This window comes from Podarcis filfolensis, assembly GCF_964270895.1.
Source record: "Podarcis filfolensis genome assembly, chromosome: 4".
NCBI lineage: Eukaryota > Metazoa > Chordata > Lepidosauria > Squamata > Lacertidae > Podarcis > Podarcis filfolensis.
In genome coordinates this window covers 41,159,114-42,273,998 of record NC_139607.1, presented here as the reverse complement: position 1 = coordinate 42,273,998, position 1,114,885 = coordinate 41,159,114, and the positions used below count along the sequence as shown (strand labels likewise).

The window sequence follows — 1,114,885 nt, the reverse complement described above, 5'->3', positions numbered from 1 at the left end:
TGGGCAATTAAGTGGTGAATAATTAGTCATTCCTTTGTTCTTGACTATAATACCATTAGTCAAAGATGAACTCATTTGCCTGTACTGTTAATTCCATTGTAGCTCTGGGCTAGTTAACTCTCAGGGCCAGGAGACCTGATCATTGGTCAGCACTTCCCCACCCCCACCCCATGCTTTCCCTTTCAGTGGATTGCCTCCAGTCTCTCTCACCCCTCCCCTTTTCTTGCCACATAAAATAGTATCAGTTTGTGCCATTTATTTGCTCGAGGTCTGGCCTAGCTACTGTTAAAAGACTTGTTGGCACTCCTGCTATTTCCCATTCAGGACGGCAGGAAATGTAGGATGGGGTCACAAGGCAGTTGATGTTTTAAGAAAAAGTCTTACAGTACAGTGGTACCTCAGGTTGTGAACGGAATCTGCACGTCTGCATGTCTGCGCATGCGCGGGTCGCAATCTGCAGCTTCTGTGCATGTGCGTGATGTCATTTTGCATGTCTGCGCATGCGTGAGCAGTGAAACCCGGAAGTAACCCTTTCCGGTACTTCCAGGTCACCGCAGGACGCAACCTGAAGCAAACGTAACATGAGGTATGAGTGTAGTAGGGTGCGCAAGGAAACATTGTCTTCTTGGAGAGGCAGTCAGTGCAAGCAGATCAGAATTTTTTCTGCTGGCTGCCAAAGCAATCAGAAATGCTTATATGAAGTATGAAGTCCTTTATAGCCATTCTTCGCTGTATGCATAATGAAGCTATGCTACTCTGCTGTAACAGATTCATTTCGTTTATACCTTGTACCATTCCGCACATATTGGTGAGTTTCTCAACAAGTGCCAATTTCCAGACCTTATTATACCAATTCGTCAAAGAGGCTCCTTCCATATATATTTCCGGTGCCTAGTTACAACGATCTTTGCTGCGAAAAGTAGTCGGTGGTTTAAAGCGCACACTTGCATTTTCCCCACCGAAAAGATTTAACAAAGCCAGTTCTGGGAATTTAGCCACCTTTTGTCCAGCAGTTTTGTGGATTTCATTAAACATTCATCCCAAAATTTAGCTAGCTTCCTACACATCAACCACATTTGTTGGAATGAGCCCCACTGCAGAGCCCTTAAGAAAAACAACAGTGTCTGTCACCTCAAGTTTGAGATGTTGCTCTGGTATCAAGCTTGGATATATTTCAGTAGTTATATATATTACAGGAACTACACACACACACACACACACACACGGTACACCTGTGGCCTTTATGAGCCTTTAACAGCACAGACACCTTGCTAACTACCATGCTTGTGCCAGGCAGCACAGTCTACTTCATGCGCATCTGGAATGAGCTGAAAGTCAGGCATCCAATAATTTTTTTAGGCACACTGATAATGTGCCTGAATCCTATGAACAGGGTCAGGAAAATTAACATATAATGGGCCATGAAAGGCACAGGATAGGCATAGACAAAACTGTTCTTTAAATCCAATTTGCACATCTATTTTATTTAATTAATGCTAAAAAAAAATAAGTGTTCAGAATGAATTATGCATATTAAATATTTGATTATATGTGGTTTGATCAATTTAATGTGCTAATAGAATACAGGCTTTAAACAAAACTGGAATTTACATCAGATATTTGAGTAGCAACAAATACTTAGTAGAGGGAACAAAGGGGAATGGTTACTGCGGTTAGATTATCATGCAGAACGGTCAACAAATCCCCACTTCTTCTATCTTTGATGTCCTGCCCAACTCTGCTCAGATCTCTTTAGACCATGCCCAAATTTTATCTGTAGCCATGGAAGATTAATATATGCTTTTTTTTTAAAAAAAAGAGCTGGCTATTTTTGCCCCCGTTTTCAAATCTGGACTTCCCCGCCAAAACTGGGCACAATAATTCACAGGTCACATCAGACCACATTTTCTGACTCAAATAAGATACCGTACTTTTCCATGTATAAGACTAGGTTTAAGACTAGGTCTGCATCAATGGCTGGTGTTGATTGGCTGATGCTGTGGTAATTGGGCTGGCGATTGACAGCTTCTGCCGGCGAGGGGACAGACGCTAGATGGTTTTCTTAACGTGTGCAGATGAGCGATTTTCAGCAATCCCCTCCTGCAAAGCTAAACACGCCCCCCCAAAAAAAGCTCAACAACTCTGAGCCATCTTCCCCCATTTTCTTAAATTTGAGTCCGCCCAAGGGGGCATCTTCTACATGGGGGTGTCTAATACACGGAAAAGTACGGTAGGGGATGCTTTATCCCATGTTGATGGCCTTTCAGCTGATTCCCTGGTGGCCCGCTGGAATGCGGAGTTAACCAGGGCTATCGACTGTCTGGCTCCGAAGCGCCCTCTCCGATTGCATGGAGCCCGGACAGCCCCGTGGTTTTCTTCGGAGCTGAGGGCGATGAAACAATCGCTGAGACGGCTAGAGCGTCGGTGGCGGAAAACTCACTCCGAATCTGACCGGACACAGGTTAGAGCTCAACTTCGAGCCTACCAAGTGGCGATAGCGACGGCGAAGAAGACTTTCTTCACCGCCTCTATTGCATCTGCAGAAAATAGTAGCAGGAGACTCTTTCAGGTGGTTCGCAATTTAACGGAACCACCTTTACCACCGGGGCCTTGTAAAGACCCCAAGATCTCCTGCAACGATTTTGCAAAGTTTTTTGCAGATAAAATCACTCATATTCGGAGGGAGCTAGACACCACCGTGGGAGCAGGGCTGGGGCGGGAGAGTGCTAGAGCTCTGTCTGGTCAAGTTGCATGGAATCAATTTCAATCCGTTACCCCCGAGGATGTGGACAGGCTGCTTGGACGCGTGAAACCAACCACCTGTCTCCTTGATCCTTGCCCATCCTGGCTAATAAAAGCAAGCCGGGAAGGGCTGGGCGATGGGCTCTGCGGGGTGGTGAATGCTTCCCTCTGTGAGGGAACGTTCCCAGATCCGCTGAAAGAGGCGGTCATTAAACCGCTTCTTAAAAAACCATCTTTAGACCCGGCCAGTATGGCCAACTATCGCCCAGTCTCAAATCTTCCATTCTTGGGCAAGGTGATTGAGCGCGTGGTTGCTGAACAACTCCAGGCACGCCTGGAGGATGCGGACCATTTGGATCCCTTCCAATCAGGATTCAGGCCTCATCATGGGACTGAAACTGCCTTGGTCGCGCTGGTTGATGATCTCCGGCGAGCTAGGGACAAAGGTGAGAGTTGTTTCCTAGTTCTGCTGGATCTCTCAGCGGCCTTTGATACAATCGACCATAACATCCTTCTGGACCGTCTAGAGGGGCTGGGAGCTGGGGGCACTGTTATGCAGTGGTTTCGCTCCTTCCTCCTGGGCCGTGTTCAGAAAGTGGTGGTGGGGGATGAGTGCTCAGACCCCTGGGCCCTCACTTGTGGGGTGCCTCAGGGTTCCGTCCCCTCCCCCATGCTTTTTAACATCTATATGAAGCCACTGGGAGAGATCATCAGGGGGTTTGGACTGGGTGTCCATCAATATGCAGATGATACCCAGCTCTACCTCTCTTTCAAATCAGAACCAGTGAAGGCGGTCAAGGTCCTGTGTGAGTGCCTGGAGGCAGTTGGAGGATGGATGGCGGCTAATGGATTGAGGTTGAATCCTGACAAGACAGAAGTACTGTTTTTGGGGGACAGGGGGCGGGCTGGTGTGGAGGACTCCCTGGTCCTGAATGGGGTAACTGTGCCCCTGAAGGACCAGGTGCGCAGCCTGGGAGTCATTTTGGACTCACAGCTGTCCATGGAGGCGCAGGTCAATTCTGTGTCCAGGGCAGCTGTCTACCAACTCCACCTAGTACGCAGGCTGAGACCCTACCTGCCCGCGGACTGTCTCGCCAGAGTGGTGCATGCTCTGGTTATCTCCCGCTTGGACTACTGCAATGCACTCTACGTGGGGCTACCTTTGAAGGTGACTCGGAAACTACAACTAATCCAGAATGCGGCAGCTAGACTGGTGACTGGGGGCGGCCGCCGAGACCACATAACACCGGTCTTGAAAGACCTACATTGGCTCCCAGTACGTTTCCGAGCACAATTCAAAGTGCTGGTGTTGACCTTTAAAGCCCTAAACGGCCTCGGCCCAGTATACCTGAAGGAGCGTCTCCACCCCCATCGTTCTGCCCGGACGCTGAGGTCCAGCGCCGAGGGCCTTCTGGCGGTTCCCTCATTGCGAGAAGCAAAGCTACAGGGAACCAGGCAGAGGGCCTTCTCGGTAGTGGCGCCCGCCCTGTGGAACGCCCTCCCATCGGATGTCAAAGCGATAAATAACTACCTGACATTCAGAAGACATCTTAAGGCAGCCCTGTTCAGGGAAGTTTTTAATCTGTGATATTTTAGTGTATTTTTGGTTTTCTATGGAAGCCGCCCAGAGTAACCCAGCCAGATGGGCGGGGTACAAATAATAAATTATTATTATTATTATTATAATTACATTTTTAAATACTGCCACACTCATGAAAATAGTCAAAGTTCAGCAGAGTCAGAATCACCTAGGAGCTATTTAATGTCAGACTGTCATCTTTCTGGCTATTTGTTACAGTGGTACCTCAGGTTACAGACGCTTCAGGTTACAGACTCCGCTAACCCAGAAAAAGTACCTCAGGTTAAGAACTTTGCTTCAGGATGAGAACAGAAATCGCGTGGTGGCAGCAGGAGGCCCCATTAGCTAAAGTGGTACCTCAGGTTAAGAACAGTTTCAAGTGAAGAACGGACCTCCAGAATGAATTAAGTTCTTAACCCGAAGTACCACTGTATTGCAATGCATGTGGTTGTGTTTCCCTCATTACCCATCGTGAGCCTCCGACATGGCTCCCACAGGTCCACACTCTAACCATTATGCCACACTGGCTCATTAAAAAGAAACCCAGTATATCTCACCATCGTAGGGGAAACGGCCCTGTGTGCCTCCTCAGTCTGTGGTGCTGTGTTGATGGGCAACTTCAACGCCCCTCTTTTTCTCCCTTCTTACGATTCTTTAGCTTTAAAATAGACCTTGGACTGACAGGCCTACAAACAGAAGATTCCTTCACTGAAGAACATGCTCGCTAGGGCATGGCCACCCTACCTACAGCAAGTCCCATTTAAGTCAATGGGATTTATTTCTACAGGGTTCTGCTGCATGCCCTATCGTTAAATGAAAATCTCTCCTAGGTTTTATATGATAAAATGCCATTATCCTAACAGTTATTTGGGAGCATGTTTTAAATACAGTGGTACCTCGGGTTACATACGCTTCAGGTTACATACGCTTCAGGTTACAGACTCCGCTAACCCAGAAATAGTGCTTCAGGTTAAGAACTTTGCTTCAGGATGAGAACAGAAATCGGGCTCCGGTGGCGCGGCAGCAGCAGGAGGCCCCACTAGCTAAAGTGGGGCTTCAGGTTAAGAACAGTTTCAGGTTAAGAACGGACCTCCGGAACGAATTAAGTACTTAACCCGAGGTACCACTGTATATGGCATCAGGGAAGGCCAAATGAGTCTTCTTCACACAAACAGCAGCTGAAATGGGAAGCTTTTGATAGGGGCATGCTAAAATGTCCACAATGACTTAAAACTAAATAAATAAAAGGAAGCTGGCACAAGAGCAAAGGGCCCTTGGTGCGCATTTATGTGCCGATACACACTGCATTGTGCTCAGAGACATGTGAAAATGTTATGAAGTAGAAAGTTCTTTAAATAGCATTATGACAATATCTGCTTTTCCAAACAAAAACAAGTGATGAATAACAGCCCCATCCCAGCCCTATAGTACAGAGATTATATTGTCTCCGTCTCATGTTTTTGTCTAGGATTAGTTGGAAAACTTCTTTCTTTTTAAGAGTGGGGGGGGGATGTTACTTCAGTTTTTATCCTTTATTGCCACCTATTGGCGAAGGTTTCAGTCCACAATGATGAAACCTACTGTACAGATGAGCTGGACAGTTATCTTTTACGTTTTCTTTATTAACTCGTATTCTGCAACATTCAACACTGCATTATATAGCCCAGTGCAATGCACTCGAAGATCAAAACTAGATAATTAAAACATCAATAAAGCTCTAAGAGCCAAGCCAATTATTTGAGAACATCATCTGAAGGCCTCAGGTTGGTAAAGGCTCCTATAGCTCTGCTGCAGAAATGGCCAGTGCGCTCAGCACTTGAGGGTTGCTTCCAATGCATGTTCTTAACTTCCCTATTTTCCATATCATTCTGAAGCAGTCCCCCTTCAGTTGTAACTAGTACTTTGCCCCTGAGAAATATTTGCAGATGCTGTGCTAGTTTTTTCCTTGCATGAGAACTGACAACCTATACTTTAAAGGTGAAGTAAAAAGCAAAATCCCGTATTTTTCTGTTTTGTTGTCTCATAGTATTTATTTATAATCTGTTATTTATTTGGCTAAATTGTTTGCTTGTTTGCTATGCATTTGGACACCTCTTAGGTATGATCACCAAAATTTGAGGTCAAGGAGCAGGTTTTTGTGTATGTTTGGATGCAATTGGGACACCATTTTAAATCAAGAGTGGACTTCACCAATTATTTGGTTTTTTAGAATTTCTGAGCAACACTGGGTAGAAGGCTGCTGGTTTCTAATGTTTCATGGCTATTTTAATTATGTTTTTATTTGATTTTGCAAGCTTTTCCAGGCTTTGCAGTACTATAGCAATTAAATAATGTCCCATTCTGTAGACAATGGAATCTTAATTTTGCCAATCTTGCGAATTTGGAGGCAGTCCCTAGGCACTTATCTTTACATCAAGAGCTTTAGAAAAATAGTTTAAAAAAGGAATACAGTGGTACCTCTGGTTAAGAACTTAATTCGTTCTGAAGGTCCGTTCTTAACCTGAAACTGTTCTTAACCTGAGGTACCACTTTAGCTAATGGGGCCTCCCGCTGCTGCCGCAGCACAATTTCTGTTCTCATCCTGAAGCAAAGTTCTTAACCCGAGGTACTATTTCTGGGTTAGCGGAGTCTGTAACCTGAAGCGTCTGTAACACGCTTGTGTACAGTGGAACACTGTACACAAAAAAATCACAAAACAAAATTCACTATTTAGAGAAAGGAACTGGTGGAATCCTAGTGTCAACATCAGTTTCATCACAGTACCCTTGAAGAATGTCCCAGATTTAGTTCCCAACATCTCTGAATGTTCCAGAGAAATAATATTCTGCTCAGCTAACAAGTTTATGGTAAGAGGAAACAGCATGAATTTTAGTGGCAATATGTGAAAGAGTTAGCTTATCAAATGAATATTCATTAGCAGGAAAATAGTCTGATTTTTATTTTTTTCACATTATCATCAAGTACACAATACAACGTTACACATCCCTATATAGGACTCTATTTCTTTTCTTTTTCTTTTTTTACAAAGTGTACACAGGGAGGGACATATAGTATTTAACAAGCATTTTTACAGAACAATTATTTATATTATGTTCTCAGTTGGTTTTTTTTTAATGTACCATTTAAAACATGGAACTGAAACATCAATTTTATAGCATTCGCTAATCAAATAAAACTAGCCTGTAACTATTATTACATTAACAATAACTAGTTTTGATTTGCTCTTTTTACAGATACATTGTACAAAATCCACTTCACTAAACTCTTAATTGCGTACGTTTCCAAAATTATGCTTCAAAACAAGTATTTACGATTCCAGATGATGTTAAAAAAATAGGAAGTGGGTCACTTTTTTTGTTCTTAATTTGAGTAATTGTCCAAGAAGAGAGTTTTTCAATATGGATAATACTTTTCAGCAGCAGACTGAGAATTTGAGGTTTACTAACTTTTTAACAGGCTTGAAAATAACTTTTGTAAATTATTTGGAAATCTGGGCAGGACTTCAATGAAAATTGAGGCACCTAAGTTTCCACTGAATCAATGAGTACAAGTGCTTTTAGGACCAGGCTTTCAGGCCATAATCCCACAGTAAAGAAACCACCTAGAATCTTTTACAGGATTCTATACAAGCGCTGCTTAAATCTACTAAAAGATAAAGAAATGGCCATGTGCATCTTGGAGCAGAAGTAATGAGTGCATTTGATTATTAGAGGTCCCCACTATCTATTCCAGGAGTTTGGTGAACATGCAACAGTCCAAACACAAAAGAAGGTCAGAAACAAACATAGCTGCACATAAATCCAACACACTTAGGTTTGTATAAAACAAAACGTTTTATGTTAGCACATCAAGTATTTATGTTTACATATGGCTGTCTCAAGTAATTCTTGTTTCAATTAAGCAAAACCAATCAACCCAGGAATACTGAGGTATTTATTTGAAGAAATGTACAGACATTGTATTTTCTGGCCACATATGGATATTGTGTTTCTGATGAGAGGTGAAGGAAGCATAGAGCAAAAACTGTTCATTTGGAACTTGCGTCTTATCTCATTATATTTGACCAGTGTACTTTTGGGACCAAAACAGAAGGGAAGGGGTTGAAGAAGTCAACAAGCCAAACACACCAGACTATGTACGTTCACTAAGATGTCATCCCTTACAGCATGCTTTGGAGTCCCCGCCCCACCCTGTTTTACTGCACTTTGCAAATTCGTAAGAGTACATGGTTTGCCGTGAAGCAGGTTGTGGCAGCCTTAGCTTTCAGAGCACAGGTGATCATTGCAACATCTATCCAGAAGGGTATAAACAGATAAGGAAGAACTGGACAAACTCTAGATAATTACTACTTAATAAACTGATTGGAGGGACCACTACACGCTTGTTACTGAAACGATTCTTTAAGAAAAGCTGTGACATCTAATGTTTCACAGGGGGAAGGAGACAATTACTCCTCCTTGTAGCTCTCTGTGCTCCATCAAAATCTGCTCTGGAAGTTTGAGGACTCTCCACAGTAGATTTTGGAGGGGCTGCACTGAGGAGGAGGAATCAATGAAAACTGCCTTGTTTGCCTACTGACATCGACTCCTTCCATCAGCTGAGGGAGAAACATTGGATATCACCCTGTGTTCCTAAGAGAGTAATAGAGAAAATATACAAAAAGTTGCTGGAAAACAAGTTCTTCATGAAGATAGCATCTGTTTCTATTCTTTATTGCTCCATCTAATGTGCTCCCTTTATATAGTTTATACTCTTTGAAAAGCTGTCCAAGGCTGCTGGTGGATAGTTAAAAATATGATTGGACCAAATATTTCATGGAGTCTTGTAACAAAAATGATTTTTAATTTGGGGTAACCTTAACAACCGTCAATTGATCCTGCCAACAACTGAAACAAATGTATCCATATGCACTATGAATCAGCAATAAGTTTCAAAACACAAATGCATTTGTAATACAGAACCAAAAGAGAAGCACATAGTTAATATGTATGAACAAATGCCTGAAGTTTTAAATTCACACTTCCTGAAAATAAATGCTCCCAGCAACCAACTATTACTTATCATGGAAGAATTAAACATTATGTAAAAAGAACTCAAAATGATGGAGAATAGTAATGAGTAACTACTCAAATAAAGATTGTGTCACAAATTTTTAAATATCAGATGAAACAATAAGTGGGTCCTATGGTACAATGTTATCTTCTTACATTAATTTCCTCCAGTTTATTTTATACAATCTCTTTACGACTGCTTTATTAAGAGCAAATTAAAAATATATCTTTAACTCATGACAAAACTGTTAATATGGTCACTGAGTATGAACCATGTCAGTAAGGTAAATATTTCAGAGAACAAATGTGGTTGAAAAATTCATTTTGAGACAGGGTTTACTTTATTAAATGCAACTTTATTGTTGCTATCCTTCCTCATTTATTAAACGGAAGAGAATTCAGAACACACTAATGAACAAAATGTATAAAAGTCAACTAGAAGCAATAATCCTATCTGTATACAGCACTAAATCAAATGCACGCTAGTTTGTTTGTGTGATCTGCTTTATAATACAATGACTGCCTAGAAAGCGAATCTTTTACACACACCCTTCTAATTTCATAGAATAAGGAGTCCTCACGGAAGCCCAATGTCTTTATGATGCCGCATAATGTGCTGGTTCTTCTCTGAAGGTCTTCTGAAGCCTTTTTTGCAGAACTCACAACGGTGAGGGTAGTCTTTTGTATGAATGGAAATAACATGCCGTTTGAAACCTGAGGCATCTGTAGTGCTATACTCACAGAACTCACACTGATAAACTTTTCTACCACTGTGTGTTTTCATGTGTTTTTTGAGTTCCATTTGCAGCTTGAAGCCCTTCTTACATCTCTTGCACCTGAACGGAAGATCCTTTGTGTGAACTGAGAGAATATGGCGACTTAGAACAAACGGATCTGCAATCTTAAAGTCACAATGTCTACACTGGTGCAATTTTTTACCTTTGTGCACTGCAACATGTTTTTTCAGTTCTGAGGGCCTGTGAAAGCCTTTGTCACACATGTCACACTTATGGGGGTAATCCTTTGTGTGAACGGAAATTATGTGTCGCTTTAAATCACTCGAGTTTGAACTTTTGTGGTCACAGTGCAGACACTGATGTGTTTTGCTTTCTTGATGCATAATGATGTGCTGTTGCAGCTCTTTGGTATCTGAAAATATCTGAAAACAAATGTCACATTTGAAGGGCATTTCCTTACTGTGTCTAGTCTTTACGTGAGTTTTCAGGTTGGAAGAGTCAGCCGATCTATACTCACAATATTGGCACTGGTAGGGCTTTTCACCGGTGTGGATTCGCATGTGTTTCTTGAGCTCTGACGGATGCCGAAATCCTTTGCCACATTCCACACAAATGTGTGGAAAGTTCTTGCTGTGCACAGCCAGAAGGTGACGATTCAGTAATCCCTGCTCTGCTGTCTCATACTCGCAGAATTTGCACTTGTGCATTTTGTTTGCTGCCTTGTCCCTGTGCACCATCTTGTGTGTAAACAAAGCCCCTGCATGAGAGAAACTTTTCCCACATTCGTCACATTCAATTAGCTTCTCGGTCTTGGTAGTAAGCTTGTGGCTCTCTAGATGGTTATGCAAACTTAACTTTTTATTTGTAGTGTAATCGCAATCAGTACATCGATATTTTTTCTTAGCAAGAAGGTGCTCAGGGTGGTTTTTCATGTGCCTTTTCAGGAAGCCTCTAGATTTAAACTTCTTCCCACAAATCATACAGGGGTAGACTGTCAAAGGATGGCCATCGGGCCCAATTATTATTGCTGTAAAATAAAAGCAAAACCCTAATCATGAAAATGGCACTCCTTAAACAGAAAAGAAATATGCTGATATGTGTATTAACAGCTATGTAAGTTGAAATTATGCACTTCAAAATCTTGTTCATTTCAGTGACACAGTCAAGCACATACTTATTAGTGCAATCCTATATATGTCTGACTGAGTTAACAAGGCATATTCCCAGATAAGTAGGTAAAGGATTGCCGTCCCACTCACTGAAATCCATAGGATTTAAATATTGGCTGGCAATATTACCTCTGTTAAATTAAATTAGCCACAATAATGTGTCAGAACTAAAGCAAAATCATTCAACACAAATGGGGGAAGACTTGCAGCACTTCAGTATTTGGTAGCAATGTCAAGTGCTAACACATCCTTTAATTAAGCAAATTAAACCTACATAAAGGAATACCTTGACATGTCAGTAACTGCAGAACCCAAGATCTCTTAAAGGTGCCTTGTAATAATAGGAGTCTTTGCAGTGGATGAATCAGGTTTGTCAGGTTTGAGGACAACTGTTTCCAAAAGAGTCCACCAGTACAGGAATTTCTAATTTTAAAACTGAGGATAACTATTTGTTCTCTGTTGCTTTGTACGGCTCTCAGATAAGTAAGCTACTAGAAATGTTAATATTAACTATAATCCAAAATAACAGTTGCAAACAGGTAGCATGAGGTAAGAATTATATATAATCATTGTGCAATCAAAACAAATATGAGAAGCAAGTCAGTCCAGACATAGAATACATGGAGCTTGATGAAATGTTTTATTATGTATTTTCATTTTGTATTTTTATGTTGTGAACCATCCTGTGATCTTTGAATGGTGGCATACAACAACAACAACAACAACAACAACAAAAAAAACAACAAACATGCTTCCACTACCGGAGCTAGGGCAGAACTGTTATAGTAATCCCTCCCCTCCTTATGAACCATGCATGCGTATTACGTAACTGTTGGGGCTGCCAGGAAGGCAGTGCTCATAGCTGCTATAATAGGCCTATGCTTCCAATAGGAGCACAACAGATGCGTATATCCTCTCACATTTTATGCATCAGTCATTGGCAGTAGTTGCAAGAGAATAATGTATCTAACAACTTCTTTTCTCCCTAAAAACGCTGGGGGTATGTTTGCATCAGTACGACTTCATAGGAGGTGTTGGGTAGGGTTTACTTTAACTGCTGCCTTCCTCAGCGAGTCCATGTGCTCTATCTTAGTGCAATTTCATTTTCTTTGCATTTTGGTTACTAGGGACTTGTGCATTCTTAAAGACAAAAACACTTGTGTTAACCCATCTTTACAATGAAGTGAGTCACATTTTGAGGATTTATAAGTAATTTATAAGTTGATGTAATTCATTACACTGAGTCCATTAGAGATGTTTCTAAAAATTACAAGCTTTTTGTCTAACCCTCATCCCCACCCCAAAACAAAATGGCAGAAACTGATCCATCTTTTGGTAATATGTACTCTGTATTGAAGTAATGTACAGAGCATAGCCACGTATGCAATCTACATAATCTCCCACTATAATTAAGTGAGTGCAGGTTATTCTCCTTTGAGGTTCCAACCAACCAAGTTGTCTTCCAGGATCCTCCAGTTCACCCTGCACTCCACCACCAAAAATTAGTTAGCATTCCAGTTCAGTTCTCACTGAAATGTTTTTGGCTCTGGCCCACTCAAGCTTTTTCCCCATTAAAGGTTTGGTTTTGGGTGTGTGTGTATAGTTTTACAAACTTCAGGGTTCCCAAAACCTACTGGTATCTCCCTTTTGTGTGTGAATAGTGCTGTTTAGGCTATAGGTGGCGCTGTGGGTTAAACCACAGAGCCTAGGGCTTGCTGATCGGAAGGTCGGTGGTTCGATTCCCCGCGATGGGGCGAGCTCCCATTGCTCGGTCCCAGCTCCTGTCAAGCTAGCAGTTTGAAAGCACATCAAAGTGCAAGTAGATAAATAGGTACGGCTCAGGCGGGAAGGTAAACTGTGTTTCCGTGCGCTGCTCTGGTTCGCCAGAAGCGGCTTAGTCATGCTGGCCACATGACCCAGAAGCTGTATGCCAGCTCCCTCGGCCAGTAAAGCGAAATGAGCGCCGCAATCCCAGAGTCGTCCGTGACTGGACCTAACAATCAGGGGTTCCTTTACCTTTACTTGGTGATTTACATTAATAGGTGTACACGGTGTGTCTAGGAATAATTTTCTGCCGAAACCTGACTTTTCAAGTAATTTATTTGTTCTTCCTGTTAACAGTTCTAAATTTGTGTGCTTGTTATATAGTTAAAATACAAAACCACAAAAAGTATGCATCTACATGGTAGTGCTTTTAAAACCTTTAAAATGCTCAAAGAAAATGCATTTCTATTCTCTTTCTCTTGACAGGCAATCATCATAGTCACTAGAGTCGCTGGGTACTTACCTGTTTGATATTGTCTGGATTCCAACCTCCTCCTTTTCTTTGGTTTTTGTTTTGCTAGCCTTCCAAGACCAGCAGACTCATCTATGTGCAAGAGAGCACTAGCTGTTCCATTTCGGTTTTCAACTGCATCTGTGTTATTACCTAATGGAGGATTGAAGGTTACATATCATCAGCACTCTAAGGAATATTCAAAATACAGAATCTATACATGGTAATAAAATATTAAGTTAGTAAATGGTTGTTCTGTGCCTTTTTGCAGTCAACCTGGGCACTGAATGAAGTCAGATTCACATTCAAATAGAAACCTTTGAATGCTGCTCCACACAGTGAGCCTCTTGCCACACTTGTTCGTGACTCATACTATGGATTTCATCACCCTATCACAAACCAACATTGTTAGATAATAAAAAGATGCCAAAAGCAAACATTACCCATAAACTGCTCACGACCCAGCAGCCACCATGTGGCTGCTTGCTTGCACAAAATAGGAGTGGGAGCCAATTTCATTTGGCATGAGCTAACACTACAGGGAAGTGTCTTTTGATTTACAACATACCATAAGCTGCTGCCCAAGCTATCGGCATAAAGCTTTTAATATCATTCTCATCAATTTGCTGTTCGTGAACAGCTGCTGCGTCTTCCTCTCCTACAATTACCTCCATATATACCTCATCAGCAATTTCTGCAACATCTAAGAGAAGAAAAAACAATATAATACAAATTTTGTGTCATTTTAAACAAATTCTTAACCCTAAATAAAGGTCAAATACTTACTTAAATCTTCATCTTCATGCTGGGAATCATTTACTGTCATATAAACCATTTTTTCCCTTGGAATGCGAACACTGCTATTTTGATTCATTAATGTGTCTCCATTGTCATTTTCAGATTCACTTTCCACAATATCTACTGTGCCTCCTGGGTGGGGAAAAAAAAGTTGGTCAAAGTATTTTGTAAAAGCATTATGGTTTAAATATAAGCAATAGAAAATAATCTACACTTTCCCCACACAACATCTGAAAGAAGCCCGAGACAAATAAAAGCAGATACTATGAAAGGTTAAGACTCAGCAACTAATTTCCTGGAGATACGTTGAGAAGAACAAGGGATAGTGGGCCTAAACCTTAACTTCCACTTTCTATTGCTACCAGCCAACATGTCAGAAAGGCCAGATTCTCCATTTTTATTTCTAGTTTGGCAACTAGAGGGAAAGGAGGAGTCTTATGATAGCTCTCAAGAGCACAGCTTTTGTCCTTCGACCTCCAATTACTGATGTTTAGATTACCGTATTTTTCGCTCTATAAGACGCACCAGACCATAAGACGCAACTAGTTTTTGGAGGAGGAAAACAAGAAAAAAAAATATTCTGAATCCCAGAAGCCAGAACAGCAAGAGGGATCACTGTGCAGCGAAAGCAGCTATCCCTCTTGCTGTTCTGGTTTCTGGGACAGCTGCACAGCCTGCATTTGCTCCATAAGATGCACACACATTTCCCCTTACTTTTTAGGAGGGAAAAGTGAGTCTTATAGAGCAAAAAATACGGTAAGTTTAAAAATAAAATAAAACAGAATGCTGTACCTAAGTCATCTTCCCCTGGATCAGCTTTGAAAATATACACCTTGATGACTTCTGGGCAAATGCCATCCATTTTACAAGGATCATTTTCTGACACACTTTTTCTTGTCAGGTCAACAGAATCATCAGTTTCTGCCTTGACAGCATCATCCACTACAGAGAAAAACAATAAAATGGTCAATCCAACATAAACTGATTGCAGTAAGACAAAAATTTATCATTTCAATTGCAGAAATATTTTTAAATGCAGTAAAACTATAAATGACAGTGAAAGAAATGTTTATATAATTTATTATTCTAGTTACATGAAAACTAGTGAGATATGTTAAGAAGATAAATTCAAAATGCTCTCCTGCACTGCCTATTTCTCAAATCGGGGAAGCAACACAGTGTGGGGAACTGGAACAGGCTGGTGGGCTGGATCATTATCTTTTCCACCCCTAGTGAACCAAGCATTTCATAAAAGTTCTCATACTGCAGTTGGATCCTTAGCTGGCTCAGTCATGTACATTGGGCTTCACAAGACCTGACAACCAGCTGACTGACTGCAATTTATGGACTAGACCCACCAACCAGCTCACTGTGGGAATTCTGCAGACTTCTGTGCACAGTACTCACAAGCCCCAACAACCTGATTGCCAGAACTTTGTGAGCACTATACACTGGGCTTCGCAAGACCCACCAATCAGCTGACTGTGGGTGCTTGCAAACCCCTCTTTACACAGCAGCTGATCAATGGTGCATGCAAAGCCCTTTTGGCTTGTGCCTTCATCTGCCCCACACCCGATAAAATCAGGAGTAGGATAGGTGACTGTGGCTTGTCCAAACCGGTCTTGCAAGTCAAATGGAGAAGCCTGGTGAGCCTAATTAGGCCTGGGGGCTAGAGGATCCCACATGCCAAAGTCACAGAATAGCTGTGTTAAAAGTAAAATGTGAGTTTCTTTGTAGTGTGCCTTGGTAATAGCCAATTGCGAAACAATTAATCTGTAATTGCCTTGAGGAAAGCGGGGTGATTATAAATAGAAAAAAACTCATTTGAGGTTTTTGCTACAATCAAGCAGTATATAATTTTCATGAAATAAAATGAATAACTAAATTGTGCTCTCATGATCTATCAACAGACAGTGAAAATGCTGATGATGATGCAGCACAGCAGAATTCTACCTAGAAGTATATATGAGGTGGTGCACACCTCTATTTGTGCCACAACAGCTGAAATGGAATTCTATGCAAGGCAAGCTCATACAGCCTGTCTCATCAATTTACATTCCACCCTGCTTGCTACATCTTTTGTTTTTGCCAATACTAGGTTGCAACTTTACTGGGAATGGGATGGAGACACTGTGAGTTTGAGAACCACTGCCAAAGCCTCAGAACACTCCTTCTACAGTTTGCCACATGGCACATTAAACAGATACATGAATTATGTAAAAAGTGGAGATTTGAATTTACAAGCATGTTTTCATTTTGCTTGATAAACTGCTACAGACTGGCCAAGGCAACACCAAATTAGGCATCAAACTCGTGACTTAAAAACTGGTAGAGCTTGTTTGGGAGGCTGAAAGCAAAGAATGAGGTAATAGGGAAACTTTCACTTGGCATAATTATTGTATAAGCATTCTCGTCAAATTATAAAGGGTGTGGATTTATATTTTGTTTGAAGAGAAGAACAAGTATATATAGTTTTAGAACAGACTAAGAATTTAGAACATTGATATATGAGAATACAGAGGTGGGATCTATTATTTTTATAAGAGGTAATAGCTGAGTAACATAAGGTTGCATCTTATATGCATAGCTATGCTAGTGCACTTTATTGATATCCTGTGCCTAGGCTATAAACAAACTCACCCATCCTACTATGCTTCTAGAAAGTTCTAAAAATTCTACTATGCATCATGCAGCATTACATTGGTGGAATCATGCTAGCTAAATAGCCTGACAATTATGAGAATTCTCCCCAAACAATTCCCACTACCTGCTTTCTCTGCCTAGTGCTATGCCTTCAAATGACTTTGTGCATTGCTGCTATGTTGCATTTGACAAATGAATGCCATTTGTCAGCACAGTATTACCAAGGTATAGTGCTGTGCTGACATAACATAACATACAGGGTCAGTTCATGTTACAGCAACCATCCTAAACCCTGCATCCCCTTTCTCGTCCAGCTCATTCTCGGTTCTTCTTGACAAAGTGGTGGTGGGGATCAATCAAATCAAGACTCACAACCACTGAGTAATATGATGGTTGCCATCTTCTCTCCACCCCTCCCCAACTCACCAGCAGCTACTTAAATTACTACAAGTGTACTTAGCATAGATTAACACCACAGAAGTCCAAGGGATTAAAAGTGAAGCAATAGAAGTACTCTGGATTAAGGAATTTGTAAATAAATTTGTGGCTTTTGAAATACTTCACCCAGACACTTACAGGAAATCATAAGGTAGTCTTCACAGTTGCCCTTGTCATTATCATGTTCCACAGGTATTCCACTGGCATCAATTACAGCTTCAGAGGCACAATCTGCTACCAAAACTTCAGAAACTACATCTTCTCCCAGAGAACCTGTGGCAATTTCTGCTTCTACAACATTACTATGATCATGAACAACATGTTCCAATTGTCCAACATCAGGTACGTGCATTGACGCACTTGTGAGCACATGCTCAGGTATCGACATTGCTGAAGCTGTGATCTCAGAGGATAAAACATCTTCTGGAACAGTGCAGTGTGCTAAAGACACTTCCTCAGTGACATCAGTGTCCAGCACTGGTTCAGGCATAATAACAGTTTGAGATACATCAGTATCTTCCATGATATCTGGACACTCAACATCTTCTATAACAACGTCCTCAATTACATCCTGGATTACTACAGAATCAGGATCCTCTGGGACAAAGTTATGAACTGTTATGTCGGAATCCTCCACATCTGAGACATAGACTGTTTCCTGTATTTCAACAACAATCTCATTTCCATTCAAATGTGTTCCATCAGTTCCTGAAATACATAAAAATAATCAAAGTTACTGTGACAGTATAGTTTCAGGTTTCATGAAAATGAGATCTATTTATGACTTCTTTCCCCACACATCGTATGCAAGTTCTTGGATTATTCCCTATGTGACACATTCCATATGGTTATAAAGTTTACAAGCTTCTTGTTAGCTCCTGCTGGTCTTATTGTGCCTTCAAAATCACAGAGGGTTGGAAGGACCTAGAATTCACTGAGAAAAAGTGTCAGGTGGATATGACTTTGTGGAAAGTATAGGAAGATGTTAAAACTGATAAAAAGAACAGAGAATTGAAAATGTATGTAAAGGTTAGGAAGCGCTAACCCAGTTGTCAACTATCTCGGTCTTCCCATTCTGTAACAACCTCCTACGCAGCCTGCATTATACTTGGTATCCAAAGAAAATAATCATTATTATTGTCTTATTCTAGAGAAATGGTAAACAACAATATTAGTACAGAAATACTTAAAAGATTATATAGTGCATTTTAGTGGTGGTTGGTAGTTCTTTTAGCATCAAGGTACTTCTCAAAACATGTTAACTATGGAACAGAATGAATTTAGACTTTCAGGCAGGAGAGTAGAGAAATTAAAAAAAAACCAAAAACAAACAAACAAACCCCAGTATGGTGTCATTCAGTAAAGATCAAATAGGCTACATCATGCATTTAGAGAAATCCATTTTAGACTGTCATACCTGTAGGATCAAAAAACGCATGTGGGTCATGTGGCTGTAGCTCAAGCCCATCTTCATCCATGGCCTTTAACTCTCATCAGTCAGAAATGTCTATAAAATAAAAATGAAGAAGCTCCAATATTTGTGTGGCATGCATATTGAACTCAGTTCATGGATGAAAAAATCCCAAGAGGGAAAAATATTGTCAAGAAAAGAGTCAATTCCTCAGGACCTGCCCCCTAGACTACAAAGTGATTTGCACACACTGCTTGCTATATCCAGTGGGGGCAGGAAAATACAGCTTTCAGGGCAAAACACTCCTACCTCACTGTATGTATTTGTTCATTCAAAATATCTTTTTGGCTCTCAGAAACAACATATATGAAAATGAATGATACAAAGCTGTATGAGATATATTAGAGAGGTTTGTATTAGCATTAGAAAGCTGCTCATTTACAGTCTTAAGAAATGACAGTGTTGAGGTTTTCTTCAAAACTATTAAAAAAAACAATATTGAAGAGGTCAATTACAGTGGTACCTCTGGTTGGGGATGGGATCTGTTCCGGAGGTCCGGCCGGATCCTGAGGTTTTCACAACCGGAGGACTGCTTCTGCGCATGTATGTGTGGCAAAAACCTGTTAAAATACTTCTGAGTTTGCCACTTACGCATCACGAAGTTTACTAACGATAGTGTTACATAAGCGGAGGTACTACTGTACACTAAAACTGTGGGGCCATCACCAAGAAGGTCTTGCTTCTTGTGCTCCACAGCCTAGTTTATCTTATTGACAGATATACAAACAGGACCTCCGAAAAAGATCTTGGGACAAGGGTGGGGAACCTACGGCCCTTCTGATGGCTCAGAACTACAATGCCTATTGGCCCCAAGGCAAGCATGGTGAATAATCAAGGATAATGGGTGCTGTAATCCAGCAACATTTGGAGAGCCAAAGTTTTCCCAATCCTGTTTTAGGCCACAAGCTGGGCTGTACAGATAAAGGCAATCCTTAAGCAAACCTGAAAGATAAACACAGCACTTTGAATTGGGCCCAGAACCATACTGGTAATTATTGCAGCTGGTGTAGAAACAGTGTTAGATGAGAAGACTTTCTGGCCTCTATCTGTATGTATATACCACATTTTGCACCAACTAAATTTTCTGACCCATCATCAAAGGCAGCCCCCGTGGAAACAACATTACAGTAGTCCACTTTGGAGGACACAAGTGCATGGGTAACTGAGGCCAGGTTTGACTCATCCTGAGCTGGTAGAGGCACTTCCGGCCACTGCCACTATATATGCATCTCTGGACAGGAATGAATCCAACAGCACCCCCAAGCTGCACAACTGCTCTTTCAACAAAAGTGCAGCCCCATTTGGAACAGGTCTCACACCTCTATTTAGATCAGCCAACTTTTCAACCCACAGAACCTCTTATCTGAATTAGGTTTCTGCCTTCCTCCCCACCATCTCATCCCTTCCAATATGCATCCCGATATCTGGTCAGCCTTCTTGGGATGCATAGGTGGAAAAGAGAGACTGAGCTGAATGTCATCTGCATATCGATGTCAAGACAGGAGTTGGGAGCAGGTCAACAATAACTCACAAGGTGTTAGTGAAGTTAACTCTTTATTGAAATAAACAAAAACAGCTGAGTGAGCCCAGTAACTCTTCCCAGTAGGTCTTGGCCCAAAGAGGCAGCTGGTGCCTTCCCACAACTCCCTAAGTCTCTCCTCCCCCAGGGTCCTTCCCAAGCAACCTGAGACTTCTTCCCCTTGCCTGTCTTTATTCCTCCCTCTTCACACCTCTTCGGGTTCTGGGAGACCAGGGGGCCAGAGAGCTTGCCACAGGAGGGAGAAACTCCTTGCCTTCTTCAGCAGCCTCACTCATCTCTGCCTCTTGGCCCCCCTCCTCTCCAGCCTCCTCTTCTGCCTCTGGTTCTGGACTCTGCCACACTCTTCCTGCTCACCAAACCCTCTTACTTGTTCAGCTTCCGACACCTCCTCCTCCCAGCCTTCTCCCTCTGACCACCCATCGTTATCCCACCACCAGTTCCCTGGCCCTGATCCTTTTTTCCCTGGGTGGTTTTCCAGCTGGTGCCTCCCACCACTTCTCTGCATCCAGCCAGTCCATGACAACTGTTAATATTGCAACTCAGACCTCCCAATGACTTCTCTCAACTGTCTCCCATGGCTTCTAAATACTGAAGATAATACCGAGATAAAATAGAACCCTGAGGCATTTTGCATGTCATGAAGCAGAGCAGAAACCACCTTCTTGGACCATTCAGGAAGAAGTGGAGCCACTGTAACATGGTGTCTCCAACGCAGACAGGACGGGCAGAAGTATGTCATAGTAATGGTATGAAAAGCAGCTGAGTGGCAGCATTAGCAAAAGTTTATTGCTACTCATGAGCAATAAGTTGCTTTTTAAAGTAAATCCATGATATATTCATAATGAAAATTTGAAATATTGAGATGCTAATGTGCAAGGAATAAACAGAAACTGTGTTTTTCGAACTGCATCCTTAGTCGCAAGCAAAACTACTCTACATGCATTTAAACACCCACAGAAGTTCGGGACAGTTAAAAGCTTTTGATTTGTTCATTGCACAAATGCTGTTGCGTCCAAAATAAGCTGAAATTTATTATCAAAGCATCCAGGGAAATTACCACGCACATTATTTTCTGCTTCTATTCATTCTGCAGAAAGTGGATACACACACACAAGAAAATATATATATTTACTCCAGAAAATCATTTTTCAATCTCATCTCCCTGCCTGTCATATATACTTCATAGGAGACTTTAGTAAATGTTTTTTTCCTCTCTAAAGCAAGTTGTACATTAGTAGCCCTTTCCCACTGTCCCTAAAACTGAAAGATGTTCTCTATGCAATCCTCATTAGCTTTTCAGACATTCATTTGGCAATTGCTTTTTATTGTTTCAGACACAGCAGATATATTGACTTTCAGTGGCCTTCCCGATTCACAGTAACCCGACCCGTCTACTTCACATATTACAGTTAAGAAACACAAAAATCACTAATCCCACACCTTGAGGCACTTTGTCTGACATCCTAACACGTGAGTGAAACTCCCAGAGGCTGCACTGTGGGTTACCCAGAGAAAACTGCCTTTTCCTTTTTAATTGGGTGAGCTTGAGCTGAAGACTGCAAAAATGTACTAAGCCTGCCTAGTGTGGCATTTTTAATTTGGTTTCTAGCCTTGCGCCACCTCTACCCCGCGAAAGTGGAAGATGTCAAGCGACCCCGCATCCCCTTCACAATGAAGCCAGTTGGTCTTCCCCAGCATGGAGAGCCAGACATCTATATTCCCTGGCATGAAGTATTATGTATACTGTATATGGTTTCCCCCACACTCCCTCCAAAAAAAAAGAGAGTCCCTTGAATAAACTGTGGCGCCAACTGGCACATGGCCCCCTTTGCAGAGGAGCCTGGGGGCGGTTGTGTGCGCTGCTCGTGCCCTGCGGAGACGGGACATCGTTTAACCGCATCGTTGGCAGCGGAATCGCCTGGAAAAGCCGCCCAGCCCGTCAAAAGCTACGGCGGTGGGGCGGGAGGCTGCGGGGCTGGAGCTGGCCCACGAGCAGCCGAGCAGGACAACTGGGCACAACACGGGGAAGGAGGGGAGGGGCGAGCCTCCCCCAGTGGCGCCGTCTCCGCCCTGCCCTGCCCGTAATGGGGACTGTCTGGGGCCAGGAGCGATGAATTCAAGATGGCGGCCGGCACTCTCCCTCAGCCTCCCTTGCCGCCGCCATCTTGTCTCCTCCTTGCAGACAGTCTCCCTCCGACTCGGCCACGGCCCCGCTCGCTCCCTCAGCCCCGCGCCTCAGACCTGTTCCCCGCGCGCCTCGCGCCACCCCGCCGCCTCTTCCCTTCCTGGAAGCCGAGCTGCGGCCGCCTAGGCCCCGGAGCAGGGCCTCACGGCCCACTCCTGCAGGACGGAGCCCGGGCCCGCGGCCTAGCTGCGGCCTTCTCGGGGCCTGCACGTCGGCGGGCGCCGAGGCCTGGTCCCGCGCGGGGTAAGGGCCTAGCTGGGGCCTGTCCCGTGCTGCTTACCGGGCGGGGCGGCGGCGGCGGCCTCTGCGCGGGCCTTTCTGCGCGTAGCTGGGCCGATCTCGGTGGTAGAGCCGCAGCGGCGGGGCGGGCGGGAGCGGAGGGGAGGGAGGGGCCGAGCTCGGAGCTGAGTGGAAGCGGCCAAGCTCCCCGGGCCGGGCCGCCGTCAGCACGTCACGTCACTGCCCGAGAGAGACCCAGGGAAATGCGGAAGGGAGAAGCCGGCGCTGCTGCCGCCTGAGCCGCCTGCTCTTCAGGCCAGGAGCCGGGCCGGGCCGAGCGGGCGGGCGGAGGAGAAGAAACCGGGCCAGGGACGGGAAGATGAAGTGCAAGGGCGGCGGGTCTCTGCCAGCCCCTCCCGCTGCAGCTGCCGCTCCTGCCGCCGCCGCCGCCTCCTCCGTTCCAGCTCGGCGGTAAAATTCCGCTCCGGGCTCAGACTTGCTCAACTCGGCGCCGGGGAGCGGAGGGTGGTTTAGGCCTGGAAAATCCCCAACTTTTCGGGGTGGCTTCTCCGCAGGCACTGCCGGGGGCACCCCCGCCTCCCGGATTTCTCTTTTACCCCCCTCGATCGCCGAAGTTTATTCTGCTCACCGCCTTGTTAAAAAGGAAGCGTTTATTGCATGCCGACATTTTTGGATTAAAATCTTTACTTATTCAGGCCCCGTTTCTCGCCCCCCCCCCCCCACCTCGAGAACAATACATGTTTTTTGGGATGAAAGATTGAACAGGGAAATGCAGGAAACTTCTCAAGAATCGGTTTGTTAAAGGTCATAATCTTCAAAAAAAAACAACCCCCAACCCCAAAAAACCGTGGTGCCCTTTTTCTTTAACAATGTTGTTTTTAAAAATTCAAATAAACACGAGTTTAGCCAGCCAGTATAATTCATGTGATAATTGGGCATTTCAGGTATCGCCATAGCTTGCGTTCTGTTGTATCAGTTGGAAAAATTAGGTTTTAAATTTTAATTTCCCCACTTGCAGTTTTAAGTTGTGAAGCACCTCTACATTTTATAAGTGTCATAATTATTTAATATTTAAAAGAAGATATGTTACACTTGCTTTCCAATGTGTGTATCTTTTCAGACACAATAAATGATGATAATGATATGGAGGGTTGCTGGTCTTTCACAATTAGGGCAAGCTCCCCAGCCATAGTATGGTTGGTTAGGCACAGTGATGCCATATGTGCTTCTTAGAAACAACATTTTCTGTCGTAGTTTTAATTCTTGCTTTTAAACACAGTTTTCTAGTCGATGCTGTCATTCTACTTGTGCAACACACATCTTGTAGAACAGAACTTCCTTGCCTCTCCCCTGCACCCCCTACTCTTAAAGTCTGCTTCAAGGGTTGGGGGGTGTGTGTCTCTGGAACAGATTTGGGGGGTATAAGGAGAGGTGGTTCCACTGTGTAGGTGGACCTCTGCTTGCAGTGCTGTATATACAATACTTTGTTTTGAGAAATACTGATGTCTAACAGCAGAGTTTGTCCATTTCCTTTACTTGTAGACAATTTAAAAATACTTATTCCGCCCTTTTTATGGGATTTGGCGGTATTAGAGAAGTTGGTGCTGCTGATACTATAGTACGCAAGGGAGAAAAGCACTAAGCGGAAGGCACGCTTGGCAGATCCACACTGTGATCAACTCCCGCCCGGAAACCAATGTCCCCACTGTGGAAAGACGTGTAGATCCAGAATAGGCCTCCACAGTCACTTACGGACTCATTGTTAAAACCGTGTTTATGGAAGACAATCTTACTCAGCTACGAGTGATCACCAAAGGAGATTGCTGCAGATATTCGGTCTGCACTCATTTCCATCGGACACCTTAATTTCCACAGAGAAGTCTTAGCATACCATTCCTCAGTCTTAACTAGCAATGTACTGTATTCCACAACTGTTACGGGCTTTTCTGTACTAAAGTTCAATCCTATCCCCCAGTTAGGTCATGTAGTAACCTCCCAACTAGAGTATTTTCCCACCTGCCAGCTGAGAGTGAGCTCTGCTGCTGGTGTAAGTTAAGATGCAGAAATTATGCTAGTGTAAAAGTAAAAAACGGGGCATGTCAAGGGCAGAATAAGGGAGGAACAGATTCACTGCCCCCTGAAACCTCCCATCTGCTGGTCCCACCCATGGAATTTTGCCTATTTCACACCACCAAAAACACAGATGTAACAAATTTCACTCCACAGGAGTAAATGGTAGGATAGAAGGTGAAGGTTTACATACTGTCCCATTTATCCCAACCCAAAACATTTAGGATGTAGCTTCAGGAGATACGCCAGCATTTCTGCCCTGTCAGGATTGCTCTTGTTTGAATATACTATTTTGTAAATTGGATTTTTCACTGTACTTAGTGACAAGTACTTTTCTGTCTAAAGTTGCCCTGTGCAGGAGGGGGCAAACAGGTACACTTGCCCTGAGCCTTGGAGGGCTAAGCTAGCAGGGTGGGGTGGGGTGGAGTGCTAGGGGCCTGCCAGACTAGTGCTGTTATGCCAAGAATGCCTAATAATAATAATGATGATGATGATAATAATAATTTATTATTTATACCCTGCCCATCTGGGTGGCTTCCAACAGAATATTAAAATACAGTAGTCTATTAAACATTAAAAGCTTCCCTAAACAGGGCTGCCTTCAGATGTCTTCTAAAAGTCTGGTAGTTGTTTTTCTCTTTGACGTCTGGTGCGAGGGTGTTCCAGAGGGCGGGTGCCACTACCAAGAAGGCCCTCTGTCTGCTTCCCTATAACTTGGCTTCTTGCAGCAAGGGAACTGCCAGAAGGCCCTCAGCATTGGACCTCAGTGTCCGGGCATAACGATGGAGGTGGAGACGCTCCTTCAGGTATACTGGACTGAGGCCGTTTAGGGCTTTAAAGGTCAGCACCAACACTTTGATTTGTGCTTGGAAACGTACTGGGAGCCAGTGTAGGTCTTTCAAGACCGGTATTATGTGGTCTCAGTGGCTGCTCCTTGTCACCAGTCTAGCTGCCGCATTCTGGATTAATTGTAGTTTCCGGGTCACCTTCAAAGGTAGCCCTACATAGAGCGCATTGCAGTAGTCCAAGCGAGAGATAACTAGAGCATGCACCACTCTGGCGAGACAGCCTGCGGGTAGGTAGGGTCTCAGCCTGCGTACCAGATGGAGCTGGTAGACAGCTGCCCTGGACACAGAATTGACCTGCGCCTCCATGGACAGCTGTGAGTCCAGAATGACTCCTAGGCTGCGTACCTGGTCCTTCAGGGGCACAGTTACCCTATTCAGGACCACGGAGTCCCCCACACCTGCCCGTTTCCTGTCCCCCAGCAACAATATTTCTGTCTTGTTGGATTCAACTTCAATCCGTTAGCCACCACCCATCCTCCAACTGCCTCCAGACACTCACAAAGGACCTTCACTGTCTTCACTGGATCTGGTTTACAAGAGAGGTAGAGCTGGGTATCATCCGCATACTGATGAACACGCAGCCCAAACCCCCGATGATCTCTCCCAGCAGCTGCATGTAGATGTTGAAAAGCATGGGGGAGAGGACAAAACCCTGAGGCACCCCACAAGTGAGAGCCCAGGGGTCTGAACACTCATCCCCCACCACCACTTTCTGAACATGGCCCAGGAGGAAGGAGCAGAACCACTCTATAACAGTGCCCCCAGCTCCCAGCCCCTCTAGACGGTCCAGAAGGATGTTATGGTCGATGGTATCAAACGCCGCTGAGAGATCCAGCAGAACTAGGAAACAGCTCTCACCTTTGTCCCTAGGCTGCCAGAGATCATCGACCAGTGTAACCAAGGCAGTTTCAGTCCCATGATGAGGCCTGAATCCCGACAGGCCTCCCAGTCAACCAGGGAATCTTGCGTTGGGCTTCAGTCAAGCTCTGCACAGGCCTGGTCTAAAGTACCATTTCAAATACCACATAATTAATGAAACTACCTCTCAATCTTTAAAGTTTAGGTGGATTTGTGGAGATAAAGTCTATCAGTGCTATTGATGAGATTCCCAAGCTGGAGAGCAACAAAATGGGGAGGTTTCAGAGCTTTTAGTCCAATGTGGTACATCAACCTATTTTATATTCCACAATAACCAGCTTAGCTAATAGTGTGCATAATATAAAAAGTTGTTCATGCACTTTTTTGTTCTCTCTGGTTTTGTTAAGAGCAGGAATGGCCAAGACCTTGATTTTCCAAGGTACTTTATGCTCCAGACACTGCTCTCAGGACCATAAACATATTTAGCTGCAGAAACAATTCCTTTTAGTAGTAGTCAAACTCTCAATCGTGCAACTTTTTGCCAGTCTTAAAACAGTTGCCCTGGTTCCTGGTTTGTTTCCCTAACCTTTAAATCTATGTTGCCTGAGTCAAGGTACGTTACTATAATTGGTTTAAAATTTCGTAGGATTGCCAGGAGCTAGATGGAACTGTCTTATCCTGGGGACATGGGCTTTGTGCTGTGGACTGCCAGTTGCAATACATAGTTTAAAAGTTGGAAGGGGAGCGTCCTTACCACTATCAGAGAAGCATGGAGTGGGCTTTGCCCAGGAAGCAAGGTTGAGAGCTTAAATTTCATTTCATGCTGGATCTATAGGCTATAGGGCAGGCATCCCCCAACTCGGCCCTCCAGATGTTTTGGGACTACAACTCCCATTATCCCTGACCTCTGGTCCTGGTAGATAGGGATGATGGGAATTGTAGTCCCAAAACCATGGAGGGCCGAGTTTGGGGGTGCCTGCTATAGGGTATAAAATACTATTTGCTGTTGCAGTGTTGGATCTTCTGGAGAATACAAGAATCAAGCGCTTAAGAGTGTCTTCCGCACGAGAATGCAGTTTGAGTTCTTTATAGATTTTCCTCCTGCGGGAAGAGACTAGCACATGTAGTTTAGGATAAGGATCAGGGAAAGGCATTTCAAATTCCTGTGCACAGGAGAGTTTGGAGGCACAAAATCCTTAAGATTGTGGATGTGGATAATGGAAAGCAACAGCAAACATCTACAATCCTAGATGATTTTGTGCCTCCAAATAGCATCAGTTAGAATAACTTTCCATTCTTTGTCCTATCCACTTTGGAACACTGTAGACAAGAGGATTAAAATCAACATGCAATGGCATAGTTAATTTATTCTTAAGGGTTTTCCCTGCTACAATTTAGGATCAAACTGTTGAGCTATATGAATTTTGTACCAATAAGTGGGTTCAAATTCTATCCACAACACAATTTCCTAAGTGAACCTTGATATTCACATGCTGTTCCAACTCAAATGATCCATTGTAGATGGAAACCTATTCACATGACAATTCTAAACATGGATTTCTAAATACCATTTTTAAAATTTTAATACAGTCATACCTCGTGTTGCATTCCGCTTGTTACGGACTTTCAGCTTACGAACGTGACAAACCTGGAAGTGTTTACTTCCAGGTTCGCTGGCCGCACACACGCAGAAGCGCTCGATTGCGCTGCGCACATGCGCAGAAGAGGTGCTCTAGTTGTGGACTTTTTGGGGTGCGAACGGCACCCCGAAACATTAGGTCTGCAACTAGAAGTACCACTGTATTGTTCCAAGGGCATATGGATCACATATACAGTCACTTATCTAAGAAACTCAGGACTGCAATTAAGTTTCTTTTTTTTAGAGAATCTGCTTTGACCATTATTACAAGCAAACATTTCAAGTGTGAGAACATTCTCACATTCCATGTGAACAGTATTTTATGTCCTTGTGGTTTTTAGAAACATCTACAAAGTAAGTAAAATCAGTGATTCTTAGTGATCTCGACTATAAATAGAAAAAATACAGTGATTTGCAGAAAGAAAATATTTGCTAGAAGCCTGAAAGCTAAACAATAGGGCAAGAAAGGGGATTGATCTTCCAAGGAGTGTTTATTATTATTTTTTCCACTGGTTCAACAATCTTTTCAGCTTTTTGCTACTCAAAGACTTGTAAGAATTAAATGAAAAAATAAGCAATATTTTTTATTTCAAAACAGATTGTGGGGTATTGTGTTACATTGTTTAAAGTTAGGTAAGCCAGCCCCAAAGAGAGTCTCAGACAAACTGACATAAATTAAACATGAGTCAAGTTTAGTTTTGCTGTAAGTGAGGATAATTAAATCCGTCTTTGCCAATTTCTTTTACACATTTATTGCAGATACCAACTAGAATTTCAGTTAAGAGGCTTGATTTTCAGTATAATGTGGATATTGTACAACAGCTTCCACTCTGAAAATGCACTCTCGGGTGTATGGAAACACTTCAGCTTTTACAAAGTGAAGCAATGCATCTCAGCTTTTCAGTCGTCATCTATTGTGGGCTTGATTGTCACTCCTCTTCTAATCTGTCCCCAGCCAATTAAACTGCAAAACAGAGAAAAAGTTGACAATTACTGGAAGTTGCATTTAAAAAGCTGTAAGGATATGTTTTTAAAAAGTTATTCTGGACAAAGTGTGTCATAAAACGGTATGATGGCTTGTAGTTTATGAACAAAGCAATTAATGAAGACACACTTTTGTCAATAGCTGATTCTTTCATGCATGTTGCCAGTAGTGGAGAGGCTCAATCCTGCCTTACATTTTGAAACCTTTTCTCCGGTTCTCATATATTAGTACTACTAATGGGCAATAACCCACTCATCTAGGAATATCATTTTGACATGTTTTTTATTTCAAATCAACTTACCGCCAATGCTTCTCAACTCTTCGACTAAGGGCAATTTTTTCTCCTACTTCAGTGCACACAGGATTTGTTAGGACTATTTTGCCCAGATCAGCTTTCACTGCACTGACTCGTCCTCCAGTAGACAGTGATCCTATGTTTACCATTAGAACTTCATTTTTGGATAGTTTTTGCACCTGAAATAAGTGGTAAAGGAAAATCAGATACACCTCTTTTATCATTAAGGTATATAAGCACCCTTTTCAAGTACTGAAAGATGAAGAATTTCAATTCTTCCCAGTATTTTTACATGGAAAGTGCCTAATAACCGACCTTTGCTGCTTTCTTGTCTCCTTCGGTGCGGACACCTAACAGTCGCCTCAGCAAGAAGTAGGAAATTTCAAGTTCTGTGAATATTTCAGGCAGAGCTCCAACTGCACCAAGAACTTGCCCCACCATTCGATCAGCTCGGCACAAAGTTGGATCAATTTTGGTGCCAACACCTAACAACAAAACACTTAAGTTACATCAAAAGCTATGTGACCAATAGATTCTCTCAAAATTTGCCATGCTGGCTAAACCACATATATAATTAAATTCCTCTTCAGAATTGGATATTTTATCCAATATCAAACCACATATATAATTAAATTCCTCTTCAGAATTGGATATTTTATCCAATATCAAATGTGTCATAACATCTAAATTTCAGATGAGGGACTCCCAAGTTGTCTCTTCAAGCACACTTTCTCCAGAGAGAAAGTGAGAGTGCTACATGCACTGTTGACAGTGAAACACCAACACTGAAGAGAAATCAGCCTCTTCAAATTGCTTAAAGGGCAGAACAACTGAAGTGCTATAGTGATAGTTTTCTCCCCTCTCAGCCAAGAGGCACTGCTATTAGTGAACGGGCAAAAAACAAAGTACACTTCTTGCCCACAATTCTACATTCTGTAAAGCATCTACATGCATATTCTACAAGTTGACTGCAGTAGTCAAATATTAGCTATGCAACTAAATATATGTGCTATGAATGTACATAGCTACCACCACCCAGCACATTCCTACACAATATGTGTTAGAGAAGTTCTTGGAATAATCCTGGTAAGAAATCTCTCTTAATTAAGATGTTGGAACAGTTATGTTCATTTATAGATGCACTCTTAATTTATGTTACACTTCCCAAGGCTCTTAAATAGGTGTGGCATAAATATCAAATATAACTTACCTATAAGCCCTCCAGGCACAGCATACTGCAGATCATTGTGTTCTGCAAAGAGTGATACAATTTTGGAAAAGATGGGCTTGCACATAAGTTTTCCTTCACTGTCCTTCGATACAATGCCAGGTCTTACCTCAAGCTCCTGGCCTACCTATAAACAGAATAAAAGACAGAATATTAAAAGAAAATAAAGGTGCTCTATGCCAGTAAGATGCTAGTTACCTAGTTTAGAAATAATAATTTAAAAAACCTGAAGGGTTACTCATAGTTGTATCAAGTTACAGACTTTATATCTGTAGTATCATAAAATTAACCTTGGTTCTATATAAAAATTTTGTTTTTTGAGAGAGAAATGTTTATATGGGCAAAACCAAGAAGAGAATTAGGGTTTTCAAAACAGGGATGTGAAGACACGAGGCTTGGTTGAAAGAAACTAGTTTCAGTATCCCAAGAAAGATTTGGGTCTTTTCATCAAGCCCTTCTATGGCTCATGACAAACTCCATCTGAAACAAAATGGAGCACCATGAATAGTTTGTGATTTAATATTAAAACCTCTTGTTCCAAGGGTTTATTTTTTAAAAAATTACATGTCACATCTAAGCCTTGGGGCTCATATAAAAAACCCTTTTTGGATCCTGGATATAAGTGCTATCAGGATACCATTTTAAACTGTTTATTTCTTCCTCGGCATAAATGCAGGCTCTGTGGTTTGCCATGCAGCATCTGGGGAAGCAGCAGTGAAATAAGAATGGCATTACCTTTAATACACCTTTTAGAATACTACCGCCTGCTACACCTCCTTTCAGGTCATCAACTTCACATCCAGGCTTGTTGACATCAAAAGATCTAATAACTGAAGAGACACATCTAATCAGATACATTCAGTAAATGCCTGCGTCAATCTTTTACTCCCAACAATTTTTTCTTGCTGACCAAAGTATATACGTAATGCTGTTCCCATGTGACTGTGGCAAGCACACAAAACTTAAGGTGCAATTTTTACAAGTCAGCGGACAGACTTAACACACAATAAATTATTTCAAGGGCCCTTTAATGCCTACCTATTGTTACAATGTACTGTTCAGATGAAAGTATAATGGAAATCTCATGGAGTGCTTCAAGCAAAGCAAAAAAACCCTGCTATCAATTAAACCTAGAACTTTCAATCTTTAAACTGATTAGTTGAAGTTGTATCATTTGAAAGACTAGACAGATAAAACTGAAGAAGAGGACTTTGGATTTGATATCCCGCTTTATCACTACCCGAAGGAGTCTCAAAGCGGCTAACATTCTCCTTTCCCTTCCTCCCCCACAACAAACACTCTGTGAGGTGAGTGGGGCTGAGAGACTTCAGAGAAGTGTGACTAGCCCAAGATCACCCAGCAGCTGCATGTGGAGGAGCGGAGACGCGAACCCGGTTCCCCAGATCACAGGTAGGAGTAAGCTGTGAGCAAGGCATCTCAAATCAGATAAAAGGTTACTTTAAGCTTCCAAGCATGCGTGTTTTTCTTCTCTCTTCTGAGAAATGAAACCAAACTAAGTAGGGACATGCCCAGAACTCCAGAAGGGATAAGGTACAGAGCAGGGAGATGGGTCTAGATTTGAATCACAGTGAATTATTCTCCTAGAGCACTCCAATCACAGTGATCTGGGGAAGGGATTTGTCACATGTATCTCTGCCTTCCTCAATACAAGTCAATAGAGAGATCTCCACTGTATCTCCACAAATCCAAGAAGGGCAGCAGTCCCCTAGCCCTTGACATAACAGGGTCCTTGCTGGGGGTGACATTTACCCCACCCCAGTATTTCCTGGAGAGCCATACTTTTTTCCATCACCAGCCACAGCCCCCTTAAGATTCCTATTGTGTCCACCCTATACAGCTATCATTTTGAAATGTGGCAGGCTTCATCACCTCTCACAGGGCAAAGATGCCTGCAAATTGCATACAATTTTGGCGGAAAATGTAAAAGTTAACACTTTTCCTGTTTGTTTGTTTGTTTGTTTTTAAATGAACTTTAAAAAGCACCCTGCACAAAACTCCCCGCAAATGCTTCAGTCTACAATCTGGCAGGCTTAGTCCACTCTGAAGGGGTTTCTATACATGAAAATTTTCACCTACTTATGCAAAAAGAAAAACTTAAAGCCCATGGATGAGAAACAAAGCTTCATATTTAACAAATCCAATTTAGTCCTGAATAACAAAACAAAACAGAGAGACAAAACAACTCCAAAACAGACTAGGTTGCCTTCCAAAGATACAGATACAGGTCAGATTTTTTGGCCATTTTACACTCCTAGTTTATGCAGGCTCTGCATAAACAAGAGGGAGCAGCACAGAATCTATGTTATTCACAGCATCTGCCAATTTTATTCAGCTTGTAACCTCCATCTTGGAATGGAGCCTACAAGCTGACTTTATGGCTGCAAAATTCTGCCTATGTTCCTCCTTCATCCCCCTCCATCCCTGCTGTGTGTAACATCTTGCCTGATGAAGAGTTCCAGGGAATTAAAAACACACACCTCTTTTGTGACATTTTGATAGGCCCCCCCAAAAGCCTGTGGGTTTTGGAAGGTTTTTTAAAAATCCATCATGAACTAGCATGGTTACTTCGGGTTATTTTGCGTATGATTTATTCTTCAGTTTTTAAGTCTGAGTACTTGCACTACATATGCTTTACAATGGCATTCTAAATCTTATTTAATTCTAAATATTGTTTATCCAATGTTGTGAGCAAGGGGGTGAAAGTCTACATATAAGTGGACAGGTCTGAAGCACACATACCAATAAGCCTTGGTTCTGATGTGAAGTCTCTTAATGGCACTGGAATTTTCTTTACTATGTATTCGCAAACAACTTCAATGTTGTATTTCAGCTGTGCCGAGATTGGAATAATTGGAGCTCCTTCTGCAACAGTACCTATTTTCACAGATAATAATGTATTAAAAGCACCAGTTATTATGGGACTTGTTCAAAAGTTAGCTACATCACAAGTAAGCTTTCTGCCTATTTTCTTTACAGTCTACAAAACAACACAGAACTGTTGGGCGAATACACTTGCACCAAAAACTAAAGCTTGCTCTTCAATATGCATATGATTTAGCTATATATTCAGTAGTGATATTCATCAGCAAACAGTCCACGCAGTTTTGAGTTTGTAGAAGCAGAATAGTCAATCTAAATTTTTAAAAATTAAAAAAACAAACCCTGGCTCATAGTAAAATCATCACAATCTACAATAGTTTGAACCCTTGGAAACCAGATGTTTCAGAATGAATGTCCAAGATCCAAACAAAGTAGTGGCCAGAGAAACTTTGGTCTTTCCTTCCTTTTCTGAACATTAGCTTCTCACACCATGTGGCAAATTACTTTTTAAATGAAACAGACTTTTAAAAGCAATTTGCAACATGAGGTCTGCTACTCAAAAATATATATATTAATTCCACTAGGAGAGATGGAAAGCAGATTGTTAAGACTATCTAGAAAGTGAGGATTTAATTTTAAAATGTGAGACTTTAGTAAAGAAAAGAAAAGGGGTAATCATAATCCTACCCATTAGGTGCAACAATATTATCAAATCTATTGTGTTTTCGTCAAGGTTTGGCATTTGAATCTGGAAATACAATTGTTTTGGAAATCATGTTTGGATGTGGGTACAGAAAGAAAGGATATAAGGCTTAGTACTTCTATTTGTTTACAAATCCTGGTTAAAATCAATGTCGCTTATTTTTGAGTGCACATGGCGAAAATTGAGGGTTGCAATGATTTTGCAAAAGAACACCACCAACTAAGAATCATTATTCCATTTTGAATTTAATTCGCCTCCCTTCTAATTCAGTCCATCTTGAAACATCATTCACTCCTGGCTTGCCAGCCCTGTCAGGGGCCCCTTACCTTTTTATTTGGGATTATTCTCACAGATTACCATAATCTGAGGACTTTTAAGAGACACATATTTCATATGTTCAAGATTACTGAATTTTCTTTTTGGGCGAGACTATTTGAAGCAATTTTTCAAAGACAGAATAATAAATACATCCAAGTGTTTCACCCAACAGAATATTTAGAAATATTTGAAACTAGGAAAGGAACCATGGGAACCTGTGTGACTGAGGCAGGTAAAAAAACCCAATGACACAAGAGCCTGTGGTTGTAAAATGTGCCTTCCACTCAGACATGGAAGAAGCCAAAAGGGACAAATTTCGACATTTTCACCGACACCAGCTCCTGATGTACATACAGTAGTGCCAAAATCAAACTGCCATTCTGAATCCCTGGTGTAGTGACTGTATACTGGCACAATGCCAATGGTCACCCAAGCCGCTTAGAAGTGCAAGAGAGAAAGCTCTCTAAAATTCAAGCACTTTGCACTTAAGCCTTTCTTGTACTGCACAAACATACTAGATGGACCCTTTACTGTACCCATTACTTAGCATTCAAGAGGGGAGGCCTTGCATCCCATCTGCTCAAGGCCTGAGCCAAGGTTTATTCATGCTTATTTTCTAAAACCTTTTGCAGAATTTTACTAATATGTAGATTAATACACAAAGTGATGTTTTAAAACACGGTTAACTGCTGAACTCAGAATTTATGGTAAGTGTTTGCTTGCAATAAACTACTTGGCAGTGGCTGGTTTTGTTCTAGAAACCTACCTTGTACAAAAGCTAGAATTTGCTCATACTGCTCCTTGGCTTGGCTTTCTTTTACCAAATCAATCTTATTTTGTAGAATCAGAATGTGTTTCAGTTTCATGATTTCTATAGCAGCTAAGTGTTCTGAGGTTTGCGGCTGAGGACATGACTCATTGCCAGCTGGAAAAACAAAGGAACAAATAATTATGTATTGTATTAGAGTATGGTCACTTTCCTTAATGAAAGATCACAATGACATCTCATCCTATTATTTCTGTGGGTCACAGTTCCTAAACAGGAACAATCTAAACATCCAGCACTGAAAACATACAGAATTCAATGCATTAAATATGATTACAGAACTGTATTCATCAACAGTGAAAATACTAAACAGCTATTAAAAAGCAGAAGTACTGCATCAATACCATGTCAAATTTCTCCACTTCAATAGTTACCTATTAACAGCAGAGCTGCGTCCATGACAGCTGCTCCGTTTAACATAGTAGCCATCAAGATATCATGGCCAGGACAATCCACGAAAGAGACATGCCTATTATGCAAGGAAGAGCAAAATAAGCAGCATTATTCTGAAGCAAAATAATAATTAGTCTAATTAAAATAATTGAAGGTTTACGAATATGCAATAACCACACATTAAACCAAATGTGCAGAAGATGGATAGTTTCAATAATATCTGCTTCTTGAAGCAACTGAAGAATTAAAAGTGGCAACTTTTGCACTGTATAGATTTAAAAGCAGATACATTCCTCTTAGTTCTTAAAATGTACTCAAAACGAAGTCACAGTATGTTTAATGGTGCTTACTCCCTAATAAATGTGCTTAGTTTGGAGCCTTAAACATCTGAAATATAGAAAGGTGCAGTTACTGGTTTGCTGGGCTTCCTCCTTCCATATATTGTGCAACTAATTTGCCCTACTTCCTTCTCCCCCAAAAACATGCTAAGGCAAAGAATCACACAACTGTAATAAGAGAAAACCCAAACAGCCAACAGCTTCTTTCTTCTAGCAAAGAGCTGCTTTGTCATAGGCCAGGCATGGCCAAACTGGGCCCTCCAGCTGTTTTGGGACTACAATTCCCATCATCCCTGACCACTGGTCCTGTTAGGGATGATGGGAGTTGTAGTCCCAAAACAGCTGGCGGGCCAAGTTTGGCCATGCCTGCCATAGGCAAATCTGATAACAGTTCCCGCCTTCCAAAGAACACAGAAATGACACGGAGCAAGAAAGCACCTCAAGCCTCTTCTAGCTTCCTTATCTGTTGGGACAGATTCTAGAGACAATCTTCAGAGTTTCAAAGTTTTTGCCATATAAGCAGTTGAACATGTAGCACTGCTCTTAGGACAGCTCATTAGTCCTCTTCTGCTGTCAAAACTAATACAGTGGTACCTCTAGATACGAACGGGATCTGTTCTGGAGCCCTGTTCGCATCTAGAAGCAAACGTAACTAGCGATGGTACGTCTGCGCGCACACGCGTCGCTTTTCACTGCTTCTGCGCATGACGTCATTTTGAGCATCTGCGCAAGGGGCGAAACCTAGAAGTAACGCGCTCTGTTACTTCCGGGTTGCCGCGGAGAGCAACTCGAACGCGCTCAACCCGATGCGCATTCAACCCAAGGTATGACTGTATTGGTTGCAGACTTAATCAATACAGGTAAATAAATAAAAAAATCAGGTATTTTAAGTTTGAATTCCATATACGCACAAACCCACAGCAAAAACCACAACAAAATATGGGCCAATGCTAAATCATTTATGTTGAGCTTTTCATGTTACCTGACTAGTTTAAAATTCCCTTTGGTCCCAGAAATATCTGTTGGGAATTCGTCAGGTGTACTGCTCCCACAGGATCGGTAACATTCTGGTCGAGAACAACTTGGATCATCAAGTTTGTAAATCTGCAGAGAAAAAGTGAAAATGAAGGTTTAATTTACCATTGGTAAGCTGACTTTCCACTGAAGAATAGTAAGAGCGTGGCTTCAAACCAAAACAGGCAATTTGTTAGATATATGGTAGTGACGTACCTTAGCATTGGCATAGCCCAGCTTGATAGTGATATTTCTCTCCAGTTCATTTTTGAATCTGACAGTATGAACTCCAGAAATAGCTTTTACTACTGTTGACTTTCCATGAGCTACATGGCCAATTGTACCTGGATTTTAAAAACAAATATTTGTCAATTTCACAAAAATCCTCTACAGGGTAAAAATAAATCACTTTCTGCATATACCTTAGAAGTGGTAGTTTCTCCAGTTATCCTTATGTATCCAAACTAATAGATTCCTCCATTTGTGAGGTCAGTAAATTCATTTGTTTATAATAGATCACAGGTCTAAAACAACCCTAAGACACATTCTTCCAACTCCAGGCTGTATTATCTGTATACCAAACTTCATATTAAGTGAAGAGACAATACAGTGGTACCTCGGGTTACAGACGCTTCAGGTTACAGACGCTTCAGGTTACAGACTCTGCTAACCCAGAAATAGTACCTCAGGTTAAGAACTTTGCTTCAGGATGAGAACAGAAATCGCACGGCGGCAGCAGGAGGCCCCATTAGCTAAAGTGGTACCTCAGGTTAAGAACATTTTCAGGTTAAGAACGGACCTCCAGAATGAATTAAGTTCTTAACCCGAGATACCAGTGTAACTAATTTGATTTCAGAAAATCTTCTATGAAGAAACGTGATAGCTTCAGTTCAAAGTAAGAACCACTATAGAACAAGTATGATGGGAAATGAAGGCTACCTACTGGAAGTGCAGCATTACATAGAGAATGAATTCTTTTTGCCTAATGCTGAACTTTAAGGCAAAAGAAAGCTATTTAGGTTTCTCAAATTAAGATTGATAAACTAGCAAACAAAGAAAAATGGGATAAAATAAAGCCATAGAGCAGATATGTTCCAGGATTAGACAATTTAGTAATTAGGATGGGACAAAGCAGGGTCAGTATTTTGATTTGCGGCCAAATAAGGAAACAATAATTTTGTCACATGCATTTAACTCCTATTAAACTCAATGGGTGTTAAGTACACCTAAATCTGCACTGGATCGAGACTTTAATCTGGAAGACCTCAACTCTCTTAGCATTTTTTACGGGCACCTCAGTTCACACAGAGACTCGCGGGTTCAAGAAGCTATGCTATTAATATATTTCAACCTCCTCCAGTTAAATTTGTTTTAACTTACCTATATTAATTGTAGCTTGCCTACTGATGACTTCTGGTGACAGAGGTGTCAACTTAGTTACATCCTGCAGGAAAGAAATATTCTATTACTTTGAAAGACTTTGTTAACAAATACAGTTGCTAAAAAACATGCAATTGTTTATATTAGTTTTCTCTTTCAGAATAAAGAGGGAAGAAACAGCAAAGTGTTTCCAATGGTGAACATAAAGGAATTCAAAACGAAGATTAACAAGATAGTTCAGCACTAGATAACTTATTTGGTTGAGTTTATATTTATTCCTTGTCTATGAAGATCTAAGGGCATGTTAAGCTATTATGAATGAAATAAACAATTTTGCAGAAAACACTGTTCCAACATCTCATTTTAATCAACAGCCAAGCTTGTGATATAAATGGATTTGGAATGCCTCCTGGGGAAAAAACCTGGATTTTTAAACCTGATTTTTAAAAATGCTGTTGGCAAAATTTTAAAATGTGACACAAGTTTGGTTGTACAATGCTGAATCATTCATACTTAACTTACAATATTTGTCAAATGTTCATGTTATAAATTCTCTCATTAATTATACAGCCTGTCTCCAGCACAAAGTGTTTTGCATGCTTTATTATTACCGTCTTCACGTGAAGGTATTTACGCCTATTTCGTAGGTTAAAAACTCAGGCTGAGAAATGGGTCAGTTGCCCTAGGCTACTTGTTAACACAGTGTAATGCTAACCCCTGTGCTGCTGGAGAGGGTTAGGATGAAGTAAAGGTGACACTCTGGGGACTCTGATGTGGAAGGCTCTTGTCACTACACCCAGCTGGAACTATACTGCTGGCAGTGTTCCCATCAGCTGCTGCTGTGAAGCAGCCAGAAACAAGGGGTTTTGGAATGGAACAGTAGTGGCTTTGGAGCCACTGCATCGAAAACTCCCTTGGTGGGGGTTAGATTTTCCTGTAAATTATTGAGCTCTGTAGTTCCCAACTACAGTTTAAGGTAAGAGAGATACTGCACTGACAAACTTACAGTGTACTCAAGTAGCACAATCCATTGCCAACCCATTTGCAATCAAACTTATGGCACATTGCATTACACAAGATACCAAAAGATATTAAAGCATGCCACTGAGCAAAAGTGACATCCTCTGCTTTTTGCACGTTTTGACTATTGCCATCTTGCTTCTCTCCACAGAAGCAGGTAGGCAGCAAATAGTAGGAATATGACTTCATACCCAAATGAACCCACATATAAGTAAGGGACAAGTCTCCATTAACATACCCCTCCGATGATTTCTATCTACCCTGCTTTTAGTTATGCTATGGCAAGAGAGGTGAGAGGAGGATGAGAGGGAACGCAATTGCATGACACCCCAAACTGTGGATGCATCAGAAAACTCTCATTTAGCTGTGGCAGGCTTCTAAACGCTGAATTTCAACTACATTCAAGCACTGTGCTTGGGACTGGCACTCAAATGACGAAGCGAAGCTGTCCCTCCAGAGGAGGAATGAAGCGTGCGGACGTGCAACAGATCCCCCAGAGCAGGATCACCAGATCCCACCGCCCTTCCCGCCGAAGCTTTTGGCGTCCACCTTCTCCAAACGGCTCCCTCTCCCAGCCCAACCACGAGGAGCGCCTGTCCCCGCTTGGACGGAAGGGGAGGCGGCAGTAGGAGCCCCGACGGGAGTCGGCAAAGCCCACCAGCTCCCTTCCCACTCGCTGTCCCTGGGCTTCGCACGGGCTCCCGGGCAACGGCCAGCCCGCCGCCGCCTCGTGGGACGCTGCGCCCCGCGAGCCCACGAGCCCCCCCGCCCTTCGAGACCCGCTTCTCACCAAGGTACTCAGGTCCTGCCGGGAGAGGTGCGGCTGCCCCAGAGTCACTCCCGCCTCGTCCCCCGCCATCTTGCCTGAAAGGAAGTTAGGAGGCCGGTGAACCTGCCTGACCCCTCGCCACGGAACACAGCGGTTCTCTTGCCTTCGCCCCCCGGCCCAGGCGACGCCGACAAACGCAACGGGAAACAAATTCGCCCCGCCGCCTCTTTCTAGCCCGGAGACTGGCTTCAAGGGGCTTCGGGGTTGGCTCAGGCATGGAAGAGGGCAGCCTTGGAAGGACCCCGGGCCTGGCTGATGCAACCGGCACTTGTGAGGAAAGGCGTGACTGCCATAGAGCGTCGCGGCTCCGCGTTCCCAAGCCCAGTGGGCGGGGCCGGAATGTGGAGAAGGGCGCGGGGGGGGGGTGTTGCGGGTTGTGACTGAATAAGAAAGGGACTGGAATGGTTGGTTCAGCGCGGTTCCGTTTTAAGAGCCGCCTTTGAAGGATCTTACGTAGGTTTTCTGAGAGCGTTCAACATTCTGTTGCAGTGCAGCTGAATACAAGAGGAAATCCTACTTTTCCTTTTTACTTATTTTTTTATTGATGGTAATTTTGAAAAATATATACAGAACATGCAACATAATAAAAAATACAGTAGGAAATAAAATATCAGAAGTTAATTATATGCTGTATACGCTTGCATTTATAAACAAAAAACCTTCATCCCTCTTCCATATGTTTAGGAGCAGGTGGGGCACATGGACCAAGGTAAGGAAATTACTTTTTAAAAAATGAACATAAAGTCTTTAACCAAGCTCTCACCTTCTTTACAGGGAAGACAATATGGACTCTGGTCTGCCAGAAAAAGTGCCACCGTTCTAGTATAAAGACAAGAGTTTACATGGCCTAATAATAATAATAATGGTTTTGTTGTTTAGTCGTGTCCGATTCTTCATGACCCCATGGGCCAGAGCACGCCAGGCATTTCTGTCTTCCACTGCCTCCCGCATAATGGTTTGGGTATAGCTAATTATACTGGAAATGAGTGTTCAGCCCCACCAAAACAGCGTAAGCTACCATTTTTCCTATGTGAAACATGATAACCAAGGTCTCAGATTTAAATCCAGAATATGTTTCTCTAGAAGAGATGGACAGGCACTCCCATGCTCGGTGCACGAGAGCCAATAAGAAGCGCTTTTTTAGTTATCAGCCTTTTTAACCTCTCTCTCCTGGCAAATAATCCGCTCTCCTTTTGCTTTGTGAGGCAGGTCATTTCTGATAGGATCCCAGCAAGCCTCATTGTCCATCTTACTTGCCCATACTGGTGTCATACAGTATAGCAGCAGCGTACACTCCACCTGATTAATCAGTTTATCTATTAATTGGAGTACATTTTATGAATTCATGTGAGTATGAAATTCTTTTAAAGATATGAGCCACTTCTTCCCCATCCCAGCTTTTCTCCTTAGGGAAGGATATGCATTTAGCAATATGAACAATTGTTCTGGAATATTTAGCAACAGCGAATCTATTGGGTTTAGATGCATATTCTGAGTATAAATGCATATAATTTGGGGGAAGGGAAAACTAAAGATGTCAGCTGGAAATGAAATGTAGAAAAGTTGTTGCTAGCACAAATCCTGACACTGATAAACCAATTAACAGGTATAATGAGCACGAATCCATTTGTTTCTGTGGAATCCACAAGTGACAGCTTTGAACTATTGATGTATTATAATGATTGCTTTCGTGCTGCCATTTCCCTTTAAATTCATTTGGTCCAAGATGACTACTCTTAAGTCACTGAGAGTCATAGGAGGCTTATATCATAGTAGGTAATCTTAAAGGCAAATCTGTACCACAGGCTTAATGTTTGTTATATATACGCTTTCCCAAGTGGACAGTTACTCTGCCATGGTATGCAAGTGTGCTGTAGCAGCCATGAAGCTCAGTTATTTATTAAAATATTTCTATCATAATAAACATAAAAGTGGTTTAGAATTTGTATATATACACTAGAGACCATCAACTAACTATGCTATGGAAAGATGCATTCTTAATTGCTTGCCGAAGTCCGAAATGAATACAGCTTCAGGATTCTCACCAAACTACAGTTCCCAGGAGTCTTTGGGAGGAAGCCATGAAAATTAAACTGCTATATACGGAGCAATATTAACGTGCGTTTAGTTAGAAACGTTTCGTTCCCGTGCAAGCAGGCAGAGGGCTGCAGACTGATATGTTGGTATTACACAATGATAACTCGAGTTGGAAGTGCCCCTCCTGAAGTGCACAGTACAGAAGATACGTGCTCAGGGAGGGAGGGAAGGAGGCAACCTCTTAACTAGGTCAATGCACGTCCTGTGCGCTAGGAAATGGAAACTAACGAAACCAAACGATGTCATGTGCGCTTGGGCTTTTCTGCTGTTAACCGCCCTGTGATCCTCAAGACGAAGGGCCACACAGGCATTTAATAAACGATGGTGGAAGTTGATAAGGTGTGAGAACAGGAGGGGAGGAGGAAAGTCCATCCGGCGGCGGCGGCGGGTCCTGAGAAGCCCCGGGGAGCGACCGTGGGGGAGGCTGCATTTCGGCCCGGCTGAACGGGGCAGCGGCGCGGCGGCCGGAGCTCCGCCGGGAGGCGGCTCCTCGTGCGGGGCGCTGCGCGAGGAGGGGCCAGTGTTGCGTGTGGGGTTGGCGGCTTTTGTGAGGCAGCGGCAGCACCGGCGAATGGGGCGGTCTTGCGAGAGCCGGCCGGGGAGCGCGCCTTGGGAAGGCGAAGGAGGCGGCGGCGGCGGCCTGAGCGTCCCACTCCGCCTTGATGGAGGTTCCTCCTGTGCGTGTCCCTCTGCCTCTCCCACAGGTGGTGGCGGCGGCGGCGGAAGTGACGGCCGGTGCGGGGTGCTTGTCGTTGGGGGAAGATGGCGACTGTGGCTGTGCTAGGCAGTGAAGAAGGTAAACAAGTGTGAGAGGGAAGGGGAGAGGCAGGGACTCTGGGAGGGGGCGGGCGAGGCAGGGGCCGGCGAAAGCCGGTGCCTGGACGGTGCCGCCGAAAGAGGCCTCGCTCGCTCGCGCAGCCTGAGCCCCGGTAGGCGAGGAAGGGGCCCGGGCGCGATACCTCGGTCTCCGTGTAACCCCACTTCAGCCCCCCTGTGAGGTTCTCCTCCTCCTCTATCTTTATGTCACCCAGAGACCCCCCCTCTCTGCAGGTTCAGCGGGAAGAGCTGTGTCTTCAGTGCTGCTGAGAGGTAGGTGAAGCTGCCCGAGGACCAGCCGCCCCCCCCCACCCCCCGTATGTGTTCATGATGTTTGCTGCTCTTTTTCTAGACCCAGTTAGGTCAAAGTCACTCCCGCTCCTCTCCTCCCTGAGATATAGTATTTTCCCTTTTTTCTGGCTTGCCCTCTCCTCCACCATGTTTGGGGCACATCAGTTGAGGTACTTCAATATACTTCCCATCTCCAGCTTTTGAAGGACGGCTGCTTTTGGGTGTAAGGCTTTTTTTGGGGGGGGGAGTAAAGGCAGTGGCTGTGATGGAACTGGAGGTTTTCGTGGTAGCATCATCCTAGTATCAGAGGTTCAAGGGTTTTTCAGTTGTTCCTGCTGCTAATTGGATAGTTGTGTAATGCCTCTGGGTTTCAGTTGAGCATCTTGCCCTCTCAGGTGTCTTTGTTTCTCTAAAAGAGGGCGGTATGATGAAGCTGTCTTTCCTCTTTCTAATTCCTCAGAAAAGTCACCCATGATGAACAGGGTGGGGAAGAAGATTGATATATGCCCTGGCCTTTGTGTATGTGAGCATGCTAGTGATGCTTCCAGGAACACAGCGCACTGAAGTCTTCTGTGCTTAAAATGCACATGGTAGGGATAACAGTGTCATACACTTCTTCTCCATTAATCTATATCCATGTTTTGATCTTTGGTTGCATGCAGCCCCTCCTTTAATACTTCACTTTGTGCTCGAGATAGTAAAGTGTTTGACCGTTTATCTTAGTAAATATTACGCCATAGTGTTTTCGTTCTGTACCAGGTGTATCAGAGTCACCAGGGTACACAGTAATTTGCCACGATTCTGCACAATTTTGATACATTTGAGGCTTGATATGTAAACATTTTATGGGATTTTATAGTCTCCGAAAACTATTTGCCTTCATCTTTGGTTTGAACACTTGTTTGTAAAAGTTGGATGGTATACGAGTGAAGAAATCTTCAAATAGTTCTTGAAGAAAAGAAGCTCTTTGTTTTGAGATGGTGTGTGCTTGTTGCAACAAGCACTGCCTTAGAAGAAATATTCCTTTTTGAGTGTAAGAGAAAGAGCAGTGAGATAACACTTGCCATAAGTCATTTTTTTAACTACTCATATTAAAATAATTAGCATGAATATATGTATTTCTAAATTACTCAGGAACACCTTAGTCAATGAAAAGTTCTAAAGTTTAATAATATAATAAACCAACTAAATTGTGTGGCCCTGATTTAAATGTAGCAGCAAGGTGTCTAGTGCTGCTGAAAGATAACCTTACAAGCCTTGTTGTATAAATATTAGGTTAATTTTTTAGCTTTGTTCACAGAGTGCCTCTAAAATATAGTAGTACTTTCTGAAACTCAGGCCTCAACTATCGAAGGCTGTGTTGAAATTTAAGTGTGGCTCTTACTGGGCAAAATCCAGCACTGTTTACAGTGTTGAGTCTCTAGCCACATTACAAATTTGCACAAATACTAAGATGAAAGTTGAATACAGTATAGGAAATCGTTGAAATATGGAAGAAACTCCTAATTATATAAAAAAATTAAAAGTTTATGGTGCATAGGATAAATCTTTTTGTACAATAATTTGTAGAGCCCATGGGTTTTCAGTTGGCTCTATTCAGAACTGTGTTGTCTTCTGTTAGTATCAATTTAATGTAGCTTTCAGAGATACCACCTGTCTGCTTGTTTATTTAGTTTGAGATCCTAATACCTTAACTTTAGTCCTTAATAATATACTATTAAATCAGCAATGTAAATATTATAGTAGCAAAGTATTGCTCCTTTCATAGTAGAAGTGTGAAAATTTGCTCAAATGTAAAATGTAAATAGAATATAGGACCAATCCAAATCTGTCTTGTTTGGCAGTGATTGTCATTTAAAAAAATAGTTGTTTCTAGAAGCTTCTTATGGAAATCGCAAAATGTAGCCGTGAGGAATAAAATGAGCAACCCAAACTTCACCCTTAACTATAATCTGCTGCTTTTTATTATGCATATATTTTGCTTTGTAAATTGGTTAATGCTATAATTTCATTAGCGGCATTTACATGTACACAGATATGTGCAGTGCAATTATTTTTTCTGAAACAAGAACAATTTACTGAACATTCTGCCTTACATCTGATTGTAGGCAAGAAATGAAGAATAATGTAGTGTAGTTTACATACCATGGCAGCTTTGATTCCAGCCTCATGGTAATGGAGGTTGAAATCTTTGTTTATTTACCAATGATTGTTTTCATACATGAACAGTCTGGTAGATGGTATGATTTTGCAAGCCATCTGCCATTAGTAGAATGTGTTCATTATATATTCTGTGAAATATCTCTCTTCAGTCACTGTATGTGCACTCACTGTTGTGGTTGTACATCACAGTATAATGTACTTCAGTTACCTTAATGAATGGCAGTGCTTTGGCCTTCCTTAATGTCTCAGACTGACAGCTTAATTAAACATTTTTGATCAGAATCATTGAGCATCTATCAGTGGCAGTGGCATCTTTTTTATAGCATTATCCTTGACTCCTCTTTTTGGTTGTGTGGAGCAATGGTACTTGTGTCAAATTAACTGTTGCCCCTCAAGAGATGCTTGTTTGTTCCAGATTGTCTCCGCAAGAAAGGTTAAAAAAGAAAGAAAGGTGCATTTCTAACCATGCCTACTCAGAAGCAGTTTTAGAAACTGAGATATGAAAGTTAGGAGCTAAATGGCACCTTAAACCTAGGTTATGGGTGCAACAACGGAATGTCTAGGCACACTTTTTTATAACAAGAATACAAAGCTGAAAATGAATAAACTTCAGCTAAAATATTATGTTCATTTTTCACATGGTTTAGTCCTTCCCCTGCTCATCCCTCTAACATTCTTAAGAGGGTCTCTTCTCCAGTCTTCAGAGAGTAGCTGGAAGTGGGGAGGCAGAAAAAGGTCCTCCTTTCCTTCTACTCTATAGTTTTAATCTGAAATCTTTGGTGCAGTACTGCGCCCAGAGCTCAGAAACTGCTGCCGCTAATGAAATTCCCTGTTGCAAAATGTGCAATGGGAGTTTTGAACACTACTCAGAAGTAAGTCCTATTGAATTCAATGAGTCTTACTCTTAGGTAAATGGCATTAGGATTACTATCTTAATCCTACTTTCATTAACTTTTAAGAAGCTGTAACTCTTGGTTTGCAGTTGTATTGAGGGAGTAACTCTGAGTCTCACATCTGTATCTTTCTTCACACACATTGCTCCAGGTTACTTTTGTGATTTGCATCCTATATGACATCAGTTCAACCAGTTGCAGCCTGGTTTATTCTATGTAACAAGCATTTATACCAAAGGGAATCATCAGAACATCAGAAATCATTGTGATCAATGTTACGTTTCTGCAGAAAATGAGATACATTTAACTATGAATAAGTCTTTTGGTAATCTTCTTTCGACTAGTCATTGTTCATCTGAACTTCACTCTTCATAATAGCTCTCTGTTCCTTGTGTTTGGAAGCAGCATCCTTTCCTAATTCGCCAGAAAGTAGAAAACAGTTATTCTAGATTTTATCAGTGACATACTGTGACTGGCCAAGAGTCTTGGTTACCTCTTTATTTACTAAAACATTTATCCAATCCATCCCAGTAGCCACCTAGAACACTGTAAACTACTGTTTTTCTGAGAAATTACATATATAAACTCAATATGCGGTGGTTTTCTCTGTATTGGGGGTGGGGAATCTGTAGCCCTCCAGAGGTTGCTGGTCCAACTCCCAAAATTCCTGGCTGTGTGCCATGTTGGCTGATGCTGATGGGAGTTGTAGTACAAAACATTCAGAAGGTCACAGTTTCCCTACTCTTACACCAAATGTAGCTAACATTGACTTCTAAGTTGTCTTCAAAAGCACATGAAATAGCAGGTGTCTATGCAGATTCAGATGCTTAGTTGTCACTTTCACAAAATTCATTGTATGCAAAATCAATGGTACAGAAAGAGCAGTGGTAGAAGACTCAGTTTGGGTAAAGGGCAAACATGCTGATTCTGTGAAGTGTGAAATGCCAAGCACATTTTTGTCGATTTTCCTGATGTTCATTATTAAGCAGTAGTGCTTCTAGAATAGTGAGCCAATTCAGATTTCTTTTTCATAATATTTGAATGGTTTACATCAGTGTAACTAAGTATCAGTTGATATTTCAGGTTAAATGTTAGGGCCAAAAACATAAAAGCCTTTCTAAATAATACCAGTTGCCTAAATGGTCATTCCAGGAAATGATTGCTACATCCAAATTCTGATTGGCCCTGTCCTTTGATAGACGTGACTCACTCTGTATATATGACTTTCATTTCTTGTTTCTACCCCAAAATGAGCAGTTTCTCACCTTAACAGATCAGTTAATACCTGATATCTAATTTTAGTACAATTTTAGTATTATGTGGTGCTGAAGCACATATACTAGTACATAAGATGCATGTGCTGCAAATACAGAAGATAGTAAAAGGGTAAAATTACATTGCATAATATAGAGATAGCTAACTTTTGGCCCTCTGTTAGACAGCATGGCCAATGGTCAGGGGTGATAAGATTGTAGGCTAACAAGTATCTGTCAAGCTATAGGTTCCCCACCCCTGGCATATTACAAAATAAGAACTGAAAAATGTGGATTGGTTTTCTTATCTGATAAGAAAATTAAAGGTGTAGGTGGTGTAGGGTTTGAGACTGTTGGGCATAGCAACTGCTGTTGATTGCGGTAGCAATCCCATTGTACTTTTGCTGTTACTAAACATACGTGGCTTATTGAGAACAGTGAAGACATAATGGCTGCATTCACACACTACAATGATTAGGCAGAGTTACTGGCCTATTATAGTATATTAGGAATGAACAACAATGTGCTTCTACACTCTGTTGATGGCTTCCACTTCACTTTTCTCTCAGTGCAAGAAACAAATTAGAAAGCTGCAGTTAAGCTTGGCCACTGTGATAGTCACTTGGGATCGTTGTTTGTTGCTCTCTATAAAGAGCCATGATTCATAAACCAATACAAACCATGGTTTCAGGCCAGGCTGTAATTCTGGCATGTAAGGGAGCAACAAACCAGGATTCTGGGTTTGAATGTCATGGAAATTGAGACTTTCTGTCTTGTTTCTCCTGCTCACACTAGAGGTGGTATGAAGCAGGAATGAATGGGTAATATGCTCTTTGTTCCCAATAAATAAGCTAGCAACCCTGACTTATTGTGATATGCAGGCATTGCTAACAAGGAGTAAATAAAATTAAGGACAAAGATTCTAAGAACAACTGTGCTTGAAGGTGTCATTGGGGAATGATGATGTAGTCTTACAAAAATATTAAGTGGTATTATTATTTTGCTATACTACTGTGTTTAATGATATGAAGGTAAGAACCAGTCCATGTAAGGTTTTACAACGTAAGTTATAACTTTCCGAATTTGAATTCAAAGGTGCCCGCTTCTGTTTCAGAAATGCACTTCTTTACTACACTGCTTGCCTTTTGAATTTTTATTTGAGTAAGTGCTAGCAACCTTGGAAGAACTTGGAGAACTTGCCAACATTGTTTTTAAAACACAGTGAATTTAAGCTTTCTAAATTGATTGTCTGTTAGCAGTATTTACTCTCAGTGATCCGCATATGTGTTAAAAGTAGAGGAGTTCTTCCAACATTTGACATGTTTAACTTGGTGTTGCAGAACAAATTAGCATGCTAAAGATGTCACTTTTTCTGATGGGGCCCATAACATGCCATGCTGCTTACAAGATGGATTATCTGCCTGTGCAAAGATTTTCCATGGCAGAATATACCATGTCTGTGTACAGGCTGTGCCATGGAAATTGCCTGGTTGACATATGTTAAAATCCTGCCGAAGTCCACATTGCAAAAAGCATGATAAATTTCATTTTTTCCTTCAGGGAGGAGGGGATCCTGGAATGGATTGTCCCTCTCACTTACTCCACTAGGCAGGTCAATATGCAAATTAGATCTCACTACCTCATGTGGGAGGCAACCTTCCAATTTTCTCCTGCCTAGTTCCACGCAGGTTGGGCGACAGATGTTTTCTGTCATGCCATTACGTTAGGAGAGGTCTTCATGAATTCATTCAAATTTAGAGCATACCAGCCAAATATATATTTTTTCTACAGCTCAGCTTGCTAGCCTGCTGTTCTTAGCAGATTCTTTGGCTTGGGAGTTTGGGGGAGCAAAGGTTGTCCATGGTGGCATACCTCTTCCCACCCCGATACAGGCTTGCTTCCTGGAGGCAGAGCTTCCTAGACATTTATAAGAAACAAAAAGAAAATCTTTAGCAATAGATTGTTGTGTCCCTTAAAGAACTAATTTTTTTTTTACCATATTTTCAATCCAAATAGTAGACAGGTTTTTTTGTTGTTGTGTGTTTTTTGTGATGTTGCCATGAAGTGTCTGTTCCAGGTAACATTGCTGCTTACCAGCTTGTGTTTTTAAGTCAGCATTTGGAAATTTTTTCTAGGACATGGGGAGAGATGCAGTCTGAGTATATCACGGTACTTGAACAATACGGCTGCTACACCAAAATGATCTCCACCATGGCAAATTGCCTATGCCATGGCATAGTATTGTTAAGCTGCAGCAGTCTCAGCTGAACTTCTGAATGACACTTTTGAAGAGTATAGTTCCATCTGCTTTAGGATCCTTTCATTTGTAAGAGCAAGAATTATCCTACCTTGCCACTTGCAAATAGCAAGACTGATTTTGTCTTCCAAGTTCAAACCTAACACTCTGCCCACTATGCTAGATCTCAGCCAATATAGGTAATGCAAGAGTTTGGAGATAAAAGAGCTTAAATGTTTACAGTTTTGAAATTTTGCTGTAAGTAATTTTCATGAACAGCTTCTCCCTTCTGCAAAGCAAAATTTCTTATATTGGTTATTGATTTGTTAAAAATAAAAGGCAACTAACACTATTCACAAAGCATGATAAACACAAGTTTTATATGTTTCTACATTTTCATGAATCTTTAGAAATCATAACATTTCTTTATTTACATTTTTCCCCAGGTGATTCATGGCAGGGGACGTGGAAGGATTTAGTTCCTCCATCCATGACACCAGCGTCTCTGCTGGGTTCAGAACACTGTATGAGGAGGGATTGCTTCTTGACGTCACTCTTGTTATTGAGGACCACCAGTTTCAGGCTCATAAGGCATTGCTTGCCACCCAAAGTGATTATTTCAGGATTATGTTCACTGCTGATATGAGGGAGCGAGATCAGGACAAAATCCATTTGAAAGGCCTAACTGCAACAGGCTTCAGCCATGTTCTCCAATTCATGTACTATGGAACCATTGAACTGAGTATGAGCACTGTTCATGAAATCCTGCAAGCTGCCATGTACGTCCAGCTTATAGAGGTGGTGAAGTTCTGCTGCTCCTTTCTATTAGCAAAAATATGCCTGGAAAACTGTGCAGAAATTATGAGACTTTTAGATGACTTTGGTGTAAACATCGAGGGCGTCAGAGAAAAGCTGGATTCCTTTTTGTTAGAAAACTTTGTGCCTCTCATGGCCAGACCTGACTTCTTGTCCTATCTGAGCTTTGAAAAGCTTATGACTTACTTGGATAATGATCGTCTGAGCAGATTCCCAGAGATAGAGCTCTACGAGGCTGTTCAGGCTTGGCTGCGGCATGATAGAAGACGCTGGAGGCATACCGACACCATCATTCAGAACATCAGGTTTTGTTTGATGACACCATCCAGTGTATTTGAAAAGGTTGGTGCGTTTGAAAGCAATAGATAGAATTCATCCTTACGTTTAGGGCAGCATGCTGTTAATAGGTAAAATTTCCAGAAATAGGAGGAGGGAAAAATAAGACACTGTTTTAGAAAATGGAACATTGAAGTCGTCAATGTCTGAAACAAGTGCCATCTAGCTTTTAGAACAAAACAAAACAAAACCCCCCAAATGCAAACTAGCAGGATTTACAGCCAGGAAAAAGGTAGGTTTGCAGCTTTTTCTGATTGTTAGTGATAGAGAAAACCTCATAAACAAGTACAGCAAGGTGATTGACAAGACGACATGTATTGTAATCAGTGAAACAAAATATATTCCTGCAGCGGGGAGGGGATCCTCGGATGGTTGTCCCTTCCACTTGTTCCACATATGCAAATTAGACAAATTTTACCTCATGGTAGGAGGGTAATGCCTCCTGTTTCATTCCTGCCTTGCTGCAGTGCAGGTTGAGTAATAGTTATATGCTGCCGTCCTTAGCTTTCTGAGGAAAGGGTTGACTTTGTTGACCAATTCCCTGTGGGGGAAAAAGAGAATTGGTCAACAAAGTCCAATTTACAGAGAATTCAATGACAAGAATGTCTTGAGTCGTCTGTGAGTCGTCTGCTCACAACCGCCCTTTTTTGACTGATTCCTCGCAAGAAGAGGCCAGAGGAGCAGAGGTTACCCATGGCGGTGGGCTGTCTCCCTCAGTGTATGCTCAAGTTTGCTAACAGTTTCATCCCAGGAAGCCAGCAGAGGCTGTGGAGGAGGGGATGGCTGACCTGACGGAAAGGCAGTTAAGATGGGTGCTGGCCTTGCCCCTGCCTTCCAGTTAGCCCATTGAGAGAGCTGAGGTTTTGGAGGGTCTGCAGACACTGAACTTTGTGTCATCCCCTCATCTAGTGATCGACAGCGCAGCTCTCAACTCCCAAGTTTTGTTGGCGGATCTGACATATTGGTACAAGGCCTGGGGGTTGGTGTGGGCCCAGTCCCTCAGATGGCCTTTTTGCGCCTGCTCCTTTCCACTCAGCCATGGCCTGGAGCCCAGCCCTAAGTCTTACCTCAGGTTTGGGCAGGAGAGAGGGCCTCACAGTGCACAATGCTCCCTTTAGTGGTGAGCTAAAGATTCCTCAGTGACGACTCCTGCATAGGCTCTTTCCTGCTCTTTTGGGGGCAGAGAGCTATTCCTCACCTTCCTCCTCTCCTGGCTGTAGTGATGCAGCAGCTGTTTCCAAATCTAGGTGGTGATCTAACCTTTGCAGGTATAGGGCCACCTCTGGGCAGCTGGAAGAGGACATCTTGGTGTCACTAAAATGCTGGGCCAGAAGAGAGGGAGCTGAGGCAGCTCAGAGGTCTGAAGGCAAGTCTATTCCTCTGCCTCAGCCTCCAATCAGCAGCCACAGATTGGTGGTGCCAGGCAGGGGCTGCAGAGCAGGCAACAAGCTTTCAGACTTGTGATCGGCTGTGGGTGAATTGGAGGAGGATGAAGCTGCTGTGTCTGCCATGGCTTCCAACAAGGAGGAGGGGGAATTACCAGCCAGTGTGGAGGAGGAGGCGTTTTCTGCACCTTTGTCTTGCTTGTTTTCTACCAAGGATTTTGCCCTCTTAAAAAGGCAAGTCATATCTTAGAGATCCCTGCTCCTAAGATCTTGGGGTGGGAGGAGGGAGCCTCTGAAGTGAAACGTACCCAACCCTCCAATCTCATTTGATAACTTTTCCATCTGTTTTCAAGAAGGCTCTGCCAGCTGAATGGGCCTAAAAGGCTTTATACCTTTCAGTCTGATAGTACGGCTAAACTAATTCCTCCTCCTGGGTGCTTGTTTAGTTTTGATGGCACAGAACCATAAAATTGTAGAGTTGAAAGAGACCTGGAAGATTGTGCAGTCCAACCATCTGCAGTGCAGGAATTCTGCCCACAGCCATCCCTGGTTGGACTTGAACCACCAACCTTCTGATTGACAGCCAGACACACTAACCCATTGCGCCACAGGAGGGCAGCAAGAACACTGGCAGCCAAGGACACAGATAAATTAGCTAGGAACTCAGATGATAAGAGAGGACAGAGATCCTGCTGAGGCGTGCCCATGAAACTACTACATTGGAAATTAGGGTGGCCACAGCCTCACTCTTGATGGCCAGGGCCTCCCTAAAATGGGCGAAGACTTCTGGAGGAGGTTCTGGCTAATAACTCCCACCTTCTCTAGGGAATTTGAAAGCTGGAGAGGACAGCTGCCTCTATGGCTGATGATAGCCTAGATGCCATGTAGTATGCTGCAAGGGCCATGGCAGTCAATGTAGCTATTAGGAAATACCTATGGTTTGAGATGTGGAACACAGATTCCAAGTGTAAGGGTAATCTAGCTACAGGCCCTTTTCTAGGGGGCAGGCTGTTTGGTGACCTCTTAGAGCCCTACTTGGTGGAAACTAAGAATAAGAAAAAAAGCTGTGGGGTGTCAGTTTGGGCGTAGCTCCTTTCAGCCCTCCAAGGGTGCCTATGGTTCTAAAGACAACAGATGCCAGCGGTACCAGTGGGGTGGACAGATTCTATCCCAGGCAACAGTAGAACCAGTTCTCCAATTCCAGAGGCTCTGGACAGAGTCAGCAGGGAGGAAAGAAGGCAACTCAGTCCGGACTCCCTAAGTCAGCTGCAGGAACTTCCAGTTGAGGGTCGTCTGCGATAGTTCTTCCTTTGTTGAAGAGAGATGACAACAGATCAGAGGGTTCTGCAAACTGTGAGGGAAGGGTATACTGTAGACTTTGCCTACTTACCTTATGACTACTTTGTGATTTCTCCCATATCCAAAAAGGAAAATTACACCATCTGGTCTTAGCAGCCATTCAGCGCCTGATATCCATCAGTGTTATAGAGCTCTTGTCCCCAACAGAGCATTGCTACAGCTGCTACCCCATATTTAGTCTTCGTATTCCCAAAGAAGAAGGGAGATTTCAGGGTCATACTGGGTTTGAAGAGGGTGAACAGGCACATCCAGAAATGCAGGTTCAGAATGGAAACCCTTCATACCATCATGGAGCATCTTATCAGCTGGGGGCTTCCTTGATAGCATTTCTATATCACACCAATACCAGTGTGGTCCAGCAAAACTCAAGAGTCTTCTACCTTTCCCATTGTCAGCCTTTCCAGAATTGACGGTGAAGAAAGCTACTTGCCCACACAGTTCAGTGTAAAATGTTTTATTGCTTCAAGACACAAGACAATTTAGACATATTATACACATAGTTAAGAGATGCTGGTACATCATAAACTATTCTACTAAGTACAGTAACTTGGTCTTAGAGGTTAAACTGAAGAGATCCAAATATACAGAGAGGTCCAAGTTTTGGGAGAGTTCCACCACCACCACACACCACCTTGCTGCTGAATGCAGCCTTGGTTTTATACCTGCTAATGCACGTTTACACATTATTTGAGTCATGCCAGAGGCCTGTAGCCTTGAGCTGTAGCCTTTCAAGAGGCCCACCATAGTTGACGTCCTAACCCTCAACAGAAATCAGTTGCAGAGGAAGGGCAACTCAAAACATTGACCAAGCAGTTCGTGCAATTTCGCATATATTCCCAAATTACACCAACACCCCTTCTGTTGGGCTGTTGCCTTGAAATATTTCAATTTGTGATACCTAATGGAAAAGTTGCAGACTTGTTCTTTTCTGCAGATACAGGCTTTGTAAATATATCTGCCAGCATAGACTCTGAAGAACAGTATTGGAACTTAACTAGACCTTGCTGAATATGATCTTTCACATGATATGGGATATCAGTGTGCTTTGTTCTGGGGTTACACCACTCAGCCTCAGTAGTAGAGGGCCTAGTATTTTCTTGTTCTTCCTCTTGCTTTGAGCATAGCCAAAGAAACTGTTTTTATTATTTTTACCATCTCTTGCAAGCCTGATCTCATTCTAAGCTTTGGCCCACCTGTGTGCTCTTCCTTCATGATTTTCTTTCATTTCTTCATTTCTCATACATGCCCTTATTAAATCTCAGCCCATTTGTAAACTCCTTTGTGTAGCCACACTGTTTTCTTTAGATGCCTCCCATCTTTCTTTCTTGTTGGAATTCTGCATCCCCCCCCTCCAATATTTCACCTTTAAGGAACTCCCATCCATCTTTGACTCCCTTCTCTTTGAGTATGTCTGACGATGGGATGTCACCTAGTAATTCCTTCAGCTTTTTGAAATCGGCCTTCTTTCTTCTAGAAAGTGCTTTTCCCAGTAGCTATTACATCAGCACATTGAGTCTCACAACTGGGGGAACTCTCAGCATGTAAGGAACTGTCCTTGTTTCACAAAGATTCAGTGATGCAGAAGTTGGTCCCCATATTTTAACTCAAGTTTTCATAGGAGCCAGGATGTCATCTTACCTTCTTTCTGTCCCCATCCTAGATTGGACAAGGAGAGGGAATGGTGCTCTGGACTTAACAATGAGCACTGCATGTCTGTCTAAAGAGAAGAAATCCTGCCTGTCTGACTCCCTGTTCATCTCCTTCCAACCACAGACCATGGGAAAGAAGGTTTCAGCTGCTACACTTTCCAGATGGCTGACAGGATGCATTTCCAAGTGCTATGTGGTTTCTGATTCGGCCTTGCTGGCTGGGGTCACTACTCACTTCACTAGGAGTGCCTCTGCTTCAGCTGTCTTTGACACTTTGGATATTTGTAGGGCCGCCACCTACTCTTCTCTGTCTATCTTTGTGAGACATTACAGGATCAATATCTATGTATCTGCCAAAGCTTCTTTCAGTAGGTGTGTATTACAACAGGTGGTTCCCTGGTTAGGGGTAGGGTCCACAGCTGGCTCCACCTGACAGTAGCTTTGGTGCATCCCATCCAAGGATTCCTTACCCCTGGCAGGAAATTGTGACATTGGACCTCCAATGAAGGTCCATTTTCTGCAGGGGATGGAGGTGATCCTACCCACTCTAGGCTAGTTTCGGCTCTTCGTTGCAGCTTGGACAAATTCGTTTATATGCTGGGGGTTTTTTAGTATTCTCAGTTCAGTTCAGTTTTGTATTGGGTTTTTTAATTGGATGTTCCTCTTCCTTAAGAGTTGCAGTTCTTGCCTTTTGTATCCATGGCATGCAGTGCTTTTGTCTGAGATTAACATACTTTCTTCTGAGCTGAATTACCTTGTCAACTGGAGGTGTTACCCTCTCTCCTTGAGGTAAGATCTGTCTAATTTGTATATTCCTGCCTGTGGAGCAAGTGGGAGGGAAAACCACCCGAGGATCCCCTTAATCCCCTGCAGAAAATGGACTTTTGCGGGAGGTCCAATGTCACAATTGCACACTATGACTTCTTTTATAAAGTGGAAAATCAGAAATGCAAAAGTGTATTAGAAATATAGGTGTTACTTTATTTTATGCTTTTAATTCTGCCCTTGATTTTATATTGTTAACCCTACCCTTTTCTTTCTTGATTCCTATGGAATCAATGGAGGATCTAGGTTGATGTGCTCCAGAAGTAGAAATGAGCTCTGTTACGGCTCTTTATTTTTTTCAGCCGTTCTGTCATTTGCGGCTGAAGTTTAAGGCAAATGGAAATGAGTCTCCTCTTGCTGGGGCCTTTAGTACCAGTTCTCTTTCTGTTCCACCTCCTCTTTGTTGGAAGAGACAACTCTGATTATTATGGGGCTTAAAGCACTCCTGTATTTATTATCATCATTTATATTATTATCATTCTAAAAATATACATTTCAAGTGTCAAAAGCTAGGGTACAGAGGCACCTGTTCAGCGTTCTCAGAAAGCTGTATAATAATGGTGCAAGATGCACCTCTGTGGGAAGGGATTTCCACAGTTTAGGGGTTGCTGCAGAGAATGCCCTCTCTTGGGCTACCTTGTCTCTGAGCTTCCGAGGGCAGTGGAATAATCAATGAGGCCTCCCCTGCCAACACCCAAGTGTGTCTGTAGATTAGGAAGTGGTTTTTTAGGTGTTTGGGGCCTGAGTTGTTCTATCGCAGGAAGCTGAATTCTCAGTCTGCTTGGAAAGTTACTGTATAATACTGTTCCTCTTTTAGATTTGGTCTTCTCCAATGACAGAGAAGTGGGAGATGGTAAATGTCTGTTTATAAATGTATTTACAGTGGTAGCTTGGTTCTCAAACTTAATCCGTTCCAGAAGTCCGTTCCAAAACCAAGGAGCGCTTTCCCATAGAAAGTTATGCAAAATGGATTGATCTGTTTCAGACTTTTAATAACAATTCCCAAAACAGCAATTTAACATGAATTTTACTATCTAACAAGACCAATGTACTGCAGTCACACAATCAATGGGTAGCAGAACTGGGTTCCACACAGTCACACACAAAAAAAAAGAGCCACAAAAACGCAAAATAAATAGCAAAAACAGATAGACCTCAGTGTAACACTCCAAACGGAAGTGTGGCACCCCGAACGGAAGTATGGCACTCAAATGGGAAGTGTAACACTCAAAACGGAGCACATTCAACTTCTGAAAAAAGTTCGCAAACTGGAACGGGTTTGCAGTGTTTGGGTTCCAAGTTCTTTGAAACCAAGGCATTTGAGAGCCAAGGTACCACTGTATATACTTCCCTCTTGCAGAACATCAGGGAGGTGTACCATATCAAAACATTTAGAAACAGTACAAAACTCATTAAAATGACTTGCTGTTGTGCACTGGGTTGAGGTCTGCATTCTTTACAGGGGCAAGGTTCCCTGAGGAATTAAGAGACCTTTGGAGAAGCTGGTTATTAGGAGAGCAGACTGCAGTTTCAATCAATCAGGAACAAAGCTTTTAATTCAGGAAGACTACCCAAGCAGTGGCAACTTTCCCCTCGGTCTAGATATGATATTTCAAGAGTTGGGCAAACTTTGATTCTAGGAAGCCCATCAGTATGGGGCAGGAAAAATGGGAAAACACAGAAAAGGAAAAGGTTAGATGGAATACCACCTCGACTTTGCAGCTGTACATGGGTGGAATCCTGGCTGGGAGGAGGGGGAAGATCTCTTGGTGCCTAGTACTAAACAAAGATCAGCCAAATTACGAAGTAGATAGGTTTTTTCTTCTTCCTTATATTAAGAAAGCAAATACATTTTCAATAGCATTTTCGTCTGATGGCTGTACACAGCCTGTGTTATCTTGTACACAGAGTTCTGTTTAAACAGAAGTTCTAAAGTGTTAGTACCTTTGTGTAATCACTGCACTTGTTATCACCTGCCACAAGTACAAAACTATCATTAGGAAGATAGGGTTATATAAGATTCTGTAACAGTGACCCATCAAGTAAAGCTGTCATACCAGTTTGGCATTTCTCTTTGTATTAGGACTAAAATAGTTGTTCAAAAGAATATGCAAAATGTTTAAATCCATGTACATTTTGATACTGATATGCATTAGAAGAAACCTAATGATATGGTTGATTTTAAAATTAGGTTTTTAAGTCAGGTGTCCAGCCTTATACATTTGTATTTTCATGCTAAGCTGCATTAAATAATTTCTTAGCTTTAGACTTAAGTTCTGTGAGCCAATAGAGTGAAATAGAAGCCTTTAAAGACCAAACTAAACAACCAAGAACGACACGTATATTTTCTAACACTTATCCCTAATGCCACACTTTTGAAATTTATTAAATAAATGTGTTGTATTCTGATTGTTGTGTACTGTAGTCATTGGTTACAAACATTTGATGTATCTTTAAAACCTTATTTTGCTTTTCATACATTATTCTCCTTGTGGACTTGCTCACTTTTTATGTTAGATCAGTATATGTGTGTTTCTCATCCATATTTTCTGTTTCCATTTATATTACAGGCAGTTCACAACTTACATGTACTTAACTTGTGCACATTCAGATTTACACGCTTGACAAAAAAAAGTTAAAAAATTCAGAAGGGGGTGAGTTTCTGGGGAAAATTACTTTGGCAATCCTACTTCGCCATTGAATCCAGTGTGTTTTGACTATACATGATTTTGGCTTTACGCATAACCCCTGTGTAAGTTGAGAGTCACCTGTATTTATTAGTCTAGTCTGTATCCAAAATATAGTTGTCTTGGTGTCAGTTCACAGCATAGTATCTTAGTGAGATGCTTCCAGGCCTACATGTACATAACACCTTGTGTCCCTGCCCTAGTTCTTAAAAGAAGAGAGGGACCTTCTCCCAGTGGCCAAACTTTTTGTACTTTTTTTTTATTTTACTGCTGCTCCTCAGCTAGTGATCTGTTGCTGTCACACACAGTCCCAGCTTCTAGCAACTTTTGGGTATAGTCTCCAGCCCTTTCTCAAAATCCAGTTTGCCCTGGCAGTATCAAGAACTCTCAAGGAAATGCAAACGCTACATGAGTGAGGATTATTTGAAGGTGGGATGAAGAGAGAAAGGGCTAGATGCAAAAGCCAGAAGTTGATAGAAATAGGGACCCAGTATGGCAGTGGTGCTTTTCTAAAAAAGCAATATCAAATAAGTTTAGGCAAAATCTCGAGCCTGGATTGCTTTCTCCTGTTTTTTGGTACAGGCAAAGAAGGCATTAGATGAATAGTGTATGATTTAATCCTTGGTATATTTCTCTTTTAGAGTTCATCTTCTAGAATAAGTAACCTGCTCAAGGAAGAGCAGTATATGTATGGAAGTTACTTCATAGTTGGGTGTTCCCTGGAAAGAAAAGACTGCATCCACAATGCAAAACTGTGTAGTTATCCAGCCTATCTTTGTAGTTACCTCCATGTATCACCTAACAGTTAGTCCCTGGCAGTTGGTATAACAGGGTTTCATAGCAAGTGGGAGGACTTGCTGGAAGTGGGTGTAACTGAATTCCAAACAACAGGTGTTTCATAACAAGTCCCAATCAGCTGAAGCATTCTTAGGACAACAATGCATTGTGGATTCATGGACTTCTTCCTTCCTCTCTTGCCAGGGGCGCCAACTTACCCCTTACATGGGGGGAGGGCATCATGCGATGCATCATGTAACGCGTCCATGATGCAGCACTGGGTGGGGAGGAGGCGGAGTGTGGTGCTGGGCTCCAAGCTCCACCTCCTCCCCGCGGCATGCACCCAGCAGGGGCAGGACGTGTGGAGGGTGATCTTCACCCTTGCGCGTCCCAGCCCTGTCCTGGCTCCCAAGTGTGGGCTGGGGTGCACAAAGGGCATCTGGCAGCAGCGGGGGGGGGTATCAGCCCCCTCAGTATTGGGGCTGGGTCCCCTGATTCAAAACATTGAGAGGGCTGGAGCCCCCAGCGCCCCATATACCTGGCGCTGGTGCCTCTTGCATGGGTAATCCTCCTTTTCAGTTTCAGAATGAGCTATGGTAGCAGCAGACTTGGCACCAAGCCACGGTTTGCAAACCTGCTTCTAACCAGTGTGTCAGGTTGAGTTTTTGTTTAAACTATAGTAAGGAAAACGTAGGTCTACCTGTAGTACTGAATTCAGTTAGTCTCCAAACTGAAAGAACAGGAGAAATGCCAATGGGAGAGATGAAGCACTACAAGTCTCAATTAAGGTTAAATGGGCTTGGGTTACATCTGCACCAAGCCTGTGCCAGTTATTTACTCAGAAGATGTGTATGCACAGATCTTCAGCTTGGCCTGTTCTTGTGTTTTAAGAACTGTGAATCAGAATAGCTGTCAGTCACAGAAGTCAGCCAATTAGTGAAACAACAAATGCAGGGATAGGAGATAGGTTGAAAGTTTTGGAATGGTATTTATTGACAAGGAAGGGGTGATATTCAGTTACGTTTTAATGCAATTAATGGACCTAACTTAGTAATGCTTGTTAATTTTAATGGGTCAACACTGAGTAAAACTTAGCTGAATACCAAGCTGCTGTCTTCAATGTAATAAAAGGGGGGGTGGGTGGGGAAGGAATCCTCAGGGTGGCTAACCTGTGGCCCAAAATATGTTTCTGAGGGTTATGCGTGAACAAGCCTAGACTAGTAATAGCCTTTGCTAACAAATGGCAATTAAGATATGAGGTAGAAAAGACTTTTGTCCTAAGAGAAGCCTGTCATGTTGAAAACAAATTCAACCAGGTTGAAAATGAGGATTCATAGCTGACTTTCATTTTACTGATAGCGAAGGGAGATTTCTCCAAATTTTATACTTTCAGAAGTATTAGATTTTATGAGGAAGTTGTTATTTTGTAGCCTGTGGGAGCAAGTTGTCTTGGAATGCAAATGTTCTTTAATGTTAGTTACAGCTTGTGGAGTGGGATGGTGTAAGTTCTGCCAAATTTATGTGGATGTTGACTAATTTTATGTTACTTGGACTGCCAATCATTATTCAGTTGCAAAGGATGAAGATTTGAGGATCTATATTCAACTTTTAGTTGCTTTATCCGAAATGTGTGCTGCTGCGTGTGTTTACATGTCCTCTATTGTGGTAACTTTTCGTCTAAGCTATTAGTTTGTTATGTTTTCCATGCAACTTTGACAAACTAAAAATTGGATATATTAGTAAACTAATAAAATCAAGAAAAAGCACTTTGTCCAACCAGATGCCTCTAGGAAGTAGAACTTGCTGTTGCTCCTAGCAAACTAGTTGGCATACAGTACTCAATATATAGCCATCATGACTTTTAGCCATTAAATATTTTTTCTAATCTTTTAATGACTACTGGCATACATTGTGACAGTGAATTTCATAAGTTAGTTATGTGTCATGTAAAGTACTACCTTTTGTCTGTCCTGAGTCTCCTACCAATTCCATTCTAGTATTATGAAAGAGAAAAATTCATTCCGCAAAGTTTTTTGGAAGCAATTTCAAGAGTGTGTGTGCTAAATTCCACTGTAAAAATCAAATGCACTCTAGAAACTTTCATAATGCAATAAACCTAGCTGATCAGATTACTCTAGTTTTCTGATTTGGTTTTTAACAAGGAAAAAAAAGTAAAGCATTTCAAATGTTTCTGTGATGATTTGTATTTGCAGTATTTAGTATAGGTTCGTAACCCTATTGATAAACCCAGTGTACATTTTTTCTTAGTCTAATGACTGTCTTGCGTTCACAGCCAAACTTCTGTTCACAGGTCATTCATTGTACCACTAAAATTGAAACAAAAATACTATCTATTTACTACGGCTTCATTTGATGTTGCAGGAAAATAAAGTACCGTATTTTTCGCTCTATAAGACGCACCTAGTTTTTGGAGGAGGAAAACAAGAAAAAAAATATTCTGAATCTCAGAAGCCAGAACAGCAAGAGGGATCGCTGCGCAGTGAAAGCAGCAATCCCTCTTGCTGTTCTGTCTTCTGGGATAGCTGTGCAGCCTGCATTCGCTCCATAAGACGCACACACATTTCCCCTTACTTTTTAGGAGGGAAAAAGTGAGTCTTATAGAGCACAAAATACGGTACTTCTAACATTGATTTCCAAACATGTGAATATATGGTATTCCATTGTATATGTATTTAAAATTGAGAGAAAGCGGGGCTAGCGTTTGGTCACAAAGGTTTAAAATGTGGTCATTGTTAGAGCATGTTTTTATCTTGATGCCTCTTTGTATATGACTGAAATGCACATAGCTCTAAATGGTTTGGTAGCTTGATTCTTTCGTTAAGATCAGTATGACTGTGGTTGTTAATGCATAACTTCCTTGAGTGTAAGATCACAGCATCCATGAGGCAGTGGTGAAAGGTCACTTAAGGATGTCACTTGCATGTTATTTGTTAGAAGCAGCAAATAAAGTCTTTCTTGTGAAAGTCTGTTCTGTAGCAGCAAGGTAAAAGCTCTTGGTGTAAATATGTAGCCTTGCTGTTAAACTTATCAAAAGTTTCCTATAGATCTTGGAAGGTAGAACCAACAGTTTTCCTCCTGCCTTAAAGCAGTCAGCTGTGTGACCAAAGCTTGTTGGGCTCAATGAACATCAGAACCGGTGGCAACCACTAGGTATATGCTTGCTGATTTGTTTGCAAGTGTGACAAAAGCCCACTGTGAAATGCATGGGCTTGCTGGCACGCCACTAGGAATTAACTGAAAGAGCTATTCAGCATTTGATGGCCTTTAAGGACTTTAGTAAGCATTAGAGCATTAGGAAGGTAGTGAAATTCCTTGCAGCAGTTCTCAACCTGTGGGTCCCCAGATGTTGTTGGACTACAACTCCCATCATCCCTGAGCTCTGGCCTTGCTAGCTAGGGGTGATGGGAGTTGTAGTCCACCAACATCTGGGGATCCACAGGTTGAGAAAGGCTGCAAGAGGCTATCTAAACCTGAATTGGATTCTAAGCATTTAAAAACTGCCATGGAAAAAGCAAGTTCTATTTAATCCTTTTTTGCCAGACATCTCAAGGTAATAGTTAAAAAGTTTTCTGGGAACAATCAATCAGATGCAAAAAAGAAAAAATATTTCATTAGTTATGAGTTTTGTTGAACATAGGCAGGGCAGTTAGATAGGAAAGTGACAGAATAAGAGGTGCAGTTTGTCAGAAGGTTCAGCTGGCTCTGCTGGACTTATGGGACTTATTGCTGTGATTAGGTCATGTTTCCCCCCTCATGATTCAATTGTGTAAAATTAGGCAGCATAGATTTCTTCCTCATACTGTTTTCCTTGGTCAATACACACGTGTGTTTTGCTCTGTCCTTAGGTGAAAACATCGGAATTTTATCGTTATTCCCGGCAGTTGCGGCATGAGGTGGAGCAAGCTATGAATTACTTCCATAGTGTGCACCAGCAGCCTTTGATGGAAATGAAATCAAATCGCATCCGTTCTGCCAAACCCCAGACTGCAGTGTTTAGAGGAATGATAGGACACAGCATGGTAAATAGTAAAATTCTTCTTCTGCACAAACCAAGGGTCTGGTGGGAGTTGGAAGGTCCACAAGTACCGTTACGACCAGACTGCCTTGCTATTGTTAATAATTTTGTATTCTTATTGGGCGGGGAAGAGTTGGGGCCAGATGGTGAATTTCATGCTTCTTCCAAAGTGTTCAGATATGATCCAAGACAAAATTCTTGGTTACGAATGGCAGATATGTCTGTACCACGCTCAGAATTTGCTGTTGGTGTTATTGGAAGATATATCTATGCAGTGGCCGGAAGGACAAGAGATGAGACATTTTATTCAACAGAGCGATACGATATCACAGAAGATAAGTGGGAATTTGTGGATCCCTATCCAGTCAATAAATATGGACATGAAGGAACTGTTCTTGGTAACAAGCTGTACATCACAGGCGGAATCACATCCTCGTCCACATCTAAGCAGGTGTGTGTATTTGATCCCAGTAAAGAAGGGACTGTGGAGCAGCGAACAAGGAGGACTCAAGTGGTGACTAATTGTTGGGAAAACAAATGCAAAATGAATTATGCAAGATGCTTTCACAAGATGCTTTCTTATAATGGCAAGCTTTATGTTTTTGGAGGCGTCTGTGTAATTCTGAGGGCCTCTTTTGAGTCTCAAGGGTGCCCTTCTACAGAGGTTTATGACCCAGACAGTGATCAGTGGACTATTTTGGCTTCTATGCCAATTGGTAGAAGTGGTCATGGTGTAGCTGTGTTGGAAAAACAGATAATGGTTCTTGGGGGCCTATGCTATAATGGTCACTACAGTGATTCAATTCTCACTTTTGATCCTGAAGATAATAAATGGAAAGAAGACGAATACCCAAGAATGCCCTGCAAGCTAGATGGCTTACAAGTTTGTAGCCTACACTTTCCTGAGTATGTGCTGGAACATGTTAGACGTTGCAGCTAAAGTTTAAAGAAACAAAACTATTTATAATTTGGTGGGATGGAGGGCTGGGGTAAGGGAAAGCAGATTTAAGCCCACTGAAAACAGTGTCTTGTGTAATATGCCACTTAAATTAATAAAGAGAAAAAAGAAGTGTACAGGGAATGCATCTACCAAGTTTATTAGGAATGCTAATACCTGTGGTTTCATACTGATTTTATTTTTTACATGCTATTACTGTGTTTTGAGAGGGGAAATTGTTCTTCCATTTCATGTGTTTTAACCCCATATACTATGTCCATTCTGTATGAGTGAAGACAACACATGCTTCAGGATGCACTAGAATACACTCTGTTTGCAAGGTGGGTCAAAAGCATTTATGTATTGTGCATTTTTATTTTTTAAACTGTCAGGATAAAATTCAGCAGCCTTACTAGAACAGAGCCTAACTTCCAATGTAGCAGTGAAAGGGGCCTTTCAATTTGTTCCTGTAATTACTTGTTGTTTAAATGTTATTTTTATTTCCATTTATGACTCCTCCCAATCAGGTTTGACACTCCTCATTTTGATATCAGTGACAATTTAAAATGGTTTTCTATTTATTTTTCTATTTCTATTCAATTTATTTTAATGTACAGTAGTTCCAGTAAGTCTGCTGAAAAAATAGGTTTTTGAAAAAAAGAACACTGAAGATTTTCTACTAAAATAAATTCTAGGCTGCATTTGTCTGCGTTGTGGTTTGTGAATAAAATATATCTATATATATACATACATGCATACACTGTAAGATCAAAATGAAATGCATATTTTTATGTGCAGCTGGAAGAGTCTATTTTTAACTAGTGGACAGATATGAGCTATATCTGTTTAATTTTAGCTCTTAATAGCACCCTTTCATGTATTTAAATTTGTTGGGTAACTGCAGGCCTCGTTCTTATCAATGTAAACTTATATTTGGTATATACTGATTGATTCAGTAACACTTGAACTCCTTTATAACCAGGTGTTAAAAATGTCGAAGCTACCATTTTTGTTGTTTATAAAGTCAGATCCCAACCTATAGTCTTCAGTACTTGATTCTAGAAATACAAATCAGAAATGTTTATAACAATCACTGCCTCTGCTGTTCTTGAAGGATGGTAGAGCTTTTTAGTTGGTGTTTATCGCAGAAGCATTGCAACTGTACAGTTCTTTGCACTGATTGAGCTGCTGGGCTCAAAAGATGCCGAGTTAGGCAAACTTCTATTTTTTAAGCAAATTTAGAAAATAACCACTGGCTCCACAGTATACTTGTATGGAGGTCTGAGGATGTTGAGCAATTGTATCTTGTTGAGGTCACTTTCTTAACTATTAGACAACTATCTGCGTATCACCGAAAATAAATCTGAACAGAGTTCTGAGCTGAAATACTCAAGTTCCAGTAGCTGCCTGTGGAATATGGAGGTGAGCCAATCTTGCCTGGGCAATGTAAGGTTCACTGATGCTTGGCAAACAGCTAAAATGTGGCTTCAGAAGAAATGCAAGTCCAACTGTTTGTGTAAAACATGGAGGAATTAACTGTACCATTTTGTTCCAGTATCATGAACTGGAAATCACTGTAGAACATGTAGTTCATTTCGTATTCTGGGAGTTGAAGCTTATGCATGCTAGAAACCTCCACAACGGACACATTTGACTGTGTCTTGTTTCAGCTCCTGGATTACCCAGGCCCCAAAGTGGTGTTACTACTCTGCATCAAACATGTCAACGTCTACCCAAAAATGTTTTAACATTTTTCTGTCTTTTTTCCTGACACATGGATCAAGATCTAAGCTGCACAATCTCACATGATGTGTCTCCCTGTGCATACAAAACAAGCACGTACGGAAAGAAGTTATAGCCCAACCCTTCTCTCATAAACACCCCCCCCCATATAAGCCATGGCCTCACATGTATTCTTCGCCTATCATCTTATCTTTAACATGACCAGTGAAATCAAAAGCTTTCACTTCTGGTTTTAAATGAACCCAAGTTCCTCACTGAACTTGGGGGAAATCTGGTTTGCTTGATCTATGGTTTGTTCAATAAAGTCAAGATCAACCCATGTTTATAATCCTTTTTTAAAAAATACCAGTGTTCCTGGAACAGAGAACTAATACCTTTAAAATATGTTTCCATTGAAGGGCGTCCAAGGCTCACTGCTGCTCATGCATGCAACACTAAACAGTGATTTAGCATTATGTGTAAAATGGGCCAAAATATCTCTGCACATGCAAGAGTAAACACGGGCACTTTGTTGTGAGAGTGTTTTCAAACACACAATCGTGTATAATGAAACTGATTATACCATGTGCTCTGCTGTGCATCTGAATCAGCCTGGGTGTCAAATAAGCTTTTAAAAAATGATTTACCCGGGTTTCTCAACCTTTGACGAAGACCAAATGTGCAGATTTAGAAGTCATTGCTTTGCATATGTGCCACTTCTCAGCTTCTGACTTGAACTAGGTATTTGGTTTTCATTGTTGCTTTCAGCATAAAAGGAAGTTAGGTCTGAAATGATTCACCAAATGTAAAGTATTGGAGAATTAATTACGGCAAGCCAAGAATGGAATGATAAGACTGTGTAAAAATATTTTAATCTGTTTAGAAATCTCTAGTGCTTGTGGTTATCAACCCTTTATTCTTCATTCCATCCCAATGCAACTGTTTAAGAAGCCCAATTCCGTACATGTTTTATTGGAAGCCCCAATGAATTGCCTCAAGTAAGTCTGCATGAAATTGCAACCTTATTTTATTCAATTCCTATCTTGTTCACACTGGATTTTTTTAATTGTATGTGTTTGTTTTTATTATCATCGCCCCATGTACCAGGTTTGAAAAACCAAAACCAAGCATCTAGCAAAATCAAGCCAGTTTCAAATCTAAAGGGTGGTATTCTTTTCTCTTGTATAAGGTTAAGAAATATTTGTCAACTTGGAGTTTGTGTCAGTGATATTTAGCCTAGTATCTTGACTTTGCCTATGATGCCAGAAACAAATAGTATGTTCTTAGAACTTCTGTGCATTACTTGAGTTTGTTTGCTTAATATAAGAGAAAAGGATGCACCAACTTTTCTTTAGTTCAAAATTCTAGTTCTCTGGCATCAGGTACTTGCATCTTTTTCCTTTGATTCTCAACACATTTCCTATTACGGACTAGAATTTGTCAAGTACTAGGCAGACTAGTCTAGGCTAATAATAAAAGGCTCAATACTTTAAGCCCAATGGTTTTCATCTGTACTGATGCTTTAGCTACCTGTTTAACTGGTGCCAAAACAAGGGGCATGAAACATAAAAACTCCATACAGGCAGTAACCACAACCCAACACATACTTAAGCCCTCAGGTTCTGAAAGGAATTTGTTTAACATGAGCTTAAGTATACTGCATTATACAGTCGTACCTTGGTTTTTGAACAACTTGGAACTTGAACGCCACAAACCCGGAAGTAGGTGTTCCAGTTTGCGAACTTTGCCTTGGAAGCCAAACATCCGGCGCAGCTTCCGTGGCTTCTGATTGGCTGCAGGATACTCCTGCAGCCAATCGGAAGTTGCTCCTTGGTTTCTGAGCGTTTCAGAAGTTGAACTGACTTCTGGAACGCATTCTGTTTGAAAACCAAGGTACGACTGTAAAGATATATGGCCCATACGTTTCAGTAGAAAGGAGGGCATGTGGGGTACATCAACTGTAGGGAGACAATACTGGGAAAGAAGTGGCTGCTCTTAATGCTTTTTAAGGGACCAGTGGCTCTCCAAGGAGTTTACAGATGTTTTATACTAATGGAAAAGTTGACTCTAGCATTTTAGCAGCATAAGCCAACCATTTAATAGATGAAAAGGTTTGCAATCATAATTTGAGCCTAGATAAAGCAGTGTTTGTGCTGACACAACTTTCCCCCCCCAAGCATGGTAGCCGAGAAAAAGGATAAAGCTAGAATTGGAAGGTTATAGCATACATAAAACTAGACTTATTTAGTATGATGCTGCTTAAGCCATTAGTCACTGCTAGAAACTAAGTCATTTAGAAACCATGCGGATGGGGTCCAACTTAAAAAACAATAATTGGGATGATACCGTAGAACTCCATCATTGTTAAGTCTTTTTGCTTGTTTCATAACAGTTAAAGGGAGAAATACTTTCTTCTTATTAAATCCTGGTCACAGAACTTGCTAATGTTCAGAAAACTTTTATTCTGGAGAGAACAAACATTGTGAATTCTGAACTGGAGAATGGGCAGTGTAGCATCAAGATTGCCCATACATGGTGTAAACTGTAAAAGCCAATTAAGGGTGAGCTTATGTCTCTGTAAAACAATATGTACTGTATCATTAAAGTGATAGGGATTGAAAATCTTAGTTTTTGTATAGTGTGATCTCTTATCAGTGGCAGTTTTTGTTCCAAATAGTGTAGCAAAGAGAAAAACAGACAGAAATCTGGATTAATGATTCTGGATTGCTTTGGTGGACTTTCCAAAATTATAGTATTGAGTTAAGATCAGGATTCCAGTTATAATCTCAATAACTGGTAATCTTTACTATTAATATTAATGCCACTGGAAGTCTGGAAAAGAGTACTAGTATAAAGCAAACTACGGGTCTGCAAATGTTGTTGAAGCACAACTCCCACAAACCCTGATCATTAAAATGTGATGGCTGGGGCTGATGGAGATTGGGCATCTTAACAGCATGTGGAGAGCCACAGGTTTTCTGCATTCCTGGTGAAAAGGTTACTGGGCTGCAGTGGCATATCCCTATATGGCATAAATTCTACTGTTGCTTTACTGTTGTTCTGAATGAGTTGGCAGAGGTTTCATGAACAACGGTCTTGACAAGTTAACTTGGAAAGCTGTCTTCTAACTGTGCAGAATCAAATGGAAGTACTTTGTTCAAACATATACACAAACTCAAATGTGCGTGTTGGGGTACTTTTTCCAGGAACGTTACCAGAGCTGCTATGAAATTCTGTGATCTGTCCTTTTTAACTTTCTAAAAACATTTTTTCTTCCCACCTGTTTCCAAACATTAACTTCTCTCATGCTGTGAATGCATTATGTTCAGTGATGCATATGTACTCTATTCTGTTTTTAAACTAATGTGTAAAAATTGTATATATAAAAATGTAAATAAAATATTTTTAATCTTTAGGGTACTTTGTCCATTGTGTATTATACTTCAAGTTCTTCTTTTCTATGGGTCAAGCATGTTGACCTAACTCAAAAATTCCTGTTTATTTAAAACATTTAGCCCAATTGATAAGCAAGCACAAATGACTGTATGTTAAAATGGACACTAGATTAACATTGCAATTTACCAGGCAATATCCTGCTGTGTCATGCTCAGTGTAGACCCCTTGAAATAAATACTTATCTTGCAAAATGGATCTACCCTGAATATGACTTAAAATGGAGATCATACACCAACTTTCTCTCTTGGTGCCCCCTTAGCTGTAATTCAGAAAGGGAAACTATTACTCTCTTTTCAAAGTTGTCCATGTGGGTTCTAAGGATAAATAACTCTGCTTCTCTCCCTATAAGTCATGTTTCCTTCCCTCTTATCTGCTAATGAGACCACCATCGTTACTTTAGCACAATAAATTGCTGCACCATGAATTTCCTAAAGCCAGACAGTAATTATTCACATGCTGTTCATGCTCTTCATGTCTGCAGCATGATAGGAGAAAATTACACACATCAGGACCTTTTTCTATTTTCTACAATTCTGTGATTTAAACAGAAGAAATGGAAGGGAACATAAGTTTTATCATGGGTTAGTCTCCCCCAATATCTTCCACTCGTAGGGATCTGGCCCAGTTGTATAGCTTCACTGCCTCGTGCTCCCAGTCTTCATCTGACAAATGACTTTCATGGCTTGACTCTTCAGTGACTGTGGAGTCTGAATGATCACTTAACAACGATGAAGTTCTCAGCATCTGCTCCAAAATAACAAAGTATAGATTATTCTAAGAAGAAATCACAGCTTAGTTGTTTAGCCTCATACTCCTAAACAGAATCCATTCTACATGTTGCACTATAAAGTGGAATTCAGTGTGGGATGAGGGTGATAATTCCATCAGTGCAAGAATTTTTGCTTTCCAAATGAAACCATCTCCCTCCTCCCCTGTGCACTGTTCACAGAGCCAATTTGGGGGAAGCCATAGGGGCACACAAAGGGGGGGAACCCTGTTGCACTAGCAGTTTTTGTTCATTTAGTTGAACCCGCCCATAATAACAAACAAACAAACAAACAAACAAACAAACAAACAAACAAAAGACAGTCTTGGATTGGACACTTGAGCAGTGTCTGCACTCATCTTCCTTCCTAGGCTATCTTACAGCAACCAGGGTGGTGTCCTTCAATAGGGGGCCTAATGCAGGCTTTGTTGCAGAATGTAACTTACTAAAGCAGAGCTTATTTTCTAAACCACTGAGCCTCTTGGGCTTGCCGATCAGAAGGTCAGCGGTTTGAATCCCCGCAACAGGGTGAGCTCCCATTGCTCTGTCCCAGCTCCTGCCAACCTAGCAGTTCGAATGCATGCCAGTGCAAGGAGATCAATAGGTACCACTACGGTAGGAAAGTAAACGGCATTTCCATGCACTCTAGTTTCCATCACAGTATTCTGTTGCACCAGAAGCAGTTTAGTCCTGCTGGCCACAGGACCCAGAAAGCTGTCTGTGGACAAATGCCGGCTCCCTCGGCCTGAAAGCGAGATGAGCGCCGCAACCCCATAGTCGCCTTTGACTGTACTTAACTGTCCAGGGGTCCTTTTGCATTGCCACTTAGTTAGAAGCAGATCTCAAACATCGGGTATTTCTTTAGAAGGTCTATTACAATTAAGGACTGCAGCCAACCCCTTGAGATCTAGCAAGTGAGGTTGCTTACTAACACGTTAATTCCTGCATTTTTTGCATGCCAAAGCTACAAATGTGTTGTTTTAAAATTATGGAGATGGATTTCTAATATGTCTAAATGCCTTTTAATAAAATGAAAACAAAATAAAAACGATAGGATCAGTAAAATACAAACTTTTTGGGCTCTTTATTTAGTGAGTTACACAAACGTTCTTCAGCATAGGTGATCAAGAACATTAGTTAGACACAGTGTTATGCTGTTGTCCTCACTTTTCTGATGGCTTTTATGTAGAACAAGTAGAGTTACCCTGGTCATAATCTTAGAACTGTCTGATAAAGTTCATCCCAAGGGGGAAAAACAATAAAAGCTCTTTAAGACAGGCTAGTAGAATCTTAGCTGTGAGATTTATCAGCATTTGATCAGAAAATTTCTTTTTCTTTTAACATGCTCACCTCTCTTTGTTTCTCAAGGCTATAAGCCTTCCTCATTTTTGCATTCTTCTTCTGAGCTTGGTACGAGCGACGCCCAGTTCTAGGTGCTGATTTTCTACTTAGTTTTGAGAAGATTGCAGTTGTGGGAATTTGTGGTGGAGTTCTGGGGAGAAAACAATGTTTTAAACAATTTCCCCACACAGTTGTACAAAATTAAAATGTTATCAGCGTTCACTATAGAATAAGGAAATTCCTACTTTACAGTGTAATCCTAGGCATGCCTATTCAACAAACTGCCCCCAAGTTAATCTAGATTTAGTCCCAATTAAGTGTGCATAGGACTACAACTTTAAAAATGTTTTAATGGGTGCAGCATTAGGTTTCACCAGTATGAATGAGTAGTCATAACTGCACTGTAATGCTTGCACATTTGTTGTCAGTATTAAACGAATATATTTTCCACTGACACAATGAAACATTTAAATCAACAAAACCAAAGCAACATGAAAATACACTTCTGTATCATATTATCAAAATACTGAAACTATCACAAATATCTTTTACATTGAAACCATGTTAAAAATAATTACATGGAAAGCCCTTTAAATACATAGCTGCTATAAAACTAAACATGATATATAATTGTTTAGATCATAATATATAATAAAATAAAATAATGTATTAACTAAGAGCTGTAAGTGGACAGCTGAGGCCAGAACAATGCTTATCTATATCCAGAAGGGGGAACACCTGCCTTCAAATAAAGATGCCATTCCATATCAGTCATGGACATTGTCTTTACAGTGGTACCTCTGGATGCGAATGGGATCCATTCCGGAGCCCCGTTTGCATCCTGAGCAGAATGCAACCCATGTCTGCGCGTGCGCAGGCCGCGATTTGCCACTTCTGCGCATGCGTGTGACATTTTGAGCGTCTGCGCATGCATGAGCGGCGAAACCCGGAGTTAACCCGTTCAGTTACTTTCAGGTCGCCACAGAATGCAACCTGAAAACGCTCAACCTGAAGCATATTTAACCCGAGGTATGACTGTATTATTAATATTCTGTTGGGAGCTGCCCAGAGTGGCTGGGGAAACCCAGCCAGATGGGCGGGGAATATTGTGTGTGTGTATAAAATTTAGGCCATTTTGTTTAATGATTTTTCTCATTAAGTATGCAGCATGCTCATTAAGCATTTGCTGAAACTGGTGCTTTGGAATAATTCTATGACGGTCTGTGAAATGTGGTTGACTGCAACTTTTAATGTTTGAGCAGAAGGCTTCATAGCTCTTTATAAGGCCATAAAGTCTGCCTTGGTGGTAGGTCTCTGCCTGCTGTTGTGAGTTTACTGTGCCAGTGTATCTTGGGACTCTGATGGGAGAGTGGGATTTAAGAGTGATCCTGTTCTGTCTGCTGGGCATAAATTCTGGGACAGGATCATGCTGAAACTGGTTTCCCAGAATGCAGGATCAGGCCTACGGTACACAATGTATCTCACAAGGCCTGCTGCTTTAGTGGCTTTGTGAATAGAAGAAGTCTGGCTGCCAGCCTTCCCTCATCTGTCTCAGGATATGGGAGTGCAGGTGCTACATCTGTGTTTTATTGATATTAAAAAGCAGCACACATTGGGTGGCCAAGGCAGAATGGAAACTGTAATTTCACACCATTTTATTTTCTATTTACACACACACACACACACACACACACACACAAACACAAGGGAAGAAACAAGGTCCAAATTATCAAACATGGCAGCTGATATGATATACCTAGAGTTTTTCAAACTGTGTGTCGCAACACATTAGTGTGTTGGCTGCAATGTGTAGGTGTGTCATATGAACGCTCTCCGCACTCCTCATGGCTGGAAAGGGGTTAGTTTAACCTGCAGTTTACTAGTAAAACTGAATTTCTATGATGTGAAATGATGCATGTCTAAAAAGTGTGTCACCAACATGAGGAGTTTGGAAAGCTCTGATTTACCTGATTTGACAAATAGCCATGATTTGAGCACGACACGTTTCTTCATTCTGTGGCCTCAGCAGCAGAAATGGCAATTCCATCCTAAGTCTGGTAGATAGCTTCCCAGACTGTGCATAGTCCATGATGTCATACACAATCATTGATCTGGGAAAATCATGTAAAGACAGCCTTCTCCAGCAGTTATGTCTGCCACCATAGTATGCTGGAACCTCATCCATGAGATTGCTATACTAGACAGTCATGAAATAACAATATGTATGAGAAAGTTGTACTAGGATTCTCTGGTTATCTTTTGTAAACTACCCCCTTTGCTGCAATTCTTCCATTTTATCAGCCAAGAAAATGAATCCTAAGGCTCCAATTCTGTGAAGTAAGTCCCTCTGAATGCAGTGGAACTTACTTCTAACACATGTAGGGTTGCATTGTATATTATTACTGCTAACATAATATTTTCTATAGGATCTGTTGCCTGAATTGATTATTTAACTGAATTTTACAAATACACAAATATAATTACAGTGTGTGTGGTAATATGCTGTTGCCTTGCTCTTACTAGTGTTGTATTTAAGTAGACTTTGGGGCTGTTCAGATCTTCCTCCAAACCTCTTCCCAAGTGAGACTGAAAGCAGGTCTTGGGCTCATTCATTCGCTCCTCCAACCCTTCCCACGTGTTCGGTCTTTTTCATTATCAGAATAATTACAGTGGTACCTCAGGTTAAGTACTTAATTCGTTCCGGAGGTCCGTACTTAACCTGAAACTGTTCTTAACCTGAAGCACCACTTTAGCTAATGGGGCCTCCTGCTGCCGCCGGAGCATGATTTCTGTTCTCATCCTGAAGCAAAGTTCTTAATCTGAAGCACTATTTCTGGGTTAGTGGAGTCTGTAACCTGAAGCGTATGTAACCTGAGGCACCACTGTAATTAATTATGGCATAAGGGGTGGAGAACATAAGCATTGCTTACTTGTACGTGGTCTCTTATTGTAGCCACATCCAACTCCTCTGTTATTCCGTATTTCTTATGCTGAAGTTCATCCTGCAGTATCTGATTATAATACGTCCGGTATCCCATTAACTTGCAAGCATCAACAGCCGCCTATCAATCATCAGAAAATATAGAAAGATTCTTAGTGTCACTGTAACTCTACCCTAAATCACCATTCTGAAATCCTCATGCATTCAAGACAAAGCTCAGCCTGATTATACCATTATAATCAAAAGTGCATCAACTTTGTATCTGAAAATTTTATAGGAGCTTGATGATGCATTTTCTAAGGCACGGTTCAGAAGCTTAGTGGAAAATAATCTTAGTTTCATGAAGGAAATGTATCTGCATCCTGCTTTCCATCATGAGCTAAGTGTTACATGCACCCACATCAGTTTTTGAGAGGGAAGAACAGCATGAATATGTTCTCCGTACAAAGTGTGTGTATCATACAGTAAGTTTATAATATTCTTAATATTTTATTGTACACCACTCAGTATGTGAAGTGCAGATTACAATTTCAAATAGTAAATTCAAACAGAATGTGAAGAAGCAGGTATTGATGGGGAGGGCAATCTGTACACTAACTGTGATGTCTTAGAACCAGTAGCACTAAGAACTCAAAAAATTCTAACGAATCATAGAATTGTAGAGGTGAAGGGATCCCAAGGGTCATCTAGTCCAATCTCCTGCACTGCTGGAATCTCAAGTAAAGCATATGTTAGATAGCCACCTAGCCTTGGCTTAAAAACATCCAAGGAAGGAGAGTCCACCACCTCCTGAGGGAGACCGTTCTACTGTCAAACAGGTCTTACTGTCAGAATGTCTTCTTGATGTTTAGTCGGAATCTCCTTTCTTTTAATTTGAAGCCACTGGTTTGAGTCCTACCCTCCAGAGCAGAAGAAAACAGGCTTGCTCCATCTTCCATTTGACAACTCATTAGATATTTGAAGACAGCTATCTTGTCTCCTCTCAGTCTCTAATTTTCCAGGCTAATCATACCCAATTCCCTCAACTGTTCCTCATCAGGCTTGGTTTCCTGACCCTTGTTTTTGCTCTTGTTGGAATTGTCTGCATTTGTGCCTTCAGTATTTCACCTTTAAGAAACTCCCATCCATCTTGGACTCCCTTCTCTTTAAGTATTTCTGACTATGGCATTTCACTCAGTAGTTCCTTAAGATTTCTGAAATCAGTCTTCAAGTTCAGAGTGGGTATCCAACTATACTCAGCTTTTCCTTGCTTCTATATAATGAAACCCAAGAGAACACGATCATTTCCTCCCAAGGTTCCCAGTACTTTGACTTCCTCACTGGCTAAATTAGGATCTCTGCTTGGCCTACTTAGGCCCATGGGCTGAGATTTCTGCATTGCAGGGGGTTGGAATTGTTGACCCTCATGATCCCTTCCAACTCTACAATTCTGATTCCTCACAGCTGGTGTAAAGTTAGCATAAGTAAAGAATGGTAGTGTTTTAAATACAAAGAAGAACTTATTATAGTATCAAGTTTAAGTAACAGATGATACAGAACATTAAAAAAAAATCCAATAGGTTACCTCACTTGTTGCTGTTATTACGCTTTTCCCAGTGATGTAATGGGTGTTTTGGTCTCTTGACTTGCAAAATATCTTGAACACAACGAAAGGGGGGAAATCAGATCCAGCTAATCTGAAGGGAGGGGAAACACCAGAACTTAATTACCTATTGTTATTAAACAGCTTATTTAATGTTTGGCAATGGAAGTGACTGTTTTCACTTTAGTTCTAATTTAAATAAGATGATTGGCGATGTTTTAAAAATCCACCTGTGGTTTTATTTAACAAAGACAATCAAACGAATTATATCCTTAATCCCAAACACATGTTAAGAGTATGTTTTCTTGAAAGGTATGGGATTAGCTCCAATCTGTATGCAAATTCAGGTCTATGGGGTGGATTTAACTAACCTGGTTCGCTAGTGGAAGCCAGGGCAAGGATTCCCAATATTGCAATGGGGCTTTCCCCTCCTCTTCCCCCAAATCTGCTCTGGGTCAGTAGAACCCCCAGAATAGTGCATGAAGGAAGAAATGGTTGTACTGAAAGAAATGAAATGCTTGCATTGACAGAATGATCAAATTAGCACCATGTTGAATTCTACCCTATGTGTGTAAAATGTTTTCCTTTCTGGATCTCTATCTGCTGGGAACAGAGAACACATTTTGCCTCACTGGACTAGAATTGAATGTACAGTGCTAAACATATAGCTGACCAGTGAGTCTTGGCACATCTTGGGAGGAAGAAGTGAAAATAGATCTCTTGCTGCCCTCTATTAACAGCAGCTCTGCCAATGCTATCAAGTCAATGGAACTCTATGGATGGGGCTAAGGCAACAATCTAGGACATAGTTATAAGGAAATAAGATCAAATGTATATGTTCAGTAAAATCACTTGGTAAAGTCTATATCATTTCAGACTATAAGCTGTCTAAATGCCTATCTATCTATCTATCTATCTATCTATCTACCTACCTACCTACACCTCCTGCATGTTGAAAATCAGCTTATCAAGCAGAAAGATATACTTAGGACTGCAGCCTTAGTTACTGTCATCAGTAAAAATAAGCCTGCTCAGATGGAGTCTATATTGGTGTTTTTTCGTAGTAAAGTATCACTATGAGATGCTTATGATTCTTGTATACTACTGTTCTTATGAAGCTACTGCCACACAAAGTAGAATAATATATTTGTTCATTTATCAATAGGAACAATTCATTCTCAATCAGTCTTCTTTGGAAGAAACTTATTCCATTGGAATCACCCCTACATAGTAACATTTAAAAGGTGAAGAAAGAGACCGTTAAATTAAACAAAATATATTAAACCAAGGCATGGAAATGTAGTACTTTTACCTGAATCGAACTCTGCACGTAAGAGTAGGGTCTTTAAGAAGTTCAGCCTCCAAAGGACACACTCTTTTCAAAATATCATGGGTAATGCAGTACTCCTGAAATAAATATATGTTTTGCTCAGAGAGTCTTCAACAAGCTTTGTTTTAAAGCTGCATTTAAAATCTCTTTATCTTGCAATAAATAAATAAATAAATAAATAAATAAATAAATAAATAAATAAATAAGAGACAAAACAAAAGAAATAAGGCATACTGAAGCAGTGATAATTAAAAAGAAAAAAGGAGGAACTCGCAGTGAGGAGGTTGGAAGTCATATGGAGATATTAAGAATTTGTAAATTAAGAAAAAGACTTAAACAAAATAACTCTTTGTTAGGAATTTAAGGATTTGTATAAATAGGTTGGAATGTAACTTTTTTGTCGTGTGGAAAATCAAGAAAAAGCAAAAAAAAAATCTCTACCTTGCTCTTCACTGTGAATAACAATTCTAGAGCAGATAACAATAAAATGTACATATGCAGGTAAAAAAAAGTAAAGGACCCCTGGATGGTTAAGTCCAGTCAAAGGCGACTATGGGGTTGCGGCGCTCAACTCGCTTTCAGGCTGAGGGAGCCAGCGTTTGTCCACAGAGCTTTCAGGGTCATGTGGCCAACATGACTAAACTGATTCAGGCGCAACGGAACACTGTAACAGAAACAAGAGTGCACGGAAATGCAACAATTTTACAGTAAAGGTAGAATATATTACAGGTCATGAGTAAAGGAAGAGGGAAGTACAGTGGTACCTCGCAAGACGAAATTAATTCATTCTGCGAGTCTTTTCGTCTTGCGAGGCTTTTCGTCTTGCGAAGCACAGTCAGTCGCAACTGCACCTCTTCAAGCGGTTTTAAGAAAAAGGAAACAAACTCGCAAGACGTTTTCGTCTTGCGAAGCAAGCCCATAGGGAAATTCGTCTTGCGAAGCAACTCAAAAAATGAAAAACTCTTTCGTCTTGCGAGTTTTTCGTCTTCCGAGGCATTCGTCTTGCGAGGTACCACTGTATCAGCTTCAACTTTCTGTTGAAGGCCCATTTATATAGTCACCTTTTCAGTCTGAAAAAGAACAGGTGCCTGTCAACATCTAACTTCAACTAGAATGTTGAGGCATTGGCTATTACAGGGTCTGCAGCAAACCAACACATCTTCAGACGAAGTAGGAAAAAAAGTACGGGTCATTATTTTGCTTATTTGGCTTGAAAGGCATGGAAGACTGGGAGTAATGAAGATTGCATGTGTGTGTACTTCTGGTTACAGCCTGGTCCCTGGATAACCAGGTGGTAACACTGGCCAGGAGTGCTTTTTATCAACTTCAGTTTGTGCACCAACTTGTGCACAATCTAGAGTAACTGGGGTTGGCCTCATGCTTTAACCACATACAGGATAATGTAATGCACTCTATATCTACTTGCTTTGAAGATGGTTGGCAGACTTCAAACAAATGCATCTACTATGATTTTGACTCCAATTATCTAATATAGTAGCCTTCTGCATAGGTTACCAATTTATTTCTGGCCTCAATTCACTGTGCTGGTTAGACCTTTAAAATCTTAAACCACTTATGGCCCAACTCTGAGCTTCTGAATTTGTATTGTTTTACTTTCAGAAGCAATAATTATTCCTGATGGGGAAATGGCCAAAAATCAATTCTTGCTCCTCAGTAATTTAGGATGCAGCAACTTTCTGGTGGGCTTTCCTCTTACCACACAGCCCAGCCCCTCTCTGTTAGCAGATTTCTACTGCCAACAGTGACAGAGAGCATGAAAGCATTATCCCTGGGTCCCTGCTGCCTTTGGAATATTTGTGGGTATACTGTTGCAAACAAAACAAATATATTCATGATACCTTGAGGGATACCCCTTGCAAGCCACAGCTTGTTTCTATTCCTCAATGCATCCATACAAAGGGAAACCACTTTAAAAATAGAGTTATAATGACACATTAAACTATAGGACTACATCTAGTCAGCCCAAACCACATGCAAGAGCATACCGCTGCCCGAATTGTATGTTTCATGAGTCTATACAACCGTAGCCTTGTGTGACTCCACCACGCCTTCTGAATAGTTTTTGCTGCAGTGTCAGGATGAGACCTGGTGGAATAAATTGAAAGTCACCAGACTATGAAGAAGAAGAGTTTGGATTTGATATCCCGCTTTATCACTACCTGAAGGAGTCTCAAAGCGGCTAACATTCTCCTTTCCCTTCCTCCCCCACAACAAACACTCTGTGAGGTGAGTGGGGCTGAGAGACTTCAAAGAAGTGTGACTAGCCCAAGGTTACCCAGCAGCTGCATGTGGAGGAGCAGAGACGTGAACCCGGTTCCCCAGATTACGAGACTACCGCTCTTAACCACTACACCACACTGGCTCTATGGTGATTGGAACTTAAAATTATTGCCAGAAATCAATTACATCCCCACAAGCCCATACAGGGAGGAAGGGTGCATAGCTGGGTACACTTGTTCTGGACCTCAGAGAGCTATGACAGTCAGGGCTGGTCCGCCGGGGGCCTGCCAAACTTATACTGTTTGAGTTTATAACTTTACCCTATGAAGACCTTTAACCCCCCCCCCAGGCCTCACACAAGCTCTGTGCCTGCCTGCACCCACATGCTGGAAAGAGTTTCCCTATTGCTTTCTGTTTTGCAGCTATTACAGACACAAAGTTTCTGACAATGTTGGAAACTCCCATTGTTCTAGACGCATTTTGCAACAGGGAATTTCATTAGCGCAAGCAGTCTGAGCTCTGGGTGCAGTACTGTGCCTAAGATTTCAGATTAAACCTGCAGAGTGGAAGGAAAGGAGGACCTTTTTCTGCCTCCCCACTTCCAGCTACTCTCTGAAGGCTGGAGAAGAGACCCTCTTAAGAATATTAGAGGGATGAGCAGGGGAAGGACTAAACCATGTGAAAAATGAACATAATATTTTAGCTGAAGTTCATTCATTTTCAGCTTTGTATTTTTGTTATAAGAAAAAGCATACCTAAACATTCCGTTGTTGCGCCCATAACCTAGGTTTAAGGTGCCATTTAGCTCCTAGCTGTCACGTCTCAGTTTCCAATACTGGTTTCTGACCAGTAAAAGGTAGCACCCTTCAACATAGATTAAACTGTGCTCTCCAGGCCAATGTTTGTGAGCCATAAAAGAACATATATTTGTCAGAAAACTGCTCACAAAACAAGTTGTTCTATTTGTTCAACCCTTGTTTGGGGGCGAGAGTCCACACAGATCCATATTCGTACTTAAAGATTGATTAGGTTTTTCCAACTTGCACTAACTTTTCAACGTGTTACATTATGCCCCCCCCCTGCAAACACTTCAGAAGCTGTCCGTTTGGGACTTAAATCCGTGGTATGCTTAGACTAGGGATTCAGCTACCTATACAGCCGCAAATAAAATGTTTTAAGCGTGTTTCAAGTGCAATATACAATGTGACACGAGATGGCAATGGTGAGGCTTATGGAAAACTCAATGTATTTTTTAAAAAAGCATTTTTAGAGAGGCTTTTACATGTGTGTAAATCGTTTTCTTTCGCGTTTCCTTAACAGTTGGGTGAGGCGGAAATTCAGCACGTGGGGAAAGCTACATTTACAGAGCGCCTGCCTCACATGCGGATGGTAAAAGCCTCCATGCGAAAGGGTGCCAACCCGCGCGGCCACCTCCTTCTGCTCTATCCTTAACAAATTCACGGTAGAATTGGAAAAGCACAGCCCACTTTCAGCCCAGAGCCAGGCTCCCAGCTTATCCGACGCCCTTACCTCCGCTTTACTCTGCTGTCACTCTTGGATCCTGCCAGGCGAGAGCTCCTGCTCCATATCGTGGCCATCCTCGACTCAAGAGCCCGCAGGCGCCGCAGTCGAACTCCTTTCGCCGGTCGCCTAGCAACAGGGACGCGCAACGCGACCGGAAGCCAAGTTGGGCACCGCCCACCAATCGCGCGCGACGTCTCTCCTCCCCCTTCCCTCTTGTCGGGCTGCTGCAGCTCTGGCATCCGTCAGCGGCGCGTGGTTTGTGCGTCATTGCCGTCGCGCGGCGCTGTCCTCGGCATGTTCAAGGTGAGAAAGTTTCACCGGTAGTTCTTGAGGAGGGAATTGAACGATATCACTGTTGTTAGTTTTCTTTCTCTTCCTCCGCACCCCGCCCCGGCTCTGTTTCGCCGCGCGCGACTTTCGAACTGTTTGTGTGCGCGCGTGCGCGCCCTTGCGCCGTTACGGTCGGCGCCGCGCTGGTATTACCGCGCGGTTGCCATGGAAACATGCCGGTCAATCGCGCCGGTTTTTTAAAAAAGGGGGTGTAGACGGAGGTTTGCGCGCGCTGGGGTTAGCAGCCCCGCCTTCTTCAGTTTTGTCTTTTGTGTGGCCGTTTGGGCTCCGCGGGGTGGGGGGGGGGGTGGGGGAGCGAGGCGGACCGGAGAGAGAACTGCTCTTCTAATTCCGAATCCTCCTCCCGCACACATAGGGAGCCCTATCGATGTTGGGCCAATACAAAACGGAGTTCAACTAGTATTTCAGCCCTCGCGCAAATCACCTCTTCCCTCCCATTTAGAAAAGAATCTAAATGCGATCTGGTGCTGTCGGCTCAATTAGATGTACGCATATGGCGATCAAAAAAACCCCAGTGATGATGTTCCCCTGTCGGTGTTCATTTCCTAGCAGAGTTCCTAGCAGGCTTTTTAAAACGACTAAATCGTATGCATTTTGATGGCGCTGACTCCCAAGCGAGTTTAGGATTGTAGTCTTGTGTTGTAGAGGGGCTGTTTATAGTGCAATCCTGCACACGTCAAATCAGAGGTAAATACCCGTTGAATTCTGTGAGACGTGCTCTCAGATACGTAAGTGGCTGTAGGTATTCAGCCTTAGTTCGTAGCACAACCAGAGAATCCTTTATTACCTTCAAAGATGCTAGTTACAGTCCTAACACCACTTCATGTGGCGTGAACCCCCGTAGAATTCAGTAGGACTTCTGAGCCTATGTTTACATATGAATAGATTAAGTAATTCATCATGAAGTGAACTGTAACGCGCACATGTTTTATTATGCCATAATAAATCCGTTGGTTTTTAAGGTGCCACAAGCCTCTTTGCTTTTGCTGTTTTGCATGGGATACTGTAGGGGCAAACAATATACGGAACTATTATTATTTTTTAAAAAAGGAAGAGGGTCTGCCATGTAATTTGTATTAGAATTCACAATGCCTACAAACCTGAGTGAAGTTTTGCTTCTGATACAGAGGGACAATGAAACTTATTTCGGATCTGTTATAGAAGTAACTACTCATCCCTCACCAGAGGAGCATTGATTGTTGATTTGTATGTTTCTTAAATGTTTCAGTTTATATTCAGGTGTTTGAAAATACAGTACAGTAGTTGCTAGTTTTCTAGGGTTATACATCCTGCCTTTCTACAGGGGGAGCTATAGGACCAAGCTTTGTGAAATAGAAAGGTGTTTTGTATGTTAATTAACAATGTAATTGTCAAAAAAATCATGATCTGTTTTTTCACTTAACTATGTTTGATGTAATTCATATTCCTAACCAGTTACGGTAATTTGTGGAAGAAAAATAAATGCATATGCTCTTAGCTCTTGGATTTGAAGACTTTGTTATTCTATCTTCGTTGCTAATTTAACTGCTGTGGTTTCAGTGCAATCAAGTAAATACATTTTGTGGAACAAAATAAATAATTCAATGGTAGTTTTGAACATGGTTGTAAAATAGAGGCTATTAAATGCCTTCCTTGTGATAAAACACTATGCACACTAGATAGTCTATGAATTAACAGTTAAAAGTATAAATTAAACTTTCTGGGCCATTTTCAGTACTGAGCATTTGCAGAGCTTTGTGTTCTACATTATAATCATATGCATGTTTACAGAAAAATTTTCCCTCCCCAACTTCAGTGGTGCTTAATTCCAAATAAAAGTGCACTGGGTGGCAACCATAGAAAACCTGATGAAGATTGAAGTGTGCTTCTATTTTAGGCATCTGTTTATTTTAAGAGAACATGTTACTGATAGTATGATTTCTATTTGAAGTGTTCACTCAAATTCAGCAATGCCATGTGGGAGCTCAAGTGTGCACATAAAGTTTCTCTGTCTCCCAAGTGTTCTCTCCCCTCTGCCCCTGCCCAATTTATTATGGTAGACAAATAAGGATCTAGACAAACAAGGATCTGCACACACTGCTTTTCTTTCTCTTTAAGTGATGCCTGACCATTGTTCTGAATATGGGTGGCTTAAAATCCTTGGAAGAGTGATACAAATTGTTTGTAGTCCTTATGCCGTCAGACATTTATATAATTTGTGTGCTCTATTCATCTTGCCTTATTCCTAAATTTATTGTAGCAAACATGTTGGTATTGGTATTTAAAGATTATCTCCAAAGAAGCTAATTTCCCTAACCTCTGAAGGTTAGTATGTTCTCTTCTTTGGTAATTAATATTTATTTATAACAATAAACAATTACAGAAATGATGGACAGTTTCATTTCTGATGTCAGCTGAGTGTCAGGAATTGAAATATACTTCGTATCTGACGAAGTGTGCATGCACACGAAAGCTCATACCAAGAACTAACTTAGTTGGTCTTTAAGGTGCTACTGGAAAGAAAGAAAAAAAAAAAATTTTTTTTGTTTTGACTATGGCAGACCAACACGGCTACCTTTCTGTAACAGGAATTGAAAGCACAGCTTTTCAAGCTAGATTTCCGTGGAAGCTTATCAGAAAATATTGATTTGCCTCCACTGTGCTCCAGTTCAGGCTTAACTGAAAACAGAAATGTTATTGACATGCTATCCTCAAGAAATGCAAACAGAAATACTGACAAAAATGTAGATTGGTAACAGTGGGCAGGGTTCTCTAACTACACACTTCTGATATGTATATTAGGCGTATGGGATGTGCAATATAATTCCACTTGAGCCCATAAAATAAAAATGTTTTCATTATATTTAGGTAAAGCAATTGATGGCTGCTCCTGCTAGTTTAAGCTTCCTTGCTGTACAAGTTTATGCCGCTGCTCCTGAGAATGATGCATCTAAAAAGAACTTACTGAAAGTTGATGAGGTAAGAGTCTGTTGTCTTTGTAAACAATTGTTTTTGGTTAGCCAGCACCCAGTTTCAGTGTGGCCATTCTTAATTAAGAAGGTTCCTCTTTCTGGGGTGCAATTATTCTGCATACACATTCATGTCCTGAAGTAATGCAGTACTACTTAATGTTTACTATTGTGGAATAATTTGACAATAGCAAGTAACTTTGTGTTTTCTGTTGTTCACAGCTTTCACTGTATACTAGTCCATCACCAAAATCAAAGTATGTGGAAGATACGCATACACAGTTGGAGGAAGGTATCTGTTATGTGCGGCAATCTTTGGAGCCATACACAGCCTGGTTTCAGGTATAGCAGTATATAATATGTCATTGAGAGTCCTGGCAACTGATGAATTCATACTAGCATGAAGATCTCATTCCAGAACTTCCCATGAGTAGAACCAGTTCTCTTGCATACAAACTGTTGATACAGACATCCCCATATCATCATTTTGCCAGGATATGCTGTCTTGAAGTAATTTTACCATTTTCTAAATACAGATTTGCCTGACAAGCTATCTGACCCAGTTTTTGTTTGGTTTCAGACACAAACTGATTGTTAACACATGCTACTTAGCTCCTGTAATGAATGTGCTTAAAAATGCCCAATTTGTTCTTTGTTGAAGGAAGTTCTCTTAATGGAGTTTTCGGGTTGTAAGCTGAGGGGTACAGTTAATAGGAACTTTATAGAGTTTAAATTCATAATGAGACTAAGCTTTAACTGTTAATTATTTCAGATTGTGGAGATGCAAGTATAAGAATTCCACAAAGAGGTTGCAGTCCAGATAAGCTAATGGCCAGTGCATTTACATTTTAATCTCTCAGTCTTGTTACCGAAACTTCCATACACCCCTCTGGTTTTAGGGCCCCCCAAGACCACCTGCAATTTGGTGGTGCTGGCAGATTTTTTAAACAGGGTTGTGTGCCGGATTCGGTCAAGGCCTGAGCCAGGGAAAAGGATGGAGCCCACTGCCAGAGTTTTCTTCCTGCAGGGTGCCCCTTTGCTAGCAGCTTTTGTGGGGCACTTATAAAGCAGTGCCCCACCAAATCGACACCACTGCTCTCTGCTTCCTTCCTCTGCCTCTCATGGCTGTATGTTTAATTAGGCTTTGGTGTTGTTGTTTTTAACCAAATAAACATAAGCCCTGCACCTGAACTACTTTGGGGCCAGTTCCAGGGTGGTGCAGGTGGTTCTGGATGGAGTGTCCTGATTTGGGACCCGGTGATTGTGGTCATGGCTGATGGGGCTGTGCACAGCCCTGTTTTTTTAACCTGCCTTTAAAAACTAAGCTGACACGTGCCATGTTCCAGTAATACCTTGCTTGTGGTTCAGGTTGTTCTGGTTTAATTTGCAGCTGTGGCACAGTTCTTGGTACCACTTCCATGTTGCTTCCTGGTTGTGAGTATTACTGGGAGCAGTGGCGTGTGGTGAATTTTTTCTTCTTCGTCAAACCTTTATTAGGCATTACAAGTATAAGCCATCATAAAACATCCATATATAAAATTTTAAAATATATACAAATAAACAGCCATGTAAAATATATAATAATGAGGATTTTCATTGGGATTTCTCTATGAAAATTTTGGTAGGGGAACAGCTGGAGCTAGAGGCACCAGATTGCAAGGGCGATGGGGCAGCACATCATGCGTGTGACATTGTGACATCCTGACGTTGCAGGCATGAACATCGTGCCTTCCTCCCTAAGTTGGGCAGAAGCTTCCCAGGCTTTGGGAAGGAGGCACCAGGGTTCTGATAGGATGCTGGAGCCCTCCTGCCTCCTTCTCAAAGCCGGGGTGGCTCTTGGACCTGTGAGCATCACACCTCCCACCCTAAGCTGGGCAGAAGCTTCACAGGCTTTGGGAAGGAGGTGCATGGGGAACATTCAGGGGACTAGCCTTGTCCCCCTAGACCACTGGCTGGGAGGTGCACTATGTAGTGCTTGTGCAGGATTTGATCTCTTTCTTTGTTCCCACCCTGGCTAAGAAGTCGGAAAGCAGCAGCCAGGACATTTGAGCATTTTGACTTCCTAAAGTCTCTTGCCTTCCATATCAGAAAAAATGAGAAGTGAGGGAAGCTACCTCAGTCAGGATTCAGGAATTGCTGCCTCAGATATGGGAATGGAGAGCTCCTCTTTCCCCTCCTCATGAGGTCAGTCTGATGAGTAGAGTGAGACATGAGCTTCCATGAGTTGTAAGGTTACAGAAATAGAGGAAGGGGCTAGAGCTAGTGCACTTGTCTGCTCCCCCACGCAAATCACACACATGCAGTTATTTTGTAACACTCAAAAGGGTTCTAGGTTGCCATGGCTGCCTTCCTGAAATAACGTGGTTGGATTAGAGTGTGCCTGTACAAATGACAGGACCATTTAGAGACACCTAGAAGTGAAGAATCACTAACTTAATTCCTTCCTGTGTGTGGTAGACATTCTATGGCAAGCCTGGTGTTACTGGGTAGCCTACAACACAGTATAATACGGTATATAGAGATATGATCTGTATAGAAACCATTTTAAATTGCTTTGGAATACCTGTAATGCCACTAGGTGCTTACAAACGGCTTTGTGATCTTCTTTGATGAAAAACAGTAGCAATTATCACTGTTGTTCCCATTTCTAGGGTTTTTCTGACAAAGCCATGCCCAAAGTAGAAAAAGCAGCTGAATATGGCAGAGGTAAGATCCATTGATAGTTCCTACAACTAAATCAGATGTGGTTAAGTAGTAGCAAGATTATAAAAACAGTTCTGCATAATCTGTATGATTGCAGCCGTATTGAACATTGCTAAAGCAGTTGCCTCATTCTGCTCAAGGGGAAACTAGCCATGTAAGCTGCTTATTTCTGCCCTCTTAAAGGTCTCATTTATTATAGGCACATCACACCAAAGGTTACCCATAATGAGATCCTGTGGGGACCTAGACATACTGAGCCCATTACAGTGGTTGTTTTGTTGTCAGTATGCTGATTATAATTAACACAAAAGGCTTCCACCTTTTTTACTGCAATTTTCAAATCTTTGCCTAAGTTATGCGGGAATGTACTTTTCTCAGCTTACTGTAGTTTTTCACTGCAGCTCTTAATTCTCTCCTCTCCAAGAACATTATGGCAAACATGGGTCTGATATGCTACATGGAAAGGCTGGGAGATGGGAAGCATTAGGGGGCAACAAGATACCTGAATTCTGTGTTAAGGCTATGTTGAAATAATAGGTTTTTATGCTCCTATACCTATACTGAAACATTAGAAGATATGCAGCCTTGGGTTCTCTTTCTCTCTGTAAAGGAACCCCTGTCTTTTCAGCATTTCCTGTTTAAACAAGGAAATGTTTCTCTTCTTTATTGTCATGACTTTCTAGATGTGCATTGTATTTCTCCATCTTGGCTGTACAGTGAGGCGAGGCACCAGTTAATTGCTGCATATTTATTTGCTGCAATGTATTTGGTTTTATTGGAGCGTATTAGGCTCGGAACAATGTGGTTATAAGAAGATAAGAGACCTATTAGAAACGAAACAAAGGTCTTCCTTATGCTGTTTCAAATAATGGTCAAACAAGAAAGGATTCAGTGAAAGTGCAAAACAAAAGATCTCAAAATTCATCTCTTCAGGGGCATAATGCACTTTGGACTTTGAACCATAAGCTAATAGTGAATAGGTTATGCAAAACAAAAGGATATTTATTTAGATAACATCACTCAGGATCAAATTAGACATTAACATGGAGTTGTCTGTAATGATCTTTTTACAAAAATGAGCTATGGGAACTATGGTTTCTAACCCTTCCCTCCATGACATTTTCTTGCTAGCTCCCCCACTCCGTGTCATTTGCCCCTACTGGAAACAGTATAGTCATATACTACCTGTCCGTGTATGCCATTAAAAAATAAAAATCCTTAAGCTAAAAGAATCCTATTCTTTTTCTCTCTCTCAAACTGTTTAAATGATTTAAAAAACAGAAAGAATGACAACATCCACCGTTGGGCAGTACTTTCATTAGGACCAGCCAAAATTGTAGCAAGTTCTCAAAAACTCTTCATTTAGATTACATTTGCTTTTTAAAAATGTAGAGAAATGGAAGAGAGAATATTTATCGCTTAATACTGTACCTTGATCTAACTTGAGAGTACCAGTTCCCAATTACTCTGGCCCATTGTTCTGGGGCTTAGTTCATAAATGCTTGTCAATCCCAGGGCTGCAGCTAACTAACCATGGATGATAGAAAGGCAGTCCTGTGCTTGTACAACAGAACAGAATGCTTATTACAAATGTATTTTTAAGCTTTTGGAACCCAATACTAAGAATTTGTCAAGAATGTATAACTTGCTGTTGAAATGGAATACACAGGATGAGATGGTTAAATCAGCTATGATTAAATGGGCACAAGACATTGGCCATGACATTATGCTTGCTGACTGGGAACAGTTATGGACTACCGGTATAAAGTTTACGGCATGTAATGCCTTAAGAGAGAACATCATGAAAATGATCTATAGGTGGTACATGACCCCAGTCAAGCTAGCAAAAATTTATCACATGCCCGATAATAAATGTTGGAAATGTAAGGAAACTGAAGGTACTTTCTACCACCTTTGGTGGACGTGCCCAAGGATCAAGGTTTTCTGGGAAATGATTTATAATGAAATGAAAAAGGTGCTTAAATGCACGTTCGTGAAGAAACCAGAAGCCTTCCTCCTGGGTATGGTAGGCCAATTGGTGTCAAGGAAAGACAGGACGTTTTTTATGTACGCTACAACAGCAGCAAGAGTATTATTAGCAAAGTATTGGAAGACACAAGAACTACCCACACTGGAAGAATGGCAGACTAAGGTAATAGACTATATGGGACTGGCTGAGATGACCGGCAGAATCCGCGACCAAGGGAAAGAGACGGTGGAAGAAGATTGGAAGAAGTTTAAAATCTATCTTAAGAACTGTTGTAAAATTAATGAATGCTAAAATGTTTTGGGTAATGCAAAACAGAATTGCAGCGACTAGCAATTGGATATGAGAAATAAGATTTAAAGAAAGTCTTATATGGAAATTAGGGGATGCTGAAAAGATTGATAACAGGGATGCAGAAAGGGGAGGTATGGGGAAGTCGCCGAAAGAAGGCCAAGGAAAAAATGTTAAGAAAGTATACGTGTTTATATGTTTGTTTGTTTATGTATCGTCTTGTATTGTCTTTTATTATGTGTTTAAAACCTAATAAAAATTTTATAAAAAAAAAAACAAATGTATTTTTAAAGGGTGGAAAAACTGCACATTAAAGGAATCTGATAAGCTACAGCCTGAGGAATCGTCCCTTATTGCTGTATATCCTGTTTGATACCAGATAGGGTCAGAAAATGGTAAATGGTAAATAATTGTACATTTCTGAATCATAGCATTGTAGAATTGGAAGGAACCCTAAGGTCATCTTGTCCAACCCCTTGCAATGCAGGAATCTCATCTAAAGCATCCATGACAGTTGGCCATCCGACCTCTGCTTAAAAACTTCCTATGAAGTGCACAGAGACTAAGGCATTGGTTCCGATTTTTGAAAGTATTAATTTCATTTACTCAAGAACTCTCAATGAAGCAGCACATTCACATTTGCTCTGCAAGAATGGTTCCCAGAGATTGTTTCTTTGCCTAACTAGATGTCCATTCTAGTAGCACAAAGTGGAAGCTCCATAGTGCTCACTGGGGTTCCGCAGAGATATTTTGGGCAAATTGCTACTCTTAGAACTTTCCTTTTAATTCTTATACTCTTAGCTCAATCTTTTGGTTATGTGACATAGTCTTGATTGCAGATATTCTTTGGATTGCAACATCAACTTGGAATGTTTTTTGAGCTTGCAAGATTCTTGCAGCATCTTTCAGATCCCCATCTGAATTCTTCTAGGTTTCAGGGTTTCAAGGTCTTTTCTGACTACATGACTCAAAGGCCATAATCTCTGTCCTTATCATAGTGCCTTTAGGGTCTAGGCAAATTGGCACTGTTGTTCTGGAACATGCAGTTTCATCCCCCAAGGAATGTTGTTTTTCTTTAATCTGATGTTATTCTTAAAACAAAGTCCTGTTTTCAGCTGGATTTTAGCTGTTTTAGCAACTGGATCTTGTTTTCCCTGACTTTGGCAACCTTGCACAGCCACATTCCCAAAAATTCACCCATCCCCTATTTATACAAATTAGAATTGAGTACATTATTTTTTTTAGTAAGTATAACAGTGTATATGATTATATTCACAGAACCTTCAGATTCATTTTGCAAAATAAAATCTGGCTTGATAAGGTGTGCGACAGGTACTAAAAAGCTGGGTAGAGCCAGGTTCAAATCCCCATATTGCCTCTCATCCTAACCCACCTCATGGAATTATTTTGAGAATAAAATGTGGGGAAGCTATGTATGCTATCCTGAGCTCCTTGGAGGAAAAGTGGGTTATAAGTGGATATTAAAAGTTGCTTGTAGTTGTAACCAATTATTTGTAGTTGGAAATATAAGTGCAAATAATACTTTTAAATTTAATTGAAATTATGAAAATATATACATACTAGTGTAATATGCTGTGGTCTGATTTTTATTTTAGAAGGCTACGAACTTCTCAAAAGCCCACCTCCAGGATTTTATCCAAGGCTTGGTGTCATAGGTTTTGCTGGTATTGTTGGCTTGTTTGTGGCTAGAGGTATGTGATAGTTTACAATTCCCCTCTTCAAATTCTATGTGATAATTTTCTCTTTCATTGACATAAATATTGATGTGCAATGGAGATTTAACTGTATCTTTTTAATGTGTTGAATCCTCATAATTGTAGAGAAGAATTTGGAATTATGTGGGCAGGATCTGCTAAAGGCTTAGAAGCCAGGCTTGAGTTCTTTAGTCGTCAGTATATCTATGTTCTTTGCAATTCTGATCTTCAAATTCTAATCCACTACACAAATTCTATCCCACTAAACTATTATGTCGAATCAGATCCCATCGCTTAAACACTCTCCTCCAGATCTACTTTCTGTCAAAAGGACAGGTACCTATAACAAAATACTGTGCCATTTTGATAGCTTAGGCTGGCTGAAAAAATTGTGTTATAATGTGTGGATCACCTTGTTCAGCACATCATTTGTTGGATACAGACATCGTGAAAAGTAATGTATATTCTTTGGCGCAGGTTCCAAAATAAAGAGGTTGGTGTATCCAGCAAGCTTCATGGGGATTGGTGCCGCTCTCTACTACCCGCAGCAAGCCATTACCCTTGCCAAGGTTAGTACTGTAGGAAATCACACAGTTCCTATTTGTATAGCTGTAAATATGGCTTGCAAATAGCAAATGCTCATCTGCTGTTGTATGTACAGTGGTACCTCGGTTTCCAAACTCCACAAAACCAGAAATAGTGTCCCAGTTTGAGAACTTTACCTCGGTCTAAGAATGGAAGCTGAATGGTGGAAGGGCACCGGCAGTGGGAGGCCTCATTAGGGAAAGCGCGCCTCGGTTTAAGAATGGTTTTGGTTTAAGAACAGACTTCCGGAACTGATTAAGTTTGTAAACCGAGGTACCACTGTACTTCGTTTTAAAGGCCAGCACAGCTTATTTCTTACAAAAGCCCGCATTACTAATACATGCAGTCTAAAATGCCAGAATGACACAGCATAGGGTAGTCTACTTCTTTTGGTGTCTTTGTGTCAGCTAGGTAGGTTTTAAGGTTTTGCAGTGTTGCTGTATGAATGATCAGTGATCCAAAGTCTTGTTTCCACACTTGTATTCCCCTCAGGATTGCCTTAGAATTCGTAGAATAGTGGACTTCCGGGTTGGCGCCATCGCCGAATGGCGGACTCCCTCCGAGCTCCGGAGGGAGTCTGCTCGGCAGGGGCTGGGTTCTACCGCACCGGCGATGCGGGGACCCTTAGAAACCACGGCCACGGAGGCCGTGGACATGGAGACTCGGCTTGCACCGTTAGCGCCCTCCCGACTCGTGAAGGAGCCTTTTTAAAGGCTACGGATCGGGTGCCGGGGAGAAGCGTGGTGCCTTGAGTTTTCTGCTTCCCCTGCTGAGCGAAGCCGCATGCCATCCGGCGGAGAGCGCTGACTTCTTCCATTGAAAATTCGGACTTTTCAACAACAACCCGTGAGTAAATTTGGAAATCGGGTTCAAAAGGAGGAAAAAAAAATTTTTTTTTTCGAATTGGATACGAGCGGGGGGGATCCAAAAAGGAAGTCAGTCCCCTCCCTATTGTAAACTTTCCAAAACAAGGACGGGGAAACCAAGACCCAAAAAGGCTTGCATTGCTGATAAAAATCCAAAATTTCACGATGGGGAACTACAAGAACTGTGCTGGAGGAGGAACTGGAGAAGGGAAACGCAACCCCCCCCCCTGGGAACCGGGGCGACTGAAGAGAGAGCCTGGTGAAAGGAGTCGGAGATTTTGACAGCTGTCAAAATAGCTGTCAAAGTCGAAAAGCGGAGTGGATTTTATTATGAGAACTTGGCTGGTTAAATTTGATACAATTTGCTACAACTTGTTAAAATTTGGATACAAAATGGCGAATATGGATAACAAATTGACTTTTGGATTAGAGGAAACAAAGTTACAACAATCCCCCTTGAGGAGCTTCGGGACATTACAAGGATCGGGAAAGTGGAAAAACACCAATGGAACTTTACAGGACTGGTTATCTTCTGGGAAAGCTGCAAAACGGAAATAACATCTCGTCTTCAGGGTGTTTTCTTTTTTGTTTTTTTTAAAGGAGACAATAGATTTTTCTATTGAAGAAAGGAAGGGACTGAACGTAAGGTTTTGCCCCTGAATAACAACCATCCCTGCAGACTTACCAAACTTTCGAACTACAACGTTTTAGCAGCGGAACAAAGGGAAATCAGACTACAACCTGGAAAGAACAATGGAGGGAGTTCTATTACAGTTTTATTAAAGACTGAAGTTAAAGTTTTGAAAAATAATGATAATAATAATAATTTTGATTTTCAAAAAAATTTATTTTTAATTTTAAAAAGAAAAAGCCAGCAAGGAGTTGGGGAAAAGTTGTGATTTATGGCCTTAAGAATTCCAGGCAGACACCAGGGGTTGATGGTCAGGGGGAAATTAAACCGGGGACAGGGGGGGGAGAACTAAAACTCCAAAGGCTTGTCAACTTGGTTATTTTTTGCTGAATTGGTCTATTATTCATTATATTTTTTTTTTTTTTTATTTTCTACCTTTTCTGTTTCTATTATCTGGGGTGCTTCTTTTATTAAAAAATGGAAATTGTGGAATGACATGGGGTGGGTCTTGGGGAAAGAACACTGGGTTTTTTTTTCTTTTTTTTACAAATTAAGTTTCAATTTGGATGGGGAACTTGTTTGACCAACAATATGAAAGGGGAATATGGTAGGGGTGGGGGAAGGGGGGAGTCCCGTAAAGTGATATTTTTTGTATTTTTGAAAAATTTTAATAAATATTATTTAAAAAAAAAAAAAAAGAATTCGTAGAATAGTCCTAGGTATGGATTTGTCTTAAAATTGTCTCTTGGTTGAGTGAATCCTTGTGGTTGCTTGTTCATGTGAAATAATTCACTCTCATCCACTGAAAATGGTGAGGTTATCCTCCTTATCATAAGCTGAAGAAGCAGCTGTTTTTGAGGCCCTCTCTAACTGTGTAAAGCAGTGCTTTTTTCCATGAAGTTCTCACTGTAAGTGTCACACTTTTTAACAACAACGACAAAAGATGTTCCGGTACTGCGTACCCTTGAGTACTCCCTGGGGCGGGGGAGAAAGCACTGGTGTAAACCCATCCCTCTCAAGTGTATTTGAAACAATTAAGTCCCACATTTAATGTGTTTGAAGCGTGCAACAATGCTATATGGAATAAGTACTGAAAGTAATACGCTTTGAAGTACAAAGACATGAAGTACAGATGGAGCACAGCACAGTTTGTTTACAAGCTGGTGGCTTAGCCTTAAGTTAATGATTAATCAGGGTTCTTGCATATCATTTTTTGCAGCTGAAGTTTTGAGCAGATGTTTTCTAGATTTGTCTTTGACCTTTCTTTAAGGATAACTAGTAGTTATCATATGCTTCTTTAAGTATTTTTCTAGACAATCTCTGCATTTTGTAAGGCTGGCTTTCTTATACAGCTTGTGTGGTTTCCGTCATGGTGTTCCATTGTGCCAGAAGCGGTTTAGTTCTGCTGGCCACATGACCCAGAAAGCTGTATGTGGACAAACACCGGCTCCCTCAGCCTGAAGCGAGATGAGCGCCGCATCCCATAGTCGCCTTTGACTGGACTTAACTGTCCGGGCGTCCTTTACCTTTTTACTGGATTTGATCCAGTAAAATAAATTGAATAAAGGAACTTCATAAATGTAAAGTTTGCCTCCACATGTACCACCACATCCCTTAGAAACCTCTAAAAAGACTGCCTTGACATTGTGGGGTGGGGTTGCTGTGAGGAGCAGGGTACAGGAGCGTTTTCTTTCATTAGCTACTTTTTGTTATTTTGGGAAGCTTATTGCATTGCTCAAGAAGGCCCCTGAATCTTCTCCTTTGCCGGGGGTGCTACTGTGTTGGGGCGGGGGGAGAAGGAGACTGGGAAATTTCCTTCCATAAACCAACTTAATCTGCCAATATCTTTAGCACTGACATTTTTCTTGCAAGAACAGCTTTTTTAAAAAGTTGGTACTTGTGAATAGCTGTTGCATTGCTACTGTAGTTTGATTAAACTCATAGAACTGATGTTGTCCTTGTTCAGAGGGCTCTAGGCCTATACTGCATGGATAGCAATTGATCTTCCCTGCCGTTATTGGGCTGGGTCAATATTTTGCTGTAATGGCCTATGGCTAGATACAATAAAAGTAATTAAACTAGCACTTCTTCATAAATGTTTGTAAAGTTTTTTTAAAAAAAACACCTAAAAATAAAAATACACAGTGTTTCAAGTGGATGTTAATTTGACTGTTGTTATGAAATCTCTGATTTCTGAAAGGTGACTGGTTCTCAGCTGTACGACTGGAGTCTCCAAGCCTACATAAATATAGAATCTCTCTGGAAAGATCCTCCCAAAAAGAAAAAATCTGCAAAAGCCAGTGACAAGGTATGACATTTGAGAGTTTGTTGTGCTGTAGGTGTATCTCTGTTCTTGGCTGTTTTGTTTGAATTGCTGTGTTCTTTGTTTCTGTGCTATTCTCCTTATGCTTTTAGAGAACCAGAGCTGTGCAGGGAGAAGTCCAATTAGTCCCATAGTTTCAAGTACCATGCTGTTGCTCCCAGAGTTCGAAACTCCCATTGTTCCAGGCGTGTTTTGCGAAAGGGATTTTCATTAGCCCAAGCAGTTTCTGAGCTCTGGGCGCAGTGCTGTGCCTAAGATTTCAGATTAAAACTGCAGAGTGGAAGGAAAGGAGGACCTTTTTCTGCCTCCCCACTTTCAGCTACTCTCTGAAGACTGGAGAAGAGACCCTTTTAAGAATATTAGGGGGGTGGGCTGGGGAAGCATGGCTTTGGTTTTTTCAGCCTTCAGATGAAGACTAGACCATGTGAAAAATGAACATAAGATTTTAGCTGCAGTTCATTCATTTTCAGCTTTGTATCCTTGTTATAAAAAAGTGTGCCTAGATATTCCATTGTTGCGCCCAAAGCCTAGGTTTAAAGTGACATTTAGCTCCTTGCTTTCATATCTCTGTTTCTAACACTGGTTGTTCCTACCTTCATATACTCATAATTAGGAAATGCAGTACACTACTAGAAATGCCATGCTCTTATAGGTTTGGGATTCAAGCAGCATGCTACTGCTGCTCTTAAAATATGTTTAATGGGAGATGCCGTGTAATATGCCATTTGAATCTTTTACATAGTATGCTGCTCATTCTTCAGGTTTGCGTGTTTATGCAGTAGTTTGTTGCAGAAACAGGCTACAATCCTCCTCTACATTCCATCAGTCAAAATTGTAGTTACCTTTCAGAGATGTCAGTGACATTTTTCAAGTTCTTGTATCCTTCTGCTGTTAATTGCATCATATCCTTTCCTAACCTCATTCCTCTCTTGTTTCTTTTGGTTAAACTACTTCAACATGTTAATTTCAGTTGATGGTATCTGACTCGCTGTAGGCCCCTTGAAATCCATGGATTTGTTAGTGATGATGGCCTTCAATCTATTTGTTTCAGTAAAGGACCCCAAAATACATACTGAGGAGAAACTAACATTAGATCATCCTCTAGAGATGGTATATGCCCAAAGAGTATGGAATCTTATAATCAAATACTTTATTTTGTGGAGGCAAATTGTTTTGATAAAAAATTATTAAAACTTCAGTCTCTGATGTCTTTTTAAGGGTGATGCAGATAGTGACAAAACAGCAAAAGTACAAGAAGAAAAAGCAATAAAATAGAATTGTCTATGGCTTCTCAATGAACAGGTAAGGTACACTAACTATTCCATGGTTCCCATGAGAAAAATAAGAATAGCCCTAAAAGTAAAACTGGATTAGTTGTTAAGTTTGTTTTTTAAATTCTTCTGGCTCCAAATACATAATTTACTCAAATAGAACACTTGAGTGATGCAATTTTAAAACTATTAGCTGTTTTTATTACTTGTGTTATCTCTCCTGACCATTCCAAAGGTATGGTGATGTGCATAATATTTAACTACAGCAATTAAATGTTTTCAAAGGCTTAGAACTTTGTAAAATATAAATCAAGCTGGGGGTTTATCTCTAAAGCACCAGTTTGCAAACTCTGCTTAGGTGCATAGCTGAGTGGCAGAAAATCATGCTTTGAAATCCATGTTTGGAATAAAACAGTAAATACATTTCTGAAAGTAATGTATTGGCTTGCACCTCTCTATAGCTATGATTCCTGTTCCCTCTTTGCCGGAGGATGAAAAACTAATAAAATAGCTCCATTACTTCTCACTTGGCACATTCATTTGAAGCCCTTCTGCCATGTGTTCCCTCCAAGGGAGATGCGGAGAGTGCAGACATGAGAAAAATACTTCTCAGCAATGGCTCCTCACTTATGGTATACTCTCTCCAGGCAGTCACATTACTTATCTTCAGGTGGTAGGCAAAAACAATACTTTCCCATCAGGCCTTTGGTTTTTAATTATGTCTGGCCTTTGTCAGTGGGTGTGATGTTTTAGTCCTTTTTTTCAAAAATATGAATCAGTTTTAGATTTTGGTGCATTGTAGTTTATGCTGACTTTAATGTATGTTATTAATTTTTTGTTGTAAATGCATTGAGATTTTGTAATGAAAAACAACTAATAAGTTTGATAGACAATAATCATTTCAGAGTTTTCTAGAAGGTAAATCAGATTACTTGAAAATTGGACGGTTGCTGGCCAATGTGAAATATTATGTTATCTATAGAGTTGTTTTATATGCACTAACAGCAAGAAAACTATGGGCTACTTTTTGGATCCCACCTCAAACAGTGTTGACATTTTGGGGAACTTAACAATTTTATTTTTTTTAAGTTTTGAAAACTTGTAGTTCTGTTTAACTTATTATTGGATAATCTCCCCCCCCCCCCCCCGAAAAAAAACACTACAACAACACTTCTGCTGCTTGGAATAGTTTTTGGTTAAAAAAATAGCAACAATCTTGACTGACTGCAAAAACTAACTTTAAAACCCTTCTTTTGAATACAGATGGATTGAGAGCCTGCAGGAGATCAACACTTTTCTAAAAAAAGAACAGAATCTGTGTTACTATGAGTACATTTTGTCTGTGGTTTGGCTCAACAAGAACAAGCCTTACAATCTGTTTGAAAGCACCGTATCTGGATCTGAAGGGACACAGTCCTGTTATTTGCCAGCTTTGGACTTTAGGTCAGAGTTCAGCAAGATTACTCATAGATTTTGTCAGGACCTCAGTCTACGTCTGCAACCCTGAGCCCTGCTTACAAGGAAGTACTGGACTTAATGGGACTTAATTCTAAATAATTGCTTAGAAGTGTCCTGCAAGTTGAGTCTCAGAACTCCTCTGTCTGTTGTTACTATTTATAGGCTTAATTAAAATGAATGCCTGATTCCCCCCTTATGTTTGGTCATTTAATCAGCATCCATATATTAATCAGAATAAATTACATTCTTGGTCAGAACAAAGCTTAATTGTGTTACGGGTGGTGGTGGAGAAGCTAAACAACATATGAGCATTAAAGTTGTGCCCAGCAGTAGGCTAGCAAACTTGACAAAAGGCTCAGAAATACAATGGCCTTGTCTCTTCTCTGCGCCTTCCCCTTCCCCCTCCAAATCAAACTTTTCTGGATGACGAAGGTCAGTGGGAAGTGCATAATGGAATGTCTGTGAGATTCCCTCTATAGATGGATGGGAACAGAACTCTTTGTTTTTCTTTAGGGTTTTTTGCTTGCCTGAATGCACAGCTCAGTAAGGGTCAGAATGCTGCGCTGGTGAGAACTAGCTATAGCATAGCTAATGACTTCTTATTGGCCACTCAGGAAGGAGAACTATAGAGCAAGGGAACGCAAACATTTTGTGTAGGGTTGGACACAATAGATGAGCTTTTTCTTGCTTGCAGCCACATCACATCATTTCCAAGTGAAAACAGCCTAGCTGAATGGTGGCATGCTGGCAGGCTGCCCATTCTTTAGTTTCACGTGCAAGAAGTTTGCAAATGCATTTCAAACATGTAAATGAAACAGCACAAGGCAGCATTGAGGATTTCTGTTCATGTCAAGAACATTGGACCAGCCGAATGGGAACACATTTCAATATTTGATGGGATTTTTCAAATATTGTAGGTATCCTGTATGAGTGTGTTGTGTTTCTTTTACAATTCAGGAAGAGGTTATGAGGCATGGGAAATCCTGTATTAATGTAGTATCTGTCCTATTAATAAGAGCAATTGTATGCCGGCTCTGTGAATACCTACATTATTCATGTCATGGCCTGAAAAAAAAGAGAAACTACGCAATAGACTTCAGTCTTATCTGAGTAATCTGGTGCTGCTTCTAATGCAGCCTTTTTTCTTGTTAAAAGCCCTCTCTTCTCTCTTTTACATTGGGACACTGGTTCCTGTGTCTGTTTGCATGCCACTTGACCGCTAACAAATTACCTCATTAGTTCAGCTTGTTTCTGTAACAAATGTGCACTTAAATGTAGTTTTATGAACTTTACTTTAGACCCGCATCCACATACTAAGGGTTCATTAAAAAAATAAAGCTTGCAAAACCATGTTCTATAATGGCTAAAATCTGGGGCATGTTCAGATCTAGAAAGTCATGTTGTCAAGATGCTTACTGAAAATGAGGCCTGGATGTCTCCAGGGTGATAATAAGCAGGACATTAAGACAACCTCTTGTTTGCCCCCAGCATCTGGAATACTGCCTCTGGACAAGGAAGATTCATTTAGCTATCCTAACTAATGGTTAGTTAGGCTGTTCCTTTGCCCTCATGGTGCCAAGCGGTACTTGGAATGAATTAGATTTAGTGTATTTGTTTTACATAATAAATATAAAATGGGACGCGGGTGGCGCTGTGGTCTAAACCACTGAGCCTCTTGGGCTTGCCGATCAGAAGGTCGGCAGTTCAAATCCCCGCGACGGGGTGAGCTCCCGTTGTTCGGTCCCTGCTCCTGCCCACCTAGCAGTTCAAAAGCACCTGCAAGTCCAAGTAGATAAATAGGAACTGCTCTGGCAGGAAGGTAAACGGTGTTTCCGTGCGCTGCTCTGGTTCGCCAGAAGCGGCTTAGTCATGTTGGCCACATGACCTGGAAGCTGTCTGCGGACAAATGCTGGCTCCCTCAACCTATAGAGCGAGATGAGCGCACAACCCTAGAGTCGTCCGCGACTGGACCTAACGGTCAGGGGTACCTTTACCTTTTAATAAATATAATAAAACCTACAAATTAAAATACCCAGCTGATACTACTGCTGGCATATAAAGTACCAACATGTGTTCAGGAGGAAGCACGTGTGGAGCAGATACTTATCTATCTCTAGATCTCAGCCTATGTAAAAACCAGATTTTTCAAAATTGCCCTAAAACACAATTGGCTCTTGACTGTTTAGGGCAGCCAGATCAAATTCTACAGCACTTTTGTGGTAGAGGTTTCTGGCATTTATCTATGCTAGTGTTTAGTGGAAAGGAGTTCCATAGTTCTAGGGTAGCCATTGAGAATGCCTATTTATTTGTTTATTAAATTTGCATACCACCCTTCATCTGTAGACCTCAGGGCTGTTCACAACATAAAAATACAAGATAAAAACACAAAATACGTGATAAAAACAAGAGCAGCAACAAAACCCCCCAATAACCCCCCCATCCATTCCCACAAATATATTTAAAAGTGAATAGGATGTTAATCAGCCAAAGGTCTGGTTGAAGAGAAATGTTTTCACCTGGCACCTAACGGTGCATAATGAAGGTACCAGCCTAACCTCCCTGGAGAGAGCATTCCACAAAGGGGGAGCCACTGCAGAAAAGGCCCATTCTCATGTTGTCACCCTCCAGACCTCTTGTGGAGAGGGACACAAAGAAGGACGTCAAAGGGTGTTCTCATGGTCTTCATAGGTCCATATGAACTTTGAGGTCCTGAGCCGTTTAAAGCTTTGTAGGTCAAAATCAGCTGTTTGGATTACTTGTGTGCATAGTAGTCGAGCACATTTCACAGAGTAGCAGAATGACCACACACTAGACAAATTATGGAAGACCCAACCTTGAAATGTTTCCCTGAACTAAACCAGGACAGCTGCATGTTTGCAAATTCTTCTGTGGTAGGGGGAGTGGGGCAGGCAGAGGGAATGCTCATGGCACTTAGCAAATGAGGATCAAAGGTTTATCCTGGTCTTCTCCCTGTTTTTGTGTGCAGACAAGTTGCGAGAGAGGTCAGCCACAGTTCACTTGCAGCTTGAGGCAGTGCAATATTGAACATTTACCACTTGGACCTGCTGACTTTATGAATTTGCACTTATTTAAATCCCGTAAGAGAAAATTATCCGACTGCATTTCAGAATGCATTTTCTCACCTCTTTAAAGCTAACGCTTGAAGGCTAACGAGGCAAGTCTCATTTCCTCTTACAGTATAACCACAGCAGCTCAATTTCCTGCTCTTGTGAAATGCCGTGGTATATTATCTGTCCATTCCAGCTCAAGACAACAATAAAGAAATACTTGGGTAACAACATGTTTTCTTTTGTTGCTTGTATTCATTTAAGTGATTTATTTTTCTTTGTAGGATCCTATTTCTCAGAATGCTGGGGCTAACCAAACTGACATGCTGACGTGATTATGAACTTCCCTGAATTCATATCCTGCTGAAGAAATCTGAACAGTGCTATAAACAGTTTCTGTGTCATTTCCCTCCCTTTTTGTTGTCTATAGCCGACACCTTGCATTAAGAAAGGCTTGGCTGAATTATTAAAACATGCACCCACCATTGTTCTATTCATGTGCTGTCAGCTTGTAAAACACAGTGGGAAATTCAGATTTCTGGTACTTTAATATTGGCTTAAGAGAGACAAGCCGTATATTGCCCTCGAGCAGTTCTGGTTTTCATTTCCCCGCTTTTGTTCTTAAATACAGTAACAGTTGTTAAAGCACATGAGGCAGTGATATGAGCCTCCAGTGTCATATCCCCTTCCTGAGAGGCACTGTTAGCCCTCCTCTCATGTCTGCTGGTTGTCAGTCCAGAAGGCAAAGTGATGTGAAGGTGGCATGGCAAACAAGTGCTGGCAGGGGGGGACACACTTTAAGTGAAAAGCAGGGGGACGACGGGGAACCTCAGGCCTTTCTAACTGGCCCTCGGGATTCTCCAGACCACACTTTGACCAACACATCCTCCTTGAGTGTTTTTGTGTGATCGGAACGTGTTCTTCAACTCATAATCCCTTCTGCTTGCCTGGATAAAGATGACAGAGGGATATGTGTGTGTGTAGAAACTAGGCTACTGTACCAAGGTCAAACTCACACTGGTTGCTCCATCAATTTTTGTCGCTAGCCCCAATCATACTTGGCACATGGCCCCCACAAGGTTGGCCAGAAAGGAATGTGACCTTTGAGCTGAAAAAGGTTCCGCAGTCCTGGTCTGCTATTGATCACCCATCACAAAGTGGCTTTAGCAGGGGAAAACTAAGTGCTAATGAGAATTACTACTAAGTGAAATCATGTTTTCTTGATAGAGCAGGGATGGGCTGCAGGTTCTCCTGGACCACAACCCCCATCACCCCAGCTCCTTAGACAGGCTGGCTGCAGTTAGTGGGAGCTGGGAATCCAACAACATTAAGAGTTGCAGGATGCCCATCACAACCCGAGAGAGAGAGATACAGGAGTATGGGTGTGAGAAAAGGTAGCATACCTTTCTCTGTGTGTATGCCTTTCATGCTTCCCCACCCCCTTAATATATAAAAGGATACTAAAGGTCTTTTTCATTTCCTTAAAAAGACTTGTGCCTAGAGGTATAATGTATAAGAAATGTGGTTTGTAAGCTAAACAATAAAAGCTCTACAGGAAATGAGTCAGTGATGCCAAATGTGCCCAACTTGCTGACGTTAGCCAAAGGAACTCAGATTACGTTCTTCGGTATCATTCTCAGACTGTGATTATAAAAGAGTGTAATGGGGGCTTTCCTTGGAAATTCTTGCCAAAGCTATTGCTAACAGGAAATAACCGGCACTCTCTGACTCTTAAGCAATGAGAGGACAGTTTTATATACTGATTTTGGGGGGAGGTGGAGAGAATAAAGGTAGGTTAAAAATAAAAACAATACAGGAGGTGGAATGAACAAGTTTGTTGGCTTTTAAAAGGTAAAGGACAGTTAAGTCCAGTCATGAACGACTCGGGTTGCGGCACTCATCTCGCTTTACTGGCCGAAGGAGCTGATGTTTGTCCGCAGACCGTTTTTCCGGGTCATGTGGCCAGCATGACTATGCCGCTTCTGGCGAAACCAGAGCAGCGCACGGAAACGCTGTTTACCTTCCCGCCGGAGCGGTACCTATTTATCTACTTGCACTTTGATGTGCTTTCGAATTGCTAGGTTGGGAGCAGCTGGCACTGAACAACAGGAGCTCACCCCGTCGAGGGGATTCAAACCGCCAACCTTCCGATCGGCAAGCCCAAAGCTCAGTGGTTTAGACCACAGCGCCACCCACATTGGCTTTTAGCAACCATTAAAGACAGGTATGTACACAGCACTGTTTTGCTTTCTTTACTGCTTCCCACTCAGAAATAACTAAGCGGCACTTGGACTATGATTTACAAAAGGGTAACTGTTAGTACACTGCAGCAAAAACAAGTCTTGTGGCAGCCTTTTAAAGACTGCTCAAAACCAGACATTAACCCTGTCCTGCAGCTCATTAACTGATGACACTACCAGCGAAGTCTGGGGGGGGGGGGGCAAAGTCTTTGCAAATCTCCCCAGTGATATCAATGAAATTTAATGGGTCTAAAAGTACATTATAAACAAGTGCAGCAAAGAACCACTGAATAAAATATTACACCAGTTTGTGTTCGCTAGCATGAAAAACAGTTTATTTGCTTATGAATGCAAATAATTAAGAAAAAACCCTACCAGTGTGTACACTGTACACATTTGAATGACACTTACAAGAATGAAGTTATATACAATATACATTTCAGGATCACAGGTGTACTGATGAGGGAATGGAGACAGACAAGTAACTTGACTCTGTAACTGTCACTGCCTGTGGGATTAGAGTCCCAAAACTCCAGCAAACAATCATATTTATGCCACTGGTAATAAAGCTTTTGAATTAGGGTCCATATTAACTTATTTCATTACTACAAGGTTGGATAGGAAACAGGAAGGACAGTCAAAAAGGAATTATTGGATGCAAATTGCTATTGTCCTGAGAGCTCAGCTCCTCACTCTTCAGCTGCCATCTTCATCAAGTACTCCTTGTCTATTTTGAAAAGTCTCCATCCTTCCTCAGATGACAGGTCAGAAGCTCCCCGTCTCTTGTAGAACCTGATGGAAGGCTCATTCCACTCAGCTACTAAGAAGTGCATACTGCTGCAACGACATTTGACAGCCACCTAGAGAAAGAAAATGGGCAGGAATAAGTAAGGTGCTGGGATGTGGTACTGCTTCTTTAAAAAAGTTCTATGTAGGGAATTTCCAGATGTGGTAGCAGTTACGTTGTTTCACTGAATCCCTACTTGATCTATTTTCTAGGTTCCCTAGTCCACTATAAATCTCTTGAAAACGAAGAGCTCTAGGATAAGTTACAAAAAACATTCCCAATGTGCTTCTTGAGCAGTTTGCAATCTTGAACAATGTCAATATGCAACTGAAGCAGAAGGGGAACCCTAAATATCTGAATGGCCTGGGGGATATTGCAATATTCACAAGTTCAAACATAGTGGTGTGCTACTGTACAATATTTCCTTGAAATAAGTCACATGGTACTGAGCCACGCTACATTTGGTCATGCGGTTCACTGCTTATACCTCCTTTGAGAGGATGTTTCCAAGGTGGACTGGTCATCTGAGCACTCCCATCATCAGAACAATGAGGCAGTGTGCTACCACAGAGAACTCTATCATGGGCTAGGCTGTCACAAAGAAGGCAGCACCATTAATCTAAGGAAGGATATTTAAAAGCAGCATGAGAGATATCCCAATAGGTGCAGGAAATGCTCTAATGACACAACTCTGTTCAAAACATTTATGCAAAAAAAATTACATGTTGGGACATGTTCTAAATAAAAGTACTTCTTGTACCTATTGGGATACTGCTTTCTATGCTGTATTAATGCAAACTCAATCAAAGGCACACTTATCCATGGGCACTGCACAATCTGGATTGAATAATTTCCCAACTAAGTGTGACTTTGGTTAAGTGATCATTTTAGAACACTTTCCCCATATCAGCTTCTTACCTGACTTAAATTCTTTAGAATTTCTGAACCAATGCCCAAACCTAAAAATAAAACACGTGCAATTTTATTAGTCATGTTTTTAGAAGAGTTGAATCAAACTTAATTGTAAAATGTTTCCTTAAAATTTAAATGGTACCTCTGAACTCATTCATGACAAAGAAGTCTTCAAGATACAGCAGTTTTCCAATCCATGGGTCATACGTGAAGTAATACATGGCAAAGCCCACAACACTGTATCCTGCAACAAAACATATTTACTTTACATACATGTGCATACATACAGAGTACCTTTTTAATAAAGCAACTAGTTAGTATATACGAAACATCACATGCTTGTGCCAAAATAGTCACTCTGAACATGCAAAATTAATCTTATGCTGCAATAAGCCAAGTTTAGCACTCATCGCATTATAATGAATTGCAGTTTAAATAAGATAGGAATTCCTAGCAAGTTAAGGCCATCCTGGAAAGTTCTAAGACCCTCAAAAACCAGCATCATATTTTTTGGTCACAGTTTCATGTTGTTCTTGCACATACCCAGGAATTACGTAATTGCAACACCTGGCAAGTTGTGTCAACAATTACATCATAATTATAGTCTTTTGCTGGAGAGTCTGTACATACCCTATTGATACCACTTTGGAAAACAATTCAGGCTTCTACAATTTTACACGGCAGATCAGAATATTGTGGCAAACATTTCAACTCTGCTTCCTTCCTGATTTTGGAACATAAAACTCCCAAAGCAAAAGCCCCTGAAGTTTGTTTTCCACGTTAATTGATGTCCATTTGTTTACAATGCAATCACTTTTTTTTTTAAAGGACGAGACTACAGGATTGCCTTTGTGACAGCTAAGAGCAAATACAGCAGCTATTATTTTTCCAATATGAATATTTCAAGGAAATAGTGATTGCTTTCAAGTGTTTTCTTTGTTTCATTGCTTGCGTCATTCTCCTGTGCTTCTGCTTGCAAAGGGAACAATTGTTCACTATCCTTACTACGTCCTAGTCAATATTCATATTTAGAACTTCAATCTTGTTACATGTAATCCAAGGAACAGAGTTACATACAGGATTTCTGATCTACCGAGTGTTTTGTAAATGCTTTTTTCTCTTTCTTTTTGAGGTACATGTTTTGGAATAGGATTTGACCCTGGAGACCTTACCTCATATATCATGATCATCTACTTTATTGTGTAACGGATCTTTTAGTTACCTCCCCGCCCATCCATGTACACGGAAGGGCCATGTACATGGCGAAGCTAGAGACTGTAACCTGAAGATTGGGGACAAATTAAAGAAAACATGTGATTCAACAGGATTACATAGTGATAAGTTAGGGTCAAACAAAAACAGCCATGTAACGAAGTGGAATTATAGTTTTGTTCTTTTACGATTATACCTGGTTCTCCATCACCTTCAGGATAACTGAACAATAAGATACCATTTGAAAAGTTCAGTAAGTTTTAGCATTCACCTTTGCAATGAAGTACAGCTAGAGTCTTACTTATTATAAGCATTGTTATTTACATTTTGTGATTTTCTAATTAATTTTTTAAAAAAGTTTCACCTTCAGCTGTCCAGTGTTCTTTTGGCACTTCTGCAACAAGGCAGTGGTAGAAGGGATGTTCTCCAAAGCCGTCCTCAAGTAGATCTACAGGATTACAATAAATGTATTATCTAGCTAGTTTTCCTATCCCCAGGTTGAATTGTCACAAAACTGTCCTGGTAGTCTTATTTTATATTACCTTTTTCAGTCAGTACCACTTGATCCTCCATTTCTTCATATTTAGCAAGCTCCTGTCCAAAACAAAGCATGTATGTTTGGTTATATTTCATTGGACCAACTTCTGTTAACATATTTTGCACTTCTTTTTCTTGCGCCATGGAGCATAGTCTATATAGAAAAACCCATTTTATAGAATACTATCTGCTTCTCTTCTGAGAAGAGTGGAAATTCAGTAGGGAACTATACAGTTAATGGATTATCTACAGTATTGATTCTACACCCTGAAGGACCTGAGGGAATTGCCTAAAGAAGATTAAGGAGGCAGTCCTTACACACATTGCCCCCAAAGCAGGCCCTAGCGAACACTTGAGACTTACTTCCAAATAAGGATGCATGGAATTGAGATGTTCCACTCCTGACATATTTTAAGCATTTAAAATGACAGGAACGAAAGGGTTAACGATAATAATTCCAATTTATTTAAGAAATGCACGTTAATGCTAAACCTTTGGGGGGGGATTCCCAAGTGAGATATGTGTTCCTCAATGTTTGTATCTAATGGGACATCCCATCAAAGGAATTAGACCAGATGAACAGCTGAATCACTTTCAAGTGCAGTTCTGGCGCTGGGTCCTTGCTTCCTTTTTTCTTTACAGCAGTCACTTGTGCAGAGGGTAGAAACTGTCTGCAGCCTATTTCGCAACAGCAGGAAGAGGATGTTTTGCCAACTCAGGAGGACAAAGGTGTCTGTGCCCAGAAGGAAGTTATTTTGCTTGCAGAACAAACAGTTCCCACCCTCAGGGGCCTACCTTTGCCCTTGAACTGTATGTGCTAAGCTAGACAAGAACTGGACGGGGGGGGGGGGACTCCTGAAAGATCGAAAACACAAGATCGTTTTTGCTTCCAGAGTAACTGCCGTGTTGAGAAAGTCTAGGCATGTTTACACTCCCAACGCATAGGATTGCAGTTTAAACTGGTGTGTCGCCGAGTACATACGTGGGGAATTTCTCTCTCGCGCTATACACACGTCAAACGTTAGCATTTTGGTTTGCTACACAAACCGCCTAAAGCAGGTGCAGGCTTATCTAGGGGGTAAAAAAACTAAGAGATCCGTGTCGTCCAGTCTCTTACTTTTATCCCACCTTAATTTTTATTTTTTAAAAAAGTCGGAAGGCGTGTGGTGGCAACTGATAAAAATGCCCTACTTTGGCGTGGCTCGCTAAGCAGCCCCTCTGGTTGGCAAAGATAAAAGCGCGCAATCCTTCCTCCCCCCTCCGCCACCCAGGACGGCGCGCTCAGTTCAGAGAACAACTTTTATTATATTTTAAAAAAAAGAAAAAACCTCCCAAGAGGCTTAAGACGAAAGGAGGCCAATGGAAGTGACTTTTGTTTTTCCACTCTTGTTCACTGCATCTGCTCGTTTCTTGCCTGCGCCTGGCCTGGCACAGAGCGAGATCTACCTTTATGAGGCGCAGGAGGTCGGCGCAGTCCTCGGGCCGCGCGGCGCGGATACGGAACGAGGCCATTTTCGGCGGCGTTTCCCTTTGCGTCCCCCGCCTCGCGTGAGTCCCCGATAGTTGAAGAGCAGGAGGAGCAGTTTCTTCATTCGCGTCCCGGGCGCGGCGTGGGCAGCTGCGGCGGCGGCACAGGCACAGGCACAGTCAGGCTGCCAGCATCCCGTAGCGGCTCTCGGAGCGAAACAGCAAAGCCACCGAACGAACGCGCAGCGGACTCGACTCCGGGTGCCCGCCGAGCAGCCCCTATTTATGCCACCTCCATCCCGACTCCCAGCCAATCACAAGTTGCCCCTCTATTCTCCCCCCCGCCCCGCCGTTCCTCCTTTATCTCTTACCTCATCTTTCCAGGAAATGATGCCGGGTGGAAACTTCTGACTCATCAAGGCCCGAGGGAAAAGGCAAGCAAGGCTGTGCGGAGACCGCCACCTTCTGGAGCGAGCAACCCGCACATCACCGCGCCCTGGAGGGAGAGAGGGCCTTTGTCTCAGGCTTCCTGACCTCCTTGCAACCCCCCTTGCGGCACAGCCTTCCACAAAGGCTATGATCCCACCTACTGATGTATATGCTCACAAGAGAGGACTAAATATATATGGCAGTTTAGCACACTTGTTTTTCACATCATCTGCATAGCATTGTTCTCATCCAGACGGCAGCCCAAGTCCCCCACCCTATTTAATTCGGTTCCCTGTATCCATTTCAGAAGTGATCAAGAAGCTAGAATACCCACCTCCCCACCATGGTCTTGTTATATCTACTTCCTAGGATCTCAAATAGCACCATGTAATAATTGCCTGGGACGCGGGTGGTGCTGTGGTCTAAACCACAGAGCCTAGGGCTTGCCAATCAGAAGGTCGGCAGTTCGAATCCCCTTGACGGGATGAGCTCCCATTGCTCGGTCCCAGCTCCTGCCAACCTAGCAGTTCGAAAGCACATCAAAAGTGCAAGTAGATAAATAGGTACCGCTCCGGCGGGAAGGTAAACAGCGTTTCCGTGCGCTGCCCTGGTTTGCCAGAAGGGGCTTAGTCATGCTGGCCACATGACCCGGAAGCTGGACGCAGGCTCCCTTGGCCAATAAAACGAGATGAGCGCCGCAACCCCAGAGTCGGTCACGACTGGACCTAACGGTCAGGGGTCCCTTTACCTTTTACCTTCCTGATCCCCAGTTGGGCTTATCCATACCTCTGTTTGCCTCTCGCTTCCCCCAGGGGAATCAGGACAAACAGCAATCAGCCCTCAATGTGGTAACGGGGAAATCCAACATAAATCACATGCTACCCAACTATGAGGGTATTGAAGTTCATTTTGTAGGTGGGTTTTGGTTCTACATGTGTGCTGGGCGGTAATGTTTTGCTAGGTGCCATCTATCACCACATCACCTAGTTCTGTTGGCCAGGCACTTCTCCGTGGGCTTGTCACAGGCCACAGAATTAAGACAAAAACAAAAACCTGCTTTGTGCAAGTCTGGTATATCGGAACACTTATTTGGTACACACCCTGCTTGGCACACACTCCACACACATGTACACAGGCAGGAAGCCTCAATGGCGACCTTCTGGAGGCTTCACCTGGAGCAAAAAAACCAGCTAGCCCCTCCCTCTCCAGCTATGGCACTGCCTAAAGGTACATATCTTATGTGACATCTCTCATTGTCTTTGCCTTTACTTCAAAGTAGCTGCCAGAGAAGGGCCACAATTTGATCAAGGAAGTGGTGCTGGGGAAAGGGAGGGGAGCAAAGAAACCTATGTCAGGTCCCCAGTCTGAATTGTCTCACAGAGGTTGCTATTAGCCCTGCTCAAAAAGGAATGCCACAGTTGAGTAGCTTTGGGGTAACAATTTTACAAGAACTCCAGAAACCACCTTATGCGATTGGTCTGCCTACCTCAGTATTGTCAATGCTGACTGGCTGTAGCTTTCCAGGGATTTTGTCTGGAGTCTTTCCCAACCCTGTCTGGAGGTGCCAGGAACAGAACCCTGGACCTTCTGCCTGCAAAGCCTGTGAATTTTTAACTTTGTTGTAACAGGTTGAACACCATCTTCTGTTAAGACTTGTTCCATCTAACTCCTTGCTTTAAGGAGACGAACAGAGAGGAATCAGTGTTATATGGTAATCTTTTTTCTAATAAATGTACAAGCAGCTTGGCCATTTGGTTTTGTTTTTAGGCAGATGCAGAGATGTGGGGCCTCTAGGACTTTTTATAGGTTTATAAACAAATAAGTCGGATGGAAATTATGGCCAGTGACGCAGTCACCATCTGGATTGTATTAACTATGGTTAGCCTCTCCCACATATATAAATGTATGGTCTGGGAAATAGGGTTGCCATATTTCAAAAAGTAAAATTCCTAACACCCACAAATTTACTGAGCTTTTTTGGGTTTTTTTGTGATTTTAAGCTCACATCGGACCCAGCCAGTGTGACCGGTGGTTTGAGGTGTTTGGAGTGGTGGTTCAACAAAATCTGGAGGCGCATAGGTTGATCATCCTGATAGGTAAAAGAACAAAATTTATTAGAGAGCAGGAAAAATGACCTTGCATGTTTCTAATTACATGTGTGGGAGGGAAGAGAAAAAGAAATAAACTGCCACAGCCTATGCATGCTTCACCCAGAAGGGGAGGAGAAAACACAGCACAGAAAATCCAAAAACAGCATAAAAAGCAGACATTTTCCCCAGTATCCTGGGAAAAAGCCCATTAACTGGGGACCATGCTGGCAACCACACCCATCTGCCACCCACATACAGAGGCAAGCAACTGAAAAAAACTGAGCACGTGGCCCCTGCGCATACACCTGCACCAATGGAAACACAATGCACACAATGCCACAGTGTTCCCATTCCATCAGCCGCAGTGGCGTAGTTTCTAGTGTGGCCAGTCTCCAGACACCTCTCATGCAAGGATTTAGTTTCATTAAAGCTTTTCCTGAGCACTGTTTTCTGAGTGCAACACACTGTGGCTGTGTACATGCTACCATTTAGTCTAGCTTCAGTGAGCTCCCACTGCTGGTGTTTGTAGCGGTGTTAAAAAAAAATTAGAAATACACATGACTTTAGCCACAATCCATATCTATCCTATACAGTAGTTGCTTGACAAATGCTGCTGTTTCATGCATTCTCTCCATCTGATTTGAAAAGGTAAGCCAACACGTTCCTGCCACAATTAAGCTGAGATGTGTATGTTTGAGACAGCCGCTGCATGTGCACAGATGCCAGCTTCAAAAGCGGGGTGTGGGACACAACCGTGCTGTATTTTAAGCTGCTAGTGTGCGTATAGCCTCAAAGGGGAGGAAGAAGAGGCAGCACAATATGAAGCATGAGCTTCAGCCCCACCAAGGAGGTGGTGGCAAATATGGCCTCATTTTGCCTTTTGCATGTATAGCAAGAAAGAAAAAGCCACCTCCTTGTAACCCACTATCATCCATATACAGTGGTACCTTGGTTTGCATATATATTGGTTTGCATACGTTTTGGATTACAAACACGTCAAACCCGGAAGTGCGTGTCCCAGTTTGCAACGTTTTTTTGGATTACAATCCTTTCTTCTTCTTTTTTTTTTTGGATTATGAACAAAATTTTTTGGAGGCCCCTTTAGCGAAAGCGCACCTTGGGTTACAAATGGACCTCTGGAACAGATTATGGTTGTAAACCAAGGTACTACTATATATACATACAGGGGAAATGATATTATTATAAAGCAGTTATGCAACTCAAATGACGGCAGTAACTCAGTACATTTTAACCATCTCTTTGCAATTTCATTAGAGCAACAAACCCATTCTGTGTATTACAAATATCTTCTTGATTGCCTTAAGGATGCACAGAACGAAAAAGGAACAGTAGTGGAATCGGAAAGGCACCTACCCTGACATGCTACATGCTGAGCTTGCTCCAACAGCTACCTCTAGGAAGAGAAGAGGGAAGGGGAATTGCTACACCTTATGTAGGTAAGTGCATTTTCAGTTCTGCTTCTACCATCTGCAGTATACATTTAAAATAGCATCATACCATTTTAAACACTTTCTTCCAAATAATCCTGGGAAGTGTAGTCTGTTAAGGGTGCTGAGAGCTGTTAGGAGACCTCTTTCCCCCTGCACAGAGCTTCATTTTCCAGAGTGGTTTAACAATCAATTCCTCTTCCCAGGGAACTCTGGGAATTGTAGCTCTGTAAGGGAAATAGGGATCTCCTAACAGCCCTCTGCACCTTTAACAAACTATACTTCCCAGGATTCTTCGGGGGGAAGCCATGACTGTTTAAAGTGGTATGATACCAACTGAAATCTATGGTGCAGATGGGGCCTTAGGAAGATGAACAGCATTATGGATAAAACAAGACCTGCCGGGTGTGTGGAATAGCCCATGTTTTACGTGCAGAGGGACCTACCCAACACAAGAAAGGGACGAGTTAAGAGAAGTACTGTATGCACTAATTGTTTGGCTTCTGTGCAGGTGCTAACCAGTCCTTTTGGCCTTCCTCTGGAAAACTGTGTGACCATCCGCTCACCCTGTTTTGCCTGACAGACCAGTCCTGTGAGTTAGCCACTGGACATGCCTTGTCCTGCTCCTTCCTTATCTCTTCCTTCCTGCTCCCTCCTTGCAAGTGACTGCCTCATATGCCCTTCACAGCAACACCCATTTGATCTGTGAACCCTGAGACACCATCCCTCCTTGCGGTCCTGAGTGAGCAAACAATTAAGGGGCCCACTGCCATTCAACATGAGGGCAGTCACCACTAAAACTGACAAGTATTCTATGAAGGAATTTCTGCTAACGTTGAAATACATGTGGACGTGCTCATGAACAGCATGCTATAAAAACTGGATGCACATAACTCAAATAAACCAGTGCAGCTGCACTTGAGAACTGGGGTGTGTGTGTGTGTCATATTAGGCCAATGTTGAGGATTAAGATACAAAAATGCTTAATCCACATTCCACAGCTAGGCTGCAGCCCAGCCCACATCTTCATAGTTTATCTGAAAAAACACACAACTATAATTGCAAAAAAAGCTGCATCTCCCTTTTCTTAACCCGCTTAACAAAAAATCAGACAACAGATTGGGAAGCAAATTTAAAATATTATTTACCATATTTTTTGCACCATAACACTCACTTTTTTCCTCCTAGAAAGTAAGGGGAAATGTCTTTGCATGTTATGGAGGGAATGCCTATGGGTGGCATGCCTACGGATTTTCCTCCTCTAAAAACTATGTGTGTGTTATGGTCGGGTGCGTGTTATAGAGCGAAAAATACGGTACTTACTTATAGTCGTGCATTGGATCTCAGCTACAACAGTAGTAAAGGCTATACAGGTAAAATATTTATATTTACAGTAGAAACAGCCTTGGGCACGTGCCTGAGCTGGAGCAACAGGAGGCATGTCTGCCCCCATCAAAGGTCAAAATGGGGGGGGGGGAGAGGGAGGGAGGGAGGGAGGGAGGGAGGGAGGGAGGGAGGGAGAGAGAGAGAGAGAGAGAGAGAGAGAGAGAGAGAGAGAGAGAGAGAGAGAACAGGAAATTACTACAGTAATTTCTCCTTTCCCCTCTCTATCAATTATGTTTCTATGGTCTGAATCTCTGCCTGTCAGCAATACAGTGGTACCTCGGGTTACAGACGCTTCAGGTTACAGACGTTTCAGGTTACAGACTCTGCTAACCCAGAAATAGTACCTCAGGTTAAGAACTTTGCTTCAGGATGAGAACAGAAATCGTGCTCCGGCGGCGCAGCAGCAGCAGGAGGCCCCATTAGCTAAAGTGGTGCTTCAGGTTAAGAACAGTTTCAGGTTAAGTACGGACCTCCGGAACGAATTAAGTACTTAACCCGAGGTACCACTGTACAGCTCCGTGGTCTTAACCCGTTCTCATGCTAATTAGCAAAAAATATGCATTGTTAGATTTGGTTGCTAAATCTCCCACATATAGTTCCTTGGGATTTTACTCCCATGTTTGATGTATTGTCTGCTGTGGCCTTCCCCACCCCCTCACTTTCAAATAAAAACATTCTGGGTTTGGCTGTGGGGATACAACTTAAATCACATCATGCAAATAGAGCTTTGACAGTATATTGATATAAACATTATCAGCTTGAGCTACATTTGGGTAAACATGTATTTCATTACACTGTCAGAAGCATATATAGTGAAAGGACGCACAACCACTGCATTTTCAACCTAGCGTATTTTAAAAATTCTTATCCATCTACTTATTTGCAAAGCTTCTGCTCTTTTCTTTGTTCACAATCTCAAAGAAAGATCATTCTTCCCCATTAACTTTCTTCCCTGTGGTAATGGCAACAACAGTGTTTATGTTAAACACATCCTCCATCCCAGTGTTCTGTAGAAAGCTCCTTCTTTCCAAATGTAGCAAAGAGTGACAATTTAGTTTTTAGGATTAACTATTTTTCCAGTATTAATTGCTATACAGTTTGGACTCAAATGCTGCCAAATACCCAATTAAAAGAAAAACAAAGCAATTATTGTATTATAAAGCCACTAATCGTTCCTAAAATAGTTAACATGGGAAAGAAACTTTGGAAAGAGACAGAGGAAGTTAATCCAAAGAAATGGATGTTGGGGTATGTAAGAAATACTGCTACGAAAAATATATGTATAACAATAATCCCGTTGATATAAAAATCATGTCATGTGTTCTGTATTAATCCAGAATAACAACCTTGACCTTTCTGAAGCTGTGAGGATGGAACAGTAGAAGGGACAACACCACTGTTGTCTGGTGCCCATTGGGACTGGTATGCTCTCTGAGAGGCAAACTACAATGACCATAATTATTTGAAGTAACGAATGTGTTTCAATGGTGTTTTCAATGTACAGTGGTACCTCGGGTTACATACGCTTCAGGTTACATACGTTTCAGGTTACAGACTCTGCTAACCCAGAAATAAGTGCTTCAAGTTAAGAACTTTGCTTCCGGATGAGAATAGAAATCGTGCTCCGGCAGCGCGGCAGCAGCAGGAGGCCCCATTAGCTAAAGTGGTGCTTCGGGTTAAGAACAGTTTCAGGTTAAGTATGGACCTCCGGAACCAAATAAGTACTTAACCCGAGGTACCACGGTTTATGTACACAGCCTCAAAATGGCTGCCATTTATGTCTGGGATGTGGGGCATACGGCTCTTGGGAATAACACTGCAATGGGGCAAAACCTCTATGGCTAACACCTCCCGTTTTCTGAGATAAAGTTATGGGATGAACCTTTCCTGGGCCAATTTTTGGTGTTCCAGTGTTAGAATAATAGAATTGTAGAGTTGGAAGGGATCCCAAGGGTAATCTAGTCCAACCCCCCCCCCCCCGCAATGCAGAACTCCTGTCCACAGCCATCAATGGATGGGCTCAAACCACCAACCTTCTGGCTAACAGCAAGACCCGCTGGGGTTTGAAGGAACCTTGCAGGCATCCTTCCTCCAGTGCTGTTCTGATTTGGTTTTAAGGACTAGATTTTATTGACTATATTGTATTGCATTTTAATTGTAAACTTGCTTGATAAGTCACACTGGAGTGAAAAGTCGTATACAGTGGAACCTTGGGTTGTGAACGTGATCCGTGCAGGAAGCACATTTGCAACCCGCAGCGTTTGCAACCCGCAGCGCCGCGTCTGCACACGCGGCGATTTAGTGCTTCTGCGCATAGCGCGATTTAATGTTTCTGCGCATGCACGAGCGCCGAAACCCGGAAGTAACCTGTTCCGGTGCTTCTGTGTTCGGCGCAGTGCGCAACCCAAAAACGCGTAACCTGAAGCATCTGTAACCCGAGATACCACTGTATATACAAAGTGGGAAATAAATAAGTAAAAGGAGCCCAATGATGAAACCAATATGGTGCCCTCTGGATCTTGCTGGACTTCAACTCCCAGAACCTCCTGGCCATGCTGGCTGGGGTGGGGCTCATGGGAGTTGGAGTCCAATGGGAGGGCACCCTATTGCCTTCCCTTAAGGACTGAACTCCCAACTCCAGCCTTTATGCATGCGTTGAACGGGTGAGAAAAAGCCTAATTTTGAATCTAGCCCACTATGGAGTAGATCCCAGCACTCTCAAACACACTGACTTGGGAGCAAGTCCCCACTGATTGGCGTTGCGCTGCAAACTCGCCACTTGTGCCATTAATCCCTCCCCGCACGGCCCTGAACTCGCAAGCACACCGGAGAATCAAGCCTAGCAGTATGAGGGGGGACGAAGTCAACGAGAGCGGCTCCTCCGAATGTAATGGACGAACCCGACGCCTAAGCGCGGAGATAGGCCCTTGGGAGCAACTACTGCGGGGAAGAGGGGCGCGTTCTGCCGCAGAAACCAGCAACCCCTCCGAAGAGCTTGCCGGTCCAGGCGGCGGGGCCGAGTTCCTGTTCCAGGCGTGGCTGCTGCGTGCCTTGGTAGAGTGAGTCACAGGGCTGCCAAGGCGGTTTCCCCAGTGCCGCAGGAAGGCGGGCTGCAGCCTGTGCAAGGAGCAGAATGTTGTCCCCGAGGTAAGGCAATTCCTGGCGGCGGCGTCTGCATCCAGCCGGCTCGGGGCGGGGAAGAGGCTCCGCACAGGCAGGCGCGCGGCACTTCCAGGGCCGAGTGGCAGCGCCGAGGTCGGTTAATAGAAAGCCAGGCAGAGGCGACCGTTTAGGGAGAGCGGAGGCCCGCCCCTCCTTCCCCTTTCTCCCCGCTTCGGCCTGCGCCCTGGCAGGACGGGAAGACCTGGCCGGAGCCAAGCATTGCTTTCGGACGTACGCCTTGTCTGGGGCCTCCTTTTCCCGGGAGACAAGCGCTAGACACGGCATACGGTCTCTGGGCTCCAGAGGACTAGCCTCGTGACAGCAGGAAGCAGCGCATAGTGCAGTTTGAATCACGCTGACTCCGAAGTAAAGTCCTCCCTGGTTTCCCTGGAACTTACACCTGCGTAAATGTGACTAGGATCGCGGACTTGAAAGACTACCCAGTACTGTTAATTTCAGGAGAAGAATTTGGTGGGGTTGGGCACCAGTGAGTCACTCTGGACAGGCTCGTTGAGTGGAAGTTCTGCCACCCATTTTTGAGTAATTTAATGCAACGTTTGGCCAAGTATGAAAGTTAAAAGTTATACTACACTCAACTGTGTATTCATAAAGTACCAGGGCACACAGGACGGGTGGTGCTTAGGCCAATAGCCTTGGCCAGTTTGTGCTTTTGCCTCCCCACCACTGACAGGCCAGCCTGCAAGGTAGCATCTCAGCATGCTTCAGTGCTCCTTGCTTGTGCCTGGCAGGAGCACCCTGTTGAGAGAGGAGGGGCCGCTGCTGCTGAACCCATTCAACTTCCCTGCTGTCCCATGAAAAACCCCTTGTGAGGCTAACTAAAGCTAGATGATACTAGGATGTGGGAAAGGTATCCCTATCTACAAAGGAAACAACAGATGTACCAAAGCCTATATTTTCCAGGCTGGGGTAGATCATGAAAGGGAAAGACAGTTGGTCACCCCAGCAGGGTCAGTGGCATGACACATAGCAGGGATAGCAGGCGCAATATCTCTTCTGGTTTCAGCTGCAAGTTAGGAAAACCTTCACCTGTTGCATAACAGTCATGGGACATGCAATTGTACAGGAACCCACTTGGAGCAAGTAGATTAAGAACCCCACTGAGAAACAGCCAGGCGCATCCTGGTTAATGCTGCCTTTCTCTTGATCTGCATACAGAGGACAGCCCAAATCAATTAGCAACAGTTAACAGCCAGAGCACAGAGTTCCTGAACCTGGATGCACCATAGGTGTTGTAAAAAAGAAGGGGAGGGGTGGTCCCACCAGCTCAGCCAGTTGGTGCTTCAGCCTCTCCCTCATGGGGTGGGGTGGGGGGAAATGAGTGACTGCAAGTATACTTCTCCCTTCCTTGTTGCAGTGGCCCTCTTAGTGTAGTGACACCTTATTCTTCCTGGATCCAGACATTGATTCTGCAAGGCAAAAATGTTCGTGCCTGTTTGGCCACCAGTGGCAATGCTGTCAGTGGCCCACAACGTTCCTGCATTTTAGCCTTTCAGCCAGCATTTCTGTTCTGATAGTGATGCTTGCATACTTCCAGCCAGGTGGGACTTCTGCCATATCCTCTGGCTCCCATTTCATGGATCTCAAGTATAGGATTGCACCTTTAATGCCACCTATGATATCATACTCTTGACAGTATTCATTCTCCTTTTGATGCAGATGGTTTTCATTAAGCAAGGCCTGTCCTGCCCTGGCCAGGATGCTGACTTCCTCCACCAGTGGCTCCCAGGTTTCCCAGACTATGGAGGAAGGTAATGTAACTGGGCTGCAGGCGGGTGTGAGAATACGACCAGAAAGGTTGATCTGTTTGTTTAGTGGCATCTATAGCAGTAATAGCTGTAACTGGGCTTCTATTTATGTGGGAACTGTTTTCGAAACAAATATGTTCTTAGTGTAACTTTTCCCAGCAGTAAACAGAAAGTAAAAGCAACAAACACAGTGCGTTCTCATTAGAAGCACATCACTCCATAGCACCAAATTGCTTAGTGGAAGAAAACTGGACCCTCCAGAACGATACCCAGGGACCTTGAGGCCTCTCTGCATCAACATCCACATTTACATGTGACAAGAAGGGAAACTATATTTTTTATAAAATGGTTTTGCTCTATGGCTGTAATGGGTGAGGGGTGTCTCAGTAGTGTTGGGTACCTCAGCAGTGCTTTACTTAGGGCAGTGCGGACAGTTCCCCTGCATGGGGAACCGAGTTGAGGGGACGCAAAATAATAACAATAACAACCACAATAAAACCCATCTATTATATATAGGTGTTGTGTGCCAAATTTTGTCCCGGCTCAAGGTGCCATATTACCAAAGTCTAACACGGTCTAGCAAACCAGCCCTGTTATCTTAACCTTCCCACAGTTTACAGTGACTGGCTAGTTCCATGCAGGCAGTGACCTGCATCAACAACACCAGTTCCTTGTAACACTTTATTATGCAATCCATAACAGATAAAAGTGCAAACACGTGTTTTGAATTAAGTAGTTGTTTAACCACGTCTGTTACTATTCTGTATACTTCAGCCTAGAATGTCTGCATTTGCAGGCAGACCCACCACAGATGAAATAAGGTTTCTTTCTCTCTTACAATACCCCAGTCTAGCACATGGGAGACATTCTGTTCAGTTTTATCTATGATACACAATTTTGTTACCTTTTTTAATTTAGATTTTAGGAATCTTACTGAAAGTCATTGTGCTTTTATTATACTTTGTGTGATGTAACTATAATAATAGTTATGAGAAACGTGGACTAGAGGGTGAAGATAAAGGAAGCAAACACAGCTATTGAGTACCCTGCAGTGCTATGTACATTTGGAAAACAAACAGAGGGACATCTTAACTTTAGCACAGAAATAAATGATCAGTACAACAGAATTAAATCATATGTTAGCACACTTGTGCATACACTTCTGCATTTTGTGACTGAGTCCAAAATGACCAGGAAAACAATGCAATTAGGGTTTTTGCCTTGTGTTTTATGACACTGATAATCTAAATGGCTTTTTCTACTTTTCAGGACATTCACCCATTCATGTGAATAATGGTGTGTTGTGGTAACCTGTATGCATTTTAATATGGCTATATATCTGCTTCTATCTTGCTTCTATCTTTCTTTGTTGGACAGTTAATGAAATATACACATTAATATTTTCTGGCACCAGTTGCAAGTTAGCGTTGTTGGTGGCACTAAATGGGTTCACACTGCTAAGCAAATAAAGCATGTCTTTTTAATCAAAATATAATCTCTGTATGCCTGCATCTTGTGCTGTTATTTATGTTTACAATAAATCAGAAGACAAGTACTTGTATAGATTTATGTAGAATCTAGAACCCTGTATTCAAATAACTGGTGAGCAAGCTGTGCCTCTTAAATCCCTGGCTCATGATCTCCAGTTTTCCAAAGCTTTCTTAAGTCCATGTCCTTCCAATGGTTCAAAGTGTCCTTTACAGACAAACATAAGAAAAAGAGAGGTTGGTAAGCGTGACATTTTGTAATACTTTAGAAATAAATATGGGTCCAATCATACGCATGCAACCTCTTATTCCTAGTCCCTGTGTGAGGATTTGCCTCAGTCCTACTTTTTTGTTTCGTTTTTCTTACTCAGCTTCATACAATTGCTACCCACTTTTTCCTAATGTTCAGACTTCAGACCAATGACTTCTTTCCCCCATTTCCTTTAACAGTTTACCAGGTGGGCCTACAGGGACATTGCTAGTCAAACCTAACCAATTCTATGTGCTTCCCTTAATAAGAGTTTGACAGAACAAAGGGCAGCAGCTCAGCGATAGCATATCTGCTTTGCAAGCAAAATGTTCTGGATTCAATTCATGGCATCTCTAGGTAGGGCTGGGAAGAACTCCTGCCTGAACTCCTGGAGAGCCACTGCTACTCAAATGTTGACAGTACTAAGCTAGATGGACCAGTGGTGTGACTCTATAAGACATCTCCCTGTGCACTGTCTTAAGATACTTCATTTGTAGTAATTTGCAATGCTGTTTCCATATTTGCGTGTGAGGGTAATACAGCTTGTAACTATTCTTTCAGGCAGTCTTTCCCCACATTTGGACAGACGTAAGCAGAACAAATGTGTTGGGTGGGAAGCAATTTCACTCCTCAACAGTGGTGCAATATCCATGATTAAGGATGAATTATCTCTGTCTCTCAAGGGGCAAATAGCTTTCTGAAGGACAACCAGCTGGTGCTATGTGTCAATGAGTTGTGGTCAGCAGTAGCATATCAGCTCACAGAAAGATAAGGAAAGCAAACAATACAGCTTGTATAGTTGAGCAACACCACTTTACGATATGAAAATTGGGTTGTTTTGATACCCTTAGGCTAATTACTGCGACTGAGCAACACCAGACAATTACTGTGTTATTGGGGCCATCAAGAAAAAAAGAAGTCATATTCCTTGATAGCTGGAAATATCTCCCTTTTTTGGATTTAGGCAGTGGAGTAGCAGAGAAATGCTGTTGTTTGAATGTGGGAACAATGAAGAATCATAGAGATACTGGGAGGTTTTTGAGCCTGAGTTCAGCTGTGCCAGAAGCAGCATGGAAGGAACTACAGGGGCCCACTCTATACAGTTGCTCTGTGGAAACCTGAGGATTAGTGATTGTGTTTCCCATTTTAAGGGTCAGCTTGTTTCCACTAAGCTCTGCTTGAATAAGATCATTAGTTTCCAATTCTCTCTCGTGCAAAGGAAACAAAAACCTGTGGTGCTGCTTCTGGAATCTCCTACCACTTGAGAAAGGAAAAGTGTTTAACAAGAAATGTTACTTCTTTTATAGCGCAAAAGAAATACAAGCATGTGTATAATGGCGGTTTTTTTTTTTTTTGAAGACTGAATGTACTTGGGGAGGAACATCTGATCCCTACAGTCCAAACATAGAAGGAACATCTGGTTGACGTGGCTTCCCTGCTTGTCCTACCGGGTTGATGGCAGAATAGTCTGTATGGGCTGATTCCTATTGAGGGGTGATACTGATCCATAGGAAATATGGACATTCCCAAGGACATTCCTTCAGGAGTATTGACCACTGCTGTACAGATGTATCCTAAACACAGCCTATGGATGGAAGTCAATGTTGGCCTTATCATGAGATGAAGTGAAGCTACTGTCTCAGATCATGGATTGAAAAACTGAGGGCAGCAAAAATGGGCCACTCCTTAAATTGCAAAATGTATACATGAAGCACACCAATCTGACCATTCATAAGATGAAAATAGGTCTAAAGCAGAGGTGCTCTAGAACAGGGTGGCTAACTGATGTACCTTCAGATGTTGTTGAATTCTGACTCCCATCATCCCTGCCAGCATGGCCAGTGGTCAGGAACAATGGGAGTTGCAGTACAACAAACACCTAAAGGTTCACAGGTGAGCCATCCCTGTTCTAGAATATATATGATATTAGTAGGTGGTGAGTGGCTAGAAAAATAAGTCTGGACCACAAATTTTGAAATTTGCCCTGGTAGGTTAGGTGGACTGCATGTGTTTATATAGTTGACCTGGAAGAAGAGTCCTCTGACTCCTGTACTTTAAGAAAAGTGCACTGGACCTCCAGTAATTTCAAGTACATATTTGATGTTTCTTCTGGCGTGGTTGTACATTATTAAATACAAAATGATTAATATCCTAGTGATATGTAGTGCCATAAAACCTTGCCCAAGGTTGTTGCTGGCTCTGTGAGTTGAGCTCAGCCGACTTAATTAGAGCAAAATGACTGGGTTTGTTTAAGTCATCCAGTTTACATGTAACCATTTTAATTGATTTGAGGGGTGCATGTCTTTTGGACTGTTAGATTTACTTGCTCTGATGATTAGATGTATTAGCCTTGAGCCAGCTGAGGTAACACACAACTGCCAATGGCCCTGCATGGGGATCCATATCGCAGCCTGCCTCAAAAGTGTCATCCATCCAGTTTGTTCAATGGCAAAGAGCATTCTAATATGTAGCGGGCAACTTTTTGCCTCTGTACATGGAAGCTTGGCTCTGTTCATGGGTTTCCCTTATAATATCAGAGCACATGAAAACAGAAATTTATGAATGTAGACTGAGTAACATACACATTCATTTTAGAATGTGCAGGCTTTCTTGCTGGGTCAAATTTGACTTACACACACACACACACAGTCACAAGGATCAGTTGGATATTTTTGGTTGTAAAAAGGTAAAAGCTGTCATAGTCTCCTGTGGTTATAATGGTGTATCCCCTGATAGCAGGAATGAACTTCACCAGCTGCTGCTTTTCATCTTCTCTTTTGCATGACTTTGCTTACTCTTCTGCTTCTTGGGAGGGTAGTAGTACCCTTTTGGTCAGTTAATGCATCAAATATTTCTGACTTTGTTGTGTTGCAGTGCGAAATAGATTGAGGGAGATAGTGGGAGCATCTACCAATTGGAGGTATGACACATGCAAAGCTTTCTTTGATTTTTTGATAGTTGCATTTCAAAATAAAGCAGACCTGATTGGAATGTCCTCTTTCAGAGATTTAACCAGCTGTCTTGAAACTCTGAGGGTCTTTTCCCCTACAGGAATGATGGTGATGATTATGATAATACTTCTCATAAATGTTAATAGTTTATATGCGTTATCTTAGTATTCCTTTAAAAAACATCCTTCAGAGAAAGTAAATTAATATTATCCCTAAATTACAAAAATGATTTGAATCTGATAGTGCTTGCCTTAGGCTGTAACCAGGTTCAAGGTGGGCCCAAGATTTGAACTGGTGATTTTCCAGCTCAAAGATCTTGATCTTAACCATTATGCTACGTAACTCTATTCTAGTAAACGTGTATTACATTTTGCAACCTGTGTCCACCCGGAATCATCTGATTTGTTTTCCTCCAGAGACCATGTGCAAGCAATGAATGAAAGAAAAGCTTTACATACCCTCCTTGCAAAAAACCAAGCTGACCTGCCCCCTAGGAAAATGAGAGACAGCTATATAGAAGTTATCCTGCCTTTGGGAAGTCAACCTGAAATAAGAGAAAAATATCTGAACGTGCACAACTCTGTCAGGTAAAATCAGTTGCCTTTTTAATAGAATGAATATCTTCCTACTTGGTGCCTTACCATTTGCACTGTTATCTTATGTACCATTTTGACTTAACCCCCCCCCCCAACCTGGCTCTCCTAATTATTATATGTGAATTTTAAAGGATCAAACTATTGAGATGTTTAATGATAAATTTTTAAACTTCAGATTGTACATTTTTTAAAAAACACCGTCATAGAACTCTGTTGGATTCGTCCCAGTATCTTGCAAAGTAATCTTACCATGTACCATTTTAATCTTGGTAGGTTTGGCCGAATTCTTGAAGATCTTGATAGCTTAGGAGGTATGTAACAGCCATGCAGTTTCATTGATCTGGTAGTCAGATTAATTTGGGTAATTAGAATTCTGGGGTCAGATATTACACAGAACTGGGATGCGAGAGAAAGGCGTGTGAGTGACTTGGGCTTCCACTTTTTTGCAGTTCCTGTGTAAATGCTCAAATAGTGACATATGTGACCTAAATGAGTTGTGCTCATGAATGACCTCAACCTGCAGGAGCTAGATGGGAAATCTTCCCTTGCTATGGCAAGGGTGGTGAATAGAGAGAATGGTTCCTAGATTTTTTGAGATCCTTAGAGAAGGCAGCCAGTCTGTGATGCAAAGCACGACTATCCAGAAACAAGGGCTGCCAAAATCTCAGAAACCTTTTCCCAAGCCAGGATTTGTGTTTTGGTGGTGCAGTGCATCCACGGGAGCTCTTCACATGACTGATTGAATGAACCCATTTTAATTATATTTGTGAACGTGACATTTTCATGCATGTTCCTTGTTTGTTTGAACTCGTCAAGTGTTATTCTTGGAATGACACAAATACCACATTGTAAAATTTTTACTGCACTCCCTTTCATAAAAAAACTAAATACAGAGAATAAATCATGCAGTCTCTTTCATCCTTTCTCTACAGTTCTGATTTGTTATACACACACAAAGCATGAAGCTGGTCAGATGTCTCCTTTGTCGATTGTTACAGCGCTGGTGGATAAAATTGGTACGGTGTTGTTGGATCTATTAAAAAACTTGATGCTTGAACTAGGAGTGCTTGCTGTGTTGGGTAAAAAGAGCTAGGCTTCATTTTGACATAACTGTTGGGGGGAAGGGCAGGAGCTAACTGCTCCACCTCTTTTGGATAAGACTTTCTTCAGGCTGCCAGATGTTGCAGTAAATGTGCATTTGCTTCCAAAACAACACCTGTGTTTCCATGCCCCTACTTTCATTTTAACAACTTGTTAGGTCTAGTATGTCATGAGTTCCGCCCCCCTCTGCTTCTCCCCCACACTAAATCAGTGATGTGGAGCAGGGCAGTGCTGAAATATCAGGTCACACATTTCCCCATTTAGATACTGCCCCAAGAGGAAAGGCAGCAACATGTGTTGCAGCCATGTTCTGTGGCAAATGTGCACTTCCTGTTGCATCTTGCTTGCCCTGAAGAAGGTGCCTGGCAAACCTTTCTAGGCAGCATTCTACAGCTGGAGTCTGAGAAGGCTCCTCTCCCTAGTAGCCACCCAGCTCACTTCTCTTGCTGGTGGCACCCAGAGTAGGCCTTTAAGAAGGATCTTAAGGGTTGGAGGGCAAGGACAGTCTTTTGGGTATCCTGGTACCAAGCCATTAAGGGCTTTAAGGGTTAAAATGGGCACTTTTTCTGACTTGTAATAGATAACCAGAGGTAAGTTAGCTTCCTTGAGCTAGAGAAATTAAGTTTTTGTTTTCAGTTACTTATCTTTAGTGTCTATGCTCTGACTCCTGTTTGTTTGCTTTTAGGATTATGGAAGCAGGATATTCGTCCAGACTGTGATATCAAGTTCGTTGGGAATGTTTCATGGGTAGGAAGGACATCAATGGAAGTAAAGATGCACATGCTTCAGGTTGTAATTTTTCCATATAAAAAGTAATACACTTTATGAGTGCCTGAGAGTTCTAAAACAAGGGCCTGGTTCACATATGGCATTAAACCACAGTTAAAAACAAACTGGTTTAATGTGAACGTGCACCCGCTGCTGCAAAATTCTCTCTGCTCTGCTTTTGCACTTGTCACATCACCAGGAAATCTGACATGTTGTGATGTCTCTCTAAACAAACCCTAGCTGGCAATTAAGGTTTGTTCTTGAGTTATTGCTTGTGTGTGTTTTGGGAGCCCGGGTTTGGGTGGAACAATAAGCCAAACACTGACTTGTTTTCTGATGGTGCAGCTGGAGAGAGAGAGAGAGAGAGAGAGAGAGAGAGAGAGAGAAATGCAGTGCCCCAGTTTCCAATAAACCATACCTTGTATTTAGCTATAGTTTAATGTGGTGTGTAAACCAAGCCACTATGAAGGCAGAACATCAAGATCTTCATTGCATTCTCAGCAGGAACAAGACTAGTTTGCTAAAGGTGATTTCCCTTCCATTGTTTTCTTTTAGTTTCACGATGGTGCCTATCATCCTGTATTAGATGCAACTTTTGTCATGGTGGCCCGTGATCCAGAAAACAAAAGGTAAAGCTTTCAGTAGACCATTGGGAATAATTGTACAGTGACAAGTGGTAAAGTCTTTTGATGAAGGGAGGACAAAGGAGGAGAGAGCTACTTGCCTAGTGGGGGCAGAGTTGTGACACTAACTTTCTGACACCACTGCTGCTTACTGAAAAGTGGGGAGAGATCAGGGTTATGCCAGTGTACTGGTGGAAGTGCTGCATTGGCTCTGCTGGTGGGCTGCATAGCCTCCTCACCCCTCTCCCTCTTGGTAAGTGACAGTGATGCCTCTGTCAGGAAGCTAACACTATAGCTCTGTCCTGCCTGGAGAGCTGCTTCTGGTGATAGTCAAACGCTGCTGCATTCAAACACTCAGGCGGGCATATACACTCCTCATTTATTTCCTCCCCTTTATTCCTCCCCTTTTAAATGTATGATATTTTAGTGTATTTTTGGTTTCTATGGAAGCCGCCCAGAGTGGCTGGGGAAACCCAGCCAGATGGGCGGGGTACAAATAATAAATAATAATAATAATAATAATAATAATAATAATAATTATTATTATTATTATTATTATTATTCACAGGCCAGCATTTGTGAACCCACTGATTCTTGAAAGTCCAGAAGAGGAAAAGATCTTTAAGGAAGGCGAAGGTATGTAATGCATTCCTTGGGGTTGTGAAGAATTTCTGGTTGTGGTCCATTCTCCCATTTCATAAAGGGCATTTTAAAGATGGATTTTCAGGGTTCTCCCTTCATCTCTGCACTTATAAGTATTGAATATGTGGAAGATCTACATGATTAATAGATAATAGGGGAAGGAATTTAATTGTCCCAATTGGCTTGTAACAAGCCTGTCCACTCCATTTCACTTCCTTAAATATCCTTTTAAAGCCATGGAAGCCAGTGGCCATCATTATGCTATGCTGGCCACTTCCGCAGGTGAATTATGCCTTGGGTGAAGAAATACTTTCTTTTGCCTGCCCCAAACTTACCACTGATCAGTTTCCTTTGCTGACCCAATGTGTCATTATTAGTTTTGAAACAGGAGGGGGCTGGATACAGTTATTGGAAACTTATTTCCACCAAGTAATTTTCTGCTCATTTTCATTTACTTGGTTAGCAAACAAGACCAGAAGAGTTGATTCCAATAGGGCTTCCTTGCTAAAAATGGCTCCTACTGCAGAAGAAAGAAACATTGTACATGACATATTTCTTAATACACTGGACCCAAGGTAGGTGGCGTGGCAATGAATGCTTTTACAAACTTTACTTCTGTTTGGGTCTGAATCTTCTTAAAGGTGGCAACTTGTTATTCTATCATTTCTCAGCATGTACCTATTTCAGGCATTGAAAAAAGGGCTGCTCAGATGTTGTTTCCCCTTCTTTTGCCTTGTGCAGAAGTGAATGCCCAGGCCAGGAGACCCTGCATTTATTTATTTGTGTTTTATATCACTCTTCCTCCAGTTGGGAACCCAGAGAGGTACAGTGGTACCTCAGGTTACATACACTTCAGGTTACATACGCTTCAGGTTACAGACTCCGCTAACCCAGAAATAGTGCTTCAGGTTAAGAACTTTGCTTCAGGATGAGAACAGAAATCGGGCTCCGGCGGCGCGGCAGCAGCAGGAGGCCCCATTAGCTAAAGTGGTGCTTCAGGTTAAGAACAGTTTCAGGTTAAGTACGGACCTCCGGAACGAATTAAGTACTTAACCTGAGGTAGCACTGTATACCATATAATTAAAGTACTGGTACAAAAAGAATATTTACAGCCCTACTAAAAAACAAGATCTAAAAAACCGAAGTGACTAACTCTGACCTTAGGTTCTCCTCTAACCCTGGGTACTGAAACTGTTAGAGGAGGCAGTGTCAGTATCACCCATCAGGAGACATTTGTGAAGGGTTTTTTTTTTATTACCCTTGTCTCTGGGCAGCATATGCAAGATTGTCCAAAATTATTCTCACTAGCCCCTCTCAAATAAGTTAGATCAATGGTTCTCAAAGGGTGTGGCAGGAGAGGATTGCAAGTGTGGCAGGAAGATTCAAGGACAGTTGGTATTATATTTTGGGAATGATTCATGTTCTTATGTAGCTGCATTGTATTATACTTTCTCTATGTTCCCTGGTCATATTATAAAGTAGCTGTCTTCTATGTTATAAATAAAGCACTGCTAGGAGTTGTTTTCTTTTTCTTTTCCAATGTATTTTGTATCAGCAAAAAATTTTGGTGTGCCACAAGCAAATTTTTATTCTGAGAGTGTGGCCCAGAGAAAAAAGTTTGAGAACCACTGAGTTAGACTGAGAAGTTAACCCTGTGCAGTACGTTAGGCTGAGAGATATGTCTGACCTGAGGCTGCCAGTGAGTTTCATGGCTACGTGGGGATTTGAACCTGGTTCTCCCTGATCTTAGGCTGACATTCTAACTATTGCACCTCTTTGGCTCTAAGAGGTATTCCCCTGGCTCCCCACCAAGGTGACAAAAGCTGGCCTGAGGTAACACACACAGAAGCTAGTCAAGGGAAAATGACACACTGATTCCCCCCCCCCCAAAAAAACCTCTGGGATTGATGGGAAGCCATAAAATTATCTGAACCTTTAAAAAGGAAGTGCTTTATTTTAAAGTCCTGAAAAGCTTTAAACAGCTTTGTCCAGCAACTGGGTTTTTTTATTGCAAAAAACTGACCGCAGAATGGGTCTTAAAAAACACAGGAGTGGATACATAGGCCATGTTGCAATGAGTGGATGGTGATTTCCCCCAGAGACAAAGGCCAGTGTGCTTTTTGGCTGAGTGGATATTTGAATCCAGGCCTCTTTATTCCAAGTGCAGCACATTTAACTACATCTATTACATGCATCCTGGTTGGGGCATTCACTATGCGTGTCACGGTGCAATGATGATGATGTATGTGAGCCTAAGGCCTGTTTGTTGTCTCACTATGTGGGAGACATGGAGGGAGTGACATTCAGACAACCCCAGGTGGAGGTTAAGCAGGGGCTTTGCTTCGTAATGTTGGGCTGAGACAGCATCTAAACTCTCCTCCTCTCATAGGACAGTGAGTTTTCGGAGTCGGCTGCTGCCACCCACCGCAGTGTGGATGGAAGATGCAAAACTGAAGGGTCTGGAAATCTGCCATCCTCAGGTATTTGCAGAGCTATAGCATGAATATGTTAGGGGTGGGTTTTGTTTTGCTCTTGGTAAATAGATGTTTGACTCCTTATCCAAGCTGTGATATTTGATGGTGCTTCAGTTATATGATAGAAATTGCAATTGTTTTCATTCTGAAGGTATCTATCCATGTAAGAAAGTAGTCTTGATAGATTTTTGTAGTCACACAATTGTTTGTGAGTCACCTTCAAAAGTCAGCTTAATTTTTAATTGTAGCATTACAAGAAGGCTTCCTAGCTGTATTATTCTGAAGCTCTTTCCCACTGCGGAGGAGGTCCCACTAAGCATATCATGTGAACATTATTGGTTCATGGCTGCTGGCAGTGTATTTGCCAGAGATGCTGAGCAGCTTTCCAGTAAATGTTAGCATATCCGTTGACATATTTAGGAAATCCATTTTTCATCCCTGCCCTTCTCCAGGCACTCCACCTCCGTGTCATTGTGTATTACGGCCATGAAAGAGCATGCAAGAACCTACTGACTAGGTTCAGGTCTTGGCCGATGTGTTTTTAGCAAAAGGTACCAGCTGCTCAGTATATATTGCAGTCTTGTGCCCTTTTCCTGTCCCCACCAATTGGTTACAATCACAAAGTAAAGCTTGATAATAATTGCTGAGGAATATGTAAAATACCTCTTGCATATTGACATGTGATTTGAGCGTATTGATAGCTAGATTGATGATATAATTCCATTGCTCTCTTTTCTTCTTCACCCGTTTTAATCATTGATTTGCATTTCTCACTTGATCCAAAATGCTTTTATCACCAAAGCTGCATATGTACTTTACATTTAAAGTACAAAGAATCACGGGAGCTGCATTTTACCCCTCACAGAGTTACAATTATCAGTCCTCAGCATCCTTTGGGGGTGAGGAATGTCGTTTGCATTTGCTTTAAACGTATACTGTGTTGGCAGCCCAAATTTCCCTGCTGTCACTGGACAAAAATTCCTCTATCACCAGCACAATTTGACTGGCACAAAAAGTTGGTAGTTCTCACTATCTGTTCATTGCAGTTGGTTGGACTAAATGACTGTTGGGAGTCCCTTCCACCTCTACAAATTGTATAATTCAGTGATACACAGTATATTGTATTTTATCCACAGATTATGCATTTTGTGCTTTTTGTTATGTTGCCAATAGCACAAATTGCTAATTACTTGTTTTATGGCTAGTTTGACGGAGAACCAGAAATAAATATATGTTTTAAGGCCACATTTTCTGTAAGGGTGCATCATTCACCACTGAATATTTTTGACTGTAGGAACGCAACATTTTCAATAGAATCTTTGGAGGATTTCTCATGAGGAAGGCATATGAACTTGGATGGGCTTGTGCCTACAGCTATGGGTAAGTTGCAGGATGGTAATATTTGTAGGACTTAAAGCCCGGCAAGTCTTTTGGGAGGGTGGGGGTAGGGGAAGAGGGCAGGGGTTCATTTGGTTCTCCCTCCAGACTTCCTTCTTCCTGGCTGTGAGTGGGAAGAGCACCTTTCTCCTCTTGCACCCTCAAATCAGTACAATGTGAGCAGGGAAGAGGCCACGTAACCTTGTAAAGTGATTTGTTTTACAGATTCAGTACAGCAGCCTTCCCCAACTTGGTGCATTCCAGATGTTGCCCGACTACAGCTGCCATTTCCCCTCACTATTGGGAGTGATGGCAGGAGCTAGTTGGGAGTTCAACAACATCTGGGGGAGATGAGCTTGTGGAATGCAGCTGTAAAGTGATGCATCCAAAGACATTTGGGCTAATTTTGTAGGAGTTAGTGAAATCTCATATAACAAATGAGTATCACTAAGTTGCACAGTGAAAAACGTCTTAGGAACTGCCAGCTGGTCTTAACCCCTTTCTTTCATAAAACATAATTATTTAAAGCCTTTTCCTAATTGCAGGTGATATCTATACACAAAAATAAGCTTTTATGTAGTTTCTGATTTCTCATGTTTTTTTCATGTTACAATGCAGTGTTCCCTACATTTCCCTTTTAAAAATGTATTATTTTCCTCCGCTCCAGAAACTCCAGGCCTTACGTGGTAGCTGTAGATGATATCATGTTTCAAAAACCAGTTGAAATTGGATCTTTGCTACTACTTTCTGCCCAGGTAATGGATTTATTTTACTGAAACCATTTTAATAGATCATACTGGTATAAATCATTTGGCTGTCCCTGAAAGTGAGCAATAACAAGTCAGAGAATCACTGGCTTTCCTTTTCAAATATTAAAATGTTGTGTCTTCCTTGTTCAGTTCTGAATTTGGAGGCCCATAGTAGCTCTTTTTTGTTTTAAAGGTATGCTATACTGAAAAAAATAATGCCCAGGTTCGAGTGCACAGTGAGGTGTACGATCCAGCTACCAGAGTGCACCATACAACCAATGTCTTCCACTTCACATTTATGTTAGAAAATGAGATACCAAGTATTGTTCCCAGAACATATGGCGGTGAGTACCTATTTTGGAAGCTTCACACAGTGCATGATATTGCATGCTGCAGTGCAAAAGTAATGGTATTATAGGATCATGGGCCCAGATGGATTCCTTCCTGTTCTGGTTGTCCCCCACCCCAGTACCCCTTTTCCTCTCATCACCTCTCCTTCTGGGTTCATTTAGGTAGCCTAGAGAATTGTATAGTACCGTATTGGCCCGAATATAAGCCACTCCCTTAAAATTTCACAGGCACTCATAGCCGTTCTGTTTTACCGTATGTCTGTTTCAGCAGTGATATCGTAAAAGCCAATTTGTGTAAGGTCGCGAATTTAAGCCGCACTTTTCATGGTCGGAATTTGGAAAAAAGTGTGGCTTACATTCAGGCCAACACGGTAATTTGTGCATTCTGTTTTTTGTACTAACGTAGTTCAAACTGTGTGAATCTAGGTCCACAGTTCCTATCCATTTTTTTGTTATTTGAAGGTATTAATCTGCCCACTTCTTCAGTCTGTGCTGTGTGAACTAATCTAAATGAAAGGAGGAACGATGAAAGTGTTCTCAATGAAGACAGAGTAAAACGTTTATTCCAACTTTGGAAACAGGCAGGCTAAACCCAGTGTGCAAGGAAAAAGTGTGAAAAATTGACTCGAGCGTGTCTTACTAATTGACCACATAATCTTAGGAAGTTTGAGAAGTATCCATATAAATGACTTACAGTAGTTGCTTTTTCTTGTCTTTCAGAATCCATGCTGTATTTGGATGGGAAGCGGCACTTTGATTCCGCCATGAAAGAAAACATAGCACCCTAGCAGTGTGCCACCTTCGTAAGGAGATCGCCTTGGAAGCTTTAAGCATATTGCTTCTCCACAGGAGGTGGAAAAGCATTTCTGCCATTAAAAACAGTATGATCATGAATGCAGAAATACTAAAGCACTTACTTTTCTATCCATTTACTGTTTATTTCTATTTATACATAGTTTTTAGATTGATTTTTGTATTTCATATTGGTGTTTCATATATTTTATGTATTTTTAACGCCAAAAGACGAACAAACTATATATCATGACCATCACAGTGGTCATTTGCAAAGTGAAGAAAGGTAGCTCTGAAAGGTGGAGGGTGAAGGAAATGCAGTGTGGAATCCTGCCACTGAACAATTTTTGCATTCTTTGTTACTCAGAGGTGGTGATCAGTATACCATTTGAATTCATATGCTTTTCCTTAAATGTTTTCTACCACTGACTTCAGACTGATAAAAGCAGCTAAAGCTCCTGCACACTAATTGAAAAGGATTAAGCAGTTACATGGTGTGTCAAGGCCACATCAGGTCCATGAAGACCATTACCCTGCCTATCACAGTGGAACTTCCTGAATTAAGCAAGAACGTCTCTTGATTTCAGCCTTTGATAAACTCCTACCAGATATGGAAATGTTTTACTGAATAATGTATTATATCCTATAATTAAAAAAAATCATACGCTTGATTGAAATAATCTTATTACAAGCTACAAAAATATATTCCAGGTCGCTTCATATCATGTATGGTAGATCTACCCTCACATTGAAAATGATTTGGCAAAGATGGTGTGCCAATTTGTGTTTCTAAACTGCGCATCAGTGAAGCCAGAGATTCCTTTTGGAGCTTTACCATTTTGTTTTTTCTTCTTTTCATAGATATTTCTCTATGCCACTTGCATTTTGAAGTTTTGGGCTATTCAAAACTGAGAATGCAACTCCCCCTTGTGGATGTTTGAAGCATAACCATGCTTCTACTATGAATAGATTGAGATACTAATCACATTACTGGATGTCCTCCTCCATCTGAGAATAAAGATACTTGACACTGTATTTTAGTGTTTAAATTATGCATTTAATTTGTAAAAATGTGTTTGGATTGTGCAGTTTCTGTAACTCATCTAACTTAAAAATACATCCCCAAAGTTTAAGTAACTGTGGTAGCTTTTTCCAGTGCTTTTTTTCTGGGGAGACGCAGGAGGATGCATACTCCTAAACAATTTGTGAATCTTAAGTTTGGCCTCATTGAGGGGCAGTATTTCAATATGAGTAGAAAAATGAGAGTACCCATAAACATTTTTTTAAAAGAAAAAAAGCACTGGCTTTTTCACATTTGCTGTGTACTGTCTAAAACATTGTGTGCATAGATTGCGATTCAATAATTGAAGTTTAGACTTAATTTGGAAACGAGTTCCATCTAGTCCTGTACCCTTTGCAAGAATATACGGTAAGCAGATGGCAGCACAAATGAACAATTTTTACCTTCTTCTCATGCCCATCTTGCACTCATTTGTTTTGACTCTGCGTTTTCAAAATAGAAATCATAGAATATGGGAAGTCTGAATTATGTAATCAATATATTGGAGTGGGCAACCTCCAGCCTGTGGGCTTCCTGCTTGCCCTGCAAGGCTGTTTTCCACAAACCATACCCACCTACCTTCCTGTGATGTCAGGCAGAAATGCAGCTGTTTTCCCTGTAGAAAGCAGGGTTGATCAATCAGCTGATGAGTGAGTGTGTGTCCTTGGTTCGGTGTGTGAGATTAATTTGCACACTTACTAAATTCTATGGAACACGATGCTTACTTCAGAGTAAACATGCATATAGTTGGGTTAGAAATAGTTATTAGTGTGACTAGCAGCATGAGACTTCCAACAGTGAAAGTAATTTTACATGGTAATATTTCAGCACTGCTTCACTGCTATTATTCTACTTTAGTAGAACAAGAAGCCTTATACACACTGAACAAAACACTGGTACAACTCCACCAAGAAGCAACACACAAGCAATTATCAAAATTAGTGGAACTTTTATTGGCAGATTCTTAGCTGTGAATTGTAGAAGAAAGCAGTCAGTTCACTTTACCAAAATACTTCAGTTTTCCTGCAGGATCTGGAATTATCTGGATAAGGAGAAAAAAGTCGCAATCAAAACCAAAAGTCTAATGTTTGTTATATATCTGCTGTATAAAGTGAACTAAGTCCTGTGCTGATGACTGGATGTATATTAGTCCCATCCATCCTCCAGCGAGTTCCCCAAGATAACACAGGTACTCAAATACCCAACGGTACTTACAAATCTTCTCTTGGCCACCACATTCTCATAGCATCTTCAGGTTTGATCTAAACACATGCAGAAGGCATGGCTACAGCTATTAGTGTATTCCTGTTTTCATGTCACAATAGTTTGATGATACAGAGTACCCTACAGACTCATGTGCCCTACCTCTCCTTCTGCTGCTCAACACACATATTTCCTGGTAAGAACTACAGTTACACCAGTTCAGATATGGTAAACCAAGGGTGGGTAGCCTTGGCCCTCTATGCGTCTTATCTTTCCCTCTCCCCTCACTGGCCCTGCTCTCTAACGTGTTTTTGCTTGTCTGGAATGCATCCGTGATCTTTGATAATGCTTCTTGCTTGTATGGATTTTGTATTGTCTGTGTTCTTCCCCTCACACACTGGATATGGTGACACATACACCCCATTCATAATGTGAGCATAGGATTACACTGATTAGCACCATGGATTTTTCTGGTACCAAGGTGCACCTAATGCTCTTCGGATTGTACCCAAAATCGTAAGGGGGAAGACTGGAATCATCGGTGTCCTTCAGTAACATGTCTGGATAAAACAAACTACTGTAGGGATGTAGAACTGTCTTGAGAACGCATGCAGTGTTCTTTTGTGACCTGTCTACAATCGCACTTGTGATAAACCACATGTTATTCCATTGCTGCTCTTGTCAAGTCACTGGCCAAAAAACTCAGATTACTATCCTCAACTTTGATGTTTTTTTACTCTGAAAGTCTATAATGTAGAAATAAATGGCAAACACTTCTACAAAATGTTTATAAAGACTGCAGCCCTGTGCATACCTACTCAAAATTAACTCCTTGAATTTAATGGGACTTATTCCAAGTTAAATGTGCATAAGACTGTAGCCTAAGTGGATGTACTCAGAGACTGGGAAATCTATTGACCAACAAAGATACTGTTAGAGTGCAAAATTACTAGTACTTGTGATTTTTTTGTATCTTACTGAAATGCTATAGAGTTCTGGAGCAGGTTTTTTGCACAACTATAATGCTATTCATGTAGCAGTTACCTAACATGCAAGCACCTTAAGTAAATACTTAGTCTTGATTTTTCCTTCACTGTGTAAAATCATAGCAAGAAAAGCATGCTGGAAAAGCTGATAGAGATAAGATGAAGAAGTAAAAGGCAAGGTTTCAAATGGCATTCAAATTGCCCATGCATTGCTTTTGGCCTGCTGATAACATTCCCCACATGACATAAGATAAAAAATTTCAAATGGAGCATTCAAGGAAAAGCTATGTTCCAATTATATTTATAAACACCAACTTACTGTTTCACTGCCTGGTCTCCAACCAGCAGGGCAAACTAAGAAGACAAGGAAAGGAGACATTAAGCTCATGGTTAAAAATAGCCCTGCCTTCCTATTCCTTTTGTTCTGTGGAACATGAAAGAAATAATTCATTTTCTGCAAGTACAAATCTATATATGATGAGGTAGCTGAATGAAGTAGGATTTAATCATAGACTGAGAACTTTTCAATTAGTTTTACAACTAATACCAGGAACCAGGCAGCATAGTATTGAAGACTGCTAGAAATGTTAAGACCAACAGTAATTTGTCAAAATATCTAACAGTCTCAGCTTTCTTACTTGCTATCTAGAAGAAATCTTTCTTTTCTGTGTAGGCAACTGAATGTTTAACCCTGCAGGAAATACCTTCTCCATGTTCATCAGTATACTGGAATGCTTGTACTAGACGAAGAGTCTCATCTACAGATCTGCCAACAGGAAGATCATTCATTGTGATTTGTCGAAGATTTTTCTTGCCATCAATAATGAACAGGCCTCTGTGGAAACATAAATATAAGAGAAATTGGCAAGACAAATATCAATAACCTCATTCTGTGCATATATTACACCTGTCTGCGAAACACCTGTATCAACTCTTCACCGAAAGCAATACATTTTATTTCACTATGGGATCTAACTATGCACGTCATAGATCCACTGAAATAACTAATTGCTAACCGAGATTTTAAGAATTGTGCTCTTGTTCTAGTCAAGTTTTTCTCTCCAATAGACTGTTGTTGTAAAATTAGCAATTCTGATCTTGCAACTTTTTTAAACAGATTTTTGTTGAATGTAACAGAATTTTGATACAGCATCATGCAGGAAAAATATGACAATAATCTATAACTATTTGAGTAGCAGACTGAGAAGGAAATGGAATAGTTAACATTATACCTAAGAGCATGTCCTTGATCCTCTAGATAAACTCCATAATCTTTTGAGATCTGGTGCGTCAAATCTGAAAGAAGTGGTATCTTTATTGGTCCCAGTCCTCCTTGCTTCCGAGCTGTATTAATCCTATAGCAATGAAGATCACCAAATATTTCAGTGAGAACTATTCCATACCTGCACTATCGACTTAGTATCATTCACAGTATCTACATGATAGGTGGTGAATTTAATGGACCTGATCTAGTCTTTGCATCTCCCTCACCGTCTCCTGTGTGCAATTCTCCAGAAATGGAAGTTTCCTGACAACACATTCCTTCTGCCATTGACAGGCCTCCTGTAACCAGGCAGCTATACTCATGGGATGGCTGCAGTTACTTAACAGTCCCAAGTTTCCAATCTAGATTTCTGCTTTGTACAGAAAATGTAACAGCTACCAATAAGTTGTGTAAATGAAAGGGAAAAGGACTTACCATGCTAAATGAGTGAACTGCGAGTCTACTGAGCAAGCAACCACTTCAGCACCTATTGCTCTGAATTCTTCAATTCTGTCACTAAAGGCAATGATCTCCGTTGGACATACAAATGTGCTAAATTTAAAGAGAGACCAAAATGTAAATTTCTAAAAAGAACAGATCCCTACTTATAACCAATCACTAAAACAGAAATGAACTGCTTTCTGCAAAGCACTCAATTTTCCAGCTATTTATTTATTATTTTCTTTTATTTATGCCTGCCCATTTATAGCCTTCATTGGTCATGTAGGAAAACAAGTTTTACTCCATTACAACTTCTAAAACTCTAGCATCCTATTCTAAACATTTTTGGCAGTGTATTCTGTTCAACCATTTTGCAGTGCCAGAATAACTACATACTCTGTGATGTGTTCGCATAGCTGTTGATATGTGACATCCTAAATACTTATATGGTGCTACAGCAAATATAGACAGAAACTAGACAGAAAATTCTATTTCCAGTCTGTAAGCAGCAGTCAAGTTCAACATTATTATGTTTAATAGAAAACTATCTTATTTGTCCTTCACTTCAAAAATCAATCAACTATGGCAGTGGGATGGCTGCTACTTACCAGGAGGAGGGACGAAGTAGCAGGAAAACTGGTGTGATAGGGGCACACTGGTGCAGCCAATCCAGCACTCCTACCAGTGTTCCTGTACCACCATTTCACTGCTCTTGGTAAATAGCAGTGGCCCTGTGGCCAGCAAAGTGGCATTGCTGCTCCACACCACTGGGTGAGCTTGCTTTTGCTTGCTACATAGTGCTACAGGGCTCTGCTATGTATAGTGGGACATTTCTGGAGAGTAAGAGCCCTGAGCATGAGTCCTTGCTGGGCTGTTATCCCTTTTACAAACTAACAGCTTGCATAGAGACTACTACCGTATCTCTAGAAGGCCCTGTCCTGTTGTCCTACTACAAAAAAATCAGGCCACAAAAGTTCAGAATTAGAAGGATTGATGATCATTGCATGGGAGTAGCTAGGATTTATTTGGGGGGCGGGGAGGAGGAGGCAGGAATTATGTTGGGGGGTGGGGCAGAACTGAGTTATCTGTGATGCAATTGGTCACTTAGTTAGGTAATTTTATTAATTTACTTGATGGGGGGCAGCTGCCCCCCTGCCCCCACCCATGGATCATTGTGAATTTCACACATATTACCCCAGTAAATTGAGAAAACAGGATTATAATTTGTGGGATTTCCATAGCCACTTTCATAATTTTATATTTTCTAATTCTTTATTCCTGTTAAATAAGCATTTTTTTGGCCTAAAAATGAAAAGACTGCTATGATCAGCAAGCATTATATTGTGAAAATATACATATATTTCATGTGTTTTGCTTACAAGTCAAGTGGATAAAAGAAGAAAACAAGGTATTTTCCTTCGAAATCCGTTAATTTCAGCTCTTTAAACTCTCCATTGATGACTGCTGTTCCTTCCCAATAGGGTGCTGGTTCAGAAACTAAAAATGAAGGATACATTGTACTTTAACTCATTTTGCCTGATTGTGCTGGGATATAAGTGCAATATTTCTCTTTGAATAGATTAAAATATATAATGTTCATTTTAAAGAAGCAATGCTGGAAGAACTCAAATATTGGAAAAATTATTTCAGTTGCAGTTCTTATGACTTACAGCAAGTTATTGAGAACTAGTGTACCAACTGGTGTACCAACAAACATACACTAATAACATAGCACACATTTTTATTTATTTATTTATTTGCTGGTGATGTGTGCAACACAAATGTTTGGAACTATGTCAGTACAAATTTGGAAATTCATAGGATGGGTGAATGGAATATGTTGGTACTAAGGTGTGCACTAAGAAATGGCAGCTAAAGGGATAGGTGCAGTGCTGAAGATTGGGATTTGAAGTTCTACAAAACTATTGTTAACTCATACTTCACAAGGTTAGAGTATGGTATCATCAGAAGAAACCAGCTGGATTCAGGCCAAAGGATGCTACTTCAGCATCCTATTCTAGTGGTAGCCAGACAGACACATATGGGAAGTCTGCAAATGGGACCCGAGTGATTAAGCACCCTCCCTGTTCTGATTCCCAGCAGCTGATATTCAAAATATATTGCATCCGACAGTATCTTCAATGGCACTGTGAAAGGTAGCAGTCTAAATCACAGTAATCGGTGCTTGGTGACACTGAAGATACCACTTGATGAAAAACATAATTGAGATATATAAAAAATGAGCCAAGTGCAGCCCAAGTATGAAAAGTAAAGAATCACTGTCCATTGATTAACAAAACTCTCTCTGTATCTATTCAGACGTAAGCCCTACCGAATTAAATGTAAGTACAGTATGTATATGAATTATGATTGCAACCTAAAGACATATACGCAAAGCACCTTCTTACTAGATCAGTTTATGATGACTATTTACAAAAATAGACAAGCCACTCTTGGAACTAAGTCACTATTGGATACAAAGCTTGTCTTCTTTGCAAATTGTCTAAAAAACAAACAAGAAATCTGCCAGCTTATTCAATCTTGCAGTTTTCTTACCAACAGGTACTTAGGTGAAACCTTTTTGAAAAACAGCATATTAAGTTGATTGTACTGTAGTACAGAATGCCACCCTATCATTTCAGAATGCTGTAAAACACATGGCTACTCATTGAAGTGTTCAATGGGGCTAACTCCTAAGTAAGTAGGTGTAGGATTGCAGCCTTAAACTACTTCTTTTAAAAACCTCTCTGCACTTTCAAAGCAATAGCCTTTGTCTGACGTGTCCTTACAAAATAAAACAACCTCTAATCAACTGTGCACCGACAAGGAAAGTAAATATTTGAAACAAGAGGGAGGTGCTTCTTTTAAATTTAACCCATTCTCACTCTACCATTTGCGATGGGGGGGGGAAGCCTTCAAAACTCTACCCAATTTGCAGGCAGAGAGCACTTTTTTTTGGCTTTAACCTGCTGTTCCTTTTTGGAAAGGAAGCTTAAGAAGAAAGACGGATGAGGCCTGTGGCCACTTTTCTGTTTTGCCTATTGAGGAATAATCACTTTTCTTCTTTGAAGGCCTCTCTCTCCCTTTTCTGCTGCAAGAGATCAACAACGACAAGAAGCCACGTTGCGGCAGCGACATCATTTCCCGTCCCACGTCCCCCCCCCCAATTTCCCAGCAGCGTCTCTAAACAACACGGCACGTCCTGCGCGTCTCAGCAGCACTCGCGTGTTCCCCACTTCCCACCCCCGTAAATTCTCTTCCCCGCAAGGGAACAAAACTGGAGCGGGGGCTGTGGGTGTGTGGGGTTTTGCTTCGCTTTGCACAATGCCAACGTCGAGATGAACAATAACGAAGAGTAAAAAAGAAAAATAAAGCAGAGGGAGCAGGGAGGGGGAAAGGCTGGGCTGAGGGGCTCCTCCTGGCCGCCGCCCCGGCTTCTCCCTCAGCGCCAAGGATGAGGCGACGAGGCAGCCGCCTCCTGTCTCTCTCCCTCCCGCCTTCCCGCTCGCTCCTTCCCTCCCTCGCCTCGCCGGGCCTCTCCGGCACCTACTCTTGGCCTTGCTGAGGTGCAGCGAGTGGTCTCGGACAGGCACCCGCGACGCCTCGCCCGGGTACACCTGGCCCCCCGCGTAGTAGTGGCACTTCTCGTCGCCCGAGCCCTGCGCAGCCTCGGCGGTGGCCGCCTCCTCGGTCATGACCGCCGCCAGCACCAGCAGCACGCCAACGGCCAACGGCCGCGTCGCCAACCGTCGCGGGCGCCTCGCGCTCCCCGCCGCCCCCTGGCATTCTGCGGGTGTCCCGGCGCGCGGCGGCTCCATGGCACGTCTCGCTGGCCCCCCGGCGAAGGGAGGAAAGAGAATGGCAGCTCCGAGGCCCGGCGGGAGGAAGAGGCAGGCGCGGGAGCCGGGGCTGCTTCTGGGGGCGGGACCCGACGGCCGACACTGACACGCCCGCCCTCTTCCCCTCGCGGCTGTTCCCCGCTTGTGCTCCGCTGAGGCGCAGTTGCGCATGTCCCGCTGGCTGTGAGGCGGAATGCAGGCTCGTCACGGGAGGGGGCTTGGCGGCCCTCCAGGAGGCGCCTCTGAGCGTTGGGCATGCTGGCCCGGGCTGAGGGGATCCCAGCAGCGCCTGGAGGGCCACGGGTTCTCATTCCCTGCTTTAGGTGACCTGAGTGTCAGTGCAACACCGGATGTGGCATCGCATTCCGATCAGCAGCTGAATTGTTATACTTGTGTGGCATTTCCCCCCAGAGTAATCTTAAAAGCTGCATTCCCAAAACTTTCTCTGGGAAAGGACACAGATGTCTGAAGAGCATCTGATTCACAGCTGCTTGCTCCTTTTTGGAACTGAATCGCTGGCCATGAAGGAAGCATAGAAACGTGTTACCATAACAAGGACAACAGCAGCAGCTCCTATTTGCATTCTCGTAAAGGGAAAGCAATGAAAGACCCAGCTTCTTATTAAGAAAGTGTCTAATTCACTTGACCAGAAACAGGTGCTAAATCAAAAGTGATTTATTATCAATAAATGAAATCCAGGACATGGTATCGCTATGCTGAATTATCAAGGACATGTTTTCACTTTTTTTTTTGGCAATTGTTTGCTATCAATTATTTATTATCAATATATGAAATCCAGAACATGGTAACCCTGTGCTGAATTATCAAGGACACGTTTTCACTTTTTTGCAATTGTTTACTGGAAAATATGGGCAGAGGGGAATTCAGTGAAAAGCAGCAGCAGCAGCCAACTCCTGTGTGCACTTCGACTGCTGCCAATCCTGTTCTGCCATGCCCAATGCAGCTCATGCAGACCAAGCTAAAGTTTGGAGTCAAACTGTGCCTGCACACAGAGTTTTCCTCTACGTACAACTTTGCTGACAGGAAGCCCTTTTGAAGCTGCCACCTCACTTAATGGCATCAGCTGATTGCTGTGTGGGCCCTGTGCATCTGCCAAAATTGCCTGAGGGGTGGTGGTGGGAGAGGTCAGAATCTGGAAAAGGTGACCCACCCCTGGTTGTAGAGGTGCTGCTTTTTCCTTATGTTGTGTGAAAGACAGAAAAGCAATTTTAAATGTACTTGTACAGTATTTGATTTTTAAAGTGATTAGTGACTGTGCAGGAAGGCATTTATAGCCACATTTCATGCTTCTTGCATTTTTGTGCCACTTACAAACATGTTATGTATCTGAATCTCAATTTATAGTCCACCCACCATTTTTCTTGTATTGAACTACAGTGTATGTATTTGGGAATGTTTTCCTCTCTATGGAAGTGAGTTTTATAGAGGCAGTTTTCCCTTTACCATGGCCCTTCTTCCCTCTCTTGTGAAACTAACAATGTTGAGGGGGAAACCTTAGCACTTTCATGGAGGCTATGAGAGCATCACATGTCCATCTTCTCTGCTATTGTTACTGTTACTACTCAGCAGAGCAGGTGGTTTTTTTCCTACTTCAAAAATTATATATGCACACCTCACCAGTCTAGTTGCACACAGGAATACTTTTATTAACCAAGAAACTAGAGGCACAGGTGAATCTGATATGGTTTTCCCCTGACTTTGTCAATTTCACAGGAGAATAGGGGAATAGGAGGAAACCATGAAGGAACTAGCAGTATTGCAGGCACATACAGGGCAGTCTGGCTGGTATTTAGGATAGGAATGTGGAGAGATGCCTTCTGAAGGCACGTGACATTTCAGGCAGGAAAATAATGGTGATATGTTCATTAACTGAAAGGGAAGGTTGCCATATCAAAATTAAAACAGATTAAAATGCACATGCAATTTTGACCCTAGAAAGGATGAAATAAAATTATCTATTAGATACTAAACATGTTGACATGGAAGCAAGTCTCAATGCTTCAGTGCAACTTGCTTTCAAGTACAGTGGTACCTTGGGTTACATACGCTTCAGGTTACATATGCTTCAGGTTACAGACTCCGCTAAACCAGAAATTTTACCTCGGATTAAGAACTTTGCTTCAGGATGAGAACAGAAATCGTGCTCTGGCAGCGCAGCAGCAGCAGGAGGCCCCATTAGCTAAAGTGGTGCTTCAGGTTAAGAACAGTTTCAGGTTAAGTACGGACCTCCGGAACGAATTAAGTACTTAACCTGAGGTACCACTGTATGTGCTAAGCTATTCTTACGTGGCTTAGAATACAGGCGATCAAACTTCAAAACATTAGTTTTTGTGGTATCTTTCCTAGCTTAGATTGTTCCGGTTCCAGTCATTTTGGTTCCCTTTCGTTACCTCCGTCCTCAGTGTCTTCTACCTTCCTTTCCATCTGTTATTTTTATACTCAGGGCTTCTGTCGAGGCTCAAAAGCAACAAATATTAATTCATTGCAAGATCAGTTTCATGCAATGTTGGGCTCAAGGAAACCTATGAGGGCTCATTCTATCCTTTCCCTCCTATCATTGCCTTTTCTGTGGTTGTTTGTTGACAGCAAGAGCTATCTTTAAGAGCCAGAGTGTCTGATCGCCAAGGATTTGTGAGGAATGGCGAAACCCCCAGTGTCCCAACACAAAGACAGCTTACTGATTTACTGCTACGCTCTGAAGAAGAGCTTCTCCACTTTTCCCATCTTGGAACAGTCAAGGTATTAATTTTCACTTCACTTGCTCTCTGTTCTGAACTGCAGGCCCAAAGCAGGGCTCGGGGGAGGGGTTGGGTACAGAGATACCAAAGAAGGATGTCAAAAACATCAGAATGGCCAATTCTACTGCTTTATTAAAGAAGATGTAGACTTAGCAGCAAAGCGGCCTGCTAGGCTTCCCAGCTTTTATAGATGCAGGATGGACACCAAAGCAAGGCAATTGCTTGTCCGCTCCCAAACAAATGTGCCTACATTCTTTATACGCAAAGCAGCATATGTCACTTTGTCAAGGACATATCACTTCACCTGACCAGATGTGGGCATAGGCAGCAAATACCCAAGTCTTACAGATGGTTCCCCTTTCTGGTCTCAGAACCCAGCACCCCAAGCCCACAGATAGGAGTATTTGCATTGAACTTCCCTCTTTAACCTAATACAGCTCTGTGCATGCCAGTCTGGTCGTAATTGCCTTCTCCTCTCTGTAACTGGCATTAGGGTCTTCTTAGCGCTATCCAAAGGTCAAATTTAAATACTGCCAGTTTCTTTGACAAACTGCATAGCAATCAATCTTCCATTTTTGTAATATACCTTCCTTGACACTGTGATTGCTAATTCCCTCTGGTACAAGTATAATATATATGTAATCTGCCTTGTACACAGTGACTGAACTAATGATCTGACCACTCTTCCTCCTGCATATGTGCATCTCCCTAATGTGTGTAGACAAGGGACTCAGTTATACAGCTGCAAATACACCATTTTAAGTGTGTTTTAAGTGCAATATACAATGGAACATTTCCAATATCTCTTTCTTTTGCAGTATGGAAAACATTATGCCAAATGTAATATCTGGACTGCAACATGGCATTCATTGCCACTTTTTGGAGGCACTCACTGATATTTAACAATATTCTGCTGAAATTGCTAGCTAGCTCCTTTTATCTTCTCAAACTGAAAAGGGCATTTCAACAAATATATGGCACTGGCTGTCATATATGAGAGAAAATCTATAAAGCAGAGGGAGAGGGGATTTTCTACCAGGGAATAAAAAGAAATGTGGTTCCAAAGTGGTGTTATGCTCAGTAGAATGAACATGATGAAAATTACTAATTGGAAAAGTGAAATGTTCTGGCTCGCACTAAGACAGACTGGTGGGTAGAGTAATGTGCAGGGACTGCAAAGTGCCTGTAGAGAGGAATTCTGCACACATAAAGATTTGGCTTCCTGAGCAGCTTTTGCTTTTACAGTCCTGCCTGGAAGCAACTTCTGGCAATACCAATTAGCTAAACCAATGCAAACATGGGCTGATTGAACAATGGTGACAGGTTATTATCATCTGCTTAGACATTCTTGTTCTGGTGACTGCTTTCCATCTTTTGGGTGCTGAAAGTAAGTGTACTTTTCTATACAGTATAAGTCTGGTTATGATTCACCTGAATATGATTCACAAAGGTGTTTAGTTTATTAGACTTATGATGTACCTGTTCAATACACCTTGGGGGAAAATGAGCATTAAGTAGTTATTTTAAAACCACAGTTCCATCTATCCATAATACAGTAGTACCTCGGGTTACAGATGCTTCAGGTTACAGATGCTTCAGGTTACAGACTCTGCTAACCCAGAAATACTACCTTGGGTTAAGAACTTTGCTTCAGGATGAGAACAGAAATCGTGCAGTGGCAGCGCAGCAGCAGCAGTGGGAGGCCCCATTAGCTAAAGTGGTTTTTCAGGTTAAGAACAGTATCAGGTTAAGAACAGACCTCCAGAATGAATTAAGTTCTTAACCCGAGGTACCACTGTATATCTCTTTAGCACTGCTGAGGTATTGCTTCCTGCAATCAGTTGGAGATGGCATTGAAGTAATGGTTCCACACATATCAAGCGATCCTTCTCCATGGCTAACATCCTTCTATAATGCTTACTCAGAAGTCTGTCCTCTTCAGTTAAGATTCCTTTCAATGTTGATTAAAAGCTCCCTATCCCTTTTATTGCTTCCTGTTCCATGTGGCTTTTAGGTTACTGATGAATAGCCTGTTAATTGCATCTGGAACAGTCACCTTCATTGCCTATTAATATCACTTACTGTTTCCATGGAGTGCACTTTAAATACAGATTTTTCTTTCTGAATTCTTTCTGAAGCAAAAGAGTAGTATTTCACTATATAAAAATGAAAAGTAAAAAAATGATGAGAATAAATTGGTAAAAACATAATCATAATTAAAAACTTTATTTAAATGGAACACCAGTTCAAAGTAAAACAATGCTGTATCAGATTCAGAAGGGAAAGTCCCCACAAATCACATTTGGTGGGGGAAATAGAAACTTCAGAGTGCAAACATCTGGGAGTAATAGTATCTGGTTTCTCCATAAAAGGGGAGTGGAAAAAAGGCAATTCCTTGCTAAACTGCCAGTGTGGCATTTGTCTGTGTGTATCCATAAAGAAGGCTGATCACCGAAGAATTGATGCTTTTGAATTACGATGCTGGAGGAGACTCTTGAGAGTACCATGGACTGCAAGAAGACCAAACCTATCCATTCTGAAGGAAATCAGCCCTGAGTGCTCACTGGAAGGACAGATACTGAAGCTGAGGCTCCAATACTTTGGCCACCTTATGAGAAGAGAAGACTCCCTGGAAAAGACCCTGATGTTGGGAAAGATGGAAGGCACAAGGAGAAGGGGATGACAGAGGACGAGATGGTTGGACAGTGTTCCCGAAGCTACGAACATAAATTTGACCAAACTGCAGGAGGCAGTGGAAGACAGGAGTGCCTGGTGTGCTCTGGTCCATGGGGTCACGAAGAGTCGGACACGACCAAACAACAACAAAATCTATCTATAGCTATAGTTTTTGCAGAGTGGATTTAACAGACCTCCCAATATTTGACTGCCACTTCACAATGCTTGTCAAATTAATCTGTCAAAATCAGCTCTGAGTCTTATAATTCTGAACTGAATTCATAGCACATGCATGTGTATGCATGTGTCTGAAAATATCTCTTTCATTTAAGAAATGCCCACCTGTGGGCTTGTGTGTGCATTGGACATGCTCTTGACTCCATTTGGAAATCTCAGATAATAGCATTTGCACAATGCTTTTGAGTTTCTAAGCAGGCACTCCACATATATTATCCTGTTTCTAAACCTTGCAACAAACCAAAGAGGTAGGTCAATATTATTATTCCTGTCTTGCATATGAAGAGGGTCAGGGCATAAGCAAAGAGAGCACACCTTGCCTAAAGACACCAAGTGAGTTCCTGGTAGTGGTGGGATTTTACAAGGACTTATTGAATCTTAGACACCTGCTTTACACCTAGGAACATGCAACAATTGGTTAGAACGTCAAATAACATATGTTACATAAGCAAGGATCAGTGTAACTATTTGAAAGTCCCTTGGGCTTAGGAGTGGGTTGGAGTTGTTTTTGGAAAAATGTAGATACCTCAATAACCAGATCGCTATCAATTTTTTCAATAGGTGGCAGTGTTCTCCTACTTTCATACCTCGATGGCAGATTTCACAGCAGAAAAAACCCCCATGAAGATAATGGCCTGGATCCAAACTACCACATAACAACTGTGTTGTTCTGTTACAATATGCTCTAGGTGGAGCTGCCTTTGAAGATCTGAAAACTATAGCTGGTTCAGAATGCCGCTGCCAGACTGTTGATATGTGGTGCGTGTGTTGTTATTTAGAGCATTTGACTCTATTGCTATTTAATCTGCTTTGCGTCCTGGTGCGTTTCTCAGCCCAAATCAAAGTGCTACTGGTTGTCTTTAAAGTTTAAAGACAACAAGTGGTACTTTGAATTCTGCTCGGAAACACAGAAGGAGCCATTGCAAAGCTAAAGGATTTGCGTCTGGAATACCTAAAGGTCTGGTTGCTCCTACATGGCTCTGTCTATTAAGCTCTTATGAGGAGACTCTGGACCACACCTCAATGCTGTCTGAGGTGTGCTTGTTGGTTATGGGGGACAAGTCTTCTCAGTGGTGGCTCCTAAGGTCTGGAATCTTCCTCAAGAGGTTTGTTCAGCTCTTCCTTCCTAACCTTCAGGGAAATAGCCTTGTTTAGAAATGCCTTTTATATAGTTTTGTTTTTAAACAAATTACTTGAGGTTTTAAATTGATGCTATTGTTTTGTTCTGTTTACAGCCTGTTTGGGGACTCCATTTGGAGTAAAAAGGATATGGCTATATAAATAAATGAAATAAATGAACAACTTCTGCACTCTTAAGGGGTTTTATTTTTGGTGTGTGTGTGTGTGTGTGTGTGTGTGTGTGTGTGTGTGTGTGTGTTTCTCATACAGCAGGGGGTGTGAACTTTTGGTCCTTTTGGCCATGCTTGCTGAAGCTGATGGGAGTTGTAGTTGAGCAACATCTGGAGGGGCAAAGGTTCCCCACACCTTTCAGACAGTATATGAGGGAATGGTTGTAACTCAGGGGGTAGAGCTTTGGCCTGGCATGCAGAAGGCCCAAGTTCATTCCCAGGCATCTTCAAGTAGAGGTGGGAAAGAGTCCTGCTTGAAACTCTGGACAGTGAGCCATTGCCAGTCATGGTTAAAAAACATGTACAAATGGTCTTAAGTTCCGTTTTCCACATTGTCAAATCAATTTTCAATTTTTTAAAAGTTCTCATGAAAATTTATCCACATTTTAGTGCAAATTTCTTCTCATACTCATTTTTTGTATGAAAAATAGCTTTACAGTGGTACCTCGGGTTATAGCCACTTCAGGTTACAGACGCTTCAGGTTACAGACTCCACTAACCCAGAAATAGTACCTCGGGTTAAGAACTTTGCTTCAGGATGAGAACAGAAATCGTGCAGTGGCGGCGCAGCGGCAGCAGCGGGAGGCCCCATTAGCTAAAGTGGTGCTTCAGGTTAAGAACAGTTTCAGGTTAAGAACGGGCCTCCAGAACGAATTAAGTTCTTAACCCGAGGTACCACTGTATATACAAGCAAGCAATTTCCTCTTATTTACTGCTTTTTGTATGCTATTTTCACTAATCTAACATTTTTATGTACACTTTACCTTAGTATATATATCTATATACACAGCACTTGACTGGAGAATATTACAAAATTCAAAGATGTGTAACTTTAGAAGGATGCCTTTGTTTTGGTTTGCAAATTGTTTTGGGAAGTGTGGATTAAGTAGGCTTGCCTTGAAATGCAAACTGAACTAAATTTCTCTCCCATCCCTGCCCCTGCCGAATGCAACATAGCAAACTTCTTTTGCAACATGAGACACAGTTGCAAATGCAGCAGAATGAGGAGGCGGGAGGATGAGGTGATAAAATAAACCACACCACTTCAGGCACCATTTTTATAATGCTTTCCAAGATACGATGGGAGTGGGGAACCTTTTGCCCTCCAGCATCCATCAGTTCCAGCCAGTAGAGCCAATAGCCGTGGATGATGGGAGTGGGACTCCAACAACATCTGGAGAGGCACAGTTTTCCCACCCCTGATATAAAAACTCCCTTCACATAAAATAAAACAAAACATTGCACACCAGGAAGCATGGCTCTAGCCAAACACTTTCTCTGCTGAGAACATTTTTTTTTACTAACAGGGAGTTGTTTTTACATTGGAAACATTGGAAAATGTGATTATAATTCATTCTACCGCCTTCAAACTCTTCCATCACATTCCAGTCTTCTTTTGCAGCATATCTACATCCAGCCTAAGGAGACTTCCTAAAGTGATGTGGCATAGGGTGGCAGAAAATATCTGAAGGCCAAAGAAAAGTAGTTGAAAAATTGCATTGGGCATGCCCTAACCCCAGGGCAAGCTAAAGCAGCTCTTTGATCTTTCTGTGTTATGTGATTATCCAATGATTATTTCAGAAGGGTGGGACTAGATTGGGGGTATGTGGAATCTGAAGAAGGAAAAAGAGTTAAAATTGCGTATTTCCTAGAACAGACAGAGGGAGCAAAGGTGGCCAGAAAAGAAAGAAAGGGAACCAATGGAGACAAACCAAAAGCCACCATCTGGGGCATTTTAAATGTTAAGTGCTTGGCGTGGGATGCATTTTAATTGGTCAGGAGAGGATATATTAATTGCAATTTATCCCTCCAGGTGCCCATGTGTGTTGGTTAAACAGAGTTACAAAATCCCATTCTTGGCAGCAAAATGAAAAGAATAAGAATTAGGCTGTAAAGATTTGTTTTGAGCAAGTCCAGCTATGAAGTAAGCTGGCTCCCCTTTCTTACCCCGCTTAATAAAGATTAAGACAACAACCTGGGAAGTAAGCATAAAAATATAATCTATTTACTTATAATCTTGCATTGGTTCACATCAAAGGCAGCAATAAAAACTACGCAGGCAAAATACTTACATTTACAATATAACCAGCTTCAGAGCACATCTGGCCCCATCACAGGAAGAGAGAGGAACAGGAAGTACTATATGCTCCTTCCTCTCCAGAAGAGGAGGGGAAATGACACCACACAGAACCCTCTCTACCAATTGTCTTTCTATGGCCTATCAGCTCTGTGGACTTAGACCCTTCTCACGTTAATAATAATAATAATAATAATTTATTATTTATACCCCGCCCATCTGGCTGGGCCTCCCCAGCCACTCTGGGCGGCTTCCATAAAAACCAAAAATACAGTAAAATATCACACGTTAAAAACTTCCCTGAACAGGGCTGCCTTAAGATGTCTTCTGAATGTCAGGTAGTTGTTTATCGCTTTGACATCTGCTGGAAGGGCATTCCACAGGGTGGGCACCACTACCAAGAAGGCCCTCTGCCTGGTTCCCTGTAGCGTTGCTTCTCGCAATGAGGGAACCGCCAGAAGGCCCTCGGCGCTGGACCTCAGCGTCCGGGCAGAATGATGTGGGTGGAGACGCTCCTTCAGGTATACTGGACCGAGGCCGTTTAGGGCTTTAAAGGTCAGCACCAACACTTTGAATTGTGCTCGGAAACGTACTGGGAGCCAATGTAGGTCTTTCAAGACCGGTGTTATATGGTCTCGGCGGCCGCCCCCAGTCACCAGTCTAGCTGCCGCATTCTGGATTAGTTGTAGTTTCCGAGTCACCTTCAAAGGTAGCCCCACGTAGAGTGCATTGCAGTAGTCCAAGCGGGAGATAACCAGAGCTTGCACCACTCTGGCGAGACAGTCCGCAGGCAGATAGGGTCTCAGCCTACGTACCAGATGGAGCTGGTAAACAGCTGCCCTGGACACAGATTTGACCTGTGCCTCCATGGACAGCTGTGAGTCCAAAATGACTCCCAGGCTGCACACCTGGTCCTTCAGGGGCACAGTTACCCCATTCAGGACCAGGGAATCCTCCACACCTGCCCGCCTCCTGTCCCCCAAAAACAGTACTTCTGTCTTGTCAGGATTCAACCTCAATCTGTTAGCCGCCATCCATCCTCCAACCGCTTCCAGACACTCGCACAGGACCTTCACCGCCCTCACTGGTTCTGATTTAAAAGAGAGGTAGAGCTGGGTATCATCCGCATACTGATGAACACCCAGCCCAAAACTCCTGATGATCTCTCCCAGCGGCTGCATGTAAATGTTGAAAAGCATGGGGGAGAGGACAGAACCCTGAGGCACCCCACAAGTGAGAGCCCAGGGGTCTGAACACTCATCCCCCACCACCACTTTCTGAACACGGCCCAGGAGGAAGGAGCGGAACCACTGTATGACAGTGCCTCCAGCTCCCAGCCCCTGAAGACGGTCCAGAAGGATGTTATGGTCGATGGTATCAAACGCCGCTGAGAGATCCAGCAGAACTAGGAAACAGCTCTCACCTTTGTCCCTAGCCCGCCGGAGATCATCAACCAGTGCGACCAAGGCAGTTTCAGTCCCATGATGAGGCCTGAATCCCGACTGGAAGGGATCCAAGAATATGCATTTAACTAGCAAGAATATGCATTTGTTAGGTTTGGCTGCTAATCTCCCACACTTGGAGCATCTAGGGAAGGGAGCAACCCCAAAACTGTGAGAACACATGTAAAGTGGCTGTTGTTGTTGTTGTTGTTGTTTTTTGGTAAGTTTCCATACATTCTCCTGGAGACTGGGATTGTGGAGGTAATGGATAAGTGAACACACATAGCCCTTTTGCTGTGAAGGACTAATGGCAACTTTCCCCTTCATGTGAGAATGCTGGCAAGTGACAACAGTGGCAAGTGAACATGATTATTCATGCATCTGACAATCATTTATATTCTTTAGCTGTATAGCCAGTCTGTTAGCAGACTTCAATGTGTGAATAATGTATCCTGAACCATGACAAATGAGCAAAGCCTTTGCATCAAACTGAAATGTTTATGACTGTAGTATAAATTTGGCATTAAAATAGTGCAGTGGACTACCTTCTGTTATTACCTTTGCCAGAGTTTTTAGTCAACTGCATTGAGTAGGTAAGGCGCCACTGTTTCAAACCAAATTAATTTGCCTGAAAAAGCGGAAACCTCTGTTTGTATTTCCAGAAGGGAAATGAAATGTAGGTTTTACCCAAAGCTTTACAAGATAGAGAGAGCTACCCATTACTTACCCTTATCTTGTCTCAGCAGACAGTAACACTCAGACTTTGCCTTGCTACAGAAATTATCCTGGACTTTTAGAATGGATTTTTTAAAAAGCCTGAAGGAAACCAAGTCTACACATACAGTGAGGAACACTGATCTCCAGCAATACTTCCACTTTCTGAAAACATCAGGAAAAAACAAAAAATCTGGTCAAAAGTACATGAGACTGAAAAGAACAAGATACATAAGAAAAAGATGAATCTAGACTTAAGCCTAACTACCCACAAATATAACACATACTCTAAAAAATGTGATCCTGCATATGTAAGATGTAAATCCTACTAATTTACTCAGATGTAAATCCCATTGATTTCATTCAGGGTAACCCCCAAATAAATATTCATAGAACTACAGTCTATGCCTTGTTTTGACTGTATGGAACATACAAGCCAGTCAAACACTAGACAGCTTTATTTTAAATTATTTTGTTATGTATGCTGTATCCCTATTATACACTACTTAGAAACCATCATATTAAGCAGTTTCTAAATTATAAAATAAATAAACAGAATGGTTGGGATTCAAAAGAAAGTCTACTCTGACACTGAATTTCTTACCCTCCCTCGAAGAAAGTCTTAGTAGTAGCTACTAGAGGAAGTATTATTATACATTCAAATCATAGTATGTGGCACTCACGTCACATGACCTGCCTCCACACAGGGCCAAGCTAGAAAGGAGTCACATTTATTGCATTTCTTCATTTGCCTCCTCCAAGGGTGGTAACACGAGAATGGGCCTTTTCAGTGGTGGTTCCCCACTTGTGGAATACTCTCCCCAGGGAGGCTCACCAGGCACCACTGTTACATATCTTCAGGTACAAGGCAAAAATCTTCCTTTTCCATCAGGCCTTTGGCTTTTAATTATCTATGGGCTAATTTTTAATGAGTGTGATGTTTTTACTTAGTTTTTTTAAAATACAGTAATAGAATTGTCTTTTAGAGGGCTTGTTTTTGTAAAAATACTGGTTTAACTGTATGTATGCATTTGGTTTTTGCTTAAGATACTGAAAGTTGCTTTGAGCTGCAATGGCAAAAAAGGGAACCATTACATTTAATAAATAATGATAATAATTGCTCCACCCATTTTGCCTCCAGGCCCACCCACTTTTTGCTTCTGGCCCCACCACAGGCAGGCAACCTTCAGATGGTCACCTGTGAGGGAAAGTGGCCTTCAGGCACTTAAAAGCTCCTCACCTCTCAGTGTACATGGTAGAGGAGAACAGGAAAATAGCCACATCAAGCAAAATCCAGTGCCTTCCAACAAAATGAAGGATCCTCCTTGGTGGATTGGTGCAATGCTGCAAGCCAAAGTGCAAGTATTTACTCAAAACAATGATTGCAGGTGCCAATGTTCATAGTCTAAGAAAGCCAAAAGATTCCTGATTATTTTATATTTGTGTAATTATGTTACTGCAACGTGACAGGAAAATTAATTCACAGCTTTTTCTGGACAAAGTCAATGTGTTCTTTCATCCATTCTAAATACGACTTTTTGGCCAAATAATGTGCCCTCTCGCTATCACCAAATTATTGGAAAAGTGCTGATTCTGAAAAGTGGTGAAAACATTTGCAGTACTAACATGTCTGTACTTGTATTACTACATTATAAAAGCATACAATTTGATCTAGTTCTAAGTGCCCTTAATAGTCCTGTTTGAGCAGCGTGCTAATACGCAGAATGGTATTCATTGATTTGGAATGATGTGTTTTGGGAAGTGAAATCCTGGGTAGTAATATTTCTTGATTCAATCTGCTTAAAGGAGGTAAAGACGTAAAGATTTGAATTTCTAATGGGAAAGCAGTTCGACTGAATGAGCATATTAAACTTTGCTTATGCAAGCTTTACTAAGCATTAGTTGTATAACTGAATAGTGATAATAAATCTGGAAATAGCTTTTCTTTATTAGTGTCACATACTGCAGTTAAAAGAACGGTAGAAAAAAGGATGCGCACTGCCTCATAAAAAAATGAAGGTCCGGGATGATCTTGTTTTCCATACTGTTTATGACAGTCCCATGGCTCTGTTCCTAATTTTTGTATGTCCCGTTGCTTCCTGCTGAAACCCTGTAATTTGTTTGTTGTTGTTGCTTGTCCTGCTTTTGTTGCTTGGGAGTGCAAGAATGCCCCTCCAGATAGTAATATTATGCATACACTGGGTAAGCATCGCAGAACAACTAACAAAGTAGAATGGTACGTGGATGGTTCAGTCTAAACCCACCACCAGCACACAATTATTGCAGCCGCAACATGTTGCAGAATGCACCAATAAAACAGCAACAACATGCCCGTCTACCTTAGACAGAAATATGTAGCTCAGTTCATTTTTCTTCATTGAACAGTCAATGACAAAGGTATGCATTTTTGTTTATAACTTGTCCTGTCCCTAAGGATTAGGTCCTTGGTATTCAATGTGATGTGCAAGACGGGAAGGTTGCAGCCGCCTCAGCGGCACCACCCAAACTTCAGGTGACGGACTGTTCTGCTGTCTTCCTGAGGTACGAATCAGAGGTACAGACTGAATGTCCTTTCAGAAAGGTTGTGTGGAGAGCAGTCTGACTCCTAAGCAGAAAAAAAGAGAACTACAATAAAATAAAAGCATGTCTCTCTCGTCACACTGAGACACACAAGCCATTTTTAGTGAACTGACCCTCTAAGTAATCAACCTTGATCCATCATTTGTTACGCTTTTGTCACTTTTAAAAGAAACCATCTCAGCCTATTCATATCTCATGCCAGATAATAATGGAAATAATCCTTAGGAACCACTTACAAAGGTACTTGCAGTGCAGTAGTTCAGTTTCCTCCCCCCACCCTTTGAGACAGTTAGAAATAGGGGATGAAAAAAGGTAGAGGAATTAAGCTCCATGGATTGATCTGATTTGTAAAAACCAAGTTCTATAAGATGGATAAGAAGATGCTCCTGAAAATATAAGTTTCAAGAGGGAAAAATAGTTATGCGCTGAAACACCCCCCCACCCCCAAAGAACTTTCCAGAGTACAAACTGAATGGTACCTCTCTTTGTGGACAACATTACAGAAGATGGTTCCATCTCTATCACTGGGGATCTGTTGAATACCATGTAAACGTTTTGTTTGCCGTTCAGCTTTTAAGATGCTTTTATTATGAGGAGAATTAAAATTAATTCACCACGTTATACAGTGTCTGCGCAAAAAATAAAGAAAATGATCAGAGTCCTTAGACAATAGAGAATGAGTCATGACTAGAAAAAAAAGAAGACGACACGGCGGATTGTTTAATGTACCTAGCATAAGGGGAAAGTCTGCAGAGTGGAAGATTTACTGAACTACATAACATCAGCTTGAGTTACTATTATCAAAGCAGCACAGATGGCCAGACAAAGGAGCATATAATGAAATAAATAAGAGAGAAACACTCAGTGATTTTAGAACAGATGTTAGCAAGCTCCTTAAATATTTCTAGAATAAATCTGTTGAATGGCCTGCTGTCGTAATCAAAGCAATGTCATGGAGGATCTCAGGCTTACATTAGTCAAAGAACAGTGAGGTTAGATACTTGAAGTTTGGAGTACCTGCTATCACAGGTATGTGAGGTGTTTCTAATTCATTTAGCTACACAGTGAGTTGGTTTGCACGGTATGGTAAGCCAAACTATGGCTAAGCAAAACCACACAATTATGGTGGGTGCTCACAGCCCCTTTTGGTGGTCCTGCCAGTGGATATTGCAGGGTGTGTGTGGATAGCTAGGACCCCAGACGTAAACTTCTCTGTTGTGGCGCCATGTTTGTGGAACTCCATACCTTTCAAGGTGTGCCAGGTGCTTTTGGTATTCACCTTTTTTGGGGATCAGCTTTAGATGTATTTATTCACTCTGGCCTTTGGAGACCTTTTAATGTCAGGTGCTGAGCCATTTGCTTCTGTGTTGTGATTATGTCTTGTAATATGGAAATTTAATATATGTTCTTATTTAAATATTGTATCAATATAATTGTATCTTATGGCTTTATCCGCAGCGTAAACCACTCTGTGTTCTTTAAGGGCCTACAAATGTAAATTCAATTCAATTTAAAAGTAATTTAAATGAAGCAAAATAGTTTAAGATTCAGGATTCAGAATAAGTCCCCTCCCCCCTCAGATAGTACATAACTGTGGAATTTGCTGTCACAATATATGGTGATAACCATTATCTTAAATGGCTGTAAGTGGGATTAAACAAATAAAAGTATCAATAACTACTAATGATGGCTGTACACTACTTTCCAATATCAGGCATGCCTCTGAATACCAACTGATGGGAGCAACAGCAGGATATTTACAGTTAACGCCAAAATGGCCTAGGACCCTCGTACTTATGGAAACACCTCTCCTGGTATGCCCCACAGAGGACCTTACAGTCCACAAATAATAACCTCTTGGAGGTCCCTGGCCTCAACCAGGGCCAAGGCCTTTTCGGCTGTGGCCCCGGCCTGGTGGAACGCTCTGTCGCAAGAGACCAGCGCCCTGCGGGATTTCCACAGAGCCTGCAAGACAGAGCTGTTCCAACAGGCTTTTGGTTGGGGCCCAGTCTGACCCCCCCTCCTTTTTTGTTATAAGACCCACTGTGTAAGTGGCCTCCCTAACCCTTTCCACCAGCTCATATAAGACCAGCACAAACAGTTGGGCCTGGTGAGCCCTCAATGTTCCCCATCCCCTATAGTTATAATCCGTGGGTTGCCATCTGATTTTATTGATTTTAAGATGTATTTTAATCAATTGTTTGATTTATGTTTTTATGTATCATACTTTGATCATAGCCGCCCTGAGCCCGGTCCTGGCTGGGGAGGGCGGGGTATAAATAAATATGATTATTATTTTATTTTATTTTATTTTATTTATTTTATTTTTATTATTTATTAAACTTTGTAGATGAAGAAAGGCATAAAGAGTATTACTGCAGTCTAGAGAGCCCCATAGGTGTAAACCAAGTCCTCTGCATTGCACAGAGGGATGTCCAACTTCTGTTCTGTCACTTATCACCCCCCCCCCCCAGCAATAGCTACATTGCATCACAAATCACTTTCAAAACTTCCTGGAGTTTCAAAAGTAGCTGATCAAGTAGTGTGCACAGCTGCTCTTAGGAAAACAAAGTCCCACCACCCAGCTGGAACCTGCCACATGGTTTTGGGGATCATATGTAAAATCATTTCTTAGCAGCTGAAAATGGTTTGACTCACATGGTGCTAATATTTCTTAATGACATTAACAGCACGGAAGGAACCATCTAAATGGGTAATAGGTTGCTATTTAATTGAGAAAGAGAAACACATGCATGCAGAGAGCTTTACATTTTAGCATTTTAACAAGACAAGCAACATTTGTTTAGGCCTATGAATTATCTTGAACATGAGGCTATTTAGTGTTTTATATTATACCAAGGAGTTTAGGAAAGATATTTAAAGTGTGGGTTTTCAGTTCTGCTCACTTTAAGCATTGCCCCAGAATACTTTAAATAGGCTCCTTAACTAAATTGTGATTTTTGAGATAAATATGTAAACAGAATAGGAACTACAGATGGACACAATACTGTATGCTTGAAATACCAGTGAGAGGGAGAGAGAGAATGTATGCATGGGATCATATGTTCAGATGTTAAATCCTGAGCATATAAAGTAGGATCTTCATGAGGAAGAATCTGGTTCTTCTGTGATTAAACATTATGGCTTGTGGCAAGTTAAGAGATCCTGCTCTTGAAAGCAGAATTACTTTTATATCATATCTAGAAAGATAAACAATGGATGTCCATGTCAGGAGAACCAGGAGAACTTACAGTGGTACCTCGGGTTACATACGCTTCAGGTTACAAACTCCGCTAACCCAGAAATAGTACCTCAAGTTAAGAACTTTGCTTCAGGATGAGAACATAAATCATGCAGTGGCGGCACAGCGGCAGCAGGAGGCCCCATTAGCTAAAGTGGTGCTTCAGGTTAAGAACAGTTTCAGGTTAAGAACGGACCTCCAGAACAAATTAAGTTCTTAACCTAAGGCACCACTGTATTGGACAAGTAAAATGACTAGAGTCTCACTTTAGGAAAAAATCAGGGTGATGCAAAACAATTTTTTGATGGACAGGTTGGCATCTATGAAAGTAAACATCCTTTCTGTGATTGATTCTAAAGTAAGTGGATATGTAGATACTCTTATGCAAAAACACAGACTAAGGCTTAGCTGTGTGTCCTATCAGCTTGAAAGCGGAGGCGGAAAGAACTGTGTAAACCAACCTTACAAATTGCTGAGCTTGCTTAATATAGTATTTGCAATTAGCATCCCTTTCATTATTACTAGCAACCTTATGAAACAAAAACATTTTCGCAGATAAAAGAAAAGCACTGGGAATATATTTTCCAAGTAACATCACTGCAGCCAGGTCATAGAGGACATAGTCTTTGAAAAATTAAACATAGCTGTCTAAAAGTAAGTGAGAGGAACATTACACATGAAGCAAGCTAAGACAAGAAGACACAACACTTCTATCTAATGACACCTTCACTCAAGGAAAAAAATCAAGTCTTGGAGAAAATGTAATTAAAAGTCAATATAGATCAAAAACAAAGATGAGAGTTATGGGACAAGAGATGATCCCTTTCAGTCCTTTCTTTCATGTATTCAGAGAATGTGTGAAGCAGGAGAAGGGGGTCCACAAGTTTGGGAAAAGGAAAGCCTATTCACCCATAGATTATTCCATGTGATCAGGAAACTGAACTGCAGTTGAGTTCTTGCTGTCTTGCTGTGCACTGTGGTCTTCAGAAATAAGAGATACCCAGGCTTGAAGCCTGAAGCAGTCAGCAAATACTGGACATTTCTCATCTCTGAATACTATACAGGTCCACAGCCTTTTCTCTCTGAAGTACTCTCTAGCTTACTACTTCGGCTGAATACCTGGTATGGACTGGTCTGCAGTCAATCTCCTTGGACCCTCCTAGGAACAAATCCATCACGAACACTACATCCATGCTGAGAATTATTCATTTGCTTATCAAATTTTGAAAGCAATGCTCTTTGTAATGCACATTAGAATGACCAGAATTTTGTGGTGCACGCACTTTGGATTTGCAATCTGTTTGCTTCCCGCTGTAAACCATAAATCTCTCTCCACAGTGCTGAACCTTCACTGAAAGAGGGATTGGTATGATTTTCTAGATTGCTATTAAGAATTGTGCCGTGCAGTCCTTTGATTGTTCATATGGAATTGGAAGTTCACTGGGGATTACCTGCAAATAAGTGTGCATAGGGTTGCTGTTACATTTTATCTTCTATAGGTCATTGAAAGGTCGTCTACCCATCATGAGCAACTAGGTATATTGCAAGTAGGGAAGAACTTCCGAAGATCAAGGCTTATTTCTGCCACTTTTAAAATGTGAGTTACTGTAGGTTAACATAATGTACAACAGAAGGAGGATACACTGGCCCCATTTGACACAGTGAAGTACTTTAAAACCCTGTTTCAGTGTGAGAGTGTTATCCAGGTTCGTAACTCAGTAAGAGAAAAATGTTTATTTTGAATGGATTGTGTTTTCTGTATAATAGTGCCAGGTCTATCTTAAATCTGAGAATGTACTGTCAGACTAGATCTGATGACACATGCAGCTTGGCTCCTACTGAATGCATTTAAAATGGGACAGGGGTGATTGAAAGCACAGGAAGCAGGGAACTGAATCTCTTCTCCTGCTCATGCTGTTTGCCCTAGAACCGTTGTCCCTAGCATCCCCCAGTAGACATTATTTCCATAATGACTCAGTCTGTATGTAACACTAAGCCAAACCACTGTTTAGTGTGAATGAGCAAATGTGTAGCTTCCCAGAATGCAGAACATGCCTGAAGTTCTCCACCCCAGTTCTGCTGCTGCTGTACTACCAGGGACAAAGCCATGATTTTTGTTTAGCAATGCATCTGAACCTGGGCTCATGAGTGATAAACCAAGAACAAACCTGGGCTTGTCTGGAGTGAGTCAATGCACAGTTAAATGGGAGTAAGATTATTGAATTTAATTTAGAAGAAAGATGCATAGGATAGGCCTAGTCTTGATTGTGTATTCTGGATTGTGGCCTGTCCATGCTCTGAATGTTTAAAGAAGCTATTCTTTCAAAGTGATCAGTACATAAGATGGTGCTTTGTACTCACATCAACAAAAAGAAGAATATTCCACATGGAACACTCATGATCTGATCTGACCGTAGTAAAAGCCAATGGCATAAAAGTGTCATGCAAATATAGTAAGATGATTATTAACAATAGATAATTAAGCATGTGGAATTCTTTGAAAAACAATAGTGGCACAAAGCTTTCTTGAGAGCCAACTGTTTAACCTGAACCAGTGTTTGCTTATAGAACTGATTTGGCTGCCTGCTTCATTTACACAATAGTAACGGGGCAACAAGAGTTTTTACTGGAAACGCCATAGTGATGAAACTATTTTCAGCTCTGTTTCCTCCGTCCTTAACAATCTAACAAAACAGAAGAGCAAAGGAGTGTGATCATGTTGCTATTCTTAGCCCCATTCCTAGACCTAGAGGAGTAATAATACATTAAAATATATACAAAGCAACCAGATAAAGATTAACAATGGCAAAAAACAAGCCTTCATTTATTTTGAAACAATGATGGGAATGGAAGGCTCTCTCTCTCTCTGTGTGTGCGTGTATTTGTGCAAAGAAGTAAATGGGCACATTCTGTTCTATTGTGTGGGTGTGTATGCTCGGTACACTGAAGGTGTTTTAATCCTCTGATTCTCTCATTTTGCTGTTTTTGTACCTTTTTTTATCGGAAGATTTGAATTCTTACTTATTTGTTGTTTGTGGTTTGTAGTTTTGGGTTAAGCCATTTCGAAACGTATTTTATAAGGATCATTTTTCATGTTTGTCACTGTAATGTATTAGGATTTATATTGCTTTATCCTCCAGCAAACTTCCCTGTGGCCATTTCTAGTGAAGGGCAGTACAGAAATCTCAAAACAAATTAGAGAAGTAAAATGCTGTTATTACTTTGGGGGCCCCCAGACTGAAAACCCCAGGATGATGATGATGTTTCTGATGACAGTGACAACAACCACCTTTTATAGGAGACTTACCAAATGAGACATATGGCAGAGTTCTAAGCATGTTCCCTTGGAGTTCCCACTCAATTAAATGGGTTTTACTCATAGCAAGTGTGTTTGGCAGTGAAGCTGAGTTTCTTCTTCCTGCTAGCAGTCTGATTGCTCATGCCCCCCCCCAAGTCTCTCACTTGAGGTCTATAGAACTAAAAGGAAAAAACCTCAGGTATGTTTACTCAGAGATAAACTCCACTGAATGGAATGGGGCATCCTCCCTTGGAATAGTGTTTAAGAGTGTAAGCTAATACTCTGATCCCAGGCATATTTATTTAGAAATAAGTGAGCCACTTTGCGTTACTATTGGCCATGCTGGCTGGGGCTAGTGGGAGGTGGAGTCCAACCAACATCATCTTGAGGGGCCCCTAGCCAATTTACCATTTCCGAAACACTATGTAGACTGACACACAGGCATCCGTAGACTGACACACAGGCATCCGTAGACTGACACACAGGCATCCGTAGACTGACACACAGGCATCCGTAGACTGACACACAGGCATCCGTCAACATTTTCACTTCTTTGTATTTTGCAGTGCACTTCTCCATCCAAGTAATGTGTACAAAAAGTTTGCATTAAAAAATGCACGTATTAGTGAACGTAGCAAACAAAAATGCATTCCATTAGGGAAATTATAAATATCAGGGAACAATGTGCTTTGCAAAAAGGTGCGTATAGGCAAAATCGCTTCCCAAACTGTGAACGTTTGGAGAAATTTGCACTAAAGTGCTGACGGATTTTTATGAGGATTTATGAAAAAAGAAGAAGAAAAGCAAACAGATGTGGAAATGTGGAAGACTAGCCTGAAAAGGTTAGAAACTGAGAGAAACCAAAATTGACAGACTTGCCTATGCGTACCCCTGATCTAGGTAATCAGTATATTGCCCAGAAACAGACACTGACAATTTTGAACGAGCAGAGATTTTTCAGCTGTGAAAAGGATTTAATCAACATATGGCTGGCAGTGGGAATGTCATTGCAGGGGAGTTCCCCACCTCTGAACTGCAGACATTCATTATACAGTGGTACCTCTAGTTATGAACTTAATTCGTTCTGGAGGTCCGTTCTTAACCTGAAACTGTTCTTAACTAGAGGCGTGCTTTTGCGAATGGGGCCTCTTGCTGCTGCTGCGCCGCCAGTGCACAATTTCCATTCCCATCCTGGGGCAAAGCTCTCAACTTGAGGTAACTCTTCCAGGTTAGTGGAAGCGTTTGCAACCTGAGGCGTTTGTAACTCGAGGTACCACTGTACATACTATGTTGTGATCCCTCTGCATTCACCCTATTCATGCAAGGAGCTTCCTCTGTGCAACTGGAGGCCTAATAAATCTGTGTAGGTCAGGCCCAGTGATGTCACTTTCCCCAGGCACATTCACTGAACCCCATTTTCACACCTTAAAAAGGGAGGAAGAGTTAACAGAGAGTCTGAACTCTCTGTTCAGCCTTGGGAGGGCTCCTCAGGTTTTTCTTTGATGTTTAGCTGCCTGGTATAGAAATAGCTATGTCCTCCTACTATTCTCCATTTGTGTATCTAAGCAAGTTTCCAAGTATTTGTTATGTTCATTATGCTTTTTTTAAAAAAGTGTATTTAAAGCTGTTATTTTTTATTTTGCAAGGAAGGCAGCTATGAGGCATGATCTGACGCCTAGCTTGGAACTTATGGGCTAATCTTTTTTTGAGGGGGGGGGGAAGGAAGCTGCTGCTGGTGGGAATTTTTGGCAGGAGATTGGAAAGGGGGTTCAGATTGAGCAGTGTGGTGTCAAATGGGGGTCCAATGGCACCTTGTCCTTCCAAATTGAAGCGGCCATGTGAAGCACACTTTTCAAAAAGCAAGATGACCTTAACCTATAGATTAGCCCTAAAACCAGTATTACAGAGACCCACATAAGTCATCAGTGGTCTCTCATTGGAAGAAATCTAAAGCCTGTTTGTTATGATGTTGGAATTTGTAAAGCCTTTTAACAAAATCATGTCATTGTTCTTTTGAAGCCTTTATGTGATGTGTGGTCGTGCATTTTTAAAATCAATGCTGGTATACATATAGTTAACATGTGAGGCACTTTTTTCTACTCACTGCAGGAATCCTTTAATATTTTTTAAGAGATTGTTTCTCAGCAATTCCTTTCAAATTAGTAAAGGATTCCTGGAGTGAGTAAAGAAAAAGCATCTCACATTTTAACTACATATTTACCAGTGTTAATCCCAGGAGGATGAGGATTATAGAAAGCTGTCTTGTACAAAGTCAGATTTGTTTATTTATGCAGCTTAGTGTCATGTACTCTGACTGGCAGCCACTCTCTAGAATCAGAAACACAGTGACTGCTGATTTATCTTTTTCTAAACTGCAGATTGCAAATACAAGACCTGGCTGTGCTATGAGATCCTCAAGCAGCTGGCCTTTTAAGCCTCACTGCCTGGTGGGGCAGACCAGAAGCCAATGCCTGGCCAGCCAGCAAGGCACTGCCCTCAAAGTGAGGCCTCTGATTGGCCTATTTATTGTTGCCCTGTTGGGTGAGAAGGGAGACCTCCCCTCAAATACTGGCTGAGGGGAATTCCCCAGCAATGGCTGGGCGAGCAATGGCTTTGGCTGCTGGGGAAGAAGGTGGAGTGTGAGGGACTACAACCATCCCCCCCCCCCGCTCGCCGCGGAAGTGGTGAGCCATTCACTTTTGTATGGTCCATTATACCATGTTAAAGGCACAGCCCTTTTCTCCCTGCTTATTTGAGCTTGTCAAAGAAATGGATATGGCAGTATATTCAGGCTCCTTTGAAGATGATAAAATAGGAAGCATGTATATAAGGGCAAGGATCTCACCAACTGCTGGAACAGTAGAAGAAGAAGAAGAGTTTGGATTTGATATCCCGCTTTATCACTACCTGAAGGAGTCTCAAAGCGGCTAACATTCTCCTTTCCCTTCCTCCCCCACAACAAACACTGTGAGGTGAGTGGGGCTGAGAGACTTCAGAGAAGTGTGACTAGCCCAAGGTCACCCAGCAGCTGCATGTCGAGGAGCGGAGACGCGAACCCAGTTCCCCAGATTACGGATCTACAGCTGTTAACTACTACACCGCACTGGCTCTCGAGAAGAGGTAGATGGAAAGAACCAGCCAAACTAGATCACGTAGGTAGGCAGGTAAGTTAAGGGAGATCCTGGCAGCAAGAAACAAGAGTTGATTGCAGAGTTAACCTGTGGCTAAGGCAATAACTGGACCCAATAGCAGAAGATAGCATGGTGAGCTCAAATAGTTGAAAACGAAGAAACTATGACATCCAGCAGGGCTTCTTCTATGGTCAGGCTCTGATGCAGAAGTGACAGCAAGAAGCATCATATATCTAAGGCCTGCCATCCCAACAGGCCTGGCCTCAGCACCTGGCTTATTTGGGCAGTTGCCAGGGCCTTTGCACAGGACTAGCCAATGACAGATTTTTAATTTCACCGCCCCCTTTTATCCCAGTATCTGGACATTATCTGTTTTAAGATATCTGAGCGGTATCTGGAACCTTGATCGAGTTGCCATTTTAATTTCCTAACATACGGTAGTTTCTCTCTGGGGCACTGCAAGGAATGAAAATGTTGCTGCTTGGAGTTCTACTGCCACCAAGCAAGTCAGTCCGGGGGCCCAAGAGCAAAGAAGAGAGAGATACAAGCAGAAGGCACTAAAACCTGCATTTGAAGACACATTATTCTTTTGCCCAAAACCTACATGCCAATATTGGCTTCTCCCATTAGTTGCTCAGAACAGTTCAAACGTTACAGTTCAGAAAATTTTTATTTCTTTATTTATTTCTAAGCCCTTTTGCTTCCCTGTTGACATTTGGACTGTCCTTGAGTCTCATTCAGATGAGGTCGCAAACCTGTTCTGTTCTGAAAGAAAAGGTCATGCAATGTGTTTCGCCAATGTTCTGTATCAGTCTAATCTCTTGCATGCTTTCATTGGTACACTGGCGTTATATCTCGGTGATCTGGAAAGAATGAGAAAAGAAAAGAAAGAAAAGGTGACATACTTTTCAAGGTTATACAAGCCAGAAAATACATAATGTAATTTGTTTTCTTTTTAAGGTGCATCCTAGTAACAGAGATTGATATAATAGCAAAAGGGGGAATGGAGGAAAAACATAGCCCTTGCTTATCAAATTACCATTTCTAGTATCAGACATGCACTTAAAAATCTTTCCAGAGAATTCTCTGTAGCAATATAGCTACCTGCTAGCATTTCCACATCAAGTTCATTTACCCTTCTTTTCATTCAATAACCTTTTCTATGACTGGAAATATTTAATGTGTTATGTGACCAGCCGTTTTAAAGACAGAGCTGCAAATAACTTTCTCCTTTGCTCTTTTGTCTATTCCTCCCCCACCCCCACCAGCCCCCTAAGATGACGCTTGCAAAATTCCTGTTTTACTTGAATACCCTGCATCTTCCTTTAGCATCCAAATAACAATTACTTTCTCTTTGAAACAAAGCCCGCTAGAAAAAAATGTGACTGGAATGGCATCATCCCTGGGAGACAGTGCTGAATTGAAATTCTGTTCGCATAGGAACTTCTACAGAGGTTGCTATAGTGCTGCTGTTTGTCGTTCTGTAGTCAAAAGTCTGTTTCTACACACAGATCTCCTTGTTCAGGAGGCTTTTTGCTTGACTAGTGTTGAGTATTAGTGCAGGCTTGGCAGTGATATCTTAAAACAGATAATGTTCTTTTTAAATGCTGGGAGAAGACATTGAGTTTGTTTATGCCAGGAATGGAGAACCTGCCCCCCCTGCAGTTGTTGTTGGACTACAACTCCCCCTATACCCGACCATTGGCCAGGCTGCTTGGGGCTGATGGGAGTTGTAGTCCAGTGTCATCTGGAGGGGAGAAAGTTCCCCATCCCTGGTTTGGACAATCAGACTAAGACCTAACTCATACATTGTGAATGTTCACCATGAATGAGCATTATGAATTAAGATGTGAGTCCTTGTGATTGCCACCCAAGTATCCAAACAGTTTGAGCACCTCTCAGTGTGATGCTTAACTAGACATCTGCTTGGGTCTAGTGGCACCAACATGAGTTAGGTTGGGTTTAACTACTTCACAATCTTTGTTTTGGGTTGGCTTCATGCATATGGTAAGACACCACTCCTATTTGTGGCATAGCGGTTAGGGTGTTGGATTAAGACCTGGGACACCAGGCATCAAATCCCCACTCAGCCAGGAAGCTCATTGGGCCAGATACTATCTCTCAGCCTGACCTATCTGACAGGATTGTTGTGAGGATAAAACGGGGAAATGGGGGAACCATGCATTCTACTTTGAGGTCCTTGGAGGAAAGGTGGGATATAAATGTAATTAATTAATTATAATATAGCCTGCTGGAATGGCTGCTGGTGAATGTTGAGGGAGCAGCCTGATGGGAGCTGGTTTTTTAGCAGAAAATATGGAGAGGCTCTGGAGTCCCATCTCTTTCTCTCCTCAACAGTCACACACTTTAAATTTCATTTGCTTTATATATCACAGACTCTTTATTTCATTTGTACACATTGAGTAATTTACATTCCATTACGGTTTGGGCCTGCACAAATTGTGACCCACCACTGAACGCAACCCATCTGCCCTCAGTTGTGGCTTACTGGGTGCTTCATAACTCTGATCCTTTTAGCAGGCTGCAAAAACACAGGGGTCATTGAGCCACTGGTAAACTGCCATACGTGGTTTGTGCCTTATATTTGTGGGTCGTAAATGGCAAAGGGTCAATATTTATACTGATTCAGGTTTCATCCCTAAATGTGAAAAAATTGAATCAGTACTCAAAAAAATGTCAGGGTAAAGAGAAATAGTTTTGCTAGAAAAGCAGATGGTGGGGTGGGCGGATGTTCAGCATCCTCCTTATGCTGCTGATTGAGTTCTATGCACATGATTTGTACATATAAGAATCTTTGACATTACCGCTAAGAAAATCTTCTGCTTTATATTATGGGTTTTCAGGGTAGACAGATCTAGGCACCTTCAAATTAATTATGGATGTACATTAAAAAAAGTAATTACATTTGTTTTAATTTAAGGTCTTTTAAACTTACCATGAGCACTGGAAACTTGTTTTAAAATATATATAATATGTGATGCATGATGTGAACAGGAAGCTGCACAAAACATAGGCATTATTTCTTTACCAAATATATTGGCAGGAAACTGATGCCCTTGCCTATTCAAGGGAAGAATGAATACTAACCATTCAAAACCAGTCCCAAAACTGCATACTGATTTTGAATGATAATTATATGGATATATTCAGTGTAATAGGGTGTATGTGGAGGGGCAGTGCCTCTGGTGGGGGGCATGTTGTGCTCCTTCTGGGGTAGTGTGTCCAGCTTTGGTCCACACCCTGCACTCAGCTCTCACCTGTGGCTCCTAGAAGTTGTCTGTATGCGACAGCAGCCACACCCTGGGAACAACTTTAACTGGCCGGCTAAACCTGGTGAGGCTATCCAAAAAGTTTCCAACCCTCAGTGAGTTACGGGTTTCCCTTGCATGTGAAGACAGGCTCTGGCAGACTGAGGTGACGGGCTCAATGGTGGGTCCAGTGGTCAAGAAGGTGGTTTCTGCATGTGTTGTAGAGGGAAGTGAGGGGCAGATGGAGTTAACCAGGGGAGGTAACCCATCTGGGAGAAGGAAAATTCTGATTCTAAACCTCTGCTGCTTTGTGGGATATCTTCAAGAGAAGAAATAGCTAAGGAATAAATCCCACAAAAATCAAGACTGAAGTTTGTAAGATGGCACATTGTATACCTACTTCTGGCAACTCTTGAAGCCAAGCTTGTGCCAAATGTATTGCTCTGCTTTCCTTTGGACCACATCAGCGAAGCCAAGAGGTGACATCTTGTCGTTTGGGTATCTCAGAACCTCCATACACACTGCCCAAGCTTGTGCCCTGGAGGGGTCACTTTGGTGCTGCTGACGCAGCAGTTTAACTTGACCCTAGGAGGCACGCTCCATTGTCTCTTCAGTGTTAATCACCATATATTCTGGTACCGGTAATTCTGATACTGGTACTCCTGAATCCAGAAAAGGTTAACAGTATATTGGGATGCAGAAAGCAAACAATTGATATTTTACTGCAGACTCAGCAGCAAAGGGTATAGTTATTCTCTTCTGTTAACTTTCAGGTACAGCTGACTGAGAAGAAAACATTTTCGTGAAATATCCGAAAGTGTACCTATTGAGTTCTTATTTTAAATTATTTAACATTTTATAGCTTGAAACATTAATTTTAAATAAATCTTTAAAATTACAGCATGATTTTATACTCCGCTATCATGTCTTCTCCTTACTTGTCTTTTTTTCTAAACTAAAAACCTCCAATGTTTTCCAGTCATTGGTTCTTTGTTCATCTTCCTCCCCTCCTACCAGCCACAGTTGTTAGTGACTTGTCATGGTAGGGAGGGCACTACAGAAACAATATTGTAAGGGAAAGACAGGTGCCAGTGACACAGAGCTTGGGGAGAAAAAACAATTTCCCATTGCCTTCTCTCTACCAGATGTGTTACTGCTGTGGAGGAAACTGTTCCTGGGGAATTTTTTAGAGTTAATGGAGCCATCAGTCTGTAGCAACAGAAAAGGTCCACCAGGATGAATGATATAAATGAAATACCATCACTCTTTACAAATTCAGTTGACATTTATCTTATTCCTGCTCCCCCCTCCATAGAAGGAAAAGTAGAAAGCGTCACAGATTTTTGTTTCCAAAATTAAAGAAAAAAAGATTGATAAGGAAGGCTTTATTTTTAGACTGAACAGTCAAAAGCCACATCTGATATTTCTTTCTTTACATATGTAATATCTATGCCCAGTTTTTTCCTTAAGCAGCTCCTGATGTTGTACGTAGAGGGTTATTCAATTTTATTCCCATGAGGTTGGTTAAACCGAAATAGAAGTTCTCAGCATCTCTGAACAGTGCTATGCAAAATAACTGTATTGAAATAATTTGTATTACATACAACTTTTTGTGTCATATGTAAAAGCCAGTGAAGCCTTGTCACTAGAAGTTTGGGCTTTGGATCTTGGACTTCTGGGGACAAATTCCTGCTCATCTTGGAGTTTTCTTAGGAAGCTTAGGACAACATCACTGGACCTCACTGCAGTTCTTCAACTTACTGAAAACCATCTGCTTTAAATGGTGGATCTCAGATTGTAAAGCATTTTGTACACTTGAGATGTTACATCTGTTTCCAAAAAACCTGAAACAATCATGCAATAAATCATCCAGACAAAACAGATTTCTGAGGCAGACAGATCTCAGGCTGTGAAGAGACTTGGGGTACATTAAGATACGGGGAATATGACATTAGTTTTCCAGATTATAATGCTAGCACTTCTGTCTCATGTTCTAATGTTCCTTTCACACTGCAATACCTGTTGTGTGAAGCAATGCAGGTGGTTCTATGGTCTAAACCACTGAGCCTCGTGGCTTGCTCTGTCCCAGCTCCTGCCAACCTAGCAGTTCAAAGCACACCAGTGCAAGTAGATAAATAGGTACTGCTGCAGTGGGAAGGTAAACGGTGTTTCTGTGCGCTCTGGTTTCTGTCATGGTGTCCCGTTGCACCAGAAGTGGTTTAGTCATGCTGGCCACATGACCCCAAAAGCTGTCTGTGAACAAACGCCACCTCCCTCAGCCTGAAAGTGAGATGAGCACTGCAATCTCATAGTTGCCTTTGACTGGACTTAACCATCCAGGGGTCTTTTACCTTTTACCTACCTGTGTGATCGAAGTGCGGCTTTTTGATCAGCATTCCAGCATGTCTTGCTGAGTTTTATTCACACCAGTGGAATCATATCCACTCTTGGTTTTAAAGAATATTGCTCTTTTCTTTTTTTGTATCTCTGTAAGTTGCTTTGAGTGTGGTGTTTTATGGAAAGGTCACTAATATATTTATTAATCATAATGATAATGGCTATTAATAAATATCACAAAACATTTATTTGAAGTTAAAAGTATGTCACTAAGAGAAAAGCTATCATCATCATCATTGTTATTATGAGGTGATATGCCGTGTTTGACTTACATGTACCGTATGAGTTAGTTGGATATCATGTATCATTATTATTTTAATGAGTGGCTTTGAATTATAATGATATGCCCAATACAGGAAGTTTGAATGAACTGAAACCCATGGGAAAGTGAAGTCTGCATTTCAGGCACCAGTGTTTGAAACTCCCATTGTTCTAGGCCCATTTTGCGACAGCGTGAGCAGTTTCTGAGCTCTGAGTGCAGTACTGCACTGAAGATTTCAGATTAAAACTGCAGAGTGGAAGGAAAAGAGGACCCTTTTATGCCTCCCCACTTCCAGTTACTCTCTGAAGACTGGAGAAGAGACCCTCTTAAGAATATTAGGGGGGTGGGCAGGGAAAGGACTAGACCAAGTGAAAAATGAACATAATATTTTGGCAGCAGTTTATTCATTTTCAGCTTTGTATTCTTGTTATAAAAAAGTGCACCTAGACATTCCATTGTTGCACCCATAACCTAGGTTTAAGGTGCCGTTTAGCTCCTAGCTTTCATATCTCAGTTTCTAACACTGTCAGGCATTGATTCAATGTGCAAATACAGAGTATGTGGCTTCAGCAACTAAAATCAGAAGCTGTTCTTTGGCATGAGGCCCTCATGGTGCCCATCTTCCTGTCACTGCAAACTTTGCTGCCGAAGCATTTTTCACACAGGAGGGAACTCTTCCCATTTTGATCTCTTTTCACTTGTTTCTCCCTTGTGTGCAGGAAATTGATTATCTCATTTTGAGGATAATTGACAGTGATTATTCTTAATCTAGCATCCGCCACAGTCCAATTCCCACTCCTTTTAATACTGTGTCTGGCTTTCTTTGTCACAGCTGCTTTCCAGAGCAGTAATCCACAACCTTGGGCAAAAGACCACAGTCTCTATAAACAAAAGTCAATACACGTGTGTTGTCATTGAAAAACTGAGCAACCGCTGTTTGAACTGCAGGTCGAGAATGGAGAAAGACACTTGTTCCAGTGTAGCTGACTTGGCATGTTACACTGCACTTTGTTTGCAGAAAATGGGACTCAGGGGCTCCATTCATGAGCAAGAAAGGAAGCCAAGATGAGGACACTGACTAAGTTAACTCACTTTCTTTGACACCATCCTCTCAGTTATCACTCAACATTGACACATACATGGGGCTGTTGTCATTGAGAGGCAGGTGTGGTAAGTAGTAAGGTGATCTAGAGGAAGACATTTAATGACCCTATTACTGTTTTCTTTCTGCATCCTGTTCGCTGGATATCCAACATTCCCACTTCCTACTCTTCTTAAGAGATGTGCCCCTCACTGTTATTTATAGGGATAGGCAAATAGGTCAATTTTGGTTTCTCTCTGTTTCTCACATTTCCAATCTTCAGTTTTCCATATTTCCATATATCAGTCTGTGATTTTTTTTGTTATAAAAAGTTTTAATGCAAATTCATCAGCATTTCTGTATGCAGTTTTGCCAAATATTTACATTTTTTTCAGAGCATTGCCCCCTAATACAATGCATTTTTTTTTCTATGTGGTGTATGCCATGCATGCCTACACTACCCTCGTATATGCATTTTTGTACAAATTCCTGGCTTGAGGAGTGCGTTGGCAAAATTCAGAGAAGTGTGAATTTCAAAGGATGGCTGCATTCCAGTTCTTGTCGTTTTAGAAAGTGAGAAGTTCACCTGTAAATGACAATGTAATAGAATTTTTCCTCCATCCCTAGTGATTTATGCTGCTCCTGGTAGATATAGGTTATGCATAAAGGACTTGGGCCTATGCAGGTCCTTCCATAAACAACCCTGCAGGGTCTACTCTACTGTGATTGGTATGCTCTTCAATATCTCAGGCTGAGGGCTTTTTTATACAGTGGTACCTCAGATTACATACTCTTCAGGTTACAGACTCCGCTAACCCAGAAATATTACCTTGGGTTAAGTACTTTGCTTCAGGATGAGAACAGAAATCGTGCTCCAGTGGCGCGGCAGCAGCAGGAGGCCCCATTAGCGAAAGTGGTGCTTCAGGTTAAGAACAGTTTCAGGTTAAGAAGAGACCTCCAGAACGAATTAAGTTCTTAACCAGAGGTACCACTGTACTGCTCAAAATTCTTTAACTAAATAAAACACGGATTCTTGTGCCTAGAATGCATTTCATTTATTATTATTATTTATTATTATTATTATTTATTATTTATACCCCGCCCATCTGGCTGGGCCTCCCCAGCCACTCTGGGCGGCTTCCATAGAAACCAAAAATATAGTAAAATATCACACGTTAAAAACTTCCCTGAACAAGATGTCTTCTGAATGTCAGGTAGTTGTTTATCGCTTTGACATCTGCTGGAAGGGCGTTCCACAGGGCGGGCGCCACTACCGAGAAGGCCCTCTGCCTGGTTCCCTGTAGCTTTGCTTCTCGCAATGAGGGAACTGCCAGAAGGCCCTCGGCGCTGGACCTCAGCATCCGGGCAGAATGATGGGGGTGGAGACGCTCCTTCAGGTATACTGGACCGAGGCCGTTTAGGGCTTTAAAGGTCAGCACCAACATTTTGAATTGTGCTCGGAAACGTACTGGGAGCCAATGTAGGTCTTTCAAGACCGGTGTTATATGGTCTCGGCGCCGCCCCCAGTCACCAGTCTAGCTGCCGCATTCTGGATTAGTTGTAGTTTCCGAGTCACTTTCAAAGGTAGCCCCACGTAGAGTGCATTGCAGTAGTCCAAGCAGGAGATAACCAGAGCATGCACCACTCTGGCGAGACAGTCCGCAGGCAGATAGGGTCTCAGCCTACGTACCAGATGGAGCTGGTAAACAGCTGCCCTGGACACAGATTTGACCTGTGCCTCCATGGACAGCTGTGAGTCCAAAATGACTCCCAGGCTGCGCACCTGGTCCTTCAGGGGCACAGTTACCCCATTCAGGACCAGGGAATCCTCCACACCTGCCCGCCTCCTGTCCCCCCAAAACAGTACTTCTGTCTTGTCAGGATTCAACCTCAATCTGTTAGCCGCCATCCATCCTCCAACCGCCTCCAGACACTCACACAGGACCTTCACTGCCTTCACTGGTTCTGATTTAAAAGAGAGGTAGAGCTGGGTATCATCCGCATATTGATGAACACCCAGCCCAAACCTCCTGATGATCTCTCCCAGCGGCTGCATGTAAATGTTGAAAAGCATGGGGGAGAGGACAGAACCTTGAGGCACCCCACAAGTGAGAGCCCAGGGGTCTGAACACTCATCCCCCACGGCCCAGGAGGAAGGAGCGGAACCACTGTATGACAGTGTCCCCAGCTCCCAGCCCCTCAAGACGGTCCAGAAGGATGTAATGGTTGATGGTATCAAACGCCGCTGAGAGATCCAGCAGAACTAGGAAACAGCTCTCACCTTTGTCCCTAGCCTGCCGGAGATCATCAACCAGTGCGACCAAGGCAGTTTCAGTCCCATGATGAGGCCTGAGTCCCGACTGGAAGGGATCCAAGTAACAGCATCCCTGCCTATAGCTTCTCTTTTTTATTATTTAGTTGTTCCGTTTATATTTTGTATTTCCTCCAAGGAGCTCAAGGGGGGCATAAATGGTTTCCCTACCTTCCTTGTATTGGGACAACAAGCTTGTGAGGCAGGTTAGGCTGAGAAACAGTGACTGGCCCAAGGTCACCCATTGAGCTTCATGGATGAATGGAGATTTGAATTTGGGTCTCTCCGGTCTCAGTCTAACATGGTAACAGCTGCACCACACTGGCTTTGAGATTCATTTTGATACCCCAGACAGAAAGGGAAACTGTGATTGCCCCAAGATTGCCATGGCAACATGCTGGATTAGTCACATTCCAGAAAACAGCTAATGTGCCCCATGGAAGCTCTCTCACATCAACTATCTCTTCAAATGCAGTGTGCACTGGGCCTCTTGCCTGCCTGACAAGTGCTCAGCTATGAGGGAGGGAGGGATAGAACAGTCTGGAGCAATTTCACAGGTGGGGACCTTTTTTAAACAGTATATACACTCAAATACTTTTATGAGATGGTCATTTCAAGCTTTAAAGTTTTTTCCATCATAGATAACAGTCACTCCAAGCTGGTCCAACTTGGAATATAACCAATGACATTCCTGCAGATGATCTCAGTACCTGGGCCTAAGTTGTTCAGGGGTCATGAGCCATCTTCCCCCCACCTCCAACGGGAGAGTATCCCATTACATGTAAAACATCTCCAGCCAGTTAGTTGTGGGGTCAGTAAATTGCTACTGAGGTAGGGGTTTTTTGTTTGTTTTTTGGCATCACAATTTTATGTCATCAGCCTTAGGATATGGAAAATTAAAAATGAGCATTGGGATAAATAGGCTTTTAATGTAGTCATTATCAGATGGTAATGTATCGGTGATGAAGTAACAAACACATGGAAAAGCCAGTCATTTGTGCCAACTGCCTACAGTTTCCACATGTGATCAGAAATCTGAATAAGCAGTTGCAATGCTCCTACACGTGTGAGTGGATGCTGGCTTCCCATGCAGCTGCCTGCTCGGTACTGTGTCAGTCAGTCTCTGGTAAATGGTTGTCTGAAGTTGCCCTAAGAATCTGCAGGGCTTTCTGCCTGGTTCTCAGAACATGCTGCTATTGCACATATTAATATTGCAGTGTTTTATGTGACTGGATACATGTGGACTGACCCATTTTTGGAAACAAAACATTGTCGAGGCCCATAAGTTTAATTGCAACTTTACTTGCAGAACTTTCTTCAAAACAAATCAAAAATTTGAGATTTGAGATTTTTTGGGGGTGGGGGAGTACTGTGACCCAGTTGCCATAATGCACAAATCATCAGTGTGTGTGTGCACACACACTTTAAAAAAATCATGTACCTTCTGTGTGGACCAACATATTTTTTCAGGCTATGTACCAATTCTATTTGGCTTATACATGTAAATGCTGAATAACTGCCCTCAAGACCCAGATAAACTCTCTGTAACGTTCACACATGGTGGTTTCCAACAGTTATGTCACCCCTCTGTGCCTTCAAGAATTCATACCCTCTCGTAAACTAGTTACCTGTTAAGCAGCTAACACACAGTAACACCGAGGAGGGAAAAAAGGCCACTTTCATTTTCTAAATGCCCCGTACATGGTATGAAATTTAATCCCTCTGTGAATCATAATCTGCGATGCTCAGAATAGATAGACTATATATATCTAATGTTATTTTCAGGGACGTGAACAGGAAGGCTCCAGAGCTTGTACAGCCTGTGTTCAAGCATCTCTGTTGCGCCAAACAATTTAGGGCAATGTAGTCTGGAAATAATTCCCCCCCTCCCCGCTCCTCTCTAGCAGTTTACTGGGTGGATGTGTGGGCGTCTGTAGTGGAGGCGTCTTGGGCTTGCTAATGAAGCTAAGGACATGAATAATATTTGACTGCTGCTGCGTGATGCCTCCGAGAGCCGTATTCATTTGTCTCTGTAGTTATTTGAGAGCAAGCAGCCGGCGTGTGCAGGCGATCCAGTCCCTATCCTCGGCTTTCTCTTTCGTCGCTTCTTAATCTTAATTTATAGCACTATCTTAAAAGAAAATATGGAGTGTATCTTTTGCTAAAAATAATTATATTGCGATTAGCTTTACTTAAAGGAGAATGGGATTTAAAAATAACACGATCGCTCTGACAGGATGGGTTTAATGTGTGATCCACATAAGAATTAGTAAGGCCATTTGCTTGATAGCCACCAGACCTTTCAGATAAAACGGTAACTGCAGCTGCCAGCCAGAGATGGACTTTTAATTACTTTTTTTGTGGGGCAGGGGCAGGGAAGGGAGGGGAAGCTAACAATTATTTCTTAGGACTTATTGTTTTGTATTCCCTCTGTGTGTGCTAGAAATTAAAAAAACTGGCACCTTCAGAAGAGATTACAAAGAAAGAGCAGAGTAGAGAATGAAACCAGCTTATGCCTAATAAAGAACAAATTGCTTAAACCAGAGGGACTAATTTGACTGAAAAAATGTTGTTGTTTTAAAGGCATATACAGAAGCTGGTTTAATTAATTGCAATGATCCTGTTTCCTGTAGCTAAGACATATTAAACATGTCCAGGGGTGTAATAAGGAAACAAAAGTCAAGATGGTGACGCTTTCTAGTTACGAGGAGCAATTTTTCACATTTGATTTTTGTGAAGGTTTTCTCTGTCTGCCCAAGCTCAATGTAAGGAAGAGGAGGTGGATTAACAATGCAGAGGCACATTGTTCTTCTACCAGCCTGTTTATATGCTGCTACAAATTAAGGGTTTAGTGTCATGGAAACAGCTCCTTTATTTGGAAAGCGACTGCACCACTATGAGAAGCAAACAGAGCATGCAAGAGTGAGAGAGAGTTGGATGGAGGGAGGCAATGTGTTGTCTACTCAGCCTAACATTATCTAACATGTTTTCCGATACTTTTGGAAAAGGGCAGAGGTTCTGAAATACTTGCTGCATTACTTTACAACCTATTATAAGTCATTTCTGCACTGGCAGGTGTCCCCTACACATGTGAAACATTTAGGGCAACTGTGCTCTCTATGTGTTGGCATGTGAAGAAAATATTATTATAGAAATACTGTATTGGTTTTCTTTTTCTTTTTCAAGAGCTGACAGGGTTAAGCCACGTTATGTATTCCTGAAGTCTGTCAGGAAAGAAACTCTTATGAAATAAGAATTTAGAAACTAAGGCTACTAGGGGCAACATTGTAGGCTTAACACAAGCTTGCACTGTTTTTCTAGGTGCAATTTAATTAATGTGGTAATATATATATATTTTAAAATAATAATAATCCTGTTCCTTGTATAGTTTGTTTTATGCTGTTTTAAGCTGCTGAGTTTTAAGTTACTCTAAGGTCATGTTTTGTAACTCAAGCCTTCTTGAGTTCACTTAATGAAAAAAGCAGGACAGGAGTATTTTTAAAAATTAATAAATAAAACCATTAGAATAGCAGAAACTGGAGGACATTACATTGGCATTCATATTAATGTCACATTTATGTGGTATTAAACTACTCCATCATCTACCAATATTTTTAACAAAATACCATGGGCTGCAGTTAATTTAAGTTTGATAACACTTTTTTCCTGTTACTAGCTAGCTTATATTATTATTTATTAAAAAGGTAGAATATTCAGTCAATTGTCTTCTTGGACTAGTACCTAGGAAGACCAGACTTCAAATACTAACTGAGCTATTAAGTTCACCGGATGACTTTGGGTCAGTCACGGTCTCTCAGCCTAACTTACCTCTCAGGGCTGTTGTGAGAAAATGTAGAGAGGGAGAACCATCTATGCTACCTTGAACTTCTTGAAGGAATGGTGGGATATAAATGTCATAATAATAAACTTTTTGAAAATGTGAAGTTATAAATATCACAGATTCTGTTTTTATGTCATTTATAGCATTTTCCTCAATAAGAAGTTATATACCTTTGTTCCCACAAGTTCTGTGATGGTGAACTACAGAAAGCACCATTTTGAATGCAACAGATTACATCTCTCTCTATGGAGATTTTATGTAATTTCGTATCAGCCTTGGAAATGCAGGTATTTTATTGTAGATGTATTTGGTTTTTGATCTGGGGTGAGATCCAGCTTACAGTGATCTCAGGGTAGAGGAAGCCTTGAGGCCCCACCATTTATTAATCTCCCTGAAACTCAGTCTGAGGGAAAACAATATATGGATTTTCTTGAGATAAGAGAACATGTAGCTGGATCTCATAATTTGATCCCATAATTTCAGAGCTTTCTAGTGGTCAGTTTGAACTTCCTCTTACCTCACCAAAGACCAGTGAAGGAGAAAGCTCAAGGCAACTCAGCGGCATGACAGCACAAGGCTCTAAGAGAGAGCATTTCCTTCTTAAAGCTCCCTTCTCCCATCAGCTTGTGAACTGTGATTTGAGAATATAAGGCTGTACTTGTAGTCTGTTAGCACAACATCTCTTTACACCAGCTCTGTCCCTGCACCTGTGGATCCTGTGCCCTGCAATTGAGTAGCCCAATCCAGCTATTCAATGCACGTTACCCACAATTTTGGAACCAAATTGCTCCAGGATGATGCTCTTGGGCTATTGTTCTCCACCGTCTGCACATACTGCTGATCTGGAACAGGATTGAAACTCGGTTGACCAATGGCCCGATTCAGTATAAAACTGCTTCCTTTGGTTCTGAATAAAAACAGGGCTCTCCTTTCCACCCCCAAATGTGAGTGTATTTCATCTTTGGACTGAAAAAATGTATTCAAATAGCAGATTACCAAGTTCTATAAGGTTAATTCCTCCTGCCTCATCCATTTGCTTTTATATTACATTTTTTTAAATGCAACGCTCTATTTATCCTAATTTAGCATTTATGTGATTTGGCTGCATTAATAGGAAAACAGCATTTCTAGGTGAAAGCCCAGCAACCTTAGCAGATTGGGGCCAGAGGTGCCATCTTCTCAAGATGATTGAGGGAGCCTGACATGATGCCCTGACGTCAGACACGCATGATATCGGGAGGAGCCAGGGACAGGAGCTGAATGCCCTGTGAACACTGAGAAGGCCCACCCCCTTAAAAAAGCATGGGGGAGGGAGACAGTGCCTCAGCCCCTAGGGGCTGGCACCTATGATTGGGCCTCATACCAGTTACAGTACAGTGAGCTAGACTTTAGCTGTTAAACAATGAGTCTGAAGGACACATACCTATGTGTGTATTTGAGAGGAAGTTAAAAAGAAACACATTGAACTAGCAGCAGACGACATGGTAGGATGTTGCCATTCACTTGACCCTTGGATCAGTCATGTCTCTGCTGCTTACTGAGAGGTAAAGAGAGGGGAGGTAGCAGTGTGGTTGGCATGGTGCAACTGCACCAGGCTGGCTTCTCCAGTGTGTTTGCATCATGCTGACCTTGCTGCTGCTCACACTATCCTTCTCTAGCTCCCGGTAAGTAGCAGTGATGCAATTGACTGGAGGTCAGGGGAGTGGTGGTGCTCAAACATGCTGCCAGCTACTGCTTTGAGCTTAATCTTTTCCTGCATAAAGGTACAGGGCCTGTAAGCAAAGGCATCCCTACCAGACTCAACAGTTCTCATCTTTCCCTCTACAGTGGTACCTCGGGTTAAGAACTTAATTCATTCTGGAGGTCCGTTCTTAACCTGAAACTGTTCTTAACCTGAGGTACCACCTTAGCTAATGGGGCCTCCTGCCGCCGCCGCGCGGTTTCTGTTCTCCTCCTGAAGCAAAGTTTTGAACCTGAGGTACTATTTCTGGGTTAGCGGAGTCTGTAACCTGAAGCATCTGTAACCCGAGGTACCTCTGTACTACAGCAAGCAAGCTGCACACAATGCCATTATGGGGAATGAGAGGACTTTTGCATGTCTTTCACCAGGTTCTTGAATGGCTTGAACACCACTAAGGTGGAGGTCTTAATTAAGTAGAGGGGGCTGTGTACAGACCTAGCCAGTCTCCTAGTACATTCCTTTCACATGCACCTGCCATATTGGTGGTGGAGAAATATTGAGACCTGTGGGGATACTTCCATGTGGTGCCACTAGTATTTGCATAGGGGAATAATAATAATAATAATAATAATAATAATAATAATAATGAATTTATTATTTATACCCTGCCCATCTGGCTGGGTTTCCCTAGCCACTCTGGGCGGCTTCCAACAAAAGATTAAAAATACATTAAAAGTGATGCCCATTTCATACTGTGATTTTACTGTGTACTACAGCTTTTATGCTTACACACATCATACATTGCTGTGATCTGCTATAGCTTACAGGTATATGAGCCCAACACCCTGCTCTCTATGGGAAGCCTTCAGAAAGGACTTGAGTACAACAGAGCTCTTGTTTTGTTTGTGTTCTGTCTCTGTATTTATATGTGACGGGTGACTTGTTGCTTACCTTTATTGATCTCTCCTTAGATCTGAAAACCCAAGAAAGGGTTAAGAAATACTGTCAAAGAATAGAAAGTGTTTGTTCTGAAATTGAATCACTGTGATGGAAAGCTTTCATTTGCCCCTTGTGAAAGCACAATAAATGCGATAGCTGTGACTTTTCTTGCCCAGAAAAGAGAAAAATGCCTTTTATTACAACTCCCTGTTCAGGAACTGAGATGGTGTGAATTGAAGGCTAGGCGCAATTGTCTGCTGCAATAACTCTGGCTTGGGAAGAGGTTTTAACTGTGTCTAGCTCCTTGGCTGCCTCTTCCCAATTTCCCTGTGCCATCCTAGGGGAAAAACTGGTTGAGTGTGTGCTTTGCATGCAGAAAGTCTCAGGTTCAATCTAGGGATGGGGAGAAATTCAATTTTGCTTGCATTTTAATGAGGAACTAACTAATTCACACTCCTTGAACCAATACGTGAACTGAAACACAATGATCCTTCAAAAGTTGCATAATACTACAGAAATTGCTTGCAGAAATGTTTAGAGAGAGTCAGTGTGGTGTAGTGGTTAGACTGTGTTGAACTAGGACCTGGGAGACAAGTGTTCAAACCCCCACACAGCCATGAAGGCTAGGAAAGGCTCATCTCTCAAAACTGGAGAGCTGCTGTGTTAGTGTTAACAGTACTGAGCCAGATGAACTAATGGTCTTAGTTGATATAAGGCAGCTTCATCTGTTACTATGATTGGTGCAAGAGTAAAGTAGGTGCAGATGGTACTTGGAAGTGTTACTGTCTTGTTTATATTCCACCTCAGATATCCTCAAAATAGGAAATGCTAAATCAGGCATGGCCAAACTCGGACCTCCAGATGTTTTTGGCCTACAACTCCCATGATTGACCATTGGTCCTGTTAGCTAGGGAGTTGAGCTAGAGTTGTAGGCCAAAAACATCTGGAGGTCCGAGTTTGGCCATGCCTGTAAAATGAATTTAATTGAATGTTTGAATAGTGACTTAGTATGGCACTCACTGACCACTGAAGCAGATGTGAGAGCCCCACCAGCTCTACTGGAATTACAGCAGTGTAAGTTAAAAAGTGAAATGATGCCCCAAGAACCAAGTTAATTCTATGCGTTCTTGTTCTTTTATTTAACTCTGAAATAAGCACACACATTTTGACATTCAAGGACATCCTTTTAATTTGTAGTCCTCTCTGAGAGATTTGTGTTCATGAAGAGATGAATAGGTTTTACTTATTTATATTCACAGTTTTAGTCATGCATTATTTTGGCTCTGGAATATTGTTCTGTCTTTAATCATTCATAGTTGGAGATGAATAAATGACAGGGATAATTGATACAACTGTTGATTGTCAGACCAAGTAAGGGTTCTGACTACCGGCATTTCTTGTTATAAAATGACTGCCTTGTTTGCCCAATGTTGAATTAGAATGGTGTAAGAAAACCACAAAGGAACTGTGTGTCAGTTGTTAGGACAGAGACATAGCTGGGACAGAGTTCCCAACTGAGCTTTTTGTCTTGTGAGCAGGAATTGAACCCAAACCATTCAGGTTTCTCACTCCTTTCTTTTTCCAGTTGGACAGCACCATTCCATTGTTTACCTTATTTATCCTCACACCATGTGGATGGATAAGCTCAGCATAGCAGCAGAATGATAGGGATGGAGCAAAACACCCACAGCCTCCTCTTCAGGAGCCTACTCATTTCTTCTAAGTCATGGTTTGGCATAGCATTTTGTGTGGCAAATTGTGCCAATATGTGCAGTATGTTTGTGGCTAACTTGTTTTGTGTTCATAATCTTACAAGAGTTCAACTGGGTATGGAATTGGAGCAGGGCCTAATTACAATATTATGTCATTGGCACAAAAGAAGAGAAAAAAGAAAGGAAGTTTCACTCTTTAGTGTACGTGTGGCAACTTTTTCAGTTGCGAGTTCATATTATTTTTGAAATTATAGGGTTTATGGAAGAAAATATCATAGGTTTGCGACTTCTGGACAGTCTCAGGAAGCTGGGCTTCTGGGCCTCCTTAGTCACTTGAGATATGAGGAAGCGCATTTCATTTGTGTCCGACAAGGCGTTTCTTTTCCTGGCACCGAGACTGCAGATTGTACTTTAGGATGCAGGATTGCTGTCATCATTCATACTTTTTATCACCTCACCATTTGACTTCTGCAATATGTTCTGCATGGAACTATACCTTAAATCAAACCCAGCAATGATATGGAGATGGCCGGCTGTCTAGTAAAGAGTGTGACTCACTAGATGCCCATGAAATGTCCATGAAACCAATCTGATAGCAATGAAAGATTAGTAGCACAGTAAGATTTCTCATAAAAATCCAATTTCAGCAAAATATTTCTAATGTAAACAACTGCAGCGACAGAAGGAAATTGGAAGGGGGGGGGACTAACTTTGGTGTGATGTTAAACATCTAGCTTATCTGCTGTAACTTGGCACATCACAGTTTCATTGATCTGCAGAATTCCGACATCAGGGCATTGCAGGCAGCGTGAACAAGAAGTGAGACTTAACCTTAAGTACTTCATCAGTATGCAGAATCAATATTGTATAGTCAGGGGTGGCACATTACAGTTCACCGCTTGAGGCAAAATGGGAAGTGTTGCTTGGTCCTTCTGCTGCCATTGCTGTTGCCCCCACCTACCTGCTCCTGCCACCACCTGCTCTGCTGCATTTTGCGCTGCCATTGGTGTCAATTTTGGGTGCATCCTCACTCTGCCTACTAGCTGGGCCAGCTCTGTTTATAGTATACCAAGATGCCAAAAATCTAGCTGGCAGTTCTACTCATTTTTTTTACCCATGTGGTCATCATACTATGATTTGTGAAGCTTGGCATCTGTAGTGAGAATGTCTGCTATGATAAACCACCATGAAAATCCTGTGTATGTGTGAGGGCCCTACTTTTCAGCAGCAGATACTGGGAGATGGGGAGTAGCAGAAGTGAGGTGTTGGACAACTTGATGTGCCATTCAACTTGCTCTATAGAGAGCCACACTCACAGAGTTACAGTTCGCTGCAGCACTTAACAAATGACAGTGACCAGAGATCTTTGAGGGGTGAAATGTGCTTTGAAAGTATAGTGTGTTCACAGCCACATTTGAAATAAGTTTGCCAGTTAGCCTGTTCAACTTCTGCTCATAGTATGTGTACTATGTTGCATTGTGCTTCACCTGAGACCAGGCATAGGCAAACTCAGCCCTCCAGATGTTTTGGGACTATAACTCCCATCATCCCTAGCTAACAGGACCAGTGGTCAGGGATGATGGGAGTTGTAGTCCCAAAACATCTGGAGGGCCGAGTTTGCCTATGCCTGCCTCAGACAGCAAAATGCCTTGGGCTAGCTCTGTTCTAGACTATGACAAAAACACATTAGTGCCATTACAATTTCTCAAACCTGTGCATCAAAAGAGCACACTAATTAAAGAGCCATCAGAGATCATCCTTAAGTCTGTGAAGAAGTAAAAGCCGAGCGTTTTTGTACTCACAACAAGGGCTGCTTGCAATGAATAAAAAATAAGTTTGCTTACTGAAACCCCCCCAACCCTCTCAATAATAGTGATTTGATTTTATAAACAACATGAAAAATGGCATTATGAGGTACTAAACATCACATGGAAAGACTACTAAATTTAAAAAACCATTTTTGTTTTCTTAAATGCAAAGTCTAATTATAAACAAGTTGGCCACAGTGATTGCTTAGGTGCCGTTATGTTGTTATGTACTGAATTCTGTCTCCCGGTGTAATTTCTGACCGTTCGCGTTAAGTGCTCTTTTCATTTTATGTCTGGCAAACTTATTACATAAATAAGTTTGAAAAAAGAAAAAGAAAACCCCCACTAAAATAAACAAACATCAGGATTTCTGACTTTGAAAGAATGAGTGATAAGATTCCGGAGGCTCTGTTAAATGACAGAAAGTGCTTTTTGGTAGCACAACAATTCATCTAGAATTCATGAATAAATATCTCAGACCTGAATATGCAAAGCCTTCTCTTGAACACCAGTCAGTTGTCTTCTGTTAAATTATTACTTTTTACTTTTCTTTTTACTACAGCTAAATATTCTGTGCTCTGTGTGACCATTGTGATCTCTAAAATAAGCCCCTAGAGCCTTATTAATTTTAATGAAGGTGATAAGAGGGTGTCATAGAGAGTACCATTGCTTGCTCCTAAGAAATGTTGCTATTTGAGGTGGAGCCACACATGGGGTTCCCCTTCCTCAAGCCAAGATGCATGGTATTTAAGTGTGTCTGGCTATGATGGCACCTCGGACAGAAAATCTTTCTCTGGGAGTAAAAGACAAAAATGGCAAATTAAATAACTAATAATTTGCTGCCCTTTCATGACACCCCAGAACAGCTGCTAGAGATGGCCATCTCATGCTGCCTAATGATTGGGCCAGCCTGTTCTGAACAAGTGATGAGGAGAGGAAGTGTGAGTTGTCCTTCCTCTTATTCTTGGGTCACATCTACACCATACATTTATAAAGCACCCTTTTACCACTTTAAGAGTCATGGCTTCCCCCAATGAATCCTGGGAAATGTAGTTGGTTAAGGGTGCTGAAAACCCAGGATTCTCTGTAGGCGTAGTGGATCTGCTGCCTGGCAGGAGTATGCATGTGCTGCTTGTCTCCACATGATCTACTTGGGAGAGGAGCTGCAGTTCAGCCTTTCCTAACCTGGTGGCTTTCAGATATTATTGGACTCCAATCCTATCATCACTTACCCTTTGCATTACCAGCTTGGGCTAATGGCAGCTGGAGTTCAGCAGTGTCTGAGGGCAATAGGCTGGAAAAGGCCCTTGCAGTCCATCATTTGAAAAGGCACAGGTTACCGAACGCTGCTGTTGGTGATCAAGGTTGTAATATTTTAAATGACTATTCAGAATGACCTGGTTTGAGCGCTGCATTTCTAGCAGTTAAGAAAAACACAAGCATTGTAGAATGTGTCAGCTTCTTTTCATACATTTTCCTTCCTGGTTTTACAAGAGACTAAAGCAAGTCCTTAAATGAGAAATGAAGGGCAAAATGACTAAGCAAATATAAAACCATGTGATGCCTCTTTAGGTGCAGAGCCATCCCAAATTACTCATCAGTCTTATTCAGGGTAAGGTGATTTTGTTAAAACTGCACAGCAATGAACATATTGGCTGCTAACAACAGCATCATCCCTGTTACTTCTAAATGCCTTTATTGCATGGGTGAATGGATCAGACAGACCTGAGCCCTCAGTGAAATCCATGTTACCTATGAATTAACTCTCAAACATTAATTTTTTATTGATGTGTGTGTGGCAGGGGCGGTGGTGAGAGAACCCTACTCTGTCTCAGTTGCATTTAGGTTTGAATATAATTAACTCGCAGCACACCTACAGAAGCACGTCAGGAATTTTAATTGTACCGAGAAAAGACAATAGTCACATTCCAGCTGGTGGTTACTGCTGAGGTGGCCTGCCAGAGCGTTCTCTGTGGTGATCAAGAGGGAGGGTAATTTCTTCACATATTGGGAGGTAGTCCTAGAGGCAAGAGGCACTGCATACAGCTGCCTCCTTGTTGACTGGATAGTTACCCCTGTGGATGTTAACAGCCTGTGCCTGAGCCAGGGGAACTATCCAGTCAGCACCCTTGTACTTGTATGAAGGAGTGAGTTGGTGTTCCCTTCTGTCCTTGGTTGCTTCATAGTAAAGATAAAGGTAAAGGGACCCCTGACTGTTAGGTACAGTCACGGACGACTCTGGGGTTGCGGCGCTCATCTCGCTTTATTGTCCGAGGGAGCCGGCGTACAGCTTCCGGGTCATGTGGCCAGCATGACTAAGCCCCTTCTGGCAAACCAGAGCAGCACACGGAAATGCCGTTTACCTTCCCGCCGGAGCGGTACCTATTTATCTACTTGCACTTTTGATGTGCAAGACTGCTAGGTTGGCAGGAGCAGGGACCGAGCAACGGGAGCTCACCCTTTTGTGGGGATTTGAACCGCCCACCTTCTGATTGGCAAGCCCAAGGGACTCAGTGGTTTAGACCACAGCACCACCCTTCAAAGTAGCGACTGGCAATTTTGCTAGTGAACCACTTCGCTGGTCACTGATGAACTCAACACATAGTAGAGATTAAACAAACCCATTGGATTGTGCCCAACAGTTCTACTCACAGTAGACCCACCCACATTACAGGACCTAAGCTAGTCACATCTTTAAATTTCAGTGGTTCTTCTTTGTGTATGACTAATGTTGGATACAAGCCATTGTTTTTAATGAGGCCAGCATGGCTTACCGCACTAGCAGCAGAATCATAGCTCAGCTGCAGGCAGTCATCAATTTCACCCTAGGGCAGCACTCAAGCTTGACCTCAGACCATGCCTTTCCCCTTGCACACTGCGGCTGTTGCTCTCTTGAAGTTTGTGCTGCCCTGAGACAAATGCAAACATGGCAGCAAGGTGGTACCTGTGAGACTGGCAGCACTGGCTCTTCTTGTAAAAGGCCAGTTGAACTGTTCTAGGCAATGGGGTCTGGCCACCTTTCAAGGGTGATATTTTCCTGGGATGGCTACATTTCCCACAAGAAAACATTCCATAGAAAGCACTCTGACAAGTTTAAGGAATTAGTGTTTGAATTGATGGTACAGCAAGACTATTTAAAGCCCTAGGACTGCAGGGTAGGAATTTTGCAGCAAAATATCACCAGTCACCACTGGAGAGTGCTCCCTAGCCAAGGAGCTTCAAGGCTCCCTGGGTTGAGTTCAATCGGTGGAGCCAGAGCAGGTTACTACAAGTAAAACCTCTCGATTTTGTCAACTAGGCCTAAATTAGTGACCTTTTTGACACCAAAGGACCATAAACCTCTGGGAAGGTGTCCGTCACAGGCCTAACTGAATATGCAAGCACTTTTCCCTCAGCTTTGCTTGTATTATTTTCAGTGGGGTGGCTTGCATGAGAATATGACAGTAGATCGTGCTTCCCGAGTCAGAGGGCGAATCCACACTTCTGCTTGCCCTGCCTTTCCCCCCTGGAAAACCCGTCTTTTTTCTGGATTGACATTTACTCCGACTTAGTGCTAAAGAGCAAGTTTCTTCAGGGGAAAACTGTGGGGCAAAGGCAAAACCACTTGGAAGTGTGCCTAGAAAGCCACTCAGACCCATGCTTTCTACAGACAGGACAAGTGGAAGTGTAGACAAGCCCAGAGTTGGTGTCTATGTTTGATGGTGCTGCCCTAAATGATACTCATAGTCTGCCAGCTCTGAATGTTGCTTCATCTTGCCTTATGTTAGCTGGGGTTGCCTCTGGCAGTAGCATTTTATTTTTTTAAAATAATAATAAATAGGTTTCCCTTGGGTTGCCTGCCATGTCTTGGATTGCTGCTTCAGCCACAGCATTGCGGGTGGGGAAAAACACCCTCTGTTTGTGCCACTGCAGCTGAAACAGACCCATAGGATCTGACGGTTCTTTTTTTCTTTTAATCTTCCATATCACAATTCTTAGCCCAGGATGATCAACTATTCTGTGTAAATAGCTATTTCCAAAAGGACCTAAATCAAACTAGTTTTTATTGTCCTCTTGGGGGGAAATACGCTGTGCATTTTAAAAAGCTCATAGAATTGCTTCATATTTTATTCAGGTTTAGCACTTTTCATCTAAGATTTCGAAGCACTTCTCAAACATTAATTATAATTCCTATTTACAATTCCCTGTGAACTAGGCCTTATTTTACAGTGGAAAACCAAAGCACACTACAATGGCCAAGACACGTGACTAAAACTGCTTGCTGAAAACTGCTCACAAAAGGCTTTGTAATGGCCTTTGGTTAATTCAGTATCGTTATGCCGAACTTTGTCTAAATTTTGTTTGTATGCTCAGTGAATTGTCCTGAGAAGGGCTGAATTAGCCATGATGTGAAGCCAAATGGGCTCTGATTCTGCAATGTTTGTATTTAAAGGGTCCTGCTTCCTTTTAAAAAACCCATCCTGTTCAGGAGAAGGTATCTGCTTAGGAGGCCATGTGTCCTACTGTACAGAGGACTATTAGCACCTTTCAGTGGTGGCTTTGAAACTCTGGGACAATTGCTCTACATAGGTGCCTCTCACTTCAGTGTTACAATCCTTTAGGAATAGTGGGAAGATATAACTATTCTGCCAGGAAGTGGGGAGGGATAGTATGTGGAGCTCAGTTTGTATTGCACCTGTTGCTGTCTTAAGCTATTATTTTATTTTATGCTCTGCTTACTTTGTACTGATGTTTTAACTGGATTTAGGGGCAGGGAAAGTATAGGTGTGTTTTAATATGTTAGACACATCCTCCCTGTGACCATATGGTAAAGGGCTGTATAGAAATATCTAAATAAATAAAATTGCAAGGCTGCCAGAGGATTGTCATCATATATATTTACATAAAATGTGTATTTTTGTTATTTTATGAAGGACACATATACAAATCAAACCATGTGCAACGAATACAACCAAAAAAACTGCAGTAAAGCAGCAGGTTATAGAATAACATGAAACAATAAAAGCATTTGAGAGGAAACTTACAGTGCCAGTTGTGTTGAGTGTTCCTTGCACACCCGCAGACTGTCTGCTGTTAACTCTCCTGTGCCAAAGAGAGACGTGAGTTAATGGAGGAGTAGGATCATGTAAGTTTCTGTTTACAAAAATTTAAAAGGAGAACCATGCTCTGTTAGGAACATAGGTAAGCTCCTATGTACAGGTAAGTTTCTGTATACAAATGTCAAAAATGGAAAACTATTCCCCATTTGGAACACCATGTTGGCTGAGGGTTACCTGTATGTTTGGTGGGAATGCTTTGCACATGGAGAACTGCTAAGGCTGTATTTGGGAATGGTTATAGCGGGGAAGAGAAAGTGTGGGTGCAGCTTCTATTTCAGTTAATTTGATTAGTTGCTAACGATGTTGTGGAGTTTTATTGTATTTTTGCATATGAGTTTTATCGATTGTGCTTTTTACGTTTAAGAGAATATTTTGTTTTCTTTTTAATTATGCTGCTTTGCATGTGTATTTTGTATCTGACTTTCATCTGCAATGTACTATTTTGATACTTTGTAATGGCCTATTTGATATTTTAAGTTGTAAACCACTTTGAGAGAAATAGGTGTTTTCAATATAAAAGAGGCATAAAAATTATTTGAAATAGAAATAAATAAATAAATAAGAACCCTATTATTGCCTACTGAAATATTTTAAAAGGAAAATGAATAACCATCTTCACTTAAACCCCCACCAATTTTTTTGTTTTGTTAGTACCAATAGTACTGGTATTCAGATGCCAGGTAAAAATCTGACTTTTTGTTCAGGTCTTTGGATATTTGTACCACTGATACTGATATGTTGTTTTTATTGTATTTTTTCTAGGAAAAAATCGGTGGAATATGATACATTTTTTTTAGTGATTTTATTGTGAATTGCCCAGATATCCTAGGTTGCAATACAAACAGCCTCATCGATCAATCAATGAAATTTCATGGGTTTCTATGAACCAATGTAGGCATGAATGGTCTGGTCTGTGCCAATTTCTAATTTAATTTTAGGCCATTTCTGTATTAACCTACTTTTTAAAATAAAAAGTCCACATGAAAATTATGTGTATTATTTAAGTATGAATTTTATCTCAATATATGCATTTCCAAACACATTTTGACCCAACTGCCCACATTTTTAATGCATTTTAGTATGTTATTTGAGCCGAGAACTGCATTATGAATCTGAAGAAGTGCAAAACCTAAAGGATTTTTGATCCTTTAATTCTAATCCATGTATTTGTCCTAAAGATGTGAATTAGGTTGGTTCACGTAAAAATATGGATCGAGCAAAACTCTCCTCCATTTCTTGTGTAAATTGGGAGTTGATGCATTTGCCCTGCAAGGAGATGAATTGCTAGACAGGTGATTTATCTCACCACAGGGGAGATTTGTGCATTTCCCCTAGGCAGGGGTGAGTCTGGGTCAAGATCAAAGAAGTACAGGTGATTATGGATCAAGATCCAAGAGCAGTTCTTTGAGTCATAGCTGGGATGTGCTTACTACTGGGATATTCTCATTCTTGGCTGGCAGTTCTCAACAACAGTAAATTAAAATTTCCAAATACTTGGTTGATTTCTCTCCCCACCAAACATTGATTTAAATAGCTGCTGAACTTGGTAGCCCAAATTCATATGATTGCCAAAATTTGACTCAAATCCTTTGCACTGTAATGGATGTTTATGCCAAATGAATACGAAAAGCTTGCAGAGAATAATTACAATTAAATTGTAATATGTTTTCTGGAATCAGAAAAAGATGACTAATTTAGAGCAATAAATACAATTGGGGGAAACAGATCTGCTTGTAGATATTTTACAAAGGAAAAAAGGATAAACTCATCAGATGAATTATTCAGAATGAATTATTTGTTCGGCTCTGATGGAATTTATTATAAACTCACAGATTTGCTTGCATGGAAGACATGAGAGAAACTATTGCTAATGCACATCCATCCAGTGAACAATTCTTCTTCTTATTTGAATTGTATTTTTCTAAAGATTATATTATGCCACCATCCAGGCAATCTACGCAGAGTTCGGTGTGTTTTAGCATGTTAGTTTCAATGGGATTAGATGTGCATTGGATTTTGGCCCTAGTTATTTTCTAATGGAAACAGTTAGTCTCAAACTAGAAGTCACCTGTCAGTGTGAAACTGATGCTGACTGCCAAATTGACAAAGTGCACATTCAGTCTGTATAGCTGGGTGGAACTCATTAACCTGCTTAGTTATATAGATAACAACAGAATTATGGTTGTAATCATTGTTGCTGTACCCCAACTATCAATGATACATGAAATATGAAGGTGCGAATATCAGATTATGAACTGGCTAAACGTGGAGAAATTCTTTTGGGTGTGCGTGTGTATTCTGTTGTTTTTTAAAGTTAGGCTTTTGCTATAAAGCCCCCCAAAATATGAAAGTTTGTGCCAAGAACAATGACCTCAGCTCTTTAGGAGCTTCTTCCAGACCAGCCTGTCCACTCTAGAAGATCCATTTAGGGAAGCTCTTCTCCATTTATTAATGGCAGGCTGTGGCCAAGCCAATACTAGCTGGGATGCATGTGAGAGTCTTCACAGAGGTTGTTTGTACCTATGCTCTTGGGTTTTATCATTATATCTTTGTTACTCAGGCAGACATCCTACCTGACAGAGTTTTTTAAAAAACATATGTGACTCTTGTTGTATTTATTTTTTTACTGTTTTATTATTATTGGGTGATATGCAACCTTAATCATACTCAGAGCAGATTAACTGAATTCAATGAACTTAAGTAAGTTAAGTCCATTGGTTTCAATGGGTAATATCCAGTTAGGAGCTTCTGCTGGTGCAAGGATTTCTGCTTGCGCAACAGAACTTTGCCTCCCTCTCCTCTCCCTCTGTGTCCCTGTGCACCCTGTTCTGGCCTTTCCTCAAGAATGTGAGTGTAAAGGTACAGAATTGTATTAAAAAGAAATAAAAGAGGACTTTATTTACATGTTATCTGTTAAGCATCCCTGAAGGAGGCAAACAGATGCTTTCATTCTTGTTGTTTGTCAGAAGGGGAGCTCCCATGTGTTGATGATTTGCAGCCATCACAAATGGGTGCTTATCAAGCACCCAGTGGGTGAGAGTAAATGGCTGGCGTATCACATGCACACGACAAGCCTGCAGTAGAGGATAAGCACTGCTTATTAAAATACACTGCAGAACTCCGCATTGACAGAAACTGAGAGAATGCTACCATCACAAAAGGCTTGCAAAATGCAGCACTCTTCCAATCTCATATACTCCTGACACTGACCTCCAATCTCTTCCCATTCTGACAGTCTCCCGAAAAATACAGATAGGCTGTTGCTGGATTCTGCTACTAATATTGCAGCAGCAGAAAGCGGCAACATGGAGGGAATTTTATAAGGCAGGGGGAAAAATGTGTATTCAGTTTGCTGCTCAGTTTGTATTTAGAGCCCTTAAATCCCTTTGGTAATGTCATAAAAATTACTTGTTGATGAATGACTGGCACTATCAAGGGTCTCCATTTCACAGATATTTGTGTCGTCTTTCAGTTCATTCATTCATTTCATTTGTATGCCGCTGTTCCACAAAACAAATCATGCTCAAAGCAGCTTACAACAAAGAAACACCAGAAGAACAATTTCACAATAACATAACAAAATAGTAACATAGTAAAAAATTCACAATAACACAGAAAAATAAAAATATAACAACATACAAAAAGTCACATTTCAATACTATAAATATACCAAAATTATTTAAACAGCATATAGCACCCAATAGCAAAAATAACAAGGGGGCGTTACAGTTTTACCTTAGCCCTAGAAGCACTCACCCATGATGTTGCTCATCGTCTCTCTCCTGCAGCAGCTTCTTATAAGGCTCCCAAAAGCAAAGGGTGGGGTAGCTGGAAACACCTCTCCCATTATGTTGCTCTTTCATTGCTATCCTCCTTTTAAAAGACAAATGCCTGTTAGATTAACAGGTTGTTATGGTTTGTGTCAGTGACATGGTCACTGTTGACCATTCTTACGATAGAACTTATGCATGTTGCACTTTCTGAAAAGAAGTCCCTGTTGCCTCTGAGAAATGCAAATTCTAATGCCATAGGGATGCTTCAGCAGAAAACTGGGCAAGGGGAGACATTGCTACCTTCCTCCTGTAAGTGAGCTTGGAACTGTTCCCCACATGTCCCAGACAGGAATGGAGAGCCTGTGGTCCTCCAGAGGTTGCTGGACTCCCATCCTCCCTAGCCAGCATGCCAATGGTCAGGGAGGGTGAGAAGTATAGTCCAACATCTTGGGATGTGGTACTGCCTGATAGGTTTTTCTGCTATGCATGTTTGCATTAAGAACACTGACATACCCATCTTTTCTGAGAGCATTGTGATAGACCAAAACATGGTTATCACTTAATTTTTGATAGCATAGAAGGCATAGGTAGGAGGTTTAACAGCCTAGAAATGCATTAACCTCATGCAGATTTTGTCCTACAAATCAGCAAGGGCTGGTAGAGACCATGCTGCTACAGCAGCTGTTTCTTAGGTCCATCCGCACAAATCCTAAAATTCTCCCTCAAACCATTTTGTGCCCGCAGAGAGGACTTTCATAAGCCCACAAGAAAGAAGTGTGCTGAATTAACTTTTAAGAACCAAATAAATCACCCCCATCTCCTGTTTTTTTGCTTTCTATCTTGGTGTGCCAGAACAATAGTTCCATATTAAAAATAGGTATCATAATTCATCTCTTCAGGATGTCCCCCCTTAAAAAAAACACTGCCCAATTGTTCTTATCCAACTGTATAATTATGATCTGATTTAAGAAGCCAGTTCTTACCTTTGTCTTCTAATAGACTTCTTGAAAACCATGCCAGTTGGACATATCAAGGAAACATTGAATGGGTTGGCTGGAAGAAAGTTCCATGATTATAAACATTAAATTCTGAGAGAGAATTCCCCGGTCCCCAAATATTAACAGATCAATCAACCCAGTAAAAACATGTGGCTTTAGTGCTGCACACCAAGTGAAATGTGAGTGGAGGAAAGACATATATTTTCAGCTTTGAGCTTGGATTTTCAGATAAACCTTCCTTAGATTTGAGGGGCATCATTGCTTACAGGTCAGGATGACTCTCCCCAGACCACACACCCCACCCCACCCTGGAAAAAAATATCACCAGAGAATTGTCAAGGAGAAGCAATTTCAGAAAGAAGTACTGCTGAAGAGAGGTTTCTCTGGGCCAGTAAATTTCCACATATATGCTCTTCAGAATTCTTCCCATTTCTCTAGACATTCAGCGCCTCTAGAAAAAAGATTTGAGTGGCATGGGTTTTGCTTACACTTATGATCTGAACATAAATGTTTGGAATTTATTTCTAGGTCTAGTTGATGGTAAACACACACACAAAAAGCACAATCTTACCTTGCAGTGTGTGGCTTTGGATCACATTTGTATCTGAAGCAGCTGTGTCCAGCTTCTATTATACTTCAGCTTCAATTGAAAAGGTTGCTTGGGGCAGGGCTGAATTGGATAGATGGTTTTCTCTGCACAGTGGTAAAGCTTTGGACTTGATGGTCTTTTGCTTCTTTCAAAACCTACAATTCCATCCATAGTGTACCATAAAGCAGGTACTTGGCAGGAGCAAGAAACAACAGCATCTTAGGTACCTGTAAGGCAGGGAATATCTTGAATATTATTATTACGAATTGCTACGAGGGCAGAACAATTAAGTTCAGAAGTGTCTGGGCCTGTAGGATGGAATTTCAATGCTAGCCTCCTTGGAGGAGGAGTGAGGAGACAGCGAGGCTGATATGGTGTAGGCAGCGCCAATCCGGTGTCACCACTTCTTGTGAAACCTTTGGGTGAGCTGAAATTCCAGAACTTGGCTCAGATGTTACACATCTTATAGCTGAGTCTGCTATGAACCTCTAGTCCCTATGAACATCTAGAAATTCAATCAAGCTTGGTTTATGTTCGATCAAGCATAAATGGGAGCAGAAATTCCTTCCTGTATACAGAGAAGCTGGCTGTAAAATGTTGGTTGGCTCATACTACGATAATAAAGCTTCCTCTCTGGCTGTACATAGTGCTGATTGGGAATCGTGGAGCCCCGTCACTCTGAAAGTGCCCCCCCCCCAGTATTAAAAATCCAAAATGATTGGCTTTTAAAGAAAGGTATTGAATAAATGTTCTAAATGACTAAACACCCTGAAAATCAACTGGGGGCAGAGGGATGGGAAGATGAAACCTGCCCTCCCCCAAAGTCTGAATGGAGATGCCAGCAAAAATCCATGCTAGAAAATCCATACTTGGTACATGGGCCAATAGAGGAATGAAGCTGGGGGAATGGCACAGCAGAAAAAGCTGTATGTATGTCATTCTTGGGCCTAAACCTATTTATTCCCATTGATGTGTGCTTAAATGGGTTGTCCAGTGGGACTGCAACAATTTCCTACAGTTGTACAATTCTTTGTATAAAATTGATATAAACCAGTACAAATATACCAAAAAACACATTTTTTTAAATGTGTGCTTTATTTTTTTTAAACCTGTATAAATAAATACAAAATGACAAAGAGGTTTATGTTTACTAAACATTGCATTTGATTGTATGACATTACACAGTGTCTGTCACAATAGGTTGACTTAAAATTGTGTCCCTTCAGCTGTTGGTGCATAATTACATAACTTTGTAGGATACAATTAGTCCTGAAGCTGCATCCAGCCACCCTTTTCAGTGAAACCCCTGAGTGCTTACAATTGCAAAAGAGTGTTAGGGGAGCCATTAAACCATAGTGGCTGAACTCTGGGAATTTTGCAAGGAAAACAAAGAGAGGAAGAGAGAGAAAGAGAGAAGAGAGTTTTTCTTTCAAGAGATAAAATCAACGCCAGGCTTACAAACACATTTCTTTCTTAGAATACGATTTCCTCCTCAGTGGCTGAGAAACCCACAAAACTTTCAAAGCAAAATAAAATAACGATAACAACTCATTTCATTACATTGCTTAGTCACCTGAGATTCGCTTCCTCCCCTTCATGCTCATAGAAAGCTTGGCAATGTATATATTTGATGCACATACACTGCACATGTACTTGAATCACATGTTAAAACTGCATTCCTGGATCTGCCCAACATAATAGCATCCAGAGCTACTCGTGGGTATGAATTCAGCAAGGAGAGCACATGATAGTTGCAAGGTTCAGTCTGAGCTTTGCAAAGCAAACTTAACTATACACTATTTGGTCATTGTCACCATGTCCACAAACATGGACCAGGTGCTCTATGCTAGGGCAGCCCACATTTGAATATGCTGTCGGGTTTTAGTTTCACAGAGCATGAGGAGGAGGGATACAATCAGCCACTAAAAGGAGCCCATGATTCCCCAAACAATTCAACATTCTTACCCATGGAAGGTCAACTGTCAAGGTTCTAAAAGTGTACTTTGGTTTAAAATAAACTGGATTCACCAAATCTGGCCATTTAATAAACTAGTTTTCTTTTCAAGTAAGAGCTCCTCGTTTCTGACCAGCTCATCTGTGGGATTTCACCTCTTCTTTTAGAAGCCTATCACTTTCAAAAGACACACACACCAAAAACACACCCATGTATCAGAATCGTATGACTAATCAGAGTAAGCTGTTGAGGATTGCAGTAAATAAAGACAACTTATTCAGGTCAATTCAGTATCAAGTTCTAGACTGGTATCATAATTAACTACAGGCAACATGTGTCAGGCAATCAATGTTTGGACTATGAATTGTGACTGGCTGGTGATGCCATGTTCCACGGTTTAAGTTTCCATGGTTTAAGTTTTTTAAAAAACTTTTTGTAACAAGGACCATGGTTCTTCTTCTATGGTGGTTTTTGAAAAGGTTCTCAATTAAAATCAGTTCACACACTGTGTACTGCAGTAGCAGATGGTGTGGTGAGGTGGCCCTGCTCCCCTGATCATTGGTCCATCACATCAGTGCTGCTTACTGGGAGGCAAAGGGTAAGAGGTGAGGCAGCAAGGTCAGCATGGTACGAATGCACTGTGGGAGCCAATTTGATGGTCCGGCCAGTACGTTTGCTCTTTGCCAACCTCACTGCCACTTTGCTCTTTACATGTTGGTAAGCAGCAATGACACAGCTGTTGACTAGGTGACCAGAGGTGCCCCACCATGCCACCCACTATTGGTGTACTGTGACCAGTGAAGGCATTCACAGGGTGAAGGCAAAGGGAAAGCAATGTTGGAAGTGGGTGAACATTACCAGGACTCTGCACACTACCTGTAGCTCATTACTGACTTATGTGATTCATCATCAATTCATAAATTACTCTAATCACAACTGATTACACATTGGAGGTAAAATTAAAAGTTCTCCCACATAGGAGGTCATGAATGCAACAACTTGCACCATGGAAGTGCCTGTGATGGAAGCTTCAGTGAAACCTTGGATCGTTAATGCATTATTTTTGTCACAGTCTCACAAACCACCTAAAAACACACAAAAGACAATTGCTGATGAATCATGTCTCTAGCTTGTTAAAAAAAACAATGCCCAAGGAAACCCCGAAGAGCCAAACTTGTCCAAAAGAAAGGCAGGGCTTAACTGTTATCAGGGCTCAGGTCCTCTCTGATACCTTGAAAATGAGTGCTTTCCAAGAACGACACCCCTTTGCAGAGATTCCAGAGCCCTATTCAGATATTTGTTCAACTGTATCTGTGGCAGGGCTCTGCAGGCAAACCCTGAACCTTCCACCCCACCTCCCCATGTTGAATGGAAAGATCTGATGAGAGATTGCATGGCGGTTTGTCAAAACGCAGTTATAGTCCTCCCCCCCCCATCAGGGCTATATGGGAAGGTTGGAGATGGAAAGGATGGGGCTGGAGTGTACAGCTCCATGGCCACTCTGTTGATACAATTAGCAAACACTTCTGATTTACACCCATGTCTGTTATTTGCATGGTGGACTGGAGGGCTGCATCTAAGCTTCCATTACACAAACACTATTACTTCCTGGGTAGGTGACCAGGGCTCAGTCTTCCACTGTTTTGAGTCCTCGAGGCCGGATTCAACTAAGCTGTTGTGGTAGTGGAAACTGGTGCAAAGAGGCCCACTGAAACAACAGGACTTTCTGCCTCTCCCTGCCCCATGTGTCCCCATGCCCTCCCCAAATCTGCCTGGGAGGGTCTGGAGAACGCCCATAACAGTGCACGGGGGCAGGAAAATCGTTCCATCTGGTAAAGAGAAACATATACACTGATGGCAGAATTCCACCTTATGGAAGAATCCTGGAAGCCTTAGAGGAAAGCAAGAACATGCCTGTCTCTCATCACTGACCAAGTGCAGTCTGTCACTGCACACTTAAGACAAATGAGTAGGACTTCCATAGCTATTGGTATGGTTCCCCAGTAGACTCAATCTTGGCGCCATTCTTTTTAGATATTAGAAGGCAGTGATCAGGGACGTAGGAGGAAATGAAGAGACTCTTGTACATGACTACAATGAAAATACTTTCCTACATATGTTTGACTAGAATATTCTATTATGGTTGAAGCCAAAGTTTAAAAATAGCCAGCCTTCATTTCCTTCTGAAGGGCAAAACTAGATTTATTGTTGGAACATATGTTACAGTCAGTTCTTCTTTGTCAAGTTCACACTACATTGCTATAAAAGGGCTTCATGCGTTCAACAATTACTTTATAGTGGTACCTCAGTTTAAGAACAGCCCTGTTTATGAACGATTTGGTTTACGAACTCCACAAAACCGGAAGTAGTGTCCCGGTTTGTGAACTTTACCTCGGTCTAAGAACGAAATCTGAACGGTAGAAGGGCACTGGCGGCAGGAGGCCTCATAAGGGAAAGTGTGCCTTGGTTTAAGAACAGTTTTGGTTTAAGAACAGACTTCCAGAATGGATTCAGTTCGTAAACCGAGGTACCACTGTCGTTGTCTTCCATTTCTAGTCATAGTCATGAACAACTTCATTTTATGCCAGTTCCTTCGCATGAATAAAAGGCAAAAAGAAACTGGTGGCGTTGGGACTAACTACTTTAATTCTATTCCAACAACCTTGCCTGGATTGTAGGCATCATTTCCAACCCAAATGCTTTAGCACAGTCACTAGAGATGAGATGAACTTGCAGCCAATATGGCTATTTAAAAATAATGAGAAATTAGCATGCTATGTTGACTAGCTAGACTGACAGAATGGAAGATGATGGGCAATGCTAGAGGTGGAAATGTTTCTGCTCTAAGTCCTGGAAAAACAACACCTCCCCTAAGAAAATAACATGATCACTTTCCTCCTCTCAATTTACCTGGCAGTTGTTTTCTGTTTTCATGCTCTGTGGCCTCTAAATGATACCTTTTCTTTTTGGAAACCCCATCAAAGTTTTGCTGATGTTTCCCGCTTGCTGGTTCATTACTCCTGCAGCCGAGATTCGTTTTCTTCACTGCTCAGAATTAACAATAGTTGTATGAATATAGAGGTTATGTATTCCAGTCAATAATGGAATTCGCAAGGTTAACCTTTAGTTTCTGCTTGAGGGATCAGCAATACCACTGCAGTTTTCTCAACTGCGCTCTCATTAGTTAGTATTGCCAGGGGCTGAGCACAGCTTTTTACAACAAAGGACAGGTTGGAGAAGTTGATTTGAGGTCCTGGAAGACACACCTTTTGGTGCTTCAAATTCCAAGCCACAGCTTTGGAATCTTGGAGACTCTTGCTCCTTCCAAGCTGGAACATAATGGGGGATAAGTGCCTGGCTCTGTTGGTACAACATCTTGGGTGGGAAGAGAAGGTCCCGTGAGGGAACTTTGAAGCTCAGGACTGAGCTGTTACCCCTGTTTAAAAGAGGAGAGAGTGAATCTGGCAGGCGGTCAAATTCCCCAATGCTTGAGAAGACTGGGTGGGTGCTATGCATAAGGGCAGTCTCAGAAGTGGCTTGATTCCTCTGGAATTCTCTGTGCCACAGCCTCAAATAGCTTTGAAAATAGCACAAGGCATTTCTGTTTAGAAAAGCATTTTGTAGTTTTAAAATGGTTTCTATAAGATGTGTACGTCTGAATTCAAAAGGCAGTCTGCTGATGAAATGATTTTGTGGTGTTTGTGTTCATATTCTACTGATGCATGGCTAGGAATGCTGGAAAATTCTGTCAGGAATGGAAACAGGTGTGGAAATTTGAATGCTTGTTGGTCATAATTAAGTTATTTACTGCATTGTTTTAGGTGTTTTCCTTCCACTGAAAAGCGTTCAAATTAATTATGTTAGTTTCGGTCACAGCAGATGGTTAAATGAACAATGTAGGTTTTAGCAGAAGCCAAACTGCAGCAGAATGGAAACAGCACTGATGGCAAAAAAACATAGAAATCACTGCCCCCCCTTAAATCCCAACACATGGCTATACCTTGTTGTTTTATTATGGGTTTGTTGTCTTTTAGCTGCTGCAAGCCACTCGGAGCAATGCAGATGCATTGGAAGACTGAAATACAAAAGTTTTAAATAAAGATATGGGGAGAAGTTATTTGTGGCTTTGAGGCTATCCCTACTATAAGTTGCATCAAGCTTATGTAGAGGATGATATGGACATATATTCCAGCAATGAATCAACCCATCAATAAACACTATGCAGCCATACCCTGAAGTGATGCTCACCCTGCATTATTGGCAGCCACTCCCATGTAACATAAATAATCAGTATGGCCTTCAACCTTCCACATATACCAGGAAAAAATAGTTTCTTTTAGAGAGCAGTGAGTATGCTACCTCCAGGATCCCCCTCCCATAGTATTTAATTTTAATGCAGGAACATAGGAAGCTGCCTTAAACTGAGTCAAACCATTGATCCATCTAGCTCAGCACTGTCTAGTTGGTCTCCAGGATTTCAGGCAGCATTCTCTCCCAGTCCTATCTGGAGATGCTGAGGATTGAACCTGGGACCTTCAGCATGCAAAGCAGATGATCTACCACTGAGCTATGATCCTCCCCCCAAATATGGTTGAACATGGTGCTTAGTTTTTGTTGTTTGAAGATGGGTTTCCTAAGTGAATTCTGACTTCCCTGAATTTCCCAGCCAAAACAAAACTAGTTTTGTCTCTGCTTTCATGATGGAAACAAGTCATTGACTTCAGCAGGGGTCATCTATGGGCAGGAGAATAAACATGCGGAAGAACAGAAAACAGCACTTAAAAAACCCTACTGCACTGTCATATGAAGCCTCATAGGATGCTAAGAGACATTGGCACCTTTCCGTGTAACATCAAACCATTTAGTAGTCCTTAAGCTTTTACAGGCCTGGCCTCATTTAATAAGGTGGTTGGCATTTAGGGGAAAAAGATGTTTTTCTTTGCTGGATAGATCTTCTTCAGGTTTTTGAACTCTAGTCTTCATCTAATTTGCATTGCTTCCAATAAAATGCTGGGCGTAAGTTTTGGATATGGATCATTTGCAGTGAAATTGTTCCAATTGCTCCAGTTTTTCTTCCTTCATTTCTCCCTAGACTCAGATCACTTGTAAATTGAGAATGAATTTGCACAAAGCCACTATAGGGAATAATATCTCCAGGAATACCAGTGTGAATGAACTTGCTAGGCCAAGTAAATTAAGCTACCGGTAATTCTGCCACCCTGGAGTAAAATCTGCTCTGACCAATCAGTTATTAAATGGGTGTTGTAATGTTTTTAAATGAGTTTTTTGGTTAAAGGAATTATAATAGAGTAAACTTAAAAGCTTACTGTAACTGCCTTTTAAGTGATTAGCACTTAGGGTAAGTGGGTGATATTTTGAAAATGTAATGATGTGCCATAGAAGATCTAAGATCAGTGGCCACAATCCAACACAGAGTTGCTACTTTAAAGCCTCATTAATTCCAGTGAGATTTAAATGTCCATATCTTTGAAATGGATTTATTCCGCTGTGTATCTGGAAGGCAAATTTAGAATCCAGCTTAAAAGCAAGTATGGAAAAATAATTGAAGCAAGTGTACAGATTTTCAGATAAAAGATTCTGCTAGACCATAACCTGGGGTAGGAAGAACAAAATCACTTTCTATGCGTTGGAAATAATTTAAAATTTTCAGCAAAAGAAATATATTTATCTTATTGTAAATTAAATTGTGCCATAGGGCTTCAGTTTCTGTTGGAGTGAATTTGTGAACGAAGAATTTGCTTGCCTCTTTAAAGTAGTTTCTATGTTCCAAAGTGGATCCACCAACAGCAACAGGTCACAAAGGAAAGATAGAGACACCGACAAAGGGACCAACCCATGGCAGACCCAGATGTCAGCTTTGTCTCCATGCCTACTCAGACAAGAGTATTACAGGACCTAATAATGCCATCCATAACATCAGGGGTTCATTCAACTGCTCATCTTCAGTATTATATATGACATCATCTATCAGCCATGCCATTCTGCATTCTAAATAAGACAAACACTCCGGTCGCTATGCAAAAGGATCAAAGGATACAAATCTGACATCAGAAATGACAAGTTCAAAAGCCAGCAGGGGAACATTTCAACCTCCTAGGACTTCATTAAGTGACTTTCAGTGTCTATCCTGGAACAAACAACCTTCAAAGGAATGTCAAACTGTTGAAGTTCACTACTTCATGAGGGTCAATGCACTCACTTGTGGACTAATCCAAGACAAAGAATTTTTAGCACATATAAGAAAGCCACATTGTATGTAGTATTAATATCTGTTTTGTGAATTAGCATCGTACTGCTTGTACTTTTCCGCATCTCATTCCCCATTGACCTCCATGGTTTATAATTCCTTGTCCAAATTATGCAAACTACACACACACAGACACACACCTGCAGCTCAGGATTAAACTGCATGCCAGATTTTCAACCTTTTTGAGTCCACGGCTCCCTTGACCAACTACATTCTTTCTGCAGCACAACTGTGGGACTCAGGAGTTATGTCACCCCTTTCCTGCAGAGCTGGCGGCCTCTCACACTTTTTCAAACACCCTCCCTTGTGGAGTGTTCCCTCAGCCTCCTCTCCTTTCCCCTCTCCTCGAGAGTCCTCCGGGCAGCCAATGCTGCCACCCCTGCTCTCTCAGCTGCCCCCCTGCCCCAAAGAGAGGTGTCTCCTCACACAGGCCTGGGACGCACCTCCTGGCCACCATTTGCCTGGGGAGCTAGTAGCCAGGGCTGCTGCAACAAGCAGCTGTGCGAGCTTTTGGGAGGCAGTGACACGAGAGGGCATCAGAGGAGGGAGGGAAGGAAAGAAAGAGGGACAGAGGCCAGTGTTGCCCATGACACCCCTGACCATCATTCAAGGCACCCCGGGGTGCTACGGCACACTGGTTGAAAACCATTGCTGTATGCAGCCGATGAATCATAGAAGAAAGGTACATTGCAGGTACGTAGCAAGAAGGAAGGTACATTGCAACTTCCAGTTTCTACTGTATATTAATCAGAGTGTTTGTGCTCACAGCGGCTTGCCAAACCTGGGCATTATGGTACTTTGTGTGCCTGTGTGTGATTTCCATTTTAGGAAGGAAAAAGGTTTGGCAGGGACGCAAATGTCTCCTGCTTGAGCACCTCTCAAGCTGGCAAGAATGACAAAATACTTTACATTGAAACAAAACATCTTAACTTGCGCATACATACAGATCCCCAACAGCTGAACAGCAACAAAAGAAGCTCCTCCATCAAAGCGGAGCAGCAAGAATGGCTTGGATGGATATCTGGAAATGAACAAAAGAGACTTCACCAAATCACTAGTTTGTTTCAGCAAATGCTTCGTGTGCTTATCCTCCAAGTTTGTCCAAACTGCAGGCAATCGGAAACATCTGTGATTGAGGAGAGACCACTTTTGTTAGCAAGACGTATGGGAGATAATTTGTGCACTCTTTTAAGTCCTTGACAGATTCCATGGGGGAAATCGGAATGCTTATATACTGTATATAACATCTGAAGACAGAAGCTCATTCTAACTTTTCCCTCTAACAAAAATATTCTTTATTATTGAAAGATTATTTGTGGAAGCCAGACCATTGGTTCACTTTCTTGGCTGTGGCCTGATCCATTCTCTACACTAGCCCATAGGAACTGGCCTAAATGACCCAGTGCCAACAGAAGAGGGCAAATACACTCCTTGCCCTGATCTTGAGGTCAAAACTCATTCTCGGTGTTGGATCTGCAGCAGTCACTGGTACCGCCGCATAAGGGTTCTAGCACAGCTTTTGCACAGCTCCAATGACCAGAAGGTGTTGTTGTTTTTTTCAGGGCAGGTGCAGGGCTAAGAAACAGATCTATAAGGAGATCATAGGATAAGACTGGAAAGTTGGCTACCCAGTGCTTCTTGCCCAATGCCAGTGCAATAATATTGATGACTGGGGTGGGTGGGGGTGGCTTGCAGGTTACTAGCCACAGGATATTTTCCTGTGCCATGGAAGCTAAAGCAGCATCATAAGATTTGGTTTCTAACACTTTCTTTAAAGCTTGTAAGGGGCAGTAGCATTGCTTTAGCTAAGATTGGGAAAGAGACACAAATACCTTAAAAACTCCTCTGGCATAGATCACTGCAATAATGTTAATAATTTATCTGTTAAATTGGTTTCCACCTGTCTCTAGTTTTCTGTATCAAACATTTATTTATTTATTAATTAATTAAGGGCAATCCATTGTTTTCCATTATTATCAGGACATCTGCTCTTAACATAAACTTGATGCAACACTGAGAGTTCAAAAGCCACTTCTTTGAAAGTAGCCCCACTAATTTCCGTGACTCATTGTCTACAGTCAAAATTACTGAAATGGAAATTACTGACAGAGGGTCGTAGCCCACATTACACGTTACGTAAAGCTGCTCATTGAACCTCATCATGTGTATTACTAGTGAATGGCCTGGAGTGAAAGCTCTTATTTGAAAAAGAGCCCTAACATTCACATTTGCTTGATGAAATTTAGGCATCGGAGGCTTATTTCATGGATTTTGGTGGTGAAGTTCTTAATATATCCCTTCTGTATTCTGCCACTAGACCCCCTAGCATATTTAAGAGAGTGCTACAAAATCTAGCATCAGTAAACCAGGTCTCCTAAATGAGACAAACACATTCAGAAAGCGGAGCTGGATCAGAGAACAAGAATTGTCTCTGTGTTGTATACATATCATTATTTCCCTGTTTTCTTTAAAAAGAAAAAAAAGAAATGCTACAAAATCATGTTATCTTAAAAAATATACTGGGGGTTGATTACATTTTAAAACATCTCTTGATTCAGAAAAGAAGGCAACTGCAACATGACCCTACATTGACAGTGATTGCTGTGTTTTACCCTTGCGTATGTATTTTTTAAAAAAATCTTCTTGGCCTTTTGTGGTTGTTGTTGTTTAACAAACTTGCATATGCATTTCCATTCAGAAAAGGCAGCGGAGGGAGGGTGGGGAGGAAGCAACAAAAAGGGAAGTTAGATGTGATGGCTAAGATCCATAATAGCTGACTCACTGACTTGAGTTATTGCTGTATTGAAAGTTTCCTATAGCCTTGATGTCCAAAACGTACACTTAACGGCTCCTTCAGCCTTGACAGTTGACCTTTCAATGTGCTGGGATTTTGCCACAAGGGCAGGAACATCTGCAGGACAAACACAAGCAGTTTGCTATTTAGTCACCAACCCAACTCTTCTACTCTCTTATCTCGGGCAGCAACCCAAACTGACACTCTCTTTGTATTGGGTGAATGTAAATTTCACTGTACTTTTTATGTGAAGGCCAATCAATGTATAGCTATTTCCCCCCCCCCCTTCACACACTGCTTTGGATGCTCCTGGTTTTAATTTGAAAACAGAGATCCAAACACCATTGTTTATATAATCAATATGATTTTCTTCTCTTGGTAAGATCTAGGGTGGCTTTTTTGTTTTGTTTTTAAAAAGAAAAACAAACCAACTAAGTCAGACTGTTGTAATTTGGTCAACCACTCGGGTGCTATCCATATCCACCATTTCAACACATTCTATCTCCTCCCGGTTCTCAGGAGTTTTCTTCTCTTTCCTCTTTTTCTTGGATGGTGGCAGAAAAGTCAGTATCACAGGTAAAATGGCAAAGCAATGAAAGAAGGTGACTAATGCTATCAAAAACAAGCACCTGAACAGTGTACGGGTCAGATTTGAAGGCACAGCTGCGAGAGGAATCAGACCAACAATGTAGCAGAGGTAGCTCTGTAAAATAGCTACCCCATGCACCTCCAGGGCATTCTTCACCCATTTAGTTCTTGTGAAATCTTTGCCCAGGACAAACGTTGACAAGAGAGGTGCACAGTTGTCAACAGTATAATTAATCCCATAAATTAAGCACAGCACAGAAATGCAGTCCAGCTCTACTTTCCACAAGGTCATAAAACCTATAACTCCAAATTCGACTGAGGCAACAGTGAGCGTGAGCCACACATTGATGAGAGAGTCTGCCACCAGGAACGCAGAGAAGAAGAGGAGGAATAAAGCACTGATACAGGAGTTCTGCAAGGGGGCCCCCACGTACGAGGCGTAACGATCCATGTAGACAAAAGAAGGGTTGAAGACAATGAACTTGACCTTGGATTTGAGGGAGAGCTTTCTTAAGGTTTCCAAGAGATGGTAAAGCTCTTCCCGTTTGGTGTCCATGGTCTTGGCCACCAAGAACATTCGAGAGGCCACAATGTCGACTTCGTTGTTGTACTTCTTGGAGAAAATGATATCCTCTGAAAAATGGGCAAACGGGGGCGCTTTCAGAAAGGAGTTCCTCAGCATATCTGTGAAATTCTTTTTGGGTAAACCCGTCGATATGTTGAGTTTTCTAAGGTAATTTAAGTAGCTCTCAAACCACGATATCCTCACAAACCCCTTGGTGTATTCTAGCATATCATCTTGGACGGTCATGTTCCAGTATTCGATGGATTCATAGATATAAAACCCAATGACTGGACTGTAATTACTGAAGTATTTCTGCTGAGCAGCAGTATACTCCATGGTTCGTGTCGCAGTTGCTACAATGTTACTAATGTCTGACTCTTCGTTGACCTGCAGGTAGCCCATTAAGGCAAAGGAAATATAAATAAGGTAAAAGAGAACTACAAAAGGCTTGACATACGTGTTCGTTATCCAGTCACAGTAATAACGCTTGAGGAAACACACCAAGAGGTGGCTTTCGTAGCTGTTTGTCTCCTCTGACTCTGCCGTGTCCTCACTGAATTTGGCTGTCAGAAGAAACCTATACCAGGCAGGCTTCTCTTGCAAGACGTCTGGCTTTGGTACCTTTCTGCAGAAGATACTATGCTGGTAGTTGTTTTCTATGTAGCCAGTAAACACGAGGCTGGAACCATAAAAGGAGAGTACATAGAGGTAGTTGAAGAAAATTGCAATACAGGAATTGCAGCAGAAGAGCCTGGCTGCTTCAATGTTAGTGAAGGGGCTGGCACCTATCCCAAAAGTGACCAGGTACATGGCAGTGGTGAGAGAAAAGGAGAGCATGGAGTCTGCAAACACGGCGGCAGTTCTCTCTTTCACGTGTTGGTCTTCCCTTGTTTTCCTCCAGGAGGACAACATTTCAAAAGTTCCATATAATCCATGCCCTGGAATAAAGGAGAAAGCGACAGTTCAAAGAAAGTCAGGAAGGGAGGACAAACCAGTAAAGGAGAATGTGTCCCAAGGTGCATTCATTTATATGTGCATGTGGGTGTGGTTTTCATCAAGGGTTTTTAAAAATAATAATAATAAAACACACACGCACGCGCGCGCACACACACAATGGAACCATAGCAATCAGGGCTGGTAATGTGCTGTGCTAGGAGGAAGCCACAGCTATCGCTAGGAAGAATTATGCTAGTGAGGACAGTTATTCAATTCAAAACTAAATTATGCATTTTTCATGCCATGTCTTCACTTCAAGAGTTATCAAAGTTAAGAGAACTTTAACTGATATGGAAGTAAAACACTGAGCTTACCTATGAAGTCTATTTTATAAAAGACTGAAATATACTCGGAGTCGAGTGTGGATTTCATGCTCTTTATTCAGCTCATAGTAGTGAGGAATGAACGTTTCCCCAAATATCTGCTTTATATACATTATTTACACAATGGGCCACACGTAATTGGCTAATTCTGGGATTCTCCCGTGGGCCAATCCGGTTGCGGATTCAGTTCCACCTGGAGCTGGATTTGGTGGCTCCTGTGGACCCATCAGACTGCTGCATTGTTCTAGGACCAATCAGACTGCTGCATTCTGAATCCTATTGTTCTAGGACCAATCAGACTGCTGCCTTTTGGATCCTATTAAACTCAGTACATAACAAAGACACAACACAGGGGGGTGTAATGGCACAGAAGATGATTTCCTATCATATTTCCCATGAATAACACTATGGGAGTATGACAGTCACACACACACACATTTTGAGGGGCAGGGGATTTTTCAAAAAATTGCTTGACATTCTCATTTCTCATTTTGTAACTTGAGATACTGCTAAACTGATGGATCATTTGTAAAATGGCAGACAGCATGGATGGCTATGTTTGACAATTTATTGTTCAGTCTTAAATCCTTATTAAATCTTTTATTTGCCAGCTATTGCAGAAATTTTCTACAGCAAACTTAATAAACAGGGAAGAAGACAGCCGTCTAAAAGCCTATTATTGATAAAATTCTGGCAGCTAGTGACTTATATATCATTCTTATCTACATATGAAAATGAAAAGATTTGGAAGCTTATTCAACTCTATCAAATGCATTTTCATATCAATAAAATTAAATGTTTCCTTTCTTCCTTAATTCCTGTATATGTGCCACCTTTCAGGGCAAACCCCTTTCACAACAGCTCACACAAGCAATTTAAACATAAAAAGCATCTAGGTACAATACAGTTAAAAATAATATAAGACAAAACAGAGGAAATCCAAAGCAGCAGTAATAAAACACAACTCAGCACTTTAGGTAAAAGCATACTGGAATAATGTAGTGGGGGGTGAAGGAAACAAAACAAAAGCCCTCCTCAAGACCCTGCTCATGGAAATATATCTGGGGAAAGCTGTGTTTTATTTTGTAGACTGAGCTACTAATTGTACTTTTCCCTGATAGAAAGGATACATTCTAATGCCACATTTCCGTGTTTCTAAATGTTTTTTATTATATTGCCTTTTAATACTGTATTTTACTTTTTTGTTCTCTAATGTCTAATGGATCATTTGTTGATGGGCAGCTATATAAATCTAATAATAAATATTTTCCAAAATTAGAGTGAATTAGGAAGACCATATTTAGGTGGCAGCTTAATATGCACATGAAAAACCATCAGGCTTTTCATTGAATCATTGAAAACCCTGCAGGTTTTCAATCTGATAATACCAGAGTTCAAATTCAGATCTTTAGGTACTCTTAAACTAAAGTAAAACCCCTGCTGAGATTATGTAGAAGGTAATTTCACCTTTTGAAAGGTTTACTCTTGTCTTGGAGAGCACAGAGGTGGCTGGGATCTGAAGGTAAAAGTAAAGGTAAAGGGACCCCTGACCATTAGGTCCAGTCGTGACCAACTCTAGGGTTGCGGTGCTCATCTCGCTTTATTGGCCAAGGGAGCCGGCGTACAGCTTCCGGGTCATGTGGCCAGCATGACTAAGCCACTTCTGGCGAACCAGAGCAGCGCATGGAAATGCCGTTTACCTTCCTGCCGGAGCGGTACCTATTTATCTACTTGCACTTCGTGCTTTCGAACTGCTAGGTGGGCTGGAGCTGGGACCGAGCAACAGGAGCTCACTCCGTCACAGGGATTCGAACTGCCAACCTTCTGATCAGCAAGTCCTAGGCTCTGTGGTTTAACCCACAGCGCCATCCGCGTCCCACGGTACTCTTTAGGTACTCTTAAACTACTTAAGAGTACTTTAGGTACTCTTAAACTAAAGTAAAACCCCTACTGAGATTACGTAGAAGGTAATTTCACCTTTTGAAAGTTTCACTCTTATCTTGGAGAGCACAGAGGTGGCTGGGATCTGAAGGTACTCCCTGCAAATTTCCCAATATTTACAAGTGTAAGGTCTGTGATCCTGTCCATTTTGGATGCAACAGGATCATCATCATTTGTTTTTCTGTCGTAAGAAACATGAATAGACATACAAAATGATATTTAGGTCCTATCTTCAGCGAGACTTCTGCTATTCATCTTCATTTTCCAAACTGCTTTATAGTTGTTTCCGCCAGGCAGGTCAAGACTGTCAATTTGTTAACTAGCACAGTGGCCCCATTAAGCTAATTGGGAGCGCTGAAACTCCCCAGACATAAAATCCTACAAAAAAGTGACTGACATCCTATTGTTAATTATGTTTTAAATAGTTATGTTCTATTCTCAGTAGGGAAAACTATTAAGTCCACTTTCACTGTCTTTATAAAGGCATATTGACCTCTCTCCTTTTAAAAACCCACAACAGCTTGCTTAGTAAAAGAGGCATGGAGAGGTTTGTTCTCATAAGTGCTGTGGACAAGTCTGTCTGAGAATTCTATGTATTATCCACATGAATCTGGCTGCTATTAAACAAAACATTTTGCAACCAAATATCTGCATATTTTACATTTCTGGTGCCATGTTGCAGTCTGCTATAATTATGTACAAAGGCTTTGCCTAGTAACAAGGTATCACATTAAATCATTCGATTAATTGCAGAGATTAAAAAAATAATAATTGTGAAAACACAAGTGGTTTCCCAAAGTGTGCAGGTTCATTTTCCCCTTCTTGTTTCAACAATGAAAAATGTCTTCCGTTTCTAACCCTGCATACACAAACTCTTGCACCTTTGCCTCATATTGATGAGCCATTTGTCTTTATTAGGATTTATTGGTCTTTTTAACGGATGTTCTTGATCCTTTTTCAGCTCCATGGAACATATTTCCTCCACGTTTCAGAATACTTCAGCACTGCTTCAGCTACAAATAATCCATTATCTGGGAAAAGAGGGAGAAATCTGACCTGCTGGGGGGAAAAACGGTTTGGTAGCACAAGATGGACAAAAAGATTATGGTTAAAAATAATGGCTAATCTGAGAGGAGTTTTTGCCGTCTGGAATGCTCAAGCATAGGAGAGCACTAGAAGGACAGAAGCCCAGAGGAAGATTTAAAAAAATAACAATCTAAGCTATCTGACACATCTCCTCCTCTTCCTAGGGCTGAGCATCAGTGTGTTTCCCACTCTGATGAATAAACTCAGCTCGAACTAAACAGACATTAAACACCAAGTAGTAACTTCATGGATACTTTTAGGTATCATTTAAGGAATACGTTTTGCACAGTCCGAGTGAACTGTTTCATTTTGAACCAGATATGGTTTCTTATGCTGAAAGGGTATCTCTTTCTGATTTGAGACCATGTTCTTGCCCTGGGGCTGTAGAAGAGCAAAACACGATGCACGTATAGGAGGCCAGCCAAATCTTTGAGTTATTCACAAATGCAGAGACCACAGAGTATATCGCCAGCTGTGCAGAACTGGCTGTAGGATAAGCACAACCAGCTTCCTTGAACTGATCCACGAATGAGGAAGCCTCAGAGAAGGGAGAAGGGGGCCCACACTGGACAGCCTTTACTATTATCTTCAGAGAACATTGATGTGGAAGCCCATCCACTTCACCAGAGGGTTCCCCACAGAACAAAGGGAACTGCCATATGCAAAGCTGCAGTGTTCAGGAGAAGGAGTGCAGCCTGGCCTACAAAACTATCTTTTCTTTGTAGCCCATCAAGGAAAGACGGTTTTTGTTGTTGTAGTAGTAAGGATTTTAATTTTTCCCAGATTTTAAATTGAAATGCAACGAAGTAGGAAAAGCTGGCAACGGCACCAGTAGATTTCTTTCCCCTCAATGAAATGCAAATTACGGTGCACTGGGGGGTGGGGGTGGGGCGGACATGCATTTAAACAAAATTTGGTATTTTCCACCCTGATCCCATGACTGTTTACAGAGTTACAGGTGCATAGGAATGTGGCCTTATGAGGAATTTTCAGTGAGCTACCTGAATAGAACTAAACAGTTTTGAGCATGATTACAGAAGCACTCTTCGAGCATTCTGATTGAGAGCTAACTTAGGAGTCTCAAAATGCACAAGAAGTACCCCAAGTACAGGATGTGCCCTCCATCATGGGAATGAAGCTAATGTGCTTGGCCTGTGGCCCTTTCTTGTATGTTAAATTAGCCTCATCAGAACATCTGAAACGGCCTATGGAGCAGTGTAATTCGTACTTTTATTAGCATGGATCTGTTGCCTAGGATAGTTTTTATCATGTACCTCACTTTTCTTCTGAAGTGAAGGAATGGGGATTTGCAAGAAGAGTCAATATACAAACGTAGATATTTTTAAATAACCTCTTTTTGCAATTAAACTATATATATTGTAGTAGTAATCTGTTAGAGAAGTAGCATGATAATTTAAACAAATTTTCAGTGTCTCATTCTCAAAAATGTATTAAACTATTTTGTGAATTCATCCTTTATTGATGAAGTTTGGGAAGACTCCATTGCGCATCAGTAATCCATTTTACAATGCATTGCTTATTTTACATTTATATATTTCCTTTTTTTCATCATGGAACTCTGGTTGGCAAACATGGGGTTCAAGTATATGTCTCTTCATCCTGGCCTTTGACACAACCTATTTTTTCTGGTTGCATTTTTTTTTTTTTGCAATTGTAAGTTTTTAAAACTGTATTTAATTGTTGCAAGCTAACCAGGGACCTTATGGCGAAGGGCAGGTAATAAATTAAAATGACAGCAGCAGCAACAATGTTACTTTTTTACACTCTAAAAAATCAATAACCCTGAAGTTCAGGGAGATACTTCCAAGTCACACTGTTACCTTCTTTTATGGTAGCAAAATCAGATTGTCCCTTTTATTTTAAAAGACTGCTGCCCTTCGACAAAAGACTAATGCTTAACATTTTTGATGCAAACCTGAGGTAATGATGCTAATTATTTTGGACTACAATTCCTATCACCCTAGCTAGCGCGAGCTGGTTGAGGCTAATAGAAGTTTTAGTCTAGAACATCTGAAGGGTACCAGGTGGGCAAAGGCAGATCTAGTCTATCAGCTGAGGATAAAACACCACCTCACTGAACCATATCTAAATGTTTGCACATGTGGCTTCTTTAGCTGGAGCACTGCGAATATGATTATTTACTTTTTATATGCTTTTCCAAACTAAACCATTCCCGCGCCACTATAATTTGCTATGTCAGCTCTGGCACAGTTGAGGGACCCAAAGATTGGGCCCTTCAGGGCATCCACAGGGCTTAGGATGGAATAGACCTCTAAGCTTTTGGTGCTCTGCCCTCACCATAAATGCCTCACTTCATGGACTTTCCACTGAAGGACCACTGGTGGTAGCTTACCATCTGCATCACCACAGACAGGACATCCACTGCATCAGAGTTCACCTGCCAGCAGCGTTGTTCTCCAGCATGCATGTGAGAGTGTGTTAGGACTGAAGCCTAAAAAACTTTAGTTTTTATACTCCACCTATCTGACTGGGTTGCCCACCACTCTGGGTGGCTTCCAACAAAAATACAGGAAACAACAACCACCACCACCACCACCATTAAAAGCTTCCCAAAACAGGGCTGCCTTCAGATGTCTATGAAAAATGATAGAGTTGTTTGTCTCTTTGATAAACAGGGCGGTTGCAACTACCAAAACTACCAAAAAGGCCTTCTGTCTGGTTCTCTGTAGTTTCACCTACAGTTGCAGTGATGGAACTGCCAGAGGGCCCTTGGAACTGGACCTCAGCATCTGGGTTGAAGAGTGGGGATGAAGATGCTCCTTCAGGTATACTTCAGGTGGTGTCATCATGCAAATACATACTTGTTTTGTTTTCCGGAACATAGGGCTCATCCATACTTCTGCTTGTCTTGCTGCCTTCCCTCCCAGGAAAACCCGCTGTTTACTGGTGAATCGGAACAAACGCCAATTGGTTTTTCTGTGGATTGATGTTTGTTCCGATTCAGTGGTAAACAAGTTTTCCTAGGGAAAGCAGCAGGGCAAATGAAAAAACTGCTTGGACCTATGCCTAAAAAGCGCGGGGCGATCTGAAGTGTGGGTGAGCCTATAGCAAATGAAATTGTTAATTTTTTAAACAAATGAGTAGATAGTAAAGAGAGGAGGTAGGATCCAAATCTCCTCTCTCCTTGTACAGAGGGAAGACACAACATCAGAATGTGTGAAAAATGATGTGCAGGTCATTCCCTCCCCCTGCCTCCACTCAACCCCAACATTCCTCACTCCAGAGAGCTCAGTTGTATCACTCCCCTCTGCTACTGGTCCAGAAGTCTGACCTCAGAGAGGGACAATGATGCCATTTCCTACACTGGCCACTCCCTTCCTCTCACCAGCTTCCTTTTGCAGCTCCAATCTTATATTCATCTCTGCCTTAACATAAATGTGGCATAAGGCCCCAGACATGTACATGGAGAGATGTACAGGTTGCTGTATTAATGAGGATGTTGAAGAGTTTGGATTTGATATCTCGCTTTATCACTACCCTAGCCAGTCTCAAAGCGGCTCACAATCTCCTTTCCCTTCCTCTCCCACAACGAACACTCTGTGAGGTGAGTGGGGCTGAGAGACTTCAAAGAAGCGTGACTGGCCCAAGGTCACCCAGCAGCTGCATGTGGAAAAGCGGAGACGTGAACCCGGTTCCCCAGATTACGAGACTACCACTCTTAACCACCACACCACACTGTAGAAAGATGGCAGGGATAGAATACTGAAGCAGAGGTGTATGAGTCCATGCATGTAGCTCATAAAATGCCTAATGTACGGATACATGAGTTAAAGAATGAAAAATGGGATAGTAACATGGAATGTGGAAAATAATAGTGTGTTGCTAGGCAACATGAGTGGTACTTGGGAAGGAAGACACATTTCATAATCCTGCCAGAAGGTTTGATTTTGCCTTTGCCCTTAGAAGTCTCCCCCTATTATTAGTATTATTATTGTTGTTGTTGTTGCTGTTGTTGTTAAAATTGGTATACTGCCCTTCATCTGAAGACTGCAGGGGGTGGTTGCTTACAAGAAAACCACAGCTAACCATCTCAATTTTGGAAGTATTAATGCCCTCAGAGGGGATGACACTGCTTACAAATTTAATCCAATTCTGTCCAAAAACAAAAAAGTTCCAAGTGTAAATTTTTAACCCCCCCCCTTTTTTGAGTGTGCCCAACTCAAAATCTCCTGGAGCCATTTGCTTATGATTTGTCAGGCTTTAGCCATCCTGAAGGGGCTAGTATGTCTGGAAATTTCATTCATTCCTCTCAAAAGGAAAAGAAACTACAATACAGTGGTACCTCGGGTTAAGTACTTAATTCGTCCCGGAGGTCTGTTCTTAACCTGAAACTGTTCTTAACCCGAAGCACCACTTTAGCTAATGGGGCCTCCTGCTGCTGCCATGCCGCCGGAGCACAATTTCTTTTCTCATCCTGAAGCAAAGTTCTTAACCCCAGGTAATATTTATGGGTTAGCGGAGTCTGTAACCTAAAGCATATGTAACCTGAAGCGTATGTAACCCGAGGTACCACTGTACAGCCATTTTAAAATTTCCCAATACCAAATAGGGAGCAAATGAAGCACACTTGGATGAATCCTGAGCTGAATTGTACAGGCTACAAAATGCCTCAGACTGAAGTGACTGTTTTTCAAAATGCTGAATCATAATCTAAACCAAATATTGTGAATGGTGCCCCCCTCCCCTACAATATCTATGTGTTTGTTATCCCGCCTAACCAACTAATGGGAGATGTATAAAGACAGTACATCTTCCACCTTGAGCTATAAAGTCATGGTTTTCTTAATGGGTTATAACAGGTCCCCAATAATGCACTCGAGTGTAGACAACCCAGAACTTGTGAATACAAATACATACATAAATAATGACTACCCAAGAGACAGCTGAAGCTATCAGGCAACCAGTGTGACAAATCTATTATCTAGTTTTCCAGTATATTTGTTTTTTTAAAAAAGATATTTATTGAAGTTTTACAAAAACATAAATTTAAAAAGGTCATATAAAAAGAAAGAAATACAAAAAAAACACAGAAAAATACATGAAAAAGAAAAAAGAAGAATAAAAACAAATCCATTTTTTGTAACCCTAACTCATTATCTTATTTCCTTGGCCTCCTCATACCTCCCCTTTTTGTATTCCCATTTAAGTAATCAAATCAGCAAATCCTTACCCTCTTTCGTTTATCTTAACTCTGTATCTTAACATATTATAACTCTATATTTTCATCCATTATCAATTCAATTTTGCATACTCTTGTTAACTTTGTTGCTAATGCCACTTATTTTCAATCCAACATCATTTTAACATTCATTAATTTTACAATGTTTCTGCAGATAGTCTTTAAATTTCTTCCAGTCTTCTTCCACCAACACTTCTCCCAGGTCTCGGATTCTGCCAGTCATTTCCGCCAATTCCATATAGTCCATCACCTTCATCTGCCACTCTTCCAGGGTGGGTAAATCTTGTGTCTTCCAATACTTTGCAATCAGTATTCTTGCTGCTGTTGTTGCGTACATAAAGAAAGTTCTGTCCTTCTTTGGCACCAATTGGCCGACTATGCCCAGGAGAAAGGCCTCTGGTTTCTTCAGGAAGGTATATTTAAATACCTTTTTCATTTCATTATAGATCATCTCCCAGAAAGCCTTAATCTTTGGGCACATCCACCAAAGGTGAAAGAATGTACCTTCATTCTCTTTACATTTCCAACATTTATTATTGGTAGTTTTCCAGTATATTTGAATTCTGATCCAAATTCCAACAAGTATTCAAGATATTTGTAATTACTTTTGTTGGATCCAAGACCACTGAATCTGCCAGTATAAGTGTGTGTGTGTGTGTGTGTGTGTGTGTGTGTGTAAAATATCCTATGCTAAACACTAAATCTGTGCTTGCTGAAGTGCTTTTGAATTGCAGCTCTGACCTCCTGCTAAGAAGCAGCTCCAGCTGCCTTAAAGGCAGCAAATCCATTCACAGCTTGCAACATATAACTTCGCTTAAGCTTGTGTGAATGAGTACCATTCTTACATGCTTTTAGGGAGCAGCCTTGGATAGTCCAAGGTGAACATGGTGACGCTTTAGTTCAGGGGTGACCATCAGCCCCAGCCAGCATATCCAATGGTCAGGAGCGATGGGATTTGTAGTCTGCAAAATCTGGAGGGCATCAGATCGACCACCCTTGCTCTTCTTGCCTGTTTTATGTTGCTTTCATTGTATTTTGTTGTGTACTGTACTTCTGAATATTTTTAGATAGTTACTATGTGCCCCGAGCCATGGGAAGAAGGAAGATTAGAAATATAAATAAATTTTAGTCAGCAAACACACACATCCCACATACAACTCCCAATAGTCCTACTCATATTAAATTAGTTTACAGCAGAAATAAGATTTTAATTGACTGAGGGCTTATCCAAACTTTAGTCCAAAGGGATTTTTTTTGGTGTGTGTGTGTATGTGTGTGTGTATATATGTGTGTGTGTGTCTCTGTGTGTACACACACGCACACACCACAACCTCTCTGTAATCCCTTCCTAGTGTTATATCCCATTTCCAAGCAACAGAGATGAAGAGATTGTCTTATTCGCAGAATTCCAAGATGTGAAATTGACATGACAGCTGATTTAAGCCTTCAGTATATCTGCAGGCAGTGATAGAGAGGGGGGAGCAAGCCTACCAAAAATATGGAGCCATAGGATCAGCAAAGCATCTTCATTTTTCTGTGTTTTACTATTAGAAAACCTGTAAATACTTTCATCATGTATTCAAGACAATTAGACATATCCATATGAGATTTGGTTCTGAGAATTTACTTGGTTAGAGGTACAATCTGGCCAAATAATTGAGAAATCTAAATGAAGAATGGCCACATTAATATAGTTTATATCTTTTGTTTTTATTAACCTTTTGTGAGACATGACTATCCCCCCTCTACTCTTTATAGGTCTTTTGGAAATTTACCTTGCAGTATTTTGGGGGGAGTTCCCAGACTGTCACTATTTTGGGGTGGGTTCCAGTCACATAGCAGCAAATTCAGGTTACATGGTTGTAAGGTAAAGGGACCCCTGACCATTAGGTCCAGTCGTGGCTGACTCTGGGGTTGCGGCGCTCATCTCACTTTATTGGCCGAGGGAGCCGGCATACAGCTTCCGGGTCATGTGGCCAGCATGACTAAGCCGTTTCTGGCGAACCAGAGCAGTGCACGGAAATGCCGTTTACCTTCCCGCCGGAATGGTACCTATTTATTTACTTGCACTTTGACGTGCTTTCAAACTGCTAGGTTGGCAGGAGCAGGGACCAAGCAACGGGAGCTCACCCTGTCATGGGGATTTGAACTGCCCACCTTCTGATCGGCAAGCCCTAGGCTCTGTGGTTTAGACCACAGCACCACATGGTTCTAGTCAGTGCTATTTTTCTAGAAAAAGAGGTGCCAGAACTCACCATGAATGCTTCCCCAGTTCTCTGAGAATGGCAGTGGCACCCACCTGAGAGGTGCTGGAACTGAGTTCCCGTGCGTTCCAGCTGAACAAAAACCCTGGTTATAAGTTGCTTGGAAGGTTTTGTGCAACAAACCTTCTTCCCTCAAATTTAAGACTTTCTATAATAAGGAAAGTGATGGGGAAATGCACCCCAAAGTGCAGGAGAACACTTGCATTGATGCAACGTCACCTAACCTCCCTACAATCAAAAGAATGAATGCTCAATAAACAGGTCATCTGGAAACATTTCCATTTTGAAGATTTAAACAAGGCTCCTCCCTAGAAGGCCAAAGACTATTGTTAGATGGAGCAGGCAGCATCTCTTGTGCGTATGTGTGTCTATGAATGAGAGAGACATGCATGCCTGTTTTGTGTAGTTGTGTATTAATGTGTCGCCTTTGACTGGACTTAACCAGAGATGCTGCTGCTCATACACTGTAAATGTGTAAGGTGCTTGCACATGCGTGAAAGGTGGGGCGATATGAGTGCTATTATATGTGAGAGAGAAGCAGGAGAGAACTATTGCCTCTGTGGGTGTGTGAGAGGAGCAGATCTATAAAAATCCTACTTATTCTGAAGCAACTGGAGGAGGGGGAAAGGCATTCTTACTCCCCTTTCTTTTCAGGCCTTAACGTTTGTAGTGAGCAGATGTGTGCATGTGTACGAGACAGGGAGAGAAAGAAGAATCTGTCTCGGTTGTTATTATTGCATTTACCGGTATATCCCACCCTTTTTTCTAAGGACCTCAAGATGGCACACATGAGTCTCCCCCTACTCCAGTAGTCCATGGTTCCCTTGACCAGCTACATTCTTTTCTGTGACAACCCTGTGGGGCTCAGAAGCCCAGTTATGTCACCCCTTTCCTGCAGAGCTGGCAGCCTCTCACCCTTTTTCAAACACACTCCCTTGTGGAGTGTTCCCTCAGCCTCCTCTCTTCTCTCCCTTCTCCTTGGGAGTCCTCTGGGCAGCTGCTGCTGGTCTCTGAGCTGCCCACCCCAAAGAGGCACCATTCACCTGCAGAGCCTACAGCTAGGGCTGCTGCAGTAAAGAGCTGTACCAGCCGTTTGGAGGCAGAGACACGAGAGGACATCAGAGGAGGGTGGGAAGGAAAGAGGGACAGATGCAAATGTTGCCCATGGCACCCCGGTCATCATTCCAGGCACCCTAGGTACATTAGGCAAAGAGACTGTGACTGGCCCAAGGTCAGCCAGTGAGCTTCATGGCTGAGTGGGGATTTGAACTCTGATCTTCCAGGCCCTAGTCCAACACTCTGACCAATGTACCACATGTGTATTAGAAGAGGTCCTGCATGTACATGTGCTTATGTGAGGGAGGCTGCCAGTTTGTGTGCATGAAATGGTAAATGTAAAGGTAAAGGACCTCTGGATGGTTAAGTCCAGTCAAAGGTGACTATGGGGTTGTGGTGCTCATCTCGCTTCAGGCTGAGGGAGCAGGCATTTGTCCACAGACAGCTTTCCGAGTCATGCAGCCAGCATGACTAAACCGCTTCTGGCACAACAGAACACCGTGACGGACACTAGAGTGCACAATAACACCGTTTACCTTCCCACCACAGCGGTACCTATTTATCTACTTGCACTGGTATGCTTTTGAACTGCTAGGTTGGCAGGAGCTGGGACAGAGCAATGGGAGCTCACCCCTTTGGGTGGATTCGAACCACTAACCTTCTGATCGGCAAGCCCAATAGGCTCAGTGGTTTAGACCACAGCGCCACCCGCGTCCCCTGCATGAAATGGAGGGAGGGATGATGATGATACAGAGGAAAACGATTGAGGCTGAGAGACCATGGCTGCATGAAAGCTATACTGTGATATACAACACTGCTTAGGTGACATGGAGGTTAAAGTGGGCACCTTAACTTCCAAATGCAATTGATTCTGGTGCGCTCAAATCAATGTTTCGGTTTCAGAATAACCGAAAGGAGCTAGAGGAGAACCTTGCCCATTGAGAAAGCATGGGAGTTTTCAAACTTTGAACATAAGAAAGAAACAAGTGGTGGTTCCAGATGTTTTAAGGTACAGTGGTGATCCCTGCCACCCCCCCCCCACTGCAAACAATAGTCTGGAGGGCAGAGCAACTTGAAGCGAGGGAAGGAATCGTGCAGCATTTTCCATCTCTCTCTGAATAATTTTATGCCACTCACTTTGGGCCTTGTCAGGTTAAAAGGTAAGCATGCTTATCTCCCCAGGAGTGGTCTGTGACATTAACAAGAAAGCTGACAGGAGAAGAGCACTGATTGTGAACAATGACAGGGCAAGCTCAGGAGGCAGAAAAGGCAGGATGGGGAAAGAGACTAGGCTACACCTCATGAGCAAATGGACTCTGGCAAAGAGGCTGGGAAGATAGAACATAACCTTAGCAATAGATGGGAATTCTATTCACTTAACACATTTAAGTCAGGATCCATAGAATAATTTTATTTTGTTAATGTCAGCTGATGGTTTTTTCTTTCTTTCCCACCCTGCTATATTTACAAAAGAAAAGAAAAGAAAAAAGAATGAATGGCATGCGTAAGATAAGAGAAGCTAAAGAAGCAGATAATGAACGCTGTATTGATGCTCAAAAAGGGGCAATATGGCAGAAGATAGAGTGAAGAGAGCCATGACTCCTCAAGTGGAATAAAAGTGTTTGAAAGGTGTGCTGCGGATGTGGCCTGTATTCTTGCTGGTGCCAGTTTAAAACATTTTTATTTGCCTAGGCATTTTAGATTATTAGATTTTCCACCATTCAATTGACTTTATTCCTCTTAAACTTGATTTTATTGCCAGTCTGTCTTGCAATGCTTCTACAGTTTCATAGTACACCACACTGAAATCCATTTTTGGAGGAATATTGATTTATAATGTTTAATAAATAAATATGAGAAGGGTACAGAAGGAAAAAGTGGGGTTGAGGGAGCCATCTCTTTAGGAAAGGAGGCCTTTGAGGATGAGGAGGCATTTGAGGAAAGAACATGCAAAGTAAAGCATAGATTTTGAAAAATGGCCAGGGAAACAAATATGAAAGAATAGAGAAAGGAAATAATTGAAAAGGGGGGATGGTTAAGAGAAACATATCTATAAAAAAATATGAAAGGAAATTAGATATAGCTCACAGACTGGGGTGCGGAAGACAATCTCAAACTTCAAACTTGAAAATTCAAAACATTTGTGGCAAAATATTTTAAATGATCCAGCTTAATTTGTACCACACTTCCAAATAAGTGGCTAAATATAAGTTTATGTGAAGGCTGACTGTGTCTTTGACTGTGGAAAACCATAAAGCCAAGGAATGGGTTAACAACCATTGGTTTTAATGAAAATCTACTGTGACTGATAAAAGTGAAGAGGAAGAGCACTTACGTTATAGTATGCTCAGTTGCCATGCCAAATATTCTCACAAGCCTGTAGTTCAAGCTGCCCATCAGCTGACCTTTTCATTGTGCATTCACAATGATTTACATTCATGATGCTCGTGAAGTGGGCATACATTGATATGGTAGAGTGTGAGACTCATAATCTCAGAGCCGTGGGTTTGAGCCCCACATTGGGCAAAAGATTCCTGCATTGCAGGAGGTTGGACTAGATGATCCTTGTGGTCCTTTCCAACTCTACACTTCAGTGATCCTATGAATTTAGCTGGAAGCACTTGGGCCCACAAAGGCAGAGGTGGTGTAAACAGCACCTCTGAATGCAGTGCTCAGACTGTTTGAGCACACTTGGCACTTCAGGTTGCATGCCAACGAGAGGAGAGAAGGGGTAAAGAACTAATATATATCTATGCAAAAACACCTAGGTGCCCTGTATCCATTTTAGAAGTGATCAAGCAGCTAGAATACCCACCTCCCCACCATGGTCTTATTATATCTACTTCCTAGGATCTCAAATAGCACCATGTAATAATTGCCTGGGACGCAGATGGCGCTGTGGTCTAAACCACAGAGCCTAGGGCTTGCCGATCAGAAGGTCGGCGGTTCGAATCCTCACGACGGGGTGAGCTCCCGTTGCTCGGTCCCTGCTCCTCCCAACCTAGCCGTTCGAAAGCACGTCAAAGTGCAAGTAGATAAACAGATACCGCTCTGGCAGGAAGGTAAGCGGCATTTCCATGTGCTGCTCTGGTTCGCCAGAAGCAGCTTAGTCATGCTGGCCACATGACCCGGAAGCTGTCTGACAAACGCCAGCTCCCCCGACCAGTAAAGCGAGATGAGCGCCACAACCCCAGAGTCGTCCGTGACTGGACTTATTGGTCAGAGGTACCTTTGCCTTTCCCTTTACGTAATAATTGCTTGTGTAACTTCTCAGCTTCACAGAAACAGCGAATGGAGGAACATGGCTACCACTGAGTTATATTGGTTTATAACAGGGCTGTCCAACAGGTCACAGGTCTACTGGTCGATGCCCCTGGTGGATCCTGGTCGATTGCAGGATCCTCCCCCCTCCCCCACAAGCTCCCCAACTTTGGCTTTCCCAGAAAAAAGCTCAACAACTATGACTTCCCAAAGTGGTTGCATATCACAGTCTCTTGGAAGTTGGAAAACCCTGGTTTATAAAACAGGCTAATAATGGGATGCTGCCTGCAAGTTCCTCCTTTGCCCCCCACTGCCTTGGCCACCCCACATTCCTTTCTCCCCCAGCTGCCCTGGTTGCTCGGCTCTTCTCCCCCTGTCCCCCATCACTGCTGTTGTCCTACTTCTTTTTTAAGGTGGTCTTCCTGACTGGACTGTACAACCCATGCCACTCATTTTAACGTTTCAGACTTGAGATGAGTGTTTGCATTGTTGGTTTATTGTTGTATGTTAAATGCAAATAAAAGTGTGTGTGTGTGTGTGTGTGTGTGTGTGTGTGTATGACTAGAGTGAATTAGAAGGCAGGAATTAGGAAACCAGAGCTAGAGAACTGAAAGTGTAGGAAGGCAAGTAGAAAATTAAGAACAAAACCACACAGGGCTGTTTGACATAAGGGTATGAAGGTTGAGGAGGGTTGTGTTTTTCGTATTGATTTAAAATAAAACACCCTGGTTTTTTTGTCCTAGTAAATATGTAATTTCTTGATACTAGTACTGAATGTTATATTTTGCCCAAGATAAAGCCGTCTCCCTGGCTGAACTAATTCTCATTAAAGATTCTTTAGACCCTGCTCTGCATTGGTCCTTCACTCTGCTGTCTAGCTTTTGTCAGTTTTTATTAAGCCATGCAAAGCAGTGGAAGGATTCAAATGAACTGGGCAATTTTGCTCTGACAATTATTTAGAGTTAAATTGCTTGCTTGAAATGCATTCCTGGAGGGAACACAAATGTGGTTGTATCTGCTGTCGAACAATGAAAAGCTGAAAATGGCAGGACTTGCCATAGTTCATTTCAACCCATTAAAAAAGTGAGGATCCCAGTATATTCACTGCCTGTCAGTTAAGAATATGAAAATTTGTCCTCGGGCGACTGGTGTCTTGATCTCTCAATCCAGATGCCATTACAAAAATTACTCTATGCTGCATATTCTATGGATGGAGTTGATTTCATTCCTGCAGTGAATATTTCTATTTTCCCTAATGTAGATTATTGGGAGCAGGGTAGGATATATGTTTTGCACAATCCACTTTGTTTTGATCAAGGTATTGTCACACCACATACAGTCCAGTTTATGGAAGTGAAGGAAATCATGATTAGTCTTCTGACTATGAATTATTGCTGCCTTTGACTTTTGAATGCAATCTGAAAATGGAATAAAGCAATTGTTGCCTCCAATTTGGACTTTCTTATTGTTCACTAAGCATCTTGTATCCACATATGACTGCTGTGAAGGATGGAGATGTAATACCTTTTCAGTTAAAAATGTAAGAGGGGATCAAGCATAGTATGTGCACGCAGTCTGGATATATTAAAACAAACAAACCAGGAAACACACCTGAAAGGTGTATAACACAACTACAAGATGTGATGAAGCAGTATGAGATCACTTATGCTAAAACACAAATAAGCATTATAAATTAAATTTCATCTGGGAAGCCTCTATCAAATCAGTGTGTTGAGCATTCCATGAGTAAGTAATGTTGTCAACAGGGCTGTCTTTACCCAGGGGTGCAAGGGGTGCAGTGCACCCGGGCGCCAAATTCTAGGGGGGCGCCAAATGTATACCTACTACATACCGGTCCATTTCGATCGGCGGCAGTGAAAAGCAATGGAGTGGAAGTCCCCGCCCACCTCCTCCATTGCTCTGTTACTCCTATGAGTCAGGAAACAAAAGCAGTTTTTTCCGCTGCGTAGTTGTTACAGGTGGGTGATTTCCCCTCCCAAGAAAAGCTTAACAACTTTGAGTTTGCCCCCCCAATGGCTAAACTAAATTTGGGGCCGCTGGGCAGCGCATATGCTAAAGATGGCACTGGTTGTCAACCAGGAAATATCTATGGTCTGCAGTGGTCTTTGGTGCTTTTAAAAATATGAACTTCAGCAAGTCATCTAATCCAACCCTCCTCTCTGCCTTAAGCCAGGAAATCCTCCACGTAAAGCATCTTTTTACAGACTCTGTCTTTCAAAACACTTCTTAGTTGATTCTTTTGGTCCCCTGAGAGGAACAGCCATTGTCGACCTTCCCAGTAGGGTGGAGTGAGGAGTGGAGATGTAATTTGCATGTGTTAATTTGTAAACATATATATTTAATTGTTTGCTGTCAAACACTGAGCCTACACCAATAAAAGAGTTCCAGCACTCTCATGCCGAACGGCAGAATTAGCAGCATACTTATTATGCTGGCACCCCCAAACTTGGCCCTCCAGATGTTTTGGGACTACAGTTGCCATTATCCCTGACCACTGGTCAGGTTAGCTATGGATGATGGGAGTTCTAGTCCCAAAACATCTGGAGGGCCGAGTTTGGGCATGCCTGCTTTAGATTAATGCTGGTTAGTGAACTTTTGTTCCTAGTGATCCTGAGAAAACCAATCCTACAGAATCTTTTCATTAATGAGGATATTTTACTCTGACCTTTTTCCTGATGATTAAGAGGCTTATCCTTTTCAGTTGTTGTGTTGTTTTTAACTGACAGATTTTTAAAATAATGGTCTTACTAATTTTCTGGTTTTTATTTGTAGTATCCTACAGTGGCTTAAGGGACGCAGGTGGCACGGTGGTCTAAACCACAGAGCTTGGGCTTGCCAATCGGAAGGTCGGCAGTTCGAATCCCCGCAACGGGGATGAGCTCCCATTGTTTGGTTCCAGCTCCTGCCCACCTAGCAGTTCAAAAGCACGTCAAGTGCAAGTAGATAAATAGGTACTGCTCCGGTGGGAAGGTAAACGGTGTTTCCGTGCGCTGCTCTGGTTCACCAGAAGCGGCTTAGTCATGCTGGCCACATGACCCGGAAGCTGTCTGTGGACAAACTCCAGCTCCCTTGGCCTATAGAGCGAGATGAGCGTGCAACCCCAGAATCGTCCGCAACTGGACCTAATGGTTAGGTGTACCTTTACCTTTTACAATGTCTTAGAGATGGTTAAATGTTAAGTGGTATGTAAATTATCTAAATAATTTTTATAACACTTCCCTTATGCATGAAATGTGTGCTTCAGACAGAAACTTGTACTACGCATTGCTATAGAAATCAGCTACACAAGTTATTGCTTAAAGCAGGGCAGCCAATGTGATATCTCCAGATTTTGTTTTGAATACAACTCCAGTCATCGCTGGCCATTGGCTATGCTGGCTGGGGATGCTGGAAACTAGAGTCCAACTACCTCTGGAGGGCATTGGCTACCACTGGCTAATGCCATTCATCCACCAGATGTGCTTGCAGAATGTATCTGACACAAGAGGAATATACCTTTGAACCATGCCTAACAGATTCCCAGTATGTCAAAGTGCTGTCCATTGTCCAAATCAGAAAAGAATGGCAATTCCTGCCACCGCAGCAAAATCTCCAAGGAGGCATAAAACTATCAGTTCCAGGATCAGAGCTGAATTAGTTTGCAAAGCCTGAAGCATAAGGAATGTAAGCAGTTTCATCTTTTCTTTGCTTGAACGCAAACACCTCTCGTTCAGCAGAGCGTCCTTCAGTTATGTGATGCGCAAGATAAATCCATGATCTCAAACTGAAAATCAAACCATGATTATCATTGTTCCCTAGGCACATCCTGATAAAAATAAAAGCTAGTCGTAATAATCAATGTATACTTAGTAAAAACTATAATAATAGTATAATGTATATGCTATGTAAATACAGGTGGGGTGTGTGTCCCACATTGCTGCTCTTATTCACCAAGGCAACTGATATTTTAATTTCAGTAAGAGGAGCTGTGCAAGTTTTTATTCTAAAGCTAAGTACCAAAGCCAACCAGATTTTCTACAGAGAAGTAGGCATTTGATTTTTCTTCATCTTGCATAACCCCCTGTGATGATGCATGTGTTTTCCACAGCAGCAGACAAAAAACTGTGTTACGGAACAGCTTAGGCTCCATTCCGTGTAAAGTATAAAAGAAAAAGATTTTAAGTATTACAAGTGTATCATATGGACTGATGTTCAGAATGCAGTATGATATTAAGTAGAAATGGCTGAGTAAGAGCCATACTTAGGAGTTAATTGGCCTCAAAGCAAGCATAAGTCAACTGCCACAAATCTGAATTATTTACTAAGGATTAGATAAACTGTGGTCCATCCAAATGGCTTCACCAACCTGGTGCTACTTTGAACTACAACTCCCATCAGCCTCAGCCAGCTGGGCTAGGCCTTCACATTGCCCTCTCTCCTTTGCTTCAAACTGAGCAATACTTCAGACAAACTAATACGTTCAGGCATACCCACAGCAATAATAGGATATGAGAGAGTTACCTAACACAATGAAAGGAATCCCCAGGAAGGTAGAATTGTATTTCCCACCGGTCAGGTTAATGATTCCAGCTGCAGTGAGAGTGGCCAAACTCACAGTTAACAACCCAAGGAGGCCAAGCCAGGGCTTGCTGCGGACACAGTCTTGCATGGAACAGCAGAGCATAGCCAAGGTTACAACGAGGACCAGGCTTGTCATCAGGTAGCGTTCCGACACCCTACTTGTCTCTTGGAAGTCTTCTTGAAGCGAGGATGAAGTTAGGGGATACATCGTGACGTTCTGGTTGGATTTCTGGAACAGTTTGACCGTGTCGCAAAAGTTGGATTCCCATTTCTCCGCCACCATGTCGTTCAGGGAGTTGATTGCCTGCAAATAGTAGGTGAGTTGCACAGCTTCGGCAGACTTCACCCGGTCCTTGCTGTGCACAGTGATGCCCCCAAGTTGGTGCCCGTTGTACACTTCCCTGCCATCCTTTAAGTGTGTGATCGGATACGTGATAGCAAAATTAGTTTGATTAGACGAGCGAGCCGCCTTCAGTTCCTTCAGGACATGCACAATGTCATCCACGATGCAAGACTTGTCATTATTTAGGATGCAGATATGGGCAAATGTATAATTGAAACCAGGTCTTTGTACTTGGATCCTGGTCACAGCAGAGTGCAACTACAAGGGAGAGAAAAATCAACACACATTATTTATCAGCTGATAATCTCTGCATTACAGCAAGCAGAACAGCAGCAACAGCAGCTTCATCAACAGTCTGTCTCCTCTTATCTAACCAAGCCAGCAGGTTTTAATAACTGCAGTATTCATAAGGACCTGCTGAAAATGGAAAACATGCATTGAAGTATTATTCTCATCCCCCCAAAACCATTTCCCATAACTCAATCAGGGGCTGGCATAAAGAAACACTGCATGCCTCATTTGGTTGCTCTCTTTTGTTCACACACTCAGATATGAACCTACCTGGGCCCTGAGATCATCTGCTGAGGCCTTCTTTGTGTGCCTCTTCCTCGAGTAGTCCTAAGGGTAGCAACACGAGGACGGGCCTTTTCTGCAGTGGCTCCCCATCTGTGGAATGCTGTTCCCAAGGAAGTTCCACCTGGCGCCTTCATTATACACCTTTAGGCGCCACGCAAAAACATTCATTTTTAACCAGGCCTTGGGTTGATTTGATTGACATCCAATGCCCTTTTAAAATGTGTTTTTTTTCTGGAGGAGAGGGTGTTATTGGGTTGTTGTTTTTATTTTGATTATATATTTTGTGGTTTTATATTTTCATTTTATTCTGTGAACCGCCCTGAGATCTCCAGGTATAGGGCATTATATAAATTCAAATAGTAATAATACTGATAATATTCTCATCCAAACCCTGATAAGATACCGTGTTTCAATTTGCAAGTTGTTTGTCTACTATAAGTAAAAGGGATGTAATATATCAAATGTATAACAACAAGTATACTGATCTCTATATGTGTATACGCATGTGTGTGTGTGTGTGTGTGTGTGTGTGTGCAAATACTTTCCCATCGCTGTCAAATAGAACACATTACTGGGAGCTATGTGTTAGATAGTGATGTGAGGAATTTCTAAAATAATTTATTAGAGACGGCCAATTCTAATATTTGGGTTAGAAACATACTACTCCCTGGGTACAAATATGTTGCGTCTGATTGGTCTCCAATGACTCTGCTGGGCTACCACCCTAAATTTGTTGCAAGTGACTGCTTTACATAACTTTGCATCCTCAGAAAGAGCAAGATGCATATTGATTGGTTGGGGATGCATTTTGATACTTGCACTTTACACACAAATTTGCATATGCTAATCTACATGCAAATTTAGAAATAATTACTATAATTAGAAGTAAAATACTTTTCACTATTGTGGAGAAGACTGTGACTAGGTGACCTGTATGCCTTCTGCTATCCAAGGCCAAATGTTGACAGGTAACTTCAAGGTCCCTGTGCTTCCTTCTTAAGTTTTCTTTAATCATTAAATGGGACTTCAAATAGAAGATGGTCCTCTGACAGCCTTCAAACAGAGGACTGTTTTCTGTAACGTAGGATGTACGGCCACTGTAATAAGTGTACTGATCCACATTTGAAGGGTGTTCTGTACATCTCTAAATACTCGTTGCTGACAGATGTACTTCCTTCTTTTTTGGCTAGCTAAAGATTGGGGAAATTATCGGAACAGGCATTTGGAGAAGGAATAAGGAGATGATATTCTGTCTTTTAATTGCAGGCGTTGTTGCATTACTAGGGCTGGTCCTACCATTAGGCAGATGATGCAGCTGCCTCAGGCAGATGATGGGGTATAGGAAGTCCTGGGGAGCTGTGTGTGCCATGCAGCCTGCTCTGTGTCTCATAAACTAGCCTGTTGCCCTCAGTTGGAATTGAGGATGCTGCTCAATCACCAATTTTGAACTATGATTCAGCTGTCAGTTTCTGTACGTGTAAGGATGCATGATGCGAGTTGGGGATGATGAGGGGATGTCGTTTGCCTCAAGCAGCAAAATGTCTGAGGCCAGTCCTGTGTACTGTGCTAGATAGGGTATAACAAATCTCTAACCCCAGAAGTTGGAGGGATCACAGGCAAGTTGGAACATACTATTTCTTAAACTGGGAACATGATGTAATTCATTGTTTTGGAATAAAGTTGACAATATATGTACTAAGGTCATGAGCCATCATATTGATCTTGAACCTGCCTTGTTGTTGCTAAATTGCTTTGACAGTCTGGCTGCATTGAGAAAGCTCTCAGGTGCTTTGTATAAGGTGTCTGTCATTCCTGCAGCTAGTCTGTGCAAAAGATTCTTAACAACAGCCATTTTCAAATGTTAAGGAAGTTCTGCTAATGCAAAAATGGACTTTGGTAAATGGTCTATTGTGAAAATTAACTTTATGGAAGTATGGCATTTTTAAAGTATTTATTTAAAGATCTTTGACACTCTTTGATCTCATTTAAAGCTGTGTTTGCCTAAATGTGTTTATTGATATAAATTGTAAGCCAATGAAGTATACATTGTGTTTCTTATGAAGTATCTGATACTTGTATTCTTATTTTGTGCTGCCATTCTCATTTCAGCATATTTTAAAATCTTCAGTGTGTGGGAAATCCCACATGTGTCTTTGTTTTCTATCCCATTTTTCTCCATTGTTTTTATGATGCTGAATCCCCGAGTCCCATTAAGATGGCAACATTTCTGAATTTTGCTACACTTTTTCTTTCAGACTTTGAAATGGGCTACTTGCGGAGATAAGAAACTGATTTTTAAATTTCCAAAAGAAAAGAAAAGAAAGAGCTAGCGTACAGTGGCTGTGTTCTCTTAATATGATTTAAAATCATGTTTAAATGAATTCTACTGCATGATAATACATTTACAACACAATCTTATGAACATTTATTCACGAGTATGTTCCGCTAAGCTTAATTTGACATTTTCTATGTGTGCACATAATTGCCATCTTCAGCTGCAATCCTAACAACAATTACTGGGGAGTAAGAACTGTTCAACATTATGTTACCTATTTCCAAGTATTAAGGTGGTGTTTGACATATTAATAAAGCTTTTAATGGTTTTATTGAAACTCTCATTTTACCTATATATACTATACACCTGTGGCTCCTAAAAGCTGTCAACATGCGACAGCAGCCACATCCCGAGAACAGCTTTGACTGGCCAGCTAAAGCAGGTGAGGATAGCCAATGGGTGTCAAACCCTCAGTGAATTACAGACTTCCCCTTGCATGTGAACATAGGCTCTGGTGGATTGAGCGAATGAGACCAATAGTGGGACCAATGCTCAAAAATTGAGAGAAATGAGGAGCAGATGGGACTCATCAACCTGGGAAGGTAGCCCATCTAGGAGAAGGAAAAATCTGATGCTAAACCTCCACTGCCTTGTGGGATATCTTCAGGAGAAGAAAAGACTCAGGAGTAAACCCTACACCAGGCACGTCCAACTTCCAAGAGACTGCGAAAAAACTTGTTGAGCTTTTTTGGGGGAGGAGAAGCCAAAGTTGTTGAGCTATTTTCTGGGGGCAGGGGGAATCAGGATCCCATGATTGACCAGGGAAATCCCGAGATCAACCAGTAGATCACGATGGACCAGTTGGACAGACCTGCCCTACCCAAATCTGGAGCAGAGTCTGCTTCCGGCAACTCGTGCAGCCAAGCTGGTGGCAAACATATTGCTGTGCTTTCCCTTGGAGCATATCAGTGAGGCCGAGGGGGGGGGGTCTTGTCATCTGGGCAGCCCAAGACCGCCATACACACTGCCCAGGCTTGCGCCCTAGGAGGTCACTTCGGTGTTGCTAACGCAGTGGTTTGACTTCAACCTCAGAAGTGCACTCTGTTGTCTCTCAAGACACAGATTCCAACAACCTATACTTTTGTAGACCACCCTTGGATCCTTACTAATGAAGGGTGGTTAACAAATTGAACTACTAAGTAAACAATAAGTTAGCAAGCAACATTGCCCTGGGATTGCCCCAGGGCAATCCTATGCACACTTACCTGAGAGTAAGTCCAACAGAAGACAGTGGGACGTTTTTGAGTAGGCCTCTATAGGCACACACTGTAACCTGCTTAACTGCTGCTGTATTTTTAGCCATTTTAGATGTGTGCTATTCTATTGTATTGCTTTTAGTAAAAGTTCCCTCAAATTGATAGAAAAGCCAGAATTTCATCTGAAGCCTTTGTTTTATTTGCTGCACCTGTTTCTGCTTTGATTATATTACATTGCCTCTGTTTTTTTATATTGTATTTTTATAACATTTATTGTATTTTACTGCTGATTTTAATTATTAGCTGCCCTGAGTGGTGAAGAAGAAACAGAAGGCTGAGATGGAAATTTCTTATTTTATACACACACAGAGAGACAAATATAAATGTATGTATAAAATAAATGTGCATACTAATTCACAGAATGCAATACTGCATAGATGGGGATACAGAGTTGCTGGGATGCTGGATGCAATAATCCTATACACGACTGTGACATGTTTGGGAAAGTCTTGCTCTTAAGTTTCGCTCCTGCACACAATACTGCACAAACAGTACTAAGACATTCACTCACCAGTTCAGCTCACATTGAGTTCAGGAAAACATTGTACCTGACTTGTTCTTAAAGCATAGTTGACCACATCTACGGATGAATGCTATATCAATCACTAGTAAAAGTTTAATTAGGAGGTCTTCATGCCTGTGTGATTCTGTGTTCCCTTTCCCACCCTGTAATCCATTGGTGATTAATGTAATCTTTGCTTTGTACTTGTGTTAACCAATCAGCAATAAGCACATATGTGGCAATGCTGTAATACTCAATAAAAGGGACTCCCCGAGACTTGCTCGAGAGATGCCTCCCAGATGACACTCGCTACCTGTCTGTCGTTATTTCAACCCAACATCTGGTGACCCCGACGTGATTGCCAGATCCCTTACGCAGCCAAGCCCCTGTACTTCACTCGACTGGAAAAGTCTCAGCGCGCTAATTCGTGAGTATGGGGGGGGGGAACTGACTAGGTTCCAGCAGGAGCATGCCAAGGAGCTGCTCCATCTCGTTAGACAGCGTGTGGCAGGTGTTCATATTTCTTTAAACGAGATTGAAAGTTTGTTATGTGAGATTGCTTGCCAGTGCCCTTCTTATCCAGAGGCTGGTTCTTTGGAAGTAGAAGCTTGGCAAAAGATCGGAAAAACTCTTTTCGCAGAACCGAGGGCTCCGATTCATTGTCTGCTCACTTGGCAGAAGTGTGCAGACGCCGTCGCTAGATTAGGACCTCAGGCATCTCCGACGGCACCTGCTCTTTTGTCAGTTGCAGACAATCCCCCACCTTACCCCAAGATTTTACCTCCATTGCAACCTTGCCAGCCCCTCCCTACGCCTCAGCCCACATCCACCCCCCCTATCCCTCCTTCGCCTGCCCCAGCCCCTGCGTGCTCTCCTACAGGAGCTGTGCGCACCGCGCTTTCTTTAGCTAGGCAGAAAGGGCTCCTGTCCTTAGAGGAAGAGTCTGAATGGGCTGGGGAAATGCCATCTGCTTTCCCTATCTCCTATACCAACCCAGGAACTGCTCAACAACAGGTGTTGTACGAGGCACTTCCTTATTCTGTCATGAGGGAACTAAGGAGAGCCATTGCTGATTCTGGTTTAAAATCCTCCTATGTGATAGGGATGCTGGAGGGGATAGCAAGCGGTTACACAATGCTACCCCAAGATTGGAAAGATTTGATGCGCATGCTTTTATCTCCAGCGCAATATGTAGTTTTTGAAAGTGAATTTAAGCATAGCGCAGCAGCCCTGGCTGATCCACAGCATACAGCCAATCAACTCTTTGGTGCTGGTCCGTATGATAATATACCAGCCCAGGCGACACTAACACCTTTGCATTTCAGTCGCACCGCGACCTGTGTGCAACGCGCCTTTCGGAAAGTCCCTGTCTCAGGACAACCACTGAGCTCCTTTGTTAATATTAAGCAACAACATTCGGAACCCTACCATCAATTTATAGATAGGTTGAAAGAATCAGTCACTAGGCAGGTTGATAACACTACAGCCCAAAATGAATTGATGAAAAAATTGGCTTTTGAAAATGCAAACACCGACTGCAAAAAGGCATTGCAGTCAGTTATACATCGCCCTAAATATGACCTGGCCGATATGATTCAAACTTGTGCAGAAATTGGAAGCCAGAGTCATGCGATGTCCTTGCTTGCCGATGCCATCCAAGCTGGCAATAAGCCAACAGGCAATTGCTTCAACTGCAAGCGCCCAGGTCATTTTGCTAAAGGCTATCATTGGCCAAATCAGTGCTGGAGTTCGGGAAACTCCATGGTGGCCCCACTCTCGGGCCAGGACAAATAGAGAGGAAAACAGAAATAGAGAGCCCTTTGCCGTCAGTTTCCACTATTGAAAATTTTCCTAAGGAAACATCTTCTGATTTCACCATTGATTTAATTAATCAGGAAACCAAAGACGCTGTTTTACCTGGTGAAATCGTGCTCATGCCCACCCAATTGGCAGGCCCACTACCTCCTAAGGTCGCAGGCTTGATTTTACCCAAATTCTCTGCAGCCAAAGAAGGAATCATGGTTATTCCGGGAGTCCTAGATCCTGACTATGTGGGCACAATCATGGTTCAACTTTGGAGCCATCTGCCCATGCAGTTAAAAAAGGGTGAGTCTTGGGCACATTTGGTAGTGCTCCCTTCTCATCCTACTGCTTCTATTATGGATACTAATTTGCACCAGCTCTCTCCTCTCTCTCCACAGCTATTAGCTGTAATCTAGAGGATCGGTGAACAGAAACTTCTTCGTAAGTACAAAATCAATGGCAAAGTTCTGGAAGGCTTGATTGACACAGGCGCAGACATTTCTGTCATATCTAGTACTTGCTGGGACCCCACGTGGCCCCTTGAGTCTGCCTCTGCAGTTTGGGGTGTGGGTGGACCTCAAACCTCTTCTAAAAGCGTACAGTGGCTGCCTGTTTCTCTGCCTGATAGCTCTGAAACCATTGCATATATCCAGCCCTGTGTGCTGAAAATCCACCTCAATCTGTGGGGCAGAGATTTGCTACAACAATTGCAAGCTACCATTCAAATTAATGAGTAAGCTTGCACTCCCCCATACTATGTGAATCAAGCCCTCCAGCCTTTCCGTTTTCAGTGGCCAAATAAAATCACTCACCTCAAGCTGAACAGTTTAGAAAGGAACAGCAGCTGGAAGCAAGCCCTGATAATTTGCTTCTGTGCCTCATTTCGTGCCTTAATATAAATTCCATGATAGTGCTTATTTTCAGTGTGCTGTTTTTGCCCCTTTCTGCTTCCGCTCCTAGTGGCGGTGATTCCACACCAATTAATGTGTGGGAATCTTTTGCAAAAACCCTCAATGTTTCATCCTTTTGCCTAACTCAGCAGGTATCAATAGGTGAAATCCTTGGGTCTTGCCTTCCATGACCCTCTTGATTTGCAAAATGATACCTGGTTTTATTCATCCTTACCCCAAAATGATTCTCTCCGCACCCTTGGTTATTCTGGTTACCATAACTGGGGTAACCAAGTGCGCAGACGCCCATCTCTAGCCATTGATTTGTTGACCCCATACGTGGCCTCTTTTAATATCACTTGCGCCCGTATGGTCAATTGCACAAAGCCCAACTGTGTGACAATGGGCAAGGATAATTTCAACTGCTCTGATTATGTAAATATTTCCTATGTATATAAATATACAGAGCTGCCTGAAGGCTGGTTCTGGTCGTGTCCAGGCTACACATTCAATTATATTCCAGCAAATATTAGCCATGGCACACCTTGCTGCTTAAGCCGTTTGTCTATCATATTACCCAAAAAGCATCATTTATCCAACTCTCGATATCGACACTCTGTGGAATTGACTAATGATTGTGATGATTCTGTTTCTCTCCCTAGCAGATCTGAATATATTTCTCTAGCTGTCTCTCTTTTAGGAGTCCCTGGATTGGCTGTACGGAATAGCAGGAATATTAACTCTTTAGCTTGCTCTGCAGCAAAAGCCTTGAATTCTACTTCACAAGCTCTTCACCTTTTGAGTAAAGAACAGAGTGAATTGCGTCACGGACTCTTACAGAATCGCGCTGCAATAGATTATTTGCTAATGCTTCATCATTATGGTTGTGAACAAGTGAATGATATGTGTTGCTTTAATATTACGGACAATTCCAAGGCTATTCAAAAGCAAATTTCTCATTTGCAAAATCTCACACATCACATCAAATAGGACGTTGGACTTTCTGGCCTCTGGGATTCGTTTACCCAGTGGCTCACCGGCTGGTTACCAAATATGAATTGGCTTCGCAATCTTTTTCAATATGCTATTATCATAATATGTATATTAATTTTGCTATGTTGTTTCATCCAGTGCATCCCTGGTCTCATACGCCTTTGGTCCCAGTGTTTTTCTCCTCCTCAGCCACCCAATAAAATTATTGCTGCCTACTTTGCGAAATGGCAGCACCAACAGTAGACATTAGGGGAGATGTGGGCAGAATTATCTTGGGCATGCGCTGGCAAACCACGTATCCTGAGGTATTTTTTGTCCCATTCACCCTGAACTCACATAACAACATCGGTGGGCGGAATTATTTTGGGCATGCGCTGGCAAACCACGTATCCCGAAGTACTTTTGTCCCACTCACCATTAAATAAATAAAGAAAGGGGGAGATGCTGGGATGCTGGATGCAATAATCCTATACACGACTGTGACATGTTTGGGAAAGTCTTGCTCTTAAGTTTCGCTCCTGCACACAATACTGCACAAACAGTACTAAGACATTCACTCACCAGTTCAGCTCACATTGAGTTCAGGAAAACATTGTACCTGACTTGTTCTTAAAGCATAGTTGACCACATCTACGGATGAATGCTATATCAATCACTAGTAAAAGTTTAATTAGGAGGTCTTCATGCCTGTGTGATTCTGTGTTCCCTTTCCCACCCTGTAATCCATTGGTGATTAATGTAATCTTTGCTTTGTACTTGTGTTAACCAATCAGCAATAAGCACATATGTGGCAATGCTGTAATACTCAATAAAAGGGACTCCCCGAGACTTGCTCGAGAGATGCCTCCCAGATGACACTCGCTACCTGTCTGTCGTTATTTCAACCCAACACAGAGTGATTAGCTGGCAGAAGTCTGATCCTTGTGTGTTGAGGAGTTTGTAAAGGCAGCATTGCCATCACAGAACATCTCCTTTCCACTGCCAATCTACAAACTAGAGTGGTACCTCGGGTTAAGTACTTAATTCGTTCTGGAGGTCCGTACTTAACCTGAAACTGTTCTTAACCTGAAGCACCACTTTAGCTAATGGGGCCTCCTGCTGCTGCCGCGCCGCTGTTCTCATCCTGAAGCAAAGTTCTTAACCTGAAGCACTATTTCTTAACCTGAAGCACTATTTCTGGGTTAGCGGAGTCTGTAACCTGAAGCGTATGCAACCTGAAGCGTATGTAATCTGAGGTACCACTGTACAGACATCCCACCTATTAGCCTTTAGAGGAAATGGGGCTTGAGAGGGTGGTAGCCAGAGCCTGCCAGAGAGGGGTCATAGAATCATAGAATTGTAGAGTTGGAAGGGACCCCAATGCCCATATACTTCGACCCCCCTGCAATGCAGGAATATCAGATAAAGCATCCATGACAGATTACCACCCAACCTCTGTTTAGAAACCTCCAAGGAAGGAGAGTCCACAACTTCCTAAGGGAGACCATTCCACTGTCAAACAGCTCTTACTTCAGAAAGTTTTTCCTGAAGTTTAGTCGGAATCTCCTTTCTTGTAACTTGAAGCCATTGGTTCAAGGACCATTTGGCCCTGGGCTTCAAGCTCAAAGGGAGCCTAAAATTTAAAACACTTGCTGTTGTTTTTTTGGCATTTGCTATGTTTCACAATTTTTCCAGCCAAACTGACACTCCCATAGCTTAGAACTGCCAATTTAAGCAAATAAGAGATGTGGTTTGGTGAAAGACCTTAAAAAAAATTTGAGATAAATTTTGTTATATTAAAGAGTTAAAAATGTTAATGACTTGGTATAAGTCCTATCCGCTTCCACTTTCATTGGCTATGAAGTAAACCTGTCCTCTGCTTTTTGCCAGGAACTCTATGGCGGAGCAATTTGTGGATGGAAGTCATAGCTTGGAGTCCAGAGGCAGGCCTATCTGCCACTTTCTTTTCTTCTTTTAAAATAAGGATGTTTGGGAACAAAAACCAGTGAAGGGGCAGACGTCACCATAATACAGTGGTACCTCGGGTTACATACGCTTCAGGTTACATACGCTTCAGGTTTCAGACTCTGCTAACCCAGAAATAGTGCTTCAGGTTAAGAACTTTGCTTCAGGATGAGAACAGAAATCATGCAGTGGCGGCGCGGTGGCAGTGGGAGGCCCCATTAGCTAAAGTGGTGCTTCAGGTTAAGAACAGTTTCAGGTTAAGAACGGACCTCCGGAACAAATTAAGTACTTAACCTGAGGTACCACTGTATACACATTGTTGAAAACAATTTCCCTTAATTTTTGCATATTATTTTCGCAAATGTATGTTCTAATACACATTTCCCCCAATGCATAAAGTTATGAGATGTGTGAATTCTGAAGGAAAACTGGGTTTTCATTTGTGTATTGGATCGAGAAGTTCAAACTGGGTAGTTTCCCATCAAAATGCAAACACAACTGAATTTCTCCCTTATCCCTAAGGTCAACCCACAACAAGGTCTGGGTGGAGAAGGAAAAACACTGCCCTAAACCTATTTGCTCTGTTCTCAACCCATTCCCAGATTTTGAGCAGCTGGAACGAGACTGGACACAGAGCTTGAATTCCCAAACTGTCTGGGTGAAAAATAGTTATTTAGCAATACTAGGTGTACCAGTAATTGCTGCCCTTCTCTCTGAAAGTGTTTGCAGCTGTATGACACAGCCTATTATGGCAAAATAGTAAAACTCCTATTGCTAGCATTTGCCAACACCTGCTGACTCATTATGATTAGGAAAACCCAGTAGATTTCAGACCTGGGGAGCTACTTCTCTCCCCCCGAAGTCCTCCCCATTGCGAACAGCTGCAAAGCTCCAATCAATTTTCACTCATTATTTCAGTCTCAATAATTCATTTTCCAAGGAATTCATTTCAATGCCCCTTTTCTTTGTCTGATATTAAACATGAAAGGTGCTATAAAAGTGAATTACTACATTACATGCTAATTCATTTGGACACAGTATATTAAAAGAATTCCCCAGGAAACTTTTTGGTTTAATGACAGTGGAAGATGCTTAATTGGGGCGGCATTAGTGTACACTTAATCAACACAGAATTGTTAAATGTGAATGCGGGGTTTGAAAATGGTGCCACGGAGCAGCTTGGGCTGATCAAGATTATTATTTTTTTAATTCCATATAATTGTTGTCAACAAAAAAGTATTGTTTTTTTTTAAAAGAAGACTGGAAAGTGCAGATTCAATGAATGATAAAATAACATCCACGAGGAACTTGTAACTGAGCTAAAAAAAACAACACCCCAAACGGCTGGCATTGCTTAGTCATTGCTCATAATTTAGGAGCTCACTCAGTATAAATAACTTTAGACACAAGAACACTGCAATCTCAATAAAACACTGCAGCACTGAGGGTTGTACAACATTGTCAGGATGTCACACAGTTTTCTTCCTGCCCCTGAGCAATTTCCCCCTTTCCCCCCAAATGTATATTAGATTTTGTTTTTGTTTTAAAAATGTTAAGGGATCAAAATAAAGAAAATAATAGTTATCCTTGAAGAAATTCTGTCCCTATGTGAGGCAATGGTTTCTGCTGCTACGCAAAACCTCTTCTATATTTTGTGAGAGAGCTGTTTTGCCCATTTCTCCCTCTCATTCACCTCAACAAATCCAAGGCTTATTAAGCTTAACAGAGTATGAGTGCAAGCGGTTGCAAGTTTGTAATTTGTTTATTTGCTACATTTATATGACACCCCATAGCAGTGTGAACATTATCGTTCCTTCCTTCCACTTGTTACAAATCTTTTAACATTCTGCTTCTTAGGATGGCCCTGAGTTCTAGTATTAGGAGAGGAGGAAAAAACTGTCCAATTCATTTTCTCCACATCATGCTTAATTTTACATGTCTCTATTGTGTCCCACGACACAGCAGCCACGAAATTAAAAGACGCCTGCTTCTTGGGAGAAAAGCAATGACAAACTTAGACAGCATCTTAAAAAGCAGAGACATCACCTTGCCAACAAAGGTCCGTATAGTAAAATGTATGGTTTTCCCAGTAGTGATGTATGGAAGTGAAAGCTGGACCATAAAGAAGGCTGATCGCCGAAGAATTGATGCTTTTGAATTATGGTGCTGGAGGAGACTCTTGAGAGTCCCATGGACTGCAAGAAGATCAAACGTATCCATTCTGAAGGAAATCAGCCCTGATTGCTCACTGGAAGGACAGATCGTGAAGCTGAGGCTCCAATACTTTGGCCACCTCATGAGAAGAGAAGACTCCCTGGAAAAGACCCTGATATTGGGAAAGATGGAAGGCACAAGGAGAAGGGGACGACAGAGGACGAGATGGTTGGATAGTGTTCTCGAGGCTACTAGCATGAGTTTGACAAAACTGCGGGAGGCAGTGGAAGACAGAAGTGCCTGGCGTGCTCTGGTCCATGGAGTCACGAAGAATCGGACATGATTAAACGACTAAACAACAACAACAACAATGTGTCCCAACTTGCTTGCTCTCCACCCCCCACTCCTGAACTCACCTGGAAATACAGCTCAAATGATACGAAAGAAGGTTAGATTAATCACTGCCTGAAATAATTCACAGAAGGTGGATCCATTCCAATGTCATAATTTTAGTGGACAGAGGCAGAATGAGTGATTCCAGCTCCACTCCTTGAAGGAAAAGACCAAATGCACTTCAGAGGAGGGCAATCTACATATAGATGTCCCAGGAGTACTAGAATTTCGATGAGTAATAAAGCGTATGCATTAATGCACGATTGCAACTCTGTAAACTATTTTAAATTTTTCTAAAAATGGGATTTTGACATGGATAGCTACGAGAGAGAAAATGGAGGAATAGACCTAGTTATCTCCCTCTCTCTGCTAAAGTTGAATGGGATGCTGTCCTACTATAATCACACCTGTGCCTCTATTGTGAGTGGAACGTCTGCTGAGGCAGAGATGATCTGAGAACTCGTCCATTCTGCCACTATCATGTGGCTCCTTTAAAAGTATTCTCTTCAAGTAGCTGCTACTTAATTGACACAATACAAGGGAGAAAATACAGACGACATCTAGCAATGACAGCATGCAGGAACAGAATGATGTTTGTACTGCAGAGGATTTTAAGGGTAAAGCACGGTGAGGTAGATGGAAATAATGAAAGCTTTGTGAAGGTGTCTAATGAGGAGGGGTCTGCTTCAGTGTATGGAACCCCCCCCCCCCAATCCTCATGGTTTAAGACTCGCAAACATGTGGAGTATCAAAATATGGTTTTGTATATCCTGGTTACAGACCAACCCTGTTACAGATGAGAGTAATAATCATAATAATTATGATCATCATCATCATCCAAGCTTAGTTACAGACTGAAGGCCACCAGAACTCACCCTAGGCCAGATAATTTGCACCAAACATTTGAATCTATTAAATATATATCATTCATTTCTTCTCATTTATCTTTCATCTCCAGGAGTGGTGGCACTAATAGGTGTTAGTGATTGAAAGTGCACTCCAGAATAATTAACTGGCACAGATTAACATAGATTTGGGAGGGGAAAATGCATCACTTTGTATAAGCCTTTACTGTGCAGCCTTGCTCAGAATCTGAAATGGTCACAGTCCTCACAGAAAAACCTTTTCAGCCCAGAGTTCCTAGTTGGATATAAAGAGGGGAGGAACAGCGTTGCTTTCCAAGCCTGACACTTCCGCCTGCTCCCAACTTGGACAAACTGCCCTAGAGTAGGGCCTCTGCCCCTGTCTCCTCAATATACACTACTGTCAACGTAACTGCTGGAAAACACCCTGGGGTTGCCCCTGCAGCCCCATACTCTGAGCGTCCTCCGGTATGTGCAGCTCTAGAAAAGGCACTTCCCTTCTTCTCCAGTGCGCTTCAGCGACATATATCAAATGATACATGCACACTAATCTTCTAGCATAACACAGCAAGAAGCGTGAGACATCATACAGCTAATCTACGTATTTATTTACACACTAAGTACAGTGGTACCTCGGGTTACAGAAGCTTCAGGTTACAGACGCTTCAGGTTACAGACTCCGCTAACCCAGAAATAGTACCTCAGGTTAAGAACTTTGCTTCAGGATGAGAACAGAAGTCGCGTGGTGGCAGCAGGAGGCCCCATTAGCTAAAGTGGTACCTCAGGTTAAGAACAGTTTCAGGTTAAGAACGGATCTCCAGAACGAATTAAGTTCTTAACCCAAAGTACCACTGTACAGATAAAGGAATTATGGCGTCCTCTCTCTCCAGCTCCAAGATGGAAAGCAGACACAAGTAAAAGCAAAAGTACGGTACAATAGTATATACAGCGGAAGAGATAAGACTGTCTACTGTTCTCACATTCTTTTCCCAGACAGGCATGTGATTTGCACCAATCTCATCTGCAGCATCGGAGGCGTGAAATACTAACAGTAACTACATCAGGGATACCCAATGTGGCCCCCTCCAGATGTTTTGGACTCCAGCTTCCATCAGCCTCAGCCAGCATGACCAACAGCCAGCATTTGTGGGAGTTGTAGTCCAGCATCTTGGGGGGGGGGCACCGCATTGGCTACTTCTGCACTAAATTAATCCAGGGCAGTGAGAGAAAGACCTGCTGCCCAGTCTTGCAAGCAGACAGGGCCACTTCCAGGTTTGAGAGGGCCTTGGGCAAAGTGTCCTCTGGGCCTCTTCCTGCCACTGGGCATTGGTGGGCTTCTCTGGCTGCAGTGGCAGTGCACTAAGCAGCAATGGGCAGCTGGCTCTAGCCACTTCTTAAATGTCCCACAGCGCCCCGAACCTTAGGGACTTTTAACAGTGGGGGTTCCCAATGAGCTAAGTACTGTTTTTCAAAAGCCAAGCTGTGAACCCCCTACTTTTTTAAACTTTTGGTATATCTATGGTAGTTTGTTTTTTTTATGTGAATGGTGCCATGGACTCCCTGAGTGGGTTACATGAACCCTTTGGGGACCAGATATTCTTCAAAGGGTGTCCCAAGGCAGACATCAATAGTAGGCTCTCACATATGCCCACAAATGACAGGTGCTAATGTTGCCCCTGGCACTAGGAAAGTTTACCTAAGGAGCATCTTTCTTTAAAATGACAGCTGCAAGCCTCGAGAGTCTGGCAAATACATTAGTCAACTCACACCAACATTTGCATAACTGGTTGGTTTTTTTAAAATAAAAAAACCCCTCACACTGCCTTAGCAAAATGATGCTTAAAGCTGTTATCTAATTCATGCTAAATTATCTCTAAAATGTGCATTTGTAAAATATACATCGGCAAAAGAAGTGGGGATTGATTCACAGAAACTGAGATCAGACTGGAGCCTGTGATTATATGTGGTGCTTCTCCATGGCAAGATCCCACAGGCTGGATGCAGGAACTATGGGAGTAAAACATGTTCTTTTCTTCTGATTATTTCCTGGCCCCATCTGTGTAGCACCTGTATTCAGATATTTACCGCAGCAGTGCAGGGTCTTGCTATAGGAATGAGTCATCTGCTACTAGCAGTAGGCATGAACCGGGCATGAGCCAAAGGATAAATAAGGGCATTAGTAATCTTACAAAATCTCATCTCTCCACCAACTTTATTTACTCCACATATTTCTTAGGCTAGATGAGGTTTGCTTTTGTGGGAATCTCTTCATTCTTTCCCTAATATTGTTTTTCATTCCAGTGTAAAGAAAAATAAGGTCTACATGGTGCTATCCCTTTGTTTCAAACAAGGACAATACACGTCTCAGTTGTAAGGATAATCTGCCACTTCTGTGCTGAATGGGAAGAGGAGAGCAATATTTTATCTTCTAAGTGCTCAGCTTGGAGGTTGAGTGTCCAAGGGAGACAGAAAATTGAGAATGCAATCAGACTATAACATCGCACAAAGTATTGTGACATCACCCATTTTATTTACTACATTTTATATCCCACCTTTCCTTCAAGGAGCTGAGGGAGAAATCATGGTTCCACCCCTTCTCTTTTTTATCCTCACAACAACCATATGAGATAGGATAGGCAGAATGGCCAAAGATTACCTAGTAAGGTTCATGGCTGAGTAGAGATTTGAGCCTGCATCTACCAATATTAGACCACAGCACAGTGACTCAGTTTATAGGGTTGTAACCTGATTAATTGGTTAAAATGTCTTTAATCATATGGATTTAAATCAGTCATTGGTTTCATAAGCTTGCGTATGGATAATAACAATGCTTCTGAAGCAATAATTATATGTTCCTTTGCGTTACATAATGTAGTCATGTTCTCTTTCAGTCAATCAATCAATCAATCAATCAATCAATCAATCAGTATCTCTTTTAAAATGGCATTTGCCCCCTGCAGTATCTGTAAGTATTGGTATTAAAAACCATGTATTTAAAAACCTGTCATTAATAGGGGCTCCCATTTTAGTGAATTAATAATTTTAACTGATGAAGCAAATTGGTGAATTGATTAAACATTGCTTCCCTAACAATTTCACAAAATATATTTTGCAAAGGCCATTCCCCCCCCAGAAAAATAAAATTCCCTTTCCTTTTGTGTTGTAACTTTTAGATTGTAAGCCTGAGGGCAAGGACTATCTTGTTACTGATCACGTTAAGCTACTCTGGGAGTCTTTTTCAGCTGAAGAATGGGATAAAAATCCTTCGTATAAATGAATAAAGACTACAAATGTGTATTTTTATCAGAAGTTGGTAACCCCATAAATATGTTTCTGTAGCAAACAGAAGCAGAATTTATATATGCACTTAACGGTTCCTAGTTACTTAAACCTGATGAGTTCAAGATATTGTTTGCCTCCCTGATATTGCTTTCAAATGCTACCTTTGGTGGCTGGAGGCGAGTCCTAGGCTGATTGATTGACTGCTAAATTTGAATTGTTGTTGAATTATTGTTTATTTTTCAAAAATATATAAATATAAATAAAAAATCTGTATGGGGTACCTTGTTAACAGTCCTGTAGGGTTCCTTTATGACTAACGCAGTGGGGCTTACCTCTGAGTAATATACTGTACAGTTATTGTGGTATGAATCCACACTAGAAATCATGGTAGCAGAGACCCCTTCGGGCCCAAGAGAGGCACTTAGGTGCTAAGTATTAATACAACTGCAATGTTTAAGTGTCCACTGTTTCTTTGCAAAGCAGGAGGGCAGGGAGAGAACCAGAACAGGTCAAAAAGAACACAACCATTATCCCAGCGGAGAAACATTTGTGACAGCAGGGACCCCTTGGGAAACAAACTAAGATTTTTTTTTCAGTTTAGTTAGAGGTTAACTATTTGTAAAACAGTGTTGCTTAAGTGTCCATAGCATTTTTGCAAGGGAACAGCAGAGGGTGGTTGTAGTGGGGGGAACCAGAACTTTGCCACACCCCTATGCCCTCTCATTGGCCATGCTCACGTGCCCTCTTAGTAGTCCCACCAGGTCTACTGAACTCCAGCCACCATCCCTACAATCACCTGTGTCTCTGCACACTATGCAGCTGCATTGCAGCTACTGAGTTCCTGGCCCGTAAAAAGGTACTTCCTTCTGCTGGCCAGCGCTTCCTGAAAAATTCATGCAGATGACTCCATTTCTGACATAATGCTTTTTCATATATATGCCCCCATAGCAATAACAATTCCAAGGGTATGCTTATGTACATTTTATTTCTGTTTAACTATCTATTTTGTGCTTTTATCCTGCACTACTATGTTGTGAACCACCATGAGATCTTTGGATGATGAGTAGTACATAAATAAATGATCTCGGCCCAGTATACCTGAAGGAGCATCTCCACCCACATCGTTCTGCCCGGATACTGAGGTCCAGCGCCGAGGGCCTTCTGGCGGTTCCCTCACTGCAAGAAGCGAAGTTACAGGGAAGCAGGCAGAGGGCCTTCTCGGTAGTGGCGCCCGCCCTGTGGAACGCCCTCCTGCCAGATGTCAAAGAAATAAACAACTATCTGACTTTTAGAAGACGTATGAAGTTAGCCCTGTTTAGAGAAGCTTTTAATGACTGATGTTTGAATGTATTTTTAATCTTTTGTTGGAAGCCGGCCAGGATGGCTGGGAAAACCCAGCCAGATGGGTGGGATATAATCATTATTATTATTAACAACAACAATGATAATAATAACTGTTTGTTTATGAAAAGGCTTTAGAAATGTCATAACACCAGATGAATTCACGCCAGTTCGCCTGGTAGACCAGATAAAGTTGATCAGCTTGTAACAATTGTGCTCCTACCAACAGGTTTTGACGCATCTCCCCACCTTCCACTTCCACCTCTACTTCTCTAACTCCATCACAATGCATTTGACAGATGTCCTGGCCAGCAAATCAAATAGTGTTTCATTAGTCTACTTTGCCCTGCCCCACCGTGCTCCAGGACAGCCTTCCTCAACATGGGGTCCTTCAGATATTGTGGGACTGAAGCATTCATCATCCTTAACCATTGGTAAAGCCAGATGGGACTGATGGAAGTTGTAGTCTAAAGCATCCACAGGTCACCAGGTTGGAGGATACCCCAGGAGCACGATCCACCTTTTTAAAAAGTGTCACATGCACATACATTGAATATAGTTGTATACTCTTCTCCCCCCCCCCCCGCTTTAAAGCACATAATTTTTAACAAACATGAAAAGTTGCTTTGGGGAGTAAGGAAATATGGCTTGGTGTAAATAGCAAAGTAAATAGACAACTGGACCAGTTTCTCTCGGACTCTGCTTGGAAGAGAAGACTCTGTCCCTAGTTGTTTTTATTATTTTGCTGATGGCTCGGTCCTTCTCCAGGCTCTGCTATAGGGTGCTTATTTGAAAGAACACAGCAAAGGCTAAAGACAAATAGGGAACAGTGGGGAGTCTGCAGATAAAAAGGGGGGAAGAACATCATTTTGATTCTCCCCAGTCCCATTAACAAGATCCTTCAAAACATAAAAGGGAAACGATCTGATTGCATTCACAAATGTCAAAGCACAATACACAAAGGTACAATATGCTTAAAAAAAAAAATCCAAACAAAACACAAAGAGTATTGAAGTCTATGCTGTTCCTTTTAAGTAAACAAATCGCATGCATTTGCTCCGATGGGAGGTCAGGAGCATCCCTTTGCACAGTTACATAATCCCTGAAATCCTGTAAACCTGGTTGTACAATGTGGTGCTAAGATCAAATCTATGGCCGAAAAATAAAAGAAATAAAATTAACCCACCAAGTAAAACAACAGCAACACCCCCAAACCCTGATGAGGCTAAGCTGTCTAACACAAAAAGAGGTTTCTGTAGCTGAATCTGAAAGTTCATCAGCAAAACCTGAGCCCAAAGCAGATTTCAACTAATCCACTCCTGACTCAGAACAACAGAAAACACTCCCACTGGTTTTCATGGGAGCTGGGTGCTCACTACCTCAGTCGCTCTTCTCTGTATCCTGAAACCATTCCCCCCCCCCACCTGTTGGCTCAAAGGAAACACAAGCATTTAAAAAATAAAGATGCACACCCATAGTGAGGAGATGATCTACGGCCATGGGAAAGCACTCTAAACATGCTTCATAGAACTGCTTCACATACAACCAGAGGACTGGCGTCAGGGGCTGGCACTGCTGGGCACTTGCTGAGGCCCACACTTGTGCTGACCCCCGGAGTCCCCTGCCCCTGCTTTTGCTCTGCTTTTGCCAACCACACACCCTGCTTTGGTCCTCTGGCCCGGGAGGAGAAACAGGAATGAGCAACAGGAACAAAAGCTGCCACAGCCAGCTGATTTGTCTGCCTTTTTCCTCTGCAAGCGGAGGAAAAGCAACCAGATAATTGTAATGCAGAGGGGAGGGGCCCAAGGAACCCCCCCCAAAAAAACCCAACAACAACCTGGAGCCGACACATCACCACAGGAATTGAGTTTGCAATTGATAATAAATGACATAGCTATATCTTGGTAGGCATTCCAAAATTAGCCTTCATCTGGAATTAAGGACATTGGGATTACTTGGTTTATATAAAACTAATCCCAAACGGGACAGTAGTGAAGTAGATATTTTCTGCGTTTCATACAACAGCCTGCCCATCCTCAACCCTGCAGTGTGTGTCTGTCCTCGACCGCTTCAAAAACATTTCAATTTGATTTTTCTCTCTCTTTTGCTTCTGTTTTCAGAACATTGTACGTGGTGTTTTGTTTGGAAATATGGTACATTGTTACTCTAAACTATGCTGTGTCACTAGACATGTGGCAATAAATAGCTCGCCATATAAAATTAGCGTGATGGATATATTTTGTTCCAGCAGAGTGAGTAATCTGACAAAAATAGAGAAACGTTGCCGATATGACAGCCTGACACTTGTGACACTACCGCGGAACTATAAATTCTGTCCTCTGTTGTTTACAGATTGACTTTGAGGCCAAGGACAAAGAGCAACCTGTGGTTAGAAGAACGAGGGAGGGTGCTGCACGTAGGTAGGGTTAAAAACTCTTTTGGCAAGGAGGCATTTTTCTTTACGAAGCCACACACCCCTGGAGCCATGTCATTATACAAGAGTTGTTGCAGGAGAACCTCAGGGTCTCTCATTAAAGAGAAAAATTATCTCCTCGGAGCTTTGATGGGGGAGAAATGTTGCAAATGTCAGTGGCAGGCATCCCAGAAGACAAATCTTAAGAGGCTGTTTCAAAAACAAAATCTATTTTGGGGATTCTGCCCTAGTGAGTTCGTCAGCACCTGAGTTCAAGGAGGTCACTTAGGCTAGTGACTTCCTCCTGGCTTTCAGGAGCCTCATTGGTGGCTGGCAAAGTACGGAGAACGTATTAAAGGGGGGTTATTTAGCTTCTTTCTGTGAGGGAGCTGGAACAGTGGAGCCCAAGGGAGGGGGAAAAACACTGATGATGCTAATAGTGACTTAGCACAAATCTTATTACGTACAACAGGGACCAGCAATAAGAAATGCAGCATAACCCCGCCCTTTGGAATTCAGGTCTCTGCAAATTGTGCTTGTAGTTTGTTTAGGTTTGGATGTGTTTCTAGTTCCAGGAGGAGGGGGAAGAAAAAAAGGACCCTTTATTCCATCCTACCTCTCTGAGGCAATCCCCTGCTGTGCTATATCATGCTAGAGGACTCGGATTTGGGGCAGTCTGCCAGCCTGGGAATCTCAGCATTTATAGCTGTATAGAGAAATGGTAATTTTGAGACTGGGAAAGGGAAAAAGGCTTTCTTTATTCTTCTTGAAACATCTCTGCTTGCTACAGAGAAAGGATGGTGGTTTTTTTATACATATAAAAAAGTCACAGCTTGCATCTCTTATTATCAGCGGTTAGGGGGTTAAGCAGGGCAATTCCCTGTTCTCTCCCCCCCATCCAGTTTCTCCACTCCCAAATCTGTTACCTCAACATTCCTTAGAGGGTCACAGGGCCTTGTCAGGCTTTTTTTTTTAATTTTTAAGGGGCATCTTTTCTTTTTAATTGCAAACTCAATTACCGTCACACTTAGAGAGTCCCCAGTACTTTGTTTTGGTTGGGGCTGTTTCACTTCCAACTTAATAGGCACTCAGCCACTCAAGTTCACTGCCAGAATTAGTGATGGATATACAATACGTTGCGAATATTCAAAATCAGATTAAAGTTAACATTTACACGCTAATACTGACAAGCACAGATGACTTTGTTGAATGCCTGAAACCTTGCAGATACACCGGTAAGTGTTGACCACCCCCTAAATATGATTGTTGCCATACAGCTGAGAACTGTAAAAACATACCTATTTTTGGCGATCTACAACATTCATATGGGATTCTCAGTACTCTTATATGTGTGTTGATATTTATCATATTTTGGACATTCCTTCAAGCATATATACAATTGCCTGGCATGGTGAGCTTATTAAATTTCTATCCCACCCTTCCTCCTAAAGGAGCCCAGGGTAGCAAACACCAAAGTGCTAAAACAATACAGTTTTTAAAAATTCTAAACATAGGCATGCAACTGGGTAGATCCATTTACTCTGATGGATCAACCTCCACTTTAAATTTCTATGTTTATGTATGGTTGCTAGCTTTAGCATTTATGTATGTTTTAAAGTTAGTTGTAAGTAGCCTAGAGCTTCCCTGCAATTTGCTAACAAATTGAATATGTAATGATAACAGAATCCCTGCCATCTCCAAAAAAGGCTGGTGAATACTGCCAGCTAGAAACCAATACTGAGCTAGATGGAATAATACTCCAAATCTGCATGTTCTACAGAGGAGCCAACTTCTGAAGAAGATAGTGGGGCCCAGACATGATGTCCTGACATCATGTGTGTGGTGTTGTGAGAAGCCAGGGGACGGACCTCTGAACACTGAGGGGGCCCAGCCCCCTCAAAAAATACATTGGGGAGAAGTGAAAGTGCTTTGGCCCCTAGGAGCTGGAGCCTATGATGTTCTACATACTATCGGTTTCCCCTGCATGATTCATAGCATATAGGGCAATCACTACATGATGCTCATATGCAGTGCAATGCAATTTATTTATGTCAATTGAGTGTGAAAGAAGCATCACTATCCTAAACACATTTATAGGACTGCAAGGGTGGGTTGACACAGCCGTCTGGGTGAGTCAGAAACTTATCCCTTTGTTAATGGTGCTCCACCATCTGATGATTGTCTCACCATATCTATCCTATGGTTTCTGAGGCTAAAATATTTATACATTACTGAAAAGGCAGGAAAACACTTGCCACTAGTTGCCATCCAATTCAATATCACTCAGATTTTATATTTACAGGGTGATCCATTTGCACCATAACTGGGCTTTCTTTGTGATTTACCATTTCCACATCTGGATAGGATGAGGGGCATTTTGTGCCCCAGCAGTTCTATTTTACAGCAAAGAGAAAAAAGGAAACCTTCTACTTCAAGGACAGGCTATATCTTTTCAGCTGTCCATCTAGTACTTAAATATGGACTACAGTTATCCAGAAATGTTGACCATACTTCCATGGTGAAAATGCCATGAGATAAGGTCTCATTTCTCACCAAAAGCTGTTTTAATGAAACCAGTGGCCCATATATAATTCTTTCTTACAAAAAAGATGCTTTGCATTAACCATGTCCTTTGTCATGAAGTTCTGAGATGTTTATGGCTCATTTCCACAATGATATTGCACTTAATGCCTTAGCTTGGGGAATCAGATTTTTCATTGAAACAAAAAATAATTTTCTAGCATTCTTGATTTCAAGACAAAGCATGACAAGAGCAGAAACATTATGTTTCACACCTGATCCTTCAGGAAGGTGTTTAACTCCATTCAGAACAAAGTATTCACTGACTCCCAATATAAATTAGGGCTCCCACCCTCAATATCTCTGTCTCATCTCAATTGATCTTCAGTGAACCCAGTCCGCTGTAGTCCATTGCCTGATCTGTCAGTGGCATCAGGCACCTATTTAGGGCCTTAACACCTGACTTGGTTCTGCTGAAAAGAAGAAAAAGAGCTTGGTCATCATTATATTGATGATACCCTTTCCCAAATCTCAGTGCAACCTGTTCAATCTCATGATTTTCTACACTTGATCTTAGGCAAAAGGCCAAGAAGATATTCCACTCTCATGATTTCTAACTCTAGCGTGATTTCTAGGGAATGATACATGATTTCAGAATGTCAAGAGTTGATAAAATCTACACTGGGAGTTGCAAAGCCAGCTCATGAGACAGGATACTGAAAGGATTCCATCAACATTGATTTTATTTTAGCATGGTATAAGGTATGGATAATATTTCCTTTTGCATTTATAGGGTATTTTACATATGTATATAGCAGGGGTTGTCTTCTGGAAAAAAATACCATAGCTTATTTACATATTTTTTCACTTAAGCAGGTAATCATAGCTAATTGCCTAGGTTCAGTGCCAGGCCAAGAAATTTTGCTGTCTGAAGCAAAGGGCAAGATGGTACCATCCCCCATTCCACATATAGAAGCTGAGTGGACTGGCAGCTGAAATAGAGTTCAATTCTGCTATAATGGGACAGCATCCTCCACAATACTCAAGGGCAGTAGCAGGTTAGCTTAGGAGTGCATAACAGTCTGTGTGGTGCGCTTATCTGCTTTATCCTCCAGAAGGGAGGACTGCTTTATCCTCCAGAAGAGGAGGTGGGTGGAGGCAAGCTCCAGAGGGCTGCCTCACTTTGCCTAATGGTGGTGCCAGCTCAGCCTAGGATAGCACTTGGAGTGGGGAAGCACAGCTCCTGCATCAGATGCAAGAGATTTTCCCAGTTATGTCATGGTGCACATATTCCTGCTGCCCATTAGGACCTGGGCAGAATTTATGGAAAGTCATAAAGGTAGGTGTGTAAACCAGGGCGAGCCCGTGGGTGTTATGTGTATGCGAAGCATTGAACGATTTCTGTCAGCATGGTAGCTGTTCAGTTGCAAACCGGTTTTCCAGCTGGGACATCACTGCAGTTACTAAACCATAATGAAGCTTCCTGAAACATAGGAATATAGCAGGCTATATTATACTGCTGGCCAGTGATGGCACCAGAAAAAGGTTTTTTTGGAGGGAGGGCGGCACAGATGGGGCAAAGTATATTTCATGATGGGCAAGTTATGTCACGTATGTTAGCATCTCTGAAAGAAAAATAACAGTAGATGCTAATCAGAGTCCAGCAATGGGGGGTAAAAGCTCTTTTCTTGTGAGGGCGTGTGCCTTGCTGCCCCTGCCCGGTACCACCCATACTGGTGGTCCATCTAGTTCGAGTCTATGCTAATTGGCAACAGCTCACCTGGGTTTCAGAGAGGTAACATTCCTGGAGATGCCAAAGATTGAACCTGAGACATTCTGAATGCAAAGCAGATGCTTTGCCATTGATCTGCAGCCCTTCCCTTTATTTGGCTTCATGTCTGAATTGACAACCATTATTTATATACGTGTAGGGAGGCTGTTGCACCAGGAGATGAGAGCACTGAGCAAAACAGAACATTAAAGCAGATAAGCCATTCTGGTTTGGTGTGATGCCTAAATAGGAGAGCAGGTGCAGAGGTCATCTGGTCACAGGCGTCCCCTACTATGGTGGGATGTATTGTATTTCTGTTTAGCAGATTTCCAATTTTGCATTGCTACATACAAATTGTCATATGGAGATCTGTGTCCTCTTTTTGGCAATGTATATGTGACCACCCTAAAGTACATCTAAGGTACTGGGGGAAAGTTTGCTGAATGGAGATGAATGGTATGTGTGCAAGTTTGTTTGTTTTTTTTAATTTTTTTGTCATCGAATTATATATTTTAATGTCATGTAATATAACCCCAGATCAACCCCAGTCCTCTCTCTCTCTCCTTTTTACATTACAACTTTCTGTATGTACTGTACGCATTTCTTTCTGGTATGTTTAGCCATCTTAGATTAAGATTAGGATTAAGATTAGTAGCACAATTATATGAGCTAGAACTGGAATGGAACTCGCTAGGTCAGTTTGCCATATCACCCTGTACTGAACTGAAGTGGAACCAAATAATTAAAAAAAGGACTTCGTAATGGGTCCTGAACCAAAAATGTATAATGGTTTGCCTCCCAATTCTGACAGGACAGGTGAATGCGTTTTTCATGAAAAGCTGGAATATAGTGCCATTATATCCAATTGAGCTCAAAACCAGTTTTGTAGCATCCTGTTGAAATGTATGCATTTAGAAACTATTTTAAAGTTTTAATCTGTTACTTACTGTTTAAAATATTTTAGCTGATTTATGGATTATTTGGTTTAAAAGGAGATAATTTAAATATGTGAAAACCTCAACAAAGGTGCTTTTTAAAATAAAGAAGTCAAAGGAAATGTGTGGTACTAGTGGAAGTAAGGGAAGCTTTTAATTGTCAGAAGAAAAGGCCACATTTAATAGTTTGTTCTTCACAACCTTTCAATATCAGCCCTAGCTCTTTGAGGTAGATATATAGGCCCTGTGATTTGCCTTCCAAGCTAGATTGTAGGAGAGATGCCTCTATAAGATCTGGCAAGCCAATGGGCCATATTCATGTAGGGATTTTGTGCAAGCATAATTCCCCTGCTTTTTGTGTGCTTCAGGCTATTTTCGAATGTCAAATACCAAATGTTTCTTACTCTTATTGGGAGAAACTCATGTAGTGTGCAAGTGTGACTTCACCATCTTTTACATTATAAACCTACATGAAAGAAATTACCTTCCCATATGTAGACTTCAATCTTGGCTCCTTGCCCTTCATGAATTGTACTAGCCTCCAGTCAAGCAAGAAATCACCCTAATCCTAAACAGATACTCCCACTAGACGCTCAGAAGACTAAATGATGCAATAGTCACCTGTCCCAGCAGAAAATGACTGGTTAATAAGTGTCTTGTTGATCTGCATCAAAGATGGGAGCCCAACAAATGCAGCAGCTGAAGCCAGCATGACCAATATTCAGTGATGATGCAAATTGCAGTTCAACAACATCTGGAGGGTCCTGGGCTCCCTAGCCCTGCTCTAGATACACTACGGCAGCTTTGCTAAGCATTTTCAGGATTGTCAATGAGGACTGTCAATGAGAAACACTGGTATACAGCTAAGGTTTAATCTGCCTCTTTTGGTCCCCTTAGATAACTTCACTGTTTTTTTGTCATTATCCAGAATATCTCTTTAGGCTAAGATAAAGGCACTAATTTTCTAGGTGCCCTGAAATAAAACAAACATTTTAGGCTGCAATTCTATACATACTTATCTAGGAATAAGTTTCACTGAACTCAATGGGACTCATGAATGAGTAGAAACATACAGGTCTCGCTTTCCTGTTTTCATTTTATCAGCTTTCAGTGCCACTAAATATTTGACAAAAGTCTAGTGCCTTTGGGAAATTACTATACCCAAGTCCAGGGAGTTTCTTTTTTTTATGTTAAGACAGTATCAGCTTAAGCTGCAATCCTAAACAAACTTACTAAGGAGTAAACTCCACTGAACATGGTGGGACATAAACAGGATTGTGTTTTCTCATTTAAAATCCCCTCTCAGTTAGTAGATGACTTCTGTCAGGGACGAGGGAACTTGCTAGATTTGGGAAAGAACACTGGTGTCTTTCCTCATCATTTTGCCTGTCAAAAAATAGAAACCAGTTGCAAAGCAGTAGCTGTTAACAGCAGCCCAAATATACTTGCAAGTGGAAGTCTGGAGCTTGGCTCTATGGTTATATTGAAATTTTAAAACAGACATGGTTAACCAAAGTGGGGGAAAATAAATACACTGCAATCCTATTTTATTTTATCTTTTAGCAGCGAATGAGGAGTTTGTTTAGAAATCCTGGTTAAAAAGAAAGGCAGAAATCAGCAGTGTCCAAACTGGGTCTGAGATATAAAGAGCATCTTCATTTCAGAGTTGCTAATATGAGCAAGCAATTCAGAGAGTGTGGCATGCTAAAATTTACTTGTCAGTGGAGAATGAGCTGCAGATGTAACACTACGATCTGAGGTCCATCTTAAGCTAGGAGAGCCTTCAGTTGCTGATAAGAACATGGGAAGAGCCTGCTGGATTAGGCCAATAGCCCATCTAGTCCAGCATCCTGTTCTCACAGTGGCCGACCAGATGCCTGTGGGAAGCCAGCAAGCAGGATTTGAGCACAAAAACCCTCTCCCCCTCCTGTGGCTTCCAGAAACTGGTATTCAGAAGCATTGCTGCCTTCAAGTGTAATGGCAGAGCAGAGCTGTCATGGCTGGTAGCCTTTGATAGCCCTCTCCTCCATGATATAATCTCGCTGATCTTGGTTTGATCTCCATGGATTCCCCCCCCTTTCTCTTCTAAGGGTGACTCATTATTGTAAAAATAGCCCTGCCCTTATGTCCCAAGACCATTAGCCACCCACAGGAAACAGTGCTCAAATCAAACAATCAACAGCCTCTCAACTCCTGGATACTCATATTGATAGACACAACTGCTTTGTATCAAAACATTATTAATTCTCCATCTAGTACTTAGGAGCAAACATAAGAAGCTGCCTTATACTAAGTTAGATCTCAGGTCCATGTAGATCAGTATTGACCGGCAGTGGTTCTCCAGAATGTCCTTCTTAGCCCCACCTGGAATCTTCTGCATGAGAAGCAGTTGTTCCACCCTGACCCTTCCTCATATTGCTTATAGAAGTAGGGATGACTTTTCCAAACATGAGATCTTCCTAAAATGGCGAGATAATAATTTTGATTGATGGGTTGCACCAGTAGTGCCATGGCCATCTTTCAGAGAAAAAAGGAGAAAGGAAAATAGGGGGACAGAACGTTTCTAGACAGACAGAAGACATAGATTGAAGAAAGACAAAACAATACGTTCAATAATCTTATAGCCATTAGCTCCCGGTCATACTTTTGCCTATTAGGTAGTCAATGAAACATCTAATAAAACTGCCAAAACATTTGCAAAGCTAAGCAGGGTCCAGCATGGTTTAAAACTGGATGGGAGACTGCGTGTTGAGATTCCTGCATTGCAGGGGGCTGGACTAGATGAACCTCGGAGTCCCTTCCAATTCTACAGTTCTTAATTTAGCTACAAGGTGGAACATTATGGGAACCAGATGTCGTGCAGTGAGACCCAATGTACGTTTGCTTTAAAGCAAATCCCATTGTAGCCAATGGGTCTTACTCCCTACAAAGTAGGTCTAGGATTACAGCTTAAGTTCCTATAATCCTCTACTTGTTACCTCCTTTTGCTGCTCAACAATTCAATGCCACATGACCACAACATGTCAAGAATTTCGTGTCCTGTCTCTCATTGCTTAAACCCAACTTCCCAGGATCCTTCAAGGGCTCAACCACACATTCACCTGAACATGGCACCAGTCCCAAAGAGAAGCGGTTAAAACAGAGGTCATTGCACAATGTATAGATGGCAACTATTCAATAACAGAGAACATTTGGCATGCCTAATGATTTCTAGCTAACTGCAAAAGTCCATGGTGTCAAAAGTGACTGTGGTGTGTGGTTTACCACCATCTCATTAAATGAACAATAAACATTCAGTGGCCAAAGTCTGATTATAAATTAGATTGAACCGAACACTGATATAATTATCAATCTTTCTGACATAACTATCAGTTCTAAGTTGCACTGGTAGATAATGTTGTGCATAAAAGGGTTTTGGAAAAGATTCAGAGTCATTTGTGTCTCTTTTCTAGAGCTAGCAAACCAGGAGAACATCTATGCTAATCCTATGCCTACTTATAACAGAATGTATCTCAGGGAGAATAAAGGAATAGGGATTGACATCCCTATCTATGGTTTCCTTATTTGCCAGGAAATTTTCTATGGGAAGACACAAACTACATCACCTTTTTGATATTTCTGGGCCAGTATATCAATATTCAAATACGAATAATTAAATGTGAGATAAATGCTGGTATTACTGATTCTATTCTATCATGGAATGCTTAGCATATGGTTTGGTGGAACTTGCAAGACTACCTCTATGAATATGCATTTTCTCAGTTGAGGAGAGAGACTCTAAAGGTCAAAACATTTAAGATTACTTTGCAGTGTCTTCTGAAGACCTGTCAACATTTTTTTTTGTTTCCAGAAAATCACTGTCTGGCAATTCCCAAAAGAGGCAAGGGAAACATGCAGTGCAGTTGTTTAATGCTGAAAAGCATGTACAGGGCTAGTCATAGCCACACCTCTAAAACAATTCTCCATGTTTCAGAAATTTGTTTTCCTCCCCTTCATCATATTGTTCTTTCCACTCACCTGCAGCTCTTTCTCACGTTTTTATTCTAAGCCTGTACTCAAAATGATTGGAGTATATATTGTAATACAGACACGGAAATTATTCCTGACAAATTACGACAGACTACTGAAATAGGTGGGACCGCTTATTCCCAGGAAGGTAAAACCTAATGAAATAACATGCATTATACTACATAGCAAACATCTATAGAGTGACGCCATTTAAACAATATACCCTTTCCTTTGATTTTGAAACTGTGTGTGAAAATAGCATGTGGAATGCCATAAAAGAAATAGATTTCAAACAAAACAACACCTGGCTTTGACAAACTTGCAAGAGCTGTTACAATACTAAGGTTGTGCTTTTTTTATTTTTATTTGTTCTATAGGAATTAAGTCCAGAGCAGCCCACAACCCGTCGACTTTTACAAATCCCCTTAAATCAATTTTGAAGTTTAGGTTCAACTGCAGATCAGCAAAACTAACTGCCATTGCCTCAACTTGCACAATAGAAACAAGAGAGGGGGGAAAGAGGTGGTGGTGGGGACAATCCGTGTATAATACAGGCAGAATGTTTTTAAAGTGTCATTCCTTCATTCACAAAATCTTCCACACACACCCCACCACCTCCTCCTCCTCCTCCTCACCACCTCCCAAGATGAGAGGAAATCTCTACTCTGTTCTGCAACCAGGAGTCAACCCAACTGTTGCAGAACTGTGACTTGGCAGCTGCATTCTCAGGGCAAGGAACAGTTACCCAGAGAGACACAGCCGCGTAGATAAATATATGATGCAGACACATCTGTTCACATTTAGAAGCAAATCTACCACGATTCAAGGAGTGGGGGTGCAGGAGAGAGGGGCGATTCATCTCTGCCTCTCTCCCCTCCACTACACACACACACACACACACACACACACACACAGACACTCTCGCTCGGGCATTACCTTTAAGATCAGCTCGGTGTGGTGTTGGTCCAGCATGTTCGCCTTCACGAAGGAGGTGATGATGACCCTCCCGTACCTGCCCGGGGTATGCAGGTCGGAGTAGAGCCGGTGCTTGGACCGATTGACGGGGAAGAGGCTGTTGACCAGGTTCCTCTCGATCTTGGCCAGGCTGTGCTTGGGCGCCAGCAGGTGCTCGACGCTCTCTTCGATCTGGTACCTGCTGAAGCTGGCGCCCAGCAAGATGGAGATGAGGACGGGCGCGGAGGCGAAGAAGACCGGGTGGCTGGCGATGAAGTGGCCGAGTCTGGCGAAAGACGTTCTCAGCCCCCTGTGCAAGACCTGCCGCAACATCCTAGTGCAGAAGCAGCGCAGGAGGGCGAGGCGCGCGCGACGGGATCGGAGGCTCTGCCAGAGCCCAGACAAAACCATCGGGGAGCCCAGGCAGGCGGCGGCAGCTGCCCCTCCGGGCGGAAAGGGGCAGGCAACTCTGCCTCTCGCTCCCCGCCAGCCTCTCCGCGCACGGCGGGCGCTAGAGCTGCTCGCCTCGGTCCAGGAGGCTGCCGAGGGGAGTTTCCCGGCGCCTCATTGTCTGACTTTAAACAGCAACAAAGACTCTCCAGGGAAAAGGGCAACGGCGCCGAGGAAGCAACACCCAGAAGGGGGTGGGGGGGTGGGGGGAGGAAGGAGACCCAGATCGGATGGGTGGCAACACCTCTTTGTTTCTCTGGAGGGTGGTTGCGCTTTCTGCCCAGCCAAGTGGGTGGGTGCCTCTTTTTTTGGAGGGGATGTTTTTGTTTGTTGGTCCAGGAGAGGGGTGTGTGTGTGTGTAGATCGAAGTGGGGGTTTGACACACTTGCTGACTAATCTCAGTGGAGCTCCAGCTCCCCGGCTTGAAGAGAGATGGTGGGGGGCAGGGATGGGGGAGGGAGATCTCTATATTAAAAATAATAATAAAAATTTCGCACGCAGAAGCCCTCGACACCTGATCCTTTGGGGGGTGTTGCGATTTGTTGTTGCTGCTGCTGCTGCTCCTGCTCGGTTGTAGATCCACAGGAGATCGTGGGGCTCCGGGTGATTACACACCTGCAGAACTGAATGAATGGGTTTCCTCCCCCACCCGCGTCTCTAAACGATGACAGGAAAGAGACTCGCCTCTTCCTCAGTCCAAAAGCCCCAGGGGGAGAAACTCGTCGTTTCAAAGCACACGCTGCTGCTGGTGCCGCCACTTGCGAGCGAGTTCAGGGGCAGTTTCCTCCGCGGCTTTTTCATGACAGTTGTTGAGCTTGAACAAATGACTAGCCAATGCCCAGGTGGCTCGGAGCAGGCGGCTAGGCGAAGCAGCGCTTCCTCGCCCCCATCTTCGCTGGCTCTCTCAGGCGACTCAAGGATCCGAGGGCTTGCATGAAACACAACCCAGATGGGAGGGTTTTCTTTCAATAATAATACTAATTTAAAAGAACCTTTATAGGTAACTTCGCTGGAAGTCTCGATCGCCGACTGCGAATCACCAGGGACGAATCCTCCTCCTCATCTTAAGACACAGGGAGGTGGGTGGCTCCCTGCCTCCTTCTTCGTGCCTGCCTCGGGGTTTTCTGCTCCGAGGACTGGATCCCCCACTTGATTTTTGTTTTGCTTTGTTGGCGACCCGAGGCTACTTCAGGTCAGATCCATGTCGGCGCCGCCGGCTTGTGCCGCCCGAGCGAAAGAGCTGCCCAGCCGCCTCAGGGAACGAGGGGAGCCGGGCGCGGAGCTGGGAGCGACGTGGCGCATGGCAAAGTTTCGCGGCTCACCTCTGGAGGAGTCCCCGAAGAAGCGCGCTCGGCAGAGGGCTGCTCCCCGCCGGGGCGAACGGCTCCCTCATGGCTTCGCGACCCGGATCAGCGCAGAGATACAGTTTTGTGTATTTCATTGGTGTCAAGCTGCCGCCTCTTCTCTCTTTGTCAGCGCATAGCGAAGGGATTCGCCGCTTCCCGGTGCCAGGAGCCACCGACGTCTGGGCAATTCCTCCAGCTCCCTCTTCGCTGGCGTCCCCGCTCCCCTCTCTCTGGCTCCTTTTCCCTCTCGCCGACTCTGCCTGCCTCTTTCTCTCTCTCTCTCTCTCTCCGCGCGTTGCTGCTTCGACGCTCTTCTCTGTGCGAGAGCAGAAACTGCCCAGTCTCCAGCCTAAATGGGCATGTGCGAGTGCTGCGCACATGCCCATTAAGAACGTGAAGCCGCCGCGAAGCCGGTGCCCTTAACCCTTTGCCCGGAGCTTGTCTCAGACTCCCCCTCTCCTTCGAAGGGGGCGCGACGAGGCGGGCGGGTTCGTGGGGTCGAGGAGCGCGGGCGCGGGCGCGCGCGCCTGGGTAGGTGGTCGGAAGGAGCAACTCAGCCCTCTGGAATCCCGCCAAGGAAAAGGAAATCGTGGGGTCACTGGGATGAGTGGAAATGCTCCAAAGCAAGGGGGGGCGAGAAGCGGTGGCGAAAGGGCAGCTCTGCCAGGACAGGATGTGGGGGAAAGGCCGTCGAGTTTCAATGAAAGCCGGTTCTCCCCACAGGAGCATAGGGAGTTGCCTTATAGACCAAGCAAGGCCATTGGTCCATCTCGCTTAGGGCTGACTGCACTGACTGGCAGCAGCGCTCCAGGGATTCACATTCACATTCCCAGTCCAATCTAGATGCAGCTGGGATTGAAATGGGGTACTGGGCTTAACCCCAGATATTGAATCTTGTGTCCAATTTCAGCTTAAAGGGAACCCTTAGCAATATGCCTTTGGTGGGCTCTGGGTTGGCCCACTCCTCCCCACCAAGAGAAAGGAGTTGGCTCTTATATATTTCTAAAACATTTCCACCCTACCTCCCAGTGGCACTTTGCTCAGAGTGTAAATTTGCTGTCATCCAGCTGTGCCCATTGTTCTTTCTCTGGGTAGGTAGCAGTTAGGATTGGGCCCAAATACTAGGATTGGGAGAAGTCGGATGTGCAAGTGGGCAGATGCAGCTGTTCATTCAAAGTCCTCCCTCTGAGCAGTGGGGTTTGGGCCTAGCATGTCTAGCAGTGGTCATCACTGCTTCTGTCCACTCTACCTGCTCACTCACTGGGCTCAGGTCTCCTTGGCAAAGAGTGAATGAGCAAGCAGATTCTCCTCAGAAAGAGGTTCAGCAGAAGCCGTGGCAGCCACTCCTTGTAATGACTGCTCTCTTAGGTCTTCCAGCCTTTTCTACATTGAGAGAAAGGGACAGTGAACGTGGGTGTGATCTGAGCAGCAGGCCTACTCAGCTGTGGCCCTTTCCCAAATTCTTACCGTGGCACAAGTGAGAAGAATAAGAGGTGGCACCTTCTGGCACAAGCAGCCAACTCTCCCTGCTTGGATTCCTGCACTCCTCCCCTCTGTGTCCTGGGCATACCCTACCTGTTGCACCTCTGAGAGTCAGAGATCAGGTGAGCGACCAGAAACAACCACTTTTATGGACACCTGAGCACCAGCTACCTTGCAACACTTTGTCATCCGACTGAGAGACGGAGGTGTGGCTATTGCTGTGCATGGCACAGAGGTGGGAAGGAACAAACAGAGAACAGGCTTTCCCTACACAATGGTGCCTAGACTTCTCAGGTGCTGCTGCATCTCCTGAGTGATTGGGGCCTTCACAACTGCCTGATACTTCTAAGCTTTGATGCATCAGCTAAACCCCACTAGCATCAGTGATTCCTCTCAGTATGTAGTTCTGCCCTTTTGTACCTGGTACTTGTTGAACTTCTGGGTTCTATTAAAAGAAATAGAGTATATCCTGCAAGCCTAAAGTCTGCTCATACTTGACATATAACTTAGGAAAGGAGGCCAGATAACATACAATATTTCTGGCTTAGCTTCACTTCTTTCATGTTTTCTATTATGGCAATTTCTACATGGCAATACTGGGATTTAGTTGCCCCTTTCCTGTTCTTTGCTTGCTGTTATTGTTATTGTTGTTGTCGTTTAGTCATTTAGTCGTGTCCGACTCTTCGTGACCCCATTGCTGTTATTAGTGAACAACTAGAAAAAATAAAGCCTTTGTTCAAGCTGTCTTGTTGATCTAGTGGAGCATGACCAAACGTGCAGGTACATTTTGTCTTATCATTTTATCAATTTCAGCAAATACTAAATTCCACAATTGTCTTATAGGGAACAGGATCACCACATGTGTAGAAGTGTTCCAGTCTTGGGGTATGTCATCCAATATTTATTGGACTATATCTGTATTTGTGTGTGTGTGTGTGTGTGTGTGTGTGTACACACTTTCTGTGGGCTAATATGTCAAATAAGGTTTAATCTTAAAATTAAGCTCTTGTATCTTAGGTACAATCTTAAATATACTTAATAGGGAGTAAATCCCACAGAATTCAATTATTGTACTCTGAGAACATAATGGATTTCATTAGTAAAGTAATTTTTAAATAGGCTCCAAGGCTTTATAGGATTGCTTTTTTTTGTTACTTAAGGAAATATAAAGACTTTTGTATGGAAGATCTTTCAAAGTAATTAGATATTTTAGAGGTTTCTGTTAATTTCAGATATATCTCCAGATTGCTTGCTTGCAAATGATGGATGTAGTTGGTAGCTCTAGTTACCAGTCAGTAAGCTCAAAGAGCATGATATAAGAATTGAAGATGAATTTGAAAAAGTTAACTAGCAGAATTATCAGTATTCAAATAACTGATGAGAAATAGATTGATTTAGATTTGATAAATATAAGATAAGGCTAAGTAAGAAAATTAACTTGAAATTCAGAAGTATGAAAATTGCACAGAAAATAGCAATGGAGATTTCAGTTTAATATACATACAAATAAAATAGGAATATACTAATATATGATAATTATAATATTTGTAAGATGCTTTCATTGAAGACAGCCTATGTGACACTAGAGTGCCACTGTCTCATATGTAGAATCTAACTTGTAGCACACATTTAAAAAAAATAAAGAAATAAAATAAGATTAGCTATCTTTCTCTATTTCTTCCACTAGCCTAGTCTTCACCAACCTGGTGCCCTTCTAGATGTTTTGGACTACAGTTCCTATGACACACAGCTAGCAAAGTGCTGACTGGGGCTGATGGGTATTGTAGTTCATAACATCTGGAAGGTATCAGGTTGGCAAAGGTGGCATTAGGTCTTTTCTTAGGATGCGTAATCATTTTTTTTACTATAGCACCAGACTTTGGAACAGTCCCATGAGAGGTGTACCAGACCCTTTTCTTCTTACTTTTTGACAGGCAGCAAAAAAATTTTTATTCCAGTAGAACCTGCAGGTATGTTGCTCTTAATGAAAATTTGACTGCATTTCTACATTTGCAGGTTTTTGGTTTTTTTTAACATTTGATATAATTTTATTCTTGTTTTATTGTTAATTTGTACCTTTCTGAATTGTAAGCCCCCTTATTCTTAATAAAAGTGGAAGTATCAGTATCAAAAGTATCAGTATCATAAATGAATACATTTCATGAAAACAGTCAAGTGCCTGTTACTTTTACATTCTCCCCTTTCCCCAAGTTAATCTGTTTTGCTTGTCTCAGGGAAACATTTTGTGTACCAATGATACTATATAAGTAAACTTTGACGGTTTCCGTTACAAATTTCACACTCCTTAGTTTGTCTAATAATAATTTGGATCCAAAGGTTTCATTCTTCTGACGGATGAAAGTCTTTGTGTTGGAGGAAGGAAACTTTTGGACCTGACACGCGATGGAGAATGAAGAGAAATTCAGTTCGGTTCACATTGTAACATGAACCTACTTTATTTAAACTTCAAGAAACAATACATGCCCCTCAATACAGCTGTCCTTGAAAATCTGCAGTTCTCCAAATTTTGTAATGCAGTTCTCCGACCTAAACAAGTTACAAAAATGTGTATATTAAGAGAAAATTGTGCATATTAGTGGAAACAGAGCACAGTGAATGCTGTGTGTGTGTGTGTGTGTGTGTGTGTGTGTGTGTGTGTGTTGGTACATTCTAACTTCACACATTGATACTGGCAAGCCTTACTCTCTGCAGATATGTCTGATGGCCAAGTAAAGAGGCCATACACATGTACTCACATATGGTTGTGGAGCGCATGACCAGCAGAATATGTGTTTCAGGGAACATGTGGAATGAACTTGCCCATTACCCAATCTGTTCGTGCATAAACTAAGATGAGATCAGCACACCATCAAAAACCCAATGTTTAAGTTATAAGTATTGACTCTTATAAACAAACACAGCATCATTACGAATCATAGGGAAGGAATTTGGTCCATTTTAGAGGGCTGACCCATGTGTTCTGTGGAATCATTTGAAGAAAAAATACAAAAGCCCAAAGAAGCATGATTGATAACGCTGACCGAAATCCAGTTTCTGTACGGTTTCCTGAACCATCACATGACCACCTCTGTGTGTGCTGAATGACAACCTGGGTGTGCTGAAGTGGTTGTGTGAATGTATTATTAGCATGATTGGGCTCCAACCCCTTTATTGTACTTCACTTTTATCATCTCTGGGAAAGGCAAAGTGTGCTAATGTAATCACATCTTAAGTGTTGCATGCTTCAGAGGCTGACTCCAAAGAATATTATATCAGCAAAGCGCTAGAACGTATGAAACACGTATAGCTAACCGTGGTTGTTCGAAATGTGATGGAAGACACGGCAGAAAGCATTTGCTCTGCTGCGTGTTTACTTGGAAATAAGTCCCATTGAGTTCAATGGGTGATGCGCCTTAAGAAAGCATATAGAGATTTGAATTCCGCGGGGCCTATAATAAGGAAAGATTACTTCACTAAGGATATATGACAAGAAGGAGAATAGGATGTTGGGGGTGGGGAGACAGGAGAGAGAATAATAGAAAATAAAGAAAACAAAGCTTTTATGGAGACAGGTAAGGGAGGAAAAATGGAGAGACGGCAGCAGGTCTGTTCCATAATTGTTCCTATGGACATGGTGGATCCATCTGTCATTCCTTCCCCAGGGTTCTTCCAACAATACGACACTGAGAGCCACTGTTGTAAACAAATGAAACCATTATTATTACCAAGTACGCTAACATAGATTTGTCTCAGCAAATTAAAGCGCAACATATTGCATGTCAGATCCAGTGCCCATTAAAGCCATTCACAAAATATCCAGTGATTTGAGTGGCACAGCTTTTGCTCCGGTATGGAAAAAAAAATTGTTTCCTCATTAGACGATTCTTTGCACCTATTGAACAGAGGTCTAATAGCCAATCAGTTTCTCAATTGCCAGGTTCTGATGTTCAGCGTTAGATAACCTCAGTGTATCAATTTTCATAATTAATTCATAGTTAATTCTCATTACCACTGTATCAATATGCTAATTCCTCTCAATAAATTTCCAATTAACATTCACAGGCTTGGATGCTAATGAGCAAGATGTGGAAAGATGCAGTCACAGAAGTCAAGGGTATATGTCTTTGTTTTCCTTTTCAGAAATGCAAGTGGCAGGATCATTGTCTTAGAATGCGTTTAGCATTTGTCACTCTATACAGTTTATGGGTTAAATTAATATTGTGCTTAAATAAAAATGACACGTTGCTGAATATGCAGCTGTTAATTAACATAGTGCATATGACTAGGTTTGAGGGTAATTGCTCTGTTTTTAGGAACAAAAACAATTGCTCCAGTTGTCGTTCCAATGAATTCAAGAAACTAAGGTTTTGGCTAGCAGTTAACGGGAGGTCAGATTAGTAGTCCATCTAGCCTAGGGGTCAGCAACCTTTTTCAGCCAGGGGCTGGTCCACCGTCCCTCAGACCATGTGGTGGGCCGGATTATATTTTTTTTTTTTGGGGGGGGGAGAATGAACGAATTCCTATGCCCCACAAATAACCCAGAGGTGTATTTTAAATAAAAGCACACATTCTATTCATGTAAAAACACACTGATTCCCGGACTGTCCGCGGGCCGGATTTAGAAGGCAATTGGGCCGCATCCGGCCCCTGGACCTTAGGTTGCCTACCCCTGATCTAGCCCACAGTTTCCCAAACTTGGGTCTCCAGCTGTTTTTGGACTACAACTCCCATCATTCCTAGCTAGCAGGACCAGTAGTCCCAAAACAGCTAGAGACCCAAGTTTGGGAAACCCTGATGTAGCCCAATATTGTCTGCTCTGCTGGCAGCAGCTCTCTGGGTTCTGAAGCAAAGGTCTTTACCATCATCTGCTGTTTGTGCCAGACAGACAGTAGAACTTGAACCCGAGACCTCTGTGGCATGCAAAGCATGTGCTCTATCACTCAGCCACGATCTGTCCTCCTAACACATTCCTATGTACAAACAGAGTTCAGAAGCATCCAGCTAGCATAAGGCTGTCATAGAGGATAAGGCTATCAATGATGGTCATGATGGCTATCTTCTACCTCTGCTGTTGGAGGGAGTTTGCCTCTGAATACCAACTGCTGCAAATCACAAGCGACGGACTTTGGTATAGTGGTACCTCGGGTTAAGAACTTAATTCGTTCTGGAGGTCCGTTCTTAACCTGAAACTGTTCTTAACCTGAGGTACCACTTTAGCTAATGGGGCCTCCTGCTGCCACCGCACTGCCACTGCACAATTTTTGTTCTCATCCTGGGGCAAAGTTCTTAACCCGATAACTTAACCCGAGGTACTATTTCTGCGTATGTGGAGTCTGTAACCTGTAGCGTCTGTAACCCGAGGTACCACTGTAATCTATTGTTATATGACACCCTATGCAAGACCAAAAGTTGGTGCCCCCAAATGTATCTTCTCAATTATGGATCTTCTCAAGTTTGCAACTCCTCGGCTCAGCACACTGTTTGGGAAATCCACCCGCACCATCCTAAATCCAGTGCTGCTTCAGTGTGAACCCTTGTATTAAGATGAGGATAGCATGTATACGGGACGCGGGTGGCGCTGTGGGTTAAACCACAGAGCCTAGGACTTGCTGATCAGAAGGTCGGCAGTTCAAATCCCCACGACGGGGTGAGCTCCCGTTGCTTGGTCCCTGCTCCTGCCAACCTAGCAGCTTGAAAGCAAGTCAAAGTGCAAGTAGATAAATAGGTACCGCTCCGGCGGGAAGGTAAACGGCGTTTCCGTGAGCTGCTCTGGTTCACCAGAAGCGGCTTAGTCATGCTGGCCACATGACCCAGAAGCTGTATGCCAGCTCCCTCGGCCAATAAAGCAAGATGAGTGCCGCAACCCCAGAGTCGGTCACGAGTGGACCTAATGGTTAGGGGTCCCTTTACCTTTACCTTTTTAGCATGTATACAAAAAGAATCATAGAAAGAGACTTGTTTGTCTTCATTGTGCTTAGCATGTTGCCCGCAAGGAAGCAAAACTCCTGTGTGGATAATTCTACAGGATTCCTTCTTTGCCCATGTCTAGGTATGCACACAGCAGGCCAATGGATCTGCCCTTCTTTTTCTGCATGTGGTGGGATCTTGTAGGAGGCTTACAGGTGTTTGATGCATGGCGCTTGCCAACTGCACAGGCAAGAGACTCGGTGCCTGAGGGAGAAAAATCTAGTTCCTTCCTTTGTGAACTAGTCTTATGAGGCGGGCTAGGGAAAGAAAATATATGAGGGAAAATCTACTTTACATTTTGCAACAAAATAGCTAGCCTGTTCATGGTTTATCTGTGGGGTCTTGAGTCCTATAAGTAACCTGGGGATGTAATAGCAGTAACAGGAAACAGAAAGTGTCATTAATATGAACTTTCTCAAACTTGGTTCCATTGTGTCAGTGTTACTTCTTGTTACCTGTCAAATCTTGTCCCTGCCAGGTCCTTCATATAGCAAGTAGCAGATACCAAGAAAGGTACTCAGATTTGGAGAATATATTTAAATTTAACTGATTTAATAAATTACTTAAAAGCAAGATGGTTAATAAACAGAAAGTCTTTAAATAGCTATGGAGTTTTTAACTTCCAGAAAGGAAAAAAAAGATTCCTATTACTTATTCATTGTATTGCTTAGCAGATGCACACAATGTTTTACAAAACACATAATGACATCTCCTGCTCCTAGAGACCTTACAAACCTAATTAAGAACATGCAGAGATGGCAGTGCAGTGAGATGAGGGGAATGGGAAGAAGAAGTCTGACAATATGAAACGTGGTAAAGGGTGGAAAGCAAGCAGTAAATAATGCAAAATACGGGAAGCTGAAATGATTTTGCCACAAGTGAAGCATCACCACATGTTATTTAATTTATATTATTTCATTTCTAGACTGTTCCTCAACCAAGTCTTCTGGGTGATTTAAAATGATCAATAAGATACAGAAATGCAATCCAATCTTATTAAAACTATCACAGTGCAAATAACAAAAAACCTAGAAAGCAGCATAAAAGCAGCACAAGATCAGCAGAAAAACAGACTAGCAAGATCAATATTAAAAACCAGTAAGGGAGAAAAGCAATTAGTGGTCATATCTTAATTGCACTAAAAACATATAATTAAAAGGCCTGGGAAAATAAAAAGGTCTTCCCTTGGTGTTGAAAAGACAGGAATCCAGGCATGTGAGTTGAATTGCTTATAAGGCCTTCTTATGTTACTTTTTCCCTTATGGGAATGGCTTGAGTGACATAGCTCTTGGTGTTTTTTATATTAATTAATTAATTGATTTTATTTATTTATACATTGCCTTTCATCCAAAGATCACAAGGCAGTTTACAGTATAAAAACACAAAATACAGAACATAACAACAGCAGCAACAAAATACCCCACCCCCCATAGTATTAGGAGAAGTAACACAATAAGGAAGTGTAGATACGTAAGTGTGGTGATGCATACCTTGAAGAGAATAATGTTACGGCTGGGCTGTGCAAAAATGGCCTCTTGAAAATGTCCCTTATTTGTGGGCAGAGAAACTGAGGGGACCATTTTGCTGAAGAACAATTTATTCATCAGTTTCTTGAGGGTGGGGCTCACCAGCAGCAGCATTAGTAGCACAACCTCTTTCATTTCCTCTCCTCCCCCGCCCCAAGTTTTATTTCATTTTTCTGCTACATGCAGCAGCAACAGCAGCAACTCTGGGGGCAGCTTGGCCACCATTTTGCAATGTGCCAGATATAGCATTGTTCTAGGGGAGAAACTGGCAGGACAAAATGGCAGCTGCCACAAAAAGTGATGGAAAATATTTGGAGAAATTTCTGCAAAGTACCTTTATTTTTCTGGGGGTGATGAGCAAAAGAAAAACTTCACAATTTTTCTCAGAAAAAAAAGCCGCCTAAGAAATTTTGGTTCAGCTCTAGTTAAGGAAGTTGAATACTTTTGAGAACTCAGGACTGTTGAGAAGTTTTTTGGACATTGAAATTCCCCTGTCTCTTCAACTCTGCCATCAGGATTGCTAAGAGATCAGAGAAAAGGTTAGACTGTACAATGCAGCAGCCTGCAGAAAATACACAATGTCTGCCTTTTTTCTGTTGCTGACTAGAAAGCATTGTCTGCTCGGACAAAACGCCTATGACTACCTTCCATTTTGTAATCTTGGCACACATTCAAGTAGGGCCAGGCACTCCAGTTGATAAACCTTTTTGTGGATATTAGGCCGGTTGGTAGGGCCAGATTTCTACTTTATCGCAATTGAAAAACTGGTTTGAGCTTTAGGGACGATGAGGAATGGTGGGAGGCTCCCGCTGGAGAACCGCCTAGGAAAGCCTCAGAAGAGGAAGGCTTGTAACCAGGGGACTGGCGTGGGACACAGAAGTCAGGTCAGAGATTGAAGGGCAAGCAGTATGGCTGGATGCCAAACAAGCAACAGGCTTGAATGAGAGGAAGAAGAGAAGCTGTGGGGGGTGAAGCTGTAACAGATTCACAGGAGCCTGCCAGTTCTGCTGTGTTCAGCTCCCCTTTCCACTTGTTTCCAAGGGCTGAGAGATTTTTGCACGTAGCAGAACAAAAAGCACAGATAGTGCAGCCCTCACCCTGCCCCGGTGGAGTTTAAGATTGCAGGGAAAACAGCCGGATGGAGAGGAAACTTAGAGGGAAGTGGAAGGCCCAGATGGTCGGTTCTGGCAACAGTTTTACTAGAGCCAGTCTCGCTGTGGTTTCTCTGCTTGTATTCTGTTTCCTTGAATAAAGAATCAACTTTACAGCTCGTCTCTGAGTCTCCATGTTGACCTGCAGCTGAACCAGCCCTGACAGTAGTGAATAGTGGATCAGTTAGGAAATAAAAAAAATCCTTCCAGTAGCACCTTAGAGACCAACTAAGTTTGCTATTGGTATGAGCTTTTGTGTGCATGCATACTTCTTCAGATACATGCACACGAAAACTCATACCAGTAACAAACTTAGCTGGTCTCTAAGGTGCTACTGGAAGGAATATTTTATTTTGTTTCGACTGCTGCAGACCAACACGGCTACTTACCTGTAACTAGTTGGGAAATATTTAGACTCTGGACTCAATGGTCTTACTGGAGCAGTGGAGAGACTCTTTGGAGCAGGTGTGGGGAATCGTTGGCCATGATGTTCCAGATAAAGTACAGCTCCTATCAGCCCAAGGAAATAACCAATAACCAGGGATGATGGGAGTTGTAGTTCAGCAATATCTGGAGGCCCAAAGGTTTCCCAAGCCTACTTTATATAGTGTTGCACATATGTGTTAAGCAGTCCCTGCTGGGCTTGAGGGCCCTCCTCATTCTGCTGAGTGGGGCCTTGGACTTCCACGCTAAAATCCTCCCCTGACAGCACCATTGTTAGCAAATTGCACCTTGTGAACTGACCCAAGTGAGGAGTGCAGTCCTTTGCCTGTGCTTGTGACACAAGGACCTTGCCCTCCCTCAAAGCAGCATCAGTGAGATTAACTTGCTCTATTCTCCACTGAGAGCCAGTGTGGTGTAGTGGTTAAGAGCGGTAGACTTGTAATCTGGAGAACCGGGTTCGCTTCCCCGCTCCTCCACATGCAGCTGCTGGGTAACCTTGGGCTAGTCACACTTCTCTGAAGTCTCTCAGCCCCACTCACCTCACAGAGTGTTTGTTGTGGGGAGGAAGGGAGAGGAGATTGTTGGCTGCTTTGAGACTCCTTCGGGTAGTGATAAAGCGAGATATCAAATCCAAACTCTTCTTCTTCTAGTTTTAGGAGGTTGATTAGGGTCACTGAGGGTCACCCAACAAGCTTCATAGCCAACAACAACAGTGATATTGTTAGCTGCTTGGGACTAGTTTTTTCTTAGTAGGAAGGAAGACAGCATATAAATCTGTTGAATATATACAAAAATAAATAAAGCAAAGCAAAAGCTGATCAAGGATCTGCATTTGGTTTTCCCACACTTACATGCATATTACCATGCATATTGGCAGGTGAAGTAGAGATGGCCCTCTTGGAATATCTCTCTATGATGATGATAATATATTTATTTATACCCCATCTTTTCTTTTCCGTGAGGAAACTCAAGTCTACAATCATATAGACAGAACTTATGTGGCCATACCAGACCACCCCCCTCCAAACTTTTTTGCTCAGCTAGGCTATGTGGAGGGTTTTGTTTTGTTTGAGGTTTTTCTGCAGTAGAAGAGGTTCCAGACCAGTGTTTTTAAAAGGCAATTGAGATGCTGATAGCAGAGCAAAAGCTATAAAGTTAACACCCATGGATGATGAATGTGGAGCATTCACACCTTTTTGTCTTATTCAGCATGCAATTAACACATAAAATGGAACGAGGGTTCTCATACCTCTTTGTGAAGTGGATCATGCCTCAATAGGCAGGTTATCACTCAGTTGTTTCAGCACTCATTTGTGATCTTGTGGCACTCCTGAGGTGAGTGACTATTATAAATATGTGCAAACACCATAGATTTTCATTTTTATCTTTCTTTTATTTTTAAAAGGGCTGCATTTGATGCAGTAAATGCTGCTTTTTTTGAACATGGGATAATTATCCTGATTTCCAGTTTCTGGATTTATTTTATATATGTAAAATATATAAAATCCATCTTTAGGGTGCTTCCCCTCCCAAGGCAGCTTACAAAGCATTCAGGAAAATGACAGTGATAAGATATCAAGTCATTAAAACAATAACATAAAGCAATATTAAGTACCTTTAAAATAACGGCAATGCATAAAATTATGAAGAAAACACAGTACCGTTAAAACACCCAAAAGCAAAATGGGGTTTTTAAGAAGTTTTCAATGCTGTTTAAAAATACAGTGGTGTGTTTGGGTTTTATGCAGGTTTCTAAGCATTGCTTGATATGTTGTTTTTTAATGAAATGGGATCCTTTGGGTGGAAGGGTTACGGTTATATACAGATGTATGCAACCAAACCATACAACTCATGCCAGGACTTCCGCTTGTACAACTTCCCCTATGTCTCCTTACCCCCAATCTGTTCCAGGGGTTCTCCCAACACTCTATAGCAGAATTGGAGCAGGGTGGGGAGAGGAAAGGTGAAGGTGGTTTCATTGCACAAGTGGAAGTTCTTGCACGAGTACAATGATTTTGTTGGAAATAACCCAATGAGTAAAAGTAACCAAAGACTCCTTTTCCTCTACTTCTCTATTGTTTCATGAATGGGAGTAGCACAAATCAATCTTGGGCCACCAGCAAGTGTCCTGGGCTACCCGCTGTTCAGTCAGGAAATTCCAGTTCATAGTTCGCACTCTGAAACAAAGCAATTATGTTCACATTTAGAAGTGCAGCGGTGAAGGGCAAGTACCTATGATAAGGAAAGGATTTGTCCTCAGATATAATTCTGTAAATGCTAACTAGAAGTTTCTTGTTACTGTGGAAATTCCCATGCTCCCTTGTGGCTTCAATCACAGATGTTCTTTCTAGAATGATTATTTTGGAAGGAAGACGATGAGGATGTCTGAAACTTAACACTGATCTTTACTGCAAAGTTGGAAGAGTATGTCCCAAACTGAGAACATTGGCACTTTTCCATGAGTAAAATGCAATTGGCATAAAATTTGCATGTGCCCAGTGGATTTTACTCATCCTTTCACACCTCCATTGGTTTGTTGTACTACTTTAATGACTTTTGAAGCTTGAAAATGTTGCCATGTATTGTGTGGGCATTTCATTTTTCAGAAATTTGCTATTTAAGCATATCTCCATTCCTGCATGCAGATGCTGATTCCTAAACAGTGAAATCAAGCCTCTGTATGGGGATGCATACCATACATACTATGAGGATGGTGGATGAATGCAGGGAAACCGCAGTGTTTAACGTGCTGCATTCTTTTACTTCACCTATTCCAGGGTTGAATGTGTTTTCCTGACAGTCATCAAAAAGAGGGTGCAGTACTGATATCTCTCAAAACAATCTTTCTGCGTGTTCAGAAGTAGGCTTGTGAGATCATGTTAGAAATTATTGGATTTAGAATCAAGATAATCAAGTTATCTTTCCATTTACCTTGCTTCTCAACCTTTCAGGCACAATGGCACCACATTTTTAAATCTTTATAGCTGATGTCACGATGGCTAGAGAATTTCTTTGGGGTGGAAAGCTGAGGTTCTGAGAAGAAAGTGCTGTCTGCAAACAAATGTTCATCAAAAATGTACCCACTATACATTTATGAAGGTCCTATAAGAGAAGAATCTAGTCCCTGCTCATCACTTTAGTTTTGTATTTTCCCACCCTTGTTTTGCCATCTGCTCCTACTACAAGTCCTTTGGGATCATACACCATTCGAGACTCTAACTTAGTTGGCCTTGCTGGCTGGCTCTGATAAGATGGCTGCATTCCTTTCTGGGACACCTTTCTAGGGACACATGCTGCTGGGGGCAAAAATGGGCAGAGTAATGATGTAAATCTCATATTTGTATAGAAAGCTAGTTTCTATACACACTGACACTATCCTCCAGACAGATAGGCAAGAGACCTTGGGCCCTTCCAGATGTCCTTTCTGTTGCACATTCATGGTGACTTGTGCTCGTGATGCTATCAGGGTGGTCACATGCAAACCTGAGCCTGCAGAAGCTTTTGGGGCGTCATTCTGTTTCATTTCCATTCAGTGTATATACCATAACTTCCAGATGAATTCCTACAATTTCTTTTTTTAACCACCCCAATCCTCTGGTTTATTTTTGTTCCACTTTTGTTGTGCTATAACCCCTCTGAGCAGCAATAATGTGGTAGCACTGGGGAAGCATCTCAGAACAAACCGAAGGAGAATGAATCCACCACTAATGCACTATTACTGGGTCAAGAACATGTTGCAAAATACATCTGCAGTAAAACACCAGTGTGGAGGGGCCCATTATCAGAGTTCAAGGGCATATTCCAGGCAGACAAAAACATTCTCTGTGTGAAGCAGGGCCTCTGGGGAGTGCTATGAGGACCAGATAGAGAGATCCATAGGGCTGTATTTGCAACCACCCTGGAAAAAAAAGGATGTCCCATTTTTTCTCGCAAGAGGACAACAGCCAAAATGGCTGCCACAGCCTTGCATAATTTTGGGCTGCACTTTTATGGGCATGGCACCCAAAAACACATGTTTTGGGGTGCTGCAGAAGATTGCTGTCCCCCAAGCGATCCTTTCTGTGAACTGCTCCAGGTATAGGGCATTATATAAACTCAATAAATAATAATAATAAAAATATTTTCGGGGGCCATGCTCTTGTGCAGGTCACATGACTCACATGGGAGTGCAGCCGCAGAAGACGGTGTCCTGGTTTGGGTTCACTTCATACTGGAAGTTATGTATTTGGCCCTCCAGGCCTGAGGTTTCCTATCCCTGGCTTAATGACTGTGTTAGGCCTTACACACTTTCTATCATCATCATCATCATCATCGCTTTATTTGTATGCCACCTTTCCATAGTTAAAACAATGCTCAAGGCAGCTTCAAACATGACAAGATTTACATAATTACAAACATAACAGAAGTCATCAACAATAAGTAAAACACATCAAAAAGTACACAACCAAATGGAAAACAATTTCCACATAAATCAAAATCTAACACTAAGAATAGAGCATTAATATCACAGTTTAAAATGACATAGGTAAAAAAACCCCAGCAATTTATAAACAAAACAAAAAAACGGCCCTCTCTGCCCAGAAGCAGCAGCGGCAGCAGTCCTTTATGGAGCCTGTCAGGCCCCGCCCCAAGCCAGGTGGAGAGAAGCAGGGCAGGGCCCTTCAGGCTCCCAGCAGGTCAGTCTCTGTCACTTGGGTGGACACCTGCATTGAAAAGCCCTCAGAAGGAACACACCATATTTTTAACAGACATATACCAGTAGTGTATCACATTGTGTTAGGTAAGCCTCTGGCCTGGGGAGCTGTTATGCCTCTTCAGAATGCTATCCAGATGTACGCTGGGCCACTTCAAGGCCCCTCCTGCTCACCATTCTCATCTTTCATTATTTTAGAAGTAGACTAGGACTAGGACAGGACATCTCTTCCAATACAAGCCCCCTCACAGAGAGAGCTGTTTCCACCACATAGGACACAAGGCTACCCAAATCACAGGCCCCCTTTGCTCTGATGTTAGCAGTCCTGTTTTCACAGTTTGAGTTTATCTGGGTCTTCCATGCCTCCCCTGCAACCCCAACCCAGCAACAGGCAAATTAAAAATTAGACTTGCAACCTTTTATTTGGGTGGGAGAAATGAAAGACCTCCTGTCACTCTCCACCCCCGCCCCACACACTAAAATAAAGATGATTCTCTGAAAAAGGCTTTCTATCCTGCAGCTAGTTCTGCAATACGGTATACAAAACCTTAGCTGCCCGACTGTGGTTTCTCCCCTTTTTCCATTTAAATAAGTATATAAAAAGACAGCCAGACCTGCTTCTTTATTGGGCACCGCTGGTAGTCATTCATTGGCAGCTCTTTAATGATTCAGGGTGATTACTAAGGGAAAGTAGCTGTGACTTATCTGTTATGGAATACGGTTGTGTGGTGTGTGTTTGTTGGCAAAGAATGCCCTAGGTGGTGAGAAATGCAGTTTCACGGTCTGTCTCCGAGACAGTCCATTAGCTGCTTCTCTGACAGCAACCATGCTAAAATTGGATTGGAGATCCTTTGATTGCACCACTAACACAGGCGGATTGGAAAAGCAGACCAGAAGCAGACCATTGTAATGGGACTTCAGTGCGTTGGACGCAAGTGATTACATTTGCTAACATGCCGGCATAGAAAGCACACTTGGGCTTACGTGTGGATTATTTTTTAGTGGCTTTTACGCATCTGCCACCGTGTCAATATAGAAAGAAGCTTCTGGTACCCTGATAATTACTTACAAAGTCTCAGGGTTCTCAAAATGTGAGCTGATCTTCTTATGGATCTTTGAAAAGTTAGAAAAGGACGGCATGAACACTTTCATTCCTTCTCACCCTTATGCCCAATCCTAGCCGACGCAATGGCACATCTTTCCTGAATAGTGGCCAGCACCACTTCCTCTCCTCCCTCCACAGGGAGGACATTCCCAAATCTGTCCCAGAAGGTTAACAGATTTAAGGGATGGGCAGGACTAGAAGAGGGGGAGAATGTGCCCTGGTGCAGGGAGAAATCTTTGCCCTGATGAAATGTAAATTTTACCACTATGTTGAATACAAACCCAGAAGTCCCAGGCTCACTCTGCTACAGTGTAGGGCAAAGAAAGACACCTTGTCTGCAAACCTAGAGAGTCACTGCCATGCCAATTAGATGGGCCGGTGGCCTTGACTTGCAGCTTCTTATGTTCCTTGACCCAGGAGCTACTTTGTGGACATGCCTCCCATTTGTAGGGTTAGAATGAGCTTTGCTAGCTGCTAAGATGATCGTTGGAACATGGCGTAAGAATTCTTGCTCTAACAGTTGCCCCTGAGGCCTCGTGACAAAGTAGGCTTGCAGTAAATCAGGTGTAAACACAGCAGTTAGCCTTATGCAAAACAGCCAAGGACAAAAAAAGAGAGTAAATGCATTCAGAGCTCCTTAGGCCCCAGCTTTTATCATCATATTAATATGGATTTACCCCTGAAGCTGTATTTCCCTCTTCATATTATTTCTTGTCTTTCTTGTCGGCATCTCAAACCATTTTGCATGTGAGTTGGCCATTTGCACCCAGCTGCTAACAGATGCATAATGATTTGTGTCAAAAGTGCATTTTCCTGAATATTCAACAATATGAATAGCAATAAAACAAATTAAAGAAAACTCATGGAAATAACAATAAACAAACAAGAGGCTTGTGGTATGTGCTTTTCCCTACTCCGACATGTGCCTAAATGGTCCCAATGTACTGAAAAGTAACAGCTAATCCAAAAAGACAAGTCAATTTAGAGCTATATTTTGAAAGGCAGGAAAGGAGCAGACGAGATAACATAACAGGTTCGCCTCGAAGGCAGGCCCATTCTGGCTGATGTTAATTAAATAGAGTTAAATAGGAGAGAGAAAGAGAGAGAAAGCTGAAGGAAAGGGGTTTATAGAAAGTGATAACTGCAAATATTTTGTCAAGGGCATGAATTTGTATCAACCAGCTGCTCGTATGTTTAGAGAGACTAATTAATCTAAAATAGAGGCGTCATGCCTTCAAGAAAAGTACAATTCTTTCTAGACTATAGTTGAAACACATATCCAAAAATTTGCACAGTGGTGATAAACCAAATCCCACTGAGATAGTTAACAAAATAAATAACCTATTAAATCTGTGAATAATCATGAAAAGTACCCTTCCTTTTAATCTTTCATCGTCTCCTCAAAATTAATGCTGATGCCAAAGGATTGTGCAAGCCATTGCATGCACCTAAGGGAGCTCTGGGTTTCTACAAACAGTACCCCCAGCTTGAGTTTCCACAAACATTACCCCTATCCTACATGGAAAAACATTTTGAGGAGGCTTCAAAAAGCCGTTATTCAATTCATATCATGACCCTTCTCCCCTGAAAGGACTGTGAAGGCTCCAGTTACCAAAATTCTAAATCAGGAGTAGTGAACTGCTAGTTCATGTGCTGAGCCCAGGCTCCCAAGCATTTTATTTTCAACTCCCAGATCATCCACCGGTTTTGCTTTTGGGAACGGCAGCTGTTGGGTGAAGTTGGGGAGTGGTTGTGGCAGCATCTGATGTATTCTGGGGGTCTTTGCTGACACTTCTGTGTTGATGAGCACTGTTGCCTTAGAATTTCCAGCTCAGATTTCAGGTGATATTGGGTGATATCATTGTTTTTACTGCTCATTTTGCTTCCCTGCTCCTTCCTACTTCCCCTCCAGACAGAAATGATTTCCCCTTATGTCCAGACTGCCTGCTGCTTGAAGAGAATGAATGAAAACGACAAACCCACATGCCTCCTATTGGTTTTAGAGGAGCCAGGAAGACTAATCCATGTTACCAATCAAACACCTTGGCATTTATGTGCTCCCAGTTCCATTGCTGTCTACCAGATTCCCTTAGTAGTGAACAACAGCAAAGCTGGATTAAATCAGGGGTCCACAAGAAGTCCTCAGCAGCGACCAACCTTGGGGAGGCAGCAGACCCCTCCCATGGACCTTTGGTAGGCTGGGGGAGATCCGTTTAGCTCATGGGTAGGCAAACTAAGGGCCAGGGGCTGGATCCGACCCAATCGCCTTCTAAATCCGGCCTGCAGGTGGTCCGGGAATCAGCATGTTTTTACATAAGTAGAATGTGTGCTTTTATTTAAAATTCATCTCTGGGTTATTTGTGGGGCATAGGGATTTTTTCATTCCCCCCCACCAAATATAGTCTGGCCCCCCACAAGGTCTGAGGGACAGTGGACCAGTCCCTGCTGAAAAAGTTTGCTGACCCCTGGTTTAGCTAATAACCATTGATAGACTCACTCTGTTTTCTGGCAATTTGATTTCCTTAGCAATTTGTTTACTGGGCTAGTAAAACAAACAAATGTTTTGTAGGCTCATTGGCAAGGATGGTATGATGTCCTTGTTCACCACATGGAACCTCAGCCTTTTGACATGTCACTACAAATCCTTCTCTAAATGTGTGTGTGTGTGGCAGAGTGGAAACCAGATTTTCTGCATGGTGAGCAGCTGTGCATGAATGGCTCACACTGCAGCATCACAAAAGGAAAGGGGAAGCCCTGTATGCATACAAATATTGGGCTTTCACGACGTTGAGTGGCTTCCACGCAGCGAGATTTAAAGCAGCTACTTGGCAAAATGGCATGACGGCTTGTTCTTTCCTACCTGCACAAAGTCAACAATGTAATTTAAGTCAAAATGTTATTCTTCAAAGAAAAGAACACTTAACCTCAGACCACAACCTGCAATCAATAGTTTTGGTGGGAAACAAATAACTTGCTGCGAGGAAATTGACAAGTTTCTTCCCCTCCTTGTTTGTCCACTTCTCAGTTTGCTGCCATTTCAGTGACCATGAAAAAGAAAGAAAAAGAAAACAAATATAACTGAACTGGAATGTGGATTAAATAAAACCAACAACAGAAAAAAGTCAGTACAGTGGGTTCCTCGGGTTACATATGCTTCAGGTTACATACGCTTCAGGTTACAGACTCTGCTAACCCAGAAATATTACCTTGGGTTAAGAACTTTGCTTCAGGATGAGAACAGAAATCGTGCCCCAGCAGCGTGGCGGCAGCAGCAGCGGGAGGCCCCATTAGCTAAAGTGGTGCTTCAGGTTAAGAACAGTTTCAGGTTAAGTACGGACCTCCAGAACGAATTAAGTTCTTAACCCGAGGTACCACTGTATTAATTGATTGAATATGTAGTTGACTAGAGCTAGTGTGGTACAGTGACTAGTAGGGGATTTAGTTTGGTTCTGGGAAACTTTGGTTCAAATATCGGAAGTCCACCACTGCCCTAAGCTGTGCTCCCTCCAGACTTTGTTAGATTTCAACCCCCACCAGCATGGCCAATGGTCAGACAGGCGGGAGCTTCATCTAATAACATCTGAAAGGCACTGGGTCAGGAAAGTCTCAGTTAGGGTAGAGATGGAAAACCTGTGACTCTCCAGATGTTGATTGACTCCAGATCCCATCAGCCCCAGCCAGCTTGGTTAATGATCAGAATGGAGGGTCACAGGCTACTCATTCCTGCTGGGAAAACCACAATCTTACAGTTTAGCCTATCTCACAATGTAGTTATGGCTTCTGTGGAAAGTTGAGGCACAAATGGAACAAATATAGACATTTATTTTTTCAGTACCACGGATAGTTCTGCACATAGGGTAGTAGAGTTCTTGCGAAAGAAAACTTATCTGGGATGCCAGCACTGAGCCAGAAATCCACAAAGCAGATCTATTCAAGTTCATAGGGCCAGCAATTAATTTTGTAGACTGTGAGTTTGCCAGAAAAACCACAAGTTGCCCAACCATATGAAATATGACTAATTGGTTATTTTACTGGACTGCTGTTGTTCAGCTGCTGTTTCATATTTTGTCTTTTAAAATTATGTTATATTTTAACTATACTCCTAGCCACTCTGTTAACATAAGTTTATGCTGGAGGTGTGGGATAAACAAATGAAAAACAAATGCTGCCTCTCTTACTATTTACAGATTGTCAGTTTTGCCTGGCGGAGTGGGGGTGGAAGAGAAAGATATTACATCCCTTACACCCTTTGGGAATGACAAGTCTGATATCTCACCATTGTCTTACTACTGACCTTTGTAAATCATGCAGGGAGACTCTTTGGTTAACAGTTAAATAACAAATAAATAAATATCTGCAGACTTACACTGCCATATACCTAAAATGTATTTGGTTTTACTGTTCTCTGAATGTAAATAACAGATGTACAGAATTTATTTTTGGCTCAGCACCATCGCACTTTAGTTCTTTCAGGCAGATGATATAAGAATGTAAATTTAGTTGTTATGGAAGTTGCAAATGGCCTTGCTGAAAGTATTCTTCAGTCTTTGAAGTGCATATAGGGTATGTGTGTGTGTATTCACAGGGCCCCAAGATATATATAGTATCTATCTATCTATCTATCTATCTATCTATCATCTATCATCTATCATCTATCATCTATCATCTATCATCTATCATCTATCATCTATCATCTATCTATCTATCTATCTAGCTAGCTATCATCTATCTATCATCTATCAGCTATCTATCTATCTATCATCTATCTATCTATCTATCTATCTATCTATCTATCTATCATCTATCTATATCTATCATCTATCTATCTATCTATCTATCATCTATCTATCATCTATCTATCATCTATCTATCTATCTATCATCTATCATCTAACTATCTATCATCTAGCTAGCTACCTATCATCTATCTATATCATCTATCATCTATCCAATCTAGTATATATAGGGTATATAGTGCAGTGGTAGCCAATGTGGTCCCCTCCAAAGGTTGTTGGTCCACAGCTCCCACCATCCTTGACTATTTGGCCATGCTTGCTGGGACTGATGGGAGTTGTATTTCAGAAAAACATATGGAGGGCACCACATTGGCTATCTTTGCTGTAGTGAATCTTGTCTCCAGTGCAGGTAGCTGAGCCAAGCAGTTTGTAGGCTGTCCTATATATGTTTCCTTTCACAATAATGTACTTGACAAAATAGGAAGTCTCCTGAAGGACTAAGCTCTAGGTTTGGCACATGTAAAAATATATCTAATAAACTGGACGTATGAGTTTATCAGCCGTAAACACTTGCTCATCTAGAACTTCTGTGGGTTTTTCTGATGTGTCTCCTAAGTCTGCTCTGTCATTGCCTCTGAAGCCTTGCTGAACAGTTTGTTCCCTCTGTTCATCAGTTTGTTCTTTAAGGCATTTCTAGATGTATAAAATCTTTCGTTCCTTTGCTACCCTTTCCTCATGTCATATGTATTCAAAGCTATTTTGTGGTTATCTGATTTTCTTGTATCTTTCTCAAAGCACAGATTGAACATGACCTCCCAGCACCAAACACCCAGTGGGGAGTTGCATGGGCTCCATATGTGTGTGGGTTGCGTTGGGTGGAGCAGTGTGCGTGTGTCTTTGCTGGGGGAAAAGATGCATTCTTTCCCTCTGAACACAAGGTAAAATCATGAATAAAATTAGCAATAATCCAATCATGGATTAGTATCCGTACACTTCAAGTCTAAAAGTAGCGTTGAAAAATGGAACCAAGCGAGGCAGAGTGAACAATTAATATTATTAAACAATAACAGAATCAAAGGTCTTTCATGCAATGCTTATTTGTGCATAGGTTATGGATTGTAGATTTGTGGGGGATTTTCTGTTGCATGCTTGTTTTGCTGTAACCAAATGTATAGGTGTATATGCTCGGAGTTTTTTCCCCCTGTTCTTTTGCTTGTTTTTCTTTGATGTGGAAAGTCTTGATAAACTGTTCTTAAAAACAAAAAGTTTCTTTGGAAAGGTAAAGTCTTTGTATGCTGGTGGAGCACAGATAAAGGGGAAGATGATCTAACCTCTTAGCACAGGGATTTCCACCTAGGGAAATGGCCCACAAAGCAATGGCCCATGGAAGAGAGCCATATTGGCCCATCTTAGAAGATGGGATTCATCTGGGAGGTGGTAGTCCTTCAAACAGATTGGTTCCAAGCAGGGCTGGATTTAGGTTTGATGAGACCCTAAGCTACTGAAGGTAATGGGGCCCTTTATATGTCCAGCTGTCCTTTGTCAACAACAAATTGTCGCTTTTTTTGTGTTGAAAATATGCTATGTGGTAATTTACGGACCCAAAAGGTATCTAAAGCCATTTGCACATAACAAAATAACCAGTCCATGCAGAATGTAGGCACCCTATGTATAGAAATGAGCAAACCAGTGATATTTTAGGGAGCAGGCTAGCAGGCGGGGCCCATAATAATAATAATAATAATAAATTTTATTTATATCCCGCCCTCCCCAGCCGAAGGCGGGCTCAGGGCGGCTAACAACACTAAAACAGTGCAATATTATAAAAACATTATAAAAATTAATTAAAATACAAATTGATGGCAACCATAAACTAAAGTTTTGTAAAGATTGCCAGAGGAGGGAGTCAGGCTGCGCCCTGACCAAAGGCCCGGTGGAACAGCTCTGTCTTGCAGGCCCTGTGGAAAGATGTCAAGTCCTGCAGGGCCCTTGTCTCTTGCGACAGAGCGTTCCACCAGGTTGGAGCCGCAGCCGAAAAAGCTCTGGCTCTAGTTGAGGCCAGCCTAACCTTTCTGTGGCCTGGGACCTTCAAGATGTTTTTATTTGAAGACCGTAAGTTCCTCTGTGGGGCATACCAGGAGAGGCGGTCCCGTAGGTACGAGGGTCCTAGGCCGTATAGGGCTTTGAAGGTTAAAACCAGCACCTTAAACCTGATCCTGTACTCCACCGGGAGCCAGTGCAGCTGGTATAGCACTGGATGAATGTGATCTCGCAGCGAAGACCCCGTAAGGAGTCTTGCTGCGGCATTCTGCACCCGCTGGAGTTTCTGGGTCAGTCTCAAGGGCAGCCCCACGTAGAGCGAGTTACAATAATCCAGTCTGGAGGTGACCGTCGCGTGGATCACAGTGGCTAGGTCAGGGCGAGAGAGGTAAGGAGCCAACTGCTTAGCTTGGCGGAGATGAAAAAATGCCGCCTTTGTTATAGTTACTTACTTGTTATAGTTATATACTTACATCATAGGCACCTACACAACACAACACAACACAAAACACTGTTGCTGTGTGTAGGTTTTATTTTATTTGTTTTTTATGTTATATTTTAGAAATGTACATCCAGTTTTTCCCCCCGTTTAATTTTTTTTGGGACCCCCAAGAGGGGGCCCTAAGCTATAGTTTGTTTAGCTTATACAGTGGTATAAAAACTTAATTCGTTCCGGAGGTCCGTTCTTAACCTGAAACTGTTCTTAACCTCAGGTACCACTTTAGCTAATGGGGCCTCTCGCTGCCACCGTGCGATTTCTGTTCTCATGCTGAAGCAAAGTTCTTAACCCGAGGTACTATTTCTGGGTTAGCGGAGTCTGTAACCTGAAGCGTCTGTAACCCGAGGTACCACTGTACATAAATCTGGCACTGGTCCCAAGCTGCTTAGAGCTCTAAAGGTGATTACCAGCCCTTCAAATTGCATTCAGAAATGAATCAGCAGCCAATGTATAGGAACACAGGAAGCTGCCTTCTACCCAGTCAGGTCATTGGTCCATGTCACTTAGTATTGTCCACACCTCCTGGCAGTGGCTCTTCAGGATTTTAGATGGGGCACATTTCCTGTCCTACCTGGAGATGCCAGGAATAGAACCTCAGACCTTCTGTAGACAAAGTGGATGCTCCGCTGCTGAACGACAGGCCTCCCCTTATTGATGTTATAATAAAAGTGATCCTAACACTTGATCCCAATAAAGATTTTAGCAGCAGCATTCTGCCTGTACCAAATGACATTTCAGGGTTTTTTCTTTCTTTCACGGACAATGAGCAAGTCCACTCAAGATGTAAATTATAAATGTTAATCCATGACCAGGCCTGAGTAGATCAGCATAGATGCAGCTGTGTGAGCTTATATATGAGCTCCCTTGCCACACTTTACAATACTCAGAAGAAAGGAGCGCACTCATGCTCCTAATTTTTGCTGCGTCTCATAAGGTGCAAAGCTGCCCAAGTTATCTTATGTAAGTCTCTTGAGACCTCTTGTTTGCTTCCTTTTGTAAACCTAGAATAATACTGTTTACTTACATGCCTTGTGGGCACGTCTGGAGTTTAATTATTTTACAGTGCTTCGTGTGTCACAGAATCCAAAGGAGGCAATAAATCCAAGACGATGTATTGTTTGTATACATTTCATCATGTATATATTGGTTGGCAGAGAAACTACATGAAACAGAAGCCTTATCCTTTAAGCATCAGCTGGGCTGGTAATAATGAAAAGACCATTCAATGTGTATATCTATATGAAATCAAAAGAACAATTTTAAGACAGCTGGGGCAGGAGAGAGTTAAAATTATTTTTGATCTTCATACTCAGATTGCTGCTGAAAACTGTCCTATGGGCTATTTTTCTGTAAGCTTAGATTGAATATTGCAGAGAATAGTTTGGTTTTAAAGGATAAATGGCCATCACATACATGATCCTACAGAAATGGAAAAATATGGGGAGGGGAAACCATTTAATGGAATTAGCCATCAAAGAAAGGGTATCTTACAACTGTATGAGAATGCCTATTTGAATATAACAACAACAATGCAATGGTGGGACTGCTTGAAAAAGCCAAATTTCATCAGTGCCCCTCCATAGCATCTTCCTCTGTCTATGCTCTGGTACCCTCTAGGTTAGATTATTGCAATGCATAATGAAAGGGAATATTCCTAGCAGTGGCAGACTTTGGGCTCTCAAATTTTAGCAGGACTTGGTGTGACACTAAAATTTGGCACCCCCTACCTCTCACGGTCCATTCATCAGGTGAGACTCCTTACGGGGTTCTTGCCGCGGGATCGCATTCATTCAGTGCTTTACCAGCTGCACTGGTTCCTGGTGGAGTACAGGGTCAGATTTAAGGTGCTGGTTTTGACCTTTAAAGCCCTATGCGGCCTAGGACCCTTGTACCTACAGGACCACCTCTCCTGGTATGCCCCATGGAGGACCTTAAGGTCCATAAATAACAACACTTTGGAAGTCTTGAGCTCCGAGGAGGTTAGATTGGCCTCAGCCAGGGCCAGGGCCTTTTCAGCTCTGGCCCCGGCCAACGCTCTGTCACAAGAGACTAGAGCGCTGCGGGATTCGACATCTTTCCACAGGGCCTACAAGACGAAGCTGTTCCACCTGGCCTTTGGGCTGGACTCAGTCTAACCCTCCCTCTAATTTATCTCATTTTTTTTAATGGAACCTCTTATATGGGATTTTGTACATACATTTCCCCTTGGCTCTTTTTGCTGGCCCATGTAGGACCAGCATGGATGGCCCTGGTGAATATTTGACATTTTATCCCCTTATGGCTTTGATCTATAGGCTACCACTAAAACTGCATTTTAAGCTGCATCTTAAGCTGTATTCTAACTTATATTTTAATCAACTGTTTGGGTTTTTTTAAAAAAATGTTTTTACTGTATTTATATTCAGTGTTAAGCCTGGTCTTGGCTGGGGAGGGTGGGGTATAAAAAAATTATTATTATTATTACTAGCTGGAGATCCCAGGGATTGAACCTAACACCTTCTGCATGCAAATCAGATGCACTGGCACTGAGCTATGAATCTCCCCGTCTGCCCACATACTTCCTTCTCTGCAGGTGAAGGGGGGAGATCTGCTCTGCCCTATGGTCCCTGCTGGAACATCAACCCAGGGACCATAGGATTGCACTTACCTAGAAACATAGATTTCTAGGTAGGGCTCCAGAACCTACTAGAAGGCTTTCACCGGAGCTTCAACAGTATGAAATACTGATCATTATTTTCTCTTGAGAAGAGTTTAGACAAAAGGAGGAGGAGAAAACTATGTCTTTTCCCCTTTCAAAAAGAAGCTGCTCAAATGAACTAACATAGTCTATAAAGTAGAAAGGCTACATGAGTTTCCCACGGGAGGAAGTACTACAAATCTCATGTTGGTCCCGTTCAGTCAAGTCCAAATTCTAATGTATGGAAGTCCCTCATCCTGCTATTTATGGAATGTCTACATAGGTGTGTATATTGTATATGGTTAGCTACTGTAGGCTGTCACCTGACATACAATTTAAAAATAAATGTGTGAATCAAACAGTGTGCCTCCTCCTTTTTTATGTCTTTCCAATATGGGGAACTTTGCGGGAAACAGCAGAAAATCAGGAGTTTTCCCTGCTATCGTTTCTGTTAGTAAAGAATGGCTGTTGCCCTAGCTGTCATTGTTGGCTTACCAGCTATTTTAATCAGGAAGAAAAAGAAGGTGAATCACAGGAATTATTTCTAAAGTGGATTAGAGCCATGCCTTTAGATACAGTTCAGAGCCCATCTAAGCATGGCACCAAACAATGATGCCAGATACATAAAAGGCAGGTGCCAATATTTTTACAGGAAACAGATGCAAAAACTTGCACTTCTGCCTCCTCCAATATCTCCTAATCTCTAATGTCAGCTGCTGGTTTAGACTTCCCATGGGGGGGTTAGATCATTTCCAATCTTTTTGGCTAGCAGTGATTATTGGAACTCTGGAAATTGTTCCTGTTCTCTTCATGAATTTGTATCTTATGAAATCTGTAGCCTTACCAGCATCTAATGACAATCAGTGCTATGGTAATTCTACAATGTTTGAGTTCTCCCTGTTGCTCTTTGTCTTGCTATTAGAGGGGAGAAAGCGAACGTAATCTACCTGCAAAAAAATTTGCTATTATGTGTATTTCCAAAATGTCTCCAGCTGAGAACACCACTCTGAGCCTCTTAGATTACCAACCAAATATAGAAAGATCCTTATATATCTGCTTTTATGTAAGCTGAAAGGGATGGTAATTAGAAAGTACTGCAATGATGCCTAAACAAAGCCTCTTTTAACATTTGGGTAAAGATGGGTTCAAAAACTCCCAGGAGTTTTTTTTACCCTCCTGTTCATAGAGACACATGCTTAGAGTCACATTGCTTTTTCTGTTTTTAGAGGAAGGAGTTAAAATGATTTATTAATAATTCTTTAAATTCTTTTAAAAAACACCCAGAAAAACTAAAGTTGTGGCATAGACATGCACATAATATGGAACAATTGCCCTTATTGTAGACAAAATGGTTAAATGCCGATTTCCCTTAAAAATAGCTCAAAAATGTCTTTTTTTTGCAATTTTGCCAGAAAAGCTCAACAACTTTGGGCGAAAAGAAAAGTTCAACAACTTTAACGTCTAGATTTTCACATTTTGAAATATTGCAACCCTAACCTAGATTGATCTCATGTTGAATCCATAAATGGACATTCCCAGCTATGTGAAAGTTCCCGAGTTGCATTTGCTGATCTATGATATATATTACTTAAGGCTGACTCACATGACCCTGTTGCGTAGTCAACTGTGGAACAGTCATCATTACTTCACAATACATCCAGATTGAGACTCAATATGCCAATATAAATTTTCTAGGAGCTGAACCATGGTACACTAAATCGTGATCTAAGTGCCCAGACTCAGTCCCTACCTGTTCCTTTCCAATTAATGTGCTATGTGAATTGGGCTTGATTTGGCTTACAAGGCATAGGTTGATTCCAGACTGTCACTATTTTGTGGGTGGGAATGTCACATGCCGGGAAATTCAGATTGAGCAATTGAAGTGAATTTTGTGCTCTTGTGCAACAAAGCTGCTTTTTAAAAAATTTAAAAATGGAATTTTGTGGTAAGGAAAGTGATGGGGAAATCCACTCAAAAGTGTGGGATAACAGTTCATTGATGTGACATTGTCCCTCTAATCAAATCAAGATCAATGGTCAATAAACAGGTCATCAGGAAGTGACCACAGTATTTCTGGATTGAGTTTCCATACAAAATACTACATCACACAAATGATTCGAGGGGACAAAATTGTATTTCTCACCCTTCAGTACTGGCCTAGTGAAAAAATGAGATGTTATTGATCTAGCATAACAACTTTGGAAAGATATGCATAATTTATTTGAAAATCCATAGTAAGGCGATACCTTTATTATTCAAACCAAAATGCCACAAAACAAAGAGTTATTCAGTTAGTGGGGATGGGGGGGGGAGCTGGCTATTAAAATCATAATGTTTGCATTCTTTATATAAAATATAAATACTGCCCTCACAATGCAACAAGACTATAAGACACACGGAATTACATTACGCAACACACACAAAACAGCAGCAGCTAAAGAATTTTCGAATGCAGTGCAATTGAGCTGAATGCAGCCTTGAAATGCAGACTTAAAGGGAAGGGCCTTAGCTCTGTGGCAGACGGCCCCCGTGCAGTCTGTGGCCTCTCCAGACAGAGCTGGGAGGTACGCCTGTCTGAAATTCTGGAGGGTCAGTGGGTAGATGGTACAAAACTGGATGGACCAATTGTGTAAGGGAGCTTCCTACATTCCTAGGAAAAAATGCATCTTCACAGTTTTGAAAACACTGACAGTGATGAGGTCATTGCATATGTCCCTGGGAAGAAGAGTTTCAAAGGTGTGGGGCCACCACTGAGAAAGCTCTATCCATAGTAGCTGTCAACCTAATGGCTGCTGCTGGCAGGCCAGAGAGCAGGGTCTTAGATGCTGCTTGGGCTGGCTCAGATGGAGGCACTGCTTCAGAGAATGTGGTCCCAAACCATTTAGAGCTGTAAGGGCCAAAGATAGCACCTTGAATTGTGCCTAGGAAAAAACAGGACGTGACCTTAAGGGGCAGTATGTATAGCAAGAGATATCATCGATATCATCAACACCATCATCAACAACAACATTATACCATACTGTGATCCAAAGATCACAGGGAGGTTTACATTATAAAGTTGTTGAGCTTCAACTTTCAGCATCCCCAGCCAGAATGTTCATTTGTCAAGGATGATGGGAGTTGCAGTCCAGAAATATCTGGAAAACCTCATCCCCATCTACTAGCCATCCTGGCTAGAGCAGATCGCAGGTTTGGGATGCAGGAAGTGGTAGCACTGGTCACGGGCTTAATATGGAGTGCAGGGAGAGGTAGCAAAAGTAGTAGATCAGGTTCTCATTAGGTACTGTGCAACTTTCAAGTTATAGATAGGTATTGTGGGGTGAAGAAACACACAATCTGGGTTCCCAATTTTTTAAAAATAAAATACTATCAGTTCCCTGGTTGCATCTCCAGGCTTAAGGGAAACACACCCAGGTCCCTTGTGTCAGAATTTTTACAGCTGGCAAAGGCCTAGGCAACCCAATCTACATGCAGAGTGAAAGCTGCTGATCCAAATCCTGTGTGAAAATAATATATAAGACATTAAAAAACTCAAGAGAGCTTGAAGCTTTGGCAGAACCACCCTCCCCCCCAAACCCTGTAGCAATAGAATAGAGTGTTTGAGAGCAAGTGTCAGAGCATCCCTGGCAACAGTATAAGATACCTGCAACTTTCCTTTCATTTACGCAGAAAACACATTGTGGAGGCAGTGTGGCGGTACATTGATACAGCAGGCAAGGTCCAGTTTCCAAATATTTGCACCTGGAGGAAAAAGGCTTGTTTGGCTTGAATGTGTGTGAGAGAAGAGACAGAAAGAGGAAAGGAGGGAGATGAGAAAGAGAGAGCATTTTTTTTTTGTGGCAGAGGCTGTGGCATTTCCAGCAAAATTTCTCCGAAGCTATTAATTGGTTCGTACATCTCTGCAGTGCAGTTAGAGTCCACCTCCCCCCATGACAACCATCCTTTTCAAAATATTTATTGTACTAGTAGTATTATGCATGGGTGGGACCAAGTATATAATATTTTCTTTGGCAACTAAGCCAGCTAACCGCCCACACAAAAATGGAACGCATTGGACCAATATTAACCTGCTGAATAAGATAAGGGCTTTAGAAATTCACTGCAACAGAGAAGAAATATGTGCCCTCAGGGCTGTCTCTCCGTACAATGAAATGAAATGTCCCTTTTAAAAGCTCAGTGTTGCACTAGACTGCCTACCCACATGTGTATCCAGGATACAGAGGACTACAATGCCCCTGGCGTAATTATTGTACACGGTCTTTGCCCTGAGATGCATGGGCGATCTGGAATGTTTTTCGCACAGAAATTATCATTACTGTTGATACATTCTTTTTCCTTGCAATTTAGGATAACATGGGGACCAAATTGGAGAGAAATATATATTTTTTTCTCCCTTTCTCATGATACTTCAATTTGGCCCACCCAATGAAGCTGAATGTTGGAAGCTTTAGGATGGCAAAACATTCAGTATTTCTTCAAGCAGCACGTAATTAAACTATGCCTGGAGACACTCAATCAGGTTGTGCATAGCAGTGACTGGGAGGAACGCGGAGAGAGGAGAAGCCATGGTGCTTCTGTAGCAGCACAACTGGATGCCTACATCTTCCCCAGCTGCAACAAAACATGTCTCTCCCATATCATTCTCTACAGCTACAGTGTAACCTTCAACAGTTTTGACTTCATCCTCAAAGGTGCATTCCTCCATTATCTCCCTAGACAGACGGATGCCAACCAACCAAGTAACGGCCACCAACTTGGATGGCTTTAAACACGTGGAGGATAAGGCAATCAATGGCTACCAGGCTATAGATCAGGTCAGTATTAGAGGCTATATGCCAGTTGCTGAGGTTCAAAATGGGAAGAATGTCAATCTTGTGAGTTTCCTATAGGCATCTGGTTAGCTACAGGGAGATCAGAATGCTGGGCTGGATCCAGCAGGGCTCTTCTGATATTCTTAAGACAGTGAAATTGCCAAAAGGAATTGGGGTGCAGAGATGCAAGAAACAAAGCTGCATTAAGGGTAGTTGTAGCATTTTCTTCCTTAAAAAATTGGTTATAATGTCCTCAAAGCTTACAAGGATAGATTCCCCCAGCTCTATGAGGGGAAAACGGCACATTGCGAGAAAAACTTGCAATCCCACCCTCTGCTTTTTCCTATAATGCTAATGCGGAGGAGTAGAAGACTTTTGCTACAGGGAAGAATAGGTGGGTGGGTAGGAAAGGTGTTTAACCATTTCTTGCACATTACCCAAATTTCTATTTCCCCCTGCTAGCCAGACTCTGAGACCAGAAGTATTTCTGGGGATCAACGAGGGAATTTCCTCCCAATGCAAATAGCAGCTGCTGAGAAAGGATTTTCCTCACCCCAGGGGAGGAAAGTTACAGTACTTCCGTCACCTGCACCTGCTGTAACTCACATAATTATCAGCCCCCATCATGTGATGATATTTGCATTTTGCTAAAAGGCATTTAATGGCACTTTTATATTGTCCCTCAGCCTCCCTTGCAAACATCACACTGCCCCTCATTTTCATTTCCTCAAGTTTGCCTAATTCAGTGCACTATCCCATGTTCTTGTCATGTTCTTCGATTTGGTTTATCTGTATCCATTACCCAGGGATGCTGCCTGACTCAGGAGTGGCTTTATACTGTGCTAAAAAAGATGAATTGCTTTGTACTAGCCAATCGTATTCAGTTGGAAGTGGACTTTCGAATACTAATAAATGAGTTTCAATAACACTGAAATAAATCCATATTGTATGTGTGTGATTTGTGACCTTTTTTGTTTGCTTGTTTGAAGTCAGTGAGCACTCACCATATCCAGACAAGAGATCTGGATTAGATGGAATATGCAGTAGGGTTTTTCTACCTTCCTACGCGAGATCATTCCTTATTTTTCTTGACAGTAGCTTGCATGGAACACAGTAAAATTATTTCAGCACTAAACGGTCGGTGTTCAAGAAAACGCTGTGAGAAGATTGGCTCTTCTGAGCAAAAGTGAGAAAGTGATAGAGAAAGATTCTGAACACAATGACAATGACCTTCAATGGAATGCTGGACTTCTGCTTGTGTTTTCCTCTGTTTTCATCAAAATGGAATGTAGTTTGGGATTATTGTGGTCAATTTCTATGCAATTGCTTGCCAGGGACAACAGTCATTGTCAAGGGGTACCAAGGATGGGGGAGAAATTAGACTCGATTCACAGCTAAAGAATCTATCTAATTCACACCTTCCAAAACCAAACTGAAACAGAGCCTCTCTTTGATATTTGCACTTCTCTCAATTTTGCAGTGTAGTTCTCCAGCTACGTAATGTACACAAATGCATATAACTAGAGTAAAATGTACATAAAATTGCATATATCATGAAGATAACATACAAAAATGTGTTATATTGGGGGAAACTGCATGCAAACATGCATAGACCAGGAGAAATTAACACCCAAGTTATGATGAATATTCATGAGGACTTTTTTTTTTTTTAATGCAAATAGATATCAACATGTAGAGAACCAAAGACTGGAAAAATGAGAGAAACTAAAATGGACAGGTTTGTCCATCCCTAGGTGTTCCATGAGTTGCTTAAGCAAAATCTGTCCACAGATTTCTGGATTGCTGGTTTGATTCTTTTTCAGTACAAAAAGAAAAAAGAAAAAGACAACAATATTTTTGGCCAGTTGCAACAACGTTTTCAGTCTTTGTATTGGGAAAATATTTTTAATTGGTCCAAAATCTCCCACCCATTAGCCTAATGAAGTATGTAACACATGCTGCTGTTCAATTTATTTGCAGAGTATGAGAACTGCAGGACAATTTCCTAACACCATGATAATTGGGTTTTTCACAGGCCTCAAAATGGGTCTCATATCATCAGTTCAATACAAAGGGTTCTGGGTCTTTGTGGAACCAGCAAATATAAAAATAAAAGAAATAATTATGCAAAACAACATCCATTATGGAGATTGGCGGTTGAGTTTGTTTAGGGCGGGGAACACACCATTCTGATGATTTAAGTATATTCAAGTACATCCTCTGGGAAAATGGGGTGCAAAGTATCTGCTGTTCTGTAGGAAAAGCAATAAGCCCTGGGTCACTGTGTCATGTACATCTTGCTTTAACAAATCTTCCTGAATTCTGTCCCTGTGTATTAACCGCAAAGAACAGCGAGGGGACAAAATGAAACACAATTAATTATTTCAAAGGAAAGAACCAAATGAACAACTAAGCACAGAATGCTGATGGGCAACGCAATAATCTTTTTGGCACTTTGAAATAATAGTCATTTGGAGTCCTTGGAAGGAAGGAGCGATCCAGAGATGAAAAGTCAACTACACCTTAGTGTATCCTATGAATATAAGAAATGAGAATGAACCTATACTTTATAAGGTGATTTGGAAAAGCAATTTTAAACACCATTAAATCCCAAAGTCTATTACGTCCAGCCGCTCCTTATGCTGAGTAACCAAAAGAACATCATTTGTTGAGTAATTAAATAGGCATTCCTTCTTTTCCAAACATCTATATAGTGCTGGCAAGAAAACATCTTTATTTTAATGGTTACCCTGCTTGAATTTTAATACCATGGGAAGTCACTAATAGTTGAGATTAGAAAGACTGCTAGCCTCAGCCTGCTGAAGACACGATCTTTGGACTCAGCTTTTTTGGGTACAGTATTCCTTTTCTTGCTCTTTACCCCAAAAATACAAAAGAGTAATGCTTGCCTCCTTTTCCACTAGTCTAAAGGATGCTAAGGCTTCGCCTCAGCTGTTGTTTACACAACAAAAAGTGTGTACATTAATTGCACATATCCAATTAATGTCAGATCACGTTTCATCCTCAAATTCTGAAGAACAGGAAGGAATTTCCAGACTGGTCGACAGACCTGATAACAACATCTGTGCTCCAGTCAGGATTGACCATTCCCAGGAGATACCTATGCCTCTTCTTACTGTAAGAAATGGCTGGTGCATACTAAGACTTGTAGGACCCTAGCCAAGGACTGGCAAGAGATCCTTCCCCTTCTATCATCCAGTCCCTACAACAGCAGCAATGCATGGGTTCAACAGCACAGAGTAGAGTGTAAAGGTGAGATCTGTTGCTGTGGGATCTAGTCTTAGAGATTCTGTCATGGTTTCTTTAGCTGGGTCCTTTCCAAGGCCTTGATGTCAATGCAGATTTGAGTGAAAAGAGATAAGTCTTGATAACACTTTAGTGAGAAAGCTGAACAAAACAGTGTGTATTTTGAGGAGAAAGGAATAGAGATGTGCTGGTCCCGTGGGTTACCCGAGAGGTGAGGTCCAAGTCCGGTCCGTGGTCAAAGGTGCAACATGGAGGCAGTCTGTAGTAGCTGAAGCTGGGTGCAGGGCAGGGTCGGGTGAAGTCAGGAACAGGCATGCAAGCAGGGAGCCAGGGCGGGTCAGGAGCTCTGGCAGAAATGCAGGACAGGGTTCAGGCAGTAACTAGCAATCAACAATGTTGCTCCCGCAACCTGGGACTGGGGCTGGCTGGCTTTTATCTCCCCTGAGGCATAGGGCGGCCCCAATCCTCTGGAGACTCGCTTCTCCTGGCCTGGAGGCGAGCACTCCTCCTGAGGGAACTTAGCTCCCTCCGCCTCTCTGCCCTGAGCCTCTGCAGCTCAGGAGAGGCTGGAGGGTTACCGGACCCAGAGGCAACCTCAGCTTTCTCTGACGGGGCTGAGAGTGGAGCACCTGTAGGCAATGGGTCATCCATCACCTCAGGAGCCAGAGCAGACTCAGCTGATGACTGTACCTGAGGATCCAGCACAGGTGAGGACCCTTCAGGCTTATGCCCCAGCCCCAGCTCAGCTGGTTCTGGAGGCAGAGAATCCTGTGCAGGCTGGGATCCCTCAGGTTCAGCATCTGAGTCCGAATCTCAGGCAATCACAAGAGAAGTATTGTCTTTCTTCTTTCTTATGCAAAGCAGAGAGACATTCTACCTAACATGCAGGGGGTGGGGGAAAATCCTCTAGAACTACACAACCAATCAGATCATGTATTACCTCAGGAAAGATCATGCTGCTCCGATTGCTAAGCAACACCTCCACCCACCCCAAACTAGACTGAATTAATCCTTATGTTACAAATGGCTGTTGAACTTCCAGCACTGCTTTGTATTTTTAATAGAATGTCAAGGTCCACCTGCCAGAGCCAGGGGCAAAACAGGACCTGGGGTGTGTGGACATACATAACATTTAGGAACAGGGTTCTTCTCAACACATGCTCAATCAAGGAATTTGATTTTTATTTCAAGCACTGGAACCGAGGTAACTGCCTGTCCCTTCTTATTAAAAACCTCCACTACTGATTCCAGTGAGAGCTGGACCATAAAGAAGGCTGGTGCTTTTGAATTATGGTGCTGGAGGAGACTCTTGAGAGTCCCATGGACTGCAAGAAGACCAAACCTATCCATTCTGAAGGAAATCAGCCCTGAGTGCTCACTGGAAGGACAGATCGTGAAGCTGAGGCTCCAATACTTTGGCCACCTCATGAGAATAGAAGACCCCCTGGAAAAGATGGAGGGCACAAGGAGAAGGGGATGACAGAGGACGAGATGGTTGGACAGTGTTCTCGAAGCTACCAGCATGAGTTTGACCAAACTGTGGGAGGCAGTGGAAGACAGAAGTGCCTGGTGTGGCCTGGTCCATGGGGTCACGAAGAGTCGGACTAAATGACTAAACAACAACAACTGATTCCTTGCTATAGTCTTAGCAGCAGAATTTAGAAACAGCCAGGAGTCAGGAACCTTTGCTGGTCTAAATCACCAAGAGATCTACCACTAGATCCTGATCCACTTTCTGCTCCCCCTAGTTTATAGGATGGGGCCATTTGTTTGGCTGGGGCCATTGTTGGCATTACTATGCCTACAGCTTTATTCATGTCTGGAAGCTTTTGAAAAGAACTTTCTGTAATAAAGTACCTCTTATCCTTTCTGTAACTGAAATGTCTCATTCCTTTTTTATGTATGATCATTCTGGACTTAATTTATAAGGTGTCATGTATTACTCACTTATAGTTCTTGGCTCTGATTAAAGGTTCTATATCATCTTTCACACTTCAGAATTTTTTTTGTATAAATTGCCATAAAATAATATTTAAATCGCTCACTTGATCTAGTGTATTTGACATTCAATTGCCTTTTTTTCCTTTTACATAATAATTGTACTTAGCATTAGTATTTCATGCATAAAATCATTTATTGGAAACTTGCAATTGGAAAAAATAGATTAGATGATGATATAAATTTATTGGTAGAAACGAATAAAAATAGAAAAGCACCCTATATAACCCGCCATTTCTGCCCTCCAATCACGCAAAATGTTCCTTTGGTATTGGGGATTTCAGATATTTTATTGGAAGACGGTACGTGATGGTATAAGCTGTAGCCTGCACTGTGAGAGGGAGGCAAACTAGCCAGCCCAGCCCTTCCTTTTTCTTAACTTCATCACTGCCAGCATGTGCCCCCTGCCAGCATTTTCTGGATGCCTCTACTATGTGAAGTGAATAACAAGGTCTCAGACTGGTGTGGCAACAGTGGCACTGCCACCGCCGAAGAGTGCTGCCCATTCTTGACAGATTCTTCAGTTATTCCAAGGAAATCAGAAGCAGCTGGTGGGGCACCCCCATGGAGCTGGTGTCCTGGCAGCGGCATCGCTGTGCAGCAGTGGGGCAAGCTGGCGGTGCAGTGGAGGCAATGCAGATTTGGCATTCCTGCCAGTGCTTCCGGGCTCCTCCAACCTCACTGCTGTCCTGCAGCACCCCTGTGCTGTGCTGGCAAGTGGCAGAGTGCCCCTGCCCTGCCCCTTGGTCCTGAAGCAAGGGAGGAAAGAGCTGTCCGTCCTCTCAGAATTAAAACATGATTTCTGCAGAGGCATTCAGGCTGAGGAGCAACAGCATCACTTATGTTTTCTGGTTAGAATGCAGCACTACAGATCTCTCTCTCTCCCCTCCCAGGTTTGGCTGAAAACTTTAAAGACTGCAGACAGGAGTCTGAGAGGTCTCTGGTTGCCGATTGCTGTCAGGTTTATAGATGCATTCCTGTAGAACGCCTAAGCAAGTCGTTTCTGTTCTCTGCAGGATGCCACTTCTAGCTGTAAAACCCCACTATGTTAAAGTGATGGCAGAGACCCTGCTTAAACTGACAAAGGCCTTGGAATTCTGATAAAAGTTGGAATCCTTGCTTTTTTTACTCACACCCACACTGCCTTCTCCCCATGTGCTCTGTGGAAAAAACAAAAAACAGATGCTTACATAAGGTACTGCAGCATTAGCTCTCCTATACCCAAAACTATAAGAGTTTATCTTGCTGTTGCCGAGGTCAGATAGGATTATGTCGAATCCCTTCCAGAAAAGCACACATTCTTTTAAAATGTCTTCATTTCCCAAGGGGCGCAAAAGAGGGAGGAACTACCTTGGGGCTCTAGGGACGTAGGAAGCCACCTTATCCCGAGAAGAGATGGGGAAGAAATTCAATTTTGTTCGCACTTAATGATAAGCTCTACCTGATTCACATTTCTCAAATGTAGGTGAGCTGTAACAAAGCTATACTTCAACATTTGCACTTCTCTAAATCTCGTGATGCAGTTCTCCAACCAATGGGCAAGAAGATGCATATATTAGGGGGAAATGTACATAAAAATGCATATATTAATAAAAATAATGTTTGCATTAGGGAAAGTTGCTTTCAAAAATTTGCATATTAGTCAAAATTTCATATAAAAATGTGTTTTTAGGAAGGAATTTCCACTCAAATTGCTCACAGCGGAGGCCCTGCAGAGACTGTGGTGTCTTTATGATATATGGTTTATTTACATCTATCTACAACCTGAGCCTACGATGGAGAAGTTTACAGCATTAAGAGGTCTTGCCTCTCCCATAGGTGCATCATGGTTTCAAACAGATATCAGCATCATGCTCTACCTACTGCTTTGCTTCTCCTGGTCACAACTCCTACTCTAAACTTCTGCCTCACATCACTTCTTCACCCTACTTCTCTAATCTTAGGCTTTATCTTTAGCTGAAAGGGCTCCCACCCTTTGCCATCTCACACAGTTTCCTTTGATGCTTTGTGTTCTTCTTAATGGCCCATCCCCAGGCTATCACCTCACACAGGAGATCAGCCTAGCTGAATTAGCCCTTAACACATGCTGATCCCAGAGGATTAGCATTGTATAGCACACAGCTCAATATACATGGGTCTGGCCTAATGCACACGAGTCTAATATACACGGGTCTAGCTATTCCCCAGTTTTAACACACCAAGCATAGATTCAACTCTGATACGATCATAGTGGTCTAGTATCCACAGACTCATAACAATACAGTGAACCTCAATAGGCAGGGAGTTCGTAGAGTGCATGGGGCAATATAATTTATATGAAGCCCTACAGCACACCTAAATGTGAAAACTAACACTGTAGGTTTGAAGAAAAAGAAAGAAAGAAAGAAAGACGTGACAGAGATAATGTATTATTTTGTTAGATTGTCTGTCCATTGTAATGCCTTTAATGAAAACTACACATTAAAAAGAATGCATGAGGGAGTGCAGCTGAAATCTCATTTCCCATGGATGTGATTTCATATTAGGAGAATGATCTAAGTCACTGGACCTTCCAAGAAAGAGAGGAATCAACAGACAGTGACATTCTCTTTGCTAAGTGGTAACTGTCTTTTCCACTGAAAATCAGAGCCATATTTTAGAGGAGACAGAGTGAAATCCCTGCTGTGAATGTGGGAGATTAAATGGAAATAGTTTAGAGGCAAAAATGGACTTGTGGCACATTGCTATACTTGCTCTGTGTTTATCTATGCACCCCAGAGGCTCCTCAAGGCTGCAAAATACTCACATTCCAGGTTTTACTGGGCGGGATTGTTGCTGCAAGTGCTTTGATTCCTTTTCATCATATCAGCTTGTCCTTTATCCTGTCCCACCAATCTCCTCTTATAAACTCACCACTAGGGCTTTTAGCCCCAAGTTCTTATCTTTGTTTCCCCAAACTGTTTGCTCTGTGAGTGGGATGGGATGTATCTTTTGACAACTCCTCTCTGTCTCTCCTGCTTCCCTCAGCTTCCCTGTTTCTGGTTCCTTGTGGGGCTCACACCTCCCAATCGAGATTTCTGCTTTATCTCCGCATGCTGATAGGAGAGGCCTTCTCTCCAGCCCAACCTGATTTATTGCTGGTGGACCTCCTGCAAAGACTTCAACAAAAATGGCAACACTGCTGCATCCTCCTCTCACACATATTTGAAAATCCACTTGTATTTTAGGGCTGTCAATTCTGTCAGGGAAAATAGTGGTAGAGATTGCATTTTAAGAAAAAGAGTATATCATCTGACTTAAAGGAAACAAAGAATGAAGGGCATTTTTGCTCCCATGGGTCCAGAGATACAGTTATTGAAACTAACATCAATGGTAAACCTGAGTGTCTGGGCCACTAAAATCTAAAAAGCCATTGTCTTGCAAAAATGTAGGGGATTCACAGGATGGAGGTCCAACCTTCTACTAAGCATACTGGGACAGCCTCTTCATCCAATTGGGAAGAGATGGAGCTTAATCCGCTTGTGCACATCCATGTGCCATGCTCCATGTGGTTCCCAATAAATGTTTTTGCTTCACTCCTGCAGAAATATTCCTGGTGGGAGCTTCTAGGATAATCAGGTTAAGGTTTCCAAACAATGCATTCATGACAAAAAGATGTACTTTAAACATAAGCCAGATTTATACCTGACTTAATGGATTTGCCAATTGAACTGCATCATAAAAGTACTGGGAATCAACAGTGTATCAGTCCCACAACAAACACAACGGGACTTACTTCTGAGTAAAAAAAGGTAAAAGGTAAAGGACCCCTGGACAGTTAAGTCCAGTCAAAGGTGACTATGGGGTTACGGCACTCATCTCGCTATCAGGCCGAGGGAGCCGGTGTTTGTCCACAGACAGCTTTTCAGGTCATGTGGCCAGCATGACTAAACCGCTACTGGCACATGGAGAACTGTGACGAGTGCCAGGGTGCATGGAAATGCCATTTACCTTCCTGCCACAGTGGTACCTATTATCTACTTGCACTGGCATGCTTTCAAACTGCTAGGTTGGCAGGAGCTGGGACAGAGCAACAGGAGCTCACCCCGTTGCGGGGATTCGAACCGCAGACCTTCTGATCAGCAAGCCCAAGAGGCTCAGTGGTTTAGACCACAGTGCCACCCACTGAGTAGACTTGTGTAAAATAGGGAATTCTAGTCTGAGGTAGCCATGGAAAAATTGAAGCTGGGGGGGGGGAGAGTTGTCTTTATTCTGGATAAATTAATCCAGAACACTTTTGTCTCTGGCTCTGCCCACCACTGGCTCTGGATCCAGTCATAGCTGGCCTGCAGCCCCTGACAAATTATCTCTGAGGAAATGCAGAGCCTGACAGACAAAAGATTGCCCACACATGCTTTAGAGCAGGCTTCCTCAACCTCAGCCCTCCAGATGTTTTTGGCCTGCAACTCCTATGATTCCTAGCTAGCAGGATGGTCTGGGATGATGGAAATTGTAGACTCAAAACATTTGGAGGGCCGAGATTGAGGAAGCCTGCTTTAGAGTATGGGAACAGGACAGAAATTTAGCAGAACAAAGGACACAAGTAGACTTCCTGTGGAGGGAGTCAATTGGCTCAATTCATATGAAATATTTTTGTGTTGACATTATCATATTACACATGGTTACAAGGGTTTCACAGATATTATGCTATTTCATTTGGCCTGTATATTTTCACTTCCTTCAGTGAATAAAGACAACTTCAATTATTTCACATGCAGAGCAATTACCTAAGCTTTATTTATGTGCTTATAGGTTTTGGCTTCCATGATGCACAAGGTCGTTAGACTTTGCAGTCATTTTACATCAGCTTCAACAGTCAGATTTCCATACTCCAGGATGGTATTGCCTATCAATTGATGTGAGTTCATTTCCCTTGTCCTGGTTCCTAAAAGGAGCATAAAGCCAGTCTTGATATATGACAAGACGGCCTGCCCCCTCCCTGCAACCGTTTAATGTTGTTGATTTCTTTTCCATAAGTCTCTTTCAAATAAGGCCTAAGTAGTCTTATGCTACCATTCTAGTCAAGTTGCATCTGACAGATATGGGATTCACCCTGCTGCTCCTTATTAAGCACATGTCCCACTCTGTCAACATAATTTAAGTGCAAGGAATATATTACATGGGTGAAGTAAATTAAATCCCTTGCTTCTCTCCTGGCCCTTCCTAGAACATTAACTCTGCCTTCCAGCTTCAAGCATACAGTTTTAAAAATGGTACTTGATTGATTCTTTGCTTTAAGAGACAGTAGCAAATTCTGGCTTATCCCTTGGACTACAGCAAGGGTAGGAACTAGACAAATTTCTTAAATGAAGTTAAGATTGAAAAATTAGAAATGGAGAGAAACCAATACTGATATATTTGCCCATACCAAACTACAGAGTAAGAGATGAGGGAAGTGGGAATCCACGATATCTGGAGGGTACCAGTTTGCCTGTCCCTGGTGTGATGAATATGTGTCACTTTAACTTTTCGGCCTGCAAAACTACCATTTGTGCACCTAAGCTCAGGAGACAATACTTTAGGTGCAACACGCCTTAGTTACTCCACCAGACACAGTGTAACTGCTGTTCCAGATTCTGCTTGAGACTAATAGCTCTCGCCAAAGATATCAACCCACAATGCAGTTGCCAAGGCATGCTTTAGATTTTCAGTGGTGCTATTACTGATAGGCTTTGTTGGTGCAGATAATATTATCTATTACACCTAGCAAGAAGAGTCAAAGCAAAATATTAGGTTTTTTATAATAATTTTATTGAGTTTTCCATATTTATCATAACCATATTCTATTACATAATTCTATAGCCTAAAACATTGCTCAAACTGAGCATCGACCTCCTTCCTCCTCCTCTTTCTGACTTTCGAACCTCTTTACTAAAAGTTGGCAAAGTTGACAGAGAAGATCCGGAATCAGTGCGACGAACTGTTTCAAAAGGACTGGAGCAAATTTATATTTTATATGAAAGAACATTGTAAACATCTGAAGACGTTTGTCGGTTTGAGTTCAAATGTTTTGTAATGCAAAAATAAGAAACTGATTCACATAGAATGAGGTGAAATATAAAAAGATGATAGAAGGTAAAAAAGTGGTTATAGGAATGCCAAAATATTAGGTATTTAAAAGTGATATAATCTCTAGTCATGTTTTTCCCCTCAAGTGATTCCAGTCACCTGAGGGCGAGGAGAGAAAGGATGTGCTTGACACCTCTGCCTCCTCTGTTGTATTCCTGATGTTCCCACCTTCCCCTTGGCCTTCACACTTTGGGGTGGAGTATCTACTGCAAGGAGAAGGCTCTTTTTATGGAGTTTCCCAGTGTGATTTAGACTCCTATATGAGTAGGGTTCTAATCATATAGGAGGCTGCAGGGACAGCCTCCATGAGTAGACCCAACTCCCCATTACATTTCTTTACACTTCACTTCTTTGCTCTTTACCGCTGTTAATCACGAGCCCCTTGAATTAATATAGATTAAAATATTATAAAGAAAATAGCTCACGATGCAGCAGATCGGAATTTGATCGCACTTTTAAAAATGATTCCTGCCCTGCCCATACCCAGTTTTAGACAGACATCATTTGGATTGGGACACTGGTTTCATCCAGTTCCTGCAGATGAAACCTGAGAGACACTGAGGAAGAGCTTATTGTTTTGTGACAACAATAAATTATTGCACCTGACAGGAACAGAAAGTTGTAGACCACTCTGAGATAATGACAGAGGGTTGGCTTTGTCGCCAGGAAAGAAGATAACAAGGAGACAATATTTGAATCAGAGACATTTTTCAGGGAACAGGATGTTCAATCACTGTAAATGTATAGGCAAGTATGAAATATTGATAGACGTAAGATGAATTTAAGACCATTTACCAAAATATTTCAACCATAGAGTTGTATCCAGCTAAGTTCTACTCAGAGTAGATCCACTGAAATTAATGGAGCTATATTAGTTGTGTTTATTAATTTCAATGGGTATACTCTGAGTAGGGCTAGCATTGGATATAACCCATAATCTCAACCACCTTTTTTGCACTTGAGGTAAAACTATATCACAAACTTTTGGAAATCTTACTCTGCCACACTTTTAATCATCATGTCTGTAATTCAAAGCTATGATTTTCCATGAAGGCATATGGCAGCAGCGTAGTTGGGGGTGGGGAGGAGGGGTGGGGTGCACTGGGCACCACTTACCCAGGGGGCAGCACTTACGCAGGGCCTGCAGCGCACCCGAGTCATGCGTGACACAGGAGTGACACAGTGGCTCTGGCTGGAGGCCCTCAGCTGGAGGGTGGCTGAGGGAGAGGTAGCGGACAAACTCCATGCAGGCTTCGCCCAGAGTGCCCTGCCCGGCTTGTCCCACCCCCATGGGCAGCTCATCCCGCTGCATATGGTCTATCGCCATGGGTCACAATGTGAGGTTCTTCCTTAATATGCACATAGCTAAATTTTGCCCAGTGTCCTGTGTTTGAGGGATGTGTTTTTGAAAAATGGCGATCCATCATTTGCTTCAGAACTACAGTAGTTGTTTCGACCTTTTCTCCATTTGGGCAACTGATTACACTGAGCCACTTTAGGCTTTACAACATTGATTAAAAGCAATTCAGGCTCTATGTTCTCAAAGCTGATAAGATGTATTAATGAGCATTTGTTCATTTATTTTTATTTTAAAATATGTGAATGCCATTTTTTAATTAAAACTCACAAAGCAGTGTACAGCATGATGCAACAATTATAACCCCTCCCCCAGCACCTATAGTAAATCCAGAAATTAAGAACAGACTGGCAGTAATGTCAGCACTGAGTCAGACATAGGTCGGCAAGAAAGGAAGCAAATCTCTGAGGCCAGTGATGAAGTTAACACTTTATTCAAGGAAACAAAATAATACAACTTTGCCTAGTAGTCTCAGCAACCCTGCCCAGTATGTATTGCCCCTATGGAGCAGTTGCCAGGACTGAAGGTCCCTGCCTTCCACCCTCTCTAAGTCTCCTCCTTTCTTGGATGTTTCCCAAGCAGTCTCAAACTGTGTCTGCTCACCTCTGACCTCTGTTCTGCTCTTCTCATTACTTTGTATGTTCTTGGAAACTGTGGAGAGGGGAGCTTGTTTCAGCAAGAGGGGGAGACTCCCTGGCTTCTTCAGCAGTCTCTTGATTCCCCCCCTCTGCTTCAGCCTCAGAGTCTGAAGTGCTCTCTGTCGCAGGCTCTTCTTGCTTACTAAACCCTGTTGCCGCTTCAGCTTCCGACACCTCCTCCCAAGCCATCTTCTCCCTCTGAGCTCTCATTGGTGTCCCACCACCAATCCCCTGGCTCTGAGCCTTCCTCCTCTGGAGTTTCCCTCAGGGGTTCCCTGGCTGGTGCCTCCCACCACTCCTCTTCGTCCAGCCAATCAATTACCATCAAGGTGTGGAAGAATAAGTGAGCTTTCAGTAGGTATCAGAATGCCACCAGAGAGGAGGGGGTTCCACAGAGATGGGCCACAGCAGAAAAGGCCCTTCTCCTACCCAGATGTTGAAAGATGGACCTCTGCCAGGTCTCATTAGCTGACCTGCTGACCAGTTGGAAACACGTGCCTGACTTGTAACAGAAGGTGGTGCATCTCAGGAAGAAATGCTCTGCCTCACCTTAACTCCTTCTTACCCTCACAGTTCCAGTGGTGTCTTATGACCTTAGAAGTTCTCATAAATGCTGTCCCAGTTACTCCAATGGAGAAAGCAGAAGCGTGTTGTCCTCAGTAGCTGCAACGCACCATAGGGCCTAGTAGATATCAAACAAAGGAAGAACAAAGGACCAGGCACTCTCCAGATTCCTGAGCCACGTAAAGTTCATTGCATGGCACAAGGAATTTGATGTACAATGTGGGAGCTGGGGCGAAAGGAACGTGCATCCAAGGTTGAACCCCACATTGGGATAAGCAACAACTTGTGCCTCGCTACCACCATTGGGATCTGCTCTAGTCAGTGCAGCAGCTCATAGGACTGGACCCATTTTAACACAGCTTGACCTTAAACAAGACCCACTTTCTGTTTTACACTGCTAATTTAAGCCACAAATCAATAGAACTGCTTGCTGAATTTTGGTCACTTAGCTTCAATGCGAATGAGAATTAGAGAGTCATGGGCAGAAAAGGTGATTTCTCTTGGCATTTAAAGATGGGATTTTCATTTGAATTGCACATTACTTGTATATCTGTTGGAATCTTTCACCCAGAGTGTGAATGACTTATTTTTGCACAGCTATTCAAGGCAGTTTCCCCCCTTATCCCTAGCCTTAAATGTCAGTTAATTTGTCATGTTTATGGCAGATGGGGGAAATGATGTCGAACACAGCTGTCACCCTCTGTGTTTGGCCTTGGCAGTTTTTCTGCAAAGAATGAATCTTCCAGCTTGTTTACCCTCCAGCCCTTAGTTAGCCGAAACTGCCTTTTACTCAGCTACAATTAAGAGGGCATCTGAGACTTTGTGAATTCCTTAGTCCATTAGTTTGAGCTTAGCCTAATTACGCTGGGTAAAGCTTGTTTCTGTTCTTTTAATTACCTAAATTCGGTTTATTCAAAGAGGGACCTGGCTGGGTTAGTTCCAAATTTGCCACTTTACAAGTTCAGACTAAGAAAAATGATCTTTCAAAACTTTGCAAAAAGCAGTTTCATACGAATTTCTAAGCTCCCCCCCCCTGTACCTTTTAAAAAATTTAAGACACAACCCACCAGGAATTTCTTTTATACAGCGCTCATTGAAATGAATAGGAGCAAGGCAAGAGAATTACTAGGTCCTTCAGTGAGGTTGGCAAAGGGGACTCACTGTTGAAATGTGGCAATGTTTTTCCCCCTCTTGGTTCACAAGGCGATGGTGTCACTTTGTTTTCTGCCAAGTGCTGTACTAACTCTGTTCATTTCAGTTTACCTTGAGTGATTTGAGATTAGCACGTTGGGAATGATCAGCTTGTGTGGGAGAGGAAAGATGAGTCAGGGGTGATATCATGGAAGTTTATAAAATAATGCATGGCATGGAGAAATACTCTCCCCCCTAATAACACTAGAACTCCTGGACTTCCAATGAAGCTGAATGTTGGAAGGCTGGAACTCGCTCCCAAGGAAGCAGTGATGGCCACCAGCTTGGATGGGCTAAAAGAGACTTAGACAAATTCATGGAGAAAACGGCTACCATGAGCTACTAGTCATGATGCTATGTTATGCCTTATCTCCACAGTTGGAGGCAGTTTCTGGAAACCACAGGAGGGGAGAGGGCTGTTGTGCTCAGATCCTGCTTGAGGTTTTCTCATAGTAAGGTTATCAGACGTCCCTGTTTCCTGGGGACAGTCCCCGGATTTACAAATCAGTCTCCATGCAAAATCCATTGAAGTTGAAAAGTGTCCCTGGATTAATTGAAAAAAATCTGGTAACCTTATCCCATAGGCATCTAGCTGGCCACTGTAAGAACTAGGTGGACCACTGGCCCAATCCTGCAAGCTCTTCTTATGTTGTGTTCCTAAGCAGTGGAAACATGCCGAAGCTGTGTGTTTGCCTGCTGTTTCTTCTCAAGTTATCCTTATTTTACTGTGTTGTATTTATTAGACAACTTTGCTGGGGAAACACGGGCTGTTATGTTGTCATGTTTGTGAATGAGCATCTCTGCTAGTGTGGGGACTTAGAAGCTCAACTGGATATTAAGGTGTAGCGTACCAGCACTATATTTCTCATCCTAGGATTGATTCTGACTTCCACTGGCTAAAATTAATTTTGTCTTTTTGAGAGGAGCCACTGTGTTTGTGTGTGTTTGCAGTGGGCATGGAGATGGAGCAGGGATGAACAAATGTGCCTCAGCTTGTTCCAACATCCATTAACACCTTTCTATTCCACTGCAATTGGTTAATTTTGAACAAGTCTGTGTTTTGTTTTCTTGTCCCCTGCTGCGGAAATATACATATTTTCACATATCTCACAGCACACAACAGTCATGCATATCTCAGCCATCAACAATCAATTATCTTCCCTGTGTGCTCCCTTCCAAGTTAATGACTTTCTAGAGGGGTAGCCCTGTTAATCTTTTGTATTAAAAAACAAGAGTCTTGTGGCACCTTGAAAACAAAGTTAATGAAGTAAGCTATGTTTGAAACTCTAATGATGTCTACTTGGAAGTAAGTCTCATTGAATTCAGTGGATCTTACTCCTAGGTGGGTGGGATTAGGATTGCAGCCTTTTAGCCTCTCTTTCTCACTTAGCCATATATAAGTTTTTTTTAATTGCAACATCTTACTTCATAAATGCAAATTTTAGACATGCATGTGTCTGCTGAAGCCTATCATTCCTCCATTATTTATATTTTAAGTGTTTGTAATAAACATTCATTTATTTTTATTCTATTTAACAAAATTTATATATTACTTTTTTGTATATCAGATTCAGGGATTCCTGGATGAAATGGATTATCAGATTAAAGCAGCAAATTTAACCCCATTTACCTGGGAGTAAGCCATGTTGAAGTCAGTGGTACTTACATCTGAGTAGACATGGCTAGGATTGCAGCTTTAGTAGATACAGGCTGCCTCTAGCAGTGAATAACAACAATGAGCGACACAAGCACAGGGTGCGCAATGAGACTGAGTGTTTATGGGGGGGGGAGGCTTGGTTAATTTCATTCTACACAGGTTGTGCATTGACAATAAAGGTATTATTATTATTGCCAACAAACAATGCTTCAGAAAAAGGAAAAGCAAGAATACAATTGTATATTACTGGATATATAAATCTTATGGGTAGGACATGGGTGGCGTTGTGGTCTAAACCACTGAGCCTCTTGGGCTTGCCGATCAGAAGGTCGGCATTGGGGTGAGCTCCTGTTGCTCTCTCTGAGCCTCTGCCAACCTAGCAGTTTGAAAGCATACCAGTACAAGTAGATAAATAGGTACTGCTGTGGCGGGAAGGTAAACGGTGGTTCTGTGCGCTCTGGCTTCCGTCACAGTGTTCCATTGCGCCAGAAGTGGTTTAGTCATGCTGGTCACATGACCCAGAAAGCTGTCTGTGGACAAATGCCAGCTTCCTCGGCCTGAAAGCGGAGATGAGATCTGCACCCCATAGTCAAATTCAACTGGTCTTAATTGTCCAGGGGTCCTTTACCTTTTTACCCTAACATTTATAAATAATATACATTGCAAATAAATGAGCATATCATTTATGCATAATGTATGCGTGTTAAAAAAACAGAACACTTTTGTTGTTGAGAACTAAGCCAAAAAGCATCCATAGCAAGACTCTGTGCCGTGATGAGTGTCAAATAGGTGGATGGAAGGAAATCTGTTTTCAAAACATCCCTAAAGTGAGAGCAGGTTGGCCACTGTGAATAGGAGCTGAGTTTGACTCTGAAGCAACTCTGCACCGCCCCTACCTGGGTCCATTGGCAAGGCAGGTCCGGCCAGTAAGGGGCCCTTCTGAGTATAACCTGGCCAATTGCTGATGCCAGGTCTCCTGAAGCCCCACATTGGTCAGAAACAATGTGGGAGGGAAAATGCTCAGTTCCCCTGTCAGTTTCATAGCCTTTCAAGGCACAATAGTTGTTTTTACAACATGAGTTCTATAAATATGCCTTTTCTCTCTTTGAAAGCTATTGTCCTTTAGACTCCAAAAGCTGTAACAGCTAGCAGTTTTCCACCTGCGTGAGCGTCTTTTCAATGTAAGGTGGTACCTCGGTTTTCGAACATTTCGTTTTCCAAACACTATAAACCCGGAAGTAAATGCTTCGGTTTTCGAACACGCCTTGGAAGTCATACATGCCACGCGGCTTCTGTTGAGTGCAAGATCCTGAGGCCTAGCTATTGGCTACTGAGTTTTTGGTTTTTGAATGTTTCAGAACTCGAACAGTCTTCCGGAATGGATTACCTTTGAAAACCAAGGTACCACTGTATACCATATATATAGCCCTATACACAATTAGTACCTGTGTGGCAGCTTTTCATGGGGGATCAGACTATGTAACAGTGCAGTACAATGAGTGCATATATATTTGCTTCCTTTTTTGTGTGACCCTCATAATAACCATATCGCAATCTGCTTTTCCTGATCAATGATGAAGTCATATGGGTAAGGTGGGCTGTCTCAGTATATTGGCCTACATGTTTTCCTGCTTTGCCATACAGAATTAATCAACAGTTTGGTTTAGTATGTTGTCTGAACCTGGGCTCCTGGTCTAACTTTCTCCAGACTAACCACAAAGCTTTGTCCTATGGTTGATGACTCACAGTTTGTCCAGTTCAGAAAAACCATGAGTCCAGGTGTGGCCAACATTGTAAGATGAACTGTGGCTTTGCTCAGTGTGGTGCAGTAGCAAAACAGCTTGGGAAGAGTGAAGTAACCAGAAGCCCACCTGTTTGTGTTTTGCTTAGAGTAATGCACATACCTGGCCATTGTACCCATTGTGTTTGCAGCCTGGGATTATGGACAAGTTTTTGAATTCTCTTGGGTCTTGATTCTCCCATAGCCACAACCTAGGATTCAAGCAGAAATCAGGCATGGCTCTGGCCCTCTGCCTTCCCAACCTGCTGCCTTGCTTCCAGCTTCCAGCTTGCATAACTCTCAACTCGGGCCTTTGTCATTCTAATGACCAGTCAGTTGAGGGAAGGGAACCCACACAGAGCTTCTCCCTTTGTTTCCTTAATGGTCCATTACCACACCGGGAAGCTAGCCTTGCTGTTTCAGGAAATGAATCTGTGTTGGATCCAGGAATCACAAGAGTATTGCCATAAAACCTACCCCCTCTGTCCCAAATGCATAACAGCATTTATATATCTGTAAGCTTTCAACAAATGCAACATTCAGAGAAGTGTGAAATTTGGTGGTTCACTAAATTCCATACATTAATTCCAAGCAGTGCAGATCAGGTCCTTTTGCATAAGAATGTGCAAAGATTCAATTCCTCATCACTACTTTCGCTCATTTCCCTTCAATGAGACTGAACTGATTTAAATCTCTTCAGTTATCACATGGTGTTGATCAGACCTGTGTTTAGCTTCCAGAGGGCTATTTCATCCTGCTAACCCTGAAATTATGGAGAATACAAGCAGAGCTGCATGCCAGCTCATGTGCTATTAAACTTATCTACTTGACTGGTCTGGGATATATGCTGTGACATCTGATACATTTGAATAATTTGAAGTTTGATAAATAGGACTTTTGCTTACATATAGTTGGTGCAGGACATTTAGTGAATTTAGATGCTGATCTTTGACTTTCCTGAGAGGTATTTACTCTGAGGCCCTGACTGTTCTGAATGTAATGCGATTTGGATCTTGATCAGCCTCGATGATGGAGCAGTACATTTAAGGAGGAAATCTGGACAATTAACTTGACAAATTTTCCATGCCAGCTTTCTTAAAAAACATATATGAAGTATTACCTGTCTAGTCATGAGTAATTTCCGCAGATGACAAATCAGTCCAAGACAGGCGGCTTGTGTTTAACACTTTGGTTTATGATTTTGAAGACTCTGACATGACTGATTATGCTAAGGCCTGGAGCAATTTACTGAATTAATGAATTAATTACTAATACATGAGAGTGATTAATTGAGATGCTTCTTTGGATCTTATTCAGCGTAATGAAGCTTGAGCAATGACAGGTGCAGACTTATGGGCTAGATTCTGCGGCTTTTACTCACATGAACATCCAGTAAAGGAAATTAGTTTCCATGCAGAAAGTGGTGTTGAATCAGGCCTTGTGTGATTAAATAGAAGGAAATGCTTGGGGACATCATCTTAAACTCCCTGCAGTTGGTCAGGAATTTGCCATTAGGTTAATGAAGGCATGGTTCTGTTCTCAGGTGGATTAATAAATGCTGTTAAGACAGATTCTTATGATTGTTTTTCTCCCTTCAGAAATTCACCTTTTCGGGGTCATTTCACACATTACCTTTCCTAACAAGGAATTAATCTCTGTGCCAGTGGGGGGAAGTTGAAAGCACGCACACACCATAGTATATGAATACTAACGGAGCATTTTTCCTATGCTGGTATGCACACTCAATGGCTACCTAGTTCTGGTACTTGGGATAAAAGATTTGGGGAAGGGCCATAGCCCAGTCATATATCATGTTCCCTCACATATAGAAGGTCCCAGGTCCAAACTGCTTCAGTGGGTGGTGGACACTCTGAAGCTATTTCAGTAGAGCCTGGGCTGCCATCTGTCAGGGAGAGCAATGGGCAAATCTGACAATGAGAATTTCCTCTCAGTTTCTCATTTTTTACATTCTTAAGCTCACTTCTCCAGATTTCCTCATCAGTTTGATATCTATCTATATCTATCTATATCTATCTATCTATCTATCTATCTATCTATCTATCTATCTATTCATGAAAATTCACCAGTATTTTAGTGCAAATTTCTCCCAATATACACACTTTGGCAAAGCAATTTCCCACAATATGATGCATTTTTATATGTTATTTCCTATAATATGTGCATTCCTATGCACACTTTACCCAAGTATATGCAGTTTTGTACACATTACCTGGCTGGAGAACTGCACTACAAAATTCAGAGACGTACAAATTTTGAAGGCTGAATGTGTTTCGATTCATGTATTGTTTCAGAAAATATGAATTATGTTGGGTCACCTTTGAATGCAAACTGAATCGCATTTGTCCCCTATCCCTAGACAGGGATGCTGTTGTTGCAGGTTTCTGGAAGAAGCAGGGGGTTGGACTAGGCAATCTCCACAGCACCTCTCAAGTCTAATATTCTGTGCATCAAGATTTTTCTTATTATAGCTCAAGCCTTTCAACAGATTTACAATAACATCACTCTGTAAATTGCAAGTGCTCTCTCCATATTCTAGTATGTTCTTTATGACCTCACCCAGTTGCTTGCTTATCAGTTTACATTACTTTATAACAACCTGACTTCAACACGAAGCTAAGCTTTGACTAAATTGGGTGTCCTTTTAAAGGAAACATAATTAAATAAGGAGCTGTCCTCTCCAATCTCAGTGATTGAAAAGGAAGTCTACATGCTTGCTGAATATACTGGACAAGATTATTACAGTAAACATTGGCTTTCATTTATATGTTGATTGAGCTTCACAAAGCACTGGTTTATAAACACAATTACACATAGCTCAAGACGGTTTTTGGCACAATGACTGCAAAGTCAACTAGACTATATGTGAAATGTTAACACAAAATTTTGGCCTATAGTCATTCGAAGCTTTTGAAGCTCAGTAGAAGTAGGAAAAAAAGGTGGCAGGTTTTCAGCTATGAACCCCATTACTGGAGGCTCTGCACAAGAGCTTCTGCTTGCACAAGGAGACTTCCCCCCCATCTCCTTCCCTGTGTTTCCCAAAAATGGCATGAGGGGATTGGGAGAATGCCCCCAAAACCACCCATGGGGGGAGGGGTCATTCTGTCTGGCAAGCTGAGATGCTTATGTATGTAGATGGAATGTTTGCAATAGCACAACACTAAATTCCACCCTATGTAAACCACTATCTTCCTATAATCCAATCTCAGTGAATTGTATGAAGTGGTGGCTTTGCGTTTGTGCAGGAGTGGAATACCTCTGCTCCCAGGGCCAAATTTGGCCTGCCACAGGTTGTTGGGGTATATTTCTGTGTGCATTCACTAGGGAAGCTTCAGTCAAGCTCACCACAGGAAACAGATGTTTAGCAGAGTTTGCTTTTACTTGGCACACGCACGCACACACACACACACTATATACAGTTGTTGCACATAGACATCTTTCTCTGATCCCAGAGAGAGTTCTTTGCTTCAAAAGTTCTTGCTGTTCCAAAGTTCACAGCAAGTCCTTTGTTCAGCTGCTTGCAGCTCTGTGCAAAGTGTTCCACTTCCTTCCACGATTCCAGTCAGTCTCTGTTGCTTAGATCTCTCATACTTTCCCAGCCAGCAGACTACTGAATACTGTAACTTCTGCTCCTTATCTACATAGGGACTATGTGCAACTTCTGCCTAGCAGCAGTGATAAAACAGTCAGAAGAGTCAGACAAATGCATTGCGGGGAATGAGTCAGCATTACCAACTCATATGGAATTAACCCATTAAACATCTTCCTTGACACAGGTCCCAGTTGGGCCCACAAACCACGGCCACTGTGGCCCATACCTGACATCATATGTGATGTCAAGTATTGGTCAGTTAGAGTGGTGGCTGGATTGGCAGTGCAACTAAGTTCACTGTAGAGGAAAGGGGTGGAACACTATCCCGAGAGAGATGCACCTAGCAGCATCACTACCGTCCTTTAGACACCAAGGCATTTCACTCCTAATAGAGGTTCATCTTTTAAGTTTAAGACAACTCTTTTGCAGAGAGTGACAAATAAACAAACAAATAAATAAATAATATAAATAAGAACAAGAAAAAAATATGTATGTGTCCAGGTCAGGACCAATGATATTCCAATGATCAGGTTACAGAAGATGCAGAAGGGTTTTCTCTGTGGCTGTTTTTCTGTTAGGGAACATCTTTCCCATTGCTGTCCACCAGAGTCTGATATGCAGATAAGGTTTTGTGGCTGCTTCTCCTATGAATGAAATGTCTTCCTCACCAAAGCCTGAGCATCTTTTAGATCTCAGGGAAGCTCACACAGGAGAGTAAAAATATATTTATTCAAGAAAAAAATATAAACAGCTTAGTCAGAAAAAACTCTAAGCGGTGTACATAATAAGAAATTATTATCAATAGAAGGTAGATAAAAGCCGCAACGCTGTGCATTTCAAAGCGTAGTACAGCCTGCAATCTGTGAAACAGTTGTCCTCTTCATTTAGGTGATTTCAGAAGCTGTCTTGATTGATGTTGCCTGTTTGAGTAGCATTTTTTTTAAATGTGAGTGCAAGGCAAGTTTTCAGCTCTCTGTTATAAAATTCACTTTGACTTCAATACCCATCCTGCGGTGTGGGACAAGCGGGTTACCTTGTACAGAGCGGCAAGATGCTGTCAAGTAGTTTTTCATATTCAGAACAACAAGAACTCAGATATTCAGACTGAAAGCTGGAATTCAGACCTCATGATGTGCTGAACTCTCTTCAGCAGGAGATTTCTCACAGACTTTAAGTGTGTCTTGCTGTTGTCTGAAAGCAAAAGACACATTTCCTAATCTTATTCAGACTTCTTCTTGCTTCTTACAAATGCAATTGGCTCTGTTATCAGTTGTCACATAGTACTTCACAACACAAAAAGTAAATAGAAATCGAAACAGATATTTTGATAACATTATTTATTTAGGGTTGAATCCAGATTTAGTCATACTTAGTAAAAACCCATTAAAATTAATGGGACAACCTTTGGAGCCCTTCAAAGGGGGCTCTTGGGAGACAGGTTCCCATCAGTCTTCTTCATCCAGCTGGTCTGAGCTTTCCTTGGGAGGCTCTTGGGCTGGTGGCTCCCAGCTTTCCTCTTCAGCCAACCAGGCCCTGACACAAGGAGGGCTGGGAAAGAGACCTTTGCCTGAAATCCCAGAGAGTTCCTGCCAACCATTGCAGACAATACTGACCTAGGTAGACCAATGGCCTGACTCAGTATAAGGCACCTTCCTATGTTTGTATATCCAGGTAGTGTATCCACAGCAGTGACCAGGGGAGGAATGATAGCTGGGAGGAGCAGAGAGAAGAAACACCCGTATCAGCACAACCGGATGCCTTCATCTTCCCAACCTGCAACAAAACATGTCTCTCCCGTATCAGTCTCTACAGCCACAGCAGGTGCTGTAACTCTCCAGCACTTTGACTTTACTCCTGAAGGCGCACTCTTCCATTGTCTCCCAAGACAGATGGATGCCAACTACAGTGGTACCTTGGGTTAAGTACTTAATTTGTTCCGGAGGTCCGTTCTTAACCTGAAACTGTTCTTAACCTGAAGCACCACTTTAGCTAATGGGGCCTCCTGCTGCTGCCGCGCCACCGGAGCACGATTTCTGTTCTCATCCTGAAGCAAAGTTCTTAACCCGAGGTATTATTTCTGGGTTAGCAGAGTATGTAACCTGAAGCATATGTAACCTGAAGCGTATGTAACCCGAGGTACCACTGTATTTCAAAAATGAATTTCAGGGGCTGGCACAAGAACATAATAGTTAAAGAAATGCTTAAATAAGTAAAGGTATCTAATATATAACTCCTCACACTGAAGACATCATATTATGCACCATCTTAGCATCATATTGTATAGCCCAAGGGTGAGTTTGGAGGCTGTGGTGAAGGATCAGTAAAGTTAGAACTCTATAATGACACACTGCTGTAAGTTATTTTCCCCCAGCATGAAACAACACACCTTTTAATGCAGAATTAAAAGTAAGAGAATACCTGGGACACCCCCATCTCACTGATAGGATTTCCCAGGTGGATAAATAAGTATTTGCCATGGGTGTCTGGTTTTTGCTTTGTTTTAAATGCATTGCCTGTTCTTTGTGCTTTTCTGTTGTTTTACTGTACATCCCCTTGAGATGATTGTGTTGAAGGCAATTAAATAGCAGCAACAACAATATCAAGCCTACATCTTTGATTACCCCTTTCCCCTTGTTGTTAGGGACAAAAGTATATGTCATGTCACCTAGAAACTAGAAATCTCAGATAAAACTGTGACAATAAATATATGAAAAGTTAATGAGTTTCCCTTGCATGTCTATTTCTGCCGAAAAGTTCTACAAAAAAAATCACAATAGAAATAGTTATTTTGGAACAACTGTCATAGAGTTTAGGATAAGATACTGTATTTTCCTAGCCCGCTCTAAATGATTGCAGTTCACTAGACAACAGTTGCCTAATTTCATGTTTATAAGGAATTTGTCTAGATAGACTTACATAGCTATTTAAGCTGCAATCTTATACCTGCTTGCCTGGGAGTATGCTCCATTGAAACCAGAGACACTTATTTCTGAGTAGATGTGCCCAGGTCTGTACTATTAGAGCTTGAAACATTTAGCAAGCCTTTGAAATTTGGCACACTTTCGCCCCTTTACTACTCATCTTTTGCAAGCGAACCTTTACTTCAAAAACGTGATGGGTTTTCCTTTGTCTGATTTGTTGTTGCATCTCCTGAAAGTTTTGATTTTGCCAGCTGTCAGATATGAAATCTCTGAAGTGGCCAACTGTCAATTGTTATCAGCATGTGTCAGCTTTCAAATAAAAATCATGAACATTATGATATGTCAAATGCCATAAAGCACCGTCCAGTAACAAAGTTTGGAATCAGATATAATTGGGCATCAAATGCAAATATATAATATTCAGAGTCAACATTTGAAGATGAGGTTTCTGTCCTCACATCCAGGTCATGAGGTATGGTCTGAAGGCATGGGATGCAGCAACCTTGCTAAAGCTAGGGAGGTTTTGGTCTGGCCGGTGCCTGAATAAGTTTGTACCTATGGTCAATTCTGTGCTGGAAGGGAAAGCAGGATATAAATTTAACAACTTCCTCTATTTCTGATGCTCAGAATGTGAGTGCTATTTGGCACTGCTCATATACACAAGTGAGGTATCTGAAGGCTTGAACAGCAGCAGCCATGGGGCGAGAGAGCCCTAAAGGAGTGAACCCTTTAAAAAAGGAGTCCAATGAAGACTGAACATGCTCAGTGACCACAGAGTGCTGATTGGAGAGAAAGAAAACTGGTGTGTGTGTGTGTCAGAATGAGACAGAGAGGGGGAATGGAATGCCTGGAATCCTGAACTGGGTGTACTCCACACTGAAATATTTTGTTGGAGTGTCTCCACTGTAACTTGTTGTAGTTCTAACATTGTTGCAAATGTATTTTGAGTGTCACCTTATTTAGTGAGCAATCATAAGCAACAACTTGGGGAGGCTTTCTGCGTGTGCAGTCAATGTGTGGTGAGCTTCAACTGGCTCGGAAACACTTGAGACACAACCCTGTCATGCTAAATGCCATAGGGATTTTCCTTTGGTCTTCATCTCTTTTGTCCTTGTGGCCTTCTTGCCATGTAATTTTTTTCTCCTTTTTGACCTCATCAACGATAAAGAGAAGGTAGAGCACCCAGACCCGATCATGTTGTACTCCTTGTATAGTAGCATTACCCAACATTAATCTTAGTCTCCTTTTTAAAAAATGCCTAGATAGATTTGAGGGAAGGTCACTGATCTGTCTGCATAAGGGACAAGTTTAAATGAATAAATAGCATTTTTAGTAAGTAATTCTTTGTACAAAATCAGTAAATTATGTCTGGATCATGGGTTAACAAGCAAAATCATTCATGATCAGCACTCTCCAAAGGGTTTGTGCCCTTGGGAGAATGTATAATTTTATTTTAAAAAAAATCAAGCATTGTGGAGATGATGATGATATTTTTATGGATTTCTTGCCACCCTTCCATAAGGTCTCAGGATGGGTTGCAGCAGACTTCCGGGTTGGTGCCATTGTTTAATGGCGGATTCCCTCCGAGCTCCGGAGGGAATCGGCTCCGTAGCGTCTGGGTCTGGCCGCTGCGGCGAAGCGGGGACCCTTAAAATCACAGGCGCGGATGCCTGTGAACACAGAGACTCGGCGGGCACCATTTGCGCCCCCCCAATCCGCGACGGAGCCTTTTTAAAGGCTTCGGAACGGAGGCAGGGTAAGGCGTGGTGCTGAGAGTACTCCCTCGTCTACGGAGTGAAGCCACAAGCCATTGACAGAGAGCGCCAACTTCTTCTAAGATTGATTGGATTCTAAAACATCAACCCGTGAGTAATACGGAGATTGGAACTTTAAAAAATTTTTTATCTTGGATTTGGAACGAGCGGGAAGGGGCTAAAAAGGAAGTCCACCCCCCCCCTTTGTAAACAACTTAAAGCAAAGGACTGGGCAGCTAAGGTCGAGAGAATCTGTTTCTTGCTTTTTTTAACAAAAGATCCTGACCTCACGGTCTGGACATTATAAGAAGATATTCTGGAGGATAAAAAGAATTTTGGGAGCTGAAACTACACCCCCCCCTAGACCCGGGAACGTCCGATGAGAAAGCCTGTTGCATGGAAGATTTTGACAGCTGTCAAGTGAGCTGCTAGTCAGCTAGTTGTCAGCTGGAAAAAGAGAACATTGTTTCTGCTGTTTTTGCTGGTTTATTCGGGATAACTTGTTGAAAATAAGGTTGATACAAAATAACTGGACTTTTGGTTTTTGAGCTGAAAGGAAGATCAAGGAATTAAATCCCCCTAGAGGGGTAACAAGGATACTACATTACAAAAATGGCTGGAGTGTCTAAATTCCAAGCAGAATTGGACAGAGCACTTGTTCTCTTGGGAAACTTACAAGATGAGTACGATGCTTTGTCTTCAGAGGTATCGCTATTACACTGGACAGTAAACAACAGCTTGGAGTCTGATAAGGATTTGAAACAGGAAGCCTATTCAACTGAACAAATAAATGAAACCGAAAGCGTAGACACGATGGAGCAATATGTTCTTTTTGAAGAAAACGAAGGAGGAGATGGAGGTTTGCAGGAGTCAAAGGAGAGCTACAATATGAGGCCTGACATGATGATAAAAAAGGACAATAAAAACTGGATGCGGAAAGCCTGGTTTGATTGGGAGTTTGGAAAATGGAGAGATCCTCTTTTGAGGAGATCTGAAGACCTGAGGATTATAAATTTGTTGAAGGTGGAAGCTGGAGCTGTGGGGACATTTGGATTTGAAAGAAATTTGAAACAAGAGTTGGAATACCCCATAGGCTTTGCTTTTGCTTTTAAGTATGGAGGACTGGCTAGAAGCAACACCGATTCTGTTGGGCCGGAGCCCCTCCGAGACCTGGGGCTTAACATCAAGGTCTATCAAAGAGACCGGCAGAAAGGAACTGAGAGAGACATAAGGGCCTCGGACCTGAGATCTCCAGGCTAAATAAATAATATAAAGACTGATGGATATTGGTTGGGGACTGGAACCGGGAGAAGGGTGGGTGGAGGTTGGGAATCCAAAGGGTACATAAGGATAATTTGCATTGCTTTGTTTGTTTTATATTTTGTTAGTGGTAAGGAAATTGGGTAAACCGTGGAAGGGAAATTTTGGTCGACTTTAGGAAAAAGGTTGATTGATGTGTAATTTTAATAAGGTGAAATTGGTTTTTTTTTCTTTTTTTTTTAAATTAAGTGAAAATAAGGCTGTTAAAAATAAATTGAGGAAATGGAAAAAAGAAGTAAAGTAAAATAACAGTATGTTAGAATAAATGTTTAAGTTAAGGTGAAGAAATAAGTTAAGGACTTGCTGAATTGACAATTTAAATTGGAATACAAGAAGGGGAGGTGTGAGGAGGTCTGAGAAATAGGGTTGAGGAAAATAAGTATCAGAAACTGTATGTGTTTTCTCTATTTTTCTGTTTAGTTTCGAATATGCTTTTTTGTGTTGTTTTTATCTTGTTTATTTTTTGTTTTTGTTTGTTGTGTGTTTTTCGAAAATACCAATAAATATTTAATAATAAAAAAAAAAAAACAGGATGGGTTGCAGCAATATAAACTATACTGAGTCCTGGCCAAAATACATTCTTATTCTGATGATTACTAAATTTATATACCATTCAGAAGCCATTCTGGAAAGGAGCCATTTACAAACATAAAACCAATTATAAAAGATATGTAGTCACAAATAATTACCGGTACACAAGAAAACAATTAAATTAACATTAAAAGAAAGATTAAATAAAACACCCACAATCTATGAGCGTCACTATTGGACGGCTATATTGAAATCAGGAATATTTGATGGGTTGAAATGCATGAGGAGGCATGAGGGTTGGAGCAATGCAACCTAAGAGATCGGGTGGCACATACAACACATATAAATCACCTTTTCTTTACCAGTCTAGCTGAGTCCCAAGATAGAGAAACCCATGGGCTGGACTTGGCCACAAAGCTTCCCAGTCTCTTCAGATGCTAGCTGAATGCCAGCTGAAATGGAGGTGGACATGTCATTGCAAGCTCCACAAGCACTGGGGAAGACTGATAAGCATCAGAGGCTTCAATGCTGGTTGGTAGCTTCCAGAATGGTGAGATGGAGCCAAGAAGATATGTGGAGCCTCTGAGGAGGTACACTATTTGGAAAGGTTTTATGGGCCAAATCTGGTCAGTGGGCTGCCAGTTAACTTCATATTCATGAAGGTTAATATGAAACTGGGGGGAACATATGGAGTGAGCCATATGCAGTTTGAGCTAGCCACAATTTATCACCATATCCCTCTTTTCCATGCAGGGCTGTAGCCACATAAACAATAGAAGCATTGCACTGGGCTAAGAGCTGCTTTTTGCTGTCCTCAATGATAAACAAGGGAAAAAGCAGTCAATCTACTAAGGTCGTATACATTCCCATTAAACATTAAAAGCTGAGTTCTCTGGTTAGTGTTCCAATAAATTTAATGAGGAGCAAATAGTGTTTCCCCCCAAGCAGATTGGTGATTATCAGCTGAGCCTGACAGGTCGGCTAATGGACTAATAAAATTTATTCTGCTATGAAGAAGACCCTCAGTGGACAACAGCATATTTCTGTTTATAATCTATCTGTATGGATGATTTCAAGTACTTCCCTAAGTATGCTCTAAGCAATAGCGGGTCTGAAATAACATGCAATTCAGTTCATAAGTAGGTTCAGTCCTTAAAAAGTGATTTTTTAAAGATCAAAATCCACAGAAGATTGTAGGAAGAAGTCATCCATATCTAAGAAATATTTAGATGCAATTAGCATACAATCCATAAAAGTGTGTTTCCTAATATGCTCTCTCAATAAGTGTTTGGTACATGCTTACAAACTACACACTGAGGCACACACTGAAACATATGGAAGCAGGTGCTATCCTACACGGCTGTGATCTGGCCCCCTTGCACAGTGATTGAGGTCCCAACTCCCCTGGAGGGACCAGAGAAGTGACCCCCATAAGTGGTGGATGTGGGTTTATGAAGGAGGTTTAATACTACTTGGTATCCAGGACTGCAGTCTTTTATCAGGCAGGGCTGTGCACTTTCTAAACAGCTGAAAGCTGAATTACAAGCAAGAAATTCAGCAGGTGATCTGCTTTTGCTGTTGGAATGTTGTACAGACCTATTTTGCCAGGACAGATCCCATTGATGAATTCTATTCATTTTTTTTAAAGCGTTTGATTTTTAGCAGCACCTAGAGATTACAATTAAGTCCAAAAACAAATAGCATCTTAAATTAGAATTTTAATTAATGTTGCAATCATAAACATACTAACTTGGACATAAAAGTTATTGAAATCAATGTAATATATCACAGTGCTTACCAAATATGTTTTGTATCATAGCATTAATGTGAAATATAAATATGCTTCTCTTTGAGAAAGTTCAAATATACCCCTTCTTTGTTCCCCACCAAGTTTCTTTTCTGATTCCACCACTAGGAGGATCAAATGCATTTGAAGGCAGAGAGACCCAGAACCTCTCCAATGATTGGCAGGAGGTTGAGACTGTCAAGCAAGAAAGGCTATTGCAGTCAAGGTGGATTGGGATTTTATGAGTGTACTATAATTCTTAATTTGGCTGCTCACCAGTTCTTAGTCATTGTTCCTTCCTTATTCACAAGTACATATGGCAGTGATCAACTAATGATACAACACTGAAAGGGATACTGCACACGTTCATAATTTTTGCCCACTAAAATACATAAACATGCACCTGAAAAGTATGCAATAGCCTTTTTGTCCTCCTGACCATGTATATAAGAAGAGCTATGCTGGATCAGGCCAAAGGACCATCAAATCCCACATCCTGTTCTCATAGTGGTCAACCAGATACGTATGAGAAACCTGAAAGGAGGACCTGAGCATAACAGCGCTCTCCTTACTTGTGATTCCAATATTTGTCTAATCCTTCTTTAAAGCTATCCAACTTGGGAGCTATCATTACACCCTGTAGAAGCAAAATAAGCCCCCCACTTTTTTAAAAATAAAAAACCTTTTCCAGGGTCCCTTAAGGGAAGAAATAAATGGCCATAACATGTTGACACTGGAAGAAGGTAAGTTTTATCTCCTAGGAGATCAATGTTCCGTTATTATGTCTACTACAGCACATGGAGGAAGCAAGAAATACTGCAGTGATTAGGACAAATTGGGATTGATGTGAGTTGAAGTTAACAGTCATGAACTTGGCCTTGGGCTTGATTTTGCCTACTGCCAAATGCACTCTCCCGATCCAGTGAAGTATGTAAGCAAGAATTTCACTTTAGGAGCCAGAAGAGCTGCTGTCCGATAGATGCTCAGGATGCCAAAGTTCTGTTTTGCTGTTGGCACACAGGCAAAAGCATCAGGGTTAAGTGAGCATTCATTTCTGCAGCCGAAGATTGCTGTATCTTTGGCCACAAATGCTCTTAAACTGTGAAGAATGTTAATTGCGACAAGCATTCCAATACAAAGGAATTCACTTCTGTTCCTGCAAAGAGCAGGACAGCCACTATGAGAATTATTAAACTCAGCCACCTCACTGTAAATAAAATGGTTATTGACTGTGCCCTTTCATGCTCACAGATTATATCACTACCCACCCACTTTCCTTCTGAGCTGTGTCTTCCGGTTTCTGAGCAGCATTTGTTGTGACTCACTAGCAGGGACTAAGGGAATGAGCAGCCCTAGAGTTTGAAAGAACTCTGCATAGGCTACATAAAGGAGGAGGACACTTGTAATGGTTCTCGTAAGTCTAAACTTTGCTCTGTGTGGAACAAATGTTCAATCCAATACTCTTACTCCATGTGGTAGTCAATCAGGAACAGTGCCAGATCTTCCAGATTATTTCTTGTCGTCAGTCTCCTAAATACAAGGGACTTGCTCCAGGGCAGGAGGAGGGGACAAGAGGGGTGCTGGTACTCCAGGCCAAAGTAAGGTTGGCTATTACATACTTTAGAACAAGGGTAGCCAATGTAGTGCCTTCCAAATATTCCTGGACTGTAGGTCCCATCTATCCTGGCCATTGGTCCTGCTGGCTGGGGCAGATGGGAGCTGGAGCCCAGCAACATCTGGGGAGTACCCCTGGGGTTTGGGTGGAATTGATTTTATTGAAGACTTAAGTTGCGTTGTGGAGGAAATTGCAGGATATGAATTTTCCAATGAATAAGTAGAGCAGGGATGGGCAGCCTGTGACCTTTTAGAAGTTGTTGGGCTAAATCCCATCATCTCTAACCATTGGGCCCTGCTGGCTGGAGAAGATGGAGAGTCAAAGAACATTTGGGAGATGACAGGTTATCCATCCTGCTTGGGTGGGCCTCCTAGTGTATTATGAGCTGGTCAAGTTTGCATTAGAGGCATAGTTTCACTGCCACCACCTTCCTCCACCTCCCATTGTGTTTAAAGGTGCCTATATCTTGAGGTACCTTCCAAAGATTTCCAGGGCATAGCTTGAATGATGAGGAAGGCAAGAGCATTTCCCTCAAGTTTTTTTTTTTGCATAACATCTTAGACCTTTCCACTGAGGAGGAGGAAGTGTGTGTGTGTGTGTGTGTGTGTGTGTGTGTGTGCGTGTGTGTGTGTGCGTGCACATAGTTAGGTGCCAGGCTGCACTTCTTGAGTGCATTTGGTTCAGATGTTAAAATGACTGCATTTAGGTATGGGGCAGAGCTTGATGCCATTTGGCCTATGCATGCATATTCTATTTCCTTGAACAACTGGAAAGGGCTCCTGTGCGATGGAAGCAGGTCATATTCCTCCCTTGCTACATGGCTGTTGTCTCCACCACTGCTGAACCTCCTCAGGGTGGGAAGGGAGCCAACTTTAAAAACAAAACAAAATGATGAACATGTCTGGTGTTAGATGTTGAGGATGATGTCCGGAAGAAAGGAAGTGCAGGGATATTACGGACAGAGGGAGGGGCAAAATTCTTAGCCAAGGGAGAAGAACAGTGAGCTATGTAGGGCATTGATGACTCAGTGTCAAATCACAAATACAATCAGTGGCATTGTAGCCATTTGAAAATGTAACTACATGGAGACTGACTGCTCCACCGGGCAAGCCATTTGTCTGAGAGTGCCCTGTATGGATAATGAACAATTGGGAGCATTTGGAGCTGCCATCTGGATGTCCCCATCTTTTTAGATTGATAAAGTAAGTTTGCCTCCATCCCTGATGCTAAAAGACCCAGGAAAAACAGTAGATGTGATGTTAATAAATATAACAGCAATACACGTTACCATGGCTTTGCTGCATGGCCTGAGGCAAGCCAATTAACTTACCTCTGCTGGGTTTCCCGCCTTCTATAACGCTAGCCTAATGATAAATTCCCTTCCTTGCAGGATTGTTGTGGGGCCCCACTTCATTAATATTTGCAAAGAGCTTAGGTGGAAGGTGGAGGAGAAAAGTAGATCAAACTTTCTTGCACAATAGGCTTTAAGGCTCTATCTAGATAATATGCGAGTTCTGTCAGTGTCCTTAAGTACAGGGATTTCTTTTTTTTTTTTAAATAATTTTTATTAACTGGCCAATCACATCAAATTAAATCACATCACATAAATTCCAAATTACAAAGCCAAATTTTTAAATTTTGTTGGGGGAACCCATACTTCAAGATCCAAAGGGGGATTCAGATCATCTTCTTATTACTGCGTTAATGTCCAAATCAGTCCCAATCAGTCCAAACAAAATTCATAATTCTATTCAGTCTTATCTTGGTGTTTCCACATCATATCTTGTTCATATAATTTCTATTTTTCCTTTACGATCTCTTCTGTTAGTCTCCTTAAGCCGATAAGCAAAATAATAATCCTGTGTGGATTTCCCGTTCCTCCACTAAGTCCAGATGGTTTCCATATATCTCCTTCGTAGATAACATCGCTCTTTCCATCATAAATTTGGCATTTGTCGCTCTTAAGTCCCACCGAGACGTATGTAAACAACTCTATTTCTCTCTTTCTCCTCCCAGACCCAAGAGCTCCAACAATGCCTCCCCAAATGGCGACGGCATTTTTAACTGCGTCATTCCAAAACTCTTAGCTTTCCAGCTTCGTCTTGAAACATTGCTTTGGTTCGAAAGTTTATCTCCACACAGCCTTAAATCCACAGCTTAAGTCCTTAGTTCCTGACTCATTTGGGGAGGGGATTCTTGTTAAATCACATAATGAAAGGCAGGTTTTTCCCCCCCTCCCCCCTCAAGTCATACCGTATCTTGACGTATCTTCTCATATTTTATTCTTGTCTTGTTATCAGAGATCTCTTCTGTCAGCAGTCTTTACTCCCCTTTTTCCTTGAAGCATGTGCAATTTATCTCGTCCAAATTGTTTCTTTTGAAGATGCTTGCAACTAGCAGCGCGAATCAGGGACGGCGTCCAGGAGTGCCAAAATCCCACAGGAGGGCTTTGTGCCTAGTGCCCCCACCCCCACAAATTCGGGGGTGGTATAGGGCACAGCAGGCAAGGGCCGTCCCCCCACCATCCTGGGGGGGGGGTTAAGGAGGCTAATTACCCCCATCATAGCCTCCAAATTACCTCGTGTGGGTCGGAGAGATGTTATTGTCAGCCATCTTCCGATGCGCCACCTAGTGGCCCCCCAAGTACAGGGATTTCTTAACCCAGATTGCCAGTGGTTGAGAATGGGGAGAATCCAAATTGGAACATTAGTGAGGGGTTCAGAGGGCTTTAACCTTTTGTCCCCCCACTCCAAATCTGGTCCCAATTGTGATTCCCTGCATGCTAGAAACTTCCATAGGGGAAAAAGCTCTCACTTAATTAAATGTGAGCCTGTTTTCCTTATGCAAATTACTGGCATGGCAGGTCACAATATAAAGCGTCCTGTACTCCTGTGCTAAAGTTCCACATCTCTCTCTCACACACACACCAATTTGCATAAAAAACCCTCTCAGCTCTAAGTAACAGCACGTTGTTTCTAAAAAGTTCAAAAAATGTTAACATGATGTCACAGTATCCTCCTTGCTCAAGGCGGATCTGAAAAGCCATTCACCCACCCCACCCCTGTTTCCAAACAGACAAAAGGAAGAGATTGGCTGTTAACAGTTTGGTTAGATTTATCATATTGTTTCCCCCCCTCCACCCAACATAGCTCCATTTCTTGGACAGGTTTATGGCTGATTTAAACATCCGTGTACTTCGTTGAGCATCCCTTTCCAGGTGACATTTAAGTATAGAACGAACACACATAGGTCAGGGCAGGAACCACTACTGTGACCACATTCCCACCAGATATGTGTTTATTTTACATCCAGAGGTCATCTCATCACTTGATAACATAGGTGAACATAGTGCTTCCTTTGAAAAGTGCTACGTTTGAGAGGATGTCAGGAGATACAAAATCCTTGCCTGTGGTATTTCATCTGTGGAAGCTCTAACAGTATTGGCTTGGGTTCCGTAAAAAAAAATAAAAGCAGAGGCCTTCACACATCATTTATGTGAAAGGTATTCCATTAGTATGATCAAGGAGCAGAAAGGCTGCACTTCTGGTCTCGCCCACAAGGCCATATATACCACCCCTCAAACCACCCCTGATGCTCAGAGGTATTTGCAGAGGGAAAAACTGTGTACATAGACCTCTGCACACATAGAATTCCTCAGGAACTGGAACCTCGATCACACAGTTTTACAGTTGCTAGGAAAGCCCTCCCACACAGGGGTGTGCATTAGGGGTGTGCAAGAGTTGTTTTGGAGTCCATTTGGCTTCCAGAAAAGATTGAGGTTCAGTCCAAAGTATTTTGGATGCTGTCCAGTTCTGCTACAGGTTTGAATATAAATTGCAATTTGTAAAAACAAAGCTTTGTGCCTTCCACTTTTACTTTTATTGGGAGCAGGAGAAAATCTGTAACTCACCCCCCCCCGAAATTTGAAGGTTGATTAGCTCCTCCTGAGTTGATAAAATCTGCCAAATTGGAGACCAATGTTTCTACGTGGGCATTTTCAAAATATGATTCTCATCCTTGAACATAGCTTTTTAATGTTTTGTCAGGATTCAATGAAATTTACAGGCATGGTAGCCCCTCCTGAAGGGACGAATTCTGAAAAAATTCAAAAGGTAGGTACAGTTGTTTTCCTGCAGGAACCACCTCTACCATTTGGGGTGATTACAAAAGGATTCACTTAATCTTCTCTATTGTTTTGTGTACAATTTGTATGAAAACATCATATATGAGAGAAATGCCCTTGGGTAAGAAATCTGCCAAATTTCAGACAAACAGATGGAGGAGTTTTTGTGCTGGACACCTTCAAAATTATTTAGAAAGTAACTTGTCTAATTTGTTGGTGCTTGTTGGATGAAATTTCCAAGCATGGGAATTCTGAGAGGATTAATCTTGCCAGTTCTCAGAAAGGTGGCTAAAGCATTTTTTCTACATGGACAGCCTTAACAGTTTTGTAGTGGTCAAAAAGGATTCACAATCTTGCTATTGGGTTATGGGCAATTTGTGTGAAAACTACACAATGACCCCTAGGTAAAAAACCTGTCAAATTACAGAAAAATAGGCCAAGGTTTTTTTGTGTTTTCTAACTTTAAAGTTCTTTGGGAGGTAGGTGGGAAGAACTACAAATAAATTGTTTCCTTCCCTTTGGTTTTGTGGGCAAATATTTTATTATGAAAATGCCAAATATTATAGAGGTATTCCTAGAAAAGTAAGCTTCACAATTTGATGGGTGCAGGCAGGGGCTAAAGAGTTATGATGAATGGGGGAAAACAGCTTCAGGCTTCTGTTCTGCTCAGTTGGTAGCAAACATCACATAAAAGTAAATCTGATTTGACTTGATGTGTAGGTATACGGCACAGAGACAGAAGGACTTGAATGTCCAGGATTTTCCAAGCAAGTACCACTAGCAGAATCAGCAAAGAGTACAGAATAGACAACAACAATCTGATAGATTGTTTCAACGCCCCTTCAGTAATGCACTGTGATTGGAGAACTCTGGTAAAATCACCTCTCTGATTAGAAGCATGACCTGCCAGTCAAAAGAGAGTTCTTCCCCCCCCTCCCCATCCTGCTGTTTTCCTTACGTTGCTAACCTAGGGAGAAATGGTTCAATTTTTGCATGTACATCCAAAACTCTGAAGCACACGAAAGAACTTTGGAAGTTCTTGTTTCCATCTGGGGCAAGCTCCAAATCTTGCTGAAGTGACCCCACTACAGTTCTTGATTTAGGATTTGTCCAATTCTTTTGAACAGCTCTAGTGTACATATATAGGCTTCACCTATGCAGGTGTCCATGCCTGACGCATGACTGGATGGAAGGAGTTGCATGACCTTGTGAGTGAGGACAGTAGCAAAGTCTCACTGCTTCATGGTTGCATGGAGACTCCTTCATGTTAGCAGCATTTGAATGGTGCTCCAATTTCTTTCAAACAAACCAGCATTCATGCATGAAAGCAGGGATAGGCAAACTCGGCCTTCCAGATGTGTTGGGACTACAACTCCCAACATCCCTAGCTAACAGGACCAGTGGTCAGGGATGATGGAAGTTGTAGTCCCAAAACATCCGGAGGGCCGAGTTTGCCTATGCCTGCATGAAAGTGTCAATGACTAGAGACTAGCTATAGATGTCTAACTTCTGCTGATAACAACCGCTGTAGATTCTTGTAGCTCAGATCAAGTTTGGGCCATCATATTTAGTTATTCCCAAGGATATGTTCCAGCCTGATGTCTCTGCAGCATGGTTGAAACATAATACAGTTTGGGCTGGGACTGCAGTTGTCTCAACCAATCACACATTTGTTGGGCATGTTATGATGGTTTTAGAATATTTTAGGTGAATAAGCTCTTTCTTGAATGGGTAAAACTTATAGGACAGATAGTACATGCTTGCATTCCAATCTTAAACCTATTTAATCAGAAGTAAGCAACACTGTTTTGCATCAGCTTTACTGCCAAGTACCTAGGACTGCAGCTTCACACTTACTTGGGAGTAAGTCCCATACAAGCCAACCCAACTTCTGGATAAGGGGAGGGGTGCACATGCACTTCGGATCACTGCTTTGGCTACAATCCTAACCACACTTACCAGGGAGTAGGCCCCATTCAATTCAATAAAACTTCTCTGTAGACATGATTAGGATCCTGTTGCTAGTTACCGAATGTTGCAATCTGAATTTGGCCATGTTGGAAAAGAATGGCATAATGGAGCTAGAACTACTTTCTTTAATAGGCTAATGGGGATGTGTGCAGAATCTCAAGATGGAAACACATTTCTCAAGGCAATTTTCCAGTATCATAGATACACAAATGCCACCTATTGCTATAAACAGCAGCCCCCCCAACCCCAGTACAGTATTCTGGCTTTGATGCATCTGAGAATACGAAATGGAAAACAGGAGGCAGGATCTATTTTCTTCTCACTTCAGCTTTCCAGGCATTCATTTGAAATGGATGAAAATAACAAGGTATTTTGGCACCCGGGGCTACAATTTGGGAGAGGGGGTGGAGAGCTCCTTGGAAAGGCTTTGCTCTCGGTCTAAGGGATGAGCAGGAGGACTGGCACAGAGCAGGGCTTGATTAGTATTGAGCAGAGGTATCTCTCTTGATGAGTCGGTGGCACGTCTCTGATTACTCACTCCTTTCTGCCAAGTCCTTGCAAAGCATGGACTGCATGTCCGGTGCCAAACAACCTCCTTAAATATTAATCACCAACCACAGCGCACAAATCTAGCACCTGAAAAGGCATACAGAGGAGGTGGTTGGGTAGCCGTGGGATGCTGGTTTTGCTGGAGTGGTGGCAGGGGCTGAAAATGGCGGCCAAAGATTGCAAAACATGACATCTACTAAAGAATTTGGTAGCTGCTAATGAATTAGGGTGGCCATGGGCCAAACTTAGAGGACAGTCCTTTATTTCAAAGGCTGACTGGTCCAAGTCCGGTTTAAAGAGAGCAATGCATAAGAAGGAAGAGCAGGAGCCTTAAGGCTGCCCATCAACCATCAGAACCAGGACAATAGACAGAGCACACAAAGTATTTCACACTAGGGTGAAATGTATTGTAGTTCTAATCTTGCATCTATGCTTATACATTATTATATGCAACTTTTCTACAAATCTGTATGCTCTTTTCAGTGACCCGTTTGCTCCTTTTTGGGGAACAATGCTTAAGTAGCCATTCTCTACACAATACAGCTATTTTCTATAGAATGCAGCATTATAATGGAATTAGACAAATTCAGACAAGCCTATCAATGGCAGGTAGTCATGAAAAGAACAGTGGACCCTCCGGATACGAACTTAATCCATTCCAGGGGTCCTTATGTACCCCGAAAAGTCCGCAACATGAGGCGCCACTTCTGTGCACGTCCATGGCGCGATAGAGTGCTTCTGCGCATGCGTGTACGGCAAAACCCGGAAGTATGCAGTGTTTGCAACCTGAAAGTTATGTTACCTTTGGGTCCATTGTATATAGAACCTCCAGACTGGGAGGCAGTATGCTTCTGAATATCTCTTGCTGGGGGAAAATAGCAGGAGAGGCCAAAGGCTTTAATTCCCAGCTCTAGTGCACATCTATTCATGTTTAGGAAAGTACTCCATGCTTGAGAAGAGAGCAATCTAATAGTCCCACTAGACCAGCATATACCAGCATAACATCAACAGAGCTTAGTTTGTATCCTATGCACTCCTAGTGGACATGAAGATCACAGGACATCAAAGCAGAGAAGGCAAAGCAACACAAACAGCTGCTCTCCCAGCATCCATGGCAATGTTGCCTACACCAACTAATCTGGGAGCAGCATGTGAATGAAGGAAGGAGACAATCAAAGCACGGGGACAGGGTAACATCCCATGATGAGGCACCAGCCCATCATACATACAACAAACAACCTGCATGACGTAAGGACACCAGAGCAGCATTCACTGTATCAGGAAAGCACTTTGGTGCAGGCATGCAAATATGCCCGATATTATTGTGGGCATTTGTATAATGTTTGCCTCTATTTAAAAAGGCCCTGAAAACTCCCTAAAAGCCAAGGGAGTTGGGGATGTGAATCCCCTATGCAGCCCCTAGGTGGAAGGAAATTGAGTGAAGGCTCCCGCCTGAGTAAAACTAAACAAATGGCTGCAACAGGTCTCCCAATTCAGTCTATTAGCTTCACCTCTCTCTCAGTTTTCTGACAGCACTTTCCCCGCCTATGCCGGCAGAGCAGTTCAGGAGGTGGACAGAAAAACAGACAGACTTGCAGACGTGGGATATTATTACAGGAGACCAAGACATTTGTGAGGACGGACTTCTTTCTGAAAATGCTGTCAAGTCAATATCATCCATGCAACCTTTCCTCCTCTCATTTTTGTGGCTCGCTGTTAAATACAAACATCAACATCACTTACCCATTTAGCTCATGCTTTGACTCTGATACAATCAGTGCTCCTGTCCCACCTCGTCACAAATGGGCTTGCTGCAGATTCAATCTAGAAGAGTGCTGCACTCTGTTAAACATCTAACAGACTGGGCAGGTGTTGTTATTTTAAAGGCTTTGTTGATGTAGAACAATACCTTCTCTTCTGGTGGCTAAGAAGAGGCAAAGCTCAGGGATGGAGTATACACATTGCATGCAAAAGGTCCCAGGTGCAGTCTTAGCATCTTGAGGTAAGGCTGGAAAAGACTCTTCTTGCAACCCTAGAGAGCTCCTGCCACTTGGCGCGGAAAATCTTGAGCTGGATGGCCCAGTGGTCTGACTTTGCCTCCTCCAGACTTTGAAAACTGAATACATTAATAACACCCTCTCTTGGAAGTAAGTGCCCTTGAGCATCACACTGCTTCCTTCCCAGCAAGTGTACTTAAGATTGCAGAGTTGATATTATTTATTTATATCATATTTATAAAACACCTGCAATCAGCCAGCGTTATCCATTACACAAAAATAAACAGTTTGTGCCCCAGTAGGCTCAAAAGGATGAGCAAAGTGGGTCAAAGGAGTTATATTTGTCTATATTTGTGCTGATCCAGCTTATTATTATTATTGTTGCTATTATTATTATTATTATTATTATTATTATTATTATTATTATTATTAAACAGTAACTCTAATATGCAATGAACCTCCCTTCCTCTTATTGTTGTTGTTTAGTCGTTTAGTTGTGTCTGACTCTTCGTGACCCCATGGACCAGAGCATGCCAGGCACTCCTGTCTTCCACTGCCTCCCACAGTTGGGTCAAACTCATGCTGGTAGCTTTGAGAACACTGTCCAACCATCTCGTCCTCTGTCGTCCCCTTCTCCTTGTGCCCTCCATCTTTCCCAACATCAGGGTTTTTTCCAGGGAGTCTTCTCTTCTCATCAGGTGGCCAAAGGATTGGAGCCTCAGCTTCACAATCTGTCCTTCCAGTGAGCACTCAGGGCTGATTTCCTTAAGAATGGATAGGTTTGTTCTTCTTACAGTCCATGGGACTCTCAAGAATCTCCTCCAGCACCATAATTCAAAAGTATACTATGCAACGAACCTCCCTTCCTGTTATAGGCTTATCCTATTCAGTTCAGGGATAGAAACTATATTCTTCTTCACTTGCTTATAGAGTTGCTTCCTCCACTGAAGTGAATGTGGCAGCCAGCATGGACAAGATCACATCTGGGGTTCTGTGTTTATACTGGGCTGCAATATGTGTAAATTCAGAAGGCTTCTTAACTGCATCAAGTGAAACCTTAAATACCATTATTTAAAAGCCCATAAAGAGGAACAGTCTTGTATTCCCTCCCTCTAAGTTATCTTTTCAGAATGGATTTAGAGCTAGAATGGATGGAATGATAGGGTATGTATTCCAGGGTTCCAGGTATAAAGAAAGAAAAGAAGTCTGACGCATAGCTACTTTTAAATTTCATTTATTTTGAAGTCCACGTATTTTGAACCTCCCTAACCAATCCAGTTATTTTAGTGCCACATTTCAAATCACTCTATTTTTTCCAATTTCTAAGAAACCAATTGTCACTTCCAGATTTCCTAGCCATGAGTTTAATACACTCTGGGGCCATGAAGAAACTTTATGGAAATCTAGGTGAGCTACAAATTACAGTTCAGCTTCAGGGCACACAAGTTCTCTTTCGATGGGACTCCAGAGTATACAATATGTAGGTCTGCAAATCTCTACCCATCAGAATACATAACAGTAAAATGGAAGTATGGGAAAGTTGATAAGTCACTTTAGAAGCCCTGCTGGTTTTAAAGAATAACATTTCCTGCTCTGCCCAGTTATAGCCCATTCCAAAAATCAGCTCTATGTAAAATCTGGGTTTCTTCCATTGCATGGTCAACCTTCTCCCTCCCTCCAAGATAATACTAACACTGTTTGATTATTTGTTGCATTTATATCTCATCTTTTTCTCCAGGAGCTCCTGGTGGCACACATTGTTCTTCCCCTCCTCATTGAATCCCCACAACAACCCTGTGCGGTAGGTTAGGCTGAGAGACAGTGAGTGGTTTAGGATCACCCAGTGAGATTCATGGTCAAGCGGGGATTTGAACCCTGGTCTCCCATGTTGTAGTCTGATACTCTAATCCCTACACCACACCGTCTCTCCAGGGCTTTACCCTGGAAAATAATTCTCATGGCAGCTCACAACATAAAATATAATAAAGTCATAAAACAGTTAAAACAATTAAATCCAAAATTCTCCTCGCTGGCCAGAGTGACTTTATACCTGCTGTGTATATTCAGCAGTCTTATGGTAAATGATTGACTGACCATAACAAAAAGCAGTCATCTTCTAATATGGATGATAGCTAGCAGTGGAATAAATCTGGAACTGACTACTTAACAGTGTTATTTATGGTGAGAACTCACAACCTTCCCATCTACCTCTAGTTTGCAACTGTGTGTGTAGACAGTAGTCAGTCAGGACCATCCTGTTGCGGTGGGCAATCAGAACAGAAGGTCCACTCACATGAACACTGGGGAAGTGGTGTTTGTGGCTTGGTGTGGCCATGGTGGATGGGCAACATAGGCTAGTGAGGGTCCCTCCTCCTTTCTTGGTTGCACTGGCTCCTGGAACTCACCCGCTGGTTGTACTGCCAATCGCAGGACAGTCTTGGGACATGGCTTGGCCTGTTTAATCTCATTCTGCTGCCATGTGTATTATTGCTACCCGTGTTGTATTCAGTCCCCTTCTGCCCTTGGCTTCATGTATCCTTTGCCCATATGAAAAGTTCTGCTGTATCAAACCAAAGGTATCTACTCCAGCATCCTGCTCAACACAGCAGCTAATAGGAAAGCTGTAAGCAGGACATGAAGTCAATAGAGCTCTCCCAACAAATGGTCTCAAAGGCATATGCCCTATGCGGCCTAGGACCCTCGTACCTATGGGACCGCCTCTCCTGGTATGCCCCACGGAGGACCTTAAGGTATAGACCCCGAGCCTCAAGGAGGTTAGATTGGTCTCAACTAGGGCCAGGGCCTTTTCAGCACTGGCCCTGACTTGGTGTAACACTCTGTCACAAGAGACCAAGGCCCTGCGGGATTAGACATCTTTCTGCAGGGCTTGCAAGACGGAGCCGTTCTGCCTGGCCTTTGGCTTAGACTCACTCTGACCCCTTATATGGGATTTGGTATATAAATTTTCCTTTGGCTTTTTTGCTGGCCCATGTAGGACCAGCATGGCTAGCTGGCGCGGGTGAATATCTGATGTTTCCTCCCTTTATGGTCTTGATTTATGGGCTACTACTAAAATGAGGCTGCATTTTAAGCTGTATTCTAAACTGTATTTTAATTGACTGCCCCCCAATTACATTTTATTGTAATTTATATTTGGTGTTAGCCGCCCTGAGCCCAGCCCTGGCTGGGGAGGGCAGGGTATAAATAAAAATTTATTATTATTACTATTATTATATTCCTTCTGACCATGGAGGCTGCATATAGCCATCGTGATTAGGAGCCATTGATAGCTTAAAAAGTGGGGAAGGGGAATTAGACAGAATCATGGAAGATAAGGCTATCTAAACTAATCTTGATCACCACATCTTGTGGTTGCAAATTCTATACATTAATTGTGCACTGTGCAAATTACTTTTTGCCTGTCCTGACTCTTCTGCCAATCAGCTTCATTACGAGAGAGAAAGAAAAGCTCTATATCTACACACGGTGTAATTTTATGCACACACCTGTAGGGTGTGAGATGCCATGTAATTTCATCACTGCTGTTTGTCAGAGCCTACAAATTTCTAGCCTTGGTCTAGACCAGCCTTTCCCCACCCTGGTATCATCTGGATGTTGCTAGACTCCAGCTCCCATCAGTCCCAGCCAGGATGGCCAATGGTCAGAGATAAGAGGACTTGTGGTCTAACTCATCTGGAAGGGATCAGGTTGGGGAAGCCTGGTCTAGACACATTTTGGGTTGCACTTGGGCTTTATAGGATCAGGACTCTGATCTGAACTTGCTCCTTTGATACTGGATTCACAGAATCCAGCAGCAACAACAAAGTATAATTTAATTGTAAACTCGCTGGCATATTTAACTTGCAATCAAGCCTCTGTAAGTTTCTTCGAAGCTCAGGAATATATCATTAAACTTTGATTTCCTCGAGAGAACTGAAAGTTACAAAAAGTGAAAGGAATAATATTTAATAGGGAAACCAAGACACAGATCCAGCAACAAACAAATATCTTAAGCAACCTTTAAGCCCCATGGAAATATTTCCAAGACCTTTACACCAAGAAGGATGAATCTTAAAACCTCAAACATAGCTGTCATTTTTCTTTTTCAACTGCAGTGTAGCCTTTGGATAGCTGAACAATTATTTACAGTCATCTCTCAGGAATTTCAAAAACAATTTTAGAAATACCTGCTACTCTTCCAATGATCTCAATTCAGGGAGTAGTGCTGTTTTCTCTCTGTGGGTAATGAAACTTTAATGATATTTCCCAGCAGGGGCCTAGTTGAATCATGCAAAGAAGGGGAGAGGGATTCCCAACAGAAAGCTCTGAAATTAGAAAACTTTCAACACATTCTTAGTTCTATCATCTTTGTTAGCTAGAAACCAATTTGTTTTAGCCAATTTTTAATCAATTTCCCCTTTAATTAGTTAATTTTAAACTTTTCAAACTTTTCTTTTTATATATATTGCTCTATATCCTCAGTGTTCACCTCTTCCTCCTGGTGCCATCACTGCCCTTTCACATGCCCTCTCTGCTCAGTGGGGAGAAGAAGGAGAGCAGGTTGTTGCTCCTTCTTCAATCAGGACTTACTTGCTTGGAGGAGACAATGTAAGAGGCAGTGACAGCAAGGAGGATGACTAGTTCAGGGCCTCTAGTAACATGTGGTCTGCAGAGGTGCCCAGTAATGCCAACACTGACACTGGCTGGCTGTCATAACAGCTTGTAAAGTGATGCTCCTGGAAGTCCTGTCTCTGAGTAGATCCTTAGCAGGGGTGTGCATCAGATTTGGACAAATCCCAAATCCAAGGCTGAGTGTCTTGGAGGAATTTGGGGCCTGTCCAAGGTGAAGCAAGATTGTGAGAAAACTGCATGAATCGAAGCAGCGATCCCTGAAGCACTTAGTGGTGCCTCAGTGATCCAGACAATTTAAAAAATGCTGCAGATGAGTGTTTACTGAAAGTGAAACTATGTTTCTAAGCTTATAGTATAAGGAAAATGCCAGGGTGTTGAGGAAGAGCAGGGGGAGAGGGAGCCGCTTTGCAAAATCGAAACTTAGCTCCCTAATTTAAGAAAAAGGCCGGGATCAGGAGGAGGAGCTCCCTACCTTATAATCAGAAGGAATTGTTTTTAGCAGGGCTCTTCAATCCCATTGCTTGGGGAGAGGGAACAACTTTGCATGAGTGAAATTTACATATCTAAACTCAAGGAAGATGCCAAGATGGAGAGGGCAGATGGCAGAGGGGAAGCTATATGATAATGGGTCGTTCTACTTTATAACCAGAGAGGATGATTTTGCCTGTAAAGTGAATCCCTTTTAGTTCTTTGCATGGGAGCTCTTACTGTTGCCACACAACCCTGCTAAACAGCTGTTTGGAGAGAAGATTTATTGCAGAGGGCTTTCCACTTAAGTGCACTTTGTTTATGCCAACAGGGGACCGGAACATTGTCCCTGTGAAAGTGGGGAGTCGCCTGTAGTCAAAACCAAATCTTGTGGTTGGTTCATACTTCCAATCCTTAGTACACTTCCCCTGCCATCATAGCACTTTCCACTCCATCATATCTGTAAGCCATGGCCACCCCTTCTTATCTGCTGCCTTTGTGCTTTCTGCTACAACCCTTTCCCCCTGTAGGTTTTGTGGCAAAGCTTTCCTTGCAGCAAGATAAATAAACTCTCTGGGCCTTGCCACTGAAGTAAAAAGCTTAACTGTAAAGAAAAAACTGGGTACCAATTTCCACAAACAGAGAGCTTACATGGCTAGGTGTATCCGGGTTAGCTGAATTAAAAATCAAAATCAAATCACTGCTTCTCACTTGCCCACTTTCAGTATTTAGGAACTTAAAGTCTGTGCACAGAGTGTTGGCTGAAACAGCTTTGGTTTGTACATTCAACTTGCTTTGGTGCACTGCAGATCAGTTAACTCTCCCCCTCTTTTCTGTATATGTTGGAGCAATGCCTATGCAGTACCTGATGTCTGCATATAGCACACAGCAGGGAATACCATCAGAGCAGTTGCTACATGGAGATCAACACTGAGAGCCAGAAGGGAAATTTATTAGGGCAGGTAAGCCTCAGATTCCTCCCCCGCCCCACCTCATCCATTCTGTAGGAACAAACGTCCATCAGGCTTCACCACCAACCATGTTCATCTGGCATTTCCTGCTCCATGGGTCTATACAGAAATAATCTGGCTGCTAGCTCTATGTTCAAGACTTGGAACACATAGGCAAATGCAAGGAACTTTCCTGCACTGTGGATTAGGCGAAAAGCCAGAAAACAAACAGACCTCATAGCACAGAGTAATGGCAGGTATTCTTAGAATATTTTGCTCTATGCCTTTTAGTGAAAATACTTTGAAATCTCTCCATCCTCTAGTAGTGGTTAGGAGACCACCAGCATGTTTAAACAGCAGCAACAATGACAACAAAATATACTAAGACGTGTCTTTCAAAGCAGTCCGTACATTTTAACTCTCCCAAAGCAGCTATCAGATAAAGCAGCTTGCATATCAATGGAGTGATTAATATTTCCAATATTTCAGTATTATATTCATCTTGAGATCATTCATTTCCAGTGGTGGCAGGTGGTGGGGTAGGGCAGTGGTGGACCTCTGCCTGTGCATTTGCGCAGTATCGACCTACCTGCCTCCTTGTCTCTCCTACTTTCCCTCCTGGTAAGCAGCAGGCAATTCTACTGCTGGGAAAGTGCACTGCAATGAGTCCTATGCTGATTTGCTCCTGCATGGATATTAGGGCGAAAGAATGGCTAATGCCCATCATTTTTGCACTGTGTTCTTGTACTGGTGTATCAAACTAGGGATGAGGAAGGCATTTTTTCTGCTACTATTTTTCTGTTACTATTTAATACTTTGGAGATGCCATTATGTAGATGCACAAAGAATAGAAAATAGTACCATAACCACACCTCTCCTCCTTATAGGAGAGTCAGAGCAGTTCTGAGTCCTATTGTGTCCAAAGGGACAGATTCCTGTGCCCTGCACATTCCATGCTTTGTCAAAGTAGCCACATGGCCAGAAGGCACAGAATGTCAAACATTTCCACAGCTGCTAATTCCACTCACCACAGGGATCTTCAGACCATTCTCTTTCACTGCAGTCACCTTCTCATCTCAAGCTTTATTTATTATCTGTGGCTAGAAGAGAGAAAGTAAAAAGAAAGGTCAGGGGTTAAAAAAAGGCAAATCCTTATTTGTCAGAAGAACACATGATTGTTGGGGGCTTCTTCACTGTGCTCTGCTCACTTTCATGAGCTTCTCAAGAGCAAATTTAAGGAAAAGGAGAAGAACTTTGTTTATGATTGGATACAAAGTGCTGTTGATTTACCTGGGCCATTGCTAAGGTTAGAAACAATTACAATTTTATTAGCACCATTAGTTCCTTCTGGGGGATTCTCCAAAGTGCCTTTGGCTAAATGCCCCCTGCCACAAATGTTTACATTGTCACTTTTCCATCAAGTTCTCAATCACGAGAAGTTACTGCAGAAAGAAATCAATGGCTGGAGTTGCAGCTGTCAGCTACAGAGCTTTGTACAATGCAAAATACTTGGCCTAAGCATGGGGTGGGGGGGGCAAAGCTTGTTGTAGATAAGGTTCAAAATGGAGATGGGGAACCTATGCCTTCCACTTGCTGGACTACATCTAATGCTACCCCTGTCAAATGACTATTAGCCATGTAGACCGAGTCTGAGGAGAACTGAGAGGAGTCACACAAATCTATTACGATATTCATTTCCACTGTCATGTGACATTTTCCATTCTGTTGTGTTTCATTTTGTGTCCATTGATGCAGAAATACATGTATTTTTACACAGCACAAAATAGGCACCAATATCTCAACCATCCACAGATATTTACAAATCAATTACCTTCCCTGCATTTTCTCTTTCAAAGTTAAGGACTTTCCAGAGGGGTAGCCCTCTTAGTCTTTTGAGGCAAAAACAATAAAGACCCTTAAAGACAAAGTTAATGAAGTGGATAATGCCCTATTACCAAACTATGGCTGGATGTCTACCTGTTCATGTCTACTCAGAAATAAGTTCCGTTGAACACAGTCTTTCTTCCAGGTAAGCAAAGTTGGGTGTCATGAACTGGCAGGACAACAGGGAGGAGGAAGAGGAACACAACAAGGGGTGTAGCCGGGACTGGGACACACCAGGGCAGGCAGGGGAGAGGGAAGGAAATACTCACAGGGTGACATGGTGATGAAGGGATGGGGGACAGTGCATAGGACGTGGAGCAGCATGACCCATCACCAGAGCCAGAGGGGTCCCTGTCTCCACAGCAGGCTCTGAGGCATAGGAAGCAGCAGGAGGGGTACTCTAGGAGGCTGAGGGTCCACAGCCCAGCTCCCTATCTGGCCAGGTGGGGCTCGCTAGCTCTGGGAGAAGGAGTGTGATTCCTCAGCTGGAGTAGGCTTGGAACAGGTGAGGGTCACCTGCCTCATCAAGCCCAGATGCTGCAATCAGCATGCAAAGTACAAAAGGGAAGCAGAGCTGAGGGGCTGTGTCTGTTCAGCTGCCTTTGTTGATGGGTTTTGATTTGGATACTGCTGGATCTCTATGGGGCTGTGCATTGGGTTTGACTCTGGACTGTATCCTGATTGCTGGACTTCAGACTTGGCTACTTGGATTGATCCTGGACTGTGTTTCCAGACCCTTGGATTTGGCATACTGACTTGCTGCCAGGTAGGCCCCAGGGTTCAGGACATTAGGATTGCAGCAACTCTCACAACCTTGCTTTTACAGTTCAGTATAAACTTCTCATTCTAGCTCATTTCCTGAGGCATCAGGGAGGGACATTCAAGAAAACTTCAGAGAGGAAAGGAAAGGCATTTTAAATTTAGTTTTGCTTTTAAAATGAAGATTTTGGGTGATGAAAAATGGGCAGTTGAAGTGGGTTCTTCCCACTTTAAGAGGGTAAGACTTTAACTGAAGAGCAGTGATAAAATCCTAACTGCACTTACCTGGGAGTAAACCTCAAGAAATTCAATGGGATTTACTTCTGAGTAGATCTAAGGATTGAAATCTTGGTACTTATAGGATTCCTTTGGCAACAAGCAACACTTAGGAAAAGCAAACAGCCAGCTGCATACGTCAATGAATATGTAAATAACATATATAACAAAACAATTTATATCTATTTTTTGTATAATGTGTGCATGTTAAAAAAATTGTAGAGAATTAAGGTGAATGGCTTTCACAGCAAGGGTAGGGGTCAAATGGGTAGACGGAAGGAAATTGGTTTGAGTCCATTTTTAATGGATTCCTTTGACGTTCCCCTTCCCTCATGTCTTACGATGGGTGGACACAAACAGTGGTACTTATTTCACCTTTGTTATTACGTACTCTGGTTCAGCACTGCATGGGGTAAGTTTGGTACCAATTAACTACTTGCATAAGGATTCCTGTAGCCATTTCATTGATTGTAGTTGCTCTTCATCAAAATGGCAAAATAGCTGTGACTAGCTCTGTGATAAGTTTATCATACCGAAGCTTTTCTGCACAGTCATGTACCCAGATAACTGTGTGGTGAAACTATGTGCTTCCTTCTTTGGTGAGCCAGCTTTAATGTCTTTCAGGTTGTGGTTTGACTGTGTTTAACAATGCAATTTTAAAAGTGTTTTTGAATAACACTTTTGTTTCTGAAATACAACTATGAAATTGCAACCAAAGAATAAGATTTCCTCAGGTTTTAGATTTTGAGGAGTGAAGGGTAGTATTCAGCTACTGAATTTTTCATGGTATTACTATGCTAGAGAGTTGTTTTCCAAGATACAGCACCGTTTTGCACTCGGAGTGATTGCAAATCACTACAATTCCTGTAGGCTGGATGGAGCAGATGGACTGGAAAGCACACCTTAATTTGTATGATTGTATTGCATTTAATGCAGAAAGCCAGTGTACTTGCCATTGGCAGTTTAGTATTTACCATATTTGGGCTGGGGAACCTTTTGACCTCCAGATGCTAAGCTACAACTCCCATCACCCTGATCATTGGTGAGGATGGCTGGCATTGATGGGAAATGGAGTCCAATCACCTCATGCAGCCCAGAGGTTCCCAAGATGGAAAGCCTAAAATTGATAACAAAACACAACTTTGCCAGAAATCATTTATCACAGGATATCCTAACAGACAGAAACTGATCTTTGAATAAAATAATTGATGATTATGCTCATTATTAAAACACAACTTTTTTGTCTGGGTAGTACATATGCATATGAATATATTATTGAAAATAAATTAATAAAGGGAGGGGGCAGGAGAAAATATAAGCTTAATGTAATTAAAAATAGCCTCAAACAAGTTCAACTCGAGGGTATTCTTTCACCAGAGAAGCTGTTTCTCAGAAGGACTTTAACTGCCCTGGCTTTTTGATCTTCATGCAGAATTAACTACGACTCATCAAAATTTCATGGCCTATAAACTACACCACTTCATCTTTGTACCACCCAGATGAAATACCAAAGTGTGACCATGGCATTTAGCAATACAGTGGTACCTCTGGTTACAAACTTAATTTGTTCCGAAGATCTGTTCTTAACCTGAAACCGTTCTTAACCTGAGGTACCACTTTAGCTAATGGGGCCTCCCGCTGCCGCCGTGCGATTTCTGTTCTCATCCTGAGATAAAGTTCTTAACCTGAGGTACTACTTCCAGGTTAGCGGAGTCTGTAAGCCAAAGTGTTTGTAACCCGAGGTGTTTGTAACCCAAGGTACCACTGTAAACTACTGGCGGGGTGGGTGGGAAGTAGAAATTTGTGATGGGTGGGTGTAGGGAAAGGCTATAGTGCAGAGGAGAAAGTAATTATGCCTAACATGTAAGATGGAATTAACAGTCTAAGGAATTAGAGAAAGGTCTGACAAGTAATTAAAGGAAGAAATATCTTTCCATAAATTATAAGGGGTAATAAATAAATTCACTGATCCAAGGCCTTATAGTCACAATGCACTATAATCCTGTACATGGATATTATAGTAGTGGGGCCCAGTAATTAAAACAAGCTAAAAATGTAGCTTTGGAGCTACATCTAAAAGTTCATACCCCTCAACTGCCCTGTTTAAATTGGGACATCCTGTTTTTGGGCTCTGAACTCTCATGCAGGTCATGGGACTATGGAGCCTATGTGCACAGAGCGGGCTCCTTCAGATTATTTCCCCCTCATGTGGTGGGGGGAGAGCAGAGCCAGCAGGGAATCTAAACAGTGGGGATGACAACAAGTGGAATTACATGACAACTGAGCACCTGAAATGGGCTCCTGTCATGGTAGGAACTAGGTCAGAAAATCTTCAAAATGCTTTCCAACCTCACAACTCTTTCCCCTGATCCGCAAGCCCAAGCTGAATATGTATCAAATGTGTCTCTTTAAAAAGCTGCCATGTTTATTTATGTACTTGTTAAACCAAAAGATTCAGCTACTGATGCTGATAAATGTAATCTCTAACCATCTTCAAAGGACCAGCCCAAGCTGTAAAAAATCATGGATGACATGCTAGCTTGCTTAAGCCCAGATGAATGAGAGATTTTGTACAAGGTGCTTTGCGATGAATTTTTCATGTTCAACAGCTAGTCTCTTGAGCTGGAGTTCTAGCTGTCAAATCAACCACTGGCATTCCATCTATGCCACTTAATAACCTGGAAGGGGACAGTAGCGGCATATTCAGCACAGAACCCATTGAAGTACAAATTACAAATCCACGGCATTGTGTGGCATTTAGAACATTTGTGTATGTAAGTCACACATAATCCATGATCAGTCTGAAAATAGTAAATGAGCTTGTCTCTCCGGTTGAGAAAGAATAGGGTATGGACTACCATAGCAAATTAGCAACTTGAAAACGGATGTATGTCCTCTGAGCGCTGAAAGCTTTGAACTGGAACAGTTGAATATTACACCCCACTCTCAGGAGATTTAAAAGCAATTGCAGTACAAGAATAGCTGCTTATTAAGAAAGCTTTTAAAAAATGATGTTAATGGTCTATACTCCTGGGCTAAAACAATTACCAAGCTGTGATCTAACTAATAGCTTTTTATTAATTAAGATCCTTGAGCAGAATTTGCATGAATAACGTCCTTCCTATCTTGCTAAACAAAAAGTTCTAGGAGGTGGTGCTTTCTAATCAGATGAAAAATAAGTTTGCCTAGATCCCTAAGAGTGCATTCAGAATATCTGCCTACACAGAACACTTGAACTCTGAATATGTAGAAATAAACCTAAAATTAGACAGAACATAAAATAATAAACACATCAAATGGCATTTCATTTGGCTCACATGCACCTCTCCAAGTCAAGTGCTGTTTTATTTACAAACTAGGCAACTGATGTATATTAAGATGAATGATAAATGGATCCAAGGAATCACTTTATATTTTGAGAGTAATTACCTACTTACTCCCATGTGCCTACAAGTAAAGCAACTTTGAAGTCCATTTGTCAGGTAGCTAGCAGATGTACTCGCAGCCTATCAAAGGGCTGTGTGACAGTGTCCTGATGATCATTCAGCAAGTTTTGTTTCTCTTTTTTTCTTAGAAAAAGAATAGGAAGAGAGCACACACACTGCCCCCCCCCCATGTCTTAAGTAGTGGGAGATTCAATTGCTTCAACCTAGAACTCAATCTGTGTATCACTGAAACTTGAACTCATTCATTAAATTGATTGTGGAAGTCTTTGCACTGAAATGTGTTTGAAGAGACTGTGGCCACACTGAGAATTGGGCATGCTCAGAAGAGTCTGCAGATTTGGGGCAATGACGACTTGGAATTGTTGATGAAGCGTGACACCTTGAATTGTTGACGAAGCGTGACACCTTGAATTGTTGACGAAATCTTGCAGTCAACATCTGCAAACCCAATCTGCGCAATTTATATCCCCTATTTTGTGAAATGGTAACAGCCTAGTTAAAAATAAGAATTTATTGACCAAATTGTATAACGTCACGCCACCAATCAATTCAATGAAAGCTGAAGGCAAGGTTAAAAAAATTCAGCACCCATTGATGCACTTTTATATTCAATAAAATGTTTTAGTTAGTTAATTAAGCCAAAGCAATGACAAAAAGATGGACTAACATGTATGCCATTCTCTTATCCCTAAGCAATTCTGGAACTTTCTGAGGAAATGGTCTGGTGAAAGCCTAAGAACAAATTTTATGTGGTTGTGGACAAGGTGCTTGGATAGGTCAAGTCGACCACTTGCGCTCTGGACACTTGTCCCCCTTGGCTGATAAAAGCTAGCAGGCAGGGGAGAGTTGGCTGGGCCAGGCAGGTGATTAATGCCTCCTTGCAATATAAGGTTGTCCCTGCCTGCTTGAATGAGGTTGGGTAAGGTCTGTCTATCCAGCTGTCTTTAACTGTTGATTTTTCAAATAAATATTTTCATAAAATGAATGTTTACCATATTTGGGAAGTCTTGAATACTTTTAAAAAATTGATATGTGAATATAAGATGTCCATATGACGATGTATGTCTGCATTTGGACTGGCACAACCAAATTCGTTCATAAAAAATGGATAAATGCAATTTGAAAAGCCTTCTGTTGTCATGTTGAATTTTGATCTAGCATTTGCTATCCAGGAGCTCTGGCTTGCTGTAATGCAAAGCATTTACCAAGCCAATTAATATTAGAAAACTCTGGCAAAGTTTCCAGTCAAGGTACTGCAGCAGCATTTGCTTCTTTCGGTTATTTTTAAATTATATATCAGTGAAATTAAATGCATTTCTAAACCCATTACTTGCAGTAATTAATGAATCATGAACTCCTTGAATATGGAATTTTTCTCTAGTGTATTTATCAAAGGACTGCTTCAAACATAAAATATCTGACCCACCCCTCTCAGATCAATATATTTCAGTTGGCTAGGACTGAATGGATATTTCTGTTTAACACACACGCACACACGAAAGCTGGACAATGATACTGTGTTACTGTGCCTCTTTAAAGCAGATAACACTCGGGTGGAAAATCTTGGAGGGAATAAGTTGGAGCAAGTTTTAGCATTTGCTACATGAAGAAAAGTATTATGGGCAGATCAATTCAGTGGGAGTGCTGCTTTTATACTAAAGTTTGATTTAAAATGGCAATTTAAGTGAGCAATAGTTTGGAGCAGTAATGTTCACATTCATATGATCTACAGGGGAAAATTGGTTCTGGCAGGGTGAGCACCTTATTTCAGTTTCCAAAAGCAATCCGGTGCTAAAGTGGGGTGAAATACTATTAGCCTGAAACTTGAAATATACCCATCATATGCATGATATTGCAGTGTGTGTAGAATGGCTAATCCAGGGCACCATGTTCTGTTCACTATGATACTTGTGTGCAAATTGACTCCCTCTTGCAATGACTGGGAGAGAGCTCCTATTCCTCACAAGAGCTTATCTACAGACTAAAACAGGGGTCAGCAACCTTTTTCAGCCGAGGGCCGGTCCACCGTCCCTCAGACCATGTGGTGGGCTGCACTATATTTTGAAATAAAATATGAACGAATTCCTATGCCCCACAAATAACCCAGAGCTGCATTTTAAATAAAAGGACACATTCTACTCATGTAAAAACACCAGGCAGGCCCCACAAATAACCCAGAGATGCATTTTAAATAAAAGGACACATTCTACTCATGTAAAAACATGCTGATTCCTGGACCGTCTGCGGGCTCGATTGAGAAGATGATTGGGCTGCATCTGGCCCCCGGGCCTTAGGTTGCCTACTCCTGGGCACTGTGCCTATGGCGGCCTTAACACAGCATAAGTGGACAAGACTGGTGCTGTCTCTTCCCAATCTGCATCCTTGAAACACACACCAGCCACAGTCATGGGTTCTGAGGGTTTTTAAAAATCTATCCTCACACCTCTATAGGATGCTGAAGGTGGCTGTAATGGCCATGGAACAGTTCTAAGGGCATTGTGCTGAACTAGAAAGGGACTCTTTGTATTCCTGCTGATATTTGCTGGGTATAATGATTCTGGAAATGCCTTTTAATTCTCCCCAGTAATCTAGTTCAGAGTTATGATTGCAATTTGGAACCAATGATTCTCTAAAGAATCTTAGCTCTTTGTAATTGGACTGATGATTTAGTTCAGTTCCAGCGATTCTGGCAAGACTCTCGTTTCAAAGTGTGGTTCCAAGGCATGAGAGCATAGACAACGAAGACTTGCCTGTAATTTTTATATAGACAGACTCTCACAATTAATCCCTGTCACATAAAGGAATAATATAGCTTATATGTGAGAAAGTGAGTCTTGCTTTTATTGTTTGGCAGAAGAGAAAAGGTTTATACTGAAATATAAAAGGGTCATTCAGCTCTTCATCTTTTTTAAAAAATAGTTTTCAGTTTTGTTTGTTTTTAGTATAAAATGTAAACTGTTGCTTCAGATGTTAGGAGGCTAGCATTCAGTGCTTTGGGTTAAGAGTTCAAATCCAACCTTGAAGACTGTTGAAGTAGATCAGGCACCCCCAACCTTTGGCCCTCCAGATGTTTTGGACTACAATTCCTAGCTAGGGATCATGGGAGTTGTAGGCCAAAACATCTGGAGGGCCACAGGTTGGGGATGCCTGAAGTAGATAGACTACTAGATCAAAGGGATCTGAGTTCACATCCTTTCTCATTGGGTGTTTTTGGGCAAAACACCCTCCCTCCCCACAGTCTACATTATGTTGCAGGTTGCTGTGAGTGCAAGCAACTTTGGGAGGAAGAGTGTGTTGTGTGTGAGATAAATATATAACAGTCCAGCACATAAGCAACAGTTAGATGTTACATCCTTTATCACTGGAGAAAATGAACCCCCTTGTGTGCATGTATAGCATTTATATATTGCCTTTCTGCCAAGGCCTCTACCCATCCCCAATAAACTAAAAGCAGCTTCCAACAGTAACATATGCATATAATAAAACCAACTACACAAAATCCATTAAACAACATAAAAAGATGATCTTGCTATGCCTACAGGCAGACTTATTCCCATTTTGGCTCTGCTTTCTTTTTTTTTTATAAAACGATTTTTATTAATTTTACATATAATCACAATACGTAACATTGTATCCTCTTATTAACTGTCTTGGCTCAACCAAGCCTAAACGACTTCCCTCCCTCCCGCCTAATGGTTTACAAAATTAAATTTTGCATTTTTGCATTTCACTTCCTTTCCTATCCTTGTTATATCATTACTTAAGATCTTATATTACTCAACCTGAATAGGTAACTAATTCATCTTACAAATCTTCAGATAACCCCGCTAATGATGTTAATTGCTTACAGTTGTCTTTCAAATATAATATAAATTGGTTCCAGTCTTTTTGGAATACTTGATCTCGCTGGTTCCGGATTCTTCCCGTCAGTTTTGCCAGTTCTGCAAAGTCCATCATTTTCATCTGCCATTTTGGCTCTGCTTTCATGGCTATCTGGCCAGCAAATTTGAATTTGTTTGAATTTGCTGAGAAAATCGGGACTCCTCGGAGTTGTGGATCCAACTCCCATTGGCCCTAGGCAGCATGGCTAATGGTCAGGGATGCTGATAATTTTAGTTCTTGACATCTGGAGGGCACCCTGTCCTATCACCTTTCGCTTGAATGTTACACAGCTCAAACTGCATGTTATGCTGCACACACTCCCCATCCCTTAAGTCTTCTATTTGAAACACCCCCTGCAAGAGCCCCTGATCAAATAATGCCAATGAAAATTGTTTGCCTCTGAAGCTATTTGCTCCAGGAAGGAAGCAGTTTTGGGTTGCAGTAGCTGCTCCCCCCCCCCCCCGCCCCCAGTTCAAATACCAGCCAGCTTTAATGGTGAAGTGATTTTTCATCAGGATCATGGTGTTCAAGCAAATGCTAGAGAAACTCCTCCCGGGTATGCCACAGTCCCAGTCCTCTTTAGGCCCTGTTGCTGCTATAAGTAAGTAGAAACCAGTCAGAAAAGAAAAAAAGAAACGCTAATGTAATGTGAGGTTTGACCGTGAGAGTGCCGCTGCACACAGAAGACTTGAATATATTACCTGATTGTCACAGCAATCTTCATGGGCCAATTGTAGTCTCAAATGAAGTCGGGTACTTTGCCACTGATTTTACCAAGTCAGATGAGCTTCTTCCTGCATAGCATCCTGTGGCTTAACAAAAATGCCTTCATGGGATGTTAATGCTTTCACTGATTAGGTCACAGTAGTTAGAATAACAGATTGGAATGGGAACGTTTTCAGAAGGCTATGGGCAACGTAATGTTTTCTATTACAGGCAAAGCACGACTCATCTGTTTGTCTTTTAAAGCCCCTTGCCGAGATCCAAATGTTGCTGCTACAGTTCAGCCCTCCTTCTGTGTGAGCTCCAGAGGGAAAGCACCTCTTCTGAATACTATTTTGCTTGTCTGAAAAATCCTGCAGATTTAATTGACTGCATTCAAATTCGATTGACAAATGCACAGGTATCACACTGTCTTTGCCCCCCACCAACATGCACCACAAAAAGTCCCAAAATGTAAGAAGTCCCTTTTTGGATCAGACAAAAAGGCCTGTCCAGTCTATCATTATTTCAATGGCTAGTCTGATATCTCCCTCCCACCGTGCTTGGGGAGCCCACAAATATGGCACAGTGCAACTGGCTTCCTCTTCTTGAAGGGCCCAGCAAACCAGTAGTATCTTAATTTGTAGCTCCTACATTTATGAAATGTAAAATGTTTTGAAGACACTTGCTCATCCACTGGTTCAGCTGTGTTCCTGGTGGCTAACTCTCAGAGAGCTTGTTGACAATGTAGTGCCACAGGGAAATGATCCTGAGCAGGCTGGTGGATCAAAGTCATTGGCTGCAATCTACATCATACTCGGCACCAGATTTAGGGAAGGTGGTTCCCTCACACAGGGTGCTGAGCTAAGAGGGCACAAAATTGAGAAGACCCATAACTGAGATCTATTTGGGGGCTCCAAATTTTTGCCATATTACCAGAGATTACCAGACTCCACCCCTGATCAAACTCAAGTTTGGATAGTGGCAAGTTACTCATGGACATCACTGGCACATCATCTCATTTCACCGATAACGAGGGCTGCCATACGTCCAGGATTTCAAAGGCAGAAGTGACGTTCAGTGGGAATTTCCAGAAGGAAAGAGAGCTCAACAATTTTGGCGTGTCTGGGTTTTTACTGGCAACCCTACCCATAACACACATCTCACCCCAGCACTGTGTTTGGGAAAGTATACAAAGTGCTTTCCCTCCCTATAGGAGTGCTGAAGTGGGAGACACTTTTCCTACTCCCACTGCTGTAATGGGGATGAAAGGAAAATGTATTCAAAGGTCTCTTTACCTTTGAAGAGCATCACTGCTACCTCTAGTACAGCACCATTGTCAGAAGGCCTTGAAAAAGAGGTGCTGCTTCTTCCTGTTTCCTCCATCTTCTAATAATGGTGCTGTGCCAGGCAAAGGTACTTTTCAAAGGTAAAAAGACCAAAAGTGGATGGTAGGCCACCAAAAACTGCAGGCCACAGAGTTGCTCCCTTCATTAAATGTTTGTGTTATCATTACCTCTACTATCTCCATCCACGTCACAAACACCAGACCTATAGAGATGAGTGCAACATTTCCCAACCCCTTGAATGAAGGAATATATGTGAGAGAGGTTGCAGCAGAGCAGAGCGACCCATATGGATTTAGCAAGAAAAGAAATCCAGGAATGAAATATTTCTGCTGGGTATAACCATTGCTTATTCATGCTCAGTCCTCAGTTTTGTTTTTAAAAAGGGTGGACGATCCAAGTTATAAATATATTTTTTCGGGGGGGGGGGGAGCCTGATTTTCTTTTAGAAAACAATTTCTAAACATTGACTGCAAAGGTTATAGAAAATTGTGCATTTGCAGCATTTGTGGTTTCAGTAAAATTGGATGATTTTCAGGAGTGGCTGGAGTTTCAGGAGTGGCTGGAGTTTCAGGAGTGGCTGGAGTTTCAGGAGTGGCTGGCTTTATTTAGGTTCGAAAACAAAACAGCTGCTGAGAGTCCAGACCCATAATCTTTCCAGCCTATTGCTCAGGAACCTTTAGACAATATCCAAGGCCGGGTGGGATTCATACATCCACAAGCAGCTCCCACACAGCTATGAGACTGATTAAATGACCCAGTGCCATGGGCCTGAGCCAGTCGTGTGGGTTTTCCCCAAGCTTTGTACCAAACTCTACTTCTTGTAACCCTCCCTCCCTCCCTCCCTCCCTCCCTCCCCCCATTTCCTTATGTCCCTCCCTTTCTTTGATTTAATATAGCAACCTGCTATATGTATGGAGTAAAATTGATCCATATAATTTGAGTTTCATGGTAAATTATTAATTATCACGATGTAAATTTTGAGTTGGCCTTCGGCTATTTTCTCTAAATATGCTCCGTGCTCGCATACAAGGTTGAATAAACCTGCACGGCTCTCTCCAGCTGTCTTGGCAAAAGTATTACCTGTGGAAGCCAATGAACCATTTATTATACATTACTCTTACTGTGCCCACAGTGAGACCTCTTAAAATGTAGCTGAGGAGAGATTAAGAATATACTTATTAAATTACGCTGCTGTGGTATTATTATAAATGAAATTATATTGTGCTAAATGATGTGGGCTGTTTGTTTTTTTGAAAACGGGTAATCTAAAAATAAAAAGACGGCAGGATGCCAGCCGTTTTCATTCTGTCGCTTGCTTAAAACTGGAAGGAGTTGATGCCGTTCTTGACAATCTGCTTTGAGTTTTATTCTCATCATCTGCTTCAGGAATATGGTCAGAAGAGCTCTTCTGCATCAGAAGCAACTCTGGTCTGTGTTTTATGGTAGCCAGCCAGGTTCATTGGTAGTGGTGGATGGTGGGGTAGGGTGAAGAAGTCATTGCCAGACTTGAGTTGCTGCTTCTTACTGGGCACAAAAGGGGTAAGGGTTTGCACCCTTCTGATCTCACTGCCATCTCACCCATCCCAGCACGCAGCAGTGACTCGTTGCTACTGATCAGTGATGTAGTGGAGGGGAACATAAAGGTAAAGGGACCCCTGACCATTAGGTCCAGTCGTGGCCGACTCTGGGGTTGCGGCGCTCATCTCGCTTTATTGGCCGAGGGAGCCGGCGTACAGCTTCCAGGTCATGTGGCCAGCACGACTAAGCCGCTTCTGGTGAACCAGAGCAGCGCACGGAAACGCCGTTTACCTTCCCGCTGAAGCGGTACCTATTTATCTACTTGCACTTTGATTTGCTTTTGAACTGCTAGGTTGGCAGGAGCAGGGACCGAGCAACGGGAGCTCACCCCGTCACGGGGATTCGAATGCCGACCTTGTGATTGGCAATTCCTAGGATCTGTGGCTTAACCCACAGCACCAGCCGTGTCCCTTGGAGGGGAACATATTTTAGTCCAAAGATCAATTACTTCAGATTTGAGATCTTTCAGAACACTCTGGCGAATACCATCTGGCCCTGGTTACTTTTTATTTTTACTTGAATCAAAAAGTTCCAAAACTTCTTTTGTCACCTCTGCACAATTTAGCTTTGCAAAAGTATGTCACCATTGTTGTATTTGAATAAAAATAAGCATTCTAAAAATTGACAATTACAGGTAATCAATTTTCTGCCCCCTTTAAACCCCAGTAGTTGCAGAACCTTTGCCATATGTAGTTTTTCACATTCTCATGCACACTTCCATCTGTGTCCCTTGTGCGTGTTTTCCATTTATTTGCCACCTCCATCTAGGCACTCATTGCTAATTAATTCCCGACTGTCCTGCAGAATTACATCCTCAGCATATCCATAAGAAATCTTAATGAGGACGCAGGTAGTAAATTCATAAGAAGCATTTTGTCTAATAAACCCATTCCCTCCCAAGAAGGCAGATATGCTGTAGGGATGTGTTTATTTATATATATATCAGGGTACGCCAAATCCAATCCACTGGAAGTATGCCACCAGTGCAAGAGGCAAAAAGCAGGATGTTGGTGTAGTGGTAGTTCTCTATAAGAGGTCAGTCCCATCACTGGTGATGGTATAAGGAAATAGATGGTCAGAGCTATTTTTTTTTCTAGAAAGAGCAATCCCCCCCCCCAGAACTCACCTCCCTTGTTCTCTTATAATGGCAATGGCACCCACCTGAGAGGTGTCAGAACTGAGTTCTGGCAAGTTCTGGCTGGGAAAAAGCCTGGGGGTGGTACAGATAAAAGGACACCCATCTGAGTCAATCAATCTCAAGCTAACTGCCTCCTAACCTCCCTGCCATATCATAGGGTAGGAGTCCAACTAACTGAAGAACCAATGATGCTCAGCATGAGAAGCCGTTAAGAGTCAACAAGGGAACACCAATGCCTTATAAACAAGCTGTGCATCATTCCTGTGTATCTGTAGTCTTTGAAACACATTCTAAAGGAGCAACATAGAAAAATCGGGCGATTGCAGCAAAACTGAACATGCTCTTTGTACACTAGGGATATCCCATCTCTAGAATTTTGCTTTGTGGCTGGTAATAGTGCAGCACTGTCTAAGCTACGGTGTAACTGCAGCTGGGGTACTCGGACCACAGATCTGCCAAGCCCTACAGTTACTCCAATTTCCTTTTTGACTACGAAATGGTTTGATGTAAATGATATGATGACAGAAGAGAAGAAAGAAGTGGAAAGGAAGAGAATTTTAAAATGAATAGCCAAAGACATCAAGAGAAATGACAAGGCATTCATGAGCTATCCCAGGAAATGAGAGAGGAATTTTAAGAAGATACCCAGTCCACTAACTAGACCGGGGAAGACAGTGGAACAGGAGTGACAAAATACCAGGGGGAAAAATGCCAATAAATTATGTATCGCTATTGACCTCATTAGCTGAATAATTCATTTGTTGAACAACACCAAACTAAGCTCCAGCTGAAGGAAAATTCAGCAAATAAAAATGGAATCGGTGATGGAACAAGATCAAGTCAAAATCTGACTCCACTAGGGATGTGGGATAAATTTGATTCTGTTTGCACCCTAATGAGAAGCTGCCTAATTCAGACTACTTGAACCAGTAAACGAACCAAAACAAATTAGCCTTCAAAATTCTCACTTCTCTGAATTTTGCAATGTGGTTCTGAAGTCAAACAGTGTGTCATTAGGGATGACAGTGTAAAGATGAATACATTAGTAAAAACAACATACAAGCATAAATTCCTGCTTGCAAAAAATGTGTACATTAGTCAATATTGTATACAAAAATGTGTTTCAATTCACACTAAAATGCTGATGAATTTTCATGAATTTAAATGAATTGCTGCAGAAACATGGAGAATTACATTTATGTTTGGGGAAAAAAAATTACAGTATGTCCACCCCTAGTCTCCTCTAATCAAAACTTTCTTAGAACCAAGTTTGAGATCCACATGCATTAGTCTGTAGTGTTAGTATTGCATCATTCCTGTGTATTTGTGTCCTTTGAATCACACTCTAAAGGAGGATTAGACAACTGCAGCAAAATTGAACATGTTCTTTCAATTTAGAGGTTAATGGGGGGAAGGTTGATCCTAGAACTGTGCTTTATGGATAAGAGTAGTACAGCACTGTCCAAGATTGAAAGGTCAGAAAAAGAGGGCTCCTGACACAAACTGCAGGACGTGGCCACATCTAGAAGAGATGTCCCCAAAGTGTCCTGAAAACATTCAAATATGAGCTGGTAACAAAAAGATATAATCCATTTTCAGACATGTAAGAAGAATGTGTGAGGGCTAAGGATGGGGGAGAATCCATCACACTTTGATTCCAAAATGGACTCACCTGATTCAGTCCTAGAGAATTATGACCTGCAGTGACTCCTAGACCACTTCAGAATATACAGCATTATTTTATGAGGTGATTCATTCCACACACACACACACACACACACACACACACATATAGCCTTTAAAAGTTGCCCACTTAGTCACCCCCTGACTAAGTGCATGGGGTCCTTGCTACTGCATGCTTTGTATCGGTGCTTTAAAATATATATAAATATAAAATGAGACACTGGTAAGCATCTGTTGATAAGAACATAAGAGCCTGCTGAATCAGCATCCTGTTCTTATAGTGCTCAGAACCATCACCACCATTACAAAGGGATTCCATATTCCTAAGGACCTATTTATGGGTTTCCCTCATCCTCTAATGCTATTGTTCCCTGTATTAACTCAGCCATTCATTGCATCCCATAGGAAGAAATCACTTTGTGGCAATGTGGAGGAATGTGGCCAGTGTGGGGAAATTTCAGCAGAGCTCCCCTGCAGGAGGTTTGGCACAACCCCACCTTTCCACCAAAGCTTACTGAAGGCACACAGAAAGTCTTCTCCCAGCTCAAACAAACTCTTATGAGGGTATACAGTCTTTATATAACCAGGTCCAAAGTCAAATGGAGCTCTGTAAGTCATAACATGTCCTCCATCTTCCACTTTAAACTGGGATAGGCACACATTTAAAGACAAGGGTCTGTCCTGGTCACATCTAATTTGGCTCTGGAATGATTTGATTGTGTTGCCCTCTATTGAGGCCTAGATGGGGCTGTGAATGCTCACCCCCTTGACCAATTAGACTCCCTTTCTTTAGGCCCCTCCTGCTGGAATAGGGCGGTGGCTGATGCACAGGCTTTCCTGTTTGTCCAGAAGGGAGGATTCTCCACTTAAGTTGGCAGCAGAAACTTGAGATTCATGTAGAATATACCAAGTGGCTTACCTGCAAAGGAGGCAAAGCACATCCAGAGAAAACTCAGGGGTCAAGACCTCTCTTGTGAAGCTCATGCAATGCCCACCGTAATCCTGAGGTTTGGCTGGGCACTGATTTAATCCAGAGCTCTTCCATTATTGATAGCTTTGAAGAGATGCTTCTAAAAAACAAACAAACCCCAAAGCAGCCTTTAAATCTGACTGCTGTGCTCTTACGTTACAGCAGAGTCAGAAACATTGTTTAAGCCCTAGATCTCTTAGTCATGGGATTGTTGCAAAACTTGCACGCTGCCAATTGGCGAATTGCAATTTCGTAGCTTTTGGGCAAAGATTTGTCCTTTGAGCTCTGACGAAGTGCATTTTGAATGCCTGCTTGTGTCTCGTTTCACAAACTGCGCCTGCTTGGTTGTCTCCTTGAATGGCAGGCTTTGAGAGATTAGTCTTGCTTCTTTCCTGTTTTGCTACGATTCATCACTTGCAAATCTGCTGCTACCGAAATTAAGGATTGGCAGGCAACCCTGCGGAACTGTTTGTGCTATGCTTTATTTACCAAGAACAAATAATCTCTGCAAGATACCAGCTTCTCTGGGCTTCTTATGGAAAACATATCCTAAAAATAGAGTTGATTACTTACAAATGGACAAATTTGCCAACTCTGCCTCTTTGGGTGCAGAGGATCCCAGCAATTGCTTTTGGTTCCAGAATGGGGATGGAATGGCCTGTTGTAGCAAATGACTAACAGCTCTGTGGCACTTAAAGGGTAAGAAATGTATTGCGGTATAAGCTTTGTGGAATAAAGCCCACTTTTATTCATTTATTTAATTCCATCTCTGAATCACTTCTCATAAAACATCTCAGATTCAAGAAATGTTACGCATCTGCCAGCTGAGGCTAGCACTTGATGCACACAATGGAAGGGAGATCTGATTTCAGGCCCCACAAAAGCTTTAGCCACATCCAGAATTGTTTGTTCTTAAGGTGCCGTAGGACTCTTGGGCTTGTTTGTGTTTTGGTTCTTTGATACAAGCCTTTGAATGCCTTTCTAAACAATGCTACTGACATTTGCGGTAAGAAAAGTAGATGCACAAGCAATGGAGGTATCAGAGGAAGGTTGTGGTGGTGGTGATGAGAGAGCCAAAGACTAAAGTTAATTGCTATGTCTCCTGAAATAGCCATGATGTTACCTCAACCATGATCTGCTGCTCAGTGGCTGCTGCCGACTGGAAACATGCTATGCTGGAAACATACTCGGGCAGTAGCTGCCACTGGACCTTAGAAATGTCAGGCCAAAGGCCTATCTAGTGCAGCATTCTGTTTCCACAATGGGCACTGCACCTTTTGTTAACCCAGAAGGGTTGACCCAGAGACTCATCATGGTCTTCAAGAATGCTCATCATGCGGGCCTTCTCTAGGGCTGCCATACGTTCGGGTTTATCGCTCAGAAAATGGTGTCCGGGCGGATTTTTGCTGAATTGGTAAAATGTCTGGGGAAACCCGGACATATGGCAAGTTGGGCTATTTTCATTTTTTAAAATTCTTTAAAAATAAAGGAAAAGCTCCAAAATGAAGGGAATGTGCACAAAAGGTTTGAGGAGATGAGGAGATGATGATGAATTTTAGTGTTTTGTTGGAAGCCGCCCAGAGTGGCTGCGGAAACCCAGTTAGATGGGCAGGGTATAAATAATAAATGATGGTGATGATGATGAGAAGACACCTTAGGAGAGCCAGTTGGTGCTCTAGTTGCAGCCAGTTGAAGGGCTGGTGCTGTAGCACACATGGGAGGGTTTGATCCACCTCTGCTAAGGGAGCAGGATGGCCGTTGATCCCATGGGTGTCCCCACTAATGGATGAAGAGGGGAGGCAATGTTTTCTATCCCCCTCCCCTATGCAACCTCCCGTGCCCCTGATAATCAGTCCTGGACAGTTTGTGGGATCTTCCATAATATGGAGGAAGATGCACGTAGGAAGATGTCCACAGGTTGAAGGGGGAATCGGCACTAGTAACCTTCCCTTCTCTTCTGTCCTGTGGGTCACCAACCCTTCTGTGACTGCAGTGGCACCAGCTGGATTCCACACGTGCACATTGCAATACGCTGCTATCATAGAACATTATCAAGAAGAACAGGGCTGAGAGGAAAGAGGGGGAATTCCACCCTCTGCTGGGAAAACACATACCTTCTTGTCAGTCTGTTTGGTTCCTCGTGCTTGTAATAAATAAGGAAACTGAGACCTACCTAAGCCTGAGTTTTCGTGAACAGCTGCCTCTGTGTTCAGGGAAAACAGCAGAAGGTCACACAGTGAATCGCTACCTATTTAATTTACATTTTGTTAACTGAAACCTTCACGTGGGACCGCCCTTCTGACAATTCCCACATTGGCAGTTAGGGAATTCATCTGCAAAACTGAAGAAGATGGTCTCCCTGCTGCTAAATCTGATTTCCCATCATGCACAGCACTAAAACACTTCACACTTGGCACAGGGCCAACACCACAAGCTGGTAAATTACACCATGATGCATCTCTGAGAGTCCAGAGCATTTGCACTACAAAGGGAGATCTGATTTACAGACATCTGAACTACAAGGTCCCTTCCAACCTTCTGAATATTCCCCGGCCAAATAAACTTGGATTAGAAGTCTGAACTGAACAGTACTCTGAGGATAATCTCAGAGTCTTATGCAGCATATACTTCAGCATGATTTTAAAATTTTAATATAATTTTATAAGTATTGGAGCAAACTGTAGTATGATTAGGGTACTGTGCATGCCCATACATGCCTACTCAGAAGTAAGTCCCATTGAGCTCCAAGGGACTTATTCCCAGGCAAGTGTGTACAGCAGGCGTGGTTAACCAATGGCTCTCCAGATGTTTATGGACTACAACTGCTATCATCCCTGACTGTTTGCTATGCTGTCTGGGACTGAAGGGAGTTGGAGTCCAACATCTGGAATGCCGCAGGCGGGTCACTCCTTGTGAATAGGATTGCAGCCCTGAATTCCCACCCCACCCTCACCCCTTTGTACAAATAATTCTCTTTTATACTTCATGCTAATCGCCTTTGCCTAAATGTCCTGTACTGCTTGAGCCAGAATGTGTTTAAATGACTTATTGTCCTTTGGGAGCTAAACTTAAGCCTCCTTGTGAGCTTGATCTCTTCTGAGAGAAATGACACATAAAGAAATATGGAATTCAATATCAGTTCTACTTATCGGGTTGGTCTAACACTCCAGAAGAATATATGTGCACTGCAAGAGCTCTCACATTCCTAATTCTACCTTTCCTCCTGCAACAATCTGAAAGCATCCAGTCTATGAAGTATCAAGAACAGAATAGTTCAGCCAAATAGGACTTCTTGGCAATGAATTCCCAAGAGTAACATTTACACTGCCTATTTAAATCACATTTAAGCTAACGGTTACATTGCGGATGCATGGAAAGTGGTCAAAGTACTTCGAGCAAATGGGTTATGGAGAATGTTGATTTTTACAATGTTCCTTCCATCCATCAGTGTACCGACTTCCTGGCTGTTTTGTACTTTTTATTGTGGTTTTGGTTTTTATGCTAATGCTTTGATTTATGATTTTGGTTGGATTTGTTTTATCATTTTCTTTTATTGTTAGTAGCCTTTAATTTTGGGGGGTGGGGTGGGGTGGAAGAGGCTGGGATATTATATATCAGAATGGAAAGATGTGTTCTTCCTTTTGCTAGCAGATAATTCCTGTCCCTGGAAGAGTGGCGAAGTATTTTCTCCTCTTCTAGTAATTTAATCCCCCCCCCCCCGTTAATGCTCCTCTGTACAGTAAATCTTAACAGTATGGCTCTGTGTCACTCATTGGTGCTTTGTATGATTGCATGTCATAATAGCTACTCCTATGCAAGATCAATGACCTCTGCTTAATTAGTCCTCTTTTGTTTGTTGAGTTATGATTATATTGTGCTTGTAAGAGAATGTGGCCAGATACTTGATCGCTTTCTCATCATAATATAATAAATCCCAAATTGGTTAATAACACTGTCCAATTGGCGGTAAGTCAATAGGGAAAAAAGAGAGAACACGATGGATTATTTCCTCCTATGCATCATCTCTAATGTTTTAAAACAGGCCTAGTTACATTGCATATTGACAAGTTCAAAAAGGTGAGAAGACCTTGTGTACATGTTTAGAAATGCAATTTGTCAGCAACCAAAGAACATTATGTGGTAAAAGCAATATATTAAATTGACTGATGTGCGTGGAAATGGACTGAATCCAATAGGGAATGTGTGAACTGATGTCATTGTCATAAAAACCAGAGCCCATATAGTGGAAAACTGAGAATTTGGCCCAGGACAGTCTTGAAATGAATCATGTTAGACATAGTTAGTATTTGTGGATACTGTCAGGGAGCTTTCTTAGAATTTAAATTTATAGTAATGGTTGAAGAAGATGGAAAAGAAGGTTGCACCAAATGTTGATACCACATTGGACAAAAGGGCAATTTCCTCAATCTGTTTAATGGTTATTATATGCATGTGACATAAATACTACCCCGTGCATATGGTTCTGGTCCCCATCGCAAGCTAGAGCTGTATACTTGAGGCCCTTAACCCCTCTAACCCCACTACTTTGCTAAGAGAGGGAGCAGGGGGATCAATGGCTCACTTCCTGTTCCCCATTTCTTTCTAAAAGTTGAATAGATTTTAGCCCATTTAAAATGTTCCTCATGCATGGATTGAAGCCGCTCTTATACATTGCGGAAATTGTAGCTGTTGTTTTTAGCTGAATTGATCATGAGCACTGCGATGATTAAATGCTCTATCCATGCAGTGGTTCTAATCTGATGCTCCCTCCCATGGCTGCTATTAATCTTATTTATTTATATATTTTAAAGAAAAGTGGTCCTAATCATGGATCTCAATCTAGATGCATCCTTGTTTTTTCTCTCTCTTGGCGATGCTCTCCATTTCTCTGCTTCTCCCTTGGCTTTCTCTTGGCTTCTTGAGGGATCTTGTTTAATTTCCCCTGTCTGACTAGCTCTTGAAGAAATACACGTTTATATTCCTTTTGCAATTTTCTAGAGCTGCTGAAGAGCTGGTCTGAAGAGTACACCTACCACAGAAGTGCTTCATCTTGCTGATGGAGGAGAGTCAATCTCTTTGATGAGCACAGCAATAAGAACTCAAACAATGCTCTTCTATCCCATTTTCTTGGCTCCAGTGAAGTAGAGAATTTGTTGTGAGAGGAAGCATTTGTTTCTGCTCATAATGTTGGAATAGGCACTGCCTGCAATACCATTGGATTGTGGCATTGTTCCTGCTTCCTATATTTACGCCAAAACCTGTGGAGCGGAATTGTGATCAGGTGCTTATTTTGTTCCGTCACAGACACTTTGGCACAAGGCATTAAGATGGATGACAGATAATACCACGTGGTGAACAAAGTTCTTCAGAAGCCAGCATTTTGCCACAAGGTGCACACAGTGATATAGATGAGTAATCAATAAGTTCTGCTCTCTTCTCAAGATACGATTTATAAAATGTTTCTAGGCTAGAACTACATTGATAACATCTGTATATATTTTTAAAATTTGCTGTCACTAGGCATAAATGGCTTAAAGGGAACATGAGTTGAATAGTGAAAAGTGGGTAGTGATTTTGATTGAAATGCAAATGATGATCTTGAATTACCAGAAACAATATAAACAGAGTGGAATGTGCAATTTATACATTATAAGTGTCAAACTGCAGGTTGCACACTGCTGTGTGTTTCTTTTTGCTGTTTTTTTTAAAACATACAAACAAAAACATCCTGGGAGTCTGCCTTCTATGGTGGAACAGTAGTGATGGGAAGGACTGGTTAACAACGCCAGCTTGCCACATCATCATCTTAAATCTCTTTGTAGCCCACTCATACATACGGATGGGGTATGTCACCCCCTTTTTAAAGCTGTACAAGAGGTTTGCAGAATAAATATATTCAGAGGACCTAATGCAACTGAGATCAGTGTTCCTCTTGTCTCCTTAGGAAATTTTAGTAGAAGGCTGTCATCAGGCTACAAGGGTAGGAAATGGTACACCAGCCAAAATTCCTTCTATTAATGATATTTGTTGCATCTTGTCAGCTGTGTGAGCTGATTTTTAAACACCTTAAAAAATAAACCCTCCTTTATAATACATGGAGTAAACTTGCTGACATAATGATCAGTATTTCAAATACTCACATCTATCCTCTTGTGTGTGTGGGTTTTTTGACATGGAAAGGTAACTGTCTGAGAGACAACACATAGATAAAAACCAAATCACCTTCAATATAAGTGGGTTGGATTTAGTTGGTGACAAATGGAGGTGTAAGTGGCGCATAAACTGTAAGTGACAGACTAATGCAACACACTTGCTTTTGGCACCTGCCAAATGCCATCTTTGGGTAACTTTAACCGCTCTGTGGCACTCATTTTATAACCCTCTTAAAACATTTTGTCACAGCTGAAGGCCCCTCTGATATTTAAGCAGATGATACAGAAAGCAAGCTCACTGGTTATATTAATTTTACACTTAATTTGGGGGACATGATCTAGCAGTGTGCACAACAGGAACTGGACTGCAAATACTCACCCATGCAGGAGTATCAATCTCTGATTTGAAGTGAGAGAACTGGCACATTTCCCTCTTTTTTTGCAGCAGTTTTCACTCCTGCATTACCTCACACACCATTGGGGTCCTCTGTCTAGCTAGAAAGAGTGGGCGGGGGTGGGAAATACATTTTTGATCACTTTTTGAAAAGCCAAGCAGATGGTCTTCTGGGAACCATGCTAATGGAAGGCAGGGCATCTGTGATAACATAACTTATAGTGATTACACACTGAGATGTTGGTATGTTTTAGTGTGTGTGTGTGTGTGTGTGTGTGTGTGTGTGTGTGTGTGAGCAAGAGAAAGTATGTGTGTCTTTAAAACAACAACGAAAGGATATGGGAAAGGACATCATTTATTTTTCCTGCATTGCTTTTCCCAGTATTGGGATTGAAAAACAGAAAATGGATTTCAACAAGGAAACTTCTTGACAAATTGCAAGTGTCAAGAACTTAGAGCTGTGTTCGTTTTTCTCAGAAAAAAACGCAACACAGCAGGGGCAGGATGTTATCACACATAATGCTGAAAACACTTTCAAACTCCTTATTGCTATTTGTGCGCACATGTAAATGTGGGGCGGAGAGTATAAAGGAGCCATTAATATACATTGTAACCAAAGTAGGTTTTTAATCATTCACATTGCTGTGTCAAGAAATGCGAAAAGCATTTTTAGTGTCCTGGCTAAAGGCCTTCTTGTATATATAAAAGGTAAAGGGACCCCTGACCGTTAGGTCCAGTCGTGGCCGACTCTGGGGTTGCTCATCTCACTTTATTGGCCGAGGGAGCCGGCGTACAGCTTCCGGGTCATGTGGCCAGCATGACTAAACTGCTTCTGGCGAACTAGAGCAGTGCACGAAAACACCGTTTACCTTCCTGCCAGAGTGGTACCTATTTATCTACTTGCACTTTGACGTGCTTTCAAACTGCTAGGTGGACAGGAGCTGGGACCAAACAACGAGAGGTCACCCCGTCACGGGGATTTGAACCACCGACCTTCTGATCAAACCCTAGGCTTTGTGGTTTAACCCACAGTGCCACTCGTGTCCCTTTTCTTGTATATATAGCTCAGTGTAAACAGTATATAAGACATTTGTTTTTAAAAATCAGGTTCATTCCAGAAGCTGCCTTATACTCAGTCAGATCATTGGTCCATCTATGTTACCACTGCTTACACTGACTGACAATGACTTTCAAGGGTTTCAGAAAGGGCTTTCTTCTAGTCCTGCCTGGAGGTACCATGTATTGAACCTGGAACCTTTTGCATGCAGTGCAAATGTTATACCACTGAGCTACAGCCAGAGTAATCATTCTGCACTCCAATATTTAGGATGCACAATGCCAACATTAATATCAGCCTATTCCATCACCCCAGCAAATATCCAACTATTACTAAAACCATACGTAAAATTATACAGTTCAGTTCAGTTCAATTTATTGTCTCTAGCGAACAGCCATTACACACATGAAAATAATAACAAGAATTCAACTATGAATAGTGGTTGACATTTCTACTCCCCGACCTTTACAGGATAAATCATTTCCCATTCCCCCTTTTATTACACAAATTTGTAAAGCCTTTGCAAGAAATTTGGATGCTTTCCACATCAGACAGCAAAAAACAGGTCTTTGCAAGAGATGTCCTTCCCTTCTGCAATCTTAACAATGAATGGATGTAATTGTTTCTAAGATAGTTATAAAAAGGGCATTCGAGGAGTATGTGAGTTATGTCTTCTATAGACAGTGAGTTGCATTGGCAAACTCTATCCTCCTTAGGAACTCCTTTATGTAGTACTGTCCAATCTGCTAACGGAAGGACATTCAGTCTTGCCTGAGTAAAGGCTACCCTCATTTTAACATTAGGCAAATCTGCTACATATCTTGGCAGGGATGGGTACAATGGAATAAAAAAAGCATACAATTTGTTCGATCGGCAGATCTTGATCTCAGCAGTTTGTGATTGCATCTCGGCGTCTTTAAACCTTCAGAGTATTAATTCTTTAGCTTTCCCAAAACCCTGCGTCACAAGAAAGGAGGCAGAGAGTCCCAACCTCATGGCAGCAGATTGCATTTCATGAATCCATGAGTTTGGGGTCATGTCTTCCCAAGATTCTGATACATGCTTAAAAATAGTTTTTAACCAAAAAGCAGAGCTAGTCTAAGGGCTTTGGCTTTAATGGGCATTACAGCGAGTTCTGCACAGAGTGGTGCTATTTTTGTAGAGATAGAGACTGACAAGAGTCTGCACAAAAACTTGTTTTGTGCTCTCTATAGTTCTTCCCGGTGTCACATGTGTAGGATGGTAGCCATGCCCACAGAGAATATTACATAGGTGGAATTCTTTGTAGCAACCAAGAGCGAAACATGCAGGGATTTAAGCCCATCATCCACTATAACTGCAGATATAATGACTATATGTACTACACTACAGAAGACAATTCTCTGGTCAAAGAGCTTGAGGATCTTCTGTTTGAAGGGTTGTCCAGTTCATGTCTGGTTAAGAAAGTGAGAGCAGCAGATAGGGATGGAAAGACTAAAAAATGCTCTGAATTGAAACAGAAAGCATTGAGGGAGGGAAACGAATCTGTGTACAAATTGGATTGAATTTGAAAGAAATAGATGGCAAGCTTCTTTCAGCAACTCTGGTAAAAGAATGGAAAAACAGAAGATGGGAAGTAGAATTTTTCAGGAAAGATAAGGACAGAGAAGTATGATTGACATGGAATAGATGGATTCGGGTGTGGATTAAGGACTGTATAATAATCAAATAATTATGGACTGATGCTCTAATACAAAAACACAGTGAAGAAGTCTTGGAGGAAAAAGACAGATTGAACATTTCCTAATACTTGAGGAAATGTTGTGATGCTGGAGCGGAGGAGAACTATTATAGAATATTATAATTTTATTTGTAAAACTTTCCTTGGACGACTTGCACTGAAAGAATTAGATGAACTGGAGCACCCCGGAATGAAGACTGGAAAATCACCTAGCAGAGGTGGAGCAATACTAATTTGGACTGAACATTTGACTATTTTGAAGAGCTATTGTATATATAACAGAGATGGATAGTTGGAAGTCCTTTTTACCATTTCCTTTCTTTTCTGTTCTTCTTTCTTTCTTTCATACTTCCTATTGCTCTTTCTTTATTCTTCCCTTCTCTTTAGATTAGTTTGACCTTTACTGTATTTTTGTTGTTGAAAACTTAATAACAATTTGATTTTAAAAAAGAAAAAGAAAGAAAGGAAAGAAAGGAAAGAAGGAAGGAAGGAAGGAAGGAAGGAAGGAAGGAAGGAAGGAAGGAAGGAAGGGAGAGAAGGAGTCTTGAGGTTGCCCACTATAGTGAGAGGCTTGTTGTTCTATTTAAATGATAGTAATTATTTTAAAATTTGCTCTTGGGCAGATTCTATGCAAATTGGTCTCCTCTGTTGTCCTTTTATTTGGTGGCCACCTTCACTGAGAGCCGGGCTTCCAGACCAGAATGTTGAACTTGCAAAGCTTGTGGCTCAAGTTCAACTTTTCGCCCCTTTGCAAATTAACAGTGGCATCGAATGGTGCCTTTTGATTTTCCTACACAGTTGATCTACTTGAAGACAAATGAGCTGTACAAAAGCTAAGTGCTGGAAACAATCAATTTTACTTGCCGAGCTTGCAGTCCCGTTCTCCCTGTTTCAAAACACAAACTCCCCTTGGCACAATACAGCACACCTGCTTGTGACAGTGATGCTTACAATCTTTGCATTACCAGCGTTGAATGGTTCTCAATAGTGGGAGTGAGCCTTAAGTTGGCAGGTTGGCTACCTTGGACCCAATCCAAATTTTAATTTGAAGAGCAGGGCTGAAATGAGGCAGTTGGGCCCGCGTCAGTAAAACAAATACAGCTATTCTCTTGGCTCTGTGCTCTTGTTTACAAAAGCATTAAAATAATTTCCCCCAAATGGCAGTGATCCAACAACACTAAAAAAATCAATGGATGCTGCTGCAATCACAGTTGGGATCAAAAACTATAATGACCATTCTCTTAATATTAACAGATACTGTTCTCATTTTGTAATTGTTTCATATTAATAGTATCTTTAACTTCATCACCTTTCATATTTCTTATTACTATTACAATACAAACCTTGGGCTCATGCCTTCTCTTTCCTCCACCAGTGTGGCTGTGAGGAGGAGTTCAGGAGCTTCCATTTTTGATTCACTGCAGTTAATTAAGTTTAAACTGCAGCAATTGTGATTAATATTAACTGTTGTTTGTGGAAACAAGTCAGCTTTAGAAGTTATGATTTGAAGTTGCCTTGTTTTAGACAAACCATTGTTAAGATTATCCAGGTTCGGATGACACGACACGCCTCGGTGAGTAAAAGAGAATCAAAAACTTCTCTTTGCCACTACATCAGAAAAAGGTAGGGGAGGGGGGAATACACAGAGCCAAGGCTTGCAGAAAGTCATTCCCACCATGCTAAGCCATGTTTCATGAACAATAGACAAGTATAACATCTATTTTGATGGTGATTCCTACTTGGCTTTCTGCAAGGTTCATAATCTTAGACTGACCTGCTGTGTGGAAAGACCTGGCTGTTTCCGAAGTGGTTCAGCTGTCAAAGTTTACAACCACAAGAAGATGGCTGCACTAAAACAGCTGTTAGGGGGTCGCAGGGGGCAAGGACCCCCTAAAATTACTGGGTGCCAGGTACTCTCCATAACTTCAGAAATTAGTCAATGTGGAGGTTGATACATGGATTCAGCAAGGCCTAAAAAAGAAGCCAGCTTCCAGGAGTTTTACTTAGAGAGGTGCCATCAAAGAACAAAGACAGGTGATGGCAGAGTCATTACCCTGACAAAGGTGAGACATTCAGCATCGGACAAGAAGTGAGGCGGAGGTCCTCCCCCATTGGTGTGTTAGTCAGTAAAAGACATAGCAAAGTTGTGAGGGGGAAGTTGCCAAGGTTACAGTGGGCAGGATGTCCCCACAAGAAGGATGCTCTTTTTATACAAGGCTTGAGTTGTGTTGGTGCAAGGGTTTGGGGGAAGAAGAGAGAGCCAGGAACTCCGTGTGGGACTGACTGGGTGAGGCTGCAAGCAGATATTGAGGAGCATGGCTGGCTTCTGTTTGCTGAAGCTATCCAAGGAACAACAAGAGGCACCCTTGTGGTGTAACTCCCTCCACCTGAACTCGGGTGTAAAGGTAAAGGGACCCCTGACCATTAAGTCCAATTGTGGACAACTCTGGGGTTGCGGCGCTCATCTCACTTTACTGGCCGAGGGAGCCGGTGTTTGTCCGCAGACAGCTTCCGGGTCATGGGGCCAGCATGACTAAGCTGCTTCTGGCGAACCAGAAGCAGAACCAGAGCAGGTGTAAATGTGTGTAAATAAACCACATATCTTAAAGACACTACAGTCTCCACCATGCCTCATTGCAAAGGAACACAATCCCTGGTTAAGTGCCAAGACCCCTGGAGCTTGCTACGACTTGACAGAGACTGGGGTGGCTGGTAGCACAACGTTTTCATTTAATCTACAAGCATAAAATATTTGTACACAGTTTTGGCCACAGGAATTTATTTGTGCCAGGAATGTGTAATGCTTAGTTCTTATGCCGTGGATGTCAATTCCTTCTCCTCCTCCCCACCCACTCTCCCATCAATTCCCAGAAATATTTTGTTGCAGTATCTGTTTCGTGTTAGTTATTGGATAGTTGCCATGGTTTCCAATGGAAGAAGCATGTAATTATTGCATACAGCTGGTCTGACAAAAATTCTGCATGGTACTTTGTAGTAACTTGATAAATTGAATCCTCTTTGTAGGAAGAAGATGAAAGGGTTTAAAGGAATAACCCATAAAATGTCTGAAGCAAGGAGAGCGTGCTGCAGGGATATTGATTAGGGGAAATAAGCCTACCTCCAGCTCAACATGTCTTAGTGTAAATTTCAAAGTGAAAAGGATGTAAAGATTAAATATGTGCTTCATTTTAACCATGCACCAGTCAGGGATTTCCAAATGGTGGGTCAGGGCTGAATAAAAAGTCACCTGTAAGTAAGGATGGACTGGAATTTTGCCTAGTCCACGCTTTAAGAGGCTCTGATGTCATTCACACCTGCCAAATTAATACAACGCTGGGAACAAATTTACCCTTCCAGTTTTACCCTTCTCCAAATTTTGCGGTACAGTTCTTGGCTAAAAGGGCGGGGGGATACCAAGACGCCAAAGAATATATAGTTTAGGGTAAAATGCAATACCTTTACAAATGTGTATGCTGAGATAAAATGCTATTTTGTTTTAAACTGGTATTTAGATATATATTTGAATATATATATATTTATTCTTTCATTGTATGGGGTTGGACTAATTACCCTTGGGGTCCCTTCCAACTCTACAATTCTATGATTTAAGTATACATTTTTATATGGATTAAAGATAATCATCATAGATTAATGCAGAAGCAGGGTGGAACAGACCTAAATGAACACATGTAAAATTGAGGTATAAAGTGGGCACCGTTGTCATTCTAAAGAACAAGGGGGGTGTTCATGGTGAGTTCCAGCACCTCTTTTTCTATTAAAACAACACTGGAAAGGCTGATAATAATTAATTCCGTTTTATAATATTTACCTAGGCCAGTAAGAGCCACTTAAATCCAACGTCTGTACACAAGAAAACAAAATTACACCAAGCCATTGTTCACTAATAACAACTGGAGAAATATTTGTATCTTTGAGTTCAGTTGACCTTCCAACTTATATAAAAGTTTAAGAAAGGACAAGCAAAGATAAAAATATAAGATTATTATTTAAAGATTATTGGATGATATACACTTCATATTAAGAATACATCCATTGACAAGTGTCCATTCATTTTAATGTGTCTCCTCTAACTTTAGATATTATCCCTAAGTCTGATTCCTCACTGTGTTGCCAGTTCTTTCACTTTTTAAAGAATTAATTTTTGTACTTTGTATTTGTTATGACAATTACGTATTGACAATGAACTGAAAGCCGAAGAGCTGCAGTAAGACTGTGCACTGCAGGTAGTAATTCTTCCTCACTGAGTTGTGTGAGGAATTGGATCTCAGAGCCTCTCATCAATTCTATCCACTCTTCTTCATCTTCCATGCTCTCCGACTTCACTCTGAAAGTTTTAATTTGTCACCTAGAGTTAACTAATTAGGAAGTTGTCACTTTTTTGGCCTTTCATCAACAGGGCACACTACAGGAAATATGAGCTGAAAGTGTAATTTGTTCATTACACATTGCAAAACTGCCAACCGCTTCTGTCCTTTGGGAGTTTTATTTACTTCTTTCAAAAGCAGCCACCAATCTCCTACATGAGTGTTAATCTTCTTTGTCCCTTTGATATACTCACCTCCTAATCAATTAATCACATCTCTTGCTTTCTGTTAACCATGTGAGGCATCAGAGGTCATAAGTAGGTCAGCGGATGAAAATTGAGAGAGTTGGCATCAAAAACCCAGAGGGAACTATTTTAAACTTTCAAAACACAGAGAGCTTGCAACCATTTAAGCCTATCTGCCAGATAACTGTAATAAGGCAATAAGCTGCTGCTGCTATACTGAAACCTGCTTTCCAATTTTTTGAAATACTTCTTCCTCTGTGTTTTATCATTTCTTTATCATTTTGGATACAGGAATAAGTTTACCTTACTGTTGCAAGGTTGTTGAGGATGGTGCATGTGTCCTCCCCACCCCACATTAATCATTTATTCAGTGCTCTTCAGCCTCCCCAGGTGTCCATGTTTCATCATCTGAAAAAAGCCCCATGAAATCTACTTGCAGAATTTAATGGATGTGTGGGAAGCTGGGGAGGCTTGGTCCTGGTTTTGTTTTTAATGGAAATGCTTCCTATTTTTTTTTAAAAAAATCTTTCTGGATTTATTTCTTCAAAAGTTAAAATGCTTTTAATGGAAATGCTTAATCTCAAATGTCTCAACAACAAACAGCTGTCAGGCACAAAGCAGGAAGCCTTCCTAGTATTTTGTGCTTACATGAAGGTCCAGCCTAGGATATCATAGAGGTTGCACCTGGGTAGGCTGCAGAGAGCAAATCACCAGGGGGATGATTGGCACAATGAGAGAAAAGACTCAAAGCTCTTAACCATTAAGGAAAGCACAGCAAAAATCCTGACCCTGTGAATGAGAATTTCACTGAAATTTGATAATTTTCAAATGCAGACTAAACTGCATTTGTGGGTTGGTAAATAACACAGCTGTGTGCCAGCTCTGGACAAATCCTGGATCCTGAACTGAATTGGGCTGATCCAAGTCAATCCAGAATTTGCCTGGAACAGGTTGAAGCAGCCGTTGATTTCCAGAGTGATACGGGTATATCAAAGTGTGGGTCGGTGGTGGTCAGCTTTAATCAGGATTTGAATCCCTATTTCAACATGCAGTTGACAGCAAAGAGAGGGAGAAGGCAATGCAGGCAGAGACTCTCACTTCTCCTTCACCCCTCACTAACCAATCACATGTTTAACTAGGGTTTAAACACCTATTTAATCTTAGGAACATGGAAGGCCCCCAGTTAGTTTCGAAGTCTACTTGGATTGAATGTGATCTGAGGTGCCAAATAGGGTCCTGAACTGGATCAATGTTGTCATCATCATAGTGCTTTGCTGTTTCGAAGTCCATTTGTTCAGAACTTTTGAGATAAAGCCACAATATTCTACATAAATTTCTACATACAGCCTCTACTGAACCCATCTAACAGCCCCCTCCATAAGCTACAATTTTTTTATTGCAAAAGGGCAGACTGCAGAGATCCATGTCGCTTTGCTGGAAGGAACCCAACAGGAGAAGACAATGCCTACTCCACATACAGTGTTCCCCCAGAAATGCTTTCTTAAGGACCTTCCCAATTTCTCCTTTTATCTCTTCAGACAATGTACAAAGAGTTAGTCAGTTTTATTCTCACAATAACTCTGCAGGTGTATTAAATTTATGAGGTTTAACATTCAGAATGGTTGAAGCAACATATTTCCAATGTCTACTGGAGATTTTATTTCATTTAGATTTTATAGCAAGGGTATATTGCAGTACATGGATTGGGTACTCATAGCTATGGTCTAGTTTTCACAATGAGCAGATGAGTTAATAAAGCTGGGTCTGGATTGTACCACTTTGCATGGCAGATGGCATCTTACATGAAGGAATGGGGAGTGGGGAGAGTGAGAACCAGAACCCATCCCACAGAAAACTAGCACACCGGTGAAAAGGCTAAGCTACAATGCTGTTCACTGACCTATCATTTTGTATGTTCAGGATTATTATTTTTTAATATGGAAGACTACTCAGTCACCTGAGTCTCCACCTTCAGTCTGAAGAGCCATAGTCCAGACACAACCTTCCCTCTTCCATCTCCTGCTTATGAGAAGTTGGCTTTTGAGAATAGGGCTCTATTTTCAAGAATGGTGGAAACAGAGACATCCCATGCAAGACATCCCAAGGAATGTTGGCAGAGAGAATAACTAAGAGCTGTAATGTCACCTGCCCTGGTTAAAAATGGGAGAGGTTGAACAACAACAACTTTCTTATTTATGATGATTTATAATGATGATGATGATGATGATGATTTTATTATTTACACCCTGCCACTCTGGGCGGCTCCCAACAAAATATTAAAAACACAATAAATCACAGATCATTTAAAACTTCCCTATACTGTACAGATGTCTTTTAAAAGTCACGTGGTTATTTATCTGTTTGACATTTGATTGGAGGGCGTTGTTTATTGTGGAAAAACAATGGGCCACAAATTTGGGTGGGTGGGTGTGCGAATAAGTCACGCAACTAAATCTGAAATGTAATGGAATCCTTCAGACAACTGTTTATCTGTAGTCCCTACAAGGTTGGGGGAAACCCCACAAACAAACCAGGGAACATGATTCCCATTTAGCTACCTTGCCCTAAGCAGCAATAGGATAGTAGATGGTCTTTGTGGCCATCTGAGCAAGGGAGGTGGGGCAGCAGAGCTGGGGTGTGTAGACAGTTTTTACATTTGTGTTAGAGGAAGGGGTAGGTATCTGTAATAATTACAATAAAACCCAATATAATAATAATAATAATAATAATAATAATAATAATAATAGGGGGAACTGCTGCATCAAGGCTTTAACTAAATGACCAGTGATACCATTGAAAGTCTGTGATCCATCAGAGCCTTTTAAAAAGGATGTTTTTTCTGGGACTATGACAATATTATGCTGGGACTATGACAATATTATGCTGACCAGACTCCCGGTCCGGTTTTGAATCTAATTCAATGTGCTCATTTTCCTTTAAAGCCCTTTGTGATTTAGGACTAAGTACTTTTTGATATTTTCCTGTATATACATCAAGAAATTCTGTAGAGGGCTTTCTACCAGTACCCTCACCAAATGAAGTGAGATGGGTAGCTACAGAAGATAGGGCCTTCTTGGTGGTGACACCCCAGCAAAGAGCATAAGGCCCATCTTGTCCAGCAGTCTGTATTTACAAGTGTCCAACCTGTGTGAAGCCCTCAAGCAGGAACTGAGTGCAACAGCACTCTCTCTACAGTGGTACCTCAGGTTAAATACTTAATTCGTTCCGGAGGTCCGTTCTTAACCTGAAACTGTTCTTAACCTGAAGCACCACTTTAGCTAATGAGGCCTCCTGCTGCTGCCGTGCTGCCAGAGCACGATTTCTGTTTTCATCCTGAAGCAAAGTTCTTAACCTGAGGTACTGTTTCTGGGTTAGCAGAGTCTGTAACCTGAAGCGTATGTAACTTGAAGCGTATGTAACCCGAGGTACCACTGTATATGGGATTCCCACTGACTGGTAATTGTGGAACACTTTCCTTAGAGAGGCTCACAAAACACCTACCTTATTGCTGTTCTGGTGCCCAATAGGGATTCAGCTTTTTAGGCTGCAATCTTATTCACACATACCTAGGACTTACTTTTGAGCAGGCATGCATAGGACTCTGCTGTTACTGAGCTGGCACATATAGGATCACACAGTTAGTTGCATTAGGTTTATAACAACAGTGCTTTATTTCCATGCTTGTCAATCAACCACCCGCCCCTCTCCAAACCTCCCTTCATCCCATTAAAAAGTAAAAACACAGGTACTAAAAATATTGACCAATCATGGTTATTACAAACTTCATTACTGGTAAATAATGAAAGCTCAAAACCATGATTCTGTTCTGAAACAGTTTCACTGCCTGATGAGGTGCTTCCCAAATCAGTTCAGGGTGCCAGTGGCGTAGCGTGGGGGGTGCAGGGGGGGGCTGGCCGCACCGGGCGCAACATCTGGGGGTTAGGGTTAGGGGCGCAAATCCACGGGTTAGGGGGCGCAAATCCACGGGTTAGGGGGCGCAAATTACTTGCCTTGCCCCGGGTGCTGAAAACCCACGCTACGCCACTGCAGGGTGCTAATGCTTATCATTAAAGTTTGCGGCAGCTCAGGCCCTCCTGGATATCTAAAAGTTGTCTTTTCTCATGTCTACTTTCCTGTGCATTAAGAGCTTTGGGTTTCTGATGTTAGGTGGGTGACAATTGCAGAGAGGGCCTCTATGGAATACTCTCGCCATAGAGGCTCTCCAGCTCATATATATTTTCCAACATAGAGCTTCAGTATGCTGATGACAACGTAGTATGCGTACGCTCAGAGGATGACCTCCAAACCATCCTAAATATATTTGCAGAAGCTTACGAAAAGCTTGGCCTATCACTCAACATCCAAAAAACCAAAGTGCTGCACCAACAAATACAAAATACCCCTCTGCAGTGCCACAAATCCAACTCAATGGTGTAACATTGGAAAATGTCAATCACTTCTCTTGCCTAGGCAGTTATCTTTCCACAAGGCCCAACATTGATGCCAAAATCCAGCATCGCCTGAGCTCTGCGAGCGTGGCTTTCTCCCAATTGAAGTGCAGAGTGTTTGAGGAGCGGGACATTCGCAGGGAAACTAAAATGCTTGTTTACAAAGTTGTTGTACTACCAACTTTACTATATGCTTGTGAAACATGGACCACTTATAAATGCCATCTCCAGCTCCTTGAAAGATTCCATCAACAGTGTCTCCGAAAAATTTTACACATCACTTGGGAAGACAGGCGAACTAATATCAGTGTACTGGAAGAAGCAAAGATCACCAGTGTGGAAGCAGTGATTCTTCAACATCAACTTCGTTGGACTGGTCATGTTGTGCGGATGCCTGATGATCGTCTTCCAAAGCAACCACTCTATTCCTAACTTAAAAATGGAAAGTGTAATGCTGGTGGTCAACAAAAGAGGTTTAAAGACTGTCTCAAGGCATATCTTTAAAAATGTAGTATAAACACTGACAACTGGGAAACACTGGCCTGTGAGCACTCCAGTTGAAGAACAGCCTTTACCAAAAGTGTCATGGGCTTTGAAGACACTCAAACTCAGGACACAAGGGAGAAACATGCTAGGAGGAAGGCACACTTGGCAAATCCACACCATGATCAACTCCCGCCCAGAAACCAATGTCCCCACTGTGGAAGGACGTGTGGATCCAGAATTGGCTTCCACAGTCACTTACAGGCTCATTGTTAAAACCGTGTTTATGGAAGACAATCTTACTCAGTTACGAGTGATGCCAAAGAAGAAGGTATCTTTGGTGCTAAATAACTTTTTATTTCCCCTAAATCAAACACTGGGCCAAACTATGTGTTGGGTTAATCATATGGCTTGCCTTTAATGAAGGATTTTCCTTCCAATCTGGACTAGGATTGAACAGATAATCAGACCCACCAAGTGTGTCTATTTTCTAGGGACCTCCCTGATTTAGAGAAGCCGCCCCAGTTTCTGATTTGATCCTGGAGTGTTCTACTTTTTCTTAGGAAGTCCCTATTTTCATAGGAGAAATGTTGGAGGGTATGGGGTTATCTGACCCCTGAGCCGTCTTAAGGCAATCCTGTATAGGGAAGGTTTTTTAAAATGTTTTATTATGTTTCTAGATACATTGGAAGCTGCTCAGATTGGGCGGGGCAACCCAGTAAGATGTGTGGAGTAGAAATAGCAAAGTTATCATTATGGAATGGGACGTCCCTATTTTCATCAGAGAAATGTTGGTGGATATGAGAGAGATATCTCTTCCCCCACTGTGCCCTGCCACCACCTCCCTCCCCTTCCATTATCTGTGATCAAGCCCATTCTCGATTGAGTCCAAAGCAGAGCAAAGATTAATTGCCTCCTCTTCCTGCTCAGTATCAGGATCCTGATCTTTGCGAAAGGAAAATTCTACACTTAAGAGGAAATTTCTTTTTGAATGTAACATTCTTCTTCTTGCAGCTGATTCCCTGCTGCTGCTGCTGCTGCTGCTTTTCTTCTGATTGTGCAGTTTGTATGTGCCATTTGGACATGGTTTTGTTGCTTGTTTTAAAGTTTCAGATTTTAATGAGAGCTAGCAGGGTGGTTAGTGTCAGACTAGGGCCAGGAAGACCTGGGTTCCAATCCACACTCAGCTTTAAAACCCAGTGGACTACTCTTTCTCTCTTTCTCAGTTTAATGTAGTTTACAAGATTGTTGTGAGAGAAAATTTGGAGGGGTGGGGGGTGGGGAGAACAGTGTCTGTCACCCTGAACTCCTGGGGTGGGGGGAAGAATGTAATAAATAAATAAAACATACAAACCCATGCAGCTACTGCATTTAGAAAAACTCTACTGCAAGATCTGAAGCAGGAATCTTTGTCTCAGTACAGAAACTAGCCTCCCCCTCCTTCCCCAACCATTTTCTTGTTCCTTACCTGTGGCTGTTTCTGAGGGGGAAGCATTCAGCAAGGCTCATCATTGTCCTTTATGCTTCAGGCATCCACTGCTTTGCTTCTTGGGGTTGCTATATGGGGTAAACTTGGCACCCCAAAGATGGCTGCTGCTAAGACCCTCTCCCTAGAATAGCATCACAGAATCAGCTTGTCTCATGCTCGGTTTCAATCCTGCTGCAGCCATAGGAAGACTTTCTGTCACACCACTACGTTGATTTCACAGACAGATTGGAACCGAAGGAGTCCAGGCACCAATGAGGCAGCGCTTCGCTTAGGAAATACCAGGGTTTCCCTAGCAACAGGTTGAAAGCTTAGAATTATAGCTAGGAAACCATGGGGTTTCCCTAGCTACGGACAGCTACTGACGAGCGTAAGAGCATCACTCAGCTCAGCCTGGCAATGCAAAAGCTCACACAAACGTTTGCTTTCCCCTCCTCTCCTTGCTGCAATATACGAACACAGCAAGTAGTAATCCATGTTTCCATGGATTTTGGAAGCAACTGATAGAAGAGGTGTGTCTGTGAAGATGTTTTGCAGCAGAATCTGGGCTCCCAAACTGCAAATTTCTGATGGAAACAGCCGGCTCGAGGAGCTAGGAGCATGGCTGAGTGGTTAACTCTCCATGCCCATCAAAAAGTTTGAAAGGTAAGAGAAAACTTCATGCATGCTGCCAAGAGGATGCTTGCTTAGGGTGTTTCCAGGTAGCTAGTGTGGCAAAATGGCCTGCATTGTCTGTGGCACCACCACATGGTGAGCTTCTCAAAGCTATATAAAGGGGTTTCCTCAGCATTCAGTACTGCCCACTCCCAGTTAGAGATGGGAAGTCCCCATCCCACCTCTTCAATTTCGTTAATGTGGGGGAAAAATATTTTTCACTTCCCCCAAAATTCCTGAGTGGGATGGTTCAGATTTGTCTCAGATTTCACTTGAGACAAAATTCAGGGGCAAATTGGCAATGCACAGCTCTTCAGACATAGCACATGGAGTAGAAATTCTTTATAGAGAAAACCAATGAATATTTATTCAGAAAAAAGTATCCATGCTTTCAGCAGCATATATAACATAAATGCATACAAAACTGAAGCCTTAGACTGCAACCCTGTTCTCTCATTTACCTCAGAGCAAACCAAGTTGTATTATATGAGAATTGTGTAAATATTGTGAATTTTCTTTGAGATTTTTTTAAAAGTGGTGTTTAGCCTAAGTAGAATATTGTAGCTTTACAGTGCCCCATATATATATATATATATATATATATATATATATATATATATATATCTTCCTTTATTCTGAATGGCAATGGCTGATCTTGATTTATTCTAGGATGGGGGAAGTACAACCTTGACACTCTCTCTCTCTCTCTCTCTCTCTCTCTCACACACACACACACACACACACACTGTCTGCAGCTGCTTCCTGTAACCCAAGAGTGGTGAACTGTGGACACCCAAACAGTAACTGTTGGACTAGAGTGTGCTGGCTGAGGCTGATGGGAAATTTATTAGATTGGCTTGCAAGCAGGTTCTGGTTTAATCAATTTCACCCTTCAGATGCAAGAGAGGAGGAGCCTTTCAAGGTCTTACTGCCCCCCCTTTTTAAAGGACTACTTGAGCATTCATTATTTTAGTTCTAAAAGCACTTATTTGTACCCCAACCTTCATTATTTGATTTCAGGGCATGTGTGCTTGTGTCTAGTGTATCACCTATCCTTTCATTATAACAAATATATATATGCAAAACTTTAAATATGGTTCAAAGACTAGTCTGGATTCTGTGATGTGAGATGTCATGACTATTGGGCTCAGACTACAACAGACATAGCAAAATAGCTGTGTGTATTGTAATAGGACTGATCGTGCTTCTTGAGCCAAGTTCCAGTTTTCCTAGGCTACAGCTTGAAGTGCTAGGGATGGATGTTCATATAAAAGCTTCCAGAAATTGATTTATCTAGCCCAGTACTGGCTACACAGGCTGGAGGCAGCTCTCTGAGTATTAAACAGGCTTGTTTCCCAGCCCTGCCCGAAGATGCTAAGGACTAAAACCTGGTACCCTTTTGTAAACAAAACAGGCTATGTGCTCTACAGCTAAACTAGGTCTCCTTCCCCCCACCCCAAATTTGTAGAACCAGTTTGCTAAGAAATCATGGTAGAAAACCTCCTTCCTTGGAGGTTTTTCAGCAGAGGTTGGATGGCCATTTGTCATGGATACTTTACCTGAGGTTCCTGCACTGCAGGGGCTTGGATTAGATGGCCCTTGGGGTCCCTTCCAAAGCTATGGTTCTATGGATGACTGTGTGCACTGCAGGCAATAGCAGCTCTAAAATACCACCTCCAAAGCTACAGTCCTTTGCACATTTTCCTGGGCGCAAGCCCCAGTGGGACCATGCATACAACTGAACTGTCTTTCTCTGAAATGCTGTTCCTTGTGCAAAGCATAGGAAGCTAGGTTTCTCTTGTTATTGAAGCTTCTTAGGCTTCAGTGAGAAGCCTTGTGAGCAGACAGCTTTTCTGAGGGACAGCCCTTCCACATCTACCAGTAACCTTGTGAATCCATTATTCAGGAGGTTCCCCGTTAAGGTGCATGTAATGGGAACCAAATTCTCTTTTGTCTGTTGAATTGTCCCTTTGAATGAAAAACGAGATTGGTTTCGACACTTTAAAAATATATCTGCTCTCACTAAGGTGCCTCCTGCTTTGGAAAAGAAATGGGTCTGGAGAATTCTGCTTCAAATTCTTCAGCATATCAGATCTGTAGAAATATTCTAAAATGAGAAGGAAAACAACATATCTGTGGGTCATAAATATTTTCTAAATGACAAGCTCTCGGGTCGTTTGCTCATCAAGATGGTGCAATGTCCTTGACTTGCTTTGAAGATTGTAGATGTTACATCGGAGGGCATTTTGATCAGAGATGATGCACTGATATCCAAGCTGTGTTGTATAATTAATACCATCAGGTGTTCAAATGAAGAATAGCTATGAAAACTATTCATGTGACAGAATCAGGATGCTCAAATAGAATTATCATTTGTAACATTTTGTGGGAGAAAGAGTAGATCTTTTTAAGGCTATGCTGAAGTCTCCTGTTTTTAGTTAGCTATAGCAGCTGAGGATAGTTTGGTGGGGATATATTTTCCCCAAATGTTTTAATTCTCTTTCTCCAGAACACTTTTGATGTGCGAATATTTACTTTCCTTCATCAGCAGGATGTTGGAGAGTATGCTGCCTTTTGGTAGATGTGAGAAAGGGCTCTTCATGTGTAACTACGCAGTACAAGGATTGAGTCTGATGAGGTCAGGATCTCTGCCCGCTTGCATAGCATCTCTATGCGCATATGTTCACAACGTAAAGCCACTTCTCATGCATGCAATGCGTGTGGATAGTTTTGAGGAGGAGTGGACTGCAGACATGAAAATTGTGGGGTGGGGGGACAAGGCTAGTCCACACTGCTCCATTACCCCCCTCCTTTACGTACACACATTATTTAAACACATGGGGAAACCCTCTGATATTATTGTCACATGGAACACATTTGAAGGTTATAATAAATGTTCCAGGATCTCTTGCAGTCTCACGCAAATCATAGTAAATTGAGCTGGAATCCTATCATTATTTTCCAGTACGTATAAGGTGAAGATGTCATGTTGGACATCAGTGTCAGTCTTTCTTGGAAATGCATCATCCTTCTAGAAAATGTAAAATATGGAATCATCTGAAAATATTACACTAAAATCACTTTTAAGCACTGGGTCCCATTGGTTAATCACTCTATATTTTTGCTCAAGTTTTGTGTTGCCTAATTCATGTTATCTAACATCTGTAATTCTTAGTGGTTTTCTTAAAAAAAATGTAAAGCTTAACCCCAACATGCATACAAATAATTCTTTTGCATGGCTGTGATCTTATACCCTTTTACCTGGGAGTAAATCCCATTGAAACTCTTAGATCTTACTTCCAAGTAAACATGCTTGTGCTGTCTGTTACCTATGTTTCAGTTTAACTGACACAAAACTTAATTAAATATTACAAAGCAGAGTTTAATCTTTGATTTATTGTTTGAATAGTTACATTAATCTGTCACAAATAAATCAGGCTTCACTAGGGCTTAACACTGCAGGTTTGCCTTGTTAGTTTAATAATTTAACATCCACTGCCGGGAACAAAGAAGAGCGTTGGCGGTCTGTTTCATAGATCTTTCATTTCAGGCTTTAATCTTGTAGATCACACATTAGCTAGTTGCTGGGGAAATTATGGTGCTGGCCATGAGTAACTGAGCTCTCCGTTTTAAAAGCATGTTTAATTAGCAGTTCAGACCCCGTAAATATGGAGTTTCCTTCTCCTCAGCTGTGAAGGAGGCAATACAAAAGATTGCTAAACTGCAAAATGTGCTCTAATCTCTCATTTTGGTTAATGCTTAGGGAGGATAATATGAGCTTTCTATACTATCTCAGGGTTAAGTTTTCCTAAAAGTCTCCAGCTGATTTGCTTAAACACAATTACAGTCCAGTCCTATGCATATCTGCTTCTTGTAGGCTACAATGGAAATTGCTCCCGAGTAAATGTGTGTTGAACTGCAGCCTTAATAGCTCAAATATCATTATGTTACACCCACCTTTCCGACATGCAGCTCCCAAATGACTTGTTCAGATCTCTATGTCAAAGAAACATTGGGCTCCATTCTGAATTCTGCAGTATGGCATTCTTTTCACCCGAGTTATACCTGTTAAGAACTTGTAGGAAACCCATTCACAAAGTCAGGTTGATATGCTCTATTGACAAAGCAGTTCTATGGAATGGCAGATGGTGTGGGGAATATCTCAACAGTGCCTCTGGACAGTTCTATTGGACCAGCTCATCACTAAGGATGTTTTCAACCATTCAGTGAGAAGTCTCCTTCCCATGACTGTCCCCCAGTACCACTTGTTTGTACAGTGGTACCTCGGGTTAAGAACTTAATTCGTTCCGGAGGTCCATTCTTAACCTGAAACTGTTCTTAACCTAAAGCACCACTTTAGCTAATGGAGCCTCCAGCTGCCGCCGTGCCGCTGGAGCACAATTTCTGTTCTTATCCTGAAGCAAAGTTCTTAACCCGAGGTACTATTTCTGGGTTAGCGGAGTCTGTAACCTGAAGCGTATGTAACCCGAGGTACCACTGTATTTGAAACCACATCTGGTATAACTTTCTTTCCTACTAAAGGGCCCCAGTACAACAGCATGTGTACAGTAGAGGAAGACAACATGTCCACTGGGGAGTTAAAAAAGCTGGGATCTGACTCATCAGCTAATGTGTGGGGAAGAAGGTGCAGGGACTGAGTCTTGCCCCCAGAACCCTCCTGACCAGTTGTGTGCTCTGGCATTTTTTGCTGGGGTATGCACATTAATTTGCTAGCAGCATCTTTTTGGCATGTGCTATTCCCTATCCAGTGCATGGGGAAGCCTACTTCTGCTCCAGTGAAATGAAGTGATTTCACAAATGGCTGGAGGCACACGTCTGTAAAAATTTAAAAACTTAGACTTTCAGCTTACACGTATTTCAACAGGCATCCATGTTGTTCTGAGAAAAGTATAAAAATGAACATTGATTTTGCTATATAGCCAGCCTACTGATTTACTGGTTGTTTAGAACACCGAGGGGAGGGCGCGTTGAGCACATTTTTCTAGAGCTAAAAAAGTATCGTCTTGTTCAGAGAGAATGCTCAGGTTTTAAAAGGTAATTACAGAAACAATTTGACACTAACAACAATAACCACCCAACAAGTAAAACTACAAATTGATACCAGAAAATAAAACAGACTGCACTTTTTTGACCACTGTGGGATTATTGAAAATTTGTAGGACAGAGAATAGAGAAGGTAGCACAAAATAGTAATTATTTAAATATTTTCATTAGTATTAAAATATCCAGGACAGATTTCTGAAAATGTGGCACTTTGTTCTGGATCTTAGGCAAGTCAATCGAAAAATCGTGGGGTTTTTTTTGGCAATTTGGGGGGTGGTGGTGGTTTTCCAACAACTTGTGGTGTCTTGGTTTTTACTTTATGAAATATGGCAACCCTATTTTAATAATTCATAGATTAATTATAAAATAATGTTAGACAGGCCTTATTGTCACAGATTTATTCTGGGAAGTGGGGAACTCCACAGGCAAATGCTCTGGAGCTGGGTTGCTTGGACCCTTAATAAATGTAGGTACCTAAGTCATTAATGAGGAAATCCAACCCATAACCAGAATCCCAGTATCAAATCTGATCCTGGGAAAGGTACAGATAGGATTTCCACACATATTTATTTTGGGCTTGCTTTGGGAAAAATAAATGGAGCTTGTCTTGGCTTTTGTATTTCCACTCACATTCATAAATTTCAATTATAGTTCCATTGAAAATCAATGTATAGAGAGCACAGAAAAATTTCTGAAGTTATTTTAAGGTCTGAGAAATGGCTTGCTTCCAGCAAGAAATGAATAAGCTGCAGAGTGAAATAGCACTCTTTATACATAGGTGCACACACCAATATACCCTCCTGTCCCCCCTCTTCTACCTTTCTAAGGAATGCAGATGTTTTTCCTCATAAGACTTAGTTCTAGTGATTGCCATTCATAACTATTTGCAAAGGTAGGCAAGATCATTGCTAAGTATCCAATACACTGTTCACCCCACCACAACAGAGAGGAAAATTATAATTTCCACCGAAGACCACAATTATATGACCTTCCTCATTCCAGTTGTGCCTGAGGCCACCACTACATTCCTCTCACCACACAGCAAAGGTGATGGAAAATCAACATTGATCTACCAGTTTCATTCTTCTGCTGAACGTAAGGCACAACTCCTGTGCAACCCCCCTGGTCCCAATTCTCATAAAGTTCTTGTTCTCATCCCACTTGTCTGTTACTCCAGCATCAGAATGATGAGAACATTTCTTCACGATCCTTCACCTTCCTCCATCATTGCAGAATTTGGCATTTTGTTATTTAGATCTGTAAGGCAAGACTATAACATCAAGGGAGCTTCTAGATTAGGAAAAATTCAGTTTGGCTCATATTTTAATGCAGACCTACCTAACTATATAAATTCAACAACAACAACAACAATAACAATAATAATAATAAACAACATAACAACTGGTGCTTCCCCAAACTCTACAGCGGGGTTTCTAAAACTTGGGTCTCCAGATGTTTTTGGACTACAATTCTGATCATCCCTGACCACTGGTCCTGCTAGCTAGGGAGGGTGGGACTTGGGTCTCCAGCTGTTTTTGGACTACAAGTTTGGGAAACTCTGCTCCACATGAAGCAAAATGCAGTTATCCTTCAAAATTTGCACATCTCTAAATTCTGCAGTGCAGTTCTCCAACTCAAAAATTGCATATATTAGGGGAATGTGTTCATAAAAGTGCATGTATTGGTAAAATGCAAAAAAAAATGCATTAAATTTGAGGAAGTTGCTTGCAAAAGTATGTGCATTAGGGGAAATTGCACACCAAGATCTTCATGTTAGGAGAGGTATATACTAAAATGTTAAGAAGATCAAACCTATCCATTCTTAAGGAAATCAGCCCTGAGTGCTCACTGGAAGGACAGATCCTGAAGCTGAGACTCCAATACTTTGGCCACCTCATGAGAAGAGAAGACTCCCTGGAAAAGGCCCTGATGTTGGGAAAGATGGAGGGCACAAGGAGAAGGGACGACAGAGGACGAGATGGTTGGACAGTGTTCTCGAAGCTACCAGCATGAGTCTGACCAAACTGCGGGAGGCAGTGGAAGACAGGAGTGCCTGGCGTGCTCTGGTCCATGGGGTCACAAAGAGTCGGACACGACTAAACAACAACATACTAAAATGCTGATGAATTTTTGTGATGACTTGTTGGGGGGGCAGTGAGATCACCAATTGATGCAGTAATGTGGGAAATTGAACATAACACATGAAAGCCAAAATTGACAGCTTTTCCATCCCCATTTCAGATGGGGGTAAGATACTGTAAAGGAATCCTTGAGGTAATGCAAATGGGTTTGCTGTTTTTGTTGTTTTTCATATCGGATCTCCTTCGGTTGTTGGTACTCAGGGAGTTTAAAATGTAGTTGTGCTTTATGCAGGTGTCGCAAGCCACAGAGAAAGTCAGCAGTGGTTAAATCATACTGAAGCAGTGCTTCAACTGTGCTTTATTCAACCAAGTTTTACTCAACAGAGTTTGAGTGCACAGCTAAGCTCTTAAGTCCTGCTCATTTCAATAGGGTTTAAGTGTGCCTAACATTCTCTGGACTGTACCCAATGATAACATTGCTGAAAATACTTCCCTCCTGGAGTCCTAAAGGCTTTAAACATTATGGGCAATGCTGTGGGTTGGATTAGCTGGACCCCATTCAGTAAATTATCCATTGTATTAAGGCTGCCTTACATAAATAGCTCCTAAACATATTGTCCTGAGGTAGCTATGCCAGTGATATTTTGACTTTGTTTGGGAATCGTTTTTAGACTGCAACTAATGCTCCAAATGCCCTTGTCTGTCCTGTAGCAGGAGCGTGAGGCAGGTCAAGATTCCGAAAACAATTCCCCCCCCCCCCCAGTGTGAAAAGCATGCACCATTCCTACAAATTCCATGAAGCAATTGAGGCAAGAGTTTTGTTATTGTTTAAAAAGAGATCTATCTATAAATTAAGAGAATGCTCATTTTTGATCAGCAAATTCTGTGGCCAAACCCAAAGTGAGTGTGGAGCACCTTCCACCAACAGCAGCCAAGGTGGCTGGGTGGAGCAGCCTTCTTGGCGCCAGCGTTGCTGCAGTTTACCTGGTTGGGTCTGGGCAGGGTGAAGGCGAGAGCAGGGCTGTGCACACCCACCACTCTGGCAGCCCTGCTGGTGCATCTGATCAACCCCAAGCACACCACTGTCCTCTGTATCACAAGTCAATCCAAGTCAACTGCAGTGACGCTGGTGTCATGAATGTGGCTCTGCCCTATTGAGAGCCAGTGTGGTGTAGTGGTTAAGAGCGGTGGACTCGTAATCTGGTGAACCGGGTTTGCGTCTCCGCTCCTCCACATGCAGCTGCTGGGTGACCTTGGGCCAGTCACACTTCTCTGAAGCCTCTCAGCCCCACTCACCTCACAGAGTGTTTGTTGTGGGGGAGGAAGGGAAAGGAGAATGTTAGCTGCTTTGAAACTCCTTCAGGTAGTGATAAAGCGGGGTATCAAATCCAAACCACCACCTCCTCCTCCTCCTCCTCCTCCTCCTCTTCTTCTTCTTCTTCTTCTTCTTCTTCTTCTGTTACTGTCTTCTCCATCCTCAGATTATTGCTTCCTCACTTTCAGCAAAGACTCACTTTCATATCACTGGCACATGCAGTGCTTTTTTTACCTAAAAAAATAAAAAAATGTTTAGGGGTACTCTCATTTTCCTACTCAAATTGAAATACTGCCCTTCAATGAGGCCAAACTTAGATTCACAAAATGTTTAGGGGTATGTGTAGCCCTGCGTCCCCCCAGAAAAAAATGGCACTGGGCACATGTATCCCTTTACCCAGGCCTTTTGGTTGAGTAGATATTTTCCCTTCTTCAGTACAGTGGTACCTCGGGTTACAGACGCTTCAGTTTACAGAGGCTTCAGGTTACAGACTCCGCTAACCTAGAAATAGTACCTCGGGTTAAGAACTTTGCTTCAGGATGAGAACAGAAATCGTGTGGCGGCAGCGGGAGGCCCCATTAGCTAAAGTGGTACCTCAGGTTAAGAACAGTTTCAGGTTAAGAACAGACCTCCAGAACGAATTAAGTTCTTAACCCGAGGTACCACTGTACTGCTATTCAGTGCTGCTGTTTTGTTCTCTTTGCCATCAGTTAGTTTTTATAGTTTCATGTTATGATTTTGACATCATTTGGACTTGTTTTCATGGTGGCATTTTTGTAATCTACCCTGGGACTGCTTGGTGAAGGGTGCAAGTGTAAATGATCCGTAAATAATCAATTGGTTCAACTCATTTGCATGAGGCAGAGTAAGAAGTAAACGTTACCTGTAAGAAAGTAAGTAAGCACACCCCTGCAATCGCCTCTCCCCTGTGAAAGAGCTCTGTGATCAGCTGACAAGGAACAGAAGGTTAAAAAGCAATTTATCATAGGTGTTATTTCCTGATATGATCAGTTGCACTTTCGCCTGGCTAAAAAAGAATCGTGACAATTGAATTCGGGAAGGAATGGCTTGACCTTTAAGAACTGATTATTGTTGTCAGCCTAAAAAATATGAAAGCGAAGAAGGGAAATTTATTCTCATTTCGCCTGCATCTAACACTGTAACACAGTTACACAGCATAATTTTCATAAGGCCTACAGTTCGGTTTTGTGCTCATATTGTGGAACTGGCTGTCATATTATCTGCTTGGTGGTTGCATTTGGAAACCAAAAGTTGTTCTTTTTCTCTGGGTATTTTTACAAACATGGAAAAACAGAACAAGAAGCAACAGAAAGCAGGTAAAATGGCTGAAAACAGAGGCTGCTTTCAAGCCATGTGGAGAAGGGATTTTTCTTCACAGCTCTCCACTGTGTTTTGGCTAAGCTGCTGCACACAAATACTGCACTGAGACAAGTGCCACAGGGATCCATGAAGCCAGCCTTCATATGGAAACCATTTTGTTTGGGCCTGTTTTGAGGATCGATGGAAGGATCTTTCTTTTTTCATTCTTTTCCGTTTCTCATTTTTCCAGTCTTTAATCCAGTTTTCCACATATCTGCAACAATTTTGACTCATCAATACTTTCCTGAATGTAATCCAATTTTAAAAGTTATTTTAACTAAATATGCATTTTTCTGCATACTTTCACTAGTATATGCATTTTTGTAAATGTTGGTTCACAAAGTTAAGTGCAAATTTCAAAGGATGCCTGTGTTTTGCTTCTCATGTTGTTTCATAAAGAGCAAATTTGATAATAAATGCAAACTGAATAGAATTTCTCCCCCTTTATAGCTCTGATTATAGTTTAAAATCTTTCCATGGGAAGTGGCGGAATTTAGATGTATTTCAGTAGAAATAGAAAGAGACCTTCATCACATTCACTCTCCAGGGAGGTCAACGAAATGGCAGTATTAAATTTCAGAATAGATTCACTATAAATTCACTGAAATTTTTGTCTACCTCAATGGAACAGATAACCCAGGGGTAGGCAACCTAAGGCCCGTGGGCCGGATGTGGCCCAATCGCCTTCTCAATCCGGCCCGCGGACGGCCCGGGAATCAGCGTGTTTTTACATGAGTAGAATGTGTGCTTTTATTTAAAATGCATCTCTGGGTTATTTGTGGGGCATAGGAATTCGTTCATTTATTTTTTTCAAAATATTGTCTGGCCCACTACATGGTCTGAGGGACAGTGGCTTAAGCCCATGGCTTAAAAAGGTTGCTGACCCCTGAGATAACCGGTAAAAGGTGCATGTAGAGAACACAGCATAATATTGAAGAACACATTAACTTTTTGCCTTTCCTCCATGAAACGTTACCACTCTTTTTTCCCAGTATTTGCTGGCCTAATTTTGATAGAATTTTAATGCGGTGTACATCGTCACAGTTTTATGACAGAAGATACCAGTTGAGGCAATAAATGGTAGAGCTGAATTTCTTTGGAAATTGATTTGAAAATGGTGTTTGAATTTGAGTTAGGCTCCATTTTCAAATTAAATTATGCCAAACTTTCTATAAGTGCCAATAGGCAGCCATTATTATTATTAATTATTATTATTATTATTATTATTATTATTATTATTATTATTCAGAGGTACAAAAAGATCAGGAGAAAGTCTATTGGACTTTTTCTTTTATGTTTTGGCAGTTGGTATAAGAGACGATGATTGTACTGTTAGACATCAGATTCTGTGTTGAAGGGCTAACCCCCAAATTTAGCCACTCTGGAAAGTGTTGTTATTGGTCTTCTTATTGAGAGTCTCCTGTTCAGCAGCCCCAACCAACACAGCCAATGATGTGAGTTGATAGGAGTTGTAGATAAAAAGACCGTATTTTTCGCTCTATAAGACGCACCAGACCACAAGACACACCTAGTTTTTGGAGGAGGAAAACAAGAAAAAAAATATTCTGAATCTCAGAAGCCAGAACAGCAAGAAGGATCGCTGCGCAGTGAAAGCAGCAATCCCTCTTGCTGTTCTGGCTTCTGGGATAGCTGCGCAGCCTGCATTCACTCCATAAGACGCACACACATTTCCCCTTACTTTTTAGGAGGGAAAAAGTGAGTCTTATAGAGCAAAAAATACGGTAAAATATCAAGGGAACAAGGTTGGGCAAGGGTGCATTAGACCTTTTCAGGTGTTGTTTCACATGGGCAATAAATATGCACAGGCTCACTAATGTGACCTTTGCACATTTATTTTAAAAATCTGTAGATTGTTACAAGCGAAAATGCTAGCAGCATTAGGGTAAGGTAAAGGACCCCTGGATGGTTAAGTCCAGTCAAAGGCGACTATGGGGTTGCAGTGCTCATCTCGCTTTGAGGCCGAGGGAGTCGGCATTTGTCCACAGACAGCTTTCTGGGTCATGTGACCAGTATGACTAAACCGCTTCTGGCACACCAGAACACTGTGACAGAAACCAGAGCACATGGAAATGCTGTTTAGCGTCCCCACCACAGCGGTACCTGTTTATCTACTTGCACTGGCATGCTTTCGAACTGCTAGGTTGGCAGGAGCTGGGACAGAGCAATGGGAGTCAAACCTTGGTTCCTTTTTTTTTAATAAGATATTTATTAAAGTTTTTAAAAGTACAAAAAGAAACATCAAGAAAAACATCCTTTTAAACAAAAAAAGATGAAATACAAAAAAGAAAAAAGAAAGATCAAAAAGAAAAAACAAAGAATTAAAATCCATTAAACAAAAAGAAAAATCAAGAAAAAATACAGCAACTCTTCCCATTTGTTTTCTTTCATTAGCTTATTTCCCTGACCTCCTCACACCTCCCTTTTTTGTATTCTAAGTCAGTTATCCATTTCAGCAAATGCTTTCCCTCTTTTCAAATTTTTGTCCTGTAAATTTATCTTGATATTAATATAAGTTTACTTTCCCTCCTTTCACCAATTAACAGTCTGTTTTTTCTAAATCTTTGTGACATTTCTGCTAAAATCACATGAATTCATTCCAACATCATTCTAACATTCATTAATCTTACAATACTTCTGTAAATAAACTTTGAATTTCTTCCAAACTTCCTCCACCGACTCTTCTCCCTGGTCTCGGATTCTGCCAGTCATTTCCGCCAGTTCCATATAGTCCATCACCTTCATCTGCCATTCTTCCAGCGTGGGTAAATCTTGTGTCTTCCGTCAAACCTTGGTTCCTGAACGCCTTCGTTATTGTCCGTTTTCAGTAATGTTGAAAATTATATATTTGTAAAAAAAATATGTAGATTGCTCCTGAACTGTAAAGGGAATTGGGGGTTGCTCATGCGTAAGGGGGCTGCTGCTCTAGGCAACGTTGTCTGGCTAAACCTTTCCCTGGCTGGACAGCCCTTTCTCCGTGGCTGTGTCAGTCACTGGCAGAATCCGTCAGTGGGCGTTTCCTGAACTTCTTCCAACATAAAAGCTCTTTGACGCCAAGTCTCCGCCTAGCCTCCCTGCGCGGAAGTCTTCTGCGCAGAGTGGGCGTGGCCAGCGGAGGTCCTGGGCTCTCCCCGCTGGTCTCTGTGGAAGAGTCTTGGAGCCATCTCTCCGAAGTCCTTCCCTGCTCCCCTTTCTTCCTGGTGTCACACCGATTTCCTTCCCCAAAGGAAGTGTTCTCTCTCTCCCTGCTGGTCCCTTCTCCTGCATCGTTGGGGAGCCTTACCTCCACTCTTGGCTCCGATGGCAGTTCCCCGACATGAACATACGATTGTATGCACAAAGAGCTATTTACACATGATCTAGAAGTGCCATTCACATGTACAGGGCCCCCTCTACAGTCATTGCCTGCTGCCCTGCTTCCATGCTCAGTTTATTAACAGAAAATGAGAGAACTATTCTCGTCCAAGTGTAGAGAATTCTGGGGTAGATGGACACCCCTGACCTCTAAATCTTGGCTTTGGTTTTCAGAAACAGCAAGAAGGGTCCTTATTTTTCCATTTTGTTTTCCATTCATCTGGACAACATACAACCACTGAATATATATAACCCTGAAGGTAGTAAGCCATTGCAATAATTCATAGAAAGTATGTGACAATAGTATTCTCTGATGATGTATTTTTGTGACAGGCAGCAGAGAAAGCAAGATATATGACTAATATGTTCTCGTAATGGCTGCAAAGTTAGATAAAGGAGCTCAGTTTTCATGACAACAGTTTTCACTGTACATAAGATAACCTCGAACCTGGGTAACAAACAAACACACAAACAAACAAACAAAACTGTCCTGTATTAAAATATTATCATCTGACGCTCTGTGATTTCACAGGCTATCTTCCTTCTTCCCCAACAATCAGCACTGTCATACAATGAATTGTAATATACCAGGTATTAGAATAAACATGTATTATATTTTGCTTGATAAAACAGAGACACTAACCATTTGGGATTCACTGGAAGCAGGATGAAGAAAGTCAAAATCCGGAATCTTGCTTCCATTTCAAAACAGGATTGGGCTGCTCCCCATTGCTAGTAAACATGTAGACCTTAATTTTCATTGATACCATCATACTTTGAATGAAAATAACTGTGAATAAGAATGATTTATAAGGCACCCAGCAGGGATGAACCAAAGTATCTCAAAATACTTTTTTAAGAATAGAAATTTTCTGAGATTTTTCCTATTTCTTGCCACCACTCATAGAACAAGAAGGCAACTTTCCAGAACTTTCTGCAAAAAAAGTCCACCATTTTTTTCATGGCAGCTGCCACCCCCTGCCCACATACACAATGCCCCTGAACGATGCTAAGTCTGGGGCTTTGTCAAAGTGTATAAATGACTGTACACCGACGACATAATCCTATGAATCAGTAGTCAGAACAATGTCCCACTGAGTTTAATGGGGATTGTTCTCAGGTAAGCACATACAGGGTTGCAGCCTTTGTGTATAATTCTATAGTTAAACTATTATTTGACCACAATTGCATTTTGCATATATGTGGGTTTCTACTTTTGCTTTATTGTTCTATTTAACCAGTTTAGGGATGCCATCTTACAATAATTTCAAAGCAGTATTTTGGATTTATGTGATAATGGCTTTCTCTCTGAATTACATTACTGATGAATTTTGGATACAACTCTGTAACCTCAGTTTAAGATTTGTGAATGGAAGCAACTTATACTGTACTTCATGTATCAAATTACAGATGTAGGTGCACATCTGGATGCACACTTCCAATTGCTTTGCCATACTTACCCAAGCCTCATTTGAATAGCTATGTCTCGTAAGATGCAAAGGGATTTGCAATGTGTCTGTATCTGGGGCTGCCAGTGGTTATTCACAACTATTTCTCTGTGATTAGACAGAGAGCTGTCCCAATGCTTCTGACTTTATCTTCACCATATTCAGCCTCTATATCCTACAAAAGCAATACCTTGCCAGGTTTGCTTTTGCAGAGCTGCAAAATGCTGGGATAGGAGAGCACTGGTACAATCATTTTCTCTGATAACATGCTAGACCTGTCAATGTCAATGGAGCTCTTCCTCTTCCCCCTTTGCCCACCATGGTGTTTGCTCTCCCTTCCCTCCTCAGCCCATCTTGGTGCTATGGTGGGATCAAAGACATTGCTTTTTCTTTCAGCAAATGCTTGTCTGCAGCATTGTTTTGATGTCTGGATTACCATGCTACCATGAAAGGGACTCTGACTTGTGCCGCCTTACAAAGATCTCACAAGCCTAGCATACATCCAAGGCATCCCAGTTCAGTTTAGGATTTGGGATTCACCCCTGCTTATAACTGCTGTGTATCTCCATCACTTCTGGAACCTTCTATTACTTTGTTGAATGAAAGAAGGAAAACATTTCTTAAATGGCTCAGTTGGAGCTGTATCCTTCTTGCAGTCAAATTTTGTTTTGTGCCTCTTGGATTCTAGTTAGAGTCAACTTAAGTGAATGTCTTTCAGAAAGTTGAGTAGATAACAGAAGGTAACATTTGTATAGAGATACATCCCCAGGGAACTATTCCAAATGTTTCCTGTGGGCGTATTGAAAGAAATCTTATGGGGTCTGGCATCCAGAAGAAACTTCTATTTTTAATGTACTCTCTCTTTTTAAAAAGAAGAAAGGGGCCAGCTTTTTTGTTGTTGCACTGTTGTCCTTTTCCTGCTCTGCAGGATTCACAGTTATTAATTAATACAGCAATGTCGTTTATAAGCCAGCACCCACACAAATGACTGTGAAGCATTTGGCACAGAATTAAGGAGCAGTTGGCAACCCTATTTTTGTCAAACATAGCAAGCTCAATCACCTTCTTTACTTTTTAGTGTATGAATTGAGCTGCAGGATGGCTTCCGATCACTGTTGCCAGGCCACCTGTCCCTTATAGAAGAGCATCAGTCATTATTTCCAAAAATACCAATGCAGCTTAGGTCAGATACTTGGCTGGAATGGTAGGAAAGCCTTAAAAATTTACGATCTCATGGAGTCACACAACAGAAGCACGAGCTCTATTAATGAATGTGGTTTGGCAGTCTAAAACCACACACAGGAAATAAGGGTTCACAGCCAAAACCGGAGTGGTCCAGCTAAATCTACTTTTCATAGGCTTTTTGTATACCTAAGGCTATTAAATAAGTTCACTTGAGGTTCTGTTATTGGAATATCAGAATAAATCCTGATCACAAAGATGGATTTTATTTGTAAGGGTTCTTTGTGCCTGCCCTTTTTACTTCCAGCTTTCTGTTTTCAGCTTTTTGGCAGGAGTGCTGGTAGCAGAAAGTTCCGTTAGTTTCTCTGTTAAGTGACCCACACTAGACTTTGAGCTGTTGCAAAATGGTGGGCAGCTATTCTGGGATCAGAGAGCACATAATGGAACTGAAGTCACAGGGCAGCACAGGTGGAAGAGTTGAGGTCCTGCTGAACTGAAGTGAAGCTCCTCATATAATTCCTAGTTGTGGGAGTAGCTTGCCATAAATGTAACCAAAGCAGATTGCAAGAGTAACAAGTAACTCGCATTGTTTTGGTTTCAAACGGCGACATGGATCACATCAAATTCATGTGTGGGTGTGTGTCACATTTTAAAGTAGGGAAAGACACTTGTTTCCTGCAGTTCTACTTCACCTCTTGACAATACCATGCTATGCAGCGATGGGGCATTACAGGTCAACAACTTTTTGAAGTGTGCTTCTGTGCTTGTGACTGAATGCATGGTGGCTTGGGGTCAAGGCTACTACAGGCTGTGAGCAAAAGAATGAAGTGCCATTGTGGAAAGAAACAGAGCACAGTATTCAAAACAGCTAGAAAATTATTCACTATATATAGGAAGCTGAAATGCTTGTTTCAGTGGCAAAGTGCTATTGAATACCCGTTGCTGGAAATCACAGGAGGAGAGTGTGCTCTTGTGCTTGATTCCTACTTGTGGGTTTGCCACAGGCGTCTGGTTGGCCACTGTGAAAACAGGATGCTGAACCAGATGGGCCATTGTCTTGATCCAGCAGCCCTCTTCTTACACTTTTATGCTGGGTGGAACAAGGCAACCTCTCCATACCCATGTTTTGTTGTTGTTGTTGTTGTTGTTGTTGTTGTTGTTTAGTCGTTTAGTCGTGTCCGACTCTTTGTGACCCCATGGACCACAGCACGCCAGGCATTTCTGTCTTCCACTGCCCCCCTCAGTTTGGTCAAACTCATGCTGGTAGCTTCGAGAACACTATCCAACCATCTCGTCCTCTGTCATCCCCTTCTCCTTGTGCCCTCCATCTTTCCCAACATCAGGGTCTTTTCCAGGGAGTCTTCTCTTCTCATGAGGTGGCCAAAGTATTGGAGCCTCAGCTTCATGATCTGTCCTTCCAGTGAGCACTCAGGGCTGATTTCCTTAAGAATGGAGAGGTTTGATCTTCTTGCAGTCCATGGGACTCTCAAGAGTCTCCTCCAGCACCATAATTCAAAAGCATCAATTTTTCGGTGATCAGCCTTCTTTATGGTCCAGCTCTCACTTCCATACATCACTACTGGGAAAACCATAGCCTTTACTATACTCAACTTTAAAATGGTCTCCTCTAAGAAAATGTTGAAAGTGGGAACTTTCAATAGTGAAATGGTCATGGGTGGTACACTGCTGAACTATAGGAGTGGTAAGAAAACTCCTTAAAGGAGGACATTTGCCTACAGTATTGCTGCATGCCACCCCAATGTTTGAGCGGTGCAAGATTCTAGAGGTTTCAGACACTGACCCAGGGCTTGTGTTGTCTTCAGGAATGAAGCACAGTGGAGACTGTGGTGTCTTTAGGACATATGGGTTTCTTTACACATATATAGAACCTGCGCTTACGATGGAGGGGTTCAACACCACAAAAGGGTTTTGTTTCTCCCATAGTCACAGCCTTGGATTCAAAAAGAATTCAATTATTGCTCTGGCTCTCTGTCTCTGTCTCTGTCTCTGTCTCTGTCTCTGTCTCTGTGTCTGTCTCTGTCTCTGTCGTCTCTGTCTCTGTCTCTGTCTCTGTCTCTCTAGGTTGCTGCTTCACTTCTAGGTCACATCACTGCAGTTCAACTCTAAGCTCAAGCTTTGCCCTTCTAACTATCTATGACTTGAGGGAGCACCTCCACTCATTTGCCCTCTCACACAGAGCCCCCTTCCATTAATGGCTCATTGCTCAGGCGATCGCCTCAACACAGGAAGCTAGCATGGCTTATATTTTAACACTTGCTGGATCCAGGAGTTGGAAGGGTCTTGCATACAGCCTATTACCTGCTCCCACAATCTAATAACACAATATATATATTCTTAGTCACTTCTCACACAAAGGGTCACCAAATGACTTACGCTGGAAAAATATACATAAATACATTATCTCAAAGAAGGAGGGGGAAATAATATAAAACATTAATATTTCATACAACACAGTGGGGTGTGGGGGCGGTGAACCAGCCATCCCATAACAGTAATAGAAAATGGTGGCAGCACACATAAACAAAACAAAGCTCTCCCTGATTAAACAGGAGATAAAAATACAAAACCAACACCAACACTACTCCTCCCTATCCCAAAAATAATTCATGTCAACCTGGTTTTGTTTTAAGTCTCCCCACCCAGAGGTCATCAAGTTAAGCTGTTGCACATCAGTGTGTGTTTGGGGGGTGTGGATTGTCCAGAGGCTCTGCTCTCCTCACATGGAAAGCAACAGGAAAAACAGAGTAGGGAGATGGCAAAAGTTCAGCTGCTCTGCAGTTGCCCCAGCTGCTGTTCCTCTCCTGCAACCATTGGGGTTCATGTACTTTCCCCCAAAGGAAAACATTAATTCCTAGTGGTATTTCCCATTACAAGAATTCGCCTCGATCTATGTTGTCACTGAAATGGCCTTCAAGGGGATGTGAGAGGCGTGGTTTCAAGCCTTCTGTATAGGAAATTACTTTCCCAGCAACAAACCTTTCATCAGGATTGGCACAATATGATGATACCTCATGGCAACTGAGACACAGAAAACCTTGGGGGCAACTTGACTGACATGAACAGTCTGTTTTGACTTCACTGTGCCAAAGCAAAATGAAACAAATGATACCTTATCCTTCAAAGAGGATATACAACTTTGAATATGTAGAACTTGTAGCAGCTTAGGTTTTTTAAAAAAGCAGAGCTCTGAGTTCCTCTCATTTCCTTGCTATTTCCAAGGTATATTAAAAATGGGCCTGTTGAGGCCTTATTTATAAAGCCAGAATCCTGCCAGTCAGATGTTTGCCAATAAGGAGAAGCAGGAGTGATAGAGTCTAAATCCAGCCCATGAGTTCAAACTTGAATTCACTTCAGAGCAGATGGCTGATGCAAAATGACATTGCTGGGAAAGCTCAGTTGGTGGAGCATGAGACTCTTAATCTCGGGGTCATGGATCCGAGCCCCACATTGGGCAAAGGATTCCTGCAAAGCAGGAGGTTGGATTAAATGGCCCTCGTGGTCCCTTCCAACTCTACAGTTCTATGATTCTATCACCATTTTTTCTGTATTGAAATAGAACTTAATAAAATGATAATCAAATAGTAAGAAACCTGTCAGGGAGGGCTGAAAGGCTGTTGGGCTTTTCCACACTTTTGCCTTCATAATTACCTCTTGTGTACAGAGAAAGCTTCCTATTAACTGGGATGCATTTACTAACTAGAATTCAGCTGCCAGCCCATAGCAAATCTTTTCACTACTGGGGGAAAATGTGTTCTTTTAACAGCTAAGGCATTGATTTTTGTTTGTGTTTTCATCCATCATGAGGCTGTGGTATGCCAAGAATTCCACACTTCATATCAGCCCAAAAGATACAAATGACATGATTTCCATTTATTTATTTATTTATTTTATTTAGCTGCTTCTGTGAAAATCAAGATTACAGCCTCAAGTTCTTCTCTGTGTCCTCTCCCCCCCCCCACTCCAAGGATCCCTTATGCTTCAATTAAGGCCATTTGCTTCATTATATATCTCTGGCTGCATGTGAGAAGTAGCTAGGAATCTGGAGGGAAAGCAGCTCTTTGAAATAAGATGCTGCTGCTGGGGTGCTTTAATCGGGGAAGGTCCAAAACGTTGGCTCAATGAATCCAACGCAAGTGGGAATAAGACACAGCCCATTTCAATTACTGAAAAGGATTTTATTTATTGGGGGTGGGGAGATCTTCCTGGCTCTTATCTTACAAAATTATTTTATGATGGGGGTATGAACAGAAGAGGGTTTGTGGACACTACCTTAATAGTTCTAGCAATGCTGCCAAGTCCTTCCCTTTTCTTGGCCTATTGATCTCAACAGCTAGTCTTGGAATGGCTAGGAAATACCTGAAAAGTGCATTTCCTCTGCTAAAGATCATAGATGTCTAGATGTCCGGGTGAAGACCGGCTACAGTTTGAGTGAGACAGAGAGAGAGACACTGAAGCGAGTTGGTGGTCATGTAAGCATTTCCTTAGAGATCTGATGTAGAAGCAGTGGATTTTGGCTGCCTCTTGGAAGGTTTAAGCTTTGCGCCCATCTATGTTCAACTTGTATATCTGTAAATAAAAAGAAGTATAAGAAAGTGCCGCTATGCCTCTCTTGACCCAAACCTGGTTAAGCACTGCACTGACTTGGAAAAGTGGAGTGTGTAACAATTTCTACTATGGGTGAAAAGTGTGGGGTGCATTTTAATAGGTAGGTGAGGATATATTAATTGCAGTTAATCCACCCAGGGCCCCATGTGTGTGAGTTGAACACTGTTCCAAAATCCAAACATTGGCAGCAAATTAAAAACATCGGAATTAGGTGCACGGCCAAAGCGGGATACCTGGGATTGGGATTGGAAGCTGGGGTGGCTTTTGTAAACCTGGGATGTCCTCCTTAAAATGATACAGTTGCGTGGTGTGCATTCCCCTATGGCCCTTCCTTGAGTCATTTTGCATGTCTAGAATGTGTTCTTGACCCCAGTAACATTGTTTGTGTGTCTGGATGGAAAACAGGGAGGGTTGTGTGAGTGTGTGTAGAAGCTAGTGTGCTGATACAACTATGAAATATATATATTTGTTGCCACTTTTGCCCCTGGCATTGCCCACCAGTAACCAGAAGGTTCTCCAAAACTGAAGATGACTCTCATGCCTGATTTAGAGGCTTTCCTCTGTATTTGCCTTCTATCTTGCTGTTTCAGTGACTGACTTCATTCCTGTGGATATAAAAGTTGCATGAGAACATAACTCTATCAGGTGGAGCTTCTCCACCACCTATACCTTCACCAGGAAAGGCATCACCTAAATAACGTCTGTGTGCGGGGCACACCTGTGAAAAGTGCAGGAGCATGGGGGTGGTGAGGTCTCCTCCCTTGTGGTCTATCATTGTGGCTCTCAGGACTTGAAAGGAGTTTCTTTCTACTGCTTTTATGATAGTTTGTTTGTGTCCATGTCTGGAGTTCTACAGAGTTTTCTAGAAAATGATATAATCCAATTTTCTCCCAGCAATATTACACTGAGAATTGCAGGTGCATTTGCAAAACTAATTTCTTCCTTTATAATACAAATTGGCTTTCCATAACTTGTCAAGCATGCATACTAACTGAGACTACAGACAGGCCATCTGCTGCGTGTCTCCTCAGAAGTTCCACCAAGTTCAGTGGAGCTTACTCCTTGGTCAGTGTGTGCATATGATTAGATGGCAATCATTTACTACTTGCACCAGACATACTTATTACTTGGGGAGTAAGCTCAATTGAACAACAGGACTTACTTCTGGGTAGACATGCATAAGATTGCACTATACAAAGTAAACACATCCCAGTTTAATGGTATTCTCTGTGAATTCTATATTTGAAACACTATTCATTCCATAATAGATGTCTTTTGTTGCTGCATTGTGAATACCGGAATGCCCATATTGCAGTCTTTCCTGGAAGAGCTGTAGATTTTGCAATGCAAATATGAGAAGAGGAAATAATTTTAAGGACCAGCAGAATCTTTTAAAAAATATCTTGAGGTGCTAGATAAAATGCAGTAATCAAAGAATGGGGAGAATCCTTGACTATTTGTATGTCAGGTTTGATCCCACTTCTATGTGTTTGTAAGCAGGTCCTGTTGCATTTGAAATATGCTTTATTCTTTTCTGTTTTTGCATTTGAGTCAAAGGTAGCGTGGTTATTTCCATCACTGGGATGATTTCACAGTTTTGTATAGAAAAAATATTTTGTGGGGGAAAGGTGCATCTCCATGCTGGTGCAGCTCCAGACATTTCACTGCCTCGCTCGGATGGCTTCCTTAGGAGGAAGGATGACTCATCACATTTTGAGAGGGAGGCTGTTTGCCCATTGAAATTAGTGCAGCAGCTGTTGGAAGGGATTTGAAATATTGTCCTCAGGTGATTTTAAAAAGAAAGAAAGAAAGAAACCTCCTTTCACTGCAGGGCCAAGAAATGCAGTAATCCTAGAGAAGCAGCATACATCTGTGCAAAGACTGGCAAGTAAATGTCATTTTAGTTATGCTATGGGTGAAATTCAGACACAGAAACACTTTGGGAAGCATAGCTTAGATGGTGGGATGACAGAGTGATATGATGGCAGCCATGCTGTGGACGGCTGGAGAAAAAGGAACAGAATGTAATGTTCATTCTCCCTCCCTCCCTCCCTCTCTCTCTCTCTCTCTCTCTCTCACACACACACACACACACGCACGGAGAAAGAGAATTTGGAATAATGCAGAGAGATAAAAAAATCCTGCAGTTGACTACCAAAAGTTGGATCACAAAACTAGAAAGTGGAATTAAAGCTGGGAGTGAAAGGTCTTTGCATGGGATCCATGTTGCTGAATTTATATAGACTTGAATGTATGGAACATGGGAAGCTGTTTTATATTAGGTCAGACCACTGGCCCATCTTTAATCTCAGTATATTCCCAACCTGGTGCTTTCTAGATGCTATTGATCATTCTTGACCATTTGCCATACTGGCTGTGGCTGGTGGACGTAACAATCCGGAAGCATATGGAGGCCACAGGGTTGTGTCAACACTGTCTGGCAGTGGCTTTTGAGGGTTTCAGAGAGGAGTCCTTCCCACCCCTACCTGGTGAATGGTACAGACTGCACCTGGGACCTCCTGCATGTAGAGAATTGCTTTATCTTTTGCATGGGGCAAGAGTGCTAATGGTAAAAATTATCTTGAGGCTTCCCCATCAAAGTGCAAAGTCCACACTTTGCCTAACACAATTGGCTGCTATACATCATGGCATATAATTCACAGAAGTTCAAAGGGCCTATGGATCTCAGTAGGGAAAGTTTACAATCCCATTGCAACCTGCTAAAGATGGGAAAGATATTGAAAACGGTAGGTGATAGATGGAAAGAGAAATGTTTAGGTTTGGTTGACACTGCAAAATTCAGCTCCCCTATAAATATTAGATAATTGGATTTCTGGGCAAGGAAAATGTGTAGATCTATGGTACTTTGATACACAAAGTATATATGCTATGACATTTGATACAGTACTTCTTAAAATAGTATGCAGATTGGAAAATTGTATTTTATAAGATGTTCAAGACTGGCTAGATAGAAGACATTTTGCTAAAAGGCAAGTCTAATTCAGCCTTTGCCAATGTTGCAAAGGAAATACTGGCATTTCCCCCAATATAGTACATTTTAGCCTGCTATTTTCAGTAATATGTGCGTTTATATGCACTTTACACTAGTTGGCTGGAGAGCTGCATTGCAAAATTCAAAAATGTGCAAATTTTGAAGGATGGCTTTGAAGGATGTTTCCAAAAACATGAATTGAATACATGCACCTTTAAATGCAATCTGAGTCATATTTCCCCCACTCCTAGGACCTGCAAATCATAAATGCAGAGTGGGGGAAAGGTGTATAGGAAGCAAAGGAACCGAACATGGTTGACACACAGGAACTGAACATGGTTAATGCACCAAATTTTTAACAAAATTCAGAAATAAAAATGCAACAGTGGAGACTTCCTAATGCTTGAGATTGACTTTGGACACAAACTAGATAATTAGGATTTTTTAAATCTGTAGATAAATTCTGATGGCTATTTTGGAAAGAAGTAACCAGAAGAGTCCTTCATGGTCCAATTCATTCAATATTTTCCCTAGTAACCAAGAGATAAGGGTGTTGGGAGTGTGTTGATAAATTGTGCAAATGAAACTGACCTAATAGGTGTTACTAATATATCAGAAATTTATGCATCAAAAAATGTGTGACCTCTGGAGGTCTACATCTAACAGATGTAGATAATATTGAAGTGGAGCATCAAGTTATACATTCTGGGATAAAATGAGTTCAGGAAGCTGAATTTGACTATTGGCTCATTTAGATTTGCAAAATGTGCACCAGCATTTGTTTCATCCCTAAATATTGTGTACCATCTTTCTAGAATACATTGAGTTCTCAGTGTTCTTTATTCACTGGGAGAGTTAAAATCATTGCTGAGAACCACAGAGATGACAGAAGGTTATCTCACCGCAACCTCTGCGTCTGCCAGCACCGAATATCAACAGTGCTGCCAGCTTGAGGGATTTTGTGTCTTGCACTTTTTCAAGCATCCTGCTGTAGCTGTCTTCTTCCTGGGCTGCTCACTATCAAGTGCATCAACTGAGAAGGTACTTGCTATTAGCACAGCAGATGCCACAATGACTGACAGGCGGTCTTACCTCTCCACAGGGAATAAGGAGGAGCTCGCCCATCTTTTATTGTGATTTTTGCAAAAGTTAAGTTTGCAGCCAGCATCCCAGGCTAAACAGGGGGAATTAAATCAAGGCAGGGTGGAAAGTGGAATTATATCATCCACTTAAATTTTGATAGCTTTCTATCTTTAGGGTAGCAGCTAGAGGTGAGTTAAAGCCAGCTTTATGTATTGTTTCACTAGCCTTTCAGGAGCCGGTTTCTAATGTCTTTCGAGAGACTCTTCTCACTCATAACCGCAACAAAGCTTTTCTTGTAATACAAAGCCCAGGCCTCTGTTACCAATGCATTAATATGTCCCTAATAACATTTACCCTTCTCCTCTATCTTTCCAACAATACTCTCAGATTTGAAATGGAATCCATGCAATACATTTTAAGCCACCTTCAAAGACAAAACAGGATATCTGTTGTGGTATGTCAAAGCATGAAGTAAGACAGACACTCAAAAATTATAGCTAAGGACTGCACTCCATGTTATGAATTCCCAGCATGGGACGATTTCCACAAATTATCCTGGTGTCCAAAAATATACAGTGAAAGTATTAATTGTACGTAATTAGCTCTGAGACAGACCTGAATGCTGATAAGATTCTGCCAGGGATTTAAGCTCCAATATAATCAGATCTGGAAGCTCCTTTTCAATTCTCAGTTTTACTATCCAATTGTTTTTGGTCAGAAATTTCTCAGACTCAAGGCTTTAAGTGGTAAAGGCGAAGAGGCACCCAGGAGGTTTCCTTTTACATAATGCATCAGCAAAATGCATTATGCAAAAAGTAAGAAAATGACTGTTATCATACATGAATGAGACAAATGCTATCTGGGTTTTGATCCAATATTAACAATGTCCACAACTGAGCCCAGAGGAGTTATATACAAATCTACTGCAGACATAAGGGACCTGTTGCCGGCAGCAGCCGGCAGAGTGGCGAGGGTGGAGCTGCTCAGCTGATGTGTTTTGCCCAAGCTGTTAGTCACTGCCAGTTACTGAGGGAGAATGTAAGGCTTTTAAATTTACTACTTCTGAATAGTATTATGAGCTGAAAGGTTCAGGTTTTCTTCTTATTATAAGGTTGCTTAAAATGTTTTACATTTAAATAGAATTGCTGATGGATTTAACTGAACTGAACGGGAAGGAGAAGAAATAGAAAAGTTTTCTGAAAGGCAGACACTGTGGATCAGTTGCCAGGATGAGGGCATAAGCAAAATTACTGATATCTGACCAGCATCACAGAGCTGATATCTATAGCATCACCAATGCTCAGGTAAAAAGGTAAAGGCAAGTGGGAAATTGGGTACCTGACAGGGCATGACTCAAGGTTGCAGTTTTAGATAGGACATGGAGACAGGATGTGGGTCTGTCATATTAAGACATGAAAAGGGAGAAGTTGGCTAGTTTTGGACCATCAGCAGAATTGGGTGTGGGGAAAGGGGTAAGGTGTGATCATGAAATGAGGGCTGGGAAGATGGTAGTTCTATGCTGGTACTAATTTTAAAGCAGGATGAGGCAGTTGACTGGCCCCCTCAATGTTAAGAGGGCATTCTGCTCTGCGCCTGGCTACTCGTAACGTCACACGTGTGTGATGTCAGGACGTCATGTTAGCCCCTTCAGTTTGAGAAAATGGTGCTTCTGCTCAGGATCTTTGGGACTGTCCATTCAGAGAGCAAAATGTCACTGTGAGAACTGGTCCAAAGATGTTTCATTTTAAAAAGCAAATTATGCAACCAATGCATGTTATCTATTTCTGTTTGCAAATGGTGATGCCTGTTTTTGAAAAGAGCTGTTCAGAATCCAGTCATTTTTTCATGAGAAAATCTTAGTTTAGAACATATGATCACAAATGTTGCAGCACCAGCAACCATTCATCTACCTATGCAAATTCATTGGACATGAATATTTTTAACATTCCAAAGGTTATTGCAGTGAGAAGATCCTAAAAAATACTGCTGATTGGGGTGAAAAGGGATCAGGCGTGGTATCCTTCAGTTTGCACTGTAAAAATACATTTGGGATATCTACTACTTTAGGGAGTCTTATCCATAGTGATTTAATATCCCTGCCCCCCTATCACCATCCATTTTATGGTTCATCCATGAGCAAGTGTACCAAGTCTAAACACTTTTCAGTTATCTATATTTCAGATCAGCAGTAAGCTCCCTGCTCTTAGTTGGCCCACAGAGCCATTTAGGATACAAAGCTGGTAATAAATTCTTGAATTCTATGTCACCCTTTCCACTAGTTATTGTAGTTGCAAGGGGACAAGTGCATGCTGCTATAATCAAGCAGAGTTGATGTTTCTTCAGTACAGAGCCAAATTGAATTTATAACCGAGAGTTGTTATCCATCAAAAATGATTCATATGAATAGCTTGAATCCAGAAAAGGTCCTCGTTTATTTTGATATTCACACACAGGCATGTGTTCTTTTATGAGTTTTTTCCTGTAAGCAAATCTCTTAAATGTTTTGTTTATAGTATGTCAAAGAGAGTGATGGAGATATTTGCCATTTGTCCAGCAAAACATGCCGCACAGAATATACGAGCAGATCTGATTAGTCATTCAACAGTGTTATGAGTTTTTGGGTCTTATGAGATTTTTTTTCTCCTAATGTTGATTACTCCTGAATTTTTCCTGAATTGGGGAAAATTTGAAAGGCTATGACCAGGTCAACAACCAGCACGAATTTTTGCAAATGAACAAAAATAAACAAACTGAAGATGTCCCTTTTTCTTCAGGTTTTGGAGACTGATAAGCTGAGAGCTGTGGGTCTGCTGCTGGTGAGTTCTATTGGTTTCTTTTTTAAAACGTGGTCATTGGTCATATGTTTTTATGATATTTAATGCTTTTTGCTCATATGTTGTATTTTATCTTGAATATTGCATATCTCCCTAGGAACCCTTGGGTTAAAGAGTGCTTCAGAAATGAATGAATAAATAATAAAGGCGATGACTTACAGGAACGGGCAAAAGGGTCGCAATGTAACAATGATTGGTGAAGTCATTGTGGTCCAGCTTGTAGCAGCACTACAAGGATTTTGTGTAGAAAGATTTCCCAAACAGGACTATCAGTGAAGGGGAGTGCAATGTGGAGTACACACCATACACTGGATAAGAGTTACTTTACTTTCTGGAGACCATATTGTGCAACTTTCATTTCACATTTGAATCATGGCAGCGTACAGCTGCTGAAAAATGTTCATTGCCTAAGCTGTCATGAAAAACACTGTAGTGTCATCAGTGCAATGTTTAAAAGAATGTGTTAGTGCCAACTGATGTCAGCTCTTGCAGGTTATGACATTTTTATGGGTACCTGAGCGGGAGGAATGAAATCTATTGCAAAAATGAAAATACTAGCAGCATCAGGAACAAACTAAAGAGGTATTTACTATACTAAGGAAAGCACAGCAGTGATGCTACTGCCAGGCTGAGGGTTCCAGGGAGATCAAAGACCCATCATGATTTCTGCAGCAGGATCCATTTCTTCAGCTGCCCAAGAATTATCCCCACCCTTTGTGTGGATAAGAAACCAGGAAAAAAATGTAGAGTTACACAAGCATTAACTATGGCATCAGAAACAGCTTCAGCATGACCTAGGAAGTCAAGAGAGAGACTTCAGGGTCCTTTTGAATACATTTTGGGCTGGGCGGGGGATTTGAGTCTGGATCCATTCAGTGTTACTCTGACATGCTAATCACTACTTTGTAGATGACTCCTTTCCTGTATAGTTCCATTTTAGTATACTATGAGAGACCAGTTACTAAAAAAAAATAATGGCAGAATGCCAGTGCTATATTGTAAAGGTTAATGGGCAATTAGCCTTTACAATTAGCCAAGTTACATGGACCCAGAGCTATGGATCGTTATGGCCCATTTAACGAAAAAAAGCCCTTCTTCCAATCATTGCTTAAAAACTACACAAGATGGAAAAGATAATGGGGTTCGTGCCAGTTCAGCATGACCAATGGCTAATACAGGGGTAAGAAAACCCTATTCTACAATAACAGTCCCACAATATCCCAGCTCCTTAACTAGGAATCCAATTAAGCAGATTACAAAGGGGAGGAAATTATAATTATCAGTTCAATTAAAATGATCACCATTAGGATTTAATATTCTCATTTTGTAAAAATTTGCTGGTTTGCAAAGAAATTAAAGCTCAAGTTAAGCAATTAAAGCCCATGTTCTCCAGAGATTGATTCTCTGAAAGTACTGGTACATCTAATGCCTCATCTCATGTAGTTTTAGATTATTGCCACTTTTAAGAAATGTATTGCTGTTTTGAAGTTCCATTAATATGCTTTCAGTGGGAGAGTTACAACCCAACACATTGTCGAGCTAAGCGTGTTTTAGGCCATTGAAATCAACGAGGCATGCCTAGCACTGCATTAGGATTAGGCAGCAAAGCACCTATCTAAATCTCTCCTATTGAAATAGATGTGTCCTGAACGTGCTTAACTGGCTGAAGGAGTTGTAGTTCAGTGCTCTAGCACACGCTTTGCATACTAGAGGCCCTCATGTTAATACCTGGTATCCCTAGACAGGGTTGGAGGAGGCTTCTATCTCAGCAGTGCTTACCTGTCTATGTAAACAACATAGAGCTAGATGTATCATTGGTTTGACTTAACATCAAGTAGCTTCCTAATCGTGATACACATTTTTGTAGCAAATTGTATTTAAATGCCACTCAAAATAGAGGAAGTGTGGGCAGTTTTCATGTACTTCAGTTGGATCAGAGGGCAAAGGGGTCAGAAATAACATTAGTGGCATTTTCTGTCTTTAGGAGTAAAGCCAGGGGTACCATCACCAAGTAATATATCACACCCTTTCAGGCAGAGGGCTCTTCATGCTGTCTCATTTTTACTTTTCCATTTTTGGTGCATCTGGAATTGCAACAAAGTTACCACACTAGTGCAATTCTTTATTAAATCATTTCCAGAAGTTGTGCTCACTTACCAACACGAGATAGTAAAGGAGCTTATGCAGAGTGACTTTTCCTTTGGGTGTACATTCTCTGTGCTAAAATAAATAAATTGATTTTTATTTTTTTTTGCCTGATCTGAAATGGAAATTCCTCCTGTGTTTGCAACCAGAGGACTTGAACACACAAACACACACTTCTATATTTTGGGACCAATCAGATTAGCATTGGTGGAATGAGGAAGTAATTAATCAGATAGAAAGAATCAGGCATAAGGAACTTTTTTTGTAGGGAATAGTGATGAGAAATTCCACATCTGTGGACTTTCTGGTACTGTTAAATTATTTTGTTAAAACTAGAATTTTCTACAGTAGTGGAGAGTGTGGGATAATTGCTAGGAATGGCAAAACACAGGCTGATTACACAAGGGTAGTGGCAAAACTGTCTGGACCCACATAAAACGTGAATGCATGTGGCACAGTTCATCAGGAAGAGTCCACAGTCTTTCATATGAGGAAAGGGTAAAAAATTACGGTACTTCTTTTTTAACTCTAGGAATAGATAACATTTTGATGGTTGCCTTTGAAAATTCCTTATGTGTTTGGATTTTTAAAAATGTCATTCACTTGAAATTGCGCATTACTGTGTTTTGATTATGCGACTGAATTTTCCTTATTGTATACTATGAGATCTGTGGGTTAAAAGCGGTCTATAAATGGGCTGAATAAATTAGTGTGGAAGCTGTATGTTTCTTATGGAACAGACATATTCAGTGACTACCCAGTGTTTTACATGAGGTTAAATTGATGTGATGCCTATCAAGTGTTGCTCCTTTTTTTATTAGGGATGGAGGAGAGTTTCACTTGGTTGTCCGTTTTACGTGAATTGACTAAATCTGCACCTCCAGGACTAATACATGGATCAGAACTGTGTTATCTCTTTAGATTTAGCACTTCCCCAAATTTTGTGAGACAAACACAAACATGCATGTGGAGAAACGAAAAATGCATTTTGGGGGGAAATATGTTCAGAAATGCATACTTTGAGGGGTTTTTCCTTCAAAAATGCTGCCAATTAATGGGAAGACAGGACAGAACGGAGATCTGAATGAATAGTTTATGAAATTGACATGGAGCAAAAATAGACTGGTCTGTCCATCCCTGCTTAATAAATTCAACAAATTTGCTTACATCTACTGGGAACAACAGCAAAGCCACCCTTACAAAACCAACTGGAATTAGCAACATCTTCATTGCCTCTTTTTTCTGCCGGTGGTTTGTACAATGGTCGATGTGTGGTTTCTTATCAATATATTTGCTGCCTATCTATGCAGCAGTAACCCCTAATAATGATAGTAATAATAATTTTATTATTTATACCCCACCCATCTAGCTGGGTTGCCCCAGCCACTCTTGGCAGCTTCCAACACATAATAAGAGCATAATAAAATGTCAAACATTAAAAACTTCCCAATACAAGGCTGCCCTCAGATGTCTTCTAAAAGTTGTGTAGTTCTTTATCTCATTGACATCTGATGGGAGGGTGTTCCACAGGGAATTCAGTGGGACTTACCTGTGAATATATATTGAAATGCAGTCAAAGCTGTGCACATTCTCCCCCCCCCCATTTTTTAAACAACACAAAACTAGGTATTTGTATCTTTTTTCCCCATGGAGGAAAAACAGCTGGGGGCAATTTTATGCAGAAAGCCAGTAAAGGGGGAAAGGTTTGAAACCCCACTCCTTTTTTTCTTTTTCCCAAGTCTTCTGAGGCAGATTGCAACTGCCTCTTGTAAAGGGATGTTAGTGACCTGAGGAAACCAGAGTTATATCTAGCTCAGTGTTTATTTTAATTTGGCCCTCAGATAAACATTCCCTGTTGTGGTTAGTAAGGCAAAAATATTTCACCTTCTTGTGCCAATGGTACATAAAAGTGCCACTTATATCTCTGTTCCAGACAATTTCAAGCGTGTGTTCTGCAGTACCAGCAGCTTGCAAAGTGCAGACCAACCTGACCAGATTTAAAGCTGCCATAAGTCATTTTATCAGCATTGTATAAAGTTGGAGTGCATGATAAACACTGCTTAGGCAAGACATTTATAAAGATGACTTAAACGCAGTCCCTTTTGTGTTTCTACATATAGGCCTTCCAATAAGATTTGTTACGATTATGCGGAGCCGCTTAAATTGAGACAAAACTAACTTTGAGCAACGTAATTCAAAAATGTCCATTTTTTATAAAAACAACAACAGAAATCTATACCACACCTTAAAATATCTCTGAATATGTTCAAGGCTTCAACACCAAATACTTTCAATGCCCATCCAGCACTGCATAAGGACAGCAATGGTTTTTCTTCCCACTTAGGATCCTTCAACACGATTAAAGAAGCCACCTCTATACATTCACTGCTCTTGCATAATTGCCTTTTCAATGTCAATAGGGTAAAGAACAGATGGAATGAGGAATACAGTACTTAGAGCAGGCAGGTTTGCTGCAGTGGGGTAGTACTGCTGATGGGCAACAGTGGTTTAAGTCAGAGGTTTTCAACCTTTTTGAATCCACAGCTCCCTTGACCAGCTACATTTTTTCTGCAGCAACCCAGTGGCTCAGGAGCCCAGTTATGTCACCCCTTGTCTGCAGAGCTGGCAGCCTCTCACCATTTTTCAAACACCCTCCCTTGTGGAGTGCTCCCTCAGCCTCCTCTCTCCTCTCCCTTCTCCTGGGGAGTCCTCTGGGCAGCTGCTGTTGGTATCTGAGCTGCCCACCCCCACCCCAAAGAGAGGTGCTTCTCAGAAGCACCATTCACCTGCAGAGCTTATAGCCAGGGCTGCTGCAATAAACAGCTGTGCACGCCTTGGGGAGGCAGAAACATGAGAGGGCATCAGAGGAAGGGAGGGAAGGAAAGAGGGACAGAGGCCAGTGTTGCCCGTGGCCCCCCTGATCATCGTTCAAGGCATCCCAGGGTGCCATGGCACACTGGTTGAAAACCACTGGTTGAAATACCTATATGGCTACATGTGTTCTCTAGTAGAGACAAAGGAAAGTACATAGCTCCAGAAAATAAAATAATATTGAACAAAGTATCATGGAAATTGTTCAACATTGTTGGCAGGAGGGGAAGAGGGGGCAGAGTTGCTGACATCCATCCCATTATTCTTCTCTAATTTTTAAATTCAGTTTCAATCTGAACATAAATACATCTGAGTAAAAGGCAGAAATAGATAAAGGCATATATAAACAAACAAGGGGATGGAAAAGCACAGGAAACAGAAGGAAAGGATACGGAAAGGATAGACCGCAATTATTTGCAATCAACATACAGTACTGCGAAGTGAGCAATGTAATGTTTCCATAGGTCAATTAAATTATTTTTGACATTATACAGGTTATTACAAGGTGTAAATAGTCCAAGATGCCACCCATAGTTTCCCATCTTACCAGTCTTTTCTTTTTTAACAACCATAACATCATATTTGGAATAAACACACTTTGCCCCCTTTCTGATTCTCTTTGTGATATTTCCTGACCCCAATACTTAGGATTCTGTTTTACACACACACACACACACACACAGAGAGAGAGAGAGAGAGAGAGAGAGAGAGAGAGAGAGAGAGAGAGAGACGTATGCATAACATTTTGCAGCAGACTAAACCTTAGCACATAGGATTCAGTTCCAGTTTACAGCAGAAAACTGAGCAGAGCTGACTGGCTTGTAGGAGAAATTGTTTAGACAAGCAACTCTGCATTAAAATGTAGAGAAATGGGGCTGCTCAATTCTCCCAATTAATAGAACTTTTAAGTGCTTGACTTTGGCTGGACTATGCCCCCACTTTGCTCCCCCTCTCTCAAAAAGCAGAATCCTCCTCGCTTCTGCCTGGAAGCAGGCAGGTTGGTTGCAACTTTGCTTGATCATACTAAGCAAGAAAACTAATAGAGACAAACATTCCCTCCAACCCATACTCATCTTACCTCTAGAGCAATGTAAATCAAATGCTCTCTGCCTGGCTGATAAATTCTTGCCTAAATAGAAGTCTGCTCTTACTGTACAGAAGGTGGCTAGAATAAACTGGCAGCTGCTTAAGATTGCAGTAAAGATAGAAATGAAGCATTAAGTTGAAGTTGTGCTGTCCTGATAAAGCTGATCCTTGGCATGGGGACATGTTCTTAAGGCTATTTAGCCATTTGTGAGATTAAGGAACTTTTGCAGCTAATGAATCATCAACCCTTACAGGAAATAATATCAGTAATAGTGTATTCTCTTAGGTTACTGGAATTTCCACCATTCTCCTGAATGACTGCAGGCATTGCAATATCTGGAGGACACATGCAGGACTTGTAAGAGGCTGTCTTGTTTTAAAATATGCTTTGTTGGCCTCTTAGGCTGCTGTAACATAAGAGGACATCTAATGAGAAGGCTCACTTGTAGGAACCTTTTCTAAGGCAATGCTTGATAGACAAAATGTTGAATCAAATGGACTACTTGTTTGCCCAGAATAGTAATTCCTAGGGCACAAGCAGAAGCCATCTCTTGAAACAGATGGTCCAGTCCCATATCTCCTGAACTAATGGGAATATTGAGGGCTGTGGGCACTTCTAGGAACTTGTAAGGAAATATCTATGGGCACAAGAGCTGGTTCTCCAGGGGCAGCTCTATAATTGAGCAGAGTGGGCACCTCAGGTGCATATGGTATGTGATAGAGAGCTGTGGCAGGTCTCTAGAGGACAGAGCTGTGTGTGATGTCTAGGGATGAGGGAGAAATGCATTTCAGGTCACACTAATTTGCACACCTAATTTGTATCTTCCAAATCAGTATATGAACTGAAACAGGGTTATCCTTCAAAATGTCCAGCGCTGTGAATTTTGCAGTTTTCCAGCCAAAACACTTGCAGAAAAATGCATATGCTGGGGAAAGTGTGTGTAAAAATGTATGCATTTTGCTTATTTACATGCACAGGGTGGGATGGCGGCAAGGCCATCTAAACACACCAGTGGAGCCAATCTGTAGTGATGCCAGTATTGAGATAGTGGGTTCATGGCTTCACCCCACAACACCAGCCACTACTGCACAAAGTGCCCACAGCCCACTTATTGGGACACACAAAACTGCACTATGCTTGTCCACATATAGTTAGGATTATAGTTGCAGTTTAAAACTATTTAGACTTGTTAGGCATTCTCACAAATGAAGATGTTCTCTGGCCATTGAGAATCATGCTACTTTTATTTCTAGCTTCTGAAGATAAAATGGCTTGCTACTGAGATTCCAGACTCTTATGGAATGCATCACACACATAAATTCTACCTGAAGCCATCCTTGGGGAGTACATTAAAGGGAGTGCTTGTGCCTGCCGCTATGCTGGTCGTCTTTGGCTGGTAATCCTAGTCCAGACCTTCCCTTCAGATGAGGCTTTCATTTTTTGACAAGAGTCTGTTAAAAAAGAAATTGTTGGGGGTTGGGGAGTGGCCGTTCCATTGATAGGTTGGACATCCTCATAATAAAAAAGATTTTTGACAGAACTTTATGAATAGTAAAAAAAAGGGCCCTTTTGAAGGACAGCTAGTTCTTTTATCTGTTTCATCTGACAGATGGATATGACTTAAGATGTCATGTAAATGAATGTGTGCAATAAAGGTATCATTTTAATGACACGCTACTTGAAGGCAACTGACAAGAATAAATTACCTTTCTCTTTTGATGTAAAGGGATGATAACCTCTTGCTAGAAGTCAAATTCCCCATTGCGCTGGGGTGGGGAATCATTGTTTAAAGATGAGCTTTTAACAATGCTCATAATAATGTGAACTGTTAGGCCTGTGGATATATGGAAAAGGCTATGCACCTTTCTGTGCAACAGAGTAATCCTATGCTCACATCATGCCAGGACAGGAGAGGTACTGTTTCTACATTGGCAGAATGGCACCCGGATCTAATGTGTACTCAGCCTGAGGGGAGAGAAGATAATTAAACAAATAACCAGACAATACAGAAAGGGTTATGATGGACATCCTACTGTTCCCCACCAATCAGGAACAATGCCTTGCCTGTGAGTGAACATTTATAGGATTGGACTGTAAGTCCCATAGTGAATGGGGATAACATAATAGTAATATTGTGCTCCATTCCATAAATATGGGAATGATTTGGTCAGTGAGGAGGATCATGGCAATAGCCTCCTGGCAGGGTTGAGGTAATGACAAGAACAAGGCTTTGTGAATGCACTGGTGAGAGAACCAGAATGGCTATGCCACTGGGCCCACACATCTCTGACCTATGACAGCAGATGCTCCTGAGTAAATCTAGTCTTGAAATTATTACATTGGCTTGCTTATTTCTCCATTTAAAATCAGTACTTGAAAAACCCATAGCTTCTGGTTCTGATACCCACTGGCGGAGGAAGAGGAGTGTGGGGGGAGTGCACCCGGGGACTGTGGTTAGGACTGCTGAGAGTTGGCCCCTGTTCCCCTCACAGAACTTCAATTTCCAGAGTTCTCTTGGAAGAGTGGATTGCTTGTTAACAGGGCTAGTCCAATACATTTTGACACCCGAGGCAAACCAAAAAACGGCACCCTCCCCACCAGGTAAGAAGGGGTGAGTGAAGATCTACATCAGGAACAAGAGGTGGGGCATACAGATCTACATTGGGACCTGCTGCTCCTGTAGATTCTGCTGTCTGAGGCAGTCACCTCAACTTGCCTCATGGATGGGGAAGCCCGACATGTTAAATCACTTTGGGAATTGTAGCTCTGTGAAGGGAATTTGGGTCTCCGAACAACTCTCAATTCTCAGGAGAGCGCAAACTTGTTGCCAAAAACCATGTTGTTCCTTCACAGATGTGAGCAGGCCCACCTGCCCCGATGGATTGTGAGCTTGCAATATTAATATTCCTACAAGGCAAGAGAGTCTCATGAGTGAGCACATCACACTTTGTCTTTAAAACCTTGACAGGAAGAGCAGGGAAACTTATTGGGACCTCTTTGGCACTTGCATCCAGTTCTGCACTTCACTCCTTAATTGTTTCTCCTGAGTGCTGTTTTAGCTGCTGAGCCTGTACCATAACTTACCTGAATAAAGACATCCTGCTTGCTTCTAGGTAAGTGCCCTTCCACCTGTGTGTGTTGGGTGGGAGCCAGGACAATAGCATCTTTTCTTCTGAATTCTTGTATTTCAGTTCCACTCCAAAACTCTTCAGATTCAGGCCTGTATGCGAAAATAATATCTACCTTGTCCATCCCTGGAGGGTCTAATTCTTTGTAGAAAGCAGACTGTAGGTGTAACGGAGACTGGGAATATGAAAAGAGAAGAACATGTAGGGCAAGTGAAGAAGAAGAAGAAGAAGAAGGGTTTTGTTTCATTGAGATGTCCTCAATCATGTTTTCAGTCTGTGTTCTTAATTAAGGTGATGGTAAATAAAATCAGTGCTTCAAGAGTTCTCAACATGTTCCAAGTACTTTCTCTGAACACTGTTCCACAAGTACTACCAAATCATCAGAGAGACAGTCAAAGGCTTTTAATATCAAGGGTGTCTTTACACAGAATGACTATATGTTTCAGCTTCACTCTAAATCTCTTCAGACCTGGGTGCCTTACAGAGCACCCTTTCAAGGGCATTTTCTTATAGACAAGCAGAAATCCTAATTCATGATTTGTTGTGATGGAAGAACATTGGGAGATCCCAGTTGTAACTGGAAGTGAAATTATGCCTTGTATATAGTTTTGCTGGCTTTGCTTGAAAATGGAACATAATTCTTAGTTATTCTTTATTTTTCTGCTAAATTCTACCCCCCTTTGTGATAAACAAGCTCTGTCAACTGTGGACGTAACCAAATAACCTTCTCCATTCATCATACTAATTTGACTTAATGAGCAGAGGCCTAAAGCTGGAAGACTTGTTGTCTACTCAGTACATTATTGGAGTGTAGCTCCTTAAGGTAATTAGTACAGTCTGCAATTATTAGGTCTGTTAGGTACTGTATTTATCATAAAGATTTAGTGCTACAAAAACTCTTCTTCCTGAAATGGTTATACTGTTCAATAAGAACTGCAGTTTTAAATCTCAACATATCCAGGGAGTTAATAAATGCAGTGTTTAAAGACCTCTTATCTGATGCCTTGCTTAATCAAGGAGATCTGAATTATTGGCACATTATGTTATGAAGTTAAAAGGTGTTTGATTAGAGGTAGCATAATAACAATTACATCCTACAGCAGGGATCATCAGCTAGAAGTTCCTGGGCCAAATCTGGTTCCTTGAGCAATACAAGATGGAGCCCCAGGTATCAGCCCAGAGCAAGGTGTGTGGATACAGTGGTGACTTTTGTGAGATTCCATTGAGAAGAGGCAGGTCCTTTGCCCATCTCCACCCTCTCCTCCTTAACATGGTCCGGTTGTAAAACTAGTTAACCAAGCTCCTAGGAGTTACTTAAAGCTGGCATTTGGCTTTATTTGATAAGAAGCTTAAGTTCCCTTTACAGCAAAATCTCCAGAGCAGTTTTGCACTGAAACCAAAAGAGAGGAGGGAATTCAAATCTTGGATTTGTGCAGCTGATCTTGACTGATATCCTCTTTTCTCCCAAAGGGAGAAATTTATTTTTAGGAACAGCGGAGTATCGGCACTGAGATCTGCTCTATGGAGGTGAGAAATGGCTTTCTCCTCCAGATGCCATCAACCACCTGCTTGTCCTAAGATAAACATTATTCTGCAACAATTCACCTCAAAAGCCTTCCCAGTTATTGGAAAAAGCTAACAGCTTCCATTGGTTTTTAAAACTATGTAGCCTATGCAGAGGGATAGCAAAAGTGATGGACTTATTACAAAAACTTGCTTGGGTGACCTTAGGCAAACCTCATGGTAGATATAAATTGGTGCAAGTAGACTCTTTGGGGAGCAAAGTCTCTCACATGCTACCTTAGGGAAAGTATAATGTGCTTCAAACAGTTTCTTAATTGTTGTAATCTCCTCCTGCAATTTTTCCAAAACATTTTTCAAAACAGTTTCACTAATGGAATCTTATGCACTCAACTCCTATTGAAAACAATCTGATAACCCACTGGTAAATAGTGAACACAAACCTGCTGCTCCTGAATTGCATTTTGGGAATTCTTTATTAACAGTACAAACTTATAGGTGTCACTTCTGAAGTAAGTCCTGTTAGGTCCAATGGGGCTTACTCCCAGGTAATTGGGTATAGGATTTCAGCCAAATGAATCTAAAAATTACAGAGCTCATATATGTTTCTAAAATTGATCAAGGTTTATTCTTAAATGCTTTATCCATTTTACAGACAAAATTAGTTTATAATGCTAATTTTAAAACTATAGTTATTAAACACAAAGCATTCAAATATTATCAGTGCTGGGATTCCAGAATTTCCCATTATCAGTCAATCTGTGCCGTTTGCTGGCTTCCAGCAAATAAAAAATAAAATCCTCTTTCAAGAAAATAACAGAGGTATAGCCTGAAGGGAACAGAGTTGTTTACATTTATCACAGGAATATTTTTCCTGGATGCTAACAGAATTTTAAAGAGACAAGTAGAAGAAAGAGAAAGGGGGGGGCAATTATATCACTTTTACAATACTAAATTTACTAATACTAAATTTACAGCACTGTCCTAAGCATGCCTATTCAAAAGTAAATTCTACTGGGTTCAGTGGGCCTTACTCCCAGATAAATATGTTTAGGATTTCAGTCTTGCTTTTCTACCACCTCTTTGTAGGCCAGTAGCACAGGGTGGTATGGAAGGAAGAAGAATCAGCAAAAATTGCATTGAAATGAACATCCCTTCCATTCTAGGAAACCTCCACTCACTGGTTTGAAAGCTCTTCCTTTAGTGGAAGGGCATGACTGGATACAGCCCAATGTCAGAAGAAGAATTTAATCCAAGGAATAGTCTATTTGATTACAAAACCTTGTTCTCTTATTGGCATTGGACTACAACACCATTCACTGTTTTAGCCTTAGGTCTTCTCTCCCTGTCATTGAAACATCTAATCATAGATAGCTGAGGTTTTAAGAGGATATAGCTTCATCACTGGAGTATTTGACTTGAAGACTACAACAATTTTCTGACTTTCATGAAACTCTGAGGACCAATGTTCTTTTCTGTTAAAGAAGAAGAAGCAAGAACTGATTTCCACAGTTTTGTGGAATATAACTGTAATATCTGAGTGGCTTTCATATTTGTAGAGAATTTGTAGAAGTCCTTCTTAAACGTCCACTCCATTGTGGTCTAATAAAGCTCTTAATCACCACTTCTTGATTCAAAATGTTATTTTGTTAGGAACTGCAAATAGAATTTACCAGAACTTAGATGCTTAAACAGGGACATGCAAATTAAACTAGCTTTCCCACCCTGTGGAATATATTTTGCCTTATAGGCATCCACATGGTGTTAAGTTTAGTGCTGTTTTAAGTGTATGGATGCATGTGCGATGTCTGTTTTCTCTAAATAGCATTTCAGTAAATGCAGCATGCTGCCACCTTCTGCTGTATTAATACTGCAGCAAGCCTGTATTAATGGCAAATGTTGACACTCTAGAAGCAGTTGAAGTGCTGCAGTTAATTTACAGCCCTAGGAGAAATGCAGTTCCCTCACTGAAACCAAAAGAGGCCCCATTGAAAAATAAATACTCTTCCTCTACATAGCATTGAAATATATGTTGTATGTCAGAATGCCATAATGCTTATTTACTATTAGCTCATCTCACTGACTTTATCAAGAGGTTCCTCAATGAAAAGATCAGTCATGGCTGACAAGTTTTCTGGAAAAGAAGTAGCCTGCTGCGGCTTCCCTCAATAATCTCCCCTTGTAATGCACAAGTTGCTTAAGGTATGGTCTAGGTCACTCTGAGCAATGATAAGACCCAGCAAGTGGGACTGATGCACCACCTATGCTAAGACCTGAACTAAAACTCCATCCTGAAATGTTTGATCATTTAATTTTTGTTTTATTATTTCTACCCCACTTCCTTGTTTAAAATTAACCAAATATGAGTCTGTGCAGTAGAAGGAGTATCTAAAAGCAGATAGGTAGAAAAGCACTGGATTGTTTTATGAATATACAGGACAATGCTTGTGTAACTTAGCTTAGCATGGAACTTAAGTGATAATTAACATGTCCCATTAATGTCTGTGGGACCCAAGTTCAACTAACCTAGTCTGGATTTAAGTCATATAGAGTGGATATTGGTGGGAAATGGCATGGGGTACAAGAGACATTGACTAGCAATGATTGCATGTATTTGTGGGTGAGTTTCCAAGTCTCTACACCTGTTGTTGTTTGGATGTTGGCCCACATGTTAGCCGTATCTGGCACATTTTGTATTGTGTGGCTTGATTCACCTGACTCCATAGGAGCAGATTAGTTTGCATCCACTTTAAAGAAGTGCACCTATACTCCTCATTGTCTGACTCTCATGTATGGCTGTTTTAAACCAATATATTGTATGCAGAGCACCATTTAATTCAACTGTGACACCTGCCTAAAAATTAAATAAGTTTGCCATCAGCCTCAACATCAAGAATGTAGCTTCACCAGTTCATTTTGAAAGACCTCAGAGATTTCTGTCTGCAACCATTGCAATGCTCAGAGTTTCCTGCTAAAAGTGCTTCTTATCAGTCTATCAGGTGTTGTTGTTGTAATTCTTGTTTTTTCAATAGGCACCACCCTTGTGTAATAAACGACATCTTATCTACATTTGCATCTTGGCGAGTACCCTTGGTTTTGACCTATGTCATTGAGGCTGGCTTATCGCAGAAGGGTAGATGGTAGTGAAATGTTGTTCCTCTCTGTTTCTGACTCTATTCATCAGGCTAGCTTTATAGTGGGTTGACGGAAAGTCACAAAAGTAATCTTTCATTCTCCTCTAGAGCCGTTTCCCCACCCACCAGTTGCTTTTGGTGTTTTTGCAAGGGATGCGTTGAAATAATACCAGACTTATTTATAGCTTCATCTTTCATGGTAACTAAAAAGGCTGGGTTATTGTGACATCGACCTTAAATTAAGCCTGTTGTGTTGTCACTGTTGTTTCAGTGCAAGATAGCAAAAATGTCATATTTTCAGCATAGGTTCCTTAAAAGTTACACTTCCAACAGGAATTTCTTTATTTAATTGCACCAGAAGTTCAGCACTAATATGTGGGTGGCTGCAGGGTCTGACTGCTGGGTCTGACTGCTGGGAAACGACAGGGGGGACAAGACCAAGAACCACCCCTTGCCACTCTTCCTCTCACCAGCCCAGATCTCCATATGTCAGAGCTAGGGTGTGTGGGAACTACTATGGTATGATTCTGGTATTGTACAACTACTCAAAAAAGCACAGAGCGGATTTCTAAACATTACAATACAGCCCAGCCTGCACAAACTCCTGGTTTGCCACCAACCATGCCTTTTTGTGGAAAGGGTTGTGGTGCTTGCAGCTATCTCTGAAGACCATTCTACTTCACCAGAGATGGGGAAACGGTGGACCTCAAGCTATTGCTGGACTCCACCTCTCAGGAGTCCCAGCCAGCATGGCTAAAGGTCAGGGTGATGGGAGCTGTACTCCAGGAACATTTGGAGGCCACAGGTCTCCGAGCTCTGAACTCCATAGAGTTGGAAGGGACCCTGAGGATCATCTAGTCCAACCCCCTGCAATGCAGGAATATGCAGCTGTCCCATACAGGGATCAGACCTGCAACCTTGGTGTTATCAGCACCATGCTCTAACCAACTGAGCTATTCAGAGATGTTGGCTCTTTGTCATTGGCAATCTATCTGGCACATCCAGGTAGTAATAAACGGAATAGATGTTTACCCACATACCATGAAAATAAGTTGCCTTTCTGAACCTGCCCTGACATGAGAGTATCCTTTATCGCTAAGTAATTTCAGATAATTCAGTGTTATACTGAGTCAGACTATCTACCTTAGTATTGCTTACACTGACTGGCAGCACCTCTCCAGGGTTTCAGACAGGAGCCTTGCCCAGCCCTAGGAACCTTATGCATGCAAATCTGATGCTCTACTAATGAGCCAAGACCCTTCCCCATGTGCGGATGAGAGGGTGTAGGTTATTTTGTAGCATTTTGCTGTGCTGTTATATCCAGTCTACAGCAAAGATGTCTGATTCTTGGCTTGAGGTGGGATGGGGAGGGAGAGACTACACAAAAGAAAAATCTGCAGTGCCTGTCAGATGAGCCCTTTTCTGCTGTAAGTGACACTTCTCTCTTTTCACTCGTGAAGATCCGTAGAAAATAAATAATGTGCCAGAGGTTTATGTAAACAAATTCAAAACAACGAGCTATCTGATTGTGTGCCTTAACAAGAAGTCTAATTAAAAGCTTTGTTTAAAACCAATCAAGAACCCGAGGGTGGGGGATTTTTCTCAATCCATACACCATTCAAATCGAGAAATCCCAGGGCTTCACCTTCTAAGTCAAAATAAAATCCTTGAACAAGCATACATTTACTTTCTGAATCAGGCAGCAATACAGTTAATTGTTTCTTCAATTAACCCCTCTGCCCTGAAAAATAGGATTACGCTGCATATACAATCAGTAGATTTGCTGCCATCATATTGTCAACCCTGCCCCCAACTGATAATTGCAAGGGTTTTTGTTAGTCCTTTTGTAAATTGAGAATGGTTCCCTCTGAGCACAGTGTAGTAATTTTAGAAGCTTTGATTGAAGTGTATTGTTTCCCCTGCCAAATTAATTGGATGCAAAACATCAAGGAAGCCAGTTATAGAAACATGACTTTAGCAAATTATGTTAGACTAGGAAAACATCTCCTCACTGTCCTTCCATGTATGGACCATGCTCATTGCCCTCAGGTCCAGCCCACTCCACTACATTCAGCAGCTGAGAAAGCGCTTCCAGTAGACACATCGCCTGCATCTCCAGTGAGTTGCTTACTATCTTACTGTGTGAGATGACTCATTCCTGAAACCCCGGGAGTCATAGCGAGACAGTGTAGAAAATTTTGGATGGTGTGGCAAGCCAGTGCTGCTCACTCGATCTTCTGCCGGGTGAGTCACTGCTGCTTATTTGGAAGGACAAGGGGACAAGCAAGGTGGCAGAGAGATCGGTGCAGTGCAGATGCACCAGCAGAGCCAATCTGGTGCTGCTGTGTTTACACCGCACCAACCTCCCTGCCACCTCCCCACCTCCTTCCTGGTATGCAGCAGAGGCCCAGCTGCTAGGAGCTGAGGTCATCTCTGCCATCCTACCCCACTGTGTGTTACTGAGTGTAGACAACGTTGAGCTTGATGGGCCAATGATCCCAGGATTGGCCCAAGAAATTTTGTTGCCTAATGCAAAGGACAAGATGGTGTATCTCCTCCTACCATTCAACATACAGAAGCCAGATGAACTAGCGGTTGGATGTTATTTTGACACAGCTAATGGGATTGTATCCTCACCTCACTTGAGGGAAGGAGGCTAGGTTAGAACAGGCTGTAGGGAAAGGGCAAGTAGTCTGAGGAGGAAAGGGTAGGGGGCTGCCACCTCTGCCTAGAGCATCTGCTTCCTGAGCTTGTGGCCTTACTCTGGCTAGGGATGGAACCAGCCCTGAATGGTCCTGTTTCTTACATTTCTTGTTTCTAATCTTACCAACATGTCCTGTTCTCAGACCTAATCCAGGGGCACAGCAGTTTATGACTTCCCTCTTGGGACTCAGTCTAGTTCTCACTCTTTCCTACGTTGTACCATTTTATTTTATTTTTTTCAAAGTTTTATTGGTTTTCACAAGTTCAAAACACACACAAACAAACAAACAAACATGCATGCATGTTTTGACTTCCTCAAATCCCCTTGGTTGAATTTCATTATATCTCATTTTTAACAGTTTTTCAAAATCGATTTTCTCAAAAAATTAACTTGGTCACTTAACATCTTTCATCCTTTCTATTTTGACTTTAAACATATTAAATCTTATCCTTACATATTTAACTCCTAAGCCTATCTATTTATTTGCAAGCTTTTCCAATTAAGTTATCTTAACATATTTAGCTAAGTAGTCTTTAAATTTCTTCCATTCTTCCTGGTACTCCTCCTCCTTCTGGTCGCAGACTCTTCCAGTCAGGTCGGCCAGATCCGAAAAATCCATCATCTTCATCTGCTAATCTTCCACTGTTGGTACTTCCTATGTTTTCCAATTCTTCGCTAACAAAATTCTTGCTGCAGTTGTGACATACAAAAATAATTTAACATCTTTCTTGGGCATTTCCAAACCTATTATTCCAAGAAGAAAAGCCTCTGGTTTCTTAGTAAATGTATATTTCAACATTTTTTTTCAGTTCATTATAAATCTTTTCCCAGAAGTCTTTCACCTTGGGGCAAGTCCACCAGATATGGTAAAAGGTACCCTCCTTTTCTTTACATTTCTAGCATAGATTATCACTGTTGTGATAAATCTGTGCTAACTTTACAGGAGTCAAGTACCATCTATACATCATTTTCATTATATTTTCCTTTAACATTGTACATGCAGTGAACTTGACCCCTTTCCTCCACAACCTTTCCCAATCTTCAAACATTATATTATGTCCCACATCTCTTGCCCAATCTATCATTACTGATTTAACTTGCTTATCCTTTGTATGCCATTCCAACAATAAATTATACATTTTAGACAGATTTTTAACTTTGGAATCCAACAACTCCATTTCCAACTTAGATTTTTCTGAAGCAAACCCATTTTTCTTATCTAATTTGTACAATTCATTAATTTGGTGATAATGGAACCAATTTAGCTTATCTTTAATTTGGTCAAATGGTTTTAATTTGTAACCTTCTTTATCCTCCAATAACAAATCTGAATATCTCAACCACTTGGTGTCCATATTTAACTTTTTCTAGGCCTTCACTTCCATTGGTGAAAGCCATCTGGGGGTCTTCCTTTCCAAGAGATCTTTATATTTTATCCATACATTATACAAAGATTTTCTAATTACATGGTTTTTAAAAGCATTATGGGCCTTTACCTTGTCATACCGTAGATATGCATGCCATCCGAACACATTGTCAAATCCCTCCAAATCTAAAACATCGGTATCTTCTAATTGTATCCATTCCTTAATCCAGCAAAGTGCAGCTGCTTCAAAGTATATTTTCAAATCTGGCAGGGAAAATCCCCCTCTTTCTTTAGAATCTGTAAGTAATTTATATTTAATTCTGGGCTTTTTCCCCTGCCGGATGAATCTAGATAGAACTTTCTGCCATTCTTTAAAATGTTTCACGTTATCTATAATTGGGAGGGCTTGGAACAGAAATAACATCTTCGGCAATATATTCATCTTAACCACTGAAATCCGGCCCATAAGTGACAGTTTTAAATTTGACCATATCTCTAGATCTCTATTTATTTCATTCCATAACTTCTCATAGTTATCTTTATATAAATTCAGATTGTTCCCAGACAAGTTCACTCCCAGATACTTAACTTTTTTCACAAATTCTAGGCCCTTCTTTTCTTGTAATAGTTTTCTTTCATCATTATCCAGGTTTCTCTCTAATACTTTGGTTTTGCTCTTCTACGTTGTACCATTTTAGACTGCAGGAGGGATGTGGGTGGCACTGTCAGTTAAACCACAGAGCCTAGGACTTAGTCATGCTGGCCACATGACCCGGAAGCTGTACGCCGGCTCCCTTGGCCAATAAAGCGAGATGAGCAACCCCAGAGTCGGTCACGACTGGACTTAATGGTCAGGGGTCCCTTTGCCTTTTAAAGGCTCATGAGACTGAAATGTTCTAATGTAGTCTTCTTCTTGACAAGCTAGCTTTCAATGTGGAGGTAGATCAAACTCATAGGATGATTGAGTTGGAAGAGACCCAAAGGGTCAACTAGTCCATTCTTTTTAAAATGTGTTTATTCTTCTTGCTCAAATGGGTAGCATTTTGCTGAGTCAGTGTTTTCTTCTTGTCTATGACTTATGAACTTTGTTTAGATAGCAGGTATTGATTTGTCTTTTAATGCACCTGTCAATTTCATGGTGTCACCTTCCGCCTGAGATTGTTATTTTGTGGCACCAACAGGTATCAATCTGTCACCTCTTTTCATTATATTTCATTCCTTTATGAGCTGCACTCTTCTCCTCAGTTTTTCTGAACTGCAGTATGTACTGTAACCTCCAGGCTAAGTGTGTCTTCATAACTCACACCCCGAGCGCTAAATCATTTATGTTCCTCTCAGCTGCAGCCCCTTCTGCCTTCACCATTCTCTCTATGAAAGCTCAAATGGAACAGCAAACAATGTCAGAAACAGATGACTCTCATTATAACTCGTGCCTGGTTATAGACTATTATACTTCAGAACTCCCAATGGATTTACTGTAGGGATCCAATTTTTGCTAAGTCCTGCTGACCATCACAGGCTTTTAATTCTAAAATCCATACTAATATTAGCCACAGGGACAATATTAGCTATCTGGAAATATGCAAAGGCACACTCTCCTGCTGTTTTGCATGAGTAACAGAAGAAGAAATTCCAAAAAGCCTTTTCTTCTTTCAATGAGACTTGATGTCACCAGGCTGAGACAAATGAGATATGGGAGCCACTGTCCCTGTGTGGCTTCACCAAAGTATATACAATTTATATATTAAGATTCAGGACAAATCATGGACAATAATGTAGCCAGAGAAGCTTGGTGAAATAGGACATAGAAAACAAAAAGGGCCACTTAGGAAGAAGCTACCTGAGGGAAGGGAGAATTTTAGATGTTGGTTTTGCAGTCTACATCTATACAGAGTAAGTGTAGGTTTTTGTGGACTCAATGGGAAAAGATTGGCAATTGGCTTTCATGTTGCCTGGCCCTGTGGCCACTTCCCAATAGATACATCTCGCATGAGTACCACATACCAAGGAACAAGGGAGAATGGTGTTACTGTGAAGGCTTTCTTTCTCTATGGTCAAGCATGAGTCTCCTCTCAAAACAGGTAATCAAGTGAAATGGGCCTAGCAGCAGATTTGGAACAAAGGAATTTAAACCAAGAAGTGCAGAGTTTAAAACTTCAATGTCAAATTAAAACTCAGTAAAAGCCAAGTAGAATGGGCATGTTTATGCTGCCTGACGAAAGGTCAACAGAGATGAGGTCATTGTAACCTCTCTAGGGAGGGAATTCCATAACTAGGGTGCTGCCACAGAAAAGGTCCTCTCCCACATTCCTGCCAACCAGATTTCTTATGGTGGCCAGGGCCTGAGAACATTTTACTACCTGAAGCAGAGAAAAGGGACCCTCTCCACATTAGTCAAGGTATGGAATTAAACATGGTGCTAAAACTAACATTCAGCTTGCCAAATTGAATGATCTCCCTCTCCTCCCTCATGTGCTCTTCTGGTGTTCTCCAACTAACCCCAGAGCAAATTTTAGTGGGGTTTGGGGCACAAGGTGAGAGAAGGAAACCCCATTGTGCAAGTGGAAGTGGTCAAGGTACATATAGTAGGACCTCTTTAGACCAAGACACAGAAATTCAGTATCTCACTTAGCTATTAGGTTACTTAGCTAAAATTTTCATGAGAGTTCACCATATGTGTTTTTGTAGCACAGTCCAGAAAGCAGTGCCCAGAAGTTATATTGTTTATAAAATTGCTAAACAGTTGAACCACTGTTTATTTTTTTTCTGTTCTATATCTTATCTTAAACCTTGAGGATATTCTTATGTTCTCCTGCAAACAAAGAAATGGACACGCTGGTGATTTTCTAGGCAGTTCACAGATAAGGAACTGCAGGCAAATACTTTGCGGTATATGTAAAACTGAACTACATTATTTCAGTACAAACTCAGATATCCAGGAAAAACAATGATATTTAAAACTTTCAGTGGCACAGCTATTTAAATTTGATCTAAGGGGAAGGTGAACCTTATATCAAATAAAATCCCACAAAATAAATGCAAATCTCTTTTTAATTCCCATTTTCCTTTCAAAAGACTGGGGGATATCCAAGATCAAAATATGTATAGCATAGACTCAAAACAATTGAAATAGATGGTGGCATATGGCAAACTTAGGATATGGATCAGCTCTGTGCGGGAAACGAATAATAAGGTGAACTGGAGTGATTCAGGTATCTTTCACCCTCTCCTGAGTCTTGTTGTTGTTGTTTATTCGTTTAGTCGTGTCCGATTCTTCATGACCCCATGGACCAGAGCACACCAGGCACTCCTGTCTTCCACTGCCTCCCGCAGTTTGATCAAACTCATATTGGTAGCTTTGAGAACACTGTCCAACCATCTCGCCCTCTGTCGTCCCCTTCTCCTTGTGCCCTCAATCTTTCCCAACCTCAGGGTCTTTTCCAGGGAGTCTTCTCTTCTCATGAGGTGGCCAAAGTATTGGAGCCTCAGCTCAGGATCTCCTGAGTCTTAGCACAATGCTAATTCTCTCCCCAAGTCAGAACAGGGTTCCAGGAGAAGCTCCTTTTATGGGCAAAGTGGGGTCTAGTTCGGACCCCCATCCCCACCAGCGCATGCGCAACCCACCTCCAAAGCCATGGGCCAGTCTTTGTCCCATCACCCAGAGTAACTCAGAAACAGCAGAATTTTTAAAACAAGGCATAAATACAGACACAAGGCAAAAGTTGGGAAACATGCACACCCTAGTATATGTGGCAGATATGCTATAGCATATATATGGTATACATATTAAATTTATGGCTAGTTGTTTGGAGTTTGGCCCATAAAAGGAGTGCAGCTGGCCTCCCATCAGCTGCATCACTATGCTTACTGGGAGGGATAGTGGGAGAGGTGAGGAGAGTGGTGCTGTGCAATTCCAGTGGAGGAGCCAATCCAGTGCTCCCACCCACTCTGAATGCACTGCACTGTTCTCCTGCTGCCCCACAGCCTCCTCATTGGCTGCCCCTGGAGCTCTCAGATGTGTTACGTGTTATTTCAGAGTTTGTGACTGCACACCTCAAAAACAAACAAAATCAAATTGTTTGAAAATCAGCAGAAGTTTCCAGGATATTACAGCAGTATATAGCATGGACATTGACGGTTACAGTAAGTATGACTATTGCCCCCAAAGCGTAGACATCGCATAAAGCCAAGATTTAGCATGGAGGCTGATAGTCACCCAGATGTCTCAAAAGGGTGGGAAGAAAAATACCTTGTTGGCCTTGATTGTCATCATCAACAAATTAAAAGCAAAGAAATGGGCTCTCTTGCTGAAAGCACATCAGGCACACAAGAGTCTTCAAGAATTCCCTTTTCATTAACTACAGGCCTATTTCTCTAGTCGTCCTTTGGCACTCAGATAATGGCACTTGGAGTTGGGGGGGGCAGGAATCCATTTGTTGTGAATAAGAACATGATCTTGATTGTTACCTGTTAAAATGTTTCAGCAAGTAAACATCAAGATACTTAAATTACTGCTCAGTATTTCCACTGCCTAGGCAAAACAATTCCTTGCCGAAAAGTGGAGCTCACTGTCCTGATATATAAATTGCTGTGCCTGAAAGCACAATAGAAAATTCATTCTGTGCTATCACAGAGGCAATTCAGACAATGCCACTAAAATTTACCTTCCATGGGTTAAAGAGACACAATTGAGGTTTTCGCAGAGATGAAAGATAAACAGAAATGCATTCTGGTGTACAAATCTTATTAAACCCCAAGAAAAAGTAAATACAGCCTCCCCCCCACTTTGAATGGCTATTTTCTTTCATCTGCAGTAACATTTTGCTGATGTGCTCTGTGCTTCCTGTTGATATATAGTCAATGCATTTGGCTGTGCACTGGAACGAAGTGCCAAATGTGGCGATTACTGTGCTTGTACTATAAGCGCAACCAGCAACGAGTGCAATATAACATAAATTAAATGTGTATCACAATTTCTATGCCCTGGAGAAAAGCTGAGCAAAGTTATCCAGTGATTACACTTCTATCAGCATGTCATTAACAACTCCAGATGGCAGTACTTTAACTGCAAAGATTGCCAGGTGTAATGAGGGGGCTAAAAATAACTAAATAGCAAAGTGTGACCTGATGACAAACTGATTTGCAAAAGGAGGTTCTTAGTACCAAGTAACACTGGGCTGTGGAGGTTTTTTGGGAAATGCATGGGGAAAAACAGTAACCAAAAAAATAACATTTCAAGTGATTATTGTGTAATTGTGTGTGCATATTTTTTTTAAAAAGTTCAATATAAAATCCCTTGTATTTTCTTAATGGATCTGCAGGCCTTTCCCCTCTCCAAATGCTTTATGTGTTTTCTCTTGTTTCTCTCACAAGGAATAATGCTTAGGAAACAGATGCTGGGCTTACTTTCAAAACAGCAGTAATGTTGGTTGGCGTATTCTGTGACTACAACGATATCCTATTGAATTTCTCTCTTCTGCAATCTGAAAGCAATTTTAATAAAGATGTTGATGATAAGAAGATTCCGATTCAGCCTCAGTATTCTATTTCCTTCTTGGCAAAATGACTTAATGGCTTCAACTTGACCACAATCAATGGCAAGGTGGGGCAAGGGTCTGACCATGAGCTTCTGAATTTCCAATTAGTTCATCAATGCCAACTTTGAATTTGAAGAGTGCACAGTGTAGGCCACAAGAGAAGGTCCTGTCAACCGTTCCATTGCAAGGCATTTCTGGAACCACAAAGGAGAGTGTTTAGCAAAGTATTCCAAAACAGAGAGAATAGCCATTGATTGCAGGTTGGATCTCAGACACACTTTGGCATGCTGCCTTATGTCACAGAGATTTGCCAATGGCAGCGAGTTGAAAATGAGAGACACTTCAGTCAGCTGCAGGGAGTGTTTCCAATAATAGAACATGAAAACCATTTAGTACCTAACCTCAGGTTCTCTTTCACACACATACACACACGCTATTTAGCAATGGAAAATGATAAAATATGTAAAAAATGATAATGAAAGAAGGATTACTTATACAGTTGTGCTGGTCCCGGGGGCTAACCGAGAGGCGAGATCTGAGTCCAGTCCGAGGTCGATGGTGCAAAATGAAGGCAGTCCATAGAAGTCGAAGCTGGGTGCAGGGCAGGGCGTCGGGTGAGGTCAGGAGCTCCCGCAGGGAAGCAGGTCAGGGATCAGGCTGGAACTGACAACCAACTATGTTGCTCCTGCAACTTGGGTCTGGGGCTGGCTGGCTTTTATCTTCCCCGAGGCATAGGGTGGCCCTGATCCTCAGGTGACTCGCCTCTCCTGGCATGGAGGCAAGCATTCCTCCTGCTGGAACTTAGTTCCCTCCGCCTCTCTGCCCTGAGCCTCTGCAGCTCAGGAGAGGCTGGAGGGTTACTGGACCCAGAGGCAACCTCAGCTTCCTCTGACGGGGCTGAGAATGAAGCACTTGCAGGCAATGGGTCCTCCATCCCCTCAGGAGCCAGAGCAGACTCAGCTGATGCCTGCCCTGAGGATCCAGCACAGGTGAGGACCCTTCAGGCTCATGCCCCAGCCCCGGCTCAGCTGGATCTGGAGGTGGGGAATCCTGTGCAGGCTGGGATTCCTCAGGTTCAGCATCCGAATCCGATTCCCAGGCCATCACAACAGTGTTGCTGATTTGTTTTTAGCCACCATCTCTTGTTCTAGATCTGTTTTAAAGTAGATTGCTCTTTTGAAGGGACACAGATATTCATGAAGGGTAGTTCTGCTGCCTACAATCTGTCCCCACCAAGATCTCCATCCCACTCTGGTCTTCCACCTGCCCATTTCTGCCACAAAGATTTCATGGCTGGACAGGTACTATATTCTATATCACCTAGATAAAATGTATTGATAGTGTTATGTGCACAGCACTTCTCCAAGCAGTGTGAACTCCAGTGTGTATTTAGATCCTGCTTCTTTTGAATGAGATCACTGGAGAATTGTGGTTCTGTTGAGATGTATAGAGCGAGAGAGGCTGAGTGTTGGTTGACTCCAACAGATTTCCCAAAATCAGCCTCCTCTTTTAGAATCCTTGGGGAGCTTCCAGCACTGTCAGATCCTTACAGAAAGCAACTCATCCATCTGTCCTTCTCACTGCCTGACCTCAATCTGAATTCAAAACTCAAGTCTTTCCTTTCTAGCCATACAGAGCACAAAAGGATGGATAGTTTTCCTTCTTTTTGGCCTATACTCAGCTGAGCCAATAGCCATCCATTGTGCCTGGGCAAGACCTAACCAAACTACAAACATACAGAGTTATTGGGGAGATCCTTGAGATGACATTCAGACCGCCCACCCTATTTAGTTGAATGGGCATGTTTTTGTTACACAATGTGGCAGCTGTGTTTGCTGACCTCAAATTTCAATTTACCCTCCACCCACACTTTATTGCTGACAGCATTAGATTCCTCAGGTCATTGCTCAGTGGTGGTTTGGGAGACGATTCATAATGTAGAAGAAACTTTTTTCTCCAATGAACAATGATCCAAGAAAGCCATCTTTGTGCCAAAAGGCAAATGACTAGACAGTTGTAATATTACCTGAGCACCAGGTTTTCATTGCTGAATTTTTCTACTAGATCATGTGGCTATGTACATGCAGCTACACAAAGTCTTATGGAACTTGGGCTGTATGCATAGGGCAGGAATAGCCAACATGGTGCTCTCCACATTACTGCACATTAGCCATGCCAGCTGGAGCTGATAGGATTTGTAGTCCAACACATCTGGAGAGCACCATGGTGGTTTTTCCTGCCAGGGTGAGCAAGCAGCCACTTGCATGCTGGACAAGTATAGCAGTGACTTCAAACATGATGACCAGCTCTCATATGGTTCACACTAATCATTTATACTGTCATGTAACTACATATGCCTGGCGTGCTCTGGTCCATGGGCTCACAAAGAGTCGGACATGACTAAATGACTAAACAACAACAAACTACATATGAAACCATATGATGAAATTTTACCGTGTGAGTTAACCTTAGTGTAGTTTTCTCTGGGGCCTGATTCATGATGGGAGTGGCATGACTGCAGCTTCCCTAGTTCCTCATAGAAGGAGCAGGGTTGCATGGCAAGAACCACAGCATGTGTTGTTAGGGTTGATCTATCTTAGTATATCACTTTATACTAAGAATTCTCAAACCAATTTATAATATATAATTCAATAAAACATGATAAAGACATATTAAAACAATATTCATTTTTGGAACAACTGCAGTTGTAAACAGAAACACCCTAAATCCAGGATGAAGTAACTGCATTCATTGATTCAGTTATTTGTTCATGACAGAATAACTGTAGCAACAATATCATTATAGCTGCTCTTATGCTCAGGAAAATAACAACAACAACAACTATTTTATTTATACCCCATCCATCTGATGGTGAAATGATAGTAAAGAGGGTTCCAGCATTGGGAGGAGCTGTTACAGAGAAGTCCCATTCTCTGGTCACTATCCTCCAAACTTATTTTGTGGGTGGAACACTAGGAAAGACCTCATATGATGATTGCAGTGACCCATTTGAATTGAACCCAGAAACTAATTGGTAGCTATTGCAGTCAGGTCCAAACCAGTGTTATATATTCACGACTTCCTATTTTCATTAATAGTCTGGCTGCCATGTTCTGTGTCCAATACAACAAAAGAACTTACTTTCCTATTATCCCCAACCACTTTTTTGGCAAAGGATTATGCTTTATGCTACTAGGCTTGCAAAGGACATATAAAACCCTACCCTCTCTTGTCATAGTCATGCAAACGTAACCAATAAATATTTTTGGTCTGAGTGTGGTGAACATAGCCAAGTTAATTAAGAAAGGGTGTTCTTTATATGATTTCTTCTTGGGCTTTTGCTCACTACTTTGATTCTGCCTTTCTTCCGGCTTCTCTGTTCCCATTGAATGCCAAGAAACTTTCCCTGAATAGCCAGCACAAACGGTGCTGCCCAAGAACATTTTCATCTATATTTTTCAAGTCTTTTCCTAGCCCAAACATAATTCATATCCCCGCTCTCCTAAAATAGGGTCATGTCACCATGTTCTTTCCAGCTACTCATCCCTTGCACAGTTTTGGATGTGCTTTTTGTGAGGAAGGTAAGATTAGAACCACACATGGCTCACATTATCCTTTTTAGTTCTGGAAAACGGTAGGAGCTTTTCCAAGAAGGACTCATTATGGTCTCTGTCTTGCTTACATTCTGTCATAGCAGTCTTCTGCACTTACAGGAATACGCTTCCAAGTAGGCAGATATGCATAGAGATGTGATAAAATTGCTAGCCTAAGAAGCATTGTACAACACAAATGTATTGTGCCATTCAGCTGAACAATATTCCTGCAAAAACATCTCATGATTTAAGTAGAATGGCTGTGATTTATTTGGTGGATGTAAGCAAGTTGCCAGTGCTAGGTGGATTTGTAGCTGGTCGACTTACCAAACCCAAAGAGTGCTTTGCTAATGGTTCCTTGTCATCCTGGAAAAAAGTGACAAGTGTTCTGTCCTGGGTCCATTGTTGTTCAACATCTTTATAAACAACTTGGATGAAGGGGTTGAGGGGATGCTCATCAAATTTGCAGATGACACCAAACTGGGAGAGAGAGCCAATTTCGTGAGATTCAAGATAACCTTAACAGATTGGAGAACTGGCCCAAACTAACAAAATGAATTCCTAAAGGGACAGATGGGCAACCAAGATGATCAAGGGTCTGGAAATCAAGCCTTGTGAGGAACAGTTGAGGTAGTTGGGTATGTTTAGTCTGTGAAAGAGGAGACTGAGAGGAAATATGCTAGTCATCTTCAAATAACTAAAGGGCTGTCACATAGAAGATGGAGCAAGTTTTCTCTTGCTCTGGAGGCTAGGACCCAAACCAATGGCTTCAAGCTACAAGAAAGGAGATTCTGACTAAACATCAGGAAGAACTTTCTGACAGGAAGAGCGGTTCAATAGTGGAATGGACTCCCTTGGGAGGCAGTGGACTCTCCTTCCTTGGAGGTTTTTAAGCAGAGGTTGGATGGTCATGTGTCATGGATGCTTAAGTTGAGATTCATGCATTGCAGGAAATTAGTTTAGATGATCCTTGGGGTCCCATCCAGCTCTACAATTCTATGATTGTGATAGATAGATGATAGATAGATAGATAGATAGATAGATAGATAGATAGATGATAGATAGCTAGATAGATAGATAGATGATAGATAAATAACTATCCAACCACAATGAATGGTGCCAAAACCCAGAAACCTTTTCTCTTTGTAACTATTAGTTGAATATTTATGCTTAGGAAGAATAACATATTTATTTACACTGTGAAGTGCTACTGACTTTTTTCTAGACCCACATACTGTATTAGTATACTGTATTCCATATATTTTGGTGGTAACCAAACAAAAGAAAAGTGTTAAGATTACATTTGACTACTCTGGACAGTGCAAAGTATAATGAATTTTAGTTCATTTCTTAGTTATAGTTTATCAGTCATCTCATCTGATGAGCCCTGAGGTGACATTCAGTAGAACACCAGGGAAAATATTTTGATGACAGTCAAGAAAAAGTCATACTATCAGGGTCACACATAGTTTTGGTCTGTACAGTGGTACCTCGGGTTACATATGCTTCAGGTTACATACGCTTCAGGTTACAGGCTCCGCTAACCCAGAAATAGTACCTCGGGTTAAGTACTTTGCTTCAGGATGAGAACAGAAATCGTGCTCTGGCAGCGCGGCGGCAGCAGGAGGCCCAATTAGCTAAAGTGGTGCTTCAGGTTAAGAACAGTTTCAGGTTACGTATGGACCTCCGAAACGAATTAAGAACTTACCCGAGGTACCACTGTACTAGAGATAGATGAATCTATTTCTGGTCTGCATCAGCTCTTCATGTGTTCTGCCTTTAGTCTATTCCATTTTCTTTTTCCCTTAGTCTATTTACATTTAAATATGTATTTTAAATATACTGGCTATTAAATAGGCATTTCTGAATGTGCTTTCTTTCAAAATATCAGTTTTTAAAATCCATTTTTGAGCCACAGCTGCATTGCAATATTTAGACAACCAATCCACATATTCATCAGAGAAGGTCGAGTTCAGGTGAGTTAGAATTAGAATCCACAAAGATCAAATTCCTCAGGCACCTCTAGTCAGTCAGTATCAGCTTTTGTCCAAGATGGTCAGAAGGCAAGGAGATTAAATATGAAGTGAGATTCTGTGCAAGGAGTGGTGCTAAGAGTCTAGACCCAGATGGATTTATGCCATGATAGGGTGGCATAGAAGTCAACAACAGCCACGAGACCGATACTGATGGATGATTTTCTGCAGTACCCTTGCAAAGTTTTCAGGATCAAGATGCCAGCTTGTGTTCCTCGCTGCCCACCAATTTGATCTGGATTTGCCATTTCCGGAGGAAATCCAATAAGTTAGAAGAGGCCTGTTGCTGGATATTTGACAACCAAATGACCCATTTACAATATCCCCAGTCTGGAAGTACCCTTCTACAAGGTCATACTCTGATGAAGATCCTTCTGATAAAAATTATAAAATTCTAATTATACGGGGCTTAGAGAAAAGGCAAGGGCTGCCACTTCAATAGGAGACCATAGATACTGGTAAGTATCTTCTTTCATATCTGGATAGGTAACAATGGCAAGGGATCTTCATTCAAGGCCCTTAGATTTTACAACCTGATCAATTTGGTATACGTCTGCTGCAGTCCATGTATCCTATATTACTAGCACTAAGTCCCAGGCTCCCTTTAAAATACTCTATCAGCTCATTATAACAGTGATTTTCCATCACCTGCTAAGATGTAGAACAATTTATGAGATTGTCAAGTTCCAATTTGGTGTAGCAAATCGTTTTCATTTCTCATTATGGGCAAGCATTTTAAGGAGACTTACTTCACTGTTCTCTTACCTCAGTATTAATTCATTTTATGCAGTGTGAGGGAAAACACCGGAACAATTTCAGGCAAAGTCCACCGATACACACAGAGCTACCAGAATGCTGTAGATGGTCACCATAGTGACTGCATATTTTTTCAAAAATTAAAAGGAAAGATAATTCATATTTGTCCTCTCGGAAACATGCAGATTGGAATTTTAAGAAGCACCTAATTTTAGGAATAGGATCAATTGATAGGGAGCACTCTGCCTTTCAGTGGTATTTCAGTTTCTCAATAGATAAGGTAAACTTCTATACATAATTTTTTGACAAGCAAAGCAAAAACGGGTATAATTGACTATTGATTAGACACACTGGAAACCTTTGAAAACTCATGCATGAAAAATCAGTTTTCAGTGTCAACAGAAGGCATAATGTTCAATATATAAAATGACATTTGGCAAGGCTCTGAATAACATCTTGCCTACCAAAAAAAAGCCAAGCATTCATCAGAAATGTTAACACTGATGCAGGCTGCCATAGGCAGACTTGACATGCCTTCTTTGGAAGGAAGTACAAACGCAAGTTCATTTGGTTCTGGATAAATTATTGGATTTCGGGTATAATCAGTTATATACAGCTGCATACCTATCAAACTGGGAGCTGTCAGAAGGGTAGGAAAGATGGTTGTGTTAGACCACTCTAATGCCACAGCAAATAATCTTACAACTTTGGAAGCCCCAGGCCACACCAAGCATAAAAGGTTGGAAGCAGGATCTTCTGCAGCTGCCAACCCACGAGAAAGTCCTGTTCAACAACTACAAAAAGAAAAATGCTTTCAGGAGATTTGGAGTTACTTTTTGGAACTTGAAGACCAAAGGAACCTAGACATCTAACACAGAAACTGGAACTGGATTTTGCAACACTCTGCAGTTATCTGTTTATTAAATTCTTTCTCAACTGTCTTATTTACCTCCTCATTCACATGACTTGATAAATGGTTAAAGGCATAAGGAGAATTGTTGCATTGCATTAAAAAAATAGAAAACTTGAATAAACCATGATGAAAAATTCACTTTAAAATCAATTCAAGTACAATTTAGAAGCAGTCTGTTCCAGGATGCAGTGGGTGGGATGGATAGAATCATGGGTTGTCTCTATACTGGAAAGAGGTTACTGTTTACAGATAAAGTGTGTATGGATCTTATGCATGTAAAAACTACTCCTTTAAACACAGTATTAAATTTTTTCCCTAAAGAAAAAATAATGGAGGAGAGTGAAACCCTCCCCACCTGCCTTGTGGTATACTTCATTTCTTTAAGCCAAGAGTAGGGGGACCTTACATGCAGGGGCCAGATGCAAGAAGCCTCCCCCAAGCCACAGCCCTTCTGTAGCTACACCTCCTTCCAACAGGCTACTGCTCCTTACTGGTCTCAATACAAATCCTCCATTAATAATAATAATAATAATAATAATAATAATAATAATAATAATAATAATTTATTATTTACACCCCGCCCATCTGGCTGGGTTTCCCCAGCCACTCTGGGCGGCTTCCAACAAAACACTAAAATACAATAACCTATTAAACATTAAAAGCTTCTAAAAGTTTGGTAGTTATTTTTCTCTTTGACATCTGATGGGAGGGCGTTCCACAGGGTGGGTGCCACTACCGAGAAGGCCCTCTGCCTGGTTCCCTATAACTTGGCTTCTCGTAGTGAGGGAACCACCAGAAGGCCCTCGGCACTGGACCTCAGTGTATGGGCAGAACAATGGAGGTGGAGATGCTCCTTCAGGTATACTGGACCGAGGCCGTTTAGGGCTTTAAAGGTCAGCACCAACACTTTGAATTGTGCTCGGAAACATACTGGGAGCCAGTGTAGGTCTTTCAAGACTGGTGTTATATGGTCTCGGCGGCCACTCCCAGTCACCAGTCTAGCTGCCGCATTCTGGATTAGTTGTAGTTTCTGGGTCACCTTCAAAGGTAGCCCTACATAGAGCGCATTGCAGTAGTCCAAGCGGGAGATAACCAGAGCATGCACCACTCTGGCGAGACAGTCTGCGGGCAGGTAGGGTCTCATTAATATTTTTGCCTGGCTGGTATTTTCTTGAGTTCTGACAATGATTCCTGTTTGTCTGTGTCATGAACTGGCAGAACTACCGAGAAAAGGATCCCGGTGAGGGGTGGGACTGGGACACACTGGGACAAGCAGGGCGTGGGGAAGGGAGTATTCACAGGCTGATGGAGAATGGCGAGGAGCTGGGGGGTCAATGCACCTGAGCAGCAAGACCCATCACCAGAGCCAGAGGGGGCCCTGTCTCTGTGAACATGGCTGGCTCTGAGGTGTAGGGGGCAGTGAGCGGGGCACTCAGGCGGCCCACAGGCCAGCTCACTATCTGGCCTGTTGAGGCTTGCTAGTTCTGGGAGGAGGGGTGTGATTTCTCAGTTGGAATAGGCTTGGAACAGGTGAGGGTCACATGCGTCATCAAGCCCAGGTGCTGCAATCAGCATGCAAGGTATAAAAGGGAAGCAAAGCTGAAGTGCTGTGTCTGTTCAACTGTCCATATTGATTGACCTTGGTTTGGGTGCTCTTGGAGCTCTATGGGACTGTGCTTTGGACTGTCTCCTGACTGTTGGACTTCAGACTTGACTACTTGGATTGATCCTGGACTGTGTTTCCTGTACTTTGGATTTTGCTTGTGTGGCTTGACCCCAGGACTTTGGACTTGCTGCCAGGTAGGCCAGGGGTTCAGGACAGTCTGGTTGGAGGATAGAGAAGCGGGAGGGGAAGCTAGCCTCCTGAAGAAAGGTAGCTATTCTATTCATTGCTCTGTCAGCTTCTATTTCTGGCCCTGCCTACTACTGACAAGTGACACACACTGCTTTAAGCAATTTCCTTTCAGTCCAGCTTATTTTTGAGACATGTAAGTAACAGTGAGGGTTATGTTCTTGCCTCTCTCCACCAGGCCTAGGACAGGCCCTGACTTCTGCTGCCCAGCAGAGAGTACTGTCTCATTCTTTCAAACAGCTTTTTAATTGTATTTTTATTTTTTTATTTTTTAAAATTTGTCTTTATGTCTTGTTGGGCTTATTTGCCTCTTTCTGTTTATATTTTGGTTATTTTGTGTTTTTATATAGTGATTTTATCTTGTGAACCACCCTGAGACCTGCGGATTTAGGGCAGTATATAAATTTTAATAATAATAGCAAGGAAACACTTAAAGCCCCAACTCCTATCAGCTGCAGCCAGCATAGCCAATCGTCACAATGATGGGAGCTGGCGTCCAACAAAACCTGGAGGGCTGTACATTCTCCCCCCCCCCCCGCCCAAGTTGGAGAATGAGGCAAGGCAGAGGAGGGGTTTTACATCACTTACCCATGTCCTCATTTTCATGTCAAGGAGCTGCTTTGGTGTGAATGAAGCATACACAAGGATGGCTGTGTACTTTGGCCCTCAGGCCCTTGGTGATGAGGTATAAGTTGGAGAATGTTCATAGTGATGCACTGCACATATGAGTTGGGCATTATTTGCATATATTGTCCTCATACGTCTCTAATATCCTCTCATCATAGTGTTTTCCTGGCAAAGACAGGTTTTCTTTTCATTTATTTAATGGTACTTCGTTCTCCTTACTCTTGTCTAACCACAGGAACACATTATGGCTTACAGTATGGGAGTGGGAAAGGTGGTAGGTTGGTTACTCACGAGTCACTTGTACTTACGAAGACAGGTTTGTATAGATTCACATCGGCTAGTTTCAGACAGGTGCCTTACTTAACCCATTGTGAAGTCTGCCTGGCCTACTTTTGTTTTGCAAGACACTCTAGAGTGATTCTGCAGTGTTGTCTGCAGCAGCCTCTGAGCCATCAGCACCAAGCTTTGAACATTTCAAGTAGCTATATTGCCTTTTCCTATTCTATGAATTCCAGCTAACAATGATCTTTTCTTTGGGAGGAAGGAAAGGGGTCTCCATCAATCAGCACTCCGGGACTTCTTGGAACCCTATGAAATGGCCCCTTAGTGCCCATTCACACCAGCTTCTGAAGAAACTCTTCTTGTTGGCTTAATTTCTTGTTGATTGCAATGCATAGCAACTAGTCATATAAATAGTTTGACCACCCATCTAAGGCCCCAAACTATAGATGACATTAATGATTTAGTTCTATTCTTGAGTGTAGCCCACCGAAAAATGAAAAATAAATTCCCAGTGTGTTCAAGGTGATTTAGATTGGGACCTTAGAAAAGGCAGCAAGGAGCTAGAAGGGGGTAGAAGGGGGGCTTTCTCCCCTGCTGCAATCCTGATTTGGATCAGGGTCCCCACACCTGCAAATTACATTGCAATAAAAAAATTTCTCTGAAACAAACAGGACCTGTACTTGCAAAGCACATTGCAGGTATGGAGCCACAATCTGGATAGGGACCCCAGAATGGGGCAAAGTGTTAAAGTCCAGCCCCCTCCACACTACAGAATTGATCCAAATCACACCCTCTGCTTTGGCATTTTATGGAAGGAAAGCTCTCCACATAAGGGCAGAACTGTGCCATTAATGCTTGCGGGCAATTGTGCTACAGTCTTGCACATGGATATTCTACTCCTTATGGGTGAAACTAATTATGCCCACAACTAGTCGTCTTGTGTGGGTGTGAATTCTGTTTTTAAAGCAAAGCTTGCAATAAACTCCTCAAAGGTCATATAAATTGCCCATTATAGGCCATGGGATGGGGTTGGAAACGTGAAGTGCTGAGGAGCACTAAAAGCTTTTGACATTAAATCTGTCGCAGTCTGCCAGCAGGCACCCGTGTCATTGACATGGGCACCTCATTATTATTATTTTGCTTACCCACCAAAATTCATTTACGCCAGTCGATTTTTCTATTTGTTCAACACAAGTGTTGCGCTTACTACAGAGGTTGCAAATTAATTCCCTTGGGTTTCTAATGCTTAATCAGAGCTTCAGGTTCAGTATGAGTAGCTTTGCAGCAGTGTATTCATTTAGCTGAAACTCTCTAGCATATAGTTCCATACATCAGCAAACCAGGGCAAGTTGGAGTTCCGGAGTCCCAGAAAATTCCTGTGGATTTAATTAGAATTCACTTTATCTATCTGATACTGCCAACTTATACAAGGCAATTTGAAATATCCTTATATATCAACATGTTCTGTTTTAAATATGCCATTAGCATTTTACCAGGTGGTTGTCTTGAATCCTTGGATTGGTTTTCTTTGAGTTTAGATATGCTTGGAGTTATTTTAAGAGTACTTGGTGTGCATATAAATAGGATGCATTGCTACAGCCAAGAATAAAAAATCACTGTAAAAGGCAATGATTTTTATATAAGTGGCATGTTATGGTAGTAAATTCAAAACATGATGTATGCAGCCATCTGACTAGTGAGAATAAATGTCTTCTACTGAACTAAATTGGAATGTTGAATTTCTTTTTAAAATAATGCTTTAATAGGATGAGAAGCTTCTGGGTCCTTTTCTTGCACCACCATTGCCTTTTGCATGAAATATAATCCACCATAATTCAACTATTGTTGTCAGGATTCTTCCATCAGCACCACACCCCCAGTCTTGGGGATGAAATGAAGTCCTTGTTCTGTTATTTTGGCACTTTGCCATCCACTTTTTAAATCTACTTTTTATTTATTCTTTTCTTTGCAATGTCTTTTTGACGTGTTTACTGCTCCTTTTACAGGAATACAATTGTAGACTTTAAATTGTTGTTGTTTTTTAATATATTTTACAATTGGTTTCATACACTTTGTGAGGACTCATCCTGGGGGGGGGGGGAAGGGTGAGCTCAATATAGAACTGTTGATTGAATGAACAATCAAATGAACCGCATAAAAATGTAACGGTTTGATGGTGGGTCTTTTGTATAACCAGCTTTTATGTTGGTTTTGAAGTGAGGAGAACCTATTAAGTTTGGAACCTATTAAGTTTCATACCTCAGGAGAGAACAGGTCATGAAAGAGGAAGGGCCTCCTTAAAGGGACATGGCGGGGAATGCCTTCCACCAAATGGGCTGGCGAAGCTGGATGAGGAGGAAGGAGCTTTTCATGGTTGGAATGGATGAGCTTCATTTCTACTGAGGATAACATGAAAATGAGGCTGGCTGGTGCAGGAGGGAGTGCACTTTCAGCCTGAACCAGCCAGCCCCATTTTCATGTAGGCCACAGACACTGTGATGAAGAAAAGGTCTTCTGTGATCCTCCTACACCCCACTCAATTTGTCAACTTTAGAAAATCAATTTCTTTTTTTTAATTGACTGCTTCCATCAGTCATTACTCCATTGTAATGACAAAAGGGATTTTTGAGAGGAGCATCTGAAATCTGTCCATTTAAAAAAAAAAAAAAGTTTTACAGGTTACACCCATGGTCCCTTCCTGTGATAACAAATGGCTTTTTGTGACAGCGTGCATGGGTTGCCAAACAACAACAATGCCACAACTGCTGAAAACCAAGGTTTTGGTTGTGTTAGTGGTTGATAAGCTTGAGGCTAGAATTCTTTGCTCCTCAATGAGAAAAACAACAACACAGTTGAATTGTAAAGTGTTTAATGATGTAGCATGAAAGAGAAGAGATAGGGATGATGCAGTTGTATCATATATCCCTTTAAAAAAAAGCACCTATATATTTCATGATATTGTGCACTTATTTTTATTTTATAGTATCTTAAAGTTGGCAGGGACCCAATGGTCATCTAGTCCAACCCCCTGCAGTGCAGGAATCCCAGATAAAGCATCCATGACAGCTGGCCATCCAACCTCTGCTTAAAAACCTCCAAGGAAGGAGAGTATACCACCTCTCGCTTGTGGTCCACCAAGACTCCTAGATCCTTTTCACGAGGACCATTTGCAGTCAGCTTTCAAGCTCTATTCCGTAATGATTACACAGTTGCAGCACACTGCTGAAATGTGCTTGGCCATACACTTTCCTTACACTCCATTGAACCCTAAACTCCACATATCTAAGGTAAATGTAGTTTTAATGATATAATATAGTGGAATCCATAATTTTTGTCAGGTGATGGTGCAGCTGAAAATTATACAGGATCCATATTTCCATTAGTGCTATTCCTTAAACAAAATCTCTTCAGTGCAGTGTGATTTTTACGCCCACAATTGGATCTAAAAATATCCCCTGCAACCTTCAGTACTGTCTGTGAAACAGATGTGATTTGTTTGACTTTAGGGCTGGAGTTTCAATTTCAAATTCTGTGACCTGTGCAATCAAGGTACAGATCTGCAATCTGTCCAGCAATTTTTAATGGCATTGACTGATATTGTGATGTAACCAATGTGAACTGACTATATCTACATTTTTGTTTCATAGTCCTGCAAAAACACCTTTGCACCAGTTTTCATCCTAAAGTTCTGCTGAGTCCACACCCAAGACATACCCTTCAATATTTCTCCAATGAAAATAGGGACGTCCCATTTCATAATGATAATTTTATTATTTATACCCCACACATTTTATTGGCTTGCCCCAACCACTCTGGGCAGCTTCCAACATATATAAAAACATAGTAAAACCTTAAACATTTTTTAAAAACTTCCCTATACAGGATTGCCTTCAGATGGCTCAGGGGTCAGATAATTCCATACTCTCCAACATTTCTCCAATGAAAATATGGATGTCCTAAGGAAAAGTGGGACATTTCAGGATCAAATCAGAAACCGGGACTGCTTCTCTAAATCAGGGGCATCCCTGGAAAACAGGGACACTTGGAGGATCTGCCAGCAAATAGCCATTTGTTATTTGTCAGTGGAGCAAATGGCCCACTATTTGTTTCCTGGTTTGGAGTCTTCTATAGATGCAGCTTGTTTCTAGTAATGTGCATGGATCTTCAGAGTATCCACAATGATTTTGCAGAGGCTTTCTTGTAGGGGATGGGAACCTCAGACCCTCCACATCTCTCAAGATGGCCCCCGGGTCTCTTCTTAAGCCTGGCCTCGCTTGCTATTCAGCGAGTTCCCTCCCCTGCTCTTGTACATGCAGAGAATTGTGGCCTATAGAAGTTTGCAGCACTGGCAATTAAATCATACATATAATAGCCCTGTGCACTTAGCTTGTGTGTTTGCTGAGCTCAGTTTGCTGCATGTGGCATCCTTTGGGTATCTTTGGAACATTAGAATGCTTACTATTCAGTGCTTTGCAACTGGCATTAAAATTCCTGGGAAAGGTATTGACTTCAATTTTGCTTTTCCTATGCCCTCCCCTATGTTTTGTCACAGACTAGTTTGAATTGCTGTTGGATGAATTATAATAAGAATTGATCAAAATTATTTGGGCAACCATTTGCTATGAACCATGCATCACATTAACTAGGTCATTGTAGTTAATAAAATGCAGTAGTAAAGTAGAGAATGAAAGTTTTATGAAAGTTTTATGAAGTATATGGACCTACTTTGCAGTAAAAAGAAAAGTCCATTATTCTTGTTATAGAGTATTATAGGATTAGGTTTTAAAATCAATGCTAATTGAGTCTACATTAAAGGTGGTAACAGGTTAATAGTTCAGACATAAGTCTAATTCAGGATTAAGAAAGGCTCTTGTTAGTAGACCTGTTTCATATTATGCTTGCTTTAAATTTGTGAGAGAACTTTCTGTCATGGTGCATATTAAGCAATTCTTAATGTAACACTTATGAAATACGTATTTCCATGACATTTTATTTTAATTACTGAGCATATGCACATTTTTCAGATGGAGTTTCTGGATCATGCAGAGTGTTTGAACTTGTGCACTGAAAAAAAGAGTTGCATGTGGTTACTTCCTTACCATGACAACAGTATTTGGGATCAGTGAAAACTTCATTTTCCTCAAGTAGAAAACACAAATGATCAACCTTATGGCCCTGCAAGGTATTGCAGATAATGAAATACTCATTCAAATGTGCTGCCTCCTCAGAGGAAAAGGAATATTTTCAGTATCAATAAAATGCATACAAAGATGCCTGTCTTCCACCCAACTACCAAACCAGTATTTTGACCATTTATAAAATGTCATATTAACAAATATGTGAGAGGTCTATCAAAAAATCACCATACTCATTACGTTTTGGGAAAGTTGCATAAGGATGCATGAAATTTTTAAAAATGCACAGATTTCCTCTGCTTTGCGAAAAATGTGTGCACTAAACACTGGCACTGAATTACTGGGAAAATATGTTCTTTATACTCATGTACATGAAAGCAAGAGTCATTCATGCTGTGCAAACATACTCAAACATGTCCCACAATGTTCCATGGGGCTTACTCCCTAGTGAGTGTGTTTAGGAATGTATCCTAACACTCTAGAAAAGGGGAGGGATGGTTACATGTTTAATTATCTTTCCATTATAGATATATGGTACTTTTTTGAAATCATAGAATTGTAGAGTTGGAAGGGATCTCAAGCGTCATCTGGTTCAACCGCAGGAATCTCAACTCAATCATACATGACAGGTAGTCATCCAACCTCTGCTTAAAACCCACCAAGGAAGCAGTAGCGGAGCTGGTTGCATGGCCGCCCAGAGAGGCAACCATGCCGTGCACCTAGGAGAGGGCGGGGTGATGCGCCGCGTGGGGGCAGGGCAATCCTCCGTGCATGGCGGCGGCACGATCCTCCTGCCTTTTTGTCACCCCCCTCAGAGATGGCACCCGGGGCAGACCACACCCCCGCACCCCCTTCCTACACCCCTGCAAGGAAGGAGAGTCCACCACCTTCTGAGCGAGTCCATTCCACTGTTGAACAGCTGTCACTGTCAGAAAATTCTTCCTGAAGTTTACAATACTAATGGATACAATAAACTCCTCTGCTACAAGAAGTGCTGCAAAACCAATTTCTTCGAGTCAGCAGATGGTCTTGCTCCTTGCACAGTTGCTTGCATCTCCTTTGTAGCTTACCTTTGCTGCCTCCACCACTCTGTCACAGAGATATCAAAAACATTATGTGCGCAATCAATCTGAAATGGCAGCGATAAAGGGTGAAGCACTGGTGCTCCCAGTTCTCCGCTTTGTCACTGCCACTTCCCCCTACCACCTCTGCCATCTCAGAAGCACTGCTCCTGCATGCTGTGCATATAAAATAGCCTCGGTATAGAAAGAAAGGTGTGTTTAATTCAAGTTGCTGTTGGGGAGGGTATGCTCTCCTGACCAATATGGTAAAATGGCAATCATGCTGTTGTTGGTGTGAGCAGTGATAATGGTTATGCACCGGAAAGGCAGCAAAGGTGAGCAGCTGATGTCGGGGGGCGGGGTCGTCCATATTGGATCTGAAGGCATTTTGTGCCTATTCAGGTCTTTCCTAAAGCTGCAAAGTCCAATAGATTGGGATATTGAATGAATGTTCTCTTTAAAAAGGACCATTGGGTGGCTTCCAAACAACTATCAAAGCAAGCTGATGAGAATGACCAATGATGACATATTCTTAGTGGGTGAAACGTCCTTGCCACACACTTGCGTCACCACAGAGTTCTTTTCAATGTGCTCCACTTTTGGAATGGAACAATTAGCTTAAAAATACCTACCTCAAAACTGTGGATGCAGACGCTATTCACTGGAAACAAAGAGAGGGATGGAGGGAGAGAAAGAAAGGAAAATAAGAAATCAGAAGGACTTCAGAGTGTTTGAGAAAATATTACCTGTTTGAGGCAAGCTAAGTTAGCACACCTGCCTGCACAGAAAGGGCATCAATAGCTATTTATGTGGTCATCTCGATGTCTGTTTGCATTCTAACAAATCAAACTGCTTGCAATATGATCGCACAGGCTTCCTGTGAAAGAGAAACTACGGATTTCAGCCTGAGGGAAGGGAAAGTTTACCAGGAAAGAGGAACCTTATCTTCTATTTCAGGAAAATATTTTTTTAATGCCTGTAAGTGAATAGCAGACTGATTGTACACATGAGTTATGATAGTTGGTGGGAATAGGATTGTTGAGTGCCCCCCCATGGCCTTTGATTCCCGGTTCAACTATCGGGTAAGGTTGATTTGATTCCTCCCTTGTTCCTGATGTAGGTCTCCACTCACCCTTTCTTCCCTGGTGGTGGGGAGGAGCGGTGCCATTATGTGTTTTACCTCAGGTGCCAAAATGTCTTGGGCCAGCCCTGGGTTAGGCCAAGACTCACCCTGTGAGCTTCATGGCTGAGTGAGGATTCAAACTCTGGTCTCCCTTGTCTTAATTCAACACTTTAACCACTACACCACACTAGATCACACAGGAGAATATACCGTTAACAGCAAAGAAAGGCAATTCTATTTATTAGCATTTTAAAATTATGTTTGTTTTAAAATAAACATGCACATGTGTTGTTATTTTTTAATGTTCTATATCCTGGAGTTGAATATAATTGTTTCTGTATCCGACAGAAGTCTTTGCTTAGATGCCTGCTGTAGCTATCTATGGGCTGTCAGATTATTATGGAATGAACATAAGCTGGTGACAGGTAGATGGTTGGAAATAAGAGTTTGGAAGCTGAAGCTTTGATAACAGTGGCAGAAAAGTGTCAACAGAAAATGCAGAGAAGTCCCAGGTGAATTGCCACACCTGCTATATAAAGAAAGAGGATTAAACTTGCATTTCTCTTTAGTGCACTGACCTAGAAAAACTTGTTAATTTTTGCTTCATAGTTACTGGAATTCAAATGTGATCTGTGGTATAAGGAGAGCCTTAATATTTTAGGAAGAAAAATTTTATGATTTTTAAAGGCTGAATGTTCAGAAAGACATTTCCTCCCTTCGCAGCACAACGTGAAAAATTGTCACAATCTCACGTTCAGCTGAATCCTGACTTTTGAGGTTAGAACTGTTCTCAAATCAGTACCAGTTGTGTGCTGCGGAGTCATCTGTTTTCTGGAAAGTGAAGCCTATCTCAAATTTGAAGCCATAGAAGGGTTTCGAGTGGGACCACTGTGTACTTAATGATGAAGCACTTTAACATTTGAATGAGAGAAAAGTATATTGTAACACATAAGGATGTGACACACTCAATGCTGCAGTTGGCTGGAGATCCACATCCATTACCACATGTGTGTGTCAGCAAATTTTGCTGAGTTTAAACTCATGGTCATATGATGGGTACATTGAAAACATGGCAGTAAAATACTAATGTGAGGGGCACTCCATGAGGAGAGGGAAAGAGGAAGCATTGTAGAGCAGGAACCTTTTGAGTGGGCAATATAACTAGGAGAAGTGTGACTGAATACCTTAAACATTATGTTAGAATTTTACTTTATTTCTTTAAAACTGATTTCATGTTCATAAATGACAATATTGGTTGCTGTTGGCATAGGTCTGTCTTAGGAGAAATGGAGGAGTGTGCCACTGGGGGGTCAAGTCAAACTGTTGGAAGCCTGTAGCGCCTGCTGCAGTAGGTGTCAGCAGAGGGTTGGATACTCTGACGCAGCTTTAGCCAGTAGTCATTGGCACAATGTCTGGCAATCTGCTGGGTATCACTCATTGCCTTTCTCAGTGCAGCAAGTGTCTTTTTGCAGGGAACATGCTTGTAGTTCACAGGAGCCTCATGCTTTGCAGAGATAATAGGCTCTATGTCCTTAATGCCAGCCTCAAACCAGTTAGGGATCTGCTGCTCTCTTTTGCCAAAGGAGAACATCACTATGCTGTAGATTGCCTCTTTGATATTGTACCACCTTGTTTCCTCCCCAGATGCCCCATACACCCCTGACAGTATGTGACAAGTTGAGAAACGGAAAGGTTGATGGATCAGTGGTGGTAGCAACCCCCTTTCTCTTCTCTTCCTTTTTTCTTATGTCTTCTACTGCACTGTTTCTAGTGGCTGAAACATCATCACCCACCATCCCTACAATTCCTCTATCAAGCCCTGCTATTCTTACCTGCTTGAACACCTATCCATCTCCATCAGATACCTACAGTCAGGTCCTCTCCTTCATTTTTTACTTGGATCACCCCACACTCTGGGCAAATGTACACTCTGGTTAACTGTCACAATACAAATGGTGACCATGGATATGGCTACTCAACTCCCAATAACACTTTTCTTTTTTTTATCTCAACCACTCCTTTTTTTGTCTTACTTGATTGTATAAAAATAATATTGCTTGAAGGTATATATATTACAAATTATTCTGACCCAATTACAGCAGTTCTAGTTGTAATATAATCTTAATCTGTGTTGACAGAATGTATTGGGCATGGCTTTCCCTTGGATGGAAAAAGGGAGTTGATTTTCATGCATATCACAAAATGCATTGCTTGTTTTGCAATGTTCAGGGAATGAACAATTTACATCCAAATTCACTTTGTTTTATGTACATAGTGAACCATTCAAAAGCACCCTTTGGATCAAATGACAAGGACATCAAACTTTGGATGTTCAAGTACTTGCTTTTTTTCTGAATTGATTTATGTATTTATATTATGTTTATGGATGGATTCAGTTGTGTAAACCCCATCAACAGACTGCAGTGACTGCCATTTCATATGCTATTTCTTAGAAGTAGGTGTCAACTGTTTTTCTTCTGGATTCATGTTTAGCATTTTCCTCTGAAAATGGCCATGGATGTACAAAGCATGTTGATTAACCAATTGGTAATCGACCATGTTTCACCCATTGGCTTTACTTTCTCTCCACTCACCTACTGTATGATGTTGCTCTGTTTTGCAACACATCCTGGAAGCTACTTGGAAGTGGAAGACAAACTTCAGACAGGGACTGAAGTTATCAGCTCCTCCACTATATGTAACACACACACCCTCCCCAAATTATTAGGATTAGGCCCTTGGCAATGAGTCTTAGGTCAACTCGTTTGCACTGCTAGATATGGGCATGGATCTAGACTAAGGCTGACACTCTAACCCTGGGAGTAAGCCCTATGGAATTCAGTAGGACCTATTCCTGACTAGGTATGGTTCGGATTTCATGTTGCTCTTAGGTCCCATTGAAATCAGTCTGAAAAGTCAGCCATAGCTAGCTTAAACCTCATTCATTTCAATGGTACCTAAATATAATTTAGTTTGGATGCAACTCATCACAGTGTTCAAATTACTACTTCTGAAGGCTTGATGAAAGAGATACTGTAAAGTTTCAGACTAAAGCACAGAACTTCCCTGCTTTTGTTGCACGTGGGGGAACAACCAAGGCCTGTGAAGAAGTTTGTTAAAATTCACATATCTTTGAAAGGAAGGTGTGTGATGAAACTTCACAGCTTTTACTGGTGCTGTTTTCAGGTATCACCTTGATTTGAAGCAAGCTGAAGCCTGAAGCAAAGCTGCACAAGATCTAACAGAAACTTCCAGCCAAATGCTTTGAACCCTATTCAGTGAGTTTTGGGTGGACTTAAATTAATCAGAATAATAACTGAATTAAAAATTTATGCTAGAATCCACAGTGGTATTCTTTGATACCGTCCATGTTTCTTCTAGCTCTAGGCAACAGGGTGAATTTAATAAGGTAATGGGGTTACAAAGGCATGAATAACATTGCAGTGCAATCCTGTGCGTGTTTTGTTGCAATGCACCCTACATGGGGCTGGCTGCTTGCTTGCCCCCCCACCCCTGAGATTTATAACTTGCTTGCTTGTAATAAAACCTCAAGGTGGTTTACAAAAAGAGTAAAACAATAAAATTATTGGTAAAAACATTTATTTAAATCATTCAAATAATGAAAAACACAGATTAAAACATATGTAAACATTCTACTTATCTAGGTAGGTGCATCTAAGCAAAAATGTGCACAAGATTCCTGCATTGCAGGGGGTTAGAAGAGATGGCACTTGGGGTCTCTTCCAGCTCTGCAATTCAGAAGCGTGTTCCCAGAGATGATGACCTCTTTCCTCCCAGATAAGAGTAGGAAGGAAGATCCTTTTATGGTCAGAAGTACAGGAAGGAAGATCCTTTTATGGTTGAGAATACCAGAGCAGGAACATATGTGATGTCAACCTACGTATACAAGCTGACGTGGCTGGGGAAGGGGGAGAGGGTGTCTGGAGGATATAAATACTGCATGAAACTTCTCATTTCTTTGGACTTGCTGTGGACTTGATCACGCAAATGCCTTCTGCTATGCGGAGAGCAGAATAAACTCTTTCTTTGAACCAACCTCGGTGTCATTTGACTTCCTCCTGTCCTGGAGCAACGCAGACCCAATCGGTGAACTCCAATAAGGCTACACTGTAACAGAGCCAGTTCCATAAAAGGGAAGCGGCTTTGGTGGCCCTCAGGGGCCTGCATAATGGAGTGCTTTCAGGCACAATTGAGGAGCCACAGATCAGACCATAGTAATGCTTGGAAGAGACACTGAAGACTTTCCCTCATCTCTTTAGCTTCATCTTGACTGTCAGCCAAGCAGAGGTTCCTGCCAAGCTACCTAGAGGGTTTGCTAGAAGGCACTGCTCATCCTCAAAACTACTCCATTTGGCCTTTGAGGGGGGAAATGTCTTGAACTGAAAGCCTCGGGGGGAGTTTTCCAGAGTCTTGTTTCCATTGTCTGCGGTATTTTTCTTAGTTCTCATTGCCACACACTCGAAAAGAAAACAAAATAGAAGCAGCTGAGAAGCATCCTTACTGAAATGCTCACACATTTCCCCACTCACTCCAACAAGCAAGGCTTCCCCAATCTCAGCAACAAATCACTGAACTTAAATTATTATTATTGAAGAATATTCGCCTGGGTGTTCCATGGAGCTTGTCAAAGTCAAAGGGCAGACAAGAACAGGACTTTGGACAGCTCCTATATAAGGCAGCTACAGGATGGTGCTGTCTCTACAGGGAGACAGCCAAAAGTCGCCAGCATGGTGCGGTGGTGTTGAGGAACCACCCTTGTTGTGTTGCTGCTTGCCTGGATGGAAGAGGGGTGGGGCAGGGCAGCAGAGAAGGCAGGGCTGCATGGCAGCATGAGTGGAACCAAGCTGGCGTTCCTGCTTTTGCACCCACACAGCCTTGGTCCATCACCTTCCCACCTCATCAGGGTAGCGATGCTGCCGCCAGGAGGGTGGTTCCACTAAACTTAATCGTTTAGTGTGACAACACTACACTTTGGAACTCCATGCCTATTGATATCAAGTAGGCAACTTCATTGTATTCTGTTGGGCATGGGCACCTGCTAAAAAGATTTCTGTTTAGACAAGCCTACCAAGATGCTTAGAAGGCTGGTGTGAATTTTGACCCATGTTAGTATTTTAACTTTTTGTATGTTATAGAATATTGTAATATTTTCTTGATTTTCTCGCTTTATCTTTTTGTAAACCACTTTGAGATTGTATTTTTACAACTGAGTGGTATACAAGGTGGAGGTATCAGTAGGCTTGGGAGAACTAATTCCTTGCCCCAACTATGCTATTGAATTCCAACCTTTAACACAGCAGTAAGAAGGCTAATTTGCAACTACTATGAACGTTGCCATTATTTCTTCTCTCTTGGCAGTCTAAATATTACCGCTAATGAGAATCACAGAAGGGAATTATAATCACTTTGCAAAGTTAGCACGCTCTCTGCTTGTTACTACTAATCTTAGCAGGATTTCATTTTATTAGGTTCCTGTGAAATTGTAACTTAGGTTAATTCTCCCTTTTGAAGTAGTATATGATCCAATGCTTGGGTCATTCTACCTGTGGGCTATGACTGGCAACTGGATGCTGTAAGTTCAGTGGCATTTACCCATTGTTAGCTGCAAGAAGGACGTGTGCCAGAGGATTCTTGCTTTTGCATAGCTGAAAATGAGATGAAAGCGCTGGGCTGTAATTATTCCATATTCTCCTGTCATTGCTTAAAAAAAAAGTTTGAAACTTCCACCAGTGCTTATGGAACTCTCATTTAAACAGAGGTGGCTGACAGCTGGTTATTGCTTCTGCTTCTGCTGATGAAATGGGCTAGGCTGCTTCTTTTGCTGAGTGCTTGTTTTCTCTGCTGCAGTACTATTTTCATGTGCTGTTTTTGATATTTTTGTGGCTTTTTAAAGCAAGTGCTACTATTAGTGGCTTTGGTTTCATCAAATAAAAGTGGCTTACTATTTTAATATATAAATAAAAAGAAAAGTAGCCATTTGTTGAAAATGTTTTCAATGTTTGATATTTTACTGTTTTATATATGTTGTAAGCTGCCCAGAGCAGCTGCGGGAACCCAGTCAGATGGGCGGGGTATAAATAATAAAATTATTATTTATTATTATCACAGCTGTCAGCTTTGTGGCTTGGTTCAGAATGTCTGATTTCAACCAGTCAAATCAGTGAATTTCACCAAAATCAGTTATTAGAAGTGTAAGTAGCACTGATGGATTTCTGTCTTCAAACTATGGTGCAATCCTACACAGCTTTACCAAGAAGGCAATACATCTGTCTTCAAAAATATTTTACTGTCATGGTAGGATGGGCTAATCTGTCAATGTTGGTTTCTCCCAGATTCTCATTTTTCCAATCTTAAATTCAGTTCTCCATATTTCCACAACAATTTGCAGGTTGTTTTTTTTTAATGTACTCATGAAAATTTGCCAGAATTTTATCACTGCCATTGACTCTTATAAATTTTCAGTGCCAGCTAGAAACTTACTTAATTGCCCCATCTTTTATGTGAGGATTGCTGCTGTGTTGTGCTGTGCTGTGTTGTGTTGTGTTTTTAACATGCTCCATTTTGTCTGAAGGTGTATCCTGCATTTGATTTTAATGTAACACACTCTGGGATTGTTTTGTCAGTGAAGGGCAGGTAGGACATATTTAAAAGGAATTAATTTTTAAAAATGCCTTGGAAAAGAGATGGCAGTTTAATAGCACCTCTTTCATCTTGGCATTGAAAATCCTCTCATAGCATTTTGGATGTTGGCTGGCTGAAATGAAGAAGGCCAAATATATGACACGACGGAGTGTAGTGAAGAGACATATGCAAATGTTGTCAGACTTTTAACTTCCTGGCTGATTAGTACAAATGCATCGTGCAGTGTTTGCCTTGCAGCGAGGTTTGTGGGGAAGAAAGAAAAAAAGGCATTCAAAATGTTTTTTTTATGGTCCCCATGCTAATGGTGTATATGCAGCTGTGCCCATTTCAATCACATATTAGTGCCTAATCAAAAGGTATTGTATTCCATTTAGCTTAATTTCAGCTGCTGTGTGTTGTGCTGCCTGCCTTGTCCAACTCATCATAGGATTAGATGACTCACTGGGCATGGAGACATCTTGGTATTCAAAGCAATGCCTTTTCCTGTAGTCATTTCTCACCCACATACAAAACAGAGTGTCATTCACAATTAGCATTTTAACGTGATTAAAACCAGGCTGACACAAACAGCAATCTATGGCACTCCTTTAACTTATGGAAGGAAAACTCAATGTTCTACTGCTGCACGCTCCAACTATTATTTTTGCTTTTGCAAACACCATTGCATTAACTCAAAAATATATATAGTGCTCTGTCGACCAAGAAAGAACACACTGGTGATTTAACCATATTTTATAATAAAGAGCCACATTTATAACTGTACTGTTTGGCCATGTAGTGAAAGGAAAGGAAAGGAGCCTAGAACACCCATGGGAGAATCTGGTGTGAAAAAATTAGATCCATAATTTTATTGTCCCAACAGGTATAGGAGATGGCTACTGCCACAGCTAATTTAGACCAAGTACCTCTTGAGTAAGCTTAGAAGTCACTGGGTAAGAAAAAATCCTTGTGAATGAGTAACTGATTAAGAAACAGGGAGCAGAGAATACGAATAAATGGACAGTTCACCCAATGGATGTTAAAAGTGGGGTCCCCCAAGGATTATGATTGGGACCCATATATTTTGTCTCAACATAAATGATCTAGAGTTAGGGGTGAGCAGTAGCCAAGTCGGTTGATGACACTTAATTTGCTTACAACAGTAAAATGATTGTGAAGAGTTTCAAAAGGATCTCTCAAAACTGAGTGAACGGGCCATCAAAAGGCAAATGCAATTCAGTGTAAGCTAGTGTAGTTTGATGATATATTTGGGGGGCAAAATAATATACATTTCAGATGTACATTCATGGGGCCTGAAGTGGTAGTGATTGACCAGGAAGGGATCTCATTGAATCAATGCAAATATAAAAGCATGGTTCAAGCCCACTTCTGATCTAGAATAGAGCAGGGGGTCCATTCTGATGGGTGCTCCTTTGCAAGTAGCTTCTCTGAGAGTGACTTTTCTGCAGAGAATTCCCTTGCAAATGAGTGCCCTGCACCAGACAGCAAGGAGAGTCAGGAGGGGCTCTTACTTCCTCCCAGAAATGCAGCCAGTGCTCAGGGTAAGCCTTTCCCAGCGGATGTCTACCTCTCCTCCTGCCTCATTCCCTGCCCACTAAGAGCCAGAGAATATTCTCGGCCATCCAGCCTGACCTGAAGTTATCTGTAGCTCTCTGTACCCAACTCGTCCGATGCCCAAGTCCCTCTGAATAGTCACTGTTTGGCTTGGGACTCAGTCAAATCTGGTGCACAGTCCTATTTTCCGAAGAACCATCATAGGCTTGAAAGGACTAAAATATGCAGTGTGGTCCAAAAGCTCTGAGGTTGCATTCATTTTTGGTATTAATTTTCCAGAAAAATTTCAGCTGATATCTGCACTGTCATTCAAGCAAGCTTTGCTGTTACACTAATTCCAGCAGAGAGAAGCATTAGTCGCTCTCATAATCTTTATACTGTGTGTGAGAGCATGCAGGTGACTAGGAAAATTTGTACGTCTTATGTCTCCTTATAGCTGAAATAGAAATTAAGATGTGATATATATATATATATTCTCCCATTTTAAGCTTTAGCTAAATGCACACTGTCTAATCAAGCTATTGCATCATTTCATCAATTTTCTTCATGTCTCACATATCTCACTATCTGCTCCTTGCTAAGTTTTACTTTTAGGTGAAGTCAAACAATCACAAACATGCCCCCTTTCAGATACAGTTTTGTGTTAGCTTTTAGTAGGTTGGGGATGCTTGGATATTAATGTGCAGTACTTTGAACTTGGTCTTGAAATTTGTTCAGTTTTGCCTGTCTGATAAATCACGAGCTGGAAAATCATTGCCAGCTTGTTTGCCAAGATATTTTACATGCTACAAAATTCTCTGCCAGATCACTAAATCTGGGTTGCCTGGGATTGATAATATCCAGCAGCAAGGACTCTTAATAAAGTGAAAGGGAAACCTGTGACCCCCTAATCCCTCAACTAGAGGTTAAAAGGGATGAGACACATTGGAGACAAAAATGAAATTTTATGTATACACACTCAATGAGGGTTACAATCTTATTTGCTACTCTGATAGCGCACAGCACTTAGTTTAAAAAGTAATTAAGAACTTTACTTAAAACGTCCACTGTAAACCTGTTTCTAATTAATCCAATTCTTCCTAGAATGGCTATGTGGTCTACTAAACCATTAAATTATTTCCAGCCCCCTTCTACAATCTTTTGTTTCCCCTCAAGGAAATACAGTAATTTGGACTGTCCTGCCTAGCAAACTCCTAACCACTCAGCTAATCCCTAATGAAGTCTTTCCTATGCCCAATCTAAGACCCATCTGATAGTTTAACTGTCGGGTTTAACTTTTTACTCACTCCTGATTAGCAGACACTCCACCCAGACCTGATTGGCTTATGGGTTTCCGGGAGAAGGACCCAAGGTCCATCTGTCACAGGCATGGCTTGGGGACTTTTCTTCTAAAAGCACCTTGTGGATAGCTAAATGGGTCGTGCTAGTTAGGTCATGTCATTTGCAAACATAATCTAACTGGGAGGGAGGTCATTGTTATGGGCACACTTAGACCAAGGGGGTCTCTCCGGCCCCTTCGCCCTGGCCTTAAATTTGGCCCTGTGACTTTATTAGTGAAGAACTCAAAACCTTTGGTGATAGCTAACTCCAATAAATGCCCCCAAATCCCTTTATCTCTCCGCCCCTCACCCTCTCTCATCTTCCAAATGGATCCATAGCATTTAAGAGTTAAGGCCTGTAATAGAAATCTAGTGTTAATTGATTTGAGACTTTTCAGTAGATAGACAAACAAAATACGTCCATTTGGGGCCATGGAAGTATCAGGGATTTTGTTAAAGTTCATCCTCACCAGCTGTCATCTTTTAATATGAAGTCACTTAACCTCTGCCAGAATTCCTTGCTGCTTTTAGACTGAATGATCCTAGACAGATGCCCTGGCAATGGATGTGCAAACCGAAACAAGAATATTTATCTTCAGCTACTGCAGCTCCATATAATCCATCTTTCGCAGGTGCAGTTCCTCAGATGGTTTGGGGGAATATTAATCTATGTTCCCACGGCAATGTGATGTGTGATTTTTTTTCTGTGCAATGTCATAGGCGCTGAGAAAATGCAAACTATTATTCTATTGGAAACAGCAGTGGCAACCAGATAACTCCAGTGACATTGCAATTACATAGCTGTGTAATCCCATGATTGACAGGAAAATAATGGTTACTAAAGGGCTGTTTGGTTTTAAAAGAGAATTGTGTTTACTTAGATAAAGACTGTTTTCAGAGGCAGGGGCAATCAGAAGCCTTTCAGTTAGAAAATTTATTGAAAGATATTGTTTATTGCTATTATTCCATTGAACATTTTGCTAAATGGCTGGTGCCTTTAACAAATGGCATCTCATCCTTTGTTATCTTGTTTTCATGCCTGGATATTTAATGTAGGTAGTGCAGTATGTAGAGGGGAAAATCCATTAGCAGTGACACAGATGATATTTTAGAAGGAAAAGTCTTGTGGTGCCACGACTGTAAAAAAGCATAGAGTGGAGGAGCTAACCTAGCCTACTCTCAAAAAATTCATGGAAAGAAAAGGGGACATAGCATTAACATCCCTACTGAACTCATCCTACATTTCTTTCTCTCTCTGCTCCATAATACTAGGACTTGGAATCACCCAATAACGCTGGGTGGAAGGGGTCAAAGAGCAGATAAAAGGAAGTATTTTTTCATGCAGCAGGTCAGTTTTATTTATTTTTATTCATTTAAATTATTTACAACCTACTCTGTCCATACAGTTTCATAGTGAATGGCAACATTTTAAAAAATACAATACAACAATATTTCATTGAGATACAACTTAGTGTGACAACAGATCATATGCTAACCACATAACTGCAACAGCCAAATCAGGGGGTGGTGCCTTAGTCAAATGTTTGGATGGTTTTGCACCACACTGACATTACAGCTTTGTTGGTGACTCATTGGTGCTGCATAGCTTTTTGTTATTATTTTTAAAAGGCTTTATTTATTTTGAAAACATAGAAAGAGAAGCAAACGATGTTTGTTTTACATTGTACACCAAGCAGCACATAAAAGAAACCATTGCTTACAATCCACAAAAACAACATAACCAAAACCATTAATAATGCTCCTGCCATGTAGATTCCCCCTAAATCATAGGTGGAAGAAGAAAAAACACATATTTAATATTATTACTGTCCAAAAACAATCATAATCGTGAAAAGGAAGCATAAGATAAGGCCAAGCCTATGGAATGTATATAATGAGTTTAAGCTTTCTGAATTCTTGCGTAATATAGAGGAGGGTTCCTATTGTATTTTGTTGTGTTAACAAAACTAACAAAAGCATACAGAATTTTAACAAATTTGTCTGTCTTTGAATACCCACACTCTAAGTGTCTGTATCAGCTTTTCCATGAGTGCAGGGTACCACACCTTGTGGTGCCAATACTCACGCGTAGCTGCCTTCAGATCCCTACAATGTTTAGCAATAGTTGAACATGCTGCATTGTTAAACCATGGAATTTGCTGTTATAAGATGTGGTGAGAGTGGACAGGAATGGCTTTAAAGGAAGCTTAGACAAATCAGTGATGAATAAGATTATCAATGGCTACTAGCCATGATGGCTATTTTGCCTCGAGCACTAGAGGCAGTATGACTCTGGATATTCTAGCTGATGGGGAACATGAGCAGGAGAGTGTCATTGCCCTCATGTGCTGCTTGTGGGCTTCCCACAGGCATCTGGTTGGCCATTGTGGGAAGACGATGCTGGACTAGATGGTGCTTTTGTTGAGCTAGTAGGACTCTTCTTATGTTCTTATCACTTCGCCAGCCCTGCCCCCTCCACTGTTATTGAAGATTCTTCCATTCTTGCTTAATGCTGTATTCATTTATTTTCCAACAGTTCTGTATATTTCACTAATGTAAAAACAAATGGTATTCCATACATACAGGGTGTCAGTAAGCTCTCCACGAACAAAGCAGTGTTTTCAAGAGATTTTCACAAATGTGGCAGCTTGTTTTCAGATGTTACATTTCTGGAAACTGCAAGCAGGAGATTGTGTCTCAGGAGGACTTGGTTGCCTGTTCAGAGGGATATCTGGATACACCTAATGTGTGAACCAGCCCGAATGGTTTGCCTGGAATGGACAGGTATATTTTAAAAAATGTTATTGGATTATAGTCAAATAGACTAGAGATTGACAGTCTATTCCTGGTCTGTCAGTTCTTCATATATTAATTCATTAGTCCTTCCTTTTTCTTCTTTGCAAATTATGTATCTCAGATATGATAGACAGAGAGAGAGAGATAGAGAGAGAGATAGCATTTAAGCAAGAATTTAAATACATGTTTTATCTAGTGAAACTTATTATGCCCTATATCATACAGCTTTTGAGATGAGAATGGTATCACAAAAGTTGGAGAAGTGAAATATCCAAAGGATAATTGTGTTTTGATCCATATTTGTCTGGTAGGTATGAATTTGGTTGCTTCACTTAAAAAATGTGGACATAATGATATTCTTCTCCATCCCTAAAATATACAGTTTCAAGAATGCTGTGGAATGGAGTGTAAGTCACATATTTATGAGTTTTGCCTCATACATGGTGATCCTCCTCCTCTGAGAGAGGATTTATCCAATCTGGTACTTCTCGCTTCACTAGGTTACTATTTTCAATTGCCATCCATTGTGCAGGGGTGGGGGGTGAATTAAGCATTTCTTCTGATGTAAGTTCTTAAGCCTTTCTACTCCATTTATTTTGCCCTTAGGATACTATTTATAAAGCATCCTCCCTGTGATATAAATTGTGCAAAGTACAGTCGGCTATCACCTCTGAGTCTCAATGTTCCATAAAGAATACCATCCATAACACTCTCATCTCTGAATGTAACATTAGTCTGAAACTTGCTTTTATATACTAGTTCTCCACATGCTATTTTATTCTTTCTGTACATTTAGTGGCACATTTTGACATTGCTTGGAAAGTGGAACAAAGCATTTTATATACATTAGCAAAATTATAGCTTTTATTTTTATTTTTTTTAATGAAATATTTATTAAGATTTTACAAAGACAAATATACAAAAACACATAATAAAAAAATAAAAAAATAAGTAAACATACAAAAAAATAAGAAAAATTAAAAACAATTATTTTTCATAACTTAAAACTCATTTGCTTGTTTCTTTGACTTCCTCACACCTCCCCTTCTTGTATTCCCATTTACATAATCAAATCAGCAAATCCTTACCCTCTTTCATTTATCTTCTCTCTATAACTTAACATTTTATAACTCAATATTTTCATCCATTATCAATTCATTTTTGCATATTCTTATTAACTTTGTTGCTAATACCACTTATTTCCAAAATTATAGCTTTTAAATCTGTTCTTCTATTTTCTTGATAGCTAAAGGGAGCCAAAAGCCTGTTTGAAAGCATTTGAATAGAAAAGTTAGGGAGGGCAGTCTGGAGAAGAATAATCAGCCTAAAACAGGATACTAGAAACTAATAGCATTACTTTTACTAATGATGTTGTAGCATTGAGTTAATGGAATGGTCTTAAACATGAAGCCTCTGAGCCCCTCTCTCCCACACCTGGTCATGAGGGAGGAAGGGCAGTTACCCTCTTTCTCCCTTTCAAAGTGGGAAAGGAACTTGGAAGGGTGACACTCTGTCCTGCTTCCTCTTTCAGCTCTCTATACGCTTTTCAAGGCTCAGAATCTACCAAGATCCCTTGGAAAAGTGAAGTGTGTGCTCTCTCTCACTCTCATTCTGTCTCTTGTTGGTGGACTACTCTCAGGAAACTGGGACAGGGTATCAATGGGCCTCACTCAAAAACCCCAAAGTGTCTAGGTGCCTAAAAAGCTCGGCAACCCCTGGTCTGAGCACTTGCGGTCACCAAAAAATAAGGAATAAAGCCTGAGCTGGGCAGTTTATGAAACAATCCAGAAGAACACAATAGGACTGATAAATTGATTCATGCCAACTCTGGACTTTTAGCTACCTTTGGGAATAGCATAACCTTGCTGCAATAGCTACGAGAGAGAGAGAGAGAGAGAGAGAGAGAGAGAGAGAGAGAGAGAGAGAGAGGTGGCCTATGTACACTGTGCAAAGCACTGGAATTAATATTAATCCAGCTGTGCAGATGAAAGTAAGTGATGTCTTACGCAGTCATAACGTGCTCTCTCTCTGGAGTTTCACTTTAATCCTCAAGCAATAATGTCTGACATAGCATTTGCTTTATTCATTGAAACGTTACATGGAGTTCAACAGTCTGAAGGGCTTTTTCCACAATGCACTCATCTTTCTTCATCTCTGCGTCATTTTGTCATTAGTCTCGGAATTTGGTCCTTTGTGCTATTTGTCCTTTCTGGTACCCTAAAGCATGCTGTGGGGGTGGGGCATTTTCTCACTTGTTTTGATTGCTTCATCTGGAAACCCCACTTTCCATTTTGCCTTATTTACATTTTGGGAATGTAATGGGAATAGGAAGCTGGAGCAAAAATTGTGGGTGACCTTTGAGACTCTCAGAGTGGCTCAGTTTAAGAATCCTGAAATCAACAGGCCCCTCCTTTGTTGTGATCAATGTCACTGTTTTTCTTTTAATCAACATCACTATCCAGCACTTTGACAGGAATGTTTTGCAACCCCAGGTGTGGGGGATGGGGTGTTTTTTTTTTTTGCATAAACTGCGCTGCAGCTGTTGGATTAGCATTGGTGAGACCTGACTTCAAATCCCCATTCAGCCACGAAGCTCTCTGGGTGATTTTTGGCCAGCCACCCTTCTCAACCCAAGCCCAATTGTAATGGTTCTAGGGGTTGCTCGTGTGTAAGTTGTCGCCACTCCTGGCTAGGTTACCTGGGTAAACCCTTTCTGTCTGGACAGCCTCTCTGCCGTGGCTGTCTCAATCGCTGGCAGAATCCGCCAGTGGGCGTTTCTTGAACTTCTTCCAGCAAAGAAGTTCTTTGACGCCTAGTCTCCTCCTACTCTCCCTGTGCGGCAGTCTTCTGCGCAGGGAGGGTGTGGGCAGCGGAGGACCCGTGCTCTCCCCGCTGGTCTCCGGCGAGGAGTCCTGGAGCCCTCTCGCCGATTCCCCCATCTGCCCCCCTTCTCCACTGGTGCTATGCTGATTTTCTTCCCCAGCAGATGGGCTGCTTCTCTCCCTACTGGGACCCTCTCCGGCATCCCTCTGGAGCCTTCCCTCCGCCTCTGGCTCCGATGGCAGTTCCCTGACACCAATGGGGTTGTTGTGAATATAAAATCAGGATGGGGAATGGGAGAAGGACCTTAAGCTTCTGGAAGGAAAGCTGAGATATAAATGTAATAAATAAATGGACACTTCAGTGTTGTCACAAAAAGCTTCCCCAACTCTCACCTGGCCATAGAGATGACTCGGCAAAGACCCTTCATCAGTGGCGAAGTGGTGCACACAGACACTTGCAAAGTTACGTGGATCAGGGCCACTGTGTTTTCCAAACCAACTGTTATTTGAATCCCCAAAAGCATTTTGCAATAGCCGCTGTCTCCACTTTTGTATTTCCCTGTGAACATTTCTTCTAGAATATAAACTGACTATTGTATAGAAGGGCAACGGCACAAGGCATCGATATATTGATTTTCTAAAGATGTGCACTTGGGGTTAAAAAAAAATAAAGCATCGAATGAATAGCATGCTTTGGGTTGCCACTACTTTAACTATGTTGTGACGCATCAAGAGCCATGTTATATTGATAGCTATTTATTTAAAAACAAGTAAAGGGTACTTATCACTTTATGCCTTTGAGAGGGAAGATTACCCTTCACCCTCATAAGGCCCTTCACCCCCTCTCCCTCTCTCCCCCGCGCACTCTCTCTCTCTCTCTCTCTCTCTCTCTCTCTCTCTCTCACACACACACACACACACACACACATAACCTCCCTTGAAAACAAAGAAGAAGTGTCCCAAACTGGGGGTAAGTCTGTGTTTCTAGGCCAGGAATGCTGCCAAAATGACTGAAAGCTTGTAGAAAAACAGCCAAAATATTTTCTGAACAAATACAGAGATAAATTTAGCTTCCAGCAAAAATAGGTACACTTGTATGTCATGCAAGACTTCAGGGGGAAATACAGCCTGGTCCACCCTGTATCATTTCACAAATAATTCAGCTACTGTTTTCTTCCACACAATGTTAATCTCCAAAACAATTTATTGTTCGCAAGTGGTTCCTGCTTATACTATCTGTGTGCTCTGTCCATCATATACATTTATTCTGTTTGAGTGTTACCAGAGCAGCATGGTATTGAGTTATGCAGAACAATGAAACATGGCACTCCAATTATATATTAGGCTTGTGGAGCAAGTGGATAGGGAAAAAATTCCCTCATCTCTCATAATACTACAACTTGGGACATCCTATTGCTGGCATCCATTTGGTCTCAGGAGACAATGGAGGAGTGTGCCTTTGTTTCAAACCATTGGAGTGCCTGCTGTGGCTGTAGAGACTGAGGCAGGATAGACATGCTTTGTTGCAGCTGGGGCAGATGAAGGCATCTGGTTGTGCTGCTGTAGATGGACCATAACATTTCTTTTCTCTGCGCTCCTCTCAGCAGTGATTTCCCCTCTCATCACTGCTGTGGATAAATGACCTATCTGTTTGTCTCCAAGCACAGAGGTCGTATGCAAGGGATTTCCACATGGTGGGGTTGATGTTGCCAGCCTTCATGTCATGTTTGCAGACATCTTGATGACACAGAGTTAGTCTGCCAGCAAACCTGGTGCCTGAATCCAGCTCCCCATAAAGCATGTGCTTGTGGATCCTGTCATCTTCCATTCTGTGAACATGGGAATCACAGGTGGGAAGAATACATTTCTGAGCACAATTCAAAGTGTTGGTGCTGACCTTTAAAGCCCTAAACGGCCTCGGTCCAGTATACCTGAAGGAGCGTCTCCACCCCCATCGTTCTGCCTGGACTCTGAGGTCCAGCACCAAGGGTCTTCTGGCAGTTCCCTCGCTGCGAGAAGCCAAGTTACAGGGAACCAGGCAGAGGGCCTTCTCGGTAGTGGCGCCCGCCCTGTGGAACGCTCTCCCACCAGATGTCAAAGAGAACAACTACCAGACTTTTAGAAGACACCTGAAGGCAGCCCTGTTTAGGGAAGCTTTTAATGTTTGATGCATTACTGTATTTTAATATTTTGTTGGAAGCCGCCCAGAGTGGCTGGGTATAAATAATAATAATTAATAATTAATTATTTAGATCCTGCTTTTCTGACTCCCACAGGCATCTGGTTGGCCATCATGAGAATAGGATGCTGGACTAGATGGGCACTGTAATTTCATGGTGAATTTGGGAACAAGGGAACTGTAGCTCAGGGTAGAATGCCCCAGGTTCACTACCTGGTGTCTCCAAGTATTGCTTAGAAAAACACCTGCCTGCTACCCTGGGAGCTCAGATGGACCCATGATCTAACTTGGCATAACATCCTTATGCTTCTTATATTAATTTTTTGGGGGAAGTGGCATAGCTCAGTGGTAGAACATCTGCTCTGCATGCAGAAGGTCCAAGGTTCAATCCTCGACATTTCCTCGTAGGGCTGGAAAATTCACAGGTTTGAACCCCTGAACAGCTGTTGCTAGTCATTGGAGACAGTTCTGAAATAGATGACCTAATGGATGGCCCTATGTTCCAGTAGGTGGCATGTGTCGAATGAGCCCCACTGCAGTTCTTGCACAGCCTAGTGTTCCAGCTAGCACAGCAGAGTGCACCACTTTGCTTCTTCCATCTGATTTCCAGGAAGCATCTAATATAGAGTCCCAGTGTATCACTCTGAAAGCGCTGAAGCAGCAGCAATAAATGATCCAAGGTTGTACCATTGGAGTGAAGGATGCATCTCATTTTCTGTCTGCCGGGTAGGTGAAAGTGCATTGGGAATAGTAGTACCTCATCCCCATTTTCACAACTTCCAACAGCTTCATCCTTCCCTGATCACAGACTGGTGGGTACTATTGGCAATGGACGATGATTAATCCTATGACTAATAGCAAGCTCATCCTCCGTATGTTGCCACCCATGCATGTGAGAAACTCCAGAAAATCCCAAGGTTTGCAGAAGTATGAAAATATCTTTAGAAAAAAGATCTAAGTGGAAGGAGCAAACATAAAATAGCTCAGGGAGGATCAAACATTTTCAGTGTCTATGGAATGCCAACTTACTCTTGATGTAGAGAAATGTGAAACATGGAGAGTGGAAATTGAATAGAATATTGTGGGAAAGGGCATGACTGGCATCGTGAACAGTCCACACTGCAACATTTTGCAGAACCTACTTGTATGTATGCATAATGTATGATCCATGTCCATGCACAGCCTTGGACCTGACCTTCCTTGGTTTTTCTCTGTCCTATGAGAACATACATATCTTGACATCTCTCTGAAGAATGCCATCTCTCTATGCAAGCAATGAACAGTTCAACAGAGAAATGCACTGACAAATAAAAGAAGGATATCCCATCTGGCTCTTTGTTCGGCCAGTATAATGCACAGCTCCTTTCCATTAATGCAGATTCTTGCTTGTGATTCTGTGTTGTAAGCCTAATTACTCTCAATTTATTTGCTCAGCCCTGCATTTGCTATCTGCTGTTCCATAAATATGAAATTATCTAAATCCTTTTATATCTGGCTGCAATACCTAATTATTCCTCATTTGTTTTTATTCTCTCCCAATTTAGCATCATCTGTAAAGTTGAAGATCATATTTTTGTATCATAATAAGAGCTCTGAGATGCTAAGGAAGGAAGAAAAAAAGTTCCATTTTCTCCTCCCCTTCTCTCAGAAAAAAAGTAACAAGTGAGAGCTGTATGAAATGATAAGGAAAGGAATGAACACAAGAGTCAAATAAATCAAGGAGAAGTTAAAGAACCACATCAGATAACGTGAGATATTACTGTGACCAGCACCCATATAAAGGCCATAATAAAGTATGGCACAGAAACACTGTATTTGGTGAATTGAGAGGCCAGTTGTATGAGTGAGGCAGTTCCTTCAGGTGGCACATATTAAGGGACAGGCTAGCAGTCCCATAAATAAGCCAGTCTTGCACCCTTGATGATGCCCAGGTGCTGTGGAGGAGGATGCCCTCTTCCCAGTGTTGATGTATCATTCAGCTGCCAATCCAGCTGTATTCGACATGCTAAATGAGAGGGTGCCATGTTGTCCTTTTGCCCCAGGCAACAAAATGTCTCTGACTGGCCCTGGTGATTTGTCAGACCTCTCCGTTCAATCTAAATGAGAAACGTTGTCTCTAAGATCGCCTTCTCCTTTCATTCATAAAAGAAGAAACTTCCATGTGCAACTGGAGGCAGGCAAGCTCTGCACACAGAATAAAATCTAAAAGGCTAGGAACTGAAATTGGTTTTTTAAAAATAATAATAACAATAATCCCCAAATGTTCCACATTCACACTTGTTGCTGCCTTTAACAGGAAAGATAATGAGCCATATTTTATCCATTGTTTCCTCCGTCTGGCTCACTATTTTTAAAAACATTGTAAAATCAAAAAAGTTACATAGGGTTATCTGGCCAATAGCAAGATCAATGATCTCTCCAGCAGAATGCAAAGCTCTGCCAGGGAACATTCCAGCTTAGTCCACACAGCAGCCTCATCCAGGTGCAGGTGTGACAAATTTCTGCCAAGAGGCTTATTACTATCATCATTCTTAAGACTATCCTCTCTCTTCTCTTCTCTCAGGTGCAGAACCCGGCACCTGTGTTAAATTGCCATCTCATACTGGTCTAACAGCTCTGGCTTCAATCTCTGTGAACATTAACCTCGAGAGGAGCCCATGGGGAAGCTGGATGTGTTTTGATGATGGCTGCTTTGTTTTCTTTGTGAATCAGGCACGGAAGCAAAGCTTGCTTCCCAACATTAACCCAAGTGGGCTGAGGACGAAGACAGATGCTTATTTTCCTTTGACATTTCCTTGCCAATGCCACCTTGAAAGGTTTATCTGAAAATTAGCTAGCACAGGGATTAGCCTTATTCAGCAACTTTGTTGTGAATCACATTTTACAAAATAACTGAACATTGGATATAAAACCAATCTATAATAATTATCACCCTAGTTATCTCGTCAGGTTTATTGCTTGGGTCCAGGTCAAGATACCATGAAAACTATTCAAGCTATATTGTTGAAAGAGTCCTCTCAGATTTCCTTATAAATAACAAAGTGCCCATCCGCCCTATAGATTTAATGCTGCACTTTAAACAGCCACGGCTTCTCTCAAAGAATGCTGGGAAGTGTAGCTTGTTAAGGGCGCTGAGAGTTGGCAGAAGACTGCTATTCCCCTCGCAGGGCTGCAGTTTGCAGAGTGGTTTAACAACCAGTCCCTCTTCCCAGAAAACTAGGGAATTGTGGCTGTACGAGATAAATAGGGGTCTTCTAAGAATTCTAAACATCGTTAACAGGCGGCACTTCCCAGGTTTCTGTGGGCGGAGTCATGACTGTTGAAAGTGCTACAACACAATAAAATGCTGCTACTCACCATTACTAGGTTCCCAAACAGGGTTAGGATTCTCACACTGACTATTTGTGAAAGACTACTATGGCAAATGTGATGGATGTAATGTGGGGGATGGGGGGCCTCCTTATACTTGGGTACATGATTAGAAGATAGAAGAAACTAAGAAGTCCATCAGATCTAGTAGGCTGGAAAGGTGACCATAAAAAACAGCCTTGTTGGATCAGGTCAAAGGCCCACCTACTCCAGCATCTTGTTCTCACAGTGGCCAACTAGATGCCTCTGGGAAGCCAGCAAGCCAGGACCAGGGCAGAGCAAATCTGTAATTCCCAGCAGCTGGTATGCAGTGATACTGTAATATATCATCCCGAGTAATGTGTGTTTCAGGTATAACAATAACGTGGCTGCTCTATAAGCAAGAGCAGTATAGATATATTAATATCAATTAACCTATCAGTATTATCATGCAGTATTGATTATAGGAAAATGCTGCCCCATCTTTTGCTGCACTGATTTGCAAAAGCATACAACGTGTCACACAGTTTCTCTTTCCTTATAGAAATATTTTTAGAATTAAGTTGTACAAACATTATTTTGAATCTATTGTAAGTAAAGTGTGCTTAAAAACCTACATATGCAAGTGAGGCCACAAAAACAAACAATTAAAAAATTGCAAAAGAAAAAAAATGCTAAATTTGTACATCTAGTTTATTGCTTCAAATTATGGAGTAATTTGAGAACTCTGTGAAGTCAACCTTGGATCCTGCAAGGCAGACCTAATCTACATGTACATAATTTAGATTTTATTGAGTTAAGAATGATATAATAAAACGCTGAAATCAACAAGATAGAGAGATAAGATTGATTCATGTAGGCTCAGGCTACATATTTTAGGGGGGGGGAAATCTACAAAAGCAAATTAGGAAATTTTAATAAGCTGGAGAATATTATCAAAAGCAGGTCCAACAAGCCCATTGGAAAACTCAATGCAGTGCCATTTGCATTCACACTCCAAATTCTTATCTTGCTTTTTTCTTATCAACGTGGCATTTTCATTCCAGCGGAAGATATTTTAGGTTCCGTTTCAGCGTTACTTTCCTCACTGAAGTTACAATTCAGTCTGGGTAAGTGAGATAAATTTTGCTGGTCAACTGTGCAGTATTAATTCCTCCACTGGCTGTTTGCCATGTAAGCAACATTCCCCCCCTCCAACTATATTTTCTAGTTCTGACATTCTCTTGTTTAGGCTAGCATAATTCTTTTTTAGAATTCTTTAAACCCATTCCTGTTTATAATGGAACATTATACAAGGGTAATCACAAGACTGACAGTGGAATAAGTCTGTTTGAAGTTTCTGGGTCACTCCTTTTTTGAATTTCATTCTGGTAGGCGGGATTAGCAGCTAAAAATTACCATTGTAATAGCAAAAGCCAAACAAATGTAGGAAGCCAAGTTTATTGTCACGTCTTAAGAATGAGGCCAGCTAGGAATAGCCATTTTTATTACAGAATAATAAATCTCACTAAAAATAACAACAGAGCCTATAGTCTCTGACGTGATCTATTTTTATGCAGATGCAGCTTGCCAGGTGGGGCAGAGCCACTGCCCTAGGTTCCTGGCAGGTGGGTGTCACTGTTGCTCACCTGGAGAGTGAGGGATGAGATGGTGGTGAAGTCGACAGGGTGGAAACACACCAGCAGGAGTGCCATGTTGGTTCTGGCAGTGCATTTGCACTGTGCCAACCTCCCTGCCACTTTGCACCGCCCAGTAAGACACAGTGGCTCACCTGCCAAGAAGTTGGTTCAGTGGCTCTGTCTCATCCAGGAAGCCACTTCTGGTTTTTTGTGTTATCTCAGGCTGCAGTTTGAAACCTATGAACTAGGGAATAAGCCCTACTGAATACAGTGGGACTTCTGAACAGTCACCAAAATGGTTCCTCACAGGAATATTAATCAACAGTGGCAGTCTTCTGTTCCTGCTGAGTTCACATTGCCCCAGAGTCTCATTTCTACTGAACAATACATCTGAATCTGTATTGGCTCCGACTGCAACTGTTTTAAACGAATCTATTTCTCAAGCAGCATGAATCTTTCTCTTTGGGCACCGTGTACGGCTATTAGAACATGGTTAAACAATTCAGGGCTAACTAGCATTAGGCCATTAAGAATAGTTGACATATTTCAACTATTCTTAAAGGGTTTTGTAAGAGCGATATTTTGGAATTTTCACAAGTTGTTTCATGGTTTTCTTTTGTTTTTAAAGGTATAAATGAACAGTTGTAGTTAAGTGGGGTTAATTGGGCTTCGTTTAAGCATGGTGAAGTTCATTACAGCAGCAAAAGCATAATGTAGGAGAATTAATCGTCCAATGCTGTGTGTCTGAAAATAAATAGATCTTAGGAACACTAGGTACATTTGAAATTTTGCGATTGTATTGTGCGGTGGGTCCCAAACACAAAATGGCTGCCATGAGGGCATGGCAGAACACATTCTGACTGTTGTGGGGTGTGGCATAAATGAGCATAAAAGAGACAGAACCACAATGGGAAAATAGGCACCTATATCAGCCACAGCCACACTCAAAGAGAGAAGGACTTTGCATCTCTTCTCTGCTCAGAATAGAAGAGTGGATGGATATCCAATCTTGGCATCCATTGAAAGATGGACGGCAGGGGGGTGTTCAGAGTAGGAGCCATCAAGCCAGTGCAAACAGAATCTTCACAGGAAGAGCAATGAATCTCTTTTGCGTTGTGAATTGATTATCTAATGCAATATTTTAAGCATCACAGTGACAGAAATAGAACGGCTTGTAAAGAAATGTTTGTAGTAAGCATTAAGCATTCCCATAAAAAAAGTCTGGTTCCAAACATGAGATGATATAACAGCACTGTCTAGTTTACACCTGCATCTTTGTCATCAGAGGACTACAGGATCCATGTGATGCATTATTGTAGATGAACTATGAAAGATCTAACCCAACAGAGAGGATTCATATAAACTTTATTCAGCTAAGCACCATATATCTCAATGAATGAGTCGACTCATTCAGCTGTGAAGAGATCCAAGATTTAGAACCTCAAAGCCAAAGTGAGAGCATTTGGGTCAAAATTAAGGGAGAGAAGAATAACAGTGACCTCATTGTGGGAGTTTACTATAGATCCCCAAGCCAAACGGAGGACATAGATGATGCCTTCCTGGAACAGATGGCCAAGCATGCAAAAGGAAGGGAGATAGTAGTAATGGGTGCCACAGGGTTCTGTCTTATTCAACATCTTTATCAACGACTTGGATGATGGACTCAAGGGCATCCTGATCAAATTTGCAGATGACACCAAACTGGGAGGGGTGGCTAACACCCCAGAGGACAGAATCACACTTCAAAACGACCTTGACAGATTAGAGAACTGGGCCAAAACAAACAAGATGAATTTTAACAGGGAGAAATGTAAAGTATTGCACTTGGGCAAAAAAAAATGAGAGGCACAAATACAAGATGGGTGACACCTGGCTTGAGAGCAGTACATGTGAGAAGGATCTAGGAGTCTTGGTTGACCACAAACTTGACATGAGCCAACAGTGTGACGCGGCAGCTAAAAAAGCAATTCTGGGCTGCATCAATAGGAGTATAGCATCTAGATCAAGGGAAGTAATAGTGCCACTGTATTCTGCTCTGGTCAGACCTCACCTGGAGTACTGTGTCCAGTTCTGGGCACCACAGTTCAAGAAGGACACTGACAAACTGGAACGTGTCCAGAGGAGGGCAACCAAAATGGTCAAAGGCCTGGAAACGATGCCTTATGAGGAACGGCTAAGGGAGCTGGGCATGTTTAGCCTGGAGAAGAGGAGGTTAAGGGGTGATATGATAGCCATGTTCAAATATATAAAAGGATGTCACATAGAGGAGGGAGAAAGGTTGTTTTCTGCTGCTCCAGAGAAGCGGAGACGGAGCAATGGTTCTACAAGAAAGAAGATTCCACCTAAACATTAGGAAGAACTTCCTGACAGTAAGAGCTGTTCGACAGTGGAAGGTCTTTAAGCAGAGGCTTGACAACCATATGTCAGGAGTGCTCTGATGGTGTTTCCTGCTTGGCAGGGGGTTGGACTCGATGGCCCTTGTGGTCTCTTCCAACTCTATGATTCTATGATTCTAGCTGCCACCAGTCGAGTGTTGAGAAAAGAATCATGGGATGCACATGCATATGTGAACCAGCTCTTAGTGACTGGCTTTTCAAAGAAATTAAGCTTCCCAGTAGCCTTCTCTGCTTGGCTCCTTTTGTGCATGGACCTGACACTGTACCAGCAACAGGAGCTATTGATATAAGATCTGCCAAAATCTCAGCTGCCATTGTCATGTCTCTGCCTCTCCCATCCTTGCATCTAATTGCTTCATTCCATTGGCTCTTGTATTTCTTTTTATATTGATCTCATTAGCATTCCGCAAGAGTTCCCTGCTGTCAGCTTTCTTGTTTGCCTTTTGCTGTTACTGTGGCTCTATTTTCTTTGTTCACTTTTCTGTCATGTTTCATCTTACCTGTCTGTTGCGAGTACTTTATGTACCATTTTTTAACACTGTGCTTCCTTTTATGAATCCCGATTTTTCCAATATTTAAGTCATTTTGCTCATGTTACATCTGGATTCCAGCTTGTGTCTGGTGTCCGTTGGACATCAGACTCAGCACTTGGACCATTAATCTGTCTAGGTCAGTATTGTCAACTCTGGCTGGCAGTGAATATCCAGGATTCCAAACAGGATTCTCTCCCAGCCCTGCCTAGAGAGGCCAGAGATTGAAACTGAGACCTTCTCCATGCAAAACAGGGGCTGTGGCACTGAGCTATGGTCCTCCCTAATTCAAGGGGCCTCATTCAAGTCACCACAACCTGTAGGTGGCACCAAACTGAATAAGCAATATCTTAAAGACCTTGTTTATTTAAGTTTTGAGGTCTTTATAAAAGTCCCAGAGCTAGAAGAACAAATCAGAATGGTGATAACAGGGTGTTTTATTCATGTAGCAGATTTTTGAAGAGCAAGAGTTAGGAATAAAGCAAGTATAAGCAGATGGAATCAAATGGGATAGGGTGGAAGGAGTTGGAAATATAAGAAATGTAATAAAAGCATGATGTCCTTAAAACTGAAGAGCTTAGAAGACATATGAGATCCAAAAACAGACAGAATTTCAAAACTGTAATAAGCCAGATCAATGGCTGGTGAATGAAGAACAAAGAAAATGTTTGCAGCTCCCAATATTTGTACTTCTGTTATGCTCTTTGATTCACAAATAGGCATTTATTACAGCGTGTTTGTGTGCTTTTTTCTGTGAATTTTATACTAGGAACTGGCTTCCCTTAGGCTATTAAGTGGCACAGGGCCCAAATGAAATTGATCCTTTTGGACTTGGTAATTCACACTTTCTGAAACAATGCATGAAATGAAACACAGCCATCTTTCAAAACTTCTGCTTATCCAAGTTTTGTGATGCAATTCTTCAGGCAAGCAACGTGTACACAAACGCATATACTAAAAAGTGTGCACAAAAATACATTTATTAGTGAAAATAGCATACAAAAATGTGTATATTAGGGAAAATTGTAGACACAAATGTGTACATTAGGAGAAATTCACACTAAAATATAGATGAATTTTCATGAGGATTTTGTTTTTTTAAGATCATGAGCTAATGTAAAAATGTAGAGAACTGAAAACTAGAAAATAGGAAACTGAGAGAGATAGAAACTGACAGATTTCTGACCTGGGCAGCTGTTAGATGGGCAGTGGTGGCTCTTGGGGGGGGGGCACTGTGAGAAAAGGATCCTGGACTAGATGGGCGATTGGCCTGATCCAGCAGGGTCTTATATTGTGGTACTGAGCTTTGTTAACTTCTTCTGGTGTGAAGACACAGGGACACAGATCCTTACATTCAAGGAGCAAGAGCTATGCAACAATCTAGATTCATGGTTTTGGATGGTAGTGAATTAGACAAATAATGAAAATGGCTATTCTTAAAGTCCGTACTTATCGGACATGTTAGCTAATAAAATATAACTAGAAATTAATCAAATAGTACACCGTTCAGTGAAATTTGAGGAAACGGCATTTGCTTCAATTTCAAGTCTGAAAATGTAGGTCCAAGGAATTTTTCCAAAAAATAGGCAATAGTAAGTTGGAGGAAGAATGTGTGATGTTTGGTTTCATGTTGGAAGAGTAGCATTCTAAGACTAAGGTCTCATTACCTTATTTCAACCTCCCCCTCCCCCCGGTCCCCTGGTACAGGATTTCTAAAGAAACCCCCAAAGGCTGCATCTGGAAGGCTGAAATATATGTTCACCTAAGAGAGGATATTAGATGCTTTATGATTATACCAGAACCCACCGTTACATAAAGCACTTTGACAAGACACCTCATGCAGATTAATTACATTCCAGGATTCTAAGGGGAACATGCATATAAAAGGACTTGGGAGTGATTTTTCATATCTTGTTAAAGGACAAGAAGAAAGTATCAAAGGACTAGAGGGTGCCTGATCCAGTTCTTGTACTTTAAGAGATGTGTCAACAGAAAATTCAGGAAAGAATATCAGATCTCTACATCTGACTTATGTTGTCTCAAGATATTACTTTTCAGAAGGATAATGTAGAATTTAGAAATGTATAAGGAAGAAAACTCATTGCTGATATATGAAAGAACCTCCGGATCTTATGAGTATGCTTGATTCCTCTATGGAAATCTTTAATGGCTCAATAAAAGTAAGCAATAGAATATATATTTTAACAGACCTTGAGAGCTAAAATACAGTTATAAAACCTTCCATCTATAGTAGATTATCCCCTTCCCCTCCAAAAAATTCTGACTGATGTAGAAATCCTTGGCCATGTAATCTTTTCTGATGATTTCCCCCCCATCATGCATCAAGTTTAGCAAGTGGACTCTTTGCAACTGGGGAAGCGGGGAATAGGCAGATATGAACTGTGGTCTAGGCTCCATCTTTATTTGAATGGACATGGAATTACTGTAGCTAAGATCAGGGTGGAGAGAGGTAGCATAAGAAGATCAAAGACCTGTTCTTGCAGAGGCCAATCAGATGCTTATGAGGCTAGGTTAGTGAGTGCTCCTCTCCTCAAAGCCTGTTCTAATCCTTATAGTAAACACTGATCCTGTCCTCCACACAATTGGGAGCACTGAGTATTCAGCCAAGCATGCTCACAATCTGCACCAGACCTTCGCACAAGGAGTGGTAATAGGGCTGGGAGGTGATTTTCCTGTAGCCCCACCAAATATACAACTTAAGATGTCAGCTGTTGCTGGCTAGTGTTCATACATTAAAAACACTTGATAAATTTAATATTGCCAGAGACCCTTGTTCCTGAGGGTTCTGATGCAACAAATCTGCACCCATGATTCCTGGGGCGGCAAATAATACATGGCTGTTCGCCTGCTTCCATACATGGCTCCTCTTCTCTGAGTCATCTTGACACAAAAATGTTTGCAGTGTGAAATCGGGAGCATGTCATTTTTCAGGGTTCTCTAATCAGACACTCCCCTTAGACTTGCCTTGAATAAAAGTGCTACACACTGCGTTTGCTTTGCTTGTGGCTGATATTTCCCAGGAAATATTTTTGTTCCCTTGTTTATACTTACTTTGATGATCATTCTCAAATATTTGCTCCCCTCCCCCAGACTTCTCAGAGGTGTGTCCCTATTGAAAGGAAAACTTTCTTCCATGTTCATACAGGAATAGACATATCTGTCTAGTTTTGGCCTGTATAATTTTCATATGTGTTTGTTCATAACTCCTCCTCTCCATCCTGTTTGCACATCTATCTGCAGTTTTAAAATACAAAAATCCACACTTAAACACATATTTAAATACATATTTTATCACAAACTACTTATTTGACTCCATATAAATATTTGTAAAGTTATTTATTTATTGCTTTTGGGTATCTTTTGTTCAGCCAAAAACTTTATTGTCAAATTCAGAAAAGTGTGAAATCTGAAGGATAATTAAATTGTGATCCCTATGTCAGTCTGGGAGGTGCAAATTAGATCAGTTTCACTTTGAAAATATGAACCAAATGAAATTCTTGTCTATCCCTGTTCTCATGTAGTTATGCCAAAGCAGAGCACTAGCTGTCTCTCAGGAGATGGGCCAGTCATGAAAAGCTAAGCATTGTTATCACTCAGCAGTAAAAAGATGGTGTGGGCAGTAGCTGTGTGGATTCGGATTTATTTGAGGCTAACTCTTAATATCCCCCCCAAACGTGCTGTTTACCCTTCAGATCCAGAAAGAAAGTGATGAGCTTTCCTTCTTTTGTAACTTTAAAATAAAGCACATAAAGGAAAACATTGTCCTCATGGCTCAATAGATTAAACCTTGAAATGACACTTGAGAAGCAAGAGCTGTAGATAAACATACCTTTGTTTTATAAGAATTCTCAGATAGTAGCTTGGAGGGTTTCCTATGTGGAATTTGTTTCCACTTTTTCTGTTTATGAGCTTCAGAAATGTTTTAAGCCAGAAGGGCTGAGAAAAACAATATGGGGCCCTTCAAATAATTTGAACTGAAACTCCCCCCATCGGAACTGTTAGCTATGCTGGCTGGCGCTGTTGGACTTTGGAAAACACCATGCTGGTCTGAGGGCTGTTGGGTTGTGCTAATATTGTGTGAGTGGTTTGTTTGTTTGATTGATTGTTTTATTTGCAATCTGTTGTAAGCTGCCGAAAGAATTTTTCAGTGGAAACATGAGATACACACCTGTAAATTAAATAAATATGCATATTAATAATAAAAAATACATATCTTTCCATGGGTTTGAAAAGCAACTTGCAGGCAAGTCATGTGTGGAATTGTTGCGGGCCTCATTTCCTACTTCAACAGCCCTTGTTTAAAATAAAAGATTGAGAAAAAGGAGGAGGAGGAGGAGGAGTTTGGATTTGATATCCCGCTTTATCACTACCCTAAGGAGTTTCAAAGCAGCTAACAATCTCCTTTCCCTTCCTCCCCCACAACAAACACTCTGTGAGGTGAGTGGGGCTGAGAGACTTCAGAGAAGTGTGACTAGCCCAAGGTCACCCAGCAGCTGCATGTGGAGGAGCGGAGACGCGAACCCGGTTCACCAGATTACGAGTCCACCGCTCTTAACCACTACACCACACTGGCTCTCTTTTAGGCACTCAACCTAGAGACCCAAGGGCAAAAGCATGTAGAAGGATGGGGGTCCACACATAGAACTTGTCCGCAGTCTCACTGGCTGTGCCTGCTTCTCTCCTGACCTTGGCATGTTTAGCCTGCAGGTCTGAGGGGGACTTGTAAGCGCCCTTACAAGCCTCCTCATAATCAAGATCCCTGTCAATGGTGGATCTATCCGTTCCTGCAACTTCTTGGTCATTATTGTATGAGCACAGTGACAATTTTGGAAGCTGCTGCTGCTGTTGTCTAATTATTGTGGTATGGTACTGCTTTCAAAGTATAGTGCAGGTGGAGCCTGAGCGGATATTTCATACATGAATTTCACTGAAGTGATCAAACCTTTATGTCGACTGCCTGGGCACCTGCACTCGAACTCAGGATGAAAGGGAGAAATGAGCTAAGAGCAAGGCATGTCTGGCAAACTCCCACCCAGAAACCTATGTCCCCACTATGGAAGGACATGTGGATCCAGAATTGGCCTCCGCAGTCACTTATGGACTCACTTTTAAAACTGTGTTTATGGAAGACAATCTTACTCGGCTACGAGTGATTGCCAAAGAAGAGAAGAAAGATTATGTAATAACTATAAAAGCAAAAAGAATACGATAAATGTTTGCGAAGAGGCTGTAGCTGGCACCTGTTGGGTGCCAATTCACCAGCAGCCCACAAGAGCCAAATGGCACACCAGCTCAATCACAACTTCCTCCCACATCCTGCTGTGTAGAAGAAAAAGGGAGCAGGACATCTGGTCCTAGATTGGAAGGAATATATGAACAGTGTATCAGATACAACGGGGCCCAAATTAACATGCAGTTAGGGGAGACTATGAATGAGATTACTAGCTGTACACACACACACACACACACACACACACACACACACACAAATTCCCATCACTTTGTATGTTCAAGAGTGACTGTCTGCTGTTGGAAGGTTTCATGTACTCAGGGTTCAAAAGCACACACCCGATGGGGGTAGTAGCCTTGTCTGCTGCGAGACAACTGCCCTTGGGTGTGCGAGGGCAATGGAGATGGAGGTAGCAAGTTTTTTTGTACAGACTTACAGGGTTTAATTCTGAGCCACCCTGGAATTTGCACAATGCAGAGTGGTATATAAATATTTTAAATAAAAGGCATACGTTTTCCAATTCTGGTATTTTATTTTGTGTGATAGGGTGGCCAGACCTATATTTGATGACTTTTATGTGGAATCTATATGTGGCTACCTCGTCTATTTATATAATGACATCACACTTGCTGTTATTTGCTAATGGAAAGAATGAAACAAAAACAAAAACTGTTAATTTTCCAGTTCACCTAGGCTAGTTTCTTTCTGAATGTATTCATATTTCCGTCTGCTACAGTACCCTGTGGTACATCTAGCTCCTATAACAGGCATATTTCTCCCACATCTGTCTTTTATCCCAACCATGCAACTAGATCAAGCTTGGTTTTCACAATCTCTATTTATCCGCAACCTCTGTTTATCACTCTTTTGAATCTATAGGGTGCAGTTCTATTTAAAACAAGATGACATAAATGCAGAGACACAAGAACTAGAAGTTTAATTCTGTCATTCATTGTGGTGAGCAGCAGAGATGCCTTATCATCAGGGGTCAGCAAACCTTTTCAGCAGGGGGCTGGTCCACTGTCCCTCAGACCTTGTGGGGGGCCGGACTATATTTTTTTGGGGGGGGGTGGGGAGAACAAATTCCTATGCCCCACAAATAACCCAGAGATGAATTTTAAATAAAAGCACACATTATACCCATGTAAAAACACCAGGCAGGTGCTACAAATAATCCAGAGATACATTTTAAATAGAAGGACACATTCTACTCATGTAAAAACATGCTGATTTACGGACTGTCCGCGGGCCGGATTGAGAAGGCGATTGGGCTGGATCCGGCCCCCAGGCCTTAGTTTGCCTACCCATGCCTTATCACTGTGGCTTCACACAACAACTCCATTCCTGCGTCCATGCCAACATGGAAAAAGAGCAAAAAAGTAAAGAGCTATGCATCTCATTTGCAAGAAGTGTCACCAACAACCATGTTATATTTTTGTAATCAATGGAACCTAAGGATTAATTATAAATTCCAATTCAGTCCAAGTTAGTGTGTTTGCCCTTTACATGTAACATTCGTTTACACATTTTTAACAGAATTGTGGCAAATGCATAGGTCACTCACCTTTGAGCTTTTGTAAAGTCTGTATCTGTTGTTTATCTGTGTTCGGGTTCAACTCCAGCAGCTCTCCATCTGTTTGCTGTCTGTTTTCTAAACGGAGGCAGCATCCTGAGGGGCAAAGAAGACAGGCAACAATTAACACTGCAGCATACTAGAGAGGAGGCAGTTTTCAGTGGAACTGAATTATATTTTTCTGTATAGATACCCATATTTTCCATATGTTTTTATTGTGTGCAACGTTGTGATTTCACTCTCTAAAACAGATGATGTGCTGCAGGGTTTTGTTGACTCACAGCACTTGTTCCACATAGACAAACACTTGCAGCAGATCCTGCCATCTGCATTGCTAAAATTAAGGCGTGCCAGGGGCACAGCTCCCCCCCCCCATTCACTTCTTTCTCTATGCTGGAGCAGGGGAATCTCAGGGTTGTATTCAATTAAGTCCCACTCATAGTAGGTCCACTGAAGTTAATGAACCTAAGTAAGTAATGTATATGAACTTCAATAGGTTTACTCTCAGTAGGACTAGCATAGATCCTCACATTTTATGCTGTCAGAGCAAAGTATTATGCTACAGTAGGGATGGATGGATCAGTTCATTTGGTTATTTCCATTCCTGATGTTTTCCAGTCTTAAATTCAGTTCTGAATTTTCCAGTTTTCCAGTTCTTAAATTCAGTTTTTCTACAATCTGTGGGATTAAAATAATAATAATAATAATGAAAATTTATCAGCATTTGAATGCTCATATGTCCTAATATACCCTTTTGCATGAAATTTCCCCTAATACAAGGTGTTTTTGTATATTATTTTTACTAATATATTATGCATACTTTCCCCTATTTTATGCACTTTTAAAAATACGGTTTGGTTGCAGAACTGCACCACAAAATTCAAGTAAGTGAAAATTTCAGAGGATGCCTGTGTTTCAGTACTTTCTTAAGTGATAATTTGACAGGTTCACTTGTAAATGGAAACCGAATCGAATTTCTTCCTCCACCCTACTCTACATTTTATTGAAGCCTATTAAAGGAGCACCTAAGACAGTCACATATAATGTGAGGACAAAGGAAGACTTCATGGAGAGTTGTAGGTTAAGGTGTAGAACAGGAAGCCACCTGTGCAGTTCATAATATGATTATTTCATGAGGCTTTGTTTGGGATGTCTGTTCTAAAATTAGATCCAGGGAATCCCCAGTTTGCTGCTACAATAGAGTTGTGAGTATGAAAGAAATAGATATTCTCGGTTCTGCTTCTAAGCCTCCCAACATTACTAAAGGGATAATATTAAAGCCTTTCAGCCTATACCAAGGCACCAGACAGGGCTGCCCTCTCTTCTTTATTATTTAAGTTGGCATCAGAATCCCTTTCTTGTGCAATTCAGCAAAACCTCACAATTAAAGAAAGGAATAAAATTTAATGACTCTGATATTGCCCTCTGTGCTAATGATGCCATAGTATTTGTTGATGACCCTGACAACTTCAGTCATAGCTTTAACTGATTTGATTCACAAATTTGATAGCCTTTGGGGATCAGAATTAATGCCAGAACTAACATACCCCTTTTCAATCAGAATTGACATATACCTCTTCACCTCTTTTATGTTTGTGGGGCTTCAGCATCCAAACAAGAGGCCTAATATATCTAGGAAACAAGGTCAAAGCATGGCTCACACCTTGCTGCAATAAAAGATGACTTGGATAGGTGGGCTATGTAATCTGTAAACATCTGGGGTAAGATTAATGTTATGAAAATGAATGTGGTATAATGCTTGTTTTTTTACATGGCTTACCAATATACATCTCAGGTTCCTAGTTTACACATATCAATAAGTTTTTGTAAGGCCTTATATGGTGCAGTAGAGCACCCCGCATTTTCATTATATAAACCTCAGCTTTTGATCTAAGAAGATTTTAACTTCCCCAAACTCTTTATAGAGCTTTTCTCCTTTCCCAAATACATAAATGCCACAGCCAGAATCCTCATATCAACATCAGCCTAGACAATATTAGAACAGCCCTTTCTACATTGATGGGGTAGACAACCCTTAGTTTCAGGTATATATTCACAACTTTTCTGATAAACATCCGATACCCTCCACCCCCATATCCTAGACTGCCAACACATTATTGAGCCTTCCATCGATGCAAGGGAAATAACACTTTGGCATAATCCAGAACTAAAAAATTGCTGGTCTCACAGTTTAGTAAAAGACTAGGGCAGATAATCAAATTCTCACTTTGGATCAATGAACAGACAAGGAAAGTAATTTTGTCCCCTTTTCTTACTTTCAAGAAACATACAGATCACCTGATACCTCCCAGTGATATTATTTACAGTTGAAAAGAGTATTAGTTTCTTTGGATTGTTTCCAATGAAGTTTTCTCATTGGCACAGGGGTTTCGAACCAGTGTGCTATGGCACCCCGGGTGGCTTGAATGATGGTCAGGGGTGCCATGGGCAACACTGACATCTGTCCCTCTTTCCTCCCCTTCCTCCCCTGATGCCCTCTTGTGCCTCTGCCTCCCAAAGGATTGCACAGCTGCTTGTTGCAGAAGCCCTGGCTACAAACTCCGTAGGTTAATGGTGCCTCTGGAGTTGGCTGGGGGAGCTGGTTGCCACGAGCTGAGTGAGGCAGCCTCAGAGTAAGCAATCAAGTGGGGAAGGGAGCCCAGCCAGACAGTCCATCAGCCCTTGCTGCTGGGAATGGACAGACAAGTCCCAAGCCCCTGTGGGCCACTGTGAGGAGGCACCTCTCTTTTGGGCAGGGAGGCAACTCAGAGACCAGGGGCTGCAGGAGCGGCTGCCCAGAGGACTCCCAAGGAGAAGAGATGAGGCTGAGGGAACACTCCACAAGGGAGGGTGTTCGAAAAAGCATGAGAGGCTGCCAGCTCTGCAGGAAAGGGGTGACATAACTGGGCTCCTGAGCCCCACAGGGTTGCCACAGAAAGAATGTAGTTGGTCAAGAGAGCTGTGGACTTTAAAAGGTTGAAAACCTCCGCATTAGAAGTCCTTGAGCTAACAGGGTTACTTTGTTGGATACAACCCTTAATTTGGTCATGCTGCCTGCAGTGCTTCTAAACTGCCCCCTCCTCATATTTAATTAGGGGGATCTCCTTCCCAACACTCCTCAAGCCAACTATAGTTTTTAACCGTTGACTTGTGGATGGAACTAAATGTTATACAACATCCATGTGTGCAGAATGGAACAAGGAGCTGGATAATCAAACTCTTCCAAATCAATGGAAGGCTATGCCCTCATCAATTAAAATCTAAACCCTAGTTTGAGATGGCCCTGCAGAAATTATTATATCTCCTTTATAATTATGTAAGAAAAATATGCTTTCCTTCTCCAGTTGCTGGTGATGTCAGTGACAGAGAATGCTCCTTAACATATATGACGTGGCACTGTTCTTCAGTTTTTCAATTCTGAGGTCATTGTATTAACTTTGGCCTGGAAACACATTTCAAAAATTGGGGGGGGGGGAGAGAATTGATAGGATACCTCCCTATGGTGTATTTTATGACATCATATCACTGAGCAGATGGGTGCTAGAGTCTAAAAATATCCAGAGGGCCATTGGTTGCTCATCTGTCTCATGGGCCCAACCTTGAATTTGGGTCAGCATAAGTTCTCCTCACTCTTCTCCCTCTAATGGATGAGGATAAAAATCTTAACAGCTAAAACTTTGTCAAATACTATTGGGACCTACCAGGAACATGTAAAAAGCCTCCTTAGATAATTTGCTAGGAATATGGAAATTCTCACAGTTCCTTTGGAATTCTTTGGATTTATTTATTTTATTAAATTTATTCATAGCTCCTCGCCTGGGCTCCTAATTCAGGCCTGCACAGGGCATCTGCTAGCTTAAGTTTTTACTGTGGTCAGAAGAGGAGCCTGAAGGCTGGACTGAACTGAACTGAGTGCATTTAAGGGAATAGTAGGCAATTAAGTCACTGTGCCTGAGTTCAACACAGTGTAAAGTCTGGTATTAAATGTTGATTTGTGTTTTTCTCATTCCTTGTAACCAGAACTTATTAAATAGAAAATCATTTTCTTATACTTGATTTTTCTCATTGCTTCATAGACATTTCACTTACACATTATTTCATAACTATGCAAAACAAATGAAGAGATAATGAGGAGACAGAAGGGTGCGATGAAATGCAATTGTTGGAAAATAATGTCAGACAATAGAAGAATTTTGCCTAAGTGTTCTTTCCTTGTTATTAGTGAGGAATCTAGTAAGGGAAACATGCCATGCTACTTTTGTGGGGAAAGGATGTACGAGAGACTCATTTAGCACAACTTTCGTGCCTCAAGAGAGCAAAGTGTCAATGTAGCAAGAAAATAGCAAGTGCAGCATTTTCATGCATAACTTTGCAAAGGAAGTTTCACTTCCCCTTACAATGCTGTAGCTGGACTTCTGTTGATGTCTGTTTCTGCTGCTGTGGCACTGATTGCAGACAGACACTCAGATGTGGATCAGCTTCTTCTGCGCAGCTTTATGTGACTAAATTCAAGCACATCTCTCTTCATGCACCCCTCCTGCATTGAATGGAATGAGATTTTCTGAATAGACCCATCATGTGATGCATTCCAAGCTTGGTACCATCTGCTGTCACAAACTCAGCTTGATTAAAAAAAGACCGTCATTCAAGGCCATCACTTGCTGAAACCCCTTTGGAAAACGGTGTTCCACTGGAATCCCTGATGCAAAAAAAAAAAAACATTGGAACAAAGACTGGTTGCCCGAATGCTTCCTGCAGGGGATGTATGGGATGCTACAACAAAAACCAGCAAACAACTGTGTGCTTAAACACAGGTGCAGGAAATCTTTGGCCCTCCAGATGTTGCTGAATTACAATTTCCATTATCCCTGGCCATTAGCCATGCTTGCTGGGTAGTTCTGCAACATCTGGATGACCAAAGGATCCCTATACCTGGCTTGAACTGATGTTGTCTGGGACAGCTAATGCAGATGTTTGATAATGGCTTGAAAGCATTGGTAGCCCATAGGCTGGAGAATCAACAGCCTACTTCAACAGGTTTTATTGGGTATATTTAGGCAATACAGCATTGGTACAATATTTTACAAATTACTTCAATCCCAGTAAAGAATCTATTACTCTGCATTACACGTCACTCTTCAATCTCAGGTGTGTTTGTTTTTAAATGCTTCCTCTCTGTCCTTCCCTATGTGCATATAGCCCATATAGCCTTTTGGAAAACACCTAATGAATTTATCTTCATATTTCAGGGAGGCCACTGAGGCAGAGATTTATTGACACCACAGTTGTGGCAGAACCAAGAAATAAATCAGTGCCTCTAAGTGGAGGACCAATGCCTTAATTACAAAGAGCAGCCATTTTTTCTGTTGTCAGCAACGTTTACACCATTTCCAACTTGGGTAAGAAAAATTAATGAAACCCTATGAACTGCCTTCCAAAGATTCTTTAGCAAGATGTAAAGGGTAATGTGACCTGACACTGCTTAATCTCAAATGCTCCTGAAAACTTTCCCTTCTACTAAGTGATTGTGTGCTGGCTGCTTTTCCATCTAAGAAACTCATTCAATTTTCTTCCAACGTTGGATTTTTCTTCCTGTGGCTTTTCCCCCCGCTGAGTTTCCCACCTCGGGGATTTCACCAATCCTTAGACTGCTAGCCGTTTTGCTGCAGCTGAAGATATTTCATCTGTGCTACAATCAAAAGGGATGGCCTGTGTCTCGGTAATGTCTAACAATCTTTTCAGTTTAAGAGAACAGTCTGTCATCCCCAAATAGAAGGGAGCAATTTTTCCCTGATATTCTTTTTCTTTTTGGAAGGGGGAAAAAAAAGGTCTGTTGTGAACTCAGATCCTCTCATTTGATCAGGTTCATTGCTAGCAAAAAGCCTGCTGAGCTGAAATAAACATTCTGTGTGCAACACAGAGAGTGACAAGAGGAAAAATAAAGAACGTAAGAAGAGCCTGCTGAATCTGGCAAATGGCCCATTTAGTTCAACATCCTGTTCTCACAATGGCCAACCGGATGCCTGTGGGAAGTCCGCAAGCAGGATATGAGTGCAACAGTACTCTCCCTTCCTGTGGATTCCAGCATGTGGTGTTGAGGAGAAGTTTCCTGCCCATTTAATAGTTGTCTCAAAGATGGAGTCAGAGTTGTCAACAGTTCCTTAGAAGAAATCTGCATATTGTGAAAGGGCAACAAATTGTTTAAGCCTGGTGGAACACTCTGCCACAAGAGATTAGAGCCCTGCGAGATTTTAAATCTTTCCGCAGGGCCTGCAAGACAGAGTTGTTCCGCCAGGCTCAGCCTGACTCCCCTTCTCTCTTTGTATAAGAACTAGTATGAAAGAGGCCTCCCAGCATTCTCACAGGCCCATATAAGAACAGTGTAAACAGTTGGGCCTGATGAACATTTACTGTTCCCAACCTTAATCCTGTGGAAAGTCATCTAATTATTATTATTATTATTATTATTATTATTATTATTATTATTATTAATTTGTACCCCGCCCATCTGGCTGGGTTTCGCCAGCCACTCTGGGCAGCTTCCAACAAAGATTAAAAATACATTAAAATGTCACACATTAAAAACTTCCCTAAACAGGGCTGCCTTCAGATGTCTTCTAAATGTCAGGTAGTTGTTTATCTCTTTAACATCTGATGGGAGGGCGCCACTACCGAGAAGGCCCTCTGCCTGGTTCCCTGTAGCTTTGCTTCTCACAACGAGGGAACCGCCAGAAGGCCCTCGGCTCTGGACCTCAGCATCCTGGCAGAATGATGAGGGTGCAGACGCTCCTTCAGGTATACTGGGCCGAGATTTTAATTTGATCCTGACTTGTTTTTAGGAGGTAATTTAATTATTGTTTGATTTTATACCAATGTTATATATTTGATGTTAGCCGACCTGAGTCCAGTCTCAGGCGGGGAGGGCAGGAGACAAATACAAGTTTGTTGTTGTTGTTGTTATTAAAGGGCAACAAATTGTTAAGCCATCTTATATTTATATTCTTTATTTATTTATTCTTATTCTTATTGCTTGTTCTTACTAGGGAGAGGTGATGCATTTGTGGGATTTTCCATCTCACGTGCTAAAATAACTTCACCAGCCTTTTTCTGCATACCCAAGTGGACTGGGAAGCATCTTTGGCTATTTACATATTACCAGCTTTAAATGCAGCTAGGTCTTTCTGCCCATGGGTAACTTCCTGTGTTCTGTAGGTGGTGCTTCCTCGGTGCGACCAGTCAAAGACTCCTGGCATTTTTTCCAAAATATTCATCACTTCCACAAAGTTTACAAAAGCTGGGCTATGTCATTATAGGAAGAGATGATGGATTTGCCATTGCTGATTGTTTTGTCACTTAAGCGAGCCTCGTGAAACCTGTGCTTTGATGATTATGCATCATTTTTGAACCCCCTTTTGACTTAATGTAATTGAATTGCTGCACTGAAATCAGTTTGAAGCTAATTTAGACTATTTCTAAAATCTCTGTTGCCGTTTGCATAAATCAGTGTAAGGGCATAGTCGTAAAAAAAACCCAAAAAAACCAACCACCATCATTAGTTGGAAATTGCCACTTCTGAAATCAGAAGATTAATGCTCAGATAGAAGTCCTGGAACTACAGCAGTCAAATGGAGTTCCAATTAAAAATTAGAGCTTTGAGAGTCTGGGACTACCTGCTTGCTGAGTATCTTGCTATCTTATAGATATCGATATATATATGGAAAGTGTTATGAGTTATTGGTCATATTGAGCTTAGGATAAGTAAACTTAAAATTGAAAATAAGCAAGAGAGAGTTTTAAATTGCTTTTACTGCTCTTTAGTTTTACTAGATTAAGGTGAAATAGCTAGTGCCTTTTTCATAGCAAAGTCTGAAGTCATTTTTTGGTTACACGTCTGAGTATTTCAGCACTTTTCTATTTTAGTATCAGCGCCTCACAATCAGGTGAAGAAGTAGGGGTGGTCTTTTAGTTGCTAGCACAATATTTCCTCTATTTTCCATCACTAACATCTGTCAGGTGCAAAGCTTCAATATAAAATGCACAGAGCTTTAAAGGGCCTAGAAAGGCTATGAAGGACGGGAGCAAAAGCACTGTTATAATTTGTTAACAATGTGCCTTCTAAAACGTGCATAGACTGACAAGTGCAAGCTTGAGGATTTAACAGACCACGTGACTAAGGATAGACAATTCTGTCAGTTTAAGTTTCTAATTTTTCCAAATCTTAAATTCAGTTCTCTACATGAAAATACATCAGCATCTTATTGCAAATGCTCCCACTGCCTACATTCAAATGCATTTTTGCCCAATACACACATTTTTGCAAAGCATTTTTGTAAGCCATTTGCCCCAATATCTGCATCTTTATGCACACTTTGCACATGCATTTTTGTACACATTACCGTATTTTTCCCTCTATAACACGCAGATTTTTTCTCCTAAAAAGGAAGGGGAAATGTCTGTGCGTGTTATTGAGCGAATGTGTGGTCCCTGGAGCCAAATGGCAAAAAAAATCAGGCAAAAATCAAATCGCGCGTCTCGGAGAAGGGAAACCTGAAAAGAGGAAGTGGCTGCTTTCCTGCATTCTGCCTCAGGGTCTTACTGCCCACCCTCCTCTGTTTCCTTGCTGTGTTTGCTCAAACGGAACAAAGAGCAGGGAAAGCCCCTCCCCTCCAGGCAAGCAGAGGGGAAAGCAGAGTGTCGTCTCTGTGCTCCGGTGCTGCTGAAAACATGCAGGAGGGAGAGAGAGAGAGAGAGAGAGAGAGAGAGAGAGAGAGAGAGAGAGCTGGCTGGCTTGGGTGGGTAGGTGAGGGAAAACTTTTGCCTTCCTTTCCTCCCTCCCGTTATACCCCTCTCCTGCATTCTTAGCCAGCTGCTTCTCTGCACACCCCTCTCGTGCTCCTTGTCCATTCTGTATTTTTCCTTCCTTCCCCACTTAAAATGTGGTTAAAAAGCATGGATCCACATGGATCCTCAGGATCTTTGCATTGGGTCACCCCAAATTCACCATCAGAGCACATAGCATGTCCATGGCTACAGCCTGCCCCCCCCAAAATCACACACCCACTGTTGCCTGGGGCTGCAATGGTGCAAAAACGTGGTTACAAAGCATGGATCCACAGGGATTCTCAGGATTTTTGCATTGGGTCACCCCAAATTCACCATCAGATCACATGTCTGTGGCCACAGCATGAAGCACAAAAATGATACATCCACTGTTTCATTCAGAATGTTTTTTCCCTTGTTTTCCTCCTCTAAAAACGATGTGCGTGTTATGGTCAGGTGCGTGTTATCGAGCGAAAAATACGGTACTTGGCTGGAGAATGGCATAACAAAATCTGGAGAGGTGTGAATTTCAAAGGATGACTGTGTTTTAGTTCACATGTTGCTTTGGAAAGTGTGAATTGGGTAGATTGGCCTTTAAATGTGAACTGGATCAAATTTCTCTAGCATTTGTATACACAGAACATGCTTTGTGTGCAGAAGATCCCAGCTTCCATTCCTGGTGTCCCCAGGTAGGACTGAAGGTGACTCATCAGATGAAGCTGGAGAGCCACTATTCCACAATGCTGAACTGTATCCACAAAATGGATGACACAATTCAGTTTTATTCAATACTAAATCAACCACAAATGCCAGCCACAACAGAAAATAATTACCAAGCAGTGATGGCATCTTCATTTGGAAGTGAGAGCTGGACCTTTCTTGCCAACCCAGGCCAGTGGCGTAGCGTGGGTTGTCAGCACCCGGGGCAAGGCAAGTAATTTGCGCCCCCCAACCCGGTAGGGGCAGAGAGCTGCGAGTGCGAGCGCACGCCCCCCAGATGTTGCGCCCGGTGCGGCCGACCCCCCCTGCACCCCCCACGCTACGCCACTGACCCAGACCAAAGATTCACTAATGAAAGTTAAGACTGACACTTCAGACGCCTTAGTACCATCTTGTCTGCACCAGCACATCTGGAGCTTGTTGCATTAGATGGTTTTTTTAAAATCCTCAATTAAGAGACAAGTTAGTGCTCTTAAAAATACACTTATGTACCGAAGAGCATGGGAATGGGCAGTTAAAGTACCTTACTGTTTATGAGGCGTAGAAGTTAGGGCATTCTACAGTTTCGTGTATTGTGTTCAGTTACAATGAATCTCCCATCTCTTTTAAATGCAGCCGTGGAAAGGGGGCGTAGCAAACTGGGTGTGTCTTTGTTGATTATATGGTGTTAGGTCAGGTGCCTTTAAGTAGATCAGGTGCCTTTAAGTAGATCAAGTAGATCATTCATGTTCTGGTGAATGACTGAATTTGTAAAAGGGTGCATTCCAGCATGGGGATTATTGTGGTATTTTTCCTGGTTATAATGCTAGTGATTGTGTCCCTGTCTCTAGCATCCCTTTTACACTGCATTGCCTGTTACCTTAGGCAACAGTGGCTTTTTTTACCACTATACCACAATGTCATACTAAATTTAATTTGCCCCAGTGGTCATAGTGCAGCTAAACAGATGTCATTGGACATCTCACCACCCGCATCCTTCATACACATGTGCATTTCCATTCTCCCATGAAAATGGTGAGAAAGAATTGTATGCCAGGATAAAAGGTAAAGGGACCCCTGACCATTAGGTCCAGTCGTGGCCGACTCTGGGGTTGCGGTGCTCATCTCGCTTTATTGGCCGAGGGAGCCGGCGTACAGCTTCCGGGTCATGTGGCCAGCATGACTAAGCCGCTTCTGGTGAACCAGAGCAGCCCACGGAAACGCCATTTACCTTCCCGCCAGAGCGGTACCTATTTATCTACTTGCACTTTGACATGCTTTCGAACTGCTAGGTTGGCAGGAGCAGGGACCGAGCAACGGGAGCTCACCCAGTCGCGGGGATTCGAACCACCGACCTTCTGATCGGCAAATCCTAGGCTCTGTGGTTTAACCCACAGCGCCACCTATGTCCCAATATGCCAGGATACTGCCCCAAAATATGTCCCATGGTTTGCCAGGTTATCAAGATTGCAAATGGATTTTTCCTGGAAGCAGTTAACATGGAAATCAGTGTTAAACTCCCATTGGATTTCCCTTGATTTCCAAAACTGGCTTTTATGCCCTGTGAAAAATCACATAAATCTGGGGGGGGGGGGGGTCAGATAAGGAAACACTGGGGAAATGGACGAAAGTACTGCTTGAATGCAGCCTTAAAATAAACACTGAAAGGCTTTGTTTTGTTTTTGAACCTAGAATACAGATGCTCACAGTTCATTCTAGAATATTTTGATGTGCAATTGCTGGAGTTTAAAAAACACTTTCTGCTCTGCTGGCTGGAAAGAAACCAGGAAGGTCTGTTTTTTAAAAAACCACACCCAAATACTGATGCTATGCAACCCAGAATGATTCCCTTGCAAAGGTTAATAGGTTTGTGTCTGCTGCTTTGGGCTACCCAGCTCCAAAAGATAAGGAGCAATTTCAACTTATTTTTCCTGCTAGATGGCTGACTGAGGTCATTTGGAGCCTGTGCAAGGTTAGCTTACCGCAGGTGTAATAAAGCCCAAAGCACTTATCAAAGTGGAAAGAGAGTTGAAGTCTCTCAAAATCAGTGCTCCTTTTAAGAGAGTCCTGGCATAATCTGGGGCGACAGCTAACCTCAGTGAAGGGTGGTGAGAGTTAGACAACTCTGCATACCACTTTAAACAGTCATGGCTTCCCCAAAAGAATTCTGGGAGCTGTAGTTTGTTAAGGGTGCTGAGGGTTGTCAGGCAACCCCTATTCCCTGCACAGGGCTACATTGTCCAGTTGCCTATGAATAAGAATTGATTTTCAAACTGGTCTGGAATTGTAGCTGTTGAAAGTGGTATCATAGTGCTTTAAATGTCTGGTGTGAATGGGACCTCAGTTTGCATCTATACATATAAATTAACATGTGGAACCTTATGCGCCAGACCATTGGTCCATCTGGCAAAGTATTGCGTACACTGACAGGAAACAGCTCAGTTGGGATTATTTCCACAGGTCTACCTGGGTTTGCTGGGGATTAAACTTGGCAAAGCTCTACCACTGAGCTATGCCCCCCCCGCTCCCCTAACAGTTTTATATGCAAATACTATGCAAGTCTGTGCCCTCATTTTCTGGCAGTAAAGTGGCTGTCACCCTACTGAACACATAAAATTCATGACCAATGTGATGGGGGTGAAAACTCTTCCTCGTTCTCAATTTCCCTCAAGATGACTCAACTCACATGTTAATACAATGAAAGGACCCCCCCCCCCAAGATGCTCATTTATAATAGTGATGTTATTATTCACTCTTTTTCGCTCTTTGGATGGATGTTAGAAGGAGGCGCTTGTGGATATAATATTCATATGAATTAGCCCTGTTGAAGAATCCTACCTTAGTAATTCATATGGGGTTGTTCTTTAAGAATGTTAGAATGATTTCAGGGCTGTTCTCATCAATCCCAGAACATTTGTATCATTCTTACAATTCTTGTAATCTACATACTAATTCAGAAAGGGCCTTAATGAAATTTGAATAGGCTAAATGAAAATGTCAAGGGCTACAATCCTATAGGTATTTAACTGGGAGTAAGCCTTGCTGAATACAGTGGGATTTGTCTCTGAGTAAATACGATAGGCTTGAGCTGCAAAACTAGGCAGAAGCAGATGGGTGGAGCCAGTATGTTAATTTCCCACAGGTGGATTGCTGTTGGTTACTGGGAGGGAAGGGATAAATGGCAAGTTGGTGGGAAGGTTGACAAAGTGCAAATGCAGAAGTGCCAAATTGGCTCCACTGGTAATTTTGTGCCACACTGAACTCCCCATCACCACATCCCTCCTTGTCTCAGCAGCAACCCGCTTACTGGGAAGATAAGTGTACTGTCTCCACCCCACCTGGTGAGACACTTCTGCAACTGGTGCAATGCAGTCCTATTCATGTTTGCTTGGAAGTCCTATCTAGCTCCATAAGATTTACTTTACAGCATCCTTGAAACACTGTGCATAGTCTTAATTATGAAAATCATGTACGCATTGCTGCTTGAGCTGATTTGATCCACCATAGAACTATAAAGAACTCTTTTTGAATGTTCAGATAAGTTTGGGGGCAGATCAGTGGTCTACTCCAACCTTCTTAAACTTTTGAGATAATGTTTGCTGCTCCATTTATACGTTAAACCAAAGCATATTTATGTGTGAATAAATTCACTGATATTGAAGATCAATGAAACTTACTTCTAAGTAAGTGCATTTAGGATCTAAGTCTTGTTCTTTAGCCCCCTCTTCCCATATTTCCACATGTTTTCATTAATTGCACTTATCATTGTCATTAGTCTTAATGGGTGCCTTGAAAGTTTATTTGATAAGAACTTGGAAGATCTCTATAACTCATTAGTGAATAATAAAACTCAGTCATTCAACACAAGCTTCATCTATGCATGGATACAGCAATTTGCTATTCCTCTGAAACAGGCTGATTATTACTTATGTCTTTCATGTGGTACGCTTATATGTAATGAAGGATAAATGGGTCAATAATTTCCCTGGCCAAAGTAGGAAAATGTACCCATGTAAAAACTGGTGCATTTCACCACCTTGTTAAAAAATATAGTCATCATGAAAATACACCAGCATTTCAGTGTAAATCTCTCCTAATATGCACATTATTGTTTGCAATTTTGCCTAATATATATTTTTGCAAAGCATATTTTCCCCAATATAATGCATTTTAATGTGTTATTTTCACTAATATCTTTATGCACACTTTACATTAGTATATGCATTTTTGTAACAGGAACATCTAGGGAGCCACATTTCCTCTACACCTGCTTTACGCCTATGTATCTTGGCCACTGATGGAAAAGCTGCTTTTGGGTCTCTGGGGCTTGCTGTGAAAAGAGGTACCATCCCACAACATATTCCACCGAGCTAAGAGGCACTTTTGTCTCTTTATCTCTAAAAACTTACAGTTGCAATATATTTTAAAGAAACCAGCTAGTTTATTTTCAGCACCAGGCATATAGAAAATCCTCCATTTTAGCCTCTAGCTGTAATAAATTGGTTTGACACGGAATAAGATTGCGATCGCTGCATTTGAATACAGTATAGTCTGAAAAGCACATGACAATGTCTGACAAAAGTGAAAAAGCTTCTAGTAGCACACTTAAGTCAAAGTTGCACATACTCTAATTAGTATACAGTGGTACCTCGGGTTACAGATGCTTCAGGTTACAGACACTTCAGGTTACAGACTCCGCTAACCCAGAAATAGTACCCCAGGTTAAGAACAGAATGACATAAGAACAGAAATCGTTCAGTGGCGGTATGGCGACAGCGGGAGGCCCCATTAGCTAAAGTGGTACCTCAGGTTAAGAACATTTGCAGGTTAAGAACGGACCTCCGGAACGAATTAAGTTCTTAGCCTGAGGTACCACTGTATAAGGAAACTATAGGAACCAACTGAAGGTGAAGATGGACATAATTGATTACTGTATTAAAATAAAAGGTGGACACATAATTGGACATACATTTACAGACACAGCAGCACATTTGGAATTTAACATAGTGTGACACTAAAGAGAAACAAATAGGACTTTTTTTTCAGTTGCGATAGCCAAATTGTCTTTAGATCTGAGTCCAGGGGATTTGGGGGACACAATCTAACTTGCGTGTACTGAAACCCTGGTGTTGAAAGTTACAAGGAGAAATCCAAACCCCTGGCCAACAGCAGTGGGGCTTAGTGGAATGATGGAGGGCCAGCTCAGGATGTTTTGCTGCTAGATGCAAAACACGTCCTTCATTGTGTGCTCACCACCCATCCACCCACCTTTGAACATTTGAAAGTCATCAGGTTCAGGAATGCTTCAACAGTCTAATCCGGAGGTTGCGAGTGAGGCTTTGCTAGTCCAAACAGGATTGCAGTTGACTTACCAACCTTAACTTACACCTGAGTAGCATGGGAATGACTGAGCAAAGAGCACTTTGCTAGCCCTTTAAGAACTACACTGCTCTGCTTTTCCAGGTTATCAAGCTCTGCGGTCCTTATTACATAAAATATGACACCGTTACTGCAAATATCAGCATCTTTTTCCACTTCAAACAAGGAGCAACATGGCAGAGCTTTGTTCGCTGTTACAGAAGAAAATACAACATTGAAAAAATAAACAGCTTCAGAAAACAGTAGTACAAAGAGCAGCAAATACTTGCAATCTGTGTGCTTCCTCTTCTACTCCATCCTCCCCTTTCCAGGTTGCAGTCTTTCAAATGGATCTTAGCAACAGAAAATGCCTGCATTGACCCTTCATGCATTTCTCCCAAAAATAATTCTAGCATGAATATAAATAAGTACTTTTGTAGTGAGGGAAACAAATTGAGGCCTACTATTAGCTGAACCACAAACAACTGTGAGGAAAAGAAATGAAGGCCTACTATTAGCTAATGTTTCAACAGAGACTCAACTGTTTTGCCCAAGCCTGCAATGGAGTTCAGGCTTGCATGTTGAGCATGCTGCTTTGTGGTAGATAGATGTGGGCAATTTACAACCATCAGGAGCAACACAGCAACACCTGCTTTGTCAGGAAGATTTTGGGCATCACATGGCAGGACAGAGTCTCAAACAAAGATGTGCTGTCCCAAACCCACATTCCCAGCTTGTTTGCACTCCTGTCTTAGTGGCTTCTACGCTGGCTGGGTCAAGTCCACAGAATGGAAGATGGCAGGATCCCCAAGTTACACACTCTAAAGGGAGCTGGCTTCAAGCACCAAGCCCATTGGCAGACTAGCTCTGTGTTACAAAGATGTCTTCAAAAGTGACTTGGAAACTGGCAACATTAACCCTGCCATATAGGAATTCCTTGCAGATGACCACAATGCCTGAAGAGACTCAGTTGGGTCACATATCCACAGCAGTGATCACTGGGAAGAGCACAGAAAGAAGAAACACCATGGTATACCTTCATCAGCACAACCAGATGCCTTCATCCGCTCCAGCTTCAATTAAACATGTCTCTCCCATATCGGTCCCTGCAGCCACAGCAGAAACTGTAACTCTCCAGTGGTTTGACATCGTCCCCAAAGGCACACTCTTCAAATGTCTCCTGAGACAGATGGATGCCAACCCCCAAAGTTCCCATTGTGAAACATCAACCTACCATAGTGGCCTATCCATGTAAATTAAATAATGACCAGCCATCCACCATGATGCTGTCAGAAATGAAATAACTGTTCCCACTCAATAGCCCTCAAATGTTGTTTCACTCCTCTTCATGGCAGGATCGGCCACAAAGAGAAACGGTTTCTGGGCTTAAAACCAAGTGGTGATCCAATAATAGATGCATCAACTAAACTGCAATTTCAGGTGCATATTGACCAAGAAGAGTGTAGATACAGGGAGGGGAAACCAGATGTTGCTGGGATTTAGCTATCTTTGACCAGGCTAGCTAGGGCTACTGGGAGTGTGAATCCAGCAATATATGAAGGACCAGAGAGGTTCTCGGATTAAATTTATAATTCAGTGTTATGGTTCTTAATAAGAAGTTCAATATATCATAAGTTTCAACAGGAAAGAAAATAGCTCACATTCGGTGACTGGTCCTTTCCTTATAAATGCTCTAGTGTCCCTGATTAAGGTTTTCTCTTTTAATATTACTGCTTACCAGTGTCCCCAAAGGAATACTATTTTCTTGTGAATCATAGCAGGCTTTCAGTTTTCACATGAATCACAGCAGGGCTAGGGCACCTAATAGCTGTGACTAGCTCTGGGAAAGTGTTTCCCATATTATATATTATTTTGCTTTCCACATTCTTTGTTAAACTCTGGCTCCTTAATGGTAAATTAATACAGACCAACTAAAGTAATTTGAGTAAGTGTACATTAATATCACTAAATCAAAGGAGGATTTGGCAATGTAAGTTGAGTTCTTGGGGCTGGGGAGATGTGTGGAATCCAAACATGAGAGATCTCCTGGCAGTTTTCTAACTTCATTTTCATTCCTAGCGTCTTTTTCTTCTTCCTGCTCTTCTTCTTCCTTTTTGAGGGGGACAGATTCAAAACAAAAATAGACTTGCCTGGAGGGGGGGCTGTCTTGTTTGCTGACCAACCACCGTGGCTTTGCCTGCGATACAGTGATACAGAGTTAATTAAGTAAAGCTTTTTTAATTAAAAAAAAAACATAGTTCACTTCAAAACAGGTTTGTTCTTAAGGAACTTTTGACAGGGTTGTTGCTACCTCTCTTGAATGGGGGTGAGCTTGCCACACCCCACTTCCTTTAGGGCAGGCATAGGCAAACTCAGCCCTCCATATGTTTTGGGACTACAACTCCCATGATCCCTAGCTAACAGGACCAGTGGTCAGGGATGATGGGCATTGTAGTCCCAAAAAAATCTGGAGGGCCGAGTTTTCCTATGCCTGCTTTAGGGGATACCTTGAGTGGTTTATCCCATGTGAAGAGCAGTGTGGACAATCTGATTGGGCCCAGTCAGAATGGGGTGGTTGCCAGGCTTCTCAAAAGGCTGCACCCTAGACTCGCCTTTCTTTGTTTCAGTGACCTTTATAGTGTGGATTTTCCTAGCTGCCTTTCTGGGGCTGAGCAGGAATTTGAAGGAGAGTCCTGATTGACTTTAAAATCCCTACATGCCATTTTGAAATACAGGCTCTGAGGTTACATTTTTGAGGGGTCTTGCTTTCCAGGGATCAGAAGAAAAATGTGTTGCCATTTCCCGGTGATGGACAGCTGCTTGTCTGTGCTGATGCACTTGGGTAGTTGCTCTAAAGACTATTGAATATTATTACATCAAGTACAGACTATTTATTAAAGCTTAGTCAAGGCTTTGATTTCAATCCATGGCTGTTATTGTGCCGCAGTGCAAATGGGAAGAGCCAGTGCATGATATATTCCCCAGGCAAGACAATTTTTGAAGTTCCAGATGGATGACACATTAATTAACTTCGTTTTCTTCATCTTCTCAACTGAGAAGTATACCTTTTCTTCCCTTAGAACATTCAGCTGCAATTCGAAAGCAGCCAGCTGCAAATAATACCATGAAAAACTGTGGCTTAGGTGTTTCATGGTGTGACTGATGTTGCGCTTTCTATTCCAGATGGAAGTCTGCAGTCTCATTTCTCTGATTTGCCCTATACTGTGATATGCTATTAAGTACAGGATAAGGCTAGGCCATAGCCAGGGGAAATGAACACTACTGGACTGAGTATATTTATAGCCCCTTTCTTTGAAATCTCCTACCCGCTTGAAGATCTGTGTGGTGGACATTCATTTGGTATAGCTTTTCATTGAATCATTGATCACAAAGACCACAGGACTCTTGGATTTATACTGCCCCCAAAGAGCAGGACTAGCCATGCATGTGCCTTTGACTTAGACACCCATCACATGCCATAACACAGAGAAAGTGCCAGGATGTCTCATCTAATATAGATACAAGAAACATTAGCAGGAGGATTCGCTGTGATTCATCCCAAGGTTCAAGGAAGTACACATTTCATGTTGAAAAAGTTACATATTTAGCAGGAAATGGTGTGCAAATTGATGCTAGCAGAATACAGGTTATCTCAATATACCACAAGGATTTTCAGAAATGTCGAATTTTGTGGGAATCTTTCTCAAGAAAAACTTGCAGTGAACATAGGGTACAAAATTTGGTCAAGGAATTTGAAAAGCTGACGCAACTAATAACAATAACAACATTTAATGCGCTGAAATGTTTTTATGAAGGACAACCCAAAATGTCAACAGGTGCCCTGGGGGGGGGGGAGCAGATAGAATGTGGGACGTTGAAAGAGGAAACTTGCCTAATTTGCACTCCTGAAACAATACATGAACTGAAATGCAGTTATCCCTCAAAATTCACACTTTTCTTAATTTTGTGATACACATCTCCACCCCTGAAAATGTGTACAAATATATCATGGGGAAGTGTGCAAATTAGGCAAAATTGCAAACCAAATGTGTACATTGGGAGAAAGCCACACTAAAATACTGGCATGTTCTTGTGATGACTTAAAAAATGCATACTGGTGCACAAATGCGATGAACTAAAGTTAAGATTTGAGAAAGTGGGAGTGATCAGAATGGACCGATTTATCCTTCCCTTGACAACGTGCTCAGAAAAAGAAGTTTTTGCTTCATTTTTTTGCTGCACTAAAATGTTGTGTCTTCATCTATGAAAGGCCAGTTGTCAAAGGAACTGCCCATAAACTTCTGGTTTCTTTTGATAACAAGAGAGCTGGCAGGCATTTCTCTTAGTTTCCAGAGACTCTGTTTTCCAACTTCAGCAATATGGAGTATAAAACAGGAGAAAGATCTGGTAGCAGGCGACACAATATCCAGAACATTTGACAGCACTCCTGGAGAAAATTATGACAAAATTGACTTTTCATCAACTTGAAAAAGAAAAGGCATGCAGGCACAATATATATAAAAAGGAAATGGAAAGAATTTGCAGAAGCCACAGCAAATGGCATCATCCAACAGCAAGTAAATGAAAGGTAGCTTGCTAGCCAGGTTACTACATACAGTACCTGCCTCATATTTTAAATTTAAAACAGCACTGTCTGTAATTGATGGGAAATTGTTCCAAGGTGATAGGCTGGGAGTGCCCCAAATGGCATGCTTCAGAGAACACATGAGGGACATCTGGACATTGAAAATTGTAACACCAGAGCCAACAATGTGCTGCAGTGGTCTGAATGAATCTGCATATTGGGCAGATGGTAAAAAGGTGACCCATGCCAGAAATGCCAGCCTAGGCCCATGTGGATAAACAGTGACAAATTAGAGGCATGTACAAACTGAGTGGTGACATCTTTATGCACTCTGGCAAATATTACCTGTAGGTTTAAAAAGCAGCAGAGAGTCTTGTGGCACCTTAAAAGACTAAGAGATTTATGGCGACATTAGCTTTCATGGACTGGACAATGCTTCATCAGATGAATGAAGTGTTATCATCAGTTGGAAAAGATATCACTAGAGGGACTCGGAAACTACAACTAATCCACACTGCAGCAGCTAGACTGATGACTGGGAGTAGCCGCTAGGACCATATAACACCAGTTCTAAAGGACCTTCACTGGCTCCCAGTATGTTTCTGAGCATGATTCAAAGTGTTGGTGCTGACCCTAAAGCCCTAAATGGCCTTGGCCCAGTATGCCTGAAGGAGCATCTCCCATAGTTTAGCCCAGACACTGAAGTCCTTCTCCGGGGGTCTTCTGGTGGTTCCCTCACTGAGAGAAGTGAAGTTGCAGGGAACCAGGCAAAGGGCCTCATTGGTGCCCTCCTGTGGAATGCCCTTCCATTAGGTGTCAAGGAGATAAAGAACTACACAACTTTTAGAAGACATATGAAGGCAGCCCTGCATCAGGCAGTTTTTAATGTGTGATGTTTTATTGCATTTTTATATATTGGAAGCTGCCCAGAGTAGTTGGGGAAACGCAGCCAGATGGGCAGGGTATATTTATTAGACCCAAGTGAAGCAGAACGCCTCATGCAGTTTCCTCTCAAGGAACAGGGGTGAGATCTCATATGACTGAGATCGTACTACAGGCTTGGGTTGCCTCCAAAAGGTTGCCTCTGAACTCTTCATCTTCAGCATCCCAGCAACTCACCCTTTGAGCCATGCAGGCTTTGCCAGTTGCCATTCAGGGCTGAATGGGAATTTCTTTACTACACTCTGATTGGCTTTGGCCATACTCGCCCCTGCCCGTGCACCATACTTCTCTGAATTCAGTTGGATTGTGGTGGGTTTGGGTTTTGATCTGGCTGCATGGTGTGGGCGGGTAAGTGGTTTTAGACACTGCTTCTCAAGCTATTTGATGTGACGGACCGGCATCCCCCCCCCCCGTGTGCCCACCCAACCCTCTGTGTCCCACCCAACCCGGGCTGTGGTGGAGTCACTGCAGACTGGAAGCCAATGGCAGATCCTCCAAGTGTCCCTATTTTCCAGGGATGTCCCTGATTTAGAGAAGCTGTCCCAGTTTCTGTTTTGTTCCTGGAATGTCCTACTTTTCCTTAGTTTGTCCCTGTTTTCATTGGGGAAATGTTGGAGTGTATGGAGTTATTTGACCCCCGAGCTGTCTGAAGGCAATCCTGTATAGGGATGTTTTATGTTTTATTATATTTTTATATACGTTGGAAGCTTCCCAGAGTGGCTGTGGCAACCTAGTAAGATGTGTGGGGTATAAATAGTAAAATGATCATTATGGAATGGGACGTCCCTATTTTCATCAAATAAATGGTTGGAGGGTATCAGCACCAGTCCATGGACTGCCACTTTGAGTACCACTTAATTACAGCATGGTCAACAACTTGAGGCATGTTAGATTGTTGACTGGCTTATGGGACCTCTTGGCCTGGTGCTTTCAGGGCCTGGCATATGCCACCTGCTGAGAACTGAGCAATGTGGAGGGTGGCACACTCCTGGCTTCCCTTTACGGGAAGAGCATAGTTGCCTCCCGTCATGCCACCTTGAGTACTGGAGATCAGCCCTTAGCTGCAGTCAGGAGTTTTTCTGCTTGCCTGGGTGGGTATTCTCTGTCTGCATTTGTTGTGTGAGATTGTCTCAATATCTTCCTTGTTATGCTTCTATAAACATAACCTTTTAACCAGTGCTTTTCTTCTAAAAAAATACCGGTGCTGTTACAGCATACCGTTGAGTATCCCCAGAAAAAAAGCACTGCTTTTACCAATTCCTGTTCTCAATTCAGGGTTCAGGGTGTGAGGCAAGGAGTCCTCAAACCTATTTCCATGTTCCATAAACACATGGATGCAACAAAAATAACTGAAAAACTCTGGTAGGAGTCCTCACCACCAGGGCACGAGGTGCCTTTTCTCAATTGATAGGACCCCAGCTAAGGTATTTCACATCCTTTGCCCAAGGCATGCTTGCTACATGGTTGAAAACCCCTGGGCAGCATCCTCTGTCTTGGTCCCCCACATCCCACCCTCAGGCACTTGCCTCTTTCTTTCTTTTGTCTTATGCAGAATACAAATTAGCAAATGAAATGGAGACCTCTTTCTTTTCTCTCCATTTCTAGTTAAGCTTGCTGTGTGTGGTAGTTATAGCATATTTCTTTAGAACTACACTGTGTAACAATGTCAGGAGAGAAAAGCCACTCTGAAATGTTAAAAGGACTACAGTGTGCCAAAAATGTGCCAAGTGAATATCTGTTCTGTAGGAGGGCGAGGGGGGAATTAATTGGTAGCCTGTTTCTCAAACAGGTTTTTGTGACACCCCGTCTCTATTCCACACACGATGTGTGCATAATATTTTATGACTGGAGCACTGCATAGATTTACATAATGTGTTTTTAAGCGAAAGAGCTGCCGAGGCACTGATGACAATACCTTGCGATTATATCTTCTCTTGCTGTCAATTATTCTTAAAGCATTCCAATGCGTGAAGCTTTAGGTCAATATAATGAATTTCAAAGTGACAACCAGGTACGAAGAAGCATTATCGCTGCGGGGGGCTTAGAAAAAGGGAGTATTTTTCCTTTTGCCCTTTTCCTCCTCCTAAAAAGGAATGTTCCTCTAATCGTCATTTTCTCTTAGGAGAGTCCTTTATGCACATTTAATGTGGAATCACGATGGAAATCTTTACAAGTCCATGGGCTCTCATCTTCCACTTTGGTGGATAACGATGAAGGGAGGAGGAACTTGAGTTTAATTTTTAATAAGACACGAACACAATGAAACGAGAAGCTAGAGGCGAGAGTTGCTTACAAGTATTTGATAAGATAGATTTTAGTCTCATCATGTACAGTGGCAGTAAATGTCACTTGGTGTGTATTTTCCCCAGGATTTTATTGTACACACACATATTTGACTCTATTAACAGGAAACATGGTGCTTAGTTGTTTTCAGCTTAAGAATAATTTTATTTATTCATACACTCTCAGAAACCACATAGGTGTGCTATGCGAACATGAATACAGAAGCTCAGAGAAAGGAAGATGAATTTCCTTGGGGCATGCTACTTCATATATATCTGACAAGGTCAATGCATTGCATTTCTAAGTGACAATTTAGTGGGTTCATGTGTGTATTTGGGGTTTTTAATAGTGTTATGAGTTGGGAGGGGCGTAGGCTGTATGCTGAGACCCTTCTAATGCTTGCCCCCCCCCCTAATTCTTAGAATAGCCAAGCTAGCTTCCTGGTGAGTTGATGGGCCATGAAGGGGAGCAAAGGAAGGGGCTCTGTGAGAGACAGCAAATGGGTGGGGCCCCCTCCTTGACTTCATGGATAGTTATAAGGACAAAGTCAGAGTTGAGAGTAGAGAGTTTGGAGTGGTGTGAGCTAGAAGCAAAGCAACAAGCTGGGAGCGGAGAGAGATAGAGTCTTGTTTGATTTCTGTTTGAATCCAAGTTTGTGGCTTATGAGGGAAGCAAGACCCCCTTAGGATGTTAATGCTGTGAACCCCTGCATTGTAGGCTAAGGTTATAAAGGTAAAGGTAAAGGTACCCCTGCCCGTACGGGCCAGTCTTGACAGACTCTAGGGTTGTGCGCTCATCTCACTCTATAGGCCGGAAGCCAGCGCTGTCCGCAGACACTTCCGGGTCACGTGGCCAGCGTGACGAAGCTGCTCTGGCGAACCGGCACCAGAGCAGCACACGGAACGCCGTTTACCTTCCCGCTAGACAGCGGTACCTATTTATCTACTTGCACTTCATTGAGCTTTCGAACTGCTAGGTGGGCAGGAGCTGGGACCGAACGACGGGAGCTCACCCCACCACGGGGATTCGAACCGCCGACCATGCGATCGGCAAGTCCTAGGCGCTGAGGTTTTACCCACAGCACCACCCGCGTCCCTAGGCTAAGGTTATATATGTGTGTAAATAAACCATATATCATAAAGACACCACAGTCTCTGCTGTACTGCATTCTGAAGAAACACAAACCCTGGGTAAGAGCCAAGAACCCCTGCACCGCTCAGAGGGATGGCATGCAACAATATTATTTAAGCTGCATGATACAAATTACTTCATTGGCATTTTAAATTCAGTTTATATTGTGTGTGTTTCTTACACAGAAACCCAGCGTTGATAGGGGCCTTGTATTCCAACCTCCTGCTTGATGCAAGAAACCTGAATCAAGAACAGCCTGAGCAGCCTCTTCCTGAACCTCACCAAAGAGAAGTCCACTCTTGCTCAGGTAATTGTTTCCATTGTTGAACTATGCTCACTGCTAAAATTTCTCCCAAATTTCAAGTAAACTCTACCCTCCTGTAATTCTAATAAATCTAGCCCTAGACTACAGAGATCAAGCCTTTGTAGGACATTATTTCAAGTATTTGAAGAGTGCTTTCATGCACATCCTCATTCTTTTTTTTCCTCCAGGCTTAGCATACTCAGTATACTTGAGCCTCTCTGTTCTCCTCCTCCTCCAAAACTGTTCTAATTTTGTCACATCCTTCTTAAAGTGCAGTGGCCAGAACTCGACACAAGACACAGGACTCTAGCTAATGCAGAATAAAGTGGTTCCATTACAGTACTTCCCATGACTTGAAAACTGCATCTAAAATTGCACTAGCCTATCTTTTTACAGCTACAAGACACTGCTGATTCATGTTCAGCTTGTGACTGAATGCAATCCCAAGATCCCTTTCACATATACTACTGTCAAGCCAGGTATACAAGGTGTACAACAGCTCTGTTTGTGGGCCAAAAAGCAATGTGAACTGGAGTGATGCTCCCAGAGTCTAAGCACTTTTCCAACACTGTTTTCCAACCAGCTGTCAAGCCATCTGATGCTGTTATCAGCTAGCCCTCATTTAAGTTGCTAGTTAACCAAAATATCATAGGCAATTTGGGCAAATGCTCTGATAAAATGAAGAAAAATAACATCCACAGCATTCCCACAATCCCAAGTGAGTAACTTGATAAAAAAGAGAGAGAAACCATTTGCCTTGTAGGGCTTCTTCATTGACAAATCCACGCTGGCTTCTCCCAAATCACTGCCTTGTTATCAATATACAGTGGTACCTCGCAAGACGAATGCCTCGGAAGACGAAAAACTCGCAAGACGAAAGAGTTTTTCGTTTTTTGAGTTGCTTCGCAAGACGATTTTCCCTATGGGCTTGCTTCACAAGACGAAAACGTCTTGCGAGTTTGTTTCCGTTTTCTTAAAACCGCTTGAAGAGGTGCAGTTGCGACTGACCGTGCTTCGCAAGACGAAAAGACTCGCGGAACGAATTAATTTCGTCTTGCGAGGCACCACTGTACTTGCATATGGAAAGCTTCATAATCTGTTTTGGTATCTTCCCTGTATTGACTGCCCTGTATTTTCCTGGATCTTCCTTTCAGGAGATTGGGACATTTCTGCTGTCTGCAGTCCTGGGACCCTCTGCTCATTCTCCAGGCGTCTTTATACATGATAGGCTGTGGTTTTGAGAACATATCTCTGGGGAATTATTTTTGAAATGAAAACAACAATAACATGCCTTAAATCAGAGGTTGTCAATGTGATCCCCTCCATGCATTTGTTCAACTCCATCTCCCATAAGCCCATCCAGCATGGGATGACGGGAATTGTAATCCTACAACACCTGGAGTTGTAGACCAATACATTGGCTACCACTACCTATACTAAAGTTCTCAGGTATTATTAAACATAGGAAGCTGCTCTATACAAAGTCAGATGAGTGGATACCTAGCTCAATATTGTCTACACTGATTGGCAGCTGCCTTCCAGAGTTTCAATATCTGGGGATCCTGGGAACTGCAATTGTGGCCTTCTGAATGCAAAACATTTGCTCACCTACTAAGCAATGCTTTCAGAACAGTGGATTTAAGGCACCCCATGATTTGGCATGGGAAAAGACATTTTCAAAAAGGGTGTAAAATAGTGTCCATTTTTATGCTCAAGCGTACACCTTATGGCCTCAGTAATCACACTGCATTTTCCTAACTCAAACCCAGCATAATAGCGATGTTAACGAGAGCAGAGAAGCTGCACCTATTTATACTGTTCTCCTCCTTCTAATGTTAGGCTAAAATTATTTGTCTGATAAAAGTGCACATTCATACTGCAGAAGTTACAGTTAAATGAGTATTAACTGCCTGTTCCCTTGTGGGAGGCTTGTTTGGTATTCTCTCTACATCCCAAATTGGCAACAATCTCCATGAAAGGCACTGAGATCTTCATTCGCATGGTTTTGAGAAAGCTGAAAAGAAGCCCTCAGAGTTTAGCACGAACAACCCCTTCCCGGTTACCTCACAGAGTGTTTGGGTATCTGTGGCTGCTACGCTTCATCAAAGCAGCTTTTCATATACACCAAGAACTGACAGGAATTCTTTGCCGGGGACAGCATCCTTGCTTACCTGAATCATGAGTAGGGAGGCTGGAAATTTTTTGCAAAAATCAAACATGAATGTGAGCTCTGCAGCAGCTTGCTCATTTGCCTACCAGGTGAGCATCAGTGATCTTTATTGATACTGGTTTTCAAAATCCACACAAAATTAATGGCACTGTTTTTGAACCCAGTACTCTGTTCGTTGTCATTGTTTCAGAGTTACTGTCAGATCAGCTCTGCAAAAAATGTGTATTATTCTGAACTCTGCTCCACTGAGGTGATGCTGGTAGGCGTTAAAATTCAGTGCCATGTTTCTTATCCTGCCTTCCTACCTATAAAGCCCTCTATTACATGACAGTGGGGGGGGGGGGAGGGAGGGAGGGAGGGGTTAATGGGTGTAAGCTAGTAATGTTTAATGGTAGTAGCTTTAATAGGAAATGCATTTTAAAAGAAAGAATAATTCTCTGAGCTTTTCAGAACCATCGTTGTACAAAAAGGTGTGTCAGCTTCACTGTTGCAAAACACCAAGGAACAATCCAGCCAGCACAGTTCACCAAGGCTCTGCATCATTTTATTGTGTGTTTGTGTGGGGTGTGGGGAACGTAACCACAACCATGTACTTTGTGTCCTTCCTTTCACTACCATCAGTGAGCATCATCCTGTCCATCACGCCTGCTGGAACACACACACAAAAAATGACCAATTTAAAAAATACTGCTGTTTTCTCTGCATTTTGCAGCAATTGCCCTTGCGAACTTTTCTTCTGCATCTGGCCATTCACAGCTATGAAAAAGGATGGTTATGGGAGATGGCTGGATTTGTTATTGTGTTTCAGCGGAGTCCCTCCCCACCCACCCACAAGGATGTCTTGTTGATGATCTGTGTCATTTACACACAGACAATTGTTTTAAATCTTTTGTCTCCCCACCCCATGTAAATAAATCTGAAAGTAAAACTGCCTGGGCGCAATGGCTACTTGATGATGGCCAATGAATAACAATAGCAGGACTGCAAATAGGGGAATATATAGGGATGTAATGGCATCTGTTTTGTAGAAGCTGATCACGCCATCGTCAGGGGAATAGAAAACAGCACTGTTATTTTCATAAATCATCGTACCAGGGCTGATCATATGAATTTAACAAAATGCAAACCACAGTGGATCAAGTTTGACTAATGATATTGCAATCGAAAGATGAACAGGTACAGAGAGCAGTGGGCTACATTCCTAATCACGAGTCACTTTAAAAGGGAGAGGGCTGCTCTCTAAACAGAATTCCAGCTATTAAAAAAATTCCATTTGTATGCAGTGTGACAAGCTTTTGAACTGTGTGGTTATACACATTCCTTCATGGTGTGAAGCCATCTTGCCCTTCTCCAAGGGAGAGGGATGCAGCTCGCTGAATGCAACTACCATAGTCCATAATGAGCCAATGAACAAAGGCTGCCATGGACAGGGTCAGCCCAAGACATTTTGCTGCCTGAGGCAACGGATAAGATGGTGACCACCTCATTCCACATACAGGAGCTGAGTAGTTTAGGATGTGAAGAAAGAGCCCATGTGCCATACCCAGCCCAGTCATACAACAGAGAGGAGTGCTGGCTCGAGCCCATCATCTGCCACCTGAGGTGGTTGCCTCACTCTGCCTAATGATAGAGCCAAGCCTGGCGACTAAAAATAGCTGCCTGTGTCAACTCCTCACTCCTCTCCCCATAATGTTCAGGCAGACAGGATGTTGCTTCCTTGCAGAAGTTGCTCATCAGGAGAATGATTAAGCTGAAACAATTCAAAGGGAAAAGGTGAGAACTTGATATTGGGTTGCTGTTTCATATCTCAGAGCTTTTCATGTCTTTCCTTTCATAACAGAACAAATGTATATAAGGGATTGGGACTGTGCCGGATGGCACAGTCACTAATGGCAAGCACTCCCCTGGCCCTGACACCTGCATCAGCCAAGGCGTGCTGTGCACATACAGGCTCTATGTACATAGGTGCAGCTCATGAGCAGAACTCTGAATGTGCAGGGTTCCCAGTTGCATCAAGTATGCATGTGCATGCAGCTGTATGAAGGAAAGGGCCCATTTTCAGAGCTTTGACTACGCAAGGAGATTGGAGACAGGCCAAAATCCTGCTTCATCCCTCTACTACGTGCTCACTATATATATGAAGGAAGTCTGGCGGGCCTCTCCAAGCTGAGTGAGTGGGTGGTAAAATGGCAAAGGCAATTCACACTAGTGAAAGAATTATGGAAGTAATATTGGAATGAATGAAATGGAGGACATGCTATTAAATAGTGAAGAAAGCTGGGTCACTATCCCAACATCATCTAACCTTTGAGAATCAAATGGGCTGCTATGGGTTAAAAAATCTTATTTTTCATCCAGCTATGTTTTAATGGGCTTGTTAACATTTGACATATTTTGCATAACGTTCACATTATACCCTTGAAACCACTGATAGCGGCTGTTTTGGGGCAGCAAAAGGTAGAGAATTGGAACCCATAGCAACAGCCCAAATTTTGTCTGCATTGCAGGCAATTCAACTTCTAGTGTTATTTATAATATAGGCTGTTTCTAATTACAAAATAAACAGTAATAGGAGCTCTGGGGCTATTTTGTTGCAGTAATAAACAAAGTAATCTGCATAATATCTAGAACCTTGCCTTCAATTGAAGCCATAACCATGAAAAAGGGTTAGGCTGGTACCTTTGGTATAAACCTCAATAGAAAATGCATTAAAATAGTCTCTGACATCATCTGACTTCTCCAGCAAAGATGGGGGGGCTGAATCCACCTTATTCTTACAAGAGAGAATTCACACGAACAGAAAAAGATATAGAAGAGCATTAAAACTGAAAGGACAAAAATATAGCAGCCATTTCACTAGATTTTCATGGTATTTAAAAACCATCAGAGAAATAGTGGGAGGAACCAGCTAGGGAACCCCCAATGGAAAAAGGCTCAGGGCCAGAGAATTGATGGTGGGACGCCAATGAGTGGCCAGAGGGAGAAGACGGGGGGGGGGGGAGAGAGAAGGTGTTGGAAGCTGAAGAGGCAACAGGGTTTAGTGAGCAGGGGGAGACTGTGGCAGAAAGAAGTCCAGAATCAGGAGCAGAAGCTGAAGCAGGAAATGAGGGAGGCCAACCGGCAGAGATGAGTCTGGCTGGTGAATAAGCACAGGTTGCTTGTTGCAACAAGCTCCACTCCCCCCTGGTCTCCCAGAACCAGGAGAGACATGAAGGAGGTGGAGGAGAAGTTACATGCAGGTGCAGTCTCAGATTGCTTGGGGAAAACACTAGAAAGGAGGGGACTTAGGAACCTGGGAGAAGGCAGGGACCTTCAGTCTCAGCAACTACTTCATGGGGGCAAGACCTGCCAGAGAGGAATAGCTGTGCTCATTAGGCCTGACACTCCTGTGCAGACCCTGTTTTTGCTAATAAAGAGTTAACTCTGACTCACTCAGTGTGATTTACTGCTGCCTGTCTCCAGTCAGGATATTTGTTGTGCCTGCCATTTTTATGGCTCATGTTAACAATGGCAACATTATAAACATACATCAGGGCAAGGCTTCTAATGTATGCATGCCCCCATCACCTCTAAAGAGCATCTATTAAAAAGAAGTGCACATGGGTAAGGTATCGTTGTGTGATGGCATCACCAACCGAAGTTATGCATTTCAACATGTGCCTAGGCTTATTTCAAATTTTGAAGAGAAAATGGCTGCCGCTGCTCTCTCTTGCCTATGCACATTCATTTTTACACTGGAAAACTTGCTGGAAAATCAAGTGATTTCATGCATCAAGCATGCATGACCATCTCTGAACATCTTCAGTGGGGGGTGATGGTTTTGTTTCTGATGGATTTGGATGGTGGGGAACAAGGTGGACTGAGTGAGCTTTTAATTAGTCTAATGGGGTTTATGCTTTTCATATGCCCTTTGCCTTGAGCGTTCAGCATGGGTCAGCCTGCAAATCAAATCAAGTATGAGTCTTGGGATAATGCTTCCCTTTCCACTGTTTTCACATGCATGTCCAGTTTTCATTGAATATGTCACTTTGATATGCCCTAGTGATTATTCAGGTTAGAAACAGTTTGCCCTTGTGTAGCTGTTAGTCTATCTGATTTCAGCATTCTTACCAAGTTCACTGCTTGGTCACACACTACAGTTACATAGCATTGTCTAATTATTGCTGTTACTGAGCTTCTGAAAATATTGGTCCCATAACTTTGGTCTGGTCCTTGCTTCCATATGGCAAATTAGGAACTGCTGTGTTCTGAACTGCTGATTTAGTGCTTCTTATGCACATCTAGGATGAGCTTTCATGTTTATTTAGTGATTTTAGTTGGAAACACTGTGAAATTGATTTAGCATGAAATAAAAGGAAGGCGGGAGATAGTAACACACATACTATTTTAAAATGCTCAAGTTTTCTTGTACCATTTCTCAGCTAAGGAAAGGCAAATGAATTTGCATGTTCTTCAACTTTAGACACCCTGCTTAAAGCCAAAACTTTTTATAAATGGGTAAATGCAACAACAGGGGACGCGGGTGGCGCTGTGGGTAAAACCTCAGCGCCTAGGACTTGCCGATCGCATGGTCGGCGGTTCGAATCCCCGCAGCGGGGTGCCCTCCCGTCATTCAGTCCCAGCGCCTGCCAACCTAGCAGTTCAAAAGCACCCCCGGGTGCAAGTAGATAAATAGGGACCACTTACCAGCGGGAAGGTAAACGGCGTTCCGTGTGCTGCGCTGGCTCGCCAGATGCAGCTTGTCACGCTGGCCACGTGACCCGGAAGTGTCTGCGGACAGCGCTGGCCCCCAGCCTATAGAGTGAGATGAGCGCACAACCCTAGAGTCTGGCAAGACTGGCCCGTATGGGCAGGGGTACCTTTACCTTTAAATGCAACAACAACATAAATACAGTCATACCTCGGGTTGAAGTAGCTTTGGGATAAGTATTTTCGGGTTGCGTGCTGCAGCGACCCAGAAGTAACGGGGTGTGTTACTTCCGGGTTTCGCTGCTCATCCATGCACAGACAGTCAAAATGATGTCACATGCATGCGCAGAAGCAGTGAATTGTGACCCGTGCACGCACAGACGCACGGATGCGGGTTGCGTTCGCTTCTGGATACGAATGGGGCTCCGGAACAGATCCCATTCACATCCAGAGGTACCACTGTACTTACAAATCCCCTAAATGGTAGTGCATATGGTGTTCACCACCACTAAAAGGGAAATGTTCTGTGCCTGTCTATGAGGTAATACAGACTTTGGATATAACATAGGAGGGAGAGCAGGCACTCAAAATGAAATGTAGTTCCTCTTTTTTATCAATAGTTTATTAGGGTATTCACAGTACTACAATAAAACAGTGCAGGCCCTTGTTCCTTCCCCCTCCTGGCTCCGCTCCCTCCTCCTTCCCTCATGGCTCTTTTTGTTGTTGTTATAGCATTTTCATTTCTGATGTTCCATTGTTTGGTGTGATATCACATCCTCAAACAAGAGTTTGGATAAATGGATAAATGGATATCAGTACTCTGCTTGCGTCCCTGATGCACAACCAGCCGTGTTTTGTGTAAAATGGAAGCTTTACTTCTCATTCTATAATTTATTCTCTGGTGCAATGATTACATCAAAGACTAATACACTGCAATTATCACTACTCAGTTATGTAATACTTTCAGTGTATAAACTTCCTTGTGTTTCTGGGCCTCTATGGGTGATATATTTCTATTTAAAATGCAGGGATATTTATCATTCACTTGCTGTCCACACTTCAGAACTGTTCTTCAGGCTTCTTTCTGTTTCAGAGACATTGTATTTTCCAAGCACTGGGAGTTTCATATTGAGGAAAATAAGGATTATTCTGATTCATGGCTGTCTTGGAAGGGGGGCAGGGAGAATTTGCTCTTCCCCGAGTGGGCTATAATCCCCAAATGGGGGCCATTTATTCCTAATCTCTGCTTCCTGTTTCTTAACCAGTTACTGTTCCACAAGAAGACTACTCCTAGCTTTATCCCTATCCCACGCCCAAGAGTCTTTGGTGAGGTACTTTGTGGAAAGCTTTTGGATTGTCCAAGTAGACATTTTTTACTGGATCACTTCTAAAAGGTTAATGAGACAGGACTTACTATTGCAGAAACCATGTTTGTTCTACTTCAGCAAAACTTGGTTTTTCTATCTGCTTGATAATTTTGTCTCTGAAAATACTTTCCACCAGTTTTCCTCAAACTGACATTAAGCTAACTGTCATGAACTGGCAGGACAGTGGGGAGGAGGAAGATGATCCTGGCAAGGGATATAGCCATGACAGGCATACCTGGGCAAGCTGGTGATGGAGAAGGAGAGGTTGGTGTAGAAGGTACTCATGGGGCAACAGAGGGGATGCGGTCAGTGCACAGGAACCAGGGCCCATCACCAGAGGGGCGTGTTTTCCCAAACACAGTGGGCTCTGAGGCGTAAGAAGCAATGGGAGGCACGCTCTAGGAGGCTATGTCAGGCAAGAGCCCACAGCCCAGCTCCCTAGCTGGCCAGGTGGGGCTCACCCGGAGTAGGCTTGGAACAGGTGAGGGCCACATTCTTCATCAAGCCCAGATGCTGCAATCAGCATGCAAGGTATATAAGGGAAGCAGAGCTGAGGTGCTGTGTCTGGTCAACTTCCCACATTGGTTGGACCATGGCTTGGATGTTCCAGGGAGCTCTTGGGAACTCTGCTTGTTTGGGACTGACCTCCAGGTGCCCTGATCCTGGGATGGGCTGCAGAGGCAGGAACCTGGTTTGACTGGACTTTGCACCTGTAGGCCTACCTGCCTGCTGGACTATGCATTACCATCTGCTGTAGGATTATGTACACCAGGGAGACTTGCTGCCATATACCTGTGGTTTCAGGACACTAACTTACCTGTAGTTTTCTTTTAAAAAATGGGTGTTACATTGACTACTTTTCAGTTCTCGGGTACAGAAAGAGATATTAGGGACTAGTTACATATTTCTATTAGCAGATCAGCAGCAGGAAAGCAAGGTCCATAGTGTCAATGAAGTTTTATATAAGGCATATATGTCTTGATGTAAACATGGTCCTGCTCACATGAATATGATGCCAAGAGGAAGAGGAATATAATCACTGTCTTATTAGGAAGATTTCTGGCATGCAGGATTTCTTCCCTGTCCTATTTGAATATAATGAAATGGGACACATTTGTAAGAGATCATGTGGGAGGGAAGGTTAAATGAGAACATTTTAGGTGGATGCGATTTGCTATAGCTGTTGATTAAATATACCAGCAATGCAGTGTTATAAATATAGCTGTAGGCCTTTTCTGCACTCCAAACAAGTTATTAAACTGTGAAATGGAGGTTCAAAAAAAGAAGAGTAGTAATGATTTTGAAATGTTGCTTACACTCAAAAAATGTGCTTGGCAGAACAGAATCCTAGAGTTTAGGAAGGCCTGGGACTAAAGAGGCTTGTAAATCCCGTAACTGCAAATGGGCAGTTCAAAAAGTTGGCTTAGGCCAGACAGTTAAATGAAAATTGAATTTATTTATTAATGGGAATTAATAAATATATTTATGAACAAAAAAACCTGACTTCCATTGACATCTCTGAAATTGCATGTAGTCCTGTAAAAAAAGCCTGACTAATTAATCCTGCTTGATGAGACTCTGCAGGAATATTTATAAAAGTACAGGAGGTCTCAGACTGATAGTGAGTGGGTAACAGCACCGATTTGTAGTTAAAAAGCTGGATCGGTATTTTACATATGGTTCAAAATACATTGACCTTTAGAGACTCGAATGAGAACTTCTACTTCTATTCATTCCCTCCATTATTAAAGCCTGCTACTTACCCTGACAATCTGTCCATTGCAGTTACATCTGATTACAGCTGCAACAACATGAAGAGCCTTTCAGAATCGCCCTATCATTGGGTAGAGAGAGGTGGCTGCCTCAGGCAGTAGATGATGGATGCTGTCCCATTCCCTGATGTTTAGGTAAAAGTCACCAGCCAGCCTAGTTGGGAGATGCCACTGTGAAAGTAGGAAAGAGGCCTTGGTCCTCTTATGCCACTTCTTTGCACCACCGCCAGCTGTGTTAAGCACCAATGCACACATTGTGCACAGGGTTCCAAGGATGCAGCCCAATATGCACACTTAAAGGTAAAGGTAAAGGGACCCCTGACCATTAGGTCCAGTTGTGGCCAACTCTGGGGTTGTGGCGCTCATCTCGCTTTATTGGCCGAGGGAGCCGGTGTACAGCTTCCGGGTCATGTGGCCAGCATGACTAAGCCGCTTCTGGCGAACCAGAGCAGCGCACAGAAACACCATTTACCTTCCTGTCAGAGCGCTACCTATTTATCTACTTGCACTTTGACATGCTTTCAAACTGCTAGGTTGGCAGGAGCAGGGACCGAGCAATGGGAGCTCATCCCGTCGCAGGGATTCGAACCTCCGACCTTCTGATCGGCAAGTCCTAGGCTCTGTGGTTTAACCCACAGCGCCACCCGCATCCCCAATATGCACACTTACTTGGGAGTAAATCTCATGGAGCTTGGGAGGACTTCCAAGCAAGGATCGCATTGCAGTAGTTGCACTAGTGGCTCACCAAGTGGCTGCCCTGGTTGAAACATGGGTGATGGCTAAAATATATGTTATAATAGCATTTTCCCATGCAATATATCCAAATCCATCTGGTAATCAACTTTACTTCTAAAATACGACACTAGAGAATAAACACATAGTCTGACTGCAGGGAGACCACAACAAGGCAGCAAAGCATGGGTGGCCTGAAAGCATTGGGTATCTACTTTAATTTGATTTTCAAGTGAAGGTAAAGTGGCCAAAGGGTAAAAAGTGGATTGAAAGGACCTTTTCCTAAAAAAAATACCCAGCTCTAGTTCCACATCATGCTGTTTGCAGGTCAAACTCGTTGAACTGAAGCTGTTTAGTTCTGCAGCAAGGCTAGAGCAATATAGCGCAAATAAAATGCATTTACAGAGGCATCCCAAGTGTGGGAGTGGAGAGTGGCCTGGAAAATCTACCGCCACACTGTTCCTTAGCAGCCCAGGGCAGAGGACAAGGAGCATTTGTGCTTTATCATTAAGTCAGCTCCAGTCCAAGCCCCCATTACCCCTCCCTCTGGGAATGGCACAATTTTACATGCAGAGAACCCAGAGCTGGGTCTGCCTCTACCCTTATAATGACACATTTGGAAGGCTTGTTGAGTGTTCCTGTGGTTGGAACATGGTGAGTAGTAGCCATTTCCTCCCACGCTTTCCATGGGCACAGTGGGATCTCTGCCAGACGGGCACCTTGCCTGTCTTCTGATGTCTCCCAGCAGGAAATATCAGGGCGCCAGGATTGCTTGTCACTCAGCCCTCAATTCCATTCAATTTGCATTTAAAGGCGAACCTACTTTAATCCACACTTTCTGAATCAAAACAAAAAAAAAAATTTCCTTCCAGTAGCACCTTAAAGACCAACTAAGTTAGTTCTTGGTATGAGCTTTCGTGTGCATGCACACTTCTTCAGATACACAATTTTTCCTTCCAGTAGCACCTTAAAGACCAACTAAGTTAGTTCTTGGTATGAGCTTTCGTGTGCATGCACACTTCTTCAGATACACTTCTTCAGAAGTGTGCATGCACATGAAAGCTCATACCAAGAACTAACTTAGTTGGTCTTTAAGGTGCTATTGGAAGGAAAAAAATTTTTTTGTTTTGACTATGGCAGACCAACACGGCTACCTATCTGTTTCTGAATCAAGAACAGAAATCCTTGGGAAGTAACACCAGCTGGATTTTTTTGTGCAGTTCTTCAGCTAAGGAATGCGTACAAAATAATAATAATAATACTATACTAGGCTAAGGTCTGCATTAAAAAAAATCATATATTAGTGGAAATGATGGTCAAAAATGCATTATGTTATCAGAAATTGGTTTGTAAAAATGTCTGTGGTAGGCATAATAGCTTGGGGAAATTAGGGGGAAATTAAAATGCTGATGAATTTTCATGGGGACTTTAAAAAATAAATAAATCAGTGCTGTGAAAATGTGAAGACTGGAAAAAATGAGAAAATGATAGATTTGCCCGTCTCTGCCTGCAGTTCTGTACACACTTACCTAGGAGTAAGTCTCAGTACAGTGAAGTCAGGGCAGCTTACATATGAGTTGATTTGCATAGGGTTACTCTGTACGTGTAGCATTATGTTATCATGGGAAGTGTGTTTTATATTTCTCATACTGATAACAGATTTCAACCAGTAATCAAGAAGAAAAATTCACTTTTCTGCTATGTTTGTAAAAAACGAAAAATAAATAAAGCACTCTGTAGGGTGTTTACATTTTAGAATAAATTGAAAAGCATTTGCGTAAACCTCCACAAATCAAAACAGTTGTCACTTCAACTGAATAGACTGGCAGCAGATTTTTTACTTCCTCCTTATAATTAAGAAGCCACTATATGATACCATGTTGCAGCCTAGAAGACTGTACTGTTTTTTTCACTTGACTAAATGGTAGCCTTATACAGTTTTATATATTAAAGGGACAAATTGCAGTGACATAAAAACTGCTGCAACTGTGCGTTCAAAGCAAGTCTGCAATCTTTTAATGTAACGATGATTTCCATTACCATTAATATTAACATTTAATGTTTATTGTCTTCACTATTTTATGCATTAGTTTGAAAACCTTACCTAGTGTTCACTGCAGGCATGACTAGGCATTGTGGATGAAACCCAACATTTATTTCTAATTTTTCTTGTTCATCTACAATTGCTTATCAGCAAACCTACAACAAAGCTCATTTGTATTGGTACAAAAGCTGTCTTATAAAATCTAATTTCTAAATAGATAGGGATTTTCTATTGTAATTGCCAGCTGCTGGCAATGAAAGAGTATCAGGGACTGCTTGCTCATGAGTAGACACCTTACTCTGGGCCCTTATTAATTTATTTAAGATCACAGGGCAATTTAAAATATAAAAACACAAAAATGCATACCACAGTAACAAAAATACATACCATAACAACAAACAAAAACGATACCCCCCATTCAGTTTATTAGGCCATAGATTGTATAATTTGCCTAAAGTCTGGGAGAAAACAAATGTTTTTTCCTGGCACCTATGTAATGTAATGTGCCATCCCTCTTTGGCCTTGACCAGAAGCTTCCGGTGCTTTTGAGGTCAAGGTGTGGTGGGTTCCACCTACTCCATTGACATTTCCAGAGGTTCTTCCTTGGGTATCAATGCAGAGGGCCCCTCAAGGAGATTCTCAGCATTGGAGTCAGAGATCCTCCCTGCTCCTCAAGGTGTTCGGTCAGTGGAGTGTCCAGTTTGTCTCCTGAGGATTCTGTGACTGGCACCATATCAGAACTAGACATGATAGCTAATTCACAATTTTCTGGTAATGTCATTGAATGACTCATTGATACCGGGGGGGATATTAGGAGCAAAGTAAATTATTCTTTATTAGTCTAAATGGAGTTGCATCGGTTAGCAGAGTAATTAGTTTCTAAACAATGGTTTTTTCTTCTTCTTTTAAGCCATGCTGTCTGATCTGGAAGCTTTGTTCCACAATTCTGGATGTGTGGTACTGCAAGGCTGTTAGAAGGAAAAGATACCCTGTGGGCTTTAGCTAGTGGTTGTTTTGCCATAATCGAAAGTGCTTCAGCTCTCGCAAGATGGACACTCCATTTTCACAAATTCCCACTGAACATGACTTTTTCTTGCAGGTAAAGTTGATGTAATATTGTAGGTGTGTGGTTGTATGTTAAATGCATTTTTTTCTTGACAAGGCCAGCCAGGGGCTGCATTTGTATCAGGGCAATGGCACGGGGTGTGTGTGGCATTAATCATTTCCCCAAGTACCATGGCCTCAATTTATGCCTTTACATAAACTGCTCTGGGGTGTTCTCTCCCCGCCCCCCCCGCTATCAAGTGGTGTTTGGATTTTACGAAATAAAATAAATAAGTGCCTGATCCCAAGCACACTCCAGGACACAGTCCTGCCCACAATTAAACCCTGCTTCTATATCATTAGGTGCAGTAGCCTTGGTTGTGAAAGATATTTTATTAAGAGCCAAACATATATAACTAAATAGAAGTCAATTGAATTTTTCACTTCCTCTATCATCCATGTAATCCATCTTGCTTAAAAATGCAGTTAAATGTTTATTTGAACCTATTGCACCCTATTAAATGTTACATCTTCATTTAGGAAGACCATCCTTGACTGAATTAAACTGTTTCCATCCCTGATTAGCTGATTAAGAGACAAGGAAGAGAAATACACTCCTCCAGGCAGCCTCTTTATTGAGCATTCATCCTGATGCGCTTGTTTGCTGGGAGGTTATATGACAATGAACATCCATCCTGAATTGATTGCCTGGTGCTGATATGCTTTCTCAATAATCTTTCATTCATCTCACACTTTTCAATGAATTTACTATCACTTTCCTAACAGCAAAACACTGGTGGATTTATTGTGCTGGGGCGAGAGAGTGCTTTAAATCCGTTTCAATTGCAAAACTAAATGCAAATTTTTGGTATGCACCTGAAAGTCTCCCACTATTTTTTTTTAAATGATATTTATTCAAAGTTTCATGAATACATAAGTATGAAAAAAAGAAAAAAACAGAAAAATACAGCAAAAAAATAAAAATAAAAAGAATAACCAAAAAGAAGAAAAATACAAATCTCAAATTGCATCTTTTCATTTGCTTATTTCTTGGACCTCCTCACACCTCCCTTTTTGTATTCTAATTTAATTCATTATTCCAGCAAATTCTTCCCATATTTCTCAATTTTAATTTGAATAATTTATCTTAACAATCTATCTTATTTATTAATTCAACATATCCTTTCCATCTTTTAGTATATTCTGTTATTCAATTTACCTTAATTTCTTTAACCTTATCTTAAGGTTAAAATTTCAAAATTTAAACCATATTCATACATATCTCCTTAAATCTTTTCTACTAAAGCCAATTTAGTTCCTTTCCAGCATGTTCCCTGATATTTCATTAGTGTTACACTAATTCCATAAATAAAAAGAAATTTTTCTTGATATCTCTAATTTTTATCCAACGTCCCTTCTTCCTGGTCTCGGGTTATGTCAGTCCTTTCTGACCATTACATCCAGTCCATCAATCTGGTGATCTTATGTCCGAGGCCCTTAAGTCTCTTCTAGGCCCCTTCTGCAGATTTTCTTGTTCTTGTTTGTGCTTACGCACTTCTTTGTCTTTTGTTGGTTTCTTTCGTAGTTTCTTCCCTTTCTCCTTGGGGAGTGGGTCTCCGGAGGATTCCAACCGGTAATAATTTCCATTTTCCTTCGTCAGACTAGCCCATTCCCCACAGTCCCACTCCCCGTCATCATCTTTGTAATCCAAAAAATAGTTTTCCAAAAGATAGTTGTCCACCTGTTTCATAGTCCCACTAGAGTTAAGAGCTTCCTTGACTCCAAACACTTCCAGACACACTCCAAGTTCAATCTTCCAATGCAGTGGCTTTTGCTCCTGCAGGACTTTGGATCTCTCCATTTGTGTTGTTTGAGGTGTAGTCGCAGCGTCTTCCTTCCTCATCTGCCCTTGGACTTGCCCTGTCAAACCAGATTCCTGAATTGGTCGCTGTATAGCTTCTTTATCCTTATTTCCTGTTAAATCATATTCACTGGCTACAGCATTCATCAAGTCCAACTTTTCATTCATCAAGTTCATTTTCTCATGCAACTGCTCCAGCAAAGCATTTGTCATGCCAAGGGCAGACACCAAACCTTCCTTCCAACACATTTCTGTTCAAGGTCAAGCGGCTGGTCCCACGATCCCAATCTCGCAGCTGTAAGGTCTCCAAGTAAGCTGCAATAACAAACTGACAGGCTGCCTCTAGGGGACACAATTTCTATTTGTATCCATCTTTAAAATGTATCCAACAAAGGAGATTACTTTCGGTTTTCAAATACTTTGTTTCTTTAAAATGCAGAAATGCAGAAAGCAGCGTTGAAGTTAATTTGTTTCTCTCTCTCTCTCTCTCTCTCTCTCTCTCTCTCTCTCTCTCTTTGACTATCTGTCAAAGTGCTCCACTTTCAATCAATGGACGTCTCAAACTATTTCTGTCCAGACACCCCGTCCCCAGGTTTGGGACGATGGAAACTTAAATTGCTTTACGCTCCTCCTGCAGGATTAAACAGTCAAATTCCTCCCCCCCTTTTCTCCTTTGGTTTTATTGGTTGTAGATGCAGGAGGTTTTTATTGGTTGTAGATGCAGGAAATTTCCAACTTTAAAACAGTTTTCCAGGCTATTAGGTTGCAAGGTCTTTGCTTCAGTCTATATACAAAAAGCGGAAGGCGGACTTCCTGTTTAAACCTTCCCGCTTTGTTGCCTAATTCACAAATATTACAGGTTTCTTGATCCAATTTTCCGTTTTTACTCACAGCTACTTGATTTAGAGTCCAATTGTCATCAGGAAAAAATCAGCGCTCTCCGGCGATGGCTGTGCGGCTTTCCTCCATGGAAATAGCAATCGGTTCGCAGCACCGCACTGCTCACCCCACTTCACTCCGGAGCCCCGAAAAGGGGTTTCCTCGCAAGTAGGGGAGGCGCTCTTGGTGCTCTGCCGAACCCCACGTTCCCAGGCTTCTCCGCCTGGGATTTCTAGCGGGTCCCCGCCTTCGCCGCGACGGGAAGACCCAATTTCCACAGAGCCCGTTCCTCCGGTCGGAGGAACTCTGCCATTCGGCGATGGCGCTAACCCGGAAGTCCCCCTGAAAGTCTCCCACTAAATCCTGAGTATCTCATGAAAATTTATCAGAATCTCAGTACCAATTTCTCCAATTAAACACATTTTTCTTTGCAATTTTGCCTTCTAAATTATATTTTGTATGCTACTTTCAGTGATATACTGCATTTGTATGCAAAACCCCCCCCCCATATTTGCATTTTTGTACCCATTACTGGCTGGAGAACTGCAATGCAAAATTCAGAGAACTGTGAATTTTGAAGGACAGCTGTGTTTAGGTTCACATAGTGTTTCAGAAAGTGTGAGATTTGAATTTCTGCCCTATCCCCACAACCTAAGAATTCACTTGCCCTTAATGCATTTCATATATTGCTATTGTTGTTGTTACAAGTACCCCCAGAACAGTTTCCACATACTCAACGAAACGGTGAGGTTTCACTCTGTTGTATAACACAAAATAGCAAATCTCTAACATGTGGCTCAGCCTTAAAACACTGGCTTTTAGCTTTTTTTCTGCATTGAGTGAGTGGTGGTGGTGGGCTCATTAAGGACTAAGGGTTGATTTGTTCTTTTGACGATCCAGTTTTGAGCATCTAATCCAAGATCACAAAGGCATTTGAGAAATTAGCACACTCCAAGACCCAGTATTTGTACCTTGATCATAAGGGCATCCATTTAGAATTTATAATGAAGATGTGAATAAAGCATAACTGAAAGCTTTTTATATTCACCAAACAGGCTAAGCTGATGCAAGTATATTTAAAAAAAAAAAAACCAACCACGTAAAGCTAGAGAAAAGAATCTCATTCTGCTCAGTGATTTTGAAGTCACGCAAATTATCTGTCTTATTTGTAAAGTGCTAATAATACAGGAAACCCAGAGGGAAGGGGGAGAGGGCTGAAGAAGAGAAATCAATTCTACCAGCTAATTTTCCCGCTAATCAGACAGTTCATCCATTTTTAAATTTATTTATTTTTCTTACAAAAGATGCTGCCTTGATTTGAAATTTGTGGCAACTGTATTAAACATTAGAGTGGGTTTTCCTATGGACACAAACTTCAACGCCAGCAGCCTTCTGTTGCCTTTCAAGGTCACTTGAAGGAATATGAATCTGTTCAAACTGGGCACTATGTTTCTATCTGTATGCTTATTACCATTTAATTATACATTCTGCCCTCTAACGGATAATTAAAACTGTTTCAAAGCTTTTAGCTGTCACAAGATTTGTTTTTGTAAACAGAAGCTTTGCGGCATTTCCTTGAGCACTTTCCTTTTCAGACACCACATAAAGAGGCAAATCAATGTAATCTTGGAGGAATGCTCACTGGCAGAACCAATCGCTTCCTGTGTCCTCCTAATGCGGTGGCAATTTAAATGTTTTATATATATATATATATATATATATATATATATATATATATATATATATGATATTTATTAGAATTTTCCATTTTATACAAACAAAGAAAAAAATTAAAAAGAAAAAATAATAAAAACACATAAAGTTCATAACTTATTTTTCAATAACATATTTCCCTGACCTCCTCATGCCTCCCCTTCTTGTATTCCAGTTCAAATTGTTTATCCAGCAAATCCTTATCTCATAGCATTACAGCTAAAAAAACCCTTATTTTCTATCCATCTTCTTAAATTATTGTAGCTTAAACTTTTACTTATATACAAAGAAAAAAGAGCCATTTTTTCATATTCTTTTGTACCATTACAGCTAGAAACCACTTAATTTCAATCCAACATCACTCAACATTCATTAATATTGCAGTGTTTTTGTAAATAATCCTTGAATTTCTTCCATTCTTCTTCTGCCGACTCTTCTCCCTGGTCACGGATTCTGCCAGTCATTTCTGCCAATCCCATAAAGTCAATCAACTTCGTCTGCCATTCTTCCAGAGTGGGTAGATCTTGCGTCTTCCAATACTTTGCGATGAGTATTCTTGCTGCTGTTGTAGCATACATAAAGAAAGTTCTATCCTTTTTTAACACCAATTGGCCGACCATGCCCAAGAGAAAGGCCTCTGGTTTCTTCACGAAGGTATATTTAAATACCTTTTTCAATTCATTATAAATAATTTCCCAGAAAGCCTTAATCCTAGGGCACGTCCACCAAAGGTGAAAAAATGTACTTTCATTTTCTTTACATTTCCAACATTTATTATCGGGCAAATGGTAAATTTTTGCAAGCTTGACTGGGGTCATGTACCACCTATATATCATTTTCATAATATTTTCTCTTAAGGCATTGCATGCCGTAAATTTCATACCTGTGGTCCACAACTGTTCCCAGTCAGCAAACATAATGTTATGTCCAACATCTTGTGCCCATTTAATCATAGCGGATTTAACCGTTTCATCCTGAGTATTCCATTTCAACAGCAAGTTATACATTCTTGATAATATCTTAGTTTTGGGTTCTAACAGTTCTGTTTCTAGTTTGGATTTTTCCACCTGGAAGCCAATTTTCTTGTCCAAATTATAAGCCTCCATTATCTGAAAATAATGAAGCCAGTCTCGCACTTTATCTTTTAGTTTCTCAAAACTCTGCAATTTCAATTTGTCACCTTCTGGCAATTTAAATGTTTTGGGCTCCCAGCAGAGATAGCCACCATGGTGCAAGGCTTTGTACAGCCAAGAAAGAAAGAAAGAAACCATCGCTCTGGAAAGAACATTTTGCATTGCAAAGGAGACGTTGGATCTCAAGGAGCAAATCCTCCTCAGATTGGCTTGGGGCACCCCACCCCAAACTGGGCAAAGTCACAAAGGTCCGTGAGCAAACCAATGGGTCTAGAAAGGGGTTGACTTGCCACCCAACAGTACTCCTTCCCCCACAACCACCCAGCCCCAAAACACACTACCACCTTCTCCAAGGCACTGTACATTTAAAGCTGCATCATACCACTTTAGTTTCATCCTGTATTGCAGGTCCTGCATTGAGCAGGGGCTTGGAAGGGAGGACCTCCAAGATCTAGTCCAACTCTATTATTCTATGCTGATGAATGGTGGTTGCAGATGCTCCCCCTGGAAGGTTTTCCATGAGGGATGCATCTCTCAGGCTGAAAACATCTCCCCACCTCTCATATAGTAGTGAGCAGGCAAGTGGCAAGGAGGAAGGGGTCTTACCCACTTGTAGGGGCCCAGAGTAACCCCCATCAGTTCCTTAAGTGCTCGCAAGCACTCCTGATTCATTGTGGCTGCTACAACTGCCCAACAGTGCTTCCCCATCCTAGCAGCTCCTAGCTATTCCTGTACCAGTAGCAGCAGCCCTCTAACTAACGCAACCTCTCGATCTCTGGCATCACACCTCTGTTGTTGTTGTTGCTGTTGGAAGTCTGGCAGATATTCCATTTATGCTTGGAAGATTTTTCCTCATATAAGTTCTGTAGCTGAGGGAAGTACATTCCACCCACTCAGACTGCAGATCTGACACTGAAATGGAAATCTGCCACATCTTTTTTAAAAAAAAACGTTTTATTTTCATCATTCTCAGCAACACAGCCACTTTGCAGTGGCGTTCAACGTACAAAAATGTAGGTACAGATGTATTTAAGCTCATTTAAAACTTGCAAATTGATTACTTGGAAAACATTATAGTTTGCAAAATGGAAACATTAGGAGTCTAGTGTATTTTAAAAAGTTGGGAAGTGCCTATGCATTCTAACAGCAAAATAATTTGAAGCCATTACTGTCACAACTTATAGTTCTTCCTCATCTGTTTCATTTTCAATTAAGTTGAATGCATACAAAAGTTTGAATTAAATTTCAGTACCAGCTGAAAAAAAAGGCATCCCAGCTGGGACTGGAGAAGTATGTCTGCCCCAATTCCAGAATGGCTCTTGTCTTTCAGAAGAGTCTCTCAACTATTTCCTGGTCATCCCCCCAAAATGATGTAGCAATTAGTTCCCATGGCAACATACCAGCCATAGTTTATTTATCAAAGAATGTGCTAGACCAGCAGTCCATCTGCCCTATTAAGAATTTCTTCCTAACTCCCAGCCTCAAAACAATAGTATTTGATGATCATTCCCCATGCATGTACCTTGACATGATGCAGACCTGCCAAACGCATGGTTTGTGTAAAAATGTGTGTGAAATGGCAGACCTTGCCATTGTAATCTGCATGAGCCCAGCAGCTCAAAGCACCCTGCTGCAACCATGTAAACAACAATTACTGTATAGTCGATGTGATTTAGAGACACTCTTCCAAACAAATTGCACCAGTATAGGAGGAGCTCAGTATGAATACAGGTCTGATGGCATCATTGCAATGATGCAAAAATTTGATGCAATGGATCCTCCTTTACCAAGCTTCTTTAAACATGCATCCAGCCTTATCTGTAAATGTAAAATTAAAATAGTTTTCTGTTCTGCTGTGTGTCGCCCCCTCCCCCACACCCCCGCAAATTAGTTCAGCCCTTTCTGAGCATTAGGCCAGGTTTGGGGTGTTCATGGGTCCATCTTCGCTGCTGGAGGTTCAGGTAGCCTCAGTGGCTAGGACTGCCTTTTGCCTGCTGCTACAGGTACACTAACTACGGGATTCATGAACTGGTAAGAATCAGTTCTTACAATGCACTTTATGTGGGGCTACTGTTGGGCCTGGTTCAGAGGTACCTGCTGGGTCAAAATGCTGCAGCTAGACTGGTGGTGAAGATAAGCAACCAATAGCACATAACCCTGGTTCTTAAAACCTTGCATTAGCTACCCAAATGCTACCAGGCCATGTGCATGGTTATTGTATTAATTTACAAGGCTCTTAACAACTGGCAGTCAGTGTACCTTAAGGAACACCTTGTGCCTTATATCCATGTCTGACCACTGAGGTCTTTGAGGGAGTCCCTGTGAATGGTGTTCCATGGCTCACATTCATCAGCATTCTGGACCTTCGTGCCTTCCAGCTTTGTGGAACTCCCTTCCAGTTCACACCAGATTTTGAGTAAGCTAATGTTATGGTTAATTTTCACTGATTTTATCTTTCACACTTGTTTTGCAACCTTATTATACACCACTCACAAACTATGGTGTTAAGCAGTATATAAATTATGAAGTAAATGAAATGAAATGAAATGAAATGAAAGTATGCAATGTTGCTTAGTGTAAAATAGTTCCCACTGTTATTTATTTCATAAAATTTATATACCACTTAATTGTTTAAAAACCACACCTCTCAAAGTGGTTCATCAAAAGCAGTTTTTTAATAGCATCTTTTCACAAAGAGAAGAAAAAGCTGATAAGGAGTCAAGAATATGTGTTTTGCTGTTCTTTGTAATATGGATACAAGTTATTTACCTTTCCCTTACCATACACCCTTTCCCGCATAAAGCTAATGCACTTTATGTGGATCAAGTCCCCATACAACCCACATGGCCCAGGCTAAAGTTCAGATCCAAGAATTCAAACCACTTGAATGCCTCTAACTCAAATGAAGCTAGCAAGGGCCAAATCCAGAAAATCAGTCCAAAGGTTATAGACTAGAACACTGTACAAAACCCAAACTCAATCCATTGGCAGCATCAGCTACTGTTTCTCTCCATAGGGCTAATCCAAGCCTTGCTTGGAATCCAGGCAGAGTGCAGCTGCTCCAGCTTTGTTGGATCAGATTTGATTCCAACACAGGTGCAGCTAAGCAGGGCTGGCAACAAGTCCTGACATATAGGAACACAGCCAGTTGAAGAGTTCGACCCCATAAATGCCACAGTTAAGTGTATTAGCCACTAAGATGTTATAGGACTGTTTTCTGCTGAAGCATAGCTGCCCTTCAGAAACTGAAGCACTAGAAAAGCTGCGTAGAACTAAATCTAGGCCAAATAGCTCCACTAAAACCACCACTTTCATGGGACCGTTCATTCTTTGTCACTCGAGATAGAGATATTAAAATAGATACCGAGATAGATTTAGAAGGACTAGAGATGTAAAGGCCAGGCAAAATGCTAGCAAAACAGGGGAACATGCCCCCATTTCCCACCCCACCCCCATTTTTCCATGTCTATTTTTTTTGGGGGGGGGCTTTGCATCTCTATTTCAGACCAACAAATCTGACTATAATTTGTTTCAAACTGCTTTTAATGTATTTCTACATTGTTATGACCTGCCAATATGAGGTGGCAGAGGGCTTTCTAGTAAAAGCTTTGCCCCCACTTCAAGTGGTAGCTTGGCTGGTCTTAGCTCCTTGGAAATGGGCCAACAGTGGCTGCCATATTGTTTTCTCATAGAATACAACATACTGAGTCATGCCATTGGTCCATCGAGCTCATTATTGTCTATACTGCTTGGCAGTAGCTCTCCGGGGTTCCAGGTGGGTCGCTCCCAGCCCTACCTAGTGATGTCAGGAATTGATTCTCGTATTTTCTTCATGCAAAGCAGATGCTCTACACTGAGCTGTGGTGCATCACATTTACCTCTTCACACAGAGAACTCCCAAGATTGTGGAACCTTGGTTGCCCAGGGTCCCAGAAGATGGGGAAACCTCCATGTGAAGAAGTATTTGTGTGTAGGCTTCCCCATCTTACCTTGCCACAGTAGCCCAACAACAGTGGTTTTAGAACTGGGGAGCTCTTTCAGTGCTAAATGCATGAAAAGGGCTGGAAATGAAAGAAAACAGAAAGATCCTATAAGATCTCTTTTGGTCAAATTTGGGATCATGGGGCAGATCCAGGTTTCAGCTTTCAGCTGCAATGCATTACAAAATGAGTTTGCTATATCGGTGACTAATTTCTGCAGAAAGCTTTTTATCTAGATGAAACTAGATGGAGCACTATGATACACACATACACACATGTTACTTTAACAATGACCTAAAGCTCTCTTACATTATTGTTAGAGAACCATGCATGTACTCTATACGTGGCAGCCTGCTTCCTTCTCCTTCAAAGCATTTTGATATAAGACACACAAATAATGGCACTTTTCATGCATCCCTTCTCTTGACTATAGGTTGTACCTCTCTCAAGTTCACTGCTAGTTTTAATCCTAGGAAACACTTGACCAGCTGATATTTCAGCAGTTAATGGAAGCTCATTTTTCCATGGTATCTTGAGGTTTGGCTCTATTCAGCTTTCACAAGGACTCTTTGGTCTTTTGTTAGAACACATAAATAACGACCTTCAGAGATTCTGACGATCAATACACATGAGCTTTCATTACAGCTTCTTCAGTGAATTAATCAAATTACGTGGGACAAATGATTAGCTGCATTATCGTCACCTTTTCTGTTAGGACAATTTGTATATCTTAGAACACCGACTTTAAGTCCTAGTGGATCATTACTCCTTGTGATGGGCACATCCCAGTCAACTGGGCCCTGTCTTGCCAGCAGAAGGGAAACCTGGCCACAGCAAAGTGGACTCATCTGCTCAGCCTACCTTACCCTGTTAAGCAACTTCCTGCCACCAGATAAAGGGAGATTTTTCTACAAACCTGCCCCTTTATCAGCCAGCTTAAAAAACCTTCCTGGAGTCTCCCTGAAGCCGTCTTCTCCCATTGCCCCAGAATGATGCTATGTGCAGACCAGAATTGACCAGATCAACACGGCTGCTGCCACCAGGCCCACCCACATAGGAGAGAGCCCTTTAGAAGGCATTTTGCCAAGTCCCCTTCAACCTCATGCTAGCCCATAAAAGCTAACTGTATTTGGGGAAAATGTGAAAAGAAGGCCCTCTTGCACATGCTGCATTCATACATCAGGTTTGTCTGATTCTTCCTATAAAATTGCCATGTCTTGTTTGACATTATTGAGCTAAATGGAACTGTCTGCTTGTTTTTGAAGCAGCCAGGTCATTTCCCTTTCCATGTCCTTGTGTATCATAGACCAATTACACGTCAAGAAAAGGCCACAACCAGTTCCTTTATACTGCACAAAATCTCAATATCTTTAGCATGGGAGACTTAGGTTACTAAAAAATATCCATCCTGATAGTAATGGAATAATTGGGAAAAGCCATGGCCTATGAGTAGTTTTGTGGTGTGCCATGCAATTCTCAGAAGCTGAGCAGCAAAGAAGTGTGAGAACGTGTGTGCCCCCTGACTTCTACCACAAAATGGTGGGCAAAAAGGACTTGATTGTGCAGTGGGTAGCCCATGCAAAACATAATAAATGCTCTTACTGTCCATTTACTTCCCATTCAACGACAAAAAATTATTCTAAGCTAAAACAATGTAGAGTGAAATCTGAAAGGCATTTGATGAGCAAAACTGTGTCTGACAGTAGTTGTTCCTTCTAAAAGCCCCTTTAAAGCCACATTCAAATGATGACAGCAGCTTTTTTCTGCTGCCATTTTTAGCTTCTCTTATGTTTGCCCATACATTATCTCCCTCACCACCACCCCTGCCACCCCTTCCTGGGAAGATGGCCCATTCTTATGCCCTTGTTCAGGCTGCAAGTGAAAATGAATTTGATAGCCTGACCTCATCATCCAAGGTCAGGATCGAAATTGGCACATTTATCAGTCTCTGCTCAAAAAAAGGCCAAAGTCTAGAATTATGGAACCGTGATGCTTTGGGGATAGGCTGTCAAGATTTCGTGATGAAGTTTGTACAGTTCTGCCTGTATGTCTGTGACTAATCTGTTGCTGAATTATTCTTCTATCCACAAAATCATTTTTCCTCCCACCCCCCACCCCAGTCCTTCAGTATTTTTTCACACATCCACAAACCACAGACTTGGGCTTTAACTCGGTTCTTCTGCTGGAGATGAGATCCGCAACCAAAATACTTTCAGATTTATTTGGCTAATGATTACAAATCATTGCCACATTTTAAAAGTTCCCTTTACCATGTGAAAAGTACACAAACAGCCTTGCTCTTTTTTGCAAATATATACGGTAGTCTTGCTTTAGGGCTAAAATGTCCTTGAAAGACTTTTTACAAAATGTATTCAATAACGAAATGCAGAATTGATGCAGTGGTAAAGCGGGGGGTGGGGTGGGAGCCTGCATCAACTAAAAAGGGCACTGTATGCTAATAAGCAAATGTGAATCCTTATCAAGAACTGTTTCTCTAAATGGCAAAGAATCACTTTCCCTTTTTAGGGCTTGTAATGATTTTAAGACCTAAAATAAATGCAGCAGCTTGGGCATTAAACAATCATTAATGCTTCTCATGGGCAGAATCTTTTGCTATTGTGCTAACTTAAAGATGTAATGTGTTTGGATTTGATGAATAATGTCATTTGAAGTTTGAACTCTTATGTGTCTGCATATTGATGGGGCAGAGCCATTTATGGCTGGCAACTAGCAAAATGTCCAGTGCTTCCCACAATATAGTTTAAGCAACTTATTTCTTAAAAAAAAATTACAAGAGTGGCCTGTCCTTCTGGGAGGGTCAAACTCCTTAGATCAAATGCTTTGAAGCATGTCACGATTTGAATTCTTCGGAGCACATCTAGCTGTGCAGCACCTTGGACAGCAGCCAGAGAGGACACTACAGTGATACCTCAGGTTATATATGCTTCAGGTTACATACGCTTCAGGTTACAGACTCCGCTAACCCAGAAATAGTGCTTCAGGTTAAGAACTTTGCTTCAGGTTGAGAACAGAAATCGTGCTCTGGTGGTGCAGCAGCAGCAGGAGGCCCCATTAGCTAAAGTGGTGCTTCAGGTTAAGAACAGTTTCAGGTTAAGAACGGACCTCCGGAACGAATTAAGTACTTAACCTGAGGTACCACTGTACTGGACTAGATGATCCCTTTTGGTATAGGGCAACTTACAGCTCTCTCTCATAATAACAGGTCTTAGAAGTCATTCAGTTAAATTAGCCATAGTTTGGGAACATATAAAAGACTGTGCTATATCATACAGCATTTAAGTTAAGAGAAAGTTTGTTACCACAAGGTATTGTTTGACCTGCTAGAATTCATGGATGAATTTGTATAGCCCATGTAAGTCATTATGCCCCACCTTAGTTTGACTACTCCTTTACATAGTACAGACGTGCCATATAAACTTTTGTTCCTTTCTTCGTGGTGAGGAATGAGTGGAGAAAAGCCAGGGCCATCAATAGCCCCTTACAGCAGTGCATGATATTGAATGTGAGGTCTGCTGCTGAAATCTACAGATAATTAATAAACTAGAACAAGTCAGTGCAACTTGTGACCCAGAAGGTTGAACCTCTCTCACCTTGGATGGTGGCACAGCAGAAACTTGAAAGCCCTGTATTTTCTGCCTGTTTTGGACTGTAAAAATCTAAAGTAGGAGGTAAGGTGTCTCTGTGTGGAAGGGAAGTCAAGCACCTAGTAGGTCAGAGTACATGGCTGGTGGGCCAGGTTCCCTCAGTGGATCACAAACTGAACTAGATTTGGAGCATGTGATGCCTTCTTACACAACAAGCATATCTAATGCTCATCAGAATACTCTCTTTTTCTTGCATGTCTTCACCACGATCTGTCACAGAGCGCAAGCTGGACACAAGAGTAAGTGAGTATGACATACTTATTGATTTCACTGTTAGTCAAGGGGCTTCGTTTATACATGCATTTTACAGCCGGAGTATTGGCCCTTGGGGAAAAGCCACAGCAATCAATTTAATTAGGAGGCTTTCAGAAATCATGTCTCTCCCATGTCTCTCCCCATTAACCTTAATGAACCCCAAGACATGTTTATAGTGCGTTTCCCCTTCGAAGGCTTCTGTACGGTAAGCATCAAAACGCCTCACTATAATGAGTGGGATCTGTGGTTTCCTTTCCCCTTTAAGGTTTTCTTTGATGGTGTTAAGCTAGAGCAGATTTGAACATTAAAAGGTCAGGTGGCTTTCAGCTTTGCTTCAAAAGGAGCCCCAACCACAACTTTTATAAGCCTTTGATATGAGGTGACGAAGAAGAGTGATTTGGCTTAGAGGTGAGCCTGGGAAATCGGACAGACTCCACCTGAAAAGTTGTGGAAGTTCACGTCAATCTTCTTTTAAATCAAACAGAAGAAACTTTGAGGACAGTTCAGATGGATTATTCAGGATCAGAGTAGATTTGATGCTAACTGTACAGTTGTCATTATTAATGGTGGCAGTAACTCTAACTCCTCCCTCCTCCAAAATGTCCGATGTCACAATGTGTCCTGTGGCAAAATATTTATTTTATTTCACAACATTTATATACTGCCCGATTGTCATACAGCCTCAAAGGAGTTTACAAAAAGCATAAACTATGAAATTATCAGTTAAAGCTTAAAATAAAATAAAATTAGACATAAACTAAAACCAGATTAAAATACATGACAGCTTCTACACATACTTATCACAGAGTCCCATTTAACTATGTTTAATAACAATAACTTAACATGCAGGACTAATGAACTGGTCAGAGTTGTTCCTGGAGAGTACTCACATGTCAGCTGCCTCACTCTTCCCATAAATGGTACTCCATCACATAACAGCAGGTTCCTTTTTGTGTCTATTTGTGTGTGTGTGTTTTGAATTGAAGGATTTTGAAATTATATGTATGTCTCTCTGTGATGGTTGCTCTTTAAACATGGCTTAGTTAACCCATCAAAAGAGCATGGAAGTTCAGAATGCCCTGGCAAACAAGAAGATTCCTTGGATTAAGCATTAGGAAGTTTTTTGAACTCTTAAGAGCAGTGAGAGGCTAGATAGGCACTTGCAAAAAGGGCAGTTGGTATTTGCTATGCAGGATAAAGATCAGATGATATGAGCATCGTTTCCTTTCCAGCTCTCATCTCATCACAAGATCTTTGCATCTGCAGTGCTTCCTATTTATTAAGATCTTAACTGCAATATATTAATAATGGATTCTTTATGCTTTGAGGGACTTTTCTAGTTCATTTATTTTTCATGCTGTATTTTAGGAGTTGTATAAGTGTTATTATATTTTTACCATATGTAACTTTTGTTTATTATATTGCCATCCACTGAATTTCCCCCTTGGGAAAGCACAGCAGGATACAAATTAGGTTATATTTTAAAATATAAATAATTCTGTGTGCAAACAAACACATAACTCTTCTCATCGGTTTGATAACTGTAAAATGCCTGAACTCTTCCATCCACCCAAACATATATTGGAAGACTGACTGATGTTTCCAGATAAGTGCTCTGGTCCATGGGGTCACGAAGAGTCAGATACGACTAAACGACTAAACAACAACAAATGGGCATGATGCAATGATGGTTGTGGACTGTGACATCCCCTTTGAGAACACTTAAGGCTACAATCCTATACCCACTTATCTTGGAGTAAGTCACACTAAGCTCAGTGGACTTACTTCTGAGTAGACATGTCTCAGATTGCCCTGTAATCCTGACTTTAAGTTCTTCCTATGGAAATAGATAGAACACGTACTGCAGCCCTCTACAAGCTCACTGTTGAATTCAGTGGGTTTTACTTCTGAGTAGACATGCATCCATTTGCACTATTACATTCTTAATTATGGCTGGCCTATGGCCATTGCTGTTTCCCAGAAAAGCAATGCACTACCTAGTAGAAAATTCCAGCTCATCAGAGCTATATTCCAAATTGTCCAAAGATTTGGTCAGTGATACCAACAGTTCAATGAATTTATAATTACTATTTGGGGGGGGGGGCTGAAACAGGATATTTTAAGGTTGTCTCATTTCCCCATCCTTTGGGCAACCCCAACAAAAACAGTATGTGTTTTACTTTACTATAAACTGCTGGCCCATCAAGAAAGCAGGTAAATGAGCACAAAATACCTGAACCCAAAACTGTAATTGTTTCCAGCCTCTTAGTACATGCAAATGGCTATACTTCACTGGTTGGCTAAGGCCATTACCTCAACAAAAGAACTGGTTTGGTAGCCTTTTCTACTAGATGCTAAACCTCCCTGGATAAGGTAGGTTCACAGGCCTGGAAGGAACCTGTGGATATCACCCAGACTGTTCCCCAAACCATTGATAGACACACAGAACCATACATAGATGGTTTGAGGGTTTTTGTTTCTTAACAATCCAGTGGTATATAATTTTTATGAAATAAAATAAATAATAAAATAAAACAGAGAAATCGTTCTTATGCCTATATCATTGGCTAATGCAGTAATTTCTGCACTCTTTCCCCCACAGACCACTGGAAAGTTGCTGGGGAGGGGCGCTTGAGGGACCACTTAATGGTTTTCCTACTTACTGTAGCAATTGTAATGCCTTGTGCTCAATACTATATGATTTCCTATTGCATTTTTATATACATGTTCTTTGGGAACCCCTAGGCTAGTGGCCACCTAAAAATGCCATCTAATAACAATTTTTCAATGTATGCAATTTATTTTTGTCAATGTATACAGTTTTGGGGTTGTTGTTGTTTTTTGTATTGTATTCCATTGTCAGAGCTACTGTCCTTGAGATCCCATGAAGGACAAATGTAAATCTTGGTGTATGAGATAACATGTACTGCTGTAGCATCTTCTAGTGTGACTATCTCTAATTAGTAAATTAATACTCTGCCATTTGAAATGATCACACTCCACCGATAAATAGGAAACAAAGCACAGACATTGCCTACAATTCTGGGGACTGTTCAGCTGCTAACATGCCTCTCCCATAACTCTTTTGACTCTGTTAAGATAATCATATACCATCTGCTTCTAGCCTCAGGCTGGCTGTGATGTATGTTCAGGACAAATAAAAAGGACAATCAAAAGTATGCACCCTGCCCCTGGTAAGCACTGGGATCATCTTGCAATCTTTTTTAAACCAAAAATCTATAATATTTTCATTTGAATCTCTTCATCGGTATAGCTAGCATTCTTACACAAAAACCAAAAAAATGGACTTCTTTAAAGATGTAAAAAATGACAAACAGCTGACATTTCTTTCTAATACTCCTTTAAGTATGAGTTGCTGCAAGCGATGGAAATGTCACTCAGTGCTCTGAGGCCATTTTGTCCCTGCCAGGGTGGGTACCTTAAGGGACCTTTACTATGATGACAACTGAACTTTTAAACTTAGATTACTCACACATTTTGGTTCACATGTGCAGATTAACTTCTAAGCAAATTAAAATTTGCCCCCAGGAAGAAATGACCCTCTTGCGCGTGCCCCAGAATGTAACTTCCAGTTAAGGATAGGCCAGTCATAGAAAGAGAAAGTGTGTGTCTACAAGCATATACAACCTGGGCAGTCTCTATATTTAGAGTACCTTATGAATGTATGGGGGTGGGACGCAGGTGGCGCTGTGGGTTAAACCACAGAGCCTAGGACTTGCCGATCAGAAGGTTGGCGGTTTGAATCCCCGTGATGGGGTGAGCTCCCATTGCTTGGTCCCTGCTCCTGCCAACCTAGCAGTTCAAAAGCACGTCAAAGTGCAAGTAGATAAATAGGTACCGCTCCGGCGGGAAGGTAAATGGTGTTTCCGTGTGCTGCTCTGGTTCACCAGAAGCGGCTTAGTCATGCTGGCCACATGACCTGGAAGCTGTATGCCGGCTCCCTCGGTCAATAAAGCGAGATGAGCGCCGCAACCCCAGGGTCGGTCACAACTGGACCTAATGGTCAGGGGTCCCTTTACCTTTTTACCTATGAATGTATGGAGTTTGTGGCAGGGAACAGTGAGGAAATTCCTAATTTACTTTCCTTTATTATTATTAAATCTTTATTAATTTGAATTCTAAAAATATCAAAATGCAACGACATTTAATACAGACACAAAGCGAGAAAATAAAGAAGAAAGAAAATAAAAAGAGAAAAAAGAGAAGGAAAAAACACAAAACACACATAATACTATACATTTCATATATGTAAATGCCATATCATATTTACAAACTCACAAAAAAGAACAAAAACATTACTGTGAATTAGCTAAAAAAAGGCTTCCAAATATTTTCATTTACTATATCTATTCTTTCCTTTATAATGCACAGTCTCAAATTAACTTAATTATTTTCGTACGTCCAAACATAATCTAATTTACTTTCTAAGCATTTGTTGAAAACAGGTCCAAGTATGGTAAACTGGAGAGATAGTTTATGAACAAAAAGATATTTGAAAAGCTATGGAATGCCTTCCCAAGCCAAAATGTGGATTCTCATGTGATCAAGTTCAATATACTGCTATAAAAAATGAAGCACAGTTCTTCCCCATGTGATCTTAATGTGTATAGTATGCTATATTTTTAAAATATTCCTCCAGAGAGAGAGAGAGAGAGAGAGAGAGAGAGAGAAAGCTTCAAGTAATGCTACATAGTACAATATTTCAAATCAATGGAGAAAATTGCCTTCTGAAAGTAGATAACAAAGAGGCAAAAGCCACCTATGAAGCAAAATAAGGCCATAAAACAAAGTTATGCTGGGAGTAGATCACATCGCTTCCCTCTGTAAGACGGCTGCATAGAATGGATAGGTCTGTTTTATAGAAGAGCAATTATAGGAGAAGCACAAAGGAGTGCGGAGACAAAATGCACCCAGATGGGAAGACTGGGTGTCCTGGATACATTCTGGGATATTGAAAAAGTTCACTTGCTTTTTGACAAATGTGATGGCTATTGCTCAGAACAGAATAGTTCCTTTGAGGGAAGTTAACCATGGTGCCAAAATATGTAAAAAGAACACAAATGACAGAATATTCTCAGTTTAGTAAACAGACTGTGGGGATAGATCACATTCATTAGTAATCTCAGTCAGAGATTGTTGGGGTGGATTTTGAGCTCGCTGTCAGAAATCTGAGCAGCTCAGTATGGGTGTAAAAGTTGAATTATTAGAGTTTTGCTACTCCTTGGTAATCAGAGGACTTGTTATGAAAACAAGGCTGGGCACACAACATACATTTAAAGCACCCAACCACACCCAAAAGAACTGCGGAGACTAGTTTATTAAGGGTGCTTGGACTTTTGTAGCTCTATGAAGAGGAAATGTGCTTTAAATGTATGGTGTCTTCCAGACTATTTCACAAGACTATTGAGCAAGACTCAAGCACACACGGTTGCATAATTCAGGTCGCATAATTAAAGTGAATTTGGCATTGTTGAGCCACAAATATCGTTCCAAAGAAAACCAAACATTTTGTGGTAAGGAAAGTGACCTGAAAATGTATGGGGAATTGTGGGATAACAATTGCTTGACATGATGTCATATAACTTCCCACAAAAAATAATAATAACGAAATGAATGCTCAATAAGCAGCCAACATTGTATAGTCATCATCTCCAACAAATCAGGATAAGTGTTCAATAAAAAGGTTATTTGGTGGTGACCTAAGAGGAGGTTTTCAGTGAATGATAGAAGCAAAAGCATATTGCACTTTTAAAACATAAAAATAGCCTCTTAAAAAGCAAGCTAATAGAATTAGTCACTGTGGTTCTTGAAATTGGCATGTATATAAGTAATTTCTGTTATTTGTAAATGTTCTTTATTAAAGGGAAAGTAGTGTTAATTATAAGCATCAACGATGTGATTACTTCTAAAAGTGATCTTTCTGTTGTTGATAGTGTAATTTGCTGCCTGATTGAAGGCGATCAACATCAAATGTTTGGCCTTTAGAGAAGATGTTCATAATAATTATTGTTACCAGAAAATTTAAATGCTGTGCTGCTGCATACTTCTATTTATTCGTCTGATAAATTTTTAACCCACCCTTCATCCAAGGTCTCAGGGCAAGTTACATCTCCACCAAAACCACAATCAATACGATACGATATCTTTATTGTCATTGTCCCTTGCGGAACAATGAAATTGAAAAACTACATAAAACTACATAAAAACTACATAAAACTACCACGAAACTACATAAAACTACATAAAAACATTCAAAAACCCCTAAAAACTCTAAAACCCCATTTTAAAATACACTATACTACAGAGAACCCTTATGCTGCGTTTAGAACCAGAATTGCATTAGCGTAGAAACTGTGCAATGAACTACTAAAAGGGAAAATAAAATAACCACAAAATCAGCATCTAACCCCAGATACCCCACAATGGCTCTCATTAACATGGCAGACTGAAATCACTGAAAGGCTGATGAAAAGAGGTGTATTTTTATTTGGTGGTGAAATGCAACAGCATCAGCCCAAATCATGCTTCCGAGGGCATTATACAAGCTGGCTGTACCACCATGGAGAAGTCCCCATCTGAAGCCACCACCTAATGTATCTTCCCTAATGGGGAGCCACAAGAAAGGCCTGCCCTCCAGATCTAAGAGCCTAGGCCAACTAATATTGGGAAGGGTGTTTCTACAGATACTTGGGTCCCAAGTCATTTATTGCTCTAAAGGTTAGCACCAACACTTTAAGTTCAGCCAAGAGAAATATAAGTAACTAAAGGAGCAGTTCTATAATGTGCTTATTGGTGCAAGGAAAAAAAATAGGTATAAAAGGAGAATTCCTAGATGCCAATATCCAAGTTTGAGGCAAGTACTCCTTGGTGAGAGAACCCCGGAAAAGATTTAAAATTACAAAATATGCTGCAAAATAAAGCCTGGAAATGTAGGCTGTTATAGACCTTTAAATATGCCCTTGCGGATTCCAAAACTTCCCCAGCATAGGAAAAGACCACACATTTGGTAAGTTTAAAATTGGTTTACTTACAAACTCTTCAAAGGTCTGGCTCATGTGCTTTTCCATACAGCATTCAGAAAAAGTTGCACAGGCAGGAAAGCTTGTCTTAGTTTCAAAGTGGTAGGAGTTTCTAAATTATTGGTATAGAACCTCAAGAGTGGCTTTTGAGAGCCATGCAGCCTGAGCTGGAACAACTAGCTTAGCCCTTTCACACACTGAACTTCCAGGTAGACTGGAGAGTGAACCATAGGCTTTATTACCCCCTCAAGGTTAAAGGGAATGACCTAGCTAAGCCTGGCAGGACAGCTTACTCTATGGTCTTAATCTCTTTATGCATTAAGTAGACTTAAGCATGTTGGTTATACGAGGCTGCTTATCATACAGTGCCAGACTAACAGTGGTTAGGAGAAGGGTCATAAGTCTGTGGTAAAACACCTGCTTTGCATGCAAAAGGCAAAGAACTCCCATAATTCCCTGGGAAGAGAGATTGGTTGCTAAACCATGCTGGAAATTGTAATTCTGTGAGGGGAACACGGATCTCCTAATAACTCTCAGCACCTTTAACAAAAGACATTTCATAGGGTTCTTTGGAGGAAGCCATGACTATTAAAGTGGTATCATGGTGCTTTTAAAAATGTTTAGGGCAGTTGTGACCTGGAAAGTAGGTGTAGGATTGCAGCCAAAGTCATACTCTTGGCCTTAGAACCCGCTGTTGCTGCCTGGTAATCTCTGCCATTATGTTCATACTCACATCATCCAAAGCCATCTCCCTATTTAAAGTCTAGGAAACAGTGAGGTGGCCTCAGGTGGGAAGTGAAATAGGAAACAAATCAAGAAGCCCAGTAATCAGAAGAATCAAGCACTGTGCCATTTCATGCGTGAAGGAAAAATCTGTAAATGCAAACCAAGTGGAAAGAATTCCAGGTGTGTGAGCTGTGCCACTCACTTGGAACTGAAGAGGAAATTAATCTTTTTTATATCCTAGTCACAATCTCCTTTCATCAGCCAGGTCATGCCATTGATAGAAAGCCAAGGTTGATACCAACTGACATCGGCAGCTCCTTCTTCTGCACATGCTGTCCTCAAGTCAAAATGCAGGTGCAACCGCTATGGAGAAAACACCCAGCTGCTTTATACATGCAGTATAACAATGCCTCCGCTTTAATTAATATGACAAGGGAAATACCCTCCTGTCTTTCACAGAATGTGAGTCTTCAGGCATGAATATGTATTGTTTTCTTTGGAGTTTCTTAGACATGATTCCTTTTTAGATATTCAGAAGGTTCTTCTCTCGAGATGATTGCATAGTTTGTGTAGCTGAAGGTACTTGCTTAGCAGCCTTGATAGTTGGTGGCTTCTAGCTACCACCCACTCCCATCTGCTTGGTAAACAGCATACATGAACAACTGGAAGATAGAAGGCGAAGAGTCTGCGATTTGCAGCTGTTTGGTGACAAGGCTCTTCGAGCATGTAGCTGCTGCTAATCCTTCTAGAGGAATCAACTCCATTTAAAATATTTTTGTTTGTTTGTTTGTTTGTTTTTGTTAGTTTAATACACCCACACCCACCCCACCCCGCCACTGCCTTTCAGGACACATAGCTTTTGCAAGGTGGCTTACAGAAAATGATTTTCCCCAAAACATATAAAACACATCAAAGTAGGGGGGTGGGGAGGGAGGGACACAACTTCAAAACTGAAGAAAAAAACATTAGCATTTAAACATTTTCCATCACAGCAGATGAAACAAGAGCCAGAATAAAACCATTAAATAAAATTCAATATGAAAAGTGTGCAGTAGAACAGATATATCACTTTTTTCAGCCTACTAAAACTGGCTGAAGGGGAAATGGAATAAAATGTTTTCAAAGTACTTTTATGCACCTCCAGGAAAGGAAGTCCCATAGATCTGGGGCCATCACTGAGAGGGCCAGTCCCTGTTATCCTTAAAACAGGTCTGGGGGGAAAAGTCTGGAAAAGTTATTTCCACCTTCAGCAAAATAATTTCAGCAGCTTGTGTTGGTGCAGCTCAACGCTCTTAATGCCCGCTCTTCTTCCACTGCAATGATCAATAAGATTAGCAGTGTCAGGATTCTTGCCTGAATAAAAAGAGATTACCCAAGAAAGATTGCTCCACCCTGGCAGGGAAGCTTCTCTATGAAATTCTGCTCCGCAAAAAACTTCTTTTTTTTTACCACTTAGGGAAGAGGTGCACAATAAAAGCCAGTTGCTAAGACATTAAGTTGTTGCTGACTGAATCACTGCCATGTGTGTCATATCTGAAGGTAACATCACATACTCTTCATTTAAAAGTGTCAGGAAATTACTACAGCAGAACCTCCAGCCGATACAAAATGCTTTAGATTAGAGAAGTCACCTTCTGTGTGTTTTTCATGCTGACCTTAACGGATGGCAAAAAGAAAGAGGATGATGAAGTGCCATACATTTGCAAAATACTTCACCTCTGTGCAATGATCATATATAATGTTTTTCTTCCAGCCCCACCATTTTTTAATATGGTGGCATAGCAGTGTTCATCACAGGGCTGTATCTCTAGTCAGATGAACTCAAGTGCAAGAATCTATGTGAGGGCGCTGGAGGAGTTTCACAGAACACACCTGAAAGCAAACTGATCTTCATTCTCACCTCCTGAACAGATGTGCAAATTGGAACATCCTCTGACTCCAGATTTCTTTATCCAAACTTACTGTGTGATGACAAGGTCTGAGCAGGCTGCCTTTACGTTTCACATCCTCCTTTTAAGACCAGATATTTTCTTCTTTGGCGATCACTGGTAGATTTGGAGATACTGCAATCTCTAACTTGTTTTTGCGGAATTTGTGAGATGACCTCGGCAGCTATGGGGGAGTTGCTGTTAAGGAGATGTTGGTAATGTTCTTTCCAGTGCAGTGCAACAGCTTCTTTATCTTTTAGAAGTGTGGTAGCATCTGCTGAGCGTAGGGGGCATATGCTATGATTTATTGGCCCACAGATGGTCTTTGTGGCTTTAAAGAAACTCTGTGCATCATGAGAAGCAATGGAGGCAGCCATTGTTTCACACCATTGCCTGCAAGGGACAAGACAATTTACATCTTCAGGCAGGGAGGGACTTTGGAAATATTTTATAATATGGCACCCTGTGAGGAGCTAAAATTTGGTGTCCCCAAATTATGGATCTTCTCAATTTTGTGCCATCCTCCTTGACCCACAAGGGGTGGAAGAGATAAGCACCTGACCTACCATCGAGATCCAGTTCCCCACCCCTGGAATACTTAAGGACAACCCCCTTGGACCACCTCAAAGCCCAGCAAGAAAAAAATGGGCAATAATCAACTCCCCTGGACCATGCAGATATAAATAGAAATTGGACAGGACAGACTTGGGCGGGAGGACCAAATGTGAGATGAATTGGAAATAGGCTGATCCATCCATTCCTGCTCTGTGTAATTTTACTCAGTCCTGCTTATTTAATCAGCTCTGTCAGAAAAGTCTGCTCTTCTCAGTCCCTGGAGGAGAGAAGCATCAACACAAAGAAGTGAGCATTGCTTTTTCTGCCAAAGAAAGGAGAAATAAAAACAAGAGCAAGAGGGCAAATCTAAATTACTCTGTGACTACATGTTGTTTTGAATTGTAAGCTTGGATGTGAGGCACTACATAAATATAAACCCAGAATGTAGCCAAGGATGGCTAAAGCATCAACATACGGTTAGTGGTCATGGAAAGATGAAAATCTTGAAATAGGTGATCTTGACTAGGATTCCAATACTCAACAGAAAATTTTTTCCCCTCATACAAGAGGTTTGAATCAAAATCTCACCAAAATGGGATGATATAAGGGTTTGTTTTGTATATTTTTACAAAATGCTTAAAGCAGGCATGGGCCTCCCAGGTGTGGCTCAGCTACAACTCCCATCAGCCCCAGCAAGCATGGAGGATGGGAGCTGTAGCTCATCTAGAGGGGCAACTGTTCCCCAGACTTGGCTTAAAGGGTCCACAAATCATTCAGGGGTCCCCAGTGTGGCACCTGTTGGCACCAGAGCACCCTCAGCCACAGTTTTTCAACTGTGGCACCAGATCAAAAATGGTTGGGGGTCCCAACACTAACTGATACCGCAAAATGAGCTCTTCCACATCTCGATTTCCTGATTTCCTGATGTGTCTGTGTTCATGTTAACACCTAAGGGGAGAGTAAAATTTTGGGGAATGTATTATCAGAGAGCCCTGCTGAGTTGTCATTCTTTGCTGTGCTAGTTATGTAAATGATGTAAAATGACTGGAGTAAATATTGAAGAATAAATGTGAAGAGCAGGGCAGAGGTTCCACCAATTAGTTGAAAGAATTTCACTTGTAGCCTGGCAACACCATCAATGGATAAGCTGTTCAGATTATGAATGACTGGATTGATCCAGATTCAAATCAGTTGTCACCATGGCAATCAAATGGGAAGGTGCACTGTGGGTGACTCCCCCAGTACAATCCTACAGAAGAAAAGTGGCTGGCTTCATTCAGTTAGGATGGAAAGGAATCATAAATGTTTATGTCCATAAGTCTTCTTTGAAAGATGAATGCTAACTCAAATATTAGTGAATGGTCAAAGTTCAGATGTTGCAGAAGATGGGAAGAGGACTTCTAGGAAACTCTTTTAGTGGATTTGAGTCACAGCGACATACTGAAATAGCATTTCATGGATTTGCATTTGATGATCCAATTTTGCAGTATGGATCTGTGTGTCAACAGAATGGAGTGGAACTCTTTCCCCATGCCACAAGCCCTATTAATGTCATTGTCGTCATCCATTGCTCAGTTAGGTGAGTGAATTAAGCTGACATCTCTTCAATCAGGAATTAGAAACTGGAAATGTTGCTACAGACTCAAAGACTCATTGTTTCATATAATTCACTTTCACTCCATGGAGGCTTCCCATCTGCTGAGACAACATAACACCAGTCCTGAAAGACCTACATTGGCTCCCAGTACGTTTCCAAGCACAATTCAAAGTGTTGGTGCTGACCTTTAAAGCCCTAAATGGCCTTGGCCTATATACCTAAATAAGTGTCTCCACCCCTATTGTTCTGCCCAGACACTGAGGTTCAGCACCGAGGGCCTTCTGGTGGTTCCCTCCCTGCAAGAAGTGAGGTTATAGGGAACCAGGCAGAGTGCCTTCTCGGTGGTGGTGCCTGCCCTGTGGAACGCCCTCCCATCAGATGTCAAGGAAATAAACAACTACCTGACTTTTAGAAGACATCTGAAGGCAGCCATGTTTAGGGAAGTTTTTTATGTTTGAAGTTTTATTCTGTTTAATATTCTGTTGGGAGTCGCCCAGAGTAGCTGGGGAAACCCAGCCAGATAATAAATTATATTATTATTATTATTATTATTATTATTATTATTATTATCCTTCAAAATATTCTTGAGGAGTCTCATTTTCAGAAGACGAATGATTGAATTCATTGGCACCTAGAGCCTGACATTCAAGACCAATCTTCTCAAGAGGCTAGAAGATATGGCATATGATAATTCAATCTCATGACTCAGCAAAAGAAGAAAAACTCTGTGTGTGTACACATATACACACTTTTACATACAATATTCTTCTACATTCTTTTGCCATCAAGTCAGAAATAATTTCCTCTCCTAGCAGGCTAGCACTCGTATTTGTATATTTTCCTGTTTAAATATTGCTTTTCTTCTTAGTTCCCAAATGTCTTGAGAACATTGCAGATTTACTAACCTGACTTCTCTCAATGTTTATCAGCATTTTCAATCTTACTAGATATGGATCTGCAAGCAGAAAATGCCTCCCGGTTGCTTTCTCATCCCTGACTCTTTTTTCAACGGTGTCTGTACTTATAAATTAAGCAACAAAATCCTGAGTAGCAAAACAGGACTTGGTAATCACAAGATCATTGAAGGGACTAGAGCATGTACCAAATGAACAAATTTTAGAGTCCTTCAAAAGGGGGAGAAATCTAAGCAACTTAAGGAACCATCTTCCCAGTACTTGTACCAGCAATAGTCACCAGAACAGGATATTGGAATGATGTTGCCGCTTTCAACCTGTGACCCCATCAGACCCAGATGCTGCTTGTCAGTGAATGTTATCACTTCAGGCTAGGAATGGGCAGATTTGTTTATTTCTGTTGCCTCCATTTCTCTTTTTTCCCAATCTAAAATCCAGTTTTGTACATTTCTGCAGCAAAATTCATATATATATATATATATATATATATATATATATATATATATATACATACACAGTGGTACCTTGGGTTACATACGCTTCAGGTTACAGACCCAGAAATAGTACCTTGGGTTAAGAACTTTGCTTCAGGATGAGAACAGTAATCGTGCTCCGGCGGTGCGGCAGCAACAGGAGGCCCCATTAGCTAAAGTGGCGCTTCAGGTTAAGAACAGTTTCAGGTTAAGTACGGACCTCCAGAACGAATTAAGTATGTAACCAGAGGTACCACCGTATATGAAACTCATGAAAACCCATCACCATTTTGGTGCAAAATTCTCCCATGTTTTGAGTCATGTGGGGTTTTTTTGTTTTTTGTTTGCCATGGAAACTCAAAGAGGCTCTGAGAAAGCAACTTGAGAAAATCTGGAGCCCAGTTGTGAATATTTCACAAGAGCCTTGGATAAATGTTCTCTTGGATGGTTGATCACCCAGCCCCATTAATCATTTCTTGTCTTTTTCTGGCTTCCCATTAGATTTCTGCATGGCAGGATGTCATCCCTCACTTTTCAAAGGGTCAGGAATAGTTTTTCATTGCCACATTTTGATGAGATGTCTTTCATGATACCGTATATTAAGGGGAATAGATCTTCCTTGTGCTTTTTCTTCGTTAGGAGGCTGGAGTCTCAGACTCTGTGTCAATTTATCTTGTTGTGTTTCAGAGACTCTCACAGCTCTCTTGGGTACCTGCCCTGCACCTTGCAACTGAGCACCTTGGAAGACAGGCAGCAAGCTGGATACATCAACTCTTTTTTTTTAATCATAATGTTCTTACATTCACTTTGGGCTAGCCTCACCAGCAATATTGCAGATCAGATATGAGATTCATTTATTAGCTTCCTTTTGAAACACAGTTCTCATTATAGATTTCTGAGTCATCCAGAGAGACGATCCACAATCTGCAGTTTGTCTCTGCTCAGGCAGAATTCTTGTTGGTTGAAGCATTACAGGAGTCATTCCTAGTAAAAGGAAGAATACATTTTCCAACAAAACAGTATTAAACATTCTTCAAAATTTCCCAACCTTCCTCTGGCCATATTATCTTTCTAATGTCTCTGTGTTACACATTTACACACCCTGTTGTATCTTCTGCATGCATGGATGTTTACAAACAGGGCCGTCTTACCCATAGGCGCTAGGGGTGTGGGGCACCCGGGCGCCGGGCTCTCAGGAGCACCAGGCCGAGAGTCTGGGGCCCAAGAGTTGAGTCCAGGGAAGAGCCCGCCTGTCTGTCAGAGCACCGTGGTGGGCTCTTCTACTGTGGGTGGCTCTGTGCCGCGAGTTCGGGGGTAACCAAGCCAGTGAGACACTGAAACTGCCGACTGGCTCCGCCCTCCTGCACGCCTGGGACAGGGCAACCGGGGGGGGCGGGGCACCAGGCAGATCTTTGCACCCTGGTGCCACATATGTTTAAGGCAGCCCTGTTTACAAACCCATGCAGTATACATCCACACATATTCCATGTGAGTTAAAGTCTGCAGTGCTAGATGTATGTTTTGCCAATAAAGAGAGAAATGGGGCAGAGAAATCATAGAGGTCTAGTCCTTTACATTTCGTAGCCTGCTAGAGGGGGAAACCTGATAAAAGGATAGACTGCCAAGTCAGAGACCAATCGCTAAAGTCATATCATCAACAATTTATATGCTCACACCTAAATCAGGTATTGAGTGATCATGCCTGGCACCAGCAGATGTGCCTTCAGTGACCTGGCCTGTTCACTACACGGTGGGTCCACATGGCAGTGTACCGATATCATCATCCACTCTGCTTTGAAGCCAAGTTCAGCTCCCATCCATGATGGCTGCTGGTCACCCTCTCCAGCCTTCACCTCTCTGCCTCACCTGAGTGGCTTTGGGACGGTGTCTGGGGCATTTTTTCTAGAGCCAGGTATGCTGGGCTGGAAAATGCCAGCATCACCATTGCAGTTTGCCATGGTATCCAAAGTAATGCCAAGCAAATTGTTCCATCAGCACAAGGATTTATACTTGCGCACCACAACTTTCCTCGCCTTGCGTGACCCTGAAATCTGTTCTAATGGTTCTCCCAACATCTGAAGCAGTTTGGAGGAGGATCCAGGGTGCAAATTGGGGGGAGAATGGGGGAAGTTCCATTGTACAATCGGCAGTCCTTGCACTGATGGGACACCTTTGTTGGGTAGGGCCCTATGGGTTTGGGGGCTCCATGAAGGCCCAGAAAATGACTGGGGGAAGGTAGGTCAGGATGTTTAAAAATACAACTCTGTACTCATGACTCTTCATGGATAATTAAACTGCTTTGTGCCACTGCATCTAAACATAAAAATAAGCATAGTAGTTTTGCAAACCAAGAGAGAGAGAGAGAAGAGGCAAAAGGCCCTAGGAATACAGTAGCACAAGGCAAATGCTGACAGTCCCTTTGAGAAAACTCAAAAGTTGTGGCATTTATTGCTTTGCAAAATGAAGAGGACAATCCAGTCTCCAGCTGCATCTTTTCCTCTGACTTCCACATGTGCTGCTTTAACCCCCCCCCACACACACACACTTCCATTCTCAAGACATGGACTGAATTGTTTCCCAGGTGCACAATATATATTCATCAGTCAAATAAGGTTCATTTTTGTAGACTAAACTTCACATCTTGATGCTTCTCTCCACCCCCCATTTTTCTTACTGATCACAATAATCTGAAAATATACAAATCAGATGGTTAGCAGCTCTAACAGATGACAATTGGGATGGTAGAGACCTTCCGAAATTGTATGCTTCACACCTGCTAACAATATTGCGGAATTATGAATGGTTGTTTTTCCTGTTGCTACATAAATATTTAAGATGTGTTATTTCTTATTACAAGGCACTGCCAAGACTTATAAATGCACAGCAATCTTTCACCACCCTTTCCCTAGTATCAACATTATCTTGTCAAACTTTGTTTCTAATCAGGACAGCATTATATGTTTTGCATATTGAAATACTTGGGTGCCTTCATATTGTTTTCATTCATGGTCTGCTTGCAGTAACACAACTGAAAGGCACAGTTTCACGGAACAGTAACCTGCAAGTATTGTACCAATAGATTTTCATTAGTCGGTGACATCCAGCTTGCAGAGAAGAATTAGCCTGCATCCTTTGGAACCAAATAATGTTGCTTCTGGCATCATCATCTCAGGCAGAGTGGCCTATGGGGCCCTCATTTCTGTTTGATTTAGTTGACATTGACCACCCCTTTTTAGAATCATTTGTGTTTCCTTCACCAGTCTCATGCTATATTAAGTATATGAATTACTTATTTAAAATAAATATAGCGTTTTAAACGCCCCCATCGATCCATGTTTTGGGAAACCTTTGAACGGCTCCCTTTTTAAAAAGAAAACATCGTTTTAAATAATTCTGAGCTTTAAATCATTCAGTATCTTTCTCCTTATCCCCATCCCGCCAGCACGATGATAAGAAACTCTGGAGCAGACATATCAGCATTTCATGAGATATCATTGTACCCAAATTCATACAGAACCAAATACCCCTCTGTCCAAATAGCCACACTCTCTGACCTCTATTAATTCATTTAACATATGTACAATAATCATCTGAAGCTTGCTTTGAATGCTGCCTGCCTCAAATCACTCAAATCTCTGCCCTCTCTTTAGAGAAGGAGAGTTTTTATTTTTCTTCAACACTCCCAAGACACCCTAAGGAAGACTCACGTACCTTGTTAACGTGTTAACACTAAACTATGGTTTAGTATGAGGTGAAATAGGGATGTGGGTGGCGCTGTAGGTTAAACCGCAGAGCCTAGGACTTGCTGATCAGAAGGTCGGCGGTTCGAATCCCCGCAACGGGTTGATCTCCCATTGTTCGGTCCCAGCTCCTGCACACCTAGCAGTTCAAAAGCACACCAGTGCAAGTAGATAAATAGGTACCGCTCCAGCGGGAAGATAAACGGCATTTCCATGCGCTGCTCTGGTTCGCTAGAAGCGGCTTTGTCATGCTGGCCACATGACCCGGAAGCTGTACGCTGGCTCCGTCGAGCAATAAAGCGAGATGAGCGCCGCAACCCCAGAGTTGGTCATGACTGGACCTAATGGTCAGGGGTCCCTTTACCTTTACCTATGAGGTGAAATGTCCCTGAGCAAAGCCTTAAACAATTTTAACCCATTCATCAGCACAACATAAGCCATAAGAGCTGGATCAGGCAAGTTGTCCTATTCACAGTGGCCAAGCAGATGCTTATGGGAAGCTTGTAAACAGGACTTGAGTGCAACAGCACTGTACCCTCCTGCAGTTTCTAGTAACCGGTATTCAAAAGCATACATACTGCCTCCGACAGTGGGGGACAAGTGCTTTCAGGGTGGCTAACAAACCCCAAGGTTCTCCCTCATCTTTTATTTTATTTTTTTTAAATCATGAGGCAGGTTAGAGATGCACTGATCATCACAGTGTACTTTGCATTTTTAGGAGCATAGGAAACTGGCTTATACCAGGTCAGGCTATTTGTCAATCAAGACCAATAAATGACTGACAGGATATCTTGCAGAGGTCTTTTCCATCACCAGCTACATTTTATACCTGGAAATGCCAGCGATTGAACCTGGGACATTCTGCATGCAAATTGTGTGCTCTTCCACTGTGTGAGGATTGCACACCCTTAACTTTAAAAAGATTTTTAGCCTAGTGATTTTCTTCATTTCCTATTTATGTTTTCTCTTTCATATTGGACTTTTTTTAAAAAAGTATATCCAGTTCGATGATCATCATTAGTGGAAAATGCTGTTGCAGAGACTAATAAATGTAATTAACATGGATATTTAAACGTTTGCTTGGAAAATAATTGGCATTGACTAGGAAAAATACAATTATGAAAAGTTATTCAGCCATATATATATATATATATATATATATATATATATATATATATAGTTTCATTATCTTAAACGTCTTTAATGCTTTAACTAAGGCATTATCCATGCACAATGAAGCAAGAGTTCAAGACTTTCTAAGCATGCAGTTTATTATCACGGCAGATCACTTTTTTTCCATTATAGCATTTTGTTCTTTTTAAATTAAATGAATGAAATGACTACAGGCTGTGCGAATGTAAGCCTACAAAATTAAACCTTCATCCTTCTAATTACTTAATATTATTTGAGAGCCAATGCAATCCATTCTTTTAATGTTTACATTTTATTTTCTTGACAATTTCAGAGGGAGACAAGGCAAATTAGTTGAATCCCAAAACTTTGATTAGGAAAAGTAGGATTTAAAGGAGTTGTCTAAAAAATGAATTAAGGAGCAATTTTCTTGGTAATAAGTCTCAGGCCTAGATACAGCTACATAAAGCCAATTAAAAGATGAAAGGGTGATGGCATACCCTGACCTGCGGCGGTTTATATAAGACAAAAAGCAGAGGCGGCTGTTGAAGGCCTATCTGTGGAATGACCAGATGATAAAGGAGATCACGAGAGGGAGAGTGAAACCCTACTGAAGGAAAATAGGAAACAGCGGTGTTTAGAAGAACACAAGACCCATATATTGGCCTTACATTTCCTCCTACTGAATATCTAGATAAAAGTACCAGACAGAAATGAGCCAGGAACCTTATTGAATAAATTTTGGGGCAATTTGATCGCAATACTTTTGCTCCACTTTGCACAGAGTGGAGGCAAACGACATGTGACACCAGAAAATGTGTGTCTTTTTATATTTTTTTTAAAAAGTTTTAAATGACTCTTGCTCCAGAAGAAAAAAAGACTCCAAAATCGCCAGTTGCAAAATGCCGCTTTTATTAGGACCAACAAAAAAAGTCAGAAAAATGTCACAGAGCTGTCACTTGCCATATTTCTGTTTTTGTTTAATTGATCCAGCTGTGGACTTTATGGAACAACAAGGTTACTGTTTTCTTTCTTTTTTTGTAAATATATGTACTTGTATATAATGTTGCTTTCACTCACCACAACCTTTTGTGTAGGACCTTAAGACTATAATAATAGTAACAGGTTTTGGGGATTAAACCCCACTGAAAAAATGCAATAATTATTTCTGAATAAAAATGCATAGGATTGTGCTATAATGTTTTCGTTTGCCCTCTACCTTATTAAGGGCCATGCAGTTCTTCTATGACTGAAGTGACTTTTGAAGCTCACTCTCTCTTTCCTAAGTTCATCTAATGATTTATCTACTGAACAAAAATGCTTCTAATTTCCCCCACAACATTATTATTATTTATTACATTTGCATAGCACCCTATACCCAAAGACTTCAGGGCAGTTCACAACACAAGTCACCTAGGAGACACCTTCTTATATAGCCCAGATGGGGCAGGTAAGCCTTACTGAGGCCAAGGTGATATGCTTAGATGTGAAATTTGTTTGAGAACCGTATTAGGCTTCCCAAACATGTGGATAATGTTATGTCCAGGTGTAGAAGAATGAAAATTGTAATCCTAGCAGCTGTCCCTCCATATTGTAAGCCACCTTCAACATGGTTTGAACTATGGAAAGACAGCATACAAATTATGCATTTATGTATGTATGTTTGGGGTAAACCATGCCCATATTTCCTGTATCTTATGGTAAGCGTGGCCCTGATTTTTCCTTTGCACTCAAAAGTCAGCACTTTTTAAATTCTCCATGCACAGCAACAGTCAGAAAAAGTGCAGATTCAAAAAGTGCCATCTGCCAAAGGAATGATTAGGCATGCACTTAGAGTGTACTCCCAGTTCTTCCTTTGCGCTCATGGCTTGATTTCCAGCCATTCAAGCTGGGATACAAAGGAAGAGTCTTCTATTGCAGCTGTGGCTCAAACTTCCTGTCGTCTGACATCATAAGATGCCAGACAATTGGCACATGGTTGGTCCTATTCACCTGTCCAAGTGGCCTGTTGAGAGTTGCCTGCTTCTGGATTCCACCCTCCAGTTGGGTGCACTTCTCCATACCTGCACAAGGGGGGGAGGGCTAAAGAAATGGTGGCAATCATTTTTGCTGCCCGTAGCAACCACATCACTACTCACCAATTCCATCATTGCTCAACTTTCCTTTCAGTGGTGCATAGAAAGCACTGGTTGTTGTTGTATAAATTAAATTTGTATACCACCCATCATCTGAAGATCACAGGGTGGTTCGCAACATAAAAATAGAAAATGAGATAAATACAAATGTGACCCAAATCTTATCCTCTTTCTTGGGGGATGCAGTTCCTCCTTTTAGGCACTGTTCCAAGTGGCAACCTTGTTTATACTGAACCCATTCATTTCAATGGATCTTGTCCGCTAAATGTTTTTTATACTACCTTAAAAGTATGTAGGCTCTGCAAATGAAGAGGAATAGAAACTGGTTTCTTTCAACATGTTTCAGTGTTTGTTCTAGTGCAATTCATTGAGTACTTTTATAATACTGTAGTAGTAAATTCCCTGCTAAGAAAAAAAATTCCACATTTTTTATTCTTCAGAGAGTCAGCTAGGGAAACATCAGATAAGTACGTATTGCAGAATCAGTGGCTGCACAAAATGGTCAATCCATTTATTTTAATTTTATGTTATTATTGGCTTCATAAAATGGCCAGAGAATATTGTACGCAAGGAAACAACAGCACTTGGTTCCTACAGCCCAGCAGTTAGGAGGACTACTGTGTGATATTCTAGTTGATATCTGTGTTGGATTTGAAGCTGATTCTACATGTGTGATTATCGTTGTTTTGTTTTTAAATTGCTTTCATACATGCAGTTGTTTTATTTTAGGTATGTTTTATTGTATTGTAAGCCACTCTGAGTCGCCTCATATGAAGCAATTCAGAAACGAAATTATTATGATTATGATTATGATTATGATTATTCAAGTCCTGCTATGGGAGATGTGACCATGGCCAATATTTTCAGTTCAATGTACAGTTGCTGTGCATAAACAGCACCCAGCAAAACATAATGAAACAAAAAAACAGATTAACATTAAATTGTGAGAATATTGCCTAAAACTGAAACAGCAGGAAGGAGGACAAATCCACATCTTTAAAATGGATGCTCCTATTTGGGGATTGTAAAAAGCAGGCATTTGGGAATTGCAAGGAATCTTCGAAGTGCAAATGGCTTTTCTCATTTATGTTTTAGATTAGAATCACTCGAAATTGTTAGGAAGAACAGAGTAAGGGGTTGGCATTTATTTGGATTAGTTAATCTAGATTTCTTTAAGGGGGAAAAATTAACATTTTGTGAATGCCTCCTTACTGATTAATGCGAGCTTCAGCTTTTTGAAGGCTTTCCCTGGAGACATGCTGATATGTGAGAGGATGAGCAGACAAATTCCTCCCACCCCACCCTGCACACTTGAATTTTACATTATTTTCCTGTGATGCCTTCTCCGAAAAGAAAACTTAAAATGGTCCTGCTCAAAACTGCACAGCTATCTCAGGCTGCTGTTTCCTAGGCAACATAACTAAGGGGAAGCAGCAGTCCCTGCATCTTTTCTTACTGTGTCGAAGCTCAGCTGAGTCAGACTCATCATTATTATTTATTAAGCATCCCAGAGTGAGAAGCACATTACAGGCATAAGATAAACCCAAGTCACAATATGAAAAAAGGCTAATCACATAGCCTGATCCCCGATATATCTCTGGAATGACAAGAGCAATTCACATTACAAAAGGCTCTGCAGTGACAAATGGGCGCGCTCTAGCCAAAAAACAACATTTATGGTTTGCTTTGTTTCCCCTTTTATTAAGTCAATTAGTACATTTATTCCTTCAAATGTAAACAAAGGGGAAGAGGGCTCCTTATTTTTCCTTAGAGAGTTGTTACGGGGATTAAAGAAATTATGGCAACTCATATTTAATCAGAGGATATAAATAATATGGTGCCTTTGTGTTGGTACGAAAAGCAATCTGTACAAGCAAAGTATCAGTAATCATCCCACTTCCCCCTTTCTTTGAATCAGCTCTGAAGTTACATACAGCCTGGCATTCGCTAAGACCAAATGACCATGTCAGATGTGAGCATTTTGCACTGGGGAGCATGTGCATGAATACTGCCATGAGCCATGTGGACGTGTCATGGAGGGGGTAGGTGGATCAGAAGGAAGTGTGGGAGGAGTTTGAAGAACTGGAGTCTGATGGTCCTGGGAAAAGTCCCAACAGGTTGGGGAAGGAAGCATCAAAGCTGGAAGAAGAGGTCACAGAACCAAAGACCACAGAGCTGGATCCCACAGAGAGACTGAGTGGGTTGGGAGGGCTAATTCCTTCTTCTCTGCCTTCACAGCCTGATCCCTCCCGGTTCAGAGGCATCTGCAGCATAAACACCCTGATTACTTAACTTCTGCTCTCAGGGGAAGCAGTGGATGGCACATCAGGTACTGACAAGGTCTCCGTCTCTGTCCCATTGGCATGAACAGGCCACTTAGGCCCAACCTACTTGAAGGAATGACCGTTTGCATGCCCAGTCCAGGGACACCTCTGACTTGCATCGCTAAAGATTTCCATGTCCCTCTCTTCAAAAGCAAGGAATGGGAAGGGGTCGCCAGTTGGATCAACAGCTTAGGTAGCCAAGCCATACAATCTACCTGCTGTGACTTTCCTGTGTCTCACACTGATTTGCGCATTAAAGATTTTGGCAGAAACCAAATTCCGAGTTTGAGTTCTTCATCCACCAAGAGCCAGGACAGAAACATGTACAATATGGAGGTCTTGCCTGCAAAATTCACAAAAGCAGCGACTCAGTGAAGGGTTCTTCCTGACCCAATTTTGTAGTTCACAGAGCTGCACTGTACACATGCGCTCTCGTGCGTTTATCAGTATCTCACAACCTGACCTAACTCATAGGCTTATCGTGAAGATAAGAGAGCAATCCCAAGAAGGCTCCAACAAGCAACAGCAGGATACAAATTTGATTTTACAAACACTCATATATGAACAGCATTGCACCATCGCTATCCTGGCCCGAGGACACAGAGAAGAAAAACTCACATGGATTGGCACAGAAAGATAAATGGAAAGAACCAGGCGGAAGGGAATGGCCATTTAAGCAGCAGTGGTACCTAAACTCAAACAATAAAGAGCCAGGCAGTCAATGTGTGAGTGCTCAGTCTCCAGGGCTGTCTCGTCTTTCTCTTCTTTGATGTTCAACTTGACAGGACTTTGATTACTTGATTTTACTGAAGAGGGAATGCTGAAACAGTGCACTGTACTTGTAGCGCTTACTCTTAGCTAGTTCTACAGCTGAATGGAGGGGAGGGGAGGTGGCAATAATTCCTCTTGTTTCTCAGCTTCCGATATCGCTGGGCTACTCCAGGTCCTTATTGCTTGGCAGCATTTTTATGTTGGCACAGCTCTCTTCAGGAAGAGAAAAATGAGGAGGGCGGGGAGACAGGAGACAATTACTGCTCCATAATTTCTGTGCAGCTCTTCGTGTGTGTGTGTGTGTGATGTCATTCGCATGTGAAAGTCTTTGAACAGATCAACCAGAGTATGCCAAAACCCCATGCTGGCCTCTGCACAAAACACCCACAAGTCATTTTTTTCTTGTTGGCAGCTTGGGTGGCATGGGTGGCAAATATTTTTCCACCCTTGGGGGCCACATTCCTTTGTAGGCAACCTGTCAGGGGCCATATACCAGTGGTGCAGAGAGCCAGATTCAAAAGTGGATGGTGCAATGAATACAATTATTTACTTTCTACAGTAGATTACAGTCCACACACACACACCACTTGCCTCCTTCCAAGCAAGTGGAATTTGCCGCAGTTTAATAACACATTACAACCCAACAAAAACATTCAAGAAAGGGTATTGCCATGGGTGGGTGTGACCTGAGGAGGGGTGGCCCAGGGAGGGTCCCAAAGGGCAAACAGAAGAACTAGGGGCCAGATTTGGCCTGCTCTGCATTGTGATGATTCTTTTATGTTGAAACCAGACAACTTTCTGAATTGAGTTCTTCAAAATGAGGACTAGTCCCTTATGGAGAAGAGACACACAGCTACACTAGATTGTATAGGGCACCACCCTGAACTCCTCAAGATAGCAATAGTCTTCCTCAATTTTATAGCGGGCACCAAGGAAGACCAACTTTCATTAGTACTTCAGTCTGTGGGAAATGTAATCCTTTTCTCCCTAACAAATGCCAAAAAATCATCCCTGAAACGATTTGCTATTAGCTTTAAGGCTTCTGGCAGGGCCTTTCCTCTTGTGAAACACACTTCATGCTGATGAGGTATTAGAGGTAATACTAAGATCATTATCATTATTAAAATGTCTAATCTGCCTGTCTTTTAAAAGGATCCCAGGGAAGCAGAAAACAAAGCAGCAAAATAGTGAAATTCTAAATATTTTTTTTAAAAAAACATTTAAATCATTTAAGAACATCTAAAAGCATTTTAAAATGTTAATCATCTTCATCACCATCATAATTTATTGTAGCAGCGGCCCAAAGGTGTATGTAACCATCACCATCATCCATTGCTCTACTTTGCTTTTTGCCAGGATTTCATCTTCACACAGCAAAGCCAATATCTATGTGCTGCATTTTAAAAGGACTGTGTTATCCCAAACTGATGGACACAAGAGTGACTTATGCAGCTGGAAGAAGCTTGCTCATTGACAGAAAGAGGTTTTAATAGCTGTCAAAGCCTAGACTGATTACGGAAATCCTGATGGATCCTTGTCTCCTTAGTGCATCCCAGACTCTTCCTAAATGGCACCGAAATGTATAATCCAAAGCTCACCCAAGCCCAAATGTTCTGTATCAATATTCACCACAGCAAGTGTCATTTTGTACAAAACACTTTCAAACTCCCCCGCCCCCTTCATTTCTAAGTCTCTGGCGGATTTCTTTGCATAAGGACCAAGAGCCGGCTGGTTATCTCTTGCCGCCATTCAGCTGGCTCTCTTGATGTCGAGATAGTGTCATTGCCAAATAGTGGCAGGCATCCCTCCCTGTGGTAAAGAAAGATAAGCATCTCCTACTAACAGAAGCCTTTTTCTTTCCCTCCGGTATGCAAAGCTCATGTCCTATTTGTGGAGAGGGTACCTGAGCAATCTGTTCTCGGGGGAAGGTGCTTTGCAGTTAATCCTCTCAGAAGCACATTCAAAAGTCAAAGGCAGTAGCTTAATGTGCGTGACTATATTTTAATATCTGTCATTACTTGTGCATTCGAGAGAACTCCACCCCCCCCACACACACTTTTTACAGCTCCTTTTCATGTCTGTGCATTGTTTGTAAAAGTACAAAGTAGTGGCACAGACAGGTAATTTGAGACATTTCACTTCAAAATGTGGTAATCGACCTGGCTGCATTTGCAGGGCTCTCCTGCTTATTCTTCTCAGCGGATCCCTGGACTTCTGCCTCCCTGAGGGCACCTCAGAGTGCAAGAGATGTGCCAATGAGCCCAGCAATTGGAAGCAAAGACAAAACAAAAGCAACATCTATGCACAGCCTCATCAGAGCTTTCACCAAAGAAGTGAAGGTAAAACCTTTCATGGCTATCATTTTAGTGACTTGTTTCACATGGCAGATTTACTTATGGAGGTCTTCTTCACCCACCCCAACCTGTGTCAGCGACTCTGATGCCCTGATTTATTGTACCCAGTCTTACAAGCCATGGAGCATTTGTGCAAAACCTGCATTTATTGTCATCTCCTCACAGTTCACACAAAAAGCCAGGCAAAAGCATAGGACCAATGCATACTTATAGCATGGTCCACACAAATGATGCACCCAGTGTTTACTGTAGGGTTGGTGTTCCTTCTTAGCGCTCTTTCTCTCTGTGTCTCTGTCTCTCTCTCTCTCTCTTTTTCGGTATCAAGATGCTATCACGGACCTCAAAATGCCAGGCTGTATTCCCCACTCCACCTCATTTAATCAGGATTCATATTTCCTAGGGGTAAAAGGAAATGAAAAACCCCATTGCCAACAACTCATTTGTGGCATCTCAACAACCTCAACAAGCTTGCGAATTAAATCCCTTCCTGGAAGCATCCCAGATAACAATATGCAAAGCCCTGCAAAACACCCCACTTCTTGTCTTTACTGGTACCCATACATCTGTTTCAGGAGCTAATATGCAATGAGGACAGTTTGCATATAGACACACTTTGGATAACTCTCAAGAAGTTCCTGGTGCTTGTCACTCAGACCTATCATAGCCAAGTATTGGTTTGTTTGCTCTTTTCAGAACTAGTTTTACTTTAATATACATTATTTGTTCAGTATCACCAAAGAAGAAGGGACAAATATTTATGGAAAGATGTAGAATGAATACACTTTCTCATGAATCTGAAAAAGATTCCATTGCTGACATATTCCTTGGTTGTCAATTTGCGCTAGCTGCAGCTTTTTATTGTGGTATGTTTTTATGTGTTTTATAGTGAACTGCCTTGGGCAAGATTCCATTAAAGACAGAAATGCAATAAATACATAGAGTACAATCAATCAATAAGTTGTCCTATTCTACCTTGCCTAAGAGAATTTCCAGGTAAAATTTTTCCATGTCTAACTTCCCTTCAAACAAATCAGGATGAATGCTCAGCAAACGGGTCACCGGGAAGCCCCAATGCTAGACTCTGTTGGAAATTCTGGAACTGGTAGTTCTGGTCCCATCTCTTGTAAAGAAAGAAGCTTCATAAATAACCCTAGTCATGACTTCCCTAAGGCCCATGTATAGGCCACATCTTCTTCCTCATTGTGAAAATTGCCCGGTGAAGACACATCTTCACTAGAGTCCTCTCTACACTTCCATGTAGGTGCTGCTGCTACCAGAGAGGAGGATTTTGCAGGCTTAAATGATTCCACCAAGTCCAGAAACGTTAGCTCCACTCACTGATTCTGGCCCATGAGAGCTGAGACATCACCAATGGGCTCTTAGCCTCTTTTGCCATGTCCTCCTCAGTATGAACAGCAGGCTCCTCTCAGCTGCACATTGACTTGTTTTCGCTCACACATGGGAGCGAGCAGCTGATGTGGAAAATGGGGAATCTCTGGCAAAGTATCTCTGGCTGATCACACTGAAGAGAGAGGATTAAAAGGCTTTTCACCTGTGTCTCTCTTTGGGGAACATGACTCGGCGAACTAAATCTGTCTCAGGCTGGGATAGTGCCTTTTGTTGTTACTGTCAAAAAGCATTCTGGCACACTCAGCAGCACAAGCATGTCTACTGAGGAGTAGGGATGGGAGACTCTGTCAGCTTCAGTTCTCTCAGTTTCTCATTTCTGCAATCTTAAATTCAGTTCTCCATATTTCTGTAGCAATTTGCATTAAAAAAAAATCCTCATGACACTTCACCAGCATTTTAGCGCAAGTGCCTCCTAAAGTACATTTCTGTATGCGGTTTTGACTAATTTAACACACTTTTGCAAGTGATTTCCCCTTATCTAAGACATTTTTGTATATTTTTCACTAATATGTTCATTTTTATGCATACCTTTCTCTCATATATGCATTTTGTGTTTCAGTTATCATCGTTTCAAAAAGCGCAAAGTTGATATATTTACCTTTAAATGTGACCTGCATAGAAACCACCCCACCCCAAATTTTTATTGAGGAGTATAGCTCACTGCTTTCAATAGGGCTTGTTCTCAGGTAAATGAGCACAGGATTGCAATCTCATGCTGGTTTCAATGGACTGTTTCCTGAATATGTTTATCCTGCAGATTGCATCAACATAAAGACCTATTGTAAATCCTGTTGATAGTCCAGGAACAGGGAATTTTAGGGGGTAAACACAATAAAGGAATCAATGATCACATTTCTGTCAGCCCATTGTTAACAAATCATATAGCAGGACACAGCTATCTAGCTATAATGGAGATCTAAAAATAGAAACACCATTATATAAGCCAGCTGCAAGCTCATTCCATTTCTAAACATAGTCTTCTCTGCAAAGGCCAAGCTGACAGTGTGTGTTTGCCACTAATGCCAATTAATCGGATGACTCACACCGATCAGCTAATAAAAATGAAATATGTATGTTGAAGGGACAATACAAAAAGAAGCCTGTTTATTGGAAACATTGATGAGGACTGAAAATTAGATTTAAGGATAACTGCAGAAAGATTAAAATCTAAGGGACAAGACAACACAATGTTGCATATTCTAGTCATGTGTCATGAAGTATAACTACTAACTTGTATAAAAATAAAGCTGCTATTAGTGAACTGTTTACAACCATCTTTTTGTGCTATTTAACAAAAGATGCTAAACAAATTTCCACAGCTCAAAAATGGAACAGCTTAGAATGATTTTTTAAAAAATAAAAACTCATAAGTAGCTATCGGTAACAAACTAAGCAGAATTATGCTTTATATAATCTACAAAGTCCTGTGTGTGTTTATTGGGTTATGGCTATACCATAATATGTAAAATACATAAACACTTCACAAGAAAAGTAAAACATGTATTTGGTGCTTTTTTTTCTTAAGTGTTTAGGGATACTCTCATTTTCCTACTCATATTGAAATACTGCCCCTCAATGAGGCCAAACTTCACAAAATGTTTATGCGTACCCCCAGAAAAAAAGCACTGCATGTATTTAATGGGAGAATTATGCCCTTTGTTGTCTTCAGATATTGTCTTCAGATTTAAAAAAATTGGGGCATTTGAGGTTTAAGGCTGCAATCCGATCCACTTTTACATGGGAGTAAGCTCCACTGAAAACAATCAGACTTAACATCTGAGTAGACATATAGAGGATTGAACTAAGGCTGCATACACACCATAGAATTGAAGCACATGCCTTTCTCTGAAGAATCCTGGGAAATGCAGTTTACCTTTCACAGAGCTACAATTACCAGTTCCCTGAAACTCCATTTCCCATGATTCTTTGTGGGGAGGCCAAATATATGGTGTGTATGCAGCCTAAGTCTCATTGATTTTAAAAAAAAAAAATTCAGTTCAGCTCTTGTGGTGCTTAGAAACACACAAAATCTTTAATCATACCAAAGAGCAGCAAAGTTAAAACAATCTGATGTAAAATGCAGAAAAATAACTCCTCCCTCCCTCCCTCATTTTATTTATATGCTGCCTTTCCATTCACAAGGCAGCTTACAGCATATTTCTTTTTAGCTAATTACAAACATAGCCAAAGTTGTCATAAACAGTAAATAAAACACATCAAAAATCACACAACCAAATTGAATGGTTTCCACATAACTCTTAATAACATCTAAAAAACAAAGATCCACAATATTAATCTCAATAACAGCACTAACTTCCCCCTTCCCTCAACAAAACACCAGCCCAAGAGTCTGTTCAGCAGCCTCAGCTTTTTCAGCTGGAGTCAATTAAGGCCCCACCCTCCCAGGCTAGGTGAGGAAAGGCCTGCAAGGCAGGGAGCAGGTGTTTTGGGACTCACAGCTAATAAAAGACAATTCAAAGGTCTAAAGAGAACTATAAGTGTCTCTGCCTGGTCCCAAAAAAGACATAGCAGTAGACCTGAGCCTCCCTTAAGAAAGCATTCCATATATGAGGAGCCACAAGTCAAAATGGTCCCATCCCTGGTCACCACCCACCTATTCTCAGAAGGCAGGAGTCTGTGGAGAAGGGCCTCTGATATCTATCTGCACAGGAGGCAGATCTGGGAGAAGATGTTCCCAAGTTTTTACAGGTAAGCAGCACAGATTTGAATTATGCTTAGAAATGGGCCAGCTCGCTGCGAAATTGTTTCAAAAACTGTTGAGATGTGTTCTCTAAGGCCAGTCCCAATTAGCAACTGTGTTCTGAACTAACTGGAAAGTCTTCACTGGAAGCCCCATGCATAATACATTAGCGAATTAAATCTAATTAAAATGGGAGAGCACCGCATGTGATGTTATTTTACAGAAGAAAGAACAATGGAAAACCCTAATTGTGTGAATCTTGTATGATCACCAGGAGCTACTTGGTCTGAATGCCTATTTCAGGCCAGAATACATACCACTATAGCTTTTCCTTTCTACTGGTTATGGTACATGACGATCTGAATTGTGAACATTGACTTTTTGGGTTTATTGTGGAATGAAGCAGCTGGCTCAGGCAATTGATTTTGCAGGGCACCACACTGATAGTTAATCAGTTTATTATGACTGTATTTTTACTCCCAGTGAAAAGTGTGGTATTTCTGCTTCAGGTGCTAACATTTGACTGGCCTTGCATATTGTGCACCTTGACTTGGGGTGGGGGTATCGTTTATGAAGAGGTGAAGCTTTCTGCACAGCAGAGAGTAGCGAACGCTTGTCTGTGATTAGGGCAAGTGAGAGGCAGGCGGAGCTCTGTCCCACCACTATCAGTCTGCCTCCAGCTGGTCCTCACTTGCCCTAATCACAGACCAGCCTCCCCTACTCTCTGCTGTGCAGACCTTACAACCAGACCTGGCTAGCTGTCAGTTTGCTTTTTGTTGTCAGGAAAATGGCCGCTTCTCAGTAATTTGGATGATTTCATCAGGCTGACATAGCTGTGCTTCAAGGCCAGGGATTAGGCCTCCTAATTGGGAGGTGGTTCCAGTTGCATAGCCACGTGGGAATGCATGTACACAAAAGTACTGGAAACCTCTTGCTTTGAGGCCTTCTGACTGGTTTAGGCGACTCACCCGGTTGCTTTGCTGTTTACTATAAAGCTAGCCTTGTTGTGTGGGGGGTTCTGCATCTCTCTTTCATCTTGTTTCTTTGCAACACCTGAGAGACCATGCCTTTCATGCTATGGATTATAGCAGCCTTTCTCAACCTTAGGTCCCCAGATGTTGTTGAATTACAATTCCCATCATCCCTGGCTGCTGACCCTTCTCACTAGCGATGCTGGGAGTTGTAGTCCAACAATACCTGGAGACCCAAGTCTGGATTATGGGAATATTTTGTTGTGTGCATAAAGTTAGCTTTGTTATTGTAGTCTGATTTATAATTCCCAACTACTCTTGTCAGTTGGATTTTCTGTTTGTACTTTTTATGAGTGCTTGGGGTCCTATTTTATACTGGTAGGGTCCCCCCCTTTTTGATGTATCTACCTCAATTTCATTTGTATCTGTCTGTTTGGGTTGAGCCTTGGTACTGAATACACCATTAACCTTTTGGTTGCCTGCTACGGAGTAAGTGCTAAACCTAAGGTTCAGGGAGTAGAACACCCTATTTTTACCATTTGTTTCCCTTGACTCTCAAGGTTGTCCAATAAGATTTGGGAATCTCTTGACCCAGGCTGGCTGAACAGAAGAAGTGGTGGCAGTGTACCTTGCAGGATTGGTGTTAGACCCTGACTATTAGTCCCTGCTCTAACACCAGGGTCTGGGTCCCAGGTTTGGGGAACCAGTCCTTGATGCTCCTTAGTGTCAAGGACTTTTGTAGAACTCAACAGAGAAATGGGTGGGATAAAAGCTGAATTAATTGGCTCCACCAGCCATTTGCTCTGGCTCCACCTGCAGTTGACCTTGCTGCCTTCTGGCCTAGCAGTCGTAATGAGCACTGGCCTTCACTGGTAGAGAGCATGGGCTATGTGGTCTTCTAGACCTTCCTTCCTTGGATTTTATATTTATTTCCCTGATAGAGAGATTATAAAGTTGAATATACTGATGAGCTGCTCTGACATTACAGTACTGAGAAGCCAAATTAACTTTGCAATGGTAGAGACCATAGCATCCATTGTTCACTTTGACATGCCATGTGAGTCTCAGGTTTCTTGCCCTTCTTCCTTCAAAAAAGGGTTCAACTTCTTTCTGAACTGAGATTCTCAATCCAGATGCCCCCGTGGTTTGAAAATAAATCATTTGCTAACAGTATTAGATAGCATTTTGACAGGGGAGTCTTCCTGGCTTAGCAAACGGTCAGAGGAGATATTTTTGTCTCACTCCGTTCAGAAAAGCCCATCTTACCTCTTGCAGTCTGCTCTGCTCCAAACTGCTTAGTGTTCATTTCATTCCTCCAACACCCTGCAGGTCCAGTAAATCCTAATCTTAACCATTTTGCCAAGTTCCTCACACACAAAATAGCATTCTTTCTCACTCTCTAGCTGCAGAACTGATTCAGCTGTTTCCTTTGACAGATTTACAATAATTAAAGAAAAACCTTACTTTACCTTTCCACAGCAAATCTCTTGCAACTGATTGTAGGTGGAACGATAACCTCCTCAGCCAGAGGGCAATGTGGTTATCAGCAAAAGGGCTCAGCCATATGCACCCAGGGCCACACTACACAGGAACATAGGAAGCTATCTTGCAAAAAGTCTTTGGTTCATCTAATTCAGTATTGTTGGCACTGACTGGTAGAGAGCAGTCTTCCCCAAACTATCTAGATGCTAGGATTCAAACCAGGGACTTTTCCCATGCAAAGCAGCTGTTCTATCACCAAGCTACAATGGCGACTGGCAACATCACTTCCATGTGATTTAAGCATGGAGCTGGCACAATCACATAGACCATGTGGACCTGATTTATACAGTAAAAGAAACATCTGAATACAAAACCAGTGTACCTACACCTTCCTTCCAAGAACTGTTGTCCTAGTCTAACAACCAGCTAGTACCACTCAGGTCCTCACCAGACATCCTTTTCTTTGTGCATTCATGATTTGTGGTCCTGATAGTATCAGGTCAGTTATGCATGGCCCTGCTTGTGCCTGCAAAGGTTTTGGAGTGGATATCCTGCTTTGTTTCCAATCGGTGTAACTCCAGTAGCTTCCTGCTAAAATACTGTAACTTTTTATACCATGTATGTTGTAGGGCTGGGTGGGTTTAAGACACAATTGGACTAATTCATGGCGGATAATGCTATCAGTGGGTGCTAGCCATGAAGGCTATGCTCCGCCATCCACAGTTTGGGTAGTATGCCAGCTGTTGAAAACAGCAGGAAAAAAGACTGCTGCTGCACTTAGGACCTGCTTGTAAGTGAGAACAGAAATGTGAGAACAGTTGGACCAGATCCAGCAGGCTCTTATTATGTAGTTGTGTAGGGTGTTTCTTATGTCACTTTTGTTGCGCTATAGTGCAAGAGTGTCCCTCCAGACAGCAATAATGTGGCAATGTTGGGGAACAACTTAGAAAGTGGAACATGTATGAACAGTCCACCAAGTCCTCATGGGAATTCAGTAATATTTTCGTGAATATTTATCCCACCATACATATGCTTGGATGCAATTTTCCCTAATCCTGTATATACATTTCTGCAAAGCAATATCCCTTAGTTCAATGCCTTTTTATTTTAGTTTCACTAATGTGTGCATTTTAATGTACACTTTGATCCAGGATATGCATTTCTTTAGATATTAGTCGGTTGTAAAATTCAGAGATGTCTGCGTTTCAAAGGAGGTCTGTGTTTCAGTTTGTGTATTGTTTTAGAAAGTCTGAGTTAGGTAGGTTTGCAATTCAGTGTGAACCAAGTCAAATTTATTGCCCATCTCTTGTCAAGGGGGTATTCTGCAATTCCAGATCATATCTGGTTTGGCCTTCAAAGTAAAACTGCTAGCAGTGCTGCGGTGATTGTTACATTAATAAATAATAATAATTTTGTGTTTTTATATTGTGATTTTATCCTATGATCCACCCTGAGACCTGCAGGTATAGGGTATACATATTTTAATAATAAAAATAAATAAAAGTAGAAAGAAAAGCATATTATTATTATAGTCTGCCTATATTGCAAATCCAGGAGATTTGCTGTGGGTTCTTTTTGGCTCCCAGTGCTGAATGATCCAAGATTAGATGCAATGTAATGGTAGATTTCCCTATGTGCCGCCCTCTCAGACCACAGAGTGTCACTAGAGTGAATATGAGGCTGACATGGACACAGGGGAGGGAAATCAATAAGACTGCTTTTGCCTGCTTGTCCAGCTTGAAACTAAGTAATGTAATGAATAAAACTTATTTGTGCAGTGCAGAATATTTTCATGTGCCTTGGAATAAATGCAGTGACCTATGCTACTCTCTTCACAATCCATATCAATGCCAGATGAACACAGCAAAAGTACAAATGATGGGAAGGAAATTGTTGCATGAGGCATTTACTCCTGGTAATTTGCCTTGGGCAGGAAATAGACTTTCCTTCAGTGATGTGGACAGAGCTGCCCCTGAATGATCACTTTTATTGAGCAAAATCCCTATAGCAACAGACTCTGCGGCAAAATAATGTCGTGCCTTATTTCATTCTCTCCGATTGCTCGATCTCCTCCTTTAAATCACCTGCATTTCAGAATCAGGATGCTTGGATTTACAAAGTGCATTTTTGGTTAGGAGTTTGCAAAATACTCTGGTTTTATAAATTGGCTGTCTCAAACAGTGCACGATTTTAGTCCATCTTCCGATCTGTTTTTCTGAATTTTTTAAAAGCCCAGGATAGGACTGTGCATGTGTGTGCGTATTAATGTGAAGCAAAACCCCGACATACACATCTGAGGAAGCTTAGCACACCTGGCCATAAATCATATGAGTTTTACAGGCAAATGTAACTGGTAGAGTCAAGGCACAAGCTTCATTGTACACTAGCTGAGGGCAAGCTCACCATTAGAAAGGTAAGACAGTAAGGTGACAAGATCACTGACAGTTGTCACCTGTCTGCAGCCAAGGTTTCTTATAAAGAAGAAAGGCAAGTGAAAGGCTAGGCAAGAAAAGGAGGGAAGAAATAACCCACTGTATTAGGACCACCTATTTCCAGATCAACCTACCCTGACCCTAAGATCACCTTCTGAGGGCCTTCTTTGTGTGCCTCGTGTGAAGGGTGGGAACACAAGAATGGGCCTTTCCTGTAGTGGCTTCCCGTTTGTGGATTGCTCTCCCCTGGGATATTCGCCTGGCACCTTCATTATACACTTTTAGGCACCAGGCAGAAACGCTCCTCTTTAACCAAGCCTTTGGCTGATTGACATTCAATACCCTTTTAAAATGGGTACAGTGGTACCTCGGGTTACATACGCTTCAGGTTACATACGCTTCAGGTTACAGACTCCGCTAACCCAGAAATAGTGCTTCAGGTTAAGAACTTTGCTTCAGGATAAGAACAGAAATCGTGCTCCAGCGGCGCGGCAGCAGCAGGAGGCCCCATTAGCTAATGTGGTGCTTCAGGTTAAGAACAGTTTCAGGTTAAGTATGGACCTCCGGAACAAATTAAGTACTTAACCTGAGGTACCACTGTATACAAATTTGGGTATACAAAGTGATTCAAGTTCCCAATGCACCTTGCTGGAAGGAGCTTGGGTGAGGCGCAGGTCTCCCACTGCCCAGCCCTGCACAACTCTGTCAGTCTCCACTAGCAAGGCAGTTCCAGAAGTCCTGGAGGAATCCCAGTGGTGAAGAGCACCCCAACGGAGGTGTGGTGGAGCAACTGCTAACGGGTAACATATCCCAGGGCATATCCACCAGCAGTAGCAAGCAGAAAACACCAAAACGCTGTTATCTGCTGGATCTTGAGCCAGACCTGCTATCACATGATGGCAATATGGCCAATCCAGACCTGCTTGCTGCATCAGCCTGGGAGATAGCACAGCCAAGAGATATTTTCTTCCTTCCCACCCCCTTCTCATTTTTCACCCAGGGCAACATGAGTGGAGGGCCTATGGATACAACAGTGGCCACACCACTCTATCAAGCCCTGCCACTTCTGGCCAGGGGGTTGGATTGATCTCTTTGTCCTGCTACTCCTCATAGCTGTCAACTTACAGATTTGAAAATAAGGGACCGGCAGCCTTGAAAATAAGGGACCAGCAGCCAAAATAAGGGATTTTAGTCAACCAGTTAAAAGGGACCAGATAATTTTGGAGAGCAGCGCCGGTTTTTAGCCCTTCGTTTCCAGAGGTTGCTGCTCAAGACACCAGCCGATGAAGCACTGCAATTAAATAACTACAAGCAGCAATCACTTTTCACGCAAAACGAAGTCTAAGCTATGAAGATGCTGCTGCAGTTCTGTATCTTTTCTCTCGTGCTCCATCTGTAGCTCTCAGTTCCATCAGGCGGGGTGGGAGGAAGGGGGGGGAAATAGCACCCGAAGTAAACCTGCAGATCAGACCATCTATGCTAGTCTACCACTACAAATCTGTGGGAGAAGCGCTTGCGGTCCTTCCCTTGTAGCCCTTGGAACACCTGCCCACGCCTTCGCCTCCGCCTCCTCCTCCTCCTCCTCTCTCTGAACTGCTTTCTCTATGGTTGCCCTCGCTCTCCTCTCAAGGCTCCTCATCAATTCATAGACCATGCCAGGCTGCCCATCTCGTTCGGGTCCTTCGGCGGCACAGCCGCAGTACAGCCTAGCGGGAGCAGGAGCGGCGGTGACGGGCAGAGGGGAGGCCCCAGGCAGAGACACCCAGTTCGGCGGCCACAAGGAGGATGGTAGCGGAAGGGCCCGAGGCTCCCACCAGTCCCAGCGGGGAGGGGTTCCCAGGGGCCGAGGCTGGTGAGAGGAGGCCGGAGGGGGGCGGGCCGGGCAGCCAAGCAACACAGTTGGAGCCTCCCTCCTCCCTGGCCAGCAGGGAGGGAGGGAGGGAGGGAGGGAGGGAGGGAGGGAGAGGAGCTGCTTCCTTTGAAACCCAGGAAATTTAAGGGACATCCATCAATAAGGGACAGCAGCGGGACATGGCGCTGGGATAAGGGACTGTCCCTCCAAATAAGGGACGCTTGACAGCTATGCTACTCCTTTACAAGGTAGCACAGTAGGCGAAACCACCATCTTGAGGGCAGTAGAGCAGCGTGGACATAAGCAGGCATACCTCATTCACAACCCTTCACTTTCAAGTACATAGTACACCTGGTCAGTCACAACACTTTGTGCCTTTCCAATGAAAATCAGAGTAATAGTGGTACAAAACCTGGTAAATTCATCTGGATCCCATTGAAAGATTTCTCCTTGTTTATATACCTTCAAGGCTACATGTGGGAAACGATTTTAGAAGTCTTCCCATAACTTAGAAAAGCCTTGCACTTTCTAGTGTGCACTATATGTGTTTGTCATGTGGGGGGGGGGCATACAAGTGTGCAGCCCTCATCTATAGTGTGAATCAATATTTTTTCATGATATAATTCTTCCTAGCCTATGCTAGGACTTTTCTCAAAAACATAGCTACTGCTTGCTATTCATGCTAATCCTCTCGGGGAGTAACAATTTCAGCTGCTATTTCTTTCCGTTCTTCTTAATAGCTGTGCATTTGTTATTCCACCTACACCTGGTATGGTTGGAAATATATCCCTCCAAATCCCCAAAGAAATCAGACCATGTGTTTTCTGTATTCAGTTTTGTTGTTTTTTTAAGAGAGAAAGAGGAGAGAGAGATGGGTGAAACATTTAAATTGCCAAGATTGCATGGATTTTACGAAAGCCCGTTATTTGTCTTCCCTGAGATGTAGGGGTACTTTAGCTAGATGAATCAATCATGGTTTTGGGGAATTCAGTATTTGCAAATTATAATACAAATGGACTTGATCTGAACCCACCCAGACTAAGGTGCAGATCAGAAGGAATTTTGCATGTATTTGACTGTTGCAACACAGTTTGAGCTCAAGGGAAAAAAATCAAAATGCATTTTGAGGTAAAATACATTTATAAATGCATATTTTGAGAGAAATCACTTTAAAAAATACTGTTTAAATGGACACTTTAATATGGATAATATAATATATATTTTTTTAAAAAAATGGAGGCTCATGTGGAAACAGAATAGGCTATGAGTGACCAAATGCAAAAGTGGCATGGTCAGGGAGTAAACTGAGCTGTCCATCCCTATTGGGGTTTTTCTTTTTAAATGGTTTTTAAAGTGACACATAGTAAGAAGTAGTCAAAGCTGATCGTAGTTTATATAGCTAACATTGTTAATAGAAAGAGAAATCGAGATTTTAAGAGGGAAAATATGGCAAAGGCCTGTAGTACAGTGGTACCTCGGGTTAAGAACTTAATTCGTTCTGGAGGTCTGTTCTTAACCTGAAACTGTTCTTAACCTGAAGCACCACTTTAGCTAATGGGGCCTCCTGCTGCTGCCGCTGCACCGCCGGAGCATGATTTCTGTTCTCATCCTGAAGCAAAGTTCTTAACCTGAAGCACTATTTCTGGGTTAGCGGATTCTGTAACCTGAAGCGTCTGTAACCTGAAGCATATGTAACGCGAGGTACCACTGTACTACCAAAGTAACACCAACAGAATAGTCTAATTATGAAATTCATGTGTTTCATTTCTATTTTCAGAACTGAAAGTTGAATTCTATGTTTATAGGTAGACAGATAATTTGCAGTCATTTTGGCTATTCTTTGGTGCTTTGGTTTTAGAAATATATCAGTATTTTAGATGCAGAGAGAATGGTAAGCAAAGAGCCAATGCCAATAACAGTTTTTCTGACAGCCCACACTTGGTTCAAAACAGAGTGGTGGAAGTTAGTGTATCTAAATCTAACCCTTTTCAAGATGTTTAACAATAACTGCTTTGACAGAGCATATTATCCTGAACAGAGGACTAGCTTAGGTACAGAAATGTTAATTATTTAAAGGTACCCTTAACATCTCATTGAAACTAGCAATATAGTCTGCCTAGAGCTGAAACAAATTTGCCCCCAATTTTTTTTCTTCAAAATTATATTCCTTGATTTTGATGCCATATATTCTCTGGAGCTATTCACATTTAGCAGGTGTGTGATAACCGAGTATCAGCATTTAACATCCAAATATTCTGCAGTAGCCATCAATATTTGAGAGCATCTAACAGCTGCTCGGCAGCGGGAATCAAAATTCAATATTTGACAACTAACAGTCAATATTTAGTGGAATATGGCAGCTGGCATCATGTATTACCATTCACTACTTTAATTGACAGCATCTCATTGTCGCAGTGTTTGCGACAATGCTTGGCAACTGACTTGTGGGAGAATTGGGTAAAACTTTTATTATTCTCATTCAGCCAGTCCGTCAAGGACTGCCAAATTTTGATGTCACAGTTCAGAGCTGAAGGTCATTTAGTGCCACCCTTGGGGAACTGACAGAATGATCCTATGCATGCTTACTTGGAAGTAAGAAGTCCCATTTGTGTTCCAAGTAAACACATTTAGGATTGCAGCCAAAACAGTATCTGTTTACTATCACTTCCCTTCAAATGTGGAATTGTAGGAGAGTACAAATAAAGAACCCAGTTGAGTAGAGTCCTCCTGGTCATTAGAAGATGGGAATCAGGAGAAAACCCAGGTAGTTTCCACCATTTCCACCAAGCAAACCACTCAGAGGATTGGTAAAGCAGCCCTTCAAGGACAAATTAACTTTAAAAAGAGACACTATTGTTGATATACTGTGTTTACTTTGGTCCATCATTAGACTACAGAGTGTTATGCACTGACCTTTTTCCTGAAGCAGCTAAGTATGAAAGCACATTAGAAATTCTGTGGTGGTATCTTTAAAGCAACAAAGCAATATATTCCCTGGTTTTGAAAAAAAGAAAAAGAAACACTTTAGAGGAGGAGAGCTGATGAAAGATAAGCAAAGCTGGATTGTTGGCTTGGTGCAATTACATGTAATCAGTTGGGATTTATGGCTCAGTTTATTCATTTACAATGGCAGCATGTGTAGTCTTAAAGTATCTAGATGATTAATAGCAGATGTAAACTGTGGTACTTACTGTATAAGCCATTATTAAAGCCATTAACAGCATTGTTCAAAGATGGGATCACAGTATGTCAGCAAGAGGAGAGAAAAAAACAGGTAGCTGTGAAGCACAACTACTATTCTTGCAACTTATTTTTAAAAATAATAATATATTTCTCAACGAACTGTATTAAGTGTCATGAACCCAGGGACTAAGCTCCATTGAATTCATCGGGACTTGCTTCTAAGTAGACAGCAGCCATGTGTAGGATTTGGCCAGCCATAGTCAAAGTTACACATCTCTGTTGAAGATCAAAAAGATTACCTTTTATAAATCTGAAGATTTGGTTTTTGTTAGAACCACCTCCACAGTCGACGGTTGTTGTTTTTTACTTATTGTTTAAATCAGCATTATCCTGTTTTCTAATCAAAATTCTTGAGGCAGTTTACAACAAAGTTAAAATACAATAAAGCATCAAACAGCACTAAAATATAACAGAAGGCCAGATGACCTGCTCATTGACCATTCATCCTGATTTGCTTGTGTGGTAGTTATACATATTCCCTTTAATTTATCCCACACTTTTCTGTTTATTCAACCAACTCATAATCTGTCTACTATCTTTACTAAATCTCTTCACTTTAACACAGATGCAATATCCCAGATACTGTAATAGCCACCCCCATGTAAATGGTTTTTTATTTTTCCAGGTGCAATGACCAGATGAAAGGTTTTGTGCTGCCAGATAATATTCATTGACAATATCAAAGGTCAATATTCATTAACAATTGCTAAGGGTGAAATGCTGGACAGGCTCAAATGTTATACTTTAATGGTACAACTCTGAGGTCTTTTTTAAAAAAACCAAGCTCTGCTGACTGCTGTATATTTTTAACTGCATGGTATAAATTCATTCGTGCTAAAAGGATTTGATGCTTACTGTACGCTCGCATTCTTTTAGCACGTACTACCCGTTTTCATTTGGGTAACTTATTTTCTAGGGTATTAAGATAAGCATGTAATTAATAAAGAAGCCTTGTATGGAGTTTGAATTGAATTCAGATGATGGATAGCGCTGCTATTTCTGTCAAGTTCCAGGCATTAGCTGCTCTTTGAGATACAGTGTAAGAAGGCAATCTGAAACATTTGTGTTTGAGCTCCCACATCTCTGGTTGAAGTGGTGGTCTCTGGATCCTTGCTGTCAGGACTGTCGACAACATTACAAAGCAGAATAAGGTAGCACTCAGTTGCTAACATGGAGGCGTTTCCCTTGCAATACATGAAGGGCTTCTCACTTGTTTGTTAAGCAGAGGGCAAGTGTAAGCAAACATTCACCTACTTCACAAATAGGTGAGGTATAATGGAGCACAAATTTCCTCCATGAATTCAGAGTGTCAGACTAGGACCTGCAAGACCAGAATTCAAATCCAGACTAGGATATGAAGCTCATTGGGTAACCTTATGCCAGTTACCAACCACCAGCCTAACCTACCTTACAAGGTTGATAAAATTTAAAAATTAATAAGTGGCAGGGGGTGTAGGCCATGTTCACTGGCTCCACCCCTCACATAGCCATCCTGGGGAGCCTATGCGTGTTTAGCTGAGTCTATGTAGGCTATTCCACATGATCTGAAGCCCTGAGGTGCTCAGCTGAATGGGCCTTTCAGCTGACTTTCCACCTAATGAGAAGGTGGAGCAAAGAGGGTAGGCAACATTGTGGTAAACCCAGCGGCTATGGCCCTGCTCCTTCCTTAATGCATCCATGAATGCATGAGAGGCAGTGGTACTGGGTTGCCCCCAAGATTTGGGGGCCAGTGTTTTGTTGTTGTTTTTTAAAATAATATTTATTACAGTTTTAAAGGTTACAGAAAGAAAAAGTAAAAAACACCATTTTAAACAAAAACAATACAACACATCACAATAAGGAAAAAACAAGAATGAGAAAAAGAAAGAAAAAACAGAAAAATAAGATCCATTTAAAAAAAACCAAAAAAGAAAAATACAGCGAATCTTCCCATAACTTATCTTTCATTAGCTTATTTCCTTGACCTCCTCACACCTCCCTTTTTTGTATTCTAGTTCAGTTATCTGTTTCAGCAAATCCTTTCCATCTTTTCATATTTTTGTCCTGTAATTTATCTTAATATAATGTAACTTTACTTTCCCTCCTTTCACCAATTAACAATCAGTTTTTTCTTAATCCTTTATAACATTTCTGCTAAAACCACATAACATCATTCCAACATCCTTCTAACATTCATTAATTTTACAATGTTTCTGTAAATAGTCTTTAAATTTCTTCCAATCTTCCTCCACCGACTCTTCTCCCTGGTCTCGGATTCTGCCAGTCATTTCCGCCAGTTCCATGTAGTCCATCACCTTCATCTGCCATTCTTCCCGGGTGGGTAGATCTTGTGTCTTCCAATACTTTGCAATAAGTATTCTTGCTGCTGTTGTAGCATACATAAAGAAAGTTCTATCCTTCTTTGGCACCAATTGGCCGACCATGCCCAGGAGAAAGGCCTCTGGTTTCTTCAGGAAGGTATATTTAAATACCTTTTTCATTTCATTATAGATCATCTCCCAGAAAGTCTTAATCCTTGGGCATGTCCACCAAAGGCGAAAGAATGTACCTTCAGTCTCTTTACATTTCCAACATTTATTATCGGGCAAATGGTAGATTTTTGCAAGCTTGACTGGTGTCATGTACCACCTGTAGATCATTTTCATTATATTCTCTCTTAAGGCATTGCATGCCATAAACTTCATACCTGTGGTCCATAACTGTTCCCAGTCAGCCATCATAATATTATGTCCAACATCTTGTGGCCATTTAATCATGGCAGATTTCACCATTTCATCCTGAGTATTCCATTTCAACAGCAAGTTATACATTCTTGACAAGTTCTTAATTTTAGGATCTAGCAGTTCTGTTTCCAATTTTGATTTTTCCACCTGGAAGCCAATTTTTTTGTCCAAGTTATATGCCTCCATTATCTGGTAATAATGAAGCCAATCTCACACTCTATTTTTTAATTTTTCAAAACTCTGCAGTTTTAATATGTCTCCCTCTTGTTCCAAAATTTCCCAATATTTCGGCCATTTGGCCTCCATATTGAGCTTTTTCTGAGCCTTCGCTTCCATTGGTGACAACCACCTTGGGGTTTTATTTTCAAGCAAATCCTTATATCTTATCCAAACGTTAAACAGTGCTTTTCTGACAATATGGTTTTTAAACGCTTTATGTGCTTTGACCTTGTCGTACCACAAATATGCACGCTACCCAAATACATTGTTAAAACCTTCTAAATCCAGCACGTCAGTGTTTTCAAGAAGCATCCATTCTCTCAGCCAGCAAAAAGCGGCTGATTCATAATAAAGTTTTAAGTCTGGCAGGGCAAATCCACCTCTTTCTTTAGCATCAGTTAATATCTTAAATTTTATTCGAGGCTTCTTGCCCTGCCAGACAAATCTAGAGATATCTCTCTGCCACTTCTTGAAACACTCCATTTTATCCAAAATTTGCAATGTTTGAAACAAAAACAGCATCCTTGGCAATACATTCATTTTTATCGCATCAATTCGGCCTAACAATGAAAGCTTCAGGCTTGACCATATTTCTAAATCCTTTTTCACTTCCATCCAACATTTTTCATAGTTATCCTTAAATAAATTCACATTCTTAGCGGTCATGTTAACCCCTAAGTATTTCACTTTCTTAACCATTGTTAATCCTGTCTCCTTCTGAAACCTCTCTCTCTCAGTCACTGTTAGATTTTTCTCTAAGACCTTAGTTTTCATCTTATGATTTGGGGGCCAGTGTTCACTGCTCATGTATGATGTCTTGCACACATTGCATGACATCACACAAGTCACCCAACGCTAAGCAGGTCATTGGAGTCTATGCCTATATAGTGCCTTTTCTCCCTTTTTGTCTATGCCTAAATGGCTACCCTGAGAAGAGGCTATTGTTCGCTCTCCTTCATGTTCTGCAGAAATATCATTGTGCATCATGTATGGGCATGAGCAGTGCCACCATGTTGACTGAGACCTTTAAGTTAGGAGAGGGCAACCTGTGCTCCTTTAGCTATGGCTGGACTCCCAATTCCCATCAGCATAACCCTTAGGGCAGATCTACACTCTAGTTTTTAACATTAAGCAGTGCTATTTTTCTAGAAAAAGAGGTGCCAGAACTCACCATGAACGCCTCCCTTGTTCTCTTATAATGAGTTCTGGCTGGGGGGAAAAGCCCTGACATTAAGGAAGGGTTTTGATAACGTATATGGACACATGACGTCCTACTATTCATGCTCATAATGCGTTATTAAAATGTGACACTGGAGCTGCAAGCAACCAGCAGTAGGGAGACAGTGTTTTTATGGGGGGAAACAAAGGTAAGAAACGCTTTAATTAACAAGTATGCCCTGTGACGTTTTAGAATGATATATCTAATATCATTCTAATAATGTTAAACAGATCAGTGTAGATCCAGCTTCAGACAGGGATGGTGGGAGTTGTAGTCCAACAACATCTAGAGGCCCATGGGTTCCCCACCCCTGTAACACTGTGAGCTGCTATGTAATCCTAGTGGCTTGTTGGATTAAGTCTGATTCTAGTTGCTGATTGAACTTGGAAAGATGTGCTCCATTATACCTCACAAGAAGAACGGCCAGCGAGCTTCATTGGAACGTCTTGTCGGAGTTCATGAAAATAAATCCTGTGACAACTGGACTGAGTTTCCTGTCCACTGTTGCACTTGGACTCCATTATAAGCTCATTGCTAATCTTTGCATTTTGCCAATGGGTGAGATTCAATGGAAGCATTTCTGCTCATGCAGAGAAACTGGGCCCCTGTCCAATGTTTTCTGAGGGTAATTTGCTGCTGCTGCTGCTCCAACAGCCGATGTAGTAAGTTACCGCTCTGTTAAAATGTGGCTTATCCCTGTTGATGCTGCAGTGAGAAAAGACACTGGCGAAGAACCTTGTTGTTGTCATCGATGGTTCCCTTGCACATGCATAAACCATTCTTTATGATCACCTTCAGTATCTGCTTGTTGAATGATGGCCTTTTTGAAAAGTTCCATTCCAGACTAGGGACAAGATCAATACGTATCTTTCAAGCTGAATTTTGAGTACCGCATCTTCAACGGATTTCACATTCCAATCATTTTTAGCATAGATCTTTCTAGGAATAAAGTGGAGCTATGTATTGAACCTCCATTCATTCACAACAGAGAGGCTGGCCGTAGATAAACATGCACAGTTTAACACACTTTAGTCCCAGTGCAATCGATGGCACTTAAACAAGTGTGCCCAGATTAAAACTGCTGCTTCCGTATCATGATATGCAGGGCCAAATTAGCTGATGACAGGCCTAGCCAGCCCAGCATTCTAGTCTCATAATGACCAACCAGATACCAATGAGAATCCCAGAAGCAAGACATTCACTCTCTCCTGGTGGTATTCAGAGGCATACTGCCTCTGCCACTGGAATGGATATATAGCCATTGATAGCCTTATCCTCAATTAATTTGCCTGAGCTCCTTTCAAAGCCATCCAACTTGGTGGCCATCTCTATATCTGGTAGTAGTGAATCCCATCCGAGAGAGGTTACTGTGGGCTTCAGTTGGTACAAAATGTTTAGCTGCTATTTTCTAATGTTTCAATAGGCTTGAAACTAGAGAACACAGCTGGATAAGTAATATCAAAGTGTATCAGATATCTATTATATATATATATAAGCAGTTGGGGGATATCAGGACCGTGGCATTGTGGGAAGGTGAGTTTGACATGGATCCTTAAGAGTATCCTTATGATGCTCTGTATCTCTGGCAGCCACTAGGAAGACCAATTTACCTGAGCTTCTAAATGGATTGTTAGCTGCCATCACCTGCTGAATTCAGAGCAGCAACTTGGCTAAAAGACCCGAGGCAAGGATATGCAGTGAGATAATACAGGTTGTTCAGAATCCCCTTGGATCAAACCACACCAGCTGTACTTTAAACAGTTTGATTTATTAACAAAACATACAGAGCATGGGATTGCACTCAGTGCAACCTTTTATTTTTCATTTAAGCTAACTTCTAAACTTGCCTTACTTCCCAACGTAGGCAGGTAGCTTCTGCTACATGCTGTAGGATTATTTCAGCCTAAAACCAGCAGTATTGTGTTCCTTCCTCCTGGAAGATGAACATTGTGGACTTCATGTGTCTTCCCCAGCTAAACTCCAGCTGAAAACTCTGAGTGCAGGATGTAGTATTCCTTTATATGTCTTGGCTTCCCCCAAGAATCCTGAGAACTGGATTCTTTGCAGAGTGCAGAGAGTTGTTAGGAGACTACTGTCTCCCTCACATAGCTAAAATTCCCAGAGTTCCCTGGGAAAGAGGGAATGATCATTAAACTACTCGATAGCTCTGTGAGTCTAACAACTCTCAGCAGTGTTAAACTACAGTTCCCGGGATTCTTTTGGGAGAAGTCATGACTTCTTAAAGTTGTATGATAACTGGTTTGAATGTATAGCGCAGATGAGGTCTTAAACATTTTGCGTATTTTAACGTTTAACCTTCCCAGTTCTGTGTGAAAAGGAACTGTAACCCTCCACCCCTGCTGTGGTCTCGGTCCCAATAAGGAGCACCTACATCTGCAGAGAGAAACCATCCACTGGCTCAATGGGAAGCTGGAGCACGTAGTGGGCATAGGAACCATGGCAATAGCAATGGATTACAAAGCAAATTTTTGAGGGCATGAGATGGTAGAAGTCACCTTCTCTGAGCAGAACACTGCTTATGGGAGACACTCCCTCCAGCAGGAGGAAGTTAGGATCTAAGTCATGGTGGTTCATGCTCCCTGTTTCGATGGTGTTGAGAAGTTCTGTTGTCCTGATAGAAGCCCAGCTAGCAATTTCCCAGGAATATTTCCCCCCCCCCCCCAGCAAGCTCTATAAGTCAAAAGAAACTGACCTCCTTCTGGCAATATTGAAACAGAAAAATCTGTCCCTTGGAGTTCTACGTGTCATAGCAGTTTGAGCCTCCAACTCTTAGTAGAAGGGCACAAAGACATCCTGGGAGCCTGGAGTGGCGAACAGTCAGTTTAATGAGCCATTGTGACAATTGTGAACGATGAAGACAGGAAAAGCCTACAGAGAGAGGGATGTTTCTAAGACAGGGTGTCCGTAATAATGCTAAATGCGATGACTGTTTTGCCCACAGGCATGTTCTTGGGCACTTTTTCAAACACGTAGCAACAGATATACACTTCTCTGTGATTGCCTTTCATTCTTTCTCAAAACAGTAGGAAGTGCTCTGTTCTGGTTCCATTACCCATCACATTTCTTTTCCTGTATTTCCTGTGTGATGTGCCAAATTCTAGCTCTGGAACCATCAATACAACAGGAAGTTGTGGAACTCTTCCTTGGGACACATTTCCTTTAAAGAAATAACATCATTTCCTTGCAAGAGGTTTTGGTAACTGAGGGTTAAACTGCACACAACATTAAATTGTGTAATTTCCTGTCACAATGTTTGTTTCTTTGGGCCTGCAGCAGCTGCTATTTGCAGTTTAAACAATCAGGATCAGTCTTGCACCATCCTCGTTGTGGTACTGACAGGAATCGCAGCTACAAAACTACTGATTGCATTTGAAAAGAGGCTTCAGTTGACATCAGTTGACCAGGTGCTATTTGAAACTGAAAACAGTTACTTGTAACATCCAACCTTCTTTTTAATGTAATGTGTAGTTTGGCCCTGAGTCTGGAATTTGCTACTCTTTCTGCCCAATAAAAAACAGGCACTTTCAAACAGATGGATAAAGCAGCTTAGGTAATATAGACAATATACTAATGAGTGGCAGCAGAGAACATACTGTATTTGTAGTCCTAATCTCAAACTAAATTCTAAAGATGGTTTGATAAATATTATTTTTCTTTTAAAATCAGGCTTCTGCATTCTCTATAAGCTATTTTGATGACATGAGTTGACATTTGATGTCAATATTCTTTTATGTAACATGGGGTAGGAAACCTCAATCCTGGGGTTCAAATACAGCCCTCCAGGCCTCTCTAACTAGCTGTCTGGATTCTCCCCAAGCCACACTCTCTTCCTAGTCACACACCCTTATCCTAAGCCATATACATCTCTGGCCCTGCCCTGCACCTCCCTTGAGTGTTTTTGCATGCCTGGACTGTGTCCTTAAATGCTTTCATGCTTCTTGTTTGCCTGGAGAAAGGTAAAGGGGCCAAGTATGAGTGTGCATAGACACTAGCCATACCTTACAAATGTAAAATTCACATTGGGTCAGATGTTTTGGTTGTCTATTCCACATTTGCCACTAGCATGTGGCCTCCAGAAGTTTGCCCAGTAGGAAGCACAATCCTCAGAGGAAAAGGGTTCCCCATCCCTGGTTTAACCAGTCAGCTCTTCCATACTCAGATAAACCTTGCAGCTTTTAATCATTTTACTTTTTCATGACCATGGAATATTAAAACAGTAAGGATTCGAGTTCAAGGTCACAGTGCTTATGACTCACCTACAGACTCAAAGTAAGTGCTAGTGTTGTATCTATATAGAAGTTGGGGAAAGCATGAACAATAAGATGTGATTTTTTAAAATTTTAATTTAATTTTAATTTTAATTTTTTTAAAAAAACCCTTTGCAATTGCCTATATTGTTGACTGCCTTTTGCACATTTTCCAACCATGAGCAGTATTTCTAAACAATGTTTCTAGAGCCATGCTATAAGCCGAGGCAGGAAGCGTAAATCAAGGGCCCCACAGTGACATTTTGAGTGTCAGGCACTCTCTTTCTAAAACGAGTCTCAGACACAAAACACTACGTTAAAATATATAGTTGATTGTAATGGCAGAGCTTTACTATAGTCATCGCTGAGAATAAAACGCCTGACCCATCTTTACATATCAATCATCACAGCATCCCTTTGAGGTGAGTTCAGCTGAGGTAGGCCAACGCGCCTGAGGCCACTGGATGAACTTCAGGGCTGAGTGGGGATTTAATCAGGATTTCTCAGATTGCTATCAAACCAGCAACTACACAACAACAACAACTAAAAAACAACAACAACCAAAATCTGAATAACCAGTTTATATCAATTATTGTACGTGTAGTTTACTATCTATACTTATATAACTGAGTAGTGAGCATTAACACTGTATGCCTGATAACTGATTCTGCAGCTGGTAAACATTTCACAGAATCATAGAGTTGGAAGGGACCCCAGGGCCCATCTAGTCCCTTGACACAGCTGTCAGTAAAATACAGCCTCCACATTAAACAGGCTCCTAGGAAGGGCTGCTCCAACCTCAGAAACCCCCTTCATGAATTTCTCAACATGAAGGGCAAAGCAACTTCAAAGAGCAGTGGGATCCTGCCTTTAGCCCTGCCCCTGATGTCAAGAGGCTCTGCCAAGCCCTGCCCCCCAACATCCACACATCCACGTGGACCTCTGAAGTAGGAACTTCAATGTCTAAAACCCCTGGTAGAGGACACGGATCCAGAGATCATGCTAAGGGTGGCCAAATTCCGTGTGACTTAATTTGAAATAAATTAGGCTTAGATGTTACTCCTCAAGGCTGAGCTTCTGTTTTGAACTATGCCTATCGTGTGCTCATGTTCCTGGATATGGGCCACATCAGCATGATGGGAGACCGGAGGAATGAATCCTGGGCCACGCTGAGTTGGGGGGAGGAACCAGGCCTCAGTGTTATCACCCAACAACAGGGCCCACATATGTCAATAGACTCATGTCTAGTTTGGCTGTAAATAACAACTTAGAAAGACATACACAAAACTGGCATTGACAAAGAGTAACCATGATGGATTATTTTGTTTACTGATTCATCTTTCTAGGGATTTTATTTTCTAGATCACAATGGCCTAGTCGGGTCAGTTCCTCCTGACATAGTAATGATAAATGCCCTTGAAAATGATCTTGACAATATACATCCTTCCCATTAGTCTTGTTTTGCCAACTGCAGTGCCAGACTGATAAAAAAAAATATTTATGCTAAAGACTGTTTGAGACCATTCACTTAATGGCTGGCTATGCTATCCTTAATACTTGAAGTGATGCAGCTAAGCTAACCTGAATATTTGAAGAGGCATAACTCACCCTAAATGTTGCAGCTTAAAAGAATCACTATAAATCTGCACAGATTATAGCCGTGGAATATAAGGGAGAAACTCATTGAGAGGAAAGCTGAATCCACATTTCTTAAACCTTTCTACTGTGTAATCTACTAAACAATACTTCTGCAATTTTATGAAAAATGCAAATGTTTAAACCAAAAGACAGGAAATCATACATTATCAATACACTTGCTTGAATTTTCACTTGATGTGTAAGGTAAATTCATAATTAGATATAAATATTTTTTGTGAATTTTGAGATTCGTAGTTCAACACTTGGGAGCTTAACATCCATCATCACCTTGCAAATCTTGTTTAATGTGGAGCTGACTATAATCATTAAGAGCTAGATTTGTTTTCTGTATTTTCAATCACTAGGTTTTTAAGAGCAAGCAAAGTATTGTGCAAAACCCCATTCCAACATGGTTTCATTAAACAATCCACCTAGAATGTCAATATTACAGTTCAATGCTGCTTTTGTATTGATTAGTTGACAGGGCATGCCCATGTAGCTAGAATCGGCACATCCAGCCCTTAAAAACTGCAGAAACATAGGATTCTTCAAACATTAATCAATGGTCATCTAGTTCTATATTGTCTATACCAGGGGCCAAGAACCTCTTTTTTTTCTGCTGAGAGTTGCATTTCTGCAGGAGGAGGAATGGTTCCCCCAGTGGAGCAGAGTTGCAACAATGAGCTTCCAGCAGCAGTGAGACTGCTGCATCCTGGGAGGGAAGGTTGCCAAGGTCAGAACTGTGTGGACACACCAGTGGAAACATTACAGTGCTTCTGAGGGTGTATTGCTCAGCCCTGACCTCACCACCACCTCATCTCTTTCCCCTTTCCAACTGGTACAACAGCAACAATGCTGTTGCCAGAAAGCTGCTGTTGTGGCTCTGTCCCACCAGGAGAGCCACCCCTGCTTGGGTGGAATCTGTTGGGAGTTACATGCTGGCAGTGGGCAGAGCCAAAAGGTGACAGAATCAAAATTAGGCAGACACCCCTTCTCTCTTTCCCTGTCCTCTCTGTAACCCCCCTTTCCTCTCTTTTCTTTCAGCTGTGTTTCTCCCCTCCTTGCCAACCACAAAAAAATTAGACCCTGGGCCATGTGAAATTAGACTGGTGTAACATGGAGCCTAGGGGAAGCGGGTGGCGCTGTGGGTTTAACCACAGAGCCTAGGGCTTGCCGATCTGAAGGTTGGCGGTTTGAATCCCCGCAACGGGGTGAGCTCCCGTTGCTCGGTCCCTGCTCCTGCCAACCTAGCAGTTCAAAAGCACGTCAAAGTGCAAGTAGATAAATAGGTACCGCTCCGGCGGGGAGGTAAACGGTGTTTCCGTGCACTGCTCTGGTTCGCCAGAAGTGGCTTAGTCATTCTGGCCACATGACCCGGAAGCTGTATGCCAGCTCCCTCGGCCAGTAAAGCGAGATGAGCACCGCAACCCCAGAATCATCCGCGACTGGACCTAACGATCAGGGGTGCCTTTACCTTTACATTTAACATGGAGCCTGGTGTACACTTACTGTCCGGAGTTACAGAGTAAGCCTTATCTGGAGAACTATGAACTACCACTGCACTATGGCCTATCACACTCCACCATGCCACACTCTACTTTGGATAGGTCCAGCTTGGAATGGGTCTGACTGCTCCACCCATGTACTCCCTGTGTCCACATGTGAAGATTTTTTAATGTAGACAGTGAAAAAGGGGGTTTCCTGTTATGAAAGCCCAAGGTCAGTGTGACACACACTTAATGGATTACAATGTATTTAAAGAGTATAGTCAACTATGGGGTATGGGTTGAGCTGGATGAACGTGTGGGGGTGACCTCTAGCCCAGTGTCTCTTTTTGTTAAAGAAGGGGGTTTGGACAAGAGAAATCAAGATGGCTGCTGGGGATTATAGTGATGGCCTGTCCAAGTGTCTAGGTACCCTCCTGTTTAAAGAAATAGTATGAGAAGGAGCTACCTAGCATCAGTTTGGATAGGCTGTGACCTTAAGATCGGCTCTTTTTAAAATTCAATCTTTATTTTTTGAAATCAACACATAAACACACAAAGAAAGCTTAGAAAAGGGAAAAAAGGAAAAGAAAACAGAACAAAAGAAACACAATACATCTCTTAAAAACAAAAAGAAATAGAACAATACATTCTAATGCACAAAAATATTCCAGCCATCAACTTCCGACTTCCTTGATATGGGTTCTTTGTTTCCTTACTTACTTGCATCTATTTTTCAACAAATTTAATCTTTAGTAAATATTGTTTGTATTCTTTATACCATATTCAATTCCAAGAGTTCTTCAAAGCATTCTGAAGTTTTTATATGGGGACAGTGTTCTTTTAAATATTGTCTATAGATCTCCCATTCCCTTTTAAACTTGGGTCGGTCGATCTCTAATCTTTTCCATCATGTCTGCTAGTTCCATATATTCAAGCATTTTTACTTGCCACTCCTCTTTTGATGGAATTTTATCTCCTTTCCACCCCTTGGCAATCATCATCCTCGCTGCCCTTGTTGCATACAAAAAGACCCTTCTTTTTCCCCTTGGGATGTCTGATGCCATTATGCCTAAGAGGAAAGCTTCCATTTTTTAATTAAACGTTATTTTAAACAGTTTTAAAAAATTCATTATATATAAGTTCCCAAAAGCTCTTTATTTATTTATTTTGCAACCCCACCACATGCGGTACATCATTTCCTCTAACTCTCTACGCTTCCAGCATAAATTTGAGTTGGTTCTGCACATTTTGGGAAGTTTGCTGGGGGTGATGTACCACCTATATAGCATCTTCATAAAGTAAAACTTTAAGATGGGCTTTTTAATGGCATCAAATAAATACTTTCGATTTGCATTCAATTCCTTGAAAATTGAAAACTGATATATTGATAATGGACTCACACTATGATTTATTATTAGTAGTAATAATAAAATAATAATACCTTTATTGTCAATGTACAACCTGTGTACAGTGAAATTAACCGCAGTAGTAGGGGGAACAGTCGGGTATTGTTTAATGTGGCAATTTCATGGGTAGCTTATCTTCCTTGCTGTTCTAGATGAACTATGATCACAACTAATAGGCAAGAAGTCAGTGGCTCAAATGCAGGAAAGATGTGTTACTTTTGAGCTGCAGAGCCTCTCACTTCCATGCTAATAAAATGGTATTGTAGGAGATGTCAAGTAACTATGGCAAGCTTCTCTTCAAGTGCATTTCCCATTAAAAGGCTGACAAAAATGGTCTAAGAGGAGTCATCATCTTACTCAAGTGAAACAGACATGTTGCCAATTGAGAGGGTGCCTTGGACAGCAGCTTATAGTAAAATGGTTTGGGGGGTAGGGAGAGGCACAGCTGGCTCCTGTGGTAGAATAATATGGAAAACTTTCCCCCACCACTGCATTTCCATGTTGAATATTTGCCTGTTCAAGGCAAAGGGAAATAAAGATGGCAATGGCTAGCCAGGTAAGGTGCATTGCCTTTAAGAAGCACAGTGGGGACCTGCAACAAAAGACTGCAGTATATCCTCATTTCCAAACAGGAACGCTCCTGCTCAGGGTTCCAGTCAGTAATGGCTTCATCAGAAATGTGGTAAACCATAAGGGGCTCAAGCAGGACCCGCCCATTTCTCTACTGACAGACACCCAGCATTCTGAGGCTACTGAGTTTGCTCAGTTTTCAGCATATTGTTTTGCCCCAGGACTTTTTAAATAGGTTATTTTGTACTTCAGTAACCACTGGAGTTTCACTGAGCATGCTTATACCTCCTCCTTGTTTCCTGGTGGCCCCATCTTGGCTCTTTCTGATGCTGCACCTCCATCTGAGTTTGCTATTAGAGTGATCTGTGGACAGGTATGGGAATGACTATTTACAATCAGTTTTCATTAAATGACAATAGGTAATATTTTCCCCAAATGTTATTTAGGGATACCATCCGAATAGCAAAGAAAGAAATAGATATAGTACTCCTACATCAGAATTTGCCGCAACCCAGAGGACTATTTCAGACCCAGAAGTTTAAGTGTGCTTCAACTAGAATGGTTTCCTCACTTATTTTAACGAAAGTAGAAGTTTTCCCTTGAACACTTTCTTTGCTGTGAAGATTTTAATGCCCTTCCTTAAAATGAATGTTGGTTCCATGTGCAAAATGCTGGATCTATTTATTTAAATAAGCATGTAAGAACCTCTAAATTTGAGGTGATTTTATGCAAGAAAGTTGGGTGTGACTAACAGTCTAATACTGTTTATATTTACTTGAAAGCAAGCCACATTTATTTCAGTGAAATTTGCTTCTAAGGTGACATGTTTAGAATTACTTACTAACTCTCATTGTAATCTCATTCACTATCATGGAAAAATTAAAACCAGTTTAACTTGTTCTTTAGGATGAAATCTGCAAGCATAGCAGCCCCTCCAAAGTAGATAAAGCTTATAACATGAGGTTATTGTGCTGGGCACTTTTCACGTTTCTTAAAGGAATCATCTATAAGTTTTGTTATTCGTTTTTAAATTTGGTTTGGCAGAATTGGATGAAATTTGCACACTTGTTACTTCTTTTAAAGGAATGAATCCTACCAAGCTTCAGATGGATAGATGCAGCAGTTTCCCCACAAGGGCACTATTTACAGTCTGGGGGTGGTTCAAGAAAGGATTCACTTAATCTCCCCTACTTTTTGTGAGCAATTTGAATGAAAAATGAGTGAGGAGCCTCTAGGTGAGAAACCTGTCAAGTTCCAGGTAATTGGTCTTATGCTGGGCACCGTTAAAGTCGATGGGGGAAGAATACTAAAAGAAACTCGCTTCCCTCCCTGTGGTTTTGTTGATTTAATTATGAAAAGGGGCATGCATAATAAAGGTACCCCATGGAAAGTAACTTGCAAAATTTCAGGAGGATTCATGCAAGGGCTAGGGAGTTATGATAAATGGAGGGGGGGTGGAGCTTCAGGCTTGTGTTCTGCTGAATTAGCACCAAAAGCTGATTTGACTGGGCATGTGGGCACAGAAGTGGATGTTCTAAGCAAGCCCCACTAGCAGAAAGAGTGCAGAATAAACAAGAACTAGGTGAAACAGTCACCTTTAGGGAAGGGATATTGAAATAGTGTTATTGGTAAAGGGACCCCTGACCATTAGGTCCAGTCGTGACCGACTCTTGGGTTGTGGCGCTCATCTCGCTTTATTGGCCGAGGGAGCCGGTGTACAGCTTCCGGGTCATGTGGCCAGCATGACTAAGCCGCTTCTGGCGAAGCAGAGCAGCACACAGAAACGCCCTTTACCTTCCCGCCGGAGCGGTACCTATTTATCTAATTGCATTTTTGACGTGCTTTCGAACTGCTAGGTTGGCAGGAGCAGGGACCGAGCAACAGGAGCTCACCCCATCGCAGGGATTCGAACTGCCGACCTTCTGATTGGCATGTCCTAGGCTCTGTGGTTTAACCCACAGGGCCACCTGCATCCCCAGTGTTATTGGAGACCATGGTAAAATCATTGCCTTTTATTAAAAGCCTGACCTGTCAGTCACAAGAGAGTTCTCCTTCCTCCACTATGACATTTGTTATTTTGGTGAGCCCTGGGAGCAATATTTCAGTTTTTGAAAGCACACTGCCTATAGAGTTTCTACTATATACAAATCTCTAAATCACCCTGTATCACTTTAGATATCCCTGCTTTAGTTCAGAGTGCTTTGTGGAGAAATAGCTCTGGCTCCGGCAAGCCCTGAATCTGTCTGAAGTAGTTTTCAGATCAGGGTTCAGGAGTCACCTGATGCACATCTCCAACAAGTACACAAAGAGAAAGCCAAATCAAATATTTAGCGACCATTTTCTACAATGGGACCGATAATCCTACATAAAAGCACTGACCTATGTCCAATTATGGTTTCCCCCCCACACCTTCTCCAAAGCAGCTGGAAAAGCCATTACACCTGATGGCAATCAAAAGGAAGCAGCAGTGCTGATCCAACTAACATTTAGAAAATCTTTCATTAAATGATTTAACTGGGTAAAGACTAAAAAAATTGCTTCTCTTTCAAAAGAACTGCATGGCAGGATTTTAATTAAAGTGAATTAATATGGTATTTTCATTAATAATGCAGTGAAAAAGAACAAATCGTGTGAAGGGAATTTAAGGAGGAAAAATACCCCTCAATTCTCTCCTTGCCCGACTGATTCTCACTTTTCTTCCATAACCCCTTTTGTTACTCAGTGTAAATAGTTGATTAAAAATCCCCTGAAGTATTAACAGATGAGTAGCCTTACAGAATTATTCTGAAATATATCTTCTCTCATGTTAATCATTTTTTGAGCTGCTTGGTTTTTGCCTATTCATTTTCTTGCCTTCTGAAAAACCGTATTGTTGACCCTATAAGAACAAAGACAGCAGTCCTAGACCCACTTACCTGGGAGTAACACATGTATTGTAGGAGCACAGATAAAGAACTTTTGTCCCCGATGCATAGCTAATAGCCCATTGCTAGATATACATCTCCATATCCACCAAAACAGGTGACCAGCCAGTGCATAGGGTGTGATGGAAATGAAGATATATATCTGCATTCTGCACATAGAGAGCTATTTCTGTGTGCAGTTCTCACTAGTTGATTGAAATGTTTGCCTTACTTTGCTCTTGAAGGTATTCAGAACCCATTTTCACATTTTCTCTGCCTTCCCTTTGAGCTACACCTGAGCTTTCCCCCATGTCTTAAGTCAATATTCTATTGGCAGCACAGGCTGCCCAAAAGGCAATCTCCCTTTCCCTGAGTCAGCAGATCTACTTAAGCTTTCTCTTTGCTACTTATTGTTAGATGGAAACTTCAACAGATTGTTGAGATAGGTCCTTAGCCCCCTGAGTCTATGACATCATCCACCTCTCTTGATAAGAAGGGAGTTTAATCAATGTGGCTGTCTGGAGACAGCCTTCTGGCCTTTTGACTGCTTGACTGACCAGTTTCCATGGATACCTGCTACTGACAGCCTTTGCCCAGCTGAGACGCAGACATAATTTTGCTTTCCATGAACAATGAAACTAAATCCTTAGGTCACAAGTAACTCAAGACCAATTCGTGGAGTAGAGGGCTATCAAGGGCTACTCTCATGGTGGCTTTTTCCATGCCACCCTCTCTGAGCTGCTTTACGAGACTGGGATCATTTTCAGAAGGCCATCCACTTCTTTTTGGGGTGACCCAAAAGGGGCAATTCTGATTCAGGTTCAGTTGTTGGCAATGTTTCAACATCCACTTCTTTATTTCTCCAGGCTTTTGGTTGTTAACTGCGCCTTTTGACAGAGTTTATTGTCTGCTGCATTGTTTTTTAAAGGTTGCTTTTTATAATCTTAATGGCTATATTATAATATTTGCATTGTGTTTCAAGATTGCTGCTAGCTGTCCTGGGCTCCATAGAAATAAATAAGAGAGGAAAATATAGAGCTTGTAAAAATATCCCAATCCACAATACAATCATGTAAACAAAATGGTACTGTAGGAGTTAAGGTTAAAATCTGGTGCATAGTTCTACTCCTTACATTCGGCACTATTGTAGACTAATATCATATACGCATCATTTCTGAGATCAGAGATTCTCATGTAACATATTGCCTTGCTTCTTTTGAACTGCAAGCTTTGATGATATATTGAATAGGACCTATGCTTTGGTTAGGATGATCACTGGGGAATCTAAAACTTCTTATTTTAAATTGGATTAAGTGGTTTGATTAGCGAAACAGGCTCCTACTGCAGGAGTTTTGAACAACGGCTATGTTCTATTTTTGAAGCTGGGAAACGAGAGCCATTTTGCTGGTGTGCATTTTCCCAATGTGCCACTGTAATCTTCGGTGACTCCAGTTCCTACAATTAGAAACATCTTTTTAAAAATAAATATGCACTAACATGCTGTGAAGCTGAGGGAAAAGGTGACTAGCTCAAAAAGAAGAGCTGTGTGGATATGTGAGCAGCTGTTCAAATCAAAAGCACTTTGCAGTACAGTCATACCTTGGAAGTCGAATGGAATCTGTTCCGGAAGTCCGTTTGACTTCGAAATCATTCAACGTCCAAATCACAGCTTTTGATTGGCTGCAGGAAGGTCCTGCAGCCAATCGGAAGCTGTGGAAGCCCTGTCGGACGTTTGGCTTCCAAAAAAAGTTCGAAAACTGGAAGTCACTTCTGGGTTTCGATCGTTTGGGAGCCAAAACATCTGAGTTCCAGCATGTTTGACAACCAAGGTACAACTGTATTGCAAAGGTTTAGATCTACAGTTCTGTACTATAAAGCAGGAGTTCCCGAACTGTGATCCACCGGTGGTCCACAAGCTTCATTCAGGTGGTCTGTGCCAACGTGTGGCAGGTCTGTGAAGAACGCTTACAGTTTGAATCATATGGAATATAAAAAAGAAACGAAAATGCAATTAAAAAGCCTATGGCATCTAGAACTCTGCAACTGTTGCATGAGTAGGCGGGATAATAATCATTCAACGCTTCAGAAATTTTCAAGTGGTCAGTATGGAAAATAAGTTTAGAAACCACTGTCATTGATGTTTTCCACAGAGGAGGTATTAACAATTGTAAGTGGTACAGCCAACACATGAAGTTAACATTGTCATTTTTAAAGTTCGTGATTGGCCACCTATAGTGCATTCCTATACATACATGCTTAGAAGTCCCATCGTGCTCAGTGGGGCTTACTCCCAGATAAATGTGAATAGGAATGCAGCCTTAAACTTTCTCCCGTTGAAATGATCGGCAAAGCCATCATTATTTCTTCAGTGTCATGAAATGAGCAGACCTCATAGACTAAACAAACTATAACAGAAACGTCAGGTGCATGTCGAGAATCTATGGGAAAAGTCCATTTGAGTTGATTTAAAATTCTGAGCAAATGGATGTGTAAATGGGTCTTACGTGTGAACATATCAGAATCTGTGCTAGGCATTTGGTAAAGTAATAGCAGCCATAGGAAAAGATAATGAATTCAGAGGAAGCATACTGCACAACATTTAAATGCATCCTTGTATTTGGAACCTGAATGCTATCCCAACATAAGTTCCATGTATTATTGCTGTCCATACACATCAGGGAAACTCCTACAAACAAACAAAAACCCTCTTCTAAAGCTCAATTTTTAAATTGGACAAGGCAGAAGGCCTTGTTGGGCACCAAGAGGAGTATTGAAGCACAGTGCCCATGGCTGCCACATTGGGGGTCCTAGTCTTAGCTTCTGATGCAGCTGCATGGGCAACTGAGTACAACTGTGTGTGTATGTCATATATTCTTCCTGTTCACCCATGACACATAAAACAATAACATTGAGAATGGCCCTGCAACAGTTATTTGTTTCTTATTTTAGACTTGTGTACTCTGCCTCCCCCCCACCCCCGCCATGAACTCAAAGCAGTTTACACCATGAAAACACACATAGAAAGATATCCACTATAAAACTACACACACTCCATAAAAATGAATATCACAAGTGAAGATGACTGAGTCATGGTATTCTGGAAAGCTTTTATTATATTATATAGTTTACAAAATCCCTCTACTTCAACAAATTAGCAATCATTTCCATTCCCTTAAAAATAAATGCTCAAAAAAAAAAATTGTATACAACAATCATTCAGAACACATATGTTTTAATCCTGTACTATTTATTCCTGAAGTAGTTATGTAACGACGACGAAAATGGCAGGAAAAATGGGAAGCCGGCTACAACTCTTTAATCCTTTACATTGCCTTCAGCAGCAGGAATGCTGCTCCTTTCACAGTGCACCTACAAGAGTATATGTAAAGGCAATCCTAATTATGTTTACTCAGAGGTAAGTCCTGTTATTGAATTCAATGGGGCTTACTGTCATATAAGTGGGGTTAGGATTGCAGCCTAACCCATAGCTCCTATTTGAAATCAATGGGACAAGTTATTTGTGACTTAATCCCATTGATTTCAGTGGAAACTTAAGTGCAACTAACTTTGTCTACATCCAGCCCTGACTATATATATGTACTGAAGGTTTTATATGTGCCTAACCAAACCCCTAAAGAGATGCTGGTCTCTAGGGTGCAGGGAGAGGGTGTATTCCTGAATCTGAACTATACATTTCACAGTTCTTTTACTTAATGAGTTTAACATCCAGGATCTACAACCAATGGGCAGAAACAGCATGGTTACAGGAAAGATCAGAATGTGGAGTCAGATATTTGCTTTCTGCTGTTATAGCAGCGGTTCCCTGCTGAAGAGAGAAATCTGCTTTTGCTTTGGTCCTAGTTCCTATATGCAGTAAGACATTATCAGCCAAAGTTTGAGCAGAGGGGATGGCTGAAAGTTATGAGGTGGGAGGGGTAAGAATTGAAATTAGCGAAGCGAACAAGAAAGAATTCCTCTTTCCTTTCTGGCCTTAGTAACCGTTTTTGCCTCAGACTTAGAATTAAGATTTATGTACCCTTACACAGATACTGTTCCACATTCTTCTGCCTAGAGGAATGTGGAAATAGTGCTAGCATACAATATGCACATCTGCATTCCAGGAAGGACGAAACACAGGAAGGCCAAACCTGAAGTCCAGACCAGATCAGCACGTGCATCTTTTATCACCAGGGAAGAAACAGCTCAGAGGGTGAGTGGCATTTTGAACAGGAAAAACAGCAGAGTAGGAAAGGATAAAGCAACCACATTTTAATCTTCTCTTCCTTCAAAGCTATTTTTGATCAACGGGGGGGGGGAAATAATAGAAAATATATGTGACAGGAAGTTTTGGATGTCTTCCCTCCACTTTAAACAGCATCATGGCCACCACACCAAGTTTGTCCACTATGGTCTTCTGTAAAGCGCAAGTGTGCCATTTAAACCTTGTTAAGCCTGCAATATCACTACACTTACATGTGAGTAAAGCCCAATGAATATAGTGGGACAAGCTTCGGAATAAAGATACATAGAGATAAACCTGCTTAAATCACAGAGTAGAATGTATTTATGAAAATAACCCATAAGAAACTATCCATCTGCATACATTTCTCTGAAAAGATCTGCCCTTTTTTATACTCTATATTTTGAATAGTTTCTATATCCTGAACAAGCAATTAAATAGTAGATCTTGGCAGGTCACCCACAGATATCAGGGCACACAAAACAACAAATCTGGTCCCTGCTTGGCCAAGGCTGTTCTGAAGCAGCGGTAGCTCATTAACAGTTTGGAACTGTCCCAGTAAGGGAGTGATTCCAGCAGGTGACTTCTTCAGCATAGGACATTGGAGAGATCGCTACCAAACCTCGCTACCAAACCCGACAAGAGTCTCCACCTCGATTCATTGTTGTTGATTCTGGGCAGTTGAAAGCTTTCTGGAACTCCTCGAAATTACTCACAGCACCAATAACTCTGCAGGGGAGGGAGAAAAGAAAGATAAGTGGACTCTTCTCCAGACTTTTGGAGATGTTGTTTCTTCAGATTCATGAGTTTGGACATTGTGTTCAATCATAGCTTGAATGGGATCTATATATTATATGTACAGGGTGAGTCCTTTAAAAGAGGCCCCGTGGATACAGAGTACACATGTTCCACGGCGCCTCTTTTAAAAGACTCACCCTGTATACGTTATATACATGTTTATCTATGAGAATGCCATAGCCCACTCAACCACTTCAATCTGCTGAACTGGCACTGTTACAGGTCCCCCCATAATACCCATTCCGTGTGGCTAGTTTCTTCACTGTACTCTTTTTGGTGCCTGCTAAAAACATTTTTATTTAGACTAGCTTACCCAGATATGTAGATTGTTGGTGAGTCATCTGTTTTTCATTTATGGTTAATTTTATTTTTTTGCATGTTTCAAATATTTATTTTTGCCCCCCAAAAAATTCTCTTTGTAAACCACTTTGAGAATTTTTACAACCAAGCAGTGTATAATATGTGTGTGTGTGTACACTCACTCACTTTCTCTCTCACACACACACATATATATGCAGCAGTATGTATACCCAATTAATGCAACTTTTAGCTTTTAATTAGAAATGCAAACAATCTTGCAAAGAACTGTTCCAATATAAACTTCTAAAGCACAGCAGGAACCCCCAACACAGCATGTAATAAAAACAATTTAAAATGCACAATCCTGCATGCTTGAGTGGTGGTCCAAGCTGGTGCCTCAGCCAGGTTGCTTCATGGAAGGGCCATTCTGTCAGGAGTATTTAGCTTTTACCCATTCTATATTCATAGGGAAAGTTTATGCAATGATTTGTTGTTGTTTTTTAAAGAGAGCATTTGCATAGAGAGAGCCCCAGCAACTACAGTTAGCAATCCTAACACCTGAGTTTTATCAAAACAGAAGAACAGCATCCTGTTCTCACATGGGCCAACCAGATGGCTGTGAGAAACCAGCAAGGAGGACCGGAACACAAGAGCATTCTCTCCTTCTGCTGTTTCCAGCAACTGGCATTCAGAAGCATTGGGGCCTCTCATCATGGAGTCCGAGCACAGCCATCATGGTTAGTAAACGTCAAATCCTTGAATTTGGCTTATCCTTTATTCAAGATCACAAGCTGCAACATTCCCTCAGAGGAGTTGCTCCACCCCTTGGTTGCCATTTTCTGAACCTTTTCTAACTCTACAATATCCTTTTTGAGGCACCCAGACCTGTACACAGTATTCAGGGCCGGATTTAAGTTTGATAAGGCCCTAAGCTACTGAAGGTAATGGGGCCCTTTGTCCAGCCGTCCTTTGTCAACAACAAATTGTCACTGTTTTTTGTGTTGAATATATGCTATATGGTAATTTAGGGACCTAATAGGTATCTAAAGCCATTTGCACATAACAAATAGGAGCCTACACAACACAAAACACTGTTGCTGTATGTAGGTTTTATTTTATTTGTTTTTTATCTTATATTTTGGAAATGTACATCCAGGTTTTTTTCCTTCAATTTTTTTTTGGGCCCCCAAGAGAGTGGGGCCCTAAGCTATAGCTTGTTTAGCTTATACGTCAGTCTGGCACTGACAGTATTCCAAATGCAGTCATATCTTATATTTGTAGGCTTTATTATCTGTGGCTTTATTTTCAATTGCTTTCCTAATGTTCTCTAGCATGGATTTTGCCTTTCTCGCAGCTGCCACTCATTAGGTCAGTACCTTCATTAAGCTATCAGCTACAGCCCCGAGGTCTCATTCATCCAACCACCAGTTGGAATCCAGAGAAAAAAGGCAACAGGGTCTTCCCAGTAGCATTCATTGTTAAATGTACATTTTAGCTACCTTTCATTATTCTGCTTCCTAAAGTAAACAACACTAACATTGTCAATCACCTTTTGAACCACACTTCAGACATGGGCTTAATCATACTCGTTACCCCTTGTCTGAACTGCCTTCAGATCAGCAATCTCATCTTGGCGATGAGGTGACCAGAACTGCGCACAATATGGGCACATTGCTAATTGGTCTAATAGCATTATAATCCTCTCTGTGTTATGCATTGATATCCGGCTTGTTCATTGCCTGAGGCAGCATATTAAACAAGGATCTTAACAGTAGTGCCCCTAATTTTAGCCTGATCTTTTCCCCTGAGTTATTAACGTATTACCTACATAATAGTGATTTCTATGTGCTTAATTTAAATTACACTGTGGGTTCATTCGGTCTAAGACCCACTCAGAACAGACCCACTGAAATTAATAAACATGACTAAGTTAAATTTCAGTGGGTCTACTCTGAGTAATACCTAGTTGAATACCACCCTGCATCCCACCCATTATATATTATATTACTAATTATATATACAGTGGTACCTCGGGTTAAGTACTTAATTCATTCCAGAGGTCTGTTCTTAACCTGAAGCACCACTTTAGCTAATGGGGCCTCCCGCTGCGCTGCCACTGCACAATTTCTGTTCTCATCCTGAAGCAAAGTTCTTAACCCGAGGTATTATTTCTGGGTTAGCGGAATCTGTAACCTGAAGCGTATGTAAGCCGAGGTACCACTCTGTGTGTTTGCAGGGCTCTGAATTGAGTCAAGTGTATTTGGGTGTTGAATGATCTGATAATAAAAAATAAACTTTACTGTGGAACACCTGTTGGATGTATTAATACTACATTTGGAAAGGGTAAGGGCACAAAACCAGAACATATGCTCATAAATTCAACATCAAACGGGTGCTTGGTCGCTGAAGAGAAAAAGAAATACTATACTGGATACCAACTTTCTATCAACAGAACAGAGTTCACATTTATGGATCTGGTTGTTTCTGCCTCCCGCTTTGCTCTGTAGCCCATTGTTTGCCCTCCCTGATATGGGTTGGAAAGGTTGGAAACTGGGTGCAATAAGTGGGGGTGGGGAGTGCTGCAAAGTTGAAAGGAATTGCACTCTCCCTTGTGAATGGAAAACCAACATAGGATCCAACCCCTGATGTTGCCATCTACTCTATTAAATATCCCAATGACTAGTGTTACTATTGTGGGGTAGAGAGACACACTTTAAAATACCTGAACTGAGGAGGGCTGTGGGCTCCAGTGTAGATTTGCTCTCTTGCACCTTCTGGTCTAAAGGCATTGCATCTCACCTAAGATTTAAAAACAGAAACAACAAGCCAGTGAATTTATCTCTACCTAAAATCCTCAATATAGTTCATTTATTTCTTTTATTTTAAATATTACTCAACCAATCTTCACCAAAAGATTCCAGAGTCACATACGTAAACAGTTGTGGGCTCCAAACATTTTTTTCCAGCACTTTATTTTCACATGGAAGATTTTTCTGTTCCGTAAGTTCATAAATTGCAATGCATGGATGCCAACTGCAAATGCAACCTTGGCTATTTAGCTTTGTTTACTAAATACAAGTAAAATAAACATACTAAATTAGATCACTCTAGGACACCAGGAAATGTTCAAATGCTAACTGAAAAATTTCCCATGCACAGTTAAGGAATTTCCCTATTCATTTTTTTCCAGGAAAACACACATTACTGATACAAAAATATGAATAAAACTATTCACGTGCCATCAGTATGATGTAAATCAACGTAGAGAACAAGGCAAGAGGCAATCAAAACACTAAAAATTAAAAAGCATTTTAATCAATCTGTTTACAACTGGTATTGTAGGACCAGACAGGTGTGAACAGAACAGTGTCAGCTAAAATATTTAAGAGCAACCTTGTACACACGTATACATGCCCATGTACAAGAGAATTGAACTTCCTGTGAAGGAGGACAGAGTCATGGGGCAGAGCTGCCTCATGAGCCAGCTGGAAGCAACATCACTGCCCAGGGAGAGGCAAGGAAGTGGCCAGGTCATGGCTGTGCACAGGTGAGAGCATCAAATTGGCTCCACCACAATCAGGTCACATTTGGACCAAAACAAACCATGATCCTCCATTTTGGCTTAACGCTAAGCCAGGGTTCTGTTACTCTCACAGGAGGAACAAAGCAAGAGCCATGGTAGGCCCTTCAATTACGGTTTACTATGAAGTGCAAAAGCAGCCGATCTCTGAGTAGGTATGGTTTGTGCTTATAAAGGAGGAAGTGGGAAGTGAGAGAAAGAGAAGGAAAAGAGATGACAGGTTGCTCCCCCCAGATCTACACTGCAAGAAAAGCTGTGAATTAAGAAAGTTCTTTTTGTAATCAAGCAGAATTGTCTATTCACACTAAGCGAGCAGCTAAATACATACATCCATTCTGAAAGGGCATCTTGTACTACTCACATGAGCGTAACTTAGAAAGAAGAGCTGATTGTGGGTGAAGTCAATGCCTGGTAATAGGGCCTCTTCCTCTCCTTGTCTCTTTTCTTTGATCCACTTCCTATAGGCCTGATGAGAAGCACAATGAACACATTTAACTAGGTGCAAATTTCATCAACCCTTGTTACTCAATGTGGGTGTGTGTGTGTGTGTGTGTGAGAGAGAGAGAGAGAGAGAGCACGCTTAGAAGCAAAAAGAGCTGCCTACCCTGAAAGCCTCTCGCAAACCTCCATTATCTGCAATGTTTTCTGCCAAAGTCCTCTTTCCTTTGACCTGGTAGAATGAAAGAATATCAAGAATCCAAATTGTTTATATTTGTAAATTGCTTAGAAGTCACTTTGGAAATTAAGAGGTGCATAAAATAAAATAATAATAATTTTCAAAATAATTATACTCTACTCCATAGCTTAGTCCCCATAGCCAACTGGTTTCCATGATATTGTAAAAGATAGTATATATTATCATCCATCACTGTTCTTGCACTTACATTCAAGCCCGCTTTCTTCCAATAATAGTTGTTGTACTGATTGACCATACATTTTGTTTTCTCTTTAAATTGCTCTTCAGAGTCCAAAGACCACCAGGGATCCAAATTTCCATTTTTGTCATATTTGCGGCCTGCAATTTTTTTCAGAAAGGAATTTTTTAAATATACAATTAACATGAACATGAGGATTAAGCAAATAAAACCAGACACATTTCTTAAACCACCCTGCACATGTTTGCTTATATGAATCTACTATTATAGAGATTGGTAAAACTACCCATTTCTTGCTCTTGTGGACATTTCCCCCCAGGGAAGGGTATAAAATTATGAGTTACATTCACTTAAAAGACTCCATCTAAGGAAGAAATTTGGGGTACTCAGTGTTTCTTTGGCAAAAAACAAAATAAACAAGATGCTGGGACTCTTGATAAAAGTGTCATTGGTATCAACATAAAATGGCTGCCATGGGCAGCAAAAAGAAAGAGGTACTCTGTATCACTGAGTACTGTCACAGACACAAAAAAGCATTGGACATATTCTTCCCAATTTGCATTATAAAGCATTTTATCCCCCCCCCCCTAGGCTTCTTCAGAGAATCTACAAAAAAACTTCAGAAGTTTTCAAGCTTTCTCCCCAAAAAATAAAAAGAAACGAGACAAGGGGAGATTGCCCTCAGCCTTCCCTGACAAAGTTACCCTTTGAAAGGGCTTGACAACTGATGGCAGTGACAGCTTGGCAAGGTCTCCTTGCACCACCATACAAATCCTCATGATACATTTGAAACATAACTTCTCCCAAAGAATCCTGGGGACTACAGTTTCCCCCCATTACAGAGTTGCCAACACCAGCCTCTTTAACAATATACAGTACATAACTGTCAACTTTCAGATTTGAAAATAAGGGATCAGCAGCCTCGAAAATAAGGGCTCAGTAGCCTCACCTGAGTCTACGGGATATCTACGGGATATCTAACAATCCGGGATAGCAGCGGGAAGCAGCAGGAAACGGCGCTGGAATAAGGGACCCAGGATCCTCTGTGGTACGTCATGTACATTGGATGTGCTTTAAATGTATGTCAGTGGATCTGTCAGCAGTTATCTTTTCTAGTCAATAAATAAGCCATCTGTTTGAGTACTCACCGTTATTATCAAATCCATGGGTAAACTCATGCCCAACAATTACTCCAATGGCACCGTAGCTTAAAGACCTGTAGAAGAAAGGAGAGCTTTCCTGCGATACGTACACACTCACATAAATTTCGTAAGACTGTGCAACAGAACGCAGTTATTTGGGCATCAAGAATTTGAAAACAAAGGCATTTTGTCCAAAAGACAGAGGGAAAGAGAAAAAGAAAAATGCTGTTTAATGCAGGGGTGATGAACATTTTTAAAGGCCAAGGAGTACATTCTTTCATGGAGAACATTTCAGGGGGGCTGCGTGCCAGAGGCAGAAGTGAGCAGAGCAACAGGTGTGACTCTTGATACAGTAGGCTACATTCCTGCTATGCAAAAGTCAGAGATTTTCTATACACAGAAACCCAAACCCAAACATTCCTCCATGCAGGCAAGCGAGAGCATTTTCACAGTTCAAGGACACATTTTAGCCAGATAATCATTTATAAACGCACAAATTATTTATAGTCTAGCCAACCAATAAAAATATGTTGGTTGTGCCTAATGAGCGCTTTTGTATTGATTTGTTTGTTATTCTTGCTTATTTCTAGGGCACCGACCACAGCTAGTGCGCTGTATGTAACACTGAAAACAAACAAAACAATAGAGGCCTTGCCCTCTGGTTTACAACTTAGTCTAGATACACAAAGGGGAAGAAGAGAGGAGTAGAAATGGAGGCGTTCAAGATCAGTGAAATGCCAGTGCTAAGAGATGAGTTTCTATCAGTGTTTAAATACACCAACGGTAGAAGCCAGATGGATGCCATGAGATAAAGAATTGCAATGGCAGGTAGCAGCAGGGGAGAATGGATGAAGTCCGGGAACGACAGATATAATTAGGGGGGGTTATTAAGGGTCAATGTACCAAAGGAGCGATGAAAGAAGTGGGGTGGGGGGAGCACAGACAGATAAAAGAGCCTAGAGAGATGTAGAAAGAATGAAGTCATTTTGTAGGCAACTCAAGACGTTTAAATAGAATACAAGAAGGAAAAAGAAGCTAAGAAATAAAGCAGGATTTCTTGGTCCTATGTCTATCTTTAGAAGAGAACAATAGAAAGTATTTTAATCCAGATTGGCATTTACGAAACAAAATTAATTCAACTGGCTTTTTAATTCAGCTGCCCTACAGAAACTTGAAGCATTTCTTAGTTAGCTGAATAAATAGTCAGTTAATAATATACATGAGTTAGTAGGGAAGCTGTGACCCTCTAGATGTTGTTGCACTCAACTCTCAGCATACTCAGCCAGCATGGCCAATGGTCCAGGAAAATCGGAGTTGTAGTCCAACACCACCTAGAAAACCACAAGTCCCCCACCCAAATATACAGACATTGTTTTAGAAGGAGGCGGCTGAGATTTCAAAATCATCTCTCACAAGATTTAGCAATCCAAAACATGCCTTCTGAGTAATGTCTAAAACCTGAAGTCTGGTTTCATTTTAACCCTACTTTTTTCTTTTGTTATGCCCTCCATGAAACATAGCTGGCATGTAATAAAATGCTTCATACTGATATGTTGTTGTTTTTTTCTATCAGTGCAAAATTCCATTATAGGCCTGAGGTTAAAATTATACATTCTGTGACAAGTTTATTATTTTATATTGCATTGGAGACAGGTGTGGCATAAGATATGGAATACAATCTTAAGAGTTAGACTGTTCAAGTTTTGATAATATCAAGCGGTGTGCCTAGAATATAAAACCAACCCAGATCTCAGCATCTTTCTTTGTGACTGAGAAATATTGGGACAACGGCACAATACCCACTGCAAGATCTGTATGAGAAATGCCGTTGTTCTCATGTCCTGCTTGTGGGTTTCACATGGATCCTGGACTTGGGCAGTGTACACACTAACCCATTAGTAGCAGAACAATGGAGTTTTTCCTCAGTCTAGAATCGCTAATGGTTGTCCTCAAAATGATATTCTCAATCCAGATTGATTCTAGATCCTGCTGTCCACAAGAGAGGGTGTGGTTATTTGCAAGTGATGATTGCCATCTAAGTATACACCCACCAACAACATCACTGGGCATGTGTGGGTGAATCTTCCATTACTGGGACCACCTACATCTGTTTTCAAATGGACACACTGCTGCGTAACGCACAATGAATCTGCTATGAGCTTTTCAGAATGAAATGGGGTTTCTCAAGAAGGGCTTTTCAGTAGCAAAAAAAAAAAAAAAAAAAGAATCAAGAGATCTCGACAGTGTGTGGACCATGTAGCAAAAACAGTCTCCATCTGGGGATAGCTCAGGTGGTAGAGCATGAGTTTGAGCCCCACATTGGGCAAAAGATTCCTGCATTGCAGGAGGTTGTGCTAGATGGTCCCTTCCAACTCTAGAATAATTCCCAGAGGGATTGATTGTAAAACCACCCTGGGAACTGTAGCTTCTGGGAGGAGAATAGGAGTCTCCTAACAACTCTCTGCACCCTTAACAAACCACAGCTCCCAGAACTCTTTGGGGGAAGCCATGACTGTTTAAAGTGGTATCATGGCGCCTTCAAAAAGAAATGGTGTGAGTGTAGCCTTTATGTGCATAGAAACCCCTGACATTTGCATGGCTGGAATGTAGCCCACTGTACAAAAGTAAGAGTCACTTCCCTTGCTCCTCACACTTTTGCCTCTGGCCTTGCTCACTACTTTCATGTGGCTGGTGAGGGAACATAGTCGTCAGGCAGTCATAGGTTCTGAGCCCTGCAGTACAACAAAAACTACACATATCTCCTGATTTTCCAATTTCTCAAGAATTTCTACTATACCAACTTCATTTAGCAAATTATTTGCCAGTTCATTTCCCTTTAGGTTCCTTTTATTTATTTTTCATACCTATACATACAGCATTTTAGTTTTAAGACTTTGCTTTTACCTGGGATATTCTTTTCCCCAAAAGAATGGCTTCTGGAGCTCTCCTGCTGGGAATCCTATGATTTAAAAAGAGAGAGAGGCGTAGTAAATTCAGGCCAACTGAGTTCTGAAGCCAGGGCTTTTCTAAGTCTTTTCAGATACTTCCCACTCTTAAGATCAGTGGAGTTAATCAGATGGTTAACATGACCATATATGAATCAGGAACACTGCATTGGCTTACAAATGGACCAGATGCTGAGGCCAGGCAGGCAAAATTTAAAAGACATTTAATAAAAGCATTAGCTAATTTTTTAGTTTTTTCACCCCTTTTTTTGTAAAATAGATAGCAGTTTAAAAAAACAGCAGAGCTAATGCTTAAGTGACTGGGTTTTTTAGTAACACAGAGAAGCAGTGGTGGCACCATTATATCTGTGGGATGACTTGTAGCTGTTTTTCCTTCAAAACAAAAATTAAGCCTCATTTTTGAAAAGAGTGATCACGTAATGTATAGTCTGCTCCTGATATAAAGAGCTTGCAGTTGCTGATTAAAAGGAATATTGAACTCTTCTAATCTCCCACCTGTCAAAGACAGCAAACTAATTGATCGATTAAATATATTTATATACTACCCTTCATCAGTTTACAGAATGGAAGTATCAATAAGCAATAAAACCGTGCAACAAAAGCAACCTGCAGATAAAAACAGAGCCATCAGCAAGCTTTTAAAATGCGTAAAAGACTTCAAAGCCCCAGACGTGTTATGTTAACCCTTCAAGAAAATCACAACTGCTCAGAGTGTTCTCATCCCCTTCGGATGTCAGAGGATGGGGCTTAAAGCCACTTTTGGACCTAAGAATAATCATTCCTATAATCTGCTTTCTTTTGTATACCGTATTTTTCAGCCCATAGGGTGCACCAGCCCATAGGGCGCACCTAGTTTTTTTGGGGGGAAATAAAGAAAAAAAATTTATTTCCCCCCCCAGGCGCGGGGCTGGGGCGGGGGAAGCCCGAGCTTCCCCCGACCCCAGGCCCCAGAACAGGCAGCTCTCCACAAGCCCTGGGAGAGCTGCGGGAAGCCCAAAGCCTGGGGGGTGCTGAGCTCAGCGCGCCCCCAGGCTTCAGGGTGCAGGCAGCTCTCCCACGGCTTTGCGGATAGCTTCCTGAAGCCTGGAGAGCGAGAAGGGTCGGTGCGCACCGACCCCTCTCGCTCTCCAGGCTTCAGCAAAAGCCTGCATTCGCCCCATGGGACGCACACACATTTCCCCTTCATTTTTGGACGGGGAAAAGTGCGTCCTATAGGGCAAAAAATACGGTATTTGCTGCTTCTTTTCCAACTATGCAATTTCCCCCTGTTTCATCCACCCTCCTCTCGTCTTCCTGCTCCATCTTTCTCTGCTGTTTATATAGAGCCGGAACAATCCTTCCCACCCTTTTCTTCCCCTGGACTCCTTCCAGCCAGTTAGCATGAGCAGGAAGCCAAACTGCTTTGTTGCTCTCAGATGCATCACAGCTTCCACAGTTGAAGGTGGCCAGGCACTCCCACCTATCATCTCTCAGGAAAGGAAATGGGCAAATACTGCCTGGGAGAAGAGTTGGTGGAAGAAGATTGGAAGAAATTTAAAGACTATCTGCAGAAACACTGTAAAATTAATGAATGTTAAAATGATGTTGGATTGAAAATAAGTGGCATTAGCAACAAAGTTAATAAGAATATGCAAAAATGAATTGATAATGGATGAAAATATAGAGTTATAATATGTTAAGATATAGAGTTAAGATAAATGAAAGAGGGTAAGGATTTGCTGATTTGATTATGTAAATGGGAATACAAAAAGGGGAGGTGTGAGGTGGTCAAGGAAACAAGCTAATGAGTTTAAAGTTACAAAAATGGATTTGTTTTTAATTTTTTTTTATCTATTCGTTTTTTGTATTTTGTATTTTTATTTTTTCTCTTTTATGTATTTTTGTATGTTTTCTTTTTTTATCTTTTTCTTTTCATATGTCTTTTTTGTATTCGGTAAACCTATGTTTTTGTAAAATCTCAATAAATATTTTATAAAAAAAAAGGAAATGGGCAAATACTTCTGCTTTAGGTGACACCTGAGGCAGTTCTCCTTGGTGGTGAGCTTTAAAGGGCAGCAGACTAAAGAGCAGAGGAAACTGAGTTACTGGTGTCCTAATAAGTGATCAAATAGCAGCAGAGAGCATAACCTAAACAGTCTCTACTTGCCATACCTGGTTCTGTATTACAGGCTTTCAATGTCATATCATATTATATGCATCCATGGAAGGATTCTACATAATTTGATTTCACATTTAGTTCAATAAAGGTATTGCTTTGGTTTCCTCTTCTCTCTATTTTTTTATTTATTCCTGCTAATACACCACAAAAAAATCCATTGAAACAAAACACCATGCTGCAAGTGAGCCAGACAATGATTCACTTGCCTAAATGGGTTAGACGGTGGGCATTGCACATCCACACACAGTTTGCGAAGTGTCCCTGTGATTGATTCATCGTGTTCTTAACTTTCAGGTCAATGGATTTCCTAGACTTCAGGATTGGGTGTGAACTGGGCACATGAAGAGGAAATTGTATGACTGCTTTGCCATATGCTAAACTCTGTACAGACGCTGTTAAGAAGTCTGCAGGATCTCATATTACTTGGCTTTTGCTTTCAGCAAATGTTAGCAGAGGAAACCCATGCCTTAAAAGTACTCTCTTTAAGGGATAGAACAAAAACACCCCCTATAACTTGCAGTCTACAGCTTACAGGGGTTAGCAAACTTTTTCAGGAGGGGGCCGGTCCACTGTCCCTCAGACCTTGTGGGGGGCCGGATTATATTTTGAAAAGAAAAAAAAATGAACGAATTCCCCACAAATAACCCAGAGATGCATTTTAAATAAAATGACACATTCTGCTCATGTAAAAACATGCTGATTTCCAGACCATCTGCGGGCCAGATTTGGAAGACGATTGGGCCAGATCCAGCCCCTGGGCCTTAGTTTGCCTACCCGTGGCTTAGGGCTAAGAGTTAGCATTGTCAGAGGTGATTGTTTCAGTGCACACACATTTGCTTTTCAAAGAGCCCAGCTAGCCTTGCCTCCATAATCCCCTTAAGAAGAGAAAAAATCCTCACCAGCAAGCGACTCATTTATTAAGCTGATGGAGCCATTTCTAAAAATTGATGGAACATCCTCCTATTGGGACGGGAGGCTTTCAGCACTTTCCTTACAGCATCATTTCAAGGGATACACTAAATGTAACTCATGTCGAGTGAAGCAACAAGCAGCATGTTCCTTTGGCCTGCCCATCTGCTATCTGCCGGCTGCTGTTCCCCTGCTGCCTTTGCCACCTGTTTTGGCACTGATGTATGAGACAGGCAAATTGCAGAAACTTATATTCTGGGGATCACAGTATCTCTAATGGTCTGCGGTTGTTTGGAACTTGTCAAATAAGCTGATTTCTATGCTGTAAAAACAATTTAATTATACTAGTGTGGAGAGCAAGGCTTCCTTGATTTATTTATTTTTAAATCACAGCCTATCTGGAAGTGTGAATTTTTATTTCTGCCATGTGTGCTGCTCAGTATCTCAGCTTCATAGCACACAACCATTCTAACTAAATACATATTTTTTACCCAGTAGAATAACTATATATATATATGAAGGTCTAGGCAGTGTGGGTTTCATTTTAAGGAGTTTTCTCTCACAGCTCTGTGGAGGATTTTAGAGAGTGTTGCCATCACATCATCTGTTAGTGGTAAGCTAAGGATCCATAATTGCTGTTTTGATGTTGGACTTCCAATATTATTATTATTATTATTATTAATTAAATTTCTATGCCACCCTTCATCCAAAGAGTACAGAGTGGTTTATAGTATGAAAACACAAAGTACATAATATGCAATATCTAGGGCAGAATGAGATGGAGTTTGGAGGCATCCCCTTCAATCCATTCTGAAAACTGCCTGGAGTAAACCCACTTTTACACAGCCAGGATCTCAGTTACAACTGGAAAATCATAACCCACGTTTTTATATTATTATTAATCATCATAATCATTTATAAAGTGTCATTTGGGAAAGAGCCAGGGCAGCGGGGGCAAGCTGATAAGCACAAACCATGCCAGAAACTGTGAGCTCTGCATTGCACATCATGCATGCTCTGCTGATTTTTTCCATTAAAAATCTTCTCTTTTTTGCTAATTAGTGACTATTTTTCAGCAAAGCTACATGTTAGATGTTTTCCGCAGAGTCTGTGCTTGCCACCAGTAAGCGTCTGAATGTTGCCTCTGCGCACACTGTTGATTTCATTAATAGTAAATAGATTACTCCATTATGGAAAGGTACCGTTTAAAAATGGAAAGAGCATATAGTAAAATGTACCTTAATGCTTTCTTGAAGTGTTGTATAGGTACATGCAGACATGTATCCACACCTACAGCTCAGCTGGTTCACAAATCAAATCCTGAGATTCATTTCTTGTAATAGGTCTTCAAATGTCATTTAACTGTTTAGAGTAGCCAAATTAATTTTGACTTAAGTGAAATTAGTTGGGTGATCTAACGAAGGTTGCATTTAAGATTGATTAGTTCATTGATTACTTGGCTAATCAAACTCATTAAACTTTAATTTTGCTTAAATGTCTACCACCGAAATAACATGCCCTATATCTTGTGAAAACAATCCATCAAACATAATTAGCAATAGTACATTTTGAAAAATAAATGCATTAATGAATATTAACATTAGCAGATATTAAGTGAATATAAAAGTTACAAACCAAGAGCTGAAGTTTAACAAAATGATTATGAAGGGGAAGATCAATAATGCCCGTGTGAATTTGGTTGGTAATTAAAAGCAAACAAAAAAAAAGTGGAATGAAGAAACCTGAATTCTTATGAGACATGGATATCTTTAAATCAGGGTTCAGGAACCTGTGGTACTCCAGATGTTATTGGGTTTCAACTCCCATCAGACATCTGACGTAATATATGGTGCAATATGGTCATCTGCAGCTTCTTGCCCAGCCTCCAAGGAAGACTTATGTAGAGTACATTACAGTAATCCCCTGTTGAAGTTACCAGTGCATGGATCACTGTGGTAAGCCTATCCCTATCCAGGAAGCTGGGGGAAAAGCAGTCCACATCATGTAGGCCATTTGTGCCTCCATTGCTAGTGCTAGGATGCTAAGAGCACCCTAGACTGCTCACTTGCTCTTTCAGAGGAAATCCAGGAAATCCAGAAAAAGCAAATTCCCTAACATACATGTGCAAGGGTACACAAAACATCTGAGAGAAGTTAGTACTAATGAGGAGAATGAGGAGTGCAAACAGAATTAGAAAAGGAACATATAAGGCAATGATACGAAATAATAATATAAGAACTCAATGAATGATGTAATAAAATGGAAAATCTATGGAAGCATATTTCTTGTGCAAAACTCCCTATATTAGCATAACTGACTGACTCTCTCTCACGCACACACAGGATGAAACCTTTAAAATTAGTCGGAAAGGCCAGGAGGAGGAGCACTACAAAGATCAAGCTCAGAGACAAAAGGATGAGAAATATATACAAAAGAGTAACTTTCAATCTTTAGGAAAATAGGAACAGCTTGAATCTTTTAATTAGCAAGCCTGCTTGAACATGTAAATTCCAGAACGACTCTGCCCATTAGCCATAAGAAAGCTAGTGAGCTGTTTTTAAAGTGCTTTCTAATCAATAAGCTTCTGATTAGCCAGATTATTTATGTACGGGTAGGGGGACCCTGCAAAAAAGTCCAGCAACTATGCGATAATCCCCTCCTTTCTAACTGGGAAGAATGCTGCCATGTACGTCTCTTAATATTTACTTGGCTACCCTTCTAGAACCTCTATGACAAATACATGCCCAATTTGATATGCACATATTTTAATGTAATTTAAATAGGCATTTGTACAAAAAAATGAGGCATTCAAAACTAATTTTAACCTTTTTAATCTCACTAAAAGAGAAACTGGACCATACTGAGCAATTATTTCACTGTCTCACTAGTTTAGGGCAGAAATTCATCCACAATAACTTCGTTTCCCAAAAGTATAAATCCCTGTGGGAGAAAAACATGGGGCGTGGGATCACACCCACAGCATACATTTAAAGCACATGATTTCCCCCAATGAATCCTGGAAACTGTAGTTTACCTTGCATAGAGCTACAATTCCCAGCACACTTGACATACTACAGTTTTCAGGATTCATTGGAGAAAGCCAGATGCTCTGAATGTGCTTTAAATGTATGTCATGGAGGGATCGAGTGAGGTCTTAAGGCAAAATGTTTGGGCTTAACCTTCTTCAGCTGCTCTGACCTGAATATCCACATTTGAGCAATTGAAGGAGAAAGCCAGAATGTTTTGTTTTAAGACTTTAATATCTTTGTTTTATTAGTCAATATAGTAAATATCTCCTGCTAACCTAGCAGTTTGAAAGCACAAAGTGCAAGTAGATAAATAGGTACTGCTCCAGCAGGAAGGTAAACGGCGTTTCTGTGCGCTGCTCTGGTTCACCAGAAGTGGCGTAGTCATGCTGGCCACGACCCAGAAGATGTACGGCGGCTCCCTCGGCCAATAAAGTGACATGAGTGCCGCAACCCCAGAGTCGTCCACGACTGGACCTAATGGTCAGGGGTCCCTTTACCTTTATAGTAAAGATATGGTTGTAGTGATTAACTACATTCTTTCAGGATCCAAAGAAAACTTTGGTTGAAGTGCTTCTTGATGCTCTGAAGACCAGTAATACATAGATGGAAGCGCTATCGCACAATTGTTATGTGATATAGATCATGCCTGCGTACATACAAGAGTCGAGCCATACTTTTAGAATATTTTTTAAACAACCAAATGTTTAGGGTTGCCATATTTCAGAAACTAAAATTCCTGACACCTGCAAAAAAAATGGTTTTGGGTTTTTTTTAGATTTTTTGGGAGAACAACCTGAAATTGTTGATTTTTTAAAAAAAATAAGCTTTTTTAGCTGTTTCCGCTGCTTTTTCCAGCACGTTGCTGTACATCTGGGTTTTCCTTGCATTTACCGCTTTGGCAAAATCCCCCCAACACCATTTGTACACCCCAAAACCAGGACATGTCAGGAATTTTCCTGACGTATGGCAAGCCTACACACTTTGTGTACAGTTGTCAGTATACCAAAGTTAACATGTGAAATCCTCCTCTTCATATGCAGATGTTCCATTCAACAGGTCATATGAGTGCCTGATTGTGTGGAGAATGCAGGGAGGAGTTTCAGCCGTTGGTCTTTCTATAGGGGTCCCAATATGTGGTAGTTTAAAAAAAAAAAAAGGTGATGAGGTTGATCTGCCCCAGTCTGTATGTGAACACACCATACACACAACTTACAAATATATATGGCATAGATATATATGTCAAGAAAATGTTTTGCCAAAGCCATTTGGTCACCTGTATGTCAAAACGATTGGTTATATTCTGTGTTAAGTTTAAACTCCCGGGGAGGGCGGTGCCAGCATGTTGCTGTTAACACAGAATTGGTAGTACAGGAAGCAGTTGCTCCAACAAGAATAAACTATTTGAATCAACACCCTGTTTCTTCTTCCCTAGAGATTAATAAGAACCTAATAAGAGCCTATCTAGTCCAGCATCTTGTTCTCACAGTGGCCAACAAGATCCTTGTGGGAAACCCATGAGCAGAACCCGAGTACAAAAGCACTCCCCACTTCCCCAGTGTGGTGTAGTGGTTAAGAGCGGTACACTCGTAATCTGGTGAACCGGGTTCGCATCTCCGCTCCTCCACATGCAGCTGCTGGGTGACCTTGGGCTAGTCACACTTCTCTGAAGTCTCTCAGCCTCACTCACCTCACAGAGTGTTTGTTGTGGGGGAGGAAGGGAAAGGAGAATGTTAGCCGCTTTGAGACTCCTTAAGGTAAAGGTAAAGGGACCCCTGACCATTAGGTGCAGTCGTGACTGACTCTGGGGTTGCGGTGCTCATCTCGCTTTATTGGCCGAGGGAGCCGGCGTACAGCTTCTGGGTCATGTGGCCAGCATGACTAAGCCGCTTCTGGCGAACCAGAGCAGTGCACGGAAGCGCCATTTACCTTCCTGCCAGAGCAGTACCTATTTATCTACTTGCACTTTGACGTGCTTTCGAACTGCTAGGTTGGCAGGAGCAGGGACCGAGCAACAGGCGCTCACCCCGTCGTGGGGATTTGAACCGCCGAAATTCAGATTGGCAAGTCCTAGGCTCTGTGGTTTAACCCACAGCGCCACCCGCGTCCCTCGGGGTAGTGATAAAGTGGGATATCAAATCCAAACTCCTCTTCTTCTCTTTTCCCTGCAGTTTCCAGCAACTGGTATGTATAATCATAGCCCTGATGCAAGCGAGCACACAGAAATATGCTGCTTGCGTACCTATATACAGCAATAGACAACTCTAAATAAGTGCAGTTCATGCCACATGGATTTGTTGACTCTTGAAAACAGCAGGTAGCAAGATCTCAAGGTCAAACACTAGCGATACAAAAAGGTCAGGAGGAGAGATGCAAGGCACAACTGCTTGTATGCCCATGACTGATTGGTTACGTTTGACAGGTCTCGGCTTCTTGATGCTGTTAGACACAGCTAGCTGTGAAATCCCAGACCAGGAACCCTGACTCTCCTTTTCATTTTTTTCTTTTGGAACAGCTTTGCTTAATCTGCTAAAACATGGCAGCTCTGGGATCCAGATCATACCAAAATGAAAAAGAACTTAAACAAAATACCAGAGGATTCAGTCATGACTAATCACAGAGACACGTTTCGTGCTGTGAATCTGCATACAAGCACTTGTGCTGAAGTTAGCAGGGACAGACAGTTTTCTCAACCAAAGAAACCAGTAAAATCAGTCTTAAATAACCTTAAACAAGTAAAAATAAAAATGGAGAAATGCCATAATAAAATAAGGCATAGAAAAGGGAAGAAAAACCCCAACTTCAGAATAAAATAATTTCCTTATTGAAGCCAAAGTTTGAAGAGTTAATTGTGCATAACAAATTCGGTACTAAATAATACTGCTCTATTCTGCCTAGCTAAAACTTAGAAACTTTGTTAATTGAGCAGCATATAAATACTTTATATAAAACACCAACACCAACAGCAACAACCCTGATTTTATGAGCCTGAGCAAAATCAGAGAATTTATCAAGCTTAAAGTCACATGGTTTCCAAACAAGGTGCAATAATCAAAGACTACTTCACAGATCCATGCCTTCATGTCTTCTATCTGTTTCTAGCAACATAATTCCTTTAAGCAGAATTTTATTTTTAAAATAAAAATTATTTTTAAAAAATACACTATCCAGGTATTTGGAAGCTTAGCAGGCCTGCATTAAAGGATCTGTTCGTATGTGATGAAAGCTGGCTTTGTAATCTGCAGCAGCTCCCATAATACTAACAGGAACCCGATCCTATGCATGTTTTTTTTCAGAAGCACATAGAGCTGAGCCAACTTTTTTCAGAAGACTGAGGGTCATATCCAGCACTGCATGCATGAGGTTCCACTTCTGAAGTGGGACTTCCCCTTCCTCTTCTCTCCCTGTACACTCCCAATTTTTTCTCGATCCATAGACCCACCCAGAGGCAAGGGCAGGACAAGTGGAAGCTACTGCTCCTTTTCTTGCCCCATTGCTCTTCCCTAATAGAGGCAGAAAGGAGCAAGGAGAAAGAGCATCAAGGTATGGGATTCTGGAATTGGTAGTAGGTCTCCTGGTGAGCTATGGACATCAACAACAGCTGCCCCACAATGCTTAACCCCTGATGTTGTTCCTGGAAACACCCAAGAATGTGATGGTGGCTGGTACCCAAAAACCTTAATAAACTGAAAACCACTTCTGCATAATTGGTTTCATGCTGCACTAGCTAGCATGCTGCACTAGCACAAGGTGTGTGCAGGTACCATGTTACTTTCCAAAGCAATAAGCTTCTTCCTGGTGGGACAGAAAGTGTTATGGCATGGGGCCATGTAATCTGCCTACTCTAGTTGGCTCCCGTATGGGGCCATTACGTGATCACTTTGGAGCAACTCCTAAACTGCAGTAGTAATGTATTAATAGGCCCTTAGAGTCACAACGGCACCAGCTAGCAATTGGCACAGGGGTAAGAGAAGATGTGACTTTGATATTCAAGGAAGCAAAGGGGATACCGTTTTTCCCATGTAAGTAATGCAGTTGTAATTTTAATCAATGTACATTTTACTCACTGATCTGATTTGTTGATGAACTGTAAAAGGCATTGACGGTAGTTGGACTTGTAAACCACCTGCAGAAATAGTGAGAGCAAGTTAGAGTTGATGGTTTTGTGAACAAGACAAACAAACAAAAATAGTGAACTCTGTAAATTGAGACCAGAATATTTAAAAAATCATCACCACTGCTTTCATGACTTTATGGCTTATATTCAAAGAGTGGCCAAGTTCAGTTACCTGACATCTCTAGTTAAAAGGACCAGGCAGAAGATGATGGGGAAAAGCCCTGCCTGAGACCATGAAGAAACATGGGCAAGTTGGTGTAGAGAATGCTGAGCTACATGGACCCAACAGTCTGGCTCAGTTTAAGGCAGTTTCATATGGCCATCCATTCCCCACTCTCTGTACACACTTGCAGCTGCATGAATATCACATGGACCTGCGCTCCAGACACCACTAACAGCAACAGTGCACTGCACCCACATCCTGTATCAGCACAATGTGCAATTAGAACACCCACTCCCTTTGGCACAAAAATCTATTCCTAGTTGTCAGTGTCCCTCCCTGCATGTCTTCTTTCAAATAACTCCTCAAAAAAAGGGTCCCACAGCCTAGCACACTCTCCCTTCCTCTGGTCAAACTCTTCATTCTTTATGTTCGCCCATGGTAAAAATTGTGCTGAAGCTCAGTCAGAAATGTGTTTTGAATATCAGGACAGAATCCAGGGAGTCCCTTCATTTCCCTACACACACACACACACACACACACACACACACACACCCCAGACTTTTTTTCTTCACAATCCATTTCCCTCGTGGCCTTCTTTGTCCTTCTCTCCCCCTCCTTCTAACACTGTTCCTGACCAGGCTTCACCATCGCAAGCACACTGCAGCATCATACTGATTAAGTAACATCTGGGGAAGTGTAGATTTGTTTCTGAATTGGAATATTTAAAATTAAGTATGTGTATTAGGAAACCATATTTGAACGTCCTTGTTGTTTCAACCATTTGATGCCACCCTGTCTCTCATGATTGAGAATAAATGCAAATAAATCAATTAACACCAGAATCAATGAATGGGAACGTCTAATAAATCTTCCAAGGGCTAAGCTGCTCAGAAAATTACTTAAGGGCTGTCATAGGCTATGACTTCAGTAACTTTGCTTTTTACTTTCTCTGTAAAGAGAAAAATTAGTCTTTCTCTCTCTCTAGCCTGAAAGTCCTTTGGGGAGCAAGTGCTTGAGAATGAAGAATTTTTTTGGAAAAAATACTTGTAAAATTTGTTTCTGCATTACTGCAGCCAAGGTAGTTTACAACCTATAAAAATATCCACCAAAAATCATCTTGTCATCTATAGCAATTCAACATACAACTAAAAGCAAATAAGCAAAATTCAAGATATATGTAATGAAGGCACCAGGCAAGCCTCTCTGGGGAGAACATTCCACAGATGGGGAGCCACTGCAGAAAAGGCAGTTCTCATGTTGCCGTCCTCCAGACCTGTCACAGAGGAGGCACATGAAGAAGGGCCTTAGGTGATGATAACAGGGTCTGGGTCCATTCATATGGGTAGAGGAGGTCCTTGAGATATTGCAGTCCTGATCCATTTAATGCTTTATAGGTCAAAACCAACTCTTTGAATTGGGCCCAGAAACTAACTGGCAGCCAGTGTACTAAGGCTAGGATTGGCTTTATACACTGTCTTGCCCTGGTGGGCAACTTGGCTACTGAATTCAGCACCAGCTGAAGTTTCCGAATTGTCTTTAGAAGCAGTCCCACGTATAACACACTGCAGTAATCTAACCTAGATGTTACCAGAGCATAGATGACACACGTTAGGCTATCCCTGTCTAGATAGGGCCACAGCTGAGCCACCAGCCAAAGCTGATAGAAGGCACTCCACGCCACTGAGGCCACCTAAGCCTCAAGAAACAGTTTACTCATCTCTGTATATTTCTGAATAAGCTGTAAAACTGGAAATTAATGAATTGAAACATCACAGAACACTATCGTGTGAATATCTTACATATCCATTATTATCAACTGGAAATAATAATTGTCCTACCAGAATTGAGAAAGAATTGTTTTGTGTCTCTTACACACAGAGAGAAAATGATAAGATGGCAGATATATATTTTTTGTCAGATAATAGAAGCCAGAAGATGACTGACATCTATGCTGAGGAGTTGGGAGAAAACATTTAGCAGGGTTGACTGCATTCCAATTTCAGAGTCATTTATGGCAGCAGCCAAATAAACTAATTTGAAATGCAGTAGCACAGGCGCTTATAAAGAGGTGCCCTCACACAGGACAAAAATGAATGACTTTTGCAATGACCTGCAGGGAAACATTTGAGACACTGGACATTTTTATTGGAAATTTAAAATGCCATTGCATTTTAAGTCTCTACCATGGTCTCAACCTTTGACACCATCTCTTTTATTCATATCTGCTTCCACCGTCTCAAAGCTTTCTCTGTTTCTAAGTTCTTGCACAAAGAGTTCTACCAGATTTCACCAAGAGACCTCAGTTCTGTCCTATGAGTCTTCTTCAAGCGACAAACATTCAGGACACTTTAAGCAACGTATCAGGTCTCCCAAATGTTTATTGGTTTGCATTTTTTTACATTGTTCATTGGTGTAACAAAAGATATTTTCCATCCCAAAATATTCATATGTACTATTGGGCAAACAGGCAGGAAGATTCTATTTTATTTTTATTCATTAGATATTTTTATACTCTGCCCTTCCTCCAATCCAGCGCACAAGCAGGCTTTACATCAGTGCTCATTAAACACTAGAGATTGTGGTATCTTGGCTTAGTTAGTACGGTGTGCTTTTTTCCTTTTCCCCCTTTTCTTCCTTTACTGTATTTTATTGGTTTTCAAAGGGGTGTTTTTCTTAAGAATCAGCCTTATCTACGTTTCTGAAACTCACTTTACTTGAAGACCTCAATTTACTTACTTTGCCCTAACCCATAAGAGCAGGGAATAGCTAACTCGGGCATATCAAGAACACCAATTGCTCAGGCAGGCCCTTAATTCACCACGAGGGCCCTTGTAAAACCATCTGAAAGTTGCCATAGGTCTGTTTCATGCAGACAAACTTTGGCAGACGTAATCATTCCCATGAAAGAAACAACTTCCACACGTCTACTAGCAGATGAACTGATGCCTGTATTTCACTGCATGGATGTGCTATCCGATTCCATTCCAATCTCCCCATGTGTGCATGCAACAAACTAGGTAGCTTAGAAATTTGTGTGTACATTGTAAACAGATGTTGAAACTGGTGCAGGTAAGGGACAAGGGACTTCAGTCCTGGAAGCTGAATGTGACCCTGCAGTGCTCTGTTTCCCAGTTCTCAAGGTATTCCTCATGCCATCTCTCCTTCCCAGTTCACCCAACCACAGCATTCCTACTCTGTGCCCTCCTCACCTGCTTCGGCCTGGCTGGAGTGTGTCCCTGAGCTGTACTCAAGCCTCTTCCTTGCCTGGATGGAGGGATCAAGTGTGTGTAAAATCACTTGGCTTATATGTGGCTGGAATATTGACAATATGAACCCTCTTGGACCCACAGCTAGCGGAGGAGGCGTTGGTGGTGGTGCTGCCACTGGGGGCTGCCCACTTGGCACTGACCCATCACAGGGCTTTCTCAGTGGTGGCTCCCTGGTCCCTGAGTGAGGTGCACCTGTCTTCATCATGATTTAAGTTTCAGGAGCAATTTGAAAACATTTCTGTTTACCCAGCATTTGGTAGTAGTAGAATACTGCTGTTCCTGGAAACCCTGAGATCACTGAGTGGAAGAATGTTTTTATGTATAACTGCTTTTTAGGTAGTTTTGGAATGTTAGAATTAATCATAGAATTGTAGAGTTTGAAGAGACCCCGACGGTCATCCAGACCAACCCCTGCAATGCAGGAATAAATATGACTAATTCAGGTCCATTGATTTCAGTAGGTTTGTGCTGAGTAAAACTTAGTTGAATACCACCTAGCATATTTTTAGTGACTTAACAGTGCAATCCTAGGCATCTCTACACAGAAGTAAGTCGCACTGAATTCAGTGGCACTTACCACCAGGTAAGCTGGTATGGGATTGCAACCTTAGTGTAGGTGATTTGGCAGATTCTTGACATATTCAACAAATGGAGCCAGATTCTGACTTTTCATGCTTGCTTCCCTATAATTAGAGTTGGAACACATCCCAGAATAATTTTGCATGGACAGATTTTTAAATATAGGTTGCTAACAAATTATGTTAAATTTCTAGCTTAATACAGAGCAAGCAGCTTATGTGAAGAGACTTATTTGTACAGCTCTAATTAAACTGATATCTTTTCAGAATTTTACTGCAGGATTCCAGGCATGGTCTTGAAAATATTTTATGAAGAGAAATTTGCTTGCAGTAAATCCAAAATTACAGATTGCAGAACATATTCAACAAACAAGTACAGGTGGTTATCTATATATAGCTTCCCCCCCCCCCCATCCATATATTAGTCCCTAAAATATGCTGCTTCATTGTTACACCAGTTTCGTCACACACTAGGGCCCGGTGTGCAAACACATAGCAAACCTAACCATGTCTCCTCCTCAGATGTACCTAAGTCCTATTGAATTCGGTGGTTCTTACTCTTGGGTAAGTGAGACTAGGATGCAGCCTAAGCCTACAGTGGGGCAAAAGACAGCTGACAAAGAAACCCATCAGAAGGAAGCACAAAAGGAAGCAATGAGGACATTTTTACTTACAAGGGGAGGGAGATAGCAGTCCCCCCATGTTAGCTCCAAAATGCAGCTGTAGCTGATCAGCAAGTAGTTTATTCATGGCATATAACTGCAATACATACAACTCACCTATATACAGTCGTACCTTGGAAGTCGAACAGAATCCGTTCCGGAAGTCTGTTCGACTTCCGAAATGTTCGACTTCCAAATCGTGGCTTCTGATTGGCGACAGGAAGCTCCTGCCGCCAATCAGAAGCTGTGAAAGCCCCGTCGGACGTTCAGCTTCCAATAGAACGTTCAAAAACCAGAACACTCACTTCCAGTTTTCAATCATTCGGGAGCCAGAACATTTGACTCCCAAGGCATTCGGGAGCCGAGGTACGACTGTACTTAAAGTCAGAAGTAAAAGACGCTTGTAGTAATATATTTTCAAAAAATATGGCCTGTCCTACTTTCACTGTTCCAGTAATTCAGGCCTTCCGCAGGTGATAACATATTGTGGAACCTGTTCTGCAGTCATGAATATTTAGACCACGTCACTAATGTGGTGGGTCTGTGAGGTCTTCCACTGGTGCCCACGAAGCCTCTAAGTCTTCCCGCTCATGGCCTCTTCAGTAATGAGGTGGTGAGGGAAGTCACCCAAGTACATTTTGAAGGTGGAAGTTGGAAGAACACTCTGCCATTTATTCTTGAATTCCTATGTGCTTTTCAAGGCTCAGATAAATTCTACTGGATCCAACTTTTACCCAGGAAAACTGTGGGGGGGGGTGCGCGCGCGCACACACACACACACAGGTGCACAAGAGTGCATTCTTTCTGTTTCTTAGTGGGGGTTTGGACAATCTGGACAGGGAGAAATGACTAGAGTGGGGTGTTGCCCCCAGCACCACTCAAAATCTAAAAGTGCCCCCAGAACTAAAAAGGTTGGTGAGTCCCAATTTAGACTCATTTGCTTCCGTTGCATTAATTGGCCCCTTGAAACTCAAACAGTCTCTATCTTTCATTGGGGCTCGAGGGCAAGCCCATAGAAGATAATGATGTCAGAGCTGAGAGATGGGAAGTGATTATGTTCACGTCCCACGCACAGCATATCAATGGACTCCTCATTTTCTATTGGTACAGCATTTTGAGAAACACACATGTAGAAAAAGAGTTAAGCCACATAAATATGAAGATCAAGTGGAGAAGGGGTGACATTAAGCAGTCCTTGAAGGAGTAAGCATTATTATTTTTATTTTTTTGAGATAAGCTCAATCACATTCTACCTCATGCTGAGTCAGGGAATAATCCCCTTTATTTCAAAGTATGCCAGAAATGGGGTATGATTCACAGGGGACAGCCCTAAACTTGTATATTTCAGGGATTATCTGCCAATTAATTTCACCTTCAGTGACATTTTCCATCATACTAAGAATCTCTTCAGGGTATATTAGTGCAGCTAATAGCCACTTCCACAAGAATGAAGGATCAAGGGTGTTTATCTCCTTCTTCATAAAGGAGCAAATGTTTTTCGCTGCTCTGGAAACTCATGGCGAGATAAATATAATGCGTTTTGCTGATCTATGGCACAGAATAGTCTCAAACTGATCCCTTCAGGGTTCTCTCTTACAGTTTCAATGTATTCCTCCATCACAATTACTATATTGCTGCAGGCACTGCTAATGCTTCTGAATAGTATCACAAATAGTGTCACAGACGCAAGGGCTCCAGTCCATAGATCTCCCTTCCTCATTCTTGCTATGAAACACCACCCCATTTTCCTTACCAAATATTACCAATGTTGATCAATGGTTAAAGGGCCAAAAAAGATACCTGAATTCATCACACAGGATTGGTACTATTAAACATGTCAGTGCAGGCAGAGATCTGTCACATACCCTGTTTTCATAGGCATCAGCTATTTTTTTCCACCCAGTAGGGAAAATCCATATCACTGCATTGGAAGCAGGATCTAGAATCCTGATAACAGCAAACTCAATCTCTTAGTGCCTGTCCTTATGTAGTGAAAACAGCACCATTCATTCACAAGAAGGTGACATCAGCAGGCTTTGAGAGAGGGCAGGAGTGCAACTCAATGAAGACTCAGCATGCTCAGTGGGCATGAAATGCTGGCTACTTGTTGGGTGGGGCAGCAGGAAACTAGTGGCGAGGAGAATAGAATGGAGTATCCTAGAAGAGATCATGGCTGGCTGGCTGGCTGGCTGGCTGGAACCCTGAATGGGAGCACGTGGCAACATTTGTTTGCAAGTCCCACTTCCCTATATCAGACAGTACACAGCTACTCTCCAGAAGCTTTTAGTAGACTTTATGGGGCCACGATACTAAAAGCGAAACATGGATCACAAGAAGCACAACAAGTGCAACTGGCAAGGAATCAAAGACTGAAGTTAGGTCTTTGGCAAGCAGTGAGTGACAACAGCACCTTGCTGAGTCTGTGAGGTGTGCCAATTACTGGCAAAAGACAGAGATGCATATCCAACTCCTGCTGCTCATCCACACTGCTCTCTCCTCCCCAGATGCAAAAGTACATTCCTTTGCAGTCTGGTCAAAACCAGATGAACATTTGAAAACACATTTTAGGAGAATAAGTTTGATAACCAGGACTAAGCCAAATCTGTATTTCCAGCTCAGGTTTTCATATGGAGAAAACTCAAATTCTACTGAAGTACAGCATCAATTTAACTTGGAACAAAACATTTTAAGTGACCTCAGGTTATGTGCTAAGTATACCATTCCTGTGGTGAGCAGGTAACTTAAGTCAGTAACAGCAACACTTCCTCTTATTTTTAGAAAAAATCTAATGTACCAAAATTGTACCATTCTTAAATTGCCACAACTGCCAGCAGAAATCCTATCTCATTACAATTCCATTATGGGGGGGGGGGGGGTTGAAAGAAAAGAAAAGAAAAGAAAACACACACATTAAGCTCCAAACCAACCAAAGCTAAGCATTTTTAATTCTCATTGATTTCACTGTGTGAGATTTAAGCAGCTGCGTAACTCCACCATTGAAATCAATGAGGCTTAAAAGTGCCTAACTTTGGCTGGATGGTGCCCTGAGTGTTTATGCTCCCCGCATGTCAATTATGCGATGAAGCACCGGGTCTAGTTTTTGATGATGCATTTCTTTTCTACTCACTCTGTTTTTGGAACCTCCTTTCTCAGCCAGTAGAAATCGGACTGCGCTGCCTGCTTGCGGGTCTGAAGCACGTTGCCAAAATAGTCCGTTTCTAAAAACTTCATCTGGGAATAGAATGTGAGGGTTATGCAAGTATAACCAATAGATTCAACGAGGAAAACAAAGAATAACTTTAATGTCTGCGAAGCAAAACATTCTCAAAAACCCTATGCTCTGAATTGAAATGTTCTGATACTGAGCAAGAATTCATTTGAGCTTTTCTTCACAGATTTCTTTTTTATGTTAACATATCATTCCCATAGAGCTGCACCATTTCTTTTAAATCCATAAACAGCAACTGTTGAAGGAATGGGAACTGCTTTATAGAATCGAAGGAATGGGAATTGCGTTACAGAATTTTATTTTTACACGTTATGGCTGAAACCCCTAATCCACTTACCTGGACGTAAGCCCCACTGAACTCAATGGAACTTGTTGACACGTGAATGTCAGGAAACTGCTGAATATTTAGAAGACTGCCAGGAATTGCAAAAACGCTGACATTTCCCAAGAAATCCCACAGTCCGCAAAACATTTTTGCCTACTATTCAGCAACTGAGATACTTTTCAAATAGCTATTCTATAGGCACTGTTTGCATCTAGATATATGACAAAGCAATCCTATGAAGCAGGGGGGAGAATCCAAGTTGAATTTTCTGACACTTCAGAAGCCCTGGCAGCTCAGTGCAGTTAGAGCAAGGGGAGGGTCTTTTTCTCTGCCTATCCCCCCTCCTGCAGGGATGGAAAGACTGATGTTGTTCAGAGCTTCTTTGGAGTAGAATGGTACTTGGGGGGGGGATGAAGGGGCTTGGAATCAAGTGGATCCTCAGATACCCTTCACATGTCCCCTTCCATCAGGATATCTACACCTGCCCAGTTTCCTGCTGACATACTAGACATGGAGGCGGTGAGCTAAGTACCATCATGCCGGCGGACCTCCCTTGTCAGTGGTAGCACAGCAATTTCTCCACATCCAATAGCCCCTCAGCCAACTTTCCACTGGCTTTAGGATTACACCCTAAAATACTATGTGCATTTCAGCCACTGCTAGCCATCTACCTTTTGGTGCTAAATAAGGTATGAATGAGGGCAAACTGTGCAAGTGAGGGCAAACTGAACTATCACACCCCACCCTGGGGCATGCAAGAGCAAAGAGTTAATCATTCTAACAAGGGTTAGCAAAGCTAAAAGCATATATTTAAACAGGAGAGGTTTGCAAGCAAAATAAATAAAGATTTATTTATTTTTTAAAGCTGATCTCCCCCTGGAGTTTTAATACTCACAAAGCAGCTCCATTTTTATTTATTAATTTTCAAATTACACCCTTCAAGGGCCAATAGATATTTTATGACATCGAGGAGTAACAAAATATGACTGCTGACAGTGTGTAGGTGACTCAGATAACTAGTAAGCAGATAGAATGCCAGGACCTCCAGTTCAAACTCAGACTCTGCTGCTACAGATCGTAAGTCGTTAATGTCTAATTACTGCTCCTGGCTTGTTTGAAAAGTATCGGCAGCTTAGTGCAACTTTCAAAATACCAAAGAGTGCATTAAAAAAATACATCACCTTCCACAAAAACCTTTTATTCTGGTGCATGTAACAAAAGCTGCTTAACCTTTGAGATGTAAGACTGACTTCATATTTCTTAAATGTCAAGTTAAAAATATATTGGGAAAATGTTTGTGAAAAATTATTCCCACCTTGTCTCTTACGTGGGAAAGTTAAGGAATTTGTAAACTGTATTTCTACTGTTTTGAAGGAAATGCAACATATAAACCATTTGGAAAATATTAAGAAGGGTTACGCCCAAATAAGACCAATGGAACGGCAGACTTAATATTAGTTTCCAAAAGGATACACATGTTAGTCCCCTGAGCAAAAGCAACCAGTATTAACACCAATATTACGACATAAGCTTTTGTGGTCTACAGTGCATTTTGGGTGCATTATCCTGCATTGGGTGCGTGGGTGTGGGTGTAAATGGTGAGGTCAGAAGGAAAGAAAATGCAGAAAAGTACAGCCATGGCAGTAACATTTTTAACAGTGGCCATTCACACACACAAAAAGAAAAAAAAATGACTGTTGATAACACAAACACATTTGGTGTGATAAATTAACACATTTGGTGTGATAAAAATCCATTGTTCTGATTCAGTCCGCAAGTAATAGCATTAAACCTCCTGACATACTGCAAGTGAAGAGTTCACCGCCACCCACTCAGCAAGTGATGTCCTTAAAGTTCCACCATCAGTCTGTCTGCTGCACCTTAAGCTCTCTCTACCTTCCTTCTCATATTCTCTGATCTGTATCCCAACCTGTGTTGCTAACCGTTAACTCAGTTTCAACAGAAAACCATTGGTCCATTTAGTCCAGTATTGTTGCATAGGCTCTCCAGAGTTTCAGACAGTTTCTTTTCAAGCCCTACTTGGAATCTGGGACACTGTGTATCCAATGCATGTGTCCTACCACTAGCTAAGCCCTTTCGCCTTCTTGTAAATATAATTACCCTCAGTGAAGAAGGGCCCTGCCAAAAGCAGCTAGTTCTCTGCTGCACCCCAGTTATTTTTGCCACACCAGTGTCAGTGTCATGCATCAGAACCACCACATGCCATGCAACCAAACACACATACAGTGGTACCTCGGGTTAAGTACTTAATTCGTTCCGGAGGTCCGTACTTAACCTGAAACTGTTCTTAACCTGAAGCACCACTTTAGCTGATGGGGCCTTCTGCTGCTGCCACGCTGCCGGAGCACGATTTCTGTTCTCATCCTGAAGCAAAGTTCTTAACCTGAGGTAATATTTCTGGGTTAGCAGAGTCTGTAACCTGAAGCGTATGTAACCTGAGGTACCACTGTACTAGAAAATAAATGAGATGAAGTATTGCAGTGATATTCAACTAACATTTATTCAGAGTATACCAACTGAAATACATGGACATGACTAAGTCCATTAATTTCAATGGGTATACTCTGAGTTAAGCCTAGTTGAATATCACAGTTTGTGAAATATAAATGCTACTGATATGTTTATTTAATAAATAATTTTGTTATTGTCCCCCACACACACACACTTATTCCAGATTACTTCTATTTTTGGTTGACCAAGCAACTTGAAAATAAACTAAATCTCCTACTTTCATCATTCCCAACTGTAGAGTTATTGCCTAGGAAAGATTTGTTGTAGCTGTTTGGCTTGTCTGGCTTTAAATATCTGTAACTATGAAGTTTCACACTACAATGATTTGATAGGATGTGAACATAAAGCAATAAAAAGAGTGACTTATTATCATTTCCCAGCTTGCTTTAACCATCACAGGCAGAACTATGGCCTCAGTGAAGACACTGTGTGGTGTATTGTAGGGCTACATATTTTTAGCTTACTGAAATATACAGCAATTTTGCAGTAGGATTATGACTCAGAAAATGGGTTGCAACTTCCATTAATTTGTTCCAACGACACAGCTGACAATGATCACTGTTTTGTCTCAAAGACAGACACTGCATATATTGCAAAATAAACATAACTAGAGACATGGTTAAGACTTCCCTTTATGGATTAAATAAGGCTTGGAGTACTTACTCATCGTCCTCCATTTCAATTAAAAACACTTTATCCTCCAGAGATGTGATGCTTAACAACAGACTCATGTAACTAATGTGGGAGATTAAGCAGAACTCAAGAAATGTGCAAAGCAAGGGAAACTGTACTATAGCTAAAGGCATACATTTTAAGAGCAGAAATGTAGCACTCAGAAAGTTAATATCCCTTTACCTCCTGTGGGAGCTCGATGTGTCAATGTGCAAGCCATTTATGTCTTGGACAATATATCCTGAAATAATAACTCCTTTGAGAACAAAATTTCAATTTTGAATCAAATCCCAATCAAACACCATTGCAGTCTGTTGGTTTGGGGATTTTTTAAAAAATCAAACATACAGCAGGCTTATTTTAAGACACTAGCTAGGTAATGCAAAGTAATTCCCGGAGGTGTCTATACTCTGTGCACACACATAAACAAAAGAGCCCATGACTGGCTGAATGTTCTGAAAATTGCTTCTTGCAATTTTTTGAGCTTCTGGAGGAAAGAGACTAGAACCTGTGCAGGACACAAAAACTTTCCCCACACACACACACACACACACACACACACACACACAATTTCAGGTAGTCATACCCAAATGCCTTGATGCCTGTTCTTGTGCTTGAAATTGCTTTTCAAAATGGAAAGTTGAGATTCTTGTCCCCGATTCAAATTCTATCTTGGTGCAGTACAATTATTATTATTTTATTTATTAAATTTCTATACCGCCCTTTCATCTGAGAATCACAGGGCAGTTTATGATATAAAAGCACAAAAATGCATAACATAGTAACAAACAAAAACTATCCCACAGTTTAAAAAAGGCCATAGATTGTTTAATTAGCCAAAGGAAAAGAATGTTTTTGCCTGGCGCCTAAAGACATGCAATGAAGGTGCTAGAGAAGCCTTGCTGGGCACCTGGGCATTTCACAAGCAGGGAACCACTGCAGAAAAGGCCTGTTCTTGTGTGCTACCCTCCAGACTTCTCACAGAGGAGGCACACGAAGAAGGGCCTCAAATGATGACTGCAGGGTTTGGGTTGGTTCCTATGGGGAGAGGCGGTCCTTATGGAAGATGGGCATAGCCAGGGAGACAAGGGGGCAACTGTCCCCTAAATCAAGTAAATCAATAAAAAAATACTTAACTGAGGTACTGCCCCCACCAACATAAATCCTGGCTACACCCATGTAATGGAATTATGACTAAAAGGAATCAACACTGCCCCAACAGATATGCTATACTGTGTAAAGAGCCTATGCATATAATCTTTTGTTGTGCAAAACCTTGCTATGAAGGAGCACACACATGAGGAAGAAAGGAAAGAGGAGCGTTGTAGGTGGAAAAGAGTAACTCCATTATGTGTGGAAGAACCTGTCCATGTGTGGGACACCTGTCCATTCGTTCTACTGTTTAACTATGAGCTGGGAAAGAGAGAGGCAAGCAAAACGGTATGTGGGGAAGGGAATATCAGGGTATGTCCGTGAATGTGTAGATATTTACCAGCAAAAATATTGGTTGCAGACCTCTAGCTAAGGTGTATTGTTGTAAGTGAACTATTTTCATTGAAAGGTGTTGAACAACTGATATCGAGAGCCTCTCTGGACACTGTCCAATTTTAATTATTTTGTTTCCTCTGCTTGTGACTTACATATGGCAAACATCATAACAAATACCAATAGATAACAATTTAAAAACAAGACTTACTGTTTTGATGCCTTCAGAAATATATGTATCATTCATTATAAACTCGGGGTAACCCACTTTAGCCAAAACTGCTTTCGCCTTTGGAAAGAAATACAAACATCATAATGAGAAGGATACTCCATTATTACCTGGATGCGACCTTATTTGGCCACACGGCTGCCATTAGCTTCAGAATACAGAGCCACTGGTTGCATCAATAAACTTTAGCATAATTTATGGCAATCCACTGTTCAGAAGATACATTTTCATCCCATTTACACATAGCAACATCCCATTATGCTTGTCAAAAGCATGTGCCACAAGCACAAGAGATATCAGCAAAATGCACCACGATGGAGGTTCCTAAAAAGTCAAAGGTGGGGAATTTGTGGCTCTCCGGATATTTGGGATGACAACTCCTATCATCCCTGGCCATAGGCACGATGGGAGTCAGAGTACCACAGATACTCCACTCATCCTACTAGTAATAGGAGAGCTTTTGTAGCAAATACCCAGTGAAATCAAATGGATGAACCATAAATTTTAAAAGCAGATGCCCTTACCACACTTCCTCCATTATGGTGACTGACCTGAAAGGGAAGAACTTTCTGATGTCCAATATGGTGGCAACATACAAGCAAATAAAGTCATCACCAAATGCTCCAAACATAGGAGTGGTCTACAGTCTAGCAGGGTCATCCCAAAATATTTTGTCACTTGAAGCAAAACAGAAAATGGCACACCTGCTGCCGCCCCATTCTGAGTTGCTCAGAGAAAGCTCTGGTGCACAGAAAGTGGTGGGAAGTAACAAAGAAACCAGAGAGGAATGGCAGTGGCAGCCCTGTTCTTCCCAGGAAGCGGCCATGGGTGCCAAGCAAGGGAGGAGGTGAGTGGCATGTTCCTTGGGGGCCCAGAACTGCCACCCCTCCCAGCTGGTCTCAGGCTGCAACCTAAGGCAACTGCCTCACCTAGGGCAATGGTGGCCCTGTTGCATAGCTATTATGTGTACACACTATTGGAAAAGATGTCAACCACGTTGTGCCAGGCACACTTTCTCCTAAGACTCCAAACCCCACCACACAAAGTGTATTATCTGAATAATGAGCTGAGTATGGTGCTGAAGGAGGCAGGGGGTGCGGAAATGGCTTCATGGACCAAATTGGATCCCCTGGCGGGGCAAGAAGGGTGGCCAGGGGGTGGGGGTAAGCATAAGCCAGGCTGAACAGGAGATCCTGTGGAATCTCAATGACCACTACAAACTTCAGTGATTAGCCATCTATATGTGGATCTGCAGGAAGGAAGCTCAGAGGGAGGAAAATCTTCCACATCTTTTCTGAGTGTTTCCATTTTTATTGAATAATGTGTGGCTAAGTGCCATAGTTTTCCTCCTCCCCTTATAACGGAAGGGGGACCATTCCATAAACTTTACCATCTCGTTCTTGACAGTTCCTCAGCCCTTGGGTTTTTATTTCCCACCTGAAATTAAAATCTTCTACCTGTAACATCACAATTAATTGCAAGGAAGATAATTAAGATGTCACAAACAGAAGAATACAGGTGGGGAATTAGCAGCAGGAACAGATGAACTCTTAAGCAAGAAAGATCCCATTGTCATGCAAATATCCCTGGTGCCAGGAGAAAACAATGGAAGACAAATGCTGTGAAAAAGAAAATAGGAAATGAAGCAAATGATAATGAAAGAGAATATTTGCACTTGGTTTTCCATGAGGAGCAGGAGGGCCTTTAGGAACATTTGTAAATGGTGGGGAGGAAGGCAGAAATGCAACTGTATCCATTTTGATCACCCTACTGTTGTTCGGCAATGGCTGAAGCTGTGCAATGACTTTTCGGCTGACATATTTGAGGGCTCTGAGTGTTTTTTCTTCTTATTTTCAGCTCAAGAAGGCAAGAGGGAAACATCTTATTTACATTTCCACTGAGTTGGCTGCTTAAATGAGCTAGGTAAGTCACAAATGTCTTGCATGTATTCAGAAGTAATCATTTTAATCACTTAATTAAGCAGCCTTTGTGTTGCATCCACACAAATATGCCAGCTAACATTTTTTATTAAACCAGCGCAAGGAACAAAATGGTTTAGAATAGCTTATGAACTGCTGCCTTTCCAAAAACTATCCATTTTGCAACTGGATTAATTATTCAGTAGGTTTTTTGTTTTGTTTTGTTTTTTAAGAATCTATGGAGATTAGCTGGTCCAGCATAGTGGATGATTTATGAGTGCACCACTCACTGCAAAATGTTGATCAAACCCCAAAGCACTTGGTATTTCAATGCGGAAAAACTCTACACAAATTCCTTTGAATTTTGATACTTTAATTTAAAAAAATCAGTTAATTGTCTCCAATAGAAAATATTATTTATTTGCTAAACTGAACATCATGTATACAGATCCAATTCCTGACTTCTCCATGACAGGCTGGTAAATTATTCTTGCCTGAAACCAGGAAAGCTGCTGCCAGACAATGTATTCCAGGAGTGGGGAGCCTATTCTTGAGGTTATCCAAGGTCTACTCTTGCTCTGCCAGGGGATCCAATTTGGCCCATGAAGCCATTTCTCCAACACCATGCCCACATGTCGATCAGTTGGCATCACTCCAATGTTCCCCTACCTCAGTGGGCCAACATTGACAGGTGGGCAGACCTGCCTACTTATCAGTCACCTGACATTAGGTCACATGACTGACAAGTGGCTGGTCTCGCTCACCTCTCAAACTTAGCCCATATGGGTGGGGGAGATAAACATCTGGCCAAAAATGTTCCCTATCCCTGGAGCAGACAATACTGAGCTAGATGGGCCAGACTCAGTATAAGACAGCTTCCTATGTTTTAGGTAATTGTATTTGCATTGATTTAATTTGTGAGCCATCCAGAAGGCCTAGTCAACTGAACAGTGTTTAAATGCCAAAAAGAAAAAGAAAAACTCTGAAAGCTAATGTGCGAACAAAATTAAGCAGACCGCCTGGTCAGAATGACAGGACATCCACAGCCTTGGGAGAGGTATTATAATCTTTCGTCACAGCACTTAGGGTAGTGATTAAAATCAAAATGAAAAGGGAGGAATTTATATACCATATAAATTAGGGGTCACCAACCTTTTTAGACTAATGGGTTCCTTTGGGTTTTTGAGTGAGCATCATGGGCACCACCACCTCTATTCCTTTCTCTCTCCCATATCAGATCCATCCCACCCCCTCACCCCTGACAACCAGAAAGAGGAAAGTTTTGTGTTCACTTTCCCAGAGAATCTGGGTAAAAGCCTTGAAATCTGAGCCTTGTAAAGTACATTGTGAGAAGCTGCAACGAAGAGTACAAAGTGGCAGTGGGAAAGAGCATCACTCTTCCAATTTCATTCTTCAGCTCTATGTACTTATCACAGAATCACAGAACTGTAGAGTTGGAAGTGACCCTGAGGGTCAGCTGGTCCAAAGCCCTGCAAGGCAAGGAATCTCATCTACAGCATCCATGACAAAAGGTGGGCAGCCAAGCTCTGCTTAAAAACCCCCAATGAAGGAGAATCCACCACCTTCCAGGGAGGGGAAAGGAAGAAAAGGGTAACCACCTCATAACCAAAGGGATACTGAGTGGATGCCAGAGGAAAATCTCAATGGCAGCGCTGGGTATGTCATTGAATATGCTTTCAAGGAAGATATGGGCCTACCAAGAATTGATCCACCTCTGGCTTGGTAGCCCAGTGTGCAATTCATATAGGTATACATATATCCCTTCCACGTTGTGACTTTGGTCATGGGAATGATTTTAACATCTTTGCCTTAACCAAAGATGCAATATGGAAAGCACAAACAGGCTACCTCAATATATATTGGGGAAATAATGGCTTATGAATCTAAGCAAGATCCTTAAAAACCTTTCTCATTCACTTGGGTAATCTAGCCAAAGAAGGCTGATCGCTGAAGAACTGATGCTTTTGAATTATGGTGCTGGAGGAGACTCTTGAGAGGCCCATGGACTGCAAGAAAATCAAACCTATCCATTCTGAAGGAAATCAGCCCTGAGTGCTTACTGGAAGGACAGATCCTGAAGCTGAGGCTCCAATACTTTGGGCCATCTCATGAGAAGAGAAGACTCCTGGGAAAGACCCTGATGTTGGGAAAGATTGAGGGCACAAGGAGAAGGGGACGACAGAGGACAAGATGGTTGGACAGTGTTCTCGAAGCTACTAACATGATTTTGACCAGACTGCCGGAGGCAGTGGAAGACAGGAGTGCCTGGCGTGCTCTGGTCCATGGGGTCATGAAGAGTCGGACACGACTAAACAACAAAACAACAACAACAGCCAAAGACCACCATATCATCATTTACATCACACAGGAGAGGAGAACAGTTTTGACAACAGCACCCAGACTAATCTGGCTCATGGTAGCATAAGATAGCATCTTAACTCATTATTGACACAAGAGATAAGGCACAAGACTTTTAACAGGGTATTAATTTCTCCTGGATTTCTCATTTCTTTGCATAGCCTTTTCTGCACTGTGCTGCTAATATTTAACTTCTATCATCCATCAAGAAAAAGAATGTGGGAAGCCCTCTAAGAGGAAATTGTTCTTTTTGGTCATTATTTTAATCATTTAATACCTTCACTTAAATATGTCAAAATTTCAGAATTATAAAAGACAAAATCCCAGAAATTATTGGTTTGTTCAGGATGAGCATTGTTTGTGATGTATACTGGGAAAGGGTTAGAGACCCTCTCCGATAGATAGCAACTTCCCCAGTTTTCCAAAAATAAATAAATGCCCCACTTGCCTACTAATTACTGCAACAAAAATCTCATTGGGCAAATCCTAATTGCAGATCCCACTTGTAATATCTAAATTTGGTCTCCAGGATCAGCAACTGGGCATTGTAGGCTTTCACATCCAGGCTTGTTGAAACTATTCCTGTACTAAAAAAGATCCCTGCACTAGCAATAAATTAGTTATGTTCAAAGCAGAATTTTTTAAAAGGCATTAATCTCAACTCTCGCTGTACAACATTGCATTTTATTATGACCATTTAAGAGGGCGCATATAGATCACTATGCATTGACAACCTGAACGTATTGCAACAACACTTTTTTACAATAATCACAAATGATATAATGTAATGTATGCATACATAATTGTCTCTCTTTTTATGGGCAATTTTTAAATTCTAAAATAAATAAATTTACTGGGGAAATTAGCATAAAATCTAGTTTGAAAGCAAGACTCTTTCATCGCTCTGTAATGGGCCCTTTAATTGCAACAATGAATTGACTCTTTATGTACATGTCTGTCTGTGTTTTCATTTTTCATGGAAAGTAGGCTATCTGAATACCATCTGCTAAAACTGTTGCATGCATATGGCTGGTACTCTATTTGTTCCAAACACTGGGAGGAATGTGGTAGGAGATTGGAAACCTTGTTCAATATATCTTGCACAGAATGCAGAGTTCAAACTAAATAGCACCCATGTGAGTGGAAGTTTTAAGATACTGCATCTGGAAATGTCTGCTTTAGAAGGTCTTAAGAGAGAAATAGCCAGAGCTGTTAAACATATTAATACATAGCTGGCAAAAGAAAAGAAAAATCTGTCCTGGTGTTAAGTACTGAGTCATCATCTGTATTATACTCAGTTGGGATGTTTGTTTTATATGCCGAGCATATAAGAGAAAGAATCACACTGGTATTGTTGGTTCTTATTTTTTTTTAAATTGTGCAGACATTTTATGTATTGGGGTGTTTGTTTATCTTTTAATCTGGCTAGCAAAAAAGCAGGGCGGGGGACAAATGAATGAATAATACAATTATTGGACACAGATTTTATACTAAAATAAAACAGTAACATATTTCATTACCTGAAGTAGTACAATGCAAAGTGACTGGGTTTGCAGTCTTGTAAACTTAAGTCAAAGGTGGAGGATAAAATATAAAAATTTTCCTCTTGATTCAGAATGATATTTTAGTGAAAGAGCTTCATCCCCCAAAAGCTGAAAGGAGTTCGCATTACAAAATGCAGCCATTAAATTTGCTGTTTAATGAGCTGTTGCTTTTATCTCAGTTATGTGGATTCCCTCTTCACTGTTCATTGTGATTTAAAGAAATGCACAATTAACCCATCAAATGTTGCTATGTAGATTGGCAAGATTTTTGTACACAGGTGTAACACTGACCCACGTGAGGTTAAGAGGCTTCCCAAAACTTACAGAATGTATCAAAAGTTGGACAGATCTTTAACAGGTACTGTAAGCACGTGTGGTGCTGGAGTAGCCCATGGCTGGGGAGACAGGAAGACCAGACATCATTGCTAGTGAACCCTACCTAGGGCTTGGACCTCAGCAGCTGCCCAGGCCCTGACAGCAGCCCCAGTAGGTCACATGCAGATCTTTAAAGAATTATGAGAATGGCTGCTTAACTATTGTTGTGCATTGTTGCATTCCAGTTGACTATAAGAGCTCCTTCCGTGCAGTGGCGTAGTGTGGGGGGTGCAGGGGGGGCCGGCCGCACCGGGCGCAACATCTGGGGGTTAGGGTTAGGGGGCGCAAATCCACGGGTTAGGGGGCGCAAATCCACGGGTTAGGGGGCGCAAATTACTTGCCTTGCCCCGGGTGCTGACAACCCACGCTACGCCACTGCTTCCATGTGCACATACATGCATTGTCCTTGTCCACCTCTCTTCCTTTTCCATGTCAAATTTGAGAGTGGCCAAAAGTGTTCTGATCTCACACAATTGTGTTAGCCTTATGGAGTTATGCTGGGCTCTGGAAATAAAATGACAGCTTTGGGCCCAGGGTTAAATACAATTTCCTTTCCCTTCACCGGTTCTCCCGCAATCTGTCTGAGCAGCGCTCAGGTTATTAATGGAACTGACATTCCTGTACAACTGACTGAGCACTGGCAGCAGCCAGGTAACAAGGCAGAAGGTGACGGCAACAAATCATCTCACACCAAAAGATAAGAGATAACGAAATGTGTTTTGGCGATTAGTTTCAGATCATGCCAGGGAAGAGGAATGTGTTTCACCTGGTTATCCTAGATCCATATTTTGTTCAGGAAATGTCATACAACTTCTTGGAAGCCTATTTTAGCATTAAGCAGTATAGAAATTAAATAATAATACAAATTATGGTTGTGTCTTTTCACAGACAGCTGGCCCTCCAAAAAGTAGAAGCACCCACCCTGCCATCAGACCACTCATATGCTTCACATGTCTGCAACTTCTTCGACCCATAGCTCCCTATATATCTGCTCCATCCCATTCAGATGAATTCCTCTGTTCAGGCAAGCCTTCCAGGATACTCATAGGGTAGAGCCTGTGATCCTCCAGATGTTACTAGACTATCACTGATTTATTTAATGTATATATATCCCACCTTTCTCCCACAGTTGGGGTTCAAGGCAGCTGCTGCTACTGCTTCTTCAACATCTCATATCCACCATTGTATATATGCCCCTTCAAAGTTCTCTCCAATTACTGCCACAATTTTAGATGCACTCTGGCATGCACAGTATGGCTGTTGTAGCTGGACATAGAATTAAAAAATGGCAGCAGCCCAGATTTTCGTTTTAGTTAAAAAGCAGGGATGCCCATTTGATGATGAGATGGCAGTGAAGGGAGATCTTAAGATCTCCACTTTTGTGAATCCAGGTTTGTGATAATTCAGCCTGTCTCCATCTCTTCCACCGAGGTAAGCGGTCCTTCTGCCCTGTTACATCTGATTTCCCCCTTTCACTCCAGTCAGCATGAACACTGGCAAAATTAATGGAACTCTCTGAGTCTCCATTCCAAGACAGCACAGCTGTCTTCTGTGCCTGGTTAGGAACTATAGTTTGTTAAGGGTGTTGGGAATTGAAGCTACAGCTCACAGGAATCTTTGGGGTTGCTTTAATGGTATGGCATGCACACAGCTAGTGGGTAGGTCATGCGAGTCTGTTCCTCCTGCATTGCTCACATTCCACCAACATTTTCAGAAACATTTATGACTGGGGAGGAATCAAGTGATAAAATTCATTTATCGTGCCAAGGCAGCAGAAATGCGCAATCATTGGCTTCTCACAAAGATTATCTGCCACCAAATAATGGGTGGGTGTTTCTTGGGTTTTTGTGGGGTTTTGCTTTCGTTTTGGAAGAAACAGCAGTAAATTAGCATTTTTAGGAGGATCTGTGTTAGCACTACATTAACATAGTCTCAATCCCGGGTTATCTCCACCTCTTTTCTATACAGAACACTTATTATGGAGCACAATATTCAGAATAGTTTCTCAGACAGAGCAGCCTGTTATCTATGTGTCTCATGTGAGGGAAAGGAAAGCCCTTTCGGAAAATTGTGTTTTCCACATTCAGCATCTTTTCTATGAGGCTACAGGGTGACTCAGAGCTGGGCCAGGATGAGAATTATTGATTAAGTACATCCACGGCCAGCTAGCATAATGAGCTACAGAGCATGTCAGGCACACAATGGCATAAACACCCAAAGGACAAGGAGGCAGCAAAGTAATGCCGTTTAAGTGGTAAATCAAGAAACACGATAAAATGGGAGTCTATATCTTTTGGTACAATGGCATTTAAAAACAACAACAACACTTTTGAGCTACCATTGCACAGTTTGTGCCAAGACCCGACAGAAAGTGGAAGAATAAAATGCACATAATTGGCTTCTATAGGAAAATATCCCTTTAAGTCTTGGGAGTCAGTCGTGAAGTGCATCACACACAAAAGAGGAACAGAAGTTGTGATGATGGGGAAGGAGGGGGAAAAGATTGGAGCATGTTGTCAGCCTCATATTTTTGCTCTCCAGAATAGTCATTTAATATGCTGCTCTTCAGTGATAACAGGGACACCTCCTCGTTTTCATGCAGACACAAGCACACCCCCACTGGTACATACTCTCTTGCTCAGTGTCAAGGGGACTGAAAAGAAGAATTTCGTAGGGACATATTTGGAATTATTCTTGCTCAATAGCCCTTTTCAGGCTTTCTGCCCCCCCCATCACTGTCTCTATCACTCTCTGGAGGCTGAAGGGTAACATTAGGATTCAGGCTCATGCAAGGGGGTGGCATGAGTAGAAACAGAGTCCCAGGTTCAGACCGCCGCCCTTAAACTCACAGAGGGTGCTGAGGATAGCCAGCACTTTTATTCCCATTGGCAGGGCAGAGGAGTGGGGGAACAAGGGACATATATTCTTGAATGAAGAGGGTTAATTTCAATTAATATCCTAGGTTTGTTAATGAGGAGAAAATCTTGCACAGAATAAAAGGTGTTAAAATGTGTGCAACTTACTTAGGGGGCAAATAAGAATCATTCTTAAAAGGTTAAAACTGTTTTTAATGAGGTAACATACTTTGAGGAGAGTCTGCTGTGTATAAAACTACCTGGAAAAGTCTCCTCTGCTCTTTCTGCCATATGTTTATAATGCTGTTAGCATGGAAAGTGAATTAAAAGTATATCATTGGCTATGCAACTTTTGCATTTGCGTTGCAGACTGATTTGAGCCAAGGCTGATTCAAGCCTTGTGGGAAAGTAGCCTTAAATGGAAAGGAGTAATATGGGTTGTTAATTTAAAATCTTCCTTAAATTAATGTGAAACACATTGGAGAGGAGCATAGTGGTGACCACTGGTTATTGAGCTGTCTACAGTCTCTACGGAAGCACCTTGAGCTCCATCCAGAGAATTGTGCATGAACTGCACTCTGACTCAAAAAGAGAGAAAAGAATACAAGAGCATTTGGAATCTGTTTAACTGGATCAAATTGTGCATAGAAATATATTGCTACTGTAGGTGTTCCTAACAGTGTACTAAATATTTGTTATTCCTTTAAGCAACATTCAGCAGTGCCAAGTCAATCAAAGTCCTATGCTATAGATTTCATTAGCCTTTCTTTTCAACAAAGGAGAAGGAAACACAGTAACCACCTTGGCTTTCACACAGGGAGGCTCAGATCAGGCTGTTCATATGATCCATGCCATTTCTTCATGGTCCTCACGCATAAGGATATTTTATCTCATTTGCACATTAATCTGTGGTTCAAAAAATAAACCCATGATACAATTTGCATTTAAATGCTATTCTGTTTTCCCTCAGTGCACTCATTCTAAAAAAAATGTATGTTGATATGCTTTTTGTACCCAGAACAGGAACATTTGGGGTGTGAAAAAACCAACACATAAGTAAGTTCCAACATTCACCTTAGTCCTGGGAGTGCAGATTAAGTCCATTCATAATGGAATTCCCAAAGATCAAAGCCCTTTACAGACACTCTCCTTTTGTGCAATGGCTATCGTCTGAGGGGGAAACTCCGTCACTGGCTCCACCTTTGCCACCACATGCATGCTGGTCCTGCCCATAAAGACCCACCCTTTGGGAGAGTAAGTTAAAAGTGAGGAGCCTGTTGTACCCAGGCAATTTAGAATTCCATGCAATCTGTGCCCACAACCCCAGAGAGCCACTACCATTTTACTGTTGTTGGTATCTGTCCGTCTTAGGAGACAATAGAGGGGTGCGCCTTTGGGAAGGTTGCAGCACCTGCTGTGGCTGTGGAGACTGATACGGGAGAGACATGTTTTGTTGCAGCTGGGGCAGATGAAGGCTGATGCAGGTGTACCACTGCCTTTCTTTACCATTCAGTGTAAACAATACTGAGCTAGATTAGGGGTCAGCAACCTTTTTCAGCCGTGGGCTGGTCCAGGTAAAGGTAAAGGGACCCCTGACCATTAGGTCCAGTCGTGACCGACTCTGGGGTTCCGGCGCTCATCTCGCTTTATTGGCCGAGGGAGCTGGCGTACAGCTTCCGGATCATGTGGCCAGCATGACTAAGCCGCTTCTGGCGAACCAGAGCAGCGCACGGAAACGCCGTTTACCTTCCCGCCGGAGCGGTATCTATTTATCTACTTGCACTTTGATGTGCTTTCGAACTGTAAGGTTGGCAGGAGCAGGGACTGAGCAATGGGAACTCACCCTGTCACGGGGATTCGAACCGCCAACCTTCTGATTGGCAAGTCCTAGGCTCTGTGGTTTAACCCACAGAGCCACCCGCATCCCAAAGACCATGTGGTAGGCCGGACTATATTTTGGAGAGAAAAAATTAACAAATTCCTATGCCCCACAAATAACCCAGACACATTCTACTCATGTAAAAACACACTGATTCTCGGACCATCCACGGGCCAGATTGAGAAGGCGTTTGGGCCGCATCCGGCCCCCAGGCCTTAGGTTGCCTATCCCTGAGCTAGATGGACCAACGGTCTGGCACTGTATATGACAGCTTCTTCTGCTCCTATGAATGTAGCACCTTTCTCTCCCCAGAAAGAAGATCAAATTATTCAAACATACCCAACAAAAACACAAAATATTCAGGGGTGTGCTAGTAGTTGGCTTGGCTGGCCCTCACCAATGGTCCAGAGGGAAGCTCAAAAAATGCCAATAAAGCCCAATGGCCAGGGTGACTGCTGGAGATCCCCAATGCAAGAAGAACCCCCTCAAGTGACAATCCTGCTGAGGGTCCTTCTTAAAACTGTAGCTACCCCTGCTGAGGAAGTTTACAAGCTTGACTCGGGGCAGCAGATGACATGCGCAGCAATAAGGCATCAGTAAGGAAATTGAGTTTCATTTAATGTTATTGCCTTTAACAGGCCATCTGGCAGCCAGGTATAATGAGGCCTTCTAGAAAGTTTTAAATGACTCTCATAATAAGATCACCCTATTCCTTAAAAACTGCAGCATTTCCTACTTTCCTCACAGTAACATTTCCCAGTATGTGACAGCTCCATAAAGACCTATCAACCCAATCCACATTACAGCAACAAATATGCAGAGAGTTACTTGCTACTTGTGAGGCAAGGAAGAAGGGCTACCCCTGTGCTATCCATATAATCAGTTATCAGTAATCAATATATTCATATATGCTCACACATAATCAGGGCTTACAGTATTTTATAATCCATTTTGAATCAAAGGGAAACTGTGCCTTAGCTAACTGCATATTGCTTGAAACAGCAAATTTAGGAGCCGACCTTTCCCCTACAAACATCTGTGTACCCTGGACATGGGGAAGACGTGAATCAGAGATTCTGGTACAAAATCCCCTCAGATACAGGCTAAATTAATCCACAGAACAGGAAGAGCAAAACCGCAAAATCTCCAGGCTCCCTGTCCTGTCATAACTAGGGGAGAGGTTAGACAGAGCGTCACTGCGAGCATCGGAAAGCAGAACTAGAACTCCGTGCTTGACCAGTGCTTGACCAGGAGCTGGTAGCATGGCAAGAAGCTTGCTAATTGGCTAATTTTTGCTGACAATATCGTGACTGTCTCATGGTTGTCTCATGATCTATGATTTGCTGTGATCTGCTCAGGTATAAGACCTCTGGATTTCTGTCAATCGGGGTCCCAGTTCCTTTTGGAAGAGATTCCAAACTGGGTCCTTATTGCCTGGCAATAAACTTCACCTTCTTATTCTCCATTGCTGAGTCTGCCTGATCCTTATTTAACACCAAGCAAGTACCCACTTACGTTCACGTGCTTCACTTGAGGGAGCCAAGTCATGTGGCAAGCGCTTTTAAATGTTACCCTGAGGAGCAGGAGAACTCACCATAGGGAGCCCATGTTCAGTGGCATTCCAAAGGCAAATGTAGCATTGAGTTCAGCTCTTAAAAAACATTTCTGACACAGACATCCCTCACTGCTGAAATTTTCACCCGACAGGTATCTCATTGGGTCACATCCTTGCACCAAACATTTCGCCAAAAAAGTTATTATCAGGCACTGCTGCTTTTTATAGCTTTGTGTGCACCTTGGTTTGTGGATACACAACAATTCAAATATGTCAAGAAGGAGAAGACAAGAGATTATGTAAGACAGCTGAGAGCTGCATCCTTTGTCTTCAGTCCAACCCAAATCTTGCACTTCATGCATTTCCCATGTTTCTGAGGTCCAAGCCTGACATTTCCTTTAAGCAAGGTTGCAATTCACATCCAGCTGGTGTCCCTAACACGGTTTTCAGTCTTTTATTTTGCAGCCATATAAAATATGAATATGACCAACTGCTATTGTAAAACATACCCTGTTACCCATATTACTGGGTTTTTTCCAGAATGTGCAGGATGTTTCAATTCTCATTTTTGAAATGATTCTTGAAAGCAACGCACTATTTAAATCTAAAGGTTTTGGACTTTAGTTTTTGAATGGGGAGGGGGGACAATCAAATTCTGACTCTCTTCATCTGAGCACAGCATGGAAAATGACTCAGCTGCAGCTTGCACACAAGACCCCTTTACAGAGGGCATTTGCCAATAAGATGCTACCCAATCACTTCGACAAATAAGGCGAAGAGGCCATTTCTTCCCCTCTGCCTCTGTGTACTCATGTATTTTTCAAAAGTGTCATTCTGTGTGCCACTTGGCATTTGGATGAGCTTCTCCCCCGAGAGTTTAAAATGGAGGATTGCAACAGAATGGTTCCAAGAATGCTTGAGCACCTGTGAACAAGCCACGTTCCTTTGGTTTTCTACTATCACACAAAGCTTTGAAAATATTGTGACTCAGAGCTAATTTAAGCATGTGAGAGACAGCACATTGTAATAATTACTTCTGGGTTGCAGCTGGAAAATCACATATTTCGAATGCCACTTCCTCATATAAAAGCTAATCCCTTTCACCCCTGACAAGCCAGCTCTCCATTTGTTCCTACAAGAAGCAAAAGGAGAAACACGAGTTGCAGCGCAAGTATATACATCTTTCCATAAGCAATTCCCATAGAATTCATGGGGCTTTCTTCCCAGGTAAGCAGATACAGGATTACAGAAGGGTTGGGAAATGGCAGGTCCAAATGCAGCCCTCTAGCTCTCTCTATCTGGGACTTTCTGGGACTCTCTTCAGGCCACACCCTCAAGTCATGCCACAAGCCTTCCTCACAATTCCCCCCCCCCCCCGGGCTGGAATGTGTCCTTGAGATCAGATAATGGCTCTTGCTTCCCTGGACACAAGATTGAGAGGGGTGTGAGAGTGTGTGCAGAAACTAGGCTAGTGTACGAAGGTAAAATTTACATACATTGCTCCAACTTCTTTTGCACAAATGGTTACTCAGAAGGAAATGCTGCCCTTAAGATTGAAAAGTTTCCCTGCCCTTGAATTACAGAATCACTTGCCTTTTCTGCTTTCTGCTTTCCGACCTCTACAGTAATATGTGAATGAGTAAGACCCACAAATCCTCTTGTTTACTTTTGAACAGAAGTAATGAAAAGAAGAAGAAAGATATCTTATTTTTCTCTTCATATATAACAAATGAACCAGCCATGTACTGGAAAAAAAGGTCACAATCCCATTCAGCACGCCCCATTTCTACAAACCAGAAGTTGATCAGTGAAAATTTTGGCAACGTAACAAAGTCTTTAAGAAAGACTGAAACACCACAAGAGAGAAAGCCAAGAGAAGTTCTCATCGGGTGTACTGTTTTTATATTTTCATGCAATCCTATCATGTTTATTTGGTTATTAAGTCCTATTGAATTCACTGGGAACTGGGAAATCACTGGGAACTGAATCCGCTGAGACTTACTTCTGAGTGGACATGTACACAGGATCGTGCTGCAAATGTTTATGTTCCATCACAATATGATTTCTGACTGAAAATAGACTGTGGGCCTCATAATGAATACTATCTTGGGATGGCATCTCCCCTTGTGGAGACGAATCTCCTAAATATAAGGGCAACTTCTAAATATCAGAACCTAGAAGATGCTATGTATTCTCCTTTAACTGAATGCAGTCATTATAGCTATATTCCAGAATGTTTACTGAATAACCTGCATCAGTACTGAAAATGTGAACCCCAATGAAATATCAGAAGTGCAACCCTTTAAAAAAGTCCATCAAAACATGTTTAGGACATTTTAGATACATGTCTCCACATATTAACAACTTGTAAGCCTTCAGGATCACAGAAGCATCATAAAGGGGCAATCTAGTGATTTCAATCTCAGTTCCAGGACTTGAATAATGTAGTAGGAGAACTAGCTGATTTTCTGGCAATAACATCTTTCCCACGTAATTTATTAGCTTGTTTATGTGTAAGACCAAGAGTCTAAAAACCACTGAAGCAAGTAACAACAAAGATTAAACAAGATACTCGATAAAGTTAACGGGGTACACAGATTTTAACAGCAAATATACACACGTACGACATCTTTTCAAACAGATTGCTGATGGATAATCCCATTCATCCAAAAATTGAATGTATTTAAATGCCTTTACCTTTTCAATTGCTTTTCTCTTTGTTCCCAAATCCATCCAGGTGTTTTCATTCTCCAGCATGTCCATAAAGGCCCAACGAATCCCTTCAGTCAATTCTGCCATCTGCAACAAATATTACCATAATTACTTAAGAAATGTGAAATGCTCTGAAGACTTGCTGTCCAATTCAGTGAAGGGGCTCTGCATGCAAAAGCAGCCGTGTGTGTGTGTAGCCAAAACAGATGTACACATCTGGATGTGTGTTCACATCTGCAAATCAAAATGCTCATCTACAGTGCTCATCTGGTCCCCAGCTAAATGTCACTAATTGTACTAAATTAGTGTGGGATTGGTGCCTATGAAAGTAGGAACATTAAAATCCATAGCAAAGTTTCCCTTCCATTTATTTTCTACCCTTTAACTCCAAGACTACTCTTCAGGTATTTAAGAACTGGAAGAACATGGTTATGAAAATATTATAAAAAATCTTTTACTGGATAGAGCAGAGCTGATATGTGACAATATATATATATAGGCCCAAGGAAATTGTACAAGAACATCAGTGGATGACTGTAACCTAAATATAATATGAATACACAGCAGTGTAATAAGACGCTTCCATGCAATGTTTTTCTGTGCACTTGGTTACGTTTTCTGCAGCATACATGCAGCATCATATGAATGTAAGATGAGTCTGTTGGATCAGGCCAAAGGCCCACCTAGGCCCGCACTGTGTTCTCACAGCAGCTGAGGGAAACCAGCAACCAAGATTCGAGCACAGGAGCACTCTCCCCTCCTGTGGTTTCCAGAAACTGATATTCAGAAGCAATTCAGGAAAGATGAGAAATCTGTCCATAGGTCAAATTAGCCAGGGTGGCTGAAGTGGAGCCTCCATGTTCCAAGGCAGCATAGCAAATGCCATCCCATTGTTTTCCTCATCCATTCTGGATTTAACATTTCCACATTTTTTATTGGGCTTCATTGGACTTTCCACAAAAAGGATAAATCCAGATTCAATGGGAAAATCTCGAGGGATGGCATTTTGATGCGGAAGCTGGGCAAAGCTTCCAGGCATGAATGGCCCCAATTCCATAACAAAATGCTGTGTGGAAGTGCCAGAAATGTCAGGTGAATCACCTCCCTGATTGAAAGTTTGGAGATTGACCTAAGTGGGGGGAAATAATGTCCTTATCTAAACAACCGAAGGGGATTGTAGCATCTCATTTTCATGATTCATTACTAGCCTTTAAATATCACATCATTTTTATACAATATGGAAGCCAGTACAGCCCTGGCATTAAATATGACCAAGCATTCAACAGTCGGGAGTAAACTGCATCCCAGGGAATAAGGTAACTTGGAGATATTGATGGCAGAGCACTGTTTCAATTAACTTAGTGCACTAATGAGGTGAACTCCCTGTACTTGGAGGTTGGCAGTTCATATTCTAGCTCTACAATTGGACCCTGGTGTATATTCTGGTTTTTATGCACCAGCTGTAGCAGTAGGGGTGGGAGGAGAAATCTATTCATACCATCAGAGTTGTTATCAAAATTGTTCAGGCGTAGCCGTACGAAATGCTGCCTAGACTGTAGGTCAAAAACAGTGCTATATTTAGACACAAATAATATCTCTTTGATAAAAGGAGGGAGAGAAGAAAACATCCAGGGCATGAGCTCATCAGTGACTAAATACAAAAATACCATGCTTCCCATAATTCATTATTTATTCAGCATGGACCTTCTACAAACTAAGAGGGGGGATGGTTTGGTGTCATCTAGATAGCTGAAACACAGGAAAAGGAAAGGCAGACTGAAGAAAATAGAAGATGCCATATTTTAAAAAAGAGAGATCAACCTGGCATCTAGTCTATGACCCAGTCCCCATCCATCCTCAAGAATACGCCCCAATGATATCAGTGAGATTTATTCAAGTAAATGTTCACAGGATAGCATTCTACAATTCTGTGCATACTTATGTAAGATCATGGCATTTCTCAGTTACTAAAATGTCTCATTTGCCATTTGATCTTTCCAGCTATTCTGGGGGGAAACAGGATAGTAACAAATAGCCCTAAAGACAACCTATGAAATACTACACAATGGTTAAAGTTGCAGTGGAGAAGGGGCCACAAAGCACCAGTGGTCAGATTAGGGCAGTTTCCTGTGCCACCACCACATCAAAGTGGTAATTGGCACAAGTGATTTCTGGGCTGCATCACCCACAATGCTTTGCTCTGAGGAAGGGTAGGCTTGCTGTGACCAGGATGTCATGGAGCAGGGACAGCAATGATAAGGGGAGAAAGAAGGTATAAGAGGATGCAGTGGAGGATGAGGAAGGAGTGAGGGATGGAGGAGAAGGTAGTGATACTGACAGAGGGAGGAGGTGGTGAGGGCAGAAAATGTAGAAGGCAGCAGCACAATTTCAAAGGCACCAAAATGCACCTACCATATCCAACTTGTCTTCTTGGAAGTGCAGATCTACAAACATTCTTCCAGCAACATAAGGGAGAGCACTTTCCACGAAGTTTACACATTTATCCCACTGAGGCAGTAAGGAGGTTGTCCCCTGGATTACCTGTTTTGACCAAACAACATTCCATGACTATAACCAGATTTGCTGAAAAATCAGGCAGACATGTATTTCCTCTTCTAATCTCCCGTACTCCCACAAGAGCAGCATTCTGGAATTCTAGGCATTAAACAGCCACAAAAGGGTTGTCCCCATGCATATGCTCATAACTCCAACATTGACTGGGTGGAGGAACACTAGGCTACATTAGGGGTGTGATACAGCTGTGGAACTTTTTCTCAATTTGGGTACCACTCACCATTAGTGTGGAAAGGAAAACTCACTCTCTAATAATAGCAACGTGTGAACAAAGGTGCAGACAATCAGCTACCATTTCACTGGAGCAATCAACAACTATGTCACTATAAATGGTAAATGTGGAAAGCCCTAGAATATCTTAAGTTAGGAATGGTGCTGCTAGCTCTACAGTTTGTAAATTCTCAGTTCTATTCAGTTCATTACAGAGTCCCAAGCAATGATGTCATCCTTTCTCTCTGCTTCATATTCCAGCCATTAAAGAATGCAAATCACAGCCTAACACAGAAACATGATGCTGGAATAAAAGGGAGAAAGACTTGGATATAGAAAAAAAGATAACCTGTGAATTTTTCATTCAGCTCTGTGCCCAGACTAGAGTCCTGATGTCCTGAGAGAGGTTAGTGATGTTCTCCAACTTCTTTAAATGCATTGAATTCAAGCTTGCTAGCTGGAAGCACAGGGACTCACAGAATCCATCTATCAACTGCTGTCTTCATAAGCTTCATAGGCACACAGGGCATATTGATATCAAAATCTCACACTTACCCTTGAAAACTCCAACCACCTATACTGAAAGCGCCGGCTGAGGTTAAATATTCTCGAATAAACCATTCTCCATACCAGGTAATTGGCAATAGTCCTGTCAAAGCAGACACATCTTTATGTCAGACAGTTAGACCCATGTGTTGTAATGTACAGCTGTCTGAGACTATAAATAAATAGGTGACTAGATTCCACCACCCTTCCTCAGATCAGTGCACTACCTGCAATGGTAGCAGCTTCACCTTGAAAATTAATGAGCAATGACCAAATTCACAAAAACCTGTTAGACAGAAGCGGTTGCATGATAACAGCCATTTGGTGTGTGAATGATGGTGGATCTTCCATTTGGAGCATATTTCAACAGTTTTGCATCCTGAGATGGAATTTGGCGTTAGTGCTCCTGTGCAAAGAATGGGTGTTCTCCCCCCACACACCAAGTACTCACGAACTAATAAAGGAGAAACAATCTAGCTACAAAATCTATAGGAAAGTTTGCCTTAATTAAATGTAATGGGATGTATTGCAACTTTTAATCAGAGTAGATCCATTGAAATAAATGGCCCTAAGTTTGTCATGTTCACTCATTTCGGCGGGTCTATTCTGAGTACAAGTTAGTTGGCCACAACTCAGTGTTGTGATATCTGGTGATCCTTAACAAGCCATCAACAATACATCAGCAAATATCTCACACATCCTACTCACATAGCAATAATGAAACACTTGCAGGGCAATTCAGATAGCAAGTGCAACCATATAAACTAAAGGAACGGGCTTTCTACTACAGAGAAGTAAACATGGTATTTAATGGCTTAATTGGAAGCGGAACACAGCAGGGGTTAGCCCAGAAATCAAACTTTAGTTCTGAAAACGTATCAATTGATTTATTTATTTTTTTAAAAAGGGAGAGTCTTTGAGCCTATATAAATTCACCCCACTTATCAGCCCACATTCATTCAGGATTAGAGGGCAGAGGTTCCAGGTGACAAGGTTTTAAGGCCTGCGCCTGCCGCTTTTAGAAATTAAGCACCATGGTACATTGTGCCTTATTCAGCATTTTCGGATATAGAATGTGATAATACTTCTGTAATCCAGTGTTATACACCTGAGGCTTCTGCATGGCTGGATCTCTTAATACTAATGCTCAAAGACATTAAAAACACATTTTTCAAAGTCAGAGCTAGCAGTAATATGGCACTTCACCCCCACTGCCACCACCTCAGAGCATTTTGGCAGTGCTAGACTTTTCTACCTAATTAAAGACCGCCAATAACATATCTCCCTTTTTTTTTAAAAAAAGCAATCTGACACTATTTTAATTGATTCAAAAAAGAACACAGAAGTGAATGTTGCTGAGATCTACATTGGCTATTTGTTTTTTTACACACACACAAATCATAAAATAAAATAAAATCTGTACTTTACAGCAAAGCCTGTTCCGGTTAAGTTTTCCTGTTCCCCCCAGCAGTACTATCTACCACCAACTGCGTTCTGGGAATGGTTCTGGGAGAAAGAGTGAGGCAAGCGAAGTCACCAGAGCCTGTTTCAAATGGGCTTACTGACATATTTCCTTTTGCTGTGTCTTTCACCCCTTACCTTTCCTCTCAGTAATTTCCCTGTTTCCTTCTCTTCTCCCCACTGAATAACATAGAAGACAACCCATAGTCACTAGCATTATTTTCACAATTCTGTAGAACTTGCCACGTTGTGGTAATGGACCTTTATTATGCAATACCCTTGACTTCTGCAGAAGTCATGGGCCCTTTCTGCGAAAACAGCAGGACCCTCTTAGAGCATCTCTGTTTCAATGGCTCCGAGCAGCATCTTTTCACTTTGCTATCATTAGTATCTGCAGTGTTCACGAAACAAACCGGACTTATGGCTGAAGAGCAACAAATTGTTCAGTCAATATGATATGCCTTCCCAGTCGTGAGAGGATTCCTATAATGATCGCCTCAATTTTCACATTTCCCCCCAAACACAGAAAAGCTTTGCACTTGGGGGGGGGGGAATCCATTCGCCTGGAATTGCTAGCAATGAGTTCTCTTGCTGCAGCATTCACACGATTTTGTTTTCATAGCAACCCCAGAGACAGGAATAATTGAAAGGGTCCACCTGTGGTTTGAAAACAAAGTGGTAACAAACCACAGTATGCCAAGATCCTAAACATTATACTGAAAAGTCAGGGATTGTTTCTGAGCAAAAACATACACCAAGCAAATTAGAAATCCTTACTTTTTTCTTTCACTTTCTAGTATCCTGAACAAATCCTTGAAGTACTGAGGCACACGAACAACAACGTTTTCTGAAGCATCTATGTCCTTAAGTTCAGGATAAAGCTTGGTGTCAATCACCTTCTTGATATATCCCAGCCAGTCAAACTGAAACACAAGCAAAGGTTCAGTTCCTGACTCTTGCAGACAACAACAAAAGCTTATAAGTTAATTACCTACCATTAGCTGAACGACTTAAAAGTTTTGCCTAATTTCAAAGTTGAAGTTCACTGCACAACATCACAAATATTTTGAAACTTAAATAAAAATGCAGCTGTATTTAAAATAATAGTGAACACCTGTTTCAACTAATTTCATTTAAATTGCCATCTTATGCACATCTGAAGAACCTTTCAGTTTGAAAGGTAATTACACAGTCCAATCAGGCATTAATATAGTCATTTTCCAATTAACTTCAACCAACCTGAGGGATCAGGGTGCTGAGTTCCGATATGTTCATTTTGTTGTACATAGATTCATTGGTTCGATTCTCATGTGGAATCATTATCTGCAAAATATAAATGCAAACAAATATTATTTTCCTCCACAAATCCACTCTGACTTTGCCAACACTCACATAATCTGGGTGCGACAAGGTATGAATAGCAATGTTACCTGTTCAGTTTTCAATAAAATAAGTTGCAAACCTATTATTATGATTCATTAGCAAAAAATCTTCTTTTTCCATAAACATTTTACATTTCCCCCCATGTAACACAATGAAATTCATCTTTATCCATACTAATATCTATCCCTTCCAGTATGAAACGATGTTCAGTTTCATAATCCCAGGTGGATACCTACTCTACATCAAATGTATCTGAAAGACAGGAAAATCTAGAAAACTAACTAACCAGTGGACTAGGGAGAAATTATTGTAAACTACTGATGCTGTCTTCAAATTTAGCACCGCAATTAGGCCTGGAAACTAATTGCCAGTCAGGTCAGGAATGGCATTATATGCTCAAGCTGTCTTGCCCTGGTAAGCAGGCTGGCTACTGAATTTGGCACCACCAGAAGTTTCCAAATTGTTTTCAGTGTCAGTGCAACATATAACTCATTATAGTAATCTAACCTAGAGGTTATTTAGCAGCAGCTGTAAAGAGCTCCCACTCATTTACATTTATATTCTTGTTCAACCCTGAAATCCTTCGAATATCAAACTTATTCCTGGATGTGCTACTGGCAGTTGCCTACTTGTGGACATATCTTGCCAATTCATCACTTTTGGCATTCGGCTTCCGAGGTGCTCGAAAATCGAGGTACCGCTGTATTTATACACTGCCCTTCATCCAAAGATCACAGGGCAGTTCACAACATAAAAATAAAAGATACAGTTTGTCACTGCATTGGAACTCCAGGAAAGCACCAAGTGAATGAAGAAGTGAAGCCATGTCTATCCCTTTGGACATCCAGTTGCCACAAATGCAACTAAAACCCACATTTAGAAAAGCACTAACCTCAGCAATTTTAACTTCTAATTTCAACACAGACTTCATGTCCAACTCTGCACGTGAAGCATTGGCCCCCAAAAGCACTGCTGTATCCACCATGAACTGGAACAGGGCTTCTCTGTACTATAATGTGATAAGAATCCAGTTATCATTACAGCTAAACAGAGAATTAACCTCAGCAAAATAAAGTATGCCCCCCCACACACCTTATTGAAGCGTAAGAATAGTACATTGTTTTCTTCCCTTCCTTTTTCAATTTCCTTTGCATATTAATCATACTATTGTGCTCTATATTAGTTAACATGCTCTATCTATTCAGCATTCATCCTCATTTGCTTGCATGAAACATGCACTGATGTTAGATTATATCCAGTGTTTATTGAGCATTTGTTCTGATTTGTGTATGGAGTGGTTATGCAACAATGAGCATTCATCCAGAATTCATCCTGACTTGCTTGCAGGGCATTTACATGTCTTCCCATTGGCCATTTGTTTGTCCCTTTCAATGCATTTCCCCATCACTTTCCAAACCGCAAAAATGTTGTGGGTGGTATCCAACTAAAAGGTTCCGCTAGAGCAATGATCACCAGGTGCTCTCACCGCTTCTCTCCCTGTGCATCCCCCACGCAACCCCTAAATCTGTTCCCTCCAGTGAAGGTTTATGGGGCACAGATGGGGAACACGGTAAGAGTAGAGCATGAGGAAGTTCCACTGTGCAGCTAAAACTCCTTATAGTATCAGAACTGTTAAGCTGGAAACAACCACGTAGTAGTAGGTAAGGTAAAGGTACCCCTGACCAGTAGGTCCAGTCGTGGCCGACTCTGGGGTTGCGGCGCTCATCTCGCTTTATTGGCCGAGGGAGCCAGCATACAGCTTCCGGGTCATGTGGCCAGCATGACTAAGCCGCTTCTGGAGAACCAAAGCAGTGCACGGAAACACCGTTTACCTTCCTGCCGGAGCGGTACCTATTTATCTAATTGCACTTTGACGTGCTTTTGAACTGCTAGGTTGGCAGGAGCAGGGACTGAGCAACGGGAGCTCACCCCGTCACGGGGATTCGAACCACCAACCTTCTGATCGGCAAGTCCTAGACTCTGTGGTTTAACCCACAGCACCACCCGCGTCCCTTTTGTAGTAGTAGGTGGTTGTTGTTAAAAAAAGGATATGTTGTGCAAATCCCTATTCCATCTGGAACAGTGGTTCCCAATCTTTTTTTGACCGTGTCCCACCTAAGCATTTTAAAATCCTGCTGCTCCCTCCCCACGTGACATATAATTCTTATTATTCAAAAAGTGAACTCCTATTCACCTGGAGGAAGCCTAAAAGGTCATTAATTTGGTCTAGCTCATTCTCGAATTGCCCCTCTTAACAATCAGATTGCCCCCCTGTAGGGCGTGTGCCCCATGTTGGGAACCACAGATCTAGAAGTATGCAGTGAGAAAGTGAATCTACATCTTACTCAGCCTGCAGCAGGAACTCATTGGGGATTGGGGAGAAATTTAAAGGTGAACTAGTTCGCAGTTTCCAAAACAATATGTGAACCAAAAGAGGCATCCTTTGAAATTCACATTTCTCTGAATTTTGCAATGCAGTTCTCCAGCAAAGTTCTCTCAAAAAAAAATGCATATACCAGGATAAAATGTGACATGAATGCACGTTATTGAAAACAGCATACAAAACGCATTATATTAGGGGGAACTGCTTTAGTAAAATTTGCATATTAGGAAAAATTACAAACAAAAAGGTGGATATTAAAATGCCGGTGAGATTTCATGAAGACTAAAAAAAAAAAAAAACAAGCAAATTGAAGATTGGGAAAAATGCAAAACTGAGAGAAAGAAAAGTTGACATAGTCATCCATCCCTAGTGGCTACTAAAGAGAGGATATTTTCAGTAATGGCAGCCCAGTTTTGGAATGTTCCTCTCAAAGAATCTTGCCTGGTGCCTACACTGTGGTTCTTCCACCAGCAGGCAACAACCTTTTAACCTTCCCAGGCTTTAAAAAAAAATGTTTGAGTGTTCCTTATGTATATGACACCACTGATATACTCCGCTGCTGGATTTATTCAAGTCTTGTATTGTGTTATTTTGATTATGTTTTGGATTTTTTTATATATAATCTTTGTGTTTCACAGTTTTAATTTGCTGTTGTTGACCACTCAGATAATTTCAATTACCGAATGGCATAGTAGCAGATAAATGGAAGTAGTAGCAGATAAATAGTAGCAGATAAATGGAAATAAATAAAACAGTTACTGCAGAAGGTTTAAATCTCTAAACAGGAAGTTGACAGGATTAAACAAGTAATTAATTAATTAATTAATATGGTGGCAAAGGAGAAGAAATCCTCAATGTAGAAATTGCTCTCCATTTAGATGCTTAAGTAAGCAATGCTCACGGATTTAGCTTCTGTGGTGTTTTCCAGGTAGTCTTCTCGCGCTGACAGAGACAGAGATGCTTGGTCTAGCTATTAAAAATATGTAAAGAATACAACAGCGTCAGTTCCCATTAAATACACTTCCATAATACTACTCAATCTCCAATTTATAGTTTCATTAAGAAAAAGGAAGACACACAAGCAATCTTTTAAAAAATGATTTACTAATGTTAAGCAATGAACACTTTTTTAAAAAGAAAATAATAATTCAGGCATCCAATTAAGTTCACATTTAAATATTATATTCTGCTTTCTTGGGGACATTGGCTTCTGTATGACATTGGGGAGTTTAGGAATTCTACAATAGACATTTTCCCCAAGATATAAATGTCCCCTGGCATATCTAATCTGGAAATTCATTTGATCCTTCAGTAACTAATTAGGATACAAGCATGTTCTTCTTGTAAATCAGATTGCTGTAAATCAAATTAGAGATGAGCTTAGAATGCCCTAAGGAATACAGTTACATATATTCCCCTGACTTTTAGTCATTTGCATATATACATACTAATGGCCAGGTTCTGTGGAGATGTTGTTGAACATGGTGGCAAAAGGCTGATAACTCCTATCAACAAAATTAGCTGGAGGGCGTATAATTATGAGTTTGATGCAGGTTTTAAAGGTATTATAGAATTACTTTCTCACATGTCTGGTGAAAGAAGGCATTCTTTCTGCCATGTTTGAAAATTTCATAATTAAAACATAATGAGTCCAGAAACTAGGGACTCAGCTACATTGGCAAAGAAAGAGCACTTTATATGCGTTCTTTATGCATTCTAACACTGTGACACCAGATGGCACCATGGAGTTCCATTTTTGCCAACCTAATTTCTCACACAACATTTAAAACAGTGAAGTGTTTAACTGAAACACTTCTTTGATGTGTCTAGATCCATCCTAAGACCTTCTTTCTTCACAGAGGCACATGCCTGCACCCGTGTTGATGGCCACAGGTTGGGCTTCCAGCTGCCGCTTCCAAGTGTGCCATAAACTCCCCCTCCCTGTGACACAAATTAGTCAACTATAAATCAGGACATGGGTCACCCATATAGCATATGCTTTTGTGGGTCCAGATGCAGTGAAGCCCAGGACAGCAGCATGGAATTAAACAGGCCACAACTTTATGGATAACAGATGCTGGCATAGCCATTGCTGGTTGATGACTGACCTGATTGACTAAGATTAAGGGTTGCCTTGGGATGTGCATCAATTGTGGGCAACTGCCTTGAACACCATTCAGGAGCGCTATGGCTCATCAACTCCCAAACTGGGTGACCAGACAAGAGCATCATCTTCCAGGCTCTCTTCAAGGGATACCCTGCTGCTGCAGTTGTTGCGGGGAGAGCTGGCTCTCACCACTCACTTAGACTAGGGCTTCATCGTAAATCCATCATAAAATTGTGACATCACTATCCTTTCGGGAAATAGACAGGGCGTAGCAGAATATCCAAATGCACACGACCATAGTGTGACCTTATAACCCTTGATAGCTTCAGCCTTGACTTTTTAATTATTCCAGTTATTTGAAACATTTTATGCTGTGATGACAATAAAGGTACTTGATTAATTGATTGTGACATTTGCTATGAGGCAGGCAAAAGCCGTCCAGGCGGTCCAATTGGCCTGAAGGGGAAATCCCTCCCTGGCCCAGAAAATGGTGACTGAAGCAAGGCACACAGAAGCTAGTCCGCCTGCGCCTGGCCAGCTACCAAATATCAACTAAAGGAGAGGGAGGGTTGGAATCCAGAGGAGAACTGAGGCCCTCTGGTCTGCTCCCCAAGCCACACCCCTGGAATCCCCCATGACTGGCCCCGCTGTCCATAGCAGCGGACTCCCTCATGCCACAGGAGGGAGTCCCATCCGCCATGGCTGCACCCAGCCACAAACACAGCTCCCCCAAATTCAAGTAAGCAATCCCTTCTGGCACCCACAGGGTCCTGTTGTAACAAACCCTCCCCACTCTCTTATGCTGAAATAGAAAAGAGCCTTCTATTATAGCTCGTTGAAAGTTTTTGTTTCAAGTCTATCTGCATGAGTTGGGCAGTTTGGTGGGGGGAGTTTACAAATACGACACACACATGCACCCCAAAATCACACCACCCCATGGCACAGTTCTACTTCAAAGAAGTCTTATATTAGTCTTAGTACGAGAAGGTCAGCGGTTCGAACTTCCGGCAAGGCAGCATGGCGGCTGCAACAGCAGAAAAGAGCTCCTGAAGCCAGCCAGAGTAAAAGGCTCTGTCTGGCCGACTCCGGGACTCCCAGGACTGCTGCGGCCAGCACTGCCAGCGGAGAGGAATTGGGGGTGCCCGGGGCGTCTATCAAAGGAGCCAAAACACCCCCCACAACCTTGATTGAGCCGGTAAGGCACCCGACCACCCCCCCCAACAGCCGAGAGGAGCTCCAAAACCAGGAGGACAGTGAAGCTAAGGCAAAGAGGAAAGGGGGGAAAGAGGAAGAAAAAGAAAGAAAGAAAGAAAGAAAGGAAAAAGAGCCCCAACTTTACCGCTGCTGCCCCCATCTGTGCCTACGGGAAAGAAGAGGAGACGTAGGTGAGCAGAAAAAAGGCTCCGGAAAAACACGTGGCTGAGCCGACTCCAGCCTCCAGCGGCAAGGAAAACAGAGGAAAGCCGCATGACAAAGATCACAGAAAGGAAGAAACTACCCTTTTTTTTTCTTTTCTTAAATCCCTTTTTTTAACCCCTTCCTCCCCCTCTCCCCCTTTTTTTAAAAAAAAATAATAATTCTTTTTTATTCCCCCCCCCCGCCATATAGCTACTTTTATCACTTCTCTTTTTAAAAGAGGGGCCACTGCTGCAGCAGCCACCCTTACTTTTTTACAAACAAAAAATAATAATAGTAATTAGGGGGAAATAGGTTGTTTTTTAAAAAACAACACACACACACAATTCCCCCCCCCCTTTTTAAAGCCCTTTTTATTCTATTTGTTAGCTTGTTCTTGAGGGGGGAACCTTTGGCCCCCAGCTACGACCACCACTCTCTTTTAAAACACAAATTTCCTCTACTCAATATCACTACTATTGCTATTGATACTCTCCCCCCCCCGTTTATTTCTCTCTCCCTTTTTGCTCTCCTCTCTCTCTCCCTTCACCCCCCTTATTTTTTCCTTTTATCCCACCTTTCACTCCAATCCCCCCTCTCCCCCCTCCGTCTCCCCCCTTCTTCTTTCCTTCTTCTTCTTCCTTTTTCTCCCTCCACCCTTTACATATAGCCTATTTGTCTGTCTCTATTTCTGAGCGCACTCCCAACCCCAACTTCCACCTTAACTGGACCCCAATACCCCTTTTGGGTATATACAACCCCCTCCTAAACACATATTTCCCCTGGCCCCACCCCTCTAATCTCTTGTATCTCTACCTGCTAACCCCCCCCCTTTATATGCACTGTCTGTCCGTTAGTCTATCCATCTCTGCTTACCTGCCCCCCCCATGACCACCTAATCCAAACGCTCTGTAAAAGCCACCAGCCAGCAACGCCTGATCAGCCCAGCAACCCAACAATACCCAGGAATCACCACTGCCACAACTCCTAACCACCACACGCCCTACTCCAAGAGGACGCCAAGCCAACCTCAAACCAAAACCATTAGGGAGACTGAGATGACACCAACCAGGGAGATGGCAAACAATGCTAATACCGTAACTCCCCTTCAAGATGATGACCACCCAGTAACGAAACGAGATCTGAGGGAAATGGAAGCAAGATTAGAAGCACGATTAGAAGAAACACTGAAGGCCACAATGGCTCCCATGCAGGTACTAATCAACAATCTAACCTCCAAAGTGGAAGCTCTAGAGAACAAGAACCAAATGCAAGAAAGAATAATAGAGCAATACCGGGAGGAGAACGCACGTGTGAACAAGAAACTGGACGAACTGGTAAACCAAATGGAAGCAGAACACAGAGAGATGAAAATTAAGCAAGCCGACCTTGAAGACCGCAATAGACGTTGTAACATCCGCTTCCGCAACTTTCCTGAAAAAACAGAGGAGAAAAGCCCAGCAGACCTAATTATACGCTGGCTGAAAAACACAATCCCAAACCTGAAACTTGAGGCAGATGACTTGGAGAGGGCTCACAGAGCCCTAAAACCTATGCCAAAACCCAGCGCCCCCCCAAGAGACATCATTGTATGCTTCACACGCTACAAAAAGAAGGAAGAGGTATGGAACAACCTCAGAAACTCAACCAACCTTCGATATGGAGAAACCCCCATTCTGGCCCTACAGGACCTATCTCAGGATACCCTAAACTGGAGGAAAAGCCTGTGCCCATGCACCCAGCGTCTCCAACAAGCAGGGATCAAATACCGATGGGGCTTCCCCTTCCGCCTCATTGTAACAACCAATACAACACAACACATGGCTACCAACATACCTGAGGCCCTGCAACTACTAAAGAACCTTGAACTCGACCTCCCACCGGAATGGCAACCGACAAACCCACCAAGTGACAGCCCCAACCACGAGGAAACAACAGCAAACAACTGGACGACGGTACAGAAGAAAAAGAGACAACAGAAGCGGCACAACAACGCAAACCAATACAGACAAGCATCATGCTCAGAACCGTCCCGCCGGCCATACGACACAAGAAACCAGACCAAGATTAACCAAACCAATTCATCGCAGATGGACAACCCTACAACAGCAACAACCGCAGCTGAATGAAGCAACCAGGAAGAAACCACAAACTGAAGGACTGGTGATTCCCCCCCCCCGTTCCCCCTCTCTCTCCCCCCCCCAAAACATAGATTTAGTTAACACCATCAACATCCCCCCCCAGCCCCGCACCCCCACAGAAATCCCCACCCCAACACCAGTCCAGACGACCTCAACCACATTCCCCATCACCCACACCTTCAACATCTCCATACTAAGGAAAAACAACTCCTCCAACCTTAATAATACAACCCACAATCAGGCTAAAATCTGATAAAATCAACCAGCACTATGGTGGCACCAGAGCGTACCAGCACCCACACCCCCACCCCAACACACCAACAATGTTGCTCATAACATTGGCAACATTGCTTATGAACCTTATACTTGACAGCGACGTTACAAAGTCACTTCACACTGTCTCACTGATCTCCCCCTATCGCAAACAACAGGGGGGATGGCCTGTCCTTGAACACGGCCTTCCACACCAGCTGAGACCTAGGACCAACCGGCTAAATGCCAGATGGTCTAAAATACCCCAAACAAACACCTATATGACTACATATAGGAAACTCTCTACAACTTACCCCCTACTCTTTAACCCAAATCTTACTCTAATCCCATTAGCCCTCCACCCACCACACCCTAGGTCAGCGCAACCCCACTGGTTCTTTAAACAACACGAAGAGAGAGACACAAGACAACCCGAACGGGTTGGCAGGGAATCGCCCCACATAATAGACAAGCAAGATGGCTAACCTAAAAGCAATTACATTAAACGTGAGGGGGCTGGGAAACCCCATCAAAAGAAAACGCATCACCTCATACATAAACACCATGAAACCACATATCACCTTCCTACAAGAAATACACAACCCACCCAAAGGCAGCAAACTCCTGAGCGACCCCCGCTTCAGTCAACAGTGGGTCGCACGAGGCTCAGGGAAAGCTCGCGGTGTAGCCATAATACTCAGTAGAGACCTGAACTTCACTGCCACAACAGTCCTCAAGGACAAAAAAGGCAGATTCATTTTCGCTAAAGGGACACTAGATGGCAAAATCAAACTGACAATCGGCTCCATATATGCCCCAAACGCGAAACAATTAGAATTCTTCCAGAAGACACTAAACAAATTCCTCTCCTTCTCTGAAGGGGAAGCAATCCTAGGAGGGGACCTCAATCTAAATATGAAAGGTATATCCCTGAAAGACATCCACCCTACAACCCCATGGGCAACCTTCCTCCGAAGGAAACCCCCAACAACTAGGAACTCCTACAAGTTACTAAAAATGCTAAAAAACAGGGGTCTCTATGACATTTGGGGTGAGCAAAACCCGGGAGACATCAGCCATACATTCCAATCGGGACGTCACGATACAGTGTCCAGACTGGACAGCATTCTGCTCACACAGGGTCTGATCCCCTCAGTGGAATCAACAAACATAGGTAACATTAAAATCACAGATCATGCCCCAGTAGAAGTCACCGTTAAAATAGGAGAAGGAACACAAACCACCCCATCATGGTCCTTCAGTCCCATCCTAACTACAAACAAACAAATTAGAGAGAGTCTCACAAAAACCCTCCAAAACTACTTCAAGGAAAACGATGTAGACAATATAACAACCCCCCTCCTATGGGACACAATGAAAGCGGTCACCAGAGGAGCTTGCATAAAAGAGAAAACATCCCTTAAAAAACAAACCTCCTCAAAAATTAGCAAAATAGAACAAGACATCACAGCCCTCTCAACACGCTACAAACAAACAGGATCTAAAAAACTCCTCAAACTTATAGAACAAAAAAGGAGAGAACTAGACTCCCTAGAAATTAACAAAACAATGATCAACATTCTATATTCTAAACAACGTTTCTATGAATATGGAGGGAAAAACTCCAGATTACTAGCAAATAGATGTAGGAAAAAAGCACTCAAAACAAGAATACACTGCATCACCAAAAAAGACGGCAACATAACATTCTCCCCTGAAGAAATATCCTCAGAATTTGCAGAATTCTACTCCAACCTATACACCTCCCATAACCCACCAGAGAAGGAAATCAGAACATTTCTAGCAGGACTGACCATGCCTACCCTAACTGATGAGGAACAGGAATTCATGGACAGCCCTATCACCCCAGAGGAAATAGATGTGGTCCTCAAAAACCTGAAACCACACAAAGCCCCAGGCCCAGACGGCTTCACAGCAGAATTCTATAGGAAATTCAAAGAACCCTTGACGCCCTACATGACCCGCCTATTCAACGACATCATAAAAGGGGGCCCCATCCCCAAAACCTGGACCCACTCCAAAATAGTCTCCATCCCAAAACCACTAAAAGACAGCCTCAAAGTAGAATCATACCGCCCAATCTCATTAATAAACCAAGACTACAAGATATTCACATCAATCTTGGCCAACCGCCTAAAAATCTTCCTACACAAGTTAATAGCCCCAGACCAGACTGGCTTTGTCCCTGGCCGCAATATAACAGACCCCATCAGGAAACTACTGAACCTGATCGAACACAGCAAGGCAACTAAACTCCCATTGACAATTATGTCCCTAGACATCCTCAAAGCCTTTGATTGCTTAGAGTGGAAATACATATTAGCAGTACTAACTAACATGAAATTTGGCCCCAACTTCCTACAAACCCTCAAACAAATATACTCCCAAGCCTCAGCAAAATGCAGAACTAACAATATGGATTCTAATACTATAGCTATCCAAAGAGGCACGAAACAAGGATGCCCACTGTCTCCCTTCTTATTTATCCTGGCTCTGGAACCCTTAGCAACCCGCATCCGAGCAGCCACAGACATCAAGGGAGTGGAAATAAAAGGCAGAACCTATAAATTAGGGCTCTTTGCAGATGACCTAATGGTCACAACACCAGACCCCATAAGCACAGCAACCTCCCTAATCAGAGAACTCAACACATTTGCAATGGTGTCGGGCCTACAGGTAAATTTTACAAAGTCAGAAGCTATGTGCTTCAACACCCCTCCTCACACCCAAAAAGAACTCACGAAGGTCACCAAAATAAAACTCTGCCACACCAAGTTCAGATACCTAGGGGTACAAATAACCAGAAACCTCAATAAACTGTACCTCCACAACTACAAGCCCCTGTGGCGACAAATTAACAAAGACCTAAAGAGATGGAATAACATGAATTTCACTCTCTCAGACAAAACAGCCATGATCAAAATGATCACACTCCCAAAACTAACCTACCTATTCCAAACCCTCCCAATCTGGATCCCCTCAACCCAACTCCGCAGTTGGCAGAGAAAACTACACTCTTTCATCTTCTCACATAAAAAACCAAGAATAAGCCCCAAATACCTGCACCTCCCCACCTCAGAAGGAGGATGGGGAATCCCCAACATAGAAGCATATTACATTGCCAACCAAATACGCCATATAATCCCATACATACTAGAAGATGAGACAAAACAATGGGTACACCTAGAGAGGGACACAATTGAAAATACCTGCACCACAACATACCCACTCCTCCCAAACAAACTAAAGAAAATTCCCACAACACTTAACAGGTACACACAGACCATGCTCAAAGCATGGAAAACACAAATAGGCAAACTATCCCCAACCCCATCCCCACTAATCCCCCTGGCGTACCACCCATTATTCCACCATGCAGCACAAAACCTCCAGATAAAAACCTGGCGAACCAAAGGCTTATATCGCCTAATAGACTTTTATAAAAATAACAAACCCTTGTCAACACAAGAAATACAAGACAAACTAGAAGACACCCAAATGCCCTGGTTAACACATCACCAACTACATGCCCTCTTAAACAACCCAACAGTAAAATCAGCAGCAACTAGACCCCTGACAACCTTTGAAAACCTCCTCCTAACAACAAAGGGAAACGGTAAAGGGGCGGTATCCGCAATATACAAAATACTACTCCAAAACCCCGCAAATCCCCTAGACGCAATCAAAAAACAATGGGAGAATGACATAGGCTATGAGATTAACCCCACTCAATGGACCAGAATGTGGTCTAAACCCCCCTTTAAATCCATATCAATGAAAAGAAAAGAACTCACACTGAAACTCACCTACAGGTGGTACCTAACACCAAGGAAACTAGCGCTAATACACCCAGGAACCTCACCAAAATGCTGGAGAGGGTGCACCTCCACAGGCACATACCTCCACATGTGGTGGGAGTGTCCCAAAATCCAACTATTCTGGACAACAGCCATACAAGAAATATGTAAAATAACTAAACAAGTATTAGACGTCACCCCAGAATTGGCCCTACTAAACATCTTCCAAGACAACAATGCCCATTTACACCACAAAGAACTCATAACCCACCTACTTTCAGCAGCCAGAAACACCATAACCAGACACTGGAGAGACCTGTCAGGAGTAAGCATGGACCAATGGTACCAAATAGTATGGGAAACAGCCCTACTAGAAAAATTAACTAATAAACTGAAACTGACACGGGGACAAACAGAAGAAGACACCTTCACCCCGGTATGGCTCCCCTTTATCACATACACAGCCCAACAGGACAACGACAATAATCCACCAACAGCATACAAATCAATATGGCTAACCTGATCCAAAACACCCACCCACCCCACTCACACACGAAAACAAAGACCACCACAGCCAATCACAAACAAACAATCACACCCTAGGCCAACCCCAACCTCTCTCACCACCAAAGGAACACAAGTGAACAACACAAGCACGCTGACACCAAACTCTACATACATTAAGCATAACAGAAACACCGCTACCCGACCCCACCCCCATCCATCTCCCCTCCCTCCACCCCCTTTCCTTTTTTTTTCTTTTCTTCTCTCCCTAATGCCTCATCAAATGAAACAGATTTGTAAAATTGTTACATGGAAGAAAAAAAAAATACGAGGCATTACACTTACACTGTAAAACAAGAAAACCCTTAATAAAATATTTAAAAAAAAAACCAAAAAAAAAATTTTAGTCTTAGTACAGGGTCATTTCAAGCCTAATTACACTGGAGGAGGAGCAATTTTCAGGGATCGCTCTCACTAAAAACACTTCTTGTCATAATTAAGCTTTAAAGAAATCTGCTGTGTCAATCCTAGTTGTTATAGGGGGCTGGATTTTTCCCCAATCTTAGTTGTTACCAGGGGCTGATCTTCCCAAAGACTGAAGCTGGAGAGGGAAGGTTAACTCTTGCACTTCCAGGAAGATTTCTCTATCTCACTCACACACCCCTATAACACTTATGTGAAACGAAAACACACTCTCTCTTTTTTTTAAGTCTCATTGCTGATGAGTGGAGGGGGAGTAACTGCCATGGATGCGCTTGTGCATGGTTGCAGTGTGCAGGCATATGTGTCCCCACAACAGTTTCTCCAATTTGTAAATGTGCCCATTTGCAAAAGTTGGCAATTCCTGAACATAATGGCTAAAATGTGGAGCACTGGATATTTTTAGTAAGCTGGTGAAAACTCGCATCTACCTCCATCAACCCCCTCTTACCATACCTTTATGATGTGCTCATTCGAGTTCTTATCATCAGAAGCCACATACATTCGGATGAAAACAGAACTGCTATACTGGCCACGAAGAGTAGCCAGGGTCTGTAGCATGCTGAACTTCCTTTCTGACCACAATCCATCAGGCCCAATGTTCGATTCCAGGACAGGCCAGCGGAACGGAGAATGTTTCAGCATGCTCAAAAGAGGCTTTGCATCAGCTTTCTCTATCTTATCTGGAGGCGGAAAAAGCAAGCCATCAGAAGACAGCTTCCAGGTAATACCATTTTAAGAGTGCTCATTAGAAATACTGTTGTACGAGGAGAGCAACCGGATGTGTATACATAAATTTATTTAAGTAGTAGTAATGTTAGATAACTATCAGATTTCACCATATGGGTATGCATTCAGAAGAAATGTCCCATTAAACATATATGATAGTTAAAATCCCATGCACCAGGGAATACTGTGCAATCAATCTAAGGCATGTTTACTGAGAAGTAAGCCTCACTTATTCCTAGGTAAGTGTAGCCTAAGTACAGGACTGCATTCTAAAAGTACAAATTATTTAGTACTGACTTAATGGGAGAAGAGCAATAACTGGCACAAGTCATAAAATGCTGTTTTTGCAACATTTTGCATGCTTTGGTATGCATAAAACAGAGATTCGTTTCAGAGCTGCTCATTGCTTGATATTTATAGAATGATGGAAAATAAAAAGTATTTGCCAGTTTGTGTACATTCAGACTCTAACCTGTAACCCTGTAAATGAAAGTTACTTACTCTCATTCATACACGAAGAATAAAGAATCTTAGCCTTCTGTACAGCTTCACTGTCTCGCCTTTTGCTAAGAGGTTTCTCAAGGAGAGCTGTGAAGTCAAATGAGGAGAAAACATTAGTTTCAAGTTTAACCATCCTAGAGTTTTACCAACATCAAACAATAGGTCAGAACATCACATCACTAGACAATGAACCTGAATTCTTCAGAATTTAATGTTGGTAGTCTAGGAAGACTGACATTCTTGAATCTAGAGGCTCAGGAAATGTTAGGCCCATACACAGTGCTTCATTGTTAAGATGAAAAGTTTGGGGGTTCCAAAGAACAGAGAACCTCTGTTTTGAAACTTCTTCCCTTCACTCTAGAGGAGGGGAGCAGGCTTTGAAGCTTTAGTAACAGGCGAAAGACACATAGTAAATGGCGCTCTCTTCCTTAATACCTAATTCAAGTAGGACCTGCAGCAAAATCTTGCAGTGTGGAGTGGTACTGTTCAGGAAGCCAACAAACTGTGCCCATTTCCAGGACACTCCATTCAACTCCCCCATTTTCTATTCCGTCCCCCTTTCCAATAATCAGTCAGCATCCCATGGCCACTGAGCACTGTTCGTCCTCATTGGGCTTTACTTGGGTTTCCCCTAAGAATCTTATTTATTTGTTGTATTTCTTCAAACCTTGGCGTTTCCCCAAGCTCCTTGTTTGGAAATGGATTAGAGTACGTAACTCTTTTATTTTCAAGGTTACAGGTTGGGATCTGAACATACAGAAACTGACATATGCTTTTTCTTCTTATATAGCTATGAACACAATATGCCATTAAAATGACACGGCAGTTTGTGTTATGGTCAGATGAACATACAAGATGCCGAGTAATGTGTGAAGTGCATGCTGCATTGGTGTCAAGCAATGAAGCACTATGGGGGAGGGGGAAACTATTATATGAACACAAAACCGAGTATCCCTACTTTCATCTGTGAACTGTCTGAGGGAGCAGAGCCAAGCTCAGACAGTGAACAGGTTCCAGGGTTAAACCATGTTTCAAATAAATCTCAGCCTACAAGAAGACCAAAGCTTTGCTATAAATCATTAAAACAAACCAATATCTGAGGGAAACATTCATGGAACAGAGGTCCCTTCCAGATGACCTGTTTATTGAGCATTCATTCTCATCTGTTTATGATGAGGTAATATGATGTTGTGCCAAGCAATTGTTATTCCCCCAATTCCAGTCACTCTCCTTTAAAAAACCAAAACCCCTCCCAAAATTGCTTTTCTTTTTCCTTGGAGGTACTCCACCTCCATTTTAATTGTGCAGCCTTAATATGCCCGTATTGATTCTCACGAACAAAATGGAAGCCGTTCATAGGTGCCCTAAGTTGTCCTGCATGGAGCAAAGTCAATCCTGTTTGCAATACAAACGTAAATCCGGCCTTGAACAAGAACGTTAGTTTGCATTACACATTAATTGTGTAAATATTCTCTTAGATAGAGGTTCATAAGGGATAGAGCCATGCACATGACAACACTAAGAATGTGCACACCACTAACAAAACAAAAGGAGGCGGAAATTGGTCATATTTATATATAATTAGCACAGATAGGGAAAGAACTAAATGCATTTTTTTCCTTCCAAGACATAGAATGCCAAAGGAAGCATATCAGATTTCATGTAATTAACCATAATATATGGTCTCTCTGTGGACATGCAAGGCTTGGATTTGGCAAAGCTATATTTGTGCTTGAGGAACAAGAGATTTCCCCACTCCCGGAACTGCCTCAAATACCATAACAGAGGCAAAGGCTAACTTGCAATGAATCGGATCATTCTTTTACCTGGTGCAATGCTGATTTGGAGTGTTCTTTCTACTCTGTGTACACATTACTGGCTTAAAACAGTGAGGGGTTTTTTCCTCAGTGCGTTTCAAGTTGCATTTGCCCATCGGACAGGCAAGGTGGGAGAATGGGCACTGACGTCTTCAGCTGATGGAATTGCCTGGTTAGTTTCACTGCCCCATCGCTGCCCCAGAGATGGGGTAGGAAAAGGAAAGGAAAATCCCACACACCTGGGATTCAATGCTACTTGAAAAAGGATACTGGGTTCAAGTTCAATTAAAGCTGGCTTGGGGGAAAACCAAATCAAAACAGAGTATTTCACCAGAAACGGCAGGATTGCTCTAGACCCTTGGGTATTGTCATAGGTACACAGATTAAAAAGAGAAGTGAGAGTGCACTACAGCCAGAGTAAGAAGTAATGTGTACACAGCCTACCTGGCTGTATCTGTTCCTTCCAAAGCTCACAAGCTATTTTATGTATCTGTCTTTATTATAGAATACTATAGCCTGCCTGCTTCCTAGGCTTCTGCAAAGAGTTTCAGTTTTGAATTCTTAAAAGGGAATGGGGAAAGGCTAGGCTGCACTCCCTACAGGGTTTACACAGGACAGTGATCTTTGTGTAGGAAGGAGTGGAAAGACTTAGAAATAAAGAAAACACAAAAGCCTATAGCACAGGGGTTTTACTGCCGTTGTGACAGCAAAATGGGAGAATTATATGCACCACCCTTAAAGGAAAGCTGGAGTATAAATGCAACAGATTTGTAAATCATCATTACCTTTCCATTTTACCTGTTCTATGACCCTGCAATCAGCCCCAAGACACATCTTCCCATAGATAAACCCAATGGATACTTAGACAATCAGTAATGTCAGGTTTGCCTGTAATACTAAGCCAAACTACGGCTTAGCATGAACGAGCAACTATGCTGGCGCACAGTAAGAAAATGGTGGCCACTTATCCCCAACTCCTGCTGCTGTCATCCTATTGTGCATTTAGCCACCACTTGGCTTAGTGTTGGGTGCAAACATGGGCTCATGGTTTGTCTCTCCCAAACAAACCTGGAGTGCTAAGCCAACAACAAGCCTTGTTTGGAGTGAGCCAAACTGTGAGCCCAGGTTCACACATAACACTCAACCAAGGCTGATAGAGGACTGAGGGAAGCATCCATGTTTTTCTTACTATGTATTGGCACACTTGCACATTCACACCAAACCATAGATAGATTGGCTCAGCATTAAATGTGAACCAGGTCAGTAACATGCAGCTATCAGGTTCCTTGGACATCTTGCACATGACGTCCTAGACACAATTACCTAGGAGGAAATCCCATTAAACCTAGTAGGGCTTACTTCTGAGCAGGGATGGTTCCAGGTTTGGGGAGGCCCTTGGGCAAATGTCCCCCCTCCTTCCCAAAGTACTGCTGCCTGATTCACTTGCCCTTTCCCTCTGGGCCCCAGTCCATGCAGCCACCCCGAGAGAGAAAGGTACCACTGTTTCTTCCAACTCATTGCTTGCATGCTTGGAGAGAGAAGGTGAACCAAGGCCAAGGATCAGCAGCCTCCAGGTAGTGACAGTGGGACCCCTGTAGGAATATGGCTCTTCAAAGGTGCTCTGATTCCAGTTGTGCTCCTAATAAAACATGCATAAGTCTACACTGCAAAACATCTGTTAGATCATCTCTACTGGAGCAGCTCTCACAATGGATCCTTTTTTGTGGGGATGGGGGGTTGCCTGGATTTTAAATAAATATTGAATGTTGACTATTGAAGTGTATAAAGGTAGGTTCGTATTTATTTTGGAAATATCTGATATCAAAACTATTTTTATTTACATAGTTGTATACATAATGATACAAGACAATATTTAAATTTGGTAATTTAGCATTATTATATAGTACTGCTTGTATATAGCTCTATCATTCATTATATTTATAAATACCGTCTTGGCCCAAATATAAGCCGCACCTTTAAAATCCAAGGGGAAAGAAGAAGAAAAAGACGATACCTGAATATAAGCCACTCCCTTAAAATTCCTCAGGCACTCACACCCGTTCTATTTTACTGTATGTCTGTTTCATCAGTGATATCGTAAAAGCCAATTTTTGTAAGGCCGCGAATTTAAACCACACTTTAACTTTTCACAGTCGGGATTTGGAAAAAAAGTGAGGCTTGTATTCCAGCCAATATGGTGTGTGGGGGTGTGTGTGGGTGTGTGTGTATTTGTAAAATAGCCCAAAACAATGAAAATAAACTCACCTCGCTTAAGATTATAAATTCAATTACAATAGTGGGGAAGGAATAAAAACTGAAGGAGATGAGCTCAAGTAAAATACAAAGAAAATGGTAAATGTCAATTGTATTGCTAGTTTTCTTCAGTCACCACCATAAAGCATATCATATACGCTCCCCAGAGCATATCAAAATGGTCCTCCAGGGGGTTCCCTGGCCTTCTCTTGACCTAATTATCTATAACACACTCCAGTGAATAGCAGCCAGGTTGACTTGGAAGAGGATTTACATCCAGCTTGAAATATAAAATGGAAACAGCAGGTGCCAAAGCCAGTTGTTAAGTGTGCTTCAAGGCGGTGGAATGCCATAACTTGCCTCATTAAGCAAGTGTCATCTGTGCACTCCAAAGCAGGTTCAAGGTGTTCGCACTCTTTCTTAAGCCTTCCAAACTCTGCAAATTGCTTTAGTGCATATAACTCAGTTACTTGTGCCAGGAACGTTAAAAGAGGCAAAGAGCCTTATGTAGCCGGTGCCTTTATTTTGACCTAGCTCAGCAGAAAGAACCACATCAAATCATGCTCAGCCTCTGACACTCTCTGGCAAGTGCACAAAATAGCAAGACAAAGAAACTGCGAGACTAAGGTTCCATTAGAGTGCAAAACAGAGACCCTGCATAAATCAATGCTGACACGAGTACAGATCGAACTACAAGGAAAGCACATCACAAGATGAGCATAGGCAAGAATTAGGGTCTGAGAGCCAGTGCAGCATTGTGGGTAGTGTTAGGCTAGGAGTGGGGAGACCCACGTTCAGATTCCTGGTGAGACATGAAGTTCATTCATAGTCTAACCCACCTCACTGGGTTGCTGTGAGGATATCAAGGGGAAATCTTGTGTACAGTTCCCTGACCTTATTGTAGGAAAAGCCTACAATATGCCTTTAAACATTTTACAGGGAACACCTCTCCTCTTGACATCTTATTTGGTCACCACCACCACCACCACCCATATCTTAAATGTAACTCTATTCAGTACAAGGCATTTTTAACAATTTGCCCAGATAACATTTTAGTCTGCTCTAAATTGCTTTTTCTTCTGCATTTGGAACCCTACAGGGACCATTAATGCAGTGTTTGGGTAAAAGATTAAGCACCTTGTCCTATACTCAAAAGATCACCCTCTCCAAAAAAGCCATTTCTGAAATAAAAGGGGCATCAGCGCTTATAGTTACACAAGCTTTTGGTAAGCCTCATTAGACCCTGAGTGTATAAAGGATTGAGGCCTAAAAGGGTCATCAGCTTACCCACCCTGAGGGGAACCATCAGTCATATCCTGTTCAAACAAAATACAACCTACACTGAAAACTAAGACGTCCTATAGTGGGTTCTTTTTTCCTGTTTAAAAAAGAAATCTATTTTAAAGCTAACTAACTATACACTTGTGGTTCAGCGTTACCTTTAATCTTACTTGCTATTTCTAGATCCTGCCACTTTCCCAGCCTACAGGCCAGCACAATTTCACTCTGGTGTTCATATCACTCAGTTTCTCCCACAAATTAAGAATCTACTTTACACATGCTGTCTGTAGCATTGAGTGCTCCTGTTCAGGATACTCCATTCCATTCTCCCACCCATCCAGTTTTACGTTTTGCCTCAGTCAGCAATTTGAAGTCACTGAGCATGTTCAGCTTTTTGTTGGGCTGTTTGGGGGTTCTCCCTGCCACTTAGGGTCCCCCCCCACAGATCTTTGGTACTTCTACAAAACTTGGGAGTTCCCCAAATGCCATACCTCACCTGTTTTCACTGCAGGACTAGCACTAAGCTAGAGGCAAGCATCTGGGGTGGAGAGTTGAGTTCACGGATATGAGCTCCTCACCTGATTTAAAACTCTTTGCTGCAAGACAAGGCTTCTAGACACATGGAGAGCCTATGGGAGTAGAAATTACCCCCTGTTTCAACTCATGGAGGGCATGTGGTTGATATTTTGCTCTTTGTACCCTGGATTCTATGCCTTTGGCTACGTTAAACATTTTACAAGGAATGCCACTTGAATGTCAGTGTAATGCTACTTATACAAGCCCTTTTTGCAAAATAATGTTTTGTTTCATAAATGCATATCAGAAAATGGTTGTTTTTGTGCACCTGCTGAAACACAACATTCAAGCTAATTCATGGTTTAAATGTTTGCAGTAAACATTTTGTATTTGACAGCTTGAAATCCTCATGCTTCAACTGAGGAGCAATGATACAGGCAACAGGCAAGAAAAGAGATGACTTCTCTTTCCATGTGGAAAGAAGAACAACAAGGCATACTTCTCGTCTTAAAAATTCACAGCAGGAAGCAGAGTAAGACCCACTGAAGTCTGTCAGGCTTACTTCTGAGTAGACACGGTTGGGAATGTAGCATTTAGTAACAATTTGTATGCACATAATACAAAGTCAATAAACAACACTTCACTTCAGAAAAATGAAAAGCCATGTGATCCCTTTCAAGACAGGAGCAATTATAGTTAAGTAACTATGTAAACAACATACATTGCCAAGCAATTTACATATCTATTTACATATCATGTGCGTATTAAAAATAAAACCTTTTGTTATAGAGAGCTGAGGTGAAAAAGCATTTATAGCAAGAGCAGAGGCGGTTTTAGGGTAGCGTGTCTGGTTTGGCTGCACTGGGTACCAGCACCACAGGGGGCACCATAACAATAATGTTGAACAGAGCACAAGAGGTGGAGGAGCAAATTTTAGTGTTGCACAGGGCACCGCTGAAATTCGAGAGCCCAAAGTCCAGCACTGGCAAGAACCCAGGCCATGACAGGTGTCTTCTCATAGCTGAGTAAGATTGTCTTCCATGAACACGGTCTTAACAGTGAGTCCGTAAGTTACTGTGGAGACCAATTCTGGATCCACACGTCCTTCCACAGTGGAAACATAGGTGTCTGGGCAGGAGTTTATCACAGTGAGGGTTTGTCAAACATGCCTTCCTCTTAGTTCATTTCTTCTTTTCGCCCTGAGTTCGTGCTTCTTCAAAGTCAATGACACCTTTGGTAAAGGCTGTTCTCCAACTGGAGCACCTGCAGGCCAGTGTTTCCCAGTTAACAGTGCTTATGTTACATTTTTTCAGATTTGTCTTGAGAGCGTCTTTAAATCTCTTTTGTTGCCCACCCGTATTTTGCTTTCCATTCTTGAGGTGGGAATAGAGTAGTTGCTATGGAAAAGCAAAGATCACCAGTGTCAAAGCAATGATTCTTCAACATCAACTTCGTTGGACTGGTCATGTTGTTTGGATGGCAGATGATAAGTGTAGAATGGGAGACAGAAGAAGATACAACTGATAGATATGTTGGAGGAATCCATTCAACATGAGCTATCTGAGAGACCAGCAACTTTTTCTCAAAAATATGGTGGATATTAAATCAGTCTTTTTCATCTATAATATTTGTTTATTCACTTATTTGTCCTTCACTTCTCTCCATTAGAAGCCTAATGAGGCAGAGGGCTGCTGCACCCCACAGACTAAGCCTATATATGGAAAAAAGTGGCAAGATGGCCCTTCTACATTTCAGACATAACAACTTTGTTTCTGAACACCCTCAAATGGAAGAAAAAAGATCCTTAAAAGTGATAAAAAGATATCAGGAATAGATGTTGTAGGTTTTTTTCAGATAAATAGATGTTCTGATGTTCAGTCCTGGTCTGAACAATCATTCCAACCTTATTTTCCCAGTTTGTTAACAGACAGCAATACAGAGTTCCCTGGTTCTGATGTAGCAGGGAACTCTGGCTTCATCCAAACCAGGAACTTGGAATGAGAGTGGGGAGAAGAAGGGCAAGAAGTGTCCGGCTCAAGCACTCATTTCCAGCTTCATAAACTTCAAATCCAGAGCAGTATCTTCTAAATGCTCTCCAGCCCATACTGAAAATATACAATTCCAAGACGAACAGCTTTCTTTACATTTCAATCCTGTGAGCTGCTATTCTAGTTGAATGTGGATACAGACTTTTACCACATGCCCACAGCTGCAAGGATTTAAGCCCAGGTGTAAAGGCACCATCCATCATCATACACAAGTCTTCCAGAGCTCAGTGCCACTCTTATGACCACACCGTTTCCCAGAATCTACCCTGCGCAGCTCAGCTGTGTAAGAAATCTCCTTGGTTTAAGAGAGGGCTGCTCAAAGTGAAGATGCACAAAGGCCAGTAATGGCCACTCACTCGCATGGGACGTTGAGAACTACTTTGATGGCTCAGTTCAAATCCTGGACACACCTTGCCAGGTGGGGAGAGAGAAAGGTTGCCTATACCGCCAGGGTAATCACCATAGCTCAGTGATACAGCAAATCCTTTTCATTCAGAAGATCCCAGATTCAGATCTAGTTAGGGGCTGAAAAGACCCCTGTCTGAAATCCCAGAGAGCACCTGCCAATCTGTGTAGGCAATACTAAGCTAGAGAGACCAATAATCTGACTTGGTACAAGGCTCTTGTTCTTTTCAACACTGCTTGGCAGAGAGGCAGTTTTCATTTCTAAAGAGCCACAAAGTCATGGCTGTGGTTTTTATCCCCTGGAAATCATGACCTGACAAAGACAAAAACCTTAAGTATAACGTCGCAACTTGACGCCACTGCATTCCAGGGAGGATTATAGTTCAAGTGTCAGATTTCTACTTCACTGAAAGTTCCAAGAACTGGCACACCAGACACAGAAGATGGACATTTGGAGTATTTAAGAACATCCAAAATACTAAGTATATTCTGTCCCAGCTGAAAATAAAAATACAACAGCCGTAAGCCTCTAAAATTAGGCTCAGCCTTTTTATTCTAATCATAGGCCACTTTGCCAGAGCTCTATGCAACAAAGATGAGTAATCTCAGACAACGGGACCCCAGATCTACCAAGCCCAAACCCAGCACTCCACTGAATAGAAGCCTTGTGCTCCAATTTATTTATGTAGACATTTATACTTTTTATCCAAAACAATCTTTTGACACTTGGTTCCCTATTATGAATGCATCTAGCACTTGTAGCAATCAATCAATGAGTTCTAATGTGCAATTAATGAGGATTTAATTAATATGTACTTCCAGGGAGATTTCACGAACATTTAACCATAAATCAATTGAAACTGGTATGATAATCCAAGAAAACAACCACCAGTTCATGGGAATTAAACTGAATAAAGAATGATGATACCTCTAGAGTTTATGAAACGATACACAGGACGGAGAAAGTGAATAGAGAAAAGTTTTTCTCCCTCATGACACTAGAACTCGTGGACATCCAAGGTAGCTGAATGCTGGAAGATTTAGCATGGATAAAATAATATACTTGGTCACACAACACATTGTCACACTATGGAACTTGCTCATCCAAGGAGCCCATAATGGCCACCAACTTAAATGGCTTTAAAAGAGGATTAGACAAATTCATGGAGGAGAGGGGTGTCAGTGGCTACTAACCAAGATGGCTATGTCTACCTCCACAGTTGGAGGCAGCAATGCTTCCAAAAACCAGTTGCTGGAAACCAAGAGAAGGGAGATTCCTCTTGTGCTCACGTTCTGTTCCTTGGTTTCTCACAGGCATCTGGTTGGCCACTGCGAGAACAGGATGTTGGACTAGATGGGCCATTCAGCAGACCATTCTTATTTTCTTACATATATTCTTTCCTTTCCACATAAGAAGCCATTTTGATGTGCAATGTTTTCAAAATAATATGGAAGATTACATGAAATGTAGGCAAAAAGGTGCCAAATTTCTAGACTATAGCCCATTTTAAAAGAGCACATCACCCACCTCCACAGAGTCGCACACTCTTTCCTGACCCTCACATGTTTCCACTTCCTTGAATTTACAGAGGCATTTCCCTCAATCTCTTCTTCTCTGGCTAAATGGCTCTCTGCACCACTCAGCCAACCTCAATCCAAAAGTATTGCCATGGCAAAAAGGTCCCTCCTCAGCCTCAAACAACACAACATTACAGAAATTCCTTCTAAATCTAAAATTGCCCATAACCAACAACACTGAGTGTTCATATCTGTTACAGCTTGATTCATCTCTGTTCTGAAATAGTGCATGGTGCTGATGGGAGCCTCCCTCCTGTGCCATGTAGCAGCTTACATGGGCGATTTTTGTAAGGGTCACAGCAGGGTGAGAGGGCTGAACCCCAAAACTCTTTCCTGCCTTCTGTGGTATTGATCCTGAATGGCCTCCGGGGTGAACAGTTTTAAGAACAATCACAGTAACGAATTCAACATAGTGTGTCATTTGGCCCTAAAATCCTTAGGCCCTGGACTTGCCAGAAACCCACCCTCGCCTCCAAATTGCAAATTAAAAGAACATGAAAACTGCAAAGAAGATTAGGCATGTGTCCTGCTGCAGTGCGGGAGCAAAAGAGCAGGCACTCATTCAGAAGTCGCTTTATAGTTAATTTAAACAGTCCAATGGTATACATGTCTACCCAGAAGTAAGTTTCTTTGTGTTTAATGGAGCTTACTCCCAGGTAAGGGGAAGTACAACTGCAGCCTAGGCTTTGGTTTAGAGTTGGTATTGGAGAAAGCAGGGCTTTAACAGCTGTGTGACTGGCAGGAATTAAACACATTAAGCCTTTTCTAGTATGTGAATAAGGAAAGCTTGACCTCTTCACAATCCATCTGTCAGACACTTAGTTACATGTGTGGTCACCAATTTATTTTTGGGCCCTCCACTCCACCTGCAAAGAGGACACAAATTTGCATGTGGCACAAAACATATGAAAGTGTTACGCAAATCTGTGTCCTCTTTTGCAAGTGGGTCAGAGGGTGGAATTCACATACAGTGTACAGAACCCAGAAAATCCTGTTGGCCCCCCGGCTCAGAGAGGCAAATGAATCATTCTGAAGGAAATGGAAGCTGCAGCACAAGGCCGGTATAAACCTTCCATAAATATTTTGTAATAACATGCAACCACAGAGCTAAATAAAACTGTCTGATCCAGCAGCATGAACTCTCTTCACACAAAGATGGTGGCCTCTCCCGCCCAAAAGAAGTCTGTGGGGGAAAAGAACTTGTGGCTTATATCATGTGCAGCCATAAAAACCTCTCTCAGGAACCAAAATGATCTCCTTTACTCATCCCCCGTTTCCCACATAGCCATTACAAAGACAGCTCATTTGTCTAACCTACATAATTATCTGCGTTTCCTACCATACAGTTTTTATTTTAAAAAAACACTATTTTTTAAAAAATTAGAAGGCTCAACTGTGAACTGATTTCACTGGCTGAGTGGGATTTTTGTCTCAACAGATACCATAATGTCAGTTGTGCAATGTCTCTTGGCAGCTGGGTAAACTGGAATCAACCAATTATTGTACAGATGGCTGCATCTTTTATCCATTGCCATTATGGGGTAAGAAAGGGTGTCAAAATTACGTATCACCCACTCATGTATGGGGGAGGTGCAGTTTTTGCTACATTAGCAATGACACAGACTGAACACCAGAAATAGGAGAATTAGGCCACGGATCAATACAGGGTTAAAGGTCTCCCATCGCTAGCAGTTTACTGGAAAGTCTTGAAAATACTTATGTTCAAAAGTATTCCCACCATTCCAAATGATCTCCCATGCAATGCTGAGATTTAGGAATGTCAGCGATTATTTATTGCTTCCTGCAGAGCCATATGGGAACAGTTGTGTATTTTTTCATTTTTTATTTTGCTCCAGAGAGGAAATCAAGTGTTTGCTATCTGGTCAAAGTGCAGTCAATTGTTTGGTTACCTAAGTTTGTTTACATGATTCACAAAGAAATACCACCTTCATTTAAATACCAGGCTAATATGTGCAGTACTCCCAAATGCCACAGAAAGGGCAGAGCCCAATTCAAGGACGTTAGCCAGGAAATGTAATAAGGAGGAACATATTTACTATTTCACTTGCTCGCTCTCAAAAAATGAAATACTTTAATGCCAAACATCATGTAGTTTGGTATACACACACACACACACACACACACACACACACACACATTCTCTCTCTCCCAAACATGGCAAGGTCCAGATAAATGTGGCTCTCTGGTCTCTTTACATTCAACAGTTGTGGGCAGTGTGCAATGTGCAGTGATTGGTATAGTAATATGTTCCAAATGTGTTTTTATTGTTTTATTTCTTGTTGTTTGCCACCCTGGGTTCCTTTGGAAGGGCAGGGTAGAAATTTAATAAAAATAAACAAACAGAAATAATACTTCTGAAAACCCATCAAAAATGATTGCTGTTCATTAATCCAGGAATTGCGTAGATTTAGTGTGTTTATGAAAGAGTCATTGTGTGTAATACCATGTGCCTTCAGCTCATGGGAAAGCTTTTGATCTGGCAGACACCTCCATCAATGGAAGAGAGTGGTGAACTTTCCCACTCTCCCTGAAGCCCCCAGGCATTGCAAATCCACTAAGGTCACTCTGCTAATGTGCTGCACAATGGTGCCATCTCTACTGCATTGCAACCCTGAGCAAGGCCCTGGGGAAAGAGGTTAGGGAGTGAAGCAAAGTATCATCTCTGTCTTCATTTTTTTAAATACTTTATTTAAGATCATCTCTGCCTTCATGCAGAGGCACTTTCCAAGATCAGGGATGAGGAGGGTGCAGGGTTCTGGTGACGAAAAGGTTTGTCTTCGCAACCAAGGCCAGTCAACATCTGTAGACCCTGTGAGGAAGGCTGAGGAAGACCTGAGTAGAACCTAAATGGCAGCTAAAACCTTAACCTGTGCATGTGTATATTATACTAACATTTTTCAAGGCATCCCCTCAATTTCTTCCCCCAAAGAAAGTAGGGATAAAGGAAAGATGGTGTTTTGCTAGGAACAGATACCGGAACATTGGGAGTGGTAATAGTTTAAGCATATGGTGGTGGTGTTTTTGTTTTTTTGCACTAAGACCAGTAACTAACAATTGTACATTTGCTGGACTGGTCTGTTAGCAATATTTGGCACAGCCATTTCTCTCCACGCCAGCAAAGACCTGCATGCAATGCCATTAGGATTGCTTAACCTTTTAAAAAGCAAAGAGCAAAACTCCATAAAATATTCCCTAACATATACATTCTGACACAAAGCTCAGATTTATAGAATCCTGTTTGCCAGAGAGTGTTGGTTTCCTCTGCTACACAATTCAAACAAACAAGAGTCAAAATATTGTCTTGCTCTTTGTCTTTAGTGATGTAAGAGGTCAAACTGACATGTCCATTTACCATTCCAAGGGTGTTACCAGATACCACTACTCCCTCGGACACTTCTTTCCCACCATCAGATTCCAAAAATACATTTCAGACCAAGAGACTGCGTAAACATTGTTTTAGGATTGACTCAATTGTCTTATGCCTCGTTCCGAATCTGCTTTTAACAGCATTTGGGGACCTTGTTATTGTCTGTAAATTGTTGCTGGTAATTTTTATTTTCCTTGCTCTTATTTGAATCATTTTTAGGTCATTGTTTGGTGATATTTTTTATCCTTAAATTAAATCTTCCCTAATTCTGAAGTAAGGGGGGGGGGGAATACCTGAGGTAATTTCAGTGGGAAAATGCCAACAATTGTCAAGGTTCCAAGCAGTTGCTATGTATAAAAAATAAGTGTGCGAGACGGGTCCTGTTCCAATTTTATTATATTGGCTTGGTTCACACAACACGGTAAACCAAACTATGGGACCACACAAATCTGCAGGCTTTCAGAGAGAAGTTCACTGACATTTTGCTTCTCCTGTTCCAAGTTGGATTCAGCATGGAGTCTGAACTTGAGCTCATAGCTAAGGTCTCTTCTTGCTAACCATGGGCAATAACCAAGGTTTGCTTCTGGCTAGTGAGGAGAAAGCTTAACCACAAGTCCAGGTTCAGATGACGCAATAAGCCAAACCATGATTTACCTCAGTGTAGTTTGGGAGTAAAAAAGACCGAGGAGGAACAAAGTGTCAGTGAGCTCTTCTCCATGAGCCTACACAAGTCGTAGTTTGGCTTAGCACGTCATGCAAACCAGGCTATAGTTTCAAATGCAGCTCATTCTTTGTCAGTCCAATTCTAGATCTTTAAAGTACATGGCACCTTGCAAAAATACACTGGAAAATTGATCCCTGACCTTAAATGAAGTCTGTCTATACTAATCACCCTTGACACACGCATACATCAAAACAGCAGCAAACACCTCCAGTTTGCTAGCCCTAGAGACATCCCATGGACATTTCAGAAAGCAAGTATTTCTTCAGTGTAACAGAACAAAACTGTTGATCTGGATAATTTTTCTAAACTATTTGTAAATTATGAAGTAGGTATCTATTGATTTTGTTTAGAATATTTATAAACCACTTAATCAAAGAAGTATCCAACCCCAAGCAGGGGTTTGGGCTGGGTTTTCATCAGTATGCAGATGATACTGAGCTCTACCTCTCCTTCAAATTGAAGGTCCTGTTTGAGTGTCTGGAGGTGGTTGAAGGATGGATGGTTGCTAACAGATTGAGGTGGAATCCTGACAAGACAGAAGTACTGTTTTGGGGGGGCACAGGGAGGCAGGCGGGGGGGACCAGGTGCACAGCCTGGAAGTCATTTTGGACTCACAGCTGTCCATGAAGGCACAGGTCAATTCTTTGTCCAGGCAGCTGTCTACGAGCTTCATCTGGTACGCCGGCTGAGACCCTACCTGCCTGCAGACTGTCTCACCAGAGTGGTGCATGTTCTGTTTATCTCCCACTTAGACTACTGCAATGAGCTCTATTTGGGGGTACCTTTGAAGCTGACTCAGAAACTACAACTAATCCAGAATGTAGCAGCTAGATTGGTGACTGGGAGTAGCTGCCGGGACCATATAACACTGGTCCTAAGGGATCTTCACTAGCTCCCAGTATGTTTCTGAGCACAATTCAAAGTGTTGGTGCTGACCTTTAAAGCCCTAAATGGTCTTGGCCCAGTATACATGAAGGAGTGTCTTCACCCCCATCGCTCAGCACTGAGGTCCTCCTCTGAGGGTCTTCTGCTGGTTCTCTCACTATGGAACACCCTCCCTTCAGTTGCCAAGGAGATAAAAAACTACATAACTTTTAGAAGACATCTAAATGCAGCCCTGTATCAAGAAGTTTTCAGTGCTTGATGTTTTACTATTTGCTGTCAGCCGCCCAGAGTGGCTGGGGAAACCCAGCCAGATGGGTGGGGTATAAATAATATATTTATTATATAAATAAATTTGTAGATAAAGCGCTGCTAAAAGCCACAAAACAATTAAAACACACACATATTTAACATCATAATTAAAACAGATAAAACCAGTGAAGCTTTTAAAACATGAAAATTCATCAGCATGTGAGTGTGAATTTCTCCTAAAATACACATTTTTATGCAATTTTGCCCAATATACACATTTTTACAAAGGCATTTTCCCTAATAGCACACATTTTTGTTATTATCACTAATATATGCATTTTTACACACACTGTACTCTAGTCTATGCATTTTTGTGTACATTTTTGTGTACATTACTTAGCTATAGAACTGTCTTGCAAAATAAGTACAAATGAGGACAGCTATGTTTCATTTTGTGTATAGTTTTGGAAATTGCAAATTAGGTAGATTCATCTTTATATGCAAAGGGCATTAAATTTCTCCCTCATCCTGAGAATAGTTTCTTATTCTTCACCCAGCGCATATCAAATATCAAAAATATAATTGCATTCAGTTGGGCTTACAACGTAAAAATGCATAGGATTGGAGCCTCATGAAAAAAATAGGGTTAGGCTGGGTAAAAAGTTTCATAAACATCTGACTGCAGCTGCAGAACAATTACATGTGGAAAAACCGTGGCAGTCCTTGTTTCTCGTATTGCTACACTTAACTTTTTATGGCTGTGATTCTAAAAGAATTATAAACAACTTTTAAAATGGCTTTTAATGCCAAACAGTGTCACCATTTAAAAGATGGGCGGTTTTCTTTCATGTGAGAAAGATTTCACAATAAAGCAACTAATGAAAATGCAGGCCAGCAGCTGAACCATTTGCAGGACTGTGATATACAGGGTTCCAAGAGGGCAGAAGCGTCCCAATTATTTTTACTATTGGAATGCTCCTGTTATTTCATTCCTACAGGGGCAGGTTCATAAGTTACCGAGAAGCAAGGGGGCACAATTCTTGCACTTTTTATTCCTCTAATTCCACTGTACTCTGTGAAGTGAGACTTGAGCTCCTGGTCTGGGACTCATGGGAAAAGGGTGATGCATGTGTCTTTTTCCTTCCCTCAGCTTATTGGCAATACATGAACTGATCTGGAGACTAAAGCTAAAATAGAAACTTCTTCCACATATCTCCAATTCTCCAAGCTCATGTGCACGCTTGAAGGTGTGCTTGGGTTGTGTGTGTTTTTGGTAAGACAATATCAAGAAATCCAGATGGGGCCTATCTCAACCGGAAGAGAGTTCCACATGTGGGGAGGCAATGCTAAGGAGGCCCTATCCCAGTGGAGGAGTTCAGGCTTTAAAATTTCAGTGGCAACCTGTGCAATGCTAAAATTCAGCATGTCCCACCCGCGCACCCCCACTGCCTCTTGTCTTCCGTTGTTTGTCATTGCTGTAACATCCCCTGAAGCACCCTCTCAGCTCGGCACCCAGTGCAGGTGAACCAGTTGTCTGCCCATCTCACATGCCCACCAGCCTAATAACTCTCACAGGAGGATTCACAGTGAACCTCTGAAGCTGACCCCAACCACACAAGAGAATTGAAGTGGGCACAGTGCAACTACTAGAATCGTTACAGACCCACACCACAGGGCTAAGCTAGAAATCAGGGGACAGGAACCAAGTGTGTTCCGGGGGGGAGGGGGTTCAGCCTCTCAGGTGGGGTGCCATTGCCATTATAAGAGAACAAGGGTGGGTGAACATATCAGATGACACAGTGATTCTTCAAACAGCTCTTGTTTATTCACAGGCCAGAACAGAACTGAACTGAAGGGTTCAGCCAGCCTGCTTATATAGAGCTCCACTACAATGCAACTGTAACCACTTTCTGTAACTATCCAATCACTAAATGTCACTTTCAATCCCTTATTTGCATATGTGGACCTGAATGAAAACTATCTACAGTATCCCCCTGCTGGCCCAGGGTGAGAACTTCAGTACATAACAATTACTTTATGCAAATTTACCCAGCCCATCTCAGATCCAGCCTCAGTATAAGGTTGGAAGGTAATTTAAAGCAGGAAAGTGTTTCACTCCCCTCTCCAGTGCAACCCTTGCCGCTGCTTTTCATGGGAATACAGGATGTGGCCCTGTGCTGGGTCAAATTACTTGTCCACATAGGCTGAAACCGCCCTGGGACCTTTGGTATGCAAACTGATCAATAGTAGCAATGTAGAAGTCTGCCCCCATTAGGTCTCACATTAGTTCTAGCTCCAGAATTCTAGGAAGTCCTTGTGCAAGATGCTCCTTCCTAGTGCAGGCCCACCTTCTTCATGCTACCCATTTGTTTTCTGTGTGGGCCCATTCCACAAAGGCACCCAGACAGAGACAACAAGGTAAGCAGAGTCCTTCTCCTTGTTTGTTCTCCTCTCACTGCTCACTTGCATAGAGAGGGAACAGGCAGTGGCAGCCAGGAGCAGGGCCCAAGCATCTAGAAGTGGGGACCTGCTGAGCCCAATGAGTCCAACCCCTGGTGCCAGCTTGGTCTAGTTTGGCCCTCTTTTGCAATGTATGGCGATATGATGTGTCGTCAGAGTGGGACTGGCTCTGCATAGGCAATGCCCTATGGTAAATGCCATGTATTATATTGTCATTAATAATTGCCCATTTTTTTTGTTCTGTTGTTAAATGTCATTCTCATCCTAGAAGCCTGGCATTGCTGCTTAAAAATAAGAGTATTTTTCCCCCTCTCCTCTGCGGTTCTGTGTGGCTGCCCACTGAGATGGTTTTGCAGTAAAATCCAACATAAAGAAAAGAACATTCAAATGAAAATATCTTGCTTCCTACACACTTCCACCCCAGGCTATTTTTTCCTCCAAACATGCAGACATTCCTCAAAACAGTTCTCTTGGTGACAGATAATTGAACACCTAAGCACCTAGATTTGACCTGTCTGCTAAAATACTCACATTTCAAATAAACAAGCTGAAGAAAAATTATGAAAGGATAGACACCACACAGTTCTCAAAACTTGCACCACTCTCTCAGTTAAATGTTGTGATTCTTTCACAATACTGAGACCAGGGATGCAGTGGTGTAGGAAGGGGGGTGCGGTGGGTGCGGTCCGCCCCGGGTGTTATCACTGAGGGGGGGAATGACAAAATGGCAAAAATATGAGTTTTGGGGGGAAATAACTCCCACACCCACTGCACGCATCTTCCTACACCATTGCAGGAGCACTCTCCCCTCAAGTGATTTCCATAAACCAGAAGCATTGCTGCCTCCAACTTTGTAGGCAGAGCACAGCTTTTATGGCTAGTAGCCTTTGACAGCCCTCTCCTCCATGAATCTGTCTAATCCAGAGGCATAGCTAGGTGAGGCGGGGGGCACCGGGTGTCACACCACGGGGCCTGCAGCATGCCTGAGCCATGCGTCTCTCCTGAGCAGGAGGCTGTGGACGGACTGCCTAAAAGCTCTGTTCTGCTTTTTCAAGCAGCATGGGGCTTGCGTCTGCCCACCGCCTCAGCCGCCCTACAGCTGAGGGGGAGGCTGCAGAGAGACTCCACACAGTGCACCCTGCCTTGGCTCACCCCGCCCCCATGGGCAGCTTGCTCCGCCCCCAGCTGCAGGGTCCATGCGCCGCCCTGGGCACCTGAGCGGCTAGCTACGTCACTGCAGGGATGTGGATTGTGAGCATGCTATGCACCCAGAAGAGCTGGATTCCCCCACTTTTACGAACTGCATAAATTACAAATGTGTAGTTTGCACAATTATTTTTTATACAACTTATAGACCAAAACAGTCACTACCAACAGTAGAGGAAAGCCTGCAAACTGTACCATGGTCGGCAGACGTCCAAAAAAAAAAAGGTTGTGAACGTGTTACACAGTGTACAAATTGTCCATATATGTATAGAACTGCTAGTAATAACAAGTGTGGCTGGTGGCAATTCTGAAAATCACTACATGAAGCTGTTCCCTGAAAAATGGTTGTATTTCAGGCATAGGGAAACTTGGCCCTCCAGATGTTTTTGAGACTACAATTCCCATCATCCCTGACTACTGGGTCCTGTTAGCTAGGGATGATGGGATTTGTAGTCTCAAAACAGCGGGAGTGCCAAGTTTGCCTATGCCTGTTGTATTTTCTTCAGATGTATATTTTATACTGTACAATGGCCTGGAGAAGGGCTACCATGTGGAAAGATTTTCCTGTAGACATCAGGTGGGCACTGATTGCTGGGTGTTTCCCATTACAATTACAAACATATCTCTTTAAACCCCCCCCCCCCTTTCTCTGTTAATACTACCATATTTTTCGCTCGATAACACGCACCTGACCATAACACGCACATAGTTTTTAGAGGAGGAAAACAAGGGGGGGAAATCTGAATGAAACAGTGGATGTATCATTTTTGTGCTTCATGCTGTGGCCACAGACATGTGATTTGACGGTGAGTTTGGGGTAGCCCAATGCAAAAAATCCTGAGAATTCATGTCGATCTGTGCTTTGTAACCACGTTTTTGTACCATTGCAGCCCCAGGCAACAGTGGGTGGGTGATTTTTTTGGTGCAGGCTGTAGCCATGGACATGCTATGTGATCTGATGGTGAATCTGGGGTGACCCAATGCAAAGATCCTGAGGATCCATGTGGATCCGTGCTTTGTAACCACGTTTTTGCACCATTGCAGCCCTGTTTTTGCACCAGATCATTGCTATGTGATCTGATGGTGAATTTGGGGTGACCCAATGCAAAGATCCTGAGGATCCATGTGGATCCGTGCTTTGTAACCACGTTTTAAGTGGGGAGGGAAGGAAAAACATAGAAGGGACAAGGAGCACGAGAAAGGTGTGCGGAGAAGCAGCTGGCTAAGAATGCAAGAGAGGGGTTTAAAGGGGGGGGAAGGAAGGCAAAAGTCCCCCCCACCCAAGCCAGCCCCCCCTCTCTCTCCTGCATGTTTTCCGCTGCCTGCGAGTCCCTAGACGCAGCAGCACCAGCACCGGAGCATGGAGAGGAATTAGAGGGAAGGACGCTCTGCTTTCCCCTCTGCTTGCCTGGAGGGGAGGGGATTTGCCTGCTCTTTGTTCCGTTTGAGCAAACACAGTAACGAAACAGAAGAGGGTGGGCAGTAAGACCCTGAGAGCAGCCTCCTCTCCTCCATGACTGCGCGATATGATTTTTGCCTGATTTTTGCCCTGTACTTGGGGCAGTCAGCTCCAGGGACCACACATTCGCTCAATAACACGCACAGACATTTCCCCTTACTTTTTAGGAGGAAAAAATCTGCATGTTATAGAGGAAAAAATACGGTAATTCCTGGGATTTCCAGCTGGGATTTTGTTGCTGCGTACTTAGGAAATTCTTATACTTTGTTATACGCTGTTTGCTTTTATTGTTCTGCAAACCGCCTTGGTGTTTCGTGAAGCGAAAGGTGGCCTACAAGTGGTTTTTATAATCAAATTAAATAAATATTGTTTCCCTCCAAAAGTCAGGGTAGGGGCACTTGCCCTGCTCCCACAAGATAATCATTCACCTATTCGAAAGCCAGAATGGTATAGTGGTTGAATGTAACACATAGATTGATGGACCATAGCCATTCATTTTGTCATTTTTTGTCATATAGAAAGGAGGATGAAATAGGTGTTTTCAAGCACCTGAACATGCGAATGCTCAAAGTGTGGGTAACCCAGGATCATCATACACATTGCAGTCCTTGAACTTCCCCTTGCCATGCTGGCTAGGCCTGCAGTGGACTGCTTCTTGTATTTGCTTGAACATGACTAGACACTTCCACACAATTGGGAACCCTGATAAAGAATGGTCTCAGATCATTCAGAGTATTCCAACTTTCATTTAAGTCAATGCAAGGAAAAGTCTCCTAAAGACCATCCCAGCTCAACGTGGAGAAGATCAGAAACTAAGCATGTAGGGCAATACCTATGGGGACACTGGGAGTGAAGCTTGCATGCATAATTCCAGTGATTTTTTTTCTGGCGGTATGCAGGGGTACGCATACCCCTAAACATTTTGTGAATCTTTGTACTTTTTGTCCGTTTACTGTATTTATTTTTCCTGATTTGAACTATAAAATGGTGATTTTCTTGAGTCAAAATGAGAGTACTCCTAAACATTTTTTTTAGGGGGGGGGAAGCACTGCATAACTCTATTCCCCATGCCTGGAAATAGCATTTGAGTTTTCAGGCAGATTATTGGCCATGCCTAGCCTTATTTGTGTGTTATTTCTATTTTATACAATGACCAGCTCTGATATCCTCATATTTTCACCCGAGTGCATTTTTATCAAGGAACACACTATACACACTGAAGGTAAGCAACAACAACAAGAAGGATGAGGGAGAGCAGGAAGCTTTCAAGAAAGGAGTCACCTACCTTTCAACTTGAGGTCCACATTGTGCCTCAGCCATGGATAGATTCCATAATTTGATGAATCTTCAGGAATTGGGTTATTCTGTATCCACCCTTCACAGGCAAACCGAAAGAAATCATCACAGGGATCCACAGATGTATTTAATTTGCTTCTGATTGCAGCAGCTGAAAAGAGTCACATAATTTAACAAAAACTTCTTCAGGTGTTACTCATCACTGTACTAAAGAGAGGGAAAAACCCTGTGGTTTCCCTCCTAGTTACCACCTCCCTGCTTTGATTTCTCCCCATCCTTCAACCTACCTGGTTCCTCTGGCTCCTTCCCTGCTGTGTTCAAATATACCACCGTCTCCCCCATTCCGAAAAAAACCCTTCCCTTGACCACCATCACCATCTAAATCCCAAACAGCCTCACTAATTCCCGTTCCCTCCAGACTCCATGAACATGCTGTTGATTTTCTCTCAAGTAGGCAATCTGAGGCAGAAATTCTGAAAGCTGTATTAGAGTTGGGGGAGATCTGGTCACCTCCACACCATAGATTTAAAGCTCTATTTTACCACTTTAACAGCCATGACCACCCCAAAGTATCCTGGGTGGGAACTATAGTTTATTAAGGGTGCTGACAATCATTAGAAGACACCTCACACAGCTCCCATTCCCAGCACCATTAAAAAACTTCAGTTGCCAGGATTCTTTGGGGGAACCATGACTGTTAAAGTCACATAAGGGTGCTTTAAATGTGTGGCTGTGACCATAGCCTTTTTTCTTTAATTAAAAAGCAGCCCAGAGGCCTCCTATTTTTGATCAGGGCTCCAGGGTTAATCTGTTATTCCTGTGCTATTTCCACAATGGAAATCACCCCCACTTTCTGAAGCTCTTGTAAGCCTTGGAGGAGCAGAAGGCAAATACTCATATACTTTTGCCTCCTCCATGTTGCTTCTCTCTTCCACCAGCTTCAGTGGAAGATTTAAGTATGGTAAATAGCCTGGGGAGAAAGGGCCACAGCTCAGTGGGTCAGCATCTGGCTTGCAAGCAGAATTGTCCCAGGTTCAGCCCCTGGCATGTCCAGGTATAGCTGGGAGAGACTCCTGTCTGAAATCCTGGAACCTACTGCAACTCTGGCAATACTGGGTTAGATGGGCCAGTGGTCTGACTCAGTGCAGCTTCCTAAGTTCATAAAACCCTACTCTCTCCCACAGCTATGCCCCAATCCAAACTGGGGCCCCTTGGCTGCTTTTAACCAAAGAAATAAGACTCCAGAAGATCCTATCAGAGATTTCATCTAGTTAGGCCTGAAGCACTTCATTGGGGCATCTTCATTAGGCCTTTGCCCACCAGGCAATATCTCTAACTCCATAGCTAGAGCTACAGCCTTGTGGTCTTCCCAAAACAATGTGGCTTGGAACCCCTGTGGGAAACACAATTCTGAATTAGAGAAACCTTTGGTCTGATCCATCAGAACTCTGCTAATGGTCTCGGGGAGGCAATTGCATTGCTGATTTAACATAAATGGCTTACTTAGATGTTGATTTTCAAAGCACAAGACAGTTTATTAAAGCTACTGGAGCACATAAGCATTCAATGTTTCTCCATACCAATGTGCTTTGACTATAATACAAAAAAAGAACATACGCCACTTACCAGCTTCGATGCATTCGGAAGTCAAGCAGTATTGTTGCTTAGGACGAAATTTTATAAGATCTTGGCTAACTGCAAAAGGAAAATATTACATAGATTAACAATAGTTGTTGGGCAAATGTATTGACTCAGGGTTCAATCTGATGACCCCTGGGAGGGTGTCCTAGGGACCGGAGGATCAATTAGATCATCCTCTCCGAAGCTGGAAATAAAGCTTCAGTGCCAGAGAGGGAGCTCCAGTGTCACAGCCTACCTCGCCAAAACCCCTGGTTCCCCTGAAGCTCTGATCCAACCGACATTGGAGCTCTGGTGCTGGAAAGGCCAAAGGAGGAAGCATGCAGGAAGCGGCTGAGATCCAAAGGGCCAAACACTAATGCAAAAAGCAAAGGAAACCATGCTAGTGCATAAGAAAAATTCCAGCATCCTTGGTCAACACATGCAATAAGTCAAAAAGTATTAGACAATGCTCAGGTTACACTGGCAGCATCAATGGTTGCCAGAAAGAAAACAAACGGGTGCTGTTTGTCAAACAGCGCAGCAAGCAGCACCCACACTGTTTATCTTTTCAGCCACAACAACACACCACCAACATAATATAGGAATCAGTCCTGAATCAGATTGCTAGCCAGCATGCCAAAGAGACAGATGCTTACGTTTTACCTTCCATTCTCTATTTTTTTCTCCAAAGGCTAGAGAGCAGAATGATTCAAGAACTGGAAAGAAAAGTTGTAGCAGCTAAAGCCATTCACAGACAGCCTTCCTGAGGACTCTCTAAGGCCAGTCTAGCAAAGGAAATGGAGAGAGATGGAGTTGTCTCCTGTGCATCTCACCACACTGGTAAATGAACCGATATAGCTCCACTATGATGAATTTGGCCCCCAGTTGCTAACAGGAAGAGCAGAAATGATCTCAAGAAGGTTACTCTAAATCAAGCTGTTTGAGATCTGAAGCAATGTTAGTTTAATGAAAAATAATCAGTATTCTTGGAAAGATTTTGCTTCAAATGTGCTAATTCTTTCACTATTAGGGATGGTTCATAAATTATGAAGAACAATGAGTGAGAGAACTAAAATGTATTCATTCCTTTACTATGTAAACATTATGTGTTGGCCCCAAGCTTAAGCCCCAGCTGCACTATACAATTAAAGCAGTATCATACCACTTTCAACAGTCATAGCTTCCCTCAAATAATTCTAGGAACTGTAGTTTGTTGAGGGTCCTGACAGTTGGCTTAACAATCAATTCCTCTTCCCAAGGAACTCTGGAAGGGGAAGAGGAGCCTCCTAACAACTTTCAGCGCCCTTAACAAACTACAGTTCCCTTAGATTGGACCTGCTGAAATAAGTGAGACAAGTTCACTATGAATAACATGAGAACCATTCATTCCCATGAGACTCCGCTAAGCGTGACTAATCTGGATCCAACACTGTCACACAGGGAACAGAGATTAGTCCTTTATCCACTTAATGGAATGCACACAATCTGTTTTATTGCCCAAACACTTTATGGGCTGCACATAGCTATTTGTATACAAATGATGTAACTGCTAAATATCACAGCCATGAGAATGGTTCCTGAGAATGTACTTTCTGACTTCTCTAAGTTCTGAAAGATCCTTCTGCTTTACCAACTACAGTGGTACTTCAGTTTAAGAACAGCCCTGTTTACTAACTAGTCGGTTTACAAACTCTGCAAAACTGGAAGTAGTGTCCTGGTTTGTGAACTTGACCTCGGTCTAAGAACAGAAGAACAGAAGCCAACGATGGAAAGGCACCGGTGGCGGGAGGCCTCATTAGGGAAGTGCGCCTCGGTTTAAGAACGACTTTGGTTTAAGAACGGACTTCCGGAACCGATTAAGTTCGTAAACCAAGGTACCACTGTATCTAGTTGCCAAGGATGAACAGGACTTGATTTTTATGGCTATTTAAAAATTGCATATATTCAAATGTTTTATTACTGACAAATTTTGCTCCTCAAAGAGAAGCTCTCTGCTCTGAGCTTACGGGATGCAGTGAATTAAAAACATAATATAAATGGTAACCAAGCACAACAGTTTTTTAAAAAAATTGAAAGCTGCCTTAGGGTGCTACGATTTTGAGAAGAACAAAGGGCAAAGGTGGTGGTTAGGTAATTCCAGAAGATTGTTGGAATTCTGCAGAGAAAAAAGCAGTTTGAACTGAGTGATTTGGGATGGGAAAACATCTGGTGGGGAAAGGGTGAAGCATTAGGGATGTGCAACCAGAACGACTGAATCCTTGAACCCAAACCAAACCAAGTCAATTTGGGATGGACCGTGATTCAGCCAGGGTGGGTTTGAGCAGGCTCAGGTCAGATTGGGTCCACCTGGAGTGATCTGGCACTGTCAAAAGGGAGGATGGTTAGACAGTGAAGAGAGAAAGGGTTCATCTCCTCCTCCCTTACGCTCCTCCCCACATGCTTAATTAGGGTGGGATTCACCTAACACAGGCATGGCCAAACTTGGCCCTCCAGCTGTTTTGGGACTACAATTCCCATCATCCCTGACCACTGGTTCTGTTAGCTAGGGATGGTGGGAGTTGTAGTTTGGCCATGCCTGACCTAACACAAGCCCCCTGAGTGGAAGTCCTGTCCAAGGACAACTGCTTGCACAATGGGGCTTTCTCCCCTCTCCTCCCCTTGTGCCCCCCCCATAACTGGCGGCTGGTGGGCTGTCTGGGAATAACCGAGAACAGTGCAGAAGGGAAGGGAAGGTGGGATAGTTCCAGCTGCAATGTTTGCATCGACCAGTCATTCACCATAGTGTGGCATTCATCCCACCCTTAATGTTTAAAATCCTGATTAAACATTGTGAGGCCCACAATTCTCTGGACCCGTGTTGCATCAGGCTTAGATCATCCCAGGTTGGATCAGGGCTGCTCTAAAGTGCAGAATCAGGTCCCAAATTGTATCAGGAGAGGGACAGGCACAGTCCTATTAAAGTTCCCTTTCTTTGTCACTCAGCCTCCCAAAACAAATTTCCATTTTTCAAAAAACGTTTTTGTTATTACAACGTGCATACAATATAGAGTTTGCCCCATATTCATTCCATCCCATTACTTTGCTCTTTAGCTGTTGTTAGAGCTTGTGTTATCCATGAGCCCTATAAACAATTATAAAAAATGCATGCATGGAAAAAAATGCTTTCAAGTAAATTGCTGTGCATGTGAAGAATATATATGTGTTTGTATATATTTGCAGTACTGGGCTCTGAAAGTTGTACAGAAGTTGGGGACTGTGTGTACTGAGTGCATCCAAGAGTCAATCTGAGATTTTGTATAGTAATGATGTTTAAAGAATGTTCTGGAGAAACCTTGCAGAGTGTGGCTGAAAAAAGTCATAAAGGAAAATGGTTCTGCATAGTGTGTTCTTGTGGGGGTGGGATTACTACAGGTAGCTGGCTGCCTGTCTCCTGTTCCTATGACCCTAGAGGCTGACTCTAAACCATAGAACTTTGCTTTGTTTTTTTGTCCTCTCCATCAGGTTTGGGGAAAAAAACATATAATAGAGAGTCTTTGGAAGGCAGATTAAAGCATGCAAAGCTTTAAAAAAGAATGCATAATTCCTTTGCAAAATTAAGTTTTAATTTTGATCTCCTGTGTGTGTAGAATATATATACCCAGACAATAATCTATAGACTGGGATATTCTGTTAAAGGCACTCAGTAAGGAAAATCATTTTCTGTTCAGTGGCTTGCAATCCTGTCCACACCTACCTGAGAGTAAGCCCCCATTGAATTCAGCAGGACTTACTACTGAGGAAATGCCTAGGTGGGCGCTGTAGTCTTTTTCAATCCACTGGGATTATACAATAGATACAAAGAACAATATCTTTTCATTAGGCATAGATGGTACATCTATGCTACAACCTTGTATCAGGTCCTGTGCTAGTTTAACTGTCATGACCATGGAAATCATAATAAAGGTACTTTGAATTCTCTGTTAGATATCCTCCCCTCCTCCCCTCATAGTCTTACAGTTCCAAGAATCCCTATAGAGATTAATTTTGAATATGTAGACATGGCCACTGCATTACCTTACCCTTTGCAACCCCTTTGACCACAATATTTTGAATAACTCATTCAGTAAATGGATCTTGGTAATGACTATCATGCAATAATTCAGTACAAGTTCTTCATCACAGCAACAAGATATTGTATTGGGTAGGAAATATATGTCTTTCAGCTCTTTCAGATTTAGTTAAAGCATCTGATGAAGAGATTATTTCCCCACCTCTTTAAAGACTCCACAATTCATCTATTACTCTTTTAATGCTATCTTTGTGGACTGTCCAAAACACCAGTAGAACGTTTACCATGCAATCTCTACTTGGAAGCTTCACTGAATCCAATGAGGCTTACTTCTAGGAAAGTGGGTATAGGACAGCAGACTTAGCCATCGTTGCATTGAAAATCAAATGGAAGGACTCCCTAAAAAGGCCCCTGCAAAAAGTACATGCATGAAATTCAATCTTTGAAAGACACATAAGCTATTAGCAGTATTTATTCAGAAGCCGTATGTTAATCATCACAACTTGAGAGATATCGTGACTTAGTGGCTGTCTTTTGGATCCAGCCAGTTGTTGATACCAACTTAGAATTTAGTGTGTGTGTGTTTAATCTGCAGGTTTCTGATTTTACATTGCTTTTTAACATGTTTTCACAGCTCCCAGTCAGCTGGTGAATTGGGGGGGGGGGGAATGCATGAAATGTGCTTCTAGTGAATCTCCAAATACTAAAAATGGAAAGTGTTAACTTAATTTGCAATTTCTGCAGAATCCTAGAACAGCATGATAGTAACTTCAGGACCTTTGAATCCTCTTAGGTAGTCCTTCACATAGAGCCAAGACCCTCCACCAACAAAAAGCTCATTCATCCTTTCAACTGAATAGCAGTGGGAGTGAAGGAACATTAAAATGTGATTAGCATAGTTAAGCAAACCGAATACAAGTAGCAAAGCTGTTGTAGCCAGGGTTGGGGTTTTTTTAAGAGCCTTGCAAAAGTTTCATTTTATGCTGCCACAATCATTTTGACACTTACCCAGGAAAAGCGCAGTGCCAAGCGCGACCGTGCTGGTCACAAACACGCCAAGGGCTATCCGCATCGGTTTGCTGGCTGCTTTCTTGCCGGCTGGCATCGAACCCCCTGCTGCCTCGCCTTCCATCACGTTGGACTTGCAAAGCTCTCCAAAAGAAGGTCTGCTTTTCTTTCTACTGCGGCTCGTTCCTGTTCATTCACAGAGAAGTCCCATCCATGGGTGCCCTTTCCCCAATTGCTCTTATTTCGTATAAGTAATGTTACTGTCAGGACACATTTCCAAGTCTCTCACTCTTCCCAAAATGGGGTGGGGGTAAGGAGGAGAACCACATAAAATGCAGCCTTGAGTTTCTTCTCTGACCAAGACTTGGAAAGACAGGCAGGGACAATTTAATTTATTGCACTCGCTGTTTGCAAGCAGACCACTTTTATCAGCAGTTCAGGACATAAACATTTCACAACGCTGCCCAAACAGATGGTTTAACTATTCCAACTTCCAGCAATTAAAACATAAAAAAAAATCTTCCAATCAGGAACTGGACATCTGACAAAGTTTTGCAGGCACTACGTTGACAGGAAAGTTTCCTTGCACCTATTTAAGAAATCTCATTATGTGCTGATGGTGGTTCCTTTTCAGCCTAGTCGCACCATTTGTCTTCACTGAAGAAAAGACATCTGGTCCCCAAGCGCAAATCTCTTTTTAAACCTCCTGAGGAGTTCCTGGGATATCTTGTAGCATTTTTATTTTGGGATGTTTGTGTACGACACCAAGTGCCAAGCATCAGAGTCATGCTTAAGTGAAGGCAAAGCAGTTATTAAAACAGCCTACAGAAGGGTTTTAAAGACATGGGAAAGTTATATTTCAGGGACTGTGGTGCTTTTGTAAGCTCTGTCCAAACATAGTCCTTCGTTTTGAGGAGGAAAGCTGAGATGAGCAGCAGGCTGACTGTGAGGGTGAGAAACATTAAATAACTGGGTTTGGTCCATGAGGAGGGCATTGTGCATATATGCTCTAACTCTGGAGTGGATCTGGTCTTCTAGAATCAGTTTTAATCAGACTGAACCTTTTAAAATGCGAAATCCCTGTGTTTGGAATCCAAATATATAGATTTCACATTTTAAAGAGTGAAATCTGGAATTGGCTCCTTTGTAATGGAGAGTGTTTAAAATTTCCATGATTAAATTTTACTGCCTTCAGAAATACTTAAGTCTGAAGTAAGGTCCAGTGAGTTCAGTGTGATTGGTTTTTTATGGTTGCAGTCTAAATTTGCTATCTATCTTCTCATCTGTTATCTATCTCAAAATCTGTTAAAATCTGTTATGTCCTTAAGCCCATATTTACAAAGAAAGAACTACTGTTCTTCACCAGTTAGAAAATTGCATATGCTCAGAAGTGTTTTGTACACTACAGTGTTTCCCATCTTATATATAGATTCCAGGACTGAGTCCTGGAACTGACAGTAGATTGTGAAACTCAGCTTTGGCTCCAAATTCTAAGTCTGCTCCTGCCAAGATCTGCCATTGTCCTCTCCCTGAGTCTTTTTCTAAAAAGGATAGTTAAAAACACAGAATGACTTCAGTCAGGACATTTCGCCATGTTTCATTGGCTGAAGTTCTTACAGGCAGTAGCTGACCTCTGTTTTCACACCACCTTTGATCCTTTGCAATAACTAGTTACATCTTTCTGCTCTGTTCCTTTCTGTATTTGCCAGTGTAAACCTACCTGCCCTTAGATGCACAAATTTCAGCATTTTTCCTTTCCATTTTTTCTTTTTCCTTTTTGTACAGAATTCCAGTGAAACTGCTTTGCTTTCACACTATCCAGAAAAACACTATTGGGTTGAAAAACTGAAAAAGTTAAACATTATGTCCCAGGGCAATGTGCATTCTTGTCTGCCACTAAATTGGTTTATACTGGGAAAGGTGTTTCTGTGGCATCACATGGCATCATATAATTCATGTTTGAATACTCAAACTTCATTAAGACAGACACATTGTATCAGTGCCGGCTGCATTAGGCAGTTGTCCATCTGAAGGCACTTGCTTCTGTGGACACCATTACTTGCCACAATTAGCTGTCACACAGCATTAACTCAAACCACCACCACCCTTGTTTCAGAAAGGCTAAATGTTGCCTGAGTTTGCCCATGCTAAATATTCAAATAGAAGGGAGTCCAAGATAGATGGGAGTTTCTTAAAAGAGAAATATTGAAGGCACATTCCTCTTCATCCTGGAGAAGAGTGACTAGTGGGGTGCCACAGGGTTCTGTCTTGGGCCCGGTCTTATTCAACATCTTTATCAACGACTTGGATGATGGACTCAAGGGCATCCTGATCAAATTTGCAGATGACACCAAACTGGGAGGGGTGGCTAACACCCCAGAGGACAGGATCACACTTCAAAACGACCTTGACAGATTAGAGAACTGGGCCAAAACAAACAAGATGAATTTTAACAGGGAGAAATGTAAAGTATTGCACTTGGGCAAAAAAAATGAGAGGCACAAATACAAGATGGGTGACACCTGGCTTGAGAGCAGTACATGTGAAAAGGATCTAGGAGTCTTGGTTGACCACAAACTTGACATGAGCCAACAGTGTGACGCGGCAGCTAAAAAAGCCAATGCAATTCTGGGCTGCATCAATAGGAGTATAGCATCTAGATCAAGGGAAGTAATAGTGCCACTGTATTCTGCTCTGGTCAGACCTCACCTGGAGTACTGTGTCCAGTTCTGGGCACCACAGTTCAAGAAGGACACTGACAAACTGGAACGTGTCCAGAGGAGGGCAACCAAAATGGTCAAAGGCCTGGAAACGATGCCTTATGAGGAACGGCTAAGGGAGCTGGGCATGTTTAGCCTGGAGAAGAGGAGGTTAAGGGGTGATATGATAGCCATGTTCAAATATATAAAAGGATGTCACATAGAGGAGGGAGAAAGGTTGTTTTCTGCTGCTCCAGAGAAGCGGACACGGAGCAATGGTTCCAAACTACAAGAAAGAAGATTCCACCTAAACATTAGGAAGAACTTCCTGACAGTAAGAGCTGTTCGACAGTGGAATTTGCTGCCAAGGAGTGTGGTGGAGTCTTCTTCTTTGGAGGTCTTTAAGCAGAGGCTTGACAACCATACGTCAGGAGTGCTCTGATGGTGTTTCCTGCTTGGCAGGGGGTTGGACTCGATGGCCCTTGTGGTCTCTTCCAACTCTATGATTCTAAGGTTTCCTCAGCTATGTTCGAAGCAAGAGGAAGAACAAATTGTAGGTTCTCTGCATGGAGAAGCTGGAAATAGGCTATTGGGTGACAGAGAGAGGGCAGAACTGCCCAGCACCTACTTTGCACCTGTCTTCAGCCAAAAGGAAAGCAGTGTCCAATTTTGTGATAACAGAATTAAGGATCCAAGGAGGAAGTTGCAGCCCAAGATATGAAAAGATGTGTTAAGGAAACACCTAGCCACTTTAAATGAATTCAAATCTCCAGGATCTGATGAGCTGCACACAAGGCTACTAAAGTAGCTTGCAGATGTCCTCTCAGAGCCTCTTATAATATTTGAGAATTATTGGAGAACAGGAGAGGTCTGCAGCCTAGGTAAAGGGACCCCTGACCATTAGGTCCAGTCGTGGCCGACTCTGGGGTTGTGGCGGTCATCTCGCTTTATAGGCCGAGGGAGCCGGCGTACAGCTTCCGGGTCATGTGGCCAGCATGACTAAGCCGCTTCTGGCGAACCAGAGCAGCGCACGGAAATGCCGTTTACCTTCCCGCCCGAGTGGTACCTATTTATCTACTTGCACTTTGACGTGCTTTCAAACTTCTAGGTTGGCAGGAGCAGGGACTGAACAACGGGAGCTCAGTGGCGTAGCGTGGGGGTGCAGGGGGGGCCGGCCGCACCAGGCGCAACATCTGGGGGGCGCTTGCACTCGCAGCTCTCTGCCCCTACCTGGCTCACTCACTCACTCTCACTGCTGTGCTGGCTGTGCGAATCCGATCCGAGCCGCCGGGTCGCCGCCCGCTGTGGAGGGGGGGGTGCCAGGCGTGCTAAAATCGAGTGCTAAAATCCACGGGTTAGGGGGCGCAAATTACTTGCCTTGCCCCGGGTGCTGACAACCCACGCTACGCCACTGCGGGAGCTCACCCCGTCGCGGGGATTCGAACCGCCGGCCTTCTGATTGGCAAGTCCTAGGCTCTGTGGTTTAACCCACAGCACCACCCATGCCCCTCCCTGCAGCCTAGAGGTGAGCAAATGTTGTCCCCATCTTCAAAAAGTGGAGAAAAGAAGATCCCGAAAACTACTGACTGGTCAGCTTGACACCGATACGTACCAGGAAAGGTTCTAGAACAGATGTTAATCAGCTGGGCTGCAGGAACATAGAAAAGGATGCTGTGATTACTAAGACCAAGCATGGGTTTCTCAAAAACAAGTCATGCCAGATGAACCTCATTTCTTTCTTTCTTTTAATGGAGATACAAGCTTGATGGCTCAGGAATGCTGTGGATATAGTGTATCTTGATTTCCGTAAGGCTTTTGACAAAGTCCCTTGTCCCTTCCTGCAGAGCTCGTAAAATGCGGGCTGGACAAGGTTATGGTTAGGTGAATTTGTAACTGACTGACCACACTCGAGAGTGCTCACTAATGGTTCCTCATCATCCTGAAAGGAAGGGACAAGTGGGGTTCTGCCCTTGGCCTGTTGCTGTTCAGTGTCTTTATTAACAACTTGGATGAAAGAATTGAGGGCTGCTCATCAAATGACACCAAATTGGGAGGGCTAGGTGGTGCCACAGAAGTCACTCAGGATTCAAGATGACTAACAGATTGGAGAACTGGGCCCAAACTAACAAAATGAATTGCAATAGGGACAAATGTCACGTTCTACACTTGGGCACGAAGAACCAACTGCACAGATATAGGATGAGGGACAGCAAGATTGCTAGTAGTACATGTAAAAAGGATCACATGAAAAGTGAAAAGGATCTATGATTCTATAATCTAGGGGACTTAGTAGACCACAAACTTAACCAAGTCAACAGTATGATGCAGCAGAAGAAAGCAAATGCTGTTAGGCTGCATCCATAGAAGTACAGTGTCCAGATCAAAGCAAGGAACAGTCCTGCTCTATTCCACCTTGGTTAGACTACGCCTCCAGTACTGTGTACAGTTCTGGGCACCACACTTTAAGGAGGATATTGACAAGCTGAAACATGTGCAGAGGAAGGTGACCAGGATGATAAAGGGTCTGGAAACCTGTGAAGCATCCAAAGATGATTTCACAATACAGTACAAAGGTATACAAAACAACTGCGTATATAAAAACAATTACTGTGGTACCTCTGGATAGGAACGGGATCCATTCCGGAGCCACGTTCGCATCCTGAAGTAAACACAACCCACGTCTGCGCGTCCGTGGGTCATGATTCACCGTTTCCGCACGAGCATGACATCATTTTGACCGTCTGCACATACGCAAGCAGCGAAACATGGAAGTAACACATTCCGTTACTTCCGGGTCGCCGCGGAACATAACCCGAAAGTGCTCAACCTGAAGCAACTTCAATCTGAGGTATGACTGTACAGAGCAAATCTTTCCCCGTCCCTGGTGCCTGCAGCCTCTGCTGATGCTGTACTGAATATCTGAGCAGACACAGCTGGGACAGATCAACTCTTCCCAGCTCACCCACAAAGGTCTCAGTAGCGCACACCAGATCAGCACCCTCATCCATCATCAACTCAAGGATGGGTGAAGTCTTACTTGTACCAATGTGGCACTAAACAACAGCACACACTGGCTGGTGGACGTAGCGTATGAGCAACCAGAAACCTGACCATGGGACGGGTGGGAGTGAGGAACAGCCTCATCTTCATCTTCCATGATGGCTTATCACTTCCCCATTGCTGTGTTTCCTGCTAGCCATAAGCAGCGAAATTGGGACACCACTGATGCCACTCCCAAGCCCATGCCGCCATTGGATTTTTCCTTGCTCTAGGATAAAGAATTTTACACCTAAAAAGGTTGATGTTGCCAGGCAGTGGAATGAGCGACACTGGACCCACATCACAATTTCAAATCTCATCACAGGTAAGCCTAATAAGACTTCTGATGAGGAGAAGCATCACTGTTACGGCCCATTGTGTGTAAAATGATCTGGAGATCTCTCAGGTTGAAAGACAGTGAAGTTATTAATAAAATATGAATGTCCTGAATCTGCCAGTGCAATAAGGCAATTTCTGACAGCTTCTTAACAGGTTTCTTGGGGCACTGGGAGAATCAGCATCTTCAAGAACTATTGAATGCCAAGAGAAGGTTAATGTTGCAATCAAAGAGATTCTCACTATAGTACACCCTCTCCCTCTGACGTAGCCTGGACAGTATTTCACATCCTCAGTGTTAGATGCAAAAAAAATATGCTGGTCAACAGGAGCTATTGTGAGCATGCAACTAAAATTTAGTAAGTGTCAATTGCATTTACCGCATTCCATTGCATAGACATATACAGCTGTTTCCCTGTTCCTAATTCTGAAGTCCAGCACAAAATACTATCTGCATTATTTTATTTTGAACTGCACATTTAGAGCACAATGAAAGCTAGAGATGTGAGTGTTACTTACGGGAATTTAACACTGACACAACTTCCCTATGGGAATATATGGATTAAGAGGATAAGGCGCCAGCCTTCTTGCCTTTCCCTTGCAGAACTCACCTTTTGTTGAAACTGTGGTAGGCATTGCATTTTTATACATAGTAACCTACCTTGACAAAAAGCCAGTTGTTCAATGTTGATGTGTTTCTTTCTGCTGAAAAACATAGGTTGATTACTATAGGCTGCAGACTGATGTTTGTCTCTCTGTAGTCAGGATTTTTAAATATAGGGTATCAAGCTTAAGTTGAGGCCCAAAAGTTTGAGGTCAAGGGAGCTTCTGTGGCCCATCTCATTTATAGTGCGGTGGAGCAGATTATTATATATGGCATATTGCCCACACTGAAAGCAGACATAGGCCAACAGGGAACTTACAGTGTGAGCTTTGTCAAATTATGTCCATATGCCTTACATATCATGTGGCTGCTTAAACTCTGAGGTTTGTTTTACATCAAGTTTCTAGCCTTCATGGTTTTTTTTAAATTGCAAACTGCTACAGAAATATGAATAACTTAATTTTGGGGGGAAATAGGGAAGCGAAATGGCCGGATTTGCCCATCCCTATGTACAGAACAAAGCATTAGATGCCTAACGAATCTTGATGATGCCTGATGGCCAAATTCAGGAAGTGATTGATATGAGAACGCATACTTCATGCTGTAAACTTTAAATTGTGGTCCAAAGTATACCTGTGTTTGGAAGAAGAGGTCCAGAAACAAGCATATATATCAAGATGTGATAGGTAACTCTGAAGACCAAGACAGAAAGCTGTAAATTTACAACAACCAGACTATATTTTAAGAGTTTGGTAGTAACACTTTGCTGCTTTCTTCACCTTTTGACATTGGCTGCATACTAGAAATGTAGGCAATTTGGAAAATGGCTTTGGGGCACCTCTGGCTTTGCCCACAAATAGGTAGGAACATAAAAAGTCAACTCTCCACAAACAGCATGGGCTTACTATTAGCTCACTGTTCATTTTGATTTATTAAGGCCCAGAGTCTGAACTGAGCCAGGCCTTGCTCATCTACATAGGAACACTTTTAAGGGTCTTCAGGTAGAGGCCTGCTTAAAATCCTTTCCTTCAAGATGCTTGGAGCAAAGCAGGGCTCTCAGAGTGGCGGCCTCTACACTGTATTGTAACGCCCACCACCTTTTTTTAAACAAACTTCCCATAAATTACAGATAATTAACTGGTAGGTAGATGTCAGATCTATTACTGAAAATTCTAAGTCAGTTTTCGTGAGGGATGCCGACCAGCACAGCTGGCACTCCAATGCAGCTATGTATTTAGGGGGAGACAGGTAATGTACCACAGGATACTGATGTTTGTTAACAGATTAAGGCTGTAACTTCCATGTACAGTTACCTGGGAAGAAGCCCTGTTGAATACAGAGGCCACCACTTTGCTGAAACTAAGTAGGTCTGTTTAGCCAGTGCTTGGATGGATGCATGAACACCTCATGTAGCCTTTGGTTCCATGACGGAAAATGGGATAGAAATGTAGTAAAATAAACAAACATGCCTAGGTTTTCATGCTTCATGTCTTACGTTAACCAAGCAGTAGGAAACCTGGTCTGCTTGGTTAACGTAATATTACTTTCTATCACTTTTTGTAATTTATGAAAGTACAAATCCGTGTCAACTATCATTTTCAGAATGAGAATGTAAATGACCTTTTAATCTTGAACCTCTTACAGCCAAGGTAACTGTTAACTGAAAACACCACAAAGCCTCCTCACAGGATGGAATAAATGAGGCCAAATGTTTGCCTTCCTTAAACACACACACACAAAATCCGCAAGAACTGAACATTAAAGAACTAAATATAATTATCCTGGTAAACCAAATTGCTATGTTCCTGGGCAGCCCTTGCGTGACACTTCCCGTAACTTTTCTATCTGAAAGTACTCACAAAAGAAAACCGCTGGTCTGTAGGGGAAAAAATGCAGCAATGTCTTCTGAAGCGATTGAATGTAAATATATACATTCAATACATTCAACGGGAAAGTGGAATAAAAGTGGTTTTTTTATATAGCATTCATACCCTGGCCCTTTAGCCAAAAGGGCTCCAATGAGACATTACAAAAATCAGTTTTAAGATGGGCCAGTCCTTGCCCTCAGGCTCGCAAGCTATAAAGACATGGCACACCAGGAGAAAGGAATCATGAGGGAAGAGCAAGCTGAGGCACAAGTTCTAAAAGTTACAGGCACTCTCTTGCCTGTGATAAAGAACAGCTCATTTGCTTTTAACCTCTCATCAGATCCAGGAACAGAGATTTTGGCAACATCCAGGCTTGGAGGAAAGAGCAGCTTCTGCCAGTTTCTTACGTAGCTGACTTGATGGCAGTTGGAATCTTCACAGGAAGCCACTTAATGGCACCTTTTCCCTCATCCATGTCAATGATAGTTCTCTGGGTGGATTTCCATGAACCAGTGAGCCAAAAGAACAGGATTTTCCCCCACTTATTCTTTTAGGTTTATATACGTATGCATACATTTTGAGGTTCCTTCATGGATCACTGCCTTGTCGTGGTGAAGGGGCTTGAATGACTCCAGAAAGCTATGAGCTATGCTGTGCAGGGCCACCCAAGACGGACAGGTCACAGCTGAGAGTTTAGACTAAATGTGATCCACCTGGAGAAGGAACTGGCAATCCACTCCAGTATTTTGCCAAGAAAACTCCATAGACATAAAAAAGTAGAAGCTTTGAGATGAAAGTGAGTGTTTCCAAAGCATGCTCTGGTTCATGGGGTCACGGAGAGTCGAGCAGGACCAAGACGACTAAACAACAACAACATTTTGAGGGCAAGGAGCTTCATATATTTATATAAACACACCATGCATTTTGAACAAACACTAGAAATGAGAATGCTAGAATAAGCTAAGTGATTTGTGGCCGTTTGATGTGCAGATTAAAACAACAAACCTTCCCACTGGGAGGAGTTGTAGTCAAGACGACCACACAGCAGCATTCTGCAGAGTCTCCAAATAAAGAGAAGAATGTATAACTGAAAATGGGAATGGTTTCCATCCTGAAAAGCTGTAGGGTGTAACTCATATAGACAAGAAGCCTGTGAACATTTGTTCTATGGTAATGCACCTATGTAGCAACTGGCAAGGAAGCCGATTGTACTCCAGAGCTAGCTATTATGCCTACACTATGTCTCTTATTACGATGCAGATCAATCCCCTGCATTCCTAAGTAGGGCTGCAAAAGAACCCAGAAAGCTGGAGTGCAATTGCCAGCCAACACAGAAAACAATAGACCGGTGATCAGACCTGGTTTTTGTCATCTTCTTACATTCTTCCTCTGAGTGATTGCTTGGCACTCGGCATTGTCTTTGAAGAATATGATATGGCTACAAAGAATGGCAATCTGAAGTTAGTACCAAAGAGGAAGCATGCCTTCACAAATATCCCCAAGGCAGAGAGATATCTACTTATATCGCTATTAAAAATTCTGCAAAATAGGGAGGGGATTTGAAAGTGGAAATAAAAGGGGAGAAGAGGCTGCTTTAAAAATGCTGAAATCCTAAAATACTTAATTCAGCCTACTATATTAACAAAGGATAGAGATGTAACTGCATCGTGGATAAATATAAAGCAGCAACTTACTTGGTCTGGGTTTTTTATTAAAAACTTCCATATACTGTCATACCTTGGGTTGAAGTTGCTTCAGGCTGAGGGTTTTGGGTTGAGCTCCGTGGCAACCAGGAAGTAACGGAACGCGTTACTTCCGGGTTTTGCCGCTTGTGCATGCGCTCAAAATGATGTCACATGCATGCGCAGAAGTGGTGAATAGTGACCCTCACAGGCGCGGGTTGCGTTCTACTCTGGATGCGAACGGGGCTCTGGAATGGATCCTGTTCACATCCAGAGGTGCCACTGTATGTGGACTAGAAGAAGGGAGGGAGATATATGCCAAGCAGACAGGTGTGAGGTGCAAGAGTTTGAAAGCAAATAAGCAAAATTCACTTAATGAAATGCACTCCCTAGTGCATCCATTTCAGTCAGGAAAATAAAAGTTTCTTCCAAAACTACTGAACATCCTACACACTAGAAAAAATTTTCAAATGACAACATCTTTGTTAAGTGTTCTGATCAGTTTTTAAAAGACTGAGTCCTCCTGTCCAAAAAAGGGGGGGGGGGTTCAGAAGATTCCTTCCAGAAGCCTGAACATCTTTCCAACAAACCAGATTATAGGTTTCTATAGCCACCACATGAAATGAGCAAACACTCATTTACCACAAATATAAACCAGATAATTGGGTGGGTGGGTTGTAGCTGAAACTTTGCATAATGCAATCAAAACTTGAGCCATCTGACTAGTTTAACTGCAGTACAATTAAACACTCTTTATGTACTGCTGCAAATTTCGGTATCACATTTTAGCATCTTGTATATTTTTAGAATTAGCTTCTTGACTTCTTAGGATCATTGTTTGTGGATTCATTAATAAGCCAGAGCCAAAAGAGGTAAGTAACTTTTGAACTGCTTTTTAAACTTTGCATACCACATCTCTGTACTTAGTATTAGTAAACATTGCACACCTTTCGTCCAAATCAGTATCTCTTGAAGTAGGTTGCAATGGCATGAGAATGTAGCATGACACAATTACATTTACACCAAGAGCAAACTTGGGTGGTTTAGTACCTATCAGTTAGAAAGTGAATAAAATGGAGCCACCATAAAATAAAGTAGTGATTTTACACACTCAGAGGGACTTCCTAGATTTACAAACTAATATACTCCTGTATATCAAAAGGAAAAAAATGCACCACGGAATGACCCTAGTATCTTACTCCCTGGTTCCTTTGGAAACCCTCCTCCTGGGGACACACACTTTCCCCCACCTCAGACCAAAAACAATAGCTGCTCATATGGAGAAAACCAGGATTCTAGAGTAGCTATGAACAGAAGGTAGCAGCACTGAGAGGTGCTCATTTTATTTCTAATTTGGATCTTATCTCGGGAGAAAGGAGATGTGATGAGAAGTTTTAATAAATGTAAAAATACAACATGGCTGCAATCCAAGTCAATGGAGCACAAGGTTTCTGTGTGAAATTAAGTGAGATTATACGACGAGGCAGTGTTTCTTACTAGAGGGAGAACCAGATTGGCTCCGCCAATACATTTAATACCACATGGACCTCATTCCCTACCTCTTGGTAAACAGCAGTGCCCAGCTGAAGGTCAAGTGACCACACCATCACAACAAATCCTCACTTCATCAAACCAATATGAAATAAATGGCAGAATCCTCTGCATACTTACTCTTAGGCCACACTACGTTCAATGAAGCATACTCATAGGTAGTTGCACATAGGGTTGATATTGACAGATATTAACAATTCAGGCAGTACAGGTAATAACAGCGTACCTTTATTTGAATATGTGCACTGTTACTAGTGCAATTGATACAACGCCAGAAGTTTTCTTTCAGCAAAGTCAGAATAGGTATCAAACTTCTTTTTGTTAAATAGTCAAAATTCACTACTAGATGGAAGCAGCATTTAGTGCAAAGAATTAAGAGACACCCCATGCCAACCATCTTTGGGACTGATTTGCATGTGTAGTGAGGCACTCACAACCGATGTTCCACTCTGTTCCATGTGTAATATATATATATATATATATATATATATATATATATATATGTATGTATGTATGTATGTTAATCTGTTGAAGGTTGGTTCTCCCCCGCGCCAATTCTTACACGTCAAAAAGAAAAGAAGTGATTTTTCATACTGTACACTACAGCAACAACTCTATATATATGTATGTATATATAAATAAAGAGTGACAACACTTTATTTGAACATTTCCTCAGTCTATTCAAGCAGTAATAGGAAAAGGGGGTGGGAAGAGATGTTCAGCTTATAACATTTTGCTTTTAAACGCACACACACACATCTATGTTATAATGATATTCTACATAAAACATTTTAAAAAAAACAAAACAAAACACAGTTGCCCTCCATTGTTTCCCTTTCACTGAGAGAATGAAGCATCTATTAGTTGGCTTTCCAAGCAATATCACTTCCCATCTATTCCTGATCCTCATTTCGTATCAGATTTAAGACTAACCTTGGTTCTGTATCTAATAGAATGCACCAGGGAAGTAATACTAAAATATGCCTTTCTCCAGAAAAATCAATGCTATGCTCATGAAATCTATGTATACAATAAATGAAGTGTCAACATATTCTTCCTCCAAAACCATCCATACTTAACCAGTAGTTTTCTTTCTTAAGTTTCTTCAGAAAGCCAAAAAAGTGGGAAATTCAAGTAAAAATGTAGAACCACTTTTTTCCAATTACAACACAAATGCCTATAAAATTATATTTATCTAGTTGGGTTTTTTTAGTATAGCTATTAGAGGAATTCTGTAACCTAGGTAATGAATGAATGAGTCAAGATCACTCTCCAGCTACGTAGGACAATGGAACAAAAACGCTTCAATTTACTTAAGAACGTGGCTATTACTTCCAAGTCACAAGCATTGCATAATCCCAAAACAATAAATGAGGTTTTGAAAATAATAGCATTCTTTGATGCACACCATGGGTGTATGTTGGGACATTCTGCACAAAGTATCATGTGTGTTTACTGTAGGCTCCCTAAGATTTTATGTCCGATTGTAAAGGAAAGAAAAGAAGGGTTCTGCCTAAGATACTATCAATCTACTCAAAAGCAGGGCAAAACCATTTGATATTAATGTGACACAACTATATGCTTTTGCCAGTAGGAAAAAAAGGCTGGTCTGAACCTCCAGACATGTTTGAAATCTGATCCAATGGAAGTTCATAACCGTAATCTTCTAAATATAGCACTAGATGTTTTAATTATGACCTCAGACTAGACAGCTTTAAATAATGGTTCCTTCCCAATCTACAGGAACACTTCGTCTGAGCTGAAGGAAGTTTGCACTTTACCACTGGCGAGATCAGACAGTTAACTTTTTAATCATTTTAAGTCAACAGAGATTAAATTACTGATCAGGTAGCTTTAAGTTATAAGACATTTAATTCAGGAGTTATGAATTGTAAACTTATCTTATTTATATGCCCATTTTGTTAGCACAACAGAACCCCAAGGCAGCAAAGCCTTCTGAGTTTCTGGCAATTCTGAATTCCTCCATGTAGCTATGAAGGACTATGCCCTCCTTTCTAAATACATAAAGCAATTCTCCCTAGTGATCAGTTTCTCAGAATGGAGTGGTGCATTCTCATCTTGCAATAATATAGCGTGGGGAAAACAATCTAAGTGCAGCCCTTTCTCTAGCGTGGTGAGAAAAATGTAACAGTGAAATACAACACAATTTTTTCCTTTGGGGAGGAGGGGAGTAATTTTGCTGTAAAGTCTGAAACTGCTAAGAGAAGGATAGAACATTTTAATTATAAGGTTGTATTTCTCAGCTATTTTAAGGATTTGCCTATAGCAAAGTCATACATGAATGATCAGTACATAAGAAAGATTTTACAAAAATATAATTTTACACCATGTGCAGAAGTAGACAGGGTGGGGAGTACAAATGTAATAGGTATTTCAACATGCATATGCAAATACAGTGTATGGGCTAGCGATGTTTTAGCCGCAAGATCCATCAGATCCATGTGGCTGGGCTCAACTAAGTGGAGTAAACACTCTGTTTATAGAGAAGCACAAAATATAAATACTCTCAGGCTTACAATCTACCAGAACTTCACCTGCAACAGACTATATTGTAACGAATGGGACAAGGCCTGTGCTCTTGAGCTCAGCCCCCACTCAAGTAGATGCGGTTGGTGAAGAAGCTTCCAGTGCATTGTTTCGTAAGTCACTTGGCTAATTTTTCCTTTTCAATGACCTTTTGCACTTCATGAACATTTGCACTAAAGGGGTATGTGACCAATAAAAAGAATTCTCAATATACATTTCAGCTTTCTATACTGAAACTGAAGGGCTGGGGCAACAGTCCAAGCCATAGTTTCAAAGTTTATAGCACTGACAGTTATTTGTTTAATCTATTATTCCTCCCTATTTATAATAAATATTAACAGGGGCTAGCTTGATTTGTCAAATGACAGCTCACTAACAGACTTCTTAAGCCAATGGCATTTATTCCAGCATTAAGTATTTTGTAAATCTCTTTGTGCATGAGGTAATGCAGCCTTTTTTCACTTTTGTATGTTGAAAACGTCTTTAGAATAAAACTAGTCTGCTGAAGATGAAGAAACTATTAGTTCTCTCCCTTTATAACCAAAGACTGGGCCCAATCCGTGTTCATTCTGATGTGGCAGTCATTACACCATGGCTTTATCCCCATCGTTTTAGTTGTGCTGAACTTTTCCTCTGAAGAAACCCTCACATTTTCCTCTGAACGAACCCTCACACATTTGAGACTGAGTATTTACCTGTTGGGAAGACCCACTGAAAATGAAATAACAGATCTTGACACATGAGGGTTAGAATAAGGATTCACCATAAGTAGTATCATGGTGGCTTTATAGCACCACAATGGGCCAGAGGGTTTCCTTAAAAAGAAAGAAAGAAGAAGTAGTCTGCCCTTAATTCCTCCAGTGGAAGCACATCGATCATTTAACAAACAACCCACTTAAAGTCTATTTAAAGCACCGTGACTATTAAACTGATTAATGTCTGAAGGGAGAGAAAATTCTGTGGTACCACACTGAAATGCTAACATTGTCTTTTTAAATTGGTATTCAACGATCTAAAATAAAAAATAAAAATGATCACATTCTAAAGGTTCAGTGCATTCAGCAGCTATAGCTTTGCTGCTATTTCATCTACGTTGACTTTCAAAAAATAACACCCTAGCTCATCAAAATATACATTTTTTCCCATTTGCTTTTAAATTAAAATAATAATAAAAAACATTTAAAGAATTCACAAATCGATAGCATGACTAAGTTTCAGGATCATCTACAGCATATAATTTAAAGATTCAAGACGCCAAGATGGTAGCATGTGGCAAGCCCTACACACTTCATGCAGCATGTGTGGCGTGTGGACCTTGAACTTCAAACATCTGTTCTCTTCTTCCAAATAGTATAAAATACCCATCTAAAAACTTGTCAAGGAATCAAATACATATTTTGCACTTGGGTCACATTATGAACAGGAAGAAGAAACCATCATTTCAATTGGAATCTGAATTACTTTTATCATCCTTTGTAAGTTATATGGCTAGATTCATAGTTGGAAGGCATTCTCAAAGATCACCTAGCCCCATCCCCTCATAATTCAGGAAAGATGACCTTCTGTCCTGATGGAAGTATGATCAACAGCAGGATACCTTGTAAAGCTGTGCCATCGTTGTCAACCTTTCAGGTCATCGCTTCAAGCCTTAAAAAATACATTTTGGTTGCATAATATATTGTTATTAAAATTCTCACATCAATGTTTTTTTAAAAAAAAACAACAACAACTCCAAGCATTTCAAATCCACATATCCTTACTTCATGGTAAGTTGATGAGAAATACCTTGCTTTTCTTTAGGACACCACTATTAGTTTACCCTGTGGAACTTCACTTCAGTCTCAATAACATGGGCATCATTCTGAACTTTGAAAAATGGAAATTAGTATTATTTTGTGTCCTTTCTGCTGTCTTGTTTTAAAGAAAAACTTTAGTTGTTGTTAAGGCCTGTTACACATGTTAGGAACGAGCATACCCACAGCAGAATTTCTGAAAGTTATGGGGTGGTATCTGACCAAGTTAAACTGTGAATAGACCAACTGAATGAAATGAAATTAGGCACACGTGATTTAGGCCAACTGATTTCAAATGGACTTGTCCGAGTAGGGCTTAAATCAGACCCATCTGTGTTATTAAATTTTTAAGTAGAATCCTCCCTACATTATTCAGATACTCTTTACCTTTTGAAGTGTATGTGCAGTGAAGTCCTTTTGACGTACTCACTATTCACTTGGTTTATACAATGGTGCTTATCAACAGACATGATTTATTAAGCAAGGATACAGTTCCATGTATGAAGGGACACATACAACTTCCTTTGAAAATGCCACAGGACAGTATAGCCTACCAAGCTGTTCTTCGTAGAGAGTCAAAGCTTCAGTCAGATTTACACAATTTCCCTGCAAGAAAACATGTGACCTATATATCAATAAAACTGTGGGGAGACATAATGCAAAGGGAGCAAATTCATCAATAGATTCTATACAAACAGAGGGATAAATCACTTATGTCAGTGAATCTTGAAAAAGACACAAATTTATTATTACACTAATATATTATTGTATAATATAATATAAAATAATATATTATTATTTATTATTTGTAATATTTATATACTACCCAATAGCAAAGATTCATTGAGCTGCTTAACATTTGTTTGTTTGGTTATGTCCCACCTTTTTTCAGTATTGGGACTCAAGGAGGCTCACAAAATTAAAGCAAGCATGGATACAACACAAAAAGATATTAGATAAAAAGCAATTAAACTATAATAGAAATATTAAAACCGTAAGATAGGGAAGTAAGACATAAACATGAAATCTATAAGAAATCATTATTCATAAATTATAAAGTAAGAAAGAAACACTCCAGCTTTAAGGTATGATTCAGATAAAGCACATCATAAGGATATTTACACAGAAGTCCTACCAAGTTCCACGGATTTTATTCTGCATTAAATACATTGAGGATCATGGTTTTGTAGACTCTCATAGTTAATCCTTTCCCATTCTGAATGTTAACACATATTACAAAATTCAAGGACTGGCTACAGTATCACTAGGCAGGAATTTGGAATGATTGCTCAGTGCCAATGCTGTACTGACTCTGCAGTGTTACTAATCAAACTCGCTCAGAGTGGCTTCAATCTACGTGAAGCATTTATTTTATCAAAATTAAATATTTCACGACAGTCGAAAGAACATAAACATTCTGAAGTGACTGCGTTACTAATGAATACATCAATAACAGATAATCTTTACCTGCAAATGAGTGTAAAGTACAGCATTAAGGAGATGAGTGAGAAAGATATGACAAGTTTTATACCTGAATAGCAACCATGGCATTAAATATATCAGGTGTGGGGAACCTACAGCTGTTCAGATATTGTTGGGCTCCATCTCCCATCAGCACCAGCCGGCAGGACCAATGTCAGGAGTGATGGGGAGCTGTGGTCCAGCACTGTATGAAGGACTGCAGATTCCCCACTCCTGAAATACAGTGTTACCTCGGGTTACATACGCTTCAGGTTACACACTCCACTAACCCAGAAATAGTGCTTCAGGTTAAGAACTTTGCTTCAGGATAAGTACAGAAATCGTGCTCCGGAGGCGCAGTGGCAGCAGGAGGCCCCATTAGCTAAAGTGGTGCTTCAGGTTAAGAATAGTTTCAGGTTAAGAATGGACCTCCGGAATGAATTAAGTACTTAACCCGAGGTACCACTGTATATAGAAGAGGCTTAAGACAGGGCAATACATAAATGCACGACAAAATGTTATATGAATTCTGAATGGAAGATCATTAATCATACAAAGAACAAAAGGAATTTAAATTATAGGTGGAAAATGAATGGCAGGGAGCAGAAGGTAAACAAGGGGAAATACATTCTTGATTCTATGCTTATTATATGAGAGAAACAAATTATTATTCTTGTTGTCTTATTTTTTAATATTAGAACATCAAATAAATAGCAGAAGGAAATTAAGTATTTCGGAAATAAATTGAGTTATTAAGTGAACCACAAACATCGTAAAATGGTAAGAGAGAGGTTAATATAAAGGCAAGGAAGTTAAGTATATAAAACTTGTTTAGTAATCTATTATTATCCGCAGTCCTGCAGTGGTTATTTTGTTCCGCTGCCTTTTACAAAGCATGTAATTTTGTCAGCATTAAATTGAATGGGATAGCATATAAACAACCTGCGTGTGTAATTTGGGAATCACAAATAGAAAACAGCACCAGGTAATTTATGGGACATCCTGCCAGTATAGAGGTAGCTTAATGGCACAACCCAATCTCTATAATGAGAGTAATCTGCAGTCTAGTTTTGTCATCCTCAGTATCCCAGGTTTCATCAACCAGCTCATCGAATGGCAATCACAGGAGACAACGTGGCAAGCAAATTGTGGAAAGGGAGAAGGAAAATACTTCCGAAATACTTAATTAAATACAATAGTTTCTCCAATACTATTCATTCATAACACTTATACACTGCTTTTGAAAAAACAACAGCCCTCATAGTGATTTACGAAAAATTAGAACAATAAAACCAAGAGAAATTCACAACCATACTTCAAAACATACAAAACATAAAAGACTAAAACAGATTAAAATTACCTCAACTTTCTGGGCATCTAGAAATGTTTTTTTTTCCCCTAGGCACCTAGAATGTTTTTAGCAGATGCCAAAAGGGCACCTGCTTCATCTCACAATAGGCAGGGAGTTCCAAAGTGCAGGTGCTGCCACACTAAACAACCGAGTTCTTACCAATGTGGAATAGGGACTATGTGGCACCTGGAGTAGTGCCACTACTGTGACAACATCTGCATCAGAAGCAGGCGGATATTTCACTTCACAGTACCACACTTCACCTTAAAAAAAAAGACCTATGCAAATTCACACACCAGGATGTGTTCATAATAAATCAAATATGCCAAACCTAGGCCCATGTTGGATTTATATGCCCACCTACATTTTTTATTGTGCTGAAATTACATAGTGGGCCACAGGGCCCTCCTGTCCCTAGTGCCTGCTGCATCACACAGTAGAGCCCTGTTTGAAGGCTCTGTCAAAGTTCAAAACTAAGAGTTGTAGAAAGGGGACTTGAGGAAAGAAGGTCTTTCCTTTTCAATCCTAAGTAACCACACACCCTTTAAAAAGCTTAAAAAACATCACTGAAAAGGTTATATTAATATAACTGAAAAGGTTATATTATGATCTGGAAATACTCCATGAAATACATTTCTGAAAAACAACTTCCACTGAACTCAATTTTCCATCCATATTTCCCCATAATCACCCCACTCTATACCCTGAACCACAAAGACCAGACTTATAGGATACTAGTACATAGAGCACACAGATTGCTGACATTCTCTGGTAGGCGAGCAGAGAAATTATTCCTCAGGCGTCAAAGATCAATTGCCTCAAACCGCTGGAGAAGGAAAATCTCCCTCATTTATTTCTACTATCTCAAGCTGTGATTCCTAGTTAAATCCCAGTCTTATTATCAACTTGTCAAGTACAAAGGATCGGGTGACCCCCATCTTCGAGAGGAGCTAGGAAACTTTGCCAATACTGCTAAACTTTGAGAACTATACAGATAATGTTTTAATCCCATAACAAGGTAAATAAAACTAAAACAAGTGTTTGTGTTATATATGTATATCAAGCATATCTTCTAAGCCTATGCATTTTTTTAAAGTATGAATTCTCATTCTGTGAGCAAAACTATAACAGCTGTCAAATGTGTGTACACAGCAGCCTGTGTGTAAGATGTGTCTTTCTCAAGTATGTCCCTATATTCCTCGCGCATAATATTCTTTGGATTTTATTACAGGAGCCAACGTTTTTAGTTGTCAAGCTCCATCTAGTGGCCAAAGAGTATAATGCAGATGACTACACCGCACAAGATATTCCTTGCCAGCATACAGCAACACTCTAATGGCCATTCCTTATTTGCGTTCGTTTTTTAGGAGCAGCAAAAGGTATTGGGCGTTTTGACAGTGTTCTACTGCTATGGAACTAACGCTTCCTGATCCAGAAAAGGATTGGGGCCCCTTGCTTGTAACAGTTATTTAAAACAGAGAACTTCTCATACTAACACAGAAAAACAGACTAGATTGCCTTCTTATATGTTGAAACATTTCCTTTTTAGCTATTAAAACTTGAGGACTGAAAAGTGTTAACTTAAAAATAAAGCATCTGTGGATGAGCTTGCCTAGCTACATATTTCAGAGTCACAAGGTGACAAAATTAAACAAAAAGCATCTTGTTTGGCACTGACCATGGCTGTTGTTGGAAATGTATTGTCTTTCTCTTCCCCCCCTCCTTTAAAAATGCAGCTAGGATTATCAAAGTGTAAGAATATTGGTGGCTGCATGCCAGCTGTAAAATACCCTCATCATTTCTGATAAGGTATAGTATACCTTATCTGTATAAAATAGTATTTGATTTTAACTTCCCTGAAACCAACCAGAAAACTTGAGCCAGGCTGAAAAATGTAAAACAAAAACCAATCAGCTTTGGGTTAATATTCTATACACAGTTTTAGCCAAACTTCAAATTATGTTTAAGTCCTCCGGATTTAACCAGATTCTGGAGCAGGCTTATCGGCTCCTAATGCTGGTATGCACAGGAAGCAATGAGCAAGCCTCAAGCATTTATTTGAACTTTCTCTGGAAGATCCCATAGTCAAATAAACCCAGATTTTCTCTGATTCACTTCAGCCTCTAGCATGATTGTGTAGGACATGTATAAAAGCCTTGGACTGCTCCCGATCTCACCCAAGGGACAAAGTAGCATCTTAAACAGGCTTATTCTTTCAAATTTCGCTGTCATACTTCATTGTGATTACTTTTCATCTGCCATACCTGTGTAAAATATTTCCCATCAGGTTTCAAGACTTTCATTGAAAGGTCCAGAATCATCCGCAGAAACTCCCACGTAGAATCTAAATTTGAAAAATACTAATTGTTTAATTAGCAATTCACAAGGAAATATTCATAACTGTGGTAAGCTACAGCAAAAGGTAACATTCTTAACGTTAAGATAATCTTTTTGTTCAGGGTTATAGGATGCCTTGTAAACACGTGGCAATTACAATGGAAAGGGCATAGCATCTGTGTGCAGAAGTGTGTCATAATGGCCAACTGTGCTCCATTTTCTACACACATGCCCACACACTTTACATGCATACACCATCTAAGCCACTCCTGGGTCAATGCATGCCTTCTTCTCCCCAACCATCCCCTTATCTCACCCAGATAGAAGTTACTCAACTGCAATCAAAGTTTTTAAATGAAAGAGTTTTCATTGTAAACAAGGTTCGCATTCAAAAGGTCAGAGGGACATTAACCTTCTTCTGGAGATGTGGAGATTGGAACAGCTGTCAAATCGTTAATTACATAATCAAACATCCTTTCTTCTTTGGCATACCTCTTCAGGACTGGAATACAATCTTCTATTAGAACCTAAAAAATAACAATAGTAGAATTTGGGCAACTTTTCATATGCGGGGTTCCTCAGTTAGATCACTACTACCTTTTTAGCACTTCCAGATTACTCATCCATTGTTTCTGTCATTTCGACAGTACCAACATTGAAGAAGTCGGTAACTAGTACAGATAGTTTTTGTTTTTAATGCCCTTAGCGTGTGGTCAAAATGCATAGTGAAGCCTGTCAGTGCCTGGTGAACACATCATGTTTGCATAGAAGCCTACATGCAAAAAAGGCAAATGCCCATAACCTCAACATCACAAGATTCAGATGAACAGATTGCACAGATGCATTGGGCTCTATTTCGGTATGCTCCCATGTTAAGTGCACAATTATCTGACAGAGAAAGGATGATCTCAGCCTCATTGTGAATGTATATTCACCATCTACACAGGATTCTTTAACTCATTTTACTTTCACAACAGTGCCATAAGAAGCTGTCTAATACAGTCAGACAACTGCTTGATCTAGATCAGTACAGGTGAAACTCGGAAAATTAGAATATCGTGGAAAAGTTCATTTATTTCAGTAATTCAACTTAAAAAGTGAAACTAATATACGAGATAGACTCATGACATGCAAAGCGAGATACGTCAAGCCTTTATTTGTTGTATTTGTGATGATCATGGCGTACAGCTGATGAAAACCCCAAATTAACACTCAGAAAATTAGAATATTAAATGAAACCCAGCAAAACAAGGACTGCAAATAGAGCAATATTGGACCTCTGAGAAGTAGAAGCAGGCATATGTACTCAGTATTTGGTTTGGGCCCTTATTGCATCAATTACTGCCCCAATGTGGCGTGGCGTGGATGCTATCAGCCTGTGGCACTGCTGAGGTGTTATGGAAGACCAGGATGCTTCAATAGCAGCCTCCAGCTCTTCTGCATTGCTCGGTCTCATGTCTCTCATCTTTCTCTTGGCAATGCCCCGTAGATTCTCTATGGGGTTCAGGTCAGGCAAGTTTGCTGGCCAATCAAGCACAGTAATCCCATGGGCATTGAACCAGGTTTTGGTACTTTTGGCATTGTGGGCAAGTGCCAAAGTCCTGCTGGAAAATGAAGTCAGCATCCCCATAAAGCTCATCTGCGGACGGAAGCATGAAGTGCTCCAAATCTCCTGGTAGACGGCTGCGTTGACCCTGGACTTAATGAAGCACAGTGGACCAACACCAGCTGATGACATGGCTCCCCAAATTAACACAGACTGTGGAAACGTCACACTGGACTTCAAGCATCTGGCATTGTGTGACTCCCCATTCTTCATCCAGACTCTGGGTCCTTGGTTTCCAAATGAGATGCAAAAGCTGTTCTCATCAGAAAAGAGATTTGGGTGGTTCTATAGGATTTCAGAGGAGCATTTCCCAACTTCTAAGTGGTGATGCCAGCAGGGATGAACCGGGGACCTTTGGTTACTACTGTGCTGTGGTCCACTCTCAGATTTGGCTGAGAGACCATGATGAGCCCTAAGGCTACCCAGAGAACCCATATTTGATTACTACTACTCCCCATCCCCAAAAGAATGTGACAAAAGGCAATGGGGGGAATCATTAATTGTGCCAGCATTCATTCCTTTCTGTACAAAACAAAGACATCACAAAATAAAGAAAACTGAAAATAAGGTAATAAGGATCAACATGCCGTTTCAGTTTTACGGTGCTAGAATATTTCCTTTTATAAATTGAATTTAAACCATTTATTTATTTTTTCTATAACATTATTCTAATTAGGAAGTCTAGCATACCTCAGATGCCTAGTTCTTGAGTTTATAAATGTACTGTATAGCCTGTTTATGCAGAATACATTATGACTCTATTTCACAGTCCTGCTGTAGATGGAACAATGGATATTATAATTTCAGTGCATGCGGCCTCTTCCGAAACATGTATACATTTTAGTGACTGAAAGCAAAAAGAAAATCAACTGCTGCTAGTTTATCGTTTGTTCATTATGTCTTAGAACTGTATATAGCTATACACAATACACAGTATTGCATCAGAAAGTACTCCCAAACGTGTGTTTTCATTGATGAAGGTAACATTTTTCATTTTGCATGTTTAAAACAATTAGTTACCTGATAGCATTCTCCTTTCAGATTGTCCAAGACATCTCCACATGTTTTGCGCATATATTTTCGACACCCGTCAATCACCATTTGGTCAATGTATCTGATGCTAGTTAAGAATCCACCAACTCATTTTGTTGCAGTTATTAAAATAAGTTATTTAGTTTTGCTTCGGAATAGCAAGGTTTAGATTCCATAATCAATAGACAATTGTTTCAGGCAACTCTTAAATACATGTTATTGACAACTGTTTTAAACATTCCTTTATAGGTAGCTAATTATCTGACACATAGTCCTAATTTTAAAATATACTTAGCATGGCTCAGAAAGTTTAAATTTGCTGCATAATCATAAATGGCCAACATTTAAGTATCTTGGTCAAACGATCTACTAAAGTCATGATTAGGACAATCTGAGCCAGATTTACGGTGCCTGACACAGAATGCAGAACTTAAGATGGTTCTGAGAGGTGTTTGCATTAATCGTCTAATCTATTTTGATCTCTCAAAACTGAATGCACAGGGAGAAATCATGACAAAACATTTTCAAAATGAACCATCACCCGCTTATTAAAAGGATATCTCTACCATGGTGACCATCTTTGGTTTCAATTTGACTATTTCATACAGTATTCCCCCATCACCACCTCCAAGAATGAGGACTTCCTTGTCCGTGTAGTCTTCCTTCCCGCTGCCCATTATAGCTTGTGTATATGCCAGGTCACTCTCTGCCAGATCTTGAAAAGCACAGGGATTAAGAGATATATGTGAGCATGTTATAACAAAATTCTATTGTTTGTGCTAAATAAGAACATAAAGTTAGACCCCGCTTGCATTTACATTTCAGAAATCCACAATGACTTCATTATTTTAAAGTAAATCATTCAGACTAATTAAAGGGGGGGGGTACTAGAAATGTTATTACAGATTTAGAAAAATAAAACCTGTGGTTTACATTTCTATGTAAAGTTATTCACTAAAATACAAGAGGAATGTCAAATATCTATTAATGGCTGTGTCACTGTTATTCCCTGATGTATAGGAACATAATTTGTTTATATACATCACTGGTGGGAAAACTGTGGGGTACATGCAACCCCCCCAGTCCTCTCCCCATGTGCCTTCCTTGTGTGTGGCCTTCTCCTGACCCCCTGTAACTCATTCTCCCCTCAGTCCATCAAACAGCTGATTGGTGGGTTCAGAGGAGCCTGATCACTTCCTACTGGGGTGAAGAGGGGTCTGTTCTTCTTTAGCTCAGCAAGGAAAGGCCCTGAAAGCAAGGCTCACAGTACTTTCTAAAGATGTGTGTCTGTGTGTTCGAGCCCCACATTGGGCAAAAGATTCCTGCACTACAGGTGGTTGGACTGGATGGCCCTCATGCTCCCCTTCCAATTCTTCATTAATTGACTAAATCAGGAAGACAGCCTCCTGTCTCTCCAAACTCGAACACTGGGACACCCATTTCAAGCCTGCTTGTGTGTCTGCCATCAGGAAGTACCTGATTCAATGGACCACACTCTCTTAGATTGCCCTTTACACAGCAGACCTCACCAACTGATGCTGAGCAAAATGTTGGACCTCCGGCCCACAACTCCGAGAAGCCAAATAAGGTTTCTCCTGGCAGATCGGGACAAAGATATTGCTGCTTTAGTAGCTTCCTTTTGAGCCACAATTTTACCCGAAAGGGTTCCCAACAAACTATCCTTTTAGGAAATAGACAGGGCGTAGCAGAATATCCAAATGCACACGACTACAGTGTGACTTTATAACCCTTGATAGCTTCACTGTTATCTTTTCAATTATTCCAGTTACTTCAAATGTTTTATACCGTGATGCCAATATTTGATTGATTGATTGATACTGGGACACTACTGTTTAGCATAATCCACCTATTTTCCTACTACAAACCGCATCAGAAATTCTGAAAGGGAAACAAAGCAGCATGAAATTCTTTCAAACCCACAAACATAAATGGTTAATTCAGTTCAAATACTTGGAAACAGTGAAATCAGATAATTCATGGCTTCGTTTGTGTTAGGTTTGTTGATCAATGACACACCTAGAGAGAGCAGCAGACTCCAAGAAAGCCGTCAGCACCAGCCAGTGTGTGATAATGTTATGCTCCAAAATTTCAACATTCCCGGGAGAAGAGTCCATACCATAGTATGATTCACTCCATTAACATAATCTTTTAATATAGATAGTGTAATTAGTTTTGATAACAAGGGGAGCCTAAATACAATAATCAACAGAATCTTATCTGCTATTTTCCCCCAGTGGGTTGAATGATACAATGCTAGCAGGAATGGAAGAAACTAGCTTCATCAGCACTGTATAAAATTTCCAGCCGGATTTATTTCATGTTGCCCCCAAAGATTCCTTTTTACAATTACTGATGGGGTAATATAAAAAAAATAAATAGATATGATCTCAGCTGAAAAACACTTTGACCACAGGTCAAAATATCAGAAAGAGAGAAATTCTGATAATAGAAATCCCAGAAGCTCTGTGGGAAACTGACACAATTTAGAGCCCGCAAAGTTAAACGCTGCCATCCAGAAGTTCAAGAAAACCTTCTGCAATTACTGCCTGTCCAGGACTGAGGGAGAAAAAATAGGGTGGCTGGGTTTCAAGCACAGCAAACCACAAAACATGGGTTGACTTTGGATTGACAGGTCACAAGTTGTGCAGGTTAACTCTATAGCAGTTGGCTGTGTATTATATAAAAACAGCAATACTCACTAACATCCCCACTGAGGATAAGAATATTTCCAAACTGTTTCGAGTGTAAGATTTTAATATTCTGGTAAGCTGACTCTTCATCATAAACAACTTCATCAATGTCATATTCCACCAAACGTCCATCTGCTGTGGGCCAATATTTATCAATAGCATCTCCTCTCACAATGGCTGGCAATCTGAGAACGAAAAGACAAAAGAAGAGAACGTTCACAATTTCAGGTATGTGCAAGTTAGCAAAAGCTATATTATAGTCAAGACATTTCTAAAACGTTACCTTCCTAGAGGTACTCGAACACTGTAACCTAGTGTTCCAAGCAAAGAATTTCCATTGTAAACTTTTTAATGTTAGTACTTTTGAGACAATTGCCATTCCTTGATTTGCAGCCCCCAAAAAATGAATTCCATTACTGGAACGGAACAAGAGATAAGCAGCACACAAAAGGTTTTTGAAAATGTGGTTATTTTTAGCATTCACTGGTACAACAACATTCCAGGCAGACTCTCATGTTGACTTATCTATGAGTATTTTAAAAATGTCCATTCTGATACCACGACAGCAACAACTGAATTCCTAGGCTGTAATGTTTACATGGAAGCTGCTGTTATATAACTTGGACATAGCTGTCAAACAGGTTGCCAAAAGACGGCGGATAACTGTGCTAGCTATTAATGCTTTTATATACTTTGTTAAATTAGCTTTCTAAAGGTAGAAATGACAGAGCATGTTAAAAGTTGTTTTGTTTGTGAACCACCCTTGGTATTTCTTCTTGAAATGCAAGAGGGTATACAAATTAATTTAACTGATTAATTAATTTAACTATGCTTTCACAACAGCAGAAAACATAAGGACAGAAAAATCTGTCATGCCTTTCAGTTATACCCAAGCCATGCCTTCTAATGAAACAATTTAAGAGACGCTAGAGGGCAGTACCAGATAGAATGCAAACTTCAGGAGACCAAAGGTTTTTTTTAACTATAAAAGCCAATTTGCTTTATAGACTATTAAAACCAGATAAATATTTTAATAGAGAGAGAGAGAGAGAGAGAGAGAGAGAGAGAGAGAGAGAGAGAGAGCAAACCCACTGAAATATCTCAAGCTTTATTCTTAATCCCCCCCCCCGTCCACTCCTATGCCACACATTATGTATTCATTTACTGGTGCAGTTATTTTACCCAAATAGCCATTGTCTGGTCAACTGGGATGCAAGAGACTGACAAAATGAGCTGACAAAAGGCAGATCACATGTAGTGTGTAAAGCTTGTTCCAAGGGTACACTGTCACTGCCCACACAGTAGGAATACTACTCTTGCTTTTCCCAGCATTACCCTGCTCTCCCTGCAGCCAACTAAGCTGTCTTCACTTCTGTAGTACCAAGGCATGGAACATCAACAGCACCTGGGTCAAGGACAGCTTGGAATACTCTTACCTCAAAGTCTGGAGAGGAAGCAAAACAGTTGCCACTTCACAGAGAGCACACAAGGCTATGCTGATGCTTCCTACTTTTTCACCTGGAAACCTGAATAACCTGAGCAAGAAAAAGCTACAAAATGGTGGCATCCCACAAAAGCCAGAGAAGCAGGATGTTCAGATTACTATCAGAGGCAAAAGGCTGTCTCTGTCAGTCCTGTAACACTGTATTAGTTCTGTTTTTCTAACGTTGTCAGCCTCCATGCCTTATCAATGCTCATCACTCTGTTCCTGTATATAACAAAATTATTTCCTTGTCTAATCCAGCATTAGGTAACTTGTGCCTTCCGCATGTTGTTGGATTCCAACTCTTATTAGGCCCAGACAGAACAGCGAAAGGTCAGTAATAAAGGAAGTTGCTGTCCAACAACATATGGAGGGTGTGACCATGGTTGCTGATCTCCTCAGAACTTCAGGAAACCTGACAAACCCATTTACTTTAGTTCCCATCAGCTTGTTCTGCAAACAGCCAGATATTATAAATACAGTGGTACCTCAGGTTAATAACTTAATTTGTTCTGGAGGTCGGTTCTTAATCTGAAACTATTCTTAACCTAAGGTACCACTTTAGCTAATGGGGCCTCCCGCTGGCGCCGGAGCACGATTTCTGTTCTCATCCTGGGGCAAAATTCTTAACCCGAGGTACTATTTCTGGGTTAGCGGAGCCTGTAACCTGAAGTGTCTGTAACCCGAGGTACCACTGTACCAGTCTTTGGTCTAGCTACAGATTCTCTCCAATCACTGGAAAAGAATGAAGGAATGCATATGGGTGGGTTGTTTCTATATCCCCCCACTAATCCGTAGGTATGGAAAAGAATGTCAAATAAGGTGCCTTAGGCCCCTTCAAGTTCAGCTCTCTGCTTTAGTTTTTCCCCAACCCCATATATTTCTGTATGGAATAAAAACCACAATAACATGGCAGCCCCCCCCCACAAAGACTACAACTTAACACCACCCAATTATGCCCCCCGATTTCAGTTTATTTCATTTCTATCCTACCTTTCTAGTGCCTATGCACTATTCAGGGCATCTAACTATACTTGACAATCACAATATTATATAAAACAACTTATTCAGTAGGAAGTTGCCTTACAGGCAGATCATTGATTCATCTAGTTCAGTACTGTCTACTGACTGGCTGTGCCTCTCCATGGTTTCAAGTACTTAGCAATGCAAAAAGCTGCCAAAATAAAATAAAATGTCTCTACCAACTAGCAAAAGGCAGCCAGAGATGAACCATCCATTTTTCATAGGTTTACTTTGGTGCAGCCACACTATGTCATCATGGAACTCCACTGAATAATCTACAGCAAATGAAAACTTTACTACATTAAGAAAATGTAAGGGTAAAATGAATGAACTCGAATAAAATGTTTTGTAAGTCTCAATACTATGTGTTAAAATTCCATATTCATTTACCAGACATGTCAGTACATCAACAAAGACTTCGCTGGGCAATCTGACCAAACAATCTCAAAATTCCTCACCGTTTTACTCTTTTGATGTTTCTATGACACAGTTCTTTCATTCTTTCTTCTATCTTGTTTAGAAGCTGTGATAAAAAAAAAGTCTAGTTAAAAAACAATAGGATCCAACTAAAAGAACAAGATTCCTAAAAATATGATACACGGCCAACTTTTCTCTCTCACCTCCAAAGCCCATGGCAGCAAAGCCTTAGGATTTTGTCTATTTTCCCTTCTCATTTTTGTTAAAATTAATTTTGCTTTCAGTGAGTTTAGCACTGCATACAAGCCAGTGAGCTTAGTTTCTAAATAAACCAAATCCAAAACATGAGTTATATATAACCCCCTTTTTTATCATTTCATTAAGTTTGCTGTTAAGTAGTATTCAGGGTTTAGAGGTAAAAACAGAAAGATCTGCAACGCCTTATATACAAACAGAAACACAGAGAGAGAATTAAAACCATTGTGAAAATAAAAATGGTTTTGTCTTCCACTGAAATGTCATCACGGTCAGCGCCAGGCGATCTGTTAAGGAATGCAGTTAATGGGTTAATTCTCCCCACAATATACCTACAGGCATTTCTGCTTTATTGTTATGTCTGAAGCAAGTTAGAGGCTTGCCCCGTACTTTCCCACTGAGTTTAATGGCTGCAAGAATTAAAACCTAGCATTTATGAAATTAAAAATAAGCTCTGTAAAAAAAATGTGTCTACAATTCAAGCACTACCATATATATATGGTACTATACATACCTGCTCTACGTCTCCTCCACTCAAATCGTTGCAACTCTGTACATCGACCAACACCAAGCCATGAGGATAAATTCTCAGATTGGCAAAACTAGACAGTAAAAACAAGAAAAGTGTCAGATGAAAGCGGTCCCCCAGTCCCTACATTCTAAGCACCAACTTCTTCAACAAGAACTGCAGGAAGAGAACCTGCAGCACCTCAGCTGTCTACCTGCTGCCAACTCTCCCCTCATTTATATTCTAATCAACTGTCCCGTGAGCTTCTGTTGAAAGAAGACCATCTGAATATTTACATTGCTTCCTTCCTACTTGGTAAGTCCTTGTGGTTAAGAGAAATTCTCCATTATAAACAAGCTTGATTTTTTAAAAATGATCTAAGATGACTAGAAATTTAGTATGTTTTGTTTTCATACAACAAGGAGGATTTCTAAAATATTATCAAACTCTGTTCCATGCAAGTTTGAAGAAACGGCTTTCATGCATTCTTCATTAAAGGGGCAATTGCACATGTGGCAATGCAATCTTTAGGAGGTAGAACACTTAGCTCCATGAGTAAGAGGCGGTATCTAATGCCACCAAGCATCTGCTGGGAAGCTAAGCATGCTGCCCAATATCCATGGAAAATTGAGAGCCAGTTGGAAAGTTGTCTTATTCTTCGTCTTTTCAAGAAACTCTAGGAACCTGTTTCAGCTGAAGAATAGGGGGAAAATGCTTTAAAAACATAAATGATGGAATGGGGGTGATGGAATCAGCTGGCTGGATGTGATCAGTGGAAAGATGTGGTCAATGCAGCCTGGGAATTTATTTATTTTTTAAAACCTGCTAAATAGCTGGCAGATGGGCAAGAGATGCTAGCTGAAGGAAAAGGTAATGAGCACAAAGGAGGTAAAGAGGAGACTGGAAAAGGGACAGTTTTATCTCTTGTGTCTCTTCCTACCTTGTCTTTTTCTCCATCCCTCCCCTTCTCTTTCCACCAGGAACAAGGCAAAGAAGGCCAAGGGAGAGGCACAGAGATATAAAAAGGACAAAGAAAATTATCTCATTTTCTAGACTGGTCATTTTCTGATTCACACAGAAAGTATTTTTAAATGTCCCCAAGGGCAGAAGGAAGATCTGCACATAGAAATCAATGAAGAAACCCAAGACTTTAATGCAGCTGTAACTTGAGCTGGTAAAGGCTACAGATGAAATAAAAATGTAAGAGGGAGAAGGAAGTTACAATGTGAAAGGGAGGGAGAAAATGGGAGGCAACAGGAAAAAAGGAACATCGTAAGGCTGGGCAAGAGTGCTGAAGAAGAGCTGGGAAGAGTGCTGGAGAAGGGGACAACGAAAGAAGTTTCTAACTTCCCTGAGGAAATCAGAACTGGAGCTCACCAAGATGCCTTTTCACTTTTGTGAGGGCCCCTGGGTGCCAGCCCTCAACTACAGAGGCAGAGCTAACACCTTCAAATGGAGCCCACTCAGCCAGGAGTTCTGGTAACACATTGCCACAGTGTATGCGTGTTAACAGTTTTTAATTCTGGATTTTCAATTGTTGTAATATGCCCTGGGAACTGCTGGTGTAGGGTAATAAATTTAAGCATCATGCTTGTTTTAGTATTTCTAGCATTCATTGTTTAACTTGTCAAGTTTACTCACACTGCTTAGGAGCGCTTCTGATCCTAGCCTTGATTCTTGAGCCCAAGGTATCGCTGTGGCTAGCAGTGCCTTTGCCCAGCTGAAGCTAGTACATCATCTATACCCATTTTTGCCTTAGTTACACCATGCTGTAATGGGCAGTATGGAAGCTTCATATGAAGACTGTCCAAAACAATTGCTTTGGAATGCAAAGGCATGTGACTCCTTTACTGAAACAACTGCACTGGCTTCCATTTTGTTTCCACACCCAATTTAAGGAGCCAGTGATTTGAAGGACCACCAACTCTAGTATTAGCCCACCCGTCTCCTAATATCTTCATCATCAGACGCGCTCCTGTGTATCTGATGTCTCCATGAGTCTGCTTAGCCCTGGGACCAGGGAGAGAGCCTTTTCAGTAGCTGCACCCAGGCTGTGGAACTGACTTGTGGTAGAAGCTCATCTTGCATTAATGGCCTTCTGTCAAATGTCTAAAGCCTTGCAGTTTAAGAAGGATTTTGGGATACAAAAGCTTTTAAAGGCCTTTACCAATTTGTATTTTACCTTGCCACAGTTAACTGTTTCATCATTGCTTAAGAAGATCTACTTGTTTTAATGGCTGCCTTTTATCCTTTTGTGTTCTGCTGCTTTTAGCAATTTTCACTTAGTTTTTACCTTATTGCAGCTAGCTGTCTTGAGCTTCTTAAAGGAAAAGCAGGACATAAAAAATTTAAATAAACAAATAAAAATAACCTGTATTTGATTACACAAATTTCTGTTAACAGATTTCACCACTTACAAAAATTAAAACAACGACTAGCATACACACTGGCCAGTTCAGTAATATGGTTCCTTTACTGCACAAACTCAATAAACAGTTTCACTTGCCCAATTGTTTTAAAAATGTACTATTAACATTCCAACAATTACTAGAAGTCAAGCATCTCAAAGATTCATGTATTCCAGAAATACTTGTTCTTTTCCCATTCACTGGCATTTTCAAATAAACTGGAATAAAAAAAAGTTTGTTGTTTTTTTAAAAAATCATACCACTACACGCAGTGCTTTGAATGGCAAATATAATTAACATTCTGCTTGGCAAAGAAAGTGAATGGCTGCTTTGCCTATATTTATGTTGACAACATGATTAATGAAAGCTTTACAATAGAGCCTTCTACAATTCTGCCTTTTGTTAGAGTGACCCATGAATTAAATGGACCTGGGAGAGATGACAAATATTACTTTTGCTGGCTTAACTTCATGCAAAGTGGCTTTAATCTAGATACAGAGGAATTGTTTTAGCAGAGACAACAAGGAAGCATGACTTAATCCCCAAGCAACTTCAATTCATTTAGCAGCTGCAGCTTTCCCAATGGGGATTAATACATGGTCTTTGTTAAAGGAAAAAATTGTCGTCAGCAGCATTCACAGGAGTTTGAAATTGCAGAGAATGTATGTTCAAAACCTTTGTGGGTATACCATTATTCAGCAGCACTGCTCGACTCTACGGTGTACGTTAATGTACATTAATGTGTGGTTTCCAATTCTGACTGACATCTACATTCTGTCTAGTCACAGTTCACAGTGTAATGTATTATTACTATTACCAGTAATTTTCTCAATCCAATTTACCACTTCTGCACTTATTTCCACTCACAAAACCACTTTCCATTATTCCCCTTTCATGTGCACATCATCCACACTCCTCAAAAAGAGACAACCAGCTGACCTTGAACTCAGCAGCAACTGCTACAATGGCAAGAGGACCACTGATAAGTGTGACAGCATGAAAATTAGGAGAGACCTTGATCCATCCATTCCTTGCCCTGAAAGCATTCAATGAAACCATTTCATGAGCAGAGAAAGGAGTAGAGTGAAGCCTGGTTTTCCTACAAACAAACCACAACTTTCCAGGCCCACAAAAGATAGGAATCACTCTCTTTCCCCCTCGTAGGCACCAAGCATCCTTCTTTGGGGAGGGAATTCCATAATGTAAGTGTCACATTGGAAAAGGTATTTTCCCTACGTCGCCTCCCACCTTCTCTCTCATAGCTGGGTGTATTCAGAAAGGGGCTTCAGTAGAGGTTTCTAATATCCAGGCATGTTAAGCAGGTGGTACTTAAGGTTCCAGGGTTCTAAGCCATGTACAGCTTGCAAAGTAAAAAAAATCAGTACCCTGCATTGGTTTCAGAGCAGCTCTTCCAAAATTGATAGACTGCTCCAGCTAAATTTTGAACTTGGTGCAATTTCCAAGCAGTGTTCAAGGTGCACATACAACTTGTTATAGTAGTCTAAATGGAACTTTCCATATCATGGAACACTGTATTTAAATTACTCCCAGTCCAGGAGAAATCACAGCTGACCTGACTGCTCCACTCCCACTGGTTGTTTAAAAGGGGGGGAAATCCACACTAAATGTTAATGGAACACCTAGCAGACTGGCTCCTCCAGTAAATACCAAGCTGACCTTTAATATCTTCTGAGGATACCATGCTGTTCCACAACCAGCCGATTGTCACTTGGTGAAAATGTAGAATAGTGGGTGCTCAGTGGCAGCATCCAAACTCCATTGGGTAATTCATGATGCAGAGTCAATAGTGAGCTTTAAGACACCTCTTTAAAATTCATACGTTTGTCCAAACTTTCCTAGACTCTGACTCTTAATTTTTAATTTTGTTTGGTACACTGTTCAGTTATATTTGTGATATTTATTTGTGTTGAGTTTTCAGCTTGTTTTCAGGATTTTTTATTGAACCTTATTGTCTGTGCTTTTATTGTTTTTATGCAAACCACTTAAGAGATTTTATTATATCAAGTGGTATATTTTAGATAAATAAGTATATGAACGAATGAATGTTATACTGTATTTATAGCCTAGTTTGGTACTTAAACCATGCCAGCTGTTGTATAGTTACAGAAATCTTTGCAATGTGGGGTAGGAAGGAGGGGTTTTTTTACATTTTACATTGATGTTAGTAGTTAAATCCAATAGTTCACAGCACTTAAGTTTCACCCGGTTTCCACAAATGCACCAGTTGCTTCCAGCATTACCTTATGATTACAACAGGGATGCAGGTTCTCATTTTATCTTGCATTAAAGCCCACTCTCCAATGGAGTGCTGCAATCAGGCATATAAGTTTTTTTAATGCCAGCACATCAGAAGGCAGTTAAGAAAAGCATATGTGACGTTACGCATAGTATTAGTTTTTAGAAGTTTGGGTATTGTTACCCAAGCACCTGTAGAAGCAGTAGGAAAGAAGTAGCTCACAAAGCTTAACTGTTACTGAGTATAGTAACAGCAATTGCACAAGGGCTTGTGGAACATCTGCTGCAAGTTCAAGGTACCTTTCAGATTCAGCTATTGCCCTATGCTAAATATGGGGCTCCTGCTAACAGAATGGCTGTTCCATGAACCAAATCTTACAACTCTATCTATCACCAAATACTTATATACCATCCAAATAAGAAAGGCTCTCTCGAGCAGTTTACAAGCAAAAAAAATTAAACTGCAAGCTACTAAAAATAAGGCATCAAATAAAGGTAAAGGTAAAGGTACCCCTGACCATTAGGTCCAGTTGCGGATGACTCTGGGGTTGTGGTGCTCATCTCGCTCTATAGGCCGAGGGAGCCAGCGTTTTGTCTGCTGACAGCTTCCGGGTCATGTGGCCAGCATGACTAAGCCACTTCTGGCGAACCAGAGCTGCGCACGGTAATGCCGTTTCCTTCCCGCCGGAGCGGTACCTATATATCTACTTGCACTTGACGTGCTTTCGAACTGCTAGGTGGGCAGGAGCTGGGACCGAACTACGGGAGCTCACCCCGTCATGGGGATTCGAACCACCAACCTTCTCATCGGCAAGCTCTAGGCTCTGTGGTTTAGACCACAGCGCCACCCGCGTCCCAAGGCATCAAATACGGAGTCTAAAACAAAACCAGCAGCAAAGTAAAGAGAGAGGATAACCAGCAGAGGATAACACAACCAAGAAGTCTCAGAAAGGTCTGTAAATATTACAGAATGCCTGACAATGAATTTTTACACGTGTGAGATTTCCATTTTGAATACTAAACAGTATACAACCATTCCAGTTTTAAATACAGGAGCTGTTACGCAGGGCGGCTCTATTTTCTTAGAATTAAAATGCTAAAATGGTACAAACCAACTCAGCCATTCACAGAACACCGCGCTTCAGGGTGATGTCTCATATTGTTGCCAGGTCAGATAACTGTAGCATTCGAGGACAGAAAAATACCCATTGTTTTCAGTCAGCCAGACATGTGCAATGTTGTCTAAGAATGCGGTACTAGGCTTGTTTTGTAACAAACAATAAAGCCTTGTGGTTTTGTAGGGTTATGTATTCATTTTGTCACTGGGAAACACATTCCCATTACATTTTAGTTACTGTGGGCATTTGAAATTAACTCACTGAAACCCTTGCAAAAAAAAAAAAGTGTTAAAGCTCTTAATTAAATGCCCTTTTTATTTCACTTCTTTGAAGGTGGATGACACATCTTGACATTTACCTGGTTGTTAAACAGCAATGCTAACACCCTCCACAAATTATGGGTCTATATTGCACTCACCTGCCATTTTTACTGACGTAGGTTGCTAAGTACCCATGATCTTCCCAGTTATGAATAGTTTCTGTCATTCCCTGCTCTTGGAAGATGGGCTGTAGACCTTTAAAAACGGCACTACAATCAGCTAGACAATGAAAGAAAAGACACCATGGATCAATAAAGGCACTTTGATTTTTAACATGTATTCTTTTGATACTTGTAGAACTCTCATCATGAGCATAAAATTAGATTCCCAAGATGCTGGTACTGTATCTTCTGCCAGACATTTCCCCATCTGCTTCAGCATTTTTGTCAGCATCTTCTCTCAGAAGGATAAAAACAAAGTATAATGTGAATGTCTAAAATTATACTTCTTACTTAAAGAGTAGCAAATTAGCAAACTATGTGGCTGCATCTAGCTGTACATGAAATAAAAATTCATTCCAAAATTGTGTAAACTCTGATAAAGGAGCTTCCTGCTGGCTCCCGGTCTATATATAGCTACTAGATAGAAAACAAAAGGTCTTTCCTGTGCTTTTATTCATAAATATATTTATAAAATGCTTCTAATGTTGGGGTTGTGGGAAGAAACTTGCTGCCAAGGACAATTGTTTTAGTACATGCCTTTGCACAAATGTGAGAAACAGGCCAGTTCATTCATTTTAAAGAGAAAGGAAAACGAATACAAGGTTTTTAAAAATACAAAGTTTAAATCTTCACTTCCTTTTTATATAATGATTCTTAGGTTCTCCTTTGCTTTTTGCAAGCTGAATAACACATATCAATTATAATATACACATGTAAAATGTTTGCAGCCCACTGCATTACACAGGTTTGTACACCAGGGATGAATATGGCAAATATTTATCTAGGAAAACAAAGCACGTTTCCAGAGTTCTATAATAAAAAGCAGCCCTAAGAGAGTGAGGACCGGATTCAACTAACCCATAGCGATAGCGGAAGCCAATGCAAGGGCTCACACTAGCCCACAGCTCCCAATCCGCTCTGGAGTGTTGGAAAAAACCCCAGAACATGTCAATGGGAGGGGGGGGGATCTGGCAAGCATAAATGCTTGGACTGACAGAATGATCATAAGAGCACAACATGAATTTCTTCCCCATATTCTCTGTACTGAAAGCAAGTTTGTTGAAAACAACTCTATTTCTAGTATAACATTTTTGCACTTCTGCAGCTATGCTCCTTACATCCCACTTGACTTCAATTTGTGTAGTGGGGGAAAAGCATTCCTGTTTTTTATTTCTGCATCACAGGTAACCATGGTTAGTATGATATTTTTTCTTTCTATATAAAATAGGTCCTATCTGGCAGAAATGTTGCAAGGAGCATTTGTCTATAGGCTTCATCCTTTTGACTAATCCATACATGGCAATACAGTCGTACCTTGGTTCTCGAACGGAATCCATTCCAGAAGTCCGTTCAACTTCCGAAAACGTTAGAAAACCAAGGCACAGCTTCCGATTGGCTGCAAGAGCTTTCTGCACTCAATCGGAAGCTGAAGAAGCCGCATTGGACGTTCGGGTTCCAAAGAACATTCGCAAACCAGAACACTCACTGCCGGGTTTGTGGCATTCGGGAGCCAAAACGTTCGAGTCACAAGGCGTTCAAGAACCAAGGTACGACTGTAATGGTAATACAGAACAATCCAAATTTTCAGCAGGAGCACAGAATGATAGGAAATAAGTCAGCACAATGTAAGAAAGAATAAAAGAACATAGAAGAAACCTTTTTCTTATTATACTTGTACATGAATTGTAACCTGGGGAGCTAATGAATTAAAAGTACAACATTATGGGTAAATATTAACTCTTGCTCAGATGAATATCAGACCATTACATTTGCAAAGCCAAATGAGTTTTTATGTTTTCAACGACCTGAATCACGAATTGATCTGCATGAAAGGCTGGCTTTTGTTAGGAACGTTCAGGATGCTCAGCCAGGCATCCTTGTTTGTCCAAGTGGGATTCAAAGAACAAGAAACTGACAGATGGTCATTTTGACATGTCTCAGGTTTCATTTTTCACCTTTTTTTATAGAAGCTGAACTTCTAGCGGAGTTGGGTGTGCCTGGCAATAATCCTAATCCTTTAGAAATTGCATTTTGCTGCTCGTTAATTTTGAAAGGAGAGATGAGGATACTTCCAGGTCACGCTTCTTTCCCAGCACCAGTCTGTACCCCCCTCGGGGGCTGTTGCCTATTTGGAATATACCATTGATATGTCTTCTTGCATACTTTAATGTACAGGTGTGTGCATTTGTGTAGAAACTTCTGGCCTTTGTGTGGCTAGAATATAGCCTATGGTCGAAACAGAAGAGTCACATTAATTGTTTTGCCCGTTTTTGCCTCTGGCATCATCCAACACTGGCAGGCAATTGTCAAGAAAGGAAAGCAACCTTTCAGCTGAAAAAGGACTAAAGACGTAATTTTAAGACAGCTTGGTACAAGTTATGCCATATACAGTGGTACCTCAGGTTAAGTACTTAATTCGTTCCGGAGGTCCGCACTTAACCTGAAACTGTTCTTAACCTGAAGCACCACTTTAGCTAATGGGGTCACCTGCTGCTGCCGCGCCACCGGAGCACGGTTTCTGTTCTCATCCTGAAGCAAAGTTCTTAACCTGAAGCACTATTTCTGGGTTAGAGGAGTCTGTAACCTGAAGCGTATGTAACCCAAGGTACCACTGTATAGAAAACCAGCCCAAAATGGTTCCTTCCACCAAGTATTGACTTTCATTAGCCTGTATGTGGATGAGATGACTTCCTAGGGAAGTTTCAGGAATAAAAAATACTCCGCTGTTTTTCACTTTAACCTCAGAAGTCAAATTTCAAGAGCTCATATCCCATATAACTTTTTAATAGAGGCAACTCCACATGCCCCCGCGCATATGCGCAGTGCAGGTATCCTGGAAGTGGATCCCATAAATGGGGAGCACCCTGGAGAGGAGTCCTGACATTTCTTAGTTTAAAATAAATGGTATCAGTCAGCCAGCCTAAATTTCGTAAGGCTTTGCTGATGTACCTCTTTCCTTAGAGCACAAGATAAACTGCTGAGATTAGACAGGAAGGGGCTGCCGCAGACAAGAAGGGGCTTGTACTTGGTGAAGCAGAAAAACTTTCAGGGGGAGAAATGCTTACTGAACAGCTTAATCGATTAGGTTTGTTGTGAGAATGAACACTGGGGCACCGTAAGTTCTATGACAGAACAGCAGGATAAAAATGGGGAGGAGAAAAGAGCCGGTGTGGTTATATTGTGGCTAGAGTGTCGGACTTGGCATGGGAAGACAAGATTTAATTTCCCACTGAGCCATAAAAAGCAGGTAAGCTTTGTTTGGCCACCTTCTCTGTCAGCCTAATCTATCTCACAAGGTTTGAAAGGATAAAAGGGTGGGTGGAACACACAAACACACACACAACATGTATGCTTCCCCAAGCTCGGTGGCGTAAGGGCAGGAGAAAAATAGGAGAAAAAATAACTTTCTGGTTTACGGTTACAATGGTATTTTGTTCTGAGAAATGAGTATCTCCTTCCTGCATTCAACAAGTTATCCGTTTCGCCTTGTTCTACCGTTTTCATCAACAGTGCAGAGCTGATAAGCAAAGAACAGGCAGTCTCTCTCACTGTCTCTCATGCATGCAAACAAACAAATAATATCCGCTGGAGGAAGGCCTTACTTGGAATAAATATTAGGAATTTTGAAAGCCTTGCTCTAATATATGCCCAAACTGAGGTTTTAAAAGATTTACTTTGGACCTGCTGTTATTGTTCTAAAACTTTGACACCTACCACAGCGCCGCCACCTGTGTCTCTACTCGTAATTCAAAACAAAACCTATTAACCTGGGAAAGCATTCTACGAGTGTAACCCTCTGGGCAAAATCTAGAGGTGCACAGGTAATTACTAGGCAATATATTTGCCTCTGTGATATTCTGCTAGAGGAAAAGGCTTGGTGTTCTATGGCTTAGCTACTGGTCTTCCCACTCTAATTCTCTCTCTCTCTCTCTCTCTCTCTCTCTCTCTCTGTGTGTGTGTGTGTGTGTGTGTGTGTGTTTAAAATATCTTAGTGGCACTTAAAAGCTTTCGGACTGTGGTAAGGCAACAGCAAGGACATAGCAGAATGTGAGGGATAGGCAGGGAAGATGGGTGTGTGTTGCGTAACTAAGGATCATTCCCAAACTTGGGCAACAAGATCAGCATCCTAGCAGGCTCAGCCAACATAAAGTGGCTTCTTCTGCCTGTATCAAGAGGAATTTTTCAGCAGCAATTACCATAAAACCGCTATCTCCGAAAATATCACCATAAACGTAATCGCTCCCTTTATGCCAAAACACAAGAAAGCATAGTAACCCTGTCATATTTTGTTTCTTTAATTGTAGAAATATTACCCCTATGGCGCAAGAGCAAGGATAAATCAGTCTTCAAAGTATTTTGACTCTCATGGTGCAAACAAATTTCCTCAACATGTTAAGTGGTATGTTTTCTGGTTCTTGTACTGCACAAGCTCATTTTTGTCTTTAATTAAATCAGTAACATTTTTGAAAGCTTGCCATTTGCTACAAACCATTCAGTTTCTCACTGCTGGGCTTAACAACTTCAGAAGCCATCAATGAACCAATCAGAAATGCTTCAAATAAGTTTTAAGGGATAAGGCCCATTGAGCTTCTTTGTGGGCTAATTTCTAAGCTGACATCAAGTAAGCCCACAACTTATGCACATTTAACTTGTGTGCATTCAGCTTTGTGTGTGTTTCCCCTCCAAAATTGGCCTGTTAAATTTCACCACTACTGAATATTTAATGTAGAGATTTCAGTTTTTCACCTCATGTAACTAAATGCAGTGAGGCATTTCACCCAAAGTCTGAGCAACTTCAAAATAAAACTATCTAATCAATAGTAAACATATTTCTGAGGTAAACTTTTATCAGTGCCCTTTCGTATGAATACAGTCCCAAATGCACCAATTATGTACCCACCCCAGTGGTTTGTTTGAGAGCAGTTCCACAGAGACAATGCTTCTTTATCCCAGAACCTGACATCTATAGCACCTGGGAAGGAGTTGTTCAGTCTGCAATCTCCATCTTGGAACCAAACTAACAAGATGACTTCATGGCTACCTCCTCCAGCTGTTTTTTGTACCTCCCCCACCCCCTGCTTTGTGTAACATCTTATCTGATTTAGAGTTCTTAAATACTAGACAACTTGCCACATTTTTGTAGCTCCTAATAAAGGTAGTGCCCAACTCTTGATTTGGGATTATTTTTTCTTATTGATAAACGTGGCTACCTTTGCTTTTCAAAATATTTTTCTGGCGCTCTAACAAATTCCTTCAGGATTTCATATTGGTCGTAGGCTGCATACTGAAAGTGCAAGTCCAAAGTTATTAAGAAATATCATTTATAAGTATTCGTTTTATTTTAGTTTTATAACTATAGCTCATCTCTTGTCTTTTTAATCTCCAAGGAACCACTAATGCACTGTTTATCAGAATGCTGCTTGCCACAGAATTTCACTGCATGGCACTTCAGTGTGCTTGTTTATCAATCTGATGATAAAGCTAATAAAATTATAAAAATCAAAAGTTAGCTTGTGTCTGTTCGTTTTTAAAAGTGAACATAACAAAAACAAGCATAAACACCATTCATTCTGAATACATCATTCTCTATAAGCATAGTAGTCATATTGTGGTAGAAAAATATTATGTGGGTCCCTCCTAATGGTGGTTGGCAACTTATTCAAAATACTTATCATCACTGTTCCCTTTACTGCATCAATCCCAAATCACAAAAGACTGCAAGAAGAGGAATGTTTATGCCTAGCACCTAAAGATATTTAAAGGTGGCAGGCAAGCCTCCCTGGGGACAGCATTCCACAAGCAGGGAGCCACCACAGAAAAGGCCCGTTCTTGTGTTGCCAATTTCCAGGCCCTTTTTGGAGGAGGCAAACAAAGCAGGAATAACCAGCTGCACACATTTAAGATGGGGGACATCTGGACTGCAAGTAGTACATGCAAAAAGGATCTAGACAGACTATCTTGTCACATGGAGGATGGAGCAAGCTTGTTTTTACAGGCTCTGGAGGAACAGGTGAGTGACTAAACAAAACACAAAGAAAGAGACTGCTTATTCAGCAGATATTCAGGGTAATACCTGCATACCACTGGTCTTCAACTAGTGGGCCGTGGCCTAATCCAAGGTAGGTTGCAACAGGAACACTACCACTATGCAAAGATATGGTGAAACGTTAAGAAATGGGTCTTCAAATGTATGTTTGGGGGACTTCCGGAGGCGGCGCGACCGGTAATGGCTGCCTTCTCCGAGTAAGGAGAAGGGAGCTCCGCTGTAAACGGGTCGTCCGCTACGGCGAAGCGGAGACCCATTCAGGAAAACCACAGGTGGCAGAAGCCTGTGGTCTCGGGACCCGGCGGGCGCCAGAAGCAGCCCCCAAAACGCTGAAGGGACCCCGTAAGGGGCTCCGGATCGCGGAGGGGGTAGCGGCGCTGTGGGTCGTTGCGCAAACAGCGAAGTGAAGCCGCGTTGCTGTTGCCGGTCAGCGCTGTCCTTTCTTCCTGCAACTTTTCTGAACTTTGGAAACTACAACCCGTGAGTAAATTTGGACATTGAAAACTTCCTGAAACTTTTGTCAACTTTCTGAAACTTTTTGAGAACTTTATGAAACTTTTAAAACTTTTTTAAAAAGTTGAAATCTGGCTGAAAACGGAGTGAGGATAAGCAGGAAGCCCATCTCCCGCTATACTGAACTTTAAGCAAAGAGCAGGAGGAGTGGAGACAAAAAGTTATGCGTTAACTAAATGCTGGCACCCTGTTAAAGCAGTTTTCTGAGTGAAAGACTTTGAGCTATTGACTTTTGCTGGTCATATTCGGGGTGCATTGATATCCTTCTTCTGTGGCACCAGTGGACTATAAAATAAATAAGAATCTCTGGTGCTGGAGCTGCCTGGATGAGCACCAGTTTGCAACTTTGGATACATTGAATTCAGGTTTTGAAACATTCTGAGTTGGAACTGGATACTTTGAAACTGTTGCAGTCAAGGCACTGTAAGAAACACTGTTTTGTTTTAAGTTTTACTCTGCTAAAAATAATACATTGTGGAGGCGATAGACATGGATTTAAATTTATAAGTCTAACTTGGATTTGATCTTTTCCCTGAAGACGTATTAAGCTCCCTCTAGAGGATTTTGGACTTACAGCAGTGACTTTGTTTTACTTTCCCTTTCCCGGCCTCTGTTTGACTATTGTATCTGGGACTCTGCTTTCTCATGGGAACAACTTGGATTGACCTTGGATTACAGATAACTTTGGAATGAGTGGCGCAAGGAGAAGAGGAAGGACTAAACAAACAACTCTAACTTTATCTGCAGCCTCACAGCGTAGATCTTCTGTGCCGGCCTTGCCTTCCACTTTGCCTCCAGACATAGAGGCGGCCTCCCTAATACAGGCAGGGGAGGGTGAGACAGAGGAGCTGCACCTGGGAGATATGGCTTCAGGGACAAGTAGCTCTGTCTTGGAGAAAATTTTGGAGAAACTGGAGGCTCTGGACAAGAAGGCTGATTTGCATACAGCTAAAATTGAACAGAACACAGAAAGCTTGAATAAGCTGACTGGACAAGTTGCACAGAATGCCCAGTCTATTGGAGAATTAAAGGAGGCTGTAGGTGAAAATCGTAAACTGGCTGAAGATACTAGTCAAAGATTGGAAGAACTTGAGAAAGAAGTAAGACCACTCAGCAAACAAGTTGGAGAACATCAGATTTACTTTTTGATGACAGAACTGCGAAACAGGGAGACCAACTTGAGGATACGGTCAATACCAGAGGTGGAAGAAGATAATTTTATTGAATTTCTAACTAAGGAATTTGCCAAGTTTTGGAAGTTAGAGGAAAAAGACTTTAAAATTGTATCTGCTTTCAGGCTTGGCAGAGTCAGAAGGACAGAGAAGCCCAGAGATTGTTTGATAACACTGAGATCAAAGGAGGAAAGGGACAAGATTTTGGGCCTGCACTACGAAAAGTCACTAGACATTTTGGGCAAGAGAATTGAAATCTACAAGGACATTCCTAAGCAGTTGCTGGACCTTAGATCTAACTACACGGAATTGGCAAGACTGTTGAGAAGCAACGCAATTATCTTCAGGTGGGAGTTTCCACAAGGATTATCCTTTACCTACAGAGGGAGAAAGATCAAAATCAAAACAGTGGAAGATAGAGACAAGTTTTTGGGAGCACACGGAGAAGACCTCCACAAAGGACTTGGATTGCCAGCGCCAGAACTTCCAGGGGAGCCCGCCCCCTCGGATCCTCAAGGACCGGAGAACAAGGTACCACCCCAGAAAGAATAACCAGACCTATCCAGGATGTCTCTGCAGCTTTTGAGCTGGAACATAAATGGCTGTAACAGTCCCGAAAAAAGGTCTAAAATTTTTCATATTTTAAAAAAGGAACAATTGGACATTATATGCTTACAAGAAACACATGTGATTAGGCTCCATAGAAAGGTGTTAATAAATAAAAGGCTTGGTCAAGAATTTATATCATCGGATACAGTTAAAAAGAGAGGTGTAGTGATCTATGCAAAAGAGAGCCTTTCACCAAAATTTCTCTTTAAAGATGAAAGTGGAAGAATCCTCGCAATAGAAGTACAGTATCAAGGAGAAAAAATTTTGATATTAGGAATTTATGCTCCAAATGAAGGAAAATCGGATTTTTATAAGAAGTTGCACGAGACCATGCTGGATTATCTGGATTACAACAACGTCATCATGATGGGGGACATGAACGGGGTCGTATCAACAAATATGGATAAGTCACAGAACCAGAACATTACTAAAGAGGGAAGACTACCTAAGACCTTTTTTGAAATGACTGACAATATGGACTGGGTTGACATCTGGAGAGTTAGAAACCCCCTGGGAAGAGAAGGAACATTCTTTTCTGAAGCTCAACTGACTTGGACACGAATCGACCAAATATGGATAACTAGAAGTCTGGCACCTAAGGTGAGGAAGGTGGAAATCTGCCCCAAAACATGCTCCGACCATAACGCCTTGAGAATGGATATGACATTGATCCCAATCGGCTCCTTTAGATGGAAGATGAATGATGGCCTGTTTAGAGACCAAAGAATTGTAAAGAAGGCCCAAAAAACCTTAAAGGACTATTTTGAGATTAATTTGAACACTACGGTGGAAAAAAGAACTATCTGGGATGCAAGTAAAGCTGTGATGAGAGGGTTCTTGATTCAACAGAATTCCTTAAAGAAAAGACTGCAAAATGAAAAGAAAGATAAAATTCTGGAAAGTATCAAAGAGTTGGAGAAGAAGTTAAGATCTAACCCGAAGTCCCAACCGATTCTGAGAGAAATTAAACTTTATCAGGCGCAATATTCCAAGTTGATAAATCAGGAAATAGAATGGAAGATTAAAACAATGAAACAAAAAACTTTTGAATCGGCAAATAAATGTGGGAAACTGCTAGCTTGGCAGTTGAAAAGGAGACAAAGATTAAATACAGTAACAAACTTAGAGGTTGAAGGAAGGAACATTCAGAACCCGGGAGAGATTAGAAAGTGCTTCCAGAGGTATTTTAAAAAGTTATATACTCAAGGGCCACAAGATGAAATAGAGATTACACAATTTTTGGAGAGAAATGGATTAGCAAAGCTGTCAGAAGAAAATAGAACAATTTTAAATGGCAAAATAACACGACAAGAGATTGAACAGGCCATCCTGAGTCTGAAACAGGGCAAATCACCAGGGCCAGATGGACTGACCTCTAACTACTATAAGACATTGAAGGATTATTTGATACAACCTTTGTTGGAGGTCAGTAATGAAATAATGGAGGGGAAGAAGGCGCCTGAATCGTGGAAAGAAGCATTTATCACATTGATTCCAAAGTCAGAAACTGAAAAGACACAACTCAAGAATTACCGTCCCATCTCCCTTTTAAATGTGGATTACAAAATATTTGCAGATGTTTTGGCACGAAGATTTAAGAAAGTTTTAAGTGAGATAATCCATAAAGACCAGGCAGGCTTTCTCCCGGGCAGACATATGTTTACTAACACAAGGAACATCATAGACATATTGGAACTTTTACAAACAAACATAAACACTAAAGCAGTTTTAATTTTTATAGACGCGGAGAAAGCCTTTGACAACATATCTTGGAAATTTATGAAGGGGAATTTAAAAGAAATGGGAGTGGGACGGGGGTTTGAGAACGGGATTGAGGCAATATATTCAGAACAAAAGGCTAAACTGATAGTTAACAATGTGGTTACAGAAGAGTTTAAAATTGAAAAAGGTACACGACAAGGCTGCCCGATTTCCCCATTACTGTTTATTTCGGTTCTGGAAGTGCTCCTGAATATGATTAGGGGGGACCGGTTGGTGGAAGGGATTCAGGTCGGAGCGAAACAATATAAACTTAAAGCTTTTGCAGATGACCTAGTTCTGACATTACAGGAGCCGGAGTCTAGTTTGAAAAGAGTACTACAACTGATTCAAAACTTTGGTCGAGTGGCAGGATTTAAGTTAAATAAGCAAAAAACTAAAGTTTTGGGGAAAAACGTGACAGATATTGAGTTGGAACAGCTTCAGAAAGAGACAGAACTAAATGTGGTTAAAAAAGTTAAATACCTAGGGGTAAACATAACAGCAAAAAATCTGAGTTTATTTAAAGATAATTATGAAAAATGTTGGTCAGAGATTAAGAGAGACTTGGATAGTTGGTCAAGACTAAAACTTTCTTTGTTAGGCCGAATAGCTGCCATCAAGATGAATGTATTGCCAAAAATGTTATTTTTGTTTCAGACACTGCAGATTGTAGACAAGACAGAGTGCTTCCGGAAGTGGCAGAAAGATATTTCTAAATTTGTCTGGCAGGGCAAAAAGCCCAGAATCAAATTTAAAATATTAACAGATGCGAAAGAAAGAGGGGGCTTTGCCCTGCCAGATTTAAAGTTGTATTATGAAGCTGCAGCTTTCTGCTGGTTAAAAGATTGGTTACTTCTTGAAGATACGGATGTCTTGGATTTGGAAGGTTTTAATAATGCGTTTGGATGGCATGCATATTTATGGTATGATAAAGCTAAGATAAATAAGGCCTTCAAGAACCATATTGTCAGAAAATCAGTTTTTAATGTCTGGACAAAATATAAAGACTTACTGGAGAATAAAACTCCGAGGTGGCTGTCACCCCTGGAGGCTAAGGCTCGGAAAAGAGCCAATATGGAGGCCAACTGGCCAAAATATTGGGAGATAATAGAAAAGGATGGTGACAACTGGAAATTGCAGAGTTTAGAAAAGATGAGAGACAAAGTGCGAGACTGGTTACACTATGCTCAGATTAAAGAAGTGTTTAAAAATGACAAAAAGCTAGGATTCCAAGTGGAAAAGTCAAAGTTAGAAACTGAACTGTTAGAACCTAAGACTAAGGTACTTTCAAGAATGTATAACTTGCTGCTGAAATGGAACACACATGACGAAATGGTAAAATCAACAATGATAAAATGGGCGCAGGATATTGGGTATAATATTATGTTTGAAGATTGGGAAAGGTTGTGGACCTCTGGGCTGAACTTCACTGCATGTAATGCGTTGAAGGAAAATGTGATGAAAATGATGTATAGATGGTACATGACCCCTGTTAAACTGGCTAAAATATACCATTCGTCTGATAGCAAATGTTGGAAATGTAAGGAAAATGAAGGAACATTTTTTCACCTCTGGTGGACCTGCCCTAGAGTGAAGGCCTTTTGGGAGAAGATATATAATGAATTAAAAAAGGTGTTTAAATACACCTTTACTAAGAAATCAGAGGCCTTTCTCCTGGGTATTGTCGGCCAGAGTGTGTTAAAAAAGGACAGAACATTCTTTTTGTACGCAACAACAGCAGCAAGAATATTAATTGCCAAGAATTGGAAAACTCAGGAGCTACCCACTGTGGAAGAATGGCAGATGCAACTGATGGACTATATGCAATTAGCCGAGATGACCGGCAGAATTCGAGACCAGGGAGAAGAAAGGATGGAAGAAGACTGGAGGAAATTTAAGATTTATTTACAAAAATATTGTAATTTGGCTGAGTGCTGAATTGGATGCCAGTGCAGACAATTGTCTACCATTAAATTAGATTTAAGGCTGAATTATATGTCAAACCAAATTAAGATTATTAATTAAGATGAGTTAAATGATAATTTGTTTGAAATTAATTTAATAATGATGTAAGTGTATGCGGGAGGTGTGGGGGAGTCCCATGTAACAATTGAGAGATGTTAAATGGACAATGATAAGTGGTGCTTATCTAATATATGCTTTATTTGAAAACTTCAATAAATATATTATAAAAAAAAACAAATGTATGTTTGGGTTAAAAGTAAGTCTGAAATGTTGAAGATACACAGAAAAGCTGACTAATTCCTCAGCACTGTTTGTTCTGATGAACCGATATGAGTAAAGCTGGAGTCCAGTTTGTCTTGCTTGCTATCTTTCAGAGTTATAGCTATGCAACACCTCTGCAAATGGGATTACACAAGTTTACGCAAGAAGAATTTGGTAGACTAACAAGCATCACAGGCAAACAAGAGGAATTAACTTCTACAATAGTTTCAGAATGCAGATTGAAGCACACACACAAACTGATCTGAGTTTCAGATTATGATCGTGAGATACTTCTAACACCCGAGAACTTGCTCATCCATTCTTCCTTCCTCACCTCTGCCTTGCAACCATTCTCCCTACTTAATATTAGGATGATGTTTTCTTTTAAAATAGAACCAAACTGCAGAGAGAGGGAGAACAGAGAATGTATCTCAACCACAAACAACTTGTAATGATACAAAATACTGAAATATGGTTCTTCTACAAACGGAGGAAACATGGCCCTCTGTCCCAGAGAAGCTGCAATTGTGTCTATATACCCTATCGCACAACCTTTAAACCTTCATAGTACTGTTGATTTTGCTGGGAGCTGAGCTCCTACCCAGCTTTGGAATCTGTTTCTTTATAATGTTAATAGCAAGCTGGTCAAGATCAACAGCCATGTGTCACATACACATAATACATTAAAAGCACATGGCTTCCTCCAAATAATCTTGGGAACTGTAGTTTGTTAAGGGTGCTAGGTATTGTAGCTCAGTGAAGGGTAAGCTACCATTCCCATGATCTTTTGAGAAAAGCCATGTGTTTAAAATGTATGTTGTGACCATTTGAGTACCCCAATAAAGCTGCGTTGTTTTGCTGTTCTTTGTTCTAAGCAAGTATTTTTTTTCCCATTACACACATATGTGTATATGATAACAGAACTAGGTATCATTAAAAGAACACAGATTTGGTTGGATCAGGGAAGTAGTAAGAGTCTTCTCAGGTTCAAATTCCCACTCAGTCATGAAACTCACTGTGTGACCGTGGGCCAATTGCTCTTTCAAAGCCGAATTTACAATTTACACCACTGGTTAGTTTTGAGAATAAGGAATGGGGGATCAGACCAGGGTGGGGCATGGACAATGCCTTGAGCTCCTTAAAGAAAATGAGAGAGAGAGAAATGTAGCAAATATGAATAAAAGTCCCCATACTTTGAATTTGAATTTTGCTGCAGTCAACAAGCAATATTGTCAGGTATTTATTTATTTAATATACTACCTTTCTCCCACTGCAGGGCCCAAGTTGGCTCACAACATGAACTAAAACAGATACAGCTGAAATGCAAAAAAAACCCCTAAAAAACAGCTAAATACATGTTATAAATTTTTTTAAAAGAAAACAATATGGTAACCAAGTTATCTTATTAAAAACAAAACTGAATCAAAACAACTTACAACCACAAAAGCAAAAGAAAATATACAGCACAGATCATTAAAAGTTCTTGCCACACCATACTGTTAGTGGCCAAAGGCCTGTCTAAAAAACATATTTGCCTACGAACAGAAGGAAAGCATAGAGGGAGCTAGCCTTGCCTCTTGTGGAAAGGAGTTCAACAATCTGAGAGCAGCCACTGACAAGGTAAGGCATAACAGCAGTGCTCCTATGTGTCACATAGGAATTAGCAAAAATGGTGCTGTAACTGGAAGGCTTAGGTAATTCACTTGCACCTAGAGCTAAGCTAGTTATATCAGGCACACCAGATATAAATTTGTATTATAAGGCATGCTGCCTGAGCTGCATCAGTACAAAACTCTACCACTGGGATTCAAAGATCTGCTTAGCTTCAAGAGGCATTGTGCTGATCCTGCAAATTTTTTGATCTTTAGCCCCTAAAATGGAAGACCCCAATGCCATATAACAAACCACCTCTGGAATTTCCAATTTAAAAAAACGGTGTTTGCCAGCAGAAATGAGAGCTGTAGTTCAGAGGGATGGGGTTCTAAAGTTCCCTTGGGCTCACACAGAACTAGTTTCCCAGTTCTTTGAATCCCAGCCTATGCATATCACAACTATGCACACCTTTGGTTCAAAAATGAGATTAGCACAGCAACTGAAGCAAGCCCATGATTGCCCAATTACAAAATGGAGCAGCTTCATTTTCCTGTAGTGTAAATAATCTATGGGATTATTTATACCTCTACATGTAAAATAAAAAAATTCCTTCCAGTATCACCTTAGAGACCAACTAAGTTTGTTATTGGTATGAGCTTTTGTGTGTATGCACACTTTTTCAGATCTATATACCTAGATAAGTGATGGTAAATTGCAGATTAAGGTCCCACCCTCCAAACAAGCCCCATAGGCACACCTTCTGCTTCCAAGTAAACGATGAATGGATATAGCAGGAGAAGCATCACTACTCAAGAGCCAGAATTGACATGATTCCTTATTTATGCAAGTGCAATCCTTTACACTACAAATGTACAGTGCATCATTTGCATTAACAGCTGCCATTCACTCACATATAAATAAATAAGCTACTGCACTTGAACAACTGAGACAAAACATGCCCATTACCATAAAAGTTGCTTTGTACACTTTCCTCCATACGTTCCTTCATAACCTGTTGGTAGCAAATAAAGGGTTGACCATCCTCCCAAATGCCATTAAAACCGGCATGCTCAAAAGACTAAATGCCACTTTTGGAGCTGCTAGAGGGTTTTCAAAATCATTATAGCTCAACTGTACCAAACATCTGAAACACAGGTTGTAAACTAATTTACTGTAATAACTATGTGGGCAGTAAACTCTTAATTGCCAAATAAAGATTTGAGAATAATGGTCATAAGCTCCACATCTAGTTCCTTTTAACCCTTAATAAGGGTTGGAGGAATGCAAAACAAAACGCTCCTGATTTCTTTTCTTTGCAACTTAACAAGAGAGGAGTCCCAATATAAGACACTTCCTGATCTTTCATTTCCTGCTAGGTTTTTTCCTCCCTTTTTGAAAAAAGTTATCATTAACACAGAGGCCCTTCCCCAATATCAATCCATTGAACTCCACTATTTCTCCCTGGGCCCAGATTTTCCATATCAATAGATCACTTCCTTTCACAATCATCAGGATTACTGGAGAAAATAAGCTGAATAACCTTCGTCACTGTCAGCACAGCTGCAAAAGCAAAAAAAAAAAGTCACCGCCTAAGGGACAGATTAAGGTCACGCATGCGACTATAAGGCGTGCACGATCATCCCTTCCTCGAAAATTTACAGGCGCATACTTTTTAAAAGCCAGTTACAAAGTCAATTTTGCAAGCACGGGCAAGCAATTTAATAATGTTTATGTATGCAAAGAGAGCTTGCCCCCCCCGGGGGGGGGAACGGTGCGGAGACGGAGAATCGAAAGAGGCCCTTGCTGGTCTATTTTCGGATGCAGAGTGTCGACCAGAGCCTGTGCCCAGGGAAATGAATGGAGAGAAATTGCATGCGGTGGAGGGGGGGGGGAGAGAGAAATAAGGCACATGCGGCGGGGGAGGGGGGCGAAGAAATCTGTATGGCTGGAGAAACAGAAGAGCGGGGCTGAGCTTCAGGGAATCTGCATATATGAAGGGGAGGAGCTGCAAAGACGGAGGTTAGAAAATAATACGGGAGGGGGAAATCCCAACATGGGGAGGCCGAAGGCTGCGGCTGAAGGCGCAAAAGTTGGCGGCAAAAGGGCTCCCGGTTGAGCCCGGGCGAAACGCGGACATGTGCGGCACAGCTTCGGGGGTCAGCGGGAGGGGAAGGCGCCCGGCGCGGCTTAGTCAGCAAAGGCAGTGGCCTGCGCCCAGCAGCCGCGGCTGCTCCTGACGGTGCAAAGAGGAGCAGCTCGGGCCTGCAGCAGCGAGCCATGGCTGTGCAGGAGAGGAGAGGCACCGCAACGGCGCCCGCCCGCCCGCCCAGCCAGCCACTCTGCCTTCCTTCGCTGCAGGAGCCTCTTCCTCCTCCCTCCCCCCCCCCCGAAAAATAAAAGGGTGGAAGCGCGGGGTCGGTCTCGCCGGCCGGGGTTAGGGTGGGCAGGGGAAACCCCGAGCGAGGCGCCTCACCTGTGGCGCTGAGCATGAAGTCGAGGGTGCTGTGTCGCGCGGCTGCCATAGTGAGGTAGAGCCCTGTGCCATGCCTGGTGGAGCGGCCGTGGCTGCTGCGCTGCGAGTGCCACCGAGTGCGTGTGTGTGTGTGTTACGCACGCGGGGTTGAGGCCGGGGTTGCCGCCGAGCGGGGAGAGCCCGAAGGGGAGGGGCAGCCTGGCTGGGAGCGAATGAGTCGGCGATGGGGGGGGGGGGAGAGGGAGAGGGAGGCAAAAGCAGAGAATTGGCTGCGACTCCTCAGAGCCAGGAGGACGGAGAGGTGGCCGCCCTCGCTGCCTGCTCGCCGCCTTGCTTGCTCGCTCGCCCGGCCGCCTCCCTCGGGGAGCGCGGAACCGCAGGCGCTTTGCTGAGGAGTTGTTGCTATTGTGTGAGCAAGGCGGGCTTTGCTAAGGCGGTAGCCGCTGAAACGGCCTCGCGGTTTACAGTCGCCAAGCCTGACCAAAAGCTGCTTGTCAGGTTGGGGGGGGGGTTAGGAGAAAAACAAGCTTGGGGGGGATTAGGAAACTGCCCAAGCTTGGGTTCTTGTAACTTATTTTAAAAGCTCCCATGAGGAAAAGAGTGCAAGCTTTCGAATCGCACAGGACTCCTTGCCAAGCCCGTTTTTGAGAGGGCTGTGGAAGTTGCTTGTCCTGCTGGAGCGTTCGTTTTCCTATAGTTAATTAGGATTTTCACATTAGTACTATAACAGCAGGTCAGCCCCTTATTCCCAGCCCCATGGCCCCTCTCACCCTCAGCTCCCTTATCTCTGCCCCCATGCCTTTTTTACTTAGCGTTTTCATTTCTGATGTCCAGTCATTACAATATAGAAGTTCACATGTTCAAATAGATATCTAGGTTACTGTGTGTTTGGGTGGGTGGGTGTTTGTTTGATAGGACACGTTGAATTGTAGAAGTTTCAGTGGTCGCCTCTTGTCTCCTGCTTTTGGAAATTACTCAGCAACCAGTTCCAAAAATGAGCTTCAAGTAGCTTGAAAGCTGGTGTATTAACATGGTTTGTTGAGCAGAATTTTCTTAGGGGGACACAGCAACTGTAGGAGAAAAGCTCTACGTGGTAGTAAGCCACCCAACCACAGCAGTTACGGTAATTCCAACAGAAAATACACTTCCAGGCCTACTGGTCATAAGCCTGTAACACTGAAAGGAAAATCTGCCATGTTTTGCTTCTGTGAAGTTGAAAACAAAGCCTGACAGCATGTGACTTACCCAAATACTGGCCAGGTATGGCAGGCCCATCAGGGACTAGTGAATGCCCAAACTAATCCTGCCCTAACCCTGTTTATCTGTAAGTAAACCCTACTGAATTTAATAGGACTTGCTTCTGAATAGACTTGGTCAGGATTGTGCTGAACCACTCTCACAACTGGGTTAGTTTAAAAAAATGAAACTGCTACTGCAAAAGTAGCATAATGAGCAAATCAAAGAACTAATGCTAACACAATATTTCCCAGAAATGAGGTGATTCAGCATCCAAACTAAGACAACAAAACAGATCCTATTTTAAATGGTCTATTCCTGCATATCCAATGATTTTCTTTTGAACAGCCATTCCTAAAATCCTCTATCCCTTTGGTGTGGAATGTTTGTGTGTCTCATCCCTGAAAGCCACATTTATTTGTGCCCACACAGTGCTAATTTTCCTTCCAAGCCTACTCCCTCAAAACAGGCTTCCGCTATTATCAATCTTTTTTTGTCCCTCTTAGCTTTTAGAAGGCTGCTCCTCCCTCCTGAAAAAAATCCCGAACCTAATCACTGAGGAATACTTCCAACATTGTTTTAGAAAGCTATGACAGTACTCTTGGGAGCTGCATTCTTGTCTAAGAATTGAAATAAAAAGTTTGGTGCAGAAAACAGGAAAGGGTGAGGACAGAAACTTAACACTTTCTTCATCTGCCACTTTTGCAGCTTCCACAGAGAAAGCTTTTAAAAAAATGAAGTCTTACAAACATGTATCTTGAATTCCACAGTCAGTTTGTGGGGAAAGTAACTGGGTGGGGGGAAATGTTAAGCATCCCCATCCCTACCGTATTACCTCTACATGGCAAAGCAAAAAAAAGCAGAGTCTCATAGCTTTGGTTTATTGATTTGCACATAACATTGAGTTAGAGGCACACAAGAACATGCAGCCAGAACTTACTGAATGCACACAGAAAGCCTCTGTGCACATATGGGTCTCTGTATTCACTATAGTGTCTATGCCTGTGAGTGGACAGAGCTGCCCCTGTCATTTAAGTGAAGGGAGAAGTCTGCACATGTTTACGCAACAGTTGCTGTGCACTGAACAACCTACCAAGCTCCTGTTTATTGTAGCTTTGGATTAAGTCCAGTGCTCAAAGTGGGATGGAGGGGGCGGGGAATGAGAAGAGTGTCAGCTGTGAATTTTATTTTTTTACACTGCATTCTTTAGGAATAAATCCCACTGAGTATTTTCTGCCAAGTGCATAGGACTGCCTTCTCAACCTGCAATCCTATACCCATATAGGGTATGTATGGAGCTTATTTGTGAGTCATGCACAGCATTTCATTGTAACGCTGCAGTCCTACACACTTACTTGGGACTGAACTCAACTGAAAACAATTGGACTCTATTGTGGGTAAACATGTATAGGTTGGCACTGTTGGTGGCTTTTTGCAAAAAAAGAGTGATCTCAGTGAAACCAAGTGGGATGGATTTAAGTCTACCTGAAAAAAAGTGGGACAGCATCCTATCCCACTTAACTCCTACTTTGCACACTGATTTATATCAGAACTATGATACATATGTGCAATACATATGTGTGTCACTGGGCCAATTCACAAAGAAGGTTTAGTACATGTACCCTGTATATACACCATCACGTAACAATATGTTCTGGTTAGATTACCGCAACACGTTATATGAAGAGCTGCCTTTGAAGATGGTTTGGAAACTTCAGCTGATGCAGAATTCAGTGGTCAGGTTGCTCACCAGGGAAAGACAGTTTGAGCGTATTACGCCAATCCTGGGCCAACTGTACTGGCTACCAATTAGCTTCCAGACTAAGCTCAAAGTGCTGGTTTTATACCTATAAAGCCTTAAACGGCTCAGGACTGCATCTCCCCATCCAAACCAACCTGAATTCTACAGTCATAATCTGAAGCCCTTCTTGGTGTGTCTCCTCCACAAGAGGTCCTTAGGGTGACAATATGAGAATGGGTCTTTTCTGTGTTGGCCCCCCATTTGTTGAATGCTCTCTGCACCATTATACACCTTTAGGTGCCAGGCCTTCTATGGCCTTCTAAATGTTTTTTTTTGGGGGGGGGGTTATTGTTTTAACTCTTTATTTTGTGCTTTTATCCTGTGAACTGCAAAGTGCTTTTATCCTGCGAGTTACAAAGCTGAAGGGCAGTATATAAATATTAGTATTATTATTAATAATATTTTGCCCCTTGTGCAGAGACCCTAAATAGTTCATCCGGGCATACTACCATATCTACACAGTATAACATCTTGCTACATATGCAGTCACTATACATACCATATCCTGTGTGGAACATACATGTATTCAGAGAACCTGGCTTTGTTTCACTGAAGTCAAAGGCATAACAGCTCCATAATCAGCACTTTAGTAATTATGTTGCAGTGGAAATAAATAAACAGACCTCTATTAACTTTAATGGTGTCGGAACAGGCCCTGCATCAACGTGGTTTTGCAGGCTTAGGGATATTAAAACGGCACTAGTAAATATTTCTACAACTAGCAAGTTTCTAAAACAAGACATCTCTTCTGCAAGATGTGCCATGAGGCTTTGTTTGTGCATGTTTAAGACTCCCTATATAACATACTTTTAGACGTTGCCATTAGTGAGTAATACATATTGGCACCTACAACTCATGTAATATTCATTCTTGCAGGGATGGCGTCAGCACTTGGCATCCTTGGGCTGCTGCAAGGTCCACAATGATGCTTTCCATGCCACACACACACCCATAACATTGTTTCTGGTCCAGCACTCTGAGGTAAGGCTAGAACTAGGAACCTTTTAACTTTTGATCATTGTAGGAAATTAAAAGGGTAGCTAGATCCAGCTGCCTGGTGCCATTTTGACCAGCTAGATAAGCTTGCCAGGGCCCGCTGACAGACACCCCCCCCCCCCGAGATGACCCTTTGCCTGGGCAACCACCAAACTTGGAGCTGACTCTCCCTCCCCACAATGAATCATAATTCCCAATTTTTAGTATACGTGCTGCCGAAGCGAGCACCATAATTTCCATATTTCCAGGTTTTGTTTTTTTAAAAAGTAAGTTCCTAGCATTTGTAGAACCTGAGATACAAGGGGAAACATGCAAGCACTTTTCTCATTTTTTTTGCGAGAAGCAAAACTCCAAACCTTCAGTTTTTCATTACCCTTCACCCCTGGATAAATTATTGTGAGCACCCATATTCATATATTGTTGCACATATAGTATAAGATGCTTTACCACTGAGCTACAGACCTTCTGATCCACAATTCCTTAGACCAGAGGTGTGAAACCTAGGGGTCAGATAGGAGAAACCTGCTTCCTGGAAATTGGCACCTTTATCCTACAACTGCCATAGGAACATTCTGGGGTTCAAGGCATGCACGTGTACATTGCACATGTGGGTCTTGTCGGTGCTACACTTGATATCCTATCAGCGAGAAACCTGTTCAGAAATGCCTAAGGCTGGGCCTGCATGAACCTTTCACCCTGAAAACGAACTGACAGAAAACTGCATTGTTCAAGTAGAGTCACCTTGAAAGTTCCTTTGTTCATTAACAATATGCCAGAAGCTTGACAAGGTTTTACCCACTGTTCATGCGAACCCAACTGACTCTAAGAGTCTTGGCTTTTAATTAACAGAGTTTTGGAATGATAAAAGTGCATCAGTTTGTTACAGACCTTGTTAAGCAGTTATAAGCACAACTGAAAGTCTAAAACTCTAGTTCCGTTGAGCGCTGAATATTTATTTCTGCCTGATATATTACTGTACTTTGGAAGCACATTAGACTAGCATATTTTCTTTTAAAAAATGGCTCCAGGGCTGTTATTTTAAAAGGCAGATATAATTGTGCTGTGACCCAGAAGAAGGCTTCAGGCCCTGCTCACAGCAGACATGTCTCTTCCATCCACCATTTCTGCTGATTTGTTACAGCTCTGACTGCATGTTGTTACATGAAGTGCCATTGGCTTAAGCAGGCTGGGAAGCTTCTTCATTATGGTTTGGGCCCATTAAAACAATAAAAAATGTAGCATTTACTTATGCTATGATGAGAGATAAAAGAATCAAAATTAAATTAGGTGGTTTGGGTCTTTTGAAACGTAATTTGTAGTATTCCCCATCTAAAATGTTTGGGATGCGTCTATATAAAGCTATTCCTGAAGAGCCCAACCCTCATAACCTTCCCTGCCTTTGCTATCAAATGCCAGCTGGAAAGAAGCCTGACACCACTTGAAGATGCCTGGACTTGGACCTTATTACAGTGCAGCTGCTTTAATTTGCTTACAAATTCTTTCCTCTGTCTGCATAGTCTTGTTTCTATTGATAGCCGTTTTATTGGTGTTTGCGGGGGGGGGGGCGTTCTTCATTTTTTGTTTTACAGCCTTAAAAAAGAACTTTGAGAGCCTTATTTCAGCATAAATTCTTTCTATAAATGCTTAAAGTTCAGATTGGGAACCAATGTCCCTCCAGAGGTTGCTGGAATGCAACTCCCATCCCACCCCCACCCCCCGATCATTGGTCGTTCTGGCTGGGGAATTGGAGTTCAATAACATCTGGAGGGCCACAGGATCACCACCTTGGCTTTAAAGTCTTCCAGAGAGAGAGAATATTTCTCAGTTGCGTAGCAACCAAGAACACACCAGCACTCTCTACTTTACACACTGATGGAAAACCTAAGAGGTTATGACAACAACATAGAGGTAGAGTAGGTTTCTCAGGTACACTAGGTCTTTCAAGACCATACATGGCTTTACTAACTTTAGTTTGAGCATGAAAGGCAATAAAAAAGCTAGTGTAGATATGGGAGATCACAGTATATAATCTGCTCTTATATGACCCATAATAGGGAGCAGGCCAAGAAGAAAGTACACTGTTCCAGAGATGCCTATAAAACAAGGAGAAAGAAGCAGAAGAAAACAAGCTTGTTCCATCCTCCATGCGACAGCCCTTTAGATATTTGAAGGTGAGTAAAATATCCCCTCAGTTTCCTTATTGCCAGGCTAAATTTCCTCAACCGTTCCGCATAAGCAGGGATGGGGGGGTGGAACTGAGGGGGCCATCGCCCCGGGCACAGTTTTTCCACTTGTACTACTGGCAAGCCAGGTGTCCCCCATCTTATATTTGTGCAGCTGGTTCTTCCTGCCTAAGTGGAAAAACTGACATTTGTCCCTATGGAAATTCATTTTGTCAGTATTGGCCCAGTGCTCCAATCTGTTCTCCCGGATCTGTCTTCAGTAGTATTGGCTACCCCTCCCAGTTTGGTGTCATCTGCAAATTTGACAAGCCTCCTCTCCATACCTTCATCCAAGTTGTTTATAAAAATGTTGGACAACAACAGGCCCAAGACAACCCTATGGCACCCCACTTGTCCCCAGAATGATGAGGAACCATTAGTAAGCATGCTTAGAGTTTGGTCAGTCAACCAGCTACAAATTGAACAGTTACCTCACCCAGCTCACATTTTACCAGGTTCTCCTCAAGAATATCATGGGGGACTTTGCAAAAGCCTTACTGAAATCAAGATACACTATGTCCACAGCATTTCCCTCATCCACCAAGCTTACGTATATCAAGAAAAGAAATCACAACATCCTTTTCACACTGTTTACTGTATTTTTCGCTCCATAAGGCGCACCGGACCATAAGGCGCACCTAGTCTTTAGAGGGGGAAGTCAAGAAAAAAAATATCCCCCCCCCCTGCACCAAAGAGCAAAGAAGCCAAGACAGCGAGCGGGATCCATCCCGCTGGCTGTCTTGGCTTCTGCCATAGCCGTGCGCAGCCTCTCCGGCCGGGAGAAGCTACGTGCAGCTATGGCAATTCCCCCACCTCCCGCAAAAGCCAATAGGAGCCGCGCACCCTTTAAGGAGTGCACGGCTCCTGCAGGCTTTTCTACAAGGAGGGAGAAGGGACTGACTGGCCACATTAGTCCCTTCTCCCTCCTGGGGAAAAGCCCGCAAGAGCCGCACGGAGCTTGTGTGCGGCTCTTGGAGGCTTTTCCTGCCTGCCTCCCCCCTGCATTTGCTCCATAAGACGCACACACATTTCCCCTTACTTTTTAGGAGGGAAAAAGTGTGTCTTATGGAGCAAAAAATACAGTAATTACCGGTATCTGTTCTAGGTCCTTTCCTGGCATCAGTGTCAAGACGACCAGTCAGTAGTTACCTTGGTCTTCTCCCCCCCCCCCACCGACCTTTTTGAAGTTGGGGACAACATTTGCTTGCTTCCAGCCCACAGAGACCTCACCTGTTCTCCAAGAATTCTAAAAGATTGTAGGCAGAGGCTCTGACGTGATATCTGCAGGCTCCTTTAGTACCCTTGGGTGCAGCTCATCAGGCCCTGGATATTGAATTTGTTAGATTTGCTAGGTGTTCCCTTACCACCTCTTTTCCTACTTTGAGGTGCAGCTCCCTCCTTGAATTGTGTATTCTGTTATCACCAGGTTGGGCACTGCTTTCCTTTTGGGTGAAGACAGAGGCAAAGTAGGTGTTGAGCAATTCTCTCTGTCATCCAGTAGCATTTCTCCATCTTCTCTATGCTTGCTCTTCTTCTTGCTTCGAACAGAGCTAAAGAAACCTTTTATTATTATTCTTAACCTCTCTACCACTTGTTCTTCATCTTGCTATAAATTGGTGCAGTTCTATAGAGACTATTGAGGTGATATCCCCACCCCACCCCAATAATTGCATTGTGGCTCAGGTGAATCAATGATGTTTCAAATTACTCAGCAGTTTTTAAAAATGAGGTCTTTGCAGAGCTGCCACACTTCTTAGGTATGGAAGCAAGCCATTAAAGTGGAGATCTGTTTGAAATAAATAAAAAAGCTTTCCCACATATTTTTAAAGTCTTCAAATGGTTTCCTCAAAATGTGGTTACACTACTATTTGCAAATTGTGACCGTTTAGTGTACTGTGACAGTGGGAGAGAGAGAGAAAATCAAGATAAAAGCTGATCAGGAGTTAAATGGGAAAGGGAATGGTTTCCATCTGTTGTACTATTTATCATTTTATTTTGCTTTTTGTTTGTTCAACATGCAGTTCAGTAAGTGGCTGCTTGAGGGTACTGCTTTTTTATTTTACTTTTAAGGAGCCAGTGAAGCTGTGTAGAATTCACCATCTGTGACCCTGCAGGGAATTTTGGAATGTGTCGCTTATGTCATACAATATAGGCACTTGGTGGTGAAGTGTATTAGTGGAAATGTCTGTATTTAAAAATAAAGAGGAGACTGTCACTCTCTGTCTCCCGTATGTTGCAGCTTTTATGCGGCACATTGTAAGTGGAGGCCCTAAAGAAAGCCCCCCCCCCAATAAGCAAGAGCAGGAGCATCTCTACAGTCCAGATATCCCGATCAAGCAAACCTACCCAGATAGTAAAACACATTACCTTTTTATATACTGAACTGGATTAACTATAGTTGATAATTAATACAATCTCAAACTTTTCTTCTAAATCTATAGCTTCATCAGACTGGAAGATCAATCCACAAGAAGCAGTACTGCAAATAAAGTATTAGAAACAATGATCAAGCCATTCAATGCAAAAGTCATCAGCATAAACAATGTTTTCGCAGTGCTGCAAAACTCTATATACTGGAACAAATGCCAATTCCATACCAACAAAGCTTCAGTGAATCACACCAGATGTGGTGAGCCACAAGACCAAGTGAAAAAGGTTGCTAGAAGGGAAGCATTATTCAATGATACATCTATGTCTCTGGAAAGACAGACTGTAACAGACGGTTATGGTTCAGGGTTTAATGAATATGGAAACAAATTACAAGGGATTCAAATGAAGATTTCAAGTGGGAATCAAGCTGTAGTTTTGCAATGCAGAGCCTAGGACTTGCTGATCAGAAGGTCGGTGGTTCGAATCCCCGCAACGGGGTGAGCTCCTGCCAACGAGGACTTGCTCCTGCCAACCTAGCAGTTCAAAAGCACGTCAAAGTGCAAGTAGATAAATAGGTACCGCTCCAGCGGGGAGGTAAACGGCGTTTCCGTGCACTGCTCTGGTTTGCCAGAAGCGGCTTAGTCATGCTGGCCACATGACCCGGAAGCTGTACACCAGCTCCCTCGGCCAATAAGCGAGATGTGCGCTGCAACCCCAGAGTTGGTCACGACTGGACCTAATGGTCAGGGGTCCCTTTACCATTTACCTTTTAAGTAACGAGGACTATTATGGGGGGGGCAGTTTCTTACCAGTCCTATGAGTTGTCTCCTACTAAGCCACACAGAATAGAACCACAGATATCAATGGACATAACTAATTCCAGGGTGTAAATTCCAGTAGGAAATTCTGAAGTGCAGAACTCTTAAAGACAACCCCCCATGGCCATGCCCCGATATTCATATACCTTCTAAGGCTATACAACAGAAACAAACCTTTTACCACGGCAGACAATATGGCTTCAATACCAAGCCAGCTTTCCCCCCTTCTCTCTCCCCACCTTCCCTTTACTTACCATTGAGAGCCTGATGGAGAGCTCTGGTACACTCAAAATTTTGCTCACAATATTGTGATGTTATGGTTGTTCATCTTCAAAATAGTTTATTTTGATCTTATTTTACCTTATCCTCAGGTCAGCCACTTGTCTCTCAGCCTAATCTACCACACAGGGCTATTGTGGGGATAAAATTGAGAGAAGAATCATGTCACCTTGATTACTTTGGAAAAAAGGTGGGAAATAATAATAATAATAACAATAATAATAATAAACAACAACTTGGGAAAAGACTACATGGGAGGAGTTAACGAAATTTCATTCAACCCTTAATCTCTTTACTATTTGTTTAAGAAATCTGCACTATTAAGACTAAACTACCCCAGATTTCTTGAGAGTCCCATGGGCTGCAAGAAGATCAAACCTATCCATTCTTAAGGAAATCATCCCTGAATGCACACTGGAAGGGCAGATCCTGGAGCTGAGGCTCCAACACTTTGGCCACCTCATGAGAAGAGAAGAGTCCCTGGAAAAGACCCTGAAGTTGGGAAAGATTGAGGGCACAAGGAGAAGGGGACGACAGAGGACGAGATGGTTGGACAGTGTTCTCGAAGCTACCAGCATGAGTTTGACCAAACTGCGGGAGGCAGTGGAAGACAGGAGTGCCTGGCGTGCTCTGGTCCATGGCGTCACGAAGAGTCGGACACGACTAAACAACAACTCCAGATTTCAGCCATATACAAAGAAAGCACAATGCTAGGTTTCTTTGCAAAAGGACAAGTAATTTCCAGATTTCTAAACTACAGGCCTAAGCAAAGCTTTGGTCAACAGCCACATGTGACCCTGCAGGGCTAATGGGAGTCTCCAAGGGCAGTGTGAACCAACTAAATGCTGTTTAATCATTCCATTCCTTTCAGCCTCTATAAACCTTTCACAGGATTGGATATATTTCTACACCCCATACATACCTCCAGCATCACCACCTTTCAAGAGCAGTACAAAAAGCTGCATATTCCAATTCCTGCCTCTAGCAAGATTTATAAAATACATAACCCAAATAAGGGAATTGCCACTTGGCTGGTCAATCACTTTCACAGGAGCCCAGGGACTTTCTGGAAACTGGTCCTTGCCCAGGGGGACGAAACCAAGATAACACTGGGGAAACAGATAACTTATCAACTCTTATTGCTAATCAATCACCTTGATCAATCTGGGCAGCTAGTGCGTCAGCTTTTAGTATTCGTGTAATTTAAACCTTGGCTATTGGAGCAAGGAAACCCTACGATCAAGCCCAGCTGTCCTCAAAACCGGCCAACAAAATATTCTCCCTTTGGCATTCAGAGTGATAAAGAGACCACTGGACATGTTAAATAGCATAAGAATCTGGTACCGGACAGCAGGAATTAAGAGCAGATTGCCATCAGATCATTGTCAAGACTTGCCTCCCAGGAGGAAATGAATTATTTAAAGCTCCATGCATTCTCATCTGGGAGGAAGCCGCAATGAATCCACTAGGATTTGCTTCCAAGTAAATATGGTGTTCTGCTTAAATCTGCCCAAGGACACAGTAGAGATGACAGGTTTCACATAATATTCTTAGCATTTCTTCATAATTTAAATTCGGTTTGCACATTTGGTTGACAGTGATTCTATTGCAGTAAGTTTCTCTCCTGAGCTTCCCTCATCCACCATAGTGACACAGATGTGAGCAGACAGGATCGAAGCTTGAAAAGCAGTTTTAAATCTTGCATTATTCAAAGTATGTCAACTGCTTAGTGAAACTAGTTAATTATTGAAACTCCTTTGGATAGCTAGTTACTGCTTGGGGCCAGGAGAACAATTACATTCTATCTGCAGCAGACATAGTTTCTTTTAAGTGAGTTGCAAGGTCAAATATCTAAGATTATTAGAGAAGGCAGATACACCATTTCAAAGTGTCTTTTGTCTGCAAAACCATCTATGAATCAAAGAGAGAAGGTTAATTACTTTGTTTTTCAGGAAAGCTGCAGTTCCATCATGAATGGCATAACATAGCAGAGAACTCTTTCTCTCTCTTTACTTTCTCAGAAGAATGGAGTTTCCATTTATTTTTTAAAAATAAAAACCCTGTCATTTAAACTGTTTGACCTTCACCATTTTACAAAATCATATGAACAGGAACCCCACCACCAAAACAGAATAACTAATTTACACCAGTATTGGCATGCGTATTGAATATTACCTCAGTATTTATGCAGGAGTAGCTGAAAATGCTTGGCACAATTTATAAAGTGTATAGAAAAAAATATATTAAACTACAGCCAGATTTCACTATGGTGTAAAGATTAACCATAAACCTCTGTTGATCACCAATATCCACCTTAGAATTCACTCCAATTTTGTTTTTCTGGGAGAAGCAAGTTAGAAGGTGAATAGTTTGCGTCAGCCCCCAAGCTCATAAATTCACTGGGCTGCAATCCAACTCAAAAATATGATACACATAAGCCTACTGAAACCATTCTAATCTGTGCTGGACTGTGGTCTGGGAAATTCAGTGTTTGACCTTGTAGGGCCACTTTTCCAGCCATAGAACTATCAATATTGAGGTCTATAGATTTGCAACATTTCTGTAAAGCCAATGTACAGCTGTTGTGTAATGGAGTTTCTAACTAAACAAAAAAGTTTATTTTTGTAAACCCAGAGAAAGGTAAGCATTTAATTATATGATTACATTCATTACAATCAGATCATTACATAGAAATAAACGTGTTAACTCTATATGCATCTAAAGTCTTAAAAGTAGGATTGGTCACTTAAAGAAACCAGCGAAGTATTCATTGTGCAGTTTGATCTTAAGCACATCTACTCAAAATGAAGTCTCATTCAGCTTAATGGACTTACTCCTTATTAAGTAAGTGAGCCTAAATTATGTACATTCTCTCTGAATATCAAACAGTACTTTTCCATCTGATACAGATTTTTACAATGAAGTATAAATTAGCAATGACACATCATAATTTTTATATTGAAATTGATATCCTGCTTCTATGCCGTGACACATTCAAAAAGACTTCCAACCAATTATTAAAAACACATAAACATACCATTATTTTTCTCAGATCAACATAGGCTATGATAAAATTGAGGATCATGGTAAAATCATCTGCCTAAAGTAAACATTTTAAAAATGCAAATATAAAATAACAAGGGGGTGGGGAACTTTTAAAAAGATATTTTGAATAATCAACATATTGATGCAGTTTAAACAGAAAATAAGAGAATGAGAATGCAGTGCAGAACTTCCCCTCTTATCTAGGGGAAAAATATTCCCATGCAAACAAAGGAAAATGCCTATCTACACCCACAAAAATCCTGCATGTATAGAGTACAGGACCATGTATTTTAAGCATAAAATAAGGGTTCAGCATTTATCACAAACATTTCTAGCTCCTAATAACAGCTTGTAGTGATGGCTAGGAAAATGAACGCAACATTATTCCTGTCCCCTTATTTTGGAAGAGCAAGTTTTCCAGCGTACAGGAGCTTGCTAGAACATCTAAATAAGCCAAGTCCAACTCTTCTGCCTTTCCAATAAAGTTTTCACAAATGATTAAAGAAGAAATAATTTAATCTTTAAGATCACAACCGTCCAATCCTGAATTACTTACAACTCACAGGAAAGTAATCTTTCTTGTGCCATAATTTGATTGAAGCTGCTTGTCTTCTTCTTGTCCAAACACACACACACATGGATGCACACATACACACACACACACACACAAACAATTTCACTAGTTCCCATGTGCCTAGTATAAATTATCAGATGTCAAAACGAACAAAAAACGTGCTATCGGGCTGTCACCACCCAAAGTCCTAATGCTACATTGGCAGCTAAAAGTGTGCTGCCAGAGAGCAAAATTAAAAAGCCAATTAGCTCCCTGTTTTGTTTTTCAACAACCAGCGTGCTAAGAGTTGCTTCCAGGAAAGAGTTTAATATCCACTGGCCATCCAAAGCAAAGCAAGGGACTGCGTTGATTACAGCCAGCGCTCCAGAGAGGGAAATCAGATACCTGGTTAAAATTGGTTAAGGGGAATAAACAAGATTGCATTTATATATTTTAAATGTAAGATATAGTCTAAACCTTGGAAACACAGTATTTCACCACACAACTGTTTTAACATGAATTGTATTGTCCACATTAGAGAAAGACTGGTAATGGAACACATAAAAACCCAGGAAGTGCCACCAAACATTGTATTTTAATATTCCTTTGATATAGCATGCCACCTTAACATCAATGAACTGGTTTGGTGTTTTTTTCAAATGACCTTCAAAACTCTTGCTCTATAGTCTAACTTCCCCCATTCTCCTACCTCGTTCCCCTTGTTCTTAAGTTAGAAGCTTAGCGATTATATATACCAGTTTTGTGGAAACTCTGGCCCTCCAGATGTTGCTGAATTGCAACTTGCAAGCGAGGCCAATGGCCAGGAATGATGGGAACTGGAGGATCAAAGGTTCCCCACACCTGGTATATACTATCAACTGTATTTCCCAAGTGCCAATCCTTAGGTAACCAAAATGGCAACCTGTACAAATGAGAGGGCATTATAATAGTGTTTGGGGGGGCGTTTCTCAAGGACTGCAGATGTTAGAATTTTTTTCTAAGTGAGAAGGAAACCCAAAACAGCTCAGTGAGGATGGAGCATATGCAGAGGGCACAGAGTATCTGTGGCAGGAAGAAGCAATGGAGTCATGTATCTGTGCCATTTATATGTATCTGTACCGTTTACATGTAAACTGGGAGTGCTGTATTCTTTGCATAGAAAAGAGCACAAGGCAGTGAGGAAGAAAACCTGCCCTCATATTGCTGCCATTTTAAAAGATTTGATTCCCCGCCCCCCAGACCAGTTTACTTACTGTATTGGAGCTCAGCGGAAAACGCAAACTCATTGCAGCAAGAAAACAATGCAAGTTAAAAGATTTGGCTACAGGAATGAGGTGGTTTCACTGCCATCCTCTAAGTATGCCGTTTCATGAAAATAATAGCCATGCCCCATCCTTGCTTTATGGGACGCGGGTGGCGCTGTGGGTTAAACCACAGAGCCTAGGACTTGCCGATCAGAAGGTTGGCGGTTCAAATCCCCGCAACGGGGTGAGCTCCCATTGCTCCGTCCCAGCTCCTGCCAACCTAGCAGTTCGAAAGCACATCAAAGTACAAGTAGATAAATAGGTACCACTCCAGCGGGAAGGTAAATGGCATTTCCGTGCGCTGCTCTGGTTTGCCAGAAGCGGCTTAGTCATGCTGGCCACATGGCCCGGAAGCTGTACGCCGTCTCCCTTGGCCAATAAAGCGAGAAGAGCACCGCAGCCCCAGAGTTGGCCACGACTGGACCTAATGGTCAGGGGTCCCTTTACCTTTACCTTTATCCTTGCTTTATGCACACATGTGCTCTATTATCACATCAACATTTCTACTCTCACTTCTGTGTACATATTTCTAATTTCACATTTCATACATCCTAGAGCAGGGTTCCCCAAACTTGGGTCTCCAGCTGTTTGTGGACTACAGCTCCCATCATCCCTAGCTAGCAGGACCAGTGGGCAGGGACAATGTGCACTGTAATCCAAAAACAGCTGGAGACCCAAGTTTGGGAAACCCTGTTTTAGAGGATAGATGAGGGTGTGCTTCTAACTTGGGAGACCAATCCAAATAAACCAAAAGCTGAAGTTTGGCCACACCATTTCTATTCCATGCCACAGTTATGATCATCAAAAGAACAAATGGCCATCACTTAATTTACAGCCAGACCGATATACCATTCCTATTCATGTAGAGAAATTTATATATTGCTCACAGTATGGTACTCATTTGCAAAGTGCAGTGAAACACGTTAATGGGTATAATTTATTACACCTGTCAGCCACAAGCATTATTTAGCATAGGCATGAAAGACTGGTGGACTTGGCAGTGTCTTGCATCCTACAGGCCTATCCATCACAGATACAGCCTTTCTAAGGGAGTTATGAATATACAAATTATTTAGTCAAATCTTAGAAAGCCTTCAGCTTCAACACTGTTAAAGCGGCTATAGCAGTGATGGGGAGCTGTAGCCCTGCAGGTGCTATCAGGCTCCAATTCCCATGAGCTCCAGCATGGACAATGGTCACGAATGATGGGAGTTGGAGTACAACAACATCAGGAGGGCCTCAGGTTCCCCTACTTGACTGAGCACTGCTACAGCATGATAAAAAGACAAGGCAGTGCACAGAGTTGCAGGACTCTCCTTACGCCTCAATAAGGCTGTACCAATGGTTGAGCTAAAGCATCTTTAACTTGCCAATGGCTCTCAGCCCTTAAACCGTTGAATACATCACCTCAGAATTTTCTTAGGTTGCATTCGCACAGCAGTTTTTTCCACTGCCCTGATGTTCCCCTAACTTCTAATTTCCATGTTATATTTGAGCTTTCACACAACATAAAAGCCAATTCTGGAAATCTAGTGGGAACTAGCAGACATTCAACACTCATTTCTGCGTTAATTGGTTCCAGAAATAATCCATTTGCAGCCCCATTAACCCAGAAAATCATAGAAGGGGACAAAAATTGAGGTGGTATACTGGCAAACAGTTCTTTCTCACTCTTTGGATGGGGGTATCGTGGGGACCAGAGGAATGCATGTGAGGATAGGGTTGGAGAGTAGTGATGTTCTCCATTGATGTTTGTTGTTGTGCCTCACCACAACCACCGGTATAAACAGAATATAGCACAACACTGGTAACAAATCCTTAGTTCAATAATGTAACAGGTACTGCAGTGTGAAAGGAACATTAGAAAACAGGACAGAAGTGCTAGGATTAGAATCTGAAAATCTAACACTATATTTCACATACCTTAGTGGAAACCCTTAGTAGGAAGCAATGTATAAATGTAATAAGCTTTAATTCTAAACTAAATATACACAACCTAGATAAGAGCAATATCTTTTTTGAAAAATCAAATTGTTTTGGTCCTCAAAAGTCCTTTTATGTATTTGCAGAGATATTTGCAGTGTCTTCTCTAGAAAAGCTGCCACAAATAACAAAGGATACTTGCAAAATGTTTCCATTACCACAGGCAGATCAATACTGAAGAAGCTGTGTCGAGGTACAAAACTGCTGAGACTCACTTTAAAGAATAACAAAAAAGAAAGTTTTACAAGCGTACAAAAGTGAAGAACATTTTGGCAGAATACAAACATCTCTCATTTCTGAGCATTTGTGACAAATATAGCTTTTGTTCTCCTATACTATTGCCAATGTAGTCATACATTAATGAGCTCTATTTTATGAGAACATTAGGCCTAAGCATATGATGTGCTTGTGGCTACTTTACAATTGAGCAATTGTACTTCTTATTATCAAAGACTATAAAGCAAATATTCTTATTTGCAGTACCACAGACGCAATTATGACAGCAGAAAAAGCAGCAACAAACAGGAAATGGATTCCATTCCAACTCAATTGTTTGGTGTCAGAGCTTAACTTCAAGCTAGGAAGAAATGGTAAGGAAGGTAACAGTAGGAAGAGGAATAATCTACATTGTTGAGAGGATTATCCCTGCTCTTTGAGATTTGTTTTTAAGCCCAAAGGTACAAACTTTAAGCATTCAGAGAAATCTGATTAAAAACACCATTTGCTGCCAGAATCAGGGCTCTCTTCTTCTTCTTCTTCTTCTTTTCCTTCTTCTAGATCCCTGCTTCCTCCCAAGGGAGCCCAAGGTGGCAAACAACAAGGCAGCAAAGCAACACAATTAAATACAAAGTATATAAAAAAACCTTTTTAAAAGCATTAAGAACAACTAAAAACAATAATGTATTTTCACAGCTAATGATTTCAGCTTTGCCAGGAATAGTATCTTTCAGCCTGGGTGAATTGTTTTAAAATTCTCCCTGAAATTAATAACGAGGGAGACAGATGCCCCTTACCAGGGAAGGCATTCCACAAGTAAAGAACCACCACCAAGAAGGCCCTGTCATGTGTAAAGATATTAGTTTAAATAAATGACAGCATGTTAAACTTGGACAGCCTGTGGAAATCAAATGGAAGTGTGATATGGGCATATCTAAAGATCTGGTAGCAATATTTTCAGATACCTGAACCATACCACCTACCTAGGCCCAATTATCTGTTTATGCATCCCCAAGTATAAGAGAGATATGAACAGGTATGAAAGGCATGCTTACAAAATAAAGCCCAATTTCTTTAAAGTTTAGAGAACTTTAAATCTTTTCCATCTTGCCACATCTCAGTTTTTTTAAACACATGAAGCAGGGGCTTGGGCTAGATGACCCTTGAGGTCCCTTCCAATAACTTCATTTACTGCAACTGCTCAAGGGAAGGAAGGGAGAGTGGAGTGCAGTTTTGAGTCTGACTCAGAAAACAGCCTCAAGCGCCATCGACATATCACACAGATAAAGCACTGCTAAAGGTGGGGGATGGCTGAATTCATTGGAAGCTACACCAGCAACTTGCCAACAAATTTCCTGTGAAGTTTAGTTACTCACATGCTCAGCTTTGTTTATAATCTCCCTGCAAAATCGTACCAACCTGTATACTGGAGATGCAGCGGGTGCCCAACAAACAGCATATCCATCTGAGGTGGATGTTTCACTCGGATAAGCCTAGTTTGGTTTTCCAGAGAAGGCGTCACACACAAACTTGGAACAAACTCCCTCCGGCAATCCGTATTGGTTCGGCAAAGTTGGCTGGCCTCAATAGCTTTCCGCGCTGGCAGACAGGCATACTGGACCTGGGATGTTACATAAACATTCAGGTAGAGACTATAACAGTGGAAGAAGAGCTTGCTGGATCAGGCCAATGGCCCATCTAGTCCAGCATCCTGTTCTCACAGTGGCCAACCAGATTACTGTGGAAAACCAGCAAGCAGGATTTGGGTACTGGAGCCCTCTCCTGTGACTTCCAGCAACTGCTGTTCAGAAGCATTGCTGCCTCTGACCATGAAAGCAGAGAATAGCCATCATAACTAGTTAGTAGCAACTGATAGCCTTCTCCTGCATGAATCTGTGCAGTCCTTTTCCAAACCCACCCAAGTTTGTGGCAATCACTGCATTCTGTCGGAGTAGGTTCCATACTTTTAAATATGTGCTGCGTGAAGAATTGCTTTTATATGTTCTGAATCTTCCAACATTCAGCTAATTGGATGTCCATGAGTTCTAACGTTATGAGAGAGAGAAAAGCTTTTTTTCTATCCACTTTCTCCTTGCCATGTGTAAGTTTATAAACTTCTATCATGTCGCCTCTTTCCTTTTCTCTAAAGTGAAAAGTCCCAAATGTTGCAACTTTTCCCCATAAGGGAGTCACTTCATGTGCACATTCACAAGCACTTTTCACTGCATGTGTCTTCTTCAAACACAAAGCTGGACTTCAGGGAATGGCTGTGAACCAGTTATTCTAGTTTTGACATGCACATCCCTTTTATCACCACTTGCTCCAAGCTACAGCCCCATAGGCATACATGATCTTCTTGACATTGCTTATTAAAATAATTTATGAACTATCTTTCGTTTTAAAAAGAAATGCCGAGGCAGTTTAGAAACACACACACACACACACACACACACACACACACACACACACAAACTCCCAGCAACAAAATATTACAAAGTTAAAAATACTGATCAGAGTAACCAGGCCAAGTAAAACCAGTTAAAACAGGTATTTTCCATTGTTGGCAGAAACATACAACAGTTAGAGCCTGCCAGATCTTCACAAGGAATTGTTCTGGAAAGTAATTATCACCGTGGAGAAAGTAATCAGTCTACAACACTCTAAGTATGGGCATGGCAGGCTGTGAAGTGGTTAATAGGACTTCTTTTGCAGGCCACAGCTGCTGCACTGGACAATACGGAAGAAGGCTTTCCCTCTAGAAACCTGGCCACAAGCTGCTTAGGACCTTCAAAACCAGTAAGGTAAAGGTAAAGGGACCCCTGACCGTTAGGTCCAGTTGCGGACGACTCTGGGGTTGCGGTGCTCATCTCGCTTTACTGGCCGAGGGAGCCGGCGTACACCTTCTGGGTCATGTGGCCAGCATGACTAAGCCGCTTCTGGCAAACCAGAGCAGCGCACGGAAATGGCATTTACCTTCCCGCCACAGGGGTACCTATTTATCTACTTGCACTTTGACATGCTTTCGAACTGCTAGGTGGGCAGGAGCTGGGACCGAGCAATGGGAGCTCACCCCGTCACAGGGATTCAAACCGCTGACCTTCTGATCGGCAGGCTCTAGGCTCTGTGGTTTAGACCACAGCACCACCCGTGTCCCCTCAAAACCAGTACCCACCCTTAAATTTAGTTAAATGGCTGCCAGTTTAGCTCTCTTAGCTCAGGCCTTAAACGTGTGTGTCAGGAGGTCACTGCAATTTGTTTGCATGTAGGAAAGGAGTCAAATGGTTATGTAAACAGAAGAAGTATGACTGCTCAACTTCCTTATTTCTGTTTCTCAAGTACACAGATTGTGTTATGAGGATAATATGTTTGCAACTGGATTAATATGCCAAGTTCAGTTTAAGAGCCCAACTCCAACGTTTCAAAACAAACCTTGTGGTGCCTGTCAACCATATATATTGGTGTTTGGATCTGGCAGTTTGCACAGCTAACTTACCGACTGACCGTTTAAGTTATTACTGTATGAAAAGCAGACGTCTGTGAGGCTGTTGTTGCTACAACATTCAACAGTGCCGTCAAGTCTTTTAAAACCTAAAGAGAAACACAACTCATTATTAGATTTTCAGAAATCACAGCTTCCTAGATTTGTACTCCCGGGCGAAAGAAACAAAAGACTCAACGGCCACCATATCCTTCAGAGAAGGCACAGTTCCCTGTGATGGCTTCATGCTTTAGTGAGAAATGTTGTCATCAAATCATGGTGGAGCTATTTCTCCCATATACTTTTGTGAAGGTTTTTTTGAACAGAAAAGAACACAGTTCAATTGGAACATCTAGATCCGTCATAGGTAAACTCCGGCCCATCATCCCCGACCATTGGTCCTGTTAGCTAGGGATGATGGAAATTGTAGTCCCAAACATCTGGAGGGCCGGAGTTTTCCTATGCATGATCTAGATACTGTCAAGGGTACTCAAACCAAGTTTGGGGGATCATGCTGAATAAACCCACTTGAGCCCTTGTCTTTGAAGCTCTCTCTGTAGTCTAAAGTATTCAGCTGAATTAGTACTGATGCATACAAGAGCTTTTGGATCTGTTATTCTGAGCAAGGGCAAAGGATCTGTAAATGGCTATAACCAGAACCCTTACAAAATTACAGTTACTAAGGGTTATTAGCAAACACACATGGTCAGACAAGTTGGCTGAAAACCAACCTATTTTTGCAAGAAAGTTGCAGGTATAGCTATAGCTAAATTGAATTACATTTATCATTGCAAATTAAATAGACATATGATGTTGGTAACAGAACTGCCTGAGTATTTTTACATGCACAGCTACAAAATATTTAAACCCCAAAGGCTCTATTTATTTAGATTCATGTTTTATGCTGATCTTTTTTGGCCTGAGGAGAATCTCAAAGCTATTTATAACAGTAGCATAATGAAAAACTGTCATTAAAGTTTATACATTTTTCACCACAGACATAAAAATATATAAATCCTTGGAACTCAAGGAGCCAACTTGTGGATACAGGACAAGAGATGGGTGGAGATGGGGAACACCCTCTTGTCATTTTCTAACTGCCATGATGCTACATCAGAAAAGAAAAAGAAGTGATGGAGATCTTGGATAACTAATAAGTAGTGAAATGTTATTTTGTGCAGTGTAAGAAGTATACTTAGCCTCATAGCCCAAAGTTATAAGATGCTCCTGCTAAGACAGCTTAAAGGGCGAAATTTGTGCCACCACAAATTGTGTTCACCCACTTAGATGGACTTCAACATCACTGCTGCTTTGAGAATATGATGGCACAGATGAGGGGTGTAAAGAGCCCAGAAATAGCCCTTTGTGAAGTATCCTATCAGCTACTTAGGAAGCCTATGAATTTAGAAACAGCTCTACAAGGCCAAATCCTTATTCTACGGTAGTCATGTCCCAATGTTGAGCAGGACAAAGGGAGATGCATCTGCCCCATTTGCCAAGGTTAGGCTGCTCTTCCAGTTGTCAGGGTGCAGACTACGGTTTGCGCTGCAGAAACTAAAACCACATGACTGGGTTACTCATCTATTTGTTATCTGGCTTTGATCCATCTTAAGCAGGCAACCACAGAAAGAATGTACTAGGCAGGCAAGATAGATGCACAGGCATTTGTTTAGATACTTAAATATTTCCAAAACCAATTTTCAATAGAACCTGGTGGCTAACAAATTCAACATCACAATAGTATTAAAATATATAACAATCCCCATTCCAGCCCTGATCACAAAATTAAAATATTACCATAAACCCCAAAACCCTAATACAAATTCCAAGATAGCCATCAGAACTAAAGCGTCAGATATAACAGGGAAAAAATGGCCAAAGGCCTTGTTTTTACCATCCTTAAGATGACTAATAATAACAACAACCAACAACATAGAAACGACTATACCTCTAGATGGGTAGCTTAGCTGTTGTAGCACTGATGTCTTTATGCAATAGCCTGTTTGTGGCTTCAGAGAGATCTTTCCCAGGCAGGAATTCCAGTCCTCCACACTATGAACTGAGCAGTCTTGCAGACTGGTGACAAGGTCACCAACAAAAAGCCCTCTGGGCCCATTAGCAGGAGAATCCTAAGTGCAATAAAACATTAAGCTGTAAAACCTGTATGCACCCTTGTCCCAAATAGTGCCTGGATCTCTCCGTCTCTTGCCATTCTTCCAAAATACAGAAGGAGTAACATCTCTAATGGGAAGGGGAACAAAGAATATTTTCTAAAAACATAGTTCTAAAACTGGACTATGGCTGTGCGCAGACCACAGTCAATACACACTTTGGATTTCATGAATTGCTATCATACAAGATATGATGAAAAATTAAAAGTTTTGGCAAAAGTTGAGACAGTGCAATCGATGCATCTCAGTTAGCCAAGTGCCTTAATGTGAAAATGTCCATTCCAGGGTTCATTTTGTTGCCATCTGTCTCCAAAAGGACCCAAAGAAACTCACCTTAACAATTTCCTGCCTTCCAGAAGAAGCACAGCAACTTTCTAAAGTGCTGTATCAACAATAAACTTTTTAAAGTTAGGCCAAGGACAAATTTCCTTGTGACGATGACTGCACTGGAATGTATATGTATCTATTTCTGTCTGGGAGCTTCTTTTTCAGGCCCTTTGTTTCAATTACGATTACCTCTGATTTATTATAGCTCAGTTGGTAGAGCATGAGACTCTTAATCTCAAGGTCGTGGGTTCAAGCCCCACATTGGGCAAAAGATTCCCGCATTGCAGGGGGTTGGACTAGATGACCCTTATGATCCTTTCCAACTCTATGATTATCTCCCAATCTTTATTGTTTCATTACATGAATGCACCACCTTGCGCCATCAATGGGCCCCTGCCCATCCCAGTATGCAAGGTCAATTTGGCCAGAGGCAGTCTCACTACGCTTTCTACTTCTAGTCCACAGTCTTTGCATCAGGACTTATCATAACTGGTGCTACGAATTTTCTAAGGAAGCTCCAGTGGCAACAGCATATCCTTTCTGGCGCTAGGACAAGGAGTACTTTGAATGGGTTAATTAACATGGAAAATTTAGCAATTAGTACCATATTATGGAACAGGGATGAGCAATTTCACCCAGCCCCAGGGCTCCATGAAGCAGCAGCACCAAAAAATCAAGTTTCATAGCACAAACACTTTGGGAAAGGAGTGAAAGAACTGCAGGGCTTGACTTAATAGATTATGGAGGACTCTTTCTAAATACTGAGTTATTCTTGGCTCTTACCTCTGTGAGTTCAGTGACGAGTGCCCCAGCACCAGTGTAATAAAATGGGAAAAGAATAGCCGGCAGGAAGAAGAGGACCACAAGACTTGCAACTCCAAGCACAAAGTTATGCCAGACTCCTATAAAGACAGAAGTATGTGTTAAGAAAGAAAACCCACACTGGCTACTGATGCAACGAACAGCAGATGAAACAGAATCTTAATTTATTAGAACTGGCTTCTAAATTTACAGCAGTGACCAACTGTTAAGTGGAGAAGAATAAACCATACATGTTATACGTCAAGACGGAAGGTTTTAAAATTAAGATCTCAAAGACAAAGGCAACACAATCCAAACCCCACTTACATGGGAGTAATCTCGACTGAATGCAACAGGGATAAAGTCTGGGTAGATGTAGTTAAGACTGCGCTGTAATGTGCCAGCCCTGACTAAGGCTGTACCTGGCAGAACTTCCAAGGCAAACGCCGCATCACTCTTAATAAACAATGGACAAAGCAGCAGCGCACAAGAATAAATAATGAATGGGAACCAATCCAGCCTCAAATACAAAGGGGCTATTGCTGCAATGACGATAGGTGGGGTCTGTGAAAGGGATCCCAAAGGCAAGATTGAAGTCTGAATGAATACTGAGCAGACCTAAGTCAACCTTTGAAAAGCGATCACATGATTCACAGTATGTCAGCAGAACACTGTTCAGAAGGATAGCAAGGACTCGCAATAAAGAGTACACTTTCATAGCTTTTGGGTGCCATAGCTAGTTCCTTCAGACTCAACTGATCCAGCCACACAAGGAACACAAAGGTCACATGTTGCTAGACCACCCTGCACACTATTCTTTGGACATAAGAGTCTGTCTGAGAGCTGGAATCGTGTAGCAGCCAAGAGTGTGAGCAAGAAGACTATTGGTTCAACTCTCGCCTCACCCAAGTCACAAACTTTTAGCCTGAGTCCCCATCTGTAATTGAAGAGGGCAATACTATCCTACTTTACAAGATTGTCCATGTAAGTGAGAATTAATATATACATATTACTGCAAAAAAATGAAAACAGATATAAGTAATTGCTAAGTGCTTTATCACTATTACCAGTTTCAACTGGGCTTGCTTTCAAGTAACTGTGCCAAAATTGCCGTAGCAGAAGTTATATATAAGCAGTAAGGCTCTACATCAGAGGTGACTAACTTGTGGCCGGCAGGTGTTGCTGGGCTCCAACTCCCATCAGCTCAAGCCAGCACAGCCAATTTTAAGGGATGATGGGAGTTGTGGTTCAAAACATTTACCACCATTCATTAAAAAAAACCCCAGAGAGGTTTACAACAATTATGCGCAAAGGTATGCAATAAAAACCAAATTAAAAAGTTAAAATCAGAAATTAGCTACTATGGAAAGATACATTCTTAATCTCCTGACAGAAAAGAAAAGTTTCATCGGGGAAATTGGCACACAAGGCACCTGCCGAATCTCTATTGGCAGAGTATTCCACAGGACTGGGCCATTAACACTAAAGTTTCAGTTTAATGTTATTGTCAAATGAGCCTTGACAACTCAGGACTAATGACTAATGACACTCCTGCAGATGATCTGAAAAGCCAGGGATAGCCATCCTTGCGCTATTGGGGGGGGGGGGCGAGATTGCTCAGTAATTTCCTTTTGCAAATATAGCTCTGCAAAACAAAAGAAAAAAGAAAAAAAAGCCTTTATGAAGGGGCAAGTCCCCACATCATCACCCCACACCCTGGACGTGAATTGTGAACTGTCAACGCAGCCAAACCCACATACCACTTTGGCATGTCTTTCTTTTTCGTAGAACGTTTTGCCTGACCGGAGGTGTAATTCTTATTTCACATTTCAACCAACAAGTTATTGCAGAAGCCAAAAGTAATTAAACCTGATGACAGATGCTTGCTGTGAATGTGTTTTTACATCATCCTTGCACTTCAATCCCAGTTTTCATTTCTTCGGATTTCCTTGAGGCTTTTGAGTTGCCATGAAGAAAGTAAAACAAACCAGCCTGTTTATAATCGTGTAGCTAAGGGTTTGTCTACATTTCCATTACAAGTTGGCTTTAATAATAATATTCTTCTCCTTAGAGTGTTTTAAATCACATCTGGCTTAAAACTAAATTGGCACATAAATTTAGCCAGAACGCTAATCCTCTTGCTCGTAAGCAAAATATCCATGAACACTCAAATTAAATGGGTGATTGAGCCATCTTATTTTCCATTTGAAGCCATCCCAACACACAATTTTTGCTCTTAACAGTCTATTTCAATTAGCAAGACAGATTGTATTCCACTATACATCTGCCTGCTTTTCTTGAACAACTCATTGCTGGCATGATTGTTCTTGTAGTGCTAAGATGCATGTGTTGCTGAAAACTCCAGTACCTTCGATTACAGACCCCCATATATTAAGCTTGAAGGAGTGTGAGTACACAGCCCAATCTAGAGATTTATGAACCCTGAGATCTAGATTTAGTTCAAGCCTCTGCCCACCAAACAGATAATCAGTGGGAGGGAAGAAACAACTAGATTTATTTTGGGCCCACCTGGGAGAAGATGAAAGGAACCTGATCAGCACAGCAGGTTACTGCTACGTAGGATCCCTTGATTCACTGTGGAAGTGGGGGCAGGGAAGATATATATATAGGCACATTGCCAATTTGTTGCAGCTTGGATACTCACAGAATATACTATCTACATCAGATATTTAGGGCTACAGCTTCCATCATGCTAGAGAATTTGCAGGGCACCTGGTTAGGGAATGCTTATGTACATGCACATCTGCTGTTGGATTAGGCCAGACTCATTGCTTGGCAACACAAACCTCTACATCTCTGCTCAAGATATTTTTGCACATCTTTTTCTTTTTTTAATGCAGTCGAGTTTCCCGCATTTGGGGAAATCACAGGGGGCAGCACACCTGCAGTGCAATGGATGAGCCTCACCCTGGGAAAACCTCCTTCGTGATCAGGTAAGTATTATCTCTACACACCTCAGCTCCAAAAGGCTTTGAACAGCTCCAAGGCTATAGGCTTATGTGATAACTAAACAACTCATCCTCCCATGCTCTACCAGGCACTTCCAGATTCCATCTGCAACACCGAAATGTTCTAAGGAACACACAGCACAATTTAAGTTATACGTTAACAAAAGGGAAAGTTATTTTACCTGCACAAAATATTCTCAGCTGCTGGATTGGGGAAATGAGTTGCAAGTGGGTGGTGAACAGATCAACAAACGCCCCTGGATAAACAATAAATATAAAGATTCCAAATCCGTTGAATCGAACCTGCTCTCTAAAAGAAACGGGAATAAAACAAATTTGCAACACTGAATCAATTATTTGTTAAAAAATATTTGTATACTGCCTGTCAGTCAAGGTTTTTCAGGCGGTGTACAGTCATAAGAAATACAAACAAATATGCAATTATGATTAAAATTAGAAAACAATCAGTAGCCAGATAAACATAAAAACCATAAAGGTAAGCAAAAAGCCCAGGAAAACAAAAAGGTCGTCAGCATACATCAAAATTGTAATAGTTGATGCATTCTGGGAGAGCTGGAGGTGATTCCAGAGTATGGGTGCCACCACTAAATAGGCTCTCTTCCTGGTTGTTGCCATCTGGACACCTGCAAGATGTGGCTCATCTTGATTGCAGTGACCCTACAAGTCTCTATGGGAGAAAGTGTTCTCTCAGGTAACCTGGCCCTGAATGCTATAGGGCCTTGTAAGCTAATATTAACAGCTTGAGCCTGGTCCAGTAGCCTGTGTAGTGCTGCGGTCTGAGTGTTGGACTAGAACTTGGGAGAGCAGGGTTCAAATCCTAACTCTGCCATCAAGCTCACTGGATAACCTTGGGCCAGTCACAGTCATTCAGCCTAGCCTAACTCACAGGGTTATTGTGAGGAAAAAAATGTATGCCACCTTGAGTTCCCTGGAGGAAAGGTGGGATAGAAACATACCAAATAAATTAATAGGCAACCTTCCAGTCCTTACAACAGCCCTGTAAGGTACGTCAGTATTATAATGTTGTACATGAGAAAGTGCAGCTTGCCTAGTAATCTCAAGGCAGAGACAAGTGTTGAAAAAGAGACTTCACAGCTCAGTCTCTACACCAGCTCTCTGGACAGAGGGTGGATTTTAAGAGAGAAAGGTGGAACAACAACTTTAAATGGTTCAATTAGGTAAAAGGGGTGGCAGAAAGAATAAGGAGACTCCTAAGAACCTGAGAGTTAAGAGGTGTGATTGAAGGAGATTAATGAAGGAAGGAGATGATTCATTATTCTGGGCCAGATCCCCTTTTATTAATAGCAGAAGCAATCCCTGGCCTGTCAGGCTCACAGCAGGTGCTGAAAGCTGAAAAAGAGAACAGCCAGAAGCTGGCTCTGCAGAGTTTGGGCTGCCATCTTCCCCTGCAACTGTCCACACAATGACTGGTCTTCTTTCCAATTTACCTCACAAAGCTTCAGGGCCTACTAGGAGCAGTTGGGGTTAACTGGACTGAAGGCTTTACACAAGTGTCCCAAGGACGTTTGGAAAAAGGACGCTTGTGGATATCCACCTCTGAAACTAATTTCAAAGACTGCAGTTCTCCGTCACCTCATCCCCTTGCTGAATCTCATTTCGGATGAGGGGAGGTTAAGTAAATGCTCACTATAAGCTCACATGGTATCATATTCACACGTAATTAAATCCTCCAGAAACTTTTCTCATCACAAAGTTAAGAAAAAGGTGGATTGCATTACCGGATAGCTGCCACCCCGTGGCCAACTTCATGTATGACACCGCTGATAAGGATAGCTGTGAAGAAATAGGACAGCTGGCTGATGGGAAGATTTACACCAGGCACCTGTTTTCACAAGACACAAGAAGATACAGGATAGCAAGCAAGGCAAAGACAGGCCCTTATGTCCCACCTTTCTCTTCAAGGAGCTCAGGGAAGCTTATGTGCAAGTTACCCCACTTTCATCCTCACAAAAATCCTGTGAGGTAGGTTATATGGATATATGGTGGGGATAGGGCTCAATGTTACTAACTCCAGCCCAGGGCTCCCTGTCCCAATTCCTTAACTTTATCCATTATACCACACTGGTTCTCATGCTACATAACTGGCTCTGTCTATGTGGAAACTACAAGAAGCCTATAATAATAAACTTCCAAGCATTCTCCAGTTAGTTCCTTACCCTAAAACATAATTGTGCCATTCCGAATTTCAAGCCTGCAGAGAAGACTGGGCCCAACAAAATCTACTGCTTTGGCCTACCAGCAAACCTCACAGTGGTTGTTTGAGGCTTGCCAAAAGGATGGTGCTCTCCATCATTTCTGAGGAGTCCTCCCTCATAAAACGGCAAGAATGTGCTTTTCCTCAAGCCAAGTGGTAACTCCACAAGACCACAGAAAATCATGTTTCATCTGTGAAATATGTCCTGGTAGAAGGCATAGTTGTAAAAAATGTAGCTCCTATTTTATCATTCAGCATTCATTGTTGTGTTGCATACTTGTGGTGACGGCAAATAAGACAACATATGGAGTGTATCCTTAATTCCCATGTCTTAGTAACTCCACAAGCAACCTTACAGTTCTATGCATGTCTACCCAGGAGTAAGCCCCACTGGGTTGAATGGGACTTATGCTCATATAAGTACGTATAAGGTGGCATGTACATAAATAAGAATGTACATAAATTATTTGAAAGGGATGCATTTGGACACATAAAGGTAGGGCCTTTACATCAACTACTCCAAAATTGTGGTACGGTCCTCTCCAGAGGTGCTCAGCTATGCATCATTGCTGGTACCTTTATTTTTTTTTTTTAAAAAGGATTGCCCTGTTGAATAAAGTGCTCCCCACTCAGGGCTACTATTCTTAATTCTGTGTTTGATTCACATTGTATTTTCAGCTATTATAAGCCACCTTGGCAAGGTGATCTAGAAACAGTTTTAAGTAAAATTATATATGTATTTTAAAATGCTAGGTTTGGGGACACCCTCTATTGAAAAGGAGATGCCTTCTTTGGAGGTATTGGTTTAAGATTACTGTCCAATGCTTAAATTGTAAGTAGAGCAATAAAACTCACCACAACTTGCAGCATTTGATCATTCTGGCCGGCAGGCGCTTCGCTTAGCATCTGAGAGAGTGTCTGCATCAGTGTCTTCCCGAGGAGAATAACAGAACCAAACATAGCAGCTATTCCAAAAAACATTCCCGCACTAAACCTGAAATGAAGGCAGAAATGCTGTCATAATATAATCTCAGTAGTGGACTCCTAAACTGTGATGATGCTTTGTTGGAACTGCCCAAACACCGATGAGAGCACACTAGTGGGAACTGAAGCCCTGCTTCCATCCTCAACATCAGATGCCAAGACCAATTTGGCAAGCCCAACCAGTACATTCATTATTTAGCCACAGGGGTGTGGAATCTTCTTAGCCCAAAGGTCGCATTTCTCTTCTGGGCAAGCTTGTGGGGTGCAGGGTTAGAGTGGACAGAACAACACATGTGAAGTTTTACCTTTCTACACTAATCTAGTTTCTTCACACTCTCTAGCCTCCATCTAGACAAGCAAGAAGCATTATCAGAGTACCAGAACACATTCCAGCCAAGCAAAAACACTCCAGGAAGATGTAAAGCAGAGCTCGTGATGTAAAACAGAGCTCAGAAAGGTGTGTGTCCCAAAGACCAGATAGAGGGACTTACTTGCAGGAGTGCATTTGGCCCCCCAGCCTGAGGTGTACCATCCCATTTTACAGGGCAACTGCCTTATCACTCCTAAGTCTTCAATACCAGCAGCATGCATCTACTGCATGTGAAACAAGTCACATACACACATAAAAAGGCTATTCAAGTCTAAAACAAAAGGCTATTCTATTTAGCTATAAAATATTGTGTAAGCAATCAGTCTCAGAATGGTAACTGTGATTACTAGCAGGATACAAAAGAATTTCCAGTAATTGTCTCACTAAAGCCTGAATTATAGTTCTAAAACAATACCATAGATAAAGAAGTCTGGGCTTCCATCTTCCCCAATTGTAAAACAGGCGGTTGAAGAGCGCCGTCTGCCATCGCATGTGAAACGGAGAGATGGTTAGACCGTAGTATGTGAGCCAGTCTTCGTAAGATGTCTTCAGGGAGGAAGATGACTGTAACAGAAGGAAAAAAAACAGTGAGACATAGAAGGTATTTCACAGGAGTATTTCAGGCATCTCTATTGCACCCTTCACATTTTATTTTGTGCTGATTTGTCTCCCCCCCCCCCCCCGGCTGTCCATGTTGCATTTGTTAGCTCTGTTTGTACTCTCCCACTCCAAGGATGGGCTGTTCTTTAGGTCAGGTAAAAACAAACAACCGTTACAGCTGTATACCCTTAGAGCTTATGGACAGACGCAGCTATACAATTTTACACATCATTAGCTTTAGTCTAACATACGTTGAACCTAAGCCAATGCGGCGGTGTGGGGAGTCAGACACAAATATAAATATAGTGTCATACACCCCATCTATGAAACGCACTTCCAAAATTAAAGTTAAAAACATAAATTTTCAAAAAGACAAGGCACACTTCTTAAAAGATAGAAAAATCAATAACTGCTAGAGTCCAAGAGTGAACAGCAAATCACAGAATCATTTACTACAATGTGCTACTAGTATCACTTATTTTATTTCTCTATTACATATATATATATATATATCACCTTTTCTTTCAAGGAGTTCAGTTTCACAACAACCCAGTGCAGTAAATTAGGCTGAGAGCTTAGTGACTGGCTAAGGTCACCTAGTAAGCTTCATGGCTGGGTGGGGATTTGAACCCTGGTCTCCCAGGTCATAGTCCGGCACGCTAACCATTATACCACACTGGCTCTCGTGCTGTGTGTGTATATATCTTTAATTTTGCATAGGTATCATTAGGTCTACTTCTTACATCCTATGCAGACATGGAATACAACATCTGTCTCCCTCTACCTACAGACCTAAATCCTCAACATGCATAGGAATCTGTGTGGTCTGTACACTACAAACAAAACAAAATCCAGTGTATATAGACTATGGACAGGCCCCTGTGCAGCTCTGCTTCCTATGCACAATGGGCATAAACCGGGAGCTTGGATACAGATTCCCTACTCTGTGTGAAGAGAGGCATGGTGGGTAAAAATGCAAAAGCATGGTGGACCAGGACTTCATCTGTAGGAAAAGGAGCGTATCCCAAGACTTGAACAATCAGTCTTATTTCTCTTGTGCCTCTATAAACTGCACGACAGGCAAGCATTGAACAGGAAAGGCACTGGACAGCTGCACCTGCTGAATTTCTGCCTGGCTTTCTTGCAGCAGTAAAGGGCTCTGTCGCGGAAAAAATGGGAAAAATCACTCCTATATCAGTACAGCGCCTTTCATTTCAGCAACTCCCGCATTACACGCCCCCTAGTGACGGAGCGTATGCACGGAGGCATTCGAGTGTGTGCGTGCAAAATCTAGACTTTATATTATGGGAAGGAAGGCGTATTGCAATCGTTCGGGATGCCACTATATTTGCACCATCCATACAGTTTTCTCTTTCTCTAACCTTAAGCAAGTTAAGTATCGTTCTACAGTTCCCATAAAAATGCTTTCTCTAGCAACCGAGGCTAGGAAAGCGCCCCTCTCACCTTCAATGCGGTGTCGGCCAGGTATACGGCACACCAGCCCCCCAGCACGCAAACCACCACGGGCATCGGGATCATGTCAGCAGCAGAAACGACACGAAACCAGCAAAACGAGCCAAGCAAAAAAATTAATCCCTTTACACTCCGGAACGAAGCGTCACACGGAACCACCGCGCACCAAGCACATTTCTTGAGCAGGAGGCTTCCGGATGCAGCACCCGGAAAACACGTGCTGCGCGCTGAGCATCACATTCCCTTCCTAAGCATGTCTATCAACACTTCGGGTTCCCATTTGCAAGTAGTGGAATTCTCCCTGTGCGAGCAAAGTATGAATAATATACAGTATATAAAACTAAAAGCAAACTTCCTTCGGGTGCAGCACTTTGCGATAACAGCGTTCTCCTTAAAAAAAAAAAGAGTCAACAAAATCTATATAAAGGTTGATTGTTCTGTTCTTTTCTTTGCCCTGTTCATACGTTTTGGGATTTTCCCCGGTGGGGCTCTTAACTTTAAAAGCCGCGTGACGAAAGTAAAATAACAAAGACAAAGAAACAAATCGTCGCCTTTTTGTTGCCCCTCGCCCAGGATTTTACAAGCTATGCCTAGTTCTATACTGGAGAGTGGACTTAAGGAGCTTGCATGCTTTCAGAGTGTGTCTCAGGCAGAAATGCAGCAGGAATAACAGCTCCATTGTCAAAATATAGTGGCGAGGCGGCTAAACCTGTTAAATTTCTACCTGCTGGGCATTTAATCATCATCATCATCCCCCTCAAACTGTGATGTCAAATGAGCTAAAAGGGTTTTGCTAGGAGATGATTGGATAAATATTTAAAATCTACAGGTCTAAGGCACATAAATTCTTAAAAGGGGGAGCAGTTGCCATCTTTAGATCGGCTGATTTTTATTTTTGCCTGTCGGGATTGGTCGGGGGGCATTTTAAAAGCACAGCTTTCAGACAAAGACAAACAAAAAAAACCCAGTCACTGACTCCTAACGTCTTTTCTGTTTCTTTAAGATTGGACTCCACGAACCCGAAGTGCAGGTTCCAAACTAACATTTTACCCCGCTTTCGCCCCGGAAACAAAGAGAGACGGCGCCCTCTTGCTCGAGCGCGTGCCTGGATCTTGTTGCGGGTTGAGAAATGAATTTGCGGTGGGAGCAAAAGGGAATTAATTATCTGAAATATACTCAGAGTCGCAAAGTGATTTCAGGCTCTTTATTCAGCTCATAGTGGTGAGGAGGAATGAATGAATGTCCCCTCAAAGTATCTGCTTTATATACATTATTTACACAATGGGCTGCACATGATTGGCTAATTCCGGAATTCTACTGTAAGCCAACCAGGTTGTGGATTCACTTCTATCTGGAGCATGATTGGGTGGTTCCTGCCAACCAATCATACTGCTGCATTGTTCTAGGACCAATCAGACTGCTGCCTTTTGAATCCTATTGTTCTAGGACCAATCAGACTGCTGCAGTTTGGATCCTATTCAACTCAGTACATAACACCCCTCCCCTCTAAGTTCCAGTCCTGCCCGGGAGGTCGCATTCATAGTCCTCGAGGTACGCCGGCGGCCTACGTGTGCGTTGCGGCCTGGGGTGTTCCCTGGTCCGGGGTTCAGGTTCTGGCTCGTGTTCCAAGGATGCTGGCTGTGATAGGGCTGTTTGGTCTGGCACAACCGGCTCGCTCAGTCGTGGTTCTGGTTCCGGTGTCCTTTCGGCCTCACGGGTCCCCTCTGTATTTACTGATTCTGCCTCTCCTGCTTGCCCCTGCTGCTCTATGGGCCTCACTGCCCCACTGTTCCCTGACCTGTCCTCTTCCTCCTGGTTTTCTCCCGGGAATCGTCGCCGTATCTGGTCACAGTGGCGGCGCCAGCATTGCCCCCCATCTGTTAGCACCTCGTACGACACGGGGCCAGTGACCCTGGTGACTGTGGCGGGTACCCATGCAGGGCCTGCCCCAAAATTCTTTGCGTACACTGGGTCCTGGGCCTCGAAGGTCCGGGGGTTCCTGCCTTTCCCCACCACTAGCTCATCCTGAGCTCTATCGGGGTGAAGGCGGTCCAATCTGATTGCAAGGCGCCGACCCATTAGTAGTTCAGCGGGGCTCCGGCCAGTCGTTGAGCTGGGGGTGCTGTGCTGTGCTAGAAGGAATGTGGCAAGGCGGTACTCCCAATCCCCTTGCGTCATGCGGCGAAGGGTGTCCTTGGTGGTCCGCACCATGCGTTCTGCTTGGCCATTGGTGGCAGGGTGGAATGGCGCCGAACGGATGTGGCGGATGGCGTTCTGCGCTGTGAAGGTTTGGAATTCTCCTGACGTAAATGCAGTCCCGTTGTCTGAGACGAGAGTGTCAGGGAGCCCGTGGGTTGCAAACAGCCTGCGTAGTACCCGGATGGCTGCGGACGTAGAAGTGGACGGTACCAGTGCGACTTCCAGCCATTTGGTGTAGGAGTCCACCACTATGAAGAATGTTTTCCCCTGAAAGGGGCCAGCGAAGTCCACATGCAGGCGTGACCATGGTGCTCGGGCGCACTCCCAGGACTGGACTGGGGCCCTTGGGGGATCTGGGCGGGATTCTTGGCAGGCCTGGCAGTGTTTGACCCAGGCCTCTATCTCTCCGTCGATCCCCGGCCACCACACATAACTCCTGGCAAGGGCCTTCATTCTTACTACCCCTGGGTGTGTCTCGTGTAGGGCTGTGAGGACCCTTTTGCGGAGGGGCTGGGGAACAACGACCCTGCTTCCCCATAACAGGCACCCCTTGTGGGCCGACAGTTCATGTCTGCGGGTTGTGTAACCGGCGAATTCTGGCCCGGGGCTGCTGCTGGGCCATCCCCTCCACACCCAGTCCAGGACCCGGGAGATGACCCTATCTTTCTTGGAATGGTGTGCAACTTCTTGTGCCTGAATGGGGCGGTCAGGAAGCAGCTCCAGGCTCATAACCTCTTGTGCAGGTGCTGGGTCAGGGCCTGTTTCCGGTAGTGGTAGCCTGCTGAGGGCATCTGCATGGCCCATCGCCTTCCCAGGGCGGTGAATCAGTGCATACTGGTAGCTGGCAAGGAAAATTGACCACCTGAGGACGCGAGGAGACAGCACTTGGGGGGTCTGCTTTTCGGGGGCAAACAAGCCAAGCAACGGCTTGTGGTCAGTCACCACGGTGAAGGGCCGCCCGTACAAGAAATCATGGAATTTTTTTACTCCCTTCACGACTGCCAGACCCTCCTTGTCGATTTGCGAGTAGTTCCGCTCGGTTGCGTTGAGTGTCTGGGAAAAGTATGCCACCGGTACCTCTCTTCCATCCGGGAGTTGGTGTCCCAGGACAGCGCCAATGCCATAGGGCGAGGCGTCGCATGCTAGCACCACTGGCAGCCTCTCGTCGAAGTGTGCCAAGACCGAGTTTGAGACCAGCAAGTCCTTGACTGCCTGGAATGCGGCCTCCTGGCGCTGGCCCCACACCCAAGGGGCCCGCTTGTCCAGGAGTCTGTGTAGGGGCTCCGCTACCGCCGCCTTGTGGGGAAGGAAGGAATGGTAAAAGTTCAATAGTCCCAAGAAGGCCTGAAGTTCAGTCTTGTTCTTGGGCGCTGGGGCATCACAAATGGCCCGTACCTTGTCCCCAGTCGGGTGAACCCCTTCTGCATCCACCATAAATCCCAGAAAGTCCACCTGAGGCACTCCTAGTAGACATTTTTCACGCTTCACCTTGAGACCCGCCGTCTGGAAACGGTGCAGAACGGTGCGGAGGCGGTCCTCAAACTCCTCTGGTGTGGGCCCGGCAATCAACACATCATCGAAGAAGGGGGTGACACCAGGAATCCCTTTAAGGAGAGAGTCCATTAGATTCTGGAATATGCCTGGTGCCACGCTGACACCGAATTGCAGCCGCTTTACCCTGAACGCTCCTCTGTGCGTCACAATCGTCTGTGCCTCTGCTGTGGCCTCATCTACTGGCAGCTGTTGATATGCTTGGGCCAAGTCCAGCTTGCCAAAAATTTTCGACCCAGCCAGGGTGGCAAGGACATGGCTGACCACTGGCACTGGGTATGCATGGGCCGTGAGGGCCTTGTTTATGGTACATTTGTAGTCTGCGCAGATGCGGACCGAACCATTAGGCTTGACGGGTGTGACGATTGGGGTTTCCCAGGGGGCATTAGGCACCGGCTCCAGCACTCCTTGCTCCACGAGTCGGTCCAATTCCTCGTCTATACGGGGTTTCAGAGCGAATGGGACCCGGCGGGCCTTGAGCCTGACTGGTCGTACTGTGGGGTCAAGCTGTAGAGCAATGGGGGGGCCCGTATACTGTCCCAATTTCCCATCGAAAACCCCCGGAAATTCCTTGCATATGGCGTCCACGTCCACTTGTAAGCTTGTGTGGTTCACCCCGGTGACGGCTAGCCCCAGTGGTCCAAACCATGCCAATCCCAGTAAGCTAATGTAGGGGCCCTTGACCACAAGCAAGTCCAGTTGCCGCGTCCGCCCTCGGTATTGCACCCTGAAGGTCCCCACCCCCATTGTGGGGACCTTACGTTTCTGGAAGTCCCGGAGGGTGAATGGGGCCGGCCTGAGTTTGGGACCCCCAGTAGGACACAGTTTCCTTAAGGTCCTTGCTGAGATTATGGATAGAGTTGAACCCGTGTCAAGCTCCATGCGGCATGGGGCCCCCTCTATCTGTACCTCTACATAAATTTTCTCTACGTTGGGGTGGGGCAACTGGTATACCTGGAAGTCCGTGAGCTCCGTCGAGTTGCCTTGGTGTGTTGGGCCCCGGGACCTGGGGCTCTTGGATTGGTCATCTGATGCCTGGCGTCGGGTGGGCCGAGCTCGACACACCCGGGCGATGTGTCCCAATTTTCTGCACTGTCTGCACTCTGCGTTGCGGAAACGGCAGGTCCTCCTCTCGTGACTTTCCCCGCAGCTTGCGCAGTTCCCTCCTTCTCGTCGAGGCAGCTGTGGTATGTGGGCTGCTTGAGTGCGCTGCTGTACTCGGTGCACCTCCTCCTTGTCAGATCCTGAGTCGTCGGTGAGGTCTTTGTGGTGGACCCTCGGTTGGGACGGCTGGCTCGGCCGTGCCTCTTGCGTCGACCTCTCGGCAGCTTCCGTTGCCAGGGCCTCCTCCAGAGCGACCTGGAACGTTAGGTCCTTCTTAGCGTAGAGGCGTCGTTGCAGCTTCTCATCCTTCAGGCCACCGACGAGGCGGTCACGAAGCATGTTCTCCAGCTCTGAGAAGTTGCAGAACCGGGCAGCTTGGCGGAGAGAGGTCACAAACCCAGTTATGGTTTCCCCAGGGGCTTGCCGCTTTGCGTAGAAGGCATTTCGACAAGCCACCACTGAGGGCTGTGGCGAAAAGTGCCCCTTCAGCTGTTCCATTATTGTTTTGTATGGAACAGTAGCAACGTCTTCAGGCGCAAGGAGAGCCCGGGCGATTTCAAACGTCTCCTCTCCGCAGACGCTGAAGAATATTGCCCTCTTCTTGGCATCTTCTTCATCGGTGACCCCTTTGGCTTCTAGGAGGAAGGTGAAACGGGAGGCGTATGCTTCCCAGTCTCCAGATGCTGGGTTGAATGGCGAGAAGCTGCTGTCGGTTGCCATTCTGAGTTCCTTGTGTCCCGGAGCCGAAGCCTGGATACACGGTGCGAGGCAGCGGTGCGGCAGGTGGCGGTGCTGCGGTGCTGTGTGTGGCAGTCAGCTCAGCGGGATCCCACCTTCGTCGCCAGTGAAATATACTCAGAGTCGCAAAGTGATTTCAGGCTCTTTATTCAGCTCATAGTGGTGAGGAGGAATGAATGAATGTCCCCTCAAAGTATCTGCTTTATATACATTATTTACACAATGGGCTGCACATGATTGGCTAATTCCGGAATTCTACTGTAAGCCAACCAGGTTGTGGATTCACTTCTATCTGGAGCATGATTGGGTGGTTCCTGCCAACCAATCATACTGCTGCATTGTTCTAGGACCAATCAGACTGCTGCCTTTTGAATCCTATTGTTCTAGGACCAATCAGACTGCTGCAGTTTGGATCCTATTCAACTCAGTACATAACATTATCCATCTGATTTACAATAAAAGAAAGTGACGTTGCTGATTATTAGTCTTTCAAGGAAGCAGCTCTTTCAAATTTAGTGCTTCCTAGGAATGCCGGAGGAACACGTTCATTTTTAAAGTACAGTAACTTTGCCCATGTCAATCAAAAGCAGGGGATCCAATAAAGCTCCCCCTTTCGCATCCGCCCACCGTTGAACCTGATTTGGCTAGAAGCGGAGCAGCCCGGTTCATTTTCCTGCGCGCTGATTGGCACAGTGTCGGGCCAATCAACAGCTACCCCGATTGCTGTTTCCAATGGATCCTGGGAATCGTAGTTTTGTGACGGTGTCGACAATGTGGGAGTAAGCTAGGGCCTTGTCCTTGGAACTATTTTTCCCAAGAGAAGCCCTGGCGCTCCAGCATATGAGGCCCGGGATTGCTACCCATATGCAACATAACGTTAAAACATGTTTAGTTGAGATAAAGGCCTGCTTTGAACCAGCCTGGTGCAGTGGCTGTGGGGCTAGGCTAGGACAAGAATTCCTTGCTCAAATGCCTACTCAGTCATGAAACTTACGGTGTCGCCTCCGACACTTGTTAAATAAACTGATAATGCTGTGTTGGGTGAAGGTGCTCCCTGTGTTTAGGATTTCAGCCTTGCAGCGCTGCTCTATGCATATTTACCCAGGAGCAAGATTCTATGGGACTTGCTTCCAGGTAAATGGGCACAGGTTTGCAGCTTCAGCCTTCTGTTTATAAACTACAATCCAGCACGTCGCATGCACGTTACCTTCCTTATCGTCCCAATAGTGGATTTATGGTCCGTGGGGTGCTGTACACAGCTCTTCGGGGTGCCCCTGTTCCTTCACCTAATTAAACAAGATTTTGTCAAAAGGAGATGATGTTAACCCTGTTTCTGCCTTTGTACTGTGCTCCCCTCACCTCCCCAAACAATTTGGGATCTATCCCTGCCGTGGGCCAGACAGGAAGAAAGGGTGGTGATCATGATGCCTCTGAACTGAGTGCTTCCCACCTCCACACCCCCACCAATAAAACTACAATTGGATTAATCAGGAAAAAGCGTTGTAGAATGGCCTTACTGCTTCCCCCATCCTCAGCATCTTCCAAAAATCCAAAGAGGTTGCAACCATCCTACTTTTTCCTCTCCTCTCTAATATTGTCCCACAGCAGCTGCCCAGGTAAACCCTTCCTTCAGCAATTAAGGGGAGGAGTTAGCATCATAGCCAGCTGGAATTGAAAGTGGATGGGCCCTTTCAACTCCACAAGTGCTCTGTGTTGCAGAGTTAGAAGAAACATTATTATAGGCCCTTTGCCTCTGTCAGGTTGGTGACCCACATTTAGGTTGCCTGTACATTATGCTTCATAACTTTCTGTCTAGAAGAGCAAAAGACTTACTTAAAAAGAAAGAAAGCTCAGTGCCTTTTGGCTCTGCTGGCATAGGCCCTGGTACAATTTCTACAATTTCACCATTATAAATGTGGCCTTGTTAGGACCCCAGGAATTCCCATTGCCTGGTGACCAAACAGCTCACTTTTCATTCACAGCTGTGACTTCACTGATAGACTAAAAACTAAAAAATCAAAACCTGACAGGCAGGAGCAGTCAGGCTGACTCGTTTAACAGAAATGACTTAAAAGGGTACCTGTACATTATACTTCATAACTTCCTTTCTAGAAAGGCTAGAGACTTTTTTTTCCTATTGAAAGCTCAGAGTCTGCCACCCCTCCTCAGGGCCACCAAGGAAGGTCTTCACAGGAATCCTTTTGGAAACCTCTGCCCTAATGGACCTAGGTCCATTGACTTTAATCAGGGAGTAGGAGAAATGAAGAGTAGAAACAAAGCAACAAACTAAAATACTAGGATTCAGCTATGGCAGCTCATTATTTTCATGTTTCAAATGTATCCTCACAGCTAACAATGTGTACTAATAGTTTTTGGGGGTCCTCAGTAACACAGGGGCCTAATTGTACGCAAACTGCATATACAGTGGTACCTCGGGTTACACACGTTTCAGGTTACAGACTCTGCTAACCCAGAAATAGTACCTCAGGTTAAGAACTTTGCTTCAAGATGAGAACAGAAATTGGGCTCCGGTGGCGTGGCGGCAGCAGGAGGCCCCCATTAGCTAAAGTGGTGCTTCAGGTTAAGAACAGTTTCAGGTTAAGAACGCACCTCTGGAACAAATTAAGTACTTAACCCGAGGTACCACTGTACTTGTAAATCTGGCACTGATATCTCCTGTTTTCTGCAGAGCCTGAGCTGAAGATTTGCCCTCCCAGAAACACATTGCCATATTTTCATTTGCAAAGTAGTATCTTAAATCCTATAAAAGGTGTGTTTCTTAAGAACCAACTTTTGCTTTTTAAAAAATTGACATAACGAGAGTGTATCAAAATATATGCTGAATGCTGAGACAGGCTCAGAGGTGAGAGTGGGGGTAGGGGAGATAAAAACAAATGTCAAGTTACGCAATTTAGGCTGTAATCCCACACCTGACTAAAATTTCTTAGAGACTGAAGTAAAAATTGTTCGGAATCACAAAACTGAAGTTAGTGAGCTGTATGCAGTGTGAAAATAGGCTTTGAAAGAAGATAATTTTTATTAAAAATATATAGAGTTCAATATCCACCCCATGGATATTACCAGTGCTTTTTTTAAAAAAAGGAAGGAAGGAAGGTGTGGTACTCACCATGAAGTTGTTACAGTAAGTGCCACACTTTTAACATGGGGTGTGTGTGTGTGTGACAGTACTGCGTACCCTTGAGTACCCCCAGAAAAGAAACACTGGATATTACCTGCACATAATATTTCTTTGTCTGTATATTAAAATGTGATGATGATGATATGGAGTTTATTGTAATAAAAATTCACAAAAGTCTCACAAGACAAACTTGTAGTTGTGTTATGTAACAACAGACCAAGACGAAGTGCTTTGTTTGTTCACCAGAGTTAGTATGGACACAACAAACAACTACTGATGTTGCATCTGTTGACCTTTTCAATCAACTGCTAAAATTTATATAACACCGTGATTGCCTTGATTGATAGACCAGAATTTTGTGTCCTGCAGCAGGAACATTTGAGAGATTAGATGGATGAAGAGGACAGCTATTTCCTGTTTATCTTCCAGCATTTGGTACTCAGTGACGCACTGCCTGTAAACACATAGATTTCTTTCCACTACTGTAGTTAATATCTATTGATACACATCTTCTCTGTGAGTTTCACAATTCCTTTATATATGTAGCATAGGCAGAACAGAACCACAAGAACTCATATGCTACTTCTTTACCTTATAAGAGTCAGTCCACATTCCTTTAACTTTTATCCACAGACCTAAGACTCACATTCCTTCAAAGCTTCAAGATCTCCAGAGAGTATGGGGTCTTTAAATAGAAAGGATGAGGATGATAAATGCTACTGATTAGAGGTCTACCTGTAATTGTTTGCTGTGCTCTGTTTTATACACTTTTGTTGAAGTATTACGTTTTGGATTCACCCCACTGCCTACACTATAAGCATTAGAAGATATTGTAATATCCATCCAGCCTCCATGGCCTCAGCTCATCAATTAGGAGCAAGCTCTATGTACTCTTCCAGTGGCATTCTGCCAAGAACAATGCTCTCAGATTGGAGGTCACCTCAGAAAGAGGGCGACTAGAACATTTTGCAACAACTGTACCCTGTAAGTAAATAAATTTTCAAATGTGCAGCTAGACCTGGTTCTTTGGACTTCTGGAATATCACTGCTCAAGGTTACCAAAGGATATGTTTCTTTTTTCCCATTTCCCTTTTTAGTAATTTAATAAATGTATTTGCTTTGTTACATCTCTGTGCGAGTGGGGAAACATTTACCAAGACAAATAAATTGGGGGCCCAAGTTTCTTAGACTGAGGCTTGAATCAGTAGACAAAACACGAAAATGGTAATCACTGAACATTTGGACTCAGCCCTTAGTGCAACAGAACAGTTGTACTAGCAAACAGCTATTTTGAAATATCACTGAAATTGCCCCTGCATAACTGGTCTCTAACTTTGTGGTCACCAAACCACATTTGAGTAGCTTGAGGACAACTTTGCGTGAAAACCAAAAGGAAGTGTTGCATGTCTTTCTTGCTCTCTGCCTTAAATAGTTTGGGAACTTATGCTACTCTTTAGGTCCTACCAACAGCAAAATCTGTTTGTTTTTAAATAAAAACAATCCTAAATTCAACATTGAGAAACTGAGAGCAAAATATGTCCTGACGGTGAGTTTGCTAACACTTTCCTGCTTGACACTTGAGCCCCGATTTTAGCCATGAGGGAATGAAGTTACAGGATGAATCCGACTCTATATTTAGGAAGAACAACTGTAAGCTATGACAGGAATTCTCTTTTACACTTGGCTTCTAAACTCAGCACTGCTCCAGCCCTAGAAGTGTTCTTGGTAGTTAGTACACAGGCACAAAGGGCTTCATCAATTCCAGCCACCTCTACAGGATTCCAGGGAAGATCTCAGCTGATCGAAGAAGGTGCATCTCTCAGCATCGAAAGGAGGTGTTTGCATCTACTCTCCTGACAGGTTGGAGTGTTTCTTATATAAATAACCAGGTACATAATAAAAGCTAATATGGGGAGGGGGTGCTGTTTGAAAAAGTGAAAGGTTGACTTGGGAAAACACTTTCATATATTGCTAGGAGATGAATGAATGAACTGCCTTTTCTGTAAAGTTTAATCTCTGTAAACCAGATCAGTATGCTTACACAGGCTGCTATTACAAGTGCTTTATACTCCACTGGAAATTTAAGACAGTAAGAATGTTGATGCCACTTAGAATTATCTTAAGAATATCCCCTGTGTATATGCCAACACAGCCCCTATGGAAATGTGCTTCATACAGTTAGAAAAAAGGCACGTTTTCCTCCACCATTTCTTTATTGTTGTCTGCTTGAAATATTTTAATTTACCCGATGTTTGTTGATGCTGCTGCAAGTACCAGCAAAGTAATAACAGCAAAGTTAGAACAGTTATAAGATCACTGTATGAGATCATAAGGATTTCATAAGAATTGTCATCAGGCAAGTAGTTACAATGAACTTGATGGCGTGCATCTGCATGGCGTGCAGTAAAGTTTCAGCATGGACTTTTCTTCTGCTTTCAGTACATGCTGGGCTCCCAGCGGTGTAATTTCTATCTAGGTCTTCAACACAGCAGAGCTTTCTGTTTATAACACTTGTGCCAGTTTCATGCATACAGCAGGGAGTCAAAGGATGACATTCCTAGTTCCTCTTTGAATGGATCTAGGGTAGTGTTATGAAAGACGTAAATTATGGAAGTGCCTCAGGTAGATCAGCTCCTTTAAAGCAAACCGAAGATCTTGGACGGTGCAAACAGCTGCGTGTCCTTTGGCACCCTCTCTCAGGACTTATTTTTAGATCAGGCAGAGAAGATCACCACTTCTTCGAGTTTTATTCCTTCCTATCCCTTGCGCCTGTTCAGGAATCATAGGGACATTCGCACAATGAAGTACTAAATAGTTCCAAAAAGAAACAACTGTGGCATTGCCTTCAACATGTGGTAGACTGATGCCATAAAAGGTAAGCTGTGAACTAAATGTTTGAATGCCTGAAAGATTTAGCAGTATCCAGGTTTTCAGCTAAAAATTGTATTTAAATATTGGATGTTTATTGGATGTTGTATTTAAATATTGGGACGCGGGTGGTGCTGTGGGTTAAACCACAGAGCCTAGGACTTGCCGAGCAGAAGGTCAGCGGTTCAAATCCCTGCGACGGGGTGAGCTCCCGTTGCTCGGTCCCTGCTCCTGCCAACCTAGCAGTTCGAAAGCACGTCAAAGTGCAAGTAGATAAATAGGTACTGCTCTGGAGGGAAGGTAAACGGCGTTTCCGTGCGCTGGCTGCTCTGGTTCACCAGAAGCGGCTTAGTCATGCTGGCCACATGACCCAGAAGCTGTACGCCGGCTCCCTTGGCCAGTAAAGCGAGATGAGCGCCGCAACCCCAGAGTCAGTCACGACTGGACCTAATGGTCAGGGGTTATAACTATAAAATTGGATGTTTTAACACCAGTTAGCCGAATACTTAGGAAAGCATTGAGGAGCATAATTAGTTGAGTTTGATCACTCCCATTTTGTTGCATGGAAGTTTGGATGGGGTAGAGGAGGAAGACTGGAGGCATTGCTCCTTGGTACACAGCTGCTCTCAGGCTCTGTGTCACAAGGACTTGCAGGAAGCTTGCTGCTACTATAGCCATACTGGGCCATGTTTTTTCCAGAGAGTTAGAGAAGAAAAAGAAACTATCCTGTGCCAGATGTCTGGATTTATGGGGTCCATGAAGTAGTGCAAGCCTCAGTAAGATGCAGAGGGAGATACTTCAGCTCCTTTCTACAGCAACTCCCTCTGTGCCCTATAATCTTCTTGTACTGTCAGCACAATCCTATACTTCAGGGGCAGGGAAATTATGACACACACCCCTCCTAGCTGCTGCTGGACTGCAACTCCCATCAATCCCTATCAGCAGCGCTAGCTGGATCTGGTGGGAGTAGACCAGCAACCAGTGGAGGACACCAGATTCTCCTCTCCTATGTTAATGTCCATGCTGCAGTACACCTCACGGACAGCTGTGGAGCTGACTCCCAGGTAAATGTGTTCCGTATACAGAATTGTAGCCTTCATGGCTCCAAAGGGTGCCTGGAAGGTCTTGTGCAGGAACTACTTTTTCTTTCCTGATATTTCTATATGGATGTTAGTGTAGGAGGAAGACAGCACCCACCCCTGCTCCCCTTGGTGGGTATTCTGGTGAAATATTGCATATTTGGCTGTGTTCCAGATGTCCTGGTGCAACGTGAGGAATATCCATGCAACATGACAGCACTATCAGCTTGTAGGGTTGAGCTTTTTTTTTTTAGGAAGACCCCCAAATTGTGGAGCTTTTTTAAAACAAACCCCAGAGTTGTTGAACTTGTGACAGCATTGGCTCCTGTACATGTGTAGTCAAATATAAAGTTGCTGCAGCCTACCGTTATATTTTTATTCCTGGATGTCTAATAGCCAGCAGTTGTACCAAAGGGGAAGGGGGAAGAGAGAGCGTAGCCCAATAAGGTTGTCTATTTTTACTCTTCAGCATTCTGTTGTCCTGATTTCTCTGGCAATAATGAGGTCAGCAGAAACGAGCAGGGAAGAAAGATTGTCTCTGCCAGAAGTTCTCCACAAATCCATGAGGCACCTCTATAGGGGCTTTGCTCGGCCCTCACATTATTTTTCTTACTTTATTTTCATCCCAAAGTTAATATTCCATTTAAGAGCTTTACAAGCTTAAAGAACTGCTCCTGGGAAGCCACATGTAGGCAGTGCCATGTTTAGACAGAGAAGACAAACTGCAGTTTTAAATAGTCATTCATCTTTCCTCTCTCAACAACCCATATCAACAGGCCTTCAAGTAGTTTGTTTATCACTTTCAGGCTGCAGTTGCCTTTTACTTTTGAGAAGATGCATTACCTTCGGTTTAAAGTTAAAGGAATTTATAATGCCTTTGCAAGTTTTATATGGGGCAAATTAATTTTTTATCAACAAAAGCCAGGTTTTCAATATAAGCAATTCCTGACTGTGTAACTTGAAGCGAACATATTAATAAGTAGCTCTCCCATGAATATGTGCCGTTTGATGGAAAAGCTAACTTCTCATTTACTATTGTGATGGGAAAGCGATCTTGCTCTTTCTGCCCATGAAAAATTAACAAGGGAAGCTCAGGTGTTCTCACTCCTTTGCAGCACTCTATGGTTGTATCTAAGCAACACTGAAACTAAGCCCGAAAGACAATCTGGACTGATGAATGAATACCTATCAAGAAGAAACATGGGCTAAATTGTAGTTTATCAAGCCATTGTTGCTCGTAAAAAAGTTTTGTTTTATTAGTAATCATACTTATTTTGCTTTCAGGGATAAATCTCTTCCTTTAAAATGTCAAAACAGCCAGCTTCAAATGTTAGAAGCATTCAGGTAAGAGATAATATTTTATGTTACTAGTAGTAAATAAGAAGTATTTTGATTGAACACAAAACATCCGTTTGTTTGACGCTTCAGCGCTAACTAGGAATTATTTAAAACTTGCTTGTCATGCAAGTAAATGCATTTTGATCCCATCTTTTCCATGGTTTTACATATTCCATTATCAGCTTAATTATCTTAACTAGTTTTCTCGTGTGCTGTGCCAAGCACACACACACACGGTCACACACAAAACAACCTATAGCATTTTCCACGAGGCATGATAAAGAAGCTGGAGGGTTTTTTGTACATCATCTAAAAGCATTTGACTGCACAAACATCACATATATGCCTATGTTTGTGTGTTGCTTACTTCTAATTGTCCAGCAAAATTCACTTTCCATTACTGGCATCTTTTAAGCTAAGCCAAGATTATTTAAAAGAAAGGAAGAAAAGAATGTGACAAGTATAAAAAGCTGAAGTCCTATGCATACTTACAAGTAAACATATTTAGAATTGCAAAGCACTGAATGCTGTATGGAAGTAAGTTAACCAACCAATCTGAAGTATTAGAACTTGTGCCAGTTTAGATTCAATGGCATCAGTTTAGATTCACGGACATCTGTTTTCACCATCCGTCTCCCAATACTAATATTTATTGCGTGTGTGTGTATATATATAGAGAGAGAGAGAGAGAGAGAGAGAGAGAGAGAGTGTCTCTTGGACAACCAGATTCTCAGTATGCCTTCATTTGCTTACACTGGGTTGCATCTGGAGTATCCATTATGCTCCTAATAGGCCTACGTCCAAAAACAGGAAGGACCTGAGGTCCAGCAGAGGCTCTCACTGGAGGAAGGAAAGGAAGGTGACTTTTGCCAATTGCCTCTTTCCCCTGCAGACTTGTGCCACCTCCCACACTGCGTCCAAGCCGATGTTCTCAAGCTGAACAACCCTTTTAAGTGTTCACAGTTGTAGTCAATGAGATGTACTCAATATATTAATGTGCTATCATGAATACAAATGTGTGGGTAAATACCTTGTATTGTTTTATCAAATAATATTAGCTTTTAGGGTTTGCAGAACTGCTATGGCTCTATCTGGATGATCATATATTGGCTCATTTAACCAAGATATGCACAAGCCTTTTATCGGCACACATAGCCTTATCCCTCCTCAGTTATTTAACCTGAAAGTCTCCAGTTAACTACAGTTTCTTGTTTGATTCTGGATTGTTCCAAACCGCACAACCATAGTTTTCCAGTTCAGATGAATTAATGGAAGACCAGTGTTTGATGGCTACATGTCACAAGGGGGGGGGGGGAATCAGCTGCATATAAAGCCCAGACATAACCATCCAAATTAGGCCAATGGTTGGGTTCAGGATAGTTGTAATGCAAAATCATGGTTTCTACTTACTATAGTTGAGAGCACATACCATAGTTTGAAGTTCCAGCCCTACAATTGGCAATCCATGGTTTATAGCAGAATGTCTGCATTTGTTTCTTAGGACTGTGAGGGAATTCCACAGATCCATGCTCAAAATCTCTTTTTCCTCCGTTGTCTGGTTGACTTTAAAAAAACAAAAACAATTTTTATTGTTCTTTAAACAAATACAAATATAATATCCATTAAACACTTATCTAGCAGTACGGCTAATGGTATTTGTTTTATCCATTTTCTCTGACTTTTATAATCCTATTTTACACAACTGTGTACATTAGCTGTACAAGGTTTGCACATCCACATGTGGAATAGTGAAAGATTTTTCTGTTCACAACCTTCTGAATTACAGCCTATGAATTTGGTATACAGCAGTACTATCAGAGGCATGAAATTACTATAGCTGCAGCTTTTTATTGGTTCTGAAGACAGGAAATATTTGTTTCCTGGTAGTAAATAGATTTATATAGTATTAATTTTCTATCACAATGAGTTTTTAATGGTGGCTAGGCAAACAAAAAAGGTATATATTGTGAAGATTTAAATGGGCAGGATGATTGCTTCTCTCTTGAAAGCAAGCAGAAAAATGTCTACCAATCTCTGGGGAAAATAACTTTTATTTATAGATTGCAGTACACAAACATCAGTCAATGAAACAAAGGGAGCCTTTTCATTTTAATACACAAAGTCGAAAGCAATTATGCAGTAGAGCGTTACATTTATTTTAGCATTTTCAAATTGTTTCATCTGCACTGCATTCTATAAGCACAGGGAATCTGCATTTTGATAAATGACAAGGCATTATTATGTAGTTTTAAATAAGCTCTAATAAACAATTCACTTAAATGCATCGAAACAAACAGTTTAAGTCCATTAAACATGGAGTTTAACTCAGTATTGTGAACGTAATGTAGTTTACAGCCTCCCTTACTTTCCATTAAAGGGAATTATCCACTAAGGATTCCCAATTAACCTTCTAGAGAAATGTGAGTTTATTTTACCACAGTTATGCATAGAAAAAATATTTTCTTTCAAGCCATGAGCCTTGAAAGCAAAATTATATATTATACCAAGTGTGTGTGTGTGTGTGTGCGTGTGTGTATCACAGATCTCTTTAACTTTACAGCTAAATAGACAGTGCAACCCTATACATGTCTAGCCAGAAGTAAGTCCCACTGAGTTCAATGCATTCTTATGCGCCAAGGGTTGCTGACAAAGCTAAGGAAGGGGTGCTCTGTCCACATGCCTGCCAGAGTTTGTGTGAGAAGTGGCTACACGCATCACTGGCATCAGTGCTATTTTTCTAGAAAAAGTGCTGGAACTCACCACGAATACCACCCTTGTTTTCTTATAATGCCAATGGCGCCCACCTGCAAGGTGGCAGAACTGACTTCTGGCAAATTTCAGCTGGGAAAAAATGCCCTGACTGGCATGCATCCATTCCTCCACCACTCCCGGACACTTGGCCAAGAGTGAATGTGGCAAACAAGAAATTAGCACTAAAGTCTTTTATAGGAGCAAGTCGCATTAAACACAAAAGGACTCACTTCTTTGAAGAGCTATTTGGTCCAAGTCCAGTTTAAATATAAAGAACCATAAGAAGGAAAAGCAGGGGCTCAAAGTGCCCATCAGCAGTTGGCACCTGGGCAGCAGACTGCTATGGTGATATGTATTGTACTACAGATATATAAATTTGCATCTATACCTGTAAAATCGGCACAGGCAAAAGCCATGCAAATTGGTGCCCTCTTCTGTCTGCTTTTGGGTGATGCATTCCATCTTTTTTGGTAACACCTAAGTGGCCACCCTAAACTGAGTTGCTTCCACGTGAAACCTGGGCTTCACTCCAGCTGCGCTTCCACATGAATAAGACCCAGTTGCAAGCCTTCTATTAGACCTACACAGCCCAGAGGACACTAACTGGAGCTTGCTAACAAAAGTGGACTTGCCCTCAGAAGGCTGCCTGAAAACAAAGAAATACAAGCACATATTTTAATAGATGAGTTGGAAAATAAAGTATAGCAGGATGGCGGTGCTGTTTCACTGCTTGATGTGAAATGGGAATTTTGCCCTGCTGCTGCCACCTCTGGCACTTAGTTTTGGCGACATCTTGCTGGAAATCAGTGTGAACTCACTGGTGGAGGCAGCAGGGCAGGCAGTGGGTCCACAGGGGTACCATCTTGGAGGCTTCTGCTACCTGAAGCAGTGGCCTCACCCTGCCTAATGACTGCGCCAGTCCTGGAATACAGTAATTCATTCTCTTACTGCTATTAGAAGTACCATGTATGGGGACCATTTCAATGGAATTTACAGCTGTATATTCCTGTTCCTGCTGCCTCAGAGGCTGCTGTGTCTGTGGAGACAGGGGCACCTCTGGTTCTGGTGATGTGCCCCCCTCCCCTGGCTCCCCTGAACTGTCAGCTGCCCTTGCAACATCCTCTGATGTCCTTAGCAGGTGCAGCTTGACTCAGCACAGTGGCAACGTGATGGGAAAAAATACCTCCTGAGGTTCTGCATGTCAGTCAGCTTGTAAACACAAAGCCTATGGTGGAACGATAGCATCCAGCAGCCTGAAACCTTAATGGATACTCAGACAGTCACAGCTGAACTTGGATGGGCGGCAAACAAACCTTCAGGGAAAATCAGTTCCAGTGGAATTTGCAAGAACATTACCAAAATAATGAAGGGGCAAAAGACACCACAGGGGACAAATGGCAGGCTGACGTGCATCTCTCGGGGCTGATATGTACAGCAGCTCTCCAGCAAGAGCAGATCTTACCATTTTGTTCTGTGCAAAAAACTGTCCTTGTAAGCCCGCCACATCAAGTAGGGAGCAAGGAGGATTGCCTGCTGAGGGCCTAAAGGACCCTGCCCTTGCCTCTTTCCACCTGGCTTGAGGTGGGGCCTGACAGGCTTCACAAGGACTGCAGCTGCTTTTAAATTGTTTTTAATTTTCATCTGTGTTGTTTTAAATCTTGGTTGTGAACCCTGGAAGACCTGCACCCTGCCTTGCTGGCCCTTTCCCATCTGGTCTGGGAGAGTGGAGTGCTGACTGACTCCAGCTACAAAAGCTGAAGCTGTTGAACAGATTCTTGGACTGGAGTATTGTTCACGGGGGGGGGGGGGAGGTTGAGAGAGCTATTGCCTGTTATTGATATTATTGTTGCATCTTTAGTTTTAGATCTTATGATTTACGTGGAAATTGTTTCCATTTGGTTGTGTACTTTTTGATGTGTTTTATTTATTGTTTATGACTTCTGTTATGTTTGTAATTATGTAAATCTTGTCATGTTGTAAGCGGCCTTGAGCATAGTTTCAACTATGGAAAGGCGGCATACAAATAAAATGATGATGATGATGATATCCTGATGCTATACTGATATGATCTCTAACTTCCAGGCTAATATCAACATCCCAATGGGAGCCCTTTTACCTGGAGCAGGTCAGCCACCAAAAAGAAAAGAATTTACTGAAGCTGATGAGGTAAGAGCAATATATGTCTTCATCTGCTAGCCTAGTTCATTTCTCATTATTTTAAGAAGCCATATAATGATCAGTCAGTATAAATCGGTTCTATTCAAGTACGATTAGTTAATACACACAATGGTTGGCGGTATTTTGGGGTCAGTGTATGGGTGCAACATAAATCTGGTTCCAAACTAAGGGTGGATATTGTGTTCCAAATGCAAGAAACAGAGATCCTGAGCAATCTGGAAACACCACTATAGTTAGATGGGTGTTGCATGATTGCATTTCCTAATGTTTGGCTTTTAAAAGCAACCACAAGGAGTCCTACTTTGCAACAGGGCCACAGTGCATATGGGAGGCATGTCTAACTTCCCCACCCCAGGTTGAACCCTATACAAATATCTCCACAACTCCTACCATTCAGATGGATGTCTTCCTCTATCCTCTATCGTGTTTGCTTTGTGGCTAGTAGCAGCTGCTTGCAGCTCAAGGCTTTTCACCATTCATTGTATTGGGATGGTGTTAGTACTAGTATAGTAGTAACAGTATAATGGGGAGAGGAAGGGAGTAGGAAAAAAAGGGCCTAGATCCTAAGTTTAGATATCGAAAGGAGCTTTATGAATTTCCAAAAATGGGTTATGTAATTTGAGTACTTGGAGTATACATGTGGGTTTCAGTGGGCTGAAATGTAGGCAGATATTTGGATATAGCTGGAAAATGAGTGAAAGGGCAAGAAGCAAGGAAACTGTGTAGGAGGTGTGAACATTTCAGATGAGAACACAGTCTGTTCATCTACAGATCTGCTAGCATGCAGTAATTTACCACAACCAGACAGCTAATTGACTCTATAAACCTGAAGCCAAATTCAATTTCAGATGCATGGGACTTACTGAAAGAAAATTTGAGATATGCAGCTATGCTTCATGAACTTCTGAAATTAAATAGTAGTTTTATAAGGAACTTCTGGACTAGAAACTTTGCAGATTGTGGCACAGCCATCACACAGTCCATGGCTCTACTTTTCCAGTTGCAAAATGGAACCATATTTCAGTGAACAATTTTAAGCAGCTGCTTTGGTCTTAACTCACCAGTTTGAGATCTACATAGTTAAAAGGGGGACGTACATTTTAAAATAAAAATAAATATGTCACCTACATGTTATAACGCAGAATTATGTTGCCCATGCAGTTAGTTGTTTCCCTCAATCCAATCCTATGAAAACTTTGTATTGCAGGAGCAAAATTATTCCTCTTAAATCTGAAAAGGTGCAAGGAGACAGGTTATTTTAGAACAGATATTGCTATGATTACTGTGATCTATTTGCAGCATCAGCTATGCTTAATTTTAGGTTCCATAAATGTGCCAGTTGCCCCAACACAAATTTATATTTCATATCATTTGAAGAAATAAATATCTGGAGAGGTCCACTTTCAAAATGTTATGCAATTAGAGCATATTTTAAATGGTTTTAAAATATTCACCACTTAATTTGCCTCTGTTCATTCCTGTGAGATGCTGTATGGATGAAGACCCACTAGTAACAATGAAAGGGGCATCTGCACAAAATATTATAAAGCTTGTGATAAATAATCCTTCCTATCCCACAACTAAGAGAAGAGGGCCTTGAGTGTTCTTTTTCCAAACTTGTTTGTGGTCCTTTAAAAGTGCAATAAAGAAGCCAAGTCACAGAGCCACCTCTGAAGCTTGCCTTCTTGCTTCTCCAGTGGCAGTAGCAGGGGAGAGTGGGTGCCATGCTATGAGATTCTGCCGCCTGAGGCAGCTGCCTCAGTCTGACTCATAGGCAGGCAGGCTCTGGAGGAGAAGCATAACATGCTATATGAATAGGTGCCTAAACACTGAATGACCAGAAGTAATCAGTCAATGCCAGGGATTTAAAGTTCCACAGTGTTTCTATAGCTTCTCAAAAGTGATGTGGTTACCAGGTTAGGTAGATCATCTGGGAGATGTGGCAGAGCTATCCTTGCAGTCTTCAGCAGGCTGTCAGATCTAGTATCTTCTGTGCACTTTAGTAGATCTGTCACATAATGGCTTAGTTCGCACGTAATGCCAAGGCAAATTATGGCTTGGCGCAGATGCGGGGCTTTTTCTCAGATCGCAGTTCCAGCACCTCTCAAGTGGGCGCTGTTGCCATGATAAAAGAACAAGGGAGGTGTTCATGGTGAGTTCCAGCCTCTCTTTAGAAAAATAGCACTGTGCAGATGCATGAACATGTGGGTTACTGGAGAAGAGATCACACCCACTGCACTCCCCCCTCAATCCTTATGCTGCAGCATTACCCAGGGCTAAAGCTGGGAGGTTTTAAAAATATAATTTGTTGGCTTATAGTATGTGTGTGTGTAACCATGGTTTAGTTTAGCATGGAGTGGATTTGCCTCAACCAGGGCTCCCAGTTTGCCTCATTCCAGACAAACTTTGAGCTGTAAGCCAAGAACAACCTTGGTTTGGCTTAGCATTGCATGTGAACTGGGTCATTGTGAAAATGGAAACATCACCCAGTGTATTAGTTTGAGGTAGCTGGGTTTTTTTGTCCGCAGAGCCTTCCAACTGCTTCAGAGGAGGAAAAGAAAAAGGTGCTCCCAGGAGCCAAGAAATTACCTGGCCCAGCTGTAAACCTGTCAGAGATCCAGAATGTAAAGAGTGAGCTGAAATTTGTCCCAAGAGCTGAACAGTAGTAACAGGAATGAAAAGGTATGTCCAGGGGTCCTTTACCTTACCTTTTTTTTTACCTAAACTACAATGAAATATAGGGACTTTGCTCTGGTTACAATTATCAGTATGGCGAGATGGAGTTGAGAACCTTGCATAAAAAGAAATGTCATCTTCTGGTAATTACCCTTGATTGAAATATGCTTAAGAATCAGATAAATTATTCCAAACTACAGTACTGCATTTATCCTGTTTTGGACAGAGATGAGACTGAGTGGCAGGAGCGTGAGTATTCCTTTTAGGGTCAGGTCACTGTAATGCTTTCCCAAAGCGCCCTCTTAATTCTGACCAAAAAAATATCCCTTGAATAGACCATTACTCCCATTTTGCAAATGAAGGAACCCAAGCCAAGAAATAATGCTACTGGTGGCATTTTTATTGCTCTGTAAACCAAAGGCAAATTTTGGAAATCCAATCCTAATGCAGTAGCAGGTCACTTCTAAAATATTCAGAAGCTAATTTCTATACGACCTCAATTTGTTCATAAAAATGCACAGGCTATAGTACACTCAATTAGCACTGCAATTATTCTTCTATTATTCAAATTATAATACATGCAGAGAGGCAAAATGTAGGTGGAACAATTATGCTTTCACTTTAAAATTAGAAACAATAGGCTTTGATCAACCAAAAATAAGTTGTTAATTGGTGCAAAAACAGATAATGCCTTCTTTTCATATAGTCTGCATGTGAAGTACAGCTTTTAAAAACCCATCTCAGGAAGAAGAGGAGCACACTTAGAGAATAACGGGGCTCTCACATAGAGGCATTTACAATGTGCAGGATGGTGGCTCCACCTTCATGTTGTATAAGAGCACTAGAGACAAAAAACATACACTACAAATAAATGGCTGTTTGCCTAAATAGACAAATGCCGATAGCTCTGTCCCTACCCTTCCCCTCTTTTCTATCTTGTAGAATACAGCCCATACTCCAGTCCAGGCAAACAGCCATAGCATAAAGCCTGAACCTTTATTACCCAGAATATCACTGTGAGATAGTACCCAATGTACCCATTCAAAATTGGGTAGCCTGGGTAAAGCATTAAAATATGGTGTCCCCCCCCCCCTTCTCATTTGTAACAGGGGAGGATAAAAACCTTTTGCTTCAGCTCATTGAACCAGCTTGGATTTGCTTGTTACGGTGTCTGCCTTACCTTTTCTTATTTTGGTCAATGGCCTGTTCTTTGTGTCTGTGGGAGGGAAGTTATTGGTTTGTCTTTTTTTCCTTGTTTTATTATGTCTTTTGTGTTCTCATCTTGCATTTTTATGCTGTGAACCGCCCTGTGCTCTTCATATGAAGGGCGGTGTACAGATTTAATAAATAACACTAATAAGCACAGCTGAGGTTCCTACCACTGTTGCTTCTCACATGGAGGGGTTCATTTAAGGTGCCTTGTAGATGACAAGCCAGGGCTTAGATTCACAGCTCCTGTAAGGTTACCTCAGGATCATGCACCGTGGATGTGAGGCCCCTATTGCTACAATTAAAGGATCAATCTTTTCTTGGCTTTGTTTTGGGGGGAAACTTGACGGGGAGGAAAGCACAATGTACAGGATGTAATGTAAAGGAGAACATAATTAGAGACTGCTGGCTGAGAATATTATACAGAACAGCTAATTCTCTGTACATGGGCATTGTGCGATCTGTTTGAACCACAAAAATTGTGCTCAAGGTATTATGGCAACAGGCACTACCAAGAAAAGGTAATAATAAATAATGCAAATAATTAACCTTACAAATTGCACACACTTTTCAGCACAGAGAGTCTCCCAAATACCTTCATGAAAGACAAGGGCTAATTGTTCCTAAGGACGTGGAGTACACCTCTTCCCCTATTAATGCCTTAGTTAGGTTTGATAGAGCTGCATAAATTGTAGCCAATTAAGCTGACAAAGTGATCTCGAATATCACAGCTCCAACCCGGTAATCAAGCTAATTTATTTCTCACACACTTTTGTCTTCCATCACTCCCTTTTGTAATTTTTCCTCATGTCACTTGATAGGAGGCTACCTAATTACGGTGTTCACAGTCCTGTGCTCAAGAGCAGGCTAAGTTATTACTTCAGTATAGTGCTTTTTAAATCTTTATACTTTATGTTTTCACTTCAGCTTTTTTTGCTGGAGTGATTGCCTTTCATGTGTTGTGTAATTGTAAGCCCTCTGTTGTTGCCCATGAGACCACAGAACTCCCCTGAGGGTCTGAGAGACTTCACCTCCCATAGCCTGGGCTGTTGCCATAGGCCTGGACATGTCTATCTACACTTCAGGCGCTATATATATATATATATATATATATATATGAGCAAGGCCTTGTTTTTCATCCCAGAGTTAGATCTGCTAGAGCCAGTGTGGTGTAGTGGTTAAGAGCGGTGGACTCGTAATCTGGGGAACAGGGTTTGCGTCTCCGCTCCTCCACATGCAGCTGCTGGGTGACCTTGGGCTAGTCACACTTCTCTGAAGTCTCTCAGCCCCACTCACCTCACAGAGTGTTTGTTGTGGGGGAGGAAGGGAAAGGAGAATGTTAGCCGCTTTGAGACTCCCTAGGGTAGTGATAAAGTGGGATATCAATTCCAAATCCAAACTCTGCTGATCTATATATCATGTATTGTTCAACCATTTACCCACTAGAACATTCACATTTTTACAGCAGTGTGTTCAACATCATGGTTGTTATTATTATCATCACAATTTATTTCCCGCTTTTCACCCTAAGGGTACCAGGGTAGGTTACAACTATTAAAGCACAACATTAATATTAAAAGCAGAGCTTTTTTCAGCTGGAACTCAGTTCCGGCACCTCTCAGGTGGGCGCCATTGTAAGAGAATGAGGGTGAGTTCGGGCGTCTCTTTTTCTAGAAAAATAGCACAGATATTACACCATAATGTTTTAAAAAAACAGTTTAAAATGACTTATTTAGCACTGCAAAGTCAATTGGAATTATCCCAGTAAATCAGGGGCAGGCAACTTCCATCCTTTCAGAACAATCTTAGTCTGTCAGGGGGTGATACCAGCTGATGGGTGGAGAAGAATGGTTTTGCCATGCTGGGTGCTGCTTTGTCAGAAAGCAGGACTGAACCCTGGTGAGTAGCGAGTTTAATCCTGCTTGGTGCTGCTTCAGCAGCACCTTTCCCTGCAAGGAATGCTCTGGAGAAGCAGACCCCTGCAAGGAGCAGGATTAAACCATCTGCTCACCAGCTAGTGAGCGGAGAGTTCGTCCAGTTGAATGCTGCTTCGCCAGAGCATTGCCTACAGAAAAACAAACAAACCCAAAATAGAGCTGTTAGGGCGTATCCCCTAGCAGTATTGAAATCAGAATGCCAGTGCAGGTTAATGCAGCTACTTACACATCACCAAGACGTTTAATCCCCATGGCAACCCTGTGAGGTAGGTTAGGCCGAGAGGCAGTGACTGGCTCAAGGTCACCCTTCAAAGTGGGGATTTGAACCTTGTTCTCATATACAGTGGTACCTCAGGTTAAGTACTTAATTCGTTCTGGAGGTCCGTTCTTAACCTGAAACTGTTCTTAACCTGAAGCACCACTTTCGCTAATGGGGCCTCCTGCTGCTGCCGCGCCACCGGAGCACAATTTCTGTTCTCATCCTGAAGGAAAGTTCTTAACCCAAGGTACTCTTTCTGGGTTAGCAGAGTCTGTAACCTGAAGCGTATGTAACCCGAGGTACCACTGTATTCTGGTCCAGCACCATAGTTGCTAGGTAAAAAGGTAAAAGGTAAAGGACCCCTGGACGGGTAAATCCAGTCAAGGGCGACTATGGTGTTGCGGCGCTCATCTCACTTCAGGTCAAGGGAGCCGGCGTTTGTCCACAGACAGCTTTCCGGGTCATGTAGCCAGCATGACTAAACTGCTTCTGGTGCAACGGAACACCATGATGGAAACCAGAGTGCACAGAAACACCTTTTACGTTCCCACCACAGCAGTACCTATTTGTCTACTTGCACTGGTGTGCTTTCGAACTGCTAGGTTGGCAGGAGCTGCGACAGAGCAATGGGAGCTCACCCCGTCGTGGGGGTTCAAACCTCTGACCTTCTAATCAGCAAGCCCAAGAGGCTCTGTGGTTTAGACCACAGTGCCACCTGCGTCCACCGCACTGGCACCAGTATGCCTTTGCCAGTTGTCATTGTCAGACATTGATGGCTAAATCTGAAGTTCACAATTCAGGCCTGGAAAGAGTTGAACTCCTAATTGCTTTCATGTAGGGTGGGGAGGGAATGTTAACCTTTCTTTGGCTTTGAAAAGGCCTGTTTATTCCCTCAGTAATATGTAAAAGCAGGCCTGCAGCTTTGAGTTGTGTTTGTCCTTTATGCCATTTGCTGCCTAGGAGGAAGCTTCGTTCCAAATTGCTATTACGCCAAGCTCGGCCATACGAAACTGTTCATATAGCACAAACAATAATAATGTAAGTGCACTTAGGAGGAAAAGCTCTTGCTTCTTCTTCAGACAAACAGACCAGGGAGAGAGTGGCTTGCCTACATCTGCACTTTGTAATAGCTGCAACCCTGGCTCCAAAAGTGCTCAGTGAGAATGAGCTTTCTCCCCCCCCCCATACAAACATAAAAGGGTGAAAACAGCAACCCCAACAGCAATGGAACTCCCGCTTGTCAGGGGAAAAGAATATATAGGAACTGACATGATTTCAGCCCTCATGGGCAAGAGGTTGTTCCTTCAGAATCAAAGGAAATACTACCCACGTGGATGCAAGTATAAGCAATGGAATGAGCGGCTTGGATTCTGAGAAGTAGAAGCTTGTGGAAGCGGACTTCCTTGTAGTCCCTTCTTTCCACTGCAGGCCTGAGAAACCTCTTCATCATAATAATAATTAATAATTTTTTATTTATACCCTGCCCTTCCCAGTTCAGAAACCCAGGCTCAGGGTGGCTAACAACCATTTTAAAACACTTAATTGTAATACAACATAAAAGCAGCATAAAAGACAGTATAAAAACATGAATAACAATAAAATTCAAAGTTCAAAAATCAATTTGAGGGAAGTCCATCCAATAAACATTAGATAGTCACCAGGGCTAGCTGGCTAAATTAGACCTACTTGGGCCAGCGAGGAGGCCAGGGGAGAATTAGCTGTGGGGTCCCGAAGCAGGTAATCTTCATAAAAAGGGGGGAGGGGGAAGAGAAGGGAAATAAAAGATCAGGCTGAGTTCAAATTAAAGGCCAGGCAGAATAGCTCTGTCTTACAGGCCCGGCGGAAGGAGGTTAAATCCTGCAAGGCCCTAGTCTCATGGGACAGAGCATTCCACCAGGTCGGAGCCATCACTGAAAAGGCCCTGGCCCTGGTGGAGGATAGTCTGACTTCCTTAGGACCCGGGACCTCTAAACTATGGTTATTCATGGACCTTAAGGTCCTCTGCGGGGCATACCAAGAGAGGCAGTCCTGAAAATACGAGGGTCCTAAACATGGGCACCCAACACTCTTCAGAGAGTTGGGTGCCCATGTAGTGTGGGGTGGGGTGGGGTTGCAGTGGGAAGAAATCCTAGAGAGCTGCTGAGGTTGATAGAGCAAAGGAACAGACTTGGCATCAGTCAGATTCTTATGTTCTTCTGAAGACTGCACATGTATTAATTCGTGCTAGTATTGCATCTATAATAGCTGGAGAAACTGTCCTGATGCATTGTATGGGTCAAAATCACGAGTCATCACATGGGCTATTTCAGCTGAGTCATATTTACTGAGAGCCTTGCATTTTTCAAAACATGTATCCAAATCAGACACCTAGTCCCAGAAATGGTATCCTTTCATACTGTGTAGCTGCTGGTGCACACACATTTAGACCCTTTTATATTCATTGAAGGGATGCGGGTGGCGCTGTGGGTTAAACCACAGAGCCTAGGACTTGCTGATCAGAAGATTGGCGGTTCGAATCCCCGTGACGGGGTGAGCTCCCGTTGCTCGGTCCCAGCTCCTGCCAACCTAGCAGTTTGAAAGCATGTCAAAGTGCAAGTAGATAAACAGCGTTTCCGTGCACTGCTCTGGTTTGCCAGAAGCGGCTTTGTCATGCTGGCCACATGACCTGGAAGCTGTACGCCAGCTCCCTCGGCCAATAAAGCGAGATGAGCGCTGCAACCCCAGAGTTGGTCACGACTGGACCTAATGGTCAGGGGTCCCTTTACCTTTTATATTCATTGAAAGCATACCTGCAGTATGAATTCCTCATGGAATAGCCTCTGTTCCAAAGAGTTTGAGCTTGAGCTAGTGGCTAGGATACACTGGAAGCATCGTTGTGTTTTCTTTCCTTGACCCAGGGTGCTTCCACGCTGTCTTATTGTCAGGTGGGATTGAGTCACATACCGGCAAATTCAGGTTGCACAGTTATAGTTGGTTTTGAGGTCTTGCACAACCAACGTACTTCCCCCAGGGAACATGCAGTTGAATGTGTGGAATAACATAACATCCCTGCAAACAAATCAGGACTAATGATTAAATTCTCATTTAAATAGCCAACTTCATCTAATTTCCCTGCAAACAAATCAGGACTAATGATCAGTAAACCTACCCTGGAAATGTTTCTTTAAGGACAGCTGAATTCAGCAGCAGAAGCTGCTCTGATCTGCAGGACTTGTTGGTTCCTCAAGGAGGCGCTCAAGATCTAATTATTAAATATAGTATAAAAAGCTTCCTTGCGGTTGGTTTTACTGAGCTATGCGTGACCAGAACCTTTAGATGTCACTTTCGTTTGGACCTTTTTATTCAAAGTTTGTCATTTTTAGTTCTATTTAGCCACGACAGCCTTAATGCATCTCTCTTCATCTCTGCCTCCTTCTAGGAATCTCATTTGGAGAAATGAATCTAGTCATTTTCTCATTTAAGTATCAAAGCTATGGAAACTGTTCAGCTCTGTTCATAATTTGGCCTTCTGGGTTTCCCTGACAACCAGAAACATATTTCCTTCCTGCCCCCCCCTTTCCTTTTTACTAATAATGTAAATTCACAATATGTTCTTATCTCTTATTCAACAGCAGGAGAGTAACATTGCTTTTCTTGGCTATTTTTTGTTCTGAGAATAGTTTGGGATTTGGGGCAGATACAAAAAACAAAACAAAAACCATAGTATCTAAGTTAAATAACCCTTCTCGTTAAATAGCACCATTCTGTCAGTTGCTGAAAGCTGAAGGTGCCTCATCAGAAGGTTGCTCCTTTGCAGCTGAACTGTGATGGATCACAGCTCTGCCCTTCGTGTATGGAGGCCTTATTCAAAATCTCAACTATAAACATAACTGCTTATCCTAATATTAAATTGCAATGGTGCAAAGGAATAGTATCTGTCTATAGCTCACCCTTAGGATTTTTTTAATCCTTCGCAGCATGTGAATGGAATACAATTTTCTCTCATTAAAAAAAAAATCCAGATAGTTTATTTACCACAGTTAAATAAAGGCATAAAATTGGATTTTTAAAAAATCACTTTGTGGACTCTCACAGGGGACTTGAAAATACTTTCTGGAGCTTGCCTGATCCTCCCTGTTTAATACTCTCTGTAATTTTTGCACCTTCTGATATTGCAACTCTTATTCGACAGCCAAAGATGGAGGCACCCTGAGGTCAATCCATCATTAAATAAAACTTCCAGGAAAACATAATCACCTGCCAGCAACCCAAGAGCTGCCATGTCCAGTGTTTGTTTGATATTACATATAACATAACCAGCACTGGAAGACCAGTCAATTGGAGGCTCACGTCATAATACATACACTTTACTTCATTCTGAAGTGACATCGGTTAGAGCTGACATATTTACCAGCACTTCTCAGAGAGTAATTGGCACCGTGAATTTGAAGTCACTGAATTGTTTATCTCTCACTGATAACCTACAAGCCAGCACAATTTGATGTGTGTTTACTCAGAAGGAAGCTCCATCATTCAATGGGGCTTACTCCCAGAAAACTGGGCAGTGTTAGTAACATTCAAACCATTTCTGAGTTCCTGTTTTCTGGGATGCTGGAAGTGTTAACGTGTGTGTGTGTGTGTGTGTGTGTGTGTGTGTCAGTGTCAGCATTGAGCTACATCCTTTCATTGGTTCCTCGAAAGTGTCCCCATTTTATACAGCCTGTAAGAGCTGGGCTGTACATTATGGTCACCCTTGAAATTATCATCGCTGTAACAAATTTTCAGTGCACACAGCTAAAACATTTAGCATCATTCTCAATATGAAGTGGGGACATGACATAACATAGCGAGTTTACTCACATCTTCCACTGACCACCAATGTTAGTATCAATAGGGAAGATTATCTTCCTTACCAATGAGCTAAAACTGAATCTCTCTCTCTCTCTCTCTCTCTCTCTCTCTCTCTCTCTCTCTCTCTCACACACACACACACACACACACACACACACATTCTCAAAGCGGTCTCTCAGTTTCATCTATTATGGCGACACCTTTACACAGGCAGCATTTGAATAGCATCTCCATCTCTACAATTCTATGAATCTATGCTAGCTTTAAAGGACTATGCACCAAGATTTAGGATTAGTTGAAGGAAATTAGTATGTAGAATCTGTCCAGTTACACCATGGCCCAAAACAGTAGCATTTGCATGAACAAAACAATGTCCAGTTAGATCAACAATGTAAATGGAAAAATGGCCTTGAAGTTTTAATTGATGTCACTATCAAAGTAACTGTTACCAAAGTTTGCAGTAGGTAGATTTCCTTCTGCATGGGGTTGGAATAGATTACACTGAGGTCTCTTCCCAACCCTATGATTCCAAGAGAGAATAAGAGCTGAAGCTGAAAAAGAGGACTTTCACACCACATTTTGCAATTTATTCTCTCCTCTTTTTCCTCTTTTTCTTTTTTACTGCAATGTAGGGCAGTTTTGCTGCAGCAACAGGAGAGGGAAATGCCTTTGCCTTTTCGGCATTGGTCTACATACTTCTGTTACTTAGCAACAGCAGGGACCAAAAAGAAAGCCAAAGGATTCATAATTGCAAGTGCTTGCTGGAGGCTGAGAAAATGGAACAAGCCTGACACTCTTCATGTTGCATTTCTGCCAGCTGGAGACCAGAGTGTCCATACTTACACAGCCTCGTTAAAAGTTGCCTATAGAATTAGACATTTAAAAACTACTGATGGCTGTTGATCAATCAGGAAAGACTGAGCCTCATCCTGCCAAATGTTCATTTCTCTATTTTTCCCCTTGTAAGCACTTAACTGTGGCTTTAAAAATACACCTATCAAGTATCGCTGCAGAACTTTTGATTTGCAGCAGTGCCTCTTGCTTTCTCATTCTGACTGCGGTTGCTGACGGTATTAATTTACTCAGGAAGGTGGTCTCACCTGGTGCCGCTGGCTGAAAAGAATTTCACTTTACCTTCCCACAAAGGAAAACATTCCTTGCCAGCTAAACAGCTGTGGTTGCAGAGTCGTGTATAGGTCCTGTTGAAATCAAAGTGTATATGGAAAGGAATGGTGGTCAGAATGCAAGCTCACATTAGATGGATTCTGAGTGGAGTCCAGGAAGCTCCTTTCTAGGGATTGGGCCTGAAAGAGATACACAGTTTGACGGACTTTTTTCTGCTCTCGTTCATAATGCAAACATTTGGCACCAGTTCTATCTGCAGCCTACAAAGCTTCATGAACTTATATATTTGCTTTGTTCATTTCTCTTCTCCAAAAGCTTTGTTTGTCTGCTTTAGTGTTCTAAGAACAAAATATTTCTCAGTGTCTAAAGAAAGTCATTCCTTCCACATTTCTTCTGTTAAACCTATCTCCCCCCCCCCCCATTCACTGACATGGTCCAAATAACAGATTCATTTGGAAGTTAATGCCATGCACTATGCAAACAAGTGCATGCATCTTGCCCATAACCCACAGGGTGAGATTCAGAGGGATTTTTAACAGTATAATTCAGCAATGCCTCATCACTTTGCCTTTCTCCAAACAGTATAAAGAGCAACATGTCTGCAAATAATGGGGCATGTATGCTAACTGGGACAGTGGTGAGTAATGTGTCTATAAATGGGTTCAGCCGAGGAGTAAACATCACATGGTCTCTGGCTTAGATTCTTGTTGAGTGGGAAACATTTCATGCATCTTTGGGCATACAGCACACAATTGCTTGTTCTCCGCTGGAAATATTTAAAGAACCTTAGCCTAATCCCAGTCATGTAATTGCATGTAAAGGCCGTGAGTGAGGTCGCAAGGACAAAGCGCTTGAAAGTGGCATACTAAGCACTGCTAATACAACGTCCGCCATCTCCCTTTGCGTGTATGAATCTTAAGTCAGTGTTTAATTACATGACAGACACAGCCAGCCAAGACATCTAGCCTGGAAGTAATCTACCCCTTTGCTTGAGATTCCCAGCACTGATGATTTCATTATATCTGGCTTCTCAAATGAGGTGCAGCAGATGGAAGTTTCAAATCTGCATTATTTTTTTAAAGAGAACATTAAACTCCAATGTGTATGCTTTTCTTTTAAGAAAAGCAGATTTCAGCAATAACTGGAGAATACTGCCCTGTTATTGTTTTTAAATTGCCACTGACAAATTAATATACAGTACTTGAGCTCAGTTGGTTAGAGCATGGTTCAATCCCCATATGGCTCAAACAGCTGCATATTCCTGCATTGCAGAGGGTTGGACTAGATGCTCCTCAGGGTCCCTCCCAACCCTATAATTCCGTGATCTCTATGTTTCAGAAGAGTCATACTTCCTTAAAAGGATATGGCATTGTGTATTTCTGGGGGAACATTGCCAGGACCACATGCTGCACTGGCTGCATGTGCTAGTTCTCTGCATGGAACTGGCTTGCACAGCCAAACGGAGCAGTATTTACCCTGAGCAAGAGTTAAACTCTGCAGCATTGGCTGTGTGCACCAGTTTCCTCCATGGAGCCAGCGCCCACAGCCAACACATAATCGAACCCTCAGCTGATGTCACCCACCCATCGAAGTGATGTCATCTGATTGACAGGTGAGTGGGGTTTTGAGGACATGGCCTCATGGGCAAATTAGGAACCCTCCAGCAGACAGTGGAACTGACTCAAATATTGCTGGGAGTAAGGCTGCTGCCTTGAAATGGGATGCTAACAAGACACAAGGCATAGCAACCAAGCAAAGATAATACAGTATAATAAAACATATGTAATATATAAAACATACATACACATGTGACATATATCTCAGGCCATGAGGCTAGATTCACAGACTTTCCTGTATGCCTTTTTCTGGTTCAGTTTTGAGGCTCTGGATTGATATAAATACAGCATACCACCCAACAATACTCTGATACTGTAATGGAAAAATGAGAAAAGCTTTTGTTATGTCAAAGTGTATTTTGGGGCATAAGTTTGCTGGTATGCTGTTATGTATTAATGAAATAATAAAAGGAAGCCCTCAGATACATGGTTATTATGGATAATCTAACTGAACCTGAAGTTCCGGATATTTATCAAGATGATATCAAGACAGCACTATTTGATGCTGCCATTTGTTAATTGTGATGGTGATGGAGATACAAAGTCTCATACCTAGAACTTAACTAGTAGAAATGTAAAAGTGGCCCACTTTCTCTTCCAAAGGGAAGAGAATATAGATAGTTCTACATTTACTTAGTATAGAAATAATTCAGCATAATGATCTGCTTTCTAGATTAAGATTCTTTGACCAATAGACTGCAACCTATTTGCACTTCAATCCTATTCATACTTAACTGGGAGTACAGTATTATCTTGGGTTACGAATGCTGCGGGTTGTGCATTTTCGGGTTGCGGACCATGCCGAACCCAGAAGTACCGGAACGGGTTACTTCTGGGTTTCGGCACTCGCGCATGCACAGAAACACAAAACGAGGCCATGCGCAGAAGCGCTGAATCGCATCACGTGCAGACACGGCGTTGCGGGTTGCGAACGCGCCTCCCGCACAGATCACATTCACAGCCTGAGGTATGACTGTAATTACCATTGAACTCAATAGGATGAGTAGATCGTGATAGGATTGCACTCTTAAGCCTATTAAACAACACAAGTTGCTTATTAATAGATGCACCCTATGCTGTTTATATTTTATATATAGCACACACTACACTCTGCGCTGGCCACTTTTTGCATTAATTGTTATCAAAATAGTTTACTGGCTCTTTGGGGCACATGAAGTTCTTAACAGTAAGACTACAGTATTGAGCTAATAGGCACTGTGCACTTAAAACTGAGGACAAGCTCTTGCCGGTTTCAGTGTCATTTCATCCACCCACAGTTGCAAAGCTCACTCTTTAGGAGAGGAACAGCGAAGGAACATTTCCAAACGAAACTGCAGGGAGAATTTGTGTAGGCAGAGTGTAATTACTCAGATTGGAATGCAAGTACACTTGTGTACTCAGAATATCTCAAGCAAAACTTTAGAAGTTTCATATGTTCTTTTGCCTTCCTTATCAACAGCAGCTTTCAGCCATAAGATTTCTATTTTTTTTTAGAGTAGATGTTCTTAGGTGTTTTAATTGGTTTGTTGTTTGTGCATGTGTCATCCTGGGCTCCTTTTGAGAGGAAGCGAAGGATATAAATTGAAAATCACAATCATATTAAAAAAAGCATGATCAAGGCCAGCCCTACCATTGGGGAGAGTGAGCCAGTTGCCTCAATTGACGGGTGCTGGTTGGTGAGGAGTGGCAATAAAATGTTGGGGGACAGTGCTGTGTCACATGAGCTCATATAGGGCCCCTAAGCTAACCTCTGGTGTCTTGTAGGATTTTGTCTCTCCACCATTTTTGTAATAAGATCCATCTGTCATGGAATGGGTGAGTGCCAGATTTTCCTTGCTCCCTCAGGTAGCAAACATAGTATCTGACTAGGACCACAGAGACCCAGGTTCAATTTGCGATGCAGCCGTGAAGTTAGTTTTGGTGATCTTGGGCCAGCTTACCTTTGTCAGCTTAACCTACCTCTCAAGATGTTATGAGGATTAATAGGGGTGGGGTGAGAAAACTATGTCCCCCACCCTCGAACTCTTTGGAGCATAGTTAGGACAAAAATAATCACTGAAGTTAGTATGTCTGATCCACCAAAGATACCTACATTCAGACATCTGGGAATGTGCCAGAAACAGCTCCCAATCCCTGAATGTTCTGAGCAGACATTTTCAGAACTTCCTTTGCATTTCTTGCTAATTGGGCCAATGAGACCTATAGCCCAATCAGAAACAGGCTACTTTAAATTCATATTGGGAGTTCTGTAAATTGTGACCCAATGCATTCTCCAACCTTGTATCGTGATCGTCTGGGGATTCCACAAGCTGTCCCAGGCAATCAGCATAAAAGGAGGCTTATCAAGTCCCTGAAGGATCACCCTATGTGTGGGGTGGATTACATTTAATTTTGTGGATCACAGGTTGCACAGAGCTGGAATACAGCAAGTTTTCTCCAGCCGTTGAGTGCAGTTGGAACTAAGGATGGTCCCAACAGATATAAAATGTTGTCAAAAGTTAGTGAAAGAGATGCATAAATCAGAAGAAATGTTGGATTGACAAATAATTTTTCCTTTGGATAGATGGTGCAAGTTGATAACGCATAAGGGAGAGCAGAGATTTTTATAGGACTTGTTAGTATACGCCCCTGCTTTTCCTGATCATTATATTGTGAACAATTTGTTATTGCAATGTCCCTTCTCACTTTCTCTTTTCATTTTTAGTATAAATTTGATAAAATATTCACGAAAATCGACTCTGGGTCCAATCCACCTGTGCACAAACAGCAGCTAAAACTGATTTTCTAACAGGTTTCAGATACTATCTGAGAAGAGGGGGAAATATCTGAAAGAAGAAGAGTGTGGATAAGCCAGGGACAGGGTAGTTAGAGACAGTATGCCTCTGGGTACGAGTTTATGGACACCACAGGAGACAGATGTTGCACTTTGGTCCTGTTTCTAGTCTTCACATAGGTATCTGGTTGGCCACTATGAAAACAGGATGCTGGACCAGATGGGCCACGGGCCTAATCCAGCAAAGCTCTTATTATGGTCTCATGGTCCAGCTCCCCACCCATGTCTCCCTTTGATGCAAAAATGAGACACAGCTTTAAAAATGAACAGGACTGGCATGTGAATAAACATATCTGCCTCCCCCGCTACCCCACCACCCACCATGTCTAGCTAAGTCCACACAATATCATAGTAAACAATCCAATGAAAGCTTAAAGCAAAATGACTCAGTGGGGTTTTGGTCTACAAGTCTCATTGGCCCCAATCCGGGGATGGGCAAGCACAATAAATGTGACTAGTAACACATTAAGAAACAAAAAACACTATGTGCATTTCTCATTCATATGGAGAAATGGGTGGGTATTGTCTTGTGGGACTGTACCAACATACAAGTGTGTTGGTTGGGTTACCCATCTTTAATACCATCCTCTTTCAGTACAAGACTGATCTGTAGACTTTCTTCCCCCACATAGCAGGAGCTTGTGAAGGTTTTATGTGACTCATGATGTTTGACTCTATGCATAAGAATATATTGCCCTTTAGAATTCCCATGTATTTCCTCCAAAAATGCAAATGAATCTCATTTGGATTTTATTTTGCAGGTCTGCCAAGATGCATATGGAGAAGCTAAATTGATTGTAATGAAGAAAGTTCACTGCAATAGTTTATATATTTATATGATGATTGTGAGCATCCTAAATACAAGAAACGTCATAGGAATATTTGCACATTTATGGACTTTCTTGTTATTGGTTTTGATTACCGTAAAGCATATGGATTATATTAGCCGCACCAAAGCATATGTGTACATATACATGAAGTGAATTTGATCATACCATTAGAGATAAATGTAGTATTATTTTGAAAGTAGAATTGAAATAAAACATTTTTTCAGAAAACAAGCATTCATTTTATTCGCTTTTCTGAATATGCTCAAAAGAGCATGGTAATAAATATCATAGATATGCCGAGTATATGCATATAAAGGTTAACATTCCATATACAATGTGTGCACTACAGAAGAAGCTCTTTTTGGTCCTATAAATGCCAATAGGAAAGCTAAATACACAGTTAAATTTTCTCATGGAAACCAGTGGCCCTTAAATATTGCTAACTTTATTGTGCACAGTAAACATTTTATATTCCTTAACACCTAAAAGCAGTGTCTAGAATTATTTAACATGGATAACATTTTGCTGCTTAAATAAAAAAATCTAATGGCAAAATTGATGAAATACTATACGATGAAATTAATTGCCTGTGTTTTGAATGTATAAATTATCCATAACCTCAGGTAATGAACCCACAAGAAGGAGCAGCTTCTGTGGCAGATCAGGGACCACAGGTTCCCCAGCATCCATATTCAAATGTGCACCTGAATACCAATGTCATCTAGCCCAATTTTCTATGCTATTTTATGCATCAGGGGATCAGCTTTCAGACTTGAAGTGACAGTAAATAACCGAGAGTATTGGAAATTCCATGGCTAAATGGTGGAGACTTGCACACACTAGTTAAATCCCTGATATATCCAATATTAAAGGATTGCAGGTGGATGGGAGAAACTTCTGCCAGAGTACTTGTAGGGCCAACTGAATATATTATATGTTATTATATCACATTCAAATTATAACTGTTCTCCACAGACCAAGCACTTGAATGAAGCTCATAGTCCACTAGTGGACTTGTGGTCCACAGACCACAGTTCGTGACCCTCTGAAATAGATCCCTGCTTTAGCTTCAGAGTTTCATAAGCAAACCCTTTAGTGCGGAATTATTACATTGGCAAACAGGTAAAAACATTTTAAGTCCTCAGGGATGAAGAAACTTAGAAATGTTGATTAGAAAGACATCTGTTTCTGGAAACAGAACTCTATGGTCAAAGGTAGTTATTACAGTTTGTGTCTAAAAAGAACCCTGACCCTACTAATAACAGGAAGGTTTCTCCGGGTTACAGTTTTAAGACCAGATCCTTAATCACAAATAGAATGCAAACATTTTTTCATACTGTAATACTAAGTGCATGATCAGAAGGTTCTTGTGTACAACCATTGCCTCACCTATTTCCTTCAAATTAAGTCCTGAGGGTGTCATCCAAATATAACAACAGTTTACATAAAGCAGGGATTGCCAATGTGGTGCCATCCAGATGTTGTTGGACTACAAATCCCATGACCCCCAGTGAGCATGGCCCAATAATCAGGGATTATGACAGACGTAGTCCAGCAATATCTGGAAGACACCATGTTGGCTAACCCTGACATAAGGCTTCAGATCCAACTTCATTAGCAGGTGGTTTAGCAAGTGGCTTTGGAGCTGTCCATGGTCCTAAACGTTTTTTGTTTGACTTAGAGAGTTCTGACTGGATACTGCCTACAGAACTGCACTGGAGATCAAGAATAGATAAATAAATAAACACTTCCCTCTGTCTTCCACTGAGGGAAAACTTACCAAGTGACACCTTCCTCTCTGGAGTAGAAAATTCATCCAACTGATTAATTCATGCAGACACTTTCTCCCAGTGGCTGACAGAACATCAAACTAGGCATGATAAAATGATCCGCTGCATTCTTTATCCAGGAATAATTTCTACCATCTATCTGTATCTGTTTTAAAAAAAGGGGGCATTTGTTTTTCATTTACTAGAATGAAACTAGAATAATAGGCTTGATGCCAAAGATCCTTCTTCTATGTTTGTAGTTTTGCTCCCCCATCTTAAGCTGCTTCCCACACCCCAAAAAGTAGCTCCAGAGGATTGGGAGCCCCCCTGGGACATCTTTTCAGAATGAGATGGACTGCAGAGGGGAGGAAGACAAGACTGGCACTTTCCCGAACCCCCTGGCACAAACAGAAGCATTTCTATTCAAGTCAGAGCAGAACATTGGATCCAATACACTGTTCAAAATGATACTGATAGCATTTGCCACATGCTATGTAGAAAAGCAAACATCTGATGCTTTCAGACAACAACCAAAAATGATTTATTCTAGCGAATGCTTGGTTGACTGACAGGATTCTTTCTACCCTTCACCATAAGGTCCCAGGGAAGGTTACAACAATATAAAAATGCTAGACTATTCAAGTGCAAGCCTGATTCACTGCCATGTGTGAAATATGTAGTTCCCATACAGTGAACTGCCTTCTTCTGAAGAGATAGGTATGTTGGGGGACTTTGATTCCTACGTTAAGGAGAGCAAATTTTCCTGTTTCTGATGCTGCTCCAAAGAAGTTACTTTTCCATTAATAAATATTGCTCCTCACAGCTACTATTAGGCCGACAAAACCAACTTTCATGGACACCAGTTTGTTCCCCGTCCCACCAAACGTCAAATAAGAATGAGGGTCAATTTTTGTCATTACCGCCATGTGAGAGGAAATGCACCGAGTTCACCTTGCCTCTTCTTGTGCCTGCTATTCTTATTCTTTTATTATTCTTACTGAAAAAATATTTACAAGAATTGTAATGGCAAGTTCAAAACCACATTTCATTTGGTCATAACTTATTACACTGTTCCTTCTTAATTATTTAATAAATGGAAACCAGCCCAAATGTACTTTTTGTCTCCCTTCATTAATCTCTGTATAATTAGTTAATTTGGATATGGAGATCAGGCTTGCATAGCTGGTACCTTGCCTCCCCCCCCCCCAATGCTTTCCACAACTTGCCAATAACCACCCACTTTATTTACAGAAGTATCTTCATTACTCCAAATGTATTGACTCACTCTAATCCAAGCCCCATTTAGCCAAGCAGCTCTTAACTTTCTCACATTCATAATTTAAGAACATCTCATTAATTTTTGATGCCAGACCATTTTTTTTTTTGTTCCAGCTGCAGCGACTTCTTTAAGGGGCATTAATGTTCGTGTTTAAAAAATTGCAGTTGCAAAAAAAAACAAAAAACCAACCGTAGGGCTCTGATTCCCATTTTGATGCTAATGATTTCATCAAAGAATCCTAGATAAACCAAGTATAAATATCTAAAAGTGATGAATTGCCTCTGATTGGTCCCTTGAATAATTTATAGTCTCCATTTTTGTGGGGGAAGATCATTAAAAATTTCAGGGTTAATCTGCGCCAAGCTTAGTCTCTAATTACTGCACAGATTACATCTTTTTTTCTAAATTCCTGATGGAAAAGAGGGACAATTGAATTAACCCCCCTCCCTTTAAACTCTGCAGTTTGTTACTGCCTCGGCTGTAGTCACTATCCTGTTCCATGCCCATTCATTCACTCATTCTCTTTTTTTAATGCTCAAGGTTATTTAGGATGAATTGAAGCATGCTGTTCTTTTTCTCTCTAGCTAGGCTTGGCCTAGCAAATAATCTCTCCCGAGGTCACTTAACACTTCTAAATGTCACACAGCCATGAAAGCGCATGTGACTTGGAGCATCTGCAAGCTGCCCACATGCCCAAATGATACATGAGTGACTCAGTCTCTAAATTTTGTTGGCATCATAGTATTCTCATTCTTCTTTAGGACTCTTTCCTGCACGTATGGTGTGGCCTTACACTAGGATGTAAGGATAGAGCTTTGCTCAAAATCTGGCACCCTCTGTAAGCAATATTCTCAGCCTGAGTAGTGGGACTAGTAGCATGAAAGCATACTGTATAGCAGTGGTTGACAATGTTCAACATAGTCCAGGCATTGTTGGACAATGTTGACATAGTCCAGGCATTGTTGGACTATGGTTTCCATTGTACCTGACCAAGGACCATAGTGGCTGGGGCTCATGGGAGCTGTGGTCCAGCAACATCTGGAAGGCACCATTTTTCTTATCTCTGCTATATATACTATAAAGAGAACCAGTGTGATGTAGTGGCTTGAGTGCTAGACTAGGATCTGGAAGACCAGGGTTCAAATCCCTGTTCAGCCATAAAACTCACTGGGTGACTTTGATCTGGTTAGTGTCTCTTAGCCTAACTCATCTCACAGGGTTGTTGTGAGGATATCATGAAAAGAGGGTGATTCATGTACACTACCTTGAGGTCCTTGGAGGAAAGGAAGGATACAAATGTAATTTTAAAATCTAAAGGAGGGGTGGCTGATCTATGGTTCTTCAGATGGTCTCATCAGTCCCAGACAGCATAACCAAAGGTCAGGGATTATGCAAGTTGTAGTCCAGCTTGTAAGTCCACAGGTTACCCAACCCTGCTTTAAACCCTGCTTACTTCTTTACAACGTCTTTCCCTCCAAAAGTCTAAGAGTTAATAAAGGTCAATAATGGGCTTGAGACTATCCCAGGAGTTGAAAGAAAAGTCACAAGCGCACAGGTCAACCCAATTTTTGGAGCTGTTTCCCCCTTCAGATGATAAGGCATGCCATAACAAAAAAAGAAGTATACTTGAGCTTCTCATTGATTTTATAATATGAATGTGACACATGCTGTAAGAGGAAGTGACTAGTTTGCATAGATGATTTTCCTCTTTATTTACAATGTCAAGCAAGTATAACAAATTAAGATGCTTTACTTGACTATTTTATTATCTTCTTAATTATACTATTTTAAATGTGCATTTTATATTTCACTTCTTGTAGTGTTTTTTAAAAAAATGTTTAAGAATTTTTTTTGTTAACTTGGCTGCGTTAAGTTGTTGACATCAATGTTTTGATTTTAAAATATTTAAGATAATATTTTAGTTTCTTGTTAATTATGTTGCTTTGAGTGTATACTTTACATTTGACTTTCTTCAGTAACATTTATTCTGGATTGCTTTATTTGATGTTTTAAGGTGTTGTATAGAAATAAAATGAACAACAGCAGCAGCAGTAGCAACAACAACAGGTTAACAAGGAGAAGAGGAAAGTGAAATTGAAGGCATTTGCTGTTGGATGCCAGATACTGACCCCTGAAGGAAATTAAGCAGACTGCTTTCAGTTAATTTGTAGGTGCCAGAAATATGAAACTGGTTGAGTTAGTTGACCAAACTTTTAGAGCCATTTTTCACCATTATATGCTACTTAGATCCCCCCCACTTTAAATCGCCTGGTACAAATGATATAACCATGCAAAAGTTGCATCTTTGCAACATGTAAGATGGATATAATTTAACTGAACACATTTTGTGATAAATATTGCCTGGAGGATTTTTACACAAAACTAGAAGTAATATTTTGGAAAAGACTTAGGAAATTATATTGGATCTTGTGTGCCAACAGGATTCCCTCATTTATGTGAACTCTTCTGCTTGTAAACAATCCATGAGAGCCCCTGGATCTGTTGTACATTGTGCACAAGGGCCATTGGCATGCCACTGGCACAGATGAGATGCCATGAGACAAGCCACCCCACCAAATCCCATATAGGCACACATGGCTTGCTTTGCTCCTGTTTTCCATTTCCAGCTTCTGAGCTGTTATCTATAACTTCTAATAATAGTTTCAGGACACAAGGTCTGTTGAAATCCTTTAATGACCATTTTGTAACTACCGCTTTTGATTTCAGAAAGAAATAGCAGGAAAAAAGAAATGGTGGCCTTAAGTCACTTGCAGGTGTTAATGCTTCCTTTTCCTTTATTGGAGGGTATAATTAGGCAGCCCTAGAAGGCATCCTGGGGTTCCTTTGTGGGGCTGTTCTGTGTGGGAGAGTGCATTTCTTTTCCTTTTCCTTTGTGGTAACCTTTCTGAAAAGTTTCATTTAGCTAATTTGGCAGAAACCACTTATAATAAAACCAAATGTAACAAAACTCCTGATAAGTCTAAAATTCACTCTCAGATGACAGCGTGTACAAATCCAGTTGCAGGGATTTGATGTATTGATTTCAATACAGACACAGGATATTCTACAGGCTGTGCTTCTCAGGTTGCCACACAGTAGGAAAGGCTATCTTCTTTCCACTTAATTCCAAGCCCAAGGTTTTGGGGGGTGTTTTAGACAAACATCAGATGCCAAGTGGAAAAATGGAAGGATAATTGAGAAAGGGATTTTACTGGAGGTGTTTTCATAATCAAAGAGTTGTTCCTTCTTCACTATTTCATTTTTCTTCTACACACACACACACACACTTGTATCATGCATTCAAATTTATCTGGAAGAAACACCATTCTTCACTTCTGTGGCCCCAGTCATGAAATCAGGTTGAAAATTTGTCTATGAATTTGGGTGTGTGTGTGTGTGTGTGGATTCTTTCAATCCTTTGATTATAAGAAAGACAGGGTCCAGCATCCAATATAGACATGCTATATATCTAAAACCTTTAAATAAATATTTCAGACAGTAGTGGCAAGTGGCCATTGCAGCTCTAACTATAACATGTTCAAAAACGCGAAAGAAAATTGCAGTAAAAACAAAGCCAGATGTTCTAGATCTGGATAATATTTTTGCAGAAGATGGTTCCGCTGTCCCACGACTATGATAGAAAAAGTCATCTTAGTTGTTACCTGTAATCTGACAGTGATAAATGCCCTTGCAATAAATTGTCACTACTAGATCTCAAGATGCAGGAATGTTCAGATGGGAGAGAAAGCTGGCTTTCCCAAGATGCAAAGGGTTTTAAAGGTTAGCTTTTTGTTGGCGTTTGCCCAAGGTAGTTTGGAGAGTTTGGTTCTTGTCTGTGTGATAAGACATCACATCACATCTTAAGTATGCACCTTGAGGGAACTGCCCTTTAACATATCTAGGGTAAGTTTTCATCATGTGTGCCAACTACTCCTTTCTCAATAGAGGGCAATTGCTTGGGATCACATCCAATCCAAATGTGAGGAAAGCAAAACAGGTGCACTGTAGAATTTGCTCAGACCATTTCTCCATTTTTTCCTGGGTCTGTGAAGAATCTTACTTTCACAAGCATCAGCAAGTTTCCACAGTCCTGTCTGACCCACCAGTTACCCTGCCCATATTGGATGGAAGGCATTGCTTGAAATCTCAGAATTTTCTCTCAGTTGAATATATATGTCATCTTTGGCCAAGGCAGTTTACAATTTTAAAACCCTAAAACAAATACATTATATAAAAAGGTAGAGTGCCACAGTCCTCTCAGGCCAACTGAGGCCTGATGGTTTGTGTGCTCCCTGATGGGGCTCCCTTTCTTCTGTCTTTCCTCAGGACACACAGCTCTTGGCAGCCCTTGGGAAGGTGGGGAAACAGCTGCCCCAACAGTCCTCTCAGGCTGCTGATGTCTCTTTTGGGAGCTGATGGTATGTGTGCTCCTCAGCCTGGCCTCCCTCACTTCTGCCTTTCCTCAGGTCACAGAGACCTGCAAGGCAGATGTAGGAGGAACTACCCCAACAGTTCTCTCAGGCTGTTGATGGTTCTGTCAGGAGCTGGTGGTTTGTGTGCTCTCTGGCCTGGTCTCCCTCATTTCTAAACTAGAAAAGCTATACTATGCCTTGGAAAGTAACGGAAGGAGGGTGAGACTCACTCTCTCCATTCACACATAACAATGAATATTGCCTGAAGAGTAAATTAGGAATAATTATGTAGTCTGGAAATGTAAAGAAGGCACTGATGGAACAGTAACAAAAAGCCAGACACTGCAAACAAAACGACCTATGTGCTGTGCACATTCACTTCTTATAAATGTGCAGAAGATAATCCCTATTGTTAACAGTGTAGTTCAAAGTGTCTGGCAAGTGGCACAGGGCCAGTTTCTAGAATTAAGGGGGATTTTTGTCCGAGTATGAGGAGACAGGAAAGTGAGGCTTATTCCCTAACCCTACCCATTTCGACTCAGAAGTAAGTCCAACATGGCTTATGCCCAGTACTGCAGGTATAGGAATGCAGCCATAGTCTCTGTAGGGCTCACATGCAGAGCCCTGCCTCCTAGAATATCATTTATTTATCCCCAAATTTGTAGGCCACTCTACATTCAGAGACACCTGAGTATGCAGAAATAAAGCAGAAAACAACATTGAAACATGAAAAGCCAACAAGAATGAAACACAACAGAAAGGAAATTATCTTCTGCTGTAACTTGAAGAGGAAGTACATGTAGATATACTCAAGGGCAATACAAATGAGTCAATTGATGCTATAAGTGAGGTACTTACCTTTGATGTTATTACACCAATATAAAAAAGTTTGCAGAAACACAGTCTATGGCTAAACAAGAGTGAACCAACTTCTTTGCTACTTCAGTTTAGAATGAACAAATGAAAGGGAGGAGAGAATGGACTGTATTGTACATGCTAAAACCACAGTTGCTAGAGGTTTGCATAAAACGAGGCTCAACATTCAGTGCGCCCTTTGTACAAAATCTTCTGTGAGCAATTTTCTTAGAAGGAACAAAAGCTTCAATGTTTTCTGCCTGCTAATAGCCCATCAAAGTGCCCACAGGTCTTCCTTTTCATGCAGCACTGATGCACTCCAAGAACCAGTTATGCAGGATTCCTGCAGCAAGCCATAGTGGTTGCTTTTCATGGCTGCCAATTATACAGGGTCAGCCAGGAGGATTCAGGCTTTGGACTCACCTGAAATAAACCTGTCAGTCACAGACTTCAGATGCGGTGAATATCTGACATACTTCAGTTGTCCCTGTGGATATGAGCGGCTCTTGAAAGGTCAGTAGTTCAAGTTGCAGCCCAAGTTGGATCAACAGGAATGGCAGTGGCACAGGACAAAAGCATACCTCAGTTCTAAACACGCTTACTCCAGGGCATGTGCTTAGTAACCTGGTATTGCAGCCTTATGAGAGACCATAATTCAAGGGAATCCATGGTGTCCCGTCCCCCCCGCTAATTTGTCTCAATAAATTTATCCTTCTGTTGGGACTAGGGATGGGGCAGAGCACCAAGGCATCTCTGTGACCCACTCAAAGATTCCAGGTGTGCTTCTGTGTCATCTCAAAGCTTGCAGAGTTATGAAGACAAATCCATGGAGGTTAAGACTCTCAATTTAGCCATGGTAGCTGTGTTCTACCTCCAATGTTGGAGGCAATATACGTTTGAACCCAGTTTCTGGGAACTGCACATGGAGAGAGTGCTGCTGAGCTCAGGCTCTGCTTGTGGGCTTCTTGTGGGCATCTGATTGATCACTGGTTGACTAGAGTGGTGTATTACATACAGGTACATTCAATCACTCCAGGACAATTAAGAAAGAATTGTTATATTCCAATCCTCAATCGCTGCCATCATTTTTAGGGTGTTTCTTCAGGGAATCTATGTGGGCATATGCAACATTTTCTTCTGCTTTTTTTTGTGCCTGGAAAAAAATAATCCCTTTGTCCCAGCCTTTGGCTAAGCAAACAATCTATGGCCTTTTAAACTACGGTACATGGTTGGGTGAGGGAGCATGTATTGTGTATTATGATGTTTTGTATTTTTTTGTTTTTATATTATAAACCACCTTGTGATCCTTGGCTGAAGGGCAGTATAGAAATTTCACACACACACACACATTTTTGGATTGAAAGTCACAGACAGAATTTCCCTCCCCCCCCCATCTACTGCATCTATCTTATATATCCCTTATTTCCCCCAAACATTGGCTTTGTTTAATCATGGTTTTTTTCTTAAACAATATCTCCCCTCAACCTAATAATAAACATTTATCTTATCATATACTGTATTCTACCCTATAGTTCTATATCTACATACTTTACATTTCTTTAACTATATCCAGTTATTCTCACCTCATACTCTGTAGCATAACTCAATCCACACTCATTTTGGGTACAATCCACCTCCTTTCTTCTAAAGTGGTACATTCACACACACACATCAGTGTCCTGCAGTGCCTAAGATTAGATAATAGGTTGTTTGTAATTCTCAAGCTCCTTCCTTGAAAGTTGAGTCTGTTGTAAGATTCTTTGTCCCTGCAATATAGTCAAATTAAAATTAAATTCCTGAAATTTCCACGATTATCTCTGTAACATCATTGTGCTAACATTTTCTTCAATTTTTCATCATTTCTGTTTATTGCTATGGCTAATGAAAAATATTTTAAAAAAAAACAAAACAAAACATCTATTAAGTTATGCTCCTGGTGGGATCCTTTGTCAGATTCCTCTTTTAAAAGGCTATCCTGTTTTTCACACCTTATTTTAAAGGCCTATTTGCACTCCTCTTGGCAGCTACAACTTCTGCAAGACTCAAGTTCCAGACAGCTGGGACAACTTTATCCATCCTTTATCACACAGGTGCACTGACTAACTTGGCATGTACCTATGCCCAATTTGCCCAAACCCAAAGGAGGTATAGCAAGGATGCATGCATTTCCTATTCAACCCCTCTGACCCTACATTAGAAGGGTATACAAACAACAGACCATAAAGATAAAAGTACCATACCTATAGAATCAAAATTACAGATTAATACAGAAAGTTGCCTTATGGCCAGCCAGAATATTTGTCTATTATTCTATCTTTCTGGTAGTCAAGACTTTCACATAAACTGCTTTTTGATCCATTTAACAGGAGATGTCAAAGACTGACTCTGGTGCCTTCTGCATGCAAATAATGTACACTGCCCTTCCCCCAAATGAAATTGAAAGCGCAAGGAGCAGGTGTGTCCATGTGCACACATTATTTGAGCTCTTATCACTAGGTGACTCAGCGCTCTAAGACTTGTAGCTCTGTGATCTGACACCATATGAGATAAGGAACTCCTGTCTTTAATATCTGATCCATAATGGCTCGTTCATACGTGCAAAACGCAACTCAATAGTGCAACCATCTATTGATAAGTGACCAATAAGCTGAAAGAAACATAGAATCAGAGCAGTCACATGGTGCAGTTTTTCCTGGGTCATACCAATGCAGACTGAAAGGGGAGAAATAGTATGTTTGAATTCTCCTGATTTCCCATATTAAACGTATCTCCCTCTACATACAAAACAAATGTCAGGGAGAAAACTAGGCTAGAATTCTTTCTTGTGGCTCACTAGTTTCGTACGCACGTGCAATTTTTTTATATACAGAAGAAACACTGAAAGCTTGACTTACAGTGTAAAATGGGATATGCCTGGACAGCTGCAAAATGTCACTGCTTTGAGTATTTGTTCCCACTCTGGCTGACAAGATTCCATAGCTATTTGTCCTTGATTGCTTTGCCAGTGCATGTTCAATACTGTTACAATGAAGTAGCAGGGAACAAATCACATCAGAAAGGAGGTGCATACTTTGTGGTGTATGACAAATGTCTTATCCACTTAAAATACATTAGAAATTAATATGGATGAAATCAAGATCCTCCAAGGAAACATAAACACTTTGCATAATCAGCTGTGTCCCTTTGTAAACTACCAGGTCAAGCATATATGATAGGACTTAACTATAATAACATTTCACCCCCATTGTTCAAAAGCAGAAACTTACCAATAAGGCAGACCAGGGTTCTCTTTCCAAAAGTCATTTTGTACCTTCCCCAGGATTGTGTCAGCCTTCATACTCACATACCTGCATTTTTTATTTTTTACTTAGAAATGAGAGCTGCGAAAAAGGCATTTCAATCAAATAGATCCAAAGGTTGTCACAAGCCAGCCAGCCAGCTAGCAGGGTGAGTGCATCTGACTGTTTTTAGCCCCCGAGGGGAATTGGATGTCCCAAGACACAGGCGATAAGGACTGATAATCTCTTACTCCTTATATTTAATTTGACTACATTTGTTTTCCCATTGCAAATCTGCCATGTGATGGACTGTCCAAGGAAGTTCAAGCTCGCTTGGAACTCATTTATGCCTGCATCCCACAATAAACAGAGCTTGCTTTATATGACATAATTTCGGGGCTATTTTTGTCACTCCTTTGAAGAAATGTGTTGCTCGCATGATTTCCACCCAGGTCACTCAATGTCAGATCCTCTGGCTTGCACTCCTTGTAAAATGACTGCTTTCCCCTCCCCTTCTCTCTCTCTCTCTCCCTCCCTCACCCATCTCAGTTCAGTGCTTGGACAGCTATGACAAGGGATCTAGTGTTTGCATTCTATTCTGGTCACTGTGAGTTATGGTGATATCATATAAACTAAAGGGTTCCAAAATGCATGTCAAATTAAACCACTGACTAATCCTCATATTTTGCTCGTCTTTCTGCTCCCAGGCTAAAGGTCTGTGTGTCCACAAAATCCTAACACTCTAATCTGTAGGTGCTGATTTGATTTTCAGCTGAAACTTCCTACGAGGAGAAATCACCATACGTGGCTTGTTGGCCCTGGGGGAATAAGAGCTAAACTTGTCTAAGAGTGAAATACACAGCTCGAGCAAAAGCTGCAGCAAAGTTCAGCCCTCCTCCTTCCATTCGTGATGCACCAGCAGCCACAGAAGGTCTATTTAATCAACTTAAAGAGAAAGAAAAGCCACGGGAGACATCTGAGCTGGCACAAATCGTCACCTGATGCTGGCCAAGCAAGTGCTCTCATCTCCTGTGGACCATCTCCTGTGCCGGAAACAGAGGTGAGAGAAATGTCTGGAGGATGTTACTGAATTCAGCTTTATGAATGAATGAATGCAGGAGACAATGTTTACTAGCAGGATGCTAAACTGGAAAGGGATGTGAAGGGCTCTATTAAGCTGAAGGAGCAGAGCTGATGGTTGTTCTTCAAGTGCTTCCTCGTCCAGTTGAGTTTCACAGCTGCAGTGTCTTTCCTTCTTTTCATTGACAAAAAGGCTTTAGAGCATTTTGTTCTGCGCAATGAGTTACTTTCTGTCCTACTGCAAAGGACATTGTGGTTCTGTGTTGTCTCAGTACCAAACCCTCCGCAGTGAAGGCTTGTTGTGTGACATTTTGTTGAAGGTGAAAGAAAATGAGTTCCCTGCTCACAAGTCTTTGCTGGCCTGCTCCAGTGATTACTTCAGGGCCATGTTCAAGAGTTATACCAAAGAATCAAAGGCTGCCATCATTCACCTGCAAGTCATCTCAGCCACTGGTTTGCAACACGTTCTGGATTTCATTTATACTTCTTGGTTGCCTTTGTCTTTTGCCAGCCTGGAAGACACTTTGGAAGCCGCTACCTACCTGCAAGTGTCTGAGGCAATTGTCTTGTGCAGCCAATATTTGGCTAACAATCTTACCCTAGAAAACTGCTGCTTTTCTGCCAATGTTGCTGCAAGATTCTATCTTCCAGATGCTTTGTCAGCTGTAGAAAAATATCTCATTTTTAATTTCTGGAAACTCCTAGACCTTGATTTTGCAGAACTGCTAGAACTGAATTTCAGATCTTTGAAGGCAGTAGTTGAATGTTCAGATCTGCCTATGGTGAAAGAATCTAATTTGCTAGATCTATTGCTGAAGTGGCTGAAGTATGATAAATTGAGGCTGACACATACAACTAGCTTATTGGAACACATACGATATGGTCTTATCCCTGTGGAAAATCTGAGAAAAGTCTACACTCAATCAGAAGTCCCTCTAACAGCACCCATAAAATGCTTAATCATAAAAGCAATAAACTACCACTCATTCGTCTTTAGGCAACCTATCCTACAGGATAAGTACAGCACACTGAGAAACCAGAAGACGCGGATTATCCTGCTTGGAGGTATGATTCAACATGAAGGGCCAAGCAGGGATGTGGTGGCTTTTGATGTTTACAATCACAAATGGCAGATTTTAACACAGGTGCAGGATCGACTACAAAATCACTGTGTGTGTACAGTTGGAAACTTTCTGTATGTGCTAGGTGGAGAAATAGAAGATTTGCAAAGTGAAACGAAAAGTCCCACTTTAACTGTGACAAACAAAGTCCATCGCTATGACCCCAGATTTAACAAGTGGATACAAATCAACGGGATGCTAGAAAAAAGATGCCACTTTTCTTGTTGCATCCTAGAAAACACCATTATTGCAATTGGTGGTCAAGGTGAGGATGGATCATTACATTCATCTGTCGAAACCTACAACATTAGCCGAGACACATGGACAAAAGTTCGAGATTTGCCATGCAAAATGCATGGTCATGCCGGCACTGTTTGCAAGAATAACATTTATATATCGGGTGGCAAATCCACGAATCAAAGTAACACAAGTAAGGATTTGTACTCTTTGAGTACACTAGAAGGGCAATGGAAAAAGCAAGCCCCCATGAGCATTGCTCGGTTTGGGCATCAGATGGCCACCATAAGAGACTGCATCTTTACATTTTTAGGCCTTTATGAACCATTCTCTGAAATTGAAAAATACAATCCTGACCAAAATCAATGGACTCGTCTAAGGCCATTGGTCTATGATCGATTTAGTTATGGTTTGGCAGTAGTGGAGGAAACTGCCCTTCTCATTGGGGGGAAGAAGTGGCAAGATTCCCAGGAGATTCCAACTCAGGATGTGGTGGGCTATGATATAGACAATGACTGTTGGGAAGAAATATGCAAAGCTTCGCTGCCTTGGTATGGATTGCAGTGTGCTGTGCTAGAGCTTTCTGAATTACTAGATGCTAAAGACATTCAACAACAAAAGAGACTAACTGTTTAGGTAACAACTCACCATAAAATGATCTGCAAGGACAATTCCGTAACATCTCCAGAATGTCTAAATATTAAAAATGTTGTCCCATTCTATATTAAGAGATAATATTGTGAATCAGTAAATAGGCTTGAATTTTGTATTTCAAATCACAGAGTAAAACAGGCAAAGACTAAGAACTTGTTGCCAATAAGAGCTGTACATAAACAACTATTTTGTATTCAGTAATAACTGTGAATTAATACCTGATTTGCAGAACATAAAGTGAATGTGTGAAGAAAGAGGCATATTAAAAAATAGAATGGAAGAATCCATTTATATGCCTCTTTCTTCATACCTTCACTTTATGTTTGAAGCAGGTATTCATTTGATAAAAGAATTAGAGGCTGCATAATTGCATGATGTTATTGTATTGCCTACATGATCCCAGTTCATTTTTTTTAATTGTGCCAAAGCTTTAGAATGGGGGAAAGCACTGCAAATTGCACAAAAAAGTAAACAAAACTTTGCACTCCTTAAATCTCTGTCATGCTTCCCATTTTAATGGGTGAAATTTTAACACAGTTGTTCTAAGCTAAGGCAAAGAGTTAGCAGCTGGTCTAACTATTATAAGGTTGAGTGGAACATGAAACAATTGTATCTTGTATTCGAGAAAGAACACCTTGTACTCTGTGCCCTTTAGGACCATAAATGGGATGGAGATGTTTGTTTCTAGTTGCTGAATGACTCTGTGCTTCAGCACACTTATAAAAGCTGCCCATGGGTATATTGTGCACGATGCATTTCTGTTTGAAGGGGTAAAGGAATTTTCTGCTTTGACTTCAAAAAGGCATCAGCAGCCTCTTTCTGCATTACTGCCAGGGCAGGATGGGGTTTAGTAGTTTTAAGCCATGCCTCATTCACAGACTTGCAGATATGGTATTTGATTTCAGAGTGTGAAATCTGACTGTAACTTAACTTTATAATTTTATATATTAGCTTTCAAACACAATCTATTTTATAGCATATCCCTTTAGTCCGAAAGCACTGAAGATGCAGAGAAGCACTTCTCAGTCTAATGTACAAAGAAGGCAGCACAATGAAAAAAACGATGGCACGTTTTCATGCCAGACAGTCTTACAAGATGAGGTTGAATTTTATGCTTGGAACGAAGTCACAAACACTGTCTACAGCAAGATAACATGCAGGCAGAATTACTGTTGCATAGCAACAGGATGCAGTTGTATAAGATGCCCTATAGGCCAATCCTAAGAATTTGTTGGCATGGTCTCACTCTGTACCAGTGTTACACAGCCAACTGGGTCAAGGAGGGGCACTCATTCTAAAGTTTCTGGGGATCCCCAATTTCCTATAAACCCACCAGTTCCCTGTATAAATTTAAAAGACTCCTAGCTGTACTGCATTTGTAATCCTTTTCTTCCACAGAGAAGCTTCAGTGTAGGAAGAAACATGTAGCTCATGAATATATTTTTTTAACTTTAGGAAATATAGTACAGACATTTTTAAAAATTCTAGGAACGTCTAATGTTATCTGTTGCAACACATATTCTTTTTTATATTTTAAGTTTTAGGTTCTTGGTTTGTGTTCATTATGCTGTATTGGACTGTGCTTTTATTGTATTTTATGCTGCGATCCATGCTGTGGATACTGTGAGACAGTGTGGCAGGATAATTCAATCAATAAAATAAGAGCAAAAGTGTCAGACGATCACACACGTGTGGATTTTATCCTGCGTGTGAAAGAAGCTATGATTGGTCACACCTTTTCAGATTGTTTACTGGAAAGCCTTGAGTAGCCCCAGCTTCACAGCTGTACATTGAACTAAATACAAACATTAGCATATGTATCTACTAGATACAACCTTCATACTTTATCAATGAAGGAAGGACTTTCTGTGTAGGAGAAACAAGTGAGGTAAAGGTCTACACTGATCTTTCACCTTTCTACCCAGAGAAATTTTGGCCTGCAATTTACAACATAAAGCTGTAATCCACAACCGACAAGAATCTTATGAAGCTACAGATTAAAGAATTAGGAATACAAGGAGATGGTTTAGAGCAGAGGTTGTCAACCTGGTCCCTACCACCCACTAGTGGGCGTTTCAGGATTCTAGATGGGCGGTAGGGGGTTATACAGCACAAGCTGAATCCTCCTTCCATCAAGCACTGGTGGGCGGTAAGGAAATTTTACCAACCAGAAAGATGCATTAGTGGGCGGTAGGTATAAAAAGGTTGACTACCCCTGGTTTAGAGTCAGACTGTTACTCTATCTAGTCCAGGGTCAGCTGCAGGCAGATCTCCAGGGTTTGAGATAGGGGACATCCTCAACGCTACCCATAGATGCTAGGGATTGAACCTGGCACCTTTCAGATGCAAAGCATGTGCTTTACCACTGAGCTATGGCCATTTCCTATTTCTATGCAGGATACTATGCAATTCTGGTATGAAGCAGGAGTCCTTATTAAACTATTAAGTGATTCTGGTGCAGGTTAATTTTGACCATAAGGCTATGGCTATGTCTAGAAATATCACTTGATATACATTGTAAATTCATAAAATGTAGAGGGGAAATGCAGCAAGAGTCAAAAATCAACATTAGGAACAATTAACATGATCGTTGTTCAAGCATTTTTATGTGAGAAATATACAAAATATCACCAGTTATAACAAACAAATCATGCAGTCAAATAATTTGTTTATACAAAGAGATTCTTATAGATGATATAAATAGTTGACCGGACCTGTAAATTCATACAAATCTTAATGCATGAATTGCCATTCAGTCTTAATTGAATACAGATTTACGTAAAATTAGCTGTAAAAAGGCCACTCTCCTGTACAGTTGTGCAAAGTTTGCAAGACGCTTGGAATCCAAAATGCAGCTGAAAAGAAACAAGCAATCCTTTGATCCTTCTTTTAGTCCCAAGAGCAGAAAATAATTGTGCTCTTAAATGTTTATAAGTACATTCACTGCATTGAACAGGCTATAGCTGGAAGCTAGCTGAGAGAGTACAATTCATAAGAAAGAAAGGTTTTAAAAGATGTATCCCATTTGGGGGTTTATCAGCTCATCTCTCAACTTCTCCCATCTGCAGAAAAGCATTAAGAAGCCACAAGGACTTTTTCTTTTGTCATGCTCGGTCTTGGCAAAAATTAAGGTGCTGATAGATAGAGGGCATCTCTAGCCAGGCACAGATGGGTTTAATCATTAATGCTGCAACGTCTGTAGTATTTTTGCTTATTGGGAAGCTGGCTGTATGGGGCATCTCCAGACCAATTTTGTGGCAAGCATGTAGAGTGCAGCCAACCCCTGGCAATACAAGGGTCTCGTGATATGAAGGTACCTAACATTCTTCTGGAGGTGTGAGGAGTCAACTTTGCTTCCTAGCATCTCCCAAACATCATCAGCACAAAACAAAGATTTTTGCTAATGTCATTCAAGGGCGAGCCTGACTGAGGGTGAATCAGGCAACATGTAGCTCTCATGCATTGCCTTCCTCAGATGGTTTAGCTATGCTGGGGAAACTTCACCCATCCCTTTCCCAACACTGGAGTGTCCAGTGCTGCTACTGCTGCCTTGGAAACTACAAGTGGCCACTGTAAGCAGCACCCTCTCCCTCACTACCTCCCCTGATATTCCAAGGAGAGGGAAACCTACCTCCTGTTACCAAGAGTTTAGATCAGCTCCTGCTGCTGACCTTCAGCTGCCCACCCTTGCTCGCATATACTCCGAGAATGCAAAATGAACTGAACTAGACAAGCAGCTTGTCAATTTCATCTCCTTCCTCCCTCAAAAACACACCAGAAGGTATATGCATTCTAGTGCTTGCTCAAGGATGCAGACTATAGGTGTGTATGCATTTATATTGAACGTGGAAATTGATAATGCTACCACCCCCTTCATCTGTGCACTCCAAAAGAAAACGATAAAATGGAAAACGCCTGTGACCATTTCAACCCAATTTCCCTAGCTAAATTTGCTACCTTTTCAACTCCAGGAGCTCAATAGCAAAGGATGGTATTTCCCCCCAAAATGGTAATGGTGAAGAGACAGAAGGGTGGGATAAAATACGATCACCATGCACATCACAAGCTACACCTCCACATCGCAAGGGCACTAAGTTGTTTCACATCTGGAAAGGCCTGCACTGGACCTCTTGCACTGGAATCTCAAAGATTACCTGCAAATCAGACAATGGAAAATAAATAGGAGTGCAATAGTTTGGGAGAAACATTGTATGGATTCTGAGGAACGCATGAATGAGAAGAAATGTTAAAGTGCCACTGGTTACAGTCATGCCACTTGTGCTAGCATAATAATCAGTTTCACATGGCATGCAAGTAATTCTGTATTAATATGGATCTTGTTTTGGATAGAGGAATATTCCATTGAGCCTTCTTTCTGCTCAAAGCCTATTTATTATGATTTCTGGGAATTTTGTATAACTGAATTTGCATATAATGCTAAGCCACAGTTTATTTCTGTGATGAGCTTCAATGAGCATGATGTCAGGCATATGTATTCCACCTCTCCCACCTCCTCCTAATGGAAAGATGAATTCTGGCAAGCATAGTTTCATTTTTAACGAATCTAGGCTTATAGTTATGTTGAAACCAGGGATCCTAGTTTAAAACAAACTCTGGCTTCATAATGCATTGTTTGAAGCTGAACTATTAGGAAACTGGCCAGAGTTTGTTTTAAATCAGGATATATGGTTTGAACATGACTATAATCCAAGATTCTTTAAAAGTGGAAGTAAACTAGTCAGACGTCCTCCTCTGGCTTACAGGAGAAGGAGAAGGGATGGAGGCATCTATGAGCCTAACTCTTTGCTCAAGCTCATGCGGCCTTTTCATGGAGCACTAGGGCATGTTTTTGTGTTATGTAGGAAAGCAGCCTATTAAGAAAACTGAGAACCACATTAGTTGTGTATGGAAATTTATGTATTTTGATAATATGCTGAACCCACCCACCTATGCCCCCTTCCTATTTACCAGAGTTTTCAGAACGTCTCCTATTTAAAGCAGGAATTTACGTGAGCTGGCACATTTGAAACATTTTAAAGTTTGACTTAAACAAAAAAAATCACTGAATGGAAACTTTTGGCTAACAGTACAATATTTTTTTTCTGCAAAAGAGTCAGAAGAGGCCAACATAGGGCAACAATATTGTACAGTCAGGTCTCTGCCATAACTGAAACAAAGAGCCCTTTATCCTCAAATTAAATCTGTGCTATAGGTTGTCTGTTAACTATCCCTCAAAAGACTGGAAAAGAAACTTTAACTGTTTAATATATAATCTAGCTTATTAAACTCCAGTTTACCCCTCTTATTCCCTGACCGTTTTTAAAAATGCAATCCTAATCACAGCATTATACTTTTTTTCATTTTTAAAATATCTAAAATATTCCACCAAATATAAAAGTTTAAATCCCACACTGGCCAAAACAAAGGCTGTATTTTGAAAGTGTAACTCATTACAACAGTTAAGATACTATTAAAATAGGAAACATATTTGACAATCAGTAATAAAACACTGTTCTTGTGCCATCTTTTCACTTGATAAATCAATGTAATCCTCCAAAATATATACTCATTAAAATATATATATTTTAATCCTTAAAGACAATGGTCACGATCCAAGGAAAGCAACATGCATGTGTTTCTCTTCGGTTTAAAAGTAGTTTAGACTCTTCAGCACCAATATCAAACAAAATGTGCAGGATTCTGTCCCACGAGTGCATATTCCTTCTTTGGATCGCAGCCAGTGTTTGTAAACATAAACATAAACTGAGCATCAGCAGCGTAAAAAGTATGTAAGTATTTATTCGCACAATGACAATGGAATTTTTACTTTACTCATATCATAAACAATAAAATAGATCTCCTGTCAGTCGATATAAAAGCTACTCAGTGTACTTGATAAAGGTCTGAAGTGCCACAAAGAGGCAAAATCATTTTCTTTTATACATGTGTTTCAATATAGGAATGTGTGTGCGCTAAAGAGTCTAGAAGAGCATCAACTTCATCAGAGTCATTTACAAGGTCCTCTGAAGGGTTGTTCTGAGAACTATCCAGAAACAGGTCAAGGTACATTTGTTTCCAGTCTTGAAAGTCTTTAGATGTCAGATCTGGATTATCCAGAATTTTATCTATGATGGCTACTTCTTCTTCTCTGGCCTGGGAGAAAACAAAAAGATCTGTTCAGAATGAGGAACAAAGCACCCTTCGTCTTGTGCCGTAAGCTTTTAAAGAACATCCCTGAGATACCATTGTACTTTGAGATGCCATTTCTAGATAAAATCCCTAATAGCTTCATTTTAAGACCAGTGGGAAGCTCCCTAAAAAAAAATCTGAAAACCACTCTGTTTGGTGTTTTGACTAATTTGAATGCTTGCTCTGAATTAGTGGTGGTTTGAGATTTTGGAACATCCCCAATAAACTTTTCTAAAGTGGTGTATATGTAGCTGTGATGGAAACAAGCGAAGAACAAGGGGGGAGCGGGGGGGGGGTACAGAAAATGACAAGCAATAGAACATAAAGAGGATCTCTGTCATATCAACAGAAAGAGATGCTAAGGAACATAAGGGATTTCTTTCTGGTGTCTGAGGAATATATTTATCATTACATTATTTACTATGTATTGGCAAAAAGGGAATTCTCAGAGCATGGTACCTAGATACATAAAAAATTCTATACTGCTATGAGAAATCTTGAAAGCTGGGCAAAATTATTTCATATTCTGAAGTACACAAAGCAATATGATAGTATCTAAATATCTGTGACATCACCAGGCTTATGGATAATGTCTTCATTTACCACAGAATGGACCAGAAGCAGATTAACTCTTCATTAAAATGGGAACTGAGATAAACGTGTTTGTTGTTGTTGAGAAACTAAAGTTTTCTTTCTTTCTTCGAACCTCTTTTGTGTACAGCATTTCCCAGTGCCTGTCTGTTTTTAAATATGTGCAATATATCCCTCGAGTTCTATGCAGGATACTCTCCTTTTGTGAAATTTGCTGACCCCCTAATTAACTCACCTTTAAAGTGCTTTTCAGAATTCGCAACTGGTGCAATTTTTCATTGACTACCGGATCACTGCATCTTTTAATAAAATACCTCTTGTACTCCATCTTTGTAGAAATTTGCTGGTCTCCTAAAGGTGACAAGCTAGCTAGTTCCAAGGACCGATACAAGTCTTGCAGGGAATCTGCAGGCTTTTCTTCTATGGTTTCAGCTGTAAGACACAGAGAAAATTAACTGCATAGTTTGAAAAAAATCAGCCTAAATCAGTTTCTTTTTAAATTCCATGACAAGGCTTAAGAAGTTTAACTATTCAAATATGACAAAATTTTGCTGAAATTATTTCCTTACAGAAAAGGCATGGAATGTGTAGATTGAGCAATCCTTGAGCAATCCTTATGCATGCATACATGTATTTTGCAACATGCAGATATTTATATATGTGTATGCATATATCTCCCCCATACATATATTTCTATACATATACATATATAATGTGGAAAGTCATGGTAAGTTACAAATTCCCAGCACAGGTACATATAAAAAGATAATCATGTGACAATCAATATACAGCTTCCGAATTAATTTGTCACATTAAGATCAAATTTAAAGTCAATCATCTATATTGTGCAAAAACTGTATAAAGTCAGGTGATGAGAACTGTATTGTGCACTTCCAAGGGCACACCCATTGCCCTGTTACATGTTGAAATGGGAGTGTTGTTTGCTGAAATGTATCTACTGTATATATATTTTATAATTGGCTCACAATTCAAACCATGAGGGAAGAGAGGCTGTCTAAAGAATCCTTCCATTGTGCTTGGCAAAAAGATCTAATAGAAGAGGACTAACCTATCAAGTCTGCATTCCTAAACACTCTTACTTAGGGGAAAGTTCCACCAAACTCAATTTACCTCCAAGTAAACACACATAGGATGACACTGCAGAACTTTCATCCTATACTCTTTGAGGGCACCAGGCTTCAATGAGCACACAGAGTTCCTGCCACAAAAATCTTTTAAATTGAAATATATGAGCCACTGGAGCTCCGTATACATATCAGTGCACACACACTGGTGCAGGAAGAGTGTCTTCTCCAAACAGAAAATGCTCCAATAAAATATCTAAGTCAAGAATTGCTTTCTAGTCTGCACAAATACAATATAGTTGTTGTTGTTGTTTTTAAAATGTACAAATTACTGAAATCAGGAAGGCAAATATGTCTTTCTGCTTTGATTTGACAGGATTCATAACCAAATGCCTCAAAAACATACCACCACAACAATGTGTCTAGAGAGTTACAGTTAATGGCATCTCACAGCTTGCCATCATATATATGCCGTGGCTACATCTTTATAATTTAGGAGTGCTTCCCTAAAAATGCAATGGAAACTAAATTGGTTTGCATTCAAAATTTTGATGTAGAAATGTGCCTAACAATGTGAGCTGAGAAGTTCCTGATTCAAATCAAAACCATGGCCCTAGCTAAGCTACTATTTTCTTAGCTTCAAACCTTCAGGTGCAATATGGGGATATTAATACTGGTCTACCTTTCAGAGATCTTGTATGAATCACTGAGACAATGTATGTGAATGCAATATATAAATGTTAAATTATCCTAATCTTCTATGTCAGGGTTGGTTTCTTTTTTAGCCAAGACCTAGACAAGAAGACAACAGTCTTTATAAATTTGGGTAACTGCAGATTGTCAATATTTTGTGGGAAGGACTGAAGTACAACATGAGATATATAAGTTTGTGCAGCTGAAGTAGATTAGAGCACTTTCCCCCCTGCAGCAACCCATCCACACTTAAAAAAATAACAGACTTTTTGCAGTTAGGTAAGTGACAGAGAAATGCATTGAAAAGTATGGAATGTACAACTGATCAATGAAAAGACATATAAACACCCCACAAGCAAATGAAGATGAATATATTTTCATAAAACTTACAAACAAATCAGAAGAAATGCTCAATAATAACTGGACACAGTCTAACCAACCGTCTGTGCTTTGCACAAGCAAATCAGGATTCATAAACAAGATGGTCTGGAGGAGCTCTTTGCTTGTGCATCTAATTCTGGATCCAACTGAAAGCGTTTGTGACATATTGTGGATGTGATTGACAGAGATACTGATCACAAAAGACTGAAAGGGTGGGGAAGGATTGGCATAAAATTAGCCCTACATGTTTTATCTTTCTTCTAGCTTTGTTAGTGTTTTCCATCCTCAGATATTGTTATCTCCAGCCTGATCGATGGAATGATCAGAGGAGTATTACTCTGTGATTTATATTATTTACAGACACCACAGAAGAACAGTATGGACCACTGATGACACCAGTTGCAGCAAGTGGATTGTGCCTTCTTGAACACCTCTTTTCACCTAGCCTGTTTATGTTGTCCCATTTGATCCACCGAAAAACTGAGGCTGCCCCACATGTAAAGCTTGGCTCCATTGCTAGAGTTTTGTTTATTGGTCATGTGTGAACATGACAAGAATGAAACTGAGGAACTGCAATGCAAGTTTTAACTTTTGGCCAAAGTCTTCAGAATTTTGCATTAAGCGTTTGTAAAATCTGTCATGTGGAAAATAAGAAATTGTTGTAAACTTGAGAAAGAAAAAGAAATAACTTGTTTTAGATAGGAAATGCTCCGAGATACAACCCTAACTCTCTTTCACAGCAGTTTTTTTTTAATCCTTCCCCAATAGCTGTATTGCAAATGATAGCAAGGATGGCATAATACGAAAATAAAATAAGTTAAGTTGCAAGAAAGGAGATTCCGACTAAACATTCAGAAAAACTTTCTGACAGTAAGAGCTGTTCAGCAGTACAACAGACTCCCACGAGATTCTCCTTCCTTGGAGGTTTTTAAACAGAGGTTGGATGGCCATCCATCATGGATGCTTTAGCTAAGATTCCTGCTTTGCAGGGGGTTGGTCTAGATGACCCTTGGGTCCCTTCCAATTCCAAGAGTCTATGATTCCACTTATTCTGTTAAAGGTAAAGGTAAAGGGACCCCTGACCATTAGGTCCAGTCGTGGCCGACTCTGGGGTTGCGGCGCTCATCTCGCTTTATTGGCCGAGGGAGCCGGTGTACAGCTTCCAGGTCATGTGGCCAGGATGACTAAGCCGCTTCTGGCGAACCAGAGCAGCACACGGAAATGCCGTTTACCTTCTCGCTGGAGCGGTACCTATTTATCTACTTGCACTTTGACGTGCTTTCGAACTGCTAGGTTGGCAGGAGCAGGGACAGAGCAATGGGAACTAACCCCGTCACAGGGATTCGAACCACCGACCTTCTGATTGGCAAGTCCTAGGCTCTGTGGTTTAACCCACAGTGCCACCCGTGTCCCTTACTTATTCTGTTACTTATGTGTTAATCTACATTCCCAGCTGATTGAGCTAAATGGGAGTATTACTAAACACAAATGCCAAATACCAGGGGTCAGAACCAAAGGTAGCTTATGTATTTTTATTAACTCAAGAGGGCTGACTCCTGAGTTATGGACTTTAACACATTTATGCTACACATTTAGCCTTTTCCTTATCAGATAGCACCCCTTTCTCTGTGTTTCATATTGTATATCTTCTACTTTCTCTTTTTCTCAGAATCCCCAAGGTCCCCTTCACATTAACCATCCTTTTTTTTTTAAACCACAGCACAAACTCCCTCCTATTTCTCTGCACTCCATAGCACATGTTGTCTATCACATCATAGTTGCCTCTTCTGTCTTTCCAAAACTGACAGGATTCTCTGCACCCCGTGTTGCTCACTTATTTTTTCCTGTGCCCTGTCATACTTTCTCACTTGCCTCTGCTCCACCACAGGGTTCTTTATACATGCTAATACTGGCCGACTCATCTTCAGAGTGCAGTGCCAGCCAGCTTTAATGCCTGGAGAACAGAACAGAGTGAAAACTGTGGTCTCCAGGTCCACTACCAAAGACAAACAATCCCCCAGGCTGCCACAGATTGGCTGAATTAAAATACGGGTTAGGCGGGAATCTGTGATGCTCCATGGCAGCTGGCGGGGAGCAGCCAACAGCCGGGCAGCAATGACAAGGCTCCAAAGCGCATCTGAGCAGCTGTGCTGGGTTGCAATAGCTGGCCGCCCTTGGACTGGGTAAATGACTCCTTTTCTCTTTCCCCAACTATCCCTCATATCCTTATGTTTCACTTTACCCCTTTCCACCTTCAGTGATTGGGGTCTTAGGAACTGCAATTATAATCAATCATTTCTAGAAAAATTACCACCCCCAAACCCCCTGACCTTTAGTTCTTTTCCCACTTACAAGGATGCTGGAATCATTGCTAAGTGGAAATCAGTGTCCAATGAGCTTGTTCCATCCCAACATGTCTTAAAACTGGAACTTTCACAATACAGTTTGGGCCTTGAATTTTAGTTTCTTGAACAATTTTGAATTAAATAATAAAGAATATATCATATTCTCCAATTTCAGGAAGAAAAGATGAAAGATGCAATGAATAATATTTGCTTATCAGATTGTAAGTTATTGCATTTTAGAACAACCGTCCCTTAAGCTACCTTAATTGAGATTATGTCATGTGCAATTGGTTGAAGGGTTTGAGGTACGACCTGGTTAACAACCATTTTAAAGCATCATAAAAGGCTTTCAGTATGGAGAGGCACAGTCTGATTGACACTACACTGAGCCTTCATCATTTCAAAGGAAAGAAACAACTAAGCAAGCTTCTTACCTGAAGGTCATAAGAGGTAGCTATTGACAGAAAGTACAAAGAAAAGAGAAAAATAATAAAAATAAAATCAACAGAAAATTAGCAGAAAACAAATATGCTTCAAAATAATGTATGTGCAATGGCAAACATTAATAAACCTACCCTAACTCATTTGGTTTAAGCACTATACAACAAATAGATCAGCTTGTTTATTTCATGTATTTTTCAGTGGTGAACAAAGCAATTACAGTCGTAGGGAAAATAACTCAAGTAATTTTTAAAAAATCACTACCACATTTCGATGGCAGATTAGTTTTTAGTTTCCATTATTTCTGGGATCAGGTAATACAATACTACTCTGATACTTAATGCTGATAGAATCAGAACCACGGTAAGCAATTAATAGGTTGGGGCTTTGTTTCATTTTTTGTATCACCTTATGGGAAATCAGTTTTGAAGGGGAGAATCTTGTTCTTATGGAAAAGCCTACAACAAGCGACACATAATTATTGTTCTTTTAGTAAAATATCTGTGGCTTGAAATGTGGTTATCGTATATGAGGCTGTACTAAAGGTTAAATGACAAATGGTGGAGGTGGCTGGTTACATTAGTCAAGTCAAATTTGAGTAACACTTGTCTGCCAAGGTTTTTAGGACAAGTATTCAACTATGAATACAGTACAGGTATGCTCAGCACACAATCTTTACTCATATCACAAATGTAATATATATACCATATTTGATCGTAATGTTTTGTTCTGTAATCACAGAAAGCTTGCGCTCACAGAACGGGCCTTTTCAACGTCAGAGCAATTCTCTTTCTGTGAACAAAATCTCCTTCTGTTCATGGATCAGAAGTGATCCACAGCAATAGTTGTATCACCATGGCAACTACAGTACATAGATTTAACCATGAAAGCACCCTGTAAGGAGGCCAACAAATGTGCACTCCTAATCTATGTACTTTTACACTGAATAGCCCAATAGTGCAATATCTTCGCGAACTCTATAGAGGGGTTAAATTACTAAGCACCACACAGTTCTCCAAGTGCCATCACAGGCCCAGTTATGCTTCCAGGACTACCACCATGGTAGATAGGTTTCTTACTTTATGGCAGATAGATGTCCCATCTGAAAGCAATCAACGCAGCATGATGCTCTTCCATGTAGTTTTGAATTATGCATCTGTTTTTAGAGGCAGGGCACACTTTTACTGAGGGCAATAGCTACTGATAACCAACCAAGTTCATTGCTTTACAATGAAACCAAATGTGCCGCATGCTGCTTTGCATCAATGCGTTTAGTGGGTTATTTCCACAGGAATAACTTGAGTGATATGCTGAATATATTGTGTGCATAGCCCTTCCTGTTGCTTTTCATAGTGAGGTATAACCCTTGCAAAAAAAAATCCTCAGCATACTTATAACTTGAGTTTGTAACATCAGAAATGGTATGAGAAAGCAATAAAGAAATATGCCCATTCTGAATCATTCGGTGAATGTCCAGGTTCATCACAAGAAAAGGCCTTAAGAAAAAACGGCAAAGCAGAACCACTGAAACATCTGTCTCCAAGGAAGAAAGTAGAAAGCAATTCACCTCTTTTTTCCTTTGTTAAAAAAACCCTGTTTGCATTAAGAAAAAAATAACTGGAATTTTACAAACTTTATTTTTAGTAGTACAGAGAAGCTTTACAAAGATATGTGCAATTAATGTCTTGGACAGCTAACTGCTGCCATGAATATCCCTGCAAAATGGAAATGGTCATTCAATACACTATTTTAGGACAGAAACGTCCATGCTGAAATTTGAATGCACAATGGTGCCAGAATATCAGCTCCTTTCAGCCTTAGGCGAAGTGTTACATATGAGCCATCACTGAAAACTGATAATGGAAGATACTTTAAATTCTAATCTCAGCTTTTAGCTCCCTGATTCATTTCTAAAACATTTCATTTCTGTCTAATTACAGAATTTAATGATAAACTGTAAAGGTTTCAAGCCAATCCAGCTAGGCTTGAGTGATAAATCTTCCGGCTTGCAAATCTTTATGCACTAAGTAGTAGTTTATTAACCCTAAAAAATAGACCCTCTATAAAAAAAACTGAAGGCTGCTTTTGCTGAGCATCAAAACAGCAGTGAATTACAGCAAATTTCTTAGAACATATGATTAATTTAAAAAACACAGGGAGATTGTATCTTTAGTCAACCCACACAACAGCCCATAAACAGCTAAATCCAGTCAAAGTTAAGCACTTCAAACCCCATTGATTTCAATGGGACTTAGGCCTGCACTTAACTCCCTTATGTAATCAGCAGGACTAAAGTGATTATATTTGAATGAAGTGTGTCCAAAGATTATTGTTTTACTTTCTAAACATCAGCTAATAATCAACATATTTTGATAAAACAAGAACATTAGATCTGTGCTCATAAAAATAGTGGAAGCTGAATTTATAGTCAAATCTTGACAGACCTATGCCAGGTCAAATAACCTTGTTTAAAAATTACATGCATTTTCTACTGGTCTGCCTACAGAATACAGGTTTTATTATTATTATTATTCAAGCATATTAAAGCTTCTAGAGTTTTCTTACTGCTGTCAAGCAGCTGCTGTGTATTATTTCCTTATGAAAAAATTGCAACACCTTTATAAAAAGGGAAATATATGCATTTGTATATAAATAACTCTATATATTTTATTGGTATTAACATAATGCAATACCATACATGGACCTGACAGAAATAAAACATTTCAAAATACATCTTAAAATTCTCTCTCCATAATTAGTATGAAATATCAAGAATTTAGCATTGACATTACAGTACACCCTTAGCCAAAAATAGAAAGAAAATCCACATCCAATCACAGAGATACAGGCAAAAAATGATCCATAGGAGACCCAAAACATAATGATAGACAATATCTGAATCTACTTAGGGAGACATTCCATCGAAATCTTGGCCCCTCCAAATTGCCTCCTAGGGATCCTGAAGGATTTACAGAGAATACCTTATGTCTATGCTGCAAGGCAACATCACTCACATTTAAATCCTAGAAGGTAAGGAGAAATTGAAGATTTCTATCTGCAGTTTGAAACACACCAAAGTGAGGCATTATATTAACTGTCATAAAATCAGTATTTGTGCACCATCAGATAAATCATTATAAACTGCTTAACAAACTCTGTTGCAATCCTAAGCACACTTACTTGAAAACAAGGATTAAGCTACACATGACAGTATTTAAACCCAGGTCTGCTTCAATTACATATTAAGTGTGGAGTAGGGATGTGATTTTTAGGCCAACTGAACCTTCCACATGTACACTGCTAATAACCACCTTAAAGCCTCTCCCCAGTCCTTTTCTTCTCCACATTGAGCTCACTTCTGGAATTGGAGCTCAGCTTAGAATAAAATGTCCTGTGGGACAAACTGCAGGAAGATACAGCACATGGAGGAAAGGGTCACCAGTCCCCAAAGGCATACAACCTTTGCTTTTAAAAAGGAATCTGTTCACATCCTTTGTGGACATTTTTGGTAGAGATGTGGATTTAAATAAATGGTTCTGCTACCATCATGTGTAGTTTGAGCCTAAATCCCACTGAAATTAATAGGATTTGCTCCTAAGTAAACACAGTTAGAATTCGGCTTTAGGTCTTGCAACAGTCTGTGCACACTTGGACTTGACAGAATACATTGAATGAGTATTATACAGCAAGTTATCTTCCTTCACTACTGTGAAATACACTAAGAATGGTATTAGCTTTTGCCACTTTGGATGAATGGAAGTAACTGAAGTTTTCAAAATATTTTCAAAATATGATTTTATAGTTACCACAGCTGATCCCTCTTTCCTTCCTTGAAGACTGCAGAACACACCTGAGTATCACCATAGCCCTTCCCCTGCCATCAACCTTTCCCCCTTCTGTTTCTCCCAAGTTGGTGAGCAGTATTTTCTGCAACTGTATTCCATGTAGCCTGGGTCTGATATTGTGCCTAATCCCTCTGTAGAAAGGATGCATTCTTCAAAATAAAAGCAATAGATCTGGCAAGAGGTTTGCCCTTTGTAAGACTTTCCTGGAGGCCCCTTACCCAGGCATTTGGTTGTCTATGTTTTAAAGTCAGTTCTTTCTTAAAAACATCAGTTATTCAAGAAGAATTGATTGGCTTTCAGAATGCAGGACATTAGAGGTTGCTTGCAAGAGGCTGAAGATGAGTCTCCGTCGTGCCAATTCTCTCCGATCTAAATTCTCTAACCAATAGTTTATCAATCTCTGAGTCCAATCGGTTCAGTGCCAAGAGAAGTGGATCCGAGTTGGCATGGGGAGGTTCTATCAACTCTCGCAGTGCTTTAGCCTAATATGATAAAGCAGTGATACAATATGGTGAAAGAACTGTGATGGGCTGTTATTACTATATCATATTAGAATTGCATTAGTAATACAATCATGCAATCTTGATAAAGAGAGAAAGCATATATGGCAAGATTTTCATATGATGTTAGCTCCACAGTGCTCTTTTTTTATTTGCATGCACACATGCGCAAGAAAAAAAAACCCATAGTACTTATTCTGGTATCAGACTTTAGAAGTCTTGGTCTCTGATGAAAGAAAGAAAATTAGTAGGATGCAGTTCTAGATTTTTTCAATTTAAATTAAAATGGTGACAGTAATTATAAAATAAAACTAAACAAAAATGATAAGCAACATATATTTAGTTTTAATCTAATTATAAACTAGGATTTTCCTATTTAATGTGCATTACAAAAATTACGTACTAAGAAAATGAGAAACATTGATTTAGACTGAAAAACCTAACCTTCTCAACATGTTTGTGTTTTTGTTTTAAAAAAACACACACACCTATTAATTTCTGTAATAAAAAAATGATACTGAAAATTGAAGTCTTGTTTATGTTTACACCTTCAGCAGCATATCCAGTATGATTGTTCTAATTAAAATCAACATGAATGTTTAAAAAATCTTCACACTTGATGAGTCCTATGCCTGGTTGAGTTGGCACGCTTATGTAAAAATTTAAAGGAACACTAAGTACATTCTAGAAACACACATACATTCATATACGTATATAAGATGCATCTATCTATCCATCCACATGTATATGACTGTACTTTAATCGACAGATATGGGAGCTCATATATACATAGAGCCTACCCACAACCTGCCTCCCTGATAAGGTAGGGTTTGTATCTAATTAACAAAAAATTAGGTTACTGTCGATTGTGGTTACAATAATCTGATTTCCCTTTTAATTTTGATTAATTAATAAGTTAAAATGCCAGTTACGATGGACAGACCATGGCTGTTGAGCCATAAGGGGGGGGGGGTTATTGTGTTGTTGCTTTTATTTTGATTATATATTTTGTGGTTTCATATTTTTATTTAGTTCTGTGAACTGCCCTAAGATCTCCGGGCATAGGGCAGTATATAAATTCAATAAAATAAAAAAAATAAAAACAAGCACCTTTTGGTTAAGTCTAACCAGAATTTAGAGCTTTTACTTACTCCTAAGCAAATCGGGTTAGAGAAATTCAGCCTAAGCCCAGATCCAACCCTATGTCTCTCTATTCACTATATTCACACGATTCCTAACTGTACAAAATTATTATCATGTCCCTCTTGTGAAACCAGTGGGAAAGGTTTGACTTAGCTTGTGATTTAAGTTTGCTCCTCATTAACGATAAAAGCCGCAGAGGAGCAAAGTAGCTGTGAGTCTTCACTCTGGGAGTTTGCACATTTGTGCAATCCTGGAAAGCCATAGTTTGGCTTACTGTGTCATGTGAAGCAGATCACAATTCTTATATGCTTGGCAAATCATCTGCAGTTCTCAGCGTTATCTGTAAAACAAATGAACTCTAAAGCCTCAAAACAACTTTGCTATTATATTAAGAGCCCAGTGTACTTCCATCTCATTTCAAATTTCCTGATTTATATTAAATATAGGTATCAAAGAAAAGCCTTCAATAGAGAAAAGGATTCCAGGCATTCCGTTCTTTTTGCAAAATATAAGAATGCTTAGGGTGCCAATTTTATATTGGTTAATTGTGTCACCTTCAGGTTCCAAATAAAAACTTTTCCAATGTGTTATCAAAGATCTGCAATCTATCCTAGGAGATGGCCCTTTCTTCTCACTAGGGTCAGTGTAGGCCTGTCCTTTCACACAGCCCCATCAATCTGAAGCAGCTACAGCAATGAACCATCAGGGGAAAAACTTTTAAGCAAACCCTGGTGCCAACTTTGGTCCCCTTGCTACTCTAGCAACACCATCTAGAGCCCTGACAATTTCAGCCATTCCGCCAAGAGGTTATTCACCTGCACATCTTCTAACCTGATGTATGCTGTCCTCTGCCAATAATTCCCTTTCACCATTTACACAAGCCAAAACATCATGCTTTATGCAAGAGAATAAAGGCAGACAAAATCAGACATAAATTTATGCCCAGGGTTGCAAACAACAAGTGATAAAAATAAAAATAGATAAAAAAAACTATTCCTATACAGGTGCAGATTGGTTACACTTGAGAACTAATAGGAAGCATTTCAGTTTTCTAGGACATTCTGTAACAGACAAAGTCACCAAACTCCCAGGAAAAAAGGAAACTGATTATCCCTGTTGATTTGGCTATGCCAATCATTACCCTGGCACTAATCAGAGAAGTAGGTCATTAAACTGAAAAGGACTGACTAGATTCTGTGTTCATATGTACATGGTGCTGATACACCTGCTGCTATCATCTCTTGCATTGCCTGTCACTCTTTTTTCCAGTACTTTGGAAATTACATTTGGCTCCCTTACTTCTGAACTCTCTCTCTCTCTCTCTCTCTCTCTCTCTCTCTCTCTCTCTCTCTGTGTGTGTGTGTGTGTGTACACATACACATACTGTAAGTACTCAATTAAGTGACCATGCCTGTGGCAAAGTGGGTCTAGCTCATAAAAGCTTGTGTCACAGTGCATTAGTCTACCATAAAAACATGGCTACCCTTCTGAAATTTGTATTGCAACAATTTCCCTGCCTTAGGGTCCATCCACACTTCACAAAAGTTTGTGTTTTATCCATTGCAGATTTGTCTCACCTCAAGTTTAGTCTGGGGTTCTGGGTCTCCACCGATGCATTTTACACTGATCTTTTCAACTGTGAATTCCTTGAAACATGTAATATCCTGTCCATTCCACTGTTCCACTTTTTTCCTTGTCCCCACCCTTTTCTTCATCCCTGCATCACAGCAGAGCCACACATCAGGGGCGGAGGAAGGGGGGTGTGGGGAGCTGCTTCCGGTGTCACGACTGAGGGGGGTGACAAAATGGTGGGCGGCACTCACCATGGGGCCTGCAGCACACCCAAGCCATATGTCTCTCCTGGGAGAGACACGATGGCTTGGGTGCCCGCAGGCTCCGCGTTGCCCCAAATGGTACGTCTACTATTGGCACTGGAAAGGAAAGCTGCTTTCATGCTCACTTGCAAACACATATAATCGATTGCAATGTGATGAGCACAAAAGGCAGATACATTTTTAAAAAGCGTGGGGCAGAGAACCAGAGGTACACAAAAGGGGTGGAGGTGAAAGAGGACCACCCAAACAATGCACCACAAGGGAAAGTGCACATTTTTCAGTTCAGGAGCTAAAAAAAGGATCAGATCGGAAGGGGAACAAATTTCTATTCAGGTTTTAAGAGGTTCTGCATTTGTTCCGATAAAGTTCGGGGTATAAATAGAAAGCTTTCAGATCAGTACTATTGATCCTATGCAAATTCTAATAAGTGCAGGACAATTGGAAATGTGGACACACCCTTAATGTTTTTGCTATTTCAAAAACTCCAAGAATCCAAGAATCAGAAACAGGATATGTCAAATAAGCGCCTGTTAGAACCAATTCAATGCATCTTCTCTGAAGTTTATTTTGTTCAGGGGCCAAACACAGCAGAGAATTATTAGAGCAACAACTGATTCCTTGTCAGATGACGAAATCAAAGTATTTCAAGAATGATGCTAGGATTGCTGGTCTTGAGCATCAAGGTAAATACTATCAGATGCTGACAGAAACAATGACGAATCTTGTGTCACATGAAATACTAACAAATTTATTATGTGGACCAGTTCCCATAATAATATTTCAAACCCTGGTTTGATCTAGCTTCAGAAGGCCTCAAATGACACTATGTGAGGGTGGAGATGCAGGACTCAGGGTCAATGGTTGAAAGCCTTGTAATGACTTCTCATATGTGCTGATACGGTTTCTTGGACTGTGATGGACCAGGTATCTCAGGCTACACAGGTGGTATTGGTATGAGGCAGTCTATATATAAATATATATATATTGGAGGGAAAAGGATAAGGAGAGCAATGAGTCCTAGTGAGACATTCCCTGGTAGGGCCAGCAGACTTTGAAAGGTGAGTAGTACAAATCCATTTTTACCTGTAACAAACACTGTTTTAGGAACACAATACACAGAGGGGAGGAAGGAGAAAACACAGCACCTGCATAGGGAGCTACACAGAACATATGCAACACTCCTGGGACACAGGTTCAAGATCTACCACCTGCAAGGAAGACTCTTTTGCCTATGAGCCAGAAAAGAGTGCCAAGACAAGAAACAAGGGCAGTCTCAGGGACACACAGTGAAAGCAGCAGCCTCCACTGAGTCACAGTAGGTCACTTTGGTATGGACCAAGGAAGTCACTTTGGTGCTGCTAACACAGCAGTTTGACTTCACCCCCAGAGACAGACAAATGCCAACAACTCACAGTTAAAATGATGGTTTCGTATTTGTTCATTCTATTTGCATCAGTAAATTCAGAACCCATTCAACAGAATTTCAAACAGATAAAATGTTACTGCTTTCTGATTTTGATGAGAATTACATTTGTGCTAGTGTTCTTACATAAGCATGACTATATTAAATATTCTACAAGCCACTGATTTCAGTCCTTTTATTGCTGTGTAAACTGGAAAGAAAACTCTGATTTCAGCCTATTAGGAAAGCATCTGGGTACTAAACACATAATATGCTGCACTCACCAGTGTAATTAGAGAAAATCAGAACTATACAGGGATTTCATTAGGACGCTGGCTCTTATTACAGAAGTCAAGTGATGCAAATGCTATGAGATCTCTAGTGCATTACAGCTTTGCTTAAAGATAGAAACAACCAACAGCTTTGCTATCGTTTCAGTCTTTCCATATGTGAACAAGAATGGGTTTGTTATTTTTTAATGTGAAACTCTTCTAGTTGCATAACCAAGTAAATAAACAAAGGAACAGAAAAGCAAAACAAACAAACTAGGGAACCCACTGTATTCTTATTTTTGTAAATCTGTTCATTGTGGCAAAAAAGAACCTTTTGTGCTTTAGTCTATAAACACAATTCTTCTCATAATTGTAATTCTGAGGCTCCTGAACCTTCTAAAACCTTGTTCTTTCTCTCAAGCTTTCCCTGCTTGATCTGCCTCCTCTTGCCACTTCCATTTCATGTACAATCTTAAACTGTGGGGGAAGTCTATGATGATTGATGTAATGAAAATTCTGCACATGGCTTAGCAAGTTTGCAGGCACTTAACAACAATCATTTTGCACCTTCTGTGGTCCATTTTCCCCATTTCAAGTGCCACTTTCCTTCCTCTGATACCTTCTCTCTAATCAACTGCCTATTTGGTGCTTTCTGCAAGCTAGGTGCCCAGTATAGGCAAGAACCAGAGCCCTCTCTATTTGACAGGTGCATGAGATAAGCTCATCTAGACATCCTTTGGGCTTTAAAGTTCCGTATCTAAGCGTGTGTGTGTGTGTGTGTGTGTGTGTGTGTGTGTTTTCTGGCACTTTCCCTGGTACAACAGTGTTTCAACGCTGAATTGGAGCAAACAGCAATTGGGTTTTCAGTGGATAGTCACGTACTGCGATTCAGAGGTAAAATGAAGGTTTTTCCTGCAACAAACAAAAAACACTCAAGACACAGAGCTTTGAAGCATGGACCTATGCCTAGAAAGCACGATGCAAAAGGAAGTCTGTACAAGCTCTATATAGTTAATCTTAATCTTAAATCAAAAGACTAGCTTCTTGAAAACATGTTTGGCATCAGAAGTTTCCTAATCCTGCCTGAAGGCCTTTAAAATACACCATGCTGACAGCTATTCAACTCCGAAGGTTTGGGACTGATTAGACAATGCCTTCCATATGCTACATCAATATAAGTATCTGTTAAATCTAAATATAAGATATTATTATTTTATTTATTATTACTCTATATCCCATTCATTCTCCAGGGAGCTGAAAGTGGCCTACATACCCACCTCCCTATTTTATCCAGAAACCCTGTGAGCTAAGTTAGGCTGAGAAGTGTGACTGGCCCAAGGTCACCTGGTGAGCTTCACAAATGAGTGTGGATTTGAACTCTGGTCTCCCAGGTCCCAATCCAGCACGCTAATCCCTACACCACTAACCTGATTGTTTTAAAATAAAAAAGGAAGCGCATTTAGACAGCACAGTGCTACCACAGCAAATAATTCAGAATTCAGAGTGTGCGTGCCAGAATCTGAACAATGCCACTTTAAGCTGCTGATCTCAGATCTCAATTGTGTGGGTAGATACCCGTCGCCTTGGTGATGAGAAAGTCTGTGGGAAGGACAGGAAGGAGAATATTTCATAGCTCACTGCAGAAACTGGCAGGGTGAAGTGTTGCCTCTGAATTCGGCAGTGATAAAGCCTGAAACCCATCAACTGCTGCTACCTAATCACAAGTTGCCACAGCAACATAGATGGGAAACAAGGGATGCTTTTCATAATAACATTAAGGGATGAAAATGCTCAAACTTGAGTATTGGTGTGACCAAAGAGCAACTACAAAATATCTACCTTCCCCAACTTTATTCCTTGCACCTAGGTCACTTTAGAGAAAATAGCTTTGCTGCGATGGACAGATGTCAACACTACGTGCTGAATCTATTATGTGCCAAATTTTGAATCACAACTGAATATGAATTGCAAGAATATATTTTTTTGATGACAAAGATGATAACCATGAAGCACTGTTTGCTTGCACAAAACTCGGGGGGGGGGGCGATTGCAGTGAATCTTCCTGCTTCATTTCCTGCCCCCAAATAATCATGGTAAATTTAACAGATCACGATTCATGGAAGTTTTTAAACTATTTCAGAAGTGTGAGTGAGGCAGGTAACAACCAAGGAAAGAGGCTTTTCTGTAGCAGAATCTGCTCCCTAGAGAAGTTCACCTGTACTACATTTTATACATTTTAGCTGGCAGGTTAAGACCTTAATTTTATTGCCTTATGCTTGCAGCAGTGACTGGTTTATCTGTCAATAACTTTTATATGGCCTGGGCTACTTGCTGTTTTATCTGGTATGCTTATTCAAAGACTAAGCCTTGTGTTCTTGTAGCCCTACTTTGGCCACCTGAATAAGACCCTTTTGCATCCTTTTGATACTATGCATGGGTAATAGACCCTTTGTTGATATTAAAAGGAGAGGAATGCTTATATTGAGCGTGTGTCCTCCATCCCAAACTTGGTAAGTTAGGACTAGCACCTTGAATGTATTTCAGATGCTAATAAGCAGCCAGTGCAGTTGCTGAAAAAAGGTAACTGACTATGTCCTTGTTACCCTATTACAGTTAGGAGGCATGGCTATGACTTCTATCCAGTTCTAAATTCTGAACATTCATCAAAGGCAGGGCCATATATTTGTTTTTAAATCTTAATAACCCACCTTTCTTCCATCATGGTATTCAAGGTGGTCACTGTTCCAGACAATGAACAGACAAACTCCCAAGTGGTCACTGTTCCAGACAATGATTAGACCTGCTTAGCTTAAGCAAGGTGGTGGCCTCATGTACCTTCAGACAATACAATGAGACTAAATAAAATATATTAAGTTATGATTTTCAAAATAAATCGGATGGAAGATTTTTATAGGGAAAAACCTTTAGCTATGGTTCTGTGTTATCACTGAGGCTCTGAAATGGCCAATCCTCAAAGTGGGAGGGGGGGAGTGAATAGCTTGAAAGGCCCCTTTTAGTCTATGAAGGGCTGCTGATACGAATTCCACTGCAGTTAACAAAACAAAAAAAATTAATTGGCACTATTGCCCCAGAAATTAGTAGCAAATCTCACTCCAGTGGCATTCCAGTGTACCTTATCAAAAGGGAAGGCTAAACCCTAGATTGTTCAACCAGTTTTCATGAAGCTAGTCAAGCACTGCTTCCAAATACTGCTTAAATACAGAGATTGATGCACCTGGATCTGTGAAAAAGGTAAGTGCAGCTTGTTGTTATTATTATTATTTATTGAATTTGTATACCGCCCTATACCCAGAGGTCTCAGTGCGGTTCACAGAATATCATCATTATGCTACTGAAGTTGCACTTAATCGAGTGTCAATCTCTTGAGAAGTTCCATATGCACATGAAATAGTATATATGAAATCTATAGGGGATATCTGTCACAGAATGTCTCCACAGCCATGCTCTAGTCTCCACCTTATTTAAATCATGCCTCTTCTCCTGCAAAATGTTTCCTACCTACATGCTGTATCGCACAGATGGATATCTCAAGCTGTCAGTGTTCTTGCTTGCTTACATTAAACCTACAAAAAGTAATGCTTGCCTCTCACAAGTATATCCCTAGTTTTAATCATACAAAGCCAGGACATATACCAGCTCCAATTATAATTTGCTGTTATAGAATAGCCTGTGCACCTTGTAAGCATCATGCTTGCCAGCAAAGACTTAAATGTCTCTAACCTTGTCTGTATCTTAATTTTAAAAGCTTATTGATTCACTAATCCTTATGGCATTAACTTTAACACTTGATATTGATGATTTAAAAATAGCTCTTCTTGCTTCACTACTTCACTGATACTGCTGTCAAAAATGTAAGATTTGGTTTTGTGACAGCTTTCCTAGGACAGCTGGGAGCTGTTCAGAAGCTCATCAAAATATATTCTATGTTTCTGTGAGCTACATACTAAAATAGTGCTATAGCTCCATGAAAAATTGGTGAAAGCAGTTCATCATTTTCATACCCTCCAACATTTCAAAGAGGAAAGGAGAAACATTATTGTTTATGAGTACCTAGACTAGGCCAAAAACAGGCCCAGGGGAAGGCTGTGTTATAACAATGGTGAGTTGTGAGGTGTAATCTACTAGGTTATACTCTACAAACACAAAGGGCATAAGAGACAGGAAATGCCATTAAGACAGGATATTAATTGTGTGACTGAAACATTTAAAAAATATTAATAGCAGCTGCAGAGCCCCTAATCGTATTGAGGATCACAGCACAAAGGGAGGGGGTTAACCCTGTTCGTTTACACCATGGTTTCAATTAAAATTGGTTCCCCAAAGCTGCTTGATTCCACTGGCAGCGTGGAGTGGTACCAATGGGAATTAAGTAAGCAAACGTAGCTATTAAAAGTATCAAAAATATGTTGGCTTTGAATGCAAAATGCCACTCTTTTCAAAAAAGAAATCTATTCATCTCTGAAAAAACTGATGGAGACATACCCTGGCAGAGTGTACTCATTAAATAATGTTTTTGACAGACTAAGGAAGGAGACGTTGAGCAGAAGCCCTAAATTAGTAGTGAAGATACTGCAGGCTGATCACCTCTGAAGAGATAATGTTTTCATAAACCTAATTCTGAATTCAACAGAAACTTAGGGTAAACATGCTGCTTTTCATTTTATTAGGTCAGTAATTCCCACACTGTGTGCAAAGAAACTTCAGTGTGCTGTGAGAACCGAATTAAATTAATTCAAGTTCCCCCTGAACTCAAAATACCCACTTAGTGAAGAGACAGTTCACTGCATCTATGCATAATTCGTATGCCCAGATTCAGTAACTTGTGCAGAATCAAGGAGGGATGGTCTCCTCTGAGGGTGGGTAATTCTTTCTCTTACTGCTGGGGGCCACTAGGTGGCGCATCGGAAGATGGCTGACAATAACATCTCTCCGACCCACACGAGGTAATTTGGAGGCTATGATGGGGGTAATTAGCCTCCTTAACCCCCCAGGATTATGGGGGGGACGGCCCTTGCCTGCTGTGCCCTATACCACCCCCAAATTTGTGGGGGTGGGGGCACTAGGCACAAAGCCCTCCTGTGGGATTCCGGCACTCCTTGATGCCGTCTCTGATCCGCGCCTCTAGTTTGCAAGAATCTTCAAAAGAAACAATTTGGACGAGATAAATTGCACATACTTCAAGGAAAAAGGGGGAGTAAAGACTGCTGACAGAAGAGATCTCTGATAACAAGGCAAGAATAAAATATGAGAAGATACGACAAGATACGGTATTGCAAATGACTGAGGGGGGAGGGGGGAAAAACCTTCCATTCCTTTTTACGTGTTTTAACAAGAATCCCCTCCCCTAATAAGTCAGAACTTTAAGGACTTAAGCTGTGATTTAAGGCTGTGTGGAGATAAACTTTCGAACCAAAGCAATGTTTCAAGACGAAGCTGGAAAGTTAAGAGTTTTGGAATGACGCAGTTAAAAATGCCGTCGCCATCTTGGGAGGCATTGTTGGAGCTCTTGGGTCTGGGAGGAGAAAGAGAGAAATAGTGCTGTTTACATATCATGGATTAACTCCTCCGTGGGATTTAAGAGCGAAAAATGCCTGATTTATGATGGAAAGAGTGATGTTATCTACGAAGGAGATATATGGAAACCATCTGGACTTAGATTGGAAGAACGGGAAATTCACACAGGATTATTATATTTGCTTATCGGCTTAAGGAGACTAACAGAAGAGATCGTAAAAGAAAAAGAGAAATTATATGAACAAGATATGATGTGGAAACACCAAGATAAGACTGGATAGAATTGGGAACTTTGTCTGGACTGATTGGGACTGATTTGGACACTAACGCAGTAATAAGAAGATGATTTGAATCCCCCTTTGGATCTTGAAGTATGGGTTCCCCCAACAAAATTTAAAAATTTGGCTTTGTAATTTGGAATTTATGTGATGTGATTTAATTTGATGTGATTGGCCAGTTAATAAAAATTATTTTAAAAAAAAATCTTTCTCTTACTGCTAAGGCTACAATCCTATTCACATTTAATGGAGGAGCCTCACTGAACACAGTGGGAGCTGCTTCTGAATAGACATGCATGTGATGGTGCTGCAAAAGTAGTAAGAGTTTCAAAGTGGCATAGGTACACTTTCAATTCAGAAAGGAGTGTGCTGAAATATGGCTTATGACATATGGTACACATACAGCAGGCATTGTCCGTAAGATTTATAGACTCTTATAGTAAATGCATACCTTCCTATGGACCTGCATTGAGCTAGCACATATGCTTTGCTCTGTTGTTTTATATTAATAAATATATAATAAAATAATGTTATTATTAATTAGGAACAGATGTCAAGCTTTCATTGAGTTTCTAAGTTAAAAAGGAAACTTTGCGTTTCAACAAGAGGCACCACAAATGTTTAAGTTGCTGAAAGATGATGGACAAAGCAATCCCAACTGGGAATAGAGAGCTGCAGTGTGGCAAAGTTACCACCATATTCAAGTCCTTGTTGGCTTTTCGTCATACTTCAGCATATGGCTAATATAGATGGCAGAGAATATAGGACATACTACAGCAGGCATGGAGGCTGAATGCAGTCCTCCTGTGTGGCCCTTGGCCTTCTCCCTATATCACTCCTTGTACTGTGATATGGTATGTTCATTGCAAGGGTGGAGTCAGGTGTGTGTAGAAACCTCTTAGATATGCAAGAATCACATTCATTGCTCCTCCTACATTTGTCTTCATCATTGCATCAACCACTTTTTCCTTTTCACTTCAGGACATGGGAATGTAACCCTCTGGCTGAAAAATGCTCCTCAACCCTCTACCATAAGGTATTCACAAAATGAGAAGTAACATACAGTTCTTTCAACTAGAAGACTGTTTCTTTTTACAGAACTTGGTACTAGAAGAGCATATTCATTACCAATCATAGTTGTCAACTTTCAGATTTGAAAATAAGGGACCAGCAGCCTCGAAAATAAGGGATCAGCAGCCTCACCTGTCCCGGGGACAGTCTACGGGATAGCAGCGGGAAACAGCGCTGGAATAAGGGAATTTACCACATAAAAAAGCGAAGGTTGACAGCTATGTTACCAATGTATCAAAACACTTAACTCCCAAAATGAAAATATTTATGCTTAAAAAAAAAAAGTCTGTAGTTTAGCCAGATATTATCTCAGAGGAAAGGTGTCTTGCTTCAAAACACTTTAGATAGCAACTTTTTCAGATGAATATAGTAATTACATAAGGCTGTAGCTGAAACACAAAAGAGTAACAGGGTTTAAGTGACACAAAGAATGTCATACAAAGCTTGTTTCTGCAACCACTACTGAAAGAATATGCTTCAGGGAATGAAGCAAGCTCTTCATTTAGTTATTGTAAGACTGGGAGAAAATCAATAATAGAAAACAACAGAGTAATTCATAATGAAAAACACCACTAAGGAATATATTACAACAAATCTACTATGGTATCTCTAATAAGAAAGAATAGAATGCTCAAAGAGGAGTTGTCTTTTCATTGCAAGCATAAACAAAGGAAAACAAAACAAAGAACTAGTAATGTATTTCCCCCATAATTTTTATTAAAAGTTTTTCATCATACAATAAAATAAATCAACAACAAACTAATCTAAGTAAAAAGAGAAAACGAAAAAGGAAGAGTTAAGTAAATACAAAGGTATCTTAATCCTTGTTTCACACAGAAGGGGATGTACCTTCCCAGCTCTCACTTGGGAGCATCCCTTTCTTCTCCCAGCCTCCCATCCTGGGAGAGCTTCCCCTACCTGACTCTCACATGGGGTCCTTCACCAGCCAGCCAACACCTTCATGTGTATACAATCCCTTCGGTGACCCAGAGTATAGGACACCAAAAACAAAGCAAGAAGAAACAGAAGAGAAAAAAGCAAGAAGATAAAAATAATAAAAGGCTGAAAAAAGAAAATAAAGGAAAAGAGAAATAAAAAGGGCTTCTATTTATCCATCTGTCAGTTTTATATATATATAAATTATTCAAAATATTCACTCCAGAAAGGTATCCAGCTTTTTCTTCTTCTGTGAGGCAATATTATCCCAGGCTTCAGATCCAGACATCTCAAGTCCATTCCTTTTCCCTTCCTTACACAAACTCTAAAAGAGGTTCTCCAATTATTATCACTGATAAATGTCAAGAGTAGTCTTCCTCCTGTCCAGCACAATAACTTTTACCTTCAATGTTGAGAAGCAATAAATCCTTCATCTTTATTCATACAAGGGTCTCTTTCCTGTAATTAAGAGTTATTCATTAATTCACACCCAGTTCCATATCTTCCAATTCCCTGTTCGCTGTGGTTTTCCATCCTAATTTATAAAAAAAACCAGTACTTCCATTTTCTCTTCTTCCATTCCACTCTCCTATTCTGGCAGTCATTTATCAATATTATTTTCCAAAGGTTCAGTGTCTTCTTTAACCTCATCTTTCACTGGTCTATTTTCATTCACCCTTTTAGCCTTCTCAGCTCTGATCTCAAATTTTAATTGCTCATCCAGTAATCGCTGCATGATGCCAACAGTCAATGGGGTGTCCAACAGTGTTTTTGCCATACTGAGTGTTCTTGGTCTTATTAATAACTCACTCTCCACCTTAAAGTCTTACTGTCTCTGCCTTAACAGCTTGACTCTCCCATCTCCGTATCTCCAGACAGCATTCTTTTCCCACAGAGGCATAAATAAAACTAGTTTCAGTTTGCAGCCAGTACTTTCATCAAAGGGATGGAAGGTTAAGAATAAAATAAAAATTTCTAACAGTTGGAATGCTCCTTATCCACTTAAAATCTTTCTTAGTCGTAAACTATTAAAACATTCTTTCTGTTTTGCTTTCAGCCTTTCAATGATCATCTCTTCGTAAGTCAGTTCACATTCCAGATGCAAATTTCAACAAGCGGAGAGATCACTTCAGTTATAATTTATAACAGACTCAAAAGTAATTAAAGAAAGGGAGCTTTTGCCCACTATGCCCTCAGGACTGACCCTCAGGACTATTATGTTGTGTTTGGACACGATTGAAATTCCTCTGTTCTAGGCCACTCTCTTCTCAGAGAGAATGTAATAACCAAGATTTATGCCTTTCGCTATCATTAATCACCACATAATTATCTCTGTCGACAGACTGTTCACAAGCGATATCTAGTCCGCCATTTTCCTCTCCAGAAGTCAAAAGAGCTAACAATGTACTGACAAATATTTTGCCTAATTTAAATCAGTTTAAATCAAACCCCTACCTTGCTTGCCTTTTTGGCCTTCTAACCACATGCATCCCACACTGTCAACAGCACATAGGCCCCATGTCAACAATAATCAAATTGGAGTATCAGAAATAGTGATGAAACTGGATTAGAAGTGAAACCAAATTTATAATGAAAGAAAATTTGGGAAATCAATTTAAGTGACTAACCTTTGAAAGCAGCAAAAGCAGTAACAAAGACTGATGAACTGGGAAGAAAACCTGGTAAGGCCTCAATTTATCCCCCCTGGGAGTGGACCCAAAGTGACGCTTATTGGTCAGTTGGGTCTGTCCCCTGAGGAACTCCAGCCCATGCCTGCCCACCACTGGCCAATCTGCAAGCAGGCTGGAATCCACCCAGGCGATGCTCCCAGGTTGCAGACATGGCTGTGGCCAGGCCACAATGCCACCTGACAGTGGAAGGATTTGTATTGGAGCTTTAAATGTAACCAAGCATAAAATACATATTTTATACAGTTCATTTTTAGACTTTTATTTCTTATGTTTGGTTCTGTTAAGAACACAAGGAGTGATCATGTCAGGTTATACTGGGTACAGTGGTGTCCCGCAAGACGAAATTAATCCGTTCCGCGAGTCTCTTCGTCTTGCGGTTTTTTCGTCTTGCGAAGCACGGCTATTAGCGGCTTAGCGGCTATTAGCGGCTTAGCGGCTATTAACGGCTTAGCGGCTTAGCGGCTATTAACGGCTTAGCGGCTTTAAGAAAAAGGAAACAAACTCGCAAGAACTCGCAAGACGTTTCGTCTTGCGAAGCAAGCCCATAGGGAAATTCGTCTTGTGGAACGACTCAAAAAACGGAAAACTCTTTCGTCTGGCGCGTTTTTCGTCTTGCGAGGCATTCGTCTTGCGAGGTACCACTGTACATGTTTTTTAAACAAATGAAGGTGACTTATAAAAAACATGTTGGCTGTTAAAGAACAGAAAATTCTTTCCCAGTTGTAGTATACTTTCAACTACTCAACAGAACTTACTCATATTTCTAAAGTGATACATCACTTGTCATTTTTTATAGCTTTGAACATCCAAGATGCCACTGGATACATGTGCATTTATTACACTGAAGAGTTCCAGAGGGAGAAATATAACATGTTAATGGTCCTTCTGCCTGCCTGCCAGGGAAGATTCAAAGAACTAACAAAGTAGCCAGAACATCAACTATACTTAATAGATTCTGTCTGGTGCAGACAACTCAAGTGATCTATATCATTTCGAAGTCTATCCTACCCAGCAAGCCCTTGGGAAAAAACACAGCAACTTAGGTTTACACAGTGGCAGCTAAACCAAAGGATGTTCAACACTGCTTTATGCTTCCCAGATAAAAAAGGAACCACAAAAAAAATGCTGTAAGTATAAATTATATAATCTATATAAAAAGTAGGGTGTATGGTACTTGTTCTTTCCCTTCTTTCTTTGGTGATCACTCGTAGCTGAGTAAGATTGTCTTCCATGAACACCATCTTAACAGTGAGTCCGTAAATGACTGTGGAGGTCAATTCTGGATCCACGCGGTCTTCCACAGCGGGGAGAGAGGTTTCCAGGTGGGAGTTGATCTTGGTGAGGGGTTGTCTTTCTCTTAGCTCGTTTCTCCTTTTCACCTTGAGTTCATGCTCCTTCAAAGTCTGTGACACCTTGGTAAAGGCTGTTCTCCAGTTGGAATGCTCGCAGGCCAGTGTTTCCCAGTTATCAGTGCTTATGGTACTTGTATACCAGGATCCATTATTTTTAGGCATATAGTAAGCCATGCAACATTTACCATTTCAAATTAAAATGTAGCTTCTTTAATTGGTACACATGAGTTGCATGTCTCATGTGATTGTTCTAAGTCACTTTGTAAGAGCCATGGTATCATTTAATCTTCAGGTACACTTACGTTTGCCAGAGTGTTTATCATGCATACAGTGTAAAGCATGTAGAAGTATGATTGGTGCAGACTGTTATCCTTATTAGCATCAAGTTATTCACTATTACTATGGTGGTATGACCACTTTGGTCTTATTTTGTACACTGTTCTGATATCTAAATGAAGAGGGTGTTTTAAAAATTATTAATTAAAAATTAACTAATAAATAATTTTAATGGCTTCAGCTCCTTCCACACACAGCTCCAAAAACATATTAGATATGAGCCAGGAAACTAGAAAATTGTGTATTCTGCTGTAAGTCCTCAAGTGTTCAGGGAAATACATCTCTCATTGACCTTTTAAGCTTTCATTGTGGCAGATAGCAACACACTGTTATTCTGCTCAGAATGTTAAACAGCTAAGGCAAAATTTATGGCCAGTTTCAGCACTTGCATTAAGTATTTTCCACCAGTGCTATGTGCTTTCTTCTCTGTAGCATTGCCTTTCTTAACCTAGTAGATGGAATATACACAGCAAAAATAGTTTTCTCTCTTCGCATTCTACAAAATGAGAGATGGCTGAAGTAGGTCTGAATGAAATGAAAGAAATTCTGAGAGGATCTTCAAAACCCTCTGAGATGAAGGAATCTATTTTACGCTACTTCAAAAATTTGTATGTTGCACCAGAAAACAGTATCTTGCATCTTCTAGCATATTACAAGTATGGCTCACAGTATGGCTTCTCAGCACAAGAAGCATAATTTTATATAAACACATATATAAGGCTCAGAGTTTACTTCTCTTCCTGTATTCCTCAATCAACTTCCCCTTATGACTTATTTTTTTAAAAATATTGCCAGTCTGAATTTTATCCCTGCTCAGGGCAATGAACAAAATAGGAGCGAAAGCTGTGAAGTGGCAACTATTGTTCACCAGGTTTTGCTTCATAAATGTTAAGTATGCAATGTTCCCAGTAAACCATTTAACATTTTGAAAAAGTATTGCTATCTACACTTATCACTTTTTTTTCTTTTCTGGTGCCTTTAACATTATCTTAAGATGCAGAAATTAAGCAGGACAAGTTTTTAAACCATATCTCTCTATGTCAGGAAGAATTCCTGCCACTTTTGTAATGTGAGGCTCCAATTAATGACAAAGGAGTAGAGCAGTAAAATATGTGACATGTACATATACTGTAAAATAAAGTGCCAATAATATGAGCAGAATACTGATAACCATAGTAACAAGAAACTTGAGTTTTGGCTTGTATGCTCAGTAGCTATTATGCTTATATTTTAGACCCATTCGTTTACTGGGTTTTCAGTATGCAGTAGAAAATGGTGCAGTATTAGTGAACAATCTTTCACTGCATGTTGCCTTTATAAATCAGCATCTATCTATGTTGGAATTTAGGCCAGCCTAATTGTACAAGAAATCCATAACAGCAACAAAGGAGAAACTAGGACCTATCTAGGACAAAATATTGTAGTCAAATCTAACTGGGGGAGGATGACTTTACCCTAGCAATGGAATACTACTCTTAAGATCCAGTCAGGAGCCTCTGTTGCCTTGTGGGCTACTGGCTGGCTGGAATCGCGAGACACTGCAGAGGAAAGGCAGTCTGCTGTCATTCCCACTAAAGGGACACTTCTGAAACACTGATACAGCACTCACACCTGGACCTAAAGTTGTGTTTAAAGAGGCTGGTATTCCACTCTCACCACTCTCCACCAAAGAGCCAGAAAAAAGCGGGGGGGGGGGGGATAGAGAAGAGGCTAGACAAAGAGGAGGCAAAGGTGTTGATGCTAATGTTTTTTAAAATGTTTGGGGTTTTTTTAGGAGAAAGTAGAGAAAATGTGAACCAGCGAGCCACATAAGGTAGAAAATAAGCCAAATGCAAGTAGGGCAAAAGGCAGAAGGACAGACTGAAAAGTCATACAAAGAAAGAAATATATTGTCTCAGCAGAGTAGAGATGGGAGTTTAATGGCAGCCTGACTGCTTTCGATGAAGGCAGGAGCAAACTGAATTAGGAAAGACACCTACTGCCTAACTTAAACTATCAGGATTGGAGCCTTCCAGAATGCAAGAGCCCTAGGACTAGAAATAAATATTTCATATTCACCATCAAAGATTTTCTTTCCAAAGTTTGAAGAACAACACAAACACACTTATCACAAAACAAGAAATTCATGCCTGTGAAAGAAACTAGCATCCAAGACAGAAGCACACTAGTATAGGCAAAATACCCCTCCATGAAAAAAAATGATAATAAACATGAAGAATAACTGTGCTGCGAATAAAGCTGTTCTAAAATTTGATTTATCAAGTTAGCATGCATAAAAAGTTAATTTTTGTGTCAAAAGCTAATTATTTCTACTATGTACAGAAAAAAGGTATGATCAAAAGTCATATTCACAATTAAACAATTTCCCTTTTCTACATGCAATTTATTTCTAATCAATTTTAAATATAATTAGTGCTTACTTTCATCTTCTTGGTTTTCTGGTGCAATTTGCCTTCCCTCTTCTTCTTCTTCTTGCTCTTTCTGTGGCAATTCTTCCTGATGGCTGGAGGCACTGACAGAGAGTGTGTGGCAGCAATGGTTGAACCCACTATCCCGGGGCAGAGTATAACTGCGGGGCTTGCCCCCATTCCCATTTAGGGCTTGCATTTTCTCACCCTCCACTAAAGGGAAAGGGCCATAGTGATCCTGCAGGTGGCACTTTTGAGTAGGAAGAGTTGACTGCCGCCTGTGTTCTGGAGAGATAACAGCTGAGTCAGAGAAAACAGAGTCCTCAAGTGGTAGAGTCTGAAGGTAGTGCAACCCTGAGCTTGTCAGTGGAGTCTCTATTAAATCCTGCCAAGAACGTCGCTGGCTGGCTGTTTTGCGGATGGGAGATTCAGTAGTACTCCCAACTGGTTCCTGACGGAATTCCTCGTGTGAAGATTGGGACTGGGAAGTTTCAGTGGAAGAGAGTCGGCTATGCTTTGGTTCCACAAAAGGGCTTGCGCAGCTCATCTGCAACATGAATATAGATTCCGGTTTCAGGTCAATTATGAAGATAGCCGAATGTTTGCAATATTCAAAGGCTAGCAAGGATATAGGTTTTATTATTAACTTATGTATTTTCCAACTCCTAGTTCATAAAAGTTCTAAACAGTAAAGAAATAGTGCATGCAACATCTGTTTGTATAAACACCCAGGAGATGTATCTCGCAATACTTGTAGCCAAACAATTACAAGTTCTTTTTACCACTCCAGTCTTTGGGCCCAGCTCTGATATTCTCCCAACTGTTATTACAATGAAGGTAGCTATTTAATATACTTAAGAATCCCTTGATTCCACAGTTAATAGAGTTGCTGTTTTATGATAAAGTCACCCTCATAATGCATTTGAAAGGCAAGGTTAATCTAAATAATAAAGGCAATATTCAGAAAACAGTGTGTTACCAAACTAAGTGATTCAAATAATGGTTCAGTTACAGCTAATAGTACTAAAATCTGATTTTAGGCGAAACCCTGCAGATCATAGAATAGGAAAAAACTTGCTCCTAAGAAGTTATGAAAATGCAGTCACTGAAATTTACAGAATGCTATAAGAATTTATGAATAGCCTTTAAAGAATAATCCAGAGAACTCCATATGTGCTTTTGTTAGTTTCATGGGATCTACTGTGGCATACAAAAATCTGGAGTGTCAGTCCCTACACTACAAATTATATGAATGTCAGAATTAAATGGTGGTTTTATTTCAGTTTGAAAAACCAGAAGCTGTCACAAATATTACCTATGTATCTTCTACCAGGATCTTGTTGAAAGCTCTTCCAAAAATGAACAGAGGGGTAAAATGCTGAGTAGCCACCTTGACTACTTTTTAGATAAAGACTGCCTGGGTTAGCTACTTGGTTTGTGCACCATTGAAGAATTTCTCTATCCCTGTTGCATTTGGAGACAAATGTATTGTTCCAAAGTGATGAAATACATAGTCCCTACTCATGAATCAACTGCTAGAAAGATGCTCTTGCTCTTCCACACAGATTATCAGGATCAGGTTGCAAGGTGAGATCTGGAAAAGACCTGGCAATGAGGCAATATACAAGAAGAAAAAGCAGCTGTAGAGAAGTCATGTGGCCCTTCCCTTTCGTAAGGTCAGGTAAGCACTGGATAGAGGGAATAAGAAATCACTTTTCCAAAGTGCTCCTGGGGTGATCCAGATAAGTCTTCTTTGTCTCTAGCTGCAAGATTTATTAACATGGCTTAAGTCTTGCTGAAACAACCAGCAGCAGTCACCCAAAGCATAACACTTTTGGTAGACTGCAGAAAGGAGTATGATATTTTTTGAGGTAGGCAGTGCAGTGGGAGGGTGTTAAGACGGCAGCAGAAGATTTGAGATTAACCATTCATCAACTTTACCGTCCACCTGTGTGTTATAGCACCCCTGACACCTTCACAAACTGAATGGTGTAGTGGTAGTGGGATGAAACTGAGACTGTAGCTGAGGAAATGCCTTGCTACTCATATTGACATTCATGCACAGTGCAGTCATTCAGTCAGCACACAGGTGGCACAAACAGAAAAGATAGCTTGCAAAAAATCTCTTTGCTGGATATGGAAATTCTAATGTAAGATCAAAGATGACTTCATATGATTTCAGTTATGCCTCTTGAAACAACGCTATTCTGTTACTCCTTTAGCATAGTTGAAAATAAAAAGAAAATCAGCTAGGCAAAGTCAGAGCTTCAAAGCTAGCATGGGAAAATACAACTTATTTTATAGAATCATAGAGTTGGAAGGGACCTCAAGGGTCATCTAGCCGTCCCCCTGCAATGCAAGAAACTCAACTAAAGCATCCATTACAGATAGTCATTGAACTTCTGTTTACAAACCTCCAATGAAGGAGAGCTTGACACCTCTTGTGGGAGCCTATTCCACTGCCAAATAGCTCTACCTGTCAGAAAGTTCCTCCTGGTGTTTCATTGGAATCTCCTTTCTTGTATCTTGAAGCCATTGGTTAGGGTCCTAGTTTCTGGGGCTGAAAAAAGCAAGCTTGCTCCATCTTCCATATGGCAACTCTTTAGATAGCTGAATGTGGCTATCATATCTCCTCTCAGTCTCCTCTTCACCAGGCTAAACATACACAATTCCCTCAACTGTTCTTCATAAGCTTGGTTTCCAGTCCCTTGATTATCTTGGTCATCTTCCTTTGAACACGTTGCAGCTTGTCAATATCCTTTTTAAATTGTGGTGTCCAAAACTGGACACAGTACTTCAGGCATAATCTGACCAAGGCAGAATAGAATGGGACTACTGCTTCCCTTGATAGGGACGCTATACTTCTGTTGATACAGCCTAGAATAGCACTAGTTTTTTTGCTGCTGACTCACACTGTTGACTCATGTTAAGCTTGTGGTCTACTAAGACTCCTAGATCCTTTTCACATGTACTATTGGCAAGTCAGATGTCCCCCATCTTATATTTGTGCAGCTGATTCCTCCAGCCTAAGTGTAGAACATGACATTTGTTGCTGCTGAAATTCATTTTGTAAGTTTGGGCCCAGTGGCATCGGAGACAGAATTGGGATTCAATATGACCTCAACAGATTCTTTAACTATTAAGATACCTATTCTCTTGTGATTAAATAAAAAGCTTTCCTTCTTGAAAATGACACAATCACATCCAGACTTCCCAAATGAACTTAGCATTTCTTTGGAGGAACTAGTATGTTCTTCTGGCACTTGAACTACCTTCAAAAACTAAAGTTCTTAAGGAAACATTTTAAAATATGCAGTCTGCTTCCTATAGACCTCAAAAGAATATAGCTGAAATTGGGAAGAGGATTTTAAGAGGATCTGGAAAAATAGGTTTCCGATGGTGTGGAAAAAAATTCACCTCTATCTACTGGAGAGTGTACTCAAATGCATCTATCATACAAGCTTATTGTTTGCTCTCCTTACATCAGCATTACTTCACATCTGATAGCATATTAAGGATACCCTTTATTATCTGGCCATTTGTACAATTATGTATTAATATTTTGTATGGTCTACTTGTTTCGTAATAGAAAAGTCTATTTTTTAATACACAAAGAACTTGAAAGGAAGCACAGAATCTATTCTTATCTGAAGGAAGATAAGCTTTTGTGAGAAACTTAGTTCATGTTGGTTAAAGTAGGAATGCTGCCAGTATTTTACCTTGGCTTAGCTTCAATTTATAATTGCAATGTACAGATTTAAATTTGTTCCTCGAAGGATAGTCTAATAAAGACCTTATTTCTTAACAAATCTTTTTAATAAAGCAGCTGTTCTACTATTTTGACTGTTTTAATGAGAACTGGAAGATGTTTTTAAATGTAAGATCCTGCTAAATAAAGGTATAAATAAAGATCCTATATACCTGTCATGATTGTTGTTCTATGCAGTGGTTCAGGGTATTTATTCTTACATTATATTTTGATACAGGACCAAAAAGCTGAATATATACAAACATAATTCCTCTGACATCAAGCATTTATACAGGATACTTCCAACATCATTCACCCCAAAGTGCAAACTCAGTTGAAATGGATGCAGGTTGTGTAAGAGCTACTACCCAAAAAGTATTTCTGTATTCTCACTCTGGGTCAATGGCAGCTAGTTATTACAAACGAACACTTACCGAAGGAGGTCGTGGGTATGTGTCGTATGGTGGAGGTGGGCTGTCTTGTTTGGGTGTTGATGGCGTGTCTACTTCTTCCTTATCACTTTCACTCCAGTAATCTAAACAATACAAATTAAAACAACAACAACCCTGGATTATTGCAGAAATCAAGTTCTTCAAAATTCATGTGTCATAATCAGAAAAGGGGAGCAATGGAAGATATATGTTAATGTGGATTTTAAAAGCCATTCTCATAATTCATTCTAATGAATAAAAGCAGGCCTTCAAGGGTTCTAATACAACCATCCTAGAGCTGTGTTCTAATAATCCCTTTAACAAAGTTTCTACAGGACTGCTATTTGAGAATATAATGGTGATGGAGAACTAAGTATGTTTTGTCACCATCACTGGCATAGAGTAGGCACTATGATAATCCATACTTGTGTTCTCCGTACACAATTTTCTCTGTGCTTGTTCCATGGGTCTTGGCTTCCTGGTAAAGCAAACAGGTAGCCAAGCACAACAAATGAGAGATGCTCTGGTCAGTTTTCAAAGGCAGCCTCACATAGAACACATTGCAATAAACAAGAACTAAGGTCACTAGAGCATGAGTTACTGGTGGCAATCTATCTTGGTCCATGAATGACCATAGCTGCCAAACCAGCCATAGATGGAAATATGCACTCCTTGCCATTGAGGCCACCTTAGCTGATAGGATTGTTCCTTCTGGAATACATAACTAGGATAGAATCCTTCCAGTTTAATCACCCACTGAGATCCCAGTTATATATGGCACACCAGTCCTGTCATGTATAATTATTAATGGCAATGAATTGCCCTGCAATTAAAAAGTAACACCAGCAGGCTGCAGGGCAGTCTGACAGGTCAACCCCAAATCTTCTGGTTAGAGGAACAACCACTCCAGACAGGAGCACTCTCAGGTGGAATCTACACAGATATAAAAAAGTTCTGAAAATGCTTTTTTAAAAGCTTTTTAAAAATACGTGAATTTTCCATAAGGCTCACCATTGCCAACTAGTGTCATATTGTATATTGCACTTAAAACACACTTAAAACATTTTACTTGCAGCTGTATGGCTGAATCCTCAGTTATCTCACTCCCTTCCCTCACAGTGCTATCTACTAAACAAATTGACACTGTTTTATTACACCTTTCTTTATCTCTGTATCATTTGCTAAGCGCACTTTGGACTAATAAAGAATTAGAAAAAATAAAAATGTAATCAGCCTTTAGTGACTTTCCAAAGTTAAATATATAAAATCAATATGCTTTAGGGAAAAAACCTGATCCATCAACCATCACCACATATATAACAGGTCCTTTTTTCTAGTCAAACATGCCCTGAATATTTTTTAAAGTTCCTATGTGTTCGAATAAAGTATTGCATAAGAACAACAGTTGCGGTAACTGAGGGAATATTCTTAAATAAGAAAATAAGGGTTCTGCAATAAAGCACAGAATACATATCCTTTAAGTAGGGAGGTTAAGTCAAGCAAACAAAATAATTATACCATACCTTGCTCTTGTTTGATCCTCTCTCTTTCTGCATAACCAGCAGCAAGCATATTAATTCTGTTTAACCACCTGTAATAATATTTTAAATGCATCACTGACAATGCTTTAACAAGTTACATGACTTTGTATGTGGTCTTTTATTCGAATATTTACAGCTTCTTGACAAGATAAGGCAGTAAGACCTATGTTTCATTCAGCTGTCTTGTTAGATGGAATTTTCTTGTAAAACTATTTTGACATATACAATGTTGTTTCAAATAGAAAACCTTGAACAAGGATGCTGGAAGTCCTTAAAATGAAACATTTCAAGGTATTCAAATATATTAGGTATTGCTCACAAATACGTCATCATGCTGAAGAATTCTTGCTGTTCCAATTTCTCAAGATCAAATCCTGTTACAAAGTTTTCGTCAATTCATTTAAAGCCTTATTTGTCATACCAGCAGGAAAAAAGTTCACTCTCCAATTTTGAAGCACATGTATCATATAGTATAACAAAGAGGTAGGAGAAGCTTTGTGTGCATCAAGAAGGAAGAGAGACGAAAAATAATTCTTTTAAGTAAAAAAATTTCTAACCTTACGCTAAATCAGACTTCCAATTCCCTAGATTTCTTCCAACAGAACTGTCTGCTTGGTAAAGCTGGGTGTATTTTCATCATTCTTTTTTCTTCCCATTGATTTCAACAGATGACCCAGCTGCTATTCTGCCTGTAAAATCTGTCCTTCTTAATGCAATTTCCAGGCATTCTACTTACTACCCCACCACCAGGAATAACACTTGCCAAATTTCAGAGTGAAAGGGTTCTCACTTTATTGCCCATTAACAAAGGCATATAGGAAGAAATTGTATTAAATTAAAGTAATTTGGAAAACTAATAAAAATAATTTGAAAACACCATCACCAACACCACCACCAAGACATAAACGAAGACCTTAACTCCTATATATACACTAGCAAGTTGAAAGTGTCAGGTGTTGCTCAGGAATTCTCACAGCCCCCTGCCCCAATTTATAAATGCATAATGGATACAGCTTGTCAGAAGCCATAATTTATTTTAAATAAATGTTTCTAAAGTCAAAAGTGTTTACATAGGTGAAAACAAATGGCAAATAGTACCAAGGGGTAAATGGAGGTGGGGCAAAGATTTGCCACTTCATAAGGCTCCCAATTTTACCACACATTAGAAAGTGTGGCAGAAACTCCATACTACGTCTTTAAAAAAAAAAAAAATCAGGGTAGAAGACTACTTGGTTAAGATGGTTGCCTGTGTTGGACCACTGATAATGCAGTATGAACAAAAGAACTAAACCGTCTGTAAAATCAGTTGCTTCTGTTATGATGATTTCCACATTTTGAGTCAGTAGAGGTCTATTTAATCAGTCAGGCCAGTCCTGCCAATAGTTTCCAAGTGAAAATAATGGGTGCATAATCTTGGCAGGAGAGCCTGATTATTGCTTTAATCCCAGATGTGATTCCTGGCACAGCTAGATAGGCACTATTTTTATTGCTAGTTCATAGCAAAGCAGCAACATGGAAAACAGGTTTGAGACAGAGTCCTGCCTCACATTTAGCCCTGCCCAGACTCAGATCTTCCATCACTATTTTGAAATCAAAGGAAGAGTTGAATTTTTTCCCCATGTTGGACTTCTTAAAAAAAGATGGAAACAAGGAGGCATTTTGTCTCTAGAAAGGAATTAAAATGAACTTAAATTAATTTCTATATCTAAGAGACAGTACAATCTTTGATGGTTGAAGTTAAGTTGACATTTAATCATGGTAATTTGCAAGAATGACTTAAGTACCCTTTGAAAAATGTATATGAGCTATGTGTCACAAAGACTCATTGTGCCTCTAGATCATTTCACAAGTTTCTTAATTACTGGAAACTATGTTCTGGCAACTACTATGTTGGCAGTTTGATACGGCTGCACTAGAACATATTGTACTCATTCACTCACCTTAATATGCACCGTATTTTTCGACCTATAGGACGCACCGTCCCATAAGGCGCACCTAGTTTTTTGGGGGGGAAATAAATGGGGGGAATTATTCCCCTCCCCCAGGCCTGAGCTTCCCCCGACCCCAGCCCCCCAGAACAGGCAACTCTCCGCAAGCCGTGGGAGCCAGGCGTCGGGCTCCCACGGCTTGCGGAGAGCTGCGTGAAGCTCGAAGCCTGGGCGCACTGAGCTCAGCGCGCCCAGGCTTCAGCATGCAGGCAACTCTCCACAAGCCGCAGGAGCCCAGCGTCGGGCTCCCGCGCTTTGCGGAGAGCTGCGCGAAGTCTGGGTGCGCTGAGCTCAGCGCACTCAGGCTTCAGCATGCAGGCAACTGTCCGCAAGCCGTGGGAGCCCAGCGTGGGCTCCCATGGCTTGTGGAGAGCTGCGCGAAGCCTGGAGAGCGAGAGGGGTCGGTGCGCACCGACCCCTCTCGCTCTCCAGGCTTCAGCGAAAGCCTGCATTTGCCCCATAGGACGCACACACATTTCCCCTTCATTTTTGGAGGGGGGAAATTGCGTCCTATAGGGCGAAAAATACGGTACTCTTCAGAGCTCTGATGTACACAAATTGTTCTTTTTAAGAGCCAGGAATATTCTGTGTACCTGTCTTCACTAGCATTCCTAGCACTCAAGCACAGCCACTGCTTATGCTGTTCATTCTATCCCCACATAATTGTTTAGCTACATGTGTATGAATGCGTGTATCAGAGCCCCAAAAGACATTCCAGAGTGACTGAACGTTTGGAAATAATAAATACTATGATGTTCACTGTAAATAATGCTAACTGAACCCCATCGCGGAAAACAACATATTTATGGGCCAGTTGTACTTCATGAACAATTAGTGTGTATAAGCACTTATGTGATCCAGTACTTGAAATATATATATGCAGTGTACTCAGGAAACACTGAAAAATTGTAAGCAATTTTTGAAGAAGAAATGCCAGAGAAAATTGAAACTGGGGCACAGTACCCTCTATGGACTGATTTGTCTTAATATATTTTCACTTTGATAAAAATGAAATTGATTTAAGTTCCAAAATAGTTGAAGGTAGTTTGGGCTCTTTTAAATTGCTCTTAACTGGCTAACTATATCGAACACTTCATCTGGATTAAGACCAGAACCAGGCAGGAGAATTAATCAGAGCATTCAACAGATGTTTACACTGATAGCAGCTTCTTGTTTTTCCAGAGGAAATAATCCATGCTTAGAAACTGATCTTTGCTGGATCAGTGTCACTGTGTGTGTGACACACACACACACACACACACAAACACGGATGCACTGCTTCACTCACCAGCTTTCTCTACTCCCCCCAAAGTCACCCTTCCCATTACTCATTGCCAAAGTCACCCCTTCTCCTTTGCCAAATCCACTCACTTCCCAAAATCCTAGCAAAAGCCACCTTTTACCCTCCACTAGCTCCTCTCCAATGTTATCCCCTCATTGTATACTTCACATTTGGGGATATAACATTTATATCCCACCATTCCTCCAACGAGCTCAAGGTGGCATACATGGCTCTCTTCCTCCAAAGTTTATCCTTACAACAACCCTGTGACGTAGGTTGGGCTGAGAGACTGTGACTTGCCTAAGCGCTAAGTTTCATGACTGAGTGGGGATTTGAACCCTGAACTCCCAACACTCTAACCACTTCACCACACATACCAATTAAAACAATTTTAAAAATATATTTCTCTTCTATTACTCACATTCAGGGAATAAATTTTTCATTGGCCTTTTGGACTGATAAAAGAAAGTGGTGAATACTATAAAAATACCAAAAATACTCAAGAGTGATTCATTACATAAATTAAGTTACAGTACCTGCTCATGTCATCTAGATGCTCAGCAGCAAAGTAAAAGCTTTTGATCTTAGGATGGCAAGCTTTGAATGCACTGGAAGGGGGGGGGAATAACAAAGCACCATGGGTGAAATATTAAGTATACAACATTATTTTTCAGTATTAAAAGGCTGGCCCAAAAGTAGGTATACTGCTTTAGAATCCACTTTCTTTGTCCTTGACTCAAGTTCTCATCATTCATCAGTATCAGTAAAGAAAAATAATCCTTGATTGATTGATTGATTGATTGACTGTATACCTACTTTTTGGGCACACTGTATATCATCTATATTTTGTATATGTTTCAATTCTACTCTGAAATCAAGAACATTTGCACTTTATACACATTTTGGGATATACTTGTGTGAAAAGATACAGTAAGCATGTAATCCTATGTATGTCTATGTGGAGGTAAGCTCCACTGAGTTGTATTTAATCCTATGTAAGTGTGGATAGGATTACACCCTAATTAAATCTATCTGAACATGGTGTCAAGTTAAACACTATCTTGACTGAGTATACTTTTGATAAATATGAAGCAGTTTATTTACTGGGGCACTTGTATTTAGTAGGCAAATATATCATAAAAGTTTCTGGATATAATATCATTTAGCCAAATTATACTTCACAGGAAGTCCCTATGATTTTTCATACTACAGTGTTTCTGGCTTTACTTTCAACTTTAAAACTCAATAGTTGAACAGAAAAAGCAAATGTGTCTTAATTTCTGCCAAGCTGTTGAACTTGTAATCATGAAGTTATTCACAGTAATGAGGTACTTCATAGGTCCTTTCCCTCTCAACCAACTATAAAAAGCATTACTGTCAACATTTGAAACATCAGATCTACATTCTAGACCGCAGGGTATTACACTGGCACAATCCACTATTAATCTAAACAGGCACTGAACTGCACATAAAGGTTGGCATCCATACCAAGTTACAGCTTTGTGAAAGATTTGGCTGGATGCCCAAATGACATTCTTGTGTATTCTACTATTAATTATCTTATATATTTTTTTCCAAATTGAAGTCAACATTAGTTTAGAAAAAGTGAATTTTGCTTTATCACATATTAAGAATTAAAATGTATTATGAAAATATAATCAGTTAAAAGTAAAGGTGAACTATCCAAGCCTCAAAAACAGTAACCAAGAACATCAACAAAAAAAATTTATGTCCTATGTATTGCTGGGTGACCAGGCATAGCCCACAGCCAACGCCCAGCCAGCTAGCAATGTACAGTGGTACCTCTGGTTAAGAACTTAATTCGTTCTGGAGGTCTGTTCTTAACCTGAAACCATTCTTAACCTGAGGTACCACTTTAGCTAATGGGGCCTCCCACTGCTGCTGCACCACCACTGCATGATTTCTGTTCTCATCCTGAGGTAAAGTTCTTAACCTGAGGTACTACTTCCGGGTTAGCGGAGTCTGTAACCTGAAGCGTTTGTAACCCGAAGCATTTGTAACCCAAGGTACCACTCTACTGCCCATCTGGCAGGGCCTCCTATTGGCCGATTCAAAGCTAGCATTTTGGCAAGGAATCCCTGCTCCTTTATTCTGCTGGCTGGGGAATTCCCCTAAGGGCTGCCAAGACACACTGGGCCTTAGCTGCTAGGGATGGTGGATGGAAGTGAGGTCTGCAACCACAGTCTACCTGAGAAGGGGGTGAGCAGCCATTCCTAAACACCTATTCCTAAATACCAGGAATGAACTTGGTGAGTATCTAAAGTAGCAAATGATAATATATATTAATTAGCAGTAGCAGTAGTGATTGAATTTCCACAAAGATAAATACTACCAGACAAAGGCATCAATAATGGAACATTTTATCAAAATTATGTTTGTTTCAACGTTTACAGTTTTAACTATTTTTGAATATTGTTCTAGTACTTACTACTTCTTGCGACATTCACTAGCTCTATCAATTTTAAACTCTGGCAGACTGATGAATCCCTCTGCTTTTTCATCCTATGAAGATGAACAGATTAAAGAACAAGAGCAAAACCAGAAGCCAATCAAAAAGAAAACAAATACAAGCATACTAAACTATCTCTTGTCACAATATAACAATTTCTGATTTATTGCTTCATTAAAACTTCCACAAAAATTAATGGAAGCATCTTGCCAGAAAGGTGAAAACATCACTTTAAAAATAATTAATTTAAAGAACAACTTAAACCAAGTCTTCAACCATTTCTCTTTTGGGGCAATTCACATAACTTAGACAGTAGAAGCATACACAATTAACTTAAACATGCAATTTTTAAGATAGAACTTAGTATTAGACGCACAATGCAATCTGGATCCACTAGAAGTCTGCAGCTGAAAGAACTGGCTGGTTAGTTTAAAACAATGGTCTGGTTCGTACAAAATGCTAAGCCAAACTACAGCCTAGCAAGAATGAACAAATGTGTGAGTACACAGAGTAAAAATTGTTACATTTGAACTGGGCCAAAAATGTGGAAATTTAGTTGCCTACTCTTGTTACTGTTATCTTGCTGTCTCTTCCTCACTGTTTCCTTGGGGTTGCAAAAGCAGAACTTTGCAATAGCAACCAAAGCAACAATTGCCAGAATTCTATTGCTAGCATCTACACTTCAGATCTAGCATTTCTGTATCCCCTTTATTCTATTCCTTGCCTTTTCCCAGCCCTTCTGCCAATACTGCTCAATCACATGTGCTTGCCGGTTCTATGTATACTTTTGCCCTGATCCTAATTTTCCTCCTTCTTTCAACTACGTATCTCCATGACCCAGAGTTTCCTCAGGATCTTAGGTCACTCCCAAATTTGTCTTAATTCAGTTAGTCATCCTGTATCTTAATCAACATCCTAACACTCCCCCCTCCTTCTCACTTCTCATCTTAACTGCTAAGAGCTCTTCGGAGCTCTCATTAATTCCTTCTTGTCTCAATTTTCTACCTCCTTAGCTCTTTTACTGAAGCCTCACTTTTCACCTACATTTCTATCAGATTCTTCTTTCTCAGTCAACTGCTTTCTTTACATCTTTTCTTCATCCTCCAGGAATCATTATATTGCCTGTTTCTTGTGACATCTTCCTCCATCCTAAGTTTTGTCCCATGTGGAGTTCTAATTCCAGTCAAACAAACAATACTCAATTCCCTCACAAAAGATACACTACAAACTATTTAGCTCTTGCACAGCTTTACATTCCACACCATCAAACCAGTTCCACCAATCAATGTCAGAGACTGAGACATACAATACTGATACTGAATCCAAGGTAAGTGTAGGATTCACATTATACTGTATGAGAAAGAAATTGAGTATGTAATGGGATGCTGGTATCTGAAGCATTTCATTTATATGGGGAACTCCTGAAATTGTATGGCTTCTGAATCAGGGCCATAGCATCTGCTGATATAATTTTTCTGCGTGGTGAATGTTTAGTGTATCCAGGCTATCTTTGTTTTAATGAAGAAGAAGAAAACCTATGTTACCAATATGTAGCATGGCTCTTGGAATCACTAATTTAAAACATGGACAGGAGAGAGCTGTGCACAGTGTCAGAACTGCACTTTTTGTTTCCACTGCCGAAGGGAAAAGCCAATATTAAAGGTAGTTTGTCTCTCCAGTACAAACAGACAGTCAAAAACAAAACCCTACACATGTAATGACCAAATCAAGTTTGGGCAGTTATATATGGTTCTTCACCACATGCATATATCATGTTTTTGGACTATATTGTTCAGTGCAGTCACATCCATCTGGAAGAAGAACACCAAACATGTCAGTTTCTTACCTCCTCATTGATATACCAGTAGAGAGAAGTATCCTTCAGGACAAACCAGTATTTCTTCCATTTTTGTGAGAAATAACTCTTGGCATCTTTCTTTTTCCAGAGCCAGCCTTCACAGTCTCCACGACCAAGATCTTTACAAGAAATTCGCCTTTTACTCTTACTTGGTGCGAGACCTTAGAAGAACATGATGATGTCAGAGATGATTCATGTATCCATATAATACTTCTGTCCTGAGCTGGAATGCATTGTTGTGGTTCAGGTTTCTTTTGGGATGGAACTTCTCTCCATCCATTCTAATAAGTAGCTATGACTAAAGCATAGTCTACTACTTAGATCAGGCATAGGCAAACTTGGCCCTCCAGATGTTTTGGAACTACAACTCCCATCATCCCTAGCTAACAGGACCAGTGGTCAGGGATGGTGGGAATTGTAGTCTCAAAACATCTGGAGGGCTGAGTTTGCCTATGCCTGACCGATGGAAAACAGAGTTAAGGCCTAGTTAAGGTCATACAATTCTCATAGGAGATGCCCTGGCTTAAGGTCATTAAGACCATTGGAGGAAATGGCAACATGCGCTGAGAAAATTATGAATGTTTCATAGAATCATAGCATTTGGAAGGGACCATGAGGGTCATCTAGTCCAAACCATGCAATGCAGGAATCTTTTGCCCAATGTGGGGCTTGAACCCAAGATCCTGAGATTAAAAGACTCATGCTCTACCAACTGAGCTATCCCAGCAGAACATAGCAGCATTAACTGTTAGAAAATTGGAGTGTGTCTGCTTTAGAATTGCCATGTTTAAAATATATGCAGACAAAAATGTTTACACAGTATAAAGTTATGTTTGATTTTTCACCAGACCTATAAGGTGAAAACTGTTTTACATAATATTTACCTTTATTCTTCTTTTTAGACTTATGCTGTAGAGAGGATTGTTGAAATGTCTAAGGAAAACACACACAACAGTTTAGTTAATGTGTGCCAATTGCACCACAGTACTTCATGTACAACAACACAAACCTTAGACTAGAAGTTCTCTTAAACTGTGTCCTGTAAGCTCTATTCAGATGGAATACGTTATGGAATGGCTGATAAGTGTACTTGGCCCTGCAGTTAATTTACTTTTCCCTAACAATTGAGGTGGAGGTTGTTTTGACCAGGGTCAGATTTATCAAAACAGAATAATTAGCAAGTTTTGATTTGCCCAGTTAGTAATTGTGTGATTGATTTCTTTTTAAACTACCGTATTTTTCGCTCTATAAGACACACTTTTTCCCTCCTAAAAAGTAAGGGGAAATGAGTGTGCGTCTTATGGAGCGAATGCAGGCTGCGCAGCTATCACCAACACCAGAACAGCAAGAGGGATTGCTGTACAGCAATCCCTCTTGCTGTTCTGCCTTCAGGGATAGCCGCGCAAAGCCTCTTCAACAACATTTGATTCGGAGTATTTTTTTTCTTGTTTTCCTCCTCTAAAAACTAGGTGCATCTCATGGTTGGGTGCATCTTATAGAGCAAAAAATATGGTAAATTGCAGGCATAGGGCACCTGATATGGACTGGGATGAATTACCTTTGTTTTTTTGTTTTTTGTTTTTTGGACATTATTAACCCACTCAGACTGTCCTTGAAAACATCTGCTACACAAAACCCTATTCCCACCTCTGCTTTCCCTGAGTAGCTCAATGGCACCACCAAACAATGTTATCTGTGAAACCTACAGACACAGTTGAGCTCAGAAAGCATAACTGGCACAGAAAGTCAAGACCTTGGCTGATGGTTGTGATAGGCATTTTTCAGTATTTTTCTCTATGAATATAGCATACTTGTGGCTATGGGAAAAGAGCTCATAACAACTGAAAGGAATTGCAAAGGTATTGCATTTTTCAATGAAAGCAGTGGGGTGGGGTGGGATGGACAGCCAAGGTATGTTGGAGATATTACTATCAGGACTTCAAGAAACTGGAAAAGTGGAAATATCAAGCAGCATATGCAGCAATGGATGATAACAAGTTTCAAGAACTTAAAACACCTTCTTAAAATCTGTTTTGCTGCATTTTCAATAGTTCTACAATTACTGGTTTTGTTCAATATGACAAATCATTACATCAAAAGCATGTTTACTGAATAGAAGAACTCCATTGGCCCAATATTAAAGAAAGAGCTCTTTTGACCTTTCAGTGTTTGCTGCTCTAATAGATGCTTTCACTTCATGGACTGAGGAGCACCAATGCTCCATCAACAAGTTAACAAGGCATTTCTAGTCCAATTATGAAAAAGCATACAATTTCCCATGTGTATGCTGCTACACACACACACACACACACACACACACACGGCAACTTCCAAGTCTAATCAATCCTCTTTGTTAATTCTTCAAAAGTATACAGTAGAAGATGACAATTATCTCTGTGAACTTTCCTCTTTAACTAAACGGAAAGTAATGGCAATTGTGAGAAGGTTCGGGTATGTCTACCTAGCCATGTTAATTCAAAAGACTAGAGACTAATAGTTCAATAGGACAATTTGATGATAGCATTATCACCAGATTTCAACAGTTTCATGTTAATGGACTTTGAAATTCCGAGTTGTTTATGCCCTGTCCCTTCAAGTCATTCATTCATTCATTCATTCATTCATTTTCTATACTGCCCTTCACTTGAGGATCACAGGGCAGCTGATAATATAAAACACATAACATAATAAAAGAAAGAAAAACCCAGGTTAAAAGGCTGTAATTAATCAAAGGTCTGGGAGAAGAAGAATGCTCTTACCAACTGAGATGGATCTAGAAAATTAGATCCCTCCAAGACCATAAGCTCAAGAACGTCGCCCAAGAGAGGGAGAGTACCCAAATGAGCACAGGTGAGTGAGACCAACTCCACCCTGCTCACTCACCCGGGTCTCAGTGACACAGATAAAGTGATACAGATCGGTCTCATCATCCATAATCAACTCATTGGTGAGTGAGCTGTTATTTAGAGCTAACCTGGTATTCAGCAACAGCAGCTGCAGACTCAAGGGCTGGCTGGTTGGACAACTGCAATTGTTCAGGTTTGAGGAGGGGCTGGCACATGGCACAGTCACTAATTGCCTGTGCTATGTGCCCCTTACCCTGCCTTCCCCACCTCCCACACCATATCTCTCCCTACCCTGAACCACTATGATTGGGATGCCCTCTCCAGCTCCTCCCCTGCCCTCCCTCAGTAAAAACAAACCACCCAAAAAACAACCCCCCACAAATTAAGAGCAGTTAAAATAATTAAAAACAGAACGATTATAGCAGCATGGGCCCTATCTGCCAGACTTTAGACATAATATCAGTCAAATATATTGTTAACGAGGTGTGCTCCTGCATAGGTCCCCCTTGCCTTTCTTTATACTCCTGGCTTCAGTGCTTCGATACAGACTCTTGTTTGATTGATGTGTACAATTCAGGAAAATAAACAAGGATCACCTCCTATTTAATTTCATTACTTTTAAAGACCGAAATAGCAAAAATTGTTTGTATCAAATTTTGTATTTACAGGAAAATTTATAATAGCTTAGACTATCAATAAAAAAAATCTTAAGTAGATAATTTCTATTTTTAAAGATAGCACTAATACAAATTATTTTATGAAGCAGCTGTTTCCTTGTTGCAAAACATTTAACTAAGCTCCAAGAAAGACAGCCATCACATCCAAAACAAAAAATGAAATCCATGTCTTAAATGGATGCAATTGATTAAGATACGCAAAACCATTTATCTTGCTTTGCTTTGTGCATATAGGCAAACAGATGTCACAAAAAGAAAAAGCAATTTTTGTTCATATATCCTGGATCATCCTGGATGACTCTGATGACAGTCCATAGATTTGTTCTGTATTATTAAAATATATGACAATAAATTTATCATATGAGAAAATTCCCCACAACTGTACATGAATCAATTCATTATGAAAATAAAATACAAGAATATCCACAGGCCCTAGGGATTCTGTTAACTCACATGTACCATGAATTGGGTTCCTATAATACTTTAAGTTATTTCAGTCACCCAGGCTTCAAGGGAAGCAATAAAATGAGTTTGCTGGAATAAAAGCAGGTCATTGGTTTTAAATTGGGCTCAGTGGAGAATCATCTGCTTTGACAACACTCAATGACAACAGAAACTGGGACACAGCCAGAAACACAAAGTCCCACAAAGACTGGATGTCTTTAAATCCATTTGCTAGTTCACTAAAAAAAAAGGGTAAGAGAGCACTGGGGGTGGGGAAGTATTGGCTTTCCCCTCACTTTGCAGGATTTTAATGGTCTTTTAATAGTTATTTTTTGAGTGGTTACCTAAATTCATTATTTTCAATTCAAAATAAAATTGGTGACTATATTTTCTAATCTTTCCACAGTAGTTATGAAAACAACAGGGATCATATGAATATGACTGCACGATTTACATTTTAATTCTATTTTTATCTAATTGAATTTGCAAAAAAGAAGGTGTATATAGCAATGACCTCCAGCTTCTTATCCTCATCATTTAATACAACTGAAGGGCAAATTACACTTAACTGCCAGGCTTCTTTGCTTCATTTCTTACCAAAAATTAAAAAAACAACCAATGGTCATGTGTCAGTCACTCAACAACAGCATCAACATAGTGTGAACTATTTTGTAATTTTACTCACGTGGTATAAAGATGTTTCAGGCCCAGGTGTGCTCATGCTGTCTTGCCTTAATGAATCCATTTGTAAACTAGGTAGCAGAGAATAATGACTAGGACTGTTGCTTTTATCTCCCCTCTTTTTAGATTTTTTGCCTGTGTCCTTTTTGCTGTTTCTTTGAAACATGTAATCCTCTTGAGCTATTTTTTCATTGCTCATATACCGAAGTAATGAATTTTCTAGGTAGAAATTGGAAAGGTTATACTGAAAACCAGTTCTTAATTGTCCAGCTGTTCAGGACATATTTTGCTGAAATCAGGACAACCTGCCTTCAAACCTGTCTTTCATTGGACTGAAAGACACAATAATGCTGAGATTCTATGTTTAATACCATAAAATCCAGTAAATAATGGTGCACAGTGTATGTATTGGTGTTATTGTTTTATCACAATATTACACAATATTAGGGCTCAGTAGTTTAGAACATCTACAAAGGGCAACTGAGTACCCTATTCTGAAAGCTGTCTTCTGTTTAATACAAACACTTATATTGCATCATTGGCTCGTGCTAACTCTCATTATCTATGGATAAATCCACTTGCAGCTTTGGCTAGAACATAAAGTTAGCTATATGTTAGCTTCACTCTATAATCTCTTCCTGCTGTTATTTAGTTATTTATCCATAAAAATGCAGAATTTTACCACATAACTGAAATCCACATAAAACAAAAGATTTATCTTACATTGCAATAAACACCTCTAGCAATTCAGCACAACCTTGCATCTTACTTTGGAGTGCTAGTATTCCAGTGTACCACAAACTTCTATGCCTTCCACTATTACATGCCTCCAGTGCTGCTACTCATTTTAACACAGACTTTTCAGACCAATCCTTCCTATTTGTCTATAGAATAGACTATGGGAATCTGACTGCAATGTTAAAAGAAAGCTGATTTTGTTCCTTAACCGAGCTCTGCAAACAATTCAATAAAAATGTTTGAAGAATCATAGAAACTATATTGTATATTCTGTTTTACTTTAAAACGTTTCTTATTTTCATTCAAACTTTTAAAATAACTTTATATTCTCATCAACCATGAGGAAAAGGGGGATGTCAAAGAGAAAAATAACCACCAAACTTTTAGAAGACATCGAAAGGCAGCCCTGTTTAGGGAAGCTTTTAATGTTTAATAGGTTATTGTATTTTAGTGTTTTGTTGGAAGCCGCCCAGAGTGGTTGGGGAACCCAGCCAGATGGGCGGGGTATAAATAATAAATTATTATTATTATTAATCATAGCTCACTCTGAAGCTATAGGATACTTTTTTTGTATGCAAGCCATCAGTACCATCAGTAGAGAACCTTATAACAATCACTCCATCTATTTGCTAACTTCATGGGGTGACTGTCAGTGCTTATGTATACCATTCAGGACTCAAGGGAGCCCTAATGTTTGCAGATCTGTGTATTCTTTTTAAAAAGAAAAGGAAGAAGAAGGGTCTCCAAAACAGGAGAATGCAGACTGCCTTTATGCAGTCAGGTGCAAACTAGAGGAGGAGAGAAGTAAACAGAAGCTGTAGATCTGATTTGATCTCCTCATCTCACCTTCAACTTCTTTTCTCCCCTCATTGCACCACTACAGCCTCTCTATTAGGAGGCTTCTGGCAGCCCACCTAAGCATCCTCCTTCTATTCAGGGCCAGCCAGCAGCCGACATGATCCTTGCCTTCAAGGGCTCTTAGGCTTCAAGCTTGTCCAAGCTTACCTGGAATATGTGTCACTGAACTCAAACGAATGTGAAGAATATGTATTATCAAGATGAATTCTAGAACATCTCATATATTCTCACAAGAGTATTTCACTGACATTGAAATAATAAGATTTTAAATTATGTTGTTCAAATATGTGTGGGGAAATTCCTCAAAAGCTAGGGCTGAGTTTCAATTACTTCCCTGCTGCTTCACTCTGGGAATCAAATTGCAATAGTATCATGCACGGTCTTATAAAATTGAGAAGAAGTTGGCAATTTGTCCTTAACTGCCAATTTGTGACACTGGTAATGAACCATCAACAAGAATCCTCAAACATTAACCACATAACCTGCATTGTGTAGAATGATCTGGAATAATAAGGACAATTTACATTTTAATAACTTCTATAAATATATTCAATAATTTCTGTAAATGTATCTTAAAACACAATTAAATGTACAATTTGTGTCTGAGGTCACTTACCTCTCCTGCTATCTCTTTTTGTCTTGGTGGGATCTTCATAATCCCCTACCCAGTTATATTCCACTGGCATAGATATAGGTCTTAGTTTGCCTGCAACAAAATATATAAAAGTGTTTGACTTCAAAATAATTGTAACGAAGTTACAAGATTAGATTAATGTATTTACACTTTCTTCATGTGATACGAAAGTAATTTATCATCAGTAGGCTTCTTGTAACTTAATGGTTTTGGAATTATTTTCCTATGTGCATACAAGAAAAAAAAGTTTCCCCCTCTAAATAGACCCATCAATCTGAATTCTTCTAAAATATTGTTAACCTGATCTAACTCTTCACAGTATAATAACTTACATGAGGGTAATCATAAAATGATTTAGCATTCAATAAAACTTGCCATATGCATACATCCGTAGGATTTACTGTGTAAGCTCTCCAATGAAAGCAAAAGATTGTGTCTTTTCCAGCAATAAATTAGATACAAAATGGCATTCTTAAAGGAGTAACCCAATGTCCTGGAAAAATTACTGCGGAATATCATGTTTAAAAAGGCTGAAGAATTGATCACCAACACTATCTATAACTTAGGAAAGCCCTAATTCAGTCTGTAAGACTGAACAATTGTATGTGAGATTCTGTGGACAGACATACAATATGACGGAGACTGTATACATATGGTTACTGTATTAGCCTCTATGTCCATGTGAGGTCTATATGCACAAGAACCAGTATTTAAGCAAACATGGTGTCTTCAAAAAGAACTGCTGATATTCTTTATATCAATTAGCCTATCCCTAGGCCTCATGTGGGAACATAAGTTTATAGAACTGATGATACAACAGGCAACAATTTGAAAGAAGCAGGGCTGACCTTCTAAGATGCAAGTGGAAAGCAAAGAGATAGCCAAGATTTAAAGTAATCAGGAATAAGATGGGAGAGTAATGTACATTTTAGGTTATATAAATATGACCTCAAAACTTATTTTCTTTTCAGTCTGGCAGCAATTTTATTTTTAAATTTGTATCTGGATTTAAAATTAATACAAAACTTTCTGTGCAAATAAGAAAAGACTTCCAGCTTTTTATAAAGCTAAAGGACCATATTAGCTTTATTGTTGTGAAAACTGTAAATAACAGCTGCCACAATTCTTTATGTGTGTTCCAGGTAAAAACTGACAGATTATCAGATATTGTAGTATTCCTTCAATCTAATTATCTGTGCTCTAGACTTAAAGGAGTCACATTTAAAAGTCAAGTGAATTAAAAAGTGATTTTGCTTTCAGTTTTGCCATTTCAGAATTGAAGCTTAAATTGTGGTGCACTGAAAATGGAAAAAACAATGAAACAAAGCTTTTACTTAAATAACAGCTATATAGATAAAATAGTATCATTCAAGGAAAGAGAAGTCTGAAAGGGTAATTTATAGAGCTAAACCAAGGCTCAAACACTTTTCAGACAGATTCAGGATTTATGTAGCATGACATTTTCAGCCAAGAAAATTGTCCACACAAGTTAGACTTTAATATTACACAGTGAAACCTTAAACAATGATTTTAAATCTATGGTAGGCTCATAAACAGCAAGTTAAGAATCTGACAGCCAGAGAGGGGAGGGGAGCGGGCAGAAGAAGAAGGAAAAGGAGAAGCTAAAGCTTTATAAAACAATAAACACAATGAAGAGATAACAGCAAAAAGATTCACCATCTGTGGAAGTTCAGGACTAAAATAAATCAGTATTTATCATTATTTGCATAGTGCAGAATGAGCTATGAAGTTAATTAGCACAGACACAGTACTAGCACAGGTGTCTTTAAAAAGCCGCAAATACACTGAAACAGTATTTTATCAATGACAATTAGTCATGGAAGCAGCAAATGAACCTGCATGTTTTGAGGCAGTTAGTGAAGTTCAGGGGTGAATACTGATGCGAATGCAGTCTGAAGAGCACCATGTAAACCCAGGAGAGAGGCCTTTGTGTACATGGTATTTGCATGAAAATTATGAACAAGTATAAAAAAACACTCTGTACGAAATAATCAAGGGGACCAAAAACCAAAATCAAAATAGAAAAGTGGGCATGTGTATGTATGGAACAGAAGGGATGGGAGAAGAATCAGGAAAGAAAAGAGGAGGTGAAGAAGCTGATCTGCAAAGTAGGCTGAGGCTCATAGCATGAGCCTCATGTTGACTGTTAAGGCCAAATGACTGTGCTGGCTCTTGGCTATTTCAGGAGGGGTTGAATAACTGTCTTGTGAAAGCCAGGGTTGGATGTAATACACAATGCAGTAAAGCACAGCATAGTGTGAGAAGAAATATGTGGTGCATGAACTCTAATGGATACAAACAAATGTATGTTCCAGGAAAAAACTATATAAGAGCCATGAAGGATTATGTTTTCATTATAAGTGAGTACTGTACCATAGGTTGGAGTGCTCTCTCTCCTTCCAGAGCTACTTGTTCTTCCCTTTTCATATTCATAACAGTATAAAACAGCATCTTCTTCAACCACATTAAAACGCTTTCGGTATTCTTGGTCCAGAAAGGAATTTGGAGATTCAGATCCCTTGTGCACTGGTTTTCCCACTAAGTGTCTTCCGATATCATCACATGGAAGATTCCCCTTTTCATCCCTTTGAGGGGAAAAATAAATTTGGATGCATTCTGATAGCCACATGAAGGAGGAAAGTAAGTAGCACTGTGCATAATGGTGGTTTTGCCTACCTCATGGCAATTGTCACAACTTAGTTAAGCATTGGGACAGTCTTAGTCTTGGATGGAGGAATGGTTGTGGTCTCCACTTGCCCCTTTAATGCTAGGGCATGCTGTTAAAGGGATCCGGGGGGAGTTGCTTATGTCCTTATTATCATCATTATTATGTCCAGTTGGGGGCCAGGACTGATAGCACTCCCCCAGACAGTGATTCCTGTGGGGCTCCCCCTATTTGATGTAAGACTTAGGAACCCCCGTGGCTGGATTGACCTGGCGTCACTTCTGGCAGATGGGCCAGAAGTAATGCCTAAGCCTCAAGCCTAAGCCAAACCTTTTTCATCTGTATTCAAAAAGTTGTGGCCTGTTTCCATCCAAAAAGCCATTCTATGGTGTCCTTTATTTTACTTGGAGGGTCAGGGGCAGAAGAGGCCTGGCACCTTGGCCTGCAAACAATAGCTGCTATAATTTGTACAAAATGAAGTGGCAGAATTCTAAACTATATGAGAAATCTATTCAAAACTAACATGAACAATTTGAGTATCCAGTACCAAGGAAATATTGCTATACTCCTTTGAGTCTCTGAAACTCCATTTTTGGTATGGTATTCCCCCCCAAAAAAACTGTAAGGACAGGAAACAATGTCACTGAAAATGGGTGAGATTTGTTCTTCCATCAGTAACTTTCCCTGTAAAGGCTATATGAATCACACACAGACTGCCAGGTCTATGGGTGGGTGACAGCTGGTCTGTGGATCTTGGTTTGTGGATCTCCTCTTTATATTGCCAAGTTTGCAATCTGGTAGCAAAAGTTTGCAATTTCACACCTCCCCCCCCCCCCGCTTCCCAAAAAAGGATGTAGTTTCACTTTGTTATGAGAGCGATTTCAAATTATCAGGAAGATCGACGATGACAATTCACCTGGGAATATAAGGCTCTGCTGGAGGAGGAGGTATGTAGAGGTCCTGAAGTGCTGAACTGTCTCTCTTGGTCGGTGTGCTTATAGTACTGGATGGTGTTGCCACACTGCTTGTAGGACTTCTAGGTACAAGAGGCTGGTTAAAACAAAATATAAAGAATTAAATGCATACGTGATTATCACTGAATCACTTTCATGTTTTCATTATCACAGTAATTTAAATCTAAATGTTTATGCACCAGAAAATGCAATGTTTGCATAGCTGACCTCTTTGTGAGTTGCATGGATAAAAGTATTCCATGTCATCCAGGGAATATATGCTGGTGACACTACAAGGATTGTTTCAATCCACCCCTTTCCCCAACTACTAGGTGCCTACATATTGCAAATTTCCTAAGCTACAACATAGACAAATCATTTTCCTAGAGTTTAATATAAAATGCATCACACAGACAGAGCTGAAAGATCTCTTTCTGGATATATTCCCAATGTTACATGTTTTGGTCCCTAGCTTCACAGAAGTCATATAAACAATGTTCTTCAATGTTTTTACCAAGGGGTGTTCCTTAAAACACACTTTTTTAGTTAAGACCACATTTTAAACCCTATGTCCTTGTTTAGCTATAGTACTTGCTGGGGGGGGGGGAGTCCACCCACTTCTAGCTGTCATAGCATGTAATAACTCTAATTTCCAGGATAGTTAATTTGCTTTTATTTTAACTGGAATATTAAAAGTAAGCAGATACATTTTTATGTCTGCCAAACAATGGACTTGTTTTGTGATTTTTCTGGTAACCAATGCATTTAAACACAACTTAGGACTTGCATCTAGAATAGCAATCACGTAGTGTTTAACCTATAGCAGTGTAGCAGGGCACAAATATTTCATTTTGGGGTTTCAGGGATAGAGGGCATAGTAGATAATCCTTTGTAAGAAGAAAAATGAATAAATTGTGACAGGGAACTGGTACTTTACTGTAAATACTAATCATGACACCTTTGTAGGGTACAGAGACTGAAATATGAGGTCTGCAAAATCCAGCAAGATATGCTTGGTAGTACAGTGAGATGTAATGTGATGGAAAGACACACACAAAAATGGAATAGATATACATCAACATGAACATTAAAAATGGACATAGATTCAAAATCTGAAGGAGAAATAAGAGCTCCCTCTCAATTCTGGAAATCTGACCTAAAGAGAAAGATGTTTGGAATACCTACTAAAATAGAAGACATTATTCTGGATCCAAAACAATACACAGAGTAGCAAAGCTTCAATTTTACAAGCAGGAGTGAAAAATGTCTACTATAAGCAGCAAAACATCTCTTGAATCCCAATAATCTTGACTGAAAGGCACAGCATTAGCAAATAGATAATCACCACTGAAAAATTGAGGCAAGCATAAACACTGTTTCTCATTCAGAAGTCATTTTCAATAATTACAGAATGGCAGTTTATGGCTGTCCTGCTGTGGTTCAGGTTGATAGCATCACTTCAAAGGTGCTAGCAGAAAAAAACCCACATGTTATTTGATTTCTAGATTTTAATAATCTTGGTTAGCAACCTTTTGAATCTTCATGAATAAGGCTCCCCCATTATCATTTAAATGTAGACTGAAATGTGCCATGCTCAATTCATTATGACAGCCAAAGGTGGCTTCAACATTCCATAACAGAAATTATAAAGTTAGCGTCAGTGTTTGCAAGCCGTGGGGTTCCTCAGTTGCCACTGCTTCTAAATTAAGATATGAACATTCCAAAGTAGTGATGCACTAATGAAAGAAGATTATTATCTGACAAGAAGCTGCCTGAGCACCATTTTCCAACATATGGAATTCCAAAATATGTTCAAGTTATACGTTCTTCAAAAGGTTCACATTAACAAACAAGCCAATTTCAATCAGATGGTTCTTTTCATAGTTACTGCCATCTTATTCTTCAGATGCACTTAACTATTAATTTAAATAACAGAGTCATTTTTGTTATTAAGGCGATATTCAAGATGGAAACAAAACTAGTAGCTGACATTGTAAATATGAGCTCAATGTTGCATGAACAGGTGAATTCCAACAAGGTGTTCCATTTTGTAGAGTACAATTTTCTGAGTAATATAACCTTCTCAATTTTTAACCTTCCCAGGCATTCCTAGAAAATGGCATGACATGTTACACACTTTATAGTTCAGATTTTGTAAAATTTCAATCACGCAATTAAGAAACACTAATTTTATGTAGTTTTAATTTATTAAATCACAAATAGTACCGTAATTCAGATTTCAATGGTTTTCATTTTCATTTTATTTTTTAAAAAAGGTCCAGAGGCTGCAGTCCTATGCACACTTACCTGGGAGAGAGTCCCATTGAATTTAGCTGAATTTACTTTTGAGTAGAAATATTTCCGAATGCACTCAAAAATTAACATTAAAAAAATTATGTCTAGTATATTTTTGTACAAGATATAAAGGAAGTGGGTCAGAAACTATACAGTGATTACTAGATTACACTCAATCTGACTGTCACAGCAACCCAGCAACCTTGTCTATGCAGTGCAGCATCACATCTCCCTCAAGGATGGTTTGCTCTCCCCACCATGGGTTGTGTTTGAGAGGAAGTGCAACTGTTTAGGTATGTTTCTCAGCCTTCAGGCAGAAAGACTGGCTCATGTCTACTAGCATTTATATTACAGCCAGGAGTTTTCAAACAGTAAAACACAGATTTCACAATTGCATATCCTCACCATAGCTGCTAGCACACAGCTGGATGTACATAGATTTTTAATAGCAGCAAGAGTCCTAAAGACTCATGGTAAGATGAAAACAAAGATACTCCACTGTGTGTGAAAAAGGGAGCATTGAAATGTCAGGAGCAAAATTATATACAAATACAATTTGTTGCTAAAATACAGCAATTGTATAACATATACAGACTGAGAAACAATTGCTAGGAAAATTGCATGGTCTCCCATAGCTTCAAATTCTGGTATGGGCCTTGATTGGGTGAACATGTGGCACCTGAATGTCTTGCAGAGTCCTCCTCCTCACAGGTTTTGCTTTATTTGAATTTGAATAAATGCTGCAGAGTAGAGTTGTTCCCTATCATGTTCATTCTATTTGCATCTCCTAAGGCAGCCAGCAAGTTCTCAATTTTTATTTTAATAACAGTGAAGATACAGTTGCATGCCAGGCACATTGTGATGGCCCTCCCTAGGCCAGGTAGAGTGAATAATGACCAGGACACAGGAGTGGGTGAAAATAGGCTGGAACCTTTATTGACCACAGTGAGGTAAGCAGGGTTGGCATGGCATTGGGTCAGGGTCTGTCATCCTGGAAGATTTCTGATCTGAAAACACCATCCCAGAACACCTACTAGGGAATTCCTTGGAAGTTGACCCAGCACGCTGCACAACTTGCAGCTGGAATCCTGCTGGTAACCCGAGATGTGTGACACCAGCCCCAGCCCCAGCCCCACCCATGCTCGAGCCAGGAGCTGGTGCACCTCCTAAAGACCATTATGTTCAGATCCTACCCAATGCCATTTCTGCTCAAGTTGTAACTAATAGATTTGTAGAAGACACCTCACAAACACCTGCTATCCACTGAGAGAAAAATGGAAACCTTTCAATGGAAGGCCCACTGTGGTTAAAAGTAAAATTCCTTTCTGGCCCTGTAAACCAGCAACCACTCACGCCTCACTGGGAGACTCTAAAACTGAGGCAGTGAGAGTTGGAAAATTCAGCCCCAAAAGGAGAAAGGCTGAGTCTGAGGGCAACTGGCCCTTTAAGAAGGCCCAGTGCCCGTCCCCCTCGATCTCACCCAGCCATTTGATATGCAGAAGCCCTGTGAGATTCTGGGGAGACAAGCCCCCCCCCCCAGTAGCTGCAAATTAGCTCATGGCTCAAATTCCCTTGCTAAGCTGTGAGAAATAGCCTTTGTCTGTGTTATCTTGGCTGACTCACAGGAAGAAAGTTTGACCTGTCCTAATATGCAGGAAACTTGGCTATAGAAATACCCAATAATTTGAGTTATGTTTGCAAAACACATGAACTAAACACATAAAAACAACTTAAACACGTGGAAGCAACAATTATTTCAGCTAGCTATAAACCAAATAATTTTCTAATTCATGGTACTGGTTAAATGGCATCACGTGTAATTTATTATGAATCTACATTGATTTAATGCAAACTTTATGTAAACATTTTAACTTGAAAAAAGCTTGAAGTGATCCATTCAAACATTAAAGCTTCACAAGCTTCCTTGTAATCACGAGTTTTACACATAAAATCATGAGTTTTACACATAAAAGGTCCAACAGCATCCTTGAATTATAATCTGTTGGAAATGGGGGGATGGCTTATAAGTCTCTCTATGAACATACATTGACACTTGATATGTTTACACATCTGGAGCATCCTGGGGCACTGAACCTATAGACACCCAGTGAGACTTTTGCGGTAAAAGTCCCCTTTGCACAAACAGCCAAGACTTACAACAAAATGAGAAGGGTGCACTGCTAACACTTGCTACAACTAGAGATGCAAGGAGAAGTCACTCCACCCTGCATGAATAAGCAATGGAGCAGGAGCACAAACAATGAAGTAGGACTCCCCAACACCCTTTATCTTTCACTTTCCCTGAGATACACAGAGCACTCAAAACACCAATGAATGGAATGTCTTGCCCCACTGCAGCGCTGGGGAACATGTAAGCACTTTGAATTGGTCTGGAAACAGATTGGTAACCAGTGCAGCTATTTTAAAACAGAGGTCACACAAGATCTAAACAGAACCCATCCAGTAATCTGTCCACTGCATTTTGGACCAATTGAAATTTCTGACTTGTCTTCAAAGGCAGCCTCACATAAATCACATTGCAATAATCCAATTTGGAAGTTAACAGAGTATGGAGTGCATGGGCCAAGTCATCTCTGTCCAAAACGGCCATAGCTGGTAAACCAGCCAAAGCAGAAAAAGGGGCTCCAGTTACCAAGGCCCCCTGAGCACCAGGAACACCCAAGCTGCAAACCTGCTCCTTCCAGAGGCGTGCAACCCCATCCATATCAGACTGCCTCCCCACCACTCACACATGAAACCCCTTTTCAAGATTCAGCTTCATTTTATTGTCTCACATCCAATCCATCACCACCTCCAGTTATCAGTCAAATATCTCAGCTATCTCTCCTGATTCAGATGGAATAAAAAGGTAAAGGGACTCCCAACCATTAGGTCCAGTCGCAGATGACTCTGGGGTTGTGGCGCTCATCTCACTTTACTGGCCGAAGGATCCGGCGTACAGCTTCCGGGTCATGTGGCCAGCATGACCACATGCTGGCTAAACCAGAGCAGCGCACAGAAATGCTGTTTACCTTCCCACTGGGGCAGTACCTATTTATCTACTTGCACTTTGACATGCTTTCGAACTGCTAGGTTGGCAAGAGCAGGGACCCAGCAACAGGAGCTCACCCAGTCATGGGGATTCAAACCACCGACCTTCTGATCGGCAAGCCCTAGGCTCTGTGGTTTAGACCACAGCGCCACCCGCGTCCCATTTCAGATGGAAAAGAGAGCTGCATATTGATGGTACTGCACCTCAAATCTCCTGATGATGACTCCCAGAGGTGTCAAAAAAGGGATATTTGACACTGGGTGATAGTTGCTTTAATATTTTTGAGTCCAGGTAAGTAAGGAGTACACCACCACATTCTTCAAGGCATGTGACACCTGGCCTGCTCCAGTGAAGTATCAGTCACTTGCTGGACTCACCCAGTCAACTCCCTACAGCTAGCTGTAACAAGCCAGTATGGATAAGGGTCAACCCTGCTTTGCAGAGGTCATCCAATATGCTGGCAAAAAAATATATTACCAAAACCAGTCCTCATCAAACACTGTTATGCAGTTACCACTGTTCAGGTCCAGGCAAGCATCTTGGTCACTGGACTTGGTCACTGGACTTGTTATAGTTGTTCCAATTTTGGGTCCAAGGAGCATGTTATAGAACCATGGCATTCAGTTTTGGTGAAAACCCACACCCACTCCCATCTCCACATTCCACAAAGAGGTATTCACTACCTCCTGGACTTAGCCAATTTCTTTCTGCTAGATGTTACAGGCCAAGAAGAGCAAGGGATATGTGGTTATGCTTAAGGCCTACGTATCTAAATACCTGTCCATATCCTTTGGTTTCAACAATTCAAAACCATACAGCAAAAGAAGACTAGATCCTAGGTAGCCTCATATTGCTTTAATGAACCAGGTAAGCTCCTGAACCAATGGATGGAACTCCTCAGTTGGGTGGTAATAGAGAAGTAGATGCCACCACCATAGGCTTGATAACAAATTTTTATTTGTGTTTGTTCAGATTCACATGTGGTTTTCCACCACTTGCACCCACGTGGTCTCCTTGCCTGCTTCATAGTTCCTGCAACCCCCGGTAAAGGAAACTTTCCTTTTGTTTATATGGCTATTGGCTGTGCTAATTGAGCACAACTTTAGCCCTGGTAATAGCCCTAGTGCAGTGGCTATGAGGAACAGTGAGATCATAGGACTGTCCTGTCCATCAGACAAGAAAGTTTCTGTGCTTAAAAATATATATATTAACTAGCAAAAATCAAATGGGAGTAACAACAAAAAATATACAGAATGTGTGACCCTTTAGTGATAAAGATTGTATTTCTTCAAGGGAAACAGCACAGCAGAGAAACGTTTCATTTAGCAAAAATCATTTAAAGTATCAGATTGCTCATATGGAATTAACAGCAGAACCTCAGCCAAACATGACAGTCACAGAATAATTTTAAAACTTCTAAACATGAAATGTTGTATGACTATAGGGACAAATTATAGGTTAGAATCAAAGGGATAATTATGGATAAACATTGAAAAATATATTTGTCTATTTAGAACTACACCAATGTTCACTTACATAAATGGAAACCTTATACACAGAATTAATATTCAGGGATCTTATATTTTTTTCCAGGCTTCATTATCTGTTGAAACAACATTATATAGATTACTAAATTAGTCCAAAGCACTTTTTAAAAGGAGTATTTTCCAGAAGGCAGAATAGTAGGTTCCCCAGCAGCAAACCCATCTTTGATTAAAGTTTACTAGTACTTAGCTTTGTGTGACATCATTTACATTATTGGAAACTACCAAAAGAGAACATCATTCCATCCCCACTCCATCCAAAAAGGGAAATAACAAGATTGGGAAATGAAACAAATATCACAAAAAGAGGGTGATAAAAATGTATATTTAAAACCTGGAAATGAAAGAAACATATTTTCAAAAAAAACTCAGATAATTTTAAGCCAGTAGCTTTGAGAAAAATAATATGCTTATTTCAATGCTCTGTTAAATAAAAACTAAATAGAAGTTATGATTACCAAAACAATACAAAGGGTATGGTCAAATGATGATCCCTCTAAGGAACATAGGGGAGAAATCTAAAAATCATGTATAAATCCTGAAATTTCAGTTTTTAAATTTTGTAAAACATTGCAATGAATATTTTAAACTTGAAAGACAATTTAAGAACATGCATCAGCAAAACACTAAGGAACAGTAATATAACGATAATACTCTGGATTGTTCCAGAAAAAATATTTGGCTACTAATTTACAGTCCAAATACAGTATAACTATATTTACTTGCAAGTCCCACTGATTTTAAAAAAACAAATTCCAATTAATTATGTTTAGGATTGCTTTGAGACCATAGTACTTTCTGTGTCTAACCACTAATAGCATGCTGCAATGAAATCAAAGACTAGTCACAGTTATGGTGCTATGTTATGTACGTCTACTCAGAAGGAAGTCCCACTATGTTCAATGGGATTTACCTTCTGAAAAGGATCACAGCCATATTCTGAATAATAAATCCCAAGACTGAATTTCCACATTCCGCATAAATGACTGTTGGGTGGAATAAACAGTAAAAATTATTTACTTCACTCATTAAAAGTGTTTAAAAGCAGGATGCTATAAAAGAAGAGTGAATCACTAGGTGAGTCACAGTTTTCGATATAATTCATGTACTATATTACCTATATTATCTTAACTTGATAAATTAAGCACCATTTCACTATCCCTTAGAATGCACTGAAAACAATGCAAAATAACTTTGTGTTCTTGTGGGAATCCCCACATTCCAAAGTTTGGGAATGACACGTTCAAGTAAATTCTGCTTATAATCAAATTGTCTGGTACTGGTAAAAGAACTTTAAAACCATTACTAATTTTAAATGATTATCAGGCTGGCGCATGGGAAAGGGGGGCTTTGGTATTTCGAGACATGTCCTCTGTATCTGCTTTAGCCTGGTGTCTCTCTTCTCCCCGCACCCCCATTTCCCCCCCCCCCCCAAAGCTGCCTTATCTAATGTCCAGTGCATGAGGATTTGCAATGCAATCTGCTAAAGAACATCATCTCCCTCTTGGTGGTATTTTAAAAGTTGCTACTGGTCATAGAAACATACTCATGTTTTACAAATGGGGAAGCAGACCCATTCTGTGAACTTGTGAGAATATCTCTCAACTATTCAAATGCAGCACATTTACCATAATGGCTGCAATATGACTATGGAAATGGCACCCCTGTTAGTATAAAGTTATGCTTATCTGAAAGTGTAGGGATGTTCTCCAGATCATTTGGAACAAGCATTTGTCCTATGTGTTTCAGAAGTGTAACGCATATTCAACTTTTCATTATGCAAACCGTATCTTGCAAAATAAGCATACTTTTTACATAAGGAACATATTTAATACATCATGCTATAATATTACACATTACATTAATGCAAAGGTACAAGGTGTAAGCATAAATATGCAAGGGCATATTTACAGAAATAAAAGTGTATCAGTCTTAAGAAGGCAAGTTGCTAACCTTTCATGAAAATTAAGACTAAAAGCTACTGATGTATATTATACAGTTAAAAATTCCATGTTTACAGAGGGTTTTGTTAATTTCCCATCAGTTTTCTTTACTAATGTTCTAACTTGTACATATAGGAGCTCACTGAAAGTAAAGAACCTCTTTTGGGTAAAAGTTCAGATCAGAACATAAAAATGAGAACAAATATTTTACAAACCTATAAAATAGGATCTCCAATTGAAGTTGCATTTTCAGATTTGAATAACATCTTAGATCTATCAAATTTTGAACTATCATGATCAGCAAACAGAGTTTTGTTAGTCATGTAAGATTTATGTTTTACAATTATTGAGACTGTGATCCCACCCCCAACCTGCAAAATGAATTCTAGAGTTTTAGCTTTATGCCTATATCTGTATTAATAAATATACATTTATAAAAACATTTTAAAAGCTCCTTTAGAGTTCTTCCACATCTTGCTTTTTGTTTTAAACAGGAACACTGTAACTGTTCTGGAATGTACCCAAGAAGGAAAACAGTGTTCCTTAGTGTCATTTGGAAAGGAAAGGGTTTTGAGTATACATATTTTAAGTGACATATTAATCAAAAGATCAATATTTTAGTTTAGAAAAAGCAACAAGCCTTTATATCTTCAATTGTTAATTAAATTGTATAGAAGTCCAGTTTATCATAACAAATGTTTTACAATGAAACAAAAATACAGAGTTAGGGTTTAACTTAAAATAAGAAAAAAGAATCAGTTAAAAAGCAGGTCAGCAAAATACTATATTCAACTAAGGTATACTGAAAGCAGACCAACTGAAATTAATGGACCAACATTATGTGTCTACTCTGAGTAGGACTAGCATTGGATATAACCCAATATACTTAAATCTATGGATTTCAATGGATCTAGTCTTGAGTATGACTAACGTTGGATATTACCCTTTGGAACTATTTACCTGAGCAAAATTATGCAGGGATGTGACCTGTACGTATGTTAAATATAGCTGAATATAGATGGGCTTAAGACAGTGTTTGTAAATTCTAATCATATTTTGTGTTCTAAGCCACTCCTATGATATACTGACAATATGTTTAGCAGGCAACCAAACAGCAATCTATGATGGTTTATGGTTTGATATGAAGATTTATATTTATTTCCCTTTCCTTTATATATTTTTACTTTCCTTTATTGCCATCATTCCTATTTTATTACATGATTCCAGTCTTCCTTAACAAATAAGAGCACAGCAGAAGAGGCAGGCAGGCAGGGCATTCAGTAACATTCACAGAGATGGCATTCATTAAGTGTACCCACCTTTCCCTCTCTTTGTCAGCAGAATAGACAAAGGGAGGTACAATCCTGTCTGGGGCTGAAACCAATATGTGAAGAATACTAATTGTTATTTACTTGTCTGGAAAGTGAAAGAAACCTAACCAAGGCAGGAAATTACATTTCCACATCTGTGAGAGTTACATTGACATCCACCTGGCTGCACTGCCCAAAGGACCCTGAAAAGCTTCTTACTTTGGCTGCGCTTTACTGAGTTCCAACTCAGGTTCTTTTGCCACACACTCCTCACCCCTACCCCCTTGCTCTGTGTCTAATTATGGGTAGAGGAAGGAAGACCTTGAGGCTCCTGGCATGGAACCTCTATCCACTGTTTCTTTCCCAGCAACAACGAATCAGGGCTCTACCACTTTCTTCATCTACTCTGTAGGTGTGTCTCTTGCTTATATACATTTGAACTGGTGGGGTGGGAGTCTAGAGATGGAGAATGTAGGATTTAACAATGTGGTTAAATCAGTCTATTCAATTTTTTATTTTTATTAAATCAGGACCTCATACTGTAACAAACTGTTTGGATTTGGATTTGATATCCCGCTTTATCACTACCCTAGGGAGTCTCAAGCGGCTAACATTCTCCTTTCCCTTCCTCCCCCACAACAAACACTCTGTGAGGTGAGTGAGGCTGAGAGACTTCAGAGAAGTGTGACTAGCCCAAGGTCATCCAGCAGCTGCATGCGGAGGAGCGGGGAAGCGAACCTGGTTCACCAGATTACAAGTCCACCGCTCTTAACCACTACACCACACTGGCTCTCCTGTTTAATGTTGCATAGTAACCTATAAACATTATATAGGGTGGAAAGCATATCTAAAGTTTTGTGAAATAGAGCAGATATATGCAACTGAGGAATACAAGATTGTCTAAATTTTGCAAGCTTGGGATTTAATGTTAACTGAACTCTAGAGAATAAATGTGCAAAGATCATGTCAAAAACCATTGTCAAAGCATACAAGACTAAATCCACATATGCTGCTGAGATGAGGCACAATAAAGCAGCATTGAGATAATCTATAGCTAAAATGATGGTGTATGATTTATGATTAAGCATCATTACCTGCAGAGCAAGGGGCTTCCATCTCATATTTTTCAGTAAAGCTGGTGCTGAGGTAAGCATGCTCTGAGGTCGCTTTTTCAAAGTTAAGATAACACCACTCGGATCCTCTCGTAGTGCATTCACCAAATTTTTCAACTGCCACCCCACCTGGTAACCAGCAAAATTATTACAATAAAATTGAGGTACAATATTCACAGTGTAATCTTCCCTTTTTAATAAGATTAGTAAAATCAACAAAGTTTTAGAAGATTAATTTTTTTAAAATGTCACAGTTTACATCACTGAACCATGCCATCTAAAAATCAGTATTATCAGGATGCAATAAAGTAGGTTATGTGCCATTTAAGCCTAAATAATGAATACTGTACACTGCTGCTGCTGCTCTGCTGCTAAGCTTGTTTGGGCGCTTCTTTTAATTTTTATGTGATCCTTTAATAATTTGTTTGAAACTAGTTACAGTTGAACACTGGAAGATCAAAACATAAAAGAAGCTTATGCATTTAAAGGACTTTAAAGGACACTGCCCTACAGTTTAAAAAATACTAGCATTATTTTAGCTACATATTTCATACTTTATTATTTTCTACAATCAAGCATGCTACTATCCCTCTCCCCCATACTTCATGTGTTGTGCCATTATAAAATTAATTATAAAAAAATTGTTCTTTCAGACTGATCAAAAATTAAGGGCTTATCCAGACTTCCTCTTCTTCCGCTGCTTTCCCCTGGGGAATACTGCTCTTTAGTGCTCAGTTGGGGCAAACAGCAATTGGGTTTTTTGTGGATTGCCATTTGTTCTGATTTAAAGCTAAAGAGCTTTTTTCCTGGGAAAGGAGGGGAGCAAGGGGAAAACTCTAGACCAGTGCCTATGCACTGATTAGAAGACCTCTCAGACCTGTGCTTTCTACACACAGGACAAGTGCAAGTATGGACGGGTCGTAAGACAACAAAAGCAAAAACACCCCACAATCTGGTCTTGAGTGCATCATAAAACCAAAGTATACTATAAATGCTTCATGCTTTAGCAGTGCAATTCTAAATGGCTCCAAAAATTTCAATGAGCATCAGTAACTACAAACATAAATGTCAATTATTCAAGATCAAGATGTGTGTCGGATATATTAGCATTGAAGTGTGGAAATGCAGTTACAGAAGTCATGGCACTACCTTCATGATGGCATATTACGCACATATGACAGAACTAATGTTTTTAACTGGCCTATATTATCACCTGAAGCAGTTAATAGTTCTGGCACTGGATGTTCTTCTGACCCCTTCAGTACATATATCCTAAGATGCTTGTATTCTGCTAGTTCCCATCTGTCACCTACCATCTACCAGGTATAGCAATCCTTCCACACCAGTGGCAGAGTGACTAAATTTGCTATTACAGATAGGTAGCCATGTTGGTCTGCCATAGTCAAAACAAAAAAAAAAAAATTCCTTCCAGTAGCACCTTAAAGACCAACTAAGTTAGTTCTTGGTATGAGCTTTCGTGTGCATGCTCATTTCGTGTGTATCTGAAGAAGTGTGCATGCACACGAAAGCTCATACCAAGAACTAACTTAGTTGGTCTTTAAGGTGCTACTGGAAGGAAAAAAAAATTTTTGTTTTAAATTTGCTATGTTAGTCTAATTACATTCCAGCTCTGGTGAAGATACTTGATTTTTCAAGGGCAAGCGTCCTACACTTCTGGTTTAGTGATAAAATTGGTGCACAGCGAATAGACACAAAACATTTAGGAAGGCTTTTCCTAATTAATGCAACCAAATCCTTAGCTTTAGAAAATGAACAAAAAGGTTTAAACAGTTGGTACTATCATATGTACAGAGCAACTTAACTGTTAGCTGTTACTTTTATCCAACAACATCAGGCTAGGGGAATGAGATGCTGCTGCTGCTGTCTCCTAAACCATTATGTTAAATGAATAATAGACTGCAGTATATAAAAGGCATCTATTTCACTTCCTTATCCTCTGAGAACTAATCCTCTCAGTCACAATAGGTAAGCAATGCTCATATACTGAGAACAATGTGAGAATTTGAAATAAATACAGATAGCTTATCTAACTTGTTCTCCAAAATGGGAGAAATTTTGAATGTGTAGCAGACCAGTCAGTGAATGTTCCTCCCTTCTCCAACCCATTTGTGTGTCTACCACAATGAAGATGAAATAACTTCTAGACACCCACAGTCAATGGCCAGAAAAATGAAAGCAGAGGCATGGAAATTCAATGTGATGGCAGAAATCAATACAGCAATTATTATGGCCATGGCAAGGATCATTCATCACAAGGACACCACGTTCTGTGGGATCCCCGTGGTGACTAGAATGTGTGCTTGTGTACTTGTACACAGAACAATTTTGTTATTGTTTAGCAAATGACATAGCAACAACAAGTGAAGCTTGTCCCTTAAACTCCAAATACCTTTGAACAATTCATATAAGCAAGATGCCCAAATGCTGATTACTGGATGTTTCCATTCCAACACAATGAAAAAAAGCATCCAATCAAAAGTGAATTTTATATAAAATTATTTAGCTGCAATACATTTATTGCAGATATATAATGGTAAAAGTACTAGGAACCTAACCTAAACAGTATATTGTAAGAATAAATTGAAAACTATATCCTGACATGAAACTGCATCTCCATCTCAGACGATCCTTCAACATTTTTCTTAATGATATTCAACAAATATTTCTTATAGTCTGGCACTAATTTGCATTATTCTTCTTTCATAATTTAATGAGAACTATTATATTAACTATATTCACAGAATTATGCAGTGGACTAAGCAGACTGCATGTATTCAGTCTGGAAAATAAAACCATCAAAAATTCTGCAACAATATGAACCAAATTTGGGGTCCAGAAGGAATTATGCCACATATTTAAATTATACAAATTGGTTACTATTTGCTTCTTTTGCATAAAGGATTCTGCTTCATGTGGGGCAGGGATGAAGAACTTCAGATGAGGAGACTGAATGTGTTCCTCCTAGATCTTTGGTTTAGCCCCCAGGCTAAACCATGAGACCTGCTCGGCATCCTTCTCAAGTACTTTTGCCTGAATTGTGTGTGTGTGTGTGTGTGTGTGTGTGTGTAAACCTCTCATTTCTGTGTACAGTACTTGAAATGTAGCTTACTATACAAAAGAAAGAGTCATATCTGCTGCTCCATCCCCTTTTGTCTCTTGCCTCCCTGCTACGGGCATGAGGCCCCCAGAAGCTTGCCCATAAAAAAGGTAACCCTCAGGCCGATAAGGCTCCCCATCCCAGCAAAGAAGTACTAGGGTCTAGAACCCTGTCCCTGATCACAGGGAATCCTTCTCAGCTTCTACTCTCTTGGCTTCAGAGATTTCAATAGGCTTTACTAACTTGGAATCATTGAGTTGGAAGAGACCCAGGGGGTCATTTAGTCCAACCCCCTGTAAAGCAGGATTCTTTTGCCCAAAGTGGGACTCAAACCCACAACCAACATGCTTTCAACCTTATTTTTGCAACTGCAACTGCAGTAAGTACAAGATAGTGCAATGTGTAATCATCATCTGGAGTATATACACATTCCCTAAAATAGGGTTATTTACATGCAATCTCAAGGGTGGTTGTACCAAATCACTATACTCTGCGCTATCTTTAGTGTGGGTACTCTTTGAAGAAAGTGACAGAACAGCACGTAAACAGGTTGGTTTGTTAATATGCCTGATGCCAAATACTGTAATATTTAAGTCAATAAATACATCAAGATACTATTACGTTGCACTTTGAATAGTGTCTAGCTGATAAACAGGCTTTCCATTCTCTACTACGAATGATGCGCTCTTATGACCTCACAGTGATTTCTCATTTTATTTGAAGCACATTTCTTTGCTCAGGCTCTCTTCTTAGTCTTTTCTCATACCTTTCTGATTTCTACTACAACATTTTACAAAGAAATTACACAGCATAACTATACAAACTGCTTCCTTTAAAACAGAAACAAAAAGTTAAGCCTTTTCCCTCATGTTTTTCCAAGCTCCCCCCGCCTTTCTTTTCATCCTTTGGCTCAGCATCTACATGATGCTAATGTTTCAGGGGAAATTAACTTTCGTATATGAATCCTGCCCATATACTATAAGGCTGTAAACAGGAATTATCTAAATAAGGGTTATCTATTTTTCAGTTACCTCATATACCTCCTAGATGCTTAAGTGCTTATTGTTTAGAAAGCGTTATTAATATGACATAGAGCAAGGAACACCCATGCATGCAGGCCTCAATCAGTATGCTAAATCTGCCAGAGTCTGTTAACTAAAGGCTATCTATTTTAACCTTTTGTTATTTAAAGTCCATAGTGGACTGAATTGGCTTAAACATTTTGCTGGGTTACATTATGACTTGTGCTCAGCTCAGCACAACTCTACTGACAGTGGGTAGTGATTTTTGCCTCCTCTCTTCAGCCCAGAACAGTGTGCAAAGTGAAGCTCAGAGCTGCAGAAGGAAGTGGAGGAGTTCACTGGATCCTCACTCCCTGTGAAAATGGAAGGAACCTTTCCATTCATGCAATAACAGGTTTGTATCCAATCCAATTATAAAAATTCCACTCCTCATTTGCAGGAACAGTCATTGAGGAGATAGCAACACATGCCTCACCTCCCAGCAGTGGATTTCCTGCTGCTTACTATGGCGGGGGGGGGGGGGGAGAGTGGCAGGAAGGTAATAAAACAAAAGAATTGTAGAATTGGAAGGGTTTCCAAGGGTCGTCTAGTCCAAGCCCAGGCAACGTCCTTTAACTGATATTCCCAGGGATTGAACCTTGAAACTTTGGATTGCAAATATGTGTTCTCTAATGTGACCTATAGTCTTTCCCTGAAAAACTACCTAACTTCATTTGTTGATTTGCATGACTATGTCAGTCAAAGGGTGGTTCCACATGGGAGATTACTGCATGATTGATGTTTCTGATGCATGTATGTTTTTGGGAACTGTCCATATGACATCTTCAGCATCAAAATGTCAGCCCACATTTCTTCTATTTAATCTAGATTTATTCTTTCTGCAGGGGGGCAAGGAAACACCCTTGCCAATGAGCCAAGAAGTATGCTAAATCTGAGCTAGAAGTTACAGAATCCACTTCAGATAAAGTAGCAGTAAAATCACCATCTTGCAGGATCCATGCATGGGCTCAGTTAAAAATATGAGGACCGGAAACTAGACCCTATTTTTGCAGTTGACAGCTTCTTCCAGCATTTGAAGATGGTTCCTTGGCTCCCATTTACATAGTGTATGTCACTGAGCAAGCCGAAGATGGAAAAGGAGCCATATAGCAGTTAGGGGATCTGCCTCTTTAAAAACCTGACTTATTGTCCAAATCTTGAAACGTTGCCAAGAAATCAAGGCTTCTCTCAAATCATAGTATCTTGTGGGTATTTAAATCTTCTTTTAAAACTTGCTGATAGAGAGGTTTTTCTACACAAGCATTCAGAATCTGTATAATACCCCAGCATTCCAGATATTTTACAGAGCTTTCCATCTAGGGCTTCTTGTTTCTCTACTCCTAACCTTGACCCTGTACCTCTTCACTGCCTGCCCAATCTTTAGCCCACAACAGATTAAAGGTGTGCAAGAATCTTAATCTATACACACATACACACAAACATGAACTTAATCTTTTCCCAATGAACTGTGCCATTCAAATTTCCCTTTTACACTATTAATGTAACAATGGCAGTGGCAGACATGTAGTAGACCTTTTGACCAAAGATGGCTGATTTGTTTTTTACATAGTTTTTTCATAAAAATTTTCACAAAAGCATAATAAATTAAACGACTATTTTTGAAAAGACAGACTGAGCATATTTTAGATAGCAAAAGGTGTGTCATCAGAAATATCTAATAATAAATTGTCTAGAAAGGAACATGGAATTGCTGATAAGATTTTCTAGTTTTTCTTCAGTGAAAGATTCGTTTCTGACAAACTCCTTCATTTAGTCTTAGTTATAAGCACATTCTTAGCCAAAATACAATGTTCTCTATTCTGATTATGATAGACAGCGGAGTAGACTGCATAAAATTTTGGTAGCTAATTAAAAGAGACATATAATGTTTAAATCACTGCTTACCCTGTCCACATTTATGTAAATAAAAAATGAAGTCAATACATTATCCACTATAAGAACGCCCTACATTGTATTTATGCTGTTTCTAAAATTAAAATTTTAATGTACAATGCAAAACGTAACTCTTTAGATATCTCTGTAGTTGTTAAAATATGGAACCAAACAAATAACAACAATGTAGCCATATATGTGCTGACTCAGAAGTAAGCCTCATTGAGTTGAATGAGACTACTCCTCTGTAAGTTTATAGAAGATTGCAGCCAAAGACAATTTTTCCGAAGCTCTAGGTGCAATCTATTTTTGTATTATGGTCTATTTAATGTAATTTAATAATGCTCAAAAGCAATACTTTTAAGAATGGATGGAGAGCTTTTAAACACAGTATAATTAATATAAATTTTTATTTATTTATTTGCAAAAGTGCTGCTAAATTATGTGAACTGAAGTAACAGGAGTGTGTGTTAATCATAAAGCCCTGAAGCATGTATTTCTTGAAGACTTCATATGAGTAAGGCTCTCATTTTAAAGGTTTCATAAAAAGCACCTGATTTTAAAAATTAAAAGGAGTACTCAAAACTTACTTAATTTACAACATTAAAATGCAATTTTGTGAATATACTCTAATAGCAAAAGGTCCTTTTAAGCTGGAAGCTTTACTGACCCAAATGTTTGACTCTGTCAAGTAGTAGGTGGGTGTTACCTCTGACTCAGGATGCATTACTCACGTTACAGTTGATAAGAGGCAGAGCCTGGAATGACAGAGACACAGAAGTTTAGGGTGAAGAGAGTCACAGATTCCAAGTCCTTCTCTTAGGCATGATTGTGAAAAATGCTTGGAGTCGGAAGAGCCTTGTATATGAATCATAACTTTAAACTGATCAATAACTTAATTCTGAAAGTATAATAGCTATTTTAATAATCATATAATTGTTTTCCTTTTACAAAGCCCCCTGTATTTATACACTTAACATCCTAAACTTCTTTACTTGGAAATCCTATCAATAGCTTTCACTTTCAGATGATTATGCTTAGGCTTATGATTATGATTAAGCCTTCAGACCATGTCTTCAAATCACTTGTAAATTTTTTAAACAGGGTTAACTTTAATCACTTAGGGATCAGATGTTCTGTTTGAGGGCCTAGTGAAAGGGGAAATGGAGAGCAGCAATTTTTATAAAATAAATGAATCCCCATTTAAAAAATGTTCTGGTCATAGCCCAGGCAATAATGGGCCAGATTCAAAGACCCTCAAAATTAGCCCAAATATACTTAAAACCTGTGATGTATTTTCTTTCCCCCACAAGCGATTGTAACTTATTTTTAAATAGAATATATATTCAAAAACTGTGATACAAAGTGGGCTTAACTGTTCAAAGAAGAAATTGGGGAGAGGAGAGGCACACCGCTTCTAGGATCTACTGGTCTTATGGGACTGAAGTAGGCTTTTGAAATATAGCCAGTATTTAATTCCTCAAAATGGCTTGCGCTTATTCAGGAGGAATGTTATCTTTCTGAGGGTGGCAGAATACAATGCTTCATCACAAACTACTCTGAAAACACCCTAGTTTCAAAAGTGGTTTATATAAGACTGCTGTTTGAAAAGCACTAAATAGAAAGCATCGATGGAGATGTAGAACTAGTTGTTTTGTTTTGATACATTGTAACCTATAGTTACTCCCTGGTAACTAGGCAAAACAAGCTACAACATTCATCCTAAATTTTGGACATTTTGATTTTATTTTTCCTCCTGCTAACACTCTGCACTTTGTGTAGGCATTTTGCCTAAAGAAGAGTGCTGGAGAGCTTGAAAGCTTGCCTCAATTTTGTGATGTTTTGGTTAGTCCTACTAACCAACTGCGTTGTCAACTGTGGGTTTTTGTTTGTTTTTCTTACAGACCAACATACCCACCTTTCTGTTTTAGTACAAGTCATTACAGACTGCCCTGAGCTGCTGAGCTAGTGGAGAATTACATTCTTCACTATAATAACTAAGTGGACCTCTGAGACAGAATGTAAATTTCATAATAATGATAATGATGCAAGGATGACTAGGTCACCCATCTGTTCAGTATTAATTATTTTATACTGTTCTTTCCCTTGTACCAGTACCACCTGCACTGAAAGAATCAAACTGTTTACTAAGATGGGATGAGAGAACACTGTGTGTGTGTGTGTGTGTGTGTGCGCGCGCTATAGTAACAGGTATCTATAAACTAAGGTTACTTGAACTTAGTCCCCACCCCCAGCTCCTGGGGGCTAAGCCCCTGAATATTTTGGGGATGGGGGCCTGCCTCCCATGTCCAAAAAAACACAGAGGCGAAGCGCAATGCTCCAGTGGCCAGCTCCTTCTCCTCCTGCTGCCAGGGACAGGAAGAAGGGCTTAAGCAACCTTCCGCCAGTGGCAGCACCAGGAAGAGGCGGAGGAGGAGCCGTGTAGCCATGCAGCTGCCACATTCAGTTCCACGCACAGATACTCCCAACATCCTGATATCACATGTGCAACCACTGCTCCCCGCCCCCTCAAATCACCCTCACACACTGGCGCTTCTCCTTGAACTTGGCACAAAAGAATGGATGATTCTGCTTTTTCTGAACTGTGATCATTCATATCTAGAGCTGTCATGGTTTATTCCTTTACAAGACTAGGCTTACATCTACAACTAGGCCTAGTTTGTTCCGTGCAGGAAGACCTCTAATGGAAATTCCCTTTGAGCAATAAGACCCTTGAGTAATTGGACTACAAAAATAGCCATTTTAGTGGGACTAGGAAACAAAGTATTTTGTATCAGTATGGACAAAACAAGTTGCTGGGGAAGAGTGAAAACAAAGGTGGAAAGGGACTCTAAAGTTACAAAAAAATGGATAACTCCGTGTATCCTAGTTCTGAACTCCTTGAAGGAACTGCAATTCCTTATGAACCTATCAGAATGTATTCTGCAACAGTTCATGCTACCATGTTTTTCCTCTAGGAACTTCTTTATTTTTTAAAACAACGTATTTTAATTAGAAATGTGACTTATGGCTCATGGCACCTTTTGGTATCAGAAAAGAGGCCTGGAGGACCACATTCAGTCCCCAGGCCTGGAGTTCCCCATCCGAATTCAGGATGATATCCAACATTAGTCATCCTCAGACTAATCAATCCACTGTAATAAGTGTTAAGTATCTTAAGTCCTTTGCTTTTCATCGGTCTACTCTGAGAATGACTTAGTTGGATCTCACCTTCAGTTGTTTTACTTGGTTGAACAAAAGGGTGATCAGTGAACAATCCAACATGCAATGTATGCAGTTTTATTTAATTTAATAAGGGCAGGCAGGAAATGTTCCAGCAAATACAGATTGTAGCCTAAAGTCCACTGAGTTCAGCAAATATTTTGATGACTGTTTCTTCAACTGTTGTTGCTGCAGATTGCATTGTTTCATAGTAAACTGAAGTCTGAATTAGCTATAACATTGTTACAGCATAATCAATGCGAGATTCATAAATTTTCTAATATTAATTTGTATACTTGGAGGTTGTTTGCACTGCCACACCATCATTAATTCATAGTAATAAGCAGAAAAACTAATTTTTGTATTGTTGCATACTATTACTGCATTAAACTAAATTATACACAATTGACAGAATATATCTTAGCTATGTATTACATGGAAATTATTTTATAATTAGGCAGAACTTTAACTAATTCAAGTGTATAAAATCTTCCAATTCATTCAACTGCATATCTGGAACTGCAAGAAAAAAAGCAAATATCTACTATGACCTCTTGCAAGCTAACAAGAATCAACTAGCTAATTCATCCATAGTTTTTAGGCAGAACCAATATTCAGAACTAATGATAAGCGTTTTACACTGCACTTTTCCTAAGTGCTACACAAGTGGTTCACATACATTGTCAGTGATCCTCAGAAAACACTGAAGGCAAGCCATTAGTATTATCCTGATGTAACAGATAAGGATAGCTGAGATAGAGGCTCACTTAGGAATACCAAGTGAGTTAATAACAGAGCTGAAGACTAAACTGGAAACTTCCAACTGAAAGCTTACGCTCTCAACCATTACGCCATATTCAGCATATACAAACTGATGCACAGTTTGCAATTGTGTGCAATTCCGAAAACCTATAGTACAGCTATACAAGGTATCAAACTATTTGTAGTGCAAAATTGACATTGGAATTAATCCTTAGCATTTGTATCTAAACTGATATCATTCCCTTGGCAGCAAAACAAGAAGGATTTATTGTAAGAATAATCTCACTGCCATTATAAACAAGAGCACTGACTTAGGGGCCTATTAGCCTCCTGGCCAATGGATCTTCAAGTTAATACTACTGCAGGGACTCGGTGCTACAGCAGCTTCTCCCCAGTACTGCTTGAATTGTACTAGCTTGGGGGCTGGAAATGGGCTATATACAAGGTAGGTGGAGGGAGAAGTATTCTAAGTCTGAATCGCTCAGACCTGCTCCTGCCCTTACATGTTGGCATAATGTTATGTTAGTGACAGAGATGGTGCAAGTCAAAGAAGCAAAGCAAAACTTCTACTGAGAGCAAGGCAGAGCCAAAATATATTGCCCCCTCACTTCCTTCTGCTTTGTCCACACCATCACAATAGTGTATAGAATTGCAACCAACTCTGCACTCAATCATAACAAATCCACAACATAATATAAATCCTTAAAAACAGATTCCACAGCTCAGATGACCAGACACTTGGTATCACATCTAGCCTCATGTCATATACCCTTGGAGGGAACTTTGGTGATTGGCTCTATGATAAAATATTACACTTTATACAAACAGCCTGGTTTCAGAACAAACAGAGGAAGAACACACTATTAATGCTACTTATCTCAGACCCCTTACAAGTACTCTGCTGCAGGATCATCTCCCTTCCACAGCAGGAACTTCTGCTCTATTACGCCAGCTGAGGATACAAGAATACATCCCACATAGATAAGCAAAGGTGGTGGGAAGAGAGAAACTACCGTATTTCTCGCTCTATAAGACGCACCAGACCACAAGACGCACCTAGTTTTTAGAGGAGGAAAACAAGAAAAAAAATATTCTGAATCTCAGGAGCCAGAACAGCAAGAGTGATCGCTGCGCAGTGAAAGCAGCAATTCCTCTTGCTGTTCTGGCTTCTGGGATAGCTGTGCAGCCTGCATTCGCTCCATAAGACGCACACACATTCCCCCTTACTTTTTAGGAGGGAAAAAGTGAGTCTTATAGAGCAAAAAATACGGTATTTATCTGATTGTGACTGCAGCATATATCTCCCCATGTCTCAAATATTGTCAACAATAATTTAGTTAAATTGTGTGGCATAATCAATGCTTCCTGACTCATCAGCCAGCAGCAATGTTTCCACACAGGTCACCAAAAACATGCATTCTTCAGAAAGGGGATTGGCTAAAGGTTATCAGCCTTCGAAAATTGATAAATGCCAGGCACTCCTCTTCAATAATTGTATGGCTACTCAAAACCTAATGTACCCTTTTGCATTTCAGGAGAACAGTCTGGTCACATGGAGCAGAACAAACAGACGCTGAGCAAAGTTTTATACTACTGCTCCCTACAGCGTAGGAACAATTGTAGTTTTAGTGATGAGTCTCTCCCAACCTCCCCAACACAGGAAGTATTTCAAGGAGGAACACGGATGAGTACATAGGTGGCAGCTCTCTCTCATTGATGCTCACCAACCTCTACAGACTACATGTTGCAGCTACCGACCATTACTATCACTCTTGGGTCTTGTTGCAGTCCTCCCAACAGCCTTAAAGACATTCCCCTCTCCCAATACTATAAAGAGCACAAATAAGCATAGCCCTGAGGCAGCTGCTGCTTACTAAATCAACTCTGAAGCAATACCCAATAGAGGGCTTTCTCCAGATGTAAATAACAGCTTCAAAGGAGCAATATCTTGTCAGACCACATCAGGGAAAGAAAGGGTTGTACATGTAAGTGCAAATAGGCATTTAATATACATCTAGTTTGGTCCTTGGGGACTGCATATGCTTTCGCGTGTGCAATGTGGGAGACTTTCTCCCAGCTTTTCTAGTGGGCCATAACTCGGAGGTACAGTATATCCTTGGCATCTCCAGGTAGGGCTGGGAGAGAGAACCTTGCAAGAAACCCTGGAGAGCTATTGTACTACTTGGGCCAACAGCTTAAGGACTTCCTATGTTCTTCATAGAACACGTCCTACATTTGACACATACGCTGTTTCACAGAGCTAGGACTAGTCAGACAATCTAGTCCCGGTTGAATCTGTAGACTGGTAGCTGTTGTTGAGTACCTGGAAGCTGCTTTAGGGAATGTGTAGTGTGGGTGTGGGGCTTAGACCTGTAAGCTTCTCCACTTTTGCATCTAACATGAAAGTTAATACCAGGCATGCAAAAGGTGAGCTTGGTGTTGGTGGGGCCCAAACATGCACCTCTTCTTTCCAGCCTGCTTCTCTAGTCCTGTGGGCTAACAGGCTTTGTCCTTCAAAAAGTGCAGCTGTGACTCCTTTGTTGTGTGTCCTGGCTATACTCCTTTGCCAGACATAACTGATTTTTGGTGTTGTTTTCCTCAGTTTTGATATGTTCTGCAAAACACTGAACATCAACCTTGCAGAATGGTAAGAAAAACTATGCCTAATTAGCTTCACAAGTTTACCTATTTGGATTTTACATCCCTTAATAGATAACTATAGTTAAGTTCACAGCATTCATAGCCAATCCAATGTTCTTTACATTAGATGTTAAAGACAGGTACCTTACATTCCTGCAATGTTATCTAAATGAGCTTGCCCAACTCTCTTTGTAAAGAATTAAAGTATTAGTCTCCAACTTGTTAAGACAGAATTTCTCACACTGCTGTGGCATGTATATCCTACCAGTGCAATTTCCCATAGAGTTGAATCTCAACTTGACTCAGCAGACTGGACATAGAAATGGCCAGAGAAAAGTTCAAAGACCACTTGAAACATATTTCACTTGCCTTTCTCACCTTCAGGAGGAATCCTCCTACTAACAGCTTCTCATAAAGAGGGCACTTCAAGACAGTTGCTATTGTGCAGGTGGGATTCAATCACTTTATGGCAAACCTATGCCCCAGCCCCGCAAGTCAGACTTTTTGCAGTAAGCAAAGTGATGGTTAAATAAACTGGAAAGTATGGAGTAACAATTGCTTGATGTGATGTTTTAAACCTTCCCACAAACAAATCAGAATAGAATGCTCAATAAACAGGTCATATAGAAGCAATCAGGGAAATTTTCCCCCACAACTAATGTCCATCTGATACTCTACTTCTCATCAAGAGAGGTGCTCTCCATCCCAAACAGCAGCACAGTCTTTCTCATATTGCCAATTGGGGTGCAATGAGTGACAATCCCAGAATCTATCCCATACCCTTCCTAATCTAGGTTTTTGCACACCATTTAGACTGTGTAAAGAAATCCCTACAGGAAAAAATTACATGTGACACATGGGGGGGGGAGGGAAATTAACAGACAGGAAGGGGACCACAGTGCATGGGAAGAGTGCTTAATCCTTCCATTCCCAACCGTGAACCCAACAAAAATTGCCCAGCCTGTGTAGCTATGAAAGCTGTCCTATGGCTGTCCTACTCTTAAGGATAGCAATTCCTACAAATATTACTTTCCCAGTACAGTTTTACTGTAATTATGATCTGTCTTGATCATTGTTGTGTTCCGATGGGGCACATTTGGTAAGCCTCCATGCCCCTTAGGTTGGGCTGGCCTTTAACAAGTGTCAAGCTTTTTATGTGGCAGACTATGCCCTTTGGACCTCCTTGTCAATAGAGGCTTAGCAGGAGTCATATCTTGTTTTTAGATGTCTTCTAAAAACTCTCTTCAGACACACTTTCAACCTAAGCTCTTACTAATGTGTTTGATGTTTTAATTATTTTTAGTGTAACACTGTCTTTTCAGTTCTTATACTGCCTTGTGATATTTTCATATTAAAGTGCAGTTTAAAATTATGTGAATATAAATAAATAAGGCACTTCAGAATAAAATATTCTAAATTACAGAATATTAAATGTGAGTAAATGTATTGAACTCATGCTATACTAAAGCAATGTGTAAATGACCAAAAGAGAGAGGAAATGGTTTAACCTGTGTTAACTCCAGAGAGATACCTGTTTGATACACAGGTTTCTTGTTTAGCATTCCAGCCAGCTGAAATAGGAGTCCTGTAGTCTTGCTCAGGCCTCATGGAGAATGAGTTTCAAGGGGTGAGAAAAGCAAATGGACAACCCACTGAGCAACGTAGTAAGAGATGGGATGGCTCTCAGCCGCAAACGTTAGCATTTTATAATTTTTTATGGGATTCATCCACCCCACCCCTAATCCAGGATAAGGATCAGATTAATTCCCTCTTCTTCCCACTTCACTCACTCGGCTGAGACTTCAACATTCTGTATGTTTTTGAAGCTCACAGATCCTTGAGAGGGCTATTTACAACCCTAGCCTTTAATTTACGCTTCTGTGTATCTATGCAGGCCATTAAGTATGAAGAAACCACTACCTTATTTTTTGTGGCTCTGCTTTGTTTCCAAACCAATAGGCATTCAACCACCTAAATTTGCTATTAGTAAATATTATGAGAAACTGGTAGTCTTACACACATTTCGCTTCCACACTACTTATTTTTTAGAATACATAAAAATTACAGAGTCTTTTTAAAATCTCTCATGCAAAAGCTACTAAAACCAGGAAAACAACACATTTTAACATGTGTTGCTGATACACCATCATCTTCAAGTGATACAGAATTCAATCATACCTACCACAGTTTGGTGGTTAACTTGGATCACTTCATCTCCAGCATGGATTTTCTTACATCGATCTGCAGGTGACTGAATTTAAAATAAAAGAGATGATAAAGAATACAATCCTTACTGGCTATCATCTCTCCTTTCGCAAAAGCAAGATTATTAAGCTATGCACTCTGTGTTAGTTCTCTATACTGTATTTATGTTTTCTAGGAAGTTAAATATTTCTCTTTTTCAACGCTACAGTCCTGGCAACATATAGAAGGCTTCAATTGGAACAAGTTATTTGCACAGACGACAGCTCAGTGAGCTACTATGGCAATAATATGGGAGTGCTCTAAGGCCCTTTGAGTGTACTGGGTGTTTTGAACTTGTGATGGGACAACACCAGACTTCCTCAGTGAGCCTTAAACGTCTAGAAGAGGACATAATCTGGATCAAATAACTCAGTGTTATTCCTCACTGAGGAATCGTGGGTTGGACTACAAGCCTCCCTTTCCCAGGTATAAATGAGACATGCAGCATTACTTCAAGCCAGAGAGGCACACTTCATGTAGCTTTTTCCTCAAGATGAATGGATGGGGGCAGTACTCCCTATTGCCACCAGATACAACCCCCCTCGTTTTCCTTGAGGGGGGCTGCAAGACAAGGAGAGGAAATACAAACACACTGAGTTTTGTGTGTCCACTGAGTACTCACAAAATCTCTAGAAGGGTTTTGTGATCCAAGCAGGGTAGTGTTCAACTATTCTGACAAGATGCCCCCAAAACAGCTTCTCTGCCATTACTGATCTTTCCTTAGACTGCATGGTGTGTGTTTATGGGTGTTGAAAGTCCTGGTGCACTCTTAATTCAGGTCCGATATAGAGGGCACCCATGAGTACGGAAAGTGTTCCCTAGAACATGCATCCTGAATCATTCAAAACAACAGGAATTTTACAAAGATCCTTGGGCTCATAAATTAACACAGAAATAGTTCCCTGAATGTGGTAAGTCTGAAAACCACTCATGTAGAACATTCAGTGACTTAAAAACAAAACTCTTCTACAAGATAATGACCCTGACTGCTGTGCAGTTGAGGCTTTTAAGCACTCAGCGGATCAGCCCCTCATGAGAACCATGGGATCTTTCAAGGGTGCCATGAGAAGTTGACTCCTCCCTTGCTGCTCCAGGTCTGCTGTGCCACTGGACAAAGGTGCTCTATGTGCAAGGGCACAAAGAGTGGTGATCCATGGAATACACAAAATGTCCCAAATTCTCACCTAACTGCAATAGTTTTTAAGATAATCACATAATATATTTTCCCCTGAAGTTTAATAAATCATTTTCCAGTGCAAGTAAACACAGACACTCATTTCTCTTCACTACAGAAAATCCAGAACACCAGGAGTTCAATTTAAGTACTATGATCAGAAGGCATTTATATCAATTCCTACTTCTGTCCTCTGGAAGTTGGAAGATTTCTAAAAATGCAGTGATAATATAAAACACTGTGGATAGCAACTGGGCAAAAGTTAAACATTTTAAATCAATGCAGCTTAAACTCAGGATGGACTGACTCGGAAGGATTCAGATCAAAATCCAGAGAAAATGAAGCATTCCCATGACGAATTGAAATGAACGGGACTAAAGCATGCGGTAGGGTTCTAACTTCTAAAAATGGTGGGGATATCACACAGTTAGAGAAAACTTAGTCCATTTTTTGTACAAGTTTTACTCAATCTGCACTGAGTAAAACCAGTAGTTCTGAACAAACAAGACACTTTTTATTTTCAAATTATGCATGCAAGTAAAGCATCAAAGAAGAGGCATTACAACCTGTGTGAGAAAGAAGTGGGATACATCTTCTAAAATGGCACATGCCACACACAGCAAAAACTAAATGTAAGGCTGGACACTGTTATGATCTATGTCGTTTGCAACGCTCAAACCCTCTAGTGAGATTACCACCACTAGATTCAAGTTGTTTGAATGCTTCACAATATTACAACTGATCTTAAAATCTAGTAACATACATTGGCTATTATTTTGCCAATACAGCACACTGTAGTCACGCTTATTCTAGTCCCACTGGAGATCCCAGGATCATGGTTTAGTTTCAGTTTGTGTGATCAGTTTCAGTTGTTGCAGCCTGATGACATGGGTAGGAGCCTGAAAGTGAGGGTGACTATATGCCGTCTCGATCCTTGCCCATCAAGGCTAATAAAATATGGTAGGAGTGGACTGACTCGATTGATGCAGGGAGTGGTTGTTTCTTTATAGAAGGGAGTTATCCCCACTTCCTGGAAAGGGCTTATGGAAAGGCATCTCTTGAAAAAGCCCTCCCTGGATCCAGGGATTTTAGAAAACCACTGTCGAATCTCTAATTCTCCCTTCTTGGCCATGAGGTAGGATCTGCTTCACCTATTTTTATGGATGTGTTGTTTTTTAGATTTTTATTCACCCACCACTGGGAGCTGTCATGCAGGGATGTGGGGAAAGTACCATTTGTATGCCGATAACATGCAGCTTTATCTATTCCGTCTGAATCAGGACAGGCTGTGAAGGTGTTGGATCGGTGTCTGAAAGCAGTGAAGAGCTGGATGGGAGCCAGTAAACTGAGGTTGAATACTGTTAAGAAGGAGGTGCTACGGTAGGTGGTTCCTGTGTCTGGGAATTAGGTACATCATCGGGTCTGGGAGGGACTGCGCTCTCCCTCAAAAAGAAATTTTGAGTACTGGAAGTACTAATGGAGCAGAATTCAATGTCACAATATTATAAATGTTCCATCTGTTCAAGTATATCAGAGTACCAGATAGAACAATTCCCTCCCCTGCCTCTGCACACCGTTCTGAGGGTTCTCACCACCACCACCATCCTGGAGCCGATAATGGAAAGGGAGAGGGAGGAAAGCCTCATGGTGCAAGTGGTTTGGCACGTGAATCCCAGCTTGCCACTGGGGTCTCAAGTGGCTTCTGTGGCCAGGAGAATTATGCCCATTTTAGGATAAACTGCCATCTACAGTTGTTCCTGGACTAGAATAGTCTGGTTCCAGTTGTCCATGCTCAAGCGACCTCCTACTTAAACTACTGCAATGGGCTGAATGTGGGGCTGCTCTTGAAGAAGCTCTAAGCAGAATAATCACATTGAATTTAATTAGACTGCAGTGTAATGATATCTATTAAGGCAAACTAGAAACCACTTTACATTTCCTCCAAATATAACTTAGCCCTTATGGAATAAATGCTTTTAATATTTATAAAACAAGGCAAGTAGTACTATATATTATGGATTTTTTTCAATTATTTTGCTCTAAGAGCACTAAATATTAAATACCACCAACAGCATCAATCTATGGACTCGTTCTAAAAATGTATTATCAATATCTGTGCAGATGTTTTATTAAATGACAAATTATGTTGAGAGCAATACATGGACAGTATTACTATTATATTGATACCGGTCACAGTTCAAATAAATTATGTTTACACATATGGGAGATTATTCAGTTTAACCATATTATTATTATTCAGTTTGACAATGGAAACTGCTTCAGCAGAACTATGGAAGGCTGTAATTGTTCATATTGTTCTGCTCCACACACATTAGTAACTCACTTATAGCCTCAACTAAATTTGCAAGAACTCAGACCTATCACTGTGATTAGTCATGTTGATTAGATAAAGGGACTGATCAGAGGATCTTGTTAGTCACTGTGATGTGACTTTCATCCCAACAGAAGCTTCAATCAAGGCAGTTTCAATGAAGTTTTTACTATAGAGAAGCAAGGCAATTGTGTGAGCATGCATGCCAAACTGACACAGGATGGAGTGTGTTACTAGTTTACTGACATGCACATTAAGTACCAGGAATGCAAAGCGTTGCAGCATTTCGGTGGTGGGCTGTGCCTCTAACCCACAGTAGAACACCTGTTGGAAACCCTCACGTGTTTTCCTGTGGGAAACTGTAGTGGCAGGAGCTTTCCAACTACAGTGGTACCTCGGGTTACAGACACTTCAGGTTACAGACTCCTCTAACCCAGAAATAGTACCTGGGGTTAAGAACTTTGCTTCAGGATGAGAACAGAAATTGCACAGCAGCGGTGCGGCAGCAGCGGGAGGCCCCATTAGCTAAAGTGGTGCTTCAGGTTAAGAACAGTTTCAGGTTAAAAACGGACCTCCATAACTAATTAAGTTCTTAACATGAGGTACCACTGTATAGTAAACAATGTACAAACACTACTATTGGTGACTTGAAGTTTAACTTCACTTCTGGTGGGAAGAAGAATTCTATGGTTGATTTAAGAATGTCATTGGAAATTCTGTTTTCAGATATTTTCAGCTGTTTGAGTTTCCTTCATAAGAAGGTGGCTTCTGTCCTTTAAAGGAACCTAGAGAATACTTCTCATACAAATGAATAAGCATAAGTCTGAAAATGGCTAGAGGTGAATGTCTGCAAGAGAGACTATCCTTTCTCAAACTCTCATTAGTTGGTACAATGAGTTCGAGTCTGGTGACATTACATCTATTTTTATAAACAAAGAAGACATGAAGGAGTGTGTGTGCTGCTTAGATGAGATACTAACTTATCAGCTTTTAATATTATTTGATTTCCAATAAAAAAACCAAAAACATTATTAGATAGGAAATGTGTTTACTGCACCACAGCAAACTACAGCACAAAATCCTATGCAAATTAAGACAAATTTCCTTTAATTCACGACAAGGTATGGCGGTGATACACTTTTTCCTCCCTTGAACAAAGTCCAGTTTATATGCATTACTGAAGCTAACTTTCTCACAACTCTAGCCCAAGCTGTTTCAAGCTCTTCTCCCACGTGCACCCCTTCCTTCCCCAAACATGCTCTTGATCCTTTGCAGTTAATACACACGTAGGCAAGCAAAAGGGGAATCATAATCCAAAATTTAGATTTAAATTATGTTCCAGACTGCAGCAAATTTGATAACAATACTTACATTTTCTGTTGTTCCAGTAATTACATGAAGACCATCATATGTTGATTTAATGTACATACCCTAAGAAAAAGACATCATGGGAAAAAAATTGTAAAGTTCTTGCAAACTACTGCCATCCAATATAAACGTCTCACCCATCTAACATCGCTCTAACAGCATTTGAGTAATACCACTAACACATGCCACTGGAATACCAAGTGTTTCTATCAGAAGAAAATACATGTAAACTCCTTTTATTTGATGTGGCAGATGTCTCTAGGTGCAACTCATTTGTATGCAATGGTTCACAATGTGGATTGAGAGGTGTCTTCATAGCACTGCAAAAATATTGTAGTGACATGGGGGGAAAATCCCAATCCACATGGCAAAACTGAAATGAACTATATGTCAGTGGCGCTATTTAAGGTAGGAACAATTTCATATTCACTGTTCTCAAGTGTAAGGTTATAATATGAAGATAACCAGAGAAAGTGTCCATTTTATAAGTAGAATCCATAGGCACTCCATTATAAACACTAAACACAATCCCTTGAAAATGGCAAATCCAGGGTAGTATTGAATCAAAGCACATCCTGTGAAAAGTGCATACAGATTTAAATAGTGAACTGTAAAATCTGGGGGGGGGGGTGTCACAGGGGAGACTACAATGCCATCGATATTCTAAGTGATTTGAGATGCCAAAATTTTAATAATTAGAAACCAGCTCAGCTGACCAAAACATCACTACATGTATTTCTCAGTAACATAAATAGTATAAACTCATATTGTTTAAAATCCAATATTTTAAAAGGCACATTGTAATTCTGAGATACTGAAATAGTGACTATATAGTCGAGAATTTAAAAACAACTGAAAACTATAAAAGCAATTCAGCGAAACTGCAGAACTGCAGAACCTGTGAGCCTTCTATTTACCCACTAGATCTACAAATAAAGTAAAAGTATTATTCTGCAAAGGAAGGAATGTATTTTGATCAAAGAACTATATATAGAATTTGTATATAACCAATTCATACTTGCTGATTAATACGGATCACAAAGATAAATAAAATATGCCTAGTTTTAGAAATAGTACATGAACTGAGGCCTCTATGGAACACATGAGCTATATTTTTATGACCTAGGGAATGTTTATATGTGTTATAACACTGGTTGAATACTAACCTACATCTAAGGTGCTTTATGGATCATCACATTCAAAAATGTTCTAGTCAAGTTGAATTAAATAGTTGCTGGGAGAAGCTAAATTCCTCTAGTGTACTATCTTTCCATCTTGTATCACACAATGTAGACTACATGCCCCAGGATACTACCAAAGCATATTTTAGTTGATCCTCTTCCACTTTTACAACAACCCATATGATATTTTCTAGATGAGGGCAATAGTTTTAATGGTCTTCTACATATTCACATTATTAGACCACTGCATTTAGTAATGAAATCTTGTTTTATTTTAGTTATAGAAAGCTAATTGGAGCAGGCCAATGCCCTCCTGAATCCTTCTAAACGCCTCCTTTAGGCACTGTCCCCAAAAAATCTCCTGAGGAATTTAGGTTGATTCCCAGAGGCTGGTCAGTAAATGATGCTATTCCTGACCAGCTTTGCACAGCGTATTATGACTCCTTCAACAGTGCTGTCTGTATGGTTCAGCACTACGGCAGGCGTACATTGATGTGTAAATGTGGCATTAAGTCAATCTTTCACCTTCTCCTAGTCCATCTGGAAGAATTTGATTTGCTGGGTTTTTCCTTTGAGGGGACATTTTATGTGGATTGAGCATTACCCATGTGGTGTTAAATTTCATTTTCCACCTTTGAGCATTTCAGCGTGTTTTTGGAGTAGGCTCTGAGGAGGTGAACTGCATTTTTTTGACACTGTGTATGATTTGGATGGTTTCCTGTTTGTGGGCCTGCCTACAACTGGGTCTTTATGATGAAATAATTTGCTCATTTGCTTGACATTTTGGGTGTGCCACTTGCTCAAGAAAAAAAGGAGGGACCCTGACCTGTGATTCTCTGTCTCAAGAAACACTCAAGGCAGTGTGCAGAATAAGATGGGGGGGGGGGAGGGGAATAATGGCTGTTCTACTTCCATTGCAGAGTACATATCTGAAAGATTACCCTTTATCATTTACAATGAGGAGCCAGAAGAATTCACAGAAATAGCTCCCCTGTTTTTAAAAAAAAGATATTCAAGACCTTACAGAGCCTGAAAGCTTTAATCCATGAAGTGATGATGGGCTGCAAATGTAATTTTTCTATGCCATCTACTAACAGCATCAAAGACAAAGGTAAATTTCCTACAGAGTAACTTCACGGACACTGAACAGCAGAGAGGATAAATTGTGTTCAGAGTACAACACAAGCATGCCATATCTAACCACTGGTTTCTTTATGGAATTGAAATGACAGTAAAATGCAATATACATTCTAGAACCTTTACAGATTTTACAGCAGAGGCAAACCTCTCTGCAGGATGAAATTGATTTTGCTACTATTACTGAAAGCATTCTATTATCATGGCAAGGCAGGGCTTAGCCTTAATATGGCAATGAGGGTCCACCTCAGGCAGTACATTTTAGGTGCTACTACAGCTTTGATCCAGCCTTGTATCAAATGCTAAACTCAAGAAAACAGAGTCTTTTTCCAGCAGTATTACGTTGATACTGTTACTTCAACTTGTCTTTTTTCTTTTATTCTTCCTCCAAATCTGTACACCGTCTGACCTCTGGTGGCTTGAATGGGGCAAGGGGAGCCATAGTACTTTATAACTATATGGAGCTTTAGAGTCTTGTCAGCCTGCTTTGCATAAGGGACCAGCACTAATGAACAGCAATTTGTTATCCTTTTAATGTAAAAATATCAAGTTATAACTAGCACCAATAAAGAGCTGCTAGATTACCTTTAAGTAGCCTGTGTCCCAAAACAAATTTCGTGCTTTTACTTAAAAAAACAACAAAAAATAGACATTTGGCCGCTGATAGTTTTCTGAAACAGTACACGTAAAGCAAGGAAAATCCAGAACTCAAAAAACAAGTTAGTTCAGCATAGCTGAAGATAGTACATGTCTCAATTTTCATAGTCATGACATAAAACACATACCCCTTTTCAGGTACGTAGCCACAGACAATTTTATGTCATTACTCTGAAGATAATAAGGGCATAAATATGCAAGGATGAGAAATGTCAAGCAAATTAGTCCACTCTAGGGAGACAGAACACCTAAAGCATTCACAGCAGAAAAGGCACAGGTGGGAGGATGCGCTGCAGAAGATCTTCCTTAAAGTACAGAGATTTATTTTATTTCTAAATATTAAAAGAAAAAGCTTCAAAACAAATTGCGTTATTCAGACAAATAGGATATAAGATGTAACTATGTTTAGACTACCTTTTTTCTAACAGTCATTTAATGAAATAAAGACAATAGCTTGGATATTCATTAGTGTTCAACACAGTAACTCCTTATGTCCATTGAAGAAACAGATTCAGCAGAGGCTTCCATTGGAGTAGGGAATGGTGCAGGATTTTTTGCTGCTATCACTTTACTCCTGCGGCCCCTAGCTTCTGTACTGCTTCTAATGGCAGGAGCACCCCATGAGCAGACTTCTAGAAGATGCTTCATGAGGTGGCAAGGTATCACCAAATAAATAAGCTATGGCAACTGTTCTATATAATACAATTGCCAAACACTTGTTCCACATACTACACAGTGGTGTTCAGGGTTTATACTTGAACAGAGTATTTATCTCTGACATACTTAAAACAGGAACACCTTCTGAGTGTGAATAAGGGGTTTTAATGTGCATCTTTCAGTAATATAAATCCCCAAGATTTTGAGGCACTTATCATGTTCTGATAGGAGATAATCCAGTTAATCTCTCTGTAAAAAAAACTTTTGAGTAACATTACAAAGAGAATATGTAACCTGCATGATTTAGTTTAAGGAACTTTTTGATTGGCTTCTTAGATACTGTATGGATCAAAAACTGAGATTTACTAAACTCAGATGTTGTTTACAAGTCTGAGAACAACTCTGTCTTGTCTAAACAACATTGTTATACCAACACTAATCTTTCTCTTATCACATATTAGAAACAGTCAAAAAATTGCAAATTAACTTAGCAATGTCTGGATGTTATAATCAGTACTGCTTTGCGAAAGGTCTCTATGTTTATTATACATATATTTAAACTTTTAACATAATTGTCACAGTTTGTACATTTTGCATGTTATTTGCTTCTAACTATTTACATTCCCCCCGCTGTATCCATATGCATATATCAACTGAGGATAGCACTGCATGCATTTGATAAAAGGAACTTGGGGCCCCTCTAGAATGACCCTTTATGCAGGTATATTCTGCAACATGCCATTGATGCAATACTAATGTATCAGTGGTGGATTTATACTGGACAGTTCATATACATTCTGCTTTATTCATTACTTTGCAATGCTTTCCAATGTTACCATATTATTACCGCTGGGCAAGGGGCAATCTTGTGCTACAGCACAACAAAATCAGAACAGCAATAAACCAAAAAAATTGTGGGGGGAAAGGATTTCAGCAGGAAGCTATGGGCATATAGTGATTAGAAATGAAGCAGTACATTTGCCCTAAAATATTTTCAGGCACAACCAGTATTGAAAGTGTCATTCATATAAGCACCTTGATACTATCATGATCACAAATCATCATGATTGTACAGTAAGAATGATGTCTGGTTCATTCATAAACCTATGCCGTAAAAAATTTGTTACATAGCATTCTAGAGAGGTTAATCCTAATATGTTTCTCAATGGCCACTGATACAATTGATTATATGATATTAGTGGTGTTACCTGTAAAACCTGCCACTGTATTTCTATTGGTACTTAGCTATGAAGTTTAAGAATGGTGGTGATTGGTTACTTGGTATTTCCCTGCCTTTCCTGAAAAGTGCCCACAAGTCCATCCTGTTCTCTTTCTCTTTCTGTTCAAGTTTGTGTCTTGCTGTTTGAACTCGGGAATTTAATTGTTCAGGAATGCCAAATTAGGTTTTATCAGCACAATGATAAAAATGCACTTCTGACTTTTCTTTTCTTTTCTATCAAGATTCCAGCCCTACAGTTGACACCAAAAACTAAATATAGAGTTGCTGATCAATGCTGAATCCAGGCAAAAGTGACATAATGATCCCTGACAGGTTAAACAAGTGTTAGTTAAACAAGTCCAATTCATATTTTGAGAATCTAGATCACAGAAACACACACCAGTGATAGTAATTAAACCAGTGATGTAAAATCTCTACCCTCCTCCTACAAACCAACCCATCTGGATAAAAAACTGCAAATTGATCATATGAATGAATCTTGATGCTTCTTAACCACTACAGCTATTTTCTTGCCTGTGTCTTAAAATTCTGCAAGCTATACCTTACCTCAGGCTTTGCACATGGTATACAACTTCCTCATACATTTATCACCGATCACAGTATATCCCTAGTAGCATGCAATTGTGCAAGGCTATCCAAAGACATATATTCTTTGATATGACAAATGGTGCACTAAATTAATAATGCCTAACATCCCAACAATGTCAGTAGCAATTAAGCCTTAGAGCCCTCAAATATAAAAGGGATAAAAGCTGAAATGTATTCATTAAAAAATAAGCAGCCAGCTCATTTCCTGCCTACTCTTCCATCCTTTCTATCTTGTTTTTATCGCCTATAGTTCAACCATTTGGTTCCTAAAAACCACTCACAATAAAAAGTTGGCAAAAATTTTTTACTTCACTTTGTTCCTTATTTCCATCCTTCTAGAGCTCATATTGCCTATACCTTAGCTGAAGAGGTTTTACTTGTCTTTGTTGCCTGTGCCTTCTTTTAACATGAATTATTGTAATTCATTTACCATATCTTCTGTTGTTATCATTATTTCCAGTTGGCAACAGTAAGAAATGGGGATCAGTGGTGAGAAATTTCAGGCCCAGAGGATGAATGGGATCCCCCCCCCCCGACTTCTTTATCCTGCCCTCAGACCTCACCCCAGACTGCAACCCTCACCATTTGTGCATCACATTTTCCTTGAGTGCTGTTGCCTAGCTTGACTGTATTATTGAACTGTGATAATAATCTTGCTTTCTTCTTACAATGATGGATAGATGCATGTACATGCGCACAGAAACCTGTGGCATTTGTGTGGCTGGAATGTAGCCTACTGAACAAAAGTTAAGAGTCACATCCATTGCTCGGCCCACCATAGGCCTGGGCCCCAAGAAGGTTTCCCTACATGGAAATGCAGCCCTTGTTCCCTGCTTTTTATATAGATGATAAATAACTTTCAGATAACTCAAAAGTTCTATAGGAAATTGGGTTACCCAGCTGTTCTGCTTACATTTTCCTACATACAAAAATCTGGAAGACCCTTCAAAACTGCTGAATACCCATGATAATCATAGCAAGGTTTGAAGACACCCATTCACACTTTTATAGCAATCATTATTGCAGACATTTAAGTAGCTTACACAAATTTAGCTCATGAAACATTTTTCAATGATAGGTGTCAAAAATAGTTTACATAAGCAGTGAACCATTACAACTCAATACTTTACAGAATCCCCAAATAACATGTTTTGCCAGGAAATTGATACCACTTGGCTCTGCCCTAAAGAGCTTACTGTCTGCAAAATACAGTGGGGAAAGGCAAAAGTTAAAAAATTGAAGATACATTCAATGTTTCTGTCATCCATTTTTTGTTCTTGAAGTACTCTTAAGAGGCATAACTTTACTGTACCATATACAGTGTAAACAAATAATGAACAAACAGCTCCATGCATGGAGAACCTTGCCATCTAAACCGACAAAGCAGCAGAAAACCAACCATAGAGGCTTGAAACATAGAAAATTTACAGTAAAATAAAATTGTTTTGATCACATCTTAAAGGGCACTTCTGGAAGAAGAAAACAATAAAAGGAGAGCTGAATTAGGAAAGGTTTATGAATCCCAGTGAAACCATGAAGAACCAACATTAGTTACGATATGTGAGATGGAAAAAACAGCAGACAATGGTACTGAAAATGGTCTTTACCTGAACTGGTGGCACTGAGACAAGTATGAGATTACGAATGAACGGCAGTATAGTACTACAGTAGGAATGGAAGGTTTGGGCAGGGCAGAGTGCACCAAGTACAGTATGAACAAATTTTGAAAATATTTAAATAGTATCCAGACTTAAAAAACTTCAGGTGACATATAAAAAGTATCCATTAAAATAAAGACTTTGAGCTTTATCACATGCTGCAGTACTGCTGGTACATCAGACTTCTTTATGTGAAAACAGAACTACTTCTTCAGCCCCACCACAACCTCAAAAAGAGCTGCAGAGGGTTGGCGGAGCCTCCAGAACACTTGTGGGGCGCAGGGTAGGAGAGGAAATTGAAAATTTGTTGCACAAGTAGAATTTCTTGCTCAGCCTTGGCTACAACCCTTAGCGCTTATTAACTGTTGCATAAACATTCATATCAAATATGAGGAACTTATTGTAAATATACCGAAGGAGTTCATATAAGTAACAACATTGTCAATAAATCTTACTATAGCGGGGGGGGGGGGGGACATTTTCCTAAATTAACCAGGATTTTTTCCTGCATTATGTAACCAATATGGAAGTGTTTTCTTTAAGAACATTCAGCTGCTACATATAAATTTATTTTATGGGATGCAAGAAATCCACATCCCAGGCCTGAACCCATTAACCTAGAAGCAACTTCATTAAATATCTGATTGTATTCAGAGCCTCTCGCTGCAATCCTACACCTACTTACCTGGGAGTAAGCACCATTGAACTCAACTTCTGAGTAGACATGTATAGGATTGCACTGTGAGCTCCTCATTAATGCGACTCAGGACGTAAAGGAGGGACATAGGTTTGCAAGCTTACCAACCTCTAGAGATACAGTACTTAAAAGAGGTAGCTTTCAACTGGTACTATTTTTTTCAATATTTCCTTAAGAATTTTATACAGTAATTATTAATATGCAATTTCCACTAGCTGACTGAAGATCACATCTACAAATAGAAGAACTAGATATGCCAAATACAGGTCTTATTCGTAGAATGTATTTCTTTCGTCCTGGATGACAGTTTTGATTAACTGCGTACATCTTACCAGCCCTTCGCTTGGTTTGATGTTTGCCAGCTGGATCACTTCCAGGTGAGCAGATTGAGACACAAGAGGATCAGATGAGAGTGAGATTATGTGGTCACAGACGCTAGATAGTGTCTTACACTAGAAATAAAAAAGTGTATTTTCCGTTAACAATCAAGAATATGAAAACTCATTAACACAGTGGACAGTAATCATGTTTGGCCTTTAAAATACATTATTATATATTCAGATTAAATTCCTATTTTATCTAAGTGGCAATGAATATCATTCTTTGGGGAATAAGCATACTCCTTGTCCCTTATTCTAGAAAGATCATGATTAGAGGACAATCAAAAAAACCTCGAATTCTTCTACCTGAGCAGGACTAGGGAAAGGATTCAAATAGCATCAACATTTCTACACTTATCCCTACTTCCATGGTGGTGCCATGTAAAAAATGGTTTAAGGGCTGTTCAGACAGTCTGGACCTGACTTAGATTTTGTTCTTGGTTTTTTTCTTGATTAATTGGCTTAAGAATACAACAAGGTACATATTTTCAGACTACAATGGCACTGTGCAATCTAGAAATATTTACATTCACTTTTTAACACCTCCTTTTCTTGTACTGCTCTATCAGCACCCTCATGATGGAGAGTATTGAGGTTTTTGATTTAAATACAAATTAGAAGTTTTCCACTGACATGCACAAGATGCTGGTAAATTCTGTAATATACTATATCTCAAATGTTCCATTTGATTTATTATTCCATGGGTGTGCAGTGCACAGCCACCTACCATTAAAGAAGATGTAGGAAATCCAGGTTAAAATATCAACCCAGTTCTCAAGTTCAGAGTAGCCTTGGGCACAGCCTTGCCTCCCTTGTTGGATTGCTGTGAGGTTAAAGCAACTAGCTAAATCCAAAATTCCACAAAGAGAAGGCTGCTTACAAAATTTGATTTTTTTTTCTCCCGACCTTGAAACAGGCTTCTCAATGGACACTTTTGAAAAGCATGAGCTGTGGCATAGGGGCTTCAGGGGAAAAGTTATCTACCAGCAATCAAGCAGAGGTACTATATGTTAGAGGTACTATATGTTAGAGGTACTATATGTTAGACAAGGAATTGGGACTAGAGCTATACTTACATTATTTACAGCCACTAGTTTACCAGAATCCATATCACAGTACAGAATCAGATTAATGCATATTATAAGCATGCATATACACACTGTCTTTCAAAATATAAGAGAAGGAGGAAGTGAGTCCTTGCTTCATAGAAGACACAAAGATTGGAGAGAAACCAGGAGGAACTACAAATCTATGATTCTATGAAGCAGAGGGGAGTAGAATGCACAAACAGGAGGAAAGGGAAGCAAGAAACTCTGTGGATTAATGAGGATTAATGTGAATATTTATAAAAAGAGCCAGAAAGAGTAGGAAGAATGGTCTCTCTATTGTTAGGAAGTAAGGACACCCTTTAGGGCTCTGATGGCTCTCATTGTAAGAGAAAGCTTCATACCATATTTGACTATTTGATTACTTTTGCACTTTAAAAGATAATGTTCAAGATAATGCTGAAGTGATCAAAGACTGTTAAAGGAAACCAGAGGGATCTGAAAGAAAATGTTGCACTGTGCTATTCCCTTTTTCAGGATAAACCATTATATTTCTCTTCTTCCAAAGGACCCTCCAACAGTCAGCCAGCTTTGTGGTCACTTAGCATATACAATTCTCACTGAGCTGTTTGGGGGGGGGCTGCAACCCTTGTCAGCCTGCATGGTGCAGTTTTGTTCCTATAAGAATTGGCACTCAAATAATTGAGTTCATTATCAGCATATATTGTTTTTAAAATTCTACTTACCACATGAAGAATTTTGTTCTCTGTTTCATATACTGTGCAATCCTGGAAAAAACAAAATTAACAGAGTACATCAAATATTACGGAAATAATACTATTTTTTGTGCTCCAATGATATGTTTAAATCTAGAAACAAAGGAATGATTTTAATTGTTCATAGACTTTTGCAAACATCCTCTATCCCAGCTGTATTCATATAGAAATAATGTCCATGTCACCTCCCCACATGTGCATGCATGCATCTTTCCTTCACCATTCTTTCCAATTCCTTCTATTCCTGGTTTACTTATTCAATAATCAGAGGCAGGACTGGTGACAGGGGACACAGCAGGAGTACAGGGGATACTCATGTACTAGGGTCCAAGCCAGGAGGGCCCCCAGGCTCTTAGCTTTCTTTCTTTTTGAATAAGTCAATCAAACATTTATAAAGAAAATTAGAAAGGAGAATGTAGAAGCACCATTCTAAGGCTCCAGATACAGAAAAACTACTGTTGCTAAGCACACTTAACCACTTAGGGTGGAATTCAACACTGCAATATCACAATTTTTTTCTCAGTAGAAAGGAAGCCTACATTTTCGGGCCGTTTTATCCACACTGAAGAGTAAAACAAACCTATCTTTCATCTTTAACATTTTTTAATGGTAGGACTAATAGAGACATGTTGGTGCCATCCGTTGCTCCAAAGTTAGCATAAGTTTATTTGTATCCTATGCTGGCAAGTCTTGATAAATCTTGCAGGAACTTTAGGTAATATGGCAAGGACTACAGAAAAACTCATGATCATTCTGGGTTAATTTGAAGAGACCAGTGGTGCTTAAACAATGATGAAATTGTTTTTATTTATTTTTAATATATGCTTTCTTGTATTTGTTACAAAGTAAAACATGGCTATCCTTCTGGAATTTTTCCAGGAGAGGTATTTTAGCAGACCTTTTTTCATGGCAAAAATAATTCTTTTCATGAGCTGGCATGTCAGAAAGAAATGACGACTTTAGACTACAAATCAAGGATTAAAGCTGTATTATTGATGTACAGATGTATTTCTTATTAAGGATACTTAATAAGCACACTTTTAACTTACTAGAAGTGGAGATGAAGTATGGTATGATTGTTTGGGAGACATGGTTTACAACCAAAGGTTGCCATTCCTCAGAGGTAACTTTTTACCAAAACAATTCTTAAAACAAAACTGCTGTGAATCACCAACAAATAAAGGCAAACTAGCCAGATAAATGTTTCTAGGAAATTTAGGCTGCAATGCTGTACCAACTTACTGGGGGGGAAATCACACTGTATTCAGTGTGACTTACAACTGAGTAGATGCGATTATGACTGCATTGTGAGTCGTTGTAGTCACACTTGTGCTAATGTAGGGAACAGATGAGCTAATCTGATCTGGTGGAAGGGAAACATAACATTTTCTTTGTGCACATGCATTTTAATTCTGAGAAAACAGATCAAAGCACCACCGCTCTTCTAGCACAAGTTTGGGGGAAGTACATAGAAGGCAGCCAACAAACAAACAAACAAACAAAACCCCTAAGAAAATAAAAAGAATGCCCTTTCTTCTGCATTTATTTTTGAGTGCCCAATTCACCATAACCATGTTCCTCAGAATACAACCTGATGGAAATCCAGAACACAGGGGGGGAAGTTGGGTCAATTATAGCTCAGGCAAAGCCCAAGACTTACCAAGAAGATTTTATAACATGAGCACAAGTGAGCATAATTCAGCCATGGAGCAAGTTGCATAAAGTACTATAAGGAGGGTGGGACTTCTTACTTTTAAAATTATGAGCAAAGACCTGTTAACAGGATACACTTTGAAGTAATGGGAATCTGAGGGTCCCCAAAGCAGTTTAGGACACAAAAAGGTTCATGTTTAGCTCACTGACTGTGTTCAAAACCTTCCTGCTATTCCAGAAGTCTCAAATTCAAACAGAATAATTTGAAGGAATGTGAACAACATTTGCTAATGTCACAGCTGGCTTCAACTGTGAATTTATTATCCTTGCAATGTCAGTACTATATCTAAAAATAAATGTAAAGTATTTGCAGGTGCACCAGGTTTTAGGATTAAGTGCTTCTAGTCATAAATGTGCTTTCAGCAACCTGTCTTCTGTCCTAGCTATTAGTATACACAATGAAAGAAAAGCAACTTTCAGTGCTTGCTATGAAATATAAGTATGAAAGTTGCTCATTTACAGGGTTCTAAATATCTAGGCTCATGCATCCTTCAACACAGCTAGAGCTACACAACTGTTATGAACTCCCACCACTTTTTTATGGTCAGTGTTCAAAACACCCATTGTTCTAGGTGCATTTTGTGACAGGGAATTTCATTAGTGCAAGCAGTTTCTGAGCTCTGGGTGCAGTACTGCACCTAAGATTTCAGATTAAAACTGCAGAGTGGAAGGAAAGGAAGACCTTTTTCTGCCTCTCCACTTCAAGCTGCTCTCTAGAGACCGTCTTAAGAATATTAGAAGAGTGGGCAGGGGGGGGACTAGACCACGTGAAAAATGAATGTAATATTTTAGCTGCAGTTCATTCATTTTCATCTTTGTATTCTAGTTATTAAAAAGTGTGCCTAGACATTCCGTTGTTGCGCCCATAATCTAGGTTTAATGTGCCATTTAGCTCCTAGCTTTCATATCTCAGTTTCTAACACTGGTTAAGGACCTTTCCCCACAAAAAAACTCTACCTAAACACAATATAATGCAACAGAAGAGAATTAAGACATAGCTATTTAAATTCAAGTACAGCTCCTTCAGTTTTAACAGTTTAGAAACTGTGATGCCAGTATCCATGGGAACTACATAGTTTCAAAGAAACAGTAAGCATTTTGTTTGCGCAAATCACTCGGAATGGATAGCACTGAATGAAGTTTTCTAAAAGCAAAATACAAACTCACATTATCAATATATGAGGAAAAGAAGTGCATTATGTAAACAAAACAAAAAAAAAAGGTTTAAACAGTCCAAAACTGAGCTAGAATCATGAGAGTTTCAGTATCTGAGGGAACTGTGATTTATACAGCAGCAACTTAAGACCATGGGCCAAGACTGACACCATAACACAATATATGAAATGGAGCCAACAGCATAGAGTACAGGCCAAAGGCATCAGCCCTGCTAACTACTGCACAGGACATATTTTATTAAAAATATATATTCATAAAATCTTTCTATCTCTGTTGCAAAAAAATGCAAGAGACCTACAAATGACAGTAACGCTTGAAAAATACAGATATCTTAAAAACAATTATGTGGACCAGAATTCAGGGCCAGGCAGTAACACAGGATGTATCTCCAATGTCCCATTGGACATTCCAATGTTCTATCATTGGAATGACCGCTCCACACATCAAATGGGGGGTGCCTTTTGCGTGGTCGCGCGCAGCCCCCCAGATCCTATGTGGCCATATAGCCTGGTTTCACCCTCCTCAGGCTGGATATATGGAGGTCTCCACCTACCTTAAGCAGTTACCCAATCCCACCTGGGGAGGAGTTGCCAGGGGACCTGGCCAGGTAGGGTGAGGGACCGCCATACCCACACAATAGAGGGTGGATCTTACCTGGGAATCGCCAGTTGGCTCCAGAGCTTCTCCCAACCTGCCCTCCCACATTTAAGCCTTCCTTTGCAGGTTAACCTCTTCTCCACAGGTACACAGGTGCTGCTACATCATGGTCGCTGTTGAAGGGCTGGAGAGGAATTTTCCTGCATTGGCAGGTTTTGCCTTCCTTGTAGCAAAATGTCACAACTTTGGCAGTTTCAGGCATTGGGTGGAATCCTTTAGTCTATCTTCACTTAATGGGGGTGGGCGTGAAGCGGTGACCCCCGCCCCCGCCCCCCACGGTGGTGATCCCAGGGTCCCCTGTTAAAGGGGTTGTTCTGAGGGGAAGCATTGGCCATACGCCAACTGGATGTAATTGCTCTCCCCTGTGACAATGGTGAAATGGGGGGTGGGCTCTCTGCTTGAACATATGTTCTCCAGAGCCAGCCCAATCCCCACACACTCTGGATAACCCTGATGTTCCCCAGATCCCCAGCCAGGGACTGGGAGGGATAAACGCCCAATGCCTAAGCCAAGGTCTCCCTACATCTGAAACTTTAATAAAGTTGTGGCCAATTTTAATCCCATAGCATATTGTCTTGAGTTGTTATTCCACTCAGGAGTCGCCTGGGGTTGGGGGGGACTCCGTCTGTCCACGCAAAAGCACCTTGCGTGAAATCTTGCAGAGAGGACAGGATTATGTGGAAGGAGACAGCCCTCAAGTTATCCTGCACCTAGAATATTTAGAGCATTAAAGGTAATAACCAGTACCTTAAATCGCACCTGAACATGCAGCTGTTGTAAAAGTACCGGTAAGTACTATCTGCATCCAGTTGTCAGCGTTCACCAAAACTTTTCCTGGTGCTTTGTAGACCAACTGAAATTTCCAGAGACTCTTCAAAGGGAGCCCCACACAGAGCACACTGCAGTAATATTTGGTGTAAATAAGGGATGTGCCACTATGTGCACCAGCGTAAACTGGACAAAAGCAACCCTGACCATGGCCTCTACTGAGCACCTAGAAGCGAAGTTGAATGTAGGAGTCTTCCTAAACTGAGTGTTCAAGGGGTGTACTACCCTATCCAAAACATGGTTAATCCCTATTCCTAGTTCCCTTTCCCCCCTAACCAAGAACACTTTTGTCTCGCTAGAGTTAAGCTTCCATTAACTACCTCTAATCTAGCCCATTATCATCTCTAACCACTCACTAAGTAAAGCAACAACTTTCCAGAAAACAAACAAGTGTTTTTCAGGACATCTTTGCTTCTTTCACTCTGTACCTTGAAGGCAATATATAGCACTGGTGCTCCTTCCCCCTCATTTACAGTAGATGCACTGCAGTAGCCAAGCAATGCACCCCCCATTGAAAACTACTTATTAATGATCTTAATATTTGAAACTGTGTATTTTTTACATATTTTGTAAGGCCCTAGATATTTCCCCTAGCATATTCCTCATTTCTTAATTATTTTTGCAACAAATAGTTATTTAGTGGGATGTTTTTTTAAAAAAAGAATTATACTTTTTTTCTCCCAGTGACCCATCTACCATTTCCAATGAATTTTACTGATATTCTTCTAATAAATATGTATTCAATGTGTTACTTGCAAAAGGAATCCTTTCTGTGCACATTGACCTCTTTCACTGATAATTTAATGAGTTACTCTCCCCCTCCCCAGTTTTACTCTGGCCTCCATAATCCGCAATATTCACCACATGTCAAAGTTTGTGTTTTATGATGAATCTCACAGATAATCTATGCTACTTTAAAATCAGTGGGAAATGGTACAGCATGAAGATTAAGGACTCACATTTCTACAAATCATTTTTATTAAAGTCTTGTTTAAAAAATGCAAATAGCTGCCAAGTTGAATGTAACTTTGTCCTATTTCTAAACAGTTTTTCACATTATTACTGATAGCCAGTACTTTTTTTTTGGGGGGGGGGGTACTCAATGATACACAGTACTAGCATCTCTTTTTGTTACTGTTAAAAAGTGTGGCACTCACTGTTACAACTTCATGGTGAGTACTGGCACCTGTTTTTCTAGAAAAAAAAGTACTGATAGCATTACCAATTAACAGCACAATCCTATGCACATTGCTCAGAAGTACATCCCACTCAGCTCAGTGAAACTTACTCCCAAGTGTGTACAGGATTGTGGTCTATTTCAACAATGAGCTCAATAGCTTTTGCTGTCTTTGGCTGTTTTAAGAATCCTAGCCTTGTTCTTATTTTTATCTTTTAAAAGTAATCTTTCTATGTACAGTATTATGGTTGGAACATACAATGAAAATAAAAAACCCTATTCTTTAACACTGTCTCTACTTTGGAAAGCAGGGTGAGTTGTTCTAATGTTATTGTTGTCTCCTTAATTATTATACCGGAAAATCAATATAGTATAGTTTCAAAAATAATAATAATAAATGAAATAACTAATGCAAGCACGCGTACACATATAAACACACACTTAAATACATTCCTCAGTGCCAAAAATAAATAAGCAAATTTAATCCTATTATTTGTTTATTTTAATTCAATAGAAACAAAAATATGCCCTAGAAATGTGAACAAACAAGTTCACAATCTTAAACTCGAAGAGCTGTCTTGAAACATAAATCCATACATGCATACAACTAGAAAATATAAATTCTCCATATTTTTAAGGTTTACAATTAAAATAATCCTCACCGTAAAGGAAAATGGAAAAAATAAGAAAATATTGGCATATCCAATGTTTCATGCAGCCACCAGGTAAAATTGCTGTATTGTTTTTCTAAATTTATGACAGCATGCTCTACTTAACAACAGCAGCAGCCATGCACAACTGTAGACACATCTAAAGCACCCATGCTCAGTCCACTAGACTAGATCCTTTTTCACCAATACAGGACAAACATAGATTATGTTTGCAAACAGCAAGTTACTATTGTTTCCTCAAAATATCCAGCTAGAGGATAATCTATCATCCACTAAGGCAAAAGTGGCACATGTCTTCAGTTCCACAAAGCTTGAGTCACTGAGAAGGCACTGGAATAATACGACCATATTCAGAGGGATAATGTTTATTCTCTCTGTTGTAGCAACTGCCATGAGCTGTGCTACATGTTATATGATTTTTTTATTGTACTTTTAAAGACATACCACAGATTACCAGTTTGGGAACCCCTGCTGTATGGTTTTGGGGAGAGCATGCAAAGATCTGCACCAGGAAGTCAATTTCCATTAAATAATGGCTCAAAGCAAAATCACAGTATACCCATTTTATCATATGGCTCAGTCTCCTTCTGAGTCTTGCAAATATATATCTACATCACACCAGTGGCGGAACTTCATTCTCCGGCACCAGGGGAGGGGGCAGAGAGCAGGTGGGGGCGGGGCTGGCATGTGTCCCAGGGGTGGGGCACGCTGCCCACAGGGGTGTGGCGTGCGTCCTGGGGGTGTGGCATGCTGCCTGCAGAGGTGTGGCACCCAGCGTGGGCAGGGGGCGCAGCTGCGATGGCACCCCACCTGGATTACGCTGCCGGGGGCGGTGCGCTCCCCCCCCACTCCTCTTCCTCTGCCAGTGCATCACATCCATTTAGCTATCCAAAGCTTCCAAACAACTAAATTTATCCAGCTTCATCTGGTACGCCAGCTGATACCCTACCTGCCTGCACCCTGTCTTGCCAGAGTGGTACATGCTCTGGTTATTTTCCACTTGGACTACAGCAGTGCGCTCTATGTGGGGCTTTCTTTGAAGGTGACTTGGAAACTACAACTAATCCAGAATGTGGCTGCCAGACTGGTGACTGGGAGTGGCTGCCAGGACCATATAACATCGATCCTAAAAGATTTACATTGGCTCCCAAGTATGCTTCTGAGCTCAATTCAAAGTGTTGGTGCTGATCTTTAAAGCCCTACATGGCTGTGGCCCGGAATACCTGAAGGAGCGTCTCCACTCCCATCGTTCAACCTGGACACTGAGATCCAGCTTTAAGTGCCTTCTGGCAGCTTCCTCATTGAGAGAATTGAGGTTACAGGAATCCAGGCAGAGGGCCTCCTCGGTAGTCACGCCCACCCTGTGGAATGCCTGCCTGTAATATGTCAAGGAAATAAACTATATGACTTTTAGAATACATCTGAAGGCAGCCCTGCATAGGGAAGGTTTTAACGTTTAATGTTTTCCTGTGTTTGATGTTTTAATTTGTTAGAAGTTACCCAGAATGGCTGGCGGCATATAAATATAAATTATTATTATCCTACCTATCTAGTTATTCCAGGACCTACCTACTTAGTTCCTCACTCCTTGTTTCTTGCTTGTCCCATGTGAATTCTACCACCGCCATAGTATTTGAAATGCAACAAACTTGTGAGAAACTGTACAGAAATGCATTACAGTAATTTTCATATATCTTTCTCTAATGAAATGAGGTGAATATGCGGGAAATAACTGAAGGCACTCACACCTACACTAAACTTAAAGATGGAAGCCTATTGCATTATCTACATAAATGTCAGCTGAAATGTCTAGCAAGTAGGTGAAGATGCCCACACAGCTGTCTCCCAGGGCAATATTCTTTCACTGTTGAAGTATGAGAAGGCACTAATAAGCATTAAGACAAATAAATGTGATCTTTAAACCACAGGAAAAGCTACTGGAAGCCTCTCTCTTTTCTACAAATGGAATTTTAAATAATTAAACTTTTAACTTATGAAAAGACCTTGACTATACATATAATTTATTATATAACTTGTGAAAAGGCTCTTGTTGCCAGGGAGATAGACTTAGGACAACCAGTGTTGCCAGGGAGATAGACTTAGGACAACCAGTTCTATGCACAATGCTTATAGAAATGGAAACCAATCAGATTTTTGTACATGCTGCTTTTCAAATATATATATAGAAACAGAAAACACAAAGCCCTTTTCCTCCACCTGAAGCAGTATGAGCAAGGGGCTTGTGGGAGCAATACGAATAAAAATAACATTTTACCACTCTGCTGTTCTGAAACCCCTAATCAACAAAAAGTAGATGAGGCTTTCAACACCTATCTGCAAGAGTGTGGAATCAACATGGGCTTTGTGATTAGATTCCAAAAGGAAGCCTTGGAAGCATTTGGATGTGAAGAAAAAACCTAATGTAGAAATCTCTCTCCCTCCCTCCCTGCATACATCTCCCTGCATACATCTTAAGGTATGTTAGGAAGCTGCAGCACTATTTTATCAGGTGAACACGTCAAGAAGAGACAATCCATGCTTTCCTAAGTACCCATATTAAGTACCAGCCTGAATGGAATGTTTCACTGACATTTTTACATAGAAAGGAGCATAGTTCAGGAGATGGCTTCAAAACACATGATCCCCTGTGCAGTATACAATTATTCACATAAAGATTTCTGTTATGGGAATTATATCAAATGTGTTGAAGAAATTATGTGCAGACATCAGTAGGAACTTTCATGTGTGGGTATTATTATTATTACTGCTATCTTGCCAAAATGGCTTCTATATATATGTATAATATGAATTGTAGGGAAAGACTTATAAAATGTATTTAACTAACAATAATTTATTGAGCTTATTTATATAGGACTATGATTGAAATAAGTATGGCAGCTCTAAAACCTTAATACATTTTGTCAAAATGCAACTATAAAGTAAATGTGTCCAAGAAGCCCCAAACCACCATATTTCTCAAGCACAGTGAACAAGTAATAATTAAACCGAGAGATCCATGCAGCAGACCCAATACATTTTATACATGCCTTCAAACATAAGAATGAATATAAGAACAATTGCATAATCCCTGCCATTATTTAATTTTATATAATCTCCATGCAGTCAAAGTGATCTTCTAAAAGTAGTCCTTCAGATAAATTCTGTCATAAATCTCAAATGCTATGAACTAAAAACAGGTATGTGATACCTTCAATATTAACTATAAATTTTGATGAAGTATGATAGTCCCCAGTTAGCATCACAACACTTCTAAATGTAAACAATAAAACATGGGTATTTAATTTAAATTGTATAATGAAAAATACACAAAATTTACAAGACAATTATTGATATTATCCTATGCAATGGAAATCTGCCTGCACAATGGGACTTCCAGTTTCCTTCTCCCACCCCTGGCATGCCCCCAAAATCTGCTCCAGAATGTCCCCCAACCTTCCAGAGCAGATTGTGTGCAGGAATGTGCAGGGGGCTGCAACAGGGGGATGAACAAGAACGCTAGCTGCATAAGAAAGCACTACTTGCACTAACTGAATCTCACCCTCTGTCCAGCCACAGCCTGTCCAGGCTGTTTGTATTATAATAAATGCATGTTCAATTAAATCAACATTACTTGTAGGTAACTTATCTCAAATAAGTAGGGGCCAACTTTGCACGTGCAGAAGCAATCTTTCAAACATGCCAAAGGGGCATGAGTAAAAATGAGACACTGACTAAAGTATAATAAAATACAGATGGGAGACAGCTATGATCATTATGGCTGATTTTTCTCCACTTTGGTCCCACTCACTTGTAATCTAATATGTTCATATGTTAGTGTTAAACTGCCTGGTGATACTGTTCCTTCTTTATATTCTTTAATAAATAGATCAACAGTGAATATTAATTCCTTCCACTCCAGAAAAGTCAAATGTGCAAATTAATAAATTGCCTTGTTATACTGTTATAGGTGAATAGCCATAAAAACAGGATACTGTTCTATATTGGGGAGGGGGATTAGATTTTTATTTAATAAATGTATATCCTGCCTTCTAAATAATTTCTCACAAAGTGGTAAATGAAACATCTCTAAGATACTGGAAATGAATTACTTAATATTAAGTAGGAATTCCAAAGAATACAAAATTTCCTGACACATTCTTCCTCTCCTCTCCCTACAAGGAAATGAACATAAAATGAAGTATTCTAAAATTACCAGGCAGGAATTGGCACTGTAGATATCTTAATTATTAAGCAAATAAAAATGGTTTGACTGTAGAGGAAACCTCTGTTTACAATATTACACAGAATGCTTCTTTTAAAATAAAATTAAACAAGATATGAAGGTGACCTCATACCTGCTGTACAATAGTTGTTAATTCAAGACAGAGCTGTATGACATTGTTCCTTGTTACAGAATAATCTGTCACAGCAGCAAAAGGTGATCTGAAAAAATGAAAAAGTTTAATAAAATGAAATCATTTTATTTCTCTTTAAGTAGTAAGTATACACAGATGACTTCAACAATAGCATTTATGAAAAACAAATATGCTACAGTTATATATAACACACCAGGCATGGGGAAACTCAGCCCTCCAAATGTTTTGAGACTACAATTCCCATCATCCCTGACCACTGGTCCTGTTAGCTAGGGATGATGGGAGTTGTAGTCCCAAAACATCTGAAGGGCCGAGTTTCCCTATGCCTATAATACACTGCTTTGAAAGCAGTTACAGTACAAGATCATTACATGTAGCCATTGCTGAAACTTATTCCTTTGAAGTGTTTTATATTCATAGGGTTCTATGACATTTTGAATTGTCAGAACGTAATAAGGGTATTAACATCCTATGGCTTTTGAAGTTTTCCAAATGGATAAAAATGGCTATCTACAATATTTGTGTATTTTGGAGAACATTGAAAGAGAAAAAATATCTTCTACCCTGTAGCTGCAACTAAATTTGAAGGGAGAAGATTGACCATACCCTCTAACCACTAGGCAAAACCGGTTAATAACCAGAAAAGAAGAAACACATTGGTCCCCAAAGAGAAAAAAAGACAACATTTGTGCAGATGCAAATTTCTCTCATGCTATTCTTTGCTACTCTAATACAACATTATTTACATCCCAAGGCAGGAATGTTGCATCATTTATTGAACTGATTTAGGCTGCACTATGAAACACAGCACTATGATTGACCTTAAATGAAAGAAATGTTTTTTTCTTCATATAAAGGGACATTGGAAATTTTAATTACACAACTTCTACTAAGAGTGAATCTTTCTGCTTATGATCCTTGAACCTGAGGGACTCATTTGTTATTTTTTACTTTTGCTACACAGATAAAAATCAGATGTGTACATGTGATAACCCTATCCCTCCCCCTCTGTAGTGCTCCTTTTGATTAAGGTTACAGACATTGACTTCTCAAGGCCACCCAGCAAACTTTGTGACTGAGTAGAGATTTTCCTTTAGATTTGTCAGCCCAAGTGCATTCTACACCTGTAACTGGAACCTGCTGCATACTAATGCAGTGCCCAATGTTCCTCTTCACTGTTGCACTGTATGCCCACCTCTGTGGTGCCCCATTCCATTATCCTATGTTTCTTCCCCCACCCCCAAACTGTCATAGTGCATTTCAAGGTCACTCAGCACATTCATTGGCTTGTTCTGGGGGGGGGGGAGTGTTCAAAAGCCTTTTTGTACTTCTGCAAAACCTCTTTTGAAAACAGAGGAGAAGAGAGAAAATGAAGATGAACATTTTAGCATGGGCACAATATTAACCACAACACATGCCAGAAACGTAGCACATTTCCCAGCCATCATCAGTTATGTCTCCTTCTGGATTTTTCTACAGCACTAACGACAATTCTACCCCATTCTGACTTGTAACTTCCATTCAAAGCACTTTAATCTTCACCATTATCTATATTATAAACTACCACAGTTGTTTGCCTTTTGAGCTTTTTAGCATGCTCTACTAGAATAAGGAAAAATGGGAAAAAAGATTTATCTCAGACAATCAGGTAAACAGTGTTTGGTTCTGGAGCTCTCATGAGTACTTTTCTATAAAATGACACAGCAGAGGATAGCTACAAAAAGAATCATGTGGAGTGAAATTCTAAGCCAGATTATTTTAAACCCTTTCATACATGACTTCCAAACTATAAAGAATTGTATATTAAGCTTGCTCAAGACTTTCTATCTCAATGATATTTTTTAAAAGACATTTCTTTGAGAAATTCCTGGTCCTATTCTTCAGGTTACGTGGTTCTCTTCTCACCCTTTAAATTTGTTTCACATGGAAATATGAAGCATTTGTAAAAATATTCTCCTGCCATCTCCCCTCACTTGTATTCAACACTAAAAGCATGGAAAGATGGAAAAAATAACAGAAATCTCAGAGGAAACAGTGAGTTGAAGGAAGGGCGAGGTGTAATGCTGCTGCCAAATGGAGCAGATTTAAATACTGCACTGAAATGGCTGTTTCAACAGGTGGACCAGGAAAGAGTGAAGTGGTCCTAAAGAAAGCGAGTAAAAAAAAAGAGAACCTTATAAATATTCATCTCATTCTTAACATACTCCACAGCGCATTAGCTTTGGAGGCTTTAGGGTTTTAGATTGGGGGAAGCATGAAGACAAAAATGAGACCACTGAAGCCAATTATGCAAAAAGAAAGCAGTATTACTTGGCATGAGAAGGAGGAAAGAACAGGATATATAAGAACAGTTAGCAACCACAGCTTCTAAAACAACTTTCTTCCACAATAGTAGGTACACAAGATGGATAACGTTACTGTCCATGGTAAATCACTTTCATTTTTGCCCTTTGGTATCTTGTTAAAATGTTGTTATTTTGAGTTTCTTGCATTGTCGTATTTTAAGATTCACACACATGATTAGTAAGGTACCATGCAGTGCACAACCTACTATTCCAAACACTGCAGCTGCTAAACTACAGTATTGGGCTCCTGATAACATATTGTAGATCAAATATCCTATTATCTTCTGAAAAACTGCAGGGTATTGAAGAGTAAATTGATACAGCATATAGCTGTATAGATCCTTTAACAATGGGATAGCAAGCTTGGGCAATGCTCTGTTACATGTGTGTCCCTACAGTGGCAAAATGTTGTTAAGTATGGGATAAAGACAGGTCAGCACTAACCAAAATGATTAATTAGCACTACTAATATGCAGTATAAAGTTACTGAGTCTTCAAGAAAAGCAATAGAGAAGACTGAGACTTCATTTGGAAGTTCATCTCTGGAGAGATAAAGAAAGACACAGAGATGCAGGTCTTTCTAATAGTAGGCCTAATGGTAAGCAGAAGCGCACACAATAAACAGGAATGTGATTCACTTCCAAATTCATCTACTCTTTCCTTGAAGACTTCCCCACTAAATATTGAGGCCATATTTAAATGAAAGAAGAATGAGCAGGCAGAGTAATCCATGCCTGGATCACATCCATATAGGATTTCTGTAACATGTTGTAAACAGGATGTTAACTGGAGTTGGGTGCTTGGAGCCTATTACCCCAATCATATCATTATCTTAGCTCTCAATTGGTTTCAGGGGATAATTCAAACTGGCAATATTTACATCTTTAATACTCTGAGCCAAATAAATATGAAGACCCACCTTGAATATACCTTTGCTTCTTTTCCCATTTTTACATTTAATAGCTACCATGGATATGTGGTTCAGAATTTCACTTCAGAGAACACAAACAATGGTACCAATGAAGTTTTTCTTTCTGGGCTAATAGTAGATTGTGGAGCCAATTTTCATCAGGATCATGGCAAGGGAAGAAAGGGTTAACCCCTCTCACCATGATTTCTCGTCCTAATGAAAATAAAATGGAATCGCATGTAACAAATTTGCCTTTATACCTAGTTAGCCCTTCATATGAGCCCTACCTACACTGCCAGTTCTTCCTTGGAAGAACATCTAGGTGTGCCTTGGAATGCAGCAGGTAGCTATAGTCTTGTGTGCTGAAGTTCCATATTTTAGGCAGTTGGCCCAAAAGGCTATCATTCCTTTGCATTTGGGGGTTTTCTGGATGGTCTATCTTTGTAGCTTTAATGTTTTTTATTTAATTTGGGGGAATGTGGATTTTCAAACTAAAAAATAAGATACATGTTTCAGTGAAATAAAAATACAAATGTTTCAATGAAACAAATAATAAGAAACAAAGTACCAAGAGCTGTCATTATTTTGCTCCTTCCTAATGGGTGAAGACATATATTCCAAATATGGCAGAAGTTCCAGTTACAGATAGGTAGCCGTGTTGGTCTGCCATAGTCAAAATAAAAAAAATTTTTCCTTCCAGTAGCACCTTAAAGACCAACTAAGTTAGTTCTTGGTATGAGCTTTCGTGTGCATGCACACTTCTTCAGATACCTGAAGTGTGCATTCACTTCTTCAGATACCTGAAGTGTTCAGGTATCTGAAGAAGTGTGCATGCACACGAAAGCTCATACCAAGAACTAACTTAGTTGGTCTTTAAGGTGCTACTGGAAGGAAATTTTTTTTTTTATTTTGACTATGGCAGAAGTTGTTTCAACATACTTTATTTGCATTCTGAGGATTTCTCTTCAGGAGAGAAAACTTGTGTTCATACAGTTTCTACCACACATGCAGATCCAGACCAAATATTGTGATAGTTCTTTTTTTTTAAGCAGGTAACTTCAACTTGTAGGTATAACTTTATAATATAGAGTTCTAACAAACAGCATATGAACATGTAGGTGAATGTGCATGACTAAAATGGTCATCCATGAAAGTCCTGAAATTACCTGTCTAGCCAAGCCAGGAGACTTTTTGCTGCTCCAATCAGATCCACCACTGAGGTAAGGAAATCATTTGGTAATTTTCTGCTGGTTCTGCCATCATAGTGACCACTTCTCCTTCTTCCAGTGATAAAGTTCTGAAGGTTTTTGGCAGACGCATTTAGCTTGTGAGAAAGTGTCTTTAGGTTTTCAGTTTCCAGTCCATAGTTCTGCATTTAAAAGAAATTGGGAAAACAGTTAGTTCTTCATCTTTATAGAAAGCACTAAAAAACCCCAAATCTAAGCATACATGGCAAACTGCTTTAAAAAGTCCTTGCATGCTTTGTTTCCAAAAAATATTGACAGACTCGGGGCAATCGGGTTGTTTCTAGGCAAACAAACAAGTGTATTTTTCTGATATCCTGTAAAGCAATTTTAAGCCTTTAATCAATTTAACCTCTCTATAGACTCGCTTTCATCTGTGTGACATAAGAAATGAACTACTCTGTCAATACAGGAAACTGAATCTTGAATCTCATGTAGACTAAACTATATCTATTAAATGCAGAAGAGATGGCCCTCCTCTTGCCAGGGGCTAACATTTTTTAAGTCCTCCAAGCCTGAAGCCAAAAGCCACATCTTTACAGCAACAAGTATGGCCATACTCATTTATAACCAACATATTCATGTTGTATAACCATGTGGGCTGCAGATGATGCAGTACTGTCTTAACTCTTACCTTCCTTTGAGTAGTTTTTATCAATGTGTGGATATTTCTAGGAAAAGCTTTCAATATGCTGTGAAGCTTATCCTTAAAATGTACTTAGTTAAGAAAACCAACTTTTTAAAAACTTTTTTTTTTTTTTTGCTATTGTTACATAATACCTACCTACACTAAATCATCTTAATCCAGATGCAGCTGTGGCTTGCACGGTGCACATGTGAGCTAGCTCATTTGTTTGAATAGATGGTTTGACTAAATGGAGCACAATCCAAGGTAGACACTCCTCACATGTGTGGAACAACCCTTACAAACAATAACTTTAATGGGTGGCATTCAATTAGGTTTCACTCACAGCCGAGCCATTTAAATTTATGAAAATGAGTAAGTTAGATCCACTGATTTCAACAGGCATACTCTGAGTACGACTTAGTTAAATCCCAACTCACGTGTGTTATGCTTTGTGGAGTTTTAAATTGTGGTTTTGTCTTATTTGATTTACTTTAAATATTTAACAAATTACAATAAAGGTGGCATTTTAAGAAAGAAAGTTAATGCTTGCAACAAAATGCTGAGTTGGAACACTGGTGCTCAACTGGGCTCTGAACCATTACCTCTTTTGCACAAGGACAACCCGCCCCCCCAGCATGTACACAGCTCATTTTTAAACTAAGGAAGGGAAAATGGGATTGCCAAATTATTTAAACATACACTATAAAAGGAACTTATTTTGTAAGTACAAATTTATTAGCTATAATATATGATAGCAATTATTATCCACAAAACTTGCTATTCGACTATAAGATCTCTGTCCAAGAAAATGAAAGTTAAGGATGCCAAAAAATGGCAGAAGAAAAGAATTGTCTCTCTCTGGGAGTATGTCTTCATTATATGGGCTCACAATTTATTCCGATTAACCTGGCAAAAGGGAGTCTAGGCTATAGCTATTATGAACAAAAAACAGCTCTGCTGGATCAGTGGACCCATCTAGTCCAATGTCCACTTCTCACAGAGACCAAACATATGCTTCTGAGGAAACCCACAAGCAGGCTTTGAGCAAAACAACACCATTACCATCTGTAGGACTCTTGGCAGCTGGTATTCAGAGACACAGTGGAGGTAAATAGTAGAGGTAAAACAAACCCATCAGGGCTAGGAACCATTTACTGGCTTATTAATCCCAGAAATAAACCTTGTGTCACTTCTGCCCCCACTACCTTGTGTTATTAGTTACAGTAACTTTAGGAGAAATAGAATGTTGGTAGATGCATGACAGTTGATGTGACAGTTGACAGTTAATGACGAGACGTTATGCTTTAGCTCTCAATTCCGATAGAAACATTCCAAAATCTCTGCTCAGGCATCAGTATCAAAATAGGTGCCTTTCTGATGCTTCTTTAGCCAATACTAATAAATTTTCACAAATACAGACAGCTCAAAAGAATTATAACACCTTACATCTAGCAAGTTTTGGCGGGGGGGGGGGGTGGCCTACCAACTTGATAGAATGGTTGGGTTTCCTGCTTAAGTCTTTCACAGTCCTCAGTAGCTGTGCAGGGACCCATAAATTAGTTTCGGGCACGCACAAAATTCTGCTGTGAAATGGGGACAGGAGAAAAACAGTGGGGAAGACTTCTGCTGTTTCTTTCTCCAGACTTCAGCACAAGTGAGAGCTCAGATCAGGCAATATGTGTTGCTGAGCCTTGTTTTTGATTAAAAGCCTGAGAAACTTACCCTTGAGCAAGATGGCAAGTGGATGACTGATCATGTGAGAATTTTTTTAAAAAAATAAATCATTTAATGTGTCAACACGAATAGAAGTTATTAATATGGCAGTTGTTGTATAAGGGATTGTTATTATGACCAGAATGTAATGGAAATTAATAAGATTCTGGAATTCAGAAATGAAGCAAATAATCAAGCCATCAATTCTAGCACGTAGGGGGCCACCTTATCTAAATTATATAATTCAGTACTTGAGCGATTGGTATTAATAATTGTATTATAAATTGGTACTGCTATAATGAGGCTACTATTGGATTGTAACTGAAAACTAATAAAAAATATTATCGGATTATGTGAGAAAAAATAAGAAGCCTTTAAATAATCCATAACAATAAAGTGTCCCCATCTTATCATTCCACTTTATGCCACATAATGTATTGTTATGCTAGGTCTCTTTACCCAGGAAACTATGCCTTTAAAATAACAAATCAGCCCTCTGCCTGGTTCCTTGTAACCTCACATCTCACAGTGAGGGAACCACCAGAAGGCCCTCAGAGCTGGACCTCAGTGTCTAGCGGAATGATGGGGGTGAAGACGCTCCTTCAGGTATACTGGGCCGAGGCCATTTAGGGCTTTAAAGGTCAGCACCAACACTTTGAATTGAGCTTAGAAATGTACTGGGAGCCAGGTCCATTAATTGGGAGTGAAATCATAACTATCTAATGGTTGCCAGGCCCATTAATTACCACAGTCAATTAAAATTCTCTCTGAGTAAAAACAGTTTGAACTGTTTATATGCCACCTTTAATCCTATTACATACATACATAAATACATATATAATTTTCTTTGCATGCCACCTTTCCACAGTTCAAACCATGTTCAAGGCAGCTTACAACATGAAAAGAACTAACTACAACATAGCAAAAGTTATCATAAGCAATAAATAAAACATTAAAAATCCGCAACCAATTTCAAAATAAAGCATAACATGATCTAAAATAAAGATTAAAAGAACAAACAGCAACAACCGCCACAAAAAAACCCCAAACACCCCAGTGATCTTGAGGCAGGTCACAATGGTTTAAAATACAAAAAGCAAAAAACAAAAAAAAGCGCCAAAGGTGAAATATAATTAAAATTGTAATCACCAATCCATCTGTTAAATATTATAAAGGACATGGCCATGTTTCCCCATGCATTACATGCACAACCAATTCAGAACCCGGGCAGTCTAAGTAGGCAGCAGCTGAATGGCAATAGACGGCTCCACAACTGGAGTGCTATTGCCAATGAAATAGACTCTCCTCCCCATAGGATGGCTGGGCTTGTTGGAGAATGAGTCAAATCAAGCTCAATGCTGAAGTGGGGATGAGTTTGTTGTGTGTGAATGTGAGAGACAAAGACAGACAAAGAGAACGTATGCTATGGGGGAGGGTTGTGTGAGAGAGAAAGGGATGGGAGAGAACATAGTCTTATACTGAATTAGACCACTGTTCTATCTAGCTCAGTGTTTTCTATGTTGACTAGAAAACATTAGGAAGAACTTCCTGACAGTAAGAGCTGTTCGACAGTGGAATTTGCTGCCAAGGAGTGTGGTGGAGTCTCCTTCTTTGGAGGTCTTTAAGCAGAGGCTTGACAACCATATGTCAGGAGTGCTCTGACGGTGTTTCCTGCTTGGCAGGGGGTTGGACTCGATGGCCCTTGTGGTCTCTTCCAACTCTATGATTCTATGACTAGCAGCAGCTCTCCAGGGTTTGAGGCACGGGGCATTCCTAGCCCAACCTGGAGATGCCAGGGACTTTCTGCATGAAAGATAGATGCTCTACCACTGAGCTACAGCCATTCCCCCTGGAGCATGTGCTGTATGTGTGGCATGTTTGAATGCATATCTGCTAGCAGTGCATGCCAGTGACAGTGGGTTCAGGGTAGACACACTAATTTTTGGCGGTGCTCACTTTCACTTTGGTCACTAACATGCAGCTCTCAGAGGGTTGGCGAACAGCAAATGCAGTCAAAAAAGGTTAGCCACCCCTGCCCTAGGCCTTCGTTGAATGCTTTTGCAGTCACATCATGCTGCTGAAGAAGCAAACTTTTCTCTACGAAAGTTCATGCCAGAATTTATACATAAGTAAGATTCCACAGTGCTCTTGGAATTTTGCTATAACAAATTAACATGGCCACTCTGAATTGGCACTTCTTATGTGGAAACCTTTCAAAGAAGCTTCTTAGAGGTTAGCAATGTGGCACTACTCCAGCTGTGTATGACAAATCTTTCTTTTAAGAAAAGACTATTGATCCTATTCCCTGATGCAGTTCCTTCCAAACCCTTTTTCTTATTGTCCAGACCACCAAGTGACTGGAAGACATTCTTTACTTATTTAGAAAAGGTATAACTGCACTCTTAGCTTGGGGCTTCAACGTAGAATGTAATAAAACTGTTATGTTCAGGATCCAAAACATGTCATGGCAATCAAGTCTAAGGTTCTTCAAGAAATCTCCTCACATATGCATATACTTATACACGTAATCTGAGGAAAAGCTAGAAACAGAAGCTTTAGTAGTATTACAATAGAAAAACCTGATGCAACTAAGGTTTGATTTCTCTCTTTCTCTCCTCTCACACTATTATAGTGTGGATGTATGCTTATGAAAATGTGACCAGCAAACTTGAAATGTAAGCTCTTATGTAAGCAATTGCACATCATCTTTCACAAGTGCAAGAATCCAAACAGATTCAGCTGTTGTACAAGTGGGCTAGGAAAACTAGTCATCACCTGCTGCTGCATCATTCATTTTTTAACCTATGATTTATATTCTGGTCTGCATTCTGCTAAGGATACATAGATTCACTGACTAAAATACTGACTAGAAACTGAAGGCTATGTTCCAAATCAGTAAGCAGGCATATTATTACTACTGTCACTTCTGGTTTTTTCTGTATTAAAATCTCAAGCTGTGTACAATGTTGTTAGATCCTTAAACGTATGAATGCAGTTTCTATCCACAGCGTCTGTTCAAGGGAACAAATACATGTTCATGTTCACTTGTGGCTTTTAAAATAATTAAAACAGCAAGGTGATGATGTGGCTACTTTACTTAATTCTTTCCACAATCTATGGAATGGACTGCAATGCCAATTTATCCAACTTCTGTAGATCTCCTATAAAATTAATATTTTTTTTACTAAATTCTCAGGTAACCATGAAACTATCTATTGTTGAGATCAGAATAATTCTTTTACTTTCGTGCAGGTATAACTTTGAGGCAAATGTGAAAAGGCCATGAGCAATGTGACATTTTGTAAGTATAATATGCATGTTGCTTTTACTAAAAGTACAAAGGATGAGAATAGATTTTTAAAGCACAATAGTTTTTATTATAAACATCTAAGAAGCAAAGCAACAGCAGGGAGTAGGACTCAGGAAGCCTAATATATAAAATCTACAGAAGCAATTAGCTGAGTGCTGCTGCTATTTCTGCTCTTATAACAGAAGGAGAAAAAGTTAAAAATCCAAGAGCTATGAAGCTCGGGTGTTATGAAAGCCAGGTTTTTTTTAATATCCTAGTTTAACAGTGTCACTAACCCTAGTGTCACTAACCCCTAACCCTAACCCTAACCCTCCACTGATTTGCAGGATATCTTCAGGAGAAGAAAAGGCTAAGTACTAAACCCTACACAAATATGGAGTGGAGACCCTAAGACAGTTGGATAGCACCTTGTACACTTTCTTCTGGCAACTCTTACAGCCAAGCTGGTGCCAAACACATTGCTCTGCTTTCCTTTGGACCACACCAGCAAGGCTGAATGGGGGGGATCTGGTCACCGGGGAGGACACTTTGGTGCTGCTAATGCAGCAGTTTAACTTCACCCCCAGAAAGAACACTCCACTGTCTCTCTAGACAGATGAGTGCCAACAACAACCACCCAGCCTTTCAGGGGGGAAACATCCCAAAGTGGTCAGACTTTTGTTACTTTTTGCTCCATATTCCATAAAAAGGTAAAGGGACCCCTGACAATTAAGTCCAGTTGTGAACGACTCTGGGGTTGCGGCGCTCACCGTGCTTTAAAGGCTGAGGGAGCCGACGTTTGTCCACTTCTGCAGACAGTTTTTCTGGGTCATGTGGCCAACATGACTAAGCCACTTCTGGCGAAACCAGAGCAGCGCACGGCAACACCGTTTACCTTCCCAACAGAGCGGTACCAATTTATCTACTTGAACTGTGTGCTTTTAAACTGTTAGGTTGGCAGGAGCCGGGACCGAACAATGGGAGCTCACTCTGTCGCAGGGATTCGAACCGCCGACCTTTCGATCGGCAAGCCCAAGTGGCACAGTGGTTTAACCCACAGCGCCACCCGCGTCCCGCTCCATATTCCATACTCCTCTCCTATTGTTTGCATAAATGTAACATAAACTCTTAAGTCCCTTGAATTTATTACCTACCAGTTAGACCTCAAATGCAACCAGGGCTGTCTTAAGCATATGCAGCACCAGGATGCAAAGATCTGCCCAGTACCCACCCCCCAGGTTGCCCAGAGTTGCTGACCTTTTTTTAGGGGGGGAACCCCAAGGTTATTGATTTTTTTAAAGGAAAGTTTTCCCAAAGTTGTTGACCTTTGCTCAGGAAAAGAAAACAGGAAACGTAAGGAGCCCAGCGCAACAAACCAGGCATTGGGCACCTTGTGGTGTAAGCAGCGTACACTGGGTGGGCCTCTCTATGGCCCTACACCAATCCCAGGTGCACAGGAGGGCGGAGCCGCCCGGCTGCCTCAGAATCTCGCCCCCAAACTTGCGGCGCAGAGCCACCCGCAGCAGAACAGCTCCCATAGCTTGTCTCTCCGCCGCCTCACCCCTTACCTCTCCCTTTTAATTTTAACTAGGTATTCAAATACATAATTTGTTTTTAACTGCAGGCTCAGTTCAAAAACATGTTCAAAAACATGTGAAGTAATTGATAGACTCTGGGTACTAGTAAAATGTTTTTTCTAAACATGATGTAATCATAAGCAGTCTTGAAAAGTCCCCAAAATAAACTCTATACAAAACCAATTTTCTCTTAATGCAACTGCAGGTTCTAGTGCAACTCTTGAAAATGCAAAACACGTGCTCAGAGTTCTGTTAAACAGCACTGGCAATAACACCGAATTTTGAGAGATACCACAGATCAATTCTCATCATGCTGACTAGCCTCCTCAATTAAAATTCAGTTCTGTAATACTGTAAGAAACAGGCACATTGAAACTGATGTGATTAAAAGTGGAGGATTCTAGATTGATGTAGTAATTTAAAGAACATTTGTGGCATTCAAACTGCAAAAAATAAAAAAAATCCTGACAAAAATTGTCTCTCTTGCCACCCAACAATCTATCACAAAGACATTTACCAATGCACAGAGCAAGTCAACTGCTTCTAAGATGAGTTCTTGATGACCAATTCGAGTAACCCCTAGATCCTCCAGTTCTTGATGAGTGATACGTAGCAACTGATCTCCACCAATCTTTTCTCTCTCAAAATTCTTGATATACTGCTGCAGACAATCATCGAGACCTAAAACAAAAACAAACAAAAAATGTGTGAAGGGAAGAAAGAATTATTTTTCTGTATAAATGAAATAAGGGGAAATCTATATTAGACTGAATAATTTAAGCAAAATGTTTCACAAACTGATCAACAGAGATTTGAACACTTAGATGAATATGGAGGGAAACAGAATCAAAATTCTTGTATAAAATTATTTAGCTTCGTTGAAGTAGTAGTCCACTAATTTGTTCTCACACATATTCACCTTAAAGCCACATACGGTACCTTTAAAGCCTAGTTTCAAACTAACTTTCAGCAGTGCTAATACTGACTACAGTAGTAGAATTTATGCAGAAACAATAACGAACGAAGAAAATGAAGGCTCAAACCCATTGCCCAGTCCCTGCTAAATATGGTTAAGAGGTCATGTTAAGTTTGTCTGCACCTGGCCTATGTAGTTTTCTCATTCCTTGTACCATGCTCACTTTCGTCACAACATATCAGCTCAATTCATGCAGGTTTCATTGTCATTTCTCAATTCTGTTTTAAAGTCTTAATTCTTCAGCCAGAACACCATGCAAACACCAGTCCCATACAAAGGCATGCATGACACTTGACTATACAAATAACAGCATAATTTTATGCATGTTCAGTACTTATTTTCACTTTTATAATTGTGGTTCAATGATAATACTACTTAGTATTATGTAAGTCTTTTAATGCTGGTCTTCAGGTTAACCTCACAAATATAGCTGAATTTACCACACAGTCACAAATGCTGTTATTCAACCTAAAGCTTGGGCCTCTGGGTACTAGAACTGCTGATTTGCTAAAAAAAGTAAGTGATTTGCACTTGAAGTAACTTGGTCTTCATGCTAAACAGCAAACTATTAAAACAGAACCCACAATATGAAAAAAGTTGGAATCTTTGGAATAAAAGTAAACTTTGATACAAAGAACTACAAGAAAATAAAAGAATATGGTCTGAGCATTATATAATGAATGGTCATTATTATATTATTATATAATAAAGAAAAATTTGGCATGTTTTCTTCATATTTGATACCAGAAACCCTTCTGACATATTAAAGAAATCTCTCAAACAATGCTTTCAAATTTGAAAATATCCACTGAAAACAGAACACGGACTAGTTGACGTAATCTTAAATGTTTGGTAGCATCCTTTGTCAAGAGGAATGGGATGATGCAAAATGTGATGGTTGCTTGCTTCAAAGAGCAAATGCCACATTAAAGGCAGAAGACCCTCTTCACACAGTGGTTATGTTCACACCAAGTGTATAGTTTGCCTTATCAAGAATGTGCTTCTATAGTTTTGTGGAGTAAGCAATCCAAATTTCAGTTTAACATTAATTAAACTATGTCAACTTTCCTCAACCTGGTGCCCTCCAGATGTTATAGGCCATAATTCCCATCAGCCACTGCCATCATGGCCTATGATCAGGGGTGACAGAAGTTGTAGTCAAAAACATCTGGAGGGCACCAGCTGGAGAAGATATGCTACAAATATAGAGCAGTATGCAGCAAATGCACAACAGAAGGATGTCCAAGCAACACAAATAACCACAAGACTATTCAAAAAGTGTTCAAATCCACAGAAGTAGGAAACTGCCCAATGCTATTTTCCCATCCACCCCATAGAAAAAAATCCCTGCCAAACCAAATTTGCTGACATGAATCCATTATTAATTCCAACACCCTGTGAGTTTGTCACAGATTATCAGCATTAAAAGGGGAAATAAGCTTTCCTGATCCCAGTATGAGGATCAAAAAATCACAAATACATTTATCATACTTTTGGTCAATACTATCTGAACTTTCTTGGCTCTACTTTGCCTCATGAGATACACACACCTGAAACCAAGTGGACATGGTTAGTATGCAAGAACATTATACCAAGCAGGTCCGATTCCAGGCTTAAGAGGGCCTTTGGCCTAATGCCCCCACCAGCAAGGCCTTACTTGGCAGCAGGCTGCAATGGTGCCCTCATGAGTGCTGGTATTTCAGAGCCATCATTTAGATATCATCCAACTATCTGGAGTGCCCAACACAGCATCACTCCAGAGCATTATGGCTGGCACTACAACAGATACTCCAGGGCACAGTAGTAAATTAAACAGGAGGGTTCAGGGGAGCCCTGGAAAAGCAGGGCCCTGTGTAATAATCAGCAGTAGAACCTCCTAGATTCCCAGCCACTGCCCCAAGATTATGAATTCTGATGCTGCACCTCATACAGAGTCCAACTGTACTGGCCCTTCTAGACAGACATGGTCTCACCCTTCCAACCTGATCTCCAATGAACTAAAATTTTCGGGGCCTTATTCATGCAGGGAATATTGTCTACCACTCAGCTATCGTCAAGGTTGGTGGCCTAGAATCAAGTAGGTGGTATTTCCATATCAGCATCAGACCCCTCCTGGAAGAGTGTAATGTTGCCCCATATGATGAGATAGCTATATCAGTGGTGAGAAAAGGCACACCACAAGCATTACACAAAGGCGTTTCGCATAATAAGTGTACTGTGATTACCAACAATGATATACAGTCTTAAGAAGTGAGAAAGCTGTTGCACCTATAACCAGTTTATGGAATTCAGATTTGCATGTGTGCTGAATAAAGCATCTTAACTATATTTTTAGGTCAAAGACAAATTTCATTCATCAAAACTTAATACTTGAGACATGCATTAAATCCTAAGACATCTGTTCTACAAGCAAGTGTTAAATACTTGCAAGTAAAATAATAGCTGTCATTTTGAATAAGTTAGTGCCATAAATTAACAACATTTTATCATCCTTTTTTTTTTTTTACTAAATATTAAAGCTCTTTTGATGCTCATGATTTAATTACTGCATTGAGGTCCTATTTCAACAACTACAAAATGCAATCAGGTGGGACAGATTGTTCTTGATCTTATGTCAAAACTAGTGTGATTTTAATATAATAATTTGATGGTAATGTTACAATTACAATGCATCACTGGAATAGAAATTTATTTCTTCCATGAAACAGTTGCTTTACGATAAGAGAGCTAAGTATCAATTATTTCTGAACGCAATAGGAAAATAAGGGTAAGGGTTTTGACCTAGCAACATATGCAATGACTTTATAACAGGACAAGCACTGTTCAGCAATTTCATGGTTGAACATAATAAGAGTCTCTGTTCACTTCCCCCCAGTAAGTTGTTTGACGATTTGGTCATTTCCAAGATACAGCTGTGCAAACAATATTTCATGTCTAGCTAGTCATCACTGTGTCTTAGTCCTTAGTCTACCTACATCTCTCTCACACTTCCTGGGCAGGGCGGTGATGAGAAAAATCAAGTTATACACATGTACCGGCAGATATAAATGTTGAAAATATTGTAAAGATCAAGTCATGTAATAATTTTATTACCTTTCAGAATCCTTGTACGAGTCAGCCATATTAGGCTATAGCATCTTAGGGGTTAGCCACTCGCTTTCAAAAATTAAAGTCACTGAATAAGTATATGAGTGTTGTTTCTTTCAAAATCAAGAAGGCCTTTAGATCCCCCAAAAAGCATATGACCAAAAAGAAAAGCATATGAACACACAATAATTGATTGATTGATTTTGAAAGAATTATATGGGGCATCTTAAATGATACATGTGGATCATATTTTGGAAGTGTTTTTAACATGGAAAGATTTAGTTCAAATGAAAATGTTCAATCGCCTAAGAAAAAATCATGTATATGAGCGAAGTTCCAATTTTAGTTCATACATAGGTACTAACCAGTAATTCAAAAACAGTGCCTGACGGTTTCCAAACATAGACCAAAACCTCCTCCTGGGAGCCGTCATTCCAAATTGGGCACCAATATTGTCAGAAGCATCCAAATTGGTGCAGTTTGTAAGTGTCAGACCAAACTGGATGATGTCACATGAAACACAGGAAAAATATCTTCATTGGCATCCAAATCAGCATGGTTTGGAACAGTTTGTTCTGCCATCTTGATTCAAATGGGGTCCAACCATTTCTAAAAGTAAACCAAGTGCTGCTTCCTGATCTTAGTAACAGTCTTGCCAAATTGGGTGACAATATATTTAGAGGCATCCAAATCAGTGCTGTTTAGAACGGATCAGTCCACCATCTTGATTCAAAATGGTGCCTGTCCAAACATAGGCCAAAAACCCACTCATTGATCTTAGCAACCGTCAAGTCAAATAGGCCATGCTAACTCCAGAGGCATCAAAATTGGTGCAGTTTGGAACATTTCAGTCCACCATCTTAATTCATAATGGTACACAATGTCAATCAAACATAGACAAAAACTGGCTTCTCCACTTTGGGAACTGTCACACTAAGTTTGGCAACCATATCACAAAAGGCATTCAAATGCATGGAGAACAGACAGAGGGGCAAAATATATAGCAGACATACAAAATTGCATGGAAATCTGGAAAATTAAGAACTATACAGGAAACTTACATAATTGTTGAAATTCCCAGAATCTCAAAAAGTTTGTATACAAAGCTAAGGATGCAATTCTATGCACACTCACTTGTGATTAAGACCCACTGAAATAGTGGGAGTTATTTCTGATGATGTATAGAACTGAGGTATGATACTGACACATTCCAAATATCAGTCTAGCTAGGGAGGTGGAACACCTCTTATATATTCTTATATATAAGTATGTAGAAATAAAATTATTAATAGCATTAACATTTACTATTACTAAGCACTGGAAACATAGCAGTTAGCTTTTGTAGTATGACCAGCTTCATTAAGATTTGCAAGATTTTAATAATTGTTGGGAAAATTATATAAGATAATCAATATATTAGTTTAAAATATTATTGTGCTTAACATTGTTTCCTCAAATAGTAAAAATAGTTAAATTGCAAAACAGCCCAAATGCATTGTGTCCTGTGTCATAGGGTTGTTTTGAAAATCCAAGATATCTTGTGAATAGTGTGGTCAATACACAGATACTTTAGGAAACTGACAGCCTTCCAAATATACTGACCCATGCCCATTCTTAGACATTTCAAGCAGCAGTTTTGTTTAGCCCTGACTCCTTATGTAAAGTATCTCAATTTGAAGCTGAGAATTTGGCCAAAAATAAATAAATGACATGGCAGTTATGTTTTCCTCATATCAGTTAACATTATCCAGGGAAAGAAGCCCATACCCTGCCCCATGGCCTGCATTGGGTATTGATCATTGCAGGGTTGTTCTTAAGTGAGAGGCCAAAGGTTTTAGTCTCAGTCTATGAAGCTGATGTATTTATCTATACTTCTGCACTTTTCTATTCAATAGTATTATTTGCTGAACATCAATAAACATACATATATGACTTGTATACAATGTATCTGTAACAGTTGCCAGACCTGTTGCTGAGGAAAGGGAGTGCCGGATGAAACAACGAACACCGTGTGAAATTTTATATTAAGTTTCGTAGAAAGGGTTAGCGATTGAAAATATTATGCCTGTATACCAGATCACAGACCAGTCATATGTGATGGTTTTACTAGTAAAACCAATAACTTCTGGAATTATTACTGTATTTTTATTATGTGTATTGTGCTAATGTTTGTTTTTTATCCCCAAGTGTTCTTCCAACCAACCCAGCTTAGTTTTGCATGTTAAACAATGGCCAAAAGAGTGGTCTTCTGCTGCTTATCAGTTTGTGCCAAATCTGTTGTTTGAAAACTTCACCTAACGTATGCTGACCATAGTTTTTAGTGCAGTATTTTTGTTCTTATATGTTGTATATTAACAAGCATATACGTTAAGTAATATGCTACATAGTAATAGCAAACTATATCAGTAGCATTTAATATTGGTGTGTGTTAGAAGTTAGCTGACACACAAAGCAAATATATGAGTTTTAGGTCTATGCAAGCAAGTAGATACAATGCTAAGCAAATAATAATCATAACAGAAGCAGAAGCAGCTGAGTTCTTCATAACAAAACCGAAACCTGATTAGGGCTATTTGAAGCTTATAATAAATCTCATGTGTTTGTTTTACTTGTAGGCCCAATCAATGGACTAGGTTTACGGAAGACATAACAAGCAATAACCACACAGAAACACACAGAATATTAGTGTGAAAAGACAACATATTTATGAACGATATTCCTGTTCTTTCTCAGCTCGACTGATAGTCATTGGAAGAACTAATTATCACTGCAAATGCCAAATCACACCTCTTTAAGTCTCTTCTCCACAGATCATTTTGTTGAGAGCCAACTGGCAGCAAGAGTCATCCCCTATCCTCCAAGGTTCTATTAAGGAGGAAGGCCCCTTTCCTAAGGCCAATTTTCCAAGCCTGCCAGATCACTTCTTTCTGAGAGTCAAATGCCAAATGCCATTGCTCCTCTTCCCATTTTTTCTGCTCCAAACTACACAACCACAACAGAGACTACTATTTCAGCTAGCTCAAAGGTGGATTAATTCACGTGAAAGACTGGATCAGTGGAAAGCTAGGAAAACACAGTAAAACCAGATTGCTTTGGAACAATAACTACTATAAAGCAATGCAATAGTTGAATTGATCCTGGTTTTTTGTTACCTGAAAATTACAATTTGCTAATTGCAAGAACAGTTCAAATACACTTTTTCTATTAAGTATATCTAAAAATATGCTAATATCCTTTCTTAGTAATATGAAGAATATCACATGATCTATATTCATTTTACAGAAAATTAACACACACAAAAATAAACAAAAATCTAAATAATTCCTGACAATATGCATTTAATCATCACTTCAAAACAGAATGTATAACTTATCAGACTTTAGAAAATGATTTGAAGCTCTCTCAGTTACTCCATAACTACACTGATGAATGACATACACATAGCTCACATCTGTCAAGGGCATCATTTCCACTTACAATTATCATTATCCAAACTGTCCTCCCTATCATGTTAACTTCCACTCATGTTGTCATGTACCTTCAATATACATGTTTGATAGCTGTGTAGAACCACTTTGCAGTAATATACTGGCACTCAAGTAATTTCCACAACACAAGATATCAGCTGCAAAACTATTTCAGCAACAGGTGGTTTCTCTGGGAGACTATTAATACCTTACCCTCCTCCATAGCTCAATCAAATAATATTTCAAGGTTGGGTATCAGCAGTTTCAAATCTCTCGTATCACAAAACAGCATAGTGATAAGCACATATTTCAGTTAATTGTCAGTCCATCTAGTTCAATAACTTAATCCTAAAATCAAAAATAGGAAAGATTTGGGGGGGGGGGACAAGTACCAGTGCTCTTGCTAGATTTATGATGGAACAATACTTAAAATTTATGAAAGTTACTCCCCAGCCATTCATATGTAGGAAATAAGCATCACACCTATGTTAATTATAAATTACAAAGTGTTATAAAATAGTCTGGAGTCATTCATCCATGTTTTCTTATTGCTTCAGGCCAAATGTTGACATTTCCACCATTACATTCCCTACTGTCATGTTCTTCATGCATTCAATATTGAAGAACAAGAGAGCAAGACATTAAATACCTGGCTTGATTTATTTATTAAGATACATAATAAGGTCAGCCCTTACAAACAAAGGCAGGCTCTTTTAAAGATTCTGATAGTCCAGGGGCAAAATGTTCATTTGAGCCCTTCTGTACATCACTGCACCATGGGTCAATGTAATTTCACCCCTCAATTTGGGTGGGGGATTAAATATGCATATAATCCCACCCAAAAAAGTCTATATTTGATATCAGAAGCAATATGTTAAGATGCTATGCCTCTCAATTCAAGGACAATATTTATGACGGATTCAGTTGCAATGTATGCCAGGGTGTATCCAGGAAAATTACTGAAACCCAATTCAATAAATTTATTGGGGTGCACTGTAATCCGTACACACAGCTTGCACTGATACACACATTGGAATTTGGAATTTGTGAAAATAGTGTGTGCTGCTACAACATACCTGTACATTGTGTGCATACTTTGTTACTCCATCACATTTAGAAGCCTACATAGAATGGCAGAAAATAATCAGAACTGGAAATTCTACAGCACTATTACAGAAGAGTGTTATATGCAAGCTTCACACAGGAGACAAAACTTTCTTTGGAGTGAGGGATGCAGCTGCCATTGCATGCGTGGAACAGACTTCCACTTCCTCTCTTCCTGCAGCCACCCACACACCCTCAGAATCAGCTCCAGAAGGTTAGGAGACCCTCCAGATTTTCAGGGCATGAAGGAGGGGCATAGGAAGAAGAAGAAATTCTGTTGCATGAACAGAACCTGCTTACTCAGAGTTGCAGGCAACTCATAGTTAAGGGAGCACACTTCCTCCTTCTCATCAATTCAATTTAGAAATAATAAATGAGGTTCTTCTCGGTAGGAGAGGGGCTGCAGGACTTAGTGCAAGATCCTCCATGCTGCAACCTGGAAGCCTTGAATAGCTTGAAAGGAAGCTCCCTGGATCTGCAGTCCTTTCTCAAAACACTGCACCACAGCCCAAACAGTCCCCAGTGTCATTAAAGGCCTGCAGTATATTCCAGAAATGTCACAGCAGAAGAAGTCGCAAAATAATTCTTATGTATTATTGTAATATATTTATAATATTAGGACATCTCACAGTGCTTTTTCCACATAAGGTTTATGTTGTAAGAATTCAAATAATGTACACTGCTGCATATTAGATCTAATCAGAAGTCAGATAAACAAACTTTTAATAACTGATATTATATGAGCTTGGGTAGCCAGGAAATTATAAAGCTGCGTGGCATAAGGCTATATTAAAATTCATTACAATGGTATGCCCTGGCTTAAGCTATACCTTTGAAGCCTACAACAAAATTTACACATGAGTAGATCTGCTAGGTGGCAGCACTCCCAATTATCCTGCCTTCCACCTGAACTGGCAGCTGTGAGCCTTTCTCAGACAAATGATCTACCATGACAGAGACCAGGGTTTCTACAAATGAAAAGATTAAATGTTTCTATAATGTTTGTTCATATGTAAACTTCTTCTGCAATCCTCCTGTGACTGGACATAAGATTTGGTTCTTCTGCTTCTCCTCCCCACATTTTCAATATCTATAGTACTAGCAGAAGCCTCAGGGTACATGGAAGTGGGAATAGAGAAAAACTACATCTGTAAACACAGAAAGAAAACCAAAGGTTTTTGTCACACAATGGCATGCCCCATGCAAGAATAATGCTTATTTTATTTTAGCCAAACACATTTCTTAATGAGCAAGTTACATGTGCGCTTCTGTTTATTTCGGTATTCATAAAAACAGACTCTGGTGAGGAAAAACAATGAAGTCATAATATAGGATACTTTCAAGCATGTTAATGTTATTGAAAGCTCGTTCGTGCTCATAAGTGAGTTTGGGCTACTGTTATCTTCTCTTCCCAAGTCCATTAAGTGTGAAGTGGATATACCAGTAAAGAAAAAACTGGAAAATAGCTAATTGATTTTCTTTTAGAAACACAAACAGCAGTTGTTTAAACAGGGAAACCAGTCACTAGTACTACACAAATTAAAGTTATAAGTATAGGCTTGTAACTTCTGCTTTATTAGTCAAGATATTCAGACCTCAGTCCTATACCTAATGACCTGACATGCACAATATGCACATACACAACCAATTCAGAAACCAAATGTTCTAAGTAGGCATCAACTGAATGGTAATGAAATGAACTAGCTTCATTGATTCCAATAGAATAAGGTCAAAGTATTAGACCTTCCATTTTTATGAAGCATTTTACCATAATACTGTCTACTGTTTTGCAGTTTTGCTGAACAGCAAATCATTGCCCTGTTTCGGGAACCATGTATATAGTTAATAAGCATTATTAAACAGGCTTACATAACTATTTATGGAAATACTTACAAGAGTTAAATAACTAAGACCATATGCCTCAAGTTTTAAGGAGGATGCAATTGCCATGCATTAGCAAGGTAAAGAAGTCTGAGAAATAATGCCCACAACATAGCAGTTCTTCATAAATCAGTCATTCAATTGCACCAGCTTCACAGATATATTTGATACTAGCTAGATTTATTCACGCTACAAGCTAGGATTAGAGAACTCCAGTTTTCATACTTGGGATTTTATAAAATAAATATGAAAACTGGAGTTATCTCTAATACATGAAAGCCTTTCCTGTAACCCACATTCATATGCTCATATTGTTGTTTTTACACTGGGAAGGCAAACAAGCAGAAAGATGATAAGTATAGTCAAAAGCAATGCCAGTATAAACAATGTATCTTAAAATATGGGCTATTTATGCTAAAAGCCTCAAAGTATATCCTTGGGTGCTCAGGATAAACAGGCATAATTCCATATTCTGTGATACATTTCACAATGAAATATTGATTTCCAATGCTTCATTCAGAAGCTCCATGTTTGGAAAATGACATGGGATGTTTTTTAAAAAGGATATTACTGCTCTTACAAAAAACAACCGCCACCACCACCACCACCACTGTACACACAATTGTCCTCTTATAATATTTATCACATCTTGGAACCTTCAAGGAAATGTTACAAAATGAAACTGTAGCTAAATCAATGCTATATCTATTGAGACACATTGTGTAGAATGTTGATGTAATATTTTTTTACACGTGATTTAAAAAAAACTAAACCACCTAGAATTTTCATTTTAAAATAAAGAGAAATACAAGCATCTTTCTTGGGCTTCATTCATGCCCAGAATTATGTATCAGTAAATAAGAGATTGCAACTGCATGGAAAATTGCAGACCTGGAAATTAATTATTTAAAAACCAAAACTACATCTTCCAAACCAGGGTCTTGATAAAGAAAACTGCAAAGTGTTTTAGTGTTTCAAACAGAACAGGTGTACTAATGCTCATTCTCACAGAATGTGGTGATCTCATTTACCAAAACAGGGCAATTAAATGCTAAATGAGCTATGATACTATGCAGGATAAGAGAAGTTTCTAGTCTCTGGGCACCATACGGCCCAAGTTAAGCACTTTCTGGTTGTGCTGCTTTCAATGGGCCAGGGTTAAGCACATGTTTGGAGCTGTGATCCTAATCACACATTTCCTGAGAGTAAATCCTATTTAATAAACTGGAAATTACTTCAGAGAAAATAATGTACTGGAAACATGTACTGAATCAGGCTGAAAAGCTCCCACTGAAATCAATGAGGTTTAAGTATATATTCCCTGCCAAGCCACCACCAAACAGTGAGTAAGCAAAATACTAAATGGCAAGAAACTGCCTGTTTCAAGAGCGCTGACTGAAACAGGCTCTCCTTGAAAAGTAGGGAAGCATATCTACTGAAAGAGATAGAAGCACATTTGACAACAGTGGCTACTAAGCTTACAGTGCAATTCTATGCATGTTTAAGCAGACTTAAGTTCACAGCATTCAACAGAGCTAGAGTGTGTTTAAGAGTGGGCCACAGATGGACCTCAGCTGTTTCAGTCACGCAGCAGCTGGATGTAACGAAGAGGTGAGGCACAATTTCTCATTTTATCAGCAATGTAAAAATAAAAAATGTCAGCTTCCTCAAAGTTACAACCCACAAATAAAGCAATGGCTTTAACTAGTGGGTAAATAGCAGGACTGATCATCTAAGCCCACATCCTCAAAAAAAACTCAGTTTCTGATGCTATCAATAATAATAAAAAATGATGCTAGGAGTGGACAATGGACTGACAATTGCTAGTGGAGGAAAGCTAGAGAGAGCCGACTAAAAGAAATCTCATTCCAACCTCACAAGTGATGCCAGCAGGGCTAAAAGAGAAACTAGGGAATGACAAAAAGACAGCTGCTGAAAGTGAGTGCTACAGCAGCTCAGCTGCTATTGTGGAGTAGAATTAAATGACAGCCTGGAGCCCCTCAGGTGCTCCTCGCTTGGCTTCCAGGGAAACAAGTGGAATGCTTAGGAGCAGCAGTACAAGTCAATGCATGTACCATTTTAAAAGGACACCAGACCGTCACTCTCTATGAGATGCAAGCACACTATGAAATGCGATGTTCTCCATTCACCCTCCTTCCTCCAGTAGCTTTGTTTCACAGCACACATGCTTCCCATGACATGTGATGCTGCCACCTTCCCAGCCCTCTGACCCGGAGATCAGCTTTGCAAGGTCTCACACGCCCATGCAGGGCTGTCGTCCCAGCTGCTCCCTCCCTTGCCAGGTCACGCCGACACCAGAGCCAGTGTTCCTCAAGCATGCTGGCGCTGTTATTGCAGCCTCTCTCCTCCAGAGGCGCTGCTGCGTCTTGGCACCTGCTCTCCACTATCTCCCTTGTCATCCTCCTCCATCACCGCCCCTCGCCCCATGGCCAGGATTGTTTTAGCATTCCTCCACAGTTCCATATGGCCTCTTGGCCATTCTGGGTCGCTGGCTCGCATTTCGCCAAGTGCTCCAAGTGGAAGGCATATTTACAAACAGCCATAGGGTATTATTATTACGCTTATTAAACGCCCTTAGCCTTCCTTTTCCAAATTAACCTCCTTGGGTTGTTGCTGCTTTTTAAATTGCTATTCCGTCTGGCGGTCGGGGCTTTTAATCTATCTTTGCTAAGTTTTTGTTTTTTTTTAAAGCCACTCCAATCTCAGCTCGTCGCCTAACCGGGGGAACGAAGGTCCGTATCCTAACTGCCCAAGAACTAAGTACCGTAAATGAATGGGAGGCTGGAAGATGTAGCTCGAGGCAACTGCATGCCTCGGATGAGGTCAGAAGTGGATGTCCGGGCGCTACACTGGAGGCCACCTAAGTTAGCCTGCAGTGAGCAGCGGAGCCCAAGCCCAGGGCGACACGAAAGCGCGAGATGAGGCTGGGAAGGCGCGGTGGGTGCCTCCCTCAATTCGCCCCGCGAGACAGCAAACAGCACCTGCCAAGCGGCGCCTCGAGTCCAGGGGGATACCAAGCAAAAGCAAAACATAAAAACGAATGGCAAACCCAGAAAGCTAGCTCTAGTCTCTCTGTGTGTCTAACGTCGAGAACCTGCTTAAGACACCCAGCCAGCTTTTCCAACATTCAACTCTCCCACGACTCTCCAACATGCGAGGGGAAGGCAAGCCACGCCGTTCCCTCAGAGGGAGGGGAGGCCGGGGGGCACCCAGCCACCTCCCCACCCCCCGCCGCCCCCGAGCTCCGGGCTCGCTCTTTACCTTTCATCCAGTCCACCACTTGGCTCGGGGTCCATTTACTGACAGGTTCCATAATGAGCGCCATGAGGGAAACTTTGCGAGAAGTGGTGTCTCCTCCTCAGGAACCGCGAAAAGAAAGGCGGGTGGCGGGTCCGGCTGGCCTAGGAGCCGCGGTAGAGTTGGGGTTTTTGAGGGGTGGGTGGGTTGCGGGGGGTCGTATTTCAGCTTCTTGCCGGTTAAGGCGCGAAACGGCGGAGAGCGGAGAAAGCAGCAGCAGTAGCAGCAGCGAGGCTGCCTGGGGAAAGAAAAAAAATCCTCGCCTTCCTCTCGCGGCTCCTCTCCTCTCGCTTGTGTGTGAGCGGGTCGGTGTGGCGCGCGGGCGCGCGCGTGTGCGTATCGGCGCCTGTGGGGGCTTTCAGTTCATGTTGCCTCCTCAGCAGGGAGCGGGAGAAGAGGGCTGCTGCTCCCGCACGCTCCGACGCCTCCTGCCTGCCGCCCCCTCTGACCTGCGGGCGAGAGGCGGCGGCGGCGGCTGCTGCCGCTCCAGGATGCTGGGGGACGTTGTCCGGCGCTGCTCACGAGCACGGAGGGCGCCAAGGCTTAATGGAGCGGCAGCAGCAGCAGCGACGCCAGGAGCCCCGCGCTCTCGCCGCGTTTGTTCCCAGAGCTGTTCCCTCGCGGAGCTGCACGCTTGCCGCGCGTTTTCTTTCTCTGTCTCTCGCTCGCAGCCCCCACCTCTCTCACACTGGCGGAAATGACGAGAGTTCAGAGCCGAAAATATCTGAAGTCAAGCGGCCCCCTGAGCGCCCTGGGGAGGGGGCTGCATGTGGGACTTGCAAGCGGGGATTCGAGCGCCCGGAGAGAGATGCCCTCCTCGTGCTGCTATGGAGTCCGAGGGAGTGAGAGGGAGCGTAGGAGCGCGCGCGCCCGCGCATCCCCTCCCGCGGGGAAGGGGGGAGGAGCGCGCGAAGACTCCCTGCTCCGAAGCAGCGCGAGGCCTCGGCGGTAGGTGCAGCACCTGCCTGGCGGAGCGAGGCGCCTGCTTATCCCTCCAGCGTTTCCTGACTTTAAAGCTCTTCCCAGGGGAACGGAGGAGGGAATTACCATGAGGTTATGATGCATACATTACTGAGGGGGAGGAAATCCAGCGGGGTGGGGGTGGCTGCGCGGAGAGAGGATTAGGTATTTCTGTGTGGGCTAGGAAGGTAATTGCTGAGAAAAGCCCTTGGCTCAGGGTGGTGAGGGGGATAGGAACATCATTTTTTATTAGGATGATTCTATTTCACATACTTTAGATCCGCATTTGGAGGCTGTCAGAATAAATGGACCTCCAAAGGAATGGTTATTTCCTTATTTGGCTGCTCAATGTACAGTATGTGATGGATGGCACAGAACAATAAATGCTGTTATCTTTAAATTGCTCTGATTCCAGAAATCACATCTTTCCCTGTATTAAGAACTCCCTTTCAGGCATACGTGGCCCCCTGGGAGGGGAATATCTTTCTGGACAGGCCTTCTTGCTATTATTCAACAATAATTCAGTTCCAGCAGCATGCCAGGCGCTATACAGATCACTGAATTGCATTGCTTATTGAAAAGTCTACAGAATTCATGGGCGTTTGAGCTTCCCCTGGTCAGAAAATGCATTTATGCAGAAGTAAGCCTCATCGATTTTGTGAAATTGACTCCTGTAAGTGTTCATATAGGATCAAAGATACAGGGATAAGATAAGGTTTGATCAAGGATGAAGGAAGATGGGGCAGTGAAGGGTGAAACCGATAGTAATTGAAGGTGGTCTGGGTAAGCATGAAGGTTACAAAAGTTCAGTGCTGAGACTTGGATAAGTTGCAAGGTTGCTGCAGCAACAGAGGGAGATGCTACAGTGGTTTGCAAAGAAGGAGGTAGGAAGAGTGGAGTGGCAAAGCAGAGGGTGAAAAGGTCAGTTGCTGGGAGAAGTAAACGAGGCCCAGTAATAGCTTACAGGGAGAACAAAATGTGAGAAAGGTGATGAAAAGAAAAAGAAAGCAGATGGGGCAGAAAAACAAGGGCCTTATAAATGTAAATACAGTTAGAGGATGATACAGAAAGGTGACATTCTCTCACCTATCCTAATTACTGCTCTTCCTCATTCTTCACACAATGTATGGCTACCGAGGCATGTTTAGAAGGCAACACAGAAAATACAGCACCAGCTACTTTTAGCCCCGTATGTCAAGAAGCACCAAGATGGCCTCCACGATGAGGAGCAAAGCTAGGACCTAACTTCTAGGCTGATAAATTATCATGTTTTATTATCACCATTTGGATTCAGGTCAGAAACAACAGGAAAAAATGTTGGCCACTCTCCAGCTGAAGGTTCTTGTGACTAATATGATAATAAATCACACTGACCACAGTAGAATCGACTCCTGAGTAAACATGCAGAGAGTTGTGCTGCCAATCATTCTGAAGGCAATGGGCCTTAAGTAACAATTAAGTTGTTCCAGTGGTTTCAGTGGAACATACCCATTGTGGCTTTTATATATTTTTTATTGTTTATGTTTATATGTTATAAATAATAAAGCAAGTGCCTTTAGCTAAATTAATGACAACATGTTTGAAGAATAATTGCTGTTCTGCTAGTATGTTAATATAGATTTATATTGCCCAGAAAATAACATGGAACACTTTCTCCCCTACTTATTTTATATATTAAATATAATATTTACCCATACACATGATGGTACTGTTAAGGTGGAAAGAACCCCAAGGCAGAATTGGAAAGGAGGCAGATTTAGGTTCTGATGGAATAAATTAGCTGATGAAATTAACAAGGCAAGTGAGGGATTCTATGCCTGGGTACAATGGTGCAAATTCATTACTTGGTAAGATATTGGTAAGAGAATTCTGTCCCAAAACAAGTGTTTATATAAACACTTGTTAAAATAAAAAAAATTATTTTACCTCTTGTATGAGTTTATGTATGCCCATCACTCCACCTCAAAAATAAAAGATAGACAGTGGTAGATTGTGTAATGTGAATTGCACCCCATCCCTTGTATGGTTGTACAGATACTATTTTGGTCAACAGTTAGTTAGCTTTTAGCTCTGTTCCTGTGTGAAAAGTTAGGTATGTTTGTACAGGAATTAAAATGGCTGCTGATAATTGAGTACATGCCACCATTTCTTAATCTTTTCTTCCTTAAAGCAGAGAAGTGGGATTAGCCAAGAACAAAATGTAACTGTTAATACATATGACTCATGTTTTCTGCTCAACATTTTGATATAAAGAGGATAGAAAAATACTCTGTGTATATCTATGCAAGATGACTTAAAAAGCAAATAAAGAGCCTAACATTTTAGCAACAGATTTTCAGGCAGGAAGATTCTGTATCGTTTGTCCGGACATCCCTAAGCCATATCCAGATGGTCAATGGCCATAGGGCCAGCCCTACCACTATGCAAGGTGGAGCAGCTGCCCTGAAGACAGCTTTGGGGCATGCTGGAAAGACAGCAAGCTACCAGTTCTTTAGCTTACAGTTCCTTTTTTTATCGGGGGTAGGGGGTTGTGGATTTCATGTCTCATGAGTCCTATGTAATGCCCTACATAGCAATAGCATGATATCCATTCTGCATTTAATGAATGGCAACAGAAAACTGTGCTGCCATGGTGATGGTATCTTGCTATGGAAGGGGAGGCTTAACCATATTTGTGTTTTGCTCCCCTACCCTTGCTTTTAGAGGATGGAACTATGTGTACTCTATTACTTGAGAAATTTGCACTGTATAAAGAGGAAATTTGGAAAGAGACTGAAACTGAGTAGTCTCAGAGCAGAGTATCAGAAGCTTCTCAGCTTGAAACTAGCCAGTTTCAGTGTCCATAGGAGTTCCATCATTACAGATTGAGTGCTGGTTATAGGATCGCTGTGTTTGTTTCATGTAAGCTGTTAGCAGTCATGGAAGATCTTTCATGCCATCAGTTATTTCATGGCACTGTCCGGTATGTGCCTGTGATGCATGTAGAACTCTTTACCAGCAAACACAGTATGACAATGATTCCACTCTTTGGGTGGTGCAAATGCATAAAATGCATTGCTTCTGGACTGCTGGGAATGTGCAACATTCTTGAAATAGAGGAATATACCTGAGGGAAGACTGTTCTATTCCATTCTGGGGGGAAATGCTCTTCTCTTTTGAGTGCAGCATCTTCAAAACAGAAGCACTTCCTTAAGGGAAGACAGTTATATCCCATCCAACAAATGAGCACAGCTGCACATTTTTCCTCTGTAAACTGATACGGCTCCTTTACATTCTCATGGCCACATTTATGGCAAAAACCGATGATATCCCGGCCAAATGGAAAAATACATTTGTTGAAATTGAATTTTATTCATTATCTTACTGTGTCCTGTGCTTTACATTTACCCCCCCTCCCCCCCAAAAAAATCAGTGCTAGCTAATAAATCTGGACATACTTATTTTTGTTGCAAATGATAAACATAGTTTCATTGTTTTCAGACACAGAAAAACAAAGCAAAAATCAAAAGCTGAAATGCAGGCCTCTCTATGCAGTGTAAGATGTACTGAAGCCCATTGAAATCAATTTGGGGAGTAGGATTTGGCCAGAGGACCAGATTCAGAAGTGGCTAAGCCTCCATGGGTTACTGTGACAAGTGACACCAGACATTCATTCATTCATTCATTTATAAGTATATATATATATACCACTTGATATTTCAAAAACATCATGTCAGGCACAAAAAAAGCAAGCGTGGTTCACCCAAAATAGCCATACTAGGTCCATAGTCTGAAGGTTCCCCATCACTGGCTTAGGCAGTTTAGGATAAGCTAACTGTTAATGCTGTAAATCAGCTTTTGAAAACAAAATGTAGACATCATTGGTTATCCTGCTTATTTTGTTTCTGTGCACAATTGTGCCATGATTTCACTGGCTTTTTTTTTTTTTTTAAAGCACCTCCTGAACATGGGAGAGTTAAGTCAGCACCAATGGAAATCCTTTGATGGCTAATAGCATTTCTTTGTAAACGTATGAAGTGGGTCTAAATTCATCAAAGGAAGGGAAGATCAAAACCAGGAGAGGAGGAGAAACAGCTATGCATCTACCCACCTCGCCTGGGATCCAGTGCCTGTTACAGTTCAGACAGCTCACTCCACCCACAGCGTCTGAAGAATCAGACGCTGCTCTGCCATTTTAGTTTTTTTCCCCTTTGTCTTGTGTATGGGAAGGCTGCAGCTTTATATTTTCATCTGTGGTGTGGTACAAGCTGGAGAAAACATAGGTTTGACCAAACAAATGTTCTGAATCGGAGGGAAACGGATGACAACTGTTCGTCATTAGATATGCAAAGTTCTTTTACTTGACAACAATATTTCTTTAACAAAGATTGTCTTTTTGGCTATATCTTAAATACAAGAAAATATAGTGAGTTGTAAACATGCATGTCAGTTGAATCTTTTAATCATGATAACATTTTAACAGCGCTCCTGTTGTATAATCTGAAACACAAATCATTGGCCTCCATAAATTTGTTAATAATTGAAAGCATGTAGGGTTTCATTAAGGCTATTAAGAGATTAAGAGGACTTTCCTAAGCAGAGCTTGGTACAATCAAGTCTATTGATTTCGGCGAGTTTAGAGAGCATCCTAAGTCTGCATAAGATTAAGATGTTCAGCCATTTCAAAGACTTCAAACACTTTTTGCAACATTATATCATTTTAAGTAGTTTTTTTTTAAAAAAAGATGTGAGATTTGCCACAAAGCGGGGAAATCTCTTTATTTTTGTATAGGATTTTGATACAGAAATAAAGAATGCAGAAATCTTATTGGGTTGCCCACTGTCAACATAAAAATCATTGTTGCATCTTTTAAAAATCCAGTTCAGGCACTTAGTGTCTTACCCTGCTACTTTGTCTCTTCCCCTTCATCTTTCTCTTTCAGATGCTGTAAGGTAAAACTAAAAATCCCGACAAGAGAGAGGTTAGTGGCTGTAGGTAGTGGCAATAGCAACCAGTTGATCCAACAGGGTCTCAGTACTGAAAGTTGAGGGTGTTGAAAGTCAAGGGTAAAAGTCCAATGATGTAGGTTGAGCAGGGACCAATGATGATTATGGATGTAGTTAATCAGAAAGTCACATCAGATAACACTGGGTGATATTCAACAAACCTATCCCATCAGCAGAAGGGTTTCTACTTGTGCAACAGGACTTTCCCCCTCTCCTCTGCCCACACCCTCCCCAAATCTGCTCCAGAGGGCTGGTAAGCACCTAGAACAAACTTTGGGGGGTGCAGGAAAGGGGGAGAATATTGTGCTGTGCAAGCAGAAATTATTGTGCTGACGGCACATTCACTTAGTGCTACATTGGATTCCACCCATAGTCTTAAGCCATATCTGGCTGAACAGGGCCAAAGTAGGGTCTAAGGCTAGGTAGTGCTGATAGGCTTTTCAAACACAGATCTGCTTTTTAAACCTACTCCAGCTTTCTGGATGCCCTCCCCACAATATTACACCAGTGATCTATTTTTTAAATAAAACAATTAGATTCTTGTGCACAGTATTAACCTTTTCACTGCTGTCCATGAGGATCTCTGGATTGGAATAAACAGACATTCAAAATGATTTTAGCAGGAGTGATACCTCACTTCTGGGCCTTCTAATGCCCTTGTTTGGGGATATGATCCACCTGGCTGTTCTGGGCACTGGCCCAAAAGGCAAGAAATGAAGGCTCTAGCAGCTGCTATTAGAATTCTAGCTCACACTCGGATCTAGAGAGGAACACATCCCTTGTTTGGATCATTTCAAACAGTGCATCATTCAAATAGTGCTGATACCCACCTAATACATTGGTTCCACTCACACTTTGAGAACATAGGGCCCAAGCTGCAGCTGAATGAGAAAGATCTCTTTCCTGAACAGCAGAAAAGCTGGACTTCTGTATACATACTTGGCTAACCTTAGAACACCACTGTCAATATCACCAATTACCATATGTCTTTTCCATACTTCCCAGTCCTCTGTCACTGATTCTAAAATGTAGACTATAATTTAGTCCTCGTGTACGTTTTTGCATTTCTAAGGAGAGAGCGTGATCCATATTACCAGCAAGTATAAAAAGAAATCTTGCAAATTTCTGACTCTTGCTGTGTTAAATGCAGTGTTTATTCAAAATGACATCACCCTGAAAGGTAAATTCATTGAGGAAAAACCCACATAAACAGCATGTGAAGCTATACTTTCAAGGGGACAAAAAAGAGTGGAGGTGGAGGTAGGTTCATTTTTGCATCTACATTTTTAATAAGAGCACATTTATATACAAATGTCCAATAAATTTTCTAAAAATCCCAAGGAAATTATTATGCACTTAAATTCTTCTTCTGTGTAAAGATATCCATCTATGTATCCACATCTGCTGTATTATTTAAATCACAGCACTAATTATTTATGGTACATTTTCATGTCACTATGACAAGATGCAAAATTGCTGCTGGGAAGAATGAGTCCAGAACTTAAAATGTAATAAAAACTGGAAGTTAACAAGGATAGGGACACCAAAGCTTTAAGGGTGTTTTTCTTTAAAAAAAATAAAAAATCATTTGAATATTCAGGTTCTATGTCTAAATATGGTTAATAAAAAAATATGGACATGACTAAATTAAGCCTATTAATCTCCATGGGTTTACTATGAGTAAAGTTTAGCTGATTAGCATCCCTGCTCTAAAAGCATAGTGTGTGTAGAGTTTAATAAAAGTAAGTAAAGGGGTGTGTGTGTTGAAAATCTGAAGTTTGTGTGTATGTGTGTGTTCTCTTGTGAGATTTAAATTGCTTTGAACTGCATTAGCCACTTCTTCACACAAGTAATGAATCATGGAGATGCATCCATTGCTGCAAGCAACTTTATTTGAAATCTCTGGTCCTTTCTAGTAAAACGTATGCTTTAAGGAAGAAGGTAATCGTCATGCAGATCTGTGCAGATTGATGTAAGGAATTTATTACAGCCTTACATTTATCACCAGATGAGTGTACACATGCTCTGCAGAAAATGAATCCTGCCTTCACAGGTGTTTTGAGGTTCTGGCTGTTTGAAAAGAACCGGCAGTCTAATTGCAGTTATATTGTATTAGATCCCATGTTGCTGTATGTCATGCTGCGAAAACACAGTTGCTGCAAAGAGTTTTATAGAAGCTGATGACATTCAAACTTCTGTGAGATCAGAATTAAACCATTAGATTTAATGAGACTTTGTACTTGATGGCATCCCATTAAACTGGGGAGAGCTGAGCAACCTGGATGCAATAAAGCAAAATTATTTTTCTATTGTTTGTTTATTGTATCAGATCCAAGATTTTCAGCAGCCAATATAGCTTAATAGATTCTCATCACAGCATCTGCTATGTCAAGACTTCACAGGTGGAGGCCTCTATTAGGCAATTAGGCTGAATACAGGGGACTCATCCATTTTACATGCATTCATGAAGCCCTAGTAAAATAATACAAATAGCACCTCTCTGCCAATGCAAACTCAATAGCCTACATCTGTGTTGTTGCATGAAGCCCATCTTAAAATGATTTTCACATGGGGGGGGGTAAACATGTAGCATAAATTATTTTTAATGTACTTTTCCCTATACAGCAAAGAAATTGTTTTTGTTTGTTTTTTAGTATAAAGTTTTTAAGTATATAGTTTCCATATACCTTGCAAGCACTTTGAGAAAACATAAAACACAGCCTATTAGTAACAGAATGAATAGGGCAATTGTGTACTTGAGGCCTTAGAAATAACAGGCGTTCAGCTTTGATGCTTGTTTGATCTCAATAAAATAAATTGGCCAGACCTGACAGAAGTTGTGAGGCTGAGTCTGCAAGTCATTAACACACATCATTATTGTCTGCAAAATACTGAGGCATTTAGCTACAATATTCCTTTTGAAGGGCATCTCATTTCTACCCTATCTATCTTCGTTCTATCTTTTGCCAGCAATACACAATTCCATGGTTAGCTTCCAGAGCCTTGAGCCATTAACAAGATTCCATGCTCATTCATTGGCTGGCTTTGATCTATAAAGCCTTAAACAGCTCAGGACCACAATACCTCAAGGACCGCCTCTCCCCACATGAACCAATCTGGACCCTGCAACCATAATCTGTCATTGACTGGCTGGATGCAGAGGAGTGGTGGCAGGCGCCAGTTTGGGAACCCCCAAGGGAGTACCCACGGGAAGACATCTCAGAGCCAGCGGATTGGTTATGGGATGACAATTAGTGGCCAGAGGGAAAAGAGGGAGGAAGAGCAGACTGCGAGGAGGAAGGGTCCTACGCAGGGAGTGTAACAAGGTTTAGTGAGCAGAAAGTGTCGGGGGCAGAGAACAGTTCAGATTGAGGCAGAAGAGGGGGCTGGACAGGTGTGGGGCCAGGAGACAGAGAAGCAGGATGCTGTGCCCCATGCCCTCAGTCATTACAGCAGCATGCTCACAGAGTTGCATTTGAAGCACATTAATCTGCAACCCACCATTTTCTCTCATGTGTCTCTTGGTCATGGCATAGCTCAACAGCCAGATTCTCATTTCTATCTGCCATAATCCATTTCCATCACCAGTGATCCCCATTCTATTCTGAAGCAGGAAAAGCAAGATGAAATCCAGATCAGTTTAACCAATGCCACATTTTTGTGTGTGTGTTTTAATTATGAAAGAAGGCCAAAGAAGAAGGAGCCATCTGAGGAGTGCCTTGGCAAAGCCATCAGACTGGCCCTAGGATGCTAGCGCACCACTCGACATAATCAGGCAGGAAGGTGGAGAGAACCATCTCAGGTGGAGCACTGGCTACATCCAGACCTACTGAGCTTCACAAAGGTGGCAGCCTTGTGTGTCTTCAGCCTGTACTGTTGGTTGTACCACCTGATGAGACAAATTGATGTAGCTCAGTTCTAACTAAACCTGGATAGACTTTTGAGGCAAATGGGGGGAAAGCACAACCTGACACAAAGTGCTTTCCTCTGCCTAGATAGAGCAAAAAAACTGCTGATTCGCAATGGAAAATGCGGTTTTCTACTAGCAATAGTTTCTACTGAAAATGTGCTGGAAAATGACGTTTACGTTAAAAGTAGGTCTATGATACAAATATAAACAATTCCAAACCACAAGATGAAAGAATGGGGGGGGGGGGGAGAGAGAGCTGTTTCCCACAGTCATTGATGATTGTATCAGAACTGTCCAGCCCTAGTGATTATACAAATCTGATAATGAAGTGTTTCCATGTCTTGTTGCTCATGTATTTGATCATGATGTCCAACTCACAATACACTAACACTGCAACAAAGATGAACAAGCCACATATAATGAAATGCTGAGTTGTGAGTATTTCCCCTTCATACACATGAACCAAACATACATTAGGGGTGGGGGTTGTAGTGAGATAAGCAAGCAACTAACTCTGAAAGCAAGAAACCGTTTTGAAAGTTTTCCCTCAAATATTTTAGTGATAGAGGCTGCAGTAAAAAACACTATACCCAGAAACTTAGTATTCCAGAGTTCTTTAGACACAGATCTATGCACAACCACTAAGGAAGATCATATGCTGGTTTGTGGGTAAGCTGATTCCTGAGGTGTTGTGCATCCACTTTCAGCTCAACACTTGCACAGACTGGTGCTCCACCTTTGGCATATCTAAATTACAATCTTTATGATTTATCATACCATTAAAGTACCTTTAGCCAAAAAGATTAGAAGTAATATGTATCCATTCAAATGAACAGGATTCTACGTACATAGCAGGTACTATTAAACAATTTTAATGTCAGCCATTGCTGCTTTTGTGTGTCTGATATTGGGTTTGAGAATCATTACTGAAGTAAAAGAAACTCGGGGGACGCGGGTGGCGCTGTGGGTAAAACCTCAGTGCCTAGGACTTGCCGATCGTATGGTTGGCGGTTCGAATCCCCGCGGCGGGGTGAGCTCCCGTCGTTCAGTCCCAGCTCCTGCCCACCTAGCAGTTCGAAAGCACCCCTAAGTGCAAGTAGATAAATAGGGACTGCTTTATAGCGGGAAGGTAAACGGCATTTCCGTGTGCGGCGCTGGTGCTGGCTCGCCAGTGCAGCTTCGTCACGCTGGCCACGTGACCCAGAAGTGTCTTCGGACAGCGCCAGCTCCAGGCCTCTTAAGTGAGATGAGCGCACAACCCTAGAGTCGGTCACGACTGGCCCGTATGGGCAGGGGTACCTTTACCTTTAAAAGAAACTCAGAAGTGCTTTTGTGCGGTAGTTCATACTTTTGCATTGAAAATATCATCCGTGTCATACATCTTTCGGGCAAACCTTGGAACCACTTCCGAACCTCCTCTAACTGGTTAAGTACAAAGCCAGCTTTGCAATGCTCACAGAATTCGTGGCGTCAGCTTGATCTGATGAGGCTCAAATATTAAGTATAAGAAGGTCCTGATGTCCAAGTATTGTACTGCTTTCATCAAATTTCTATGTAAAGGAGAGGTGGGGGGAGAAGGCTGGAGGGCAGTCCTACAAGGAAAGGAGCAGGCGGGGAGGGGGAGATTAAAAAGGGAAATCAAGAAGAATGCCTAATGCATATGTGTATTTTTTATGCTTTTCTATAAAAGCACTTCTCTGATCCTCTGAAAATGTCATATAACTATGCAATATTACCGTGCAGGCTCATTATTAAATACGTTCCCTTTAGATTACTGTCATAGGTTAACACCAGTTTAGAAGATTTGCTTATCTCCTAGCTCAGAGAAAAGGAAGCCTTGCCTCCTTCAAGGCCAATGTAATGGGTGCGCAGGGGATTGTCTGTCAGAGACAGCTAGGGGTGATTTGCCTTCTTCCCTAAGGAGACTGGATGTGTCATCTTTGCAATTCTCCATCTGGCAGGAGAGAAGTCTGGAGGTTACATATCCTTGAATTCGCTTCTGCTGACCTGAATTGCTCCATACATTCTCCGCCTGTACTTGTGCTGGGGTTGCACAATTGGCGTATATATGTCTTTACATGATTGTATTTGTCTTATGCATTCAGTGTCACACTGCTGCTAGTACACTCCAGCTGTAATTTAGCACCAATATGCCAATTATTTGCACAAAATGTATTGTATGTCGCCATAGGACCCTCAGTGCTTGTGCCATTCACATTGTACAAGATGACATCTCATTCCCTCAAACTATGTTCTCAGTTCATTTTCCCTACTCCTTTATTTTTCATATCTGTGTGAAGAGGTGGCTTTGATATGACACCCTACTAATGAATACAACCTGAGAGTTTTTCTGCATTAAATCAATCAGCATAATGAGGTGGTATTGGCTACTTAAATCCCCTTCAAATAATTTTGTGAAGATTTGTGCCCATATGCTTAACCTTTTATTTGCATATTATTTAAAATAAGTTATCTTAACATTTTATAACATCATGTTTTTGTATAGCTAGCTCTTTTCTTAATCAGCACAGTGGTTTTTTGTTGCTGCTGCTGTTCATTCATTTATAAACTGGACTGCATCACTGGCTGACTTACTAAGAATCTGGATACTCCATGAGACAACAGTTCAATTAAAAAATAAAATAAAACAAAAATGTTACATTGGTGGTTGCATGCTGTGTTATCTTTTCTTTTCTTAAATCTGTTGTTTTAAGTGTTGTGCGCTGTACACACAGTGCTTAAAATAAAATAATAGATCTTCAGCCAGAGTGAGCTGCTGTGATCAGTTGCATCAAGTTCCCCATAATCAATGAATGGGATTAAAAAGTCCAGGCTGTGAGCTATGCACCAACAAAGTGCCTTCTGAAGCTTTTAGCAACTCACTCTGCAAATTTGGAAGGACAGGGTTTTTAAAGCAGAATCTGTTACTGTACAGTAAACTGGAAAATGCAGGTGTACTTTTGCTTTTATGAGAGAGTATGTGATCCCAAGCACTGAATGTGTTGGTCCACTTTATGTTTTGTTAGACATATTCAATCATTTTACGAAGCAATATACAAAGTAAGCATGGTCTTCATTTATAGGATCCCAGATAGCAAACTTCATTAGAAGGATACCAGAAGAGCAACAGAAGAATCTTTTGGGTGAAACCAAGGGCTTGCTTAGTTCAGCATTCTGTTTCCACAGTGGTTCACCAGATATTGATGTGAAACCCACAAACAAAATATGCAATGATAACAATAATTTTATTTATACCCTGTCCATCTGGCTGGGTTTCCCCAGCCATGTGGCTTCCAGCATGTATACTTTTGACCAATTAAATATTATGGTTTAACATTTTGTACTTACCAAGATTTCTGCTTTAAAAATAAACTGTTTTTCTATATATCTCAAAGACATGAAATGTATCATTGGTGTACAGTTTATACTTCAGTATGGAGATTTTAATTAATGAACAGAGAATCTGAAAAATACATTATTTTATTAGTGTTATAGCCCATCTACATCGCAGCTAAACTGCATTTAATAGAATGTGAGCTGATTTTGCTCTATTGACTTTAGCTGAACTAAACTGCCTTAAAGTACTTCAGCTTAATTGGATTGTGGATCAGAATGATGCCTGCAATTCTACTGCAACTTTTTTTGTCTGTTCAGAGAACATTGTGCAGTGTTTCCAGTGTGACCACATGTGACCATTGCCAGAGTTTACAAGCTCAGTTTGAATTAAACTCTTATGACCTGCCAATGTTTTGATTAATTTGATATCAGCATATGACTTGATTTAACAAGACACTCAGTACACTTGACAATCTGTGCTACAAGACATTGCCAATTATATACTGACATTCTTGTTTCCATCACAGTGTGCTCTTCGTATCTACTTGTAACGTTAAATACTTGAACCTTTGAACAGATGCACCCATTTCAAAAATTGCTGAAGATGTACCCTTAAAATGCATAAATTTGACTCTGCTATCTTCACTCATTTATCGTATGATGTTCCAGGCACTCTCTTTACCTATCCTTAGGGATTATGCTAAGGGGAGAATGGTGGAAATGTGACAGAAATAGAGCTACTGCAAGAAACATCTAAGTTTAAATTTCAACAGCATATTATGCTTCAAAGTACTATACTTTGCCAGAACCAACTTTTCTGACCATCGATTTTTGAATGCAATGTTTATAAAAATGCATTAACAAATCTGACTTTAAGAAACAAACATTCTGTGTCTGATACAAGCTATATCATGGAATGAAGATAGAGTTTTGATGTTTCTCTTTGTAGTTGCCTACAGCTTTGAGCTTAATCTAATTTTAAAACTGTAAGAATCTTTACTGAAGATTCTGAGTATTCTTTGCTTCTTTTTAAAGAACAAATTTAAGTCTCTTTTGTTTGTTTGTTTATTTATTTATTTATTTATTTGAGAAAGCTAAGCATATGGTTTACTTGTCTGAATTCAAATACATACTGTATTTGCCTGCATGCCCATTTTGTATTTCATTATTCTGTATCACAACATGGTTAACTTGAAAAAAACAAAGCAAAATGAAATTAATATGTGCTAAAGTGGTACACTTGGAAAAAAAGCAATATGAAATCAATATGTGCTAAGGTGCCTAAAAATAAGCCCATTTAATTCTGTCTAATTTAGCATCATTGTATGTATATTTTCCCTTTTTCAGATTCTAAAAATGGTAAGCAGATTACTATTCTTTGTATAAGCACGTGCCTACACCCATAAAAATATACTTTATTGTAGTCAAATAATATAATGCATTACATAACCCAGTGGCTTGATAGCAAAATGAATAATGGAACATTTATTTCATTCCAAGATAGGTCAAGGCCAAAAAGCCCCCATTATAGTTAGTTAGGTGTTTTGACTTTAATAAATTATAAGACCAGCTCGTTATAATATTCTCCTAAATTAGACTGCTCCTTCATACATCTGCAAATACATGGTTTTATACAGCTACATTCCTGTATTCCAAGAACTAATCTGATCTAGTCATTAGCATTAGTATGTTATAATATGTTAAGGAAACGATTAGAGATTACAACAACCATCTAGTCTAACAACTGAGACAAACATTAGCACACCATTGATCCTGTGAGGAATATTAGTTTCACCTAAAGTATTCACACAGTTAAACAAAAAAGCTAGTTACTTTCCTCCATGTTATCATAGGTTTGTTCAACCTAGAGTAAAAACATCACAAAGTCTACTCATAAATCTGCAAAGCTAAGCAGGGTCTGGTATGGTTTCAAATTGGAGGGGGAACTACATGTTGAGATAGCTGCATTGAAGGGGGTTAGACTAGATGACCCTTGTGGTTCCCTTCCAACTCTACAATTATATAATTACATTATTCTATGAATACATATGTGTATTTACCTTATGACCAAACTATGCTTCAGTCTCTCTTTACTGAGCACATAGGTTGTACCCAGATGTTGCACTGCCAAACACTGTCATCTCAATAATGATGCAGAAACAAGTGTGTTCTCACACACACATACCCTGCAAATAAATCTTTTTAGGTGTGGACAATCCAATACATTGTCACATTTTCTTCTCTCTTTAGATGCATAAAAAGAAGCCACTTACTCCAAAGGCTGAATTTGACTTATTTTAACCTCAGCCACCGCAGGATGTGATTGACTCTTACGAACATCTGATCACATTCATATATACTATATTAAGCTAACTGACCTTTCCAGAATTCACTTTATGCCTCACATTTAGTAGAAAACAATTCTTGGCATGATTAATGAACCATTCACCCCATAATTGTGAATTTTGCTCTCCCATTGCTTAATACAAACCAGAGATCAAATAAAGTCTGAAGATGGTGATTACAGAGAAGAGACAATCTGACCTCTACCAAATTTCAGACTTTGTATAAACTGCCTTTTTCATGCTTTCCACAATCTTAAATATATATAGCAATGTGCTTTCATATGCTGGCAATATCATGTCTGTGGATGTTATCCTGGTCTGACTGTTAGTGCACCCTGCCATTTGAAGCACTTAATGTTGCCTGTTGTCCAGGGACTGCACATGCTCCACTCACATGAGTTTGTGGTTCAGATGGTTGGTGTCATTAAAACAAAACAAAAACAAAAACACGAATTCTGAATGCAACTTTCTCCAGCTCAGAATGTTCTGCTGTATTGATTCTCTCAATTCTCTCATAAACTGTTCTCCAGATCGAATTGTAGTATGAAATGGTGCAACCTAATCTTTCCTGGTGCTTAAAAAATGGCTGCAGCAGTGGTCCAGGCACTGGTGAACTTGGGAGTTACATGTCCCAGGGTGCCTGACATCCACAGTCTCAAGAAAGCCTAGAACAAATAGTTTAAAGGATGCCTGACATCCACAGAATGGGCTCAGTAGTGCTAGAAAACAGCAGGCCTCAAGTTCCCCATCATCTTCAAGGTGCCAGGAAGGAAGGCCTCACAAAGAAGCCTCTGCCTTGAAATGAGCAGGTGTATTTTCAGAAAGGGAAGGGAACAGTTGATGGGGAAAGACATTTGGATCCTTGTGCACTCACAATGGCATTATTGATAGTACAATGGAGGTATGAACTGGGAATTGTGCTCAGGAAAAAGAAACTGAGCTATTTTCTAATTTAGGGATAAAACAGCTTGATTTGTCAAGCCCAAGTGTGAACATCACTTAACTATTCATTGATGAATAGTCATGGGCAGGTGGCAGACTCAATGGATTGCTACAGCATCCAGAATAAAATCCATACTCTCCAAGTGTCCCGATTTTCCAGGGACAGTCCCAGAATCACAAAGGCCATCATGGCTTCTGATTTGATCCCGGAATGCCCCTCTTTTCCTGCCAGTGGCACCACTGCTGAGCTTGGGGAGGAGGAGGAGCCAGTACTTGTCTCAAGAGATGGCAGTGGTGGCAGCAGCTCCAAGGGAGCATCCTGTTGCCTCTCCATGGCCAATACTGCTGGCCTCCCCTCTTAGGCAGCTGGTGGCAGCTGCTGGAGAGTGGGCGAGAAGGAGGAGAGGCTGCGGCCACCAAGGCCCAGCCCCCATGTGATGTCTCATGCAAGGTGCAGGCAGAAGGCAGGGCTGCCATGGGTAGGAAGGAACAGGAGTGGAACGGAGCACAAGGAGTCATGATTTTTTTTAATTTAAAAAATGCTTTATGCATCTGCATCTAATTTTGCCCCTTCAAAATTTTATTTATTGGTTTGTGTTTTTCTTTTTGTAAATCTACCAAAGAAAAGCATAAAATAAAATGGGCATTAGGAGTTTTCTCAGGATGGTGGAGAATGTGTGTGCTGTGTCCCATTGGTGTCGTGGTGGTAGCACTCACCCTTCTTCTGATAGCAAATGCTCTCTGGTCGGGGGGGGCCAACAAAGGAGGGTCAGTTTGCGGGGGAGTGATAAATGTCCCTATTGCGTGTCAAGACCCTGCAACCACCCCCTCACTGAAGAATAAACACACAGGACACAAATATTAGGTTAATGTTATTGGGCAAATTTTGGCCACAACTTTATTGATTACAGAATGTGAGCGGTATTGGCTTAGGCATTGAATGGACCTGACTATATCTGACTCCTGCCCGTTGCACAAGGAGTCTGGTAAGGGTAAACTACCAGAAGGGGAAGCCCCGTCAATGCAGACCAACTTGAGCTCCCCCCAGATGTTCCCGTCGGGGTTGTGTCATAGCCCCAGCCCCAGCCCGGGCTTTGGACAAGATCCACACCCCCGGATTCTTTTAACAGAATACACTTTAGCTTGGAGGGGCAGGTGATGACCACACCTCACCTCCCCCATCATAAGGTCAAACAATGCCTAACTGCAAAACCTTGCAAAGCTGTGACAATTGCTACGAGGTAGGTGAAAACCAAATGGCCCCATGCCAATTTTGCCAAGAGAAAAAATTTCTACCAGGCCCCTCAACGGCGACCAACCGAGGTCCATAGCAAGGCCAATAAAGAGGAACCTGTAAAAAAGGGAGGGAGGGCAGGAGATAGAAGCAGCGAGCCAAGAGGAAGCCCTCCGGCTTGCGCCCTGGCTTAAATGATTCTGGACACGCCCCCCCCAGCCAGCGGATTGGCTGGCTGGTTGTTGACATGGCTGGGATCCCCCAGGCAACGCAGGACTTCGTCCCCTGCCCCGGAGGTGAGTGGGTGGCCACACGGTCCACCGCAACTCCTCCCCACAATGAAGTGGAGTGGACTTTTCATATGAAGAATGTTGGAGGGTATGAACTTCTACTTGCCCTGCTACCTACCAATAGTTTTAGTTTACACATTTCCATTTCCCATTCAGCCTAGGAGTAAATCAGAGTTTAATAGATGTATAGCCTCCATACTTTTACTGGAGATATGTGTGGAACAACAGGGATTGAAAAGGATGAAACAAATGGAAAAGAGGAGAAAAATCTGTAGAAGACATCCTGGAGAGTTCCTGGAACGTTGCAATAGCAAGCAATGCATTAAACACCAGCGTCTGTAATGTAGGACTTAGGGCCAATTCATTAAGAAGGTACACCAAGTTCTTCACTTTATCCGTACTCCCCTCCCTGCCCCACCATTTGTTGCATTTCCATGTAACAAATTGACAATCAATATTTAATTCAATTGAAAAACATGCTAATAGGTCTAATGGGAGACATTTAACAATATAATGCTGAGAGGCATTTGTGAACTATAAGAGACAAAAGGCATGTGAAGCACAAAGTGCTGGTAGTGCAATAATAAGATTACATTCATAGCCCTGGTTCAGCAACACAGCAACCTCTGGGCAAGTCTAAATGACATCTGTTCCATTTGTGTAATTAAGAACATGGAACAAAGCAACACTAGCTTCTCAGTGTTTTGCTAAATCCAGTATCATCCTCCCATCAGTAGTGCTGGATGCTTTGGAGGCTATCAACAAGAGAAAATGTGGATTTGAATGATGTAATCTACAGATGATCAGATCATGAAAATTCTTCCATTCATGTGTCACTGTCCAACATACCAGCAGTCTCTGGATCTGTGTTCTGCTGCCTGTTGAACAGATCGAAGATCCCAGGTTATGGGTCCTGTATTGCATTTACTTACAACAAGAGCTGCACCACTACCCAAAATTCCTGGGAACTATAGTTGACTCATCACAGAGCTACAATTCCCAGCACCCTTAGCAAAATTTAGTTCCCAGGATTTGGGGGGGTATGGTATGTAGGTACCCTGAGACTCCAGGCACCCACACTTTTTCCTGGACTTTCTGTGCAATACTCTGCAGTACTGGGGAACAGTGAAACTGGGAACACTATAGGAACAGTGATGTTGGCATCAGTCTGTGTTGGGAGACATGGAAGAATGCGTATTTGGGGATAAAGTCAAACCATTGGAGAGTTACAGCACCTGCTGTGACTGTAGAGACCAATACAGGAGAGACATGTTTTATTGCAGCTGTGGCAAATGACAGCATCCGTTTTTGCTGCCACAGATGTACCATGGTGTTTCCCCCCCTCTGTGCTCCCATTGAAAACACTAACAGCTAACTACCCTGAGACTCTAAAAAGCCTGATAAAGGAATGATTGTCTGCAGCCTTAGCAATACAGTGCTGTAGATACTATAGTGTGGCATATTCCTGAATTATACAGGGATAGTATGAAGGCCAACCCCAGCCTTAATCCATCAACCCAATCCCTAATGCCCCTTCCCACTGCCATTTAGTTAGCTAGAGGGACTCCGGAAGCAATCTGTCACTGCTGATTACCAGCACTCAGGGGTCTCTGCTTCCTCTAGCATGATGCAGGCTCTACAGTAGCAGGTAGGAAGTCCTTGAACAAACACTCACTGCTAGGGATGTTAAGAGGGCACCCATTTCCATTCTAGCCCGTGTTAATTGCATGTAGCACTGTTTCCATGCCACTGCAGTTTCACTTCCGACAAAAACAAAGTTATTTGTCTCACTGTCTGCTGAATGTTATATAATTAATGACGTTACCATTACATTATTCTGCACTATTCATTTCAGTGCAAAGACCATTCATTTCAGTGCAAAGGAAATGGAAATGCAAAAGGAGGAGGAGTAATCCATCAAGTTTCATTGGAAGACTGAAAACAGCAGCAGCGAACACTGATCATGTTTGCTGGATTGGTTTCCATTCCAGATATGGGATGAACAAACATTAGTCATTTCCGGTTCAGTTTCTCTTTCCGTTGGAATTCTCCAACATCCCTACTCACTGTTATGGAAATAGTGAAGAGGAAGGGAAGTCTGCTAGAACCTCTTATAGCAGGTAGAATGGTGGAGCAAGGTGGCTCCTGGTGCATTTATTAAATGCAGTTTTTTTAATTAAAAAGAATCATTAAATGATAAGGTATAGATATATTGAGAGATGTTGCTGGCCATCTGGCAGGGTGGGGAGTTAAAAGTAGCAAATAAGGTGGTTCCTATTGTGATACCCAGTTATAGGGTCACTGTGCTTGTATGAAACACCATTTCCCATTTTTCAACTGCTATAAGTCAACCATTTTTATCCTATTTATTTGAAATTATGAAAATCTTGTACTCCTTACCCATAAGATCTTCCTTACCAGATTCCGTAATGATTGCTCCATAATTATAATTACAGCCCAAAGAGTGATTTGGGAATTCTCATCCAAAATCAGTTCAGGTACATATAATCAATATGTATAAACAACAACCCTATATCTTTGGGGATAATTTCACAGCAGCCATAAATATCTATATATCTATCAACCGGGCTCACATTGCTGGGGGAAATATTAGGAGGACAGGTCATCCTGTTTGCTATTTTAATTTGATACCTTTACTTTCCAAGAAATATTTTCCACTTCCAGATAAAGAATAGTATGCAAATAGGCCAGTGAGAAAAGATCAGGTGCAAGACCTTTATCCTTTTCTCACATTCCCAAAATAGTCACGGTAACTGGATTACTTTAGAACATTGTATGTCTCTGTTTTGATGGCAGAAAAACACAACTTTAAAATCAAATCCTTTTATTTCACTATTCACAGTGTTTGGCATCCTTTCCCATGGAAAAAGCTGGGAATCATAATTTTGGATATAATCCTGCCATCAGTGCTAGGTGAAAATGCCCTCTTTACTTTCACAGGACTAAAATATTACAGGCCTTGCTGCAAGGTAACACTAGCTTCCAGTGTTTTAAATTAAATCTATATGCAGGCAATATACCCTGGGCTCAGCAGGCACACCTGGCCACCATTGTCCAGCATTCACCAAGGTGTGCACACCAGGCATAAATCAAAGGCTGTGGATGGTACCTCAAGAGTGGGTAAAGGTAAAGGTAAAGGGACCCCTGACCATTAGGTCCAGTCGTGGCCGACTCTGGGGTTGCGGCGCTCATCTCGCTTTATTGGCCGAGGGAGCCGGGTCACGTGGCCAGCGTGACTAAACCACTTCTGGCGAACCAGAGCAGCACACGGAAACCCCGTTTACCTTCCCGCCAGAGTGGTACCTATTTATCTACTTGCACTTTGACGTGCTTTCGAACTGCTAGGTTGGCAGGAGCAGGGACTGAGCAATGGGAGCTCACCCCATTGTGGGGATTCGAACCACCGACCTTCTGATTAGCAAGTCCTAGGCTCTGTGGTTTAACCCACAGCGCCACCCAGTGGGTAGGGAACTTTAATCTAGCCTACTTGCTACTGGCCAGTATATCTGCTTTGACTGGTGGTGGCTCAGACAGAGAGCCTTTCACATCACCTGCTGCCTGATTTTATTAACTGAATACACCATGGAATGAACCTGGGATCTTCTACATGCAAAGCATGCACACTCTGCCCTGAGCTGTAACCCTCTCAGAGGAGTGTTTTCAGCAGTGTTATGCTTTTAACAGTGGCATAAATCGGCTGCCTACGGCACCTGTGGATGACAGGAGGCTCAGTCCAAATAAATAACTACATAACTTTGCAAAGCAATTGATATAGACTTTGAAAGCAGGGAAAACAGAGGGTGGGTGGTTTGTAGCCCTCAAAATACCAATTCATCATTGAATACACCAAATGTATGAAAAGTTAGGATGCTGTAAAATGCTGGCGGATAAACTGGACCAAATGCAAATGCAGTAGCTCCGTTCAGGCATTGGCAGAGAATGCGTGAAGGGAATGCTGGGCTGCACATGCTGATCTCACCACCAGAGAGGCATATTGTGGAGGGTTGGGCTAATGTGCACAGTCCCACTGGTCCAACCATGCATTCTGAGAACAGGGCTATTATCGTCTTGGGATTACAGTGGTACCTCTGGCTGCAAACGGGATCCATTCCGGAGCCCCGTTTGCAACCTGAAAGGAACGCAACCTGTGTCTGCGCATGCACGGGTCATGATTTGCCGCTTCTGTGCATGCGTGTGATGTCATTTTGCGCGTCTGCACATGCGCGGGCGGCGAAACCCGGAAGTACAGTCATACCTCGGGTTAAATATGCTTCAGGTTGAGCGCTTTCGGGTTGCGCTCCACGGTGACCTGGAAGTAATGGAACGCATTACTTCCGGGTTTCACCACTTGCATATGTGCAGACGGTCAAAATGATGTCACGCACATGCCGGAAGCAGCGAATTGCGACCCACGCACGCGCAGACACGCAGAAGTGGGTTGCGTTTGCTTCAGGATAAGAATGGGGATCCGGAACGGATCCCGTTCGTATCCAGAGGTACCACTGTAACCCTTTCCGGTACTTCTGGGTCGCAGCAGGACGCAACCTGAAAAGACTTAACCTGAAGCAAACATAACAAGAGGTATGACTGTAATTCCTTTAGATGTGCGCATACAAACATATTTCTTTGTATGAAGTATTGTTTTAAAAAATCACTAAAAACAAATCCTAGGAGTTGTTATTATCTGCTCTTGATTACCCTAACCTGGTGTGTTATATTTATCTTCACGTATGTGTGATGCCTGTTCTGTATTTTTCTCACCAGTGAAATAGAAGAACACTACTCTGTTGGGCAAGATTCATTCCACCCAGGTAAGATATAAGTTCTTGAGCTGAAGCCTTAAAATAAGATCTAAGGAGCACAGGTCTTTCCCTTATCTTACATACCAACTTTAAATAGTATTTCAAAGGCTCCTGCTGAGTTTAAGTCTTGTTGGTGAAGGGTGAATTGTAGTTATTTATTAAGCAGTTTGATGCCAAAGAGGTGAATACGAGTCTGCTCTTGGTATTGTAAGTTACGAATGCCCTTTCTGTTATTTTTCTCAGTGACTTTTATAGAAAGATATTGAAGGAGCAGAACAATCATATTCCTTTGTGCTATCCTGAATACTGATTTTGTTGTAGGCATTGCAGTGATTGCAATCTTCAAGTTACAAAATGTATGAGACAGCATTTTGCATTGGCTTCTAGATAAGCTGATCAGATATAAATATACAGGGCAGGGCTCCTGTATTTTTAATAATTATACAGAAGAGCAGATGTTGGCAGGTGTGGATTCTCATGCATGAATGCCTAGGCTTCAACAGGAGTCTGTCTTTTGGTTGAAATGGGTCTGACTGCAAGGGGTGCATCATTGAGCAAAAGTGTCTGACCAAATGAACAAATTTTAAAAAGTCTGCATTTGCTAAAATTCTGTTTTCTTTGTAACTATTATATGGTCTAGGGCAAGATTCCCTAATGTTCTGGGGTCCAAGGAACACATTTGGAAATCTAAAAAAATTGTTGTGGGCACTGCAAAATACCCATTTCACAGAATAACAACCAATGATGCTCAGAGCACCATACAAAAACACAAATAAGAAAGAAGGCAATCCCACCCAAAAAACATCAGGAAACCACCACCCCAATAACAAAAACAAACAAACCCCAAACACTCTAAATAAACAATTTAGAGGGGCTACAGAGTATCTGTGGGTGCCATGATGCTCAAAGGCACAGTGTTGGGGACTCCAGGTCTAAGAGTCCATCCTCATTTGTCACCTTATTCCTAGCCACTTCTGTCAGATAAGGCAAACTCTGCAGTATATAGGTATTGTCAGAGAACTGCCATCGGCTCAGAGGCGAGGGGGGGAAAGGCGGATGGATTACAGAGAGCCCCCAAAGATCGTGGGAAGCAGCACTTCCTCAACGGAGGAAGTTAGCCACGCCTCTAGTGGGGAGGAGATGCAGGGCTCGGAGGATGCAAGGCAGTGCCAGGACACCTTGCCTGAGCAAAGCGGGGAGGAGGGAGGTCTCCCTTTACCCAAGCCTTCCTTGCACAGTAGGCTTTCGCACAGAGAGGGGAGGTGTAGGCTGGGGGTTAAGAGACTACTCTGCTGGGGAAGATTTAAGGACCGCCCACTCTCAGATTCTGCTAGTGAGTGAGCAAGACATGGAACAGAGGCGCTCTGGATTGTAAAGGTTTTTAGCACCAATAATAAAGCTTTAGAACAGACCAGTGAGGCATCTTGCCTGATTGCTTTTGAGCAACCACCCGATAGCCATAACAGGTATGTATCAATATTTCTTAGAAATAGAACCCAAACCCACATTTCCCAACAGTTGCAGTCCTCTTTCCAATGAATAATCAGCCAGAGTCATCATGACCTCCTGTGACTGACTCTTCTCATGCCCATTTTTTCTTGTTCATTCACCCCACCCACCCTTCTCCTTCCTTGAAAAATGCTTGCTTCAAATACAAAGACAGTGTTCTAAACATTGTATGTTGGAAGCACGCCTATTGCAAGAGGACTGAAACCCATCTCCCAGAAAACCTGTAGATATAAGCTTCCCAAGAACTAGGCTATGGAAGCCGGGACTGGAGAACTCACTGTGGGCAGTTCCTGGCAGGCTGCTTGCACACTGTGTGAAACAGAGATAGGAGACAAGTGAAGCAGCATCATTTCAGTGCTTTGCCATTGCCAAATGCTGCTTTATGCTTTTTCAATAAAGCTCATTTGGGGACCTTGTTTAGGGATCATCACACATTACACTGAACACAAGCGTCTGAGGGGAAGTGTACACTTGCTCCTTTGTACAGTTTAGCAATTTGTATACACAGGCACACTGATGGTACACTCGATGAACATTACATTATAGCTCAACTAATTGTGTATGCAGGCACACATACTATACCCTTATTGGATGTAACATGCAAACACCCCTATCATGACTGGTGGGGAGCCTGTGGGAGAACCGGAGTTCCCCCAAAATGATATTCTTATGCTAAAAAAAAAAGATTGCTGGGGGAGCACATCAGTCTCAGGAAGATTATGCCAGTGCACATCCTGCTGTCTCAGTTGTATCTTAGCACTGCATTCTGTATCTATAGATAATCAACATGAGCTTAACCAAACAGAACTGATTCTTCAAGATACATAGTCACACATGCAGCCACACACAAAACCACCGCTGGCCAGTGCATGGGACTGAAGCAAGACCCTCTCCATTTCCTGATTAGTTACACACAAACAGTTGCTAGCAACACCCTTTTTTCTCCGTCTTCTTGTGGACAGAAAAGGAGACTCCCTCATTTCACAATTTCAGTTTTAAACCATCTGAGAAGGTGGTAACCATCTTGAAAGGAGCTGAGGGGTTGCATTTTAAAATAATGTCTTTGCAGTTGGTAGAGGGTCATACATTAATGTGGCATTTTCTACCATTGCTACAGAAATAATGAAAATCATTTGGTTCCCCAGAGCCTTTGGGCTCACAAAATAGAATGATGGCCTCCACTTTGAATGTTGGTGGGGAAAGCATGACTGGCTTGTCAGATCTCTGTGGGAAACCCTCTTTGGAAGAACACAGATTTCATGTTGCTGAATCAGTAGTTGGCACTTTTCTTGAAATCAGGTCACCCTTGCATCATGAAAGAGATAGCGCATCCTTGCAGAAACTATTCTGTGTATCTGTATAAGATTTTCAGGCCCTATTAATCTGGCATATATTAGAGCAAACATTTGTGCCTGGAAAAATAGGCTAACTCGTGCCTGTGTTCAGACACATGCATATAATGTTTTATAATATGAATTCACTGAAGAACATTTTATGTTCCTTTATAGGGAACTAGGTGTTTTTTTAAAGGAAAATAGATACACACTGCTCAAACTTCCTGCAACAAATCCCCATTTTATCCTCACAATAACCCTCTGCGGAAGGTTAGACTGAGAGACAATGGTGCCCAAGGCACAGGCACTGCAATGGGCTCTTACAGGAAATGGAAAGTCAATGTATGCTTCTTGTCTGGTTTCTTCCCCTCTAGTTGTTACTCAGACTTTGGAGTTCCAGTAACTTGACCAAACATTTTGGAAGTGGGGAGGGATAGCAATACAGTGGTACCTCGGGTTACATATGCTTCAGGTTACATACACTTCAGGTTACACACTCCGCTAACCCAGAAATAGTGCTTCATGTTAATAATTTTTCTTCAGGATAAGAACAGAAATCGGGCTCCGGCGGCGCGGCAGCAGCAGGAGGCCCCATTAGCTAAAGTGGTGCTTCAGGTTAAGAACAGTTTCAGGTTAAGTACGGACCTCCGGAACGAATTAAGTACTTAACCTGAGGTACCACTGTATAGAAGGTATGCACAGTCCTGCCGTTTCCCAGAATTCCCTGAAGGTCTGCCTGCATGTAACAACACAGTAAAGCAGGCAAAGGTTAGCTCTTTTCCCTTGGATGAACAAGCAGCTTGGAATAAGGACACTTCACATGTTTCCTCCATGCAAATTATCTCCTTTGTTTTCCTTCATGGAGATGATCTGTGTGTAGGAAATAGTGATTTACAGTACTGTACAAGCTGCAGCATATTTTTTAATGCTTCAGGTAGATGAATTAGCAGTCCAAGCTTACACATCACAGAGAAAAAGAGAGAGAGAGGTGGAGCACTAATCAAGGGGAGGGGATGGCAATAGATCATTCCACGTGAAATACATATACCCCTTGTGTGATTTTCTTTAGCAGACTAAGCAAAGTGACTGGGCACATTTAAGTTATATCTTTTGCTTCTGCCAAAGTGGAAACTGGAGCAATAAACAAAGTGATACCAGATTGCAGAGACCCAGGGAGCAATAATGCAGTCCTGTGTTTTGCTTGAGAAGGAAGCTGTCACTCAGTAGTAGAGTCACACATGCAATAAGTCCCAGGTTTGATCTCTGGCATCTCCAGGTAGGGATTGGAAACACTCCTGTGTGATACGCTACAGAGCAGCTGCTAGTCAATATATACAATATTGAGCTAGGTGGACTCATCATTTGACTCATCAGCAGAAAGTTTCCTGTGTTCCTCTGTAGGATCACTGGAGAAGAGACAGGAGGGACGGAATAACAATGAAGAATAGGTAACAGCTTTAACTGTTCTCTATGGAGCTTGGTGAGTAACTGGGAAATGGTGCTTCTCTTTTTCTTCTTGCTTCAGATCAATTCACCAATTCCTGTTGAGAATCTCCCGTAGTCAACCCAGTGCCTACAGCTGGTGACGGATCGGCTGCTATCAACACCATTGTTGTTTTGACCTGGTGCAGCATTACATCAAGGCAAAGGATGGATCCAATCCAGATTTCATGAATAGAATCTGGTGTAGGGTGACCACCCCCTTACCCACCCCCAACCACACTCCAATCTCCACCCTCTAAGTCATCTAACTTATGCCAGAGTTGTCTTGTCGCTGCCTACCATGCTGGCACTACAGCCACACAATGTTAAAGTAACTTTGTGTTCCATTGGCACAGATCCCATCCCACCCATCAGATGTTCCTGAAAGTTGGATGGGATCATACTGTGGGTGTACGGTGGTTTCACCAACAGCAACAAACATTGCTGAGAAGAGACTGAGAGAAGCATCTAGGCAAAGGTGTCAAGGGTTTGGGCCTTTTTCAAGTATATTTGGAAACGTTGCAAGCAAGGAACATTGTGCTTGTCTTGCCTTTCTATTTTTGGCGAGAGTTGTTCAGTCAAAGGCCTCCTACACTTCAGCCTGTTCTATTCCTGTTTAGTTCCGAGATATTGTAAAATTATATAAAGCCACAGGGAGGTGTTAGATAATGAATTTAGGAGCAGAATGCCACATCTGCAGAACACCAGGTCAGAGTTTACTACATAGTCTCATGAGCACCACGAAGGAAGGAGCCACTTTAAAAAGTTGCATTGCTGCCACTAAAATGGAATCCTAAGTGAGGCAGGGAAATGTAATTTTACAAAGTAAAAATCCATCTGTTGGACCTACAGTGTAATCCTGAGCATCTTTACTCAGAAGCAAGTCCCACTAAGTTCAATGGGAATTGTAACCCCCTATGTACAATGACTTAGGCAAGCGTTCTCTTTCCAACAGCAGCTAGCAACCCACCTATTTTGCACACACCCGCACACAAATACAGCCCAAAAATTCAGATATGGGTCTGTGCTTCTTGAGGAGGTTCAGAAAGGTTTTGAAAGGCTTCAGGATACTACGCAAAGTGACAGTAATATGTATCAGTAAGGATGGAGGAATCAGTCAATTTCAGTTTCTCATTCTCACGTTCCATTCACCATAATTCCAAATCAGTTTACAATTTTAAAAAGCTCTCACAAGAATTTGGCATTTTAGTTGACATTTCTCTTAACATTTCTGCGTGCAGTTTTGTGCAATACAGTATACACGTATTTTTCAAGCACTGTCCCACTAATACAATGCATTTGTGTGTGTGGTTTTCATTAATATATGCATTTTTATGCACTCTTTTCTCAACTATGTGCACTTTTGGTCACATTTTTTGGTTAGAAAAGTGCAGAATTGGAAGCATTTATATGTTTAGGATTGGATACTGTTTCAGGAAGAGTGAATTTGATAGATTCACTTTAAAAAATAAACCCATGGTTTCTGCCTCTTCCTTGTGTGTCATATATGCCCTCAGCTTATGTTGAATAGGTTTATCAGAGAAGGGGACAGTGGTGCTGGGAATGCAGGTACAAGTCAGACCCTTGGTCCATTGAGTTCAGTACTGCCTACTGATAGTGACTCTCCAGGGTGTCAGACAGGAGCTTCTCCCAGACCGATCTGGAGACATGAGAGATTGAGCCTGGGACCTTCTGCATGTGAAGAAGATGTTCTACCACTGAGCTATGTCCTCCCCGCTACAATCTGGTGTGTATTTCCATTTCTAATCTGAACCTGAGACTGAGACCAGATCCCAGAGCCACTACAAGAGTTGTCCCCTCATGCTTTTGCTGAGTGTCTACTACTCAGTCAATGCTTATGCAGTGACACACATGAGCAGTCCGTGGATTGGGTGGTGGGTGATGGAGGAAAGCAAGATGAAGCACATTCAAATAAAAAGCTGTGGAATAACCATAAGGAAAAATAGGAAAATGTTTCCAGGCCTATCACTCTTTTCCAGCAGTCTTACTTCTAACTTTGTATTAATTGCCTTCCTTTGAAATGTAACTGCTTTGTAAGTCTAATTAAGAGTGGGCCTACCCATGCTCTGCTCTGTGCAAACATGTGGGTGCTGCCATAGTAACCGTAAAGGAACACTGAGAAGAAGCTCTCTCTGATTAATGTAATTACACAGCATGTGCGTATATAATGCCTTTAAACACAACTTACTTCTGCATGAAAAAGAAAGATGAAATGTCAGTATTCTGTGTTGCATGTTTCTTAACTTTCTGAAAAATACGATTGGAATGTATTGATGTGCATTATCAGCAGCTGCAGCTTGTATTATGCAAAACATTTTTGCACAGTTAAGCGAAGCTTGCGCAGATGGAATCAGGAGCAGGAATGGAGTGGGGGGGAGATGCAGGCTTTGAATGAGATAGTGGCCCTGATCTAGGACATTCAGTGGGTGCATATTTGGGGGGGGGCTTCAGAGAACATACAGAAAGAGTTCTACAAAGCTTTTGGGTAGAGTGACACTGATTGACTATGAATCCCTTCTATGGCTTTGGTGTCTCAACAGCTAAATATGGGTGTGCATGAATTATTTTATTCACAGGAAATCAAGGAAGCGGAATTGTTTATTCCAATGTTATCGCCATGTAATTAAATACTTGCAGCATGTACTACTTGTCATCTAATGTCCAGAAGCCTCTCCAATTGCCATTTCTTGTCCCTAGCTCCTCTTCCACTTATCTGGACTTTGCTGCCACCTCCACCCTGTCTCCTTCACTATGTTAGTTAACTGAGGTATCTCAATGTGGTATTTTGGAGCTGGAAAAGATCCAGTCAAACTGCCCAGGCTGGCTCACTGCAGGAATGCTGACAGGGCCCAGCAAGTTCCAGTATCACACTATCAGCCTTCTAACATCGCGGAAGGCATGTGCTGCAGTCCGTGAAGGCCCATTTCTCAGGACAAATTTGCAGAAGTGCTATGGTCAGTACTGGTGCAACCTGTTTCTGTGTATATCACAGCTTTGATGCTTGACGCACATCTGTAGCTTAAAAGAATTTTGGTTTTTACTTTCATTGTTCACTGACAACATCAGCCAGCTGCTATTGGAAGATGGGACGTGGTCTGGTCACCAATTCAAACTACTATAACCCTCTCTGAATGGTCCAGGCAGAAGGATGTGGAGTATTTCATTCAAGGAACTGTCAATCAGATCAGTAAACAACTATGTCATAGTATGAAGCAACGTGTGAAATTAATATAGGACCAATGACATGTTCAACATTATGGGAGTGGTGATTCTAGGACCAATGTGAAATTGTCAAGTTCCTTTGTTACTGTTTTGCTATCAGATTTTGGATGTTGTTAATGTAATCTTGTTGTTTTATTATATTACTGACATTGTTTTTGCACTGTTTGGTTCTGAAATGCATTCCTGTTTTCTTTGTTGTAAGCGTGGTGTGTGTGTGTATGTGTAAAGCAGCATACAAATAAAATTATGAATGAATGAATGAGAGTCAGTGGGGTGTAATGATTAAAGAGATGACCTAAGAGGTCAGGATTCAAATCTGCATTCAGTGTTCTTGGGCTAGTCACAATCTCTCAGCCTAACCTACCTCACAGTGTTGTTATGGTGATTGTTATCAGGATTTTCTCACAGCTATGGTAGCTATCTTGAAGTTTATGAATTCTTCTTGTTGTCACTCTGTTTCTGCTCTGGGAATCCTGATTTGATGAAACCATGTCAGCACAGACATCAACAGCAAAGTATTTTGGGCAGTGTAATTTTTTTAACACTCCACCATTTAACAGCTTAAGACCCAAACGTTGGATCGCCGTGATGTCATTATATAGGATGCATCCAATGGCTTGAATAGATTGTTAATCATAAAACAGAGGATAGAATTCCATCTGGCTGAATGAGCTTCTTGAAGTGAGAGGTCAGAGACAGGCTAATCTCCTGAATTTACTGCTAGCTTGGTTGAATTATTCATTGGAAGTAAATTATCTGGGAAAGAAAGCTCTATTCTCTCTGCTCATGAGCAGATCCGGACTTCCCTGGATTTATTTTTATACCCGATTGTTCTGTTCATCTGAATGAGCTTCGGAACATTCTCAAAGGCTTGCCTCAGCTATTTGTTAAACATTGTATTGTTTAAGCACACATTTAGGGTTTTGTGTTGCGCTGCAAGTGACAGGCTATGCCAGGAAATGTTTGCAATTATTAATTAAGGTGTGACACAAAATGGCCCAAATAGCCCATTTGGAGCTGTGAAATTTTCATAGAGTGCTTACTCTTACCAGCTTATAACACCCTTTAAGCCTCACAGTAATGGGAGTAGAGTAATCATCTCCCTAGTCTTTCTCAGTGGGCAGCCATGTCTAAGAGCCTGGTTGAGACACTGAATGTAAAAGAAAGAAAGTGTGAGTAGTTCAATTTTGCACAATTAAGGTTTGGCATCGTGATCCTAGGTCAGTATGAACTCAGCAAGCTTCAAAAAGCAAACCTGCTGATCTTTTCCGTCAGAGCATAGGAAATAATGAATAATAATGATTATCTAAGTGAGACTTCACTACATCGTGACTCCTGAAAGATAATGATCATGTGCATTGTGCTATCAAATGCTGTTGTCATTTGCCATCAGTGTGCACACAGCGATAAGGAATCTGTGTCCCTCCAGATGGTTGCTAAACTAAAAATCCCATCTCTCCTGATCATTGACCATGCTAGCTGGGGCTGATGGGAGCTGTAGTCAGTTCAATAACATCTGGAGTGCCACAGGTCTCCCAACTCTTGATTTACAGGGTACAATAGGACTACATTTAAGGAGCATACAACCTAAAATTCAACATGGGAAATAACAGAGAAAGAGGAGGGAAGTGGAGGTAGGCCGAGTTACAAACTGAGTTACAGCAGGGCAAGGGAACTAGGGGGTTGCACCAAAGGCTTTGCGGGTGGGTATTTATTTATTTCTTAGGTTTATATCCCACCCTTCCTTCCAAAAGAGCACAGGTCAGCAAGCATTGAGGGAGGCTCTGAATGAAGGGCAATATGGAATCATGCATGTGTTCTGGGAGGCAGTTACAAGCATATGGGGCAGCAAGGGAGAAGGAGCAGAGTCTTTTAAGGAAGCAGGATACTTTTAGATTGTGGGTAATATTAATAATTAATAGTAATAATAACTGGATGCCCAAATCTACATTATTCCAATGTGTAAAAGACTGGAGAATATACAGAAATTTGGCCAATCAAGCAAGCATTAGAATCTCCAGATCACGCAGCAAGCTAATACCATGGTATAGAGGCTGGAACTGGTCATTAGTGCTGATTTTTACAAAACTACTCTTTGGAAATTTGGTGCTCTATTTCATTATTCTCATGAAGCGCTAAAGAGGTACACTGAAGCAATACATTGAACAAACAGCACAGGTTAATGTTAGCCGGTTAGTTCTCTTCAGTGGTCACAATCATTTGTTTGCGTCATGAGTCATTTAAGTAGTTCAATACTTTTTAATTCCCTGGCTCAAGTAAAAATGAATAGGCTACATTTTTCATCAAATCACTATTTGGCTCTCTATTTCCAATCCATTAATTTGCTCTAGGAGTAGTTCTTGTTATGTTTAAGCTCAAAACAAGGGAATTCCACAGGAAATTGGAAACCAGCCATAATGTGGGTAGGTTTTGTGTGAGAAATCACCACAATGTGCAATACAGAAATAATCCAGAACACGTGCCTGCAAAACTCTATTGACTGTGTACACACCATATATTTCAGTTTTCAAAGTACATTTAAAGCAGATTAACTCCCCCCAAAGATTCTGAGAACTGTAGGTTACCTGTCACAGAGTTACAATTCCCAGCACTCTTACAAACTACATTTTCCAGGAATCTTTGGGGAAAGTCAGTGTGTTTTAAATGTTTGGTGTGTATAAAGCCTATTGGTTCTGCTTTACAATAACTTGGCAGTAAATTGCTTTTTTAAAAGTTATGCAAAATTTAGATCAGAAGTATATTGATCAAGAGTATTCTTGGTTCTGGAGGAAAAAAGATTATGGCATTAATAATTTTTGCACACTTATTTCTGATCCTGTTATTGTTGCTTCCATTTTAAAAAAGAATAGCTGTGACTAACTTTTTCGGAGAAATGAATGAAAAAGATCCTTTGAGAAATGCATTATATCTGTGTGCATATGTATATGGCTAGATTACACCAGCACTAAAATTTGTCAGTAGACTACAAGAAAGAAGATTCCACCTAAACATTAGGAAGAACTTCCTGACAGTAAGAGCTGTTCGACAGTGGAATTTGCTGCCAAGGAGTGTGGTGGAGTCTCCTTCTTTGGAGGTCTTTAAGCAGAGGCTTGACAACCATATGTCAGGAGTGCTCTGATGGTGTTTCCTGCTTGGCAGGGGGTTGGACTTGATGGCCCTTGTGGTCTCTTCCAACTCTATGATTCTATGATTCTATGATTCTATGACAGTTTGATTGTAGAGAATATGGTTAATACTGATGGAAGCAAGTAAAAAATAAAATAGGTATAAAAGGAGAATTCCTAGATACCAATATCCAAGTTTGGGGCAAGTAGTCCTTGGTAAAAGAATCCCAACAGAGATTTAATATCACAAATTATGAAGCAAAGTAAAGCATGGAAATATAGGCTGTTAGACCTTTAAAACATGTTATTCTAAGTTCCTTCCAAAGTTCCCTAGTTCCTCTAGCATAGAAAAATACCACGTTTAGTAAGTTTAAAATGGTTACAATCTCTTCAAAGGTCAGATTCATGTGCTTTCAGGGGGGAAATGCACAGAAAGTAAAATTTGGCATAGTTACAGTAGTGAAAGTTATTACATTATTGGTATAGGAACTCAAGAATAGCGTGTGAGAGCCATGTGGAGCAATATGTTTGGAGCAATATGCTGAGCTTCTCGGGTAGACTTAAGGGGAACAACAGGCTTGATTACTTTCCTCCCAAGGTGACAAGGAATGACCTAGCTAAGCCTGGCAGGACAGCTCACTCTGTGACATTATCCCCTTCATGCATTTATTAGAGTTAAGCATGTTGGGTATATGAGGCTGCTTATCCCACAAATACTTAACATGAGTTGCTGCCACACTATTTTTCAACTCATGTCCAGGCACTCTACCAATAGGCAATTTACTATTACTTGAAAACCATTAGTAACTGAAAAGTAACTCATGGGTCATTTTTTGGTCCACTGCAGACATGTCCCTGACACACACTCTTTTGGGACCAGGTCTCAGGAGTTTTCCACAGCAATGGGAAGTGGGAGAGACAATAAATCATAGATCCCTTGGGACCTGCTTGCAGGGGCTATAGCACTGAAGCCTTACATGTTTAAATATGCAACAGAGATAGAGAACCAAAAGATAGATGACATATCTCTGGTCTCAAAGTACTGCTTCAAAAGGTAATTTATCCTAAATCTCTGAAGGTACAGACCTTGGATGGATCATGTTTTCCTGAGCAAAATGCCTGCTCCTGCTCCTGCACATGCACTGCATGAACTTCTAATCCTGTAAACTGCTATTTTGAGGGTCTGAAAAGTTTGAAGACGTTTTATGGATTCTTTATGGATTCAAGAAATAATTTGGGGGGGTATATTTGCACTGAAACAGGAATATAGTGCCTTATTATGCCATCTGCAAGGTTTGCAAATGTCTAATCACCAACATTCTCCGATTTACAAGATAGGCACAGCCTTAACTAATTCAAGCAAAAGAGTTTTCATTTTTTTCCAAGCATAATGAATTTTGAAAGCACAACTGCCTCTTTTTTTGGGACAACTCAACAGAGAAGATCTGTGTTCAATACATCATGACGCCAAGTCACAGATCTTTGTAAATAAATATCATGACAATATTAGATGTGCCTAGCATACCAATCTGTTGAAAAGTTACTCTGTAGAGGAAAGTGCCTTCTTGTTATTCAAGTTCCGTACTAGTAAAAATAATGTGTGGCAGCTAAGCATTAAATCTAGCTTTAAAAGTTCCACGGTAAAAGGCTGCTTGTTACTAATGGAGGTTGTTAGCTTAGAGAACCAATTGCCATATGGAGAAAAACAGCATAACTAGTATGTTTCAGAGTGTGCATCTTGTACTTTCACTCCATGGGCACAATCTGTCTTACGTGGCTCCCATTCATTTCAATGGAGCCTGCACATGAGGACTTCCCAGATAATGTATATTCTTTGTCTTTTAAAAAATGCTCCTCTTAGAATTTGTAGAAGAATGAAGATACAACCCCTGCCCCACAACAGCAGTGCACCAGTGTGGCAGGCAGCAGCTTTCCATGGTCTTAAAGAGTGATGGCTCCTACCTAATTCTTAACTAGAGATGCCAGAGATTGAATTTGGTACGATTTGTATGGAAAACATGTGCTCTTCTGCTGAGCTACGGCAAGGTGAAATGCAGCAAGTGCAGTCCTGAGATTCCACATGCAGCATCCACAATACTATGAAAGCCTATAAAATGAATTACTATAAGGCATGGGTGTTCTTTTGCTATGTCATTCCTGTGACGATGTTATTCACACATGGGCATTGCTGGTGGGTGACATGCTTGTGAATAAGGTTCTAAATGTAAGTGTAGGACCTCTTGTCAAGTTGGGCATACACTGCACTGGAGTTTTCAGAGATTGAATTCTTGCTTTAAAGGTCATGTTCTATTTTCAGTAAAGTGTTATATGGATTTTTAACAAGTATTGTACTATTCTGCTTTTTCTGACGCTTAGCATTTCAACTGCAAATTGTATGTAGGAATATGATCACTTTGGTTTGTATATGTTGCAAAACTACAGGTATTTGTATGTTGCTCATAATATGTCTTGAGTTCCACATATTTTTCATATATGACGAAGACCAGAAACTAAGCTTGCCAATCTAGGTATATGCATTTGATGTAGTATTCTCTAACCACAAAACCTTATGCCAATATACATTTGTTAGGGTGTTATAATATTCCTTATTGTTTTTCCTCAGAATAAGAGTATGACATCAACTGATAACAGACTTGCTCTGTGTCTTTCTAGTGAGCAACATATAAGTTTTCACATCCATTTTTTAATAAAAAAAATCTAGATTAAAATTCAGTGAAGGAGATTGTATCAAATATATTTTCACATGGTCCAAAGCAGCCATGGAAAAACTCAAGTTATTGTTTGCTTTGAGTTTTTCATCAAATATATGGAGACCATATGTGAATGTGCAGCAACAGATCTACCCCAAACATTTGTCTATTATTTGGCAAATATACGTTTCACAGACTGTACCTGTTCCTGAGGCTTGGGTGGCCTGAAGTAGGTCAGAGCTCTAAATATCTTTATATTTCCCCAGTGTGGTTTACAATTTGCTCTTGGGTTTACAATCAACACTCATTGGTCCTGCCTCTCTAATATGCTTATAAGCCAAATTTAAGAAGTCAATTTACTAATGTATGTGTGTGTCAGTTATAGCAAATACAATATTTTATTCCATGACAGTCTTCATATGAAAAGAAACCTTGTTTTACTTCTTTGGATGTTTCATGAATGTAATAGTTTTCATCTTCCCCACAGGGCTGTGACTAAGACTGTTTTATATACTGAAGGGTACTGCTAAACCATTTTTCAGCTCTCCCTAACATTTCCAGCCAGAAAGAATTTACTGGCACTTGTTTGAGGTGTCCTGCATTCTGCTTCCCATACTGAATACTAAGCTAATAACTCGTAATTCAGGCTCCTTATCATCCCAGGCAATTAAACACAAGAGCAGATGAATAAAATCAACCTTATTCATATTCTTTTTCACTTCCATAGCCTAAATTTAAACTTTATGAACCCAGACATCACATTTCCAGATACAAACATAAATACCTTGGATGCAAAAATAGGTACTTTGCCATTATTGTGCTCTCTGTTCACTTTCACATTATCATGCTCCTTTTCTATAGGTTCCCATATTTTTTCTGTATACATATTTTAAGGATTTTTAAAATTTTAATACTGGATTGCTTTCATATGTCCCACATGCGCCCTCTGGATGTTATTGGACTCCCAACTCCCATCAGCCCCATCCAGCATTAGACAATGGTCAAGGGTAATGGAGGGGCACAGGTCCTGCCTCCCAATGAGTAATAAAACTTACAATTTTTAAGCCTTTGAACCAGCAGCATTACCAGGTTGTTTCTTTCTGTGCATCACTGCAAAATATTTACCAAACTTCAACACTCTGTTTTTAATGTTTGCATTTCCTGCTGCTGGATTTTAACATTTCTGACATTCTAAGGAGGATATTTTATGTGGTCTTTGCATTTGTTTTATTCTTGTTTCTTATGGTTGCTTTCTGTATTTATGGGTGTTAGCTCCCCTGAACCATCAATAAAGGTAATATATAAATTTGTCAAACAAACAAACCCACAAATAGTGCTGTTCAGACACATTGGATTCCTACATTCTCTGGTTTTCTGCCACTCTTCTCCATATGAATAGCACAACTGTAAAGAATAGAAGCCCTCTAGATGTTGCAGGACCACAATTCCCATTGGCCACAGCCAGTGTGACTAATGGTCAGAGATGAAGGGAGCTATAAACCATCAAGTACATCTTGAGGCTCCCAGCCCTGGTTTAGTTACTAACTAGGCACAACCAGAAGTAGTTGTATCCAACTTCCTGCACATTCAAGCCCTGTCTGGAGGATTTAAACTAGTTTGTATCCACTGAAATCTTTGGGAAGTAAAGAAACAGCATGGATTTGGAATAGTCTACAATGTGTAGCTTTTGGAGAAAAACAGATGCTGATTTCCAATCTGTTTTGTGACTTTGATTGTTTCTAATATACATCTGCAATTCAGCTTGGTAAGACACCACTTACCAGCTAATGACCTATCAATCTGATGTGTATGGTTAGGAGTGGATATGTTTAGGGAAGACCAACTGCTCTGGATTTTTGTTGCTTTTAAATCCCACTATTATTATCTAACCCATTCACCCAGTTTCTAAAGAAGAACAAGTTGAAATACGTTCGAATGGTGCGGGATGGAGGACCCATACAATACATAAATCTTTCAAACACTTTTAAAGTTCTATACCGAGGGAGCCACAAATTTCTATCATCAATCCTTGCGTCTGAGTCTTTATATTCTTCTGTCCTATTCTGTTCCTCACTATACGTATTAACTTTGAAGACTGTTCAAGAGCTGTGACATGCAGCTTCCATACATACTGTTACGTTTCAGTCCAGCCAGTGACTTTTGAGACATACTGAATCACTTCTACAGCAACTCTGTGCTCTGATCAAAGCTGTTTAATTCCTAGACAACAAATGAAATTCTCCTGAGTGATGTCTTGACCTGAAATGTAGATGTCCCATCTTCTGCTGGAGCAACATTAAAACAAGGCTACTAAACTTTATGCCCATTTGTCTTGAGAAATTCATAGTTCCTACTACTACAGAATTTCCTACTGCTACTCCAACATTTCACAAATAATGAATCCAGTTTCCTCTCATAACTTCTCTCCTACATCACTCTACATGAGTCTTGCTGCAGATATACAAAAAAGAACAAGGCTAGAGGGCTTTGGAGTAGCCCCAAAGAGACTGAGCCAAGATCCCAAGCAAAAGAGATGCTTTTAAGGTATCCAGAGGGGTAGAACTTCAAAATAGTTTTCACAGTCTGCTACAAAGCATATAGTGTCAAAAGAGAATCATCCTCATATCCCATCCTTATCACATTCCCATTTATCAAAATGCTTTATGAACATTATCTGAGGACTTTTAGAGAAGAGAATATCTTCTTCAGTAGGAAAAGACAAAACAGATGGAAATGACAATTTGCTGCTGTTGTTTTATTTTTCATGGAAGATAGCTGACACACTAAATAGAATGGTTAAGCTTCTGCCTACTACAGCAGCAAACTTCATTCGAAGCTGTTTCAATGATGGGATGAGTCATATGCTACTGAAAGTGTGCTGACTGTTCTAATATTGGTACTATATGGCATGCACCCACTCAACTTCATCACCGTGCTCCAAACAAAGTTAATGAACACCAAGAAGCCTTAGGAACATTACCTCTTTGGGCAAGGTCTTTTCCCATCCAAAACTTCAAAGACCTCACACTTGAGACACATTAATTTGAGACTGTAATAAATAAATCAAAAAGTTATTTTATTTCTCCAGTTTCCTTTTCAGAGTGAGTACAGATTTATATTCTGCCTTTCCTGACTACAGTAGGATGGTGTCCCATATGCATAGTATAGTGTGATGTGGGACATGGATGGTGCTCTGGTCTAAACCACCGAGCCTCTTGGGCTTGCAGATCGGAAGGTTGGCGGTTCGAATCTGCATGACGGAGTGAGCTCCAGTTGCTCTGTGCCAGCTTCTGTCAACCTAGTTGTCAGGGAACTGACATCGGAGCCCAGAGTGGAGGTAGGGCTCTCCAACGATGCAGGAGAAGGGACCAGCAGGGAGAGGGAGAACACTTCCCTTGGGGAAGGAAATCGGCGTGACACCAGGAAAGAAGGGGAGGAGGCAAGGTCTTCGGAGAGAGGGCTCCAAGACCCTTCCACAGGGTCCAGCGGAGAGAGCCCAGGATTTGAGGGAGACTTTCCTCTGTTTGTTTACTTGAATGTCTCACTGCTATGTACAGGGCCTGAAAAAAGACAAAACCTCTCTGTTCCTTTCTTCAGGCCTTGTATCTCTGTTCTCTGTCCGCATTACTTTGTTAAGAACTCCAGCCTTACAGCCCTTTCATCAACAGGCTAAGATGTACCTCTTTGTTCAGGCTTTTGATGAGGTACGTTATATGTGCTTTTATAGATGGTGCTGATTTAATGTATTCAGAATTCAGATTTTATATTGAATTCATTGTGGTTTTGCTTCTGTGCCCTGTCTTAGGACCTTTGAGTGAAGGGCAGCATCACATGACTTGCTGAAGAGCAAGCTGCTAAAAGTAATGAAGCTGTAGCAGTGTATTTTTCAAGGCATGACACTATGTTTTATCTATGGGGGGAATCAATGCTGCAAAATTACTTCTCACACAACCATAAAAACTGCTGCTATGGTCTGTAGAAGCCCCATGGGATTGAGATTAATGCAGTAGGACACCTAAGAAACAGCTAGATGCCAGAGGATTTACCACCTCTACTAAAGTCTTTCAATATTCAACAACAACTTGCTTCGCTTGTTGCATTCTGCATTTCCCACGTTAGCCTTCATGCCAACAGAAAAGCAAAAAGCAAACCTAGGAAGACGTTCATAGCAATGGGCAGTTTACACAGAGCTGACTGCAGAGTGTGGCTTTGCTCTGAGAAGATGAAAGTGAGCTAAACTGTGCACTGTGCTCCTGGTCTTGCAACAGTCAGGCTGTTCTCCTGAGTGCTAAAAGCAAAAAACTCTAAATCAGACAAGTATCATATTTATTCAAATGAATACATCATATATTTGCTGCTTTAAGGACCTCATAAATGTTTTAACATCGCCCCATACAGACTTGAGAGGGAAATTCATGACTCATGCACTGCAAAGTGTATGCGTTGTTCCATCTACAATCTCCCACAACCTTTTCTCCCTTATAGCACTCTGTATCTATTGTTTTCTCATCTATGCTAGTTTTTCTAGTTATTTTCCTCATGTTCTTTCATATTTTTTTTCAGAGCTAGATGCCCTTTTCAATATTTCCCCATTGTGTCTTGAACCCATCAAATATTTGCATCCCAGTGTACCTCTTCCCTTCTTTAGAGCTTTCTGCAGTTCATTCCAACGTAACTATCACCTGAGAATGCCATTCTTACTCTGTTTGCTAGCTCCCCTGGGTCAGGTTCACGTCAACATACATGTAGTCACTGGATTTAGTTGTTTACAAAAACAAATGTCAGCCATTTTCACAGAGGGTGAATTTGATATAGATACCAATAGCAGCTCAGCTAGCCTCTGGAGTTCTTAGAACAATTTTGCCAAGTAGCATTTGGGGATACTTTTTAATATACTTTATAGTGTGGATTCAATAAACAAATTCAATTAAAAACTTGCCTGAATCTCATTACTTCTAAGTAATAAACCACACAACTGGTGCTGAGACCAAAACACTAGAAATTTAGGTCATCCTCATACCTCCCATTGTCAAATCTCCTGAACACTAATTCATGCCATTTTCATTTCTTAGCGCTGATTTCAATAAGTGTGTGGATTTTATGCATGGGTCGAACATCTCCAGGCAGACCCATTGTGTAGTACAACTGGAATTCAGTTTGTACTATTAGTTAATCCTATGAAATAGTCAAGTAACAAGTTTAGTATTGTCAGTTTCCTGTTTATATATTGTGCATTCCCCTGATCATCATGTGATGTTGCAAAGGGTGTGTTTGTGTGCATGTAATGTTGTTAGAAGCAGTGCAAGCCCAGGCTCATCTCCTGGTCCTAACATGGAATTTACTCACCCTTCCATTATGGTTAAGCTGACCCAATATAGAGAAGTATTTTGATGTATTTGCAGTCTGTTTCTGTACAGCCAAACTTGGTGCAATCCTGCTACTTCTATAGCTGCAAGCCAAAAATTCTTAGCACTTACAGATATTTGTAATGTGGACCCTAAGAAGATTGTTCATGAAAATGTCTGGGGCACAAAGTTTAGCTTTATGAAAGCAGACAGCTGTCAACTTCTTAAGCCTGGAACATGTGAGGAGCTTTGCACAACTTGCCTCTTTCTGTTTCAAATCTTTTGTATGGATTGTAATAGTGGCAGTCTAGTTGTCACCTAGAGAACATATATGGGAATCCAGAACCTAGCTTGTGGTCTGAAGCTGCCCCAGTAAGTATAGCAGAGCTAGGTCATGGTTGCACAATATCTAATTACTGCATAGTAATTTCCATGTGAATATTTAATTAAAGTTTGCTTGCTTTGGAATGACCAGTTTTTAATAAGAACAGAATTGCACCTTTGAGTATATGTGTGTGGGGGTGAGGGACAGAGAAATAATTATTTTGCAGAAACTATACAGCAACTCTGTAAGCATGAGAACATTAACCAGTTTTGAGAGAAGACTCTGGATCATGAGCCTGCTGTTAATGCTATCACTTTTGTCGTGCATTTTTTTCAATTCTTTATCCCTCGTCAACCATACATAGTAGGTTTGTCCAGAAGAGAGGGTTTTTGCCCAGATCTAGTTAGTGAGGCTCATTGCTGAGCAAGGATTTGAAACTGGCCCAGGACTCCCAAATTTAAGGCCTAATCTCCTGCAGCAGGGATAGACAACATGCTGCTTGCCAGATATTATTGAACTACAGCTCCCATAAGCCTCAGCCAGCATTGCCAATGGTCAATGATGATGTAAGTTGTAGTCCAGGAATATCTGGAGTGCGTTTATAACCCTTCAAAATATTAACTGACTTGGGATATAGAGTCCCATTGTCCATTTTTTTAATGTTGTCTGCTAAGGGCCCCTTCAGACACCTTTTATTTCACATTCATTAGAATTCGTGCTCTTGACGCTATTGGGGTAGCTCACAGGTGACCTTGGGCTAGTCAGCTCCTCTCAGCCTAACCTACTTCACAGGGTTGCTGTGAGAATAATATTGGGGAGTTTATGCCACCTTGACCTCCTTGAAGGAAAAAATAGTAAAAAATTAAAATTTAAAAATACTGTTTGTAGCTGCGAAAGTTTTGGGGTGGTCACACTGCTTCATTTTCAGTAAGTGCATATTCTGTAACTTCCTGCTGAAATCCTGAAACTTTTTAATATTATAAAAGTTCTGGGCTTTTTCCTGCTTTTGGTGTGCTACAGCCCCACTTGCAATAATGTGGTAGCACTGGGGAAGCATCACAAAATAAACTAAAGCAGAATAAATCAACTACTAATGCACTACTATTGTGTCAAGAATATATAGCAAAACACACAGAAAAATACCTATCTGGAGGGGTCTGAGTTCAAAAAGCAGTCTTTTCAAGCTTTATGGACGTATATTCATAGATATATTTTCATTGTTAAGATTTTCAAGTTCATGTGTATGAAGATTTCTAGGGAAATCATGTTTATTTATCAAAAGTCTTCCTGGCCATCTTCCAAATATCAAAATCAATTAATCACTTGATACAACAATAGCATTCTTATCATTTATCATTGCTGAGCTGTTCTCTTCTACCCGAGTTCTATTGTGTTGTTTTCTGTTCTTCTTGCTCTTCTAAACTAGCCAGGTTTCTGTCTTTCTGCATTTTGCCTGTTATTAACTGTTATCGAATAAGGTCTGAGAATAACATTAATCTCTACGCAACATCTTTGCATTTCTAATGCCAGAGTTAGCTTCTCCATCTGAAGCTAAGTAATTACTTCTTCCTAACGCTTTAATACTTCATAACACTTTGCCAAAGAAGTATTTAATATCACTGCAGCAGAATTCTCTTCTAGCTTGAAATTGTCCGAATTAATTGTACTTACGTGTGGGTTGCTACCACTTGAACCTGGTGTTAGTCAGTCGTCTACAATTAAGAACATTTTAAAACAATCACATAACCTCACAACTAGTAATTTCAAGGTTGCCAGAAAAAGTATATTTCGGCCATCAAATGCTTGAGCAAGCAAGAATGTTTTGAGATCGGCCCTGAATATTAATAATGAGGAAGACAGACACACATTGGCAGGGAGTGCATTTCACAAACAATTATTTTAGGTGCTTTGGTTCCAAGTCACTTAGGGCTTTGTTCACTAGTGCTAACAACTTGAATTGGCCCAGTAGCTCCCTGGAAACCAGTGCAGTGCTTTCAGGACCAGTGGCACATGGTCCTACACTAGCTTGCAGCTTCTAGGCTATCTTAAGGGGCAGCTCTATGTAAATCACATTACAGTAGACTAGCTTGGAGGTCACTAGAGCATGGGCAACTGAAGCTAGGCTCTCTCAGTCCAGTAATGGCTGCAACTAGTGAACCATGCTAACCACAAAGGCCACTAGGGACTCCAACGACAGATTGGAATCCAGGAGTACTCAAAGACGACAAATCCTTCTATAACAGCTTATCCATCTAATTACTAGACACAAGAACTGCCCGGCCAAAGCACCTCTGTCTTATAGATTGGCCCCCAGTCCGGCCCATCACTGCTTCCAGGCATCAATCCAGCCTCTCCTGATTAAGAGGGAATGGAGAGATAGCAAAATTGTGCTCCAGATCTTTGGATGGCAGCTCTGAACAGCTTCTTACAGATGTTGAATAGCACAAGACAAAGAATGTGTTGAAGGAACTGGACATGGAGGGAGGAGTTAATTTCCTTCATGGTCACACATCACCCCATGTATGAGATAAGCCAAAAGATGCAAGGCCAGCCAAGCCAGCTGAGATGGCAGCGGCCCAGTGCCATCTATATAAGTGATTAAGGCATGTCAGCTCTTTAGTCAATGAATTTGTCTGTGAATTGGAGTCTGTAATACATCTTGGAATTGCTGGAGCAATAGAAATACTTTCTACTTGTGTATATATGTGTATGTGTATATGTATATGTGTGTGTGTGCGCGTGCATGTGTGTGTGTGCATATATATATATGTATCTGTGTTTGCAAAGCCTACAAGCTATATGTATAGATCAGTGTCTGGAACTGTAATACTGAATACCCTGTCCTGTAAGGTAATGGTAAAGGTAAAGGACCCCTGGACAGTTAAGTCCAGTCAAACTTGACTATGGAGTGTGGTGCTCATCTTGCTTCAGGCCAAGGGAGCTGGCATTTGTCCGCAGACAGCTTTCTGGGTCATGTGGCCAGCATGACTAAACCGTTTCTGGTGCAACGGAACACCGTCACGAGTGCCAGAGCACATGGAAATGCCATTTACCTTCCCACTGCAGCGGTACCTATTTATTTACTCGCGCTGGTATGCTTTTCAACAGCTAGGTTGGCAAGAGGTGGGACGGAGCAATGGGGGCTCACCCTGTTGTGCACACTTGAACTGCTAATCTTCTGATCGGCAAGCCCAAAAGGCTCAGTGGTTTAGACCACAGCGCAACCCGCTCCCTTTCCTATAACATGGGCTGGAAGTTAACCTCTTTTTCCATTTGGTTTGCAATATCAAACTACCAGTGCTGGATAGAAGGGCTGATGACAGTGTAGGTTACGGGGAAGTCACATTCATTGCTCTACATTTGTATGCAGCCTTTGTCTCCGCTGCCATCACAATGCATTACCATTGTCCTTAGAAAGAGGTTAGGAAGATTAGATGCAGAAGTTCTGATGGCCAACAGTGTGATGAAAAAAGACAGACAAATTCATAGAACATAGCAATGTCGAGAGTTATTAAACAAGACCAGAGTGCTAGGAGTGGTGCTTTGATTGTTCCAAAAAATGGGAGTGTGAAAGAGCATAAAAAGTGCTGCTAAACACTTCCTCTAGCATTTAGATCTACCGACTGGTGGAAATAGTTACTGGATTGGATGGACCACTGATCTGAATCATTCAGGCTGTGTGCGTACTTAAATCCAGTATATAGATTTTTGAACATTAAGTTTAAAATTGATAGGATGTTTTGAAATATATGCACTGCAACCCATTAACTCAGTCTTCTTTAGCTCACTTTTATATGAGTAATTGGGAGGTCATCTGCTGCAGCAGCAGGCAATAAACGTTTCTCTGGAACTGTGTTTGCTTCTCATTATTAACATAATCACAGCTGTGTTCTCCAGAGGGTGTGAACTCATAGGGAATAGCAGATAACTTAATAATAACAATAAATCTTTCACTGCTAAATCTAAGGAAAATGAAATGTTAAAGCAGGCTATGCTAAACATGGCATCCTCCACATGTTGTAAGATTCCCAGAAGCCCCAACCAGAATAGCTAGTAGTCAGGGGTGATAGGAGTTGTAGTTCAACAGCATCTGAAAGGCCAAAGGTTGGCATGTCACCAAAACAACCCAACTTCCCTATCTGTTTGACATCTAATGGGAGGGTGTTCCACAGTGGCAGGAGCCACTACTGAGAAGGCCCTCTGCCTGGTTCCCTGTAACTTCACTTCTCGCAGTGAGGGAACCACTGGAGGTGGATCTCAGCGTCCAGGCTGAACAATGGGGGTGGAGACACTCCTTCAGGTATTCAGGGCTGAGGCTGTTTAGGGCTCTAAAGGTCAGCACCAACACTTTGAATTTTAAGAGGGGGAAGGACCACTTGGGGAATTCCAGGAAGGCTCCAGTGCAGAGACAGAGCCTCAGGGGGTGCCACTCTGAAAGATGAAGATCAATGGATGAGCATCTGGTGGGAGGGTCTCAGGAGGTTTTCCCATAGGTGTCTTATTTTTTCCAATCTTAAATTCAGATGTGTGAAATTCAAAGAATAGCAGCGTTTCAATTGGCTTACTGTTCTGGAAAGTGTGAATTAGGCAGGTTCACATTAAAATGCAAACAAAACTGAATCCCCCCCCCCACATCCATGTTGGGCACTGACCTGTACCTTTCACAGGTGCAGACAGGGTGCATAGGTGTAGCTGAACAACACAAGTCCCAATTGAGTAGGCTTTGAACATGGCATGGAAGAAATTTGTATGTAGGAATGCTCATCTGCATTTTATCCACAATACTATAATTTGGCTGCCAAATATGAACCTGAACTCAAAGTGCAGGTGCTTAAGAAAACAAAGGCATATTTTCAGGACCAAATTCTCAGAGCAAAGCAATTATGAATCACTCTGTCATAGTGTTGTGAGCCTCAAGGCAGTTTGGAATGCCAGTAGAACATTACAAAGGTGAACCCGGTTTGAGTGTCCCATTTTGATGACACCTTGCTTCAGAGCCATCATTTTGAAAGGGAACAGCCATGTAATGAAAGCCTATGTTCCTTCTGTAAGGTACTAACAGAGAGGGACCACACAAGCCCGCAGAGCCTATTTGATTATTCTCCCATAATTTTCTGGTGTGATCACCTCAAGTTCTCATTATGAATAATTCACAGCTAAACAGCTTGAGTGTGAAGTGGGGACATTCAGAGCAGACAGAGAAGCTGAGTCATCCTAAGGATATGGTTGTTTATCACATTTTGAACAATGCACTTCAAGAATCATTCTCTTCTTTAGAATAAGACAGTCAATTTTACTGGGGCCTCTACAAAGATGAAATCTGTAAGAACTGCAAGACAATGTTCCTTTTATATAGTGGTGTGTATATTGTTGTTGTTTTTTACTTTAGAGAGCCTTACATGTTTAACTTCAAAAGAAAAACAAAGATCTTGCTATCTGTGTTAAGTGCTCTTTTGAATGCCATAATTTGAAGTCTAGAACTTGTACAGTTCTGACAACATAGGACTTATTCATTTCAATGTATTTTTTGACGGGACATAATTTGTAAACCAAGCTGGCCATTCTCAAACAAGGGAGGCTGATACTGGCAAAAGGAATTGTGAACTGCACATTCCAGGGTCATAATCTCCTTCTTAGCTGTAATTTTACTCTTCTTTATAACTTGAAGACATAAAAAGATCCATTTTATGGCCGTTCTATAATGTCATCTGCTAATGTAAGGTTAAAAATGGTGACTATAATGTCACAAGATAAAAGTAGACTGGAATTTCTACATAATTGATGCTGGTCTGGTTCTCCTCTCCTAAACGGCATACGAAAATCTAAAAGATATCAGCTGTGGATTTACAACAGTATATGTAGAAGAACAACCAGCCACTTACTGTTTGAATTCCCACATCAGAGGGGTTTCTATAGAACTCTGGATATTGCTATTATGACAAAATTAATGTATCATATGCAAGTTCAGGCAGGACTTGTTACATAAAGAAAAAGTACAAAGAAATGAACAATGTCTGCATTATTCTAGAATGATAAATAACAAGATACATTATGCTAGTACTACTTTCTGGAAATGACCCAGCAGGCAGGAGTGGAATTACCGTAATATAGGGCCTCCAACTCCCACCCTGAGTTGTTCCAGAAGGATACCATGGTCAATGCTAGCAAAAGCTGCCGAGAGATCAAGGAGGACCTACAGGGTTGCACTCCCCCTGTCTCTCTCCAAATAGAGGTAATCAAACAGGGCAGACAAGGCTGTTTCAGTGCTAAAACCAGACCTGAAACAGGACTGGCATGGATCCATATAATTTGCTTCCTCCAAGTATACTTGCAGCTAGTCGGCTACCAGCCTCTCAGTTATCTTCCCCAATAAAGGAATAGTAGAGACTGGATGGTAGTTTTCTAAAACCTCTGGATCCAGGGAGTGCTTTTTGAAGAAGGGGATAGTTGCTGTCTTTTTCAAGGCAGTGGCCATTAGTCCCTCCCATAATGAGGCATTAACTACTTCCTGGACCCATCCTGTCAATCTCCTTCTACTAGATTTTCATGAGCCCTTGTGGACAGGGACTCGGAGGGCACCATAGTCAGCCACACAGCAATGAGTGTCCTGTTTACATCATCGGGCTTCAACATCTGAAACTGATTCCACATATTGCAACTCAATAGCACTCCTAAGACCTCCAGTTGGCCTGGACTAACAGTGGCATCAAGCTTGGCACAGATTTGAGCAATTTTGCCCTCAAAGTGCTTTGCAAATCTTTCACATCAGGCTATTGAATGTATTGCCCTGCACCATCCTAGTTACCTCTCTAAACAGCTCTGTTGGGTGGTTCACTGAGGACTCACTGAAGGTCAGGCACAGGTTTTGACAAACCCCCTCTATTTCACTTTATTGGGTAGCCTTCCTCTCAACTCTGCTTACTGAGCATGGACTTGTAATATTTAAGGATGCTCCTGGCCCAACTAAGGTAGCATGGTGCATTAGAGAATGGCAGCAGTGGAATTACTTAGCTATATCTGTTCATAATTCCCTTTCATTTCAGCACTCAAGAGACCTCCAATTTACTGGAAGGTGGTACACATCACAACAATGATTAATAATGCTTTAATTGTAAATGAGAACATTGGTGTTAGACAAAGGTTTTTAGACACATTCCTTACCAGCTGAAACCAATTGTGTTTTCTCTTTGTGCAGTGCCCCTGCTAGACTAAATGTATGCAATTTTTCCATTTTTAATCCTTATCAGCTCCAGGCAAAATTCACCATAGATTGTCAGGTATTGGGTAACCTCTGACTTAGGAAATGTAATATCTGCTTAGAATGTGTTCTGGTTTTTTGCCATTTGGGGGAACAGTACTCTTATGTCCTCAGTTTCTTGAGCAGTTTCAAGAAATAAATGAAGAATACAGTTTGTTTCAGGAAGATACATTCTTCATCTGTTGAGCTCTCCTAAAGTATTCTGTTTCTGATTAAAACATATGGCTAGTTTCATGTTCTATTGGTAGCTCACTGTGCTAGAATGATGCCAGTACAGTCCAAAAATTTTGTTTGCACACCTCAGATAGCCTTCCTTCATTGCCTTACATAATTAATTTTTTTCTGTATATTAAAATACTGCACGAAAATCTCTAGTTAGATCCAGAGAACTAAAAGTAAGTCAGAATATAACCTACTCATCTTCATCCACAAGTAGTTCTCCAATAATAATGTTATGCCAGTAAAATGGTCATTACATGATCTGACATTTGACAATTCATGCTAGGTCAAAAATCAATAGGAAATATTTATCCTACTTTTAACTATACTTAGGTTGATTTGAATACAAATGAACACCACACAGGTCCTGTCTGCAATAGTATTTTCAAATTCAACAATATCACATGCTTACTTTCATTAAAGTACAGAGTTTAAGAGCTGGGTAAATTTGTCCTAGAAAACAGTTTTAAAAATATTATTAATAGCACTGATCAAGTTGCATAGCGTGCCACCTCCCACCAACATCTGCAAAGATTGCCATTGGACTGTAGCAGAGCTTTCCGAACTGTGTGTCGAGACACATTAGTGTGTCGGCTGCAGTGTGTAAGTATGTTGTGCGAACGCTCCCCACGCTCCTCCTGGGGCTGGAAAGGGATTAGTTTAACCTCTGGTTTGCTAGTGAAACTGAATTATTGTGTCGTGCAATGATGCATGTCTAAAAAGTGTGTCACCAACATGAAAAGTTTGGAAAGCTCTGGGCTATAGTTTCAGAATAGACTTTAATAACAAACCCATGTAGAGTTCATGCTCACAAAATTATGGCTGACAGGTCAAAATTGAAGAGAGCAGGTTACAGCCTTTTCATCAGATGGGATCCCTAATGTCTCTTTTTTGCCACTGATGAGTGAGAAGAATAGAACGAGGAGCCAATTTATTAAAGCCCAAATGCTGCTCCCAGAAGATAGGAACATGCACCCATGTATCGGATGGACTACCTTGACACTTTGTTTGGACAGCAGTTCACCTAAGAACATTGCCATTCCCTGGATGGAACAAAAGCAGCACTGCTGTGCTATCATGCTTCCTCCGAGGGTCTTCTGCTGGTTCCCTCACTGTGAGAAGCGAAGTTACAGGGAACCAGGCAAAGGGCCTTCTTGGTAGTGGCGCCCTCCCTGTGGAACACCCTCCCATCAGATGTCAAGGAGATAAATAACTGCATAACTTTTACAAGACATCTGAAGGCAGCCTTGTATTGGGAAATTTTTTATGTTTGATGTTTTATTATGTTTTGATATATGCTATAAGCCGCCTAGAGTGGCTGGGAAAACCCAGCCAGATGGGTGGTGGGGTATAATAATAATAATAATAAGAAGAAGAAGAAGAAGAAGAAGAAGAAGAAGAAGAAGAAGAAGAAGAAGAAGTGTGCCAAGCTTGTGTGCAGCCTTCTGCTGAGACAAAAAATGTCCCAAAACAAACACGAAGGCACTATTGGCAGAGGTAGAGGGAGAAACTCCAGATACTTGAAGGAAAGTTTATTTTAGACTAACATATTTTGGAGAAATCCTTCCTTGGGGCACATTTTGAAAAGCAATCCTCATTAACTACTCAGAGGAGACAATTAGTATTTAATCTATAGGTAAGTGCTGGACAGAATCTAATATACTTCTTCTTGGAGATAACTCAAAAACTACATAACCTATTTTCTTGCTTGTGTTCATCTTAAGCATTTTTAAAATTTAAATTTATACCCTGCCTTTACATGCAGTGGTGGTTGTTTCTGTGTATATTTGTTTATTTCTCTCAATTACATTTTTATTGCTGGTAGTAAAAAATCTCTGGATTTTGTGAAGGATTTGCTTGTTTGGAAGCGCCCATGGGCCAAAGTAGATTGTTGTTTTAGCACCATGGATAGCTCCTAGTGCTCAATTTGTTCCAACAAGGCTTGGAAGTTAACCAAGGCTTTTTGAGCCTCTTCCTCAGTCTACTTCTCATTGGCTCCTCCCCATTTTGGAGAACTAGAGACTAATCCTTTTGGCCTGAAGACAAGTAATTCTTCTGCTTTCCAAGGCCTCCCACTGGATGCACTCCCTGAACCATTGGACTAGCAAGGCAGTGTAGGAGATACTTGGTTCCTCAAGCTCAGTGAACATCCTAGATCAGGTTCTATGGCCCCTGGGATCTGGCTCAGTGTGCTCCTGCCTACTCCAGGTTCAGTGGTCCTCTGATCACCATAATCAGGCTCAGAGCTAGAAACCCACTCTGTCTCCTTAGCTGGTGACAATGTAGTCTCGGATTTGGTGTCTTGGATACTGCTGGGTACTGCTGAATTGCATGGCATGAAAGGACAAGTAAGCTGTTTCCATGCCCAAATCCTAGTCAATTCACTACCATCCTGAAATACCAGAGGCAGAGAAGGATCCTGGAGAGTCACAGGCCTCTGTTGGGGCAGGGGAGCAGGGGGTGTGGCATTTGACATGATGAAGCACAGAACTGTATCCCTTTCTGACTCTGCACTGATTGAACACAGCCAGAAGATGGAGGCTCTGTGCCCCATGAAATTGGAAAGTGGTGAGGAACAGAGATCTGTTGCTCTTGACAAGTACAATCACCAATCCTGAAGATAGATGCATTCAGCTGACAAACAGACAAAGGACAAAATGAAATAAGTTATTTTAGGCTATCAGCCTTCCAAATAAACTGATTTATTTTAAAACTGGAGGTGGGTATTTTACCACTATCTGAAAAGTATTTATCCATAAGCTTTTCATTGGGACTTACTGCAAGTCAGCAACTTCAATCCACGCAGCAAAGATGCTCTCAGTGACAAACAGAAAACAAATCTGACAATGCAACCAATTTTTCCTAATGGACATCATAGATTTATGGCTGGCCTATTCTTTGCACAGCCACAACTCCACACATCTTTTAAATATGGCTTTACTCAAATATTAATGCAAGCTTAGCAGACAAGCATTCGTATGCCAAATAAAATGCCAAAGGTTACTCATGACTTCTGAACAAATACAGTTCAAGTTACTACACAGCATTTGAAAAACAGTCCACACCTCCAACCACAAAAAAAGGTCAATATTTTAATTTCACAGTGTGCACAACTAGCCACTGGATGTGCTTTTAATTTAAGAGTGAGCAATAGAGTACTGTCAGCAGAGTACTACAGTTGGAGCACTAATTGCTTCTTTTTGGTCTTTTACTCTTGTTTATCCGTTATCTTACATCAAATAAACCAAATGGCCCCTGGTCAAGGCAACAGTAAGGTTACAGGAATAGTGGCAACAGTTCTTAACTATCAGATTTTTTGCAATTAGGAAAGTGACAAGAAAATTCGCTGGCAATATGTGCGATAACACTTTGATACAACATCATCTAACCTCCCCACAAACAAATCAGAATGAATGCTCATTACATAGCCAACATAGTCTAATTTCCCTACAAAGAAATAGGATTCCCAAAATGCAAATCATCTGGAAGTACCTTTTATATATTCCACAACAACTGAGTAAACACTGCTCATTGTTTGTGATAAAAACCACCATGTGAAAATGTGAAAGTAAAGAGGGGATTTTTAAAAAATCTAACATCATAATCCTCTGCATTATAAGTTAGTCCCATTGCACTCTCTACGATACTGTTGTGCGCTGCCCCAATCTCTGAGAGGTGCAAGATTCCAGGAGTTCCATGCACTTACCAAGTGTTCATATTTCCTTTGGAAATGAGGCACAGGAGAGACTGTGGTGTCTTTATGATATTTGGACAACATGAGCCTAAAATGGAGGGGTTTAGTGCACCAAAAGGGTATTGTTTCTCCCATAACTGGAGCCATGAATTCAAACAGAAAACAGTCATTGCACTCTCTCTCTCTCCTTCTCTCTCCAGTTCGATGCTTTTCCTTGGTCACACCACTAAAACTCTCTACTACAACCTCTGGCTTTGTCTGCTGAGGGAGGGACCCCCACCCATTTGCTGTCTTGCACTGAGCCACTTAATCCCCCATAACCTCACCAGGAAGCTACTTGACTCAATTAGTTTTTAACACATGCTGGATCCAGGGGTCTGGCACTGCCCTCCTCCAAACTCATAACAATATTTATTCTCTAATAAGTGTGCTTAAATCATTCAAAAACTTACCACTCCATAAACCACTTAACACTGGAAAACCCTTTTTGAAACCATAATGTAATCAGTAATCTAGGCTAGGACCAACTGTCTGAGATTAGACTCAAATTCATGGATAAGTATTATTTGACTGAAGAGTGAATTATTTTGGCTTGCAGTGGTTGGCACATCTTTGGGTGACATTTTAAAGTGTGCCTTAAAAGCAAGCAGCTGTGCATCTAAATGCTAGTGATTGTGTTTGCTATGAGCTGCAGATATTGCTTTGTGGGCGGGGGGGGGGTGGACTTGCCAAAAAAATGATAAATAGCGAAGTTAGACCAACAGTTTTAACAAGATCTACAGCCAAAGTTGATTAACTGGGAATACATTATGTAATTTTATTTTTAAAGGGTCTTGTTGGTAGTCAAGTTGACTACATAAATCACGCATTTGTAATATATGCAGAAGTGAATGAATCATGAGAGGCTGTGATTTAATAGCTAGGCTGAGATTTACAAGCATAGACCAATGAAGGGGGGGAAATCAGTAGACCATGGGTAGGCAAACAAAGGCCCAGGGGCCAGATCCGGCCCAATCACCTTCTCAATCCAGCCCACAGACGGTCTGGGAATCAGCATGTTTTTACATGAGTAGAATGTGTGCTTTTCTTTAAAACTGCATCTCTGGGTTATTTGTGGGACATAGGAATTTGTTCATTTTTTCCCCTTCAAAATATAGTCCGGCCCCCCACAAGGTCTGAGGGACAGTGGACTGGCCCTCTGCTGAAAATGTTTGCTGACCCCTGCAGTAGACCATATACAAATCTGCACGGCATTGTTTGAAGTGGTAGGAACGCTCAGATATTACACTGAAAGCCATGTAATGCAGATAAATGGCATCAACAATTAGATGCCCATCCAAATTATGCTGTAATATGTAGAAGCAAACTACAGATTATCTTTTTCTTGAATTCACACACAGCTATGAAACACATATTTCTGAGCAAGGTAATTTTAAATATCAGTTTACATTTTTGTTAAAAAGTCCTAATGAAAATTCTGCAACATTTTCATGTGAATTTCTCCTACTATAGTGGTACCTCGGGTTAAGTACTTAATTCGTTCTGGAGCTCTGTTCTTAACCTGAAACTGTTCTTAACCTGAAGCACCACTTTAGCTAATGGGGCCTCCTGCTGCCATTGCGCCGCCAGAGCACGATTTTGTTCTCATCCTGAAGCAAAGTTCTTAACCCAAGGTAATATTTCTGGGTTAGCGGAGTCTGTAACCTGAAGCGTATGTAACCTGAAGTGTATGTAACCCGAGGTACCACTGTAGTTTGCTAATTAAGTAAGTTTGTCATTAAATGAGAACTGAATCAAGTTTCTCTTTCATTCCTAGTTGTGGGTGGTTTGGGGACATGTCCATGAGGTGACCGGCTCAGGTGGCAGAATCCAAAGAAGCAGCAGATCTGGCCTCCATGTTTGGCTGCTGCCATTGCCACTGGTGCACTCCTTGGTGGCAGATCTGTCACCTCTTCAGCAGCAGCACCCCCCATGCCACCTCTACACAGACCTCTTGATGAATAGGGTGCTGCTGGTTTCCTCCCACACTTGTTCCCATCATGCATCTTTATTCCCCCCTCATTTCTGATGTAGATTTTACTCACCCCCTTTTCCCTGGTGTTTTGTGTGTGCCATTTTGTGGTATGCCTTAGGTGTCAGTATGTCATGGGCCAGCCTTGGGCATGCTGTAGTCTTTCCTGTCCCCATCTTTCCCCAAGACCACAAGGGAAACTATGCCAGCCTAGGAAGTGGTGTAGCTTCTTCCCATATATTCCCCTCTCATTGGAGGAAACAATGAGAGGAAAGCTTTCAAAGGCACACAGAGGCACAAAGGAACATTCTTCTCCCCCACATCCCACCTGCCCTACTCAGGACATTGGAGAAGGTGAACAAGCAGCCTTTAGTATGACCTCCAGTCATCTACCTGCAGCCTAGAAGCGTTAGGCATATTAATATGTCCAATAAAAAGAAATAATGATTAATTTGAAGTGAGGGAGATATCTAAAATACTGACAACTGCTCATCATTGTAACCTACGGCAACTTTAAATCAAGTAAAAGTAAATATAGTTTAAGCTTCCTAACATTAAGAGCCAGTCTTCTGAAAAATCTCCATAAAATCTGTAGGAACTCCCATTTTCAAGATTCATCAGTGCCTTGACAGTATAATTAAGGACCACAAAAGCTTGCCTTTACATTAGAGAACCCTGTTTTATAGGGCAAGGGACAGACCAGTGCTTTCTTAAAATGTCTTTCAGATCATTCCTTCAGTTTAATGGTAACAGATTATTCCTGTGAACACGGCAACTAAGGCCTTTACAGAAGTAAGCAAAAGCTTAAAGCTTTATAATCCACCCACCATAGGTTGGAAGTGTTGCAGCTATGCCTTTGATGCCAAGTCAAAAATGACAGGCAAATTAACTGGAGTGCAAACATATCCGTCGAGTATTACAGATAAAAGACACTTTGTAGCTCTTGCTGGGCTACAGGCTGCAGTCTGAGGTAAGCCAGAAACTGTGAGAAATGCCAGCAGTCAGGACTGAGAAACAAGCCAGGACCAAAAGAGCAGATGAGGTAGTAGGGCTGAGGAGCAAACCAGACATCAGGGCAAGTCAGAACCAGAGGACCAATCAGAGAAAGGAGTGAAGCACAACCAAGATACAGGACCATAGCAGAGTTCAGGAAGACTGTGTAACTCAACCAGGCTCAGCTGGAGCATGCAATTTTCTGTCCAGAAGGATCCAATGGCCAGCTCAGATGGGTGGACTCAGTCTGTTACCAGAAGGTTCTGAGAAGGCTGCCACTTCAGTTCAGTGGTCCACAACAAAGGGTAGCTGCATACAGATTCCAGCAGCTTCTGACAGTTACTGAAGGACATCAGATTCTGAACCTAACATATGGCCGATAAGGTTAAATGATCCCTCCACCCAACCCAACCTCTTTTTTAATGCATATCTCTGCAATGTGCTTGCAGCTTCAGCTGAATGGGATTCTATGCTGCAGCGGAACATCTGGAACCACGTGGGTCTAGAGGTTGATATGGTTTTCACAGTGGCCCTGCTGCACAAAGGGAGGGTGCTGCTGACATGAGAACTATCCATTGAATCTTCACTTCCCACATCATTCTTTGTGCCAAACATCATCATCATCATATGCAAAAATGTGACTATTTTAAATGCTTAGAGTTGCCTCATTTGTAAGTGCCATGAAGACCCCAGGATTGTGAAGCATACAGACATGTGCCAACCTAGAAAGCTTTATTGGGGTTTGTTTTTTTCTCCAAAGAATAAGGTGGATTTGCCACAGACAACATTAGTGGGGACTGCAACCCAGCATTGCAGTATGCAGTGCTCCTGTTCCAGTCAATCAGCCATGCCCTCTTCCAGAATACACCATTCCGTTCCCCATCACACCCAGACTTCCATTTTCCCATCACCCCGCATTCCACGGCTACTGAGCATTTCAGTCCTCAATGGGCATGTTTTTGGAGATTCACCCTTAGGATTTCCCCCCTAATTTTTTATTTTAGCTCTGCAAACCTTTGGGTTCTTCTGAGTCTGCTGTGCATGAATGGTGCACTTTTGGCTACATAAGCAATGGCACTCACACCTGAATGCTGGAAGTAATCTAGTCACCCAATAATTGTGAATATACTTTCTCTTTGGGTCATTATATGGAGGGAATAGCATGGCTGCTGCTTGAAATGTCATTACCATATGCTAGGGATAAGCAGCAGATAAACTGTGATTACTCTAATATTATCTTATTTCATCTGCATACAAAACATTCCTTCCATCAAATTTGATTCTCTAATCTTATTGCCTTCTCTAATTGCTAATGCTCACAGCTTAAGGGGGCAGTGAACCATTCTTCATGGTTTCACCAAATGGAACTGATAGCTGTTAATATATACTGGCTTTAGACAATGACTTACACTATAAAATATACTTAGTTTGGTGTTAAGGATAGAACAAGGGCAGAATGGCATGAAGATGTGATCAATCTCATACAGCAATCTGAGCTAAAATTCAGGACTGATCAAAGGCTTCTTTATTCCAGGCTTAATGGTTTATAAAACATAGTTATGATTGAATTACTAAGGGCAACCATCACTACGGGAATGAACAAAATGCAGATATTTCTATACTATGCCAAACCATGGAGAAAACTAGAGTGTGGAGTGATCCTGCTCAGGGTTCCAGTCAGCCATTCATGTCCTCTTCCAGGCCCCTCTCTGCAAAAAGTTTTTTAAAATCTGTTTGCCCCCTTCAACAGAGAATAGACACTCAGCATACTCAGTCTTCATTTGAGCTGGGCAGATCCCTTAAAATTCCCCCCACAAAGATATATTGAGTTCCCCCAAACATGCTGCCATGTCCCTCTCGTTTCATAGCTGCCTTTAGTTCTGTTGGCACTCCCCACTTGAGTTCAGCATTACAGGAAATTTGCAGGTGTTCTTAGTACATCAACATAAATGCCTCCACTGATAGGCATTTAGGTCGTCTCAGGAGATGGGGTAGCAGATAGCTGAAGTCTGTTCCACCATCTGAGCCACCTCTGGTTCAGCAAGTATCTTGTGGCCATGCCAGACATGTCTGTCGCTGCTGGTGGTGAATACTGGGGAGTCCATAACAAAGCATCACTCATCCACAACATAATTGTGGATGAAAGGCATGGCCAGTCAGGCATCTGACACAGCTTGGCTCACTTGGGTCCCTGCTGCAGCACCAATCCTAGCTGGAGCATGAGACAAGGGGAACACTGCAGTCATCCACATAAATTCCATCTTTGCTGCCTGGGACTAATAGGAGTGCAAAATACCTAGAAGGCACCAAGTTGGGGAAGGTTGATCTACATCTCTAGGATTAGCAATGGTAGTAACAAATGTCCAGATTCAAATAGCTCTTTCACCTAGTCCCCTTATTTATTTTCTTGCACAAGTGGAAGCGGGGGGGGGAGGGGGGAGTTTTTACTCATCTCTTTCCCAAAGTATCAAATGATTTTGTCCAAGCCTAACATAAAAAAAGCATCTTAGGGTAAAAATCCAGAAATCGTTTATGCCTCTGTGATGAATCATAGTCACACACATCTGAGTAATCATTTTTTTACCACTACATTTCCAGAATCTTCATGTAAAACTAGGCCATTGCTATCAGAGAATGTGCGTGTTTTTTTGTTTTTGTTAATCATTTTCAAGCTGGTCTTTACAAGAAGATTACTGTAATTGCATTTTAACAGTGGTGAAGTGATGCCTACCTTGTTCAAAGCTTTGCCCAACACGCTGGGGTTGACAGGGAAAGGGGGCAGGTGTGGGGACACTGCAACGGGGAGTGCAATGCTTGGAGGCCAAGCAGTGCAGCCACTTCCCGTGATAACTTCAAACAGAAGGCTAACATCTGCATGCAGTTTAAATTACCATTGCATCAATGTGTATGTGGTAAGCATATGATTGAAAATCTAGTTCATGATATTCTGAAATTAATGAACATGATTGTGGCTGCACTTGTAGATGTTGCTCAATGGGATTTACTTCTGAGTAGGCAGAGATAGGATTGTGCTGTAAGTTAGGGCCATTAATTTCATTGTAAAGGTAAAGGGACCTCTGACCGTTAGGTCCAGTCGTGGATGACTCTGGGGTTGTGGTGCTCATCTCACTTTACTGGCCGAGGGAGCCGACGTACAGCTTGACTAAGCATGACCAGCATGACTAAGCCGCTTCTGGTGAACCAGAGCAGCGCACGAAACGCCGTTTACCTTCCTGCAGGAGCGGTACCTATTTTTCTACTTGCACTTTGACGTGCTTTCGAACTGCTAGGTGGGCAGGAGCTGGGACCGAGCAACAGGAGCTCACCCCGTCACAGGGATTCAAACCGCCGACCTACTGCTCGGCAAGTCCTAGGCTCTGTGGTTTAACCCACAGCGCCACCCGCGTCCCTAGACTTGATGGTATCAGGGTACAAATTTGATTTAGGCATTGAAATAAACCAGCAATGTTCATGCTGAGTTGAGAGACATGTATGCAGTAGCACATGGTATGGTGGGACCATGCCATTCACCTGACGTCCCTCTAACTGAGTCATTGCTTCATACCAGAGTGGAGAGGAGGAGGGGAAGGTGGCAGTGAGACTGGCACAGTGCAGACATGCCAGCGAGAGCATTTGCACCATACCAACCACATGGCTGCCTTGCCCCCACCCTCTCCATCCTAGTATGCAACAGCAATTCAGCTGGATGGAGCTTAGCCTCATCTCACCATCTGCTTCTGTATGTGTGTGTTGTCATTCTTTATAATATTCATTGTGCCATTTCACACTATGAGTTTTCAATGGTCTATAATTTAAAACAAAAACTGAACTGAACTTTAACAATGGCCATATTTTGAATTTATCTGACATTTTATTTGGGATCTGTGTACTAAAACACCTCTTTTTCTCCTCCAAATAGGTAATCATAAGTTGTTTGCTTATATAACTTCAGTTAGAAAGGGTTTTGACAAGGTCAGAAGTGGCCAGTGTTTATTCAAGCCTGCTAATGGATGCATTCCACCATTGACTCATGGAGCACTCCCAATACAGTTTCCATTAACCTTATTCTGATTACATGTGTAATTCGTCTATGGGCAATCAATAGATTCCCAGCATTAATGAAAATCAAACAGAAATGGGAGCAAATCAAACATAAGAAGGAAGCTCTTCTTGCTATGTATTAAATAGCTACAGTCAGTGTCTGAACTTGTTATTATTGTGCTGCAGCCTATTAAGATAAAACAGGTGTATGAAACAGTGCTAAATCTCCAATGGGAAGTGATTCAAATGTCATATCTAGAAAGTCAATGAGTGATCTAAACCTTCTGAGTCATTGCACCAACAACATCCAGGTTGAAACATAATGTTCTCATTTTGCCATTATCTTTAAACAGTGCAGAAGCGTCATGGTGGCATAGGAAGGTTGTGACAGTCCTGTGCTGGTAATCATTGTCATCATCTCTGGTTTTTATTTGGGCCACTTCCAGATGGCAGCTTTGTACAACTCACCTTGTCATTTCTGAACATTTTAAACACTGGATAACTATGCTCAGCTGCCATCATTCTCCCAAGCTATTGATATGCCATTACATCTATGACGGGGCAGGTTACATTACATTACATCTATGATGGGACAGATACCTCTTCCCAATCCAGCCCATACAGGTAGAGAGGAATGAGAGCATGACTGTCCTACATACCTGCACATTGTCATAGTGTTGATTGTGTTTTCTGAAAATTAAGGTTTATTTACACATATATGCAGACCGAGTATAAGATTTAAAGGTTTACAGTATTAGCAGTCCAAATACATCTTGCTCCTCCATTATGTTTCTAAGGTAGCCACCAATCATAGTTTTGTTTTTTCAGAGAGCAGGTCAAGTCTCTGTCTCAAGACTGCCAGTTTCTTTAGTTCTCTTTCACACACACGGTCATCTCCAGACAGGGGACAGGGAAGAAAAACATGGCTGCTTCAGCTCACCTTCCAGTAATGTTTCCAACTATTTAGTTTCTATGGCAACACTTTGGCCTAAGCTTACATAACAAAGCAGACTCGTTTGAGCATTTTAGAGTTCTCCCTTTTCTGCAGAATCTTACAGCTATAAAATCACAGAATTGGATGGGACCCCTCAAAATCCATGGCATCTAACCCCATTGCATTTAACATTTTATTCAGAAGCACATTCCATACTTCAAAGGAATGAATTCTTAAATATTTGATTTGAAACTACTTTTTCATGGCCCTGTCAGTAGAACATCATTAACTCCCTTTAAGCAAAATGTGTTTGGCTTTTCCTTCTACAGCACAATTTTCTCATAGTCATTGCTTAAGTAGGGGAGGCCCTTATCAGTTCAGAATGAAGCATATACATTCAAAATTGTACTTTTGAACATGGCAACATCTCTGCAGTCAGTGCTGTTTTTCTAGAAAAAGAGCAAGGAGTGAGCGCTCACTGGGCAGCCATTCAGCAAGGGGGCTGGCCATTCAGCGAGCCAGTGATGAGGCTAGGGTGGGCTCCAAGGCCCAGAGACCCCTGGTAGCAGGCAGGGAAGGACCAGAAGCAGGAGATGGGGTCTGCCTGGATGTACTTGGGCAGGATGGGGATCCTCACAAAAGCCAGCGCTTGCGTGGGGGTGCCTGATTCACACACACCCTCAAAATTGTGCACCTGGGGCCACAGCCCCCTCCCCTCCCCACACACTACACCCCTGGATGAGTGTAGAAATCTCTGACTTTCAAATGGATGGAATGTAGCCTACTGTGCAAAGGTGTGAGTCACGTCTGTTGCTCCACCCACTTTTGCCTCTTTTCCTGCTCCCCACAGGCATGAGAACCCAGAAGCCTCTTCACAAGCAGAAAAAGGGTTCCCACCCATTTTAGAGTATCATGCAGAGTTTCTGTCTACCTTTTAAGAAAAAAAGGGGGCTGAAGCAACTAAGAGATTGATTTAATATGACTTGAGTTCTTGCAGACAATAGCCACTTCAAAATTTCATCAGCTTACATGCTGTTTCAATAAAAGCTCATGCCACAAAGAATATTAGTCTCTAGAATGCCTGCCACTTCTTGCTTTAGTGTTTATATAGACCTACATAAATATGCTTCTGGATTTTTTTTCTTTTTCTTTACAAAAACACCATCTGACAAACCAACTCCAGAATACAGTGCAATTTTTTCTTTCCTTAGCACATACCAGTACAGTGACAAATATTTGCACAGATATTATTACTCCATATTTTTTGATAATGTGCAGGGCAGATTTACTTTTTAGGCATTCCTGATAGTACCACAAATATCTAATTTCTGCTCATTTTCTGTGGGGAGTTTGGGCTTCTTTTCTGAAATGATGCAACCCTGGCAGAGATATTGCATATGCCAAGCATTCATATTGTAGCATTTTGTCATTGGGAAAGTGCAATTTCATCTAAATTTTGCAGTTTAGAGTACTGCATTGAATATAGTTTATATAGAATAAAGCTCTCAAAATAAAGTCCTATTTGTGTCATAATCATCCCATGACATCATTAGTAGCATCGTCTCCCAGACCCTTGCCCTTTGGTATGACACAGGCAGCAAGGGGAGTAACACTAAACAGTGGCTATAGCATGCTGAATACTGTTTTATATTCTTGATAGGCCTCACACTACATATCTGATTTTGTTTGTTTTCTCAGGGGGCCAATCTCTACTTCTCCTGTTATTCATCTTAGATACCAACCCTTTTGCTTAGCAGTAATAACTCCTGGCTCTTTGCATCAACGACTCAGAATAACCTCTTCCATACAGAAGAGTTGAGGACCCTGTTATTAGACTACAACTCTCATCATCCCTGACCATTGGTTGTGCTGGCTGGAGCTGGTGGGAGTTGAAATCTAACAACTGGAGGGACAGAAGTGACCCATTCCTGCAAAATAGCAAAATGTCATATTGTATAGCATTGGCTTTGTTCATATCACAGATATGTGGCATGATAACAGTATAGCAACGCTGGGGTCAAGGAGGCAAGTGAAGTCTGAGAGTGTCCTTTGGCAGGCAAACAACCATTCTACCACAGACTCCAATTCAGAAGCTATCTATAGCCAGCTTTGCTTCCTAAGGGGTGGGGTGGGGAATACAGAATGGAAGTCTGCTATTTCTGGAATGCACAGCAGTCAAATGATGAGCTTATCGCAAGAACATCCAGTCGAGATTCCTATTTGTAGAAAAAGCACAAACCATTTGAAACTTTGTGAAGTGATGACAAAGGCAGATACCAAATCATTACTTTGTTTCGGGTTCCTACCATGATACTTGCCAGAACATGAACAGAAACCAACCATGGTGTATAAGTGGATGACACATGCAATATCATCATCTAGGGACCAGGTCCTTTGTCAAAGCTTTAGCTGTGCATTAGAATGTCTTTCCTAATCCCCTTAATCCTGTCATCAGCTGCCATCATGTCAAGATGTGTCAGAGCTAAATATGAAGTTGTGTCTCAGAAAAGTTCTGCCTTGGTAGACAGAAGGCTGCATTTGGAGCAGGAACATCCACTTGGTTGCATAACTGTATTGTATTCATAGCACAGCATTTTTTAAAAAAGCAAGAGGCAAGTTATTCCTGTATCTGGTACAATTTCCAATGTACTTTTGATCAAACAAGTTCTTTTAGCCATGTTTCAAGTAAAATTTAGAACAACCAGGACAGATCCAAATGACTATTCTCTGTGGATAGATTTGGTGACTGAAAAATTAATAGCAATGTTAAGGTTTTAAAGATAATTCAAAATGCCTACCCAAATTGAGCAAAAATAAAACAAGAAATTCACCAACCTAAATATGTTGAGCCAGGTAAAGCTTAGGGGAGAATTTGTTGGGCAATGTTAACTTTACATGAGACATCACAGGGAAGGTTACAATTCTCAGAGATCTTTAGAATCATGGCATATATACAGTTTTTTAGTTGGAAATATGAATGGAAGTTTAAAAGGAACTTTGCTATTTCAGCCTCTTCTCTTTAAGAAACAGAAACACTAGGATGTATCCTTATTTATTTATAGCTCACACTGGCATCCTCTAATGATTCAGGCAAGAAGCTTTAAGGTCACATACTCTGAGTTCATGGCAAGGGAAAAAAATTAATTTCAGTCCAGTCTCTTAGCCATGATCCCACAGAACCTATAGGTTACAGTAGTTTTAATATAGGGCCTGCTCCCACAATTTTTAGTCTGGAAATATGTTTTTCTTCACTCTCCTCACAATGTGTATCAAATAATTTGTAGACATATACACACATAAATGTATGTGCGATATTCTCAATCCTTCCTTCTCCATTTTAGGTTAAATGATAACAGAATGAGGCATGTATGCAAGTTCATGAACACATGAATGTTATATGTTATGTCATATGCATGAGGGGTTTTAATGTAAATTTAGCCTAATATTCACATTTGTATGCATGTTTGCCTAAGATATACAGTTTTCCAAAAATAATTTCCCTAACATGATGCATTTTTCTACATTTATTTTCAGCAATACAGTATAGGCATTTATAGGCAAACATTACTGTAGTAAATGCATTTTTGTATGCACTATTTGGCTGCAGATATGCATTGTAAAATGTGGATAAGTGCTAATTTTGAATGATGGCTGTGTTTCAGTTCATGTATTGCTTCAGAATTAGGTAGGTTCACTTTAAATATGAACTGAATCAAATTTCTCCCCCATCCCTAGTGAAACTTCTCTTTTCAGCTTAGTGATCAAGTAGATTTGGAGCTAGAATGCTGATAAATGAGACATATTCATCATGTATTATACCTGCCATAGGCAAAGATATCACATACAAAGATCTCTGAATGACTATTATAAGTCTGTACAAAAAAGTGGGCAGGTTGTCTGGTTATATATAAACCTGCATGCTTGCTCGCTTTGTGCCTTATCTGAAGAAATCTGCTAATCTCTAAAGCAAATTGAATGCAATTAAGCACAAGAGACAGCCATTTATAGAAAACTGAGGGAGTTATAAATTGTTCTTACTGAATTTACCACACTGAATCTTTAGAAAAGTTCTCAGCACAGGTTGTCGTGGTTTGACCTAAAACCGTTGGGGATGCTGCGCTTATTAAAAAGCTCCTGCAGGCAAGCAATGAGGGGGAAAAGAATAAATAAGAAATCAATGGTTCTCACAGGAACAGTTCAGGAATAACCTAGTGAATCTGTCATGTTATAATTCAGTCAACAGCATCAGGGTCAACGTTGTTGCTGGTAGGAGAAGATGGCAGCTTAATCACAATACTGAAGTAATTCTGAAAATCACTTTTCTAGATCAGACACAGTTCTTGAACTGACAGTTGCTGATGATAAATACATTTATTAAACACAAGTTGTCACCTTCTGGTCTCTGAAGCTCTTTTCCTTCAGTGGAAACTGCGACTTGGTCCTCACAACATGAGAAACTCATTAATGGGCTATCCAGACTAATGGTTTTATTCTTATTTTTCCAATATCAAGTCCCAAGGAGAGAAACTTACTGATGAGATTCTCTTTTTATAAGGTTGCAGTTTACAATCTATTATCCAAGGCACATCCTAAGTCATAAATCTAGAGAGTATTTTAATCAGACAAAGCTGGTATATATTCCTGGTTCCCTTGGCTAGGCTGAGTTGGCAGGGATTTTTCCTCTACAGAGAAAGTCAGATCCAACTCTAGTTTGCAGGATGCTGCCTCCTAATAAAAGCAGCTTTTCTTTAGTGGACTTCTGCATTCACTCTACCCCAGTCTGAAAAGTATCTGCCTCCTTTTATTTTATATTCCTGGATGGTGGCCACCGCCACCTACTTATGACAATAAGACTTACTATGAACAACTATAAGCCTCTCAAATGATGGCAACAGTGAGCCTATTAATGGTAACCCAGTAGTAGATGTGTATTTAGAGTTTGAAACTGTGCTACAGGGCCCACAGTTATGGGCCCCTTACCTCTCCTTCCACCCCACCCCCACAAAATTCCTTTCCCTCCAAGTTAGATTTCACCAGCTATTTACTGCAACTGCTTCTTCTCCATGGTCTTGGAATAAACACATTCTGTCAAATTTATCACCAGTGATGAAGAGACACCAGCCCTTGTTTGTCCTTCTAACAAGGAGGGGTACATAGAGAGCAGGGATGAATGTGGTTGCTTGACTCCCACCACTGTCCTTCTGTCCTCCAAATGTTGGAGGCATGATATTTGAAACACAGAGCCTTTTGTGCTCGTGTAGACTGCCCACCCTGGTCTCCCAGGATTCTAAATAGGGCAGGAAGCCTACACAAGCAGAGAAGGCTTCCCTCTTTAGATATCTGCATCCATCCCATGAAGGGCTACAAGGATGAGCTAGCTTGCTCTTCTTTCACCCTCCCTTGTCTGATTCAAATGATATGGGGGATTAGACCACCTGAATAGCAGGAGCCATCAGAATGTTTCTTCAGAGAGGATCAGAAAAACATAGACTACATTTCTGGCGCTGAAGCTGACCCAGATGATTCATTGTTTTTCTGGTGGGAAAAAGATAGAAGTGTGAACTAGCCAAGACTAAGGGAGAGTAAAAAAGGAATGGACAAGAATAGATCTGGGAGGAAAATCAGAAGTACTGCACAATTTTCATTTTTAGCAGGCACATGTTACAGGCCTACACTGCATGCCTGATGAAGTTTTTACACACATTTGCAATGTGTTCTCTGCATAAGTCATCAAGTCATCTGTGAAGAGCTATATGTGTCATGGAGGATGGAAGAAGAAAGTTGTGCTGTGGTCTAGAATGAGTAGCAAGACCAAGTGACCAGAAGGCAGAAACTGTGTTGTAGCTCCACAGGTCTGGGAACAAGAGTTGAATCAACAGAGATGAGTAGGGATTAAAGCCTTATGTAAAAGCACGGTTTGTGACAGCTCACACTTTTCCTTTAAGTAAGTGGATGAGCAGCCAGCCGGCTACAGCAGCATTGGGATGGCTGCTGCCACCTACTTGCCCACTTAAAAGAGAAGAATGAGTTACTGCAAACAGTGCTTTTGCAAAGTGGTTTCAAACAGCCCCCATGTTCCTGTTTCAACCTTTGTTTCATCATTATGTGATGTCACAAGATTGTCATGTGATTGGCAGGTGGGCAGCCCAGCTCACCTGTAAAATGTGGCCTATGATCCTGCCCAGGGAGCCAAAAGGTTTTCCCATGCCTGGTTTAGACAGACAGAAAGACAGATAGATATATCCATGAAGGTGGTACAGGGTGTAAAAAGAACCCATTATGATGTCATTTAAAAGAACACATGCTGCTGACATGAGATAAGCCTTGTGGAGCTCCATCACTATTCTCACTGTATAGCCTGTCAGAAAAGCATATTGCTGAAGGAAAACAGGGTAGTTATTTTACAGTTTCAAACCAGAAGCTGCATGAGACAGTGAAAGCCATCTTGGAAATTTCCCAAACAGCAAGGATTTGCTAAATATGCACTTGAATTAGAATAACATATTGTACAGAGCAATAGAAAACGTACACTGCTATACCACTGAGATTGTTAATATTAGACACAACAATTAATAGAGCTTATTCTTTTTCAAAGATTAATACATCTTTCTCTTGAAGTACTATAGAAATATGTCACTATATTAAACTCAGTCCTCCCTGCTCCCATATTTTGGAGAGGTGGCTTTCTATTAATATTAAAAAAGCAGCCTACACATATATTCTGTTTCAATAGGCACTTGTTATTGGTAAGACAGATAGAGACTTTCAAACTAGGGAGGGCTCAGCGTTATTCAGTTTCAGAGTTGTGCGTCAGTATGGGCAACGTGCCTCCTAATAAATTCTGAAAGAGTTTTGCTAGCAGGTTGCATCACCATATATAACAATGAAATAACTAAGCAACAAAATAACCAAGGATGTCATCTATTTCAGCATGGGGTGAGATGCCATTCTTTCCATACAGACATTATTTCCTATGTAGGGATTTATGTTGTGATTCAGTCAAAGTAAAATGCATATCATTCCCACTGATTTGCAAAGGATGAAAGTAAAGCATATGTGAATATCTCCAGTGGAGTCACTGGGTTTCCCTGCTAGGACAGGAAAGACAAGAGAAAAGGGTGACTCCAGAGCAGGGATGCTAAGAGGAGTTCCCGGACCCAGTGTACTGTACAGTGGTACCTCGGGTTACATACACTTCAGGTTACACACTCTGCTAACCCAGAAATAGTGCTTCAGGTTAAGAACTTTGCTTCAGGATGAGAACAGAAATTGTGCAGTGGCAGTGCGGCGGCAGCAGGAGGCCCCATTAGCTAAAGTGGTGCTTCAGGTTAAGAACAGTTTCAGGCTAAGTACAGACCTCCGGAACGAATTAAGTACTTAACCCGGGGTACCACTGTACGTGGATTGGACCCCCTGTATTCCTCTCCACCCCCGCCCCCCCGCCACACACACCTCCAAAAATCTATTGACAATAACAGCTGCTGATGCACATTTATTAACTTAATCTAGCCTACCTCACAGGGTTGTTGCAAATTGTGTTTTATTCTGTAAAGGCAGCACACTTGAGGAGTGAATGGAACAATGTGGACACAAGGAAAGTGCTTTATCAAACATACCCCAGTATCCTCCCCTCCATCCAGCTTCTCCTGCTTTTTTACCAGCATTCCTTCCTAGCAACAGTGCTTAAATGTCCCTAGCGATGATGCTGTTTGCCAAGTGCCAAAGTATTAGAGCTATGCCCATGTTTTGTGCTCTAACTTTCTTCAGAAATGTCGGATTAACTTTTCTTTAAAAAAATGAAAGCTGAGACTCAAGAGGCACTCGCTGGCCTTGAACCCCCTTTCCATCCTAGCCCTTCTACCCATCTGTCAGCAGTCCTGCCCAGGAGAGAAAGTGGTCATCTACAAGCACCTGATTTAGCATCTGCACTATATATTTAAACAGTGCTTTTTTTTTTCTTTAAAAAAATGTTTAGGGGTACTCTCATTTTCCTACTCATATTGAAATACTGCCCCACAATGAGGCCAAACATATATTCACAAAATGTTTAGGGGTATGCGTACCCCTGCATACCCCCGAGAAAAGAGTGCTGCATTTAAAGCAGCATTATACCATTTTAAACAGTTCCCAGAATCCTGGGAGCTCTGGCTTATTAAGGTTCCTCAGAGTAGTTAGAAGACCTCTATTCCACACACAAAGCTGCAATTCTCAGAGTGGTTTAACAGTCAGTCTTTCTTCCCAGGGAAGTCTGGGAATTGTAGCTCTGTGAGGGAAACAAGGGTCTCCTAACATTTCTTAGCACCCTTCAGAAATTAGTTTCCAGGATTCTTTGGAGATTTAATGGCTGTTTAAAGTGAGTGATATGACACTGCTTCAGTATATTGTGTCTTCATTTCAGTAGAAAAATTAAAGGACAATTTTGAGGGGGGGTGTTAAAAAAAGAGAGAGTGCCAAAATTATCAGGACAGTTAACCAGTGCTGCTGTATTTTAACAAACCTCATTAGTGTGCACTGTGTTTCATGCTGTCAGCTATGCAGCAAAGCACTTCCACTTTTCAACAATAAGTAAGTTTTGCTTTCCAAAGAAACTGCTATGAGATCCTTACTGGAAAACATACTGTCTCTATAGATTTACAGCAAGCCAGTTCTCCCAAACTCCTAAACACTGGAGTGAATATAAGTGAAAAGCTGGCTTTTATTTATTTCCCTCACTTGCATTTCCCCTTGATGCATTGTTGTCTCTAAATCAGACCTATTCCAAGTATAACAGAAAAATGAGGCTCCTGTTCTAAATGTGATTCTTCTCCTTGTGCCTCATTTTAGGGGAGGAAAATATGAAGGACCTAAAAGCTAATGTTCCACAGTGTGGCTTATTTTCACCACCTGCCTTGGAAGCCTATGGTTTATGCTAAAGTGCTAATGGTTTGTGTTGCAATCTTTTATTTAACGGGGATTTTAATGTTTTTGATTTGCAACCTAAATGGGGTTTGTGAGATGAGGAAATGGCTTTGTTTTTGTTTTGTTTGCTTAGTGCAGGCACGTCTAACAGGTAGCTCCCTAAAAAAAGCTCAATATTTTAGCCGTGCACCCCCCCAAAAAAAACAGGCCTTCCCCCTCCCTAAAAAACAACTTTGACCTGAACCCCCAAAAAGGGGTAGATCACTGCCAGCTTTTAACTCTGTGAGTAGATCGCAGTCTCTTGGGAGTTGGCCACCCCTGGCTTAGTGTGTTTGCGATTGCAATGGAGCCCTCACAATCTACGTGTGAAGTTCTGTGCATGCAGAGTCCTCCTTGGTTAAAATTGGCTTGATATCTCTGCCTCTAGCATTTTTATATATATATTGGCAGTTTTCATACATCTAGTTGATATTTCCTGCTCTTACTACTTCTGAGGAATGGGCTGCTGGTTATATTACTCATTATTTTCTGACAGCATTTGAAAGTTCTATCATATCTTACTCTGGCTTACATATTCTAACTGTGTGTGTGTGTGTGTGTGTGTGTGTGTGTGTGTGTGTAAGTTGGTAATGTGTGGTATCCAATTGATGTCACTCTGCTAATGGAAGCTATTCATCACCAGAAAAGGGAAAGGTAATTTTTTGTGATTCCTCCTTTTTGTGATTCCAGTAGCCCACTGTTCCCTCAGTCTGCTCCAGAGAGTTCCTCAACCAGCTGGACCAAATTTTGAGGGGCAGGGACTGTGAGGGGAGAGGAGGTATTGCCCCGCTTCCTGTTCCACTGATGGGTGAGCTCCATCAGTAAAAATCTGTTTTCACTGTTTATAATTCTGAATGTTAAATTGTTGCGAGTCAAGGCCTCGTCCCTCGCTTTGTGATGGAATAAGACACATGGACACAAGTATTTTAGGTTCATGGGCTAAAAAAGGCTTTATTGGTTACAGAATGTGAGTGGTATTGGCTTAGGCATTGGATCCGAACCAACTACTGTATACTTTACTCCTCCCCGTTCTGCAGGAAGTCACACAAGGGTTAACAACCTGTAGGGGGAGCTTGTTGATGGAAATCAACTGAAAGCTTTCCCCTAGACTCACTGGAGCTTCGTGCCATGGCTCTAGCCACCACCTGGACTTCAGACAGAAACCACGACCACCAGATTCCTTTAACGGAATACCCTTCAAGGGGAGGGGTAGGTGATGGCCACAACCTCCCCTCCAACACACAACGCATTTTCCAATGCCTAACTGCCAAACCTTACAAAGTTGTGACGATTTGCTATGAGGTTGGCAAAAAACCAAGTGGCTGGTGCCAATTTGCCAAGTGGAAAAAATTCCTACCAGGCCACTTCAACAGGCGACCAACTGAGGTCCATAGCAAGGTCAGGTGTTGAATGCATGACATTAGAGGGCGGGCAGGTGGGAGATCTGTGCATGCAGGAACAAAACAGGCAGAGTGTGGGGCCCACAGCCATTTAAATGCAGCAAACCATACACTCCAGCTAGCCGGATTGGCCAGTTAAGGCCATGATGTGAGCCCAGGACCCCTGTGACGCAGGGGCCCAACCACACACCCCTACAAAGCGTGGGAAGCAAGTCCTGCTCACAACTCCTCCCCTCGCGGAAAAGGAGAGGCTTTGTAACCTACCCAGGGATCTGCTGATGAAGGGCAAATAATAAACTTCAGCATCACCATCATTAGCAGAGGAGGAACACCAATTGGATCCTGCCTGTTATTAAGTTTTAGTGACTGAGACTGTCATGTGATGAATTCAAAACATTGTTATAATGTTTGCAATATTAAATTCAACTGTTGTTTTATGGGTATTGTGTTCTGATTTTTGTAATGATGTTTGATATGTATTCCTGTTCTTGTACTGCATTTCTTGTGTTGCCAGTGAGCTGCTCTGGGCAAAACCATGTGGAACAGCAGCAAAGAAATTAAAGCAGAAATGGCTAACCTGTGGCCTTCTAGATGTTATTGGACTCTAACTCCCATTGACCTCTGCCACCACAGACAATTGGAGTTATAGCTCAGCAACACTTGGGAGTTCTTGCACTAAAGCAAGAATAATGAAAAATTGGATTGTGGCACCAAGACACCCAAACATCTGTATACTGATGTGTCACTGTTTTTTGTTTTTCCAGTGGCTCATTTCATTTGTTAATGGTCCTTCTCCTTATCGGTTTTTCTCAGCCAGCTCCAGAGAGTGTCTTGGCAACCATCCTTGTCTTTTGCTGTTTTTTCACCAGGTCCATTGGAAGGGATGGAGGTACATGGGATTACAGATGATATCTAAACAGTTCTAGACATATTGATGTCCACAAGGAGACTTTTACAATTTCAGGACCAAAGAGCAGGAAAAACATCAATGTCTTTAAAAAAAAATGTAGATCATCATTCTCTCTGCTGCCTTATTTTTCTGTCTCTGCTGCCTTATTTTTCTTTCTAATAAAGTATCTCTAATTTGGCAAATAGTGTTTAATGATACATGATCAATTTCCCCATAATATAAGCAAATATTACCAGAAACTCTGAAAGGGCAAAAACATTCTGAGGTATCTCAAAAACAAATTTAATCTTATCAACTTGACTATAAATACAGCTCACGTTCTGCAAAGGTCATGCCTGCATCCACAACTGAGCACCAAACTAGGCATGCCTCTGATAGTTCTATTTGCTTAATCACTGTACAGCATTGTTACATTATTCCTGTTGGTAAATATTATTTAAATGTTAAATGTGTCTTATTTAAAAATTAAATGCCATGATGGTGCATTCACACATCCAAAAATGGGGCTTTTTTGTTTTTGTTTTTACAATAAATATATAATGACCTCCATGTAGAATGAGGAAGTCGGTTATTTTAACAGCAAAAAGGGCATAGTGCAGGGGTCGTCAACCTAGGGCCCATGGGCTGTGGTAGAATGGTTGTGTGCCTGCCAAAGGACACTCTCAGACTTCACTTGCCTCCTTGACCCCAGCATTGCTATACTGTTATCATGCCACATATCTGTGATATGAACAAAGCCAATGCTATACAATATGCCATCTCCCCCTCCTCCAATGTTAAAGTGGTAAATGGGAAAGGAAATAGCACCTTACACCACAGTTCTGTTTTAGATGCTCCTTCATCCATTTTCAGATATGTTTTGTCTGACCCTGGAAACTGCATTCCTCCCCAATCCCCAATTCAGACTGGCTCTCTCTCTCTCTCTCATCAGTGAGCTATCCTGACTTGGTCTCTGTGAGAATTTTTCTCTACAGCGAAGAAAATTGTGTTGTTTGTGTTTTGACTGTTAGCCACAACAATGTCCCATTTCCAAATTCTACTAATAATAAGGATGTTTAGTACACACACAGTCCAAATATTCAGTTCTCTGTCTCTTGTGGAAATACCCTTGTAATTATCCCATTAGTGAGTGAGTTAATAATAGAATGAGGCCCAAATATCTCTGTATGCTTATTAAGCAAAATGATTCTGTTTGGGTTTTCTTTCCTTTGTAAGTTTTATTTTTAATTGCTTTCTTGTCATTTTCAGAAAGAAACGTGGGAGAAAACATTTCCCATTAACTGAAGCAATTACTGGTTGCAAAGACTGATCAGAGTAGTTAGCGATTTCAGAAGTGACAAAGAGTATAGAAAGGAAAGGCCATCTTTAAGTTTTCATGTGCTTAACTCTACGCAGACAGAGGCCAAGCTAGCTGCTCAGCACCTAGAGTGGCAGACATGCTATGCACCTGGGAGTGGGGCTACCCGTCTGTGGGGGCACCACCCTCGGCGAGTGGTGAGTGTCCCGGGGGGGGGGAGCACCTACAGCAAGTCTCCATGGGGGGTGCAGCCCGCAGCGAGCATCCCGGGGGGGGGCGGCACAGCAATGTCAACCCCCTCAGGGATGACACCCGGGGCGGACTGCCGCCACTGCCCCCCTTGCTCCACCAGAGTACGCAGATAAACACATCAGCTGCAACCTCCCCCAAATGTGTTATTCTGTGCAAGTGAGATTAAAATGAGGAAGGTCTCAATTGTTCACACAAGTTAGTAGATGGTATCTGTTGACTAAGTTCTGTGTGGTACAATCCTAAATATGTTTACTCAGATCTTCCTTTAAGTTCAATGGCACTCACTCCCTTGTAAAATAGAATTACAGCCTTAAAATATAATTGGCAAAAATATCACAAACTATGTCCTCAGACTTGGTGGCAGGCATTTGTGTACATCCTTCCAAGCAGTTTGTGCTGGGTAATTTGGTGCACCTTAACCATTTCCCTCTTTACTCCCAGGTGTATATATTCATTTCCTAATTAAAAGCTCTATCTAGTTTTTCATAATGATTTTGAACTGATTACAGATGAAACATAAGCCTTGCAGCTGATGATATTAGTTCATCATGGCTTCAGCTGGGTGCCCCAACAGTAGGAAACATCAAGCAGCCCCACAGACAATATGCAGCACATCATACAGTCCTGATTATCATGCAATTACAGGTTCTTTGGTGCTAATCAAATGGCAGATTCTGATTAAGGTGAAAATGTAAAATTAGGATTCTGGGCACATCATCAGTTTCTGCATTTGTAATATCTGAACCTTTTCACAGAAGTGGCTCTGGGATTGGAATGAACAGATACCAAGCTGGACCATTTGTCCATCTAGCTCACTATGGTCTACACTGACTGTCAGTGGCTCTCCAGGATTTCAGGTGGGGTACCCTCTCAGCCCTGGGGAAATGCTGGGGATGGAGCCTAGCACATTCTGCTTGCAAAGCCGATGCCTTACCACTGAGCTATGGCCCTTCCCCAAATGAAATTTCTGGAAATTGTGAATGATGCCAGTTGGACCTCTCAGACCACTGAAGTAATGCACAGCATACATGTATAGTTTGTATAGCAACAACTTCAGGCCACTCTGTGAGACCCTTGGGACTCTCTGTCCAGGCTTTGCCCACCAGGCTGCACCCCTTACTGGCTCTGCTCTTCACCAATCTGACTTGCTATAAATGAGCTGTCTATGTTCCACAGTCCTGTTCTTGCAAAGCAGAGCACACAACTGATTGAATACATCAAAGCCCGCTTCTTTGGTTTCAGCACAACTATTTTTCAGATTTACATCTGCAAATATTCAGGATCATCAGGCCCTCAAATTCTCACAAACAACCTCCCACATGGTGCTGGTAAGAGCAGGGCCAATGTATTATTCCATATCCCTCAATTTTGCTTTTACTTTATGCCAAAGCCCATGAGTAGGCGTCATATAAGATAAATCTCACTAATTTTAAAAAAGAAAAAAAGCGAGTGAACAGGAGGTGATAAATGCTGTGCTGCCTACTCAGGTTCTGTCACATAAGATGTCAGTTCTTTATTTTAATTTTATTTTGTGCTAGCTCACAAAGGCAAGCAGTTTTACTGCACATTATCCCACCTTTGTTAACATATGTTTTTTCACAGTCTGCAGCAAAACGCCTCTGCTCGTTGTTTCTGTCTGAGAATTGATTTTTTTTTTTTAGTCCTCAATCTTCCAGCTATTTCCTAATGTCCTAGGAGATAGGCGTTGCATAGAGGAGGGGGTGTGTGTTCATATGTACGTTACAGATTGCTTCTTACTAAGCGATTCAAATCATTTGCACAAAGAACCAGAAAAGAGACTAGAATCATAAAGAAGCCAAGGAACCAGCAAGCATAAGATGCCCCACTCCCAAGATGCTTTGGTGCCTGTGCCAAATAATCCACACAGCAGCCCTCTTCTCTGTAAAAATGTAACAATGAACTAAAAATGGTGACCCCAATTCTGCCACCTAAGGCAGAATGCTGAACCCTGCTGCATGAGCCAGTCTTGAGTGATTCCATACTTTGGTGGGATATTCTGAAAAGCCAAAGGTGTTTCCAGCACATTAGGCTGGTGTGACTGAAATCTAGCTCTAGATACATGTCTTATTGGATGTTCAAAGGGAGAGAGACTCAACTGGAGCACATCTGTCCAACACACTGGTTCTACCTGGTCTCTAGCATCTCTTCACTCAGAAGTGACACTCCAACTGCTGCTCCTCCTAGCCCAGCACTGCAGCTTCCTTGACGCATGGTTCTGCCAGAATCAATAGCTGCACATGTGGTGCCACTCTGAAATGACTGGCCTCATCCCTGCCAGAGCACACTGGAGAAATGCCTAAGAGACTTCTGTTCTAGGACATCACTCCATGCAAGCCAGAATGAGAGACTTTTGGCCAGCTCTCAAGTGACATTCACTTGCAGCACACAGGTTTGAAACAAAGAAGAGCGCCTTGCTTATATAGAGGATGGGCTTGCTGCCATATCACAATAGCAACAAATTTGTTAAAAAGGTGTTGTGAGCTATACCCATATCACTTAAATGATATGGGTAGGTAGGTGTTTTAAAGCATCCATATTTGCTTTAAAACATATCCGTTGTCACTTTCTTTTTCATTATTACAGTTCAGGTTTGGGCTACTACAACCATGGGCAGTAATAAAGTCCAAACCCACCTATTACTCTTGCAGTTATGGGTGGTTAGTCATGTAGTAAAACAGGTGGCAGCATGGAGAGAAACGACCCATCTATAATAGGCTGGGTGGGGGGGTCCTTCTAGGTTAAGCCCTACTTCTCATTTGACTCCCCCCACCATGGAAGGAGGGGACATCTCCCTGCTGTGTAACTGGGCTATGGAAAGCTGAGAGGCATAAGGCTCACCGAATGGTGCCGGTGCCACTGTCAAAACACTAGGCCAAAGAAAGTTGGTTTTGCTCTGTGTGTGATGTTTGAAGGAATGCCCACTAATTTCACAGACTGCAAATAAATAAGCACACTTCTTAGTAAGTATAAGTAAATGTGGCTCTTCTATATAATGCTTTGAAGAGCTAGAATATTCAAAAGCTATTATCTGGGTAGAACTGCAAAGGTATGCAGTTTTATTTTTAAGCTACTGCTGCTGAGAATCAACCAAAGTTCTTGCAGCTGGAAAAGATGACAAGACCCAAAGAAAATCTTGTAGCAATCTTCTTAGAGATATGTCTTCTAATTTTACTCCCAGTGTAAATAAAGAGAATCAGATCTTGCCGCCGTTAACAATAAAAACACTGCTGTTAAGTTCTGCTCAACTTTAATTGATTAAAATGGAGGCAGTATTCAAATTAAACTAAATGCAAAATAGATGTCTTCTGCAAAGGGGTTTAGCCATCTATTAAATCTGCTGGCTGCAAATGGCTGGGACCAGTTCTTTGTATTACAGCCATCTCTCACGTAGGCCAAACCTAGTAACATATTCACTCTGAGGCAACCACCACTTGTGTTTATGGGACTTTCTCCTGAGAAATGTGTTCATGGTTGCAGCCTTAAAGGAATGGTTTACTTTTCCAACTCTGAGGACTAACTCATTATTTAAATATTTATTCATTTTGGGTGCTCCTGTTTCTTTTTAGGTTGTTTTGTGGTGTGGTGTGGTGTTGTAGTTTTTCACTTCCATTGTTTGTGACATATATCATATTTGTTACTTTGTCAACTACTTAAAGATTGTGTTGGTATAAAGTGGTGTATAATTGCCCTGGCAGGCATATTCTGTGACCCAGTACAGTAGCAAATGATCAGACAGGACACCAGGTATTGGGATGAAATCAGGCCAAATATTTACTGACTGCAGCAGTCAGGGTAAGGGTTGGCATGGCAGTAATAATAATAATAATAATAATAATAATAATAATAATAATAATAAATTTTTATTTATATCCCGCCCTCCCCAGCCGAAGCCAGGCTCAGGGTGGCTAACAACAATAAAACAGTACAACAGTACAACACAACACAACACTCTAAAATCATTCATTATAAAATTAATTCAAATCAAACCAATGGCAACCATTGGGCCAGAGCTCTGTGAAGATTGCCGAAGGAGGGAGTCAGGCTGTGCCCTGGCCTGGTGGAACAACTCTGTCTTGCAGGCCCTGCGGAAAGATGTCAAGTCCCGCAGGGCCCTAGTCTCTTGTGACAGTGTGTTCCACCAGATCGGAGCCACAGCCGAAAAAGCCCTGGCTCTAGTTGAGGCCAGCCTAACCTCTCTGTGGCCTGGGGCCAGGATCAGGGCCAGGATCAACTCATCATTCCACTCACCACTTGCTGGTGGAATGGGAGATAGACTGCACTAAACCCATTCGATGGGAGCTATTCAGTGCTGAATCCTGTCATGATGCATGTTGACAAGATCTAATTGGGTGACCGGGATAAGGATTCCAGCCAGGCAGACGCCAACCCAGGCTTGGAGCATGCCATGGCCTAATGCTCCCCCCCACCTGGGACTGCCCAGTTAATCCTGCCCAGTGCCATCTCCACTCTTTTACATACACATTACTTCCAGTCCTGTCAATCAGTGACCCAGATTGCTCAGTGTAGGCTCTATCTCAAGGCTGAGAGGATGGGAATCTCACAGGGCAAAATGGCACCAAACTCTCGAGCGGGGAAGCTTATAAAGGCTTCTCCCCCCTCCCCTTCCTGCAAGGCCCTACAGGAGCCAATACATGGGCAGAAATTTGCCTCATTTGCTCCTTGGTGGGCCACACGCCACCAGGCAAATTTACCCAGAATGAGATATATATGAAATAACAACAACAACAACAATAATAATAATTGTATTTTTAAACTGCCCTTCAAGCATAGCATCATGGCAGTTTACCAGAAAGACTGAAACAGTCAAAAGTGAATACAGGCAAAACCTCTGAAAGATCTTAATGTATAGGGAAGTAAATGTGAACACAGGCAGTCCTTCAATTATCTTTTTCCCAGTATTTTTTCTATTACCCATTCATACATGCCCTATCAGGTGAAAAAGAACAATTATGAAACATTTTGTCACATCATTTGACTTTTCAGAATAGAACAGGATGCAAACTGAAAACAATGAATTAGAGGCATTGCCTCTGCTGCTGAACATTCACGAAGTCTTTCATGCTACTCACAGTTCTTTGTTCCTTCTAGCACCATTTCCCCCCTAAACAAATTGTTTACCTTTTGTGGAGCTAGAAACAATTACCCTTATAAAAATATGTGGTGGTATAATGAAAGCGAGTATCTCATTGAAAAAACATCTGTTTGTTAGTTGCTACTCCCTGAAACATAAGAATAGCATCCTGTTCTCACATTGATGCCAGTGGGAAGCAAATAAGGAGCACATAAATGCCATGGCACTCTGTCTGTTTGTGATTCCTGGTAACTGGTCTTCAGATGTATACTGCCTTCAGCAGTGCAAGTAGAACACAGCCATAGTGACTAATACCACTGAGAGTCTTCGTCACCATGATATCACTCTGTACTTGAAAGAAATAACTAGTCCATTTGTGTGGTCTCCCACCAAAAAATAAATAAATACTTGGCTTCTAAAAATGCCTCTACATCTTTTTGGAAGCCTTGCTTAGAAAAAGGCAAATTGTCACGATCTTAGACCTATCATGTGCTGTTTCCATATTAGAGGCCTACTTAAGAAACTGTATAGTTAATGGAACATGAGGTGGACATGAAGCATGTAAGATCATAATTGCTCCATTTGCTTTTATACGCCTTTTACTGTTTCCCCTGGAACCTCAGTAACAAGGGTGCCATCATGAAGATCTAAGATGTTTCTAGGATGATGTAATTAGGCTTTGACGTCTGTATTTTACCATACCAAAGAAAATATCTCTTCCATGCTGTGTTCAAAGGGAGACTGGGAGATGACTCAGCCAGTGTTACTAGAAAAACAGAAATAATCCCTAACCAAATAATAATATTTCATCACTGTACTTACAGAGTTAGAGTATGTAATGTTCTAAAATAAATTCATTTATTCCAAATATTGCAATGAATAAATACAATATAAATTTACTCCTGATCACATTGTTATGAGTTCTTACATATAACTGCTACTAAGTCAAATATGTTGCTGGTAGCATGTTGGCAGATTCAAATGCCAGTTGTGTTTAGTTCAAAGCCTTATTAATGTTATTTTACACGTATAACCCTTATTAGGTGTTATTTATGTTGCACCATGCCACAGCCAATACGCCTGGAAATATGAGCTGCATACCAACAAATCTTTGTCTCAGAGAGGTGCTGAAAGCAATCTACAAGCTAATGAGGCTTTTGTGAGCTACCTGGTGGTCAGGGTTAGCAAAGTCTTTTATTAAATGCAGATTAGCTGTTTCTGTGAACAAAAAGGGGAGGGGATATAGGTGGCAGTACAAGAATTATAGATTTGCCCTGCCATTTGAAAAACAAACCTGAAATATGCAAAAGGAAAAAATACAGTGTTAGAAATGGTTGTATATACGGAATTGAGCTTATTTCATTAATCAACTGGACTTTGACACTAGCCTTATTTAGTCATTATATCTACTAATGTTCAGCAAATATGTTGAGGGAGGGGGTCCAACCCTAGCACCTTCATGTGTTCAGTTCAAAAGTCTGAAGGGAGATTCTAAGTGAATTCAGACTTCCTGACCATAGGAATGTTTATAAGCATGCTCAAATGTGTGTTTCATCCGAAGTGGGGAGCAGGTTGGGAACACTGAAGGAAAAAATGGTGCATGTTGCCCTGATCCTTCTCCCCATGTTATTTGCATGCGAGTAAACCAACTATCGAATAGGTCTAAAGTCTTAATCAGAAGCATATATTTTAATGACAAACAGAAAATGAATCAGTGCAGTGCTCTGCTAGATTACTAATGTGAAACATAATCCTAGATATGCTATTTAAAAGCCAACCCTACTGTGTTCAAAATGGTTTACTCACTGATAAGTGTATTGAGAGTAAGTCTACTTGATCTTAACAGAACTTTAAGAAACATTCATAGGATTGTGCTGCATGTAAATAATTGTTTGTAAGGTTTTTTAAAAATAGAAAGTATAAGGGCACTGGGAGAAAATTATTTTTTCGCCTGACTTCTGCTTTCAGACTGTGCTAAAATGTTAGTTGCAGCATGTGCCAGAACCATCATTCAACTAAAAAAAAAAATCTGATAGGGTTCCAATTGAGTGACAGACATCTTCTGAAACTAGCAGATTTTTTCCCTTCTAAACTCAGTTAAACTCCAGTATGCCAGACACTTACAAATCAAAGTTTGGTTAATAGGAGGAGAGGAACATGCTGAACTGTACAAAAATAGAATATTAGAATTAAATTTGATTTTCCTAAAGTGTATAGGATTGGGGATTGCGGAGCATTTTGATCCAGTTCACATTTAGAGTTGCATTTATCAAATTATCCCTTTCTGAAACAACACAAGAACCAAAACACAACCATCTTTCAAAATTTGCACTTATCTGAGTTTTGGAAGGGAGTTCTCCAACCAGTCAGTTTACCCCAAAAAAGCATGTATATGGGGAATTTATATTAGTGAAAATAACATACAAAAATGCATTGCTTTAGGAGAAATTGCTAGCAACAATGTGTGTATTAGTCAAAACTGCATGCTACAAAACTGTAGAAATGTAAATAATTGAATTTAATATTGGAAAAATGAGAAACTAAGAGAACCAAAACTGACAGACCCTTCCATCTCTAATAGCAATTCCTACCCTAGAAATATTGTAGCTACTGGGGATGGGGAGGTTTGCAGACTTAGAATGATAGAATTGGAAGGGACCCCAAAGACCATCTAATCCCCCTGCAATGTAGGAATCACAGCTAAATCATACATGACAGATGGCCATTCAATGTCTGCATAAAAACCTCCAAGGAAGGAGACTCCATCCCCTCTCGTGGAAGCCTGTACCACGTAGAACTGAAGGTGCAACATTTACTCACTCTATCAAATTATATTTTTATTCTGCAGTTAGAGACAAATGTCATCTCTCAAAGTAGATCACAAACTTTAACAAAATGAGATACTGGCCATGCCCTCAGGCTTACATGCTTAAAAGGCAATGGAACACAAGGGAACAGTAGAGGAGATCACTTTAAGAAGGCCAGAATGAAGTGATAAGTTGTATGCAGGCATTTATATCCACTAAGGATGGACAAGTCTGTCAATTTTGGTTTTCTCAGTTTCTCATTTTTCCAATCTAGTTCTCCACATTTTGGCAACAATTTGCAATTTTTAAAGAAGTCCTCAAGAAGCATTTTAGTGCAAATTTCTCTTAATATATGCATTTTTGGATGAAGAACTGCATTGCGAATTCAGACAAATATGAATTTTGAATATTGGTTTAAAAATTGGGTATTAGGTAGTTTTTCATTAAAATTCAAGGACAAACACACTTCTCCCTTATCCCTAATATTCACTTAACTCCAGAATGATCTCTTCCTTGCATGGGGTTCTTCCTAGGAAAGAGACAGGGTGTGATATTCTAGTGCTGCCCTTTTTCTTCTGGCCAGTAGCAGAAGCTAAATATGTGATACACTGTTACTTATTTCCAAGTAAATGTGCATATGATTGGGCTGCATATTATAAGTCTACTAATGATCTGCTTTTTATCAGAGATGGAAGTAATGGCAAACATTTACAGTTGACAATTTTCAAATTTTACAGAGCTTTCCACACAATTACGCCATGCTTTCCCCCAAGCAATGTGAAGTACCAAGGACAGCACTCATAGCACTAAATTTGTCTTCACTCTGCTCCACTTGCATATTGGTAAGCAAATATTGCATAACACTAAGACTCCAGCGTTCCCTCATCTAAAGGAATGGTTTCATTTCTTTTAGACGAGGAAGCGCTGGAGATTTACAGTATCTTGTAATATTTGCTTACCAACATGCAAGTGGAGCAGAGTGAAGACAAATACAGCCCTATTAGCAAACTGTAGGGCTCACATCAGATTCCCAGAGCACAATTTATGGACTTTCCTGTGGCTACATCCTCAGTTTCAAATCATTGCTGTTGCAAAGTTTCAGCTCCCTCTCAGGCTGTTCCAAAATGCCCCCTCCTGTTTTTTGCCACCACATTCACAATTAAAGGGTTCATTTTGGAGAGAACATGAATTAGAGTAAAAGGTTGGCGACAGTGAAAGCACTGCAGCCACTCATCTTAGCAACCACTGGCTGGTGGCCACTAACCTCCTCCCCCATCAGATGTTATCTGTGTGTAATACTAAAGCATGATGTTATATCACAGAGGGAGTTTCTAGGGATATATTTTTTTTGCAGGAAACAATGGCTGGCAATAAATACTGATGCTACCATTATGCATGAGATCAAATAAAGCAAAAGGGAGTGACTAACGCTGCATTTCCATTCATCTCCTCCCCCCCTTCTAAATGCTGCAAATAAAAAAGGGTGAGATTAATGTGAAATGTATGGCACTCAGCTGTTTTTAACAGAAAATATGGGTAAATAAAATATATGTGTTGTAGGACAATATTGAATCATGTTATTGTCAAAATCAGTGATAGCAACACCTGAATCACACTTTTCTTTTTTTACAAGGTTATAGAACTACTCCATTAATATGAGAACACATGTTTTCAGGTACTTTTCCTGTGGAACAAGTATCTTTTCTAGCAGTCCAGTGTGCATCACAACACCACTTCAACTGACCAGTCATGAAATATAAGCTATACATCTTGATTAATGTATTTTGTAGGTTAGAAGGACATGTTTTATATTTTACAGTACAAAGAAGGGAAATTGTCTGGCATATTTAAACTTGGAATCATGGAATCTGTTCTTTTCTGCATTGATAACTATGTAGCAAATAAAGGAACACTTGCCTTGGTATAAAATCCTGCCCTACCAAAGTCTCCAGCATGACGCCTATTAAGAATCAACAGACTTCTATCGCTTTTTATCAATAAATGCTATCAACTGTTATTATTAGATTATAGACAAGAAGCAAGGAGTGCTTCTCTAACTTTTACAGCATGTGCAATTTTTTATGAATGCTGTATGGAAAATAACATGAATCTGTGCTTAGAGAGTTTGTAAGTAAATTATTTTTAACTTGCCAAACCTATGATTATTTTCTATGCTAGAGAAAGAGGGAAACTTTGGTACTCACTTTAAAGGGCATATTTTCCAACAGCCTATATTTTCACATTTACTTTCCTGCACACTTTGTGACTTTAAATCTCTGCTGGGGTTCTTTCACAAAGCCTCTCCTCCTTCCAGAGGGGAGGGATTGTGAGCGGGAACCGACTCCCGCGTCACGCAGGGGGCATTCTGCCCCCTGCCCGGACATCATCGCTGGCGCGCCACGCCTCCTGGGTGGGTACCCAATTGGGAGACACTGCGGGGGCGTGGTCTAGCCGCTCAAATGCAGCCGCGCCAGCTCTCCACACCATTGTGTAGCTGTTTTTCCACAGGTCACCCACCACTCCCTTAGTGCATAGCTTCTCGCTTGACCTTGCTATGGACCCATGGTTGGTTGCCCAGGGGGCCTGGTAGTTTTTTCCGTTTGGCAAATTGGCACCTCTTGGTTTTTTCCGCCTACCTCGTAGCAATCGTCACAACTTTCTTGGTATTTGGCAGTTAGGCATTGGAATGTGTTGTTGGTGTATGGAAGGGCAAGGTGTGGCCATTGCCTACCCCTTCACTTAAGGGTATTCTGTTAAAGGAATCTGGCGGTCGTGGATCCTGTCCGATGCCCTGTGTGGCGGGGGGCCATGGCACGACCCCCGGTGACATCAGGGGAGAGCTTATAGTTGTATTTGCATCAACAGGCTCCCCCTACTGGTGGTTAACCCCTTGTCAGACTCACCCCTCTTCAAGTGGGTGGAGTCAAATTGCGGTTGTCCAATGCCTAAGCCAATACCTTCTCACTTGCTGTAATCAATAAAGCTGCGGCCTTTTCTAGCCCATTAACCTAATATCCTGTGTCCACGTGTCTTTATTATTCCCCAAGCGGGGGGCAGGTCCTTGAATCACAAAAGAGTTCTCTCACTTGCCCCATACTTGGATCTTGGCATCCAGGAATTCTCCTTTTATACCTATTTTTCCTTGAACCAGCATGCTGTTCATAAATTCTGAAAACAGCACTGCTATATCTCGTACATTTTTACAATATGAGGTCCGTGTTTCCTGGTGTCACATGATAGCAGCTATGTAGCAACAACTACCCATTACTGTCATGTTTTGCTTAGGTTATTGATACGCGTAGCACAGCACCTCCACAATGCAAATGGAATATAACATTTATCTTATACAGTGACTGGCAAAATACCAATGTCTATCTTATAGTGGCAAGTCCATTATATATTTATTGGCAAATTATATTCCTTCTGCTGAAGAAAGGAGAGATTTTTATCTTTCTGAAGGCATGCCTGACATTTGCCGGTCCTCTGACCAACAACATACTGTGCTCTTTCCCCGAGTAGATCATGCTTCCTTCCTAAAGGAGCAGACCTTCACAGGAAGGTCCTGGAAGGCAGACACAGTGCCACAGAGGGCAGAAACAGATGGTCTACTTATGCTCTCACAGAAGAGTTTTATTTGCAAAGAATCCTATTAACATAGGACTCTAGGGGGCTTAAGCTTGTTGCAAGCTACACAATGCAATTTGCTTCAGCACAGAGAAAACAGTGCACATTTTATTGGTTTATATTGTATTAGAATTGCCATTATAGCATAGGCACAGGAAAACCCCTGTTTTTATATTTCAGAACCCATATTACATGCAAGTTTTAGTTTAAACATATTCCCTTTATATCAGGGGCATAATGAAGTCAGCTATGGCAGCCCATATCCTATTGTTTGGGAGCTGGTGACATTTAAAGCATCTTAAGTACTCCAAAGTAATAATTTGCAACGTAATGCAAACCCGATATCTGCCAGGATAAGCAAGTTTGGAATAAGAAGATAATAGGCTGTCCTGGCTTAGCTAGGGCTATACCAGCACGATTCCCCCATTCCAGCTCAGTCAGGGGTACATCAGTGTAAGTATCTTAGCCTGGCTCAGCCAGGGCTATGCTGGCTCATCTGAAATTCAGCCTATATAACTTAAGCTAGTGGAACCTATGCCAGTGTAAGTTATTTTAAAAGTGTTCCAGGGAGAGGGCTAGAAAATACTTACACCTCTTTCAAATTTCTTTCAGCTCAGTCATGTGACCCGGCAACCTGGCAGAACTTATACTGGCAAAAAGGGTAGTGCAAATCAAATTCTATTTTAAAGGCCTCTTTTCCCTCAGTCAGGGTTGGAACAGCTCAGCCAGGAGTAGCATCACTCCTTAATGGAGCTTGGAATAAGGGTAACTTAGGCTAGCTTAATTTAAGGAAGTTCAGACTATTTGTTATCTTGTCCAGGTCAAAGTGTTTGTCGTCTAGCCTAATACTTATCAGATACCAATACTAATACAAAATAGCCACAGGTAAGGTCCTTATGTGAAGACAACACATAAAATACTGGAACACAATAGTTTGACAAAAAATAGTCATCTGGATTCTTCATAATAATTGAAAATGCTGTCATTTCTAGAAATAATAGCAAGTGTGGAACCAGACAAATGACCAGACATTACATCTTCAAAAACAGTACTTGGGGTAGGGCTTCATAGAGACAAAGAACTTTAATTTAAATGTTTGTTATGGAAAGGTAAAAAAAAGGTAAAGTACCCCTGGACAGTTAAGTCCAGTCAAAGGCGACTATGAGGTGCAATGCACATCTCTCTTCAGGCTGAGGGGGCTGGCATTTGTCCACAGACAGCTTTCTGGGTCATGTGGCCAGCATGACTAAACCACTTCTGGGGCAACGGAACACCGTGACAGAAGCCAGAGCACACGGAAACATCATTTACCTTCCTGCCACAGTGGTACCTATTTATCTAATTGCACTAGTGTGCATTCAAACTGCTAGGTTGGCAGCAGCTGGGACAGAGCAACAGAAGCTCGCCCCATCGAATGGATTCCAACTGCCAACCTTCCAATCAGCAAGCCCAAGAGGCTTAGTGATTTAGACCACAGTGCCACCCCTCCCTCCATTTGTTATGCAGAATGTATTTATATTGATAATATTTTAAAATCACTGCTCTGAAAAATCAATTCAATTAATTAGATTGGACTTGCAAAGTATTTTTGAAAAATATAATTCAAAAGAATAATGTGCTCGGCATTAAAAAATCATTGCCCCAGAATGGCTTTCTGCTGTATGTATTTCAGGAAAAAAATTTCTTCTGTGTATAATGGGATCATAGGTTTTCTTCCTCCAGGTCTACAAACAAGTTTTCATTTCAAAGCAGAAGTTATTGGCCCTTGACACAAATTCAAGGGAGTTATTTTTAAGCATCACAAAACAAAATCAATTTTCAGCTACACTAAGTTTTACTATTTCAAAAAATCTCAGTAAAATATTGGCTATTGTTAACTACAGTCTTTCTTAGTCAGATTTATAGATTCTTAGTCAGATTTATAGAAGAAAGTTATTTATGGAATTAGATTTTAAAATGTTTTTTAATTACCAAACATTTTTATTTATTGCATCTATGGTTAGGATCCTGTCTTAACAGAAAAGAAGTTGCCCTGGGATTGTAGAAGCATGAAGCATCATCACCTGGCCTTTACTACTGGCCTGAAAAATAATGGTCAATGGAAGCTGCATCCCTTCTCTCCGAGTGACAACACCATAGCAAGAAGACCAGACTGTCTCCAGCTGTTGATCAAAAAAGGGATCGCTGGAGGAAGCTTCTCTAAAAAGATCAAGACCCATAAAGAGTTGTATGAAAAACTTCGCTGTTATTAATGGTTGCTTGAGACTACAGAAGCTGACCTCTGCATCAAAGAATCAAGGACCACTATATAGTTGTACCACCTTAGAGGAGGATTTATAGTAGTGCCACCAGTTTTGCCACACTGGGCACAGGGCCTAAAGGGCAACAGAAGGCCTCATAACTATGACCTAGTGAATTGAGCAGAAAGGAAGATGAAAGGCAGGGGGTGCTGAATTTTGGGCTCGTACAGGGTCCTGCTGAAATTTGAAAGACCAAAGTCCACCCCTGACCACCTCTATCAAGCTAAGCACAGCAGCAAAGGGGAATTTGCTGTCTCCACATGGTGCTTCCCATGCAGTGGATCTATGTGTAGGCTGGGCATTTGTCCCCACACCACCCCTGTGTTCCATTTGTTGTGGCACTTAGATAATTCCCTAAACTGCATGGAATTGGTAAAATAAATCAGTGTGAATTCAGTGTAACCCCTTAAATAATTTGATCTTCCTAAATCTAAGTGAGCAGCAGTTGAATGATCCTTTGGGCCCTTGCAGACTTGTCCTTACCATATTTTTGAAAGATACTTTCTGCATGAAAGACAATAGGTCTTGCTTTGAGCTTATAATATATGAACACCAAGTAGAACATATTCTAATTGAGTGTCACTTAAACCAAGCATTTCAAACAATACACACACATACAAGCTATGGTATTTTAATTTATTCCACAAGGAAACCTGAATCAAAGCATCTTATCATTTATGTGTGAGTGTGAGTGAGTCTAACAGCAAGAGAACATAAGATAATGAAAATTAAACAGGAAAAACAGGAGAACAAGAATAATGGTATCATATGAGCCAACATATCTGAGGTTTTCTGAGCTGTCTGTCCCATATGTAGATTAGATTATTAATAGGATTTTATGGAGGTGGTGTGAAATGACAATCCAGGAACTGTTAGCCTGATGATAAAGTTTTTAAGCAATTGTGAAAATGTAGTCACACGTTCTATACTGTGGATTACTACAAGAAACATACCATTTTAGGGGTGTGTGTGTGAAAAGTTGTTGGAAGGAAATCAGAGCTGTATCTGTTTATATCCAGGCCTAGCCTTATCATTCAATAGGGAAAGCATTTTCTTTCTCCCAGTCTCCATCTCTGTGCATCATTTTAAAGAAAATATGAACCGCAATCCAGAACAGTGTGTGTTCCTTTCAACTTTCCATTTCAATTGTGAAAATATCTAAGAGTGCCTCAAAACTGTCACTATTTTGTGGGAGGGATTCAAATGTGTACTGGAACTTTAGGCTTGCACAATTAAAAAGGATTAACGTTCTTTGTTGCCCTTGCACAACAAATCCACATCTTCCTTTTAAAAAATACAGTCTTTTTGCAGTTTGGAAAGTGACAAGGAAATGCACTGAAAACTGAGATGAGTGAATAATTCAGAGGAATATGTATAAACACCAGAAGCAGCCCACCTTATGAGGCACCTTATGACTGCCTCTGGTGGTAGGATTCACGGGGACAGCAGATCCCAATGTAGATCTTCCCTCACCCCTTCTTCCTTGGCAAGGAAGCAGACACAATTTTGGTATCCGCCTCAGGTGCCAAAATGTATTGGGCAGGCCCTGATAAACAATCTGCAAGGAAATCAGGATGAATGCTCACTGTCATACAGCCATTGGTAAAGAATCATAGAATTGTAGTGTGGGAAGGTATTGTGTGGCTCATCTACTCTAACCCTCCGTAATACAGAAATATTTTGCCCAACGTGGGGCTTGAACCAATAACCCTGAGATTAAAGGTTGTATGTTCTACCAACTGAGCTTTAAAATGCTCAGTAAAGACCAGACATAGTCTTAACCAATGTACAGTACAAGCAGATAAAGACGTATGCTGAATAAAAAAGTCATCTGCAAGAACTTATGGCAAGTGCTACTGGATGTTGGCAGGATAAAGAATTTGCTCCTACTTCCCAGGTCAAGTATTAGAAGGATTCAGTATATGCAAGGTTGTACAACTGACTGGAAGGTCACAGACCCAGAGCTGGTCAGAAGCCAATCTATTCAGCAAAAAGGAAGACTACTGCAGGGAAGAAACGAACTGTTCCATCAGAAAACTGCACAGCATGTACAGATCTCATGCAACCAAGAATTACTGTGAATATTGGGACAGATGGGCTTGGCAATTCATACCTCAAATGCCATCCAGAAAAGGGAAGAAGGGATAATCAACTTGAGAGTGCGTATGGAATGAGAGATTTGTTGCAGGCCTTGAAGGGAAGCATTTTTTTATTGTTTGCTTTGTTTCAAAAAACTTTTCAAGCTATGTTTTTTTGCCCTTTCCCATCTAGCTGATATTTTTTAACGATATGAAAATATGTCCTATTTCTGCTTCTGATACATGAAATGGTTAGCAGATATAGCTCACCTTTTGCTGGTACAAATTAACTTTTACTCAGTATTTGCAAAATCATAACAAAATGTATTTTCCAGTGCCTTACTGCTTTTTCCATCAGAAGTACAGTCATACCTCAGGTTACAGCTGCTTCAGTTTGCATTTTTTTGGGTTACGGACCACTGAAACCCAGAAGTACCGGAACGGGTTACTTCTGGGTTTTGGTGGTTGTACATGCACAGAACAGCTAAATCGCGCTTTGCGCATGCGTAGAAGCACCGAATCACAACCCGCGCATGCGCAGACACGGGTTGAAAATGCTGCGGGTTACAAACATGCATCCCACATGGATCACATTCGCAACCCGAGCATCCACTTTACTGTAGTTTGCAACAGTTCTGCAGTATTTGGTTCATTCAAACGTTTATTTATTAATCTGTTTTTAGGCATTTATATACAGTGTTCCAGACCAATCCCAAGGCAGTTTACAATCTTAAAAGACAACCTCATAACCAAAATTTTAAACCAATAGAAACAATTACAATAAAAAGTATTACAGTAAATATAAATTAAAATGCACCTACCAATTCAGTAACCAGAACAGCTCTCAAGGCCAGTTATCAGTACTCTCACAGAGGCCTGGTTGAGTAATGTTTTTTCAGAAAACACCAAAAACTCAACAAGGTTGGTACCTACCTTATTTTCAGTAGGGCTGTGCATGAACACACACACTAATCCACCCTGTGGCCCCCAGATCAGGGTGATTCAGCCTGCCCTGGAATCCACCCACCTCACACCACATCCTTCTCTAAAACAATCCGAGGGCAGGGCTAAAGGTTTTTTTTAAAGGGTTTTAAAACCCAATTGTAAGATAGTTAGCTACTGCTTTCAGGAAACAGATACATGATCTACACCTAAGCACAATCTTGGAGACAGTAAGTGTATGCTGATTTCATACATCAATATAAAGTTGAAAATAGTATTGGCCTCCAGAATATTTAAAATGCATCCATCAAGTACTGCAAAATATAACATTATGTAGCATACACACAGAGAGAGAAAGTTATTTCATGATAAACAGAGCAATCCTATCCTTAGGAAGTATGTCCCACTGTGTACAGGATTACAGCCTTAAGCTGTGGTTTTGTGCGAAGAATCATCATGCACATGATTTTAATTGGTAAAATAAACTGAGAAAAGGTGTAGTGAATGGGGCACAGTTGGGAAAATATGATAGGAAAATGAATTTTAAAATAAAATATAATACTAATAAATGAAGATGCACTTCACTGTCGTTTAGGCTCGTATCCATCTGTTAGCTGGTGATGGTCTGCTTGATTATCTCTGAACTCTGCTAAAGATCTGTTTACATTTATGAGCCTGATTAAATGTTTTCCATAGCAATAAGGAAACATTTGATGTGCTCTCAAGTCAGACAAGGTGATCAATTTTAACTATAAAACAAGCAAGCTACTCTAATTTGTTTTTTAAAAAAAATTGGTTATCACAGGCTTTAAAGTCAAAATGACTTACTGCTTGTTTTACTGTTGTAAATCAATGTGTTTTAAAGACCAGAGCTGGAAGCACATATATTTTATTTATTTAGTTCTGGCATTTATAGTTTATGGACAGAGGGGGGAAACCCTTGATGCCAGAGAAAGATGTACCATAATTAAAGGTAATTTAAGAGAAGGCCTCAAACTGCTGAGTTCCAAATTAAAAACAATGTTTTATTTGTTATTGATAAAGATGTGAGTGAGGAAGAAAAATCAACTTGGCTCATTTACAGAAGGCTGAAACTTGACATGTTAATTGCTTGACTTTATACTGCATTACCTGTAATCCACAGTCCCAGGTTCCCAAATCCCTTTACTGGCACTTTGACATGCCAACAGTCAAAAATTAACAGGGAGGTGAAGGTTCAGCAAGGTTGCAATTATCTGTATTGTGTATTGTCCAGAGAGTAAGTGCAATAAATGTGAGAAGAAAGATAATGCTTGAAAGGACCGGGATCCTCTAGGACTTAGAAAAAGTAAAAGAAATGAAGTGGAAGGGAAAGGAGGAGGTGGGAAATGCTTCAGAGAAAGGAGGCAATCAAAGTTGGTACCAGATTTAAGAGGGCCCTGAACAAGATACTCTTCAGCCCCTTCACACAGCCCTGGTGAGCCTCCTGCAAGACAGACAGTATTGTATGGTGGTAGAGGAATGAACTGAGATAAAGAGCATGAGAATTCTAATCCCCATTTAGCCCACTGCTGGCTTGGGGGCCAGTAAACCTGCACCCTTGTCACCTGTCTCTTAGCAGCCCTGCAACAGGGGCCTGAGAGGAGGCAGATGGCACAGGGGACAGAATAACTGGACCTACAGAAAAGAGAAAGCAGGAAGCCTAAGAGTGAAGGATTAGAAATTCACTGAATGTAGACAAAATAACACATTCCATTTTCAAGCATCTCTCTTTTGAAAGCAATTTTCCTCTTCAAATCGGTTTTCAACGTCCCTGTTTAAATGTCATGATTTGCAGCAGCCCTTTGTAACATGAAAGCATATTTAAATAAAAGTGCTTGGGCTTCTGTGCAAGTAAAATGAGTTGGTCAATTTTCCATCCCTGTGACAACTTTTTTTTATTCATTTAAGTGCACATTTCCCTCTAGCAAGATGCATCATGTATGCAAAGATTTGTGGCACAAACAATGTAAGGGTAAAATGCAAGACAGAAATCTTGGAGGCTGGGAGGAAACCAAGGATCATTTACTCCAACCTCCAAGGAAGACTCATTTATATCTAACACCAGAAAGTACTGTCACTCACATGGAAAAATTTCTTTGGACACAGAAGACCCTAAGAACAAAAGAAAAGTTCCTGTGGATAGTAGTTACAATGAGACAGCTGTGTTAGAAACTGTTTCTTGTCTTGTTGAACAAATATTGACGACATATTAAATTATTATTATCTTTCCCATATTCCCAGTATGGACAAGTAAAAATACAAGCAGCTTCGGAAGTCTTCTGTTTCTGTATAAATACAATATCAATAATCACAGGAAACTAATCACAATCATTCTTCATTGCAATATTTCACATTTTCTTGTTATTTGTAACAATGTCTTTTAGTGTTTGTTCAACAGACTCTGCCAAATGTTCCGCTGTGTGTTTTGACCATCAGTAACATCTGCACATAAAAGCCTAAATTACTAGAAGGTCTAAATCACTGGTGTTGATGGAACACTGGAGCTCCCTCAAGCACTATTGAAAGCTCTGTGAGCTTTTGGGTGAGGATTCAACTATAAATCTTTACAACATAGCTATGTGGCATATGGCCTACCTTTTCCCATTGGAAAGAAGCACTTAAATAGACAGGTAATGGTTCTGAGTGTACCTTGCTCCATGGTGATAATATTAACCCAAGGCAATGCAGGCACTGAAAGAAAAGAAAGGAACAAAATAATAAATTGTGCTTCTCTACTTTTGAAGCCATTTTAAACACAATTTGAGGTTAGGTTGCAGGTTGTATATACACACATTAAAAAATACTGACATGTTTGCCAACACTTATATTCTATGGCACATCATTTTTCAAATGAAGCTGGAGTTTTTACCACTGCTTTAGCTAGTACTGTTTTGAAAAGTAATTCACACTTGCAACAACACTTTGTGAAATAATCATCTCAACACTGCCAGCTTAGTATATCTATTTCTAGTCTTACAAGCTTTACTTTCAGGAAAAAGGTTTCTCAACCTCATGTTTTTGTATCAAAGTTAATTATAACACGGAGATTTTTGAATGCTTTAAAACCAAACTGCAGATTCAAAAACTATCCTATTAATACTCTTTCAGAATCTAAGGACCATTCATTTCAGTTTAGAAACCAGAGTATTTTTATTTTTTACTTTCACCATTATAAATGTAGCACAACATTATATAAGCCAGTAACTGGGCAATAAAAAGTTGCATTGTTTTACAAGCTAGTAATATTTGATTATGACTGAAAAGAGCCTACAAAGATATGCAAAATGATTCTCGTACATACTCTCTCACACCCGTACCCTCCCAAAGTAGGTTTGGTCAATCAGCTAACTACAAATTCACCAAACACTTAACTCACTTACTCCACACTTTACCAGCTTCCACGCAAGAATATCATGGGGGACCGTGTCAAAAGCCTTACTGAAATCAAGCTACACTATGTCCATAGCATTCCCCTGGTGCACCAAGCTTGTAACTCCATCCAGAATAAGAAATGAAATTTGTCTGCCATGACTTGTTTTTGAGAAACCCATGCTGGGTCCTTGTAATAACAGCATCCTTTTCTAAGTGCTCACAGACCAACTATTTAGCTATCTGTACTAGGACCTTTCATGGCACTGATGTCAAGCTTACGGGTCAGTAGTTACCTGGGTCTTTTCTTTTCCTCTTTTTGAAGATGGGGACTACGTTTGTCTGCCTCCAGTCAGAGGCTCTGAGATTCAAAAGCTCCTTTAGTACCCTTAGGTGCAGCTCATCAGGCCCTGGAGATCTGAATTCATTTAAAGTAGTCAGGTGTTCCCCAAACACCTCTTTTCCTATATTGGGCTGCAGCTCCCTCATTGCATCGTTTATTCTGTTATCACCAGGTTGGGCACTGTTTTACTTTGGGGTGAATACAGAGGCAAAGTAGGTGTTGAGCAGTTTCACGTTCTCTCTTTATCTTAGCTGCCGCTCTTGGTGGTTTGTTTAGCCAGACAAAGTTGATCTTAACTCCTGGCAAAGAAGAGAGAGAGTATAGAACTAATATTATTACAAGAGTTATATTAATAAACAAAAATAGTGTTTTAGTCTGTGTATATCTTGTTCTTTCCACTGTTAATCTATACCATGTTAAATCTACTTGCTTATTCATTCCCAATGTGGGTTTGTAAAGTATTATTATATTTTGAAATCTCACATATCCTACCTATTAACAGAAGGCCAATAAATTAATTTGTGGTGAACTAAATTTGTTTGCTTGAGAGGCATTTTTCTAGATGAATAAAACTGATCAATATTCCCACCCATCAGTCAGTGGAGAACAAAAATGGTACGCAGGGTATTCCTTAGCTCTTCTGGCTGTGGTCTCCATGACAACACCAAGGGCTTCAGGAAGAAGCCATGCATAGCTTAATGAAGCTATGTTGATAACTGTTACAATTCCTTTCCATACTAAATCTTTAAACATCTCTTCCCAGCAGTTTATAGCATCTGTTGCTGTAGTATTAAAATGCAGAGTACAGTCTAAAGGTGTTTGTAGGAATCTTAAAAGAGATTACATAGCATGCAGCAAGGCTAGGCAACTTGTCCTTTATGAAATGTTCCCTCATACACATTTTTTGTACCCAAAAATCTTATATACCCTAATTCAGCTATGCACAGTAGTATTAGTTCTTGGAGTGGGAGGAAGCACAATGTTGGAGTACATGCTTTGCAGGCATAAAGCCATAGAAGGGTAGGGATACAGCCAAAGAAATGAAGGGGGTCAAGTTATAGTGACAAATTGAATTCTTGGAGACAGCTGAGTGTTCAGTCAGGTGGCAAGGCACACTGTAGCATTAGTGGCACCCAAGGGCTCCAACGATAGGGCAGGAAGGGGCTTCAGCCCACTCAATATTTCTAGGCAGGGAGCAGAGCCGCCCCCCCCCATTGAGGGGGCGCCATCCCTCGCCTCCAATGGGTGAGTGCTGGTCCGCCGGGTGGGAAGCGGAGAGGGTGTTTTTCACCCTCTGTGCCCCCTTGCCATGATCGCCAGAGCGCCTTCCAGGAAGGCACTGGCAGTCCTCAAAGGGATGTCTGTGCGTCCCGGCAGTCCTGGCCAGACTGGGGAAGGGGCGTCACTCATGTGGCTTGCCAGGTTTCAGGCAGGGTAACTTTCCCAGCCCTACCCAGAGATGCTGGGTGTAGAACCCGGGACCTTCTGCATGCAAAGCAAATGCTCTACTACTCCAGTGTAGAAAGAACCCTTGAATTATAGAGATCAGGATCAAACTAGATGTTCCACTACCCATATTTTTTTTCTTTTTCCATTTACAAAAATGGAAGTCGTAGAAATCCAAATCAGGACAGTAGCATGGGGGCTGGAGAGTTTAGCTCTTTTTCATGTGCCATTTTCTCACTGAGTTTACAAGCCCATACTTTTATCCAACAGGGACAAATAGAAGATGGGGGGGTGATTTTTGTGGGAAAACAGAGCAGTGGAGAAAAGGGTTAGGTCCTTGTGCCATGGTTAGATGAGGAAAGGACAGCCGCTTTTGTAAAACCAAAATAAGTTTATACCTGAAGTCTCAAAATAAATCAGAGAAAATAAACCTTATAATTATTATCTAGAGTTACTATATTTCAGTTATTAGCTCTGGTCAAGTATTCTTTGGCATATACTTTTTTGAGTTCATTGCCTTTTTTAAAACTGATAGCTAAGTTACTTCTGTTACACAGCTTGGGGTTTGTGTGTTGAGACATTGTTTTCTTTAAGCGATGGCCTCCTTAATAAACAGTACCAGAAAACAATAAATTACCCTACCTTAGCTTCTGATTCTTGACTTATTGTAGCAAGGTCTTAATATATATAAAAATATCATTTTTTATAATAATCTGCCTTGTGTCTATTTTTATATGTCTTTAGCTTTATTTCTTTTTGCCTTTCCATTTGGGAGATTTCAGGGAACCTTTCCAAATCTGCATCCATACAGCCTGAGTCAACATTTTCACTCTTGATGCCTCAAGCAAGAGTAGATCATACTGCTCCACAAGGAAACAGAGATGGGAAGATTTGTGTCTGTCAGCAACTTCTTTCCTGTGACTGAATCTACCATGCCATAAGGATCAGAAATATGTAACGATTTGGAGTCTGAATATGAAGAATCGTTGGTGAACATCATTGAAGAATAATCATTTTTGGCTACGAAAATATAACTTTTAAATGAAACGTGAGAGAGAGAGAGAAGAGAGAAAGCATTCCAATCTATTATAATCTAATCATTAAATCCCATCATTTTAAAAGCCCCATAATGAGCAATACAGCGGTACCTCAGGTTAAGAACTTAATTCGTCCTGGAGGTCCGTTCTTAACCTGAAACTGTTCTTAAACTGAGGTACCACTTTAGCTAATGGGGCCTCCTGATGCCACCGCACCACCGCCGTGCGATTTCTGTTCCCATCCTGAAGCAAAGTTCTTAACCTGAGGTAATATTTCTGGGTAGCGGAGTCTGTAACCTGAAGCGTCTGTAACCCGAGGTACCACTGTATATTGGCTGATATACCCACTGTGACCATACCTGAATGCAGATGTCTTGGCCACAGTTATCCATGCTCTGGGAACCTCTATACGCTGTCACTAACTGAGGTGAGTTGGATGGCTAACAGGGAGGCTGGCTAATGTGCCTAATGGTAAATAGGTTGGCCAAGGGACACAGCACCATTCACAAGGTGGCTGCTCCAAGGCTGGGGAGTTTTGTGTCAGCCACCCACAAGAGCAGGCAGCAAGACAAAATCTCCCAACGCAAACAGCTTCTGATACGCCCTTTCAGAGCCCTCACAAATCTTTCTCTGGTTGCAAGCTAAATCCGTCACTCACATGACTACCACATGCCCCTTCCTTAGTATTTTCCTTTTATGTAGCGGCTGGAGAACTTGTAGGAAGTTCAAAATAAATCAACTTGGGACACCACCCCCCAAAAAGAAAACACACCTTCCAAGGCAGTTCTCCAGCCTCAGGCCTAGCCCACTTCACCTTGGACTGCTTTGGACTCGAGGCACCTCATAATCAGAGGCAGCCCAATATCTCAGAAGAGGTATTTTCACAGGTATACTAACCTAATATTTTCCCTTATTTGTGGTGTTTTTGTAGCACACTGGTGTATATTGCTTTAATGATTCTGCACTTGCTCAGTAAGGCAGCCGAAGCTCATAAACAGCCAGTTACCTCAGTGCGATTAGGATGGTGTCCTGCTTTCTCCTCTCGGCAATTCTCTAAGCCATTTTAAAAACAGATTAGGAGTGAGGCTTCCCTTAAAGTTTCAAAATGAGTCACGAATTTCCTTGTCCGTTTATACTGTTTTATATTATAAAAGACTGTAAGTTAGTTTCTGGGTTGCTGTCCCTGTCAGCCATTTTGAGAAGAACGCTGTGGAGCTGAGGTGAAATAAGAAGACCCTTTTCCCTCTTGGGCCGATGAAAGATCAAACTTCACGTAGAGGTTTCTTCAAGGAGAGCCTGAAGAAAACAGACTTCTGAGAGGTTGGTGTTGCATTTTACTGTTTTGTGATTTTTTAAATTTATTTTTTGTAAATTGTATCATGCATGCAAAATTGTCAGCTCTATAAGCTCCCTAATCACATTTTATGTGTGATTAATATGGAATACCATTGTGAGTCTCTCCCGAGTCCCTGAATAAAGAACTCTGAATGTTTATTTTAAAAATAGTAAAAATCTTATAAAAGTGTTTACATCTGCCCCTCTGTACTGAGTTTCTCTCACAGGCATAAGGCTTCGTCTATTCAGGCAGTAAACTTTTCTGGACATTTGAACTGTGCCCATGCAGAATGCAGAGGAAGTAGTGCTAGAGGACACACTTCCAAAAAGATTTCTTAGCAACCGCTTACACTAAACTCCATGAAGTAACTCCAAAAGTAGACAATGCATTAAATGTGTGACTGTACCTAAGATGCCTAGTTTTTTAACATTAAAAGCAGCCACAGGAAGGCCTGGTCAGGAAGATTTGGAGTTTTAACTATTGGTGCTGATAGCAGCTTCTCTCGCAGAACAAATAGCTTTGGGGGATTTTTTTTTTTTTTAATTTGTCAAGACTGGTGATGGTGGTAGGTTTAAAAACTCCACTCCTTGCATGCTGAGTGGCCCCTCCTCCTCCAAAGTTGTTCTTGTATTTTAAATAACTAGACACATTAAATGCAATTAGATATTTAATATGCTTTCTAGTTTGGCCCAGTGTTGAAGCAATGTCTTAAAGAAACTGGAATCAACCCACAGTAAAAGACGCTGTGTTCTTAAAACTTTCTGTTCCCTCTACAAACAAACCATTGGGAGATGGAGACAAATCCACAAGAGAACAAGTGTTCTCATGAATTTCTTACTGCATCCCCATGGCAGCAAGCATTCAGTGACTTTGAGACAGGAGTCAAGTCTATCCAGCAGCATCTCACACCATCTGCTATGATACTGCTGGTTCTGCTTCATTTACGTTGTCTCCTCTGCCTTCCATCTGAGTCCTGATTTTTTCTATTTGACTCTTTCTGCTTGAGTTCATGTTTTAGAAACTGTAACGGTTCCTAGGATCACTTTTTCTCTTTGCTCACACACTTGTTATGGCTTTAATTAAAATTTGATTTTAGAATTTAGCCTCTCACAAACACACAGATCCCCTAACTATGACAGCTTCTTTTCTTTGACATCTCCTTTTGTTATGGTCAGCAAAGAGTGATTCCATTTCTCAGAACAAGAAAAGCATCAACAATGGGAGAAAGATGAAAGTTGCAAAATAGCCCACAGACAAACTAATGAAGATGTGATGATAGATGCGTATAGCAAGTGCAAATCACATGAAATAATAGCAATTCTCTGATGGAGAAAATAATAATTTCATAAAACTATCATTTTGATTATTCCATTTTCTTTTGAGCCTATGGCCTAGCTAAATTGAAAAGGCCTGTATCTGCCTACCTTTTACAGCACAGAAACTAAGTGTTTTCAGGTACAGTGCTTTATGTAGTGCGTGTCCATTCTGGAACACTGAAAAGATAAAACTGTTAGACTCTATGGTGGCCATTCTATGCATGAAAAGAGCATCGGCTAAGCATGGCAATTGTGATTAATTTTGAATTGTTTTGTAGCTTGATAAAAGAGGATATTGGGAGACATTTAGTGAATAGGAAAATTAGTCAAAGTTCTAAAAGAAAGACACTGAAAAATTATTATATGTAATCACATTACATTATGATGAGGGCTGATGTGGAGACAACTGGTCCTTTGCTGTCATTTGAAGAATTCTGGATTCTTCACTCTAACACTAAATTCCCATGTTGCATGGTTTGGTCCTCAAATTACAGGCTAAACATAGCCCTGACTACTATGTACTACGCATATAAAGTCCTAAGTGCTGTATAGAAGACAGAAGTGGCATAAGGTAACTCCTCATTAATATTCTAAGCTTTGGTTAAGATACTCAGGTACAGAGTACATCAACTATTAAAAGCACATCATGTGTCTTTAACATCACTTTTCTCTACTTTTACAAGATGACCAGGAAAGGTTCCAGTTTATGTTGTGGTTGTAGTTACATTTGTAGAGAAAAGAAGTCTGAGCTAAATCTCAGACTTGCTACTTGTAGCCTCCATCGTCTGTAAAGGATAAGCCGTGTGCTGACTAACTTCACTTCTGGATCTCCAGTGTTCCTGGCTCTTAACCAGCACATGGCTCATGCTAGCGAGCTGTGAACAGAATGTGAGTAAAACTCTTATTGTTATTTTCAAGAAGACTGTGTTGTGTTATTCTTATTTTAAGAGGGAAATAAAGGAGAAATTTACCAGGAAGGCTCTAGTCTGGACAAGTCAGACTGGATTGCTTAATTAAAAGACTCTAGCGAGTCATCATCTTGCTTCCAATAAGCTGCAAAGGGAATATGCTCTGTTGTTTGCCCACTAGTGTGAGAGAGGAGGGATAATAGCAAAACAATATATCCTCTCCAACCTTCCTAATCATTCCCACAGCAGTGAAATATTAACTCAGAAACACAGCTTCTTAAGTAGGAGCTAAGGTGAGAGTGTACAAAAGCAGGCATGATAGCAGGTTTGTGAGACAAGACCATGGTCAAACACAGTGGAATAGTCCAAGGGTAGGCAGGATTCCAAGAACAAAGTCTTAACAGATGCACTGGGTCAGTCAGGATATAAAAAAAACCAACTTGTAAAGTTCCAGCAACTAACAGCAACTGGAAGCTTTTGTAGCCTGATCACCTAGGTCCATCCAGGCCCAGCTACAACTGGTCAGCCCAGCCTTCTAGGTTCTCTTCCAGGTCTCTTACTCCCTCTGGGTCCTCAGTCCCTCTGGGTCCTCAGCTACAGCTAGACCTGGCCTCCTGAGGCTGGAGGTATCTGGGATAGTGCTGGAGAGCAGGTGTTCCATAAAGTTTTCAGACTTCATCACCTCAGGGATTTCATCTGATGAAGAGTCTTAGGCTTAGGGCTGAATCAGGCATCACACTCTGATATAGAACCAGCACTTGCACTTTGTTCACCTTTTCTAGACATTTTCTGGAACTAACAATAATGTAGTACTGCATTATATAATCCTGGCAAGGTGCACATCTGTATTACAGTCAAAATTATAGCTCCTCTTCCTTCATAACATGTAGAAGTATGAATTATGACTTCCTTAGCAATATCTTTTATAACTGTTCAGTGATTTTTCATTTTGGCACCAGCGCTAACATTCTCTGAAACAAACATCTGAATAATAAACATCCACAAAAACATGATGTAGTCTGTCATATTTTTAAAAATCTGATTGAAACAGGTGCAGTCAAATATTGTCAACACTTCCCACTATCTTGTTCCTAAGACAACTTCAGTACCCTCTACATTTAGTAGATGCAAGTAAAGTCCTAAAAGAAAAGGTGTTCTCTACATCCAATTGAAGTCAGTGGCGAAATTCCCATTGATTTGAATAGAGCTGGAGCTAGAGCTAGAGGGGTGGTGGATGGTGATGGGAAAATGAATTATTCATGGGATTGAGTGTAGGTATTTTTGAACACTTTTAAGGATTGTATGAAATGTATGTTTGTATGCTTGTATATTTGTAATATATGTGTATTAAAAATTCTTTTTAATAAATAAATAAATATTTTTAAAAAATGAATAGAGCTGGATTACACCCAATGCTACTTTAGAACAGTTTAAATTAAATTATCTATATTTTTAGCATTTACAAACAATGATGCGTGTGTGTTTTAAAAGCCACACATATAAAAAGGCAAACTAAAATGTAAATTATGTGAGAAGACTCATTCCAAATACACTTAAACAGAAGTATTAAAATCAGTGAGGTTTAGAGCCAATTCTTCCAACCACTTTCGGGTTGTTTTCAAATGCATGGTAATATTTTCATTTCACTGGGAATTGAAATGACACCACCATTAATCAAGCTCCTGATTATACTCACTACTGAAAACAATGGCTATGATCCAACCCTTTTGTACATGAAAAGTGAAGGGAGGGTGGGAAGAAGGAACAGGCTGGGATGGGTTATTTCTAGTTATCTATATTGTCCCTGTGACAGTGCCTTACAATATACCACACCTCAGACACATTCTGTGATTCACACCAATGTGCAGAGCTAATCCTAGTCCTGGTGTGAATCACCAGCAAGGGGGAGAAACTGGCTTGTTCTGTGTGCCCACCTACAGAAGGAGGACAGGAATTACAGAGCATCAGGCATTGTTAACTGCAAGCTGGTCTATTTATCACAGGGATCAACAATCCTGTAGTGAGTTTCCTGCACACCCTTGGCTGTATATTTAGTATAGCTTACTCACATGAGTTAGGATCTTCGTGTTTCCCATTCCAAATCCATAGCAGAGTTGTTTACCAATTGGAGTGAGAAAGTTTATTGCATGATAATCACAATTCACACAGTAAATTGTACAGTTTGAGTTGCTAATCTTGGTAGTGGATGGTAACTCTAGAATGGCTCTGAACTTTCCCCTTTACAGTGGTACCTCAGGTTACATATGCTTCAGGTTACATACGCTTCAGGTTACAGACTCTGCTAACCCAGAAATAGTGCTTCAGGTTAAGAACTTTGCTTCAGGATGAGAACAGAAATCGTGCTCCAGCGATGCAGCAGCAGCAGGAGGCCCCATTAGCTAAAGTGGTGCTTCAGGTTAAGAACAGTTTCAGGTTAAGTACGTTCCTCTGGAATGAATTAAGTACTTAAACCAGGATACCACCCAAGGTATCCTTTATTTGCCCTTCACTTGCTGGGTTCAGGTGAGGATTCTGCATACTCTGAATGACTGGATTGACCTCCACACATTCAGCAGAACTGCTATAAAGAGCCCATGCACAAACAGCTTGCACTGCTCAGTGGTCAGGGACAGACACAGCTGATGAGATCCTGATTCTTTCTCCACACATTTACGGTCTGTGGAATCATAGTATGAACAGAACTTTCCTGTCATCTGCTTGTGTCTACATCATGCCCTCAGTGAGCCCGGATTCAATTGTAACACCATTCTTTTTCAAGCATTTGTGGTGGCTCAATAAGGAGCTGGATAGAAGGCGATGCATTGAGCTGACTGGGTATAGATATATAGAGGGTAGGACTAGAACCAGTGGCTGGAAATTTCAGGGAAACAAATTTCAGTTAAACATTAGAAGACACTTCTGAATGGTTACCAGCTATTCATTGTTACCACTACTACTTCCTCCCTCCTTCTTTGGATATCTTCTAAACAGAGACTTAATGGCGAGCTTGCAGGGATAGTGTTGCATCCTGCATTGTAGAACCTATATTGAGAAAGGGGTTGGAGTAGATGACCTCTTAAGATTCCTTCAACCTCTTATTCTGTTTGCATTCAAGTATTAGGGACAAATGCATATACTCCATTTGATGAATATTGCAACAGCCTCTGTCATCTCAATTGCAGTTGTCAGAAAATAGCGTGTTTATAATATCCCACTTCTGAGGAAAATACAGCGTTGGCTGTTTGAAAATGTTTACACTGAAGTTATGTTAACTGTGAAATCAAAAGGCAGGCTTAGGGATTTGGGGGGGTGTATTTAAAACTACTCTTAAAGGCATCGTTTTTGGGAAATAAATGAGATGGGCAATTGGATTGGGGGAAAGTAAGGCACAGTGAAGAAATAAATAGCATGCATCGTTAAAGCCAAGACCATAAAATCAAAATGCATAGAATTTTTTTTAATGGTCCAGTGTGAAGGGAAATCATGCTTTATATCTGAAAAATACTTAGACTGCAATGTTAGCTGCATACAAACAGCTTTTAGTAGGCTAGGCCCACTAATGAAATTCTGCCTTTGGATGATGAGCCTCAGATGGATGAAGCACACTTCTTATATCTCCTGCATAGTGAATTACATAACTTGGGTTCCCCTTCCCCAACTTGCTTCTTCTACAGAAACAAATCCATATTTATATTCTAAAATTACTTCCACACCTACACATCCCATTCTAGCTAGGATCATACCTGCATCCATGTGAAACTACATTCTTTAACAAGTACTGTGCGTGATTTCCAAGTCTGGTTCTGCTGCTAGACCTGCACATATTTAATGTTGAAAAAAGATGTAGTTTCACTCAGTTGACCAGAGATGGGAGAAGAGAGCTAGATTTAGAGGTGTCTCCCACACTCCCCATCAAATTGCTGATCAGTATAAATTTATAGCTTATTTACTACTACTACTACTACTACTACTACTACTAATAATAATAATAATAATATATCTCAAACATAATAAAGCAGTGGTTTTCTGAATTCCTTGAATACTAACAATACAATCCTAGTAACATTTAGTTAACAGCAGAGATGAGGCATGATGTCACTGAGCTGCAAAGCAGAGGGAGAGAAAGGAGGGGCATTCCATTGGCTCTGCTAAGAGGTCAGTTGCTTTAGGTTCTTTCTCAGCTGTTACCTAGTAGATGGCATTCCCTCAAGCATGCTTCAGTAGATGGAGAGTTATGAAACAAGGCCATTCCACTGAATGGCTCTGCTGAGACCAGTTCCCTTTGCCTCTTTATTTACCTGAACAGTTCACATTGCACCTGGTCTCATTAGATCTTTAAAAAGTTATGCCTGAGTTTGCTTTTGATTTTCATCCTCCTTCTCCATCCCCCTTTTTTGTGCCTTATAGATGTGGGGGCAGGCACAGATTTATTTATGTGTAAGCCACTCTCTGAACTTTTTTGGCTGAAAGGTGGGGTAAAAGTGCTTTAATTTATTTAAAGAAAATTCTAACGTATTTCCCTGTCCCTGCTTTACTTTATTGGTTATTGCTTAGAAGGACCAGAGAATTGCTAGGCATGACAGCTTTGTTACACATGTCTATTTAACAAAGCATTGAAGGGAGGAGATCTAGTTTTTCAATAGCCACTCATTCCCACTGAGAACTATTTTTAGCTGGAACCAAATCTGTGTTACTATGCACCATGTAAAAGATAAAAGTGGCACCACCATGCTCAGATAGCTCACAAATTTGTCTCTTTAGGGGTGAGTGGGGGTCAGGTCTAATGAATATTGATCATGCTGCAATAAACTGAAATATACCATGTCATGAAACAACTTAGGAGGTATTCCCCTGAGGTCAATTTAACATTTTACAACTGTCGTTTTTAAGACCGCCTTAAATTCTGTGGCGTTACTCTCCTAATACACACCCCCATTCTCTCTCTCAGGTGGAAAAATTAATGCTACAATTGATTAGTTAAATCAATGAATATGAGAAACACAACAAAGCAATGGCCTAATTCTTACTAAGCTGGATCTTTCTCTGGCCTATTCAGACTTCATGTGGAGATTTACATAATAGAATCCTTCCTCATAAAAACAATTTTTTAAAAAGTCTAGCACGCTTTGATAGTACATGTATGCTGGCAGGAGGATCATGGGATCCTGACTACACTTCCAGCACCATAATTTAATATAGCTCTGAATACCAGCAGCTGTGGAACTCTCCAGTAGGGGAAGTGCTGTTGTGCTCATATCCAATATAGATAAGCCTTAGATCTGATTCAACATATGATTTGTATGTTTTATGCACTAGGGTAATGCTATTTTTTGTACAAAAGATCATTCAGTCTTGTGATACCCCATCTGAAATAGTACAGTTGGGATACAGGCTTGCCACCTCAGTGAGAACAAGGCCATTATATCTGCCTTAAAGGTAAAGGGACCCCTGACCATTAGGTCCAGTCGTGACTGACTCTGGGGTTGCGGCGCTCATCTCGCTTTATTGGCCAAGGGAGCCGGCGTACAGCTTCCGGGTCATGTGGCCAGCATGACTAAGCCGCTTCTGGCGAACCAGAGCAGCGCACGGAAACCCCGTTTACCTTCCCGCCGGAGCGGTACCTATTTATCTACTTGCACCTTGATGTGCTTTTGAACTGCTAGGTTGGCAGGAGCAGGGACTGAACAGGAGCTCACCCTGTCGCGGGGATTCGAACCGCCGACCTTCTGAATGACAAGTCCTAGGCTCTGTGGTTTAACCCACAGCGCCACCCTGCCTTACTTTAGCTGAAAAATCCATATTTTCACATTTTACTTTAAATAGCTTTAAAAAAAAAGTGTTATTGAGCAACATTATTTCTGAAGTCTAAACAAAAGGGGGAAAATCCCTGAAAGACCAGAACACTAAGAGTCAAAGCTAGGGTTACTAACTGTTCCTGTATCTTTTAGAACTATTTTATCTACATATATTAACATATTATAATGATTAACATCATGCTGTAAAAAGCTTCACCTACTTATTTCTGTGAAAACAGCTGCTGTTAAAGGTATAGGAGCAAAACAGATTGTGTTTTTTAGTGAGTTTTCTAATTGTGGCAGAATTTTACTATTCCAGTACCTTTCTTGTTTAGTGCTGTACAACAAACACTGCTGCAAAAGCAATATCCTGTTTACTTTAGGCAAATGAATCTATGTTGATTTCTTAAAACAGATAACACGATTAGAAATCTGAAAATAAATGGTTTCAGTTTATGAATTTTCTAATATATATTACAAGCAAATACAGTGGCCTGTTTTTATTACAAGAGTGTTTTCTTGGGATTTTATTTAAATATAGCTAGTTAGCTCTTGCTCAGATGTATGGACTTAAACCTTCACACTGCTACCATGACTCATTTTATGAGTGGGCTGGTAACATGCAGGGGCCCTGAAGCAGCAGCATCTATACATCAATTTCAGGTTTTTTTCTTGTTCTAGACAGAGCTCTCAAATCTGTTCCCTTAGGAAAATTAAGAAAGGATTTCATCAGTGCAATAGATAGAAGTCATTTGCAAAAAGTTCAGAGTCTTTCCTACAAGCTGGCGTTATTTAAATTCAACATCCTCCTGCATATCCCTCAGAACAAAAAAGTTTAAATCTGTGAAAATGCAATAACAGGATTTGGAAAGACTGAATAAGTAATGCACAAATGAAACTCATAATAAGGAGCATAAATCTGGATGCATTTGCAGGATAAAGTCTGGCAACAGGTCCAGGCAGAAAGAAGCACAGTATAAAAGACAGAGGATGAAACCAGAAACAATGTTATGACAGCATGAGACTCTTGATCTTAGGATCATAGGTTTGAGCCCCATGTTGGGCAAAAGATTCCTGCATTGCAAAGGTTGGTCTAGATGACCCTTGTGGTGCCTTCCAACTCTACAATTCTATGATAGCTCAAGCTGTTGAGTAAAAGGAATTGAAGTGTAAGCATGATGAACTCAAGCTTGAGAGTCTGCACCACAAGAGTGAATTGAAAATTCCATGTCAAATAAAATACTTTAAGCAGAAGGATTACCCACAGGATAAAATGGGAAACCAGGATGATACGACATGAGCACTTCCATTTTAGGAAAGGATGCATGTAGAGATCCAGGCTCTGCCTAGAGAATAAGGTAAAGATAAGATTGTAAAGGCTTTGACAACGTGACATCTAATAATTTGGAGGAGGGTGGCAAGTTCCTGACACATTTGGTTTTCCTCTCCAGAACAGCCTTGAAGCAGATATTGTTCTAAAGTGATGAAACCACTCTACTAATCTCAAAGAACAGCAGAATATTCATTCAACTAGTACAGAAGATGAAATACTACATAGAAGCTTCTGTATAAGGTTTGTTTTTTAAAATTTAAAAATATTAAATGTAAAATATGCTTTTCAGAACTGAGACTTCCTCTAATCTCTTTATAGCTGAAAACAAGTATTTTTTGATAGACTTTTTTGAGTCCTATCTTTTAGTTAAGAGTGCCCTCTGGTGAAGAGATGAAAAGTCAGGGAAAGATAATCTTAAAATAAATTAGCAAAGAATGGTTCAGCAAAATCTAGATTTTTTGTTGTTGCTGCATTCATGTGTGAAAGTATTTTAGGCAATCCCCCCCCCCCATGAAGTCCCTAAACAGCCTATATTACGGTCTGTTTTACAGATGCTCTTGCCTCATGCCTATAGCTTGGCATGCATTGGAGGTGGGTGCCAAAAAGCAATAAGTGAGCAAATCAATTAGGTTTGTACATAGTACCAAATCATAGTTAGAACATGTTATGCGAGCAAAACCAGGGTTTCATATCATGTTTTGCTGCTGGAAAACAAATTATGGTTAGATAACTGGGACTGGTTCGGTCATTCACATATTCATTTGCTGTAAGAGCACTAGTACCTTTCTTTTCTTGTCCCACAACAAAAATCAAGCACTCTATCCACCCAGGATATATGGAATTTAGCTCCAAATCTGTGCATTTGCCAGAATAGGCATTGCCAGTCTCACTCATACTTACTTCACACAAAAAATGACACCTAAGATTCCACAGTCCTAATTGCAGTGTAAGACTCCAGCCAGTGTCAGTTGCAGTTCTCAGTGGAGCTTCTTGCATCCCAAAGATGCATGTACTCTCAAGAGTGCAATAACGAAAGAACAGCCCTAACCCTCAAATGTCTGTACACAGTGCTCTATTTTCTTTATTATTCTAAGGGTACATCAACTTGGGGTTTGCCATCACCTAACAGCAGCTTGAGGAATGAGGAGGAATGAGTATGCTGTGAGTTATTGCAGCCCTACTGAAACTCCTGCCTACCATTTCTTCATTGCAAGAGGTTAACACATATTAGTTGGTGCTTTAGTGCCCAGTAATTTACTGAGACGCTAAATCAGTGGTCATCTTATTGATAGTCAAAGGCCCATCACATTCCGTTTTTCTACATTGTGCAACTTTATACGACAATGCCACCACCTGCTGACAGTTATATGAGCTGATTCTTGGAGTGTCCTATGCTCATTCCATGGACCACTAGTATGAAGCCCTGCTGTGTACCATGGCTCAGACACAGCAGTTGTTTGTCAAATGTTTTTAACAAGCATTTATATTTGCTGGCACACAGCCAGTAAGTTGCAGCATTGTGCCCTGAAAGTATTTCTTCATTCTCCCCAGGAGAAAGATTTGCCACTGCAAAAAAGCACTCAAAATTAAATAAACGAAGAAACCATATAGGAAGGCCAAGTGAGAAGCACAGGAAATGTAGAAACAGATGTAGTAAAGATGAAGAGCAAGGGGGGAAAATGGGTTTGGATTAAATGTAGAAGGCTGAAACAGAATAATTGAAACAGAAAAAGAACAGATATTGGTGAAATTATGACCCCCCAGTCTTTAAAAAAAATGTACCTCAATGACTCAACACGACATCAATTTTGTAAGGTTTGTGTTTTTGTCTATATACAACTTACACAAAATTAATTTTATTAAAGAAGGCAGAACTGTGAAATAATAATGGTAAAAAATATAGAAAAATCCAGTTTGAATTTAAATTATTTAATACAAAATGTTTGAATTAAACAGTGATGGTACATAGCCTTGATCCTCTGTCATGTTCAGATTCCACATTGGTAATCTGCAGAATTCCTTTTGGCAATGTTTTGTTCATCTGTTACAGTACCAGATGGGGGGCAGGGGATGGCAGGTTGGCAAATAGCTGAAAAGGTGACAGCAGGGAGGTAGCTTTTTCCTTTTGTCCTTTGAGAATGATAGAAACACAAAGGCACACAATGGATTAAGAAAAATATCAAAACAAAACGGCTTTTATTCACCTTGCTGCAGGCAAAATGACAAACATGGGGAGAGATTTAGCTAAAATGAAAAAAGGCAAAAGATCAACTGGCCCCATTTAATCATTGAAATACAAAGATCCTCAGAACTACTCCAGTAATTCTCAGCAGCCTTACTCTTGTTATCAGGTGAACCATGAATTTCTGGTAGTTCCCTGCAGCAATAGTGAATTTAGCACAGAGATGATAACGCTGAAAGCTCATTTCTCAAACATATTGCTCCTTGTATTCCAACGCTAGTATATACAATATCTAGAATGGAAAGTACTGTAGTGCTTTGTTTATAACAAAGTGAATCCTGTGATTCCTTCTAACAGATAAAGTATCTTTATCGCTAGGGCAGAGGAGAAAACATGGGGAAAGGCACATCAGTAATTATTAAAGGTAGTTTTCAGGCATATGGCTGATTTTATTTGAGCCTAGCTACACATTACACACAATTCAGCTCTCCAAATCAGAGGCATCTTTTTTGCATATTATCTCTCAAAAGCAGGGGATCCAAAAATAGCCCAGTGAGGACTAAGTATTCTTAGAGGGCACAGAATGCTGACTGAAGGTGGGGACAGAAAATTATAGGGTCTCAAACAGAAGCACTCCAGGCTCCTACACTTTGTTGCAGGTTTCTCTTCCACTCTTTAAGTGGAGGGGCTGAAATGCATTTTTCCCCATGGACCACCTTTAGTTTGATAACTCTCAGCATCAAATTAAAGTCAGTTGTTTTAAATATTGGCTAGTTTACTCACAATCCACTGAGATGAGGAAAAACTAGTTAAGAGTTGTAACTAATGTTTGCAAGCAGAGACAGGGAACAGAAGGCGTTTGTGCAAGGAAAGTGCTTGTTTTTAACACAGAGGCAGAGTGAAAACCCATACGGTATTTGTATTCTTTGTTTGTGCAACAAGAGGATTGTAGACACATACCTTATATAGAACATCCTGCTCAGGGGGAAACTGTTCCTGAATTATAAGTGTGTGAGAAGACAAGACACTGCAGTTTTTCAGTGGTAAAGGTACCCTGCACATTCTTCGACCCTAGTATTGAAAACCAACAGCTGAACTCAGTCATCTGACCCTATACCTTTAAAGCACGTTCAAAATAAAGTTTTCCCTCAAAGAATTCTGGGCACTGTAAGTTTGTTAATGGTTGTTGAGAACTATAACCCTGAGTTGGGAGATGCATGTACTTGGAGAAATCTTTGTATACATTACCGTAAATTGGAAAGGGGAAACAGGCAAGGAAAGAGTACACTCTTTCTCTATCCACCTACTCCTTGCTGTGTGGAGGGAGCTATGGGACCTAAATTCAGACCATGGTAGGTTGAATGAGAGTGGGAAATGCTGGGGCCCCAAATGCAGTGCCTCAAGCCCACCACATTACAGTGGTACCTCGGGTTACATATGCTTCAGGTTACAGACTCCTCTAACCCAGAAATAGTACCTCGGGTTAAGAACTTTGCTTCAGGATGAGAACAGAAATCGTGCTCCGGCGGTGTGGCGGCAGCAGGAGGCCCCATTAGCTAAAGTGGTGCTTCAGGTTAAGAACAGTTTCAGGTTAAGAACGGACCTCTGGAACGAATTAAGTACTTAACCCGAGGTACCACTGTACTTGAAAGGAAGAAGGGGAAACAGCAAGTGGCAACTTAATAGAATGTATTACATTCTTGAGCTAGGACTTACCTAATAGGAAAGGGGAGGGGAAAGAGGAAGAGCTTGGGTAGGTGTGATTTAAAGTGTTCCTAAGCAACAGAAGAGAATACAGTGGATGGAGTTAGACATAGCGAAGCATTTAAAAGCTCTCAGACGTGTATGGCTTCACAATCCTGGGATACGTCCATAGGCCTCATTTACACACCCTGGCAGTGCTACTGCTGAATAAATGTTCTGGGGGAGCGGAGAAAGCAACAACTGCTCTTTATTCCATGGTGGTGGTCTCTGAATGTTTCCTTTTTACTCCCTCTGGGTAATAAAGGGCTATGTATGTAATAAAGGTTTACTCCCTCTAGGTGTAATTTTCTATTCTTTCTCTTTCTTCAGATCTCTTCAAAACCACACTATGGCTGCTCCAAAAGAGCAAAAAGGGCTGTGTACCTGGCATTCCATAGGGGTTTTACACAAGAATAAGGAGGGAAAGCTTGTGGCTGGTCTGGGTGTATGTGTGTGTGAGAGAGAGGGGGGGGCGCTGGCTATATCCTGGAAGGAAAAATAATTGATTTGTTGTGTGAATAAAAGCAAATGTTTGTTTTCTCTTGTTCTAGTTTTCTGATAATGGAGGTGACGTAAGTGTTTAATGTCTAAAGGGAGAAGTGTTGAGTTTTTAATTCACATGGGAGCTATGCTTAATTCTGCAAGCCCAGGCTCCCAATTCAGCATTGGGAAGCTGTGATTATTTAGTGATTAGTAGAAAGCTTATGAATAAAGCATTGCTATTTAATATTTCTGCTTAAAAATACTGTGCTAAGAATTCATCAACTAATCTTAAGCTAGTCACCCATTACTATGCCTTGATGTTTCTTAGTTGTAAAGTTAGGCTGGCATCTTTGGAACAGAATAAATTTGAAGTGGACACGATTGGCTCTGAAATGAGCGAAGCCATTTCCGCAAAAATCAGGAATTGGCTCCTTTGTGAACCAATAGAAATTTTGACAGCTTGAAGCAAGATAATTGTTTCCTTCCCGCTTCATTTATGCTCATGTCTGAGTTAGGCTAAGAAATGGTGACCAGTCCAAGGTCACACGGTCAGTTTCCTAGCTGAGTGGGAATTCAGTGCAAATGCAGTTTCTGTAGTTTCTTTAAGTTCAACTTAACAAATCATAAAGTACTTGAGACAAAATGAATTACTATTTGTTTTTCAGTGGCTAGAAATTGTTAATACAATCAGATGAAAAACACTAGTGCAGACAAGCATATTTTGTATGTGAAGGTCAGTCTTCCCCACAATGATAAGGTGCATTTATATTATATTATAGGCTTGATTATTGTAACTCACTCTACGTGGGGCTGCCCTTGAAAATGACCCAGAAACTCCAGCGGGTGTAGAATGCCGTGGCGAGACTCCTCATGGGTTCCTTGCCGTGGGAGCACATTCGTCCAGTGCTATACCAGCTGCACTGGCTCCCAGTAGAGTACAGGATCAGGTATAAGGTACTGGTTTTAACCTTTAAAGCCCTATACAGCCTAGGACCCTCGTACCTATGGGACTGCCTCTCCTGGTATGCCCCACGGAGGACCTTAAGGTCTGCAAATAATAACACCCTGAAGAGCCCAGGCCCCAGGGGCATTAGACTGGCCTTGACCAGAGCCAGGGCCTTTTCGGCCATGGCCCCAGCCTGGTGGAATGCTCTATCACAAGAGACCAGGGCCCTGCGATATTTGACATCTTTCCGCAGGGCCTGCAAGACAGAGCTGTTCCACCAGGCCTTTGGTCAGGGTTCAATCTGATTTTTTTCTTTCTGTATAGGAGGCTTCCTAGCCCGCTCACAGGTCCTTTAGAAGACCAGTGGTAACAGTTGGCCCTGGGGAATATTAACCACTCTCAATTTTACATGTGGACTGCCACCTGTCCAGACTTTAATATGCTCTGAACTAATTTTAAGATGTATTTTAATTAATTGATTGCCTGTTTTTATGTTTTTATTGATTGCCTGTTTTTATGTTATTATTATTATTAAATTTGAATCTGTATGTAGAAATTACCATATTTAAATTAGTGTCCTTTTTTGTTCTCTTTTGGCTGATGTATAAATAACCATCCTAAGGGAAAAAGTAAAGTCCCTGACAGCACCTTCATAGATGAAAGGAAACTAATAATGAGTAAGCTTGAAATAACCCTCAATAGTCCACAGCTGGCCATAAAGTCCAAATGACAGAAAGAGCAAGATGTAAACTAAATTCAACATTTATTTATTCAAAATGTTCCCGGCTATCTTCAGTTCTCCAGGCAGCTTGCAATATATTATTTTTTAAAAAATATGTAAAGCAAACATCAGTACAGAAACACAACACAATTTTATCAGGTGCAAAATAGCAGCCTACATGATTAGCCACTCTTAACAGTGTTTAAGTGCTTTGGACCTGTCCCCCAGGCCAAAACCAAGTGGCAGCTGACTAGCTTGTCTTTGGTCGCACATAATACCACAGTTTTTCAGAAGCATTTAGTACTTTAATTATTTAATGGGCAGAGGGGAGTTAATAGGGCCCATGATGAAATTCACAAGCCCCACCACTTACTTTCAATTTTCGCCAAATCATGCGCCCGTAGCCTTAAAAGGCTTCTAAAAGGTAAGAGGGGCAGGGTCCTTTCAGTGCCATGGTTAAGCAGGATTTGGGTTCCTGGTGAAAGCTCAGGTCCCACATACATGTTTAATAAAGGCTTACAAAAAAGCTTGGCTCACTTGAAGAAATAGCCCCAAAGTGGTTCTGAAAATGCTTTTTAAAAATGTACAGTTATCTTTCTCCTATTTTGAAACATTAAATTTTCCAATGATTGGGGTGCCCCCTTGAGTATTCTATGTTTATTACAGCTTCATGATAACTGGTGGTGTTTACCTGAAGCTTTGAAAAGTATGCTAATAGAACACCAATATAAACTAATAATATTGCAGCATTTTGAATAATACATGAAAAGGGAATAGCGGGAGGAGTGATTGAAGTTAAATATATTGTATACCTAATGTTGTGTTTAAAATAAAGAAAACATTTATTCTGAAGAAAGTTGTGGGAGATACAGTTCAAATTTACATTTAATTTGCATCCCCACATCTCAATCTATTTCAATCTGGTTTCAGGCCCTGTTTTAGCACTGAAAGCAGCTTCATTGTTCAGATTAATTACCTATTTTTGAAAAGAGACTGGGGGAATACAGCCCCCTTGGTTCTCCTTTTGACAGCATTGACCATGGTGTCCTTCTGGAACAGTGTTTTTCTACCTTGGGTCCCCAGATGTTGTTGGACTACAACTCCCATCATCCCTGAGCTCTGGCCTTGCAAGCTAGGGATGATGGAAGTTGTAGTCCGAAAACATCTGGGGATTGAGAAAGGCTGTTGGAACAACTTAGGGTGAGAGTAGGAGATACTGTATTATGGTTAAAATTTTAAAATGCGATGATAAGTCATTGTTTTCAATGCTTTTAGATTTAATATTCTTAAACATAGTTAGCTGTTTTTAATTGCTTTGAAATGATTTAGATGTGTTTTTAATCTTCTAATTAAAAATCTTTAATCTTCTAATTGGGGTGTTCCTTCTGGGGTGGTTTGTCTACCTTTGGTCTGCACCCAGAACTCAGCTCTCAAACCCTGGGAAACAGCTTTGACTGGCTGGCTAAACCAGTTGAAGGTAGCCAATGGGTTTTAAACCTTTGGTGAAGTAGGGACTTTCCCTTCATGCAAAGACAGGCTCCAGTGGATTGAGAGGACAAGACCAGTAGTGGGTCCAGTGGACAAGAAGGCAGTTTCTGCATGTGCTTTAGAGGGAAGTGGGAAGCAGATGGGGCTTGTCAACCTGGGAAAGTAGGCTGTTTAGGAAAAGGAAAACTCTTCTAAGCCTCCATTGCCTTGCAGGATATCTTTAGGAAAAGAAAAGGCTAAGGAGTAAATCCTATACAAATCTGGATTGGAGTCCCTAAGATGGTTGGATAGCACCTTATATGCTGCAATCCAGCAACTCCTACAGCCAAGTTGGTGCCAAACGTATTGCTCTGCTTTACTTTGAACCACATCAGTGAGGCCAAGAGATGGGTCTTGCTGTCTGGGCAGCCCAGGACCTTCATACACAGTGCCCAGGCTTGTACACTGTGGAAAGATACTTTGGTGCTGATAATGTAGCAGTTTGACTTTCCCAATGCACACTCCATTGTCTCTTGAGACAGACAGATACCAACAACAATCTTCTAATTGTATTGGTTTCACATTTTATTGTTTGTTGCCTGAGGCTTCCTTTGAAAGGAAGGGTGGGACAGAAAATTAATTAATTAATCTTAAAGTTAAATCCAATGAGATTGCTAACAAAAACCCATCATTACTGCACCACCTGCAGCATCCAGGGTACGTAGACGTCATACCCAGTTTCTAGCAGTGGATACCTGTTGCAAAATTCTAACTCTTCATAAAAGGACACACTTGGTATATCACATGTAAATGAAGAAAGGTGTACCAGGCCATCTCATGATCACCTACCTGGGTGATCATTTTAACTTAATCCCACTCCCATTGATGTTCAATCGAGCACCAGGCCACTCTTGCTTCAGAGTAGATCAGGTGGGTCCTTTGTTCTCAGAACCTGTGAGCCCAGATCATCACAGTATCCTCATAAGGACTTTTCCTAACTTTCTATGCTTAGGTTCCTACCCCGTCCCCCGTAACTTACTTCTTCTAGGCTTGCCACGGTGCACTATTAACAAAGAAATAACTACAACTTCTATATTCACCGCAGCGGCCTTTCCTTTGGTCATCACTTCCTACTTGGCCTGTAGGAAATTATCTGCAGGGTTGAGGTAGAGGGAGCCATCCAGTAGCAGATGGGACAGTGAAACTCCACCTCTTTCCTGGCCTTCCTTCAGCTAAGTTGCTGCTGCGTACTAAGGAGGGGCAAGGCACTGACAAGATTGACATGGTGCAAACACGTTCATACAAGCACCAGATTGGCTGCAGCACTGTGTTTGCACTACATTGATTTCGCCATCAGCTCTCCCTCTGCATCCCAGTATGCAGCAGTGACTCAGCTGGAGAAAGGTCAGGGAAGTAGTGCAGCTCCATCACCTTATCCACTATTGAAGTCATCCTCTTCTTTGCCTGTTAAGGTCTGACTGTGCTCTTATAGCAAGCACCAAATTCTTTGAGGCTTTTCCTGCAGTCTCCTCTTCATCTACAGCCTGACCTTGCAGTCTGCTCCCCTGCAAGGACATATGAAGGTATAACACCATTAGTGCTGCCTCCTTCAGGCATGTTGCAAATGGGCAAAAATCTTTTCTCATTCAAATTGAAGGCAGGAAGCATTCAAGTTAGATTTGGCTTCAATCAGATTTTGCTATACGATAATTACGTATATGGTTTCATGTCAGTATCATAAATTCAGAGGTTGGGCAATGCTTTCTGCCCTCCCTCTGAATTGCCTTCATGAAGACATCACATAGTCATGATTGTCATATCTTAATCACATTCATGGCATGTTCCCAGATTGGCTGGGATCACAGTTTTCTGTGATTTAAAAGAAGACCCTATTAAAAAATAGCACCGTAGCAATTTCCAGTCAAAGTGGTGCACTGGTGCAAAAACCTTTTTTTTCTTCAGAAAAAATAGCCTCCGGGCTTCCCCCAGCCCTGCTTTTAATACCAACCCTGGGGGCGGGGCTGAGTAGCCATTCACATGAGATAAAAAAAGAGAAAATAAGTGGCCAACATTAATGATGATACAACATTGCTCAAAGTTTGTTGGGGGGTTTTAAGCTTTATGTGACTTTCAACTTTTTCTTGCCATTACTATATTTATGGAGATAGGGCTTTCTAACATAAGAGCAAGCTTTTATTGCTGTTAGTATGACAGCATTCATGCTATGCTTTCATTACCCCTTTTCTCAGTCCCATCCTCCACATTACTTTTTATAGCGATCAATACCTTGAGTCTGGCAAGGAATCTCTCAGGGCTTTCAGACTTCTGCTTTTCTCAGTTAATGGTAAAAGCTCCATTTCAGTCTAACACAATGTTCTCCCCCAACAGTCCACTGAGGTAACTAATGTAATCCGGAGATGACAGATAATAAACTTTGCAATGAGATCTGTTCCATAGGAAATAATATAAGAAGAAAACACTGTATTCAAGAAATCCCAAATTCTCCTATGTCTATGATTTTCCCTTATTCAGTATATTGCTGAAATTCACTGCAGTATATGACTCGCATATTCTATTATTTAAAACCTACTACATCATTTGTATAGAACAGTGGGTAACCCTATAAATCCCTAACAGCCTGTGACACAGAAGAGATAGCGGAAGAATGATTGATAGCAAGAGAGTGGAAATAAATTAATAAATGGGATGTTGGGCAGCATTAGCATGAGTGACAGGTAGAGAGTGTCGTTTGAAGAATGACAGAGTGGGGAAACTGTGGCTGTGAGAAGCAGAGGGAAGTTAAAAGAAAATGAAATGAGAGAGATAATGACAGTATATGTAGAAGTGTTAGGATAGCTGTTATGAAACATGGGATAATCGATAATGTTAAATTAGAAAATAAGAACACTAAACTCTGCATACAATCTTCTTCTGCATGTTCCTTAAATATATTTTTATATTTTAAGCGACTGTTCTGTTCTGGGTGGATTCTAGGGTCTGTGTGTCACACCGCAGGTGTCTTGTACTCGAGTAACACTATAAAGGGAAAATTCAACAGCTCTCTACAAGTCTATAGATGTTGACAGCAGGTAATTTGAAGGACATCTGGAATCAGTGGAGTAGGCCCTTTTGAGTAACCCCAGGGATATCACAATAGGTTTCAGAGTGTTGGACTTGGTAGCTGGGATGCTGCATACAACCAGGTCTTATGCCAGCACAACTACTGCAGTGTTCTTCTGTCCCTGGAAAGGCTGGCAAGAATATGCTTCTCAAAATCCTTACTGGTGATTGAAGCTGCACATGCCAGCTTTCATAGCTCTGACAAAATTACAGTGGCTCATAAGTTGTCGCCTAAAGGGCAGTGCTCAAATTACTAGGATAAAGATAGAGACCTTTAGTCAAATTGTAAGCCCCTGTAGCCTTCTATAGTTGTGGCAGCTTATCACAAAAAGATAAGAAGGTCCCCTGTAATTCAAGCCCTGGTTGCTAAAGAGGTAAGTTGCTTATCAAGAATTTGAAAATTGATCAGAATTAAAAAGAATGTTATCAGTGACTTCAACTTACAAGGTTTCCCTGCAAGGCAAAAGGTCTCATATGCCTCATATACCACTCGGAAGGGATAGTACTATTCTGGGGCTTGCTATGCAGACCCAGACAGTCATTATTGTCAGGTAAAATGCACTAATTAGGCTCCTGTGGGATTTGGATTCCAGAGTGCTGTGCACTAAATAGCCACAAAGTACGGCTTATATTTCTTCTTTCATTTTGCAATACAATAAGCACCAAATAAAGTGTGTAAATAACTCTCCGTGAAAGATGGGGAGAGTGCAATGATAGAAGAGACTGAAAGCCACAGTTTTGTGCACCTGTCTGGGCTGGGTGTGGCCAGCTGTCACTGTCGTTCTTGCGTCTGATCCAAATGCAGAAATAGTCAGTGCCAGGACAACAGCCCTTGTAGATGAGGCTCTGCAACAGAGCAAACCAGTGTTGATGTGGTAGAAGGTTTTGTAGTAATCACCAGCACTTTCAATTGTGTTTTGATGCAAACAAGTCAGTGGAACACTTTAAGCTCTGGCAAGAAGTTCTTCCAATGCCAGGTTCCAGTTAGTTCCCTTGCAGGTTCTGGACAATCCCAGTGCAGTACATTGAAGTAGTCTTGCCTGAAGGTTACCAAAACATCGGCAACTGCTTAGCCAAGCTGTCTATCCTTCAGCTGTCAAACTTAACTGATTGTACACATCCTTGTACACATCCTCAGGCCAAAATAACTGACATTCTTCTCTCAATCCACATCTACATGATAGTCTAGACATATCTGTAGACAGAAGTGCTGAATTAGTGGAGTCCAAGTTGAGGCAGATACCAGTAACCTTTATCCTCAAAGTTCTTAGCAGAGTGGCCTCTGAGAGTTCCTTATCATCATCCTATAGGCAAGCTGAAGTAGATCCAAGACCCTGAGGCAGCAAAGCTTGCAGAGCAGTATTGCTTCTTCACTGCCATCACCACCACAGAGAAAGCTCAATAATAAACTCTTAATTATATTTAGTCAGATTCACCAGTAAATGTCTTCCACTTTCATTATCCTGCCCTGCTTCTAGCTCCCTAGAGCTGAAATGACAGAATGGACACAACTGAAGGAGTGCCAGTCTTTTTATTAGTTCTAAGTACTGTATGAACTTGTCAGCTAACACCTCAAAGCTTGAAGTGCCATGGCACTTGTACATTCTTGGTTGACAACCCTTTTTATAAGCCTTCCAAGGAAGGATTGTGGGACAAAGCATCTAGGAAAAAAAATCAACTGTCCTTCCTCTGCAACAAGTTGAAGAAAAGTCTTGTTTCTTTCATTGAAAGTGTTTAATGTTTAACAATTCTAAATCTGAATTTAGATTAAAAAACATATCGTAGGAGATTTTTGTGCAATAAAAGCATTTTTCAGAGAAGTGCAAACATTTACAAATCTAAATTGAAAAGGTGTTAACAGGAACACAACAAAAATGATTTACTGAGGGGTAAGTAAACATTAATCATGAAGGTATAAATAACGTAGTTTGATGTGTGTGCCATTTCACATTAGCTGGAAATGAATGGTTCATGTGTGCTTATGCATGTAAAATCTGGTGGTGACTCAGCTGAAAGTCTGTTTGCTTTTGTGTCAAGGTCCGTATGTGAAGTCAATTTGAGAAGAATACCTAACACCATGAGCTCTGTCTGTAAAAGTTTAAAAGGCAAGATAACTACATAATCAAAGTAGAGAAGAACAGGAAGTCTCAAAACTGGCAGATTAGGAATAATTTGTAGTGTCCTTAAAAACTAATTTCAGGAGATTTTACTTAATCATACATTTAAACATTTATATACCACTTTTCTTCATAAAATTAACTCAAAAAGTTGATAAACATATTTAAAATAAATCAAGAGTATGATAAAATAATTCAGCATAAAAACAGGGAGACAAAACTATAACCCACAGTAAAAGCTCAGTGAAACAGAAAGGTCTAAGAAGCTCACCTGAAATTTATTTGTGCAAGATGTCAGTATGAGATGAACCAAACTAAGTGTGACAGTGACAGTCCTGTGAATTTAAACACTGAACTGACCCAATAACTTACAAATGTTTCATTTTAACACAGGCTTCCTCAACCTCGGCCCTCCAGATGTTTTTGGCCTACAACTCCCATGAACCCTAGCTAGCAGGGCCAGTGGTCAGGGATGCTGGGAATTGTAGTCTCAAAACATCAGGGGGGCCGAGGTGCCTGTTTTAACAGAAAAGGGACTGCATGTGCAAAGAGTACTAAATCTTACCCCCTCTTCCTCCTCATATTGCCTTTATCCAGCTGCTTTTCTTCCCAGCCAAACTCCAAAGCTAGGTGAACTTAGCTGGGCAAAAACCACTTGGGTGTGGGGTGAGTCACATAGAAGTCATTTAGCAGAGTACCTATGCATTTTGCCTTGTAACTTTCTAGAAGAACTAGACTTAAAAAAAAAAAAAGAAAGAAATCTCAGAGTCTGAGATCTCTTCTGGTTGTGCATTTGGTACATCTGTACCTCTTGTCCTGCCTCTAAGTGTTCCTGCATACACATGCTGTCTTTCTTGTGAGTGAGGAATTCTGAATTTACATGGAACTACAATAATCATAGGGGCGGGGGTGGCGCTGTGGGTTAAACCACAGAGCCTAGGACTTGCCGATCAGAAGGTCGGCAGTTCAAATCCCCGCGATGGGGTGAGCTCCCATTGCTCGGTCCCTGCTCCTGCCAACCTAGCAGTTTGAAAGCATGTCAAAGTGCAAGTAGATAAATAGGTACCGCTCCGGCGGGAAGGTAAACGGCATTTCCATGCCTTGCTCTGGTTCGCCAGAAGTGGCTTAGTCATGCTGGCCACATGACCCGGAAGCTGTATGCCGGCTCCCTTGGCCAATAAAGCGAGATGAGCGCCGCAACCCCAGAGTTGGCCACGACTGGACCTAATGGTCAGAATTACCTTTACTTTACTATAATCGTATCTGGTTTATTCCTAACAAAATCTGTTGATAGTCTTGCAGATACAGTGGTGGTGACTTTCTTTTCGTTTGAGAATAACAACTCCCACCCACTTGCTCTTGGTAGGGTGTCACCTGTGGGCCAGAAAACCATGGAAAAATCCCTACAGTGTATATTGCAGTTCTCATGCACTTCCCAAAAGAATCTGCATACAGGAGAGAAAGCGCACACAGAGCCCAAGCTCTCCACTTGCTCCCTGCAGAAAATATAATATGTCTTTAAAGCTAAACAGCAACTCCTTTCATTAACAGCAGGAGCAAAAACAGCCAGCCAAGCTTGGATTGCATGCACAGGTCTTTCCATCCCATACAATTCTCTCTTTTTGGATCTTGGCCAGTGTATTCAGAATTAGACTATTCAGTTCATAGCTATGGACTGGATTGTAGCCAACTGTATTAAGTGGTTCAGATCATTACTATGCGAATTGGAAAGGAGAGAGAAGAACCTAAAAGATGTATCATTCCACCATAAGAGACTTTAAAAAAAAATAAATCTGAGATTATATTGTTAGTTTATCCACAAATATAGAACTACAAACAGCAGAAGAAGAGTTAGAGCAGGTTCATTTACTTCATAATTGGCTACTTATTTGCACATTGAACAAGTCAAGGTGGTCTACTTGTGTGTAATGAGGAGACGGGGACTCACAAAATACTGTATTGGAAATGTCCATGATCAGCTCACTGATAAGGAAGTTTCCACAAATTTACTTTCCCCATGTTATGAAACTGATATATGCAGACTACTGAACCGTTAAATGCAGAAATATGTGTATGATTGTAACGTATGAATCTGGAATTAAGGTAATAAGGGCAGAACATGCCCTTAACCTTTGGTAATGGATATTTTCATAATACATTTATAGTTAATGGATCATTTCATAATAGATCTACTGAAGTGTGTAGCTGTTTCCAGAGCTGGTATCTACTCTGAAGAACTCCTTAAAAAATAGTATGAAATGGTTCTGGTTTGCTTTCTTATTAGTTCACTGATTTCTAATGCTGCTGCTTTGTGGTGAAAGGGCTCATCTGCACTTCTGCTTTTCCCACCATGTTGTAAACAACCGCTGTTTTACCACTGAATCGAAGCAAATGTCAATTGGGTTTTCTCCGAATTTACATTTGCTCCAATTTAGCACTGAAGAGCGGGTTTTCCATGACAAAGCAGTGCGACGAAGGCAAAACCACTTGGACCCATGCCTAGAAATCACGGGGCAAGTGGAAAACTGCTTGGACCCATGCCTTCTAGTCATGGGACAAGCAGAAGTGTGGGTGAACTCTTAGTCAGGCCTGGTGTTAGCACCATACTGGGCCATTTGCTGGTGCCCATGCACTTCTGCAGGGCCCAACAGGGTTGGCCCCTTGCCTGGACACCTGCGGTGTCTGCCACTATTTAGGCCCCCTTGTGGCAGAGTTCCGCCTGGTAAGATGGAGAGGTTATACTCATTAGTCAAATGGAGACTGGACATCTGCCAACCGTACCCTCCCACTTAATGGGCTTACCCAGCAACATTGTAATGGACTGGGATCTGAACAGTCACCCAGTTCCTGATCCATTACAGAGCCACTGGAGAACAAGTTCATGACGAACTGCAAGGAAGAGACTGGTGGGTGTGCTTTCTCTCTAATAGCTGGCCCATTCTATCACCACCGCTGCCAGGTGAGCCTGTGAGCATGAGAAAGAAGCTGACTGCCACCAGCTTGGGTGGCTTTAAAAGAGGGTTGGACAAATTCATAGGGAGATAAGAATATAATTGGCTACTAGCCATGGTGGGTATACTCTGCCTCCACAGTTGGAGGCAATAATGCTTCTGAATAACAGTTGCTGGAAGTCACAGGAGAGGAGAATGCCCTTGTGCTTGGGTCCTGTTTGCAGGTTTTGCATGGGTTGGCCACTATGAGAACAGGGTGCTGAACTAGGTGGACCACTGGCTTGATCCAGCAAGTTTTTCTTACATTCTTACATCTTTAGTTGCAGGAACACCACTTCCAGGGGCCCAACTACAAATGAGTGCTTCAACAAATGTAGCTTGTTGAAAATCTGGAGCCAGACCTGGTGCTAGTTTTTATATTTCATTGTTTTTAAGTTGTTTTATTCAGAAGTTACGATTATTAAGATGTCTGTTAGCTGACTTGAGGGCCTAGTACTGAAACCCTGAGCATCCCAATTTCACAATGCCCTATTTAAAGCTATTTGTATGGTGCCTGCTTTTCAGCTTTCCCAACTCCATGGAATAACTTTTTTGTTATTTACTCAGACACATTCTGCCTTCTTGTAAAATTTAGTTGGTTCTTTGATTTCATCTGTTTAAATATTATTTGTATGATATTGACATACAAATTGTTGTATACCACCCTGGAATCCTAAATAGGAACAAAGATTTAAATAAATAAATGCTTTAAATTGATGAATAGAAACATTTCAATAAATGAATAAATTGACACACTTTAATGCGTGTGATTGGCAAGCACGTGGCATCCCCTGTGCCAAGCAAAGTTCTTTTCCTTGCAACTGAGAATGAAGTGCTTCTAAAATGAGATGCTATCATAAGACGTAAGCAGAAAGCTAAAAGGCCAGGTTCTGCATGAAGTTAACGAATTATCTCTCTGCATGACTGAAGCCATCCTCACAAATTGATACTAATTGGGAACCTTGTTGACATTGTGGGTGCAAAGACCATGGATGATATCAGCCCAGAGTGGCTTCCCACACTTGAATCAGATCCTGCTGTGCCAAAAATCAGGTAGTATGCCTGGCACAACAAAAGGGCCAGGCTTTTATATATTGAGTCATGCTGCGTGACTTGATATATATATTTATTTTTCCCCTGTGGATCCAGAAATGTTTATTTAAAACATTTGCCGTCCCACTGTAATAAAACAGTTTTAAAATCAAGAAATGAAGCACTTTTTGAGAAACAATGAGGAGCTGCTGCAAAGAAAACTCACCTCGAATCACTACCTGGCTCTGGTGCAGGGAAATATACAGAAATGTTTTCCTTTCCTTACTGTCTGCACTGATGTGAACATGAAGGAAGATAGTGAAATGGATTTTGGCAAACACTCTGCTATTAAACTGAAAGTCAAGGCTAAAAGCAGAGTAAAAGCTTATTTAGCTGCAGGATGTTCCTTTGTCATCAGGAGTCCTGATTCAACTATCTCTTAAATGATGCATATGGTGGGCTGTAAGTAAAGGATGACAACAGTTCTTTTCTTCCATCCATAAACCAGTGACTAACACAGCCCTGCTTTTTGCCTTAATGAGTCATGAGGGGCACACAATGGTGATCATGAATCTTTTGCAATCAGGACTTTCTTTCAGTATATGTTAATTTTTGCAGGCCATAATCAAGATGTTGTAGGTTGAAGGACAGTGTGGAAAATGAGTCCTTTTTGATTGGCTTTTATATTCAGAAATACAGGGATAATGATTGATGGACTCATTTCCTGTTTCCTGACAAAAAAAAAGAAAAAGGGGAGAAGAAGAGGGGAAGGGGGGAAGGGGGGAAAAACAGGCTCAGAAAGAGGCGAGGACATGAAAGTGCAGCAGCCCTCAAATAGACTTCTGTGGGAGTTTTGGAGCTTAGTAACTGATGGAAGCATTTGTCATTGAGAAAGAAAACAGCAGATAATAGATGGACACACGATGCCAGGGGTGACAGACGATGACAGGGAGAGGATCCTGATGAGCAATAATAGGTCTAGTAGAGATGGCAGATGAAGGCAGAAAGTTAAAAAATTGAGTTGGGTAATATATTTTTTTTCAGATACCCACTTCAGACAGTAACCTTAAAGAAATAGTTTTGTAACAGGTTCAGCAACCTTCAACTAACCAGAAGGAGCACCATGTTGTTCGAAGAGATTTACTTCAAAGTAAGTGTATACAGTTTGACCAAACTGCGGGAGGCAGTGGAAGACAAAAGTGCCTGGCGTGCTCTGGTCCATGGGGTCACGAAGAGTCGGACACGACTAAACGACTAAACAACAACACAACTGTATACAGTGGTACCTCGGGTTAAGAACTTAATTCGTTCTGGAGGTCTGTTCTTAACCTGAAACTGTTCTTAACCTGAGGTACCACTTTAGCTAATGGGGCCTCCTGCTGCCGCTGCACTGCCGCCGCACGATTTCTGTTCTCATCCTGAAGCAAAGTTCTTAACCTGAGGTACTATTTCTGGGTTAGCGGAGTCTGTAACCTGAAGCGTACGTAACCTGAAGCGTATGCAACCCGAGGTACCACTGTATCTGATTTCATTTTAAAATCATCAGAGGAACTTAAACATTTTATTTTATAAGAAAAGGTGACTGTGGGAGAGGGGTGATGGAGGCCACATACTTATGAGATTCCTAGCTGTAGAGTTTAGGAGATTCACATTCATTGCCAACCAGATGATCTTTTACCTACTGCCATGCACTTCACTGAGCAAAAGAACATACTGTTTTTCATCCCAAAATGTTCTGCAAAAGTACAGGGTTACACTTCATTTTTCAAATAGACATGTAACCTACTCAGCATGACCATCAGATAATGTGATAGCTAAAGGAAAACCTGCCCTTGTTGGTTCCCAGCCCAGTGATTACTATTAATGTGCATTTCCTAGCAAAGGCATCATTCTGCCTTTGGAACTTCACCCCAGGTATTTCAAAGGCAACATTTGTGATGGTGTGCCAAAAGCAAACTTTAGTGCATAGCAATAGATGCACAAACCGGCTTTAAACAGACTGAATCGAACAGGACAATCTCCCCTAATGCTTATTCTACACCCACCAGGTACTCAGTTTAGGTAAATAATCCTTAAATCACCTTGTAACAAGCTTAGAGCAGGATAAGTTAAAGTGTTTCAGTGTTGTAGAGTAAGACCTAGAGAGCAAGGGACCTGGAAGCACAGGGTACTAGTTTAAATTCCAAACCTATTCAGATGCTTAATACATTTATTTCTTTAAAATATTTTATATCACATTCTTTTTCAATTGGCAATAATTGCACCTTGGATTAATCAATTGGCTGCAATACTGTCACTGCATATGTAACCAAATTAGTTTACAAAAGGTTTGTCACTGATAATTTTTGTTTAAAAAAAGACCATTTATAGTCTTTAAAACTGCAGCACCAGCAAGGAAAACAGTCTAAAATGAGATGAAATTATCAGTAAAGATCTATGAAGCTGAACATAGAAAGTAAAGTATCATTTAATACAATCCTGTGGAAACCAGAGTGCATCTTGGTTAATCTAAAATGACTCATTTCCCAGGGGAATGATCTTGCTACACTCACTTAGCAAGTTGCACTGTCAGCATAAAGACGAAACGTGAACCTTTAAAACAAGCAAATCTGGTCTTGCAATACAGTTATCATTATATTTAATAGCCAGTTATTAATGTGCTGCAATAAGTTACACAGTAGCTTTTAACAGGCAGCAGTATTTTGTCCCATTACATATTTCAGAGAGAAAGTAATTTCAGATTTGTTATCTCCTCCCACTTCACAACATAAGAGAGATATATTTCCGCTGATTGGTCTTGGTCATCTTAAATAACACATTTGGCCTACTAGTCAGTTGTGGAAGATGAATGCTTTAATTTCATACCATCTTCCCAGTGGAGATAATCTCGCAAAACATAAGAAAGTGGTAACAACATTAATTTTCCTGAAATTAAAATATGCTGATCAGACATTTTGTTCTTGGCTGTAATTTAAGGAAAAATTCAGACTTGTTCAAGAGTAACAAAATAACTATTTAAATTGAATGTACATCTATGTTTTCATTTTACATAAATGGGAGACTAGAAATATTTTGAATAGGTAGAAAATAGAAAGTGTGCAAAGCTTGATATAACACATGCTTTGTAAGCAGAAGATCCCAGATTTCTTTTTGTATATTATATTTCTTTTCGTCTTTTCAAAATCTTTAGTTCTCAAATAACCAACTTAAACAGGAAAAACAACCTCAGGTCAGAGACTAAAATAATATCAAAATATGCTAAAATAATATTTTTGTTAAATAACATGTATATTTCATTTTTATTTTTATTCAATTGTATTCTTTATTTATTCTTGTATGTTTTTGAATTATATGTTCTTGCTTAAATAATTTTTACAAAGCAATTATGGAGCTGCATAGAGACACTAGAAAAGCATCTGTCAAAGTTGATTTAAGCGTAGTGCTCAATACAAGAGGTTGGACCAGATGACCAAAAATGGCTTCCAAATTTATGAATCTATGGGTTTTATCTAATGCTGTGTACATGAAGTTTCTCAAACATGATGGGACTCCCCTCATGCCCCTGCAAAATCTGCTCTGGAGAATCCTCCAACTTTCTGGACTATATTTTAATGGCAGGCTGCAAGGTATAGGAGAGGTGGAATTACTGTTGTGCAAGCAAAACTCTGCTGTATTAGCAGAACAGCAGCATTCGATGGGACCCTATATCTTGAACTAGCTATGACGCTTCTAACCTCCAAGACGGGAGCAAAAACATATGGTGCCCTTCTTCTCCATAGTCGGTTGCCATACGTCCTCTTTTTCCAGGGCATGTCCTCTTTTTCATGGGTAGAGTTGTCATAGTGATCCATAGTTAAAAGTAGAAGTCGGTAAATGTGTCACCTTTTTTGCTTTTCATAATATGGCAACCCTACGAGTCCAGATAGAAAATAGGGACAAGCTCCATTCTCACGCACACAGGATGTACGGTAATCCCTTTTAGGAATCTACTTGTCATCTGCAGTTTTCATAAGTACTTGTCGTGGTGTGTAAAAGGTTAAAATGAAATTGCCTGCAACCACTGCTGCTTTTATGGGATTTATGGTGTGGGTGTATGGGTGTTTCAGTCTTCTACCAGTTCAGTTCTATGTAAGCCAGCCTCAGGGGCAGTCCTGTTTAACACTGTATAATAAAGCAACTGTTCTGTTTTCCTGGAGTGCGTTGTGGTGTGAGGTTGACAGAAAGCTATACAGCTGTGTGGACAGATGCACAAAGGGCTCACTTAAGAATATTACAATTTCAAGTATTCATCTGAAGAACCACAAGTTTCCGTGTCATTATACAAAAATTTATAACACTGTGTGTAGTTAAGTATTTTATTTACTGCACTTCTATACTGCCCAGTAACCAAAGTTCTCAGGGCAGCTTACAATCAAGGTTCTGGTTGCTACCTATCAGTGGCAGAGTAAATAAAGGCAGCTTGCAGCCAGATGCAAAGCATGTTTGCTCAGATGTGAGACCACATTTTGTTCTTTAGTTCCGTTTCCAATCTGGCTCACGGGGGGGGGGGGGAATCTTCTCTAAACCAATTTTTACTTTCCAGTTCTTTTCATATGCTCTTCATGTGTTCAGTGAGCATGCCTCTGGGGGCAGTTTGACAGCAGGTTACACCCACAACCTAGGTGTTTTCAAGGGACCTCTTTCCAGATGTTCAAACAAACCTGCATAGATTGGGAGCAAAGCCTGCCACTTTGCTACTACACCCCCACAAGTACATTCACGGAATGCACAAGGAATATTTGTAAGCAGATCAAATGGCATTTTTGCTGCTTGATTTGAAAGGTGAGGAAGCAGAAGTCTGTAAAAAAATTCCCTCGGCATTTGGTATGATGATTCAGAAAGACAGCTTATGAACTGGTTTTAGGCATGTCATGGTAAACTTTCATTTGATACCGTAGTTATTTGTAGTCATCCAGCAGTATGATTTATGAGTCAACCCTTTCTATTTCAGCAGATGTTTCCTGGAACTTTCCAAATGGGCTACAACACCTGTGTTCAGAACCCAATATTATCTGGGATCATCTTAAGTCACCCATCAGGAAGCCCTTATGGTACAGTGTTATAATGCCACACCAGACCTATCATTTACCTTGACAAAAATAGAAAGTCAGAACTCTACAGGTTTGATCATCACAAGTCCTGTTGTTACCTCAAGATCGTACAAAGCCAAGCTTCAATTGCCAACAGGTCAAACTAGTTGTTATATTAACAGCATTAATTAACATGCATTAACAAATGGTGAATCCCATCTGATGGGACCAATTAGCAATGCAACCCAAGGAGGGGGAGAGGAAGAGTTAAATTCTTTCCTCACACGTCCAAATAAAATCCACTCCCTGAAGTTGCTATTTGCATAGGAAGGGAGGTTTCAGTTGGCACCCCTGATGTATTTGGTAGACATAATTTATATTTCAGACATGAACTTTAGGATACTTATATATAAATTATTTTTAAAAATAGGGGAAGGCATACTTCTAAATTTTCACCGTTTCTTGCTGTGACTTTTTGGACAATCTATTTTAAAAAGAGCATCATTGTCTGGTAAACAATCCGTTGATCACAGCTGGTTCTTTAACTGCAAAATACATAAGAAAATTAATGAATAACGAAGTGCCTTGCAATCTTTGGTGATGATGGAAATTATTCATTATAAAATAATCTTGGAAATTAGACTGTCCAATTTTATGGAAAGCTTGAGATCCTTTTTGATGTACCACAATAGAAGTGAAACACACAAAGTGAGTATGGCAAGAAATAAATACTGTGTATAATAGTTTTTCAGTCATAACACTTTTTGGCAGTGAGATATTAACCATATTTTCTTGCACTTTTAACATTTTAAAAACAAATTTCATAATATAAATCTCAACCACCTCAAAAGAAAACTGGCGCTACTGCAAACATTTGTCAAATTATTCAAAATTATGAATCAACAAGGATGTTAACCTTTTTTAATCTTAAAAATACACAGCCAACAGCAATATTTAGCTGATATGTCTTAACCATTAGCAAAGGTAGAAAAATTAAAGATCGACAACTCTCTGTGAAACTATTTCATGTGAACAGTAGAAGCACTACAAAGTGCCTAATTCCATATTCAAACTGGAAAACTCATTTTCTTGAATGACAAATGATATCTTTCTTTAACTCACATACTGAAGTAGTAATTTACAAATGTGGGTAATAATCTTTTTTTTTTAATGGGGAAAACTGAGATACACAGAAGTTAATTGCCTTGCCCAAGGTCATTCAACAAATCAATAAAAGAATAAGGCATGAAGCCAAAATGCTAAAGATCTTCTTTATAAATTACCATCTGAATACCATTATAGACAACCCTTCCTGACCCCTCTCTATCTGTGGGTTACATAGCAAGCTAGAAAGAAGCCACCTAATTTCTTTCTGCTTACATTTCAGATCCAAGTTCGAACCATAAACCACCTCCAATACAAGTTTTTCTTATCTACTTTAGAATGTTTTAAAGCGATTTCTTTGGATTTGTTTGATAGTGTGGGAGGAAGAAGGGGTAAAAGTTCAAGGCTGGCCTTTATTTCATTTAGATCTGTTTGCTCGCTTTTAAATTTGAGACCTCAGGTACAGAGATATTCAAAACTTTTAAAATGCAGCTAATGAGTTGCTGTGCCCTAGTAACCACGGCAACAGGCTGAGAAACCTCACTGCTGTTATCTGTGGGCAAACCCTGCAGGAGAGTATTTGCATTCATTCTGGTTGTATCTCTACAATGCTGGTAACTGAAAGGAAACTTAATTAGGGTATACAATCTAGATTACTGAATACAGGTTACTTTCCTCCTTTATGCATATCAACTATCTTTTTATTCCTACAATGAGGCTGGCTGGAGATAGGGTTTTCCCCTTGCTTGCTAAAAGAAAAGGAATCACTCTTGAAAATAGGCTTTCTAGATTGATTATGTATTTCCTTACATTAACTTTTTAAATTTAATTTATCATGGGTCATTAATTAAGGCACAGTTGCTCTCCCCTGTTATGATAAGCTATTTTAACTTCTTGTTTTCTTATCACCTTTGTTTTGGCAATAATACATTGACAAATGCTGTAAAATAGTAATTTTCAGAGTCTTAAAAAAGATAATATAACAGTTCAGTGGCTTTTACTCTCAGGTGAGTGTGTATAGGATTGCTGCTTTAAATCATTTCTATCACAAACTTTTGCAAGTTTACAGAAAAAAACAAAATCAGTGTCTAAAAACATTCAGTCAATATAAACAGCAAACATAAAATATGCTTGAATTCAAGCAGCTGGCAATCCACCAGCCCCCTGCCCCCAAAATCACTGTACCAGTTTTCCCTATGTTAATAGCTTGCTGCTAAAAGCAGGCTTTACCTGATCTCTCTCCAAATGAGGCTGAAGCTACACATGGAGTATCGTGCACTACAGTCTGAAATGGATATTGACAATCTGGAACATGCGCAGAGGAGGGCGACAAAGATGATCAAGGGTCTGGAACCAAGCCTTATGAGGAACAGTTGACAGAGCTGGGTATGTTTAGCCTAGTAAAGAGGAGACAGAGGAGATATGATAGCCATTTTCAAATATTGAAAGGACTGTCGCATGGAAGATGGAGCCAGTTTGTTTCCTCCTGCTCCAGAGGCTAGGACCCAAACCAATGGATTCAAGTGACAAGAAAGGAGATTCCAACTAAACACTAGGACAAACTTTCTGACAGTAGGAACTGTTCAACAGGAACAGACTACTCCCTCAGATTGACGTAACTTGCTTGGAGTTTTTTTCAGCAGAGTTTAGATGACCACCTGTAATGTATGATTTAGTGGAGATTCCTATATTGCAGGGTGATAGAATAGATGACCCCCAGCATCCCTTCCAACTGTATGATTCTAGGAGGCAGTACAATAGTGTTAGTCCTGGATTTTCTGCAGCCAAGAAAGGACTGAGGGACAGGAATGCAAAAGAACATCAGCAGATAACATACGTCTCTTAATTGCTCAAACTTGTGAGCTAGCTTGACCAGAGATTATGGAGATCAAGGGATGTCATCTGATGATCTGACCTATTCTGGGCTTTTAATTCAGGGAGGATTTTTAATTCATGAAGCTTGTTGTCTTCTGCTCTCCAGTTTCCAAGTTGAGTGGTCATGTAAAGGTTAAATACTTGCATTGTAATTGGGTGCCAAGATCTAAAAGGCTGCTAAGTATCAAATGAGATGGGAGGAGATATTGGCATCCAATTCTCACTGCTTTTATGTGTCATTATTGTTGTATACAGTCATTCATTGGGTTGTTGACCACTTTGTGGCTGGAAATATATCAAGTGTGTACTTATAAACATGTTGGAGGACCCTAGAATGGATGGATGGATAGATGCCATTTAGCTGCACACACGAATGGCCTTTTAAACAGCAGCAAACCATGCATTCCTTCATAGTAGCAGCCAAACTTCCCTTAGTGGTGATTGGTACACTTCCTGGATTCTAGTAAAAGGTAAAGGTAAAGGGACCCCTGGCCATTAGGTCCAGTCATGACCGACTCTGGGGTACGGCGCTCATCTCGCTTTATTGGCCGAGGGAGCCGGCGTACAGCTTCCGGGTCATGTGGCCAGCATGACTAAGCTGCTTCTGGTGAACCAGAGCAGGGCACGCTGTTTACCTTTCCGGCTGAGCGGTACCTATTTATCTACTTGCACTTTGATGTGCTTTCGAACTGCTAGGTTGGCAGTAGCAGGGACCGAGCAACGGGAGCTCACCCCGTCGCGGGGATTCGAACCGCCGACCTTCTGATTGGCAAGCCCTAGGCTCTGTGGTTTAACCCACAGCGCCACCTGCGTCCCTTCCTGGATTCTATTTCATACTAAAATCAATGAGCAGAAAATGACACACTAGTTCTAGGCCTATTTTACATTAAAAGCATTACAGAAGAAGAATCCCATGTCCCACATGAATAACTCCAAAATGAGGAACATAGAAAGAAGAAACGGCATCCTACACCCATATCAGCACAACCGGATGCCTTCCACGTGTTCCACCCATAACAAAACATGCCTCTCATGTGTTGGTCTCTAGAGCCACAGCAGGTGCTATAACTCTCCAATGGTTTGACTTTACCACGAATGCACACTCTTCTGTTGTTTCCCAAGACAGACAGATGCCAACCAACCAACCAGTTTTTTTCCTTCTTAGCTAGATTTGTATTTAAGAGTGATCGTTGCTAGCTGTGCAAATCTGGCACCAGCTCTTTCCGGACTGACATGAATCATGCTGACAAAAATGTTGTGCCAGTACTTAATTGGCAATACTGATGAGCCCCTTAGCTGCAATCAAGTTAGTTCCTTTTGCCAACCACTACACTGTTGCCAATCTCTGTCCTTCTGTTCCATCTTCTTTAGGCTCTGAAGAAAGGAAAGACATCTTACTTACATAATGGCAATTATTTAACAGGTCTGGCATGAAGTTGCACACCTGCCCCTCCACCTTGCAGATAACGTAATGTAGAGCAGCATGCTTCTCATTCAGCATGCAAAGGCTATGGCAGCACCCGCTCAAGACATTTGAGCACCTGAGGCAAACCGCAAAATGGTTCTGTTGTAGCCCAGATAATGGTAGAAGACCAGCTGGCTACTGTGGAGGTAGCATCTGGGGTGGGGACTACTGAAGGCATGGCAGATCCGGCCTCCAAGGAGTGTGTTACAGTTACTATTGGCGCTACAGCGGCTGCAATGGGTGATGTGTTCCTTGAAGGCTAGATCTGCCATCCCTATGGATCCTGCTGCCTGAGGCAGTCACCTCCCCTTGCCTCATGCATGGGTTGGCCCTGCCTCTAGGTTGCCTATAAACTGGCCTTCAAACTTAAATTTATTCCATGGTCAGTTACCTAAGCATTGGCCTTGTCTCAAGGTCATAGGAAAAGCAAAGGCTTAGGGCACATACCATAGCTTTAGAGATGGGAGCTATTCCTGTTCCCATGCAAGGAAGGAGGGAGGTCTCAGGCCATCCAATATGCTTGATACTCACACAGAAAACAATTGGTGTTGCTAAAGCTCTAAAAATTGGATTATATTACAATTTGAGCTTATGGAACAGCAGCACCTGCAATACTGATAACAGGAGACATTACAGTTAAAGCTGTCTAGAGGGAAACAAAATACAGCAAACCTTTAACTGTGCTGTAGGGATGCTATATTTTCTGGCTCAGTACTTTAATATCTAATCAATAAACCATTTGCTAGTTATACATGTCAAATGTTTCTGGAACTCAAGCTATTATGACTTGTTTATCTGTTGTCTGGCTATACCTTTCCCTTTCATCAGCTATTTCAGGATGTACTATTTTTAACAGTGCAGTCGCTATGAGTGAATCAACCTCTTTTATTATCTACCAGTAGGATTTGGGAGAGATTTTCTATATTCTTCACAAAAACTATTCTTGGAAGTGAGGAGTACTTGGGAGAGATCCAACTGCGGGTCTTTACTTTTTTCTGATTGGTGTAATGTTGGTTTTACATTCTATTACAAATTTCTCCTTAAAAGTTGAGAAATACTGTTTTGCCCCCAAAGGCACAGCTACAGCGCTTGACTATCTGTTTTGGGAGTGAACCTAACCTTTAAAGTTTTAACTTTGGGCTCAGTTTTATTTTCCAGCAACCAAAAGGAGCACCTAAAATTGTAAGGGGGGGTTCAATGTGAATGACAAGAATAGTTTCTGTGAGGAATAGAGAACACTCCATTAAATATTCTTTCATTTTCTTCCCTGAAGTTAATTTTTAAACATTTAAGATTGTAGTATTTTAAGACTAATTATAAAAATTATGACAACACTAAATTTACCAGTTGCTATGGGACACAGATGTGTCTAATCCACCCCAAGGTCTTCTTATACTAGGCTCTAAATGCTTGCTCAGAAAAACAAATTTTTTTGAACAATGGTTATGCAAGCAATTCTTGGCCCCCAATAAAGCTTAGAAAAGCTATAAAAACAAACACTTTTTAAATTATATGTGATTACTCTTTATATTTGTAAATACTTGGATTGTGGGGGCACTGATAAGTTCTAAAAGGGCAATTTAATTTTTGTAAGCTTCGCCAAAACAGCTGCTGTTTTTACTTGTTTGCTGACTTCATATTTCTGAAGCACACAGAAAACAAATTCTGTTCTTAATAATGAGCCAATTCCAATTGCTGCATTGCCTTGGGGTAGCATTGCAATACCTGTGTGTATTTGGTGCACAATTTTGTTTTTATAACACCATGGTGTAATATATATTTTATGATAACCACAGCCTCATGCATCAGTGGCGTAGCGTGGGTTGTCAGCACCCGGGGCAAGGCAAGTAATTTGCACCCCCTAACCCGTGGATTTGCGCCCCCTAACCCGTGGATTTGCGCACCCTAACCCTAACCCCCAGATGTTGTGCCCGGTGCGGCCGGCCCCCCCTGCACCCCCCACGCTACGCCACTGTCATGCATTATTACCATGCAACTTAATATTGTTACATCATTGCAGCTTTATCTTCTAATCTGAACGCAGCTGGGATAATGTTATTAAAATACTTTTGCTAAACATTCTTGTCACTGACAGTAAGCTCATGTGATTTTAAATAGATTTATAGTCTTCATGGTAACCTAACTCATTGCTCAAGACAATGAACCCAGAACATACACCCATATGGTTCTAGTTTTAGGTTTGCAGGTGCCCTTGGGTAAGATACTGTGGCGATCACACAGGGCCCCCGGATGTTTGACAGTCTATTGACCCTGTGCCACCACTGTAATTGCTTTCTTCGCTGCCACCAACCCGTTTCTCCTCACAGGTACACACAGAGTCCAGTCAGTTGTTAACATTAACAAATAATCAAGTTTATTTTATAGGCATGAACAAGCTTATAGTTACAGTTAATTTTTCTTGGCAGTTTCTTAATCTTAGTTCCTTAACTGTCCTATTTGTTCCTAACAACTTCAAATTGATTATCCCGACTATCTGACTCCACCTAATAATTCCTCTCACTCTTTCACCACACAACTCGACCAACCCACACACTATTCCTCCCTCTTCCTTCTTCGACTCCCAACTCTCAACTGACTTTCACACAACACCCCCTCTAACCCTAACTCCTTCTATCAGTTTCCACTGGCCAATCACATTACACTCATTTTTAACCCTTTCCTTGTGACCCACCTAGGAGGCAAACGCCACATAAACCCTCAGTGGGCCTACATCTTTGCCACAGCCACGAGTGCCCGGTTTGCTTGCCCTCTCCCTCTGAGTCCAGTTTACACCGCTGTCAAGAGGGAAAGTGCTAAGCACTTTCTCCTTTCTTCTCTGAGCCAGCTCGCTACCTGAGACCAAGGACAAAATAATACCCCTACTGGTCCACACACAAACTGACTGGACTTGTAAGTTGCATCTCATTTCAGTGCTGGATAGAGGACAGTATCATTCACCACTCCTGCAGCCATCTTAGGAGGTGCAGAGCAGGTCATGTAGCATACACTGCTGTCTTCCAGTAGGGTGAATAGCTGGGGGGATTCAGGAGGAACAGCTAGTATGGTTGCTTTGGCTGCCTGATGCAGCTGCCTCACTCCACCCAATAGGGCCTGCCCAGCATCTCCTCCCTCTTGTTGCTGTTCACATATTCAACAATGGCAGTGAATAGACAGTGACAGCAAGCAGTAACAAGGATGGGGTTGCAGGGGCCGGCACTCAGAACCACCCTCTGCCTTGTACTCAGTTACCTGTTTGTGACTAGCTAGGCTTCATGGCAGCCATTTTGTGATTAGCCATGCTCTCCCAATGGCAGCCATTTTGTGGTGATGCCCACCAGTTTCTCAAATTTCTACATGCGCTCAGCAATATGGAGTGCTTAACAACAGAATATGGCAGAATAAGATTAACCAGAAAATGTCTTGGCATCTTGTCTGTCTTCTATTTCCACTTCTCATTAAAGTTTCAAAACTAGTTTTGCTGCCAAAAGTAACGTCCCACTTAAATATTCAGAAGCAGATAGGTGATATATCACAACACTAAAACAAATAATCCTTATGGGGAAATGTGGCGTGCATTCCCAGAAGCTTAAACAGAATAAGAAGTTCATGACGATTAATCATCTTTCACTTTCTTGCGCTTCCTTTTAATTGTGTGAATCTACAGCAAAGGACCAATATGATCAATTTGTAGACATTTTTTCAGCAAACCAGAGACAGGCTTAGATTGTAGTCTGTGGCTATCAGCCTTAAGTACAACATCGCTCTTGGGAGTTGTTTTCTAGCTGAATTAACTTTGTACAATGCTGATGAAAGACAGATACTAAAAATTAAATCTTGATAAATGTGGTTCTTTTTTAAGAAGCAAAAAAATGTACTACACATTTTGTTTATCAGCATACAATATAAAGGAAACCATGTTGCTGAGTTGTTGCTTTCCCTTTACCTCTAATAATCTGATACTGAAGGCATGGAACAAACCAAAACACAGATGGGACCAAATGTTGAGTTGTAGGACTTCCGGGGTGGCGCCATCAACAATGGCGGTCTCCCTCTGATCTGGAGGGACCAGCTCTGCGCGAAACGGGTCATTTCCGCTACGGCGAAGCGGGGACCCTTTAAAAAATCACAGGCGGGTGAAGCCTGTGACCATGGGACTCGGCGGGCACCTTTAGCGCCCCCCCAACCCGCAAAGGAACCCATTAACGGGCTCCGAAGCGAAGAGGGGGAAGTGGCGCGGTGCTGTGAGTCAACTGCTTTTTCCGTGGAGCGAAGCCGCATAGCCGTTGCCGGAGAGCGCTGCCTTTTTCCTGGGACAATTTGGCATCTAAAGAATCACCCGTGAGTACTTAAATCTTGAACAACTGGACTTTAAATAAGGACTGGCCAGAAGAGAGGAATTGGACTCAAAATTTATCTCAATTTGGTACTGAAACGGGAAGGTCTAAACAGGAAGTCAGCCTTCCGTTTCTTTGTAGTCAGAATAAAGCAAAGACAACGTAAACTAGAGCTTAGAAAATTACTTTTAAGGGATTGGCTTTCATCATTTAAAATCGTGGAACCCCCCTTCGGTAGCAGGAGAAGAAGGGGGATTTCTTTTTGGACTGTTTAAACCTGCAGAAGTGAGTTTAAAGTAAAGTAACTTTCCACCGTCCTGATCCTGGAGCGGAGTGTCAGGACTGACGTTTGAAGCTCATTGACCAGAGACAAATGTTTTTGACAGACAGTTAAAAGAAAAGTAACATAGTGATTCCATTGTTTCCTCTCGCATTTTAAAGGAACAAATATTGACAGAATATCTTAAAAAAGAAACTTTGTTGTTATTGTTCTTAAAAGAAAGAATAAACAGAAGTTTTCCCCCTAGAGGGAGACTGTGAAATTGTAACCAATTTCAGGAGCTTGCAGCTGCTATAGATTACAATCGTGGGAAAGGACTTGTGACCTTGTAGGACAATGTTTTCAGAAGCTCTGTTGGGTGCTTTCTGTAAAATAAATGCCCTATTGGATCAGCTAAGTCAGAAGACGGATTTGATGACTAATGCGGCCAGAATTTTTGAACAGGCGGTAGGAAACTACATGGAGCTTACCCAGGAACTAAAACAGGAGTGTGCTATGACAGCACAGATGAGAGAAGAGGATGCTGCTGAATCCTGGGTGCCAGAAATGGAGGGAGTTGCGGCCCTGCAGGAATATGAGCCTTTGGATTTGATAAATGAATTTGGAAAAAACCAGATTTGGAAAGATAAAGTTTGGTTTGGTTTGGAAATGGGGGGTTGGATTGACCCTCCTATGCAGGGATGCTTGGACTTTCTGAGTCTGGTAATGGGCCATCAGATATTTGGAGTTGTGGGGGCTCTTAATTTTGGAGGGAATCTGAAACAGGTGTTTAAATATTACATGGAGTTTAGTCTGGACTATGGAAATGGGGCTGATTTGCTGAAAAGGGTCAAAAACATTACTAAGATGGAGTTCCCACGAGTGAAAGGAAAATATGAAGAAGAGCCGCGGAAGGGACATGGAAGAGACTTGAGGGCCTCGGATATAAGGATACCAGGTTAATGCGCTAGATTAATGGGACAAAAAGGACTGACAAAATCCGGGACCAGGAGGAAGGGACGCTGGATGAAGATTGGATTGTTTTATCCTTTTTTTCTTTTATCATTAGGATTGTTTTAAAATAATTGATGAATTTTATAAAAATGTTGAAATGGAACTACTTGGTTCTAGTAAAAATGTTTAAAGAATTAGGTTAATGATATGGTTATGAGAAGTTGGTAAAAATAAGAGTTAAGTTTTAAGTTTTAAGGTTTGCTATAAGACAAGATGAAAATAGATTAAGGTAATGTAAGGACAAAATATTATGAACTATGGAAAGGATTTGCTGTGATAATTATTAACCAGGATACAAGAAAGGGGAGGAGGAGGAGGTCAAAGAAAGAAGGTAATGAAAGTTGAAAATTTGAGAATGATGGATGTATTTTTTCTTTCTATTTTTCTGTTTTGTCTTTTTTTGTTTTTTGTTTTTTTATAATATTAAAAAAGTTTCAATAAATATTATTTAAAAAACAACAACAAATGTTGAGTTGTAGGACTCTACTTTTCTCATACTGGAAGTATTCACAGTTCAAGGACTGCAGGAAATTTGCAGTAACAGTCAGAAGCATACATATGGGTCAGCCATTAAGTGCTACTTAATGAGGGGTTCAGCAAGGATAATGTCCACTCCTGCTTCAATCTCCCTGAGTTGGAAAGCAAACAATCAGGGAACTTCCTATTCTCACAGAGGGCCCACACACTCACAGGTTTGCCCTCCAACTGGGCCTGGCCCACCAATAAGGCAAGTGGAGGCGACCACCTCATCTTGCTGCTAGTTATGGAACCTCTTGGGACAGTCTTATTTGCTTTGTTATGAAATTCCCTTCATATTAAGACACTTATCATTTCTCATTGTCTATAATGGATTAGGATGTAATTTGCAAATGGGTCTCTTGTTTTAAAGTTACGCTTGCAATAAAATAACCAGAGCCAATTTCAGAAATATCTTTTGTGTAATTGTGAAATAATGAAAAGACACCCTTGGGAATCTGCTTCAACATCGAAACGGCTTAAAAACATTTTGGAAGATTGCGATGGAATATATTGTTGAATTGAAACAATATAAATGTGAAACTCTTCAGTTCAAATTGATGAGTTCATTAGAAATTAATGGTAGCAAAACAAGGGGGAAATGACAGCTTGTTTCTGGGTCTGGCTTGTGAAACACACAGGTATGTAATTGCTTTTGAAAACAATTAAGACAAAAATGTGAAGCTGGTATATAAGCCTATTGTATAAAGTATACAGAATATATATCCTTTGAATATCTCAAATGACACTCCATCCCTATGATCCTCTTGAGTGTTAAGATCAGGAGAGGAAAGTCTCTCAGTAGTTCCACCACCCTCAGAAGTGTGGGGAATGGTGACCCAAAGAGGGCTTTCTCTGTGGCAGTCCCTGTGTTGTAAAATTCAGTCCCCACAGAGGTGCATCTAGCACTGTCATTATTCAACTTCCGCTGCTTGCTGGAAACACACTTCTTTATCCTAGTCTTAGGTATTTTGGTTGGATCCACCTCTTCTGTTTTGTTTATCTTATACTGTGCTGGTTTTCTAAGAACTGTTTTACTTTTTTATAATTGTATAAACTGTTTTTTCTTGCTTTTAATTGTATTGGTGTGACCTGGGCTTGGCTCTTGTGGTGAAGGACAAGTAAGAAAACTTACAAATAAAACAATATCTGCAGGATTATGCATTTTGTAGTAGACTGGTTTCCCCACCGCCCCGAACGCTTCTGAATCTCTGGAAGTTAAATCTTAGAAGATAATTTAGTATTTTCAGAAACATGTTTACCAGCAGCGGTAACCTCCACTCATTTTTGTGTTCCAGTTCTACACGGATCTTTAGTTTCACCACATAATCTCTGTTGAGACATTTCATACCCTGAAATACCCTGTTCCGGCCAGCACTCTGCGAAGATGGCGCTCCACCAGGGGAACAGAAAATCTGGAAGCTGAGTAAGTTTCAGAAACATTTTAAGACTTGCAGGCCTGAAGCCACATTATGGTTGTGGGGTTCTTGCCTTCTTAGATATTCTTGACCCCTTTACTGTTTGTTTTTAAGCATGTCTATGGCTCTTTTTTCTTTCAGACCTTGAAGGAAAAGCTCACAGGCAGTATTGTGTCTGCTTGCCCAGTAAGAAGCAACCATGCTCCTGTCTTCCTGCTAGATGGTCAAATCCATCAATTTTTGTTTCTCTCAGTTTCCCATTTTAAGTCTTTAATTCAATTCTCCACATCTCCATGAGGGTCTGGGATTTATTTTTTTAAGGCCTCGCAGAAATTCATCAGCAATTTAGTGTGAATTTCTCTTAATATGCACATCTATAATTCGATGGGTTCATGATTTATACAGTGGTACCTCGGGTTACATACGCTTCAGGTTACAGACTCCACTATCCCAGAAATATTACCTCGGGTTAAGAACTTTGCTTTAGGATGAGAACAGAAATCGTGCTCCGGCGGCGCAGCGGCAGCAGGAGGCCCCATTAGCTAAAGTGGTGCTTCAGGTTAAGAACAGTTTCAGGTTAAGAACGGACCTCCAGAACAAATTAAGTTCTTAACCCGAGGTACCACTGTATATGCAATTTTGCCTAATACACACATTTTTCTGGGCAATTTTTCACTTATAATGCATTTTTATGCACACTTTATGCATTTTTTTACACAACTGGAGAGCTGCATTGCAAAATTTGGAAAAGTGCAAAGTTGAAAGATGGCTGTGTTTTGGTTCACATTGTTTCAGAAAGTATGAATCTGGTAAATTTTCCTTTAAATGTGAATGGAATCAAAATTCTCTCCCATCCCCCTTCCTGTATTCTGGGAAGTAAATAAAAAAGTCATAATAAAAATCCATGTTTTATGGCTATGTAATACAACTGTATGATTTCAAACCTTTTTGGCTCCCTGTTGCTGTATTGGTTGTATTTCTCCTACTGATGCATCCTTAGGCTTCCTAAGCACAAAATTCCTTGCTACAGTGGTGCGTATATGGATTGGCTTTTACAGATTGGAGATATGAACCTGCTTGGAGTAAGGGCCAAACTACATGTTGTTTGCTTGCTTGCTTGCTTGCTTGCTTGCTTGTTTGTTAGTTTGGTAAAGATAACTACATGTTATGTTAACTGCATAATCTAGTGTTTTGTGATTTGAATATGTGGTGTGTGTGTGTCCCCCACCCTCCCCTGATAAGCAGGAGATCTGGGATTTGTACAATAGTAAGAGAGAAATGAAATACAATATAATGTGCATTTGCTGGAAATGCATTGATGGATGAGAATCATCACAGGCACTGGGAAAGTATATGTACCAAGGAAAGTACTTTGTCTTAATTTGCATGGAACTATGGTGAAGAATAGCGGAACTAAATTAAGAAAGAAAACATTTACCCATAATAGTTCAATTAAGTATCAGGAGCGCATGACTTTACTATATCCTGTTCAACTGGACAGTCTCCAGGAAGAAATGCTGCCTAAAACAATTTGAATCAATGACATAATGAGCAGGTTGATATAATATGCTGTTCTCATCTCTGTTTTTTCCAGATTCTATTAAACATCCCCTGAGTGCTATACTTATTATAGCACGCGATGGTAATAGAGAGTTTTTCAGGAGCCTTTCATTGTCATACAAAGATTATTGCAAAGAGAGATTGCCAGAAAAATGGGACCACTGTTTAACTCCATAGCCCATAATTATCTGCAATCATTTTGCATGCAGCCTTTTATACTAACATGGAGAGTTGTAAAACTGACAAGCTGATTTTTATAGCAGGAATTGATGTGTGTGTCTGATGGCACTGAGTGATAGAAGTGCCTGCTGACATCTGAGATAGGTGCTTTGCATTCAAAAGCAACTGTAATTTAAGCCCTTTCTTATGAGCACTGGACAAACATCAAATATAACTGATGCCAGTCATCTGATCAATGACATCTCTGAATGAAGGTTTTTCCTTACAATTCATTTCTGTACTATAAATGCATATTTCGTTACTCATTTGTTTCATGGAGCCTATATATAGCAGCTGTGCTTCCATTGCATTTCAGATGAATCCATTTTCCATTGTATGGCTATTGTTGCATCCCACCCCAGTCTTCGAGCAGTGTGAGATTCCGGGGGTTCCAAGTACTCATGTTTCCTTTTGGAAATGAGGCAAAGTGGAGACCGTGGTGTATTTAGGCTATATGGTTTATTTGCACATACATACAACCTGAGCCTATGGTGGAGGGGTTCACAGGATTAGCACCCCAAGAGGGTCTTGTTTCCCCCATAATCACAGCCTTGGATTCAAAGAGAAATCAACCATCATGCAGCTCTCTCTCCCTCTTTCTCTCGCTGCAACCCTCTCTCCAGCTTGCTGCCTTTACCAGCTTGTGACCATTTTTCCTCTCAGTCACATCACAGCCAACCCTCAACTCTAGCATTGTTTTCTAATTAACTCTGAGTGGAGGGAGGTGGCTGTCTGGCCCATTTGCTGTCTGGCCCAGAACCTTGCTTTCTCAATGGCCATCCTGAACATGGGGAACTGGGTCCAGGCATTAGGAGTCTGGTGTTCACTTTAATCCCCCAAGCCTTGATTAAACTATAACACCTACTGGACCCAGGAAGATTCTGGCACCCACAAACTCATAACACTATCAATGGGTCACATTTTGTAGTTGTGGTTAAATGAAATATATAGTACCCCATATTTCATAAAAACAAAACCCATTACTGTAGCCCTTGCTAGATGTAGTGTCATTGCACAATTGTTATAAGCTACTATGCTCCTTGGGGCATAAATTGTGATAAGCAATCCCATACCTTTACCATTTTGTGAAAAAGAGGAACAGAAGTTGAACCTACTTGTAACTGAAGTGAAATCTCAAAATAGGCAACTGTTCCTGCAAGCTGTTTTGGCCAACGGGCTGGTATAGTTCTGGCAACTCAGGCTGATGTATCTATTTATTTCCATTTTAAACTAGCCTTTCCAATATTTAACTACAATGGTTCACTTTATCTTTCTCTAAGGTGAGAGGCCACAAAATTCCAACAATGCCCCAGAGACAAAAGCAACATATATTTTACATGTCCCAGAAAGAATCCTTGTAACAGCTTGGGGAAAGAATTAGGACCCAAATTAACATCTAGTCCCCGTCTAGGATGTGAGTCCCAGAGAACACAACAACCATTCTCACTTGTAGCAAAATATTAATAATCTGGCAGTGGAGAGCATTACTGTCAGGTCATTGTCATGGTCATATCATTATCTTGCCTGGATTCGGGATGTTGGAGAATTTCAAAAGGCAGGTTTGGGCTTTAAAAAAAAATTCTTTGAATTTACAGACTTAATTTACTAGAGTATCTGGGGTATGCAGAAGCTGCTACCTTATTTTATGGGTGGGCCCATTTTGCTTCAAAACTTCGAAACTTAAACATACTCAAGCACCTAACTTTGCTCTTGGACAGAAATTATTAATGTGTGCAAAAGATCCTAAAATTGGGCTTGAACCAGCTATAAGCAAAACAAAGTGTGTGTTGTCCACCAACTTCCTTTTTTAAAAAGTACGGTAATCAAAACAGTCTAATGTATACATTTGTAACACGGTAAGATTTTGTGCACTATATCTTTGTTTTTGGTTTTTGTTTTGTTTTGATTTTTAAACATTGCTTTACGTATAGAAGAAGCATACACAGGAAATGCAAACTACAAATAGCAATTTGTTCAAAAGAAACCCACAGGAAGTTTTGCAAGCCGTTCAACATCAGGCTGTCTTTTGCCATGCGAGACAAAAGCTGCTCAGTAACCACTGATGCATTGATAATTAAGGCTTCTTCAGCATGACATATGAAACAATGGCTTTGTTTCTATCTGGAAATCAAATGAGCATGAAGTTGCCCTTTACATGTGTGGCACTGATCTAGGATTGAGGCAGAGGGGCTTCATATTCCTACTAGTAGCCCAGGTGATGCAGAGGGTGGGCAAGCCATACAATCCCTCAGCTGTAGCCAGTAAGGGTTGGCTGAGATCATGCAGCCTATCTACCCGCCTTCTAAGGTGGCCAGGATGGTCCTCTACTGTCAGAGGATAGCCTTCTAGAGGAAGGAGTCCTACCTTTGAAAAACTGTCCAGTTCAAGTCCAGTTTAAAGATAAATAACTCTAAGAAGGGAGAGCAGGGAGCTTGAAATTGCCTGTCAACCATATGCACCTGGACAACAGACTGGGCACATGGGTCACCTGCTGACAGTCTTCCCCACCAGGTTTGGATGTTTAGGGAAGTTTTTAATGTTTGATGTTTTATTGCATTTTTAATTTTCTGTTTGGAGCTGCCCAGAGTGGCTGGGGCAACCCAATCAGATGGGTGGGTTACAAATCATTATCATCATCATCACCATCGTTAAAATTACAGCAATTATTTCTCTACCTATCAACTAGCACTTGCAAAGTTAATGCAAAGCTGTGCCCTCTTTTGTTTTCTTTTTTGGTAACTCATTTGTGGCTACCTACCCTGCCCTCTTCATTGTCCCACAGCAACCCAGAAAGCAGACATTGCTTTCAGTGCATCTTTTCCAAATATGACTTTAGTTGGATGCAACTTAAAAATATATTTTTTTAAAATATCACTTCAAACTTGAAAAAGGAAAATTGCATATAATTGGGCTGTCAGACACCAACATATCATATATATATTGTGCTATGCAGTCTGGGCCCCTGTTATATCAAATGGGCTTGTTTATTTCAAATTACTTGGTCATGTATTATATGTCTGCTTTGAGGGCATCAATATTTATCATTAAATTCACCCTGTACCACACATTTACTTCTCTCTCTCTCTCTCTCTCTCTCTCTCTGTCTCTCTCTCACACACACAGCCCATATGTATCTTATTTAGAAGCAACATCTTCACCATCTACTTCATTCATCTGTTGAACTAAGTTCTTGCTGCAATAAATAAGGTTATAGGAAGGTGGCATGGGAAACTTTTATCCTCCTCAGTGTCACCAGATGGCGCTGCAGAGTAGTTTTGCTTAGGACTAGTAAACATATAACCTACGTTTACCTTTATTTACCTGTCCCTGATTAAAATTCTGACTTCTTCCTCCCCACTCTCATTTACAATTTTATTAGCGGTTAGTAAAGAAAGTGCTTTATTCTCAGAAACAGATCTTACGCACATGTTTTGGATATGAAAGCTCCTTCACACAGTCCAATGAAAGTACTGTATTTAAGCATATCTTTTGTTACATGCGAAGGAGCCATCAGTGTGGCTTCAGGTTTTAGGAACCACAATAATTTAGGAACTTCCACATTGAGGGATTAATATTACTGGGCCATATATGATGAACTATGGGCCGTTGATGAAAGTATTACTAGGCCATTGCTGAAATAAGGCTAGGAAAGGTTTGTTGCATGAACCTACAACTAGTGAAGGAATGACTAGATATTTCATAGAATCATAGAGTTGGAAGAGACCACAAGGGCCATCGAGTCCAACCCCCTGCCAAGCAGGAAATTTGATTTAAGTGCAGGTAAAAAAAGGTAAAGGACCCCTGGACAATTAAGTCCAGTCAAAGGAGACTATGGGGTTGCGGCGCTCATCTCGCTTTTAAGTGCATTACATATTTGGGACCATACTAGTCATATTAAAGTCCATGTCAGTTTCTCAACACCACAGCCATCGTCTGTTAATGGAGGAATGTTACAGTCATTGCACATGCTGTGGCATTGAAAGTTGAAGGGCTCCTAAATACAAGGGTAAATATATCCTAATGCACTTTACACTGATAAGTAGTTTTGTGGCATCATAAAATAGAGGTGGAGAAAAGACATCCTGACATTTAGACAACTATTAAACGTGTAAGATTACTGCACTATTTCTTTACTATTTTTAATGTTATTAGATTGTTATCTGCTCTTGAAAGTGGAATGGTTGGTTATTATTCAAAACCAGCTGTTTCCCCCCATTAAATTTCTGCAGATATTCATGTATTTAGGCAATAAATATGTTCTCTTTCCTTGCTGCACAGTGGGCTCTGTCTTGCAGTTGTTCTATCCTGCTGAATGAAGACAAATATAAAATATATACCTAGCATAATAGTATAGTTAAAAGAACAGTGCAATACTCAAAAGATGATCAGCAGACAATAATTTAAAAATTCATTTAGAAAAGGCTTGGGTAAATAAAAGCATGCATCTGAAGTAATAGATTGCTGAAGTATGCCTTATCTCAAGTGGTAATGAATTCAACGTTAAAGGAGCCACAAGTTAATCATACATCAGACTTTAAGCACAGAAGTCTTATTGTACAGTCAGAACCAAGTCACATTGTGAAGGGCAAAAAGGTCTTCCTTTTCAGTACACTTCCTGGTTTCATTGCCAACTTAAACTTCCCAAGATAGTAGCACCTAATATTATAAACCAAAGTAGCTGAGACTGTGCATTGTTGAATGTAGTGTGGGAGAAAAGTATACATACAATAAGACAAAGAGTGTCAGTTTTGAATTTTTCTGCTTAAAAAAAAATTCAGGCTATCTATGATTGTGAGGAAAATTGCAAAACATTTATGAGCAAATAACATTTATGACATATATATAATAATACTTGGTATGCAGCCAAAAAATTCTTCCAAGAGAGGAAGAACACTATGAAAAGTAATTCTGCCGATCTTCCTAAGGCACACTTAACTTCTAGGAATCAAAATGCATTACTCTGGTTTTCTGTATGACATATCTCCAACAAAAGATCTGGCTGGGTACTTCAAAATTAAATGTGACACAAGGGTTACTGTTGCCGGCATTTGTCTCTATCACAGGAAATAACCTGCATGCTGTACACAAGGCCTCTAGAATGCCCTGAGGACTTTAGCAACAATCTAATCAAAGTTTTCAATAAAAGAAAGGAATTTATTGAATGTACGTTGCCTTCTGATCATCAAATGTTGTCAACACTTTGTCATATTTACAGCTTCTTTATAGGCAATATTGTTCGGAAGAGAAAAGTAACATGAAATACGGCTTATATAATGAAAACCCTACATGGCAAGTAGTAACCTAGGAATTTGTAACTGGCTCCCTGCACAAATCATATATGTTTGTCCAGATCTGGGCATTTAAACACATTTTAAATGTTCATAGTTTACTATGGCAAATCTCAACTGCAGCATGCAACGTGCTTAGTCTTTGAAGGTTTTGAATTCATTCTAGCTCTCACTGGCATGGTATGACGGCATATACATATGAAGGCATTAAGTGCAAGGATAGTACTTAATTTATGCCATACTATGGGATGTTAAAATTATTACCGTGCTGCATGCATCTGTTAACTTGCTTGGTAATTGTCTTATTATAAACAGAGGGATTTTGGTAAAATGAGATTTTCTAGCTAATTATGTAATTAAGTTGCATTTCGATGTTTTGCACCTGATTTGCTTTTGTGCTTCTTGTTTATTTTACTTAAGCACATTGTTTTGATATAATTATTGTTGCTTAATTATGTTACTTAAAATATGGAATTAGTAGTAGCTGGGGTTGCAGCAGTATTGTTTAGTATTATATGTATAATTTGTATTGTATTGTAGTGTTATAAGACGGGAGGAGCAGAGACAAAGGGCCAGAGTTTCAGGAGGGAGAGGCAGAATTGCAGTGAGTGAGGAGGTAAGTGAACGGGGGGGGTGTGCTAGTTTTGCAAGCTGGGGGGTGGGACAGAGCATGAGACAGGCAGTCTGCAGAGAGGGTCAGGCATGATGGTTGGAGTCTCTTTGACTTGGAGGCTGCAGCAATGGAAGGAATGTGGGAGCTCTGCACTCTCTCCATCTAGATGCAGGTTGTATATATGTGTAAATAAAGCATATATGATAAAGATAGCACAGACTCTATTGTGCTTTGTTGTTCCAAAAGGAAACACAGACCCTGGTAAGCATGCCTGGTACTACTAGAATCTCACACCACTTGGAGATTGGGGTGACATGTAACAGTATTGTTGGGGGGTATTGGGGTATGAATTGTTGGTTTGTTCTCATTTTTATTATGTATTTTGTGGCTTTTATATTGTAATTTTATGTTGTGAACTGCCTTGAGATCTGTGGATGAAGAACAGAATACACATTTTTATTAGTCATAATAATAACGATAATAATATGCAAACCACTTAGAGACTTCTGATGAACTGTGCAGCAATATACAGGTGAAATAAATAATGTAATGTATAGGACTGAAATGCATTGTTCATAGAATGTATCCACCCAAAATGAATGAGTGTACCGCTATCCAACTAAGTTATAGAGTAAACCAATTGAAGCCAATGAACTTAGTCATAACTAACTTAAGTTCGCTGATTTCAGTGGGTCTCTGAGTATAACTTAATCAGATACAGCTCATTGTAAATTAGTGCAATACACTGGGTTGCTTAGTCCTATACTGTTTCTGACAGGGCTCTTGTGTACTTAACAGATGTGCAACAGGCAAAGTTAATAGGGAGTGTGGCATAGAGAAGAAACCTTTGCGATTTCTGCCTGCCATGCCCATGTTAAAGGCTCAGGAATCCTCTGGGGGCAGGGAGAGAATATAGATCTTTTAAGAACCCTATAGATCTTTTAAGTTTACAAAAACTGAAAGAGTGTCATCCTAATGAACGTATGACATGCATGTTTGGGGAGTAATAAGGGTTGAAGTAGACAAGTAAGTATATACGGTATTTCACTAATCAGCTGCAATGTAAGCAGGTACTAAACATAGGTCTAGTCCAATTTTCACCTTTGCTTCCTCTGTTAAATTGAATGACTTTGTGAAGCAATCCCCTGCCTCAGGGTACCACTGGCATTGAGGAAAGCTTTATATTCCTTAGCTAGCCAAAGTTTAACAGGTTCCTGCTGAACTCCATGACTCATGGTTAATATACTTTCACCTCTGTCCCTCTGATTTCCAAGATCACTTGGTTAAAACTATAGCAAGAAGGATGAAAACAAATGTAGCTTGATTGCAGCTGATTTGAAATGGATTCCTAGCAGCATATCTGTGTAACCAGGTGTAAATAACTGTGCTGGTTTTTACATAAATGTTTGCTATGTCAGCTAGAAAATATTTTGCTCCGTAATGCCTTGTTGGATGAGGCCGAAGGTCCATCTAATTCAGCCTTCATGTCTCCAGCATTGACTCTCCACACATTTCATCATGTTGTTGTTGTTTAAAAAAAAATACGCTGGTGTGAAGTCAGAATTTCATCAAGGAAAGCCTTTTCCTCTCCATGTCAGGAAAAGTAATGCCTGTGTCAACTGTGAAAGGTTCAAAAGCCCCCCCCCCTCTCTCTCTGTGTGTGTGTGTGTGTGTGTGTGTGTGTGTGTATGTGTGTGTGTGTGTGTGTGTGAGAGAGAGAGAGAGAGAGAGAGAGAGAGAGAGAGAGAGAGAGAAAGAAAGAATATTGACCCTGGCTGCTTGGCTACTCCAACAGGACTCAGCATCAAGTTGCAAAAAGAGCTTGGCCCACAAATGGCTTTGTGGGTTTGCCAGTCTTTACTGCAGGTTTATCTGAGACTTTGCTAATTCAGTTATATTTCCTTCCGCCTCCTTGGAGAAAGAATTATGAAGTTTGGAAGGTGGGGAATCAGTGACTCATAAAACCTGGACAGCTTTGCAGTTTTTATGGCAGAGGCTTCCATCTATAGCAATTACATCCAGAGTGCAGTGTGATGAAAGATCATGCCACCAGACTTATATTTCCTTGAAATATTGGAGAGCCCTTGATTATAAGCCTCTTCAAGAATGGGCTCTTTTCCTCTTAAGAATGCCTTGTTATAGATAGATAATACACCTAATTATTTGACTCTTGGATATGAACAATCATAATGAAGTGGAACATTTTTAGATACATTTTTTCAGACTGAATAAATAAGGTGCTTTTGTGGAAGGAATTTTATCCTAACCTAAATATATCTAGGGACGCTGGTGGCGCTGTGGGTAAAAGCCTCAGCGCCTAGGACTTGCTGATCGCATGGTCGGCGGTTCGAATCCCCGCGGCGGGGTGCGCTCCCGTCGCTCGGTCCCAGCACCTGCCAACCTAGCAGTTCGAAAGCACCCCCGGGTGCAAGTAGATAAATAGGGACCGCTTACTGGTGGGAAGCTAAACGGCGTTTCCGTGTGCTGCTCTGGTGCCGGTTCGCCAGAGCAGCTTCGTCACGCTGGCCACGTGACCTGGAAGTGTCTGCGGACAGCGCTGGCTCCCGGCCTCTAGAGTGAGATGAGCGCACAACCCTAGAGTCTGTCAAGACTGGCCCGTACGGGCAGGGGTACCTTTACCTTTACTTTTAAATATATCTAACTATTTGCTCACATTCAGGCCTTACTGCCTCTGTCACACCACAATTCCTCTCCATTGTGGTCTTCACTATCAAAATTCTGATTGTGATCTCCTTGTTGCAAGGACTTGTTCATTAAATGTATATACTGTATACAGCTTGTACAGCATATGGGTGGTTTTCAAACCCACTAAAAGCACAATAGTGAGCCCATTTGCTTATTTTAGTCAGTAAACTGCAAAGCATGCTAATGACATTACAGTGGTAGCTCTGGTTACGAACTTAATTCGTTCCGGAGGTCTGTTCTTAACCTGAAACCGTTCTTAACCTGAGGTACCACTTTAGCTAGTGGGGCCTCCCACTGCCGGCGCACCTCTGTTGCATGACTTCTGTTCTCATCCTGAAGTAAGGTTCTTAACCCGAGGTACTACTTCTGGGTTAGCGGAGTCTGTAACCCAAGGTGTTTGTAACCCAAGGTACCACTGTACATTAATAATAATATTTCAGCTATATTTTATACTGTGTATTCATGTCTGTATTTCCTGTACACTGATCACAGGTACAGTTATTGACTACAACCCTAGACTTGTTTAACTAGTCATGCTTTTTTCCAAGGAAACACTGGACATTTTAAATTGGGCTATGGAGCTAATATATTGTTGCACAGCACCCTAATCTTCAAGCAGTGTGAGATTCCAGGGATTCCACGTGCTTTCTCAGGGTTTGTGTTTCCTCAGAATGAGGGGCAGGGGTGACTGTGGTGTCTTTATGATACAGGCATCCCCCCACTTGCACAGGGGTTCCATTCTGGGTCACCACACCTGTCATTCCTGCCTGTTCCACCTTAGTCCCCTTGGTCCCTTTTGGAGTTGTTTTTAGTGCGCATGACACCAACACACACAAGTGGGGAGTTGCCTGTACAGTATATGGTTTATTTACACACATGTAAAACCCGAGCCTACGATGGAGGAGCTCACAGTATTAACACCCTAAGAGGATCTTACGTCTCCCATAGCCACATCCTTGGATTCAAAAGGGAATCAGGCATGGCTCTGCCTCCCCCAGGTTTCAGCCTGCAGCCTTGCTTCTGGCTCACACACACCGCTTGTGCCCAGAATAAAAGCAGCCACTGAAGTCTAAGTGTTAAATCCTATACATGTTTACTCAGAAGTAAATTCCACCATGGGGTTTACTCCGTGGTGAGTGTGTTAAGGACTACAGCTCAAGTAAATGAAATTACTTGCCCCAGCCTGCGTCTAAACATCATAGTGTGTAACACCAAGGTATGGTTCCTAATGCTAATGTTTGTAAGAAATAACATGCTAAGTATAGATCTAACATTTCCTAACTTCTAAGGGATGACAAAAATAAACTGAATCTAAAGAATTGGCAGCTATTAAAACAATCTCAGGAAAAGTACACAGCTGTAACGTATTTTGCTTTGCACCATCTTTATTATTTCTTGTTGATTCCACTCCCCTTTCATCTTTGATATAAATATATGGAGTTGCTTTGTTCATGAGCTTTGTGTGCTCAGCACTTCTTTGTTTGTTCCTCATGTCATAAATAATGTGCCATAGAAAAGCACTGAAGAAAGATACAGCATGCTAGTGGCACCAAAACACTGATTCACATTTATTGGTATCCGTTAAGGTTAATATAGCAAAACGCCCTCAGAAGTATTGGACACATTTTCACCCCCTTGAGCAACAGAGATCTGAGCATGCAAGCATGTTTACTGACTGTATGTATAGCTAATGACGAATAACTTGTAGATCAGGGATGGGGAGCCTGCAGTGACCTTCTAGATGTTACTAAACTTCTCTGACCATTGGTCATGCTGTCTGGGCTGATGGAAGTGGGGGTCCAACTATGCCCAGAGGGCTACAAATTTACCATCCTGTTCTAGATGTACAACCATCCACTTTGCAATGCTTAGCCAAATTCTTTAAATATCAGAATGCATATTTAAATGCACAGATTAAAGATTTGTGGCTCCTCCACACTTCCACTTGTCCCATGCCTAGAAAGCATGGGTCCAAGCAGTTTCCGCTTGTCATGTGCTTTCTAAGCACAGGTCCAAGCAGTTTTACCTTCGCCCCACCATGTCCCCCTGGAAAACCCACTCTTGAGCACCAAGTTGGAACAAATGGCAATCTGCAGAAAACACAATTACCATTTGTTCTGATTCGGGGCTGAAGATTGGGTTTCCCTGGGAGAAAGCGGTGGGGCAAATAGAAGTGTTGATAAGCCCTTTGTGTGTGACAAGTTGTGTTGCAATTAGGTAACTATGGCTGCCTTTGCATTCGGTGTTTTTGGAAGTGTTATACAATGGTACCTCTGGTTAAGTACTTAATTCGTTCCGGAGGTCCGTTCTTAACCTGAAACTGTTCTTAACCTGAAGTCAAAACAAAAAAAAATTTTTTTCTTTCCAGTAGCACCTTAAAGACCAACTAAGTTAGTTCTTGGTATGAGCTTTCGTGTGCATGCACACTTCTTCAGATACCTGAAGAAGTATCTGAAGAAGTGTGCATGCACACGAAAGCTCATACCAAGAACTAACTTAGTTGGTCTTTAAGGTGCTACTGGAAAGAAATTTTTTTTGTTTTGTTTTGACTATGGCAGACCAACACGGCTACCTATCTGTAACTTAACCTGAAGCACCACTTTAGCTAATGGGGCCTCCTGCTGCTGCTGCACCGCTGGAGCACGATTTCTGTTCTCATCCTGAAGCAAAGTTCTTAACCTGAAGCACTATTTCTGGGTTAGCAGAGTCTGTTACCTGAAGCGTATGTAACCTGAGGTACCACTGTATTTCTAGTTGTTTTTATTACTGAATTTGTATACCACCCTTCATCCAAAGATCACTGGGCAATTCATAACATAAAAATACAAAATGAGAACACAAAATACATAACAAAACAAAAACAAACCAATAACCCTCTCTCCCACAAACACATTTAAAAGGCTATCAAATGTTTAATCAGCCAAATGCCTGGTTATAGAGAAACAGTTTCACCTGGCGCCATGTGTAATGAAGGCACCAGGAGAGTCTTCCTATGGAGAACATTCCAGAAATGGGAAGCCAACACAGAAAAGGCTCATTCTTATGTTGTCACTCTCCAGACCTCTCATGAAGGCCTGAGATGAAGATCACAGGCTCCAGGTCGGTTCATATGGGGAGAGGTGGTCCTTGAGGTATTTCGATCCTCAATGTAATACAGTGGTACCTCTGGATACGAACGGGATCCGTTCCGGAGCCCTGTTCGCATCCTGAAGTAAATGTAAGACGTGACTGCGCGTGCGTGGGTCATGTTTCGCCACTTTCGCACATGCGCGTGACGTCATTTTGAGCGTCTGAGCATGCGCGCGTGGCGAAACCCAGAAGTAGCGCGCTTCGTTACTTCTGGGTTGCCGCGGAGCACAACCCGAAAATATTCATCCCGAAGCTACTTCAACCCGAGGTATGACTGTAGTTGAGAGGCTCCCACATTTCTCATACATATATTATACTATAAGTATTTTAAAGTCAGAAGCGTATGGTATGGTAAAGCCATGAAAGCACAATTCACATTCACAAATCTCATATTACAATATTGTATACTGCCACATCTTTACCTCACCTAGGCAGCAGATTTTGTGAGCAATGTTAGGCTGAAGTTACCAGCCCATGATCATCCAGTAAGCTTTGTGGTTGGCTCAGATTTGAACCAATGACAATGTTGTCCACACTGATAATAAGAATTCAGCCTACTACACAGTCAGTACAAATCCCAGTCTATCAGCTCTAGGCAGTGACCAGCACAGATGCCCTGAAATGTTCATCAAGTGCATTATAAAAGAGCTATGAAGACAGTCGGAGCTGACCTGCTCTCTAAGAGAATGCAGTCCCATAACAACTTGCATTATTTAGTGCTATTAGTGCTAGTTCTAATAATAACAAAGACTTATTAAGACTCAAATGCTTCATGAACATTATTACCTCTGAGCAAAACACTCTTGCCCTGGCACAGTAATTGGTTCTTTTGCAGCAAGAATAGTTATTGTGTCCTGTTTTTAGAATAACACGGGGAAAAGCAGTTTCAGTGGGGAAATTAATCTGAAATAAATACTTAAGAAGAAAGGTTCAGTGTAGCTGAAAATGGAATGAGGTGAAAGAGTTGCACATCACATTTGGCTTGAC

General features: G+C 41.3%; 18 protein-coding genes and 6 long non-coding RNA genes across 74 annotated transcripts; 12 read left to right on the top strand and 12 right to left on the bottom strand.

The window, feature by feature from the left end:
• Positions 1-7,234: 7,234 nt before the first annotated feature.
• ZFX (zinc finger protein X-linked) lies at positions 7,235-23,810 on the bottom strand. 3 transcript variants are annotated; one of them, XM_083612273.1, is made up of 8 exons: positions 22,909-23,810; positions 18,850-18,939; positions 17,571-18,140; positions 15,144-15,293; positions 14,340-14,483; positions 14,122-14,256; positions 13,566-13,706; positions 7,235-11,136 (listed from the first exon to the last, which is right to left on the bottom strand). In XM_083612273.1, the coding sequence occupies exons 2-8, from the start codon at positions 18,908-18,910 to the stop codon at positions 9,950-9,952; spliced, it is 2,388 nt and encodes a 795-aa protein (XP_083468399.1). In that variant the 5' UTR covers positions 18,911-18,939; positions 22,909-23,810; the 3' UTR covers positions 7,235-9,949. The 3 variants fall into 3 exon arrangements, with proteins under 3 accessions (XP_083468399.1, XP_083468400.1, XP_083468401.1); XM_083612274.1 differs by lacking the exon at positions 22,909-23,810 and adding an exon at positions 22,685-22,843; XM_083612275.1 differs by lacking the exon at positions 22,909-23,810 and adding an exon at positions 21,884-22,664.
• Positions 23,811-28,841: 5,031 nt separating this feature from the next.
• On the bottom strand, positions 28,842-40,847 carry EIF2S3 (eukaryotic translation initiation factor 2 subunit gamma). The gene is made up of 12 exons (XM_083612399.1): positions 40,415-40,847; positions 38,605-38,668; positions 37,441-37,568; positions 37,193-37,314; positions 35,854-35,948; positions 35,420-35,578; positions 33,552-33,686; positions 31,527-31,621; positions 30,774-30,918; positions 29,879-30,048; positions 29,570-29,742; positions 28,842-29,247 (listed from the first exon to the last, which is right to left on the bottom strand). Exons 1-12 carry the CDS (start codon positions 40,481-40,483, stop codon positions 29,184-29,186), a joined length of 1,419 nt encoding a protein of 472 aa, XP_083468525.1. The 5' UTR covers positions 40,484-40,847; the 3' UTR covers positions 28,842-29,183.
• Positions 40,848-41,001: 154 nt separating this feature from the next.
• On the top strand, positions 41,002-70,146 carry KLHL15 (kelch like family member 15). Of its 7 annotated transcripts, XM_083612354.1 has the most exons (6): positions 41,643-41,800; positions 43,255-43,346; positions 43,601-43,639; positions 44,118-44,247; positions 50,649-51,360; positions 63,903-70,146. In XM_083612354.1, exons 5-6 carry the CDS (start codon positions 50,656-50,658, stop codon positions 65,010-65,012), a joined length of 1,815 nt encoding a protein of 604 aa, XP_083468480.1. In that variant the 5' UTR covers positions 41,643-41,800; positions 43,255-43,346; positions 43,601-43,639; positions 44,118-44,247; positions 50,649-50,655; the 3' UTR covers positions 65,013-70,146. The 7 variants fall into 7 exon arrangements, with proteins under 7 accessions (XP_083468484.1, XP_083468483.1, XP_083468480.1 ...); XM_083612353.1 differs by lacking the exon at positions 43,601-43,639; XM_083612352.1 differs by lacking the exon at positions 41,643-41,800 and having other exon boundaries at positions 42,977-43,346.
• A 546-nt stretch (positions 70,147-70,692) lies between these two features.
• Positions 70,693-82,164, bottom strand: LOC310761986 (uncharacterized protein CXorf58). Its single transcript, XM_083612407.1, has 8 exons — positions 81,919-82,164; positions 80,154-80,253; positions 78,130-78,224; positions 76,800-76,911; positions 75,225-75,356; positions 74,262-74,491; positions 72,304-72,445; positions 70,693-70,931 (listed from the first exon to the last, which is right to left on the bottom strand). The coding sequence occupies exons 1-8, from the start codon at positions 82,149-82,151 to the stop codon at positions 70,770-70,772; spliced, it is 1,206 nt and encodes a 401-aa protein (XP_083468533.1). The 5' UTR covers positions 82,152-82,164; the 3' UTR covers positions 70,693-70,769.
• Positions 82,142-102,443, top strand: APOO (apolipoprotein O). 6 transcript variants are annotated; one of them, XM_083612434.1, is made up of 10 exons: positions 82,190-82,215; positions 84,530-84,567; positions 85,111-85,221; positions 85,434-85,553; positions 87,863-87,917; positions 91,809-91,904; positions 92,385-92,476; positions 96,190-96,297; positions 97,531-97,614; positions 98,847-99,231. In XM_083612434.1, the coding sequence occupies exons 3-9, from the start codon at positions 85,123-85,125 to the stop codon at positions 97,585-97,587; spliced, it is 627 nt and encodes a 208-aa protein (XP_083468560.1). In that variant the 5' UTR covers positions 82,190-82,215; positions 84,530-84,567; positions 85,111-85,122; the 3' UTR covers positions 97,588-97,614; positions 98,847-99,231. The 6 variants fall into 6 exon arrangements, with proteins under 6 accessions (XP_083468558.1, XP_083468557.1, XP_083468560.1 ...); XM_083612432.1 differs by lacking the exons at positions 84,530-84,567; positions 98,847-99,231 and adding an exon at positions 102,394-102,443 and having other exon boundaries at positions 82,142-82,215; XM_083612431.1 differs by lacking the exons at positions 84,530-84,567; positions 98,847-99,231 and adding an exon at positions 102,028-102,342 and having other exon boundaries at positions 82,142-82,215.
• Positions 102,444-104,656: 2,213 nt separating this feature from the next.
• SAT1 (spermidine/spermine N1-acetyltransferase 1) lies at positions 104,657-109,782 on the bottom strand. 3 transcript variants are annotated; one of them, XM_083612440.1, is made up of 6 exons: positions 109,636-109,782; positions 107,803-107,854; positions 107,625-107,708; positions 106,191-106,292; positions 106,055-106,095; positions 104,657-105,209 (listed from the first exon to the last, which is right to left on the bottom strand). In XM_083612440.1, the coding sequence occupies exons 1-6, from the start codon at positions 109,678-109,680 to the stop codon at positions 105,039-105,041; spliced, it is 495 nt and encodes a 164-aa protein (XP_083468566.1). In that variant the 5' UTR covers positions 109,681-109,782; the 3' UTR covers positions 104,657-105,038. The 3 variants fall into 3 exon arrangements, with proteins under 3 accessions (XP_083468566.1, XP_083468565.1, XP_083468564.1); XM_083612439.1 differs by having other exon boundaries at positions 109,244-109,646; XM_083612438.1 differs by lacking the exon at positions 109,636-109,782 and having other exon boundaries at positions 107,803-109,178.
• Positions 109,783-113,113: 3,331 nt separating this feature from the next.
• On the top strand, positions 113,114-135,179 carry ACOT9 (acyl-CoA thioesterase 9). 5 transcript variants are annotated; one of them, XM_083612401.1, is made up of 16 exons: positions 113,114-113,240; positions 119,457-119,548; positions 120,815-120,841; positions 124,157-124,202; positions 124,650-124,820; positions 125,103-125,140; positions 125,762-125,845; positions 126,616-126,719; positions 127,254-127,327; positions 127,890-127,957; positions 128,427-128,538; positions 130,353-130,443; positions 131,732-131,817; positions 132,482-132,569; positions 132,757-132,907; positions 133,634-135,179. In XM_083612401.1, the coding sequence occupies exons 1-16, from the start codon at positions 113,164-113,166 to the stop codon at positions 133,699-133,701; spliced, it is 1,377 nt and encodes a 458-aa protein (XP_083468527.1). In that variant the 5' UTR covers positions 113,114-113,163; the 3' UTR covers positions 133,702-135,179. The 5 variants fall into 5 exon arrangements, with proteins under 5 accessions (XP_083468527.1, XP_083468529.1, XP_083468528.1 ...); XM_083612402.1 differs by lacking the exon at positions 113,114-113,240 and adding an exon at positions 117,197-117,764; XM_083612404.1 differs by lacking the exon at positions 113,114-113,240 and adding an exon at positions 117,756-118,145.
• A 515-nt stretch (positions 135,180-135,694) lies between these two features.
• PRDX4 (peroxiredoxin 4) lies at positions 135,695-143,221 on the bottom strand. Of its 4 annotated transcripts, none has more exons than XR_014547771.1 (8): positions 142,210-143,221; positions 140,039-140,156; positions 138,654-138,770; positions 138,187-138,309; positions 137,593-137,789; positions 137,274-137,308; positions 135,981-136,027; positions 135,695-135,807 (listed from the first exon to the last, which is right to left on the bottom strand). XR_014547771.1 is itself a non-coding variant. In XM_083612420.1 (8 exons), the coding sequence occupies exons 1-8, from the start codon at positions 142,667-142,669 to the stop codon at positions 135,804-135,806; spliced, it is 1,035 nt and encodes a 344-aa protein (XP_083468546.1). In that variant the 5' UTR covers positions 142,670-143,221; the 3' UTR covers positions 135,695-135,803. The 4 variants fall into 4 exon arrangements, 3 of the variants coding, with proteins under 3 accessions (XP_083468546.1, XP_083468547.1, XP_083468545.1); XM_083612420.1 differs by having other exon boundaries at positions 137,659-137,789; XM_083612421.1 differs by lacking the exon at positions 135,981-136,027.
• Positions 143,051-149,487, top strand: LOC310762015. Of its 4 annotated transcripts, none has more exons than XR_014547780.1 (4): positions 143,051-143,154; positions 145,106-145,258; positions 148,266-148,418; positions 148,732-149,487. It is a non-coding gene; the product is annotated as an uncharacterized lncRNA (long non-coding RNA). The 4 variants fall into 4 exon arrangements; XR_014547781.1 differs by lacking the exon at positions 143,051-143,154 and adding an exon at positions 143,341-143,683; XR_014547782.1 differs by lacking the exon at positions 143,051-143,154 and adding an exon at positions 143,341-143,683 and having other exon boundaries at positions 146,503-148,418.
• A 6,195-nt stretch (positions 149,488-155,682) lies between these two features.
• Positions 155,683-263,348, bottom strand: PTCHD1 (patched domain containing 1). Its single transcript, XM_083612269.1, has 8 exons — positions 259,919-263,348; positions 228,601-229,261; positions 195,745-208,869; positions 195,159-195,228; positions 194,159-194,275; positions 190,328-190,385; positions 166,758-166,865; positions 155,683-156,357 (listed from the first exon to the last, which is right to left on the bottom strand). Exons 1-3 carry the CDS (start codon positions 260,345-260,347, stop codon positions 207,215-207,217), a joined length of 2,745 nt encoding a protein of 914 aa, XP_083468395.1. The 5' UTR covers positions 260,348-263,348; the 3' UTR covers positions 155,683-156,357; positions 166,758-166,865; positions 190,328-190,385; positions 194,159-194,275; positions 195,159-195,228; positions 195,745-207,214.
• On the top strand, positions 262,235-267,571 carry LOC310762047. The gene is made up of 3 exons (XR_014547828.1): positions 262,235-262,263; positions 264,058-264,099; positions 267,277-267,571. It is a non-coding gene; the product is annotated as an uncharacterized lncRNA (long non-coding RNA).
• LOC310762041 lies at positions 265,646-271,029 on the bottom strand. Its single transcript, XR_014547822.1, has 2 exons — positions 270,672-271,029; positions 265,646-266,907 (listed from the first exon to the last, which is right to left on the bottom strand). It is a non-coding gene; the product is annotated as an uncharacterized lncRNA (long non-coding RNA).
• A 106,564-nt stretch (positions 271,030-377,593) lies between these two features.
• Positions 377,594-729,899, top strand: LOC310762005 (uncharacterized protein). Of its 4 annotated transcripts, XR_014547773.1 has the most exons (7): positions 377,594-378,250; positions 405,577-405,618; positions 502,558-502,679; positions 529,945-529,968; positions 592,108-592,267; positions 625,305-625,370; positions 626,604-627,400. XR_014547773.1 is itself a non-coding variant. In XM_083612453.1 (6 exons), exons 1-5 carry the CDS (start codon positions 464,508-464,510, stop codon positions 625,363-625,365), a joined length of 423 nt encoding a protein of 140 aa, XP_083468579.1. In that variant the 5' UTR covers positions 464,495-464,507; the 3' UTR covers positions 625,366-625,370; positions 727,949-729,899. The 4 variants fall into 4 exon arrangements, 3 of the variants coding, with proteins under 3 accessions (XP_083468579.1, XP_083468581.1, XP_083468580.1); XM_083612453.1 differs by lacking the exons at positions 377,594-378,250; positions 405,577-405,618; positions 626,604-627,400 and adding exons at positions 464,495-464,563; positions 727,949-729,899; XM_083612455.1 differs by lacking the exons at positions 377,594-378,250; positions 405,577-405,618; positions 626,604-627,400 and adding exons at positions 464,495-464,563; positions 641,711-641,852.
• Positions 589,288-694,180, bottom strand: PHEX (phosphate regulating endopeptidase X-linked; the record flags this gene model as incomplete). Of its 2 annotated transcripts, XM_083612270.1 has the most annotated exons (24): positions 589,288-591,161; positions 594,253-594,329; positions 595,472-595,576; positions 595,715-595,780; positions 595,995-596,125; positions 597,134-597,201; positions 600,032-600,086; positions 610,254-610,312; positions 618,103-618,206; positions 623,430-623,507; positions 638,651-638,752; positions 641,078-641,206; positions 642,005-642,098; positions 644,234-644,379; positions 644,696-644,779; positions 645,732-645,848; positions 648,124-648,192; positions 658,376-658,602; positions 659,150-659,236; positions 680,704-680,865; positions 682,341-682,409; positions 682,591-682,707; positions 687,391-687,576; positions 694,126-694,180. In XM_083612270.1, 24 exons carry the CDS (start codon positions 694,178-694,180, stop codon positions 591,059-591,061), a joined length of 2,490 nt encoding a protein of 829 aa, XP_083468396.1. In that variant the 3' UTR covers positions 589,288-591,058. The 2 variants fall into 2 exon arrangements, with proteins under 2 accessions (XP_083468396.1, XP_083468397.1); XM_083612271.1 differs by lacking the exons at positions 682,591-682,707; positions 694,126-694,180 and having other exon boundaries at positions 687,391-688,333.
• Positions 699,376-753,798, bottom strand: SMS (spermine synthase). 2 transcript variants are annotated; one of them, XM_083612411.1, is made up of 11 exons: positions 753,673-753,798; positions 723,894-724,014; positions 717,700-717,787; positions 716,972-717,036; positions 714,017-714,192; positions 711,857-712,011; positions 711,285-711,374; positions 709,071-709,185; positions 708,586-708,665; positions 704,000-704,115; positions 699,376-703,081 (listed from the first exon to the last, which is right to left on the bottom strand). In XM_083612411.1, the coding sequence occupies exons 1-11, from the start codon at positions 753,764-753,766 to the stop codon at positions 703,039-703,041; spliced, it is 1,143 nt and encodes a 380-aa protein (XP_083468537.1). In that variant the 5' UTR covers positions 753,767-753,798; the 3' UTR covers positions 699,376-703,038. The 2 variants fall into 2 exon arrangements, with proteins under 2 accessions (XP_083468537.1, XP_083468538.1); XM_083612412.1 differs by lacking the exon at positions 753,673-753,798 and adding an exon at positions 740,350-742,613.
• LOC310762007 (uncharacterized protein) lies at positions 739,812-752,148 on the top strand. The gene is made up of 4 exons (XM_083612459.1): positions 739,812-739,895; positions 749,046-749,233; positions 750,164-750,261; positions 750,380-752,148. Exons 2-4 carry the CDS (start codon positions 749,107-749,109, stop codon positions 750,461-750,463), a joined length of 309 nt encoding a protein of 102 aa, XP_083468585.1. The 5' UTR covers positions 739,812-739,895; positions 749,046-749,106; the 3' UTR covers positions 750,464-752,148.
• MBTPS2 (membrane bound transcription factor peptidase, site 2) lies at positions 752,687-825,055 on the bottom strand. 11 transcript variants are annotated; one of them, XM_083612393.1, is made up of 15 exons: positions 820,423-820,863; positions 818,740-818,922; positions 800,397-800,655; positions 794,968-795,043; positions 788,027-788,160; positions 770,924-771,072; positions 770,010-770,148; positions 768,679-768,782; positions 767,101-767,228; positions 763,932-764,050; positions 762,599-762,779; positions 760,666-760,760; positions 758,592-758,793; positions 757,095-757,170; positions 752,687-754,074 (listed from the first exon to the last, which is right to left on the bottom strand). In XM_083612393.1, exons 5-15 carry the CDS (start codon positions 788,123-788,125, stop codon positions 753,852-753,854), a joined length of 1,515 nt encoding a protein of 504 aa, XP_083468519.1. In that variant the 5' UTR covers positions 788,126-788,160; positions 794,968-795,043; positions 800,397-800,655; positions 818,740-818,922; positions 820,423-820,863; the 3' UTR covers positions 752,687-753,851. The 11 variants fall into 11 exon arrangements, with proteins under 11 accessions (XP_083468519.1, XP_083468516.1, XP_083468518.1 ...); XM_083612390.1 differs by lacking the exons at positions 794,968-795,043; positions 818,740-818,922; positions 820,423-820,863 and adding exons at positions 792,655-792,756; positions 803,538-803,741; positions 805,367-805,482; XM_083612392.1 differs by lacking the exons at positions 794,968-795,043; positions 800,397-800,655; positions 820,423-820,863 and adding exons at positions 820,051-820,174; positions 823,521-825,055.
• On the top strand, positions 782,977-809,329 carry SMPX (small muscle protein X-linked). Of its 4 annotated transcripts, none has more exons than XM_083612460.1 (5): positions 782,977-783,172; positions 786,544-786,603; positions 791,431-791,514; positions 794,055-794,208; positions 808,773-809,329. In XM_083612460.1, the coding sequence occupies exons 2-4, from the start codon at positions 786,565-786,567 to the stop codon at positions 794,190-794,192; spliced, it is 261 nt and encodes an 86-aa protein (XP_083468586.1). In that variant the 5' UTR covers positions 782,977-783,172; positions 786,544-786,564; the 3' UTR covers positions 794,193-794,208; positions 808,773-809,329. The 4 variants fall into 4 exon arrangements, with proteins under 4 accessions (XP_083468586.1, XP_083468588.1, XP_083468587.1 ...); XM_083612462.1 differs by having other exon boundaries at positions 782,994-783,201; XM_083612461.1 differs by lacking the exon at positions 808,773-809,329 and adding an exon at positions 803,070-803,457 and having other exon boundaries at positions 782,995-783,172.
• Positions 820,998-825,210, top strand: KLHL34 (kelch like family member 34). Its single transcript, XM_083612359.1, has one exon. The coding sequence runs from the start codon at positions 821,733-821,735 to the stop codon at positions 823,506-823,508; it is 1,776 nt and encodes a 591-aa protein (XP_083468485.1). The 5' UTR covers positions 820,998-821,732; the 3' UTR covers positions 823,509-825,210.
• Positions 825,211-826,112: 902 nt separating this feature from the next.
• On the bottom strand, positions 826,113-959,917 carry CNKSR2 (connector enhancer of kinase suppressor of Ras 2). Of its 3 annotated transcripts, XM_083612261.1 has the most exons (22): positions 958,879-959,917; positions 945,599-945,762; positions 937,797-937,999; positions 933,355-933,442; positions 922,748-922,789; positions 920,908-921,027; positions 912,764-912,823; positions 907,825-907,893; positions 892,929-893,075; positions 881,654-881,787; positions 880,446-880,657; positions 878,034-878,123; positions 875,826-876,040; positions 872,058-872,106; positions 871,162-871,334; positions 869,295-869,368; positions 867,382-867,453; positions 863,558-863,625; positions 862,038-862,138; positions 857,868-858,402; positions 830,542-830,738; positions 826,113-829,679 (listed from the first exon to the last, which is right to left on the bottom strand). In XM_083612261.1, exons 1-22 carry the CDS (start codon positions 958,940-958,942, stop codon positions 829,464-829,466), a joined length of 3,093 nt encoding a protein of 1,030 aa, XP_083468387.1. In that variant the 5' UTR covers positions 958,943-959,917; the 3' UTR covers positions 826,113-829,463. The 3 variants fall into 3 exon arrangements, with proteins under 3 accessions (XP_083468387.1, XP_083468388.1, XP_083468389.1); XM_083612262.1 differs by lacking the exon at positions 892,929-893,075 and having other exon boundaries at positions 958,879-959,916; XM_083612263.1 differs by lacking the exons at positions 826,113-829,679; positions 830,542-830,738 and adding an exon at positions 837,503-839,578 and having other exon boundaries at positions 958,879-959,915.
• On the top strand, positions 939,793-952,279 carry LOC310762030. The gene is made up of 3 exons (XR_014547810.1): positions 939,793-939,868; positions 943,468-943,516; positions 951,760-952,279. It is a non-coding gene; the product is annotated as an uncharacterized lncRNA (long non-coding RNA).
• A 70,896-nt stretch (positions 959,918-1,030,813) lies between the features above and the next one.
• On the bottom strand, positions 1,030,814-1,056,855 carry LOC310762006 (uncharacterized protein). 3 transcript variants are annotated; one of them, XM_083612458.1, is made up of 4 exons: positions 1,056,738-1,056,855; positions 1,053,311-1,053,656; positions 1,052,295-1,052,336; positions 1,030,814-1,030,976 (listed from the first exon to the last, which is right to left on the bottom strand). In XM_083612458.1, exons 2-4 carry the CDS (start codon positions 1,053,501-1,053,503, stop codon positions 1,030,945-1,030,947), a joined length of 267 nt encoding a protein of 88 aa, XP_083468584.1. In that variant the 5' UTR covers positions 1,053,504-1,053,656; positions 1,056,738-1,056,855; the 3' UTR covers positions 1,030,814-1,030,944. The 3 variants fall into 3 exon arrangements, with proteins under 3 accessions (XP_083468584.1, XP_083468582.1, XP_083468583.1); XM_083612456.1 differs by lacking the exon at positions 1,030,814-1,030,976 and adding an exon at positions 1,050,624-1,051,757 and having other exon boundaries at positions 1,052,241-1,052,336; XM_083612457.1 differs by lacking the exon at positions 1,030,814-1,030,976 and adding an exon at positions 1,050,624-1,051,757.
• Positions 1,056,201-1,072,362, top strand: LOC310762018. The gene is made up of 4 exons (XR_014547790.1): positions 1,056,201-1,056,727; positions 1,057,031-1,057,160; positions 1,066,647-1,066,768; positions 1,070,784-1,072,362. It is a non-coding gene; the product is annotated as an uncharacterized lncRNA (long non-coding RNA).
• Positions 1,072,363-1,085,704: 13,342 nt separating this feature from the next.
• Positions 1,085,705-1,107,967, top strand: LOC310762024. Of its 4 annotated transcripts, none has more exons than XR_014547798.1 (3): positions 1,085,705-1,088,419; positions 1,100,264-1,100,391; positions 1,107,378-1,107,967. It is a non-coding gene; the product is annotated as an uncharacterized lncRNA (long non-coding RNA). The 4 variants fall into 4 exon arrangements; XR_014547799.1 differs by lacking the exon at positions 1,085,705-1,088,419 and adding an exon at positions 1,098,918-1,099,606; XR_014547800.1 differs by lacking the exon at positions 1,085,705-1,088,419 and adding an exon at positions 1,099,614-1,099,931.
• The last annotated feature ends 6,918 nt before the right edge of the window (positions 1,107,968-1,114,885 follow it).

Coding starts and splice junctions, on each gene's coding strand:
- ZFX (XM_083612273.1), bottom strand. CDS start 18,910: ATGGATGAAGATGGGCTTGAGCTACAGCCACATGACCCACATGCGTTT. Junction 13,707..14,121: donor AGCTTGGGCAGCAGCTTATG/GTATGTTGTAAA, acceptor ATCCTCCATTAG/GTAATAACACAGATGCAGTT. Junction 11,137..13,565: donor ATCCAGACAATATCAAACAG/GTAAGTACCCAG, acceptor TTTATTTTACAG/CAATAATAATTGGGCCCGAT.
- EIF2S3 (XM_083612399.1), bottom strand. CDS start 40,483: ATGGCGGGGGACGAGGCGGGAGTGACTCTGGGGCAGCCGCACCTCTCC. Junction 33,687..35,419: donor AATTCTAGCTTTTGTACAAG/GTAGGTTTCTAG, acceptor CTGTGAAAATAG/GTACTGTTGCAGAAGGAGCT. Junction 30,919..31,526: donor TTCTAAAAGGTGTATTAAAG/GTAATGCCATTC, acceptor TTCTGTTTATAG/GTAGGCCAGGAGCTTGAGGT.
- KLHL15 (XM_083612358.1), top strand. CDS start 50,656: ATGGCAGGGGACGTGGAAGGATTTAGTTCCTCCATCCATGACACCAGC. Junction 51,361..63,902: donor CATCCAGTGTATTTGAAAAG/GTTGGTGCGTTT, acceptor CTCTGTCCTTAG/GTGAAAACATCGGAATTTTA.
- LOC310761986 (XM_083612407.1), bottom strand. CDS start 82,151: ATGCCAGAGCTGCAGCAGCCCGACAAGAGGGAAGGGGGAGGAGAGACG. Junction 74,492..75,224: donor CAATAAGAGACCACGTACAA/GTAAGCAATGCT, acceptor ATGACTGTCTAG/TATAGCAATCTCATGGATGA. Junction 70,932..72,303: donor GCCTTGAGAAACAAAGAGAG/GTGAGCATGTTA, acceptor ATTTTGGAGCAG/ATGCTGAGAACTTCATCGTT.
- APOO (XM_083612432.1), top strand. Junction 87,918..91,808: donor AGCAGCTGAATATGGCAGAG/GTAAGATCCATT, acceptor TTTTTATTTTAG/AAGGCTACGAACTTCTCAAA. Junction 92,477..96,189: donor AAGCCATTACCCTTGCCAAG/GTTAGTACTGTA, acceptor GATTTCTGAAAG/GTGACTGGTTCTCAGCTGTA.
- SAT1 (XM_083612438.1), bottom strand. CDS start 107,941: ATGGCGCAAGAAAAAGAAGTGCAAAATATGTTAACAGAAGTTGGTCCA. Junction 107,709..107,802: donor AGTGGTACTGACTGAAAAAG/GTAATATAAAAT, acceptor GTAATCCTGTAG/ATCTACTTGAGGACGGCTTT. Junction 106,096..106,190: donor TGTCATGAATGAGTTCAGAG/GTACCATTTAAA, acceptor TTTTATTTTTAG/GTTTGGGCATTGGTTCAGAA.
- ACOT9 (XM_083612401.1), top strand. CDS start 113,164: ATGCTACATGCTGAGCTTGCTCCAACAGCTACCTCTAGGAAGAGAAGA. Junction 125,141..125,761: donor AGATCTTGATAGCTTAGGAG/GTATGTAACAGC, acceptor CTTTCTCTACAG/TTCTGATTTGTTATACACAC. Junction 128,539..130,352: donor CTTAATACACTGGACCCAAG/GTAGGTGGCGTG, acceptor CTCCTCTCATAG/GACAGTGAGTTTTCGGAGTC.
- PRDX4 (XM_083612420.1), bottom strand. CDS start 142,669: ATGCGCAACTGCGCCTCAGCGGAGCACAAGCGGGGAACAGCCGCGAGG. Junction 138,771..140,038: donor TTCTTTTATCCACTTGACTT/GTAAGCAAAACA, acceptor CTTTAAATTTAG/CACATTTGTATGTCCAACGG. Junction 136,028..137,273: donor GGAGACCAGGCAGTGAAACA/GTAAGTTGGTGT, acceptor GCATGTGTTTAG/ATCAAACCTGAAGATGCTAT.
- PTCHD1 (XM_083612269.1), bottom strand. CDS start 260,347: ATGGTTTTGTCTGGGCTCTGGCAGAGCCTCCGATCCCGTCGCGCGCGC. Junction 229,262..259,918: donor ACACCGAGCTGATCTTAAAG/GTAATGCCCGAG, acceptor TCTCCCTTGTAG/TTGCACTCTGCTGTGACCAG. Junction 208,870..228,600: donor GATTCCTTTCATTGTGTTAG/GTAACTCTCTCA, acceptor CCTTTATTCCAG/GGCATGGATTATATGGAACT.
- LOC310762005 (XM_083612453.1), top strand. CDS start 464,508: ATGATCCAAGGTTGTACCATTGGAGTGAAGGATGCATCTCATTTTCTG. Junction 464,564..502,557: donor TCTCATTTTCTGTCTGCCGG/GTAGGTGAAAGT, acceptor TTTCTTACACAG/AAACCCAGCGTTGATAGGGG. Junction 592,268..625,304: donor GTCCGAGCACAGCCATCATG/GTTAGTAAACGT, acceptor TCTTATTTTCAG/CTCAAGAAGGCAAGAGGGAA.
- LOC310762007 (XM_083612459.1), top strand. CDS start 749,107: ATGATCAAGCCATTCAATGCAAAAGTCATCAGCATAAACAATGTTTTC. Junction 749,234..750,163: donor AGTGAATCACACCAGATGTG/GTGAGCCACAAG, acceptor CCTTATCCTCAG/GTCAGCCACTTGTCTCTCAG. Junction 750,262..750,379: donor TTGATTACTTTGGAAAAAAG/GTGGGAAATAAT, acceptor TATTTGTTTAAG/AAATCTGCACTATTAAGACT.
- SMS (XM_083612411.1), bottom strand. CDS start 753,766: ATGTGTGCATCCATGTGTGTGTGTGTTTGGACAAGAAGAAGACAAGCA. Junction 724,015..753,672: donor AGATTACTTTCCTGTGAGTT/GTAAGTAATTCA, acceptor TTCATTGTCTAG/CTGATTGTAGTGCCGTTTTT. Junction 717,788..723,893: donor TACGTCAGTAAAAATGGCAG/GTGAGTGCAATA, acceptor TTTACTGTCTAG/TTTTGCCAATCTGAGAATTT.
- SMPX (XM_083612460.1), top strand. CDS start 786,565: ATGTCAAAACAGCCAGCTTCAAATGTTAGAAGCATTCAG. Junction 786,604..791,430: donor CAAATGTTAGAAGCATTCAG/GTAAGAGATAAT, acceptor TCTAACTTCCAG/GCTAATATCAACATCCCAAT. Junction 791,515..794,054: donor AATTTACTGAAGCTGATGAG/GTAAGAGCAATA, acceptor TTTTGTCCGCAG/AGCCTTCCAACTGCTTCAGA.
- MBTPS2 (XM_083612387.1), bottom strand. CDS start 789,764: ATGGCTTTTGCCTGTGCCGATTTTACAG. Junction 770,149..770,923: donor CCCAGACTTCTTTATCTATG/GTATTGTTTTAG, acceptor CCTTCATTTCAG/GTTTAGTGCGGGAATGTTTT. Junction 757,171..758,591: donor GCTGCATCTCCAGTATACAG/GTTGGTACGATT, acceptor TATTCTTTAAAG/TGAGTCTCAGCAGTTTTGTA.
- KLHL34 (XM_083612359.1), top strand. CDS start 821,733: ATGAGTTACTTTCTGTCCTACTGCAAAGGACATTGTGGTTCTGTGTTG.
- CNKSR2 (XM_083612261.1), bottom strand. CDS start 958,942: ATGGCGCTCATTATGGAACCTGTCAGTAAATGGACCCCGAGCCAAGTG. Junction 871,335..872,057: donor GTCTAAAAAGAAGAATAAAG/GTAAATATTATG, acceptor TGTTCTTCTAAG/GTCTCGCACCAAGTAAGAGT. Junction 867,454..869,294: donor AGTGAATGTCGCAAGAAGTA/GTAAGTACTAGA, acceptor CCCCCCTTCCAG/TGCATTCAAAGCTTGCCATC.
- LOC310762006 (XM_083612456.1), bottom strand. CDS start 1,053,503: ATGAGGGAGCTGCAGCCCAATATAGGAAAAGAGGTGTTTGGGGAACAC. Junction 1,052,337..1,053,310: donor GAGGAAAAGAAAAGACCCAG/GTAACTACTGAC, acceptor CTTTTCTTTCAG/TGCCTGCATTGCCTTGGGTT. Junction 1,051,758..1,052,240: donor CTTCTTTCCAATGGGAAAAG/GTAGGCCATATG, acceptor TTTTGTTCTTAG/GGTCTTCTGTGTCCAAAGAA.